The 870,338-nt window shown below is 36.5% G+C and overlaps 1 protein-coding gene and 1 pseudogene across 1 annotated transcript; both read right to left on the bottom strand.

Annotated features, from left to right (window-relative positions):
* Window positions 1–93,770: 93,770 nt before the first annotated feature.
* MALRD1 (MAM and LDL receptor class A domain containing 1) lies at window positions 93,771–718,937 on the bottom strand. Its single transcript, XM_060096153.1, has 41 exons — window positions 718,716–718,937; window positions 708,540–708,753; window positions 697,792–697,932; window positions 673,701–673,795; window positions 673,451–673,612; window positions 648,328–648,424; window positions 635,758–635,859; window positions 634,963–635,109; window positions 630,956–631,122; window positions 625,291–625,383; window positions 622,264–622,471; window positions 612,817–612,966; window positions 600,575–600,672; window positions 592,283–592,456; window positions 584,898–585,018; window positions 545,931–546,083; window positions 544,936–545,041; window positions 544,089–544,456; window positions 540,082–540,494; window positions 503,321–503,408; window positions 487,993–488,169; window positions 485,357–485,519; window positions 461,093–461,249; window positions 456,824–456,934; window positions 453,141–453,354; window positions 434,841–435,088; window positions 430,977–431,268; window positions 370,354–370,599; window positions 368,619–368,776; window positions 313,507–313,690; window positions 281,803–281,931; window positions 272,954–273,115; window positions 249,566–249,723; window positions 223,237–223,438; window positions 207,843–208,106; window positions 198,343–198,468; window positions 191,675–191,741; window positions 123,780–123,859; window positions 123,591–123,687; window positions 96,737–96,812; window positions 93,771–93,851 (listed from the first exon to the last, which is right to left on the bottom strand). Exons 1-41 carry the CDS (start codon window positions 718,935–718,937, stop codon window positions 93,771–93,773), a joined length of 6,711 nt encoding a protein of 2,236 aa, XP_059952136.1.
* A 19,988-nt stretch (window positions 718,938–738,925) lies between these two features.
* LOC132488888 (cytochrome c oxidase subunit 2-like) lies at window positions 738,926–739,606 on the bottom strand (annotated as a pseudogene).
* Window positions 739,607–870,338: the final 130,732 nt, after the last annotated feature.

Raw genomic sequence — 870,338 nt, 5'->3', positions numbered from 1 at the left:
GAGAGGGTGTCCTAAATCAAATGGAGAATCTGCTACAGTGTTCTAAGAGCAAAAGGTCCTGTTAGTCTATTCTTGTCCAGTCTTTTCCATGCTCTAAAAAATTTATGGATGCCATCAATACCACCTTAATTTTGTCTCAATACCCACTGGAAGTGGATCCAGATAATCAAACTACTCTTGCCAATTTGATGCCGAAAGAATGCCTTTCTCATGGTTCCTTAGCTGGTGAGCAGAAGAGAAACAGGAAGTGTAGCATGTTTTCCTCAATCCAATACTCAATTTGCTATTTATTTTGGAATATATAAACTCGTCATGGATACACACTTTTTAATGCTACTTCCTCTCTCCTGAGCTTTTTCCCAACCAGTTGATTTCTCCCTCCTCACCTTACTTAGAAAACCTGGTTCTTTTACTTATGCTCAACCAAGAGTTAAGTTCTATGTAACATTACATCCAAAGTTGAGTACCTGAGATACTTATCTATTTATAACAGTAAGTTGGAAAAATGAATCTTCCTATCAAAATCTTATTGTCATTTAATTAACGTCGATTTTTTTTGTCTGTATCCCTACTGACCTCACTTACTTCACGAATCCTTGCAGAAAACTTCCTAAAACGTTCAGTACAGCTCCATTTCCCATTTACATGCAAAATTATGGGGACCCAGGAGGAGCCATTTCAAGAAAGCATCTCTTCTTTAGTCTGGAATATTTCCCTCCCCTTTCACAGTAGAAAAACGGGTGTTTCCTGTTTCTCTGAGAAGAAACAAGTCCCTGCCTCTCCCTGGTATCATTTTCTTTCTTTTTTCCTTTATTATTATATGTGCAAATTAGCAGTATTGATTTTCTTGTTTCTTGTCAGCAATGCTTTGCCCTCCTGATTGAAGCTTTATACCTTAAGTGGAAATTTGATGCCAAAAACTGAAAGGGAGTCAAGTGGTAATTCAGAGTAAGTCTGAAGAGGCTTTTATGTATTTTGTCCATCTCACTGGTCCTGTTTCATTTTACTCATATCTTAATCTTATTCTGAAGAGCTGTCCACATAGAAAATACTTTAGTATGGGAGAAGATGCAGGTAAGCAAAAATCAATCATGCATGATGATTTAGTGCTCAGAACTAAGTAAGAAAGAACAACATCAAAATAAAGTTAGGCTTCGGAACATTGCCTTAAATGTCAACCAATAAGTATTTGTAAAAAAAATTATTTTTCCCTTACATTATAGCAAGTAACAACTAAAATATATATACGATGGTACGTTCAGAGTGAAATGGAAAGTTCATTACTCATATAAAATCCTGGCTAATTAAAAATAGTATACTTTGTGGCCTAAATGATCTAAGTTTGCCATATATGTTTCACCACAGAATAATCTATTTCACTTTCATGGAGAGAAATTAAGATGTCTCTGTGGAAAAAGTTTCATCTTCCTTCTGACTAAAGAGAAGAGTTATAATGAGTGAGCTTTGTTTCTATTCACTATAGTTGTAAGAACTGAATTGCTGGGGGAGTTTTGTTTGTTTTTTACTCACTGGCTTAATTTTAGCTAACCTCTCAAGGAACAAATGAATCAGGAATCACAAAGGAGCAGCACCTGAGTTCCTTGTCCATGACAAAGGTCTGGAATTCACTGAACACCCTCCTTTAAGATCTTAAGATTGTATATCAGAATCATTCTCACCGACAGAGAACTTTGGGCTGACGTTAGCATCTGAGCTAAAGTCTGCACAGATTTCAAACCTGTTCGCAACCCCTTATCTACACCAACCTTCAAAGCCATTTCTACACATTCCAAGTGCAATACTATCTGCATAAAGGTAATTACAATTACCCATCTCATCCCACCTCCAACTCTATCATCTCTCCCAAATTGAAACTTGGCTAACAGGATACTCAGGAAACCATCATGCTCATTTTGAAAAAACTGAGGCGTAATACAGGCTGTGGAGTACTTAGTATTTACTGTAATCTATTATTATTTTAGGAAATAGTTTTTGTCCATTTTAATAGAATTTGTTAAAACTTTCTATAATTGCTGTCAAGTAAAGGGAAATTGCTAGTAGTGGACTGCTTTTATTCAGTCCTAATCTAATATTATGACCTTTTCCTCTAGGTCTAAGGCATTTCCTCTTCCTCCTCATTTAATAGGGCTAATTTTTTTTTTACCTCTGGTACTCAATTACAAGACTCATTCCTTCATCTTGGCTGACTTCTGCTTTCAGAATCAACCAAGATTTCATTATACTATTGATGGATATTTCAGCTTTTTGCTTTTTTATAATCTTAAGTAAAAATTTTATGAATAGAGTGTTTTGAATGAAATAAGCTTTTTAAAAAATTACATAATAGCTAATATCACTCTGTTTACAGGGACATTTAGCATGCAAGAATACTTAATGCCTTTTATCCTCATATCAATAGTACATTTACTATTTAGATAAAATTAAAACATAATTATATTTGCCTCTTTCATAATGAAATAACATATTGCATTAAAATGGCATACATGTTTATACTGTCTTCTTTCTGAATCTTAATAAGCTAAAGTTTTTTTGACCAGTAAATAGCAAAGTACAAAAAATGTGCAGCTCAAAATAGTAAAAACAAATTCTTAAAATGGAATTGTACGCTCCTGTATGATCAGGCCGCTCAATATGGCTCTTCTCTTGCTCTTTGTACATCCCCTCTCAACCAGTCTCTGCTTCACCTACTCACGTGAACAGTGCTTGCCCCCTGCTGCAGCTAGTGATTGTTCTAATCCTTTGGCTCCACCTGCTAGTTTATTAAAGAGAAACATCTGCCCTCATGATGGTTGTTAACCTGAGGGGCTGTAAGGGGCGTGCCCCAGCTGGTTTCCCTGGTAACTGATGAGCCAACCTGACATCAATTCCCCCATAAATTGTAGCCTCCTTCTTCCCCAGGCAGTAAAGATGGCTGCTGTGGCTTATCTGCTGTGCGTGTGGGGGCGTTGCACCAGGACCCTCTATTTCAGACAGGTAAGATCCCCTATCCAATATTACTGATCTCTGTCACTGTCTCAAGGCTCTTTCTTCAGTGTCCAGGCTGTGTAACTACAATACAAGGCTTGCAGGCCTGCAGAGTCCAGCACAACAGTGGGTGAGCAAGTCAGGACACCAGGGAAACTCCCATGAGCACTGAGACGTTAGGAAATAAGAACAGGGAATGGGGCTTCCCTGGTGGTGCAGTGGTTGAGAGTCCGCCTGCCGATGCAGGGGACACGGGTTTGTGCCCCGGTCTGGGAGGATCCCACGTGCCACAGAGTGGCTGGGCCCGTGAGCCATGGCCTTTGAGCCTGCGCATCCGGAGGCTGTGCTCTGCAGCGGGAGAGGCCACGGCGGTGAGAGGCCTGCATACCGCAAAAAAAAAAAGAACAGGGAATGGACACTTGTGGAGTTAATCCTGGAGTGGCTGTCCACTAGCATGTGGGGCCCCAAAGTTGTGAGAGGTAATCCCGAGGTGGCCGTCCACTAGTGTGGGCGTGCCCCATGGCAGCTGTCTACCATGAGAGATATCTTTCTCTTCCATTTATGTTGATAATAGCCTGTTAACCTCAGAGTCTCTTTCAAGTTTAAGAGTAGCAGCCCCGTGCTCATGGTTCATCTTGACTACACAGGGATGGCTGGTGAATACAGACAGAACACAAGGACCTGGATTATCTACAAAATACAGGCATACCCCTGACCCACTGCCCCTACAGACACAGGCTTTAGGGATAATAACTCAGGAACAGACTTGTGAATTAGACATGGCCAGTTACCCAGGTTTGGCTGGGGCCTGTGACAATGGCAAAATGATAAGACTACCCTTTTTTGGGCATAGCTATGGCAACAGTCAGAGCAATGATACAGTGTGAGGGAACAACAGCTATATGCAGTCTACAATGCATTACAACAGGTGGAAGACATTATAAAAGGCCTACGTAAGTCATCGAGCAATGCAAAACCCCACTATTCAGGGTCTAGAAGAGCTGTGTGTGACATACAGGACTCCCATCGACATTGATAGTGACCAAGGAACCCACGTTACCCACCAAAACGTTCAGGAATGGGCCTCTAAAAATGACATATGCTGCCATTTCCACCTGCCCTACAACTCCACAGCTGCTGGGCTAACTGAAAGGATGAAAGGACTACTTAAACAACAATTGAGATGCGAAATCTATAACCGAACGTTCCAGGGGCAATCATCCCAGTGCCTACGCTATGTTAATCCAGAGACAACTCGTCAACACCATCCGAGTTCAACTGTTGACCACCAAACGACTGCTGCTGATGATAGGTCAGGACAATGACTCACTTTTGCCCTTGCCACAGAATCTATCCCCCCACACGAGAAACACATTATAAAATGGCCCTAGGACTGGCAAGTAAGTCCTCAATAGTTTAGGTTTGCCGCTCTGTGCGGGGAATAGAATTAGGGACTTATAGATCTCACCTGTCTTCTACCCGGCCCCGCCTAAGACTAAGGTAATTAATCCGGGCTCCATAATGGAGAAAAGCACCATTAATTTAACCTGTGGTCTGTTACTCCGCCTCTCCAGTATTAGACATCAACTGTGCCGACTGAGTGTGGACGGGTGGTGTGGTACTGCAGGCCACGATAAAAACCACAGGTAGGTATGGTATTATCTCAGAATGCTGTTACTGCTTGTATTTTGCTTAATGGTCATGATCCCTGTATTGTGCCTGTTAAATACCTTACATTTCATCTCTCATCTAAGTGGAGGGAATCTGTTCGTGGGCTAGGTAACAACGAGGGCCTCCCTGCCAAATGAATTTGATTTCAGGGTCTATGGCAACATGCCGTTGTCGTCCTCCTGTGGATGTCCATGAAAAATTGAGCCAATAAGTGACTGGCTTCAAAGTTTGCCCACGGCTTAGACTCTGTCTGTGTTGTCTCTGTGGCATTTGGTTGCAGTACACGTCTACACACCTGACCCAGGTATACTGTGGAAGGGGGTGGACCAAGATGGTAAAGGTGGTGTGGGGAATGTAGGGTGGAGTGTATGCTCAAGCCACTCAAGATGGCTGTTCTCTTGCTTTTTCTCCATCCCCTCGTCGACCAGTCCCTACTTCACCTACACTCTACTTATACGAACTTGCTTGCCCTCTCCCCCAGCTAGTGATTGTTCTAATCCTTAGGCCAGAACGGCTCCACCTGCTAGTTTATTAAACGGAAACATCTGCCCTTGTGATGTTCATTAACCTGAGGGGCTGTAAAGGACATGCCCAGGCTGCTGGTTTCCCTGGTAACTGACGAACAAACCTGATGTCAATTCCCCCTATAAATGGCAGCCTCCTCCTTCCCTGAGTAGTGAAGATGGCTGCCCTGTCCCGTCTGCTGTACACGGTGAGGTACTGCTCCAGGACCCTTTGTTTCAGATGTGCAAGATCCCCTATCCAGTATCGTTCTCTGTTGCCAGTTTCAGGCTTTTTCTTCAGTCTCGAGGCTGGGCAACTACAGGGTATACAGGCCTGCAGGATGCAGCCTAGCAACACCTAAAAAGGGTAAGGGCATTACCTGACATTTCTTTTCATGTAGCAACAATGTATACTACAAACATAGATCTTATTCCTCAATTATACTCAAAGATAAATTCAACTCCTGCATTTTGCTAAAAAGGAAAATAGGCAAGTACTCAGCAAGCACTTAGTGAATTAATAAATGAAATGTTTTAAGGAATATGCTGCACGATACCCAATACGGTACACTCAGAAAAGTCCTGAAAATGCTGCTTGTTTGGACACTGTCAACCGAGATTTTTCTAAACTGATTAAAAAATGTCTGAACCAGGGCTTCCCTTGGTGGTGCAGTGGTTGAGAGGCCACCTGCCGATGCAGGGGACATGGGTTCGTGCCCCGGTCCGGGAGGATCCCACATGCCGCGGAGCGGCTGGGCCCGTGAGCCATGGCCGCTGAGCCTGCGCGTCCGGAGCCTGTGCTCCGCAACGGGAGAGGCCACAACAGTGAGAGGCCCGCGTACCGCAAAAAAAAAAAAAAAAAGGTCTGAACCACAGGAAATACGTTTCCCGGAAGTTGTGCTTCTGCGGAGCCCCTAGTGGAGGCTGTTATTCCTATAGCACAGATCCTGGGCCTTGTGTTAACCGCTGACGTGCTCTGCGCCACATGCCACCACATGACTAGTATTCAACCCTGATGGCTTCTGCTGCATCTCCTTTCCTCACCTTGCATTCATCTTGTTTTCTTTTTCTCTAGATTTCCTCTTTTTCATCTTCACCATTTGAATTTTTTATTGATATATAATGGACATGGCTCTAGACTCACTCATTTAAAGTGTACAATTCAGTGCATTTTAGTATACTCATAGGACCATCTAATTCCAGAACCATTTTCATCACCCCAAAAAACCTCACACCCATGAGCAGTTACTCCCCATTCCCCTCCCCCACAGACTCTGGCAACCACTAATCTACTTTCTGTCTCTATGGATTTGCCTATTCTGGATCCCTCACATGAAAAGAATCACACGACATGTGACTTTGGGTCTGACTTCTTTCATTTACCATGTTTTCAAGGTTCACCCATGCTGTAGCATGTATCAGTACTGTATTCCTTTTTATTGCCAAATAATATTCCATTGAATGGATATACTACATTTTATATATTCAGCAGATGATGGACATTTGAGTTCCCACATTGGGGCTATTATGAATAATGATGCTATGAACATCATGTACAACTTGCACAATATATGTGGATACATGGATGATACAGTGACTATTCTACTCTGTGAGGAAATGACAAACTGTCTTCCATAATGGCTACACCTTTTTTGCATTCTCGGCAATGTATGAGGGGCCCAATTTCTTCTCATATTCACTGACATTTGTTATTTGCCATTTAAAAAAATATATAGCTATCCTGGTTGGTGTGAAGTGGTATCACATTGTGGTTTTGATTTATATTTCCCTACTGACTATTGATATTGAACATCTTTTCAGGTGCTTACTGGGCATTTGTGTATCTTCTCTGGAGAACTGCCTATCCAAACCCTTTGCTCCTTTTTAACTGGGTTGTTTTTTTCATTATTGAGATGTAAATGTTCATATATTCTGAACACTAGCTCTTGTCAGATAAATGAATTGCAAACATTTTCTGCCATTATATGCATTGTCTTTTTACTTTCTTTTCTTTCTTTTTTTTTTTTTTTTGCGGTATGCGGTCTTCTCACTGCTGTGGCCTCTCCCGTTGCGGAGCACAGGCTCCAGACGCACAGGCTCAGCGGCCACGGCTCACGGGCCCAGCCGCTCCGCAGCATGTGGGATCCTCCTGGACTGGGGCACAAACCTGTGTCCCCTGCATTGGCAGGTGGACTCTCAACCACTGCGCCACCAGGGAAGCCCACCTTTTTACTTTCTTGATAGTCTTTTCATGCACATCTTTTAAAAATTCTGATTAAATACAATTTAAATATATTTCTTTGTTTCTGCTTTAGGTACCATATATAAGAAACCCATGCCTAATTTAAGGTCACAAAGATTTACACCCCTGTTTTCTAAGAGTTTTATAGTTTTAGCTCTTAAATTTTTTTAGGTTTCCCATTCATCTTGTTTAAATATTTGTATTCAGTGTGAGGAAGCAGACCAAAATTATTCTTTTGTATGTGGATATACAGTTGTCTCAGCCATCGTGGACAAAATTATTTTCTCATTGAATGAACTTCACATCATTGTTGAAAATCAATTGGCCATAGACTGGTTTATATCTAGACTCTTACTTCTATCACATTGATCTATATGTGTATCCTAGTGCCAGTAGCAAGCTATTTTGTTTACTGGGCAAAAATAGTAGTTGGAATTTTGATAGGGATTAAATTTACTCTGTCGATTAACTTGGAGACTTCTGCCATCTTAACAATAAGAAATCTTGCAAATCTTGCAATCCATTTAAATGCAATGTCTTTCCATTTATCTAGGTCTTTAATTTCTTTCAAAATGGTAGTTTTCAGTGTACTATCCTTGTACTACTTTTGTTACATATATTCCTAAGTGTTTTTTATGCTATTATAAGTGGAATTTAAAATTTTCATTTCTGAATTGTTCATGGCTAGAATATTAATTTGCTATGGCTGCCAAAATAATATCACATGCTAAGTAGCTTAAACAACATAAATTTTCTCAGTTTTGGAAACTGATCAAAGTGTCAGCAGGTTTGGTTTCTTCTGAGGCTTCTCTCCTTGGTTTGCGGATAGCTACCTTCTCTAAGTGTCCTCACATAATCTTGGCTCTCTGCGAGTGCATCCCTGAAGTCTCTCTTTATGTCCAAATTTTCTCTTATTAAGGACACCAGTCAGATTGGATTAGTGCCTACACTAACAGCCTCACTTTAATATATCCTCTTTAAAGAACTCATCTCCAAATAATAGTAACATGCTGAGGTACTATGTATTAGGGCTTCAACATATGAATTTGGAGGGCATACAATTCAGCCAGTAACAACTGGTATAGAGAAACACAAATGATTTTTTGCTTATTAGTCATGTATTCTGCAACCTTGCTGAACTCATTAATTCTAAAAGTTTCTTAATATGTATGGGTTCTACAGTTTTCTATATGTAAGATCATGTTATTTGCAAATATAGTTCAACATCTTTCTTTTGAATATGACTAGCCTTTTTTTTTTTTTTTTTTTTTTTTGCCTTATTACCCTAACTAGAACCTCCAGTACAATGTGGAATAGAAGTGTTGAGAGTGGATGTCTTGTCTTGTTCTTAGAGGGAAAGCTTTAGTTCTTTCATCATTAAGTGTAATGTTAGTTGTCAGTTTATTGTTGATGCCCTTTATCAGGTTGAGCAAGGTACCTTCTGTTCCTGGCTTGAGTGTTTTTTTATCATGAAGGGATGTTGGGTCAAATTCCTTTTTCTACATTTACCAATGTGAGTGTGCATTTGTTCCCTTTATTCTATTGGTATAGTATATTGATGAACAAACCTTGCAGTCATGATATAAATTCCACTTGGTAATGGGATATACTCCTTTTACTAAGCTTCTAAATTCAATTTTCTAGTATTTTTGGAGAATTATAGCAACCATACTGCTAAGAGATACTGATCTGTATTTCTTGTGATATTGTCTTTTGTCTAATTTTGGTATCAGGATAAAACTAGCCTCATTAAGTTAGGAAGTATTCCCTCTTCTATTTTTTTTTAACAATTTGAAGAATTTATATTCTTTAAACATTTGGTAGAACTCGCCAATGAAGTCATTTGGATCTGGGTTATTCTTTGTGGAAAGCTATCTTGATCACTAATTAGTGTTTTTACTTTTTATTAGACTGTTCAGATTTCATTTTTTAGTCTGTTTTGGTATTTTGTATCTTGTTCACAATGTATCAATTCGATACCCAATTTGTTGGCATACAATTGGTCATAATATCCCCCAAACTTGTTTTTCATTTGTGTAAGTTTGGTAGTAATGCCTATTTTCATTCCTGATGGTAGTAACTAGAGTCTTCAGCTCTTGATGCTGTGCCATGGGTCTGTGTCTTTTTATGGTTTGATTACTATAGCTCTGTAATGTAGTTTGAAATCAGGACGTGTGATGCTTCCTGCTTAAGAAGAAATTGCTTTGGTTATCTGGGATCTTTTGTGGTTCCATATGAATCTTAGGATTGTAAACCATCTAAGTGACTGTCTTAAGATAATTTAGATAATCTTATTCTTTTTCTTTCATTCTATTAATGTGGTGTATTGCATTTATTGACTTTCATGTGGTAACCATCCTTGACTTCCAGGGATCAGTCTCACTTGATTATGGTGTATAATCCTTTAAATGTGTTGAATTTGGTTTGCTAATACTTTATTGAGTATTTTTTGCAAATATATTCATCTGAGATATTGGTCTGTATTTTTTTTTTTTTTTGGTACTACCCTTATCTGGCTTTTGTATCAGAGTAGTGCTACCCTCTTAAAATAGTTTGGGAGTGTTTTCTCCTACTGTATTCGTTTTTTCTTTTCTTTTCTTTTTTTTTTTAGAAGAATTGCTGTTTAATTCTTTAAATGTTCAGTAGAAATCACATGTGAAACCATCTGATTATAGACTTTTTTGGTCGTGAGGTTTTTGATGAATGATACAATCTCTTGTTGGTCTGTTCAGATTTTGTTCAAGATTCAAACTTGGTAGGAAGTATGTTTCTAGAAATTTATCCATTTCTTCTAGACTGTCTAATTTGTTGGTATACAATTACTCATAGTTGTCTCTTACAACTTGCTGTACTTCTGTGGTATCCAATGCAATGTCTCCCTTTTGACTTATAAAACTGAGTCCTCTTTTTCTTGGTAAGTCATCTAAAAGTTTGTTTTCAAAAAAACTCTTCTTAGTTTCATTGATTTCTTTTTTTCTATTTTTCTATTTACTTCATTTATTTATTTTTTTGTTTTTTTGGTTTGTTTTTTTAAAAATATTTATTTATTTATTTTTGGCTGTGTTGGGTCTTCGTTTCTGCGTGAGGGCTTTCTCCAGTTTCAGCAAGTGGGGGCCACTCTTCATTGCAGTGCGCGGGCCTCTCACTATCGTGGCCTCTCTTGTTGCAGAGCACAAACTCCAGACACACAGGCTCAGTAATTGTGGCTCACGGGCCCAGTTACTCCGCGGCATGTGGGATCCTCCCAGACCAGGGCCCGAACCCGTGTCCCCTGCATTGGCAGGCAGACTCTCAACCACTGCACCACCAGGGAAGCCCTACTTCATTTATTTTTGCTCTGATCTTTGTTACTTCCTTCCTTTATAGTAACCGGACTTTGTTCCTCTGGTTCCTTAAGGTGTAAAGCTGGGTAGTTTATTTTAGATCTCTCTTGTTAATAGAGCCTTTATCTTTATAAACTTCCTTCTTAGAACTGCTTCTCCTGCATCCCATAAATTTTGGTGTATTTTGTTTCCATTTTCATTTCAAGTTATATCTTGATTTCTCTTTTGATTACTTCTCTGATCCATTGGTTAGTCAGGAGTGTGTTAATTTCCACATTTTGTTAATTTTCCAGTTGTCCTCCTATTACTGATTCATACCACTGTGTTCAGAAAAAGATTTCAGTATTTTAAAATTTACTGAGAATTGTTTGGTGAACACCTCTAGTAAATTTTTTTCAAGTGGTTATTATAATTTTCAACTCCAGAATTTTTATTTGGTTCCTTTTTATAATTTCTATTTCCTAATCGATATTTTCTATTTGAGATACCATTTCATAATTCATAAAAACTCATTTGGGCATAGTTTCCTTTAGCTCTTTTGAACATTACTTGAAACAGCTGATTTAAAGTTTTGTCTTCATCTAATGAAACATCTGCACTTCCTCAGATTGTTTCTATTGATTGCTTTTTCCCCATGCGTGGGCTATGCTTTTCTGCTTCTTGCAAACTTCTTTTTTTGCAAACTGAACATTTCAAATAATGTGACAACTCTGTAAATCAGATGATATCCTCTACCCAGGGTTTGTTGTTGCTGTTTTCTATAGCCACTGCTGTTTGTTTAGTGATTTTCCTGTACTAATGTGAAATCTGTATTCTTTGTCACATGTGGCCACTTAAGTCTCTACTTGGTTGGCCTCACAGTTGCTGATCAGGTTTCCTTAAAGGACTGGAACCAAATTTTCTGTCTTTGCTGAGGGGCTTGTGTGTATGTTGTATGCTTTCAACATTCAGCCAGATTAATTTTCATCTCCACTGTAAGTTCCCACTTTCTGCTGACCATGGCCTTATGGTCAGCCAAAGAAAAGGCACTGTAGTCTTCTAAGGTCTTTCCTCAGCAGGCACATAGCTCTACACATGCATGTGGCCTTCTAGATTCCCTGCAATATACGTCCGAGTCTTTGAGAGCCACTATAGGCATCTCATTCTTCAGGTTTTCCTTAAGATTTTTGGTTAATCTATGTTCCCCAATAGTTATCTTCCCAGGCAGCTGCAAAGATAAAGCACTTGACTAATTGTTTCCACTGCAACATAAGGAAGAAGGCTTTTAGTGTAGGGTGTGTTCCAAGTCAGCCTTGAAAATGGGTCTTCCAGGGACCCTTCAGACAGGTAAAATAATGACCATACTTTGGAAATAAGGCTTTGAAAGAGATCCAGTTCTACTTGCTCACTACTGTAGATGCCGTGCTGCACCAGGAATGCAGAATGTTACCTATTACAGCTACCACTGAGCTGGAGAGCAGCATAGGGCTAGAACAAGATAAAAGCTCACTGTTCTTGAGAGTCAACCATTTTCTTGCATTAATACTCCTTTGGGTTGCTGCAAGCCTTTGTTTAATTTCCAGAATTCTGAGAATATTTATCTGATAATTTTGCCAATTGCTTTTATGGAAGAACAAATGTTCGGAGATCCTTCCTCTACTATTTTTGCTGACATCCACCCCTGCTTTTTTAAAAACAGTCTGAAAACTTTGGGGATTAGGAGAGTAATAAATCTGAAAGAATTAGAGAATCACAGGAAGAAAAATATGTAAAGTTTAAAATATCTAATTTAATTCTTTGAAAATGTAGAAGAGAACAGTAACATTTGTATATTTTAAGAAGTTTAAGAGACTTACAAAATATACTGGTTCTCTCACTTTTAACGCACTTCACTTTTAAAATTTTAACATGTCAGCACAAAATATTCATATCTCTAAACTCATTAACCTCATGAAGCTTGCTCCTACCTAAAACAGCTTTGTCACCTATTCCTCAGTGCCCCTTCGTATAATTTTTTTTTTTTTTGCGGTACGCGGGCCTCTCACTGTTGTGCCTCTCCCGTTGTGGAGCACAGGGTCCAGACGCGCAGGCTCAGCAGCCATGGCTCACGGGCCCAGCCGCTCCGCGGCATGCGGGATCCTCCCGGACCAGAGCACAAACCTGTGTCCCCTGCATCGGCAGGCGGACTCCTAACCACTGCACCACCAGGGAAGGCCCCCTTTGTATAATTTTTAACTAACGAGTTATTCACTTTTAATCTTTAAAATAGAAGTAATCAACGTACATGGAAGTTGACTTGAGTTGTTAGGAATCTCAGCATATAATTCGACTGAACTTATTTTCTCACTTGTCTTTTTCTGAAGTTCTTTGTAAACAAATCTGTTTCAAGTGATTCATGTCTGTTCAGTCTTAAGTAAACAGAAAGAATGCAGTATAATATTCTGAACATTTCTTAAAAGTAGAGTTTTCCTTAAATGTCTTTATATGCAAATGTTGACTAAAATGGGTCATTAAAATGATCAATTACATTAGATAACAACTATTTTACTGCTAATTGATATTGATCTTACTTAGCCCACTATTTTGTGCTTCTCAACATCCTTTCTAGCTCGATTTCACCGTGTCCCTGAAGTGACACTAAGATCCAAAATGGACTCCCAAATGGACTCCCAGATGTTTCAAGGTCTCTAACCTCCTTTTGTAAAAAAACTGTGGTATACTGGGCTTCCCTGGTGGCCCAGTGGTTGAGTCCGCCTGCCGATGTAGGGGTCACGGGTTCGTGCCCTGGTCAGGGAAGATCCCATATGCTGCAGAGCGGCTGGGCCCGTGAGCCATGGCTGCTGAGCCTGCATGTCCGGAGCCTGTGCTCCGCAACGGGAGAGGCCACACAGTGAGAGTCCCGTGTACTGCAAAAAACAAAAAAAACAAAAAAAACCAAAAAAAAAACTGTGGTATAATGTATATAAAATTTTTCTATCTTAACCATTTTTAGGTATACAAATCATTGGCATTAAGTATACTCACATTGTTGTGCAGCCAACATGACTATCCATATTCAGAACTTTTTCATCAAAAACTAGAACTCTGTATCTTTAAAATTCCCCATTTTTCCTTCTCCACCCTCTACCCCAGCCCCTGATGACTACTATTCTACTTTCTATCTTTCTGAATTTGACTATTGTAGGTACCTCATAAGTAGAATCATACAATATTTGTCCTTGTATCTGACTTATTTCACTTAGCATAATGTCTTGAAGGTTTATGCATATTATATGTATCAGAATTTGATTCCTTTTTAAGGCTGAATAATAACTATCAACATAGCTTATATCACACTGATTTATCCATTTGTCCACTGACAGACATTTGAAATTATTTCAACAAGGACAATAATAATCCATATGAACAAAGAACTGAGTAGGAAAAAAATTTAGCAAGTGAAAACTAAATATAAATCTCCTAGAATACATGCATGTAGTATGCCACATTTACATGACTAGTATGTAGATAAAATTGAGTTTTTCATCTGTTTACCTGGACACTGATAAAATACCAAATGCTGCATGAAATTTAACTTTTACCTGATTTTTTTTCATGTTAATATACTGTATAAAAATCTCTATTCACATTAAGATTTATAAAACATAACACATACCGAAAGTTGTAAGGACTACTTGATAATATGTCCTTTATGGCACTAATTTTTATGGCACTGGCTGTTTACAATAAGCATGTTTTGTATCCTGTTAGTCTACTTTTAGCCTTTATTCTAACCTAGGCTTCACTGTCACTTGTTTCAGAATTTCCCTGGAAATCTGGCTTCCCCCTTAAGGTCTCCTTTGCTTCCTTAAATATTACTTTTTTTTTTTCTAACTAGAAATTGTATTTTCATTTCTAGTTTCTTTTTTCGTCTCTAATAAGAAAATACCATACAGTGAATCAACTCTAAACACATTACTGCTAGGAGGAAAAATTAATAACACAATTACAGATAATGTACTATTTAAATTTGAGAAATGTTAATAGGTTATCACAAGTACAACAACCTTTACTAAGGAATGAAGTCCAACTCTCACATGGGATGTGGATGATTAAAATCAACAAATACAAGAGGCAGGATTACTCATGCAGTGTGAGGCAAAAGCTTGAGAAGTGAAAGGGTGTGGTTAAAACTCAGCTCTACAGTCAACTGAAACTTGATGGCTCCAGCAAGTTTCCACACGCCCACATAAACAGGCTAATGTCAACCACAGTCATCTCAGGGATTCTTAACTGTGCCCCTTTTTTGGTCAGAATAAACCCAAAATTCAGGAGATCATATTCACTTCACATGAACCCTCAGCAGATCTGGACTCAAATTTTTAAAGGCTATTTCTGTTGCTTGTTAAATACTGTAAAAATTCTATTATACTAGAGGGATTAGTAGACAAATACATAGGAAGCTAGTTCAGAGTAATCTGATGGGCAATCCTCATTTTAATGGAAAATAAGTTTAAAGTAGCTTTCAAAGAGTTGATGGAAATGGTATGGTCAAGTTGGATATGACTCCTTTCACAATGTTTTAAAACCAAGTGGCTCTAGCCAGCATCTTTAAAGAGAGGAAGATGCAAATATACTGTGTTACAAAGGACCGACTCTGCCATTTAAAATTTTAAACCTCAAACAAATATCCCTATAGAAAACATATTATGGTATTAACATTCCTTATAACATACCACAATAAGTGGCCAGGACAGTCTAACTTTAGTTCATAATACTGAAAGTGTATTTATTTCAGAAAAAGATTGTCCAAAGAAACATAATCATTATCATTACATATTAAATGCATACCTAAAAATATCCTATTAATTAAACAAAGTGCAAAGGACATAACATGGAAATACATGGAATAATATTGTGTTGCTAATAACAAGACATAAACTACAATAGCAACTAAAGTAATCTTCAAGCAATACTGTCCACTTTTAGATTTCCTGAATATGCCTGTTGAGTTTGCCAGATTAAGGAACTTTCAGTTATATATAATTTTGTTGTCATTGTACTTTTATGGTAGAACATCAGTATTTAATTGTGGTTGATTCATTGAAATACACAATATATATTGAAATTCTGCAGAAAAATGAACATTCAAATTTAGGTATTCTGTGACCCACTTAAAATGACAGAAGTCACAGGATAATTTGTATTAAAAAGTGAATGAAAGCTATAGAATCTTTTAGAACATCAAAAAAAACTTTAATAAATGCTAATGTGCTATTGTTAATGAATGCCTTTTGTACATAACTGGAAAAGTCTATTAGTTTCTTTTGATACTTAGAGGATTTCATTTATTATTAAATAATCCAATAATCCACCTTTTTCCTAGCTCTACAGAATTTGGTCTGACATAGTTTACTACCTGTGTGCATTCTCTCCTTCTGATTTAATTCTAGTTGTCCTGATTAAATCATCCATCATTTTAAGGAAGATTTTTCTCCTTATTGACTTTTTGGTACTGCCTCAGTAGTTTTAGCTATTTGCTCTTTTTCTTCCCAATATGTCACTCTGAAAATACTACTATGACTTTCTTATATTAAATTTTCTAATAGCATGTTAGTTTTCATTTTAGTTTCAGTTCATTTTTCTATTTCTTATCCTTCATGCTTTTCATGTCTCTGGATTTCTATATCTACTTCGGACCTTCAATTAAATGAGTATCTCCTCCAAAGAAGACATCTTACCCCTATATTGTCAATATATAGCTTGAAAATATTCTATAACCCCTAAATCCGGTAACACCTAGAAGTACAAGTTTTCTAATGTATTAGATTTACATGGTCATTAGCTACTTTATATTTAATGAGCTACAAAATGTTTTGTATTGATCCTGAAAAGACCAATTAAACTTTCCATTTTGTGCAGAAATAGACACCACCAAAGAATGATTCCAGAGAGAGGGCAGAGAGATAGAGAAAACATCATCAAATGACAGTCATGGAGTTACAACCACATGGTGATCTTTCTTCATTTCAAGTGATAACCCAGAGTACTAGCATCATGAACTAGCCTCATGACTTGTGGAGTCAATCTTGTAAAGCTGTTAAGTTGGGTCATAGATTAATAATGGCAACTTGAATCAGTATCTGAACTTTCATTTGAAACATGATGGTACTTAACAGAAATGTGATTCTCAACAGGATGAGCGTGTTCATATTTCTTGCAGGGCTGTGGGGATGTTTGGGGAAAAGGATGCTGTGTAGAAAAAATTGATGTTATAGTTTTGTATGTGGGAAACAAAAGTCTACCTGTTAAACTACAAAAAAATAACATCTTCTCAGCTAATGGGAATATAAAAAAGATCATGATCCTTAACTGGAGCTGAGGTGCAGAGGGCACACACTGGCAGGGGTCATAACAGAATCTTCATGAGAAGTGAGATTTTTATGTTATGGAGGACATGAAATGAAGCAGGAAATAGTGTTGTATAATGACTAATCCAGTGTTGTCACTCAAGTGTGTGTTCAAATCAACATTTGAGTAACTTTGGGCTACTATCAAAGCAAGAATTAGACTAATTTAGTGATATTTAAAAATCCATAATTATTGCCATCATTATGGGAAGTCCCACAAATTACCAATCATCAATTTAAAAAGAAGTCTCACAAAATATACAATAGATGCACATCTGACATTAAAGTGTACTTTAAAGAAGCTGGATAGAACACATCTTAGATGTGACAATAGCCCCTAAAGCAGGGCCACTTTAAGGCCACTCCTTGAACTAGCTCCATCAGTATCACCAACTATGCTTGTTTTGTATGCATTTCTGATCCACACCCCTGCCTGGTGATTCTGTCAATGAGTCTGAGTTGGGGTGGAACGTGGGAAACAAATTTTTAAACAAGCTCTTTAGGTGATTAAATGGCTCAAGTCATCCTAACACCACACTTTGAGAACACTGTCCTAGAATAAAGGAATGACAGAGACGTTTCATCATATATGTATGTATAAATGCATTCTATTTTTACTATCTCTCAATTTTTTATGGTGACAGTAAAATTAAAAGGAAGTAAACCTCTATAAAATAATACATGCTTCTTTAAAAAGTCTTCTCTAACATGTAAATTTCTGAAGTTTTACTAGATTAGAAAGTAAGGTACATTAATTAAAAATTATAAAGCACATTCCTCTATGATTAAATCAGTTTACATAATGATGTTGTAATTCAGAATTTAGAAAGTAGTAGTCAAGTTGAGGACAAGCCCATCTCATTAAATAGTTCCTCCATGGTTATGAGTTAATAATCAGAGCTTAAATCCTTTTGAATCTAAAACAAGTTTCACTTACAGGGCCTTTTAGAGAGATTTGTGAGAACTCCTCTCCTTGTTTCATTGATCAGAATAAGTTTAAAATATATGGGGCAGTTCGTTTTTCACATGTTTTTACTATTTTAAAGAGAAAATTTCTATCTGGGAAAATTAGCCCTTTAATTACCAATACAACCTCTCATTGTCTGTGTGTGTATTCTATAGATAGACATCGATTTATTGCTCATTTCTACACAAAAATTATCATTGAAATTAATAAACCATGTTTGTAGCTTTATCTGAGAAGATAGTACAAGTTTTCTTGTGAGATGTAAGAAATAAAACATTTTGTTTCTAGTATTGCACAAATACTACTGTTTAGCCTTACAGACTTTTGCTTATCTAAAATACATTAAAGGAATTCAAAATTACTGCCTTTTCAATGGCAATAATTTATATCTTGTGGTTCTTACATAAATTATATTACCTAAAAATTTGTGTGGAAATATTCAGATTGCCCAGGGTAAAACAATTGTGCTTCCAAAAGAATCAAAATGACCGTTTCAATGAAAACTGAGTGTCATATATGCAAATTAGAATGTAAAAGGTATTAAAAAGTTACAGGCCTTGACAAAATTTTATAGTTGAAAGTTTTTATTCAGTGAGTCTATTAAGTCAAACTTCTGGATTTTTGATATCCTACAAACAGGAATGAACCTTTATCCTCATAACTGAGTTATGTTCTGCTTAAGTAGAGGGTTTGCCCAAATTATGACCAAGCTTGACAAAGGGATCTATTCTCAAAACTAGATTGGAAAGTTGCCACTGTGACACTCCAGTAAAACAGCAGAATTACAGTAAAAGAAACAATACCCTTTTCTTTCCATTTCACGACATGGGTCAATCTGGATTATTTGGGAACGGTGACAAAACTAGAAATGGCTTGTAAGTGCATAATTTGGAGATTCCATATATTTAATAGTTTGTGAGATAAAATAAATGCATATGTAGAAAAGACTATAATCAGTTCATTAACTCCACCTTTATGATTCTTTTTAAATGTATTTTTAAATTGAGGTATAATTTACATTATATTAATTACAATTGGATGACATAATGATTCAATTATTTGCATATATTGTGAAAGGATCACCACAAAAACTCTAGTTAATATCCATCACCATACATAAAGATTTTTTTTTATAAGAATTTTTTTTAAACATCTTTATTGGAGTACAATTGCTTTACAATGGTGTGTTAGCAAATAGTGTGTTGGTGAATCAGCTATACATATACATATATCCCCATATCTCCTCCCTCTTGTGACTACCTCCCACCTTCCCTATCCCACTCTTCTAGGTGGTCACAAAGCACCGAGCTGATCTCCCTGTGCTATGTCGCTGCTTCCCACTAGCTATCTGTTTTACATTCGGTAGTGTATATATGTCCATGCCACGCTCTCACTTCGTCCCAGCTTACCCTTTCCCCTCCCCATGTCCTCAAGTCCATTCTCTACATCTGCATCTTTATTCCTGTCCTGCCCCTAGGTTTATCGGAACCATCTTTTTCTTTTTTTTTTTTTTAATTCCATATATACGTGTTAGCATATGGTATTTGGTTTTCTTTCTGATTTACTTCACTCCGTATGAAAGACTCTAGGTCCATTAACCTCACTACAAATAACTCCATTTCTTTTTATGGCTGAGTAATATTCCATTGTATATATGTGTGACATCTTCTTTATCCATTCATCTGTTGATAGACACTTAGGTTGCTTCCAAGTCCCGACCACTGTAAATAGAGCTGCAATGAACATTGTGGTACATGACTCTTTAAATTATGGTTTTCTCAGAGTACATGCCTAATAGTGGGATTGCTGGGTCGTATGGTAGTTCTATTTTTAGTTTTTTAATGAACCTCCATACTGTTCTCCATAGTGGCTGTATCAAATTACATTCCCACCAACCGTGCAGGAGGGTTCCCTTTTCTCCAAACCTTTTCCAGCATTTATTGTTTGTAGATTTTTTGATAATGGCCAGTCTGAATGGTATGAGGTGATACCTCATTGTAGTTTTGATTTGCATTTCTCTAATGATTAGTGAGGTTGAGCATTCTTTCATGTGTTTGTTGGCTGTCTATATCTTCTTTGGAGAAATGTCTATTTAGGTCTTCTGCCCATTTTTGGATTGGGTTGTTTTTTTGATATTGAGCTGTGTGAGCTGCTTGTAAATTTTGGAGATTAGTCCTTTGTCAGTTGCTTCATTTGCAAATATTTTCTCCAATTCTGAGGGTTGTCTTTTCTTCTTGTTTATGGTTTCCTTTGCTGTGCAAAAGCTTTGAAGTTTCATTAGGTCCCATTTGTTTATTTTTGATTTATTTCCATTTCTCTAGAAGGTGGATCAAAAAGGATCTTGCTGTGATTTATGACGTACAGTGTTTTGTCTATGTTTTCCTCTAAGAGTTTTATAGTGTGGCCTTACATTTAGGTCTTTAATACAGTTTGAGTTTATTTTTGTATATGCTGTTAGGGAGTGTTCTAATTTCATTCTTTTATATGTAGCTGTCCAGTTTTCCCAGCACCACTTATTGAAGAGGCTGTCTTTTCTCCATTGTATATTCTTGCCTCCTTTATCAAAGATAAGGTGACCATATGTGCATGGGTTTATCTCTGCTCTTTCTATCCTGTTCCATTGATGTATATTTCTGATTTTGTGCCAGTACCATACTGTCTTGATTACTGTAGCTTTATAGTATAGTCTGAAGTCAGGGAGCCTGATTCCTCCAGCTCTGTTTTTCTTTCTCAAGATTGCTTTGGCTATGTGGGATCTTTTGTGGTTGCATACAAATTGTGAAATTATTTTGTTCTAGTTCTGTGAAAAATGCCATTGGTAGTTTGATAGGGATTGCACTGAGTCTGTAGATTGCTTTGGGTAGTATAGTCATTTTCACAATGTTGATTCTTCCAATCCAAGAACATGGTATATCTCTCTGTCTTTGTATCATCTTTAATTTCTTTCATCAGTGTCTTATAGTTTTCTGCATACAGGTCTTTTGTCTCCTTAGGTAGGTTTATTCCTAAGTATTTTATTCTTTTCGTTGCAATGGTAAATGGGAGTGTTTCATTAATTTCCCTATCAGATTTTTCAACATTGGTGTATAGGAATGCAAGAGATTTCTGTGCATTAATTTTGTATCCTGCTACTTTACCAAATTCATTGATTAACTTTAGTGGTTTTCTGGTAGCATCTTTAGCATTCTCTATGTATAGTATCATGTCATCTGAAAACAGTGACAGCTTTACTTCTTCTTTTCCAATTTGGATTCTTTTATTTCTTTTTCTTCTCTGACTGCTGTGGCTAAAACTTCCAAAACTATGTTGAATAATAGTGTTGAGAGTGGGTAACCTTGTCTTCTTCCTGATCTTAGTGGAAATGGTTTCAGTGTTTCACCATTGAGGACAATGTTGGCTGTGGGTTTCTCATATATGGCCTTTATTATGTTGAGGAAAGTTCCCTCTATGCCTACTTTCTGGAGGATTTTTATCATAAATGGGTGTTGAATTTTGTCGAAAGCTTTTTCTGCATCTATGGAGATGATCATATGGTTTTCCTCCTTCAATTTGTTAATATGGTGTATTACATTGATTTGCATATATTGAAGAATCCTTGCATTCCTGGGATAAACCCCACTTGATCATGGTGTATGATCCTTTTAATGTGCTATTGGGTCCTGTTTGCTAGTATTTTGTTGAGGATATTTGCATCTATCTTCATCAGTGATATTGGCCTGTAGTTTTCTTTCGTGACATTTTTGTCTGGTTTTGGTATTAGGGTGATGGTAGCCTTGTAGACCGACTTTGGGGGTGTTCCTCTCTGCGGTATTTTGCAAGAGTTTAAGAATAGGTGCTAGCTCTTCTCTAAATGTTTGATAGAATTCGCCTGTGAAGCCATCTGGTCCTGGCTTTTCTTTGTTGGAAGATTTTTAATCGCAGTCCCAATTTCTGTGCTTGTGATTGGTCTGCTTATATTTTCTATTTCTTCATAGTTCAGTCTTGGAAGGTTGTGCTTTTCTAAGAATGTGTCCATTTCTTCCAGGTTGTCCATTTTATTGGCATATAGTTGCTTGTAGTAATCTCTCATGATCCTTTGTATTTCTGCAGGGTCAGTTGTTACTTATCCTTTTTCATTTCTAATTCTGTTGGTTTGAGTCTTCTCCCTTTTCTTCTTGATAAGTCTGGCTAATGGTTTATCAATTTTGTTTATCTTCTCAAAGAACCAGCTTTTAGTTTTATTGATCTTTGCTACTGTTTTCTTCATTTCTTTTCATTTATTTCTGATCTTTATGATTTCTTTCCTTCTGCTAACTTTGGGGTTTTCTTGTTCTTCTTTCTCTAATTACTTTAGGTGTGAGGTCAGCTTGTTTATTTGAGATGTTTCTTGTTTCTTGAGGTAGGATTGTATTGCTATAAACTTCCCTCTTAGAACTGCTTTTGCTGCATCCCATAGGTTTTGGGTTGTTGTGTTTTCATTGTCATTAGTTTCTAGGTATTTTTTCATTTCCTCTTTGATTTCTTCACTGACCTCTTGGATATTTAGTAGTGTATTGTTCAGCCTCCATGTATTTGTATTTTTTACAGATTTTTTCCTGTAATTGATATCTAGTCTCATAGCGTTGTGGTTGGAAAAGATACTTCATACAGTTTCCGTTTTCTTAAATTTAGCAAGCCTTGATTTGTGACCCAAGATATGATCTATCCTGGGGAATGTTCCATGAATACTTGAGAAGAAAGTGTAATATGCTGTTTTTGGATGGAATGTCCTATAAATGTCAATTAAGTCCATGTTGTTTAATGTATCATTTAAAGCTTGTGTTTCCTTATTTATTTTCATGTTGGATGATCTGTCCATTGGTGAAAGTGGGGTGTTAAAGTCCCCTACTATGAGTGTGTTACTGTCAATTTCCCCTTTTATGGCTGTTAGCATTTGCCTTATGTATTGAGGTGCTCCTATGTTGGGTGCATAAATATTTACAATTGTTATATCTTCTTTTTGGATTGATCCCTTGATCATTATGTAGTGTCCTTCTTTGTCTCTTGTAATAGTCTTTATTTTAAAGTCTATTTTGTCTGATATGAGAATTGCTACTCCAGCTTTCTTTTGATTTCCATTTTCATGGTATCTCTTTTTCCATCCCCTCACTTTCAGTCTGTATGTGTCCCTAGGTCTGAAGTGGGTCTTTTGTAGACAGCATATATATGGGTCATGTTTTTATATCCATTCAGTGAGCCTGTGTCTTTTGGTTGGAGCATTAATCCATTCACATTTAAGGTAATTATCGATAGGTATGTTCCTATTATCATTTTCTTAATTGTTTTGGGTTTGTTATTGTAAGTCTTTTCCTCCTCTTGTGTTTTCTGCCTAGAGAAGTTCCTTTAGCATTTGTTGTAAAGCTGGTTTGGTGGTGCTGAATTCTCTTAGCTTTTGCTTGTCTGTAAAGCTTTTGATTTCTCCATCAAATCTGAATTAGATCCTTGCTGGGTAGAGTAACCTTGATTGTAGATTTTTCCCTTTCATCACTTTAAATATGTCCTGCCACTCCCTTCTGGCTTGCAGAGTTTCTGCTGAAAGATCAACTGTTAACCTTATGGGGATTCCCTTGTGTATTATTTGCTGTTTTTCCCTTGCTGCTTTTAATATTTTTTCTTTGTATTTAATTTTTGATAGTTTGATTAATATGTGTCTTGGCATGTTTCTCCTTGGATTTATCCTGTATAGGACTCTCTGTGTTTCCTGAACTTGATTAGCTATTAGCTATTTCCTTTCCCATATTAGGGAAGTTTTCAACTATAATCTGTTCAAAGATTTTCTCAGTCCCTGTTTTTTTCTCTTCTTCTTCTGAGACCCCTATAATTCGAATGTTGGTGCGTTGAATGTTGTCCCAGAGGTCTCTGAAACTGTCCTCAATTCTTTTGATTCTTTTTTCTTTATGCTGCTCTGCAGTAGTTATTTCCACTATTTTATCTTCCAGGTCCCTTATGCATTCTTCTGCCTCAGTTATTCTATTGATTCCTTCTAGAGAATTTTAAGTTTCATTTATTGTGTTGTTCATCACTGTTTGTTTGCTCTTTAGTTCTTCTAGGTCCTTGTTAAACGTTTCTTATATTTTCTCCATTCTGTTTCCAACATTTTGGATCATCTTTACTATCATTACTCTGATTTCTTTTTCAGGTAGACTGCCTATTTCCTCTTCATTTGTTTGGTCTGGTGGGTTTTTATCTTGCTCCTTCATCTGCTGTGTGTTTCCCTCTGTTCTCATTTTGCTTAACTTACCTTGTTTGGGGTTTCCTTTTCACAGGCTGCAGGTTTGTAGTTCCCATTGTTTTTGGTGTCTGCCCCCAGTGGGAAAGTTTGGTTCAAGGGGTTGTGTAGGCTTCCTGGTGGAGGGGACTGGTGCCTGTGTTCTGGTGGATGAGGCTGGATCTTGTCTTTCTGATGGGTAGGACCACGTCCAGTTGTGTGTTTTGGGGTGTCCGTGACCTTATTATGATTTTAGGCAGCCTCTCTGCTAATGGGTGGGGTTGGGTTCGTGTCTTGACAGTTGTTTGGCATAGGGTGTCCAGCACTGTAGCTTGCTGGGTTTTGAGTGGAGCTGGGTCTTAACATTGAGATGGACATCTCTGGGAGAGCTTTCCCTGTTTAGTATTACGTGGAGCTAGGAGGTCTCTGGTGGACAAATGTCCTGAACTTGGCTCTCTCACCTCAGAGGTAGAGGCCTGACACCCAGCTGGAGCACCAAGACCCTGTCTGCCACACGGCTCAGAAGGGAGAAAAAATTAAATAAATAAATAAATAAATAAGTTATTAAAATAAAAAATAATTATCAAAAGTTTAAAAAAAAAAAGAAAGAAGAGAGCAGCCAAACAAACAAACAAAAAAATCCACCAAAAACAGACACAGAACTCTTGGGCAAATGGTAAAAGCAAAGCTATACAGAGAAAATCACACAAAGAAGCATATATATACACACTCACAAAAAGAGAAAAGGAAAAAATATATATATATCATTGCTCCCAAAGTCCACCACCTCAATTTTGGGATGATTCATTGTCTATTCAGGTATTCTACAGTTGCAGTATACATCAAGTTGATTGTGTAGATTTAATCCGCTGCCCCTGGGGCTGCTGGGAGAGATTTTCCTTTCTCTTCTTTGTTTGCACAGCTCCCGGGGTTCACCTTTGGATTTGGACCCGCCTCTGCATGTAGGTTGCCTGAGGGCGTCTGTTCTTCGCTCAGGACGGGGTTAAAGTAGCAGCTGATTGGGGGCTCTGGCTCACTCAGGCCGTGGGGGAGGGAGGGATACAGAATATGGGGCAAGCCTGCGGTGGCAGAGGCCAGTGTGACATTGCAACTGCCTGAGGCATGCCATGTGTTCTCCTGGGTAAGTTGTCCCTGGATCATGGGACCCTGGCAGTGGTGGGCTGCACAGGCTCCCGGGGGTGGGGGGAGGTGTGGATAGTGCCCTGTGCTTGCACACAGGTTTCTTGGTGGCTGCAGCAGCAGGCTTGGCATTTCATGCCCGTCTTTGGTGTCCGCGCTGATAACCATGACTCGCGCCCGTCTCTGGAGCTCGTTTAGGCAGTGCTCTCAACCCCCTCTCCTCACGCACCCCAAGACAATGGTTTCTTGTCTCTTAGGAAGTTCCAGACTTTTCCCCTGGCTCCCTCCCGGTTAGCTGTGGTGCACTAGCCCCCTTCAGGCTGTGTTCATGCAGCCAACCCCAGTCCTCTCCCTGGGTTCTGACCTCCGAAGCTCGAGCCTCAGCTCCCAGCCCCCACCTTCCCCCGCAGGTGAGCAGACAAGCCTCTCGGGCTGGTGAATGCTGGTCGGTACTGGTCCTCTGTGCGGGAATCTCTCCGCTTTGCCCTCTACATCCCTGTTGCTGCGCTCTCCTCCGTGGCTCCAAAGCTTCCCACCACCACCCCCATCTCTGCCAGTGAAGGGGCTTCCTAGTGTGTGGAAACCTTTCCTCCTTCACAGCTCCCTCCCAGTGGTACAGGTCCCAAACCTATTCTCTCGTCTCTGTTTTTTCTTTTTTCTTTTTCCCTACCTAGGTACGTAGGGAGTTTCTTGCCTTTTGGGAAGTCTGAGGTCTTCTGCCAGCGTTCAGTAGGTGTTCTGTAGGAGTTGTTCCACATGTAGATGTATTTCTGATGTATTTGTGGGGAGGAAGGTGATCTCCACGTCTCACTCCTCTGCCATCTTGAAGGTCCCAAGAATTTTTAAGGTTTACTCTACTACCGACTTTTGAATAATGCAAAATGATATTAATAAGTATAGCCACCATGCTGTACATTACATCACCATAACTTATTTACTTTTAACTGGAAGTTTGTATTTTTTGATTCCCTTCATCCATTTTACCCAGCTGTGACCCTCTGCCTATGGCAACCACAAACATGTTATCTGTATTTATGAACTTGGTTAGTTGATTTTTTAAAAAAATTCTACATATAAGTGAAATCCTATGGTATTTGGCTTTCTCTGTCTGATCTGACTTATCACACTTAGCATAATGCTCTCAATATCCATGCATGTTGTCGCAAACATCAAGATTTCATTCTTTTTTATGACTGAATAATATTCCCGTGTGTATTTTTCTTTATACTTTCATATATCAATGGACACATACGTTTCCTATATCTTGGCTACTGTAATTAATGCTGTAATGAACATGGGGGTGCATGTATCTTTTTGAGTTAATGCTTCATTTTCTTTGGATAAAGATTCAGACATGGAGTTTCTGGATCATATGCTAGTTCTGTTTTTAATTTTTTCAGGAACCTCAATACTGTTTTCCCTAGAGGCTGTACCAATTTACATTCCTACCAACAGTGCACAGGGGTTCCCTTTTCTCTATATCCTTGCCAACACTTGTTATTTCTTCTCTATTTGATAATAACCATTCTAACAAATGTGCAGTTATATCATTGCAGTGTTGATCTGCATTTCCCTGATTAGTGATGTTGAACATCTTTTCATGTATCTGTTGGACATCTGTATGTCTTCTTTGGAAAAATGTCTATTCAGATCCTCTGCCCATTTTTAACTGAATTGTTTGGGGTATTTTTTGCTCTTGAGTTGTGTAAGTCATTTATATAGTTTGGATATTAACCCTTTATTTGACATGATTTGAAAATATTTTCTCCCATTCCACAGGTTATCTTTTCACCTCTTGATGGTTTCTCTGCTATGTGGTAGCTTTTGTTTGATGTACTCCAACTTCTTTATTATATCCTTTAATGTCAAATCCAGAAAATGACTGCCAAGATTGATGTTAAGGAGCTTACTGCCTATATTTCCTTCTAAAGTTTGGTTTCAGGTCATACGTTCAATCCATTTAATTTTTGTGTGTGGTTTAAGATAGTGGTCCAATTTCATTCTTTTACATGTGACTGTACAGTTTTTCCAAAACCATTTATTAAAGAGACTGTCCTTTCCCCATTGTATATTCTCTGGTAATTTGTCATAAGTTAATTGACGATATACATGTGGGCTTATTTCATGAGCTTTCTATTCTGTTCCACTGATCAATATGTCTGTTTGTATGCCAAAAGCATACTGTTCTGATTACCATTGTTTTGTAATACAGTTTGAAATCAGGGAGCACAATGCCTCCAACTGTAATACAGTTTGAAATCAGGGAGCACATTGCCTCCAACTGTAATACAGTTTGAAATCAAGGATCACAATGCCTCTTCTTCTTTGTAAAGATTGCTTTGGCTCTTCTGGATCTTTTGTGGTTCCATACAAATTAGAGAATTGTTTTTTCTATTTCTATGAAAAATGCCATAGGAATTTTAATAGGGACTGTACTGAATCTGTTGATTGCTTTGGGTAGTATGGATATTTTAAACAATATTAATTCTTCCAATCCACAAGCACAAAATATCTACTTAATGTGTCTTCTTCAATTTCTTTTGTCAATGTCTTACAAGTTTTCACTGTATAGGTCTTTCACTGCCTTCATAAAATTTATTCGTAGGTATCTTATTTATATTATGAAATGGTAAATCAGACTGTTTTCTTAATTTCTCTTTCTGATAGCAGTCTCCTTCTGTTATTAGCATACAGAAATAAAATAGATTTCTGTATGTTGATTTTTCATCCTGTAGCTTTAGTGAAATCCTTTACCAGATTTTAGGTGGACTCCTTAGGATTTGGGTTATATAGTACTATATCATATGCATAGTTTTACTCCTTCCTTCCCAATTTGGATGCCTTTTATTTCTTATTCTTGTCTAATTGCTCTGGCTATGACTACCAATATTATGTTGAATATAAGTGGCAAAAGTGGGCATACTGGTCTTGTTCCTGATCTTAGAGGAATTGTGTTTAGCATTTCCCACTGAGTATGATGTTAGCTGTGGGCTTGTCATATAAGGTCTTTATTATGTTGAGGCACATTCCCTCTTTACTCACTTTGATATGAATTTTTATCATAAATAGATGTTTAATTTTATCAGATGCTTTTTCTGCATTCATCAAGATAATCATATGATTTTTATCTTTTGTTAATGTCATGTATCACATTGATTTTTGCAAATAGTAAACCATCCTTGCATTACTATAATAAATTCCACATGATCACAGTGTTTTATTGTTTTAATGTACTGCTGAATTTGGCTTGTTAATGTTTCATTGAGAATGTTTGCATCTGTGTTTATTAGGGATATTGGCCTGTAATTTTCTTGTGGTATCCTCTGGTTTTGGTACCAGGGTAATGCTGGTCTCATAAAATGAGTTTGAAAGTGTTTCCTCCTCTTCTATGTTTTGGACGAGTTTGAAATGGATTGGTATTAATTCTTCTTTTAATATTTGGTAGAATTTGCTAGTGAAGTTGCCTGGTTTTTCTAGGAAGTTTTAAAATTACTGATTCAATCTCTTCACTAATAATCAGTCTATTGCGATTTTCTATTTCTTCCTGACTTAGTCTTTGAAGTCTGTATGTCTTTAGGAATTAATCCATTTATTTTAGATTATCCAATTTGTTGTAATATAATTATTCATAGTCTCTTATGATCATTTGTATTTCTGTGGTATCAGTTGAAATATCTCCTGTTTCACTTCTGATTTTGAGTCCTCTCTTGATTTCTTGATAAGTCAAGCTAAAGGTCTGTCAATTTTATGTATCCTTTCAAAGAACAACCTTTTGGTTTGATTGATCTTTTCCATTGTCTTTTTACTATTTCATTTATTTCTGCTCCAATCTTTTATTTACATACTTCTACTAGAACTTTATTTATAATTATTTCTCTAGTTCCTTGAGGTGTAAAGTTAAATTAAGATTTTTCTTTTTTCTTGTGGTAAGCATTGATTCCATCTTAGAATTGTTTTTGCTGCATCCCACAAGCTTTTGTATGGTATATTTACATTTCCTTTTGTCTAATGGAATATTTTGATTTTGCTTTTGATTTCTTCATTGAACCACTGTTCAGTAACATGTTGCTTACACTTCACATATTTGTGAATTTTACACTTTTCTTTTTATAATTGATTTCTAGTTTCACACCATTGTGTTCAGAAAAGACACTTGATATGATTTTTTTCACTGAAGTACAGTTGGTGTACAATACTGTATAAGTAACAGATGTACAATATAGTGATTCACAATTTTCAAAGGTTATACTACATTTATAGTTCTTATAAAATATTGGCTATATTCACCGTGTTTTACAATATATCCTTGTAGCTCATTTTATACATAATACTTTATACTTCTTAATCCTCTACCTCTGTTATCCCACCCCCTTCCCTCTCCCCACTGATAACCACTAGTTTATTCTATATGTCTGGGAGTCTGCTTCTTTTTTGTTATATTCACTAGTTTGTATTTTTTAGATTCTACATTTAAGTGATATCATACAGTATTTGACATTCTCTGACTTATTTCACTTAGCAAGATGTCCTCCAAATCCATCCATGTTATTGCAAATGGCAAAATTTCATTCTTTGTATGGCTGAGCAGTATTCCATTGTATATATATACTGCAACTTCTTTATACATTCACCTGTTGATGGACACTTAAGTTGCTTACGTATCCTGGCAATTGTAAATAATGCTGCTATGAACCATGGGGTAGATGTATCTTTTCAAGTTACTATTTTTGGATATATACCCAGGAATGAAATTGCTGGGTCATAGGGTAGTTCTACTTTTAGTTTTTTGAGAAGACTCCAGACTGTTTTTAACAGTGGGTGCACAAATTTACATTCCCAGCAACAGCAGACCAGAGTTCCCTTTTCTCCACATCCTTGGCAGCATTTCTCTGTGGTCTTTTTTTTAAATATATAAATTTATTTATTTATTTATTTATTTTTGGCTGCCTTGGGTCTTCATTGCTGCCTGCGGGCTTTCTCCAGTTGCAGCGAGCAGGGGGGCTACTCTTCATTATAGTGCACATGCTTCTCATTGCGATGGCTTCTCTTGTTGTGGAGCATTGGCTCTAGGTGCGTGGACTTCAGTAGTTGTGGCACATCGGCTCTGTAGTTAGGGCTTACGGGCTCTAGAGCACAGGCTCAGTAGTTGTGGCACACAGGTTTAATTGCTCTGCAGCATGTGGGATCTTCCCAGACCAGGGCTTGAACCCATTTCCCCTGCATTGGCAAGCAGATTCTTAACCACTGAGCCACCAGGGAAGTCCTCTGTGTTCTTTTTAAGGATAGCCATTCTGATAGGTGAGAGTGGTATCTTGTTGTGCTTTTGATTTGCATTTCCCTGATGATTAGTAATATTGAGCATCTTTTCATGTGCCTGTTGGCCATCTACAAGTCCTCTTTGGAGAAATGCCTATGGAGATCTTCTGCCCATTTTTTAAGTGTTTTTTTTTTTTTTAATGTGGAGTTCTGAGTTGTTTATATATTTTAACTATTAACCCTTATATCATTTGCAAATGTTTTCTGCCATTCAGTAGGTTGTCTTTTCATCGTATCAGTGGTTTCCTTTGCTGTGCAAAATCTTTAAGTTTAAATAGGTCACATTTGTTTATTTTTGCTTTTTCTTCTTTTACCTCAAGAGAGAGATCCAAAAAAATATTGTCAGGATTTCTGTCAAACAGTGTTTTCCCTATGTTCTCTTCTAGGAATTTTATGGTTTCCAGTCTTACCTTTAGGTCTTTAATCCATTTTGAGTTTAATTTTGTATATGGTGTTTGAGATTGTTCTAATTTCATTCTTCTAAATGTAGCAGTCCAGTTTACCCAGTGTCACTTATTGAAGAGACTGTGTTTCCTTCATTGTATATTCTTGCCTTCTTTGCCATATATTAATTGATGCTAAGTGCATGGGTTTATTTCTAGGCTCCTAATTCTGTTCCATTGATCTATGTATCTGTTTTTGTGCCAGTACCATACTGTTTTTGATTACTATAACTTTGCAGTGAACTCTGAAGTCAGGGAATGTGACTCCTAAAGCTCTGTTCTTCTTTCTCAAGATTGTTTTGGCTATTCAGGGTCTTTTGTATTTCCATACAAATTTTAAAATTATTTATCCTAGTTCTGTGAAAAGTGCCATTGATATTTTGATAGGGATTGCACTGAATCTGTAGGTTGCCTCAGTATTATGGTCATCTTAACAATATTAATTCTTCTAATCCAAGAACATGGTATACCTTTCCTTCTTTTTGTGTCATCTTCAATTTCTTTAATCAGTTTCTTATAGTTTTCAGAGTACAGATCATTTACTTCCTTAGGTAGGTTTATTCCTAGGTATCTTATTCTTTTTGATGGGATGGTAAATGGGACTGTTTCCTTGATTCCTCTTTCTGACAGTTCATTGTTAGTGTATAGAAATGCAACAGGATCTGTATAGTAATTTTGTATCCTGAAACTTTACTGAATACATTGATGAGCTCTAGTAGTTTTTTGGTGGAGTCTTTATAAATTTTCTATGTATAGAATCATGTCATCTGCAAACAGTGACAATTTTACTTCTTCCTTTCCAATTTGGATTCTTTATTTTTCTTGTATGACTGCTGTGGCCAGGACTCACAATACTGTGTTGAATAAAAGTGGTGAGAGTGGGCATCCTTCTCTTGTTCCTGATGTTATAGGAAATGCTTTCAGCTTTTCACTGTTGAGTATGATGTTAGCTGTGGGTTTATCATATATGGCCTTAATTATGTTAAGTCATGTTCCCTCTATGGCCACTTTCTGGAGGGTTTTTATCATGAACTGATATTGTATTTTGTCAGAAATGGTTTCTGCATCTAATGAGATGATTATGTGGTTTTTATTCTTCATTTTGTTAATGTGGTGTATTACATTGACTAATTTGCAAATATTGAAAACTCTTTGCATCCCTGGGATAAATCCCACTTGATTGGGGTGTATGATCCTTTTAATGTATTGTTGGATCTGGTTTGCTAATATTTTGTTGAAGATTTTTGAACCTATGTTTATCACTGATATTGGTAATTTTCTTTCCTTTTTTTTTAAAATATCTTTGTCTAGTGTTGGCATTAGAGTGATGCTGGCCTCACAGAATGAGTACACAAGTGTTCCTTCCTCTGCAATTTTTAGGAATAGTTTCCGAAGGACAGGTGGTAACTCTTCTCTAAATGTTTGGTAGAATTCACCTGTGAAGCTATCTGGTCCTGGACTTTTGTTTGTTGGGCGTTTTTAAATTAATGATTCAATTTCATTACTGGTCATTGGTCTCATATATTCTATTTTATCCTGGTTCAGTCTGGAAGAGTATACATTTGTAAGAATTTGTCCATTTCTTCTAGGTTGTCCATTTTCATGGCATATAGTTGTTCATAGTAGTCTCAGGATCTTTTGCATTTCTGTGGTGTCAGCTGTAACTTTCCCTTTTCATTTCTGATTTTATTGTTTTGGGCACTCCTTTGTCTTCATGAGCCTAGGTATAGGTTTATCAATTTTATTTCTTTTCAAAGAAACAGCTTTTAGTTTCATTGATCTTTTCATTTGTTTTCGTTTCTAGTTTATTTCTGCTCTGATCATTATGATTTCTTTCCTTCTATCAATACTACCTTTGGGTTTTGTTTGTTGTTCTTTCTGTAGTTGCTTTAGGTGTAAGGTTAGGTTGTTTATGGTCTTCTTGTTTCCTGAGGTAAGCTTGTATTGCTATACACTTTTAGAAATGTTTTGCTGAAACCCATAGGTTTTTCATCGTTGTTTTCATTCTGTTTTCCTTTTCATTTGTCTCTAAGTATTTTTTTAATTTTCTCTTTGATTTCTTCAGTGATCCATTGATTGTTTAGTAGCATATTGTTTAGCCTCCACATGTCTGTGTTTTTTTCTTTTACAGTTTTTTTTTTTTTTTCTTGAGGTTGATTTCTTATCTCATAGTATTGTGGTCAGAAAAGATGCTTTATATGATTTCAATTTTCTTAAATTTAGCGAGGCTCATTTTGTGGCCCAGCATATGATCAATCCTGGAAAATGTTCCATGTGCACTTGAGAAGAATGTGTATTCTGCTGCCTTCAGATGGAATGCTCTATAAATATCAGTTAAGTCCATCTGGTCTAATGTGTTATTTAAGGCCTGTGTTTCCTTATTGATTTTCTGTCTGGATAATCTGTCCATTGATGTAAGTAGGATGTTAAAGTCCCCCACTATTACTGTGTTACTGTCAATTTCTCTTTTAATAGCTGTTAGCATTTGCCTTATATATTGAGGTGCTCCTATGTTGGGTGCATATACATTTATAATTGTTATATCTTCTTCTTGGATTGATCCCTTTATCATTATGTACTGTCCTTTTTTGTCTCTTGTAAGAGTCTTTAAAGTCTCTATTGCCTGATATGGGTATTGCTCCTCCAGCTTTCTTCTGATTGCCATTTGCATGGAATACCTTTTTCCATCCCCTCACTTTCAGTCTGTATGTCTCCCTAGGTTTGAAGTGGGTCTCTTGAAGACAACATATATATGGATCTTGTTTTTTTATCCATTCAGCCAGTCTTTCTTTTGGTTGAAGCATTTAATCCATTTACATTTAAGGTAATTATTGATATATTCTTGTTGCCATTTTGTTCACTCTTTTGGATTTGTTTTTGTAGGTCTTTTTCCTTCCCTTCCTCTTTTGTTCTCTTGTGATTTAATGACTTTTAGTGTTGTGTTTGGATTCCTTTTTCTTTTGTGTGTGTATCTAGTGTAGATTTTCAGTTTGCAGTTACCACGAGGTTTTGATATAATAGTCTATATATATATATACACACACACACACACACACACAAGGTTGTTTTAAGTTGCTGGCCTTTTAATTTCAAATGCATTTCCAACATCCTGCATTTGTACTCTCCTCAGGATTGCTGGTTTTGATATCACATTTGTGTGGGGATAATTTCCTATCTTTACTGTATGTTTTGCCTTTTCCACTTGTAATTATCTTGTTTCTATTTGTGGCCTTTTCTTTTCCACCTAGATAAGTTCCTTTAGCATTTGTGGCAAAGCTGGTCTGGTGGTACTGAATTCCAGGCCAGGGAGCCTGATGTCGGGCTCAAAACTTTCACTCCTGTGAAGGACTTCTGTGATATAATTATTTTCCAGTTTGTGTGTTGCCCATCCAGCAGATACGGCATTTGATTTTATCACGATTGTGCCCCTCCTACCGTCTCATTGTGGCTTCCTCTCTGTTTTTGGATGTAGGGTATCTTTTTTGGTAGGTTCCAGCTTTCTTTTGTCAATGGTTGTCCTTCTACTCTGCCATCTTTTCTCCACCTCTGATCCTGCCTCTAGAGTGGGGAAGATGCATGACCCCTGGCCACCTCTGAGAGGGTGTCCCTGCAAACCCCTCACCTTGTCACTGGACACGGCCAGGGCAAGGGTCCCCTGGCTAAGGAATAAAGACCCAGGAGAATGTGGCATGCTTACTAGGTCCCCTCAACTTAAGAGCTGCCTGAACGGATCCCTCAGGTACACCACAGCAGCCAGTGCATGAGTGTGTTCTCCTGCCACGTCGCTTAGCAACCTGTGAAGCCATCCAGTCTTCCTGACACATCAACTCCTCCTGCCCCTGCAGAGTGTAATTTTTTAAAAGATTTTGTTTCCGGGTCGAACCTGCTTTATGCAGCAGAAGGTCTCTTTAGCTCCCATGTTAACCCTTGGGGGAGGATCAAGTCTCTTTTTTTTTTTCTCTCTCTCACTTAGAGAGGTTTCTTTAACATTTGTTGTGAAGCTTGTTTGGTGGTTTGAAGTCTTTTAGCTTTTGCTTGCCTGTAAAGCTTTTCATCTGTCCTTCAGTCTGAATGAGAGCCTTGCTGGATAGGGTATTCTTGGTTGTAGGCTTTTCTATTTCATCGCTTTAAATATATCAGGCCACTCCCTTCTGGCCTGCACGGTTTCTGCTGAAAAGTCAGCTGATAACTTTATGGGAATCGCTTGTATGTTATTTGTTGCTTTTCCCTTGCTGCTTTTAATATTCTCCCTTTATCTTTAATTTTTTGTCATTTTAATTACAGTGTGTCTTGGTGTGTTCTTCTTTGGGTAATATTTATGAAACTCTCTGGGCTTCCTGGACTTGGATGACTGTTTCTTTTCCCAGTTTAGGGAAGTTTGCAGCTACTGTGTCTTCAATTATGTTCTCAGCACCCCCCCCAACCCTTCTCCTTTGGGGACCACTATAATGTATTAGTGCCCTTGGTGTCATCCCAAACAGCTCTTAAACTGTCCTCATTCCTTTTCTTTTTTTTCTTCTGTTCAGCATCACTGATTTCCACTACTCTGTCTTCTGGCTTCCTGTTTCACTTATTTACTGCTGATTCCTTCTAGTGTATCTTTCATTTTACTTATTGTATTCTAGCTTTCTGGTTGGTTGTTCTTTATATTTTCTAACTCTTTGTTAAAAACTTCTCTCTGCATCCATTCTTCTCCCAAGTTCTTTGATCATCTTTATGATCACTAACCTGAACTCCTTCTTTGGTAGACTGCCTGTCTCCACTTCACTTAGTTTTTCTTCTAGGGTTTTATCTTGTTCCTTCACCTGGAATATATTCCTCTGTAGCCTCATTTTGACTAAGTTGCTGTTATTTTTATGTATCTGGTAGGTTATGTTTCCTAACCTTGGAGAAGTGGCCTTTTGTAGGAAACATCGTGTATGTCCCTGCAGAGCACTCCCCTCTCATCACCCAAGCTATATGCTCTAGGGATTACCCCTATGAGGGCTCCATGGGTCCTTCTGTTGTGGTGGGCTGAGTATGTGGGTAATCTGGCAGGTCTGTTTGGCCCCCGATCTGGTTGGTTGCCAGGCCCTGCCTGTTGCAGAGGCTGCCATCTTCTGGTTGGCAGGACTAGGTCACATTGCAGCTAACTAGGGAACCCCAGGGGCCCTGGGACTTATGCTGCCTCACCGGAGGGCAGAGTCAGGATCCAGAGGACCCCGGGACTGTTCTCTGCTCACTAGTGGGTGAAGTTATGTTCTGGGCTTAGTGCTGGACTACTGGCAGGGAAACGTGGGTCCTGGAGTCTGATTGCAGAACCCAGGGACGTCAGAGGTGGTGTCAGGTCACTGCTGGGTGGGGTGGGGGGAGCGTTTCCTGACACAGTTGGGTACAGAGTCTGGGGTGTCCTGAAGCATCTGCTGGCCTTTTTGTGGGCAGGGCGGGCGAGGGCTCAGCTGGTCTCAGAACAGCATCTGGACAGAGTTCCCAGGATGCAGGATTATCGTTCCCTCGAATCTGGTGTCTACCCCCTAATGGGTGAGGCTGGTTCAGAGCCTAGAGCAGGCTTCCTGGAGTGGAGGGCAGGGGCCCAGGGGTTTCTGAGGCTGGTGCCTTCCCACTGGTGGGTAAAGTTGGGTCCTGGGACCTCTGTTGGGCAGGGCTGTGTCTAGAGGTGGCAATGGGCTCAGAAGATCCTTAGGCAGCCTATCTAGTAGTCGCTTGGCCTGAGGCTGTGCCCACCCAGTTAGTAGCTTGGCCTAAGGCACCCCAGCAGTGGTGCCTATAGACTATTGGGTGGGTCCAGGTCTTGGTACTAATGAGCTCAAGGGAGGATTCCACAATGGTACCTGCCAGCACCAGCATCCACACAGTAGAAGCTCTCAAGAATGGCTGCCTCCAGTGTCTATGTCCCCAGGGTGAGCTGCAACCAACCCCCGTCTCTCCAGGAGACTCTGCAAGATCAGCAGGCAGGTCTGGCCCATGTTACTATCAAATTACTGCTTTTGCTATTGGGTGTCAGCATGTGAGATTCTGTGTGTGCTCTTTAAGAGAGAAGACTCTATTTACCCAGTCTTGTGGGGCTCTGGAAAGAAGCCCACTGCTCTTCAGAGCCAAATGCTCTGGGTTCATGTCTTTCCAGTACAGGACCTCTGGGGTGGGGGAGCCTGACATGAGGCTCAAGACTCTCACTACTGTGGAAGAACTTCTGCAGTATAATTATTCACCAGTTTGTGGGTCACCCCTGCCCCAGGGGTATGAACTTGACTATATCATAAGTCTGCCTCTCCTCCATGGCTCATTGTGGTTCCTTCTTTATGTCTTTAGTGGCAGGTCTTCTATGGTAGGTTCCGGTCTTTTTCATTTATGGTTATTCTGAAGATAGTTGTGACTTTGGTGTTTGTGAGAGGAAGTGAGCTTAAGGTCTTTCTACTCTGCCATCTTGGTCAGATCTCCTGGCTGACGTGATTTCAACATTCTTAAATTTGTTAAGACTTGTTTTGTTGCCTAATATATGATCTACCCTGGAGAATGTTCCATGTGCACTTGAAGAATGTCTATTCTATTCCTTTTGAATAAAATGTTACGTATTCCTTCTCTTAATACTTCTATTTGACTTTTCCTTTCTATGAAGATTCATATTTTTTTAGTCTGTTTGTTGACATAAACAAAGAATAACTTACAACCTTGGTTATGTTTCAAATTTTTTTTAAGATTAAAAGTATACTCTGGTGCTTGCTTCATCAATATGTATACTAAAATTGGAACAGCACAGAGAAGATTAACACAGCGAAAGTGCAATGAAGGTTCACATGTTTGTGAGTCATTCCCTATTTGTCAGTCTTTGTCTTGGAAGAGATAGGGTTGGGGAAGCAGGATGGCAAAGGAGATTAAAAGGTACTTAACCTCTACCAATTGTATTTTATTTATTTTATTTATTTATTTTTTTTTTTTTGCGGTACGCGGGCTTCTCACTGTTGTGGCCTCTCCCATTGCGGAGCACAGGCTCCGGACGCGCAGGCTCAGTGGCCATGGCTCACGGGCCCAGCCGCTCCGCGGCATGTGGGATCTTCCCAGACCGGGGCACGAACCCGTGTCCCCTGCATCGGCAGGCAGACTCTCAACCACTGCGCCACCAGGGAAGCCCCATTTATTTTATTACATAAAACACTGGTGTTAATAAAGTAAATCTTGGTATGTGAATGCAGTCTCTGATTTTTATATTTTAAAGTACAGAGAAAGTAATCACTATAGCAGTCATTCCATTTCCAAACCTATGAAAATTATGAGAAGTGCATTCCAAGATTTATCCATAAGGATATTCTCTTCAGCATTATTTATAACAAGAAAAAACTAGCAACAATCTAAAATTTGAACAGTATAGGAATGGTTAAATAAATTATGGTAGTCATGTGATTGTTATATATTTATTTGGACATCTTATGTTCCCTATTAGTTTCTTATTGCTGCTGTAAGAAATGACCACAAACTTAGTGTCTGAAAACAAAACAGATTTATTATCTTACATTTGTGGAGGTCAGAAGTCTAAAATGGGTCTAAATATGGAAAATCAAGATGTTGGTAGGGCTGTATTTCTTCTGGGAGATTGTTTTTCCTTACATTTTTCAGCTTGTGGAGGTTTCTACATTCAGTGGTTCTTGGCTTTTTCCTCACGTCACTCCAACCTTTTGTTTCCATCTTCACATCTTTCTACCGCTGACTCTGACCCTCTGACACTCTCTTTTAAAGACCCCTGTGATTACACTATACCCTCCAGAATAATCCAGTGGAATTTACTCATCCCTACATGATTAAATTAATCACATCTGCAAAGTCTTTTACCATATAAAGTAACATATTCACAGGTCTGGGGGCTGGAATATGAACATCTTTGGGGGACCATTATCCAGCTACCACATTACTTAAGCAAATAAAGGCATGTGAATATTTAAAGTGTTCAGAAGTGGGGAGTTCCTTGGTAGCCTAGTGGTTAGGATTCTGGGCTTTTGTGGCCCAGGTTAAATCACTGGTCCAAGAACTGAGATCCCACAAGCTGCAGAGCATGGCCAAAAAAAAAAAAAAAAAATGCCTGACACAATACACCATCAATTACGATTTGCAAAATGAATGGGTAGATAGGCATACTTCTCACTGCTTTCACAGTCTGATCTAAACCACTATCATTTCTTACCTGCTTAATTTCCACAGTCTTGTCACAGGCTTCCCTGCTTCTATCCTTGCCCCCATTTACTCTCAGCACGGCAACCAGAGTGATGTGTTCAAAACATAAATCAGATTGTATGCTATGCTGGCCCCTTAATGTTCCTTCATAACACTAGTCATGTTACCACCTCAGGACCTTTTCACTTGCAGTTACCTCTGCCTGGAATAGTCTTCTCCCAGATATTCATGTGTCTCATATCCCCATTTCTTCAAGTCTTTGCTCATATATCACCTCATTGAGGCCTACCTTATGCACTCCATTTAAAACCTCAACTGTTCCATCATTTCTATGTTCCAAATTCTTCTTACTCAGCCTTGTTAATTTTACATAGCACATCACCTTTTAGTATTCTAAATGCTTTATTAATTATGCTTGTATTTTCTCACCCCCTACTGAAATATAGATTCCAAAGGACAAGGAATCTTACATGTTTTGCTTAATGATATATTTTCACTTCCTTGAAAAATGCATGGCAAATAGAAATCACTCAAACAGTTACTGAACAAGTGACTAATAAGATCCTACTATGTGCCAGGTTACATCCTAGGTACTAAGATCATATCAGTAAATTTGACAGAGTATTTCCTTTATTGGAACTTGCTTTCAAGTTCTCTAGTCTATCAAAATCTACTACACCCAAGTCCCCATGTTGATGAGATAGAAGAAAACACTAGATGAGAAGTAGTAAGACTGGAAATTATTAATTAGCCTTGCTTTCTTTACACACCATCCCCATCCTTACCACTCCTATACTTCTGTCCCAATTACTGTGTATTGTTTCACTGATGTTTGGGAAATTAATTCAAATGGATGTAGTTGCTAATTGTGGGTGCCGAAAAACAAACAAAAGAAAACATGGCAATTTGTTTTAAGGGTCACAGAATAAACCAGTGGGAAATTAGAATGTCTCTTTAAACATTCTATCATTTTACAAATATACATATAACATATGCACATATTCAGATAGAACTCACTCAAAACTAATTAGCCTTTTTCAAAAATTATTTTCTTGTTGACTGTCATTTTTAAGCTGCATTGAGTATAAACCTTTGTCTTAAATGCATCCTTCAGTATGTTACATGGAATCCTGACACAATTATCAGGAGAGTTTTTTTTGGGGGGGGGCTGTGTTGGGTCTTCGTTGCTGCGTGCGGGCTTTCTCTAGTTGCAGTGAGCGGGGGTTACTCTTCGTTGTGGTGTGCAGGCCTCTCATTGTGGTGGCCTCTCCTGTTGCAGAGCATGGGATCTAGGTGCATGAGCTTCAGTAGTTGTGGCATGCAGGGTCAGTTGTTGTGGCTCGTGGGCTCTAGAGCACAGGCTCTGTAGTTGTGGCGCACGGGCTTAGTTGCTCCGTGGCATGTGGGATCTTCCCGGCCCAGGGCTCGAATATGTGTCCCCTGCACTGGCAGGCGGATTCTTAACCACTGCACCACCAGGGAAGCCCTATCAGGAGAGTTCTGGCTGGGATTTTTCAATTTATTTTGCAGGACACCATGCTACTATCTTCAGAAATTAAGCAAAGCAGGGGAATCAGTTATTTGTAAGCAAAAATTTTCATCTTTGCTTTACACTTTGCCATTTTCTTTCTATGTATAAAATACTCTTTAAATTTTAGAATAAACATGCTGATGCTGCATCATCCCAAACTTTTTTTTTTTAATCAGAGAATGCAGGGTCAAAACACGCCAAATGGTTGATATGGAACTTTCTGATCTCAACTATCAGGCTTCTCAAAGATGAGATTAACTAGATAATTTAATGTACTATCCCACACCATTTTACTTTTTTCTATAACAATGAATATTTTATTGCAACTTACAAGTGTAAACATTTTTTTAAAAATATTTATTTATTTGGCTGCGCCGGGTCTTAGTTGCAGCACATGGGATCTTCGTTGCCATGTGTGGGATCTTTAGTTGCAGCATGCTGGAACTTTAGTTATGGCATGCAAACTCTTAGTTGCAGCATGTGGGATCTAGTTCCCCGACCAGGGATCAAACCTGGCCTCCCTGAATTGGGAGCGTGGAGCCTTAGCCACTGGACCACCAGGGAAGTCCCAACAACTGTAAACATTTTAAAACACTGTATTTTTAAAATTTCAACTATATGGGTACCATGACCAATCATGTCCTTTTGGTGTTTTAAAACATTCACCAAGACTTTCCTTCACATTTTGTGAGAAAAATATATGCAAGTCCAATTTCTCCTCAAATGCTAATCAACCATTTGAAAATGATGTAATATTTCAAAAGGCATCCATTATTTTATGATTTTTTGCTCTGTGACAATCTACTAATCATTTTTTCAATATTTGGAGGACTTCATAAAAATAAGATCTAGGAAGACATTTATTTATATTTTTGAAATGTTAGTAAAGTCTAGCTCGCTTCATCATCATCTACAATTTTAGTATTTTCAGATGTAGATAACTTCTGGTTATACTCCCAACTCAATAACATAAAATTATTACAGTACAATTAACTACTGATTGGGTAAATTTATACTTTTTTATGTAGCAGTATTTTATAGGTTTACATGAAAACTGTGTCTTGCTTGAAGACAGAAATGTTAAACTCCACATACTTTTAAAGAAGTATTTACTAATACCTCTAAGTAGCTGATAGTGAAGTGTATGTGTGTTCCTTTCTTCTGTTTCTTCTGTTTCTAGTTTCAACCAAAAGGCCTAATTGTAACTTATAAGTTCACAGCAAGCTGCCCAGTACCTCGGAGCATCACTTCATCTTTGATATGCAGATAGTAATTCCTGCCCAACCTCACAGAGAGGTTGTAAAAATGACATAATCTGGCAGCATGTTGTAAATTCTAAAGCAACTGGAGATAAAATATAAGATATTAAGTGCTTATATAAGTCTCCTCAGCTTAAGTGTAACTAAAATGTTCCCTTCCCCCCTTTTTCTTCCATATTACCTCTCCTTAGAAAATAGTAGGCCATGTGACACATGAAGACAAGTATTGCATGATTCTCTGAAACAGTCCAACTCATAAAACCAAAGACTAGGATGGTGGTTACCAGGGGCTAGGGGAATGGAGAAATGGGGAGATATTAACCAACAGGAGTAAAGTTTCAGTTAAGTAATAAGATGAATAAGCTATAGAAATCTGTAAAACATTGTTCCTATGGTCAACAATAATGTACTGTACACTTGAAATTTGTTAAGAAGATAGAGTCATGTTAAGCGTTCCTAACACTATTTTAAAAAAACTTATTTGGTTGTATGATTCCATTGATATGAAATGTCCAGAATAGGTAAATCTATAGAAATGGAGGTAGATTAGAGGTGACCAGGGGCTGCCGAGGGGGAAATGGGGAGTTAAGTGGTGAGTACAGAGTTTGGGGTGATGAAAATGTTATGGAAATACTGATGATTGCACAACACAGTGACCATAATTAATGCCACTGAATTGTACATTTAAGATAAAGTGGTAACTTTTATATTATGTATATTTTACAATTAAAAAAAGAAGGAAAATAGGGGGCCATGAAATTCTGTTTTCTCCCCCTACATCAACAAATAGACCTTAAAAAATCATGGATATGCATTTATTCAACAAATATTTATTGAGTGCCAATTCTGAGCTGGCCTTGTTTTAAGGATACCCCAAATGTCTATTGTTTTCCTATGTGGGAATACAGATGTTTTAAGTTAAAGGTATTCACAAATCCTTCTACCTCTAGTGTTAAGTCAAGAACTTCGTAGCTTGATGTTAACTCTTTGCTTAATTTTTTAAGTTGGATATCAATACCCCCACTTATTTCTTGCCTCACCCTCACTGTTACTGTGATTTTCACAGTGAAGAAAAAAACCACGCTGGCTCTAACTATGAAACTCTTGTTCACCACATAGGAAAATACGTTTAGATCATCTTTTTACCATAATTCTCCCAAGATCTACAGTCCTACCCGGTTATTCTGTTGATATCTCAACATCAGTACACCTCACACTGTTCTTATCTCCCTTTCCTCACCCCTAAACTGCTCCTTCTGACTTCACTATTTCTATTAACACCAATACCATTAGCTGAGGCCCTAGTTTGAGAAGTTTTTGTGTTTCTGACTCATATATTTTATTTCTTCTTGTTTCCATTCTATCTCTGTTTTGTTCCCCACTTGAAAAATTTCACATTTCAGGCACTTACAATCTTGGGCCTGGATTTTTTTATAATTACTAGTAAACCACACTTCTGTCTACGTTGCTTCTTATCCACTCAGTTGCCAGAATAATTTCTTGGAGATGTTATGTTCTTTCCCTCTCAGAAACCTTCACTAGGGTTCAGCCTCCTTGGAATATCATTCAAAGCTATCCTCAGTATTGTCCAACTTTTTACCTCTTCTTTCAGTAGCCTTGAAAGTCGACGACTTACTCTGCATGCTAAAACCTGTATTCTTTCTGTCTCTATTTGCTCATGTCATTAACTTTACCCAAAATGTACAGCCAACTCATTACATCTTCATTTCTTATCCTATCCATTATTGAAGACCTAAACCCATCACCTTTATGACAGAAACCCTAGCAGAGAATGTGAACTTTATTCTACACGCACATTGCTTTTCAAAAGACCAACAGGGGGCTTCCCTGTTGGGGTCCGGGAAAATCCCACATGCCACGGGGCAACTAAGCCCATGCGCCACAACTACTGAAGCCTGCACACCTACAGCCCATGTTCCACAACAAAAGAAGCCACCGCAATGAGAAGCCCGTGCACCACAACGAAGAGTAGTCCCCACTCACAACTAGAGAAAGCCTGCGCACAGCAACAAAGACCCAATGCAGCCAAAAACAAAAAGACTCAATAGTTTCCATGCCCATGATTTGCTTTTCAGAACTCATATTTTTTTCTGTTTAATAATGTTGGTACTAAGCTCAGCACATTCATAAGTTGTCCTTGTATCTTACAGTGTACAATCAACAGACTACAAATGAAAAGAATCATGAGGGAGGATAAAAAGAGTGGAAAGAAGAGTTTTGAGATTCTGACAAAAAGTTACTATATAGGATAGAGGAGGAAAAAAATGATTTGGGGAGGAAGAAAGGAAACGTATTAAAGCAATAAGTATATTAAAGAAACAAAATCATTCACGTTCTTCTCTTGGCTGTTGGTTTTTGATAGTTTTAATGGCTACTCTGTGTGCTCCCTGGAATTATTTAAAGGCCTTTACAGTGTTAGATAAGTGAAAAGAAACAGACATTCAGCACTGATTGTTGCTTCATTTTCAGGTATAAGTTCTCTGAATTTCTCTCATTCTTGAGAGTTTTCTTGTTTCACTAAAGATAATGAGGATGGTCATGACTTAGTACTATTTTGGTATCTCTGTGTTATAAGAAAATCTATAAATCTTGTTCATTACCTTTTTTTAAATAAAGATCTACTTTAACAATTAACTTACTTTTTCTTTTATATTTCCATTTTTAAAAGTTTTTAAATATTTTTTAAAAATTTTTATTGTAGTTGAGTCACAATGTTGTGTTTCTGCTTTACAGCAAAATGAATCAATTTTACATATACCCTTTTTTTTTTTAAAGATTCTTTTCCCATATAGGCCATTACAGAGTATTGAGTAGAGTTCCCTGGGCTATACAGTAGATCCTTACTAGTTATCTATTTTATATGTAGTAGTGTTTATGTGTCAGTCCCAGTCTCCCAATTTGTCCCTCCCCCACCTTATCCCTTGGTAACCATTACTTTGTTTTCTATATCCGTGACTCCTATTTTGTAAATAAGTACATTTGTACCATTTTGTTTTTTTAGATTCCACATATAAGCAATATCATGTATTTGTCTTTCTGTGTCTGACTTACTTCACTCAGTATGACAATCTCTTGGTCTATCCATGTTGCTGCAAATGGCATTATTTTATTCTTTTTATGGCTGAGTAATATTCCATTGTATATATGTACCACATCTTCTTTATCCATTCCCCTGTTGATGGACATTTAGGTTGCTTCCATGTCCTGGCTATTGTAAATAGTGCTGCAATGAACACTGGGGTGCATGTATCTTTTTGAATTATGCTTTTCTCTGGATATATACCCAGGAGTGGGATGGCTGGGTCATATGGTATTTCTATTTTTAGTTTTTTAAGGAACCTCCACACTGTTCTCTATAGTGGCTATATCAATTTTCATTCCCACCAACAGTGTAGGAGGGTTCCCTTTTCTCCACACCCTTTCCAACACTTATTGCTTGTAGATTTTTTGATTAACTTACTCACTGTCTTATTTTAGTACCTGTCACCAATACCCAAGATTCTCATTGTTGAAAATTTAGGGATTAACACTTTATTAAGGATCAGACAAAACTTTGGGAAGAAAGCCAATTTTGCTTTTAGCTTCAAAAAATATAAGGTTTTTTTAAAAATTAAAGTATACTTGATTTAGAATATTGTGTTAGTTTCAGGTGTATAGCAAAGTGACTCAGTTATATATAATTTTTTCAAATTGTTTTCCATTATAGGTTTATTATAAGATATTGAATATTGTTCCCTGTTATACAGTAAATCCTTGTTGTGTATCTATTTTACATATAGTAGTTTATATCTGTTAATCCCATACTCCTAATTTATCCCTCCCACCTCCCCTTTCCCCTTTGGTAACTCTAATTTTGTTTTCTATATCTGTGAGTCTGTTTCTGTTTTGTAAATAGATTAACTTATATTGTTCTTTTTAATTCACATATAAGTGATATCACATAATTACCTTTCTCTGACTGACTTCATTCAGCAGGATATTCTATAGGTCCATCCATATTGCTGCAAATGTCATTATTTTATTCCTTTTCATGGCTAAGTAGTATTCCATTGAGTATACATACCACATCTTCTTTATCCATGCATCTCTTGATGGACACTTATGTCACTTCCATGTCTTGGTTACTGTAAATAGTGCTATGAACAATGGGGTGCATGTATCTTTCTGAGTTGGAGTTTTCATCTTTTCTGGATATATGCCCAGGAGTGAGATTGCTGTATCATATGGTACCTCTATTTTTAGTTTTTAAGTAACCACCATACTGTTTTCCATAGTGGTTGCACCAATTTACATTCCTACCAACAGTGTAGGAGGGTTCCCTTTTCTCCACACCCTCTCCATTATTTATTATTTGTAGACTTTTTGATGATAGTCATTCTGACCAGTGTGAGGTAATACCTCATTATGGTTTTGATTTTCACTTATCTAATAATTACCAGTGTTGAGCATCTTTTCATGTGCCTGTTGGCCATCTGTATGTCTTCTTTACAGAAATGTCTATTTAGGGGTTATGCCCATTGTTTGATTGGGTTGTTTCTTTCTTTCATATGAAGTTGTATGAGCTGCTTGTATATTTTGGAAATTAACACCTGTTGTTTGTATCATTTGAAAATATTTTCAACTAATCCATAGGTTTTCTCTTTGTTTTGTTGATGGCTTCCTTTGCTGTGCAAAAGCTTTTTTTTTTTTTTTTTAAGATCCTTATTGGAGTATAATTGCTTTACAGTGTTGTTAGTTTCTGCTGTATAACAAAGTGAATCAGCTGTATGCATATGTATATCCCCATATCCCCTCCCTCTTGCATCTCCCTCCCACCCTCTTTATCCCACCCCTCTAGGTGGTTGCAAAGCACTGAGCTGATCTCCCTGTGCCACACAGTTGCTTCCCACTGGCTATTTTACATTTGGTAGTGTATATATGTCAATTGTGCAAAAGCTTTTAAGTTTGATTAGGTCCCATTTGTTTATTTTTTCTTTTATTTCTTTTGCCTTGGGAGCTTGATCTAAGAAAATATCGCTACAATTTATGTCAGTGAATGTTTTGCCTATGTTCTAGGAGTTTTACAGTGTCATGTCTTACTTTTAAGTCTATACACCACTTTAAATTTATTTTTCTTTTTTTTTTTTTTTTGCAGTACGTGGGCCTCTCACTGTTGTGGCCTCTCCCGTTGTGGAGCACAGGCTCCGGACGCGCAGGCTCAGCGGCCATGGCTCACGGGCCCAGCCGCTCCGCGGCATGTGGGATCTTCCCGGACCGGGGCACGAACCTGTATCCCCTGCATTGGCAGGCGGACTCTCAACCACTGCACCACCAGGGAAGCCCAAATTTATTTTTGTATATAGTGGGAGGGAGTGTTCTAGTTTCATTGATTTACATGAGGCTGTCCAGCTTTCCCAAAGCACTTGCTGAAGACACTGTCTTTTCTTCATATACTTTTGTCTCCTTTGTTTAAGATTAATGGACCATAGTTGTCTGGGTTTATTTTTGAGCTCTCTATTCTGTTCCATTGATCTATATGTCTGTTTTTGTGCCAATACAATGCTGTTATGATCACTGTAGCTTTGTAGTATTGTCTGAAGTCTGGGAGGGTAATGCCTCTAGGTTTGTTCTTTTTCCTCAGGATTGCTTTGGCAATTATGGGTCTTTTGTGATTCCATATAAATTTTAGAATTATTTTTTGTAGTTCTATGAAAAATGTCACACGTAATTTGACAGAGGTCACGTTAAATTTGAAGACTGCTTTTGGTAGTATGACCATTTTAACAATATTAATACTTCTAATCAAAGAGCATGAGATATCTTCCCATTTCTTTGAATCACCTTCTGTTACCTTTATCAATGTTTTATAGTTCTCATCATAGAGGTCTCTAACCTCCCTTGTTAGATTTATTCCTGGGTATTTTATTTTTTTGATGCAATTTTAAACGGTATATATATTTTTTACTTTCTAATATTTCATTGTTAGTATAAAGAAATGCATGATTTCTGAATATTAATCTTGTGCCCTGCTACCTTGCTGAATTCATTTATTAGTTCTAATAGTTTTGTGTGAAATCTTTAGGGTTTTTATACAGAGTACCATGTCATCTGCATATAATGACAATTTTCTCTCTTTCCTCTCAACTTGGATACCATTAATTTCTTGTGTGCTTGCTGTGGCTAAGAATGCCAATACTGTGTTGAATAGAAGTGGTGACAGTGGGCATCCTTGTCTTGTTCCAGAATTTAGTGGGAAGGCTTTCAGCTTTTCACCCTTGAGTATTATGTTGGCTGTGAGTTTTTCATAAATGGCTTTTATTATGTTGAGATATGTTCCCACTTCAATGGGAGTTTTTATCTTGAATGGATATTGAATGTTATCAAATGCTTTTTCGACAACTATTCAGATGATCATGTGGTTTTTGTCTCTTCTTGTTAATGTGGTGTACCACATCAATTGATTTATGTATGCTGAACCATCCTTGCAACCCTGGAATGAATCCAACTTCATCATGGTGTATAATTCGTTTTATGTGTTGTTGGAGTAAGTTTGCTAAAATTTTGTTGAGGATTTTTGCTTCTTCATCAAATATGTTGGACTGTAATTTTCTTTTTTGTAGTGTCTTTGTCTGGTTTTGGTATCAGGGTGATGGTGGCTTCATATGGTGACTTTAGGAGTGTTCCCTCTGCTTCAGTTTTTTGAAATAGTTTCAGAAAGATAGCTATAAGTTCTTCTTTGTATGTTTGATAGAATTCCCCAGTGAAGCCATACAGTTCTGGACTTTTGTTTGTGGGGAGTTTTTTGTTCTTTTTTAATTACAGATTCTATTTCACTATTAGTGACCAGTCTGTTCAAATTATTGTTTCTTGACTCAATTTTGGCAGGCTATATGTTTCTAGAAACTTCTCTGTTTCTTCTAGGTACTCCAGTTTGTTGGCATGTAATTGTTCATGGTATTATCTTATGATTTTTAGTATTTCTGTGATATTGGTTGTTATTTCTCCTCTTTAATTTCTTATTTTGTTTATTTGGGTCCTCTTTCTTTCCTTCTTGGTGAGCTTGGCTAGAGGTTTGTTGATTTTGTTTGTTTCATAAAAACCAGCTCTGGGGCTTCCCTGGTGGCACAGTGGTTGAGAGTCCCACCTGCTGATGCAGGGGACACAAGTTCGTGCCCTGGTCCAGGAAAATTCCACATGCCACGGAGCGGCTGGGCCCGTAAGCCATGGCCACTGAGCCTGCATGTCCGGAGCCTGAGCTCTGCAACGGGAGAGGCCACAACAGTGAGAGGCCTGTGTACCAAAAAAAAAAAAAAAAAAAAAAAAAAAAAAAAACCAGCTCTTCATTTTATTGATCTTTTCTATTTCTTTTTAATATCTATTTATTTCCTCTTTGATCTTTATTTCCTTCCTCCTGCTTACTTTGGGTTTTGTTTTTTTCTTTTCATAATTCCTTTAGGTGGTAGGTTAGGTAATTTGAGATTTTTGTCTCTTGAGACATATCTGTATTGCTATGAACTTCCTTCTTAGAACTGCTTTTGCTGCATTCCATTGATGTTGTAGGGTCGTGTATTCATTGTTCTTCTAGAGGTATTTTCTGATTTCTTCTTTGACTTCATCATTGACCCACTGGTTTTTTAGTAGCATGCGGTTTTGTCTCCATTTGATTGTTTTTTCTCATTTTTATTTCTGGGTCTGATTTCTAGTTTCATACCATTGTGATCAGAAAAGATATTTGAAATAATTTCTATCCTAAATATATTGAGGCTTGTTTTGTCCCCTAGTATGTGGTCTATACTAGAGAATGTTCTATGCGTGCTCGAAAAGAATGTATTTTTTTTGGATGTAGTGTCTTGTAGATAACAATTAAGTCCAACTGTTCTACTGTGTCATTTAGGATCTCTTTTGCCTTATTGGTTTTCTGACTAGAAGATCTGTCCATTGGTGTCAGTAGGGCATTAAAGGTTCCTACTATTATTGTATTCCTGTCAATCTCTCCCTTTGATCAGCACTCGTTTTATATATTTAGGTCCTCTTATATTGGGTGCATATATGTTAACAAGCATAATGTTCTCTTCTTGTATTGATTCCTTTATCATTATATAGTGGACTTCTTTGTTTATAGGTGTTGTTTTAATGTCTATTTTATCTGATATAAGTATCACTAAACCATCTTTCTCACCATCTCCATTTGCATGAAATACTTTTTTCATCTTCTCACTTTCAATCTATATGTGTCTTTGCCCTAAAGCGAGTTTCTTGTAGGCAGCATGCTGTACGTTCTTCTTTTATTATCCATTCTACCACTCTGTGTCTTTTAATCAGAGCATTTAGTATACCGACATTTAAAGTAATTATTGATAAGTACATAGTTGTTGCCATTTTAAACCTTTTCCAGTTGATTCTATAGTTCTTCTGTGTTTACTCCTTTTGTTTTTCCTTTTATGGTGTGATGGTATTCTTTTGTATTATGCTTGAGTTTCTTTTTTTGTAAATTTTTATTGTTTTAATTTTTCAAAATATTTTATATTGTAGTTGATTAACAACATTGTGTTAGCTGAATAGTGAAGTGATTCATTTATACATACACATGTATCTGTTCTTTTAAAATTTTGTTTCTTATTTAGGTTATTACAGAATATTAAGCACAGTTCCCTATGCTATACAGTAGGCCCTTGCTGGTTATCTGTTTTAAATATAGTAGTGTGTACATGTCAATCACAAACTCCCAATTTATTTGTCGTCCCCCCCCCTTTCCCCTTTGGTAAACATAAGTTTGTTTTCTAAGTCTGTGAGTCTGTTTCATAGATAGGTTCATTTGGGTCGTATTTTAGATTCCACATATAAGTGATATCATAGGATGTGTACCTTTCTCTGTCTGACATACTTCACTTAGTATGATAATCTCCACCCACATTGCTGCAAATGGCATTATTTCATTCTTTTTAATGGCTGAGTATTAACCCACTGTATATATGTACCACATCTTCTTTATCCATTCATCTGTAAGACATTTAGGTTGCTTCCATGTCTTGGCTATTGTACATAGTGCTGCAGTGAATACTGGGGTGCATGAATCATTTCAAACCATGGTTTTCTCTGAATATATGCCCAGGAGTGGGATTGCAGGATAATATCATAGCTATATTTTTTTTAAGGAATGTTGATACTCTTCTCCATAGGGGCTGTACCAATTTACATTCCCACCAACAGGGTAGGAGGGCTCCCTTTTCTCCACACCTTCTCCAGCATTTATTGTTTGTAGACTTTTAGATGATGGCCATTCTGACTGGTGTGAGGTGATATCTCATTGTACTCTGATTTGCATTTCTCTAATAATTAGTGATGCTGAGCATCTTTTTTGCCTTTTTTGGAGAAACATCTATTTAGATCTTCTGCCCATTTTTTGATTGGGTTGTCTGTTTTTTTGATGTTGAGCTACATGAGCTGTTTGTAGATTTTGGAGAATAATCCCTTGTCAGTTGCTTCACTTGCAAGTATGTTCTCCCATTCTGTAGGCTGTCTTTCTATGGTTTCCTTTGCAGTGCTAAAGCTTTTGAGTTTACTTAGGTCCCATTTGTTTATTTTTGTTTTTATTTCCACTACTCTAGGAGACAGATCAAAAAACATATTCCTGAGATTTATATCAAAGAGTGTTATGCCTCTGTTTTCCTATAAGATTTTTAGAGTGTCAGTTCTTACCATTAGGTCTTTAACCCACTTTGAGTTTATTTTTGTGTATGGTGTTAAAGAATGTTCTAATTTCATTCTTTTACATGTAGCTGTGCAGTTTTCCCAGCACCATTTATTGCAGAGACTGTCTTTTCTCCATTGTATAGTGTTGCCTCATTTGTCATAAATTGACTATAGGTGCTTGGGTTTATTTCTGGGCTTTCTATCCTGTTCCGTTGATCTCTTTCTGTTTTTGTGACAGTACCATACTGTTTTGATGAATGTAGCTTTGTAGTATAGTCTGAAGTCAGGGAGCCTGCTTCCTCTAGCTCCGTTTTTCTTTCTCAAGATCGCTTTGGCTATTCGAGGTCTTTTGTTTCTCCATACAAATTTTAATATTTTTTGTTCCAGTTCTGTGAAAAATTCCATTGGTAATTTGATAGGGATTGCATTGAAACTGTAGATTGCCTTGGAAAGTATAGTTATTTTGACAATATTGATTCTTTTAATCCAAAAACATGTTATATCTTTCCATCTGTTTCTGTCATCTTTGATTTCTTTCATTAGTATCTTATAGTTTTCGATGTATAGGTTTTTTACCTCCTTAGGTAGGTTTATTCCTAGGTATTTTATTCTTTTTGATGCAATGGTAAAGGAGATTGTTTCTTTAATTTCTTTTTCTGATCTTTCATTGTTAGTGTACAAAAATGCAACAGATTTCTATGTATTAAGTTTGTATCCTGCAAATTTAACAAATTCATTGATTAGCTCTAGTAGTTTTCTGGTAGCATCTTTAGAATTTTTTATGTATAATGTCATGTCATCTGCAAACACTGACAGTTTTACTTCTTTTCCAATTTTGATTCTTTGTAATTCTTTTTCTTCTCTGACTGCCATAGATAGGACTTCCAAAACTATGTTGAATAATGGTGAGAGTGGACATCCTTGTCTTGTTCCTGATGTTAGAGGAAATGCTTTCAGCTTTTCACTGTTGAGTATGATGTTAGCTGTAGGTTTATCATATATGGCCTTTATTATGTTGAGGTATGTTCCCTCTATGCCCACTTTCTGGGGAGTTTTTATCATAAATGGCCATGAAATTTTGTCAAATGCTTTTTTCTGCATCTATTGATACAATCATATGGTTTTTATTCTTCAGTTTGTTGATGTGGTGTATCACACTGATTGATTTGTGGATATTGAAAAATCCTTGTGTCCATGGGAAAAATCCTATGTGTTCATGGTGTATTATCCTTTCAATGCACTGTTAGATTAGGTTTGCTGGTATTTTGTTGAGGATTTTTTCGTCTATATTCATCAATAATCTCAGCCTGTAATTTTTTTTGTGTGGTATCTTTGTTTGGCTTTGGTACCAGAATGATGGTGGCCTCATAGAATGAATTTGGGAATGTTCCTCCCTCTGCAGATTTTTTGGGAATAGTTTCAGAAGTATAGGTGTTAACTCTTCTCTAAATGTTTGACAGAATTTGCCTGTGAAGCCATCTGGTCCTGGACTTTAGTTTGTTGGGAGTTTTTAAATCACAGTTTCAATTTCAATACTTGTGATTGGTCTGTTCATATTTTCTATTTCTTCATGGTTCAGTCTTGGGAGATTGTACCTTTCTAAGAGTTTATCCATTTCTTCCAGGTTGTCCATTTTATAGTGGACATTTAATGTGAATTTAATGTGAATGTTGTGTCTTTCATTAAATTGTATCCATGTTTTAAATATAAAAGTAATTTACTCCAATATACTAGAACAAATAATTACTGTAATTAGTCTTCATGACAATAACACCATTTATTGAATGTCTACTATATGCACATGCTTTATATATGTCTATACCTAATCTTCACAATAATAGCAAGTGATCAATATTTTAATACACATTTTATAAATGAAAAATCTGACTTTCTAAGTATGTAAGTAACTAGTTCAGGGTTATGGAGCTAATGAATGATACAGCCAAGCTTTTAATCCAGTGTTCGTACACATACACATTTTCCACTATGTCATGCTGTGCCAGTCAAGCATTTCTAAGGTTAACAAGTCTCCTCAAACTCTCAGAAACATTATTTTTTAAAAAAGAGGAAAAGCCCACAGGTGCCAAAAATTCCAAATATTTAAAATTCATAGAAGTTAACCCATTCTAGCTTCTCTAGCTCTATCATGAGGTCTGCAATGCTTGCGGGTCCCTTTAAGTGTCACTAACAGGCCTAACGCAGAAGCAGAGAAAATGCACATAGGAACAATAAAGGTGATAGAAGAAGAAAAGAGAAAGAAAAGGAGAAATGAAGGGGAAGGATGCTTTTGGTGAGGAGTGGGAATACCACCACCAACTAGCTACCAGACACCCCCATTTGTGGGTACAATTTAACACTTAATGCATTTCTGATAATGTGTGAAAGTCTCATGTATAGCAGTCAAATATTAGGCAAATACAGGAAGTTTCTCTTAGAGTCTGAAGAATAAAAAAGCTATCTCTTTTTGTTAGACCTAATCATCAATGATGAAATTCCAACATTCCATACACATTCTTAAATTTGTTTTTTTGTTTTGACAGTCAAATGCATAGTATACTTGCTTAAATCTAGTGAGAATATGGTTACAATATAATTTTTTCAAACATTTTCCAATGTTATTTAAAATAGAGTAGGCTTATGAGTCATACTTCTTGCCTTCTGAGTTGGAGTGTTTTCCAGTTTTCATATTTTTCATAAAAGGATAAAGAAAAATGTAGTAAGATATTAAAATAATTACAAAAACTAGTACACATAAATGGTGATGTTACTGAAATTGAACTACAGCCTGAAAGAGTTCCTTTCTTGTGACAGCTTGAAATGTCTGTCAGCTAATCATAAAGGACTAAATTCAGAGTAGTGAAGGGTTTTTAGGGACACTGGTGGATAGTCTGTGAAAATTAAACTGCTATGGAAGATGAACATGTAGAGAAATGCCTTTAATTACCAACGTTTTTGTCTCCTTGGTTCAAACTCTCTGAGGCCATCCAGTGTTTCCTTAATTACACTTCATCAAGGACAGAATTGCCTTTTCAAACCTGAAGGGGTCAAAAGTTCATTTCACTCTTTCTTTCTGTTCTACATTCATTAGCTTTTCCCTTAAAGCATCAACAGAGTAAATGCTCTCTTCTATACACCATGGAAGAAAATATGAATGAATCAGGCAGAGTCTTCCCTCAAGGAAGACAAACTCTGAACTCCATGAGAATGCAAAGACTCAGTTGTTCATTGACTGTTCTTATCTTAACTGCTGAATTCCAGTAAGTGGAACAACAGCTGGTATTTTATCAGTAGGCATTCAACAAATGCTTGTTGATGACTATACCTAAAACTGGGAAAGTTTGTTCATTGACCCAAAAAGGAAGGAAGGAAGGGAAAAAGAGGAAGATAAAGAAAGACAGAGAGAAAGGATGAGATAGAACAAGAAAGAGAGAAAGGGAAGGTAGGGGAGAAAGAAAGAAAACTATAGGATTTACAGCTAGGGGAAACCTTAGCAATTATGTAGTCTATGAAAAACCAGCCAAGGTATTCCATTTAGCAAGTGACAGAGTTAAGAGTAATATTTTATTTATAATTCCCAATACAGTGTTTTCTCAACATTATAGTAAAATAAACAAATATGTATTAAATACTTAAGATGAACCCAGCCATGTTTAGGCTTTAAAAGAATATAGGAAAAATAACATACTTAAATCTCTCAATCTTCGCAGAGTACACTGCACAATAAATGGTATCTATAATAGTAATAATAATAATTAAGTAGCTTATATTTAGAATTCTGAGGATGCCTCATATTAATAAAACTATAACTACAAATACCTCTCAAGAATTAGGAAAATAAAAGATAAAGGAATCATCAAACTGAACTTTAAACAGCACCATAACATTACTATATTTTACAATGCTTGATATATTAGTCTTAGTTCTTATAAACAGCTTACTGAACATCTCCCAATGTCATGAGGCATTTATTCTTTTAAGATAAACTAAGGTTATTAATATTTCCTTTTTTAATTCACTTACACCTTATCTCTAGAGCTCTTTGTGGAGGCGTTAAAATTTTTCTGCTTTGATTTTCTAATGGTGCCTTTCCCTGAGGCTGTTATCCAATAAAAAAGCAGATTAAGGGCTTCCCTGGTGGCGCAGTGGTTGAGAGTCCGCCTGCCGATGCAGGGGATGCGGGTTCGTGCCCCAGTCCGGGGGGATCCCTCATGCCGCAAAGCGGCTGGGCCCATGAGCCATGGCCGCTGAGCCTGTGTGTCCAGAGCCTGTGCTCCGCGGCGGGAGAGGCCACAGCAGTGAGAGGTCCGCGTACCACCAAAAAAAAAAAAAAAAAAAAAAGGCAGATTAATCAGCACACTCAGAGTACACTGCTCAGTTTTTCTGAAGTAAGCTAAGTAGCATCTCTAAGGTAGGCCAAGTCCTGAAAAAGAACTTTCCTAATACCTGCATAGCAATGTCAAGTACACTCAGAAACTTGCTTCAGGGAGTGGTACTTTTTATTATTTGTTTTGTTTCTTGTTCTTTTTGTTTTGCTTTTGGAATAAGTAATAAAAATGTGAATCAGTATGGAAGAAACTTTTTGCTGTAAGAACAAGCAACAACTTGAATTTGTCTATATAACAGCTGCATGAGAGGCCATGTTTATACAGTACAGTATACTACCTGCACCAGCTGGGGGTGGGGCAATATATAGTAATAACTCACATCTGATTTATGTATCTTTGTTAGTACCTATTGAAGTGTGGTTTAGAATATAAATTGCTTATTTCTTAGTTTCCATTTCTGAATTGTAACCTTCTTGAGGTTACGAGTGCCTGAGTTGTTCATTACCTGATGTTCCTAGCCCACATCTTACATATTATAAGTGCTGCTCTAAAATATTAGTAAATTTAACTAATAATTAGTTAACTTCAGACTTAATAATTATACATTACAAATTATACACTATAAATTATTTAATGTTGTCACTAAAATAAACCGTTTTAACATTCAAAAGGAATTCATGTTTGTTATGAAATATTCAGAATATCTAGAATATAGTATAAGCCATAATATGAAATAAAATGTTCATATAGCCTCACAAATAAGACACAGTTGTTCATTCAACAATACTGAACACCACCAGGACTTAGGTAGGTCTTGCTCCAGGTATGGGTAACATGGCTGAAAAGTTCTGACAAGCTCCTCCTGACTTTACAGAGCCTATGTTCCAGACACAGACAACAAACAAAATTCAAAACTGCTGGAAGGAGCATGTTGTGGCACAAAAGTTCTGAAATGGCAAGAACTTGATATGCATGAAGCTTTTGTTGCTGGAAAAGGTAAGCAAAGGGTGAGATGGTACATGCAGGTGCTCATGCAGGCCATTGTTAAGAAGCTGAGTCTTTACTCTATGTACATAGGAAGCCACTGAAAACTCTTATGTAGGAAGCCGATGTGGCTTTATTGAAGAAAAAGCAAAAAAACATAAAGGCAAAACCAAAGCAAACCACACTGGCACACTGGTTGCTGTAAAGAGAATGGGTGATGAAAACCAGAAGAAAAGAGACCTAATAGGGAGTTCAGTGCAATAATACATCTACCCAGGAGATGATGATGGCTTATATTAAAGGGATAGCAGAGGAAAGGGAGAGAAGGTGATAGGCTCAAGATGTACTTTGGAAACAAAACTAAGAAGACTGGCTGATAGATTAGATGTGGGGAGGAATCAAAAATGACCCTAAGATTTTTACCTGAATCACTAGGTAGACAATAGTTCTGTTTACTTAGATGGCAAGAACTGAAGAAGAAATAGTGTGGAAGATCCCTCTACCTGCCACACAGTTCCACTTCTCTCCTCCTTCTTTGGTAACAACATTCAGAGTTTATATAAAGATGGAAATGGGTCCAGTGAAAAATATTTTTGCCTTCTTTTCCTTGCAGCTAGGTGTGTGCCCATTGGCTGGGTTCTGGCCAACAAAATATAATTGGAAATAACATGTGAGATTTCTGGAAAGTTTATTTCAAGCTAAGTGATGTTCCCTTTTCACTCTTTTATCTTTCCCATCTTCCCCCTGAAACCTGAACATGATGGTGGTGTCCCAAGACCACTATGGATACTGAAATGATTTGAAAGACGGAGGCACCTGCCAAGGCAGTGTGACTCAGAAACATAAAAAGAAACCTGATGACCAAGGAGGCTTCATAACAGCTTTGAATGAAGACCTTCAGCCCTCTCATATAAAAGAGAGAAAAAAATTATATTTTAAGTCATTTTATTGATAGTTTCTTTTATTTGCAGCTGAATGCAATCTCCACTGATACCAACTGGCTTGAGGAAAGGGGTGAAAAATCGAGAACTATTTCTGAAACACTAAGTTGAGGTGTCTATTAGACATCCAAATGGACATGTCAAATAAACAACTGAATATAGAAATCTTGTCCTAAAATGAGAGACCAGCATGGGAGATACACATCTGGGAGCTACTGGTGAGTTAAAGCTATGGGACTGATAAAGATTATATAGATAGAAAAGGGCCCAGACCTGAACCCTAGGACACCCAGATTTGGGTATCTGCACAAGAGGAGGAGCCAGAGAATGAGGCTGAGAAAAGGAGTCCAGTGAGGTAGTAAGAAAATTCAAAGACTGTGGTTTCATAGATGCAAAGGAAGGAAAAAATACTAAGATATAGGGAGTTGTCAATCGTACTGAATGCATTCAGTAGAGAATTGAATTCAATGTAGAAGGAGTACATGGGAGGGCTTTAGTTTCCTGCAATGTGGAGAAATACATATCCTGGAAAGCCTCCCAACAGAAAACAGAAGTAGTGGACAAAGTACAACAAACACCTTCTTAAATAGGTAGCTAAGCTACAAGAAACTAAGGAAAATCCTAAAGGGTAGAGAATGAAGAGGTGCTAAAGAGGGACAAGCTGAAACTAAAACTGTTTGGTTGCCCTTGGGTAATTTGCCAATCAATCACCATTTAAATTTTTCTTAAAAACTGAATAGATAGAAAAATATTAAGTATTTGTAATATATGAAAATAATCATAACGAAATGAACACTTACCAATGCCTTTCAAGTCGCCTCTGAGCCCCTTATACTACCCTTTCCCCTCCTTGCTAAGAGTTAACCCCTTTCCCAAGTGTTATTACTACCTTCACTTAATAGCTTCATTAAAGCTGTGGCCCCCCAAAAGTTACTATTTATAACGTGTTCATAGCAAGTTTTACTATGTTTAAGTGAATTCAGTCTTTATGTTATTCTACAACTTCATTTTTTTGGCTTAATTGTATTTTTCTGATGTTTATCAATGCTGTTACATGAAGCTGTTACAATTTAGTAACTGATCATGAAAGTAACACTGCAGTGCTGTGGGAAAAAGATGGTTTTGTCAATAAATGTGCAGGCCAATTGGAAAATGCAAATGAAACTTAGCCCCTACCTAACCCAGCTCACAGAAAATAGAATGGTGGATTTGAGAGCTAAATGTAAAAGTTAAAACAATCAAGGATCTAGAAGGTAACATCGAAAATCTTCATGACATCAGAGTACAAATATATTTCTTAAATTAGATGCAAAACTTACTAGCCATAAAAAAGAAAGAGGACTGCATTAAAACTAGAGATTTTTGTTCATCAGAAGATTACTAAGAGCATAAGAGAGTGGAGAAGGTATATGCAACAGGTATATCCCACAATGAGTTTGTAATGAAGAATATTCAAATAATTTTTACAAATTGACAAGTTTGACAACCCAATAGAAAAATTAGCAAGAAATCTGATTAAGAATTTCACAAGAGAGTTTAACTAAATGACCAAAAATTATAAGAAAAGATCTTGACGTGATTAAACAGGAGGAAGATGCAAGTAAAAACCACATGAGGTACACAATAGAATGACTGCAATTTAAAAATGACAATTCCAAATGTTGGAAAAGATGTGGAACAATAGAATCTGTCACGCTAGTAGGATAATAAATTGATACAGAAACTTTGGAAAATTCATTGGCAGTTTGTATTAAAGGTAAGCATTCATATATCCTCATGCATGTTTCCATTCTTAGGTACATACCTAGCAAAAATGCATATATATACATTGTTTACCCAGAGGCATGTCCAAGAATGTTCATAGCAGCATTATTCATATAACTCCAAACTGTCCAAACCAGAAACAGACCAAAATGTCCATGAACAGTAGAATGGATAATTTTCAGAATATCCATAGAGCCAATACTTGACAATAATGAAAACTGTAGCAAAATGCAACAAAATGAATGAATTTCACAAAATCAATGTTGAACAAAAAGCAAGACACAAGAGAATACATACTTACTATTCATTTTTAAAAAGTACAATAACTCATATGGTGTGAGACATAAAAAGAGTAGTTAACCTTCGAGAAGAAGGGAGGAGTAATGATTGGGAGAATCATGAGAAACTATGAGGGAGGTTTCTGGAGGGCTGGTGACATTCTATATTTTGATCTGAGTGCTGTTTACATAGGTGGTCTTATTCATTTCTGCAATCTTAGCAACTGAGAATAGGGTTAAATATTATAGGTTTGCATTAAATGTTTGTTGATTAAGTTTTGTTGAATTTAAGATGAGAGGGAGAAGCCTTATAAATGAGATCATAGCTGTTATATTACTTCAGCACTCCATAATACATATCTCTACTGAAACCAAGAAACCAAAAGTGGTTCGCTTATGCTTCACAGATCCTTTTTAAAGCAAGGAAATGTTTGTCAACCATATACACTTTTATATTTTTTAAATGTTTAAATATTTAAAATTAGTAAATTAATAATTTCTGGATTTTTTTTTTTTTTGGCCACACCACATAGCTTGCAGAATCTTACTTCCCTGACCAGGGATGGAACCCATGCTCCTGCAGTGGAGGTGCAGAGTCCTAACCACTGGACCACCAGAGAATTCCCAGGAAATTTTCTTATTCACATTATCTTTTTCCCTGACGATTACAAATAAATAAGGTAATGGGAATGAAAACGTACATCTGGTCACTAAATTGGTTTCTAGTGGGGATAATGAAGTCCTAAATGACTTTCACTGAATTTCAGGAATGCAATGTTAAAGTTAGCTCTGGATGTTTTAGAAGGTGCCAGGAGAGAAAAATAAGAAAGCTTAAAAATGTCCCTAAAATTATAAGGCTTCCAGCTTCACGCTAACAGAAGGTTCTAATGAATAAATTGGAATGCTTAGGAACTGTTACAACATAACAAATGGAGAGTTAAAGTATTTCCTTCTTCTAAATGCTCTCAGAAAAATAAACAGAAAAACACTTCCTCAAGAACTACTGAGCCATAAAAATTCAGGACATTTCAAATTTATGAAATATTAAAGACAGGAAGTATTGCACATGAAAAAAAGAGTTCTCTAATCTTTTGTCTCCACAGTAAAGAAAGGAGATGGATTTCAAAGGGAAAAGGAAAAAAAACAAATTTGTGCTTTTATGTTCTCCTTTCCTGTAATAAATAACAATTAAATTTCAGGTTTTCTATTTGCAGGTAAAGAGTGGATACTCTTCATTATGACAAGGTTGAGAAAGAAGGAAATCATCTGAACCTTCAATTATACTTTGAAGCAGACTCAGATTGCAACAATACTCTGTAAACATTCAAACATCTAAAGAGGCTATTAATAAATAATCGCCTGAGATTTAACAGCAATAACAACAACAACAAAATCCCAAATGCTCCATAGCTACAGACCACTCTTCCAGCTCCAGGTAGCCACCCCCATGAGTATGCTCCTATTCAGAGGAACCAGGATTGTAAAGGATTTAGCTCAGTGCAACCATTACACTCACTGAAAAACAGCTCAAAGCACATGTCCTATCGATGGGTATCTATATTGCCATTTATCATTGTCAGTATTATAATGGAACACACACCTTGAGAGGCAGCTAAGCCTCATAGTTCAGAACACAAGTTCTAGACCCAGACTGAGTATGAATTCTGCTTCTACCATTTATAAGCTATGACTTTGGGCCAGTTGTTCAACCACTCTGGCCTGCAAAACCATTAACTGAAAAGGAAATAATGTATCTACCTCAGAGATCTATAGGAATTGTGATGGTTTGTGTCGACTTGCCACAGGGTGCCAAGATTAAACATTTCTGGTTATGCTGTGAGGATATCTCGAGATGAGATTAGCATTTGGACTGGTAGACTCAGTAAAGTAGATGGTCCTCCCCAATATGGGTGGGCATCATCCAACCCACTGAGGGCCTGAATAGAACAAAAGGAGGACGATGGGGGAATTCATCTTCTACTGCCTCGCTACTCTAGCTGGGACATCACATTTCTTCTTCTGCCCTTGAACTGGGGTTTATACCATCAGCGCCCCTATTTCTCAGGTCTTCACACTGGGTCTGGGTCTCTAGCTTGCAGACAGCAAATCATGGGGACTTCTTAGCATCCATAATTGCATGATCAAATTCCTCATAATATGAAACAAAGCCAATACGAGATATATACCTGGAGAACCCTAATACAGGGGTTAATGAATTAATACACATTATCTAGCACCTAGAAAGTCCTCAATAAGTGTTAATTACCATCACTGTTATTTTCATTACTATTACTATGTAACCCAAAGAGCAGGAACAGCTCAAAGATTTATGAACTTTGTTCTAAGAAACAAGAATAGTCAGTCATAATTAAATGGATTCAAGAAATCAAAACACATCCTGGAAACGAGGGCTGCTGTGGGGGCTGAGTGTGGAAGAAAGAATCAGTATCCAGAAAGGTCTTCCCCATGACTTCCTGGTCTTTAAAGGAGATAATTCTACTAGCAGTAAGGCCATCCCAACTCTTTCTTATGCACAGCGGGAATAGATAGGGGAAACCTCCGTGAGACGTCTCTAACCACTATCCACATAAAAGGAGAGAAAAACACTGAGGCTGAGAGGTAACACCTTGAGGCCAGGTGGTGTGAGAGATGTACGATGATGAGTGAACAATGGGACAGAGGACCCAGGTGAGGCCAGTGGAGGACAACCTGGCCACATATTCAGTCTTGCTTCCTGCTAACAACTTTAAGGAGTTTTAACAATATTTTGTCAAACTTACGCCAGTCCTCTGTGAGCAACTCCCCACCCCCTACCCCTAGGTGATGGCAGATGCCTCAAGCCTTTCATGGGTAGCTAAGGGGCGTAAGGCCAACCTCACTATCTGCTTGAGTTTCTGACTCTACTATGCAACTTCTGCCAAAGATTTCAGGGTAAGGACTTTCGGTAGGGAAAAATACCGCCTCAGGAGGGAAACTGCAAGGTGTGCAGACTTAGTGAAGTTTGACTTTCACTAAAGGTAGGGAAAACAGGGAATTTGGGTGATTTGTTCTCAAGCACTTAGGACACAATACTCTCCTTAGTTATATATTACCGAAAGGACCCATAACCAATGTAAGGTGAAGGGTGGAAGTCCCGGTTCTCACCCAGCATCTGATAAAGGTCTCCCTTTTGGGCTCATAATGACAGAACATCTCGTGAATATTTAAAAGGAAACACCTTTTTGGATACAGATTCAAATAAATGACCTTATTGTACAACAATGAACTCTTCTTTGCCAGGACCCCCTCCTCCTCCTCCCTGCTTCCCATATACTTCCAGGTTCTTTCGTAGGCACTGATCCATGTCACAGTTTTGAATAGATATATATATGTGTGTGTGTGTATATATATATATGTATATGTATGTATGTATGTATACACACACACACACACACACACACATATCCAGCTTTTTCCTGAGTGGGGTTGAGAGGGTAGGCATGGGGTAAAAATAATACACCTTTATCTTTCTTTACAAATTGTAAATTAACTCAATTTTTCTAAGCTTCCCCCCCCATCCCACCCCTTTTGTCTGTATCAACACAGAACTTGTTAAGCCAGAGGAGTCTGTTGTGGTGAGACTGTCAAATATGTGAATAGACTGTTGTCAAACAGCCTTGAAAAAAACAAGTATTTGTTCACCATATGAAAGCACATTCACACAAACATCTCTACCAAATCACTGAGCAAATATTCTTAAAATCTGTAGTGGGATGGATGTTGTACATCAAGTTTACAACAAAACAACAACAAAAAACTCAAAATGTATTATACATGAGGCACCATGCTTAGCATTGATGTGGACACAAAGGTATGCAAAACCTGTACTGTCTAGGTATGCAGTAAAGTTATGAACTTGGGCCATTTGCTTAATGCCTCCTGGTGGGCTTCAGTTTCTACTTTCTTACAACAAGACCGAATTGACACACCTCTGTGGTTGTATCTACCCTTAAAAACAACCTAACTAGAATGGTCAAACATATACACAGGAAATTTAGCCAGTAATGTAAAAATACAAAGAATGTTAAGTGTGTGACGAGTGTTATTGCTCCTATACGAGTTCAGAGGAAAGAGTTCACTGCAGGCTGAGTGTTGCAGGGAAGGCTTCCAGGAGGAGGGAGGACCTCACCTGGATACTGAAGACAGAGTAGGCACTGGACAGCCATGAAGACAGGATAGGGAGTTCTATCAGTAACTTGGCAGCGCATTTGTGGGTGGTAAAGACTGGATGCGATAACATGAAAAGAAAGTTTTATTGAGAGTTAGCACAAGGTAGGTTTGGGGAAATGTATTGCAGTTTGACTATGATTCATCCATCCTCCACTTTTCTTTTGTATGAAAAATCTCAAACTAAGAAACATGCAGTGCTCTGTGGGATAAAATCATTCTGGCAATGCTATTGTTTATTTTTGTAATTTTCTAATTGTAGTATGTATTTAATAGAATATAAAACTGAAAAATCAGCTTTCATAACATTTTCCAATTTGGATTTTTTCATACAGTAAAAAAATGCTAGCTTTATATATTAATAAACCATCTTAAAGTACTGGACAATACTCAATATCAAATGAAAAATAACTAATAATAATTTTGTAAAATATTATTAGTCTGCCAATCAACAAATGTTCATTTGGCACCTACTACATGCTAGGCTCCACAGTAGGAGCTGGGGCAGATACGAACAATAAATGTGTTCTGGCTGGAATAAGAAACACTGATTTGAAATGCTGAAGAGGGTGCGGAGAAAAGGGAACATTCCTGCACTGCTGGTAGGAATGTAGCTGGTGCAGCCAATATGGAAAACAGTATGGACATTCCTGAGAAAACTAAAAATAGAATTACCATATGATCCAGCAATCCCACTCCTGGGCATATATACAGACAAAACTACAGTTCAAAAAGATACATGCACCCCTATGTTCACAGCAGTACTGTTCACAATAGTCAAGACAGGGAAACAACCTAAATGTCCATCAACAGATGAATGGATAAAGAAGATGTGGTATATACACATATACAATGAAATACTACTCAGCCATAAAAAAGAATGAAATAATGCCATTTGCAGCAACATGGATGGATCTAGAGATTATCATACTATGTGGAGTAAGTCAGAAAGAGAAAGACAAATACCATATGATATCACTTATATGTGGAATCTAAAATATGACACAAATGAACCTATCTATGAAACAGAAACAGAATCAGGGATATAGAGAATAGACTAGTGGTTGCCAAGGGGGAGGGGGTGGGAGAGGGATGGATTGGAAATTTGGGCTTAGCAGATGCAAACTAGTATATATAAAATGGATTAAACAACAAGGTCCTACTTTATACCACAGGGAACTATATTCAATATCCTGTGATAAACCATAATGGAAAAGAATATGAAGAAAAATGTATGTATGTACAACTAAGTCACTTTGCTGCACAGCAGTAATTAACACAACACTGTAAATCAACTATACTTCAACAAAATAAAATAAGGTGTACATAACAAAACCTGGTGCTCTGAATCTGACCTCTTGCATTTCCTCTAGGGGAGGTCTCTAAAAGAGTGAAATGACCTTATACGTAATAGACCTTGTATATTTATGTTCCAACACATATATAATTTTCACTTGTGGGACATAATGGCTCTGTTAAGAATATGTTTATTTTTTGAATCTATTTCCTCTTTTATGATGCAAACTTTGAAGTGATATTTCATAAAGTTTCTGCCTTCTCAAATTTCAAGGCATATCTCCTCATTCACATGTGCCAAAATTTGATGAAAGTTAATTATTTCTGTGTATCCATCTGGTTCATGTCATTATACATCTCAATAAATAAATAACAATTAAAAAAAGAGACACTGGTTTGAAATGCTGGAGAGGGTGTGGAGAAAAGGGGATCCTCCTACACTGTTGGTGGGAATGTAACTTGGTGCAGCCACTATGGAAAACAGTATAGAGGTTCCTTAAGAAACTAAAATTAGAGCTACCATATGATCCTGCAATCCCACTCCTGGGCATATATCCGGGAAAGATAAAAAAAAACTAATTTGAAAAGATACATTCACCCCAATGTTCATAGCAGCACTATTTACAATAGCCAAGACATGGAAGCAACCTAAATGCCCATCAACAGATGAATGGATAAAGAAGATTTGGTATATATACACAATGGAATACTACTCGGCCATAAAAAAGAATGAAAGAATGCCATTTGCAGCAACATGGATGGATCTACAGATTATCATACTAAGTGAAGTAAGTCAGAAAGAGAAAGACAAATACCATATGATATCACTTACATATGGAATCTAAAATATGACACAAATGAACTTCTTCTCAAAAATGAACTTATTCTTGAAACAGAAACAGACTCAGAAAACAAATTTATGGTTACCAAAGGGGAAAGGGGATGAGGGAGGGATAAATTAGGAATATGAGATTAGCAAATACAAACTACTATATATAAAATAGATAAACAACAGGGTCCTACTATATACCACAAGGAACTATATTCAATATCCTGTAATAAACTATAATGGAAAAGAATACATATATATATTCAGATACATATCTATATATATCTGAATCGCTTCACTGTACACCAGAAACTAACACAACATTGTAAATCAACTATACTTCAACAACAAAAACAAAAAACCCACTGGTTTTGAAACGAAGACTAGCTCAGTCAATAAAAAAATTTAAATAGGTCTTTCTGATAACTGAAGAATGTTGTAATTTGTATGTACTTTATCCCAAAGAAACCTGAAAATATTTTTTACCTTGACTTATTAATATTGAATCTGTCTTGATACATAACAGTTAATTACACTACACAAATATATTTTTATACTTGTCAATGCAGAATATTTAAATTATGTTGATTATTCCTAGTTTATAGAGGTGACCAAATTTATCATACAACTGTTTCAAAATATCCATTGATTAGAAGGAAATAAAAGTCTCATAGATATCTATGAGCTCCTTTTCCCTCATCTACAAAAGAAAATTTTGCAATAACTTACAAAAGAAAATACTGCAATAACTTACCGCTTTGCACACTTAACTGGTGCCTGGACGCAGGTGGAGGAGCCGGTGCGGTGCTAGGGACGCGTCACAGCCAGAAGGGACCTGGAGGAGAAGAAGGACGTGCGTGGGCAACCGGCCACAGCTCAGGCTCCTAGGACCATGGGCGTCAGGCTTTGAAGACACGAGGCTCCCTGCGTCCATGAGGAAGAGCGACTGCTCCGGCAGACCTGCCTTTTCCATGGTACTGGAGGCCAAGAGCCTCAGGCCACCCCAGTACGCGCAGGTGACTTCAAGGGGTGGCCTGCTCCTCTCAACCAGCATCCAGGCCTTGGACGCGCCAGGAGACGGGCCCTTCTACGGCTCTGCCGGGACGGAGCGAGGGGGAGAGCTTGCGGTTCCCGCAGGCTGCACAGGCCCACTGGGCCCAGTGCACGAGAGCTGTCCAGAAAGGCGGCTCTCTCCGTCCACCATCAGCTACTGGAGCTCTGCCACACGGTGTTTGTGGCGGAGAAGTGGCCCAGCCCCTCACAGACGGTTTGAAGGCCCCAGGGCCTCGCACAAAGGAGCAGACGCTCTGCTGCGACCAGGCCCACTTCCAACTCTTCACGCCGCTGGCCGGCATCTTGGCTACCAGGGCTGATGCGGGGCGCGGGCTACTTCCAGCTCCACCTCCGCCTGGAGGCCAGCGGCTCACGCCTCAGCCTGGCCCCCTTTGCGCTTACGGCCTCTGACGCCGCTTATACCCTCTGACGCCGCTTACGGCCTCTGACGCCACTTACACCCTCTGACGCCGCTTACGGCCTCTGACGCTGCTTACGGCCTCTGACGCCAGTCTCCTTCCGCTGCCAATCCCAGCTGTGCTCCGAGTGGAGAAAGTGCGCTGAAGAGCCCGGGTATGCATGGCTTCGAGGTACCCAGCTCAGCTCGCTGGCGTCCGGACTCCTGAAGAAGGCGGCGGCGGAGACGCCGTGAGAAGGCTGGACTGGCAGGGGCAGAGGCAGCTGGTGATGCCCCGGCGTTTGGAAGGACGGAAACTGCGTGACCCTTCCTGCATGGCTAGAACTCTTCTTAGGCCAAAAGATGCCAAGCAGAGCCTATTTTGTGACCCTGTGTGAAGATATTTTCAGATATTTTTGCACACCGTTGTACATAAGGAGGGCAGATGGATGTGGTCGTGAACTTCCAACGGAGCAGGTACCCAGATCTCATTCTAAGGTCCACTTGGCCCCTTCCAGGCCAGCAGGTGTGGCCACAGGTGAGATGAGGGTGCCCATCAGGCGGGGAAGTTATACAAGCCTCTTGCGATTCTCTGCACTGCAGGCTTGCTTTCCTGACACCTTCGGCTGTAAATTGCACCGCATTTCAAAAACCCACCCCAGTGAATAAAAGAAGACCTTGCTGGGGAAAAAAAGAAGTGTTCAAAGTCAAGAGCATCCATACATCAGTCAGGCATGATTTTGCATATGATAATTCACAAAAATCAACATTTTTCAAGTGTTTTCTGTTTTAGAAAGGCTCTGTTTCAATGCTTTCTTAAAGAAGAGTCCTTTTCATCATCTTATTACATATTGTTTTTCTAGTGAAGAAAATATTTTAAGAACTTTTGCCATTTCTAAGGTTGAAGAAGAGTGCTAGATAAAAAGCACTGGGTTGGTTATTGTGGCTGCTATAATGCCTCACATCTCTAGAAAGTCTTCCATATGAAACTTCAAATACATCACATTTATAGTGCTATAGTACTATCTTTATTTCATGAATGGAGAAAAAAAGGCTCAGGAGGCTAAAGGGCTCATCCACGATCACAGGGTCAATAGGAAAATAAATTCTCAGAGTGAACCCTTACTGATGCACTTTGCTGGTGACATCTGACCACAGGGTAGAGAGAATGGCTTCTCCAAGTGTGGAAAGGAGTTCATGTATAAAGGGTTAATCAGTGATCTTACTGTTGGAGAGGCTTTCCGACTCAAATATACATCTTTCCAGAGCCTCTGTTCAAACTGAATCCTGTGGCTTGTATGCCTTCTCCTTAGGCATCATTTTCCATTAGGCGCCACAGGAACAGTGCTTGGAGACTATGGGTTTCCCAAGAGTCTAAGAAAATGTTAATGGGAAAAATATATTATACTAAATATAAGAAAAAATAATCACAAAATTGAATTAATAAACATTTCATTTGTTGTCTACAAAGTGTGGCCTTACAGCATCTTCAAATACAATCCAACTCATATGATTATGTATAAATTATAAAGTACACTTTAGTGTCTGATATGGTCACATTTTAAAAGTGTTTGATATGACATTAAGTACTTCAAAGAGTATCAGAAATTTACAGAGAACCTCTTGCCCAGGCCTACCTGGAGACAACTATTCAACTGTCAAATGCCAGCTTAAGTGCCACTTTCTGAGAGGCTGTTTATTATTCTGCATTTCTGCTTCCTCTAGGCTAAAGAGCTAAGCATTTGTTTCTCTGTGCCCTGATGATAAGTTTTTCATATTATTAGTAGTTTATTATAGTTTTTGATTGTTGGTTGGTTGGTTGGTTGGTTGGTGTGCTTTAACATACTGCCTGGATTCAGGGGCCAGGAATTACTCGTCTCTGTATTCCCAGTATCAGGAACAGCACAGGTAGGTCCCATAGTTGTTTACTGATTTAAATTCCTTTTCTGTGCAGATGTCAGAGCATCTGAAATTCTACCGTTACAATTATACTTTTTTGGGGGGGCCAAGTATGCTTATCATAAAATGCACATAATCTTCGGACTTATATTGGAGTGTTTTCCCCATATCTTTTTGAAAACCGAATAGTTTTTCCTAGGACTGGGTAGACACAGAATGTTAAAATCATATTTGACCATTTAACTTTTCCTCAAAGGATGACAGCTAGCCTGAAATTTCCCTCAAATGCTCTTTGCCTCCATTTTCTTTTTCTGTTTCTTCTATCCATCATAATTTTTTTTCCTCTTTACTCTTTCCATTTTGGACCTATCAATAAAGGTTTTAGCTAGAATCAATTTTCCTGAAGGTTATTTTTATGACAACTCTGAAGACTCAAGCTTTTATTTTATATAAAACTTTTCTTAATTTATTGATACTTCCAGGAGGTTTGTTTTCTCTTTTAGTGGAAGGGAAAAAAAAACAAGAGACAGAGCATGCTTATCCTCATACTTAATATTTTTACACTTACCCATTCTTGATTAATTACAATGATATGCTGCAGATGTCCAACATAAACTGGATCATTTAATGCATATTTACCTTTTAGATGAATCTCAGATCTATTGCTGTTATTTTCCATGGACTGGAGCTGTTATGTGCCTGAACAGAATTAAGTTCCCATCATCCTGTGCCACGGAAGATGAGAGTGAAAAAGAAACTAGCTTGAGGAGAAATTGTTCTTATAATAGCAAAATTAGCAGTTGAGGTTCCTGAAAGACAGGAAACTGCCAAATACCACTATTAATTCATGTAAAAAATAAACTCCATTTTACAGATGATGAAACTGACTGTTCACATGGTAACGAATAATGCCACTAAGAGAGTAGGTTTTCAAGAAATGTATCATATACTTGGTAACAAAATACTGTTCCTATGCTTAACTTTCTTAATATAACAGGAGTACCTATCTTTTAAACCTAAGAAAAAAATTTAGTGTTGAATGGATAAAAGGGTAAAAACAAAAGGTCTTACAGCTTTTTTTTTTTTTTTTTTTTGCTTCATTTTAAACTTTATCATATGGCATAGAGTTAACAAGATGTGTGTTTTTCTGTAAGGGTAACTATTATTCAAGACGGCACTGAATATGTATGGCTAAATTTTTAGAGATAACAGTAACCTTTTAAAATTTTGATTGATTTAATGCCGTAACAGCATCAGAATTTCAATACTGACTCTGAAAAAAATCAACATCACCTATATATCCAAAATATCTGATTGAATTGTGCACTTGACAGCTTAATTTGGTTGTAGTTTATGAACCTTTGTCTCCCTCTTGGAGATTTCTTTTTTTAACAGGGGTGATAAACTACTGATGTGCTTTCAAGATCAAAAGGCTTGTTTATCAGGGCTGCCTTCCAAATACAGTATTTCACAGAGCTATTTTATTGAGGTCCAGGGCAAGTTCCACAGTAAGAGGATGAATGTTGAGCCACTGAGTGGCAGATTTGATGCGGGAGAGATGTAGGCGAAGAGTCAGAAGCCAGGCTTGCAAGATCAGTTTCATAACTATTCTTTGTGGCTGATCTTAGACAGGTAAATCATAAGCCTTATAAAATTGAGATGATAATACCTGCTTCAAAGGATGACTTTTTTGAGTTTGATGCTACACAGGAAGGCACTTTGAAAAGTGCAAAATTACACAACTTTTAAGCTCTAGATTTTCTCTTGATCTGCTATCCAAAGTATCAAACTTAACCTGAAGTTGAAGTATTTTGCTAACCCACAAAAAATGTACCTTGAAACACTTCTTTGGACTTAACTTCAAATACATTATGTACTCCCTCTGGATGATTTAATTCATTTCTGTTAATCCAAATAACTTCAAAAATAAATAGCAACAGAGCTGTCATTTATTGAGGCACTGTGTATATCTCATTTAATTGCCTACTACAAACTTTATGAGGTAACTAGTATTATCTGCATTCTAAAAATGAAATTTAAATAACTTGTTTAAGAAAACCAGTATGTAAATTTTCTGTTTTCATCTTCACATTGTCCTGGAGCTGGAGACCTATATTACCTACTGTTTATTAGACTCTTCACTGGGATATCTAGGTTACTCAAATTTAACATGTTTAAATCTAAACTCATTATTTTCTTTCCCAGATCAGTTTCTTTCTCTTGCATTCCTAATTTAGTTAATTATATCAATATCTACTTAGCTTCCCAAGTCAGAAGCCAAGGGTCATTTTACATTCCTTCGTTTCCCTAACCTACTGTAGCCTAATAATCATGAACTTGCCAATTATACCATAAAAGTGAGTCTTAAAAAATTTCTATCTACAGAGCCATGTTTTTACTTCAAATCCAAATAATTGTTGGTACGTATGACAGCTTTTACATTGGTCTCACTGCCCTATCCAAAACCATCTACCACACTGAAACCAGAGTTATTTTCCTAAAATAATAATTTTCGAAAAAGTGTGGTTATGCCACTTCCTTGCTAAAATAACCACCACGGGTATTCTGGCTGATATAGGCTAGAATCCAGACTCCTTATCAAGACACAATGTCCTTTATTAATTTGCCTTGACTTATGTTTCTGGTCTTATTTCCTGCCACTGTATCATGTATTTCATGCCTCACACTCATTCCACTCTGCTAGAAATTATACAGTGTTTTTCTATTTCTGCACTTTTGTTCTGGCTTTTACCTTACTGTACTTTCCCAGTTCTTCTTGCTTTAAAAACTCTTGTTCATTCTTCATACTTAGCTCTTGCTATCACCTTTATTAAGTCTTTTTAAAATTTCTCTATCTTCTTCTGTCCAGCCCCATTCATGGAACAGAGACTCTACCTTGGTGCAGCATGCTTAAATGGGGCTCTGATCTCTCTTAACCTGACAAAGTGGTGGTTTCACACTAGAAGAGGAAGGCAAGAGGACCCCACCCACTGAACTCTGGGTTTCTAGAGCAGGATGTCATTCAGAAGATTGCAATTGTCCCCAGCCCTAACTCCAGAACATTGGCTCAGAGATTTTGCCTGGGGGGAGACACAGGCCAAAAAACCAAATCATTACTAATTTATTTCCAAGGAATTGCCTTCATTTGCAACAGAGTGAAGAAATTCTAGCCTAAAGGCATTCTCAAGAAGAGTGCAGGTTGTGGTGAAGGCAATTGGGAGAAGATTCCAGCTTCAGGCTAAACTGTAGGTCAGATAATTTGAAGGAGAGTAGTAGGAAATAATACAGCTGGGTTGAGTCCTCCTGGTTTCAGAACAAAAACCCAGCTGTTCATATCAGAAACTAGTCCTTCAAAGGGGCCACATTTTATTAGATTCGTTTAATAATGCCCCAAGGCATTATTTTAAAATGATAGAGCAATCAGCTGGTAATTAGTAATAGTTTAATAGTTAGGGGTAGTCAGGGAAAAGAGATGAAAAGAATCCTACCAGTGCCACTGTCATCCCAGTGTGTTGTGGGCATACCCAAAGTTATACCACCCTGAGGAACAACATCAGAGGCTGACACTGAAGGTGGGGGGAAATCAACTTCAGTGAAATGAACCAATCAGTTACTAGACAAATAAATAATAATAATGAGGTAGTACTGAAAGTTGCTACAATATATTATATAAAAGTCCAGTTTCCAACAAAAAAAATTGTGAGACATGTAAAGAAACAGGAAAATATAACCCATACACTGGAAAAATATTCAGGTAACAGAAATTGCATATGAGAGAGATCAAATATCAAATATATCAGAAAAAGCCTATAAAGTAGCCATTACAAACATGATCACAGAACTAAATGAAACCATGATTAAAGAAGTAAAACAAGGTATGCCACATAAAATATATAATAAAAATAGAGATAGAAATTATAAAAAAAGCAAATGGAAATTATGAAACTGCAAAGTACAGTAATTAGAACATTCACTGGAGGGGCTCAATATTAGATTTGCTCAACTGGCAGAAGAAAGAATAAGGAAACTAGAATATAGGTCAATAAAAGTTGTGCAAGCTGAAGAACAAGAAACAAATGAAGAAAAATGATGAAAGCATCAGAGAAATGTGGGAGGCTATTAAGTATACCAACAAACATGTAGTGGAAGTACCAGAATGAGAGGAGAGAGAGAAAGGAGCAGAAAAATATATGCAAAAAAATTAATAATGGATGAAAACTCCTCAACTTTATTGAAAAACAATATTATACACATTTAAGAAGGTCAATGAACACCAAGAAGGATAAACCCAAAGAGAGCCACAAACAGACATGTCATAGTAAAAATGACGAAAGTTGAAGATGAGGAGAAAATCTTGAAAGTAGCAAGAGAAAAACTACTCGCTACTTAAAAAGGAACCCCAATGAGATTAAAAACAGACTTTATGGTAGAAACAAGGGAGACCAAAGTGCAATGGCATAACATATTCAAAGTACTCAAAGAAAAAAAACTGTCAACCAAGAATCCTATATCCAGAAAAACTATCTTTCAAAAAGGAAGTCCAAATAAAGACTTTACCAAATAAACAAAAACTGAGAGGATCTGTTTCTGGTAAACCTACCTTCTAAGAAATATTAAAGGTACTTCTTCAAGCCAAAAGCCAGTGATTCTAGGTGGTAATTTGAATACATGAGAAAAAACAAAGAGTATCAGAGAACATAAGTATGTAGTTGTAAAAGACAATAGATATACATATTTATTCTCTTATCTTAAATGATTTCCAAAGCAATTGTATAAAATATGTGCATAATGTAATCTTGGGCTTATAACATAAAGAAATGTGCCAATAACAGCACAAAGGAGGTGAGTGGGAGAAACAGTGTTTTGGGCTGAGGAAATGACTAGATTGTAGAATAATAATTGTAGCAATGTATTGTTGGGTCTGTAATATTAACAGATATAATAAGTATAAAAATAGTGCCTCAAAAAAGGGAAAGAGAACAGAGCTATACAGGAGTAATATTTAGATATATATGGTAAGCCCTGAGCAACTACTAGAAAAACAATCAGCTAAAAAATGTAGTGAAAAAAAATCATTAGAGAACTTAAAATTGCTACATTTGAAAATATTCACTTAATGTTTAAAAAAGTCATAAAGGAGGAATAGAAGAAAAAAGAGGTGAGATATACAAAAAACAAACAAAAATGGCAGATGTAAATCAATCATACTAGTAATTACATTAAATGCAAATGAATTAAACTCTCCAATTAAAAGGTAGGAATTTTCAGATTTGATTTAAAAAACTGCCACAGTGAACATTCAAAAATGCAAACATATTGAAAGAAAAAAGATAAAAAAGATGTATTGAACAAAGAGCAACCACAAAAAAGCTGGAGTGGCTATACTGATATCAAGCATAATAGACTTTAAAATAAAAGATGATACTAGAGGGCTTCCCTGGTGGCACAGTGGTTGAGAGTCCGCCTGCCGATGCAGGGGACATGGGTTCGTGCCCCAGTCCAGGAAGATCCCACATGCCGGGGAGTGGCTGGGCCCGTGAGCCATGGCTGCTGAGCCTGCGCGTCCGGAGCCTGTGCTCCACAACGGGAGAGGCCACAACAGTGAGAGGCCCACGTATCGAAAAAAAAAAAAAGATGATACTAGAGATAAAGAGGGATGCTTTATACTGATGAAAGGGTCAATCCATCAGGAACATGTAATGATTATATATGCACTCAATGACACTTCACTAAAATACATGAAGCAATACTGACAGAAATTAAGGGAGCAATAGGCAGTTCAACAATAATCATCTGAAACTTGAATATCTGATTTTAAATAAGGGATGGAAAAACTAGACAGAAGGTCAGCAAATAAACAGAAGATTTGAACCACACTATAGACCAACTAGACCTAATAGACATTTATAGAACACTCCCAAATAACACAGAATATACATTCTTCTCAAGTGTACATGGACAGTTCTCCAGGATAGACCATATGCTAGGCTATAAAACAAACCTCAATAACTTTAAAAGAACAGAAATTATACAAAGTATGTTCTTTGGCCACAATGGAATGAAATTAGAAATCAGTAGCAGGAAATATTGGGGAACTCATAAATATTTGGAAATTAAACAACACACTCCTAAATAACCAATGGGTCAGAGAAGAAATCAAAAAGGAAATAACGTATTTTGATATACATAAAAATGAAGACAATGAACTGAAACTTATTGGATGAGACTAAAGCAGTGCTTAGAGGTAAATTTATAGTAGTAAATGCCTATAATAGGAAAAAAGATTGCAAATCAATAGCCTAAACTTTCACCTTTAGACACTGTAAAAGAAAAGCAAACTAACCCAAAAGCAAGCAGAAATAATAAAGAACAGAGCAGAAATGAATGAAATAGGGAATAGACAAACAATAGAGAATAATCAATGAAAACCAAAAGCTGGTTCTTTGAAAAGATCAATAAAATTGACAAATCTTTAGCTAGATTGACCAAGAAAAAAAGAGAGAAGACTCAAGTTACTAGAATCAGAAATGAAAGAGGAGACATTACTATTGCCTTATAGAAATAAAAAGGATTTAAAGAGAATACCATATACACTTGTATGCCAACAAATTTAGATGAAATGGACAAAATTTCTGAAATGTATGAACTACTGAAATTGACTCCAAAAATAAACGGCAATCTGACTGGACCCTATAACATAAAGAGACTGAGGAAATAGTTTCTTTAAAAATCCAACAAAAAAGCCCAGACTCAGATGGCTTTGCCACTAAATTCTACCATACATTTAAAGAAAAATGGAAAACAGTTATTCACAAATTCTTCTAAAAATTAGAAGATGAGAAAACACTTCCCAACTCTTTGTATGAGTCCAGTATTACCCTGATATCAAAATCAGACAAAAACATTATAAGAAAAGAAAAATACAGACCAGTATCTCTTATGAACATAGGTTCAAAAACCCTCAACAAAATACTAGTAAACCAAATCCAGCAACATAAAAAATGAATTATACACCATGACCAAATGGGATTTATCCCAGGAATGCAAGGCCGGTTCAACATTTGAAAATAATACATTACATCAATGTAGTAAAAAATAAAAGTCACATAGTCATCTCATTAGGTGCAAGAAATGCATTTGACAGGATCTAATACCTTTTGATAATAAAGACACTCAACAAATTAGGAATAGAAGGGATCATTCTCAACTTGACAAAGGGCATCTATTGAAAAATCACAGCTAATATCATAGTTACTGATAAAAAGCTGGATATCCCCTAAGATCAGAAAAACATAAAGATATCCTTCCTCACTGTTTCTATTCAACATTGTACTGGAGGTTTTAGTAAGGGCAACTAGGCAGGCAAAAGAAATAAAAGTCATCCAGATTGGAGAGGAAGAAGTAAAACTATCTCTATTTGTAGATGAGATATCCTTATGTATAGAAAATCCTAATGAATTCACTAAAAAGAATTAAAACTAATAACAAGACAAACAAGTGAACTGAAAGAAACAATTAGAATAAACAAGTTCAGTTTACAGGATACATTATCAATATACGAACATCAATTTTATTTATATTGACTTGCAATGAACAACCCAAAAATGAAATTTTAAAAATCTTTTTATGATAGTGTCAGAAAGAATTAAATACTTAGGAAGGAATTTAATAAAAGAAATATAAATCTTATACTCTGAAAATTACAAAGCAATAGTAAAATAAATTAAAGAAGATGTAATAATTGGAAACGTTCCTTGTTCATGGATCAGAATACTTAATATTTTATGATGGCAATACTTCCCAAACTTATCTACAGATGCAACACAGTCCTCATAAAAATTGCAGCTGACTTCTTTATAGGAATTAACAAGCTGACTCCAAAATTCATATGGAATTTCAAGTCACCCAGAATAGCCAAAATAATTTTGAAACAGAATACCAAAGTTAGAAGATGCATACTTCCCTATTTCAGAAGTTACTGCAAAGTTTGAGTAACCAACACAGTGTGGTATTGGACCAAGGATAGACATATAGAGCAGTAGAATAGAATTCAGAGTTCAGATATAAACCTATGATTTATAGGTTTATACACCTATATATGGTCAACTACTTTTCAACAAGGGTGCCAACACCATTCAATGGTAAAACAATCACCTTTTCAATAAAAATGGCTAAGACAACTGGATATCCATTTGCAAAAGAATGAATTTGGTCCCCTTCCTCACACCGTATACAATAATTTACACAAAATGGATTAGTCTAAATGTAATAGCTAAAGCTATAAAAATCTTAGAAGAAAACGTAGAGGTAATGTTAATGACCTTGGATTTGGCAGTGTATTCTCAGATATGACTGCTCCAAAAGCAAGGGCAACAAGACAAAAAATAAATAAATTGAACTTCATGAAAATTAAAACTTTTGTGCTTCTAAAGGCACCATCTAGAAAGTGAAAAGACAACTGCCAAGATGGCAGAAGATATTTGTAAATCATGCCGATATTGTTGACCATGAAGGTGGAGCAAGAATATGGAGAAAGAACTTCTGGCACCTTTGTTACCATTCTAAGCATGAGGTAATGATAACCAACTGCTATATGTGTTTGAAGTCTGTGGGAAAAGGTTAGGAGAGCAGCAACAAAACCCAAAACTAGCCAAGTCCTGATTAGAATAACAGCCCCACACAATAGAAGCATGACAAAAGAAGAGGTATGCTCCTTTTCAGGCATAAATACTACTTACTTTAGTCTCTGCTATTCTACATATGATATCCAGCATTCAATGCAAAATTATCAGACAAAAAAGCAAGAAAAGCCAATCCATAATCGAGGTAATCAGAAGATCCAGTTTCAAAATGACTGAGATGTTAAAATAATCTGATAAGAGAATTTAAAATAACTATAATTAGTATAAATCTTGCTGAAATAGTTGATAACATGCATGAACAGATGCAAGATTCAGCAGGCTGAAAGAAACTATTTTAACTCTCAAATGAGAATACTAAAAATAAAACATACAATGTCAGAGATGGAGAATTCCTTTAGTGGTATCATCAGCAGACCAAACACAGCTGAGAAAATCACTAAGTTTGCAGGTACATCAATAGAAATTATCCAAAGAGAAACTCAGAGATAAAAACTGGGGGAAAAAAATAACTCAGAACAGAACAGAGCGCCCAAGAACTTCAGGACAATATCAAATGGTCTAACATACATGAAATTTGAATCTCGAAAGAAGAGAGAAAGAATGAGATAGAATAAGAGAATGAAGAGATAATGGCCAGAAAATTTTTCAAAATTTATAAGAAAAAAAGCCACAGATCCATGAATCCCGAAGAACCTCTAAGAGGATAAATTCCCCAAAACACACCTACACACATTAGAGTCAAACAGCTAAAACTCAATGATAAAAAGTAAAATCTGGAAAGCAAACAGAAAAAACAAATAAAAAAATACGTTACATAGAGAGGAACAAAGATAATAATGTCTCCGCTCTTTTCATTAGAAACTACAGCCTAGAAGAATATGGAATGGCATCTTCTCCACTCTTCTTCAAAGTAATGATAGAAAAATCTCTCAACACAGACTTTGATACTCAGCAAAAATATCGTTAAAAAAGTGAATGCAAAATAGAGACTTTTTTCAGGGAATCAAAAGCTGAGAGAACTTATGGCCATCAGGCCTGTGTTAAAAGGAATGTTATAGAAAGTTATTTAGACAGAGAAATATGATATCGGATGGAAATTGAGAACTACCTAGAGAAACAGTGGAGTGGAAAGGGTAAAAATAATGGTAATTTACAGTAGGTTTTTTTTTCATAATTTTAGTTGCTTTAAAAGATAATACAGAAGAATTAATAGTGCATTGTGTAGTTTTGACATATAGATGTAAAAATTATGACAAAAACAGCATATAGGATTAAGAGGGAGGGAATGGAAGAATACTATTGTAGGGTTCTTACACTATACATGAAATTATATTTCAAGGTTGATGTACATTCTAAACTCTACAGCAATCACAAAAATAATATAATAATTTACCTATATAATGCAGGAAATCTCTAGAATAAAAAGTGCTATACTTTAAAAAAATCTTAACTAATGAAGACTGATGCTCTCTTTTTATAAAGCATTTGCTATAAATTGAAAGAACAAATATATTTTAAGTGTTTAATCCTAAAGTCAGTAAACTTTATCTTTTTTCTCTTTACAAATACAAATATAAAATAACTGGGATTAATATAGTAAAGACAAGGACAAGGTAGACAATATTTTGTTCTATATATACTTTTAGCACTATGGAACACAGTAGTGGAAGTTTAAAAGTATTTTATTCTAAGCAACAAGCAATAAGATGAAATGTTCCACTTTCTATTCCTTACCATGCTAGGAAAAATAATAAACTTGTATTATAAAATCACCTTCCAGGGTATCATGTTTCAAAATATACCAGACAGTGTGAAGAGCCCAAGGCAATAAGAGGAATTTTAAATGTAGAGCTTTTATTGGAAATAACATTGTTTTTTTTTTCCTAATACGTTTTACTTCATTTTCATTTATGCTGATATTTTGGATCCAAAAGCATAGGGAAAATAGAATATTTGTATTTTCAGTTGCCATAAAACACATTCCAGTCCAACAAAACAAAACAAAACAAAACAAAAAAACTTGAGCTTTTAATACTAATATAAGCCTTCCTATTTTTTCAACTTCCAAATTATAGTTATTGCTGTAATATGATTGACAGAAACACATCAAGCACTGGCCATTTTCTTGCATTAATTGAACTACATTCATTCTAATCTTTGGGTTGCTAATGGTTTATGCTCTGCATCAGAATGAGCAGCCACTGGGCTAGTTTTCTGAAATTCCCATCCCCCTTTCTTTCTTTTCAGTTCTGCTTCTAGATGCTGCAGTAGATCAAAGCTTTTCAAAAGCAGCAACATGCTCATTGTCTTTCAAGTCATGGTATGATAGAGAGTGACGAAGAGGAACAAGAGTGTTTGGAACAGCTACAATAGTATCCATTATACATCAATCATAGATGGACAAGCTGAATTGTGTGGAATTGATATGTGCCTATTGTCGAAGCTTTTTCTGTAACATCAGCTAGAAATAATCATTCTGAGGCAGGCTTTCCTGGGAAAGATATCCTCTCTCTTTTGGACGTGTATTTTCAATATGGTAGGTGGTGCTGCGGTTAATGTAAGGCACATCAAATGAGTAATCCAGTTTCAAAGAACTGGTTTTAATTGCGGTGGCAATGCTAAATGACCAAGCATTGGAATGTATAATACCAAGCATGGAACTGGCACTCCTTTGAATTAGAAATGGTCTATTTTCATATTTATATCTGGCAAGCACCTTAAGTATGGAGAAATGCAAATGCTTCAGGGAGCTGCAAATGGGTATCTGCCAAATAGGTATCCATTAAGAGCAAAATGTCTAGCACTCTTGAGAGTCTTGAAATTCGTTTCCAGAAATCTCTAGATCATGAAAATACTACCTGGTACAGGCATAATTTGTCTTGTCTTTATACGTAGGGCACTGGATACTTCGCACCATTTTCTCCTGCTAACATTTATAATTTTAATTGGTAATGTTCAATATTTTACTTAATTTTACAATATAATATCTCTGATTATGCTGTACTTCATCGAATGTGCTTCAAAAAGTGAAATTCCAAAGTCTTTTTCTAATAAAAATTTCCCAGGGGATTCGTTTTGTAGAAAGATGTAAAAATTTATTAAAAACTAGGGGGATTTTTATAGTTTTATAGACACTACAAAAAACCCATAAATTTTCTAATAGGCACATTATTAAAAATGTACGTCAACCGATTTTAAGTTTATAGCTTCTCTGTAAGTTCCCTAATGTTTTTTACACAAAGGGGAAGATCTGCCTCCAGTCTGTTGCAGTGGGTTTTCTTGAGGAACAGAGCCCCCTGAACCCAAGAACTGTGCAGACAGAGAGGAGGTCACCTAAGACCTTGACCACTAGAAACACTCCCCGTCTTGGCTCAGCTGGGCAGGTGTGGAGAGGTGACTTCTTTCCATGATGGCCATGGTAAAGTTGTCTTAGACTTGGATAAAGTAGAGAAGGTAGCAAAAGAAAGGATTAAGGCCTCAGTCTTATGATTTGACACAAACCAGAATGATATGACCTCTCTCTATATATATATATACACACACACACATCTATATACACCCATCTGTATTTGTATCTATAGATATCTACATCTATCTCTATCTCTATCTCTACATTGTTCTTAAGAGCCTAACTTGCATCAACAGTTTGCTCCATCATTTCAAATCTCCCTATTGAATTGCATGTTGTCTGGATGTGAGGACATTTCCTTTCTCTCCATACAATGTAACACCTATGAACAGACACAGGATAGAATTATTCATGGGCCTGAGTATGCTACTTACCTACCTGGACAGAATTAATCTCATTTAAATGAATACATTTCCTACTTAGTACACTGGGAAATCATTACTAAATTGTGGACACACTTACATAAATTATTATCATCCTTGATACTAATGTCATTATAATGTCGAGTTCTATCATAATTCTGCTTTAATTTAGCACTAAATACCCTCCACTTCTTGAAAACTGTTGCCATATGAAGATTAATAATGAATAATATTGAGACCTTTATTTTACTTATCTTGTTTCCAAGTTTAATACAATTCAGTACTTAAAATATTTACATCTGAAATAAAAGTAAGGCCGTGTAAATTGATTTCTGAGTAATAATATATTTCCTAATCTTCACCATGAAATGTTTATTAGGAAAGTTAGAGTTAAGTGGAATTGTGTTCATTGGGAACAAATACAATTTGGCAAAGTTAAGAGGACTTGTGTTCTACTAGATCAAATCTATGAAAAATTTGGCAAATAAATATTTTTTGTGATTCTTCATGACTTATTTTAAAGAATTTCAAAAATTTCACTCAGTGTTAATTAACCTTCTATGAGTTTTCATTTTTAAAAGTTTCTAAAACTGAAGTTTCTAAAAGTTAACCACCCTGCTCTTACAGTCTGTTCTCATATCACAGAATGCTTTCTGAAAATCTATAAAAATAATATTTTTACATTACTTTAATGATATTTTTATTAAAACAACTTTTCATTGATATGATTAATCCCTAATAATGGACAATATACAGAATGTATCTGTAAAAAGGAATGAAGGAATTACTAGAAAGCTGAAGGGATAGATTTTGTAATCCATTCTTGGTCTACAATCACAGGTCACCATCTAAATCAAGATCTGAACTTTACATTCTTATTCTATTATTTTCTCAGCCAATTCTTAATATGTTTCCCACACCTATGATCTATGAAAAATGTAACAAAAAACCATTGCGGGTCCCATGTAAGAGCACTGTTATGGACTGAAAGTTTGTATTCTCCAAAATTCATATGTCAAAGCACTAACCATAATGTGATGGTATTTGGAGATAAAGCTTTGCGAAAGTAATTAGGTTAAGATGAGGTCATGAGGGTGGGGCCTCATGATAGGATTAATGCCTGGAAAAGAAGAGGCACAAGGAGAGTTTATTTCTCCTTGTCTCTGCCCTAACACATGGAAGAGGTTGTGTGAGCACACAGATAGAAGGCAGCTGCCTATAATCCAAGAGAAGAGACCTCAGAATGAAACCTACATTGCTGGCACCTTGATCTTGAACTTCCCAGACTCTAGAACTGTAAGAAATAAATTTTTGTTGTTTAAGCCACCCAGTCTAAAATATTTTTTGTTACAGCAGTTCAAGCTGACTAAGGCAAGCCCCAATTTATGCTTCACTTGGTTTTCTTTGGTTGTTAGCAACAGAAACTTTCCCTGACTAACTTAAGCAAGACACAGGGATATTGCTTAATAGACTAATTCCCATCAGAAAAAAATCAATTAGCCTGCCTGAGAGTTGGTAAAATTTAATCCAGGACTTTGGTATCAATTTTTACAACTAACATCAGTCAAAATTATATTTTTCTTTGCTATTTGCTATTTGTGATCTCTTGAATCAATTTTTATAATTGGCATTTCCCTAGAAAATTATTAATTTTATCCAGATTTTCAAATTCATTAATATTCACTAATACAAATTACTTTTTTATAATAATTATATTTTTTACACTTTTATTAAAATATAATTGACATAAGACATTGTATTAAAGTGTATTACATAATGATTTGCTGTATGTGTGTACTGTGAAATGCTAACCACAATAAGTTTAGTTAGCATCTGTCACCACACATAGTTACAGTTTTTTTTCTTGTGATGAGAAATTCTAAGATCTACTCTCTTAGCACCTTTCAAATATGCAATACAGTGTTATTAACTATACTCACCATGCTGTACATTATATCCTCAGAACTTACTTATAACTGGAAGTTTGTGCCTTTTGACCACGTTTACCTATTTCCCCTACCTCCCACCCCAGCCTCTGGCAACCATCAAACTGTTCCTGTATCTATAAGTTCATTTTTGTTTTATTTTGTTTTTAGATTCCACATATAAGAGAGATCATACAGTATTTGTCTTTCTCTGTCTGACTTATTTCACCTAGGCCACAAACAACCAGAGGAGAAAAAAAAAAAAAAGAAGATACACAATGGCCGGTAAGCACATAAAAAGATGCCCAACACTATTAGTTATTAAGGAAATCCAAATCAAAACCATAAGATACCTCTTCATAAAAACTAGGGTAGCTATAAAAACTATATGGACAATAACAAATCTTTGTGAAAATGTGGACATACTGGGACCCTAAACATTGCTGGTAGAAGTGTAAAATGATGCAGCAATTATAGAAAACAGTTTGGCTGTACCTGAAAAAGTAAACATAGAGTTAATTTATGATCCACAATTTCACTCTTTGGTATATACAAAAGAGAGCTGAAATCATATATTCACATAAAAACTTGTCCATGAATGTTCATAGCAGTTCTACTCAGAAAAGCCAAAAAGTGGAAACAATCCTGATGTCCATCAATTGATGAATGGATAAAAAATGTGGTATATCCATTCAATGGAATATAATTCAAAAATGAAAAATAATGAAGTACTTATACATGCTACATGATGGAAAATCTTGAAAACATTATTCTACATGAAAGAAGTCAGACATAAAAAAGTCACATATTGTATGATTCCATTTCAATTAAGTATCCAGGTCAAATCTGCAGAGATTGAAAGTAGATAAGTGACTGCCAGGGAATTTGAGGAGCCGGGAATTGGGAATGACTGCTAAAAAGCATACAATTTCTTTTTGGGGGGGGTGATAGAAATATTCTGAAATTAGTGAGCAATGATGAATGCATAGTAGTTTAATATACTAAAGACCTTTGAATTTTATGATTAAAATAGTAAATTTTATAGTATATGAATTATATCTCAAAAACATTTAAAAATGTATAGTTCATGAATTATCACAAAGATCATACTTGTGTAACAGCACCTAAGTCAAAAAGAGTAGGGCATTGCCAATATTGCATATCTCCTTTCATGTTTTCTTTCATGGTTTTACCTTCTGGACTTTCACACCTAAATACTGTTCCTAATATGCATGATATTTTTTCATCTACCCTATTTTACTCAACATTATGCTTGTGTGATTCATCACTGTTGTTGCAAGTACCTGTAGTTTGTTCACTTTCATTGTTATATATTTTTCTAGCTTATTAATACGCTACACTTTATTTAATATACGCATATACAATGGACAGATATTTGGAATTCTCCCTATTACAAATAATGCAAGAATCATCATTTCTTAATGCACATATGTATGCAATTTTGTTGATTGCACATTTTATTGGATGCATATATTTGTTGGATTCACATATGTATGCAATTCCTGAAGAGGGTGAATTGCTGGGTTATGGGGTATGCATATGCTCAGCCTTAGTAGATAATTACAAACAAATTTACACCATCCCCAGCAAGTATGAAGGGTTCAGTTGCTTCATTTCCCTGTCATTGTATACTTTGTATAGGCAGCATCCTTGGTATTTGCTCACTGTCTTAGTTAACTCAGGCTGTCATAACGAAATACCATAGACTGGGTGGCTTAAACAATAAACATTTATTTCTCACATTTCTGAAAGCTGAGTAGTCCAAGATCAAGGTGCCAGTAAGGCAGGTTTCATTCTGAGGCCTCGTCTCTTAGCTTGTAGGCAGCCACCATTTTACTTCATGCTCACATGATCTCTTCTTTGTATGCTTAAGGGAGGAGAGAGAGCAGGCAAGCTCTCAGGTTTCTTGTCTTATAAAGTCACTAATCCCAACATGAGGGCCCCACACTCATGACCTCATACTAAATTGCGGGAGAGGGGCACAGATATTCAGTCCGCAACAGCAACATTTGGTATTGTCAGTCTTTTAAAATTTCAGCCATTCTATCTTGCATATAGTAATATATATTAGCCTAACATCTAGTGTTACGTACTGGCACATTTAGTTTGGATTTGCCTGATGATTTATAAGGTTAAGGATTTATTCATACGTTTATTGACTCATTTCCTTTTGTAGATTTCCTATTCAAGTGGCTTGTCAATTTTTCTTTTTTTTTTTTGATTTATAATGTTTTAAAACATATTAGACATATAAGTTCTTTTTTGGGTTTATGGGTTGCAAATAACTTCTCACATGTTGTTTCATTCTTCACTGTCTCAATTTTGTTGAGCAGAATTTTCTAAATATAATGTCATCCAATTTATTGATTGTTAATTATGGTTAATTCTTTGGTTGTTCCCATTTTGGAGATAATAATCACATTTTTCTACATATTATATTCTAGGTCAGTCTGGAAGATTAATTGTTGTGCCTTTTACCTTTACATATACAGTAAAATCCACCTAGAGATGATTTTCATGTGGGAAGTCAGATTGCCCTTATTTTTCTAAATTGAAACAGAAGTTCGAGCCTATATTGAAAATGTCCTCCTTTTTTGCACTGTTCCACAGTGCCACATGGGTAAGTTAGGTACCCATGTATATAGTATTTGTTTCTGGGATCTCTATTCTGTGTCATTGGTTGATTTGGTTATCTTTATGCCAACACCACAATGCACTAATTATTCTAACTTTGTATATTATATACAGCAAAGAACTCCTCAGACCATATTCTTTGAGAGTTTCCTGGCTAAATTTGGCCCACTGTGTTCCCATATAAACTTGAGTCAGCTTCTCAGGTCTTAATCATCTGACAGGAATTTGATGGGGATTTTATTGACTTTACAGATTAATTTGGAAAAATCAAATATTGTATCTATTTATAGGCCTATTTTAATATCTCTCAATATTTTAGGCCGTATATGTCTTTTGTAAGATTTATTATTCCAATGTATTTATTTTAAATTTATTATAATAGTTTCATTTAAAATAATTTGTTTTCTGTTTCTTCAAGATCTATATTCAATTGAGCATTATATATTATTCTTGTATCTAACAAACTTGTTATACTATCTATAATGACAATGTATTTTTTCTTCTCCAATACTTATATATATATATATTCTTTTTCATGTCTTATTTTCTCACTAGGGTCACCAGTAAACAGTTCAAATATTTTAAAAGAAGTGGTAATAGTGGCCATTCCTGGCTCATTCCTAATACCAAATTGAAATCAACATTCCACCATTAAGTATAGTTGTGAGTATTTTTGTAGTCACTTTTTATCACATTAGGAAAATTCCCTTTTTAGTCTTCTAAGGTATTTTTTATTATGAACAGATGTTGTAGTGACCAAATGCTTTTTATGCATATATTAAAATGATCATGTGCTTTTATCTCATTCTGTTAATGATTTGATTTTTAAAGTTAAACTTAGATTCGTGGAATAAATATGAAAACAGTAATATATTAATAATAAAAAATATACATTTAGTACTTCACATCTGTTTTTATGAGTAACATTGACCTAAAATTTTCCTTTATTGTGATGTCTTTGTCAGAGTTTGTATCAAAATTTTGCTGTCCTCATAAAATGTGTTAGGAAGCATTATCTCTTTTCCTGTTCTCTTGAAGTGTTTATATGTCTGGCATTATTTACTTTTTTTTTTTTTTTTTTTTTTTTTGCAGTACGCGGGCCTCTCACCGTCGTGGCCTCTCCCGTTGTACAGCACAGGCTCCGGACACGCAGGCCCAGAAGCCATGGCTCACGGGCCCAGCCGCTCCGTGGCATGTGGGACCTTCCTGGACCAGGGCACGAACCCGTGTCCCCTGCATCGGCAGGCGGACTCTCAACCACTGCGCCACCAGGGAAGCCCTATTTATTTTTTTTAAAGTATTATAATATTTGCTAGTGCATCTTATGAACCTAGAGTTTCTGAAGGAAGATTAAGTATGGATCAATTACTTTAACTGGTATAGGATTACTTAGGTCTTCTATTTCTTAAGTTTGTTTTAGAAATTTGTAATTTTCCAGGAATTTGTTTATTTCCTCTAGAGCTTGATATTTTTATATTTTTGGTTATAAAGTTCTTTTGTCTTTTTTTTTTTTTTTACAATAGTGTCATTACCCTCTTATTTCTAGGATCTACAATGATTTTATCATTTCTATTTCTGACATTGGCTATATGTATATTATCTTTTTTCTTTGATTTGTTTCCTAAGAGCTTTTTCATTTTATGCTTTATTTCCCCAAAGTTTCATCAGGGGGTTATTACTCTTTTTAAAGAAACAACACAGTTTTATTGATCCACTTCATTTTATATGTTTTCTATTTTATTAATTTCTTACCTTAGATATTTGAAGAAGCTTGGGTGCTAACAATGTAAAGAAGAGTTATGAGATCAGCATCGAGGGGAGGATAGAAGTCCCAGATGGGATGAATCCACATTATATAGAGTGTTTGTTACTTACCTCTCCTCTCACTGTCTCACTGCCTTGTCTCACTTCTTTCACTGTAAATATTTCTTTACAGATATTTGTTGAACAAATTAATGACAATATAGTTATCCCACAGTGACTAATTTTTTTCTTTAGCCATTAGTTTATGGTTAGTGATAGACTAATTTTCTGTTATTAAAAAAATAAAAAGCTTGATAGAGAAACAAGGTTTCTTATTCCTGATCTCTTATGCTGGCATTTCTTTTATTGGCCCCAAATTATATATTGACTGCAGATAATTATGCTAATTTCCTCAGCTGATTTCTTAGTAACACAACTCTGGGAAAATATTATAAAACTCTGAGGAAGTTGTCTTGAAAGGGGCAAGAACCAGGCCTAAATAAATAAACATTTTAAAATTAGAAGAATAAAAAGCTCTTTATTATTGCTTCCACATTCTAGAGAAGAGAATGTGTTCTTTACTCTCTCAGAATGTTTAATGACATGTATCAGTGTGAATTTTTAAGTGGATCTTTAAGTATCATAGTCATTCATTCATTCATTTATTTGCATGCATACTTTGATTCATAGTTAATGAGTTCTTTAATTCAAGATATGGCATGTAACCAGTTTCACTGAAATTTCACAAAGTGGGTGTTTGTAGAAAGTGGTGTCTTTTCACTTCTAATTATTTAAAGAGCAAGGTCCTGAATTTGATGATTACTTATTTTAGACATTAACCCTTGAACTGGTTTTCTAGATACAATAGCAAAGAAATCCCAAGCATTCTGCAAGTTGATACAAAGAAAAGCAGAGTAACTACTTCTAAGACTCACAAAGCTGTCATTGTTCAGACAGTGAAATATATACTTGAAATCTTATTTTTTTTAAAGGCTTTTTGGAAAAAAATTCAGAGTTCTTTTATGGATGTTCCCTGGTTTTTATTTTTAAGAATAAAGTTTAAGACCACTTATTGCAAAAGACATTGCCATGAATATAGTAGTTGGTTTACCTAAAGTACATGCCCTTAAATGCAAAATACAAGGCGGTTATTATTTAAAGGAGTCACGAATCTTCAGTTCTTGGTGTGATAAATGTGAAAAATGATTGGCAGTCATGAAGATGAAAAGGGAAAAGCAAATTTTTACACAATTCTTTCAAAATGCCATCTAAATGTAGAAAAAAGTAGGCAAAGATGATATGGGTATAACAGATTGATATGTTATATTTATATGCCAAGAAAGCACTATTAAAATATGCTTCTTTATCACATATGTTTGCTAGCTTGCTTACAGCTAAACATGCTTTGTCTTATTTATAACATTACTATGCTAAAATTTGGCTGATTCTAGTTAAAATATACATACTGGGAAATACTTTTAGTGCTTATTAGATTTATAGAGATTACTGCTGTGCTATTTACGGGAAAATATTTCAATATTGTTCTAAGCCAGTGCTCTTGGAGAGAACTTTATGTGATGATGGAAATGTTCTCTGTGTTGTGCAATACAGTGGTCACAAGCCACGTGTGGCTACTGAGCACTTGGAATGTGGCTAGTACAACTAAAGAAATGCATTTTAAATTTTTATTTAATTTTAGCTAATTTAAATTTAATATTAAATATCCACATGTGGCTAACATAATATACAGCCCATTATTTCCATGTATGTGAGTTAAAACACATAAACTACTTAGAACAGTATTTGGCAGATAATTAGTACTTATTAGCTTGTTATTAATGTTGTTATTGTTATTAATACACTTAAAGCATATCTTGGGAAAGAGCAGGTTGGTCACGTGAATCCAGTTAACAATAAGATATTGTCTTAAATACTTATGCACTCAAAGTCCTAAGAATCTGTCAGCACTACTCATTAGTGTCTGTTCTCCTGACATCCATCAGCTTAAAAAAAAAATTGTTTTCAATAGATTCTCTGTCCGTTGTGAAATTTGAGATGTTTTTATGATTTACAACTGAGTTATATAATTTGTGCACTCTGTATACTTCCTGTTGTCCCTTCCTCTATTTTTCTTCTTCCTTTGCCTATTTTAAAAATCACAATGGTGCAAATTTGGACTTATATCAGAAAGTTTTCAGAGGAAGAAATATGCAAATAAAAATAAATTTTTTTCTAAATCTTACATTAAATTATGAAAACAACGTAAGCATCTACCTCTTCTACTTACTGGATAAGAAAAATCAATTTTATTTCAGTTTCATAGAATTGCCATATGTATTTATAAGACCTCACAAATATTTGACTTAAATATTTTAGACCACATTTAACTTGCTCCTGAAGAAAATTTTGAATGCTTTTAAGAGTATCTTAATTTTTAGGCTCTGTAGATTTTCTGTCATTAGTCTCAATCAGGAGCTACATAGGTTATGAAAACCCTCAATATTCCTATGAAACAAGTCAATTTAAGTTAGATAATCATTTTTATTATCTCTTTTGCACTTTCTCTACATTTTTCATGCAGTAGCTTTGAGGTCTTTACTAAAACCATACCTGATTTTTAATTCACTGCTTCTTTAAGAAGTTAGGCAGGGCTTCCCTGGTGGTGCAGTCAGATTGTGGGAGTCAAGAAGATCCCACATGCCATGGAGTGGCGGGGTCCGTGAGCCATGGCCACTGAGCCTGTGCATCCAGAGCCTGTGCTCCGCAACAGGAGAGGCCACAACAGTGAGAGGCCCGCGTACCGCAAAAAAAAATAATAAAAGAGAGACATGTACCACAATGTTCATTGCAGCACTATTTACAATAGCCAGGACTGGAAGCAACCTAAGTGTCCATCGACAGATGAATGGATAAAGAAGATGTGGCACATACATACAATGGAATATTACTCAGCCATAAAAAGGACCGAAATTGAGTTATTTGTAGTGAGGTGCATGGACCTAGAGTCTGTCATACAGAGTGAAGTAAGGCAGAAAGAGAAAAACAAATACTGCATGCTAACACATATATATGGAATCTAAAAAAAAAAAAAGGTTCTGATGAACCTAAGGGCAGGACAGGAATAAAGACTCAGACGTAAAGAATGGACTTGAGGACACAGGGAGGGGGAAGGGTAAGCTGGGACGAAGTGAGAGAATAGCATTGACGTATATACACTACCAAAAGTAAAATAGCTAGTAGGAAGGGGTGGGATAGGGAGGGTGGGAGGGAGATGCAAGAAGGAAGGGATATGGGGATATATGTATACATATAGCTGATTCACTTTGTTATACAACAGAAACTAACACAACACTGTAAAGCAATTATACTCCAATAAATTTGTTAAAAACAAAACAAAAATAATCCGGATCTTTGCCTAACTTTTTTTTTTTTTTTTTTTTGCGGTACATGGGCCTCTCACTGTTGTGGCCTCTCCTTTTGCAGAGCACAGGCTCCGGACGCACAGGCTCAGTGGCCATGGCTCATGGGCCCAGCCGCTCTGCGGCATGTGGGATCTTCCCGGACCAGGGCATGAACCCGTGTCCCCTGCATCGGCAGGTGGACTCTCAACCACTGCGCCACCAGGGAAGCCCACATGTCTCTTTTTGAATTATGGTTTTCTCAGAGTATATGCCCAGCAGTGGGATTGCTGGGTCATATGGTAGTTCTATTTTTAGTTTTCTAAGGAACTTCCATACTGTTCTCCATAGTGGCTGTATCAATTTACATTCCCACCCACATGCAAGAGGGCTCCCTTTTCTCCACACCCTCTCCAGCATTTATTGTTTGTAGATTTTTTGATGATGGCCATTCTGACCTGCTTGAGTGATAACTCATTGTGGTTTTTCTTTGCATTTCTCTAATGATTAGTGATGTTGGGCATCCTTTCATGTGCCTGTTGGCCATCTGTATATCTTCTTTGGAAAAATGTCTATTCAGGTCTTCTGCCCATTTTTTAATCGGGTTGTTTTTTGATATTGAGTGGTATGAGCTGTTTATATATTTTGGATATGGATATTAACCCCTTATTGGTCATGTCATTTGCAAATATTTTTTCCCATTCAGTAAGTTGTCTTTTCATTGTGTGAATGGTTTCCTTTGCTGTGCAAAAGTTGTTAAGTTTAATTATGACCGATTTGTTTACTTTTGCTTTTTGTTCCTTTTGCCTTAGGAGACAGATCCAAAAAATATTGCTACAATTTACGTAGAGTGCTCTGCCTACATTTTCTTCTAGAAGTTTTATCGTTTCAGGTCTTACATTTAGTTCTTTAATCCATTTTGAGTTTATTTTTGTCGATGGTGTGAGAAAATGTTCTAACTCCATTCTTTTACATGTAGCTGTCCAGTTTTCCCAGAACCACTTACTGAAGAGAATGTCTTTTCTTCATTGTATATTTTTGCTTCCTTTGTTGTTGATTAATTGACCATAAGTGTGTGGGTTTATTTCTGGGCTCTCTATTACGTTCAGAACAACAAAGCTTCTTAACATATATTTTAGCAGTATTTTTTACATCTATGTAAAGATAGATGTTAAATGATTATTTGAATGAACTGAAGTTTAGGATGATAATTTATCACATTTTTTCCAAAATGCAGAAATAAATTGTACTCATGGTTATGTTGTTAGGATTACTATGATTTGTCCACCCATTCCTGCTAGTTAGTTTGTATATTAAGTCAGTTCAACTTTGTTTCTAAGGTCAATGGCATCTAAATAAGCATTTTAAAACTTCTTTATATTCTGGATCTGAAACAATTTGATTCATCCTTTAAAAAAATAACCATAATAAAATGAAAGGAAAACAAGAAACTTAAGTGGAACATTTTATTAAAATATTAATATATATAATGAAGATAAGGTTCTGATTCAGATTCCATGAAAACATTCAGTATATTCCATAAGAAAATGTATTTGTAAATGTAATAATTAGAGTAGTATTCTGAATCCCTCCTATTTTTACTATTGCATGAGTTTCTATCAGATTTCACGGACTGGAATACAAGATCATACTTGATCTTTTTTGTTTGTTTGTTGGCTGGTTGGTTTGTTTTTCTTTTTCTTGCCACACCATGCAGCACGTGGGATCTCGGTTCCCCATCCAGGGATCAAACCTGCACCCCCTGCAATGGAAGCTCAGAGTCTTAACCACTGGACCACCAGGGAAGTCCCAAGCATACTTGATTTTGATGGTACTATTTGAGATGATTAGATACAGTCTCCAGGCTTCCTGATGTTGTGTCATATAATGGATTTGAGAAGGAGTACATAGAACTCTAAAGAAAAACACATTGAAAAAAGTTATGATTTTAGGCGTTAAAATAAGAGACTTCTTTCCAGATCATGCAGATTGAGGTGATTTTTTTTTTTTTTTTTTTTGTGGTACGCGGGCCTCTCACTGTTGTGGCCTCTCCTGCTGTGGAGCACAGGCTCCGGACGCGCAGGCTCAGTGGCCATGGCCCACGGGCTCAGCCACTCCACGGCATGTGGGATCCTTCAGGACTGGGACACGATCCTATGTCCCCTGTATCGGCAGGTGGACTCTCAACCACTGCGCCACCAGGGAAGCCCTGAGGTGAATTTTTAATGGATTTTCATTTCAGTAATAACTAGAGCATCACCACCTCCTACTTCAGCACCTCCAGTCCACACTGCCTGAACCACTGACACAGGCCTAGTCTTGATGTATGCCCAGCGTCTTCTAGTGGCATAGGAGCCACTGCCTCATCCTCACCTCTGGTGGGATGGGGGAATGTAGTGGCCAGGATCTTGACTCCTTCCTTTTATGGTGCTGGTTTCTCTAAGTCTGCTGTTTTGAGTGTAGTTAAGTTAAACAAAACAAAACAAAAAATTTTAAAAAAACAACAACCAACAGCTTTCAGCTCAGAGAATTCTATTTTGCAGTATATATTAGAAAATCTAAAACATGGAAAGTTGTATAGGACAAACAACCTCATTTCTTCAACAAATAAACTGCAAGGTGGAAATAAGAGAGAGAAAATGAAACCTAGTGATTAAAGAGACTTAAGAGACATGTCTACCAATTTGGATGCATATACCTTATATGGATCATGATTTTAAAAATATAGCAACAATAACAAAGTATAAAACCCCCTACTTACTTATGAGACAATTGGGGTAGGTTGAACACTGATTGAATATTTGATTGTGTCAGGGAATTATTATTAAATGTTTAAGCATGTTACTGTGGTTATATATTTTTTATGTTCTTATCCTGGTACAACTGAAGTCTGTACAGGTAAAATTAAATGATATCTGGAATTTGCTTAAAAACACTCTGGTTGACACCAAGAGTGAACCATAATGTAAACTATGGACTCTGGGTGATAATGACATATCAGTGTAGGTTCATCAATTGTAAGAAATCTACCCCTCTAGTGGTGGATGTTGATAATAGGGGAGGCTATGCATGGGTGGGGGCAGGGAGTATATGGAAAGTTGTAGGTTCTGCCCTGAACCTAAAACTGCTCTAAAGAAAATTAAGTCTATGTAAAAAAATATCACCACCATTCTGGTGGATGAAGGGAGTAGGTGGCAGTAGAGGTGAAACAAGAATGACCACGGGTTGATAATTGTTGATGTTGGCTGATGGGTATGTGGTTTTCATTATACTATTCTCTCAATTTCTATATCAGAATATGAGAATTTTCTCTAAGAATGTTCAGAAGAGTATTTTCGGGGAAGTCTATTTCTCTGTTACAATGTCAGGGAAGGTGCACTTAGTTTAATTAATACAAAGTCATTTGTTTCTGAAACAATAGAAATCAAAATAGCAACAGAAGTCTAGAGCTATGACAGGATTTCTTCTGTAGCCATTCTTAATCAAAAGAAAAAAACATGAAAGAGGAATGATAAATATAAAAATGTCAAATTTAAAACATTTTAATTCCTTACATCATTTGTAATTTTCAGATACTAAAAATTAAACTAAGCTAAAGATTAAGTTTTCTTTCTTTAGTAAAAATGAAAATAGGTTTTATTACACCTTCCTACTTTGTCAAGAAGATGTATTACATTTTGTTTCTTAAATATTCATTTATTTATTTGTTTATTATCCATTAAGTAGGGCTACATTTTCATTTTTATTCTACGACTTGACTGACTTGGCAAATCATCCAAATTAATTCTGTGTTCTGGGAAATATCTTACTTCTTCCTTTCATTCCTAACAAAACAATACTAAAAGTGTATATGACATCATTATTGAAGATGCAATGCCCTTAATTTCTCCTTTCCTCTTTTTAAGTTATCAGGTAACAGAAATAAAAAAGTCAATGGTTGTGTTAGACTTCAACCACATCACTCAAAAATACTAGAAACCACCTGATCTGAAACCTTTGCTACTCGGTTCCAGCAACAGTAACAACTGTTTTATGGAGCATTTTCATTAAAAAAATAATAGGAGAAAATGAAAGTTGGCTTTCTACATGCTCACTTTCACAAAAGAATGAATTTGATACAATATTTCTAAAATCAGATGTAAGGAAGCTTTCATACAGAAGAAGTGATGTGTTATGGCTAATCCTGTTTTATACCCAGATGGATGCTCATGTTACCTATTTAAGAAAGGGGTGAGAGAGATTTTATTATACTTGCCATTTTCTCTCTAGCCTACTTCATATTGCACTGATAAGGAGTAGCCCTTAAAAAAGGCCAAGAAAGATGTAACACACTTTACTTTCTCCTTTCTCTTCCTAAGTTATCAGGTAACGACCCTCACAGCCCACACCTGAATTGAAAGAGAGCATAGAACGCTATTCCCCCTTTTGTGTTTGGGAATAAAATACGAAGAACAGTCAATGAAGAGTTACTGTGAGTAGATGACTAATACTTTGTGGGTTAAACTGATGTTTTCCAGATTTGCCAGCTCTATTTGGGTATGAACAGTGACCACAAAGCCATTTAACAGTGAAGTGATTCTACAAGCAGATTGAAACCATCCTGAAATGGAAAATTCTCATTGCATATTTAGAGACTGAAACTCCTTCCCATCCCATCTCTTTAGTGGAGAAATAATTCCACTAAAACACATCTTTTAACCATGATATGGGAACATGTCCAGACAACACTGTGTGTGTGTGTGTGTGTGCGTGTGCAGGCTTGTCCCCCATTCTGAAACAATACAGTTCATTACCACTTACCTCTGATTTCTCTGGGTTGCTCCAGTTCCCATAAATTGGATTAACAAATGCACAGTTAACATTTCTTTTAGTTTTCCTTAAAGCACCCAGGGCCACAAAAAGAAAAGTAAATATTAAAATGCACCACACGACATTTTCAGGCTATTATCTGATAGAAATTTTTGGGACACATATTATCTAGCCAGTGTACTTATTTTTATGAAGGTATTTCCATAAGTAAAGACTTTTTTGCAGGATACCAAGGCAAACACATTCTTGAAAGCAAATGTAATTTTACCTCTGAATATTTAAATCCAAAAAACCCCAAGCACATAAAAAAAGTTGTTCTTAAAATTGATTGCTTAAATATTATTCAAATAATACCAAGGTGTACAAGATTAGAAAGAACAATGTTATATAAAGTTGAATTGGTTATAAGGAAAGGCCACCTAGAAGTCTCATCGACTTCAAGAGTTGCCAAACCCACCACATCCTGAGGACTATTTTCCATGACAGTGTCTGTCATAAAGATTTGTATGTAGTGCATGTCATATTATTTAACATTTTAAACAGCAAATTTAAATATGAGCATTTTGAAGAGATCTTTATGTTACTATTTCCTTTCATGGATCATAAAGAGGCATGTCCTTGGTAATCTCACATACTGGTCTAGATCTGCATAATTTACTCTGATTAACTGAGCTCCTAAATGATCATTTCCTTTTTATACTTCAGTTACTTAAGAGTCAATAGACTTACCAGAAGACAAGTAGCCCTGGTATAGCTGGTCACAACTCTTAAATGGTGAGGCAACAAGTTAGTTCCTTAACCACTAATTGAAAACTTACGAGTTGGTCTAATTAAATTGAATGAGTGGTGCTTGATTCTTTGCTTTTTCTCTCTCCAAGACTAGTCAATGTTACGTTCTCAGAGTAGTAAACTCAATAATTGGCATAGTTAGAGCAAGAGCCTAGACAGTGCTGCTCTCAAAACAGACTGGGTGGGCATGAAGTGGTGTTTTGAAATATGTCAAAATGTGAAAGCAAAGGCTGGTACAGCAGAAACAACATGCAGGGAGGGAGGATTAGAACAAAATGGAAATTAGGAACTAGGTCAAGATGGGAGAGCCACAAACACCGACAGCTCAGAAAAATTATTCTTGGCTGAAATCAGGCATGAAATCAGGGAACAGGAGGAAACCAAAACCATAAGACTAGACAGGACAGATGGTCCAAAGACTGGGCAGGCAACCAGGAACTGGAGGGACAGGCTCGGCTGGCAGTGGGATAGAATTGAGGTACATGCAACACAAAAGAGTTTGATATGAGGTGATTATTTTTGGCTTTGAACTGCTGAGACCCCAGATGACCTAAAGCAATATTGGCAGGCAGAAGTCAAGTAAATTGATCAATTTCCAACCCTATTAATTCAGCTATTGAAGCTACTTTTCTTCTGAAGGAGTTTAAGTCTTAAATAATTTTCTATTAAAATAAAGTGGCCAGCCTTTAGGGATTGGGTGACTATAAAGAAAGAAGGGTGATACATAAGTGTCAGGATATGGAGTTGTAATAGAACAAGAAAGGGTCACAGTATGAGTAGTGGAAGGTGAGCAAATTTGTTTACTTCAAATTATGTTTATTAGTAATCTCAAACTTTTATTTTTTCCAGATCAAGTGTATGTCTCCCAACATTGGAAATCTCTGAATTGTTGGGCTTAATTCTTAATGTCTTTCCTGTTTAAAAGGTAAAATATTACTCACTGCCCATAGATACTTCCATTAAGAAAAATTTTAAATGTCAACTCCATATATTTACCTTTTCAAGTTCTATGATATAATTTTCCACCTTCATCAATTATATACGTTCAAGCATAATTTGTTTAAGTAAAACACACTTTTACCTAAAAGGATGGATCCTGATATGAGGAAAACAAAATGTTTGACTATGAAGTTTTCTGCCACTTCTAACACTGTATGGTGCAAGATAGTCTGCATTAGGAGAAAAAATGCTTGTTTAACTTACTGTATCTGTCATTAAGCAGACAGCTCTTTAAGAGCTGAGGTTTCAAAGAATGGAGTGACCTCTAGGAATCAGCAAGACATTGACTTAGAAGCTTAGAGTAGAGGAGAGGAAGCTGCATGGATCACATGAGTTTTCCTCCCCTAACTTGTGATGAATTCACTTAAATTATTATTAAGCTTCAGCTACATCCAATATCTGCAGGCACTGTATAAGGTGGCACTGTGAGGGGGCTAAACAGAGAAAATGTTTCTGATGCAAGTTTCCAATTTAAATTTAGTGAGCATATGAACACCTCTAAAGGAATTGACTTCATGGCTTATTAACTAACAAAATTGTTTTAGTGTTGATTAAAAACATGAAAGTATTTTAAATAGATATCTGAAATCACTGTAGATGGGCAATGAAGAAAAACAAAAAATAAAACAAAACTTCATCTATGTTGCATCCAGTAAACATGACTTTCACACTCCATACACTTCACCCATTTAAAGAATATAATTCAAAGTTTTTAATAAAATTAATTTTATTAATTTAAAAAAACTTGGTAAAATATATATAACAAAATTTGCCATTTTACCCATTTTTTAAAAGTGTACAATTCAGTGGCATTCACTGCATTCACAGTGTTGTGCCACCATTACCATTACCTATTTCTAAAATGTTTTCATCAGTAGAAATGGAAATTCTATAGCCATTAAACAATAAAAACTGTTCTCTTCTTCCTCCAGCCCCTGGTAACCTCTAACTTACTTTATGTCTCTATGAATTTACCTAGTCTAGGTGCTTCATATGAGTGGAATAATACAATATCCTTTTGTCTGACTTATTTCACTTAGCATAATGTTTTCAAGGTTAATCCATATTGTAGCCTGTATAAGAACTTCAATAATTTTTATGGCTGAATAGTATTCCACTGTATGCATATGCTACATTTTGTTTATTCATTCATCTGATGATGGACACTTGAGATCTTTCCACATTTTGACTATTGTGAATAATGCTGCTTTGAACATTGGCATATAAGTATCTGGGCCCCATTTCAACTCCTTTGGGTACATAACTAGGAATGGAATTGCTGGATCATATGGTAATTCTATTTTAGATTATGAGGTGGCACCGAACTGTCTTCCATAGCAGTTGTACCATTTTACATTTCCACAAATAATGTATGCAGGTTTCTATTTCTCCACATCCTCACCAACACTTGTTATTTTCTATTTTATTATTACTATTATTGCCATCCCAAAAGGTGTGAAGTGGTATCTAATTATAGATTTGATTCACATTTCCCTAATAACTAATGATGTTGAGCATCTTTTCATATGGTTATTGGCCATTTGTATATCTTCTTTGAAGAAATGTCTATTCAAGTATGCTTATTTTTTTTAATTGGGTTGTCTGTCGATTTGATGAGTTGTAGGAGTTTTTATATATTTTGTATATTAAACTCTTATCATATATATGATTTCAAATATTCCCATTCTATAGGCTGTCTTTTCACTTTCTTAATACCCTTTGACGCATGAAAGTTTTTGATGAAGTCCAATTTATTTATTTATTTTCTTTTGTTTCTTATACTTTTGGTGTCATATATAAGAATGCATTGCCAAATCCCAGGTTATGAAGATTTACTCCTATGATTTCTTCTAAATGTTTTATGGTTTTAGCTCTTATATTGAAGTCTTTGATCTGTTTTGAGTTAATTTTTGTGTGTGGTATGAGGTAGGGGTCCAATTTCATTCTTTTGCATGTAGAAATCCAGTTGTCCCAGCAATACCTGTTGAAGAGATTGTTCTTTCCTTATTGAATGGACTTGTCAAAAATCAACTGGTCATAGATGTATGGGTTTATATTTGGATTCTTAATTATAACCCATTCGTTTCTATGTATATTCATATGCCAATACCATACTGTTTTGTTTGCTGTGGCTTTGTGGTAAGTTTTGAAATCAGGAAGTGTGAGCCCTCCAACTTGATCCTTTAACAAGACTGCTTTTGCTTTTTGGTGCCCTTGCAATTCCATATGAATTTGAGGATCAATTTTCCATTTCTGCAAAGAAGGCTGTTGGAGTTTTAATAGGCACTATGTTGAATCTGTAGATTGCTTTGGGCAGTATTGACATCGTGACAATACTGTCTTCCCATCCATAAACTCGAAATGTCTTTCCACCTATTTAGGTTTTCTTTAATTTTTTTCAGTAATGCTTTGTAATTTTAAGTGTAGAAATATTTCACCTCCCTGGTTAAATTTATTCCCAGGTATTTTATCCTTTTAGATGCTATTCTCAAAAGTGATTGCATTCTTAATTTTTTTTTTCTGATTGTTTATTGCTGGTATTTAGGAGCACACCTGATTTTTATGTGTTGATTTTGTATATTGCAACTTTGCTGAATTCATTTATTAGCTCTAGTAGCTTTTTGGTGGATTCTTTGGGATTTTCTGTATATACATGATCATGACATTTGTAATAGATTTATTTATTCCTTTCTAATTTGGATGGCTTTTTTTTTCTTTTCCTTGTCTAATTGCTCTGGTTAAGGTTTCTTATTGGTAAACACATTTATCTCTAGCTTAATGGAACTATAAAATCTTCATTAATATAAAACTAAATTGTAATGCTAGCATATGAGGCAAATTATTATGGCAATGTTTGGACAGTTTTGGGTAGAGTCTGATTGTCACTTAATGTGAAACCTTTAGACTGGATAAGTGAATAAACCTTTATCTAGGTTGAAAGAAAAACAAGGTGACAGTGAGCATAGGTGTCACCCTGCATGTTGAAGAATGGCTATCAGGAGGGTTACAAGTAAAGAATGACAAGACAATGCCTGAATTGTTTTTACTGACAAGTCTATACTTCAAAATAAACATCAATTCACACATATTGTAAGTTTATTAATTAATAATTTTAATCAACTTTTATAATTTGTCTTACTGAGTGTGTCTTATTAATTATTAATTTTATTTACTAAATTAATTGTTGTTTTTGGTTATCAATCAGTGGTTTACTTTCTTTCTGTTAAGAACAGGCATGTTTTGCTCCAATTTACTGGGATGTCATTTCGTGTGTCTGAGAAACTACTCACACTTCTTAGTCAAGTCCACCAAACACCTAGTGGTAATCCCCACTACCATCTCATGGGAGTAAATCTGTCACAATATATTCATATTTAAAAATAGGCTTAGAAGGGCTTCCCTGGTGGCGCAGTGGTTGAGAGTCCACCTGCCGATGCAGGGGACACGGGTTTGTGACCCGGTCTGGGAAGATCCCACATGCCGCAGAGCGGCTAGGCCCATGAGCCATGGCTGCTGAGCCTGCGCATCTGGAGCCTGTGCTCCGCAATGGGAGAGGCCACAACAGTGAGAGGCCTGTATACCACACACACACAAAAATAGGCTTAGAAAATGTTCAGATGAGCTCAAAACTTTAGCACAAATTATAAAAGTAAGGTGGAATGCCATTTGAGATGGCCATGCATGATGATTCCTGTTACATCCAGGTGGATTGCATTATAAAACTCTACTGTAAAAACCTGTCTACTAAAAAGTATGGAGAACAACACTTTCTGAAGTTGGGCAATCCTAATGCAGCTATCAAGGTGATTTGCAGAGATAAACATGATAATTTATTTACCAAAAGATATTTGCTGTGCATGTGTGTGTGGAGGAATTTGCTCTCATGCTTCCACTAAAGAAATGATTTCTATATTTGTTTCTAAATGCTGAAGAACAGTCTAAGATCCAAGAAATAACTGTCCTGAGTTAAAGGCCTGAAGGAAAATGATGTCTATAATGTGGTGACTCACTCCTTAAGGTGGTGAAATGTTAGAATGCTGATTATGTTATTATCATCTTTCATGTTTATTTAAATTTATCCGACATTCCTAGGACACATATTATCTATCAAACATTGTGTTAGGTCCTATACTTACAAAGTTGATCATTATTTTCTCCTGCCTCTAGAATTTCTTTTGGAGGGTGGCAGCTTGCTAGATTTCTGTCTCTTAGATTAAATTACATTTATAAAATGCCTACCACAAGTAGATGCCCACTAACAGTCCAGTGCTATTCTTTTACCTTCTTTTCTTATTCTCTCCTTTTGTCATTTATAACTTCTTTTAAACTTCCTACTTGTTTCTCCTGACCCCCAAACTTGGGACCAATGAGAGGACATTGGGATAAAGGAAAAAAAATAAGGAAGTGGCAAAATTAGTAATAATACTCACTGTAGTACTTTTAATTTTTTAAAATAAATTTATTTATTTAGAGCTAGCAAGGACCTTTGCAATCATCTTGTTTATGCCTTTTTTACAGATCGAGCAAATGAGGTTTTCCCTCCACTAGATTATAAGTCCTCTGGAGGATAAGGACCTTGTCTGGTTTACTCTTCTCTCTATCTCAGCACCTAATACAGTACCTAGTGTGGCAGGAATCAACTGAATGTTTATAGAAAGAATAACTTAATGAATGCACATAGTCCAAAGGCTTAATGATGGAAAAAAAGCCACTAACCAGCTCTCTACTCTGTTCTTCCATGCCTACTCCCAGCAATGTACTTCATCAATACTCAGAGAGAAAAGACATTCATTTTTACTACTGTTACCATGGAGTCACATTTGTATTTATATTTCTGTTCCACTTAGACCAAGACTTTAAGTGGGCCAGGAGCCTACTTTTGACCTCCCTTTCCATTTTTTTTTTGTTTGTTTTTCAGCTGGTTAAGTGCCAGCCCAGAGGAGCAGCCTGGGGGCTTTCCTGAAGATGAGCAGAGTATAATAGAATAGGGATGGTCCTTCTATCTCTTTCATTACATGGAAACTGAAAAAGTCATATTATTGGAGAAAAATTAATTTGGTACAAATAACTCATTTTACAATATTTGAAAAATAAAGGTCTGTGTCCCTTACATCTCATATTCTCTGAAAAATAAGAGGTATGAAATATCCATGTATAAATATCAGGGGTTGATGTGAGTTTTCAGGCTATAAATATTTGAGTTGTTACTGCTGGGGAAAAATGTTTTCTAACCATAAAAGTACAGGTGACATATTTTTTTTAAAAAGGACCCATCTAAATTATGAAATACAATCATTTCACTGGTGGAAATGGAATTCATTTATTCTGGGAGTCATGCCTATTATATTAAATTTTGCTTAGCCTGATTAATGGTGAATCTGAAGTGTCTCAGAGAAGTAAATCTCAATTCTACTCTACTCACTTCCACCTATGTCATTTTAAACTCTTCAGTTAGGTTTTTCCAAATGTTTCCAGTCCTAAGACTTTCTATGAAGTCTTTCTGAGTGTGCTAATCTTTCAGATAAAGGGAAAATACATTATAAAATGCTAACAAAAATAAAATATTTCTGGTCTCCACTTTTACTCATATCTGTTTTTAATGTTCATTAAACATATGTCTGTCAAGAAGAGATCTTTTTAGAAATGTTTGTTTCTTAGGGTACTAATATTTTTTTTCTGTCTCATTATAAAAATTAATGAGTAATGCTCTTATTTTTGCTTCCTGATCTTAGAACCTATAAAAATGAGTTTTCCTTTTTTTTTTCTGTTTTTGGTTTGTTCATCTTTAACTTGTAGTAATAGGAGGAGATTGGTGCACTGCATGTCATGTGCAATCATCGGTGCCACACGGTTCACGTACATCATCTTTCTTTTCGCAAAACCTTAGACAAGTTTTATTTTACACCTGGTCTCTGACTGTTTCCAATCCAAATTTTAGCCTGTCTGAATAGACTGTTTTTAAGGAGAGGTATCACACATTTTTTAATTTAGACACCACTTTGTCCTTTTTGTAATGAGAGCAACTTTATGGCATTTTGCAAAGATAAGCATAATAGAAGAATATAAGCCAAATGAGAAGGGACTTCCCTGGTGGTGCAGTGGTTAAGAATCCGCCTGCCAATGCAGGGAACATGGGTTCGAGCCCTGGTCTGGGAAGATCCTACATGCTGCGGAGCAACTAAACCCGTGCACCACAACTACTGAGCCTGCATTCTAGAGCCCACGCTCTGCAACAAGAGAAGCCACTGCAATGAGAAGCCTGGGTACCGCAACCGAAGAGTAGCCCCCGCTTGCTGCAATTAGAGAAAGCCCACATGCAGCAATGAAGAACCAACACAGCCAAAAATAAATAAATTAAAAAAAAAAAGACATGAGAAACAGGAAGTGGAGAAAGGGATTCTTAGAACTGGAAAATAGAGTTGAGCCAGAGGGAAAGAGATGGGGACAGTATATGACATGGGTATGCTGAGAGTCTATTACTTAATGTAGGATACAAATCTGACTTTAAGATTCTCCAAATTTAAGCAGGACAAAAGAATCAATCACATAGGTCATACTTTCAAAAAACAAACAAAAGGAAAAAAACAGTTGCTTAGAAGCACATCTTCACCAACTCAGGAGAGAAGTCTTATGGTATGCATCCTGTCACTACACTCTAGGCTAACAAGGTAACAAGTGCACACAACATTATTTTAGGAAGACCAGCAATGGGTTTCACGAGGTTGTTTCAACAAATATCTTTCAAAATATCAGACTGAGACTATGCCAAAATGTGTCTCAGTAAAACTATCTAGGAGAGGGTGGTAGCAAGAAGGGGGAGGGATTAAATGGAACACTTGAAGCCAACAGTGTGTTAGAGAATTAGATTTGGGGAACATTTCTTTTTGGCTGCACTGTGCAGCATGTCCAGTCTTACTTCCCCGACCAGGGGTGGAACCCAGCCCTTGGCAGTAAGAGGAAGGAGTCTTAATGACTGGACGGCCAGGGAATTCCAATGAGGGGTATTTTAATATGGTTGTGTTTATCATAAAAAAGCCAGCACCAAGATTACAATTTGTAGTGTGTAATTACAGTGTGGCACATTAAATCTGTTATAAGAATCTACAGATAGTAAAACTGTCACTGTTTGCAGATGGCATGATACTTTACATAGAGAATCCTAAAGATGCTACCAGAAAACTACTAGAGCTAATCAATGAATTTGGTAAAGTAGCAGGATACAAAATTAATGCAAAGAAATCTCTTGCATTCCTAAACACTAATGACGAAAAATCTGAAAGAGAAATTAAGGAAACACTCCCATTTGCCATTGCAACAAAAAGAATAAAACACCTAGGAATAAACCTACCTAAGGAGACAAAAGACCTGTATGCAGAAAACTATAAGACGCTGATGAAAGAAATTAAAGATGACACAAACAGATGGAGGGATATACCATGTTCTTGGATTGGAAGAATCAATATTGTGAAAATGACTATACTACCCAAAGCAATCTACAAATTCAATGCAATCCCTATCAAACTACCAATGGCAATTTTCACAGAACTAGAACAAAAACTTTTACAATTTGTATAAAAACACAAAAGACCCCGAATAGCCAAAGCAATCTTGAGAAAGAAAAACAGAGCTGGAGGAATCAGGCTCCCTGACTTCAGACTATACTACAAAGCTATGTAATCAAGACAGTATGGTACTGGCACAAAAACAGAAGTATAGATCAATGGAACAGGATAGAAAGCCCAGAGTTAAACCCACAGACATATGGTCACCTTATCTTTGATAAAGGAGGCAAGAATATACAATGGAGAAAAGACAGCCTCTTCAATAAGTGGTGCTGGGAAAACTGGACAGCTACATGTAAAAGAATGAAATTAGAACACTACCTAACACCATACACAAAAACAAACTCAAAATGGATTAAAGACCTAAATGTGAGGCCAGACACTATAAAACTCATAGAGGAAAACATAGGCAGAACACTGTATGACATAAATCACAAGATCCTTTTTGACCCACCTCCTATAGAAATGGAAATAAAAACAAAAATAAACAAATGGGACCTAATGAAACTTCAAATCTTTTGCACAGCAAAGGAAACCATAAACAAGACGAAAAGACAACCCTCAGAATGGGAGAAAATATTTGCAACTGACAAAGGATTAATCTCCAAAATATACAAGCAGCTCATGCAGCTCAGTATCAAAAAAAACAAGCAACCCAATCCAAAAATGGGTGGAAGACCTAAATAGACATTTCTCCAAAGAAGATACAGATTGCCAACAAACACATGAAAGGATGCTCAACATCACTAATCATTAGAGAAATGCAAATCAAAACTACAATGAGGTATTACCTCACACTGGCCAGAATGGCCATCATGAAAAAGTCTACAAACAATAAATGCTGGAGAGGTTGTGGAGAAAAGGGAACCCTCTTGCACTGTTGGTGGGAATGAAAATTGATATAGCCACTATGGAGAACAGTATGGAGGTTCCTTAAAAAACTAAAAATCCAACTACCATATGACCCAGCAATCCCACTACTGAGCATATACCCTGAGAAACCCATAATTCAAAAAGAGACATGTATCACAATGTTCATTGAAGCACTATTTACAATAGCCAGGACATGGAAGCAACCTAAATGTCCATCAACAGATGAATGGATAAAGAAGATGTGGCACATTTATACAATGGAATATTACTCAGCCATAAAAAGAAACGAAACAGTTATTTGTAGTGAGGTGGATGGACCTAGAGTCTGTCATACAGAGTGAAGTAAGTCAGAAAGAGAAACACAAATACCATATGCTAACACATATATATGGAATCTAAAAAAAAAAAAAATGGTTCTGGTGATCCTAGAGGTAGGACAGGAATAAAGACGCAGACGTAGAGAATGGACTTAAGGACACGGGGAGGGGGAAGGGTGAGCTGGGATGAAGTGAGAGAGTAGCACTGATAAATAAACACTACCAAATATAAAATAGATAGCTATTGGGAAGCAGCTGCATAGCACAGAGAGATCAGCTCGGTGCTTTGTGACCACCTAGAGGGGTGGGATAGGGAGGGTGGGAGGGAGGCTTAAGAGGGAGGGGATATGGGGATATACATATGCATATAGCTGATTCACTTTGTTACACAGCAGAAACAAACATAACATTGTAAAGCAATTATACTCCAGTAAAGATGTTAAAAAAGAAAAAAAAAGACTATTGTACTCACTTTGAATGGTGACAGGTGGTAACTAGACTTATTGTGGAGATCATATTTTAATGTGTAAAAGTATGAAATCAGGTGTGTTTTACACCTGACACTAATATAATACTGTGTGTCACTTATAATTAAAAGTTAAAAATAAAAAGGACAGTTTAAAAAAAAAGAATCTATAGATAGAATAAAATTGCACATCATAAAGCATTATAAGATAGAATAAACTGAGTCTATAAATCATCCTTTTCTCCCTGAATGTATATTCCTGTAAAATACTGTATTACCTGACCACTGCTAAAGAAAAAAGGGAAGACATCATGAGGAGTAGTAAACAAAAATATTCACCTATATAATGGTCTCTATCTTTGGCAAGATGATAACATTAAAAAAAAAAAAGAATTAGAACAAACAATCTGTAATACAGGGCAGAAAGAAAGAAAAGAAGCAAGTCTATTTGAAACAGCAGGGATAATTTAAGGGGTATGTCCATGAGCTCAAGTTTTCATTTCCAGTCCTTAAGGAAGAAGCTGAACCAAATGATTTGGGTGAAAAAGTTCAGAAAGAATTGGGTTTGGAAATATAACCAGAAATGCCCCAAAAGGGAAAGGAAAGGATTAATCATCCGGGGTCACAAAACCAAACCACTGGAACACCAAAGTTTGCTAAACTCATTCACATGATACAGCAGCTGCCATATTTTTCTCCTACTCTTCTGAGGCAGGAAATAAATATCACTAACCACAAAACATGTCACTGTTTAATACGATCTTGCTGTGGCAGAGTGCTTACATGGGAACATGCCCAGGAACATGGAAGCAATTAGTATGAATAAAGCTAAGCCAGGTTCCTGTAGCTTAACCCTAAGCAGACCCCATGTTGCCAATGGGAGGGCAGTCTCCACCGACTTCTAGCACATTCACAACCACCTAACATGAACCGGACGCATAGTAGAACACAGACTTTCAAGACGAAAGGTGCATGTACATGTGTGCACATTGATAAAAGTTTGGAAGAAGACACATTAAAATGGTAACAGTCTCTATCTCTGGGTGGTGACATTCAATGTCATTTTTAATTCTTTTCTGGCACTTTGCTGTACTTCCCAAATTCTATTCATTAGGCTGCTGTATATCAGAATCTTGGGAGTGGGGTGGTGATTTTACAATTTGGAAAAGATCATGAGGTGTTTCCCCTGCACGAGCTCCTCGCCCCCACCCTGCCCTGGCTCCTTGTAAATCATTTGCCTGAAAGGTAAGATCCCTACCGCAATCTTTCCTGCCTCCTCTCTCTTTAGCATTTCTTCTCAACGTCTACCTGCCATCCCTGCTGCACTTCTTAGGGGTTTTAAGTAGGTCATAATTCCTGTTTTTGCTCTTAAGCACCCTCCTCATTGGCCAGAGCCTTTATCAGCTCTGGAGCCAGATAAACCGTTTCTCTTCTTTGTACTCCACGGTGCAGTGTGCATTTTACTATCAGGATATATGGAATTTTTGTTAATTGGAATGAACTATTTTCCCTGTAAATTGCTCCATATGAAAACTCACTCTAATTTCCTTATTGAATTCCCTTAGACATGTAATCTCTTTGCTTAAAAACCGATTGCAGTATTGAAGTTAATTATCAGTCTTTGCGATTTTCCCTAGCAATCACCTAGTGACTGGCTTCTTTCTAAATCTTTTGACAATTTAAAGTTGACAACGCTATTTAAGAATTCGTCTAGAAAAATGAACTTAGTTGCATTTATCTATTTACATTCATGTCTCTTCCACTTGAATGTTAACTTCCTATGGGCAGAGATAAAATCTTTATTTTCCAATTTATCTCAGAAATGTTACTTGAGTCCCAAATATGTGCCATGTACTCTACTGAAGAGCTACTCAGAGTGTGATTTATGTATGGTTATGGTCTTATTCTGTTTATCGTTCCGTGATGAGATAAATACAAAGATTGAGGATAGGTGTTTAGAAATGTTTGTAGCTATTTGATAGAGTAAATTTATGTCTGTTGAGGCTCAGAATAAGAAATTTAGACTAGTATTTTGTGTGTCTTTTAATTTCATTTTTCCAATACTTCTTACAAAAGCATTGGTATGTGATGGATTGAAAACAAAACAAAGCAAAACACAGCTGGTCCTTCATCACACATAGTTTTGCTGGCTCTCTTCTACTAACACTGGGTGTTCAAATATGAGTAAATACACATTTGCCTGGCTAACGTTTTGCTAGCTACCTCTTCTGAAAATATTTTCTCTTCCTTTCTCTTTGAATGAATGTGATACCTCAAAGTCCCACAGTTGGAAAGGGCCAAGTACTATATAACTTTCTTCGATCAGAATGAAATATTTTTTCATGTAAATTGCTCTATATGAAAACTCCCTCTAATTTTCTTATTGAATTCCCATAGACACATAATCTGTTTGATTGAAACTGATTGCAATGTTGAAGTTAATTATCAGTCTTCGTGATTTCCCTCAGCAATCACCTAGCAACTTGCTTCTTTCTAAATCATTTCAGACAATCTAAAGTTGACAACACAATATGACTATCTAGAAAAACTTACTTATTTCATTATGACTTACAAATACCTACAAATTCCTTTAAATATACCCTATTTTGGATTTATTAATACATTTACTTAAAACTCTCTTGGGTCTATGAATTAGTTCAGCTTATAATACTTAAAATTTGAAAAAAGCAATAAAATTGCATTTTCTTGGAGTTATTTTAGAACAACTTATTTTTAAAACATAAAGAGAAATTACAAGTACACAAGCACATGATTAGCATTCTATGTAGATTTCTTAAAAATAGTCTATCCCTGCTGTTTCTCAGTAAATTTCCTATCATTTTTCCTTACCTGACCTATGTTTTTATTCACACCAACCACACCATTCTCCATTATAGCTTGTGCCTTGACACAAGCTGTTCTGTCTGCTCTTCCTCATTTTAATCTTGGGGATTTCAATCCATGAATTCAGACTTGAGCGATGCAGCATATACTCACTAAATCCTTCTTCAATTTCCCCACCATATTATTTTCACCTTTGAAAGAGACTTGGCCTCTCTTTTACCTGTGTTTCTCCAGACCTTTGTAGGAAGCAACTGCATGTGTTTCATATATGCTTGTTGAAGAATTGACATTATTTGCTTTTCTATATGCTGTCTCCACCAGAGTGTAAATTATCATTTACTTCTATATTCCCAGCGACTAGCACAGTGCCCAGCACATAACAGATGCTTAATAAATGTTTGCCAACAAGTACATAAATGAATCGGTGAGAGTTTCTGATATATGTGTTTCTTTTTACAAAGACAAAAATAAGCTGGTCTTTCAAGTTCTCTTGTCATTCTGTCCTTTGATTCATTAGTGAACTAGAAATTCCAACACAGTAAACAGATTGTTGAACTTGTAAGAGTGTCCCTAAGGATGCTTTTAAGGAGAAATTGTGTGAAACATAATTTGAAAGCAGAAAAGAGTCTATCAGAAGGATGGCAAAGCAGTTAGTGAAGAAAAATTATGAAGCTGATCCCATCTTCCCCTCTCTGAAATTCCCTACCCTCTAGTAATATTAATAAAGAACAACATTTAGAATTCTCATTCTCCAGCAAAAGGAACTAAATGTATTTGCTACATGCCATAGCAGAGCTAAATGATTTGCTAATAGCACACACCTCACTTTTCTTCACTGCCTTCCTGTCCTTCCTCATTTAAACAGGTTACCTCTTTCAAGGAGCAACTCTGATTTCCTACAACACATTCTTCTACTCTGATTGCTTGGATATGAGGAAACACATGCAACACTGAAATATTTCAGGACTGAAATGCTGTCTTCCTGCTAATGTAAGATTTATAGTGAACAGACAGAAGACGCTGAAAAGGACCTTGAATCCTGCCCTGGGGATTATTTCTGCCAAAGAGTCACTTGTATTAAAATGGCAAAATAGCTATCTTCAGATCAAATATTTAGAATATGGGGCTATTACACAGTAAAGTGCTCTTTATATTTTTTACACAGAATTTATTTCTTAGACTATTTGGAGTCTGTATCCAATGACAATAGATTTGAAACAACTTGGGAGAGTTTGCAGTGACAACACACACATGTACACACCAATGAAGCTTTCATTATTCCAGACTTATATTCCTAACACATTGCATGTAAGCTGATTTTGCATAGTCAAATAATATCATAAATGACCAGGGAACTGGTTATTTAAAGAGCTACTACTTATTTAGTAAAAACAGCAAATGATTTTGAAATTCATGTGAAATTTCTAATTTTGTTCATTTGATAAATATGAATATTACTTTAAGAGTTAATCTATGTACTCATGAAAGAAAGTAGAATGAGAGTAATAATATCCTTATAAATAAAACTGGTAATTAGATTACCAGTTAGATTGATTAGATTAGATTGTCAGATGCCAGGCACTGTTTTCAGAAACTTCAGGGTGAAATCTGTCACACATATAGATATCCAAATTAAATGGTATAGTGTGAGGACAATACTGAGAGGAGTGAATATCATCACTTTTTAAAGTAAATTGAATTTCCTGCCTCCCTGAAATGCCCAGGTGTTTTGATGCCCAGTTTCTTCCATAGATTATGAATGTTCATACTTGTAGGTTTTTGCTATTCTCTAATATCCTTCATTAATATTCCAGGATGTAAGCTTCTGACTATGGGCTAAGTTTGTAGCCCATCATGTACCCCGATGATGATTTTGCTAAGGGTCATACATGTAGGGCTCATTTGGGATTCTTTTATTTGCTTTCAGCTTCTATAGAATGGCATGAAGGTCAATCAAGTTACATTGAAATTCTTCAAGAATACCGAACAATGATATCCTAACTTTAAGAGTCATCTGTGAGTATTATAGTAGGAATAAATCCTGGAGCATTGAGGCCAAGTAAAATATTTCTTGGAATATAAAATGTTCATTTGGGCTCAAACATCCTACTGGAAACAGGCTGAGACATTTGATTTGACAGATATTTACTACGATGAATTTCTAAGGAATCTCAATATAAATAGGACAAGGACCCTACCACCAAGAGGCTCACAATCTGTTATGGGAGACATCAAACCAAAAGTCAATGTGACAAGGGAAAAACGAGGCTGAGAACAAAGCACTTTGGAAGCTCAGAGGTAGGAGTGCTTACTTTTTGTCCAACATGACCTGGGAAAATTCACAGATGACACAACTTCTGTGGTTAGCCTTTGTGAAAGTTTTCTCTTTTTATGTTTTATTTTTATGGCAAAGGAAGAAGCCTAGCATTTCTGAAAATTTGTTCTATCTTCCTTTGACCAACAAGCTCTTCTTGGCCATTAGAGTCTGGAAAAGATGGCATCTGGCATCACTCATTCAATGTCTTGGGCATAATCAGCCCATAGAGCCTGAATTCCAAGACTTTGATGTATTACTGCAAATCTACAGATCCTAGCCCTCTTATTTTTCATCTGCCCTACATGTTACTTATGAAATGCACACTGTGTATTAGGCAAGGAGCAGAGTAAACAGACACTGATGTCTCTGCTTCCCAGAGATTTTATCAGTGGGTAGAATTATAACCGAGTCTCAGATATTGCTGTTTTTAACCATCAGTCAGCTGCGTGGTCAAGACCACCATACAGAAAGATTTGCCAAGTGCCTGGTTTAATATCGTAAGTTAGATACTTTAAAATTTTTTAAATAAGCATTAACTCTCTCAGGGAATTGTAATGAAAGATAATGGTAAGATACTACTCAGTCAGATAAAAGGCACCCTAATAGCTGAAAGGCTTAATGCAGTTACATTACAACCAGGGAATACTCAGGGCCCAAAGGACCAAACTCTAAAGTCTATTTAAAGATAAGTAAATAAATAAAAAGAATAGTAAACATAATATATAGTCATGCCCTAAATTGTGGAGGTGGCCTATATACATGACAGACATTTGGGAAAAATTTAGTTCAACTTCCTCATTTTATGTATAAGAAAATACAGAATATCAAAATAGTTTTCTTCCCTGTTGCTCAGCCTGTTTTTCTTCCTGGATTTTTGGATCTCTGTTAGTGGCATTAACAACTGTGCAGTTGCCTAGATATAACATCCTCGGATCAACTTTGACCCCTGCTTTTTCCTCACGCCCTATGTTAGGTCGGTCACCACTGCTCATTCAAGTTCTCACTGTCTCTCATCTAACCTCTCAAACAGGCTTATGTCCTCTAGACTGCAGATCGCTTTCTTAATCTTTTCCTAATCTGTTCTCATGCTCTGCATTCTTTTTTTAACCATAGATATGATCTTGTCATTCTTCTTACATTCTTAAAACACTTCCCTGGCTTGCATCAGTTAAGGCCCTAGCAGGAAATAGCTGACATACTCAAACTAGGAAATTTGAGGAGTGTTTGATCAAGTGACAGTTTGCAAAGGTTTGGCCAGAATATAAAGAAACCAGTAGCAATGGTGCAGTAGGCTGGGCCAGTGACATGCCTGTTACCACCCTAGGCTGGAAGGAGGCAGACTGAGAAGGGTACAGCTGTGGAATGCATAGGGGCTCCTCATGGACCTGTCACTGCTAGCAGTCAGCTGGAACCATGCTGCAGGCAGGAGCCAGGGTTATGAATACCAAGCCCCTCTCTCTTTCCTCCCTCAATGTGCTCCACTTTGGCCAAACAGATGAATTCAGATGAATATAAATTCAGCCCGTTAATGCAGTGCATAGAGGTCAGGTCTCCAGATCCACCTTCTACCCTCTCCATCCTGTTTGGTGGAGAAGCGTAGAGGGTGGACTTGGGGGAACAGAGAGAAGATAGCCAGCACTTAGCCCAATTTTTAAAAATAAGTTGAAATCTCCTTAAAATAGGCATTCAAAACTTTTAACCACCTCTCTACCATACACTTTTCTAAGTGTAATCTAATTTGTTCTCCCACCCCCACTCTATAGCTATGTCAGTCAATTTGAAAACCATAAGTTTCCACATTCTCTTTTATTTTCAGGAACCCTCTTTCTTCATCTCTGCCTGGCTTCTCCATCCTTCAAGTCTTTATACGATTGCTACCTTCCCTTTGCAGCCCTCTTCATCCATCTGAATTGCTGGCTCCCCAGAATATATCACCTCTATGTGATATGCCAAGGCTTGCCCAGTGCACTACTCACTCCACTCTAAATAAGAGGAGTTCTGACTTCATGAAATTCCCGGCCACAGGGTAGGGAATGGGACTCTTCTGAGAGGAGCAGAGATGTGATCAGTTTGGGACAAAGACTCTTTTTCCTCTGAGGTCTCTTTTATGGGCCTGTTCTACCATTTCAGGATAAAAAAACAAACAAAGGTGAGGATGAAGGGAAAAGTATAAAAGAATAGGCTGCATAAGATTCTTATTTTTAAAAAAAAGAGAGAAGGAAAAGAAGGAGGAGGAAGAGGAGAAATCATCATTATAACACATGGTCCAATCCCATTTTTTTTTTTTTTCTTTTTGTTGTATGCAGGCCTCTCACTGTTGTGGCCTCTCCCGTTGCGGAGCACAGGCTCCGGATGCGCAGGCCCAGCGGCCATGGCTCACGGGCCCAGCCGCTCCGTGGCATATGGGATCCTCCCAGACCGGGGCACGAACCCGTATCCCCTGCATCGGTAGGCGAACTCTCACACCACTGCGCCACCAGGGAGGCCGGTCCAATCCCATTTTTAAGGGGAAGATTTCAAAACCCTGCTCTCCATTTGGCTTTTCTAGCTCAAAGTAAACATTTAGCAGGGTTTGGCGGAGCATGGCCAATGTATGCACAAAGGACTGAGACTGAGGAGTTCAGTTCGTGGATTTTAACAGCTGTACTTCTTGAGGGCAAATGCACATGTGGAGAGAGCAAAGGCTCGCAAGTGTTATGAGACAAGCTTGGTCATTGCCGCTAGTGGAATTCCAGTTTGCTAAGACTAAGTATTCATTTCAGGGACCAAGGACAGGCTCACTGGTGACATCCTAACTGCAAGAGCAGCTGAATGCCTTGAGGCATAGAGTAAGTAAGGTTTTGATTTTGACTAGGAATAAATACCCATCGCTGGGCCCAGGTTAGGTCTATGCCAGGATCTCACACTGGAAGAGAAGCAAAACTTCTGCCTCCAAAGAGCCACATTATCATACAGGGTGTCAGCAGTGGGAAAGGGTCTGGAAGAAAGAATAATATTATAGAGATAGATATTTTATTTGGAAGTCAGGGCCACTTATTCATAAATCTCAAACAAGAACATCTGTAATCCTCATGGGCAGCTGGTATAGCTTTGGGGATCCTAATAACCTTCTTTCTTATCAGAAATATTAACAACAATCTTTTGATCCTTCTTTCCTTCCATTTTACCCCCAAAGTATTTTGTTTTACATTTCTACCGTTACACATGCCATAGTCAAATACATATTATAATGGAGTTATGAAAGCATATAAGATGATAATCTTATATACCTTTGAGCTTTCTCAAGACTAGCACATGTTTGTGGCATTGAATAATGAGGCATTCCCAAGATCACATTCAGGTCTTATAATTTCCTAATCAGCAATCTTTTTACTGTTGCACATACATACAATCCTATGAAATTATTCAGAAAATTTCTAGAAAAGACATAGATATATCTTATTTCTCAGCATAACTGAATGAAATAGGTTTGTTGATTTTTAACATTTGTTAGTGTATTTATTAAACTAACACAATTCTTTAGGAGTAAGTGCCACAATGCAGCATAATAAACAGCAATTTTTTTGCATATTTTCCCCCAGGCAAAGATGATATAGTCCAAAATAGGAAAGCTGTGGGTATTATGTGGCCTCAGCAAATGAAGAATAAATAGTCCACTATTTATTTGTATCCTTTAATCTAGATTTCTAGGTGTAGGCTGGATTGTCACATCTACTTTGTATGAACTGCAAACAGCTCTAGAAGGCTGCTACATTTGTTGCTCCCTCTAAAGTGTCATGAGTAAAAATCTGGTGGATTTTGGACCATGGACACAGGTGTAGTGGATACCTTTCAGAGATCTTTCATGATGACACTCCCCCCCCCTCCAGCAGCCATGTTTGTACTACTGATCCTGCCCCATAGCTCACCCACAGTTGATTTGACGAGAAATGGGGTCTTGACCCAAGTGGGCTAATCAGAGGGTTATCCTTTGGAATATGGAATGGAGACGTAAAAACAAAGATATTGTCTCTCCACAGATCTGGGGACATAATGAGTAACAAACATCCATTCTCTAGTCAACACCTTTTTGTTATATAGACAGAGAGTAAAGGAAGTGTGTTTTCAGAGTGTTTCTTTGTTTCACCAAGAGTGAAGCAAAAAGCAGCAGAGATGAGAGGCAGATGAAGAATACTGCTGGGTCCAGGCCTTCCTGAGGTCTGATCTCTTTATTCCTACCCTTGTGCTCTGGAAGACATGTGCATTGTTACACTAAATTCTTTATTTTGATTAAGGTGCTTGAGATGCTTTCTTCCCCTGCAATCAGAGTGTCCTAATACATTCAATGGCAAGTAGCTAACAGAAAGGTCAGAGAATGTATAAAAAATCCAGGAACTGCATCTCTGAAAACAACTTTAAGAGTCTCATTGCTGGGCCTCCCTGGTGGCGCAAGTGGTTGAGAGTCCGCCTGCCGATGCAGGGGATACGGGTTCGTGCCCCGGTCTGGGAGGATCCCATATGCCGCGGAGCGGCTGGGCCCGTGAGCCATGGCCGCTGAGCCTGCGCGTCCGGAGCCTGCGCGTCCGGAGCCTGTGCTCCGCAACGGGGGAGGCCACAACAGTGAGAGGCCCGCATACCGCAAAAAAAAAATAAAAAAAAATAAAAAATAAAGAGTCTCATTGCTGTGCTTAGCATTGTCTGAGCATGCAGTGCTCCATCCTATGTTTTTAAGAAATTAATACAAAAAATGTGTTTTTCAAGTCACTGAAGGGCCTCTTATGTTACAGATTCTTTTTATAAAATCTAATGAAAAATCTTAAGGTTAAGGTTTATTTAGAGAGGATGATGAATTTCCTGCTTACATTAATTCCTGCCTATCTCTAAGTTTTGGTATTATTTTCAAGGTGAGTCACTGTTATCATTTAGCCATCTCTTGGCCAAGCATTCTAACTTGCTTTAGGGCTTAAAAGATTTCATGCAAAAAGACATTTTTAAAAAGTTAATGTGCAACATTTTAATTTAAAAGTAATTAGTAGACATGAGCAATGTTTTTGGTGATGGTCAGAAGTATGGATAATGTTCAATGAAGTATAGATAGCCTTCAATGGGCGTGTATTGGGTATCACTTATGCATACAATGCTAGAAACTGGGGATGTAAAGATACGAACTGGTTAATATGGAAATAGTTTAGTAGTAACCCTACATAATGGAGCTATAACTGTCTTCTTTAGGATAACATTCTGACAACTCAGTGACTAACCCTGAAGGGATGCCAGGATATTTTTGCTTAGTATCAAAAATACATCAGTTTGTATAGCTCTGCCAGGCAGAGGGTGTGAAAAGCCATGCACTTTGGGGAAATGGTGAGACTTTTCCCAAGGGTAGGGTGTATGTGGAGGGTGCAGACGGTGGAAAATTAAACTTGGTGCAGTGGTCTTTGAACCCTGCCACTTGACTTTTCCCTAAAATAATTTAGAAAAATATGCATCTCCTTTTACATTTTCATGTGAATATCTAAAATTTTTATGATAAGTTTAGTGGCTGCAAAGAATATAATTTCTGAAATATTTTATATTGAGTTCTTTAAAATTATGGAATTTGTCTGCCATCTCATCTAAATGACAAAGCCAGCCCTGCTAACTATCCAATCAACCATATCAAACTTAATTTTCAGAAAAAGAGTGACTTCATTGTTAAACTCAGATGCATATGTTAAAATGTGTCCCAGGGACTCTAAAAGAAAATGGTACAAATGGATTTATTTAGAAAACAGAAAGAGACTCACAGACATAGAAAATAAACCAAAGGGGAAAGGGTGGGGGGAAGGGATAAATTAGGAGTTTGGGATTAACAGATACACACTACTGTATATAAAATACTCTACTGTACTACTGCACTACTGTATGGCACAGGGAACTATATTTGATACCTTGTAAAAACCTATAATGGAAAGTAATCTGAAAAAGAATATATGTAATATACACATATAACTGAATCACTTTGATGTACACCAGAAACTAACACAACGTTGTAAAACAATATACCTCAATTAAAAAAAAATCATGATTTCAAATTCTAAGTGGGAAAGGAGAGAAAGAGGAAGAGAGACAGAGAAAGATTGGGAAACTGAGAAGATAAATTTGGCAAAGATTTATCTCCTGTTCCCCTTTCAATATTGCTTATCTCAAATCTCTTTTGCTATAGGAATCTCTTTTTGGTAAGTATCAGGATAAGCATAAGCTAATGAGGACATCTGGGAAAGAAGAAACAGGAGAGGCAATGCCCTGGGGCCAAATGCACCCTTCTTAGTCAGAAGAGAATCTATGAAGTTTGAGCATCTGTAAATTGACTCCCTTGAAACTATTTGTGCCACAAATCCTTGAGAAGTCTCTGGCGCCTCAGGATAAGCCTCCAATCCAAAGGACTGGCAGAGGGATCATGGTAGCTCTGGGTTGGGTCTTCCCCACCTTTGGGCCAAGGCAGGTCCAAAGTAGGAACTTCCTCACTGTGTCCTCTGGGGCAGGGTGTGCAGTGAACAATTCAGGAGATCACTTACAAGAGAAATACAAATGTCACTGTCTTGAGTGATATTTGTTTGGGGGAGTTATAGGGAATAAAACCACTGTCTTGAGATTTTGGAAATCAGAAGAGAAGGTACTCGTGAGAGAGAAGAGGACAGGGCGGTAAATCAGCAGCGAGGAGAAAAGACGAAGTGAAGGTGTAAAATTACAGAAGAATGACAGAAATGGAGGAGAGAAAGGAGAGGTGGCTCTGTCAGGCTGGGCTGTGGTGCCACCAGTGTTTGCCTGAGAGGTCTCTCCTTAGCCCTGACAGTACAGGCTGTCCAATAGGAATCTGAAGAAGATGTGAAATTTAGGGTTGTTTCTGAGGAATCCCACTGGTTGTGTTAATATGACAACTTATTTATATACTGCAATGATTAATTTTATATGTTTACTTGGCTAGGCTATGGAGCTCAGTTGTTTGCTCAAACACTAGTCTAGATGTTGCTGAGAAGGAATTTGCAGATGTGATTAGCGTTTACAGTCAGCAAACTTTAAGCAGATTACCCTCCATAATGTGGGTGGGCCTCATTCACTTACTTGAAGGCTTTATGAGTAAAGACTCAGATTTCTTGAAGAAGAAAGAATTCTGCCTCAAGACTGCAGCAGAAAATCCTACCTGTGTTTCCAGTCTGATAGTCTGTCTGGCAGGCTTTGGGCTCAAGCCTGCACCATCAGCCCTTACTTGAATTTCCAGCTTGCAGGCCTGCCCTGCAAGTTTCATACTTGTCAGTTCCCACTATTACAGGAGCAAATTCCTTGAAAGAAATCCCTCTCTCTTAATATATTCCATTATTAATTTTCTTATTAATACAAGTAAAATATTGATTATTTCATTAATATTAATTTATGTAACTGGTATACATGAATATGTAATTCTTTATATAGAGATATATGTTAATTTGAGATATCTTTATATATTATATATTATATACTGATATATTTAAACATGATAAGACAATATAGTAATATAACAATAGTTATGTAATAATTACCAATGTATTAATGATAGTAATATAACAATAGTTATATAATAATTACTAATGTATTAATGATATATATTGTATAATATATTATGTTTATACATTAAATATATATTATGTATTTGATATTTAAATATATATATATATATATATATATATATATATATATATATATACACAGAGAGAAAGAGAGAAACAATAGGATATCTAACTAGCTAGCTATCTTTCTATCTACCTATCTATCTATCTATCTATCTTATCTTTCTGTTTCTCTGGAGAATGCTGACTAATACATGTATTTCCTAGCACAAAACCAGTATTTCACTTAGTAGCTTTGTTTCTGTTTTTTCCCCACTATGTTAAGTCCAGACTGATTTTCATTCATATTTGTATCCACATTGTCTGACATATTTTAGGCACTTAAGAAACAACTAAAGAATTAATAGGGGACTTCCCTGGTGGCACAGTGGTTAAGAATCCGACTGCTAATGCAGGGGACACAGGTTCAATCCCTGGTCCTGGAAGATCCCATGTGCTGTGGTGCAACTAAGCCCAGTTTGCCACAACTACTGAGCCTGCTCTCTAGAGCCCGTGGGCCACAACTACTGAGCCCACGCACAGCACCTACTGAAGCCCATGCATTCTAGGGCCTGTGCTCCACAACAAGAGAAGCCACCGCAATGAGAAGCCCATATACCACAACAAAGAGTAGCCACCGCTGACCACAACTAGAGAAAGCCCACGTGCAGCAACAAAGACCCAATGCAGCCAAAAATAAATTAAAAAAAAAAGAATTAATAGTTGAGTAAGATCTTCTTAATAGTAATGGATTAAAATGTCATATTTTTTTTCTAACAAACACTATAATTTTATAATAAATTTGCCTTAATTGATGATATCAAGATTGGTGTCTGCTAATTAACATGATTGCAGCTGGACATCTGAGGAGAATTCAAGTGGGAGGCACATACAAGTTGGCACCAATGAAAATGCAGTTATCCAGTGCTCTATGGCACAGAGATTTGCAGCAAATCTAAATCTCTGACCACAAACTCAGGTGTGCAAGAGATGATTCATTTAAAGGAGGCAAGAACATATAATGGAGAAAAAACAGCCTCTTCAATAAGTGGTGCTGGGAAAACTGGACAGCTACATGTAAAAGAATGAAGTTAGAACACTATCTAACACCATACACAAAAATAAGCTCCAAATGGATTAAAGACCTAAATGTAAGACCAGACACTATAAAACTCTTAGAGAAAAACATAGGAAAAACACTCTTTGACATAAACCACAGCAAGATCTTTTTTGATCCACCTCCTAGAGTAATGGAAATAAAAACAAAAATAAACAAATGGGACCTAATGAAACTTCAAAGCGTTTGCACAGCAAAGGAAACCATAAACAAGACGAAAAGACAACCCTCAGAATGGGAGAAAATATTTGCAAATGAAACAATGGCAAAGGATTAATCTCCAAAATATACAAAGAGCTCATGGAGCTCAATATCAAAAAAAACAATTCAATTAAAAAATGGGCAGAAGACCTAAATAGACATTTCACCAAAGAAGACATACAGATGGCCAACATGCACATGAAAAGATGCTCAACATCACTAATTATTAGAGAAATGCAAATCAAAGCTACAATGAGGTATCACCTCACACCAGTCAGAATGGCCATTATCAAAAAATCTAGAAACCATAAATACTGGAAAGGGTGTGGTGAAAAAGGAGCCCTCCTGCACTATTGGTGGGAATGTAAATTGATGCAACGACTATGGAGAACAGTATGAAGGTTCCTTAAACAACTAAAAATAGAACTACCATATGACCCAGCAATCCCACTACTGGGCATATACCCTGAGAAAACCATAATTCAAAAAGAGTCATGTACCAAAATGTTCATTGCAGCTCTATTTCCAATAGCCAGGACATGGAAGCAACCAAAGTGTCCATCAACAGATGAATGGATAAAGATGTGGCACATATATACAATGGAATATTACTCAGCCATAAAAAGAAACAAAATTGAGTTATTTGTAGTGAGGTGGATGCACCTAGAGTCTGCAATACAGAGTGAAGTAAGTCAGAAAGAGAAAAACAAATACTGCATGCTAACACATATATATGGAATCTAAAAAAAAAGAAAAAAAGAAAAAAAATGGTACTGATGAACCTAGGGGCAGGACAGGAATAAAGACACAGATGTAGAGAATGGACTTGAGGACACGGGGAGGGGGAAGGGTAAGCTGGGATGAAGTGAGAAAGTAGCATTGACATATATACACTACCAAATGTAAAATAGCTAGCTAGTGGGAAGCAGCAGCACAGCACAGGGAGATCAGCTTGGTGCTTTGCAATGACCTAGTGACGTGGGATAGGGAGGGTGGGAGGGAGGCTCAAGAGGGAGGGGATATGGGGATATATGTGTGCACATGGCTGATTCATTTTGTTGTACAACAGAAACTAACACAGTATTATGAGGCAGTTTTACTCCAATAAAGATCCATTAAATATTTTCATTAAATCTTATTCTGAGCCCTTACCTTGTTCAGTTTATGGGAAAGTCAGTTGCTTTCATTATTGGGGTGATGTGTTTCCCACACAGGTGATGGGAAGATGGGTATTGGGTAGGAAGCCCCAGGGTCCTGAAGGGCACTGTAGGTTGTGAGGTCTTAGTTATGCATGAGCCCAGCCCACAGAGGTCCTCCAGGTGCAGCAGCTCTTGGCCTCTGTTCTGTATGTTGCCTAGAACATGGGAGTCTTGGTCTGGAATACTGGTGCTTAGAGCCAGCCTCCCTAAGCAAGTCAAGAAAGGATCCCTTTGGCAGTTCTGCTGCCTTCCCCGGGCACTACCAGAAAGTGGGACATCCATCGCCTCATGCCTTTTTAATTTGAGGAGAATGTCAGATTCTGTTTTCTGGTGTCATCAAAAATGTTCCTAACATAATTGGAAAAGTAAACTTAATGCTTTTTAGTTAAAACAAGAGTGATTATCATTAAGTAGCTCTTGCTTTCTACTCAGAAAAATAAATCCATAAAGTATGGAAAACTAAAATTACCAGTATGTAATATGGGGTGAAAGGAAAATATAGCAAATGAAATGTTTCAGAAAATTGGTCTGCCACAGCAATCAAAGGCATCACTTACCTTACTGGTACTTTTCTCTTGGCAAGAAAACACAAGACTGCTACTGTTATGTGAGTCATCAGGAAAGCTAATCCAATACCCAGGAGGGTCCATATATCTGGAATTTCAAACCAATGAAAAATGTAAATATTCAGTGAAAAATATTAGAGAGTCCAAAACTCAAGTAACTGTGGTCAAAATGTAACCTACTGTTCTGAGTGTCCGTGAAATCAGCAATGGGAGGGTTAACCTTGATATGGCAACGATTTCCCTTCCATCCTTGTCCACATCTGGAAATGAGATAAAATGTAATAGTTGGCAAAAAAAGAAGTGGAAACATATGTTAGCAGTATTGTCATGGAATAAACTGATGAATATCAATAAACAATGAGATACCAGGAATGTGGGTAACTTTGATACGAAACCAAAAATGTTAAACCAAAGCAAAAAGATAATTAAATTGTATTCTTTTCACATTATTGTGTAAGATGATTTTTTAAAAATATTTATTCCCTTCTTAACTTTATCTGTAAGGTGGGGACTTGATTTCTTTATCTATAAGGTGAGAACAAGGCTAATTTCTTGCTTTCAAAAATTGACTTCACTTTTCACCAGTGTCCAATATTACTTTTTTTTCATTTGTCTCAAACTCAAAAGCTACACGTTTTTCAACAGTGAATGGATTTCAGTTCTTTCAGATACCAATAGAGAATATTCAAATTATAGATTAACATAAATATAAATCAGAGTATTTTTATTTCTTGTTACAAGGGGATGATCCTTCAAGTTCATGGATTTGGAATCAGGTTAAGGATCAAATTGGATATACCATCAGTCCTAGAGGATTTCACTACCTCTGCTATATTTAGGGACATATGTGATGAAACTTGTAACACTAGGGACATCTCTTCTGATATGGATGGCCTTCAGAAAGTTCAGAATTGGAGACTAGTTTGTGCCTCAAAGGGAGACGAGGTTTATCTCTAAGCAGTGAATGTGTCAGAATTTCTCTGGTGGAATGTGTTTACATATGAGTGTGAAATCTTATGTATACATTCTTGTTTACCAAAAATAACAGGATACAAGTTAAGAAGGGTTTGGTTGAATTTTCTGCCAAATTCATGGTACATGCTATAAAATAGGATTAAAAACTAGTTTTTAACAACTTTTTTTTTTTTTTGCATGATATGCGGGCCTCTCACTGTCGTGGCCTCTCCCGTTGAGGAGCACAGGCTCCGGACGCGCAGGCTCAGCGGCCATGGCTCACGGGCCCAGCTGCTCCGCAGCATGTGGGATCCTCCCAGACCGGGGCATGAACCCGTGTCCCCTGCATTGACAGGCAGACTCTCAACCACTGCGCCACCAGGGTAGCCCTAAAAACTAGCTTTTGAATGTGTGTGTTTAAAAGTGGTGTGTTAGAAGCAATGCTTCTTCAGCACACAGTTAATATCTTTTTTCTCAGTCTCTCTTTTGAATTTGAAAATCTGAATGACCAATAGCAATTTCTTCAAAAAAGCAATAACTTCTCTAAATATAAAAAGCTTAGTGGTTCAAGGAGGACCATAAGAATGCCTTCTTTCCTTAGTAAATACTCTTTAAAAAGTAGAAATTTAAGATAATTTGATTGTTTTTGATGCCTCTGACATTCAAATTAAAATAAATTAGAATGTTTAAGATTGGAGTATTTGTTTTTTATTCTCATAAACCTTGATATGTATTTCTTATCAGTTCTCAGGTTGGCAATGTGAATCTGCATGTAAGTCCTTCACATTTTGCCTGGACTCCCTTAAAATCTTCCTGAATGGGGTGGGTCCTCAATCCTTGTCTTGGAACACGGAGACCTGTAGTGATGGTATGCTAGAATTGGCATGCTGAAGTTCCTTTCACTTTGAGCAGTGGCAGTGAAAGGAATTTCTCTGGTCCCATCTCCCTGAGAACTGCAAGCTAGAAGTGAAAATTGAGCATCCTGTCTGCTCTACAGTTTGGTGGACTCATCTCCTCCAAGGTGACCACAGATCTCTATTAAAGATCATTGAGACGTTTTAAAAAGAAAAGGCTAGTCATCTTCTCTATTACTTTTCACAGGCAACCTGGGTAGGGAAGCGTAGATATTTCACTCAACTATTATTTCTCCTTAGCAAATCAGCAGTATTAGCATACCAAAGGAAAAATAAGAGACTGACTTTTCCTGAAGAGATAATGCAAAGATTGTTGTTTTTAGTAGTAGCATGTTGGGTACTATTATAGTTGTTGGGGGTGAAGGGCGAAGGCTCTTGTGGGGAGAAATCAGATAGGGTAAGTGGATGAGATATTGGGAAGAACTGGGTGTGCTTTGGCTAAGCGGATGCCAGCCAACCAGCGGAGACCAGTCCCAGTGGCCATTCCAGGCACAGCTGTGTGAAAGCTGGGTGGCTGTTAGAGTCCGGTGGGTGTGGGGAGTGCTGCATAATTGGTGCCAAGAGTGAGGTCCCTAAAAGAATGGGGCAATGAGATTCACCTTATTTGCTTGACAATTAAGGACTAGATAGCCCTTTTTAGGTAATGTTTTAGCTATTTTATGATTAAACAAGATCGAATGCAATGGTGATTCCACCTATTGTGCAATCCAAAAGGATCCATAAGGACGATAAACATTTTATAATATTTGTGCTAAAGACTAGGATACCTCAGTCTAAATTAGAATGCATGTTTGTTTTGTTTTAATGTCAAGAAAAAATAAATGTTAGCTGTGATGAAATTATGTTGGAGGTCTTCTTTTTCATAATGAGTCATAAGAATCGGTTTAATGAAAAAAAATTAACGGATAACTTGACAAAAGGGAAGAAAATGACCTGTTTTGATTCAGAAAGCACCCATAAGAAAAGCTTTTGAGGAAGATTTGATTTATTCTGAGCTAATCTGAGGCTGTGTGTTTTATCACTTATTTCATATACCTGATGAGTGTAAGTATAACACTGGAGAATTTCAGCCTTATTTTTAGAATGACGGAAGTTCACACTACCACTTAATTATCCCCCAGATTCATTTAACCACCCACGCTCCTTCCCTTCCCTCCACCAAATCATAAGCATGTCTATGGTTTGGTTGGGAGGGAACCACAACCTGACCTCTAGAGTTAATCTCATTTTCCTTGGTGTAGCCTTTTGCCTCAGGATCTTGTCCAATGCATTCCTAATCAACAGTGATTGCTTCATAGAGAGACATGGACATAAGTTTGTCCAGTAAGAATATTGTCACCTGTGGGTACATATTGATGGATATTTGTGGTAAGAAATATCCTCTGCCCAACTCTGATGTGAAAAAGGAAGAGTATAGCCCTGTGAAGCTACCATTTTGTTACAAAAGCAAGGCTGAGGAAAAAACAGGAAGACAGAGCCTAGGAAATCATGGAGAAATGGAGGAACCACCTTAATGGCATTGAAAACTTTTCAATCCATTCCTGTTTCAAGCCTGCTCTGGGTTTAGACTTTTTAGATACATGAGTCAATAAATTATTTAATTGTTTGAGCCAGTTTGAGTTTGGTCTTCTATTATGAGCACACACACAAAACCAGTTTCCCTGCTCTTTCATTTTGATCCCTGAAGTTCTCCTCATTAAATCAATAATCCCTTATTCATAAAATATTTATTGAATGTCTACTATGTACAAGGTAGTCTGCTAGATATAAAAAGGATGGGCAAGACATGCTTGAGAATTTGTAGGAGCATAAACTTGGGAGATAAAAAACACATTTAAAAATAAATAAGAGACAAAGCAGAAAATAAAATATATGAAGTATAAGAAAAGTAAAGAAAAGTGCTAAAGAAGAAGATGAAAAAAATAGCTTCAAGAATCTATTTTTCCAGAGCCAGAAAGTGAAAAAATGTGTAATCTCAACTAGACATGAATGGAACAGGTGATATATTAAGTTATATTTATTCCAAAGCATTACAAATTTATGTATGTATTATACAACAATGTTTCAGAGAAAAATGGTCATCTAAGTGTATAGAAATCATCTATGACTGATGGGATCTCGAGAGATATGTTTGAATTATGTTCAGATTATTAATGGGATGCTAAACTAACCTCTAGATTTTCCAATTATTTACTGCAGTATATTTTTTCAGCCATACTTACTCTAATTTTATAGTTTTTTATGTCTGTAGAAGGAAAATCCCTTCAGAAGGAGCATGCATTTTGAATATAGTCCAGATTAGATTTATCATTTAGCATTAGAGCAGTAGACTTGTTTTTCTTTTTATTAGGCATGTTTACAGCAACACTTTATGATTAGTAAAATCATGAATATCATTCTTGTTTATAGAAGCCAATATCATCCTACAATGACATTCATGCTTCAGAAAACTACAATATACTAAGTCCCATAGAGATTGAATTGAACACCTGCTGTGTGCTAAACAATATTCTAAATGCTTTAATGTATTACTTGTGGAGCACTAATGTTACAAGATACGAGTTATTTCCCCACTTCATAGTTGAGGAAATAAAGGCCCAGAGTGGTTGAGCAGTAAGTCACCAGAGGTACACTCTGAACTAGACTTTAAACTACATCTCTTTGGCTCTCACGTGATGCTCTGTTCACTACATGGTTTTGCTTCCCATGGTCTTCCTGAAGTTGGAATATAGTTGTTTATAATAGCAGTCAACTTCACAATTTTTGTCTGTTAGGATTTTTGTCTGTTAGGAGAGAAACAGTGGAGATATTCCTGCTCCTCATGGTCTGAAAACTCCCATTTGTCACATTAAGCTTTACCCTGGAAACATCTAGGTGTAGGGGAGGCAGATGTAGAGCTGGGAAAAGAGTAAGTAATGAGAGTCAGGGCACCTGGATTTCAGTCTAGACTCTGCCACTTTCTAGCTATGTGGCTTTAGGAGAGTCAAATCACTTCAGTTTCCTATTTATAAACAGTAAGAATTACAACTCACCTAACAAGGTGTGTAGGAGAATTAAATAAAACAATGCATGTGAAAGTACACTGTTAACTGTAAAGTGTTATCTACGTCAGGCTCTTTGATACCCAGCCTCTTGCTTTCTGGTGTAAATCATGGTCCTGACCATTCCCTGCCCTAACATACTGGCCCTCCAGGGAGCTGGCATCTGACAACTGCCCTGTCTCCATCCCTGCCTGAGCATCAGTAAGACTTAGGGAGCAGTGAAAAGACATTGCCACAGCTTCTATTTTCATGACTTATTAATCATGCCATTTAAAAAGCATTTTTACATCTAAATATGCCTGGAGGTTCTTGAGCCAGTTATACAGGGAGGGGAAGGAAGAGCAGGTGTTTAGGATGTTCGTTGCCTGTGATGAATATTTCTACCCCACCCCCATCCCGCCCCATCCTCTGTGGTTTTTACCCATCGGAAGTACTCCAAAGGGGAGAAAGTAGTGCCATCCCAACTTTGCATGAAAGCATCAGCTCAGACCGAGTGCTTTCTGATCCCTAGGCTGGGCCTGTGCCAGCAGAAGGGGAGTGGGACAATTGAGGTAGCCCCTAATGGGGCTAGAATTCAGGTTCTCGAAACTGCTTCGCCTATGTTCTTGGCATTGCACCATATGAATATTTGTAAAATTCTTACTATATTCCATTTCCTACCAAAAAAGAAGCATATATATGATCAGATTTTGTCCTTAGGGGATGATTACTTGAAAATACAAATCACATGCTCCTGTGTGGCTTTTACTGCAATTTCCACTTGGATTGGTAGTCAAGTTGCACAGAATTGCAAACGTAGGAAGGAGGCACATTCATGTTATTTCAAATTATTACAATAGAAACAACCTTAACTACTTCAGAGAAGAAATAAAGCAGATAAAAAGTGTCCTTCTTTTCCCCTTTTGCTCATACAGATAGCTGATGTGACACCAAAACACCCCCAGAAAACTCCTGAAATTGATGCTTTGAGCTTCCCACTTCTGCTTTTTTTCCCAACTGTTCTGAAGTATTATTTCCCTGGAGTTGGATGGAAGGGGGAAAGAATAGCAAAGAAACTAAATGATTTACAAACTGGGCAACTGAAAATGGCTGCAAGTCAATAGAAACCAGTCTTGTTCTAAGATAAAGAAGATAAAAGCATTAAATTTTTGCTGTGGAGTGTAAACTAGCAAGAAATAGTTTTCTGAACTTTTTCTCCTGTCATCCCGTGAAGTGTGAAAGAATTTTCCTTTAAAACATAGATTGTGACTTAATTCCAGCAAGGCTGGATTATTCTTGTTTTCTCTCCTTCACTGAATATATGTTCATTGAAATACATACGAAAACACACAAGATGGTAAGGCTGAAAATTAGAAAGAACAAATAATGAATTGTCAGCCTCTGGAAGGAATGTCCACTAACCAGAGTACTCACAAAGCCCAGGGTGAGAATCCACGGGTGTTTAGGACTCACTTTGACCTTTTGGTGAAGTAACAAAGCCCTCTACTTGCTCAGGACAAAACAAAGAATCTTCTAATGACTTTCCAGTCAACTGAGAAAAAAGTCTAAACCCTGCACTCTTTGTTCAGTGAGTAATTATTGAACACCTTCTGTATGCTAGGCCTTGTTCTAGGTGCATCGTAATCTATTAGACCACATGCTGTCTGGTAATGCTCTTCCCTAAACACACTAAGCTTGTTCTTGCCTCGGGGACTTCATGTTTTCTGCTTTTCCTGACAGTTAAGTAGTGTGCCCAAATCTTGGAATAGCTTGAACTTTCATGGAATTATGATCTTGACTCAAATTACACCTTCTCAGAGAGGCCTTAATCAGCAAGTTTATCTAAAATACAACACTGCCTTCATCCCTTCCCCGTCCCTTCCTAGCAACCTGCTTACCCTAATGATTTTTCTTCATTGCACTTGTTACTATTCAAATTTAATGCACACATGCACACACAAGCATATATATTATACATGTATGTATATTTAACATATATTTGTAAGTGTAAATGTTAATATGTAAATATATATAGATTATATATAATGTATATAAAATAAATTTATTTATGTATTATGTGTATATACATACATATTTATATACTAAGCTCTATAAACAGAAACTTGAAAGCCTCAATGACATGAATGATTTTGCAATGATACTATAAATTATATAATTAATGTAAGCAGTAGAAATCTAGAGTAGTTCAATAACACATATGATATTGAAAAAGCCTTAAAAACTGCTTCAAGACCAGGCTATTTGGCCGTTTTGTCCTCTCCAAGTTTCTAGAAAAGGTAATTCTCGTGCTTTATGTGCCGTTTCAGAGAATAAAAAGCTACCCAATTTACTTCAGAGATCAAATGCTTGTCTGGTAACAGAACCTCAAAAAATATTATGCACAGAAGAAAACCTGGGAGCAATGTTACTTATAGATGCCAAAATCCTAAATAACTTACCAGCAATCTGAATATAAGAGTACATTGTGCTGTAAGATTTTTTAACTCATGGGTAAAAGGCAAATCAATCTGTACGAGAAGCAGAGGACCCTGTGAGAGAGAAGTAAAAATAGTAGAAGAATCTATTGTTCTAAATTATATATCCTTTCAATAAAGTTTCTATCTCTAAATCACTATACTGATGAATTTTCTCAAGTTGTTAATAAATAATCCTCATGTTATATAAACTCTTCTAAACATAGAAAATGGATAATAACAATAGAACCATTTTGTTATTAATGAAAAATCTCCTAACATATTTCCTGGTTTAGATCAATTTACTGGTGAATTCTCTCAAATGTTTAATAAACAGATAATTCCCAGCTAATTATCTCTGCCAATTACTTACCCTCAAATTTCTTTATAAGATTTGTAATTAGAAAATTATAAAATTTCTAATTCCCTTCTAATTCCCTTCTAAACATATGAAAAAGAAAGCTTAACTAATTTGTTCCATAAAGTTACATATCTCTGCTACATAAATCAAGTATAGCACATCCATAAAATCATAGATCGATCTTACTCAAAGATGTGCAAAAATCCCCAAATACAGAAAAATATTATTACACAAACACATATATTTCTATTGTTTATATATCTTTGTTGTTAGAGTATGTGATGATCTCTTAAAACTTCACACCCTTAGACATAAGGAAGAACGATTGTCCTTCATGTGTAACACCTGGTGAGGATGGAGCTCTGGATGACCACCTCTGTGGGTGGAATCTCTGAATAAGAATAGGGTGGTGCAGCTGGCAAGGGAAGAAAAATGACTCTGTTAGAGGCTATTTCACCATGTGAAAATCTCATAAATTTTAAGGATAATAGGTCGTTAGCCACCTGGCTTGGGATACTCTAGGTACATAGCAGGAGAAAGAAATTGGAAAAAAGAAAAAAATCAGGGCAAGAACAAGCTGGTGATGCTGATGGATCTTTACCAAAGAGATGTTGCCTCATCTCTCCTTAGGTTTCAGCAGTTTCTGTTACAATAAATCCAGATATTAGATGATTTTGTGACACCCCATCTACAGAGCAATAAGCATTTCCCATTAAATTTTAAAAATATGTATAGTTTAAATGATTTCTGAGCACCTTACTACATTTGCAAGGAAATAAACATGCACTAAAAATGGAATTTTTAAGCAATTAGAACTGACATGTAGCATGTATTGGTTGGGATTACGTTATTAAATATTTAACTATTTTTGTAGGATGTTATATTTATATATATATAATATAAATACAGATTAGTGCAAAATAATTAAATATGTCTTTTCATTTGATTTGCATTGCATATTTGTATTAAATCAAATATTTTTTAAAAGTATTCAAGTAATTGTCACGCTGTATGTCCAATATTGTGTACCATATATTATGCACTAAAACATCTTTTTAAAAATCATTGTGTTGTTTTGAAACAAAGATTTGATACTTAATTCATTTGTTTGAAGATATTTTTTGAGGGCCAGGTGCTATGCCCAAAGTGTTGGGATAGCAGCATAAAAGCCAAAGTCCTGCCCTCACAAAGTGTACATTTTATTGAGGGAGGGGGTTGTAGAGAAAGATGATAAGCAAATACATCAGTAACTATGCTTATGGTGGAATTAGAGAGGTTGCAGTGCCAATGGAAGGACCAAGTTGGAGACAGTGAGCATGGACAACACTTTGAAGAGGATAAGATGGATTTATTGGGAGCTGGAATAGCAAGTGGGAACAAGTGAGGGTTGTGTTGTCTTTTTTTTAAGGGTATAGCTAGAGAGCATGTTTGTTGATAATTCAGTAGATATGGAGAGGTTGCTGTCTGATAAAGAGAGAGGGGGTGATGAAATTCTTGGGGTGAGAGAAGGAATGGGCTCCAGAGCCCGTGGGGAACAAGGTCTTTTCTGAGATAGGATATGGATAAGAATGGGTCATTTGCTGATGGAAAGACGTGGGAGTTCTCTGCTAACAAATCTTACAAAGAAATTTGAGGGTAATTAATTGGTAGAGATGGTACTTTGGGGTGGGGGGCTTGAGGAAGAGAGGAAAATGCATGAAACTGGAGTAATTTCTGACTCAAAAAGCACTCAATCTAGAAACATATAACAGCATGTTCAAGCAGTGCTGAGTGCTCATTTGAGGTCATAAATATGACCTCAAACAGTTAGGGTTACGCTTAGGGTTAGTGTGTATATATGTATGTGTGTGTGTGTGTGTGTGTGTGTGTGTGTGTGTGATCAGGGGGATTTTGTTATATTTATATTTTCATTACAGTATTGCATGCATATGGTTCAAAAACTCAAGTTGCACTAAACGTCTTAAGCTCCTAAGACAAATACTTTCAATCTCCTTAACTGTTTCTTCTAGTGTGAACCTCTATTTTTATTAATGATACACATATGTGGTGGTTTTGATTTATCTATTTTATTGTTATAGCTAAAAATTTCATTGTGTTATAAAACCAGCAGCTCCTTACTCACTGCCTCTTAGAGCCCTCCCTCCACCACTCCATATAATTAAATCCATATTCAGAGTTTATATTATTACTACATAAATATTGCTGTTAACTGCTGAGCCAATAGTGTATGAAAATTAACCATCCATTTACTTTTTTGTTTTTTTGCTTTTTTCCTGGAGCTAGTTATCCAATTTATTTTAATTTGCTAGGTTTTCTAGGCTTTATGGCTGATTCTTAAACTCTCCAACAACTTCTTAATACAATTTTCCACTAGATTAAAATATCAGACAGACTATTAAGACACTATTTCTTTTGGAGACTTCCGAAGTCCCCTTTGGGTTGATTCTTTGGGCCAACCTGGACTGTTTACTCTCTAGACCTGCTTTCCAGGGACTTTTCTGGGACTTCTCTTGAACATCACCCCGGTGTCCTGTATCCCATTTCCTCCTCTTCCTCGGTTTCCTCCTTCATTTTGCTAGGGCACAGACTATGTGGGATGTTCTTTTTTTTTTTTTTTTGCAGTACGCTGCACCACCAGGGAAGCCTGGGATGTTCATTTTTTGAGATCTTTTGTTTGAAATACTACACTCATATTCAATTTTTAGTTTGGAGCTCAGTTTTGAAAATCATGCTATCTAATAAATAAGCCAGAAGATGTATTGTCTTCTGGATCCCTCCATTCTCTTCTAGTTTCCAGTGTTTCTCGGATTATTCCTCATTCTTTGTATGTGAACTGTTACATTCATGGAGAGTGTTGTGATCCCCAGGTTTTCTGAACTTCCTCCATGGAGAGTCTCTGTAGGGTTCTTTTTTCATTCACTATACCTGACACTTCATCAATCTGGGGAAGTTTTTGCATTATTTCTTTTACAATTCTCTTCCTACTTTATTTTCTCTGTTCTTTCTTTCTGAGACTCTTATTTTTTAGATACTAACCTTCTGAATTGATCCTTAAATTTTCTTATTTTTATCACATATTTTCTTTGTCTTTATATTCTATTTTTTAGGAGAATTCTCTGCCTTTATCTGCCAACATTTTTATTAATGTTTTAAAATTCTGAGAGATATTTTAAATTTCTTTAAGCTCTTTTTTCTCTAATTATTATTATTATTTAATTTATTTATTTATTTTTGCTGTGTTGGGTCTTAGTTTCTGTGCGAGGGCTTTCTCTAGTTGTGGCAAGCGGGGGCCACTCTTCATCGCAGTGCGCGGGCCTCTCACTATCGCAGCCTCTCTTGTTGCGGAGCACAGGCTCCAGACGCGCAGGCTCATTGGTTGTGGCTCATGGGCCTAGTTGCTCCACGGCATGTGGGATCCACCCAACCCAGGACTCGAACCCATGTCCCCTGCATTAGCAGGCAGATTCTCAACCACTGCGCCACCAGGGAAGCCCCTAATTATTTATTTTTTATAGACACCAGGTATAATATATTTCCTAACTCTCTGAGCACATTAAATAGAATTAAACATTTTTCTTTAGATTCCCCACATTGTTTCTGTTTCATATGAATTCCATTTGTCTACTTGAATCTTTTGATTTATTAGTTTTATCTGTCTTTTATATTAGCATCTTTCCTCTACATTTGGCTATTCTTAGCTTTCTAGGTGTTAAGAGTAAAGCCCTAAAAAGATGATCACTGGGTCTCTGGCATGGGGTGAACTGGTTGACTAATGGGCTACATTTTAAGGCAACAAGCCTCCTTTTCTTGGTACTGCCCTATTATAGAATTTGTACATCTTTATTCTGGTGTCATTTAGCCTCTCAACTGAGAGAGACTTCAGTCTTTCACTGTGTGATGGTGGTGGAAGTTTGGCATGGGGAAGATATAAAATTAACTGCTGGAGATTTGGGGGCTGTGAACGAAAAGGAAAAGAAAAACAAGGTTTTCATCATTAAAAATGCAAACTGGCAATTCTTGAAGCAGCAGCTCATGGCTGTTCTCTGCTGAACTGACACTTGCATCCAGAGTGACACAAATTCTCCAGAGAATACATCTCCTGAATGGGTGGGTACAACTGGGGTTTGGATATCTAACAACTTACGGGCTTTCAACAAGTTATTTTCCAACGTAGTGCTCCACTCTGCCATTGAGGTACTCAGTCCTCCAACTGTTGGGCCCTGTTGGGTGTCTATGGGGTGAATGCGCTTATGCCTCATTGGAAACCCCTTCTGCAGGTGCTTAGGCTTCAGCTTGTTCCACTCAGATAAGTCATCCTTCACCTATGTTTCCCTTTTAAAATGTTATCAACCTCTCTTTATCTTTTGTTGTCTATTCATCACTGCCTCGTCCTTGTGGATTTATATGGCTTTTATTCTTTGTTGTTATTTTGGTGAGTCTGGAAAAGAGATGGGGGTAAACATATATGCATGACCTACTAGCTTTGATAATTTTCTTCCTCTACATTTAGCTGCCCTGGTGTATTCACAGAAAAGACAGGTAGTTAGGTACATTTAGAAGTGGAGTTTTCCCCAGTAAATAATTCAGAGAGAAATGGTGAAAAAGAGTTGACAATATTACCAAGAGAATACTTTTAATAATGGACCATAGAAGTTAACTTTGGTAAGAATGCAAGTAAAGACATGAGGAAGATGAGGAAGAATGTAAAAACTAGTCTGGAGTCAATGGTTTGGGAATCTAAATAAGAACAAAGAATACAGTAGTGAATATATTAGGTAGATTATATAGTCTGGAAGTATTAGTCAGGAGCAGTGTTATTTGAAATCTAAATAATGAAGCTGTCGGTGGTGACAGTGTCCCGGATGTGCCCATAAGAAGGAAGAGATCTGCAAGGAAAGCTAATTGGGGAGAAGTCAAAGAATTGAAAGGACTGAGAGTATTCTGAAGATAAACTCACTGACCCTTAGGCCACTAAGAATGATTAGAGGACTGGAAATCCACACAGCTGAAAGCCAAAGTCAAAGGTGGGAAGGCAGATGCTGGCAACATCGAGGAGTGGCAAACAGCACCGGCAGAGGGCAGAGTTCTCAAGGCACAGCCTGTTTTTCGTGGTGGCCCGGAGGTGAAGGAAGCCATTCTAGAAGTTGTTGAGGCTACGGGACGTTTTGCTGACTGTACATCTAGGGACCGGGGGACAGAAGGAAAGAGTCTGGGAAAATGGACAGAGGTGGGGGATTGAGTTAGGTTGGCAAATATATCTTACAAAATGAGATGGAAAATCCTTGGCCATAGTAAATGACCTAGGAAGAAAAATGTAGAAATACTAACGATTAAGCTAAGGCCCTACATGCCTACGTTTTAGTAGGGCTCAGGGTAGCTGCTCCATTCAGTAGTTTAAGAGGATGCGATGTCTTGCAGGAGGAAAAGAATTAACACAATCAACCCTAAATAGGTGCCTGTTTATCTACCAAGACTCTAGGTAATGGCCTTTGCATTAAGGCTAATGCTCAATGATATGTGAATAATTAATATTATTTTAAAATAACTTTTGAAATGAAATGCAAAAATAAGTTTATGATAAGATGTAAAGTACAAAAAGAAGAGTTCTGATAGTACACAGTGTAATCTTAATTTTTTTTTAATTGCTTATTTTTTTTGGAATAAACTTAGTTTATTTATTTATTTATTTTTGGCTGCCTTGGGTCTTTGTTGCTGTGCATGGGCTTTCTCTAGTTGCGGAGAGCAAGGGCTACCCTCTGTTGTGGTGTGTGGGCTTCTCATTGTGGTGGCTTCTCTTGTTGCAGAGCATGGGCTCTAGGCGTGCGGGCTTCAGTAGCTGTGGCATGAGGGCTCAGTAGTTGTGGCTTTCAGGCTCTAGAGTGCAGGCTCGGCAGTTGTGGCTCACGGGTTTAGTTGCTCCGCTGCATGTGGGATCTTCCCGGACCAGGGATTGAACCCATGTCCCCTGCATTGGCAGGTGGATTCTTAACCACTGCACAACCAGGGAAGTCCATAATCTTAATTTTTAAAGTAAAGGTACATCAAACTATTAATTTTGATTATTTCTGAGGTTTTCTGTTTGATGCACTTCTCAATTTTAAATTTTTTCTATAATAAATACGTTAAAATACTACTCTTTTATATGAAAGAAAAAAGAAAAATCTTCAAAACTATACAACACTGTGCATTGAATCTTTTCGTTTACTTAGATGTGTGCTTACTTAAAAAAAAGTTATTATACAAAACCTTTAGATTAATAAACCAGTTTGCTTTGAGATACACGAAGGCTAGGGCACTTCCATCCTGAAACTAAATTAACACTTAAAGCCAATGATTTCCAAATTAGACTAATCATCGGCATCCTCCTCTGAGATCCCATTAAAAGTCCTTCCATGGGCTTCCCTGGTGGTGCAGTGGTTGAGAGTCCGCTTGCCGATGCAGGGGACACGGGTTCGTGCCCCGGTCCGGGAAGATCCCACATGCCGCGGAGCGGCTGGGCTTGTGAGCCATGGCCGCTGAGCCTGCGTGTCCGGAGCCTGTGCTCTGCAACGGGAGAGGCCACAACAGTGAGAGGCCCGCGTACCACAAAAAAATAAAAAAAGAAGCCCACGCACCGCAACAAAGAGTAGCCCCCGCTCCAAGCAACTAGAGAAAGCCTGCGTACAGCAACGAAGACCCAACGCAGACATAAAAAAAAAAAAAAAAAAAAAAGTCCTTCCTGCTCTAGGGCCCACAGAGCCCAGCCATGATCATAGTCCTCTTCTGTGGGCTAACATGCCATGGAAGATGGAAAAAGCCCTCTTCTCCTGAGGGTTTTCACCTTGACTTTCCCTAGAGCAACCTAGCCATCTCCTCAGCCACTTATCTGCAAATTAAGGGCTATCACGGAGAGTTTTCAGAGTAATTTTGACTCACTTTCTTTACCCTCACTGCTTTTGTGAAGGAGGTGACTTCTGTGACAGGCAAAGCTTCACTTTGATGAACCATAATCATGAATCACATTTTACTAAGTTCTATACAGATCTGTACAAAACAGTGCTAAAATTTGAGCATTTGGAAATTTAAAAACCCGACTTTTCTCTTTCCTTGGATAACTGGATGACCTTGAGTAAATCATTTAAACTCTCAATACCTTTGTCTGCAAATACTCACAGTGTACTTTTTAAATCTCAGAAATGCTGTAAAGGGACTTCCCTGGCGGTCCAGTGGTGGAGTCTTCACTTTCCAATGCAGGGGGTGTGGGTTTGATCCCTGGTCAGGGAGCTAAGATCCCACATGTCTCGAGTTTTTGCTCCTGCAAAGTACTGCTACTCTGAAATGTACTTGGTGTTCTTTTTTAGTCTCCAGCAAAGAGCAGGTTAGGTAGAGACTCAATGAATACTTTCATCTTAAAGGTCCTTAAATTTCCATTCAAGCCTTTAAATAATGTTAATCTACATGTATTCAATTATAAATACAATATAGTGCTGGTATTGAATAGTACCTAGTCAATATCTAGCAAAAATATATGATAAAGCCATGCCCAATTATTTTTTTCTCCCTAGGACTTAGAACAGTATGTGCTAATTATACTCCTTCATATTAAAGTAGTCTGTAAACTACTAAAGCATCCTACGGATGCTACATTTTTAAGACACATTTTTTTATAAAGGAAATAATGAAGGAATGGGTGTTACATTGAATCCATCTGTAGGTTGGAAAGGTAATTCAAAACCTCAAATTTTCTATCTGAAGCACCTATTTTGTCCATTGTGGTGCCAGCCATGGTACCACAGTGGTATATGCACTGTTTCTCACAATAGAAAGTGAGGCTGTCTCCCTTGGTTTGCTCTCTGTGAGTACATTGTTGTTAATATCAATCTGTCATTTGTTTTCCTTTCTACCAAAGAAAAATTGTTAGTGTGTTAGCAATGACGGCATTGGAATAACTGATGTCATCCACCACCTCCTCCCACGTGGAAACAAAAGAACCTGAGGAAAGATAGTGTAACAAGAAAGTCCAATTGTAAAACAGTTCTTTAAAGAACTATGATCACTGTAGCTAATTAGTTTCCTTTTTTAGGAAAACGTAGGGAAGTAGAAAAACCTTCTAGAATTAAGGCCACTATTTTCATAGCATGCTATTTTGTTTGATTGGGAGCTTATGGGAGAAAATATTTGATGCTTTCAAGTGATTACAATTACTGTGAACTCTCAAAAGCAAAGCAAACCAAAGAAAACACAGAACAGTTTTTTTCAAAGGGAGAAAGGTGAAGGTAGCTTATAAAATAATTCGGGCATTTTGAAATGATACCTGACTTCGGTAAACACACCTGGTATCCTCTTCTTTCGTTTTCATACCCTCATCACGAATATGTAATAACTAGTTAAGAGCGTCTTTTCCCTCCCAGCCTCCAAGGCCCAGGATGGCAGTGGTAATGACTGTCTTGTTCACTGCTTTATCTGCATCCTGGGACAAGAGGCGCTTTGTGGTCACTCAGTACACACATTTTCAATTAAACTATGCTGGATGCTTATAGCTCCTTGTATGGATATCTCTGATGACCCCCTAAAAGAAGAAAACTCAGAAATCCCAAACTAAAGTTGATAGTCCACCTTTTGCCAGAGACTGGGAGAAATTTCTTCAAATAACAATTCAGGCAGATTACAACAAACATACCCAAGCTTCAACATCTTGTGTAGTCAGACTTTAATTGTAAGCTTAGTCTGTGCCTAACAGAGGACCAGGAGTCATTTTATTACTGCCAAGGTGTGCTTTCATCTCTCTATGTCTTTTCAGGGGAGGGAACCCCCAGAAAGTACCATGACCCAAAGATACTGATTTGGGGGCACATTATGTCCTGTGAGATAAAGCCCTCACAGCTCAAGTCACAGAAGGTGACTATGGAATTAGGTAGAAAATCCTCCAATAGCTCAGGCTATGCTGTGCATTGTATCTTAAACAATTCAGCATCAAGTCAGCAACACATTCATCAAGTCGGCAGATCCAAGGGCCAGTTGGCACCATGAAGGAGAGCTGAAAATGGGATGGCTTGTGCCCATCACCAAACTCCCCATTTGATTGGAGACGGGCATCATATCACCCATGCAGAAGGGGAGTGGGGACGTGGGCGCCTGATATACTCTGTTTACTGACCTCAGTCCACAAGGAAAAATAAATATGCCACCTTAAATATTATGTTAGGAAAAGGTGAAAGGAACATTATCCTAAAGATCCAGAGAATGATCTACTGTAAGAAGAAATGGCTTCTATGAAGCAGACAAGTGGTGGAGAGAGAAGAAAATGAAATAAATATGAACAGGAGTAAGATAAGGAAGAGTATGTGGAAGTTTAAAACAAAAGAGTTAAAAAATTAAAATTAAACTATATGTTGGAGGTAATGAGTATAGAAACAGGCATTTCAAAAAAGTTTATTGATAAAGAAAATAAATTTGAGAATCTCATCCAGTATGTAGAAGATAAAGATAATTACTTAATCTGTGCTTCAGTTTCCTCATCTGTAAAATATGTAAACATAATAACACCTATACCTTAGGGCTTAACTCACTTAATATATGTCAAAGTGCTTTAATTGTACTTGATACATATTAAGCATTCTATGAATGTTAGCTATTATCATAAACAAATATTTTATTGCGCTCCTAATATATACAATGTGCAGGGCTAATTATTAGAAATATAAAGGCTAAAGCAACTGACATATTGACGAAAAGTTAATCAAATGACTAGCAGATCAAATATCAAAAGACTGAAATAGATAGGAAAGAGCTCCCTATCCTAACATGACACTGAAGGCTAAAGAGTAAAATGTAGGAAAATACACAGATGAGTCGTTGTTATAGTCAGTTCAGCAAACAGGCGGTTTTCTGCTTTGCCGATTAAAACACTTACAAGATATCAAACCATTTGTCTTCCTGAGTAAACATTTAGCTCAATGATTTTTCATTTGTTCTTTAAAAAAATCATGATTGTTTTTAATGGCATTCCTCTAACAAAGCAATGCAGCAATATGATTACTTATACAGGTAAACTACCAAGAGACATGTAGAGGTTTTTCACGTGTGGTCAACATGACAGTGAAAAATAACTGGTATGAAATTAGAGGCTGTGCCGGGTACCATGGTGGGTAAATAGGAGAGGGCGGTAAAAATCTGCATTGAAAGGGCCCTTATTGCTCTTCTGGTCCAAGTTATTGTCCCTGTTCCCACTTATATATAAGGAAATTGGAGATCAGAGAAGTGAATTAACTGCGTAGAAATGACCCAGTTGGGACTGCAGCCATCACAGCCCACAACACTTGACCCTCAATATCAAGATCTCTATCTACATTATTTTGTCCAGTTCTCAAAATAGCCCTATGAAGCAGTCAAGACAAACATTGTCATCCCATTTTAAAGACGGAGAAATGGTGTTTATAGAAGTCTCACAAGCAATAATAGCAGAAGACAAGTGTCACCTAAACTCTTAGTGAGGGGGATCATGAAGGTTTTTAATGATTCGTGACGTGTACATTTTGAAAGTAGTGGTATATTTAACCGATTGTTGAATAAATGTGTATGTAATCTGTAATATTGATTCCTCTCTCTTAATTCCTTTATTTCTAAAGGAAACAAACAAAAACAACTCTCCATTTGTCCTTGCAGTCATTTCTTGGTGACTGAAATGACTAGGTATTTCAGTCACCAAGGTGGGGCTTGGTGGGGCTTCACCTTGACTAGGTATCTGGACCACCAGTACAGAGGTCCTGGATGTGGACACTGGAAAATGCTTTCATTGGGTTTTCTGGAGAAGCCACCCTGAACTCTGCATTCTCAAGAAAGAGAAAAGCAAAGTCTGAGGATTGTGTGGGAGAATGCACATTGTTAGGATGTGGAGGAAGGGAATGAATTCAATAAAAAATAAAAATCCAATTAGTGCAAAGGCCAAATCAATCAACAAAGCAAAAGTTGAAGACAGGTTAAAGAGAAAAAGGATTGGATTAGATGATCAAGGGTGGTTGAACAACTGTGCCAGCACACCAAGAGACACAGGGTAAAGGTATGAAAAGATTGGGAGGGAAGGAGGATAGCAGGTTGAATGTACAAATGGAGAAATTTGGTGACAGAAGGTAGGAGATATACAAAAACATCACTAACCATTTTGGCCAAACATTGTTTGATCCATATCTATAGTAGTATTATATATTGATTCAACAGCAACTATTCTCTTAGATCCTATAAATTAAAAAAAGTTTGAAGAGATAGTTCACAATAGAATAGAACTCCAAGTGTTTGTAAGCTGAGTGAGGAAAACCAACTGAGTGAAAAAGATTGAGGATGTCATACAGAGAAGAGTCCCAAAGGAAAATGGTTCATGAAGAAAAGGTCAAGAACATTATTGGACAATCTGATGGACAACCCTAATGAATACGTTGTTGTCTGCTGTAAAATCATCATGCTACACATAAAGCAGGTACATAGCTTAGAAACATTTCCTAGAATGCCAATTTTCTATCTATTTGGGAAGCTTTTATAAGATTACATGGAGGTTACAGATAAACAAATGCATGAGGCTGGAGGTTAGTTTTGAGTCAGACAGAAAAAAAAAGTTCGTGTGTGAAATATTGCCAGAGTTCCCTAGATCACAAGAGCTAAAGGAATACAGAGAATGAATGGTGGCAATTCAGCAAGAAGAATTTGGCCATTAATAGTATTTTAAATTCTATTTAATAAAGAAAAACATTTATTTATAGAATAGTAAATTGGAACTTTAGGTGAATCTGTTTCATTATTGTCTCAAAAAATATTAACTATAGAAGCTATATATTGGCCATTGTGGACAATACCAAATAAAGCATTCCAAAAGAGTTGATCTATTATAGATATTTTTTTCAAATATGAGATGATAAATGGTTAGCATAATTAAATGTCAAAATGACCTGGGATGCTTAGACACTCCAATATATATTAGGTTTAATATTTGGGTCAAGACGTCAGATACTCTGATTTTTGATAGGCTCTGTTAAAGGATAGAGTTTTTTCTTCGTGCCAATCTACAAAATAATTATAATAGCTGCAAGAATCCAGCACTACCTATGTACTTGGCATTGTTTCAGATGTTCTATCAGTATTAGCCCAGTTAACCTTTATAGCTACATGATGAGGTAGGTTCTGTAACAATCTGCAATTTACACATGAAAATAGTGAAGAGAGAGTAATTAACTTGTCCAAACTTCTGCAGCCAGCTAGTATCAGAGTCAGGATATCAATTCAGACACCCTGAACCTTAAATTCCATACACTTAATGACACCGTACTGTCTCAAATCAAGTTCACACACAATTAAGGTAAGTGGCCCTCTAGTGCAGCAGAGGTGTGTGGAAAACTGTAAGAAGGGAAATCAGAAAGGTGGTAATAGGTCTTCCTACTAGAGTCACTACCTACCTTAAAAAATTGCCTTATCCTACTGGTGTTATTTTCAGCAATGGGTATGACATACATCTATATATATCTCACAGAGCAATCATTTTATTGCAGTTAGGTATAATGGGAATAATTGTGGATAAAATTATTGTCTTATCTCCACAAACGCACATTCCTTCTTGCGATCTCTAGGTTCTGTGATATCAAGTGTATCTTCAAATCATCAATAGTTACACTGAAGAAAGTCAGGCTCAGAGTAGTAAATATATGGAGAAATCAAGGCCAGAAATGGTTTATAAAATCACTTCCCTCTTCCTGCATACAAAGGTCAAAATCCTAGAAACAGACCCTTCCAAGTCTTACTGCAGAAATTTAAAAATCCTTCAATTTGCATTTCATTTTTAGAATTAATTTGACCAGAAGACTGAGGGAGAACTATAACAACAAATCCCCAAACTGAGGCATATGTTTCTTTTTGAGCTCAGGTGCAGTTTCTGTAACTTTTACAGCATTATTCTGTCTACAAATTCCCACTATTTGTAATTTTTATCCCACACAACAGGGCAAAATATTGACCAACTACGTCATGTTCTTTGTTCTTTAAAATGAGTCTTTAGAGTCACATAAATTCTGTGATTATTGTAAAGTTATTACCAGCGGAGAAAGACTGATTCCTTTCTGTTAAGTAAACAGGATAAAAGTTGCAGTTCTTTACGTTATACCAAAGCCAAATACCTCAAATCTTCATAAGACTTTCGTGTAGCAGGTGGGGCAGGAAGCTGAAACAGTCCATAAATATTCAAGCCCTCAGGCCCAGCACACACTGTTGTGTCTATCTTTTACATTTCTTTCTTGCATCTAATTCTCTTGATAGTCACTTCCTGATTTCCTCTCTGTGTGAGGATATTTTCAGCTTCAATTTTCATCCTGTCTCATTTTCTCTTTTACTGTATTCAACGACAGAGGTAGTTTCTTTTGGGAACTTTGTTCCCTAACCTCTTTTTACTTTAAGAACATTGAATTTTAGATTCATCTGAAAGTTATTTGTTTGCAATTGGGAGTAAGTGAAAACATACAAATGTAGCCATTTATTACAACAAAGGTTTCCTTTCCAAAATATAGTGAGAACAAGAAACGGCACTATTTAATATGATTCTCCTTTTGGGTTCATCTATGTAGAAATATGGATAATGGTCATTTGTCCCAGCCAAAGACAGCCTTTATATCTGTTTTCCCTGGTGCTTACCATATAAATCAGCAAAGCATGAATAACATGAAACAGGCCTTCACTTAAAGGCTTGAATGGTGACTGTTTGGTGAAATGTGTTATGTTACACATCTTGGTAATAAGATGCATAAAAAAAAAAACCTCCCCATTTTTTGATGAAATTTTTTTCCCTTTTCTTAATCTTGGTTTAGTCTTTTATCCATCAAAATTGTTTCTTCCCACCGGAGGGAGCATGCAAGTGGAAACATTACTCCTGCCAGGTGGATGGCAGTGCATATGGGAGGTGATAAATCATTTTGTCATTTTGAGGAAATCACAAATTCATCTGCCCCACAGAAGGCAATATTATGTTGTAAAGCCTATGGTTGCCTATTCTTAATGCTGTACACGTCAGGAAGCCACTCAGTATATCCATGATAACCCTGCTCATTGTTAACAAAAATATTCATTAAACTGTTAACGTGTGATTATAGTTCCACTTGGATTTACCCATCTGGGTGACTGTTGGAGTCAAGGATCATTTCTCAGCAACAAAGCCAAGTTCAAATCTCTCTCCATCAAGGATTCAAAAAAAAATAGAGGAAGGAGAAAAGACCTATATGATATTTTAGGTTCCTTTCTATAATCTATACAAGTCTTTCTCTGTACTTCTATTATCCTGTTTCATTCATTATAAAGTTAGTTAGTTAATTAATTAGCTAATTAAACCCTGGACTGTGAGAGCTGTAATGGTAAAAAAAAAAAGCCACATTTATCTTCATGGTTAGCTGGTACATCAGTGAATTGAGAGGCACCTGGGTTTAAGGGAATGACGTTCGTAATTTGTAGAATATCCAAAGGGTGCCACAGCAAACAAAACCAGCTAAAGTCTTTAGATAACTGAAAACTTTATCCTGCATACATTTGCATATATATTCATAATGATAATTAGGAGCCACCAGCAATGCTGTGGAATTCAAAAGTTTTTTATTATTAATGGAAAAACTGTATTAAAATGGATCATAATGGACCAGCAAAGAATAACCTAGATATTATTCTGAAGTTTAGACAGACTGTTCAGAAGTTGCCTTTGAATTATCGGCATAGAGGTAAAGAAGAACAAAGTCTTCTTAAAGTACAAAGAAAAAGAAAAGAAATTAACAAAAGTAAACATGAATAGAGGAGGAGGGCAAATGAACTTTAAACTCTTTCCCAAGGATTCTTCTCTGCTATCTTTTCTTCCCCATTTTTAAACCTACAGAAAAATGCAACTTTGAGGAAAAATCATATTTAGTCATTGTTTAGGTTTATTCTTGCTAGGGATCAGAGGATTCTTTGCATTTTAAAACTGAAAGCAATTTTCATATTTAAGAAATATCATTAGCTTCTAATATTTACCCCCTATGTTTTATTTTTGAAACACTTGTCAGGTCTATATCTCATGTACCTTCCCAATTCACTGAGCCTGCTCTATGTAAGGTGGCTGGTAGCATTCTAGTTGTTCACAAGGGGACGAGTTCTAGGCTTTATCTTACTGGGCTCTTCACCATTGGACAGTTCAGATGACACTGGTTGAAATTCTCTAAGATTCTCTGGTTGAATCCTGCCTAGGACTTCATGACATCAACTCTCCCAGATATCGTCCTTACTCAGATTCTTCCTTATATTCTTTTCTGCATTCTGCCCATTCTTTGTGTTTATGTACTGATGACTCCAACATTAAAACCTCTAGTTCTAAGTGTTGAGAACTACCTGCACATCATGATTGATACACATTATCTTGTTCTTTATATATATGAACCCTAGAGGTAGAAATTATTCTCATTTTATTATTGAAAACCTGAGGTTCAGAGAGGGTAAGTAACTTGCCTAGGTCACACACCTAGACAATTAGTAGAGTGGTAACATTTTTTAATTACTAGAGTGGTAACTCAAACCAAAGACAGTTTGTCCAAAAGCTCCAGCCCCGGCCATCACACCACACCGCTTCTGATCAAGAATCTCATCTAAGTGCCAGACGCTCATACTGAATTCCTAGAGGATACCTCTGTGTAGATATTGCACAGGTGCTTCAGAATCAGTATATCCAAGGTGGAATTCAACAACATCCTGCAAAACCTTCTAATGCACTTGCCTTTCTTAGTTCCGAGACTCTTATTCCTTGCAACCTAGTTCTAGAAATCTGAGTGTTATCTTTTTTTTTGGCTACACCACAGGCATCTGGGATCTTAGTTCCCCAACCAGGGATCGAACCTGTGCCCCCTGCAGTGGAAGTGTGAATCTTAACCACTGGACTGCCAGGGAAGTCCCCTGAGTATTATCTTAAGCTATTCATTTTCACTCATCCCTATATCTGATCAGTTTTCAAGTCTCACTGATTTCTCTTTTACATATTTTTATTTTTGTAGCTTCCTGTTTGTTCTCACAGCCATAGCCATCATCCAGGCCCTCATCTTTCCTCACCTGAGTTTAATTTAGTGGCCTCCTAACTGATCCTTCTTGCTTCAGTGTACCACTGACACACACTCTATTCCCAGAGCAACCCCTATTGTGCATAGGGATTTGTATAACATTCAGATTCAAGAATGTCCCTTCCCATTTCTCCCAGGCTTACCCTCCTATGTGGCACACAGGAACCTTCGTGATCTAGATACTGTCTGCCTTTAGAAGTTTAGCTCCCACGCCTTTCTCGCATGGGCCACGTACTTGATCAGCACATTGAGGAAATATGTCTTTACACATTTGCTCCCTTCTTGGAATATGTAACTCCTTGCCTGTTTAGTAAACATCTATTTCATTTTCAAGATTCGTCTCAAAGGTACTTCATATAAGAAGTGAGAGGCACAGTGCACATCCACATCCCATTATAGAAATTGAACACTCCAGACTTTTGCTTTTCCAGTTTCCATGGCAGCTAAGATGTCAAATCCTGGCTTTGTTTGCTGCTAATGTTGTGACTTCTTTCAATGTTCTCATCCATAAAATGAGGATATCTATAGTATTACTCCACAGAGGAGTTTTGAGATTCAATTGAGATAATGCATAAAAAGTGCCCAGTGAAATGCCTGGCACTGAAAAACTCTAAAAAAAAAACCATACCATCTAAATCATATGGATAACCTCCAGGAAAACAAAAATGGGTCTGCTTTCTGAAAATAAAAACCTATATTATCAGAACTGTATTTTAAAAAAACTCATGTAGAAAGGATTCTTGTCACTCTTAATGCAGCATTAATAATAAGAGTGCTTACTCGAAATGGAAGGCTCACTATTTAGAAAGAGCTGTGACAAAACCCCTGTTGGCAATAAACCAACAGAATATGTTGCCAGAATATAACTAGGAATGCACAAAGATATTCACCATCTACTTATATTGTTCATTTTTTAAAAAATAGAAAAGTAAATTAAACCTTAACTTTAATTAGCCTGACTAGAGGATTTTGGGTTTTATGGATCTTTGCAAAGAGCAGTCTTTTCATTGATTTTCTCTATTGTTCTGTTTTCAAATTCATTCATTTCTGCTCTAATTCTTATTATTTCTTTTCTTCTACTTACTTTGTTTTAATTTGCTCTTCTTTTTAGTTTTCTAAGATAGAAACAGATTATTAATTTCAGATCTTCCTCTTTTCTAATATATTCATTCAATGCTATAATTCTCTAAGCACTGCTTTCACTGCACCCGCAAATTTTGATGTTATATTTTTGTTTTCATTTAGTTCAAAATACTTTCCAATTTCCCTTGAGTTTCCTTCTTTGACCCATGTGTTATTTAGAAGCACATTGTTTAATGTCCATGTATTTTGGGATTTTCCAGTTATCTTTCTGTTACTGACTTCTGTTCTTTCAAATTTAAGGTGTGTTTTATGGCCCAGAATGTGGTCTATCTTGTTGAATGTTCCATGTGAGCTTGAGAAGAATGTGTTCTGCTATTGTTGGATGAAGTAGTCTATAAATGTCAATTAGATCTAGTTGATTGATGGTGTTGTTGAGTTCAACTATGTCCTTCTGATTTTCCTCTTGCTATATCTGTCCATTTCTGATAGAGGGGTATTGAAGTCTCCAGCTATAATAATGGATTTACCTGTTTCTCCTTGCAGCTCAATCAGTTTTTGCTTCATGTATTTTAACACTCTATTGTTAGGTGCATAATCCATTAAGGATTGTTATGTCTTCTCAGAGAATTCACCCCTTTATTAATATGAAATTCCTTTCTTTATCCCTGATAATTCTCCTTGCTCTGAATGAAGTCTGTTGTGTCAGAAATTAACATAGCTACTCCTGCTTTCTTTTGATTAGGGTTAGCATGGTATGCTTTTCTCTATTCATTTACTTTTAATCTATATGTGTTTTTATATTTAAAGTGGGTTTCTTGTAGGAAACATAGAGTTGGGTCTTGTTTTTGATCCACTCTGACAATCTTCATCTTTTTTTTTTTTTTTTTTTTTTTTGCGGTACACGGGCCTCTCACTGCTGTGGCCTCTCCCGTTGCGGAGCACAGGCTCCGGACACGCAGGCCCAGCGGCCATGGCTCACGGGCCCAACTGCTCCACGGCATGTGGGATCCTCCCAGACCAGGGCACGAACCCGTGTCCCCTGCATTGGCAGGCAGACTCTCAACCACTGCGCCACCAGGGAAGCCCTGATCTTCATCTTTTAATTGGTGCATATAGACCACTCATGTTCAAAGTGATTATTGATAGTATTGGAATAACATCTACCATATTTGTTACTGTTTTCTATTTGTTGCCCTTATTCTTTGTTGCCCTATTTTTTCTTCTACGCTTCTGCCTTTTTAATTAAACATTTAAATAACTGAGTTTTCTCTCCTTTCTTAGCATATTGGTTATACTCTTTTTAAATCCTTTTTAGTGGTTGCCCTACAGTTGGCAGTATATATTTACATTTAATCCAAGTCGATTTTCGAATAACACTAAGTGGTAACTTTATGAGTAGTGTGAGTACATTTTAATAACAAAGTAATCCTAATTCTCTTTCCTGTCCCTTGTATCATTGCTGTTATCTATTTCACTTATATATAAACATATATAATCAAATATATTGTTGCTATTATTTTCAACTGTCATCTGTTAGATTAAGAATAAGAAAAATAGAAGATGGCGGAAGAGTGGGACGCAGGGATCACCTTCCTCCCCATGGATGCACCAGAAGTGCAGCTGCACGTGGAACAGCTCCTGCAGAGCACCTGCTGAACGCTGGCGGAGGACCCCGGACCTCCCAGGAGGCAGGAAACTCCCCACATACCTGGGTAGGGCAAAGCGGAGAGATCCCCACACAGAGGATCGGTGCCGAGCGGCACTCACCAGCCCGAGAGGCTTGTCTGCTCGCCCGCCGGGGCAGGCAGCGCTGGAAGCTGAGGCTCGGGCTTCGGTGGGAGCGCAGGGAGAGGACTGGGGCTGGTGGCGAGAACTCAGCCTGAAGGGGGCTAATGTGCCACAGCTAGCCGGGAGGGAGTCCGGGGAAACTCTGGAGCTGCCGAAGAGGCAAGAGACTTTTTCTTCCCTCTTGGTTTCCTGGTGCGTGAGGAGAGGGGATTAAGAGCGCTACTTGAAGGAGCTCCACAGACGGGCGCGAGTCGCGGCTAAAAGCGCGGAGCCCAGAGACGGGCGTGGGACACTGGGGCTGCTGCTGCCACTGCCAAGAGACCTGTGTGCGAGTGCAGGTCACTGTCCATGCCGCCCTTCCGGGAGCCTGTGCAGCCCGCCACTGCCGGGGTCCCGGGATCCAGGGGCGGCTTCCCTGGGGGAACGCACGGCGCGCCTCGGGCTGGTGCAACGTCACGCCGACCTCTGCCGCTGCAGGCTCGCCCCGCACTCCGTGCCTCTCCCTCCTGCCCGTCCTGAGTGAGCCAGAGTCCCCGAAGAGGCTGCTCCTTTAACCCTGTCCTGTCTGAGCGAAGAACAGATGCCCTCCGGCGGCCTACACGCGGAGGCGGGGCCAAATCCAAAGCTGAGACCCAGGAGCTGTGAGAACAAAGAAGAGAAAGGGAAACCTCTCCCAGCAGCCTCAGAAGCAGCGAATTAAAGCTCCACAATCAACTTGATGTACCCTGCATCTGTGGAATACATGAATAGACAACACATCATCCCAAATTGAGGAGCCCGGAGTCAGTGCTGTGCCTCTGAGGTGGGAGAGCCAACTTCACGACACTGGTCCACAAGAGACCTCCCAGCTCCACATAATATCAAACGGCAAAAATCTTCCAGAGATCTCCATCTCAACACCAGCACGCAGCTTCACTCAATGACCAGCAAGCTACAGTGCTGGACACCCTATGCCAAACAACTAGCAAGACAGGAACACAATGCCACCCATTAGCAGAGAGGTGGCCTAAAATCATAAAAAGTCCGCAGACACCCCAAAACACACCGCCAGACGTGGACCTGCCCACCAGAAAGACAAGATCCAGCCTCATCCACCAGAACACAGGCACTAGTCCCCTCCACCAGGAAGCCCACACAACCCACTAAACCAACCTTAGCCACTGGGGACAGACACCAAAAACAACGGGAACTACGAACCTGCAGCCTGCAAAAAGGAGACCCCAAACACAGTAACATAAGCAAAATGAGAAGACAGAAAAACACACAGCAGGAGAAGGAGCAAGATAAAAACCCACCAGACCTAACAAATGAAGAGGTAATAGGCAGTCTACCTGAAAAAGAATTCAGAATAATGATGGTAAAGATGATCCAAGATTCTATTTCCCAGATCCAAAATCTTGGAAATAGAATAGACAAAATGCAAGAAACAGTTAACAAGGACCTAGAAGAACTAAAGATGAATCAAGCATCGATTAAAAACACAATACATGAAATAAAAAATACTCTAGATGGGATCAATAGCAGAATAACTGAGGCAGAAGAACGGATAAGTGAGGTGGAAGATAAAATAGTGGAAATAACTGCTGCAGAGCAAAATAAAGAAAAAACAATGAAAAGAACAGAGGACAGTCTCAGAGACCTCTGGGGCAACATTAAATGCACCAACATTTGAATTATAGGGGTTCCAGAAGAAGAAGAGAAAAAGAAAGGGACTGAGAAAATATTTGAAGAGATTATAGTTGAAAACTTCCCTAATATGGGAAAGGAAATAGTTCATCAAGTCCAGGAGGCACAGAGAGTCCCATACAGAATAAATCCAAGGAGAAATATGCCAAGACACATATTAATCAAACTGTCAAAAATTAAACACAAAGAAATCATATTAAAAGCAGCAAGGCAAAAACAACAAATAACACACAAGGGAATCCCCATCAGGATAACAGCTGATCTCTCAGCAGAAACTCTACAAGCCAGAAGGGAGTGGCAGGACATAATTAAAGTGATGAAGGAGAAAAACCTGCAACCAAGATTACTCTACCCAGCAAGGATCTCATTCAGATTTGATGGAGAAATTAAAACCCTTACAGACAAGCAAAAGCTGAGAGAGTTCAGCACCACCAAACCAGCTTTACAACAAATGCTAAAGGAATTTCTCTAGGCAAGAAACACAACAGAAGGAAAAGACCTACAATAACGAACTCAAAACAATTAAGAAAATGGGAATAGGAACATACATATCGATAATTACCTTAAATGTAAATGGACTAAATGCTCCCACCAAAAGATACAGATTGGCTGAATGGATACAAAAACAAGACCCATATATATGCTGTCTACAAGAGACCCACTTCAGACCTAGAGACACATACAGACTGAAAGTAAGAGGATGGAAAAAGATATTCCATGCAAATGGAAACCAAAAGAAAGCTGGAGTAGCAATTCTCATATCAGACAAAATAGACTTTAAAATAAAGACTACTAGAAGAGACAAAGAAGGACACTACATAATGATCAAGGGATCGATCCAAGAAGAAGATATAACAATTGTAAATATTTATGCACCAAACATAGGAGCACCTCAATACATAAGGCAAATACTAACAGCCATAAAAGGAGAAATAGACAGTAACACACTCATAGTAGGGGACTTTAACACCCCACTTTCACCAATGGACAGATCATCCAAAATGAAAATAAATAAGGAAACACAAGCTTTAAATGATACATTAAACAAGATGGACTTAATTGATATTTATAGGACATTCCATCCAAAAACAACAGAATACACATTTTTCTCAAGTGCTCATGGAACATTCTCCAGGATAGATCATACCTTGGGTCACAAATCAAGCCTTGGTAAGTTTATGAAAATTGAAATTGTATCAAGTATCTTTTCCGACCACAATGCTATGAGACTAGATATCAATTACAGGAAAAGAGCTGTAAAAAATACAAACACATGGAGGCTAAATAATACACTACTTAATAACGAAGTGATCACTGAAGAAATCAAAGAGGAAATTAAAAAATACCTAGAAACAAATGACAATGGAGACACAACGACCTAAAACCTATGGGATGCAGCAAAAGCAGTTTTAAGAGGGAAGTTTATAGCAATACAATCCCACCTTAAGAAACAGGAAACATCTCGAATAAACAACCTAACCTTGCACCTAAAGCAATTAGAGAAAGAAGAACAAAAACATCCCAAAGTTAGCAGAAGGAAAGAAATCATAAAAATCAGATCAGAAATAAATGAAAAAGAAATGAAGGAAACGATAGCAAAGATCAATAAAACTAAAAGCTGGTTCTTTGAGAAGATAAACAAAATTGATAAACCATTAGCCAGACTCATCAAGAAAAAAAGGGAGAAGACTCAAATCAATAGAATTAGGAATGAAAAAGGAGAAGTAACAACTGACACTGCAGAAATACAAAAGATCATGAGAGATTACTATAAGCAACTCTATGCCAATAAAATGGACAACCTGGAAGAAATGGACAAATTCTTAGAAATGCACAACCTGCCAAGACTGAATCAGGAAGAAATAGAAAATATGAACAGACCAATCACAAGCACTGAAATTGAAACTGTGATAAAAAATCTTCCAACAAACAAAAGCCCAGGACCAGATGGCTTCACAGGCGAATTCTATCAAGCATTTAGAGAAGAGCTAACACCTCTCCTTCTGAAACTCTTCCAAAATATAGCAGAGGGAGGAACACTCCCAAACTCATTCTACGAGGCCACCATCACCTTGATACCAAAACCAGACAAGGATGTCACAAAGAAAGAAAACTACAGGCCAACATCACTGATGAACATAGATGCAAAAATCCTCAACAAAATACTAGCAAACAGAATCCAACAGCACATTAAAAGGATCATACACCATGATCAAGTGGGGTTTATTCCAGGAATGCAAGGATTCTTCAATATATGCAAATCAATGTAATACACCACATTAACAAATTGAAGGAGAAAAACCATATGATCATCTCAATAGATGCAGAGAAAGCTTTAGACAAAATTCAACACCCATTTATGATAAAAACCCTGCAGAAAGTAGGCATAGAGGGAACTTTCCTCAACATAATAAAGGCCATATATGACAAACCCACAGCCAGCATCGTCCTCAATGGTGAAAAACTGAAACCATTTCCACGAAGATCAGGAACAAGACAAGGTTGCCCACTCTCACCACTCTTATTCAACATAGTTTTGGAAGTTTTAGCCACAGCAATCAGAGAAGAAAAGGAAATAAAAGGAATCCAAATCAGAAAAGAAGAAGTAAAGCTGTCACTGTTTGCAGATGACATGATACTATACATAGAGAATCCTAAAGATGCTACCAGAAAACTACTAGAGCTAATCAATGAATTTGGTAAAGTAGCAGGATACAAAATTAATGCACAGAAATCTCTGGCATTCCTATATACTAATGATGAAAAATCTGAAAGTGAAATCAAGGAAACACTCCCATTTACCATTGCAACAAAAAGAATAAAATATCTAGGAATAAACCTACCTAAGGAGACAAAAGACCTGTATGCAGAAAATTATAAGACACTGATGAAAGAAATTAAAGATGATACAAATAGATGGAGAGATGTACCATGTTCTTGGATTGGAAGAATCAACATTGTGAAAATGACTCTACTACCCAAAGCAATCTACAGATTCAATGCAATCCCTATCAAACTACCACTGGCATTTTTCACAGAACTAGAACAAAAAATTTCACAATTTGTATGGAAACACAAAAGACCCCGAATAGCCAAAGCAATCTTGAGAACGAAAAATGGAGTTGGAGGAATCAGGCTCCCTGACTTCAGACTATACTACAAAGCTACAGTAATCAAGACAGTATGGTACTGGCACAAAAACAGAAAGATAGATCAATGGAACAGGATAGAAAGCCCAGAGTTAAACCCACAGACATATGGTCACCTTATCTTTGATAAAGGAGGCAGGAATGTACAGTGGAGAAAGGACAGTCTCTTCAATAAGTGGTGCTGGGAAAACTGGATAGGGACATGTAAAAGTATGAGATTAGATCACTCCCTAACACCATACACAAAAATAAGCTCAAAATGGATTAAAGACCTAAATGTAAGGCCAGACACTATCAAACTCTTAGAGGAAAACATAGGCAGAACACTCTATGACATAAATCACAGCAAGATCCTTTTTGACCCGCCTCCTAGAGAAATGGAAATAAAGACAAAAATAAACACATGGGACCTAATGAAACTTAAAAGCTTTTGCACAGCAAAGGAAACCATAAACAAGACCAAAAGACAACCCTCAGAATGGGAGAAAATATTTGCAAATGAAGCAACTGACAACGGATTAATCTCCAAAATTTATAAGCAGTTCATGCAGCTCAATAACAAAAAAACAAACAACCCAATCCAAAAATGGCCAGAAGACCTAAATAGACATTTCTCCACAGAAGATATACAGACTGCCAACAAACACATGAAAGGATGCTCAACATCTTTACTCATTAGAGAAATGCAAATCAAAACTACAATGAGATATCATCTCACACCAGTCAGAATGGCCATCATCAAAAAATCTAGAAACAATAAATGCTGGAGAGGGTATGGAAAAAAGGGAACACTCTTGCATTGCTGGTGGGAATGTGAATTGGTACAGCCACTATGGAGAACGGTATGGAGGTTCCTTAAAAAACTACAAATAGAACTACCATATGACCCAGCAATCCCACTACTGGGCATATACCCTGAGAAAACCATAATTCAAAAAGAGACATGTACCAAAATGTTCATAGCAGCCCTATTTACAATAGCCCGGAGATGGAAACAACCTAAGTGTCCATCATCGGATGAATGGGTAAAGAAGATGTGGCACATATATACAATGGAATATTACTCAGCCATAAAAAGAAATGAAATTGAGCTATTTGTAATGAGGTGGATAGACCTAGAGTCTGTCATACAGAGTGAAGTAAGTCAGAAAGAGAAAGACAAATACTGTATGCTAACACATATATATGGAATTTAAGAAAAAAATGTCATGAAGAACATAGGGGTAAGACAGGAATAAAGACACAGACCTACTAGAGAATGGACTTGAGGATATGGGGAGGGGGAAGGGTAAGCTGTGACAAAGTGAAAGAGCAGCATGGACATATATACACTACCAAACGTAAGGTAGATAGCTAGTGGGAAGCAGCCGCATAGCACAGGGAGATCAGCTCGGTGCTTTGTGACCGCCTGGAGGGGTGGGATAGGGAGGGTGGGAGGGAGACGCAAAAGGGAGGGGATATGGAAACATATGTATATGTATAACTGATTAAATTTGTTATAAAGCAAAAAATTAAAAAAAAAGAATAAGAAAAATAAAAGTTTTCATTTTAGTTTCACTTATTCCTCCTTTGATGCTGTTCCTTATTTTGTGTAAGACCCTAGTTTCTAACGTATATTATTTTCCTTCTCTCTAAAGGACTTTTAACATTTCTTATAAGGCATGTCTTCTGGAAACAAATTCCCTCAGTTTTTGTTTGTCTGAGAAAGTCCTTATTTCTCCTTCACTTTTGAAGAATAAATTCATGGGACCCAGAATTCTAGGTTGGTGATTTTTTTCTCTCAATACTCTATTTCAGGGCTTCCCTGGTGGCGCAGTGGTTGGGAGTCTGCCTGCTAATGCAGGGGACACGGGTTCAAGCCCTGGTCTGGGAAGATCCCACATGCCGCGGAGCGGCTAGGCCCGTGAGCCACAATTACTGAGCCTGCGCATTTGGAGCCTGTGCACCGCAACAAGAGAGGCTGCGATAGTGAGAGGCCCGTGCACCGCGATGAAGAGTGGCCCCCGCTTGCCACAACTAGAGAAAGCCCTTGCACAGAAACGAAGACCCAACACAGCCATAAATAAATAAAAATAAAAATAAAAGAGTTCCAATTTCAACGGTCAGATACTCTTAAAAAAAAAAAAACTTTCTAAAAAAAAATACTCTATTTCATTCCACTCTCTTCTTACTTGTGTGGTTTCTGAGAAGTCAGATGTAATTCTTATCTTTGTTCCTCTATAGGTAAGGTATTTTTTTTCTCCTGACTTCTTTCAGAAATCTTTATCTTTGATTTTCTGTAGTTTGAAAGTGATATGCCTAGGTGTAGTTTTGGGGGCATCTATTCTACTTGGGGCTCTCTGAGCTTCCTGGATCTATGGTTTGTTGTCTGGCATTAATTTTAGGAAATCCTCAGCCATTTGTTTTTTTCAAATGTTTCTTCTGTTCCTTTCTTTGAGTATTTGAGAATTCCCATTATGCATATGGTACACCTTTTGTAGTTGTCACACAGTCCATAGATATTCTGTTCTGTTTTTTTTTTGAGTCTGTCCTCTTTGCTTTTGGGTTTTTGAGGATTCTAATGATACATATTCTAGCTCAGAGATTCTTTCCTCAGCAGTTTCCAGTCTACTAATGAGCCCATCAAAGGCATTCTCCACTTCTGTTACAGTGTTGTTTTTATTTTTTCTAGCATTTCTTTTGGTCCTTTCTTAGAATTTCCATCTCTCTACTTACATTGCCCGTCTCTTCTTGCATATTGTTTGCTTTATACATTAGAGCCATTAGCACATCAATCATAGTTGTTTTAAATTCCTAGTGTGATAATTCCAACATCTCTTCCATTTCTGGCTCTGATGCTTGCTATGTCTCTTCACATTGTGTTTTTTACCTTTTGGTATGCCTCGTAATTTTTTTGTTGATAGCCAAGCATAATACATGGTAAAAGGAACTGCTATAAATTAGCCTTTAATAATGTGGTAGTAAGGTGTGGGGGGATGGGAAGCATTCTATAGGTCTATGATTAGGTCTCAGTCTTTTAGTGAATCTATACCTACCTCTGGACTGTAAACTTCACAAGTGTTTTTCAGGTTTTTTTTTTTTTTTTTTTTTCTCCCCCAGGTGAGACAGGATAGCTAGAACTGGCTGGAGTTTTTCCCCTGAGGGCAGGCCTTATTAAGAAGGACTGAGTGCTCTGGAGTATTCAAAATAGTTCCTTTTCCCCTCCCTCTGCTGGAAGCATGTGTGGATTTTTCTCTGATATTTATTGTGGGAAACTTGTTGAGCTCCTGGAGATAAATCTCACAATATTGTGGGGGCTCCCTGTGACTGAGTCCCTCTGGAGTTTTCAACTCTCAGACTTGTCCACACTGAGTCTCTGACAACCTATCAATTAAAGTTCAGGCTTTCCTACCCCAGCGCTTGTTCCTGCAGTGGTTTCTGCTTGTGATTTCTGCTTGGTAAACCCCGACTGCCTGTATTTGCCTGTCTCTGTAATCTTGGGAGCATCAGTTTGCCTTGTCCTCCCCTCTTTTAAGCTCCAAAAGAGTTGTTGACTTTTCAGTCTGTTGAGCATTTTACTTGTTGTTATTATCTAGTCCATCTCGAATTTTTAACTTAGTATAGGTTCCAAATGTCTGTTCTGCAGTTGTTGGGTATAGCATTCTATAAATATCATTTAGGTTAAGTCGGTTGATAGTGTAGTTCAGATAATCTTTATACTTATTAAATTTTTGTCAACTTGTTCTATCATTTACGGAGTGTGAATTTATCTATTTCTCACTTTAGCTTAGCCACTGTTGGCTTCATGAATTCTGAAGCTCTGTATTAGATGTACATGTATTTAGATAATTAAATCTCCTTAGTTAATCCCCCTCAGCATTATAAATGTGTTTCTTTATTATAGTATTTTTTGTCTTGAAGTGTATTTTATCTGATATTAATAGAACCAAGCTTTCTCATTCTGTCTGTATAGTACATCCTTTCCAATTCTGTTACTTTCAACCTATTTGTGTCTTTTAAATTACTGAGTGTCACCTGTAGACAGGATACAGTTGGGTCTTGATTTTCCATCCAGTCTGAGAATCTTCCTTCTAATTTGAATGCTTAGTCCATTTACATTTAATGTAATTTTTAAATTAATTAATTAATTTATTTTTGGCTGCATTGGGTCTTCGTTGCTGAGCACAGGCCCTCCTTAGTTGTGGTGAGTGGGGGCCGCTCACTGCAGTGGTCTCTCCTGTTGCAGAACACGGGCTCCAGGCGCACAGGTCTCAGCAGTTGCGGCACACAGGCTCCAGACTGCAGGCTCAGCAGCCGTGGCACATGGGCCCTACTGCTCTGTGGCATGTGGGATCCTTCCGGACCAGGGCTTGAACACATGTCCCCTGCATTGGCAGGCAGACTCTCAACCACTGCGCCATCAGGGAAGCCCCATTTAATGTAATTTAATGTGACTATTGATAATGTTATTTGTTTCCCATTTGTTCCTTCTTTTTGTTTTGTTTTTGGTTCTTTTAATTCTTCATCCCTACTTTTACCTTCTCTGAATTAATTGAATATTTTTTGGTAGTCCATTTTAGTTCTTCTATTGACTTTTTAGCTATACCTTTAAAAAAATTGTTTTAGTAGCTGCTTAGGGCTACAAATATGCATCCTTAACTTATCAATTTCTACTTATGGATACTTCAACTTCCACTTCTCAATTAAATTTCCTATTTCCATTTCACAAATGTAATAAACTCACAACTCCATTTACCTACCTCACCTGGTCCTTTTGCTACTGTTATTTACCTCACTGTATATCTCTTATTTCCTAATTTATAATCTTACTGTTTTGCTTTAAGCAGTCAGTTGTCTTTTAAAGAAAAATGAGGCGGGGGAGAAACTTTGTCTTCTATATATACTACTTAGTTGCCACTCCTAATGCTCTTATGTTTTCCCCAGAGATGCAAGTTTCCACCTCATATTATTTCTCTTCAGCCTGAATGATATTCTTTTGGATTTCTTATAGTACATAGCTGCTGATGACAGATTTTCTTAGTTTTTGTTTATCTGACAATATACTGTATTTCACCTTTTTTTTTTTTTTTTTTTTTTTGCGGTGCGCAGGCGTCTCACTGTTGCGGCCTCTCCCGTTGCAGAGCACAGGCTCCGGATGCACAGGCTCAGCGGCCATGGCTCACGGGCCCAGCCGCTCCGTGGCACGTGGGATCTTCCCGGACCGGGGCATGAACCCGTGTCCTCTGCATTGGCAGGCGGACTCTCAACCACTGCGCCACCAGGGAAGCCCTCACCTTTGTTTTGAATGATATTTTTACTGAACTGTTTCTTTTTCTTTTATTACTTTAGATTTTGGTCCATTGTCTTACTGCTTCTGTTGCTTCTGACAGGAAGTCAACCTTCATTTGTTTCTTTGTTTCTCTGTATATAATGCATACTTTTTTTCTCTAGCAGTTTTTAAGATTTTTCTCTTTAAGTATGATTTTCGGCAGTTTTACCATAATCTGTTTAAATGTGGGCTTCTTCATATTCATCTTTCTTGGGGTTTGCTGAGTTTCTTGAATCTATAAGTTGATAGTTTTCACTAAATTTGGCAATTTTTTGGTCTTATGTCCTTAAATATTCTTATGGACAATTCTCGTAGTCTTTTTCTGGGGCTCTTATTATAAATATGTTAGATAATTTCATATGTTATACTATTTAACACATCCCTAAGGTTCTGTTCACTTTATTTGTCAATCTTTTTTTCTCCGCATTTTTCAGATAGGATAATTTCTATACTCCCGGTGACTGAATCTTTCTTATGCCATCTCTAATCTCTTAATCTTATCCAGGGAATTTTTTATTCCAGATATTGGACTTTTACATTCTATAATTTCCATTCTGTTCTTTTTTATATTCTCTGCTGAGATGCCATGTCTGCTTACAAATTAAGACCATATTTTCCTTTAATTCCTTGAACCTATTTATAATAGCTGCATTAAAGTCTTTGTTAAATGCAAAAGTCTTTGTTAAATGGAGTATTTGGGTGTTGGTTTCTGTTGACTAACTTTTCCCTTGATTGTGTTACCTTTTTCTTCATCTCTGCATATCTGTATACTGGGTGTTGCTGATTATACATTGATGAGACTCTGATCATCTCCCTCTGAAGAGTATTATTTGCTTTCTTTTTTCCTAGTAGACATCTCAATTATTAACTGATTACCTTGAAACTCATTAAGTCTTGATTTTAAGCTGTGTTATGTGTTATGGTTGATCTGTGGGAAACCCAAGGAGTTCCCCAAGCTCCTCTAACTTGGCATGACTCAACCTTCAACTTTCTCTCCTTGGCACATTTGTCAAGGTTTGGTTTTAGGCCCTGTTGGGATGCTTTAGATTAGGCCTTATTCTGAGATGTGGTCCTTAATCCTAAAATGAGGCTTTATCTCATGTCTGATTTTACGTATCTCAGATGAATACCAGTGGTGTTAACAAGGTGTTAATGACGTCTTTAAACTGGGACTGAATTGGACTCCCAACACGGCACCCTTGACTTCTAGAATTTCTTTGCCATTTTTGACCTCATAACAGTTTTTCTCTGGTAATCCTTGAGTAGTTTCACACTGTGCATGTAGAGCCCAACCTTCACAGACTTCTAGACCTTTCATCTTCATAGCTTCCTTCTAACTGGTGCCTTGCTTTGCAAATTCCAGTAGCCTCAGTTGCCCTAATCATCATGCTCTGCTTAAACACCTGCTTTCTGTGCCACAGTTGGGAAATTATGTCCACGCAGAGAGTCTATGAAGTTGTGAGCCTTGCCCTCATGAGTGTCCCTTCTCTCAGGGTTTGCAGACTTGTGCTGCCTATTAGTCCCATGTTTGAAAATATTTGCATCATGTATTTTACCCAGTTTTGTCATTGTTTACAATGAGGTGGCTAGTCTGGTATCAGTTGCTCCATAATAGCTAGAAACAAAAGTCCTAATATTTTATATTGTTGATTAAAATATTCTATTTAGTAAATTTCTGCAGTATTTTTGATACATAAGATATCTATATCCCAGGCTAAATCCTCTTGCTTTACCAGTTGCCCAATTTACTTTGAATTTCCATATATAAATTAGATTACTCTATGTCCTGGTGTGATACGGTAAGAAATATATGTTTTGGTCTTTGTCCTTAGTTTCTGACACAGAGTTTCTAAAACCTTTGGAGTTGCCTTAGTAACCGGGTTGACAGGAGCATCTTTTGATATTCATAACAACTCCTTTTGACCACATTTGAGTTTATGCTAATGAGGTGACTCCTGGTGGGCCCCTAGATAGCGTCAGCATATGGTGTGGTTGCCAGAGGAACCAACCACTGGATTAGATGGTTGGAACTTTCAGCCCTACCCCTGGACATCAGGAAGGGGAGAGGAGCTGCAGATTTGAGTTCAAACCCCAATGGCTAATGATTTAATCAACCATGCCTATGTATTAGAACCTCGATAAAAACCCCTAAATGATGGCGTTTGGAGAGCTTCCAGGTTGGTGAACATATGGAGGTGCTGCAAGGGTGGCATGCCCAGAGAGAGATGGAAACTCCATGTCTTTCTCCCATACCTTGTCCAAGACATGCATTCCATTTGGCTGCTCCTGAGCTGTATCCTTTGTAATAAACTGGTTATAGTAAGTAAAGCGGTTTCCCGAGTTCTGTGAACTGCTGTAAGAAATGATTGAATTTGAGGAGGACATTGTGGGGAGCCCCAATTTATAGCTGGTTGGTCAGAAGTATGGGAGGCCCAGCATTTGTGACTGGTACCTGGAGTGGGGCTGTCTTGTGGGATTGAGCCCTTTAACTTGTAGGATCTGGTGCTAATTCCAGGTAGATGGTATTAGAATTGAATTGAATTGTTGGACACACAGTTGGTCTCCTGAGAGTTGGAGAAGTGGTTGGTGTCAGGAAAATACAACAGCTGGTGTCAGAAGTGTTGTGAGTGAAGACAGTTCAGACCTGATTTACCTGGAGCAGTCTTAGCTAATTTATCCTGCTTAAATTGTGTCCACTTTCACATTCCAACATGTTCCAGTTATGAGAATACATTATATGGTCATCTTACTTACCTATACATCCCTGCTCAGGTACAGCCAATCCATAATAGTGACTTTCCTATGGAAAGTTAAATTGCCATGTACTGCTATGGAGAATGGGCATGTGAAACTTCTTTAGGTTGGTTTTATTCAAACAGGTTTGTATAATAGTGGTGTGCTAGGGAGAACACAAAACATGATAGAAATGCTATACCTAATTTTATGGGCATCAATTATACTAAAACAATCTTGAAAAACATTATTGTATATATGGAAATAGAGATATACCATGTATGCATCTCAAATTTTGCTAACTTTTTAAAGATAAAGCAGGAGACTATCAGAAAATGTCACATTTGCAGTAAGCTTCTACAGGCTGTACTCCTAAACTTCTCCAGGGATATGCTTTTGTTTCTTTCTGCTAGTAGGGCTTTTTTGATGAAAAATTTGAGGAAAACTTACCTCTAGGTCACCTGAGGACATTTTTCAAACCTCATCCAGCTTTTAAAAATCTTCTCTGTGCCTTTCTCCTGTCTGCCCAGTATTTCTCATAGGTCTTTTATCACTCAGTGCTCAGCAAAGTTCTTATAAGTTTTCTGTTAAGAACTACATATATGCGACTTCCCTGGTGGTCCAGTGGCTGGGACTCCACACTCTCAATGCAGGGGGCCAGGGTTCGTTCCCTGGTCAGGGAACTAAATCCCACATGCTACAACTAAGAGTTTGCATGCTGCATGCCACAACTGAGGATCCCGCATACCGCAACTAAAGATCCCATATGCTGCAATGAAGATTCTGCGTGCCGCAACTAAGACCCACCTCAGCCAAAAAAAAAAAAAAAAAAAAAAAGAACTACATATATATCCAGCACATTTTATGTCTTAAACATAAAGCAGCACACACTTCTGTCCTTTTTTACTCCTGAACCAGGACAAGTGAAAGGCTGTACATAGGTAAACCCATTCAACAAACCAATGGCTTTATGAAAAAAATGTATTATCATTTGCTTTGTTATTTTTTTAAAGCATGCATGTGCCAACAGTTCCCTGAGTGCAAGGGACACAGACATAAACGGTACTCAGCTCCGTAACTGAGAAAATAACAGAGGGAAGCTTTAAAACCTACTTTAAACCTAAAATATTTTATATTCTGCAAATATTTTGGGTCATTGGTTAACCAAAAGTTGGAAACAATGTAGTAGCCGAGACATGGAATGAGTTTTCCTATTAATAATCCCAGCCAGCAGCCACATGCCAGCGGCCTCCTTAATGAACTGTTGAAAAAGGAAATGCTAACCTTTGGATGTGTCTCAGAGAAAATAAACAAAAGAAGAAACAGTGTCATTTTTTAAGAAGAAAAGAAAAGAAAATTGGTGAAAACTGGATCCATATATAACTTAGCAAAACTTTGCTTTTCCTTGTTTACATGAGCTACAAAATTTGCATTTTAGTCAACAAAGAAAATGCCAATAAAGGAAAACCAGAATTTGTTTTTGTAGGAAAAAAGATACACCATTGTTTAATGTACTATTTAGGAACTAAGAAAATAATTTGCTTCCTACCCATTTTTTAATATACTGAATTCAGAGATCATTGTTTAAGATTTTACAAGATATAATGACACCGTTAAACAAAAAAAAGGAGGAAAATTATCTGATAATGTCCTTCAATTAGAACTGATACATAGTTTATTCCAAGTTATAATCAGTACAAGATAATTATTTATATATTTTAATCAAAATACAATTTTTACTTATCCCCAAAGACAACGTATAGCTTTATAAATGGTTGTTTTTCTACATGTGCACCAGAAGGCTAATTATAAGGGTTAAGGGCTAGGAGAATATTATTTATAGTCAGAATGGGTTTACTTTCTGTTGCTTCTTAGCTGCATGACTTTGGGGAAGATACTAAATGTGTTCGATTCTCACGTTCATCATATGAAAACAACACCCTCATGGACTTTCTATTCTTAAAATTAAATGAGACAGTGGTACCTGACCCATAGTATTCAAAAGTGATGGCCATTTATATTATTTAATGATAATATGTATCCACTAACACAACTGTTTTGGTTTTGTCCTGAGCTCTTGTCATGAGATAAGATCTTGCTAAATGCTAATTTTTAAGGTGATCCTCACTTAAGAACTCTGTTTTATTACATAGAATCAGATGCTGTCTTGCCTATAAACATAAAGGTCATATATTTACATACAGCCCCCCCATCACTGCACATGATCCAGTTGAATGAACTGCTTCCCCTAGTCCATCTCTGATATCCACAAGCAGAGCAACTGGAAGGGTAAGTTCCCTTCAACAAAGCAGATTGATAGGCAGTTATGGTGAGCATCTCCTAAACCTTGTCTCTTTCAAATGAATAACAATGGGGTTTCTTTATTAGATCACTTACCTAAAATGAGCTCAGAAGATAGTACCCCACAAGATACCTGGTTCGTGTACTTCCAGGATCTATAAGCCTACAGAGCACTGTAGAAGATTGTAGGAGCACAGTAGGAGAAGACTACCTTTGGGTCTTCTCCCCCTTTAAAATCAAGATTTTGGGAAGGGAAGTGTTCGGTTAGGGTTTTGGCAGAAAACATGACATAGTCCTTTCAGTTCACTGAAGAGGGTTTAGTAAAGGGATATTTTACAAAAATGAAGGCAAGCCTAAGGCAAAGCCGCAGGGATTGAGCTGTATATCAGGACAATTAACAGTAGGAAGCTGAAGGGACAAGAGGAGAGGGCTCTTTCCTGAGCTCAGAAATAAAACTGTAGCAGAGGAGGGCTCCTGGTCAGAAGCTGTCTTAGAAGGTACAGCCAGCCTGCAACAACCCAGGAGGTAGGGGTCCAGGAAAATAATTTCATTCTCCTTCTGCTCTCTGATCTCTACCAGTGCATCCCCACAGCTGAATTCAATTAGAAGCCAAAGGGCAAGGGAGCCTGTTGACACAGTCCAGGAAGGTCGGCATCCCTGGAACAGAGCGTGGGAACAGAGAGTGGAGAATAGATATGGGGGCAAATGGAATACACGGTGCAGTGAGGGGACAGAATATGCAGTATTCCTGGCCTTGACACTGCATACTAATACATACGCCTCTTTTCAAAAAATCCTAATGTCAAACATTTAATTTGATCTGTTAGTGGAGTCAGGGACCAAAAGAAGAACAATAGGTGCTGATTTTCCCCCTCTATTAACAGAATTCATATGAGATTACATTAAAAAGTATGTTAGATTTACTGGACAATTTAATCAAGTACAATTTTGGTTAACTGAAGAAATAATATGCACAGTCTTATTCACATAAACTTACATCATTTTATCTTACCCAAATGACTAATAATTACCATATTAGTTGGTATGCAAATTTTTTCCTACGAAAGAGAGAATGTACAAAAGATATGCAAAGGCAAACTAGACTTGACCATTACCCACAAGGAGATGATAAGAAGCTATGTTCAAACTAACTACAAAATTCTTACAGCTACTAAGTCACAATATGAATCAAGTTCAGTGAGAGCCTGAAGAGACAGCTTTCTGGAGGCAATGGCAATGGCTTTGTTTGCATAAATCTGAGACCACTCCTTGAAAGCTCCCTCTAACCTCACAGCCATATCCCCTTGCTGAGTAATACATGGGTGCCAATTATCTTTAGTTCTTCCACTCTAGACTCTCAAACTTGAGGCATCTAACCTAGGACTTCAAATTTTAAAAGGCCCAGATCTTCTCATAGGAACGTTACCTAAATTGAACTCGAGGATTTCTGTGCAGATTATATATTTTTTGTTCTTAGCTCTTTCTAAATTACTCAGACTATTGCACCTAGCCTTAGAAATAGGTTTGTTCAGTTGGATTATATGTGTATTTACAGTACTGATTATTTTGATCTTTTTTTTCCCCTGCCATTCTATTCAATAAATTTCTAGCTTGTTTTTATATTGTTTATTTTACCTTTGTTTTTTTTTTTTTTTTTTTTTTTTTTACTTTTACTGAAAAATTGGAAGTAACAATGTAGGAGAGTCAACTATGTAGGTAGGTAGAGTTTTAAATAATTTAAAAAAACCCTTCAATATATTTGGTTGCTTAGGTTAGCTCTTTATAAGTAATTTCTATACCTCTAAATGGATTTCAAAAGAAGCGGCACCAAGCCCCAGTCAAAAATGTATCCATTTTGCTAACTCTGAAGATCACAGAGTTCAATATACCTTCACAGAAGAGTGATAAGATTAGCCACTAAGACAGTCCAACAGATTTTCTGAAATAGTCTGTTATCCTGTTTCTACAATGATTCAAGCCAATATAGGGAGATGCATAAATATACAAACAAAAACATTGTTTTGCTGGCCTAACCCTTAAAAACAATGTGGTAAAGTTTCAATAAATTTAGTTTGGGGTTGAGTTTGACATATATCATTCAAAAATATCTTAAAACTGTGCCACAAATGATGAAGATTAGTTTTAATTTTAGGGAAAATTATGCATTAAACTTTATTCACTCAAAGATAATCTCTAGTTCCTACCATTATGGGCTTACTTGTTATTATCAATAACAAAAGGACAGGGTTTAGATGTATGGACTGTAATACTACTTGGGTCATTTAATATATGTTGAATTTATAATTTAACTCAGAGGAAGTCATGTCTAGTGGTTGGGAAATATTTTGTATATATACTTGTAATAAAATTTTGTATCAGGCATTAAAAATCAACTGATGAGCTTGCATAAGAGACAGGCAAATCACATTAGACTGTAAGATAGCTACAATGCTCATTCTCTCCTAACAAAGTATTTTCACTCCAAGAATATAACAAATGGTGTCTATCATTCCTTAAAGGTCTTACTTTTTCCATAATTTGTCTGTTGGATCCTATATGTAATCTGTAATGGAGAATTAGAGCACCACAAACAAAAGTTCTAAACAAAGTCTAATACTGTACTGGGGAAAAAACATTTGGTCATAAAGTAAAATGAAACTATTAATGTCTTAAGATGATGTCTTTGCTTGTAAGAACCATATTCTTTTATAAAGTATTATCCACTGCCATTTCCTTTCTGTATTTCAGAATTCACTTTTCCTTGTGAATGTAAAGCCTTTGTCTGATGATCAAAAAGCAATGGGTGTACATATAATTATTGCTTGGTACTCCAATACATATAGTTTATTTATAATATCTTTAGTGGTATTCATTATTCACTTTAACCATTTTATCTAACAATAAGATTTTGAATGTTAATTCTAGAATGTCCTTATGTATTACTTGCTGTTTATAAGATGCATCATACTATATATGCTATCATATAAAAATATAACCCACCATCATAGGATTTATACTACATTAAACATATCTTTGGGATGTTTAAATCTGATCATTTTCTCTTTTTTTCTCTTATTTAAACCTATTTTTATCTTCCTTTGGGACCATTAGTAAAAATGAATGTCCAAGATAAAAAACACAGATGGCATTAAGATGATAATAATATGAGTAGAAAGCAATTCCTAAATGATTTCTAGTTGGATATGAAAATAAAATGAAAACCACATAGCACTAATTTTTTTTCAAAGACAAAACTCCATTATTCTGACAAATTCCTTCTTTATCTTTTTTCCTTTTCATATGAAAAACAAAAAATTATTATAGAATTTCCACATCTCAGCTCTTTTGCTGTGTAATATCATGAATACAGTTATTTCTGGATTGTGTAGAAAGGGGAAAGGGGGAAACTAGATAAGTTCAAGAAACAAAATGACAGGAACTTTTTAACCACAGAGTAACAGTGACCCAGAGAGATACAAATTAGAATTAGATGCTGTTGGATACCACATTTTCCAAAATAGTCTAGTGTTATGAGAATCTATAAAATATCAGAATATTTTAAGTATAGAATATGGTTAGGGTAGAAAGGAACATTAATAATATGTTGAGTGTTAAGTTTCAATTGTGGTTTTTGAAAGACCCCATAGACGTTTATCTATTTAAAAAATTAAAACAGACTGTCTTTTTCTCCTTCTTCTTTCTCAGGATTGGAGACACCCTTGGATACCGCAACAGGACTTCAGGAAATAGCAGCTGAAGAGTAGGACACAATGAAGCAGTACCCCCTGGTGGGCATCATACTCAATGGGGGAATTACTGCAATACTTTCAAGTTGAGGGGAGGGGAGGTGACTTGTGCTAGTTTCATTTAATTTGCCCAGCTCTGCTGTGAAAATCACCTCCATCTCTACTACCGTCACTCCTAAAAAACATCCTATATATTCTGATATATGTGATATATAGACACAAAACCACACATTGACTCTTTAGGGCAATAGCAACTCTGAGGTTTATTTAATGGTGACTCAAACTATATCCTACCCTGCTAAGCTAAAAACATACAAATTATCTGTATTCTGAAAGTAATACAGTGGTTAGTTGCTGGCCAGAGGTGTATACATTGTAAATATGATCAGAGAAAATATTAATGTTCGATTGTTGTATATTCATACTCTCTTATTTAATGCCTTCTGCCAATGAAATAATTTGTATCTGTCATTTCTCACACTGATTTTATGGTGGAAGACTAGAGATGTATGCTCAGGTTCCTGTGCACTCAAGGAATGGAACACTGAGATCTCAGTGACCCTTTCAGGTATACTGTGGAGGGTCAAACTCGATTTTGAAGTGTTATTTATTTACTTATTTTTGCATATTTCTCAAACGTATGGTGTAAGCTGGGGAAAAGTTGCTTTAAAGGGTATGGGAACCTCCATGTGTGGTGGGCAGAGAGTTATTTTACAGGATTCTTGTGGGGACCAAAGAGATGTGCCTGTTGAATTTGAACTACTTCATTTCAGCTATTTTTCTATTCAAGGCCACGTAAAGATGACTACATCCTGCCAGCATCCTAGAGACAAATAAGCACATGAGTTTCATCCGTCTATGTAGGATTGAACTCTATTTGGTGATGCGATGGATGCTTTTTCTAAAATAAAAGTGCAGTATCAAGATTAAATGTTTTTCTTTGCTATATAATTTTTTAAAGGAGAATAACACTGCACATTTTTGACACTATTTGTTTCTATGTTTGAACTTCTGGACCATTCCTCACTTCGACATCCTAACTTTTACTTTCTGTATAGTTGTATACCTTATGGAGCTCTGAGCTATTTCTTTCTTTTTTTTTTTTCCTCACAGATAAAGCAAAGTTTAAGAATTTAGTTTTCATGAGGCTTCAATTAAGAAGAAAAAAACCCTAGCCTTCCCGTTACTCTGGTCACCCACATGACAAAAAGGAAGTTAAACTGTTTGCTGACATGTCTCTTATGGTTTGAGTCTGGGCTTCCTTCTCTAGGACTCTTGCCAAACACTCAGCTTCCACAGACAATCTTTTGTGGGAGGTGACCTCATTGGAATCTAAGAGCAAAGGATAAAAAAAATGCCATAATAATTGCAAACAAACCCTAGTTCTGGTGAAGGATTGGTTGGTTCACATTCCTGAAGTAGCTGGAAATATACTTTCTGAATTTAATAGAATAGTAGGTCTCTTCTCTTGAAAACAATCTTCTAGACTCTCAGGTTCCTGTTTACAGTACCACCACTTTCCAAGTTGTTAAAAAGGGTTAGGGTAATCTTTCATTCTTCCTTCTTCTTTATCATCTATCCCTCATATTTAATTAATTAGTAAGTTCTAAAATCTCTTTTCCAAAATTAATTTTCTGCTACTCCCTTAATGCAGTATCACTTTACTTTTAGGTGAATGGTGTGTCTGTAACTTTTATGATTAATTTCAGTCTCTTTAAGCATTCTCTCCACTTTCATCCCCACCTAACTTTTTGTCCTGTGCCTTTAACATACTTCACATGTTTTCATAGTCCATGGAGAGAAATCAATAGGGGAAAAAAAGTGTCCACTGTCATATGACCTTATTCACTGTCTTTGTTTAAACATTTAGCTTTAAATATCCTTGGCATTCCTTTTGTTGATCTTTAGGACTAAAACTTTTGCTTTCTCTCCTGAATTCTTTGATCTGTTATGTGATGCTGCCTTTCTCATACTGAGTGGTTCCTCTCTGGGAAAGTGATCTCAAATTTGTTTTGGAGATTACATCTTGGCATACTAGTATTGTGACCTAACCCCACGTGCCCACCCCAGCATGTGGCTGGTATGTTTGCTGATTCATTTCTTATTTCTGTAAATAAAATGGGACATTAACCTTCCTAAAACAGAACTTTGACCATATGACTAATGTGGTTATAAACCATCAATGACTCCCCTTTGACTCTGGATCTGGAACCAGGTAGACCTGATATCCAGTTTTGTCATTCACTAGCACAGTGGCAAGCTCCTGAACCTCACTAGGAATAAGTTACTTTATCTAGTAACAATTGATAAATTCAGTTTGAATATTTCACTTTTGATTTTTGCCTTTGTCTTTAGAAGTAAACGTGCTCTACACTTCCTTTGATTTGTCCTTATCCATCATTGGTATCAATATTATCCTAAGTCTCATAAAGTAAATAGGATGGTTTTTCTATTTCCTTTTATTTTTCTGAAATCATCAGTATAAAATAGGGATAATTTTTCCATGAAGATAGGGTAAAACTCATTTTTAAAACCATCAGATATGGGAATTTGCTTTGTAATTGTTTTTTAAATTAACATATGTTTTCTTCAATTTTCTAAATATATGATATATTTCACATTAAAAGAGGAAAGAAAAAAACTTGTCTGGTTTCAATGGCCACTTGATGGGAATACTTTTTGTTTATTTGATTTATCTAAGGTGATTATTTTTGTTTCTTCATAAGTCATTTTTGAAAATTTAATTTTTTGAGATAAATCCCAATTTTATGTATTTTTAAAAAGGTATTAACAATGCAACATAGTAATCTCATACTCTAAGAAATTAATTCAATCATGGAAATGAAGTTTCCTTGTAACTTGATCAATTTTTGCTATATGTATTTTGATGCTGTCTTGTTATGTGCATTTAGGTTCACGAGGAATTATTCTTTTATTCACCTTTATTCCTATATAATACTTTTTTCCTTTTCATTCCTATTCTAATTTTTTGCCTCATTTTTATTTAGTTTACTTCTATAGCAGCTTTATTTTTATTATTTTTTTCCTGGGTATGTTTTACATCCCCCCTTTTTCTCTTCAAACTTTTTGTATATATCCCCATAAGTAGCATGTAATTGGATATTTTTTAAACCAATAATATAATTGATACCATTAAACAGTCAATTTTCATCTGTTTAAATGTACTGTGATTACTGTTGTTTCAATATTTTTATTATTTTATTTTGTGCTTCCTGTTTAGTATTGCTTTTATTTTCTTATGGTTTCTGTTGGTTTGTAGACTGCCATTTATTTTCTTCTCTCTTTTCCTTGGAAGTACATATTTTATTTTTATTCTTTGCTGGTTATCTTTATATTTTAAATATATTCATAGTTTGAAAGCAGGGACTCTAACAGATATTTGTATACCCATGTTAAGAGCAGTGTTATTCACAACAGCCAAAAGGTATAAGCAACCCAAGGGTCCATTGATGGATGAATGGATAAACAAAATGTGGTAGTTATATCCATATAATGGGATATTATTCAGCTTTAAAAATGAAGGGAATTGAAACACATGTTATGACATAGACAAACTTTGAGGGCATTATGCTAAGTGAAATAAGCCAGTGGACAAATACGATATGATTCCACTTATATGAGGCACCTAGAGTAGTCAAATATATAAGAGACAGAAAGTAGAATGGAGGTTGCCAAGGGATGGGGTTAGAATGGGAGTTATTGTTTAATGGGTACAGAATTTCAGTTTTATAAGATGAAAAGCATTCTGCTAATGGATGGTAGTGATGGTTGCACAACAATGTGAATGTACTTAATACTACTTAATTCTACACCTAAAAATTGGTTAAATTTTATGTTATGTATATTTACCACAATAAAACTATGAAAAAATATATTCATAACTAATATTTCTCAAGCAAATCCTAAAGTAATTTGGAATGTTTATCTTCTTCTGAAATGAAAAAAGAATTTAGCCCATATAACTACCTTCTGAACTCTCTCTTTCCTCTTTAATGTTATTCCTTTCCAGATTTTAGTTCTGGCTTTTAAAAACAGGTATTATTTTTAGAGTTAATAGTTAATAAATTTATAGAAGGGTTTACCAACTTCTTTAATCACCATTGTTTTGTGCATCTACACTTTCCCTTTGGGATAAAGTTTTCTCTTTGTTTAAGTACTTACCAAGGAATTGTTTCTTTTATTGGAAAGTCTACGGGTAATAAATATTCCTGATCTTCATATGACTGACAATGTCTTTTTTTCACTCATGCCTTATTTTAAAGAGTTTACTAGGGCATGAAATTCTAGTTTGACAATTATGTTCCCTCGATATTTTCCCTCTGTTGTCATTTGGCATCCTTAGTCTTGAGAGAAATCCATGGTCAATTTAATTGCTAAAGATTTATAAGTACTTTGTATCTTTTCTTCCAAATGCTTTTATCAATAAACTATTCTCTTTCCCCTGATATCCTGCAATTTTTCTATGACTCATTAAGGAGTGGATTTTGTTTTTTTGTTTTGTTTTTCATATTGTGTAGTACTTCATGTGCTAAATTTGAAGTCATAATTTTACTCAAATCAAAAATATTCTTAGCATTTTCATTCTTTCAATATTGCTTTTCTAATATTCTATTTTTCTATGTTTCTAGAAATCATAGTGGTGTATATTGAAGCTCATCAATCTATCCTTCATATATCACAACTATCCTTTCATATCTTTAATTTTTGTGTTTTTCTGTGTTGTATTGAGTTAATTTGTTAATAATATCTTCCAATTTACTTATTCTCTCTTCAACTGTGTTCAACTTAGAATTGGATTTTATTTTAAATTTCCATGACTAGTTTTCAGTTCATTTTTTGTTGAATCATCGTTGCCTTTTTACTTGAAAAAAATTATTTTGCTTTTTTGTGGGTCATACTTCTTCCTTTAGGTTTTTGAGGCTCTTTAACATACCTATTTAAAATTTATTTTAAATTGCTTTTTTCTTTTTATTTCACCAGGAGTATATTTCCAAATATTGATTTTCCTTACTCTCTCTCTTATCATTAGGTTTTCTTATTGCCTTAGAGTGTTATGAGCTCATCATGAATTGGAGTTCTCTCTCATGATTCTCCCCGTGTAGTGGTTTTAGGTTACTCTTCTTAGGTTGCCTTTCATTCTCCTATCAAGTCTTATTGTTTCAAGGCTCCTGCGCTATCATGACACCAGAGCTCTCAAATTTGTAGCTCTTGCTCCCATAGGTGGCTTTGCCCAAGTACTAGGTGCAAGGCAATCTGTGCTCTTTGCTGTGATTCAGCTTTATAAAAGGGGCAGATCAAAGCCACAATTGCAATTTTCTTTTATCCTAATTTCATGAGTGCAGAATCTTGCTTTCATATCTCATTTCAAGTATTGAAATGGAAGTATTTCTACCACCAAACTAGAAGTATTTCTGGTACTGATTCTTCTTCAGGAGTTAAATGTCCAGTCAATTTTGCCCCTTTTATGGTACTTTTTATTTGGCTCTCACCAAATAAGTCTCTGGAACCAAACTCTTCTTCCTAGATTTTTATAGTTTACTTGCCTTTTAATAGCATATTATTTCTCATAGCTGTGCAGTCATATTTGAGGACCCTGAGTCTAGTTCATCCTGTTCAATCTGCACATGAGTTCTATGGAAGAAACTTCTGGGCACCATATCTGTTCTCTCCTCATTCTAAAGCAAACAAACAAACAAAACCCTGAAAAATGCCCAACTGAAACTTGTAAACCTGTGCATGGCTCAAGCATGGCTTTTGGAATATAATAAAAATAAAAGCCATTTTGTCTTCCACAGATGAATAAAAATTCCAGTAGCCCTCATGACTTTCCTGCTCACTTTAGGTAAATCAATAATGTGATGGTCACTTTCAGTACCTTGTTTTGGTGTTTTGAATGCTTAATCTTATGTAATAATCAAAACCCCAAACTTAAACTTGTGCTTCTTCCCCTCCCTTAGCAGGGGTCAGCTTTAAGAGGGCCGCCCCATTGGAGAAAAGGTGAGCTGGCATTTTCTTTCTCCCTCAGCTCCTCCTCTCCCAGCTGCTTCCACCTGGCATGGGAGTCTGGGAAAGGCCAGGGGAAAACAGATAAAGTATATTCTTACTTGAGTTGTTCTTCCAGTTCTCTGGGCCTGGCAAGTGTTTAAAGAATCTGGATTTTTCAGAAGGCTGTTTTGGAGTCCTTTCTCTTTGGGGTTCCCTCAGTTTCTGGCAAAACCACCTTGAGGAAACCATTTTTAGAACCACTATGCTGACATTAGGACAACAGCCACTACGAACCACCTGCAGGATCTCATGTGCATGACAAACTCCAGTCTATGAGCTCTTAAATGATTTTAATAGCCAACAATTTTAATAGCCTGAGTGTTGCACAAGGTATCTAAAAGAATCACAATATCTTAACAACTTGATAATCTTACTGACCTTTACCCCTTAATCTAAACTGCCACTGAATATCTTGTAGCAGGTCATTTCTTTGGAAAATGAGACAGATGTGGAAATTGTTAGGTGGGGCTTCTGGTTAAGCCTCTTTTCCCCGTCTGTCCTATCTTTTTCTGAGTTGTCTGGAAAGGGGTCATGATGGAGGACCAGGCCCAGAATGTAAGGTCAGAAGAATCGTAGATTTGCTTTTGGAATCTTTGAAGAAGTGAAACAATGCCAGTAGTTATTTATCTCCAGAATTTTTATTATTAAAAAATATTTTTTTCCTTAGGTTTTTAAGTCACTGTAGTCAGATCTGTAGTAGTAGAAACTGGATGGGCTTTCTAATTGATACATATATTATTGTTACTGAGTCTAAGCTCATATTGCTTGCCACATGACAGGCCAATAATCAAGAGATGAGTTGTCGGGGCAAGGAATAACGACCTTATTTGGAAAGCCAGCAAACTGAAAAAACAGTGGGCTCATGCCCGAAAGAACCATCTTGCCTGAATTAGAATTCAGGCTCCTTTTATGCTAAAAGGGGAGTAAATCAAACACTTCCTGCTTCCCATCAGCCTCCAGAGGCCATGTGTTCATTTCTTTCTCCCTGCAGTCATTCACAGGCAGGCCTGGTCAGGATGTTTATTGTGAGCTAAACAAAGGTATTTTAGCTTAATGCTCATTACCTGGGAGTCAGGGTTCCCAGAGATGGGCCATTATGTATAATTTAAGCTTATAGGCAACATTCCTTTAGTAATTAACTTGTAATAGAATACTACAAAAGTTTCTCCCCTATTACATTATGATAGAGAGAGGTTAAAAGGTTTACTGAGGTCTTTCTACAGGTCACTCCCTTCTACGCCCTTATCTGTGGCCTGGGATAAGAACCACTATGGGTTACTTCCTTATCTATGGTCCCTGGTTGGCTTTCTGTTGGGTTTAGCCAAGGGGAGACAGAAGTTGGAGTTTGAAGGGCGGGAGAAGAGAGAATTTGCATATGTCTTATCTCTTTCCTCCAGCTTCTCTGCCAAGGCAGTTGCTTCCCCAACTCCCACTCCTGCTACAAGGCCCCCTCCCCACAGTTCCAGCTCTCACCAGGAACTGGGTATCTACGACCTACTCCTTGTTCCCTCAATGTAGCCTTTCTACTGTGGCTAGTCTCTTGGAGTCTCAGCATCACCTGTCATTTCTTAAACCTTGCCTATACCTTCATTAAAGTAAGTATTCTTGAAAGTTTTGTTATTTTAGCCATCTGGAGTGAGTTGTCTTTTCTGATAGACTCCTGACTAATACTGCTATATAATTATTAAATGTAGTCAATGCAGATCTTCTAATTATAAGTCCACTCTTTCTTCTCTTACACCTCACAATATTTCATATACTTGACATTGAATAAATGACTAAGTTATGTATTGTGATGTTTTACCATAAAAATAAATTTAAAAAATAGCAAACTACTTGTCAATATGGGTATATATTTGTTCCCTAGGGTGATTTATCCTAGTGAAAAATACACCATAAAAAGAATGTATTATATATCATATATCAACATATACCTTTCTTTTGTATAGAGCTTGTGTCCCTCCATAACCAATAGGAAAATACCATGCATTATAACTTACATTGCTACAGAGAAAGTTCTTGCAATATCATTTTAAATTCCAACAAAATAGAAAAGAATAATATATGTAAAGCCTTGTTTCCTTTACTGAAGTCTTTATTCAAACTAAATACATTCTCATTCTGACACTCTAACAAGAGAACAGTGTTTTTCAGCTTTATCTACAAAATGAAGAAAGCAATTATTAGAAAATATTCTTATTCCAAAATTAGAATTCCCCATGTATATTCAGAAAGCATGCCACTTTAGTCCTCTACATTGTCAGATAGTGGTGACACTAAAACAAAAGTTTTACTGTGAAGGGATCTTCTATGTTTTCATTCTGGATCCCCAAGCAATAAATTCAAAAAGGATACATTTCTCTTTAACACCAAAATGCCTGTTCTCTCTTTTCTTTTTCTCTTGCTACTCCTGTGGTATTTACTCCAGTGTATTTGTGTGGTCAGTCATTGCCCACAGAGAATGAAAAGGCGAGAACATCTACCAACACTATCATATTTTCCATAAAATTATTTGTTCTGTATTGTGTGTTACTTTTTCTAGTTTTCATATATCTGACTCTCACAAGTTTTTACGTGTCAATACATAGTAAACAGAAGGATAATATGGACCTATAGACTTACAGCTTATATAAAATCTAGCCACTGATAATGAGTAGTGATCATTTAATCCTAAACTTAGAGACATAAACAAGTTCCGTTACCTCCTTCTTCCTCCTGGCGAAAATAAGGAAAATAAATAGTCTTTCTCTGAAGAATACAAAGGGATGCCCTACATCTCAGAGTTACAGATGGACAGCAGATTAAGGCAATGGCAAACATAAGCTAGGGCTTTCAGAGGATGAGAAAAGTCCCACGGGAGTTTCAAAATTAAAATGCATTGAACTACTTAGATGTGTCAACATTTCACTAGAAAGAGGGAGAAGTTCAAAAAGTTCTACCTCATTTGCTAGATTTTGCTTCTGTAAGGCAGAGATCAGCCACCTAGCAACACCACAAAAGATTCTACTCTGACATAGTTTAACTCATGCTGGCTGAGCAGGAAGAAAAGCTATGTAGGATCAGGGCAGAACTGGATGGCCTGCAGTTCCAGTGCCACTAGGGAGTCTGGTTCGGGAAATTGTGAAATTCAGTCTGAGGAATGACTTTTTGTCAGCATTCTTCGAAGCTCAGGTCTCTGAGCACCTCTGCTGGGCTCTTTATCTACCATTCAATAGACTGCATTGGAAACACACACACACACACTCACACACACATACACACACACACACACACACTCATCACGCACAGTGAAGAAAGAAAAGATGTCATTTCCAATCAGTGACTACCCCATTAAAGTTCAATTGTGCATACGCTAGGAAAAGTGATAAAGTAAAAACTGTCTATTAAGAGGAAACATTTTCCTATGCAGCTATTTTAGGATTGGTGAAGTACTGAGCTTTTCCAAGTTCCTGATCTTCACAATATAGACAGCTATCTCTTGTTCTCTCTTCTAAAGCCAGGCCGTTGGCATTAGATCCTGCCCCAGAAATAACCCACCACTTTTCTTCCAGGAGAAGAGAAATATCTACTTAACAGTCAGGTCATACCAGAGACTTTGGAAAATATCTGGATCACAAATCCCTGTCAGCAACAACCAGTGTATGAAATCTGGGCCATGTCCTTCCTTGGAGGATGTCCTCCCTGGATGAGTCCACAGGTCATTCAAGAGGCACTTGCATCAGACTGTCAAAGCAATACCGTTTTCGGCTGTGAAAGCTTACGGCTGGCATGGAAAGTCTAAAAACAATTGGACAATTAAGTGTACCAACACATCACGAGGCTTCCTTTCTGGGAAAGGGTCAGAGAAGGAAAATTAGGTATTACTGTGATTTTGATTTTCATGACTCTCTGGGCATATGTGAGCAGAGAAGAATCCAGCTCTGGGAGTGAGGCAGGGAGGGAGGCTTGGGGAGAGAGGTTATTTGCTTCATCTTCAATCGCGTTCCTGGCCTGCTTGGCTTGTCTGACTCTGCGCGAGGCACAGAGTGTGTAATGCTTTCTGACAACAGCGGAGGAAAACCGAGGGACGGGCACATTTCATCTCAGAGCCGCTGCTGAAAGCAGCCAGCTGGCCCTGCCTTTTACTGTAAGAGGTGTTGTTATTTTTTAAATATTGGAACCTTTTTTAAGATCTTTTTGGAAAAATGCATTTCTAAGCTACTAAAGCAGTTCTTGTTAAAATACAAATGCAGAAATTAAAATAGGAAAGTGTCCTTTCCTCCAGAGCCAGCCTCCTCCTAGACAGATCACTGACAACTCTGAATACTTTGATGTGTGTGCTGTTACACTTGTTTTTCATTTTCACATACTTTCTGTACCCTGCATAGTATTTTAACACGCATATTATTTTGGAATTTGCACATTTCACCTAACAACACACATTCCTATGTCAGGATTTATATTTCCATTAAAAAAATTGTTACATAGTATCCAACATTTAAATTTATTTTCAAAATAGTACTGCATAATATCAAAATCAACACATTTATCTGCATATTTCTTGCTAATATGACAGTAGGCTAGATTCCTAGGATTGAGGTGGCTGAGTTTAAAAGTATGAATATTAAAAATCTTGAATGGATATTGCCACTTTGTCTTTCCTACAAGTTTCTTTTCCTAAATGTTGTATGTTTAGTTTCCTAAATATACGGGTTATATTCCCATAATCTGTGTAAAAGAGGGTCAGTGTTTCTACATTCTCACAAATAGTAGATATTACTAAACTTCTTTTTTTGTCACTTTGATAGGTTAAACCAAGGTTTCAAAGGTTTAACTTTGCACTTATTTGTTAAAGAGGGTTGATTTTTTTTTTTTTTTTTTTTTTTGCGGTACGCGGGCCTCTCACTGTTGTGGCCTCTCCCTTTGCAGAGCACAGGCTCCAGACACGCAGGCTCAGCGGCCATGGCTCACGGGCCCAGCCGCTCCGCGGCATGTGGGATCCTCCCGGACCGGGGCACGAACCTATGTCCCCTGCATCGGCAGGCGGACCCTCAACCACTGCGCCACCAGGGAAGCCCCATAAAGAGGGTTGAATTTTTTTAGATATGTGTTGACCATTTATATTGCTTCTTCTGTGAATAATCTTTGTCTATCATTTATTGTATAATTTTTATTGCTTTGAGGGAACACTACATATTATAGCTAATCCCCATTTATAGTATATATGGTATATCTTTATTGTGGCCTGTAACTGTGTTTTTAAAAAATTTTGTTTATGGTGTCTTTCACCATTACTGCAGTTTTATTTTTGTTTAGGAACCATCCATGTGGTCAAATTTCCAAAGCTGTTCATCTTTTCTTTTATGGCTGCTAGTAAGCTTATAAATGACTTCTATTCGTCAATATTTTAAGCTATTCCTTTATTGTATATTTTCTCTAAGAATTTTTGTAAGCTTTCCCTATTTATACCTTTAATAAATCTGGGATTAATTCCTTGGGTATAATGTCAATAACAATTTATATTTTAAATAAATGGCTAACCAACTGTCCTAACACCAATTATTACATAGTTCAACCCATCCACTCTCATCATCTTGAAATGCCACCTATTTTACATTCATTTCACATAGCTACATCAACCTATTAGTAGACTCTTTACCTGTTCCAATAGTCTATTTGTCTCTTTCTGTCCCAGCTCCACAATATTTATTACCATGACTTTATGACAAGCTTTACTATGAAGTACAGCAAATACCAATCCTTAATTTTGTCTTTAAATATTATATTTATTTTTCCAGTGAACATTAAGACCCACTGGTCTATTTCAAAAATAAATAAAAATATAAAACACTAAAAATGTCCTTTGTTAACTGTCATTTGTACACTACTGATTATGGTTAATTCTAGAAAGTAAGTTCATTTGCTTCTTTCTTATCAATTTGATCAGGTCTTTGAGTGTCCTTCAACTGTACCTTCAGTTTTCTTTATGTGGGTCTTAAACATTTACAGTTAAGTGTAGGCCTGTATATATTATAATAACACAGCTATTTCAGAATGGAGCTCTTTTCTACTTATCTTGCTCAATTATTTTTCCTACTGATGAAAAGGAAATTTACTTAGTCTTGCATATTTATCTTGTATCATCTACCTCGCTGAACCCTTTTTATCATTCTAATAGTGTCACAGTTAATTTGCTTGAATTTCCTAGACTGTGAATATCTGCAATAATATTTGTCTTTCTTCTTTTTCAATATGTATCACTCTTACTTCTTTTTCCTTATTCCTTTGGTTAAAACCTCTTGAGCAAATAGAATAATCTCAGTGGCAGCAGACCCTTTTTTTCCTATTCCTGGATTTAAGGTAAAATACTTTCAGTTTTTTAAAGTAGATATACAATTGGAAGAGAGGGACTACATCTTTGCCTTTTAAAATTTCTACTGTGTCATTTAAGCTACTCAACTTTAATACCTCTGCTTGGGCCAATTTTGGTGATTTATATTTTCCCATAAAATTATTTCTTCCATGTGTTGGATATGAAAAAACTACAACCACATGACCTCTTAAGCTTACTACACAAAAGATATCTAAATGCCCTCCTCTTTAAATTGACTTCTTTAAACTTTGAAATAATTTTCATTTACAGAACATTCAAGTGTTATTATAAATATATTTGTTAGTCCTTAGCACTTGAGTACTATGTTTGAAAAAAAATAACAACAGAGGCCATGACATTAAATTTTGATCATTTGTTCTGTATTCCACCAGTAAAGAACTATTGTTGGTTGCTATGGAGATTATTTCAACAATGTTAAATAAGAAACTGGCAAATGGATTACTAGTGCTTCCCACTTAGATACATTTAAAAAAGTGTTCTTAAGTAAATAAAATGATTATGAATTATACATTTCAGCAGTACAAAAGCTCTTTTTAATTCACAGCTCCATCATGGCGGAGAATGTTGGTTTCTTAGCAAATGTTCATATTCCCCTCTTCCTTATAAAAAGGTTAGGTAATTTATTCAAAGTCATGGAGTTTGTAAATGGTAGATGGAGTTCATACCCAAACCCAGGTTTACTTGGTTTTAGGGTCATATCCCTGTCCTCTTTTGTATACTGCATACAGGATACGACTCATATGCATGTTGGTTCAGGAAAATAGAGAGGAGGTTCTACACAAGTTGGGACATAAAAGATAAGTCTGGAGTTTTTCAGGTAGTCAAGGTGAGAAAGAGTAATATGGGCAAAAAGGAACAACATGAACACTCATAAGAATACTAGAAATGCACAGTATGTTAAAGAACAGAAAACAGCCAAATGCAAATAAAGCTTAGTTCTAGAATTTCTTCAGGCATTTGATTGAAATCTATACTCACTGAATCTTGCAATCATAGAATCACAAGCCACCTAGTCAAATCCCCAAAGAGGCAAAATACCACGATGGTTCATAACTTAGGAGTACAGACACTGGCCAGAAGACTGAGGTTTAAACCTGAACCCCACCACCTTTCTTGCTCTTTGTCTTTGGTAAAATTACTTAATTTCACGGTCTCATCTCCTTACCTGCCAAATTAGACACCGTACCAACTGCTCTGTAGGTTTATGTGAAGACCAAAGGCATGTCAAACACTTAAGAGGTGCCTGATGTATGCCAGTAGCGTACCTCAGATTTTTAACATTTGCATCAAATGAAAGAAAAGCCATAGGATGGTTCTAGCAACTATGACTACATATTTTCATTTTCCTTTAGCCTGCCCCAGGCAACACCTGCCCCACACCTGGTAGAAGGGACACTCCTTAACTGTTCCACATTCCAATTGTACTCTGTTGTGTGGATGTACCATAGTTTATTCAGCCACTCTCCTATATGTGGGCATTTAGGTTGTTTCCAATATTTTGAAATTATAAAAATGCTTACAGCAAGTAACCTTGTGGACATTTATTCTCATAGTGCTGGAATTGTACCAACAGTATAAATTCTAGAAGTGGAATTGTTAGGTTCAAAAAGTAAATGAATATGTAGTTTTTTTAGATGTTGTCAAAAAAAAATTATACCAATTTACCATAAAAATATATACCAATTTTTTTTTTTTTTTTTTTTTTGTGGTACGTGGGCCTCTCACTGCTGTGGCCTCTCCCGTTGCGGAGCACAGGCTCCGGAAGCGCAGGCTCAGCGGCCATGGCTCACGGACCCAGATGCTCCGTGGCATGTGGGATCCTCCCAGACCGGGTCACGAACCTGTGTCCCCTGCATCGGCAGGCGGACTCCAAACCACTGCGCCACCAGAGAAGCCCTATACCAATTTTTATACCATAAAAGTTATACCAATTTGCATTTCTACTAGCCAAGTGCTTGTTTCTTTATATCCTTACCAACAGAATATGTTGCTCATCAGAGAGGTGGGGAATAGCATCTTAGTATGGTTTTAATTTGTTTTTATCTCATGAATGAAGTTGAATTATTTTCATATGTTTAAGCATAATTTTACATATTTTTAAACTAATCATTGTCCATTTTCTTAATGTGATGTTTGGACTTCCCCGTATTTTAAAACAGCTCTTTAAGTATTAGGGATATTTTCATTTTTCTGAGATATATAATACAAGCATTTTCTCTCAGATTGCCAGCTGTCTTTCGATGTTGCATATTGTATATTTTGTGCCATGCAAAAGATTCTTTCTAACCAAACTTTTACATAGTCAAATTTATCAGTATTATATTTGATTGCATTTGGACTTGAGTCATTGAAAAAAGCTTTATTTTTACAGCCAGATTATACAGGAATTCACCATGTATGTAAATGGTTTTAAATTCACCCTAGCATGTACAGTTTCACTTTTTGAATTCTGATCTATCTGAAGTTTATTTTTATGTGTGTATGGTGTGAGGTATGGTTCTAATTTTTATCTTTTTCCAAATAGCTAACTAGTTGCCCCAACACTGCTTGAAAGTTTATCCTGTTCAGTGACTTAAGATGCCATCTTTACCATTTACTAAATTTTCATGTGCAATTGGATATATTTATAGAATTTTTACTCTATTCAGTTAGTCTGAAATGTTTATAATGCCTATTCAAGTTCCTGTACCACATTGCTTTAATAATAATAACTTAATTCTGCTTATACTAGTTGGGCTACTCAGCCTCTAGTAGCTTGTCTTTTTCAGTGTTTAACCAGTTAATTCCATGTGTATTTTTCCTTGGGAACTTTAGTACCAAATTGTTTACCCCAATTTGTGGGTATTTTTGTAGGGATTGTGTTAAATTTATAGATTAACCTAGGGAGAACCAAGGTACTTAAGATGTTGCATCAGCTACCCAGAAAAGGAAAATGTCTTTCTACTTGTTTAAGACTTTTGGGATTGCTTTTAATCATACAGGTTTGCTTTTATTTTTAAAATTTATTCCTAAATATTTTATCTTTTTATTTTTGTTGTGAGTAGGGTTTCCTTTTCCACTTTTTCCTCTAGTTTTGTGTATACAGACTATTGATTTCTGAATGCTAATTTTATATCCTCCAAACTTATTGAATTGGTTTTAACTTTTGAATTAATATTTATGATTATTTTCTAAGGTTTTCCAGGTATACTATCATGATAATTTAACTTCTTTCCTAATTTTTATGCTTCCTTTTTTGTTTTTTTTGTCTTGTTTTGTTTTTGGTCAAATTGTATTGACTACTATCTCTCATAAAAATGTTAAATATCAGTGAAGATAGTGGTCATATGTGCCTTGTTCCTAACATCTTCATGGAAATGCCTTTTGTGATTCTATATTAAGAGGCTGAATTTAGGAATAAAGAATTTATATTTTATAATATGAAGGAAGCATCAATTGGATATCAATTCATTTTTTCCTTAATGCTTTTTTTTGAAAAGACTTAAGACTTTTTCTTAAAACCCTAGAGAAAATCATAATAGGTTTCTTTGGCTCTCTGCTTTCACAAGTCTAATGCTTGACTAATCCATTTTCCTTATTATTTGTTCTTTTTCCCTAGAGGTCATGAGGATATTTTTCTTTGGTTTAGAGCTTAATATTATTACTAGGATATATCTTGGAGTTGCTAGGTTTGTGTCAAATTTCCCAGGTAACTGTTGGCCCTTTCATTATGTAAATTCAGGTTTTCTTTCATTGCTGAAAGTTTTCTTGGATTATAGCTTTAAATATTAATTCTGTTCCATTGTTTTGTTTTTCCTTTTTAGGGACTCAAACTGCAGTTGATCTTTGAACAACTTGGGGTTTAAGAACTCCAACTCCTGCACAGTTGAAAATCCATGCATAACTTTACAGTCAGCCCTCTGTATCTGAAGTTCCACATCCTCAGATCCAAGCATTCATGAAACGTGTTGCACTGTAGTGCATATTTTTTTGGAAAAAATCTGCATATAAGTGGACTTATAACCTGCATATAAGTTGTGTGCAGTTCAAATCCATGTTGTACAAGGGTCAACTGTACATCCATATTCTATGTCTTCCACTTCAAATACTTTCTCTTTGATTCTTTTTACTTTATCTCATTTTCATTCCCTTGGTTATTTCCCCACCTTTGTTCACAATTCTGTAATAAATTTAATTTGAATATGTCCTCCCTTGGGAGAACTGTAATTTAGTCTTTCTTTCTTTTTTATTTAATTTCTTTCCTGAGTTCCATTGATTCTTATTCGATTCTTATTATTTTATTGTCCATTTGTACTTAGACTTTGAATTTCTCAATTAAGAATTTTTTTCCAATATCCCTAAATGTTTTTTCTGACAATATTTAATTCACTTTGGAGTTGGGATCTTAGAGTATTTTCTTTTTTTGCTTCATCTTTCTTTCTTTATTTATTTCCTTCTTTCATCCTTTTTCTCTTTCTTTCTTTCTTTTTTTGGTGGGGGAAGGAGAGTGTTCATAAGCTAAAATTTATTTTAAACCGTGGTTTTGTAGAGATGGAAATTGCATTTATTCTTCATTTCAAGCCTAGGGCTATAGTGAGGTAGTTTACAAGATTCCTAGTTTAAGAGCACCCTCTTCTGTCATTGTAGAATTCCCAGTTTCTTTAATGGGTGACATTTTTCTTTTTTGGTATCCATGCTGTCCTACAAACTGGAGAGTAATTTCTTTTTAGTATAATGAGCACATCATAGGCTCACTCAATATATTGGGTTGGCCAAAAGGTTCGTTTGGGTTTCTCCATAAGATGTTATGGAAAAACCCAAATGAACCTTTTGGCCAATCCAATACTTCTTGCAGCACGCATAGAAAGTACCCAATAGTTCCTGTGTGGTTGATACTGTGGGTTATGGTGAGGCCATATGCTCATATCAATAATTTAAGAACATGTTTAAAAGTATTGATATTTTTCCTTGAAAATTCAGAACTTTCTATTTGTATTCATTTGTTCATCCTTCATTCAATATATCATTCAAATGGTTCTTACAATGTCAGGTATGAATTTGGTACTAGTCATGAAAAGGTATAGAAAACATACCTTTTGAAGACAATGGTCTTCAAAATGTTTGCCCACACACCCCAAAAGAATTTTTGAAAAAGCTTTGTAGTCCCTTTAATTTTAAGTCAAAGTTAAATTTTTTTCATCTTAACTTTAAGAAATTGCAAAGTATGCACTCTCCAGGCTACTATAAATAAAACTCTTAGACCACTCAAATGTAGACACTGAAATGTAAATACCATAGTGATTGGGTACACATCATCTTCCAACAAAAAATACATGAAGACATTTGCCTTTAATATTTAGAATTTTAATAGTTCCTTTTCCTCCTTAAACTAGTATTTTGATTTCCCTTTCCAACTGATTATTATCCTTCATATTATAGATTATTTTTTAAAATTTTCAGTGAGCATAACTGTCTAAGAGTTTATCCTTACATATAGAACTAGTAAAAATTGGGAAAAACAAATTTTGATAGTCATAAAAAATAAAATTTCATTGGAAACATATTTCTTAATAGGATAGGTAGGGCAGGTTTTAAATAGGTAATTTGGTAAAACAAACACTTGTAAAAAAACATAATGAGGGAAGCAATAGCAGAGCCCAGAAGGAGCAATGAGCCATTCTTCCTGGTTGGTATGTGAAAGCATTCCCAGAGAAAATGCCATTTATATTGGATCTTAAGCATTAAAAGGCATCCTTTGGGAAAATAAGGTAGAAAAAGAAAACTCTAGGCAGAGGGAACAGTGTGTGCAAAGCTTGGAGAAAGAGGAGAAGACGGCCTGTCAAGGCAAAAGATCTTTTTGGACATGTTAAATTTGTGATGCCTATTAGATATCCAGATGCGATCTGGTGTCTTTTTGGGGACTGAATTTAAGAATGTGGAATTTAGTGGAATAGGTTTGGGCTGCTGATAAATTGTATTCAAAGCCAATAAATTAACCCAAACTTAGATGAGATCATATAGTAAGTGAGGGTAGGAAGAAAAGAGAAGAATTTCAAGCACTGAGGATTGGAGCACTACAATATTTCAGGAAAGAGAAGGAACAAGTAACGAAAAGTGAGAGTGATGGCCAGTGATATCCCCAAAATCAGGTAAAGAAAAAGGGTAATTCACTCTCAAATACTCCCACGTAGAGAAGGTAAGAAATGAGAAATTACCATTTTTATTGCCTTTTAAATTCCAGGTTAAAGTGCCTTTCTAATATAAGGGTTTCCTAGAAATGGTATTTAAAATTTCCCAAAGGTATTTTTTTGTCACCCGTCTATTTTTTATTTCTTTTGGATATCTAGGAATTCTTGCTTTCTGTATTTTGTTACTATGTCATTTGATACATAGAGATTTTTATCTGTTGTAACTTTTTAGAGTGTATCTTTTTTTTTAGAGTGTATCATTTTAATTTAATGATATAGACTTTTAAAAATGTGCTCATATTATAATTCTGTGGGGTTTTTGATATTAATAAGGTCATTACTGTGTATTTTTATATTTTTATTAGCCAAATCATTTTTTCTTACCTTTTGTTTCAGTCTTTCTTCTAGATATATTTCTTGTTTAAAATGAAATTATGCATGAAATATAAATATAATATAAAATGTTTATGTAATAAGAATATATATGAAATAAATATATATAGTAAAATTCTATATATGTATGTAATTATATATGTATTTTAAATCTGATGTTGTTTCCTATGTCTCTCTTTTAGCCTGGCTAACTTCTTTTCTTTTCTTTCTTGTAACCTCTTTCCTGCCCTCCATATTAATTTGGAATTTATATTACATAGCTCACTCTATTTTTCTAATAAACATATTGGTATAATTGAAATAATGATCGAGCCTCCTTAAGTGAGGAATAATTTACCTCTTTCGGCTCACGGTTTGCGTCTTCAGCCCTCAAACATGCCAAGCTGTCAATGTTTCTCAAGTAATGGAAAACCATGGTTCACCTAGTAGTTTCTACTCTTGTGGATAATTACAAGCTCCCAGAAACACAAATGACCTTATAAATTCTCTCTCCTCTGGATTATAGATACAACCTTAGATTCCAAGAGGAAATCCAAGGTTTTTGTGAGAGGCTTCCTCAGGAAACCATGAAATTCTTGTATTCACAATGGCCTGGATGAGAGGTGGGCTTTGGCGTTCTGTCCTTACTTCTTTGGGTGACAAAGACAATGAATTCCCACTCTTGGGAATAAGAGAATAGGGCTTGACATAAAGCCAAAACCTTTCCACAGTGCCCTATAGTTACTCTGAAACTATATTCTAAAGCTGTCTTCACTTAACCCTAAATCCAAAAATGAGTACCTGAACTGGACACTAAATTTAACTGGAAATGAATCTGACACTAAGTGCAATTAGAAATAATTTCATCATTATTTGACATTTCATTAAGATACATTATGTTTAAAGTAAGGAATTGTGCAAGGATAAGTCAAAGGATGGGTATTGCAAGATACTGTGAAACAAAATATTCAAGAACCAAATGACCGGGACTTCCCTGGTGGCACAGTGGTTAAGAATCCGCCTGCCAATGCAGGGAACACGTGTTCTATCCCTGGTCTGTGAAGATCCCACATGCCAAAGAGCAACTAAGCCCATGAGCCACAACTACTGAGCCTGCACTCTAGAGCCTGCGAGTCACAACTACGGAGCCTGTGTGCTGCAACTACGAAGCCCACGAGCCTACAGCCTGTGCTCCACAACAAGAGAAGCCACCGCAGTGAGAAGCCTGCGCACCGCAACGAAGAGTAGCCCTTGCTTGCCACAACTAGAGAAAGCCCGCACACAGCAACGAGGACCCAACGCAGCCCCAAAAAATAAATAAAATAAATTTATTAAAAACAAAAAAGAAGCAAATAACCTGTAGTAGGATTAATGGGGTTAATTAAATGATGACAAGCCCATATATTAAATACTGTATACTACACAGCATAAAACAGTAATCAGTAATACTGATGGCTAGCATTCCTATAATGTCTTTTATGTGTCCGGCTCTGTGCAGAATGTCTTACATATACTAACCCCTTTAAATCTCATAACTGCTCTATGAGGTAAGTGCTGTTATTTTCTCTATCTTACCAAAGAAGAAGCAGAAACACAGTCAGATTGAGGGATTTACCCAATATAAGACAGCTGGTAAGTAGTGGATCTAGAGTCATGTTTACTGATGTGGAAGAACAGCATGATATTTCATGAAGAGATTTAAAAAAACACAGCACAAAGTATATTGCAAAGTGTAATTCACATTTCGGTAAGAAATAAATGTGCACTCGTGTGTGTATGTTTGTGAAAGGAAAGCCATATGGATATAAGCCATACTACTCGAGAATAGGATTTAGGTGTTGGGATTTCTACTTTTTGCCTCATACACTATTTTATGCTTTTAAAAAATTTTATTGCAATACGCATGTATCACTTTTGCAGTTCACAATTTAAAGAAATAAAAATTTGAAATGAAGAGACTACCATATTATACTATGGAAAAAAATGTTCAAAAGTCTTTTTTTTTCACCCCTACATAGCAGATAGCACTCAGTCCAGACAGTTATTTTGATGGTAATTACAGTTATTTAGCTATTTGCAAAGTATTATTTACTATCAAAAGTAACATATTAAAATACTTCATTAGCTTTCTGGTTAGTGAATTCCTTTATACATTTTGCTGCATTAATTTCCTTTCTTTGGTCCATCTCTCTGTCAATCCTCCTGTCACATCTTCTCCCCACATTAGAGTTTTCTCACTTGAGAGAAAGAAGTTTTGAACATCACCATCTGGATTTCAATTTTTAAAGTTTATTTAAGTACATGAGGATGTTGCCAAGAACGCAAAACTCTTTGCTTGCTCAGCTGAGACTAGCTACAGTGGGGAGCTTTCTTGTCTAACCAACAGGGTTAGAGAAGACAAAGGTTCAAATGTCCTTACTGTAAACAGCTGACACTAAATAACATGACCCACTCAGTTGATGTTTAATAAACATTTACGCCATCATTCTCAATTTCTTCCAGGAGATTTTTAGAAATTAATATTATGTATTCTGTATTTCCATCAAGTTATAGTTTGTGGTAAGTTAATTTCCATGGAAACCAATAAAGGGAAAAGTATAATTTTGCTAAGATGTTGTGAGATAAATTATGTAGTGCACTTGAGAGCCAAATACTTTGAGAAACCCGTTAATATTTCCATTTCAACAATGTTAAAACAGTGTTATATTTCATCATAAAATTTCTTGTTGTTGTTTTACTTGGTAGAGGTTTTTGCTATTTTTAGGGATAAACAACTTTTCCTAAAATATGAATGTTGACTCAGAAGGATATAAGAATCTAAACAACTATTAATCAGCTTTTTTCCAGATACTTCTGCATGCTTTGTTATGACTTGAGTATCAACCTGAAACCATTTCTCTAATAAGCAAGGTAATATATCCATTGGTCTGTTAGATTAACAAGTCATAAACACAAATATAATGGAATATGCATCATTTCCTTTAGAATTTATGAAACAGTTTGCACAATTTCCTAAAGGGTGAGAGAAAAATAAAATCAAGCCATCTTTGATATGCAGTATAACTAATTCCCAGAAGAAATCACAAGGACTGTTTTTTGTTTATTTTTGCTTTAAGTATGCAAGTATATTCCTTATCTGTACCTTAACTTTAGCTACTCATAAGCATCCACTGAAAAAACCGGAAAAAGCTTTTATGATACCCATATAAAACATTTTTATAACCTTATGTAAATATTAAAAAAAGGAATAATGAGTATTATTAAAGCCATATGTCCCATACAATATAAAATGTTGAGAGACATAAAATCATGTGAAATAACTGATATTTTTCTAAAATACACTCACATCTTCCTTTCTCTTATTCAGACAGATAAGTGTAAATGGTGTCATTATCCACTATTTTTACCTTAATAACCACATGTTCATTCATTAGATCAGCCTCAAGAAAAATAAGACGACAACAATACATGTTAAAAAAAATAAAAGGCAATGGTTCTTACCGACACATAGGACCATTTTCCTCCAGTACACAAGTCCCACCATTTCTGCAGTAACCTCTTGGACACTCTAAAACGAAGCATCCGAAAACCCACAGTTAATTATAAATATTATTAGGAAGAAGGAGAATGTATTACTGTTAGTCATTGCATTAAATCTAATCATGGAGAGTAAATTGCTTCTAATTGCTAAAAGCACAGAATTCTTTTAGGTTACTTTCCTGTACCCCCCAAATTTGTTCGATGCTGCCTGCTGTCCTGGACGTGTTCATTCTCCTTACATGCGCAGTGCTTGACCACAGAGACTTTTTTCTCTCGTGGATTAGGTACAATCTACTTATTAGAATGTCTTCATGACATATTTGCGATTACGCTGAAATGTTTTCTTTACTGAAACATTTCTTCAGCTCCACACTGCTGTCACTGTACCACGGCAGACAAATGCTTTGCATGGGTGACTGTCATTTTGATAAGATGTCACCCGTGTGCACGCTCTTGTCCTAGCTCCACGTCCGTGACAGATGTCAGCACAGCTCAAATGGATCCTCGATGCCCCGACCCTGCTTATTTTGCTGCTCGTATCATTCCTGAGTTCTAGGTTAGCATGAACATTTATTTTCAAAGGTGGTTTGTTTATAAGTTAAAAAGAAGCTAAATAGGGCCTCCCTGGTGGCGCAGTGGTTGAGAGTCCGCCTGCCGATGCAGGGGATACGGGTTCGTGCCCCGATCTGGGAGGATCCCATATGCCGCGGAGCGGCTGGGCCCGTGAGCCATGGCCGCTGGGCCTGCGCATCCGGAGCCTGTGCTCCGCAACGGGAGAGGCCACAACAGTGAGAGGCCCGCATACCGCAAAAAGGAAAAAAAAAAAAAAAGAAGCTAAATAGTTTCACGTAGTCAAGGTTGTAGAAATGATTAGTGATTTCAACTCTTTCCTTTACACTGTCTCCTTGTGTTGTCACTACAAAGTCCTGATCCATTAAGACCTGTCAATTTCCTTACTTAATCCCCTAGTTACTCTTCTTGGCTTTTTTAACACCTCCTCTCTTGTAGGAGACCATTCTTCCCTGGTTGGGCTACCATGACTCTAGTGCTTGATGGAAACCTACACTGCCTTTAATTTGTAATTCAACACATCTATTCTGAGTCCCTGTTCGATGTCTGGCACTCAGCTAGGCACTGGATATGGAATGATAAATAATACAGGAAGCTTACACAGCTGTTAAGGCTGCGGGCACTGGAGCCAAACCACCTGAGTTGAAATTTCAGCTCAATTTATTAGCTGTGTAATACCGAGTAAGGTAACTAATCTCTCTGTGCCTCAGGTTTCTCTCTGTTAAACAGGGTTAAAAACAGTACCTATCTCACAGGGTTGTTGAGAATGTTAGAACACTAGGCTCATAGTATGTGTTTAAGAAATGTTGATCTAAAAATGATATAGCAACAGTCTCTGCTCTCACTGACCTTCCACCTTCATGAAGGATGAAAAAAAAGTGACAAGGAGATTAAACTACAGTATTAAAAGTAGTCTAATTTGGGATGAATGTAACAAGGGTAATGGGAACACCAAGCAGAGCACATAAGTCAAATTTGGGGAATAAGGAAAAGCTTTCCAGAAAAACTTTTATTTGGGCAGGTGTGTGTGTGTGTGTGTGTGTGTGTGTGTGCATACCTGTGTGTAAAGGTAAGCATAGAGACACAGAGGCATAAGAAGAGAGTGTGGTGTACTTGAGAAACCGAGGGAAGTTCAGCCTGGTTGGACTGTTGGCAATATGAATTATAGTAAGTATGAGAGAAGGTCAGAGACACACAGGGACCAGATCATCTGGGTTCAGTGAAGAGTTTAAACTTTATCCTAGGAACCCAGGATTTTAAGAAGGGAAGTAGTATGCTTTGTGCTTTAGAAAGATAATTCTGGCTACAGAGTTTACAATCAACAGAAGGGCCAAGAGTAAAATCTGAGAACAGAGTTAAGTCTTTTGTAGCAATCCAGGAATGCCTGAATGAAAGGGATGGGGTGGGAACATTCACAGTTGTGGGAATTTATAAGATATTTAAATGTTGGGATTGAAACATCTTGGTAATTATTTGGGAAAGTCAAGGATGATGTTCAGATTTCTGACTGGGCTACTGGTTAATTGATGGCTTGATTCCTTGAGTTGGGGGATTTATGGGAAAGGAAGATTTTAAAGGGAAAGATGCTGTGTTGTAGGTGCCTAAGGGACATCCAAGTGGAAGTATTCAGTGGGCAGGATTTGTAGGTCTGAAGCCAAGATGAAATATTAACACACAGAGAGAAGCCATTTACTTGGGTGGAGGAAGAATGATGATCGTGAGGCATAGTAGGAAAGTAAAGAGGAGAAATAGAAACATTATGTAGGCAATATTCATTGAAGGAAAACGTGGGAGGATAGGGTGTCTCAAGAGAGTCAGATTGTCATGCCAGTCTCTGAATGTTCAGAAGGGGATACAAGAGGCATTAGGAAAGAGGAAAATAGGGAAGGAGGGAGGGTGCATTTTGGGAAAAAACTTGAAATATACCATGTATTTGGTATCTTGTTTGCTTCAAAAGTTTTCAGTGTTTTGCTTTCCCAGGGGTATATTTCCCATCTTGCATTCCTCAAATCTTCCCATTTAACTGTAAGAGGGAAGTGCAGTGCTGGAGATGAGTGTAAAGAGCTACACCCCTTAGGCTTCGGGGGCAGACTCAGCTGAACAGAGCAAATGTGAAACTTCCTTCACAAACAAGAAATTAGCTGGTCTGACTAAAAATAGCCCATCAATATGATAAAGCATAAATAGATACATACCTTGTTAGAGAAACCATTTTATGGTTACTTTGGGTCTTAGGTACAATTTTAATCTTCCTCAAATAAGAGTCGTGTTTTAGCAAAAAATCAGTAGAGTGTCTGATACTGCATAACATCAAAATATACACAGCTGCACATTTTTTTCTGGGGTCATTAAAATTTGCTTTGATGCTTGCTTTACATCAGAATGATTCTGTGGGAATCTAAATATGTATTTTCTTGCATGAGATAGTGGAGCACAGTGGAAAGAACACAGGCATTGGCTGCAATAAAGCGTGAATCCTGGTGTTTGGGTGGACAGAAGATTTGTAGATTATCTCTGCGAGAAGTTTTTCTAAGTTTCTGCCTGAGACCCAGGTTCTTTATCCAGAAGATGGAAAGACACAGTACAAGTATTTTCATCTTTAATCTACTCAAAACAATTTATAGCAGAGAGCAGATGAAATGGGGAAAGACATGGGTACACTAGCTAGTAATGAAGAGACTAAATATTTTTAGTAGGTAATAGTTGGGACCTAGAAATCCATAAGTGTAATATTAGAATTAGCACTATTATTGTCTCACTACCTTGTACCCTCTTGAATTTGTTATTATGAGCATGTGTCTGGAAGCCAATAGGACTCACAGTTAACTACGTGGAAATATCATTCTGTAAAGGATTCACATTCAATCCCACTCTGGTGTGTTACTTTGGACGAGCAGAAAAACACATATAAGCTGGACAAGTGATCAGTATAAAAACAAAAGTAACTTTTGAGCTTAAATCTAAATAATTTGCAGTTAGGCACACACACAAATATATATATTTTATTTCTTTTCCTTCTAAATTGCATAGAGACTAGGGAAGTGATGGTTATTCCATGCTGGACTGTTGGGAAGACTGATAATCATGTGAGTCCTGGTTTTTCCCTCTGTGATACTCGGTTTAGTTAATGAGTTTTGTGTTGTCGTTGGGCTAGGTATTTTAGGTATAAGGTTCATCATGTTTAAAGTGAGGATGACCTTTTTTATAGGACTGTTGGGAGGATAAAATTAAATTTATTTATAACAATTTTACACTAGTGAATGGTATGTATAAAGTATTAAATGATTGTTCTCATCCATCTCTCTATATTTGGAGGTTCTTTGAGTTTGCCATGAAACCTAATTTCTATTACCACTGCTCTCTCTCCAAATTCTTCTCTTTCTTTTATTTTCCCTCTTCTATCATCGTGATCATCATCACCACTACTGTTTACTGAAGACTTGCTCTATGTCAGAGACTGTCCCAAGAGTTTTACTGTTGTTACTTCATTTATCCCTCACAATATTATGTGGTATATCCCATACTTACCCTTTTTTTTTTTTTTTTTTTACAGAGGAAGGAACTGGTCAATAATATAATTTGCTCAAGTTAATAGCAAGGGAGCATCAGATATTCAACTAAACTCTGGTCCTCTAATTCTAAAGCCTGTTAGTATAAAAATGTCAAATAATTATTCAGTTCAGAATTTCTATCACCCCTTGTGTTTCTTGATATTATAGGATCAAGAACCCTTTTGAATTGTATGGTATTTATGCATTGTCACGGATTAAATACATATATATATACACAATAACTGCATGTAGTTTCAGGAGCTCTATGGATTATAAGAGTTCACCAGAAGCCTGTGCAGCAAACCAAATTCCTAGTGGGCACGGACTGTTTATCTTGAAATACCAGCACAAGAACTGCAGGAGGGATTAACCATATTTCAGAAACTTGAAGTAGCTTCACAGTACTTGTATGAGAAGTTTTGTGTTATGTTTTGGTTTGGTTTTCAAAAACTTCTGAAACTTTATTAAGCTATATTGTTATTATTCATATATTAAGTTAATAATATCTCATCCTATAATTGTATATTTTTAGTGACTTTCCCTAATTCTCCTTCAAATAGGTGATTATCATAATTATAGTATCACCTTAACATAACCTTTATTAACCTCTACTACTGCAAATGACTGGAAAAAGACTTTCAATTTACATTAACTCGGATGTATCCTGTTCAATCATCTTCTGTTGCCTAAGCAACCAAAAGTTGCAAATAATATGCCTTTTTAATGTAATTTGGGAATAGATAGGACTCATTGAAATATACTTAACCTGCAGCACTCATGCAATGCCTGAGCTTGATGTTTTTGTTAATGACTTAAACCTTGAGGTGAGGAGAGACCAGATGCTCACCATCTGTTGTGTGACCACTGGGAGAATTACTGGATGCTGTAAGGACTGGCCTCATAAATGTCTATGAAATGCTGACCTTAAAAGAATATGATGCTTGAAAAGAGAGAGGAAGATGGAATGTGCATGGGCACATCATGGATGAGACTTAAATGCTTTCTTAAAAACAGTAACTTTATATTTGATTGACAAACTAAAAAGCATAGAAAATATAAATAAGAGAATGCATAATGTAATATGGATCTTATTTCTGAGAACTGTTTCACTAGTTCTTTATTTCATTTTAACCCAATAGCTGTGGCAATATGACCTATACTTTGTAAATGAACTAAATGAATTGGTGAGTGACAGAAATGATGGACAACAAAAATGTGCTCTATATTATTACTTATAGGCTGTCTATCATGCAGGATGAGTGACAGGTCTTCTGTTTTCTGTTTCTTCATATTTTTAAATATAGAACATGTCAAAGCAGACAATGAACCATAACATGTTACAATATATTTTTTCTCAAATAGGTCTATCCCGAAGAAAATCTCATTTTTATGTAAATACGTTTGGGTACTGGACATAAGTGCTGTGTCTTAATAGTTTCAAAGAATGGAATTATCTCATTAATATCTTTCTTACTCTCTGAAGAGAATAACAGAATTTCCTTTTGGGTATCTAATCTGATGTATAAGCATGCATAGTAGAGAAGTAATGCCAAAAAGCATTCATCTTCACGTATTTTATGGAATCAGATTTGTGCACTTCTTGATTTCCCTTTGTACTCATAAAATTCAGTGCTGCACAAGTACTCATTTTTAGTAACATAAAAAAAGATTTTTTTGCACTATGATTTTATTTGAATTATCATGCTTTTGTCACTTTTAACATTCTTCTATCTTGAAAGATACAAAAAATATATTCTTTCCTAGTTTTGATATGAAATATCCCCAATTTATTTAGAAAATATGATTGAATACATCTTTATCACCAATTTATATTATTGATTAGTTGTGACGTTTACATTGCCCCTAACTATCTTTTATTTTATATATCTCCTGCATGAAATAAAAATTCAATTACTCAGGAGAGATGTTAACAATGGGCTATAATAAATTAGAGATTATTAAAGCCGTTTTGACAAAAGTATAATCACAAAAACACATTATCAGATCTTATAAATGTTCTAGGGTCAGAAGAAAGAAAAATGTTTAAAAGTTAGTCTGAAGTTAAATAAATTGACTTTTAAGCATGACTAGATCATGCAAATAGGGAACTCTTATGAGGAAGTGAGAAAAAATTACAATTTAAAAAAAGTAATAACATATTAGATTGTGTAGGGGTTTCCCTATTATAGAAACCAGCAATTTGCATAGAAGAGATTATTAAATGCTAATGATGTTAAGTTATATTATATTAAATTAAAATGGTTTGATTTTAATTTCATGAACATGGTTTATGTAGAGTATACATGAATTCATTATATTATATACTTGTACATTTTTTATAAATGTAGCAAATTAATGTTAACATTCTTCCTGCCCCAAAACCAATAATAGTAATTCAATTATTCTATGCTTGATATTATTTAGAATTTCAAGTTTTAATATTTTTATTGTGTGCAGGTTAAGTTATTGGCTTATATTACAAAGACTATTTTAATGGATATACATTACCTAAGCAGCTGGACTCATCAGTTTGGAAATCCATGCAGTCGGCAAAACCATCACAGCGCTTGTGTACTGGGATACAGCTGTTAGAAGAGGCACACATCAAAGCTCCATCAGAACAATTTTCATTGGCTGAAAAAAAGAACAATAATTATCACTGTTTTTAAAAAACAAATTTCTTCTAATAAAATAATAAGACAGTTTATTGTTTTACCCCTCATTTTTCTAGCCCTACATTTAAACTATATATTAGAGTTCTTGGTGAAGGAAACTTCAATTTATTAAATTGGAATTTATTAAATTAAAATTTTCTTCACAAAAAGTTTGTCAATAGAATCATCTCCCAGTTGTGCATTATGTAGTATTATTCGTGTATGTGTGTATAAAATGCATTGTATGTACTATATAGTCCAAACTGATTTTAGACTAGAGTCAACTTTAATATCAAGGCAGATCTCTTTGTACTTCTGTTGCTCCCCTAACATCTCTATATTATGTGCAACTGAACTAACAGAGACTGTAATTTGTTTGAATGTTCATCCGTTTCCAACTGGGTTATAAGTCATGGGTAGTCACTGGGTATCTGTTAGATCTGGGTAGTGATGTAGATCACTGGAGCCTGAGGTAATATGAGTATGTGCCTTTATAGCATTGCCAATACATGATGTAGGTATTTTACTAATTTCAGAGTCTCTTGTTGGCTTGATTTCAAGGGACAAGCATACGTCTTGTGCATAGGACTTTGGTTGTTTCAGAAAATTGTCCTTATCAATGAACCCATCAATGATACTGACAGTTCAATGGCAATCTAGTTCTGCAAAGTACTTGACCTCTCTTGGATGCTACCCTTAGTTCTGTAACTGTTTTCTTGTGTTCCTCCCTCTTGTTCTCTAGTCTTTCCAGGATTATAACTTCCTGTAAGGCAGTGGACTGTTCTACACTCCTTTTACAAGTTAGGGCTATACCAGAACCCTTCATTCCAGGCCACCATCATGCATCTCCAGTCTCCTGTTTGCTTCAGAACCTGCAAACCAGCAGGCTTGGTTCTATTCCAGTTTTGTTCCAGCCCTATATTAATCATGTCCCTGAGCCTTTTTAGGGTCATTTCTTCTATCTAGCATTGTTATGTGTTTGGAGTAGAGGGAAAGTGTCAAAGAATGAACCTACTGCACCATCTTGTCAGGATTTCTGGATCATTTCAAAAGCACTAAATAATAATGATATTGATCTAAGCTGCATTTCTATTCCTGTTTCTTTGAGCCCTGGGGTTCTGCAGAGATATATGGAAGGCAGCAGTGAAGAGCCAGGGCTTTCTGGCACTTACCCTAAGTTCAACAAGAATATCTCTGCTTCTCTCTGATGTACTTAATGGTTTCATATACAATATCTTATTTGAATATTTTAACCCAAACCTATTGCCAAAAATTTAAAAAGGATTGATCTGGAAAGTTACTTCTACTAGAATAAAGACAATTAAGTTCAAATTTCTCAAGCTAAATTGATAGTTTAGAAGACTCAGGAGTATATATCCCCATGCATGGGTCTTGCACAGATTTTGTCAGTTCGGTCACAAATTTTTCTTGCTCTTTTTTTTTTTTTTTTTTTTTTGTGGTACACGGGCCTCTTACTGCTGTGGCCTCTCCCACTGCGGAGCACAGGCTCCGGATGCACAGGCCCAGCGGCCATGGCTCACGGGCCCAGCCGCTCCGCGGCATGTGGGATCTTCCCGGTCCGGGGCATGAACCCACGTCCCCTGCATCGGCAGGCAGACTCTCAACCACTGCGCCACCAGGGAAGCCCCAAATTTTTCTTTTTTTAAAGTATATTTATGGGCTGGAAGGAGTTGTTTATTTGAGTTATCATAGGTTACTGACAAAGTTCAGTTTCAGAACTGCCTATCAAAATTTATTGTCAAGTGGAACATAAAAATGTTTTTTAAGGCACCCCAAAGTACATTGCAACACTATTTACAATACCCAGGACATGAAAGCAAACTAAATGTCCATCAACAGAGGAATGGATAAAGATGTGGTACATATATACAGTGGAATATTACTCATCCATAAAAAGAACAAAATAATGCCATTTGCAGCAACATGGATGGACCTAGAGATTGTCATACTGAGTGAAGTAAGTCGGACACAGAAAGCCAAATATCATATGATATCGCTTATATGTGGAATCTTTAAAAAGGATATAAATGAACTTATTTACAAAACAGAAGTAGAGTCACAGATATAGAAAACAAACTTATGGTTACCAGAGGATAAGGAGGGGTAGGGATAAACTGGGAGATTGGGATGACATATACACACTACTATATATAAAATAGATAACTAATAGGAACCTACTGTACAGCACAGGGAACTCTACTCAATACTCTATAGTGACCTATATGGGAAAAGAATCTAAAAAAAGAGTGGATATATGTATATGTATAACTGATTCACTTTGCTGTACACCTGAAACTAACACAACATTGTAAATCAGCTATACTCCAATAAAAATAAAAAAAAAAGAGTATGTATTTCCATTGACTAAAAATGCTGGATCTGAAAAATTAAAGTGATATTCCTCATTGAGCAATTCTTCCTGCTAGAACATTAATTCACACCTATAAATATTATTGAGGTGCCACTATAAGTAAGACATTATGCTTAGCACTTCCACTGGTGAGTGCAGGAGAGAAATTTTTAAAAACAGTAACCAAAACATATACAGCAACAAAAGCAAGATAACAACACAAGAATGATTAATGGTTCAAAATAATAATAAGAGAAATGTCATACAGCCAGACTTAGTTAGAAAAGCATTGGTATAGATAAGTATGAGAAAAATAAGAGATTCCTTTAGTATAGGGAATTCTGTAAAGGGTGAAAATAAGAATAGAGTCTTGAGATATGTTTTAAATTTTAATGTTTCTAGAGAATAGCCATTTAGCAGAGTGGGGATCAAGTCTACAGATTGGGAATCAATAAGTTTGATACTAGAACAGTGAGTAAAAACAGTTTGCCTTGGACTGGGGAGTTTGTGTGAAGAGTAGGACAGACAAATCTAAAAAATGAGGCTGAAACCGGACTGTAGAAATGGCTAAGGTGCCAGGAGAAGAGATGATCTTTAAGCTTTTCCAAAGGGTGACATAATTTTAGGATATGTAATACATCAACAAGATAAATAATATTCCAAACCAAGTAAACTAAGAAATAGAATAATTTTCCAACTCTTATAAGATGAAAAGATGTTTGTAAAAAATGAAACTGTGAATATATACATGCCTCAATATATCCATGTATGTGTATGTATACATATTTCCTTATCATTGTTTTTCATTGCAAGGAGCTGAGGGACCATACAAGATAATAGTTTTATGGTTTTAAACAATATAATGTGTCAAAATTTGTATACAAAGATGATAGATACTCATCTACTTGTAAAGCATTATTTTGGACCCTTCTCCCAGAAATAATCCAATCCATATTCCTTAACCTAATTTCCAGTGTGACTGAGAGCTTATTTTCAAGTTGACTGTACAATGAAGAGTTCTAACTTGTAAGCAGTATAAATGCTCACCTATGGCCCAAACAGCATTGAAACACATAAAAAGTATCTAAGAAAATAAATGGTTTCATTTGTAGAAAGTTTTACTTTTTCCTTTTTATTGAAAGTTTAGTTTAGATAGTTAAAAATTGGCCTTTCACTTTATGAAATTTGAAACTAAAATCTTAGTTTCTGTGGCATTTTAAATTGTATAACATTAAAGTTAGTATTTATTAATTTCCTTTCAAAAGTGGGTTGAAAATAAATTATGTATGCAATGAATACTTATTGACACCTATACAGCAAAGGACTGAATGCAGCAAAGCAAATGGAATCATTGTTTCTTTTTATCCTCCATTATTAACACATACACAACAAAAACATTTTCCAAAATTAGTCTAAATAAGTTATAAATAAAATTTATAGGAAGCTCAGGTTTCAAAATGTTGCCCTGGACAGTACCTACTTTTGCCACATTCTCTTTCAAACATTATGGTTTAATGTATATAAAAATACTTATTTCAATCTGTCATCATCCTAGAGGTTCATACTCTTTCTAATTGAAATAAGCTAAGTAACACAGAGAATTTTATGGCTTTTAGCTCATTCACTCAGGTAGATGATACATTAAAGATAAACAATTCATGAATGGCTCATTGGAGTTACTTCCATAAAGCAAAATCCCTTTTGAAGATTATAGTTGCTGTATAAGAAATACACAAAAAAGTAAGGCATGTATGACTATGGGTGTATATCCATTTACTACTAAAATGAAACTCATGTATGTAGCAGATTAAGGTTTCTTTTTTTTTTTTTGCGGTATGCGGGCCTCTCACTGTTGTGGCCTCCCCCGTTGCGGAGCACAGGCTCCGGACGCGCAGGCTCAGCGGCCATGGCTCACGGGCCCAGCCGCTCCGCGGCACATGGGATCCTCCCAGACCGGGGCACGAACCCGTATCCCCTGCAACGGCAGGCGGACTCTCAACCACTTGCGCCACCAGGGAGGCCCAGATTAAGGTTTCTAACAGCAAAGAAACTATGATCTTGGCCATGGGAATAAAGGCTACAAGCCCTTCAAGGCAGACACACATGTAGCATGGAGTAGGATGGGTATGTATTCTATCCCTGAACTAAAACCAATCACTACTCTTATTGAAATATCTTAGTAGCTTAAATAATTTTAATAAAACTATAAATATAATTTAAAGTGGAAAGGATAATAATGTATTACATTTGTATTATGCATTTTACCATATTAATTCATTTAATTCTCCAATACCTCTGTAAAAAAGACTTAATCTCTATGATTTTAATGTTGAGTAAACTGAGGAACACTCTTGTTAGAAGCTGTCAAATGCAGAGGATCATCTTTACAGTGTGATAGAGAAGCACCAAAGGATGCTGAGATCATAGCTAACAAATTGAAAGCCCAATAATAAAACTGTTGATGATAAAGGCTGATCCACAAGTCTTAGGAGCATGATCCATTCCCAATCTTCAGAAGTGACACTCAACTTGATAAGACGTATTGACTACTACTGGAACATAAAGTTAGATAATAGGAAAACTATCCACTTCTCCATCTGTTTTTCCCACTATCTCTATTATTGATGGATAATGTGCCTCTCCTGAGCCATTCTCCATCTTCTCTCCCTGCTCTGAGCCCTGGCAGGTTGGACTCTAAGGATACATCAATGTGATTCTTTGCCTTCTAGCTTTGGTTGGGTTTGGTTGATAGGTAGCACCAGCAAGGGGCTGATGCAGAGAGAAGAGACTATGAGGTTACCACTGGTTAGCAGCTCCATAACCAAATGCCACTCCTTTTATCAAGTAGCTCTCCTTGACTCTAGATTCAGGCAACTGTTCCCTCCTCTCACATCCTTTGTTCTATGGATGATAAAAGGCCCCAATGTTACTATTCCTTACGGTTTCCCTATGCATATTATATCCCTAATAAATAATTCCTTTATTAAAACAATCTCAAATTATACAATATCAATGTGCCATCTATTTCTTGCTAGGATATTGACCAATACATCTGATGAAATCAAAATCTTCTTGATGAATAAATTGCTATCAGAGGAATATCAATGAGAAGAATGTTCCTGGTTTTGTGTTATTTTCCTATATAATTAAACCATACTTATTTTTCCATTTATTTTAGGGAAAGGAAATATTTTTGGTAAAGTATCACTTCAGTTTATAAAAAAACCTGTTTCCAGTGGAAAGACATTAAATATGAATTATTTTTAAATTTGGACTTATCACATGCTTTGTTTAAGCATTCTGATTACTAAACATGTATTTTTGCAAGAATAAAAGGCTTTCAAATATCAATTGCTATCGATTTTCCTGCATAAAATTGCAAACTTCTCAGAATTCTATTCCTACAACATTTAAATATGTGCAAGCCTCACAAAACAAACAAACCAAAGAACCAAACCTCTTATTTTATCCTATACCCCACTCAAAATGCCAACTTCTTGAAGTTCTCTGTAGCCAGTTTCCCTCTGCCATTTCCCATCTTCTCCACAAAAGACTGACATCACAATTCTGCCCTACCACTCCAAGCATGTTCTTGCTCCAAGACCACCAGCAACCATTTTTGCTCTTTCCCAGTCTGTATATTTCAGCCCTAATCTTACATGATCTCTCAGAAACATTTGAACCTTTGAATACTCTCTGATATGTAGGCTTTCTACTTTTAATTTAAGATCATCACTCTCTTTTGGTTGCCCTCTTATGTCTATGACCACATCTCTGTGTCTTTCGATGTTTGGTTTTTCTTAACTGTCCTTTAGGTGTTCCTTAGGATTCTGTCTGCCACCTTAGCTTTTTCCTCTCTCCATTATCTCATCTATATCCGCAGCTTGAATCATCGTATGCTGATAGCTATGTATCTTTATATATCTTCCTTTAGCTCATTCCTGAGCTCCAGACATCCATTTATAAACGCATCCTGAACGTTTCATATGGATGTGCCACAGATACCATAAATACAACATGTTTAAAAATGAAGCCACATTCTTACCCTAAGAGGTCCTTCTCCTCCTATTTTTCCCAGCTCAAGGAATGGCTGATTAGCCATCTTGTTGCCCACATCAGAAACTTGGAAACTATTTTTGATTACTTTCTCCTCCTCTTCACTTGAATGTCTCTTAAATCTATTCATAATCTTACCTCATGCTATTAATCTACTCAATCCCTTTATATTTCCACTGTAACATCTCCTAACCAGTCCCGCATCCTCACTGCAATCCATTCCATGTACTACTTAAACACTTCTTCCTGGCATGATGGGGTGGACTCTTCAAGACCTAGTCCCTGCTTATCTCTCCCAACCTATTTCTGCAAAAGTCCCTGCACCACAAACTCTACTCTAGTTATATGAAATATGTTTCAATCAAACAACTTTTTCTCTATTCTTGGAACATTCTCCACTGGAATCAAGCATCTCTACTTGCCTAATGACTACCTGTCTTTCCAAATTTGTCTCTGCAATCATTTTTCTTGTTAAAATTTATAGACTCCCTAGCACCATAGTTAGGGAGTACCCTATGTTATTCAATAACACTGTTTTTATCTCTGTCACAGAACTTATCACATGGTATTCCAACTAGCACTAATCTCCTTCACTAATATGTAATGTATCTAACAACCTGAGCTTGTACTATGTCATGTCCATCTGGATCGTCAATGTCCATTACAACATATGGCATAAATTACATCCTTAATGAAGATTTGTGAATGAATGAATGAAGGAAGGAAGGAAGGAGAGTTTATAAAATACCATTCTAAATAAATAGGTGAGCCCAGAGGGAGGGAAAAAATACTGTTATGCTTTCAATTGTTTGGTAAATTGTCACCATCAGATGTTTTTATTCTGTAATTTTGCTCTAGCATTTTGTCCATGGTTTATTTTCATGCAATTTTCCCTACAGAGTCCCACCTCAATAAATATTTTGGACATGGAGAGAAGCAATTCTTTTACAATGCCATCTATTCCTAATGTGGACTTATTTCCCCTTAGAAGCAGAATTTCACATATTGCTATCTCATCAAACACCAATTTTCCAACATATGTCTAAAAGTATAAGGATACAGTACCTTCCTAAGCTTCTCTTTAAATAGCATTGTTATTTGAAGTCAAATACCATATGACTATATTGAACTTAATCTGATGTCTATCAGCCAAATTCCATTAGAGCTTTGATGGGAACAGGGATAAGTAACCTGGCTTCCTCATCCTCATTCACCTCCATTTATTTAACTTGCTCCTAAGAAAATATTATAAAACCTCACAAATTGGCTTTATTATAGAAAGAATATACATGTAGGAAATAACAGGGAGATAGAAAGCCAATCTCCAAACCTAAACCAGCAAAAGAAATTCACTGATTTAAGGCTAAAACCTTCAAAAATCCAAAAGTCATCTTCCTTTTCCTTTATTCATCTTCACATCTTTTCCAGTAGTTATCATAATTCTGGATGCCCACACAAAACAGGGCACTGAAATACCCTTCTATTTCTCCCAATATCCCCCTCTTACAGTTACCTTCCAAACTTTACTGCTCCCCCCCGCAAAAAAAAAGTGGCCACTAACATAGGGCTTATGGAGCTCTATCATTGCAGCCCAAATACAGTATGTTATAATGTGAAACCAAGCAAACAAGGAATTAAATAAAATGTTAGTGATGCTTTGACTCCACCATGATTATGTGCTCACCTTAAAAAATTGTGTAATTTTTATAATTACTTAATTAACACTCTTCCTTCCCTATCTGACATAGACTAATTATAATAAAGACAGAAGTTGACGGATGCAGGACTGGGAATTTTACACGCATTCTCTCAAATCTTCACAGCCCTGTAAGTTAGGTATTACATGGATGGTAAGACTGACTCAAATAATGTTGCCCAGATTGTACAGGTAGTAAGTGATAAGGTCAACCCTAATGTCCCACAGATTTACTTCTGCATTAACTCTTTCCGTTTTTTTTTTTTTTTTTTTAATCTTTGGCTGCGCTGAGTCTCCGCCACTGTGCTATGGCGCCCCCGACTGCAGCGAACACCCCTGCCATGGAGCACGGGCTCCAGGCGCATGGGCCCCAGCAGCTGTGGCATGCAGGCTCTGCAGCTGTGGCTGGCGGGCTCCAGAGCACAGGCTCAGCCGCCACGGCGCATGGGCCAAGCCGCTCGGCGGCATGCGGGATCCTCCCGGACCAGGGCCCGAACCCACGTCCCCCACACTGGCAGGCGGAACCCCATCTGCATTAACTCTAATGATATAACATCTACCCAGGTCCAGGTCCTTCCCCTCGCTACATCTATTCACTACAATGGATATTTGCCCATTTGCTCGAGCCATCTTCATGAACATTTATGGTGGGAAGAAATTATAATTACATGTCTTCAAACCATTCCCACAAACATTTGTTAAAAAGATAATGGGGCCTCCCTGGTGGCGCAAGTGGTTGAGAGTCCGCCTGCCGATGCAGGGGATACGGGTTCGTGCCCCGGTCTGGGAGGATCCCATGTGCCGCGGAGCGGCTGGGCCCGTGAGCCATGGCCGCTGAGCCTGCGCGTCCGGAGCCTGCGCGTCCGGAGCCTGTGCTCCGCGACGGGGGAGGCCACAACAGTGAGAGGCCCGCATACCGCAAAAAAAAAAAAAAAAAAAAAAAAAAAAAAAAGATAATGGATACATAAGAGCATCCCCTACGTGAATGACCCAGTTGTAAATAAAAAAGGAAATCACACACATTTAACGGAGATTAGTGTGACTACCAACAAAATGTTTCCAGAAATGCTAAGCAAAGACAATATGCTTTGTTTAGCAGTATAACACAAATGTTGCTTATGACACGATCATGGTAACACTCTAGAGAACTTTGTTTTATCTGTCATGTTCTCTCTATCACTTCCAAACAGCATTTCTCCCCTGGCACACTGAGTGAATGAAAATAACTCACAGCAGCCGGATTCGTCTTCATTAAAGTGACAGTCAGGTACTCCATCACATAGCAGAAAGGATGGGATACACTCGTTGGTAGAGCACTGGAACTTCATCTGACCACAGAGCTGAGGAGGGGGGCTGAGAGAACAATCCATTTCATCAGATCCATCTATGCAGTCTTCCTGTCCATTACACTTCCCTGAGAGGGGCACACACTGGAGTGTGTAGACACAAGAAAACTGATCAGCTTCACACAGTGACGGCTGTATTGTGACAGGACCTAAAAAGAGAGCGAGTCATTTTCACATTAGGGGAGTTATCTCTCTGTCTAGTGTTGAAACATTATAGGATACTCTCATTCTCGCATAAACATGAAACATTTAGCTAATTTAAGTAAATCAGTTTTCTATTAGGAGTAATATGAACTCTAACAAAACAGACCAACATGATTAGAGAATACACCTTATCTTAACCTCAGAAACATTTATATAAAGGGCATCATTACTGTGAAAAAATGACACTTTCAAATTAAAGAAGAAATTTTGATTCATGCTCTTAAATTTGACCATCAGATTTTCCTTGAGGAGTAAAGATACTTTTATACAGTAAGTTAGGCACTTTGAAAAGTTGCAATCACAATTTTAAAATTTAAGTAAATTGGCATTATGTCATTATATCAGTATACAGTTTAGTAACTGTTTCTTAGTGGCCTCAGCTAGGGGAATTTGGCTCCTGAGAACTTGGGGAGGACGGAGTCACAGAACTGAGGTCTGCTACGGTTTTGTCACACTGCTCTTTGTCCTTGAGTCATGATCACATTTCAAAGGTCTAAAAAGTGCAGATATGTGTAGCCATATCTAAAGTGCAGATGTAATCATAGTTTAAGCTAAGATATTACACTAGTGAGAACCTTCAAGATAATGTGATTCACACCCAACCAACCCATTTTATAGATGAGGATACTGAGGCTCATAAGTTTTTAGCATCCAAAGACATGATGTAAATTTAATGAGCTTTTATCATGTGAAACTATTCCATAGCAATGGTTTAAGTCATCACTTAAAGCATGAACAAAGAGTGTTGACTTGCTGCTGTTTCTAGAGGTCAGGGGATATCTGTGAACATACAGGATTGCACTAATTTGCTGGAACATTATTAGTGGAACAGTTCTTATACTTCGTATCATCTCTGGGACAGATGTTGATGGGCTCATCAGTATTTTAAGGGAAAAGAAAATCGAAAGTAGTGGGGACCAGTTCAGGAATACCTTATTTTGTGTTTTTTACATTTTAAAACTACTATTATTTATGGATAATATAAAAATGATTTGTTTTATACATAAGGATGGTGGTGTGAATTCATTTTAGAAATGAAATTTAAAAGTTACTCTCCCTTACCACTCACTCAGTAGTAGTGACATATCTAGAATATATTTAAATTCAAACTCCGTGATGAAAGTCATGTATATAAGACAATCTTTGTTCATGGAATTAAGCATATTTAAGTAGGAGAGGGATAAATGTATGACTTTGAGACGTTTGTGTCATGTTCTTATTTAACTACCTAAGTCATAGCAGTGCATACAATTGCAGTGTTCCAATGGAAACATTCTGAATTCAAACTTAGAAAGTAAATTGGATTTCAATTTTTATAAATTTATAAGTATAACATATATATATCTTTTGACATTTAACTATTTAACCATGGTCAAATAGTTTCTCTTCATTCTTTTTATTAATCTCACATTGAATATAGGGCAGACATCCTTACTTGCGTTTTTTTCTCAAATATTTTATGGACTAAACTTTCATCTTTATATACTCACCTCAAGGTTGAACCTCAACTGTAGGTTGAAAAGGCTGAATAAACGTTTTGCATGTGATGAAAATCTAGAACCAACCTTAGTGATACACCTATTACTTAGCTAAGCTAAGGTACCAACCTTTTGTGACAAAACACAAGGGAATAATTTTCTCTATTTCAAGACAAGCTTCTCGCCTTATTCAAAATGAGTTGCATGTTTGTGTTCCTTTATATTTTTGCTTACATCAGATATGCAAAGTAAAGTTCTCTCTTTTATTTGGAGGCAGCAATTCTGTTAAATTCTAGAATCATTTATATCAAAAGATATTCAAACTCACTTTTTCTAGGTCCTTCTTTACAAGAAACCTGGTGGGCTTTATTGTCTGTAGTAGATTCTGTCTTGCAATGTCTGGAGTTTTCTATCAAGGCCCTCATGCCCCCAGCTGCTGGGAGGTTACCAGATGACAGCTCACAGCTGAGTCTACCTCTAGGATTCTCCCTCTAAAGTCACACAGCCTCCCAGGATCGGCTCCCTTCATTGGCAAATTGGGGATAAGATGGTCCAGCCCCTATGCATCAGTTTGGGACCAGTGCAGCTCCCGAGCTCCCCATGGCATCAGCCTGAGACCCCCTATGGCACCTGTATCAGAGTTCAACCCTCCCTCTGCCCAGCCCTGCTTCCTTCACTTCACAGGGGTTGTTCCTGGGAGAATTTCCAATAAACCTTTTGCATAGGAATCAGGGCCTCAGAGTTCACTTCCCTGGGAAGCTAAGATACTATTCCACCACCAAAATGCATCTTGTTTTAAATTAAATGCCCTCCCCACACTGTCGAATCACTTCTCAAATTTTTCCGTGGAAATACTTTTGATGCAAGAGGAACTTGAACTTGCACCCCTAAAGGGAGTCTAGGTAGACCCTTAGCCAGAAGTAGTTCTCCATAAGCTCAACATTTCTTTTAAGTCTCTTGTTTTATCTGATGAAAATTCTACATTCTACGACATAGGACATTCAAGCTTTTTCACTATAAAAGACTTCCTCCAGGAATTCAAATAAAATGAATACTCTTGGAAGATGTACTATGTATATCTTCTGAATTGAATGCCTTCTACTGCATACCCTCTTTGAGAAGTTAAGGTTTCCCTAAAATTTTAATATTAACGTGTTTATTCTTGGGTATCACCCAGGGAGTTACCTAATTAAGACAGTTAATGTCTTTCTCATATAATTCTATAAAAAATGAACGATATTAATTATTCTCTTCTATAACCTGAAAAAGGTTAGCACCACCTTAAATGCATATTATTAAGTGAAAACAGTCAATCTTAAAAGCCTACATATTGTCTTACTCCAGCTATATGATATTCTGGAAAAGGCAAAACAGTGGATATTGTAAAATGGTCGCTGGTTACCTAGAGATGGTAGAAAGGAAGGGAGGAACAAGGCGGGGGGTGGGGTGGTTTAGAGCTGTAAAACTCTTCTTTATGGCTCTGTAATGGTGGATATATGCCATGGCACAGACTGAATGTTTACATCCCCCCCAAATTTCGTATGTTGAGACATAATTCCCAATGTGATGACATTTGGAGGTGGGGTTTTGGGAGCTGATTAGGTCATGAGAGTAAAGCCCTCATGAATGCAATTAGTGCTCTTATTAAAACTGGCCCTTGCCCTTTCCACTTTGTGAGGACCCAGCAAGAAGGTACTGTTTAGGAAATAGTTTTGCACCAGACACCAAATCTGCCAGCATATTCGTCTTGGACTTTCTAGCCTCCAAAACTATGAGAAAGAAATATTTATTGTTTGTAGGCATCCAAGTCTATGATATGCCATTACAGCATTCTGAACAAATTAAGACATGCCATTATACATTTGTCAAAACTCACAGAAATTATAATACCAAGAGAGAATGCTAATGTAGACTATGGGCTTTGGGTGACAGGGATGTGTCAATGTTGATTAGTGAGCTGTAACAAACATAACATTATGGTGCTGGAAGGTTGATTATGGGGGAGGCAGGTATACCCAAACTCTCTGTAATTTACACCTAATTTTGCTGTGAACTGAAAACTGTTTTAAAAAATAAAATGTGTGTGTGTGTGAATCTCAGCACCAATATCCCTCAGAATCTACATTCTAGCCCAAGCTCTTCACTAGTGATGGAAGGGGTGGAGGAGAGACACAGGGCAGTGGATGTTGGGTTACCTGCAACATGAAGCTGTGATGGAGCTCGTTCTCTCCCCCAAAACACAGAGGCTGCAGACTCGAAAGAAAATCAAGAGTATATTTTCTGTGCTAGGGAAAATCAAGAGCTGAAGAAGCAGAAATATTAAGAGGTCCCCAAAGAGTTATCATTGTTACTCAGCATCAATATTTGCCACAATGATAGTGAATTCCTTCCTAACTCTGAATAATGATACCACTGCAAATGTCTGAAATTGCATAAATGAAGAATTTTCTGCCTTCATATAACCTCAAATAATCTAAAACATACATGAATGTGGAAACATATACAAAAATATGAAATGTTAGAGCAGTTGCTGGTCATTTCTTTCTTGTCATGAGGCCTGGAACCCAGAGATACCCCAGAGGATAAGAGATACATTCCTCTTTTATCATCTCCAGATGGCCCTACACTATATTTCCTGGTCTGACATATCTGTGCTGGTATGGCCTCTTTTATACGCAATGTTGGGCCAGGTTATGTACTTGACCTAATTTAATGCTATTGTTCACTGATAGCTCTATTCCATATTAACTGAACTTTATTTAATAGTCAAAGAATTCCCCAAATGTTAAACTCTTAACTTCTACTTTAGGGCCAATATTATTAAATAATTCCCCTTTTAATTCCTGCTTCACATTGCTTCCAAAATACATTTCCTAAAGGAAGAATCCTGTTCAAAACTGGTTCTCCAATGCCTCACAGGGTGGTCTGCTGTCCTTACCAGATTAAGGTCCACTGTCCTGTGGTTATTCAGTGACCTAACTCCTGACTCAGCCTCACCTGTATTCTCCCAATAAAGCCTAAAATTGCAGAGGAAATCATGACTGTTTCCATTATGACTGTATTGTACTCTTTGCCGGCTGGGATGGGGCAGGAAGGAGAACGCTGTTGTCATTCCTGTGAGTGGGAAGGTTTTCACTTACAGATATCATGAGTGGGTGTTTTGGCGCCTAAGATTACATCTTTGTCTCAGTGTAGAAGGCTTGAGATAGAGAGTGGGAAGCTGTCTCTTCATCACACACCACAAATATACACAATTGAAGGAAATCTAAGAGTCTTAGGCAATCTGTCTGTGAGAGAATATTGCCGAATTTCAAGTACACTTTGGGGACACCTGTTTTACATGTCTCAGGCAAGTGAAAGGAGAGAGAGGCAGGTACTGAGATGAAGATATCGAGGTGGGCAGTAGAGAAGACCACTCAGGAGTTAGACGTGGTGGTCTCTTAGAGATCTCCCAGCTGTATTGTCTCGACTGCCTCGATGAAAGAGAAACTAGAGAAAGTGGCTGTGATACCCCATAACTTCCAGTTAACAGGGCATTGGCACTAAACACAAATACATACAACTATGTTTAACTTCATATTAACTTCTGAGGAATATGAATAAGTAGCTTTACCTAAAGTTTGGAGTGTTCTACATGATTGAATTAGTTTTACTTTTAAAACCACATAATTTTAAGACTAATTTTTGCCTTTCTAATAAAATAATTTAAAATGTACAGCTGTATAGCTGAAACTAACACAACACTGTAAATCAACTATACTCCAATAAAAATTGAAAAAAAGAAAAATACACTTGAAGTCAAAAAGAACTACTAGAAATAGTAGTTCATTCATTGCTTAATAATAAAAAAATTGATTTATTGAGAAGATAAAGAAAATGATTACTTTAATGTGTGTTGGGTAATATTGCCCCATATGAAACCCTACATGAGGCATACCCAGCTAACATTACCTTAATTACATTGTAATCAGAAAGAGCAGAAAGGGCAAAATGCAAGATCTGGATATTTTAGCACTTGAACTGACCTCTTAATTGATCAATCATCTGCTCTATCGGGCAGAGAAGACCAACCATGGGCCTGTCATTCCTTTAGACCCCTTTTTATCAAAAACTGGTTATTTCTCTAAACTCATGCTTTCTATTTTGACCAAGTTTATATTAGTGAAAATGATAACTCATACATATAAACCTATTTATTTACTCTTTGTTAAGCCAAGAAACTTGTTTTTTGTTTTCTATTTTCCCATTTCCAACTATTTCCACAAAGAGTAACTGGCCTTTTCTAGGTAAAATGTTCTCATATGCCAATAAGATGCTCTCAGAAAAACTGGTCATTCTGTTGAAGTCACTTGTTTTCAATGAAGAAAAAAACTTTTCTTAAAACAGATTTTTTTTAGTGAAGCAGTGTCACTTTCTTATTTTATTTCTTAGGCAACGAACAAACAAGCTTGTTTTCATAAAGTCTGAATGTTTTCCAGATAACAACATATGTGTTCCAGGGAATCAGGAAACCCATAATAGAAGCAGACTTTAATAGCCCAAGAGAACAAAACAGGCCCAGATTGACCTTAGCTATTGAAAAACTCCCAGAATCCCTCAGACACACTTGGTCTGGTAAAACACTGGCCTGCTGAATATTTCCAAGTAAAAAGAAAAGAGTCAGCAAAGGTTATGATAATTTTCAAAAATGACTATATGGTAGACAAATGACTAACTCACCATACCATATTTTGTTTTAAATATACATATATATTTATATACTATGGATACATAAATATATATGATTATGTGGTAAACATCATTGTTCATATAAAAGCATTCACCTTTAAGACAGTGTTGGGACAGTGAACTGTGGTTTATCTTCACATTCAATATGAGGAACTTGTCAAACCCAGGCTAATGGAGTATGGTTCCTACTGGGACTGATTTTTCCATGGTTGTCATTTAGATTTCTTCCCCCTAATTCAATAAAATTCCTTCCAGCCTGAAGATCAGCAGGAAATCCAATAAGAACCACCTCACAGTATAACAGACAAGCTCCACCAAATGTAGTTAAGAGGGAATCCAGATCTTACTCCCATAAGCCTGCTTGGTATTAGCTTTTAATGTCATTTTCCAGTTCTTGTGTTTTTTCCTTCTAATCTAATGTCCCTTCCAGGAATAAAAGGGAATTATCCCATCATCTGACAAACTGGGTGGACTTCACAGACTCGGACTCGCAATAATAGATTTAAAACCTAATAATATTCTATAAGCCAATAAGCGAATCAGGATTGACTGATAATCATTTTCATTCAGCTTTTTGTACATGCATCACTATTTGTTTAAAAATTAGGCCCATGAATCACTAACTGAATCAAAATTATAAAAATGACCCATGCGTTAAAACCATGTTCTAAATCATTTATCTACAGTGCTATATCTCTTCCGATATAAAATGGATATCTACTCTATATCATATACTTATTTCAAATTTATATTTTTATCAATCAACCTAAAGTTAAAGACACTCATACTCACTAAAATTTTCTTTAAAAGACAAGATAATGACAATGGAGATTTTTCAATGGAGAGGAACTGAAAATGACAGAAAACAAGCTACACATATCACAAAATACCATGTAAGATATATTACAGGAGAGCTGCAAACTTAAGGCCTTAACAATCTGGAACAGAGTTTGGTTTCCTGCTGGGAATATTAAGGATAAATTCATGAAGAAGGTGGCTTTTGCTCTGCCCCTGAAAGTGAAAAAGGATTTACACAAGAGGAGATAAAGGGCAGGGCATCTCCAGCCTGACAGCAATAAGATTAAAGTCAATGAGATGAGAGGACAGAATATGGGACATGACTAGAGAAAGGCAAGAGGTCCTATTTTAAGGGATCATTTCATAACCAGAATCAGAGAGATAAGACAGGAGCTGCGACAAAGGATAAGAAACATATTCAGTAGGCAATTGCGAGCCTCTAAGCATTTTTCTTCTTTATAACTTGTATGAATTTATGTATTTTGATTAGTCTCAGTTTTATTTCATCTCTCACCATTGGAGTATAGATAGAAGATTTATTGTTTCTGGTCAGCTTTGTAAATTAGTTGAAATGGTTGCAGAATATTCAAGCTCGATTATGATTTTTTTAAAAAAGAAGAGGAATGGTTGTCAGCCAGAGGTGGCTGATGTGGAAATTAGAAATGAAAGTGTAACTTACAAGACTCTGAAGTGTAGACATATGATTTGGGCTTGGTCAACAGTATGCTTCCAACCAGCTCCTTTAATTTTGAGGGAGTGACAAAGGGATGATTAGAGATTACTCATAATGGTGGCAGAAAAGTAGATAGTCCAGCTCTGAAGGAAGTATTCATAGGCAGTGGACTTAGGTAGTTTCAACCTCTGGTTTACTCAGTCTTACTCACTTCCCACTTATTTTTCTGTCTTAGATTCTTAGTTTTACATTTAATTTTTGGAGCAATCCAATATTCTTTCAATAAACTTTTTTTCTGCCTTTAAGTTAGCCCGAGTCAGGTTCTGTTCCTTGCAATAAAAAATTATTTTTGTTATCGTGGTGAATAAGAAAAATGCAAGGTCTACTTTTCTGGAACTTACACTCTAGTAGGGACTAGAAGATTAAGTTGGTAGTTACGTGTGTGTGTGTGTGTGTGTGTGTGTGTGTGTGTGTGTGTGTAAATTAGATAAATCTGTTATTCAGCCATAACAGGGATTCCGATGAGTAATAAGAAGGCCTTGAAGTAGAGTTTGAGCTGTAAAATGGAACTGAGGGGGAAAAAAGAAGGCAGAATCTCTGGTTTCAAAGTGGATATTGAGAAAAAGATAAAGGCACTAAAAAATTGATGACATCTCTTTATGGTTCATAACCAAGAGGTTTTTGAGGCTTTTTAAAAAATATAAACTCATATAAATGATACACATATCCTTATTATGAGATAAGTTTTCATTAGCAACCTCTTCATCCATTATGAGAAGTAAATGTGCTCATTCTTTGCCCTGGACCACAGCCATAGTTTTCACTCCTCTGTCCAGCTGGGAGGAAAGGAGCATCATTAACTCTGAGGTTCCTTCCTCTGATGTGTGTGTATGGCAGCCTGTTGTACTGCTTCACCAAAGCTGACTGTGTGCTTTTCTTCTCAAATACACCTTCAGTGAGGTCATACTGGCAACCTGAAATTAACCATGCTGGGGTATTTAACCAAGGAAATAGGGAAATGCTACACATCAGGGATTTTTTCCCCCTTGAGAGCTAGTCTACCAACACACCACTGAATATTTCTTATGAATATTCATTGATGGCTCAATAAGTTACTTCCATATACTTGATGCTGCCTTCAAGTCAAATGAAATCATCTTAGAACTATAGTTTTAGAGCTGAGAGAGTTTCAGATGCACTTTATAATATTTTAAGCTTCCACGTATGCATCATTATCCCAATATGTCCTTAGTTTGTAAATTCTTGGAGAGCTGGTGATAATATTATAGGCACATATGTCCTTCCAATCTAAATATAGGGCAGCACAGAGTAGATTCTCAACTTTGACTAAATGAAGGGCAGACTTACTCAAGTTCACAAATACAGCAAGTAGCAAGAAGTCTTCTGTGTCTTCCTGCAATGACATTTCTGCCATAACCCTAGATCCCTTTGACCTCCCTCCTCATTCTCTCTGGACTCTCTTCTTTTCTATGTCATTCTCTATGCCTTCCTTCTGACTTCCTAATCCTCTTTTACAAACCAACTCCCATATGATCATAAGACGGTAGACCTGAAAGGGACTTAAGAGATTGCCTATATCATTTCCCTGATGACAAAACATGGTCTAAGGAGTTTAAATTAGTTTCTTAAAATTATACAAGTATTTAGTGATACAGTCATGATTTAGACTCATGTCTCCAAAGTTTTAGTATAGTTGTCATCTTTCTATCACTCAATATAGCCACACAGAATCTATTGGATTCTCTCTGTGTCTCTCTTTGTCTCTGTCTCTGTCTCTCTTACCTCCCAAACAAGGGTTTGAAAATAAGACTGGAGGCAGAGTTCACTGGTGGTAGTGAAAGGAGGTACCATATGTTGATAAATTTAGTTGATGACTTTTACTTATTCATCTACTCATTTGACATATTTCTTTATTCATAGGACATGTTTATTGAGTATCTCCTATATAACAAGACTCTTCTAGGCATGTAGAATACATCACTGAAGATGATATAAATGATGAAGATGATGAAAACAGACAAATGTCTCCATCTTTAAATATTTGCATTCAAGAGAATATACCTGTCCTGGAAATGCTCCAGAGTAATACTTGCTGCTCAGATTCAGAGATGTGAAACAAGAATGAAAATCTCTATTCCAGAATTACGTGAGAGCCACTGTCGTTTAGCAGTGATAATATAAACAAGGAGAACTTGTGGCCACTTATTCCCCTTGAATGCCTTATGAATTTCATTATTCGTTTGGCACCTTGCTAGTTGCTGTCATTTTATATTTACCAAGTCAATTCAAAAAAGGATGCCCTAGGATAATATTTCTATTCTTTGGAATTGCATTCAATTCCTGAAGATCATTTTCTTTCAATTTAACAAAAAAATCTAGTTGGAAAGTTTGTTCATAAAGTTAATCCCTAAAACTGGAGTTTTCTTAGATTTAAAATCCATAGTAGCATCCCTTGTTATTTACTGTGTATTTAAATAATGGAGCATCAGACTCAGTACATTTCAATTAGGAATGTTAATTAGTAGAAGACAAGATGTTGCAGAATTATTCTTAGGATTTTTTTGCCTGAAATAGTTCATGCTTTACAAAACAGAAGTAAAGTCATGGATGTAGAAAACAAACTTATGGTTACCAGGGGATAAGTGGGGGGAGGGATAAATTAGGAGACTGGATTGACATATATACACTACTATATATAAAATAGATAACTAATAAGAACCTGCTGTATAGCACAGTGAACTCTACTCAATACTCTATAATGGTCTGTGTGGAAAGAGAATCTAAAAAATAAGGAGTGGATATATGTATATGTATAACTGATTCACTTTGCTGTACACCTGAAGCTAACACAACACTGTTAATCAACTACATTCAATAAAAATTTTTAAAAATTAGTTACTGCAACTCTTTTCAGGAAAGGCACATTTCCTAAATCTTGATGATAATCATTTCATGGATAAGAAAAGTGGGGTCAAATGGGTAGTACGTGTTTTAATGACAATTTGAACCCAGTTCTTTGTTATAAAGTAGACATCAGTGTTCCCAGTTGTATTAGTTTCCTAGGGCTGCCATAACAAAGTACCAAAAACTGGGTGGCTTAAAATGATAGACATTTATTCTCTCACAGTTGCATAGGCCAAAAGTCTGAAATTCAAGGTGCTGACAGAGACACACTATCTCTGAAGGCTCTAGGGGAGAACCCAGTCCATTCCTTTCTCTTAGCTTCTGGTTTTCCTGGCCATCCTTGTCATGCCTTTACTCAGAGATGCATCACTTCAATCTCTGCCTCCTTCATCACATGATGTTCTTCTTGTGTGTCTGTTGCTGTGTCCCTTCTCCTCTCCTTAGAATGACACCAATCATATTATATTAAGGGCCAATCCTATTCCAGTATGACCTCATCTTAACTCGCATCTTAATTACATCTGCAAAGACCTTACTTCCAAATAAGCTCACATTTTGAGGACCTGGGAAGGCCATGGATTTGAAGAAGGACACTATTCAACCCAGAACACCAAAATAATCTGCTTCCTACCTATCATTCCCCTTCCAGCTGTGTCTACTGGTATTTGCCCCCTTATGAGACTCCTGAAAAAAATTCTGTAGATATGCATCATATCTTCAAGTATGCTACACTTTCTCACTCACTGTTGCTTCAAATACTGTACAACGTCTTGTATAGTTTTAAAGGCAGCAATGTCCTACCATCCCTGTAAAATGTTTCTTCACCACGGAGAAAAATGTGTTCCTTCTTGTTTCAAATTATAGAACCAAAATAGAAAACACCTTCCACCCTGGAAACTCACATGGTTAAAAAAACCAGACTCTATGAAAATAAATGCATCTCTCTGCTGACTCAGAATTGCTGGAGATGCTTTATTGCATCAAGGATGTCTCCATTTAGAAAATGTTTCCCTGGGAAACCAGAAGTAATTAAAGGAAGGATAGAGAAGTAATAATGCAGAAACTAAAGATCTGTCGAGTAGGGGAGGGGTTGCCATTATAGGGCAATCTTCTAAATGGAAAGAAAACTACAGGTAACTTATGGTGACAAATGCTGTAGTTCTACATCCCTTCATATTATGGGAGAGTGTATCTTATTGGGGGTGTGTGGGGAGAATGGTCAAAACAACCAAAAAACCAAATATGAGGTTGAAATGAAGTTGAGAGTTTTTAAATTTAGGATGCTGCTTTTAATCTTAGGATGTTAATCTGGACATCAGAAAATGTAATATGCTAAATGTAAAAATCTGGATGTCTTATTATAGATTTGGAGAATATTATCTAAGTTAATTTAGCCTGCTTAGTTCACTTGAATCGAGATTGAGCTAATTAAGGAAAGATGGAAGCAGCAAGTATTCAATAGTTTTGATGGTAGAGAGTTTTTCACATTCTCTGAGAGCTGAATGAAGAAGGACACACATAGATGAATACTGGAAACATTTATCTAATCTTTCTCTTGCTTTGTTCAACAAATATTCATTGTAGAAGGCCCTGTACCATCTGAATTTTAACATTTTTTTACAACTATATTCCATTGGAAAATTGTGTCCCATCCTGGGCATTTTCATTCAATAAAAATAGAATATTTGGAGAGAACTTCATTGAAATTTGATCAGTTTTAAATTTTATGTGATAATAATGCTTCCTTTATAGAGCATTACTAGGAAATGAAGTTTTCCTTGTTAAGTGCTAACACTTAAAAGACCATTTTTACCAAACGTTTCAGAGGCATAAATATATAATTACTATTTTTTTCTTTTTAAAAAACCTTTAAAAATTCCGTGTGAGGAGAGTGACATCAGAAAGATGGTAGAATAGGAGGTCCCTAGCTCACATCCCTCCAACCCCAAACAACAAACTAGCAGCCATCCATGGACAAAAGTGCCTTCGTGGGAGCTTTAGGATCCTGGCAGGAGTTGTGAAACTCTGGTGAAGCCCAAGACCAGGAAAAGCTGCTTTGAGAAGGGAGGCCCATGCTCTGGTGGCAGGTTCACTGAAAGTGGTCCTGGATACAGACCAAAAGTAGCCCCATTTCTCAGTGGACTCAGCTACAGCCATGCTTGGCCACAGTTCTACAACCAGCCCAACCTGTCAAGAGGTGTGGGAGGAACCATGCCTGTCTGTGCCCCATTAAGAGGCCGGCTGACCTTGGACTTGACTGCAGATCCTGCAGCAGTCCTATGACCCAGTTCCAGACCTGCTCTACTGCATTCCAGGAGTTAGTCCTGCCTACACACATTTGTGCCCCTGGAAGCAGGCCCGCTGACGTCAGTCCTGGCTGTGGACCCTGGAGCTGTCCTGTGACTCAGTTCCAACCCTGCTCTGCCACGGTTCAGTTCCTGCTCCCTCAGCAACCAGGAGGAGCACTGTGTGTGCTCCCAGTTACAGGCCTGCTGGCTTCAATCTGACCATGGTCCCTGAGGCAGCCTAGTGACCTGGCTTGAGTCCTGCATCATGTGATTTCCAGAGAACAAGAGAGAAAGAGAAAAAGGCAGAAAGTTTACCTAGAGAAATAATGGCCAAAAACATACTGAATCTTGGAAAGGATATAGAAATCCAGACTCATGAAGCTCAAAAGTTCCCAAACAGGATCAACTCAAAGAAGTCTACCCAGATACACATTATAATTAAATCATTAAGAGTCAAAGAAAAGAAAGAATTTTGAAAGCAGCAAGAGCAAAGTGACTTGCCACATACAGAAGAACCTCCATAAGGCTATCAGCAGATTTCTCAGCAGGATTTTTCAAGGGTTTTTTCCCTGAGACGAATGGTGACAAAAATAATTTGGTTGCAGATACAGGCACATTTGGAGGAGGGAAAGAGAAAATTAAGGAAGTTCGTTATAAACGGGCTCTATTTTCTGTTCAAAGGATATAAGAACATTGGCAGAGTGAAGAAAGTTCAAGGAAGAGATGAGGATTTGAGGATTGTTGTAGAAAAGTAGTGCCAGGGAATTGTCCTAAACCTGCATCTAGGACTGTTGGGAGTCCAGCTAACGTGATAAGTTGAAATTTTTAGTGGTCTCAATGAGTATGACCAGTAGCAGTTTGGAAAATGCAAATGGCTACGGCTACTGTAAGTCAATTTCAAAGATTGATAAAGCCATTATACGGAACATGAGCTAGATACTTGTATCTATTCTACAGGGATGGTCTGATAAATAAATGTGTTAGTACTTGCAAAGTATTTAGCAGAGTTCCTGGCACATAATTAGGACCCAAATTTATGTTAAAATGAAAAAAATAGGACAGAATTCAAAGTGCTTGATTAAGAATGGAATTGAGGTGTTAGATCATTAAATCTGAGACCATTAGAGGAAAAGTATAAAGAGGTTGTTTTATGGAAAAAAACAGGAAACATTGCAAATCTAAAGTTGTATTTTTTCTTATTACTTACTTTGGAAAACAGGTTTAGGAGGAGTAGAAGACATAAATGTAGAAGACATAATGATTAGATAATATTTTTCAAAAAGTAGGAGACATAATGATTAGATTATATTTTTCAACCCTAAATTTTCAGAGGGGAAGATAAAATTCAGAATATAACTATGGGAGTTGGTTAATGAGGAAAAATATTTATGAAAGTGACTAGAATTTAAGAGGCTAATGTTTCACACAGTTTGATTCACTTGGAGGTTGAGGTTGCCCAGGATTTAGAATCCAGTAGAAAACCATGAGAAAAAGAAGAACCCAGATGTATGACTTTAAAAGAGAAGAAATTTTTGAATAAAGGCTGTAAGAACAGAATTTTGAAAGAGGCATGGAATAGTCTGAAAGGCAATGACCCTACTCTCTAATGTTGATAATGTGAAGAATTTATAAGAGAACAAATAGCCACTTAAGTGGAAGCATCTTAAACATTAGAAATTCAGATTTCAGTTAAGGGGATGATTTCTAAGAAAAGAAGTTACTGACAAGATTTTTTTTTTCTTTATGCAATAGAATAAGAGTTCTAGATTGTAGTGTAGAAACAGAAGGGAAATGGCCCAGGGAAAGGGAAAAGCTAATATGGATGGAAAAGACAGTCTGGAAGATGACAGGTGAACAGAGGAATCTTTACCTCGTGCAGTTGTTGTGAACCTTTGGAAATAAAGAAAGTAGACAATAAAGCTATACTGATGGAACTAAATTTTCTCTGGGTTTCTTAAAGAATTTTAGTCTAAGCTATTTTGTTGCCTAGAGGATATGAAAATTTCATGATAAAGTTTCATGGGGAGAAAAACTTTACCTCCGACAGTACATACTGTTCTTTCTACAATGTATGAGTAGGACTGGACGTGAAAAGAAATGCAATGCCTCAGAAATTCCCCATTCTTCTATATTCAGATATTTAAAACAATCCTTGCACATCCTGTTTTCTGAAGGGGTGGCTTACCTCCAAATATACATTCTGGGGTAAAGGAGATGTCATCAAGAGCAATAAAGATGTTATCTTTTCCACTCAGATCAGCTTCAAATGCCACCTTAAATGGACTGTTACTGGAGAGAGGTACATGTCCATACATCCAACCGGTTCTTTTATTGCCAATCACTGACCACACCAGGATATTTAGTCCAGATTCCTCAACAGTATACACCTAAAAATGGGGAAGAAAAAGAAACAAACAGAGAAAAATCAACTCTTCATTGTTTCGATGTTAGAGGCATATGGGCTTCCAGGTTGTGGATGAAAGAATGGAATCTAGCAATGCGACAGCTCAATAATAATACTTTTAATCATCCTTGATGTACAATCTGTTCTATAACATAGTGGGCAAGATCCAGCTTATACTCAGGCAAGCTGTGGTTATAAAGTGAGACTATGGATGTTATATTTCCTTTGGTGAGTTAGACCTTTGTTTAGCTTTGACATATCGATTTCTGTGTACCAAATTAGACATGGCCCCAAACTGTAACTATCTCAAGTATCTAAAAAGCTGGTGGAGGTGTACAACTAGAATTTTTCACCATTTAAAAAAACTTCATCCATCTCGACTAAGGTGTGTTACTGTAGAAAATCCTCATAGTAAATGAATATGAGAGTAAACAAGTCATTTCAGAAACCAATCTGTGGAAAACATTTAACATTTTGACAGACAGAAAATCTACCTGAATTAACTAATATCAATATTCAGGACTTTTTAAAGTATAAGGACTAACAGATTCAAAAGGAAGAGAAATAGAAATAGGGCTTGTTTTGAAATCAACCACCATGACAAGTTCTGATCTGTTTTTAAACAATAAAAACAATTCAGAACAAAACAAAAACAGACATTTCCTAGCACTCTTCAAAAAAATCTATTTAAACAACAAAAAATAAGGTTGAAGATACTTTCCTACATTTTTTTGCACCAAAATTTTATGATTACCATTTCCTAGTTGCTATACATATGTATAATATATACATATATATTATACATATATAATGTACTTTTAAGGTACTTCAGCAATCACTTATACAATCCTTTCTTTTACAAGGGAAAAATAAGACTCAGAGTAAAGAAAACTCATGGATAGTAATTTTCTTCTATTGCAATATTCTTTTTCTTCAATGACATTTCCCTTTACTTAAAAATCTTACTTCCTCACTTTTTTCTTAGTGTCAAAATTTATCTACAGATAATTTATCCTATAAAAATCTATCCAAAATTTATACTATTAGAAGGAGAGGACAATATCACTCATTCTGTTACACATGATACTATATTGACATTCTAGGAGTCTTACCAAAAACCACTAAATTCAGACCAGAAATTAAGCATATTGCCAATGTGCACCACTACAAAAAGTCTAAGGTCAAGTCAAAAATCCAACTCTTAATGGACATTAAACATAATACCAAAAATAAATCAAGATGACAGACTAAAAAAAAAAGAAAGAAAGAAAAACTTGCCTGAAGCTTGGAAACCTGAAAAGTGAGACTTTAACACCAACATTTTGGAAAAGCAGACAGTTCTTAAGTAAAAATTACCTTTCATATTTGATTTCTTGAAAAATAAAATAAGCTGAGATTCAATATGAAAGGAATTTGGGTCAGTTGACTGTTTCCCGTCTCACACATAAGCAAACACTCAGCCCAAAGAGTCTTCAGCTCCAAGGTTTAGTGAATACTTAGTTTTCAAATTCATACAAATTTCCCCCATTTTTTAAAAGTTAAAAATAAATATGTATGAAACTTCTGACTGACCTTGATAACAGGACAACTCTACAAAATCAAACAAAGTTGAGCCCTCCTTTTGCATAAATCCTGGATTACGTCACAGAGATTTAAAAAGAAATAGCTTTGTTTTATTTATTTTATAACTATTTTTCTGGGAAAATCATCTCAGAACACCAAATTTCATGAAAATATAACACAGTCTTTTCTGGTTTTATCTAAAACTCTAGCATACATGTATTTTATTTATTAATGTATCATTTTTATTGTTTTAACACTTTATTTTATTCTCTGCTTTCAGTCTTTTTAATCTTCAATCAATCCTACATGCTCTTGACAAATTCCCTTTCCTTCCATTCTCCTTTTACTCTACTTCTCAAAACCCCACCATGACATCCCCTGGCCATCCCTCTTGTACCCTCTCATCATGAGCATTAACTCTCCAGTATATGTCAACCTATTTTTATCCCATTATTTCATCCTACTACAGTCCAAATTAATTCTGGTTGAGTTTACTAACACACTACTTAATTTCAACAGAACTTTTTGACAAGTTCATTAGTTGTTTCAATAGTAATATGTATTTATGGAACAACCAGTGTATTAAATTGAACAACTGCATGTCATGTAATGTGATTTTTGTAGCTACAACGGCCAATGGAGAAGCTAGAAGAATCATTTATGGGTTCCTTTTAATGCTGGATTTTATTTATAGCCAATGGGACACCCACTAAAGACTAAAATTATGGTATGTATTTTTTGCCTTTCAACAGAAATAATACTCACTGTCTCCTGACACTTTTTTTGTGTGTATGTATATGATAATGCTCAGCAAAGTATTATTTTAAAAAACTTTTAAACAACTATCACTTTGAAAAATTAAAGTGGATAATGTCTTCAAAACTAATTAATTCTAAATTCATTTGTTTCTAATTTTGTATTTTATTACACAAATTTTACTGAAAAGCAATTCATGTTGCAATAATAACATTATTTGAAATAGCTTTCTAAAAATCAACTGCTAGATAAATAATCTGGTTACTTCTATTTTGATATTCTACATTTTGGTTGAACACTCACCATTAATATAATAATTGTTAGTTAACATATTCTGTAAAAGAACCATTGTTACCATGATTTTTATTATAAAAGCAAAATGTATTCAAAGAATATATAAAGATATAATGAAGTTTATATATTGATATTATAATTAAGTTTATATTATATTCAAAGGTGATATTATAATCCAAGCTTATAATGTAGGGTAGGAAAAACTTAAATCAAAAACATTTGCTAAATCAAAAACATAGATAGTCAGAATAAAATAATATTATACCATTTAAATACAAATATTATAACATTAACCAGTTAAATTTATGTCAAGGATTTGAGAAAGCAAGTCCTCAGCATTTATTTAGAATGAACATTCCTCTGGAGGAAAACACTCAGCAACAGGTAATAGAAAATATGGGTGATGATGATTAAATTCCAGAAGAGTATGGCTCTTAGAGACCAGCTTCCTCAACAGTATCCATGTATGTACGTTGTCCAGGTAAAGAATTAAAAGAACTCTATCAGTAGCTTTTCCTAAAGTTCCTCTCCTGCAACTAGTCAGTCTCGAGGTTCCTGAAACATTGAAGGCACGTCCCAGTGCTGATTTAGAGACTCTGAATGGACACTTTTAGATAACGGAAACATTTATCCATTTCATCACATACTTAGCTCATTAAAGTTAGGGTGTAAAATGCATCAGTGAGAGGAAACCTTGGCTCTACTTGGCCCTCAGTTACTCTCAGCTGTTCTGCTAGGTGTTTGCTCTTTAATCACTACAGATAGGGCAAAGCAGTGAACTGAACTGTGCTTAATCCTTAGCGGTGCACAATTTCTCATGGTTTCATTAGAAAACACTCAAATTTTATATGAGAGGAAAGAAAATAATCAAAAGTAATGAAAAGGGAAATTTCCCCCAAAAGGGAGGTTATAGGCTTTACATTCATTTAATAAAGGATAGATATAACAATAATATTGCCCATATTAATAAAATTTAGAACATTCACATATGTTATGTTATATGAACACTACCACACGTGTAGATGTAGGGTAAGACTATTAACTTCCCTTTACAGATCTGGGGTTAGAAATGTAGACAGAGGTTAAACAATTCATTACATGTGTACAGCACAGAACTCTAGTCTCCAGGACAGCAATGTAAGGAGCTTGGAAATTGTTAGTCTAGTCCTCACAACAAGAGAAAAGCTGAATAAACTGAAAATCAACAACTCTTCTTAAATTCTTCAGTGAATTGAGGTCACAGAGCCATCATAACTGCTGCCTCCAAAACTGGAGAGAGAGACAGGCAGATGCTGAGAATCACAACTTACTAAAGCAGAAACCAAGGGACAGAAACCCCTGTGGGGACCAGTAATGAGGTCAAAAAGCCTAAACTGTAGTTGATGAATTGCTGGAGACTCACTGTGGACAAGTTTGAAAGTTAAAAAATCTTGGGTGGCAGGGGGCAGTGGGGAGGATCTCCAAACTTTTGTGAGTTAGATCTCCAGGAGTCCTATCAGGTCCTCACAGGGAAAAATCACAGAAAAATTTCCCTCAATTTTTTGGCAGTAGGAGGGGAAAATATACCCAGAAATATACCTAGAGCATTCTGTTCTTCTCAGCAAGGCCTACCCGCAAGACAAATTATTTTAAAAGAGCTTAACTGACTAGGTTCATCAGAGCCTAACCGAATTGGGGAAAAGAAAATACCCAACTCCAGCCCCTGGTAGTTTTCCATGCAGGGGAAAATTACCAAATCAGCTCCCTCTAGTCTTCCTGTATTACCTAAGGAGTGAAAAAAGTAAAAATACGAGGGGAAATTATAAAGAATAAAACCCAGGGGTAGTAAAGGACTCACTAAAAGACTGAGAACTAATCGTAGCCCTACAGAGAGCTTTCTCTCACCCCACAACTTACCAACATATACGTAAGGCTTCTATGTAATAATACGGGGATTCAACTTAAAGAACAGTACATTGTAGACCTTATTTAGGAAGAAATCTCTCTGGAAACCCAAAGACAGCAGAGGAGACAAAAACAAGGACAAAAGGGAAAATTAGAGCACTGATCCTACAGTTAGAGCAAACAGCAAACACAGCTTAACCTCTAGCCAGATGAACATAAAACCTCATACTAAAGCCCTAATTTTTACCCAGTATATCATGTCAGGCTGCCAAGGCACAGACTAAGCATCAGAACCAGATTTAGGTATGGTGGAGATGTTGAAATTATCAGACAGGAAATTTAATACAAGTATGATTAATAAGCTAAGGGCTCTAATGGAAAAAGTGGACAACATGGAAGAACAGATGGACAATGTAAGCAGAGAACTGGAAACTCTAAGAAAGAATCAAAAGGAAATGCTAGAAATAAAAAAAAAAACACTCTAACAGAAATGAAGCATGCTTTTGATGGGTTCATCAACAGACTGAACACAGCAGAGGAGAGAATCAGTGAGCTTGAAAATACGTCAATAGACAATTCCAAATCTGAAATGCAGAAAACAAACAAAGAATGGAACAGACTATCCAAGAATTGTGGAATGGTTATAAAAGGTATAACGTGCATAATGTGAATACCAGTAGGGAAAGAAAGAAAGAACAGAAAAAATATTTAAAGTGATAATAAATGATATTTTCCCAAACTTAATGATAGACAACAAACCATGGATCCTGGAAGATCTGAGAACATCAACATGATAAATACCAGCACTAGAATTTGTCTACACTGAGGCACATGATATTCAAACTTCAGAGAATCAAAGGTTAGAGAGAATCTATCTAATGAAAGAAGCCAGAGGGAGAAAACAACTTATAGAGCAGAAAGGATAAGAATTACATCAGACTTCTCTTCAGAAAACTTGCCAACAAGAAGACAGTGAAACAAAATATTTAGAGTGATGAAAGAAAAATTCCAACCTGGAATTCCATATCCAGTGAAATTATCCTTCAAAATAAAGGAGAAAGAAAGATTTTCTCAGACAAATAAAAACTGAGGAAATTTTTTGCTAGTAGATCAGTCTTGCAAGTAAAGTTAAAAGAAATTCCTTAGAGAAAAGGAAAATTATATGGTCAGAAAATCAGATTACATAAAAAAAGAAGAGTGTTAGAGAGGAATAAATAAAGGTAAATAAAATATTTTACTTTTCTTATTATTAATTGATGTAGCAGATAATAGTTTAGTCAAAATAATAGTAACAAGAATGTATTCCGTGATTTTAGCTTTTGGGCAAGTGAAATGTATGGCAGCACATTATAAGAGAAGGGAGGGAGGAATTGAGAATACTGTGTACTTGCACTACTCATGAAGTGGTATAGTGTTATTTGAAAGTGGACTTGGATTATTAGTAAATGCATGCTGCAAACTCATGGGCAAACAATAAAAAGGGTTTAAAAAGAAGACATGCTAAGAGAAGAGAAAAAAGGACTCATAAAAAAATGCTCATTTAAAACAAAAGAGGCAAAAAAGAGTATAAGACACATTCATACAAAAAGAACAAAGTTAACAAATGTAAAACAGTAACAGATATGCTAGGTATTGACTCAACTATCAATAATCAATTTAAATGTCTGTTTTCTAAATATACCAATTAAAAGACAGAGGTTCTCAGAGTAGATTAAAAAACAAGACTCAACTATGTATTGTCTATAAGAAACTTTAGTTAAATATAAAGACACAGGTAGATTAGAAGTAACGGGACGGAGAAAGATATACCATGCTAATACTAATGAACAGAAAGCTGGAAAAGCTATATTAATTTTGGGCAAAACAGACTTCGGAGAAAGAAAACTATTATGGATGAAGAGGGCATTACACAATGAGAAAGTGGTCAATTCTCTAAGAAGACAACAATCCCGAATGTGTATGCACCCAACAACAGAACATCAAATACTTGAAACTGTACAACTTGAAAAGTGGTACAACTGCAAGGAGAAGTAGATGAATACACTTTTACAGTTGAAGACTTCAACATCCCTCTATAAGTAACTGACAGAGCGGGAGGCATTAAATCAGTAAGTGCATAGTTGAACTGAATAACATCAATCAACTGGATCTAATTCATTGGTAGACTACGTCATCCAGAAACAGCAGAATACACATTCTTCTCAGACTCATAGGGAACACTCACCAAGATTGAAGACATCTGGGTCATAAAACACACTATAGCAAATTTAAAAGAATAGAATAATACAATGTATCCTTTCAGATCACAGTGGAGTTTAACTAGAAATAAGTAACAGGAAAATAGCTGAAGAAAAAGGCCAAACACTTTTGAGACTATACAACACGCTTCTCAATGAAACATGGGTTAAAGAAGGAGTCACAAGAAACACTAAAAGTATTTCAAACCAAATGAAAATGGAAATATAATTAATCAAAGTTTGTGGGATAGTGAAGCCATGTTTACAGGGAAATTTCACAGAATTAAATTCATAAAGTAGAAAGTAAGAAAGATCTAAAATCAATAATTTAAACTGGTCCTTGGAAGGGAATAATAAAACTGATAAACTTCTAGCTAGATTACCTAAGGAAAAAAAGAGAGAAGATACAAATATAAATATCTGAAATGAAAGAGTAGCCATCATCATTGATCCCCTGAAAGAATAATAAAGGGTTATTATTAACAACTCCATGCCCACAAATTTGATAATCTAGATGAAATTGATCAATTCCTTGAAAAGCACATCTATGAAAACTCACACAAGAAAAACAGATAATGTGAATAGGCCTTTATCTATTAATGAAATTGAATCAATCATTAATAAACATTCCAAAAGAGAAAGCAATAAGCCCAGATGGGTTTGATGGTGAATTCTACCAAAATTTTAAGGAAGAAATGGTATCAGCTCTCTACAGTTGTATCCAGAAAATAGAAGCAGAGGAAACATTTCCAAATTCATTCTATGAGACCAGCTTTACCCTAATACCAAAATCAGACAAAGAGACTACTAGAAAGGGAAACTACAGGCCAATATCTTCCATGAACATAAATACAAAAATCCTCTACAAAATATTACCAAAATGAATCCAACAATGTATAAATGAATTATACACAACCATGAGGTAGAATTTATTTCAGGTATGTTAAGTTGGTAAACATGAGAAAATCGATTAATGTAATCTATCATATCAGCAAGCTAAAGAAGAAAAATCATATAATTTTATCAATAGATGCAGAGAAATCATATGACAAATTTTACATCCATTCATAACAACTCTTAAGAAGCTAGGAATAGAGGGGAACTTCCTCAACTTGTAAAGAACATCCTACAAAGAACCTATAGCTAATCTCATTCTTATTTTTATGTCACCAGTTTTTATTTTTATTTTTTAATGAAGAACATAGATGTTTTATGTTCTGAGTCCTGGTTTTCATTGTCATCACACATTCATTTCCCATTTCATTCATTCAGTTAATAAATATTTATTGAGTTTTGGTTGAGTACCAGGCATTGTTTCGCATACAGCAGAAAAATCTTAGCTCAGTCTTACAGTCTTACCATAGTAGTTAATTTGTGCTATCCAACTTAGATACTTATAAGCTTCTTTTTCAATATATTTAAAGTTAAATATATATTTTTTTCAATATGTGTCTGAAATTGGAGTTCTTTATATCACTTTTGCCTGGTATATGGTGAGAAACTGGAGACTTTCCTGTTCAGATTATGAACAAAGAAGGATGTCTGCTTTCACTGCTTCTATTAAACACTGTACTGGAAAGCCAACATAATGCAATAAGAGAAGAAAAGGAAATAAGAGGTATATTGATTATAAAGAAATAAAAATGTCTTTGTTTGCAAGTGACATGACTGTCTATGTAGAAAATTTCAAAGATGCAACAACAATGAAAAAACTCCTGAAACTAATAAGCAATTATAGCAAGGTTGTAGGATACAAAGTTAATGTAAAAAAGTCAATTATTTTCACATATTCCAGCAATGAGCAGTTGGATTTGAAATTAAAAACATAACACCATTTATATTAGAGCTGAAAAACGAAATATAAATGTAACAATAAAGTACATGGTCTATATGAAGAACACTACAAAACTGATGAAAAAACTAAGTAAATGGATGATATTCCATGAGGAAGACTCAATGTTGTCCAGATGTAAGTTCTTCCCTACTTGATATATAGATTGAATTCAATTCCAGCCAAAATCTCAGCAAGTTATTTCAGGGCTATTGACAAATTCATTCCAAAGTTTATAAGGAAAGTCAAAATACTTAGAATAGCCAACACAGTATTGAAGCAGAAGAACAAAGTCAGAGGACTGACACTACCTGACTGCAAGACTTTCTATAGAGGTACATTAATTAAGACAGTGTGGTATTAGTGAAAGAATAGACAAATTGATCAAAGGAACTGACTATAGAGCCCAAAACAGACCCACATAAATATGGTCAACTGATCTTTTGCAAAGGAACAAAGGCAATTCAATGAGGAAGGTTAGTGTTTTCAACAAATGGTATTAGAACAACTAGATCCACGTGCAGAAAAGTGAATCTAGATTCAGAGTGTCCATGTTTCACCAAAATTAACTCGAAATGGTTCACAGACCTAGATGTCAACTGCAAACTGTAAAACATCTAGAAGATAACATAAAAGAAACTACAGGTGATCTTGAGTTTTGCAATGACTTTTTAGATAGAAAACCAAAATCATGAACCATGAATAAAAAAATTGGTAATTGGACCTCAATGAAATTAAAAGCTTCTGCTTGGTGAAAGATACTCTTATGGGTATGAAAAGATGACCCAGAAATTGGAGAAAATATCTTAAAACACATAGCTGATAAAGGACTACTACAAAACACACAAAGTACTTTTAAAACTCAAAAATAAGAAAACAAACAACCCAATTTAAAAATACACAAAATGCCCAACAGATACCTCACTAAAGAAGCAATACAGGTGGGAAATAGGCATAGGATAAAATGTTCAACATCATACATCATCAGAGAAATACAAATTAAAACAATTATAACACATATTAGAATGGCTAAAATCCAAATCACTGAAAATACCAAATTTTCTCAAGGAGCAACTGGAATTCTTTTTCATTGATGGTGTAAATGCAAACTGGTACAGCCACTCTAGAACACAGTTTGGCAGTTTCTCACAAAACTACACACATCCTTACCACATGATCCAGCAATTGCACTCCTTGATATTTACCCAAAGGATTTGAAAACTTATATCCACACAAAAACCTCCATATTAATGTGTATCACAGCTTTATTTATAATTGTCAAAAGTTGGAAGCAACCAACAGGGCTTTCAACAGATGAATAGTTAAATTTTGGTACATCCATACACTGGAATCTTATTCAGTGATAAAAGAGAAGTGAGCTATCAAGCCACAAAAAAGACATGGATAAATGCATATCTTTAAGTGAAAGAAGCCAATCTAAAATGGCTACAGACTGTATGATTTTAACTATATGAATTTCTGGAAAAGATAAAACTGTGGACACAGTAAAAAATGATCAATGGTTACCAGAAGTGTGGGAGAGGTAGGGAAGGATGAATAGATTGAGCACAGGGGAGTTTTAGGGCAGTGAAACTATTCTGTATGAAACTGTGGGTACACATCATTATACATTTGTGAAAACCCATGGAATGAAGAATGAACCTTAATGGAAACTATGGACTTTAGTTAATAATAAAGAGCTAATATTGGCTCATTGACTGTAACAAATATACTAGAGTAATACAAGATGTTAATAATAGCGAAAACTTGGAGCTGGGGGTAATGAGAGTGGGTACTGTATACAGGAACCGTCTGGGCATTCTGCTCAATTTTTCTGTAAACCTAAAACTGCTAAAAGAAATAAAGTCTATGAATCTAAAGAATATTTTTAAAAACCCAAAATATACACAGTAGAGAATGACAGAGCTAGTGTGGAATTTCCCTGATTTGCTTTGATTCACTCAATTGCCTATTCTGTTGGAAAAACACAATTGCCTCATCCATTTCAATGCCAATTAAAGCAATTATTCAAATGGTCACTTGGTCTTCTAAACATATTTACTCACCCTCTCTTTCCTCCCTACCCTCTTTCCATCACACATTCTATTTCCAACTTTGGACATTTAAAAAAGTCAGGTGGCACATCACCTCTAAGCTTGCCAATGTCAGCTCCTTTTCCCAACACCCTCTTTAAGACCAAGCTCCTTTGCCTGATCAGAGGCAAGAATTATCAGAGTACCAGGTATATTAAGCTATCAAAGGAGGCACTTAAGAACTCAGTAATAGCAACTTTCTAGAACTGGGTTCCACAACAAAGGTAATAAAAATGTCCTTCCAATGGTATAAAAGTTTTTTCAAGACCTCTCCCCATTCCCCTTCCTCTGTGTCTTCTTACTCTCTCCTCCCTCCCTGTGCTCTAGCCACAAGACTCCTTTGTCCATCTCCCTAAACCCCACGAACACTCCTGACTTGGGTCTTTGTACTGTTTTTTTCTCTCTGTCTGTTCTCCCACTCCGGGCCCCATATCTGCATGGCTCACAGCCTCACCTCCTTCAAGCGTTTGCTCTAAGCTTACACCCTTAAAGCGGCTCACTCTGACCATACCCAGCCCGACTAATCCTCTTACACTGCTTTAGTTTGTCACAGAGTCTTGAAAAAGACTACTCAGCTTACTCACTGATCTCATTTCCTGCTGTTTAATGGCAGTTTCCCCATTATAACATAAATTTTAAGGGAGCAGGGAGTTGTCTGTTTTGTTTATTTATGTATGCCTTGAACACTGCCAGGTACATAATAGGGGCTCAGTAAACACTGGCTAAAGAATGAAAAAGCTAAAGATTTAAGAACTTTGGAGTTGGACAGGATCCTGGAGATCGTCTAGTCAAAAACTTTACAGGGACTAGAGACCAAGTAACTCGCTGACCAGTGGTGGAAGTAGAAGCAGCATTCTCATTGCTTCTCACTGCACAAGTTCTACCTTGGCAAATTCATCATTTTATCTGATAAAGAAAACGTATCTACTTATAAAAATCAGGATTATTCAGGTACTGCCGTGAGAGCTAGCAATACCCTAATCACTATTTTTTACAAATAGTTCCTTGCTCGCACTAAAACATCACCACAATTTTCTTTCTGAGTTAGGCGGTCAGTAAGTTATAAATAAGCTATGCTGTCTTAAAATTTAAAAATACACCATAGGTAAGTAGGAGAATGGATAATTTAAAAAAAAACACCTTAGAACAATCAGAATTTGAACTGCAGAACAATCTACATTTCAGCTTTGTCCCTAAAGGCTGAGGAAATAGATCACTCTTTTTTTCTTTGCCTTTCTCATTGGAGATGGGAAAAAGGGAATCCAGTTTGTTCTGTAACATCTCAGAGCAAATTAAATGAGTTCACTGACATGAAAACCCTGTTCAAACTATAAAGGACCAGCCAAATTGGCTGGTGAATATTTGCGGTAAAAGGAGGAATTTCTGGTCCCTCTATCATATTTAAAAAGCATAAAACTTTCCTTCAGGGTTTTACCTCCCTATAACTAAGAAGGCTGAACAGTGTTATGGTCTGGGGCTAGCACCCAGATTCTAATCCTGGCTCTGCCAATACTAACTGGATGTCTTAGGCTAAATTATGTAATCTTTTCAAGCTTTGATTTCTCTTTTGTTAAATGGAAGAAATATTGATATCTTCCTGATACATCTGTTATTAGGTTTAAATTAAAATAATGTATATAAAGTAAGTATCAAGACTAAATACATTTCCTTTTTATTATTATTCAAGAGCTTGCTATTACATATCACATATCATCCATTCAGAAAAAAAGAGTTAATATAGTGGGATGAGTCATATTAATAAGAAAGTTAACTAGGCAATTTCACCATAACGAGCTGACACATTCATGGGATTTAAAAAAATGATTTCAGGGCACAATTTCAGGTTTTTCAGATTTTTTACAAATGCATCACTAGGGTGCTTGTAAATAAGGGGAATGAGAACCAGGGAGCTTTAGAAACTCTCTAAGTTTCTAGTCATTAGCAACTTAGAAAGTTGGGTCTAGGACATAGGTTTCCAGTTGACTGCCTTTCCTGAACATCACTTGTTTGCAAAAAAAACATCACTGGCTGTATCAGAGGAAGAAGAGCTGAGAAAAATTACAGCTACTATGCATGTGGAAATTGAAGTGGCTGACTTGTATTTAGCTCTACAACATTAACTTCACATTCTTTGAAAGAGACAGACTATTTAGGAGTAATCAGAAATAAAGCACCAACCAAATGTTTCTCAACAGTAGAATGACCTGTGTAGCATTCAGTGTTAGCCTGATACCTCCATGATTTTTCTCCCAACTAATCACTGTACAGACTACCAAAATGCCTTCAAAACACCTTCTCTCAAAATGAAGGAAATTTTAGACTGTAAAATAGCAAAAAAAAAAAAAAAGGGGGGGGGGAGTTTACTTTTTTAAGTGTATTCTGCAAAATTGTAAATATTTGGAAAAATGGTTCCTGGTTCTGATGGTTAACTGAAAACATATGTTTACTTATACACCTCAAGAATGTTCTACTGCAAAGACAGGAAAAATACTGAAAGAAATCCACAGAAGCACAGGAAAATTAGGAGCACATCTACCAACATACAAAAATAGTAAGGACTTTCTGGAAGTTTTAAACCAAATGGAAACTGTTGGTTGAAATTACATAAACAAAACTGAGGAACTTGCAAACATCTACAGGTGAAAAAAAGACCAACAAAAAAGTGACTGTTCCCAGTGGAATTCTGGAATAACTCTAAGAGGTGGACAGCATAGAGAAGAAGCTATGCATGTGTCACTAGCTCATAATTAATCAAAGAACTCCATAAAAAGCCAGATCAGTCCATATGTTAGGAGTTACTGATGCAGGCATTCATACTTAGGACACACAGGGTGGATAAATACTGCTGGCGTGGGAGATCTGACACAGGAGTTTTCACGAAAGGGCACTGAGACCAAAGAAGTGAGGTGGTGGCCTTGTGACTGCCACAAAGTACTTGTACCTCCCTCAACAAATAAACAAGCCAGCAGTACATCAGAAATGTAAGTCCACTAGAAAATACATCTCCTTCTTTTCACCAGAGCAATAAAACTGGAGATCTTGAATTAGAATGCATATTCACTGCTAGGTCTGATGCAATAAAATACACATGGTAATATTATCCAATCTAGACTCATCCACATATATGAATAGAAAACCAATAGTAAGTAACCTGAGAGTTGAGGAAAATTCTGAAAGACAGGAATTAAATTGAGACCAGTACTGAACACCATGAGAACAACTGCTAATAGAATAAATGGGGAAATATATAAAGAAATGTAATTAATTCCCTTGAGAGATTCAAGTGTCCATCATATCTATAAAATAGAACAAACTAATATGAAAAAGAAGCATTCAGAGATCTTGGAAATTAACAAAATGGTTGCTAAAGCAAAGCCCCCAGAGATGAACTGCATAGCAGAATCGATACAGATTAAATTTCACAAAGTGAACTGGAAAACTAAACCAAGTGATCCTCCCAAGACCACAGTGTCTGAGGACCAAGAGATGAAAATTTTGAGAATATATGGTAGGGGATAGCAAGGATAGATCCAGAAGTTTCCACATCAGTCTAACAGATGTCTTTAGAAGGAAATAATTAAATAAATTACAGATGAAAACCTCCCAGAGGTGAAAAATGATGAGAGCCCATCAAATTCCCAGGAGATTTTATCAACACCAAGGATTAAAAGAATACTTTACCCACTTCCTGCGAGAAAAGTAGGACATGTGAAAATCCTGGAGGAGAAATAATCAGTCAGACAGCTGTCTTCTACATGGCAGATAGACACTGGACATTAGAATACAATGCAAGAGTGCCTTCAATTACTTAAGGAAAAATAATTTTGAACCTAGAAGTTCATACCCAAACTATCTTTCCAGTATGGATCCATGATATGCTTCTTTCAGCCAATCAGGAACTCAAAAAGCTTACCAGCCATGCACTGTTTCTGAAATACCTATGAATAAAACATGCTATGGGCTGCATGTGACCCTCCAAAGTTCATATGTTGAACCCTAAACCCCAGTACTTTAAAATGTGACTGTATTTAGAGATAGAGCTTTTAAAGAGGTAATTAAATTAAAAGGAGGCCTTTAAGGTGAACCCTAATCCAATCTTGCTGGTGTCCTCATAAGAAGAGGAAATTTGTACACTGGAGCAAATATTAAAAATGCACCCACGTAGAGGAAAGACCAGGACATGGTGAGATAGCAAACATCTGCAAGCAAAGGAAAGAGGACTCAGAAGAAATCAAAACTGCCAACTCCTTGATCTTGGACCACCAGCTTCCAGAACTGTGAGAAAATAAATGTCTCCTGTTTAAGCTACCCAGTTTGTGATATGCTGTTATGGCAGCCCTGAGCAAACTGATATACATATCAAACAAAAAGAATCCAATATAGTGGACTGCAGAGGAATTAATAAAGAGTAGTGAGCAAAGGTAACTGTAAAACATATAGTCTTACTTGATAATTATATACCGGTGAGGTCTAAGGCATTTTAAAGAATACGATTGCCAGGGGAGTAGATGAATTATTTACACCATGAATCTAATGTTCCAACAAATTTTAGTAAGTCGTAGAGCTGTTTGGGAGGATGAGCCAGGTCAGTAAAATTTTGCCAAAGGTCTTCTTTTATTTGAGGGGTGGATAGGTTAGAAGTATGCAATTAATTTTCAATAAAAATGGATAAATATTTTGAATAGATTTACTAAAAATTAAATGTCCACTTTAGAAAAAAGATACAGCAATTAAAACTTACAAACACTGGGAATAAGGAGGAATAAAGGAAATACAATCACAAATTAAAGGCAGAGGTAAAGGGGAAAATAATGAAACAAGAAAAAGACTAATAGAAAACACACATGAAAAACGTTTTGTACATATGTGAAAGGACTGAATTGATTTATTAAAAAAAACCAGAAGCTCAGATTACGGAAAAAAATAATCCAGCCATATGCTGTTTATAACTGACATAACTAAAGTCAAGAGTCATGGGATTGTTGAAAATAAAGGGATGAGTAAGATGTTAAGGCATTTATTTCTTTTTATTTTTTTAAACATCTTTATTGGAATATAATTGCTTTACAATGGTATGTTAATTTCTGCTTTATAACAAAGTGAATCAGTTATACATATACGTATATCCCCATATCTCTTCCCTCTTGCATCTCCCTCACTCGCACCCTCCCTATCCCACCCCTCTAGGTGGTCACAAAGCACCGAGCTGATCTCCCTGTGCTATGTGGCTGCTTCCCACTAGCTATCTATTTTATCTTTGGTAGTGTATATATGCCCAGGGTATTTATTTTTTAAATGGTAAGAATGTCCGTATTATTAACAGACAAAATAAGATTTCAGGAAAATATAAAGGAGGTACTTAATAAAAGTTATAATTCCTTGAGCACCTATAACTGTCTTGAATCTTCATTCATTCAACCATATGGCTTTGAAATATAAGGGCTGAGACCAATAAGAACAGAAAGACAAACTGAGACTTTATACTGGAGGAACTTAAAATACCTTTTTTTCCCTAAATTGACAAATTAAGTAGATAACAGTGAGTAAGGATGTACAGGATTATGATTGAATTTATCTCTGTGTTTCTATCATCTCTCTGTGCATCTATCTTTGCATCCAATGAAGAAACAACCATTCTTTCATACATCTGTAGAAAATTTACAAATGCGTATATGAACTTAACATATTATGAAAGCATGTCAAATCAACAGGTGGAGGACACAGTACTGAATCAGTGATGTTGGAAGAACGAGCTTCCTATTTGGAAAGAAAATCATGAATTTCTAACTTCTCATCATACACATGCAAAATCAATTATAAGTGGATGAATTAGTTAAATCTAAAAAATCAAAATTATGAGATAACTTAAAAAAATGAGAATATTTTATTTTATGACAGGAAAGGGCTTCCTAAGCAAAGTATTAAGGCCAAAATCTATAAAGAAAATAGAGACTGACAGATTTCACAAAATAAAAATGTAAAAGAAAAGTTGCTTTAACTATGAATCTGTTAAATTTTTTGTTTTGTTTTGTTCTGTTTTGGTTTTTTTTTTAAGAAGCAATATTCAGCATGGGACCCAGACTTCTAAGCGAAGCTGACTTTTGGTTCTTTCTCAAGGTGACTTTGCACTTAGCCTGCTTGTAGGCAGGGGTAAGAAATACCTTCTTTTGCAAATTCCCATCTCTCTGTCCTAAAATGGTGACTTGTTTTTAATTTTTAGCAGCATAACTCTTCAACTTGAGGTCACTTTTCTTTTCCTGCTTTTATTATACTCAAAAAGGGAAAGTCTAATTTGAAGGTCATATTCGATTAGCTCCTTCTGAGTGTCACCCTTTGCATTTCATGTAGTGCCATCCCAGCCTGATAATTTATACTTTAATAGAAACTTGAAGCAACGTTTTTTACCATCCTGAGGTTTATATTTCTATTATCTACAATAAAAGATACACAGCACATGTCAGCATTGTTCCCTATATCTGTCCTACCCAAGTATCTTTGCTGTCAAGGTCTGTGTGCCCACCTTTGCTAAGCTCATGATTCTCACTATGTGATGGATGATATGTTGTGTTTGACGCACTCTCCTCGGTGTCCCTCATCACATGGTCCTGAGGGTCACGCAAACTGCTTAACAAAATGCCTGACACATCAGATACAACCTTACCTTTCTTCTTTTCTAGTCAATAAGACCTGTCAGATTAAATACAGCACACTGATATAATATAGGGAGAATCTTGAATCTCTATACTCAAAAAGGGAGGAAATCACTAAAAAGTACTTGGGTTCATTTTAACTACTGTTCTTGCGTATTACCTGTGTCACATCTTACAAATGACTGCAACACAGCAGTGTGTGTGACATGTTGAGAATTACTGCTCTAGTACATTACTAGCCATGTTTATGCTAAATTAGTATGAAATGCTCAAATGTAGGGTATAATCTAGAGCTTCCACAAGTCTGTTTAGAGGGCAGAAATTTGCTAAGTATGCTCAGTGACTCCTACACACACCTCCAACATTTTATGCCTGGGGATATCTGCATATATTATTGTTTCTGCTTTTAAACACTATGTAATGTTGTTCTCAAAAGCTGCCTTTGATAAGCAGTGTACCACCACCTGTGGAAATAATGCCCATGAGGTTTAGCATGTGACAGGAATGAGAGAGAACTGGTTAGCCTGGGACAGTTAAAATGCATATAAAAAAAGGAATAAAATTATTGACTGAATACTGATAGAGCCTCTCAACAACTTTTGCAATAACATAACATCATAAAAAATGCAATGTTAAATTAAGCACTAATAATAAAGAAAAGGATTAAACAAAAAATCTGATGTGTAAATTGTCTTAAGCATATGCCATACAAACTAGTATCTATTTAATTTTATATATATATTTCTATATGAATACAAGTACATATTCAACTTTTTAAAATATATTTTTTCCTTTTTGAAACTTAACATTTTTCTCCTTTCTCTTTTTACTCAACATATCACTGGAAGAATTTCTAGAGCACTAGTGATAATTAAGAAATGGGCCAGGTCCTCATCTATGTGGTAACATCTCACGGTAATAACCAGAACCTTTGGGGCAAGTCCTTAACACAGGTTACCATTTTGTAAATTATTACTTCATTGCATTAAGTGGTAACCTAGTGCCCTGATTAAATGAATGTAAATCTAAAATGCATTTCCTTTTTTAACTAGGAACTGTTCATACACAATATTTCATTGATTCATTATTTAATTATTTCTGATTATATTATTATATATAGTGATAAGGGTAGTTGCTGATTGATGTATCAGAGGTCCTTTCCAGAATATCTTGTAGTACCTGACCCTTGCTGGCGCACTGTGCCTCTGCAGTGTCCCCCAGAGGGCCCAAGGTCATCCTGCATTTAAGAAACAAGGCTGAATTGAAGTGAGACTCTTTTCCTTCTCTGCTAAACTTCCCATTCTGAAGTTCATGTGCCTGGAAGCATCACAGGGAATAAACAGAAGTTCCTCCTGCATTTATCCTAGAAAATGGGCCCCTGAAAGGTCCAACTCTTCTAAAAGGACAGCTATAGTTCTAATGACAAACCCAAGAGGACTCCAAAACTGACCAGAGGAGGCCTGGATCAGTTTGACAAAGAGGATGTAGTCTGGTAGCTCTTATCTGTGGTGAACGGCTCATTCACAAGTTAATCATCAAAAGCAGCAGCACGAAAGGATTAAATGGTATGTCCCACAGGCAATTATAGGAAAAAGAAATACTGAAAGCATCTACCACACCACCTTACACACACTGCACATTTAGGGAACACATTTAGGAGGACGATTTAAATAACTGTTACACCATTTTTTTTGTTTTTTGTTACATTTGTAATTCAAATCAAATTTATACTGAAAACAACAATATGTAGAACCGGAAATATGCAAAGCACCTTTTAAAGAACCAGATTTCAGTAACTATTGGTAGGAAATAAAAGATGATTTTGAATAATAAAATATGGAAAATAAAATACGCCATAAAAAACCCATCTAGTTCTGAGAGGCAGTAAGCATAGTAATTAAAAGCACATGCTGGAGCCATTTCATAAATAGCTCTGTGACCTTGAACAAGTTCCTGAAGCTTTCTGTATCTCATTTTCCTCATCTGTTAAAATGTAGGTAATGTCATTACTTGCCTCATGGAAGGTGTGAGGATTAGGTGAATGAATACATGTAAACGACTTTACTGTATGGCATACAGTAACCCTCCGATATTATTCTCAGCTTTTTTCTTCTCTGATCTTACTATCTTCCTAAATATCACATTAAAACAAAACAAAGCAGAATTCACAAGCATGCGGCCACCTCAATAATGGCTTCCCTAATGGAATATTTACATGCTAAATTCCATAGGTTTTAGCAGAAATCATGTAGCCCTAAAACTCAACTTTAAAATAAAGACCACTTCAACCTGCTGGCTAACTGTTCTGATATATGAACAGTAGCCTTCTAGAAGCCCATTTAGATATATTAACCCATCTGTTAACACTGAAAGAAGTTTTAGGAAATAGTTCGTTTTTTCCCTCCTGAGCAATTAGAAATTTCTATAAATTACAAAAACTATTATGAAAAGTATTAATTATAAAAGTTCACTTCCTTTTTGTATCTTTAAAAAATGAGTCTGGAGTAATAAAAGGATATTAGTCATTTGCAGAGACATTCTCTTGTCCTGTGTCAAACTTTACCTCTTTCCATAGATATTAAAAAACTCACCTGAGCTAGCATTAAATATCAGAACAAGCCAGAAGCTAGAAAGATGAACTACTGAAACTAAATAATCTCATGGGAAATTAATTTGGTTTCACTTAGGGCTCTTTTGGCAATGTGAATCATAAAGAGACCAGAACCATTTTAAAGAGTGCTTTTAATTTAATATGTAGGTAGGTAATTGAAAGACAGAAAGAAACTGACCTAGAAAATAAAGTATGTATTAACATTGTTCCATAATTTGTGAGCCTGTGAATCAAGGGATACTGATGCCTGTATAGATATCTTATTATTCTGAATATTATTCTTTCACTATCCTGAATATTATTCACTTATTATACTACCAGGCTTTCCAGTTCCCATAAAACATTTCCTCCATCATGCAGCACTCTACTTTACAGGCTGGGATAAAACTGAATTGTTTGGCTTTTTACCCTAAAAAGTAATAGGGACATCATAATTGAATTTCACTTTGATCTCATCAACTGTATGTCTTCTTTGACTGCACTAGCTTTATATGATGTCCTTCACTAATATACTAATAAAATTAAAGTGTGCTTTATTTAGAAAATAATCTTAATATGCCAGTGAAGATCTAAGTCATGTTCATTATTTGTAGCAATTGTTTTCCAGTTTATCCTTATACTCCACTTTAAACAAAGCCATATCTTCTCTGCCAGAGACCCCTGGAAATCTTCTAACTTGTCTCCCTGTTTCACTGCCACTTTCTGGCCTCCTCCTACCTCCAGGTCCTGTCCTTTTTCCCCTCAGCAGCCAGACAGATCTTCTAAATTTTCAATTGAGGTGTTATTATCCCTCAATTTTAAACTCTCTGCTATGGACTTAATGAGTCTCCTCAAATTCATATGTTGAAGCCCTAATTCCCAATGTTTTGGTTTTGGGAGTTAGGGTCTTTGGGAGGTTATTAGCTCATGAGAGTGAGGTCCCTGTGAATGAGATTAGTGTCCTTACAAGAAGAGACACAGAGAGATGATCTCCTTCTGACAGGTGAGCACACAGTGAAAAGTCAGGAAGAGGGTTCACAACAGGGAAATTGGCCCATATCTTGATCTTGAACTCCTCAACCTCCAGAACTGTGAGACATAAACTTCTGTTGTTTGAGTGATCTAGTCCATGTTAATTTGTTATAGCAGGCTAAGCTAAGAGACTCTCCAATGACTTCCCGTGATTCTTACAATAAAATCTAATCTCTTTACCATCCTTACAAGGCCCTGAAGGAGCTGGTTCCTACCTATCTCTTAGCGTCTCTTGCTCTGTTGCTTATTTTGTGCCAGCTATACTGGCCTTCAGATACCTCCCATTTTTGAGCTTTTCCATTAGCTTGTTTCCTCTGCCTAGAACATTCTTACTTCAGTTATTCACAAGAATGGATCTTTCTGGTTTTTCAAATCTAAATTCAAACTGCATATTTTTCAGAGAGACTTTCTTACCATTCAATATAAAATAACTCTCTCACCAGGCCATGAGTAATTATTTGTAACAGAAAACAGTTTACTTTGCTCTAGAGTATTGTATCACAAATTGAAGTTTTCCTATTTGTGTTTCTTAAATTTGTTTTCTGTCCCCCTACTAAACAGTAAGCTTCTAATAAGTTAATGTAAGGAGGACAAGTTTAAACTGAATGAAGCTCACTCAAAATTTTTCATTGTTTTATCAGTTAATGTCTTCAAAAGATTTGCGTTTTCATTGGGGTGGGCACTTAGACAGGGCTGAGTTAGAAAATATAAACTAACATGTTTCAAATAGAGGACCTTTAATATAGGGAATGGGTACAAAGTTTATGGAAGAGATGAGAAACTACTAAGGAAATTATGAGGCAACCTCTAGATTAGTATGTACAGGAAGATGTGTCCAACTTGAAAACTAGAGGGTCAAAGGGAGGGAGTAGTGAAGCTAAGTTCCTGGAAGAAGATAGCATTTGGCAGGCATCCTTGGTGGGAGCCAGAGCCAGGGAAGCAGGGGCTCTCTAGGGGAACTGAGTCACAGATGAGATGCAGCAGAAACTCAGCCAGATAGACAGAGACAGAGACAGATATAGAGACAGAGAGAGAGAGAGAAGGAGAGGGAGAGAGACAGAGAGAGGAGGAAGGCTTGTCTCCTCTTCCTGCCCTCAGATCTTTGGCCAGTACCTTCCATTGGCCAAACTTATTCAGGAGTGAAGACAGCAAAGGACTAGGGAAAGTGTAGTTCTCTGGGGTACAGAACAGAGCACAGAAGGGCAAGGAATACATAGCACTTAATACAATTTTATAAAATTTGTGCTGACAAGAAAGCATTCTCACACAATCTGCAATTTGAAATCTCTTTTAGGAATACCTTGTTATTTTTATGGCCTCATAGATGCTCTATCATGAAACTTCACTGTAGGTATCTTCTTTGCCATATCCTTTCTAAAGGATTTATGTAATCAGTGTAAGAAATAGTTTCAGATTAGCACAGTTATAATCTACCATATGCTCCAGAATTGTATTTGCTATTTATTAACTCAAGAAGTCACCTATTTATGGCATATCCTAGAGCAGTGTCTTTCAACCTTTTCAAACATGAAGACCCTTTAGAAATATATATTTTTCTCATTAGAAAGGTAATACATGTTTAATGTAGAAAAATTATAAAATAAATAAAAGTAATGAAAAAAATCTTTTCATTTCACCATCTAGAGGTAATTACTTTTACCATTTTAGTGTCTATCTTTCCACATATTTTTCATATATATATATATATATATACACACAGATACAGATATTTATTAAATTAATATATAGATATAGATATTCATATGTTAACATATACAAAATTAGATATATTTTTATATGGCATTCTAAAATACATATTTGTTAATTTGGTTACTTTGGTTATTAATGAATCATAAATACTTCTCTTTATCATTAATTATTCATTCACAGAATTAATTTCTCCATAGTATTTCATTGTAAGAGTGAATGTACTATATTTCACCAATTCTTAATATTTGACATACAGGTGGTTTCAAATATTTCCTACTATAAACAACAGTGAGATGAAGAACCTTATAAATAAAACATCATGCATATCTATCTTTATTTCTTTATAAATATTTATAGATGTAGAACGTTTTGGTAGGTAGTATAAAAATTATAAAGCTTTTAATTTCCAAAATGCTCTTTATAATTGTATATTGATAGCAATGGCTATCTATTTCTCCACATCCATGCCCTCAGTGGATATTATCATTTATTTTATTCTTTAAAAATTTCTTTTTAATATGAAAAAGAGGAGGTTCTTCCTCACCACAAATCCAGATAATATTAGTTGGACTTCTGGTTAACTTAGAAAATATATACACAAAGTTGGGTTCTCAGACCTTTTGTAAGAAGCTATCTGTCCATCAGACTTGCCAATGCTGTAACTACAGATGGTTCTTTCAAATGCAACACATCAGTTGAAAAACCCCACCGTAGAAAATGTTGTAAAAATGTGACACTCTTATACCTAAATTAGAGATTAAAAGAAAGAATAAACTTGCATGTGAACGAACAGCATGTTGCTGGAAAGCCTTGATTTAAAGGGTAAAAAGAATGGGTTTCCACTTAACTGATTCACCCACATATAAAAATATGGCACACTCAGGAAGTTTTTCAGTCTGGGAATAATTCAAGATTAAAAGCAGTAGTTGAGAAAGAGACTTGCCACAGGAACTGTGATCAGTCAGAGACATAAGGATACATTATGAAAACAGTTTCTCCTTGGGTGCCTGTCATAGTTAGGAATTTTTCAATAGCAAGTAACAAAAAGAATTTTACTGGCTCAGGTAAAGTAGGCTCCAGGATTTAAACAAAACAGGAATAATTCTGTTTCCTCCTTTTTTTTTTTAGTCCTACGTCCCTCTGTGTGCTAGCTTCTTTCTCACACAATCTCTCTCCCCATATTGGGAAAGATGGTTTCCAGTAGCCCCAGATTTAGCCTACTTCCTTGTGACTTGCAACACAGAAGAAAGAGAAAGCCTCTTATAAACATTACATCAAATACTGTAAATGATTATGATTGGCCCCACTTGGGTCATCTATGGAGGCGGTAAAAAAAAAAAAGTCATGGTGACAGTCAAACCTACAAAGACAATCTGGAGTGGGGTAGGGCAGTTCCTCTACAAAACCTGGGTGTCAACCTGACTACCGTTGGCCTCCACTGTTCTTTCCAGTAGACCTCTCTGAAGGCAGCCCAGAGTATAAAAGCATTGCTACACTTAACTGCTGGCCTCCAGTTAGAAAAACCTGTACTCACCAAAAGCAAGCTATCAGAAATCAAGACTTGAGGCCAACGTTTCCATTTCAAAGGTTGTTTGTAGAAGCATGGATTAAAACAGTGGGCTGGGGCCTCCCTGGTGGCACAGTGGTTGAGAGTCCGCCTGCCGATGCAGGGGATACGGGTTCGTGCCCCGGTCTGGGAGGATCCCATATGCCGCGGAGCGGCTGGGCCCGTGAGCCATGGCCGCTGGGCCTGCGCATCCGGAGCCTGTGCTCCGCAACGGGAGAGGCCACAACAGTGAGAGGCCCGCATACCGCAAAAAAAAAAAAAAAAAAAAAAAAAAAAACAGTGGGCTGTTTAACTAGGTAACTGAACTAGTTGACTGTCTTAGTTAGACTTTAACATTTGAATTTTGGGAGACAAAAACATTCAGTCTATAGCACTGAATGACCAGCTGGTGAAGAGCTAAAGGATATACGGACACTGTTTTTGAATTGAGGAAGCAACATTTTGTTAGAAAGTGACTAGAATCTGCGTGCATTCCACTGAATGGTTCATTGGCCTTTCCATTTCTCATTTGCTTCCGTGTGTAACAAATAACCATTGACTAGTGTCCTCTTCAATTGCAGCATCAATGTTTTAAAATGTCGGTAAAAACAACATGTTAGAGAGTCTTTTTTAAGATCAGTAGTTATAAATTACCCTGGACAAAATTTAGCATAAGCACAAGGCTAATCTACTGAATATTCACATACTGTATGTAAAAACAATGAAAAAAATGCAAAATTTTCTCATGATCTACATAGACTCACATGTATTGAAACTGTTAAAAATGAATCTCTTTTTCTGTTGTTTTTACTGGCTTCTCTTTAGGAAAATGGACATTTAAATAGAATCCATATAACTCCTCCACTTTCTTTGCATGTTTTTAGTTGTACTTGATAAGAGGTCTCTTTCCTATCAATGGCTAGACTTGATAAGGCCGTTTATTCTTTCTTTCCCTCATGTTTCTCCTTAGACATCTCTGAATACTGCAGAAAATCTGAGAAACAATGCTGGATAAAGGATGTCAGACCTTTGAAATCAGATTTTTGGCTAGTTGTGTAATCAAAACTGAAAAATTACTGAGCCACTTTGAGTTTCAGTTTCTTTACTAAAAATTTGGGAAAAAGATACTACCTCATCAGGTGAATGTGAGAATTAAAACTGATAACACATATAAAGTTAAAATGAACAGCCAGAAAGATAGGAATCACTTAATAATAGCTGTTATTATTTATAAGGGACAATGTTTGAGATAAAGACAAAAATTCCAAATTGTATTTATCCCAATAACAAATGACTGTATAATTTCAAAGCAATAACACTACATGTTGTGTTCTGATATACAATCTTTTAATTAGAAATTAAGAGTTCAAAATTGGTTCCTAATGAATGAAAAACTCATTCATTGATCTCTCATGCAATAAGAAGTATAAATGCAGCAACTTGTTTCTTTAAAGACATTTGCATTTGGTGCATATTCTTATATTAAATTAGTTAAAAATGAAGCAGGTATGTTGTTTTTAGGGTGAGCTGATATATACGTATAATCTTAAGTGTGCTTTGCTTTTACTTTGTGGAAGAAAATTCTCTCCATTATTACCCCTCTCATCACATTTCTTCATTGTCCCTATCTAAGTTGTTATTAGAAGATATATGTAGACTCTGCCCATAATCTTTTATCTCTAGATAATCTTTTAAATAGCATGAGCTATAATTGAGTTCAGGTGGCAGCAGTGAATGAGATAAATCTTGAATGAGATTAAGATGAATGACAGCACTGCTTGCCAAAGTCCCATCGCCCCAGAAAGAAATGAGAAGTTAATAGAATCAGGATGGGTGTTGTCTGACTCCCCCCCGCAAAAAAAAATGTTTAAACACATGCTCTGAATATTTCAGTGAAAGACAAATCTCTATCTTCCTTTTGTACCTTTAATACGCCCATGCTCCTGGGATCGACCATGTAGAACCAGAACCGAAGAGTACACATTCCGAGGCTTGCTGGGAAGCATTGAGAAGTAGTGATTCTTGCAGTGTATCCTTCTTTGGGGCCAGATGAGTTGACATACAGGAAGTGCTGGCCACTACCTTGTAACAGATGAATATATTTTTTGTTTAGTGAAATATGTTTTATAGCATGAGGCAGAATATATTTAAATCAAGTACAGATTTCATTTTTTTCCCAAACACACACACACACACACACACACACACACACACAGAAAATTAAACACAACTCATTTTCTTTTTCTCAGTTATATTAATAATATTTAATTCTTTGAACCAATATTAAGAGTGTCACTATGTGATTCATAAAATTCACCTTGGTATGCGACTTGTGCATAAAGTGATCAGATAGTTGTGTTGACTCTGAAAGTGTATTCTTTTTCTCCTAGTTTGCTCAAACCTGTCTGTCAGTTTCAAGTACATAAAATATTTTGTATGCTGCATGTAGAGCAGGTTCAGAGGCTGCTGGGGCTGATTGTTATTGTATCTCATTTTTGGTTGTTCCGATTCCCACACTGACCAAAGTAACAGTGAATGGTAGGCAAGAACTGCAAAGTGAAATGTAATTCTTAAAGTCACCACGTTATTTTTCTGAGCAATAGATAACTTCTGTTCTTCTCAACTGCATTAGTATCTGAAAGAGCTCTCCATTTAAACACAATTGGATTTCATTTTTCTGCCGACATCATCAAAATTCATCATAGTTATTATTCCCTTCGTGGCGTTTATTGGGGGAGAATGAAAAAAATATACATATATACTTTCTTATGTTAAATGTTTATTTGTAGTTCTAAACTAAGGCGATTAACATATTTTCTTATTAAAAGTATTTTTTTCTGTGGTATTTTTTATTGTTACTGAGATATAGGTTCTTAAATCATAAACTGTGAGTTAACAGTGTGCCTTTTCCAGAATGTCATATAGTTGGAATCATACAGTACATAGCCTTTTTAGATTAGCTTCTTTCAGTTAGCAATATGTATCATTTAAGGTTCTTCCATGCCTTTCTGTGGCTTGATAGCTCATTTATTTTTATCACTGAATAACATTCCCTTGTATGGATGTACCACAGTTTGCTTATCCATTCACCTATGAAGAACATCTTGGTTTCTTCTAAGCTTTAGCAAATATGAATAAAGCTTGTGTAAGCATCAGTGTGTTAAGCTTTTGTGTACACGGAAGTTTTCAATTCATTTGTGAGTATACCAAGGTGCACAACAGCTGTATCTTATAGTAAGACTGTTTAGTTTTGTATGAAACTGACAACGTGTCTTCCAAAGTTGGCTGTCCCATTTTGCAGTTCCATCAACAATGAATGAGAGTTCCTGTTTCTTCTCATTCTCATCCACATTTGGTGTTATCAGTGATTTGGATTTAGCTATTGCAATAGCCAATACTTATTGGTGTTCTCTCTTGAGGGCAGGTCTTGTTATTAAGAACACACTGTTCTGGGTAAATTTCAAAATGGCTACTTTTCCCTTCCACCAGCTCAAAGCAGAGAGGAGGTCTCTCTATCTTCACTGAGAGAAATGGCAGGACTCCTGAAGTTAAAACTTACACAAGTGTGGAGACCCCTAACACTGAATCCCCTGGGATTTTTTAATCTCTCAAATGTGTGAACATTGAGCCTGCAACAATTCATCAGTTATAGTTTAGGATTTCCTACCCTAGTTCTGATTCCTGCAGAGGTTTCTCTTCGTGAGCTTCTGCTCCAGGAAGCTGTGATTCTGTTTCTCCTGTTTGTCTCCAATTTGGAGCCAGTGGTTTGCCTTTGACCTCAATTCTCTAACAGATCAGGAAGAGTTGTTGATTTTTAGTTTATTCAGCTTTTTGTCTTGTTATGGGGATGGGAATAATGACTTCCAAATGACTTACATGACAGATGAGAAACTGAAAGTTACTTGTATCTATTTTTTAAAAAATGTTCCTTACTGAAAATATTTCTCTTCACTAAGAACCCTTATAATGTCTGGCAAAATAAAGAAAAAAATCCTAATCAAGAAAAATAACCAAGGAACATGACATGTGAATTATTATAGCAAGATTTTCCTCAATATAAAAGAGTGGTAGTGGAAATAATTTGAAAAGTTGAAAAGTCTCCCTATTGCATCAGTGAACAGTCTTCTATCTTCATTGTCCTATGAAATATATTTTATGTGCTAGCAAATAGTGGATTAGGAAAATTGTATACATTATTTTAATTCAGCAATATAACAGTTTTCTAAGTTTTCTTTCACATTTCTTTGCAAGGATGTCACTTGTTTGTTTTCTTGTTTGGAAAATGAAGTCATATATGTGTCATGCACAACCAAGATACACCTACACTCCATCTGTCAAACCTACCAAGAACCGTGGCTTATTCATTAAGAACATACATTCTTTAAACCCATGCTATTTTTTAAAATTTAATTAATTTATTTTTTATACAGCAGGTTCTTATTAGTTACCTATTTTATACACATTAGTGTATATATGTCAATCCCAATTGCCCAATTCATCACACCACCACCACCCACCCCCGTCACCTTCCCCCCTTGTAAACCCATGCTATTTTGATTAAACAAGAACATCTAAGTTTTCCTTCACCTTATTACTTTTTACACTCCTGATGACTTCTAGTACATTTAGACTACACTTTACGAAACATACTTTAAAACATTACCCTGAATGAGGAAATATAATACAATTAGCTATAATAATTACTTTTTTATATAGTTAAGACTTTATTGAAAATATGGAATCTATTCAACCTATAAAGAAATAGCCTTGATCTAGTTCCAAATAAGGTAAATTAATGTTAACTATGTTTGTATGAAACTATTCCACATTTAGTAGCTCAGCTCTTAAATAGTATGGCATACATAATGAGACTGATGAACTTCTAACTCAAAAGCAGATTATGTTTAATTCAGACAGCAAATATATTTCATTCTATTTCTTTACTGCTAACCTGATGCTGAAGGTCAAATATTTAGGGCAGCGGGAAAAAAGTAATTGTGTTCACTGACACAAATTTAATCTGTTTTACAAAGTTAGGAATTCTCCCAATACCTTTTTCACAGCGGCCCAGGTGGGGAGCAATATTGCAGTTTTGTTTATTAAGTATTTAAGTCCAAAGAACTTAATGTTTATTGGTATTCCAACAATATTACAGGCATTTAAAAACTAAAACACACAAACTGAAAAATTATTTCATTCTTAATTAGCCACAGTTACCTTCTATTGGAATGTGTGCCTACTGGGCACACATTCTCAAACCTTGAAATCAGATCGAAAACCCTCACCTTCATTCCCTATTTCACATTTATCTTTCCCAGTACTTACTTTTTCTTACAGCAACTACTGAAAAGCAGTTTAGCAAAGATACATCACTGAAAAGAACGTGGGACAATCTGATGTTTGTATTTTAGGGCTATATCATGGAACTCAGTGTAAAAAAACAAAAACAGCAAAAAAACTATAGTTCACTGGGGATGATAATTATCCATCATTTCACTGCAGTATACTTATTTCAGTACAAGACAAACAATGTTATATACAGCATAACATCAAAGTTAGCAATTCCAATTATTAGTTAGGGGACTCGGGGTGAGTTTCCAAAGCACACCCCACCTGGTCTCTTCTGATTTGCATATTCAATTTTGGTCTTACAAAATCCCACAGTCAAACACAAAAATTAGAAAGTCAATTGCTCTGTGATGTATTAGCGCATGTAAATGTAAAGTTTTATCCATTAAAAAATTTAAGATTGCAAGACCAAGCATGGCAATTTAGAAGCCACCATTGCAAATTTGGTCTTTGGGGATTTTAAATTCTAGAACTCAAACATATGTAAGTCTGACTTTGTAAATGGAATAGACTTGTTGCAATGTCATATTTTTTCTGGAGAATCATCAACGTGAAAAGTTGCTTAGCCTCTTAAAATTATTAATAGAAATTTATGAATTATCCAGGAACTATGTACTGTATCACAAAATTATAAAACCTTACATTGAATTATATTTTCAGAAATAGACTCGTTCTTTATCTAGCAAGCTCAGACTAGACCCACTTTCGAACATTTATAAACTTTCAGTTGCTTCGTTGAGAATTACCTACTTATAGGTAAATTACCTATTTATATCTAGCAAAATCCTTGGGGAAGGTCAAGAGGAATCTAGCCTCCCACACAAAGTTCAGAACTTGTTAAAACAGATAATAAAACTGAAAAGTCTCAGCTGCCACAACATAGTTAGAATTTAATGATAAATCATTAAACCAGCTTTATTTAAATGTAACTATATGGAATGATCAACAACATTCATTCATGGGACAGATTTCTACAGAAGCGGAATTTTTTGCTTGTTGGTTTGATTTTGGACTGTTTCACAGCTTTCTACTGGGCATTTAAAATGTTACTTAACTCTCATATATTAGACAGTATGCATTCAATTAAGTTTGTAAAATCTATCATACTTTAATTAAACACTACTAGATGTAATACTCTAGAACATAGGCATTCACTAAATATTGTCTGAATTTTACCTCTCCTCATACTTTCTGCCTCCTGATATTTTCTGTAAATTTTCAGATTAATACTTCAATTTTGCTTGTACCTGTGTAATGATTACAAGTTCTTAAGATTCTTAGGGTATAGCTTTTATATTTCACATCTTAATTAGTTAAAATAAGAACTGGATAGAAATTTCTCATGAATGTTCAATTTTTTACCTTAAAAACTTTAAAGAATTGGACGTTTTCAAAAATTGACAATGTCAAATAAGGCAAATTCAGCATCAAAGTGTACTTTGTTCAAATCACTACTGTTTCTTGACATTAGAGGCCAAAATATATTAGCCACATTCAGAATCCATCACCATGCTTCACGGACATTCTTTTTTAACTTTGGTGTTTGTAGAGAGTAAAGCTTCTAATTTGTCTTTTAGATGTTATTAGCTACAATCTTGAGTTTTCAAAAATGTTTCATTGAGTTATTATGCCATAAGGTAATAAATTTGACATGTCTTTTAAAAATAGACAGTTAATACTTTTAAAAGAAAGCTGTATTTTTAAAGCTCCAGTGCCCTCAGCAGAATCATACTCGTTTGCACTAGGGTCAAATCATAAAAGACAATTTCCCACTTCAAGTGATCTGAATTCATTCCCTGTTTTAAATTGGAGGCAATTTTCATCTTTTTTTTTTCTTGCTCATAAAATAAAGCTGCCTAATGCTTTTTTTTTTTTAATGCGATGCAATATGTCTCTCTTTCAAGATAGCAAATTCTCCCTTCCTCAGAGTCAGACTTACTTAGCTGAGCTCTACATTCTCTATAATTTCTACCTGTCTCTCACTCTAAAATATAAGGGTGCATAATGACTATCAGTTGAAATGCCCTCAATCTCTTTTTTTACTTTCATTCCCCCTGCCCCCAGATTTTCAAGGTGCTGGCTATTTGCATCTGCAAGTTTTACAGCCTGTGAAATGTAAACATACTCAGAGAACAAAAGTTTCCTCAAAGTTGTCAAAATGGCAACCACAGATACAGCGCCTCTCAAGTCAAATGAAATTTTCTCATGGTATTTGATAAACATTGTCTGTCATTATATCACTTCTATTTGCTTTTTGTAGAGCTGTGTAATGAACAGATTTGGCATTTCTTTATTTTTACCCTTTCCAACAGTTTATTCTACAGACATTATTCTCTTGAGAGTCATTATTACCTATTTTTTAAAACATGTTTTTCAGCTGAATGTCTCATTTCAGTACTATTTACTATTACCAAATTTTGTGCTGCAAGTTTTCCCCCTCAGTATGCAATGTTCTGATATAAAAGTGAAGCTTCTAGTTGTGACATGCCAACACAGGGTAGATTCATCTTCTTTTGAAAGCTTCTAATTTGCTCAGAAGCAAGAATGTCTCAATCACACGAAGATGAAATATAAATGGAATTGGCTGGTTCTTCCTATAAGTCTAGGAATTTCAAAGGACTCTGTAGTTCTTAATCCTTATACTAAAAGAACACTGAACATCTTTATGTGTCTTTTCTTGTCAAGATGCCTTTGGAAACATTATTGGCTTAATAGCATTTCTGTAACGATTTCATTTGCCAAGTTGAGATTAAAAACTAAAATAAAAATATAAATCATAAACCCTTTTCTTTAGGTAAGTTAGATATGGTAAGAACTTTGATTTTGTTTGATCCATTATATGGAAAGCAAATAAGAAGAGAATATTTATTCTTATGGAAACAGAAAACAGGATTATCATATTCTTTTAATAAATAAATAGCAGAAACTGTGGGCTGGATTTTCCACTAGTTAAGCCTGCAGGTACTAGAGGCTTTGATTCGAATCCTGACTCTTCCACTTATTAGGTATGTGACCTTGGGCAGCCTATTTAAATTCTCCAGGACTCAGAAGCAATAAGATAATTATAGTAGGTACTTTAACCTCATGGGGTTGCAGTAAAGATTAAACGATACACTACATGTAAAGTGCTTAGAACACAGCTGCAAATTATTATTACTCTCATGAAAAATTTAAAGAATAGATATAAATATGATTTTAGCAGTGGAAATAATCATTTAATAATTGATTAAATAATCAATCACAAGTTACTGATTGGGTAACTATTATATAGAAGACACCATGTCTTGCATTTGGATGTTAGGGGGATGGACAAGTTATGACTGGGAAAATACCCAAAAGACTCTAAGAAAAAAAGCTAACAATATGTACTATTTAGAAGATAAGCTCTGGGTCAGACTAGCTGGGTTCTAATCCAAACTCTGATACTTGTGAGCTTTATGACTTTGGGAAAAACACGAAATTCCCGCTGTCTCTCATATTCATCATCTATCAAATGGGGATGGTAATAATAATAATAATAATAATAATAATAATAATAATAATAATGATATACAGCTCATTGGGTACTGTGAGCATAAAATACCAAGTATTGATGTAGATCATAATTGCTATGCAGTTCAACAGATAAAAGATGGCTTAAATTTGGTGGATATAGAAAGACTTCAAAAAAGATAGTAGATTATATTAGTATATTAAAGAATACAGTGGAGATGAAGTAGGCAAAGAAAGTTGTATAGGAATGGGAAAAGATTATTCTAAAAAAAAACAATGGGGGAAGGCTTCTGGTTTCCAGTCCAGCATGTAAGGAGCTTCGAAAGCTTCAGTTTCATCTTCACAACAACAAAAACTCAAAAAACTCTTCTTAGATCCTTCAGAGAATAGAGATCACAGGGGAAACTGCTGCCCCCAAACTGAAGAGACAACAGGCAGATACAGACAGTGACAACTTAGCAAAGCAGAAACTTGGGGAAAGGAACGGTGGCTGGAGCCTGTACTGGGTGAGGAAAAGGTAAACTGTAATTAACAAACTGCTGGAAGCTCAGTGTGGGAAAGCTGGAGGGATATGAACTCTAGGAGGACCAGTCTTAGTGGCAACCCAACAATGTTACCTCCAGGAGCCCTACCAAGTTCTCACTGTGAAGACTGGAGAGAAAAATCTCCTCTGCTTCTGACAGGGAGAGGGGAAAAAGTAGCCATTTGGAAGTGTGCCTAATTTTCTTGGCAAATTCTAGATTTTCTATCTCACCTAAGGGGTCTGGGATGGGGTCAGGTAGGGTGAGAGTAGTCACAGTGAAAGGACGCAGACTCACTAAAAGACTGAGCTCAAACCATAGGATTGTAGAATGCTTCCATTCCTCTGACCTTACACTCAGCACCTTTCCACCCCATCATCACATCCGTAGGGCTCCTACATACTAACAGGGAACTGTACTGAAAGAGCATCAACTCTCAGACCTTATATAAGAAGTCTGGGACACGAAGATACAAGGGAGACAAAAACAAGGACAACAGAGGAAACTACCTTCTGTCATGTACAGCTGCAGTAACTAGTAAACACAACCTTACTCCTAGCCAGATAAACAAAAAACCTTATACTACAGGCCTGCTTACCTTGATTCCTTCAAACCAATTCATCATGTTCATCATTGACACAAAATTACAGGTCATACTAAAAAAATGATATGGCCCAAAGTTGACATTTATAATACCCAAAGCATATTTGAGGGATAAGAACACAGTTTGTAGAAGAATAATAGATGAAATCAGAAATGCAATTTGGGAAAGAGCATAGGAAGACTTTAAAGCCAATTAAAAGGCAATGAAGAGCTTCTGATAATTTGGACAACAGGAGTCATTATTTAGGGATATTAACCCTGCATCAATGTGAAGAGTGGCCTGGCTTAGGAGAATATTTGTATGGAGATGAGTTGCCTTGACAGGTGCAATAGCCCAGGAGTTAACTAAGATGACAGAGGTGGAGATGCAAAGAAAGAAAAGGATATAAGTCGAGAACGAAGAGGTGACAATTTGCAATTCAGAGAGAATTAACTGTGCTGATGATAATGTTAATAACCAAAATAATAAAATCAGGAGTAGGAGACTCTTTTTTTTTTTTACATCTTTATTGGAGTATAATTGCTTTACAATGGTGTGTTAGTTTCTGCTTTATAACACAGTGAATCAGCTATACATATACATATATCCCCATATCTCCTCCCTCTTGCGTCTCCCTCCCACCCTCCCTATCCCACCCCTCTAGGTGGTCACAAAGCACAGAGCTGATCTCCCTGTGCTATGTGGCTGCTTCCCACTAGCTATCTATATTACATTTGGTAGTGTATATATGTCCATGCCACTCTCTCACTTCATCCCAGCTTACCCTTCCCCCTCCTTGTGTCCTCAAGTCCATTCTCTATGTCTGCGTCTTTATTCCTGTCCTGCCCCTAGGTTCTTCAGAACCATTTTTTTTTTTTTAGATTCCATATATATGTGTTTGCATACGGTATTTGTTTTTCTCTTTCTGACTTACTTCACTCTGTATGACAGACTCTAGGTCCATCTACCTCACTACAAATAACTCAATTTCATTTATTTTATGGGAGATTCTTTCTTACAGGAATGTAAGTATGAGTCTGAATATGTGACTTGGAGATACTGGCAATTGAAAATATGGGACGGGGTTGTGGAAATAAGGGCTACATAAATGCAGGAATGAGCAAATTTTGAGCACTGAGAGAATAAAACCTCTAAGTAATCAAAATATGTAGGAAAAGACATAGAAAGGTCCAAGTCAGAATATTGGGTGAGACTCACAATTAGGTCTTAGAAGGAGAAAGAAAAAGCACAAAATATGAATATAACATTAGGGGAAAAATCACAGTCCACTGTACTGAAAACACAGATGAACACTTCCAGAAGGTGTGGATTGATCAAATGCAGCATTAGAAGAATCAGGTCATTATGATTATGAAATCAATAAAGTCCTCAAAGACAGCTAAAATACAAGCTCCATGAGGGTCAGGAATGTATTTGATAAACAATTATCTCTACAGTTTTACATCAGTGACCAAAAGTCAGTGACTAATAATTATATGCTGAAGAAATAATATTTTTTGCAGAAGACAGATTGTAGGGAGTCAAAGAAGATGTGTGTAGTGAGGTAGGGGATACAAACAGTGTGTGGGAAATGGTAATTGGAGATTAAAAAACAATAATACTTAGATGGGAAACAAAGTTAAGGTTAGGTAGTTAGGTATTTCATTTTGTTTTTCTCTTTTTTTTTCATTTTGTTTTTAAGGTAAGAGAATTGTGATGCTTGAAGGCACAAAGTAGTGATAAAGAGGCAATTTAAGGACACACAAAAAAGGAAGTAAATACAAGGAGGCAAGGTTCTGAGAAGATAGAAAGGGATAAGCTTAATGGTTCATTGTTTTATTGAGAAATAAAGTCTGTAAATAAATATGCATTTATAGCACAGGGAGATCATATCGGTGCTTTGTGACTGCCTGGAGGGGTGGGATAGGGAGGGTGGGTGGGAGGGAGACGCAAGAGGGAAGGGATATGGGAACAGATGTATATGTATAACTGATTCACTTTGTTAAAAAGCAGAAACTAACACACCATTGTGAGGCAATTATACTCCAATAAAGTTGTAAAAAAAATAAATAAATATGCATTTAGTAAATTCCTTTTAGAGAAACTATGATTCCTGGATACTTTTAAAATGATAACTAACCAGAAAGATTTTCAGATTATTTATTCAGGGTTTAACCTTGCCCTACAGGATTCTAAAAGAATTGCTTCATTCACATGCTTTTCACTGAACACCATGTCTCACAGATGATACCTGCTGGCATTTCAAAAAAAAGAAAGCATCATCTGGGTCCTACCTGAAACAATTATTAAGTATTCCTGGAAGTATTTTAAGTGAACACAGGCAAAACAAAGAAAAGAAAAACAGAAATTAAGATTTTGTTTCTCCCCAGAGGCAGAAAAACATGATATAAGTTGCTTGGGGTATTGATTCAAATGGTACATGTGGGGACTTCCCTGGTGGCGGAGTGGTTAAGAATCTGCCTGCCAATGAAGGGGACACAGGTTCGAGCCCTGGTTTGGGAAGATCCCACATGCCACAGAGCAACTAAGCCCATGCGCCACAACTACTGAGCCCGGGCTCTAGAGCCCACGTGCCACAACTACTGAAGCCCGCGCACCTAGAGCCGTGCTTCGCAACAAGAGAAGCCACTGCAATGAGAAGCCCATGCACCACAACGAAGAGTAGCTCCGCTCACTGCAATTAGAGAAGGCCCACACGCAGCAACAGACCCAAGACAGCCATAAATAAATAAATTAAATAAATAAATAAAACACAAATGGTACATGTGGATGATTGGTAGTGGTTCAAGCTTTGACACCAGCATTGCTTTTTGGCAACAAAATGGAAATCACTGTCAGATCATGAGAGCTTAAGACACATAGAGGACTTATAGCTGATCTGGGCTTGTTCTTGCTGTCTAAACATCACCAAAGTCAAGTTTACCCTTTGTCTCAGAGTAAAATAAGGAAAAGAGGAATAACTCTGGCTTAACCACTCAATTCATGAAGAGAACTGCCCTTGTTTTCTCACTTCATGAAGATGAAGTGATAAAGATAATTGCCTTTATTCTAACTCTGATTGACAAACAAATGATGAGTGTCATTCATTGCCTTTTTGCAATGGTTTAGAGAAATCTAAACCTGCAAGACATATTCTGAGATTTATCAGCCAAAAAAGTCTCCTGTTTTTTTTTTCCTTGGCATTGTTGTATATTTGGAGTGGAATGTTTGTAGTTCTAAAAAGTAACACAAGACAAAGAGAGTAGAAATGATACTGAACTGTGGTAAGAAAATGGCAACTAGAGTAAATAAGAAATACAGAAAAAAATACTTGCTTGCTTTAGCTATTTTATACTGATAAAATGCCATCTTCCAACATTTTTGTGTTTTAGAAGAGAAACTACTGAGTATTCTTCACTTATCTGATCATCACATTTTACATTTCAGTAAGTTTTGAGAATGTCATATTAAGCCTTAGAGACTAAGGGTTACAAATGTAGGCTTTTACTTTAGAGAGACATGGGTCCCAGTGCTGGATTCCACTAGTGTCTTCTGTGTGGCTGGGGGCAAGTTATTTATTCTCTCTGTGCACCCATTTCCTCTGCTGTAAAACTTCAAGGTATTGTGAGGATAAAACAAGAAAGCCAGAAGAAAGCCAGGGAACTGGTGATCGGTACTCAGTGAATACCAGCTACATAGACACAACAATTTTTGACAACAAGACTTGTTCTATTTAGTTACATTTAACAATTATCAATTTTTAGTAGTAAAAAGAAATAAATGATAACAATAAAAAACCTCTCTTCATCTGCACTGTATGAAAGTAGACTCTTTAGTACTCTTTCATTCTAAAGTATATAATTACTGAATTAATACATTTTTAGAAAATATCAGAGCCAAACTTCTGTTGCAAGATGATATTAAAGGTTACCAAAAGTTATAATAAAGTCAGAAGAATATGTTATGCTATTTGTTATTATTCATTTTATCCTAATATTCTATGTCTCCTTTTACCTAATGCTTATATGTTTTGGGGGCAACCGAGGAGAAAAGTAAAGGGGAAAGAAAAAGGAGGTACAAATAGCAGGAAATGAGAAAAAAATACTAATATTCATAATTTACATACACTCTATAATGCATAACTTGAGCATAAAGAAAAAATATTGACAATGAAAGAAAGTTAGAATAACTACATAAATATTTTGTAGTTATGCTAAACATAAAGGGATCTGTCTAGGTCAAGCCAAAGAAACAGCTCTAAAATTAAATAGAACAGAGAAAGCTTTCAAAAGAATCTGAGATAAATTCAGAGATCCCACATGATACCAGATCCAATTATGGGGATAATGCTGTCTAATTCGTTGTTAAAGCAGAGCATCCAAAGGAAATAAATTTATATGACCAGTAAAGGCCCAGGTGGCCATGCTGGCCATGCTGATGATCATGCTGATGTCATAGTTGTGGTGATGGTTGTAGTGGTGGTGGTGTTTGAGATTCATGATGCAATGATTGCCACTATTTTCAACTCGATTCTGTAGTAAGACAAAGTTCTTCCTATTCAAGAAGCTTCAGAATATGGCTGTCTAGTTGTGAAACAACTAAATATTGTAAGGAAAGCATCATTCTACCAACAAAAATTATTGCATTATATAGTAGGTAAGAAAAAATTTTAAGGTGATTACTTGAAAATGTAGGTCCTATAAGAATTAATATGCAATGTATACATACAGGTCTGGGATCGTTTTGTATAGTGAGTTATGTAGACAAGACCTGTCATCATAGGGATGTTAACACACAGTCATAACTCTTGCCTAACTGGTATTTCCCAACTCTGTAATTTCATAAAAACAATAGACTATCAACTTTGAACCTTAACTACATATTAGAAAAAAAAAACATATAGAAGACAAATGAAAGAAAATATGGAAATAAAGAAAGACATTGTTTTTTCTCTTTGAAAGTTATGGAAGAAGGAACCACCATATTTGTGCAATAATTCACAAAGCAGTATTTTGAACATAGAGACTACTGATACCACAAGAAAAACTGCATGATAAGGTTTAATTATTAGGATGTAATATACACAATATAATATTATGAATATAATCACCCCACTTTACTTTTTATATGTTCTTTTTTCTTTCAAAGTACCTTTTGCTTAAAGTAGACTTGAAGTTAAATATAGATAATTTTTGCAGTTTCTAGTGGCAAGTGTGTGAATTCATAAGAGATTGCCCATCTTCGAAGATGTCCAGATATGGATACTTTTCAGTATTTCTTTAGTCAATTCAAGTGGTTTTTTTTCACTTGAGAGACAAGAAAGCCTTCTCTATGTATGCAATGTAATATAGAACAGAACTGTCCAACAGAAACAAACAGTGAGTCACATGTGGTTTTAGAATTTTTAGCAACACATTTTAAAAAGTAAAAGGAAATAGGTTAATCTTTAGTAATACATTTTATTTAACCCCATGTTCCCCAAATGCTATCATTTCAACATATAATCAATGCACAAATTATTAATGAGATATTTTAAAAATTCTATTTTCTTTTGAACTCCATCTTCGAAATGCAGTGTGTATTTTACACTTAAAGCACATCTCAATTTGGACCAGCCACATTTCAAGGATTCAACAGTTCCATGTCACTGGTGGCTATCATATCAGACAGTGTAGGCTATAAAAGAAAGCCTTTTAGTCAGAGAGTTCAATATTCCAATCCCCCTGCCCACTTACCCTTGTGGCTTGGTCAAGTTTTTTAACCTTTCTAAGAATTTAGTATCTTCTACATCACAGTGTATTAAAAGGATTAAATAAGATAACAGATGCAAACCTTTTACCCTTTCTGACTCTTAGGAAACATTTAACATATGTTAGTTCTCTTTTTCTAAATCCCTCTGAATTTTCTCCTTATTTTTTTGAAAAATAAAATCCTTTTGTTTGGATTTTCGTGAACAGATAAGAACAACAACTATTCAACATCCATCCACAGCCCTTTAGGAAACAGCAATTTAGGCACCCTCATTCTAGTGGCTACACAGAAAAATGCCTTTAACTTATAGCACCTTCCCACCCTTGTAACTCCTAGGCTACTCTCCACTGGTTCCTGGTTCCTGGTTGATCCTTCTTTGAAGGCTCCACTTTTCCTTATTTTCCTCATAGTAATTAACTTCCCAGAAACTATACAAGCTTTTTATTTATAATGCTTGATATTGATTTTCTATTCCTCTCTGCTACAATGTCAGCCACATGACAGCAGAGATCCTTTTTTGATTTATTCAATATATATTCCAAATAACTAGAACAGCAGCTAGCAAAAAATGGGCTCAATGGCTATTTGTTGAATGAATGAATGACTGCAAAAACATTTTTTCACCATGCCAACGTAATTCATTTTATTGGGCATCACGCACCTGTAGAAACTCTTCCATTTAGTCACATGCGTTTTTAAAGGGATGGCTGAAGCATCACACAAATCCGAGCTGTTTTCCTTTAACACCCTTCTCAGACTTTAATGTGATGATGATGATGATGATGATGACGAAGAGTAGTAGTATGTTAGTAATTAACTTCCCTTGAAGTATCCAAAAAATTTCCATTTTAAGCAGAAATTTGCTGTGAACCGGTACCATAATAAATTCCAGTGTATTGTTTAAGGATCAGATAAAATAAAAGAAGTAGATATTTACAAATCATATACTTTGATTCTCTGAGTATCATTTGAAAATCTAGTGAAGAGATTATTTTTATTATTGTTTTCGTGTCTTCATTTCTACCTTGTGTACAAATCCCTTAGTGTTTTCTGAATATCCAGTTCTTATTTCATGCTAGATGTCATATTGCCAGGGCTTTTTTCACTTAAGTTGCATTCATATTTTTGGGGAACTATTTTTTAAAACATCTTTATTTTGGGAAATTTCAAATTTATACCAAAGTATAAAAAATAGTATAATGAAATCCCATCTACCCAAAACCTAGCTTCAACAGTTTCAACCCATGATCAGTCTTGTTTCCTCTATATTACCACCCACATCCTCAATACCACTAGATTACTTGAAAGTAACCCTAAATATCAAATTACATCATCTTTATATACTTCAGTATATATTTCTACAAGATTAGAACTCTTTTTTCTTAACTATTATATCACATTTAAAGATGAACTATACTTCCTTACTATAATTAAATATTTAGTCAGTAGGAAACATATTTTATATGTTAATATAGATATAAGTATATTTATTGGAACATATATGTATACATGGGAATATATATATATTCCCAACTTTTTATATAATGTTGCACATAGAAATGATTATACTCCTATAGCATGCTGCAATAAATGGAAGAGGGTAGTTGCAGTTTGTTTTCAAATCAAAGTCTTCCACATGGGCATCTGATTGGCAGTTTTCATCCTAAGCACATGACAAGTTGGGTGATACAGGACTCTAAAGGCTCAACAGTAAACAGAGCAGTAGCTTTCTAAAGAGCGATGAGAACATATGACAAATGTCTACTACACTGAGTTATCTATTTCCTCCAGGGATAACTGTTCTCTTTTCACGTCCTTATCTTTCTCTTTCATGACATTGGTTTTCTTTAAATGTCTGGTAATTCTTTGTTATCCATTTCAACTTTTTTTTGGTTTTTTCTTAAATTTTTATTGGAGTATAGCTGATTTACAATGTTGAGGTAGTTTCAGGTATACAGCAAAGTGAATCTGTTAATACATATACATATATCCATTCTTTTTTAGATTCTTTTCCCATATAGGCCATTACAGAGTATTGAGTAGAGTTCCTTGTGCTATACAATAGGTCTTTATTAGTTATCTATTTAAAATATAGTAGTGTGTATGTGTCAACCCCCATCTTCTAATTTATCCCCACCCCTTACCTCTGGTAACCATAAGTTTATTTTCTACATCTGTAACTCTATTTCTGTTTTGTAGATAAATTCATTTTTAGCCTTTTTTTAGATTCCACATATAAGTAATATCATATGATATTTGTCTTTCTCTACCTGACTTACTTCACTCAGTATGACAATGTCTAGGTCCACCCATGTTGCTGCGAATGGCATTATTTCATTTCAACTTTTGAATGAAGGCCTTTGTTGCTTAGTATATAGGTAACAGGAAAGAATTTCCGCTGCTGTTATACAGAACTGTTTCCCCACCAAGCTCTCCTTTGACTGGAAGAATGAAGAGAAGGTGCTGGACAGGTGGGTTGGTCATGTAGCCACACAGACGTCCCTATGGTGCAGTAGTTCTCAACCTTGGATACACATTAGAAACTTATGGGGAGTTCTTAAAAATCTTGCTGCCCAGCCCACAGCATTGACCAATTAAGTCAGAATCTTGGTGGGTGGATCCAGATATTAGTACTTTGTTTAAACTCTCCAGCTGATTCTAATATTCAGCCAAGATTGAGAACGACTGTCCTTGGTTGTGAGACTAAGCGGTCGGCAGGCATGCAAACTGCAATGCTCCAATTTTTTATTCTTGGACAGAGTTATCTTTCTTTACTTCCTCCTGCAAACCTATAGTGTTGATCCTGTGCAGCCCCATGTATGACCCTGTCTCTTTTTCAGGATCTAATTATCTCATGATAATCCTTTCCCAGGCAGGCAGATGCCCAGTTTTCTTTAGATGACAGTACTCTGATTTTATCCTGGGAGAAAAAGCTACTTCTGTGAGCAGTTGTGTTTGAAACACTGGTCCTGGCAGGGAAACACAAAGGGTGCGTCCAGGTTCCCAGCTCAGCCAGGTGTTCTTAGTGCTGCTCCTCAGTCAGTTACTCTCAACAATTCTTCATAACATTTCTCGGTATTTGTATTAGCTCGGGCTGACATAACAAAATACCACAGACTGGGTGCTTAAACAATAGAAAGTTATTTTCTCACTGTTCTAGAGGCTCAAAGTCCAAAATCAAGGTGCTGGCAGGGTTGGTTTCTCCTGAGGCCTCTCTCCTTGCTTGCAGATGGCCACCTTCACTGTGGGTTCTCACAGGGCCTTTGCACTGTGTAGGTGCCTCCTGGTGTCTCTTCCTCTTTTTATAAGGGCACAAGTTCTACTGCATGAAGGCCCCAAATTTATGACCTCACTTGACCTTAAAACCTCTTTAAAGGCCCTTTCTCCAAATGCAGTCACATTGGGGGTTAGGGCCTCAACATCTGAATTTGGGGGGGGGACACAATTCTGTCCAGGACAGTGCTTTTGATTTTAATCTTAGAATATTTGTGTAGCTTCCTTGGGAAGATCTACAGTGAACCATGCTTCCCTAGGATGGGATCTCTGCTGTTTTTACTCCATTCATTCTCATCCCATCAGCTTTTTTTATGCCCTTCTGGAATACCTCAAACATTTCTGGTCCAAGGATTGGAATTTTTAAAAATGTGTTACAGTACAGTTATTATATCTTTCTGCATGTGTATGTATGTGTGCATGAGTGTGTGTGGACATGATCAAAGTGAGTGGTCTGATAAACATGGGATCGAGGGCTGGCTTTTGTGTATAACACACCATATCCCTGACCAAGCCTCCACCCTCCCTACTCTATCAGAGACCAGGGTGAGATGCTGATATAAATCGAGAAGGAATAGAGGTTAAGTGGCCCCAAATATGGATGTTAAGGAGATTCAGACAGAGCTGTATAAGGATGAAGGAAGATAGTAATGTTCTGGGAACGGGCTTGGATGAGGCTCCAAACATCAGGGGTTCATTTCTGGCTTGGCTACTCAGTATACAGGCTCAGAGAAGACCTTTAACTTCTCTTGTTCCTTATCTCTAATGTAGGAATAATAATATCTGTCCTGTCTGCCCAATAGGAAGTACAGTTATCACCCGTTAGCCTGCAGGGCTCTGTCAACCAAGTACCAAGTAAGTTCTGTTTGTTGAACACTTAATACTTTAAACTGCTGTCATACACATTAGAGCATTAGTGTCACTAAGATTGTTTGCGGGTACTTTTTGACCTTGGGCTGTGAACACAGAATTGCACAACAGCAAGCATGTGGATTATATCAGGCAGCATATCCCATTCCAGTTACCTTCCAAACATTTACTTAATTCAGTTCCCAACACATTGTGTGTGGTGTTTAGTAGGCACTCAGGAAATATACATTGCCTTAATTGATCCAAAATATTTGCAATAAATACAGAAGGAGATAGATCCAGGTCGCATGAGGCCTATGCAAGTATTCATCAAGTGCTACAAGTTTAAACGCTGGAGAGAATATAATAATAGCAAAAGATGTGACTTCTGCCCTACCAGAGTTTACAATCTAATTGTGGAGATGGTTAATTTATTATAACATTAAAAAGAAAATAAAGTTATGAGGGAAGGGAATAAAAAAGAGACAGCAGCCTTTTGAATTTTACCTCTGTTAATTCATGTCACGCAAATGTCTTTCTTGCCATTAAATCCCGTATATACTAAGCTCAAACGCTATTTATTCATGTGCAGACTGGAGAGAGTAGTTTCTCTCTACAGCTTTGAACAATGGCTCCAAAAAGACTCATAAATAGGCCTGTGATGGGCACTGAAAATGTCCTCCTTATGTATCTAATGCTTCATCTTGGTAACAATAAGTGAAAAGATACATAAATGCAGCTTTAATTAACAGCGATGTTGTGATGCTTAGAAACAGACTGTAGGCTCTCTGAATCTGCTGGCCTTCTCATAAAGAATTTTGTTTTTCCCAGAAGGTCAACATTAATTAATGTCCTTAGAATCTACTTAGCAGCCCATTGTCTCAGTGATGTCTAAACAAGTTTAGTGAGCCGTAGTGGTGTAGCCAGGATGATATAATCAGACTGCTTTGAAAAGGGCACTCTGCAAAAATATACTGTCTTGTGTAGTGATTAACAGGGAGGATAATAAAGTATTCTGTCAGAATGATTAGTTTTCCTTATCTGTGGATGACACTACTTGTATACCATAGTGCATAAATAACCAGATGGAAAACTTTTCATGTGGTCTTTAATGAACTCACACAAGCTATAAAAGTTCAAAAACAGAAAATAAACACAACTATTAATAGTCCTTAATTGTTGCATTAATAGGTATCAATAGATTACTTATGTTTGTCTTTTGGGACAATGTGTGGAAACTTTCTCATGTCCATCGATTATACTTCTACTTTTTCTTAAACTGAGCCTACAATACTTTTTGTCCCATTAGTAGTATTATACAAGCAGACATGCTCGGTAATTTTCAAACATTGTCTTAAGAGAAGGAAAGATTGCTTCAGATGTTATCAAAAGAACCCACCAGCATTTGTTATCTAGATGTTACTGTCTGGATCTTAGTAGGAAATAAATATTGGTTTATTTCTTACAGTTTCTCAAGGAACAGAAACTAATATTTATCCTCAGGAACTATCAGAAAAGTAAAAAAATTTCCATCTAAATGTATATTGATTACTGTGATGTTTAATATTAGGAAATAATTTAAGAATTGACCATTAGATAATTTTATAAATTATGGTATATCCAACAAATAGAATACTATGATATAATAAAAACTATGTTGCTAAACATATTTCATAACAAACTTGTTTGCACTATGTTTTTTAAATTACTAAATCAAGTAGAAACTTTCTTTTTATTGGCCAATATGTGCATTAAGAAAGAATGGCAGGGCCTCCCTGGTGGCGCAAGTGGTTGAGAGTCCGCCTACCGATGCAGGGGATACGGGTTCGTGCCCCGGTCTGGGAGGATCCCATATGCCGCGGAGCAGCTGGGCCCGTGAGCCATGGCCGCTGAGCCTGCGCGTCCGGAGCCTGTGCTCCGCAACGGGGGAGGCCACAACAGTGAGAGGCCCGCATACCGCAAAAAAAAAAAAAAAAAAAAAAAAAAAAAAAAGAAAGAATGGCAGGATACACAAATACGAAGCTTAAAGGTGGTTATATTACTCTACTGGAACAACTAGGGTTTTCTTTTTTCTGGTTATTTATATTTTTAAAATTTCAGAAAAAGATGTATTACTCAGTAATGTAAAATTGATGAAAAGAAATACTGAAGAAAAAAATAAATATTAAAAGAATGAAATACAATAGTTCAGGCTTTTTAAGGAGTAAAACTTAAAAATATCCACCACATTTTCCACATACATAAATGTGCTACCATCATGCACATTTGAGTTTCTTTTGAGGTGTGATTCCTGGTTTCAACTATTTTCTTTTTATTTTTGGATTTATTCCTCCTCTCCTCTACTCCAACCTTATCACCCATCCAAGTAATTCATGTTAATAAACGAGTATGTATCCTTTTTCATCCTCTTTTCCATGTTCACGTAGTTATTCTGGAAATATCTAGGCATGGAGTTATACATATGCACAGATGGGGGGGCACAGTCATTGTTTGTTTTAGAAATATTAGATCACACCATATAATCATTTTGCATGTTGCTTTACTCCTCTTAGAATATCTTTTGGAAATCCCTGCAAATCAGCTGTATGGCACTAAACTCTCTTTTTAGGGGCTGCGTGATATTGTGTGTTGTGAATGTAACCAGTTATGTTGGCTGTTCCTCTAGGTTCTCAATTTTGGCACCTTGGGGATAGCTGTCAATTTCTGAAGACATTTTGAGTTGTCAGCACCCGGGAGAGGAGTGATGCTGGTATCAAGTGGGTAGAGGCCAGGGATACTGCCAAGCATCACACAGTGCGCAGGGCAGCCGCACAACAATTAATTAGATCAACCAGAACATCACTAGTGTCCAGGCTGAATCATCCATCAGGCACACTCTGATCTCAGGGTGTTTGGCACTGGCTGTCCCTAGGTCTGGAACACTCTTTCCTTAGGTACCTACCTGTATCACTCTCTCACTTCCGTCAAGTCATTTTTCGAATGGCATTTTCTCAGTGCAGCCTATTCTGACCAGCTTATTTAAATTGTCATCCTCCCCCAACCCATCCCCTGGCCTTCCCGATCCTACTTCCTCTATTCTTTCTTTCCTCTACTTCTAACAGGCCACATAAGTTATTTACTTATTATGTTTATTTATTATTGTTTCCCTCCATCTAGAATGTGAACTCCACTGTGGCAGTGATTTTTGTCTGTTTTATTCACTAATGTATCCCCAGGACCTAGAACAGTGCCTGGCACTTAATAGATGAATAAATAAAAGAACAAAGGAATGAATAAATGATTGTATGAATGATGCACGTTCATTTTATTTCTCATTTTTTTCAACTGCAAACAATGCTGACGTAAATATCCTTACACACATGTACTTATGTCTTGGTCCTTGTGTTTTCTATGTGGCCAGAATGCTTTCCAAACCAGAAAATTTCCCATAACCATTAATGAGTACCCTTCTGTTCCCCCCACTCCATCTCTCCATCATCTGTAAGTGGCTTTTGAAAATCTCTTCCCATCTGATTATTTTAATTTGCATTTTTCTGATGAGTTGTGAACTTGAGCATCATTTAATATATTTGTTGATTATTTGAATTCGATCATCTGTGAAATGGCTAGGCAAATCTTTCCTGGTTGTTAAAATTGCCATTTCTAATAAGTTTGTGAGAGTTATCTGTATATATAGTCTACCTGTAATATGTAAGGAAAAAAACTTCAAATCTATTATATGCCTGTTGATTTTGTTTATGAAATATTTAGAGCATAGCTATAATTTTATATCTGGGCTTTTGAAAGTTTGATACTGCCTTTAAATTGTACATAGTTTACCCTATGTTTTCTTGGTAAGAGTTTTATTATTTTAATTTGTTACATCTACATCTTTAATCCATCTGGAATATATGTTGTATATGAAATATATAGAAGAAAAACTGGAATTTAATTTCGTTTCCTTCCAGGTGGACAACCAGCTATGCCAGCATCATATTAAATAATACAACTTCTTCCCACTGAATTGGCCTTTGTTATACACTAAATCCTCCTAATTACTTACCTAAGTGTCTTGATTCTCTGTCCTGTTCCATTAACCTATAACATGGTGTATACTAATCTCATTTTTTTTTAAGGAAAAAAAAACTTAATGAAAGGCAGAAAAAATACAACTTGACAGGTAGAAAGGAATAGAAATATTCAATCTGAAGCTGAATTAGGAAACAGCTTTAAAATAAGAATGAACATCCATGCTGTAATTGAACATCATGATATTTTCAATCTGTCTGGATTATATAAATGCTAAAATTACTGATCTCTTTTCACTGGACATAAAATGCCTGAGCCAATCTTGTATACCTTTTCTATGAAAACTTATTTTAACTCCATGTGTTCTTGTTCTTTTTCACTGTTCTATGCCTCAGTTTTTTTGAGGAGGTATTAGCTAGGGTTCTCCAGAGAAACAGAACCAATAGGGTGTTGTGTAAATATAGCAAGGCATTTATTATAGGAACTGGCTCATGTGATTATGGAGGCTGACAAGCCCCACATTTGCAGTGTGGGCCGGCAGGCTGGAGACCCAAGAAAGCCAACAGGGCAGATAAAGTCTGAAGGCAGGCTGTTGGTGAGTTACCTCTTGCTCAGGGAGGCTGGTCTTTTTCTTTCTATTCAGGTCTTCAACTGATTGGATGAGGCCCACCCACATTATGGAGGGTAATCTGCTCCAAGTTCACCAATTTAAATGTTAACCTCACCCAAAAACACCCTCCAAGTTGACACTTAAAATTCACCATCACAAATATTTAAGATTATTTTTTATCTCTAAGAAAATCTAGATTTTATCCCTAAGAAAAGTTTTGTCCCTAAGAAAAGTTATCACTGAAAAAAGTTATTTTTAATTCCTAAGAAAGTTAGATTCCTAAGAAAAGTGTTGAGTATCAGGCAAGATTTCAGGGTAAAAGTAAACAAGAATACAAGCTTCCTTCTACTCTGACTCTATTAATTGGAAAACCATTTAAGATTACATTGATCTCATGTCACAGGCAGGAAGCAAAAGTTGTTCAGAGTTTGCTGATGCTCATTCTTTTTATCACCACTTACCTTTTAAATCTCTGCCCCTGTACTTCAGAGGGTCTGGAATGAAATTGGTGGCAAGCTAGCGATCATCGTGGCAGCATGCCAACTGTACACCTTTGCCTACTGCATGCATTAATCTGAATGTTCCCTACTTGTCCCTGCCCCAATTGGGGACTTTAAGGCCACCCTTAGGGTAGGGTAAATAAAATCTGTGAGTCTCTTAAATAGAGTCATTGATTTCCTTGTTGCCGCAATATCAGTTCTAGGTCTATTAAATAATTCAGGCATTAAATGGAAGGAACTAACTCTCTTTTCATAAAGGATATTGAGCTCTACCCTTACAAAGACATAAGGAAGGTGCTCTGACATTCACTCAAATAGTTAAAGCAAATTTCCAGCCCAGTGAACTACATGGCCTGACAATCTCTACTGCATTTACCTGGTGTGTGATCAAGGCCTGGACTCAATGCTTCAGTAGGAATTCTGCTGCCAATGGCCCAATCCAAGTCATCTTGAGAGTCTTGAGTAAGACTGCAAGCTGTGGTCCAGCTTCCTGAAGTTATTTCAAAATTGCAGCTTCCTGTTGTGTTTGTATACTGGCCTAAGGAAACAAAAATATTAATGGAATGTTGTGGCAATCTATGTCACACTTGATATTATACTACATTTGTGATGATTTTAAATTAGTATTTGTATACTCTGTTAATTTAAAATTTTAAAGAACCAGGGTATTTGCACTCATTGGAAATATCAGTTGTACACTGAAACTTTTTTTATCACAGGGTCTAGAAGCAGTGCGTGAATACTGTCATTTAGCCATTAAGGATTTACATGGATCGACTAATAACATTTTAGATGATAGATAAAACTGTATCTACACATGAACAATGTACAAAACATTATGATAGTATAGATTATTCAGGTCAAATAAATCAATATCTTCAGTTGTCTGGATGTTTAACTCCATCCCTCTGTCTACTCTGGTGTTTGAACAGCATAGACCATTAGAGAGGAAAAGTCATTAACTAGAGAAAAGGTGCCTTTGGGAGAAGTAGTAAACCATATAGGATGCAAACCCTCTCAGCATTCCATACCCATCACCCACGTACAATATTTCAGAGCCAGTCACTAAATAATGAAAGAAGTTCTCTTCTAAAAGTGTTGATTCATAACTCATTAAAAAAATTAAGTTGTTCACAATGAGAAAAATTACTAGTAATAACTGACTGTCTACTACCTAGTCATCTGTGAAAAGTGCCTTCATAATACCCTGATACTGCTTTCATTTTTCTTTCTTTTTGCATAGCAGTTATTATTTTTGAGCATTCACTGTAAAAACTGTGTTATAGAGACAGAATGAATTATTGGATGGTTTAATCCATATGAATCAACTGAGATTGTCATTGACTTTTTTTTAGAAAGATTAAGTTTGTATTATTTTTAACGTTTCTTCTCCAGATGGTTTCTTGTTCATAACTTTTTCTTAACATAAAACTATTATTAGCATATATAGAAACTTTGTCAGCAAGGAAAAACTTGCTGTTAAAATGGATGCCAAACATTTGGCAAAACAAAGCTTTAATGTTTTTATAGAAAATTTTCTGGATCTCTAAGAGTATTTTCATAAAATCTCAGCATTTTACTTCTCTGGCATGATTGCACCTTATCCCTAAAAACTAGAATCGTTTTTAATTATATACATCTCTTTCATTCATTCTAGAGGACTTATGCTCCACTGGTTTTTATATACTTATTTATGGGCTCTGTATATCCTTTTTATGCCATGCTTATACATAGGTTTATACCATGCTTATATAATATGGATAAAAGTGAGGAATGTGGTTCTCCAGGTGTTTAGTTAACACAACCGCAAACATGTAGAATCTTCCAATGTTACAAACAAGACAGCCACTGTGTGTTTGTTAGAATGATGTCACACACAGGTTCTATAGTATTTCTGTGTAACTGACTCCCAGACACATAGGCTCTACAATAATTATTCTTTTTCTATTCTCTGTGACCACTCTTGTCCTTCCTCTTCCACCGTATTTAATATATGACTTTACTATTGACTCTAAAGATATCTACACAGTCAGGATTCATTCTCTTACATTTCAGCCTCTCTAACTCAAATTATATCACTTTTACTTTTCCCTTTTCTAGGGTTAACCTTGGTTTATGATCTCAATTGCTTACCAAACACTGTTATTAGCACTCCACAGCTGCATTTATTTCAAAGTTATACAACTTTTCCACATCTTTCAATCACACATTCTCTACTAATTCCTTTCTTATATTGCAGAGTTAGCTGGGGTGCCCCTCTTGTTAAAAAATTACATAATTAAAAAAAGTCTCACTCTATGTATCTTCACTCATTCTTTTGCATAGCCTTTCATACTTTTGTGCAGATGACCTACAAATCTACAGCTACAATGAAATGCAGGTGTTTATCTACAAATGTTTATTGAACATTCCACTTGGAAAATGCAATTATCATCTCAAAACCAACAAGCCTAAAATGAACTCATCATTTATCCTTCCAAATGGGTTCTTCTCTCTGAGATTATTGATTAATTTCATAGCATGAATCTTCTCTCTCTTTCTAAAGGTTCAAACTATGAAGTTATCTTTGACTCTGCATTCTTTATTTCCATATCTAATCTATCACCAACACCTATAGATTCTCCCTTCGAGAACTTGTTTAGTTCATTCCTTTCTTTGCAGCTCCATAGTTCCTGTTCCAGCTCCATTGGTTCAAGCCCCTGGTTTATGTTAAGAGCCTCTTTCTTTAGTGTAGCCTTCACCCTATCAACCTTATACACCCAAACCACATTATTAATCTTTAAGACTGCTCTCATGTTATTTCCCTTGCTCAAAATATTCAGGTGTTCACATTATTTGAAAATGCCCTCAAAACCTCTAGCCTTGAATACAACAACCTTTCTGTTGATGCAATGCTTCTTTAGGCTGAAATCTGTCTTGTCTCCAAAACTGCCTCTACTTCAATGAAATTTTTCAGAAAAAAATTCTTTTGAATACAACTGACTTTTTTCAACTTTTATGTTGAAGTACTTCTCTCTCTCTCTCTCTCTTTCTTTTGCATATGCTCTCTAGCAATTCGATGCTCATTTGTCAGTCCTTCCTTCCCTCTCTTGGTTAGGACAGAACTGCAGTTTTATCGAGGAATTCACCTTCTTTCACTCAGATATTTGTTTGAAGAGTGAAACGGACCCCTGTAACTCCAGAGGCGGCTCATGGTTTATCTAAGCAATCATGATGCGATGTTCAAACTTCCCTTGTCTTGACTGGTTTAAGATAGTCTTGGGATGCTTTTCTAAACAATGAGACTTACTAGGGAAGAGCCACCTAGGAAAAGGTTTCTTTATTCTTAAAAATAAATCAAAAGGAAGAAAACCTATTTGTCCTTTCTCAGGATATCATTGCAAAGATGCGATGCTTGGGACTAAAGAGATTCTATGGGGAGCTGACTTTATAAGAAAATCCATTATCTGAAGATGGCAGAACATAAAGAATAAAGGAGGGCATATAGTTCTATACGTTTGATGACAAAAGTTACTAAATTAACCAACTCTAGAGCTCCCTTGCTTTTGGACTTCTTGCTATTTGAGATAATACATTTTCCTTATTGTCTGTATCAGTTAGGGGTGCATTTAGTTTCAAGTAACTGAAAACCCAAATAATAGTAGCTTAAACAGCTACTATTCATTTATGTCAATTAACAATATGTCAGGAAGGTGTCAGTTTAAGGTTGGCATTGTGACTGTGGTTCAAGTGTGTAGTTGTGAAGCACATATTTTCCAGCTTTCCTTTCTGTCATCTTGCCATCCTCATGCTCATTCATGGTTGCAAGATGATGCTGCACCTTCCAGCATTGAAAAATTCAATTATTCAAGGCATTGAAAGGAATGGGAAGAGGAAAGAAGAAAAAGCGTTTTCCTATTCTGGTGCTTTTTCTTTTTGAAAGGGGTACCTTCCCCAAATTCCCACATATATCTCACGGGCGGGCAAGTGCTCACGGGCGGCTACAAAGAAGTTTGGAGAAGATGCTACCTGTGGCTGGTCATAATGTTGCCCTGGATAAAACTGCAGTTCTGTTTCTAAGGAACAAAAAGAAATGGATAGGCAACAAGCAGGGACTGCTATGATGTCTACACCTGTCAAGGTTGGAATTTCTGTTACAAGTGTATTAATTAATGTATCTTCTCCATTCCATCTAGCAAATAATACTCTTTCTTGAATGTCCAACTTATGTACTATCTTTCTCTTTCCAGATCATGTCAGTTCTCAGGGTCTGTGTGTTTTATAACAGTAATCATAGTTATTACTATTCGTTTGGCAACTTATTACTTCTTTATTTTGCGCTGCCACCTTAATTGTTGTTTACTATTGAACTACTGTAAACATTTCCATGTGATCAGGTATTATTATTGAACTGCATTATATAAGCCGTGATTCCATACTAATTACTGAATGATAGGTGATATGAAAACTTTGTAATATTAATATTTCTTGACGATTAATATGTATCAATATTTTCAAAATGGCTACTGCTTTAGAAAAAACATTTTCCAAATTGTGATCTTTATTATGATCCCTTGAATGGATTCAAAGTATTACTAACACTGTTTTAAACGACTGGCATTTTTCCACTGGTACAATATTCAGCCATATTGTTGTAGGTCAGTATAAATATTAATCAACTCAGTTATATTAAAGAGATGGCTCCGTAATTAATTATTTTTAATTCTCACATCCACATAGCAACCTTATTTTGCCATACCATGATATATAACATAGAACTATTAAACAGTTTCTCCTCATTGTGAAATGCATTTTTGGAAAGCTGCACTGGGAAGAATTTTGGAGAATCTGGGTACAGTGGGGAAGAGTGACATGACTGACTAATGATGTTTATCACTGTTAAAATGCAGGAGAGAAAGTATCCATCCCATTCTGTACATCCCTAGCCTAGATTACAAGGCACACTTACTACATGTTTTAGGTAATAATTTCCTCCATGAAAAAAAGAGCATATTTTCTAACTTAACTGTTTCTTTTAAAAAGAATTGATCTTATTTGTTATCAACCATGCATTTTTGCAACAAGAGGTAGCGATGCAAAAGAAGATTTTATCTTTGCTCATAACCTAAGGTAAGAATTTAGTCATGAGGAATAGCTGCATTTATTGTCTGATAAGTATAAAGGACATGTAAATAAGGCATTCACAATGACTGACAAATTTTAAGAGAATATAAAAATAATGGCATGGAAGAAGCTAACATTAATCCTGAAAGACTGAACAAATATATTCTTTACATTACTTCATTTAATTCTCAAAGCACTCTGTATGTTATTATATGTACTATATAGATAAGGAAATTGAGCCTCTGAAAATTTAAATAATTGCCCAACAAATGATGGTCAAAGTCAAAATGAAGACTTCAGTTTAATAACCCAAAGGTCAATTGTTTCCTTATATTTCTCCAAAGGTCACTTTGAAAATGTTGTAATTTATTCCATTATCCATGATAGATTCTCTGCCTGCAGGAATCCAGCCCTGTTGCCTCCAATATATCCAAAAGACCATCAATATAAAATACTGATGGAGTCAATTTGCAGCATCAATAAGTCACCTGTATATTTCTGTGTGCTGTGCAATGTTCCTTTTGGAGATGAACAAAATCTATCAAGAAGTTTTAAGGAAAGTGACTATTTCATTTGTCAACATATTGCTTTTATTTTAAAAAATTCAAATACTTCTTGCAGTTGTCCATCAAAGTCATGGGTGACACTAACAGACATGGATATGTAATTGACTTCAGTTTCTGATCATCAAAACTGCCTTTGTGTGTTTTCTATCAATACCTCAAATAGCTGTGGGAAAAAATACAAATCATATAAGGTATTCTGAGCAGAAAAATGAGTGAAGCAAAAAGAACATGGGCAGCATTCACATTTGAAAAACCAAAACACCTGTAACTCTTTCTGATGTTTTTAGGTCTATTTTCATACTTCATATACAGATGTACATACACACACACACATATTTTTCTTCATATGTACTCCCCACATAAGCTGTGATAACCTTACTCCTGATAGCACTTGTTACACTTAAAAAATAATCAGGAATCTTTTCACTTACTAGCTACTTTTTTCAAAAAGCTAAGAACATTATATTTAATGCATTTTTCCCTCTAGTTTTTTTTTCCACAGTAGAAAGTGAATTTCTGAAGCCTAACACAATGTCTTGTTCATTTTTATATACCCAATGTTTAGAAAGTTGTTCCTAGCCCTACTAGGAATAGGAATAAACAGAAGAGTATAATTTTTATATAAACATTTTCAATATATGTACCTTTTTACATGAGAGGAAGATATTTACTGTCTGTAATAAGTTTTCTATATGCATGTGATAGCTGTCCTTCTCACCCCACTGGTATGTATGTCAGTGCCATCATATTCAAGTTATTTTTTCTTTAGAACCTTCATAAATCTGGCCAAGTTTTTAATGTTTTACTGGTGATTATTAAATGCTCTATTTGTTATGTCTTGTGGGGGAAATGGTGATTTCAAAAGGCTTCAGATCATTGTTTTAGAACTCCATTGAAATCAATTCCTAACAGTCAATATAAAAAAAAATATTTTTTTGGTGCACTTAAAAGAAGCTAGAAATAACACTATAAAGTATTATTTAATGTATTATAAATTTCATTTGAGAATATATATATTATAAAGGAAATGAATATTTTATGAAATTAAGATTATAATACTGTAGTATTCAAAATACAGTTTAAAAAAGTGCCAATCACTTTCACTTTCTTCTTTGCTTGACTTAAAATTAAAAGATGGGATGAATGTTGAGGATAATATGCTAAGTAAAATAAGCCAGTCACAAAAAGACAAACACTGTGATTCCACTTAGAGGCACCTAGAGTTGTCAAATGCATAGAAATAGAAAGTAGAATGGTGGTTGTCAGGGGCTGGGGGTGGGGAGAATAGAGGGTTATTGTTTAATTGGTACAGAGTTTCAATTTTTCAAGATTAAAAAAGTTCTGGATATGGATTCTGGATGCCCTCTAAGGGAAAAACTTTTCTGATGACACTTACGCAAGCTGGCATAAGTGTGAAGCTGTGGTGTTGGCTGCACAACGATGCAAATATACTTAATGCCACTGAGCTGTACAGTTAAAAAGGTTAGAATAGTAAATTTTATGTTATGCATATTTTATATATACTTTACCACAATTAAAAAAATAGCGAATTCAAGAAAGAGAAATGAACACTTCAGAAGCAAACATCCGGAGGAATAAAAATAACACTGAGCTAAAAATAAACATTTAAACGTGCCTTGTGTAGTACGCCTTCCCTGTGCATGTGTGATATTTTCCCACTGAGAAATGGAGTCTATTCCCTTCCTCTCTTTGAATTTAGGGTAGACTTTGTTATTTGAATAACCATTAGGAAGAGCCAGGAGGGACATTCTGGAACTTCTGAGGCTAAGTCATACAAACTCTTTGCTATTTTTCCTCAGGTTCTTGGAATGTTTGCTCTTGGAACTTTCTGTGAATGAAGCATGTTGCCTGCCATGTCAGTAAACAAAGGACACTGTAGCCATCAGCCACTGCCCGCCACACCCCCGCATGGTGAGCCCTGAGGGAACTCAGGGTAGAAACAACAGGATGCCCGCCATCAAGCCCTCAGCCACTGCAGTGCCTGCAACAGTGCACCCTGAGGGGATTTAGGATGGGAAAAACCTGGATGCTGGCCCTAGATCGCTAAGGTGCATAGCAAAGGAATGACTTCACTGAGTGCAGGCTCTTGCATCTTCCCAAACACAGAAAGGCACTAAATTCCTTAACTTGAGCTATCTGGTCTTCTTTAATTAACAGTAATCTTTTGATGTTTGGGCTCCCCGGTCTTTGTTGCAAAACTCCTGTATATCCTGGCTCCCCCACTACCTCTTGGGAGCAGTCCCTCAGAGGGATCTGAGAGGCTGCCTCTTGGGCTTAAGTCCTCAGAAAGTCTGCCAATAAAACATACTTCTTAACTTTTAGGTTGTGCATTCTTTTTTTTTTTTTTTTTTTGCGGTACACGGGCCTCTCACTGTTGTGGCCTCTCCCGTTGCGGAGCACAGGCTCCGGACACACAGGCTCAGCGGCCATGGCTTACGGGCCCAGCCACTCCGCAGCATGTGGGATCTTCCCGGACCGGGGCACAAACCCATGTCCCCTGCATCGGCAGGCGGACCCTCAACCACTGCGCCACCAGGGAAGCCCAGGTTGTGCATTCTTTTACAGTCGACACATGGTAAAAGCCAATCCCATGTAAGATGTCTGACTAACCTGTGATAGCCCAAGCCACAGGGGTTGCCCTGGAGGTTGATTCCATGTTGATCCAGACAGAGAAACCAAAGAGTACACATGTGCCAAACATGTAGGGGATAAAGGCATCTTGGAAGTGATCCTCCAGGTCCAGCTGTACCAGTTTGAGCCATGTGGATCAGAGACAAGCTGCCTAGCTGATTCCTTCCTGAATGAATGATCCACAAAATTGCAAGCAAAATGAAACTTGTTTAGGCCAATAACTTTTAGGGTAGTTTGTTATGCTGCAAACATTAACAGCAACAGGCAGCCTGTATGGTATCAAGATTCCATATGAATGCTCATCAATAAACTTTATGAAAAAAAATTCTTTGGATTTAAATATGTGTTCATATTTAAAAATTACACACTTGGCTTTATAGATGAATTTAAAAATCATTTGAATTAAAGTTTGAATAAAAAAACCAAAGTGGTTCTGGTATTCCTCTTTTTCCAGGGCAATGTAATTATTAAAACTAATCATTAAACTAGTATTTATTCAAAGTGTTCTTTTTTCACCTCATCTATAAAATCAGTCATTTTTGGGGAAAAAGGAATGGAATCAGTAATGAGAACTGATGAAGAAATGCAGGCTCTGCTAGTTCAGTTTCTGACAATTTTAACCCTGACTCTGCATACAGTTCTATATAATGACATGATGGGAAATTTTTGTAACATGATTTGCTATAGATTTGTTGCAGTTTTTAGTCTGGGGGTAAAAAGGATGGAAGGGCTTCCATTTAAATATCTGCATAGAGAAGTTGGAAAAATGTTTTGTCTATTCTAAATCTACTCTGGTGCATGAAAAGAACATTTCTTCCCAGTCATCAATGCGAATAAGTTACTCTGCTAATAAAGTGAAAATCTGTGCTGAACTGGCAGCATTAGAACAGACAAATACACTTACCACAGTGAGCTTCATCAGACCTATCAGAGCAGTCTGGTTGATAGTCACAGACCAGGTGGGATGCAATACACTTCTTGTTGTGGCACAAGAAATCAGTGGCTTCTGGGCAAATCTCAGAAGTCTCTCCCACTGGGGGGAAAACAAAAAAAACACAAACATCATTTGGTAATACTTTCATCAAATTTGAATACTCCTTTTATTTCCCGCACTATTAGATAAGTTAAAGATTTTAATTGTTGTCCAAGGTAGACTTGTAGACAACTCCCCATCTCTCAGTCCCACCTGGAACTGTTCAGCAAGTAACATAGATTGTACTTCCAAAATATTTTTTAATCAGTCAAGGGCTGACCATCATCTATTACATAAACCCAAATTCCCAATCAAGGCATTAAAAATATTTTGGTTTTTGGCTCCAGCTTAGTTTTCTAGGCTCATTTTCTGCAACTCTTCTCTTAAGCACCTGCAGGTAAACTATATCCTAGGACTGAGGGCTTCAAAAATATGCCACTTGGTCTGCATTTTACCACGTGTTCACAAATGCTGCTTCCTTTACCTGTACTGACTATTCATTCCCTCTTGTGGTCTTGGTGGTCTGTTCAACCTTGGGACTCAAGGAAACAACTTCTCTCTCTACCCTTGTCTTGCCTTCCTCTTTGCCATCGAAGCCTCTCGTTGGACACTCCCTATTTCATGCTGCCTAAGGATACTTTTATTCCTATATTAAATGCCTACCACCTCGTATAAGAGCTGTTTACACTTCTGGCTGTCCTCCCAGACTCTAAGCTCCTTTGACACAGGAGTTTTTGCTGTGTTTTCTTGGGTCTAACACAGCACCTAATATACAATTTGTGCTTTATAAATGCTGGTTATAATAACTGAAGGCATAATGGTTTCATCTAAAGGGGGCTTAGAAAAGCCAATTGACATAGAATTTTCCAAGCAATTCACATGTTGCCATATCATTTCAACTGATATGAAGTCTAATGATAATATTTTATAGCTTCAAAGTGATATACATTAAAGGTCTGAAACTATCAAATTCAACAAATTAAATAAAACTCAGCAATTCCTTTGTTACATAGATTAGTATGGGTTCAGGATAGTGTGTCTGCAGTGGGGGTAGGTTACTCAAGGTTAGGGAGTATTTTCATGAAGGAATATAGTAAAACTCTACAGATTTCATTAAAGTGCATTTCCATAGTCTTTCCATAGTCATCCCCATAATACAATAGCTAAAACCTCAACATTTTCCAGAAATAATTTACCAGTAAAATGTAGTCTCCATACAAAGATTGAGAGAGGGCATCTAAAAGAACAGCCAATATTTATTAGATCATGGGTATCAGTAAGGTGAAGAATTAAAGGTTGTGTTCTTTGAGTGATTTAGAAACTTTGCCACAATGTTTTAATTAACACTAGTGAGAATTTACAGTTAACCCAGAGAACCATGTGGACATTGTTTAGTATGCAAGTATATGCATTGGAGATTATTTTTCTATGCCATAGGCTGTGGAGCCATAAAATTACTCCACAGAGGATATGAGTTTTGACTTATAATCTAAATAATTGGTTCTTTAGTTAAAAAAAAAAGATTGAAATAGACTCCATCTCTAAATGAGGCTTATTACCTTAACAATATAGAATAGAAAAAACATGAAGAGGAATCAAGTCAATGCTTTGAATTATAGTAAACTGAGCATAAACCAGAGTATCTATGGTATATGGGTTGCACAGATTAAAAATAAAAAGAGACTGTAATTCTAAGAAAAGTAGATCTTCTTTAAGACAAGAATATAGTCAGTCAGACTGCTGTTATCAAAAACAGCATGGTAAATAGAAGAGGAACATAATTTTAGTGAGAATGTCTTGCATGTGTTTAGCCATTTTCAATTTCTTCATTTAGCCAAAATGATAAAGGCAGTACTTATGAACCTGGTCAACAAATATATGAAATGAAACATAATCTCACATATACTATAGTTAATGATATGAGAATGGAAAGAGCATTGGTGCTCATAAGAGCGAGTTGAAGATGAGCTGGCTGGCAGAATACGGCACATGAAACAGACTAAATATTTATTTTAGCTTAAAAAATAAAGGTTGACAGAGCCCAAAAGACCTAAAACATGATAAATGGAAAAACCCTAGGAAGAAGAAAATGCTTCAAAATAATGTAGCCATAGGAATCGAATATTTAATCCACTAAAAGCACAAGGAACATATAGGACTAATCCACTGTGGATTTGAATACATTGTCCCCAAAGTTAAAGTGACGTCCATTGAAAACTCACATTATTCTTCTTTGAAACAGAATTTACAGTAGAGAAATCCTTGCCCATATAAATTTGAATTTGGATTAAAACAGCTTTGTGCACAGGATTCATTACATAGAATTAGATAGAATCATTCTACAGATTATATTTGTGGGTACACACTTGTTTTATCATCTCCTTCAAGTGATGATATTCAGTATGCTCTGGCATTTCAGACTAAATTTCACGTGGGCACACATTTTTGGCACCTTTATTTCTCATGCAGAATATTACCACATGAAGGACATAAAAGACGTGATGGCGATGGCCAGACTCCCCCTCACTGAAGACCATGTTATTCAGGCTCCTTAGGCTGAAAGAGACTGAATAACCGTGACCATGTCATGCTTCCTTAGACTTCTCTTCACTGTGACAGTTTCTCAGATTTTCCTTGTTTATGATAACTTTTACAATTTGGACAGTACTGGTCAAGTATTTTGTAGGATTTCTATTGGAATTTGATTTTTCCCCCTTATAATCTAGGTAGGATTGTGGATTTAGGGGAGGAAGACTACAGAAGTAAAGTGTTAGTTTCATCACGTCATGACCAGGGCACGTGCTATGACACAACTTGTCACCGTTCATGTTGACCTTGTCTACCTGGCTGATGTAGTTCTTGTCATATTTCTCCACTTTAAAGTTACTTTCTTTTTTCTTTTATCTATCCCTTTAAATACAATATTTCTTTGGAAGGAAGTCACTGTGTGCAGACCACATAGTGGAGTGGAGATCTATGCTTCCCTCCTTGAGGGTAGAGAATCTACATAAATTAGTGTTCTTACATATGGGAGATTGGTCTTTTCTCTCCCATTTATATATTTATTTAGTAATTTATATCAATATGGACTCAAGGATATTTATTTTACAATCTGAGTCATAATACAATGCTATTTTGTTTTTTTATTGCTCAAATTGACAAAGTGGAGCTCTTTCAGTTGGCTTCTATGTCCCTTTGACATACTACCATCAATGTAGCCTTTTTTTATTTCTGCACACTGCTTTCGGTTCTAACACCATAAGTTGCTTTAGCCTTACCTTGTATTTTTCCCAGCCCAGTCCTAGAATCAGCCATCAGCCATTTCTCCAAGCAGCCCTGGTTCCTTTTATTGGAGAATGCTGTCAGAAACCAAAATCTGGGTACTAGGTTGCCTCCTGCTACTGGGGTGTCATTGTTTCTATGCTATGATAACTTGAGGAGTCATGCCATGTTTCAATTACAGAAAATGATCAATTTTATTTCTTCAAGTATTATCTTGCCCTAAGTCTCTGTTTTCTATTTCTGGAACTTTCTTTTTTTTTTTTTAACATCTTTATTGGAGTATAATTGCTTTACAATGGTGTGTTACTTTCTGCTTTATAACAAAGTGTATCAGCTATACATATACATATATCCCCATATCTCCTCCCTCTTGCATCTCCCTCCCACCCTCCCAATCCCACCCCTCTAGGTGGTCACAAAGCACCGAGCTGATCTCCCTGTGCTATGCAGTTGCTATTAGAAGTGTTAGATTCACTTATTCTATCTTCAATGTCTCAATTTCTGTTCATATTTTTTTTTTCTCTTTACCTTGCTGTGTTGCATTTTGGTGAGTAAGCTCACGCTTATTTGAGGATTTATCCTTCAACTGTGCCTCTAATCTGTTTGTTTAACTTTTCCATTGATATTTATTTTCAGCTATAATTTCTGGAAGTGAAATTTAATTATTTTATTTAGTATCCTGCCTATTTTATTTTATGCTTTCCTTTTTCTGTATTATGATCCCAATAGCATGTGGTCCCAACAGCATAAATTTACACTGGCTTCATGCATTATCCTTGAATTTTCAGTGGTTCTAGAAATTTTAATATTAATGTGTTTTGTTTTTTGGGGTTTTTTTGCGGTACGTGGGCTTCTCACTGTTGTGGACTCTCCCGTTGCGGAGCACAGGCTCCGGACGTGCAGGCTCAGCAGCCATGGCTCACGGGCCCAGCTGCTCCGTGGCATGTGGGACCTTCCCAGACCAGGGCATGAATCCACGTCTCCTGCATCGGCAGGCGGACTCTCAACCACTGCGCCACCAGGGAAGCCCTAATGTGTTATTTTTGAGTTCTCATTCTCACAGCATGTACTATCCTATATGTGGTGTGGCACAAGTTTTAGGGTTTTGGTTTCATGCTGGTAGCTCCTGTTCTGTTCATTTAGTTTTCTTTAATTTTTTCCAAGTCCCTGGACAGACAACAAATTTCTCTGGGCTTTCTCTGGAAAGGACCAGGCTTTATGCAAGGGTACATGTCTAGCTCTCCTATTCTGATATAGGGTTAAAACTTCCAGTCTCCAGATACCATTTTCTATGTCCAGGTTCCTAAGTCCTTTAAGCCACTAGGAAGTTAGCTTCCATCTATGGTCTATGTTTGAGTCCCCTCTTTGGTTCTGGAACTGGTATATTTTCTTTTCTTTTTCAAATTTCAGTTTGGAGTATTAATAAGTGCTTTTTAAAGATATTTTTATATGTTTGTAGTGAGTGGGATGCACACCCTATGATGTGATTTTGTTAATTTTTCTGTAGTCTAATTTTCAATATAAATTTAATATTTAAAAACTGTTAAAACCTTATATCATGAATTCTAAAAATAATCTCAAGAAGTCCCATAAAACAATTTTCTCCAAGTCATGCTCCTTATTAAAAAAAGAAACCCTCTGAAATTGGCATATATCATTTTCTTTATCTTGTGTTCCTATAAAGGTAAACATATATGAATGTTTGAGTGCATTCATTGAAACAGAAACATAAAGATATATTTGTAGTGGCTAGAAGAGGGAACTTTTTCATAAACATAGTTTCTTTTTGTTTGTTAATATATACATCTTCCTTGTCATTTATCTGTTTTAACTTGTTAATAAATTATCTTTGGATAGTTTTTATTGTAGGTATGCTTCAAAAGTTTTATCATTCTAAGTAAAAGTTTCCCTCTAGTTAAAGCTGGTAATACTGGACAGTAAATATTGATTACTAGTGGAAAGTCAAAATATGTGTGGCCAATGTATTGATCTGAACCTCCATTCTCATGAAAGCTCTGTAACCTTAGGTAACTCATTTACTATCAATCTCTAAATGAAAACAATGGTAATCACTCTCTCATACAAAGTACTATACCTTTAAATCTAGTGACATCATCCATTTAGTATCTTTACTTATTCATCCTAGAAACATATATTGAACAGTTGTCAGACACCATGGTGGATAGTTCTTACCATCAAAGAATTTATATTCTGGTAGTGAAAACTTATGTGTAAAACAGGCTGTTTAGTGCTGCAATGGAAGATATTTAATGGCTTGCTGTCAGAGGACAACAAAATGTAGCCCTAGTTTGCACTGGTGTGTTAATAAATATTTAATACATTTATTCAGTGCTGACCTTTCAAAATGCATATCATCTCAGCTTGTCATGTAGCCAATTAGAAAAAGAGGCCAGACCACTCAACTGAGAAGCAGGTCCTTTATAAAACTCCATTCATTTCAGTTTCCTTATCAAGTACATTTGGCCACATGTTGCAAATATGGAAGATTCAATGTTATCTGAAGAATAACACTTGGGTAAAAAAAAAAAAAAAAAGAAGGAAATAGGCTCAAGAAAAAAATATTTTGGGAAAGTTCACACACCTGAAATCTTCCTTCACAGATGAACTGCTTATTTCACCTGACGTCTCTCTTGTTCTAGAAATAGGATCAGGGGCAAGTTTGCAAATAAAAGGAAATCTCAACACTGCTGATGACTACATATCTCATGACCAGGATTTTTAAATGTCCAGAAAACAACAATAAATACCTTTCATATTTTCTATTCAGGGTGAGCTTATGTTAGAAAAATTGCTAGGTTTCAAGAAGGTCACTGCACATATCAGACAACTGAGAGCAACACATCTGAATGTGTAACCTCTGTGAGCTCAGTGACAGCAAAGTTCAGTTTGTGCCAAAATTATCAGAAGTGTTATCAGAGTTACTGGACCATGTCTTAGAGGATAGCAAGAGCTTAGGAAAATATAAAAAATGCAAACCCACTTGTGCTACACAGAGGCAAGGTGTATACAAAGTGGAAAATATCTTAAATATCAATTTTTCAGCTTTTTAAGCAAAAAGGTGACTTTATAAACTGATTCTATATTTGTTTGAAAGAAAATTATATATGTCAACCTCTCTTTTCAGACATGCAACTCAGATTTTTATCTTTAGCTTTTTTTAGATATGGATATATTTTAAATATCTAGTTTTCTAAATCTTTAATTTAAAGGTTTAGACAAAAAACCTTTTTAGAAGGTTTATAATGAAGGAAAAGGAAATAATAAGAAAATAAAGCAAAATCAACAACAAAACTCAGAAGTAATGTATTTGACAATGACCAGTATGCTATTCCTCTTGAAGAAGCATTTTTAGTGGGTTAGTGATTCAAAAGTCCTCATCTATCCCTCATCTCTTTTCAGGTCCTAATGCTCCATTAAAAGAACCCTTGCTTCATTTTCTGGTAATTTCCTAACTACCATTTTCAAAGAAATGTTGACCCTTTCCATTCTGGATTTTACTTCTGCATCTGGTATATCAAAAATGTCTTCCTTTCCGTGACCCTCAATTCCTTTAGCTCCTGGCCACCATATTCCTACTACTCCATCACATCTTAACCTTCCTTCTCTCTCTTGGCTCTTGTTCCAGTCCAGGCCTTTAATGCCAATGCAGCAAACTGTGACCCTTTGTTCTTCTTTGGGCATCATATTTACTGTCATGATTTTACCTGACATCTGGGGGTTGATGACCTGATATCTACAACCCAATCTGTCCCTTTTCCTGAGTTTAGTTGCTTAGGATACATTTCCTGCTGGTTATCTATAACGTATCAGACACACTAAATGTGACCAAAAAATGCACTTTCTTCTCTCGTTTTGCCTCCTACTTTAACTTCCTCTACTTCTTGACTCACACTAAACCTCACAATGCTCATCTGTGGATGGTCCACAAAAGCAAAACATCTTTTCTCACCTACTTTGGTCCTTACTCTTGTTTTTACGCCTTCATCCTGTCTCATCCGTGGGGTGGAGATGGCTGGCTGTTTACAACATATACCTTCAAATTTCTACAGCAGACAGTTGTTGCTGGGTAGCAGCTGCTCAGCCAGGCACTTGACTTCTCAACACCATATGCAACCAGGTGGGGCCACAAGGGTGAGTTCTAGCCAGTGGAGTGTGAGTGGAGGTGATACCACTTCCAGGCAAAGCCACACAAACTTCCACCCACAGCTCATCACGTTCTTTTCCTCTGTCGGTTGGATAGAAACAATGTGATGTTCACTAGGGTGGACCTTGAAGGTCAGAGATTAAAGATCTGCTTGGGTCCCTGAATAAATGCATGAGAAGAGTGGTCCCCCTAATCTGTTCACCTGTTAACTACTGCAAGTTGAATAAGAAATGAACTTGAACTGTGATCTAGCTGTAGCCTCCCCTACTATAACTGGTATACAATGAGGATGATTCTTTTGATGAATATGGTGGCTCTGACTCTTAAGGAGACTAGATTGCATGTCTCATCCTGTTTAAGCACATTACATATATAAAATCATTTAATTCCAAAGATAGCTCCACGAAGCAGGTACTATAATTTTTTGTCTTATTAAAATTACTGAAGTCACACAACCACTTCATAGCAAAGCCAGAAGTCATGCTTTGACTACAACCTTTACTCTTAACCAAAAAACCCCATTCCGCCTCTCATCCTGCTCAAATACCCAATCCCATAAGCCATAAGTTAAGTGTTACTCTTTCCAAGTCCCATTTATCCATCCAGCTCTGTTGGTGCTCTGGATAATATCAATTATAGCACGTGGTATTGAAATACTGTACACTGATATATTTCCTGGTGGATTTATCCACTATACAACAGAAAACTAGACATGTTTCTTCTGGAAAAAAAAGGAAAGAGTCCTTAAAGGAAGGAACTATATTGTATTCATTACTATATCCCTAATACATAGCACAGATCCCAGGGACCTTTTGGTGATTAAGTAACATTTGCTGAACTGTGTTTAAATTTGTAAAATTGCCTGGAATTTACCACTACAATCAGAATAGGTGGTTAATTAAACATAAAATTAATTCTAAACATGCTATGAGTACTAAGGATTAAGAATTACGTTTACTGAATTTAAACTATATTGGGCAAAATCATTCCTATAGAACTTCACAGTTAAAAATGGTTATAAGAAAACTGTCAATGCTTGAAAACTGTTTAGAGGATAAATAGGCTGCAGGATAACTATTGTCACTGCCTAAGATAATTTCTGAGATGTAATATATACTGTGAGCTTGATAGTCTATATAAGCACAGGTAATGATGCAATTTATTGGTTTCTACACAGACAAGTAGGCCCATGGTGTGTGATGACACGAGATAAAGCAAAGATAATATAAAGAGAAGTGAGGCACAGGAACCTGGAGTATTGAGACAATAAATACTCTTTGAGGAAGACTACTTTGGTGTGAGACATAAAATTGTAAGGAAAGAAAAAAACTCACCCAAGGAAATTGTAATCATCATTCACAAGGGGCCTTTTATTAAGGATGTCTGTCTACATGCTGGATTCCAACTCTAGCTTGAAGAAGATCCATAATGGATGGAATATGTCATCTGTTTAGACCTAATTAAAATTTTCTAATTGCTGTATTAAGAGGAGAGTACACACTTTGCTCAAGTTTATCTCCATTTCACTGTAGATGAGGTGTAAGAGGAAATTTGCACATCAAAGCACCAATGTCATATATATCTGATAGAAAATGGCACAGAAGGCAAATACAATTGCTTATTTAGCTTTTGTCTCAGAATACTAGTGTTTTTCCTTTGCTCAGGTAACTTTTGCATAGAAATTATACGGAAGTACTTGCTGATTTGCTCGAAATATTAATACATAGTAGGGATACATGCTTATTTAAATATATTTTATAATAAATAGTTGATTCATTTGGACCAAATTGAAAACAACTATTTTTACACATCTTACTACCCAAGTCAGTAATTATCATGTGTGTTTGCTTCTTGTTCACCTACACCTACTATGGAGTGACAGAATAATCATTAACTTGAGAGGCAATAAGCTGTATTTCTGTTCCCACAGTGTCAAACCTCCAAGTAAGCTGGAATGAAATCATTCAAACACTCTGGATCCCTAAAGTCTTTCCACTCTAAAGTTCTAGGGGTTTTGAATACTATCTTAAAGACACTTTCTTAGTTAATTCACTAGAAATTCTCTGGTTGTTTTTTAAAAATATAAATGCAAGTACAAAAATACTGTAACAAGTAATCTTAAGGTTATTATTTTCAGCCACCCAAAAGCACATTTCTCTTATGAGCTAAAATGTAAGATGAAAATTCCATTAAAATTGTTGGGCATTAAAGAGGTAAAAGTTACTCATGTAGAATGTCTCAGCTATAGGCTGCCCCACTCCAATATCTATACTTCCACTAGAATGAAGAAATCAAGAGTTGCATAAAGCCCAAGAGTTTACCAGCATTGATCCTATATAAATAAAATGTGGGAATAACTGGAAAAATCCAAAACACTAACATTTTTACATACAAAATACATAAAAATAATTAGGCAAAAAACTTAGTTTAATGAGATGGAGAATGTGGAAGTGTGTGTTGAAATGTAAAGACATATTTCTGAAGTGTACATACCCCCCAAGAGCAGATTATGAATCATCTGTGTCTAATGTGTGAGAATATATCACATGGATATAAAACATGAAGAGTTAGGGTCTTATAAAATATGTTATAGACTGATGTTCAAAATAAACACAAGGTGAATGAGCTTCCTGGTTCAAAGTGATGACACAGGCTATGGCAATAAGTCCACCTTTAACATGTACAGGATTTGCAGTGGACACCCCAGTCTGTAGGTACAATCCCATCTTCATCTTCATAGTCATCTTGTAGCTAACCTTGCAGCTAAAGGTATGCATACCAGCAGTGCAGTCCCTCCATGAAAAGACAGAACTGGGGAAGAGGTGAGGAAAGACCCCTGAAGCCAGCTTGGAGCTGCATGATCAGAGTAATCTGAGATTTAGAACCGGGAACATAGGCTCTGAGTGGGCATGTCCTTTTAGCTCTCAACAGACTCCTTGCCAAATGGGGTGGGGTATGGCCTGAGGAAGAACAGAAAAGAGCCAGCTAATGTTCATCACCCAGAATCTCAGTGTGATACTACATAGCTGACTGATCAAAGGAGAGATAACTGATTAAAGATAAGCCAACAGGATTATTGCATTTGGGATTGACTGTTGTACCAAGACACACAGAAATAGCAGTTCTGGGGGGCACAGGTGTCTAATGGGCACTTCACTGGAGCAACTTCCCATGAGCCCCTGTTAGTTAGGTCCTTGGAACTTATTCTTTTCAAGGATGGCTTACACAATTGTTTCTTCAATTCTCTGATCCATCCCAGAATCTTTAGAAAAAATGACCTCTATTTATTTGATTGGTAAAATTGGTTTCTAGTACATGCACTAAAAAAGGATATAAACTGTTAACTGCATCTATTATTACCCTGCCTTGGTCCCACTTTAGGAGTGCTGCAACAATAATCAATGATATGTGTAATAAAGGAAAACAATACCACTTCAAGGAAATATACGGCCTCCTAAAAATATAAGATTCTAGAACCTCAGTGATATTGATACCATTAATGAGTTTTAATGAAGAATAAGAGATTTTGAAGTGCTGAGCAATCTGATTCAGACTTCTGAATTAGTTTGTCTTTTCTATTATCTGTATAGTAAGGTCACTTCAGGACACTGTTAAATAATTTTCAATTTACATGCAAATTCCAGCATCAACCTGTGATCAAGTTATGTTTTTCTACATAAAATGAATACAAATAAGTCTAATCACCTCATAATATTATCTTTGACCCTTTCCTTTGAACTCTGCCATGTATGTGAGATGTATAAAAATTTAATTTGCACTGTATTTTTGACATAATATTTCATACAAATCTTCAGAATTTAATAAGTTTACTGTGGACTAAAGAAAAATATTTTGATGCACTTTTTAATTGTTTACAAAGAGTTTAGCCACAACAAAGAAACTTTATGATATTTTTTAACAAAATCTTAAAATCTCCCTGAGTAATATCTCTACCGGTTGTGTCATTTGGCTAAATTAATTAATCTCTCTGAGGCTCAGATTCCTCATCTGACGAATGGAGATACTGAAGTTCCAACATGAATAACAGAGGTGTATGAACATTAAATGAGATCATGTATGCAAAGTTTTCAGTACATGTTTGACATTTAGTAATTAGTTATTTAATGTTACTTTTTCCAACATTTTTTCTTGATTCTTGAGAACCTGCCCTCTCAGAACCTTAGTTTCTTTATCTATAAAGTGGGTTCTTATAATGTTTAGTGAAAGGACTTCCCTGGTGGTGCAGTGGTTAAGAATCCACCTGCCAATGCAAGGGACAGAGATTCGAGCCCTGGTCCGGAAAGATCCCACATGCCGCGGAGCAACTAAGCCCGTGCACCACAACTACTGAGCCTGCATGCCACAACTACTGAAACCTGCGTGCCTAGAGCCTGTGCTCCACAGCAAGAGAAGCCACAGCAATGAGAAGCCTGTGCACTGCAACGAAGAGTAGCCTCTGCTCACTGCAACTAGAGAAAGCCCGCATGCAGCAATGAAGACCCAACACAGCCAAAAATAAAAATAAATAAGTAAATAAATGAATTTATTTGTAAAAAAACCAAGTTTAGTGAAGGTAAAGCATATAAAGCTGGTAAAACCGTCATTGGTTTAGAGATATTAAAAGTTCTAATTATTTTTGTAGTCATCCTAGGTCAGCATTCTCTCTACAACAAAACGCTTCTTTGAGAAATCATTAATAACATTTTACACTATCATTTACTTTCTAAATAGTGTTAGAAAATGCTATCAGTATTAAGAGATATTAATTTTTCACTTACAGTGGATTGGGTACTGGTTTAATCACTTTGCAAGGATTAAATCAATAGATTTCCACAATAATTCAATTGTATAGAAAAGGTATAGAGTGGTGAAGTAACTTGTCCCAGGTCACACACCTGAGAAACAGTGAAGTTAAAATTCAAACTGAGCTAATGATTCCAATGCCTATCATGTTATATAACCTCTAAGCTATTGCTTTTCCAATCAAAATGGTGATGAAAGAATATAATTTAAATTGCATATCCCATGCTTTTAAGGAAATCTGAAAATGTTTAAAAGTATTTAAAACTACAGGATTTCTTGGAATATGAGATAATTCTTAGACTAGAAACACCTGGAAGCTCACTTGATCCACTGTCAAATTCAACATAATATTTAAATTGCTTAATATGTTGCATAAGTTATTTTAAAGATAAACTCACCAAATAGTACATTATGTCCAAAAGAATAAAGCAGGACTTGACATCTTGAGAAAAGATGTACATTTTAAGTAGCTAAACATTAAAAATGATATAATTTTCCATAAAATACATTATAAAACACTGCAAAATACCTTTGTGTTAGTAATGTATTTTACATTTACATTTTAAAATATTTTAAATAATATTGATAGAAAACCTTTTTTTCACTTCCTTTTTTTGGCAGTATGAGATTTTAGTCACAGTATTAAGGCCAACTGAGAGAAAATATCTACAATCTGTAATAAAATACTGAAATACATTTTGAAATGCAAGACTCTTCAAAGTCAGAAATGAAATGAATTCAGCCAACTGGAATTTATATTGAAATCTGGAGATAACTTCACGGGCTAAGGACTACCCAGGGCAGGAGATTTATTGGAGGTTCCCACACAAAACTGGAATCAGTAGGGTTTATATTTGCAGCTTTAGAGTAAATGAGAAATAAACCTGCCTCTCAGAAGTGGTGGAGATATAGATATACATGAATCACCTGAATATCTATCTCTCTATCTGTCTATCTATCCATCTCTATAGATATATACTTATAGGAGATCTCCCTCTCTATATCTATCTATCTATCTATCTATATCTATATATCTATATATCTATATATAGATATAGATACATGTATATATCCTGAATATCCTCTCTCTCTCTCTCTCTCTGTATATATAGATATATGTATATATCCTGAATCTAGAATTTATACAGAATAACAAAAGGCTAACAGGAGCCGAGACACTCCTGAAAAAGAAAATCAAAATCAAGAGACTATATACTTCAGGTAACAAAACTTACTTAAACATTATAATAAATAAGAGGTGTGAAATAGCAGAGATAGACTCATAGACCAGAGAACATAATAGAAGACCTAGAATTGAACCCCATGTGTTTAGATATTTGATTTTTGGCAGACTTGGCATGCACATCAGAAGGGAAAGAATGGACCTATCATGTATTAGCAGTCTTCAGGTTAAGTTATGGGTGCATCAGAGAGTACATAAAAATTGTTGCAAGGGAGATAAAGGCATACAGTTTTAAGGAAATCAATTTCTAGATCTTCATTTCCAAGTATGAAGCTTCCTGAAATTGATGTGCCAAGAATGCACCTATGATCATCTTGGTTCTCCTTGACACACTCTTTCACAATCACACTCCATGCTTTATAGAACATAGAGCTTTGCATCTTTCCCTCTATTTGACATTCAAAAGTATACATGGGCAAGTTGTGATAGTAGAAACATGATAATGTTTAGCTCATTTAAAGTCTCACTTCTTTTATTCCCTATCTTCAAAGAATGTTTCAGCCTGATGGAGTTTCATGAGATTAAAGGGAAAAAATATTAGCATGAAACAATTTTATAATACAATGTTATTTACTAACAATGTATTCATAACTAAAAATAAAGCTATATTTTAAAATTAATAAATCTAAATATATACGTACAAATATAAATAACTTTGATATTTTTAAGCTCCCATCGAAGTATGAAAGTTTGATACAAATTAGCATTGCTCACAGTGGAAGCTAGGGAAACAGGCACATCCATAGACAAATGACTGATGTACTGTTAATAGCCAGAAGTTAAATGTTCATTTCAGCATATCAGAAAGTTGATTCCCTGTAATGACATCACTGTGCTTCATGAATGAATGTGATGGCAGAGCCATTGTTCAACAGAGTGCATCAAAAATCATGATAGATTAAAATAATGCTATGCCTTAGAGCAAAGAAAGTTATGTTACTACTGAGAGTACAACAAGCAAAAAGGAGCTTGTTGAAATTTAGACACTTTTGCACAAGTATATTTGGACTTACATTGGGAACAAGGTATTTTTATAAATGTTTATATATTTGCATTTACATTTGTTTATTTTTTCTGATATAGCTGCTCAATGACTAAGTAGAAGGGTGCCCTTATTGCTCATATTCATTCCTTTGCTCTTTTTAAAAGTATTTGCTTAAAATTTAACAGCAAAAACACCACACAAATAACATGGACACAGGACTTGAAAGATATTCCTCCAAAAAAGATACACAAATGGCCAAGAAGCACTTGAAAAGATGCTCACCATCACTAATGCAAAAGAAGGAAATGCAAATCAAAACCAAAATGAGGTGTGACTTTGCACCCATTAGGATGGCTGCTATACTTTTTAAAACCCCAAAGACAAAAAAACTCCAGAAAATAACAAGTTTTGGTGAGGATGTGGAGAAATTGGAATGCTTGTGTAGTGTTGGCAGGAATGTAAAATAGTGTAGTCACCAGAAATAATATTGAGTTGGCCCTCAAAAAATTAAAAATAGAATTACAATATGATCCAGCAATTCCACTTCTGAACATATACATAAAATAATTGAAAGCAGGAACAAGAACAGATATTTGTACACCCATGTTCATAGCGGCATTATTCACTATAGCCAAAAGGTGGAAGCAAACCAAGTGTCTATTTTTTTCTTTTAAAGATTCTTTTGGTGTGGACCACTTTTAAAGTCTTTATTAAATTTGTTACAATGTTGCTTCTGCTTTATGTTTTGTTTTTATGGCCGTGAGGCATGTGAGATCTTAGCTCTCCGACCAGGGATCAAACCTGCACCCCCTGCATTAGAAGGCAAAGTCTTAACCACTGGACCGCCAGGGAAATCCCCCAAGTGTCTACTGACAGATGAATGGATAAGCAAAAAGTGGTATATACATATAATGGAATATTATTCAGCCTTAAAAAGGAGAGAAATTCTGATATATGGTACAACATGGATGAACTTTGAGGATATTATGCTAAGCAAAGTAAGCCAGTCACAAAAGAACAAATACTCTTATGATTCCACTTGTATAAGGAAAATAGAGTAGTCAAATGCACAGAGAAAGAAGGTAGAATGGTGTTTGCCAGAGGCTGAGGGTAGGGGAAAATGGGGAGTTATTGTTTAATGGGTACAGAGTTTCAGTTTTGCAAGATGAAAAGATTTCTTGGATGGACGTTGGTGATGGCTGTACAACAATGTAAATATACTTAATGTTACTGAATTGTAAACTTAAAAATGATTAAGCTGGTCAATTTTATGTTCTGTGTATACTGCCACAATGTTTTTAAAAATTAAAAATATTTGCTGATTGTCTACTTATAGGCACTGGTCTAGGAGCAGGTATTATGGAAGAGTCTGACTTTATCTTCTGCTTAAATATGGGAACATTCTTACTGACAAACAAGCTTTGGATTGCCAAAAACATTTAACCTTGATTTACATAGAATATAGGATATTGCCATTAAAATGGAAAATACTATTGTCTAGATATTAAACTTTCATATTTTTAAAAGAGATATATAAGGAATAAGGGATAAATTAATATTCAGCAATTATTGCAACTAGAAGTGGGACAGCTGTCATGAGGATGTGTATTTACACACTTAGGTAAATTTTAAAAATATACTAAGGCTTATGATGATGAAAACCAGCTGGTTTGAAAATAAGAACTGTTTTGAATTTTGTCTAAAGTTTTTCTGCACCTATTGAGATGATCATATGATTATTTTTCCCTTTATTTGTTAATGTGGTGTATCACATTGCTTAATTTGTGATTCTGAACCATCCTGCCATCACTGGAACAAATCCCACTTGATCATGGTGTATAATCCTTTTACTGTGTTGCTGAATTCAGTTTGCTAATATTTTGTTGAGGATTTTTGTGTCTATATTCATCAGTGATATTGGCCTGTAATTTTCTTTTTGTGTGATGTCTTTGTCTGGTTTTGGTATCAGGGTGATACTGGTTTCTTAAAATGAGTTTGAAAGCATTCCTTCCTCTTCAATTTTTTTTGAATAGTTTGAGAAGAAAAGGTGTTATGTCTTCTTAAAAGTTTGGTAGAATTCACCTGTGAAGCCATCTTTTCATGTACTTTTGTTGTTGTTGTTTTTTATTACTGATTCAACTTTATTACTGGTAACTGAGCTATTCATATTTCCTTTTTCTTCCTGATTCAGTCTTGGGAGACTGTATGTTTTAAGGAATTTATCCATTTCTTCTAGGTTGTCCATTTCATTGGAGTTTAATTGTTCATAGTACTCTCTTATGATCATTTGTATTTCTATGGTGCTGGTTGTAACTTCTCTTTCATTTCTGATTTTATTTTATTTTATTATTTATTAAATAAATAAATAAATTTATTTATTTATTTATTTATGGCTGCATTGGGTCTTCATTGCTGCGTGTGGGCTTTCTCTAGTAGTGGCAAGCGGGGGCTACTCTGCAGTGTGCAGGCTTCTCATTGCGGTGGCTGCTCTTGTTGCGGAGTTTGGGCTCTAGGCACGCGGGCTTCAGTAGTTGTGCCATGCAGGCTCAGTAGCTGTGGCACACGGGCTTAGTTGCTCCACAGCATGTGGGATCTTCCCAGACCAGGGCTGGAACCAGTGTCCCCTGCATTGGCAGGTGGATTCTTAACCACTGCACCACCAGGGAAGTCCCCATTTCTGATTTTAATAATTTGGGTGCTCTTTCTTTTTTCTTGATGAGTCTGGCTAAAGATTAACAATTTTATTTATCTTTTCAAAGAACAAGCTGTTAGTTTCATTGATATGTTCTTTTTTTTTTTTAGTTCCTATTTCATCTATTTCTGATCTCTATTATTTCTTTCCTTCTACTAACTTTAGGTTTTGTTTATTCTTCTTTTTCTAGTTCTCTTAGATGTATGGTTAGATTGTTTACTTGAGAATTTTCTTGTTTCTTGAGGTAGGTCTGTATTGCTATAAATGTCCTTCCTGGAAATGCTTTTTCTGTGTCTCATAGATCCTGGATTGTTGTGTTTCCATTTTCATTTGTCTCCAGGTATTTTTTTTTTTAATTTCCTCTTTGATTTTTTTCAGTGACCCATTGGTTGTTTAGTAACATGTAAAGTATGTTTGAATCATGTGGTGAATAAACTTATTTTATCACAAATAATTGACAAAGGTATATTATTTGTTTCAAATTTCTCATACCTTTGAGTATATTATGTTAAAAAAGGAGCCACTAAATGGAAGAGTAAAAAGGATTACTAATAGTGTCTTTTTAAGTCTTGTTAGGTAAATCATTCTTGGATATTATTCCCAGAAATTGAGAGAATGAATAATTCTACTAACTATATTGTAAAAAATGCTTTTATAAGTCAAGTGGCTTCTAATTTGTTGCTTCCAAAAATTTGAACAGTGACTTAGTTTTCAGATGCTAGATCAAAAAATAATTTTTGATTATAAAATATTGTGATTTTTGACTTATATTTTTGGCAATCCAGTTCAAGCACTTGAAGGATGATGCTGTAACAAAATTCAGTCTTAACAAACATCACAATCTTATGTGAATAAGGTTTCTTAGCACTTATTTCAGTAAAAGCAAAAATTAGAAATAGAATTAAATTCTTTCTTATTTTAGGAATATTCATTCATAAATACATAAAATTGAGGTAATGAATGAGTCACATTTTCATGCATAGTGAAGAATCTCAAAAAAACTTTAGCTAAAAAAGAAGCAAGTCACCAAAAATACATACAATTTTACAGTATGACTCTATTTACGTAAAGTATGAAACTGGACAAAATAATATGATTTAGGAATATAGTTATGCCAAAACTAAAATTAAATTCAAGAAGATGATTATCATCAAAGGCAGAGTAATGATTTCCTCTAGCAGAAAAATATATGATTGGAGAAGTGCATATAAGGATTTCTGAAGTACAGGTAATATGCATAATTTCTGTAGAGTAACTTGGGGGAATCATTTAATTTTAATATTAAGCTAAAAATACACATTTAAAAAACACTTTTATATGTATAATAAGGGCTCATATAGCTGGCTGCGCATTAGAATTATCTGAAGCTTTAAAAATTATGGATTCCTGGAACTCACATCCAGAGATAATGATTTAATTTGTCTGGAATGGGGCCTGGGAAGAGATATTATTTTAAGCTCCCCAAGAGATTTTGGTGTGAAGCCAGAGTTAAGGGCCACAAACACTGATGCATTTCACAATAGGAATTAAACATGGTTAAAAAAAAAAAGAAAGAAAAAGAAAAAAGAAAGAGTGGGGGAAAACAGAGAGAGAGAGAGAGAGAGAGAGAGAGAGAGAGAGAGAGAAAGAGGTTGACCAATCTTGGAAAGTTGGAGATTCTGAATTTTTCAGATCATCAAAACACTGGGGCTATGTTTTATGCCTTTTTGAAGGCCTCCATATGCTTTACTGAGCATATGTTATGTTCTCATGATCTCTTTCAGACACTGCATAACGTATTGGGCAATCGCATCCAATGCTCAAAGAAAGCTGTGTTCCACTAAATTTCATTTCAATGTGTTTACAATATTTAATATATGCGATAACTTTCAATGATTCAACCCATAAAAATATATCTAGGCATAAAATAACACACTAAAATGACCTAGAAATATATTAACAAGAGTAAAAAATCAATTAATGAATAATAAAATTATTAATTTATTAATACGTTCATATTTTTGTTTTCTTTATTAGTTCAACCAACACATTTAGCTTTTTATAGATTAAAAGATCCTTTTAATACTTTGGGCTATGCTTATATTTAAAGCAATTAAGAAAATGAAAGCATCACCCTTCCAAATGAATTCCCATGAGTCTTTGATAATCAGGATAATCACCTAATTACACATTTTAATTTCCACTAGATTGGGACAATTAAGAGAATTCTAATTAACCACTAAGAACTAAACAACTGAAATGAATGTAGGGTGTTCCCTCAGTGCAAAGTACAACAGATTAAAAAAGAAAAGAGTAGATTACAATACTAAGGAAGTAAAATGTACCAGCATGTTGAAAAGGAAAAAACAAACAAACAAACAAACAAACAATCTTACAGTGATTTTTCTTTTTGGTAGAACACTTGGGAAGAAGGAATAACCAAAAATATAAAGCATAATTAAAGTTAATAGAAATATATGTGGTGATGAAGTAGTATGGTTCAAGAACATTTAAATATAAGCACCAAAATATAAAGATGGAAAACAGAAAGAAACATGAATTTAATCTGAGGGTGTTTCTTAAGCTAAACAACAAAGCAAACTTATAAAGTAAATCTTGATTAAATTAGATTAAATAAATTGGATGAGGATGTTTTCATCAAAAGTACCATAAACAATATCAAAAGACAACAAAAAGCAAGAAAAGCATACTTAAAATATATCTTATAAATGAATGTTTATATAATTAGTGAAGAAAAAGCATGTCCAAATCAATACAAGAAGCAAACAGCTTAACAGAAATTTTTGACAAGGAAATGAATGGGCAGTTCTCAAAAGATGAAATGTGAATGACCAACAACAGGCTTACTGGTTTAAAGAAAAAGATTTAACTGGATTATTAACCACATATGTAAATTAAAATGCTATATCATTTCACCTACTAAATTAGAAAAAAACTCCTTGCAGAAATCGAATGAAAACCAATGTTGAGCAGGATTTAAAGAAATAGATAAATTAATTTATCTAAACTAAAAAGGGAAAGCAATCTTGATGGAAGAGATGGCGGTTTAAGAAACGTTCAACATGTTGAATTATGGAGACAGGCGAACATGGCCAAAGGCTGAGGAGAACTCAGCAATAAGCAACCTTAACAGGTGGCATGTGAAGAAACAGCAAACAACAGTGGATGAAGGGTTACCAGTGGAAATTTACATTTTAATAATCATTCTTATTGACAATATATATTAAAGTCATAATTTTGTATATCCTTAGACTGGGATATTACCTAGTAGGAACTGGTGGTAGGCTAGTCATTCTCTAAACAAATGTCCATTTCCTTCCTCATCCTTAGTTTTGAATAAACACATTTTGTAGATTTCCTTCCAGTTTGACCATGCAACAAAATTTTGGCTAATTAGTTATAGGTGGAATTGATGTGTAACAGCTTCAAGGAAACTTTATAAAGGACAGTTGGAATGTGCCCTTTGCTGTTTTCTCCTAGCTTATTTTTTTCCTGCCAGCTGGGAGGTTGACATCATGACTGGAACTAAAGCATCCATCCTGAACTAGTGTCTCGCCCCACTAGTTCATTCAGCCATCTTCCCCTCTCTATTTCTATTGCAATACTCTAGCACAATTTATTACTTTTTACCTACTCCATTAGACCAGCCATCTATTGGAATAACCAACTCATCTGTGTACTTATTTGTAGAGGTATTGTATTAGTACTTGTTGAATGAATACTATTCTAAGAATACATGTTCAGTGAGTCTAGAGTGGACTTGTTTACCCCACTCCCTTCATCTGATGACTCCCCCTCATCCCCTCATCCATACGGTCACCAAGGTGGGAGCTCAGTAGGCATGTTTGTATGTATCCCTGACATCAGACTAGTTAACTAGTCTGAAGATGGCTGTTTGACCCAAGATAGGTCAATTGTAATCACCTATCACCTACCAGAGAATTTAGAAATATAACTAATGGGGTTTTGCAAGTGTTTTGAGGCTCTTGAATCCTGCAGTATAATCACATTTTTTGCCTATGTATGGTGAAGCATAGAAAGCTGGTTCCACAGAGAGGGGCCCGAAACAGATGTGCAGAGGGAAGCAGTTAAAAGAGACAAGAGGCACAGAAAGATCACAGCTCAAGTTCCCTCTTTTCAATCCCTGGTTTTAGAACCTTCCTGAAGCTGAACGGCACTCCTGAGCTCGGGTTTCCTGAGGTTCCTCATACCCTTAAATTAACTCTTTATATTTGATGCTATTGGCAATTAAACTAGACCTAATTAAAACAGAGGTTTCCCAGAAATGATCATAAGGATGTATAAAGACTGAAAGGCCAAAAAGTAAATGAGTGGAAAGAAATCCAAACTACATTTTTTTTTTTTTTTTGCTGAGCTCCTTCCTGACCTTTTAATCAACAGTTTAAAACTGTATTTCCCAGTTCCTCTGAGGCAACTTTCCAAACAATTTGTGTGACTCATTTTGCTCAAATCCCTCAAGAACACCTTCTGTATTAAACAACTTTATTCCCTTCTTAAAATAGATGTGCTGGGTCCAGTTTCATGATGTCACCCACAATGGTAGGTGTTCAATATATATTAGTTTCCTTCTATTGTCTTGAAGTTCATGTATGCTACGCAGGTCTCTGTAAAACAGTGAAGTTTGTATGTAACTAATCAGTGAAGGAATTAAGTCAATACAACACAGAATTTGTGTGGATGCCTGCATGATTCTTCCCTCTACAGTAATGTCTTGTGCCTCCAAGGCATAGCAGATGAGAGGGAAGGACACTAGCACAGCTGAGCTGGAGAGGCACAGAAGAATGAGGGGCTGTTGAGTACGCACCTTACCCCGTCTTTCTTTTCTCTGTTTCTCCACATGCTCTCTTTTGGAAATGTTTATTTGTTGTATGTTTTTAAAAATTTTTCTGGTCTTTTATCACTCTTCCCATGTCTCCATAATTCAACAGTCTTAAACTCTTTTTTACACCACCCTTTCATCAAGATTCCTTGCATGGTACCCTACCCACCTTTTTAGGTAAAGTAGTACATTTGCTGAAAAGTTCCTCTATTTATTAGGATTATAAAATGCTTTAAACGGTGCCTGTATTTTTATTATGGTCGCTTTTGTTTATACTAGTGCTATATAACTCGGTTATCTATGCTTATAGTGGTTTGACCTAATCCTGTTTTCTCATAAGCCCTTTTATGTGATCATTCAAAATAGGAGATTTTTTTAGGAACTCGTGCATGCCTCTGTGTATATGTATGTGTGTGTGTGTTTCATCAAATAGACAAAAAATTGGTTTCTGGCCCTGGCTTAATATTTGTGCATGTATAAGTACCTGTGGATTTAGTTGAAACCTATTTATGTTTGAACCACCTGGATATAAATTTATTGAGTTCCACATCTACTTATTTTGAGTACACCTGTAGCTTGTATATCCTATATATATATATACAATTGTTTCAGGACTGAAGAGTTTATCTTTCAATACTGTAATGAAAAAATATATATATATCAGTGTAAAATGGAAGTCTCACTGATAAACATTAATATTCATTTTGATTAGAAAATAATTAATAAAACATAATTCAGTAAAAATTGAAATGACATTCTGTCAAATTCTCTATGTAATGGTCTTACTGACCTAGATATTAAGTGGGGGAATGTTCATTGTAATTGAAACAAATTCTACTTAGAAATTGCATGAATAGAGGAAAATGTTAGGATTCAGATTTACAGTAGCCTTCATTTGAAACTAGGGACATTTCAAGGGCTATTTAAGGCTTACTAAAATGTATGCTCAAGTAATTATATTTTCTTAATATTATGAACGAGCCAAGTTATATCATTGTGCTTGATTATAATCAAGTATAATCACATTAATTATAATATTCAGTTTATCACTGATATGATTACAGTTACATCTTTAAATGTAGACCTTTTGACATTGAAATGCTAATTTTATTAAGATTATTGAAAGATAAAGTAATATCTGATATTTTCTAGGTATATAATAATGGTTGCCTTGACCACAACATTAAAGTAATTAGATCCATTCATGGTTTTGATTTTTTAATTTAAAATAGCTGATTAAAGATATAATAAACTCAATTACTTAGTCCTATTGTCTAAAATATGGTCGTGGAACCAGGAATAAGAATCTATTCCCTGGGCTTCCCTGGTGGCGCAGTGGTTGAGAGTCTGCCTGCCGATGCAGGGGACACGGGTTCTTGCCCCGGTCCGGGAAGATCCCACATGCCGCGGAGCAGCTGGGCTCATGAGCCATGGCCGCTGAGCCTGTGCGTCCGGAGCCTGTGCTCCGCAACGGGAGAGGCCACAACAGAGAGAGGCCCGCGTACCGCAAAAAAAAAAAAAAAAAAAAAAAAAAAAAAGATAAAAAGAACCTATTCCCTGATTTTACAAGAAGCAAATAACTTGGCTCTCAGGCTTAATGAAGAACAATGTTGTTGGTTGACCATGACAAGGAAGTCTCTCCCCTGAGGCCTGGCTCAAATCAATTCAAGCAGTAAAGCAAAGTGAGGGCTACAGCTGTCAGTGACTGGAAGGAGAGGGTTGATGCCACAAGGACTCTCTCTACTTATTGGTTTTGAATTTTGTTTAGTGTGGACTTCATTTTCTGACTATTTTCCTCATAAGACTGGAGCCAGGGATGCTGTTAGATGTTCTTTCTTAACATATTTGGAGTATCAGAATCTGAAGGGTACATATATTTTTTATATCATAGCCCTAACTGTAAATAATATTCTTCTATTTAAGGTAGGAAATTGCATGGTGTGTTAGTTAGATCTGACTAGATTATAAGACACTTAAAAAATAATCTCCATATCTCAAAAACACCATTTTTTGGGTCACTTGCTATATATGTGTAAAACAAGTTGGCAGAGGGACTTTCCTCTACAGACTCAAGGGGACCAGGCAGATGTGTAGACACATCACCTGGAAAATGAGGTGTCTTCTACCACAGCAGCAGAAGGGAGACCAGGTGGGTTGTACACCAGCTTGGAAATGCTTCATCCTGGAAGTGACACACCTCACTTCCTCACAGCACTCTGGCCAGAGCTTTTTTACACAGATCCACCTACCTGAAAGGATCTGGGACACATGGGGGAGAAAATGGATATTTCGAAAATAGTAAATATCTCTATAACGTACAATGGTAGGTTTAAAATTTTTGTAGTAATTTGTTTATAAATCAGTGAATTGAGATCACCATTCTTCCCTTTTGATAAAGAATTAAACTTTTGAACCAATAAAAATTAGTTACCTTTCTTTGACTGAAAAATCAAAATGCTTAATTTCTGCATAATATATGGTATATACTTAGTAAATATGCATTTATGTATGGATGGATATCTTATTGATACTGATATGTAAGTTGGGAGAGGAATATAATCAGGATATATATTTATTATAATGAAATATTTTTAAGCATGACTTTGATACTTTTTGTTAATCAAGAAAAGATATTTGCAGAAATGTAAAGTAGTTACTTCAAGTAAAGACTACTTTTTCACAGTCTTTTTCAGGACTATTTGAGAACCACTGGGCATTTCACCAGCCAACAGATAAAGTTTCACAGAAAGTATCAGGTTTAATTTAAAGATATGAATTGGCTCTGACATATAGAATGTATTTAACGAATTACATCAATTCTTGGCAGAAATTTTTAGCCTTATGTACAAAAGGTGTTTAAGAAAACCTAGAATAAAAATAGTTATATATAATCAGATAAAGAAAGAAACTGCCGTGAACTGGATCTCATTCAAGTCCTATAACATTAGTTCATAAAATCTGTTTTATTTTTCCTCCCTCCTCTTACTGAAAAACTTTCTGAATCCAAAATAAAACAAGTCTGTAACAATGAAGACTGGTTGAACATTAAATTTTTAAAAAACAGGATTTACCATGTTTAAAATATTTCAACTAGTGTTACTAAAACACATCATTGTTAGGAGTACAAGTGATATGTCTGATATTGCCTGTTTTCTTTCAAGAGCATTTGAAACTACTGGCAAACTAGATGTGGCAGGTGTTGTCTGATTGCTTTTACGCCATAGTATTCATCATGATTTTAGTAGTATCCTATGCTGTTACAGCTAAACATGGCTGTTTCTGTGCCATTAAGCATCAGTAAAGAAATCAAGCTGGCTGGTATTATTTAGTGTAAACTCTGGATCCCTCAATTTTCCAGAGCTGTAATGAAGATTAAATTAAACATGATGGTGAAGATTTCAATGATAATCATGTCTAACATTTACTGAGTAGTTACTACGAAGAGAGTTACTGTTCAAAGCTCTTGGCATATATTCACTTGTTAAATCCTCACAATTACCCTATAAAGTAGGTTCGATTTTTACTGCCATAAAGAAACTGAGGTAAAGAGTTGATAAACACTTATTCAAGGTCACACAGCGACTAAGTGGCAGAGACAGGATTTAAACCTAGGAAGGCTGACTCCAGAGGCTGCTTGCTTACCCTCTGTGCTGTGAGATGATCGTTAGTACAGAGCAGGTGTTTCTGATGACAGAGGTCTGCATGATGAGCCCCCCTGCTATCTCCCCACCCTTACTTTCTTCTGCTCCAGCAAAACGCCCCCTGCTAGTAAGTCTGCCTTGCTGGTCCCGAGACCTGGAGTGCTTTTTTCAGGGCATTTGCGTGGTTGCCTCTTAGTACATTTCAGCCTTTGCTCAACTGTAACTTTCAGAGACTGTTTCTGACTACTCTAATCAGGGTAATAATTCTCCCTCACTTTCTCCCTATATCATTCACAGCACCTAATACTACATGACACAGTATTACACATTACTTGGCTTATTGTCTGCCTCCGCCAGCAGAATGTAACTCAATGAAGGCTCTGTTCTGAATTTTCACACATAGAACAAGATTTGAATAAAGGTTTTCTATTAATCCATCTGTCTGCCCATCTGTTTGTCCATCTATCTATCCATCCATCCATCCACCCATTCATCCATCATTTATGTATCCTTACATTATACACCGCTACATATTATCTAGCCATTAGTTATTAAAAATAAAAGTCACTTTTAATTATTTCATTAGGGTGAGATATTTGTTTTTTCTACTGACGATCATCTTCCTTTCTTTTTTCTTTTCTGACACACATTTACTTTAAAAGAAAATCGTGGGAGACCTAAATGCAGCACTTGGAACACTCACGTGTTGAGAAGAAATACAGCTTTTCATCTAAACTAAGTGAAGAAGCTAAGTTTTGAAGTCACTCTACAGGGTTCTGGGTATAGATTTATGTATTTGTGAACTCTGTATAGAGCAATCACTGTTTTGTGACCTCCTAAGTTCAGTTTAATTCAGAGTGATGCTGCACTGAAATCATTATCATCAAGCCACTCTTTTGCACTCCAAATCAATTACTGCTGACAGTACACTTAGGAGTCATACATACAGTTTTTAAGGGGTTACAATAAAAAGGAAAGTCTTTTCAAGTTATGTGTGAAGACAATGTACTAAACATCTGAAATTATAATGATTCTGTCTTCTCTTACTTTATCCCCAAGGTATTTCCTTCCTTTCACATTTAGGATTATCTGGGGAACATGATGTGCTTTGCTCTGTACGAATTTAGAGACAGAGTAGCTACTGTGCTACTGTCTAGTTAGAAGATTTTATTGACTTCTGGAAGCATTTGCTAGTCCCTGAATTATTTCTTCCTTTTCCCCCAATGGAAAACTGGTCATCATTCAGTTGGATCTTCTAGATTTTTCAGTGGAAAAGGCAATGTTTTATAATGTTATCGGCTCCCACCCTGAGGTCCTGGGTTTACCAGTGTCTTGGAGACTGTTCACGCAGCAGAAGGCATGGTGGCAGGGGAGAGGCACACGGGGAAGAGGAGGAAATGCCGGGCGTCAAGAAAGGGGCAGTGAAAGTGAAAACGGAAAAATCAGGAAAGCCAAACGCTGTGTGACACAGGCATTTCAGCCCTGCTCCGAGGAGGTGCACACAGTTCATTGCACAGAGTTTTCTGCAGGCTAGCCAAGCAATAAAGGCTTGCTGGACATGTGAACGGAACAGAACAAGCTTTTAAACATTGATATGTTTAAAGGTGTTGTGCCTAGAACAATGTTAAGTTTTTTGCCAATGTTGTTCACCTATATTTTAGCCAAAAATATTCAGTGCTTTCTGTACCCCATGCATTCTTCAAAGTACTTCATATAAAGTAAATGATTTAATACTTGTGAGAGTTCTTTGAGGTGGAAGCAGTATTCTTACCATTTTCCAGCTGAGAAAAATAAGACAAAGGAAGGTTACATAACTTACCTAAAACCATGGAGCAAGTAGCAAGTGGGTAAACCAGGATTTGCACCTAATGATCTTGTTGCAAAACTGACATAAATGCTATTTAGTATTAATCGTAGACTCAATAAGTATCAGCTGGATGATTGTATGTAATAAATGATTGCACTTAATAACTAATGTTGATTGAAAATGAGTAATCATTTAAATTTAGAATTGGTACTTTTATAAATTACAGTGATGGAATATTCCTTTCCTCTCTATATGAATTCTCTTTCTACTTTTCTATTCCATAGAATGGTGGTTACATTTTATAAGATTTTTGTACAAACATCTTTAAATCAACTTGAATTTAAAAAGAGAAAATACTGAATTCATAATGTCACTTTTTAAAAATGAATAAGCTACTTGCTTCCAAAAAGGAGATATGCTTCTTAATGTGTCTTTGGACAGAACAAAGATATGCCTATTCTTTTACTTTATTTTTCTTTTTAGAAAAATACAATATATTTGATAGTAAATTGAAGATAGCACCATGATATGTTCAGAATGCAAAGAAATAAAAAAGCATATATCTAGCTCTATGTTGGCCATGTACTAAATATTATCTAATAAACTGAGTTATGTGTTTTTGAATGAAAAGTAAAAAATAAATATGAAGCTCAAGTAGCTTTCCTATTTGCAGGTAAGGTAGATAACCATCAAATATATATCACATCTATATCCTCTACCTTCTCCACTTTCACTCTTAATCAATTTAAAACTTTGTTCTGCATTACTCTGAAGTCTAACAAAATATGCAAAGATTACAGAGTTGTCAGAAGTCCAAGAAAAATTTCAGAGGTGGTCTGTTAGGACCCTAGAAAGGATTATAAGTCTATAGATTCTATATAAATCTATAAAAATATGATGATTTGCTTTTTGAAATTTTCTGGCTCTATTCCCCTCCAACTCTTTGATGTGGCTCTTCACTATCCTTCATCTGTATTTAGTCTATTCAATTTTGATTCTACTCCCAGGGATGTTTTCATTTGTTTGTTCATTTTTTGTTTTGTTTTTGAATGCAGGCTACTGTCCTAGAAAGGAATCCTGATGGATCCCTTTGAGTTTTCATGGGGTCTAGACTGCTCTAGCCCCACAGACCTAACCACAGACCCCTTGGACCCACTTATTCTAAAAGTGGATGAAACCCCTCCCAGTTTTACCTGTCATTCTCAAACCACGTGACTGCATTTTTCCAGTGAATATCTGTTGGCCCTTTCATGATTCTCCTGGCTTCTCTCTTATAGACATAAACAGCATACAGATCCTGTTTATACTGGGTTTTATAGGGATGTATTTTCACTTAATTTTGTTGCATATGTTTTCCATAGCTTATAGGCTTTGTTAACTAGGCTTTGACTTAAAGAAAATTATTTGAAATGCTTTTTAAAAATTGAAGTATAATTTACATACCATTAAGTTCACCCATATAAAGTTTACAATTTAATGGGTTTAGTATATTTATGAAATTGTATTACAATCACAATAGAAATGTAGAATATTTTCATCACCCCATAAAGAAACCCCATATTCATTAGCAGTCACTCCCTACCCCATGCTCTTTAGCCTTAAGTAACTACTAATCTACTTCTGTCTCTACATATCTGCTATCCTGGGCATTTCATATAAATGGTATCATACAGTATGTGCTCTATTGTGATTGGCAGGATGTGACAGAGAAATAAACACTGTCATTTTTTAAGTTCTTCATCTCAAATGGGGAACAGCAACAATTCCATGATAGGTTTTATGGTGACCTGTTTGCATATGATTTGAAGCTGGTTTCCTAATATGGGGCAATAAAGCACCACTTAAAAATATGGCATCATTAATAATAATGATGATGGAATATAACAATAAAATGGAATACATAAATTTTACTATGTGCCAAGACTATTCTAAGCACTTCTCATATATTAACATATTTAACATTCACAGAAATCTATGATGGAAGTGCTATTTTTATCAACCCCATTTTATTGATGAAGAAACTGAGGCAAAGTGAAATGAAGAAACTCACCCAAACTAGTCGGTGGCAGAGCCAGATTCCACGTCCAGGTAGTCTGACTGGACACCTTGCTCCTAACCACTATTCTACACTGCCTCTCTGATGTTCAGGTGTTTTGTCAGATACCATTCTCTTCCAAATTGGCAATACTAGAAAACAACATAGGGTAACTTATGCTCTAATTTGCTTTCCTGTTACTCATTTTCCACAGCACTGCTATTTTACTGGCATATAATTTAAAACTAGGGGGACAAAAAAATCATTGTTTTTTAGTTCCAAACATAGTCTTTTAAACTTTTGCAAAATACTTTTTTTTTTCTTATCTTAACTAAAACATAATCTGAAAATCCTCGTTATTTGTAGCAGGCTGGCTATTTAAAAAATGGTTACTTCTTCCTAAAATATATTCAACATACAGTTGACCATATTCACTACAATTAACCAAAATTTGCCTTTTTATTTATGACAAAGAAAGCCTTAAAGTAGTATATCACTAAATGTATAAGACATTAAAGTATTAGTCAGTACAGTGAATGTTTGATCAACTTGAATGAAATGAGTTATAATCATGTAAATTTTCACAGGACTTTAAGAGAAGAAAGGAAAGAAACAGTCCACATTTCTACATGAAACTTGGCAGAGCTGGGATAATAACTCTCAGTTTTCTTCTGTCCTGAATCAGCCCATCCAAGAATCATTCTGCTTCCCTTGAGAGGAAAAGAATCTCCTGTTTAATAAAAGCTTCTTTCTTTCTAAAAATCTTATAAAAAGCTCTGAAGAATTTTTCCTTTTGAACTTGCCAGAATCATTTATAAGTTGAGTAACAAACTATAATAGAAATTTAGCATATTACTAGGAAAGTTACTAGAAAAGAGTTTAAAAAGCATGCTCTAAGATACCTTTTCATGATTATATTTTCAAATCCCCTTTTCTGTGGTCCAGGAACCCTCTCCTAAACATCTCCAAGCCCAAACCCTGTCTTTTGCTTAACATAGAGACCTGGGGCTCTGTGACCCCTGTGCTCACCTAGGGTGCATGAATTCAGATTTTATGTAATATGTATGTACCTATGTATATGTGTGTGTATGTACATATGCATGTATGTGTGTGTGTGTGTGTGTATATATATATATATATATATATATATATATATATATATATATATATATATATATATATAGTAGCTGAGTACCAGCTGCCTTTGCTGGAAACATGGTGGGGTGAGTGGGAGAGACTCAAACTCCAAAAGACTGACTTCTAAGCAGAATCCTTTTCACCAGCCCTGGTCATAAAGAGAGCAAATGCTTTAACAGCACCAAAAACCAAAGTCACATTTTTGAACTGCCTTGGTGTAGTGATATTTTAATATGAAAGTAGCAACAGAATTAAACAGCATTCAGGTTAGCTCTTCAGTCCTAGGGGCTTGCCTCTAAGTGAATCAGTGTAAGAAACCACAGAAGGCATATCTTTCATGGGCAGGATATATCACACTGTACTATTTTGGAAATCAGATAGAATGACTCCTCAGAAAGAAACTTTGCCAGCTGTGAAACTGTACAAATGTATTTATAATTATTTTTGACATTTTCTGGGTAATTTTATAAAGAAAATCTAAGTGTAATTATACTTCACATTTAGAAGCGTGATAAGTGATAGCATATTTTTTCAAGTTACTATTCACTTGCTAGGGTAGCATTTTAAATCCCTTAAGCATAGCTCTCAATTTAAGTTCTGCTTGAATTATACCTGGTTGTATGTATTTCTTATATATCCACTAACTTCCAGCTTTCTAACCCTTTTTACTGATTCATTTAAAATTAATTAAATTACATAAATGTATGTGAATATTAGGCTTACATTTTAAATTTTGTTGAAAATTAATTCAAAGGACAACACTGCTGCATGTTAGAAAGGGGATGATGTGGAAGGAAGAGAGGAATTACTTGTGTAATTAAAGGATGGAGAAACTATCATCTCTGAACATGTAACTAAGTTCAACCATTATGAAATTATCTCTTTTGATTGATTTTTATGTATGTACAAAATATGTATCTCAGAACATTTTATAAACATGAAGCAAAGATAAAATGGCTAGATTATAAATGTGCTTCCAAATGGCAGTGCTTTCCAGAAACTTACCAGTCATGCAGTTTTGAAATTCAATGTCATCAATTGCAGCTCCTCCTCCCAGATCCCTTGTTCTGATACCTTGAAATATGACTTCAAAATTCCTTAACTTTCCTAGAAGGATGACAGCCTTTTGCCAATGATCACCAGAGGTCTGCTTACTTTCTTGCCATACTTTTGATAGTCCTTTCTCTGTCTGAAAGTAAAGAAGTTTGCATTAGGTAAATAATTAAACACAAAAGAAGGAAAAAAACACAACAATTATTTAGAACAGAAGCATTTGATCAGTGAAAACTGATTAAAAAAACTGATAATATTCATGATATACTTTACCTCATCAAAACAGAGGCTCATTAATCTACTAGGTATTTCCAAAAGCAATACTAGCAAGATGAGCAGTAAACTTGTTTCGCTATTTTCAGAGACATCCTTATTAGAAAGTGGCCTACTCAGTTAAATCCACTTCTCCTTGCTTGCACACAAAATTCTCAATGGATATTTGATGGAATCTGAACAGTTTACAGACGCCCTGGGTTTACAGCTCTAGGTACCCTTCCCACCAACTTTCTACTCACATTCTTGAATCATTGGTATTGCACCTTCCTTTACAGAGCTTAAATAACTTACATAAGGAAAGAGAAAAGAGAGACAAGAGGAGGGATATGTGAGAGAAATCACATATCCTTGATGGATATGATAAGAAACTGTGAAGTGAATTGAGCACAGAGGGAAAGTGATCATTTCTAGGACCAGATTTCAAAAAATTCTATTATATGATTATATGATTTTGGATATTTATAAAATTCTACTATAATTATGATAGGAGCACCAACAGTAATTATTTTATGCCAAATTATTCAATGGTAAAGGAAAAATTAATTTTCTAAGAAAAATTATTTAAATATCTCCTCTTGAGACAAAAGTTTCCTTCAGCAACAGAATACAAAGAAACTATAAGGGACACATGCATGCACAGTTGGGGCAAATTATGAACAATAAGATACAAAAAGTCTGAAACCCAACTGCCACTTCTGAAGTGCCAGGAGCAAAAGCAGGGGACTGTGCATGATTCCTGCACACAGCACCACCAAGGGGGTGGGCAGACCACCTAAGCCATTCCTCCAGCCCCACCCCATACCCTCACGCCATTTAAGGGACCCCCTCCCCCTCAGGGAGCAAGCAAGGGAACCTGGCACTTGTTTGCACTCGTTTGTGCTGTAGCATGAGTCCCAATAAAGCCTTGCCTGAATTTCTTGTCTGACCTCTTAGCAATTTCTATTGATTAAAGAGTTCAAGAACCTGGGTCAGTAACACTCTGAATGTCTAAGGTTGGTCTGCTAGCAGTACAATATCCTAATATATAAACAATCCTGGTATAACATGACATGACATATCAACAACAGTAAAATAGAATATAAGTCAGTCGAACACAAGGACAAGGCTTAGACTGTATATGTTGCTCTTTGCTATTCTGGGCATAGCCCTTATTGGGAATTAGAGGTTAACACATCATGATGATGGATATATAGCAAAGAAAGAGAAAAAATATATATATATAGAATTATGTTTATGGTTAGGCCCCCAAAATTAATATTTCAGGGTCCAGCATTGTGTTTTCATGATGAATTCACAAGTAAACTTTGTCACTGAAGCTTATAATCAAAACAGTGGAATAGAAGAGAATATTTAATGGAACAGCATCTAGAAAAGCAAGCTAGATGTTCCAATTGATTTATAGCACACAACTGTGATATACATAATTTACGGATTTTAAAAAAAATGTACACTAAAGAAAAAAAGAGAAATGCTTGAAGAGGGGATCCAAAAGAGTTATACATTCATAGATCCATGCTTTAGGGGAACTAATGTTAATAAATGTGGCTGACACCTTGTTCTGTTAAAGGAGATACAGATCAATCAAGTGGCTCTTCTGCAGAATAACAGAGAGAAAGTAGAACTCTGTATCAGTTACTCTAAAACTAACTTTGCAAAACAACTAACAGTGCATACATAGAGCTTTCAACATCCTCCCCAAAACAACAAACACATTTTTATACCCAGAGCAACATGTAGCTTCTTCACTGAAGGGGAATGGGGAAGTCACACTTTATTAATGTAATTTCGTATCTTTTTAATGACTAAGGAAGAGAAGCTTTTTCAACGTTAGTCTTCGACTGTCAGTGATGTCTTAGTGATTTGGAACCAAAGGAATTATTAGTTAAATTAAAGATTAAAGTACAGGGCATCTAACACTTAGCAATATAACAGGCATAGATAAAAGTCTGTTTTAATGAACAAACTTAATTCACTTTGCTAATTTTTCCTGTTAGTCGGTTTCAGCAACTCATACACTATGCCAATCCCCAAAAGGGTTTTCAACAAAGAAGGTTGTGTGATCACTTAAACCAATAAAATACAAACCATTTCTTTACTCTGACACCTGGCTTTCTAATAAATGAGATTTTAATAATATACTCATTGTCATTTTATGTGGTAGGAAAAAAAATGAGGGTTAAGTCTTTAGAAAACCAACCATGGAACAACCTAATGATGGGTTATTGTAATATATCATTCTAATATATTTCCTCTCATTCAACTCTGGATATAACATACCAAATCATATTCCCATAATTATCAAAAGTATTAATCTAAATGTGCAGTGGAGATTTATTTATTTATTGACTTATCCAGCCAGTCCTTTTCATCATTTATTCAGCAAATATTTGATGCTCACACAGTTGTCATATACTACATTAGACACCAGGAATAAGAAGGTGAAAAGAGAGGAAGCCTACCCTGTCATGGTAATCATTTAATAGAGGTGAGTCATAAAAGTAAATTACCATAAAATTACTATAGAAACATAAAACAGAGCAACTTTTAAAGAAGTGGTTATATATCCATTCCCCCAGTTGTTGTTCTGCACACATTGTTGCTTTATTTAGTTAAAATTCTGATATCAATTCTTTCTAAATACTTTAAGAGAAAAATCTCTCAATTCCAATCACAACTTTGCTACTGCCCAAGGATACATTTATTGCATTCATGTGGTTGTTACATTCAAAAACCCAAGGCAGTAAACATTTGAAAAGTGCGTAAACACACTAATAACTGTAAAAAATAGACATTAATACAATAATGGTTAAGTTATAGAAATTGAAAAAATACTTTCTTCTTACAATTCAACATTTTACACAACTTTGAATTTATTTCCTGAAAGTATTATGCATATCGATGATTTACCTTATGTATTGCATATTTGTTTTGGCAGTATGCTTGTCTTCCTGCTTTATGCCAGTCTCATTCCCTTTGGGTTATGTAAAGAAAGGCAATAAGAAATGCTAAAAAGATAGAGCCATTTCAAGTTATAGATATGTATTAATGGAGTATAGCCACTTGGAATTTGTTTCATATGTTTGAGGTAAAGATATAAATTTTCCCCAAATTATGAACCAATATTTCCAAAACCAATTGATCAAAACTCTTTCCTCCACTGACACCTTTAACATATTTTGAACCTGTTTCTACAGTTTCCAGATGAATTTCTGATTTCTATTCCTCCATCAATGTCATACTTATTAAGCCAGTAGATTTTCTTCTTCTGGGAAGATTTGAGTGGACTTCCTTTTCTATATTCCTCCTGCTATGAAAAACTAAAACCCCTGGAGATCATATATAATTATGTATAAACAGAAGAAGACTCTGAAGAGTGGAGAGAAGGCAGATTAGCTAGGGACCTTGGGACTCAAGGGAGCACAAGGTGGTGAGTTTCCTAGCTTTTCCTTTTGCATCATATATTTCAAAATTGACACGAAAATCTGACAACCTGGAAATGAAACATGAGCAGACTACTTTCTTTAGCCAAGGGATCAGGAAAGGGGAAGTCCAGTGAGAATGAAAAGATTTAGATAATAATAGCTCTACAACAGCCAAATACCATAGAAAAATTACCATCTGACCCCCACTCCCAATAGCAAAGGCTGACCAGAGAGCCTAGACTTTCACCTATATCATGCCCCAAGGGCCCCAAGACCTCTCCTCCCAAGATATTTTTTTAAATGAAGGAAAACTACAAGAATACATCACCTGTAAACCTACCCTAAATGAATGGCTAAAGGAACATTTTAAACAGAAAGAAAATGATAAAAAAAAGAAATCTTGGAACACCAGGAAGGAAGAAAAAATAGTAAAGATATTAGTAAATACAATAAAATGTCCTTATCCTCTTTAATTTCTAAGTTATGTATGATTGGTTAAGAAAAATTAAAACACTGTCTAGTATGATTCTAAATGTATATAAAGGAAATAATTAAGGCATAAATATTATAAATGGGTGAGAATAAAGACATGTAAAGGGAGTTAAGCTTTCTACACTTGAGTTGGTTTAACCTTAATGTTATAATTTAATACGTCACATTTTTATCCTCAAAATTTTTTTTTATTCTTTTCGTTTTCTCATACATTCACTCTCCCAAATGAATCTTAGAATAATTTAATGCATTACTGAAATATTTAAATATCAAATTACTTTACCCTGAGATATTTATGTTTCAATTTGTTTAGGTCTCTTTTTATGCTACTAACTAAAATTTTGTAGACTTTAATATAAATAACTTAACACTTATTATAAATTTATCTCTAGATATATTACAGTGTGTGTTATAATGGTGATACTTCTCCATTACTGTCTTCTGATTACTGATAATACAAAGAAATAATCATATTGTCAGAATGGTGAGCTAACAATGGCTGGTGGCTCCATCACCCACTATCAATCCTGAAAAACTACAGAATCTATTGGTAAGGATAGATTTGGGGAACAGTAAAAGGAAAAGAAAGGGGGAGGGGAAGGAAGAAAGGGAGGGAGGGAGGGAGGGAGGGAAGGAGGGAGGAAGGAAGAAAAGAAGGAAGAAAGGGGCTTCCCTGGTGGCACAGTGGTTGAGAGTCTGCCTGTTGATGCAGGGGACATGGGTTCGTGCCCCGGTCCAGGAAGATCCCACATGCCGCAGAGCGGCTGGGCCTGTGAGCCATGGCCGCTGAGCCTGCCACAATGGGAGAGGCCACAACAGTGAGAGGCCCGTGTACCGCAAAACAAACAAACAAACAAATAAATAAATAAAAATAGGGCGAAGACCTTAACAGATACTCCACCAAAGATGATATACAAATAGCAAATACACATATAAAAGGATGCCCCACATTATATGTCATTAGAGAAAAGCAAATTGAAACAGTAATGATATACTACTGCACATACGAGAAAGGCCAAAATCCAGATCATTGACAACACCAAATGCTGGTAAGGAAGTAGAGCAAAAGGAATTCTCAAATTGCTAGTGGAAATGCCAAATGCCAAATAGTAGAGCTACTTTGGAAGACATTTTGGCAGCTTCTTACAAAACTAATCATACTCTTATATGATCCAGCAATCTCACTCCTGGGTATCTATCCAAAGATTGCAAACTTATTTCCATACAAAAACTTGCACATGGATGTTTATAGCAACTTTATTCATAATCGTCAAAACTCAGAAGAAACCAAGATGTCCTTCAGTAGGTGAATGGATAAATAAACTGTGGTGCATTCATACAATGGGATGTTTTTTTCAGTGCTAAAACGAAATGAGCCATCAAGCCATGGTGGAAATGTAAATGCATATTACTAAGTGAAAAATGCCAATCTGGAAAAGCTACATACTATATGATTTCAACTATTCTAGGAAAGGCAAAATCATGGAGACAGTAAAAGGATCAGTGGTCACCAGGAGGAGGGGGAGAAGAGATGAAGAGACAAAGCATATAGGATTTTTAGGACATTGAAAATACTCTGCATGGTATTACATATACCACTATATACTTTTGTCCATACCCATAGAATGTACAACACCAAGAGTGAACCCTAAAGTAATGGACTTTGGGTGACGATGACGTATCCAAGTAGGTTTAATATACTTAGTAAAAAATAAATGTACCATTTTGGTGAGTGATGTTGATCATGTGGGAGGCAGGGAGTAGATGGGAAATCTCACTTTTTGTAAATCTAAAATTGTTCTTTAAAAAATAGTTTTTTTAAAAAAGAAACTACCAGAAATCTTAAGGAAGTTTAAGAAGTAGTTGGAATGGGTAATTTGAGAACATGAAGGATTGAGGGATATTAAAAAATAATTGATTTCAGAAAAAAACTGAACTAGGATTGAAACTTCTAGAAGCCAAATATGAGATATGAAAGATGAAATGGAATTTTTATCTCAAAATACAGTATGTGTCATACTGATGTGCCTCCAGGCTCTGAAGTCAGACAGTCAGGTTTAAACCTGAGCTCTGCCCCTACTAGCAGTTATTTCATCTATAAAATGGAGAATAAGTGCGTTTACCTCACAGCATTGTTGTGAGGATTAAAATAAGTAATGTTAACAGAGAACCTACACTAGTTGTTGGTATTATATTGTAATAATATTTATTATTAACAAATGCAAAAATGTTAAATGCAAAAATAAAAAGAATTAAACATTATGAGTGAAAAGATAAGAGACGTGAGTAGATTTAGAAAGTCCACATTTGAATGCAAGATTACCAGGAAAAAAGAGAGAATAGATTTTGGAGGAGCAATAATCAGAAAGAACAATAAAAAAATGTCTGAGATAGGAACAACTCAAGATTTTAAGATCAAGGCACTTCCTGGTGAAATCTCTAAACTCAGAGTTTAAAAGAAAATGTCTCAAACTTCCAGAAATAGGAAGTAGTTTACTTACAAAAAATGAGAATTATATTGGTAATCAGGGTCCTCTCAACTAAAATATTAAATATAGAAAACGGTGGAACAAAATTTTCAGGCTCTGAGGAAAACAAAGCAGAAGCAAAAGAAAACAAAGGATAAACAAAAATGGTGATCCTAGAACCTACACCTAAGCCAACAGATCTGTGTTAACTACAAAGGTAAAAGCATAAAAATTGTGTTCTTGTCCTTTTGAGGGGCTTCTCATTTATTCCTCCTGTGGAAACGTCTAGAACAAATCACACTCCCTTTGTCAATATTCATAGCACCTCTAATGTTAGAAGGATCATTATATTCACTCTAATATACTCCTCTAGAATACCACTGCCATGAAAATTGTCATGACATTCTGGAAATCCAGAACTATAGAGATGGTAAACATATCAGTGGCCACAAGGGATTCAGGGTGTGTGAAGGGAATTGAATAGTAAAGCATAAAGGATTTTTTAAGGCCATGAAACTTTTCTGTAGAGCATTATAATGGTAAATGTAAGACACTGAGCATTTGTCAAAACCCACAGAATTTTACAGTAAGAAAGTAACCTTAATGTATGCAATTAAAAAAACATCTTCAGGAGGTTGCAATATCCCAGGAAGGAAGGCAAAATGTGACCAAACTATATAAATGTGTTACAAATGTATGAAACAAGGTCACTGAGGCTAAGACTCATGACTATTGCAACATAAAAATGATATTAAGGAAAAATAGAAGATCTGAATAAAGTATGGACTTCAGTCACTAATAATGTATTATACTGGCTCATTAATTGTGACAAACGTGTCATCCTAATGTAAGATATTAATAATAGGGGGAACTTGGGTGTGGGGTATACAGGAACTCTCTGTGCAATCTTTGAAACAATTACATGAATCTAAAACTATTCTAAAATAAAACATTTAAATAACTGCCATTTAAAAATATATAAATGTATATATTTATATGAAAATATATAGTGTAATTCCCATGAGTAACTAAAAATTATCAAGTCAAATTTGAGAAAGTCAGAAAAAGTAAGAACTATAAGAACTATTTGATCTCTACTCATTTTTAAGATAATAGAGCACAGCTTCCAAATATTCCACTTAAATAAAACTTTCTTTTTGTGTTTGGCATGTTCATGAGTTATTTTTGCTTTTAATTTTTTTTGAAATTTCATCAACTCTTTAAAAATTTAAAATACTTTTAAATAAACATAATGCTCACAAAAGATTAAGCACATAAATGATACATAAAAAAGATGAAATGTCATACAGGAATCATTCTGAACCAAACAACAACAACAAAGTCATTTAATACATGTTTGGTCATAATCACTGGTATAGCAACCAAATTTTGTCTTCTGCCTCTAGAAAAGACTAAAATATTTATTAATGATGCCACATGGTATTAAAACCCTTCATTGCCATAATAAAATATTTTAAAATATCTTTTAAGAAATGGAAAGGAGTGTCTAGAATTTAGTATAATACCTGTATCTAGCAGATAAATATTTATAATTCTTTAAATCATCTAAGTATTAAGTATTTGAAAACGTAAATACTAGAAATTCATAGTCTTTAAACCTCCAAACATTTTCAAATGTTTAAAGTTTATATATAGTTTAATCCTATTTTGAATTTTCAAAATTAGAATGAAATCAAGTACAACCTATTTTAAATGTGCATCAAATCTCTTCCATAGGAATATCTCACAAACAGCTATTTTTCTGGGAGTAAAATCTGTGGTCAGTGGCTCTTGTGTTTACAGGAGGTTTTCTGCCCTGACAGAATGATTTTGAAGTTTTGACTAATATGCTCACTGAATAGACACGTGTGGTTTTAGACGTACATTCATTGAAAACATTTTAAACAGTATGTCCTCATGTTTTCCTAGAATAATGCTCCTTTAAATTTAAAACATTTATTTCTTGATAATTTTGTTAAAAATTTTAGGCAACCAATATGGGGGTCTTAGGCAATGTAGGCAGTTTAATGCAAAGCATAGAGATCAATAAAGCTGCAGTTGTATAATTTCTTACAATCATTGTTTTTTTTTTTTTTACCATTACAATCTTTCTGTTTTCCAGGGTTTCCAACTACAGAATCATAACATCATTTACACTGTACAAGATAGAAAGTTTAGTTTCTCTTTCATTCACACACATACACAAATTTGATATATATATATTTCCCAGTATGAGTGATTATCTTTTTCCCTTCAAATGTCACCTTGGAGAAGCCTTCCCAGGACCTTCAGGGTGGGTTCCATTCTCACTCATATGACATCACCCTGCTTTAATGTTTACTGCACTTTCACCTCTCATTTTCCAATATCATCTCGTGTTTTAATTATTTCAATAATTCTTCATTGTCTGTCTTCACCACTACAATTTAAGGTCCATGAGGACAAGAGCTTTCTCCATCTTATTAACCTCTGCATCTCCCATGCCTAAAATAAGTTTGGCACCGTGTAGGCACTATAAAAGCATTTGTTTAATCAATGAATACATATTTAATTCAAACTGGTGAATTAAGATGTTGCATGGAATTGTTAGTCCTGGCTGAAAATAGGCTTCTTTATAAAAATTCTACTGGATTTCCAATTCTTTCTCTGATATAGGTAAAAACTAGCTTTAATGGCTTTAAATTGCATAGCTTGTCATAACAAACATTTAAAAATTCACTAACAGATATGTTCCCTAAACAGTGAGTTACTATATTCATAGAGGTAATTTCCTCAGACATACTGTAATTGTTTTAAATCTTAGTTGACACAAAAAGGAGTAAGAATTATTTATAATAAGAAAGAGGCTGTGGAGCTGATTGTTCTGACAAAGTTACATTCAGAATGAGTCTTACAAGGTCTTTACTCACTTTAAAGAAAGGGCTCGCTAACCCAATTAAACTTCCCAATCTATGATATTCAAGGTGATTTCCTACTTAGTGGTTGATGGCTTGTTTTTACTGTCTTTCACACTACCTTTGGTTCCTGAAGAAGAAAAACATTCATATGGTTGAACATAGAAGAATAATGGGAAAAAATGAGGAGTATTTAGGAAGCATCTGACAGGAAGAATAATAAGAGGTGGCAGCAAGGCCTGGAGCAGAATGTCCGTCATGAATGACTGTATGGCATGCTGCCATTTATGAGGGTTGATAACCACTCGATGCAAACAGAACAGTATTTTATGACAAAATTGTTGGACATAACTCAGCTCACTGTCTTCCTCCAGGGGTGGGGAATAATGAGAGAGAGAATAAAACAAATATATGTGTGTGAAACAGCAAATGTGTACAAAGCCATGACAAACCTCAAGGTAAGATCCTTGTGCAAAGTTTTCTTCCAAAAGGGACACTGGTATACAGTGTTTATACAATATGAATAATGGTCTTTCGGTAGAGTATTTAAAAAATAAAATTCTCAATTTAAAATAGTAAATAGTAGGCACAAAATTATAGGTATAAATGTATTACTCCCCAGAAAAGTATATATTATGTGTGTATAAAGAATGAGAATGTTCTGACTTGCATAAATCATTGGATTCACCAAAACAGGAATGCTGTTTGGTATTTAACAAAGTCAAATATATCCACACTTTTACTCTGAAAATATATTAATGAAATAAAAAGTGAATTGAAAAAAGGATTACAAACCTAAAATCTGAGCATAAAGATGAAAAGATAATACTAGTATGAGAATTAAATCAATAACAAAAGAATAAGTCTAGTCATCAATTCACATGGGATAGGAATTAAGTAGGATAAACAAAGCTTTATTAATTACAGATTAGAACCCCAACATGATAAAATGAATTTATCATTTTTCTACTTACTTAACCCATATACTGAGTATCAAGTCTAGGTCAGACACCCTTCTACTTGCTGATAAAATGTTATAATGATAGAAACACAACCGAATATTCAGCTTGTTTTACATAACCTCAAAGCAGACATGTTTAACTTGCTCACTACATTTTAATATTCCCTATTGCAAGTAATGAAAGAAATGAATAGCTATGATTCACATGAATGTTGAATTTTAATTTAAGTCAATTATTAGTAGGTTCTTGTATAGGCCATTAATTGACACGGGTGTCAAGAAGAAAAATAAGAAGCTGTTATGATTTAAGGGACTAACAAATAAATGGAAACAAAACCACCATGCAACTATTTAACTTGAATATGAGCAAATCCTATTATATTACAGAAAAATAATATAGTACTTTGGTGGGGTTGCAGTAAAATGAAGGACCTGTGTGAAATTAGGAAGGTGTAATAAAGAGTATAGCATTCGAACTGGGCTTTGAAACTGAACAGAATATCACCAAGTACATAAAGTATATGAGGACATTCCAAGTAAAGAAAATCACATGACTGCAGACAGTGGCATATGGAAGTACTGGAATATTTAGGGAACTCTGAATAGTCTGATATGATTAGAATATCAAAAGTATGTTAAAGACTGAGGATGTAAGACTCAGACATAGAGACCAAGACCATACAATGGAAAGTGTCTTTAATTCCACTGTGAGGGTTTAAGAGCTCAATCCTATAGCCAATGGAAAGCCACTTAGAATTTTTTTTAAAAGTTCTCCTAACTAGGGATAAACCTGGGGCCCAGCAGTGAGAGGGCCAAATCCCAACAACTGGACCACCAGGGAATTCCCTACAATTTTTAAATAAGGGAGTACCTGACCAGATCTGCCTTAGAAAGATCTGCTCTTTAGTAGAAAGAGCTGAAGACCCTGGGCAGGGTGGATTCATGGTAATTAATCCTGGAGCTATGGAGGAAAGAAATGGATGCACTATATAAGTAGACTGGGATAGGGCAGGTGTCATCAAGAAGGTATGAAACGTGGGAAGCAAAGGCTGAGGGGTCTAAGAGTAGATATTACTAGGAATGAATGGGAGACATAAGGGGCTGCATTGAAGAGCTAGTTGAAATTGGAAATCAAATTCCTAATGGAACTGATCAATATAATACATAGCTTTCTCAGTAGTCCAAAAGCAAAAACTAGAAATCAGATAAAGATTGTGGAAAATGTGGATGTAAAATGTGTAAAGCAGAGCTGAGAAAACTTAGGGCTACAGCATTTGTCAGAAGAAGGCACATGCTTAGAAATCAGCCTCTACATACAGAGTGACTCTGAATCTTAGCTATGTCACTTACTAGTGTGTGATTTTGGGCAAGTCACTCAATTTATTCCAGCCTCTGTTTCCTCAGCTGTGAAATGGAGATGACAGCAAAACTCATTCACAACCCTTTATTTCAAACCTCTATGACAAAAAATGAGACTTTTTAACTCAGAATTTTTCAAAATTTAGGCAGATATTATGGTTCACATACTATATTTTAGGTGTATATCCAGCAAGTTTATACTATCAATTCCCTAATAAAATGTATGAATACTTTGGAAGTAAAATATATGACTATTTACGTTCAATGGGATAAATAAAGACGACCAATAGCCTCATGTCAGTTTGTAACAGGTTTTCATGTTGAGTTAAAACATTTTTAAAAAAATTTCAGAGCTTTTTATATTTTGAATTTATGGGTAGGGTAGTGTGTGAACCGGTAGCACCTAATTCATAGGGTTGTGATGACTAAAAGAGTATGTAAAGTATATGTAAAGGATTTTGAAGATCACCTACCACATGGGAAATGATAGCTCTTATGATGAGGATGATGGCTGTGACCATGACAAAGAGGCAGAGACTAAGAGAATAAGGAGGATTGGGGGTCACCATGAGATAGAAGGTAATGATTAGTAATTTGAGAGATAAAGTAACAAAAGGTAGTATTCGGAGATTAGTATTTCAGAGTTAAAGAATTCAGAATGAGAGCAATTTCAAGTAAAGAAATGTTTTCCGAGGTGGTGCAGGAAGCAGGTAAACATATTGTTTGCACTTTATAAAGAAGGAATACCTTTGATGAAATTAACAAAAAATGTAGCATGCAGTGAAAAGTAGGTAAAACTTTTAGAGACTGTCCATCCCCTCACTTCCTAATCACCAGCACTTTATCTCCCAAAGGCTCTCTCCCTACCTGAAGAAGACATGAAGGTAGTAATGGAAAGTGATATTAGGTCAAACTGTTCTTTATTCTGTCCACAAGGTGGGGACATTGACCTAGAACAGTTGACACTGGTCGGAGCTTCTCAACAGGTGGTGAGAAAGTCAAGTCTTTCTAGCTCCTGATGTTTCTAGTTCAGGAAGTTATTGTATGTGATTTGATATTTAGCCATCTTGCACATGTATGTGTATGGTTCTATGTAGTATACATATGTATCTTTGGGGGATGAACTCATTCATGGGAAATTCCATGTCTTATTTCTCTGTGTTCCTCTATCAAAGATGCCTAGTACAATTTGTCTTATATAGAAGATGCTCAATAAATAATAAAATAACTGATGCTCTTTGGCTTTCATGCGTATGTACTGCATATAAATTATAATACTATTAATATAAGAGCTACAATTATATTGGGGTCTTAGATACAGTCTCTATGATGCTCATAACAATCCTGAAAAGTACCTATTATAAATCCATTTTATAAATAAGAAAACTGAGGCTCAGAGTACTTAGGACTCTTTAGACTGAGAACACATACCAAGAAATATAAGGATAGAGCAGAAGTTGGACTCAGACTTGTCTGAATCTAATGCTCATGCCACCACCTGCTACCTGGAACAGGAGAGCCACGCTAACAAGAGGCCTAATGCCGCATGGTTTAAGCCTCTGCTAAGCCAAATGGAATATTTCTCTTTGAAAAGGTAATAACAGGGCTTCCCTGGTGGCGCAGTGGTTGAGAGTCCGCCTGCCCATGCAGCGGACACAGGTTCGTGCCCCGGTCCGGGAAGATCCCACATGCCGCAGAGCGGCTGGGCCGGTGAGCCATGGCCTCTGAGCCTGCGCGTCCGGAGCCTGTGCTCCGTGATGGGAGAGGCCACAACAGTGAAAGGCCTGCATACCGCAAAAAAAAAAAAAAAAAAAAAAAAAAATGGTAATAACAACACTCAGTCTATAATTTATTATCTGGACGTTTTAACTGCTGAAATGTCAGGGTAAGAACTAAAAAATGAAAGTTTGGTTTAGCCTTTCAATTTATTATGCATATAAAAAATATGAGAGACATGCTCATTAAGGTTTACTATAAAGAGCTGTTCATGTCCCTTGAAGCCTCAGGCAACGGTACCGAGACCCAAATGCCCATGAATGGCGGATTAATTACTCAGCAATAAATGGTAAGAAGTTTACTAAGGACAAGAATAAGAAATAATTATTGCATTTATTTATTCATGTCCTTGTTCCAAGGATGAAAGGTGGGGATACTAGAGTATAACAAGATGAAACTAAGTGATAAAAACGTGATTAAGGGAAAACTCATGCGGTAAAAATTGGGCAAATCCTAGTACACTGACCTAGACGTTGGCCACAGATATTCCTCATAGCCGCACCTGTTAGTAAAAAGAAGCTGCAAACACACACACATGCATGCACACACACACACGATCTAAAAGAGGAGGGTAATTAGAAAAGGGAGAACATATTTAAAAGGATGAAAAAAACATAAAGTTCTATCCATAGATTTGAGGGGCTAGAATTTCCTCTCATCTATTAAAGACTAGTATTCCAAAACTGCTTGTGGGCTTAGCAGTAAAGAATGTCACAACTTCCAAGAATGAGGTTTGGATGGGAGGACAGTGCTGCTTTCTGTAGGTATTTCCTATCCCTTAAACCACATGGTAAGTGATAAATGAATTAAACTCTCTCACTATTTTCAAACTTGACTTATCTATACTTACTTTATTCTGAGTACAATGGAGTATAATGGAAATAACCTAGACCTGTACTAATTAGGTATGTTTTTCAACCACTACGAGCCTCATTTTCCTCATCTGAAAAATGAAAACTATCATATTAACCTTGCAGTCTTTTGTAAGGATTGGAGATCAAGTGCTTGTAGCATCTAACACAATGTCTGACACAGAATACATTCACATTTTACCAATATATGTTCATACATGAATATTTTATTATTAAGATCTCTAGCAAATTAAAAATATATTTTAAAAATATAAATCATAATTGTTTAGACAGTAACATCTCTCACCCTATTTATTTCCAGTGAGATGTTTTGGGAGTGAGATGAAGAAAAATAAAAATAAGAAAAAAAATATATACATCTTCATACTCAAGAATTAGATTAGTGCCCTAGGATTTGGTGGGGAGGGGAGACTAATGAATGGGCTGGTAGCTTGTGGCTCAAAGGAGACTCTAAGGACAGTTTCTCTGCAATCATCCCACTCCACAATGCCCAGGACCACAGAGGTCTCCACGTAAAATCCATCTGTCCTCTCAAGAAGTAGAGCCAAACACCCACTGAAGGTATATTCCCTCTTATTTCCCTCTCCAGTTCTAAGCAATTCAGGACAATGTACGGAGCTCTTATACAATAGACAGAAAAGGCACAGAATCATTCATTTTTTGATTCACCCTTACAGTTCACAACAATCCACCAACAACAATCACACCCTTTTTCTGATTCCACACTTGTCAACCTCTAGTTAAACATAAATAAATAAATAAATATAACAAATGTAGATACGTATGTATACACATACATGTACATACACATAACACCATACTGAGTATATACACACACACATATGTATATCTACCATAACTTATTCAATGCTACTATTTCTTGAGAGTCACTAGAAGCCATTCTTTCTTTCCACAGGGGTGAGGCACTAACAATAAAGGGAAGAAGGAAGAAATCATGAATACCAAGTGAAGTAAAAACTGAGGTAAAAATCAAAATAAACAGCCAAACCTCCATTATTAGGCTAAGAATAAGGAAAAGACTGATTTTTTCTTGACCTCTACCTATACATATACATATATCCCCATATCCCCTCTCTCTTGAGTCTCCCTCCCACCCTCCCTACCTCACCCCTCTATGTGGTCACAAAGCACCGAGTTGATCTCCCTATGCTATGCGACTGCTTCCCACTAGCTATCTATTTTACATTTAGTAGTATATACATGTCAATGCCATTCTCTCACTTCATCCCAGCTTACCCTTCCCCCTCCCCGCGTTCTCAAGTCCACTTTCTATGTCTGCATCTTATTCCTGTCCTGCCCCTAGATTCTTCAGAACCATATTGTCCCCCCTAGATTCCATATATACGTGTTAGCATACGGTATTTGTTTTTTCTCTTTCTGACTTACTTCACTCTGTATGACACACTCTAGGTCCATCCACCTCACTACAAATAACTCAATTTCATTTCTTTTTAAGGCTGAGTAATATTCCATTGTATATATGTGCCACATCTTCTTTATCCATTCATCTGTTGATGGACACTTAGGTTGCTTCCATGTCCTGGTTATTGGAAATAGTGCTGCAACGAACACTGTGGTACATGACTCTTTTTGAATTATGGTTTTCTCAGGGTATATGCCCAGTAGTGGGATGGCTGGGTCATAAGGTAGTTCTATTTTTAGTTTTTTAAGGAACCCAAGTACTGTTCTCCATAGTTACTGTATCAATTTACATTCCCACCAATAGTGCAAGAGGGTTCCCTTTTCTCCACACCCCCTCCAGCATTTATTGTTTGTAGATATTTTGATGATGGCCATTCTGAGCAGTGTGAGGTGATACCTCATTGTAGTTTTGATTTGCATTTCTCTAATGATTAGTGATGTTGAGCATCCTTTCACGTGTTTGTTGGCAATCTGTATATCTTCTTTGGAGAAATGTCTGTTTAGGACTTCTGCCCATTTTTGGATTGGGTTGTTTGGTTCTTTGATATTGAGCTGCAGGCGCTGCTTCTATATTTTGGAGATTAATGCTTTGTCAGTTGCTTTGTTTGCAAATATTTTCTGCCATTCTGACGGGTGTCTTTTCATCTTGTTTATGGATTCCTTTGCTGTGCAAAAGCTTGTAAGGTTCATTAGGTCGCATTTGTTTATTTTTGTATTTATTTCCATTTCTCTGGGGGGGGTCAAAAAGGATCTTGCTGTGATTTATGTCATAGAGTGTTCTGCCTATGTTTTCCTCTAAGAGTTTTATAGTGTCTGGTCTTACATTTAGGTCTTTAATCCATTTTGAGTTTATTTTTGTGTATGGTATTAGGGAGGGTTCTAATTTCATTCTTTTACATGTAGCTGTCAGTTTTCCCAGCACCACTTATTGAAGAGGCTGTCTTTTCTCCATTGTATACTCTTGCCTCCCTTATCAAAGAAAAGGTAACCATACGTGCATGGGTTTATCTCTTGCCTTTCTATCCTGTTCCATTGATCTATATTTCTGTTTTTGTGCCGGTACCATACTGTCTTGATTACTATAGCTTTGTAGTATAGTCTGAAGTTCAGGAGCCTGATTCCTCCAGCTCGGTTTCTCTTCCTGAAGATTGCTTTGGCTGTTCGGGGTCTTTTGTGTTTCCATACAAATTGTGCAATATTTTGTTCTAGGTCTGTGAAAAATGCTATTGGTAGTTTGATAGGGATTGCACTGAATCTGTAGATTGCTTTGGGTAATATAGTCATTTTCACATTGTTGATTCTTCCAATCCAAAAACATGGTATATCTCTCCATCTGTTTGTATCATCTTTAATTTCTTTCATCACTATCTTATAGTTCTTTGCATACAGGTCTTTTGTCTCCTTAGGTAGGTTTATTCCTAGGTAATTTATTCTTTCTGTTGCAATGGTAAAAGGGAGTGCTTCCTTAATTTATTTCAGATTTTCATCATTAGCGTAAAGACATGCAAAAGATTTCTGTACATTAATTCTGTATTCTGCTACTTTACCAAATTCATTGATTAGCTCTAGTAGTTTTCTGGTAGCATCTTTAGGACTCTCTATTTATAGTATCATGTCATCTGCAAATAGTAACAGTTTTACTTCTTTTCCGATTTGGATTCCTTTTATTTCTTTTTCTCCTCTGATTGCTGTGGCTAGGACTTCCAAAACTATGTTGAATAATACTGGTGAGAGTGGGCAACATTGTCTTGTTCCTGATCTTAGTGGAAATGGTTTTAGTTTTTCACCATTGAGAACGATGTTGGCTGTGGTTTTGTCATATATTGCCTTTCTTATGTTGAGGTAAGCTCCCTCTATGCCTACTTTCTGGAGAGTTTTTATCACAAATTGGTATTGAATTTTGTCAGAACCTTTTTCTGCAACTGTTGAGATTATCATATTGTTTTTCTCCTTCAATTTGTTAATATGGTGTATCACATTGGTTGATTTGTGTATATTGAAGAATCCTTGCATTCCTGGGATAAACCCCACTTGATCATTGTGTATGATCCTTTTAATGTGATGCTGGATTCTGTACGCTAGCACTTTGTTCAGGATTTTTTAATCTATGTTCATCAGTGATACTGACCTGTAGTTTTCCTTTTCTGTGACATCTTAGTCTGGTTTTGGTATCAGGGTGATGGTGGCCTTGTAGAATGAGTTTGGGAGTGTTCCTCCCTCTGGTATATTTTGGAAGAGTTTGAGAAAGATAGATGTTAGTTCCTCTCTAAATGTTTAATAGAATTTGCATGTGAAGCCATCTGGTCCTGGGCTTTTGTTTGTTGGAAGATTTTTAATCACAGCCTCAAATCAGTGCTTGTGATTGGTCTGTTTATATTTTCTATTTCTTCCTCGTTCAGTCTAGGAAGGTTGTGCTTTTCTAAGAATTTGTCCGTTTCTTCCAGGTTGTCCATTTTATTGGCATAGAGTTGCTTGTAGTAATCTCTCATGATCTTTTGTATTTCTGCAGTGTCAGTTGTTACTTCTTTTTCATTTCTAATTCTATTGATTTGAGTCTTCTCAAATCTTTTTGTCTTGATGAGTCTGGCTAATGGTTTATCAATTTTGTTTATCTTCTCAAAGAACCAGCTTTTAGTTTTATTGATCATTGCTATCATTTCCTTCATTTCTTTTTCATTTATTTCTGATCTGATCTTTATGATTTCTTTCCTTCTGCTAACTTTGGGGTTTTTTTTGTTGTTGTTCTTTTTCTTCTTTCTCTAATTGCTTTAGGTGTAAGGTTAGGTTGTCTACTTGAGATTTTTCTTGTTTCTTGAGGTAGGATTGTATTGCTATAAAATTCCCTCTTAGAACTGCTTTTGCTGCATCCCACAGGTTTTGGGCCGTTGTGCTTTCATTGTCATTTGTTTCTAGGTATTTTTTGATTTTCTCTTTGATTTCTTCAGTGATCTCTTGGTTATTTAGTAGCGTATTGTTTAGCCTCCATTTGTTTGTATTTTTTATAGTGTTTATCCTGTAATTCACATCTAGGGTCATAGCGTTGTGGCCGGAAAAACTACGTGATATGATTTCAGTTTACTTAGGTTTACCAATGCTTGATTTGTGACTCAAGATATGATCTATCCTGGAGAATGTTCCATGAGCACTTAAGAAGAAAGTGTATTCTGCTGCTTTTGGATGGAATGTCCTATAGATATCAATTAAGACCATCTTGTTTAATGTATAATTTAAAGCTTGTATTTCCTCAGTTATTTTCATTATGGATGATCTGTCCATCGGTGAAAGTCAGTGTTAAAGTCCCATACAATTATTGTGTTATTGGCATTTTCCCCTTTTATGGCTGCTAGCATTTGCTGTATATATTGAGGTGCTCCTCTGTTGGGTGCATAAATATTTACAGTTGTTATATCTTCTTCTTGGATTGATCCCTTGATCATTATGCAGTGTTCTTCTTTGTCTCTTATAATAGTCTTTATTTTAAAGTCTATTTTGTCTGATATGAGAATTGCTATTCCAGCTTTCTTTTGATTTCCCTTTGCATGGATATCTTTTTCCATCCCTTCACTTTCAGTCTTTATGTGTCCCTAGGTCTGAAGTGGGTCTCTTATAGACAGCATATATATGGGTCTTGTTTTTGTATCCATTCATCCAGTCTATGTCTTTTGGTTGGAGCATTTAATCCATTTACATTTAAGGTAATTAATTATATGTATGTTCTTATTACCATTTTCTTAACTGTTTTGTGTTTGTTTTTGTAGGTCTTTTACTTCTCTTGTGTTTCCTGCCTAGAGAAGTTCCTTTAGCATTTGTTTTAAAGCTGGTTTGATGGTGTTGAATTCTATTAACTTTTGTTTGTCTATAAAGGTTTTGATTTCTCCATCGAATCTGAATGAGATCCTTGCTGGGTAGAGTAACCTTGATTGTAGGTTTTTCCCTTTCATCACTTTAAATATGTGCTGCCATTCCCTTCTGGCTTGCAGAGTTTCTGCTGAAAGATCAGCTGTTAACCTTATGGGGATTCCCTTGTATGTTATTTGTTTCTTTTCCCTTGTTGCTTTTAATATTTTTTCTTAGGATTTAACTTTTGATAGTTTGATTAATGTGTCTTGGCATGTTTCTCCTTGGATTTATCCCGTATGGGATTCTCTGTGCTTCCTGGACTTGATTGACTATTTCCTTTCCCATATTAGGGAAGTTATCAACTATAATTTTTTCAAATATTTTCTCAGTCCATTTCTTTTTCTGTTCTTCTTCTGAGACTGCTATATTTCAAATGTTGTTGCATTTAATGTTGTCTCAGAGGTCTCTGAGACTGTCTTGAATTCTTTTCATTCTTTTTTCTTTATTCTGTTATGTGCTAGTTATTTCCACTATTTTATCTTCCAGGTCACTTATCCGTTCTTGTGCCTCAGTTATTCTGCTATTGATTCCTTCTAGAGAATTTTTAATTTCATTTATTTTGTTGTTCATCATGTTTGTTTGCTCTTTAGTTCTTCTAGGTTTTTGTTAAATGTTTCTTGTATTTTCCCCATTCTATTTCCAAGATTTTGGATCATCTTTATTTTCATTACTCTGAATTCTTTTTCAGGTAGACTGCCTATTTCCTCTTCATTTGTTAGGTCTGGTGGGTTTTTACCTTGCTTCTTCATCTGCTGCATATTTCTCTGTCTTCTCATTTTGCTTAACTCACTGTTTGGGGTCCCCTTTTTGCAGGCCACAGGTTCGTAGTTCCCATTGTTTTTGGTGTATGCCACCAGTGGGTAAAGTTGGTTCAGTGGGTTGTGTAGGCATCCTGGTGGAGGGGACTGGTGCTTGTGTTCTGGTGGATGAAGTTGGATCTTGTCTTTCTGGTGGGCAGGATCGTGTCTGGTGGTGTGTTTTGGTGTGTTTATGAACTTAATATGATTTTAGGCAGCCTCTCTGCTAATGGGTGGGGTTGTGTTCCTGCCTTGCTAGTCATTTGGCATGGGGTGTCCAGCACTGGAGCTTGCTGATCATTGAGTGGAGCTGGGTCTTAGCATCGAGACAGAGATCTCTGGGAGTGCTCTAGTCAATTGATAGTATGTGGGGCTAGGAGGTCTCTGTGGTCCAGTGGTCCTGAACTTGGTTCTCCCACCTCAGAGGCTCAGGCCTGACACCTGGTTGGAGCACCAAGGCCCTGTCAGCCACACAGCTCAAATTCAGAAGAAAGGGGAGAACAAAAAGAAGAAAGAAAGAAAAATAAAATAAAATAAAGTTATTAAAATAAAAATTTTAAAATAATTATTAAAATTAAAAAAAATAAAGCAACCAAACCAATAAACAAATCCACCAGTGATAACAAGCACCAAAAACTAAACTAAGATAAACATATAAATCAGAAACTAGTCAGTCGCCTACAGCAAACCCTAAGTCTAGAGTTGCTCCCAAAGTCCACCTCCTCAGTTTTGGTATGATTTGTTGTCTATTCAGGTATTCCATAGATGCAGGCTACATCGAGTTGACTGTGGGGATTTAATCTGCTGCTTCTGAGGCTGCACGGAGAAAATTCCCGTTCTCTTTGTTCGCACAGCTCCTGGGGTTCAGCTTTGGATTTGGCCCTGCCTCTGCATGTAGGTCGCCCTCTGGCGTCTCTTCTTTGCCCAGACAGGAGAGGGTTAAAGGAGCAGCTGATTAGGATGCTCTGTTGCACCAGCCTGAGGCACACTGTGTGTTCTTCTGGGGAAGTTGTCCCTGGATCACGGGACCCTGGCAGTGGCAGGCAGCACAGGCTCCCAGGAGGGGAGGTGTGGAGAGTGACCTGTGCTTGCACACAGGCTTCTTGGTGGCAGCAGCAGCAGCCATAACATCTCATGCCCGTCTCTGGGGTCCACGCTGATAGCTGTGGCTCATGCTCATCTCTGGAGCTCCTTTAAGCAGCGCTCTTAATCCCCTCTCCTCACGCACCAGGAAACAATGTTCTCTTGCCTCTTAGGCAGTTCCAGACTTTTTCCTGGACTCCCTCCTGGCTAGCTGTGGCGCTCTAGCCCCCTTCAGGCTGTGTTCACGCAGCCAACCCCAGTCCTCTCCCTGCGATCCGACCTCCGAAGCCTGAGCCTCAGCTCCCAGCCCCGCCCGCCCCGGCGGGCGAGCAGACAAGCCTCTCGGGCTGGTGAGTGCCGGTCGGCACCGATCCTCTGTGCGGGAATCTCTCTGCTTTGCCCTCCGCACCCCTGTTGCTGCGCTCTCCTCCGTGGCTCTGAAGCTTCCCCCCCCCACGCCCCATCTCCGCCAGTGAAGGGGCTTCCTAGTGTGTGGAAACCTTTCCTCCTTCACAATTTCCTCCCCGTCCCTATTCTTTTGTCTCTGTTTTTTCTTTTTTCTTTTGCCCTACGCAGGTACGTGAGGAGTTTCTTGCCTTTTGGGAAGTCTGAGGTCTTCTGCCAGCATTCAGTAGGTGTTTTTTTAGGAGTTGTTCCACATGTAGATGTATTTTTGATGTATTTGTGGGGAGGAAGGTGATTTCCACGTCTTACTCCTCTGCCATCTCGAAGGTCCTCTAATTTCTTATTTATTTATTTATCAGCTGATAGGAACTCTGAAGATCAGATGCTCTCCTCAGAAAGTTCAAGATTCAGATTCCAACTAGGGCACGGATAGCAGCCAACAGCAAGATGGCACAGAGGCAAATTCCACACCTGTCAACTTTACTGCCTGTTGGGCGGGCCAAGACTGATTTTTAAAGACTAATTGAAAGGGCTGGGGTTTACTTCACATTGCCATTAGCTGTTTAAGAGCAGGTCACCACTGTCTTGAAAAGCCCCTCTGGCAGATGAAAAGATAGGGGGGAAATAGCCCTCAATCATTTTTTTAATGATGTGATTAAATATACAACTACAATATGTAAGAAGACAGAGCCCAAAATAATTCAGGTCAACCATTCCTACACTTTTTGGAAAAGTGGTCCCCCTGTTCCAATCCTATCTTCTTACTCTTTGTTGCATTATTTTTAAAATTTTATTTCTTTGAATCTCTTGACATTCAGTTTTAATGAGCCATCCTTTTGTCAGTTAGAGACCCAGACTTCTCTGGTACCTGATGTTGATCTGGTGGCTGGTATTGGCAGCCAAGCAAACTCAGCTCAGAATTTTATCACTTTTGGATAAAGGCCATTTCAAGACTCAGAGAGCAAGAACTAATGTGATTTTTAAAGCAAATGTTAATACTTAAAGCCAACACAATTGGGGCAGTTTCTGAGTACAAAAGCAGATTATGGTGAACTGTCCATTTCACAAAAGCAGCAAATACCTTTCTGTAATATTTTAATTGTGGTACTGAAAGTGACTTTTGCTCTGGTTTTTGAAGTGTCCCAAGTAAAGAGGCAAACCTCATGATAATGTATGTTTCTGTGTAGGACAGTCAGTGATTTCTCTTTTTTAGTTTAGTTTGAGTTGAAATCAGTTAGGATTACATTAAGGAACAACTGTCTTCATTCCAGAAATATGAGCTAGATTTCCCAACTCTTGGCTCAATTGATTTAACTGACTATATTCTAAACAAATTGCTTTTCTTGTTTTCTTTTGTTTGTTTTCTTTTGGCTGTACATGTCCCATCAATCTCTTCTGTGATTGGTTTCATCCATATTTTTATGTCATCCCTGTTAGATGAATGCCCAACATAAATGATTCACATGACATAATCATCTCATTTCACGCTTAGTTTTCATCCTGTTCCTATGTCAAACTGTGTTCATTGTTAGAATGGTAGTCCTTATGCTGATTGCAATCAGACTTCCTGGTGCATCCTGGCCCCCATGAATGACAGAAGGAAGTGCTTCAGGGTGACATGAAGCTGCAAGGCTTTTTCAGCCTTGTTAATAGTTAGGCTCTTCGCATTACGTGGGAAAGGAACACACAGGCTTCCACCCCAGGCCTCAACCCCTGATTTCTCTTCCATTCATTATTGACACCAAGGTTAGTAGTCTTATCTCTCTAAAAGCCTGATGACCTGCCACTAGAGTCCCTCAATACTCTGATATTCTTCCATGGACACTCAAAGTGCCACATGTACTATACTTCTTGCAGGCAGAATGACTTAATGCTTACTGCACTTAGTTTAAACCTTAGCATCACCATTTGCATAGAGAACTTCATTGTAGGGTCATTTTTTTGTGATTTTAGTATCATATTAACTTGAAACCCTATTACTCCTAAATCATGATCATTTGAGTTAAACTACCTTAAAGATAATAAAAATAATTATTATGATATTTGTGCCTAGAGTAGTAGTAAATTTTTATCTCCCGAAGAAACAGTTTTACTTAGTAAAACTAAGTAAATTTCATTTTACTATGAAATGCTGAGAATACACAATATCTAGATCTGTGCTTTTTTGGAAGAGTATAAACAATTACAACTTTATAAAATATTCTAAGCCAGATTTAGCTGAACCTCATACAGCAATTATTAGGCTTCACAACTTCTTCAATTGGAATGAGTACTTTTTTTGGTCAACTCTCAGTCTTTCCATTCTAAGGGGCATCTTCCAACCTGACAGCGTGGCCCAGGCAGCCATGAGTGCAGAGTGAGCACTGCATGGTCTCAAGTATCTCATTATGGGCTCCAGTCTCAGGAGTAGATTAGTTATAAACACTACCAGTAGCAGCATAGCCTGGCTAGTGATGGAATTGCCCAAAAGTGGGACAGAAAGTGAGTGCAGACCCAAACTACTTCTCCTGGGGGCCTTCTTGGAGCACACGAGTGAAGAATGAAAATGCTATCAATATTCTGCACTTTGCATTTTAGAAATGTCCAGCCCAATTAGTGAGGCTTCATAAACTTCCCACATGGAAAGGAAAATGGAAATCCACATGAATAAACTTCAGGAAAGCAATCTAGAGAGAAAGTGAAATCTGGCTTAGAAGATTATATAATGCAGTAACTATTTTACATTGTTCCAATAAACCATAGATCCAGAATATTCTACATCTCATCACTAGGTATAAAAAAATGCAATTCTCATTTGGTACATTTCACTCTGGACCTGTAGCTTTGGAGCCAGAAAGAAATTACTACACTATGCACAGATATTATGGGGTAATAATTATCTTTGTCATTCTTAAATTCTCTCTAGCAGGCTGGCTCATAAGCCTTCAAGCTTTCATTTCATGACCTCCAAAAATTGTAGCTATCCTGGTTTTAGTCTTTGTGATGATGTGTTTATTTTTTGCATATGGCATTTTTAACATCTAAAAGATATTTATCTTGCTAATACTTTTATTATTATTTTGTTTGAAATTTATTTCTCATACATTGATTACTATGTTCTGGAATAAGGGTATTTTATTGATCATAAAATTGCAAAGATATTGCAGAGTGACATTCCATCTCAGGGTTTCACCATCAATTTTAATGAATATTATTAGTGCCAACATGAGGTTAGGAGAGAATGTAAATGTGATGGAGCCCACAGAGAAGCCATAAGACTTTAAAAGTTAAAGAAATGGATTTTCCTTTTCAAAATTTCTTCATGGAAGAAATGTTATGTTTTCTGCACTAGTATCTTTATCGGTCTTCCAGAGGATTTTGTTCATGATTGGAATCATTCACTGTTCTTTGCTGTGTTTTCATTATTTTTCACATCATCAAAGGCAGTTTGCTACAGATGGGTCCAGTCATATGCTCCTTCCACCCTTCTTCTTGGCACGAGCACTCTAACCTTGGCTCTGGTCTTTGAAATCCCTGTCTCTAAGCCAAACGCTGGACATGTCTTTCAAGTTAAGGGTTTTAACCCTTTCCTGGTCCAAAAAAAATGCCATAACAATCTGTCATTGAAGACTAGAGATGGATAGGATGAATTACCAAAATATTCTTTCTTACTGACAAGCTGGCACTCTGATAGTAGAAAAAGCATAAATGGTAATTTTTAGCTATATTAATTTCAGTAGATTATACAGGATATTTTAACTAGAGCAGTAATTAATCATTGCTGCATTTGGTCAGATTTGCAGTCATAAAATGTGTTTCTTTATTATACTCATCAGTGTGCAAAGCTTTTAAACATTCTCTACTTCTGGAGTAATTACCCAGGGACACAGAAATTATAGGACTTTGGTGCCTGTAATATCTTGTACTCATTTCACTGTGGCCTCTAATCAAGAGTTAAAAGTGCTCTCTTTTACGATTGCCTGTCTTGTCCTACAATGACTTCAGGTGACTCTGGTATTACTTATTATTCTCTATTTAAGTTAGTGAGTTTCTTTACACATCTCCAAAGCCAGGATTATAATGTCAGTGCTTAGAACCAGAATGCATTAGAGAGCCAGGGTTCAAATGCTGGCTCTTATTAGCAGAATTTCTGGAATATAGTGTATAACAAATTCTAGGCTGAACACACATACACACACATGCACGCAGACAGAGCCATCAGAAACATCTATGGTGACAGGACAAGATAACAATGAATATTAAAACTTGTATTCTTCCACTTAATAAAGGGCAGTGAAAGTAACAGATACAATTCTGATTATTGAAATTCCTACAAAATGAGGACTTGCCTTATTCTTTTTTTTTTTTTTTTTTTTTTTTGCGGTATGCGGGCCTCTCACTGCTGCGGCCTCTCCCGTCGTGGAGCACAGGCTCCGGACACACAGGCCCAGTGGCCATGGCCCACGGGCCCAGCCGCTCTGCGGCATGTGGGATCCTCCCGGACTGGGGCACGAACCCATGTCCCCTGTATCGACAGGCGGACTCTCAACCACTGTGCCACCAGGGAAGCCCCAGGACTTGCCTTATTCTATACATTAAACACAAGCAAAAGTTTATTTCAGAGTCACATAGAGAAGATGTCTTCTCCTCTATGTAAGAAAAAAAATGTATATTTCTATTCCCAAAGTCATACCTAGAAGTAGTATATTAGGCTGAAAAATATAACCTTTAACTATTTTTAGTTTAGAATCTTCTAAACCATGGCATTTATGTTTGAAACCAATGCATACGTGTGTGTGGCAGTGAGGTGCGGCTAGTGGTGTGTACTTTATCCATCTACCTATCCATCTATCTATGTCATTTAGCTAACCAGTTTACTAGATGGCTAGCTGAATATATCTATCTCCTAAGCGCAAATATAACAATAGCTTATCAGCACATAGTTATTTTTGGAGATCTACATTTATACTAAGATTTTGCATTCTTTATGATGAACTCACAGGAGTTCATGAATACAGAGAAAGTTGTCAAGACCTTTCATAGGTTAGTATGTTTGCCTTAAGAGAAGTGAATCCATAGGGCAGGGTGGTCTATGCATGTGTTTGCTGTTGTAACACCAGTGCCACACACACTACAGGTACTCAGTAACTATTTGTTGAAAGATAAGGAAATGGTATTCCCACTACATCACATATTTACATGATGTGATACGTAACGCAATACATGTTACATTACATATATACATATACCTAACATATATATACATATATGATGTATGTACACTATATATTAGATATAAATTATATATATTACATATACATTTTATATCTGTATCTATATACAGCCACTCTGAATTGAGATCTCTACACTCTACACTGTGGTAAAGGAATGATTAAAAATAGCACTCAGCAACTATACAAATCATACACAAAAATGTGTGATGCCAGTCTAGAAAAAGCATATTGTATTCATCTAAGGATATTTCTTAAAGCATATTCTATCCATTTAAATGTGTTATGTATGCTTACCTAAGTTACAGTGTTAGATATTTGTGCTCATGTGAATTACTATAGTCAGGTTAATTAACAACTTCACTTAGAAGTAAATTTGGTTCACTGCCTAGAATTGAGATAGCCTTTATTTTATAGGGTGTACTTGTCCTGTCATATTGATATATTATTTGATGTCAATGGGTATTAAGCACCAAATAGTTCCCTCTCATTGTGTTATGTGTCATAACAAATATAAAAGTGTAAAATGCATTTTTGAAACTCTATTTACAACCACTCTGGGAAACATAAGTCATATACACATGAAGCTATTATAAAATCAGGGAACTTAAAAGCATGCACCAAAATCAAAGTTTAATTTGTATATGTTAAACTTATTGGAAATTCAATTCATTAAGTCATTTGATGTGAGACACGGAACAAAACAGTCAACATTTAAAGCTATATGAAGAACAAGATAACATAAGGAGACTTGAATAAAGAGAATAAGGAAGCAAAGATCCTGGAAGAAGAGTTAGGAAAAGATATGAAGAAGAAAAGATGGAGAAGTTAGAGTATAACCATGAAGGTATAGTATCCCATAAGCTAAGACAAGGAAAAGAAAGTGTTTCTAAACAAGGATGGCCACAGATGTCAAATACTGCTGAGCTGCCAAGCAATTTGGGCCTAGAAAAGTGCTAATTGGCTTTGGTGAGATGAAACTGGTAACCTTTCCAAGAGAAGATTCAGTGGAGTTTTGGGAAGGTGAATATGAGTTGGTTGAGGAGTGAATATAAGTTGAAGAAATGAGAGCAAGAATAACAACTTTTTAAGAAGTTTTACTGTGAAGGGAAGCCAAGTGAAGAGGTGGTAACTAAAGCAAGAAATGAGATAGATAAAGGAGCTTTAAAAGATTTAAAAAACTGATTGGATGATGCAGTGAGAGGGTGAGACTGAAAACAGGAGAAGGAGCATCATCATGGGAGCAAGTACAGAAGGAAGGAGGGATTACAATCCAGAACACACACAGATGCTAACTGGAGAGGAACTGTATGAGTAAGGATGTCAAAGTTGGTCAGTGCAAACAGCTGAGAGTAATATGCGAGCTTTACAGGTTTGATTTTTTTTTTTTCAGCTGGGAATGAGGAACTGCTGAATATATATGAGCAAATGAGAACACTTAGCATTTACATCAATGAAGTTTAAGCTGGGAGTGGATATCAGGATGTCCCTGTGGCAGCTAGCCTCCAAAATGACCCCATTCTCCATCCTCTTGTATTTACTGAGTTCTAGCCTGACAGACCTTTGTGTAGCCCCCTCTCACATTGAAGAGTGCTGGCCTACATCACCATGGGTAATTGTGGAAATGACAGTGTGTGACTTCTGAGGCTAGGTTGTAAAGATATTGTGACTCCTGTCTTGTTCTCTTAGGCAAATTAGTTGACTATAACCAGTGCTATCTCAGAAACATATAGTTTGTTTACAGCCAGAAACAAGCCACAAAACATCCCTTACTTAGATTACATTATTTTTCCTTAAAAACCCCATTTCATTTAGTAAGTGAATATTTGAGTACCTCTCTTTATCAAGCCCAATTCCTGATGCTTGGGATCCATCTGTGAACAAAATAGACAAAAGTCCCTGACTCCTTCAAAACAAAGTTTATTGTCCAGAGATCACAAAGACCATGAGCGCACCCTTTCCTACTGGCAGTATTACACAGCCAGGGTTTTTCGCTTCTTAAAATTCTTAAACTATCCCCATAAAACGTGAAAACTAAACTAGTTTTTTTGGTTTTTTTTTTTTTTTTTTTTTTGCGGTACGCGGGCCTCTCACTGTTGTGGCCTTTCCTGTTGCGGAGCACAGGCTTCGGATGCACAGCCTCAGCGGCCATGGCTCACAGGCCCAGCCGCTCCGCGGCATGTGGGATCTTCCCGGACCGGGGCACGAACCCGTGTCCCCTGCATCGGCAGACTGTCAACCACTGCGCCACCAGGGAAGCCCTAAACTAGGATATTTTTAATAAATACTTCTGTGAAAGCCTACAGAAATCATCCATTCTCTAGGATCTATTTTTAATTTAAAAAAAATTCCCCACCATTAACATGGTCTGGTAATTTGTGTATGTTCTATTTAAAAAAAATCCTGCTTCTTTGTCTGGTCTACATGTAGAAATGGCATTTTGATTGCCATTTATCATGTTTAAATATGCTAATTAACTTAATTAGCCTGAAGACAGTGTAATAATACATTATTTATGAAAATACAAATCATCTTTAACAGATTCTCAATTAGAGGGATTATATCTTTGAATTATTGATTTTACCTAATAACTCAGAAGGGGAATCCCAATATCATTAACTATTTTTTTTGAAAAGTTTATTTAACCAACCTTCATTTAAATGAATACAAATCTTATACAGATCTGAAGGTATGATCAATGCCCAAACGGAAGAATCCTCTTACGGCTGTGTCGTATTAGGATATGTGCTTAGCTGGCTGGCAGTATGTGGGTGGCTGTTGAGGTTCTTATCATGCCCACCCAAGTTCCCCATACCCTGCCCGTTTCCTGGTGGGCATCCATTAATTTTAGCTCTTTGACTCAAAAGACTCGTGAATCACCCTTCATGCCCACAATACCTGATTTAGAAGTCTCCTTCTCATTCCAATCTACTTCTTTGGTTTTGAAGATACGATGCTTTTTTGGTAAGAGTCCATAGTGTCCCATGACCAATTCCATAGAGCATGTCTCTAGAATCTCCATAACGTCTTAAGTCCTATGGTTTAATTTAAACCTCTGGGGTGGAGGAACCTCAACATGGGACTGGGAAGTGCCAGCAGTCTGAGTTTCTAATGGAGGGATACCTGCCTTAGGGAGGGAAACAGTGTGAAGACCTGGGACTCAGCTCAGAATCTTCCGGCTAAAAACTGAAGTCTGGCCAGAGACACAAAATAAAACCAACAAACAAAGAATACGTACATGAAAAAGGAGAATATTGACGTGTCAGGAAGGATCTACCACTGAGGGAGAAAAAAAAAAAACTTAAGGAAAATACAGAAAAGTAAGATAGAGAAAATCAATCCAAGGGAGAATGAAGAAGGAATTTTTAACTGTGAAGGATTAGGGGAGGTGGTTAGTTAGAAAAGTTTGGTGTTTTCAAATAAAAATGTTTCCTTCAATTAAAATCCAAATAAATAAAATGAACCTAATTGTTGGTGTGGGCAATATACCAATACCAAGCGGAAAAAAATGAAAAGTATTGAAATACAATTAAATAAACAGAAAAGTACAATAAACACTCAAGGACTTTGAGATTGCTCATGAATTCCCTTTAGTCTCCACATCTCTCCATCTACTTTATCACTCCCAAAATAAATTTAATTTTCCTCACATGTCAACATTCAAAAGTAAATCTAATAATTAGTGATGTTGAGCATCTTTTCATGTGCCTCTTGGCCATCTGTATGTCTTCTTTGGTGAAATGTCTATTTAGGTCTTCCAACCATTTTTTAATTGGGTTGTTTGTTTTTTGATACCGAGCCCCATGAGTTTGTACATTTTGGAGATTAATCCTTTGTCCGTTTTTTCATGTGCAAATGTTCTCTCCCATTCTGAGGGTTGTCTTTTCGTCTTGTTTATGGTTTCCTTTGCTGTGCAAAAGCTTTTAAGTTTAATTAGGTCCCATTTGTTTATTTTTGTTGTTATTTTCATTACTCTAGGAGGTGGGTCAAAAAAAATCTTGCTGTGGTTTATGTCAAAGAGTGTTTTTCCTATGTTTTCCTCTAAGAGTTTTATAGTGTCTGGCCTTACATTTAGGTCTTTAATCCATTTGGAGTTTACTTTTGTGTATGGTGTTAGGACACGGGACAGGGGAAGGGGAACGTGGGGTGAAGTAAGAGTAGTAATGACATATATACACTACCAAATGTAAAATAGATAGCTAGTGGGAAGCAACAGCATAGTACAGGGAGATCAGCTCGGTGCTTTGCAACGACTTAGAGGGGTGAGATAGAGAGAGCTGGAGAGAGGCTCAGGAGGGAGGGGATATGGGGATATATGTATGCATATGGCTGATTCACTTTGTTGTACAACAGAAACTTAGCACAGCATTGTTAAGCAATTATACTCCAATAAAGATATATGTATATATATATATAAAGTAAATCTAAAAACTCATCTTATTCAGGGCATGTTTTCCATTTGGTTTAGTTATCTCTAACTCAACACATTTAAAAATCATTGTATCCACCAAAGGTTATTCTGACTGTCCCATGCGCTTAATTATATTTTTGGCATTTAAAAGAAAAAAAGATGTTTTCTATACCTATTATTTTAATTTCAGATGTAGAGCCATATTATGGTTTCAATAGGGATTTATAGACTAGTTTCTGAAACAAACCATGATTTACAATATTGTTTCTACAGAAAAATGTGTTGCAAGTCCCAACCAGTGGATTTACTGATGATATTTTGGAAAATAAATCATTCACACATTTGAGGCTGCCTAAGAACAATATGAAGTCTGAAGTATTTGGCCTGTAGTAAAGTATTATAGTGCATCAAGATACTCCCTGCATTTTTCATATTTATGTAGAAAACTATGTCATGTATAACTTTTCCAAGAAATTTCGTAAGACCCCAATTGTTCAAGAAAATTGCTAGCCTATAGAATTCTTGGGGGGAAGAGGTGACTCAGAGGTTGCTGGTTACAATACTGATTATCAATAGCTGTCATTAAGTCCTTACACTTGCCCTATATACTGAAATGTAATCATTACATCTTTTCCCAGAACTTTAATATATTTCTGAGAGTAATTATCAAATTTTCACTTCCAACTCCAACACCTTTCTGGCCACATGTACATAATTCAAATTACAAGCTGTGTGTCATGTAAACACTAAAACACAACCTAACACTAATTCATCAGCTTCATTCCCCACACTAGGTTGATCTTCTTCCTGATTTCTCTATTCTTCCTACTTATAATTTTTTACCCTAATCACTCACACTAAAAGTTAGGATTGTTATACCTCCCTTTACCTGGCTTCCCAATTTCAAGTCACAAACCACTTAGTTGACAATGTGTTTTCAAAAATGTATCCTATGGTTTCCATCCTATTTGTGACAAAACGGTTTATCAATTATTTCTTTATGACAGTTTTAAATTACACCTGAATGGATTTTACTCTTTCCCCCCTTATAGTGCATCCCATGTGTTAACGATGCAATAACCTTCTGGAAAAGGAGTAATTTATCCAGAAGTCTAATTACACAGTATGCCATCATATAAAACTCTGCATGGTCTAGAACTAGGAGACCTTCACTGAAAAAACTACTAAACGATGTACCACATTTAAAAGGAAATTGAACTCAGAGGGAAGGAGTTAGGAGCAATGATGGGGAAAGAAACTGGTAAACACGCTATTTAAAAAAAAAAAACAAAAAACTTGCTGGCTATGTAGTGGGGGTAGAAAAACAAGGAGAAAATAGAGAAAAATAATCTGGTAGATGGGTGGAGAAGGGTGGGGATATACATTAATGTTTTCTAAAATTCTTATATTTTTCATGATTAAAAGAGAAATGGTCAAATTAAATTGTGTCCACTAAATAAACAGATATTTAACATATAATTTTCAAAGCACGGGTCAAAAATTGCAAAAAAGAGAATCTCTCAAAATCAATCTAATGGAAAGCAGGAAATTGGCAAAAGAAGCCCAGGGCAAGCATAGTAACTGAGAATTCTTATTGAAGTATTTTTTTGTGTGTGCTTTCTCTGAGAACATAAATCTATCAGTGTCTCAGACCTAAATTTGTAGTGTTGCAAAACAATAAAAAGTTAAAGTCATTTTACAAAATGTCAGTGTAAAATTATTAATAGGTCCCAAATTTCAAAACTGTCTAGTAGTAGTTCATTGTTATCATGGGCTATGAAGTCAGAGAGACTTAAAAATTTTGAGCTTAAGTTCCTCATTTGTAACATGGATAACTGTTTCATAATACTTTTAAGGGAATTATAGTACATCATGTATTGATGTATGGTGTGCCTGCACATAGAAGGTACTCCAAAATTGATGTTTATTATCACTTTTTTTCCCCAAAGGTTTCAATCCATGTATAGGAGTTCAATTTATAGGAATAAAATTATCTTCTAAAATACATCATACAAGAATGACATTTTTCCCTGTAAAATGAAATCTTTGATCTACATAGTAATAACTTTTAATTTACTCAACGCATTAAGTATCTATACTTAACATTACTATGAGAGAGAATAAGTAATACACAAATCATGGATTTCCCTCGACAATGAGTAGGATTTTCATGGGAAAAATGGCAAGAGATTACTATTTTTATTGGTAAAAAGAACATGATAATTCTTTTACTTTCTAGTGGCTGACTCATCCTCCTCATGGCTCATTTTCCTACATTGATTTGTGAGTTCATTTCATTAGGTTGTGTGTTTAAATTCTGAATGTGTCCTTATGGGGCTTTAAGTTCAACCCTATAGGTTCCAGTTGTCCTACATTTATTTTAATGCTAATTTCTTAGCTTAGCATGTCTCCATCATGCAGATAGTATACATTGGGATTTCTCATTGAAGCATTTTACAAATTGGGGTTTCCAAGTTATTTTGGAGACGTTTTAGCCCCACACAAGACTCCTGAAAAATGGCAAACTTCCCTGTTGCTTTTCTTTTCTGGTTGACGGAGTTTTTCTAGTACTGTTTTTATTAATTATTGATTCAATTTATGCAGGGTAATTTATGTGAACCCAAACCCACTTGCCCTTCTTTAAAAAAGTAGATTCCATTCTAAGCCTTTTCTAAGACAGTCAGGTATTATGCAATTTACTTACGCAATGATCAATAGGAAGTAAAGAGATCTGAGAACGTGTGTGTACCGTTCTCCCACAGAGCTCATACTTTCTTTAAAATTCTTTAATATAGTTTTATAATTAAATAGCAAAATTTTCTCATACCAAACTCCAAATCACTGTTATGCTTAGAGAAGTCTAGGAAAGTACTTAGTGTCTCTTGGTTGTCTGCCTGCTAGTTGTTGAGTGAAGGCTGTGTGTGGAATTCATAAATCTCTACATCCTACAAACTGAGAGACAGCTTTATGTGAAGGTTAAGAGCTTGTAAAGAATAAATGAGATAATGCATTTAGTTAAAAAGGTGCTTAGCTAATAGGAAGAGAATAAGAATAGCTACCATTCATTGCTCCATTAAGCACACATTTATGCCTATTACCTGTTAGGTGGTGTTTGGATAATACTGATATTAGAGAACCCTAGGTAAATGCTAGCAGCTGCTGCAGCTACCAGTTTTCAGAATTAGCTGTATCTATTCACAAACCTAAATATTTTAAATTATGATCTTCACATCTTAGCTGAAAAGGGTAAGATGATGGAGTCTAAACAATATCTCCCTATAACCCTGAATTTGATACATTCAGGGCTGGTCCCTACATCATGGTAGACAATTGCTACAGCGTACTTTAAAAACATTCTTCTTCCACTCACTGTTGCCTAAGAGGGTGACCCAATATTCAACTTCTTTCAACCCCAAAACTGTCCACCATCATACCATACTAAATCATGTGCTCATTGACAATACTTTCCTGAAAATCAAGTTGTAGCACATTTACCAAAAATGTCCAATTGAGAGACAGTTAATGAAACTAACCTTGAAAAAAACCTTTATGGTCAAATAACATCAAGAGAGACTATGTTGCTAGGAAACATTGACACCAAGAAGGTTCTTTCTTTAATGTTCATTAACCAAAGTTCAATTTTTGATAGAGTGGGTGTTCAAGTCTGTAACCTCTGAGCTATCACACAAGCTAAATGGAATTCTTAGAATAATAAATTAATGATCAATTTGCTGCTATCATGTAACATTTATTCCCAGCTATGGCTGTTTTAAAACAAGTCCTCACTAAACATTGGAAGGAAGGAAGGAAGGAAGGAAGAGAGGGAAAGGGAGGGAAGACAGTTCACTAACTTCTATTTCCACTCTCCCTGCTTTTACCACCAAGGTCATTTCCTGAAGTGTACAATGTTCACACTTAGCTGAGAGATTTAATTTAGATTTCCAGAGGTCAAGAGCCAGGCTTGTACTATGCAATTCTTTTGATTTGAAATGCCTGACTACAGCTTCATCCCAAATGCAAATTATTTCACCTCAGATTTTAAAGTAGTGAGAAGAGTGTCTGTTTCCTAGACTTGACATTCACAAGGACTGTTTCAAGGTTCATTTAGAGTGATTTGAAATGAGGTAAAAAAAATCTAAACTAAACTTGGGTACAAAGTATCAAAAACTATTTACCCAACATTACTAATTATTTAGAGAAATGAAAATCAAAACTACAATGAGGTATCATCTCATAACAGTCAGAATTGCCATCATCAAAAAGTCTACAAATAATAAATGCTGGAGAGGGTGTGGAGAAAAATGAACCCTCCTACACTGTTGGTGGGAATGTAAATTGGTGCAGCCACTGTGAAAAACAGTATGGAGGTTCCTTAAAAAACTAAAAATAGAACTATCATATGATCCTGCAATCCCACTCCTGGGCCTATATCCAGAGAAAACCATAATTTGAAAAGATAAATGCACCTTAATCTTCATTGCAGCACTATTTACAATAGCCAAGACATGGAAGCAACCTAAATGTCCATTGACGGATGAATGGATAAAGAAGATGTAATACATACACACGATGGAATATTACTCAGCCATAAAAAAGAAACAAATGAAATAATGCCATTTGCAGCAACATGGATGGACCTAGAGATTATCATACTAAGTGAAGTCAGAGAAAGACAAATATCATATGATATCACTTATATGTGGGATCTAAAAAAATGACACAAATGAACTTATTTACAAAACAGAAGCAGACTCACAGACAAAGAAAACAAATTTATAGTTACCAAAGGGAAAAGGTGGTGGGGAGGGATAAATTAGGAATATGGAAGTAACACATACACTCTACTATATATAAAATAGATAATCAACAAAGACCTACTATATAGCACAGGGGACTATACTCAATATTCTGTAATAACCTGTATGGGAAGAGAATATGAAAAAGAATATATATATGCATACATATATGTAGCTGAATCACTTTGCTGTACACCTGAAACTAACACAACATTGTTAATCAACTGTACTTCAATAAAAAAAACTAATTAATTAAAAAGAAACATTTACCATACTATCAGCTAAAATCCAAAACCCAACATGGGATAATATAGGCAATATGAAAAGCAAAGTGTGTGAAAATAATACATTTGAAAATAAGGATTGCTAAAATAAGAGTAAAATTGAACTGTAAGTAGCCACAAATATCATCTGTGTATTAATTTCAGAACATGGCTTATAACAGACACAGAGCAAGCTACCAATTAACCAAAATCTGGAACACCATAAACTAAGATTATTACAGTGTCCAATTGTGGTAATATAATGACCTACAGATTCCACAGAGCTAAATATAATGTCATGATTAAGAAGATGGAAATACTTTCACATTGTATAAATTGCAGAGAAAGTTTAGCTGTATATAAAATGAAACAAATCACCATTTGGATTTGAATCTAACATTTAAAGATCATTTTAAATTAAACTTCTTATTCTGAGATAATTGTAGATTCACATACAGTTTTAAGAAATAATACAGAGATACCCTTTGCTCAGTTCCCCCAGTGAAAACATCTTGTAAAACCATAGTACAGCATCATCACCAGGATGCTGACATTGGTACACAACATTCTGTCACCACAAGGATCACTCCTATCCCTCACTGTCCTCTTGTAGCTGCACCCACTTCTCTCCCACCTCCATCCCCTCCCTAACTCTTAGCAAGTAAGAATCTGTTCATTTTTTAATAAATTCATCATTTCAAAAATGTTATATAAATGGAATCATACGGTCTACAAACTTTGGGGATTATCTTCTTTCACTCAGTATAATTCTCTGGAGATAGATCCAGGTTCTTTCATATATCAATAATATGTTCTTTTATCACTGAGTCAGTATCCATGGATATACCATAGTTCATTTATCCACTCACCCACTGAAGGACATATGGGTTATTTCTAGTTTTGGGCTATGACAAATAATGCTGCTATAAACATTTGTGTACATGTTTTTGTGTGAACATAAGTCTTCCTTTCTCAGGAAGGAACACCTGGGAGTTTAATGACTAGATCATATGGTAGTTGCATGTTTATTTTTTTAGATTTGTTTAAGAAACTGCCAAACTGTTTTCCAGAGTGGCTGTACCATTTTGTAGGCTCCTCAGAAATATATGAGTGACCCAGTATCTCTACATCCTTCTTAGCCTTTGGTGTTGACATTTATTTATTTATTTATTTATTTTTATTTTAACCATTCTGATAGGTGTGTAGTGATATTTCATTGTGGATTTAACTTGTATTTCCCTAATAGCTAATAATGTTGAAAACCCTTTCATAATTTTTTTGTCATCTATTATAGTCTCTTTAGTGAAATGTCTCCTCATGTCTTTTGCCCATTATCTAATTAAATTGTTTATTTTGTTTGTTAATGTATTTCACTAATGTATGATTTTCATTGTTTGAACATACCACACGTTATTTAATGGAGTCTATATATGCATTAGGAGGATAGAATATGTGTGATTCCTTGAAAAGGCTCAAAGGAGGGTCAAAACTGAAGTGAAAGAGCAAAGATGGGAACTAGAACGTGCTGAAGGAAGAGCATGTGTGAAAATTTGATATTTGTTTTTCCTTTTGTGCTATGGGAATAGTCATATTCAGTCATTCTTCTATTGACTGACGTTTGGGTCAGTCCTAGCTTAGAGCTTTTATAAATGCTCTGCTTTGAATTTTTTTCATGACTCTTGGACACACAAGCAATTATTTCTCTAGAGAATATACAAACAAGAAACAGAGCTGGATAATGGGATATATGCCACCTCAATTTTACTTACTATTGCAGTTATTTTCCAAAATTGTTATACCAATTTACACTCCTACCGAGAATATACAAAACATTTCATTGCTTGTTCTACTTTCTTGGCAACTCTTGGTATTGCCTTTTAAATATTTGCTCAGTAGTTGCATACAAATAATAGCTGCTTGTGTTTTGATTTGCATTATCCTGAGTACTACAGTGGGGGAGCATCTCTACATATGTTAAGTGGCCGTTTGTACCTTCTCTTAGGTGGAATACCTATTTATGTCTTTTGCCCATTTGGCTATGCTTTAGCAATCCTCAGGAATTCTTTCTTTATTTATAGAGGAAATAGGGTAAGTTGGTTTAAAGTACAGATTCTGGATCTTAAATCTTGAGACTTAATCCAGGCTTATGTCCAGCCAGGTTTTAGAATGGATGGGGGTACAATCAAGACCAGAGGTGGAGGAGTTATCCTTCATCAGCTAACAGAGATCCCACCTCATTTAAAATAGGAAGAAAAGTTGTACATGTATTTGGAGAAAGAAGGTGGACACAAGGGTTATACATAGAAAACTAAAAAAAAATCTAAAATCATATTAATCATTAGATTATCCTCCTCATATTCAGTGCTTTATTGGAGAACCAGTACTCTGATGACAAAGTGTGGGCATTGGAGTTTTTCTCCGTACAGAGCTACTGAATGAGTTGTCTATGGCACTACGTCATGTTAACACACTTCTATCTGTGAGATATGGTGATTATTTGAACATTTGTCATGTGGGAGATGGGGAATAATGTTTTTTTAATGGACTATGTTGGCATATCTCAATGCCTTTCCTTTACTTTAAAAACAAATACATTGGGGCTTCCCTGGTGGTGCAGTGGTTGAGAATCTGCCTGCTAATGCAGGGGACACGGGTTCGAGCCCTGGTCTGGGAGGATCCCACATGCTGCGGAGCAACTAGGCCCATGAGCCACAACTACTGAGCCTGCGCATCTGGAGCCTGTGCTCCGCAACAAGAGAGGCCGTGATAGCGAGTGGCCCACGCGCTGCAATGAAGAGTGACCACTGCTTGCCACAACTAGAGAAAGCCCTCACACAGAAACGAAGACCCAACACAGCAAAAACAAATAAATAAATAAATAACCTATGCTTATCAATTCAAACTACAATGACATGAAATTAAAAAAGAAAACAAAAACAAAAACGAATATCTTAGTTTTACCTAGGTATGTATCTGTCACGAATAACCCACCTCATGACAACATTCTGCTTTTCTAAACATTATCTCCTAAATGACAGACATCCTTAGCCACGTTATGGGAAGCAAACAATAACAGCCTGTGCTCTAAGCTTAATACCTGATGGAATCTCATCATGGCTCAGCTATCAGTGAACACAGGCACAAAGTTCTATGTATCCAAACAGACAATGTGTGAAAATAAACACAGGTAATGAATTCTGGCATCCAAGAGAAGGACACTTAAATGGAAATAATATGAAAACTCCCGTTTAGACAAGTGACAGAGCACATTTTTGGATGATACATATATTCATACAGTTTATTTTTAACAAAAGAACAAAAATATATATTCTAAATTTTACTTTTTCTCCCTTTCCTAAGCTCACTTTTCATTAGGAATTAATAGAAAAAAATGACCTAAAACTTGTTAAATGCTTTATAGTTTCCAAAGCCCATTCTCACCTATTATTATTTGGGTTTGATGACCCTAAAACTGCTTTACCTCATATTATGACTATCATTTTATACATATACATACATATATATATATATATATATATATATATATATATATATATATATATAGGCTCATAGATGCAAAGTGATTTACCCAAGGTCATGAGTAATAAGTGGCACATCTGGGATTCAAATCTAAGTCTTTCTCTCTGGCTACATGTCCAGTAATCTTCTGACATATCCTGAAGCCCACTATGAAATTCTGTCAGTTAAATACCTCACTCCTTGGGAGATGAGCTGATATAAGCTGTGGTGTCTTTTGATCACTCTGGCAAAAAGGAGAAAAAATGCATCCAAAGTCAAGAACAACTGCTATGTTTAGGGGTGGTGTTATCTGAAACTGGCATCTCTCTATGCATTGGAAGGACAGGTCATGTGATTCCTTGAAAGGCTCAAAGGAAGGTCAAAACTGAAGCAAAGGAGTAAGACTGAGAACTAATTTTGTTTCCCTTCTTACTTTCCAAAATACTCATTAGATCCAACCCTTCTGTAAAATCTATGACATACACCTAAGTCTTGTGTTGGTAGTTTTGTTTTGAATGAATGGATAAGATCAAAGGGGAATGTGGTTTTCGATGTTTAGTGAAAACAGCAAGGTAATTGTAGCAGAGCATCAGGTCAGGGGTCTCAGAGTCCCAGACAGAAACTAGAACAGAATAATCAATGGCTGAAAACATTGTTGAGAGTTTCAGGTAAAAGTACACAATGCTGAGAAGCAGCTTCCTGGTAAGCAATTCACTGGGGGATATAAAAATAATCTCAAAAATATTAGATAATGGTCACCTTTCAGAGGGGAGAGAAAAGGGAAGATGGCCCTTCTTATGAACATAAATTTCCATAAAATTAATGATTTTGTTCATGCAGCTCCTTCTACATTCTACTTGTAGTTCTTACTTCCTTCTTCAGATATAGCAAGGAAGATTTCATTTTAAAGATTTTTTTTGATGTGGACCAGTTTTAAAGTCTTTATTGAATTTATTACAGTATTGCTTCTGTTTTTATATGTTTTGGTTTTTTGGCCACAAGGCATGTGGGATCTTAGCTCCCCAACCAGGGATCAAACCTGCACCTCTTGCTTTGGAAGGGGAAGTCTTAACAACTGGACCACCAAGGAAGTCCCAAGGAAGATGTTTTAAGTATTCTTACCAAATTCAGAAATATTAAGAAAATTAATGTCAATACATGCAAAAGACTACCAATGCCTCATTTCCAGTCTCAACTATTCTCAGAAATTAACCTTTTGCAAGATTGATTTTTTTGTTGTCATTATGAAATTCCTACTGAATAAAATGCTAATTATTTTCATGAATTCATACATAGACTTTTTATTCACATAGATATATTCATAGGCCATTACAAGGAAAAAATTAGTAAGTTTCTTTCTCTTCTCTGTGTATAGAATTTCATGTATTTTCAAAGCAATTATCATACATGAGAAGGTACAAATAGATGAATTGAGTACTGTGCCTTGTATGATTCTCAACCTAGTGATTCACTTTGAAGTTTCTAAATTTAACAGGACTTTTCAAAAGTGCTGACTTTAAAAAGTTAATACACATTATGTGTGTGCAAAAATATAATGTGGAGCTATCACTTCCCCCCAGAGACCTAGGAAAACAAAGTGAATCTATAGTCATCCATCAGTCATTCTAAACCATGCACTGCCATTTATTCGGCTCTGGGTCACTGTCCAGCAATGCTTGCATTTATAAAATTTTCTTAGAAATTTAATAGTATCTAAGCTACTCAGAAAAATACTATATGTTTGGGGCTAGAAAGTTTGGAGGAAAAAAATGGGAGATTTTCAAGAAAGCAGGATATCTCAGAAACTTCTAATGTGAACTAGAAAATACCACATCTTAGCTACAAATACATTATCTGGAAAAAAATTATCTGGAGCTCCAGATCAACAGTGTGCCTTTAATCATTTTATAAAGTATAAAAATATTTTTCAAGTACTGAGGTATCTGTTTGAAATATTGTATGAGTTTTTGCAAATGATGTTTATTGCTGTGTGGATAGAGTAGTAATAAAAAAGCATACATGCACTATAAAATAACTACTAACTGTATATCTGTAAAAATAAAACTGTTCACAGTCTTTCCTCATCTAAGTAAACAAAGTAAATTGCAAAAAAAAAACCCGATTCAACTCTATGTCCCCATCATATTTTGTACTCAAATGTAGAAAGAAAATGAAAAAGAAAAAAAAGTCCTCTAATTTTGACTATTTCTTTTTCTTAATTTATTTTCTGTTTAGACATCTTTAGGAAAAAAAACAAACTTCAAAAGGAAAAAAATTGCTTGGCAAAAACTTAGCTTGTTTAGTGCCATTTGAAGTATTATTTTCTGCTTTTCAATATATATGTGTTTCCGTATGTGTGTTTCTGTATGTTTTTTGACTACAAAGAAAAATTATCTCCAATTTTATTGAGGCTAAGAAAGTTATTATTTTCATCCTAACATAACTTTTCTCAAAAATAATTTAAATATCCCCCCCTGCAAAATTGAGTCCTCCTCCTCTAAACTAAATAATTTTCTCACCATTCTGTCATAATTCAGAAGCCATATGCATCTCTAATTTTGGTGAGATTTTATTTGCTGAATGACCCCAGTGAAGTCAGAAAGAGTCAAGTTAACTCATTAAAAATATGACCGCTAAAAGTCCTGAGGGCTCATGAATGCTGATGAAAAGAAATCCATAATTTCACAGAAAATATTATTTCACCCTTCTCTTTAACCTCAAGTCTCTATGTCACTTAAATTGCTAGCACTCAGAGTAATGATCCCTCAGCTCGTAAAACTGAAGAAGTATGCTCTCTTGCCACCAGGAGGTTAGCATAAAAGAGGACAAAGCAATGTACAATGATCATCTGTAGGATGTAGTAAATGGCACATCTTGAATTGAAAATAAAATTGATCTGTATTTGTAATCCGTAACAGTCTTCAATGACTCAGTCATGGAAACGTGCATGTTAAAGTCTCAATATATGACTATATGATATAGGAAATAAAATGTTAAATTCTTGATCCATAAAGTAAATCCATAAATAAATGGTCTAATTCATAAAAAGAACAGTAATTCAGTGAAGTCCATGCTTATCTTTCTATTTTTCCATTCTTGAGAGAATAACATCAACCACAAGATGATACAGGGTTTTAAATTAGGACCACAAAGGTAGTGGTTTTATAAAGAATAAAGACTCAGCCTAGACTGCATAGCTAATTCCATCTTTATGTCCCACCCCAAATATTCCCCCAGATGTTCCATTTTGTAAATTCCTTTTATTATATACTTACATATTGTTCTCCTTGTTTATATTTAAGTTCATTGAGATATTGGAAATCTGTCTTACTTATTCTAACAAGTATTTTATGTGCCTAAAACGAACTATTTATTATGGAGGGAACAAATTGTACTTGTATCCTACCTTCAAGATAGTGGTAGAGGGCTTCCATGGTGGCACAGTGGTTGAGAGTCCGCCCGCCAATGCAGGGGACACGGGTTCATGCCCCGGGCCGGGAGGATCCCACATGCCACAGAGCGGCTGAACCCGAGAGCCATGGCTGCTGGGCCTGTGTGTCTGGAGCCTGTGCTCCGCAACGGGAGAGGCCACAACAGTGAGAGGCCTGCGTACCACAAAAAAAAAAAAAAAAAAATAGTGGTAGAAAGTGACAAGGGCCAGAAGAATGTAGAAAAAGTCACAGATTTTTAAAAGTTATGGATAATGAAAAGGCATGGATAAGAGCATAGAAGATAAATGTGAATGGATAACATGTGGCACTATTTATTGGATGAGAAATATTTTAAGGGAAAAATTAAGTTTAGCAATGGTGTTAAAAGTTGGAAAGCTTGCCCTTACAAACGATGCAGAATGATGTCCTTCACAAGAGAAGGAGTGTTCCCAGAACACCACAAATGGGACTTGCAGAGAGGCATGTAGGAGAGTATAACATACATATTTTAATGGGATTAAAAATTAGTTCTTGGGGAGTAAAATCTTAGATATTATAATGGTGTGTGGTCTTCCAAAGTTCAATGTTACCCAGAGAAATCTTATTCTTCAATATTTAATTAATCTTGTTGGGGTTTTTTAATATCACATGAGCAGCATTGACACGGAAAATTACATAAAGTGTATACAAGATGAGTGCTACAAAATGCTGGTGAATAGATGGTTCTGACTGGAGGACCTTCTCTTGATTGATTGTTCAATCTTAGAGTCATATCATGAGAAGTAACCACTGTGGGTCTATTGGCTGCCATTGACTGTTTTGTCAACACTGTTTATGTTTAAGCCTAAGTGATTTTGTATATAACTTGGGCTATAAGAACTAAATGAAGAATTTATATACTTTTTATTTAAATCTACAAAAGCTATTCAAGCCATCATGTCAACTGCTGAAAAGAAAATAACGTCAAAAACGCTTGAATGAATATCTAGCAGCTAAACTGAAATGTGTTTTCTCATTCAAGCAGAAGTTAAAGTTAAGTTCATTAAAAATAATCTTTAAGAATTTGATATTTCAATTGATTTTATTCTGCTGTTCAAAAAGCAGTTTGGGATTATTTTAAATTTGATTAACACTATGACTAGTGTTTATACAAATTGCTAATCTGCATTTATAATTTGGAACATTATATAATTTGGAACAAATGTATTACAAGTTACTCAATAAACATGGTTATAAAGTTAAAGCTAAAGATAATAAAAAGTCAGAAATGACTGAAAATTACAAGAACAGCAAAAGTAAGCAATACTGTATTAAACAACAAAAATAAATTCATAGTACCAGATAAACAAATGTATGCTGTAAACTTTAAAGGGTCAAATAAATGCTTACTTTATTATTATCATTAATATTATATCTTTAATCACTACCTGATAATTGGTAAATTCAGGATCCACTGATTACATCTTAGACTTCTCTACCTTTATGCATTCTTTCATTTGAAATATTCTCCCTTCTTTCCTCTATTTATCCAAATTTTTCTTACCTTTCAAGATCCAGTTCAAATTTCTCTTATTTCCTCTAAACACTTTCATTCCACAAATATTTTAATAGCTTTTGAATTCCTAGAATATTGGATGGTTTGTTCTCTATAGTTGGCATTTAATTATATATGGAAATTCTGTACGTTCACTCATTCATTTCAAACACCTATTATATGTTATACACAAGGCCCTATGCTACACACTACAAATAAGACAGGAAACAAGGCAGATACAGTCTCTGTACCATGAAAGCTCCCTAGCCATCAGACAATAGAGCTCTACACGTAGACAGTCAAGATGCAGTGTGGTGGAGTCATGGGACATAGACTCAGTGGTATGGGAACACATGCCACTCAACTAGGATCCACCCTGTGGACCTCAGAGAGCTTCCTGTTCCAGGAATATGGCACAGCAAGTCATAAGTCATCTTCTCAGAAAGAGGACAACTTCAAAAGAGGGTAATTAAATATCAAAGAACATTCAGTTTTGGTGGGAGAGCTCCAACTGTTTCTAATAGACTGAGTACCACACTGCTGCTTTTTGCCAACAGTTAAGTCCACTCTAAACTCACAAGCTCCATGATCGCAAGGCATGTATATTCAGTAGAAGTTCACGGTAGATTGATTTGAATGCATGAATGGAAGCAAGGGGTGAAAAGAGTTGGGATTGAGCTTGCAAAGAAAAGTTGTAGTCCTAAACTAGGAATATTGTTAGTTAGCAGAAAACAGTCTAAGTTAGTACACAGTACATCCAAACTGCCCAGCTTTCCTTTATTTACATCTCTCGCATAATGGGATCCACAGAGGTAGGATCACAGCTGAGTTTGCTACACTGCTTTGCTGACACAATTTACAGATCATTAGAAAATATTCCTGACTTCTTTAAAAGTTGTGGAGAGATGCACCAATCTGGAAAAAGTAAATTAAATATTTCTTCATTGTTAAAAATAGGTTTTAAACATTTGTTGTAACTAAAATTCACCAGAGATTACAGATAGGAATGTGCTACCTATTCATCTCTTATAGAGATAAGATTGCCAACATTATTAGGATTTTCATGTTCATTTTGATAATACATACAAGGGTGAATCATAGGGTTTTTCTCTACTCCAATTCTGTGATCTATAATTGGTAAAACATATCACCAACCTTGTAGCAGCCTCTGAGTCAGGCATGTGATTCAGTTACAGCAGTCAGCCCAGAGATAAGCAATTCTAACCAATTTTAGTAGAAGCGTGTGTTGCAAACTCCAAAGAAAATTAACTGAGCAGGCATTAAAAATTAATTGATGAAAACTTATGAGTTCCAGCAAGAGTTACTATCATGTGCTGAAGACTATTTTAATTTTTCAGGCACTGCCCTCACTCCCCCAAATGAAATAAAATGAAAAGGAATGTTTTGCCATGGTAAATTGGTTTCAAACAGTTAAGATGCAAATATTATCGGGAAGTAAGCAAAAGTTGAAAGGAAATTAACCTGCCCTCGGGATTCCTACATAGGGCAGTCCATATACAACAATCGCACCTATGAAGTTTCTGTCGGCAGATAAGGAGTAAGCAAGTGGAGCTACTGGCCAATTACACCTTAAAATTAATTAAAAAATTAAAGTTAAATTTAAAAATGAGGTAAGTTACAATATTGTTTTTCTTCCCTTTCTTCTCCCAGATCTTATATTACACAGAAAGTCAATAGCATGACTACTTACGACATTTGAAAAGACACTCCTGAATCTGGGTGACAAATCTCGCAATATTTTAATCCATCAGCAGTCAGTTTAGAAGTTGCTGACTCTACCTGGCTGTGAGCCTGATAAGGAGCGGCTGAAACAGCTCTTTGCTATGGCAGCACCAAAGCCCATTTAAAACTACCCTGCTCTGAACTTGGTTCAGATTGAATGTTATCTTCATTTTATGTTTATGTTTCAATGCCTTTATGTTTCAATTATTGGGAACTGGAGTTGCTTTTCCATGCAGAAAGTTCCTAGTCAGATAAGGTATGTTGATTATAAATGTAAACACTGAACATATAAGGTAGATACCCTTACAAAATAAAAAATTCTCAAGACCCCTTATATACAGAATATTGGTTTTCAAGAGGATTGGAACATGGATGAGGGAAATACATCTTTATTTTTACTAACTTCAACTAAAATTTGGTATTTTCTTCAATTGTGAATACAGGCAACAAATCATAAGCATTAATAGTACCTGTGACTTTCTCACCAATAATAATAACAAATATTTTAATATCACTTTAAAGTGCCATGATTATCTCAAAAATATCACTTATGCTTATCACCCTTTGAAATAGTAGCAGTTATTTCATCCTCTGCTAGATTTTGTCATTTAACACAAGTTTACTAAGTCGCAATTTTGGATTTTAAAAAATATTTTAATAATTAGTATTAATTTAACTTGTTTCTTTGTAATTCTAGTATTTTATGCATTTATAACAGTATGCTGAGAAGTAATTCAGAAGTTCATCAGACTGCCAAAGAAGTCTGTAACACACACGAACACATACACAGACTATTGATTAAGAGCTCCTGATCTTGAAGATTTCTGCTTTTAATTTAGAGGTCTCAGTTTTCAAAGAGGGAAAAATAGTTATCAAGTTTGATCATACTAGAAAACAGAGAGAAAGAGAGAGAGGTGGGGGGGGAAGATTCTGAAAGAATAGATGTTTGCAACACTTTTAATGATTTCATGTTTGAATAAAAATTAAGAGCTTTCATCTAGCTAGTTTTGTTCTTATAAAAATCAAATTACATTGCTTCTAATTCATTCTTTGCTCACCAACATTAAAATGTAACTATTAAACATGATTTTGAAAACTTTGAATTATTTAGATATGAGGTAGAGTGATTTAGATAGATACGGTTATTATTACTAGATGTTGACAAGCTGTTAAAAAACAAACAAAACTACAGAAGCTGCTAAACACAAAGTAATCCCCTCCCCTCTCTAACATGTGTGGGGACAGGCCTATGGATTTATTAATATGCAGAGATGGATCTCTAATTTGTATGATCTCAGAGCCACTGGAAAACTTTGATGAACGGTAATATATTTGCCTCTTGAGTATGAGAATGTTTTAAAATCTAACAGCAGAAGTTGAGTGCAGTGGTTTAGAACATGGATTTTGGAGTTAGAATTGGCTTTAATCCTGATGATACCACTTAATATTTATGTGACCTGGGTCTCAATTTCATGGTCTGTTAAATTAGGACAAAATATCTACCTTACAGATTTACTCTGAAGATTAAGTGAATTACTATGTGTAAAAAAAGACTTAGCACATTGTATAGAAAAAAGAAATTGGCCACGATATGGAAGTAACCTAAGTGTCAATTGACAGATGAATGGATAAAGAAGATGTGGTGTATGTATATATATATATATATATGTATGTATATACACATATACATACATATATATATAAAGGAATATTACTCAGCCATTAATAAACAAATGAAATTTTGCCATTTGCAACAACGTGGACGGACCTAGAGAATATTATGCTACGTGAAATAAGTTAGAGAAAGACAAATACTGTATGTTTTCACTTATATGTGGAACATGAAAAATAAAACGAATGAATATAACAAAACAGAAACAGACTCATAGATACAGAGAACAAACTGGTGGTTACCAGTGGGGAGAGGGGTGGGGAGAGGGGCAAGATAGAAGAAGGGATTAAGAGGTAAAGAGTACCAGGCATAAAATAAATGAGATACATGGATGAAATGTACAGCATAGTGAAAATAACCAATATTTTATAATAGCTTTTAATGGAGTATAACCTATAAAAATATTGAATCACTCTGTTGTACACCTGAAACTTATATAACACTGTAAATCAACTATACTTCAATTAATAAAAAGAAATCAGTCAATAACTAGAGGCTTGTCACAAGAGCAGTAGCAGTAGTGGGAATAGAAAGGGAAGTGAAACAGCAGTAATAGTAGTGAGAACAATCTTTAGAGCTGACCATATGAGTCTCTTGAAAAGTAAAACTCTGGGATCAATTTAACTAAATTGTTAGCATCTTAATAGAAATCTTAATAGAAGGGACTCCACTGGCTGCCTGTGAGTCCTAGTGGGCAGCACCAGGAGGTAAAGGAAGAAGTGAGAAGTGAGAAGTTTAGAAAAATCTCACTTAGTCAAAAATAAACCTGGAATAAATATTGCCATGTTCTCTAAGGAACATTTATTTTACATAAATCATGGCATTGTGATCTTGTGGCAACTAATTAATAAAACTCTGGGTGTGTTGATCTCTTGCAAGGCTATAGCTTGAAATGCAAAGATCTTTTCTCCCTTGATTTGGTCAAGGTCACTAATATAGTAGCCCCCAATCTACGCAGATTGAATTGTTAATGTGCTGAAACAATTCCAGAAAAGCAAATAAAGTTCTGGTACTAAAGTTCAGTTTAATGGATTTACAGCCCCCAATGCACGTGACAGTCTTTGAAAAATCGATTTTCTCTATCCAGCTTCCATGTATCCTCTCTACCCATATTCTCTACATCCTTTACTCTGAAATAATGAATAAAATCCCAACAATGTGACTAAAATAGCATCAGATATTCAGTAGGCTGAAGAGATCAAAAGATGCCTAAATATAAAAATCTGTCTGACATACTCTTAGGCACGTTAGTATTAGCAATTAGTTGTAAACCTTCTCACGTTAGGACTGTGGTGAGTGTGTGTGACAGGGACAGGGTAGTGGTGGGTTAGGATGGATGAAGAATGCCCACTTTTTTCAGTTGACTCTTAAACCCAACTGATGCTCATTGTTTGCTAGGTTGAGGGTAAAACAGAAGCAGAACTTCCAGGCTTCTAAGTAGGCAAAGGAATCTGGCTTTTCCTTTGTTGATCTGACATTTTCCACTGCCTATTAAACAAAATCTGTATTTCCATATTGAATTTCCAGGAAGTATGTAAGAGCTCTGAATAAGAAGTTAGAAAAATTGGATTTATATCTTAACTTTTTTCTTAAAATACCGTATGAGCTGGGACAAGAAATACAACCTCATAATCTTAATTCCTTCATCTGCAAAATGAAGAGTTTAAACATATTTTGAAGGACCCCACCAGCTCTAAAATTCTCTGAATCACTAAGCAAGATAAAGCAATAAGCTAATTTAATTACGTTCTTGCATCATAGCTAGGTTGCTATAATCAGGAGGGCTCTCCTGAACTACATTCCTGAATGTATATATTATGTTTTCTATCATGATGGCATAATGGATAGTCCTGAATGCCTTCAGTCAAATAGATTCAAATTCCCTACAGCATGCAAGTCATCTTGATTAAAATATCAACAGTTTATCAAAGATGGAGTATTTCTAAAACACAGTAATGTCCTTCAGGTAGCAGGTGTTCCTGCATTTTATTCACATGGCTAGTTGAAAAGATGCAAAGGTCTTTTGTTTCGTGATGAGACTAGATAGACATTTTACCTATGAAAACAATTTATCAAACACAAGTAAATTTTAAAATTCCCCCAAAATTCTTTTTAGCATATTAAAATTGACATATTACTCATAATTAATTAACCCCATCAGAAAACAAGTGACCAGAAAAATCTGTAAAATTAAATATAATTGTAAAAACAAGTTAATTTTTATGTTGTGGAACTCTTACTCTACTCCTGAACATTTGTTTCATATTTTGTTTTAAATCTTAGATGGTTTGAAAAGTAATACATTTAAAGTTAATGCAAAATTTAATACTGAATGTAAATGAGTTAAATGGTAGGTAAAAGTGATGGATGTTATCAAGAACAAACATACTATTTTAAGAATGGATTATTACTACATTCAGAAAAAGATATGACCCATGTATTTTAATTTAGATTATCAACTTTCAATCTTCTCTCATAGACAGAAATCAGATTGTGTAACATTCTAATCTTAATTTTTATAATACCTGAGTTCAAGTCCTAGCTCATCCACTTACTTATAACCTTGGACTTCCTACTTAGCCCATCTGAGTTTTGACTGACTCACCCATTAAATGAACACAGTGGAATGGCAGGGATAACAAGCAATTCCCATGGACTAAATCCCACTTACAAAGTGGCTTGGCCCAAGCAGTGAGGGATAGCTAATAATCCTTCTACCTGGTAGACTCTTTTTTCTCATTAAAAAAAAAAAAAGCAAACTATTGTATTTTAAAAAGTAATTTCTCTTGAAAAACTGTAACTACTTCATTTTATTGTGTGTGCTTTACATTTATAACTAAAGCAAACTTCAAGGAAAGAAAAAAATTAAGGTTAATTTCTCAATAATATGCTCTTTCCACCTTGTCAGAATTCACCAATCACTTTAAGATGCAAAGATTACATTTGATTTAATTACATCTCTTTAGTGAAAAGTCTTCACGTGACTGAAAGCAAGAAATATAGAGGGAAAATATAATATAGACAATATGTAAAATAGTACTGCTCTTTACTGAGTGTTTCCTAAAGCAGTAGCTTTGCCTTGCTGGGGTTTCCCTGAATTCACTCCTTTATAACAGGATAGTTTAAGAATCACACATATCCATTATAAGAATTATTATTCATTTTTCCTCTTAAAAAATGATCCCGTGCAATGAATATAGATCTCAGTAAAACAGAGTCCCTATTTCATTATGAAGAGTAGAAAACTCAGTATAATCAGTGAGGAACACTGGGGATAAGGGTGAGCGGTGAACACATAAGTTTGGGATGTAAACATACCTGGATTCAAACTCCCATCTGTCACTGACTGGCTATGTGGCTATAGGATGGTTAGTTATTTCTATGGGACCCTCTTTAGTAAAATGGGGCTCACTTTATTTACCTCAGAGGGTTGTGCTAGGAATTACATGAAATAGTGTGTGTTGGTAAATGTAACTCTCAGTATGTATTATTCTGGTTGTGATCTGTAATCGATACTACCCTTTAAAACTAGATTGTCATTAAATTATTGGTCAGTGGTTACATGCCTTTTGCATCTGATTGCATGTATATATTTCAGACCTAGATTTCAGATTCTCCAGATTAGACTTTAATGTAGTGCATGTAATGCATAACAGCCATTCCTGCACAAGGATTATCTCAAACAAGGGGTGTCCTGAGCCCAGCACTGGGCTCTGGGAGGGAACTACTCCCCTCTTTCAATCCCTTCATCCAGCAGTCCCTTCTGTGAAGAGCTGAGAGACATAAGGACTAAAGCCTCAAGGCTTTGCCTTAAATATTTTATAATGTATCTATTGAAATAGAATAAATATAAATGAACAGCCAGTGAGCAGGAAGAATTTCTGGAGTTGTGAGGCACACTCAGAAAAAAAGGAATAATCATGGTGGGCAAAAGCGGTCAAGGAATGTTTTGTGAAAGACTGAATCTACCAGATTGTGTTAGACTTGGTATGGAGGGAAGAGGGGAACACAGAAGGAGGCATTCCTGAGGAAAGGCAGAGGAAACTGGGCCAGGGGCAACATATGTATAGATTGGGAACATTTTAAAAGATGAGGAATAAAGAAAGAAAGAAAAGGTAGCATCCCTGACCCTACTGTGTTTGCCATCTGGCTAGGACAATTTCCAACTAATGAGCAAGGTAAAAATCCAGCATGTCTCCACACAGAGAGAAGCCTAAGAAGTACTTTGCAATGATGATCAGAAATATGTATTGTTAATTACCAAAAATGAAACAATTGACCTAAAATTCATGAATATAAAATCAATGTATATTATGAAAAGTTTCTCTCCTTTGTAATAAATGTCACTGAATAATAATAGGCATATATATATATATATATATATATATATATATTTTTAATACAGTAGGAAAACGGGTCTCTAAAGATGCTGTTAAATGTCCATAGGAGGGCTTCCCTGGTGGCGCAGTGGTTGAGAGTCCGCCTGCCGATGCAGGGGACACGGGTTCGTGCCCCGATCCCGGAAGATCCCACATGCCGCGGAGCGGCTGGGCCCGTGAGCCATGGCCGCGGAGCCTGTGTGTCCGGAGCCTGTGCTCCGCAACGGGAGAGGCCACAGCAGTGAGAGGCCCGCGTACAGCAAAAAAAAAAAAAAAAAAAAAAAAAAAAAATGTCCATAGGAATCAATTGGAGGAAACATGGGAGCTCAACGTGACTTGATAGGAAGACTTATATCTCAAAATAGTTTAATTTTACATTTTATAGTAATATAAAATTTATTACTATAAGAGAGGAGAAATGTAAATATGAGTGAAACAAATAATAAAAGCAAAATCCAGTGTACCAAGTCCTTCACATGGTACTGTTGAAAAAAGAGAAAAGAGGCTCAAATGGAGTCACTTGTGCTAAGCCCCATGACAGGAAACTAACACTTAACACTTAACCTAACTGAAGTTTCAAGTTCCTTCAGGACTGTAATCATAACCAGTCAGCACTAGGAAAGTAATCTGCTCAACAGAACCTTTCCATCCTCCTCAGAAGGGCAACTTTCCCTGAAGCAATGCATTTTTTGCTAGTAATTTCCTTTTTCTGCCTCCTTTCTGCCTTTAAAAACCTCTCCTTTTCCACAGCTTGGCAGGGCTCCTTTCTATTTATTTGCTACATGGGATGATGTCCAATTCATGAATCGTTCAATAAAGCAATTTGATCTTTAAATTTACTCAGTTGAATTTTTGTTATTGAGCAGTATAGACCATATAATCCAGTATCACATTCAATAGAGTACTGGCAAAATACTCTTACAAGAACTTGAAGCCTTACATACATTTCGGTAAGTTTTCATATTTAAATATAATAATAAATCACTGTGGTATTGCTGCATGTATTTTATTAGGCAGGCTTTTCTGCATTATTATAGAAGAATCCTAAAATATAAAGTTAACTCAGGTTTTAGATAAAACATGAACTATGCAGCATTAGCTATTCAGATATATGAGGCCTTTGGTATTCTGGTCAGGCATTTTCTATCAGTGTCAGGGCACTTCACCGAAGCCCAAGTGTGATAAAACAATAATGGCCTCTAGAGCATGGTTTTAGAGTAAGCTTTCTTGGAATTCTAACGAGATTCTTGAAATGAACACACATGTGCACACACACACACATACACATTCACACACACACTTATCTCCTTTTTGCTGCTCTTGTAACTTGCCAAAGAGTAAAGGTATATGAACCACATCTCATTAATATTAATGTATACTTTGGTATTTTGGTCCCTGAACACTGTCACTCTGTTAAACGAAATTAAAGCCCTGACAGAAACATCTAATTAACCCACAGTAAGAAAATGCATTACTGTGTCATAGTTAATAAGCAGTTCAATGTAATCATACCTTCATCATTCTCCTGATCGGTTCTGTCCTTTGCACAGTGTGTGCTTAGAACCAGAATGTCTAATATTAACTCCCTTAATGATTGCTTATATATGAGTTAAAATGGATAGCTGCTGTGCTTTCAGATGTACAAATAATCTAGTTTCTTTTACTGAGAAGGACTGGGAAAGAAATACCTAAACTTGTGTGTCTTAGACTAATTGTTACCCTAAAAGGAGTCTCTGGGATTCAGTCACAACCACAGGGTACAACGCTGGGCTCAAAGCTGGTTCCCATGCCCAGTTTACTAAACTCCACAGAGTATCTGAACCACAAGTAGCAGCTCCCTCTGATGGGAGGAGGCTTCCCAGGGCCAGGTAAGCAGAGTTGTGATAATCTTCTTTTGGCCATGTGCTGTCTCTAGGAAACTTCACTAAGCTCAGAGGCATTGCAGGAGAAGATCCTACCTTAATGAGGACCTGAATGGATCCTGTGGCTTTTGTGGATATAAAATACCAGAAGCTCATGGTGCAGGCAGCGCTGGCTTCTTGCCACAGACCACTCCTGAGGTGTGCTTCTTCGCCCCGAAGGCCCACCGGAGTAGCCTCCAGATACAAGAAGTGCCCTGGGAACAAGATGGGATTCAGATAACGCAAAAATGACATTGAGGGGATTATGTTAGCTTTTCCATCTTTGGGTTTTGAATTACATTTCTATGATCTGAACTGCCAAAGGTATTTCTGCTTGAAAGAGAAAGGAAATCTAATAGCGTTGCCTCTGGTTCACTGACAGAACAATAACCAACTGTCTCTGTTTTAACAAAGTACTTCACGGTATGCAGATTAACTGATCTGCCAGGATATTTATGCCATGGACTCAACAAGGTAGTTACACAAATTATTTCATGGACTCCCCAACTCTCCAGTTATTGTAAAACAATGCAAAGACTGTCTATGAAATACAAATAGAGGGATATGACATACTTTCGAAAATTCAGTCATCCATTGAGTACATAAATGAAAGGCTAAGGATTTTAATATACAACACACAAGGAAAGATATTGAGTTTTCTGCTTGTGTATCTAAATATCCAAAACATTTTATGTATGTATAGCTGAGTGTTTGAATGAAACTTACACCTACCTTTCTTTGTCATGGTTGCTCTGGCTTGGAGAGCTTTGTTTTATCACAGGCCTGTGAAATGTCAATATTTCCTACTCTGTAGCATCCAGGAATTCAGGATCCCTTCTTTATTCTCCTAATGTCTTTTGCCCCTTGACCAATGAAACTGAGACCTGACCTCAGCTCACTGTAAAAATGAGCCATACCTAGCACCCTTCACATAGATGATCTTACAGCTACAACTGCACGCCTCTACAGCTTTCTAACTGCTTTCCCCTTCACACAGATCATCTCATTTGATCTTGACAATCCCTGTTCGGTACACAGGGCAAATTCTATTATCTCCATTGGACAGATGAGAAGTTTGAGAATCTGAAAAGTTAAATGACTCTCTAATGATCACATGAGTGGCAGAATACACAGTTACTGATTACAAGTATGTGTCATTTAGGAAAGGTACCTGAGAGCGGCATATATTATCATCTATCTACAATTATCAAAGTAATATTCAATTTTAATTACTCACTGTTATATGTTAAATGGTGTCCCCCCTAAGATGTGAAAGTCCTAATTCTAGTCCCTGTGACTGTGACTTTATTAGGAAATAGGGTCTGTGCTGATGATCAAGTTAAAATAAAGTCATGAGGGTGGGCCCTAGTCTAGTAAGACTGTTATAATAAAAAGGGGAAATTTAGTCACAGAGATAGACATGCATAGAGGGAAGACAATGCAAAGACAAAAGGAGTGTACCACCTACAAGCCAAGTGCCTGAAGCTACCAGAAGCTAGGTGAGAGGCATGGAACAGATGATTCTCCTTCAAGGACCTCAAAAGGAACTAGCCCTACTGACACCTTGATTTCAGATTTCTAGCCTCCAAAACTGTGAGACAATAAACGTCTGCTGTTTACACCACCCAGTCTGTGGCAGTCTGTTATGCAGTCCCAGGAGACAAATACACTTGTTAAACGTTCGACTCAGTTGCCCTGGCACCACGGTGGTCTCTCCAGATGCTCTCAGGGAAGATAACGTGATGCGCACTGTGAATGTGATTAGAGTGACTGGAACAACCTAATAACCTACCATTTTCATTTCCAAGTGTGTGGTCTCTGGGAGGTCTTAGGCTTTGAGGAGAGCCAACCCCCAAAACCCAATCAAAGTTTTCAGCCAAAGAGTTTTGCCAACCACACCAGCCTTTTTCAAAAGTACAGGAGCTACCGCAGTCATTTTCATCAGTATAATCTCCACAGTCGTCTACAAAATTACAGTTTTGCTCCGATTTATAACATTTGCCATTCTGACATTCCTGATAACCATATGGACAGTTACCTAAAAAACAGAAAACAAAGAAAGGATGAGGAAACACTCCTAACACATTAGTGAGGTTAAAAGGTAGTAAGAGTAGATTCCCTTTAATATGTAAAGAAACATGGTGTCCTTAGGAGTTTGGGGCATCTGACCCCTACCTCTCTCTCTCCTAATCCCCTCTAGGTTCTGGTCTATAGTTCACTCACAAGCATCATTCAAAATGAAAAAAAAAAATTAAGCATCAATTTATTGATCTAGGAAAGTACCCCAATTCTCCTCAAATACAGCACTTCCTGTAAGCTATACTCAAAAAATATAAAAGCCAAAGTGAGGCTTTCCATTTTTTATCCTGAAACAAAATCTTTAGGGTAATAAGAGTTTATATATTACAGGGTATTTGAAAGTACATTCCATCAGCATCCTTGCACTCCAACATTTATCAGAAGCCAAACATATATGATACTTCCTCAGAAGCAGGGACGTGAATATACAAGTAATATCCAACTTTCCAACAGATTTTTCTTCTCCAAAACATTTATTTGTCAGTTGTTTGGAATTTTAGGAGCAATTTCCCGACAAAGCAATGTCAACCATAAAGACCTTTCCACAGAGTTTAAGATAAAGAGCAATGCTTTTGAACAACTGAGTTTAAACTGATTCTGATACTTATCAGTTATGCGACTTGGATCATACACTTGATGAGCTTTAGTGTCCCTATCTAAAGAGAAAGAAAAATAGTAAAAACTAGAGAAGTTAAGCTAATTAGAGGGACTTGTTTATATCACCAGTGCCTAGAACAGTACCTGGCCCTTCACAGGCAATCAGTAAATATTAGTTAAATAAATGAATGAGCAAAAGTGTTTTGGAAATGACAAACCAGTTCAATATGCACAGTCAAGGTATTACTATTGTCCTGCTCCACTATTACAATAGAACATAACCACCATGGGTGACAATATTTCAGCAGGAAAAGCTGTTCTGAGATCCAGCTTGGGCATCAGCTTCACATTTGCTTTGTGACACTATAGAATCTGAAAGTTTTTTCCTTCCCATCTTCCTTGTCTGCCTGTTAGGGGAGCTGGTAATACCACTTTCTACTTCATTTTTAGTCGGTAGCTTCCATGGCCTGAGGCAGAGTGTCTGAAGATTGAGGATTGGTGTGCATTAGAGGTAGGAAGTGATTCAGGGATTTAATGGAAGGTGTTCTGGGAATCGGAAACTCCTGCTGATAAAATCTCATAGAAAAGCTTTTATGTTCTGGATCGGTCTCACATTTTAGATAACAGATGGCTAAGAGAGAAGAAGTGGCAGGAGAGGAATAGAAGGCCATGTAGAAACCACTGGGGAGGAGGCTGGTGTTCTGAAGCCTCCTAGCCATTTTGTGTGCTAAACTCTTCTTGGACTGCACGCTCAAGATTGCCTAATTAAATGGCCTTTACATTTGCAAAGCCTTTGAAAATAAGTTTCAACCATGCATTGTCTCTAACAAAACTTTCTTGTCTGGGTTAATTGCTACCATTTTCTTTTCTTGCAGTGTGGGATTAAACTATTTTTATTTAGGTGCCCAGTTCAGCTAGCAGATTGGAGGTTAAGACAAAATACCTTTGATGTTTCAATTACAGAGCTTGACTCAGAATTGTAACATTAAAGCATTTTTGAGCTTTAATGGAAATGGAGATCACTTACATTAACCCTCTCATTTATAGATGAGAAAACTGAGGATTATAGATGTTAAATGACTTGCTGATTTTTCAAGAGCAGAAATGCAATTTGGACCCTGGTCTGTTGTCTTCAGAATTATTTTTTAAAAATCCATTGACTTGAAGAGCAGTGATAGGTCAACTATTGCAAACACAAGACCACCGAGGGACAGAAATGGTGGTGTTGACTACTAGATGCAGTATCTCTCATGGATCTGTTGAGAACCTGAGAAATTACTAGATCATTTGATGTTATACAATTGATATTTGTATTGATTCTGTCAATTCCAATTTGTTTGGGGAGTAAAAACAAATTTACTGGTTTTAAAGATGTTTTCTCCAAAGCAAGTGAATCAAGCTAAAATCTAATTCTTTTAAAACACACAAGAAAATAATTTGGACATGTTTCTAAATGGAAACATAGAGCCCGATATACACCACAATCATTATAGCTAGTATTTTAAGATAGTCACAGTGATTAAGTTTTATCTATCTAAAACATAAATACCTGCATAATTTAAAAATACAGTAATTCGAATATGACCCAAGATTAATTTTGAACAGAAAGCCCTCTATGTTAATAAAGAAAATTTCACTGCTATAACGCATTCTATTCATAAAATAACAAAAAATACTTTTGGTAAACATCAAGGGAAGTTATCAACTAATGTTATTTACCTATTTCTAAATTATTTTCCATGCTTGTTGTTTTGTCCAAAGAAATCAGCTACTTGAAAGTAGGGTGTATACCTTTAAATGATTCTGATATTAAGGCTCTTATGAAACTGTGTTCATTTTTACAGAAAAAAATATTGTTTAAATTAGGCAGTGACCCTGTTGATAGGCAGTTTAATTTTGTAAGAAAGAACAAATTATAAAAGTTAAAAACCTCCCATGTAAACCTTAGAGACATCTGAAACTTAATATGCTTAAATTCAAACTGATTCTTCCCCTCCAAACTTTCTCACTGAACAGTCTTTCTCATCTGTATTAATGGCAACTCCAGTTATTCAGAGAAAAAATATCTTGTAAGGAGCTCTGTATGGTAGAGTCTGACTCCACTTTTTGATGTATGACTTGATTGCTGAGAGCCCTTCCCATTGTGTTCTACATCTGGGAAAGCTGGTAAGAAAGTCCAGGTGCTCCCCCTGTTGGTAGAAGATTCAAACTACGCAAGCCCCTACCTATGCACAGGAATCCTCAGCCAGGTCCCACCACTTAACCACCATAAAACTCTATCCCAGTTTTCTTTCCTCGTTCTCTAAAACTACTTTTGGACATGCCTAGGAGCTACCTTGATTTCCTAGAAAGCCTCATTATGTGAGTAACAGACATTTTCAAACCATCTTGGTGTGTATGTGGTGTCATCAGTCTTGATATCTGAACCAAATTTTGGATGACGGACCATCTTGTAATTGAGGATGGCCCCAAGTTCTAGGAGCTGTAATAATAATATATACAACATTTTATCTCATAACTCACATGTAATCTTTCAGTGAATTCTGTCAATTGTCAATCCTACCATTAGAATATATCTCATTACCTCTACTGTTACTATTTTGGCTCAAGCCACTATCATTTTTTTGTGATTGTATTGCAGTGCTTTCCTTCCTGATCTCTGCACCCTACCCTTGCCCTGTATGGTCCATTAAACAATAAAGAACCATGCTGAGGTTAACAGATAAAAGCTATTATACATACAATGGATAAAAAACAAAGTCCTATTGTATAGCACAGGGAACTATATTCAATATCCTATGATAAACCATAATGGAAAAGAATATAAAAAAGAATGTGTGTGTGTGTGTGTGTGTGTGTGTATACACACATAATTGAATCATTTTGCTGTACAGCAGAAATTAACACATTATGCATCAACTATACTTCAATAAAAATATTACAAATATTTACAAGAATATTTACATGGTGATATTTTAAATAAATTGAATGTTACTTCTCTGCCCCAAACTCTACGTTAATTAAATACTATTCCCCATTACAAGGAACTAGGTCTTCTTGGGAAAATGGTCTATTTGGGGTTAAGGAAAAGAAAGTCCAAGATGAGCCTGGGAATTTGTGTGTGTGTGTGCCAAAAATTAATGAAGTTCTCCAAAAATTACAACATTAGGATGAAATGTTGAACTACTGGTCAAATCAGAAATAATTTCAGCATCAAAATAAGTAATGAGAGGACTCTGGCTCTTAGCACATGTAGTAAGAAAGAGTAAGAAGGTATGAAATTATCCTCCAGCCATAAACAACTAGAAACCTGGGAAAAAATCTATGAAAGAAGTGTTCACAGACACTGCACAACAGAAAGCATGGGATTGTGATCTCTTAGAGAAAGGGAAAAAAAGGCAAATCCTATATAGGATCATGCCAGACTTCTTCTTGGAGGAACTTTCAAGACTGTAGCTCCAAAATGGTCAGCCCAGCAGAAAGTGAGGTTGCAGTGAGTTGAGGAGACAGAGACTTACACAGATAGAATTTGCAAGGCAGGGTGGTGGAGAAACAGGAGGTATGTAGCTAAGGGGATCCAGAGATATGCTTACGGCTTTGCTGAATTCTAATTTTCATGTTTGCAGGGTAAAATCCACAAAGAGAGACAGGGAACAACTTCTAAGAAAACAATAACTAGGAGATATAAGCTGAAAAATTACCAGAATTTACAGAAGACCAGATATCTTTGAGTTACTGCCAGCCAGAGTGGAGAGTCCTTGGCGAATAAACAGGGTATTCAGTAGGAAATCCAGAAAGGGTACAATTTAGTAACAAGCAAAGAGACCCTAGTAGGAAGTAGTCTCTAGACCATGGATTGGAACTATAGTCTCAGGACCAAATCTGGTCTACCACTTGTTTAAGTAAATAACATTTTATTGGGATTTAGCCATGCCCACTTGTTTATATATTGATATTACCTAGGGTTATTTTCACATTGAAATGGTTGTTGAGTAGTTTCAGTCAGGACCATATGACCTGCACAGCTGAACGTATTCACTCTCTGAACATACTGTTTTCTTAACCTCAAGTTGTTTTAATTTATTTATTGTTATTTTAGTTTTTTGATAAGAATACTTAAGTTCAACTCTCTTAGCAAATTAATTTTAATTATACAACACAGTGTTATCAGCTATAGTCACCATGTTATACATTTGGTTCTTAGACCTTATTCATCTTTTTTTTCTTTTAATATTTATTTATTTATTTGGTTGCACTGAGTCTTAGTTGCAGCAGGCAGGCTCCTTAGTTGTGGCTCCAGGACCCCTTAGTTGCGGCTCACCAGCTCCTTAGTTGCAACACATGAGCTCCTTAGTTTCATGCATGTGGGATCTAGTTCCCTGACTAGGGATCAAACCCGGGCCCCCTGCACTACGAGCACAGAGTCTTATCCACTGCACCACCAGGGAAGTCCCTCAACTTGTTTTTAAACTAGACTGCTTTAAAGAGAAGACTAAATAAAGTTTCCCTTAAGTTTAAAAAAAAAAATTGACTGTAAAAATTTGCTGACTTCTATCTTAAACCTGTCTTTACAAAAACAAGACTTAAATGGACCAAACAGTACTGTAAGCAACTTAAGTGTCTCTAGAACAAAGTTCAATGCTTTTTAAAGGAATTTACCAAACTACAGCACTTAGCAACATAGAATTCACAATGTCCAGTATCAAATTAAAAATTAAGAGCATATGAGGAAGTAGGAAAATGTGATCTAAAACTAGGAGAAAAATCAGTCAATAGAAGCAAATATAGATAAAACAGAGATGATGCAATTATCAAAGAAGTTAAAGCAGCTATCATAAATGTGCTCAATGTGTTCACCTACAATTCTATAAAATCTACAAAAAAGCTATTTGTACCAGCAAGTAAGTTTAGCAAGGTTACATGTCATCAATATACAAAAATCAATTACATTTCCATATGCTAGAAATAAATAACTAGAATCTGAAATTTAAAAAAAAATCCTTTAAAATGGCATCCCAAAACATGAAATTCTAGGGATAAATTTAGCAAAATACATGCTCGGCCTTTACACTGATAACTACAAAATATTGATAGGAAAAGAGACCCTAAATAGATGGAGATACATATTAGTTTTATGGATTATAAAATTCAATATTGTTAAGAACTCAGTTCTCTCCAAATTTAACTATAATTTCAATATAACCCCAATCAAAATTTCAGTAGGATTTTGTATAAATTAACAAAATGATTCTAAAATGTATATGGAAATGCAAAGCACCTACATTAGCTAAAAAGTTGGCAGACTTACAGTACCTGGTTTCTATATACACTATAAAGCTATAAAAATTAACACTGTATGGTACTGACTTATGTACAGATTGGTTAGTGGATCTGGATGTACAGTTCAGAAATAGACTCACAAATATATGACCACCTAATTTCCAAAAAAGCTGACAAGTCATTTTCACCCAAAAATGCATAAACTGAATCTAATTATGAGGAGAAATCAAAAAACACGCATTGAGGGATATTCTACAAAATAAAAGGCCTATACTTCTCAAAGATATCAATGTCAAAAAAGACAAAGAAAGGCTGAGTAATTGTTATAGATTAAAGAAATCTAGAGATACATAAAAACTAAACGTAATGCATGATCCTTGATTGGATCCTGAAAAAATTAGTCAATAGAAGCAAAAATAGATATGACAGAAATGATGGAATTTTCAAAGAAGTTAAAGCAGTTATCATAGATGTGCTCAATGTGTTCATCTATGATTCAGGTAAAAAGCAAAAATTACATAAAGGATATTTTTGGGGCAATTGGTAAAGTCTGAATGAGGCCTATAAATTGGATAATAATATTGTATACATATTAAATTTTCTGATTTAATCATTATACATTAAGTGACTGTCCTCTATTTTAGAAAACAGACTATGAATTGTTTAGAGGTAAAAGGACATGGTGATGTCTGCAATTTACTCTGAAATGACTCAGAAGAAAGTAAGTTTATATACAAAATGAATGGGCAAACTGATAATAATCTGTGAATCTGTATGTAGTATATGTTTGAGTTCTCTGTAGAGTTCTTGCAATGTCTCTCTCAATTGTTGAAAGTTAAAAAAGTAAAATCTTCCAGTGGCATCCCATCTCACTCAGAGTAAAAACCTCAATCCTTGAAGTGGCCCACACATACTGTACAGTCTTGCCCCATTCTCTCTCTGGTACCACTGCCCTCCAGCAAAGGACTACAAGGCACACATCTATAGTTGAAAGTAAGTTGGGTTTATTACTCATTGTAGCGATGGAGAACAAATACCCTTGGGAACCACAAGGCAGCTCAGTAAGAGAGTATTAGAAATGACTTATTATAGGATTAGGGCTTTGGTTAGGTTATTTTGGGGAGGCTCCAAGAAAGTGGAGTTTTGTTCCAGATTGGGTGCTGTCAGGAAGTAGGGATAACTGGGTGCTGTCAGGAAGCAGGTATCTTAATAATTCTTATATAACAAAGGGAAGACTAGAATAGGCTAAAATTACAATTGGTTTGGAACAGGTTTCATTCATATGAGTAAAGATAGCGGAATGTTTGGTCATTCTTTTTGCTGAAACAATGTCCATGTTTTGTCTGTGTTCAAGCACAGTCACAGAGTGATCTTGTTTTCATCTTGCTCCATCATGGTACCAGAATGGCTTTGTCTGATGCTGACACTCTGTGAAATTGTTTACATTAAACAGGAGAAACACCAGCTCATAGCAACCTGAAGGCCTAGCTGACAGTTCCAGGCCAGGTCCTGAATGTCAGGGGCTGTGTTTCTTTTTCTCACTTTGTAATTCTATTTATGTGGCAAGAGAGTTCAGTGGAGCAGCCATGCCTTCTAGGTGATATGAGGATAGAAAATAAAACCCTTCTGGTTATTGTCTTTGCAGTAGGTAAAACATGGCAGACCAGGTGCTTTGGGAGGTGCTGAAACATTTGAAAGCCCTTCCTATTTGTTATTTTTTAAGCATCTTGATATTTTCCCAGAGTAACTTGCAACAAAAACTTGAAAATACCAAGTTGCTGTGGGATCTCCTTTAATGTTAGCATGAAGGAGAGAATATGGGGAAAGAAATTCCATAAAATAGATCATGGTAGCCTTAAAGAATTGACAAAAAAAAAAAAAACAGGTAGAGGATTCATGATTTGCATTAAGAATAAGAGGAAAGCATGGAAGGAAGTCTAAACAGAAAAGAAGCCTCCAGGGTTTAAGGAGAAGGAACTAACGTGATTCCAAATGACTGTGGCTGCAGTACTGCTGAGGCTTTAGTTTAGAACAGCAGCATTCCATACTTACATGTTTCCTGGGCAATGCTTACTAGCCATAGGCTCAGCCCTCAACTGGGAACAAACTGCCTATTAGCCAAAATATTGTGCCTGCAGCCTCCATCTTCCTCATTCCAAATAGTAGCAATCCAAATACTCAAAGAGCACTTTCTAACTGTCTTGATCAGCATGACAAAATTTATACTAACAAAGTTACCACTCATGTTCATTCAAAAAGATATTTTCAGGAAGAACAGTTTATTTCTCAACTTCTTAATGACTCATTTTTAATACTTTACGTCGAAGAAATGTTAGGCTGACATTACATGCTAACATTCACCTAATTCTATTAGAAGAGCACACAAATAAGAAATACAAAGGAACCTATAAAGATAAATGTTTCTTAATAATTCTGACTTGGAGGAAATTTCTAATGTCTTGGTGGTGAACAATTTGCACATCTTGAGTTCTGAGTGTATCATATTTAGTAAGGTAATGAGTTTAATCATTAAGCACCATCATTTTCTCAAGTCTTAAATTCAACTATCAGAGAAGGGACATGAAGACAGTCCAGTGGATTATTTTTGCTGTCAGGAAATGTAAACTATAATAATCCTTTGTTTTCTTTCAGTGTACCTAATAGAGGCTTTGCATATTTACAGAGAATTATTTTTATGTAAGACATCGCAAATGGAGCTGCTGCCATAAGACAGAGCTAGAGCCACAAGTGTGACCTAGGGCTAAATCTCAAGATAAAAATCACTTAGGAAAATTATATTTTGTACTTTTATGCAGTCGAATTTTTCAATCCTTCCTTGAATGGTTTTTGACAATCCAACATTAAATAAAAATCTTCCATATGTTTTCTAGTGTTATATGATAACTATATGTTATATGATTCATTTTTAAAAGATTTTAAACCTTTGATGCACCTGAAATTTACTTTGGCTACAAATGAACCACAAGATTTTTAAAGTGAAAAAGAGGAATACATACACAGGCACAACATACACATGTGCCGGTGTATTTATTGAACGTCTCTGGAAAGACACATAAGCAATAAACAATTCCTCTGGAATTAGAAACATAAAGACTGAAGTCAGAAGAAAATGATTTTTTAATCTATGCCCCCTTTTGGTTATACCGTGTGTGTGTGTAATGAAATAAATATTTGTTTTACTTTAAAAAGAAATAGGCCAGAACAAAGGCCTGAACATGCCAGGACCTTATCCCAGGTTAAAGAAAGGGTTGACGTAGTAAAGTTATACTCTAATTGGGAAATCCAAAGGTTGAAGCTCCTTTGAGGAGTATTAACCTGAAATGAGGGCCAAGACTGTTGACAATTTTCTGGACACCACGGTTTATGGGAATTGGAAGACTGAACCCTCCACTCCAGATGGCTATGGAAGAAATGTTGAAATTAAGGGAGAACCAAATTTCAGTATTCAAAAGGAGATATAAGGAATGAAATGCCCTGTGAAAATATCTAAGATCTATACTAAATATAGGGTAGTTTATGAGTTGCAAAAGGTAGAGCAAAAAGGGAAAGTGAGTCGTGATAAGAGAGAACCTGGGAGAAATTCAGTAGTCCCCCTTGAACCCTGTTTCCCCCTCATTTCCCATGTTCAATCAGTCACTAACAGTTTCTCCTTTTACCTTCTGAATATCTCTTAAATCATCCACTTCTCTCAAGGGATACTCATCTCTCTCCTTGACTAATGAAGTAGCTTCCTAATTGATTGCTCTGCATCTATTCTGGTCCTCCTGAAATTCACATCCCACGTTGCAAGTCCAGTGATGTTTTCAAAATGCAAATTGGATCACCACCCTGCTTGAAAGCTTTTCATGGGTACCTATCACAGTTAGGGAAAAGACCAAATTTGCTAAGGTGATGGAGAATCAACTCAAAGTCTGTTTGCTACTCACCTTTCCAGCCTTCTCTCTGATCATGCTCACCCCCTCAACTGCCCACCACAAACCTACTGGCCTTTTTCCAGCCCCGCCAGCCACAGACATTTTATACATGGTGGACCACCTGCCTCCCGAACTCTCCCTTTGAAAACCTTGCAGATTTCAGCTCAATCTCTACTTCCTGCAGGAAATCTTGATTGTTCAAATCCCTCTACTATAACCTCTTTACATAACAGGCAGCTCTTCTTCAAAGGACTTTAATAACATCGTGTTGTACTTGTCTGCATGGTTATTTGCATTATGACTCTTTCCACTGCTAGTCAGTAGGGTCCACAGGGGATAGAAACTGGCACGTATTTCAAAGGACTCACTATACATTTGCTGGCTGAACAAAAAAATGAATGAGTGAGTATGAACGAACTGAATAAAGCAAGGAGGAGGGCATATAGTGAGTGAGTGAGAGCCTCCCAGGAGATGGTTGACTGGAAGATGAGTTGATACTCTGGTTGTTGGACAAGAATGACAGGGATAGGGCTGTGTTTGGATTGATGAACTTTGAGATACCAAGACTGAGGCCATTATACAGCGTCAATCACCTTGGACCTATTTGCTGTGATGAAAATAAACATTTCTGGGTTTTTTTTCTTTTGTTTTGGAGAGTGACAGTAGCTATTCAGTTTGTTCAAAATATACATTTTTTAATACTTTAAGCAAAGATTTACCTATTATGTCTATAGACAGAATTCATTATAGTCACAATCCCAATTTAATACTACCTTTATACAATTTGATCCTATAACAAAGCAATTTCCATTTGTAAACACTGTTGACCTGGTTAATAAAAATTCTATGTAATGAAACTGAGACAATTATCTAATTCAAAGGGGAAAATAAAACAGAACAACTAAGCTAAATTCTATTAATAGGAAGCAAAACAAATCCACAGTATTTGTGTGCCTAAATGCTACTCCCATTTGTGCAGTATATTATGTTTGAATTTGTTTTGGTTTATGTATTTTTGACTTAGTATACATCATTCATAGTGAGTAGAGTGCAAAATCCTTTTAAAACAGGATTAAAATATAGGCTCCCTTTCCTTAAAATATATATCATCTAACTCGAGTAAAACTAGTTTTCAGTATTTGTGTGTATGTACCTGTGTGCATGTGTATGTGTATATATGTTACATATGTGTTGCACAATCCACACATATTACATATATACATGTGTGTATATTTTGTGTATGTACATATGAAAGTATTATATACATGAATATGCATATATATATTAAAATATGGTTAAAATGACTGAAGATCAATTTAAAAGTGAATGGTAAAATTAATCATAATGATAACTACTATTTATTAATCACCTCCTACATGCTGTGCTTTGTGCTAAAGATTTTATGAATATTATCTCTAATATTCATAACAACATTGTAAGAAATGTTATCTCCATTTTCAAATGTGGCAATTGAGGATAAGAAGGCTAAAGTACAATTTCCAATGTTATCAAATCAACCTTGCAATATATATAACATATACATACATATAGTATGTGTCTGAAAAAATTTCCTAAATTTATTAAAATTTATCACACATGTACAAAACAAAATAATACCATATTAATAACAGGTTGTAAGGGCTAATGATCGAGTTATCAAATATTTAATTCTGTCTGGCTCTGTGGTAAGTGTTTGCTGTGCATAAATCATGTAATCATCAAAATCACCCCTCTGGTACACTGAACATCTATTATAGTGTTGGACTAGACAATGTATCTCATATTATCAAATACCTCATCTGATTAACCCACTCCAATCCAATATGCTCCAGGAAAAGGCTAAAAGCCCTAATCTCAGATGTCTACTTGAGCCGTGAAGTTTGGTTGCTGTGTCACCAGTGACTCTCAAGAGCATAACAGGAATAGCATGACTGTTCCATTCCTTTGTGTGGGGATGATAAGGGAGAGAATATCCAAAGCCCGTTGTTTAACACTGAATGGGCAGCAACAATTATCAACATGGGAGTGCACTGCTTCCAGATCTGTTGGAGAATCTTCCAACAAAATGTAAGAATAAACAAATCAAGGAGCTAAAATGGTTAGGATCACCAAATATTTCATCCGGCCAACCCCAGCCTCTTGTATTGAGGGCAAGTCATTTTGTCTATTACTTTAAAGCCTGATGAGCTGATACACATGACAAAGAATGAATAAACAGAATCTCAGAGGTTGCTATAGGTACATTCTATTAGTTTTTTTCTGCAGTACACGGGCCTCTCACTGCTGTGGCCTCTCCCTCTGTGGAGCACAGGCTCCGGACGTGCAGGCTCAGCGGCATTGGCTCACGGGCCCAGCTGCTCCACGGCATGTGGGATCCTCCCAGACCGGGGCACGAACCCGCATCCCCTGCATCGGCAGGCAGACTCCCAACCACTGTGCCACCAGGGAAGCCCCGTCTATTAGTATTTTAATATTTTATTTCTTTTCAGTAAGAATTGAAATGGCCAAATGGGTAAACTGATGGAATCGGAAGATAAAGAGAAATTAGTACAATGAATCTAGTTACAAGCTTACAACACAAAAATCATCCTGCAGAGTTATAGTAATTGGGCTACAAGAGCAGCACTCTGAGAGTATTACAAAAGGGAGGCATAAGAAATTATAAAAAATCAGTATCTGTAAGATTAAAGTCACAATATTTGCTTAGGAGTACCACAGCATTCCCTCACACAAGGTTGTAAAGAAATTTCTCTCATAGGTCTTCATTATTGTAAAGTATATACATATTAAGAAAATAAAAAAAAGAAGTAAGCTAAAGGTAAGGAGCTAAGGGAATTAATCTTTATAACAAGCTTTCACTAAGACCAAAAGTATCACAAGAGTCTTCATGCCATTGTTTCATTTATTCCTTTATACAATAAAGAATTAACAATCACCTCCTCTGTGCCAGGCACGTTGCTTTGGCACAGGGAGTATAGCAGTGGGGAAGACAGTGTTTGTCCTTATGGTGTTTCTCCTCCACTGGAGAAGAAAGACAATGACGGAACACACATATAGAGAGAATGATAGTAAATGGAGTGTGGGTGGAAGAGGGGGTGGTCGTTTGTTGTCATCTTTAAAGAATAGAGTGAAGGAGAAAGCCATGCAAGTTGGCTGAGGGAATCACAAGTTCAAGGTCCTATGGTGGGAAAGAGCTTAGAGTCATGGAGGGTCGTCAAGAAGGCCATATGGCTAGATCCTAATGAGCATGGTTCTGAGCTGTGGGAGGGGATTTAGAGGGGGCCATGAGGAGGGCTCTATGTTCACAGTAAGGACCTTGGCTTTACCCTGAGATGGGAAGCCATTGGCAGCTTTTGCCTATAATTAATACCACCCAGAAACAAATATTTTTTAAAAAAATCCTCAACTGGCACATGGAAAGAGTAGCATGAATACCTAAAGGGAGACCCATTAGGAGGCTATTATAGTTAGGGATGAAGTAGATTCAGACTAGCAGGAATAAGAGTATTAAATAAGCAGCGCGTGGAACATAATGTGTAATCACATGTGAGTTGTTATCATTGGCATTAGAAGGGTAGCAGGGTTGATGGGGGACACTGGCTGAAATCGGGAAGTATTTTAAAGACAGAGCCACATAAATTTCTGATAGATTAAAGGTGGATAACCAGCATGGGAGAGGTCAAGGACTGCTTTTAGGTTTCTGGTATGAAAATCTGGCTGAATGATTTAAGCATTTATTCACGTGGGGGTTTTGAGTAAAATCTGAGGCAGAATAAACTCCTATTCCATTATTATTTGCAAAAAAAAGAGAAATTAATATCATACTAGATAATAACATATATACCTTATTTTTATAGAACATTAACATGTATTATCTTATATTACCCTCATCTCAATTCCCATGGAGATTAGAGACCAGGATTCCTTTGTATAGATGAGAAAATTGAGCTTGAGGGAGGTGTAAATGGATTCAAAGACTATAAATCCACCAAGACATATTATCACGGCATAGCACGCATTGGCAAATATTGACTATCTGCTGTTTTCAAGTGTTCTCTCTGGAGAATGATAATGCTGAATCTTCCTTGAAATTTACTGACAAGTAACCATATATATGATGTATTTAAAAAGAGAAGGGGGAAGAGTCATACATTGTATGGGATAGGTTGAGAGATGGAATGAAGGCTGAAACAATTTAAGTAATGAAGCTAATCAAAGGTAAACAAATAATTTCCTCCTGAAGTTTTTGAAAAATACAAGAAAAAACTTAAGTAACAGGCAAAGAATCAATGGAAAAAAAATCTAGATTTTTTTCAGGTTGTCTGCTGCAAAATCGAGAGGTCAAAAAATTTTGATGAATATATGTAAATGCCAGATAGTTTTAGGACTATGAATTACAGTTTTGGTGAGAGAAGGCTAATTGCTAATAGATAACTAAGCATAGCAGCTAAAGTCATCAAATTAAGGTCAATTCATAGAGCTTAGTAATTCAAAGTCTGGTTTTAATCACTTCCTTTAACTTTCCTATACAAAATTTTCCATTACTAAAATTGTTAAAACTGACTTCATTTACAAGGCTGTTTTGACATATAACTAAATGATTGTAATATGTTTTGGAAAAAATGGATCACTACTTAAATAACTATATAAAACCAAATTTAGGTGAACACATGCTTTGGTTAAAAAAGTGTAAACACCGGGCTTCCCTGGTGGCGCAGTGGTTGAGAGTCCGCCTGCCGACGCAGGGGACATGGGTTCGTGCTCTGGTCCGGGAGGATCCCACGTGCCGTGGAGTGGCTGGGCCCGTGAGCCATGGCCGCTGAGCCTGCGCATCCGGAGCCTGTGCTCCACGACGGGAGAGGCCACAACAGTGAGGGGCCCGCGTACCGCAAAAAAAAAAAAAAAAAAAAAAAAGGAAAACACCGTTTAAGAGTCATCACTTTCATTATCATAACTAAAATTAACTGAATGCCAACCAAAGCTGGACATTTTATACGTATTATCGCTAATTCTCACAACATTGAAAAATAAATATTATCTTGATTTTACACCAATATTAATTAACTTGTGCAAATTCACATTATTGGTATATGGCAGAGCTGGGATTTAGACCCAGATGGATCTAACACTGAGGTGTGTGTTCTTTTTCATTACAGCTCATTACATAAAATCCTAGGCCAAATAGAAAAACTAACAAATAACAAGAAGCAAAAGATGACATCTCTGTCCTAATAGAGTTTATAAATAACAACAAGGTACACAGTTAAACTAAAGGTTCACTGAGAATACAAATCAATATATGATGGGAGAACTGAATGGCATAAGTGAATTCTATGAAAGATCAGTGACACCAGGAGATGTAGCACTGGGGTCACCAGCAATGGCTCCACAGAGGAGTGCGGTACTTAACAACCTTAAAAAGAAGAGTAGGATTCATGGAAGAAACATAGAGAACAGAAAATGCCTTTCCAGCAATCAGCAAGTGGTATGAATAATGAGAAGTATGATTCACAGCATGCTTGTGGATAAGAATTAAATCAACCTTGTTTGAGATCCAAACTAATATTTTTATACCATTTATAATTTACAAAGCACTTTCACATGTGTGTGTACCTGTAGAAGTGTATATGCATGTACATGCATGTACACATGTGTATGACGGTACTTATTCTGCATCAAACCTTAAGAGCAATCATGTAGAGAGTAAACTAGTCAATACTGGAGCCAGAACTAAAAATCTGTGTCCTCTCACTCCAAAATTCATGTATGGAATTAGTAGAGATATGATCATATAGGATTCTCAGCTGTCTGCTTGGTGGTCAAAATCCTCACTCCTCTTCTTTAATGGGATTTAGTCTAAACTCCTGAGCACATCATTCAAAGACATTCACATGACAGTCCCAGCCCATCTTCTAGCATCATTATTTCAAAACCTCACTATACCATCAGCTTTTCATTCAACAAGATATCTGTCTATTCCTCTAAACACACATGGACCTTTATGTCCCTGAGTCCTTGATCATGTTCTTCCTAGTTTTAAGTACATATTTCTCTCTTTATTAAAAGGCTACTATTCCATTAGATCAAACTAATCCCACTTTACCAGATCCCTCATTCTTTAGGAAAAAAATATAAAGAAAGAAACTGGGTGTGGTAGTCTGGACAATGACTCATCATAATGTTCCTGCCCAAATCTCTAGTACCTGTGAATATGTTACTTTGTGTGTGTGTGGGGGGGGTAGGGGTGGGGGGAAGATGTGATTTTGGCAAATGTGATTAAAGGTAAGGATCTTGGGATGGGAATATTATCCTGGATTATCCAAGTGGGCCTGATCAGATCACGTAAGTCCTTAAAAGCAAAAGAGGAAGGCAGAAGAGTGAAGTACAAAAACTGAAGAGGAGGCAGAAAAGAGTCAAAGTATGAGAGGGACTTGACCCACTATTACCAGCTTTGAAGATGCAGCAAGAGGGCCACTAGCCAAGGAATGCGAGTGGCCTCTAAAAGCTGGGTATGACCTGCAACTGATAGCCAGCTAGGAAATGGGGACCTCAGCCCACAACCACAGGGAACTGAATTCCACCAAAGTCCTGAATGAGCAAAGAGGCAGATTCTATCCTAGAGCCTCTGGCAGGAGTACATCCCTAAAGACACTGTGATTTTTCACTCAGTGGGACCCTTGCCAGACTTCTGACCAAAAGAGCTGTAAGATAATAAATTTGTTTTCTTTTAAAGCCACTAAACTTGTGGTATTTTGTTATGGCAACCCTATAAAACTAATACAGTGGGACATGGATGTTGTAATTAGGCAAATATGAGTCTGAATCTCACTTTTATTCATACGCTTTTGGGTAAGTCATGTTTTCATTGAGTTATATCATTTGTAAAAGGAAGATAATCTTACACACACACAAAAAAATGCATCTAAAGTGCCAAACAGTACCCTGGTACACCATACATGGCAGACTATCAACAAATGATGGCTGTTATCATTATTACTATTACTTTATTATTTATTTATTTTGAGGTGACCCTTATAACACTGATGTTTATCATAATACTATAGCACACAGTAGGATTTTTAAAAGTCATTATTCATTTACAAGGATGCCTCTTTTACTAAACCCTAAGCTCCTTAGAGAAGAGCAAGAGGCTTATGATATTTATCTTTGCATCACTAGAGCCTAGAACATTTTCATATATACACTGTCCACTCAATAAACATATGTTGAATAGAACTAAAGTGGAATACCCATCTAAGAAGTCTGAACTTTAACTTTTAGCATAGGAAAGCTATTCAGTAATTATCAGCAGAGAGTGATGTGGTCAGAGTATTGTTCTAGAAAGTTTAATCTTTTTAAACTGACCGATGAATTGAAATTGGCAGTGACTGGAGGCAGTGAGTCTAGTTAGGTTTCAGTTAGTTAGTCTCTTTCATTTGATACTTAACATATTAGGAAGCTGACACAGAGAGGTGAAGGGACTTACTTAAGGCTCTATTTTTAACTCTGAGCTGACAAAGGGCTAAAACTCATTTAAAAAATTCAAGTCCAATATTCTTCCCACTATATAGCATTGCTACTTGTGGTTCAGAGTCTGATGGTGAACTTTAATGCAGAATCCTAAAAAGCACCTGCCAGATAGTACCCACTTTTCAAAGTATAATGGGAAATTAACCAGGGAGAGCCTCCCCTGGTCCAGCTTAATTTCCAAGGAAGCACCAATTCAGAGGACTGAAACTGGACATAAAATCATGTAAAGCTATTCCTGTGAGTATATGCCTACAGTAGTTTCTGGTTACATTAAGTCTTACAAGACTAATAATATTAAGAATAATGAAGAACCAAGTATAATAATAATTACTGGAGGCAGAATTATAAATAGAGATCATTTAGCCTAGTAGGATTCTTTGAATCAAAGGGAACTGTTGTGGACCTTAGGATGGTTTTTAGAACAACCAAACCAGGATGCAAATAAACTAGATTATATGTTTCAAATACACTGAGGCAAAATATAAAATAAAAATATTCTTAAAAAATTTTTAAGATTAAGTTTAAATTCAGCTATAATAAATGATAAATTCTTTTAAAATATATATCTTGAATTGGGGTCCAATTCATGTTGGACCTGGCAGGAAATGGACAATTTAAGCTATGATCCCTACCTTCTATGAGCTTAAAGTCTTCCTAGTAGAATAAGACATTCGTACACGAAACATAAAATAAACAATAAAGACTTGTTTGCCTATATCTGGTCCAAGGTAAGAGTCTTTGTTATTGGGGCTGGATGGCTGCTGCCACCCAGTGGACAACATCAGCCTTCAGTTTGGTCAAGCCACTGATAAACCAAGTCCACGCATACGTGAGAAATTCCTGGAAGGACTACCAGGGTGCCAAGGTAGTCAAGGCTTCCTCTCTTATTGATCGAGGGGGAGCTAAAGGTTCTAAAGATGTGCCTGTGACATTTTTACCTAAGGAAGACACAACTGCAGAACCAGATGGGGTGTTTCTTGAGTATACCATCTCCATCTCATAAGAGAAGACGGTTGAACCTTTCCAACTCCATGGTTAGCACCCGAATGGCCCCCCAAACCGGCATGGGAATATTTGGACACAGTGTTACCTGGAAATCCTCTGAAAGGTACTTGGTCTCCAAAAGTTCCCATCAGCAGGCAGGTGTCTATTTCTTGAATGAATGTATTGGGTAGATCTACAGAGAGGCACTGAGTCCAGTACCTAAAGGGAACCTCCAGGCAGACGCTGCCTCCAATTGCCAGAGGCTGAAATCAATTTAGTTATCAGTAACAGACACCTGTAGTTCAGAGGGGGCCCTGGGGAATTTAGGCCCCAAGAGGAATGACGCTGGGACAGCCTGTTGCACTGTCTCTAGCACTGTGTGCTGCTCAAGACCCCAGCTAAAAAGTTGGCACATTTTCTGGTCAACTTGTACAAAATCCTTAGATGAGGCAAACATTGTTTCTAATACCCAAATAGTCGATTTGGTGCTGGACTTCCTTTTTACTGGTAGAGGGGGACACAGGGCAAGTACATTTATTCTTTCCCATCTTAGGGATCAGTCTCTGAGGCTCAGCTTATATTGCTTCTCAGAATTTGACCTGTATGTCAAGAATTGTGAAGGGTCTGAGATTTTACCTGAATTGCAAGCTAATAAGTTAGCCTGTCATTGTTTTAATGGATGCTACTTATTAGAAAACAGAAGACTCCTGGATCAGAGATGGACAGTTTATCATTCACAGTAATAGAAGTAGCCAGAGTATAATCATTTTTGCATGTGTTAGTTCTCTGAATCTCAATTTCCACAGGATGAGGTGAAGAAGAATATACAGCACCTGCACAAGTAAAGGGCTGTATTACTAGAGAAGAACTCTGAGCATAAAGAACCTGAATCTTGATAATGGGCAGTAAGCATGCCTGCCCTTTGCTTCAGAAAGAGAAACTTGACTTAGCAAACCTGAACTTTGCTTTGGGGGGAGACAATGCTTGTATTTTCCAAGGCTGTTTATTATACAAACATCCATATAAAGATGGTTCAAAACAAAGAACATAAATGTGCAGAAATGCAAGACATCCATGGAAAATTGTCTCCCAACATTGGGTGATTGGTCCCTAATATTTCACCAGTACTAATGAGTCATTTCTGGGGTCTCATGTGAGTTAGTATCCACTCTAAAGCCACTGTCATTTATTCTTTTTGAGGCCTATCATCATTATATCATCTATATAGTAGAGCCAATTAACCTGTAAGGGAGAGGGCTGTTTGTTCTATGTCTCAGTCCATCCACTGGTGAATTCAAACACTCTTGTTGCTTGCCTGTTTCATTTAAAATAAAGTAGGTGAATTCAAACTCTGTTAGCACATCAATTATGTTTTGGAGGCCTAACCACGTGATGTCAGATTGATCTTGATCTGGTACCAAAGGGATCAAGACAAAGGCATGAGCAATGGCCCTGGTGGCATAACAGATACTGTCAGTTGTACATTTGCTTCAGTTATAGTCACAGTGTCTGTAAAGCTAGGGCTACCTTAGCCACACTAAATTCAACTGGTAACAGTCAACAGTACACTTTTAACTGGGCACACAGGGTTGATATTTTGAGATACTGCATCTTTCAGCAAAGGAGCTCTGCTGTCTTGAAGTCATTAATGCAAGCTGTGGTCTCCTTTTCTCCCCATGGAATGCTGTATTGTTTTCAATATAACATGGGAAGCCTGTCTCGTGGTCTGTTAGGCACTGGTCCCACTACTGCCTCCCAAGAAGATGCTCTTTGCAGTCAGCTAAGTCCCACCTGGACTTGATGAGCACTCACAGGATAAACAGGTAAAACATCAGTGCCAATTATACTTCCAGAGGCATCCATGGTGGAAGACAACAAATGTCTGAATCATCTTCCCCAGATGGCTGCAGTTACTTCCCTTACTGATTCTATTTCATTTCCAAATCCAGCCAAATTAATGCCTGGCTCTCACCTTTCAAGAGAACATGATATTCAAATAACATAAATGTTTGTATCCATCACTTTTTGCCTGTACCCTGTTGTACCTTCATTGGGATGTAGGGTCTTCTGTTTCACCTGGAGATGGGAAACCTGAGGCCCATCCTTGATCTCCCTTTTCCTTAAAAGCTGTCACATCAGGCTATTGGGACCTATTGTCAGATAGTGGAGGAGCTAAAGGAGTAATCTGTTCTAAGGGCCACAACCTTGCCTTAGTTTCTCCAGTATAGGAAGATTCATCTCTGTGGAAGAGTTTGGTCCTATAGAGGCACCTTCTGGTTCAACCAGTTGCACAATTGCCTGATTGGCTTGGATTACAGATTTTGCTGGCTTAGGGGACAGTCTATCTTGATTCTGGGCATCTTTTTGCTCAAAATATAACCAAGCAGGATCCTATGGGGCCTTCTGTGACAGACCCCTTCCTCCATGTCCTCTGCCTGCCTATTGTTTGTAGAAAGCTGTAATCACAAAAGCCTGGTTCAAGAATTAATGATTGAAAGGATGTGAACATGTAGTGACAAAAGCAGCAGTTGGACCAGGAGAACTGGTAAGAATTTAAACAGTAAATCGCCCATATGGCAGTCACAGCATCTTTAGCTCCTTCCTGAAGTCCCCAGATAACAGTATCTGATGCACATTTCCTGTGTTGTTTTACAGATGCTAAAACGCCCAGCAAACAGAAGTTAACTACTTGATGACCATGAGCACATAGCCGTTAGACCTACTGAAGCCTGAGGGTTGATAATGTTGACTCCTGTGTCGCTGCCCTATTACCTCACCATCAACAAATCAGAAAATTGTGTACAAGCTGATCACATACCTTGCGACTCCATTCTCTCACTTTGCCATTGAAATTGCTTCTCTGAAACCCACCCAGGAGTTCGGGTCTTTTGAGCATGAGCTGCTCTGCTCTCCTTGCTTGGCCCTGCAATAAAACTTTCTCGGCTCCGAAATCTGACATTTTGGTGTGTCTGGCCTCACCGTATGTTGGGCACACGAATGTAAGGTCAGCAACAAAAATGATCACAGCCTCCTACATAGGGTCTACTGGTACCTACGACAAATTTAGTGGAGTCCTTCACATTGGGGAGTAGGGTGGTTGGAGCAGATCTTAAAATTTATCAGTTATTCTCTGTGTGAGGGACTCATGATCAGGGCTGTCATTCTATCAAATTATGTAGCCAGAATGAAGCAGCTTTGACTAACATCCTCCACGGGATTGTATAAAATTTTACTGGCCTTGGAGAAGTATCCCTGTGTTAGTTATAATATAGTCATAGAGAGAGAAATCCAAAGTAGCAAGCTTTGTTGTGGGGCGGATTCTGTCCCCAACTGTATCATGGTGGCTTGCAGCATGAGGTCATATGTGAGATGACCCAGGTGCTGCCATTCACCCTCTAAGAACATAACCTTTCTCATCTTCTCAGGCAAGCACAAAACTGGCAACAGCCACGTTGCAATGGATAGCAGAGCAATTTCACTTTACCTGGATCAGCCCCTCCCCACAACTGGCACAGCTCAGTATCAAGAGAGGTTGCATTAACCTTCAATTTCCTTCTTGGGGGAAAGAGAGAGTGGAGTGTGCATCCAATATCCTAGCCTTTCCCTGCACTTCCTGAGAGATGGGTTTCTATCTCACCTCACACATAGCATTGATAAAACTGGCATAGTTTTGATGTCTGGAGGCTGCTAAGAACAAATAAATGGTGCTGGCAGCTTACCGCTGCCAGCATGACTGTAAGATTGGGAGAAGGTGCACACCTTGTGGCTTATGGACATAGGGAAAGAATGGAGCTTATCTCCAATATCCTGCCCTTTCAGTGCACTGACCTAGGGACGAGTTTGCGTCTTGCCTCACCTGGAGTGCTGAGGGAATTGGCATAGTTTGGATGTGTTGGAGCAGCTAAAATAAAGTAAAGGGCTGGGAATCTTACTGTATCCACCATGGCTCTGCAAGACTGGGAAAAGGTGCACAACCTTACGCTTCTCCCCAGGCAGAAGGGAAAGGAGTGGAGTATGCTTCCAACACCCCATCCTTTCAGTGCACAGCCCAAGGGGCTGGTTTCTATCTCACCTCACCTGAAATGCTGATGGAACTAGCGTGGTTTGGTGGGGGCAAATAAAAACAAAGGAAAAGGGACTGGTAGCTTACCATGCCCAGCACAGCCTTGAAACATAGGGAGAAGGTGAGGAACTCAAGGTTCTCCACAAGTGAGGAGGGAGAGCCCACACTACAGCAGTAAGACATGAGAAGGTGCAAGAGATTATGGTATCTTGTGAAAAAAGAGACCAGTACATCTTTCTATTTAGGAATTTATACTCACAAGTCCAGAAAACACAATCCATAGAAAAAATTTGAGAAGGTCCTAGACTCTCTAGCTGGGCTCACTGTTGAAGGTCTTTTCCTGTTGAAACTAGACTATAAGACTGGGAGAGGTGAATATTTCTTCAAAGGAACCAAACAGAAATTCTGGAGCTGAAGAATATAATAATGTACTGAAAAATTCAATAGAGAACTTCAGTAGTAGACTTGATCAAGCAGAAAAATCAGCAAACTCAGAGAGAAGTCATTTAAAATTATCTAGGTGAAGGAACAAAAAGAAGGAAAACCAGAAAATTCACAGATATGTGGAATTTAACATATTCTTGAACAACCAATGGGTCAAAGAAGAAATAAAAAAAGAAACTAGGAAATATCTCAAGAAAAATGAAAACATAACATAACAAAATTTGAACTACAGCAAAAGTAGTACCAAGAGGGAATTTAGAATGATAAATGGCTACAATATAAAGACCAAATAATTCAAACAACCTAACTTTACACATCAAGGAACCAGAAAAAGAAGAACAAATGGAGTCCCAAAATAAGCAGAGGTATTAAGGCAGAAATAAATGAAATTTACCCTAGAAAGAAAATAGAACCAAAGAAACTAAGAGTTTTTTTAAAGATAAGCAAAGTTGACAAAGTCTTAGTCTAACAAAAAAAAAAAAAGAAAGAAGACAAAATCTGAAATGAAAAGAGAAGACATTATAACAAACGTCACAGAAATACAAAGGATCATAAGAAACTGCTATGAACAATTATACACCAACCAATTGGATAATCTAGAAGTTAATAAACTCCTAGAAACACACAACCTACCAAAACTAAATGATGAGGAAATAGAAAATCTGAACAGAACAATTACTGGTAAGGATTCAACTGAAAACCTCCCAAAAAACAAAAGCTAAGAACCAGATCGCTTCACTGGTGAATTCTACTAAATATTTAAAGAAAACGTATCATCAATCCCTCTCAGATTCTTCTCGAAAGTTGAATAGGGGGAACATTTCCAAACTCATTTTAAGGCCAGCATTACCCTGATACCAAAACCAGACAAAGACACTAAAAGAATAAAGCTATAGGCCAACATGCCTGATGAACACATATGCAAAAATCCTCAACAAAAATACTATTATATCAAATTCAGCAGCACATTAAAAGTATCACACACAATGAACAAGTGGAGTTTATCCCTGCAATGAAACTGATGGTTTAAATTATGCAAATAAATTAATATGATATCCTGCATTAATAAAATAGAATATAAAAATCACATAATCATCTCAGAGGAAAAAAATCATTTGACAAAATTAAAAATCCATTCATAATAAAAACTCTCAACAAGTTAGATATAGAAGAAAGATACTTCAACATAATACAGGGTGTATATGACAAGCCCCCAGCTAACATCATACTCAATGGTGAAAAACTGAAAGCTTTTCCTTTAAGATCCGGAACAAGGAGAGGAAGCCTGGTTTCTATCCAACATAGTACATCTGTTTTCAGATGGTATGATCTCATGTTTAGAAAACCTTAAAGACTCCCTTAAAAACTGTTAGAATTAAGAAACAAATTCAGTAAATTAGCAGGATACAAAGTAAAAAAAAATTTAATTGTGTTATTATACTCTAACAACAAACTACCTGAAAAGGAAATTAAGAAATAATCTCATTTACAATAACATCAAAAAGAATTAAATACTTAGAAATAAACTTAACCAAGGAAGTGATAGACTTGTACACTGAATTATAAAACATTCATGAAGGAAATTTTAAAAGATACAAATAAATGGAAAGATATCCCTTGTTCATGGATTGGAAGAATTAAGATTGTTAAAATTACCACAAAAAGCAACCTACAGATTCAGTGAAATACTTATCAAAATCCCAATGTCATTTGTCACAAAAAAATCAGTCCTAAAATTCAAATGGAACCACAAAAGACTCCGAATAGCTGAGTGAATGTTGATAAAGAGAAACAAAGTTGATGGCTACATATTTCCTGATTTCAAAATATATTGCAAAGTTACAGTAATAAAAACAGCATGGTACTGGCATAAAGACAACCATATAGACTGAAGGAACACAATGGAAAGCCCAGAAATAACTCAGGTATATGTGTTCAACTGATCTTCAACATGAGTGCCAAGAAAACACAATGGAAAAAGGATAGCCCCTTCATCAAATGGTTTAATTGATTAAACACTCCCCTAAATTTTGCTAAGAACTTAAATCAGAACTTTTACAAAATCATTGTTTCTCTCAAAAATTTTGTTATAAAACAATGTGTTAGTTTGTGTTCTTCCAGAAGGTGACTTGAGACAAGGATTTGCACTGGAGTAGTTTAATTGAGATAATTATTTGAGAGGTAAAGAAAACACCATTAAGTGAGTAGAGAAATAAAAAGGAAAGATAGGCAGGCAATTAAGATGGATAATCAAGCTATTTGCGACTGTGGATAAGAGGTTACTCCCACTCAAGAATATGGGGGCAAGTTTAGAGCATGTTTTAGATATTTGCCCTCCTACACCATATGTGGGCAAGAAAGCAGGGCATTTATACACCTGCTCACATCACTCATGGGCTCAGCTTGCTGGGCAGCCAGGCATTGATTTCCTGTCACTACTTGCCTGATCTACTGGGTCGGCCAATAAATTCGTTCGGTTTTAAGTAAATATAAAAGACACATTTTTTCATTTTCACAAAGAACTTTATTGAACGTATTCACTAACCGAATGAACTTTCTGGCCAATCCAATACTTGGCTTCTGTGGTCAGAGGATGCTCACAAGCAAAGCAATGCAAGTTCTGGCATTTGGAAGCCGGGTTTCATACTCTGAAGTCATAAGGACAAGGGGTTATGGATAGGGGGCTGTCAGGGTCCACTATTTTGATTCCTTAGTGCTTTGTAACTATTCTGAGTAGTGGACTCTTCTTCACACATCCTTACAGTGTGTACCCTTGGGAGATTTAATTCATCTCTCCAAGATTACTTAACACTACCTACCTCATGGAGTTTATACCAAGATCAAATGAGAGAATGTTTATCTCAGAGACAGGCACATAGTAGAAAGCTGATCATTTTTTGGCCATCTTCTAATTCTTATTGAGGGAAGTATAAGGATTTTCAGTATTGGGTGTTCTGATAGATTCTGTCGGAAATTTCATGGGTCCCTCCTTGATTTTTAATGAATGATCAAGCAATCTTAGGTGGTGACTAAGTGTCAGCAGGAGAGCAGGAAAAAGCACTATTTTTGAGGTTTTCTAGCTGAGAGCTTCATGTCTGTGCTAGAGGATTTTTGTTTTGTTTGTTGTTTGGGTCTCCTGCCACCCCCTATGTTTGACATGGTAACAGAAATTATTGGCGGCCCTATATTTTGACCTGGCACAACTGTCCAAATTAATTACAAGCAGAAGTGCACAGCCTCTTGTGTCTCCATCCCCAAGTGTCCTTTAAATACCCCCATTGCCTCCTCCATTCCGGCAACTGCTTATAGGAATTAGCAGCTGCCACCTGGCTTCTTCTGGAGTCTCTTCCACTGATGTCCTATAGAAGGTGTTTTTGCTCACATATGTAGAGCATGGGATGAGCTATCCTTTTCTACAGATGTTCCTCTCTGAAATACACTGAGAAGAAATTCCTCAGTAAGTCTGGTCTGGACATGCTGCCTGTACCCAGTTTCCAATACTCATGCAGATTCCTACTCCCGCCCGGTCACTATTCATATTATAGGGCCCATGGCAAGAGCATATGAAGAAGGCTTCCTTTATAATTTTTTAGACCTACTAATTTAAAACATAGTAATAGTGCTATACCATTTTTAACCTAATTTTTCTCTACTTATTTTCATATTAGGACTTGTCTTTCCAACGTTTCTGCAAGTCCCTTGAAGACCAGTGCATAAAGTTATTTTCTTTATATCAAAGTCAAGCACAAAAGTGTTTGTATAGGTACTTGTCAATGAATATTTCATTGATTATATATTCTTTTTGTTATTGAGTGTAAGAGTTCAGTTACATTCTGCTTGAGGTACAATATGCTCTCTTTGTTCCTCTAGAAAATATTATTTAAATGGGCCTTATTTACCGTTAATGCTATGGTCTCCAGATAGTAGCCATTTTGACTAAAAATGTTATAAATTTGTATGGATCTAACAATAGATGCCTATCTAAATTGGCTTGGTATTCTAGTATGCATAATAAATAATAGATTGAATACCACTATTGTTTGATTTCAACATCTTGAAGATGCCTTGTCAAATTATTATATAAACACATTGGAAATCATCTTAAAACAAACAAACAAAAAATAATTTTGCTCAAGATGCTCTACACCATTATTATTGAATCACATCCATACTATCAACTGTAGAAATCTTTAGTGTGCTGTTATCTTAATTGAAAATGTGAATATCATATTTCTTCTTCCTTTACATAACACTGAATTGAACTACCAATATGTCTCTCTTTAGGACATAAAATGTGTTAAGGAACATGTTGGATGTGTGTTAAACATGTTAAGCCTTAGATCAGTAGGATTTTTACAAATAATTAAAAGAGATGCCAATGGACACTAACATTTAGTTACCACTAAATACCACTAAAACAAAGGATTCTTCAAAAGTAAACACTTCCCTTGGTGAGGAAAAAAATGTATCATGCTTCTTGTCTCTCCATCCTATTTCAATACAACCATCATTAACATAAACTTGAATATTACTTTTCAATAAGAATTATGTGTAAAAATATCTGGTCCATACAATCCACATTGGCTTGTCTGCATATACTAATGCACCCAAGGCTTCTTAGCTCCTCTATCCACTTCCCAGTAAGATTAGCTTACAATAATTAGAAATAACTACTTCTACTAAGCACAATGATTCCTAACAAAAATTCAAAAATAATGGAACTAACCAGATATTACTTATGTGTCATGATTTTTTCTTTTGTGTCTCACTTTGTATGGTGTCTTTAAGATCTTAGCACATTAATCAGTTCTTGCTTTTGCACCTATAGCAGAATGCTTATCTTTACATCTTTATATCCAATGCCCTTAGCTTTTTTGTGTGCCCATTTTTCTTTACTTTCCATTTTCAGATACACTGTATTTTTATGCACATTTGTCTGACAAAAGAACTTTTAACTTTAAATTGTGACAATACTCCCACGTTCATTGAACTTAGTAAGAAGAGGAACCAGGTAAGAGTAACTTTATGCTATTGAACTCATTCTATCATCCCTGCAACAAACATTAACTTAGGTCTGTTTGTACAGAACAATGTTAAGCACAGTGGTTAAAAATACAGAATACTCTATTGTAAAACTGGATTTCTCTAGTATCTGGAGGATTATAAGAATTGCTTGTCTCTATAATGTCTTATTTACATTCAGCCGTAAATATTTCTGACAGTTTTTTTAATCTTCCATTCCCGTTAAGAGATTGAAGCCTATGACTACATTGGAATGGTCATGCTACATAGCACTTCATGGACACAAAATATTTGCTTGATGGCCTCACTGAAAGGTTAGTCATAAAAAATAAAAGAAAATAGCTATAAAATTTGGCTGCCTCATGTTTATGTTTTGTATTAAGCGTTGGCTGTTTTCAGCTTATTCTTGTGGCCTTTATTTCAGGCTTCCTGTCAATTTTTTCTGTCCTTTCAGCTTGGCATGCCTTCGTTAGGCAAATAACCCATACAAAAACACTGTTTTGAAGTGTGTGTATGCTTCTGTCAATTGTTAAAGGTCAACATTTACCAAATTGTTTAAAGTTTTAAAAAAATTTTTGCAACTTCCTATTGCATCTTGCATCTTACATACAAAGCATATCTGTCAGCAAGAAGCCAAACGTACATGACCATCACAAAGGTAGTGGAATTAGCAAAGGTTTTTTGTAGAATATGCCAGGAGGGGAATTGTGGTTTTGCCTCTGTCTTAGTTCTCTTAATCTGTTTAACACTCAGGAAAATGTCTTTGGTAAACTGTAACCTACAGGTGTATTTGTAAGGACTAGTAAAGGTAAATTTTCTAGCAATGTCGCTGTTATAGTTACTCATGTTTTTTCTCCTCCTTCTCTCCTCACATCATTCTGTTGGGGAGGGTATGTGTCTATTATGATGTAACCAAGACTACTCCCATCTAGTTATCAAAAATGCCTCCAGATTTCTGGGATAACCGTTATGGAAAACCTGGAGATTTCTCTGGATTATAAACATGGGTAATTAATGGGTTCCTTACTCACATAAATTCTACCTATTCTCCCTTTTAGTAAAAGTAAAATACAGACTACTATGTTTCTTATGCCAGAAACCCTAGCTTTGTCTTGATTATATCCCAGATTCTACCAATCTCTATGTCTAGTTGCTTCTACAACCTAAATATCTCTTTAATCCATTTCTCACCATAGTGGGCAACAATCAATTACTCTCTGGCCTATTGCATTAGGGAAAATTATCCAATACTTGAGAATAAAACACAAAAGAGGACTGTACGTCCTTTCAGTATCATACTGGGACACTAATAAGCCCACCCAAAGATTATTTGATTTTGTAGGAGAATGTATCATTTTTGGCTTTGCTATTTACTATTAATGGATAGACTCTAGGAAATTACATAGTAAATTGTAGGCTTGTGATCAGTAGAGATAAAAATAATTTCTGACCAAAAAAAACCTCACCAAAAAAAAAAGTTCCAAAAAAGTTCTCTAGTTTTTTGTCCTTTAGGAAATTAACCAAATTTGTCTCTAACCAAAAAAAAAATTTTTTTTTTGGTTCCTCAAATGCTGTTTGAATTCATTTTAAGATCTTGGTGAGTTCACTCATTAATTTACCGGTTAAATAATTTTGACATTTATTTCTTTTCTATTTCCATGAGAGTTATGTTTTAACTTTTGAAAATTATACTGTGATGACTGTAACAGTCTTTATTGCTCATCCTAATCTTGTTGCCACACTATTGCTGGAGTGATATATCTAATAAGCAAATCTCATCATACATGTATGTGCATATATACTTCAATATAAATATCATTTAAGTGCTTCCTCAAATCAATTATAAAATAAGATGCAACATTAGAATATGTAATTTCCTCTAAAAATGTACATAGAGCTTCAGAAAATATACTAACTAGATTTGTGATACCTTGAAGAAAACAGCCTATACCATTTGCGCTGCTGGGCTTTATACCAATTCTCAAATCTTTAATGTGAACATTTATCACGAAGAATAGTACACTGAAATTTTCTTTTAACTCCTCTGTCACCTCAACTGAGTACTTTTTATTTTTTTATTATTATTTTTTATTGGCATATAGTTGTTTTACAATGTTGTGTTAGTTTTTACTGTACAGTGGAGTTTCCTGTGCTATACAGCAGGTTCTTATTAGTTATCTATTTTATACATATTAGTGCATACATATGTCAATCCCAATCTCCCAATTCATGCCATCACTACCCTCCTGCTTCCCCCCCTTGGTATACACTGAAATTTTTATTTTATCTAAAATAGGCTATAGTATTAATATAAATTGAAATCTGAGCTGTATACACTGGCAAGATTATGCAATATAATTTCCAGTATATTAAAATGTTCTCTGTATAAGAAAATGGATTTCTGCATTACTACTTTACTGTACCATGCATGCAGTCTAAGTAACGAAAGCATTGAAAGAAATAGTACTGTGTGTTTATAAATGCAGTCTAAGTCATTGAAAACATTTAAAAAGTAGCTAACGCATGTACATATTTAAATGATCTTTCTTTGGAAAGGCAATAAAGATACCAAAATTAAAGTCCCTTCACAAATAGCTTCTCAAACAACTTCTTGTACAAACAATAATTTATGCTAAGTGAGCAGTAAAAAACTGCAATTCATTCAGTTCAATTGCTTTTGCATTATCCAATGTGAGGGAGAAACAACCTAGTAAGAAATTGTTTTGAATTCATAATTGTGTGTTCTTGTATATTCAGTGCAAATCTAACCAACAGAACGTTCCAATTTTTCAGTTTCCATGCTGACCTATATTTTCACTCTGAAGTCTGGGTCAGAGGCACAAAACAGTGTGAAAACTGCCAAAGCTTCTTGGCCAACTGACATTCATAATTTTTAGAAAAACATTGTAAATAATGTCCAGCCTATAGATCCAAGGGCAATTAATTCAAAGTGAGGAACAATACATATTAAAGTGTGAAGAAACTTAGAAGTCATTTCCTTAAAAAGTGTTGTAGAGATGTTTTCCCTTACAGTTTACCTTGTCTTTCATTTTTGGTGTGTGTTTAGAATATACTAAAATGCAAGAAGTAGATTTTCTGGAAAAAACTGAGATCAACTTCTGTCTTTCTTTTCTGTCTATTGAAACAACATAAATTTCAGCAATGGCTTATTTTTTCCACAAAAGTGTAAATTCACCTTTTTAAAGAATTTTAATCTTTAAAAGTCTACTTGAGAATAAGCATTTGGCCAGGGGACTTTAATTCACAAGCATATTCCTTTTATCAACATCAATGGTCTTACTACAGATTATCTATGAAGACTATAATCACAATGAAAAATACATGGTTTGATGGTAATTCCAGTCTTGAGAAACCTAATGATTTTTTTAATAACTAGAACAGTCTTATCTATTCATCATACATAACCTCTCTTATCCTGATAAAATTTCCTTTAAATTACTTGTAATTATTATTAAAATGATACATAAATGGAGTTTTAAAAGTTGAAGACTATTTCAAGTAGCCCATGTCTCGTTCCACACTCATTATATTGCCTTACTTTGCATACATTCATTTTTAACTCTTTTCTATTTTGTTTGGTATTTTCTGATGTGTCTAAATAAGATATTTATAATGTTAATTCCTGATTTTTCAATTTTAGGCATAATCTATTGCTTTTGTCCTATGGGGAATAAGGATATAAGTCATGCTACTCCCTTCCCCAACACATATATTCTTTTTCCACATATATTCATGAACTGTTATAATTTTTTTTTCAATTTTAGGCATAATCTATTGCTTTTGTCCTATGGGGAATAAGGATATAAGTCATGCTACTCCCTTCCCCAACACATATATTCTTTTTCCACATATATTCATGAATTGTTATAATTTTTTGTTAAATTCATACTTATTATATTGTGCATATATGAATATATGTTCATATTATAACTATACAAATATTGTTCTCGACTTAATCACATATGTATATTTACATTTATAATACAGTAAAGTTCTTAAACAATTATTATTTTTCCTGTACTTAACTATTTCCTATTTTTCTTTCACTTGAATATATAAATTAGATATAAAATTCCTCTAAGCAGAGTCAAATCTATGAAGTAATTGTCCACTTGTATGTCTTCTGGAAGATATTGCTATTGCAATTTATGCCTCCTGACCTAATCTTAGATGACTGCCTTGTGGACCTCTTGCACGCCCATATCTGTGGGAGTTCCCCTTGGCTTTCTTGTCAATCTATTTAGGAAATAATTACTGATCTCCTACTATGTGACAGGCAGTAAAAAAAAGAACAAAAAACAAAAACAAAACGGGGGCTATTTAAAATATGCTTTTAAAACAATTTAAAAAATGCAACTTAAATTTCTGTGTGAGAGGAAATACAAAGTAAATCTATAAATATATGTGATACATATGCTATGAAAGATGAAGTCACTATAAAAAAATTACCAAAAAAGGAAGTTACAAAGCAATGCTTTTCATTAATATAAATGCAAAGATACTCAAAAACATTATCAGCTAAAATTAGCAATATGTAGAGAGGATATTACATTCTAATCAAGTGGGTTTAATTCTAAGAATACAAGGCTTATTCAAGATTTGAAAATCAATTAAGGTAATATCTGCAGTTAGATAATAAAGGACAAATATTATGTGATTTTCTTCTTCACAGATTCAAAAAGAACATTTGACAAAATTTAATACCCAATCATGATTAAATGTCTTAGAAGATTAGGAATAGGAGGAAACATCTTTCAACTTTAGATAAAGCTGTATATTAAGAATGCACAGGTAACATCATACTTAATGGAAGAAAGAATGCTCCCTGCTAAAGTCAGAAACAAGGCAAAATGTATCTGACCACCACTTATTCTAGATATTGTACTGGATATTCTAGCCAGCAAGAAAAATAAATAAAAGCTTGAAGTTTGGAAAGAAAAAGTAACACTGTGTTTTATCACGTTCCATGATTTGAAGTCATAAAAAACTTATGAAAAGGCTACTATTAGAATATGTTAATTCTACAAAGATATAAATTTATCACACAAAAATCAATTATAGTTTCATAAATTAGCAATGAACCTCATAAAATAAGATAAAATAAAACATTACCAATAACAATAGCACTAAAACATTTAAAAGTTAGAGGTATTTTTTGGAGAATTTTTTGTAAGTGGACAAGATCGATACAATTAAACTACAAAGCATGGTTTAACATCCACGAATCAATCAACATGATACAACACATTAAGAAAACAAAGGATAGAAATCATATGATTATCTCAGTAGACACAGAAAAAACTTTTGACAAAATTCAACATTCATTTATAATAAAAACTCTGAGCAAAGTGGGTATAGAGGGAAAGTACATCAACACAATAAAGGCCATAGATGACGAACCCACAATTAACCTCACACTCAGTAGTGAAAAGCAGAAAGCATTCATCTAAAATCAGAAACAACACAAGGATGCCCACTCTTGACCACTTTTATTCAACATAGTATTGGAAGTTCTAGCCACAGCAATTAGGCAAGAAAAGAAAAAAAGGCATCCAAACTGGAAAGAAGTAAAACTGTCACTATCTGCAGATGACATGATACCATATGTAGTAAACTCCAAACACTCCAGCAAAAAACTATTAGAACTAATAAATGAATTCAGTAAAGTTGTAGAATACAAAATTAATTAATGTCCAGAAATTTGTTGCATTTCTATACATTAATAATGACATATCAAAAGAGAAATGGAAAAAAATCCCATTTATAATTGCATCAAAAAGAATAAAATACCTAGGAAGGACCTGTACTATGGAAACTATAAAACAGTCAGGAAAGAAATTGAAGATGACACAAATAAATGGAAACATATACAGTGCTCATGGATAGGAAGTATCAATATTGTTAAAATGTCCATACTATCCAAAGCAATCTACAGATTCAGTGCAACCCCTATCAAAATACCAATGAGATTTTTCAAAGAACTAGAAAAAATAAACCTAAAATTTGTATAGAACAACAAAAGACCCTGAATAATCAAAGCTATCTTGATAAAGTAAAACAAAGGTGGAGGTATCACACCACCAGACTTGAAACTATACTATAAAACTCTAGTAATCAAACTTGTGTGGTACTAGCACAAAAACAGACACATAGATCAATGAAATGGGAGAGAAAGCCCAGAAGTAAACCCATGCTCATATGGTCAATTAACCTATATCAAAGGAAGCAAGAACATACAATGGTGAAAGGAGAGTCTCTTCAAAAATGGTGATGGGAAAACTGGAGAGCTACATGCAAAAGAATAACACTGTACCACTTTCTTACACTACATATAAAAATAAACTCAAAATGGATTAAAAACTTGAATAGGACACCTTAAATTGTAAAACTCATAGAAGAAAACATTGGCAGTAATCTCTAAGACCTTGGTCTTAGCAATGTTCTTGTTGGATCTGATTCCTTAGGCAAAGGAAACAAAAGCAAAAATAAACAAATGGGACTACATCAAACTAAAAAGCTTTTGCACAGCAAAGGAAACCACCACCACCAACAACAAAAAATGCCACCTACTGAATAGGAGAGGATATTTGCAAATGATACGTTGGATAAAGGGTGGATAGCCAAAACATATAAAGAACTCATACAACTCAGTATAAAAAACAAAAACAAAGAAACCAATTAAAAAATGGGCAGAGAACCTGAATAGACATTTTCCCAAAGAAGCATGCAGATGGCCAACAGGCACATGAAAACATGCTCAACATCACTAATCATCAGGGAAATGCAGTTAGAAAACACAAGCTATCACTTCACACCTGTCAGAATGGCTATTATCAAAAAGGCAAGAAACAACAAGTGTTGGTAAGAATGTGAAGAAAACAGAAGCCTTTTGCACAGTTGGTGAGAATGTAAACTGGTGCAGCCACTGTGTAAAACAGTATGGAGATCCCTAAAAATTTAAAAATAGAACTATCAAAGAATCCAGAAATTCCATTTCTGTGCATTTATATGAAGAAAACAAAAACACTAATTCAAAAAGATATAGGTACCCCTTTATTTATTGCAATACTACATGTACATGCAATAGCCAAAATATGGAAGCAACCTAACTGTCTATCAATAGATGAATGGATAAAGAAATTGTGAATAAGGGAATTTCCCAGCAGTCCAGTGGTTAGGACTCCACACTCTCACTGCTGAGGACCTGGGTTCAATCCCTGGTTGGGGAACTAAGATCCCACAAGCTGCATGATGTGGCCAAAAAATAAAATGAAGTGAAATGAAATGAAATGAAATAAAGTAAAATAATAAAGCTTCTTTTTTAAAAAAAAAGAGATTATGAATATGACTCAGCCATTAAAAAAAAAACAAAATGAAATGTTGCCATTTGTAGCAACATGGATGAACCTGGAGGGTATTAAGTAAAATAAGTAAGACAGAGAAAAACAAATACTGGATGATTTTACTTCTATGTGGAATCTAAAAATCCAAATGAAATGAACAAACAAATCAAAACAGAAACAGAATCATAGAGAAGAAATTGGTGGTTGCCAGAGGGGAGTGGGTTGGGTCGAAGGGTGAAATAGGTGAAGGGGATTAAGACATACAAACTTCCGGCCATAAAATAAGTAAGTTATGGTGATGTAATGCACAGCATAGGGAATATAGTCAATAATAGTGTTAACAACTTTGCATAGTGACAGATGGTAACTAGAAAATGTGGTAATCATTTCATAATGTATAAAAATATTGAATTACATTAGTTTCATTGTATACCTGAAACTAATATAATATTGTATGTTAATCATAATACAATTAAATAAGTAGTTGGAATAGAGTTACTTGTGCTAGTACTTTACTATTTGATTCCTATATAGAGTACGTTTCAAAAATAATATTTTAAAATATTGTATGATTCCACCTACATCAGGTACCTAGAGCCATCGAGTTCATAGAGATAGGAAGCAAAATGGTGGTTACCAGGGGCTGGGAGCACTGGTAAATGGGGAGGTATTGTTTTATGGTTATAGCATTTCAGTTTGGGATGATAAACAGTCCTGGAGATGGATGCAGCGATGATTACACAACGTGAATGTACTTAATGCCACACAACCATACACTTAAAAATAGTTAAAATGGTAAATGTTATGTTACATATTTTTTACCACAATAAAAGTTAAAACTAAAAAAATATCTAACAGAAAACAATGGCCAACCTAAATCTGGATATCCAGTGCAACTACCTTTCAAACATTTATGTTGAAATTAAAACATTTAATCTAATTAGAATTTACTATCAAAAGATGGTCACCAAAGCATCTTCTTCTAGATATATTTCAAGGAGCAAGGAGATAATTTCAGAAGGAAGATCAGAGATCTAAATAGAAACAAATAAGGAAGAAAACTGGATCTAAAAATTTTACGCCTTTTTCCTTTATTAAAATCTTTTTAGGTAAGAAGATTTCAAAGAAAGAATATGTATATCTTGACACAAAATTTTATATCAGCAATTTGGGGCTTTTAAATTACATTTTGAATACATAATTTTATTTTGATTATCTATCCATATGTCTGTTAAAGCAGACAGTGTGCAATAATAAGATCAAGTATCAGTTAAAATAATAGCACCAGATATTCTAATACCCAATATTCTTTCCACAAAGTAATAGAAATAATTTATGTAGAAAAAAATCCTAAATTGAATAAAGGTCATGTTCTTGGAACAATGATACAGTTAAAAATTAAACTGCATATCCCTCCTCTACTACATTAGTAGAGTAGAGCCAATTGGCGTTTCAAATGAAGCTGAAATTTTCCAACATATTAAGTTCATTGGGGCATAAAATATATTTGATTTCACACGATTATATTTTTCTTCCAAGAGAAATATAATCTATGTTGTTTCACTTACATTCAACCATTAAAATAGCTTATCATACAACCTTTCTTGGTATTTATTTAACTAGAATGTACTTCGGGGGCTGAAACAGTAAAAACAATTTAATTTTAGCTTGATAACCAAGATAATGCCAACAACATTTTAATTTCTAAATTTGCTTATAATATAAATATTTCAGTAAGGATCAACTTTATGAGAAACACAAACACATATATTATTTAAGAGAATGCAAATGTAGTGTTTTGTTTTAGAGTTCCTAAGAACCAAATTGTAAATGTAAAGGAACATATCTAAGATACAAAAGCATATTATTGAGAATTATATAACAATATCACTATTACCAATCATTTAACAGGAAATGAGATAATCATTACAAGCTAGTATATCAGGTACTAAAATTTAAATCATTTCAGTAGTTATTCAACAAATACAGTGTAAGGCATGACCAGTTCAAAGTTCACAGAACACTGTCTTTAGATAATTCCATCCTTGACTTTCATTAAGATCCTAACACTTTCACCAAAAAGAAGTGATTTCCAGGTCCAGTCATTTCTTATTCTCTCATACAAACACTGGGTTTTCCTTCCTTCTCCCATGCTTTTTTTTCTTTTTTCATTTTGTTTCCCTTCCCAATCTTTTCCATCATGCCCTATGATTCAATTTGTAAAGAAACTCGCTATATTTTAAAGGCTGGTGATCCTCCAAACTACAGTCTACAGCCAAAGTTATCCTTTCTAAATGGAAGTCAGATCATGTCACTCCTTTTAAAATGTTGCGTGGCTCTTCATTTCATTCAGAGTAAAAGCCAAAGTCCTTATAATAACCCACAAAACCTACCTCCCCTTTGTGTCTCTGATCTCCTATTTCACCACTTCCACTCTGATTCCTCTCCAGCTACACTGGCCTCTTTTTATACACATCAGGCATGCCCTGCCTTGGGGACATTCGCCTTCCTATTCTTGGAATGCCCTTTGATAACTGATTGGCTAATACCCAAGCCTCCTTCAAGTCTTTGCTCAAATAACCTCATTACATTAAATTTTCATTGTCTGTTTTTATCTGTATTATTTACATGATCTGATTAGATTCAGAAGAAGCTGAGGTTCTGTTACCATTAGAAGAAAGTTATTACTAGCACTCCACTCTACTCAGTTATCATTTAAATATTACCTGTAGTTACCTAGAAAGCAGTGTTCATTAAAGGAGAAACTACAAATCCAAGAGGTAGTTTCCGTAGGACAATGTGCAACGCATAAGAAATTCAGGCATTATTGGAGTGAGCTGGCTACATTGGAGATTATAGCCAGAGAGTTTATAAAAAGAAATTACTGGCTCAGAACTTCCAGTTCTTGGTTTAAGGCTTGGTCAGAGATTCAGGATGTTGCTGCGATGGCCCTAAAGGAATTTCTTTTTGCCTGTAGGCAAGAGGTTGATGTAGGCAAAAATCAGACACAGAGTTTGACTTACCAGATTGCAGAATTATAACAGAGGGTTGAAATCAAAGCTGGCAAGCAAGGTTTTTTAAGTGACATTTGGCACACTGTCTGGGAAGAAGTTCTATCATTAGAATCAGAATGGCACGTTTAGAAAATTCATACAAACACAAGTGATCCAAACAATAAAATCAAACGTTTGGTACCAAATGCTGAGATCAGTCAGCATTTAAAAGCAGATAATACAAATCACTCTAAATATTTTAAACAGAAAGTGATTTCACAGAGAGACTTATACATCTAAAAAAACTGTTGAAATAGTTGGAGAAGTGATGTACAGTGAGTTCCCACAGGAATGGCTCCCATAACCGACTCCCCAAGAGACCAACTGCCGATACAGAGATCACAGAACATTGTTCTTGGTGACAGGTGGAAAATTAGAGATCTTCTAAGAGTAACTAGGGACAAGCCAACATCCAAATAAACATCATAATTACATATCATGTAAGAATTGAAAATAGTAAGTTCCTTTATTAAGAAATACATTTTGGCTGCTGTTCCAAACCACAAGATAACAGTGACAAAGTGAGAGTTTTTTTCCCCTCTCACTTGCTAGGGTTAGCTAAACAACCATGGGCTTATGTCCTAGCTCTTTGGTGTTTGGGAGACCAGACTCCTTCTATTTGTTGGGTGCTAAAGAGGCAATTACTCAACCTCATGAACTAAGATCACAACCATATTCCAGCCTGTGGGGAGAAGAGATGGAAAATGGAGGGAATGTCTCTTCTTTTTAATTGTACAACCTATAGGGTGCATGTAGTATCTGTTCAGATTTCACTGGCTAAAATTTAGTCACATGGTCTATACACACTGAAAGGGAAACTGAGAAATATAGGGTTTTTTTTTTCAAATTAACGATGGGTTGATAAGAGTATAAGGTCAACATATAAAAGGTGATTATATTTGCATATACCAGTAACAAAAACAAAGAGAAAATAAAATTTTAAGAGACTATTTTGGAAAATCATTTGCCTTTAGCATTTAAAATATTATATAATAATGCTCCTTCCATAAAAACTATAAAACATTACTGAGAAAAATTAAAGATTACCTAAATATATGTGTTTATCCTTACCATATACAAGGTTAATATTTAAAAAATCAATTGCTTTTCAATATTACAGCAACAAAAAGAAAAAACTTTAAAGATACCACTTACAAAATTATAATTTTCAAAAGCATAAAAAATATTAAATACCCTTACCATAAATTATAATACATTATTGAATATTTCAATCTATGGAAATAACATGCTTTTCCATTTATTGCAGCAGTGAAATTTTTAGCCATGTGCCTATCTAAATATAGGTATATCTTACATACAACAAGAAAAAAAAATGGCTATTTCAGAACAAATAGCAGACTAAGACAGCTTCAGGTTTGGGTGATTCAATAAAAAATGACACCTTGTTTAGACAGCAGAACTTACTTTTATATAGTTAACTTGTATAATAATCCTACTGTAGTAAAGCTATATGAAAGAATAAACTTTAATAAAAATTCATTAGTTGCTTACCAAATAAAGACAATTTAAAATTTGATATTATGCCAATATTAACTAATATGAATTATAATTAACAATATGCAAATGGATACACCAGAAATACAGCTACACGTGGAACAACTCCTACAGAACACCTACTGAACGCTGGCAGAAGACCCCAGACCTCCCAAAAGGCAAGAAACTCCCCACATACCTAGGTAGGGCAAAGCAGAGAGATTCCCGCACAGAGGATCGGTGCCAAGCGGAACTCACCAGGCCGAGAGTCTTGCCTGCTCGCCCGCCGGGGCGGGCGGCGCTGGAAGCTGAGGCTCGAGCTTCGGTCAGAGCGCAGGGAGAGGACTGGGGCTGGCGGCGAGAACTCAGCATGAAGGGGGCTAATGTGCCACAGCTAGCTGGGAGGGAGTCCGGGAAAACTATGGAGCTGCCGAAGAGGCAAGAGACTTTTTCTTCCCTCTTGGTTTCCTGGTGCGCGAGGAGAGGGGATTAAGAGCGCGGCTTGAAGGGGCTCCACAGACGGGCGCGAGTCACGAATGAAAACGCAGAGCCCAGTGACAGGCGTGGGATGCTGGGGCTGCTGCTGCCGCCGCCAGGGGGCCTGTGTGCGAGCGCAGGTCACTGTCCACACCGCCCTTCTGGGATCCTGTGCAGCCCGCCACTGCCGGGGTCCCGGGATCCAGGGGCGGCTTCCCTGGGAGAATGCACGGCGCACCTTGGGCTGGTGCAACGTCACACCGGCCTCTGCCGCTGCAGGCTCGCCCCGCACTCCGTGCCCCTCCCTCCCGCCCGGCCGGAGTGAGCCAGAGTCCCCGAAGAGGCTGCTCCTTTAACCCTGTCCTGTCTGAGCGAAGAACAGACGCCCTCCGGCGACCTACACGCAGAGGCGGGGCCAAATCCAAAGCTGAGACCCAGGAGCTGTGAGAACAAAGAAGAGAAAGGGAAACCTCTCCCAGCAGCCTCAGAAGCAGCGGATTAAAGCTCCACAATCAACTTGATGTACCCTGCATCTGTGGAATACATGAATAGACAACACATCATCCCAAATTGAGGAGCCAGGAGTCAGTGCTGTGCCTCTGAGGTGGGAGAGCCAACTTCAGGACACTGGTCCACAAGAGACCTCCCAGCTCCACATAATATCAAACGGCGAAAATCTTCCAGAGATCTCCATCTCAACACGAGGACCCAGCTTCACTCAACGACCAGCAAGCTACAGTGCTGGACACCCTATGCCAAACAACTAGCAAGACAGGAACACAACGCGACCCATTAGCAGAGAGGTGGCCTAAAAGCATAAAAAGTCCGCAGACACCCCAAAACACACCACCAGACGTGGACCTGCCCACCAGAAAGACAAGATCCAGCCTCATCCACCAGAACACAGGCACTAGTCCCCTCCACCAGGAAGCCTACACAACCCACTAAACCAAACTTAGCCACTGGGGACAGACACCAAAAACAACGGGAACTACGAACCTGCAGCCTGCAAAAAGGAGACCCCAAACACAGTAACATATGCAAAATGAGAAGACAGAAAAACACACAGCAGGAGAAGGAGCAAGATAAAAACCCACCAGACCTAACAAATGAAGAGGTAATAGGCAGTCTACCTGAAAAAGAATTCAGAATAATGATGGTAAAGATGATCCAAGATTCTATTTCCCAGATCCAAAATCTTGGAAATAGAATAGACAAAATGCAAGAAACAGTTAACAAGGACCTAGAAGAATTAAAGATGAATCAAGCATCGATTAAAAACACAATACATGAAATAAAAAATACTCTAGATGGGATCAATAGCAGAATAACTGAGGCAGAAGAACGGATAAGTGAGGTGGAAGATAAAATAGTGGAAATAACTGCTGCACAGCAAAATAAAGAAAAAAGAATGAAAAGAACAGAGGACAGTCTCAGAGACCTCTGGGACAACATTAAGCGCACCAACATTTGAATTATAGGGGTTCCAGAAGAAGAAGAGAAAAAGAAAGGGACTGAGAAAATATTTGAAGAGATTATAGTTGCAAACTTCCCTAATATGGGAAAGGAAATAGTTAATCAAGTCTAGGAGGCACAGAGAGTCCCATACAGAATAAATCCAAGGAGAAATACATCAAGACACATATTAATCAAACTGTCAAAAATTAAACACAAAGAAATCATATTAAAAGCAGCAAGGCAAAAACAACAAATAACACACAGGGAATCCCCATCAGGTTAACAGCTGATCTCTCATCAGAAACTCTACAAGCCAGAAGGGAGTGGCAGGACATAAGTAAAGTGATGAAGGAGAAAAACCTGCAACCAAGATTACTCTACCCAGCAAGGATCTCACTCAGATTTGTTGGAAAAATTAAAACGTTTACAGACAAGCAAAAGCTGAGAGAGTTCAGCACCACCAAACCAGCTTTACAACAAATGCTAAAGGAACTTCTCTAGGCAAGAAACACAACAGAAGGAAAAGAACTACAATAACTAACCCAAAACAATTAAGAAAATGGGAATAGGAACATACATATCGATAATTACCTTAAACGTAAATGGACTAAATGCACCCACCAAAAGACACAGATTGGCTGAATGGATACAAAAACAAGACCCATATATATGCTGTCTACAAGAGACCCACTTCAGACCTAGAGACACATACAGACTGAAAGTAAGGGGATGGAAAAAGATATTCCATGCAAATGGAAACCAAAAGAAAGCTGGAGTAGCAATTCTCATATCTGACAAAATAGACTTTAAAATAAAGACTACTAGAAGAGACAAAGAAGGACACTACATAATGATCAAGGGATCGATCCAAAAAGAAGATATAACAATTGTAAATATTTATGCACCCAACATAGGAGCACCTCAATACATAAGGCAAATACTAATAGCCATAAAAGGAGAAATAGACAGTAACACACTCATAGTAGGGGACTTTAACACCCCACTTTCACCAATGGACAGATCATCCAAAATGAAAATAAATAAGGAAACACAAGCTTTAAATGATACATTAAACAAGATGGACTTAATTGATATTTATAGGACATTCCATCCAAAAACAACAGAATACACATTTTTCTCAAGTGCTCATGGAACATTCTCCAGGATAGATCATACCTTGGGTCACAAATCAAGCCTTGGTAAATTTATGAAAATTGAAATTGTATCAAGTATCTTTTCCAACCGCAATGCTATGAGACTAGATATCAATTACAGGAAAAGAGCTGTAAAAAATACAAACACATGGAGGCTAAACAATTCACTACTTAATAACGAAGTGATCACTGAAGAAATCAAAGAGGAAATTAAAAAATACCTAGAAACAAATGACAATGGAGACACGACGACCCAAAACCTATGGGATGCGGCAAAAGCAGTTTTAAGAGGGAAGTTTATAACAATACAATCCCACCTTAAGAAACAGGAAACATCTCGAATAAACAACCTAACCTTGCACCTAAAGCAATTAGAGAAAGAAGAACAAAAACATCCCAAAGTTAGCAGAAGGAAAGAAATCATAAAAATCAGATCAGAAATAAATGAAAAAGAAATGAAGGAAACGATAGCAAAGATCAATAAAACTAAAAGCTGGTTCTTTGAGAAGATAAACAAAATTGATAAACCATTAGCTAGACTCATCAAGAAAAAAAGGGAGAAGACCCAAATCAATAGAATTAGAAATGAAAAAGGAGAACTAACAACTGACACTGCAGAAATACAAAAGATCATGAGAGATTACTATAAGCAACTCTATGCCAATAAAATGGACAACCTGGAAGAAATGGACAAATTCTTAGAAATGCACAACCTGCCAAGACTGAATCAGGAAGAAATAGAACATATGAACAGACCAATCACAAGCACTGAAATTGAAACTGTGATAAAAAATCTTCCAACAAACAAAAGCCCAGGACCAGATGGCTTCACAGGGGAATTCTATCAAGTATTTAGAAAAGAGCTAACACCTCTCCTTCTCAAACTCTTCCAAAATATAGCAGAGGGAGGAACACTCCCAAACACATTCTATGAGGCCACCATCACCTTGATACCAAAACCAGACAAGGATGTCACAAAGAAAGAAAACTACAGGCCAATATCACTGATGAACATAGATGCAAAAATCCTCAACAAAATACTAGCAAACAGAATCCAACAGCACATTAAAAGGATCATACACCAGGATCAAGTGGGGTTTATTCCAGGAATGCAAGGATTCTTCAATATATGCAAATCAATCAACGTGATACACCATATTAACAAATTGAAGGAGAAAAACCATATGATCATCTCAATAGATGCAGAGAAAGCTTTTGACAAAAATTCAACACCCATTTATGATAAAAACCCTGCAGAAAGTAGGCATAGAGGGAACTTTCCTCAACATAATAAAGGCCATATATGACAAACCCACAGCCAGCATCGTCCTCAATGGTGAAAAACTGAAACCATTTCCACTAAGATCAGGAACAAGACAAGGTTGCCCACTCTCACCACTCTTATTCAACATAGTTTTGGAAGTTTTAGCCACAGCAATCAGAGAAGAAAAGGAAATAAAAGGAATCCAAATGGGAAAAGAAGAAGTAAAGCTGTCACTGTTTGCAGATGACATGATACTGTACATAGAGAATCCTAAAGATGCTACCAGAAAACTACTAGAGCTAATCAATGAATTTGGTAAAGTAGCAGGATACAAAATTAATGCACAGAAATCTCTGGCATTCCTATATACTAATGATGAAAAATCTGAAAGTGAAATTAAGGAAACACTCCCATTTACCATTGCAACAAAAAGAATAAAATATCTAGGAATAAACCTACCTAATGAGACAAAAGACCTGTATGCAGAAAATTATAAGACACTGATGAAAGAAATTAAAGATGATACAAATAGATGGAGAGATGTACCATGTTCTTGGATTGGAAGAATCAACATTGTGAAAATGACTCTACTACCCAAAGCAATCTACAGATTCAATGCAATCCCTATCAAACTACCACTGGCATTTTTCACAGAACTAGAACAAAAAATTTCACAATTTGTATGGAAACACAAAAGACCCCGAATAGCCAAAGCAATCTGGAGAACGAAAAATGGAGCTGGAGGAATCAGGCTCCCTGACTTCAGACTATACTACAAAGCTACAGTAATCAAGACAGTATGGTACTGGCACAAAAACAGAAAGATAGATCAATGGAACAGGATAGAAAGCCCAGAGATAAACCCACGGACATATGGTCACCTTATCTTTGATAAAGGAGGCAGGAATGTACAGTGGAGAAAGGACAGTCTCTTCAATAAGTGGTGCTGGGAAAACTGGATAGGGACATGTAAAAGTATGAGATTAGAACACTCCCTAACACCATACACAAAAATAAGCTCAAAATGGATTAAAGACTTAAATGTAAGGCCAGACACTATCAAACTCTTAGAGGAAAACATAGGCAGAACACTCTATGACATAAATCACAGCAAGATCCTTTTTGACCCACCTCCTAGAGAAATGGAAATAAAGACAAAAATAAACACATGGGACCTAATGAAACTTCAAAGCTTTTGCACAGCAAAGGAAACCATAAACAAGATGAAAAGACAACCCTCAGAATGGGAGAAAATATTTGCAAATGAAGCAACTGACAAAGGATTAATCTCCAAAATTTATAAGCAGCTCATGCAGCTCAATAACAAAAAAACAAACAACCCAATCCAAAAATGGGCAGAAGACCTAAATAGACATTTCTCCACAGCAGATATACAGACTGCCAACAAACACATGAAAGGATGCTCAACATCTTTACTCATTAGAGAAATGCAAATCAAAACTACAATGAGATATCATCTCACACCAGTCAGAATGGCCATCATCAAAAAATCTAGAAACAATAAATGCTGGAGAGGGTGTGGAAAAAAGGGAATACTCTTGCACTGCTGGTGGGAATGTGAATTGGTACAGCCACTATGGAGAACGGTATGGAGGTTCCTTAAAAAACTACAAATAGAACTACCATATGACCCAGCAATCCCACTACTGGGCATATACCCTGAGAAAACCATAATTCAAAAAGAGACATGTTGGGCCTCCCTGGTGGCGCAAGTGGTTGAGAGTCCGCCTGCCGATGCAGGGGATACGGGTTCGTGCCCCGGTCTGGGAGGATCCCATATGCCGCGGAGCGGCTGGGCCCGTGAGCCATGGCCGCTGAGCCTGCGCGTCCGGAGCCTGCGCGTCCGGAGCCTGTGCTCCGCAACGGGGGAGGCCACAACAGTGAGAGGCCCGCATACCGCAAAAAAAAAAAAAAAAAGAGACATGTACCAAAATGTTCATAGCAGCCCTATTTACAATAGCCCGGAGATGGAAACAACCTAAGTGTCCATCATCGGATGAATGGGTAAAGAAGATGTGGCACATATATACAGTGGAATATTACTCAGCCATAAAAAGAAACGAAATTGAGCTATTTGTAGTGAGGTGGATGGACCTAAAGCCTGTCATACAGAGTGAAGTAAGTCAGAAAGAGAAAGACAAATACTGTATGCTGACACATATATATGGAATTTAAGAAAAAAAATGTTATGAAGAACATAGGGGTAAGACAGGAATAAAGACACAGACCTACTAGAGAATGGACTTGAGGATATGGGGAGGGGGAAGGGTAAGCTGTGACAAAGTGAAAGAGCGGTATGGACATATATACACTACCAAATGTAAGGTAGATAGCTAGTGGGAAGCAGCCGCATAGCACAGGGAGATCAGCTTGGTGCTTTGTGACCGCCTGGAGGGGTGGGATAGGGAGGGTGGGAGGGAGACGCAAAAGGGAGGGGATATGGGAACATATGTATATGTATAACTGATTAAATTTGTTATAAAGCAAAGAATAAAATAAAAAAACAATATGCAACATTATTAACACTTTATTATTACTACTTTATACTAAAACATTCTAAGATTTTTAAATAAGACATAATGATGTCATTTATTTAAATTTTATTCAGCAGCTTCTCCCTCATAAATAATGAGGGAGAAACTGCTGGACAAATATTTATAAAACAGCTTATCAAAATTAATTTTATTATTTTTTCTTTTCTTTACTGAGGTATATTTGATGTACAATATTACATAAATTTCAGGTGTACAACATAGCAATTCACAAGTTTTAAAGCTTATATTCTATTTATAGTAATTATAAGATATTGGCCACATTTTCTGTGTTGTACAATATATCCTTGTAGCTTATTTATTTTAAAAATAGTAGTTTGTACCTCTTAATCCCCATCCCTATCTTGCCCCTTCCCCCTAACCTCTCCCCACTGATAACCACTAGTTTGTCCTATATATCTGTGAGTCTTTTTCTTTTTTGTTAGATTCACTAGTTTGTTTTATTTTTTAAATACACACACACACACACACACACACACACAGAGACATAAAAAGATGAAATTTTGCCATTTACAATGGCAGGGATGGACTTGGAGGGCATTACGCTAAGTGAAATGAGTCAGATAGAGAAAGACAAATACTGTATGACATCACTTATATGTGGAATCTTAAAAATAAAAAATAAAACAATAAATAAAACCATAACTAATTTTAAATACTCTAAAAATGTTGCCTAGCATTTTCAGGAATGTTCTTTATACAAGCTGTAGAGAACTTTATACGATATCTGTTCTATTATATCTGAAATTAGAAGAAGGACAATTTACAAAATATAGTTATCACTAGCAATAGAGAGATTTGGGACATAAGAAAGAGGAGGGCTGGGCAGGCACCTTACTACCATAGTGAGGAAATTTTAGTTCTCCTTGGAACAAATATGTAAAAAAGCAGAAGGATTCCAGAAAAAAATATTGTACTAAAGGAGAAAGGAGAGGCTATAGAGTTACTTAGGTTATTATTATTACATCCATGAACATGAGATGAGTATTTTTTCAACAGACGTAGGTAGCACAAAAGAAATACAGCTTTCATACTTTAAAAGTCCCAGTCCATCTCTGCCAATTCAAATCTGAACCTTCACAAGTCCAAGTGCTGTCCAAACGTATCTACCATCATGTCCCCTTGAAAACTTCAAGTATAGCTCCTTCCCACATACCGTTAGTAACATGTTTCTAAAATTCAGATGTTCTGTTTTGAAATGCTATATCCATAGCCAATTTCCCATTATTTAAGGGTGAAAAATTATAATGCATGACACATCTACCCATCTAACCCCAACTAAGTTCTAAAAATGCAAATGAAACACAGAGGAACACCAATAAAGGTATTATGTTTATCCCTACATTTATAAGAGCCATAAATTTTTTCAAGCCAGTGATGTCTATCATTTTGATTAGCTGGTGTTTTGAGTCTTCCTTAGACTAACATTACATGTTTACATGAACAAACTTAGTAGTGAATCCTTCAGTGAGATATTATAAGAGCTCTTTAATTATTTTTTAAATCTATGTCTTCGAAGCCAGCTCTTTTGTGAGAGTAAATTCTTTGAAGGGAATAGGAGGGGCAGAGGAGGTCTGAACCTTTGCTTTAAGCAATGAATGGAACATGATGAAGGAAAATTAGCAAGTACACAACATGCTTTTAAGAAATTTCAACTTATGCACTCTTTAATTACATAATCTCTTCAGCAGGGAAGAGAACTGGCAAAAAAAAGGGAGATAACATTTACTAAACACTGACTGTATGCCAATGGTTGTTTAAAACATACTATACATGATCTCAATTATCTCTCAAATCACTCAGAAATAGATTCCAATAGCCCCATTTTTATAGATAAGAAATAGATAAAAGAGAGAGGTTAGTAGATCAGGTGACATTTCATAGGTAGTAAGCAGAACAAAAGTCCAAATTCATCTCTTTAAACCTCAAACACATGCACTTTGCACTAAACATTGTGTACAGGGTTCACTAAATTATAAAGCCGAGTACAATCAGCCAGATTTCCCTAACTCAGGACTCTGAGTTGCTATGTCAGCATTCTCATCAGTAGAATGAATAAATGAATAAATTACTGCCAAGTATTTCAGGGAAATACTTGACCTCAAAGAGAAGCTAATCCATTCAGCCCCCATTGCCTTACATACATTTTCTTAAACAAAAGTTGATTCCCATATTATATCCCAAAATATAATTGCTGTATAACTCATATTTGGAAATTACTATGGGGATTTAAAATACACATGCACATGCCCACACAAATTAAGACTTGATCCTTGTCCTTATTATACTTAAATTTTTTTATTAAATATCTGCCAATAACACAGAGAATATGATAGTGGCTGAGTCTGCATATGGACATTTAGAAGAGGAATCTTGGTTATCTTTTTCTTATTAAAATTCTTTAAACAATTATTTTTATCCATCATCATTTAGCAATTAACAAAATTGCCATCAAAATACACTCTTAAATATAACTTCTAGAGACTCAATAATAACTTAAAATTACTTTTGCTAATAAAACCCTGGGTCTTATTTGACTGATTAAAATCACTGATTCCAGATTCAGTTCAATTGCATCTTCCTAAATATATATGTTTTGCCTCCTCTTGTCTTTTCTATTTTAACCTGTCCTTGATGATGTTGTTAGCCTGCGTACATGAATATAGATGAAAAGTGTGCATGAATTAAAGTTACTTCCAAAAGTTTAATGGATGTAGCCACTGCTTGTGGAACATAATGCCATTTACCCTTCTTTAATCTGTGAAAGTCCCAAGTTAAGTGCTTTTGCAGTAATGAGAAATTGAGAAACATTAAACATTTCAAAGATACACACATACATACACATCAGTCATGACAAATCAAAAATACTGAATTAAAGATGTTTTCAATAAATGATAAGATTGAATGATTACAATGTAATATAAAATAATTATGTGTTTGTGATCTCTGCAAGAAAGAAAATTTTGCTAAAACAAATGGTAGAAATATATCCTTAATAAAATGCAAATAATGGAGGCTTACACTCAAATGTCTACTTCATCTAAGGAATACTGGTAGAGATGCCCAAAATATAGGATAATGTAAAATGATATGATTTTTATTGAATAAATGCCTACCATATACCAGACATGAGACTAGGTAAATTATGTAGGTGATTACCTCTTTTTATTTTTAAGAGTCTAAGAACCTAAGAAATAGGTCCTCTCTGCTTTATAGATGAGGAAATTGAGTCTCAGAGAAGTTGTACAACATATAGCTAGTAAGAAGAAAGTCTGAAATTAGTACCTAGTCCACTAGAACATGGTACCTGTGCTTTCCCATTTAGCCTGGGAGTATATTTTTTTCCTTCTATTCAAATAAGAATACAACTGCAATTCTTGAGAATTCACAAATTTTACCCTGACTAATGGAACCCCATTGTCAGGGACAGACATGAAAGTGCCCTACAGTATTCACTTCATCTCCTGTGCTGTCCACTGGGGTAGCCACTAGCCACGAGCAGCTATTGAACTATCAAAATGTGGCTAATCCAAATTGAGATGGGCTGCAGGTATAAAATACACACTGGATTTAAAGACAGTATGAAAACAAGAATATAAAATACCTCATTATTATCTTATATTGCTTTTGTGTTAAAATGATAATATTTGGGGTATATTGAGTTAATGCAAATATATTCTAAAAATTAACTTCACTTTTTTAAAACATAACTACTAGCAAATGTAAAATTACACATGTGGCTTACATTTGTGGCTTGTATTATACTTCTGCTACATGTCCATGATATTCCTGAATTCTCTTGCACCAACTTTCATTAAGATCAATAAAAATCAGTTTGGCTTTTCCTTTTTATTTGTTCCGGATACCCCCCCCACAAATATATTTAAATGCATATACACTTATATACACAAGTGTATACATATATACTTATATACATATATGTACACATACATACTGCCTTCCTTTAAAATGCCAGAGACTCCAAAAAGAGTCCTCTAAACTCACAATGCAGTCATAGTTTTTCAGAATCATTTTACAGCTTGAGTCTGAAAATGCTTAGCTTTTCACTTCTACCAAGAGAAAGGCATATACTTTTAATTTCTGGAGGTACATAAAGGTACATCGAGTAGTTTTTAGGAATGTTAACTCCATAGGCATTTTTTTTATTTGCTGCATTTGAATGTAAGCATCACAGCTGAGATAGCTATGAAAACATTAAATTATTTCACCTCAATTTTCAGAACACTCCTGATAATATAAATAATGGCAATTGGTTTTTTCAGTTCATTTTTTTTTTTTTTTGTCTTAGACTCTTTCTACTGCAGCCATCCCTACCAGTTATCATACCTCCTATGAATGAATACTGTATCTCTTTTTGGCTCACTTTGTATTCTTTCATTCTTTTTTGTGTGCTTGTTTTCTAAGGCCATTCAATATCCTTTCAGTCTACGTTCATTGTGAGGAAAAAAATTGATATTCAAGGTGGTCCCAGTGTAGTTCCCGTTTAAAACCCAGTTTAGCTTTATAAAGGAAATTATCTGAGATACTTCTACACAAGGTCCTGCTTCAGTCAAACTACCCACCCACATCCACCTCCAAGGTTTGCATGACACAATCTCTGCTCTGCCTTGCGCCTTAGGGCCTGCCCACAGCGCTCTCCCCACCTCATTCATTATATGGTCCGACTGTGCACACACTTGGTCTCCCTGTGCCGCAAAGGGTTTCCCTTCTATGAGCTCCAAGTGTGTTTCCAAACTCCTGCCCACCCTGTGCAGAAGTCTCAAGTTAGCTCCCTCCACTGGATGTTTTCTTCATCTTCTTTACATCCTCATAAAGTTTTATATATTGTTCCTGGCACTTTATTATATCCAACCTAATATTAGAGTTATTTAAGATGTTTTTCCTATTCTCCATTACCATGTTGAGATATTCTTAAGAGCAGAGATTCTCTTAATTTCTATTCATCAAAATTTTTAATAAACACCTAAAATAGCAAAAGGATATACAAATTACTCTAGCAATATATGCCCTTTATTTTATAATTAATATATAATTTATACCACTTTGTATATATTTTTAAATTTCCTTTCTGGAAGCCTTTTTTTGTTTGTTTAAGAAACTTTATTCCAGATTTCACAGATTTAAAAATTTTAAATTCCCAATGAGATTAGTTTGTTCCTCTGACATCCCACTGAGTAGTTGTTCGCTAAAGTTTAAAGTGGTTCAACGTAAAATTTCTGCTCCCTCACTACTTGGATGCTATGAGATTACTTTTTATTATGATCAAAAATTTCTTATTTAAAAGGCCAGACCTGTACAAGAGCTAGCATAGCTGCCAACAAACCTCCTACACAGAATGAAAGGTGAAGGTTTTCTCAAGAAAACAGATTAGGGGTGGAGTCAAGTTGGCATACTAGGAGGATGCGGAATTTGTATCTCCTCACAACTAGGGCAGCTACCAGGCACCAGTGGGGGACCACAGATACCTAAGGGGACAGGAGGAAGCTCCAGTGACCAGGTAGGATGTGGGGCATGAGGGAAGTGAAGGGGGAGGAGAAGTGGAGGCAGGTGCCCCTGAAGGGTGGCTGGGGGAGGGGAAGGGATCCCATGCCCAGAGGGAAGAGGGAGGGAAGGGAAGAGGGAGTAAAAGTAAAGGCTGGACCTCTGGGATCAGCACGCTTGAGGGGCAGCAGGGGAGGGTAGGAGTTCCTACACCCAGCAGAACCCACCCACAGTTAGGGGTAAGAAGGGCGACGGGAAGACACTGGTGGAGATGGTGGGGGAGGGGCGCAAAGGAACAGAAGGGAACGCGACCAGTGCTTTCCTTGTCCACTTAGTCATCGGGAAGCCTGTTGGGTTCCCGGGCCTAAACCTCTGCCCTCGAAGCCTCCCTCCTGCCACGTAGAGCCCAAGCCCAGACACTACACCCCCACCTAGGTCCCCACCTCTACACTTGGAGACCCCCTCCAATGCACTGGGCCTAAACCCCACCCACATACCCTCACCCAGTGCCTTATCTCCAAACTCCAGAACTCCACACTCCAGAGGAACGCTTTTCAACATGCCGCCTCTCCCGTTCTGTATATGCCTCTCCCGTTCTGTATACGTCCTAAGCAGAGGCCCCACCACATACTTGAACACTGCGCCCCGACCTGCCTAGGTCTCGCCCCGGCCCACCCTAAACCATGCCTCTGCCTAAGTTCCACCCGCACCTAAACTCCGCCCCCATAGCCAAGGTTTTTTTTTTTTTTTTTCCCCTCTTTTAGATTGGGGTTCTGTTTTACCTTGTAGATTCATTCTTATTGACTCTTATATTTTTATTTTTCCTAATAAATCTTTTATTATTCTATTTTATTTTATTCTTTATACTTTGTTATTGTCTATCCTTTAGGCTTGTTCCCCACCCCCTTTTAAAAAATTATTTTTAGGGCTTCCCTGGTGGCTCAGTGGTTGAGAGTCCGCCTGCCGATGCAGGGGACATGGGTTTGTGCCCCGGTCTGGGAGGATCCCACATGCCGCGGAGCGGCTGGGCCTGTGAGCCATGGCTGCTGAGCCTGCACGTCTGGAGCCTGTGCTCCGCAACGGGAGAGGCCACAACAGAGAGAGGCCTGCCTATAGCAAAAAAAAAAAAAAAAAAAAAAAAAAATTATTTTTAATTTTTTATATTTTCTGTTGTGAATTTATTTTACCTTGTTGCAGTTATTTCCATTACAGTGTTATTTTTCCTAATATATTTTTTATCTTTCTAATTTTATTTTGTTTTTAATTGTTTGATATTGTACTACTCCTTTTTTTCTTTCCTCCTTCTTCTTTTTTTTTTTTTTTTTTTTTTTTTACTGTGCCACAAAGCTTGCAGGATCTTGGTTCCCAGGCCAGAGGTTGGACAGGAACGACTATGGTGGGAGCTGTGAGTACAAAATGCTGGACTAAAAGAGAACCTCAGACCCAAGGGAATATTAATCAGAGTGAAGCCTCCTGGAGGTCCTCATCTCAGCACCAAGAACAGGCTCTATCCAACTGCCTTCAAATTCCAGTGTTGAACGTCTCAGGCCAAACAACCAGTAAGAGAAGAATACAGCATCACCCATCAAAGAAAAAAAAAAAGAAATGACAAAATAATATGTTAGAGAAGAAGGAGCAAGGTAAAAACCTACAAAACCAAATAAATGAAGAAGAAATAGGCAACCTACCTGAAAAAGAATCGAGAGTAATGATAGTAAAGATGATCCAAAATCTCAGAAATAGAATGGAGAAAATAAAAGAAACATTTAAAAAAGATCTAGAAGAACTAAAGAGCAAACAAACAGTGATGAACAACACAGCTGCTGAAATTAAAAATACTCTAGAAGGAATCAATAGCAGAATAAATGAGGAAGAAGAACGGATAAGTGACATGGAAGATAAAATAGTGGAAATAACTATCACAGAGCACAATAAAGAAAAAAAAAGAATGAAAAGAATTGAGGACAATCTCAGAGACATATGGGACAACATTAAATGAACCAATATCCAAATTATATGGGTCCAGAAGGAGAAGAGAAAAAGAAAGGGTATGAGAAAATATTTGAAGGGATTATAGTTGAAAACTTCCCTAACATGGGAAAAGAAATAGTCAATCAAGTCCAGGAAGCACAGAGAGTCCCATACAGGATAAATCCAAAGAGAAACATGCCAAGACATATATTAATCAAACTATCAAAAATTAAACACAAAGGGCTTCCTGGTTGGCTCAGTGGTTGAGAGTCTGCCTGCCGATGCAGGGGACACGGGTTCACGCCCCGGTCTGGGAGGATCCCACATGCCACGGAGCAGCTGGGCCCATGAGCCATGGCCACTGAGCCTGCGTGTCCGGAGCCTGTGCTCCACAACGGGAGAGGCCACAACAGTGAGAGGCCCACATACCGCAAAAAAAAAAAAAAAAAAAAAAAATTAAACACAAAGAAAAAATATTAAAGGCAGCAAGGGAAAAGCAAAAAATAACATACAAGGGAATCCCCATAAGATTAACAACTGATCTTTCAGCAGAAACTCTGCAAGATAGAAGGGAGTGGCAGGACATATTTAAAGTGAAGAAAGGGAAAAACCTACAACCAAGATTACTCTACCTGACAAAGATCTCAGTCAGATTCGATGGAGAAATTAAAACCTTTACAGATAAGCAAAAGTTAAGAGAATTCAGCATCACAAAACCACCTTTATAATAAATGCTAAAGGAACTTCTGTAGGCAGGAAGCACAAGGGAAGGAAAAGACCTACAAAAACAAACACAAAACAATTAAGAAAATGGTAATAGAACATATATATTGATAATTACCTTAAATGCAAATGGATTAAATGCTCCAACCAAAAGACACAGACTGAATGAATGGATACAAAAACAAACCCATATATGTGCTGTCTACAAGAGATGCACTTCAGACCTAGGGACACAAAAAGACTGAAAGTGAGGGGACAGAAAAGATATTCCATGCAAATGGAAATCAAAAGAAACCTGGAGTAGCAATTCTCATATCAGACAAAATAGACTTTACAAGAGACAAAGAAGGACACTACATAATGATCAAGGGATCAATCCAAGAAGATGATATAACAACTGTAAATATTTATGCACCCAACATAGGGGCACCTCAATACATAAGACAAATGCTAACAGCCATAAAAGAGGAAATCGACAGTAACTCAGATATAGTAGGGGACTTTAACATCCCACTTTCACCAATGGACAGGTAATCCAAAATGAAAATAAATAAGGAGACACAAGCTTTAAATGACACATTAAACGAGGTGGACTTAATTGATATTTATAGGACATTCCATCCAAAAAACAACAGAATACACATGCTTCTCAAGTGCTCATGGAACATTCTCCAAGATACATCATATCTTGGGTCACAAATCAAGCCTTGGTAAATTTAAGAAAATGGGAATCATATCAAGTATCTTTTCTGACCACAACACTATGAGACTAGATATCAATTACAGGATAAATTCTGTAAAAAATACAAGCACATGGAGGCTAAACAATACACTAAATAACCAAGAGATCACTGAAGAAATCAATGAGGAAATCAAAAAATACCTAGAAACAAAAGACAATGAAAACACGATGGCCTAAAACCTATGGGATGCAGCAAAACAAGTTCTAAGAGGGAAGTTTAATGCAATAAAATCCTACCTCAAGTAAAAAGAAAAATCTCAAATAACCAACCTAACCTTACACCTAAAGCAATTAGAGGAAGAAGAACCAAAAACACCCAAAGTTAGCAGAAGGAAAGAAACCATAAAGGTCAGATCAGAAATAAATGAAAAAGAAATGAAGAAAATGACAGCAAAGATCAATAAAACTAAAAGTTGGTTCTTTGAAATGATGAACAAAATTGATAAACCATTAGCCAGACTCATAGAGACAAAAAGGGAGAAGACTCAAATCAATAGAATTAGAAATGAAAAAGGAGAACTAACAACTGACACGGCAGAAATACAAAGGATCATGAGAGATTACTACAAGCAATGATATGCCAATAAAATGGACAACATGGAGGAAATGGACAAATTCTTAGAAATGCACAACTTTCCGAGACTGAACCAGGAAGAAATAGAAAATATGAACAGACCAATCACAAGCACTGAAATTGAAACTGTAATTAAAAATCTTCCAACAAACAAAAGCCCAGGACCATATGGCTTCACAGGCAAATTCTATCAAACATTTAGAAAAGAGCTAACACCTCTTATTCTCAAACTCTTCCAAAATATAGCAGAGGGTGGAACACACCCAAACTCATTCTATGAGGCCACCATCACCCTGATACCAAAACCAGACTAAGATGTCACAATAAAAGAAAACTACAGGCCAATATCTCTGATAAACATAGATGAAAAGATCCTCAATAAAATACTAGGAAGCAGAATCCAACAGCACATTAAAATGATCATACACCATGATCAAGTGAACTTATCCCAGGAATGCAAGGATTCTTCAATATACTCAAATCAATCAATGTGATATACTATATTAACAAATAGAAGGCTAAAAACCATATGATAATTTCAATAGATGCAGAAAAAGCTTTTGACAAAGATCAACACTGGTTTATGATAAAAAGTCTCTAGAAAGTAGGCATACAGGGAACTTAACTCAACATAATAAAGGCCATATATGACAAACCCACAGCCAACATCATTCGCAATGGTGAAAAACCAAACCCATTTCCTCTAAGATCAGAAACAAGACAAGATTGCCCACTCTCAACACTATTATTCAACATAGTTTGGGAAGTTCTAGCCACAGCAATTAGAGAAGAAAGAAAAATAAAAGGAATCCAAATTGGAAAAGAAGTTATACTGTCACTGTTTGCAGATGATATGATACTATACATAGAGAATCCTAAAGACGCTACCAGAAAACTACTAGAGCTAATTAATGAATTTGGTAGAGTAGCAGGATACAAAATTAATGCACAGAAATCTCTTGCATTCCTATACACTAATGATGAAAATCTGAAAGAGAAATTAAGTAAACGCTCCCATTTACCATTGCAACAAAAAGAGTAAAATACCTAGGAGTAAACCTACTTAAGGAGGAAAAAAGACCTGTATGCAGAAAACAATAAGACACTGATGAAAGAAATTAAAGATGATACAAACAGATGGAGAGATATACCATGTTCTTGGATTGGCAGAATCAACATTGTGAAAATGACTCTACTACCCAAAGCAATCTACAGATTCAATGCAATCCCTATCAAACTACCACTGGCATTTTTCACAGAACTAGAACAAAAAATTTCACAATTTGTATGGAAACACAAAAGACCCCGAATAGCCAAAGCAATCTGGAGAACGAAAAATGGAGCTGGAGGAATCAGGCTCCCTGACTTCAGACTATACTACAAAGCTACAGTAATCAAGACAGTATGGTACTGGCACAAAAACAGAAAGATAGATCAATGGAACAGGATAGAAAGCCCAGAGATAAACCCACGGACATATGGTCACCTTATCTTTGATAAAGGAGGCAGGAATGTACAGTGGAGAAAGGACAGTCTCTTCAATAAGTGGTGCTGGGAAAACTGGATAGGGACATGTAAAAGTATGAGATTAGAACACTCCCTAACACCATACACAAAAATAAGCTCAAAATGGATTAAAGACTTAAATGTAAGGCCAGACACTATCAAACTCTTAGAGGAAAACATAGGCAGAACACTCTATGACATAAATCACAGCAAGATCCTTTTCGAGCCACATCCTAGAGAAATGGAAATAAATATAAAAATAAACAAATGGGACCTAATGAAACTTCAAAGCTTTTGCACAGCAAAGGAAACCATAAACAAGACGAAAAGACAACCCTCAGAATGGGAGAAAATATTTGCAAATGAAGCAACTGACAAAGGATTAATCTCCAAAATTCATGAGCAGCTCATGCAGTTCAATATCATAAAAACAAACAACCCAATCTGAAAATGGGCAGAAGAATTAAATAGTCATTTCTCCAAAGATATACAGATTGCTAACAAACACATGAAAATATGCTCAACATCACTAATCATTAGAGAAATGCAAGTCAAAACTACAACAAGGTATCACCTCACACCAGTCAGAATGGCCATCATCAAAATATCTACAAACAGCAAAGGCTGGAGAGGGTGTGGAGAAAAGGGAACCCTCCTGCACTGTTGGTGGGAATGTAAATTGATACAGTCACTACGGAGAACAGTATGGAAGTTCCTTAAAAAACTAAAAATAGAGCTACCATATGACCCAGCCAATTCACTACTGGGCATATACCCTGAGAAAACCATAACTCAAAAAGTGTCATGTACCACAGTGTTCATTGCAGCTCTATTTACAATAGCTAGGACATGGAAGCAACCTAGGTGTCCATCAACAGATGAATGGATAAAGAAGATGTGGCACATATATACAATGGAATATTACTCAGCCATAAAAAGAAATGAAATTGAGTTATTTGTAGCGAGGTGGATGGACCTAGAGTCTGTCATACAGAGTGAAGTAACTCCGAAAGAGAAAAACAAATACTGTATGCTAACACATATATATGGAGTCTAAAAAAAAGTGGTTCTGATGAACCCAGGGGCAGTACCAGAATAAAGACACAGATATGGAGACTGGACTTGAGGACACGGGGTGGGGGAAGGTAAGCTGGGACAAAGTGAGAGAGCAACACTGACCTATATACATTACCAAGTGTAAAATAGATAACTAGTGGGAAGTAGCTGCATAGCACAGGGAGATCAGCTTGGTGCTTTGTGACCACCTAAAGGGGTGGGATAAGGAGGGTGGGAGGGAGACTCAAAAGGGAGGGGATATGAGGATATACGTTTGCATATAACTGATTCACTTTGTTATACAGCAGAAACACAACATTGTACAGCAATTATACTCCAATAAAGATGTTAAAAAAGAAAAAGAAAGTAGATTAGTCTGAGGTTTCTGAAATGCTTTTACATTAAATTCACATAAGTATACTTATCCCTCAACAGAGTCTTGAAATGTTTCTTTTCCTCTGTCCTATTCCATATAGTACTGGAAACATCAGGCAAGGAGCTTGGCTTAACTATGTGTCAATGGGAAAATATTTATCTAGAAACCTACTCTTAAGCAAATTAAAACACTCCCTTTAAAATGTATGAAGAAGTTATGGCAGAAATGGCAGTGTTCCCCATTCCACCCACCATGTTAAAAGTCAGTACAAACAAATTAGTTCATTCTTCTTAAAGCACTTTTGTTTTTGTTAATTACAAGATATAATTTATATACAAAATGAATGGCACTTTTATTTTCTACTCAAAACTCATGGTTTAAATATTAATATATGTCCTATTATCAACTGATAAAATTTGTTTTTGTTTTTGTTTTTTGCCACACCATGCAGCATGTGGGAGCTTAGTTCCCAGGACAGGGATCGAACCCAAGGCCCCTACATTCAGAGTGCAGAGTCTTAACCACTGGACCTCCAGGGAAGTCCCAAAATTTGTTCTTTTGTCATTGTAACACTATATACTGCATTTTCATCTCATCCTCTAATATTTTATATGAATTAATGCTACTTGCTATTTCCACTTCTTACAATATTGTCACTGTATGTATTATATTGGACATCTACCAATAATCTAACTATTTAGACAAATTACCCCTAAATTTTTAGGTGAATGGATGGACATATTTGATCATCTAAACTATTTAAATATATAAACTCAACATTCAAATGAATAAAGTATTGGTCTAAAAAGAATAAAGTAAATAACGTAACCACAGTAACATCTAATTAAAATTGAGTAAGTCTGTTCTTGATGTTCTTATATTGTATTAAGAGTGAATTGATATTTACTAAGGACTGAATTCTGAATCAGACTGAAAACAAAGGAGTCTTAGTTTATTGATGTAAGAAGAAATTGACTAAACTAGGAACTGGGGAACTGGTAAATATACCAAAGCTTGGAGAAATGTTGGAAGACAAGTTTATGAGTAAAGCCTTGAAAGATAACATTTTAGATTCAAAAAGATTTTTCTTTATGAAAACAATGATTTACTAGGTGTTTATGTCACTTCTTTTCCATTTCCTTCCTTCCCACCTACCTCTCTGTAAAAGCACCACACAAACAAATTAAAATGTACCTGCTGGAAGAAGCACTTTGAGTTCCTCTTTCATGGAGTGATGGAATGATAGACAGTTCTTTGTAAGCACAATGTCATCCAGTGCAATATCTCCATGGTGGCCTTTCCCAACTCTGCCTTCAAATTTGAGTTGGAAGTCCTCATCACCAGACAGGGATAATTCTTCCCGCTGCCAGAAATTGCCTTGCTCTACAGTGAGGTTAAGTAGGACCTTTGTTTGGTTTGAGACTGATACCTGCATCAAAGTGAGTGCTCCAATGCCATGTCCATACATGTGATAATGAAAAATTATCTGTAACCAAGAATCAGAATATTATATATAATTAGTACAATTAATTTCACCTTATTTTCAATTATATCATATTGTCCTCTCCCTTCTTAACAGATTCCTGAAGGAAAATTAGATCTGTATGTTCTACTGCTCTGTGAGTACTCTACCAATGAATGAAGTTAGGCCAGCCTTAACTCCTATGTTGCAAAACATGGAAAACAGTACAATAAGGATCAAATAGAAACTTAGTTGAAAAATGAGCAGAGTTCACTTCTTTTCTGTGACTTATAAAAGTAGAATTCCTCCACAAACTCTTAAGATCCACTGTCAAAGGAATAAAAATATCATTAAAAAGTGATGTATTATATAGAAAGACTTTTCATGATTAAGAAATATCAGGTACTAAAGAAAATCATTTCTAATCTTATGAAACTTAAATCATTTTCTTCAAAATAGTAGAGTACTTTATTGCTTATTCCACCACTTGAAACACATTTTTAGTTCTACAAGATCCTCAGGGCTGTACTATACATAGCAAAACCACCAGAATAGCAATTTCTAAATTTTACTTGAAATGCTTTAGAAGAGCAGACTTGAGAGTTGTACCCCCAAGTAAAAATTAATGTAAGTATTTCCAGGAATTAACGTTTCAATGTTTCAAAGATGTAGTTTACCAGATTTTTAGTGATTGTTACACAGATGGAGAAAGTTAGGGGAAATTCTAGGAGGAAGAAGAATATGAGTTAGGAACAATAGGGACTGCTGAGAGTGTTTTTAAGCTTTTGTCTTGTCTTTTTTATGAATGAAGGAAAAGAGTAATGGTGGGTGATCTTCACACAGGAAAATCACATTTTGGAAAGACTAGCACTCATGGATATTATATTCTAGAGAAAGAAAAATGAATGTGTTTAAAGGGTAAAGAATGTGATTAGACAATATATGCAATGCATACTTCAAAGAGCACCAAGAAGAGCTAAGCCATGTAAGTAACTCTATGCAAATTTCCTAGCTGATGAATAATACCTGAATTTCAGGTATTATTCTATGATCCAAGAATGTTTCTTCTACTGATTAATCCATTACTGTTGGAAAACATGAGCTCTATGACCACTTTGGCTTGTTTGGGGAGGACGGGTCAAACCTGAGTGTCACAAAATGAGAAACACAAAGAGTCTGAGGCCAGCCTGTTGAGCAGCGTCAATAGGCAAGAGAGGAAACTACCCAACAGGCATAGCACACATCTGTCTGGAGCCCTTGCAGTCATAGGTGTGGTCTTCCCAGTATTCTCCCTTGTTTTGCCTTCTTATTTGCACAGAAAACATAAAGCATATGTTTTATGTCACAGTAAATACTTCCTTATCTTCTTGAGGCCATTTTCTGAATGATGCCATTGGGTCAACATGCAAGCAAGCATCGAAATACTCCATTTCTACAGAGAACACTTGATGACAATGTAACCTAATCACAGGGCAACATGAGTGAATAAAAATCTCTTAAGTATTAAATTCTTCTAAGGAGGCATTTTCACTGGAAATTTCAGTTACTCAGAGGTTTGATCTCTACCCTCATCAATCTATGTCTGCATCCCTTCCTACCTCCCACCCATCCCTCAAAAGGAAGAAAAATCTCCAATTTGATTTTTTCTCCCTGAAGTTTTCCACAAGGTCAAGTGACAGAAAGGATTTTCATGAAAATATGGAAGGTCAATCTGCTTACCTGATAAACAAATTTTTATATATGAGAGACCCAATCATTCCCAGCATGACTTTTCCTTACTTCTTTGTATTCAATCTATATCATAAATATTCATAAAATGAACCATTCATCATTAATTTTTTGACATTTCTCCTAGGCATACTTCATTATTCTCACACAGGTGTTTTAAAACAGTGGGAACTATAGTGCTGGGACCAGGGAAAAATAGAGATGAATGAGATCCTTAGTAACTACAGTATGAAAAAAAAAAATCTTTTGAACATTCTTAGAGGAAGTCTAAAAAGAAAAGCTAAGGAGTCTTTTTTTGATGTCTTTCAAATTACTCAATACTTTCTTGAAAATAAACCCCAGCATTCCAGATTTTATATATGTTGAGTCTATATCTATAAATCTATATACCCATAGATATTCTGAAATTTGTAAATTAGTTCTAGTCTTAAAACCTGATTAAAAATTAAACATGAAATATATACAATTTCAGTTTGACTTTTTTACTTTTCTAAAATGCAACGTTTGCCAAACTAATTAAATAAAGTTTAATATAATTGTGTATGATTCATTACATCCATTCTGGACTGCTGACTGAGTTACATCTTTAAAACTCTGAGAGTGTCACTTTCTTGCAGAAAATCTTTGAAATTTGCTTGAAGAGAGAAGAGAGACGTGATTATTCCCTGAGAATTAAACTATGAAATCAATTTAAGATGACACAGAAAAGCTCCTAACACAAACTAAAGGCTTAACATGTATTAAGACTGGGAAAATGGTAGGATGTAATGGATGGTCAGTATAAAACAGAGGAACAAACATCTGTAATAAGTACAGGTACAGCTGGGGAGCCTTTGAGCAAAGATTTAATATGTCCCATTCTGGGGTCAGGGCTCTCTATTGTGGAGACAGATACACAAGAATAATACAATTTGAAGATAATAAAGGTTTAAATCATGTTATTGTCTCCCAGCCTGATTCTTTGATCGGCTAGCAACTTTCTGAATATAATTTGTTTTCCTTTCAGTGTTCAGACATTGGGGAATACACCAGTCAGAATACATGTGTTCAGAGCTTATGGAGATTGCATTTCTTGCCGTAAATATAAATAAATGGCAAATTTATTCACGCATTAATCTCTTATAAGCAAGATTCTGTGAAGTCATCTCTGAGTGCTTAATTTATATGTAAAGATAAATTTAGCCCCTAGCCTAGCTGACTCAAATCCTTTGGGGAATAAAAATAGACAATCATGCAAACAATAAATAAAGTGAAGGTCCTTGCAAATGCATAGACATCATATGAAGATCCATACAACTCTATTTATACTTTTAACACTCTTATAAATGTTTTCTTCAAATTTCCACAGCATAATGGCCAAACCATCTTTTCTTCCTGCCCCTAGAAATTCTACTTTTTAAAGGGTCAATTTCAGTCTTTCCTTTTCCATGAAGATGTCTTCAACCATTTTATCATGGTGCCAACTATGACTCATATTAGTTCTTGGAAATATTTAACTTTATGTTATTTCTCATTGTTTAATTCTCTTTCTTGTGGTGAAATTCCCATAATTCCAATAAGTACCAAGTTCCCTGAGTGGACACAACTGATATTTTACTTCTTTTGTTCTACCCATGGTTATGAATAATAACCATGACATTTTCAAATGGTTTCCAAAATTCCTTATCTATGGAACTTATCCACAGAATAAATTCTTCCAACAGCTCCAATGATCCTTCCCTTTCACCCTTACTTCACTTTCTACCTCCCTCACATATTCCAAGTTGAATACATTCAAACTCATTTGTTGGTCTGGTGCTGGCCATTTCATTTTCTGTACTTAACTCCATCAGAAGTTGTTCATAATATTTCTGTTTTTTTCCCCATACCTTGCAGTTTTTGCTTCTTCTGCTTATGAGTGGGCTTGAAATTCTGGCTGTTTTCATGGGCTGCTGAGGGAACAAGCTCTTTATAAAGATGTAATGACCAGATGAATTTCGCAAGGTGTGATCAGCAGCTGGCTGTGTGCCTGAGGCAGGGATACCGCTAGCCCTCAGATTCCAGTCAAAGTCATCATCCTGTTCCTGCTCCCAGGCACAAAGATCAAACTCAAAATCACAGCAGCCACTGGAAGTACCTGGAAAACATTTTCCAATTTATGGTGGAGAGAAAAAGGAAATTAGTAGATAAAGCATGCAATCACAAATTACAGTAATCTTGTTAAACACACTCATGTTTCAGGACCTTTGAACTTGCTACTCTCTCTGCCTGGATTCTTTCCCAAATGGCCTGTCCACTCACTTCTATCAGATCTGTATTTGAGCATCACCTTCTCAGTGGGTCCTTATTTTTTTTTTTTTTTTTTTGCGGTACGCGGGCCTCTCACTGTTGTGGCCCCTCCCATTGCGGAGCACAGGCTCCGGACGCGCAGGCTCAGCGGCCATGGCTCATGGGCCCAGCCGCTCCGCGGCATATGGGATCCTCCCAGACCGGGGCACGAACCCGTATCCCCTGCATCGGCAGGCGGACTCTCAACCACTGCGCCACCAGGGAGGCCCCATGGGTCCTTATTTATCAGTGTACGTAAAAGCTCCTATCCTTAACTCTGTCCTACTTCACTTGTTTATTTTTATTTTGGGCACTTTTCTAACACATTATATGTTTTACCTATTTATTTTTTGTCTTCCCCCACTCCTCACTCATCAGAATGCATGTGTTATAAAGGAGATAATTTGCTCAGTTTTGTTGTTATATTCCCAGTGCCTGGCAAATAATTGCTCAATTTGCTGAATAAATAAATGAACTTTTAAAAAAGACAAAAAATACAGTAATCTTATGTAGCTTTTATATATAGAATGGATAAACAAGGTCCTACTCTATAGCACAGAGAACTATATTCAATATCTTGTGATAAACTATAATGGAAAAGAATATAAAAAAGAATGTATATATATGTATAATGGAATCACTTTGCCATACAGCAGTAATTAACACAAAATTATAAATCAACAATACTTCAACTAAAAAATTGAAAAAATTGAAGTAATCCTGCCACATCATGTAATGTTAGAAACCTTACAATATTATCCTGACAGCAACATTAAAACAGAATAGTTTAGTTTGTTACACACATCTATTTCCATGGCTCATTTAAGTTTATTTCTTCAGTAGTCTGGTCCCTGTGTCAAAATCCATGAGAAAATATTCCAGCATTACACACGTTTCCTCCTGCAAACACCTATTTGGTCAATGTAATTTATTTCTTCTCTCTTCTCATCTTTGCTTCTCAGATCTTGGTAGGGAATTTAGGACGTTTATTATTCTGCAACACAGTTTAGCTGGGAAATATTTCCTAAAGCAAAAGTTATTAGTCATTGTAATTATTTTTTAAAACATAGACTTATTTTAGAGCTAAGAAAATTGTGAAACAGAAAAGGTTAAAACTGTAATGATTTATTATAATAAGTTGCAGAAATTAAATATGTTGAGTTACATTAAATATCAACTATCTCCCAGGTATTTAAAAAATATTTTAATATTAAAATTGCTTAAGTTTTTCTTCCATTTCCAGGATAGTAAGAATTCTAAGTCCAACTATGTCCTTATTGATTTTCTGCCTGCTGGATCTACCCATTTCTGATAGAGGGGTGTGAAAACTCCAACTATGATAGTGGATTCATCTCTTTTTTTTGCAGTTCTAGAAGTTTTTTATGTCACACAGGTTGACATTCTGTTGTTAGGTACATACACATTAGGGATTGTCATGTCTTCTTAGAAAAGTGACCTCCTTACTGTTGTGTAATGCCCTTATTTATCCCTGATAATGTTCCTTGCTTTGAAGTCTGTTCTGTCTGAAATTAAAATAGCTCTTCCTGTTTTCTTTCGATTCATGTAAGCATGGTATATATTTCTGCATACTTTACCTTTAACCTATAAATATCTTTATATTCAAAGTGGGTTTCTTGTAGACAACATGTAGTTGGGTCCTATTTTCTATTCAATTGTTAATTCAGTTTTTAAATTACTTTTGAAACTTATTTTGAAAATTTACTCTGTCCTAAAATAGACTGTAATTCCTACAGCCTCTTTTAGTTCAGAATACTAAAGTTCTCCTAAGTATCCTCTCAAAGGACTGGGAAGTAAATCTCACTAAAATAATAATGAACCCCAACTCACCAGCTTGTTTATAATCTGAACTCTTATCTTGGTTAAGAATATAAAATGAAGTAACTAATTGCCCTTATGTTGGAAGATTTAGCAGCCCATGAGGACCAGATTTCCATATAGACCAGCATCTAGAAAGGCCATTTGTATAAGGAAATGATGTGTGCTGCTGAAAAACAGATTTGTTTAAAAAAAAATCATACAAATACTGCTACATGAATCTCTATAGTGTAAATCATATTTTTGCTTTTGATATCTACTATAGTTTTGAAGATATATTTCCTTGGAAAGTTTAATTCTAAAATATCAGTGGAGGAAAGAAAACACAGCAAGCAGGCCTAAGTTGTTTGAATTACATATCACTATGGTAAGAGGGAGCAACTTATAATTTCATTTTCTACTATTTCCCACAGGTGCCATGCGAGACAAGTAGCAAATGGTCTTCTGTGCAGATGCCAATTCCTGGCATTTCATGTAGCAATTAATGCCAGGGCCAGACAGGTGTGCCATCAGGAAGAAAATGATCCCTTTGTCTACAGCTGTATCATCAATCAAACCAGTTTCTCCCTTTCCAAATGTTATAATTTTTCCATCGATCAATATCTTTATAAGTATAAAAATGTTTCATTTAAAACAGACATAATTTTGAAAGAACACAACCTAATGCCTTTTAAGATCCTACCATCAAATTTTTAAAAGATATCATTCTATTCATTTATTCATTTCATATAAATTTTTTATTTATTTTTTAAATTGATATATAGTTTCTGTAAAAGAGTGTATGTTATAGGTGTACAATATAGTGATTCACAATTTTTACGTTATACTCCATTTATAGTTATTATAAAATATTGGCTGTATTCCCTGTGTTATATAATATATCCTTGTAGCTTATTTTACACCTAATAGCTTGTACCTCTGACTCCCCTACCCCTACATTGCCTCCCCCCACTTCCCTCTCCCCACTGGTAACAACTAGTTGGTTCTCAGTATCTGTGAGTCTGCTTTTTTGTTTTATTCTCTAGCTTGTTTTATTTTTTAGATTCCACATGTAAGTGATATCATGCAGTATGTGTTTCTCTGTCTGACTTATTTAGCATAATGCCCTCCAAGTCCATCCATGTTACTGCAAATGGCAAAATTTCATTCTTTTTTATGGCTGAGTAGTATTACATTGTGTTTGTGTATGTGTGTGTGTGTGTGTGTGTGTGTGTGTGTACCACATCTTTATCCATTCATCTGTTGATGGACACTTAGGTTGCTTCCATATCTTGGCAACTGTAAACAAAGCTGCTATGAACATTGGGCTGCATGTATCCTTTTGAATTAGTATTTATTGAGCATATTCTATAAATAAAGCACATTTAAGAAAATGGGAAAGTGCTTGGAAACAGGGCTTCTGTGTATTGAGCATAACATATATCAGGGCCTGAGTAGTCTCTTCATATGTTTTATTTCACTTAATTCCCACATCTCTACATAATTGTTACTGTTCTTACTTTGGTTTAAGAGATAGCTGGAGTTCAGAGTTAAAGTACTTTGCTTAGTATTACCTTGTAAGTAGCAGAACTATGAGTTGAAGAATGATATGACACAGCTGCTGTGCCAGTACTCCCCTTTATAATGTGGTATGCAGCAGTTGGGGATGGCGGCTGCAATAAAATATATCTACAAATAATGAAGGATAAGAAAATGTATATTTCTGTAAAGAAATGCTCTAAAAGACCTCCTCCTCTAGGGTAGGTAGCTACATGAAGATGGCAGTCATCCAGTTTGGCTTGATTCTTCTTGAGGTGGCATGATGTCATTCATCACTTCTTTTAACTCTGTTCATATGAATATGAATGTTTTATGGATGTCAGTTTGTTGTGCAAAGGAAGAATGTTCTTCAAACTTGCTAAGAGAGTAGAATATGATAAATCCTATAAATTATATCTCTCTGAGAGATTTAAAAATACACTAGCATATTAAAGTCTCCATGAATTCCAACAGTATAGAAACTATTTCTTTATACAAGTATATTCCCAATTTATTTGACTAAGGAAACTTTTTACTTACTTGTTTATTAGAACTATGAACATCTTTAGATTACTACACTACTGATAATGCACAGAGCAAGTTCACAAATCCTAATTAAAAACAAACTAGCAAAAAGCATAATTAGAGAAGTTCGTTTCCATCAGCTCTGAGTGGGGCACTTTTCTAGCTATGTGACTTTGGGAATTGTATTCATTTCTTAGGGCTGCTGCAACAAAGTACAACAAACAGGGTGGCTTTAAACAACAGAAATTTATTCTCTCTCAGTTGTTCAGGCTAAAGATCTGAAATCAAGATGTCAGCAGTACCATGTTCACCCTACCGGCTCTAGGGGAGAATCCTTCCTTACCTCTTTCTAGCTACTGGTGGTTACTGGCAATCTGAGCGTTCCTTGGCTTGTCCACACCACTCCAGTCACGTGGCATTTGCCCTGTGTGTTATCACATTGTTTTCCTCTGGGTGTCTCTGTTCATATTTCTTCTTATAAGGACACCAATCATTGGGTCTGAGCCCACCTAATCCAATATGACCTCACCTTAATTCATTACATCTGCACAGACCCTGTTACCAAATAAGGTCACATTCACAGGTTCTAGTTGCAATTTACGGGGGTGCACTACACAACTCAGTACTGGAATGTTTACATTTTTTAAAGTAAATCTCTCGGGCTTTTAAGGTATATAATCATATCATTAGAAAATAATTATAAATTGCTAAGAGAGAAGATCTTAAAAGTTCTCATCACAAAAAAAAATATTTGTAACTATGTATGAGGATGGAGGTTAACTAGACTTACTGTGGTAATCATTGTGCAGTATATACTCATATTGAATCCTTATGTTGTACACCTGAAACTAATATAATGTTATATGTCAATTATAATTCAATAAAAAAGAAAATAAATATAATTTGGTATTCCTTTATTTCATTTTATGTCTTACATATCAACCACGACCACAAAAAGAATACAAATAGTAATATAGTGTCAAGTAGTTCTTGACATGATCTTGATTTTAATGGGAATACTTCCATTGTTTCCTTCTTTAATTTGATATATCATTTTAAATATGTTAAAGTAATACCATCCTATGTATATAATAATAAATGGATGTTAAATTTAAGTGTTGAATTTTGTCAAAAGCTTTTTCTGCATCTATTGAGATGATCATATGGTTTTTATTCTTCAATTTGTTAATATGTTGTATCACATTGATTGATTAGCATATATTGAAGAATCCTTGCATCCCTGGGATAAATCCCACTTGATCATGGTTCAGGTTCATGACCCTTTTAATGTGTTGTTGGATTCTGTTTGCTAGTATTTTATTGAGGATTTTTTCATCTATATTTATCAGTGATATTGGTCTGTAATTTTTTTGTTTGTAGTATCTTTGTCTCGTTTTGGTATCTGGGTGATGGTGGCCTCATAGAATGAGTCTGGGAGTGTTCCTCCCTCTGCAATTTTTTGGAAGAGTTTGAGAAGGATGGGTGTTAGGTTATCTCTAAATGTTTGATAGAATTCGCCTGTGAATCCATCTGGTCCTGGACTTTTGTTTGTTGGTAGCTTATTAATCACAGTTTCATTGTCATTACTTGTGATTGGTCAGACCCTTTGTTTTTCTCTTCTTCTTCTTGGACCCCTATAATTCGAATGTTGGTGCATTTAATGTTGTCCCAGAGGTCTCTGAGACTATTCTCAATTATTCTCATTCTTTTTTCTTTATTCTGCTTAGCAGTAGTTATTTACACTATTTTACTTTCCCGGTCACTTATCCATTCTTCTGCCTCAGTTATTCTGCTAATCATTCCTTCTAGAGAATTTTACTTTCATTTATTGTGTTTTTCATCATTGTTCATTTGCTCTTTAGTTCTTCTAGGTCCTTGTTAAACGTTTCTTGTATTTTCTCCATTCTATTTCCAAGATTTTCAATCATCTTTACTATCATTACTCTGAATTCTTTTTCAGGTAGACTGCCTATTTCTTCTTCATTTGTTAGGTCTGGTGGGTTTTTACCTTGCTCCTTCATCTGCTGCATATTTCTCTGTCTTCTCATTTTGCTTAACTGACTGTGTTTGGGTTCTCCTTTCACAGTTGCAGGTTTGTAGTTCCTGTTGTTTTTGGTGTCTGCCCCCGGTGGATAAAGTTGTTCAGTGAGTTCTGTAGGCTTCCTGGTGGAAGGGACTGGTGTCTGTGTCCTGGTGGTTGAGGCTGGATCTTGTATTTCTGGTGGGCAGGACTGCATCTGGTGGTGTGTTTTGGAGTGTTTGTGAACTTGGTATAATTTTAGGCTGCCTCTCTGCTAACGGGTGGGGTTGTGTTCCTGTCTTGCTAGTTGTTTGTCATGGAGTGTCCAGCACTGTAGCTTGCTGGTTGTTGAGTGGAGCTGGGTCTTAGTGTTGAGATGGTGATCTCTGGGAGAGCTCTTGCCGACTGATATTACATGGGGCCAGGAGGTCTCTGGTGGACCAGTTTCCTGAACTCGGCTCTCCCACCTCAGAGACCCAGGCCTGATACCCAGCCGGAATACTAAGACCCTCTTAGTGACATGGCCAGGTATGTGGGGATGTTTCTTGCCTTTTGGGAAGTCTAAGGTCTTCTGCCTGCATTCGGTAGGTGTTCTGTAGGAATTGTTCCACATGTAGATGTATTTTTGATGTATGTTCAGGGAGGAAGGTGATCTTCACATCTTACTCCACCATCTTGAAGGTCTCCCTGATATTCCCCAATTCTATGTCTCCTGTGGAAATGTCTCTCCCTGGCTTAGATGTCTATTGGCCACATCTCCATTTTTAAGATCTTAAGATATCTCAAATACAAATCAAGAGAAATCACATCTTTTAAAACCTCCTTATCCTTTTGCTTCATTAATTAAGAAAAGTGAATGAAACTGCCAGTTATTCACTTGTCCAACCCAGAAATCCTCCACAGTAAATTAATCATCAGATCTGTGGACTTTTCCCCCAAATATTTATTCACTTCTTTCCATCTTCATTGAATGCACCTTGTCTTCATTATCTCTTGAGTGAAATACTGGAATAGTCTCCTGACTGATCCTCCTGCCTCCAAAATTGCTATCATCTACACTGCTCTTCAGAGTGATTTTCCTAAAATCCAAATTTGATTATATTATTCCTCTGTATAAAATCCTAAAATGTCTCTCTGTTACTCTAGGTTAAAAGACATTTCTTAACACAGATGACCAGGTAACCCTGCTTGTCTCTCTGGATTCATTCCTAGCTACTCTCCACTCTCAAACGAAAGCTCAGACATGCTAAGCTTTCTCTCCACAAACTCATCAGGATCTGTCTTTCCTCTGGTTTTTTGCTACCACCCTTTGTAATTCCTATCATCTGGAACCTTCTTTACTATTCTTTATTTAACCAACTCCCTATTCATTCTTCATAGATATAATCAACACAAGGCTAACTAAAAAAATAAAAACTAAAGTATTAAAATTCTTAAGATTTGTGAGTGTTATCTTATGCAAAAAACTGACACAATATTGTGATAATTTACTCATAATTAGAGTACTGTGCTATTTGCTGAATATTTAATTCCCATGTTTATGGGAAACTTTGAGAATTTAAACCATCCAATGAGAGGGAGACTAGATAATAGAGGCCTTGAACTGTGCATATAAAATGCTACTAAAGGATTCTAAGAATATATATATTGACATCATAACTATGAACATGAGAAAGGGGAATGTGAAAAAACATGCAGAATCAATGGTACCTGTCTAAACTTAGAGTTGTATTATGAAGAACTACAAGTAGTAGGAAATATTATCATCAAAAACTCACACTGAGCAAGGATGGAAACGTAGATTTAATATTAGGAAAATCATTATATCAATGGGTGCCTGACAGTTGAAAAGGCTTTTTATCTGAGACAGAGTATTCTCTCCTATGAAAGTGTTCAAACAGTAATCAGGTTATTTTTCCTTTCCCACCTCCATTGTCTGTCAGATCAGAGAAGTTATAGAAATGATTCTTTGATTGGTTGGTGACTCATTTACCAATTCAATCAATAGCAATTCAGTAGATGTTGGAACTGATTCATCAATAAACATGTCTTAGTGGAGTTCTCTCATATATTAATAGACTATGATAAGTGCTAGGATATAGATAAAAAATTTATGATCAATTGTAACTGAGTAAAAGTGAATCCTTCACAGAAGTCTTAGTGTTAGATCCCTGTTTCAAAGAGCATGGAGTAACTTCTTTTATTTTCTCCAACTTTATGATTCTTTGATTTTATGATTCAATAACTTGAACTTTATATCATATTTTGACAAGTTGTTTATATTGTATTTATAAAAAGGTTAGTAGCTATATCTATTATTTCCAGATTTTTCTTCTTAATGAATTAGTATTTTCAGTCTCAAAGGAATGTCAAAGAAAAGAGAGAAGACACAAATTACTTATGACAGGAATGAAACAGGGGATATCATAGACCCTATGGATATTAAAAGGATGATATAAGAATATTATTAATAACTCTAATGCATTAAATTGACAACTTCTATGAAATGGACCTATTCCTTGCAAAGAACAAACACAAAATGATTTGAGCAGCTTTATAACTTTTAAGGTAACGGAACTCGTAATTTTAAAATTCCTGAAAAGAAATCTCCAGGCTCAGATAGTCTCAGTGGAGGTTTCTACCAAATCTTTAAGGCACACAGATCAGAAAGGAAGATATAAACCTGTCCCAATTTTCAGATGACATGACTGTCAACATAGAAAATCTAAGGAATGTATTATCAAACTTTGAGAACTAATACATGACTCAGCAAGGTTGCAGGACACATGATCTACATATAAAATTAATTGTGTTTTTATATACCATCATTGAATATGTAGAAACCAAAATTTAAAATATAATATCATTTATAATCCCTTAAAAAATGAAATACTTAGGTGTAAATCTTATAAAATATGTACAGGACTTGTAAGCCAAAAACTACAAAACACAGGTGAAAAGAAATCAAAGTCTAAATAATGGAGAGATAAACTGCTCATGGATTGGAAGACATCCTATTAAAGATGTTATTTCTCCCAAACTGATATATGTATTTAATAAAATTCTTGTCAAAGTTACATCACTGTTTTCGTAGATATAGAGATGATTTTTTTTTAAATGTGAAAGCAAAGTCAAAGGAACCTGAATAACTAAGGTTATATAGTTGAAAAAGAAAAATAAACTAAAAGGACTCTCTCTACCTAATTTTATGATTTGTTATAAAGCTTTAATTTTCAAGACTGAGTGGTACTGATGAAGGAACAGACACTTGGATCAATGGAACAAAACCCAAAACAGCTTCACACAAGCACAACCAACTAACATTTGACAAAGATGCAGATGCAGTTGAAGGGAGGACAGCTTTGTTAATGGTGAAGCAACTGGATAACTGGGAAAAAAAAAAGACCCAAACCTCACACCTTATACAAAAATTAACAAAATGGAGCATACACTTAAATGTAAAATATAATACTATGCAACTTTTAGAAGGAAAAATAGAAGAAAATCTGGGACCTAGAACTCAGTGAAGTGTTTTTGACCGTGATATCAAAAGCATGATCCCGGGCTTCCCTGGTGGTGCAGTGGTTGAGAGTCCGCCTGCCGATGCAGGGGACACGGGTTTCTGCCCCAGTCCGGGAAGATCCCACATGCCGTGGAGAGGCTGGGCCCGTGAGCCATGACCACTGAGCCTGCGCGTCTGGAGCCTGTGCTCCGCAATGGGAGAGGCCACAACAGTGAGAGGCCCGCATACCACAAAAAAAATAATAAAAATTAAAAAAAATTTTTTAAATCCCTAAAAGGAAAGATCAATAAATTGGACTTTAGCAAAATTACTCTTTCCCTGTAGAGAATGTAAACATAACCTAAAGCCTATGAGAGAACATTTGCCACTTACACATCTGCCAAAGGACTTATGTCTATAATATATGAAGAACTCTCAAAACTCAACAATTTGAAAGCTTCTGATTAAAAAATGGGCAGAAGGGCTTCCCTGGTGGCGCAGTGGTTGGGAGTCCGCCTGCCGATGCAGGGGACACGGGTTCGTGCCCCGATCCCGGAGGATCCCACGTGCCGTGGAGCGGCTGGGCCCGCGAGCCATGGCCGCGGAGCCTGTGTGTCCGGAGCCTGTGCTCCGCAACGGGAGAGGCCACAGCAGTGAGGGGCCCGCGTACAGCAAAAAAAAAAAAAAAAAAAAATGGGCAGAAGACATGAAGAAACATTTCACCAAAGAGGATATACAGATAACAAAGAAGCACATGATAAGATGTTCAACACCACTAGCTATCAGGGAAAATGCAAATTAAGACCCTGATGAGATATTAACCTATACCTATAAGAGGAGCAATAATAAAAATAAAATAGTTACAATACCAAATGCTCACAAGGATGTGGACAAACTGGGTCTCTCACACATTGTTGGTGGTAACATAAAATGGCATAACCACTCTGGAAAATAGTACTATGGTATGTTACATCCATGCCATGGAACATGAGTCAGCAATAAAAAGGAACAAATGATTTACACAACAACTTGGATGGCTCTCAAGGAGATTATGCTGAATGAAAAAAGACAGTCTCAAAAGGTCACAAACTGCATTTACATATTTATATAACTTTCTCAATATTAAGAACTATAGGGATGGAGAACAAAATAGCCGTTTCCCAAGGTTAGGGATGGTGAGAATAAATGTAATTATAAAGGAATAGCTCAGGGGAGATTTTGGTGGAGACAGAATATTTGATTGTAATGTGATGATTACATGAGTTTTCACATATAATAAAATGCCATAGAACTATACACACATATTGAACCATATTGTTTCCTGGTTGTGATATTATACTATACTATAAAATGTAACCACTGAGGGAAACTACATGAAGGGTACACAGAATTTCTCTGTACTATCTTTGTAACTTCCTATGAACCCACAATTATTTCAAAATTCATGTCATATGCCAATTATTATTCGGTGACATCATCAGGAAATTGTGATACAGTGATTTCCTTTGTAGTGCCTTATTCTATGAAGTAATAATAATAAATTCTGTAAACAATACTTTCCAAACTGTTTCACAGAACAATTGTTCTATAAGGAGTATACTTATTTCCATGTAAAAAAATGAGTTTGCGGGTAATTTGGAAAAATCCTATTTATAATACCAGGTTTTGAAAAATTGTCATAATTTTTTCTTTAGTGATGACTACCTGATTTCATAATTCTGAAAATATTACCCTAATGCATGTCACTTTACAACACTGAGTTCATGAGAAAGGGATCAGTGTTGATAATCTTGGAAAGACAGTGAAAGTTTTCTAAGCCTCAGTCACTAAGCTACAGCCTGCAAATAATGAACTCCTGAAGCTTAGGACAGCAGATCCTTCACAAGAAGCCTGGTTTATTAACATTTTGATACCTGACCTACTTTTGAACATAATCTCCCAAAGAAAACAAAAGCTATTCATAGTGCATGATTAATAAAGTCTCTGAAAATACACTAGCTGTTTTCAAGGCGATGTAAAAATCCACGTTGGGATTAGTATTTAAATACCTTAACTAAATTATTTCCCCCTCACCCATCCAAAAGTGCTTTGTACTTATTCTAACTCCCATTCACAAGGTGAATGTTTATGTACATATTTCTCTAGCTAGACAAAAAGCTCCACAATTCTTCAGGTAATACCTTATTTTTCTTTGTTTTTTGCTCCAGGGCCACTTATATTAGAGATGCCCAATGTTTAACCAAATAAATAAATGTCCAGTATGCAAGGCTAGGTCAGGATGGTGTACACTGGTGCCAGTAGAGTCCCACAGAGGTACTCTACACCTTTAAATTCATTTTTTTTGCCACAACTGAGCACAAATTCTGATATGCTAAAAAGTTTTAGATGGAGCACTGGATATGGTGTAGAAGTAACAGCTATAATATAACCTTACTGTGAGTAAAAAGTCACATATATATCATAGCATCAAACAATAGCCCCTTCTCCCCCCAAAATTCATCAGTTTACTGGAAACAGAGAGAATTCTGCTATAACAAATGAGAAAGGGTAGTCAGGATGTAAATGAGTCAACTCAATATGTCCTGAAGGATAACTGCTTAGGGGAATTACAGTTATACATTCATAGAGATCAAAGGAAATTGTTAGTGATGTGGTGATAATATAGAAAGGACCGTGTTTTAATTACAGCCAACTTTTTAAATGTTTTTGAATTTTTAAAAAATTCATTCAAATACATCAAATATCACTTGGTTCAAATACATTATTTTTCCATCTTTTTTGTTTGTTTGTTTTTTAACATCTTTATTGGAGTATAATTGCTTTACAATGTTGCATTAATTTCTGCTGTATAACAAAGTGAATCGGCTATATGTATGCATATATCCCCATATCCCCTTCCATCTCTACTTAAATGTCAATTTCTCAGTGAGAACTTTTCTGATGGCCCTATTTAAAACTATAACCATCACTCTAAGCATCTTCTTTCTCACTTTTCCCTATTTTACTTTTTGACAAAGCACTTATCATTATGAAATATGCTGTGTTATTTTACTTGCTCTGCTTTGTCTGTGTCCCCTTCCACTACCACCAAACGTAATGCAAGCTCCATGAGAGCAGGAAATTTGTCTGTACCGTTCACAGCATTATTCTTAGTAACTAGAACAAACCCTTGCACATAGTAGATGCTCAATAAATATTTGCTGAATAAATGCATGAACGTTCATTCTTTAAAACTTCTTAAAATCGCCAATAAATTATATCAGGCAATTAAATACATACGTAGGCATTAAATCTTGACTTAACTATAAATGGTTCAATTAAATTCATTAAGAAAATATACACAGAATCATTTTTAATATTTAAAAAGCTAATTATTGCCCCTATTAAAATCCTGATATATTTGTATATGTCAATAAGGAAACAAAGAATAAAATAATAGCTCTTCCTTCTCACCAGAGAACTTTTTCAAATGTTTGTATTGTTTAGATGAGTGCTTCTCAAATTTTAGTGCACATATACTTGTTAAAATGCAGTTTATGATTAAGTCTGGGGTGGGGCCTGACTTCTGACAAAAATACTGTTTGTCTCTAGACCAAGATTTGAGTAACTGAGTTTAGATAATTTTTCAGCAGTGTTAAATTGCACACTGATGTAACATTAAAAAATGATATTTTTAGAAACATTCATCCAATAGGAAAAAATGTGTTTAAAAATATTTGTAATGACTTTAGCAAGGTTACTATAAGTAACTGAGTATAAGAGTTTGATTTATTGTTAATCACGTGTTCTTTCACCAAGAGGGAACCCTAACATAAACTATGGACTGTGGTGATAATGACATCTCCCGTGTAACAAATCACCACTCTGGTGGGGGACATGATAGTCCGGGGGGGCTGTGCATGTGTGGGGATTAAGTTTTGCTGTGAACCTACAACTCCTTTAAAAAATAAATTCTATTGAAAAATTTAAGAGACGGCCTCCAGAATGAGAGAAGATATTTGCAAATCATACATACGATAAGGGCTTAATATCCAGAATATATAAATAACTCTTACAACTCTACAATAAAAAACACACAATCCTGTAAAGAAAAGCACAGAGAACTTTGACAGTTCTCCAAAGAATATACACAAATGGCCAATAAGCACAACAAAAGATGATTAACATTTTAGTCATTAGGGAAAGACAAATCAAAACCACAATGAGATTCTACTTCATACACACTAGGATGGCTATAATTTTTAAAAAAGAAAGAAAGAAAGAAAGAAAATAACAAGTATTGGCTAAGTCCCAGATCTCCTTCAAGAATTTGCCCAGGAGGGGGAATTAGATGAAGGGAGTCCAAAGGTACACACTTCCAGTTATAAGATAAATAAGCACTAGGGCTGTAATGTACAACATGATGACTATAGTTAGCACTGTTATATGATATATTTGAAAGAGATTAGATCCTAAGAGTCCTCATTTCAAGGGAAAAAACATTTTTTCCTCTTTTTATTTTTTTGTACCTATATGAGAAAATGGATGTTAATGGATTACTACTAAACTTATTGTGGTAATCATTTCACAATATAAATAAGTCACAATGATGTATACCTTAAACTTATACAGGGCTGTATGTTAATCATATCTCAGTAAAACTGGGAGGGGGAATAAATAAGTAAAATGAAAAAAAATTGTTTAAATATCTTTCATCAGGCCTATCCTCATCAAGCTCCCTAATATTGCTATTTGCTCTCCCTCCATTTTTCATCTCCTTTAATTTACTCTATGTTTTCTCATAGAAAATGTATCACTTATCAACTTCTGACAAACTCTGTAATATACATACACACAAACACACACACATGGATATTCTGTGTGTGTGTGTGTATGTGTGTGTGTGTAGAGGAAGAAAGAATATTTTCTGTTTAACAAAGGAGAATGGGTAATATGATTTTTGTCTGTTTCATTTATGGATGTACACTAGATGTCTCAAACACTGCTTGACATATACCTTTTCAGTAAATATATGTTAAATTAATTTGATATTTTTGTCTTCTCGATTTCCCTTGATCATTCTTGACAGGGTCTTGAAAATATTATCAGTCTTTCCAAATCCTCTCTCTCTGACATTTATGTTATATTCCACTAATTTGTATTATTAACCAATTAATTTCTTTGGTAAGGATTTAAGTATATAAATTTTTCACTAAGCATTTTCTTGGGAAGCCCTACCACAGGTTTTTTAATGCACTATTATTATTATTATTTATTTAAAACATTTTCTAATTTTACTGTAATTTTTTTGGTGGGGAGATGGGTTATTAAAAGTGTCTTGTAACTAACAGGGAATTGTCTAGCTTTTGTCTTACAACTGATTTCCAGCCTAATTCAAAAGATGTAATCCATTTCACTTTAATCCATTTAAAATTATTGATGTTTGCTTAGTGCTTAATAACATATATTCTGTGTGTACTTGAAATAGATGTCTGCAGTTGGGAAATACAGTATTACATGTGCCCATTAGGTTCAGATTACTTACTAATTATTCTGGTCAAATATCCTGCATCCTTACTAATCACAGTGCAGAATTAAATTATTTTGAGCATGTCTGAGATACTCTTGTGTATCACCAATAAATATGCTAATTGGAAAGTACAGAGAAACAAAAATATGATTGTTTGCCAAAGGAGCCTCTATACCAATGGCAAAATATGTTCAACTGAGATTTCAGATTTCTCAGATACACAAATCACTTTCTTTTTGACTATGTCCTATATTTTAGATATATTTATATTATAAAGCAAAAAAAAAAACAGTTAATCTGTCTTCCAAACCTTGCTTTCTGAGCCTATATTGGTCTACAGAAAATTAAAGCCACAGGTACTTTTGTTTTATAAAGGATTATTTTCTTTTCTTTTGTCAGAGATAGTCTATGCCTTTACAAAGAGCTCAGCAGTTTCATTCTTTCTTCTATTCCTAGGTGGTGTATTTACACCAAATGATATTTTAGATATTTTTTTAGAGTTGTGATACATGTTCAGCCTTTACTTAGACTTCTCACAAAAAAAAAAAACCCAAAACAAACAAAAAAAAAACCTCACACAAGTTCCAAAGATCATGAAACGTAAGTCTAAATTCTTGGTTGGTTGTCAGCCAAACTTCTGAGATCAATTGCTATGGTGATTTTTTTTAAAGTTTTTCTTCCTATTCTTCTGGGTCTAATTAAGCATCAAAGTTGATAGTATATGCAGTAAAAATAACAGCACTCATAATTCATATAGCAGGTTCTAGCCACTCTATAATTAAAACATTTAAAACATTAACATAGGAATACAATTGAATTTTTAAATACATAATAAAATAAGCAGTGTTACATAAAAAGAAATCATATTCATGTAATAAGAACCAATATCAAAATGTGGGTTACTTTTAAGGTTTGTTCTCACTTTTTGGTTGTTTATTTATTCTAAGGAGCTGAAAATATTTTCTTCTTCTCATATAATATCTGGAACTAATTCATCTCTCTTGCTCCAGTATTACTGATATCACAGCCCCTTTCAAACGTTACAGTGGTTTGGCAGTCAGTTCACCAGAAAGCACCTTCTGATAAAACTTTCCCTCCAAGGGTTTGTAATTACTTTTGTCTTTATTTTCCATACAGAAGAACTACCATAAGTTTCAGTACATTTCTCTGACCCTCTTAGTATATCAGTATACCATCCCAAACACAGATAGAGGATTCCTAGAAATATTCGCAAAGTTATTATCTAAATAAAAAGAGTTCAAGGAAAATTTAGCCAGAAATAAAATACTTAACACTGAAAAAATTGCATTAAATCATATCTTGGGAAAGAGATAAGTTGGCAACATGACAAATAAAATTCAAAAGCATAATATGTGTTCTGTTCGACTGATAACCTAATAGATTTGTGAGATACTCATATGAAAATAGCAATGAAGAAAATGTAAAAGCATGTGATGCAGAAAATAACTAAAAACGCAGCAAAAATATTCATAAGTTAAAGGTAAAAATTAATACAGAATACAAGATTAGTCAAACAGTTTTTCTTGGTTCATATAATAGTAATTGATATTATAAGATATAATCCACACTTGAAGAAACAAATAGTTATTGGATATACACAGGATTTCTACATCTACAACTTTTTTGGTTTTCCTAAGATTCAGTTGTACACAGAGGTGGTATGGTGGCTTGGGCAAAGCAGTGAATCATAAATCAAAGTACCTGGAAACTATGATCAACTCTGTCAGTACCAGTTTTACAAAATTTTACCAAATCTTAGCCACTCTTGTTCAGGAGCTTTATCCATGGAATGCACTAGTAATATCTGTCCCACTTACCCGTCGGGTTTCTGTGAAGATCAAGTGGAGATTAGTAGAGAGAAGGGCTTTGAAAGTTAAAAGTTTTATGTAAATGTGAGCTCTTAATATATTGATGTTGTTCTTGTGATTCCAGATTTGGTTTCAAGAGGCAAAAAAGAGATCAAACTGTAATACGCTAGCTCAGAAATTATTATTGGTAATAGTGGAATAATTTGTCAACCTTAATTCTGACAATTTGTTTTCACCTCATTTGCAATGAAATGAGGCAACAACGCACTGTGTTCCATGATTTTAGACTCCCCTGAATGAGCACATATGGCCCATTTAGCTAAGGATATTTTAACAGGTGCCGTTTATTATGAGTTGACCTCTTTTAACAATATTACACAGCTGATATGTGTTTCCCTTAGGAGATCACGTTGTCTATTTTATACATTATCTGGATATTGATTTTTTGGCTTTTTTATCCACTTATCCCAGCTCATAATTGACCCAAGGGAATGACAACTCCCTGAAATCCATCAAAGCACAAAGGCTTGGGCCTCCCTGGTGGCGCAGTGGTTGAGAGTCCGCCTGCCGATGCAGGGGACACGGGTTCGTGCCCCGATCCCGGAGGATCCCACATGCCGCGGAGCGGCTGGGCCCGCGAGCCATGGCCGCGGGGCCTGTGTGTCCGGAGTCTGTGCTCCGCAACGGGAGAGGCCACAGCAGTGAGAGGCCCGCGTACAGCAAAAAAAAAAAAAAAAAAAAAAAAAAAAAAAAAAAGCACAAAGGCTTGTCAACCTTATGTGAATTGCCATTGGTGGACGTTTTGCTTGCCTTCTTTCCAAAGATTTATTTCATATGGAAAATACTTGTTTGCATTCCGTTTGTCTTTGAAGACACCTGTTTTCCAGTTAATCTCCAATTGTTCACATACAAACAGAAAGCCATTGATTAGTTTTAAATGACTTTCGGTTCTAAATTAAGTATTGAGAGGGAGAAAGGAATGTATTTAAATGGTTAAATCACCTTATCTGCCTTGGCTGCTGAGTTATATATACTCTGTATTTTTCATCAATGAACCCATTGCACAGAGGAAGGTTGTGGGAGACAAAGGCAAAAGTAAGGAGACAGAACACTTCTACTCACCACAGATGAAAGGAGTCTCATCTGAATTATCAGCACAATCGTTCACAAAATCACACAGCTTGTCCCTGGCAATGCAGTGCTTGTTAGCGCATGTGAATTCTTGAGCCGTACACGTTCTGTCTGCGTTAAGTAGGGGGGAACAATCTTGAAAGGAAATATCATCCACTGCTACGTCTCCTACGTAACTGATACCACGTTTTGCCCTGAAGACAATCTTAAAAAAAATAATAAAGCCAATATCAGTTGACTCGTCCATCAAGAATTCAAAACTTGGGGCAAACAGTAAATACAGTACAGAACATAAGGGCTTGAATCTGATAAAAATGACCCCGTAATCCCTACGATGAAACTGACCCAGGAAGTTTGAGGGATATCAAAGATCTCTACCACACTCAACAGGTACGAATGTGGGAGTGGCAACACCATTGTCTCTTGTCGAGATTTTTAGCATACAGGGCCTAAGAAACTGGCAGGAGTCACCTACCACTGCAGCATCTGCAACTCGCAGACCCAAAACAAGACCTGCTCACTTCTGACAGCCTCATGATATGTGGAAGCAGGAGGTCAACCAGGTGATGGAATGCACCAAGAGACAGAAGATGCAAGCATATCTTTTACTTTATTTCATCCACTTCTTGCCATTCCTCTGATCTGTTCAACTCAACTATTTGAAATTGAAAATATGTCTAACCTCAAAACTATGAATTTTTTTAATTGGCCACATCTTTGGACTTGAAATGATTGTGATTTGCCTTTGATTAATGTATGTGATGAATGAAATTCTCTTGTGTGCCATTGCTGGACAGTGAGATCCCACTTCTACATTCTTTGATAGAACTGATGAAAAATAGTCACAGGACTCACTAAAGTTTTCAAAGTGAAACTAATTCAGACAGCTTCTACTGAGTTTGTCTGCAAGCTAAATATGTATTTGTGTGTTAACATAAGAAATAGTCATATATTTTAAAGTAAATTTAGGACAATTAGAGATGCATTAACAAGAAATACCTATTTACCTCCATGATTTTTATACAAAATAGTTGTCATCAAACTCCCATCTTTTTACCAAATCTAAACAATTATTTTTCTTGAAAGAAGTAATTAGTTTTTCCTTAAGATGTGTTATGCTTTTATACTATTGTATGAAAACCTAGTTGTCTTCCTTTTAAGATGAGAGAATAGAATAACTGAAAATCATGCCTTTCACATTATTTAAAAAAGCAAATAAATGTATAATTTTTATATAAATTCATGTATCAAATTTACATTAAAGGCATACATTTTTTTTCTTCAGAGCAGATGTGCTGGAAAAGAAAAATAAATTTGTAAGACAGATTAAGAGCTTGGATGTGATTAAGACGAGGTGAAACTAGAAAGAATAATGACTACAACTCTTTTATAAGAAAATTGAGCCCAAGAAAAACATGGATACACAAATTGAAAAAGGTACTGTATTATCTGGATATATCTGAACATTTAATTTAAATCTGTGAGACAATGCTCTGTGATTAAGAAATCAGATAATCCAATGCCACACGATGTTGGTTAAGATTCCATAGACTTTAATACTGAATGTGATTAAACTTTTTTTCAAGAGCAATTATGATATATTTTTTTCTGGTAAAATAAAAGCTGGGTCAATCATTTTGTAAAATTTAGGAAGCAATAGAGCATAGCATTTGTATTATGGACTTGTAGATGACCTGCCTGTGTTTAAAGAGTATCACTGCCATTGTAGTTGTATAAGTAGGGCAAGTTACCCAATTCTAGGTATTTCTGTGCCTAATCTATAAAATGTAGGTAATAAAGGTAGGTACCTCATACAGTTACAGGAGTAATTTTTTTGTTCATAGAACAGAACTTAGCACTTAGTAAGTGCCAGGTATGTGATTGCTCTAGTTATAAAAATTATTATAATTAAATGTTATGCTTAAATTGCGGGTTCCCAAATATAACTCTGAAAACTACCCAATGCTGTATACTTCTACTAAAGGGTTAAAGGCACTCATGTTTCTGAGGCTAAAGGGACTGATACTGTAAAAATGGAAGAACCATGGATAGTATGTGTGTCTCACTACTATTTCTCCAGTGCATAGTAATGTGCTTGCACATAGTAGGTTCTTGATATGCTTTTACTGAAGGAATGAATGAATCACATTAAACATCAAATATTCAGAAACCATTAATATTTCATTTTAAGATTCAAACAACATGGGCATATTTCTCTTCAAATTTCAATGTGAAAAATTGAATTTCAGAAAGGCTAAATTAATAATTGATTCCTCTGCTTAAATTCCTCTTAATGTTGTTTTGAACATGATTTTACCATGCAAATATTCTACTTGCACAGACTAGTTAAGAATTCACCGCCTAAAGTGGAAGCCAATGCCTGGCAGCAGCACAGCCTTCTGCATGTTCTTGCTGATGATTCTTCTTGCCTCAGTTAAAAGGTCTTGGAGGTTAAACAGGTGGAATCCCCTTAATGATAAATTTCATACTGTGCAAGGCCACTAAATTGCTGTCCAATCTTTTCTTCTTCAGGTTGGAATTCTTATCCATTTCCTAAATTATCTACAAATGACCCATAAGAAAACTGGGTCCCAGCAAGAGGTCAAAAATATATGGGATTTATTATAGCTAACATTCTAAGAAATAGGGGATAATGTTGTATCAATGCCTTTAAACAGCTGTATCTAGCCTGTGCTTCCAGTGGACTTGAAAGAGGCTGATCTATCAGATATGGCATGTGATTGTAGATACAGTTACTGAATATTCACAGCTGATTTGGTTACTCTCGCTACATATTGCATTTCCAGTCCTCTGTACAATTAGCAAAGATATTATAGCTTGCATCTATAGATAAGTGGCTCTAAATTCAAGGAATTAAGCCCTGTGCAGTTATGACTAAGAAAAAATGTTCTCTGACATAAATGGCTCTGGATTCCCACTCTCCCTTATCTAATCTTAAATCTTAATAGCTAAGCTTTACCTTCCAATAAACACCCCTTCTGTCAAAAGCAAAACAAAACAAAACAGACAAAAACTCCAAAAGCAAAAAACACACACATCCATGGAGCTCCTGTTTTCCTAATAATCTATAAAAAAATAAAATTCACAGTAAATATCTTGGCACATAATTACTTTCATTTTATTACTTTTATTCTATGTATTATTTGTTCTTTTCCTTTATTTTTAGGTCTTATCCTCCTAATATTGTAATCTACATGAAGACAAATACAGCATCACCCAATTTTGTGCCTCCGAGAATATTTTTCAGTCAAGTAAATCTATTTTCTCTAATAAGGTTCAACAATATAGTGTGCTTTCAAAGGTCTCTTTAATTGGGTTTGAAATAAACTAATGTAATTACTCTACAGTCTCTGAGAATATATTTGCAAAATAGTGGGAGGTGTTCTTAATATGTAGGAGGCTGATTGTGGAGGCAGGAGATGGTTGTCACTAAAATGAGATGTTCCTAGAAAAATGGTTGCCTCTTTGGGAAAAAAAAATTAGGGCATTTCAGAACCATAAATTCCTTATGGAAAATGCTGTAAGGAGTGGTAAGCGTTCATACAGCACATCAGAAAGGGAAAGAGAGACAAGAAGACAAGGGGTAGAGGAAATAAATTAAAATTAAAGAATCAACAAAATTCAATCATCATCTAAATACTTGGATTACAAACCTGTATATAGGAATGAACGCCTAAAAACACCTCTAATTTTTTCCACTGTGCACCTTGCTGTCCACTTTGAGCCCACAGTTTAGAAGTAACATTGTCTATCTTGCTGAGTACCTGCAGAGATAAATCAAGTAAGAAGTGTTGAAATATTTTACCTTGACAAATTCTAAACATGTAGAATTCTCCCAGTAATTTTTTTTTTCATTTTAATATCAACATGAAACCCTGAGAGAAAAGCTCAGACATTTTTCATTAGATGTCTTTGTTTTCTAGAACAGCACTGTGCCCCCAGGGTACCTCATGTGCTTTGTGTAATAAATTTGTGCATGAATATCTGTCAGTCAAGTCTGAAGTTATCTGGGCACCATATGATTAAGAACTCTTAACTACCTTAGTTTTTAAAAATCTGACAGCAAGAACAACTGGAAGTCTCAATATTAAATAATATTCATGTAGTCACATGAAAAGCACAGAATTATTTACTAAAAACAGTTTTGAGAATGACATTAGGTCCAGTGGGGATGGGGATGTTACAGTGGGAGTCCATTCAATTCCAACAGCACATATGGGTGATGTGAGTGGGCACCTACTCATCTAAGCCAGCAAGAGCTCTCCACCCAAAAAACTCTCACCAGTACTACTGGGCCCTCATTCTAAAGGGAAATTGAGACTCATCTCAGCAGAAAAATTATCATGCCTCTTCTTTTAGAATGACACAAAATGAGCCATCAAGAAAGTAATTAAATAGGGAAGAGCAGTAGAGTTCCACATTTTAAAATAACTGACTTAGATGATGTATTTAATTATTTCACAGCACTAATTTTTAACAATACAATGTGTATAACCAATTCATTACTCACATAAAGGGTTTGGGGAGATTTTGACTTTTGAAAGTGAAGGTAACTTTGAATGCTTTCATGATCAGTTTTTAAAAAATTAAATGCAGGGGACTTTCCTGGTGGCTCAGTGGTTAGGAATCCACCTGCCAATGCAGGGGACACGGGCTCGAGCCTTCGTCCGGGAAGATCCCACATGCCATGGAGCAACTAAGCCCGTGTGCCACAACTACTGAGTCTGTGCTCTAGAGCCCATGAACCACAACTACTGAGCCCTCACGCCACAACTACTGAAGCCCATGCACCTAGAGCCCATGCTCTGCAACAAGAGAAGCCACAGCAGTGAGAAGCCCATGCACCACAGCAAAGAGTAGCCCCCACGTGGCACAACTAGAGGAACCCCGTGCGCAGCAACAAAGACCCAACGCAGCCAAAAATAAATAAATAAATTTATATTAAAAAAATTAAATGCAAATGGTTATTTTTATAGAGCTAGAGTTTCTAGAGTCATATAAAAAGTCGCATGTGGCTAGCAAAGATATCACTAAATTCTTGAATTCAAGTTGAATCAACATATTATTAAAGTCAAGAAAACAGAATTTCTAAAATATACAAAAATCATTTTTGAAGGATACTAAAAAGAATGTATAGGAATTAGATCTTCTTTGTATGAATACTGCTCTATACACAAATCACTAAGGAAAACTGTGTTCATGCAACATAGTAATGCAACATTTAATGTTATTTTACTAAGCTGTGCACAAAATAAGGATCATATGTATTACCATTTTAATTATTTGATAATTAACTACTTATAAAATTTTAAGGTTGTTTTATAATTTTTCACAAAAAATCTTATTCTGAAAAAATGAAATCCTACCAGATAATTAATCTCAAACACAAAATATACCTGGTAATTCTCATTTTTCTGATGCAAACCCTGTAGTTAGCTGTATTGATTGTTTTGTCTAAAACCATTTTTAAAAACTCTATGCGACACAAATGGTAAATTGTCACATCAATCCACAAGACTACTTGGATGCTTTCAGATTATTAAACATGCACACATACATATACACAAACAAGTTTACTCTTAAACTGTTTTTGGTGAGAAGTCTCACCTATAATAAATAAAACTATTCTTCCAAAATTGCTTTATAAATTTAACATGTTTCCAATAAAAAAAGTAACAGCATTTTAAAAATAAGATATGTTTATCTAATTTGGGGAGGAAAATAATATTTAATATGGCCAGGAAAATCCTAGAATAAGATAGTTAAAAAATGAGAAAAAATACCTAATATTAAAATTACATCAAGCTACTAGGAAAGAAGTGGTTAAGCAGCTGATCTGCAGTCTATTTCTATTTATTGGGGAAAAATAAAGCAGGTAGCCCAAGTGTAATCTCTTTGCAAATATACTAAACATAGACTTCTTGGAAAACAAATTAATGTTATTTGACGGGGGGAGAGACCTTATCTATGGCTGTTTTTAGTGAGATATCCCTGGCCTAAAACTGCTCATGTAAACAATTCTGAAATCTGGGGATTTATTTTTCAGACATGGCTTCTTGGAAAATGTCATGTAAGCTATGAAACAGAGTATAAACGGAGATGCTTCAAAATTGAGTTGGCTTCTCTGTGTAAATGATGTGTCTATACGTATACTTACAAACCTTATCTATTATATAAGGCATGTCTAATAGGGGAAGACAGGATCTAGAGGATCTGCCTTAAAATTGCAGAACCTCTTTCTGTTTTGTCCGTATAACTTGGTCATCTAAAAAAAACCAGGACCCGCTGGAAAAATAGTTACCTCCAGGGATGGAACAGGATAACAAAAAGTTGAGTCTGGAACATCTTCTTGGCCAAAAAGGAAGGAAATGATCAAAGAATGATTGGACTTGTCAAAGAGACACAGAAGTCAGTTTAAAGGGTTTCCTATAACTGAATCTGGGACAATGTAAGAACCAATAAATAGTAATAGTATTGACAACAAACTGGATAAAATAGGAATCCATGAGTCCACACTGATATAAATCAATAAATGGAGAATTTTTCTAACAAGAGAAAACCAACCTACAAATGTAGACAGAATGATGGAGTTAGACAAAAATAGGCAATCATCATAGTAAAATTAATGTGGCAAAAAGTACTAAAGGAAGCAAAAATTAGTGGGTATAATTGAGTTGAGATCAGGATTTTACATACTCTCAAAATATCTCATCACAAAATATTTATTGATAACAAAGGGAACAAAAGTACTGAGACCAATAGACATCATGTACTAACCAATGGGATGCAATAAAAATAATACAATATTGGTGATATTACAGGGAAAAAATGTTTAACATTGAACAAATCCAATTTGAAGGACATTTCACAAAATGACTGGATTATAACCTTTAAAAATATCAAGATCATAAGGTTTAAGGGAAATGAAGGAATTACTTCTGTTTTAAAGACACTAGGGACTTCCCTGGTGGTGTGGTGGTTAAGAATCCACCTGCCAATGCAGGGGACACAGGTTCCATCCCTGGTCCAGGAAGATCTCACATGCCAGGAAGCAACTAAGCCCATGCACCACAACTACTGAGCCTGAGCTCTAGAGCCTGTGAGCCACAACTACTGAGCCCACGTGTCACAACGACTGAAGCCTGCATGCCTAGAGCCTGTGCCCCACAACGAGAAGCCACCGCAATGAGAAGCCCATGCACCATAATGAAGAGTAGCCCCCCTGCTCTCCACAACTAGAGAAAACCCGCACGCAGCAACAAAGACCCAATGCAGCCAAAAATAAGATAAAAATAAATTTATAAAAAATAAAAAATAAAAATATAAAGACACTAGAAAGAAATAACAATGGAGTGTGATAAGTAATTCTGTATTGAACTCAATTTTTCCTATAAAAGATGTTATTGGGACAATGAGCAAAAACCAGAATCTCTGAGTGAAAGGTAGAATGCAGTTGTCTGTGAGATTCTTGCAACCTTTTGTGAGTATGAAACAATTTCTTTTTTTTACAAAAAAACAATTTGAAAGAGAATATTGGAGAATGTAGCACCACTATATCAAAGACAGCAAGAAGGCACATCCGAATATCACCAAAATGTATATATTCATTTGATTGTGTTATTCTCAGAATATTGATACTGAAACCTATATGACATATTTCAAGGGTAAAACAGTATTACACAGAAGCTGCAACCTCAGAATAAAGACCATAATCATAAATAGAATAGTTTAAAGAAATCCTATTCGCCATTCAGGTCCAATTCTACTGAAGCTTTTTTTCAATCATACTGTTTTCAAACCAGTGAAGTGTTGATAACTGTCCATTTTCATTTATTAGCAGACTACATATTTTAATAACACTAAATTATACAATATGAATTTTTGTAGAAGAAATTCAGAAAATGCAATTGCCTAAGAAGTACCTGGAGAGAACCAACTGTGGCACCATTCATATGGGTCCAGAACACCAGGGTACATTTTGGTCCCGTGCGTGAAATAACAGGAGTGAGGATGTCAGCCATGTCACCAAACTTTCCATTTGAGCTATCAGCATACAGGTACCAGCCATCTGTGGTATTTCTGGGGAAAGAATGATGCATTTATCAGGTAAAAAAAGAAAATCATAAAATACAGTTTGTCATTAACCATATTTTATTGTTCTAAAATTTCTCCTAAAAGTATAACAATGCTTTTAGAGCAATGGTGCTATAAATAATTCTACTATTTTGATTTTGAATCCATGTGTCCATTGGTACAATGTACAAAAATTATGGTAAAGGTTGAAATCATTAGGCCTAATATGTAATAACTTGGTTGATTTTTTTATAATAATACTGCTGATACTCTGATCAGTTTTGTAGAGTTTTTTTATGTGGGTAAAATGAGACATTGAAGCATTGAATACATTTAGAAGAGGCATAAAAAGAACAAAAATATAAATAATTAAAGTATGAAAAAGAGAAAGGAAACTGTCTTGGAGTTCTACTCACTGGTCTAAAAGGCTTTCAGGTTCAAATTTATTTTGTCTATTAATTTAGGTCAGTTTTACTTAAACATATTTTAATAAGCAGGTAGATAACCTTTTAATGTTGTTTTAAGTAAAGAAGGGTATTTATTGGTTCACATAACTGAGAAGTACAGGGGATACACTAGCTTCAGGCACAGTTGGATCCAGGGGCACAAACACTGTTATCAGGACTCAAGTCTCTCCATCATTTGGCTTAAGTGGGTAGATAATTTTTAAAGTGTGTCTTTTTTTCCCCCTAGTTCCAAACCAGAGAGGGAAAATAATGATGGAAACACTTAAATATCAATGTAATCTTGCCATAAGGGATAGAGTTTATGCCCCCACTTTAATTACCAATTCAAAAAAGAGATAATAAAACATTAAAGACATGCTATGTAACACACAGCTTTTTGAAATATTAAATAAGAAGTGATTCCTCAAAATTCAGACATTCTGGCATTCTTTAATTTCTTTGATTAATTATATTTCACACCACTTTTTCACCACATGTGATACAAGTACCATGGAGTTTAAACTTGCTACTTATTAAAACCATTTTGAAAGTTTTATCTTTTTTTTTTGAGGAAAGACATGAATCATTAATAGAAAAGAGATGGAGAGAAAGGGAGAGGTATTCACTCAGTCACTACGTATTTATTGAGTCCGTCTTTCCAGTGTTACTTGTCCAAGGCAGTAGGAACGTGCTGTGGGCAAAAGACATGGCAGGGCTGGCCTCTGACCTCAGCACTTACTAGATGGGCAACATTAGGCAGGTTATTCAACCTCTCTGAACCTATCACTTTCTTCATTTATAAAACAGGATAGCTCCATATTATTACTAGGAGTTAGAAATAAAATAAGTGGACTTTCTATCACAGTACTGGCCCATCTTATATATTTAATAAATGGTAGTTGTGATTTGTGGTTATGTTTATGTCATTAGTTGCTGCTAATAAAGAATTTAGTGCCCTGTGAACTACACAGGGTATGAATTAAGACTGCTTTTAAGAGCTAGGATTATTATATTAATTTGTCTGAATTGTGTGTCAATGAATAAAAAGTTCCAGCTTTGTTCCTTGTGTGTGTTTAATATCCCAGGACCCCACAGATGCTGAGAACAAAGATGAATACATGAATTCTTCATTGGTTCACAGATTCACTGTGATCCAGCACAATTTTAGTAGATATATTTTCCCCCAAATTGACAAACTGATTCTAAGCTTAATATGGAAATACAAAGGACTAAGAATAGCCAATTTTATCACAAAGGAGAACAAAGTTAGAGAATTTACTCTATCAGATACTGATTCATTATAATGGTAAAATAATCAAGACAGGGTGGTATTGAAGTAAAGATGGAAAAATGGGCCAGAGAAATGGATAAAAGGGTCCTGAAAATTCTACATATATTTATACATCTGATTTATGAAAAGCTTATCTCTTCAGAGCAGTGAAGGAAAGGACAATCTTTTCAATGTGGATTGAATAAACTAGGTAGCCTTGTGGGGATAAAACAAACCTTGACCCCTATTTCACAGCATTCAAAAATAATAAATTGCAGGTAGAATGTACCTGAAATGTGAAAGGTAAAACAACAAAGCTTGCCTAAGATACGTAACAACACCTTCGTGATATGAGACTGAGAATTAATCTTTAATAATATATAAGGATTACTATCCATAAGGGGAAATACAAAAAATAGGGCTGTATTCAAATTAAGGATTCCTGTTTATCAAAGATACCAATATGATGATCAAGGCCAACCAGTAAATGGGAGAAAACATTTGTATCCCATTTAACGAATGTAACACTTACTATCTACTATATGTCATGCACTATGCCAGATGTTCAACAATGCCTGTGTGTGTGTAGTGTGTGTATGTTTTTATACATACATATTATATAACTACATACATACAAGGAAGAACAGAATGAAATGTCTCCAAATGCTAATATTTTTCTATCTTTGTTTGGGGGCCACGGCTATTTTGTTTCCTACACAGTGCCTGGTTCACAGTAGACTCTCCAAAAGTACTTGATAAACAAAATACACAAGGTAATTTAAAATCAGTACAGCACATGTGGAAATAAATAGACCTAGGGAGTGACAGAACTGTAGAGTCAGATGAAATTACACAGGAAAAGTTGATAATAGTATATTCCAGGCTGGGGGAGAAAAAAACATAAAAAGACAGAACAATGTTAGAGACCATGGAAGAATTAAGTGACTAAAAGTCACAATTCTAGTAATGATAAAAGCATCTATTCAATGGTTCTTCAACTGGAGGTCCCTGTACTAATTTCCCAGAAACTACACTATGAAAAATGTTAATGTTTAATTTCCCCAATACAGTATAACTTGAGAAAATTCAGTCACAATAATAAATTTAAAATAAATTATTGAAACAATTCTTTAAAATTATATATCCTTGAAATATATATATTTCAATTGCAAGGAAAATGAAAAAAGGGAGACATGCCAGGAGATCAGTTTGAAAAATGGAAATAACAAAACTGCATTTGTGTTTTTACATTGCCCCACAAACACAGTACTAGTGTAAAAGTATATCATTCAGTCACCAGTCTTTTATGCATTAATTGGGGGCACATGATGTATGTATGATTGCTAATGGAAAAATGAAGAATTATATGAACACTTGCCTATGTCTGAGATGAGATTATCTGAGCATGTACCTGCAAAGGAAATCAATTGCCCTCCTGGGATGAATACAGCAGTAATGATCACACCTAACAGTGCTGTCACTCATAAAATATCAGCATCTCTCTACCAGCCTTCAAATTGTCACTTCTCATACAGGGCTGGAAGTAGAATGTTTTATAGAAATATACCTTTCCTAACAAAACACATCATAAACCACACAGTAGTAAAGGTTTAAAGAAAGCAGTGCTTTACACTCAGGTGTTGCAAAAATAAAGATCCCAGGCGATGATGTATAAGTCATTAAGAAGTCATTTATTAAAAGAGGTCTGATTTATAGTCCAAGCTATTTTAAAGAAAGTTGCCTAAGCCTCATAGGATAATCAGTTTCTAAAGTCTTAATATTACACAAATTAAGCAATTTAAAAATTGACATTTTCCCCCCTTATTTGAGAATCTCCTGGGTATTCACCCTAATTAAATTAATAAGAAAAAATACCCTTGCATGGACAAATAAAAATATTCTTGAGTTAGGTCAACTGACCTTTAATACTTGTACAGTATAAGGGACATATTCTTCAGGCTTATCCTTTGGGTTGAGATATAGCCTGTGATTGATTATGATAATGTAGGCTGTTATAACATACCTGATGGCATATGAGCTACTGAAAGTTGTCATGAACTTGATTACTTTCATGAGTAACAGAAAATACAAACTGTTCAACAGTATAATCCTCCTAGGGGTTTCCATAGTATTACCCTCGTGTCTGTGGTGCACCAACCTTGCTATGTGCAACTGCTCCCCGCCCCTCCCACCAACTTCACGGTCTGACTCACCAACTGCTGGAGCTTCTTAAATAAGACGGAACACTCAGAGCTCTTATGTGGGATTTTTAGAATATAAATTAAGGAAAAAGGAACATTCCTTCTTGAATGTCAAGGCATGCTCCCCCTCCAACCTCCCACCCCATCAACCAAGGTTTGAAACCGGCTCTGTCGGACTCCAAAATTCCACACACACCCTCTAGATTCTTCTGGAGTATTGCAGAAGAGACAAACAAAAAAGTTTCTATTTGACCTTATTGGTCCTTTATAATACACACCTGATCCTACCATCCTGCTAGAAATCTTCAACACACCTTTACTGACTCAAACTGAGATCCTTGAACTAAACTGTATGTTCCTGGATTGCAAGTAAATAAGAAGCCTCAGTAAAATACACAACAATTCATTACACACACTGTCAGATCAGCTGACACTATTTTTCATAGTGAGACCTTCTTGATAATTGAAGCAGTGAATTAATTTGCATTCTGGTGCAAGCTCTTTTATATCGTTATGTATTTGTAACTAACAGTCCACAGGAGGTGGGAGATAGATGGGCCCCTGGGCCAGACAGCTGGTGCTTGTCAAGTGGAGTAAAATTGAAGCTTTGTTCTCACCCAGGAACTCCAAGGACAAAGCTAGTGGCAGAAACTGAGCTCCGCTGAAGTAAAGAGATAAGGTGCCCACTCCTGAGGTCAAGGAAGACTTCCCTCTGCACATGTGCAGGAAGGCTTCTTGGGGGTCAAAAGGGAGGGGGGCACCACCCCATAATATGTGTGCACATGCACCCACAGGCCTCTGTGGTGGGGTCAATCTTAGCAAAAAGTTGAGCACGTGTGTTGGGGAGGGTCCTGGAAACATTCAGGTGTGAAAAAAAAAATGAGAAAATTGGCCAAAGGTAAACAAAGACCTGGAAGGACTGTCCTGTGTAAGTGATTTAAATCAGGTCTTTACAGCACTCCTCATTCAGGATGCCCCCAGTCCCCTCCAGGTGTGTATCCCTGCTTTGCTTCTGACTTACTGCTCTCCTTCTTAGAGAGGACACCATACCCTGTCTCTCTGGATGTATATTTCTGCCTTGCTTCTGTCTTAAATAAACAAACTGTTTGTCTGTGTGCTCTCCCACATGTTATGCTGTGTCTCCAGTAATAAACTTTGTACCTGTTTTTACAGTTTTTGCCTCCTTAAGACATTCTTGCTTTCAAATGGGAGGAAGAGCTAGGGCCACTTTGCTTCTAGCCCCTAGGCCCTGGTGGTCTAGTGGCTAGGATTCCTGGTTTTCATCCAGGCTACCCATGTTCAATTCCTGGGCAGGAAACTAAGATCTCCCTTCAGGACCACTCACTGCTCAGAGATCACCCAGAGTGGTCTTTCATACTGAAGTGGTATATAACCGGGGTCAGAGAATATTTTTCTGTAAAGGCCACATGGTAAATATTTTAGGTTTTGTGGGCCATACGGTCTTTGTTACAACTATCAGCTCTGTCTTTGTGGCATAAAAGAGTCTATGGACTGCTTAAATGAATGATTATAGCCATGTTCCCAATACAACTATATTAACAAAAACAGGCATCAGACCAGAATTGGCCCACAGGCCATAATTTGTTCACCATCATTCTATGGATAAAATTCGCAACTCATCAGGATCTGAGAAATAACTTTCTATACTAATATCCAGCTTCATCTTTCATATATTACTTTACTCAGACACCAAGGTTTATACCCATCCTATGTGTTCATGCAGTTACTTGGATACATCATGTACTTTATTTTCTCTGTCTCCCTTACACTGGTCTTTCTCCTGGGCACACATATAACCTCTACTCTTGGTCTTTCCCCTTTACTACTTTGATTTACCTTCCACAACATATCTCAAATACACTCTCATTCCCAAGCCTTCTTAAATTCCTACACTAAAAATCCCCTGATTCAAAATCATCCCCTCACTTAAGAATTCCATATCATTTTATATGTAACTTTTTACATGCATTTTTCTTATTAGATTTTAATTCATTGAATATGAAGTTATATGCCCCACTAGATTATAAGTATACCAAGGCACATATTTTAACTTATTTATTAAAGTATCTAGGACACCTTATAAAATGGCTTAAATTCAACTGGTGCTTAATAAATATTTCTTGAATATGTTGCTAAATAAGCAGGAGATATTTCTTGCTTTTCTATAAAAAAATTCTCCTTTACACATACAATTTGCATCTCAATTTTGAAAAAGGATTTACAATTTTAGCAGGTTTTGGATTTCTCTTTCCCAGTCTTATGAAACCAAAAATGAAGAAAAGGCATTTGTTGAAATTTTATATAACCACCTGTTTTACCAATTCAAATTCAATAACAAAGGTATTATAGTCAACTACTTTAATTAGGAGCACCCATGGTTCTTGTTTCAATATTGTACGACATTCACTGGAGAATAGGTCTTTGTGAGGCAAGAAGAAACACATTTAAAAAACAACCAACTGAAAAATTTAAAACTCTAAGAAATTACACAATGTAGTTATACTTATTTATGATCTAATTCCAAAATAGGAATTTAAAAGGCTCACTAAAGTATGTATATTCTTTGTTAAATAGATTTCAGGCCAAAGAAACACTAGCTTCTACAATGTATAAAATATGGGACTTTTTAGAATCAGTCTTTAAATTAGTATGCCTTTAAATTAGGGAGTATTAAATAATAGTTTATTATTTGATACTCACAACAAACCTAAGAAGGTAGGATTCTACATTACTATTTCATACATGAGATATCTAAAATTAAACAATTTGCCAATGGTAATTCCCTTGGTAAATATTGAAGTCAGGACTGGAGTTAGATTCATCTCCCCATATTTTATACTCTAAACTAGTTGTCCTCTAAGGATGGTGTCTGAACCAGCATCATCAGCATCACCTGGAAACTTATTTAAAGTGCCAATTCTTGGGCTCTATCTCAGACCTACTGAATCAGGAACTCTGGGATAGGGCTCAGCAATCTGTTTAAAAATTGTTTCAGCTTATTCTGCTGCATGCTAAATTTTGAGACCCACTTCTCAAAACCACTGACACTAACAGTTAAGAGTATCTACAATTCCAAGTTGTTAAATCAAGACACTAATCCAAAAGGAATACATAGAAAAACAGCTATTCAAGCTTTATTATCCTTCCTAAAATAAACACTGTGGGGAAAATAACTATAAGATTAAAGAATTTTTTGATATTTGTTATTACAATACCTAATTTTCCATTACATAATGTGTAGAAAACAGCTCCTATGTTCTAATAGTAGAAGGAGAAGAAGAAGAGGAAGAGGAGGAAGAAGGAGAGGAGGAGGAAGGAAGGAGAAATAAGGAAGGAAGAGAGGAAGAGAGGAGAAGAAGAAGGGGAAAGAGAACAAGAAGGAGAAGAAGAATTAGAAGGAGAAGGAGGAGAAGGGGGAAGAAGAAGAAGGAGGAGGAGGAGGATGGGGAGGGGGAGGAGGAGGAGGAGGGGAAGAGGAAGAAGAAGAAGGAGGAGGAGGAGGAGGAGGAGGAGAAGGAGGAGGAAGAGAAGGAGAAGGAGGAGAAGGAGAAGAAGAAAATGGTTGGGAGAATTATGGGTTGAAATTCTTAGTCAAGTGTATTTGAGAAACACAGGGCACAACTCAAGGGTTCCATTTAAACATAAACACACACACACACACAGTTTGATGTAAACTGTCCTTCAGGAGTTCTGTAGACAAGAACTGTAGCCATTATATTCTTTTTTTTTTTAACTCATGCATCCCTAATGTATTTGAACAACACCAAAAAAAGTCTGGCACATGGTGAACACTCAGTAAGTATTTGTCAGCTGAGTAAATAAAAAATACTCATCACTTGTTTTTGAGAATCACTAAATACCTTTTAATAAAATTTTTTGACCTAGCTTTCAAAACAAATTAGAATAATTTAAATTTTTGAGAATTTTAAAATAATTTTAAAATTAAAAAACATATCAGTTATAAGAAATGACTCATATTTATGCAAGAATTTACTCACATGTAATTGTTAATGAAAACTCTATTTGCTCCAGACAAAACAGACTTCACAGTAAAGAAAGTTGTCAGGGATAAAGAAGGTATTACATAATGACAAAAAGTTCAATAGTTCAAGAAGACATAACAATCCTCAACATACCTGAGCCTAACAACAGAGTGTCAAAGTGAGGCAAAAACGAATAAAACTGCAAACAGAAATAAATGAATCCACTATCGTTGTTAGAGAATTCAACACCCCTTTATCAAAGATGAACACACACAGCAGGCAAAAGAACAGTAAGATACCCATTTGCAAAATAATGAAGTTGGACCTTTACCTTATATCATACACAAATATTAACTCAGACTAAATCACAACCCTAAACATAAGAGCTATAAAACTCTCAGAACAAAGCCTAGGGGAAAAGTCTTATGACATTGAATTTGGCAGCTATTTCTTGGATATGACACCAAAAGCAAAGGCAACAAAAAATAGATAAATTGAACTACATCGAAATTAAAGATTTTGTGCATCAATGAACACTATCAACAGAGTGAAAAGTCAACACAAAGAATCTGAGAAAATATTTGCAAATCATAGTCTGATAAGAGATTAATATCCAGAATATATAAAGAACTCCTACAACTCAACAAAAAACCCACAAAAAACCCAATTCAAAGTGAGCAAAAGAATTTAACAGATATGCAAATTACCAATAAGCACATAGAAAGATGGTCAATGTCACTAGCATTCGGGAGATGCAAATCAAAACCGCAATGTGATATGACTTCACACCCATTATCTTGGTTATTGTAAAACAAAACAAAACAAAAAATAAATGTTGTCAAGAACGTGGAGGAAGAAATCCTTGTTATATATGTAAAATTTTATGTTACATATATTTTATCATAATAAATTTTTTTTAAGATTTATATTAATAGGAAGCAAATTAAAGATCTTATCACCTTTCAGGAGAGAAAAAGCATTAGCTCTATTCAAATCCAATATTTAATATCTTCCAATACTTTGCTTTATTCCTCTTACCATAATTATATAAAGAAAACATAAAGACTTTTTATCTTAAGTATCATATATATAAATATACCCTCAAATCTTTAATTTACCCAGTGGATATTACCAGTATTATCATTTTCTATAGGTTCCATGTCATGAAAAAGATTGAGAAGTGCAGCTATATTCCAGCTTCCTTTCCTATCTATTGGCTAGTTAATTTAGTTGTAGGAATATAGGAATTGAAAGTCAAAGGAGAAATGAGAATAAGCAGAAGTATAGCACTCTGTCTCAAAAAAGTAATATCTGTAATGGAGAGATAACAACTGCTTGGAAAATCTTCCTTTGAAAAGCAGTTTGGCTTATTCCATAATCTAAAATCAGTATAAGTCTGCTAATGTCAAGGGGATAAAATCTATGTACAAGCAGTCTACGTTAACAGGTAATAGGTTTGTCAGATGTAAAAGACAATCACAAGTATGCAAATGAGAGGTTTTCCAGTCAGATTCTGACTCCTTCAACATTAGCAGGGTCTGAAAAAAAGTGAGCTGTCCTATGATCAAAATTTAAATGATTTCTGTATTTGAATACTTTTCAAGATGATTAAAGCTATGGTGCCTTGAGATTAAACACTTCTCCCTTTGCACAATTTTTTTCTAAAACGCCACACTGTACTACAGATTAAATTAGTAATAAAGCATGAGTAAGAAGCAGCTATGATGTCTAAAACTACCTGCTCTCCTGTGTTATACACAGAAAGCTGACCCTCAGATTTGTGCATTTGTAGAGAGAGCAGATGATTTGGTTCTGGTTCTTAACCTCCTCACAATCACAGTTATCAAAGGGGATTCATGTTGTGCCATTTCTTCTCTGTGAGCTGCCACCAGAGTTCAACATCAGTATTTTAACACCTGTATACTTTGTTAAGGATGATCATGAATTATCATTCTTTGACCTTTACATTATTCTACAGCATTGTTCATCAGCAATTGCAGTTATGAGTTATTTATAGTATCACTGGTCTGTGACAGAAAGGGCAATCTAAATTCTGAATATATAAAAGGTGGAGATCATGTTAGAAGCATTTGAAAATGTAAACAAACACTACCACAGTGTTTTGTGGCTGATTCTATTTTTCTAATAACGTGAATACAGAATGTCACAACTGGAATCTATACTAAGGCAATGCTAGTAATGAAACAGAAATGGTACAAGCTATGACAGTTAAGTGCTGTTAAGAGGGAAATCTTTTTTGAATGCAACATGAATAGTGAATGGGTCTAGTCCAGGATAATTCTGGAGCAGATTTTTCCACTCTGTAAAAAGCCTCTCACATCCTTTCATTTTACACCAGTCTTTTAAATACACCAATTATATTGATTAGAACTACTGGGTGTCGATATTTATGTTTCAGAAATTTTGCTGATAAAACCTGAATTACTGAATTTAATATTTAAATTAAAAAATAATTTAATAGTAAATAAAATAAAAATCATTTAATTTTTAAAATCTACGTTTTCTAATTAACTCACTAAAAGCTTTCCCAGAAAACTATTTTGAGTTCATGACATCCTAACCAACAGTATAACTGTGTTTGGTTAGAAAACTTTGTATTTAACTTAAAAGAGACTGAAAACTAATCCCTGGCAGGAAATTTAGATCCCACTTTAAAGAAAATATGAGAAAATTTTATTTTAAACTTAGTGATTTCCCCAAAGAAATTCTAGGCCAAGATATTTTTCTTTCTTCTCTTTTACAAGAAACTGCATACATCTCATGTAAAATATATCCAAAGTTAGTAAAAGTAATATATCCGTGCATATGAGTTAAAAACATAACAGATCAGGAAATAATCCATAAAAGCACTATAATTCTATCTATAGCAGCTTAGAAAAGAGAACTAATTTTAACCTCAAAATTTTATTAGTGCTACCAATCTCCTCTGGCTTTGTTTTCAGCTTCGCTTTATCTTTTAAGGACTCCTACATTGGTCCAAATATTAAATGTTTCAACTGTGTTGTCTTATCTTTTCATCACTCCTCTTTTCTCACAGCCACTTGGTATGAGACCAGCACTATGGTAGGTGTTATAAAACAGTCAAATTGTCAGCACCCTTTTCCTTGAGATACTTACAGTATCATGAAAGAGTTAGACAAGTAAATTAACACTGGTGGTATTCTGGGACACGTGCTGTACTACAGCTAATGCCCAAAGAAGAACTATTTGGATTTGACTGGAGTCCCAGAAGAACTGACTTTCAACTAAGTTTGAAAGGGTGGTTAGGAGATTGTCGAATGAAAGTACCATGGCATGACACAGAGTCACATTTAGAGAATAAATAGATTTGCTGGATGAATGGGAGAGTGGGCTGTTGATGATGGGACCAAAATAAGGAGCCTGCGTCAGACAAGAAAACATCTTAATGATGGATGTATTAACTAACCTTACTCTGGTAATCATTTTGCAATATGTACATATATAGAATCATTACATTGTACAACCTAAGCTTACACAATGTTATATGTCAGTTTTATCTCAATAAAGTTGGAAACAACAAAAAAAATTATAATACCAAGCTAAGGAGATGAAGAACATCGACTTGGCTATTTGCTAAAGAACTCAAAAACAAAATCAGGTATTTTTTCTGTTCCCACAGAAAGGTCATAATTGGACTTCTGCCAACCCAGGCTTCCAAGTTAAAAACTAACAGTGCTCTTTAGCAGCTCTTTGTTTTTGCCTTACATTTCCAATTAATCCAACTGTATTGCATTTATGTGATACATGTATTACATCAAACTATATAGCAATTCCTCTTTTTTGTCCTTCCTAATTTCACTCTTTACTCATCACTTAGAGTATTTCAACAATGGAATAGCTACCAAGCACAAAGTGACATGCTACTCCAGTCAGTCATTGTTACCAATAACTTTAGAAAAGCAAATCCAAGCACACCTTTCCCTTCATTAACTGTCTGTTTTATCACTCTACTATTGCAGAATAGCCTCAACTCTGAAGACTGCTATAGAATGAATCACCCAGGTTCCATTAGCTTCTAACTTCCAATTAGAATTGGCGGGTGTAAGAAACCGGCAGAAGACTGTAGCATGGAAGGAAAGAGCATTCAGGGTATTTATTCCCACAACCCCATCCCCTTCCCTCTCTGCCTCACCATGGTTGTGGCAGGGAGAGAGACACAAAGTGAAGAGGAGGTGGGCAGCCTACCTGAAAAAGAATTCAGAGTAATGATAGTAGAGATGATCCAAGATCTCGAAAAATGAATGGAGGCTCAGACTGAGAGGATACAAAAAATGTTTAATAAAGAGATAAAAGCTTTAAATAACAGAGATGAACAATACAATAACTGAAATGAAAAATACACTAGAAGGAATCAATAGCAGAATAAATGAGTCAGAAGAAAGAATAAGTGAGCTGGAAGAAAGATGGTGGAAATCACTGCTGCAGAAAAGAATAAAGAAAGAAAAATGTAAAGAAATGAGGACATGAGCTGCTTGTAAATTTTGGAAATTAATCCTTTGTCAGTTGCTTCATCTGCAAATATTTTCTCCTATTCTGAGGTTTGTCTTTTGGTCTTGTTTATGGTTTCCTTTACTGTGCAAAAGCTTTTAAGTTTCATTAGGTCCCACATGTTTATTTTTGTTTTTATTTCCATTTCTCTGGGAGGTGGGTCAAAAAGGATCTTGCTGTGATTTATGTCATAGAGTGTTCTGCCTATGTTTTCCTCTAAGAATTTGATAGTTTCTGGCCTTACATTTAGGTCATTAATCCATTTTGAGCTTATTTTTGTGTATGGTGTTAGGGAGTGTTCTAATCTCATACTTTTACATGTACCTGTCCAGTTTTCCCAGAACCACTTACTGAAGAGGCTGTCTTTCCTCTACTGTACATTCCTGCCTCCTTTATCAAAGATAAGGTGACCATATATGTATGGGTTTATCTCTGGGCTTTCAATCCTGTTCCAGGTCTATCCAGATCTATCTTTCTGTTTTTGTGCCAGTACCATACTGTCTTGATTACTGTAGCTCATGCAGCTCAAAAACAAAAAAACAAACAACCCAATCCAAAAGTGGGCAGAAGACCTAAACAGACATTTCTCCAAAGAAGATATACAGATTGCTAACAAACACATGAAAGAATGCTCAACATCATTAATCATTAGAGAAATGCAAATCAAAACTACAATGAGATATCATCTCACACTGGTCAGAATGGCCATCATCAAAAAATCTAGAAACAATAAATGCTGGAGAAGGTGTGGAGAAAAGGAAACACTTTTGCACTGCTGGTGGGAATGTGAATTGGTACAGCCACTATGGAGAACAGTATGGAGGTTCCTTAAAAACTACAAATAGAACTACCATGTGATCCAGCAATCCCACTACTGGGCATATACCCTGAGAAAACCGTAATTCAAAACGAGTCATGTACCAAAATGTTCATTGCAGCTCTACTTACAATAGCCAGGAGATGGAAGCAATCTAAGTGTCCATCATCAGAAGAATGGATAAAGAAAATATGGCACATATATACAATGGAATATTACTCTGCCATAAAAAGAAACGAAATTGAGTTTTTTGTAGTGAGGTGGATGGACCTAGAGTCTGTCATACAGAGTGAAGTAAGTCAGAAAGACAAATACCGTATGCTAACACATATATATGGAATCTAGGAAAAAAAAAAGTGTCATGACGAACTTAGAGGTAAGACAGGAATAAAGACACAGACCTACTAGAGAATGGACTTGAGGACATGAGGAGAGGGAAGGGTAAGCTGTGACAAAGCGAGAGAGTGGCATGGACATATATACACTACCAAACGTAAAATAGATGGCTAGTGTGAAGCAGCCACATAGCACAGGGAGATCAGCTCGGTGCTTTGTGACCACCTAGAGGGGTGGGATAGGAAGGGTGGGAGGGAGGGAGATGCAAGAGGGAAGAGATATGGGGATATATGTATATGTATAACTGATTCACTTTGTTATAAATTAGAAACTAATACACCATTGTAAAGCAATTATACTCCAATAAAGGTATAAAAAAAAGAAATGAGGACAGTCTAAGAAACCTCTGGAACAACATTAAACTCGCTTTAATTCACATTATAGAGGTCCCAGAAGGATGAGAGAGAAAAAGGGTCTGAGAAAATATTTGAAGAGATAATAAACTGAAAACTTCCCTAACATGGGAAAGGAAACACTCACTCAAATCCAGGAAGCACAGAGAGTCCCAGGCAGGATAAATCGAATGAGGAACACATCAAGACACATATTAATCAAATTGACAAAAATTAATGACAAAGAGAAAACTAACATTTATTACTGCTCCATGATGGGTATAACTGCTACTTTATCTTTGCTTGGTGAATTTCTGTGCAGCTCTTTAAAGCCAGCTCAAATATTACTTCTCGTAACACTTTTTTTTTCTTTGTGTACTATCAACCCTCCTTCCTCTGCACCCAAATAACATTGTACCTTCTTTATGATCCTTGTATTCTGTTTTAAATGATATTTAATTTTTTAAATTTCTCTTATCTCCTAGATTTGAAAATCCTTGCATCTCTTTCTATTACTTGCATAAAGTATTTCTCATAATTGGTATGCAAAAAATCTCTCTTAAATTGCATTATAATGTGTCTTCAGAAGTAACACCTCTTAGGGAATATAAATGATGTTATGAATATAGTTTACACATTTTTTTTTTTTTTTTTCTTTTTGCGGTATGCGGGCCTCTCACTGTTGTGGCCTCTCCCGCCGCGGAGCACAGGCTCCGGATGCGCAGGCCCAGCGGCCATGGCCCACGGGCCCAGCCGCTCCGCGGCACATGGGATCCTCCCAGACCGGGGCACGAACCCGCATCCCCTGCATCGGCAGGCGGACTCCCAACCACTTGCGCCACCAGGGAGGCCCTAGTTTACACATTTATGAAGCTGTGTATAATGTCACTACAGTCATAAAAATTTGACTAGAGACAAATATATATAGAGACAAACCTGAAAAAATACAATGATGATACAGTTTTTAAAATCTAGAATCTGACCCAAACATTATCCCAGAATGTATTATTTGTACTGTTAGGCCACAAATAAAATATCTATGTATTTTTAGTTGTCTAAAGAAAACATCATGTGTATATACTTGTTCTTTTAATCTTATGATTATAGAATTTTAAGAACTCTTTCTAATTATTTTATGATGAATAGTAATAATGAGGAAAATGGAATTACTTTATAAAAATGAAAATAGTTATGTCAATAATAAATTATTCCAATTAAAGCAAAGTTCACAGAACTAGTGCATTTTAGTGAGATCATTAGTATTACTTACACTTCCTTAACTTAATTTTTATTATTATTGTTAACTCTCACCTTGTCCTCAAAATGTACTGCTATTTACAAAAATATGTGATATGGTATAACATCATAAACTAAAAGATATACATACACAAATATATATTTTTTATTCTTACCTCATATATACATATGAGGTAAGAACAAAAGAAAACAAGGATTCAGACACTAAATGGAGCCACAGGTAAAACTGGATCACAAAATGCATTCTGTAAGTTTTATAGAATCACTAATATTAGATTAAAATTTTCATTCTTTCTGTGAGTCAATATGAACAGGGAAGTATAAACAGTAAAATATTTCAGAGCCTCAAGAAAATACGAAGTCAAAGTGACTGTATTAGCCTTTGGCATCAATGATTTCTTACAGTCACAGGGAACATACACACACTCTTGAAGGTCTACCTTTCTCAATATGACAGAAAGTTGATAAAGGTAAAAAAATAAGCAAAGTTAGAAAACACATTTTTGGAGCCATTCATGTATGAGTACCAGGGCAAAAAAAATAATCCCCGGAGGTTATGTTTTGGGTTATTGGTATCTTTTAACAGTGTCTCCAAGTAAGTCCAATGTGCTGCCAATCTTGAGAACCAGAGCTTGACTAAACAAATGGGTCTTCAAAGTGTGGCTGCCAGACCAGCAACACCAGCATCACCTGGGAACTTAAAAATGTAAATATTAGGGTCCAGACCTACTTAATCAGAAATTCTGGAGTGAGCCCAAGATTCCTGTGTTTTAATAAGCTCTCCAGGTGATTCTGATGCATGCTTGAGAACCTCTGGACTAAAACAATCCCCAGCAAAGCAGAATAAGATTGCCTTATACCAACAAAATTTGTGTTTTAGACATTAAGAATAAAAGAAGACAAGAATGGATTTGGGCACCGGACATTTCTTATTATTGTTTTCTCTCCAGGTTACCGTCACTAACACTTCACCTATCTTCCCTTCCTTTTTCTTCAGAATTATTTATAGAGTACCAGTTTTCTGTTTCCCCATCTCCTGTGGCAAAAAACTGCAATTAAATCAGGTCAGAACCACCTAGAGGGGTGGGATAGGGAGGGTGGGAGGGAGATGCAAGAGGGAGGGGATATGGGGATATATGTATACATATATTCACTTTGTTATACAGCAGAAACTAACACAACATTGTAAAGCAATTATATTCCAATAAAGATGTTTAAAAAAAAATCAAGTCAGAAATCTTAAAAATGTTTGGTTTTTAAGCAGGAGATATTCCCAAGATGTGGGATAGTGTTTAAGAGCACAGATTTGAGCATCTGTGATTTGGATTCAAAGGTTCCAGCTCCCAAGCTTACTAAATAGTTTGCATAAAGGCAAGCTGTTTAACATCTTTAAACCTTGGTTTGCTGACATGTAAAACAGGGATAATTATACAAGCCTGCAAAGTTCACTAGGAGGACTTAATGTGGATTATGTATGAAAAGCATCCACCTAATGCCTATCACATAATAAACACTCAATTAGCATTGCTTTCATTTCTAAGATGCTTCACTATATGAAAGCTACCACTGCTCATTTGTCAGACCTCCCCGTTAGTTTTGTGTAGTCAAAGAGGACATGCTGGGGAACACAGGCCTATTAAATATCAGAATTAATAAATTTATAAACTTGGCATTTTCCCCTTTTCATTAACAGCCTCCACTTAACTGTTTAGGTATTATTCTTCGAAATAGGCAAATCAAAGGTAGGTTTTAAGTATAAATTAGATATAATTTTTAATTCTATTTAAAGTTTATTAATCATAAATAAATCACCTGAAGTTTCCAGAGAAAAATGATTTAAAGAAGATATAATTGGGGCCTCCCTGGTGGCGCAAGTGGTTGAGAGTCCGCCTGCCGGTGCAGGGGATACGGGTTCGTGCCCCGGTCTGGGAGGATCCCATATGCCGCGGAGCGGCTGGGCCCGTGGGCCATGGCCGCTGAGCCTGCGCGTCCGGAGCCTGCGCGTCCGGAGCCTGTGCTCCGCAACGGGGGAGGCCACAGCAGTGAGAGGCCCGCATACCGCAAAAAAAAAAAAAAAAAAAAAAAGAAGATATAATTGAACTCATATAACATCCTTCCATTAGCCAATACATTATTGATGAATTGGTGAGCATATTAGCATTAGTACCTATTATGTATAAAACTATGCATGTTTTTTAATAAATATATTTAAAGTATTTTTTGTAGATACTTTTAAAATAAGCACTGTGGAGTCAATCTATGAAGAGATATATTCATTCATTTGGGCATGAAAAGATAATAGTTATTCTATATTCTTATGTCATACCTCAATCTTTCATCCTTTGGTTATTTGGTCATTAATAAAGAACAAAAATAAAACAAACATTTTTTGTAAACTATTTTTAATAAACTATTTTTAGTCAATCTGCTCCACCTGATAACTCAGGCAAGTGAAAGAGCGGCATGGACATATATACACTACCAAACGTAAGGTAGATAGCTAGTGGGAAGCAGCCCGCATAGCACAGGGAGATCAGTTCGGTGCTTTGTGACCGCCTGGAGGGGTGGGATAGGGAGGGTGGGAGGGAGACGCAAAAGGGAGGGGATATGGGAACATATGTATATGTATAACTGATTAAATTTGTTATAAAGCAAAAAAATATAAATAAATAAATAAATAAATAAATAAATATATAAATAAAAGAAAAAAAAAACTACTCTTCTTGGATAGTAATGTTTGAGCTTTACTCAAACGATGAGATTAAGGAACTATGTTTTGAATTTCATTATGTCTGCAATTTCTAAAAGATAGACTTTGCAACATCAATGTAAATAATTCTTTGGAGAAAGTCTGTGCCAGATAGGGTTACTAAATAAAAACTACCTTTGCTCATAGTTTATGGTTGAATTTAAGTATCATATAAACTCTCAGGAACAATTTATGTTCTTAATGTCAGAGATATTTGAGTGGCTATCTTAAAGTCATATCACCTTGCAAATAAATATCTTTTTCAATATGCACACACAGGCATCACATTTAAGCAAAAACCTTCACACCATAAAGAAAATGCACTGTCTTCCCTTACTTGTATCTCTGTGTCTATTGAATCCTTTGTGATTGAAAACATTAAACTAAGTTAATAATGTTTACAATGAAGTTCAAAATGTCAAATTGAAAGTAGAACTAAATCAAGCAGGTGCAGGTGAAGAAATGTTTCCATTAGAATAAAATTACCTAAGAAGTTTAAATACAGATTACAGTAAGAGATGAATTTAGCTAAATAGGAAGCCACTTTATAAATTCAAAAGAAGCATCTTCAAAGCACTTTTCTTATTGCTTGTATGTAGGAAAAGGGAAAATACTAAGATGACTGGATTCTAATGAGACTTACAACCTAGTGGGAAAAGGAAAATAAACCCAGATGGATATATGCAGAAAACTCAATTGATGGAATTAATGTTAAATATTTGGAAAGTAACAATAGCCATGAAGAATATTGCTGAAGTAAATTACAACTCTAAACAGAAAAACGTTCTCTCATTCCATCTCAACCACTTCTATCCTCCACTTGCAAATACAGTTTTCTTAACAAATATTCTGAAGTTTAAATGATACTATTTCCTTCCTGGCATCTTGATCAGAGCAAAATATGCTCTCCACTATCACCATCAACTTCTGGTCAAGGTTCTCATTTGACTTAATTCTATCAATACTCAGTGCCCTTAAACCTTAATATAATGATGTTGCTTTGGGGATTTATAATGTTATTTTCTAGACATATTCTGCACATAATACTTTTTCACACTGCTTTCCACTGCCATCAAAGATATGATGCTGACATCAGAAGCAAGTTACTGTTATTTTCTCTAGAGTGTTAACTTGTTTGCATTTTTTCCTTTATTTTTGTGAATTTTTCTATTCCCTTTTAGGGAACCATCCTCTTCCCTTTATGCTTGATAGTAATTCACAGTGTATTGGGGATGGAATGTGTTACAAAATAGCAGAAAATTCTTCTCTGGTACCCTAAAGAGGCAATCACTCATCATCAATGATAAGCAAAATGGCATTACCTCTGACCTCCTGAGCTTGTGGTCCAGGAAAGACATACAAGGTCTTTACTTTATAGAAATACTGTTTCTCTCTAGTTCATGTCAATAAAACCCTTTCACACGGTTGGGAGACATAACTATGTACATCCTAAGAATTTTAAGATGTCAAAAATATGATAAACAGTAATAAAAGGCCAATAAAAAATTGGGGAAAATCTCTACAACATTCATAACAGATAAAAAATCACCTCACTGCTTTAAAAGATCTTATAAATCAGTAAGAAAAAAACAAGCACTACAAACTGAAAACCAAGGAAAGAGCACAAACAGGAAACACACACACAGAAATACACTTGGACAAGGTACAAATAAAAAAAAGAGGTTACCCTCTCTTTGTATTAAAGAAATGAAAAATATACAATTAGCTGCTACTATAACCTATTAAATTGGAAAATACACACACAAAAAATTAAACATTCAAGTGTCTGGCAAGCATACAGAAAAACAGACACCATCATGCACTGCTTTCAAAAATGGTACATTTTGCAAAGTAACACAAAATTATAAATCAAATGTTTTAACATATAAATAACAACAAATATAAAAATTCTACTCTGTACTCTCAGGATATAATCTAAAATGTGTGTAAAGCTGCATAGTGGTCAGTGCAGATTGATTAAATCTGTGTATAATCAAAAGCAACTCAGAAATCAAATAGTGAGGAATTAAATTAGTGAATTATGGTGCATCCCATTAATGGAAAACTATTACCCCATTAAAAAAAGTATTGGTAAATAATTGCTTATAGATTGTAAATAAAATTAAAAGCATATTAAAAACTGTGATTGATAGAACCTATTTTTTGCTAAATATATATGTATATATGCACAGTGCTTTTATCATAGTGGCAAGATTATAGTTGTTAACATTACTTCCCTTTCTTATCTATATTTAAATATTTTCCTACAGTAAAAATACATTTCTTCTTTTGTGGAAAAAAAGTATTTCTGTAACAATAAAAAAGTCAGTTCTTAGAATAATCAGTAAATGGTCTTTACCTATAGTATTATTTTAGTTCATTTATATTAGCCACTAAAATTCAAATTTGGAGAGTCTTTTCAGGTATTATTAAATACAGAGACACAACCAAGATAGACCCACAGACCTGAGTGTCCACAGTGGGCCTCTCTTTCTGCTGGGCATTACACATCTATTCATGTGTATGCTGGTTTCATGTCTGATTAAGCTTACTATTCTCAAAGACCAGATGCTCAGGAAATACATCACTAATGTAAGAATGAATTGTGTGCCTAGTCAAGGCTACTTCTCCTCCAGACCATAAGGATCTTTGAGTATTTGGTGTATCTGCATATACAAATGTCATTAGATCATATTGATGTTGGTTCATATGCGATATATATATATATGTACATAAGTGGTTCATATGTGATATAGTATGTTCATATTTTCAAGTCTTTGTCTTAATATAAGAATTAAATCTAATTTATCTTTACTTAGTTGAGAAAACATATTTTTCCCCCACATTTTGTATAAATATAATAATTTTGTGCAGGAGTTAGAATGCAAATAAATTTACTTCATCTTAACGTGGTTAAAGGGAAGGCACATTCAAAAATTATATAATGAGGGCTTCCCTGGTGGCGCAAGTGGTTTAGAGTCCACCTGCCGATGCAGGGGACACGGGTTCGTGCCCCTGTCCGGGAGGATCCCACATGCCACGGAACGGCTGGGCCCGTGAGCCATGGCCGCTGAGCCTGCGTGTCCAGAGCCTGTGCTCTGCAATGGGAGAGGCAACAGCAGTGAGAGGCCAGCGTACAGCAAAAAAAAAACCAAAAAAACAAAAAAAAAACTGCCTTGGCTTATTGAACTGATTATAGAGGTCAGAGTACAGGATTCTGAGATCTTATGAAATTACAAACCGCAAGGAATCATTACACAACACTTCCAAATCTTCAATGTTCTAAACATATTTAAATTTGAATTAGCTACAAAGCTCGGATGCTAAGTAATCCAAATACCTTGATTCAATGATAAGCAAATAACAATTTTTTAAAACAATTCTCAGCTGAGTAAGACTAATGTTTTTGCCAAGTTTCCTAGTAGTTCCTGGAGCATGAATGGATATAGACTCATTTTTCTTCTGTGGTGTGTGTGCGTGTGTTGTTGTTGTTGTTGTTTAACTAGATTAGGGTGCTTTTCCCAAAATACCAAGAAAATATTTTTTCTATTAAATATTCCCTCTCACTGCATAAGTTAGAGGAAATAGAAATTTCGTCCAACTCCAATCTCAAAAGAACATGCAAATTGCAACTGATGATATTTACATTGAAGGGATTTTACTTTATTTTTTCTCTGGTTGTAGTTGAGAACAATATTTATTTATAAATAAATATTTAGATTCCAACCCTAGGAAAAAAAAAATCATGCCAGGTGCCCTTAGTTGGTCCCTGCTGAGCTGGATGAAGGGAGAATCCACTCACCAAGCCCCGTGCTAAGACCATGGCCACACAGAAGAAGCCCTAGAAGAAGAGATGACAATTTCTAATTCATATACAAATGCTGAATGCACCAGTTGTATGGAATGGTGTTACTCTCCCACAAACAAACAAGTAAAAAATAAAGATGCAACCCTTAATTCAGACCCAGAGTGCACTTTAGATCCTCAGGTACAAAGAATAGTCCATTAAAGTGTGAACACAAAACAGTAGACTGTGACTTGGACTATGACTTAACTTGTTTTTCATCATGGAAATGAAACGGTAAAATTTAAGACCTTACTGAAGAGTCATCTGCACAGTGAAAACTTCCCTACATATTCCTACCCCACCATGACTCTTCTAGATATTTTATTGCTTTATTAGGTATATGAAGTGAGAGAATATTTTGAAATATGGTAATGTGATATTTTTCTCCTTTTGCACTTGCTTATGAGTGTTCCTTATCAACCCAAGCCAGAAGCAATCTTTACCTTAGGGTGAAGTGGAATCATAGAAAGTAAAGAGAAAGAAAGAACTGGTGTAGAGCTTTTTGATTTCAAAACTGGTCTTGAAAACTGTTTCAGACACAGTAGTCTAAAAGCCTGGCTTTAAATCTCTAGAGCCAGATACCTGAGAAAGAAAAGCATTTTCTAAATGGAAAAGCTCCCCTTTAATTATATAAAACAAACAAACAAACATAATTTGGATAAACTGAGCTTGGAGTTCTACTATAAGCCAAAGAGTAGAATAAATGATGCATAAGAACTATTTCACAAAGTAAAAAATGTCAGACCTTCCTTGGCTGAAGAAAGAACCTAGAGAGAAGGGGAGAGGAAAACTGGAGAAGATAGAAGCTTAGGAACTTCCCCCTTCTCCAGGATTTTGTCATGTAGAGCACATTCATTAAACATTATCTGATTATTAAGTAGTCCTATTTAAAATATATTTAATTTTGTGCCTTGTAGCCTTTAATTATAAAGCATAAATATATTGATCCTAATCATCAACTAACCCACTCAACAAATAATTACTGGGACTTAATACATAATGAGACTTAGAAATAATGCAATAAATGGGAATCACAGTCCTTGAAATTACTCAAGGAATTTGCAGTCTATTGGAGGCAGTGGGTGAGGGTCAGAGACAAGTTAAAAGCCGATTATATTCCTTTGCTTATATGCTGTCATATTTCTGTTTATACTTTTACCACCTAGAAGAGAGATTCTAGTCTGCCTTTTTCTTAACAGAAATATAGTTTATTAATGAAGTATGGCTTATTTGTATGAGCCACAGAAACTTTCTGAAATTACCCTGTGCTTTTTTACGTCAGAAGCAGCTCAAGGAAATTTTGTATCCTGAAATTTCAAAAATTACTTGCCAACTGTCAAATGTGATCAAAACAAAGCAGTATGAATATCTACTACTCTATATACTTTGGGCATCCTGGCTGCAGACGTTTAAATAAAATGATGGTAAAACTGGAACCATTTTAATAGAACAAAAGGGAGCTCAGAAAACCAGGGTGAAAAAGTCAGCCCAGGGAAAGGAAAATCATTGTACACTTAAGATACTGTGGTCCCCTTGAGTGCAAGGTCAAGTTGGCCAGGGCAATGATGGACTGGACAGTGGATATACCTTTAGTTTTCTTTGAAGCAGCAGCCTAGGAACTGGGGGTCATGAAGTTTTAACTGAGGAGAAGTGTGAAGGCATAAAGATTTGGAAAAGATTCTTTGTAATATAAATGGGGATTCCTTTGTTGTCTTCAGTAACGTTTCCTTGAAATCAATAAAAGGAAAGAGGAAGAATGGGATCTTGTAGGAAGTGAGCACTCAATATATTTGTGGACTACAAAACAGGGGAAAGGTATGAATTATTAAACCTCGAAAGAAAAGACCAAAATAAATGATGATAAAGAGCAAAGACTGGAAGAAGAGGGAAAGGGGCAAGGTGTTGGAGGAGGAGCTGAAAAAGGAAGAAAAGGAGAAAAGAAATTTGGAGGGGAAGGAATTAATAGATAATTCTAAAACAACATATTAACAGTGCTTTTCGATGAGTGGTGATATTACAAATAATTTTTCTTTATTTACTCATGCTTTTCTCTGGTTTCTATGACTTTGATAAGAGCATTTACTATCTTTTAATTAAATTTTTTTTAATTTTGTAAGAAAGAGTACACTTAGCCCACTTATGCTCTCACTTAAACCTTCATCTTTATAAGAGCACTAACTTAGGGTAAGGTGGTGTGGCAGGAATTTGGGAACTGCTTAGTAAATAGTCCCTAACAGACATGTTCCAAATGCGTGGTCACTTACGTTGTATGATCCACCGACGGCCTGTGATTTTCCTCCCCATGATGAATACTGGTTCCATTACCAAGTCCCCACCTGAATGTGTTTGAATCTTGAATTAATTTTTCTGAGATTGGCTGGTACCATTTACACAGGCTTCCTTTTTCAAAGCTGCAAACTTCCATAGCTTGAATAGGATGGGACAGAAATAAGATGAGCTAATCACAATAAATGTATTAATAAATGGCAATTTCCATCTGCATCAGCACTTTCTTACTCTTGGGGTTTCTTTAAATTATAATCTAACTTTTAAGCATAACTGGAATAATTAGGCAAATTGTTTACATAATCACTAGAAGAGTTTTAAAGAAATCTAGGTGTATTATATTCCAATATCTATATTAACTGAAATGTGGAAATAAATGCACATACTGAAGATTCTGCTTTCATAAAGAAGTGAGATTTTAATTCGCTCTGAAAGCAGCAATTTAAGAATTGCCACTCTGTTCTGACAAAACACTTACGTTGCTTATATGACCTCCAAGTTCTGATAAGTCTGTTCTTTTTTCACAGTATTATCGCAAACCTAAATCCCAAATTCCAAATTACTTAAATTCAAAGCTATAAGATTTATAACAGCTTTTATATTGAACCTCTTTCCTTGAAAGTTTTCAATATTCTTGTAATGACTGTATTCTAATATCAAACAAAATTAAAAGTCCAGTGATTTTTTAAATATATAAGTTGTGTGTGAAGACAAATGCTTTCTTTTTCTCTCCTTGTCTCTCTCTCCTTCTCTCTCTGATGTGTTCATATGTCTGTCTGTCTTAAATTCTCTACTTTTTGAATAAAAGAAAAGACTCAATGAGGTCTTGTGTATACAACAGAAAGCCTGGTGTGTACTCCAGGTTTTAAATGGCATAAATGGTGATGGCATAGGCTACCACTACTATCATTTAGAAACTTGGGTTCACGATTTAACATAAAATTTGAGAAGGAAAACTTCATCAAAAAAAGTGATTTTAATCATGACATTCAGGTGTGTTATTTAATCTCTGATATTAATATTGAGCATATAATTATACTTATTTTGTGAAGAGATTTAGAATTCAAAAGAATCCTGTTCATATTATTAAAAAAGATTTTAAAAATTGTATATTTTTCAAAAATTAGAGGACACAGAGTTTCAGACAAGCTAAGATCTGCTGTACAACATTGTACCTACAGTCAACAATACTGTATTGTACACTTAAAAATTTATTAAGAGGATAGATCTTATATTGTATTACCACAATGAAAAAATTACAAAATATGACTGTAGATGACAAGCAGATTTATCATAATAGTTCATTTTACAAAGAGAGAAGGCAAGACACAATTTGTTCAGAACTAAATGGTAATAACTCATGTTTAATCAAAATAAATAAATATCCCCATGATTTTAATAATTAAATAGTAGACATTCATTCAGGACATTTACAGAACTTACCAAAACTTCCCATCCAATCATAAATGGCATTACTAAAATTTCAAAGTTGAACTAAGAAGAAAGTCAGTATTTACTAAAGATGCTCACTAGGTGTAATTAATTAGATTTTGTGTAAACTTTTACAAAGACGACTTATGTGTGATCAGAAGAGGATTTTAGTGTCTTCCCATGAGGGAGCCTGAATACCACAGCATCGTCCATTATATTATCTTACATCTGTGATGCACAGTACATCTTCCTGACCAACTTGAGTTAATTACTGTCCCATCTTATTCACAGAGTGAATTAGCTTTGATTTTATGAGGTTTTTTGGCCTGGATTAGTTTATTATGTATTTGTATTTTTTAAGTTTTAGAATTCCTTGACGAGGCTGACATAAGACAAATTAGAATTTCACTATACGCTGTATTATCTGTATGTTCTAAACCATCAGTATTATCAAGACACTTGAGCAATATTATGGTAAATTCACATACAACTTAATAAAGAGCAAGGAAGGGGAAAAAAATCACAAGTGTTTATTCCTTCTGATCCTGTGTTTTGCCCATTCAGACACAGATTAATTTTTCTCCTCTCAGTTTGTATCTCTGACTGAGAAGTTCACTTCTAAATTAAATAATTTGCCTTGATCCATTTAGGAGAAGCCATAGATTGGCAAGTGTCAATAAATGAAAACCATCTTTCAACAGTACCTAGCCGTTGAAGTGTCCACATGTATTAGGATTGGTTTTCTTATTAACTCTGCACATTTGACATAGTATTCATTTTATGTGTGCATTTTGACAATGGCAAAATTTGAACAGATTCATCTAATTTGAGGGTATTATGCTTCTTCCCTAAACATTTCTATTTAGTGATTGTGACAAACAGAGACAAAAAGAGAGATGAATAAAAATGATAAATGATAGCTCTGGAGTCAAGCTAAGTCCATGAAAACAAGTATTTTGAATTTAAATATTAATTTAAAGACACCTCTTGTTGGACATGATACAAGAATGTATGCTGGTTCTTCTATCATTTTCTATACAAATAGTCTTTATGTTAAGAAACTGCTTTAAGCCAGGTTGAAATTTTCTAACTAGGACATTATGCCGTGCTACTTGAGATAACACTAGTATTTTCTTATCAGTTTTATGGCTATATTTAATGCAAAATTTAGGAATTCACGTACCACAGGATGATTCATCTGATTTGTCAGGGCAGTCATATCTAAAATCACATTTCTGGATATTCTCAACACATTGACCATCAGACCTGCAAACAAATTCATTGTCGGTACAGTTGTGTGGAGGTAAGGTTACTGGAACTGAAGTTGCTTGTGGAGTTGGAAGGTTCACTGGCAAATTACCTTGAAATAATAGACAAGTATCATTTTGCAGATTTTTCCATTTCTCTAAAGATTTCACACAATAAACTTTATTAAGTATACTTCACACTCAATATTATAAAGAATATTTGATAGTATTTGCTAATCTGCTTAACTTCTTTATGTAAGCATATAAGTTGGGGTTCATGGCTTTAGTAATGGCAAAGAACTTTAGATATCTTTGATTATAAAATAAGTGAAGGCACAGATGGAAATTATTGAAAAGCTCTTCAGAGCTCACTGAACAAATGGAAGGTTCAAGAACAGGGCTTGGAAGATAAACAGGAACCAAGTGAATCCCAGGTGCTGGCGTTAGGAACCAGAGTCAAGGTCAGGTTAAACCTTCTAGCCCACTAGGTGAATAAACTTTGTTCTTCCACTGCTACAATGAACTTAACATCTCCTCTTTGTTTCAGATACCCCCACATAGTTGGGATTCAAGGTTGCAAGATAGACCCAAACCAAAAGTATTCACCCAGAAATATTTAAATAAGCTATAATTTCTGATATTACAGAGGTTAGAAGAAATTTATAGAAATGGATTAATTTAGACAGTAAGCTATCCAATAAGCACTTATTAATAACATCTCTGTGTCATATACATGGCAGATGTAGTGGATTTAAAGCCAAACATACTGTCACTGCCATAAAAGAGTTTACAGACTAGGGGATAAGGCAGTTAGGAAATTCTTTCATTACAGTCCCATGGGATAAGTTTAGGATAGAGATTTTAACATGATGGAGGCAAGAGTGACACCTATCCCTTAACTCCTGTATTCACAACCACAGACCATGGTATATGGTGGGTACACTATCATTGTGAAGTGAGTGAACAGATATACAGATGGATGGAAGGATGAAGGAGGGATGGAAGGATGGATGGATGACAGAGTAAATGAATGAATAGATGAACAAAGGTTAAAATTGTACAGTATATTAAGAGAACACAGGAAAAGTCTGTATCAGATGGGGAAGACTTCCTGGTATGGTGATGTTTAAACTAAGTTTTTAGTTTTGGGTTTTGTTTTGTTTTGTTTGCCGTACGCGGGCCTCTCACTGTTGTGGCCTCTCCCATCGCAGAGCACAGGCTCCGGACGCGCAGGCTCAGCGGCCGTGGCTCACGGGCCCAGCCGCTCCGCGGCATGTGGGATCTTCCCGGACCGGGGCACGAACCCGTGTCCCCTGCATCGGCAGGCGGACTCTCAACCACTGTGCCACCAGGGAAGCTCTTGGGTTTTTTTTAACTTTTTATTTTATATTGGAGTATAGTTGATTAACAATGTTGTATTAGTTTCAGGTGTAAAGCAAAGCGATGCAGTTATACATATACACGTTTTAGTTTTAAAGGATGATTTGTTGCTGGGTAGATAAAGAAGGGTACAAGGTCTTTTGAGGCAAGGAGAAAAGACTCATGTGAAGACAGAGGAATATATTTTCCTGTTGTTTTCTGGAATACTGTGAGAGTTTGACAAGAAGACTCTCTTGGGATATGGTAAGAATGCATCAGATGGAGTCATTAGATATGGGACTAAAGAGGAGAGGGCTATCAGGTCACAAAGAGTTAAGTGGGACCAACTAGGATTTTGAAGTAAATATAAAAAGCTGTGGAGAAACATCAAGATATAAAATTTCCACTTCAATAAATACTTATCAGGCACTAGCGAGGAGAATGATTTGCTGGTGGCTCTGACATGGGGAAGAGAGAACAGCTGAGCTTCTACTTTAATTCCAGGCAACTAATAAACCAAAGCAGAGATGTTTTGCAGGGGACAGCAAAGACCTGAGCAATATTACACGTCCAGTGTCTAGAGGACTGGGGATTTGGGTGCTTTGGGGAATTTGAGGAGAGTCCAATAAATAGTACTTTATTTCTTAGCTCAGGTTTTGAAGCAATTAAGAACTAAGACTGAAGTGTAGGGCAGCTGGTAGAGCAAAATATCAACCTTTTTATGGATGAAGTTGATACTGGAAAAGAATAGCCTATATCTGTAGGCAGGTAATCTTTCAGAGTGTGAAACTCAGACATAAACAGACTAAGTTATAACCTGTGCTGGAAATTTCTATACAGAAGCTGACCATTGTGAACTACAGCAAGGAGGAGCTGAGCAGATCTCAGGCTTCCTTCAGCTAACTCTCTCCACAAAAAGAGGAAACTAAGAGACCAGGTATGCATGTGCAGGCTCTCCTTGCTAACTCAACAATCCATTGTTGCTTTTCCCACAGTTGACATTAGCGTTCACTGTTGGTGTTTTACATTCTGTGAGTTTTAATAAATGTATAATGACAGGCTTCCACCATTAACGTGTCATACAGAATAGTTTCACTACACTAAAAAACCTCTATGCTCTGCTTATCTGTCCGTCCCTGCCCCCAATCCCTGGCAAATACTGATCCTTTTACTGTCCCCATAGTGTTTTCCAGAATGTTATATAATTAGAATCATACAGTATGCAGGCTTTTCATGTTGGTTTCTTCCACTTATTAATATGTATTTAAGTTTACTCCAAGTCTTCTCATGGCTTAATGGTATGTTTCTTTCCAGCACTGAATAGTATTCATTGTCTGGATATTAATCCAGCACTGAATAGTATATCCATTGTCTGGATATACCACAGTTTATTAATCTCCTACTGAAGGACATCTTGGTTGACTGGGCATCTTTTCATATACTCATTTGACATCTATATATCTGCTGTGGTGAGATGTCTGCTCAGATCTTTTGTCTTTTTTTTAATCTGTTGATTTTCTCACTGTTGAGCTTACAGTGTTCCTTGTATATGTTGGATAACTCCTTCATCAGATAGTTCTTCTCCCAGTCTGTGAACTGTCTTCTCCATCCATTAAAAATGTCGGGGCCTCCCTGGTGGCGCAGTGGTTGAGAGTCCGCCTGCCGATGCAGGGGGTGCGGGTTCGTGCCCCGGTCTGGGGGGATCCCATGTGCCGCGGAGCGGCTGGGCCCATGAGCCATGGCCGCTGGGCCTGCGCATCCGGAGCCTGTGCTCCGCAACGGGAGAGGCCACAACAGTGAGAGGCCCACATACCGCAAAAAAAAGAAAAAAAAAAAAAATGTCGTTCACAGAGAAGTTTTCAATTTTAATCAAGTATAATTTGTCAATTATTTCTTTAAATGATTGTCTTTGGTGTAGTATCTAAAAAGTCATCACTATAACCAAAGTCATCTAGATTTTCTCCTATGTTATCTTAGGAATTTTATAGTTTTGCATTTTAGATTTAGGTCTACAATCCACTCTGAGTTCACTTTTGTGAAGGGTATAAAGTCTGTGTCTAGATTCTTTCTTTTTTTCACACGGATGTCTAGTTCCAGCACCATTTTTGGAAAAGACCATCTTTTTCCCGTTGAATTGCCTTTACTCCTTTGTCAAAGATTAGTTGACTATATTTACATGGGTAGATTTTTGGCTCTCTATGCTCTTCCAATGATATATTTCTCTGCTTTTTCACCAATACCACACTGTCTTGATTACTGTAGCTTTATAATAAGTCTTGAAGTTGGGTAGTGTCAGTCCTCCAACTTTGTTGTCCTTCAATATTGTGTTGGATATACTGGGTCTTTTGCCTCTCAGTATACACTTCAGAATCAGTTTTCCTATATTCACAAAATAATTTGCTGGGATTTTGATTGAGATTACATTAACTCTATAGATCAAGTTAGGAAGAATTAACATCCTGAATATAGTGAGTCTTCATGCATGTTTTTGTATCATTATCTCAAACATACATGTTCCATTTAAAATATACACTATTTTGTGTCTTAGAAAATTTTACATAAATAGTATTCATATTTCTTTTGAATTTGCAATATTGACTCAAAACATATTTTTCAGATTTATCTCTATTGTTACATACAGAATCAATTCATTCATTTAACTGGTTAGGGTGTTCAATTAAGTGAATATCTTGAGTCAAATATTTATTGTATGAAGAGTCTGTAGCTGGCATATCTCTTCTCAAGCAGGACAGTAACAATATCTATAAAGTGTGCTACACTGGATGTCTTTGTACATTTCTGTTTGCAAACATATGCCAGAGTATTTCCAAGGCAAGTTACCTTGAAATGAAATTTCAAAGTTATAAGGTATGTAATCAGTCAACTTAAGTAGTTGTTTTCAAAGGTGGTTTACCCATTTCCACCCAGAAACGTGTGCATTTCTCATATTGCAGCCAACACTTGGCATCATCAGATTTTTTAAAATGTTTGCCAGGGTTACAGGTCTGAAATTATAATTCCTTGATATTCTAACTTGTATTTCCCTAATTATTGAGACATTTTTAGGGGCCACACAAGTATCTTACTTTCGTTTTTGACTAACTATTCACATATCCTGCTCTTTTTCTCTACTGAATCCAGTGTCTTTTTCTTATTAATTTATAGGTTTAAATTAATCCCATATTCTCCATACTAATCCTCAATCATTTGTCTAAGTGACACATATGCTCTCCTAATCTAGTCTTTCCATTTTCTATGGTGTCTTTCAGAATAAAAAAAACCCTCTAATTTTAATATATCAATCATTTCTTTTATGGTTTGTGCTTTAAAATTTCACTAAAAGTAATCTTCCCTATTCTAATGTCATAAATATGTTTTCTATAATTTCCATAAAATTTTGATAGTTTTATTTTTCATATTTAGATCTTTCCTCCATCTGGGCTCTACTGTTATCTATTATCTGTGATGAGAATCTAAATACAATTTTTTTCACATGAATGGCCACTTTTTGATCTATTAGTCTATTGGTGCAACTCAAGCTTCTCTCACTTATCATTTTATATTTTATTATGAAATATATTATACATATATAAGAATGAACATAAAATATATGCCTGGTTTAAAGAAGAAGAAGAATAGCCATATATTTACCTTCCAGTTTATGGAAATGAAATTCACAAAAAGTTTTGAACCCTCCAGTGTTTCCCTGCTGACTCCATCCCCTCATTGGCATCTCTCCTGGTTCACAGTACACTGAAATTTGTGTTTTTTATTTCTTTGCTTTCATTTGTGTTTATATTTTCTTCATTTGCATATATACCAAATAACGTCTTACAGTGCTTACTTATTAGCTTGTGTGACTAAATAACTTATTGTGAAATTCTTAGAATAGTGACCATATACATGGAGCGTCATGTAGGTCCTTTATAAATAAATAAAATGTTGTTTAGATTCAAACTTTAGATGAATGGACTCCATTCTCTATATAATCAGCAACTTGATGTTTTTCTGAACATTGTACATTCATTCATCCAAACTAATGTGTTTTCTTGCAGTTTAGCTGTGTTGACTGCTGTATAATGTTTCACTATATGAATATGTAACATATGTTATATAGCCATTCTACCATCAGTGGTTTTTGAGTTGACTCTGAGGTTTTGTTTCCTTGTACATTTCTCCTGAGGTACCTACGTGTGGAATCGCTTGGTCACAGAGGATGCACATCTAAATTTACTAGATAATGCCAAACTGCTTTCAAAAGTAATTGTATCAAATTCTATATTTCTCAGTAGTGTATAAATATTCTGGTCATACCACATGCTCATCATCCACTGGTATGTCTAGAATTACCCGCACGTTTGCCATTTTCTTTGCTGTCTCTTCCCTTTTGCATCTCAGCCCTTGTTGAGCTCATTCTGTCTCCTTTAAATGTTCATATTTACATAGTTCATTTGGTAGGAGTCTGGTGCAGTGAAATCATTTTTTGTTTATTTTTGGATGTCATGCTCTGAGTGCCTGTTTTCACCCTCATTCCTGAAAGAATTTTGCTTTGCTCTATACTGTTATTTTTTCTCAGAACTTTGAAAATAATTTCAACTGTCTTCCTACTTCCATTCTTGCTATTGTGAAGTCATCTATTAATCTGATTGAAGTTCTTTTGTAACTGTATTTTAATCTCTGGCTATTTTTACCATAATCTTCCCTTTCATTTATTTTTTTCTAATTCATTTCCATAAGCCTAGACCTGGATTTATTCTAATATTTTGCATGAGGTTGAATAGGCTTCTTAAATCTTATGTTAATTCTTAGCCATCGTATCTTTGAAAATTGCTTCTCCTCCATTTTCTTTATTCTCTCTCTGGAACTCCATTAGCTTTTATGATCTATCCTTCAGGTAAATCTATCCCTTCCATTTTCCTTTTCTATCTCTCTCTGCTGCTCCCTGAAATTTCCTCATAGTTATTCTCCAGAAGATTAATCACAGCATTGATTCAGCTACTTAATTCATCTGCTGGGATTTTTATTTCATTGATTTTATTTCTCATTTCACAATGGCCAATTTGATACTTCTTTCAAGATTTTGTTTTGTTTTTTTTTTTTTTTGGACAACATCATGCTATTTTCTTATGGCTTAGTGTCCTTTAATATTTTAAATTATTTATTAGTTTTCTATTTTTTGCATAACAAATTTCCACAAACCTTAGAATTTTAAACTAATAAACACTTATTATCTCACACAACTTATGTAAGTGTGAAACACAGAAGAGGCTTAGCTTGGTGGGTTCTAATTCAGGGTCTCATAAGATTATTGTCAAGATGTCAGCCAAGGCTGCAGTCATCTGAAGGCTTGACCAGGGATGGAAGACCTGCTTTCCAAGGGGGCTCATGCCTGGGAAGTTAGGCTACTGTTGGCAGGAGGTCTCAGTTCCTGGGCTTTCTCCATAGGGCTGCTTGTGTATCCTTCAGACATGGTGTCTGACTTCCCCCAGAGTGAGTGATCCAAAGGAAGACAGCAGAAGCCTAGCTTTGGAAACCACACACAGTCATTGCTACGTGGGTCATTAGTTACACAGGTCAGTCCTACTCAATATGGGAGGGGCCTGGTCCACAGATCATGAATACCAAGAGGTGGGGATTATTGGGGGCTATTTTGGAGGTTGGCAACCATAACTTTTTGTGCTTGATTTTTATGTGAGAATCCTTCATCATCTAGTTTGTAGAAGAGTCCTTCTAGATTAACTTTGAGTTGTTCTTTTTGGAACCCCACTGGTACCTCCACCCAGGGATAATATACTCCTTTTTGCCCTCCTCTCCCCTTTTCCTGCCTCTCATCCATCCTATATTCTCTTTACTCCCTAACTCTAGCAATCACATTATGCTTTCTGTTATATTTTTCCATTTTCTATTTCTCTCATGTGGGCATTTCTCTTTTTTAACCTCAGCTTAACATTTTTAAAAATGCATTTTATATTTGACATTTCTAGGTATATGTAGTGTTACAGTTTTCAGATCATCTGCTCTGCCACATTATTAAAATCAGTAGTCTTAACTGCATCTTTAGGCCTGGTTTCAATTTATACTAGGAAACAGTCCCTCACTTAAGAAGAAATCATAGACATGCATGACTATCTTAGAAAAAGGAGGTAGATGAGTCGTACTCAGGAAAAATAGAGACAAATCATTTTCCATCTCAGAAATGATCCAGGTAAAATGACCTGGATCACAGGTAGGTAAAAATATCACTACTCTAAAAAAGAAATTGGAAAATCTTAAAATTCTTTGTCCTTTCCTCATTACCCTTTGTTATTCTACCAGAATTAGTGAATCTTAAAAGATAAATGTAATATGTCTGTATTTGAGAGCACCAAAAGAATTATTGGAAGAAAGTGTTTCTTACTCCAAAGTCCAATTCTGGAAATGGTGGTGTAACTGGAAAGATGGAGTTGCCATTGATTACTTGGGATCTGCCATATAGAAGTAAAACAGAGCCCAGACACATGGTTAGACCAAGACATCATTTGGAGCTTGAGGCATGACGAGGACTGCAAGCTGCCTGACCCTCACAGATGGTTTATACTTTCATGTAAGGAACACAAAGTCAGCTTGTTTTACTTTGCTATGACTCAGAGCAGTATTTCTTATTAAAGAATCATGCTCTTAACTCAGGTGATACAAGAAATGACTTCATACAGTATATGGATAGACTTTACATTTTTAAAATATATAAATTGTGAACAACCTTAATAGTAAAACATACCTAGAACAATAAGCCCATCTTAGTCAGTCTGGGCTGCTATAATAGAATCCCATAGACTGGGGGGCTTAGACAACAATTTATTTCTCACAGTTCTAGAGGCTGAAAGTCCAATATCAGGGTACCAACGTGGCTGGGTTCTGAGGGCTCTCTTCCAGGTTATGTCCTTACATGGCCTTCCTTGGTACATGCATGCAGAGAGAGAGATATCTCACATCTTTTCCTCTTCTTATAAAAGCACTAATCTCATCATGAGGGCATCAACTTCAACAACCCAAATTACCTTCCAAAGGCCCCACCTCCAAATACCATCACATTGGGGGTTAAGGTTTCAACATATGAATATTGGAACATTCACTCCATAGCAAAACTTGTGATTTTTTTTAAACCTATGATTGTTTAGAAATGCTGAAGTTGGTAGCAATGGTAGAGTTAATGCTCTTAAAATAAAAAAAAAATTAAAAGCTTTGCAGATGAGACAAAACTGAAAGGTGAAATGCAAATAACTGAACACCAAGAAGCAGAGATTAGTCTGGTTTGATCTGATTTTCTTCCCCATCCCTAAGCCAAAGGGAAACCAGCTCACCTGCACAGCTGTCACCCTAGATGACTCAGGCTCCAGATGGACTCAATGTTCTAATTCTTTGCTCTGTGAATTCCTTGTAACAAATATGATATACTTCATGCTACCCTAGTATAATCTTTCTGGTAAAAATAAATTTTCCAACTTCTTTTATACTAGACTTCCCTCCATACAGCTATTCCCACACTGGTAATTAAACAAGTGAAACTTGATATTTTAACATCCTGAGCCCTTGATAAATTATTGCCAGCTTTAGACATATCACAACTGTGTGAATTACTTGACTAATATGCATGGTTGTTCTTTATCTCCAAGTAACAATGCATATGTTTTTCTTGTGACTTCTGATGTTAAGAAATACATTTAATTTAAAAATCTAAAAGTCTACTTGAGGTTTAAACATAATCAATCTTCAGAAAAATTTAAAAATTGAAATATCTACAGCACCAGGGGAAAAGCGTTTCCTATTTTTCCTATTGCACTTAACATAATAACCTGGAGTTATAACCACAAGCTGAAACGACTATATTTAGCATAATCATACTAAAGTGTCTGTGCTAGGTCTACTTCCTAGGATAGTAGGTTTTACTGAAACATAGCTACTCTTTGGATATGATTTATTAACAATTGTGACACAGCTGTTTGCCTCATATTATGCATTGCCTCTTTTTTTTTTTTCTTTCTCCAGTAGCATATCAGCTCTTTTTTGAAATATTTTCGCTTTACCACATGGATTCAATAAAAATTTCCAGGTAGCACAAGATATTTTCCATATTTAAAGACATTCTACTATCTTTGAAAGTGACTAAAAATAGACTTAACTAGCAGTTGGACAATTTTCAAGCTAAACTTTAAGTATTTCAACAGCCTTCTCCATTTTTGGTATTTAGCATTTCCTTCAATTAAAAGATGACAAAATTTTAAAGTTTTAAATTTAAAATAGGTTAAATCAGTTATTTGTTGAATTTTGTTTTCTAGAAACTTATTGGGTTAGCCAAAAAGTTCATTTGGGTTTTTCATAAGATCTTATAAATAAATACTAAGTTGCATGGACCATAGGCTTTGGGCAAAATTTTTCCCTAGGTATATGCTAAATCACTTTATGACACTACACCAAAGACCCTAAAACCAGAATGTTTTAGATTACAATCACCGAGTCTCAAATTTCTTTATTTTTGCCTTGAAGTGTTTTACTGAACTGCAAATATTTCCAACATTTCTAAAATTTTCTTCAGAGGCTGTATTTCCTTCTGAAAAATATGGATAAAAGAGGACCTCAAAGCAAAATGCTTTCATTTAATTTACTATCCTGAGAAAAGTGTAATGGATACACCAAACAGCTTAGTATTAGAAGGTAAAAAGCTGCAGGTGATATCTGAAAAATGAACACAAAAGAACTCACACATTTTGCCACTGAAACAAACATTACTCTTTGCAGAAGGAAGGGAGACTTGATCAAGCACAAATAAAGCTGGTGAGATATTGAGGTGAAGGAGGAGGGATGTCAAAAATTCAATCAACTCAGCCAGTTTAGCAATAACAACAACAAAAACCATTCGGTGGGTAGGGGAGGAACATCATAAAAATTGTTAAGCATTCTCTAAAGAGTTACCGTACTTTCTCAATTTTAAGGTATCATCAGTTGCAAGATATGCCACTGACTTAGTAACAACTTTCCTGGGAAAAGCAAAACATTAATACCTTGGATAGTGATACTCATTCTAATAATTAGTAGTTCTAGTAACTAATAAATCTAATACACATGCTGAATTCTGAAATTTTAACTTCGATGAAAAGTGCATAGGTATTTTTTTTTTCAGTTTGAAAACAGTGTGTTGTGATGTTATGTCGTCACAGATTTATTTTTCCAAATAACCCAGCTATCTCACCAATAATCTTGGACACAAGAAAGAAAACTCCTGTTGCATGTATTCTGTTAAAAGAAACACACTCCTTGCTTTTCTGATGGAAGATGGAAGGAATAATGCAAAACAGATACTTCCTTTGGGATAATATTTTAAAATCTGAATGTCTGGCACCAATTCTTCCTAAATCTACTCTGAAGGTCTAATTCAAGGTGAAGGGAAAGCTATTTAACTTTGCCATTATTCCACATCATTATCTAGTCTGGGATCAGACAACATCATCACACACTGATGCAAAGAATCATAGGAGGGCCTCCCTGGTGGCGCAGTGGTTGAGAGTCCGCCTGCCGATGCAGGGGATACGGGTTCGTGCCCCGGTCTGGGAGGATCCCATATGCCGCGGAGCGGCTGGGCCCGTGAGCCATGGCCGCTGGGCCTGCGCATCCGGAGCCTGTGCTCCGCAACGGGAGAGGCCACAACAGTGAGAGGCCCACATAACGCAAAAAGGGAAAAAAAAAAAAAAAAAAAAAAAAAAAAAAAGAATCATAGGATTCTATTGCATGGTTAAGATTGTCTACTTTCCCTAGAAATGTAATGAATCTTGCATAAACAGCTGTTTCTCTATTTTCCTCCTGAATTAGATTTAAAATGATAATCTCTATCATCAAAGTATTGAAACAAAGGAGATATGATCCATAATTGAGAATGGATTTGAAAATTGTTAGAAACAACTAGAAGTTAGAAAATGAGAGACACTTGACCTAGAGGAGCAAGTAATGATGGCCTAGGACAAAGTGAAAAGAAACTAAGTTTATGGCATAAAAACTATTGAGGAAAATTAATAAAAGTTTGCAGTTAAGAAGCTCAGTCATTCGCGTCAACAGCGTTTTGAACCAAGGTCATGGCAGAGGTAATGGAAAAAGTAGAACAGATGTGAGAAATATTTTGGAGTTTAAGGGGAAACTTAAAAGTTTAAGGGGAAAGCCAAAGACGACAATAGTATTTCAATCCTGGGTTGCTCGAGGATACTGAGGTCATCAAAAGGAACAAGGGAGACGTAGGGGAAAGAGAAGTTGATTTTGAGGAAATAGGTAAAAATGAAATAATCTACTCCTTTTTAGTCACTTTTAGTATAAAATAAAATTACAGGTTACAAATCTGCTCTTTGGACATGAGGTCAATAGTTTGTGTCTTTTTAGTTTTTTATTTGTTTTGTTAATCAAGGAGGAAACATGCTGTAGATAATGTTCATATTGAAAGCAAATCAATGTCTGTAAGTGAACCTATGCGGACTGATCCCACCTCAGCTAACATGATGTCATGACAAAACACTGACTGATAATCAAGAGCAATATTTCTATTAAAAACCTAGTTTTTATTTTCATTTTCATCTTATGGTAAGATCACATCAGCTTCCTTTATGAAACCTATGGCTTCAGCAGGCTTTGTGGTTTCTGCCCAGAGCTTCTTTTGCTATGAAGCCAACATGAAAACCACGCAGTTCAGTCTTTAAAATTCCATATTTTTCTTCCAAAACTTAAAGCAGAAAATTGGGACTAACGGTGTGTAACTGATATTTCACATCTCTGCCCTTGTTTCTGGCAGCTCTTTTCCCTCTACCTTGGAAACATCAGCCACAGAATGCATGTAGCAGGATAATTAAAGCAGCAACAGTAGCAACAATGACTTGTGTTCCCTTTCTGTATTCTTTTTTGTTCCCCTCTGCCACTGGGGTCACAGCCATTCTCCCTAAGCAAAGAGTGGGAGGCGATTTGGCCCTGAAATCAGACCCCAGTGAAAAATCTCATTCCTACCCTCAATTGTGCATTCTTACCCAGGTCACCGATACTCTTTAAGTTTAGTTTTTCACACCTATAAAATGGAAATTGCTTTCTCTTCCTTGGGCGGTTAATGTATTTGATGAACAATATAATAATAGTGATAAACATTATGATCCAAAGAAGCAGACACTGTACTCTGCCACTTTATGGCTAGATAGCCTTGGGCTGGTTATCTCCTTCTCAGTTTGCTCCATAAAATTGGGATAACAAAGGCATCCATCCTATTCAACATTCAAGATCTCTTCACCTGTGATGGATCAGGCACTATTTTATACTCTTAAAAGAAAATAGGATTATATGAGATGATACACAGAGTGATAGATGGTATTAATGTAACCATTTATCAGCTCCCTCCCTTGTAAGGACTTTCTGTATTCTCTGCCCCTGCCAAGCTCCCTGTCTGTGGCAAATACTTCCCTGCGCCATTGTTGGGCTTGATCACTTGACTTGCTCTGACCAATGGAAGTGAATACACATGATGCCCTAATAAAAGCTTTAAGTATGCTTTCTTTTTCCAACTCTGTGACTTAAAAGCAGAAAGTGTCAGACAGGGACTTGGTCCATCAGCCTGGGTCGCATATAGACAGGACCCACAGAACAGAGATACATAGATTGGAACTACATAGAATTATACAGAGCTATGAACAAGAATTACATGTGTTTGCTGTTATTATTCTACACCAAAACACACATGTAAGAGTAAGAAATAAATGCTTGTGGTTGTAAGCCACTGAGATTTGGCTGTCAACAGAAGCTGATATATAACATAGTGTCTTACATATAGAAGTAATTAACATTTTAACAAAAATAAACTAAAATATATAAACACTTAAAAAGATATAAACATCTCTCCACCTATCCACCCACCTATCCAATAGATGTTTATTGAGTATTACTATGTGTCAGATACTGTTTATGCTACTGAAGGTATGGCACTGATCAGATAAAAATCCCTGCTCTCATGCCACTAACATTATTATGGCGGAAATAAAATTTGACTATAAGGGGATACGTGTTGTGGAGAAAACACAGGGGAAGGAGACAGAAAATGTCAGGTAAGGAGATAAGAAGAGATGTGTGTGTGTGTGTGTGAGAGAGAGTGAGAGAGAGAGAGAGAGAGAGAGAGAGAGAGAGAGAGAGAGAGAGATTGATTGATTGAGAGGTTTCACTAGAGAAATTTTCTAGCAGAGATCAGAAAGAAGTAAGGGGGTGAAGGGGATATCTGGGGGAAGTACATTCCAGGAAGAGAGAATAGCAGGTCTAAAAGCCCTGAGGCATAAATGGGTTGGAGTGCTCAAGGACCAGCCAAGAGGTCTTGTAGTTGAGAGACATCAATTAGAGGCATATTGGTAGAAGGTAAAGTCAGAGCCAGTATAAGAGGGCCAGTCATTTATTCCTTGGAAGTTATTGGAAGAAGTTTGGCTTTTGTTCTGAATGAGATGGGATGTCATAGGAAGACTCATGATAGGGTAACATGAGCTTATGTAAGTTTGAAAAGGATCCTTCTGGCTGCTGTTTTGAGAAAATATTATGTGGTTCAAGGGTAGAAGCAGATAGATCATTTACAAAGCAACCACAATAATCTGTATAGAGATGACAGTGGCTTGGACCAAGGGGAGAGTATGGAAAGCAACGAGAAGCAGTAGACTCCGGATATATGTGAAGGTAGTGACTGATCAGATTTGTTGATGAAGAAGAAGCAACTGGAGATAAACTATCATTTACTGAGACAGGGAGGCGTGCAAGAATGGTCGGATTGAGGGAGCAATGGGTCATCAAGAATTTACTTTTAGACACTGAGGGATAAATGTAAACTTGTTGAATTCTGATTTCCTTCTGCTGGCTTTCCAGAGAGGGGTTTGGCTTTCTGCAGAGTTTCATAGAAACCACTGCACAGAGAATGGTAATTAATCCTGCCAGAATGATGAGGTGGAGAACCAGAGGTGTGACATTAGCTACAGCAGAAAGAACCGGAATCCAGCCCTCTGATTATGTCTGGGGAGAGGCTGGTACTCCTCTGACAAATAATGCTACACTGTGACGGACCAGGGCTGCAGGTTAAGTTTTCAGCACATGAAAGTGCTCTCCACATGGATTACTGTGATTGATTTTTAAATTATCCAGCCTCTGATCACTCTAGGAAGGAGACTGTGCTTTCCCTTGTCATGCGATTAAAGAGTCTACAACCTCAGTCCCAGGAGTTTGAATTTCAGCCCTTTTAGATCGCTATGCACTGCCTAGAATGAGTTTCCCCTGGGGTGTGTTTGTTTTAGGTTATTTTCCCTAGTTATCTTTGAGATGCCTAGTACATCTAAGTTTGGATGTTGAGTAGGTGGTTAGTATCTAAGTCAGGAGTTCAGGGGAAAGGTTGAGGATGGAGATATAAATCTGGAAGATATGTATTAGATTTTTAATGGAAAGAAGTCTACAACTTGGAAAGGAAATGGCTGGCAACAATCCTCAGGAATATTTAAAGTGCAGCCCGAGAATAAAACATCACTGAAGGTACCTGAGAGGTTATTAAAGTCTCCAAAACAATGTGATTATAAGGCAACCAATTCTGTTCTTATAACCCCCCAAATATGATGGAATTATAGTTTAACTTCAGACACAATTTCCTAATATTTTGCATATGATAAGACACAAACACAACTGATTCAAACTTCTTTACTATGTTTGCAAAGATTTTAGACTAATTACTAGAAAAGATTCACAACCTTTTCCAGGGTTAATATATTAGTAGAATAGAGTAGAACTGAGAGTATTTTTGAATATTTCTGGAAATAAAATATTGATTTCCTTGGCAGTTTTTTCAAGTAAACAGGTTTGAAAAAACTCATATACTAAAATATCCTTCCTTACCAGGGTAGAGGGTGCAGTCCATAAATGACAAATCATCAATTGCAATATCTCCAGTGAAGCCATCTCCCACTGAAGCTTCCACTGAAATCTAAGAACAATATAAGAAATTTGTTAATACTGTGAAGGAAATTAATTTCTGGAAACTCATGGTTGAAAAGGAATTCAGAATTTACCTAAAGAAAACTCTCTTCTGAACCATTAAAAACATACTTTGCAAAAGTCTCCATAAGTAGGTATCGTGTCTCTACCTGAATACTCCAGTAATAGGAAGCTCCACACCTTACTGGGCCCATTAAATCCATGAAGCCCATTCTGTTTCTGGTGAGTATTGATTTTTTGAAATTTCAGTATATCAGATTGTTATCTACTTCTTTTTAACTTTCAACCATTAATCCTAGACTGGTCCTGCTTTCTTCTGAGTCTTTAAGTATCTGAAGGCAAATTACTGAACCTTTTCCCACTGTTGCCCCAATAGTTCAGCTGTTTCCAAGGTTAAACCTCTTCATCCTTCAAGAAACCAAATTTGTTGCCAGAGGTACTCTCTAAAATGCACATTTTGAAGAGCTTTAAAATTTTTCTCCCATCGACCTTATTCTGTAACATTTTATGGAACTGGCTAATCATTATTAGATCTCCTTCAGAACCTCATTAATCACAGTGAACTCAGATGACATCGGTGCTTACAGGAGCTGCAGTTCCACTGAAACTCCAGTAAAATATGAAATACTGACAAACCACTATAGTATATGGCAGATTGTGATTAGGGCTGAGATTTACTATAATAGAATTAATCATGATGAATTATTTTAATACTCATGCAAATATGTTGCATACTTACTAGGAATCCTGCTATAATTTAATAATGAAGAACATTAAGCAAACTCAAACTTAAAAAACACATTCCTTTTTTCCACTATTATATGAATATATGTTTCTGTTTCATTTTTCCTCACAAATGCTATATGTGGAAGTTGAAATTTTATTTCATTTTTCAAATTCTATCCTCCATTAAAAGTTGTTTCATACATTATTTATTCCTAATTAAAGAAGATAATTAAAAGGTCAAATTACTGACCTTAAGCCTCTTGACATCTTCCACCAACTTTCTAGGTTTTCTTGAGAATTACTAGAATTTTTCTCCTTTATTTGTCACTGAGGAAATGACTCAATTTGGAAAAGGTTTATTCATTTAATTAATGGGCAAATACAGTTCACCTAATACTGCCTGGGGAACAGGCAGTCTCCTACTGCTTTAAAATGGGTCACTGCAAATATAAAATGCACCCTTCTTTTCACCACCAGCATGAATAAAAGAAATATTATAAGCAGGGAAAACAAAAACACAAAAAGAATACTCAGTACAAAATCATACAATTATTCTAATAAACAAAAAGCCAGCAGTCAGAATTTGGCAGAACATACTGTAATAAAATATCTTCTGTTTTTTAGGAAAAAAAAGACTGCAGTTGGGTGAACAATAGGGAAAAGGTGTAAGCAAGGACTGATTAATAACGAATACACTAATTAATTACAAATACATTCTTTGGATCAATATTTGTCTATCCCAATACAACACAGGACATGGTAATAAAAAGCTCAGAAGATGCAAGAAAAAGGAAAAACTAGTATAAATAAAAATAAACACTACCAACATGACTACACTGCTCATGATTATCTTAGTTTATTCATGAGAAAGGATAGAAATTTGATATAATAGAATCTCAAGGCTATGAAAAGCATACCTGTACATATAAATATCTGTAAGCTAACTTTAGGGATATATACACATACATAGCTCCATTTGAGTGTGTAGGTGGACTTAACTGTTCCAAATCATTCCTTCTGTTGTCTTTATATGGTCACAAGTTAAAGAATTGGCCATTTGTGAAAGTTACAAATTTTCTCATTTATGGTCTACACCAGGTGAGTAGCATTTCTGAGTGGATGTTATCTACACAAGGAGTATTTGTATTGGAGTTTACTTCATATTACATGATAAGCATTTTGATATTGCTTCTACTAGCATTCATTGCCAAAGGGAAGACACAGAAATAATCCAAGGCAGTGACAGTTGGGTCTTGCTCTAAGGCACAATTTAATCACAATTTTTTTACCAAAATATCTTCAATTTTCTAGTCTCTAAATGGTAGCATTCTTGAGAAAGAGTGAACAATAATTTCAAACTGAGATACTAAAAAATGTCAATTTGCATATATAACTGCAATCTCAGCCTCTTCTGAATACTTAATTAAGCTAGCCATTAAAAAGAAGCCTACCTGATAACAAATCACATCTTGAGAAAAAGTTATGAATGCTGAAGTTCAGTTTTACTTCTGTCCTGTATTTAATTTAATCTTGCAAAAAGTTTTGCAAATTACCCTAAGAAACTAGTCACAAAAAAGAGCAAACCCAAGTGTGTCTATTCTGGAAAATCCACTTTCACTTTTGGTGTTTTTCCAATAAATGGAAGGGTATTAAAACACTAATATTATTGTATGTGAGGCAGTATTGTCACTCTAGACATTAGGGAAGCCAAATTTTACTCTTAAGTTTCATTAGCACCTTACTGAATGACTTAAAGGGAAATTGAAAATTCCAGTTTGGTCTGAATGACCTGCATTATCTGCAGAGGCCAATTCTACTTACATTAGAACTATTACTGCCATGGAAATTTTCTAAAGTAATCCAGCTATTCTAAGTTGTTCTTCTCATGGGCGGTTGCATGCTCCAAATAAAGATGGAGTGGCCTTGTCAACTACCTTGGAAATATTAGTTCTAATATAACCAAAGACTCTAATATTAATAAGGCTCTAAAGACTTGTCTTATCAGATTTTTTTTCTATATTCAGGAAACTTCGAATTATTCATCAAAATATTTAAATGATATGAAAACTATTATCATACATGTGTAAGACAGAATTTAATCATTATTTTTACCAAAATATCTTCGATTTCCTAACATATATATAATTCACACACATATATATATACACTTATAAATAACTATTAACTCATAAGAAAGAAAAATGGAATTGACTCAGCCTGCCATCTAGTTTAACCAAACTGTGTTTGGAAAAAAATATGAAATTCCAGCATAATATACCAATTTTTAATATAACATATCTTCAGAAAGACTTGAAAGAAAGGAACTGTTGTTTAAAATGTATAAAAAGCATGTATCCTGGGCCTCCCTGGTGGCGCAGTGGTTGAGAGTCCGCCTGCCGATGCAGGGGATACGGGTTCGTGCCCCGGTCTGGGAGGATCCCATATGCCACAGAGCGGCTGGGCCCGTGAGCCATGGCCGCTGGGCCTGCGCATCCGGAGCCTGTGCTCCGCAACGGGAGAGGCCACAACAGTGAGAGGCCCGCATACCGCAAAAAGAAAAAAAAAAAAAAAAAAAAAAAAAGCATGTATCCTATGTGGAGCAACTGGAACTCCAATGCATTACTGATGGGAATCCAAAATGGTACAGCCACTTTGGAAAATGGTTTGGCAGAGATAAACCCGTGCACTTATGTTCAATTAATCTATGACAAAAGAGGTAAGAATATACAATGGAGAAATGACAGTTACTTCAATAAGTGGTTCTGGGAAAACTGGAGAGCTACATATAAAAGAATGAAATCACAACATTCTCTAACTCCCTATATAAACTCAAAATGGATTAAGGACCTAAGTCTAAGACCAGAAACCATAAAACTCCTAGAGGAAAATATAGGCAGAACACTCTTTGACAAAAAGTCGTAGCAATATTTTTTTTGGATCCGTCTCCTAAAACAAAGACAATAAAAAATAAACAAATGGGACCTAGTTAAACTTAAAAGCTTTTGACAGCAAAGGAAACCACTGACAAAATGAAGACAACCTACTGAATGGGAGAAAATATTTGCAAATGATGTGACCTATCACAGGTTAATATCCAATGTATATAAACAGCTCATACAACTCAACAACAGAAAAACAAATAACCCAATTTAAAAATGGGCAGAAGAACTGAATTTTTCAAAGAGGAAATGCAGATGGCCAACAGGCACATGAAAAGATGCTCAACATCACTAAGCATGAGGAAAATGCAAATCGAAACCACAATGAGATATCACCTCATACCTATCAGAATGGCTACCATCAAAAAGTACACAAAAAACATATGTTGGTGAGGACATAGTGAAAAGGGAACCCTTCTACACTGTTGGTGGGAAAGTAAATTGGTGCAGTCACTGTGGAAAACAGTATGGAGGTTTCTCAAAAAACTAAAAATAGAACTACCATATGACCCAGCAATTCCATTCCTGGGTATATATCTGAAAAAAAAAATACTGTATTTCTTCTTTACTAATGTCAGGCTTTACAATATATGGATTGCTAAGAATTTTTTTTTCTTTGAGTGTCTACTTTGGTATTTTGCCAACTGTTTCCTTGGTTACCAAGCAGGAAAAATGTCGAGTTTCTCACCATCAACGACAGAAGAGACTAAATGGTGATGACCCAATTCCCATAAGTTTAGTTTAACCCAAACAGTGCTTTCAAGTAGAATAGTTTACCAAGTACTTTAAAGGTAGGATATTTCACAAGAAGATACTGCCTGTAGTTGCCACAATCCCTATTACTCCTTATCACACCTAACTCTAAGGTGGAGTGTCAGTTGCCATTAATGATTTTACACCTGAACTACTTCTCTTAATTCACATCCCTTGCTTCCAGGGGCACTTGGGTTTGCAATTCCTTTTGCATACTAGTTAGGTCAGAAACCATGAAGGGTCTGAGACTTTACCCTACTCACAAGCTAACGTTAGCCTGCCACTGTTTCATATACATATACTGACAGAAGACACAAGATCCTTGATTTACAGAGATAGCAAAACTCATCAGCCAGGGAAATATCTTCCACTGGTTCCCCACTTCCCACAGGGAAACATGATAAGTGCCAGATGTTTCCCTGCATGAGTGGTGGGCTGCACCATAGAAGAAGAACCCCAACATTAGGAATTTCTAGCTGTTATAGGCTGCTGGCACATCTGAGGGAGAGGGAGGAGGAGAAGGAGGAGGTGAAGCAAGAGGGAAGGAAGGGGAGGGGCAGTAGGTAGGTAAATCACTCCAGAATGTAAGCAAATGTCTCAGGGTAGACTCCATGCAACACATCCTTTGCTCAGAAGCTGAATAATGCAGGACACAAGAAATGCATGGAGATCTGTCTCCCAATGGGGAAGCCGGACAGTGCTACATTGCCGATACATTTAATTTGTGGAAGTATGATGATCCGTTCATGTATGTGTAAATTGAAACGTTTATCTAAATTCAGCCTCCTTTCCTCTTATACCTCATTTTATACTATTCTGAACTGAATGAGTGTAACTTGTTAGAGTCTCTCAGAGATGGCCACCCAGCTGCTGTTAGCCCAGGTCCTTTTCCACCCACAAAATCTTTTCCCATCAGAGCTTCTGCTATATTAAGAGTAGAGACTTACTTTTTTTTTTTTTTTTTTTTTGCAGAGCATGGGCTCGAGGTGCACGGGCTCAGTAGTTGCAGCACGCAGGCTCTAGAGAGCAGGATTTAGGGCACAGGCTCAGTAGCTGTGGCGCATGGGCTTAGCTGCTCCACGGCATGTGGGACCTTCCCAGACCAGGGATGGAACCATTGTCCCCTACACTGGCAGGCAGATTCTTAACCACTGCACCACCAGGGAAGTCCGAGAGTAGAGATTTTAAAAAAGAAAAAAAAAATCAAGGAAGGAAGGATGTGGTTGAAGAAATAAGGTCACTGAAAATTTCATTCATGTTTCTTTATTTAGACAGAATTTTGTTATTCATCTTGAATGAAAGAAACCTAAAAAAATCATCTCTGAGTTATTCAGGTCATATTAGATTGATTTGCTTTCCACGGTTTTAAAGGATTGGCAAGTCACAAAGGTTATTTCTGCTACTTTTTTCTCTAAGCCATTTTAGATACACAGAAAAGGCCAAAATTTGGGTGAGTTTTTTTCCCCCTCTAATTCTTCACAGTGCCTTTGTAGAACTTGCCTAACTGGATTTTAAAAGGGAAAAATGATGATCAATTTGAAATTAATTTGCTACCTGAAACTCTACAAACTCACATGCTATTTTAAAGCATCTTCCAGGGACTCATATAGCACATAACCCATTTCACATCTCATCTATTATGTGATGAAGACAAATAAATAGTTCTCAATTCCCCTAGGTCTAAGAATTTATACGGAACCTATTTGATTGGAGGTTACAAAGACGCATTTAATTGAAAAAAGCCTGATCAATATTAGAGAGAGAAAAGGGATGCACGTTTAGAATTACTGACTTAAAAGTTTGGAAAACTGTGTTTTTATTATTTTAAAATGATGCAATAAGGTATAATAGGATTTTTTAAAAACTTCTTTATTAGAGTATAATTGCTTTACAATGGTTTGTTACTTACTGCTTTATAACAAAGTGAATCAGTTATACATATACATATGTCCCCATATCTCTTCCCTCTTGCGTCTCCCTCCCTCCCACCCTTCTTATCCCACCCCTCTAGGTGGTCACAAAGCACCGAGCTGATCACCCTGTGCTATGCGGCTGCTTCCCACTAGCTATCTATTTTACGTTTGTAGTGTATATATGTCCATGCCACTCTCTCACTTCATCCCAGCTTACCCTTCCCCCTCCCCGTATCCTCAAGTCCATTCTCTAGTAGGTCTGCATCTTTATTCCCGTCTTGCCCCTAGGTTCTTCTGACAATTTTTTTTCTTTCTTTTTTTTAGATTCCATATACATGTATTAGCATACGGTATTTGTTTTTCTCTTTCTGACTTACTTCACTTTGTATGACAGACTCTAGGTCCATCCACCTCATTACAAATAACACAGTTTTGTCCTTTTTATGGATGAGTAATATTCCATTGTATATATATGCCACATCTTTATCAATTTATCTGCTGATGGACACTTATGTTGCTTACATGTCCTGGCTATTGTAAATAGAGCTGCAATGAACATTTTGGTACATGACAGTTTTTGAATTATGGTTTTCTCAGGGTATATGCCCATGAGTGGGATTGCTGGGTGGTATGGTAGTTCTATTTTTAGCTTTTTTAAGGAACCTCCATACTGTTCTACATAGTGCCTGTATCAATTTAGATTCCCACCAACAGTACAAGAGGGTTCCCTTTTCTCCACACCACCTCCAGCATTTATTGTTTGTAAATTTTTTGATGATGGCCATTCTGACCGGTGTGAGAAGATATCTCATTGTAGTTTAGATTTGCATTTCTCTAATGATTAATTATGTTAAGCATTCTTTCATGTGTTTGTTGGCGGTCTGTATATCTTCTTTAGAGAAATGTCTATTTAGGTCTTCTGCCCATTTTTGGATTGGGTTGTTTGCTTTTTGATATTGAGCTGCATGTGTTGCTTGTACATTTTGGAGATTAATCCTTTGTCAGTTGCTTCATTTACAAATATTTCCTCCCATTCTGAAGGTTGACTTTTCCTCTTGTTTATGGTTTCCTTTGCTGTGCAAAAGATTTGAAGTTTCATTATGTCCCATTTGTTTATTTTTGTTTTTATTTCCATTTCTCTAGGAGGTGGGTCAAAAAGGATCTTGCTGTGATTTACGTCATAGAGTGTTCTGCCTATGTTTTCCTCTAAGAGTTTGATAGTTTCTGGCCTTACATTTAGGTCTTTAATCCATTTTGAGTTTATTTCTGTGTATGGAGTTAGGGAGTGTCCTTATTTCATCCTTCTACATGTAGCTATCCAGTTTTCCCAGCACCACTCATTGAAGAGGCTGTCTTTTATCCACTGTGTATTCATGCCCCCTTTATCAAAGATAAGGTGACCATGTATGCATGGGGTTATCTCTGGGCTTTCTATCCTGTTCCACTGATTTATATTTCTATTTTTGTGCCAGTACCATACTGTCTTGATTACTGTAGCTTTGTAGTATAGTCTGAAATCAGGGAGCCTGATTCCTCCAGCTCCATTTTTCTTTCTCAAGATTGTTTTGGCTATTTGGGATCCTTTGTGGTTCCATACAAATTGTGAAATTTTTTGTTCTAGTTCTGTGAAAAATGCCATTGGTAGTTTGATAGGGATTGCATTGAATCTGTAGATTGCTTTGGGTAGTAGAGTCATTTTCACATTGTTGATTCTTCCAATCCAAGAACATGATATATCTCTCCATCTGTTTGTATCATCTTTAATTTCTTTCATCAGTGTCTTATAATTTTCTGCATACAGGTCTTTTGTCTCCTTAGGTAGGTTTATTCCTAGATATTTTATTCTTTTTGTGGCAATGGTAAATGGGAGTGTTTTCTTCATTTCACTTTCAGATTTTTCAGCATTAGTGTATAGGAATGCAAGAGATTTCTGTGTATTAATTTTGTATCCTGCTACTTTACCAAATTCATTGATTAGCTCTAGTAGTTTTCTGGTAGCATCTTTAGAATTCTCTATGTATAGTGTCATGTCATCTGCAAACAGTGACAGCTTTACTTCTTCTTTTCTAATTTGGATTCCTTTTATTTCCTTTTCTTCTCAAATTGCTGTAGCTAAAACTTCCAAAACATGTTGAATAATAGTAGTGAGAGTGGGCAACCTTGCCTTGCTCCTGATCTGAATGGAAATAGTTTCAGTTTTTAAACATTGAGGACAATGTTGGCTGTGGGTTTATCATATATGGCCTTTATTATATTGAGGAAAGTTCCCTCTATGCCTGCTTTCTAGAGGGTTTTTATCATAAACGGGTGTTGAATTTTGTTGAAAGCTTTCTCTGCATCTATTGAGATGATCATATGGTTTTTCTCCTTTAATTTGTTAACATGGTGTATTACGTAGATTGATTTGCATATATTGAAGAATCCTTGCATTCCTGAGATAAACCCCACTTGATCATAGTGTATGATCCCTTTAATGTGCTGTTGGATTCTGTTTGCTAGTATTTTGTTGAGGATTTTTGCATCTATGTTCATCAGTGATATTGGCCTGTATTTTTCTTTCTTTGTGACATCTTTGTCTGGTTTTGTACCAGAGTGATGGTGGGCTCGTAGAATGAGTCTAGGAGTGTTCCTCCCTCTGCTATATTTTGGAGGAGTTTGAGAAGGATAGGTGTTAGCTCTTCTCTAAATGTTTGATAGAATTCACCTGTGAAGTCATCTGGTCCTGGGCTTTTGTTTGTTGGAAGATTTTTAATCAGAGTTTCAATTTCAGTGCTTGTCACTGGTCTGTTCATATTTTCTATTTCTTCCTGGTTCAGTCTCAGAAGCTTGTGCATTTCTAAGAATTTGTCCATTTCTTCCAGGTTGTCCATTTTATTGGCATATAGTTCCTTGTAGTAATATCCCATGATCCTTTGTATTTCTGCAGTGTCAGTTGTTACTTCTTTTTCATTTCTAATTCTATTGAGTTTTCTCCCTTTTTTTCTTGATAAGTCTGGCTAATGGTTTATCAATTTTGTTTATCTTCTCAAAGAACTACCTTTTAATTTTATTGATCTTTGCTATCGTTTCCTTCATTTCTTTATCATTTATTTCTGATCTGATCTTTATGATTTCTTTCCTTCTGCTAACTTTGGGGTATTTTTGTTCTTCTTTCTCTAATTGCTTTAGGTGTAAGGTTAGGTTGTTTATTTGAGATGTTTCTTGTTTCTTAAGGTAGGATTGTAATGCTATAAACCTCCCTCTTCGAACTGCTTTTCCTGCATCCCATAGGTTTTGGATCATTGTGCTTTCATTGTCATTTGTTTCTAGGTATTTTTTGATTTCCTCATTGATTTCTTCAGTGACCTCTTGGTTATTAAGTAGTGTGTTGTTTAGCCTCAATGTGTTTGTATTTCTTACAGATTTTTTCCTGTATATCTAGTCTCATAGCATTATGGTCAGAAAAGATACTTGATATGATATCAATTTTCTTAAATTTACCAAGGCTTGATTTGTGACCTGAGATATGATCTATCCTGCAGAATGTTCCATGAGCACTTAAGAATGTGTACTCCATTGTTTTTGGATGGAATGTCCTATAAATATCAATTAAGTCCATCTTGTTTAATGTATCATTATGTGTTTCCTTATTTATTTTCATTTTGGATGATCTGTCCATTGGTGAAAGTGGGGTGTTAAAGTCCCCTACTATGACTGTGTTACTGTCGATTTCCCCTTTTATGGCTGTTAGTATTTGCCTTATGTATTGAGGTGCTTCTATGTTGGGTGCATAAATATTTACAATTGTTATATCTTCTTCTTGGATTGATCCCTTGATCATTATGTAGAGTCTTTCTTTGTCTCTTGTAATAGTCTTTGTTTTAAAGTCTATTTTGTCTGATATGAGAATTACTACTTCAGCTTTCTTTTGATTTCCATTTGCATGGAATATCTTTTTCCATCCCCTCACTTTTAGTCTGTATGTGTCCCTAGGTCTGAAGTGGGTCTCTTATAGACAGCATATATATGGGTCTTGTTTTTGTATCCATTCAGCCAGTCTAAGTCTTTTGATTGGAGCATTTAATCCATTTACATTTAAGGTAATTATCAATATGTACATTCTTATTACCATTTTCTTAATTGTTTTGGGTTTATTATTGTAGGTCTTTTCCTTCTCTTGTGTTTCCTGCCTAGAGAAGTTCCTTTAGCATTTGCTGTAATGCTGGTTTGGTAGTGCTGAATTCTCTTAGCTTTTGCTTGTCTGTAAAGGTCTTAATTTCTCCATCAAATCTGAATGAGATCCTTGCTGTGTACAGTAATCTTGATTGTAGGTTTTTCTCCTTCATCACTTTAAATACGTCCTACCACTCCCTTCTGGCTTGCAGAGTTTCTGCTAAAAGATCAGCTGTTAACCATATGGGGATTCCCGTATGTGTTATTTGTTGTTTTTCCCTTGCTGATTTTAATGTTTGTTCTTTGTTCTTAATTTTTGATAGTTTGATTAATATGTGTCTTGGTGTGTTTCTCCTTTGATTTATCCTGTATGGGACTCTCTGTGCTTCCTGGACTTAACTATGTCCTTTCCCATATTAGGGAAGTTTTCAACTATAATCTCTTTGAATATTTTCTCAGTCCCTTTCTTTTTCTCTTCTTCTTCTGGGACCCCTATAATTCGAATGTTGGTGCGTTTAATGTTGTCCCAGAGGTCTCTGAGACTGTCCTCAATTCTTTTCATTCTTTTTTCTTTATTCTGCTCTGTAGTAGTTATTTCCACTATTTTATTTTCCAGGTCACTTATCCATTCTTCTGCCTCAGTTATTCTGCATTGATTCCTTCTAGATAGCTTTAAATTTCATTTATTGTGTTGTTCATCACTGTTTGTTTGCTCTTTAGTTCTTCCAGGTCCTTGTTAAACGTTCCTTGTATTTTCTCCATTCTATTTCCAAGATTTTGGATCATCTTTACTATCATTAATCTGAATACTTTTTCAGGTAGACTGTCTATGTCCTCTTCATTTGTTAGGTCTGGTGGGTTTTTACCTTGCTCCTTCATCTGCTGTGTGCTTCTCTATCTTCTCATTTTGCTTACCTTACTATGTTTGGGGTCTCCTTTTTGCAGACTGCACGTTCATAGTTCCCATTGTTTTTGGTATATGTCCCCAGTGGCTAAGGTTGGTTCAGTGGATTGTGTAAGCTTCCTGGTGGAGGGGACTAGTGCCTGTGTTCTGGTGGATGAGGCTGGATCTTGTCTTTCTGGTGGGCAGGTCCACGTCTGGTGGTGTGTTTTGGGGTGTCTGTGGCCTTATTATGATTTTTGGCAGCCTCTGTGCTAATGGATGGGGTTGTGTTCCTGTCTTGCTAGTTGTTTGGCATAGGGTGTCCAGCACTGTAGCTTGTTGGTCGTTGAGTGGAGCTGGTTCTTGGCATTGAGATGGAGATCTCTGGGAGATTTTTGCCGTTTGATATCACGTGGAGCTGGGAGGTCTCTTGTGGACCCGTGTCCTGAACTTGGCTCTCCCACCTCAGTGGCACAGCCCTGACTCCTGGCTGGAGCACCCAGAGCCTGTCCTCCACACGGCTCAGAATAAAAGGGAGTAAAAAAAGAAAGAAAGAAAGAAGATAAAATAAAATAAAATAAAATAATTAAAATAAAAGATAATTAAGAAAAGAATTTTTATAAAAAAAAAAACGGACAGACAGAAGCCTAGGACAAATGGTAAAAGCAAAGCTATACAGACAAAATCACACAGAAGCATACACATACACACTCACCAAAAGAGAAAAAGGGAAAAATATAAATATATCATTGCTCCCAAATTCCATCTCCTCAATTTGGGATGATTCATTGTCTATTCAGGTATTCCACAGATGCAGGGTCCATCAAGTTGATTGTGGAGCTTTAATCCGCTGCTCCTGAGGCTGCTGGGAGAGATTTCCCTCTCTTCTTTGTTCGCACAGGTCCTGGGGTTCAGCTTTGGATTTGGGCCTTCCTCTGCGTGTAGGTCGCCTGAGGGCGTCTGTTCCCGCTCAGAGAGGACGGGGTTAAAGGAGCAGCTGATTCGGGGGCTCTGGCTCACTCAGGCCGGGGGGAGGGAGGGGCACGGATGCGGAGCGGGCCTGGGGCTGCAGAGGCCAGTGTGACGTTGCACCAGCCTGCGGTGCACTGTGTGTTCTCCCAGGGAAGTTGTCCCTGGATCCCAGGACCCTGGCAGTGGCGGGCGGCACAGACTCCCGGGAGGGGCAGTGTGGATGGTGACCTGTGCTCACACACAGGCTTCTTGGTGGCACAGCAGCAGCCCCAGTGTCCCACGCCCATCTCTGGGGTCCGCGCTTTTAGCCACGGCTCGCGCCCGTCTCTAGAGCTCCTTTAAGCCGTGCTCTGAATCCCCTCTCCTCGCGCACCAGGAAACAAAGAGGCAAGAAAAAGTCTCTTGCCTCTTCGGCAGCTCCAGACCTTTTCCCAGACTCCCTCCCGGCTAGCCGTGGTGCACTAGCCCCCTGCAGGCTGTGTTCACACCGCCAACCCTAGTCGTCTCCCTGGAATCCGACCTCGGAAGCCCGAGCCTCAGCTCCCAGCCCCGCCCGCCCCGGCTGGGGAGCAAACAAGCCTCTCGGGCTGGTGAGTGCCGGTCGGCACCGATCCTCTGTGCGGGAATCTCTCCGCTTTGCCCTCCGCACCCCTGTGGCTGTGCTCTCCTCCGTGGCTCCGAAGCTCCCCGCCTCTGTCACCCGCAGTCTCCGCCCGCGAAGGGGCTTCTAGTGTGTGGAAACCTTTACTCCTTCACGGCTCCCTCCAACTGGTGCAGGTCCCGTCCCTATTCTTTTGTCTCTGTTTTTTCTTTTTTCTTTTGCCCTACCCAGGTACGTGGGGAGTTTCTTGCCTTTTGGGAGGTCTGAGGTCTTCTGCCAGCATTCAGTAGGTGTTCTGTAGGGGTTGTTCCACATGTAGATGTATTTCTGATGTATTTGTGGGGAGGAAGGTGATCTCCACGTCTTACTCTTATGCCATCTTGAAGCTCCTCCAATAGGATTTTAATCGAATAGAATGTAATACTGTCCAAGTGGTTGGTTCACATGTGCCAAAATTAAATTCTCATTTAAGAAACACTGTACTAAAATTCCTAAAGGTTCTCTTTCTTCAATTAACACTCATTTTTTCTACCCTCCACATCATTAAAAATAATATTTAGAGGAAAAGAGTGGAACTGCAATGTATTATTTTAATATACAGTAAGCGTTTTTATAAAAATAATCACGTGCCCCTCATTCTCCTCATGAAAGGAAGCTCCAAATTTACCCCCACCTCTATGCAAGTGCTTATTAAAACTGATCTCGACCCCAAGTGAGAAAATCAGATCACACATTTAAACCCAAATGATAACACACATTTGTCCTTTGTTCTAGTTCTGCATCTCATCATAGCTACCCAATGATGAGTGTGAATTAAAAATCCCATGTCAAGTCTCAGTTTAGATATTACTTCCTCAGAAAAGCCTTCCTTAATCACTCAAGCTGAAGGTATTTTCCTTTAAAAACTTCTCACAACTTTTAATTATATCGGTATGTGTGCATTTCAATGTCTGTCTCTTCTTGGAGATTTTAAGGACAAGCAACATGAAGCTCAATGAGGGACACACAAAGCTGTACACACGTCACCCAGCACCCTGATGACTGCGCGGTGAACACTTGACTGTGTTATGGAAAAACAAAATTTCTCATTTCAACTAAAACTATAGATGTTACTCTTGATGTCATACTTCATTGCCCACATTTCAAATGGCAAATGATTATTAAAGAGAAAAAAAGGTGCAGCATATACTGATTTGTCCCAGTATTTCATATGATACACCTAAACTGTTGACAAATCCTGCTTCTTTTTTCTTTTACAACTCCCTGTGTCTTTCTCTTCTTTACACAGCCCTCTTCCTGGATTCCAACTCAGTGTCTACTTGTATTTATATGGTTTTGCTAACTTCTTTCCTCTTTTTCCTAAATTTACTTCTACATTTCCAGACCCTTCTTCCCTTCACCTTCCAGCTATTCCTCAAGCATCACTTTCTATCTGGAATAATACAAAGTTTATTTGTTGGAGGATTTCTTCTAAGCTATCTCTATGCATTTGATAGCTATATCAATTATATGCACACTTATGCAACATTTTAAAAGATCTTTTAAATTATTTAAATTGAAGTGCAGAATGGGGCCTTACAGAGCATTTAGAATCCAAAACCTTTATTTTCTGTTTGAATAAATGAGACCCAGAAAGTTTAAATAATTCACCCATAGTCTACAGATATGCTCAGTTGCTAAAATAATGTCCAAAACATTAAAAAAATAAAAGTCTCATTCTTGACTGGTTTAAAAATCCCAAATGCTTTCATCAAATTTTCACTTTTCATTTTTTCTCCTACGTTTAATAGACTTCTAAACTTTTTTTTACTAATCTGATAGTAACGATAGGAGTTAAACAATGGGGGAAGCTATGCAAATAATACAAGACCAATTCAGGTAGTGCTTTGTATTTAGATAATAATGAATCCTGATTACAAATATGTAACATCTACTAAGTGTTTAGCACTGTAATAATATTAATAATAAAATATCTTCTATATGTGTGACACTTTTTTTGTGGCACCTTAATACTCATTATGTCATTTGAATTTCAGTCTTAGCATAGATGAGAATGTCCCATATAAATGTTCTTCCAAAGCAAACACTTTTTTCATTTTAGATTTTTAACGTATCACATTAGTTTAAAAAATTGCTTTTGAAACCAGTGTTTTTAATAACATTTTTTTCTTTAAAAAGTTATGTCATTTGAGATTTATCTTTTAAGTATTTGCTATTGTCAGATACATATGCATTTTCTAATTGTTCTTCAAATTTGACTTCTTGAAATAAAAATCTGATCTTATAGTTATCTTTCTTATTACTTACAGGGGGAAATGTAAGTATCCCCATGGGGGAGAGTAAAATGGTGTTTGAGTATATTTTGATTGTTAACTTTAACAAAATGAGCATTATAATGTAGTTTAGGGGGAAAATATCTAGCTCATCAAAATCCATAATTTTACATATATTTGTGCTTAGGATAAGGCTAAAGTATATAACAGACCTTATTACTGAGCCGCAGAATTACAAGAACAGCATACAGGAATATCCGTAAGTGTTTCAAACTCTTTAACGTAGTAACTAAATATCACTCCCTAACTGCTTGGAAAGTGGATTATTTTAATTATAGAAATCTAAAGCAAAATCTACATAGTGTTTTACATGCTGGGAAATCCTTGCAACCCAAGTTACGCTTGAATATTTAAGAAATATCTTTATTAAGTTGTATTATTTCTTACCAGAAAAATATTAAGAGAATATTTTAATGAAGCTTTTAAATTTTCTATCATGCTAAGGGTCATTAATTTCTTAAGTTTTACATTTTTTTCTCAGTTTGAGAAGATGTGGCAGCTAGCACAAAAACTACTCTTTCAATGTGAAAGCTCTTCAGCTTTTCTATGTAAAAAATCTTTATATATCGATCTATGTGTAGGAAGAACTTTCTGGATCTTGAGTCTGTGAGATTGGGTTCATTACCTAGTCTGGCCGGGCAAATTCAATTTTCTTGTGCATGCGTGCGTGTGTGTGTGTGTGTGTGTGTGTGTGTGTGAGTACTCAAAATTTTTCCATATATTGTTCATGAAAATGTTCACCAAACGGGGTAGCAGCCCTTCTCACTACACACATTTGTATAATAGGATTCCCAATGTTGGTCAAAAGCAAAACAAAAACAAACACATCATTGATACAAAGCCACATCTTCATATTAAACTAAGTGATAGAGAACATCCCTCACTTCTGATGATTTTGCTCACTAACTTTTCTTTCTAAACTCATAAAGCACTGCATTTTTTGTACAAACAAGAATAAAAATCAAATATCAATTTCTGACAAATTAGTGTATCACTTCCCCTTGAAAACAGGGAACTTATTCTCAAAAGCTCTCTCTTTTCACCCTCTGATGGCTCAACAGGACAGCTTTCATCCCAGTTCTACCTGAGGAAAATATCCACACTCAGTCACCTTGTCTACATCTGACAGGAGCTAAGCCTAAGTTTTCTTTTTCGTTCTTGACCTCTGGTGTCCAGTCTCTGTCCCCAGGTTTCTTTTTAAGAGGATGAGTTAGTCTCCAGAAGTACCTCAAATCAGAACTGACTCTAGGGCACTGGGTCAGAAATCCCAGATCAATTTCCTACCGGGGTTTTCTCCTTCCTACCGAGCCATTCTGCAGCATAAGAAAACATGCACTAGTGTCTCAAGCCAGCCTTCTCTCAGTGTCTGCTTCCTGACACAGTCACCTTGGGCCTGGTCTTCAGTGACCCAGGCAGTTTCTCCAAGATGCTAATTTATTAATGTAAAATAAAAAGATAATTAGAGGGCTTCCCTGGTGGTGCATGGTTGAGAGTCTGCCTGCCGATGCAGGGGACACGGGTTTGTGCCCCGGTCCGAGAAGATCCCACGTGCCGTGGAGTGGCTGGGCCCGTGGGCCATGGCCGCTGGGCCTGCGCGTCTGGGGCCTGTGCTCTGCAACGGGAGAGGCCACAGCAGTGAGAGGCCCGCGTACCGCAAAAAAAAAAAAAAAAAAAAAAAAAAGATAACTAGACATGTGTCTGACTACCTATGCCAGCTGGTCACCAAATTAAGGTCATCAGGAGAGGAAATCTTGAACAAAATCAAGATCAGAAGCATGTTTGGTGAATAGACAGTAGAGGGAAGGCAGCATGGAATATTCTGAAGAGACAGTATCAGCAAACTAACACAGTCAGTTGTCTATCAGATAGAAAGGGAGAGTGGCCATTGGCAGAATTAAAAACAGATAAAATCTTCACCAGTAAGCAAAGCTTGTGCTAGAAGTGTAAAACATCATAATTTATTATAATTCAGCTATCTTCTATTAACTACATTTAAGTTGGTGTTTTTAAATAGTTTAAGAGAGAAAATAGGCCTCTTGATGCCATTTAAGAGATAAGCTTGAATGAATAGTCACACTTACAGTACATCTCCAGGTATTTTTAAAATAAATTCAGATATTAAATAACTGTGATGCCTAATTTAGATATCATTTAATATTTCCTAAACTTGTCTTACCATCAGAATCACCAAGGGTTTTTATTAAAAATGCAGGTTCTTAGGACTCTCCTCTGGGGCTTCTGATATAGTACATGTAAAGATTGAGAATCTGTATTTTTTTTTTTTTTTTTGTGGTTCGCGGGCCTCTCACTGTTGTGGCCTCTCCCGTTGCGGAGCACAGGCTCCGGACCCGCAGGCTCAGCGGCCATGGCTCACGGGCCCAGCTGCTCCGCGGCATGTGGGATCTTCCCGGACCGGGGCGCGAACCCGCGTCCCCTGCATCGGCAGGCGGACTCTCAACCACTGCGCCACCAGGGAAGCCCTGTATTTTTTTTAATGCTCCAGGTGGTTCTGATAATTAGGAACATTTGAGAACTACTAATCTAATCCTAATGCTGTTTGAAAGGATAAAGTGGATTCCTAGAGAAATAAAATCCCTTGCTAGATAACTTAGACACTTTACACACACACACACACACGCCTTAGAGATAAAAAGTATTCTACCTAATAATTGAGATAAGACATAGTATATGAATGCCTCTTAAACCAGATTCTGTCTTCTCAGTGCTACCAGGAGAATGTACATTGTGCACAAATTTGTTTCTCAGAAGCCTCCTGTATAGCAACTAAAGCCTTGAGAGAAAATTATTTTCAATGTTGATAAGCGTCCTCTTTCTACTTCCTAAGCATCTATTCCTCTAGGCGTCTACCATCAACCTCTGCTATACCTAAGAATAATACCGCATCTCACAGTGAGCTCTCAGCACTCAGGCTTATGCAGAATATGAGCCTCCTTTAACGGTAATATTTCAATGTTGAAACAAAATTAAAACTAGCACAATATGCAAGCCACTTAGTACAGACTTCATTTAAACCTGCTTCTCATCTCCAGGATTTTAAAAGGTATGCTGGGCAATGCTGCAAGTTCACGGATAGAAATCAACAATTACCCTAATGCCATGAAAATCAGTTGAGATACCATCCTCACTGCCCCGTCCTCATTGTTCTGGTTCAATGGGGCCTCTGCAGGAGGCACAGACAGGCATGCACAGGACAGGGACAGCTGTCCTTGTTCTTAACTCACACCCAAGGACACAACGTTTTCAACAGGTGTTAAAGAGACCAAGACACAAAACCATTAGTCTACATTTTTTCTGGTAGGTAGATGAACTTTGCAATAATTAAGTCTCAAAGTAAATCTAAAATCTAAATATACGTATAAAACAGTTTGCTTTCTGAGTTGCACGTTGACATATCTGCTAGTTCCGTAGAAAATGCAAGTAAGCAACGGCCTTTAAAAACAAAAGTCATGAGCCCTGAAGCCTTCCTAATTTTGAATCCCATGGAAACCAAAGTCTCACCTCTCACTAATCGCTTAAAAATTAATTTTACATAAAATTATCTAAATAAGCAAGGGAAGGTAAGACACCTGAGGAAGCAGTGAATAGAGGAATAAATGTAGTAAATCATTCGTACAAACGTCGTGGTGTGATGTGGTAATACAAAAATCAATGTCACCTAACATCTTAAACCTTGGGTTAAAGAGACTATTCTTTAAAAACTAGACAGTTTAGGACAGAGCTTTAGATAGGAGAATGGAAAGTCATACCATACAGATTATTAAAAGTGTTTCCTTTGGCGTAATTTGAGGATAGGATATTCACTTCCATATAATTCATAAGAATCTGAGAGTTAAAAATAAGGTTACCCTGTCAAACCCTCACTTTCATGCTCTTTTGCGTCTCCTCCATCCTTGTGTTAGTGACCTCTTTTCAGCCTCTTCTATTAAGTCTTTGGAAAACATATATTTTGTTTTCACCTCATCAGAAAACCATTACTTCACATCCTAGCCTTCTGAGTCAGCAGAAGGCCATTTGTATTCCAAGCTTGTTTTTAGTATGTATTCCTAAACCTAGATGATTGGGAAGAATTGATACAATTCCCAGTATACCTTTCAGTTAATTATTAACCTTTCAGTTAATAATCAGTGTGATCTGTCTACAGGGTAAGAGAAAAATGGCCTGAAAGTGTTTTCTAATTATGCAGCCTTTTAAACAAACCTAAACAAATCATAATGCTTGGAAATATTCAAAAGTTATGTTCAAACTGGTAATTCGTAATGTGGCAACGTGAGAAAAACAAAACAAGGGATCATGTCTAAGGATGACATACAATATCTAAGATCAACAACAATAATAATCCTATTTCTATTATAATCTTGAAAGAATATAATGATCTTGTGGAATCCATAGTGGCATATTGTAAAGATCAGGATTCAACAAAGTCATAAAGTATTTTTTTCTTTAATTGGAAGCATCATAAAAAAAAAAAGTTTGTTTTCTCAATTGGAACACAGCCATACCAATTTTTTTTCTCTCAATTTGTTTTTAAGTCTCTAAGTTGCCTTCATTCTACCATGACTCTGTTGGGTAGTCACAGAGCAATCCTATGGCTCATGGTCCTAAAATATTTACTACCTCGCTCTTGACAAGAAAAGTTTGCAAACCCTGGTATAGATTAAAACTGTTTTGACTGTCAGAATCAATAACAATTGAAAGGTCCTTTCACAGCCTTTCATTTTTTAAGTAAATAATTTAAAAATATAAAAATATCTTAAATCACGTAATCCTGAATAATTTAGGCTAAACTGTTTTGAACTTGCTTTTTTTAGAAACCTTATTTCCTTTCTATCAAAGTTAAAAAGCTGTGTGTTCAATTTAGATCCAAAACCAGAAAAAAAATGTGTCAGGAATATTTGTAGATGCTCTCAATTTTAAAAGTCTTAGATAAACTTTTGAAATGCAAAATATATTTTATGTACTCTATTCTTAGGTATAACCTTGGGTCAGCCCTGCTTTTAGGTGAAGCTTACAAAAAGGAAAGGCATAACCGTGATAAGATTTTAAAGTATTTTTGAAAATTATAGCTTAATCTGTAAAGCCAGATTTTCTATATAGTAACCTTCCATTTTATGTGCTTTTGGTGGTTTTAGAGGCATGAGTCTAGGTTTGGGAGATATAAATAGAATATCAATGTATTTTACCTAATATAAGGTTAAATACTGAAAGGACATATGTTGAAAAGTTAACTCAGGAAGAAAGAATGAGGGGCAGAGTGAGACATGGAAGGAAGCAAGGCTGCTTATAAGGATGGCTTATCAACTTGGCTATCACTGTGATGCAACCTAATGGGCCTTTTGAGGAGCTCTATGGAATAGTCTAAGAACCATCAATCTGGGAGGAGGAAAGGGCTTCATCCTCTACTGGTCATGGGTGAGCCCCCAGGGCATGAACTTCCCCACACTTTGGGGCTGCACCTGCAGGAATATCCCACCTCTTAAGTGACAGAAGCCCGTGGGTAGTGGGCAGGTCCAGGCAAGTGTTGTCCTATCACACCTGCACCAAGTGGTCCAAGTCCGAGGTGGAAGCCTGCACAGAACTGTTACAGCAGAAGCTAAAATAAAAGGTGGGGCTAAGAGAGTGAGAAGTGGTGCCCAGGTGTCCTTAAGTGGGAACTGAGGAATTTTTTCCTTTGTATTATAAGAGATGTAGATGTGCACCTTTTAAGAATATCTCCATACATTAAGTATTATTTAAGTGCAATGATGAGTCACCTTATTCTGCTATCTGCTCTTTGGTTTTCCCACTTTAAACACCCTCCCTGGATGAATCAATCCTCTATTTTCAACCACTACTGATATGTTGATTATCCCAAACCTCCCTTCACTCCATACTTCCCTAAACTTCAGACTGTTTTCCTTTTTTCCCCCAACCACTGGCTGAGCCTTTCTACTTTGACGTCCCTCAAAGTTTTAAAATGTCTTTAAAAAACTCATCTTTCTCCCTAAAACTCCCTCTCTTTCAGCCTCTGTTCTATATTTCAACAGATGGCTCCTGCTGTTGTTCCCACCAGAATCATGAATTACTTTTGATTACTCCCCATCATTCACACCACACATGCAAGCCTCAATGGCATTACTTCCTAAATATTTCTTGAATCCTTTTCATTCCAAAATATTTCTTGAATCCTTTTCATTCCATCTGTACTAGCTCATGTTCCTAGCTTAGGCCCCGGTTGTCTCCTACCTAAACTATATATATATATATATATATTTAATTTTATTATCAGTTTTTTAATGGTAAGCCCTACTTCAAACATGCTCTTCAAACATCACTAACAGAGTGATGTATCTAGAAGTCACTTAGGATTGTTTCACTTAACTGATTAAAACCTCAGTGGTGCCCATCAGCTCTAGGTCAATGTACTCATTCGTGACCATGACAAATGAGTCATTCCCTGACCTGGCTTCTGTCTACCTTTCTCTGCCTCAAACTTTATGCACCATGAATTATAGATCAGCACAGCAGTTCTTCACAGCAGCATGCTGCTTCTCGTCTGTGTGTATCTGCATAGGTTCCTGTGATTCCTTACTCCTGACCCCCAGCCCCAACATGGGCTGTTGCCTATAGACACTGTAAGACCTAAGTCATACAACACCTTCCTGGATATCACCATACCCAGGTCAGATGTCACTCTTTTAAAAAAAATCATTTTTATTGTAATTATTTGCTTGAGTTTCTCTCACTTTGTCCTCTTTAGAATGTATGCTCCATGAGGACAATGACCATCTACTATTTGTGTCTGTATCGACACCAAGTGGCACAGTGCCTAGGGCAATGGAGGGCCTAATATCAGTGAACAAATGATAAATCAATAGACATGAACGAGCACTTTAAAAAAAAAAGTTAAATTTTACAGAAGGAGATTATGCTTGAAAGTTCATTCTGCTGTTTATTTTCCATTTCTATCAGGAAATTATTTCATTATTTACTTTCAGTATATCAACATTCTTTGCTGATATAAAAAAAGAGAGAGGAACGAATGGCCATCTCTAAAATACACAATAGTAGGCTGTTGCTATCAGTAGAATTTGAATTATCTGAAAGTAAAAACATAAACTATGATCCTAAATGTGCTTTAGGGGCTCAAAAATAATTGAAATTCATGGTAGCTTAATAAAAGTTTAGGAAAGCTTTTTTAATATATGATAAAACTAAATTTTAGTTTCTTAAGAAGGATTTTTGTGACTCTTACAACATGCAAGAAGAACTGTAGAGTTCAGTCAATTGTGAAAAAGTGGAATTTATAGAATTTTATAATTAGAAACAACTTATAGATTATTTCATTATTCTGATGAGAAATTAGGTAATTAGGAGATTGAGTAACATCCATAAAGTCACTAGGTCCCTTAATGGAAAATTTAATCGTTAGAATCCAGGTATTTTAGTTCCTGGTTTGATGTTATTTCCATTTTAACACATTGTTTCCCCAGTATTTTTAAAAATTAAAGTTGGTAAATTATATTTGTCTTACATGTACAGCAAAATATATCAAACTCAGCATAACAACATAACTAATATGTATATCTATTAAAAACAAAATGAGAAAATTCCATATAAAAACCATCTCAAAATAACTGAATATAACTAATTGGGTAATCTAACAGGAAAAGCTCTAACAAAGGTATTTTATCCCCGAAAAGGGAACAAATTGAAAAAAATAAGATAAATTCTTTGTAAACACGATGGAATATAAGCTAATTCATTTTAATCCAAAGCTTCAATTTGAAGCAAATTAACTTTAAAGTTATTCTCTTTTTTTGTTACAATCTTGTTTTTCATTACATTAGACTATGCTTCATATTAACTATAATCAATTTTTCATCCTAACACGTGATGAAAATACAAAGGGTCACCATGCTGGAAATAAGTAGGAAGAATATTTGTTTCTAGCTAAATTCTTTTAGTTTCTTGGAGAGTTTTTTTTAATAGAATGGTCTTATTTGAACACAACGATTCTTCTTCATCCCAAGAACTGGGGTCTGTGAGGAAAAATAAGCAGCAGCTTAAAGATGACAAAGTGTTAAAGATAAGGTGCTACTAACTAAAATTGCAGGGGGACAAGCAGACTGCCTGAACCATTTAACTCTATTTTTATAACACTGAAAAAGCAAGAGGGAAGAGAGTGGGAGTCACATATTCATTTATTTGGATATTGACAAGACTGTATTCACTGAAATTCATCTTCATGCTTGCATATGTGCTTTTAATTCTGGCTGATACAGCAAAAATTACAAGAAATCCATCCCTGTTTCGCAGGTAACTATAATCTAAGGGTTAATATTAGACTGATAATTTATATAAAACTTTTATCCATAACAGAATATTTTAGCTACCTGTTGTCTGGATAAACACCCATTTCACTCTGTGCAAAAAGGCACACAATCATGTCACTTTGCTCTGGTTTGAGTCCAAGAGGACTTGCTTTAAAGGCAATTTATGCTAGTATTTAAGAACTTGAACTCTGGAGCCACACTGCAATCTTAAAAACCTGGTTCTACTACTCAATGTCTTCAAATTCCTTTATTTTGACCTCATTTTAGACTTACAGAAAAGATGTAAAAATAACACAAAAAGTCCCCTTATGTCCTTCACCCTACTTCTCCTAATGTTTACATTTTACTGAACAATGCTATTCTCTCCAGGAAAGAACAGAACCCTCCTCTTAGTGTTCTGGGGAGATTATAAAAAGATAATATACAAAACACAGCACCTGGCACATAGAATGTTAAGTTAATATTAGCCATGGTTAATTATTTTGTTTTATATCTACATGGGTAAAGCTTTGGTAGAAATGGAGAAGCTCCATGATTTGGCTTTGGGCTTCTATGACTAATTAGGGTTATGGCCAGAATTCATGGAAATAGGTCTCAGGGCAGATTCCCTTTAAAACAGATATGAGAGAGAGATTTGGGTACAGAAATTTTCCTGGGGAACTCACGTGGAACCAACAGCTGGAGGGGAGTCAGAGAGGAAGGATCGAGTGGAGGGAGCAGTTGAGCTGTGACACAGTCACAAGAGAGGCATCAGCCAGCCCAACAGGGAGCCCAGGAACTGGGACAGTCCTTCAGAGTCAGACTGATCAAGATGCTCAGCATCCTACACCTTGGCAGCATCCACAGATGACACCACCTTTGGACTGAATATACGCAGACCTTCTGTCAGTGGGCAGTAGCAGTCCTGGGAGTATGTCAGGACATTTTGTGAATAGTGACTATAAAGGTTGGATCTGTTACAGAGTATTGAGTAGAGTTCCCTATGCTATACAGTAGGTCCTTATTAGTAATGGCCTATATAGGAAAAGAATTTTAAAAAGAGTGGATATATGTATATGTGTAATAGATTCACTTTGCTGTACACCTGAAATTAACACAACATTGTACATCAACTATACCCCAATAAAAATTTAAAAAATAAATAACAATGTTTAATATAAAGTTAAAATAGTATTAATATTATTAAATATGCATAGTATTATTAAGTAATAGTAGATATCAAGCTCAATTTCCTGATCCTAACCTTAATGTAAATGCTTAAACTTTTCTGTACAGTTATTAACAACTATTTAATGAAAATTAATTAATTTACGCATGAAAAATTTTATTCTACAGGACACCATCATCTTGAGAATATCATGCCAATATTTTTTTGAAAATTATCAGAATTATTTACATTTTATCCTTCTTATTTTGCATATACATATGGCTATAATAAGCAGTTTGTATTATACACCTTAAGTAATAAACTTAATCAAAAAACTAAAATAAAGGTTGGATCTAGATATTTACAACAAAGTGAATGACATGTGGGGACTACAGACAAAAGCTGGTTTTTTTTTTTTTTTTTTTTTGTTATGTGAGGGCAAAAAAATGTAGGCAATATTGAGAGGGAGAGAAAAAGACCTACTTTGATGCAGGTGGAAACTACTGATCCAGAGGATAAATCTGGATTAACCGCCATAATGCAAGTCAAGCTAGAGGCATGAAAGGCAAAGATAAGGCCATAATTATTAGAACAGACACCAGTTGGAACCATGAAAATGTCACACCTAGAGAGGCTGGGAAAGTCCTGAAAGGAGTCACTTTTTGCTAAAGCTAATTAATGAAATGGAACCCAAGGAAGCATTACTGAGATAAATCCCATTTGGTCACGATATATTATCATTTTGTTAATATTGGTGAAATTAATTTGCTAAAATTGTGTTAAGAATGTCAAATCCAAGTTCATAACAGATACTGATCTGTCATTGTCTTCTCTTGTGACATTTCTGATTTTGGTATGAGGATAATACTGGCCTCGGGAAATGTTTCCTCCTCTTTTTTTTAATTTTTATTTTTTGAAAGACTTTGATATAATTAACCAGTGAATATATCTGTGCCTGGAGTTTTCCTTGCGTGAAGCTTTAAATGTATATTAAATTTCTTTAACTGAGACAGGGCTCTTTGAGTTTCCTATTTCTTCCTGAGTCAGTTTTGGTAATTTGTGTTCATTTCATCTAAGTAGTCCAACTTACTGGCAGAAAGTGCTTCATAATACTCCTTTATTATCCTTTAAATTTCAGTAGACTCTGTCATTATGACCCCCATAACTATTATTCAATACTATTTTTACCTTGACTTTCTATCATTATATTAAAAGATAAGAGAAAGAACAGGTTAAACAAAAAGAGAGAGAAAGAGCAGGTAGTCTGCACTGGTTACCATGAGGGGAGAAATGCCTTTATTTATTTAGAAGAATTAGGCACAAAGATAGAGGAAAAGGCTTTTATCTCCTCAACCATTTAGAAAGGAGAAAAAGATCATATAATGTTACTCTAGTTCAGTGACACACTTCAATTTTTATTTTTAAACTTAATAACTCCTATTATATTTATTATTATTACATTAAAGCTGTTGTTATTGCTAACATGAGTAATTACTGTATGCCTAGCACTTTTCTAAGTGTCTTATATATGTATATATTAATATATGTAATCTTCAAAAAAAACTATACAAGGTAGTACTAGTATTATACCCGATTACAGGTGAAGAAACTATGGCACAGAGAGGTTACATAGTTTTCCTAAGGCTACACAGCTAATAAATGACAGAGCCAGGATTTGAACTTAAGCAATTTTACTCTAAAGTCCATATTGCATCTTCTTCAATAGCTTGAATTCACTTTATAACAGAGTAAAAGTTAAACTTATTGTACCAAAAATACCACTTAAATCTGAGCTACTGAAAATGCAAACTAAAATTAACTCATATTTTACACCAAATAGTAGTTCCAAGTCGATGTAAAGTTCTCCAACACTGCATAAATTGTGGCAGCAGTATAGCACTATAATTTGCAATGTAAGAATAACACTAGGAATTGTAGTTCCAAATGCATAAAGTTGACTTAGATAGAATGACACGTAATACACCTACCTCGATCATTAGCACTTATCTGAGCAAAGATAATGCCAAGAGTTATAGAGGAAGCTGTCACTACCTATGAGAGCAGAGAAGCCAAGAAAGTAGCAAAAATAAATCTTAAAATGTAATCAAATCAAAGATCTGAAAGTCAGGAACAACAACGTAGGAGGGGCAATAGAGTCCTGGAGATCAAAACAAGTAGTTACACAACGTATTTGATAAAGAAAAATACAGCCTTATCCTAAGATAGAGCCTGGGTGCTCCCTAGCTTTTTTGACACTTCCTAGTATATTTTAATTGATTTTGACTGTGTTATAATTAAGATGAAGTTACAGCCAGGAACACAGTGGGTGAAGGACTGCTCTGTACTGATTGAAGCAATAATCGGGGCCCTGCAGTTAAAAGGATGATCATAGTTATGATACATACAAATGAAAACCATAGTAATCCTGCTAATAATAGAAAATATATTTATATGCATTTGCCCATATACATATGTGTATGGAGACACAGAAGTGTGCAAATAGCCTATACCTGATAAGGATGTATTTATCTACAAGGACACACATTCCAGATTTTCCAGAATAGTCCTCATTTCAAGTTTCATAAAGTAGTCTCTACAAACCTCTCAAATGTCCTGAAAATTTCCAAGTTTCCAAATGCAAATAAAATTTCCATAGGTAGCAACTCACAGAGAAATTGGGAAGAAAAAAGTCCTTTGTCAGACATTCAGTGTAAAGGCTTTAGGTACTTCACAGAATTCCCCAATAGATCATAAGTTTGGGATTATGGGGACTAACTTCTATTTTTCACCATTTTTACAATTTTTCTCCATCTTCATTCTCCACCCTTAATCCTCCTGGAGACTGGTTCAGGGATCAGTAAACATCTTTAACCTTAAACATTTTTAAGAATTACATTTATTCATGTGTTTTTTTTTCTCCCCTTGCAGAAGGCTTTATATCATAAAATGTAAAGAACACCTTCTACACAAGGGTAAAATGGGCCTAATCATTTCTAAGTTCAATAAAAAGTTCAAGATGGTAACAGTGAAATACTGTGTTTCCAACACAAATAATGACATGACAAAGCAAACCAGAATGGGTGTTTGGGTAAAAAAAAAAGTTACTTGGAAGATGATTTCTTGAATTCTATTTCAAGAAATTAGCTTTCAAAAGTTTATAATCAGATTTCAGTTTGGCCATGGTTGACAATGCTGTTTTGAAAAATAATTTCCATACACGTCCTAGAGCAGTTCCAAATGGCAAGCCTGATAAAAGAGGGGGTAACTTTGCGAAGACCAAGAACACTTAGTTTCTTTTCAGACAGCGAAATTCTGGGAAGCACTAGAATAATAATCACCTACAATCTCCTTTTATCTTATAAAGGAACACTTTACTAAAAATTTTAATATAAAAATTTGGGTTGAACCAAAATCATCAACCTGACATGTTTAAGAAAGAAGAAGGCATTGCGTCCCTAATCTGTTGTGAGTTGATACATTCTATAAACAATTCTGGAAGGAGGCTGCACTCAGCATAAATTGGTATATATCACTTTGCTCTCACAGATAGCGACACAATATTTTCTGCTGAATGCGAAAAAGTTTAAAGGCATAAATCAAGATAAAGCAATCACATGACAAAGAATTACGAAGAGGTCCCATACCTTTTTCTTGGCCAACACTGACACATTGATTTTCTACTGAAGATAAAAGCCAAAATCATGTGTCATTAATATAAGCAAGCAAAACTATTTGGTTCAATGTTATATGGTTAAAAAAAAATAAAAAAAAAGAAACACTTGCAAAGAAAAGGCAAATTTGAAATGTTACACATGATTAAAATAAGTTTGTATCAGCAGAGAAAAACATGTTTGAAAGACATTTCATAGAGTTTATTCCTAGAGGGTGAACGATACATCAGAGGGGAATAAACTATTGCTTTTGTTTATCCAGATTAATACAGAGACACTGTCTGAATAAGAAGACACATATCCAGTATGCTACCTAGAGAATAGTTTTTAGCAAAATAATTCTGCCCTGATAATCTAATGCACTTTTCCTCATATTGCAGCTTCGCACAAGTGTAGTTTAAAACTTTTTCGAAAAGAGACCAGCATGGCAGCTGTTAGCATAGCCAGCACTTTTGCGCAAATTCCAAAATGGCAAATAAACCTCACAACTGAAATTTCAACCCTATTCAGAGCCCCTCAGCCGTACAGCCTCGCTATGGCAAAACTTGCAAAATCAGACACGGCGACCCCCCCCCCCACACACACACACACTGCGTCTATGTTTTCTCACTCCATTTTACTGCTCTAGCCAGAAGGGAGGGTAAAAGGATTTGGAATTGGAAGTATGCATGAGTAGAAAGGACCCAAGTGGCTCATATATGCAACACCATGGACAAAAAGAAACCAAACCAGAGACAAAAACAAACCAAAGCATAGTTACATGAAGTTTCAAATAGGCCATAGACTGAAAAGGGATAAGATACACTGGAATTAAAACATTCATAATTACTATTTTTCTAACTCTTTTTTTTTAACAACCAATCAGCAATTTTAAAAAGTTAAACCCAATAACCCAAGTCTGTCTTTCTCTTTCTCTGTTTCTTTTCAGCATGGATTATATAAATATTTTGGATACTACTATAGCATGTATTAATTTCTATCGCTTTCTAAATGACCCATAATATATAATATATATTAATAATATATATAAAGTGTATTTCCAATGTTTAATGACCCATATTAATATTCTACTGTAATTTTGGGGGGTCAAAAATATTAGATGCCATTTAGTATTACATAAGTCATAATGAGTAGGATTTAAATAATGGATTTATTAAGAAAGTAGACTTGCTTTCTGAACCTTGCATTCTTGTAATACTCTCTACCTAAACTTTTCTTCCCTTCTCTACTCACACATTCTTCACACCAGAAACCAAGCTCATCGCTTTGTATCAGGATGTGATGAAGAGCTGACACACAAAGCTGTGGTTATATTTGAATTCAGTGGAAGAACATAGCCCATGAGAAACTTAAGACTGTAAAATAAGATTTAGTATGCTGTTCAGTAAGCAACAGATCTATGAGTGTTGCTTACACAGGCTTCAAGCCAGCAAATTCTATTCAAAACCTTTCAATGCAAATTCTAGCAAACTCTACACACTTGGAAGAAAAATGTTACATGAGGCTGCATAAATAATTTATACTTTATGGGATCAACTTAACATTATTAAATATGGTCCTATTTTATTTGCAACATAACTTATGAAACATTTTCCCTAGAAGTACTGAAAAATGATGCATCACCTAGGATTTAAAGATATATCCCACATATGAAAAAGTAAATTATGATTATGAATAAGATTTTTTAAATCTTCTCACAAAATCCATCGGGGAAAAATCTTTTTCTTTATTACTGAAGGATGTTACCAGAACACTACACAATTCTTTCAGATTTACTCAGAAAGTTCTGTGGCATGAAGAGGTCTGGCCAAAGAATATTTTCTTTGAAAGCCCATGTCCTCTCTCCTTGGGCCCACCTCATACACAAAGATATACTTCAGAAAACGAGGTCATGTCAGGAAAAAGTAAGCAGAAACTTGTAAATACTGGTTCCTGTGGTGCCAAAGAATTAATAAGTTGCATTAAACAAGGTTTTTTGCAATACTTATCAGTGACTGCTGCTGATACTGAATCCATGCCAAGAAACTCAATCCTCCAAGAGAAAAGCAAAAGGGAGACAGATTTCAATTCTGAATAAGAAAATATTTTCTGTCAGCGTGTCCAAAGGTAGGATGGAAAAACCCCATGAAGTAATAAATTCTTAATATTGGAGGTTCAAGAGTACAACTCGGTCAAATACTCAGTGAGAAAGTGCTTGAGCTGATTTTATTGTTAAATAATTCAAAATGGAGTATTTTATGATTCTGCTATGGTGCACCACCAATAAAGGCTGCTGAAAACATCAGATAATAGGTATTTGTGTGAAACAGTTACTTCTCATATGTACCTAGACCCTCATTTAAGTGTAAGTAAAAATGTGATATGTAGGTGAGAGCTGAAATGATGAAGAATCTCATTGTGTTCCCTTTGTTAGAAATTGTCCTTTCAACAGGGCAGGAGAATGATCAGTATTATAAGAGTTGAAACCTCTTTAGAAGCTATCATCTGAGTTTGCTTCAAAATAGTTGTAATAAAGTGTCCCTTCTTTCTCATGTTCATTCAGCAACCTCTACAACTGAGCATGGCTCAAATATTTTTCCTTGCTGACATGCGAATATGACCGTGCAAATAGGGTGCTCTATTAACAAGTTCTGATGTATTGATTTTTCATGGAAATTTCCTGCTGATGGTATAAACTCAGAAAAAAGAGAGATGTCTCCTATCCAAAATGCATGCTGGGGAAATGAATTAACAGGGAGTTAGTTCTAAGAAATTCTAAATAATGTTTTAAAAAACTGAAGGAAGTCTTTTTTTTTTAATTGAAGTATAGCTGATTTGCAATGTTATGTTAGTTTCAGGTGTACAGCAAAGTAATTCAGTTATACATATAAATATGTATATATATATTCTTTTCCAGATTCTTTTCCCTTATAGGTTATTATAAAATATTGGGTATAGTTTCCTGTGTTATACAGTAGGTCCTTGTTAGTTATCTATTTTACATATAGTAGTGTGCATATGTTAATCCCAATTCCTAATTTACCCCCCCTTCCCCTTTGGTAACCATAAGTTTGTTTTCTATGTCTGTGGGTCTATTTCTGTTTTGTATATAAGTTCATTTGTATCTTCCTTTTTTAGATACCACATATAAGCAGTATCATATATTTGTATCCCTCTGGCTTACTTCACTTACTATGATAACTTCTAGGTCCATCTATGTTGCTGCAAATAGCATTATTTCATTCTTTTTTATGGCTAATATTCCATTATATATATATATATATATATATATATATATATATATATATATATATATATATATCTCCCATCTTCTTTATTCATTCATCTGTCAATGGACATTTAGGTAGCTTGCATGTCATTATTCTCCTACATAAGGCTATTACAGCATAATTTTTTTTTCTGTATTATGAAAATCTGGAATTGTCCTCTAAAATATATTTAGGAAACATGTAGGGAAAATAGGTACAATTTCACAACATTCATATATTTTGAAAATTAGCCTTTTAGAATCAATCTATCATTCTCCATGGCACATAAACACATTTTTCAGACCACCAGGGTAGCATTTGGAGAGTCAAAATTATTAGTTTACTAAATTGTGATCTTATTGGAAAAACAGTTTACTCAAGGAATCACTGGAATTATTAATCTTTGAGTTGTTACATATTGAATTTGAAAATCAAAACATTCAAGATAATATATTTTTCAGGTTTCCCAGTACCATTTACTAAAGAGAGACTATCCTTTCCCCATGTATTTCTGGAACCCTTAAAAAGGATTAGTTGACTATATGTTTGGGTCCACTTCTAGGTTCTCTATTCTGGGTTCTCTATGTGTATGTTTTTATGCCAGAAATGTTTTGAATATAAGTACTGTGTACTACAGTTTCAAATCAGGAACAGTGATGACTCCAGCTTTGTTCCTCTTTCTGAAGATTGCTTTGACTATTCACGGTCTTTTGGGATTCTCTACAAATTTTAGGATTGTTTTCCTAATTCTATAAAAAATGAATGTCAAGAGAGATTGCACTGAATCTATAGATTCCTTTGGGTAGTATGAATATTTTAACAATATTAATGCTTCCAAATCATGAAAATAGGACATCTATCAATTTACTAGTCTTACAAATTCTTTCAATAATGTCTTATAGTTCTCAGTGTACAGATCTTTCACCTCTTTGGTTAAATTTATTCCTAAATATCTTATTCTTTTTGGTGATATTGTAAATGGGATTGTTTTCTTCATTTTGTTTTCAGATCATTCACTGTTTGCATAGAAGTGAAACTAATTTTTGTATGTTGATTTACTATCATACAACTATATTAAATTCTTTGATTAGTTCTAAAAGTTCTTTGGTGGAGTGTTTAGAGGTTTCTATATACAAGATCATGTCATCTGCAAACACAGACAGTTTTACTACTTCCTTCCTGATTTGGATGCACTTTATTTATTTTTATTGCCTATTTGCTCTGGCTAGGACTTCCACTACTACCTTGGATAGAAATGGTGAGAGTGAGCCTCTCATTGTCTTGTTTCTGATTTTAGAAGAAAAGCTTTCAGCTTTTCATGACTGAGTTAATGTTATCTGTGGACCTACCATATTTATTATGTTGAAGTATATTCCTTCTGTACCTAATTTGTTGAGAAATTTTTAATAAGAAAAAAATTGCTGAATTTTGTCAAATGCTCTATCTGCAAGATTGAGATGACTGTATAACTTTTAGTCTTCATTTTGTTAATGTGTGACAACTTCGAGCAGCTTAATTTATGTGTAATTGATGTTTCTAAAGGAGAGGAGAGAGAGGAGGAGAAAGTTCTGGGGACTCTGAGTTAGTTAAAGCTTTCTTAGATACAACCCAAAAGCTTGATACATAGGATAACATATTGGTAAGTTGGACTTCACCAAAATTCAAAAGAATATGCTCTTCAAAAAAATCTTTTAAAAGAATGAAAGGACAAGCTACAAACTAGGAGAAAATACTTGTAATTCGTTTGTAACTGATAAAAGGCTTGCATCCTGAAAATATTTTAAAAGCTCACAAGTCAATAATAAGAAAACAAAAAAACCCAATCTAAAAAGAGGGCAGGGCTTCCCTGGTGGCACAGTGGTTGAGAGTCTGCCTGCCGATGCAGGGGACACAGGTTCGTGCCCCGGTCCGGGAAGATCCCACATGCCGTGGAGTGGCTGGGCCCGTGAGCCATGGCCGCTGGGCCTGCACGTCCGGACCCTGTGCTCCGCAATGGGAGAGGCCACAGCAGTGAGAGGCCCACGTAATGCCAAAAAAAAAAAAAAAAAAAGAGAGGGCAAAATATTTTAACAGACAATTGAAACTAGACATTTGTTTGGCAAATAAGCACATAAAAATACGTTCAACATAATTAATGCTGAGGTCAATGCAATCAATACCACAATGAGATAACCACTGTATACTTGGAATGGTTAAAATTAAGAAGACTGACAATAACAAGTATTAACTAGGATGTGGAGGAACTGGAACTCTCATATTTTGCTGGGAATCAAAAATGGTATACTTTGTTGTGACCACCTAGAGGGGTGGGATAGGGAGGGTGGGAGGGAGGGAGATGCAAGAGGGAAGAGATATGGGGACATATGTATATGTATAACAGATTCACTTTGTTATAAAGCAGAAACTAACACGCCATTGTAAAGCAATTATACTCTAATAAAGATGTTAAAAAAATGGTATACTTTGAAAAACAGTGGAAGAGTTTCTTAAAAAGTTAAACATACTCCTTCTTTATGATCCAGCCATTCCACTCCTGGGTATTTACCCAAGAGAAATGAAAGCAGATGTTCATATAAACACTTACACACAAATATTCACAGCAGATTTATGTATAATAGCCCAAACTACAAGCAACCCATATTCTGATCAATAGGTAAATGGAGAAGCTGTGCTGTATCCATATAATGCAATACTATTCAGAAATAGAAAATGAAGTATTGATATATTCTGTAATAAGAATGAATCTCAAAATAATTACACTGAATGAAATACATCAGAAAAAAGTACATGTACTAAAAAGTACTGTACTATTTCACTTATAGCATAACAGTTTGGGAAGTGTACGTTAATGTATACTGAGAGGAAGTTCAGTGGTTATCAGGGATGGAAGTGAGGGCCAGAAGGAGGTATTATGAAGGGATATCAGGAAAGTTTTAGAAATGCAGTACATTTATATTTGAATTATCTTGATTTTGGTGATGGTTTCAAAACTTTCAATATATATAGTTTATAATATATCAATTATATCTCAATAAAGCTCATAATAAAAATTAGAAGTTTGACCTGAAGTTTTATATGCAATGACTTGCTGACCATGCCACACATAAAAGCAGTGGCTGATTATTTCCACTGACATTAATAAGCCAAATAGTTCCTATACCTGCATGTACAATCTGGTCCTATCCTATGTATTTCATTTTAAATGAATGATCCTGAAAAATCTTTGATTTTTTCTTTTAAAGAAATATTTAATGAGTACCTGTTATCTGCTGGGCATGATACCAGGTAATTTCACCTGCAGTATCACAGTTAATGAAAATGTTGGTTGTTGCTGCTCTTGCTCACTGGAACAGAAGCTATGTATATCCATTACCCAATGAACAAACACATCCTGTTGCTTAAATTGGACCCAGTCCTTACTATCTTAAACAAATCATCTACACAGCATGCACAATCTCTGATTTCATCTTTTCATGCCTAAAATTCATTTTAAAAAAAGAACCCTTGGATAAAATCAAATAGAGCATTCTGTGTAAGCCAGGATGGGTTTCAAACCTCAATATTTATGTTTTAGATTCACAACCAAAGGATTCCTTGGTTAGTTCCATGGTCAACTGACTCTGAAGCTGTTCCCGTGTCAAGCTGATTTTCTTCTGGAAACCAATGCTTGACTAAATATCATAAGTAGAGTTTATCCATTAAATACTAGTTAAGCTCAAATTACAATTGACCTGATTAGACTAAGAATTAATTTGAAGTGGATAAGCCATTATTAAATAAAAGTCAAAGATCCCTCTTCAATTTCATTTCACACGATTACATGCATCTTACCATTGTGGCTGAACTGCAAGATATCACCCTGCACATGGCAGATTAGTTCTCATGATTTCAGCTTATGTCTATCTGGACAAATCACCAATCCCAATGTGTTCTCTACTGAGCACGTACAATGTACCTCTATGATGGCATTGATGTACCAGCTGGCCTGGAGCTAAGTTCTTGGCTACAAAACTGTTAACTCGAGACATTCAGATAAAGACAGTGCTTTCAATTAGGGTAACTGAGAAGTTTGGTATATGCAAAAAAAAAAAAAAAAAAAAAAAAAGTTTAGCCAGTAAAAGTAAGAAGTTTCTTCCAATATATCATATGTAGATCTATTTGGCCAAAAGGAGAAAACAATACTCAATGCTCCTACATGTTACAGGCTGTATGATATATTGGAAGCAGAAAGAACATGAATTAACTAGACACTTGTGGATTCTGGTCCAAGTCCTTGTTTTCCTGCTTACCATCTATTTGGCCAGGGATAAACAACAACCTGAGTTTTTCCTTTATATCTATAAAATTAGCAAAAAGGATCTCTGACTTACCCACTTCAAGGAATTGCTGAATCAAATAGATAATGCAAAAGTCCTTCACAAAGCTGTAAAAGCCACATAAGCATTTGAATTTTCTATTGCAAGTCTGACTTTCAGGAGAAGGTAGGTAAGATTTAGAGTAAAGAATATTCCACCAGGAGTACGAAACCTAGATTCTGACTCTGGTTCTGCCCCAGAATAGCTTTTCCAACAAAGCCTGCACTCTTCCTGGATGTTTTTTGCTTACCTACGAAAATGTGAAAAAGTCAGATGATAAATTCAAAATAACAAATTTTAGAGTCTGAACTTTTTGCAGAAGACAAAAGATTGCGTGAAACTCTTTCCCTCCAAGTTTTTTATTTCAGCACAACAATTACTTAAAACTGGAGGAACCTGCAGCTGTGTCCAATGCCATGTGTCCAGCTTTAGCGACTTTAATCACACATTACTGTGGGTAGTCAAGGAGGAAAGCAACCTAACGAGCTTTGGTACACCCTTAATTAAACGACAAATGTGTGTCAAAGTAACTGATCAAATTTCACTTACTTTTAATTCAAGAATATAGTGATCTTCCATATTCCTTAGACATCCTGAATCATTTCCAATACACCTTGTGAAGCCCATTATTCATACCTGAAAAGGCCTCCTGCTGAAAATGTTGAGGTGTTTCCTTATCCAAATGTTGCCTTGATTCCCAAATATCTGCCATAGCAGCTGTCCTCTTGTGTTGCTCCAGATTCGCTGGTAGATGGCCAGCTCGTAAATGTGCTTTCCGAACATGTGGTAATAAAAGCGGAAGGTGCAGCCCTCTACATCAGTGGCATTAATGATCGGGCTGAGTAAAGCAGCTCGGTGTTGGAAAACCTGTGGTTCAGAAGATTCTATGTAGAGATAGTGTCCTTTAGCTGTGCCCAAAGTATTATCCTTCATCGGCCCTGTATTAAGTGTTGACGTTGGACCCTGGTTCCAGGTCCAATCAAAATCATCTTCTGTATCTTGTTCCCAGTTACAAATTCCATTTTCAAAGTCACATTGAAGTTCAGGTACTGAAATTGGCATGAAATAAAATCAAAAAATAATCAAGGACAAAAATAACTATGAATGGGAATACTATCAATTGTTGATACTTTGCTCCTGCCAAGGTAAACCACTTTAATTTTTTTAATGCAACATTAAAGCAAAATGTTCAAAAGAGTAACTAAATCCTAGATAATACATCAAATAATAATATTTTATAGCCAGAAGGTGGAATTACTTTGGCCATTATTTCCCAGATGCCTTTTCTACCCATCCCTTGCCCACTGTTATTACCATAACCCTATGCAAATGATCACTACCCCATGGCTGGCTTGCTGCAACAAACTTCTGGCTCAGTGGATTTCAACTTTAGTTGAATGTTCCAATCACCAGTGAACATTAAAAAAAAAAAATTAAAGCTCAGAATTCACCTCCAGACATGTTGATTTAGTTAGTTCAAATGGTGTAGCCAAACATCAGGATACTTTACTAGCTCACTTGGTGATTCTAACATGCAGGGCTAACAAGAGTCATAACAGATCTCTATCTTTCAGCATCCCTTGGGGTGCATGGTAAAATTGCTTACTCCATGGTAAAGTCCTGCACAAATACTACTATGTTAGGTATGGAGTGAAGCCCAAGAATCCATATTTTTAACAAGCACCCAAGATGATTCTGTTGCAGGTATTTTCCAGACCTCACTTTGAAATCAAATTCTTTTCTCTGGTTCCATCTTGCCCCAGTTTCAAGCATCCTTCCACACTTGTAAAAGAATGACCATCTTTAAATGGTAGTTTATCCTTTTTTTCTCTATTGAGAATCCTTTAATATTGACTCATTTAATCTCAGTTTAAATCTAAACTTCTCTATCTTTCAAGCTTCACTCTTCCCAGATTAAAATAACTTCCTGTTCGTCCCCAACTGCCTTTCCCCTTGGCATGCACCAATTTACCAACGTGCCCTAAACCTCTCACCCCTCTCTCTATCTCTATTTATGCTTATGATTATGCCTATTTTGCCAGTTCTTAGCTGTGTCTCCTCAGTGGTAATCTTTTCTTCTCACTGGATTGTGGCTCCTTTGAGCTGGTGCTTTTAAACTTCTAACTCCCTTCGGTCAGTAGAAGAATTCAAAGCACTTTTAAAGAATTGACCAGTCCCTTATCAACTGAATACTCTATCTACATTTGTAGGATATATGAATGTATGCATTTTTCAAGATGTGATGATTTTGTCGACACCAAGTACTTGTTTAGAATAAATGGGATAGAATATACAAATACTGTATTTGTATACAAATGTATACAAATACATTTGACAGTATTTGGGCAGAAGGGACAGAATTTAAAATCAAGGAGGAGTTCCACATTTTAGCTTCATTTACGTAAGTTAATATTTTTGAAAGAAAAACGTCAGCTGGCCTTTAACCATTCATCTTATAACGGCACTTGGAGCCAAAGTGAACAAATATTCTGAAACAATAAATAAAAGGATATGTGAATAAATGCAGCCAGGCAAGAACAAATCATCTGTCTCTGAAAATCACAGAACAGGAGCTTAGACCTAATGAAGGGAATCAAGTGAGTAAATGGCAAATGGGAGATAAGCTTTCTTTTGATGTTTCCTCACTTGTGACTAATCAACGCAGCTGGGACGTGAACTAGACCCCACAGGTCCCCTGCAGGTGTCAGTCTTGGGTTGTGCAGAGGAAGGGGGATGTAAAGCTACTGAGGTTTTTGACATAAAACTGGCACTAAAGCCAACAGATTTTTACATTACCTGTCTTCATACTGACTGCATGCTTAATCTTTATTTCAAAAGGGAAGGCACGTGGCTCCACCCTTAAATGAAAGACCACGTTCTAAACATACTTTAGAAAATAGAGCATTAATTTCTGGATGTCCAACGCATTCTGTTACTATGTCTAGGGACTTCCCTGGTGGTCCAGTGGTTAAGACTATGCACTTCCACTTCAGGGGGTGTGGTTCGATCCCTGGTCGGGTAAATGAGATTTTGCATGCCGCATGGCGCAGCCAAAAAAAAAAAAAAAGTAAAAAGGAAGTCTCCATTTAAAAAAAATTACTATGTCTAGATGGAAGGCTGCGAGAGAAACTGACAGTCACTACTATTTCCTTTCATTGATACTTAGTCACAAGAAGTATTCTGATAATCCCATTCTACTCAGTTAATGCTGAGAAGTTTGAAGGATAATTTGCTTATTTTCAGTAACAGATCAACGTTTTTTAAGAAGTGGGATGTGAAGTGCGTGAAAAAGATGAAAAGGATTTCTAAATTTGCAAAAATAAATTACCTTTAGGACAAGCAACACTTCTTATAACAGCCATTGTCGAAATCATCAATTTTATTTATATGCACGAAAGGTATTAGCTGTGTAACGAGCTGCATGGTAATTCTGACTTTAATGTGCCTGACTGTATTAAACACCACGTGTGTGCAAAACTCTCTACAATGATTTATATGGAAATTTCTCAATGTAATGTTTCCTATGATGTACCAAGCATTTGATGGCTTTACTTTGGTTTATGGTAAGGCTCCCAATTTAATAGGCACATAACTTGAATTTAAAGAATTGTTGCTATTTCTTGGTAAAGAAAGATGCAAACTTTCTCTGACTGATGTTGGTAATTAAAAAAGAAAAACGTCTCTTAGCCTCTGACTCATTCTCAGGAGCAAATGCACTAGGCACTACCAGGAACCATGTTTATTAAATTGCAAGATATACATAATCATCAGGTAAGATAAACTTTTTGGTAATTTAAACCAGAAGCTCGGGGCTTATCTTTGACACCTCACTCTGCTCCCTATAGCCAGAAGATTTTTAAACGTCCCAACTAAATATCCCTCCTCTAACTTTAGTCCATCCATCTCCACCACTTGTCACTCTGATACAGGCTGCCAACCCCTCTCAGGGGAACTACTGCCAATGGCCTCCTAGTAAATCTCCTGAATCTACTCTCCTCTAATCCATTCATTACACTGTATCCACAGTGACATTTTAAAATCTGCCAATTTTATTATATTACCTTCCTTCTTAAAAACCTTCAGATGAGGGAAAACTTCCTTAAGACGGTCCACAAAGATCTGCTAATCTGGCCTCCATCTCCATCCTTATGTGGCATCCTGTTTCTCCTTATTGCCTTACTCCAGCCATACTGGGTATCATGCAGCTGTCATGCAGTCATCTATCAGGGCTTTGCATACCTGTATTTACTTACTATTTTTCAGATCTCAGCTAAGTCACCACCTTTAGAAAGTCCAATGCCATAATTATAGAAAGCCATAGCACCCCCATATGAAACTCCTGTCAAAACTGTCATTTTACATTTATTTTTTAAATATGTGAATATCTATCTCCTCAATTGGACTGTAAGCTCCCTGAGGTCAGGGACTCTGTATAACTGTGCTCATCACTATATCTCTAGTATCCAATTCATAAATATACATAATAAATACTGATGGCTTGACTAATTAACTAATCACACATAACATTCATTGATTTTGGAACAATGCTTAGGGCCTTTGTCTTGACTGACTAGAAAACAGTGAACCATCCAAGATCCCCACCATCAAAATGAGTAAGAGGGACCAGAAAGAAAAGTACTTACCACAGTTGACCTCATCAGTACTATCACCACAATCATCCACCAGATCACATAACTGAAGCTTTTTTATGCAAGACTTAGTGTGTAGACACCAGAAATGATCTGGGCCTTTGCAGCTCTTCGAAGGGGGTGGAAGAATACAATTTTCAAATCTGACATCATCAATAGCCGAGACCCCATCATAAACACCAAGGCTGACTTTATGTAGTGACAAATGGAAGGGCTGAGTAAGGCGTCCAAGCTGAACAGTTGCCTGTGACCACTGGTTGCCCTGGTTATATAATACTCTCCAGAGAACTGTGGAGTCACTGGGATTTTCCATGTGTAGCTGTAACTCAGCTGCTCCCACTGATAGGCCATAGTTATAAAACCTGAAAGAGAACAAACAAAAGAAATGGAAATGATTTATGGAATAGATATAAATATTTAACTTTTAGACTCTTCCACTCAGTTAACAGTCAATTAAAAATGAGTTATAATAATAGATGCCTTTATTTATTATTGCAGTAATTGTGGCCACCTGTTTGCAAGAGCTTATCTGCCGAGGTGCATATTCTGGCTCTCAGGACCCCATGAACCTTTCTCAAGGAGTTTAGTCCAAAACACAGGAAGCAGTGTTAATTAAATTATAATCCATTGTTGGAGGGAGAGTCCCTTTCATCTTAAGAAAGAACACAACAAATACTGATAATGTGCTTCTAAGTAAAATGCTAATTGTGTGGATCTAATGCAATAGCTATTTTTAAAGCAAAGCCAGATTACAGGACAAATTACAATATCTAGTAAATGCAGGAGTATGCCTGGAACTGCCAGGCTGCTAGAGTAGTTGACCATTGTTTTTACTATTTACCAGAAAGAAAGTGTGCATCCAGGTCCTGTCTGGCCGAAAGTTGGGCTCTGGAGTTTAGCAATTTGTGATAAGCTGTTGCTTTTCTTCAGAATGAACATAAAGTGCCCTATTGGGATACAAAAAGAAACCATAAGTTTAACCTACTAAATTCTAAAATGAGACATCTGTCTGTAAACCCTACACTGAAGACTATACAGCAATTAAAAATCAATCAAAGTGACTGTTAGTCAAACTTACTCTTATAAATATTAAACTATTATCTAGAGCTAGGTCAAAATTATGCCAAAAACAACTGGGAATTTCAGTTAATTCAGCCAAAAAATATATCTATATTCTATCTCCAAAACCCATAAAGGAGTGGTTCTATGTTGACAACATAAATATAATCGACAATATTCAACTATCCTACTATTTGTTGTAGTAACACAGAACTTTACTGCTTCTCTTTCTCTTCTCAGATCCGAGCAAAGGTAAACTGAACTACAGATCTTCCTTGACTTAAGATGAAGTTACATCTGATAAACCCATCGTAAATGGAAAATATCAAAGTCCAAAACGCATTTAATACACCTGACCTACTGAACATCACAGCTTAGCCGAGCCTACCTTAACCAAGCTCAGAAAACTTACATTAGCCCACAGTTGGGCAAAATCATCTCAGAGCCTATTTTATACTAAAGTGTTGAATATCTCATGTAATTTATTGAATGCTGTACTGAAAATGAAAAACAGAACGGTTGTCAGTGTATCAACTGTCCACCATGGTGACTGCGTGGCTGACCGGGAGCAGTGGCTCTGCCTCTGCCCAGCATCAGGAGAGAGTGTCACAAGTATATTGCTAGCCCGGGGAAAGGTCAAAATTCAAAAGGTGAAGCACAGTTTCTACTGAACACGTATCTCCTTTCACACCATCATAAAGTTGACAAATCATTAGGCCAAACCACCATAAGCTGGGGAAAGTCTGTAGGTACAGAGACACTGTGCATGCTTCTTACCTTGAGATGTGTTGTGAGTGTGATCCCAAGGTGGAGCCTGTCGCTCAAAATCAGCAGAGAGGTTACTTCTAGAGCTCCAGGTCCAGTCAAAATCATCCTCACTAGCTGCTTCAAACCAACCACAGCTATTTTCTTCAAAGTCACATTCAGAAACTGAAGAACAAAAATGTAGCTTTTAGGTTGGCTCTCCCAGGTGATCACACACTTTAAGAAGGGTAGACAACCCTTCTACCCTTGGAAATCACCTTGTTACTCCTCCCTAAGTACATTAAAGCCACAGTTGATGAAAAAAAGGATCCTATCTGATCCTCCCAAAAACTCAGAATTGTGATTTTCATAATGGAAATTGATAAGGCAAAATTATCAATTTAAGAATATTTTCCAAATATTCTTTCTAATAAACAGCATCATTCAGCCACATTGCTTATAGAATTGCCAAGGTCTGCCTAATTTATTCTGACACTCATGTTAGTTTCTCTGCTGCTATTACATCATCTGGAAGACTTCATTTTTCCTACAGAGTATTTTACACTAAACCATGAAAAGCTACTTCTAAAAAATTTAATGTTTGGAAAATTCAGATCCATTATATTTAATATGAATGTTCACCTCTAATTTTTGTAGAGCTTACTATTTCTCAAAGCACTGAATACATCACCTAACTGGCAGAAGGCAGAATAATTTGACCTATTTTTCAAGTAATATGAAGAGAAATAGTTAAGTTACACAAAGACATTCTGGAGGAGGAAAAGAAGAAAAGAGAGAGAAAGGGAAAGAATGGGAAGTTATAATAATAGCAGTGTCAAATTATAGCTAATATGTGGTGAACACCTAATGTAAGAGACCCTGTACTGAAGGCTTTATATAAATCTAACTTTTACAATAGCTCTTGGGAGAAGGTATTATTATTGCTGCCTTACAGAGGAAGAAATAAAGGTTTAGGGAAGTTTTTAACTTAACCAAGGTCATACAGTTAGAAAGTTGTAGAGACTGATTGAAATCCAAATATTCTAACTCCTAGTCTAATATTCTTTCTGCAACTGTTGACAATAACTTTTTTTTTTTTTTTTTTTTTGTGGTACGCGGGCCTCTCACTGTTGTGGCCTCTCCCGTTGCGGAGCACAGGCTCCAGACACGCAGGCTCAGAGGCCATGGCTCACGGGCCTAGCCGCTCCGCGGCATGTGGGATCTTCCCGGACCGGGGCACGAACCCGTATCCCCTGCATCGGCAGGCGGACTCTCAACCACTGTGCCACCAGGGAAGCCGACAATAACTTTTAATTGTCATTAGATTGGAAAAGGGATAAACCAAAAAGGCATAATCTGAATTTGCTTACTGTGGATATTCAGGTGTTACTACAGACTCCAGTGCAAAATAAGATTTGCCCCCATTGATGATTACTACACTGGGATCCTTGGCCATTGGATATTTTTATCCAAGGATATAGTAATAAACTATATAGATCTTCCCTTAAAAAAATAACTTAGGAAGTAAACAATAAAGTTAGAAGATAAAAGTATAAAGTAAATCACTCAGTGAGATTTAAAAATGTTAAACTGTAAAGGCATTTTTACCTAATGATAAAACATGCTTAATTTTGAAAATGCTTCCTTCCACGTGGGGAGGAATGTGAGTTGAGTAGTAACATCATAAACCCTACTGATTTTTTTTAAGTTTCTAGGAAATATGTGATCTCAAAAAATATTTGTTTTCTATTAGGTCTCCTGGTCCAAAATATGGCCAGCAGAATACTTTCAAATTTTACCAAAAGTCAATGAGAATGTATGAATACATTTTAAAATAAATACTTTAAGAATGTTGCATCAACTTTAATAAGAGATAACTATATTTCAATAGAGACAAACAGAAATCAGCAAAATGGACAGACTACTGCTATACCTAGAATAAAGATTTCTCAAGTTTAGAAATCTGTGGTGAAGCAAAATTAAATGCTACTCAAAAGTGAAAAACAATAATGATAAGTTAGGAATAAATACTAAGAATATTTAACTCTTTGTATTTTCACAGCCATCTCTATAAATATAAATAACCCATAAATATATATAGATTCCAGTATGTAGATGCTATTTCAATCCCAGGGAAAGCAAATACTTTTGATTCCTATTTCAGACAATCCAAAAAAATAGGATCCAGGAGTTTTTGTTATGCAAATAGAGAAAGAAGACAAGTTATTGTTACTATATATCTATCCCACATAGATCCCTGGAAAGGGAAACTTATCATCTGCTATCTCAGGAGATACTGCTGTGGAAATAAATGAATATTCAAATAGTAGTAAAATTTAAGAAACTATTGCAGCAATTCTGTAGTTCTCTTAGATAAGGCTCTTCAAAAATACTGATTTTTAAGAGATGATTATGCTGTTAAAATTCAAATGTGCCTTTCTAGTATACTTTGTTCCTATATATTTAGATTTCTGTACACATTTAAAACCTCACCTTGATTAATCAGAGATGTAATAATCAGATGAAATTAACCTTCTTGTTAGCCAGGAATCAAATATACACCTCATTAGAACAGTTTTTTGAAAAATATGTAATCTTTTACTTAGAAATACAATATCCTGGGTAAGTTTTAATAATTGAGGTTGAAGGATTTTTCGCTGTTTTCTAGAGCAACATTATGGACTTTCTCAATTATCATCATCATCATCAGAATCGACATTTTGCAATAACAACTGCAGTTACCATTTATTCGAGGTTTACTGTGTACCAAGCTTTGTGCTAGGGGCTGTTACATTCAAAACAGGTTGTCTACTGACACAGAATTTCCAAAAATTATGCTTGTCTATTCTATGGCTATGGATAGAAAGGCTAGTAACTCTAGCAGCTTTTAATTTTTTGAGTAGAATTACCCTGTGGCTTCTACTAGTTATGTCAGCATAATTATAGTCTCTGTCCCTGGGGAAAGGGTGCTAGGGGGTATTTGGTAGACTAACAAATAGGTCCATCACCCACACTATCCCTGTCATTTTTAGAGCTTTTCACTGAGGGAAAGAAGATGAATTTCTGTAAGAGCCAAGAAAACTTGTGGGGGGAAAACAACAGAATCAGATGCTGTCTCATTTCAGATTCACTGTTTTAGAACTTCTTTGATGGTTTGGGATGATTCCTACCGAGGTTCATGTGTAAGGAATAAACATGAAGTATACAAAGGTGAAATCTGGCTGACAATTTGGGCCTCACATAAAGACTTAAAAATGTATAGAAGAGTACTTATTGGTATTCACCCAAAGGAGTTGAAAACTTATGTCCATACAAAACTCTGCACACGGATGTTTAGAGCCGCCTTATTCACAATTGACAAAACTTGGAAGCAACGAAGGTGTCCTTCTGTTGGTGAATGGATGAATAAACTGTGGTACATCCAGACAGTGAAATATTATTCAGTGTTAAAAAAAGTGAGCTATCAAGCCATGAAAAGACATGGAGCAACCTTAAATGCATAGTACTAAGTGGCCAATCTAAAAAGGCTACATATTGTATGATTCCAACTATTTGAAATTATGGAAAACACAAAGCTATAAAGATAATAAAAAAGTCAGTGGTTGCCAGCAGCTGAGGGTGAGGGGAAGGAGGATGAGGTGGAGCACAAAGGATTTTTTATGTGAAAAGACTCTATATGAGGCCATAATGATAGTTGTCATTATACATTTGTCCAAACCTATAGAAAGTACAACACCAAGGGTGAACCCTAATGTAAACAATTGACTTTGAGTGATTATGATGTATCAGTGTAGGTTCATCAATTGTAAAAAGTGTCCCAGGCTGGTGGGAGATGATAATGGAGGATGCTATGGATGCCTGGGGGTGTGGGGTATATGAGAAAACTTAGTGCGTTTTTCTCAATTTTTCTGTGAACCTGAAACTACTCTTAAAAAGTCTTAATAGTTAACTGCTAATTAATATAAGTGCTCTAAAGAAAACACAACATTTATAGGAGGGAATATGTCCTGGCACATCATGTGGTTGAACTTCAAACTCCCTTTGGTCTTAGCCACACCGCCAAAAAATGCCCAAGTTTAGGGGGAAAAAATGGAGAAACATGCAGGTGGTAATTGTAAAAAGTTGGAAAACTGGAGCCTACCACTGTGGATTACAGAGAACCAGCAAAGGCACAGATGCAGTGTGGAAGACATGCATTCAATACGTATGTTATCTTACTTATTCCTCCTGAAATATACATACGAATATTGTCCCCATTTTAGAGCTGGGAAACATAAGGCTGAAAGAAGAGTAACATATAATTTCTCAGGGCTCATTATTGCTCACACAATTCCTTCCCAGAACTTTGATGTCAAAGCCTGTGCTCTTAAAAAAATTATACTGTTTCTAGTGGTTTAAAAAGTAATAATAATTATATCTAACAATTTTTGGACAATTCTTATATGCCAGGGATGTACTATGTGTTTTTAATGCAAGATCATATAAAATCTAAACATGCATAACCACGGGACATGCTCTGGAAGCAGATTCTAAGCTATATAAAAGTCCACTAGATTGGCTCTCCCTGTTTATTTTAAGCTTTTTTTTTTTCTCTAGCCTTTTGACCTTCCTAAAAGTTCCATGAAGGACAAAAGTTAATTGAGTATTCCACTATGTTGGCTTCAGTTCACTGAGGTTGTACTTTGTTTGATTAAGCAGAGGTTACTACAAACGTCAAATGCATTAATACTATATATCCTATTTTAAAACATGTTCTCTACTAATTATATGGCTTTGAGCTTCAGGCTTTTCCATTCATTCAAATGATCATATGTTTGGAATTACAATAAGGTTGAAGTAACTGAACTCTAGACTTCATCAATAGTTAATATTCATTAGTTATTTAAAACATATAATAGTAAGGGAATATTTGCAAAAGTACCATGAAATTTAAAAAGTCTATAAAAATAAATAGCAATAATGAAATATTTTAAAGAATACTAAAGCATAAATAACTAAATAACATTTGGCATTCAAAATTACTGCATTTGAAATAAGAATGATTAATTACATTATTCTACATATGATTTTCAGGGTCTCCTGTGATCTGACCAATAAAGACACTGTTGGAAGACAATTCCCCATAGGTCTCTCATATTTCTGCATGTGTTATAAGCTGAGTCATTAACTGTCTATTTGTTCCAAACATCTTTTCAAGGATGTTTAAACAGCAAATAATCATGAAGAATAGAGATAGTGATTCTGTCTACCAGAAGGCAAGTTCTTATCCAATATAATATAATAAAGATAATGTTTCCCTCTAAAGCAAAGGTCAGACAAATTTGTTTGAATCCCACTATAAAAGATTTGGATTCCATAAGCTCAGGCTTTCTTAACTGTAACGCCAACCCACTTTATATGTACATCCACCTGGGCCCCTCTGTGCTGCCCTGGGACTCAGAAAGCAAGAGGAAACAAGGCAAACATGATGCTTATTATGCTGTTTGTTATACTATTAGTAATAAAGTCCTTTGTCTCTGACCCAGGAGTCTCACCCCTCCTGACATCCATAAAACTATGGCAGATAACTTGTTAGCTTATAAGTAGGGTAAAGTTTCAGACCCTTCACAGCTGTCAACACAAACTACATTAAACTTTATACGTATAGTACCCACCATTAAGAAGCTTAAAATCTAGCATGGGAAATTTATAAGCAAATAGGCAATTGTAATAGCATAATAACTACCATGTAGTCATTCATTCATCTGACAAACATTTACTGAGTACAAGCTATATGTTTGGCACAGGTATAGAGCCTAAGAACACAGCAGTGAAAAAAAGCAGCGGGGGGGAGCGGAAGAAATCAGAAAAAAAAATCTGTCCTCATGGAGATAAAATCACAGAGGTTACTTTAATTTTTCGGCTTTAATTTTGAGTCAGATTGCAGAAAAATTGAAATGTTTTAAGGAGAGAAATGACAAAACCTGACTTAACCTGATCACGGTGGCTCCAGTATTCAGAAAAGACAGAGTGGGTGGGGTGGGCAAGAAAAGAAGCAGGAAGATAGTACAAAAATCCAGACCTGATAATGGTCCGGGCCAGAGTGGCTCAAATGAAAATAAGGATGAGTAAGGCGTTCTGGATGTATTTTGAAGGTAGACATGATAGGATTAACTGACATCAGATATGGAGTGTGAGAAAGAGAAATGAATCAATATGATCTCAAAGCCTTTGACCTGAAACAATGGAGGTACCATTTTATGAAGTGGAGAAGACTGTGAATAAGCAGGTTTGGGGTAAGGGGAGGAAGAGGAAATACTATAGTTTTGGAAATACTAGAGTTGAGATTCCTATTAGGTATTCAAGAGATCATGTCAAGTAGAGAGCTGGATATACAAGTCTGGAGTTCAGATCAGAAGTCCAGGCTGGAGATATAAATCAGAAAATAATCAGAGTGGCAAGAATAAAGCATAAAAGTAGGAGAAAAATCAGAAGAGTGGTTCCTAGTGTCATGGAATCCAAGGCAAGTAAATGTTTTAAGGAAGTGGGTAATATTATCTCTGTCAAGTGCTGTTGATGGGTCAGATGAACAATAAGAATAGACCACTGAATCTAGATCACTGCTAACTTTGATGAGAACAGTTTATTTTGAATAGTGACAGCAAGGCCCCGATTGATAAAAAGAAATCAGAAAAGTTGAAGACAGTAAAGTACAATTAATTCTTTTGAGGTTTATACTTTGTAAAGGGGAAAAAATGATGTGGTAGCTGAGGAGGAAGTGGGATCAAGAGAAGATTTTAAGACGTGAGAAATAAAAACATGTTTTTATGCTGATAGAAAAGATCTGGTAGACAGGGAAAATCGCTGGAGCAAGGTTGTTGAACAGGCAAACAGAGATGGATTCTACTTACAAGAGAAAGAGTTGACCCTTAGAAGGAGCATGTTATCCAGAGTAAAGGAGAAAAGAGTTTAAGGTGGGTAGAAGGGATACTGGATCTCATGAAAGTCCTTTTCTGGGTTTTCCTATTTTCTCAGTGAAGTAGGTTGTAAAAGCATCAGCTCAAGCTAGGGAAAGGGAAGTAAGACAGATGTTGGAGAAGACAGGAGAAAAGTGTTATTCATTGAGAAGAGGGGGAGGGGCAGAGGGAATGGAGTGGGGAAACATAATGTGATTCCTAGGGAGTTTGAGATTCCATCTAGGGTAGTGAACATCTATTTAAAGTAAGAACAGATAACACTGTTTTGTTTTCTTCTCCAGCCACATTCCGCTGTGCAGATTCTGGCTCTGAGAGGGTTGAAAGCCACATTTAAACAGTTTGTGCTTTAGTGACTATGATATACCAGAAGACGCCATGGCAGTTAAAGGTCAGTGTATGGCAGTCATTACAAGATTAGACCATGGAGTTTAAACTGTGTAAGAAAGGAAGTGAGTGCATGTGGGAATGAAGGATATAACTGCTTTACCTGGAGGGCTTTTTCTTTGGTTTCAGTTTTAACTGTTGTACTTTATTTTCTTTCCTGTGGCCTCATCTCTTTTGTGTCTAAGTGCTTGACAATGTATATAACAAAAAGTAAAATAATTTGGGGCCTAAGATGTTATCGTCCTTCAGTAAGATTTATGTTTGTTTCTGCAGGCACATAGAGTAAATAATATTTGAGGATTACATCAAACTAACTTCAGGGATTGAGAGTATTTGGGGCTGGGTTTGAGACCCTGTGAGGAACAATAACTTCCAGTTCACACAGATCTCTTGGATGCAGACTTTTAGGCATTACAGATAAAATTCTGTGGAGTATACCAATCCATATTTATACTAAGCTTGGACTCCAATTTCCAAGTGCTATAAGATTTCCAAAGTGCTATACTCAGAATCTCAACTACTTGTTCCATGTTGGCATATGAAAGTTGTGTTAAATACCAGGTTCAGATATCAAGGTCTTTATTCTTACTTGGTCACTTAATTTGTCCCTTCCTTTTTACATCTTCAATGAATTCAAGTAGATTTTTTAAAAATAATTTTGTATAGATTTTCTAGTTGTTCTCAGTTAGAGGGTGTCCCGAATTACTCAATCCACCATAACTGGAAACAGAAGTTCTAGATTTTTAATTTCCATTTTTTAAAATAGTACGTTAGAACAAATTTTATATAATAATAGTATATACAGTAGTCCCCCCTTATCCATGGGGGATACGTTCCAAGACCCCCAGTGGCTGCCTGAAACCAGCAGAGAGTACCAAACCCTACATATACTTACTATGTTTTGTGCTACACATACATACCGAAGATAAAGTTTATCAGTTAGGCACAGGAAGAAAAATAACTATATAGAAGAATTATAACAATATACTGTAATAAAGTTATGTGAATATGGTCTCTCTCTCAACATATCTTACTGTACAAATTTAATGCCTTTCCATCTTAGCTAAGCACTTATCATGCATTGTGGCCATGACTTTTGTAGTTTGAGATGCAACAGTAAGCTAGAACTAATTTTTTTCCTTCTTCACAGTTTCACAGATAGAAGATTCATTCTTACTATAGATCTTAGCATATCTGCATACACTTTTTTTCCTTCCTTATTAAGTCAAGAACTTTCACCTTTTCACTTAAAGGAAACAATTTACAGCTTCTCTTTGGCATCATTCAGATTGCCAGAAGTACTACTCTTGTGTTTTGGGGCCATCATTAAGTCAAATAAGAGTTAGTTGAACAAAAGCGCTGTAATACCATGACAGTTGACCAGATAATTGAGATGATACTAAGTGACTAAAGGGTGGAATACAGTGAACAAAGGGATGGTTCACGTCCATGGCAGGACAGTGGGAGATTTCATCATGCTGTTCAGAACAGTGTGCAATTCAAAACTTATGAATTGTTTATTTCTGGAATTATCCATTTAATACTTTCAGACTGCAGTTGACCACAGGTAACTGAAACCACAGAAAGTGAAACTGCTGATAAAGGGGGACTACTGTATTAAAATATTTGTAGAGTAATTATGGGTGCATAATGCTCTGGTAGAATTATATAATATTGTGGAATAGGGAAAAGTTATTTTTCCTGATGTCAAATTGTTTATTATGAAATAAAGAACAAAGAAAATATATATGTGTGTCTAGATGTGTATATAAGGTGCAAATTGATCTATATGTGATACACAAATACATAATACAAAATATTCATTTAGTAACTTTCCACTCTACTTTGTGTATATTAATAGTTAATAAATTTTTGTATTTATATAGATTCTAAAATATTTTATTAACAGGTGTTATAATGGGTTCTCTATATCCAAAACAGTAATTACTATTAAATACATTCATAAGATATTAGGTCCAAATGGATACATAGTCAAACTTAGTTATAAATGGTCTTTCATTTTTGTTTGGGAAAGGAAAAGAGTGAAAAAAGTTGGAAGAGCCAGAAAAAGTTAAATTTGAACAATTTAGGATTCTTTTAAAGTCAGTGAATTATTAATGTCAATATGTTTTTCAATTTGTGGTCTCTCCTGAAGCTAGAGCTCCAAGAGGTACTAATTCATTTATCCATGAGGATGAGAAATCCTTAAAAATGCACTCAGCCCCACAGTGAATTCTGAAAGGCCAATAGTATTCCACCACATAATAAAAATTATAATTTTAACAAGGAAATGGGATGTAGGAATAAAATAACTTACAAGATAAGCATACAAAATCAAGGAATAAAAAGGCATCATTAAGAAGTGATACAGATAGGAAAATATTAATAAAACTGGACTTGACTTGCATCTTAAAAATGGAAAAAAATAATAATATAAGTGACTCAGAAGTGACTGAAGAACAGGATATCTTGGGTAATGGAAGGTCCCTATGAATTTTAATGAAATAACCTGAGCTTATTAACTCCACAGATAGCTGGGCTCTTCCCAAAAAGTACAAAATATTTGAAATCATTAGGTTAGTCAGAGGAAAGAAATATATTAACTACACAAAGAAGATACGAATAAAAATCTAACAGTATAAAAAAAATAAACCATTAAAAAATTCATTAATTTCTGCCTATCTTAGGCAAAGAATACTAAGACCTTTTACAAACCATAATTTCTGTTCATTTATATTACTGCAGTATACATTTAAGGTGATAATTATCTCAAAAATTGTTCCTAGAAAGTTCAGGTTAGGGAGATGAACATAATGAGTTTATTACATGCCTGGGCCATGGTTTATTCTTGTTCTGTGGTAGCAGGCACAAAACAAGAGGTTACTGGACATTTTTCCACGTAAATGTGACGAAGCAGAATCTCTGATCTTATTCAGCAAAAGGTAGGGAGTTCTCTTTGTTTATATTTCTGAACTGGGAAGGCCTTGTGATATTCTTAAATTATTACTTAAGGCAGAGTTATTCTAACACATGGTTATCCTAATCTAAGATTCTGTTAACCTTGTTCAAGTTTTAAAGAGAGTTAAGAGTAAGAGAATGAGGTGGAGTTAAGATGGCACAATAGGAGGACACAGAATTCACATCTCCTCACAACGAGGGCACCTACCAGGCACTGGTGGGGGACCATGGGCACCTAAGGGGATGGGAGGAACCCCCAGTGACCAGCTGTGGGATCTTGGTTCCCAGGCTGGAGGTAAGGCCCAAGCTTCTGAGGTGGGAGCTCTGACTCCAAACTGCTAGACTAACAGAGAACCTCAGACCCCAGGGAATATCAATAGGAGTGAGGCCTCCCAGAGGTCTTCAACTCAGCACAAAGACCCAGCTCTATCCAACCATCTGCAAACTCCACTGCTGGACATCTCAGGCCAAACAACCAGTAAGAGAGGAATACAGACCACCCATCAAAAAAATAAAAAATGAAATGACAAAAAAATTTGTTACAGACAAAGAAGGTAAAAACCTAAAAGACCAAATAAATGAAGATGAAATATGCAACATACCTGAAAAGGAATTCACAGTAATGAGGATAAAGATGATCCAAAATCTCGGAAACAGAATGGAGAAAATATAAGAAATATATAACAAGAATCTAGAAGAACTGAAGAACAAACAAACAGTGATGAACAATACAATTACTGAAATTAAAAATACTCTAGAAGGAATCAATAAGAGAATAACTGAGGCAGAAGAACGGATAAGTGAGCTGCAAGATAAAAAGGTGGAAATAACTGCCAAAGAGCATAATAAAGAAAAAAGAATGAAAAGAATTGAGGACAGTCTCACTGATTTCTAGGACAACATTAAATGCACCAACATTCAAAATATGGGGGTCCCAGAAGAAGAGAAAAAGAAAGGGTCTGAGAAAATATTTGAAGAGATTATAGTCGAAAACTTGCCTAACATAGGAAAGGAAATAATCAATCAAATCCAGGAAGCACAGAGAGTACCACACAGGAAAAACCCAAAGAGATACATGTTGAGACACATATTAACCAAACTATTAAAAATTGAATACAAAGAAAAAAAATTAAAAGCAGAATGGGAAAAGCAACAAATAACATACAAGAGAATACCCATAAGGTTAACAGCTGATCTTTCAGCAGAAACTCTGCAAGCCAGAAAGGAGTGGCAGGACATATTTAAAGTGATGAAAGGGAAAAACCAACAATCAAGGTAATTCTACCCAGCAAGGATCTCATTTAGATGCAATGGAGAAATTAAAATCTTTACAGACAAGCAAAAGCTAAATTAATTCAGCACCACCAAACCAGCCTTACAACAAATGCTAAAGGAAATTTTCTAGGCAGGAAACACAAGAGAAAGAAAAGACCTACAAAAACAAACACAAAACAATTAAGAAAATGGTCACAGGAACATACATATCGATAATTACCTTACATGTAAATGGATAAAATGCTCCAACCAAAAGACACAGACTGGTTGAATGGATACAAAAACAAGACCCATATATATGCTGTCTACAAGAGACCCACTTCAGACCTAGGGACACATAGAGACTGAAAGTGAGGGGATGGAATAAGAAAGCAATTAGAGAAAGAAGAACCAAAAACACCCAAAGTTAGCAGAAGGAAAGAAATCATAAAGATCAGATCAGAAATAAATGAAAAAGAAATGAAGGGAATGACAACAAAGATCAATAAAACTAAAAGGTAATTATTTGAGAAGATAAACAAAATTGATAAACCATTAGCCAGACTCATAGAGACAAAAAGGGAGAAGACTCAAATCAACAGAATTAGAAATAAAAAAAGGAGAAGTAACAACTAACACTGCAGAAATAAAAAGGATCATGAGATTACTACAAGCAACTATATGCCATAAAATGGACAACCTGGAAGAAATGGACAAATTCTTAGAAAAGCATAACCTTCCAAGACTGAACCAGGAAGAAACAGAAAATATAAACAGACCAAACACAAGCAGTAAAATTGAAACTGTGATTAAAATCTTCCAACAAACAAAAGTCCAGGACAAGACGGCTGTACAGGCAAATTCTATCAAACATTTAGAGAAGTGCTAACACCTATGCTTCTCAAACTCTCTCTTCCAAAATATAGCAGTAGGAGGAACTCTCCCAAAACTCATTCTACAAGGCCACCATCACCCTGATACTAAAACAAGACAAAGATGTCACAAAAAAAGAAAACTACAGGCCAATATCTCTGATGAATATAGATGCAAAATCCTCAACAAAATACTAGCAAACAGAATCCAGCAGCACATTAAAAGGATCATAAACCATGATCAAGTGGGGTTTATCCCAGGAATGCAAGGATTCTTCAATATACTCAAATCAAACAATGTGATACACCATATTAACAAATTGAAGGATAAAAGCCATATGATAATCTCAATAGATGCAGAAGAAGCTTTTGACAAAATTCAACAGCCATTCATGATAAAAACTCTCCAGAAAGTAGTCATAGAGGGAACCTACCTCAACATAATAAAGGCTATATATGACAAACCCACAGCTAACATCATTCTCAATGGTGAAAAACTGAAACCATTTCCTCTAAGATCAGGAACAAGACAAGGTTGCCCGCTCTCACCACTATTATTCAACATAGTTTTGAAAGTTTTAGCCACAGCAATCAGAGAAGAAAAACAAATAAAAGGAATCCAAGTGGGAAAAGAAGGAAAACTGTCATTGTTTGCAGACGACATGATACTATACGTAGAGAATCCTAAGGAAGCTACCAGAAAACTATTAGAGCTAATCAATGAAACTACTAGAGTAGCAGGATACAAAATTAATGCACAGAAATCTCTTGCATTCGTATACACTAATGATGAAAAATCTGAAAGAGAAATTAAGTAAACGCTCCCATTTACCATTGCCACAAAAAGAATAAAATACCTAGGAATAAACCTACCTAAGGAGACAAAAGGCCTGTATGTAGAAAATTATAAGACACTGATGAAAGAAATTAAAGATGATACAAACAGATGAGAGATATTCCACGTTCTTGGATTGGAAGAATCAACATTGTGAAAATGACTATACTACCCAAAGTAATCTACAGATTCAGTGCAATCCCTATCAAACTACCACTGGCATTTTTCACAGAACTAGAACAAAAGATTGCACAATTTGTCTGGAAACACAAAAGATCCCAAATAGCCAAAACAATCTTGAGAAAGAGAAATGGAGCTGGAGGAATCAGTCTGCTGGACTTCAGACTATACTATAAAGCTACAGTAATCAAGACAGCATGGTACTGGAACAAAAACAGAAATATAGATCAATGGAACAAGACAGAAAGCCCAGAGAGAAACCCACTCACCTATGGTCACCTTATCTTTGAAAAAGGAGGCAAGAATATACAATGGAGAAAAGACAGCCTCTTCAATAAGTGGTGCTCACAGGGAGATCAGCTCAGTGCTTTGTGACCGCCTGGAGGGGTGGGATAGGGAGGGTGGGAGGGAGATGCAAAAGGGAGGGGATATGGGAACATATGTATATGTATAACTGATTAAATTTGTAAAAAAAAATAAAATAAAAATAAAGCTAGTAGGAACATTAAAAAAAAAAACCCATCTAAGGAATAAAAAAAAAAATAAGTGGTGCTGGGAGAACTGGACAGCTACATGTAAAACAATGAAATTAGAACACTTCCTAACACCATACACAACAATAAACTCAAAATGGATTAAAGACCTAAATTAAGGTCAGGCACTATAAACATCTTAGAGGAAAACATAGACAGAACACTCTATGACATAAATCACAGCAAGATCCTTTTTGAGCCACCTCCTAGAGAAATGGAAATAAAAACAAAAATAAATAACTGGGACCTAATTAAACTTAAAAGCTTTTGCACAGCAAAGGAAACCACAAACAAGATGAAAAGACATCCCTCAGAATGGGAGAAAATATTTGCAAACGAAGCAACTGACAAAGGATTAATCTTCAAAATATATAAGCAGCTCATGCAGTTCAATATCAAAAAAAAACCCCAAAACAACCCAGTCCAAAAATGGACAGATGACCTAAATAGACATTTCTCCAAAGAGGATATACAGATTGCCAACAAACACATGAAAAGATGCTAAACATCACTAATCATTAGAGATGCAAATCAAATCTGCAATAAGGTATCACCTCACACCAGTCAGAATGACCATCATCAAAAAATCTACCAAGAGGGCTTCCCTGATGGTGCAGTGGTTGAACGTCCGCCTGCCGATGCAGGGGACAGGGGTTCGTGCCCCGGTCCAGGAAGATCCCACATGCCGCGGAGCGGCTGGGCCCATGAGTCATGGCCGCTGAGCCTGCGCGTCCGGAGCCTGTGCTCCACAACAGGAGAGGCCCCAACAGTGAGAGGCCCGCATACCACACACACACAAAAAAATCTACAAAGAATAAATGCTGGAGAGGGTGTGGAGAAAAGGGAACCCTCTTGCACTGTTGGTGGAAATGTAAATTGATACAGCCACTATGGAGAACAGGATGAAGGCCCCTTAAAAATCTAAAAATTGAACTACTATATGACCCAGCAATCCCACTACTGGGCATATACCCTGAGAAAACCATAATTCAAAAAGAGTCGTGTACAACAATGTTCACTGCAGCACGAATTACAATAGCCAGGACATGGAAGCAACCTAAGTGTCCATCGACAGATGAATGGATAAAGAAGATGTGGCACGTATATACAATGGAATATTACTCAACCATAAAAACAAACAAAATTGAGTTATTTGTAGTGAGGTGGATGGACCTAGAGTCTATCATACAGAGTGAAGTAAGTCAGAAATTGAAAAACAAATACTGTATGCTAACACATATATATGGAATCTAAAAGAAACAGGCAGGACAGGTATAAAGACATAGACATAGAGAATGCACTTGAGGACACGGGGAGGGGGAAGGGTAAACTGGGACGAAGTAAGAGAGTAGCATTGACATATATACACTACCAAAAAATAGCTAGCTAGTGGGAAGCAGCTGCATGGCACAGGGATATCAGCTCAGTGCTTTGCAACCACTTCGAGGGGTGGGATAAGGAGGGTGGGAGGGAGACGCAAGAGGGAGGGGATATGGGGATATACATATGCATATAGCTGATTCACTTTGTTATACAGCAGAAGCTAACACAACACTGTAAAGCAATTATACTCCAATAAAGATATTAAAAAAAAAGATACATGCACCTCAATGTTCACAGCAGCATTATTTACAATTGCCAAGACATGGAAACAACCTAAGTGTCCATCAACAGATGTATGAAGTTGTGGTTTATATATAGTATGTTTGTGTGTATATATATATATACACACACACACACACAATTGAATATTACTCAGCCATAAAAAAGAATGAAATTTTGCCATTTGCAGCAACATGTATGGACTTGAGGCCTTTATGCTAAGTGAAATAAGTCACACAGAGGAAGACAAATACTGTAGGATATCACTTATCTGTGGAATCTAAAAAATACAGTAAACTAGTGAAGATAACAAAAAAGAAACTGACTCACAGATATAGAGAATGAACTAGTGGCTACCAGTGGGGAGAGGGAAGGGGGAGGGGCAATATAGGGATGGGGAAGTGGGAGGCACTAACTGTTGGGTGTAAGATAGTCTTAAGGATGTATTGTACAACATGGGGAATATAGCCAATATTTGTAATAAATATAAATAGAAAGTAACCTTTTGAAAGTGTATAAAAATAAAAAATTTAAAACCTTTAAAAATTATATAAACATAAAGAATTTATTTTAAATAAGTTAAATAGACAAAACTATGTGTAAAAAAAAGAATAAGAGAATGTTTTTCATAATTGACTAAAAATTTCAGTGGTAAACTAAACTTAAAAAGGAAACATGCACATTAAAAATACCCATAGGGCTTCCCTGGTGGCGCAGTGGTTGAGAGTCTGCCTGCCGATGCAGGGGACATGGGTTCATGCCCCGGTCTGGGAAGATCCCATATGCTGCAGAGCGGCTGGGCCCATGATCCATGGCCGCTGAGCCTGCACGTCTGGAGCCTGTGCTCCGCAACGGGAGAGGCCACAACAGTGAGAGGCCCGTGTACCGCAAAAAAAATAATAAATAAAAAATAAATAAAAATTAAAAAATAAATAAAAATTCCCATAGACCCAATAATCTAAAGATGGTAATAAAATTAAAATTTTTAAAATAATGTCATCTCAAAGCTTTCTTCTCTTACTAAAATGGTTTTCTTGAAGAACATTAATGGCTCAGATACCAGCAGTATGAATAGCAGCTTCTAAAATGTATGTATATGATTAATTGAAAACAGGTGATGAGAAAAATTTGAAGTTTGCTTTTTCTTTTAAACTGAAAAACTAAACTAAACACAGAGAATATTCTCTTTATAATGGAACTCAAAGAAGTCTTTTGAGCATGAAGGATGTTTTCATTTCTAAAATGGTGTTCCAGAAATCTGCTCTGTATATGTATTGTCATGGATAGATATAGCATGAGCTTTAGAAGCAGATAAGCCAAGGTGGAATTTTATCCTTCCTATTTACTAGATTTGTGGTTTTAGTTGTTAATCTCTCTGAACTTCAATTTCCTCATATGTAAAGTGACAACAGCACCAACCTCAGATAAAATACAATGATATATGACAGCATCCAGTGCACTCTCACAATATGTAAGTCCAAAAATGGTAGATATGATTATTAGTTTTCAAATATGGGCAATAAGAGAGGCCATCTCTTTACTACATCCTCAAATTAAAAAGACTGAGTATTTGGAGAAAATCACACTGGTGGGTGGGGTGTTGGTGCTGAGGAAGAAGGGATGATTTGTAAGAACTCTTAGAAGCCAAGCTCATGTAACTGCTTAGGGAAGTAGTGAATTGAGGCAGGAAAAAATGTAGACATAGATAGAATCACTCAGGGAGAGGCTGAATGAGTCTAGAAAAGAGTTCCTGATCCCTTGACCACTACTCAGTCATCTTGTCGAGTACTGAAGTCATAGCAACCCTTTTAAAATCACTGAGAATCTGGCCATTCTGTGGCTCTCCTAGGCCTTCTGTTTGCTACCATAATAATTTCCTGCTTCACATTTTCTTCTTTACTCAGTTCCCAACCATTACTCTTCTCAACTCCCAACTAGTAAGTCCTTCTCCGTGTTTCACAGGACAACATTCACACCAGATTCTTACACTATCACTTTGTACAGTAATTTTTATTTCACTTATCCTCTTATATATCTCCTTGATGAAGTAGACTCCCCATTACTTCATGCTAAATCCAATCTAGTCCAAGGCAGGGAATCTAGTAAGGATTAAAACAACGTCAAGTGAACAATAAAGCAAATAAAACAACCGTATGTTAATGGTCCACATCACAGTCACTTATAGTTTCTTATCTTCTTTCTAGCCACACCATCTTCCATGCTTGGTGGTTACCCAGAAATTTGAGAATATAAATCCAGACACTATCATAATAATTACTGACTGAATATCAACTACATTCTAGGCCTGAAAATAGTGCCTGGGAATAAAAGGAACTATAAGTCATGCCCCTCTCCCCTACTGGTTTGCAGTCTGGCAGGTCATAGCATTATTTCCATTTAACATTCTCCAACTTGATTCTTCATCTCTCTAACAAAATCTTGATTATCCCACTACTGTCTTACCTAGTCCATCTTGTAAGTCAGATAACAATCCATTACATGTTACCAAAGCACTAACACTCTTTTTATAAGTATAAGCACAATAATGATTATTATTATTATTAATTTCTTTGATTCATTAATGAAATTTCATAATTCAAACATAATGATGGGTGTCCCTTAGAGACTCTGATGAGCCTGACTTAACATATATTTATTTCTAAATATAACTCAAAGAAAATAAATTTAAGTTCTTGAGAATTCTTTAAAAATTTAATACAGGTAACTGTACAGTTTTCCCCTGTCTTTTTGAAATATTTACAATAGCCGATTGACTCCTCTTCCCTTAAGGACTCTAGAGATAGAAGATCCAAATTAGGACTTATGAATCCAGTGACAACAAAAATGTTTTCTTTTTCATTATCAGAGTTTTGCTACTACTCAGTGGTCTCTATTCATCATTATTCCTACAGTTTCTGAAATAAAATTTCCACAATTATCACCACCACATCTCCCCACCTTCTAGCATCTGGCTCCATAGATTCCAGCTTCCTTCTGTTACCCTAGATGAAGTGTCCAGGCTCTTGGCCAAGGCCATTCTCCACTTGTGCACTAGATTCCATCTTCTCTTGTTTATTCAATAGCATCTCTCCAGAAACACACCCCCGCCTTCTGCATCACACATTGTCCCTCTTCTACTGTATTTTCTCCATAAGCCTTTATAAACTTGTCATTAAGGTCTCTTGACCCCATTTCATATAACAGCTACCACCTCATTTCTCAATCTTCCTTTAAAAAGTCTTAGAATGAGGTTGTCAAAAGTTATTCTTTCCTCCAATTTTCTACTGAGCTCCCTCCAATCAGGGTTTTTACCCATCTTATCAAGGTCCACAATTACCTCATACTGTTATATCCAAAGTCAATTCTCAGTTCTCATTTTCTATCAGCAATATTTGACAGTTAACCATGTTTTCCACCTTCTTAAAACATTGTATACTTGGCTTCCAAGACAGTAAATACTCCAAGTTTTCCTCCTTCTTCTCTGGTTGCTCCTTCTCTATCTTCTTGGTTGGTTTTTCCTTTTACTCTGACTTCTAGATCTTTAGCTCTTTTATCTTCACTAGTTTAAGAAACTCTTCTAGCTCAGGCTTTAAATGCCATCTATATGTCGATGTCTTACCAGCTGTAATCTATCCTGAACCTCTCCTTTGAACTCCAGACTCATATACCTAACTCTCTATTAGACAGCTTCACCTGGATATCTAATTGGCATCTCAAACATCTTCTAGGGCTTCCCTGGTGGTGCAGTGGTTGAGAGTCCGCCTGCCGATGCAGGGGACACGGGTTCGTGTACCGGTCCGGGAAGATCCCACATGCCACGGAGCAGCTAGGCCCGTGAGTCATGGCTGCTGAGCCTGCACATCCAGAGCCTGTGCTCCGCAACGGGAGAGGTCACAACCGTGAGAGGCCCACGTACCGCAAAAAAAAAAAAAAAAAAAAAAAAAAAAAGAAAAGAAACATGTTCTAGATTTCCTGGGTCAGAAATGGCAACACCACTCTTCCAGTTTCTATAGGCAAAGACCTTGGAGTCCTCTTTAATTCCACTCTTTCTTCCTTCCCCCATATACAATTAACAAATCCTTTTACTTCTACCTACTTTCAAAATACATCCAGAATCTGCCTACTGCCTCCACTGCTTCACCCTGATTCAATTTACCATGATTTCTTCCCTCAGTTTTTAGAATATTCTAACTGGTCTCCCTGCTTCCAACCGTGCTCCTGATGGCCATCAGATGGCAGTTTGCCTGGCAATTTCAGCTAGACCTTGGTGTTGCTAGAATCTGGAAATGACAGCAGGGCTACATTGCTCTTCTGCTGAACAAAAAGATTTTCACATACCACGAACCAAAGACATTCTGTAGACTAAGAAAAAAGAAGATAAAAAGAGGACCACTCTGTAACATGTCTGAGTACAGGAAGAATACTGTGCAAATTCAAAAATTGCTCAAATATCCCACCCACCTGGCTGACATGAGTGACTCCTGCATCCTCACCAATTACCATGTTTGTTCTATTTCTCTCACCTCCCAAATAAAACTTATTTAGGTATGCAATCACAGAATTATCCTGTTTCTTGAAAACACCCAATCCAGAGGGAATTCCTGCTCCCTTGAACCCTCCCGCAAATTACACAACACAAGTCTAAACCCAATAACAAGTTCCTTCTAACACTCTTGCTGAGATGCCCCACAGGTCTCCGTGGTAAGCCATTTTCCTTGTTCAGCAAGTATCAATAAACACAACTTTGTTAGGCGTTTTACTGGTGTTCTTTGATTGATGGGCAATAATACCCTCCTGTCTGTTCTCAATATAGAAAGCATAGTGATTCTATTAAGTCAGATCCCATAAGTCCTCTCTTCAAAGTGCCACGATGGTTCCCTCTCACTCATTTAAAGCCAGTGTCCTTACACTGACCTGTAAGGTCTTAGCTGAATGGCACTCAAACTTGGTTGTATATTAAAAATCACATGGGGAGCTTTAAAATTATTAATGCCTGGGTTCCACCTACAGTGCTTGCAGTGTAATTGGCCATGGCAATTACAGCTTTAGAAGCTCTCCAGGTACTTCTCAAATGTCGCCAAGTTTGAGAACCACAGCTCTAGATGGTTTGCTTATCTCTTTGACCTCATGTCCTATTACTTTTTTCTTATAATCACTCTCCTCCAGCCACATAGATCATTTGCTATTGCTCAGACTCACCAGGTTCCCTCCTATCTCAATCCCTTAGTTCTTTCTTTCTGCCTGAAAACTTTTCCCTGAGATATTCTCCAGGCTTATTTCCCTTACCTTCTTAAGTCTGCTTTAAATCACCTTGTCCTTGAGAGCTACTATGAAAACCCTATTTAAAATTGCCAGGTCCCTCCCTCTATCATTACTTTATTGTCTTAACACTGCTTTATTTTTTTTTATAACATATATCCCCTTCCAAAATACTATGCACTTTACTCATTTATCATAGTGTCAGGGTCTACCTTACTAGGAAGCAAGCTCCAAGAGGAGAGGGATGTCTGTCAGTTTTATTTACCGTGGGATCCATATGTCTGGAATATAGTAGGCACTCAAAACGCACTTGTTAAAAGCATTAGTACCCTTCCTTTTTCCAAAACTAAATTTTTTCTCATTTCTTATTTTCCCCCCAATTCTTGATTTTATTACAGAGTTAGACTACTTAGTTGGTACCCCAATACAAGCCTACTTATCAGCCCTCCACTCCTAATTTTTTTCACTAGGTTTCTCTTTTAGCATAGTTCCCTAATTGTGTGTTTCTCTTTAAGTTCTACTTGACCTTTTATTTTTCTTATTTATATTTGTATTTAATTGCCTCTCGAAGGAGAAGCAATTAAATATCATACTTCATCTGGAATGGAAAACTTCAAGTGGTGTCACCATTTCCAGAGTTTTAGTTAAAAATATTGGCTCTTAGTCCACTCTCTCTCCCTGGTAAACTTCATCCAATATCAAAGCTTCAATAACTTTATTATGTTAATAAAAAGAATCCAATAATTATTTCTCCAACTCACTCCCCTCTTGTTAGTGCCAGAACTGTCCAAACTATGGACAATAATGATCTCCTCCCTCAACCCTACTTCCCCCTCTCACTCTATATTCTGTGACTCCAGAAAAAAAACTGGTAAGTATTACTTAAAATAGCCTTTTCCCTTTCTTCCAAAATTCAATCGTTCCTTTATTCTACCTCATAAATTTTTATTATGACATATCTCTACATGTCAGTTCAGTCTATGATAATCTCTCATATTTACTCTTAAATTCTTCCAACTGAAACCATTACCTCCATACTCTCCCCTTCAATTCATGCTACACACTACCACCAGAGTATAAAAATTTAAAGGCCTTAAAAATTCAAACTTGATCTTGCAACTGCTTAAAAATCCTTACATTGTTTCCCTATTATTTAGTATAATGCCCAGAATCTTTAACATTAAGCTAATTCCCAAGAATCTCTGTGCTTCTCCTGCCCTTATTCTCAAGCTACCTTTATTACTTCAGTTTCTTTAATAAATCAAAAATACTTTCCTCCTCACAGATTTTAATGCCTTGTCACAGTCTAGTTTTTCTGTTTGGAATCTACTATTTACTTTCACCTAGCTATTCAAATTCTTTCTATCACTTCCCTTTAAAAGTTAATGCAACCCACATAAATATAGTTGATTGAGCTTGACAAAGGAGAAGATAATACAGTGAAGAAAAACAGTCTTTTCAACAAATGATGCTGAAACAACTGGATATACATATGCAAAAATAATAAATCTAGACACAGACCTTACACCCTTCACAAAAATTAACTTAAAATGGATCACAGTCCTAAATATAAAATGTGAAACTATAAAACTCCTAGAAGATAACATAGGAGAAAACCTAAATGACCTTGGGTATGGTGATGACTTTTTAAGATACAACACCAAAGCATAATCCATGAAAGAAATAATAAGTAGGACTTCATTAAAATTAAAATTTTCTACTCTGCAAAAGACAATGTCAACATACAGTATTTGTCTTTCTGTGTCTGACTTGTAAGTCACAGGGATGTAATGTACAGTATAGGGAATATATAACTTTGGTGCATAATCTATACAAATATAGAATCACTATGTTGTACACTTGAAACTAATGTAATACTGTAAGTCAACTATACTTCAATTAAAAAAAAAAGACAATGTCAAGAAAAGAATGAGAAGACAAACCACAGACTGGGAGAAAATATTTATAAAAGACACATCTGGTAAAGGACTCTTACCCCAAATAAACAATAAAAATCTTAATACTCAACAATAAGAAAATAAACTACCTGATTAAAATCCAGTCCAAAGACTTGAAGACACCTCACCAAAGAAGATATACAGATGGCAAATAAGCATATGAAAATATGCTTCACATTTGTACATCATCAAGGAAATGCAAATTAAAACAACAATGATATACCACTGCAACCTATTAGAATGATCAAAATCTGGAACACTGACAACCAAATGCTGATGAGGATGTGGAGCAACAAGAACTCTCATGCATTGCTGCTGGGAATGCGAAATGGTACAGCCATTTTGGAAGACAGTGTGGCAGTTTCTTACAAAACTAAACATAATATTACATATAATCCAGCAATCATGTCCCTTGGTATTTACCCAGAAGGAATTGAAAACTTACATCACACAAAAACCTGCATATAGATGTTTACAGCAGCTTTTCTCAGATGGAGTACTGGACAATGGATTATTATTCAGCACTAAAAAGTAATGCACCTAAAAGCCATGAAAAGGCATGGAGAAACTAACACAACATGGTAAAGCAACTATACTCCAATAAAAATTAATTTAAAAAAAAGACATGGAGAAACCTTAAATGCATATTACTAAGTGAAAGAAGCCAATCTGAAATGTCTATACAGTGTATGATTCCAACTACATGACATTATAGAAAAGGCAATAAATACTATGGGGACAATAAGAAGATGAGTGGATGCCAGCAGTTGGGAGCAGGTAAGGGATGAAGAGGCACAGCACAAAGGATTTTTAGGGCAGTGAAAATACTCTGTATGATACCTCAGTGATGGATACATGTGCTTATACATTTGTCCAAACCCACAGAATACACAACACCAAGAGTGAACCATGAGGTACACTATGGACTTTGGGTGATTATGATGCATCAATGTAGGTTCACCAACTGTAAGAAATATCCCACTCTGGTGGGTGATGCTGTTAATAGTAGGAGCTATGCATGTGTCGGGGCAGGGGTTATATAGAGAATCTCTGTACCTTCCCCTCAATTTTGCTGTTAACTTAAAATTGCTCTAAAGATTATCTTTATTTTAAAAAAAGGTTAATGTACTAAAAAAAACACCCTGATATCTTCACACTAGGGCCAAAGAGTCAATCTATAATTTTCATAAGCCACTCTATAACTTTTACATACTTCTCATTAGAATTGGAATTACAGCTATATTAGTGTAATGTAGTTCTCCCCACTAGACTGTAATCTCTAGGAAGGTAGGAACTACATTATGTCTTGCTCACTCTGTAAACAGCTGTAGAGTCAGTATAGTGCTTGATAAATATTTATTGAATGAATGAACTAACCCCGAGGACAGCAAGTGTTATATAACACCTGCTTCCTATTATTATCTTATCTCTCCAGACACTCTCCCAAAGCACCCACTCCTCTACCCCAGGGATACAACACTAATGCCCCAGGTAAAAACTTTTCTAGCTAACTTTCCTCACTTTACTTTTAGCAACAATTTGATTCTGCCATTGCAAACTGTGCTTCTAGCCAACTTCCCCTGTGCCTTATGGAATGTCCAGCTGAAGGTGGGATTGACATATATATATACTAATATGTGTAATCTAGATAATAAGAACCTGCTGCTTAAAAAGTAATAAAATAAAATTCAAAAACAAGCAAAAAAAAAAGAAAAATGTTTATTCCCAAACTTTTCATTAAACCTTCCCCTCAAGCTCCTCTTCTCAGAATCTCATCCATGCCTAACCTAGTCCATCCTTAATGTCTATGGAGTAAAACCAGCTTTGTCTAGTAGTTACATTTTTATGCCTATTTTCATCTAATTTTAAACTACTCACAGCAGAGCAAATATACTAACATCTTTTCATCCTCTGCACACATTTCTTTCAACAGGTGTTAAGTAGTTGTTTATTATTATCATAATTATTATTAACTAGATTTGACTGGCAATAGATTATCATGGCTTCTTTTATGCACACATGTTTAGATTCTCTCACTAGATTGTTTTTCCCTAAAGTAAAACCTCCTTTCTGCGTCTACCATACAAAACTAACTAAGTGTTAGAAATGCTCAAACACTCTTAAAATACAAAGTCAATGGAAATACTAGCCTATTTTAAAGACTTTCTTGTAAATGCCCATGGGGGTGAAGAGGTTTACATTCTTTGAGAACTTTACAAATTGAATTGCCCTGGAAGACTCAGTAGGCAAAATGAAAATCAACCTGAGGTCCATTTTCCACTCCCACCTCTATCTCTATTGAACTAACTGTGTGACCGTGACCACAGGAAGAGCCATGACATTCATTCTCTGTGTGCCTTGCTTTTCTTATCTATAAATTAGCTGATACATATAAATGCATTTCCAACAATGCCAGGTACAAAATAAGTGCTTTATAAGTGTGTGACAGTATTTATATTGAATATCATTACCATACAATCTTTCAGTCTGTTTTTAAATCTAACCCCAAAGATAGAGGTTTATATAAACCCTGGAAGGAAACGTAAATCTCACTATCCAAAGTGGTAAAGTTCTACAAGGCAAGGAGACAGGATTGCTAAGAAAACCTGGTGTTGAACAGGAGAGGATCATTAAGTCTCATGCTTGTCATCACAAACATCACTAACCTGAAAACAGAAACAAAAGTGACAAGAGTAGCAGGTGTGAAAGAAAAGAGAAGGACTGAAGTAGTTTGGGTATACAAGCAAAAAGAAATGCCACTTATACTTCTAGTTTATAATTTTCAAAATGAAGAAGAACAACGATCTTGCTGAAAAATAAAATCCAAATGAGCTCAAAGTAATAACACACACAAAACCTTTCCACAGATACTGTTAATAATGTAATTTATTGAAATTTAATCTTAAATGATCATAGAAAAAGACTTTATTAAATACATAGATTTTTATTCTCAGTAGAGTTTTCAACTGAGAGAATTTATTATCTACTTTATTGACTATTTTATTATTTTCCCTCTACCATCCTGATTTCTCAAACAACATAATTATCTACAGCAAAGATTGATCAAAATATCATGGGTTATTTACCAGATTTTACTTGTCTACAAAAATCATTTCTATTTTTTTTTCCCCTCAGTGATCAGTGGCTCCACAAATGGGAATGAATGGACTTTTTCTCCACTTCTCAGGTTTATGTCACAGAAATGATGAGCCTTCACCAGAACAAACTTCCCATTCCAGTCTTACAATTACCCCTGTCTAGGGAGTTTTTTATTTTTTTATTTTTTTGGATTGGCAAACAGTATCTACATTGTTGAGGACAATATGAAGAAGAGAAAGAGAATCCAGTTCACTAAGAAAAAATAGCAAGATAGCCTTCTTTTTACAAGAATGGGCACACTGATGTGCATTTAATGAAAAAGCAAAATGCTAAATAATTAGCAAATTTAGGTTTATTTTGAGACACTTTTTTTCCCTGGAAGTTAGGCCTATGGAAAACATCATAAGATAGAAAATAGAAAATAGCAGCTTATTTTCCCATCTTTTATTAAAATAAAAAGCAATTTATGGTTATGCAGAGAGGTGCATTTCAGGAAGCCTTTAATTCTACAATTAAGTTTAAATATGCTCCATCTCACCAAAAAATACCTTCTCAAAAACATTTTTTTTTTAGAAAATAGGCAGTAAAAACACAGCCCTAATTAGATCTCTCTCACAAGCACACACAGACACAAACATACACACATTCTCAACAAATACAGAGCAGAAGAAACATAGCTATAAAAAATTCAAGCTTTCTCCTGATGCACTTATGTGATGAAAGAAATTTGTAAGACTCAATGCAGAATATAACAATTACTATTGGAAGGTAATGAATTAGTAAAAACTACATGGAGATGGCCTCCAAAGCATCAGCACATAAAATCACTTAGCCTCTACCTTACTGTCAGCTGTGGAAATGCCAGTGTTTAATACATACATTTGTATATTGAGCAGACACAGTAGTTTTGGAAAAAATACAAACAGTATTTAAGTTTGAAAAAGCAAATGAGAAAAATAATAAATCACTCCTTCTTCCTATACTGCTCAACCTGCCTTTGCTTAGACTTTATTGAATTCAAATACTAAGTATTTATGTATGTGGTTTTTCCTGTGAGCAGAGAGAAAAGTAGAAAATGAGAAATCGTGTAGATCTATTTTTAGGAAAAAAGTATATGCATTTCAGACTAGCCAATTTTTAGACCGAAATAAATTACAATGCTCAGAAAATGATGTTTGGGAATATTAAAATACCTTTACAACACACAGAGTTGTTTAAAAATTTTTTGGCTTTCTCATCTATATGATAAACTATTTCTTTTACAAAAATTGGTTAAAACTTACATTTGGTATTTTAGTCTGAAGATATTTCAGAGGCACAGAAAACCTAAATCATAGTAAGTTTAACAACTCTTTTGAGGCCATAATCAGTCTTATTGTAATGAAAGAGAACTCAAATTGGGTTAGAGATAGTTGTGAAAATGAGAAAATTAGAATAAATTGCATTAAAATACTAATATTTGAAACTCTAGAGTAGCAAGGTTCCTTTTAAGGAGGATTTATGTTTATGAGTAGAAATCCTGAGACCGGTATTGTCTTTTTCTCCTTACAGAAAACCCATGTTTCTTCCAAGCAATTAAGTTTTCTATGGGGAAATTGACAAGTGGGTTAGTTCGATGCTACACTCTCAGCCTAAAATCACTGTGCTTACTTCTCTCCTTTTTTGCTGTAAAGAAGACAAAAGACTCCTGCTTTTACTCCTCTAAATTCTTTACTGTGCCTTTACCTCATCTCAACTCACTGGTGGAATCTTTAATGTATGAATTCACAAAAATGGGATGAAGAATTAGCATTTCTATGAATAAACAGATTCCCAGCATAAGATTCTAGAGATCTGGAGTTCATTTTTTTTTTTAACTCAGTTCACCACGATCATGGGTCCATTGCCAAACAGTGATCTCCATCTTCTTTTTGTGTCTATAAAACAATATTTTAAGTCCCTGAAACACACTATATGAAATGAAGGCAATTTAATACATTTCAGATTTATGAAATGTAATGTGATAAACAAAATAATTACTAAAGGGAAAAGATTAAGGTTTTCTTTTTTTTTTTAAGGACATTAATCTTTTCAAACTTCTAGACAGAATTACTAAATTACCATTTGACATTCTAGGGGCCTAAGAGCATGATTTCTCCCCCATAAGTGAAATCTTTCACTGGCTTCAAATTCCCTATTGCTCAAACTGATCAAGGAAGCAACTTTTCATTTTGGGCAAGTATCATTTTCAATTTAATGATGACCTTGAAAGGACAGAAAGGTTGCATAATGTGTGGTTAAGAATGTGTTCTGGGGGCAGATTAACCAGATGTAAGATGGGGTTCCACCAATTATGAACTACACAACATTAGGCACATGTGCCAGCTCTAAATGTTCTGTGTCTCAGCTCCAAATCTACCCTCTCTGCCCTGCTTTGAGATCTGGAGCTGGACAGTGAAAACATTTCTCTTTTGAATAGCTCACACAACGTTTGGCTTCGTTAGTAAAGAGCACAGGATGCCACAAAGCACAGCAGAGGAAGGAGCTTCTCTTTTTGGTTCCAGCGTAGGTTTTGTTGTTATTCTTGGACCATGACTGCCAGCAATATAAAGCAACCCAGTTACAGTCACCCTTCAGTGAGTTTTGCAGGCATCCTGGTGGATAATTTCTTCCTTGGACACTAAATTGTTAACCAAGTCTAGCCCACATCATCCCAGCAAATTTCTCCACCTTCCAGAGGGTTCCAGTCACACCCTCTCCAGTAAAGTTTAATTCTCAGTGTTGGGATGTGGAGGTCACCCCTCCTCCAAATGTATCCTTTCCTTAATTCTCTGTCGCAATCCTAGAGGCTGCTCCCTACATTTGTTAATTCCTTTCTTCTCTACTGTTCTTTTAGTTCTTTTTGCAGTTAACCATGTCTCAAAAGGTAACAATTCTTCATATTACATTTTCTCTGTTCAAATTACTAGGGTGGTTTCTGTCTCCTGAATGAACACTAACTGATATGAAAGTCTGTAAAATGAGGATAATATTAGGGTTGAATTCTTCGATTTGTTTTGATGATTAAAAGAGTTTATATAGATAAAGTTCTTAAACCATGTACATTTGGTAATAGTCTTAATGTAAATCAGGGACAGGCTTACAACTGTAAATCCCAGGCAGATATTTCAATAGATAACTCTTCTGATATAGTAAGAAAAACAGAAAATAGTTTAAGAAATTCCTACTTGGGTTCTAATACAAGATGGTGACATAGGAAGATCCTGAACTTATGTCCTTCCACAGACACAGTGAATCTACAGCTACATATGGAGCAATTTTCTCTTGAAAAAACAAAGAAAACAAAACTAAAGCCTAGGTGAGAGACTCTTACACATGGTGCAAATGAGAAAAAACCCACTACAAAGCGGGTAGGAGAGGCTGACAGTCTTGCCCTAAACCTGACACCAATCACAGCGATTCACAATCAGAAGGAAACTCAAAACCCAGAGCTTCTCCCCAGGGAGTGAAAGACTGGAACCCTGATATAAGGTACCCCAACTTTTAAGACCTGCACCTGAGGAAAAGCCCCCCAAGCATCCAACTTTGAAAACCAATGGGGCTCACACCCAGGAGACACACAGATTATAGTGAACTGAGAAATGGCTCCTAAAGGGCTCACAGTCTCAGACTCACCCCACAGACCATTGCAGAAGCAGCTGATCGAGAGGTGCCTACCTTTATGTGAAAGAGGCTTATATGCTTATCTAAAAAGTGTCAGCCTAAAGGGCAGACGTTTACTTTAACACACATCCAGGGCCTGCTGGGGAACTCCCCAGGAATGGAGGCTGGCAGATGCCATCTTTGCAGAGCTCTCTGTCTCCACCCAACTTGCTGTACCTCTTGGAAATGGCTTGCACCCTCCCCAGTTCTTGTGCCTGATTCCCAGGGAACACCTCTAAGTCACCTGTCACTGGCTTATGTCACCAACAGGGCTTATGCTAGGGGGATCCACAAGACTGTAACCAACAGAGAAAAAGTTCTTAATTGTCTACCACCCCCAGGAGACAACAGACAGAGATACCCAGTCTTTCTATGGAAAAAACATATTAGCTTATCTTCATAGCTGTGGCCTGAAGGGCAGGCTTCTGATCACACAAACATGTAAGCATCCACTCTGATCTCTTCCAGAGACCTCAGAGGGTAGGCAATATCCTCATGTCCTCCCTCTGCTTGATTCTAGAATGGCAGTATCTCCCAGAGAGGAACTGCACAGTGTCTGGTGTCCTGGTTTTTGTGGCTGCCGCCCAGAGGACAGCCCTTGATTGCCCAGCTCTGGTGGTCAGTAGGGTTTATATTCCCAGGTCCTGTTAGACTGTAAGCAATGGAGAGACAGAGCTTGGCAGGCTACCACCCCCAGGGCCCTGTGCAGACAGCAAACCAAAAGACACCCCCAATATTTCTGTGAAAGAGGCCTATTTGCTTGTCCCAGACCTTTGGTCTGAGGGGCCGGCTTCTGGTTTGGCACACTTCTAGGGGCCTACCAATGTGCATTCCAGGGATGGAGGTCAGTGGACGCCATCTTTGCAATCTCCTTCTGCCTTGCTCCAGGTCACATGGTGTCTCCCTACAAGAAACTCATCTGGCATCCTGATTTTTTCAACTGCCTCAGAGAGGACACCTCTAGATGGTCTGGCTATGGGGGCCAGGAGGACTTAGGCTTGCAATCTCACAGAAATGTATATATTTGCATACTTTACAAGTTGCTGCCTGGAGTTCTGGCTGCCTGAGAGTCCAGCTTCCAATCAGCCTGAATCTAGGTGCTGACTGAGAACTTCTGCTTTGGGACATTGACAGGACTTAGCACACCCTCAACTACTGGGAGGCTACTTGGACAATCACAAATGTTTTAGAGATAACCCAAGAGCTAGGTTAGGGTTGAACCATAAAGTTCTACACGAGGCTACTTCTTCAAGACTGGGAGAGGTAGCTGTTTTATCCAATGCATAGAAGCCAACATAGAGAGAAAAGAAAAGTGAAGAAATGGATGAATATGTTCCGAGAGAAAGAACAAGATAAAACCTCAGAAAAAGTCCTTAATGAAATGGAGTTAAGCGACTCATCTCTTAAAGAATTCCATGTAATGGCCGTAAAGATATTCACCAAACTCAGGAGGAAAATGGATAAACACAGTGAGAACTTCCACAAAGAGGCAGAAAATATAAGAAAGTACCAAACAGAAGTCACATAGCTGAAGAATGCAATAATTAAACTGAAAATACACATGCAGCATTCAAGAGCAATAGAAAGGATCAGTGAAATCAAAGACAATGCAGTGGAACTCTCCCAATCAAAGCAGAAAAAAGAATTTTTAAAAAGTGAAGTTAGTTTAAAGGATTTATGGGACAACATCAAGCAGGCCAACATGTGCATTATAGAGATCCCAGAAGGAGAAGAGAGAGAAAAGGGGGCAGAAAATTCACCTGAAGAATAAGTTGAAAACTACCCTAATTTGGGAAGGAAACCTCCAGATTCAGGAATCCCAGAAAGTTCCAAAGAAGGTGAACCCAAAGAGACCCACACCAAGACTATTATAAATTTAAATGTCAAAAGTTAAAGACATGGAGAGAATTTTAAAGCAGCAAGAGAAAAATAACTTGTTAAATACAAGGGAACCCCCATAAGGAAATAAGCATATATTTCAGCAGAAATTTTGCAAGCCAGAAGGGAATGACACAATATATTCAAAGGGCTGAAAGAAACTTCCAATTAATACTATACTTGGCAAAATTATCCTTCAGAATTGAAAAAGAGATAAAGTTTTCTAGCAAGAGCTAAAGAAGTTCATCACCACTAAACTGTCATTACAAGAAATGTTAAAGGGACTTCTTTAAGCTGAAAAGAAAGGATGCTAATTAGTAACAGGAAAACAACTGAAAGTATAAATCTCACTGGTAAAGATAAACACACAGTAAAATTGGTATAGTCTACTCTTGTAAAGGTGGTGGTTTAATCACTATTAAAGATAGTATGAAAGTTGCAAGAAAAAAGTAGTAAAAAAACCTGTAACAACAATAATTAGTTAAGAGACACATAAGATAAAAACATATAAAATGTGACATCAAAAACAAGAAACATGGGGGTTAAGAAGAGTGAAAATATAGAGCTTTAGAATGCATTCAAATTTAAGTTGTTATCATCTTAAAATAGACTTAATAAATGTAAGTTGTTACATGTAAACCTCGTGGCAACCACAAAGCAGAAACCTATAGTAGATACACAAAAGATAAAGAAAAAGGAACTAAGCATACCACTATAGAAAATCATCAAATCAAAAGGGAAAAAAGCAAGAGAAAATAAAAGGAATGGAGGAGCAACAAAACGGCCAGAAAACGATTAACTTAACGGCAACAAGCACCTATCTACCAATAATTACTTTACATGTAAATAGACTGAATTCTCCAATCAAAAGGCACAGAGTAGCTGAATGGATAAAAAAGAAGATCCATCTATAATGCTACCCACAAGAGACTCACTTCAGATATACAAACTGAAAGAGTTAAGCTTTTGAGATAAGTGATATCAGACAGAATAGACCTTAAAACAAAGACTGTAATAAGAAACAAAGAAGGGCATAACATAATGATAAAAGGGTCAAACCAACAAGTGGCTATAATGTTTGTAAATATTTATGTATCCAATATAGTTTCTCCTACATATATAAAAATATATTAACAGACCTAAAAGGAGAAATAGACAGCAATACAATAATTGTAGAGGATTTTAGTACCCCCATTTTTATCAATGGATAGATAATCCAGACAGAAAATCAAAAAGGAAATATTTGGACATGTTGGACCAGATGTACTTAACAGATATATAGATATATATGAAACATTCCATCCAAAAGCAACAGAATGCACACTCTTCTCAAGTGCACATGGAACATTCTCCAGGACAGATTATATGTTAGGCCACAAGACAAGTCTTAATAAATGTAAGAAGGGTGAAATCATATCAAGCATCTTTTCTAACCACAATGGTATGAAACTAGAAATCAATTGCAAGAAAAAAATGGAAAAAACCACAACTATGTGGAGGTTAAAAACATGCTACTAAATAACCAATGGTCAAAGAATACATCAAAAGAGAAATCAAAAAATTCCTTAAGACAAATACATATGGAACTACAACATACCAAACTTCTGGGATAAGACAAAAGTTCTAAGAGGAAAATTCATAGGGATAAATGCCTATCTCAAGAAACAAGAAAAACCTCAAATGACCTAACTTTACAACTCAAGGAACTAGAAAAAGAACATAGCCCAAAGCTAGTGAAAGGAAGGAAATAACAAAGATCAGAGTTGAAATAAATGATATAGAGATTAAAAGGCAATAGAAAAGATCAATGAAACTAAGAGCTATTTCTTTGAAAAGATAAACAAAATTGACAAATTGTTAGCTAGACTAACAAAGAAAAAGGGAGGACTCAAATAAATAAAATCAGAAATAAAAGAGGGGGCATTACAACTGATAACACAGAAATACAAAGACTCATAAGAGACTACTAGAACAATTATACACCAATAAATTGGAAAAACTAGAATAGATAAACTCCTAGAAACACACAACCTGACAAGACTGAATTATGAAGAAATAGAAAATCTAAATAGACAACTATGAGTAAGGAGACTGAATCAATAATCAAAAACCTCCCAACAAACAAAAGTCCAGGACCAGAAGACCTCACTGATGAATTCTACCAAGAAAATTTTTTCTACCAAACATTTGAAGAAATAATACCAATCCTTAAACTCTTCAAAAAATGGAAGAACACTTCCAAACACATTTTCAAGGCCAACATTACCCTGATACCAAAACCAGAAGAGGATGCCACAAGATGAAAAATTACAGGCTAATATTCCTGATGAACAGAGATGTTCATCAAACACCTCAATAAAACATTAGCAAACCAAATTCAAGAGCATCTTAAAAGAATCATACACTATCATCAAGAGTGGTTCATTTCAGGGATGCAAGGATAATTCAACATCAGTCAATATGATACATCATATTAACAAAATGAAGGATAAAATTCATATGATCATATCAATAGATGCAGAAAAAGCACTTGACAAAATTCAACATCCATTTATGACAAAAACTCTCAACAAAGTGGGTATTACGGGAATGTATCTCAACATAATAAAGGCCATATATGACAAGCCCACAACCAACATCACAATCAATGATGAAAAGCTGAAAGTTTTTCCTCTAAGATCAAGCACAGGACAAGGATGCCCACTCTCATCATTTTTATTTAACATAGTATTGGAAGTCTTAGCCACAACATTTAGGCAAGAAAAATAAAATTAAAATAAAATAGAAGAGCATCAAAATCAGAAACAAAAGAGTAAAACTATCACTGTTTGCAGATGACATGATCTTATATATAGAAAACCCTAAAGATTCCCAATAAAACTGCTAGAACCAATCAATGAATTGGTAAAGTTGCAGGATACAAAAGCAATATACAAAAATCTATTGCCTTTCTATACATCAGTAATGAAGTATGAGAGATAAATTAAGAAATGAATACCACTTATAATTGCATCAAAAAAAACCCAAAACATCTAGAAATCAATTTAACCAAGGAGGTGAAAAACCTGGGCACTAAAAACTATAAGACACTGATGAAAGAAATGAAAAAAGACACAAATAAATGGAACAATATTCCATGCTCATGGATTGTAAGAATATTGTTATAATGCCCATACTACCCCAAGCAATCTACAGATTTAATGCAATCCCTGTCAAAATTCCAGGGGTATTTTTCACAAAAAAATAGAACTATCCTAAAATTTTTATGGAACCACAAAAGACCCCAAATAAAATAAATAAATAAATAAATAAATAATTATATAAATAAATAAAAAGCAATCTTGAGAAAGAAGAACAAACATGGAGGCATCTTGCACCCTGATTTTAAACTATATTACAAAGCTATAGTAATTAAAACAGTATGCTATTGGCCTAAAAACAAACAGATGAATGGAACAGAATGGAGAGCCCAGAAGTAAACCCACCCATATATGATCAATTAATTTTCAATAAAGAAGGCAAGAATATACAATGGAGAAAGGAGAGTCTCTTCAATAAATGGTGTTGGGAACACTGCACAGCCACATGCAAATAAAATGAAAGTGGACCACTATCTTACACCATACACAAAAATTAACTCGAAAGGGATTAACGACTTGAACATAAGACCTGAAACCATAAAAATTCTACAAGAAAACATAGGTAATAAGCTCCTTGACATCAGTCTTGGCAATGATTTTTGGATTTGATACCAAAAGCTGAGTCAACAAAAGCAAAAATAAGTGGGATTACATCAAACAGTTTCATCCATTTCTGGCTCAGACTTCCTAAAACCCTTGAAATTTCCGAGGTGTTACACGTGACAAAGTTGTCTTTTGTTATGCTAATGGGTTGACTTTGGACAGTATCTAAAGATGGAGGCTGGTTGCCAATGGAGCCAACTACATGATTAGAGGGTTGGAACTTTCAGTCCTACCCCTAACTTGTGGGGAGAGGAGATGGGCTGGAGGTTGAATCAATGGCCAATGATTTAATCAATCATACCTGTGAAATGAAGCCTCTATGAAAACCCAAAGGACAGAGCCTGGAGAGTTTCTGGGTTGGTGAACATGTGGAGGTGCTGGGAGAGTGGCACCTGGAGAGGACAAGGAAGCTCCTCGTCCTTTCCCCATACTTTGCCCTATGTTTCTCTTCCAGCTAACTGTTTTTGAGCTATATTCTTTTACAATAAATGGGTGATCTAGTAAGTAAAATGTTTCTCTGAGTTCTGTGAGCTGCCCTAGCAAATTAATCAAACCCAAGGAAGGAGTCTTGGGAACCTCTGACTTATATCCAGTCAATCAGAAGAACAGTAACAACATGGGTTTGAGACCATCATCCGAAGTAAGTGGAAGAAGAGGGGAGGCAGCCTCGTAGGACTGAACCTTTATCTGTAGAACTTGATGGCATCTCTAGGTAGATAGTGTCAGAACTGAGTTAAATTGTAGGACACCCAACCGATGTCCTGAGCACTATCTGGTGTGGGGAACACCCCTCCCTACACCAGAATTGAGTCCTTGGAACACAAAAGATGGGAATTTATCTGAAGAAAACAAAAACACTAACTCGAAAGGATATATGCACCCCCATGTTCACTGCAGTATTATTTACAATAACCAAGTGGTACATATACACAATGGAATAATATTCAGCCATAAAGCAGAATAGAATCTTGCAATTTGTGACAGCACAGATGGACCTTGAGGGTATTATGCTAAGTGAAATAAGTCTGACAGAGAAAGACAAATACCATATGATTTCACTTACATGTGGAATCTAAAAAACAAACAAACTAACAACAACAAAAAAACACCCAAGGTCCTAGTTCAGAGGACAGATTGGTGATTGCCAGAGGCAGGCAATTTGTGTAGGGGGCAAAAAGGGTGAAGGGGGTCAAAAGGTACAAAAGTATATCCTAGTTATAAAATAAGCAAGTAAGTCACGGGGATGTAATTTATAGCATGGCAACTATAATTAATAATATTGTATTGCATATTTGAAAGTTAAGAGAGCAAATTTTAAAAGTTCTTATCACAAGAAAACAATTTGTAACTATGTATGGTGATGGGTGTTAACTAGACTTATTTTCATGGTTATTTTGCATTATATACAAATATCAGATCATTATGTTGTACGTCTGAAACCAATATAATGTTATATACCAACTATACCTCAATAAAATATTTTTAAAATTTAATAACAAATAAAAAACATTCTTAATTAAACAACACTCACTTAAGTAGCATGCACTTTACATTCAGAGAGTAATTATGCACACAAATCTTAGTCCAGTCAGTCAGGACTTTCACTCACCACAACTGGCTTCATCTGCTCCATCTGGGCAGTCAGATGTAAAATCAGAGAGCTTGCTGGATGAAATACAGCCTGCATCGTCATGTGGCCCAAATCCAGCTTCAAAATTAAGAGATCGAGAGAATAAAACATCTTTTTTTCGCCAACATAAATGGGATGCAGAATTGCTTCATGAACACTAGTTTTTAAATATGCTAAAAATGGCAAGCACAGGAGGATCTCAATAAACCTCTGGCCATTAATATAACATAAGTCCCTATCAGTGGGACATGATAAGTCCCCTTCCACTCCAATCCCTAAACTCCTGTATGGTAATAATACTAAATTCAGTGAAGGAGATCCTATAATTGCCTATTGGATAAATTTACAAAAACGGTGAGAAAGTTTTTTTTTTCCTTTGTGTAAAATCATTGGTCTTTCAGGAATAATTCATGTAAGTTTGGTCTAATGAGAATTATGCTCTAACCAACTGAGCTGGTGTTGATTGAAGCACACATAAATGAGTTTTGAGTTAATTTATGAAAAGAATTCTCTGTACGTGAGATCGAGTATTCTCAGAGCCTTCTGCTAAGGTTAATTTTAGTGATAATTTAAAACATTTAACCACACTTCTGCTTCCAAATACATTCTCCTCAATGTCAACTCTAATGCCTTTCTACTATTCTAATTCCGGTGATGCAGTATATGATTAGAAGAATAAAAATGTTTAATTAATTAACAGAAATAAGTAATTCTGGCTAACCCTCCAAAACTCATTAATCGTTAAATCTGCTGCTTTACATTCTTTAATGTCTATCAAAACAACTCACACACACAGAGCTTAGAAAGGTTTATTATAAATTCAGGACACACATTCTGAGTAATGTAAATGCATGTTAACACAATACGGAGTTAGGACATAGAATATACAGCCTTACCAATGAAAGATGTCTTTAATAAAGGACTTTTAAAAATTCTTTAACTCAGATATCAATCCAGAATTAATTCTCCTATATCTTCCTTGATTAGTGAGTGCATTTAGCTCTTGTTAAGAATGCAGCTTTTCCTCTCACTAAATATGTTGTTTAAGGAAACATAACTTCAGAATGTATGACATGCCTGATGTCCACATGCAGTTATTTTTCATGTATGGAGAGTAAGAAAAATGAAGTGTTTCAGTTTTCAGGCAACATTTTTTTTTTTTTTTTTTTTTTTTTTTTCTTTTTGCGGTATGTGGGCCTCTCACTGTTGTGGCCTCTCCCGTTGCGGAGCACAGGCTCCGGATGCGCAGGCCCAGCGGCCATGGCTCACGGGCCCAGCCGCTCCGCGGCATATGGGATCCTCCCAGACCGGGGCACGAACCCGTGTCCCCTGCATCGGCAGGCGGACTCTCAACCACTGCGCCACCAGGGAGGCCCCAGGCAACATTTTTAATATTTATTTCTATTTGTTAATTGAGACCTGACTGTAGGGGTGGTCAGAAAGAAACATCAGTTAGTGTTAAAATAACAAAGTAACTGCAGGCACAATGTATACCATTTCAACGCACTCTCAGAACCTAAACTACAGTTAGATTTTCAAAAATGCCTATTCTACTATTTGGGATCCATTTTTATGACAATATACCTGTCTCTTAACTGAAATTCTCTACAAAATACTTAGTCAAAGAATGAGCTGAACTCCATCTGTTTCTTGAAAATATTATGTTTTGAATTTAAACACAGAATTTTAGGGTCAAGTTTGAAATTTTTTATTGGCCTTAAGTCACTTTTTCAACCATGATAATCTTTTTGAACTCCTGAGTGATTCTGAAACATGAATTTAATTACATATTCACTTGAAGTGTCAAACAAAATTAAAATACAATTGAATTTTTATAGCAGTGTTTTAAAACATGAAAATATTTTAAATTCATAACTTTTATAATTAAAATAAAATCTGTATGTGACAATTTTAGCCACAAATGTAGAATGTTATTAGAAGAGAGCCTAAGGCCTAGACTGTGATATAACATATTTTTTTAAAAAGGTAAAAATATATTTTGAAAAGGTAAAAAAATATGTTTTAGTTTTCAGGGACATGTGATATAATCCACATCTTGGTATTAGGCATTAGTGAACTATATTACTGAAGGATTCTAATATATTTTATATTTTGATATCAAGGAAAACTAATTATTTTAAGGTTCAAAACTGCAGCAACCACAAGAAAAAAACTTACCTTTGCTTTGAACGCTAGTACTTGGAAGTGTCTTATATGAAATTTCACATTCCTGGGATACACTGATATCATCTATAGCAACAGTAGCATGTGATGATAAAACAGTAGCTTCTAAAATTAACTATAATTACAGAAAGATAAATTATTAAAAATATACTATAAAAGTCTTGAAATAACTTTCTAGGCCCAAAATGGAGCCATTCCTGCCCTGGATGCCTTGACAGCAAACCAAAACTTACACAACTTTCATGCCCCTTTAATGCTCCCCTTGACCAGAAACAGAGTATATTCAGCAGTCAATCTCCCAACTTCAAGCCAACTCTGGGCTCTATATTTCCTTGTTCCTTCTCACCCTAAACAAGGTTGACTATATGGCCCCAGTCAACTCGATATTTTCTGTTTTACTCTTTCTCATTCTTTATTCTTTACCCTATAAAGCTTCCTACCTTCCAGCCATTTTACAGTTCTCCAAATAGAGACTGTCTGCTTCATGAAGTGCTGAATAAACTTTGTTTGTACCACCTAAATTGCCTTCTTTAACCATTTTTTAACAAAAGTAAATTTATTATAATCATGCTTTTTGGTGTAGAGAAGCTCATCTGCATCTGTCCCAAACTTCCAAACTAATTTTAGAAAATTGTTTGACCAGAACATTCAAATGAGGAATTTATAAAGTCATAACTCCTTTGACAGCACCACCTTAGGTAACCCTAATATCTTAGGTAACCCTAATATCTTAGGTAACCTTGTTTCAATTAGAAGTTGTAACATTCATCATGACTGAAGGCTGCCTTCCCATTGGAGCCATTAAGTCATAAGCATTTAAAATGGGCTCTTTGGGGTAATCAACTGTGTGGTTTACAACTCAGATTAATTGAAATATGAATTCATTTATAACGGGTTGGCTGAAGGCAACAATTCATTTCTATATCAGAATATTTAAATACTTAAATATATATTATATATACATATATGGAAACCTACTTAGTTAGGTAAATAACCACATACAATGGTTAATAACATTCATATGCTAAAGCACTTGGAGGCATCTATTTAGGTTTAATTTATTTTAACATTCTAAATAATGACTGGTATAATTTGTTTTCTTTCTTGTTAATCACTCACATTATTACGTTGTCACTCCACCATGAAAGAAAGGAAGAAAAAGAAAGAAAGAAAGAAAGAAAGGAAGAAGGGAAGGAAGGAAGGAAGGAAGGGAAGGAGGGAGGGAGGGAGGAAGGAAGGAAGGAAGAAAGAGAAGGGAGGGAGGGAGGGAGGGAGGAAGGGAAGAAGGAAGAACGAATTTATGTCCAGAGCCTTAAGGATGCATAGCAGGACCACTAGACCAAGACAGGGCTAGTAAGTGCATCTCCACGTAATCAGGGAGGATCTCTGGTCTCAAAATCTTACAATTTACTTGATATGATACATTAACAACTAAGCTATACCATAAGTACTATATAAGAGAGAAATACAAGATATTAAAAATCAAAGAAAAGCACTTCATTATTTCTGTCAAGAATATGAGATAGAATTTGAAAAATAAAAGACTTAGCAAAGAGGTAATATTAAACTTCAGTTTTAATTGTTGCCTAAGATTCTGTTACCATGAGGAACTGGTAACATAACAAGAAAAAAAAGAAATGTGAACATGTAGAGTATATTTAGAAAAATTTGGGCATTGTAGGATGATGGGGTTTAGGACATGCTGTCCCAAAATAGGGCACCTATGCAGCATATGGAGTATTTCTAGCCAAAGGAATTTGAGAAATGGTACGTGCAGGATGGACTTTTTGACCTTTCCTCTAAAGCAGATCAAACCCTCATGTGAGAGGAGCCCTCCCTATGCCAGAGACATCCTTATCTCTGAAGACAAAAGGACACAGAGAAGCTGAACAAACAGGCCTAGCTAAGTTCCCCAGTTTATTACACACACCTCATACTGTTTGCCCTATCGTACCTTTCTACAACTATCCACTCTTCATCAAACCTCTCACAAAAACACTCAGGTTTAACTATTTCTTCAGGTCTTCATTTCCTTATGAAGGCTCCCACATCAAGTAAAACTAAAATTAAATAATTTTATATGCTTTTCTCCTGTTAATCTGCTTTATCAGTTTAATTTTGAGACCCAGTCAGGTACCCTAATAGGGTCAAGAAAAACTATTTCCTCCCCTACGGTAGGAGTATAGGATTTTTTGCCTAAATGAATTATTGTCTAAATATTTGTTTAAGAGAAGAGGACTGATTGCATGAATTGGTGCAGCCCAACGGGACAGCAATTTGATGACATCTATTAAAAAGATAAATAGGGCTTCTTTGGTGGCGCAGTGGTTGAGAGTCCACCTACTGATGCAGGGGACATGGGTTCATGCCCCAGTCCGGGAAGATCCTACATGCCACGGAGCGGCTGGGCCCGTGAGCCATGGCCGCTGAGCCTGCGCGTCCAGAGCCTGTGCTCCGCAATGGGAGAGGCCACAACAGTGAGAGGCCCACGTACCGCAAAAAAAAAAAAAAAAAAGAAAAAAAAAGAAAGAAAAATAGAATAGACTACAAAAATTAAGCCCATCCTCAGGGTTTACCTTAGAGAGACACCCATAGGCACACATATGAAGACCTGGGCAGGAATGTTTGCTTTAATGTTGGTTTTGATAGCAAATTAATCAGAACAACTCAAATGTGAATCAATAAATAAATGGTGATATAGATCATGGACTACTGAGCCAGTTAAAAAAAAATCTATCTCTGTATGCTAATATGGAAAGACCTTCAACATAAGTTTCTGAGTAAAAATTAAATTACAGAAAAAATTTATAGTATGACACTACTTAGGCTAAAAATGCACATGGTTCAGATTTCTAGATATATGTGGTACATACATACATATTAATTAAATAGAAAACTGTCTAGAGGTAAAAATAAACTAGTGTTATAGTTACCTGAAGATACAGACTATGATGGAAGGTAAGGATGCTCAGGAGGGACTATTTCTTAATCTGAAATTTTTGATATTTTATAACAAGATGTATATAATTTTAATGATTTTTAAAATTCTGATTAGAGCTGGTTTCTGTAGAGTCTTAGCCAAGAAATTTGGCCTTCATACAAGAGGCAGAAAGAAGTAATAGATTTTAAAGAAGGATTTTGATGAAATGTATATAAGCATTGTGAGAAATAAATTATGCTTAACATCATTAAGTTATTGTAATGTATTTGGACAGCTTTAATTTCGAAGAATTTTTTTTATTCATTATTGTAGTATGTCCTACATTGAAGTCAATTAAAATACAGATGTTTAATTCTTCAAACTCATTAGACAGGTAGTTATGACCACCATATTTGAAGGACTACACTACTCAAAGGAAAGCTGGAAAAAGACAGAATGTTTGTTTGGGGCACTTCTGTGTCCCAGGAGAGGTACATGCTCCTATTCTTTGAATGGAGTGGGTGCATCCTGGGATGAGCTGAATAATGGGATAGGTCTTTAAAATATGGTTACATCATTTTGTCCAAAGAAAACCACTAGGCTCTTTTACATCTTCATAATAAAATGTAAGTATAAAACAACTCCCAGAGCAAAATAAAGATGATATTAGGTCAGGTACATGTCTGCTTGCTTACTTCTATATAATTAAATTCAGGACCATGTAATGAACGATTATAATTTGACTATTAATTAAAATTTTCCAACTTTAAACAGAGAATAATGTTATTTCCTTTAAAAAAATGTATCTTATATCTGTAAATAATACCACCTGATTATTCCAAAATCATCTTCACTGTTTCTATCTTGTATTACTTGCTTTAACCAAGCTGATCGTTTGATTTGTCACCAAAGGCAGTTCCCTTTGGGAACTACAGTATCATGTAATAATTGGTATGTGAGCCAGAGGTTGCTCAGAAGAAATGTTTCAATCATTGACAAAGGCAGAGTGAAAACCTTATTTTATAAGTTTCTCAAGGTAATTTGAGAGTTAAAATTTCAAATTATATGTAAATATCTTTCCTTCTAAAACCATTTTTTAGGATCTTGCTGATTTTTGTCTTATCCAATTATATTATATTACTCCCTGAGTGAACAGAATCACTTCTTGTTTTCCTTTCAGGAAGCACAGCAACGTGTAAATATTGTTTATAATCAAGTGATTACTTTTTAGATCTGCAAAACAGAAAGAAACTTTTCCAGAGAAATACTCAACTAGAATATTTAAATTTTGGTTCTTTGATATCTTCCTTTAAAAAAGAATAATGAGAGTGAATATGAATATCTAAGAGGAAATATGAATCTAAGAGGAAATGGAGACAATAGGAATATAGTAAGAAGCAGTAAAGAAAAATTCGACTATAGTAATTTTTGATGACTGATGGTGGTATTAAAAATAAGATCAACGGCAAACTTTTATTTAGAGCTTACTGCATGCCAGGCACGTCCACTTATTTTAACACTGTGAAGATGGTGTTATTTTCTTCCACATTTTAAAGCAAAGGAAACAGAAGCTTAGAGAGTTGAAGTTATTCGTTGAAGGTCACATATCTAGTATGAAAAATGTGTGACCTGAGCCATGGATGACTATGCTGTACTATATCACTATCATGAAATAAAGAGATAACTGGTCTTTAGCAGATACTGCAGAAAAGAGCTACCTGGCAAAACAAGATTGAATGAAGCCCTAGGTTAAGAAGGCTGAGGACAGAGCAACATTACAGAGACTAGACCAGCTTTTAATTTGCATTATAAATCTCACCCTTCACTGAATCTTCAAATAATATCAGGAAATTGTTTTTGATTTATACCATTGACTCTGATCAAGAGCGAACATGGTATCAATCATTGTGGAAAATTTCACAAAAGGGTCATTTTAAAATGAAATCTGAAATATGACACAATTATGTTTTAGTAGCAAACTCAAAGACAGTAGATCAACTGGAAATCAATGGACAGCATTCAGGAAAAGTACTACCTCTGGATATGAAATTAAGAAGAGCAGTTAGGAAAGAAATTGTAAATTAAATGAAAATATTTGTGTAAAAAACTGAACATATAAAATGAGTAGGCCCAGTTAAAACAGATTGAAAAAATTCTATTAACTACTTGACTTACATTCTTCCAATAAAAACTGCACAGGAAATGGAGAGAATATTGAAATGTTGTTAATTTGCTGTTCTGACAAAATAAACAGTAAGCCTAATCCTTTTCCACTAGGAAAAATGAAAGCCCTACCTAACCAGGGGGCAACACTTTATCATCAAACACATCACTAAATGAACTGCCTAACATTGGTTCAGGTCAGGAGAAATTTTGCCTCTAAATTTGTTTTTCAAAAGCTTATTGCTTTCCAAATTTTAATTTTCCAAATTGCTGATTAGAGACTGTGGACTTGTAATGGCTTTCTGAATAGTGACATCTGAGAGAACAGTTCTTATTTTTCTTTTCACTGAACTGTAGTTTTTAAAACAAGCCTGTCCTTCAGCCAAGTAACAAGATTACATAAGAAGGAACAGAGGTGCACGCCAAAATCCTTACCTTCTGGGGTTGAATTAAACATGGCTGAGACTTAGCAAGAACCCAGGACAATTCACTCCCCTCAAAAAGCCAGCACAATTAAGCAGAGGCTGGGAATTCCCTGGCAGTCCAGTGGTTAAGACTCTGCCCTTCCAATGCAGGGGGCACAGGTTCGATCCCTGGTCGGGGAACTAAGACCCCACATACCACATGGTGCGGCCACAAAAATACATTAAAAAAAAAAAAAAGAAGAAGAAGAAGAAGAGGCTGATTGGTACTGACTGGGAGCCCCCAGGTAGGAGAGAGAAAAGCCAACACGTGGTGCTGATCCAGCACGGAGGGGAGGGAAGACAGAAAACATCACCAATCTGTGGATACCAAATTACAAAATTCCAGCAAACCACTGGTCAATTTAAAAACGAGTTAGTATGCCCCCAGATAATAAAGAGCAGTCTCAGTTTGCACCTCAAAACAAAGCAAGACAAAAACCCCAAAAGAAGAAATATTAACAGGAAAAAGAAAAAATACCCAGTGCCGAAACGTTTCAATAATGATGATAGGGTAATGAGGCCAAGAAAGAATGGCACAAGTTTCAACTCATAATATTTCTCAAATAGCCAGTTCTAACAAAGGACATTCTGGGTTTTTGTCTTTTGTTTTTTTATTAAGACTTTTAGAGCAGTTTTAGGTTCGTTGCACAACTGAGAGGACGGTACAGAGGGTTCCCACACACCTCCATAGGCGTCCATAGCCTCCTCCATTATCAACATCCTCCACCAGAGGGGGACATGTATTCCAACCCATAAAACAACACTCACACATCATAATCACTCATGGTAAAAAGGTTTTCCCCAAAGGATGAGTCCTGTATTCTCTAGCAGTCTGTTGTTCTCTGGGTGGAGCTGTTTGTTCTGAGGTGAGGTATTATTTTAAATACATCTTCTCCAAAATATCTTGTGCTCTCTCTGTTGGATTTCTACATTTACCTCAGTTTGGAAATGAGTACCAGATGAGGTGTGTTATTTTTCAGAGGCTCCTAACATCCCAACAATGTTCTTACTTCCCCAACCCCATTTACAGAGGAAGAATCAGAAGCACGGAAGGATTAAGCAATTTCCCTCTGACTGGACACCTGGCTTTGAACCCCAGGCTCCAGAGCTCATGTTCATAGCTACCATTTTAGCTACATTCTCTTTAATTCAGATTCCTCTCAAGCACTGCTTTTATTATCACTGTGGTTTTCACAGATTGGAAAATTTGGAGCTCAAAGATGTAATGTACACAATCACTTAACAACCCATGGGGTGAGCAGAGATGGGAACTCAGACTATGGGACTCCTAAGGCAGTGAGTGTTCCAATATGTTCCACCATCTAATCTAGTTTCTAAACTACCTCTTTTCAAACATCATCTAGAAGGGAGTCATGTCCAGGAGGGTGGAAGCTGGTGCACCCATTTGATAAGCTCCAGTTTCCTTCTTTCATTATTAACCAAGTAAATGACATAAAAGTGTGATAAAATTCTCAGTATTAATGGGCAGCAGCAAATAAGGCAATAGGATTAAAATATGAGTGCAGCCAGATTTTTTTCACTACCTCATATAATCCACCATCCTCACTTAAGAAAACAAATATTTTCCCGTTAAATTACTCTTCTCTCTGCCATCCTATTCAATTCTTATTTACATTTTTGCTATGCTTCCACAAGTAAGTCTTGAGCAATTCATCAAGATAACCTCTCTTCTCATCCCTGATCGTGAATGTCTGCTTTATTAATATCAGATACATTTATGGGATATATATATTATATTATATTATTATCTGGAAAGATCAGCATTAAATAAGCATCTTCTGCTCAGATGTATTAATTTCTTACGTGCTTACCTGAAAAGGCAGAGTAGATTCTCCAGCCTTTGCAAAGAGGTCGATTTTTGCTTGTCTCCACTGAGATTTGGATATTCTGATTAGATCACCTTGCTTCTGCAAATCCCCATCCAGTGATGTTCTTGTAAAAACTGAGAGGTGTGAATGCTGAGACAAACGATACCAAAACTGCACCTGGTGAAAAATGTGTTTGAATGAGATAAATATTCCATTTACCTGTGTCCAGTAGCTCTTCTATAGTTAAAAATATCCCAAACTACTTCTTAATTCTCCTCCAAACATGCAGACCCAGAAAATGCTAAGTACATCTTCTGCCAGCCTTTGTATTCCCTCCTTAAAAAAAAGGCTCAAGGTAGCTACATTAACTGATATTTTTAACATACGTCATAGAGATATCTAAAGAAATAGGACACTAGCATCCTGCTCAGACAAGTCTGAGGACATATATTTGTCCACACCGTCATGGAAGTTTTACAGGACCTTCACTATTGCTTCTTATGAATCTGGGGAGATACACGTTCTATATCTGACTCAAAAATTACAAAACCATGTATTACTATTCATTCTCCTTGATGTCTCAATCCAAGAAAAAGTTATCTCAAAAACTTGACTTCTCAGGTAAGAGAAAACTGCTATGAATACTTCTCATTAATTCCTTCTCCATTGTGACATTATCAAAAAACTTGGGAGATTATATAATACTGTTCATCAATAATTTAATCCAACTAGAAAATGTTCTTTTTGAGGCTAGGGAGCCTTGACTTGATCAGTTTGGTTCCTACTCACCACCAGTGATGACATAATCTAAAGGACTGACAAGTTAACTAGGTAGTGGAGAAAACACAGAGGAGTATTTTAAGGTGCCGATAGCAGTAGCTATAATGTGGAATTCAGCACTATCGTTTATTCAGCAAATACTTATTGAGCATTTACTAAATACTGGGCCCTGTGCAAGGTGAAAATTAATTGCCTCAGTAGTTGGATGACATAATACAAAATATGTAAAAAAAAAAACCCCACAAAAGCAAGTTGAGACACACAGCAACTTTTTCTTCTCATTATGCCATAGAGAGTTCTAATGCTGCAGATTTCAAAGAAAAACATAGTATCATTCAGAGATGAGTTCCCTGAGAAATGAAATCCCTCTCTTTGGACTCAAAGTGACTCCTTTTCAGTTTCACTACATTTTAAATTTCTGTTTTTTTTTCCTTTGTCATTGGGCTTTTATTTTGTTATGTGAACAGATGTTATTACATATATTATTTATTTATTATCTCATTTATTTCACTGTAGGTACCAAGTTCAGTGGAGATGAAAGTTGAAAAAAAATCTTAATGCTCTTTTAAAAAATTGTTCAAAACATCAAGCATTCTCTGTTCCAATGTGGTACACATTTTTCTTTCCATGTCTACTGAATGGCCACCACCTGATCAAAGCATTCTTTCTTATTGTCCATTTCATATTAGATTTTACTACCAAGCTCACCTACACTCAGGCCTTTAAGCAAGAAATGTAAAGTCAAACAGAAGTGTTTGATTAAATTCTATGGAAAGGGAGGATGTATGTTCCTCAACTGCAATTAAACTTTAGATCACAGCTGTAGACAGCATGTTCCAAGCTTGTAAATATGCAAAATGGAGCTTTAAACCTAGTTGTACAAGAGCCGTGCAAGCCCCATCAGAATTTCAAGCTGTCATATTGTCACTCAGTACGTTACCAGTGTGAAGTTATTTTAATAGTGCATTAAGAGTAAATACCAATGGGATCTATATTCAATAAGAGCTTAGAACTTATATTTAATTTACTTTTTAAAAAACAGAAATGGCATTGTAGAGATTTAAGGAGAATTCTTTAGTTTGGTATAGACGAAGAAACTTTCCAGAGTCTTTTCAAATTTAATATTGGTAAGGGTAAGATCACTGAATAAAAGTTATAAATACAGCTGTGATTTTCGATAGGAACTTAGCCAACATCCGTGGCTCTCACTGTGATACACACTAGTAGTGGAACAAAGTCTTAAACTCAGAATCACAATGCACGTTGTGAATTCCTCTTAGAACGTATCAAAGCACTTTGTACTTAGTACGTATTCAGTTAATAGGTATTGAAGAAAAGGAGAACGTTTGAGTGGGACTATCAGCATTCTTTCTAAAGCCAATGTCTATAAACCTTCAAAGAGAGAAAGAGAGACCTGTTCTGTGTTATAAAATGTGCAAAGAATTAAGTGTCCTTAAGGACCTCAGAGTTTTATGGGAGAGAGTGAAAAGAAAAGGAACAATTAAGTATAATGCGTATAATGACAAAGGTATGAAAACAGTGTGGCTATTTACATGTAAATGAATTTTAAAAAATAAAAAAGTCACTTTCTTGGTTACACTCATCACATTTTAAGTGCTCAATAGCTATTTGTAGCTAGTGACTTCCATAGTGGACATAGCAGAGGAAAATTTCCATCACAGAAAATTCTATTAAAAAGAGCTGTATGTTAACATTATGCCAACCATTTAAAATTTATTTACTACTTTTCATTTTAAAGGAAATTATTGTCTTGATTCATGCCTGATTCATTAAAAAGCAGTTATATAAAATGTTAATATTAAAGGCTTGCTTTTATTTCTCCTCGCTTTTCACTAAGTTGTATATATATGCACAACTTGGGTTGTATGTATAGGGTGACTATACAAGACCATGAATCATTTTATTCCAGAAAATTTCCTTTGGTTAAATAACTTCCAACAAAACAGTTCCTTTAATTGCAAATTGGAAAGAAAACAAATAAAGCTCAAATTACTTTACTGTTTTTAATTGTATTCTCTGATTTTATATTATTTGTATATTTTTAGGAATATTGAATCTGGGACATCCCTGGAGGTCCAGCATTTACGACTCCACGCTTCCACTGTAGCAGGCACAAGTTCCATCCCTGGTTGGGGAACTAAGATCCCACATGCCACTCGGTGCGGCCAAAACACACACACACACACACACACACACACACACACACACACACACACACACACACACTCTGAATCATTCATTTTACTATTAAAAGAAAGAACAGGGCTTCCCTGGTGGCGCAGTGGTTGAGAGTCCGCCTGCCGATGCAGGGGACACGGGTTCGTGCCCTGGTCCGGGAGGATCCCACATGCCGCGGAGCGGCTGGGCCCGTGAGCCATGGCCGCTGAGCCTGCGCGTCTGGAGCCTGTACACCGCAACGGGAAAGGCCACAACAGTGAGAGGCCCGCGTACCGCAAAAAAAAAAAGAAAGGACACAATATCAGGTGACTTATACTACTAGTTACCGAGTGTAGGTGAATAACTAATCTTGCTCTTTGGTTTCTGCAGTGCCCTGTGATATTTCCAGAGGAATGGCCAGTTCTACAAAAGAATGTAATTAGGAACAATTAGTAATTACTAATTAGTAAATCTCTGAGACTAAATTCTGCAAAGGACATTAAGAGGACATTATTTATAAGTTCAAAATAATGTCTTCTTTATTTCTCTTTACTGTTTCATTTTATTTTGGTCTGTCTCCAGTTGGAACTCTTCAAATTTTCTGCTTTTTTCCTCAACCTTCCTATGGTCTTTGTTCTACTTGCTTCCCTATTAGGGAGCTTTTTGGTCAGATCTTCATGTCTTTTCTCAGTTATTCTCCAAATTCTCAGCTATCTCTGCCTTCTCTGCTTCGTGTCGACCCCTGTCTGGTATTTGATACACCTGTTATATCTTCAAGATCTAGAATAATAAAAAGAGTAAAACACAAAAAAGTTTAAAAAAAAAAGGAAAAGAAACAAGATATCTGTAACTCCTCAAAACTCAAGTGGAATAAGTCAGTGTAGGGGAGGGGGATCATTCGTCTCTCTCACACACACACACACCCCTCATCATTACCATAGTGATTCTTATGACTCCTATTCATAATCATGTTTTTGCCTCTTTTTATCTGAACAAGCTTAAGTAAAAGTTTGCAATCTTCAATAAAATATAATCTGTTTTTCTCAGCTAAATGATTAATCTTCATGTGTTTTGACAATGTACAACTGAGGAGAATATCTGCTCAACCTTTCCCCAATAAACCATTGCTTCCTCTAGAATCTATCTCATGCTCTAATACTATTCTTGGAGTAAACAAAACAATCAGAGAACAGAACATGAGTGCACCATTCCAAGCCCCATTGTATATTACTTTTTTTTCTAAATTTCTCTCTGCTATGAGCTCATAACTCTTTTGGGGAACATTACAAGACATGGCCTTTTCAAACTCATTGAGAGAGTTGTTATAAGTGGGTTATCACTTATATATATGGTTTATACGTATATATGTGTATGTTATATATTATATATAATATATATTTATTTATATGTTTAATTTATATATTATTACATTATATATTATATATACTTGCATAAAATATTATATATTATATGTATTTTATATTTTTATTACTCTCTGTAGCACTTCACACTGAACTGCTATCAGTATGTCTCACTAAATTCTATATTTTGTTATGGCAAATGTGTTTACATTGTCCCTAGTATATTCCCAGCATTGAGGGCTATGATGAGCATGGAGTAGAGAAGCAATAGGTGTGCACTGAATCAGAGAAAGAACATTTACACTGGTGTGTGTGCAATCAGGGGGAAAGTCTCAGAAGAACTATTTTTGTTTTGTTTTTTACTTCCTTGAATATGAACCAAATGAGTTCTCACATGTCTCTGCATTGGCTGCTGGAAAACTTAGATTCAAAAATGTAGCCTGGCCCTCATAAACTTTATTTTTGGAGCCAACCTATTTTTCGTTTCATCTGTCTTTTTCTTGGTATCTCTATTCACTTCTTTTTAATTGTATGAATTTTTTGATTAAAGAGGATTAGAATAGCAAAATGAGTTGGGGAATACAAAAAAAAAACAAAAGACAAACACACAAAATGGCATTGAAAGCGGAAGCTTCATGTTATCAGTCCTGCTGTATTTAATTATGAAGTCCTAAAAATGAGATATGTCTTTTATACAGTAACTCAAACAAGAGAGTGATAAAATATTAATATCCACATAAATCTCCTTAAGATTTTACATTTCCTAATTTATTAAAAACAGTAACAGGGCTTCTCTGGTGGCGCAGTGGTTAAGAATCTGCCTGCCAATGTAGGGGACATGGGTTCATGCCCTGGTCCAGGAGGATCCCACATGCCACCGAGCAGCTAAGCCCATGCGCCACAGCTGCTGAGCCTGCGCTCTAGAGCCCGCGAACCACAACTACTGAGCCCACGTGCCGCAACTACTGAAGCTTGTGCACCTACAGCCCATGCTCCACAACAAGAGACGCCACCGCAATGAGAAGCAGGAGCATTGCAACAAAGAGTAGCCTCCACTCACCGCAACTAGAGAAAGCCAGCTCAAAGCAACGAAGACCCAATGCAGCCAAAAATAAAAAATAACAAAAAAATTAATTTAAAAAAGAAAAAGTTAAAAAAACAAAAATAGTAACAGTATGTCGACAGCAATAAGAAACACTAGCTTCTGGCTCCCACATGTTCTGTTTGTCCTATCTCCTGTCTATTCCAAGGAAAAATGCCAAATTTCCACCAGTGACCAAAGGAGCTTTTGAAGCTTTTAAATAAAAGTCCACATCTTGAACAATGAGTAGTTACAGGAACAGTTCTGCATGTTGATGCCATGTGTTGGCTACACATAAAGTACAGGGTAATTCATGCAAAATGACCCTAAAAGGCTGCTGTTAGGAAAAAAAAGACCCCAAAGAAAGCTTCATATTCCTTTAAAGTCCTTTCAAACAAATATTCTTAACTCTGTTAGCCTGATATGATTATGTAGATAAAAAATGTAATTTCATAAAATGAAGGCTTTAATCATATCAAAGTGCCCAACTTTGGTTATTTCACTGCCCCACTTTACCATTTTATAATAAAGAACATTCACTATTCCATGAATACAACTATTATCATTCAATATGTTTCAATTAGGAAAATCAGCTGGATTTTCTGATTACTCAAGAAGATAAGAATTTGGTTTGTTAGCTTATTTTGTAACTTTCATGAAAGAAAGAATCCCACATTACCACAAACTTATAAAACAGTAATAGTATATTCTTAGAATACTCCTATGGGAGAGAACTTTGGCCATGTGTTATCTCAGACTATAAATGACCTCTAACAATCTAATAGTAATTCTAAGCTGGAAAGTACTATAACATAATCCAAATATCCCTCCCTCTAACTCAAAGATTACTAACATTCAAGCAGATACAGATAAAAGGGATAAAACAAATACCTCTTTGGCAGTCTATAATACTCTTACTTTTCCACAAACCAAGGCAAACCTCTAAATCAGTATCCAAGGCCTTGGAAGGTTGAGGACTTGGTTCTGAGAGATAAACCACCAAGTATCTAAATTGTCCATTGCTTTCACTGAGGCTCCACCCCAATAGCTCCCACAGGTAAGCTCCAAATTTAAGCCACAATAGAGAAAAATGTCCTCAAGTAGAAACAATCATAAATTGTGGGTCAATCCCTATGACCACAAATTAATGGCTACCCACATACAACAATGGGAAATATAGATCATCTTTAAAAAGAAGAAAACTGTATGATTTCTCCGTGAGCCTCAGAATTTTTAATAAGCTCTTAGTGTTAGTGTTCACATTTCTGTAAAAGAGGCAGAATTAACAAATTCTATTCATTTTTATCCAGTGTCGTTAATGAATTTAACAACAGCAATTGCATTGCTTTGGTATATGACCTTAAATTAAAGTTCATTAAGCCTGTAAAGTACTTTTTGTGTGTGTCTGTGTGTGGTACGCAGGCCTCTCACTGTTGTTGCCTCTGCCGTTGTGGAGCAACAGGCTCTGGACGCGCAGGCTCAGCAGCCATGGCTCACGGGCCCAGCTGCTCCGCGGCATGTGGGATCTTCCCAGACCGGGGCACGAACCCGTGTCCCCTGCATCGGCAGGCAGACTCTCAACCACTGCGCCACCAGGGAAGCCCTGTAAAGTACTTTTAAAGAGCAAGTAAATGCTTCAGGAGTTCTCAAAAAAAAAAAAAAAAGAAAGAAAGAAAGAAAAAGAAAAAGAAGAAAAACCTACATCTATCACATAAGATTTAATTAAAATAAACCAAAGGTGGGAGACTCTAGAGTCCATCTGGGTGAGGTGGAAGTGGAGTCCAGGCAGTTCTTTTAATCCAAATTCCCACAGAGAAATGGGTAGCAAAAACCAAAAGGGAAAAATAAAGAGGACAACCTATTAAGAGTTCTGGACACTCTCATTGAGAATTATATCAAACTGAAAGTATAATTAAATTTATACTTTAATTATAAAGGTCTGATGATCTGTAATTTATCATCAGGAATGCCTGTGTTAGTGCTGTAACCCTGCATTTCTAGGTGATGAATTTAGTGCGTAGCACTATTGATCCCTTCATTATTTTCTGATAACCAAAAAAAAAAAAAAATTGAAATCCTAAAGGCTTAGGGACATGTCAGAACTCTCAAAAGGACGGAAAGCAAGGCAAGCTGAACAGAAGCATCTAATAGGTATTCATGTTACGGAAAGTAAAGGGATTATGTTTATTGAACACCTAATACCTGCCAAATACTTTTCCAGGTGCTTTACTTAATCACGTTTGAATTCTCACAACCATGTGAAGAAGGGAGGCTAACACTATGCTTGCAGTGTGAACACTGAGTCTCAAAGGAAGCATATCATTTGTGGCAGAACTGAGATTGGAACCAGTTGGAACTAGGCCCATCTGACTCCAAAGTCCCTCTTCTTTCTTCTCTGTTGTGCTGTGGAAATGACCTGAGCATTTTATCCTTTGGTCTGTGTTTACCTGGCACCAGAAGGACTAACTGAAAGAATAAAATGTTGGAAATGTAATTATTTTTTCTGCACATATTTATCTTTCTTTATTCATCCTTTCATTTTTCTTACCGTAGAAATTGTTGAACTGCTTTTATTTTCCTCAGCTAACACTGTTGGCCAACAAGCAGTTTGAGCAACCTGTATCCACAGCTTTAAATTATTGAAAGAACTACATGGAAAGAATGCAAAATGACAGAAATATTTTTGAATAGTCCCCCCAAAAGAAGGGTGTAAGTTATATACTGCAAATGTCTTTTGGAACAAAGTGACATTTCATGTTGAAATAGCTCATATAAATCTCTCAGTTTATTGTGAAAATATCAGTAAAACACAGCCGGCATTTACTAGCTAGAGTAACCCAAGCTTAACAGTTTACAACTACAGAATGGCCAATGGAAATTCCAATAATTGGGTACCTGACACGGGGTAGAGGCATTGAGTGATTTTGTAAGAACAGGACTTCCAAGCTTGGCCACTGCAGGTGATCGATGTGCCCCCAAATAAATAAACGATCCTGCAAAACAAACGTAAAGCCATATGGATACAAATTCTACTACTGGACATTTAGTCGTTCTTTGCGCTAACGTGCACACATTCAACTGTCAATCAGATAAAGAAAATTACATTTTTACTTCTTTACCATTAAGCTCTGTAGATAACCAAAAAGTACTTTCATATGGATAACATTAAATCTAAAATAAAACCCAACTGATGAAAAACAAGCTCTTGATCTAAATCCTCTCAACAAATATGTTTATTGGCTTAACTCACGTCATAGTTAGAAATCAAATTAAATGAAGCTTCTAAGTTTACAATTAGATATTCAACATACTCTTACAAAATTCCCATAAGACATTTGCTTGTAAGTTTCTTCATGATGTACTGAAGGGTACAAGCCTATAGAATGAGTTTGGTTTCTCCTGGGGCTTACATGTTTGACACTGCTGTCTGTGCTAGTGGGGATGAAAGTTTAATTAAAGATCTAATCTAGTGTTAACAAAATAACTGCTTCTAGATTTTAACTTCAGTGGATGTGCTCATGGCAAATGTACAGGGGGGATAACATCTCTTAGCAGCTCGAAGGATCACACATTCTGAACGGCTGTCAGGGGTAGCTTCATTGAATACTGAAAATTTACAAGGAAGGTTATGCTAAACAATGTCAAGTCCTGATCCTGCCCTTTGATTATCATAGAGTGATGGGCAACTTGGAAAGCCAACTATTTTGATGAAAAAAACACATTCAGAAGGTGATTTTCTTAGACACAGATCAATGCTGACTGCACAGAGTGAAAAGGATTTCAGAATTAAAACATATTACTTTACAGATACCACCACATGTTTAACCAAACAACCAAGGTTGCAAGTCAGCAGTGTGGTCTCTGAGTGGGAAAAGTAGAACCCAGTTTATATGGGTGTTAAATCTCAAAGCCAATTGGGAAGGATAAAGATCACTGTTCCCAAAATCCAAACTAAGAGTAATAGAAACAATATATATGAGCTCATTAAATTCTCTATTTCACCTATAAAAGAGTAGAGTAAGAAAAGATGATTTTGAAAAATTAATCCAGCTTAAAAATCCTTTACTTGAGGTTCAAGTAAAACTCAACTGAATATTGTCAAAAGATTAATTAAAATTCTAAAAATTAACATACATTCAAAGATCTTACTCCCCTGGTCATTTAAAACAATATGGATGATTTCAAACAAGTAGTTAATGAAGGATGAAACATATAAACACTAAAACTCCAAAATCTAAAGAAGCAAATGATTTGAACAAATTGATTATGTCACAAAAGTAACTGGAAAAGTGATAGGAAAAAAATCTAACAGAACATATGGCCCTACAGCTGAATTTTATTTAATTTTATTTAATTTTTAAAGAATAAATACTTGCACATGATTTGCATATATCTCAGGTCTTAGAAAAATATGGAGAGCTCCCTGACTCATTTTATGATGCCAGATATCTCTAATGTTAAGAATGATGAAAACAGAATAAAAATAGAGCAATATCACTCATGATCATACATACAAAATTAAAATTAAAATGTTTCAATTGCATCTGAAATTCTTATTAAAAAATAATGTATCCTGACAAGTGAGCTTTCCAAGAATAGAGGTTTGATTTGATTTAACAGACCTATCAACAGTCAATTAGATCAACAAATTAAAGAGTAAAATCATAGATTCATATCAACAAATATTGAAAAGACTGTGAAAAAGTCAGCCATTCCAAATAACCTCAATAAAATATTTTTAAAAAACAATAAAGATTAATGACCAACCTCAAAATAAATAACATTTTCAATGGTAAACAACAAAACTATTTTAATTAAAATGAGAAACTACCTAGAGAATTGTGTCACCATTAGTAATTAGAGGAAATATGAGATAATATTAATTATCTTGGACTAGGATCATCTTATAAATCTAGTAAATGTGGAAGTCAAGAGAATAAAAATTTCTAGTAAACACAATAGAAAAGTAGAGATAGAGTTCCACATGTATTGCCAATAATATAATTGTAAAAATAGAAACCCCAACAGATTCTATCTTTTAATAAAGACAAGTATTAATAAGAGAATTTAGTAAGGTAAATAGAAACAGAGAAATACATTTAAGTCATTTTTATTTATTTTAGCAGTAAGACACGGGATATAGAATGGTAAGAAATATTCTACTCACAGTTAACAACAATAATACAAAATACGTAGGAATAAATTTAACAAGAATGGGACAGGACTTATGTGAAGAACATTATAAAACTCCATGGAAAACTATAAGTCTTCTGATTAAATGAAAAGAGATAACATGTTATTAGATGGAAAGATGATATTATGAAAATATTATATTAGTAAAAACTGATGTGGAAGCTAAATGCAATCCTGAGAGAATTTTAACCAAATATTTGAAAAACAGATAATATTGACTTAAAGTTTATATATGCAGGTCAGGCCTAAAGATACTGAACTCTGACCCCAGACCCATGTACTTCTAGGAATACATCTCTGGATTTATTTTCTTGCAAGACTGCTCCACAGAATACACTGACTTAAGAGACCTGTGGAATTAAAATATGCCAAAGAAACTGTTCCTGTTAATCTGAACTGTTCATTGTAAAACTCTTGTACACCCATATACCCCAGAGGGGCTAGCTAACCAGCACAGTATAAAAATAAAGAATGGAGGGGTGTTTTTGGCTGTGTTGGGTCTTCATTGCTACGCACGGGCTTTCTTTAGTTGTGGCGGGCAGGGGCTGCTCTTCGTTGCAGTGTGCAGCCTTCTTGTTGCAATGGCTCCTCTTGTAGCAGAGCATGGGCTCTGGGAGCACAGGCTTCAGTACTTGTCACATGGGCTCTAGAGCACAGGCTCAGTGGTCATGGCTTGGTTGCTCCATTGCATGTGGGATCTTCCTGGACCAGGGATTGAACCCATGTCCCCTGCATTGGCAGGTGGATTCTTGTTCACTGCACTACCAGGTGCATAGTATGCAGGAACCAAGATGGCACAGTAGAAGGACATGCTCTCACTCCTTCTTGTGAGAACACCTGAATCACAACTAGTTGCTAGACAATCATCGACAGGAAGACACTGGAACTCTCCAGAAAGATACCCCACATCCAAAGACAAAGGAGAAACCACAATGAGATGGTAAGAGGGGTGCAATCACAGTAAAATCAAATCCCATAACTGGTGGGTGGGTGACTCACAGACTGGAGAACACTTATACCACAGAAGTCCACCCACTGGAGTGAAGGTTCTGAGCCCCATGTCAGGCTTCCCAACCTGGGGGTCCGAGAACGGGAGGAGGAATTCTTAGAGAATCAGACTTTGAAGCGTAGTGGGATTTGATTGCAGGACTTCGACAGGACTGGGGAAAACAGATACTCCACTCTTGGAGGGCACACACAAAGCAGTGTGTCCATCGGGACCCAGGGGAAGGAGCAGTGACCCCAGGGGAGACTGAACCAGACATACCTGCTAGGGTTGGAGGGTTTTCTGCAGAGGCAGGGGGTGGCGGTGGCTCACCATGGGCACAAGGACACTGGCAGCAGAAGTTCTGGGAAGTACTCCTTGGCGTGAGCCCTCCCAGAGTCTCTCATTAGCCCCATCAAAGAGCCCAGGTAGGTTCCAGTGTTGGGTTGCCTCAGGCCAAACAACCAACAGGGAGGGAACCCAGGCCCACCCTTCAGCAGTCAAGTGGATTAAAGAGTTATGGAGCTCTGCCCATCAGAGCAACAGTCAGCTCTACCCACCACCAGTCCCTCCCATCAGGAAACTTACACAAGCCACTTAGATAGCTTCATCCACCAGAGGGCAGACAGCAGAAGCAAGAAGAACTACAATCCTGCAGCCTGTGGAACAAAAACCACATTCAAGAAAGATAGACAAGATAAAAATGCAGAGGGCTATATACCAGATGAAGGAACAAGATAAAACCCCAGAAATATAACTAAATGAAGTGGAGATAGGCAACCTTCCAGAAAAACAATTCAGAATAATGATAGTGAATATGATCCAGGACCTCGGAAAAACAATGGATGCAAACATCAAGAAGATGCAAGAAATGTTTAACAGAGACCTAGAAGAATTAAACAACAAACAGAGATGAACAATAACTGAAATGAAAACTAAACTAGAAGGAATGAATAGCAGAATAACTGAAGCAGAAGAACAGATAAGTGACCTGGAAGACAGAATGGTGGAATTCACTGCTGCAGAACAGACTAAAGAAAAAAGAATGAAAAGAAATGAAGACAGCCTAAGAGACCACTGGGACAACATTAAATGCAACAACATTCACATTATAGGGGTCCCAGAAGGAGAAGAGAGAGAGAAAGGACCAGAGAAAATATTTGAAGAAATTATAGTCGAAAACTTCCCTAACATGGAAAAGGAAATAGTCACCCAAGTCCAGGAAGCGCAGCGAGTCCCATACAGGATAAACCCAAGGAGAAACACACCGAAAAACACAGTAATCAAATTGGCAAAAATTAAAGACAAAGAAAAATTATTGAAAGCAGCAAGGGAAAAATGACACATAACATACAAGGGAACTCCCATAAGGTTAACAGCTGATTTCACAGCAGAAAATCTACAAGCCAGAAGGGAGTGGCATGATTTACTTAAAGTGATGAAAGGGAAGAACCTAAAACCAAGATTACTCTCCCTGGCAAGGATCTCATTCAGATTTGATGGAGAAATCAGAAGTTTTACAAACAAGCGAAAGCTAAGAGAATTCAGCACCACCAAACCAGCTCTACAACAAATGCTTAAGGAACTTCTCTAAGTGGGAAACACAAGGGAAGAAAAGGACCTACAAAAACAAACCCCCCAAAATGAAGAAAATGGTCATAGGAACATATATATCTATAATTACCTTAAACGTGAATGGATTAAATGCTCCAACCAAAAGACACAAGCTTGCTGAATGGATACACAAACAAGACTCATATATATGCTGTCTACAAGAGACACACTTCAGACCTAGGGACACATACTGACTGAAAGCGAGGGGATGGAAAAAGATATTCCATGCAAATAGAAATCAAAAGAAAGCTGGAGTAGCAATACATATATCAGATAAAATAGACTTTAAAATAGAGAATGTTACAAGAGACAAGGCAGGACACTGCATAATGATCAAGGGATCAATCCAAGAAGAAGATATAACAATTATAAATATATATGCACCCAACACAGGAGCACCCCAATACATAAGGCAACTGCTAAGAGCTATAAAAGAGGAAATCAACAGTAACACAATAATAGTGGGGGACTTTAAAACCTCACTTACACCAATGGACAGATCATCCAAAATGAAAATAAATAAGGAAACAAAAGCTTTAAATGACACAATACACCAGATAGATGTAATTGATAATTATAGGACATTCCATCCAAAAACAGCTTTCTTTTCAAGTGCACATAGAACATTCTCCAGGATAGATCACATCTTGGGTGACAAATCAAGCCTCAGTAAATTTAAGAAAACTGAAATCATATCAAGCATCTTTTCTGACCACAACACTATGAGATTAGAAATGAATTACAGGGAAAAAAAAACATAAAAAGCACAAACATATGGAGGCTACACAATACGTTACTAAATAACCAAGAGAACAGTGAAGGAATCAAAGAGGAAATCAAAAAATACCTAGAGACAAATGACAATGAAAACACAATGATCCAAAACCTATGGGATGCAACAAAAGCAGTTCTAAGAGGGAAGTTTATAGCTATACAAGCCTACCTCAAGAAACAAGAAAAATCTCAAATAAACAATCTAACCTTACACTTAAAGGAACTAGAGAAAGAAGAACAAACAAAACCCAAAGTTAGCAGAAGGAAAGAAATCATCAAGATCAGAGCAGAAATAAATGAAATAGAAACAAAGAAAATAATAGCAGAGATCAATAAAACTAAAAGCGGGTTCTTTGAGAAAATAAACAAAATTGATAAACCATTAGCCAAACTCATCAACAAAAAGAGGGAGAGGACTGAAATCAATAAAATTAGAAATGAAAAAGGAGAAATTACAACAGACACCGCAGAAATACAAAGCATCCTAAGAGACTACCACAAGCAACTCTATGCCAATAAAATGGACAACCTGGAAGAAATGGGCAAATTCTTAGAAAGGTATGACCTTCCAAGACTGAACCAGGAAGAAACAGAAAATATGAACAGACCAATAACAAGAAATGAAAATGAAACTGTGATTAGAAATCTTCCAACAAACAAAAGTCCAGGACCAGATGGCTTCACAGGTGAATTCTATTTAGAGAAGAGCTGACACCCATCCTTCTCAAACTCTTCCAAAAAGTTGCAGAGGAATGAATACTCCTAAACTCATTCTATGAGGCCACCATTACCCTGATACCAAAACCAGAAAAAGACACTACAAAAAAAGAAAATTACAGACCAATATCACTGATGAATATAGATACAAAAATCCTCAACAAAATACTAGCAAACAGAATCCAACAACACATTAAAAGGATCATACATCATGATGAAGTGGGTTTATCCCAGGGATGCAAGGATTCTTCAATATATGCAAGTCAATCAATGTGATACACCGTATTAACAAATTGAAGAACAAAAACCAAATGATCATCTCAATAGATGCAGAAAAAGCTTTTGACAAAATTCAACATCCACTTATGATAAAAACTCTCCAGAAAATGGGCATAGAGGGAACCTACCTCAACATAATAAAGGCCATATATGACAAACCCACAGCAAACATCATTCTCAATGGTGAAAAACTGAAAGCATTTCCTCTAAGATCAGGAACAAGACAAGGATGTCCACTCTCACCACTATTATTCAACATAGTTTTGGAAGTCCTAGCCAGTCCTAGCAGAGAAGAAAAAGAAATAAAAGGAATACAAATCGGAAAAGAAGAAGAAAAACTGCCACTGTTTGCAGATGACATGATACCATACATAAGAGAATCCTAAAAATGCCACCAGAAAACTACTAGAGCTAATCAATGAATTTGGTAAAGTTGCAGGATACAAAATTAATGCACAGAAATCTCTTGCATTCCTATACACTAATGATGAAAAATCTGAAAGAGAAATTATGGAAACACTCGCATTTACCACTGCAGCAAAAAGCATAAAATACCTAGGAATAAACCTACCTAGGGAGACAAAAGACGTGTTTGCAGTAAAGTATAAGACACTGATGAAAGAAATTAAAGATGATACCAACAGATGGAGAGATATACCATACTCTTGGATTGGAAGAGTCAATATTGTGAAAATGACTCTACTACCCAAAGCAATCTACAGATTCAATGCAATCCCTATCAAATTACCAATGGCATTTTTTATGGAACTAGAACAAAAAATCTTAAAATTTGTATGGAGACATAAAAGACCCCGAATAGCCAAAGCAATCTTGAGGGAAAAAAACGGAGCAGGAGGAATCAGACTCCCTGACTTCAGACTATACTATAAAGCTACAGTAATCAAGACAATATGGTACTTGCACAAAAAGAGAAACACAGATCAATGGAACAAGATAGAAAGCCCAGAGATAAACCCACACACCTATGGTCAACTAATCTATGACAAAGGAAGCAAAGATATACAATGGAGAAAAGACAGTCTCTTCAATAAGTGGTGCTGGCAAAACTAGACAGCTACATGTAAAAAAATGAAATTAGAACACTCCCTAACACCATACACAAAAATAAACTAAAAATGGATTCGAGACCTAAGTGTAAGACCAGACACTATAAAACTCTTAGAGGAAAATAGGAAGAACACTCTTTGACATAAATCACAGCAAGATCCCTTTTGACCCACCTCCTAGATTAATGGAAATAAAAACTAAAATAAACAAATGGGACCTAATGAAACTTCAAAGCTTTTGCACAGCAAAGAAAACCATTAACAAGATGAAAAGACAATCCTCAGAATGGGAGAAAATATTTGCAAACAAATCAACCGACAAAGGATTAATCTCCAAAATATATAAACAGCTCATGCAGCTCAATATTAAAGAAACAAACAACCCAATCCAAAAATGGGCAGAAGACCTAAATAGACCTTTCTCCAAAGAAGACATACAGATGGCCAAGAAGCACATGAAAAGCTGCTCAACATCACTAATTATTAGAGAAATGCAAATCAAAACTACAGTAAGGTATCACCTCACACCAGTTAGAATGGGCATCATCAGATAATCTACAAACAACAAATGTTGGAGAGGGTGTGGAGAAAAGGGAACCCTCCTGCACTGTTGGTGGGAATGTAAATTGATTCAGCCACTATGGAGAACAGTATGGAGGTTCCTTAAAAAACTAAAAACAGAATTACCATATGATCCAGCAATCCCACTACTGGTCATATACCCAGAGAAAACCATAATTCAAAAAGACACATTCACCTCAATGTTCATTTCAGCACTATTTACAGAAGTCAGGTCATGGAAGCCACCTAAATGCCCACTGACAGATGAATGGATAAAGAAGATGTGGTACATATATACAATGGAATATTACTCAGCCATAAAAAGGAATGAAATTGAGTCATTTGTTGAGACGTGGATGGATCTAGAGACTGTCATACAGAGTGAAGTAAGTCAGAAAGAGAAAAACAAATATTGTATATTAACGCATGTATGTGGAACCTAGAAAAATGGTTCAGATGAACCAGTTTGCAGGGCAGAATTTGAGACACAGATGTAGAGAACAAACGTTTTGACACCAAGGGAGGAAAGCCATGGGGGGTGGCAATGGTGGTGTGGTGAATTGGGCAATTGGGATTGACATGTATACATTGATGTGTATAAAATTAATGACTAATAAGAACCTGCTGTAAAAAAAATAAATTAAATAAAGTTGAAAAATTAAAAAAAAAAGAATGTAGGTGTCAGTCTCCCCATGTTAAGCTTTTCAGGCCAACCTCAACCTCACCTTTTGCAAAGGATGCACCCCCTTAATACAATTGCCCAGAAGGGACTCCTTACATGCTGTGAGAACATTTATAATGACTTTATTATGAATTTAGGTAAAAATATCACAAATATTACCATTAAGAAGGAAGAAAGAAATCATAAATAAAACCAATGAAAGGAGGTTTGGATCAGGAATGCAAGAATGGTTTAATATTTGAAAAATCATTCATTTTATTAGAAACAAAAAAGATAGTATCACGATCATATGATTATCACAACGTATGCTGAAAAAAGCATGTGAAAAGTTTTAACATGCATACATATATGTGTGTATATATATATGTATATATAAACTTAACACACTATGAATAGAAGGAAACATCTTTTTTTTTCTTTTAACATCTTTATTGGAGTATAATTGCTTTACCATGGTGTCTTAGTTTCTGCTGTTTAACAAAGTGAATCAGCTATACATATACATATATGCCCATATCTCCTCCCTCTTGCGTCTCCCTCCCAGCCTCCCTATCCCACCCCTCTAGGTGGACACAAAGCCACTGAGCTGATCTCCTTGTGCTATGCTTGGAAACATTTTTATCTGAAACAAAACAACTTTTAGGAACTATATCATTCAAGGCTAAATTACTGACAGCTTTTCCCCTAAATAGGAACAAGACAAGTACAGCAGCTATCACAAGCTCTGTTTAACATTTTTCCAGAAGTCCTATCTAGGGCGATAAAACCAAAAAGAAAACAGAAGGCTTAAGATTTAGAAAGAAGGAAGTAAAATTGTCATTATTTGAAGACAAAGTAATTATGAACCCAGAAAATTTGAAACATTTATAAATTCTTAACTATAATAAAAAAAATTAACAAGGTCATTGAATACAAGGTCAGTATTTAAAAATATAATTGCACTTATATATACAGCAACCAAAAAAAATAAGTTTTTAAAATGTGACACAGTAGCTGCAAAAATATTAAAAACCTAAGAAAATATTAGCAAAATATTTTTTAAATCTATGCACTGAAAGCTTCAAATATTTAGCGAAATTAAAGATCTAAATAAATTGAAAAGTTAGAAACATTTGAAAAATCATTTTTCAGTGAAAGACAAATCAAGGTTACACACAAAAAATCATTTTATACCCATAAGTTTTTTAAAAATTAAGAGAACATAATGTCTATTGATGGTAGGCAAATAGAAAAAAGCACTCCTTTTTGCTGTTGGAATTTTAAGTATTAAAATTTGAGGGGGAAGTACGTATCTTTTGGTAAAAATATAGGAGTCTCACTTTTAGTCCTTTACTGCATAGAATAAAAGCTCCCCATATAAGAAAATGCATACAAGTACGGATTTTGCAGCATTGTCATAATATTGTCACTCACTAAGACTATGGCTAGATATATTATGGCATATCCAGACCAAAGAAATAAAGCAAAAAAAACCCAAAAAGAATTAGGCTTTTTCTGTTTCCAGGCAAGGTTGAGTATCAGGGACCAGATTTAGTCTTCTGCCTAACAGTAGCAAAGAAATCAAAACAATATATACTAAATAATAGTTTTCAAATGTAGGGCGGTGGGAATGTAGAACCACAGGATAATGATCTCTGAGAGGGGAAACAAATGAACTAAGCCATACAATTGCCCCAGCTTACTGCCTAAACCGCGTTTCCAGCTGCCATTCAGGGAGGGGAAGCCAAGAGGAGTGTGGTGGTCTCCTCAAGTTCAAAAGATGGCACCTCAGGGAGACACAAGTGGCTATAGTTCATAAAGCAGAGTTCCAGGAGGGGAGAGCTGCAAAGAGAGAGAGCTCCAGAGATGTCCAGAGAGTTCTGCCCAAATTTCCACCTGAGTACTGACCAGGGCATGGATATAAGGAAACTACCTGAGGCTGGAGGAAAACCTTCTAAAAGGGGCAGCTGAAACATTGCCCCAAGGTCACAAAGGGCCAGAAATAGTAGGGTCTTTTCACTAACCAGAGTGGAAACGTTCATTATACATAGGAGTTGGAAAGAGTGCTCAAGTTAAATGAAAACTTATATCCAGACAAAACCTGTAGGCAAATTTTATAGAATATTCATAATCACCAAAATTTATAAACTACCCAAATATGCTTCCATCTGTGTACACCCAACTCTAGTAATATGATATATACTCAATAACTGGTTTGGGAAAGGAAAAAAATTATATGAGCTTGGAGGAAGTGTACTATTAATACATATAGTTCTAATAATTAATAGTCTCTTTCCTATCATAAACTTTAAATTTAATCCAATATGTCACAGAATCTTAAGGGAAAAGTAAGACTCATTGGCACAAAAGCAAAAATTAAGATCTCACTCCACTGCTAAATAATAAGCTGCATTTATAGTTTTAGATAACAGATGGATAGCCAAAGTCTCCCTCCGATCCCCTAACATCCTCCCCAACTAATCCCAATCTCCAGTGGCTAAAGACACAGTCAACACTGTTAGTTTTCACATACTTCTTTGGAAATCTCAAAGGAGAAACAAATATAATAATGTCCAGTGGGGTTATACAAGCTTAAAGAGGATCTACAGTACAGTTGCCTTATTATAAAGTTAATATGATACTAATGTACCTTTGTAATGTTATCCAAACAAAACAAAAACAGAACAAAACCCTTGCGTTTTCCTTGGAGCTTCACAAACCCTTATTGGAATGCCATATGTAGTTATGGTTGCTCTATTTTAAGGGGATATGTAAAAATTAAAAGTATAATTTTTAAAAAGTATATATGAGGAAGAAGTAAGACTGTTTATTACAAAGAAGCCATAAGAGTGATTACATTGCATTCAAGTATTTGTAGATTTATTTTAAAGAGAGTGCTAACTCTGTTCTCTTAGAAAAAGGATTAAACTATTTTTCTTTCTGTTTTATGAAATTTGGATTGCTCTAAAAAGAAGACAACCCTACTGTACATGATTCATGACAACTAGAGAAAATTACCAGAAGACTTTTCCCCTCTTCATGCCGTCAATCCAACCTTTTAAAACGTGTAACAAAAAGTTTTGTTATTAAAACAATGCTCCTTTCAGGAAGCTCAATTAAGCACAAATTATTAAGTTGATCAGGACAATTTAACACAAGACAAACCAGAGTTCCATTTATAAAGTCTATAGATAGAAGTGAAAATACATAATATCATCATTCACAACAGGAAAAAAATGACAACAATTTTGGGGGGGAAGAAAAAAAATAGAGGAAAATGTCCTACCATGATTTGTGTTTGTTGTGTTCTCAGCATCAGGAAGATGGTGGTCTACACTCGTCAACCTTTTCACGAGTTCCCAGTGTGAATCTTCTTCCGTGAGAAATGGCTCCCAGCCACAGAAACCAGACTCAAAGCCACACCTGAGATGATTTGCTGTTATGCACGAAAAGAAAACTCGTAAGGAGAAATGAAGGGGGGAGAAAGCAGGGAAACATTGACTCTATGTTAGCAAATCAACTTAGGCAGTCAGAACTGTCACTCCACTTTGTAAAGAATGTTTCCTGATCATCAGAGTAGTTTTACTTTTTCCAACCTCACAAAGTGTTCCATGTGCTGTGTGAGGCATTACCCCCCTATACTCTTCTGTCTCCAAGTCTGGCACATTCCACCCTGGTTGGCCATCTCCACTGCATTTAATGACACAGGGTGAAACTCTACAGCTTTTCAGAGAGTAACCAATTCACCTGCCAAGATGAAAAAGATTCACCTGCCGAGATGGTTAAAAAAAATTTGAAAGGATGGCATTTAAATTAACTCTAGACACCTGAAGAGCTTGAGGTCAGCACCTTAGAATTCATTCTATTACGCTAGTTTAACAGCTTCTCAAAAAAAAAAAAAATCCCTAGCCACTTTGCATTGCAGGTAAGTTAGATATTTTGAACTTTGCTTTGTTTCCCCTTCTTAATACACAAGTAAAAAGTTGAAAAATACTTAAGTTCCTACATTTATCACAAAGCACGATTTCTAGAGAAAGTCAGGATTTGGGGTAAGCTCCCTAAGCACGTTTCCTAGCTTTTTGCACCAAATTAGTGAGGAAAAAACAAAAGTTTCAGCGGACTGGGCCATACACCAGAAGTTCTAACAACTTGATTTGTGCTTTCAAGAAATTAGCTTTTATGTGTTTAAATTTTCTTTTCCTGAAATAAGAATCATAGTATCAGCCTATCTTAGTTTGCGGGATAAATTAATACAATTAATTTAAAACGTATTTCCAGGTATTCCTCTTTATGCAGACACATTTTCATAACAGATGGGAGGACAAAATAATTCTTGGTCAGAAAACACCTAAAGTTTTGACAAGCTCCCGAACATCACAATTCTATTACCTTTAATAAAATTAATAATAGATGTGTTCCCACTGAGCTCAAGTATGTGTCAAGTATTTTACATATATTACCATTTGTTTTCACAAATACCCTACACAGCAAGCATAATTATCCCCGAAAGATTTTCTTTTTGAAACTTTAGCACTAAGCAACTCACCTATGGTAAATTTTAGTAAATGGAATATCCAGGCTTTGAGTTGTTTGACATCAAAGCTTATACTTTGAAGCCCCCCTGCACCTGGGACTCTGTCTCAAAATTTAAAAGACAGCTTTACTGTATGCTTGCTCTTAACCATTATTTTCAGTTTTAAATAATGTGAGCAATTTTATCAGCATACTGAATAAGCCCACTATATCTTAATAATCAAAGGATTTTCAAATCTCTATAAAAATGGATGCCTGGTTTCATGACCAGATATTTCATCACTAACATGTCAATAATTAAAACACTGAAGTGCACTTTGAAAGTGACAGGGCCACTTAAATTTTCTCTACATGTAAATTAAACGTATAGATCTTAGAGCTATGCTTGTTTTGACAGTCATATAATGGATATATAATGAAAGATATTTTTCTTTACAAGCAAATATTATTTTCCCCTTAAATATATTTCCCAAAAAATAAAAACAAGCAAATTAACTATCATATAATAATGAAAAAATGTTGCACATCACCTAATGGTGAATCAACATGACAAGGAGATGCTGTTCACCCACATAGTACTTAGCTGGAAATCTATTGCTTCTGGATGTTTGTTTTTTTTTTTTCACAGCTCTGGCTACAGAGTTGATAAGATACTGTTATTGATAAAAAGTTAATGCTCCAAGGAGAGCCTCTTCTGTTCTGTGACAGTCTTAAGAACCTATGACCTAGCTGTGACTGTCCCCCTGGGCATCCAGAAAATCCTCTGATCTAGTTCTTTGGTCCTCTGTGAACTTTGCCACCTGCTAAGCCACCTCCCAGCTCTTCTAAGTCAGTTGGTAGAATGTAGAAATAGACAAGATTTGAAATATATACTTGACCTCTGAAATGTGCTTACAAGTTGCAAATTCTTGGTCGTGAACTTGGTCAAGGAATCCTTCCACCTCCCCCACCACGGGTACCCTCAATTCCTAAATGCACACATCCTTGGAATAGAAAATCTTCCATCTGGGTTGGCCCAGGATTGTCCCAGTTTACACCTGTTGTCCAAGGATAATAATAGCTCTCCTCTTTCCTCTCAAGTGACTCTGTTTGGGCAATAAATTCAATATTGCCCTTTTGGGGCAATAAATTATATATTAATTCACAAAGAAAGCAAGTCCATGCAGATAACAATCTTATTGTTATATGCAATGGTGTGAAATAGCTGTAAGACCACTGAGTGTGGAAATGTAAAGTCAAAGTCACCCAAGCATCACCAAACCCTTCCGCAGACTCTTCACATCTGTGCCTGTGTCACTCAACTGCAAAAATGTAAAGATTTCAAGACAAAATAACTTTGGATTGAATAAATGTTGAAATTTGGCTTTAGGAGAAAAGTTCAAACCATTTCTTTCATTACCTGGATGTTTTATCAGTTAAAATGTCAATCACTGCACTTTCCACAGAACACTAAACACCACTGTCCTTTGAAAAATGAAAATTAATTTTTAAAATCCATCACTATAAAGATATATGAAAGCAAAATGGTGCAATCATCTCTGTAAAAATCTTCGTGAACTTCTCAGGTGTTTTTACCAAAGACTGCACTATAAAATACAAGTCAAGCTTCAAACCAAAGTTGAAGTTCTTCCATTAATATTTCCCCTACATAATTCAAAACATTTAAGGTGAAGTTATAAATATCTGAAGAAAACCAGGAGGGCCAAACACATTCTGGCAGCTAATAAATGTCTTATGAAACCACATGTGTTAAATGTTAAATGTTTACAAAATCTAAAAAATCATGTATTCATATAAACAAAATGTATTCATTACAAACAGTGATTTTGATTATGTGGTTGCTTTTATTTAAATTTCTGTGACTACAAAACACATTTCACCATCTCTAATCAGAAGATGAGATATGCCACAGTTCATAATTTTAGTGAGATTTCACTGAGTTCATCAGTTAGAGTAATATTTTTAAATTATGACAACGCTTTGTCTTGCATATTTAACCACTGAAGCATATTAGCAGAAGAAAAAGAATTTCATTGTGGCGGCTGAGGAAAATTCTGGATCATGAAAATTAAAATATTTATGACCTCTCCAGTTTGGAAGTAAATCAGTTCTCTATTACGTAAGAAAAAAGTTTGCATGGGAATGTTCCATTCAATAAGCATATATTAGTCTTTAATATGATTATAATATATAAACATTTTGTTAATATTTATTGAGAACCCACAAGGATCTTTTCTCCACTAAATATACATGTATTTCCCTTATCCTCAGGAAGTATTGTTAGTACTCAATATTTATTTTTTCAAAATATGGAAGACATCCAGAGACAGTATCACAGTAAAGATTAAATGCATTGCACTGGATTCTTGGTTTAAGCTTCTTTCACTTGACTATTGGACCAACTTCTCCTTTGAAGTGTAACAATTTATATTAGCAGGTTAAATGCTCTAACAACTATTTATTCAATTAAAAGAGCTTTTTTCCCCATGGAATTGTCCAAACGGTTTTGATTTAAACACACATCTGTCAATCTTGCCATCCTTTTTGGAACATACACACAGTCTTTTTCTGTATGTTATGATTGAAAATTATATATATATATATATATATATTCAAAATTTTATTGTGGTAAAATATACTTAATATAAAAATTACCTTTTTAACCATTTTTAAGTGTACAGTTGAGTGGCACTAAGCACCTTCACACTGTTGTACACCCAACACCATCATGTATCTCCAGAACTTTTCCATCATCCCAAATCCAAACCCCATACCCATTAAACACTTACCCACCATTTTTCTCTTCCCCTCACCCCTGGCAACCACCATTCTGCTTCCCATTTCTATGAATTTGATTTCTCTAGGTAAGAAGAATTATACAATGTTTGTCCTATTGTGACTTGCTTATTTCACTTAGCATGTCTTCAAGGGTCAGCCACATTATAGCATGTGTCTACATGTAAGCATTAGGTATATTTTCTTTGTAAGTTGTTCAGCTAGTCAATGTATACCTTTAGATATGTCTGGCACATGTTATATTTTATTAGAAATGTTTTAAAAATATATTGCATATTTATTTTATTCTTAAATGTCTCTATTTTATACAGGATCATGTTAATAACGATCAAAAATCTATTGTTTGGAATCATGCAGTATTTGTCCTTCTGTGACTGGCTTATTTCACTTAGCGTAATGATTCCACTTACATGAGGTATCTATAATACTCAAACTCATGTTACTCAGTTGATATAAAGTTTCAGTTATACAAGGTAATGTCTATAGTCAACAATACTGTATTATGCACTTTTTTGTCAATTGTTTTGCAATACTTAATGCTTTTAAAATACTTTTGCAATACTTAATGCTTGTCAAAAATACAGCATTTTGTGAAGTATTTTGAGAAGGGAGAAGCAGAAAGGAGGAGCATGAAAAACAGCTCACTTGTCTGCCACTAACACCGGTTCTGCAGGGCCTTTTTTATGTTCATGTGAACGATGTATTTGAAGTTGAAGGTGCTGTGCAGAACAGGCGTTTCCTGTGCATCTTCTGCACCAGTCGTGAGGATGGAGACTTTTAGGGTGGAATTGGCAAAGTTTTACTGGACAAGAGCGTCTAGACTGTTTAGAACTTTGACAGGTGACATCCTCCACTCGGTAAGGGTTAGATGACTTCGGACAAGTTCTACAAAACTGCTTGAAGTAAACCCCGTGAGCGCGGTGTACACACCTCGCACCTGCACTTTCCCATCCTTGCAGTAATCACAGCCTTCTTCCTGCTCTAAGAACTGGAAATGCCCGCCGCGCTCCTCGCTGGCTCCGGGCTCTAGCGACCACCTGTTCCCGCAGCGGCCAGCTCGCCTCGGTCACGGTCGGTCACGGCCATCTGGGGCCTCCCTACCGGCGGCGGCTGCTTCAGGCTCCTGGGAGAACGCCTCCCCAGGCCTCCCGCGGCGCCCAGATCACCCACACCGTGGCCTGGGCCACGCCCTCCTCCATGGACCACGGCCATTGGGCCGCCTTCCTCAGCGACACCTCTCCTGCCTCGGGGTGTCAGAGATGGTGGCCCTCCCTCTCCCTCCGGCGCCCCCAGCTCCGCTCGCCCTCTCGGCCCCTTCAAGGAAGGTGATGTGGCGGGAGGCAATGACTCGGGGACAGCGCGGGAAGCGCACGCGGCCCCGGGGCACCGCCCTGGGGGGATGCCCTGCTTGGGGAGGCCCCCAACCTGGGTGCCCTGTGAGGGAGGCCGAGCCGCCTGCACCCGCACCCTCAGGTCCGGGATCACAGGGGCAGGGGGTCGAGGGTCTGCACAGCCCCATGCACCGTCCCAGCGAGGGCTGCACCGAGATGTCGTGGCGCGTGTTCACCTGCAAGGGCCCATCGAGGCTGCTGACCGCAGGGCGAGGCGGGGCCTCACCTGCGGCAGGTGGTCCGTGAACCTTGCCCGCTGGGAGATGTGGAAACACTCGGCGGCCCTCAGCTCACCGTAGCCCCGGAAAGACCACGAGGCTGTGCAGAGGAAGTGGAAGGGTAGCGCCGGCTCGGGTGCCGCCAGCGGCCCTGCCCAGCCGCGCCCTTGGCTTTGGCTGCCAGCGGATAGGGGTAAGGATCCTAGCGGGGGGCACAACCCGGTACATGCAACCGTCCAGCACCTCGGCGTCCAGGGCACCCATATGCATAGCCCCACCTAGTTAAGAAGATAAATCTTTTTTTTTTTTTTTTTAATTTATTTATTTATTTATTTTTGTTTTTCTTTTTCCTATTTTTTTATTAGTTTCTGCTTTATAACAAAGTGAATCAGTCATACATATACATCTGTTCCCACATCCCCTCCCTCATGCATCTCCCTCCCTCCCACCCTCCCCATCCCTCCCCTCCAGGCGGTCACAAAGCACCGAGCTGATCTCCCTGTGCTCTGCAGCTGCTTCCCACTATCTATCTACCCTACGTTTGGCTTCCCTGGTGGCGCAGTGGTTGAGAGTCCGCCTGCCGATGCACGGGACACGGGTTCGTGCCCCGGTCCGGGAAGATCCCACATGCCGCAGAGCAGCTGGGCCCGTGAGCCATGGCTGCTGAGGCTGCGCGTCCGGAGCCTGTGCTCCGCAACGGGAGAGGCCACAACAGTGAGAGGCCCGCATACCGGAAAAAAAAAAAAAAAGTGACAAGAAGATAAATCTTGCGTCAAGTGTTCTTACTACAAAAGGCGGGGGGGGGTGTCAGGGGAGGACAAGGAAAACTTTGGAGGTGAAGGATGTGGTGACAGTTTCACAGGGGTATGCATATGTCCAAACTTATCAAACTGTATACATTGACTTTGTGCCGATTTTCGTTCAATAATTATACCTTAATAAAACTATTTTAAAATGTATTGTTTGGAATTATAATGATGCCCTTAGGGATTAGTGAAGCACTGGGAGTTTTGTTTCTATCATGAAAGGCCTCCAATTTGCCTCTTAAGACTACTTTTTTTTTTATTGCCACCTGTTTTCTCTCTCAGCCATCTCTTCAATTCTGAAGTCTTTTAGGCACAGTGGTTCTCAAACTTTAATATGCAGGTGAATCACCTAGGACATTGTTAAAATGAAACTCTGGGTTCTGTAAGGCTGGGTTATATCCTGAAGTTCTACATTTCAAAGGAACTCTCAGATGCTGCCTCTGATACTGCTGGTCAAGGAAGTAATGCTCTAATAGCAAACTCTAGCAAAACACAGTTTCCCTTTACCATTAACTGCTTTTGAAAAGGCACTAGGCTACAGGCTCAATCAACTACGTTGGTCAAAATAGTATAAAAGTAAGAGAAACTGGGTAAAGAAAGAACACCTGAGTGAATGCGCCTTTTGCAAAAATCACACTGACTACAGATACCAACTGACAATATTCATGAGTTAATATTTACCGAGTCTCCAGAATATGGTAAGTACTCCTGGTGTACTCAAACTACATCCATGAGCTACACCGTTCTAGAGATTCATCCTATACTGGGATAAAAGGAAGATATAAAAGCACTTTCCTTGTGCTTCATGAACTTTAAAACTCTATTTTATTTTATTTTATTTTATTTTTTTTGCGGTACGTGGGCCTCTCACTGTCGTGGCCTCTCCCGTTGCGGAGCACAGGCTCCGGACGCGCAGGCTCAGCGGCCATGGCTCACGGGCCCAGCCGCTCCGCGGCATGTGAGATCTTCCTGGACCGGGGCACGAACCCGTGTCCGCTGCATCGGCAGGTGGACTCTGAACCACTGCGCCACCAGGGAAGCCCTAAAATTCTATTTTTAAGAAAAATTTGTATAACGAATTCAAATTTGTAAAATATAAATTTAAAAGTATGTGGAAAATGTTTCAAAGTGGTTTTAACTTTCAAAGGAAAGCCTCTTAATTTGTAATAACATATGTATGCATGTGTATATATGCACAATATGTTAAACACTTTAGTGCAGAAAATAGTGTAACATTATATCAATTCTAATGATTCAATTACTACATAAATAATTTCCTCAAAGCAAAAATGATTGTACAAATATTTACATGAAATACTCAAGCTGACATCAAAGTATATGGATATTTTGTAATATGTAACATGGCTGCCTTTTTTTGGGGGGTCATATCCCTTATATAAAGTTGATCTCAAGCAAGCATGACAGGTTTTCTTTGGCCAAATGAGCTTACATTATTTGGAATACTTATCAGACTAAGAAGTAACACTATCTGTTGATAAGCACAGCCATCTGTCCCTGAATTCACATAAAGGAAATAGCAGGATGGTATCAAGATATACTCTATGGGGAAAATGCCAGATAAGTAATCAATAAAAGTTCAATAAAGGAGGAGAAATGGGAAAATATGTCCAAAATAAAATGCTAAAGTATCTACCAATACTCTAGGTGGAATTCGATTAAGAAAACCAATTAAAAGGAGAACCTTCACCAGAGGAAAAACGGGAGAAAAGAAGCTAAGTTTCCATATGTAGAATTGAAAAGATAAGAAATATATTTACTTTCAGTTATTGGAACTGAGCATAATACAAACCATTAGAAAGGTGAATTTCTCCAAAAGAAATGAACCAAATTGTGTGTAAAAAAGCATTTAAATGAAGCATAAAGAGGAATGTGACACTCACATTAGAGAAAATGAATGGTCCTCATATTTTTTAATGAACAAAAATAGAACACCGAAAATATCCACAGAGATCATATTGGTAAGGAGATTATTTTTCTTAAATCTATGGTTAAGACCAGGTGTCTGAGGAATTAATTGAATTCCTGCTTACAAACAGGCAGAGGATTTCTCGCTTGCTTTCCCATCTTCTCTTTTCTACACCCCAGTCCACTGCTGTTAATAAAATGCTTACATCAGCAGAAGCATTTTCATTAAAAAGGTGACATTTATCTTACTGCCATACTTTTCTCTTGCTCAACAAAATATATCACTAAAATAAAACACTGCAGCAAAATAAATGTCAAATTTTTAATAATTAAAAAACCCTCTTGTTTGTGACATAAAAATTGGATGCATTTAGTTTTAATTCATTTCTAAAGAGACATAGGTATATTAGTTGCTAAGTTATCTCATATGAGAACCATCATGTAGGTTGTAAATTACATTATATTTCCTTTCTAATACAACTAGGTTTGAATAGTAATGGAATTTCTCATCATTACTCCTATCAAAGACTCTCCATACACTGTCTGAAATGAAGTTTTTGGGCTTTTTTGCCTAGTCATGAATACCAACCATGGCTGACATGATCTCTATGTCACCATGGTTGTCTGGAAGGCCATGGCAGCCCTTCTCCTCTTTACCCTTTCCCCACAGCTTCCTACATGATTGGTCAGAATGGAAAAAGCCCTACATTTAATAAAGGTTAGCAATCCATAATATAAGTCTCCAAAGAGAAGAGTACAAATAGGTTCCCTCTCCCATCCATTTTCCTCTTTAATCAACACACACACACACACACCCCTAATCACAACTATTCATTTGTTGAACAAATAGAGAGATTTCAAGTGTTAGCAAAAAGCACCAAAACATCAAGAGATGTTAGCATAGAGATGCCCACAAGGAATAGTACTGGTGGCTTCAGAATGAGAATGTACATTCATCTTACTTCATACAAATTAAATGTACCTTGCTCAAGACAAAGACTCTTAAATCCAAGCACAGTCATGAATGTGAGCATATGAGTGAGTAAACCATTAATTTACTTACAGCAAGTTGCTGGATCCTCATCACTCTCATCAGAACAGTCCTGCTGAGAGTCACAGACCAATTCTTGGGCAATGCACTGGCCGCTGGCACAAGTGAATTCATCTGCAGAGCAAAGCTGTCTGGAGGGGGCCTGTGCACAGGCGTAGACCCAGAGCTCGTCTAGCCCAATAAAACCTTTCTGGCTCAAAATAGTCCCTTCAAAAATAATCTTCAGGGAAAAACAAAGAACAATTTGTGAGCTTACAATCTCTTCAAAAAGACCCAAAAAAGAATAATAGAGATTAAAGAATTATTAAGAAAAATGCCTGTTTAAAGAGCAAGCAAATACAACTAAGAACAAAGTTCCCATTTGATCAGCTTGACCCACACACATAAGACTGATGGGCACATTAGATCCATTGAGGCCTCTGAGAAACGACCCATGATCTGATGAAAGCATCCCATTTAACCACCGACAATGTCCCTGACTGCAAACTTGTTGTTTGGTCATCTTCACAGCCCGCTTATTTTAATATTCAAGGAAAAGAATAAGTGTTAACACTCCTTATACTAGAGCTATAACTGCATTTGGTTTTTTAACTACTAAAATTAGTTATTGCAATGCATGAAGGGAAATGTCAGGCAGACAGTAAGATACACAATAGAAGAGAACATTTAAAAAAATAAATTTAAGAAACTATTAATTTTATAAAAGAATTGCCCTAATAATCAAAGAAGCACTAATTAAAGGAAATGAATCTCATTTTCTCCAATCGAATTGCTAGTTTTCTGGAGGTATACAATACTAGCAAGTGAAACAACCATACATTGCTAGTCTAGTGTAAGACAATGCCCAAATATTAAAAACCCCTGAGGTTCTAAAAAGAGCAATGGTTTATTAACACCAAGAGGGCAGGAGAGATAGAAATCTAAGACTGTATAGCAAATAACTAATTATTTGCTGTCCAAAACAGTAGTCACTAGCTCCATAGGGCTATTTAAATTTAAATTAACTAAAATTAAATTAAAATTCAGTTCTACACTTCAGTAGTTACATTTCAACTGTTCAATAGCCACGTGTGGCTACTGGCTACTATACTGGAGAGCACAGATAAAATTTCCATTAACACAGAAAGTTCTTTGGATCACCTCTGAACTAGATAATGGGTTTTGTTTTGTTTTCATGGGATAGAGCAAAAGTATTTCTTTTTTACTCAAGTATAGTTAATTTATAATATAGTGTTAGTTTCAGGTATACAGCATAGGAATTCAGGTTTTTTTTGCATAAATATTGTTAATGTGTAAATAAGATACTAGGAACAAAGACTGACTCCTTTTAGTCTTTTTCACCTTAAAGTTTCTGATAGAATTTCTTTTAAAAAACATAAGCGATATACATTTGTTTATTAAGAAATACTTAAGATGAAGTTTGCATAAATATTTAACAATTTATAAAATAATATTAAATTTAAATATTTCATAAGAACACTTTGTATCTTTCTCCATAATGAATGTCTTATATGTTAAAATTATTGGACCTACAGCTGTGTATTTTCATAGCAGCAGGATAACAGATATGCAGAAATGATATAAGTTTAGGTTTCAAAAATTTATGCATTTAAACTTTGATCTCAAAAGTCTGCCATTACTAGGGCTTCCCTGGTGGCGCAGTGGTTGAGAGTCCGCCTGCCGATGCAGGGGACTAGGGTTCGTGCCCCGATCCCGGAAGATCCCACATGCCGCGGAGCGGCTGGGCCCGCGAGCCATGGCCGCGGAGCCTGTGTGTCCGGAGCCTGTGCTCCGCAACGGGAGAGGCCACAGCAGTGAGAGGCCCGCGTACAGCAAAAAAAAAAAAAAAAAAAAAGTCTGCCATTACTGAAAAGCCAGTTACATTTAATATGTACTTGGAAACCTTGGATAACTCTAAAATTATTTTCATTATATTGTTTGTTTTATCTTTGAGTTAAGTACAAAAACAAACTTTAATATTCAGCTTATGTAAAAAAGAATAAAGGTCCAATCATTTAGTACTTCTTTCAGAAGTTATAAAGATAGATATCAGCTTAGAAAAATTAAAATAGTGTCAAAATTTTAACTCAACGTGCTATGATATAAACCTCAACTTTTCCGAGATTGCTACAAAAATGCTGATTCATAAATTCCAACTTCAGCAGTAAATTGGATTCTAAAAACCTCCATGGTCACAGTTCAGTATCATTTGGGTTCTCCCTTTTAATACTAGAAAAATGTACCTTAAGTGAATGAAATTGGTTCCATAAGCCACACATACAATCAGCCTCATTATTTTACACTCACACTCCAGCATAAATATATTTATGTACTCTATATACAAAACAAAATGAGTGGAAACTTAGAGTACTACACTTCAAAAATAAAAATCTAAATAGCAATTAATTATATCAGTATTTCAATGTTGATCTCTCTGACGCTACTACACTTTGCAATATTGCCACGATATTAGAAAAGAAAGAAATGACAGGCAAACACTTGATATGAAAGTTTAAAAATATTATCAGATACATTTTTTCTGCACAATCTCAGCTCTATATACAACACAAAACCCCAAGTTAATATTTTTAAGAGATAGCATTCCCACTGAGCATATGTTTCTTTCAGATGCATCTTTGTACAGGTAGAGTTATCCATGTGTTATAAAGATATGAATTACTGCATTCAAAACATCTGCATATACTCTACTGATTTTCCAATACCAGTTTACTATTTATGTGCTTCATAATGTAACTGGCTTCCCTGGTTGTACTGCACGGTGTTTGGGGGTCCTAGGGAGGGAACCCATGGAGGATGAGGATGCTTTCAACAAGAGTAGTTATGCTCTTGCTCCTCCACTCAAGAAGATTTGACCGGAGTAGGGCTAGATACAATGAAAAGTAATTGCTCTCCCCAGATATACAAGTCTACATCCCTAATTTCAATGCTAATTTAAATTAAGCAATGGGTGATAAATTCATAACTACAAAGCTAAAAATTAAACTCATGATAAAAAATACTTGTTTTTCCCTTTTATACCTGAAATGTCTTCAGTCCTTCTGGTATTAACACATCTGCTTTCACCCATTTTCTGTGAGTTGATATGTTGTATGTCCAAAATATTTCTTCTTCCTTTGATCCAAAGAAAAAGACATCACTCATTCCCCAAATTCTACTCTCATAGTTATATATGTGCTCTCTTAATTATATTTCAGTAGATTTTACCCTACCTGTAGGATATTAAGTACTAAGAAATCTAAAGTATTAGTTAAAAAGCTACATAACATTTTTTTTTTTTGCGGTATGCGGGCCTCTCACTGTTGTGGCCTCCCCCGTTGCGGAGCACAGGCTCCGGACGCGCAGGCTCCGGACGCGCAGGCTCAGCGGCCATGGCTCACGGGCCCAGCGGCTCCGCGGCATGTGGGATCCTCCCAGACCGGGGCACGAACCCGTATCCCCTGCATCGGCAGGCGGACTCTCAACCACTTGCGCCACCAGGGAGGCCCCTACATAACATTTTAAAAGAAAAATAAAGAAAAGGAGAGGGGAAGGGATGAAAAGATAGAGCACAGAGGATTTTTAGGGCAATGAAAATACTCTTTATGATAATATAATGATGGATACATGTCATTCATTATACATTTGTCCAAACCCATAGAATGTGCAACACCAAGAGTGAACCCTAATGTAAACTAGACACTTCAGGTGATAATGACGTGTCAATGTTGATTCATCAATTGTAACATGTGTACCACTCTGGTGGAGGATGCTGATAATGGGTGAGGCTAAGCATGTGCGGGGACAGGGGGTATAAGGGAAATCTCTATACCTTCCTCTTGATTTTGCTGTGAATCTAAAATCGTTCTATAAAAATTATTGTTTTTAAAAATAATGAAATAAAGCATGTCTACATAGTAAAGCTGCCTATTTTTTTTATGAGGGAGAGTAAGGACAGAACAAAAATTTGAATGGAATCTTGAGTAAAGTACTGCACTTCAAACAATAAACTTCTAAACAGCAACTAATAAACCGGCTATTTATATCTTAATCCCACTGACATTGCTTCATTTTGCAATATTGCCATGATAATAGGAAAGAAAAAATGGCAGGCAAATATTTAACATGAAAGTTAAAAAATTGTTATCAGACATATTTTCTGTACAATCTCCCTTACATATTTTTTCCTATGGAAGAATTCATTCCAAGTTCCAAATAATACACTTGTTTTCTGGAGATTATACTTCTATTTGACTCTCCAGTCACTCAGTCAAAGACCTTTTCATGTCTTCTAAGGCATGCTATGTCATGCATCTGTATGATGATCATTTCCTAGGTTGCAAAGTGTATCCAAAATTATGTTACTATATACTATGAGGTCAGATATTCGATAAAAGTCTATAATGTACTCCACAATTTTGCCTATGGTAGTGGACTTTATGATTTACGACTGTGCTTTTATGTTCTGAAATAATCCTATTGTTCCTTAGATTTAGTGAAATATATGTATAATGAACTATAGTGAAAATGCAGACAGTGGCATAAATATGTCTCAGGTTGAGCTCTGACACTATCTCTGTGCTCTCCTTCTGAGAGATAGGAAACAGCACTGAAAGGTGACATCTAGTTGTAATTCAAATGAGACATGACACTCATACTTTTTCAGACACTCGTTAGCCTTTATTTCCTCACTTGGATTCACTTATTTCATTCATACTTAAGATTTTCTAAAAATGAATCTATTTTTAACTTAGTCCTTTGCCCTTTGTTATCTACTCCAATTTCCAAGTCTTAAGTATTTCAGAAGATAGTCGAAACCAATTAAAATATACTTCATTCCATTACTTATTCATATCAATGGTTAAGACTTCCACAAGACAATGAAACATACATGGGGGACACATTTTCAGCTGATAGCTTCCAGGTCACATCACAATGAAGTGAAGTTATAAAAAGTTGATAAATACAGCAAATTTTTCTTTCAATAATTTCTAATGCAACTTCAATTATTTAGCATCGAGACATGACATTCTCCACAGATGCTTTTAGTGACACTACTTGGCAAGCTGCATTCACCATGTCCCCTCACTTTAATTTTATGAGGATAATTTACAGCTATTGTGCTCTTTCTTCACAGTGCCTAACTGATTCCCCCGTTCTACTTGAAGAAGAATGCTTTTACATTTTTTTCAGAAAGCTGAGCAGAGTTCTTTCTAAACTTAAATGGTTTTTCACACAAGAAGTTAATGGTATATTGTGTATGAAATCCCGATTTTTTTTTACCACATTTTCCTATCTGACAACACAAGCAATGAAAAGGAAAAAGGATTTACCCCAACTAAATGAAATCAGCTTTTATTTTATTTTTGTCCTTACTCTCAGACTCTTATCTAGTTACTTTCAACAGGTGTCAATGTAAAAAAGAAACCCTCAGTTCCGAAAAGCCTTTCAAGGGATGTTCTAATTTTCTATTATCTTAAAATCAATCAAAATTATTTAAATGTCTTTATTCCCCTAGACCAGGATCAATAATGCTATTTTACCTTTCAAGAAAAATATTTATCACTAGAGCTCTTAGAGATCAGCTTATCCTTCCCCCTTTCAATGAAAAAAATCAAGGTATCAAATTCAAGGTTATTTTTTTAACTACTTTTGATTGCACGTGGTGATAGGACCATGTACTGTGGCAAAAACCTTCCTTCAAGGAGAGCTTATTATAGCTTAAAAATCTGTATCATACAAGAAAAGATATTTTCTAAGGCATTTTCTTTCCTGTCCCAACTATGTGTTCCTCCTATTTATTTACCAGTGGGAATTTAAAAATATGTAAAAGGCACCACAAGCTGGACACCCCCACTATCCTTGGCTCACCGACATGGCAGCTGTCCTCAGGATAAAAGATAGGCCATTGCTATGATTATTTTCTTATAGATGATGGACAGAGACTTAATCCTGAGAATAGTTCGATGGTACAAACTAGAACTGCTACACACTGAAGCTGACTTTAAAAGTTTCAACTTTTTAGTTAACTTGTCTTTTACCTATTTTCGATTTCTCAAGTTCTAAAGTACTCTGAAAATAAAGAAAATTACCCTCAGCATTCTCACTAGATATTTCTTGGTTCATCAGCACATTTCATTTTAAGGGTTATTTTTGTTATTCTATTCATGGAATATGTAAATGATCATTTTCATCAAGAGCTAATTTTTTAAATGATAGGTTTGAAGTCCTTTTTAACTTTGTGATAAAACATCAACTTGTAATTTAAATGTACTTTGATGCAGTTTGCATTGGTGACCAACATTTTATGTGTATAGAGCACAGCAAATAGTGTCAGAAAAGACTGGACACTGCCTTGCAGAATACTGGGTAAACTAATGGATCAAACATCAGTCAACACTCTCTAAGATGTACCCCCAATTGGTTCTGATTAGCACACTAGGTCAGTTCTCCATAATTAACTTCTTGTTTTCTTATAATGTGGGAGATGGAATCTTGGTAAGTCTATTCTTATTATATGAGGTGGTATCTGAAGCCAATTTGTTTGCACTTTTTTCTTGTGTAATCCCAGAGCCAGCAGAGGAATGATATTGCTCACTTTCAATAATTCAAAACTCCATATCCACATACTGAAACTTAAAATCCATCACTGATGCTCAGGGTAGATTAAAATAATCCTTAGTACTAGAAGATAGATAACAAGTTTCTACTCAAACTTAGGACAGTGACTCATTCAAAAATCTAATGACTATTGATTACCCACCATGTGAAAAACACTATTGTAAGACTGTATATTTTTAAAGCATCTTTAAGTATAATATAAGCTCAACAAAATTATTTCAGACTTTTTTTTTATTATGCCTTTGTGAAGAAGAATTTGGAAATTACAGAAAATTTCAAATTGCATGAAAGCTCAGTGGGCTTGGTTTACATGGCACAGGTGATAATAACTAAAAGGTGCTTAAAGCTTGAATGGTATAACATGTACGGATAAAGTTTAACCTACTTTTTTTTGTAAAATTTCTCCCAATTATCTGGAAAGTTTGGAGTATTACACAAAGGGCAGGGAGAGGTTTCTGCCCCTCCACCCACCCCACACCATGTCAAATTGAATGAAATATATCAAAAAGGTTCTAGGGCAGTGGACTGCCAAATATTGCTACAAAAAAATGTTACAAAATATAGTTACAAAATGCTACAAATTGTCTCATCCGGGTAACAAAGGACAATGTATTAGGCCATCTAATGAGAGTAGTCATTCAACTTCATGCTTTAGAAGTCTGGAAAAGAGAAGTAGAAGAAAAAAGACTGGATATGATGAAAACAACACAAAAGGAAAAGGGAGAGGTGATATGATAGAACTCAGAAGAAAAGGGGAATGCTTCTTGAATGTTCAAGTATCTTGGTAATAAGAAGTCTGATACTTGAGGATTAATATGAAGTCACTGCAAACTTCAGAAAACAACAGAAGAAAATGCTGTTGACAGATGGTTAGTGGCACTTGTTAAGTACAGATGACAAACTTTTGTTGAATAATTAATCTGGCTGATGTCATGCAGAAGTTTCAACTGGATTTATCCAAAGCATCCTGAGCCAAAGGAAACTACTTGCTTGGATACTTTTACTGTCTTTCTTTTCCAATGTCAGAATTCCTGCAATTATTGTCAAATGTTTCCCATTTGTAGAATAACTGCTGTTTACCCCTATGATTTTTTTACTCCTACCTATAAATAAATTCTTCTTCACAATAGAAGTTCTTAAAGTTTCTCAAGTGTTTTCCCAATTGTAGAGAATTGTTTTCAGTTAGTTAGGTTAAAAAAAAAAAAGACATGAATTTGTTTATTCACTAGCATTACCACTACAACTTTCACTCTGCCCAGAACACCATTTTTTTTAAAATTTATATGACTCATTTGGCTGTATTTAATCAGGGATTACCGATCTTTTAAAACTGTATCTACTGTACCAGAACAAGTATTTGCTTCCATCATATTTACAGCTTTAAGTATACAGAGATCAAAAATCCAGATCAGGGACTCCCTGGTGGCGCAGTGGTTGAGAGTCCGCCTGCCGATGCAGGGGACGCGGGTTCGTGCCCCGATCCCGGAGGATCCCACATGCCGCGGAGCGGCTGGGCCCGCAAGCCATGGCCGCGGAGCCTGTGTGTCCGGAGCCTGTGCTCCGCAACGGGAGAGGCCACAGCAGTGAGAGGCCCGCGTACAGCAAAAAAAAAAAAAAAAAAAAAAAAAAAAAAAAATCCAGATCACATCAGAGCTTCAGTATAGAGTTAATAATATAGAATCCCAAATATATTATTACACCACAGTTTTTAATATATTTTCATGAATTTTAACAATTTTATGAAACAGTTTGCAAACTACCACAGTGTACATGACAATATCTCCTAAACCAGCTTCTTAATACTTCTTTTTAAAAGTATACCAATTAAACAACATTTGTGCTATTGTATAGCACAGGGAACTATATTCAATATCCTGCAATAAACCATAATGGAAAAGAAAAAAGCAAATTCCCCCTCAGAAGCAAAAAAAAAAAAAAAAAAAAAAAAAATTAAAGGTATCCCAAATAAAGTCAAGATAAGGAATACCTATAGCCTACATGCAACTGAGAAATAGAAACAAAAGTTGCCAAGAATAGAAATTTCATTTACTCAATGAATTTGAAATTAATGCAAGTTTCTTCTCACCTTTTTATTATACAGTCCTACTCTCAGAACACTGTTTTCTATAGAGTAATAGAATTGAAGATGACAGCTCTTGCCCAAGCAGTGACATACAGAGCTATTTAGATAAGCCCTGCTGTATAAATGGTTAAGAGTAGAAGCATGCTTAGCCCCTACCCATATATAGTAACCTGAAAAATAAAGGAGAAAAAAAGCAACTTAGAAAAAATTAGCTGCTTTCTGTTTGAACAAAATTATTGTATTACTTTTCCAAATCAAGACTGAAACACAAATATTTTATTTAAAAGAATACGATGTTTGGGGCTTCCCTGGTGGCACAGTGGTTGGGAATCTGCCTGCCAATGCAGGGGACGTGGGTTCGAGCCCTGGTCTGGAAAGATCCCACATGCCGTGGAGCAACTGGGCCCGTGAGCCACAATTACTGAGCCTGCGCGTCTGGAAGCTGTGCTCCGCAACAAGAGAGGCCACGGTAGTGAGAGGCCCACGCACCGCGATGAACAGTGGACCCCGCTTGCCACAACTAGAGAAAGCCCTCGCACAGAAACGAAGACCTCACACAGCCATAAATAAATAAATTTTAAAAAAAAGAATAAGATGTTTTTAAAAGATTGCATCAACTACAAATTACAGATTTTCGTTTCCATATTTTATTTCTAAAATGCATTGTAATCTCCTAATTCCTAAAATCAAAGTTTGACAATACCTTCAATATGAAAATTCAATATTCTTATAAAAAGAAATCTACTGATATAAAAATCTCTGTGCCACCAAATGATCATTCTTTTAAATAAAACAATACAATCTTTCTTTAATCAAAAATTCCTCATCTTTCTTCCCAGAATTATTTTCCCTTTTGATTATTTTTTCTATTCTTCACAGAAAAACTTTCATCGTTTAAGGGAATATAATTTAAACTGCCCTCTTTCTTACCAAACTACATGGAAGCATCATATACTTACAGTCCTACTAAACTACAGATATGGATTGTATAGTACATAAAAATAGTCAATTTTTCCCATCTGATTCTTAAAACCAGTTTGTATTGCTTTTGAACTCAATGATATATACAATACAGAGATACAAAGATATTTCTATGTTTTATAACTTCAGTTTTCAAAGATAAAGTCTTTCAAATGTTTTATTTCTTTGTAAGAGAGCAAATATTCCTGCAACATCTAAAAACTTTGAACTTAAATTCAGTGAAATTTAGTTACTAGACATGTTAGCCTTTAACCAAAGTAGTATATAATAAGTTAATACTTTTCCTCTGACCTATACGTAAGGAAATGATAAATAAAATGAAAACACATTTTTACAAAAGCAGAGACGGATTAAACAAGATAAAACATCTCAAAAGATAAGGAAAAAATAGATATGCCAAGTGATGAGCAGGGCTAAAACCACAGAACTCTTGGATGTTGGGACCAGAAGCAGGCTGTAGTAGCTAGAATTTTGACTAATTTAAATGTTGCAAAATCCTGGATAAACAGAGTCAAATTCTCTCTATGAGGTCAAAGATTAGGTCTGGAAATCCTTCTCGTAAACTGAGGTGGGAAAGATACTTACCCTCACTGCTGTGGGCTATGGCTAAGTGACAGTACGTGCAAAACTCCAAGCATTACCATCAAGTATGAAACCCTAAACCAGGATTGTTACTCAGATAAGGTTCTGGGTTGCTGAGTAATACCACGATAAAACTGCTGAACAAGGAGGTTGGAACAAAGTAAAAGAGCAGGAAAGAGTAAAGTGGGTTTAGAAAGAGAACAAATCTAATTGAAAAAAAAGCCTGCAAAATTTCCAGTTTCTGGACCACCATGTAATAAGCTTGGAAGTTGTTATTCCTGTCCACTTAGCAAGAAAATATATGAACAAACTGAAAATCAACAACTCTTCTTAGACCCCTAGGAAAATTGAGGTCATGGCACAAACCATTGTGCAAGAATTGGTGAGGTAAGCAGATACAAAGAATCACAAGTTTCAAGAGCAGAATCCCAAAATTGTATGGGAAAGTACAGGGGTGGAAAAAACTAGATTGTGATTGATGAACTGCTGGAGGCTCAGTGTGAACACATTTGTGAGTTAAAAACTCCAGGCAGTCCCATCTTCAGGAGGACCCTACTCTTCTGTGAGTTTTACCTTCAGGAGCCCTACCAGGTTCTCACAGTAAGAATCAGAGAAAAATCTTCTTGTGCCTACAGCTGGAGGAGAGGAAAAGTAGTCATTTTGAAATATACCTGGACTCTCCTGTTATTCTTAATAAGGCTTTCACTCAAAAGGAGCTTTACAACCAGCTAATCGACTGGAGATCCTAACTGGGAGAAGTGAGATATCAAATCCAGCAGGTTCTAACCTTCCACATGACAGGAGCAAAATACCCAGATCCAGCCCCCACTGGATCTAAGACTGAGATCCATTCATAGGACTACAGGATGCTTCCCTTCCCCTCACAATGTATCACCCCATCAAAAGTGGTCCTCTATGATAACAAGGAAATATTACCAAAAGAACTGTGGGTCTCAGATCTTATTTCAGAAGATATCTTTAGAGAAACCCGAAGACAACAGTGGGACCAAAACAAGAACGTTACATGAAATTTTAGTCTCAGACATTAACGGCTACAGCCAACAGTAAACAGAGCCTAAACTCTAGCTGGATAAACATAAAAGCTCACATTAAATACCTATCTACCTTAATTCCTTTTATGCAGTACATTATGCCTGGCTTTCACACACACAAAAATGACAAGGCGTACTAAAAGGCAAAAGATATATAGTTTGAAGAGAAAGAATAGACATCAGAACCAGACCCAGATCTGGCAGGGATGCTGGAATTATCAGACTGGGATAAATAAGTTAAGAGTTCCAGTGGAAAAAGTAGAAAACATGCAAAAAAGATAATGTAGGCAGACAGTTGGAAATTCTAGGGAAAAATTTAAAAAATGCTAGGGGTAAAAAACAGTATAACAAATGAAAAATGCCTTCAAAGGGCTCATTAGAAGACTTGACTCAGCTGAGGAATGAATCTCTGAGCTTAAGGATATGTCAATAGAAACTTCCAAAACTGAAAAGCAAACAGAAAAAAAAAAACCAAAAAACAGTGAAGAAAGGAATGATTCTATCTAAGAACTCTGGGAGAACTACAAAAGGTGCAACATATGCATAATGGAAACATGAGAAGAAGAAAGAGAGAAAGGAAGAGAATCAATATTTGAAGTAACAGTGACTGAGAATTTTCAGCCAAATTAATGTCAGACACCAAACCAGAGATCCTGGAAGCTCAGGAAACACCAAGCAGGATAAATATCCAAGAAACTACACCTAAGCACATTACTATATTCAAAACTGCAATCAAAGAGAAGCAAAAATCTTGAAATATTCCACGAAGAAAAAATCTAACCTATAGAGGAACACAGATAAGAATTGGATCAGACTTCTCTTCCGAACCATGCAAGCAAGAAGGAGTGGAGTAAAATATTTAAAGTATTAAAAGAAGAAAAAAACTCAACCTAGAATTCTATGTCCAGCAAAAATTATCCTTCAAAGATGAAATACAAATAAAGACTTTCTCAGACAAATAAAAATTGAGGGAATTTGTGGCCAGTAGACTTGCAAGTAATGCTAAAAGGCATTCTTCAGTGAGAAGGAAAATTATATAGGTCAGAAAGTCAGATCTACATAAAGAAAGGAATAGTATCAGAGAAGGAATAAATGAAAGTAAAATGAAACATTTTATTTTCAACTTGCTTACTTAATCAAAAAATAAGTTTATTCAAAACAGTAATAGTCCTAATGTATTTGATAATGAAATGAAATGAATGAGAGCAATAATACGAGGGAAAGGAGGGAAGACTTAGGAGTATTTATTATAATGGACTTGCACTACTCATGAGGAAGTATAGAGTTATTTGAAAGTAGACTTGGATTAGTTGTAAATGTATTTCACAAACTCTAGAGCAACCACTAAAAAAAGTTAAAAAGGAAGCATAATCAATATGATTTTCTATTTGCTACCTTCATCATCACTGCTTTGATTCTGCTGAGGTGGAGGTTCTAACACAGAAATTTCTCTTGCTTTTGTGCGCATCCAGGAAGTTTGCCCAGCAGATGTTTCTGATACCCAGTCACACATGTCAAAATCAAATCCACAGGCCTGACACACTAAAGAGAGGAGAAAAAGATGTCGGTGGACTATCACAGTCTACTAGAGTGGCTGCTTAACAATGGTTATAGTTGCAATCAAGGCATAAACACACACACACACACAAATTCATATCTGGAAATTTTGATTCAATAAGTCTTAGAGTGTCCTCTACTTTTTAAAAGTTCTTCATTTGATCCAGATGGGCATCCTCCAAATGAGAACCACTGCCGCAAAAAAAAAAAGAAGAGATTTCTTTTTCTTGTACCACTGCTTCCATTGTGGTTTTTTAAATGGCATAATATCTGACCTTGCCTATTATATGGAATTCAGTTAACTTAAATAATTTACTATTCACAATCACATTGAAATTTTAAAGAAGAAACATTGTATATAATTCCAAGATCTTTAATGTAATTGTTTTACAAAACAACATTATCTTAAATTGACATATTTACTGTCTTTTACTTTTTGAATAAACAACAGGCTTGCAATAACACTTCAGCTAAAACCCCAATGATACTCCTGCTAAAACTAAGACATAGATGGAAACAGAGTTTGTCAAGTGAGTATCCCTACTAGTGGTCTGATATTCCTATTAGGCTTCTGAGTCTCATGGATGGCCTACACACTGACAAGGCAGGCAGACACCTCATTTTAACACTTACACCTCAATCCTTCATCTGTAGAATCAAATCTGCAGAGACTTATATCTGGACGGCATTGTTCCATCTTGGTATTCAATGTTTCTTGACATGGTAAAATTTCATCTGTAAGATTGGCAAGAAGTGAGATGCAGGTGTCACTAGAAAGGATCATGTATTTCTTAAAATGTTAACATTTGTTCTACAAAGCACGCTCAACCCAACTCCTCTCTATGGCAGCATCATGCCTTAGGGAGACTCATTACACAGACAGAAAAAGAGAGATCGATTCACAGAGAGAAGAGAGAGAGAAAAAAAACAACCATGCCAGTGTTTCTGTATTTTAATCAGATCTCTGTAAAACTCTTAGAGGAAAACATAGGCGGAACACTCTGACATAAATCGCCGCAATATTTTTTTGGATCCATCTCTTAAAGGAAATAAAAGCAAAAATAAACAAATAGGATCTAATTAAACGTAAAAGTTTTTGCACAGCAAAGGAAACGATGGACAAAATGAAAAGAAAACCTACTGAATGGGAAAAAATATTTGCAAATGATGACTGATAAAGGGTTAATATCCAAAATATATAAAAAGCTCATACAACTCAACATCAAAAAAACGAACAACCTGTTAAAAAATGGGCAGAAGAACTGAATAGACATTTTTTTAAAGAGGAAATGCAGGTGGCCAACAGGCACATGAAAAAATGCTCAACATCACTAATTATCAGGGAAATGCAAATCAAAACTGCAATGAGGGGCCTCCCTGGTGGCGCAGTGGTTGAGAGTCCGCCTGCCGATGCAGGGGATACGGGTTCGTGCCCCGGTCTGGGAGGATCCCATATGCCGCGGAGCGGCTGGGCCCGTGAGCCATGGCCGCTGGGCCTGCGCATCCGGAGCCTGTGCTCCGCAACGGGGGAGGCCACAACAGTGAGAGGCCCGCATACCGCAAAAAAAGAAAAAAAAAAAAAAAACTGCGATGAGATATCATCTTATACAGTCAGAATGGCTATCATCAGAAAGAACACGAATACCTAATGTTGGCGAGGATGTGGAGAAAAGGGAACCCTCTTGCACTGTTGGTGGGAATGTAAATGGGTACAGCCACTATGGAGAAAGTATGGAGGTTTCTCACCTTCCTAAATATCTGAGCTTTGAATCTTTTGACATCTTGTTACAGTCATCTACAGACACTGGTGCCCTACCCCTCAATCCCTGATTACTTTACCCGTTGGCTCAATGTCACTCTTTGTCATTTCAATGTTCACATTCATCTTGCCCCTCAATTTCTTGATTTTTCTTACTGATGCTCATGAAGGAGAACTGCTGATGTAAAACCACTTCTGCCACCACTCGGCTGAATATGATCATAATTAATGGTGATAACACTTCCTCTATCTTAATTATGAGGGGCCCACTCCCCAACCATCACCCCTATCTTTCCACTCACTCCCTCTAGTATCTCTACTGTAAAAAATTTTTGACAGCAACAGGACCTACAAAGCTAATGGTCCTCCAGTTTTGCAATTCCTTTCATCCTCTCTCATGTCCTCATTTCTTTTTTACTGATGTTAGAAAATAGTCATCTGCTGGCTCTTCTCATGCTTCCACAAACTCAGGACAAAAACTCTGATAAGTACAATCCTTCATGTAGTGTAAGTGCCTGACAATTAGCTTTCTTGATTGTAATGTAAGTGTCTGACATCAACCTTTTGATTGCTGAGGCATCCATTTCAAAGACATCCATCTCTAATAAACACATTGCCCCCTACACACTGGATAAAGAGCCAGTCCGTCCCACCCATGAAGTTCCACTTTTCAACAGCCCTTGGTGACCTAGATAACTGAGCACTCGAGTGACCCAGCTTTTCCCTTACTGCACTTTAATTCCCACTTGTATGTTTTAAATTCAACAATAAAAAGTAAAACCGGGAAACCCTAGGCACCCCATCCTCGACTCCAACAAAGGCAGAACCCTAGGTTTACTCTCTCTCTCCCCACAACCTCGTTGTACGGCCCTTGGATGTGCTGGGTACCCTCCAGGACCTGTAAGAAGCAAACCTTGTTTTTCCAAAGTTCCCTGATGGTTGTTGCAGGGGTGTGTCTTATAATCATAAGAACCACAAGGGCTGGACTAGCCACAATATCACAGCACTGGCTCTGGTCTGGGAAATGTCTGTGGGGACTCACGACATGTAATCTGGGCCCAGGTGAGCGCCTGAGATTCCTGGCAGATAGCATCACTGTGAATAGGCTGAGACCCACACGACACCTGCATCCGTGCAGATGAACGGGAGTGATGGGTCAACACCAAGCTGACTGAAATGACTTCATATTCCTGACTACTCACTTCATTGCACTGGGGCCATCCCGCTACATCTTCCTAATTCTTTCCTTTTCTTCCATTTCTAGACAACTGTTCAAAGCCCTCTATCCACTCCTTAAATCTCCAACTCCTCCTCCCCCTCAGCTAATCATCTTGCTTTATGTTTCATTGGGAAAATGAGAGAAACCAGAAGAAAACCTCACAAGCCCCACCACCTGCACCGCCACCCACATGCCTTTCCTCCTCTTAACTGTGATCAACCAGTCCTGCTCCTCTCTAGGTCCACTCCTTTCATTTACCCAGGAAATGCATCTCCTCTCCCCTATTTTGCAATCATTCCAGCAATTTCCTCCCCTCTTTTACATCCCACATGCTTTCTTTCCCTTCAGTATACAAGAGGCCACAATCTCACCCATCTTAAGAAAATCTCTTAAACCTCCAACTCCCTCCAACTAACTTCTCCAAGTTCTGCCTATTCTCACTGATTCCAACACCACTTCTTCTCCCCCCATTCTCTCTTGCATCTGTTCCAATGAGGTTTTTTCAATTTTTTAAAAATGAAGTTAAAATTCACATAACCTAAAATTCACCACTTTAACCATTTAAAAGTACACAATTTGGTGGCTTTTATACATTCTCAGTGTCATGCAATTATCACCATTATCTAATTCCAAAACATTTCCATCACTCCAAAATAAAACCCTGTATCCATTAGCAATCACTCCCATTCTCTCCCCCTCCTCAGCTTCTGGCAACCACTGTTCTGCTTTCTGATGACTTTGCCTATTCCGCACATTTTATAAAATGGAATCACACATTATATAGCTTCTTGTGTTTGACTTTTTACTTCTCAGATGTTGTCAAGGTTTATTCATGTTGGTGTAACATATATCAGAACTCTATTCCTTTTTTTTTAACCCTTACCACTGCGCTGAAACTGCATATATCAAAGCTGACCTCTCCATTGTTAACCTACAATAATATTTAATTTTTCCTTCCCAACATACCTGACATATCAGTAATATTGATATAGTTGTTCACTCCCTTTTTCTTGAAATGTTTTCTTCACTGGATCCTGGTACATAATTCTCTCCTGGTTTTCATCTTAAATGACTAGCATTTATTCTCATCTCCTTGGCTGGTTTTCCCTCATCTCGTCGATGTTACACAAGATGACATTAGCCTTGGATCTCGTCTCTTCTCACAATATTGTTAACATCACCTAGTCTCATGCCTTTAAAACATTTCCAATGCCAATAACTCATAGAACTATAACTTAGGTCCAGACCTTTCACTGGACTCCGGCATATCCTGTTGCTGACTTGGCCACTTCACTTGGATAACCAACATGCATTTCAAAAGAAATATGCCTGAAACTAGGCATATTTTCTGATTTTCTCGGCCCAAACTTTCTCCTCCCACATTTTCTCATCTCAGTCCATGACAACTCCATCCTTCTGGTTCAGGTAAAAAGAGTAGAGACATGTATGATACATCTCTTACTTTCATCGGACATGCCATCCATCAGCAAATCTTTGCTTGGTCTATAAAACACATCTAGAATCTCACTACATCGAAGTACTCACTACTACTACCAATTCTCAGTTAAGGGAACATCATTCTTTCTGGATTATAGTTAAAACTTCTTATTTTGTCTCCTTGTCGCTGTCCTTGCTCCATTATTATCTTTCAATATCCTCAGACTAAAACAAAATTAAACTACAAATCTGGGAAATCCACATTTATTCGGTAATTAAATATCACACGTTTAAATAAAACAGACTTTGAAATAACCAAGTATTTTGATCTGAATGAAAATATAACTTACTAAAATTTGTGTCATATAGCTAAAATAGTACTTAGAAGGAAATTAGTAATTATAAAAGTTTTCATTAGGAATGAAAAATGATTGACCTCAAATCCTGTAATTTAACTATCCATTTACAGAAAGAAGGACAAGAAGAACATATTAAAGCTAAATCAAGCAACAAGTCAGATCATGTCTCCTCTGCTCAAAATCATTGCACGGACTTCTATCCTACAAGAAATGCATGCAAAAGTCCTTTCCATGATCCTCCTCTTACAAACCAGGCTTACTCTTGCTTCAGGACTTTCGCCTTGACACGTGGCTTCCTTCCAATACACACATGGCTTGACCTCTCAACTTTTTTTTTCTTTTTTGCTCAGAAAATATGTTCTTCGTGTGACCATGTCTGACCACTCTATTTAAAACTTATCTCCCCCTTGCCTGTGGTACCCTTACCTCAGTTTTCTGCTTTATTGTACCCATAGCACATAACACCACTTGACATAAAGTACCTTTTTCTATTTACTTGCTTAGCTTCTTTCTCTTTCTGACTAAAATATAAATTCCATAAACTCAGGGATTACCATTTGTTTTTTCACTGCCTCTCCCTCATGTCTAGAAAAATTCTTGACATAACATAGATGTTCAATATATACTTGTTTAATGAATGAATGAATAAATGACCTAAGACCAATTCAATGAAATCTTTTACAACAGCACAGACTCTATATAAATTGTTCACATTTGTATTGGAAATAAAATTGAAGCAATTGGTTGTGAATATGATTTACGAATAACATCCATAATCTGGTTTCTCATAATGGAAGCTAACAAATGATGAATATGCAAAGCTTCTTGAACATAAGATCCACTGAAAATAAAACTGCATATGCAATTAAGGGAGTGTGGGCAATAAATGAAACTAAGATTGCACAATAACAATTACCATGAAACAATTAAAACTGTAGTTTTTGTAGATTCGTATAATAGCTACAAATCTTCAGCCCCTGGAGCTGCATAATTAAATGTTTGCCATAGTTCAATTAACTGTTGGATATTATCTTTAATTTTTCACTATTTATACAATAACCACAAAAGTACTGTAAACAAAAATAGCAAAATAGTCAATTATAAATTGCATGGAATTTAAAATTCAGCCTGTATCAGTTGCTATTAAATATCTTTCACCAATATCAACCACTTCTACTACCTTTAGTCCCCCAAATTGGAATTTGAAAGCACAAAAACAATGATATGGTGGAGGTTAATAAGTTGTCAATCAACTAATCTCCTGGACAGCTTTTTATTTTAGTGCATTCTATTTCAGAGCTCAAAGTTATTTAAAGATGTCCTCTATATTTATATTCATATTCATTTTCTCTCCCTCCCCACACCCTCTTTCATTTTTATATTGCACCACAATCCAGCAGTAGAAAATTATGTTTGGCATTTTAAAATTCTCCATCAATGATGTATAATCGGCAGGATGAAGCTTTGCCAACAATTTCAAAGTCTCTATACCAATGAAGCCACATGTGTAGAGCCTGCCATCCTTCAAGTCTTATCTTGTACAAACAGGTTATGTGAAATTGGCCACATAACTCAGATGGAAGAGAATGAAGTCCAAGCCTCAAGGCTATTGCAGCAAAAGTTATAATTGACATCCATTTTTGACTCCAGGGGCTTTTGACAATTTCTTTATGAGTTTTCTTAAAACAGTAATGAATTTCAATGAATAGTCATTAGATCTTAAAAGGTAGCTAGAAGTTAATAAGATAAAAAAGGTAACTAGTTAAATAATGCTTATTTAACTGGATAATATATAAGCATTATTCAGGTTCTCATTAAGGAATAATTTGTGTATTTGGAATGTTCATAAATGAGACTAAGGCAAAGTCCTGGCAAACCAACATAAAAATATTCACAGAATATTCATGATATTTAATTATGAGCCCTAACATGCAATCTTTATAAAAATATACAGTAATTTCTTCAAGAAGCAATGTTATTTAAGAATCAGTGATTAGGGCTTCCCTGGTGGCACAGTGGTTGAGAGTCTGCCTGCCGATGCAGGGGACACGGGTTCGTGCCCCAGTGTGGGAGGATCCCACATGCCGCGGAGCGGCTGGGCCTGTGAGCCATGGCAGTTGGGTCTGCGCGTCCGGAGCCTGTGCTCCGCAGCGGGAGAGGCCACAACAGTGAGAGGCCCGCATACCGCAAAAAACAAACAAACAAACAAACAAACAAAAAGAATCAGTGATTAGGGCTTCCCTGGTGGCGCAGTGGTTGAGAGTCCGCCTGCCGATGCAGGGGACACGGGTTCATGCCCAGAGGCCACAACAGTGAGAGGCCCGCATACCGCAAAAAAAAAAAAAAAGAATCAGTGATTAAGCACATTCTTATTTAGTCACAGTCACAAACCTGGGTCTTTTTAGACTTTGATAAAGTCTAAACAGGTCTTCCTTTCAATACATGTACAGTGGATACTCATATCTTGCGAAGGGCAATAATTAGAAAGATACTGTTTGAAAGTGTGGGAATAATCTAAAAGATTTAATATTATAAAAAGAATTTAGTTTTATTTTTCATCTTGAAAATATTCCGAAACCACAAAAATACCTATATCTAGCACTTTTATAAAGAGAGCTGTATTTCTATAGTAAAGAGTAAGTAGAGAGAATCAGTTATGTTTTTTCCCTAAAGATAATACTACCCTTAATAATCTATATGGTGGATTACTCATCATCAGAATGTTTCCAATTGTAAAACGCTACTATTTCTTCTTTAAAAATGATATACAGTAAAATTATACTTTTGGGTATTTATTTCCATGAGATTTGACAAACATAGAGCCATGATCTGCATATCCATCAATATTTCATTTATCCAGTCAGGGCTGTCCCTAGTTGTTTAGTACCTTGCTCTTATGGGCTGAACTGGACCCGCCACTCCCAATTCATATGTTGAAGTCCAAACCCTCAGCACCTCAGAATGTGACCATATTTGGAGGTATACAGAGGTAATTAAGGTAAAATGAGGTCATATTGGTGGGTTCTAATCCAATAGGATTGGTGTCCTTATAAGAGGCATTTAGGATATCGACACACACACAGAGAAGACTGTGAAGATCCAGAGAGAAGAGAGTCATCCACAGGCAAGGAAAGAAAACAAACTTGGTGACACCTTGATCTTGGACTTCCAGCCTCCAGAATCATGAGAAAATAAATTTCTGTTGCTTAAGCCACCCAGTCTGTGGTATTTTTTTATGGCGGTCTTAGGAAACATGCACTGACCCTGAGGTGATTAGGGCAGGTACACAGTGACCCAGAGTGTGAAAGCCTAAAGTGGCTGGGGTGGGTGCTCTGGATTGGTCGGTTTGCATTTGAAAAATACACTGTATGGTGAGCTGTTTTACTGTCTCTAGGAATTGGCTCACCCTGGAAGAGACAGTCCCTCCAGGGTCAGCAAGACCCCAGACATCAAAGCATCAGAACACAGAAAATAAAAACACAGTAACAGAATTGCTCCCTAGTCTCAAAAAAAAAAAAAAAAATTAGAACAAATTTTTGAAAGCACACTGGTTTGAAGAAATAAGAAAATAAAGAAGTCTTGTCAGAAAACCTATATATCTTAGAACCATTTTTATAACCAAAATAACCACCAAAAGACATATTACAGCATTCACTTCCAAGCAGTATTCATTTCCAAGTACTATATTTCGGCTATAAAATGACAAAAACACTATGTTTCTACTAAAATATGGCAAATGCTTGGCTCAGATTAATTCATCCCAGATAAAAAATCACATTATATAGTTTGAAGACATATCTTTATTTTTGATACTAAAACAAAAACCTAAAAATAATATAGTATTTCTTAGCATAAGTGTAAGTACTGCTTTAAACATATTCCCATGATATTTTATTTAAACCTGCTTTTTATAGAATGGTGCTGTAGCTTAGAGGAAGGAAGAAGAATTCATACAAAATCCCAAATACTTGATGTTTAAATAATTGCACATATTCTTTATTCAATCAATTATTTATTAAGTACTTGCTCTGCACTCGGGATCCACAAATGAGTAAGACACTACTAACTTTGCCCTCAAGAAACTCAGCATTTAGTTGTAGAGATAAATTAATACACTGTGTGTGTGTGTGTGTTTGTACAGGGATTGGGAGTGTGGGGGGATTTTCTGTAAGAGAAGGCTTCTCAGAAAAGAGACATTGACTCAGTCTGGAAGGATATCTAGTAGCAGAACAGGCCAAAAATTTTTTTCATGAATAAGAAGAGGGAGCAAGGTTTGAAAAGATACCCAAGAATGAGATAACGCTGTGTTGCTGGATTCACAGGTAGTTCTTTTGGGCCAGAATATGGGAATTCTTGGGGAAATTAAGGAAGAAGTTGGGCTGGTGCCTAAGAGCAGGATCCTGGTGAGCTTATGTCATGACCAAATATTTCAATTCCATTCTGAAGGCAATGAGAGTTACTGATGGATTTAAACAAAATAGAGATTGGTCACATTTGGATGCTAGAAAGTACAATCTGGTGGATAGCAGGGAGTGGTGAACAGGGGGGTGAAATAGACTGAAACTGGAATTTTTAACAATCCAAGAGAAAAAAATGGGGCAAACAAACTCAGAGTTGGATAAATAATAATGAATAAATAAGTGAAGACAATTTGAGAAATATAAGGACATTCCCTCAATAACGTTTTTTTTTTTCTCAATAACGTTTTGAACCAAATTAATGTGGAGAAGAGAAAAGAAAAGAAGGATTTAAGGACGACTCCTTGGCTCCTGAGTGAGACCAAATAGACTCCAACAACTAAAACAGGGAACGCAGGAGAAGGAACAGAGTTTGAAAGAAAATTCGAATCTAATTCTAAACATACTGATGTTGAGTTTCTGTAGCAAATATATTTGTGCCCTCGACTTATAAACCTGTTCCCCTTGCCTGCCTTTATTACAGAGGCCAAATCTAAATCTTCAGTTTTCTTAGCCTCCCTAGCAACTAAGGTCGTCTGCCCAAAAATCACCTAGCCGATGAATGACATGTCCGAAACTACGTCCCTTCCCATTCCTTCCTTCTTCCTGCCCTGAATGCAAGAGGTTATTCTATGAGCATAAGATGACAAGCATGAGGGAAATACAAAGGAAATCCCTTAGTCCTTGAATTTAGCAGTATCAGAGTTGAAGAACCTATGCCATGACTGTCTATATCCTCTATTAAGTCATTTAAGCAAACTTTTCTGCTTTCTTGCTTCCAAATGCACACCTAACCCTATTGTCCATTGGAGTAGGATTTTCTGATGGACATGTCCAGAAGATGTCTGCCTGCTTCTCTTACCTTGACTGTCACCACCAAGACTGCAACCACAGACTCTAGTCATCCAGAACCCTGCTCCAGGGCAGTCACTGCCAAGTGCAATAATCAACACGAGACTAGGTCTTGTGGATCCCAAAAGGTTAGTTCTGTTCTTAAACCTAGGATTGCCTGACTTCACAAAAATTTCCTGAGAACATTACTTTAAATGTAGGCTCCATCCTCAGTGATTCCCATCTAGCAGGTCTGGAGTGAATCCCAGAATCTATCACTCTTCTATGTGATTCTGATGGTTAACTAGGTGTAGTCTATCATGATAGTGCCTGAACTTGACCGGAGAGTCTCATTTGAAAATTTAATGCTACTTAATTTTACCACCTCTCACATTCTCACCATTTACAAAACGGAACTCCATCCAAGTGCCAGTCCTATCCCATAATACTTTATCCTTTTTCTCCATTATTAATCCTCATGCTGCTGTGTTTTCCTCCCAGAAGTTTAAATATGCCCTCAATCCTCCTTCTATTTGAAAAACAAAAAACAAAACCCCTGCACTCTCACCTTCAAAGAGTCAAAGAACACTCTGTGACCTTACCTGAGTACTGGCTTTCCCCAAAAAGAGACCACTTCCTTTGTAGCTTTCCCAAGGGGAGACTCTCTTTTCCAATGCCCCATAAAACAAAAGGCCTAAAATTAAAATTGCCATCCTTCTAAATCCCCAATGTTGCTTCTATACAATGATTCATTCTTCCATGGTGTAAAAACATCTTGGCCCATGACATCCAAGTTAGCGCCCTGTGTCATCCATGCAGGAGATCTGATTTCCATATTCACTAAAGACTTCAGTCTTGGATTTCAAAGTCTTCTTCTCTAGGCCCTTACCTTGTAACCTTGTATAACTTTAATATCCATGTAAAAGGCCTGCCCAATAATTTAGCTTTAAAGTTCATGTCTCATCTTCAGTAAACTTTATTTCTACACCACCTCAAAATAATAACGGTGATAACACTATCTAGAACTATTCTTAGAAATTGTAGACTCCAATATTTTTCTATGTGACCACAACTTTTCCTTGAATGTCCAACTTTCTGATGCTCTCAATCCCACTACTATTGCTTTTTTTTCTATAGTGATTTTAAGGAGTTCTTTTAAGTGCTTACTAAAAATCTGGCATTCGTCTTCTGAATAATTATTATGGCCCATCTATACCAGCCTCTGTCCCAGTGTATGGATAATGGGTAATTAGGGAAATGGCTTTGGTTCCCAGAGCCAAAGATGAAGAGTAAGTTCATGTCTGAAATGATAGCAGAGTCCTATTACAAGCGATCTCAAGTCCCAAGCACAACCCAAGCATTCTCCTGTGTAAATCTGTAATGTAAACAAAGTTTCAATGGCAACAGCCAGTTCCTAACTTCCTGGTGGTTCAGAAAGTCCAGCCAATAGCTGATTTCACTGCTTTATTCTCCTTTGAGGGTGATCAGCCAGACTGGGCAATAAATAGAACTATTAGGGATCATTTTGTTTGGCAGACCTCAATTTCTGCAGAAACTATAAAACTGAGATATATAAAGACCCTGCTGAAGTGATCAGGGTCAGGGACTAGGTGTCTCATTAAAAATCAAGCATAAGTAGGCTGTGTTCTGGCCTTAGGACCAACCATGCAGGGTAACAGAAGAGGAATTATTAGGGGACATTTGAACGGCAGATCATGTTTTTTCTGGAGTTAACAATGTATTCTACACTGGTATATTGATCCTCTTCTGATAAATCTAATAAATATTATCTTCTTTTAGTGAAAAGGCACTGATGTTTATACTTAAATTATTTACTTCTAGGCATGGGTGGAGGTTATAGTCTGTTCCTTTAAAGTTCTCCATTTCAATTTACCTATGTTTCAATTTATCCTATCATGATTTCTTACTAACATATACTGAGAATTGACAGTACAAAGATGAAAGAGACCTTTATGTGTTCCAGTGTTTAGAAGGTGCTGTCATCAGCTCCTGTAAAACCTCATCTTGGTTTGAGTGGCAAAAGACACATACCTGTAAGCTCTTATCATAACAGCAGGAGTGCTTTTTAAACATCAAAGTGCAATACAAACACCCTTTATCAAGTTTCTTTGATTTCTCTTAGGTAGACCAATCCATCTCTTCTGTTACTGGAACATTTTTTACCACGACTACCATATCTTTGTACAAAATTAGAACTGGGAATCCTCTCTACAAAATAGCTATCTTTTTTTGTGTGTGTGGTATGCGGGCCTCTCACTGCCGCGGCCTCCCCCGTCGCGGAGCACAGGCTCTGGACGCGCAGGCCCAGCGGCCATGGCTCACGGGCCCAGCCGCTCCGCGGCATGTGGGATCCTCCCAGACCGGGGCACGAACCTGCGTCCCCTGCATCGGCAGGCGGACTCCCAACAACTGCACCACCAGGGAAGCCCAAAATAGCTATCTTTATTCTACTATATCATAATAAAATTTCAAAAGGAAAAATATCTATCAAATATCTATAATCACATATATCTGAATATGTATAGTTATTGCTTATTAGACTAAGTTAATTTTATCATTACCAATTTATATTTTAAACATTGAACGTTTCTATTGAGAACAATGTGACTGGTGAATTGAATATTATACAGTTAATATACTCAAGGGACCGATATGGATGACTTTTTAGATCTGTGTGGTTTATTGATCTAGTTGTTTCAATCTAAATAGAAAATAGATTATAATTAATATATTTCTCCATTTGTGTCTTTCAGTGGCATAGTCAAATTGATTCTCCAAGAAGATAATTTCAAGTCTAGGGAGGCCAGTTTTCTCCCGATCTCCTAGAAGGCATAGAGTTTGCTGGGTAAGATTTAACTAAACAGTGTAAACGTTGCTACAAGGTTCCAAATCTGAGACTAAATTACACCTTTCAGCTCTTTATAGCATCAGCAGTAAAAAAATACCATCTTCACCTCTAGCATAAATCTAGTCATTGTTACACAGTGTATTAGAACAATGGAAAATAGCTCACTCTAAAGCATTAAGTAAAAATAAAGAGCAGATCAAAGTCATTATACAATATTTAAATTGCACTGGATTTACTACACAATAGGGATCAAAATAAGAAAAAGTTCTTACCATTTGCAGGCAAGCAGCCTGAGCTGAAGGCTATATCATCAATAGCTATGACTTCATCCTGTTCATGAGTTGAAATCATCTGGCCTTCAAAAACAACCTGGATAAGAAAAATGAAATAAAACAAAAACAAAGAGCAAGGAACATTACTAACTCACAGTCTTACAGCACAGAGCCTAAAATAAGACACATGTCACTTCCTAGAAGCACTTGGGTGACCATGCCAATTCCAAGTAGAAAGAGATCTAAACATACATTTTGAAGAACAAGAAAATGTACAGTCATCTCTATCCCACATGTCTAGGTTAGGTAACATGTTTGTGAAATGAAGCAATAGTCACCTGGTTTCTGCCCCATATCATTTCCTGAGTTTGGTTCCTATGCATTCATACTATTTAGTATTTACCAGTTCTTGGACCCATGCTCCATCTTGAACTCTTGATTCTTGCCATTTTTCATCTGTGCTCCATTTCCACCTCTGGTTCTCTGAATTTTACTCACAGTCCTGCCTTGGATGTCCTTGTGGTATCCTCCTGCACATTTTCTGCCATTATCTAGAGATAGCTTGTGATTGACTGGAAATAGTTGTTCAGTGACTTATTGTTAAAATGACTGAATGTTATATTGTGATGTGAAGCCAACCCAGTCTCCACCAGGAAATACTCTGGTATAATGAATCTGAGAAACTTGGAAAGATCAAGTAATCCTAATTACTTAAATAAATAGAAAATTGGTGTGTTGGTGGAAAGTATTATCCCACTTTCACTAATGAATACCAATGATGTGTGAGGCTTAATTCATGGATGCATTAAACTTGTGTGCATTGCTCAGCCTTGTTCATAATATAAACATTCTATTATGCCAAAACATCACACTGCTTCTTAGCTTAACAGATGGTCTGCATTTTTCTGTGCTGCATTCTCTTTTGTTTCTGTACAAAAAGATGTACTAATACATTTCTTCTTGAACCAGATGCTGTCTACTAGTCTATTAAAAATATAAGAAACATCCATAATGTGTCCAGCAAACCATCAATATATAGCCCTCAGAAAGTCATCTCCTCTTCACATAAAACAGAATAACCATGTGACTATAAGTCAGGACCATGCTGGGAAAGGTCTATAAAATTTTGTTACATAGGCATAGTTCATATGAGGCCAATATAGCACAGTGATTAAAGTGTACATTTGGAACCAGACTCCTTGAATTCAGATCCCAGATACACCACTTCATAGCAAGAAGACCTTGGAGAAGGTACTTAATATCTCTGTGCCTCAGTTTTCTTTGTAAAAAGGTACTGATAAAAATAATAAGTTATTACCTATATGATAAGGTTTATGTAAGGATTAATGAGTTATTACATGTACAATTGCACTTGGCCTATAGTTGGCATTAGTGTTAGCTATTATAACATAGTTATTAAAATATTTAAGCTATTGGATGAATAGTGTTTACCAATAAAAAAATATATTCTCTACAGATTAACTTTATTCTTCTTGAAAGCTTTCTCACATAGATATATTCCCTAGTTCTTGCCAAACTAAGCATATACCTGTAGCAGCCACATTTAAAGAGAGAAGTGGAAATAAGTGTTAACTAATCACCAGCCTCTTCTTTTTTCCTCTACACCCTTCCTGCAAACCCATTCATCCTCAGGGCTTTAACTGTCACCCAGGATGATGACAAGTTTACATCAGGAATGTCAACTTCTCTCTTGAGTGCTCCTCCCACATCTCCATAGCCTGCTGGATATTTTCACTCCGATGACATGAAGTCACTTCTGATTCATAAAATTCTTTCTCCTCAACTTGGACCTCTCCCCTGACACTCAAAACTTCAGACGACTGCTCAAAACTTCAGTGCTCAAAACTCTAAAATGGCCTTTGGAATGACTTTTTCCTCCAGTCACATGTCCAATCAGTCAGGACCTATTAACACCCCCTCCTTTCCATCTTTGTTTCCACTTGTATATCTTCACACCTGATGTAATAAAGTAGATTTTAAATTACCTTCTTACCTTCAATCCTCTCCTCACCAGAGTTTGCAATATGTATTTATTCGATTCAACTGAAGAAATGTTAGTATGAAAATCGGCTGCCTTTTGAGCTCACTGGCACAGAAAGAGGAAATGTTTTCCTTAGGTAAAGAACAATTTCTCTAACTGCAGGGAAATTACTAATGGACCTGTGTGGCTATGAAACAGAAGACCCACTAGGCACAATGAGAAACACCAGTTAAACGTATTTAACAAAAAGATTTACCAGGGATTCTGGTTGGGATCCTGCAAAGAGGGATAGGTTGAATGAGCTAAAGAAAGTGGAACCCCATGATAATTTACTAAAAAGAGAGGCCCTATAGTCAGGAGCTGTGCTTGTAATATGGTAGTTATGTTTCTAAGAAAAGGGATTAACATTCTTTGTTTTCTCCAAAACGTTGGCAAATAAGGTTTTCCAAACATCCTCACCTCACTTTTTCTGTATTAGGTGAAATAAAGAAAAGAAAAGAGAATTTCCTGGTGGTCCAGTGGTTAGGACTCTATGTTTCCACTGCAGGGGGCAAGGGTTTGATCTCTGGTCAGGAAACAAAGAGCCCCCATGCCACAGGGCATGGCCAACAACAACAAAAAAAGAATAGCAAAGTAGCAAAATAAAAGCAGATCACACACAAATAATGGAGTTAGGAGTTTGGCAACATCACAAAAGTCAGGTATGGCCTGCACTGATGCAAAAATAACATGAGACACAGAGACCTCTGGGACAACATTAAATGCACCAACATCCTAATTATACAGGTCCAAGAAGAAGAAGAGAAAAAGAAGTGGACTGAAAAAAAACTGAAGAGATTATAGTTGAAAATTCCCTAATATGGGTAAGGAAATAGTCAATCAAGTCCAGGAAGTGCAGAGAGTCCCATACAGGAAAAATCCAAAGAGAAACAAACCAAGACACATATTAATCAAACTATCAAAAAATTAACACAAAGAAAAAAATATTAAAAGCAGCAAGGGAAAAGCAACAAATAACATACAAGGGAATCCCCATAAGGTTAACAGCTGATCTTTCAGCAGAATCTCTGCAAGCCAGAAGGGAGTGGCAGGACATATTTAAAGTGATGAAAGGGAAAAATCTAAAACAAAGATTACTCTACCCAGCAAGGATCTCATTCAGATTTAATGGAGAAATCAAAAGCTTAAAGACAAGCAAAAGCTAAGAGAATTCAGCACCACCAAACCAGCTTTACAACAAATGCTAAAGGAACTTCTCTAGGCTAGAAACACAACAGAAGGATAAGACCTACAATAACTAACCCAAAATAATTAAGAAAATGATAATAGGAACATACATATCGATAACTACCTTAAATGTAAATGGATTAAATGCTCCAACCAAAAGACACAGACTGGCTGAATGGATACAAAAACAAAACCTGTATATATGCGGTCTACAAGAGACCTACTTCAGACCTTGGACACATACAGACTGAAAGTGAGGGGTGGAGAAAGATATCCCATGCAAATGGAAATCAGAAGAAAGCTGGAGTAGCAATTCTCATATCAGACAAAATAGACTTTAAAATAAAGACTATTACAAGAGACAAAGAAGCACACAACATAATGATCAAGGGATCAATCCAAGAAGAAGGTATAACAATTGTAAATATTTATGCATCCAACATAGGAGCACCTCCATACATAAGGCAATGCTAACAGCCATAAAAAGGGATATCAACAGTAACACAATTGTAGTAGGGGACTTTAACACCCCACTTTCACCAATGGACAGATCATCCAAAATGAAAATAAATAAGGAAACACAAGCTTTAAATGATACATTAAATAAGATGGACTTAATTGATATTTATAGGACATTTCATCCAAAAACAACATAATACACTTTCTACTCAACTGCTCATGGAACATTCTCTGGGACAGATCATATCTTGGGTCACAAAACAAACCTTGGTATATTTAAGAAAACTGAAATCGTATCAAGTATCTTTTCCGACCACAACACTATGAGACTTGATATCAATTACAGGAAAAAATCTGTAAAAAATACAAACACATGGAGGCTAAACAATACACTACTAAATAACCAAGAGATCACTGAAAAAATCAAAGAGGAAATCAAAAAATACCTAGAAACAAATGACAATGAAAATACGATGATCCAAAACCTATGGGATGCAGCAAAAGCAATTCTAAGAACGAATTTTACAGCAATATAATCCTACCTCAAGAAACAAGAAACATCTCAAATAAACAACCTAAACTTACACCTAAAGCAATTAGATAAAGAAGAACAAAAAACCTTGAAGTTAGCAGAAGGAAAGAAATCATAAAGAACAGATCAGAAATAAATGAAAAAGAAATGAAGGAAACAATAGCAAAGATCAATAAAACTAAAGCTGGTTCTTTGAGAAGATAAACAAAATTGATAAACCATTAGCCAGACTCATCAAGAAAAAAAGGGAGAAGACTCAAATCAACAGAATTAGAAATGAAGAAAAAGTAACAATTGACACTGCAGAAATACAAAGGATCATGAGAGATTACTACAAGCAACGATATGCCAATAAATGGAAAACCTGGAAGAAATGGACCAATTCTTAGAAAAGCACAACCTCCCGAGACTGAACTAGGAAGAAACATAAAATATAAACAGACCAATCACAAACACTGAAATTGAAACTATGATTCAAAATCTTCCAACAAAGAAAAGCCCAGGACCAGATGGCTTCACAGGTGAATTCTATCAAACATTTAGAGAAGAACTAACACCTATTCTTCTCAAACTCTTCCAAAATATAGCAGAGAGAGGAACACACCCCAACTCATTCTATGAGGCCACCATCACCCTGATAACAAAACAAAGATGTCACAAAGATATCAAAAAGAAAGACAATGGGGCTTCCCTGGTGGCACAGTGGTTGAGAGTCCGCCTGTTGATGCAGGGGACATGGGTCCGTGCCCTGGTCCGGGAGGATCCCACATGCCACGGAGCAGCTGGGCCCGTGAGCCATGGCTGCTGAGCCTGCGTGTCCGGAGCCTGTGCTCTGCAGCGGGAGAGGCCACAACACTGAGAGGCCCGCGTACTGCAAAAAAAAAAAAAAAAAAAAAGAAAGACAATGATGTCACAAGGAAAGAAAACTAAAGGCCAATAGCACTGATGAACATAGATGCAAAAATCCTCAACAAAATACTACGAAACAGAATCCAACAACACATTAAAAGGATCATACACAATGATCTAGTGGGGTTTATTCCAGGAATGCAAGGATTCTTCAATATAGGCAAATCAATCAATGTGATACACCATATAAACAAATTGAAGGAGAAAAGCCATATGACCATCTCAACAGATGAAAAAAGCTTTCAACAAAATTCAACAGCTATTTATGATAAAAACCTTAGAGAAAGTGGGCATAGAGGGAACTTACCTCAACATAATAAAGGCCATATATGAAAAACCCACAGCCAACTTCATTCTCAATGGTGAAAAACTGAAAGCATTTCCTCTAAGATAAGGAGCAAGACAAGATGGTCCATGCTCACCACTATTATTCAACATAGTTTTGGAAGTTTTAGCCACAACAATCAGTGAATAAAAAGAAATCCAGATAGGAAAAGAAGAAGTAAATCTGCCACTGTTTGCAAATGACATGATAGTATACATAGAGAATCCTAAAGATGCTACCAGAAAAATACTAGAGCTAATCAATGAATTTGGTAAAGTAGCAGGATACAAAATTAATGCACAGAAATCTCTTGCATTCCTATACACTAATGATGAAAAATCTGAAAGTGAAATTAAGGAAACACTCACATTTACCATTGCAAAAAAAAGAACAAAATACCTAGGAATAAACCTACCTAAGGAGACAAAAGACCAGTATTCAGAAAACTATAAGACACTGATGAAAGAAATTAAAGATGATGCAAACAGATGGAGAGTTATACCATGATCTTGGACTGGAGGAATCAACATCGTGAAAATGACTATACTACCCAAAGCAATCTACCAATTCAATGCAATCCCTATCAAACTACCAATGGCATTTTTCATGAAACTAAGACAAAATATCTTAAAATTTGTATAGAAACACAAAAGACCCCGAATAGCCAAAGCAATCTTGAGAAAGAAAAACGGAGCTGGAGAAATCAGGCTCCCGGACTTCAGACTATGCTACACAGCTACAGTAATAAAGAAAGTATGGTACTGGCACAAAAACAGAAATATAGGTCAATGGAATAGGACAGAAGGCCCAGAGATAAACCCATGAACATATGGGCACCTTACTCTTGATAAAGGAGGCAAGAATATAAAATGGAGAAAAGACAGCCTCTTTAATAAGTGGTGCTGGGAAAACTGGACAGCTACATGTAAAAGAATGAAATTAGAACACGCCCTAACAACATACACAAAAATAAACTCAAAATGGATTAAAGACCCAAATGTAAGGCCAGACACTGTAAAACTCTTAGAGGAAAACATAGGCAGAACATTCTATGACATAAATCACTGCAAGATCCTTCTTGACCCACCTCCTAGAGAAAAGGAAATAAAAACAAAAATAAACAAATGGGACCTAATTATACTTAAAAGCTTTTGCACAACAAAGGAAACCATAAAGAAGATGAAAAGACAACCCTCAGAATGGGAGAAAATATTTGCAAATGAAGCAACTGACAAAGGATTAATCTCCAAAATATATAAGCAGCTCATGCAGCTCCATATCTAAAAAACAATCTAGTTCAAAAATTGGCAGAAGACCTAAATAGACATTTCTCCAGAGAAGATATACAGACTGCCAGAAGACACATGAAAGAATGCTCAACATCATTAATCATTAGATAAATGCAAATCAAAACTACAATGAGATATCATCTCACACCGTTCAGAAAGGCCATCATCAAAAAATCTACAAACAATAAATGCTGGAGACGGTGTGGAGAAAAAGGAAGCCCTTGCACTGCTGGTGGGAATGTAAATTGATACAGCCACTATGGAGAACAGTATAGAGAGTTCTTTAAAAACTACAAATAGAACTACCATATGACCAAGCAATCCCACTACTGGGCATATATCCTGAGAAAACCATAATTCAAAAAGTGTCATGTACCACAATGTTCATTGTAGCACTATTTCCAATAGCCAGAACATGGAAGCAACCTATGTGTCCATCAACCGATGAATGGATAAAGAAGATGTGGCACATATATACAATGGAATATTACTAAGCCATAAAAGAAACAAAATTGATTTATTTGTAGTGAGGTGGATGGACCTAGCGTCCATCATACAGAGTGAAGTAAGTCAGAAAGAGAAAAACAAATGTTGTATGCTAACACATATATATGGAATCTAAAAAAAAAAAAAAAGGTTCTGATGAACCTAGGGGCAGGACAGGAATAAAGACGCAGACGTAGAGAATGGACTTGAAGACACGGGGAGGGGGACGGGTAAGCTGGGACGAAGTGAGAGAGAGGCATGGACATGTATACACTACCAAATGTAAAATAGATAGCTAGTGGGAAGCAGCCACATAGCACAGGGAGATCAGCTTGGTGCTTTGTGACCACCTAGAGGGGTGGGATAGGGAGGATGGGAGGGAGGAGATATGGGGATATATGTATATGTACAGCTGATTCACTCTGTTATAAAGCAGAAACTAACACACCATTTTAAAGCAATTATACTCCAATAAAGATGTTTAAAAAAATAAGATAAACAAACAACAAACATGAGACAAATTCCTTTCACACCAAACATTTTAAGAGAAGATGGCTTTTGAAGCAAAGCTTAGGGCTCAGAACACTTGATTTAAATCATAGAGGAAACTTTGATGGTAGGAGAATAATGGACATAAACTCAGCTGGATTACACTAGTAACTATACGAACAGAAACCGTTGTAGTTATAGTTACCGTGTGAAAGTTTTCTTAATTAGTAGTACACATTCAATATTATTTCTCAAGTAAACATGTGAAACACAAAAAGATGACAGTAATCTTTTCTCCATCATGTGTTCACACCGTATTCTTGAATTAAAAGATAAAGTCTCTCATATTATGATTTTGAAAAGTTTGAGAGTAACATTAACAGTTTATTATTAGTAGTAACATCTTTTGTTCATATTAATAAAGCCTATTGTTTCTTTTCTTTTTTTTTTTCTTCCCCTGAGGCATGCGGGCCTCTCACTGCTGTGGCCTCTCCCGTTGCGGAGCACAGGCTCTGGACGTGCAGGCTCAGCGGCCACGGCTCACGGGCCCAGCCGCTCTGCAGCACGTGGGATCCTCCCGGACCGGGACACGAACCCGTATCCCTTCATCATCAGGAGGACTCCCAACCATTGTGCCAGAAGGGAAGCCCAGAGCCTATTGTTTCTGAATAGGAGAGTGGTGAGAACTCTCTGGCATTTCTAAATGGAATATCAAAGAAATAACAAGTAGATAGTAGCATATTAAAAATGCTTCAGTATCTTTTTAAAATTCAGGCACTGACTTCTCAAGAATCCAGTCATTCAACTTGAAAACCATAGTCGGTGATATAATTAGTAACATAGTATTCATTCCTTCCTATTCATAAAACCAATAGGTGAACTCCTTTCAAGAACCAGAAAAAAACATGGATGAGGGAATTTTTCACTTGAATTTTTGACTAAATTTTTGCTGTACATTTAGCCTATATTCTTTGCTTTATGAATATTTGAAGACAATAGTAAAATCAATTGCTTATATCTGCAATTTTGAGAAATGTGATTGCAGTTAATCAGCAGCATGCAATGCATAGTAATGTTTCATCTAACAAAGCAGACAAACGAATATTTAATGAGTCATATTAGATCTGACCAAATCTAGAGGTTAGAATTATTTTTTCTATATTTTATAAATGCTTATACTGCTTTAACATGATACAAAATTATCATGGCTCAGTGACTAAATGATTGAGATCTGAAATCAAACTATCCTAGGTTCTAATCTTGTATGGGATTTGGTAGATTATTTCATTCTCTAAAGCTCATAATACAAATGTGAACAGTGGGGTAAATTTTGGTTCAAAGGACTGCCGTGAAGGGTCCATAAGATAATATACATGAAGGACTAAATGCAGTGCTTTACACATAGTAAGTGATCAATCAATGCTAGATGCTATTCCTTTAACATCTTCAGAAACCTTCTGAAATGCTGCCATCTTTGTGGATGAAATATGTAAACACCATTCCTTGTTTATTCTCTCAGAAATTAACATATGATTCAGGTTTATTAAGAAATGGACCTAGTTTTTTACAGATGAAGGTGACAAAGCCCACACACAGGAGCCAGATCCAGAGGCTTTCTCAGAAACCCATGCTAAGCCAGGGTCCAGCTGGGATTAAAATCTACTATTTGGGTATTTCTAAAGGAAGTATAAACGGCTTTAAAACTATCAGAAGGCAGAATGGAGGAGAAATTGCAAAACACAGAATAATTCTTGGAGGCCTGTAAATCGATGAGGCAGCAGATATTGCCTGGAGACGCTGATTACAAAATGCCCTCAAATAAGCCTCTTGCTAAAGCTTTTTAGGAAAGAGCTACTACATGGTGGCAGGCAATATTCCAAGCACAGCACATCTCTGTGGTCCAGCTCAACAAAAGCAAATGAACATCTGTTCACTTGCTGACAGGATAGAACTAAAACATACCTGCAATCTTAGATTGGTGTAGCCAAAGGATCCCAAGAGAGTCATAGGGTTTCCTAACTTTTTACAAAGCCTTTAAGGTAGAAGCACTGTTTTCATGTCAGCACTAAAGTATTTTGAGAAACAAATTAATATGCTACACGTGCATCTGCTTTGGTTGAAGATACTGCTGCATTTTCAAGTGTGCAGGTGAATAACCTCGCTGTCTCTGCTGAAGCTGAAATGCCCTGGAGATAATATATTTGGGAATTTTAACATTTATGTTTATCTACTACATATATTTAATCATCAACATCCATAGTATGCTATTTGGGAATGGACAGCTGAGAAAAGCAAAGATGTTATTTTAAAAGGTTTAACCTACAAGCAGCAAGTTTCTCCTCTGCCCAGGATCAAATCTCTGTTGTGCTACTAACAAAGACCTTGACTGAAAGACAGAGACAGTTAAATATAAGAAGGTACAATGCCTGACAAAGACAGCTTAAGACTCTTTTACCATCCACTCTGTTTCAAAGTTGGAAAAGATGTATAAATACTGATAAAGTTTATACAGAGACAAGAGTCCCAACTCAGTCCTTAAAGTTTAGACAAGCTTGCAGAGGGACTTGAGCAAGCTCATCCTTCAGCATCTAGTCAATGTGACTCAGTCCCTTCAAAGGCACTCTTGGTTCTGTTTTGTTGCTCTTGTTGTTACTGAAAAAAGAGAGAGATGCAGGGATGTAAACAAAAATTATAAGAAATAAACTAGAAACTTCTCTGTAGTATTAATGACACCTGAACATCCACAACAAATTGGATGCATTATTGGTGGCTGGGGTTCTCATTCTGCACAGCACTTGCCACTAAAGGCAGGGACACAGGGTGACTCAGCCCCATGCCTGATCAATCCCTCACAGGAGGACTTAAATGCCTGATGCCTTAAAATACCACCTCCCACCCCCATATACACAATATTGGATTTTAAGAGAGTACAATGCCTCAAATGACAGAATTATGTTTCCAGCTACACAGTTCTGTTCTCTTTAAGTCCTATCATCTAGGAGTCACTTAACTGCCTACTAAGTGATTTTCTTTCATCTTCTTTGGAGCCCCATTTAGTTTTACAAAACCCAGAAAATTCCAAACTTCAGTGATTTTATGACAGATCAATTAAGAAAGTATGCCATTCTTATAGTTTATAATTCAATTTTTATAATAGAGGTCCTGCTCATTCTCCCATCTTCCCTCTTCGCCACTCAAAATTCAATCCAATTCAATCTCTATATTCAGACAAGTGCTAAATCCATCACATATCAAATGGTTTTCTATTCCGTATCAAAATTATAAAATTATTATACTATTCTCATAATAGATGCTAAAAGAAACCTACTTGGGTTAATTTGGCTCACAAACCAGGTTTAAAAAGCAAATTTGGAGAAATAGCTTCAAGATGGCAGAGGAGTAAGACGTGGAGATCACCTACCTCCCCACAAAGACATCAAAAAACATCTACACGAGGAAAAAGTTTCTACAGAACACCTACTAAACGCTGGCAAAAGACCTCAGACTCCCAAAAGGCAAGAAACTCCCTACATAGCTCAGTAGGGCAAAAGAAAAATGAAAAAAACAGAGACAAAAGAATAGGGATGGGACCTGCACCAGTGGGAGGGAGCTGTGAAGGAGGAAAGGTTTCCACACACTAGGAAGGCCCTTCACTGGTGGAGATGGGTGTTGGGCGGGGGGAAGCTTCGGAGCCATGGAGGAGAGCACAGCAACAGGTGTGCAGAGGGCAAAGTGAAGACATTCTCCCACAGAGGATCACTGCTGACCAGCACTCACCAGCCTGAGGGGCATCTCTGCTCACCCACCGGGGCAGGCGGGGCCTGGGATCTGAGGCTCGGGCTTCAGAGATCAGATCCCAGGGAGAGGACTGGGGTTGGCTGTGAGAACACAGCCTGAAGGGAGCTAGTGTGCCACAGCTACCCGGGAGGTAGTCCAAGAAAAGTCTAGACCTGCCTAAGAAGCAAGAGACCATTGTTCTGGGGTGTGCGAGGAGAGGGGATTCAGAGCACCGCCTAAATGAGTTCCAGAGATGGGCACAAGCCACAGCTATTAGCGTGGACACCAGAGACGGGCATGAAATGCTAAGGCTGCTGCTGCAGCCACCAAGAAGCCTGTGTGCAAGCACAGGTCACTATCCACACCTCCCCTCCCGGAAGGCTGTGCAACCTGCCACTGCCAGGGTCCCATGATCCAGGGACAACTTCCCCGGGAGAACACAGCATGCCTCAGACTGTTGCAACATCACGCAAGCCTCTGCCACCATAGGCTCGCCCTGCATTCCATACCACTCCCTCCCCCTGGCCTGAGTGAGCCAGAGCCCCCGAATCAGCTGCTACTTTAACCCCGTAATGTCTGGGTGGGAAGAGACGCCCTCAGGTGACCTACACAAAGAGGCGGATTTGTTTTTAGTTTGGTTGCTCTCTTCTTTCTTTCTATTACTTTTTTAAAATATATTTTATTTTAATAACTCTATTTTATTTTATTTTATTTTTCTTTCTTTCTTTTTCTCCCTTTTCTTCTGAGCTGTGTGGCTGACAGGGTCTTGGTGCTCCGGCTGGGTGTCAGGCCTGAGCCTCTGAGTTGGGAGAGCCGAGTTCAGGACACTGGTCTACCGGAGACCTCCCAGCCACACATAATATAAAACGGCAAAAGCTCTCTCAGAGATCTCTGTCTCAACGTGCTCCAGCTCCACTCAATGACCAGCAAGCTACAGTGCTGGACACTCTATGCCAAATAATGAGCAAGACAGGAACACAAACACACCCATTAGCAGAGAGGCTGCCTAAAATCATACTAAGTTCACAGACACACCACTAGATGCGGTCCTAACCACCAGAAAGACAAGATCCAGCCTCATCCATCAGAACACAGGCACCAGTCCCCTCCACCAGGAAGTCTACAAAACCCACTGAACCAACATTACCCACTGGGGGAAGGCACCAAAAACAACGGGAAAAACGAACCTGCAGCCTGCGAAAAGGAGACCCCAAACACAGTAAGTTAAGCAAAATGAGAAGACAGAGAAATACACAGCACATGAAGAAGGTAAAAACTCACCAGACAAAACAAATGAAGAGGAAATAGGCAGTCTAAATGAAAAACAATTCAGAGTAATGATAGTAAAGGTGATCTAAATCTTGGAAATAGATTGGAGAAAATACAAGAAACGTTTAACAAGGACCTAGAAGAACTAAAGAGCAAAGAAACAATGGTGAACAACAAAAGAATGAAACTAAAAATTCTCTAGAAGAAATCAATAGCAGAATAAACTGAGAAAGAAGAACGGATAAGTGACCTGGAAGACAAAATAGGGGAAATAACTACCACAGAGCAGAATAAAGAAAAAAGAATTAAAACAATTGAGGGCAGCCTCAGAGAGCTCTGGGACAACATTAAGTGCACCAACATTCGAATTATAGGGGTCCCAGAAGAAGAAGAAAAACAAAGGAACTGAGAAAATATTTGAAGAGATTATAGTTGAAAACATCCCTAGCATGGGTAAGGAAATAGTCAATGAAGTAAAGGAAGCACAGAGAGTCCAATTCAGGATAAATCCAAAGAGAAACACGCCAAGACACATATCAATTAAATTATCAAAAATTAAATACAAGGAAAAAATATTAAAAGCACTTAACTAAAAGCAACAAATAACATACAAGGGAATCCCATGAGGTTAACAGCTGATCTTTCAGCAGAAACTCTGCAAGCCAGAGGGGAGTGGCACAACATATTTAAAGTGATGAAAGAGAAAAATGTAAAACAAAGATTACTCTACCCAGCAAGAATCTCATTCAGATTTAATGGAGAAAGTAAAACCTTTACAGACAAGCAAAAGCTAAGAGAATTCAGCACCACCAAACCAGTTTTACAACAAATGCTAAAGGAACTTCTCTAGGCAGGAAACAAAAGAGAAAGAAAACACCTACAATAACAAACCCGAAACAATTAAGAAAATGGTAATAGGAACACACATATCGATAATTACCTTAAATGTAAATGGATTAAATGCTCCAACAAACAGACACAGACTGGCTGAATGGATACAGAAACAAGACCCGTACATATGCTGTCCACAAGAGAACCACTTCAGACCTAGGGACACATACAGACTGAAAGTGAGAGGATGGAAAAAGTTATTCCATGAAAATGGAAATCAAAACAAAGCTGGAGTAGCAATTCTCATATCAGACAAAATAGACTTTAAAACAAAGACTATTACAAGAGACAAAGAGGCACACAACATAATGATAAAGGGATCAATCCAAGAAGAAGATATAACAATTGTAAATATTTACGCACCCAACATAGGAGCACCTCAATACATAGGGATAATGCTAACAGCCATAAAAAGGGAAATCAACAGTAACACAATTATTGTAGGGGACTTTAACACCCCACTTTCACTAATGGACAGATCATCCAAAATGAAAATAAATAAGGAAACACAAGCTTTAAATGATACATTAAACAAGATGGACTTAATTGAAATTTATAGGACATTCCATCCAAAAACAACAGAATACACTTTCTTCTCAAGTGCTCATGGGACATTCTCCAGGATAGATCATACCTTGGGTCACAAATCAAGCCTTGGTAAAGTTAAGAAAATTGAAATCATATCAAGTATCTCCTCCAACCACAACACTATGAAACTACATATCAATTACAGGAAAAAAACTGTGACAAATACAAACACATGGAGGCTAAACAATACACTACTAAATAACCAAGATTTCACTGAAGAAATCAAACAGGAAATCAAAAAATACCTAGAGAAAAATGACAATGAAAACACGATGACCCAAAACCTATGGGACACAGCAAAAGCAGTTCTAAGACAGAAGTTTATAGCAATACAATCCTACTGCAAGAAACACCTCAAATAAACAATCTAACCTTACAACTTAAGCAATTAGAGAAAGAAGAACAAAAAAGCCTCAAAGTTACCAGAAGGAAGGAAATCATAAGATCAGACCAGAAATAAATGTAAAAGAAATGAAGGAAACAATATCAAAGTTCAGTAAAATTAAAAGCTGGTTCTTTGAGAATTAAACAAAATTGATAAACCACTAGCCAGCCTCATCAAGAAAAAAAAGGGAGAGTTGTTTGGCCCAAGGCAACCCAACACTGGGTCCTACCTAGGCTCTTTGGTGGGCCTAATGGCGGACTCTGGGAAGGCTCACGCCAAGGAGTACTTCCCGGAATTTCTGCTGTCAGTGTCCTTGTCCCCACGGTGAGTCACAGCCACCCCCCGCCTCTGCAGGAGACCCTCCAACACCAGCAGGTTGGGTTAGTCAAAAAATTGATGAGAGCAACAGTCAGCTCTACCCACGACCAGTCCCTCCCATCAAGCCTCTTACAGAGCCTCATCCACCATACGGCAGATAACAGAAGCAAGAAGAACTACAATCCTGCAGCCTGTGGAACAAAAACCACATTCAAGAAAGATAGACAAGATGAAAAGGCAGAGGGTTATATACCAGATGAAGGAACAAGCCAAAACCCCAGAAAAACAACTAAATGAAGTAGAGATAGGCAACCTTCCAGAAAACGAATTCAGAATAATGATAGTAAAGATGATCCAGGACCTCAGAAAGAGAATGGAGGCAGAGATTGAGAAGATGCAAGAAATATTTAACAAAGACCTAGAAGAATTAAAGAACAAACAAACAGAGATGAAGTATAGAGTAACTGAAATGAAAACTACATTAGAAGGAATCAATAGCAGAATAACTGAGGCAGAAGAACAGATAAGTGACCTGGAAGACAGAATGGTGGAATTCACTGCTGCAGAACAGACTAAAGAAAAAAGAATGAAAAGAAATGAAGACAGCCTAAGAGACCTCTGGGACAACATTAAATGCAACAACATTCACATTATATGGGTCCCAGAAGGAGAAGAGAGAGAGAAAGGACCAGAGAAAATATTTGAAGAGATTATAGTTGAAAACTTCCCTAACATGGGAAAGGAAATAGCCACCCAGTCAGGAAGTGCAGCAAGTCCCATACAGAAGAAACCCAAGGAGAAACACACTGAGACACATAGTAATCAACTTGGCAAAAATTAAAGACAAAGAAAAATTATTGAAAGCAGCAAGGGAAAAATGACACATAACATACAAGGGAACTCCCATAAGTTTAACAGCTGATTTCTCAGCAGAAACACTACAAGCCAGAAGGAAGTGGCATGATATACTTAAGTGATGAAAGGGAAGAACCTAAAACCAAGATTACTCTACCTGGCAAGGATCTCATTCAGATTTGATGGAGAAATCAAAAGTTTTACAGACAAGCAAAAGCTAACAGAATTCAGCACCACCAAACCAGCTCTACAACAAATGCTAAAGGAACTTCTCTAAGTGGGAAACACAAGAGAAGAAAAGGACCTACAAAAAAACCCCAAAACAATTAAGAAAATGTTAATAGGAACATACATATCGATAATTACCTTAAATGTGAAGGGATTAAATGCTCCAACCAAAAGACACAGGCTTGCTGAATGGATACAAAAACAAGACCCACATATACGCTGTCTACAACAGACCCACTTCAGACCAAGGGACACATACAGACTGAAAGTGAGGGAATGGAAAAAGATACTCTATGCAAATGGAAATCAAAAGAAAGCTGGAGGAGCAATACTCATATCAGATAAAATAGACTTTAAATTAAAGACTATTACAAGAGACAAGGAAGGATGCTACATAATGAACAAGGGACCAGTCGAAGAAGAAGATATAGCAATTGTAAATATATATGCACCCAACATAGGAGCACCTCAATACATAAGGCAACTGCTAAGAGCTATAAAAGAGGAAATTGACAGTAACACAATAATAGTAGGGGACTTTAACACCTCACTTACACCAATGGAGAGATCGCCCAAAATGAAAATAAATAAGGAAAGAGAAGCTTTAAATGACACAAAAGACCAGATACATTTAATTGGTATTTATAGGACATTCCAGCCAAAAAAAGCAGATTACACTTTTTCTCAAGTGTGCATGGAACATTCTCCAGTATAGATCACATCTTGGGTCACAAATCAAGCCTCAGTAAATTTAAGAAAACTGAAATCATATCAAGCATCTTTTCAGACCACAACACTATGATATGAGAAATAAGTTACAGGGAAAAAAACATAAAAAAACACAAACACATGGAGGCTACACAATACATTACTAAATAACCAAGAGATCACTGAAGAAATCAAAGAGGAAATCAAAAAATACCTAGAGACAAATGACAATGAAAACACAATGATCCAAAACCTATGGGATGCAGCAAAAGTAGTTCTAACAGGGAAGTTTATACCTATACAAGCCTACCTCAAAAACAAAAAAAATCTCAAATAAACAATCTAACCTTACACATAAAGGAACTAGAGAAAGAAGAACAAACAAAACCCAAAGTTAGCAGAAGGAAAGAAATCAAGATCAGAGCAGAAATAAATGAAATAGAAACAAAGAAAACAATAGCAAAGATCGATAAAACTAAAAGCTGGTTCTTTGAGAAGATAAACAAAATTGATAAACCATTAGCCATACTCATCAAGAAAAAGAGGGAGAGGACTCAAATCAATAAAATTAGGCATGAAAAAGGAGAAGTTACAACAGACACTGCAGAAATAAAAAGCATCCTAGGGCCTCCCTGGTGGCGCAGTGGTTGAGAGTCCGCCTGCCGATGCAGGGGATACGGGTTCGTGCCCCGGTCTGGGAGGATCCCATATGCCGCGGAGCGGCTGGGCCCGTGAGCCATGGCCGCTGGGCCTGCGCATCCGGAGCCTGTGCTCCGCAACGGGAGAGGCCACAACAGTGAGAGGCCCGCATACCGCAAAAAGAAAAAAAAAAAAAAAAAGCATCCTAAGAGACTACTACAAGCAACTCTATGCCAATAAGTTGGACAACATGGAAGAAATGGACAAATTCTTAGAAAGGTATAACCTTCCAAGACTGAACCAGGAAGAAACAGAAAATATGAACAGACCAATCACAAGTAATGAAATTGAAACTGCGATTAAAAACCTTCCAGCAAACAAAAGTCCAGGATCAGATGGCTTCACAGGTGAATTCTATCAAACATTTAGAGAAGAGTTAACACCCATCCTTCACAAACTCTTCCAAGAAATTGCAGTGGAAGGAACACTCCCAAACTCATTCTATGAGGCCACCATCACCCTGATACCAAAACAAGACAAAGATATACAAAAAAAGAAAATTACTGACAAATATCACTGATGAATATAGATGCAAAATTCCTCAACAAAATAATAGCAGACAGAATCCAACAACACATTAAAACAGAATCCAACAACACAATCAAATGGGATTTATCCCAGAGATGCAAGGATTCTTCAATATACACAAATCAATCAATGTGATACACCATATTAACAAACTGAAGAATAAAAACCATATGGTCATCTCAATAGATGCAGAAAAAGCTTTTGACAAAATTCAACACACATTTATGATAAAAACTCTCCAGAAAGTGGGCATAGAGGGAAACTACCTCAACATAATAAAGGCCATATATGACAAACCCACAGCAAACATCATTCTCAATGGTGAAAAACAGAAAGCATTTCCTCTAAGATCAGGAACAAGACAAGGATGTCCACTCTCACCCCTATTATTCAACATAGTTTTGGAAGTCCTAGCCATGGCATTCAGAGAAGAAAAAGAAATAAAATGAATACAAATTAGAAAAGAAGAAGTAAAACTGTCACTGTTTGCAGATGACATGATACTATACATAGAGAATCCTAAAAATGCCACCTGAAAACTACTAGAGCTAATCAATGAATTTGGTAAAGTTGCAGGATACAGAATTAATGCACAGAAATCTCTTGCATTCCTATACACTAATGATGAAAAATAAGAAAGAGAAATTATGGAAACACTCCCATTTACCACTGCAAAAAAAAGAATAAAATACCTAGTATGAAACCTACCTAGGGAGACAAAAGACCTGTATGCAGAAAAGTATAAGACACTGATGAAAGAAATTAAAGATGATACCAACAGATGGAGAGATATACCATGTTCTTGGATTGGGAGAATCAATATTGTGAAAATGATTATACTACCCAAAGCAATCTAACAATTTAGTGCAATCCCTATCAAATTACCAGTGGCATTTTTTACCGAAGTAGAACAAATCATCTTAAAATCTGTATGGAGACACAAAGACCCTGAATAGACAAAGCAGTGTTGAGGGAAAAAAATGGAGCTGCAGGAATCAGACTCCCTGACTTCAGATTATACTACAAAGCTACAGTAATCACGACAATACGGTACTGGCACAAAAACACAAACATAGATCAATGGAACAAGATGGAAAGCCCAGAGATAAACCCACGCACCTATGGTCAACTAATCTATGACAAAGGAAGCAAAGATATACAATGGAGAAAAGACAGTCTCTTCAATAAGTGGTGCTGGGAAAACTGGACAGCTACATGTAAAAGAATGAAATTAGAACACTCCCTAACACCATACACAAAAATAAACTCAAAATGGATTTGAGACCTAAATGTAAAACCAGACACTATAAAACTCTTAGAGGAAAGCTTAGGAAGAACGCTATTTGACATAATTCACAGCAAGATCTTTTTTGATCCACCTCCTAGAGTAATGGAAATAAAAATAAAAATTAAAAAACGGGACCTAATGAAACTTCAAAGCTTTTGCACAGCAAAGTAAACCATAAACAAGACGAAAAGACAACCCTCAGAATGGGAGAAAATATTTGCAAACGAATCAACAGATAAAGAATTAAGCTCCAAAATATATAAACAGCTCATGAAGCTCAATATTAAAGAAACAAACAAACCAATCCCAAAATGGAAAGAAGACCTAAATAGACATTTCTCCAAGGAAGACATACAGATGGCCAAGAAGCACATGAAAAGCTGGTCAACATCACTAATTACTAGAGAAATGCAAATCAAAACTACAATTAGGTATCACCTCACCAGTTAGAATGAGCATCATCTGAAAATCTACAAACAACAAATGCTGGAGAGGGTGTGGAGAAAAGGGAACCCTCTTGCACTGTTGATGGGAACATAAATTGATACAGCCACTATGGAGAACAGGATGGGGGTTCCTTTAAAAACTAAAAATAGAGTTACCATATGATCCACCAATCCCACTATTGGGCATATACCTAGAGAAAACCATAATTCAAAAAGATGTATGCACCCCAATGTTCATTGCAGCACTGCTTGCTATAGCCAGGTCATGGAAGCAACCTAAATGCCCATAGACAGACGAATGGATAAAGAAGATGTGGTACATATATACAATGGAATATTAGCCATAAAAAGGAACAAAATTGAGTCATTTGTTGAGATGTGGATAGATCTAGATACTGTCATACAGAGTGAAGTAAGTCAGAAAGAGAAAACTAAATCTCGTATATTAATGCATGTATGTGGAACCTAGAAAAATGGTACAGATGAACCGGTTTGCAAGGCAGAGGTTGAGATACAGATGTAGAGAACAAATGTATGGACACCAAGGGGTGAAACCACCATGGGGTGGGGATGGTGGTGTGCTGAATTGGGCGATTGGGATTGACATGTATACACTGATGTGTATTAAACTGATGACTAATAAGAACCTGCAGTATAAAAAAAAAAAAACCAACTAACACTAAACTTTCTTTGGGTTATTTGTATGGAAATATGTTAATATAAATGTTTCAGACATTACATGAAATTTCTAAAAATCTTATATGTTCCGGTATAATGTTTTAATTCATAATTCTAGTTATTACTTTAAAATGTATATCTCAAAAATAACTAAATTTCCTTGTCAATTGCATTATTATGAACTTTCATCAAATCTTCAACTGTGGTCATTTTTAAGTCTTTTGTCATTTATACACATTTCTGTGTATACTCTGATGCTTTTGCAAAAATGTTCCTATAAAAGTGTTTCATCTTCAAGGAATTCATGGAAAAGACTTTGACAAGTACAGGTCTCTGGTAACTAATGAGACTGCTGAACTGAATGAATAAGCATTTTTAGAACTCTAATGCAAAACTGATGAATTCATAAAAGTGTTAACAAAAGATCAAGATAAAAAAAATTAATTATATGGGACTGAGTGAACCGATAAGGATGATTATAATTTTTGTGACTTTCTGTTTGAATAATAAAAAAAAAAATCCCACAAGGACTCAGAGGCAAAAAATATACAAATCAATTTTCACTGCAAAGTAACGGAGCTGTTACAGTGGAGGACTACTGGACTGAATGTCAATATTATGATATAGTATGAGTGTGTTTCATGTTTGGTAATTGCAATCATTGCTGCTTTTGTTGCGGTCATCCATTTACAATGCTTGGTGTCAGTTTATTTATCTCTTGTAAAAATAAAATATAGTGTGTGTGTGTGAAAAAAAGGGAAAAGACTCAATTCAACAGAATTAGAAATGAAAAAAAAATAAAAATTGACACTGCAGAAATACAAAGGATCATGAGAGATAACTACAAGCAACAATATGCCAATAAAATGGACAACCTGGAAGAAATGGACAAATTCTTAGAAAAGCACAACCTCCCGAGACTGAACCAGGAAGAAACAGAAAATATAAACAGACCAATCACAAACACTGAAATTGAAATTATGATTCAAAATCTTCCAACAAAGAAAAGCCCAGGACCAGATGGCTTCACAGGTGAATTCTATCAAACATTTAGAGAAGAGCTAACACCTATTCTTCTCAAACTCTTCCAAAATATAGCAGAGAGAGGAACACACCCAAACTCATTCTATGAGGCCACAATCACCCTGATATCAAAACCAAAGATGTCACAAAAAAAGAAAACTACAGGCCAATATCACTGATGAACATAGATGCAAAAATCAACAACAAAATATTAGCAAACAGAATCCAACAGGACATTAAGAGGATCATACACAATGATCAAGTGGGGTTTATCCCAGGAATGCAAGCATTCTTCAATATATGCAAATCAATCAATGTGATAAACCATATAAATAAATTGAAGAATAAAAAGCATATGAACATCTCAATAGATGCAGAAAAAGCTTATGACAAAATTTAACACCCATTTCTGATTAAAAAAACTCTCCAGAAAATAGGCATAGAAGGAACTTACATCAGCATAATAGAGGCCATATATGACAAACCCACAGCAAACATCATTCTCAATGGTGAAAAACTGAAACCATTTCCACTAAGATCAGGAACAAGACAAGGTTGCCCACTCTCACCACTATTATTCAACATAGTTTTGGAAGTTTTAGCCACAGCAATCAGAGAAGAAAAAGAAATAAAAGGAATCCAAATCAGAAAAGAAGAAATAAAAGTGTCACTGCTTGCAGATGACATGATACTATACATAGAGAATCCTAAAGATGCTACCAGAAAACTACTAGAGCTAATCAATGAATTTGGTAAAGTAGCAGGATACAAAATTGATGCACAGAAATCTCTTGCATTCCTATACAATAATGTTGAAAAATCTGAAAGAGAAATTAAGGAAATACTCCCATTTACCACTGCAGCAAAAAGAATAAAATACCTAGGAATAAACCTACCTAATGAGACAAAAGGCCTGTATGCAGAAAACTATAAGACACTGATGAAAGAAATTAAAGATGATACAAACAGATGGAGAGATATACCATGATCTTGGATTGGAAGAATCAACATTGTGAAAATGACTCTACTACTCAAAGCAATCTACAGATTCAATGCAATCCCTATCAAACCACCACTGGCATTTTTCACAGAACTAGAACAAAAACTTTCACAATTTGTATGGAAACATAAAAGACCCCTAATAGCTAAAGCAATCTTGAGAAAGAAAAATGCAGCTGGAGGAATCAGGCTCCATGGCTTCAGACTATATTACAAGCTACAGTAATCAAGACAGTAGCTTTGGCACAAAAACAGAAATATAGATTAATGGAACAGGATAGAAAGCCCACAGGTAAACCCACATACATATGGTCACCTTATCTTTGATAAAGGAAGCAAGAATATACAGTGGAGAAAAGACAGCCTCTTCAATAAGTGGTGCTGGGAAAACTGGACAGCTACATGTAAAAGAATGAAATTAGAACACGCCCTAACACCATACACAAAAACAAACTCAAAATGGATTAAAGATCTAAATGTAAGGCAGGCATTGTAAAACTCTTAGAGGAAAACATGGGCAGAACACTATGACATAAATCACAGCACGATCCCTTTTGATGCATCTCCTAAAGAAATGGACATAAAAACAAAAATAAACAAATGGGACCTAATGAAACTTACAAAACCTTTTGCACAGCAAAGGGAACCATAAACAAGATGAAAAGAAAACCCTCAGAATGGGAGGAAATATTTGCAAATGAAGCAACCGACAAAGGATTAAACTCCAAAATATACAGGCAGCTCATGCAGCTCAGTATCAAAAAGACAAACAACCCAATCCAAAAATGGGCAGAAGACCTAAATAGACATTTCTCCAAGGAAGATATACAGATTGGCAACAAACACATGAAAGTATGCTCAACATCACTAATTATTAGAGAAATGCAAATCAAAACCACAATGAAGTATCACCTCACCCCAGTCAGAATGGCCATCATAAAAAAATCTACAAACAATAAATGCTGGAGAGAGTGTGGAGAAAAGGGACCCCTCTTGCACTGCTGGTTGGAATGTAAGTTGATACAGCCACTGTGGAGAACTGTACAGAGTTTCCTTTAAAAACTAAAAATAGAACTACCATATGACCCTTCAATCCCACTACTGGGCATATACCCTGAGAAAACCATAGTTCAAAAAGAGCCATGTAGGGCCTCCCTGGTGGCGCAGTGGTTGAGAGTCCGCCTGCCGATGCAGGGGATGCGGGTTCGTGCCCCGGTCTGGGAGGATCCCATATGCCGCGGAGCGGCTGGGCCCGTGAGCCATGGCCGCTGGGCCTGCGCATCCGGAGCCTGTGCTCCGCAACGGGAGAGGCCACAACAGTGAGAGGCCCGCATACCACAAAAAGCAAAAAAAAAAAAAAAAAGAGCCATGTACCAGAATGCTCTACTTATAATAGCCAGGACATGGAAGCAACCTAAGTGTCCATCAACAGATGAATGGATAAAGAAGATGTGGCATATATATACAATGGAATATTACTCAGCCATAAAGAGAAATGAAATTGAGTTATTTGTAGTGAGGTAGATGGACCCAGAGACTGTCATACAGAGTGAAGTAAGTCAGAAAGAGAAAAACAAATGTCGCATTCTAACACATATATATGGCATCTAAAAAAAAAAAATGGTTCTGATGAACCTAGGGGCAGGACAGGAATAAAGACGCAGATGTAGACAATGGACTTGAGGACACAGGGAAGGGGAAGCTGGGACGAAGTGAGAGAGTGGCATGGACATATATACACTAGCAAATGTAAAACCGATAGCTGGTGGGAAGCAGCCACATAGCACAGGGAGATCGGCTCGGTGCTCTGTGACCACCTAGAGGGGTGGGATAGGGAGGCTGGGAGGGAGACGCAAGAGGGAGGAGATATGGGCATATATGTATACGTATAGCTGATTCACTTTGTTATACAGCAGAAATTAATACACCATTGTAAAGCAATTACACGCCAATAAAGATTTAAAAATTTTTTTAAAAAAGCAAATTTATTCAGAATAAAATGCTTTAGGATCCCATTTTTACTGGAAAATTTTGCTTGGCTGTCCAAAATGTTAAAGTGGGCAATAGTTTTCCAAGAACTCCCATAATAATTATTGGATTATAATTTCCACCATCCATAAGTTTTATTAGGCTGCATAAATAGGTTTGTCTTTTATAGGCTTGCATTGGCTTTAATTCTCAAATTTATTTTGGAAAATAAAGGCTGTATTGAATAACTTGACTTTCACCATGAAATGAATATGACAATGATTCCCCTTCAACAGCATTTGGAATTAGTATTTAAATCAAACTGTCTATTTCCTCATTACCTAAGATAGTCCCGTTCTATCAAAAGCATGAGAAAACTTTGGAAGGGAAGTGATTCTTAAGAATAAGAAATGAAAAGAAAGAGAGGATTGGAATAGTGAGAGTTTTTAAGGAAAGTGGAGGGATTCAAGAAATTAAGAAGAGTATTAGAAGCTCATATTTTACTTATATATCAATATATGTTAATACATAACAACCTTAGTTTTGATACATAAATTTAAAACTTTTTAAAATTGTTTTTTAGGGTGACTGGCCATCCCAATTTTCTGACTGTTTGGTTTCAGCACTTGAAGTTCTGGCAAATTCCTCAGTTTTCAGACAACTGGGATGATTAATCATCCTGCTTTTAATTCATCTGGTGCAAAACATCTATACTTTATCATTTTTCCTTCAAACACAGAAAATACAATGTGCATACCTGAAATCTCTGGGGGCTCTGGATTTTGAGGACTTTCCTCTCCCACTGATTTTGGAGCCCAGCCGTGCTTTGCCATAAATGCCTTGTAGGACCACCACAGGTAGTTTGAAAGCCAACTGTTAAGTTGCCATTCATCTGGCTGGAGAAGTAATAAAATGTAATCTGTGAAAAATAATGAATGTCCAAATAATTATAATAAAGAATTTCCCAAATGTGGAAAGTAATTCGAATGCTGTGTGCTTTCAAATACCTGACAACCATGTTGGTTATTTGTGGAAAGAAAAACTCTGCTTCGTAAGTTTGAGGAAGGAGAATCCACGTTAGAGACCAATGAGAGGAAGTGAGCTGTTAAAAACAAGGGTCAGTGTGTTAGATGCAGAGCCATCACTGGTAAACTTATTTAATACACCAGGCAATAATTCAGGCCTATATCCACATTGGGTCAATATATTTTTGTTTAAAGAACGAAATATTTAACGGTACCATTTATTTTTGCAAATGGTCTGGCTGATATTGTTACTTCAGTATATTCCCCAGTAAAATAACTAATTGTGAGTGTACTCCCTAAAACACTGTTATGGGCTGTAGTCCATGACCAAATTCATCTAACTTAGAAAGTTATAACCCAGCAAAGATGACATCCAGGGAAAACATTATACTGGGACTGCCCACCAAAATAAGTAATTCAATGAAGAATTCAAAAGAGATCCTATTTTGTTGTGTTTTTCTCAAGAAAGAATTGGATCAAATAGTCCCAGCTTTTGCCAGGATTATGGAAAATGATACTGAGTCCCGATGCTCTTCTGTAGGCTGCAGTACAGACCATGCCGGTCAACTTACTATTTAGAAGCCTATAAAATAAATGTGGAACATTCCCTGGGCTTTCATAGATTTTTTGCAATGCTTGACAAGGTTACAGTGTATAATATGGGAACCATTGTTTCCTGCTCATCAATTTGGTATGCCACTGTTTGTCAAAAAGAATGAAAAAATGATGTTGATGATGATTATGATGGCATACCTACCCAAATTATTCAGTGGTATTTGAAAGCTGTCTTGGAAATCAAATTTAATTGTCACATCATTGAGAGAATCAATAGTAAAATTATGAAACCTAAGAAACCTCTTTTTCCCTACAGCTATTCCAAAATTGTACCCTAATGAAGCAGAAAAGAAGAACATTAATGATTGCATATAACATAGTCATAAGCATAACTGAAGTCCCTGCAATAACAGAAAATTGTTCTCAGAATGTACTACCTGGAATCATTTTATAAACATAATTTCGATGAAGAGCTGGTATCATGGTGATAAGTGGACAACCATTATTTTGCTCTTGCTTCATATTCAGCAGGGAAAGCAAATGCTAAGCAAGTGAATAATCAAACGAGCATAATAAGCCATATGGATTTATTGTTTGCAGTTTAAATACAATTATTTGCAATACAAATGGTAATAGTATTCAACAGGCCTTCAATTACTGTTTATAAATATTCAGCTACTAAAAAGCACTTGTGATACATACAGTAAAAATTATTTTCATTTGTCAGGGAAGTCACTTAAATTAACCATATTTATTTTTGGAAAGTTGGTCTTAAAAATCAGATTGATACATTCAGCTATTAAATTAAGCTATTAAATGAACAGCATTTTCAATAAAATAATAAATTATATGAATATTTAAGCTAGGTGTTTTATAAATACAAACTACGTCATCCGGTACATTTTATGACACTGTAAATTATTCTGTATTTTGTCAAAAATTAAACGAGGTTAACCTTCAGGTTATCATAAAAAGTAAAGTTTTAAATTCAGAAACAACTTGAGATCCTTTAGCATTTGTTCTAGTAATAAGATTTCTTTTCATGGGGTAAAAAAGTATTCAAAATGCACCCAATAGCAATACTTGTTATTTTGTTTATTTATTTATTTATTTATTTTTAATTCCAATTTAGTGACAATAGCGTTCTTTCAAATGCACACTCAATTTTACCTTGCACCCTACGAGTACAGAAGTTCTTTAATTCACAGTTGGAGATGTTCCTTAGAGAACATCATCTTATAGAAAGTTATCTTGCTTTCCCTAGGACTTCAGTTATCAGGTCTATCAGTATAAAAGAAAGAAGCAGATCCTTGGCAGCATAAGTTTTTACCACATGCCCATTCCCTCATCTGATATCCTCTCCTACTGCTGGCTCTAAGCATCAAGAAGAGACTTACAAAGCTGATTTTTTTAAAAAAAGGTATTCAATATTCTCTCCACACACCCCTCTTAGGGAGCCTAGTAACATCATACCACACATATACACAACACCATTCTCATCACATGTCTCCTATTAATCTCTACCATATTCATTTCAGTTTGTTCATATGATTCATAAATTCCCATTTTATTCCTGCATCAATTAAAGCAACTGCATAGCCTATCTTCAAAACAGATTTAAAACCACCTTGTGATGAAGTCATTAATTATTAAAGCTACAAAGTAAGAATTATTAAAATTACAAAATAAGACAGGATGATTCCATTTATAATCTTAAATGTTTATGTTAGAGGGCTTTTTCTTCTTAGTAGCTGGGTACACGTAGGAGTAAAACCCCAGAAGTATATAAAATATGAAAGCAACAAAAACCATGAATCAAGTTTGAGGGCTAATTCAATAACTTTGGGCAGTGAATTCCACCAACCTTGATCCTTAGAAAAGATAAGGTAGAATTTTCAGTCTCACTTTCTTCAACTACTGATAGGCAGTCTTGCCCTTCTTCCATTTCCCAAGTTCTAAGTGATTAATGGGAATGAATGCAAGCAGGAGAAACAGAAATCCTATTGCATGCTGTAGAGTAACCAATGGGCTCAAAGGAACTTGAAAAACTGAGTATTTTAACAGTAAGATAATATCAAAAAAATCAGGCTGCAGGAATGGATCATTGTGACAAGATCCAAGGCCTGAAGCAAAGGTTAAAATGTCAAAACTTTTGGAACAGGAAAAGTGTGTTCGTTTGTGACAGAAATATGGCTCAGTTCAGATAACAGAGGTTAAATAACAGTCTTAGATACAAACTCCTTCAAGTTGGTAATTTCTATTTATTAAATTCCATTTCTACTGAATCCTAAGTTTTGCCTCATTCCTCTTCATTAAACTAACAATCTCGACATAAGCACATAATATTTGTTAAAACTGTATCAAAGGATACCCTCAAATAGTAATCCCCTATAATTGATAGCAATGTGTAAATAAATGCTGTCATATACATTTAAGTCTGCTTCAGTGATAAAGGGCTAGGTGAATCACTTTAGGGAATCATAAAATATGCAATAAAAATGAGAGTGAAATTAATAAAAATGTCAATGTAAAGACCTCTGAAATTTTTCTCAATAAAAGCAATGAAAATATTGGCAAAAATGGCCACAGTAAAGCTTACAGCAAACTGGAGACCTTTTATTCAATAAATAACTGAATCTTGGTAAAAACAGTAAATTTTAGGGGGGGGTTCTTTTCTTTTTCTTTTTAACTTGGCCCTATTCCTACCACTCTCCAGCTCCAAAGCAACTATAAAAAATGGCAGCCCACATTCCTGGTGCAGCATGGCAACCACAGAAATGAGCAGAATAGAGTTAAAACTCTTTCAAGCCTCATTACCAAATAATTATCAAATAATTATCATTATTTGATATGTCTGGTGTTTCCTGAAAGACACCACTTATAAGGCTGTCTGAAATTGCCCAGTACAAATAGACTCTTTACAGTAGGCATGTGTTGAAAACAATTACTGGTAAGTGTTTTAACTTTACTGTTGCTTGGTGCAGTACATAACATATGGGGTCAACAATAGACTAACCAAAAGCTTAAAGTAAAACTGGAAACTGAAATGTCCCATAGGAGATTTGAAATGCTCCAACATCTTCCCACAAACCTATAGAGACACGTGCATGCATAGAGCTGTACACATGCTCTGGAAAGACCTGAAAAGGCCCTAAGCTCTCATCTCTGGCTGACTTTGAGGCTCTCTTAAGGCAGGAAGCGAGGAATAAGACAGAGATATCAACTGCCTCGGTAAGTATTGAAGATACACCACAATAGAGTCCCTCAACAAACACTGGGAAATTTATTGGTTCCAGGCATTTAAGAAACTCTCTTTCCAGCTGACCACTTAACTGACCAAGCAGAGAATTCAATGGACACACATGACAGGAATAAAGACTTTACAGAATTATTCCAGGAAAGTCACTAAAGTAAAAACAACAAATACAACAAACCACAACAAACTGTAAAAGTGAGGGAAAAAGATTTCCACACTTGCCACATTGTATTGTTGTAGATGTCCATGTTTCAAAAGAAATTGTGAGAAATGTAAAGAAACAAAAAAAAATGTGACTCACACAAAGGAAAAACACAATCAAACAAAAGTGTCTCTAAGAAAGCCCAGACATCAGACCTACTGAAAAGAAGACTTTAAATCAGCTATTTAAAATATTTCAGAGCTAAAGGAAACCATGTCTAAAGAACTAAGAAACCATGAGAATGATATCTTACAAAGCAGAGACTATCAGTAAAGAGATATAAATTATAAAATCAATAACTAATCACTATAATTGATTGTTATACTTGATAAAAATCAAACTCAAAATTCAGTGTTGATGGGCACACAATATATTAAGATGCAACTTGTGGCAATAACAGCATAAAGGTGGGGAGAATAGAGCTCAGTAGGACAAATTTCTTAAATACTATTGCAATTAAATTGTACTAATCCAGCATAGATTGTTGTAATCCCTAAAGCATCCAGTAAACTAATTCAAAATATTATATATATACATACAATATATAATACATACAGAAAATATATGTGTAACAGAGAAGAAAACACTAATGGAGGAAGAGAGTAACAAGAAAGACATAGACAGAAAACAAATAGCAGATAGCAGGTGTAAATCCTATCTTAGCAATCAAAAGTCTGAGATTGATATATTGTATAAAAACATAAGCCAACAATTCAACTACAAAAAAAAGGGCTGAAAATAAAGAAATATAAAAAATATAAAAACAACTAAAAGAGAGCTGGAAATTCATAAAACATATTTTAATGCACAATAAAAATGTTATTAGAGGGCCTCCCTGGTGGCGCAGTGGTTGAGAGTCCGCCTGCCGATGCAGGGGATACGGGTTCGTGCACCGGTCCGGGAGGATCCCATATGCCGCGGAGCGGCTGGGCCCGTGAGCCATGGCCGCTGAGCCTGCACGTCCGGAGCCTGTGCTCCGCAACGGGAGAGGCCACAACAGTGAGAGGCCCGCATATCGCAAAAAAAAAAAAAAAAATGTTATTAGAGACATAAAAGAACAATTTATAATGAAAAAAGAATCAACCCATCAAACAAATAACAATTATAAATATATATGCACCTAAAAACAGAGCTCCAAAATATAAGAAACAAAAACTAATAGAATCAAAGTGAAAACAGAGAATTCAACAATAATAGTTGGAAACTTCAACACCCCATTTTTCAGAATGAATAGAACAATTAGACAGAAGATCAGTAAGGGTATAGAAGACTTGAGCTACACTATAAACCAGTTAGCCCTAACAGACACATATGGAATCCTCTATCCAACAGCAGCAAAATGCATATGCTTCTATTGTGTACACAAAATGTTCTCCAGGAAAGACCTTATTTTTGGCCACAAAACAAGTCTCAATACATTTAAGAGGATGTTAATCATACAAGTATGTTCTACAGCTACAATGGAGTGATTTGAGTCAAGAGCAGAAAGAAATGAAGGAAATTTGCAAATATGTAGAAATTAAATAACACACTCCTAATGGGTCGAAGGTGAAAATCAGAAGAGAAATTAGAAAATACTTGAGATGAAAAACTAATTTAACTGCATCTCATGCATTTTGAAGCATTGTGAAAATACAATATATCAAAATGCATGAGATGCAGTTAAATTTGTGCTTAGAAATAAATTTATAGCTATAAATTACTAAATTTAAAAAAAAGTTTTAAAATCAACAATCTAAACTTTCACCTTACAAAGCTGGAAGAAGAACAAACTAAACCCAAAGCAAGTAGTAGAAGAAAATAGTAAATATTAGAGCATAAATAAATCAAATAGAGAATAGAAAACCAATAGAATAAAATTAAGTAAACCAAAAGTTGGTTTTTGGAAAGATTAACAAAATTAACAAATCTTTCACTAGACTGAGACTGACCAATAAAAAAAAAGAAGACAACTCAATTTACTGAATGAATAGCGAAACAAGGGTCAGAACTACCAACTTTATAGAAATAAAAAGAATTATAAGGAAATATTATCAACAAATGCAGGCTAACAAATTAGATAACCTTGATAATATGAAAAAAATCCTAGCAAGACACAGAAACTGATTCAGGACCAAAACTGACTCTGGTAGAGATAGAAAATCTGAATAGATAACAAAAGAATGAATCAGTAACCAAAAAGCTCCCCACAAAGAAATTCTCAGTCACAGAAGGTTGAACTAGTGAATTCTATGAAACATTTAGAGAATTAACACTAACTTCACCAACTCTTGCACAAATTATAAGAGGAAAGACTTCCCAACGCATTCTGTGAGGCCATTATTTCCTTGATACCAAAACCTGGCAAACATATCACAAACATATCAAAAAAAAGAAAATCACAGATCAATATCCCTGATTAACATACATGTAAAAATACTAAACAGGGCCTCCCTGGTGGCGCAAGTGGTTGAGAGTCCGCCTGCCGATGCAGGGGATACGGGTTCGTGCCCCGGTCTGGGAGGATCCCATGTGCCGCGGAGCGGCTGGGCCCGTGAGTCATGGCCGCTGAGCCTGCGCGTCCGGAGCCTGCGCGTCCGGAGCCTGTGCTCCGCAACGGGGGAGGCCGCAACAGTGAGAGGCCCGCATACCGCAAAAAAAAAAAAAAAAAAAATACTAAACAAAATATTGGAAAGCCTCATCAAGCAAGACATAAAGATATAAAAAGGATTATTCACCATGACCAAGCAGAATTTATCCCAGGAATGCAAATTTGGTTCAACATATGAAAACCAATCACTATATGAAAACTAATCACTATAAAACACCATATAAATAAAAGCCCAAAATGACATGATCATCTCAACAGATGCAGAAAACACATTTGACAAAGTCTAACACTTTCTCGGGATAAAAAACACTTCATAGGGCTTCCCTGGTGGCGCAGTGGTTGAGAGTCCGCCTGCCGACGCAGGGGACATGGGTTCGTGCCCTGGTCCGGGAAGATCCCACATGCCGCGGAGTGGCTGGGCCCGTGAGCCATGGCCGCTGAGCCTGTGCTTCCGGAGCCTGTGCTCCGCAAAAAAACACTTCATATATTAGTCAGAGACGTGAACATGCTTACCTGATAAATGACATCTACAAAAAACCCTCAGCTAACATCAAACCTGATGGTAAAAGTTTAAAAAGTTTTCCACTAATGGAAATAAGGATATCTGCTATCAGCAATTCTATTCAACATTGCACCCAAATTTCTAGGTGGGCAATTAGACAAGGAAATGAAATAAAAGGCAGCCAGAAAGGAAACAGAAATTAAAACTCTATTTGCAAATGACATGGTCTTGTACATAGAAGGTCCTAAGGAACCATGCAATTACATCAGCCCATTTGAACAGTCGATGATAATCTTCCCATATTAAGATCAGCTAATTGGTAACTTTAATTACAACAGCAAAGTCCTTTGATAGAAGTACCTAGATTAGTGTTTGAATAACCAGGGGATGAGAATCTTGGGAGGACATCTTTAGAATTCTGCCTGCTACAAACAGTAGTCACTAATTTGGTTCCCTTGTTCCATTTGCTATGTTATAAGGTACTGACCAAAATCTATGAGGCCTAAAGTAGTTAGGTTGCTACGAGTTCTCCCTTTACTGATTCGGTTGTAGGACACTGAATCAGCATAACTAATCATCAGAGTTGCAAGACTTCATTTGCAGAGAACTAAAATCTTCTGGGTCCTTTCCAACCACTTTAATTGGTAAAACTCCCTGCCCACTTTCATTTGGCAGAATCTCAGTCTACTGACCATTTGGCTATGATTCAAAAGGTACATTCTTTGAAATTTGTATATTTATTTCAATATACATTTATTTTACATATTTCTGTTCAGTATGTATTCAATATGAGGCTGAATTAATTTGAATTAATACTCATATAAATTTAACAAATAAGTCACCTGCCTGTAAAGATAAAATTTCTGCCAAAAGGAAAGCAAATGATATAAAGGAAAAAATTCTATATCTACAGAGAAATTGTAGCACATATTATCTTTTGGCTCTAATCAGTGAAATAATATCATTTACTTTAAGATAGGTTTACTACTAATTTATGTGGAGTAATTTCATTGATGTCATATCAGTTAATTCAAATAATCATCTGGGTTGTCAATTATGATTCCCTGACTGATATATTACCTGAATTTGAAATAAAAGGAATGAGGAAATAAACAAATATATTATCCAATAAAAAATAAGCATCACATTTATAGAAGAATTATATAAACCTCATGTAGCTTATTTTAAATGCACACACATGCAGGCACACATCAAGAACGCTGATATCATGAACTTGGCAATCAAAGAATTTGTGGGAAAGAAAAACAAAAACGGAAGCTCTCTGCAAAACATTACTTGAGGCAGAATGAATTATGAAGTACCAAATGTGTATGCCTTTGATATTAATTATGTGGTGTGGCTGAGGAGTTGCATTATCCATCAACGCTCTCGTTTCCACTGCCTGATTGCACAGTATTGGTAATTGTTGGTAATAGGACTGTCAGCTGTGAAGGAGTTTGGGTAGAGATGGGAAAAGACGGAAGGAAATAGTATTGATGAGCAAAATCAATAACCTTTGGGTGACATAATTCCTGACATTCCCAAATACACTTTTGGCCTAACCTTCATTTCCAGAGACAGTATCCTCTAGCCATAGTAGACTGCTATATCATTGCCTGGGCACACCAAGTAACTCTATATGGTCCTTATGTGGTTCTTTCAGTTTGAAATATTTCTTTCACTTCCCTGTCCATTGAAATATCACTCATCTTTCAAGTCCTTTCTCAAATGCCCTTCTCCTTTCCAGTGTCAGAACTTGCCTATAGCCACAGAGCAATCTTCTCAGACTAATATTATAGTACCTTTCAAATTTCTCCCTGTATTAAAATTAACTGGGTTATTCTTGAGAATGCTTTTCAAAGAGATCATAAACACTCCAAGATGCAACATGTATCTTAAAAGTCTTTATAACATTCACAGCCTTTATCATGATGCCTTACACACACTGGGCTTAATAAGAGCTTTTGAACTGAAATTAACAATTGATACCAACATATAAAATTATATGTTCATGAACAATCAATTTTTCATCTTTAATTTTTACTTTTAAACTAGTATAACTACAATATTAAAGATGCAACAAGTGGAAAAATACACTGTACACCCACTTAATGAACACAATTCTTATTTTTATTTTTATTATAAGAAACAGGCTTAACTACTGTAACAAAACCTCCTCCATAATGGAAAATTCAGATGAATTTTTAAATAACAGCGTAATGAAGCTGATTTCTTTGCAAAATCAGAGTATAGATCAAAGTAAGCTTCACCTATGTTTGCTACAAAAATGAACTGAATACTGACCACTAAAATTAAGATTATAACTTATCTGTTAGTGGAGGAATTTTATCCTTTACTTATGTAGCCCCATTGCATGTTGTCAGATGCAAAAATGCTCAATTAACATTTATTGAACAGACTAAGGGACAGCAAACTATGACCTGCAGACAAATCTCACCTTCCACCTGATTTTGCATGGCCTGAGAGTTAAGGGTTTTTACATTTTTAAATGGTTAAAAAAGTTCAAAAGAATAATGTTTTATGACAGGTGAAAGTTATATGAATTATAAATTTCAGTGTCCATCAGTAAAGTTTTATTATAATATAGTCATGCTTTATCTTTAAGTATTGTTTATGGCAACTTTCGCAGTATAGTGGCAGAGTTGAGTAGTTGGGACACAGACTGTATACCCTAAAAAGCCACAATTATTTACTATCTGGGCCTTTAAAAAAATATGCAGATCCCTGGAATAGAACATTAATGTTCAGGTTAATGTCTCCATTACTAAATTGCAGCTTCACTGGGGACAAGATCTGTGTTCTTGTTCACTATTATAGCTACACACACACAATGTGTGGAATAATATATATGCCTAATAAAAAGTTTTTAAATTAATATATAAAATAATAAACATTACTTTTTCACTAACATCAAAATAAATGGATATTAAGACTATAAAGGCTATAAAAACTTGATCTAGAGAGTTAGAATATGAGACTCTTCTATTTTTTGTCTTTTGCTGTTGCTTATTAATAAAAGAATCTAAGTCACTGTCTAAATAACACAGCCTGCCAAGTATTGAGAAATAGATTATGGTTCCTAGTGCCCTTCAGAAAGAGCAGCATAGATCAGTTTAGGACATCCTGGTGTTAGAAAACCCAGTGATGAATATAATGCTTATATTAAAAAAACAAGAAAAACCTAAAAGCTTTGGCCTGAGGTTAAGCTACCACTGCAGCTAAAACACTGATAGAAAGGTTGCTATTTCCTTAGCCTGAAGAATCAGGTAAAGAAGCCAAGGACATGCAGGTCCACCACAAATAAAGGGCAGAATTCTAGAAAGAAAAGAGCCAGAAAAAGGGGTGACCCAGGTTCTATGGATAAACTCTACCCAAATCTCCACCTAAAACTGAAACATGCATGTGCAGGGAACACTTCTAGTAACTAAAGCTAAAAGAGCTGAATTGATATTTGAACTACTGAATTGATATCTAAACTACAAAACAGAATTCTCAATTTGAGTCTAAGCAAGCTAATCATCTACTCTAATGAAATCAATCATAAATACTCTCAATAAATATAACAGAATCCAGAGACTCTACAGTAGTAAATTTACAATGTCATAGATATGATCCAAAATTATTTGACAGGAAAAGGACGAGGAAAATACGACCATGCCATGGGAAAAGACAGTCAACAGAGGTCAATTGTGAGATGAAGGAGACAAGGATTTTTTTTTTTTTTTTTTTTTGCGGTATGCGGGCCTCTCACTGTTGCGGCCTCCCCCGTTGCGGAGCACAGGCTCCGGACGCGCAGGCTCCGGACGCGCAGGCTCAGCGGCCATGGCTCACGGGCCCAGCCGCTCCGCGGCATATGGGATCCTCCCAGACCGGGGCACGAACCCGTATCCCCTGCATCGGCAGGCGGACTCTCAACCACTTGCGCCACCAGGGAGGCCCCGGAGACAAGGATTTTTAATTTACAATTATACTGATGCTCAGTGAAGGACAATACACTCATAATGCATGAAAAGATAAGAGATCTTAGTAGAGAAATTAACATAATTTAAAAGCAATCAAATGAAAAATTTTATACAATATCTGATATTTTTTAAAAGATCATTGGATAGGCTTATAACCATATTAAAGATGACACAGAAAAAAAATCACAGAACTTGAAAATAAATCAATTGAAAGTGTTCAAGGTGAAAAAAGGGAAAACAATCAAAATATATAAGACCCTCAATAATAATATGTTAGACATGTTGTCTAACATCATGATGATTGGAGTCCAAGAAGGAGAGGAGAGAAAGAAAGAGATGGAAAAATATATCTGAATAAATAAGGGGAGAACACTTTCCAAAATTGGTGGAAAAAACAATTTAAAATTCATGAAGCTTATTTAACCTGATTAGGACTTTTAAAATCTCATGCCTAGGCACATTATAGACAATTGATTAAAACCAACATAAAACATCTTGATAGCACTAAGAAAAACAAAGCTATATTAAATATAGCAAAACAATCATTTTAATAACTGTGAATGTCACATCAGGGAATAGGGAGGCCAGAAGACAAGGAAATAATATCTTTAAAGCACTAAAAGAAAAATATGTCCATGAACAATTCTATATCTAATGAGAATATATTTCAAGAATAAAGGGAGAATAAAGACATTTTCATTAAGGAAAACTAACAATTTATCATCAGCAGAACTGGACTACAAGAAATACTAAAGGAAATTCTTTATACTGAAGAGAAATGATACTAGAGACAAACTCAGATAGTCAGAAGAAATGGAGATTATTGCAAGTAATGAATATGATAAAAGAATATTTTTCTCTTAATTTATTTTTAATAATATTTAAAGAAAAATAGCATTGACTTGTAAGATTTATAACTTACATATTATAGATTACAGATGTAATACATGGGATCACTATAAAGTAAAGGACAATGAGAAAGGGATAAATGACCTATGCTTTTCTAAATTGTCTACATTTTAAGTATATTTTACAATATCAATTTTAAGTATACTATAAAGAGTTAAGAGTATATGCCATAATGCCTAGAGTTACCACAAAATTAAATGTTAAGACATACATCTAAAAAGCCAATTAAAACAGGATTTTTAAAAATATTCAAATAATCTCAAAGAAGGCAGAGAAGGAGACCAGAAGGATCAAAAACAGAATGTTCAAACAGAAGACAAACAATAAAATGTTGATATAAATCTAACAATACCAATTATTACATTAAATTAAATGGATTAAACATTCCAATGAAATGAATTATCATAATGGATACAAAAGCAAGATTCAACTACATGCTGTCTCCCAGAGACACACTTTAAGTATAAAGACACAGACAGGTTGAAAACAAACAATAGGAAAAAATATATTGTAAAAACAACGTAAGAAAAGACAGATGACTTGCACACTATTTTTATCACCTTAACCTAATTGATAGTTATAGACCCCTATACCCAATAATTGCAGAATACACATTCTTTTCTAATTCACCTGGTATTTTCACCAAGATAGATTATATGCTGTATCATAAACTAAGTCTCAAAATATTTTAAAAGATTGAAATGAGAGAATGTATTAACCAAAAGGTAATTAAAATTAGAAGTCAATAATAATATGTCAAAACCCCACAAACATAATATTTGGAAATTCAACAACACACTTCTAAATAATCCATGGACCAAAGAATAAGTTACAAAGGAAATTAGAAAATGTTTTAACTGAATAATATATATCAAAACTAGTGAACCAAAATTTCCACTTCAGGAAATAAGAAAAAAAAGAAAAATAAATAAAAGGAAAATCCTAGGTAGAAGAGAAGAGGAGAGGAGATAAAACACAAATAATCAACAGCAGGAATAAGGGGGGTTGTTGCTATACATTCTACAGACACTGAAAGGATAACGGACTCTTAACAACAAATTTGACACAGTAAAAATAGAAAAAGTGGATTTCATAAAATTAAAGACTTCTCATTAAAAATATCAATAAGAAGATTAATATACATTCCACAGACTTGGAGAAAATATTTGTAAGCATAAATCTTAGAAAGAATGGGAAGCCAAGATATATAAAAACTGGTACAAGGAACACTCATTCATTGCTGATGGGAATGCAAAATGGTACAGCCACTTTAGAAGACTGTTTGGCAGTTTCTTATAAAACTAAGCATACCCTCACCATAGAATCAAGCAGTCATGTTCCTTGGTATTTATACAAAGGAGTTGAAAACTTACGTGCACACAAAAACCAGCGGCTGGATGTTTATGGTAGCTTTATTCATAATTGCCAAAATGTGGAAACAACCAAGATGCCCTTCAGCAGGTGAATGGGTAAACTATGGTACATCCAGACAGTGGAATATTATTCACCACTAAAAAGAAATGATCTATCAAGCCATGAAAAGACATGGATGAAACTTAAATGCATATCAATACATGTCATTATACATTTGTCCAAATCCATAGAGTGTACAACGCCAAGAGTGAACCCTAATATAAACTACGGACGTTGCGTGAAAATTATGCATCCATGTAGGTTCATTGATTGTAACAAATGTACCACTCTGGTGAGGAAGTTTTGTAGTGGGGGGAGGCTGTGTGTATGTGGGAGCATGGGGTGTACAGGAAATCTGTGATGTCTATTCAATTTTGCCGTGAATGTACTCCAAAATTAGAGCCTATTTTAAAAATTACAACTAATTCATAAAAAAACAAGTAGCCCAATAAAAATTAAGCAAAATATGTGAGCAGAAAGTTTACAAAAGATATATTAATAGCCAATGAGCTTCTGCAAAAGAGACCAATATCAACAGTCATCAGGAAAATTCAAATTCAAACTATGGTGAGATACCACCACATACTTAGCAGAACGATCAAAATGAAACCACTAAATAGAAAATATTAACAAAGGTGTAGAACAACAGGAAGTCTCACAGATTGTTGGTAGGAGTGTGAAATTGTACAGCTACCTTAGAAAAAACTCTGGCAGTTCTCATAAAACTAAACATCCATTGATGCAGCATTTCAGTTCTAGGTATTGACCAAAGAGTGTTAAAAACATATATTCACAATGACTTGTACAAAAACGTTCATAGCAGTTGTATTCATAGTAGCCCAAAACAGGAAAAAAACACGGGTGTCCATCAGTAGGAGAATGGACGAATAAACTTATTCAATTGCAAACTGCTCAGCAATAAAAAGGAAAGAACTCATGTTACATGCTACAACCTGGATGAATCTGAGAGCAAAGTGAGAAAAGCCTTACATAAAAGGGCATATAATGCACGAGTTCATTTATATGAAGTTCTAGAATAGGCAAAACTAATCTATGGAGGAGGAAAAGGGATTAAAGCAGTGATTATTTTGGGAGCAGAGGATGGGAGCAAGGATTGACTAGGAAGGGACCTGAGGGAACTCTCTGGTGTGACAGTAATGTTCACATTTTGTTAGGGGTTTGAGTTGCACAGGTGAATGCATTTGTCAGAACTTATCCAATAGTATTGATACATTTAAATTGGTATTTTCATATAACATAAGTTTTACTTCAAAGGGAAAAAAAAACTGTAATGAATACCTAACTCCAGCAGAAGGACAAACTTTTTCTTATGGGACCAAATAGTTTAGGCTTTGTCGACATATGGTCACTGTCACAACCACTCAACTCCAAGACTGTAGTACAAAAGCAGCCACAGACAATTTGTGAATGAATAGGCATGGCTGTGTTCCAATAGAACTGTATTTACAAAAATAGGAAAATGACCTACAGGACATGGTTTGTTCATCTCTACGTCTAGTTAATGATACCGTGTTGCCGTATTTGTGGTAAAGTTATTCCTGCAACTTTCTCTGAATGCATAGAAAATATGACAGATTGATAGATGGAGAAAGGGATGGGTGGATGGATAGATATTGATAAAACAAACATAGAAGAGTAAATTTAATTATATAACCTAAGTGGTAGGTATATGGTTAGTCACAATAAGTTTTTTTCAAACTTTTTCACATTCTTGAAAATTTTTATAATAAACTCTTGTCAGGGGAACATACAAATAAAAAAATAAGTGGGTTCATAGATCCTGTTCATAGCTTACTAGGAAAAATAGAGCTAATATGGCCATAAATTAAGAAACACAGTGTAGATGAAACTTTCAAAGCTATTATGTGCTGCCCAACAATCCCACATGACCAAAGAAATGCCGCAGAAATGGGTCCTGCAGGTGTGTCTGAGGAGAATAGCAAAGAACCTCCAGTCCTAGACTATGATCATCATACCTCCCTAGAACAAAATAAAAAGACTGGATGCTGTTTAATAGTGCGTGTGCTTCATAATATAATATATGGGGTTTAGACCCAATTTAGCAATTGGTTAAAATAACAAAAGTTCTCATAATCCCATTTAAACCTAATTTTAAATACCCAAATAAGAAAAATAATCTGTGGTATAAAAGGAAATATTAACTTTTCAAATAATTTTTTTTTTATCTTTGATAACCTATACAGTTTAGGTTTACAGAGAACTACACATTTTAAAAACCTCACGTATCACCTTTACCATGAGCTGAATTCTAGAATTATTTAAAACTCTTTATTTTTATAAGAATTAAGAAAAACTCATATTTTATAAGTTATAAGAAAAACTTTTATATTCTTATAAGAAAAACTATTATATCCCATTCTTTGAAAAAAGTTTTACTATCATTGCAAAGATATATTTGAATATGTGTAATGATACTATTTTATCTAATTACAATGTTATACACTTTTAAAAATCAATACTACATCTTAAACACTTTGCCTCAAGCTTTAGTAGACTTCAAATATTGACACAGTGATGTTTTTAATGTTCTAATAGATTTTCAAACTTAGCTCTGAAAACTTCTCAAGGCATTGATTACATGATGAAAAATATTAATCTGGAGCACTGACAAATTATTTCAAGTGTAAGTTAATCAAAAATTTTATTAATACTCATGAAATAAGGATTGCTGAATGGAGACAAGATTCCAGCATGACTTTTTCCATAAACATTTTCAAGCACCTTATATCTGAAGGCAAAACATTTGCTTATTTAAAGCAGTCTCTAGGGAAATACTCATATTTTAACATTTAACTGTAGTTATAAGAGACGCATCACTATTATTAAAACCACTAGCCTTCAATTATTATGCTAGGCAACATTTTGCCCCTCTTTCCCTATGAGGCTTATAGTATTATTATTATTTCCATTTTACAGATGAGGAAACTGAGACCACACAGCTAGCAGGTTAGCAGGGCCAGTATTCAAACACAACCAGTCTGACTCCAGAGATCTTAAACCAAGCGATATAGCTAAGACAGTGTCTGCCTATATAACATCTCAATTTTGATGTGAATTGATCCCATTTTATCTCTTTACTAGGCTATCAAATGGCAAAATAAGAAAAGAGAAGGAAGAAAGAAAGAGGGAGGAAATGGAGGAGAAAAGAGGTGGAGACCCTAATGTTGTCTAACTTCAAGACGAGGTGGCAAGAAGAAGAGAATCAGAGCCACATATAACATAAAAAGAAAGTATCAAGTATTCTGCCCATGATGGAGACTAAGGTAAGTAACTGTATACTGTGGAAAATCTTCTTCCTAAGTAAAAGGAAAAAACAGTGAGGAGGTTCTAAAGGGGAAATGGTATTACAATGGCTAAAATTTGGGAACCAGATTTAATATCACCATCTAACACTACTGTATGTATCCATAATAAATGTTTCATGTAATTGCAGTGAGTCGGTCCTGTTTGTGAAGTCTGGCTCCCCCCGTTTTTTTTTTTTTTTTTTTTTTTTTTTACAAATTTAATCAGTTATACATATACATATGTTCCCATATCCCCTCCCTTTTGCGTCTCCCTCCCACCCTCCCTATCCAACCCCTCCAGGCGGTCACAAAGAACCGAGCTGATCTCCCTGTGCTATGCGGCTGCTTCCCACTAGCTCTCTACCTTACATTTGGTAGTGTATATATGTCCATGCCGCTCTTTAACTTTGTCACAGCTTACCCTTCCCCCTCCCCATATCCTCAAGTCCATGCTCTAGTAGGTCTGTGTCTTTATTCCTGTCTTACCCCTATGTTCTTGATGACATTTTTTTCTTAAATTCCATATATATGTGTCAGTATACAGTATTTGTCTTTCTCTTTCTGACTTACTTCACTCTGTATGACAGACTCTAGGTCCATCCACCTCATTACAAATAGCTCAATTTCATTTCTTTTTATGGCTGAGTAATATTCCATTGTATATATGTGCCACATCTTCTTTATCCATTCATCCGATGATGGACACTTAGGTTGTTTCCATCTCCGGGCTATTGTAAATAGGGCTGCTATGAACATTTTGGTACATGACTCTTTTGGAATTATGGTTTTCTCAGGGTATATGCCCAGTAGTGGGATTGCTGGGTCATATGGTAGTTCTATTTGTAGTTTTTTAAGGAACCTCCATACCGTTCTCCATAGTGGCTGTACCAATTCACATTCCCACCAGCAGTGCAAGAGTGTTCCCTTTTTTCCACACCCTCTCCAGCATTTATTGTTTCTAGATTTTTTGATGATGGCCATTCTGACTGGTGTGAGATGATATCTCATTGTAGTTTTGATTTGCATTTCTCTAATGAGTAAAGATGTTGAGCATCCTTTCATGTGTTTGTTGGCTGTCTGTATATCTTCTGTGGAGAAATGTCTATTTAGGTCTTCTGCCCATTTTTGGATTGGGTTGTTTGTTTTTTTGCTATTGAGCTGCATGAGCTGCTTATAAATTTTGGAGATTAATCCTTTGTCAGTTGCTTCATTTGCAAATATTTTCTCCCATTCTGAGGGTTGTCTTTTGGTCTTGTTTATGGTTTCCTTTGCTGTGCAAAAGCTTTTAAGTTTCATTAGGTCCCATGTGTTTATTTTTGTCTTTATTTCCATTTCTCTAGGAGATGGGTCAAAAAGGATCTTGCTGTGATTTACGTCATAGAGTGTTCTGCCTATGTTTTCCTCTAGGAGTTTGATAGTGTCTGGCCTTACATTTAGGTCTTTAATCCATTTTGAGCTAATTTTTGTGTATGGTGTTAGGGAGTGATCTAATCTCATACTTTTACATGTCCCTGTCCAGTTTTCCCAGCACCACTTATTGAAGAGACTGTCCTTTCCCCACTGTACATTCCTGCCTCCTTTATCAAAGATAAGGTGACCATATGTCCGTGGGTTTATCTCTGGGCTTTCTATCCTGTTCCATTGATCTATCTTTCTGTTTTTGTGCCAGTACCATACTGTCTTGATTACTGTAGCTTTGTAGTATAGTCTGAAGTCAGGGAGCCTGATTCCTCCAGCTCCATTTTTCGTTCTCAAGATTGCTTTGGCTATTCGGGGTCTTTTGTGTTTCCATACAAATTGTGAAATTTTTTGTTCTAGTTCTGTGAAAAATGCCATTGGTAGTTTGATAGGTATTGCATTGAATCTGTAGATTGCTTTGGGTAGTAGAGTCATTTTCACAATGTTGATTCTTCCAATCCAAGAACATGGTACATCTCTCCATCTATTTGTATCATCTTTAATTTCTTTCATCAGTGTCTTATAATTTTCTGCATACAGGTCTTTTGTCTCCTTAGGTAGGTTTATTCCTAGATATTTTATTCTTTTTGTTGCAATGGTAAATGGGAGTGTTTCCTTGATTTCACTTTCAGATTTTTCATCATTAGTATATAGGAATGCCAGAGATTTCTGTGCATTAATTTTGTATCCTGCAACTTTACCAAATTCATTGATTAGCTCTAGTAGTTTTCTGGTAGCATCTTTAGGATTCTCTATGTATAGTATCATGTCATCTGCAAACAGTGACAGCTTTACTTCTTCTTTTCCCATTTGGATTCCTTTTATTTCCTTTTCTTCTCTGATTGCTGTGGCTAAAACTTCCAAAACTATGTTGAATAAGAGTGGTGAGAGTGGGCAACCTTGTCTTGTTCCTGATCTTAGTGGAAATGGTTTCAGTTTTTCACCATTGAGGACGATGCTGGCTGTGGGTTTGTCATATATGGCCTTTATTATGTTGAGGAAAGTTCCCTCTATGCCTACTTTCTGCAGGGTTTTTATCATAAATGGGTGTTGAATTTTGTCAAAAGCTTTCTCTGCATCTATTGAGATGATCATATGGTTTTTCTCCTTCAACTTGTTAATATGGTGTATCACATTGATTGATTTGCGTATATTGAAGAATCCTTGCATTCCTGGAATAAACCCCACTTGATCATGGTGTATGATCCTCTTAATGTGCTGTTGGATTCTGTTTGCTAGTAGTTTGTTGAGGATTTTTGCATCTATGTTCATCAGTGATATTGGCCTGTAGTTTTCTTTCTTTGTGACATCCTTGTCTGGTTTTGGTATCAAGGTGATGGTGGCCTCGTAGAATGAGTTTGGGAGTGTTCCTCCCTCTGCTATATTTTGGAAGAGTTTGAGAAGGATAGGTGTTAGCTCTTCTCTAAATGCTTGATAGAATTCGCCTGTGAAGCCATCTGGTCCTGGGCTTTTGTTTGTTGGAAGATTTTTAATCACAGTTTCAATTTCAGTGCTTGTGATTGGTCTATTCATATTTTCTATTTCTTCCTGAGTCAGTCTTGGCAGGTTGTGCATTTCTAAGAATTTGTCCATTTCTTCCAGGTTGTCCATTTTATTGGCATAGAGTTGCTTATAGTAATCTCTCATGATCTTTTGTATTTCTGCAGTGTCAGTTGTTACTTCTCCTTTTTCATTTCTAATTCTATTGATTTGAGTCTTCTCCCTTTTTTTCTTGATGAGTCTGGCTAATGGTTTATCAATTTTGTTTATCTTCTCAAAGAACCAGCTTTTAGTTTTATTGATCTTTGCTATCGTTTCCTTCATTTCTTTTTCATTTATTTCTGATCTGATTTTTATGATTTCTTTCCTTCTGCTAACTTTGGGATGTTTTTGTTCTTCTTTCTCTAATTGCTTTAGGTGCAAGGTTAGGTTGTTTATTCGAGATATTTCCTGTTTCTTAAGGTGTGATTGTATTGCCATAAACTTCCCTCTTAGAACTGCTTTTGCTGCATCCCATAGGTTTTGGGTCGTCGTGCCTCCATTGTCATTTGTTTCTAGGTATTTTTTAATTTCCTCTTTGATTTCTTCAGTGATCACTTCGTTATTAAGTAGTGTATTGTTTAGCCTCCATGTGTTTGTATGTTTTACAGCTTTTTTCCTGTAATTGATATCTAGTCTCATAGCATTGTGGTCGGAAAAGATACTTGATACAATTTCAATTTTCTTAAATTTACCAAGGCTTGATTTGTGACGCAAGATATGATCTATCCTGGAGAATGTTCCATGAGCACTTGAGAAAAATGTGTATTCTGTTGTTTTTGGATGGAATGTCCTATAAATATCAATTAAGTCCATCTTGTTTAATGTATCATTTAAAGCTTCTGTTTCCTTATTTATTTTCATTTTGGATGACCTGTCCATTGGTGAAAGTGGGGTGTTAAAGTCCCCTACTATGATTGTGTTACTGTCGATTTCTCCTTTTATGGCTGTTAATATTTCCCTTATGTATTGAGGTGCTCCTATGTTTGGTGCATAAATATTTACAATTGTTATATCTTCTTCTTGGATTGATCCCTTGATCATTATGTAGTGTCCTTCTTTGTCTCTTCTAGTAGTCTTTATTTTAAAGTCTATTTTGTCTGATATGAGAATTGCTACTCCAGCTTTCTTTTGGTTTCCATTTGCATGGAGTATCTTTTTCCATCCCCTTACTTTCAGTCTGTATGTATCTCTAGGTCTGAAGTGGGTCTCTTGTAGACAGCATATATATGGGTCTTGTTTTTGTATCCATTCAGCCAGTCTGTGTCTTTTGGTGGGAGCATTTAGTCCATTTACATTTAAGGTAATTATTGATATGTATGTTCCTATTCCCATTTTCTTAATTGTTTTGGGTTCGTTATTGTAGTTCTTTTCCTTCTGTTGTGTTTCTTGCCTAGAGAAGTTCCTTTAGCATTTGTTGTAAAGCTGGTTTGGTGGTGCTGAACTCTCTCAGCTTTTGCTTGTCTGTAAAGGTTTTAATTTCTCCATCAAATCTGAATGAGATCCTTGCTGGGTAGAGTAATCTTGGTTGCAGGTTTTTCTCCTTCATCACTTTAAGTATGTCCTGCCACTCCCTTCTGGCTTGTAGAGTTTCTGCTGAGAGATCAGCTGTTATCCTGATGGGGATTCCCTTGTGTGTTATTTGTTGTTTTTGCCTTGCTGCTTTTAATATGATTTCTTTGTGTTTAATTTTTGACAGTTTGATTAATATGTGTCTTGGTGTATTTCTCCTTGGATTTATTCTGTATGGGACTCTCTGTGCCTCCTGGACTTGATTAACTATTTCCTTTCCCATATTAGGGAAGTTTTCAACTATAATCTCTTCAAATATTTTCTCAGTCCCTTTCTTTTTCTCTTCTTCTTCTGGAACCCCTATAATTCGAATGTTGGTGCGTTTAATGTTGTCCCAGAGGTCTCTGAGACTGTCCTCTGTTCTTTTCATTCTTTTTTCTTTATTTTGCTGTGCAGCAGTTATTTCCACTATTTTATCTTCCACCTCACTTATCCGTTCTTCTGCCTCAGTTATTCTGCTATTGATCCCATCTAGAGTATTTTTTATTTCATTTATTGTGTTTTTAATCGATGCTTGATTCGTCTTTAGTTCTTCTAGGTCCTTGTTAACTGTTTCTTGCATTTTGTCTATTCTATTTCCAAGATTTTGGATCATCTTTACCATCATTATTCTGAATTCTTTTTCAGATAGACTGCCTATTACCTCTTCATTTGTTAGGTCTGGTGGGTTTTTATCTTGCTCCTTCTCCTGCTGTGTGTTTTTCTGTCTTCTCATTTTGCTTATGTTACTGTGTTTGGGGTCTCTTCTTTGCAGGCTGCAGGTTCGTAGTTCCCGTTGTTTTTGGTGTCTGTCCCCAGTGGCTAAGGTTGGTTTAGTGGGTTGTGTAGGCTTCTTGGTGAAGGGGACTACTGCCTGTGTTCTGGTGGATGAGGCTGGATCTTGTCTTTCTGGTGGGCAGGTCCACGTCTGGTGGTGTGTTTTGGGGTGTTTGCGGACTTTTTATGATTTGAGGCAGCCTCTCTGCTAATGGGTGGTGTTGTGTTCCTGTCTTGCTAGTTGTTTGGCATAGGGTGTCCAGCACTGTAGCTTGCTGGTCGTTGAGTGAAGCTGGGTGCTGGTGTTGAGATGGAGATCTCTGGAAGATTTTCGCCGTTTGATATTATGTGGAGCTGGGAGGTCTCTTGTGGACCAGTGTCCTGAAGTTCGCTCTCCCACCTCAGAGGCACAGCACTGACTCCTGGCTCCTCAATTTGGGATGATTTGTTGTCTATTCATGTATTCCACAGATGCAGGGTACATGAAGTTGATTGTGGAGCTTTAATCCGCTGCTTCTGAGGCTGCTGGGAGAGGTTTCCCTTTCTCTTCTTTGTTCTCACAGCTCCTGGGTCTCAGCTTTGGATTTGGCCCCGCCTCTGCGTGTAGGTCGCCGGAGGGCGTCTGTTCTTCGCTCAGACAGGACAGGGTTAAAGGAGCAGCCTCTTCGGGGACTCTGGCTCACTCAGGCCGGGCGGGAGGGAGGGGCACGGAGTGCGGGGCGTGCCTGCAGCGGCAGAGGTCGGCGTGATGTTGCACCAGCCCGGGGCGCGCCGTTCGTTCTCCCAGGGAAGCCGCCCCTGGATCCCGGGACCCCGGCAGTGGCAGGCTGCACAGGCTCCCGGAAGGGCGGCGTGGACAGTGTCCTGCGCTCGCACACAGGCTTCCTGGCGGCGGCAGCAGCAGCCCCAGCGTCCCACGCCCGTCCTGGCTCCCCCCGTTTTTATTTTTGGTGATAAATTTAGCTTATTCCTAACAATTGTTAAAAATTCTTTTTTAAAAATTATTTTTGTCATCAAAGCCAAGGACAATAAACTCCATTTTACTTACATAAGAGTTAAAATAAGGAACACCAAAATTATTCAGAAATGTACTAAACATCAACTTTTATCAGGTATTTTATGACAAGTTCTACTTACAATATCTTACTTAGCTCTCAAATCCCATCTTATGATAGATTTTAGAGTTGAGAAAACCAAGGTTTAACAAAGTAAATTGCTCAAGATTATATAGCTAGTAAGTGACAGCACCAGCATTCTAACCACATGTATAGTATTTATGTAAACATTTCCAAACTACTAACATCTAATCGCTTTAAATTGTCTCTAGGGAATACTCATATTTAAGATTTAATTGTATTTATTTGCAAGAAGTATAAATTTTATTTAAAAATCACCAGGCTTCAATTAGTTATGCCAGGTAAAAGATTACCTCTTTTCATACCATGTGTAAGGCCATCAGATGAAGGCAGGCACAGAGTCAGTTTTTGCTTACTAAAATATCTTAATCACCTGGTGTAAAATGGCAAGTGAATGGACTTCATTAGTTAACAAATAAAGAAATGAATAAATGTCTGGCTCCAGAACTCCCATCAGAGCTTTCTAGTCAGCCGAAGAATACAAGTATTACCAGAGAAAGCTAAAATCAGTCTAAACAAAAGCAAAGATATTTGACAAATTAATCTATGTAGTACTATGTTTAAATTTCACAGTTTCCTTACAGAGTCAAAATAGCTAGAAATCCCAATTATTATCTAGATAGACCTTTGAGGTCCCAGGAACCCAATTATAAGAATCTAATATGACATTTTAGAATCATAAATATCTTGAATATAGTTAAATACAATTTTTTTGTATTTATATACAAAAATATAAATACTTTTTATAATAAAATACTATTTTATACAATATAGTTGTATAAAATTAGACATTATCATCATTAATATCTAACCATCAGCCATGATTCTACTGTCCTTACCAACCACTTGACAAAAAAAAAAGTTCAAAGCACTTACCAGACATATCACCGTTGTGGTCATGAAATGGAGGTGATGGGCCAGTCATCCCATTCCTCTTTGCCCAGCCAAGTCGCAGACTCTGATCTTGCATCATACTACAGAGTCCATCCTCAAAATCACATCTTTCATAGTTTGAGCCTAATGAGAGAAGAAAGAAATCCACTTTCACAACACCACATGTGGCTTTTTAAGAAATAAAACAATAGGTGAAAAAGAAAGCTTAGGAACAAATTACAAAGAGATTATTTAACATCAGGATAATTTCTCACAATTTAAGTCTACTTTATCAATGCAAAGCTTTTTTGCATATGACATTCGAATAAATCACCACATATTAAAAACCAGTGCAGTCATACAGAAAGAATGCCACTCATGAGGTCAGAAGACTGAGGACCTAATCTTGATTTTGTCTCTTATTAACTGAGGGCCTTGCTAAACCACTTAACCACACCAAGCCCTTTTCTTCACCTATGAAACTGAAATAATGGCATCCTGCCCTTTCTCCCTCAAATGACTGCTGTGAAGTTCTTATGACATAATATATATATAAATACAACTCTTAGGCACCACAAAATATGAGGCATTATTATTAAGGTTACATCTTCAAATCCACCTTAATGTTCCAGCCATAGCAGAATTTCAGGTTTGGGCAGATCAATTCAGAGGATCCTCTGATACAAATTCAGCCATTGTGGCTGCGACATAGCACCTCCCTGGAACTGAGCATAGCACCTGGAATTAAGCATAGCACCTCCCTGTTGAATCTCAATGTTCTTGAAATCCCTGGTGTTTTTAATCACAACAAGGCATTTTCTGGCTTTTTTTTTTTTCCTTTTCTTTTTCTCTTGGTATAAGTGATCCAAGAGGCTTGGGAGAGGGAGAAAGATTTGGACACTTGGTTGCTCACAATAACCCCCCAGGGAGGGCTTTATTCCATTATCCACATCTGTAAATGTCACTCTCTAAAAAACAGATTAATTCAATAGCAACTATACCATCCCTGGGTTGTAGCTCTTAGTAACTGGAGATGTTCCTTTGACAAGCTTGTTCTTGTGCTAACTGGTTGCATTAGCCACAGTGGTTATTCTGATTAATAGATAGACAGTGCCTGACAACCCAGTCACAAAAACATAATTTTTATTTAGTCACATTTCGGGAAAATATTATTTAGTAATAATACATCTGGTGCATATCCTTGAGAACATCCATGTGAGTACTAAAAGCTGAATTAGAAACTACACTTCTAAACATTATCTAAACCTGCTCTATTACCAATGGTCTATTTTATTATTTTTAGTCCTAGATTCCTTATTTTGAAAGATTTTACAAAGCAGCTGTATTCTGTAATGTTAACAGGTATCTTAATAGCCACAATTTACTGAGGGAGATCAGTGCTAGGCATTCTAATTGCGGTAGTTTATTTACTTCTTACAAAAACCTTATGAAGCAGGCAGCCAGTGAACGTTGGGGCCAAGATTGGAACCAGGTCTTTTTTGACTCCAGAACCTGAATTCTTAAAGCTCTGTTCCAAGGTCTCATTGTTAAGCCACTAACCCATTTTTACCAAAGACCTAGAATTAGAGGCCTGTCAGAGTTTCCAATACTGAGGAAACCAGTATTCGCAGGCGGAATTCATGTCATTCTATCTAAAAGCTAAGAAACTTGATTAGTCTGTGAATCATACCGTGCTTAAATTTGCAACTGCCTTAAGGCCTTTGAAATATTTAGAATATCCAGAATATCCCAGTCATTATCTCATGGACCCCTAGTGGTCCAGGGAAGCTGGTTAAACGGAAAATGAACTAAATTATATAGTTATTTGTATATGAATGTGCATGTCATTCAATTAGTTATGCATGTATCTTCATAAGTATGTATCTTTTCAAGTCTCTTTTAGTCCCAGCATTTTTCCAATAATATACTTGTGATTACAAAATATTCTAAACTATTTTTATCACCATATTTCAGCAATTATGTGTATGAAATGTACACACACACTCACATAGGTGTCAAACAGTTCTTAAATACCAAGAAATTACCTTGCATTACAATTACTTAGTTGATGTCTGTTTCCAATGTTCTTTGTTCTCTTTAATAAACAAGGATAATGATGATGTATTCTAGAAGTGTTAGAACTAGAAAAATAGCTAAATAAAACATTTTTATTTCTGAATAGTCTCAACAAGGGTTCCTTTTGGTACAAAATGAATCTAATGAGCATATATTTTTCAACTGTTATTTAAAAAAGCAATCATGAACTTCTAATAACTGCCAGATTATTCAAAAATGCATCAGAGAATTTTCTAAGTATTCATTTTCCTCCCAGTAGAGAATTGTGTATTTTAAACCATTTGAACAATTTTTCCTGAATTGTGGTTGATTTGCCTTTTATAATCTCATATCCCATACATCTACATTCAAATCTGATAGTACTTACTATACTAAAGTCTGTCTGCGTGGAGATTTTCCTGCTACCGCAGCAATGCTGCAGTTGGACAACATATGGAACAGGGGGAATGGGATGCAAGAACTTAGGAGAATCCATGTTCCTGGGCTTTTTGAACTTGAGCAACTCATCATTTTGTTTTAAATTTTGTGATCCCACAGGTCCAGCATACTGCAGTGAAAAAGAGAGGGTATCTCCATGTTGTGCTTTGAGGTTGCTTGGAAGACACAATTATCTTCTGAATTGCCTTCCAACATGCCAGATTCTCTCATTAAAAATTTACTGCAGATCCATTCATGGATTCAATCATTAACACCATAAGTGGAGAAAAATATTAAACTATATCCTCAAGCGATAGTTAACATAGGGCATGCTTCTGAGAAAATGGTAAGGAATGGAAAAAAATTTTAATAGTGGTAGTGGTGAAGAAATTGATGCAGAACTCGGGATTAACTTAGTATAGTACGAGTAGATCATCACAATATAAAGTTCTTAGAAGACAGGGAAACTGTAAGAGTTAGGAGAACTCTAAAAAGGAGAGGTAGAAGGTATTAAAAGCAAGCCATTTATTTCACAATTTTGCCTGGGCCTATATTAATAATTCACATTTCTTTTCCTCCTGAAAGTTCTATGAGGCACAGTTGTAGACTTGCCTTAATGTTAAATCCTGCTTTTCTTGGAAAACTGTGCCAAAATACGAAATGCATTTTAACCATTTCACATATATGGTTCTGTGATAAAAACAATAATTCACATTGATATGCAACCATCACTACCATCCAAGTCCACAACTGTTTCATTTTCCCCAACTGAAACTTTTCATTTCTCCCTCCCCTCAGCCCCTTGGAACCACCATTCTTCTTTCTGTCTAAAACTTTGAGTACTCCAGGTACCTCATATAAGTGGAATCATGCAATATTTGTCCTTTTGTGATTGGTTTATTTCACTTAGTATAATTGTCCTCAAGGTTCAGCCATGTTGTAGCATGTGTCAGAATTTCCTTCCTTTTTAAAGCTGAATAATATTCCACTGTATGTATCTACCATATTTTATTTATTCATTCACCTGCTGGAGGATACTTGGGTTGCTTCCACCTTTTGGCTATTGAGAATAGTTTGTTATCAACATGGGTGTACAAGTATCTGTTGGAGTCCCTTCTTTCACTTCTTTTTGATATGTCTCCAGATTTGAATGGCTGTATTATACAGTAATTCTATTTCTAATATTGAATGGAATTGCCATACCATTTCCACAGAAGCAAAAGGGCTTTACATTCCCACCACCAATGCACAAGTGTTCCAATTTCTCAACATTTTTGCCAATACTTGTTATTTTCTTGGGTTTTGTTTGTTTATATTAGCCACCCCAATAGATGTGAGGTGGTATCTCATTGTGGTTTTGATTTGCATTTTCCAAATGATCAATGATATTGAACATCTTTTCATGTGCTTATTGGACATCTGGATATCTTCTCTAGAGAAATGTCCATTCAGGTCCTTTGTTCATTGCTTGTTTTTGTTGTTGAATTGTATGAGTTCTTTATTTATTCTGCATGTCAATGTCTTAGATATATAGTTTGAAAATATTTTCTTCCATTCCACGGACTAACTTCTCATTCTGATAGTGTCCTTTGATACACAAAAGTTTTTCATTTTGATGAGCTGTAATTTATCTAGTTTTTCTTTGTGGTCTGTGATTGCCAAAAAATCATTGCCAGATCCAATGTTATGAAGCTTTTCCCCTGTGTTTTCTTCTAAGAGTTTTATAGTTTTAGCTCTTACATTTAGGTCTTTAACCCATTTTGAGTAAATTTTGGATATGCTGTAAGGTAGGGGTCCAAGTTTAATCTTTTTTTCTGCAAATTCCACACTCTTAATTACTGTAGCTTTGTAGTAAGTTTTAAAATCATTAAGTGTGAGGGCTATAAGGTGGTTCTTTTTCAAGATAGTTTTGGATATTTAGGGTCCCTTGAGATTCCATATGCATTCTAGGATGAATTTTACTATTTCTGCAAAAAATATTCTTGGGATTTTGAGAGGGATTACTTTGAATCTATAGATCACTTTGGGTACTATTGACATCTAAAAAATATTAATTCTTCCAATCCATGAACATGAGGTGTCTTTCCACTTATTTGCATCTTCTTTAATTTCTTCCAGAAACAATTTTTTTGTTTTCATAACCTTGGTTGTGTTTATTCCTAAGTATTTTATATTGTTTGACGCTATTATGAATGGAATTTGTTTTATTTCCTTTTTAGATTGTTCATTGTTAGTGCACAGAAATGCAACTGATTTTTGTGTGTTGATTTTGAATCCTGCAACTTTGCTTAATTTATTTCTTTGTTCTGACATTCTTTTCATAGACTTTTTAGAGTTTTCTACATTTAGGATCACATTTTCTGTGAACAGAGATAATTTGACTTGTTCATTTCCAATCTGAATTGCTTTTATTTCTTTTTCTTATCTAATTGCTCTGGCCTGGACTTCCAGTACTATGTTGACAGAAGTGATGAAAGAGGGCATCTTGTTTTGTTCCAGATCTTAAAGTAAAATCTTTCAGCCTGTCACCGTTGAGTATGACATTAGCTGTGGGTTTTTCATATACAGCCATTTGTGTGTTAAGGTAATTTCCTTCTATTCCAAGACTGTTAAGTGCTTTTATCTCCTTCACTTCTTGAGGAAAGCTATTTATTACATAGTCACAAAATTTTACATACATTTTACTGTTTAGAAAATGATTTCCTTCATGTAGATAGCATATAAAAACATTTGTACAAGAATTATCTCCCTTACTCTCATTTAATTAAAAATTAATGGCCAGTTCCTGCAAAGGATGAAATAAATTCAAAATAGTCCAATTAAATGAAAGTAAAATTTATTCTCAAAAGTAGATTTCCATGAAAGAGTGCTATTATTTGGCCTGGCAATGTGAACCTATTAATTAATTTTTATCAGGGAAATGTTTATCTTTCACACTGAATTAATTTTATTAGTTTCATTGAGACAAAAACAGGAAAAATTGTAAATCAGAAAGGTATGTGATAGCAAGTGGAATCAGAACTTCCATAGCTCACACCAGAATTATCTAATATTACTTAAGTTGGAATCTTGTCATATAGTTGCCTTTAATCTCAAGCCATTGAGCACATCTTTGGCAAGAATTTGACATAGATACCATTAGTATCACATGAGAAAAAGATTTCCAAACCATATTTTAACTTTAACACTGTTTCAAGATTACTAAATTTCAAAGGAGTCCTCCAAGTGTTTGTAATTGTCTGGTGATTTCTGCAGAAATACTGACAATGTGTGGCATTCACTCCAGCCTGCAGCAGTACTCACGTGAATATTATAAAAGTTGCATAGCTGTTTGCATGCAATTCTCTATTCCAGAGTAGCAGCTTGGCTGAAAGATCTTATGACTTTTCACTAGTTTCTATAATGGTGAATACAGGGCCTTAGGAAAGTTCTCTCTCTTGCATAGAGAAAACTTCCATCAAGTAAACTAATTCAGGAACAAATGAACCGTCATTTTTTTCCCCTAAATAGGTTTTCAATTTCTCTCAAAATAAGTATTCTTCCAAATCCAATCAAGCATTTTAAGACTTATTCACTGAAAAGTCACAATTATTTCTGTGTAGTAGAGAACATTATATTCTAGTCTTTCTTCTTTAATGGAAACTTATTTAAAAGCTGTGATTCAAGGTCCTTGCCTTCATTAAATTGATAACTTTGACAACAGAAGGCAAGCCTTCTCTCAGGATTCCTAGTTAAATCTTTAGTGGCAACATTTACACAGAGAAATGATAATCATTGACACACAATAAAAGGTATATGGGATGACACACATGGCAGGAATTCTATCTATATAGATTGACTTCAGCAGACACTTTGCTTGTGGAAGAAACAGTTCACCATCTGATGTCACTAGGTGACTTTGAGATTTTCAAAGACAGCTCACAAACTGAACGTTCTTCTTGCATTATGTCAATTTGCACACTTGAGCCACAAAACAAGAACAGACTGCACTGCAAGACTGAGTAGTTCTAGCCAATTCCAGGATGAAAGAAATAGTGCAGATGAGAAATTCAGCTAGTCAGTAAACCAGTAATCAGTCACTCTAATATTTATTGACACTATGTGTGACTCAGTCTTCTAGGAAATGGGGAAAACTAGGTAAATGTCCTGCCCTAACAGAGCTAACATTTTGATTTTTCATGACCTCCCTCAAAATATTAAAGAAACTGTTGGCAGCTCTGGAAGGATGGCATCATTTCATAAAAGCATGACTCCACCAAGATTGCCTGAATTGTTATATGGCTTCTTTTGTTGAAACCATGATAGAAACCCTGTAGGATGGGTCAAGACAAAATTCAAGTTTTAGCTTCTCCTTTGTGAGAAAGAGTCACCATCCAGCCAATTTTCAGAATGCTCTGAGAGTGCCTGACACACTATTATAAACCCACTAATGAAAGTTATTCATTTTCTTATATTTTTCTTATCCCCTTTTCCAGCTATTCTCATTTTTGTAGCTGAACTTGCAAGTCATTTTATTAGAGTTAAAACTTATCCTAGTTATATTTTGCATTAGAATTTAATTAACATGTAGACTGATTCCACTAAATTGTATATATTTACACCATTGAAGCATCCCATAAATAAACAGTCTTGTCATGAATCTTTCTTCCAGGTATCTGTAATTATTTTTCCAATTTTCTTCAACTAGTCTCACCATATTTATTATTAGATTTCTTACACTTATAATTCTGTTGTGCTCTGGATTGAATGTTTATATCCCTCCAAAATTCATATGGTTAAGCCTCAATCCCCAATGTGATGGTATTGGGAGGTGATTGGGTCATGAGGTTAGAGCCCATGGAATAGTATCAGTGTCCTTATAAAAGAGGAGGAGAGACCAGAGCTCTCTCTCCCTCTCCCCATGATGTGAGGACACAGTGAGAAAATAGCTGTCTGCAAACCAGGAGGAAGGTCCTCATCAGACATCAAATATGCCAGCTCCAGGATCTTGGATTTCCCAGCCTCCAGAACCATGAGAATTAAATGTTTGCTGTTTAAGCCACCCAGTTTACAGAATTTGTTATAATAGCCCAAATTGAGACATTTTGCTATGATGAATAGGAGTTTTAGTTGATTAATAAAAAATATGCTTAAAACATTTTGCATCCAATGTAGTGGTAAGATAAATATTGCACATGAAATCTCACATTTCACTCTATTAATGCTTATCTTCAAGTATTTCAATGAACTTCTACAACTACTTTTAAAAGTAGTTGACATTTATGTCATCCTACTGAAGAAACAATGTACTTACTATCATCTGATTAAACACTATCACCTCTCAGATTTTCAGAGTTCACCTCTAATGTAATTTTCACACACTTCACATAAAAATTTAGATTTATACGAAGTAAAGACCTTTTGAAAAAATTATTATTCCTAAATCCAAAAAAGTTTGCAAAAGAAGTTAGGTAATACTTCAAATCTTTATGATATGTTTCATCAAATCAAAGTATTAAAAATAGACCAAATGGAAATTTTCTCAAGCAAGACATGTAGGTAGTGGAGAAATTATTTAACTGAATATATTTTTCCATTTTGAGTCACAGTAATTTTAGCTCTAAAAGTAAATGTATGGAACAGTTAATGTTAATACTAACTTCAGGTATGCTAAAGTAATTATCTAATTAATGGAGTAATTTCTGAGAAAATACTGGAGTATTTTCTGGTAATATTCCAGTGGTAGAAACCCACTGCAGGGGATATATCTCAACATTGTAACACTGTATCAATAGTACAGTTTATAGTCTTATGGTTGACTTGGATCTGAATAACAACAAAGTAATATTACTGTTTTATTGTTGAGTAAAACTAAAACAGAGTAAAGCCTTTATACATCAAATAATTCTGAGCAATTAATAGAAGAGACACTAGATTATTGCTGTGCTTAATAGAATGAGGAAGACCAGGCAACGGGGTTCTGTGTAGAAGCAGACATTGCAACACTAGAAACATAATTTTTTTTAAATACTCAGATCAGTACCACAACATGTACTCCCCGGCTCAGGATATTAATAAATTCTAATAAAGAGAGATTCTTGTCAACATTAGAACCAAATAGTTGTAACACCTAAAAATTATTTTTCTTGCTCACGATTTATTGTGTTCAATATTGTGTATAAATAGAATTTATTTCATTGTGAAGATTTAGTCTTTTTAAATCTAATATCTTTTAAAAAATACTGAGTTAAAATAATAGGTTCAAGTATTCTGAAAAACAGGTCCATCATGTAAAATTTAAAAATTTTGAAAAACACTATTAATAGAATCATTTTCATCCAAAATTCAACTTCAACTATGCCAATTTCATTTAGAAAAGTCAACATATTAATCTATTTCTTTAAAGCTCACACCATTTGGACTTTAAAGAGGATCACAGATTAATTTTTTTCCAAAATGTGACTACTGAAACATCATTATAAAGTCAGCTTCAGTTAAAAAAAAAATCTTGTCTATAAGTTTAGCATCACAAATTTTCAAGAGAAAAACTGCTTGGCCATCATTATTCCTCCACAGTATTTTCCCCCTAGTGTGGTGTACAAAAGAAACTCATGCTTTCAAGTGATTCTCAATTTTATCCACAGGTTATCCCATTTTAAATAAAATACTAAAGTGGAAACTTCTCAGAAATGAAAATGAAAAGCGAAAAAGCCAGAAGGTGACCTCCCAGTGTAACATTTAAAATGAAATTTGTTTATTCGACAAATCTGTTCCTTCACTCTCCTCTAAGGCAGGGGTTATTAGTATCTTTCATGCAGCTGAGACCTTTCCCACTCAGCGGCTTTCCCCTTCTTTCACATTAACCTTTTCCCTGAAGCAGGACTACGCATGTTATCACAGCAACCATGCTGAAAGGAAGCTTCAGAGGGATTAATAATGGAAGGGACTTTGCATTTCTTGTCAAACCAACCAAGTGGTTCATCTTAGCTGCTCACCAAAGAACAGCAAGGGCTTTCCCCAGACAGGCCAGAGAAAGGGCAGCACATCCCCATGCAGCATCTCTGGGGAAATGGGACAAATATAAAATGAATCCCTGTCTTAGGAATTGTTAAACAGAAAGTGCAATCAAACAGCACGATCACAACGCCCAAACTATGGGAGAAAAATCCTCCACCTGTTTCCTTCTAAAGAGAAGAAATTATTCAGTAATCACTCCTCTTGTTTTAAAGTAATAACAACTGAATATTTGAAGAGAATTCCAACAATGGTAAAATCAAACATGTAGAACCTTATGTAGGAGAAGAAAATGAAGAATTCTGTAAACACTAATTAATATAGTATCTGAATAAAAAGTAGAAAATATGTTTGAACATATTGCTCTAAAATACTAGATTTAGTGCCTCTAAATAATTGAGTCAATAGTTACTAAAAATCAACATGAATGAACCTATTTAATTGTATGATAATGTTTTTTATGAAAGGTGACTGTAGGAAGGGCGCTAGTTCCATTGATGAAATGCAGTCTTCTTTCAGGATGTGATACTGCAAATAGAAACTACAGAAACATGCATGTCTCTACCCATATCTTCCCTTGGTGAACTTTTATTAATGTTATACCTGGAGTATTTTCCTGCCAGTGAGATCAGTTTATCTCACTTTATGACCTCTTATAATAAACTGGAGGTTCAAGATCACACAATTAGTAGATGGTTTACCCAGGATCCAAGTCTAGGCCCTGCACTCTCTAATGCTTGCGCTCTTTCCTCTGCCTTAGAATCAAAGGATGTAAGTCAGAGTTATGCTCTGTGTATGAGAGGTACCAACTCACTTGGTGGTAGTGTCCTATAAGCAAAAATAAAATCTTCTCACCCAACCTAAAATTCATTTCAAATATTCCCATACTGAACTCAAACTTAAGCTCATAATTTCCATTGCAGCATTTTAAAACTGCAGTCACAAGCTTCTTTCAAATATTGTTTCACTGATATACCATTAAAAGCTACCTTTCTACATTTCACTCCTTCTTTATAATTGGTAAAAACTGATTCAAAATACATCCCATTTAGTTAGAATCTCAGCAATTTGATATCATTTAATTAGAGTTATTTTTATATGTGGATCTGTCTTTTTCTTAAAAAGAGTATTTTAGTTTCTGACTGACTCTAAAGGCATATAAATGGGATCCGTGCAGGGCCAGGTGTCTTAGCCTCCCCAGGCGGCTCAGCAGCCTCTGGACTAAAGGTGGACAGGACTTGGAGGAAGGAGAGGAGGGAACTTACATTGCTGTTCATCACTCATGTCGCCACACTGATCTGTGAAGTCACACACATTGTCAGGAGGCAAGGACATCCCATTGTCACACTGAAAGGCTTCCATTCCTTGCTGAACCAGTACAGAGGTGAAAATGCAGGAAATCCAAAGGATACCAAAAGCTTCATTCTTCAGGAAAGCTAACATTCTGGTCAGGCAGGGGAGCCTTGCTTGATACATCTTCTTAGAGATCAGGCCGTTGTAACGTGTGGGTTCATAATTAAAAACATTCTTTCTCTTTTCTCTATTTTTTGATTTCCAGATTTGCCTCCTATGACTGAAACTGCTGGTAACTATCCACAACTCTTAACAAATGAGTCCAAGACAGTTCATTTACTCTTTCAGGGGAGTGTCTTTAGAAAATATTTAACTTGAACAATTGCACCATTTCTCTATCTAGCTAAGCACAGATGTTTACTGCCCTATGTATACCACGTTTAAACAATTTAAGCCCTTATGATAAATTTTTCTTTCAGGAGATAGCATTAACAACTAAAAGGCAGGCACATAAATGGGAGGAAAATTACAATAAAGTTATAAGTAACATAAAAAGGTTCTATGTTAATTCCTATGCTTAATCATGTTCATGTAATTTAGAACATTATTGTCACTAAAACTCATTCAAATACTTCAGGCCCAATTATTAGAATTGTTTCATGAGAATGAAATGCTTGTCCTCTATCACTGAATGGAAACTTTGCATTGCTTGCTTAGATAAACTGAAAACCACAGGATTTTAAAAACTGAAGGGACATCAGGGATCATTATTTTCCAAATCACATTACTTGGATCCAAGAAAGTTAAGGGATACTTATGAGGGAATACAGTATTTTGGAATTAGAAACTGGAATTCAAATATCCTGCTACCGAGTGCAGTGTTTCTTCCACTGCAGTACACGGATTTTCAGGTCAATTCATCTTCATATGCTTTTACAAGTGAAACATACAATTTCAGGATCCATATTCAGAATGAACAGTACACTAAAGTTCAGAACACTTGAACTTTATATTATAAATAAAATTTTATAAAGGTGAATAATTATAGAAATTATATGAAGTTAAATATTCAAAATATTCCTTTATACTTGATTTCTTAAAGGCATCTTGAAGTTCTATTCAACTATCTTCTTTTAATTTCTGCAATATAACTGCAAGAGACGGAGACACCAAGACTATAAGAAGCGACTGGAGAATGCAGGGTGGAAAGAACCATAGATCAGGGACAGAAAACGCTTCTGTGCTTTTAAAGAAGATACAAAGAAAGCAGATTTTCCAAATATTCTAAGAAAAAAGACTCAGTAAAAACAATGTTCTAAGATATGAGCATTCAGGATTCTAGGAGGAAAATCCATAATTTGCCCTATTATAATTGACCACTCCACACAATTTAGCATTTCACTGCTCAGTGTTCCATTCCAATTTCAGAAATATTTATTCTCCTTACCTCTCTGCTTTGTAAATGAATTCTAAGAAACACATTGCCTACTTCTCTCTTTGTGTATCTCTTAAATGTTGACTATCCTTATAGTTCCACATTAGTCCTCCTCTCTGCTCAGATTATACTTTTTTCTAGGCTTTCTCTTCATGCTCATAATTTCAAGTAGTATCTATACATTGTTATCTCCCAAATCTATATCTGAAGTCCTGATATGACATGTTACTCAAACCAATATCTTAAGTATTCTTCCAGAACACACACACACACACACACACAAAACACATAGCCTAATTGACTTGCCTTCTTGAATCAAAAACTAATTTCATCTTCCTTCCCCCCACCCAACCAACCAGTCTGTCTTTACTCCCCTATTCTATATTTCAGTGAATGGCACCTTCTTCTGTCCATCTTGCCAAGCCAGGAACGTATATGTTGGTCCTGGACCACCCTTACCCGTTCTACCCATCAATCATCAAGTCTCACACATTCTATATATGTCAAGACTCCATCAATTCTCAACTCAGCAATACCCTGCACCAGATGTTTCCACTACCCAAAACTCATTTCCCATTCTTCAGGCAAAGTGATCATTCTGAAGCATAAGGCCACTCCTACATATTTCCCGAAGTGCCATATTTCCTAGCACTGCTTGCAAACACAGCTTACCTTCTGCAGTTCACTGCTGATTACATCTTCCTCTGTGTTCTCAATCAAGATCTTACTCAGTTATTACACTAGCAGTTTTCTGAACATGCCACCTCTAGACTCCAGATCTGAGATCCCTTTCCCACCCCAAGCACCAGGTGAATACTAATTATTCTTTAGTTTCCAGATTCAAGGACTACCTCTAAAGTATCCTGGCTTATTTTCCCAGGCTGATTTAAATTTCATTCCTGGGTTCTCTCACAGCCTTCTGTTCTCACTGATCTTAGCATTTCTGGGGCTGGTGTGCTCATTGCATGCTTACTTCAGTGATTCCTCTGTTAGTCTGTAAGACTGGAGCTGGATTGTGACTTTCTCACTGTTGTATCCCCAGTTACTAGCAAAGTTCCTGGCAGATAGATGTTGCTCAGTAAGTAATTCCTTATTGAATGTAATTTATGAGGGCTTACCATCATTTCAATTTTTGCTAGGCACGTGTAAATAAACGTAAGATGTGAATTTTTTTTTTTTTTTTTGCGGTACACGACCCTCTCACTGTTGTGGCCTCTCCCGTTGTGGAGCACAGGCTCCGGACACACAGGCTCAGTGACCATGGCTCACAGGCCCAGCCGCTCCGTGGCATGTGGGATCTTCCCGGGCTGGGGCACGAACCCGTGTCCCCTGCATCGGCAGGCAGACTCTCAACCACTGTGCCACCAGGGAAGCCCAAGATGTGAAATTTTTAAATGCCATTACATAAAAGATATATAATTCTTATAGGTAAGGACAAGAGAAAGGGCCCATATTTGCTGTCTCACTGAAATAAGAGATATTTATCCAAAAAGAAAAAATGAGATATACATTTCTTGTGTTCAATGTGGCTTTTCTATTTCTAAATCTCATGCTATTTTTAAAGGCCCTTTAGATTTTGAAATTGCAATTTGTGTTTCATTGGCAATGCACTACACCATCCCCCTACACTAAATAAGTAAGGAATGCATCATGTCAAAGCTCATTCCAGGTTTTCCTTTTTAAGGAAGAAAGGAAGGAAGAGAAGGGAGAGAGTAAAAATGTGAAAAAGTTATAAAGAAGAAGGAAGAGAAAGATGAAGCAGAAGAGTGTAAAAAGGCATGCAAACACAGAAACATTTCAGTTTTACATCCGGATTCTGAATTCAGGTCCCGTAACATTTTATACATTCACTATTTTCCATTTAGAAAAAAAAATCACATATTTCATTGCTGTCATAGCTGTTTATTGCCTAGTTTCAGCTGGGAAACTCCTTTATTAACTGTTACCACCTACTAAAAATAACATTACTCTATACTGTTTCAAGTGCCGTTCATCATTTAGACAAGAAATGAACTGGAATGGTAGCACCCAAGGTAAATCAGTATAATCAGTAGTATAATAGTTTATAAAGCAAATTTATATTTTGTTGCCAAAAGATAAAATTATATTCAACTGATAATTTCTTTATCACTTTTTCTCTACATATACCAAAAGGGGCAAAAAAATAAACTGACACTGGTAGCAACCAGGGTTGTTTTTATCTAGTTTATTGAGGAAAACTAACAAGTCTTAGAGATCCAGTGTTGTAACACTGGGCTGAGGGCATCATACATATTGTCTCATTATGTCCAAAACATCTTGCATTGTTTCCTACTTCTACTTAAAAAAAAATATTACTCAATTTTCCAAGATCACAAATGATGGAGCTTGACTATATAATTTTAATTGAATTATACTGCTTCTGGATGAGACTTCCAAGAGGCAAAGTGACAGAGCAAATTCATTTTAAAAAGAAATGACATACTGTTTTATCTTTTTTTAAAGACTGAGCACCTACTTTACACTAGATATTGGGTGTAGGGAGATAGGAGAGATACAATGTAAGATAAGACAATATACCTAACTTACAAGAATTTACAACCTGGGAAGTGCATATAAGACCTTTATAAAAAATGTACATGCACTGCTTCTAATTTGGGCTTAAAAAGAGTGGATTATATTTTCTATAAAAAAAATAAGCCAACTCTCAAGCTACAAAATGGTAGATGCTGGATGGAGTGAGATATAGAATGCTGTAAAATATATAAATGAGCCCTGAGCCTACAAAATGCAGAGAAAATTCCCAAGAGTTGAAAGGGAGATAGAAGGAGACATAGCCAACGCAACAGACTTTATTACTGAATGACTGTCTTAAAGAATATTTTAAGGAAAATTCCAGAATTAATGTGAAATAATCATTGAAAGAAGGTATGAGATGCAAGAAGGGGTGAGTAAATACTGAAGCTCTATTGCAGATTAAACTGACCCAGAGCCCTAATCTTGAAAGATGAACTGAGAAAGGTCATTAAAAGATTTCTATGTACATAAGATAGGGAAATAGAAGTGCTATCACTACAGAAAGCCAGAGGAAGAGTATGCTAGGAAAAAAATTCCTGGCACCTTCAATAAGGATTCCCATAGATTATGACCATCCAAATAAGAGCTCACAGTGAAAAATTAACCAGCAAATGACAAACAAGACTCTATGACTCAGGGCCAGCACAAAAAAAATAAGCAAAGGTACAATTAGATACCTGATAATGTCATATATTGGCAGTATGTCATCGTGAATACAAAATAATTATGTATCAAGTGTTAAACAGATTACATTTTTAAAATAAGCACTAGGAAGAAGGGACTAGCCATGCTTTTGTTAAAGTGACCAGGAAAAATATAATCACTGAGAATGAAAGAAAAGTAGATGGTATTAGTGGGAAGAAAATAAACAAATGAATAAACTATTTAGTGAATTGGAAGACAGGTATTTTTTTTTTTTTTTTTTTTTTTTTTTTTTTTTTTTTTTGCTGTACGCAGGCCTCTCACTGCTGTGGCCTCTCCCGTTGCGGAGCACAGGCTCCGGACACACAGGCTCCGCGACCATGGCTCGCGGGCCCAGCCGCTCCGCGGCATGTGGGATCTTCCGGGATCGGGGCACGAACCCGTGTCCCCTGCATCGGCAGGCGGACTCTCAACCACTGCGCCACCAGGGAAGCCCAAGACAGGTATTTTTTAAATGTACAAAATGCACCATAGAGATGTATGCACACATTTTACAATATAGTTTAAGACTGTGGAACAGAGAATGGTAGGGTCCAAAATATGACTAAATGAAACTTACAGAGGAGATTTTAAGAAAAGAATGGAGAGGCAGTATTTGAAATAAAACTTTTCCAGAAATGAAGAAAGTCATGCACTCTGAGGATTCAGATGACTGCAATAACTGCAAGTACTTTGAATCCCTTACCCCTCCCCTCCACCTTCCCTTGATAAAAGAAGTAGTCCTTTCAATTATTCCAATTCTCTACAATCTCTTCTAGAAAACAGAAGCAGAGGGAATGCTTCCTAACTTATTCTGTGAGGATAGCACTACCCTATTACCAAAATCAGACAAAGACATTAAAAGAAAGAAAAGTTACAAAGCAATCTCTCATGAACATAGATATAAAACCCCTCAACGAACTACTAGAGAATTAAATCCAAAAACGTATAAAAATAATTATATGCAACTGTATATATTACCAAGTGGAATTTATTCCAGGTATGTAAAATCAGTACAATATTCAAAAATCAATTAATATAAGCCATCACATCAAGAGTCTAAAGAAGTTATATGATCATATCAACTGATGCAGTAAAAGCATTGGACAAAATCCAACATTAATTATAATAAAAACTCTCAGAAAACTAGGAATATAAAGAAATTATCAACTTGATAAAGAACATCTACCAAAAACCTATAGCTAACATCATACTTAATGGTGAGAAACTAGGTGTTTTCTCTCTAAGATCAGAAACAAGGCAAGGATGTCCTCTCTTCCTGTTTAATATCACACTGGAAGACCTAGCTAATGCAGTAAGACAAGAAAAGAAAATTGGGAAGGAAGAAATAAAACTGCCCTTGTTCACAGGTGACATAATTTTACATGTAGAAAATCTTTTAAAAATCACACATAAAAAACCCCTGAAACTAATAAGTGATTGAAGCAAGGTTGCAGGATCCAAGGTTAATATACAAAGTTAATTGATTTCCTATATACCAGCAATAAACAATTAGCATTTGAAATTAAAAACACAGAACTATTTTTATTAACACCCAAAAAATGAAATGTATAGATATAAATCTAAAAACGTATGTACATGAGTAGTATAAAGAAACCTATAAAATTTTGATTAAAAAAATCATAGAAAATCTAAGTAAATAGAGAGATATCCCATGTTTATGGATAGGAAGACTTAATGTTAACAGCTCTTCCCAACTTGATGTATGGATTCAACACAATTCTAATCAAAATTCCACCAAGCTATTTTATGAATATCCACAAAGTAATTCTAAAGTTCATATGGAAAGGCAAAGACCCACAATAACCAATACAATACTGAAGAACAACAACATTGGAAGACTTCACAACAGTGTGAATACACCACCTGATTTCACAAGTTAGTATAAAGCTACAGTAATCAAAACAATGTGGTACTGGTAAAAGAATAGGCAAATTAATCAATGGAACAGAATGGAGAATCTGGAAATAAACCCACACAAATACAGTAAGTTGGTTTCTGACAAAGGAGCAGAGGTAATTCAATGGAGAAAGAATAACCTTTACAACAAATGTGTTGGAAAAACTGGACATCCACACGCAAAAAAATATTAATATAAACACAGACTTTAGAACTTTCATGAAAATTAACTCAAAATAGATTATAAACCTAAACATAAGAAGTTTAACTATAAATTCTAGAAAATAACATTGGGGAAAATCTAGGTGACCTTGGGTTTAGCAATGACTTTTTAGATATAATACCCAAAGCACTGTACATAAAAGAAAATAAAATGGGTGTTTGATTTTATTAAAATTAAAAATGTGTCTCTGAAAGACTGTTAAGTGAATGAAAAGACAAGCCACAGACTGAGAGAAAATCTTTGCAAAACACTTATCTGATAAAAGACTTGTAATCCAATATAACAAAGAACTCTGAAAACAACCAAAAAAATCTAATTCAAAAATGGACAAAAGAAAAATGGATTATAGCCTTTAATCCAAGACCGGAAACCATAAAACTCATAGAAGAAAGCACAGGGAGTAAGCTTCTGGATGTTGGTCTTGGCAATTTTTTGTTTGTTTGTTTTTGGAATTGACACCAAAAACAAAGGCTGCAAAAGCAAAACTAAACAAGTGGGACTATATCAAACTAAAAACCTTCTGCAAAGCAAAGGAAACCAACAACAAAATGAAAAGGCAACCTATGGAGTAGGAGAAAATATTTGCAAATCACATATCAGATAAAAGGCTAATATCTAAAATACATTTTTTTTAAACTCACACAGCTCAATAACAAAAACTCTCACAAATAATCCAATTTAAAAAACGGGCAGGGGCTTCCCTGGTGGCGCAGTGGTTGAGAGTCCGCATGCCGATGCAGGGGACACAGGTTCGCGCCCCGGACCGGGAAGATCCCACATGCCGCGGAGCGGCTGGGCCCGTGAGCCATGGCCACTGAGCCTGTGCATCCGGAGACTGTGCTCCGCAACGGGAGAGGCCACAACAGTGAGAGGCCTGCGTACCACAAAAAAAAAAAAAAAAAAAAAAAGGGCAGAAGAACCAAATAAACATTTTTCCAGAGAAGACATACAAATGGTCAAAAGGTACATGAAAAGGTGTTCAACATTACCTGGGAAATGCAAATCCAAATCATAATGAGATATCACCTCACACCTGTTAGAATGGTTGTCATCAAAAGACAAGAGATAATTGTGGGTGAAGATGTAGAAAAAAGGGAACTCTTGTGCACTGTCCGAAATGTAAATTGTTACAGCCACTCTAAGGAAAGCAGTATGTAGTTTCCTCAAAAAATTAAAAGTAAAACTACCATATGATCTAGTAATCCCACTTCTGGGTATATATCCAAAGGAAATGAAAACCGGACATCAAAGACATATCTGCACACCCATAATGATTGGAGCATTATTCACAGCAGTCAAGATATGGAAGCAACCTAAGTGTCTGTCAACAGATAAATGGATAAAGAAGATGTGGTATACGTATACAATGGAGTATTATTCAGCTGTGAGAAAGAAGAAAATGGTGCCATTTGGGACAACATAGATGGACCTTGAGGGCATTACACGCAGTGAGCCAGACAGAGAAAGACAAATAGTGTATATCACTTGTATATGGAATCCAAAACAGCTGAACTCATAGAAATGGAGAATAGAATGGTGATTACCAGGGACTGGATAAGGGGGAAATGAGGAGATGTTGGTCAAAGCATACAAAGTTTGACTTAAAAGATGAATAAATTCTGGGGATATGATGTACAGAATGGCAATTATACTTAATAATACTGTATTAATACTTGAAAATTGCTAAGAGGATAGATCTTAAATGTTCTCATCACAAAAAAAGAAATGGTAATTATATGACATAACAGAGGTGCTAGCTAATTCCATAGTGGCAATCATTTTTCAATATATAAATGCATCAAATCAACATGTTTTATACCTTAAACTTATACAGTGTTATACATCAATTGTATCTCCATAAATCTGGGGAAAAAATATTAATGAGGGAAAGGTATGAATAGTTACTTCACCTAAGAAGATATACAGATGGCAAATAAGCATATGAAAAGATGCTCAACATAACACGTGTGCAGGTCACTGTGAGTTAAAACAATGATATAATACTACACATCTATTAAAATGGCTAAAATCCAAAAAAGGAGGAACTCTCATCCCCTGCTGATGGGAATGCAAAATGGTACAGTCACTTTGGAAGACAGTTTGGCAGTTTCTTATAAAACTAAACACACTCTACCTTATGATCCTGCAATCACACTCCTTGGTATTTAACCAAATTATTTGAAAACTGTGTCCACACAAGTTATTTATAACACTTTAGTTATAATCACCAAAAACTGGAAAATATGAAGAAGTCATTCAACAGCTGAGTTGATAAACAAATTGTAGTACATCTATACAATGGAACAGTATTTAGTGATAAGAAGAAATGAGCTATGAAAAGACATGGAGGAAATTAAATACTCTAAGAAGATTTGATTCCAACTGTATGACATTTCAGAAAAGACAAAACTATAGAGGAGTGGGATAGAGAGGGTGGGAGGGAGACACAAGAGGGAGGAGATATGGGGATATATGTATAGCTGATTCACTTTGTTATAAAGCAGAAACTAACACACCACTGTAGAGCAGTTATACTCTAATAAAGATGTTAAAAACAATAAAAAAAATAAAGATTTCAAAGTAATTAAAAAAAACTATAGAGGAAGTGAAAAGGTAAGTAGTTGCTAGGGTTCCAAGGAAGGAGGAAATTGATGGGGCACAGAAGTTTTAGGGTGTTGAAAGTATCCTATATGATGCTGTAAAAGTGGAAACATGACGTAATGCATTTGTTAAAACCCATAGTCCTGCACAACACAGAGTGAACCCTAATGTAAACCATGGACCTTAGTGAATAATAATGGCAGTACTGGTTCATCAGTTGTAACAAACATACCACACACTAATGCAAGATGCTAATAATAGGAGAATCCGTGGGGGTGAAGCAGGGGAGAGGGTTTATGCCAAACTCTCTGTACTTCCTGTGCAAAGAGCAATTCTCAGTAACCCTAAAACTGCTCTAAAAAGTAAAGTCTATTAATATTAAAAAATTAGGCTGAGTCCAGGAACTGAGCAAGAGATCATGATTTTTATTGGGCTGACAACCATCAACCTTCTGCACCTCCATTTCTCCCTTTTCTGCTGGCAGATGTGAAGCAACGCCTTCATTGGCTGCCCATCTGTGTTTCCCCTTCCGATGCCAAGCTCTAATAAACATATCCACAACTTCCTGCAGGTCAAGGCCATTCAGCTGCCCCTCTGACCTTGAGGATCATTATGGAACCTCAGTTACAGACTCTTGGCTTCTGGCAGTTAGATCCTGCTCCCTGGTCTCTATTATTTCAGGGCCCCACCATTCCCTTGGATAAGAATGAGCCACATTCTGTGACCACTTACCTTATCAAAAGGTCTGGACTGCAAAGGAGAGTCACCACTGAACGTGGTGTTGCTGGTGACCCTTTCATCAGCACATTCCTCATGGTCTTGGTCAGTGATGTGCCCTCTGGGCTCCCCCCAGCCCTCTAGCGTGTCTCCCTCAGCAATACTCTCTGCCCCAGAAACTCGGGCACATCTACTTTGTTTGCCTTTGTCCGTCACTTTCTCCAGGCTTGTAAGCATCACCCGAGAAATGAGTTCACCCCACCCCCTGGACTCTTTGCTACGGTTTAAAATCCTGTGTTGTGAAAAAGTTCTCCCAAGTCCTTGAATTACTGCTTATTCAGGCCAACATTCCAGAACCTTCAAAATCCAGTCCTGGGGCTCTCTTTAGGCTCTGGATGGTATGGCATGTATGACTGATTCTTACAACTTCTATAGTGTAAAATTTCTTTCCTTTGTTATCAAGCCCAGCCCATCCTCGGCCAGGTTATGCTGGGATTTGACTCTAGTTATGGGCCTGGCAGCCAAGGAGAGGAGACAGGGACAGCTCCTAAGGAGGGCATCTGTTGCCTTGAGGAGAGATCTCTGCAGCATCTTGTAGTATGGGGGAAGCGCTGGCCCTTGGAGGGCCCTCTCCTACTTTCCCCCAGCCCCCCAAAGGAAAGATTTCAGGGAGGGCGGGGGAAGAGAATGGGGTAGCATGTGGGGAAAGGAGCACCAACTACAAGAGAAAGTGCCAAGGTGCCGCCCTGGTGAGAGACTGAGTAGAAAAGTAGACAGTGGCCAGATCACTTGGGATGATAGAACTTGACCCACCACTTCTGTGGCAACCAGGCCAGGAAACGAAAGCACAACCACTGCAGCAACTGGCACAGCATGGTTAGGACTTGCTCAATAACTGCCAGCTTCTCTCTTTTTATGCCCCTGCTTCCAACTCAAGATCAACCAGAGAAAGTCAAACACGGTCCCCAAATCAATCAGATAACATGCCTCACATTTTATTCATTAGTCCACCTCCGGCTTCCCCATGACAACAACATCCAATGAGGCCACGCCTGAAGCCCTTTTTTTCATTATAAAACTTCCCTACTTCCCTGCCTGCCTTTGAGTCTGTGCAAATGATGGCTACTAACTCTCTTGCTAGACCAAGCTCGGAATAAAGCCTCTGTGTGTTCTTGTTTGGGTGGTCTTTGTTTATTTCCACATCAGTAAGAAGGTTAACACCCGTTCCCCATGCCTTCATTCTAGCTGTTCTGCCCATTCTGGGAGAAAGGATGCATCAACTCAGGATTTCAGAGATAAAAGTGCATTCGATGTGTTTAAAGTACAGATACTCAGTGTGTGCAGAAATTTATGTTAATTCTAGCAGCTAGCCACTCTTTTCGTGAATGTCGTAGCACTGCCAGCTTGGGGTAGGGACAGGCAGTACACCTGTCGAGAGGGGCTCCCGGCCAGCCTGTTACACCCACAGCGAGGATCCCACCCCACTCCCCATGACTCCAGGGTGGGGAGAGAGATCAACAGAAGGTCAACCTTCCCTCACCCCTTGACGATACCACACTACCCATAGGTTCTGAGGGTTCGGGGCATTCACGTGGACATTTTAATCTCACATTTCAGGGTCTAAGGTTTTCCCAGCCAGGGCCTGACCTTAGAATAGCAGGCCTGCCGGCTCTCACTCTGAGCCTTGAACTGCTTGCTAAGGACCTGCAGTTTCTCATCATCCCTCTGCAGGGCACCAATACCCCTTAGCAGTAACCAGCCAACTCTGCTGTCTTTGAAAGCTTTGGTTTCAAATAACCTAATTGTTGCATCCTCGAGGGCATTTATTTCCCGGGTCACTACTGGTAAGATCATTAGCAGTTGGGCTGTCACCTTGTGTCAGGAATTATTTTGCCCCACATACCATTCTGAGTGGTGTCCGTTTTACCCACAAGGTCATGAGTGCACCAGTCCCCAAACCCCGTCTAACCACCTTTTCTCCTAGACCATTCTTGTTACGCAGGTCTAAGAGCAGATGCTAAAATGGAAGACAAGATACTAATGAGGCAGTAGGAGGGGTGGTCCTCATGAGGAATAAAGGGCTGGGAGAGGCAGGAAGAGTCTTCTAATACCTTGTAGAGAAGTGAGAAGGGAGCTTGGACAGCAAGAATCTGGGTCTAGAGCACAGAAAATTTTCCAGAAACCATCCCTTCACTGTTTAGACATTATAACAAAGCTAATGACATCACCTTAGAGAAAGTTTTGTGCTATAATAGCCTTTTTCCCCAAAAACTAAACATATAATTTTTGCCTTTAAGACTTGAGAATGTTTTGCTGACAATTTTGTTCCCACAGGACTTGGGAATATAGTGTGATGATCACATTCTTAGTTGAAGAAGAGCCATCCAGAGACCCTGGAGTAATCAAAACTGTATGATCTCTCAAACTGTGGGGTTCTACTGCTTTCCTCCACAGTGGGGTGGGTGTTTGTTATTACTGGTTTCTGCCATAAAATAAATACAACTCTATAGAGAGCTAACTGTGCAGAAGTGAAGAGGGTGTAAAGAGGTCAGATTTTCCACAAATATTAGAGTATCTCTTTCAAGGTATCTATGAGCACAAGGTTAAACTTTTTCTCAACCAAAGTCTTGACAGTAGGTGGAGGCAGGTGATGATCTCAATCGACCACCAACCCCAAGTTCAAAGTCCATCCCACTGAAAAGTGACCTTGCGAGATTCAGGAGCATGTTGGTTCAGGTCCCCAGCTTGCAGTCGAGTTTATTGAAATACGATGCCATAGTAGCCAGGCTGTCTAACATAGCTTTCTGGCCCCACTGGACTCTTCTTTCATTGTATTTAATATTGATTTTGATTTTAAGAAGATAAAACATTGATTTAAAATTTAAGGGAAAGGGCATATTTTGAAATGAATCTCTTCTGATTACTCTTTATTCAACTAGCTTTAAGAAAACTTTATTATTAAAGACATATTTTCTAAAAATTATAACCAAACCAGAAACTTACCTCGTGGATTTTAACATAAGGGTACTTAAAACTGGTTTGTGTAAGATAACTTTTCATTATGCTATAATGAGAATATCAATAGTGGTCTCACAGTCTTGCTGGAAATTCATAGGAATTCTAGTTGCACAGTTGCAAAAAAAATGTTTCTACTGGAAATTAAAAGTGATTCTCTGATAGAGTAGGATGGTAGAGAATATCTAAGAAATATCAAGTAGTAAATGGAAGATGAAGGAAATAGGGCCCCTTTTTCTACCAAGGGTACATTCCATGAGCAGGATGGTGAGCACACAGCTTAAGCTAAGCAACCAGCAAGCACTCACTGGCGCACAGATCCCAGAGGAGGAGAAACTAGACTGCTTGAGATCCAAGTGTAAACTTCAGGATGTCATGCTGAACCAACAAGCAAGCTTGAGGGGAAGCCTCGCCATATTTCCCACAATGGGGACAGCGTATTTGCATAAGGGTAAGATTTGGTAAGGTGGAATAACTGGAGAAGGCAGCCAACCACAATATTATTTGATCTGAGTTTACCTCATTTATTTAATTCTGTATCAGATTGTGAATGGTACACAGGGAAGAACGCTGTTTTAGTGTGATAGATATTCCCAGGTAAAAATCTATACCAAAGAAAGCTGATGGGTATATGAAATCCCTAAACTTGGCAACACTGAAACCCTGTTTAGGAAAAGGAATTCTATTTAAAATAAAATTCATATAGGTTTACAAATCTTCACAAAGATATTCTATATGATTTAGAAGAAGCTCACTCCAGTCTTCTCACAATTTAATTTTTGTACTTAAACCATATATGGAGGCCTCTAGTACAACTCCATCCTTCCACTGAACAGTTATTGAATATTTGTCTTATCAAAAGCTTGTGTTGTAATGTATGGGAAGCCAACCCTTGACAAAGACAGCTAGAGAAGAGTGACAACAAATAATAATCATTACAGAGAGAAGAATTGGAAACCAACATATTGGAAGATTAAAGTAGTAAGGCATTAACAGCTTGGCAACATCACAACAGTGATGGACATTCAGATGTTAAGGTGACCAGTTCAGTTCAGGAAACAGATGATTATAAATAAAGAAAACAAATTAATTGGGTGTTCATATGTGTCTGTGTTTAGAAAAAAAAGTAGAACTCAGACCATATTATGTTATCTAACAAGTGACCAAAACTCTTATCACTCCACATGACATACAGAAGACCTGGCATTGTAGGCTTAAAGACAGAAGCTACACAAATCAGACATGGAATATGCCAAATGTGATTAGGTCTTAGTGATGCATGGTTCCTTGACATTTGCTTTTTTTTTAATTTTATTTATTTTTTATTTTTAACGTCTATGACCTTTGCTTTTGTACTTCCCCTTTACCCTTTGTTCTTTGGCAAGAGTGCAGAGGTAAGGGTGGGAGGGAGGGAGCCATGGGACAGGCTGCTTGTAATTATTTAAAAACTTCATAGAAGGGTCCTTCAAAAACTTGCAGGGCTTCCCTGGTGGCGCAGTGGTTAAGAATCCTCCTGCCAATGCAGGGGACACGGGTTCGAGCCCTGGTCCAGGAAGATCCCACATGCCACAGAGCAACTAAGCCTGTGTGCCACAACTACGGAGCCCGTGTGCCCTAGGGCCCGTTTGCCACTGAGCCTGTGTGCCTAGAGCCTGTGCTCTGTAACAAGAGAAGCCACCGCCATGAGAAGCTTGCGCACCACAACGAAGAGTAGCCCCCGCTCCCTGCAACTAGAGAAAGCCCACGTGCAGCAATGAAGACCCAACGCAGCAAAAAATAAAATAAAAAATAAATAAATTTATTTTTAAAATCTTGCAAGAACAGGAAGATGTCCAAGTGAATAATAGAGAATGATTTTTCTTTTTTTTTTTTTTTGCTTTTCAGTGGTAAACAAGGACACGTCTGGAATTTCTCATTCTATTCACCATTCTATTCTCTCTTGAACTACTTTTGCTTCAACCTTTTAAAGGCCTGTTTGTGTTCAGAGTTCTTAGAATTACAGCTGAATAAAATCCAGTCAGAGAATATAAGATGTGTATGGTATGGGTTTGAACTGAGAAAGCATGAGTCAGAGACACTTGCTGCAAGACACTGAAAGGTACATTTAAGGCAGATGATTAACAAAAGCAAGCCGGACTAAGAGAGAAATTAGAAAGATTCACTAACTAAGCTAAATATAAGATCAAACCATCAATAAGAAGTTGGAATAGTACCTATACAGAAGGCAAGACAACTATCTTTGCTTCACTAGTAAGTAGAAAGCAAAATTAGGAAAGGAAAAATGATCATTTATGATGTGTGGGTATGTTGTAGAAACACAGGGAAATTACTTATGAAACAATCCAAAGGTATAGTTATATAGTAAGTGTAATTTAATGCAGTAAATTAGCGTTGAATAGAGAGCATCCAGCCTGAAATAAGATTGTAGAATATGATTGTTGTAGACAATTCTGTAATCTAATGAAAAGATATATTTTTGTCAAGGCTATATTTGGAGTACTTAGAGGAAAATGTAAATGATATTCATTGCTCACTGCCTTTCTTTGGAGAGTTGTGAAGTAGTGATGAAAACTAAAGCAGCAGGGGATGGAACAGCAAAACTGACGAAGATAGGAGAGCCAAAAAGTGTGAAAGAGGAGAGAATTTACCCACTGGATCTCATGTCCCAGTGGTGTAAACCCCAGGCTGCACAAGTAGGGGTGGGTTGCACAGGCGCAGAGGTCTCCAGGTGGCATGAACCAAAAAGCCTCTTGCAGTGTCTTAGTCCGTTTGGACTTCTGTAACAAAATACCATAGATTGGGTGGCTTATAAACAATAGAACTTTATTCCTCATAGTTCTGGAGACCGGGAAGTCCAAGATGAAAGCACCAGCACATTGAGTGTCTGGTAAGGACTCGTTTCCTGGTTCATAGACAGCCTTCTCCTCCATGTCCTCACATGCAGGAAGTGGGGAGGAAGCAATCTGAGGTCTCTATAAAAGTGAGGTCTCTGATTGCATTCACTTTGACCAAATCATGTCCCAAATCTTGGGGATTTAGTTTCAACATATGAATTTTCAGAGAACACCAACAATCTACGGCATGCAGGGGGCAAGAAACAAAAGTTGCAGGGGTGCAGCTCAAAGGCAATGAAGAGCTGAAACAAAAGAGAGTCTCTGAGGATCTGAAATGGTACCCAAGAAAAGCTGATGCAAACAATATTGAAAACCATGATGTAGATGAGAGCACCAAGGTAGTGAAAAGAAAAACTCTGAATGCTATTCCACTCCAGCAATTCGAGGTCAGAAAGATAAGGAACAAAAGTGGCAGAGAGGCAACAGTTGGGAATGTAGAATGAAAGCCATGACAGTCTGGCATTCCGGAAACTAAAGATGGAATTCAAGAGGAGAGAGTGATCATCTATGTCAAATGCAGCTGAGAGATCAACTAAGAAAAGATGAACAGACGGGTACTGCAAGCATGTGAAGTTTATTAGTGACTGTCAGGAGCAGCAGACAAGAGCCTACTCAGAGTTCAAGACAACGGGAGGAGAGGAATTTGGAGAACTGATTATAGGTAACTCTTTCCAAGAGTTTTATCACAGTGGGGATAAGAGCGGGAGAGTAACTGACAAAAAGATGTGAGATAAAAGGAGTTTCTCTTTTTAAGAAGAGAAATGAAAACTGGTTTGTATGCTTATGAGACTAACCCAGAAGAAAGGGACAAATTAACAATACAAAAGGGCTTCCCTGGTGGCGCAGCGGTTGAGAGTCTGCCTGCCGATGCGGGGGACACGGGTTCGTGCCCCGGTCCGGGAAGATCCCACGTGCCACGGAGCGGCTGGGCCCGTGAGCCATGGCCGCTGAGCCTGCGCATCCGGAGCCTGTGCTCCGTAACGGGAGAGGCCACAGCAGTGAGAGGCCCCCGTACCGCAAAAAAAAAAAAAAATACAAAAGAGGAAAAAGTTGCTACAGGAATATCGCTGAGTAAAGGGGATATGTTCTACTATCTAGGGGAGGAACTGCTGGGACAGTTGATCCTCTGGATGTGAGGCAGAGTATATATATGGATGCAGATTCAGGAGGATGGGGAATTAACTGTGGTGGAGAGACAAAGTCATGAGCTGAGAATGCATGTAGGAGAGGAGATACTGGAGGTTTGTGGAGAAAGAAGGTGTAGAAAATAGTCCTACAGGAGAGGAGGGGAGAAGAAATGCACCAGGGACAAGTATGTGATGGGGGGGTAATTCAGAGCCCACCGGGGGATGACGTGGGGCTTCTGGGCCAGATTCTGGAGTCAGAGAGCTTGAATGAGAACCCAGCCTCCAGCACCTTTCACCTATGTGATCTGGGCAAGTTAGCTAAGCTCTCTCTCTAACCCTCCCTTTCCTGCTCCATAAATCAGGAATAATAATAATACTTTCTCATAGAATAGAAGATTCGCTGATTGAATGATGGATAGATGGATAGACAGACGGAGATAAATAGCATAAAAATGTGCCTGAAACAAAGTTTTATATGATAGCTATTATCTATCCTGATGTTAATGACCATGAATTTAAATTCAAGATAAACACCGAAGATCAACATTTATCAAAGTCACTTAACTCCTTCCTCTTTCACCACCGAATGCAATAAGTTACCAAGTCCTGTTAATTCTAGTTGGAAAAAAAACCAACTTTAAAATATCATGTTGCATCATATAAAATTACTGATATTCAACTGCTGATTTTCTACAGATCTGTATACAGTTCATCCTATTGTGTTGCATAACTTGTGTCAGACTGACTTTAGATGAGGGACCCAAACCCTAATAGACGGTGGAATTTTTGTCCTGCTTTATTGGAAGTCCCTTCAAATGCCAAAATACATCTACCTTCACAGCCTTCCCATATCTTTATTCTATGTCTATTCCTATTCTATTCTAGGATCTCAGGACACACACATACATACATACATACACACACACACACCCCCTTTCTAAAAACTTTCTTTTAAAAAAATCACTGGCAAAGGTATTTTTCTAAATTGAAGAAAGAGGCATCTAAGCCAGTCAGGAGAAAAATGAGTGATGAGCTCTCATGAGCTGAAAGAAAAGTGTTGGATCCACTGAGCAGAAAGATCAACTGAGGCCTGGAGGGAGCAAAGGGAGCTTCAGTAGGGACCATCCCTGCGCCATGTCTGAAACAGATTTCCCAGAAAAATACCATGAAGATGAAAGATGAGGCAAAGCCCTGAGAGCCAAAAACCCTGAAAATAACAACCAAACAAACCCTCTAAAAAGTCAGCTCTCATAAAAAAAATATATATATATATATACCACACACAGAAACCTCAAGCTTGAGACCAAATGACTTGCGTTGTTTTCTTTCAATACATAATGCAATAGGTTCCACTGAATCACTCATCCCATCCCGAAAACTTTATATGATACTGCAGTTACTCCAGTTTTGACCCAAAGAGTCAATTTTTTAAAGGAACCTCAACTCTTCTGAACAGGCTTATACACCTGCTGGATAATAATTTACCTTTTTAAAAAATGTGATCACAATTTCTGAAGAGTTGAAAATATCATTTACATTCAATCTGCTGCTTGGGTGGTAAGTGAGACTGTTTGCAGTACCTCCAAGCTGCCTTCCTTTAAACCAGTGAGAATGCCGGGCAGACGAACAGGCTGCACAGTCTCCCTGGACTCCATGCTGGAGGAGAACATCTCACAAGCATAATGAACTTTAAAATACGCAAACTACCACCCATGTTTACACAGGGACAATTTTATTTTCTAACATAAAATAGCAAAAATAAGTTTTATCTCCAAGAGGAATTCACTACCCAACTACTTCATTTTTGAAGCTGAGGTGCCAAGATGCATAATGCATATATAATTTATGTGATTTCTACACATTTTAATTGCCAAATTCAAGTTGAATTAACTGTATTCATGAAAACCCAAGAAGTTTCAGTAACCCTTGGCTTAATCCATATTTAACAAGTATTGACAGGCTTTTTTTTTATTAGGAAGGCAATAATCACACACCATCTGCTGCCAGTTAAATGGAAATAATTCAATTGTTAAATTACAAATGTAAAGGACTGAGTTATAAATATGTTTGATTAAAACAGACACTGGGCAGATTTCTTTTGGCAGTGTCTGGTGCAGTCAACTCTCGATCATTGAAGGGTGGATAATCCATCCCCTTTCCTTTTTACCCTCTCATGCTTTGCAATTTAAGTGTATGAGCACTTTTGTCAGAGAATAAGCAGAACAAGAAGTGATGGATATACATATATCCCTGCCAGGTATATGACTCCACGTTTAAAACAAGAATAACATTCCTTGTTTTAAATGACAAAAAAAGTGACCAAAACGCTAGTCACCTATATGGTAACTATGAAACAGTATTTTTCATTGTACTACAGTGTTCAGATTCATGAATTTCTAGACATAAACATTTAGTAGATGAAATTGTTATTAATCACTGCTTAGTTCATTCAATTGAGTCCATTTATGAAATTTATATTCTCCATGAGTCAACTTATAAAAATATCTAAGAATTTTCATCACACATGGCAGATGGTCTCTCTGATCCCTAAGCTAACTGATATAAGGACAAAAGACAAAAAGACATAAATACAAAGATATTAGGAAAGGAGATGATAGCAGAAACGAGATCAACAAATTTTGAAAGATGGAAAGTAGATAGAGAAATTGTAAAGGAGTTGGCAGAGAAGAGGAGGATTAAAAAGCTGTATGTCTCACAGAAATCCTGAGAATTTCAGTCATTGGAGGCACTGATGATTTGGAAAGCAGAGCTGAATTGCGGTAATGAATATTAGGACTTTATTAAAAGCTGGTATGGGCTTCCCTGGTGGCGCAATGGTTGAGAGTCCGCCTGCCGATGCAGGGACACGGGTCCGTGCCCCAATCCAGGAAGATCCCACATGCTGCAAAGCGGCTGGGCCCGTGAGCCATGGCCACTGAGCCTGCATATCCGGAGCCTGTGCTCCGCAATTGGGGAGGCCACAACAGTGAGAGGCCCGTGTACCACAAAAAAAAAAAAAAAAAAAAAAAAAATGCTGGTATACAAATCTTAGACTCTCGGGTCTCTCCCTAACCCAGCACATCAGGTCCTGTCCTCAATTCTAGTCCTTTCTCCCTCCATTCATCATAGAGCAGACCAAAGATCAGCCTCTAAGAAATCCCAGAGTCTCAAATTATATAGCATCATTCACAAATGAGTGCATAGCAAAGGGTCACTAATATTTTAAGGAGGCTCAGTGCTAGATATTCTCCCTTTGTCTCTCAGAGCCACCCCTTCCATCTCTACCCTGCAGTGTGGCCCAGGAGGCCAAGCCCTAGAGACTATACCCAGGCTCCTGAATTCTGCCTCCTATGTGGATTAGGTGAATGGGAAGCACCAGCCAGAGATGGCAGGGTAAGAGTCAAATCTCCCTCTCTGCGGGGCTAAAGGTTATCAGTAGCAACATTCCCTTATTAGACAATATAATATTATTTAGTAAGCAATATAATAATGATTTTTTTAGTACTCATTCAGGCAACCCTCTCCCCGAGCTGCAGCTATAACTAGTGCTCTCTTCAGGTCCCAACAATTTCTCCCTCCATAGCCCTTCAGGTCCAGGGACACTAACAGCTCTTTGCTGCTGTAAACCTCTACTTTTCACCATCTCTTATTTACCCTAAACACTGCAAACAGATCCTCCTAAGTGTGATAATAATATCTTCCAAATATTATTATCTAATAGGATCCTAACTGATAGTCTCTGACTTGAAAGAGAGAGATCAACTCAAACTAGCTTTTTAGAAATAGCTAGTAACATAGGGACAGAAGATACAAAAAATATCAGAGAAATAAGATTAAGATAGTACATCTAGTAACAAGAACAGAATGCTAGAGAATAGAAACAATCAGAAGGAAAAACTCTTGGAATTTAAAATTTTAACTAACTGAAATAAAATAATAGAGGTGATACAAAGTAAAAAAGAAAATCTATCAGAAAGAAAATGTAAAACACCGGAACACGAAAATGGGAGAGAAAATAAGGTTTGGGCATTGACCTAGGGTATCCAATATCCCACTAATAAATAATCCAAAAAGAGAGCAAGGAAAACAAAGAGTGAATGATTAAGAATTAAAGAAATCAGGGAATCTGGGTGAGCGATATACAAGAATTATGTGCGTTATTTTTGTGACTTTTCTGTGATTTAAAAGTTATTTCAAAATGAAAAATTTATATATATATGATATATGTACATACATATATACATAAAATTTTATTTGGCTACATATTCAAGTAAGAAAAAATGTTACTTACAAAGGATCAACATGGCACTGGACTTCTCAACAGCAACAATGGGGATGTGAAAGCAATGAATTTATAATGTCAAAATTTTGAGGGAAAATTACTTTCACCCTAGAATTTTGAGCCCAGTCAAACTGTCCATCAAGTTATAAGTTTAAAATAAAGAGATTTCAAAAATCACAAGGACTGAAGAAAATTTATCATGGATGCTCTTTTCCTTAGGAAGCTACAGTAGAATGTGTTATAGCAAAATGAGGTAGAAAACCAAGAGAGGAAGACACGGGATTCAAGAAATAGCATGTCTAACTCTGGGGCTAGATAGTGGAAAGCCCCAGGATGAGAGCTGGCAGCACACCTAGAGCCGTCGGTTGAGGTGGGAGCAGGGGTGAACGGCTAGAGCAGGACATTTGTTTTCCAGGGGAAACAAAAAGGAAGTTGTGGGTTAATTGATGTGTTTGAATATTTTGGAAATTATTGGTCTATTGAGTATTTGGTGGGAAAAGATATGTAAAAAGAGAACTAAGCAAATGAATGAAAAAGGAAGAGAGAGATGAGAGACAAAGAGACACAGAGACAGAGACTGCCATTAATGCCAGGAAAAAAAGACAAAGGCTGTGCCAGAAAGAAGACCATCAACAGTGTTCAAATCATAATAACAATGGTATGCACTGTGAATCATAATAATATGCACTGACTATCGGCATAAATAAAAACTATAATACAACTCATCAAGATGATGGTGTTGGTAGTAAATGAGTAAGATGGTCTAAGAGAGGCATACTGTCAATCACCATAACAGGAAGCAAATAAAGTCTAAACATTAATAATTAAGAAATCACAGGGGACTTCCCTGGTGGCACAGTAGTTGAGAATCTGCCTGCCAATGCAGGGGACACGGGTTCGAGCCCTGGTCTGGGAAGATCCCACATGCCATGGAGCAACTAGACCCGTGAGCCACAACTACTGAACTTGTGCGTCTGGAGCCTGTGCTCCACAACAAGAGAGGCCACGACAGTGAGAGGCCCGCGCACCACAATGAAGAGTGGCTCACACTCGCCGCAACTAGAGAAAGCCCTCGCACAGAAATGAAGACCCAACACAGCCAAAACTAATAAATAAATAAAAATTTTTTAAAAAAAAGAAGAAATCACAGGACTTCCCTGGTGGTCTAGTGGGTAAGACTCAGTGCTCCCACTGCAGGGGTCCCAGGTTCGATCCCTGGTCAGGGAACTAGAACCTGCATGCATGTCGCAACTAAGAAGTCCACATGCTGCAACTAAAGATCCTGCATGCCACAACTAAGGCCAGCCGCAGCCTAAATAATAATAATAATAATTTAAAAAAAAGAAATCACAACATTTGCATGCTGTTTTAAAACATGGGTGTAAATGCCAGAAGAAACAGCAAGAGAGTTAAACGTTATTGCCTTTGCAGAAAGAGACTAAGGGTTGAATGGGGTTAGGGAGGCAGACCCCTGTTATTTAGGGTAAGCTTGGCATTTTAACATTAAGTGCATACCTTACTTTGATAAAAATAAAATTAATAACAAATTAAAATACAATGACCATGTATTCCTTATATGTCCTATCCTTCATGTAAAATATATTTATATCTATACTACTTATATCTATAATTATAGATAAATGTCATTAACTTCAATGAGCTTTTGGGAAATAAATAACCCATGGAATGGAAGTAATGATGTACCTTAAAATCAGCAAGACTCATGCTCATCTGTTCATACCTCATTAGATTTTCCAGAATAGTTACAATTTCAACTATTTAATCCTACTATTTTGATAAATATGCTTATGCTTTTCAGATAGTGCTTTTCAGATAGTGCTATGCCATAAATATCAAAGTCCTTTGACTCAGAAGTCTCATGTCTTCTGCCAGAACCCATGAAATTGTGAATTGCTAACTTTTTAGCAAGCAATTAGGATAAATTCTCAGATTATTCATAATACTTGACAATAGGGAATAGCAATCATGGTATAAACAACCATATATCATACACCTTGAAAAATATAATAAAATTGTATTAGAAGTGAGAGGAAGAAAAAAGTGTCCTCAGTAGCATTTGTATGAGATCTCATAAACAAATGTTTAAATGAATAAAGAAAAGAAATTTCAAAGAGGAAGAAATGCCATGTGTAAAAGTACAGAACTGAGAAATAGGATAGAAGTTTAGGAAGTGACAATTCTTCTGGCTGGATGAGAGAAGTGATGAAAACAAAGCTAAATATAAAGGCATTTGTTTCTGGCATGCAGTATTTATTCGGGGGCGTAGATTGGAGAATCAATGATCTATTGCCCTCAGAGGGCAATAGCCTAGACTGAATAGTCTAAATCTTGTCCCTTCTGCTTCGGGGAACATCTAGGCTCTTTTCAAGATTAGAAACTAGCTGCATAACTTACTCTCAGACCACATCAGCCCTCACCTGAATGACTGTAACAGCTCCCTAGCTGGTCCCCCAACTTCTACATTTGGCCTACCTACCACACCACTTTCCTGTCTCCATAAGTTGGCCAGAAAAACCTTTTAAAATAGTAAATCAGATCCAATCACCCTTGACTTAAACCTTCCAAGGGTGTCCAGTCATACTTGGAATAAACTCTAAATTCCTATCAATCTAGTTCTGGCCTACCCCCGCCTCCCTCCCTCATTCTGAAATTTCTAACGGCTCAGTATGGACAAGTCTAAGAGTTAAAAACTCCAAGGGGAGACAGTTAACGGGAGCCAGGGGCTCATACTATTTTGAGTTTTACCTCCTGGAGCTCTACTAAGTTCTCACAGTGAAGATGAGAGAAAAATCCCCTTGGGCCTCAGGTAGTGGGAAGGATAAAGTGACCATTTTGAAATATGTCAGAGCATTCCATCCTTAACAAGGTCTGACCTCAAGAGAAACTATTTTATTAGAAACTATTTTAACATATTGGGCTTTAATCAGAGCCAAACCAACCTGAGGGGAAGGGAAAATACCCAACTCCAGTCCCCTTTAGCCATCCTATACCACCTGATGGGGGGGAAAGAAAAGCTAAGAAGCACTTGTAAAGTTCATTCCACAGGCACAGGGTCACTAAAAGACTAAGCCCTAATCATAGGACTCTATGAAACTCCCCCTACTCCCATACCTTACCACCACATTACTAACAGCTTATTTACTGCAGTTCATCTTAGCCAGTACATCATATCTGGCTATCAGGAAATAATTACAAGACATACTACAAGGCAGAAAACACAGCTTGAAGAGACTGAGCAAGTATCAAAACCAGAGTCAGATACAGCATGAATGTTAGAATAATCAGATTGTACATTTAAGACAACTATGATTAATATGCTAAGAGCTCTAATGGAAAAAGTAAACAAACTGCAAGAGAAGATGGAAAATGTAAGCAAAGTGATAGAGATTCTAAGAAAGAATCACAATGAATGGGTAGAAATCAAAAACACCATAATAAAACTTTGTAAATGCCTTTAATAGGCTCATTAGTAAACTGGACATGACTGAGGAAAGAATCTCTGAGCTTGAGAATATGTGAATAGAAACTTCCAAAACAAAAACTAATGGCTAACGATACCATAAATTTGATAAAAAATGTCAACTTCTAAAACCAAGAAAGTCACCAAGTCCCAAGCAGGATAAATACATAGAAAGCACAATTAGACACATCATAATCAAATGCTAAAAATCAAAAGAAATATTCCTGAAGTAGCATGAGAAAAATTATTTTAAAAATTACTACTAACTTCTCATTAACAACAGAAGAGGCTAAACGATAATGGAACAACATTGTTTAAGCACTGAGGGAAAAAGAACACGGTCAACCCAGAATTCTACCTCCAGTAAGACTATTCAAAAATTAGGGTGAAACACAGCCATTTCAGATTATTAATAAAATGTAAAAATTCAGCACTAACAGATAGGCTTCCCAAGAAATACTAACAGAAATTCCTCAGGCTGAAAGCAAATGACACCAGGTGATAATTGGTGGAAGAAATGATAAGAATATGACTATATTTTCTATGACAGCCTAACAAAGCATCCCAGAAGTTAGTAGCTTAATATAAAAATGTATTATTCTCTACCATGGTCCTGTATATTAACTGAGATCAGTTGGGCAATACTTGTGATCTCTCATGTGGTTTCAGCCAGATGATGGCTGAGGCTAGAGTCATCTAAAGACACAACTTTAGATGACTCACACCGTGGCTGCTGGCTAGAAGCTTACCTGAGACTTCTCCATATAGCTTGAGCTAGTCACAGCATGGTAGGTCAGTTATAAGGGGAAATGTTCTAAGAAACACAAACTGAAGCTGCAAGGCTTTTTATGAGCTATCATTGAGAGAATAACATAACTTCCACTGTATTTTATTGATGTAGCATTAAAGTCAGCCCAAAGTCAAGAGGATTGGAAATTAGACTCCACACTTCAACAGAAGTAGTAGCAAAAGTAAATATTTGTGGACATGTTTAATCCACCACAAAATATAAAATATAATCAATCACAAAATGCTCATTTCTTTGTTATCTAATAGTTTAAAACAAAAATTATAACACTGTATTATGAAGTTTATAAATGTATGTAATTGTAAGTATATGGTGCAATGGCATAAGGGACAGAGAGGCAAGTAGTATTACACTGATGGAAGATTCCTATACTTTGTATGGACTAATACAATATTAACTCTAAGTAGATTTTTATTAAAGATGCAAATTGCAAATTCTAGAGTACCACTAAAATGTTTTCAGAGGGGAAGACCTAAAATGTCAACATAATTATCAAAATAGAATATTTTTCTTTTTTTTTTTTTTTTTTTGTGGTACGCAGGCCTCTCACTGCTGTGGCCTCTCCCGTTGCGGAGCACAGGCTCCAGACGCGCAGGCTCAGCGGCCATGGCCCACAGGCCCAGCCGCTCCGCGCCATATGGGATCCTCCCAGTCCGGGACACGAACCCGCGTCCCCTGCATTGGCAGGCGGACTCCCAACCACTGCGCCACCAGGGAAGCCCCAAAATAGAATATTTTTCAAATATTTGGTTTGCCCTAAAGAAAGTAGGACAAAGGAAGCAAAGGAAGAAAAAAGAAAGAGTTAATAAAGTGGTAGATTCAAATCCAACCATAACAATTATGTTAATTTTAAATGAGCTGAACTTTTCACCAAAAAGGCAAAGATTGTCAGGCTAGAAAAAAAAAATCAGGGCCCCATAATATGTCTTTAAAAGATGCACTTTAGTAGAAATGAAAGGGAGGAAAAAAAGATTTATCATGGGTTATATTAACACTGGATGAAACAGACATCAAGACAAGCAGTATCAAAAATAAAAGACTTTTCATTGTGAAAAAGAGTTAATACATCATGAAGATATAACACTTGTAATGTGTATGCACCTAACTACAAAGCTTCAAACTACAAGAAGCAAAAACTAACAAAATTAAAAGGCAAACTAGATAAATCTAAAAATATCAGAGTTGGATAGTTTTGTATCCCTTCTCAGCAACTGATAGAATTACTAGGCTATCAACCAGCTTGATCTTTTTGACATTTATAGACACTATACCCTAAAACTGTAGGATACATTTCTTTTCAAAAGCATGTGAACATTCAGCTAAAGAGACCACATGCTGAGCCATAAAACTCCAGTCATAATCCCAGCAAAGTATTTTTATAGGAATTGATCATCTATTTCTAAAATTCATATGGAAATACAAAGGACCTAGAATATACAAAACAGTCCTGCAAAAGAAAAAACAAAGTTGTAAAACATATGTTGTCTGACTAAAAGATTTACCATAAAGCAACAGTAATCAGTTTGAGCTTGGAATACAGGTAGAAAATAGAGTCCAGAAACAGACTCACAGTTACATGGTTAATCAATATTTGACAAAGGTGTCAAAGCAATTGAGTGGGAAAGAAAAATCTTTTCAACCAACAGTACTGAGACAACTGGACGTCTAAATGGAAAAATGAGTAAATAACCTCCACCCCTATTTCACACCATATACAAAAATTATTCTGAAATGTAGCAGAGTCCTAAATGTAAAAGATAAAACTATAACACTTTTAAAAGAAAACATAGAAAAAATCTGTGCAGATTTAAGCAAAGATTTCTTGGAAAGCAGAAAGAAATAATCACAAGAGAAAAGAAAAGAAAAATTAGGCTTTCTCAAAATTAAAAATTGCTCATCAAGAGACATCATTGAGAAAACTAACAGCAAATCACAGACTGGGAGAAAATATTCACAAAACATGTAGCTGAGCACAGTCTTGTATTCAGAATATATAAGAAATTCTTCTTGACAAATCAACAGTAAGCACATCAAAAAATGCTCAATATCATTTACCATCAGGGAAATGCAAATTAAACCCATAAAGCATCACTAATGGAAATATAAAGTGGTACAACTACTTTGTAGATATGCTTAGCATTTGTTATACAAAAAAAACATACACCAACACTTTAGCCTAACAGCTCCATTCTTAAGCATTTACCCAAGAGAAGTGAAAACATATGTCCAAAAAAAAAAAAAAAGACTTAAAGAATGTATATAGCAGCTTTTGAACCATAGCCAAAACCAAACTCATTTCAATTGCACATGAAACATTCAGCTAGATAGACCACATAAAACAATGGCAAATATCCGTTACTGGGAGAATGAAATGACAAATTGCCATAAATTCATACAATGGAACACTACAACATGAGGAGGAACTAATTAGTATTAATACATGTAAAAACACAGATGAATCTTACATTGTTCTGAGTGAAAGCAGGAAAAAATGAAGAATCCCTAACATACGGTTCAATTTAGAGATGAAGTTCTAGAACAGACGAAACCAAATTAAGGTGAAAAAAAATTAGAACAATCACTGCCTGGGTTAGGAGAAAGGGGGATGGTGGCAAAAGTAGATTGCCTTGGAAGGCACACGAGTGAACTTTCTGGGCAGATGAAATGTTTCATATCACGATAAAGACATGGTATACTAAGGTATATATATACTTGTCAAAAATCATAAAGATTTACACATTTCAATATCTATATTTTTACCCACTCTCCCTCCAAAAAAGAATTGTGTCCCCACTGAATTATCAAGCATGGGATAAATAGGCTAAATGATATAAGAATGGTAGAATGATGGTAACTATTGAAGTTGGATGATTGGTACAAGGGGTTCATTATACTATTGTCTTTACTTTGCATATGTTTGATTTTTACTATGATATTAATTTTAAATTATTGTATAACCATCATTCATTCAACAAACATTGCTTTGTGTTTATGTGCTAGGTGTTCTCAGTTTTGATGATAGAGCAATTAATACAACAAACATTGCTACTGTCATGGAGGTCACATTCTAGTGGAGGAAGTTTTAAAAAATAAAACAGTAAATAAAGAAACAATAAATAAGTTAAAGATGAAGTATAACTGGTGGTCATAAGTGCTTTAAAGGAAAAGTGGACAGAGAGGGGAGATCACGAGTGACAAGGGCCAGTGATGTAATTTCATAATAAATAGAGTGATGAAGGACTCACTGAGATGGTGATATGTGAGGAAAAAATCGATCACGAGAGGGAACAAAACAGGCAAGTATCCCAAAGTGGGAGTATACCTGGCATGTTCAAGGGGCAGCAAAGTGGGGAGGGGAACAGGTCATTAAGGAACCTTGTAGGCCAGTGTAAAAACCGACTTTTTTTTTTTTTTTTTGGCTGCGTTGGGTCTTCGTTGCTGCGCACGAGCTTTCTCTAGTTGCTGCAAGCAGGGGTTACTCTTCGATGTGGTGCTCGGGCTTCTCATTGTGGTGGCTTCTCTGGTTGTGTGCGTGGGCTCTAGGGGTGTGGGCTTAGTAGTTTTGGTTTGCAGGCTCTAGAGCATAGGCTCAGTAGATGTGGTGCATGGCCTTTGTTGCTCCACAGCATGTGGGATCTTCCCGGACCAGGGCTTGAACCTGTGTCCCCCGCGTTGGCAGGTGGATTCTTAACCACTGCACCACCAGGGAAGTCCCAAAACTTTGGCTCTTAATTGTAATGAGTTGAGAAGCCATTGAAGGGTTTTAAACAGAGTAGTGATGTGATTTTATTTACATTTTAATAGAAACGTTCTGGCTCCTGTGTTGGGAATAAATTTAAGAAGGCCAAGGTGGGAGCAGGGAGAACATCCAGATGAGAGAGAAACTAGATCTGAGGATGTTGGTTTGTACCACGGTGTCTGAGTTATGCAAGTTGCATCAGATCCCGGGCACATTCTTCAGTTAAAGCTGCCAAGCTGTGCAGCTTTATTTCTGAAATCAAGAACGACTCCCAAATATGGCCCTGACAAATATAAAGATGGAACTTCCTTTTATGGAAATGGGGAAGACTGTAGAAAGAGTAGATCTGGGGATGCACTCCATCCTAGGAGGTCAAGGTGGAATCCTGGGGGGTTTAAACATCTGTCATGGTTCCCCCTAAAGGCTCAACATCAGATCTCACAGGTTATAGGGCTTTTTTCAGCTCTTAAGAGAGGAACTCTTCAAGGCAATCCAAATTTTTCTTATGTCTTGTCCAAAAGCTTCCTTCCAAAGAGGGTGAAGGTGGCAAATTTAGAATGGCATGAGGGAGAAAGGAAATCCAACTCTATTCTATGGAATGTGAAGCCATGTGACTCTCAAATTTCAGACTGTAGTCATTTATTGTCCAAAATATAATTTTAGATTCCTAGTGCATAGGAAGAAGGAAGCTAAATGGAAACAGCATTAAGAGATGGTGGAAACAAGAGTGTATTGGAATAATGTGAAGAGGGTTAGGAATATGGATAGGATAGTAAGGAATCATGTTGATGTTATCTAGTTGTGGCATGTCATTAAGGGGAGCTTCGGCTCTCAATCTTTAACTTAAAAGGTTAATGCTAGGTTAGCTTCTTAATGAGATTATAGTATGGATACAGACCATTTTTCAAAGTTCTCTAGGGGTACTAGTTCAAGGACAATTGGTATAAAACTATGATTTGAGCCACGGATTTCTGAACACTGCCTGTAAAATAAGCCTGGTCATGTTGATAAGGTTGTTTGGTTTAGGTGTCCAGGGATTGCATCTGTTTTTAGGCCTAGGGAAGGTACAGTCCACGAGTGCAACACATCTTCGGAGGAGACTAGTATTCGGATTGTTATCTCTATGGGTAAGACTACTCGGTTGTCCACCTCTGGTAGCCATAGTTCTCCTGGTTTTAGGTCTGATGTTGGGATTATGTAAGAGTCAAAATGTAGGTCTTCGTAGTCGGTGTATTCATAGCTTCAGTATCATTGGTGACCCACTGTTTTTACAGTGAGAGAAGGGTTATTAATTTCATCTATCATGTAGAGGATTCGTAGGGAGGGTAAGGCAATTATAATTAAAATGATGGCTGGAAGGATGGTTCAAATGGTCTCTACCTCTTGGGTGTCTATTGTACTGGTATGTGTTAGTTTAGTTGTAAGTATTAGGGTAATGATGTAGAGAACTAGAGAGCTAATTAGGAAAACAATCATTAATGTATGAACATGGAAGTGTAGGAGTTCTTCTATAATGGGTGATGTTGCATCTTGGAAGCCTAGCTGAAAGGGATATGCCATGGAGATATACAGGATTTTCACTTGTAACTTAACTTTGACAAAGTTATATAAGGTTTTACTAATATCTCATTTATAAAGAAATACATAGGGCCTCCCTGGTGGCGCAGTGGTTGAGAGTCTGCCTGCCGATGCAGGGGATACGGGTTCGTGCCCCGGTCTGGGAGGATCCCATATGCCGCGGAGCAGCTGGGCCCATGAGCCATGACCGCTGGGCCTGCGCGTCCGGAGCCTGTGCTCCGCAACGGGAGAGGCCACAACAGTGAGAGGCCCACATACCGCAAAAAGGAAAAAAAATAAAAATAAAAAGAAATACATAGTGGTTATGACGTTGGCTTGAAACCGATTGGAGAGGGTTCAATTCCTTCCTTTCTTGATCATTTTGGGCTGACGTATGCTGGCTCTTCAAATGTGTGATATGGTGGAGGACATCCATTTAGCCACTCAAGGTTTGTGGAAGTGAGGTCTACTGATATTACTTCTCGTTTAGATGTAAATGCTTCTAAGATAATGAAGACTATTAGTATAACTGCTATCAGTGAGATAAATGAGCCTATTGATGAGATAGTATTTCATGTTGTGTAGGCGTCTGGGTAGTCAGAGTATTGTCGAGGTATGCTGGATAAGCCTAAGAAATGTTGTGGGAAGAATGTTAGGTTTACACCTACGAATATGATTATAAAGTGGATTTTTGCTCATGTTGAGTTAAGTGTATATCCCGAGAATAGTGGAAATCAGTGGACAAACCCTCCTATGATGGCGAAGACAGCTGCTATTGAAAGTACATAGTGAAAGTGAGCAACTACGTAGTAGGTATCATGAAGAACAATGTCTAGTGATGAATTGGCTAGAACGATGACAGTTAGACCACCTACTGTGAAAAGCAAGATGAAGCCTAAAGCTCATATTAGGGCAGGGGATCACTTAATCTTGCCCCTGTGAAGTGTCGTTAGTCAACTAAAGACTTTTACCCCTGTGGGGACAGCAATGATTATAGTGGCTGCTGTAAAGTATGCCCGTGTGTCAACGTCTATACCCACTGTGAACATATGATGAGCTCATACGATAAAGCCCAAGAACCCGACAGAATTCAGAGAAATAGAAAACCAAAAAGAAAGAAAGGCAGGTAGGCAGGGACGGAGAGAGTCACCGGGATGATATAAACAATCAGTGTTTTTGTGTCATTTCAAATATCTTGTGGAAAACAAAGGCTAGAGGACCTTTTCCTAACATCTTGCAAGTTTACCTCTGATGGTTGTTAGTTAATTATCAGCTGTCATTTCAATCCTCCCTTTCCTCCTTTTTGGATGAGGGTTCCCACTGGAGATACTAAAAATATCTATCCCTCCATTGTCTTGCTTCTAAATGCACTGGACTTGTTCCTAATGCTTAGAGCTGCCGAAGCTGTCCAGGGATAGGTGGAAATCATGCCCAGTGATATGAGGAAGACATAACCAACACAGTGAGGAGGTCACAGAGGATGGAAAGGGTGTGGGCTCTTGACCTTCATGCCACTGAACAAACTCAGGGACTCTCTATTTCTGGATTTCTGATTATGCAAGATAATGCTTTCTATTGTTAAACCATCTCCAGTCAGGTGTTCTATTATTTGTTACATAAAGTAATCCCACCTGAAGCACTTCCTCTGTACCAGGGGTTCTCAAAATGTGATCCCTATCCTAGCACTCTTAGTCTCACCTGGAAATTTATGAAAATAAAATTCCCAAGCCCTAGCCTAATCTCTGGAGATGAGGTCCAGCATTCCATTTTAACAAGGTGATGCTGATACACCTCCATTTTGAGAATCCCTGCTCAGTACTTTAATGAACAGAAGCAGATGGATTAGAAAAACAAAATATATATATATATTTTTTCATTCCATTCCCCTAGATTCTGACTCCTAAATGCAGGTCCTATCAGGGCAGGACTGAGAATCTACCTCAGTTGAAAGAGCCACGCTTACATCTTGGAAACCACAAACAAGAAATCTATGGGAATAATCGTGTAAAGTCTGAAGCAATCTCTGCCACAAGTTTATTCTCTAAAGCATAATTAGTCAAGAGAGATATTGAAAATTTAGCTACTGGAAGGAGAGGGAGGTAGTAGTTCCTACGACAGGCCCTACCCCTCAACAGGCCACATCATGGTCAAAGCTAATTTCACAGCCGTTGCTAATACCCTTTCTATATGCATATTTTAACCACCTCACTTATAATCCCCAAACTTGGTTCCCACTGTTAAATTTATGTATCAGTTGCTGGCAGCAGCTAAGTTTTTTAAGCATGGCCAATCATATTTCATACACCCTGAATTTAAAGCATTTGAAGCTAATTTAGTGGTTATGTCTAGCATTAGATATTTTAAGTGCAGCAATAAACTCTTATTGCTCTCCTGACTGATGGAACATGTAATACAGTTGCCACTGTGTGTTTTGACTAAGATGATTCATTAGGTCCCATATAAACTTTTTTAAGAAGAGAGAGCAGGTTACATCAAATAACTTGAATAAAAGTTTAAAACCAAGGTCATCAAAGTGCTTGAGACTCCTTTTAGAATTAATTGAAATTCAGGTACATTCTCTGGAATGATTTGAAGTCTCTTCCCAAATATACAAGCTGTCTGAAAGCAACAACTTGCTGCCGCGCTGAGCTGTTAAGCAATTATCAGTGACAGCTGTAACTCAGGGCTACACCAAGCGGGACCTACACACAGCCAGCTTTTTAATTCTTTCAGCTGACAGTTACTGGATTAATATTTGACACAGTTCAACCAGCTCCACTTTATTGGTGATCCTGGGACCCCAAGATACCGAGAGCCTCCTACATGCCAAACTCTCTGCTGCACAAATTCACACCTATAATCTCACACTCGTTTTTTTTTACTACAATTTCAAGCAGAGAAAACCAGAACCCAGAGAAGATAAAGAGTTTTACCATGACTCTAGGACTAGTCACATATGAATTCAGATGTTTCTGACTCCAAAGTGCTTTCTCCTTGTACAGCACGTTAGGGTTTGTGTGTCATCATTTGCCTAATTCTTAAAAACATCTTGTGATGAGAGAAGCCTAATGTGTAAGAAATTAGACATCTTCCATGTTTCACTGTGCATTTTAGAAAGAGCTGTTCCACTGTAAGCCAGTCCTCAACTACACCATAAGTGGTTACACTCTTTTTCACGGGCCTCTCACTGTTGTGGCCTCTCCCGTTGCGGAGCACAGGCTCTGGACGCACAGGCTCAGCGGCCATGGCTCATGGGCCCAGCCGCTCTGCGGCATGTGGGATCTTCCCGGACCAGGGCATGAACCCGCGTGCCCTGCATCAGCAGGCAGACTCTCAACCACTGTGCCACCAGGGAAGCCCCTACACTCTTAAATGGGAAAAGAATTTTAAAAAGAATGGATACATGTATATGTATGGCTGAGTCACTTTGCTGTACACCTGAAACTATCATAACATTGTTAATCAACTATGCTCCAATATAAAATAAAAAAATTTTTTAAATAGTGGTTACGCTAATTTATAGGACCTCTCACTTCCTTCTGTGGGGGAAAGAGAGGAGAGAAAGAATGAATAAAGAAGGAAGATAAGCCAGGACCCAGGCACTTGCTCAACCCTTAACCATGTGGTAGCCATCATGCCTGATTATTTACGTACATATTAACTCATTTAACATTATTCTCCCCACTAGCCAGTGAATTAAATATTTGTTCCAGTGGTGAAGCTTCGTCTTCAATTGGTGAGATAATTTGCCCAGAGATTACAGGACTACTCAGAGGTGCAACAGAGATTAAAATTGAGTTCTGCCTGATCGAAAGTAATTGCTTTTCCCATTACATCTTTAAGATATATGCACTCTCCCTTTTCTCTCTTCCTGGGATAAAACTCTAATAAAAGAATTTCAGACAACAGGGCAAGTCCCCTATTCCCCACTGTAGACAAATACCTCTTTTTAGCCACCCTGGCTTTGGTCCCAATTAATATCAAAAAAATATATGACTGCGTCACTCAAAAACTTCATTTGTAGCCAAGCACTTGAACCACTATTCTTCCTCTCTTTGCTATTGAGCTCGGTAGTAGGGTTTCACCATCTCTGATTTCCCCTAGGCATCTTCCTGATGGATTCACTGTCCACTAAGTAAGAGGCGAAAAGAGGAAAAAAGTCAACTGAAGAAGTTTATAAGTGTTGTGATTAGAAAATTAAATGGAACTTCCTTACAAAAAAAAAGTATATTTTATTTAAAATGCAAATATTCATTACAGGTTGATTTACTTTAAGTATTGCATAGGCATTTTCACTAGGAAACTAATGGTTTATAATTCTTTTGTTGTTACCAAACAGGAAGTTTTCAAAATCTAGGGTGCATTAAAGGGCCTACTTTATATAACAGAGTAGGAAATTTTTCATTGTAATGTTTTCCCTCATTTTAACAAGAATCTCAGCAATTCTCAGTATTGTATTTACCAGTGCACATTTATCAAAATAAAAGTTTAGACTTTTACATACAGTTAATCTGCAATGATTGTCAAATGTATTCTAATTGATTTAATGCCCATTAAAATTCTATTTTGAAATCTAAAACACCCAAACATGAAATAAATGATCAGTCATCTAGCACAACCAGAAAAAAACACATTAATTATAAATTATTCAAGTGAAATGGTATCTCAGCAAAATCTTTAGACCATCTCTGAGAATTAGATAAATAAGGAAGAAAAAAATCAAGGTTTTAAATGGATTTTCATGGTTAAATTGGTATTATGCTTCAAACACGCATTAGGAGTTACTAGAAAATAATACTAAAATAAGCCCAGTGTTTATATTACTGTTGCTATATTTAATGGAAGAAGGTAAAATCAAGAATGTTCCACTAAAATTATGAAGATTATTCATTTTGCGGTTATATGTTAAAAAACTACTTTTTCAGGTCTGTAATATACTATGAAGTGAATCTTAAATAGGCCTGAAGATATTTTCAAAAAACAAGATGAATTAGTGCTTATGAAAAAAAAAGGAAGAAGTCACACAAAGCTTAACAGACTATAAACAAACATACACACATATAGATATAAATAAATTATATAGCTATATCTACATATCAAAGACAGGCAGGGAGAGAGAGAGGGAGAGAGAGTATAATAGCATAAAATCTGGAAAGACATCAAAGATTTGGCACATGTGACTATGTTAAGTGTGTTAAGGAACTGGTCAGATGACAATTTGCAAAACTGGACTGGATGAATCTAGTGGCCCTGTGAAACAGGCTGTGTGCTTGCCAGATCATAACTTTTCAATTACTACTTCTCTTGGGTTATACTAAATGCACATGAATATTCAGCAAAAAATCAGAAACACAACTCATCTGGCACAATGTATCACATATTTACATACAGGAATTGATGAAAAAGCTGTGTTAATGCATAGTGTTCATTGTAATTTTGTCCTGCATATATAACTTTCTTTGGGCAAACTCCCTTCCTGTTGTTTGTAGGAATGGTCTAACCATACCTCCATACCTGGTTCAAGATGTTCAATCTATAGCTGAGGTTAGGGTTAACAGGTTATAGTTATTAGTTCAGAAATGGATGAGTGACTCACTTCCTGTCTCTAACATGTAAGAAGTTCACTGTGGATTCTAAGAAAGATGTTTAGCCACTCTGTGAGAGACCTTCTAGATGGGTCTTTCTCTTTTTCTAGCATTGACAAGAAAGCATGCATCCCTGGCAATGATTGGCAGCATCATTACCTAAATGAGGAAAAATGAGAATAAAGCTGACACTGTCAGAGGCAGACTAGAGAGGTATACATGAACTTGACCCTAGATGAACTGAATGAGCCACTGTGTCAAACCAGTGTCAAAGACCCTTTCACTTTTGTACTTTCCTGATATGTGAACCATGAACTCTCCCCACACCCACAGTCTAAGCCAGTTTGAGAGTTTTCTTTTATTTAGAACCAAATTCATTAAAAATGAGTTTTCTTTTGTTTAGAACCAAATTCATTAAAAATGATATACTCGGGGCTTCCCTGGTGGCGCAGTGGTTGAGAGTCCACCTGCCGATGCAGGGGACACGGGTTCGTGCCCCGGTTCGGGAAGATCCCACATGCCGCGGAGCGGCTGGGCCCGTGAGCCATGGCCGCTGAGCCTGCACGTCCGGAGCCTGTGCTCCGCAACGGGAGAGGCCACAACAGTGAGAGGCCCGCGTACCGCAAAAAAAAAAAAAAAAAAAAATGATATACTCACTTTACAAAGTGTTTATTCAATCAAAAATATTTAGCTTCTACTTTTAAAAAGGAACTAAAATTTATGAAAATAAAAAAGGTCATACTTCCAAACTACATCTAGACAGTAAAACAGAACTCTGCATCACTCAGCTTTTATTAAGTTACACAATGGCAACAAACTACCCCAAGACCTCCGTGGATTACAACAATACAGGATCATTTCTCACTTCTGTTGCATGTCCAATGTGGATCTTCCCCATGTTGTTTTCATTCTGAGCACATAGTGGCAATGGTAGCACCCACACGCAGAACCCAGCCTACAATCTCACCAAGCAGTGGAGCCCAGCATACAGCCCTGCCTGATTGCTAAACATCCAGACTCACTCAACTGTGGGGTTCATTTGAAGGCTCTCCCCAACCAGAGAGCCAGACCAGTGACCTCAACCAAAGGCAGAACACAACCAATAGCCTACCTGATTGTAAAGCCCAGCCTGGAGCCCTGCCCAACTTTGGGGCCTGGCCTGATGTCCCATCAAACCATGAAGCCTGGCATATAACCCTGACTGCAGGGACCTCCCTGGCAGTCTAGTGGTTAAGAATCCACACTTCCAACGCAGGGGATGCAGGTTCAACCCTGGTTAGGGAACTAAGATCCCACATGCTGTGTGGCCAAAAAACAAACAAACAAAAAAAACAAACAAAAAACCCTGCCTGCATATGCAGTCCAGTCAGAGTAAACATGCAGGCAGGGAGCACAGCCTAAGGCCCCACCCACCCAAGAGCAAATGTGGAGCATGGCCCACAGCCCTGCCCAATTGTGGAATCCAACCACTGGTACCACCTTGCCAGAGAACACAGCCTGCAGCCCTGTCTGACCAGAGGTGATTGCAGAGCCCACCTGACTGTGGAACATAGCCAGCAGCCCTGCCCAACCAGGAAGCCCACCCAGTAGACCTACTTGAAAACACAGCCCAGCCAGCAGGCCCACCCAACTACAGAGCCCTGCTAGCAGCACTCCCTCCCCCACCCCCTGAAATCAAATCACAGGCTGTGGCCTTGCCCAACTAAGTACCCAAATAGCAAGACTCACCTGCCCACAGATGCTACCAGATGAAACAACAGTACCCCAAGCTGAGGTAATGGTGAGAGTATGTCCCTACTGAAATGAACCCATAAAGTCTGGGGAAAAAAGACCACTTACTAAATTGCAAACACCAGTGCAAAGATATAAGGATTATGAAAATCAGGCAAACATTACACCACTGAAGGTAACTAATAAAGCCCTAATAACAGACCCTAGAGAAATAAAGATCTATAAACTGAAAAAGAATTCAGAATAATTCTCTTAAAGAAGTTCAGGGAACTACAAGAACACACAGACAACTAAAGAAAATTAGGAAAACAATGCGTGAACAAAACAGTTTAGACAAAGAAATAGAAACCATCAAAAAAAAAAAAAACCCTAGAGATGAATGACACAGTGGCTGAACTGAAGAATTTCAACAACAGACTCAACAAAGAAGAAAGAGCCAGTTAAATCTGAAGACAGATCATTTGAAATTATCCACAGGAGCAAAAGAAAAAAAAATGTTTTAAAGAAAGAACGAAAGATAAGAAGAGTGAAGAAAACCTATGGGATTGATGGGAAACAAGTAACAATACACTCATTATGGGAATCCTGGAAAAAAGAACAGGAAGAGAAAGGGACAGAGAATCTATTTAAATAAATAATGGATGAAAATTTCCCAAACTTGTAGAGAAGAATGAACACTCAGATCCATAAGGCTCAAAAGACCACAAATAGTTTGAACCACAAGAGATCTACACTGACACACATTATAATTAGATAATTCAAAAGTCAAAACCAAACAAAATTCTGAAGGCAGCAAGAGAAAACTGACTTGTAACATAAAAAGTGGCCCCCCCAAGATGATCAGTGATTTCTCAGCAGTAACTTCATAGGCCAGGAGAGGGTGGGAGGATGTATTTAAAATATAAGAAAAAAACTCAATGAAGAATTATATTTTTCTGAAAAAGCTGTCCTTCATGTAAATTGTCACAGCCACTATAGAAAACAGTATGGATATTCCTCAGAAAAGTAAAAATATAACTACATCATGATTTAGCAATCCCACCTCTGGGTATTTGTCAAAAGGAAATGAAAATACTATCTCTAAGAGACATCTGTATTTCCCATGTAGCATTATTTATAATAGCCAAGGCATGGAAACAACCTAAGTGTCCATAGATGGGTAACTGATAAAGATAGACACACACACACAATGGAATATTATTCAACCATTAGAATAAAGGAAATCCTGCTATTTGCATCAGCATGGATGAAACTGAAGGGCATTATGCTAAGTGAAATAATTCAGACAGAATTATTACAGAATAATTCAGACAATTTGTGATCTCACTTAAACATGGAATCTAAAAAACTGAACACATAAAAACAGGCACTAGATTATTGCTTGCCAAGAGTTGGGGTATGGGAGAAAGTGGTCAAAAGGTACAAACTCTCAGTTATAAGATGAATAATTTCTGGGTATCTATTGTACAGCATGGTGACAATAGTTAACAACCTTGTATTTTATACTTGAAAGTTGTTAAGAGAATAAATCTTAAAAATTCTCATTACACAAAACATACACACACATACGGTAATTCCAGAGGTAATTTATTTATTTATTTATTTTTTTCGGTATGCGGGCCTCTCACTGTTGTGGCCTCCCCCGTTGCGGAGCACAGGCTCCGGACGCGCAGGCTCCGGACGCGCAGGCTCAGCGGCCATGGCTCACGGGCCCAGCCGCTCTGCGGCATATGGGATCCTCCCAGACCGGGGCACGAACCCGTATCCCCTGCATCGGCAGGCGGACTCTCAACCACTTGCGCCACCAGGGAGGCCCTCCAGAGGTAATTTTTAACTAAAAAAGAAAAATTAATTTTCAGAATACCATAGCTATTAAAAGGTTCCACAAGTCTTCAGAAGAAAAAAAAAAGTATATATATACACAAAGGATTGAGAGCCGGAATGTCATGAGACTTTTCAACCAGAACCCTAGAAGGTAAAACAATTGTATCAGTGCTCTGGAATTATGAAGTACAAATTTTTAACCTAGAATTCTACGTTAACACTAAACACTCAATTAAAAGTATGGGGAGAATAAAGATTTGCTACCGAAGAAACCTTTCTCAAAAAGGTTGATTATATTGAGAGGAGTTTTACAGTTTGGTCCAAAACTAAGCCAAAAGCCAAAAAAAAAAGTATCTTCCAAGGAAAAAACTGTACATCATAGCAAACATTATTTTTGATGCAATGTAGTTCACTTGTCAACAATATTTACATACTATCAATATTATTATATTAACAATAATATCAGAGGGTTGGGACAGGGAACTGCTTTTTAATATTATAATCCTTATGGTACTACTTGACTTTTAAATTACGACCAGCTATTTCTTTGATTAAATTTTTTAATTTAAATATAAGAAAATAGGGCCTCCCTGGTGGCGCAGTGGTTAAGAGTCCGCCTGCCGATGCAGGGGATACGGGTTCGTGCCCCGGTCTGGGAGGATCCCATATGCCGCGGAGCGGCTGGGCCCGTGAGCCATGGCCGCTGAGCCTGCGCATCCGGAGCCTGTGCTCCGCAACGGGAGAGGCCACAACAGTGAGAGGCCCGCATACCGCAAAAAGAAAAAAAATAAAAATAAAAAATAAATATAAGAAAATAAGGAAAACAATTTAAATGCTTAAAGTTCTTTCCAAGGTTTTCATTTCGTTTTAAATAGCTTAATTTCCTGTCTCTAAAATGAGAAGCTGGACCAAACTATTTCTATGGGGCTTCCCTGGTGGTGCAGTGGTTGAGAGTCCGCCTGCCGATGCAGGGGACACGGGTTCGTGCCCCAGTCCGGGAGGATCCCACATGCCACAGAGCGGCTGGGCCCGTGAGCCATGGCTGCTGAGCCTGTGCATCCGAAGCCTGTGCTCCGCAACGGGAGAGGCCACAACAGTGAGAGGCCCACATACAGCAAAAAATAAATAAATAAATAAATAAATAAATAAAATTATTTCTATGTTCTCTCCCAATTCTGGTGTTTATTCTATGAGTCTATGTGTCCATAGACAATTTATTCCATTCCACTGGTGGAGAAGAATTATGAATGTGTAAAGAAATAGAGCACTGAATTAATTTTTTGAGCTCTTTTCTAGAGTTCACATTTGCTGAGTTAATACATTGTTTTTGAGACTCATCCAGGCATCACCCTTAGATTATTATTGATGTAATGTAGCTAATCTTCATCTCTCCACTCCCACCTTTAAGAAGCAGCATATCCTTAAAAGCTGATGAATGTCTGTGAATTCCACAGTAGAATGATCTTTTAAGAAAGGGATGGCTTATTGGGATACCAAGTAGTTCCCATTTTCTGCACTTGCCCATATTTTCCAAATGACTTTAAAGACATTTTTGGTTTTTTGAATTTATAGTTATATATATATATATATATTTTATAGTTATATTTTTGTTTTTTGTGGGGTTTTTTGTTGTTTTTTTTGCAGTATGCGGGCCTCTCACTGTCGTGGCCTCTCCCGTTGCGGAGCACAGGCTCCGGACGCGCAGGCTCAGCGGCCATGGCTTACGGGCCTAGCCGCTCCACGGCATGTGGGATCTTCCCAGACCGGGACACGAACCCGTGTCCCCTGCATCGGCAGGCGGACTCTCAACCACTGCGCCACCAGGGAAGCCCTATAGTTATATTTTTGAAAACGAATTTTGCGCTAAGACTAATGTGATAGAAAGAACCCTGACTGGTTTATGACAAGGTAAATTCCAAAACCAAAGAAGCAGAATTTGCTTTTTCACATTAAAGGTCAAATTTACAAAATGTCTCTCAAAGGCACAGGTCTGCTTGTCAACTTTATCAGATAAGACCTAGATGTATTGATTCAATTGATTGGTAACCCAAATATACAGTATAGGCCCTACTAGGAAGGTTACTGAATGCTATATCACACTCTGCTAACAGACAATAAAGGTAAAAAAGCAGAACCAATTTGATATAGTTATGCATGAAATTTTTTACAGTACACAAGCTTCAACTTTCTTATACAAAGCATCTTAGAACTCAAGAGTAGTTGTATCTGAACCTTCCCACTGAGACAACTAACGCAATATTACAGACATGATCATTTGATTTTTGCCCATATTGTTTACTGCTAATTCAATCTAATTTAACTTAATGAATGGAGAAGTCAGCGTTTTTTCTTTCAAAACAGAAAAGCATTTTTAAAACACAATGGAACTGCCTCTGATGTATATTTGTTGTCAACATATTCTAAGCCAAGGTGAAAAGTGTTGTATCTTATTTAAAATATTTTCAGTCTTAAACAGAAATTCAAACAACGGGAAAAATGTATAAGCTAATATTGAAGTAGTATTTGAGCATCTCCTTGGTACTATTCTATGTTTAGTGGGCCTTTATAGGGCCAACCACAAACTCTCCACAGGTTAGGAAGGATTCCTAGTACATTCCTCCTTCAAAACTAAATCACTGCCCACTTCCGTCTATATTATGCTAAGCAAGGCAACGTATGAGATTTGATGCTGAAGCGTTCATCACCTCTGAAATTTGGGACTGGCAATAGTTGGGTATCTGTAGCTATTAGTACTCAGTTGTAAAATTTAAAAATCTGAATAAAATTAGTAGTTTTCATTTAAAAAAAGGAAGCTATTGCTAAGACGGCTGAAAAGTCCAATCCAGAATGTGAAGCACTGTCACAGGACTCAGTTTCCTTCTCTCCGATCTGTCTTTCCCTGGATTGGCTTCATTCTCAGATTTTATCCTTGGCTAAGACAGCCATTCTTCTTGATTACAGGGAGCCAAATAGAACAATGAAAGCACATGCATCTCTCCTCCAACAGTCTCAGCAGACATGTTCTTGGCTCTGATGTGGTTTCAAGTCCATAATTAAATCAATCCCTTTGGCCAGTGAAATGTGGTGCTTAGAGGGGCCAAGACTGAGTTAAAGGTCTACTACTTGAGCACCTAGTCTCTGCCCCAGGTTCCTATTAATATTTGGTCTTTGATTCCATTTCCTAATTTCCTAACATAGAGCTCCTAAAACCCGTGAAATTTCCTGAGTGACTGCAGCTTTCTCCTTTCTATTTCACTTAGTGACAGTCTTTTATTTCTCTATCTTAGAGTATGTGACACAGGGCTCCTAAATCCCTTGATACTTCCTTGGTGTTAGAAGCATCTTTTGTTCCAATGAGGTGACTCTCGGTAGATTCTTGGAAAGGGGCTGGTCATCAGAGATCAAGCCATGATTTGAAGCTTGGAACTTTCAGGCCTACCCCCATTTCTAGAGTGGGGAGAGGAGCAAGAAATTGAGTTAAAAATTGATCATGCCTATATAATGAAGCCTCCATAAAAATCCTAAAAGTATGGAGTTCAGAGAGCTGTCAGGTTAAGAAACAAAACCACTTGCCAGGAGGTGGCACACCCCAACTTCATGGGGACAGAAGTTTCCAAAGTTCCCATGTTCAGGACCTTTTCAGACCTTAGCTTAGGTATCTCTTCATATGGCTCTTCATCTGTATCCTTTATTATAATAAACTGGTAAACTATAAGTATTTCCTTGAGTTCTCTGAGCTGCTCTAGTAAATTAACAAACCCAAGGTTCCCAAGACCTCCAGTTTATAGCAATTTGGTCAGAAGTACAGGTGACAACCTGAGACTTCAAAGCCCTTGCCTTGAGGGATTTGACACTAACTCCAGTAGGTAGTATCAGAAATGAATTGAATTGTAGGACACCCAGCTGGTATTAAAAATTGGCTGATGCAAGACAAAATCCACACATTTGGTGACCAGACGTAAAGGTACTGAGGGTAATGGAAAGCAGAGTTAGATTTTTTTTTCTAGGTAGAGAGGAATATATGGTTCTCCAGAAGATAACAGGTGCATTCTCCCCAGAGAAAAATAAATACCCAATGGCAAAACCAAAAGTCATCTATTAAAGTCCCCATCGGGTCTTCATTCTTTTTCTCCCTAAATATAACTTCCAACTTGCTCCATAAGTCAAGGAAAAATTCTTTATGTATACATACTGTTGTTACATATATTGTTGATTCATTAACACTGAACTCACAGGTAACAGTTGATTCGTTAACACCAGAACTCATGCCTGAAAGAAACTTATCTAACACACGTATTTTGTCCCTAAGACACACCACTGCCTTCTTGCACTTGTGTATAGTTGGCAGTACTTCAGCACTATCCTTGGGGCCAATTTTAAACAACGAAGTCATCAATAAAAAGCACAAAAATGTAACTAACTCTATCCAAGATGGATTTCCACACAGACCTCTAGGAGAGGGTCCGGATTATGAAGGGTGCCTTCAAGATGGCAGAGGAGTAATAGGTGGAGATCACCTTCCTCCCCACAAATACATCAAAACTACAGCTACTTGTGGAACAACTCCTACAAAACACCTACTGAATGCTGACAGAAGACCTAGGACTTCCAAAAAGCTTTGCTTTTTCCATTTGTCCTAGGCTTCTGACTGTTCGTTTTGGGGGATTTATTGTTTTTATTTTTTTTAGTATAGTTTTTAGTGCTTGTTATCATTGGAGGATTGGTTTTTTGGTCTGCTTGCTCTCTTCTTTCTTTCTCTCTTTCTTTTTTTATTATTTTTTTATCTTTTACTTTTTAATAATTCTTTTCTATTTTAATAACATTATTTTATTTTAATTATTTATTTTCCTTCATTCTTTCTTTCCTTTTTCTCCCTCTTCTTCTGAGCTGTGTGGCTGACAAGGTCTTGGTGCTCTGGCCGGGTATCAGGCCTGTGCCTCTGAGGCGGGAGACCCAAGGTGAGGACATTGGTCCACCAGAGACATCCTGGCCCCATGTAATATCAAACAGCAAAAGCTCTCCCAGAGATCTCTTTCTGAAGCTAAGACCCAACTCCACCCAACGGCCAGCAAGCACCAGTGCTGGATGCCCCATGCAAAACAACTAGGAAGACAGGAAAACAAACCTACCAATTAGCAGAGAGGTTGCCTAAAATGATAACAAGTTCACAGACACCCCAAAACACACCACCAGATATGGCCCTGTCCACCAGAAAGACAAGATCCAGGCTCATCCATCAGAGCACAGTCCCCTCCACCAGGAAGCCTACACAACCCACTGAACAAACCTTACCTACTGGGAGCAGACACCACAAACAATGGGAATTATGAACCTGCAGCCTACAAAACGGAGACCCCAAACAAAGTAAGTTAAGCAAAATGAGAAGACAGTGAAATACATAGCAGATGAAGGAGCAAGGTAAAAACCCACCACCCAAACAAATGAAGAGGAAGTAGGTAGTCTACCTGAAAAATAATACACAGTAATGATAGTAAAGATGATCCAAAATCTTGGAAATAGAATGGAGAAAATACAAGAAACATTTAACAAGAACTGAGAAGAACTAAAGAGCAAACAAACAATGACGAACAATACAATAAATGAAATTAAAAGTTCTCTAGAAGGAATCAATGCAGAATAACTGATGCAGAAAAACGGATAAGTGACCTGGAAGATAAAATAGTGGAAATAACTACCACAGAGCACAATAAAGAAAAAAGAATGAAAAGAATTGAGGACAAGCTTTGAGACCTCTGGGAGAACATTAATCACACCAACATTCAAATTCTGGGGGTCCCGGAAGAAGAAGAGAAAAAAAAGGGACTGAGAAAATATTTGGAGAGATTATAGCTGAAAACATCCCTAATATGGGTAAGGAAGTAGTCAATCAAGTACAGAAAGCACACAGAGTCCCATACAGGATGAATCCAAGGATAAATACACCAAGACAAACATTAATCAAACTATCAAAAAATAAACACAACGAAAAAATATTAAAAGCAGCAAGGGAAAAGCAACAATTAACATACAAGGGAATCCCCATAAGGTTAACAGCTGATCTTTCAGCAGAAACTGAAAGAGGGAAGTTTATAGCAATACACTCCTACCTCAAGAAACAAGAAACACCTCAAATAAACAACTTAACCTTACATCTAAAGCAATTAGAGAAAGAAGAACCAAAAAACCCCAAAGTTAGCAGAAGGAAAGAAATCATCAAGATCAGAGCAGAGGGCCTCCCTGGTGGCGCAGTGGTTGAGAGTCCGCCTGCCGATGCAGGGGAAACGGGTTCGTGCCCCAGTCTGGGAAGATCCCACATGCCGCGGAGTGGCTGGGCCCGTGAGCCATGGCCGCTGGGCCTGTGCGTCTGGAGCCGGTGCTCCACAATGGGAGAGGCCACAACAGTGAGAGGCCCACATACCACAAAAAAGAAAGAGAAAAGATCAGAGCAGAAATAAATGAAAAAGAAATGAAGGAAACAATAGCAAAGATCAATTAACCTAAAAGCTGTTTCTCTGAGAAGATAAACAAAATTGATAATTCATTAGCCAGACTCATCAAGAAAAAAACGGGAAGACTAAAATCAGTAGAATTAGAAATGAAAAAGAAGAGTAACAACTGACACCGAAGAAATACAAAGCATCCTAAGGGACTACTACAAGCACCTCTATGCCAATAAAATGGACAACCTGGAAGAAATGGACAAATTCTTAGAAAGGTATAAACTTCCAACACTGAATCACGAAGAAACAGAAAATATGAACAGACCAATCACAAGTAATGAAATTGAAACTGTGATTAAAAATCTTCCAACAAACAAAAGCCCAGGACTAGATGGCTTCACAGGTGAATTCTATCAAACATTTAGAGAAGAGCTAACACCCATCCTTCTCAAACTCTTCCAAAAAATTGCAGAGGAAGGAACACTCCCAAACTCATTCTATGAGGCCACCATCACCCTGATACCAAAACCAGACAAAGATATTACAAAAAAAGAAAATTACAGACCAATATCACTGATGAATATAGATGCAAAAATCCTCAACAAAATACTAGCAAACAGAAGCCAAACAGCACATTAAAAGGATCATACACCATGATCAAGTGGGGTTTATCCCAGGAATGCAAGCATTATTCAATATATGCAAATCAGTCAATGGGATAAACCATATTAACAAGCTGAACGAGAAAAACCATACTAACAAACTGAAGGAGAAAAATCATATGATCATATCAATAGATTCAGAAAAAGCTTTTGACAAAATTCAACACCTATTTATGATAAAAACCTTCTAGAAACTAGGTATAAAGGGAACTTACATCAACATAAATAAGGCCATATATGATAAATACACAGCCAACATCGTTCTTAATGGTGAAAAATTGAAACCATTCCCTCTAAGATCAGGAACAAGACAAGGTTGCCCACTCTCACCACTATGTTCAACACAGTATTGGAAGTTTTTGCCACAGCAATGAGAAGAAAAAGAAATAAAAGGAATCCAAATCAGAAAAGAGGAACTAAAATTGTCACTGTTTGCAGATGACATGATACTATACATAGAGAATCTTAAGATGCTACCAGAAAACTACTAGAGCTAATCACTGAATTTGGTAAAGTAGCGGGATACAAAGTTAATGCACAGAAATATCTTGCATTCCTATACACTAATGATGAAAAATCTGAAATTGAAATGAAGAAAACACTCCCATTTACCACTGCAACAAAAAGAATAAAATACCTAGGAATATACCTACCTAAGGAGACAAAAGACCACTATGCAAAAACTGTAAGACACTGATGAAAGAAATTAAAGATGATACAAACAGATGGAGAGATATACCATAATCTTGGACTGGAAGAATCAACGTTGTGAAAATGAGTATACTACCCAAAGCAATCTACAGATTCAATGCAATCCCTATCAAACTACCACTGGCATTTTTCACAGAACTAGAACAAAAAATTTCACAATTTGTATGGAAACACAAAAGACCCCGAATAGCAAAAGCAATCTTGAGAAAGAAAAACGGAGCTGGAGAAATCAGGTTCCCTGACTTCAAACTATATTACAAAGCTACAGTAATCAAGCCAATATGGTACTGGCACAAATACAGAAATATAGATCAATGGAACAGGATAGAAAGCCCAGAGATAAACCCACGAACATATGGTCACCTTATCATTGATAAAGGAGGCAAGAATACACAATGGAGAAAAGACAGTCTCTTCAGTAAGTGGTGCTGGGAAAGCTGGACAGCTACATATAAGAGAATGAAATTAGAACACTCCCTAACACCATACACAAAAATAAACTCAAAATGGATTAAAGACCTAAATGTAAGGCCAGACACTATAAAAATCTTACAGGAAAACATAGGCAGAACAATCCATGACATAAATCACAGCAAGATCCTTTTTGACCCACCTCCTAGAGAAATGGAAATAAAAACAAAAATAAACAAATGGGACCTAATGAAATGAAAAGCTTTTGCACAGCAAAGGAAACCATAAACAAGACCAAAAGACAACCCTCAGAATGGGAGAAAATATTTTCAAATGAAGCAACTGAGAAAGGATTAATCTCCAAAATATATAAGCAGCTCATGCAGCCCAATAAAAACAAACAACCCAATCCAAAAATGGGCAGAAGACCTAAATACACATTTCTCCAAAGAAAATATACAGATTGCCAACAAATACATGAAAGGATGCTCAACATCATTAATCATTAGAGAAATGCAAATCAAAACTACCATGAGGGCTTCCCTGGTGGCGCAGTGGTTGAGAGTCCGCCTGCCAATGCAGGGGACACAGGTTCATGCCCCGGTTCAGGAAGATCCCACATGCTGCAGAACGGCTGGGCCCGTGAGCCATGGCTGCTGAGCCTGCGAGTCCAGATCCTGTGCTCCGCAACGGGAGAGGCCACAACATCACTGAGAGGCCTGCGTACCGTAAAAAAAAAAAAAAAAAAAAAAAAAAACTACAATGAGGTATCACCTCACAGCAGTCACAATGGCCATCATCAAATAATCTACAAACAATAAATGCTGGAGAGGGTGAGGAGAAAAGGGAACCCTCTTGCACTGTTGCTGGGAATGTAAATTGATACAGCTACTATGGAGAACAGTATGGAGGTTCCTTGAAAAACTAAAAATAGAACTACCATACGACCCAGCAATCCCACTACTGGGCGTATACCCCAAGAAAACCATAATTCAAAAAGAGTCATGTACCACGATGTTCATTGCAGCTCTATTTATACTAACCAGGCCATGGAAGCAACCTAAGTGCCCATAGGCAGATGAATGAATAATGAAGATGGGGCACATATATTCAATGGAGTGTTACCCAGCCATAAAAAGAAATGAAATTGAGTTATTTGTAGTGAGGTGGATGGACCTAGAGTCTGTCACACAGAGTGAAGTAAGTCATAAAGAGAAAAATAAATATCCTATGCTAACACATATATAAGGAATCTAAAAAAAAATCATTCTGAAGAACCTACGGGCAGGACAGGAATAAAGACACAGAGGTACAGAATGGACTTGAGGACACAGGGAGGGGGAAGTGTAAGCTGGGACGAAGTGGAGAGTGGCATGGACTTATATATACTACCAAATGTAAAATAGATAGCTCTTGGGAAGCAGCCACGTAGCACAGGGAGATCAGCTCGTGCTTTGTGTCCACTTAGAGGGGGGGATAGGGAGGGTGGGAGGGAGACATAAGAGGAAGTAGATATGGGGATGTATGTATATGTATACCTGATTCACTTCGTTATACTGAAGAAAGTAACACACCATTGTAAAGCAATTATACTCCAATAAAGATGTTTAAAGAAAAAAAGCACAAAAATGTGATAACTCCATACCATTTTGCATAGCAGTGGTACCATTTTGCAATTCCACCTAGTCATCGTAACAGGTGTGGTTTTCATTTGCACTTCCCTGACGACTAGTGACATTGAGTAAGAAGTGGTACTAATTAGACCATGAAAAGTGTTTTTATTGTTTTGTTTTGTTTATAGTTTGACAGCTGAACCAAGAAGGAAGAACATCACCTGTTCAACTTCAGTTGAGAACACAAGTTTCAACCAACTCAAATATTGCACCACTCTGCATTTCCACAAATGACGACAAATGCATAGTAAGTATTAATTTGGGGGTTACAAATAATCTTTGGCAAGCAGGAAAATTTGCAAATATGATATCTGTGAATAATGAGGATTTATTTTATTTCCTATCCATGACTTTTTGAGTCCTTTAACATCTTACAAAGTCCTTGTTTTATTCTCAGCTATATAGGTCAGTATTTTTTCTCTCTCTTTTTTTTTTTTTTAGTTATTTTCATTTTTAGGCCAGTATTTTATTTGTTGTAAATTTATTTCTCTCAAAGGTTTCATTAGTCATTTTAATTATTCCACTCTATTTTTTAAGGCTGAACAAAACATGTTTTATTTCTCATTTCATATTCCATTTCCATTTTGAGGAACTAGAAAACTGCATATTACCCTATTTGTTAATGCATGACACATTATCTTACTCCAGCTTTTCACATGCCATTTGCTGTTTCTGTATTAATAGCTCATTTCATGCTGCAAATTGGACATTGGTTGAAATTTTTAGTATTCTATAAGTGGCAGCTTCTGGGTGTTTGAGGTTAAAATGAGAATGGCATGATATGGCATTTACAGATTAAAAACTAAGCTGGAGGGCTTCCCTGGTGGTGCAGTGGTTGAGAGTCCGCCTGCTGATGCAGGGGACACGGGTTTGTGCCCCAGTCCGGGAAGATCCCACATGCCGCAGGGCAGCTGGGCCCGTGAGCCATGGCCGCTGAGCCTGTGCGTCCGGAGCCTGTGCTCCACAATGGGAGAGGCCACGACAGTGAGAGGCCCGCGTACTGCAAAAAAAAAAAAAAAAAAAAAAAACTAAGCTGGAATTGAAAGCTTATTTGGGAGGAGCTTCTGCAATACTACTTCTTTCTTCTAAATCTAGATTGAAAACAGAATCAATAGATATCTGAAACTAGAAATATAAGGCCAAGTAAAAACTCTGAGGTATTTCAATCCTCTCCATAATAAATATATATTTCCTTAACTTTATATTTGAGGACCAGGAAGTGTCATAAAACTATTAGAACCTTTACACTGAGTCCCAAAAATCACTTTAACACCTGCTATAACTCTTTTCCAATTGCCTGTGCTAATTAGGGATACAGGGGGAAAAGGAAGAAAATACCTTAATTTTCAGTAAAAAGTAACCTATAATTTCAAACTCCCATTCCTTTTTACCAAACCATTTATTTGTAAGAGATTAAAATATTTACTTTGTGTACAATCTGGATTATACTTTGAAATATTAGCCTTAATAGATGCAAAGGAAGAATTCTTTGGCTGAAATGGTGTTAACAATTTCTTGAATTTTCTGGATAGCTCTTGACCATTAATAGCTTTCTTTTATCATTTCTCCTTCCCACTGACACATGCTATTTTTTTGCCTGGTGTCATTTCACTTGCCACTTAGTAAAACTAAGATTTTATCACCAAGAAGAAGCAGCAGATCAAAGTTCAAATATATGTTGCTTTATCTTTGTTCCTTGTGTCTGAACCTTGGCCTAATAAATCCACAGCACTAATTATAACCACAGGGAAGATCAAGATGAGGATAAGGGTTGAGTTAGTGTTATAAAAGAATCAAAAACAACATTGATAGTGACTTTCATTTTAAAGTAATCAGTCTGTTGGTGGTTTTTATCTAAGTTGCAGTTTACCAGTTATTAAACTTGGATGTTCTGTTTTCACGTTTTACTATTTGGGGAAACAAATTGCTCTTTTTGCTGTTGAAAATTCAATCTTGGGAATTATTATGGAAATTATTATTTTAGATGTCAATGGTTGCATTAAGTCAGTCAAATAAATTTGAAATAAGAATGTATGCTGGTCTATATTATCTCTACATAAAAGTTCTCCAAGTTGAAGGTAAAATATCACAAAGACAAAAGCATCCGTCTCTCAGAGTAACTGGCTTCGGCACGGAGTAAAATCATGGCTCAGTAGATGCATTTCTTAGGTGTTAACCCTTCTGATTTTTCCTTTCAGTGTATACAATGTGAAAATCACAAATTGCCCCATAACCTATTGAGTAATTATTTAGTCATCTGTGATCAAAAAATTATTAGACAAACACTGTTCCAGGGTGTCTGAACTGGAGACCCAGCTTCCTTTATGCTGTTGACTGTCATAGCTGGTCTCAATCTCACAGTCCAAGATGGCAACATACAAAGAGTAGGATGGAGGAAGGACCAAAGAAGAGAAGGAGAAAGACATGAATCTGCTGTTTCCAGAAAAGGATCCCAGATGATTATAAGCTATTACCCAGAATGTGGCCATACCAAACTGTAGAGGCGCCCGAAAAATAATTTTTTATCAACAATCTGTATCTATAGATTACATGATTTTCTCCCTTCTTATATTAATGTAGAAAACCATACTGATAGATTATCTAATGTTAAAGTTAAATCATTCTTAATTTTCTGAGATATTTCTATTTGATCATCATGTATTTTTCTAATATATTGCTGAATTATGTTCACTAATATTTGATTTAGGATTTGAGGATGATAATGAGTTAATCTACATAAAGCATTTAGAAAATTATCTGGCACATAAAAACAGTAACTGTTAGCTTATTAAATTTGTAAGTTAACTTGTCATAATTTTTTCAAGATAATAATAGCCCTTTAAATGTATAAGTTTTTTTAACTTGAAGTTTACATAAGTTTGTATCAGCATGTTCTTTATGAGTAAATTTCTAAATATCAATTTAAATTTTATTTTGAAAAGATGTTGGGGGCTTCCCTGGTGGTGCGGTGGTTAAAAATCTGCCTGCCAATGCAGGGGACACGGGTTTGAGCCCTGGTCTGGGAATATGCCACATGCCGCGGAGCAACTAAGCCCATGCGCCACAACTACTGAGCCTGCACTCCAGAGTTCGTGAGTCACAACTACTGAGCCCGCATGCCACAACTACTGAGCCCACGTGCCACAACTACTGAGCCCACGTGCCACAACTACTGAAGCCCATGCACCTAGAGCCCGTGCTCTGCAACGAGAAGCCACCGCAATGAGGCGCCCGCGCACAATGAAGAGTAGCGCCCACCCGCCGCAACTAGAGAAAGCCCGCTCACAGCAACGAAGACCCAACACAGCCAAGAATAAAAATAATAAAATTTTTAAAAATGTTGGTTTATTCATGGTTTTCTTTTTCTTCATGACAAGTTTTTGTTATGCATGTTTTTCTAGAAAGTTGTTTATTTCATCTGTCTTCAAATTTGTGAGAAAAAAAGCTATCCATGATATTTTCTCATTGTTTCTGAAATCTCCAGAGTGTTTGTGAGTCATTTTCATTCCTAAAACTCTTTACCTGTAATTTCTCATTTTCTTTATAATTTTGATGGCATTTTCTGTTTTACTAGCGTAAATGATTTTATTGCTTGCAACCATACAGTATTGAATGTTAATTTCCCACTGTTTTTTCCCTTCAGAACATCCTGACCTGATTGCATACCATTGAAGTTAGTATACATATTTTTATTTATCTCAGTGATTTATTTTTAAAATATTTAATCTCAAAATTAGTTATCACTATATTTATTGCTATTTTGGGGGTAATTCTTACTGCCTTTTGTTGTAGTCAACAGTTATATAGAATTACTCATATACTGATAAATTACTCATATACTGGTAAATAACAGCTCTCCTTACACTTGATTGCTTCTTGAACCCCATTTCTTACTTCTGGGTTCAAGGTCCTGCTTATTGAAGTGAAGTCTTTATCAGCACTTCTGGTAATTATCTGTAATTAAAAGGTTTTGAGTTTTAGGTTCCAACTTCCAAAGATATTGTTCCTGTTGGGAGACTCTAGAGTTAAAAGTCTGTTTTTGATATATTTGTCATTTTTTAAATAATTGTCTTTTCTCTGATTGCTTTTAAGTTTTTTCATGTGCCTAGTGTTCTATTGCAATGTATCTAGGTAGGATCTGTTTTATTTATTCTATTTAAGAATCAGTGTCTTCAGTTTAGATTCTTGTTCATTCAAGAAAATTTCTACCAATTATCTCTTACTAAATCTGTCTCTCTTAGTCTCTATTTTCTCCTTGTAGACTTCTAATTGATTGTATTTGGTGATCTATGTACAACATTTATACTTTTAAATCTTTCATATTTTTTCATTTCTTTGTCTTTCTGGAGTCTATTCTGAATCCCTTAGCTATATCTTCTAATTTACCAATTCTCTCAAACCATCAGATTGTTAATTTCAGATTTTGTCAGGTTGTAAATTATAATGAACATATTTTTCATTTCTAGATGTTCTGGTTGATACTTATAACAACACTGTCTATTCTTTCTTCATCGTGTTTTGCTCTTCACTATAGTTCCAATTTATTTTTTACTGTTTGAAGAATTTCAGACATGTATTCTCAGAATTTTATTTATAATCTTGAGAGCATCAATTCTCACATTATTTCATCTGTTGACTTCACCTTCTGATGGTTCCCTTCCTTGTAAGGTTTATAATTTTTTAATTGTGAGATAACCTTTAACGCAAGGTTTTTATTGTGAGAGTCCAGTGTGCTCTAATTCATGCATATGTCCATATATAGACTGTTTTCCCCTTATTTTTCTGGAGATTTTGATATTTTTCCACCTCCAGACCAATGTTTATGTTTACAGTTTAGCTTGGATTTTGCACAGCAAGTATATTGTGTAAAGTCAGACCTCACTTCCATATCTTGATGTTTGACTTCTGATGGAAATTCTGTAACTTCTTTTTTTTTTTTTTTTTTTTTACTGAGTATCTGACATATCACTACTTAGCCATGGTCCTTAGTTTTTCTACTCTAGCTCACTGACTGGAAAACACTTCCAAGAATTCAACTTCATACAAATAAAACTGGTTGCAGCTCTCCACTCAGTGCAGAACCAGGGCCCTAAGCCCTGTCCCCATATTCTGGTTAAAATTAGAACCTCCTTCCGCAAAGGTCAACATCCAGGTCTAATGCCTCATGGATTGTTTTAACATCAACTATAATTTGCAACTATTCCTTTCCTTTTTGTCTTTTGCATCTGGAAATGCCTCCCCTACCTTGTTTCTTGAACTTGATAATATTTAAAAAGTGTATTGTACTGTACTGTATTGTATCCAGTATTTCTATGTATTTGTACCAGGAGAATACTTATATATTAACTCAAACCATTCTGTTTCCTTAACACAGACTTCCTCTTTTATAAAAGATTTTCAGATTCCCCATTCCTTAAAACACACATGTAAATCAGAGAAGCAAGATTCAAGTGACAGACACCATGATGTATTTAGTATCACCCCACACATGACAACTGCTCTAATTTGTGGCGGGTCAAGATTTTCTGCCTAACTTGCTCTGCCTTTTGGAACAGTTCTTAAGGAAGCATCTCAGTCCCTCAGGCAAGTAGGATTTTAACACACATTCCCTATTAGTTTTCAGACATGTCTGAGTATCACTTATAGGCTAGCATTAGTCCAATCTAGGACCCTCTTCCATACGTAGAGATCATCTCACAAATGAAATATGTATGAACTAAGTTAGTGATATGGGTCCTGAATAAAATAGTGTACATCATAGTAAAGAAAAAAAAGAAATAAGACAATGTGTACCATGAAGAAGAAGAAAGAAAAGGAACGCTGCAAAAATTATCTTAGTCACTCTGATTAAACGATACCACAACAATTTCCTTAGTGATAAGGAACTAGACACATTAAAATTCAATACAGGTCTTTTATTTTTCAACCTGGTCTTCTTTCCAGCTTCCCTGTGAATGACTTTATCATCTTTTCAGCTGTGCAACCAAAATCCAACACTGGATTTAATTAATCCTTGGCTATTGATCATTATCAACCTATGCATAGCCTTACATTTAGTCAAGTTAAAAAATATATTGACCAATTTTAATTTACAACTCAAACTAAGAACTAGTAAATTAACAATAACTTAAATCTACCTACAAGCTCCTCTTCTATCCCATCTCTCTTTCTCCGCCTTTAAACCCCTCCTGGAGATAACAACTAATCTAAATTAATGCTAATCCCTCTATAGATGCCAAACAATATGTTGCTTAGTGTTTCCTGTTTTTGAACTTTATATCCAGCACATAGTCTTCTGGGACTTGATTTTTTCTTTCAAAACTATACAACAAATATTATCTATGCTGTTATTCATAGTTGAAGTATTCTATAGTGGAAACATTGCATAATTTATCACTCTTTGATAAAAAATTAGATTATTTCCCCCAATTTTTTGCTCTTAAGAATAGGAACATTATTTTTTATTTTTCTTGGAGCATGTGAGTAAAATTTTCTCTTGAATATATAGCTAGGATTGGAATTGCTGCATTATAGGGTGAGGGATTGAAATAGAATGGCCAATGTTTTTAAGTAGTTTTACTAACAGCATAAAAGCTACCAGCAATGTACAAAGGTTTCAGCTAATCCATATCTCTAATACTGGCAATTGTCAGCCTTCTCAATTACTGCCAGTACGAGTTTCTCCTTCTGTCAAATATTTATTCATATATTTTACCCATTTTTAGTATATGTGCTGCTGAAGAAAGAACAATTTTACCCATTTTTATGCTGTGCTGTTTTGTGTTCTTAATGATTAGTAGCAGTTAATTAAATAATCTGGTTACTAGTACTTTGTCAGGTATTTGTAATATAAATATTTCTTCCTAGGTGGTGGCCTCCCTTTTCATTCTCTTCAAGGTGTTTTTAGTAAAAAGAAGTTCTTAATTTTAATGTAAAAAATATACCTATAAATTCTCTGCTGGTTGACTTGTCTTAAGAAAGCCTTTCTAATGCTAAAGACAACAGGGCATTTCCTTGTATTTTCTCCTAAAAGTTTTAAATCTTTACTTTTCATATTTATGTCTTCAATCCATCAGGGGCTGAATTTTTAGTATGGTGCAATGGAAGGATCCATTTTATGTTTTCATAGTTAGCCCATTTTTCCAATCTCATTTATGAAATAGTATCTCCACTATAAATCTGTCTTGTCACCTCTGCCAAATATAAAGTGCCAAGTATGCATGGTCTATTTCTAGTCATTCTATCCTTTTTCATTATTCAATGTGTCTACCTATGCACTAACACCACAAGGTCCTAATTACTATAGCTCCAAAGAATCTTGATATAAGGTAACGCAAGTAATTTTTTTTTGGAGTGTTTTGACTTTTCTTGACCCTTTGTTCTTCTTTATAAATAAGAAAATTAGTTTGTCCAGCTCCATGAATAACTCTGTTGTGATATTTATTGGCCCTGCATGGACTCTATAAACAGATTGGGAAAAACTGAATTATTAATGATATTAAGTCTTCTCATTTCTGAATTTGGCAGACCTCCCCATTTTCTGAGGCTTATTTAATGCCTTTTTTTTTTTTTTTGCGGTACGCAGGCCTCTCACTGTTGTGGCCTCTCCCGTTGCAGAGCACAGGCTCTGGATGCGCAGGCTCAGCGGCCATGGCTCACGGGCCCAGCCCGTGCATTGACTTGATTTTATACAATTGTATTCTATTCCTTCAAATAAATAATTTGTATATTTTCACCAGTATTTATAGTGAATATAGTATTTATATACTAGAATTTACAGTATAATATAGTAAATACTATATAATATTATTTTTGTCTGCCTATCATCCCTCCTTCCTTCTTCTCAAATATAAACACTTTTTTTCATGAAGAACAAAATTTAAATGTTTTGTGTGGGGATAAACTATCACCTGCTCCAAACACAGGCATGAATAACCCGTCCTTCCAAGCCATAGTAATTGCCAGTCCAATAAGAAGCCATCTGAGCTGAGACAACAGAGAAAGGAACACTTATCTGCTTCTGAGATCATTGGTGCTAAGGACCATGTAAACCTGCAGTACAGAGTCATCTCAGCTAAGACATAGAGAAAGGCTGTCTGATAAACTATCCAAGGTGAGCAAAGCTGGGAAATGGAGTGCAGCAGTCCAGTGGTCCTAGAAGGTCTGAAAAATAACCTCCACTTTTCAGTTATATGCCAGAAATTCCTACCCACATCTACCACTTTTATCTCCACCATGTTGATTTTCCATTTGTTCTGCTTACAATCAAAAGAATCCTATATATCACACAGATGGTATTTATTTTCTTTATATCTTAGTCCATAAACTAGGAAAACAGAAGCCATATCTATTTCTACCCACAGTACCCATCACAATGGCTGGCACATAGAGATAGTTCATTTTTGAGTGCATCAATGACTAGACTCATGAGTATATAAAAATTGTATTTCATTTTCTATATAGAATATAAACTGATATATTTTGTCACATCAACCGAAATTTATTTTGACTACTTAATATTTTATGTACAACCCAATAATGATAAACAAATTTTTATGAATCTTCTTCCATCATTTTAAAATTGTCACTCCTGTAGTTTTTCTCCTTTTATTAAAAGGATATAAACTCTTATTACTGATCTTATTCTCCTCTCCTTTAAGCATTCATTCAACAAGCAGGTAACCAATGCCCATATGACACCATGTTAGATATTCCAGGAGGTTCAAATTGAATAAGGTATGGTCACCACCTCCAAAAATCTTCCCCATGAATTCAAAATGTCTTCAGTGTACTTCACAGAAACAAAGTACAAGCGGGGAAGATTACTGTGGTCATTCAATGGTTTTCTAATAATCAAAAAAACAAAAAGCTCTAAGTATATGATCCTGCCTAAGACAAGTGCAAAAGTAAAGAGGAAAAACAATAGCAAGAAAAAAAGTAGCATGATGAAGAGATAAAGAGAAATGAAGACAGCCAGAAGCATGTAATTAGAACTGAAACAGATGCTGAATTACCAGCAGCATCTTTAAAATCACATTTACAAACCACCAATCATTTCTAAAATCTTTATCTTTGAGCATCATTTTTCAGACAAATTGCCTACATATGACCATAACTTCAGGAGTTTGCATTTATGCCAGGAGACTCAAGAAAGCAAAGCTCTTACACAGCGTTCAAGCTGTTGTTCTTGCCATTATTAATCTGGCCATTTATACTGGTGAACCGGAATACAGCCTGCAAAAAATTGAACTTCAATTTCCTCATCTGTAAATGTAAAATGTAGAATTTCCAACATCCTAATTCACACTGATGTTGGGGAAATTAAAGATGATGCATTTGAAAGTACAACATACACACAGTGGACTGGATACAATTAAACAGTGAAAACTGAGGCCACTACAGCAAGAGAAATATTTTCTATTAACACAAAAGAAGTGTCATAAGTTCTTTGTGCCAGACAAGACTTTTTCCAGGTTACTGTCAAGTCCAGAAGTTGCTCTTTTCTTGTCCAAATCCTATAAACTCCTCCCACTGGCACAGCACAGATCAGCAAGTTCACAAAGATCAGACTAAACTCCATAGTGGATAGAAATCCATTCCTAGGATAACAGGCTACAGGTATTTCTCAGGAAATTTAATGAAGAATCTTCTTATGAACCATCTTTGCTAAGATAGTCACAAGTCAACAGAATGGAGGAGACACCGTTAGCTGATTCTTAGCAACCTGCAGAGACCGTGAGCTCAGATTAGTACTGTTTCCTAGTGGGGCCACCCCACTATCCTGCTAGGTGCCCAGACTCGATAAGCTAAAGCTAAGCTTTCCTGTACACGTATTAAGAGTTGACCAAAAAAAGGGACAATATGGTATAAAGAGGAAGATCAGAGGAAGATGGCCCAGGATCAGACTACAGAAATGGGAATAACACTGCATACTCACTAGTTATGAATGTGTTAAATATTTGTTATATATGTGATTACATGTATATGCATATGTATATAATATACATACATAAAATATATATACATAGTTGTGTATACATTCATACATATGTATATATATTCACGTTTTAGCCAGTTGGTAATAAGCTAATTGATAAGTAAAAATAAATAGTGCTTATTTCATTGAGTGGACTCAATTTTAAGGATTTTTTAAAATTCTTACATTAAGAACACCCATATTTTTTTTTCTTAATTTGTCCTAACTGTAGTGCTGAAATTTAAAATGATGTGTAGGCATCAACACTTCTGTTGTCAGATCCGTATGGTGAGAATATTCAGGAGAGTCTCGACAGCTTGGAGGGAGAAGGCAGGGGAAGAAAGCTACTTAGGAGGAACAGGGAATTATTTGAATATTTCAACAACTACTTGACTGGGTCAGTATGTACTCTAAAAGCACCTCCAATGAACAAGTGCAGTTAAGATTATGGCACCCAGAGTAAACCAACCAAATAAGCAGCATCCCTTACAGCACGATGACTGAATAAGTCCTGCCCCTGCTTGAGTGAAATCTATATAGGAGAGGCTGTTATATGACCCAGCAGAAAAATAAAATATTCACTGTAAATACAGGCACATTCAATACAACCATGCATGTGTTGCCTAGGTGTTCTGGGCAAGAAGAAAAAGGAATAAAGATACTGTTAACCCACCAAGGATCAGAGCTTAATCCTGTGTTTAAATCTTTTTCCAACAATGATGCTGCTCATGTGTTTGTTTCCAGACTCCTGCAATTTCCCCATGGTAACCAGCCACAGCCTTTTATCAAGTGGCCAAGAGAAGGTTTCAGCATGTCTTGTGTTCCAACAGAAGTAGACCTTGAGCAAGTATTCAAGTACCAGTAGTTTGAAAAGTGCAGGAAATTCCTATCAAGGATGAGGATGTAACAGCAAAGGGAAGGCAGCCAAAAAAAGCTCCATCACCAAGCCAGCTACCAATGTGGGTAATAAATGATGCAGAACACACCCTCAGAGTTATTATCCAGAGGCCAGGAGTCAGACACCATCAGCCAGTGGTTGAGAGCTTTGAGGGTTGAGGGAGCATTGGTTAATTTCTTGGCACTTCTCAGACTGCAGACTGAACTGCCTTTGGCTGCTTCAGAGAAATTTCTCAGATAAGGTGCAGAAAATGGTTATTGAACCTGACCTTTAGGCAGGAAGTGGTGCTTTAACTTAGGCTGCCACAACAAAATATATAGATTGGGTGGCTGAAACAATAGAAATTTATCATCTCACAGTTCTGGAGGCCAGAAGTCCAAGATGAAGGTGCAAGCATGGTTGGTTTCTCATTCCTGGTGTGTAGATGGCCAACTTCCCATGTGTCCTTACATGTCTGGGAGACAGCAAGCTCTCCGGTATCGCTTCTTATAAGGGCCTTAATCCCATCATCAAGACCCACCCTCATGACCTCATCTAAACCAAATTATCTCCCAAAGCCTTATCTCCAAATACATTGGGGGCTATGGGTTCAACATATGGATTTGGGGGGCACACAATTCAACCTATAATATTGGTAAGGTCCTTAGGACAGGACACAGGCTACCAGCATATTTCCAGACCTAACTTGGCCATATGGAAACAGGCTACAATCTTGATCCATTAACCTCTTTTCTAACCATATGCAGTCATAAGATACCAACCTTTGTATCAAGGGCAGACTTGAAAATTAGCCTTCTCTAAAGTGATTAAAATCATACTTCCTCAAAAACATTTTACTTACAATTATTCAGAAATAGGATGAACTGAATTACAATGTCCCCAATTCCCTATGCAAATGTAAACTTCACAAAAATTAAGTGGAATAGTTTTTAAATTTAATTAGCAATGAACATTGTCTTATCTGAAAGAATATTCCTTTTTATGATAAAACAAAAAGTAAAAATATCAGTGAATATGCTTTAAATTGGAAAATCATTCACTGTGTAAGAGAAGCATCAAATGGATTTGTAGATGGAAAATAAATGAGCTGGAAATGAAGGAGTCATGCATTAGGGATGTTATTCTTTATGGAATACAGTTCTGCATCTGATGGAATCTGAATTGACCACCTCTCCAATACCTCATGAGATGGAAATGCCAGCAAGGAAGAAAAATGTTAGAACTAAAATTCTTATTGTCCAGGGTATTCACTGAACTCTTATCATATGAAACCTTAGAGTTTCAGTTATCTTTCTATGCACACATGTATTATCTTCCTGCTACTAAATTATAAACTGAGGTCCTGGAGGATTAAGGTCATATCTCAACAAACCATATCTTTCCTTTTTTAAAACCGTTTAACTATTTCAACCTTAAACCAATTAAGAATACACAATGATGACCCTTAGTACAACCAAACTAACACTTGTACATTTTTTGTCTTCCTTTGAATATTCTCATCCATATTCACACAGTTTTATAGTTATCATGATGGCTTACATAGAATTTCATGTTGCCTTCAAATAATCCATCAAGTTGATTTAACAATTTCTATAACTGTTTCCCTTTATCCCTAGTTTAATCTTTTCAAAATTGTTGTATTACAAATAATTTGCAACAAACCACTCCACACAAATAGATTTTAAAATATATCCATAGGGTACATTTCTGGAGTGCGATACATCTTCTAAACCAACAACAGTGTCTGAAACTGCTTCGTACACAATACAAATAAATATAAAAGACAAAATTGGAAATACTCAAGGAAAAACATTGAGAGTAATTAAGATCTATGGATCAGGAAAGTTAACCATTGAAAGACTGGAGTGGGACAGTAAGGATCTTAAAAGTCTACCAATTGAACCCACTGGATGAAACTAAATAGCTTGCATTACCAGGAGGAAGAATATAGGATAATAAAATGAGGAAAATGAAATTTAGTATTAAAATCTAAAGATCGAATCCGTACAATGATTTTTTGATGGTAATATAGTATCGTGTGGCTTGGGGCATACTGCTCAGAAGGTGGCTGTCCTCTGACCCAAGTCCTGGCCCTCCACACAGTCATCCTTGGGCCTGAACCCTGGGGCCTCCACCTCCTCAGCTGGCTCCCCAGAGTTTCACTATTAGTGGCTGAGAATCTGCAGTCAAATACAATTAAATCTCATCCCTTCTGGGAAAGTTCTCTCTCTTTTCTCCCCCCCACCATTTAAGAAAAATTAGCCAACAAAATAAACTTAATGTCTTACACCTCTGCTATTCTGGACTCTGCTAATTGGAATTACAGATCACACAGGGTAGAATACTTTGTTATGTCCGTAGGAAAACTATGTTTTGATGGGTAAGCAGGACCTCTTTCATGGTACCTTTCTAAATATGACTTATATGTGACTGCCTGGCCCACCTAATTATGTATAAAAAGACTTACTTTTATGTAAAGTCTATTTAGTATCTCATAAATAATTCTAAATTAACAGCATAAAAGAAAAATAGAAGCTCCTTCACTCTTCTTCAGAGTTATTGTATTTACAGGCATATTAAGGCGGGAGAATAAGAAGCTACCTAGACTAGGACTTCAAGCAAGCCCAGGGGTCACTGCACAGCCAGAAAAAATGGAACAAGTAACCTTATAGATTGCTGAGTGGTATAAATTTATATAGCCGTTTTGAAAAACAATTTCATACTACCAACAGACATTTATTAAATGTTTTCTTATCCTTTGATCCACTGAATTCACCTCTAAGAAAAATCCTAAGTAACTAATCTCATACATAAAACATTTCATGCCCAAAATCTTCTTCTTGGAAATATTTATAGTGAGAAAATTATAAACAGCTTAAATGTCCATTTATAGAGACCCGAGTATGAATCTTCGTTCTGCCGCTTTCTGGCTGTGTAACTGTAGACTGTAGGCAAATTACTTAACTTCTCCTGTGCCTGTTTCCCTGTCTGTAAAATGGGGATAACAATATTACCTACCTCATAGCCTCATGAGATTGTTGTGGGAATTATATGAGCTCATTAGTGTAAAATGCAAAGAGAATGTAAAGATGGCAGATAAGCACATGAAATGATGTTTTAACCTCATTAGTCATTAAGTATATGCAAACCATGATGAGCTACTACTCCACACTTATTAGAATAACTAAAATTACATTTAATACTAAATTCTGGCAATAATGCAGGGCAACTAGAACTCTGATGCTTTGCTGGTGGGAATGCAAAACGATACAGCCACTCTGGGAAAGTGTGGCAGTTTCTTACAATATATAAACTGCTGGGTCATATGATAATGGAAATCTCAATCCTGGAGAAAGGAAAAATTATTTTGCAAAAACAAGAGATGTGAATGTTTATAAAAACATTTTTATAATCCCTCTCCAAACTGGAAACATAAATGTCCTTCAACCGATGAATGGAAAAAATAACTGTGGTACAGCCATACAATGGAATACTACCCAACAACAAAAAGATGTATGCTATCAATACACACAACAAATTGCATGATTATCAAAGGCATTAGGATGAGTGAAAGAAACCAGTCTCAAAAGGTTATGTACCATATAATTTTATACATATGTTGCTCTACAAAAGACAAAACTAAGTTCAGTGGTTGCCAGGAGTAAAGAGCAGAAGGAAAATTTGACCACTAAGGGGTAGCAAAAGGTTGTTTTGGCGGGTGGGGAATAATGAAACTGCTGCATATCCTGATTGTGGTGATAGTTATATGAATCTATACATGTGTCAAAACTCCTAGAACTGTATACCAAAAAAGTCACTTTTACTATGTAATTTTTTAAAGATTTTTTTGTTGTGGACCATTTTTAAACTTTATTGAATTTGTTACAGTATTGCTTCTGTTTTGTGTTTTGGTTTTTTGGCTGCGAGGCAAGTGGGACCTTAGCTCCCCAACCAACGATTGAACCCCTACCCCCTGCATTGGAAGGCGAAGTCTTAACCACTGGACCAGCAGGGAAGTCCCCACTATGTAATTATTTAAGTCAAAAATAAAAATAGTAAATATAAAGTACTTAGAAATGTACCTGGCACGTAGGTGCTTTATATATGTTATATACTTTAGACCATATATCAAATGGGATATTAAGCATTAATTTGAAATGATGTTTAAATGACTAGATGATATATGCAAAAGCTTATGAAATCATGTTGCTTAGAAATATTCATCTATGTAGTATAATAGTAACTGTAGTATAAAATATTTAAATTTTTTGTTTCTTTCTAAGACTTGTTCAGACTAGTTGAACTTCACAGCAAGATTCAAGGGAAGGTACAGAGATTTCCCACACTCTCCCTGCCCCCACACATCCACAGCCTCCCTCCAACTAACACCATTTCCCACCAGATGGTGCATTTGTTACAATCGATGAGCCTACGTTTACACATCATAATCCCCTAGAATCCATAGTTTACATTACAGTTCACACTTGGTATTGTACATTCTATGAGTTTGGACATTTGTATGATGACATGTATCCATCTTGATAACATCATATGGAGTGTTTTCTCAGCCCCCCAAAATCTCATGCTCTGCTTATTCATGCCCTTCACCCCCAACCCCTAGCAATCACTGATCTTTTCACTGTCTCCACAGTTTTGCCTTTTCCAAAACTTCTTACAGTTGAAATCATACATTGTGAATATACTTAATGCCACTAAACTGTATGCTGAAAAATGTTGGATAGTCATTTTTATGTTAGTTGTATCTTACCATAGTGAAAAAAATCTCAAAAATAAATAATATCCCAAGGGTCCTGAATAACAAAATTACTGTTTTGTTCTTAGGGAACACAGATAATAATTTGGTTAAAATACTAGATTAAAAATGAGATTATTCTAGAAGATGTATTGTTTAAGTGAAGAGGAGGGATTTCTTCACGATAGTTTTTTTTTTTTAAACAGATCTTTATTGGAGTATAATTGCTTCACAATACTGTGTTAGTTTCTGTTGCACAATGAAGCGAATCAGCCAGATGCATACAGATGTCCCCATATCCCCTCCCTCTTGCACCTTCCTCCCATCCTCCCCATCCCACCCCTCCAGGTCATTGCAAAGCACAGAGCTGATCTCCCTGTGCTATGCTGCTGCTTCCCACCAGCCAACTATTTTGCATTCAGTAGTGTACATATGTCGATGCTACTCTCACTTCAACCCAGCTTCGCCCTCCCACCCATGTCCTCAAGTCCGTTGTCTAGGTCTACCTCTTTATTCCTGCCCTGCAACCGGGTCCATCAGTATCATTTTTTCTTTTTTTTTAGAGTCCATATATATGCATTAGCATATGGTATTTGTTTCTCTTTCTGAATTACTTCACTCTGTATGACAGAGTCTAGGTCCATCCACCTCAGTACAAATAACTCAATTTCATTTTTTTATGTCTGAGTAATATTCCATTGTATATATGTGCCACATCTTCTTTATCCATTCATCTGTCGATGGACACTTAGATTGTTTCCATGTCCTGGCTATTGTAAATAGTGCTGCAATGAACATTGTGGTACATGTCTCTTCTTGAATTTCTCAGGGTATATGTCCAGTAATGGGATTGCTGGGTCATATGGTAGTTCTATTTTTAGTTTTTTAAGGAATCTCCATACTGTTTTCCATGGTGGTTGAATCAATTTACATTCCCACCAACAGTGCAGGAGGATTCCCTTTTCACCAAACCCTTTCCAGCATTTACTATTTCTAATTTTTGATAATGGCCATTCTGACAGGCATGAGGTGATATCTCATTGTAGTTTTGATTTGCATTTCTCTAATAATTAGCGATGTTGAGCATCTTTTCATGTGCCTCTTGGCCATCTGTATGTCTTCCTTGGTGAAATGTCTATTTAGGTCTTCTGTCCATTTTTTAACTGGATTGTTTTTTTGATATTGAGCTCCATGAGCTGTTTGTATACTTCGGAGATTAATCCTTTGTCTGTTGTTTCATTTGCAAGTATTTTCTCCCATTCTGAGTGTTGTCTTTTTGTCCTGTTTATGGTTTCCTTTGCTGTGCAAAAGCTTTTAAGTTTAATTACATCCCATTTGTTTATTTTTGTTTTTATTTCTGTTACTCTAGGAGGTGGGTCAAAAAAGATCTTGCTGTGGTTTATGCCAAAGAGTGTTTTTCCTGTTTTCCTCTATGATTTTTATAGTGTCTGGTCTTACATTAAAGTCTTTAATCCATCTGGAGTTTTTGTGTATGATGCTAGATAGTGTTCTAATTTCATTCTTTTACATGTAGCTATCCAGTTTTCCCAGCACCACTTATTGGAGAGGCTGTCTTTTCTCCATTCTGTGTTCTTCCCTCCTTTGTCATAAATTAGGTGCCCATATGTGCATGGGTTTTTCTCTGGGCATTCTATTCTGTACTTTTTGTGCCAGTATGATACTGTCTTGATTACTGTAGCTTTGTGGTATAGTTTGAAGTCAGAGAGCCTGATCCCTCCAACTCCGTTTTTCTTTCTCAAGATTGCTTTGGCTATTCAGGGTCGTTTGTGTTTCCACAGAAATTGTAAAAATTTCTGGTCTAATTCTGTGAAGAATGCCATTGGTAGTTTGATAGGGATTGCACTGAACCTGTAGATTGCTTTGGATAGTAGTCATTTTCACAATACTGATTCTTCTAATACAAGAACATGGTATATTTCTCCACCTGTTTATTTCATCTTTGATTTCTTATATCAGTGTTTTATAGTTTGCTGAGTACAAGTCTTTCACCTCCTTAGGCAGGTTTATTCCTAGGCATTTTATTCTTTTTGTTGTAATGATAAATGGGAGTGTTTCCTTAATTTCTCTTTCTGATTTTTCATTGTTGGTGTATAGAAATGCCAGAGATTCCTGGGCATTTATTTTGTATCCTGCAACCTTACCAAATTCATTGATCAGTTCCAGTAGTTTTCTGGTGCCATCTTTAGGATTTTCTGTGTATAGTATCATGTCATCGGCAAACAGTGACAGTTTTACTTCTCCTTTTCCAATTTGTATTCTTTTTATTTCTTTTGCTTCTCTGATTGCCGTGGCTAGGACTTCCAACACTAGGTTGAATAAGAGTGGTGAGAGTGGACATCCTTGTCTTCTTCCTGATCTTAGTGGAAATGCTTTCAGTTTTTCACCATTGAGTACGATGTTTGCTGTGGGTTTTTCCTATGTAGCCTTTATTATATTGAGGTAGGTTCTCTCTATTCCCATTTTCTGGAGAGTTTTTATCATAAATGGGTGTTGAATTTTGTCAAAAGCTTTTTCTGCATCTATTGAGATGATCATATGGTTTTTATTCCTTAATTTGTTAATGTGGTGTATCACATTGCTTGATTTGCACATATTGAAGAATCCTTGCATCCCTGGGGTAAATACCACTTGATCATGGTGTATGATCCTTTAAATGTGCTGTTGGATTCTGTCTGTTAGTATTTTGTTCAGGATTTTTGCATCTATGTTCATCAGTGATATTGGTCTGTAATTTTCTTTTTTTGTGATATCTTTTTCTGGTTTTGGTATCAGGGTGATGGTGGCTTCATAGAATGAACTTGGGATTGTTCCTTTGCAATTTTTTGGAAGAGTTTGAGAAGGATCGGTGTTAGCTCTTCTCTAAATGTTTGATAGAATTCTCCTGTGAAGCCACCTGGTCCTGGACTTTTGTTTGTTGGAAGATTTTAAATTACGGTTTCAATTTCATTATGTGTGATAGGTCTGTGTATCTTTTCTAATTCTTCCTGGTTCAGTCTTGGAAAATTGTACCTTTCCAAGAATTTGTCCACTTTTTTGTGGTTGTCCATTTTATTGGCATATAGTTATTTGTAGTAGTCTCTTATAATCCTCTGTATTTCTGTGGAGTCAGTTGTGATTTCTCCTTTTTCTTTTCTAATTCTATTGTTTTTGTGTCCCCTCTGTTTTTCTTGCTGAGTCTGGCTCATCAATACAAACTGGGAACACTTTTATAAAAGCCTTCGAAAAATATCTGACTACTGACTTTATATATACATGAAATCATCAATTGAGGTTACACAACAGAAGGTGACCCCCAGAATTGGAGATAAAGGCAAACACAGATGATCACAGTATACTAGGAGCAGGAACCATCCAAGAAGCCAGTAACTGGTAGGAAAACTTAAAGGGTAATTAATGAATTGTTGCAAAATGAGCAGGGACAAAATTGAGAGATAAAACTTCCTGAGAACCCAGCCTTAGGGAGATTCCCCACCTCCACCACTTTCATGAGTTGACCTCTAGGAGCCCTATCACGTTCTTAGGGTAAAGACTGGTGAAAAAGCCTCACATATTTCCAGCAGGGATAGGGAAAAAGTAAGCACTTTGAAATACTCTCAGAGGGTTCTCTTCTCCTCAACAAAGACTTGCCTTCAAGGAAAACCATTTTACCAGATCCTAATTAATGTAGGTTTCACCACAACCTAACCAACTCCAGCCCCCTCTAGCCTTCCTATCTCTCCTAGGAGGGTGTGAGGGGTGTGGATGGCTGAGAAGCATTTGGACAAGTTTACAGTCCAGAAACACAATCAGACACTGGTATGATAGCAGGTAATTACAGCTCCAAGAACTAGAAATCTCAGACCCTATTTGAGAATTTTCTAGAGAAACCCAAAGATGACAGAGGAGACAATAACAAGGCCACCAGAGGACATTTTAGCCTCTGAGACCTCCAGGTACAGCAAAGAGTAAACACAGTCTAACTTCTAGCCAGGTAAACATAAAACATCAAACTAAAGGCTTTTTTTACCTGATCTTTTACCCAGTTCATCATGTCCACCTTTTCACAAAATATTATGAAAATGCTAAAAATAAACACATGCTGTAGACATAAAGCAAGCATGAGAAGCAGACTTAGATATGGCAGAGATTTTGGAATTATCAGATGGGGAATTTAAAGAACAATGATTAATGTGCTAAGATCGCAAATGGAAATTCAAGACTGAAGCAGAGAACAAAGTCAGAGGACAGACTCTGCCTGACACCAAGACTTACTATAGATCTACAATAATCAAGACAGTGTGGCAGAGCCAGAAAAACAGACAATTAGACCAATAGATCAGAATAGGGAGCCCAGAAACAGATATACGCAAATGTTGTCAACTGATCTTTGACAAAGGAGCAAAGACAATGCGATGGATAAAGGAGTCTTTCTAACAAATAGTGTTGGAACAACTGGACATCCACATGCCAAAAACATCTACAAAGAATTAAGAGGTATAAGCTACTATAAAATATACAAAGATGTTATGTACAAAATATTTGACAATAACATTGAATGAAGTATAATCTATAAAAATATTAAATTATGTTGTACACCTGAAATGAATGTAACATTGTAAATCAAGTATACTTAAAGTTTTTTAAAGTATCTAGAAAGAGATTTTACACCTTTCATGAAAATTAAGTCAAAAATGGGTCATAGACCCAAATGTAAAATACAAAATGATAAAACTTCTAGAAGATAACATAGTATGAAAATCTACATGACCTTGAGTTTGGTGATGATTTTTTAGATAGGATAAGAAAAGCATGATTCATGAAAGAAAAAAACTGATAAATTACATTTCCTTAATAAAAATAATCAATTGCCCTCCTAGGTATTTACTCAAATGAATTAAAAACTTATGTCCACACAAAAACCTGAACACAAATGTTTTTTAAAATGCTCTAAAAAATAAAGTATATTATAAAAAACTAAAGGAGTAAAAACAAAATAATTGTGGGAACTGCGTAAGCTATAAAGGGTAACATTAAAATCACCTTTAATAATATCCCCCAGAGCCAACTGCTCTGATTTTTTTCTACTTCCAATTAATATATTCTGTTCTACTTATAAATAGGTGACGTCATATATTCATTCCTCTATTCTGCTTTTTCCATTTAACATCACACCGTGTTTTACTATGTGTGTAAGATGTGTTTCACCAGGTAAAAATTGTGCAAAAATGTCAGTTTTTATAAATTTTATTTTATGAATGTAATAGGTTATTCTTTTTCTATTGCTGAATATTTAATTGTACCTTCACATATAAGTAGTATTATAAGCAGATAGGGTAGGGGGTCCCCAGAGAAAGAACCAGGCACGCTTTCCTGACATAAGAGAAGCCATTTTTTTCCTAAGCCTGGCTGCAATGATTGTCCTTGAACAGGTCTCAGGAATTAGTGATCTTAAGGGAACAATTAGGGATCTTAACAGAAACAAACTGTTATCAGGAAAGAGAAGTAACAATAGCAAAGATAATGTATCAGTTGTAAAGACCCCCAGTTCTGTTTCAGTGGTGAAGATTAGCCTGAGGCTCAACTACCAGATCAACTGGCACCTAAGGGATGATGATGTTGACCTTTTCTGACCCTCCTGACTTCAATCAACTAAAGCTTGGAATCTGTCCACCATCCAGGCCCCTTCATGAATATGCATGAACCCTTAGCTTAAAACTTCCAATTGTGCAGACTGGGGAGACATTGTTTTGGGAAAGATCCCTGGTGTTCTCTTGCTGCAAGTAATAAATCCTTCATTCTCCTGCTCTTTGCCTTGGTTGTGACTTCTGGTTCAATGACCACCAAGAGGTGAACGCAGTTTTCAGGTAACAGTTTCTACCTATTTATTCGTATCTTGAAATAGTGATGTGTCAAAAATCTTTGACCACAATTTTGCCCGGTTTTTTCATCTTTAAAAAAAAATTAATTTATTGAAGTAGAATTAGTGTGGCTAACATTCAAGGAATTACTTAAGAGGCTATGCTGCACACTTAGAAAAAGTTTTATGAACATTTTAACGAAATGTGTAAAGCCTTTCATACATAAGACATTACTAGTATCTGGCAAGAGTGTGCCATGTCATGGTCATGCTCTGATTTTTCCCATTCTTTCTCAATTAATGAAAATGTGAAGCTATTTCATTGCTCAAAATACAATTGTAATGTCATATGCTAAATACTAATGTAAATGAAAACTTGATAAATAGCCACATGTTTAAGTAAACTTAAAAAATTTTTAGATCAGATTTTTGACATTGACGGTATATAAAGAAATAAATTAGATCAGGACAACTAACAGAGATTAAGCATTCAAAAGAATTAAAACTACAAAGTATCTGGATGTTTTCATTCAGAAAGCTATCAAAGTGTCTGTCACTGAACATTTTCATCCCACTTTAAATTCAGGATCTCCAATTATAAAGTGTGCAAAACCATTTCTATTAAAATTTCCTATTTTCACTAGCATATAACTCCTCTGAACAATCTCTGCTGGTTTTACACTTTACCTTTCCTGGTTACAGTTTAATGGTAAATTTAAGAGATGTGGTGAATATCCTTTCAGCTATAATTAATTTTACTTGTTAGATTTACTATCAAATTTTAAAACTGAGACTTTTCTCAGTTTTTTTCAAATTTCTTGGAATCAGTAACATAACGAGGCATTGATAGTTTGAGGAAGGAAATAAACAAGGAAGATAATGAAAACATATCAGGTAGAAACAGAGGTACTGTTAATGCTTACAGATAGCACTATGTACCATATGACTTTCCAACTGGAGTCAATTACACCAGAAAAATCCATGCCATTCATTCCTTGTATGAATGAGTACTTAACTATTTGCAGAGTACTATGCTGGGTGCCAGGAATTTATGTACAAAGGCTGATAAAATCCCAGTATGACTTTTCAGTAGGACATGTTATGTCCCTATGTAATGATTGAAAGGTTAAGTCACTTTAAAAGTCATGTTGTCCCACCTTCTCAAATGACAAGGCCCTCAGAGATCAAGCAACTTGCCCAACACATATTCCCCAGTTACCAGATGTCCCCAAATGTTCACATCAAAAACAAAAAGTTTCCCATTGATTTCAAATAATTTACCCCCACCCACCCAAATCCCACCTCGAGATCACTGAGTTTTAGCTTCCTATTTTTTTTTCTTTGTATCAGGCATAGTCAAAAGAAAGTAAGATAATTAGTTGGGGTTTCAAAAGAAAGGGGTCAAAAATATGCAAGATAGAGAATGAACAAAATCCACTGCATTACAGTCATTTTAAAATAAAGACTTATCACAGGAAATCAAAGAGTTGGATTCTATTATGTAGAAGCACTTCTGCTCTTACATTAAAGGAAATCTAAGCCCAAGGCAGAAGACTTAGGAGAAGGAAATAATGGAGAAATGCCCCAGCACTGCAAACAAAAAGCAGGTCTTTATCAAATTTCTAGCAGAGGAGAAAAGCTGCAGGTTTTCCTCATTTCTTGTCAAACAACAACAAAACAGGAAATATCTTTGAAAGTGTTTAACTTTCTTTTAATTGTTTGTCTCAGAGTTTACTACACCATATAGATTGATTAGTTAATCAAAAGGGGGCCTTTACAAATCTTGAATGTTTTCTCACTGCATAAATACGTCCTCATGAACATCACCAGTCTCCTGTGCAGTTTCAGCATCTTTCCCTTGCCTTATCAGGACCAAGGTTCTGATAATTTTTCACTATAAGTTTTCTGGACAACAGCTTGTCTTCCTTATCCGTAGGTAAATCAAACCCTGCCCCATTAGTCAACCTTTATCTCTAGGGCTGAACTTTTCAAATAAATCAGGTCTAAAGTAATGCTAAGGGCTTGAGTGTCATCAGGCCTTTTTACCCAGGTCCTACCTACACACCTAACACTCATTTGCACACCTATGTATTTTCTTCACCTGTGTGTCTGAAACTCTACCCACTGCCTAACCTAATAGGGCTTATCCTTCAAGTTAAAAACCAGGGTTCCTAATCATATCTACCCTATACTCCCTATCATTATTTTTTAGTTTAATTTCTCATCCTCACAATTAAATTATTCATCTTATTTTGCATTTCTGAGTGCCTAGTATGGCAGTAAACAGTTAAATACGATTTGGTTGATTTGATCAAGGTAATTCTTCAACAGCAGCCATTCTGTTTCCTGCATGCATTTCCAGGTAAATGATGGCCTTATTTTATTAAACGTGGAGAATCAAATTATGTCCTTCTAAGAAGTATAAATTTTAAATCTTCATCTTAATGTGGTATTAAGTAAATTGCCATTCTACTCCTCTTAAGAATCATTTGAAACCCACCTGCTATTTTTATTCCCAAAAAGGGCACACCTGTTAAAGCTGACCCTTTTATTTTTTCCCCTGCACTGCACCACTATTATTACTTTATTTTTCCTTTGGGTAAAATAAGTGTGGACTACCTGACAAGATGTGATATACATGTGTGTGTGTGTGCGTGTATGTTATTTGGAAAGGGGATAAGTAAAATATAATTCTACATTAGCCTTAAGAGACATAGCAAATTATTATTTAGAAGGATACTGAAGCTGGAAGCACATGTATTAAATTTGGGCAGTCTTGGTGAAAATGAGAATAGGTTTCCTCATTATACAATCTGACATCCTTCACCTAAAACCAAATGAGGTAATAAAGAGAAACGAGATGTATTTTCTGCATAAAGAACCATATAATCATTTACCTCATTTAAATAATAGATCCATAATTTTACTCCAAGTAAACTATTCTGTGAAACAAGAACATGCTTGATAATGCCACATGCCCAAAACATACATGATATTCCTGTATTCTTATTATGTGCACAAGTTCTCACATATTTTGATTTTGGTCTAGACATTTTTATGGAGTTTTTCATGTGCCATATACTATAAACTAGAGAAACAGAAGGAGGTAATTTTCCAAAATAGGATGATAAACAGTTTTTAATATAAAACTGACAGTCAAAGAGATTGAACTGACAATATTTAATGCACCTATTAAAATGTTAAAATAACTAAAGTGTACCATTTCTGGAATATCTCATTTAGAAATAGGATTTTTAGTTCTTGGAGATAGAAATAACTTTCAAGAATCAACTCAAATTTTTAAAGATTTCATTAAAATGTAATTGTTACTTACTGTGCTTTATGTTTAAAATCTTTTCCAAATTATGAAGCTAAATAAGTGATAGGCAAATAATATTCATCCTATTAGTCTCTACACTTTTCTGTACCCTTGAAATCCTTCACTATATAGAATTTATTCAATACTTTAAAATTTTTCATTCCACAACAAAATCACTGAAACTTAGAATTTTATGACTATACCTTCATATTCAAATATTTAATACAAATATATAAACATAAATTTCATGTAACAGTCTATTATGCCTAGTACAATATTACACTTTTAAGTATGACCTAGCAGACACATCCCAATCCTATCAACTCTCTCAGTTTCTCCCTGAAATTCTTAGAAGCAAATAGGAAGCATAAAAATTAATCAGTTTTCCAAGACTGAGTAAAAAGGGTAATAAAATTTAGTTACCTAGCTATTCCCTCTTTCACATACCCTTTATGAAGACACAAAACACAAATTCCTTCACTCAATTCAACAAACACTGAATAAAGATAGGGACCTTGCACATAGGAATTCAAAAGCTAATGGGGCCATTGCAGTATTACACCAGCTGATACTAATAGAAGTGTTTTCATTAACTTGGTTTTATACTCAATAACTCATTAAATACAGTTCATTTTTATTGAGCTACATACTCAAAGTTTTAAAACAAACAAAAAAATCTATCTCCAAATTCAAAATGAGGAGGAAAGTGGTTCCCCAGCAGCTGTGAGGTTCTCAACAGCCACAGGTGTCAAGGGGGAATCTTGGGCTCCAGCAAAGGGACAGTAACACATCATCCTCTTTCTTCTTCCAGCCCAATCAGCATCATTGTAATGACGTCTACATTACATCCCTCTCTACTCAAAATACCCAGAGTGGTTTCTTTCCTCTGACTAGACACTACTGACTGATAATATGAAACAGATCCTTCTATTTAGTTTTCAATTTATCTGGGTAGTTGGTATATGTGAAAGAAACTAGAAAAATATCAACAATATTACAGCTATGGATTATTCTTACTGTCATTTCATAGAAGTTGCATAAAAAAGAATGGAAAAACACAAGGTCAAAAAAAGAGTAAAGTTGGGAATAAAGGGCAATTGAACAATATGCTATATTACAGACAATTTATCTTCACATTCATGATCAACAGTCCCAGTACGTATTAGGTGAAGAGAAAACAATGAGCTTTGGGGTGGTCTTTTCCTAAAATAAGTCTTGGGTTGGTATCCACTCACGGACACACAGCCCTTCTAACAAAATCCTTGTCAGTCAGAATAACTGCAAAACACACAACTCTTCATCATACTGTGTAATAGCTGCCAGAAACAGTAAACAAACAGCAAATCGAAACAAGTTAACATATGTAATAAAATTCTACAAAAAAGGGGGAAGGATAAATATATTTAGGTAGGAAAGTTATTATATTTGAAAATTCTTATGGAGTGTGCAGACATGAAATGGATTGCTCTTATTCTATGAATTTTTTCTCATTGACAGTTTATTAGCTAATATTAAGACAACATTAATAACATTTTAATAACCTTAGCATTCACTCTCCATCAATTTAATGCAACATTTATTGATTTCCCACTATGAGCTAGGAATTTCAAATAGAAAAACCAGAATAGAAGAACCATCACCTTAAGATTCTCATAGCCTCCTCGTTTTCCCCTTTAAACAATGGTCTCCTTAGCTATGTTTGAATTTTAAAATTTGAAACTGTTTCATTTTCAAAGCAGGAGATCTTAGTTTTTAAATTTAATATTTTACTTCAAGAATAAAGTTTTTCTTATCCAATAAATTATGATAGTTTAAAGAGGAAATTTATCTAGAATTGAAGTATTCATACAAAGACTTTATGGCATGAAAATAATGTGTAAGTGATAGAAATGATAAAAATCCAATGATCTAAATTATTCTTCATTGCTTGAAAAATATATTTATAGTAAAAAAACACTTGGGAAAACACATTATTTGATTTTTACTGTGAGTCAGGTACTGTGTTAGACACCAGAGTACAAAGGAGTATGATACAGTTCCATCTCCAAAGTACTCATTCTAATCTATCTTTACATTCAAAACTAGTCACTTTAAGACACCTCAAAAAGAAGAATGCAATACTCTTAATAATTGTCTATTATTTCCCATACAAATTCATTACCAGATATGCCTAAAACATTGAAATTTGCTCTTTTTGCTTCTCTGCAACAACCTACAAAAGCATATATTCATAGTAAGGAAAAGTATATAATGACTCTGGTTAGTTTGTTTTTAACAAATACATATTATAAAACTCATTTCATAAAAATTACAGCTTTCTTGGCAAAAAAAGTCAAAGAAAAAGAATATGTGATTTAGAAGAGAGCAAAACGTCACCTTGAACCCATTTCGTTCATCCAATGTTACCAAACTTTAATTGGTTTCAGTGACATGAGAAAGGAAATACCTCATCATTTTAAACAGGTGTTTTGAGTAACTTTTACCTATACTCATTTCCAGTTTCCATATAAACAGTTTCAAAAACACAAAACATTTTTCCATACACTAATCCTAAGGCTCCAAAGTCCATGTTGCCATTGACTTTTTTTTTTACATGTTTTTATTGACCCATGAACTTTCAAGTCCACATATAAATCTATCCATTGATAAACAAGTACTCATCACAAGGTTCAGCTTTGCTACAAATTAGCTGATCAGCCTTTGTTTTTTTCTAAACACAGTACTTACTATGTGTTCAGGAGAAACTACATTAGGTAACAAGCTAGAATATCTATAATTGATTTATTTCACAGTGTGAACTGGATGAGTTGCAAATAGAAAACATTTATTGTTTGATTGATTGTTCATTTAAAAAATAATAATCTGTGGCTTCAAAAATGCTTTTTGGCTTTTCTTTCCCAAGATACCTTAAGACAGATTCCTTAATTTATGATTACTTTAGCATACTAAAAATCAATACAGATTCTTCTTCCAGTAATGGCAGAGTGGATAACTCTCCCATAGATAACAATTATAAACTCTAGACAAAATGTGAATTAAAAAAATCATTCTAAGTTAAGGGACTAGAAAGTGAGCAAACTTTAAGAATTGAAGGAGAAAAGACTTTTGAAAGAGTAACTGCAGTGTGTGAAATTTATGCTCACACAGCTTTTTCTGTGAGGACACTTTCCAGCCTGAGCAGCTCAGTACAATGTGAACTCAGATCTGAGACAAAACTGCCTATGAAGAGAGCTATAAAGGAGGGGGACTAAATCTGTTTACAGACTCTAACCCCAATCCTTCTCTGATCCCTGAACTACATGGACTTCAGGTCACCAGATGAAAGAAATAGGTGGACACTTAAAGAACTGAGAGGGAATTTCAGCAACTTGCTCACCAGAAAGGTTACAGAGCTGGGAGCTGCAATTCAATTACGTTAAAATGCCTGCTAGGACAAAAGCCAAGATTCTACAGTGCAAGACAAAATCCACAACCCCAACAATGTATCAACAGTAATGCCCATTGAACAACAACAAAAAAATACTTGACATTTAAAAAAAGGCAAAAACATAAGAAACAAATTAAACAGTCCCATTTACCACTGCATCAAAAATAATAAGATACCTAGGAATAAACCTATCTAAGGAGGCAAAAGACCTGTACTCCAAAAACTATAAGACACTGATGAATGAAATTGAAGATGATACAAACAGATGGAAAGATATACCATATTCTCTGATGGGAAGAATCAATACTGTTAAAATGACCATAGTACCTAAGGCAATCTACAGATTCAATGCAATCCCTATCAAAATACCAAGGGTATTTTTCACAGAACTAGAGCAAATAATTTTAAAATATGTATGGAAACACAAAAGACCCCAAATAGCCAAAACAACCTTACCAGACCTAGAGGAATCATGCTCCCTGGTTTCAGACTATACTACAAAGCTATAATAATCAAAACAGTATGATACCAGCACAAAAACAGACACATAGGTCAGTAGAACAGGATAGAGTGACCAGAAATAATGCCATGCACTTATGGTCAATTAATCTATGACAAAGGAGGCAAGAATATACAGTAGGGAAAAGACAGTCTCTTCAACAAATGGTGATGGGAAAACTGGACAGCTACATGTAAAATAATGAAATTAGAATGTTCTCTAACACATATAAAAAAAAGAAACTCAAAATGGATTAAAGACCTAAATCTAAGACCAGAAACCATAAAACTCCTGGAGGAAAACATAGGCAGAATACACTTTGACATAAATCATAGCATTATTTTAAATCTGTTGCCTAAAACAAAAGAAATAGAAGTGAAAACAAACAAACAGGGCCTAATTAAACTTAAAAAGCTTTTGCACAGTAAGGGAAACCATTGACCAAACAAAAAGACAACCTACTGAATGGGAGAATATATTTGCAAATGATATGACCAATGAGGGGTTAATATCCAAAATATATAAACAGCTCTACAACTCAGTATCAAAAAAACAAAAACAACCCTATTAAAAATGGGCAGAAGACCTGAATAGACATTTTTCCATAGAAGACATACAGATGGCCAACAAGCACATGAAAAGATGCTCAACATCACTAATCATCAGGGAAATGCAAATCATAACTACAACAAGGTATCACCTCACACTTGTCAAAATGGCTATCTTCAAAAAGAACACAAATAACAAATGTTGATGAGGATGTGAAAAAAGGGAACACTTATATACTGTAGATGGGAATGTAACTTGGTGCAGCTTCTGTGGAGAACTGGGTGGCAGTTTCTCAAAAAACTAAAAATAGAACTACCATCTGACCCAGCAATTGTACCCTGAGTATATAGCTGAAAAAAACCCAAGAACACTAGTTCAAGAAGATACATCCACCCCAATGTTCACAGAAGCACTATCTACAATTGTCAAGATATGGAAGCAACCTAAGTGTTCATGAACAAATGAATGGATAAAAAACATGTGGTATGTAATATATACAATGGAATACTACTCAACCATGAAAAAGAATGATGGATGGACTTGGAGGGTATTATGCTAAGTGAAATAAGTTAAACAGAGAAAGACATACTGTATAGTATCACTTATACATGTAATTTAAAAATACAACAAGCTAGTGACTATAACAAAAAAGGAACAGACTCACAGAGAACTAGTGGTTACCAGTGGGGAGAAGTTGGGGAGAGGGGCAACATAGGGGTAGAGGATTAGGAAATACAAACTACTATTTATAAAATAAGTAAGTTACAAGGATATATTATACAACACAGTGAATCTAGCCAATATTTTATAACTATAAATGGAATATAACCTTTAAAAACTGAATCACCACATTGTATACCTGTAACTTAAATACTGCACATCAACTATACTTCAATTTTTTAAAACTCTTAAAAATTAAAAAAAAGTAAAACTAATATTTACATAAACCAAAATATACTTTTGAGAACCTGGAATTCATAAGATACTTAGGAGGAAAAAAAATTCAAAAAAAAAATTGTCCCACAGTCAAGAGGAAAACCAGTCAAGAGAAACCAACTCTAATATTACCCTGATGTTGGAATTAGCACCTAATTCAGAGTAGCTATGATAAACATGTTCAAAAATGTAAAGAAAATTTTTTTCAAATGAACAGATGAAAATGTTATAAATTTGGAAACTATAATAGTAAACCAAATAGCAATTATAGAATTGAAATTCACAATATTTAAAATTGAAATTTTGCTGGATAGTCTTAATAGCATATTTGAGATTCCAAATGACTAGAACAAACTTGAAGAGAGATAAATTTAAATATTCCAATCTAAGGAATAAAGAGAAAAATGTATTTTAAAAATCATAGAAATCATCTCTATTGAAATTTCAATGGCATTTTTCACAGAAATAGAACAAACAATTCTTTGTATAAAACCATGAAAAACCCTTGAATAAGCAACACAATCTTCAGAAAGAAGAACAAAGATGGAGGCATCACACTTCCTGATCTCAACCTATATTACAAATATATAGTAATAAAAATAGTATGGTCCTGGCATAAAAACAGGCACACCAATCACTGCAGATTAGAGAGCCCAGAAATAAAACCCACACATATATGGTCAATTAATTTATGACAAAGGAGCTAAGAATATACAATGGGTAAAGGGTAGTCCCTTCAATAAATGATGCTGAGAAAACTGAAAAGCCCCATGCAAAAGAATGAAACTGGACCACTATCTTGCACTGTATACAAAATACAACTCAAAATGGATGAAAGACTTAAGAACTTAAGACCTAAAACCATAAATCTCTTGGAAGAAAACAAGCAGTCAACTCTTGACATTAGTCTTGGCAATGATTTTTTGAATTTGACACCAAAAGCAAAGACAACAAAAGCAAAATTGAACAAATGGAACTAAATCAAATGAAAAAAAAAAAGCCTCTGCACAGCAAAGGAAACAATCAACAAAGGGAAAGGGCAATCTTCTGAATGGAAGAAAATATTTGCAAATCATATATCTGATAAAGGGTTAATGTCCAAAATACTAAATATTAAATACATAAAGAACTCATACAACTCAATAGCAAAAAAAACCTGATTAATAACTGGGCAGAGGATTTGAATAGACATTTTTCCAAAGAAAACATAAAGGTTAACAGATACATTAAAAAGTACTCAGCATCACTAATCATCAGGAAAATGCAAATCAAAATCACAATGACATATCACCTCATACCTGTTAGAATGGCTATTATCAAAAAGGTAGGAAGTAACACATTCTGGCAAGGATATGGAGAAAAGGGAACCCTTGTGCAAGCTGTGTCTAGCTTATTTCACTTAGCACAATGGCCTCTAGGTTCATCCAGGCTGTCACAAATGGCAGAATTTCCTTCTTTTTAAGCCTGAATAATTTTCCATTGTATATACATACCACATTTTCTTTAGCCATTTATTCATTACAGGAGACTTAGGCTGTTTCTGTGTCTTGGCTATTGTAAATACTGCTGCAATAAACATGAGGGTGGAGGTATCTTTCTGAGCTACTGCTTTTAGTTCTTTTGGCTAAATACCCAGAAGTGGATTGCTGGATGATATGGTAGTTCTATTTTTAATTTTTTGAGCAAACTCCATAGTGTTTTCCACAATGGATATACCAATTTACAGTTCTACCAACAGTGTAAAGTTTTTTTTTCTCCAAAATCCTCAACAAAATACAAGCTAATAGCACAATTCAACAGCACATTAAAAGGATTACACACCATGATCGAGTGGGATTCATCCCCGAGTTGCAGGGATGATTCAATATACTCAAATCAATGTGATACACCACATTAACAGAATGAAGGATAGAGATCATTCAATCATCTCAACAGATGGAGAAAAAGCATTTGACAAAACTCAACATCCTTTTATGATAAAAACTATCAATAAATTAAGTAGAGAAGGAACATACCTCAATATAGTAAATGCCATGTATGACCCACAGCTAACATCATCATACTCAATGGTGAGAAGCTGAAAGCTTTTCCTCTAGCATCAGGAATAAGACAAGGATGCTCACTCTTGCCGCTTCTACTCAGCATAGTACTGGAAATCCTACCCAGAGCAAGTAGGCAAGAAAAACATCTTAAAAAGACATCCAAACCACAAAGAGTCTAATTTTTTAAGCATTTAAATAATATAGAGTATGTTATCTGACCACAGTGGAATTATTATAAATTAGCAATCAGTAACAAAGAAAAATGAGAAACCCCCAACTATTTGAAAATTAAACAACACCTTTAAATAATATATGAGCCAAAGAATTCACAGTGGAAATTAGCAAATTTCTTGAACTGAGTGAAAGAAATCATAATCTATCAACCTTCAAATAATGCAGCTAAAGTACCCAGATTTGACCACACTAATCTGTAGAACTGTGGCTCAGAGAACCTGGATGGGGGGCGGAAAATTATGGAACTATGGCTACTGCTATTGTGAGTAATAAACTGTCCTTTGCCTCTGGCTCATGTGACTTTTCTTCCTGAATCTCTAAAACTGGCAGACTCTCTTGTTAACTTAGAAGTAAGGTAAAATCTCAGAGCCTTCATAGTTGTTGGAAGAGAATTGTAAAACCCAATTCAGAAACAGATCTAGTGTGTTTGAGAAGTTACTGTTTGACAAAGGAGGAATTTTATTTCAGTGAAAAACTGACATTTAACAAATTCTCTCTGAACAACTAGCTTTCTATCTGGAAGAAAATTAAAGCAGATTCATTCTTTCCTCATAAACAAGTTTTAGAATAACAAAAAAACTTAAATATAAGACATAAAACAATAGAATCCCTGCACAATATAGAATCTAAGGAAATATTCTTTACCATGGATAGAACGCCAATAGCTATAAAAGATAAACTTATTTGAGCATTAAAAGTTTTACAATTTTGTAAGACAGAAGATATCACAGCCTAACAGATGAATAAGATTTTGAAAATATCACAATCCAAAAAAGGATTAATGTATAATATAGTGTAATTTCTTAGCAATAGCCAAGGAAAAGATAAACTACCTGTAGAAAATGTACTAAGGATACAGGAAGGCCATTCACAAAAGATTTCATCCAAATGACATAAGAGAGATGAGAAAAAGATGTCCAACTATAGTAGCAGTAAGGGAAGTGCAAATTAAAGTTACTGTAAGATATCATCTTATCCCCATAAGACTGGCAAAAACTAAAAAAAAATTTTTATCATCTCTTACAGGTATAATGAAAAGGAAAGGGTACTCTGACACACTTTCTATAGAAATAGGGCCTCTTACTACCTTATTGTAAGCCTTTTGGAAAGCAATCTATCAACAACAATTAAACTTAAGAATTCTGTACCCCCTCAACACAGCAACCATACAAAGACATATGTATTATAATAATGTTAAATCAGCACTGCTGATAGTGGCTAAAATTGCAAACAAACTGAAATGCCCATTGTGGAGGGAATACTGTACAACTTATAGTATGCCCAACCATGATCTAACCTACAGTTAGTAAAAAGAATGAATGAGAAATTAAGCTTAAATTAGGAGAGATTCCCAGACTGCATTATTGAGAAAAGTAAAATGCAGACAACTGTGTATATTATGTAATTATTATTCATCTTCATGTATATGTATATCTTAAATGGTTATTTAAGCATGAAGAAAATAGGAAGATGTCTTTAGCATTGGATACCTGTGTTAGAGGTGGAGGATCAGAGTGATTTGATGGGAGAGGGAAAAAACGGCAGAGGGGAAGCTCAGAAAAAAATAGAGGAGGATGCATAATATAACAGGAACTTAGGGAATGCCCATGTGTGTATGCACGTGTGAAGAATTTAACCAAAGAAATGTTTTAATAAATTATCAGAAAATAATAGACTCTTTAAATCACTACAGTAAAGGAAGAAAGGTATTCATTTCAGTTAAGTAACCTGGCTTCAGATTTTGCCTTTGCCACTATGGCCAAGTTAAATAACCTCCCAGACCCTCAGTTTCTTCATTTGTAAAGTTTAATTAGAAATATGACCCATAGAGGTACTTCCCACGAGGTTGTTACAAAGGTTTAACTCTATAATGTACATATAATTTTAATAAATTGCAAAATTTGCACTGCATGACTGTTATGGTTGGAATTACATAAATTATGAAAATGTCAGGATGAAATCTATAAGTCACTAAAGCCATCACTAAACAGGAATTACCCGGTCTTACTTCCAAAGTAATAATTTCACCAAACTGGAAAATGAAAATAATCATAAACATGGCACCAGACCATATTGTACTGTAAGCTTTTCCTGCAAGTATCATCACCATTGCCATCACCACTTACTCTCACACATTTTAGGTTAAAAACAGGGCAGCCTGAATTCCTTCCTTCAGAAATGTTAGTCATGCACAATTTGTATTTGAATTTGCTCATAAGAAAATGGAATACTTAACATATACTATTTTTCTAACTCTACATTACTACACCTCAAGGACGATCAATGTCACAGGCATCCAGCATCAGGGAGACAAGGCTGCAGCAGCAGCCGGAGAAGAGGGTGAGTGCTGTGCTGCTCTGGAAACACTTACAGGGACTTGCTAAAGTAATGGGGGTGGAGCTCTTGAGGATGTGCATGGGTAGGTGATGTTAACAGTCGGCAAATAAAGGATTATTGTTTTTGAAGTGATCCCATTTGGACCCTCCTGCTACCTCATGTACCCTCATGAGACTTGGAGAAACACAGGTTACTTTACACAATATTTCTATGTTTTTCCTTCTAAGACAGAATCTAAATGTGGTTAAGCCATTATTTCTTAAAGACTTCTAAATTTATAGGACAAAAGACCTTCTATGTATTCAGCATATCTGTCCACTTGGAAGCACAAATACAGTAGGTTGACTTACATAGTGCTAGTGGTAATATTACAGTTAATGAAAGAATCCGCTTTCACCTCTTAAAGCTATTTTTCCAGGATGACAAAAAATGATTGCTAATGTTATCTTGCTTTTAGACTACATTTTTTTCTTGTCAGTGGCAATGAAAGCATACTTCTTAATGGAGCAGATTTTAAAAAGATGTTTTCTGTATTCTTAATTGAATTTGGTGATTATATAATCATTTCTCCTCTAAGGGAAACCAACAGCACTGTATTTTTTTTTCCTACTCTTAACTAAACCCCTGCAATCAAATAGGGAGGAGGCAGGGCAAAAGGGTATATTCATTTATAAGTAAAATAAATTAAGCCTTGACTTTTAGAAAGTGCAATTTGAGAACAAAAAAATTACTTTCTTCATATAATGTCTTGGCGTTTCTCATCCTTACATAAATCAGTTCCTTTTAAACTCTTAGCTTTTAGGCCTTGGCTGCTCTCATTATATTCAGGAAAATTGTCTTCAATTACATGACCCCAAACAAGTCCCTGGACTCTTTACAAATCCATTTCTAATGTGTTGATCTGTATGCCGTACCTTAAGGACTCATATCTCAGACTGAATGGAACTGCATCATGGCGGAGAATTATTATTCCCAGCATCTTAGACACTGAACGAATAGTGAAGCAAAAGAGAATCCTCATGCTATGTAAAACTGTCCCTGAGAAGCTAAAATACAAGATTTTCCAGATGCCAAATATCAGCTCAGCCTCTCCCATCATATAATCTCCCTTACAGAGGGCTTACAGCATGGGTTGTAAACAAGTTTTTGACAATTACTCAAAAAAAATGTATTAAACACCTACGACATTCTAGGCATTGACCCATCTAGGGGGTTAGAACATGAACAAGATATATGGAATTGTTAGTGATTATATTTGTCTCAATGGAACTTAATTGATTCTACCTGTAGATCCAAGAGGAAAATAACCACGTATGACAAATTAAAAAAAAAAATTTAATGAGACAAGGTACCAGTTGTTCTGGCATCAACAACACGTGAAAAAGTATAGAATAAAGTACAGTGTTCACCTGACACTAAGTGTTACTCAGTTCCTTAGCTCCTGCTTCTTATTGGACCCCATTTTAAACCATGAATAGAGACAAAAGAATTGAAAGAAGCATGGCCTTCACTCTTTACTGATTCAACAGTAAGTCAAAAGCTCAAGCTGAGGACACAAAATGTTGCTTCTCAAAGCAGAAAACAGTAAACTGGGGAAGCAGCCTTTTTCCTGAACTTAGATTAAAAGTCTCTTACCATAAACACTTTCTTTTCCTTTCATTGAAAAATAAAATTCTAGATTTTCTTGGAATGTATTCCTCTTCAAAATTTAAATGTGGCCATAATGTATTTATATGTAGTAACATGTTCTTCACAACGTTTGTAACAGTGAAAATGAGAAGCATTCAATGTCCATCATGGGGGTCAGATTAATAAATGTTGGTATGACCACGGTGTATTAAAATCATGTGGAGATTCAAGATTCTGGAGGAGGAGGAGGACATGGAGTTCATCTCTCTCCATAGATGCATCAGGAATACACCTATAGATGCAACAATTCTCACAGAACACTAGCTGAAAACCAGCAGAAGACCGTGGACGCTGGAAAGGACTAAAGATCCCTGCATAACTGGGTAGGATGGGAAAAAGAAGGGAGAAGGAGGAGGAGAGGAAGCAGGACGGGACCTGTACCCTGAGGCAGGGGAGCTGAAGCAGAGGAGAGATTCCGGAATTCGGGGAAACCCCCTCTCTGATAGGGAAATCGACTGGGACAAAAGGAAAGCATTTGAGGTTGTCGAAAAAGGGGGCAATCGGGCAGCAGACAGGACAGAGTGAGAAATACAGATGGTTTGTCCCACAGCCATATGTGCCCCAGACTGGGATGTATGTTCATAGGTGTGAAAGGGGGCTGGAAGCTGGAGTGTGGGGATTGGAAAACAGGCCCAGAGCAAGAACTGCCATCGGCTGTAGGGAGACGGACTGAGGGGATGCGAGGGAGGAAATCCACAGCAGGGAATGCCTACAGAGAAAGACCCGTCTGTCATGGAAGCAGGGCACTACTGCTGAGTGACACACAGGGGGTGGAACCACTATCGTAGCTTCTCTCTCCCCACATGCCGGCGCCTGCCAATGAATGATAAAAGAAGCCCTCTCAGGGCTGGCTCTCAGCACATCGGCTGCCAGGCACCAGAAAAAGCCTGGCCAGGGCTGGCTCTCACATGCCTTATTCTGAGTGCCAGAAAAGACCCTCACTAGGGCCATATCTCTTGTGCCTGTGGCCACCAGCTTCCCTGTGCATTTGGTGCTGCCAACGTTCCCACAATCCAAGCAGTCATACCACCCTGCACACTGTCCTCACTGGGGCAGACCTACGAGCTCCAAGGCAGCCTCAGGACCAGACTCCTGTGGGTTCTGAGGTGGGGATAAAACCAAAGCTGAACCCCAGGGATGAGGTGACTAAGGAAGAAGATAGAAAATCTTTCCATCAGCTGCATATTAAATCCCCATGATCAGCTAGGTAGACCCTGCATCTATGGAATATCTGAGTAGACAGTGAGTATTCCCACAAAGGAAAATGGTCTAGCTCTGGCAGCTGTGGACTTTGGGGGCAACACACACAGGAATTGGGTCAGATCAGAGTGGTTCCCACAGGACCCACAGCAGGTCCAGAGACCAGCCCAGAGGTAGAGGAGAGCCTCTTGGGGAGGCAGGGGTTGGCTGTCGCTCACAGCATATGCAAGGACACCTTCAGCTGAGACCCCAGGGAAATAATTATTACCATTAATTTCATCATGTTTTGATTCATTCTGTTGTTGGTTCTGGGGTTTTGTTTTCTTTTTCTGTTTGTTTGTTGTTGTTTTAGTATTTTTTTAATTTAGTCTTTTGGGATCTTTGTGTTCTATAACATTTTTAATTTTTAATTTTTATTTATTTTATATATTTCTATTTTTACTTTGCTTTTCTGTTGTGCTGTATTCTTTCCCTTATTTTATATATATATATTTTATATATATTATAATATAAATATAAAATATAAATATATAAATATAAAATAAATATAAAATATTTTTATATTTAAAATACCTAGGAATAAACCTACCTAAGGAGGCAAAAGGCCTGTATGCAGAAAACTATAAGACACTGATGAAAGAAATCAAAGACAATACAAACAGATGGAGAGATATACCATGTTCTTGGATTGCAAGAATCAACATGGTGAAAATGACTATACTACCCAAAGCTATCTACAAATTCAATTCAATCCCTATCAAATTACCAAGGGAATTTTTCACAGAACTAGAACAAAAAATCTTACAATTTGTATGGAAACACAAAAGACCCTGAATAGCCAAAGCAATCTGAGAAAAACAGACCTAGTGGAATCAGACTCCCTAACTTCAGGCTATACTACAAAGCTGCAGTAATCAAGACAGTATGGTACTGGCACAAAAACAGAAATATAGATCAATGGAACAGGATAGAAAGCCCAGAGGTAAACCCACGCACATATGGTCAACTTATCTTTGACAAAGAAAGCAAGAATATACAATGGAGAAAAGACAGCATCTGCAGTAAGTGGTGCTGGGAAAAGTAGACAGCTACATGTAAAAGAATGAAATTAGAACACTATACCCAAAAATAAACTCAAAATAGATTAAAGATCTAAATAAATGTAAGGTCAGACACTATAAAACTCTTGAAGGAAAACATAGGAAGAACACTCTGACATACATCACAGCAAGATCCTTTTTTGACCCACCTCCTAGAGTAATGAATATAAAAACAAAAATAAACAAATGGGACCTAATGAAATTTAAAAGCTTTTGCACAGCAAAGGAAACCAAAAACAAGATGAAAAGACAACCCTCAGAATGGGAGGAAATATCTGCAAATGAAGCAACTGACTGACAAAGGATTAATCTCCAAAATATACAAGCAGCTCATTCAGCTCAATATCAAAAAAACAAACAAACCAATCCAAAAATGGGTGGAACAACTAAACAGGCATTTCTCCAAAGAAGACATACAGATTGCCAACAAACACATGAAAAGATGCTCAACATCACTGATCATTAGAGAAATGCAAGTCAAAACTACAATGAGGTATCACCTCACACCAGTCAGAATGGTCATCATCAAGAAATCTAGGAATAAGTGCTGGAGAGGGTGTGGAGAAAAGGGAACCCTGTTACACAGTTGGTGGGAATGTAAACTGATACAACCACTATGGAGAACAGTATGGAGGCTCCTTAAAAAACTAACAATAGAACTACCATATGACCCAGCTATCCCATTACTGGGCATATACCCTGAGAAAACCATAATTCAAAAAGATACATGTACCACAATGTTTTGCAGCACTATTTACAATAGCCAGGACATGGAAGCAACCTAAATGTCTATCGACAGATGAATGGATAAAGAAGATGTGGCACATATATACAATGGAATATTACTCAGCCATAAAAGGAATGAAATTGAGTCACTTGTAATGAGGTGGATGGACCTAGAGTCTGCCATACAGAGTGAAGTAAGCCACGAAGAGCAAAAAAAATACCACATGCTAACGCATATATATGGAATCTAAAAAAACGGTACTGATGAACATAGTGGCAGGGCAGGAATAAAGACACAGATGTAAAGAACAGACTTGAGGACTCGGGGGAAGGGGAAGCTGGGACCAAGTGAGAGAGTAGCAGTGACATATATATACTACCAAATGTAAAGTGGATGGCTACTTGGAAGCTGCTGCATAGCACAAGGAGATCAGCTCACTGCTTTGTGATGACCTAGAGGGGTGGGAGGGAGGCTCAAGAGGGAGGGGATATGGCGATATATGTATACATATAGCTGATTCACTTTGATGTACTGCAGAAACTAACACAACATTGTAAAACAATTATACTCCAATAAAGATGAAGAAAATAAAATAAAATCATGCTGCATTTGTGCATCATGTGTATTGTGGTAGACTGTATTAATTACGTCCATTTTTCACATCTCCCAGTACTTACATCTTTATTTGTATGTTTCCACACTAATTCTGCACTTAGCCTTGTGATACGCTTTGGGACAAGAGCAAATGTGATGCAAACAGAAGCTTGACAAACCCTTGTATGCTTCTTCAACTCTGATTCCTGCCTCCACAATTAAAACATGCATGAGCTAGCCTCTTGAGATGTGCGAGACATATGGAGAAAAGCCATGTCTTTCTGACTTATTTCACTGAGCATAATACCCTCAAGTGCTTAGCAATGGATGAATAGATAAAGAAGATGGTATAGTACATATATAGTGGGCAGGCTTTCTTTATGGAAATTTAAAATATAAGAGCAGGAATTTAACATGCAGGAAGACAAAAAATAGCCCAACTCGTCGGCTATTAAAATCAAGCAAGATCTCTAAAACAAAGGAACCTCAGTTGGGAGAGGCCACCTGGCTCTCTGCCTAGTCATGAACTGGATGCCTCAGCAATCACAGCTTAAGCCAGGCACCTGCTTTATAAAAGCAAACAAATACAAAAAAACAAAACACCCCCCAAAAACTGTCAGGGCTTACACTACAATACAATCTTTATTTAAATTTTCTTCTCAGTGAGTATATTTTCACATATTACTGACAGAATTTTAAGAGCATCTTTAAAATAAAACATAGCTATAGCAAACTTGCACAAGGAGGTATTTTCTCTTCTTGGCCCATTTGTTAAAAGAACATTAGGCTATAGCTGATAAAGATTTTAGCGAGTTTCATCTGACTTGCAGAACACTTCGAAAATCTAGGAACTTGAAAGAGCCTCTTCAAGGAAGGCATAGATAAATGGGTGGACAACAGACCTAAGGGTAGATCCCTGGTTGATAGAGTTGTTGATACTATTTAATGGTGGCCTTAGTTGTGGTAGATGAGAAACAAGACAGAGCAACACTCAGAATCCTATTGAACTACCTGGGAAATCCTACCTCGTCACCATAGTGGATATAAACACCATTTCCTTGAGCCCAGAATTGTCTCCAATATTTGGAGATGTGTCATTCTAGGGCAACTAATTCTTAAACATCTCTATTAAAGAAGTTTCCATTAAGAAAGTTGTTACAGTCTGAAAGTTTGTGTCCCTCCAAAATTTATATGTTGAAATCTTAATGCCCAATGTGATGATATTAGGAGGTGGGGCCACTGGGAGGTGCTTAGGGCATAAGGGTGGAGCCCTCATGAAGGAATTCATGCTCATATAAAACACACCCCAAAGAGCTAGTTCATGGGGTCCACCACATGCAGATACAAGAAGTCTGCATGCAACCTGCATGGGCCCTCACCCAACAATGCTGGAACCCTGATCTCAGACTTCCAGCCACCAGAAGTATGAAAAATACATATCTGATGTCTAGAAGCTATCCAGTCTGTGGTATTTTGTTAGACCAGTGTGAAAGGACAAAGACAAATGTCACAGCTTTTCAGTTAGGGAATCCAGTTTTTTCATCCCAATTTGCTCATTTTCTCAGTCTTTTTTTGAACTTCTATTTTTATCAGTGCAAAAGTGTGAAATGTTATGCTCTCACAAGATAACTGTGGAGATTAAATACAATACGTAGGGGAGGAAAAAGTGTTCCTCAACCCTCTTAGAGTCCCTGGCTGGGTCTGAAAATTAAATTGGCAAAGAGAGATTAACAGGAGAAAAGCATACAAATTCATTTAATGTAAGACCTACATGACATGGGAGCCTTCCTAAGAAAATTAAGACCCAAAGAAACAGAGCTGTATATTTTTATGCCATGTTTGATGAAGAGTGGACAGTTATGGAGAAATACAATAGGTAGGAGAGTGTGAGGTAAAATGGGTAAACGGAGAGAAACTTATCAAGGACAGTTTGTTCTGATTATTCTCGGTGCCCCTTTGTTTTCAGAGATAAGGATGCTCCTTTTCCTCTGGGAGTAAAGAGGGTACCCTTTCACATGAGTTTTATGACCTGTTTCAGGGTCATAAAGGGAAGGGTCAGAGAAGGTCTGATTCTGCCATTTTCTCAAATTCCTTCAGCTTAAAATATTCAATATGCCAAGGTGCCATATTTTGCAGTAACATGTCCGACCCCCATTCGGGTACCTTTCCCCACTGTATAAATAAATGGAATTGTATCATTTAAACACCACTGGAATCCAACAATGAGGCACACAAGCAGACCATCACCAATGTGATAAGGTTTCAAGAAAACCAGAGATTATGTTTCTGTTCCTCAATACCATCCCTTTTCAGTTATTCTGGATTATTGAAATTTTGCATTACAGAATCATTTAATTGGATTAAAGAATGTTCCTTTAAAAATCTAAAATCCCCAAGGGGTGGGGAAGTGAAACCATAATGTGAGAATAGTGAATCAGTACTAGCTATATAATGATGACTACAGTAAACAACTTACTTTGCCAATTTGTAGAAATCAAATTAGGATGCTCAATATGTAATGCCTATCACAAAGCCTGGCTGACAGAGAGCAATAAACATCCTGTTGGCCATTCTGACAAGTGTAGTCATATTAGAGTAGATTCCTAAAGCCTTTATAATGAGTCTGAAAAAAGTAGCTTAACAGAGGTATAATATGTATATTTAAAACATGACCACCAGATAGAGCTGTTAGATAAATTTGTATTGAGGTGCTGCCATCTCCCAAGTACTATAATAGGCCCTACAAATCCAAAGTCAAATAAAATAAAAGTAACTTTCTCCCCAAAATTCACTCTCTGGGTCCAAAAAAAGTTTAAAAAGAACTAATGTCATTAAACAATATATTAAATGCAAGAGCATAGCCAGGGGGCTATGAAATTAGCCAACACAACAAAGCCAGATCTCTACACCAGTGCTATCTACTATGGTAGCCACACAGGTGGCTTGGTGAGACTAAAGGGCTGATTTTTAATTTTATTTTTATTAATTTTAAATAGCCACGAGGCTGGAAGCTACCATAAGGAAGAGTACAAATTTCAACATGTCCACCTCTACAGAAATTTCTATTGAACAGTAGTGCTGTAGACTAGGGATCAGAAAATTTTATCTGTGAAAAGGCCAGATAATAAATATTTTAGGCTTTGTGAGTCACATGGTCTCTGTCACAACTATTCAACTCTGCCACTAGAGTTCAAAAGCCATAGACGATACATAAACAAATAAGTGTGGTTACACTATTTGTACAATACAACTTTGTTTATGGACAATGAAAATTGATTTACATATAACTTACATGCCACAGTATTATTCTCCGTTGGATTTTTTTTCCCCAACCATTCCAAAATGTAAAAAACATTCCTAGCATCAGACCATACAAAAAACAAAGAGTATGCCTCACTCGTCCTGCAGACCATCCAATTCCTACTCTAGATGTTCAAGAATGCATCCAAGAGGGGTTTTATTTTGTTGAAACCTAAAGAAGTAGAACTCATCAGTATAATAATATTCTGGAGGAAAAGGCAGCAAGGACAGAGGGAAAGGAAAAGGGAAAAAAAGAGGAAGAGAAGGAGGAAGAAGAAACACATAACAAGATATGAGGATGAAGTATAACACATTCAGAGAACTACAAACAGAACTGCTGTATAAGATATGAATTTGAGTGGATGGAGATAAATGCGGAAAGCAGGAACAGGAACTGGTAAGTCATTGCCATGTCCCATCTTGTTAATCTTTGAGTTCAGCTAAACTATCAAGCCCACAGGACTGTGATCATCTATGCTTGGCATAAGATTAACTTAGAAGGACACGGACATGCCAGCAGGGCAGTATCAGGCATACTTCCTCAGAAGAAGCCCTCATGGCCTTACAGAGTTTAGTGTTCTTTGGCCCCATCCCAACCAATACCCTGGTGCCAGAGTGAGGTCTTATTGGTGAGTGTAGGAGTCACAACACTTTAGCAGCCCCATGACCCACACAGAAGCCAGTTATCTCTTGTAACAGTTCTATAGACAAAGCTTCCAGGAAGCCAGAGACATGTCCAGTTACAAGCACCACCACACTTGAGGAGTCCAAAGCTATGGTTTTCCACTCAAAACTCTCCTGGATGAGGGCTTCCCTGGTGGCACAGTGGTTGAGAGTCCGCCTGCCGATGCAGGGGACACAGGTTCGAGCCCCGGTCCGGGAAGATCCCACATGCCGCGGAGCGGCTGGGCCCATGAGCCATGGCCGCTGAGCCTGTGCGTCTGGAGCCTGTGCTCCGCAACGGGAGAGGCCACAACAGTGAGAGGCCCACGTACAGCAAAAAAAAAAAAAAAAAAAAAAAAAAAAAGAATCAAATAGAATATAAACAACTCCAAATCTACCTACCAATTAAAATAAATTTAAATCGACTAAACTTATCAAGGATAAGACTAATATTGTCAAATTGGCATTAAAGTCAACAAAAATTGTATGTTGCTTACAAGAGATTGACTTTAAATGTAAGGATCCATAAAGGCCAAAAAATAAAAAGATGGAAAAATGTATACCATGCAAACACCAGTCAAAAGAAATCTTAACTATTTTAAGAAATTATACATGTATATATATATATGAAATAAATTAACTATAGCTTGTCACAAAAATTTGGACGAATCACATCAGCATATTAGTCAACAACAATCAGAGTCACATAATAAGCATACAATTCCAATTATATAAATATACTAAGCTGATAAAGGTGAAACTAAACCATAGTGTTAAAGGTCAAGATTGTGGTTATTTTTAGAAAGAAAATAGGGAGATTGAGAGAGGGCATTAAAGGGTCTTATGTGATGTTGGCAAGAATCGGTTTTTTACTTAGATGGTGGTTATACACTTAGTGGTAATTCCTTAAAGTGAGCATGTATAATTTGTTGGGTGTTTTGGGGATGGGTATGTCAATAGAGAAATGTCAAGTCATAAAAATAGATTTGTTTTTAAAAGGTAATATTTTATGGGAAAGAACTAATTAGTGTGAGGGTGCTAATTAGAAGCAAGAAAACATGAAAAAAATAAATCTCATGGGAAAGATAAATATAGAGTAAAGGCAGTAGATTAATCATTTATACAGCTATTATAAAAGACAAAAGTAGTATAAAAAAGCTACAGTTACAATAATTATTTAAGGGATACACAAGATTAAAAGATGTAAAATATGGCAACAGAAACATATAAAGGTGGAAGAAAGTAAAAACGCTGAACTTTAGAATGGGGCCAAACCTAAGTTGCTATCCACTTAAAATAGACTGTTATAGATATAAGTTGTTATATGTAAGCCTCATGGATTAAAAGAATGTTGTTAAAATGTCCATACTACCCAAAGCAATCCACAGATTCAATGCAATCCCTATCAAATTTCCAATAGCATTTTTCAAAGAAACAGAATAATCCTAAAATTTGTATGGAAACACACACACACACAAAAAAAATAGCTAAGGCAATCTTGAAAAAGAACCAAGCAGGAGGCATCATGCTCCTGATTTAAAACTACTTTACAAAGCTATAATAGTTAAAACAGTAGGGTATTTGTATACAAACAAACATATAGATTAATGAAACAAAACAGAGATCATAGAAATAAACCTATGCATATATGATCAATTAATTTACTACAACAAAAGGAGTCAAGCATATACAATGGGGAAAGGACAGACTCTTCAATAAATGGTATTGGAAAAACTGGACAGCCACATGCAAAAAGTGAAATTGACCACTCTTACACCATACACAAACTAAAATTGATTAAAGACTATAAACTATAAAAGACCTAGAAGAAATTTTCACTACATCAAATCACAATATAAAAACATGAAAATAAATTGAGGTTTAAGAAACACTTAAGAAAAACATTTTACCAAATTGTTTTTCTCATCCACAGAAACTCATTTGACTAAGCCTGGTGACATAAACAGTCACTATCGAGTATACAATCACAAAATTTAGGGCTGAAAATTATCTGAAATCATATTTAGAAAGCTATGGTTTTGAGAATGCCAATATATAATTTTTTATTGGATTATTTGAATAATTGTGTTGGAATTAGGCTTATTGAATGCTAAAGAGAGAGAGGAGAGAGAGAAACTTCATCGTTATTCAGTTGGACCTTTCTTTAGTGGAAGTGCTGATTACATAAATCAGGACTCCAGGAGTCCAGGTCTCTAGACCTCCAATTCAAATATCACGCACCAAAATAACAGTAATAGCATTTAATATTCCTGACACTATGCTACAGTAGGGATACAAAAATGAAATATATTATAACATAACGTTATAAAGTGTACTATGTTAAAATAGGGCTATGATCATCTAATTATACTCAGGCAAAAACAATCTGTGATACTGTAGGAAATACATGAGCAACCTCTGTTCCAGTTCATAAATTTAGTGATGGTTTCTTGGCTTACTATGCTTCACAACTTACAGATATATTACATATTTTTGTATATATCATTATATATTTTTTAATGTAGTGTTTCTAAAGAAATGCATTTTTAGGTTAGATTACTGAATTGACATGTCTTTAGATTAATGTGGCTTAGGGGAAGTGTCATTGTACCAGCCCTTCTAAGGTCATGGCTTGCTTTTCTTTAGACCAACTATGATAATTACCTGGTCCCAATCATGGGGAAAATCAGCAGCCTCGGCCTAACATAAATTAAGAAGAAAGTAAGAATGACAATAACAGATACTGAAAACAGTAGGTATATTAGATTCCTAGGGCTGCTGTAACAAAGTACCACAAACTTGGTGACTTTAAACAACATAAATTTATTCTCTTACACTTCAGGAAGCCACAAGCTTAAAATAAACTGTATTGGCAACATTGGTTCCTTCTAGAGTTCCTGAGGGACAATCTGTTCCATGCTCCTCTCCTAGCTTCTGGTGCTTGCTATCACCAATCCTTGGTGTTGCTTGGCCTGTAAATACATCACTCTGATCTTTGTCTCTGTAGTAACATGGTCTTTTTATAAGGACACCAGCCATTGGATTGGGGACCTCTCTCTATTTCAGTATGATCTCATATTAACTAGTAACACCCACAAAGATGCTCTGATGTTATTAGAGTCCAGGAATGCCAATCACCAAGTAGTAGCTAAAGCAACAGTGAGCCTGCCAGGCACAAAGGGGACGCGTGAGGGGAGAGAGCAGCTGGCAGAGATAGATCAGGGGTGGGCACAGGGGAGACAGCACTATGGGGATACCCTGCCTTTTTCTTCCCACTGCCATCTAATCCCTGCCCACTGCCCCTCCAGCCTCCCATTTGCCAGGCCCAGCTGGAAGCCAACATCGCCTGGGGGGGAAAAAAAATCAGCCCTACGATGTTGACCCCTACACTGCCAAGCAAGAGAAAGGCTGGGAAGGAATCAGAGAGCAAACAGGCCATGGCCAGCCCAGCAAACATGGAGAGAGGTTTAAAAAAATTAAAAAGTCAATCCCTCAGATGCCATTAATTCGAATTTAAGATTAAAATTAATATTTTAGGAGGTAGTCATGGCTTTAAATGCTTCCACTCTCTTCAGTCTTCTCACTGACAGGAAATGTTGCTGTATTATTAATTCTTGGAAAACTTACCATTTAATAAAACAGTGAATGGACTTAGGAAAATCCTTAAAAGAGCTTAGTACATTTTTAATGTGTGCAGCCTCATATGATAAATGTTATTGACCTAAAATTCTAAATATCTGTTTTCTAACTTTACCTTTTCTCTAGGCTTGTTATGAGCTTATATAAAAACATTTTCTGTAGGAGAAGCCACATTAATTAAGCAAGTAACTAACAGTCTCCTTTTCCTTTCTCCTTCCTCCCCAGTAGAAGAAAATTAAGGAACATAAGAGTATACTCTTCCTTGAAAAAAATCCACTTACACATTCTGATTCCAACTTTCCAAGCAATTGTAAACTATTACAAAGCATTCTGATTCTCCTATAAAAGGGCAGAAAAAGTGGTTTCACCATGCACTGATTTATTAAAAAGTATGAAAATGCTATCAACATTTATATTTTGTGAATTATCTATGACCCGAGTATAACTCAGTATCTCCAGTAACAAAAAGCTTAAGAAAAAGGAAGAAAAAGAGTTTTGAAAAAAAATCCTGCCCTCTTTAAATGCTTACTGATACTTTAATAGCTTTGATGCAAACCCAACCCCACAATGACAGCACAGCAGATAATTAGGATTGTGGCCATCCTGTTGGACTTTAGTGTTAACAACATAACACACAGAAAGACTGTACAAAATGAGACTTAGTTGGAGGATTTGTAACCTAAAGCTTAGCAAACAACATCCTTGGCAGATGGCACAAAACTGTCAAATCATCTTTGGAAAGTAGCAACAGATTATTTAAAGCTGCCCTTTAGATACTAAGGACTCGCTTGACAGCAAGGGCCCACAGGTGTGAGGGGTTTTGTTTTGTTTTTACTAGCTAAGGTTTTGCTGGTCATTTGGCTCAATCTCAGTAAAAGCATGAACAAATGGCTAAAAAAGTGGCTCATGTACTATTTAATAAAGACATTTATGGAAAGTATCAATGAAATGATCTCTTAACAAAAAATGTCCAAAAGTCATTTAGACAAATTTATTGTCAAGTAATCTTGACAATTTTCTTAAAATTTAAATAAGTAACAAATTCGTGCTTTCAAGCTATAAAAGAGATGTGTTCTGTGCCCTGTGGTCTCCAAAGGTATGAATATAATTGAAGTGCAAATTAATGGACTTTTAGGCCCAGTAAAGTGTTTTCTTTCCCTTTCAGTTGTGAAAAGATATTATAGTCACAATTGTTTTTACACAGATGAAAGTATCCTGAGATTAAGAAGAGCCAACAGAAAACCCATTTGAAATATAATTTGCTGACCAAACAGGAAATTTCATTATACATTTAAGCATCTGGTCACATAACAAACAATTAAGCATAACTGAATTATGCCTTCGGTTTGAAATTGTAGTTGTTTTAAGGGGTGTCTTGACTGGACAAATACAGGCTCTGCAGAAGTTAGGAATCCAGGCTTTGGAGTCAAGTACATGTGGCTTAGAAACTGAGCTCTGACACTCACTATGTGTGTGACTCCAGGAGTTCTTTAAACTAATCTTCAGTTTCATTGTTTTCAAAACAAGATCCTCAGTGTATCGCATGCGTTTCTTCTAAGAGCTAGTGTACAGAGACTGCTCAGAGCCTGGTACTGAGTAATTGCTCAGTAAGTGATTTTACTGCTGTTTTAATATTATTACTGAGGCATAAGACCACCGACCACATGGTTTTAGCCAAACTAGGGCTAAAACAAGTCAGTCGTGTCAGTTGAGTTGAAAAGTATGTGTCCTTAAAATATCTAAAGAAAATCTTTTATTCCTTCAGAAAGGAGAAAACCCAACCCCTATTCTGAGAACTGTTCGTTGTTCAAATTCTCAGAAGGTTTGGGGAAATAGGTTGGGTTAACCATGGGGCAGGGCACCAGAAGTAAGACGACAGCTCAGCAGCTGTTAGTGGACAATTTGGGTTTTAGCAAGAGGGTGGGGAGAAACATCTAGGGGCCAAGGTTGTGTAAAGGTCGTACCAAAAATGTTTAGTTGTTCAGGGTCTTTTCAACATATTTTATGATGACAACAAAATAATTAATTCACAACTACTGCACTTACACTAGAGAATGAGCTATAAACTAAGTGAACGTACACTTGTGGTTATAGTTTTAGGGTTAACACAGAACAAGGTGGAAGCAAACAGAACAGTTAGGAAACAAAATGTGACAGAATATTTAAGGCTGGGAGGAAGATAGCAGGAGTGTTTAAGGTGAGAATAATGCCTTCATGAGGTTAAGGATGAAGCCCTTAGCCACGAATGGTTAGGGTGTACCTAACCACTCAAGTTATTGTCTAGTTTTGTTTGTCGGCAGATTAAGACCACAGACTCTGGAGTCAAGTGTAGAGGTTTGAAGACCTTGGGCTAACCCTCAGTTTCCATGCTTACAAAGTGAGAATAAAAATACCTGCCTCATAGGACAGGCTTTGAGGATTAAAGAAGATAATATATAAAAACCCTTGTACGAATTAGTAGTCACTCCAGTGATCACTATTATTTCATTCTGTGTCAGCCATTGACGGGCTTCTATAATTCATGTCTGAACTTCTTACATTTGCATTTGAAAGGAATAATAAAAGACTCTCCACCTCTTGAATTTCCTACATTCTCAAGAATAATGCAAGAGCTGTTAGGAACAAAACTAACTAGAAATGACCCATTAATTTCTCTTCTAGTAATATTTCCTAAGGGAATAATCTGAAATATTAGCAAAGGTTTACATACAGACAGGAATATGCTTAAAAATTATGCTTACCAGAGTTTTAGCCAGAGGAAAGTTCTAATATTGCCTGTGAAAAATGACTTGGAATTTTATCTGCAGTCCAAATTCAGCTATTTTAAAATGCACAGAGAAAAAGACCGCCTGGAAACAAATGTGCTTTGAAACTGACCTCTAACTTCTACATGATCCCTCCCCACCACAGATTTTCTTCTGCACAAGGTGATGTGTTTTTTAGACCTTCCTAGCTTTAGGCATAGGCATTGTATCCTCCAGGCCAAATGTTGCCTGAAAGAGTGTCTTACATTATTCAGAATCTTACTGCTTTATGATTGTTCCCTATTATTTGCAATTACACATGGCCCAGCTCAAATGGCTGATGTTAAGAGCTGTGTTTTTGCTACAACAGTGCATTGTAACATATGAAGTGGTACTTATCCCATGCGGTAGAATTATTTCTTCAACCTTGGGAATTTTTCAAACAACAAAAAACATTGCTTCCCTTGATTCCCTCTGTTTCCTCTATTTCAGGAATGTCTCCTACCCAGGTTATTGAGAACTTCAGCACCAGTGTTCCTTCTAACAACCGCCTCCTCCCTCACCCATCATACAACCACGAAGAAATAAAGTGTCCTAAACCAAAGTTTTAGTTACATTATTGTCATAACAGATGCTTATTTCCTAATTAACAAAACCTGTATTCTGTGCAATTTTGCCTTAGACTACAGTCTCAATTTTTCAGCCACCCCCTTACCCAGAACACAAGCTCTCCCGTCAGTCTGAATTCCTCTCCATTCCCCTGTCAAATATTTTACTGCCTTCAATTTTGCTCAGACCACTCCTTCACGTTGAAACACCCTTTCTGCTCAGTCTTAAATATCCTGCTCAAACTTGTTCTCACCATTAGCTTTCTGTTTCCCTGCTTCCGTATTCGACTGCATACCTACGATTCTTCACATGGTGGCCATACTGACCTTTAGCAGTTAGGTCATCTCACTACCAATGCCTTTTGATGACCTTAGAGTAAGATCTAGAGGACACCAATCCCCCAGCCCCAGCTCTCTCTGAACAATCCTCACTGTCTTCAACACTCTCCAGGTTCTTCCTACCACTGAGACTTTACACCTGCTTTGTCCTCCACCAGAAACATTCTTCTCCACTTACCTGCCAAAGTCTCATGGCTCTCTCATTCACATCATTCAAATTTCTACTCAAATGTTACTTTCAGAGAAGCCTTCTCCAACTACCCTGTCTGAAATAACATCCTTCTCACCTTTTGACCACATGTTATTCCTTTCCCTGGTTTTTTATTTTTGTAGCATTTATTTATATGATTCAGAGCATTTGTTTTCTTGGTGGAGACTAAGTAAAAAAAATAGTGCCTAGGTCATACGTAAAAATAGAACTCTGACCCACACTCTGTAGCAACCAGCCCAGGAAGCCAACCTATTTTCTACAAGTCAGACTTGTCGGAAGTCAGACTACAATCTCTAACAGCCATTCCAGGAAGCCAAACAATAACCTCTGTAACAAACTGGCCCCTAAATGACCAGTGTTAATAACTGCTTCCCTACTTTTTGACCCACTTCCAACTTAGAGTCAACTGGACAAAGCCAAACATGTACCCCTAGCTAACCCCATAAGGTGTCCACTTTTATTAGCCTGCCTACAGCTTCCCCTGCCAACAGCCTTCAATCAGGGCACATATGAAGCCTTCACTTTTTCTCCATTATAGTTTTCCCACTCCTCTGCCTGTTTTTGGGTCTCTGTCAAATTCAAGTGATGGCAGTAGCTGACTCCCTTGCTATAGCAAGCTCTGAATAAATAGCCTTTGCTTATTCTGAATTTTCATTGTTAACAATGCAGAAATAAATGAAGACCTATCTATCTCAATAAGTTTATAAACTGTATAAGGACAAAGCATGTCTATCTTGCTCATCACTGATTCTCCAGCATGTAGAGTGGGGCTTAGAGCATATGCTAAATAAAAATGAACGATCAGATGAATAAATGAATGAGTTTTCCTGAATACAACAGCCACAATGCACCCCTTAATTCCTCTGTAATCCCATATAAACTAGCCTCTATCACGTGTGTGGACCCTATCAGTCTGCTCTGTAATGTAGTACCTTGTGCCCCTGCATTACCTTCTCCCTACTGTAAATTACTTGAATACAGAGAATGGTGTATATTTTTCCCCCACAGTAAAAGCTCATGCTATCCTCCAAACATGCCTCCGATTGTTTTATGCATGTCCGTCTCATCTCTAACAGGACTGTCCTCACTTCTGTTCTCTCTTAATTTATGGCGTGGCCTCAGGTGAATCAGAGCTGCTCTGAACTGCAGCTTGCTTCTGCATAAAAGGAGTTGGTTGGATCACATGGTCCAAAGCCCCTTCTAACTCTAACAAGTTCCGATTACCTTCGGGTCTGAAGGTAAAAGACAAAGAGGGCAGAAAGTTCAGGTTTCTAAATGATTTTCAGTTTAGTGTATTCCATTAATATATAAGTTATAAAGTCAGCTGTTACATATTGCAGGTAAAGCTTATTTATATTCAGAGAATTGGGGAAGCTTCCATGTAGAACACAAGAAATGTCCAGCATGCTGATGAAGTTTGTCCTTTGAGGACAATCCAACTTGAATTGCTAGGGGTAAAATGTGTCAATCTTTTATGTCTTAGGGCAAAAACACTACTAAGGAGTTTCCCACCAGATATAAATAAAATCTTTAATACAGATATAGTTTTACAGTCTCCACAAATTATGTAACCTGAACACTGAAGGAAAATGCATTAGTATTAGATGTAGAATTTCTGACTTTGTGTTTAAGTTTTTCTTTCAACAGCTATCTGATATTAATTATGTTTTACAAAATATATTTACTGACTATCTACAGCCCAGCTCTGGGCTCTGCATTACTAGCTAAGCAAGTCTGAGCAAGTTATTTCACTTAACTTGTGCCTTAGTCTCCTCATTAGTTGCATGGGGATAGTGATAGAGCCCAGTAGAAAGTTGTTGTGTGAATTAAATTAGTTAATACATACAAAACCCTAGAACAGAGACTAACATACAGTTAACACTATTGAAGTGATTTACATTGTTACTGGTGTTACTGCTGTTGTTCTGTTATTGTTACTTTTCCATGCAAGGCACTCAGCTAAAGGTGTTAGAGAATTTAAAAAGAGATGATGGGGGAGAGAGGGCTGAATAAGCAGAACACAGAGGATTTTCAGGGCAGTGAAAATATGCTGTTTGATACTCTAATGGTAGATACATGTAATTATATATTTGCCCAAACTCAAAGAAAGTACAACATCAAGAAAGAACCCGAACATAAACTATGGACTTGGTGTAATTCTGATGTATCGATGTAGGTTCATCAGTGGTAACAAATGTACCACTGTGGTGAGGGAAGCTGGGGGTGCGGGGTGGCGGGGAAGGGGTAAATGGGGTATCTCTGTCCCTCCCCCTCAATTTTTCTGTAATCCTAAAACAGCCCAAATAATTGTCTTAAAAAGCACACAACATAATATCTATACTTAGAGCCTCAAAAAGTTTGAAGTCATAGAGGTCAGAGGAGAAAACTACTAAAAGGTGAAATAATGTCATGAGAGATAAAGATAAAATGCTGTGAACATTAAGAGAAAGGATCACTTGTGTAAATTTCCACTTTAGCCCTTACCGTACCATGTGATTCTTTTTTTTTTTAACATGCTTTCTGTCCCTCCTACCCACCCCCATTGGGCTGAAAGTCACCTGGAAGGTAAGTACCATGGCTAATCCATCTTTGACTCACTTTGCCTTGCACAGAATAAAATATAAAGGAAGACTTCAATAAATCTTGATTTAATGGGGGTAAGTGTAACTAAGCTCAGTTCAGATAGGTATCATTTGACTGCAAACTGAGCATCCATATAGAAATTTCTGGCAAGAAGTTAGAAACAGAAATTAAAGTTCCTTGAGTAAAGGAAGGGTCATGTACTGAGATCTGTACTTTAAGAAAATACTATGATAGCTGTCTGCAGGATGAATTGAAAATGCAGGAGGTCATTTAAATTTTCCAGTGTTATTCCAGTGTCAAGAAATTTAACTCAACATATTTCCAGTTTTCCCTGAGTTTTATATCTTTAAAAAGATTTTAAAAAACACTTTAATTTCATTATTGGAGTGGTATCACTTGGTTCATTATTAAAATTAAGTCAGGACACTCAAAATGTGAGGCTATTCAGCAGATACTGAATTTTATCAGTTCTAGGATAACATTCATGTCGTAGATAGTGTCAGAAAGAAGGATCTTAGAACAGAGACTTGGCTAAGAAAATTTTATTACAGATTCTATAACTGAGATTTTCTATATATCTAGTCCTCTCCATGAAGATTTGACTATAATCTATAGCCCTTAGAAAGTAATTTAGGGCAACAGTTCATAGTTAACACAGAGAACAGAATTAATGAATTAACCTCTTCTATCCTGCAGGCATTTCAGAAGCTGTGGTTACAGTAAAATGTCTTCTCTTAATGATATTTAGCCACACCACCTGCCAAAATGTTGAGATATTTACAAAGTACCTTCCCACGTTGCCAGGCAATTATTTCCTTTATTTCCTTCTTCTCCAGAAGCTCAGAGTAACTGAAATGTTGTTTCATATATATTCCTGGAAAGATACTAAGACATTTGTTTCTGGCCATTTGGGAATTAATAACCTGAACTTGCTAGGCCAACCTACTGCATTAAAAAATTGATATTTGATAAATTACAAAATCATATTTTTAAAATGCATTGCTCTTCTAAAAAGAAAGTCTGGGAAAATCCTCATGAAGCAAGAAATAATGATGATAAGCTAAAAATAGAGTGATAAAGAGAATATGAAGCTAGAAATGTTCTGGTGACAAATGCCAACAACAGGAGTCTAAAGCTCCACCATGCTGATATCTGAGGACAGGACCTTTGCAGATGGAAACTGGACTGAACTCCCCCCCACCCCAACCCCAACAAAGAAACAACCAGAGGGAAAGAATGACCTGACAACTCAGCCCTGCAGCAAAGGGAGCTAAACATGTCTGTCCTAGTCTTGGTTCTAGGGAAGAAATAAAGAAGACAAATGGTCTCTCATAAAAATGGTTTAGCCATGGACCTGCCACCACATGCATCTTGGGCTTGACTTCATATCACACTTATGATCTGTGAAGTAAAAGCCAAAATATTTATTCAAGCAGACCCAGGATGATCACACAAATCCTCTCTGGAGGAAAGTATCCTCCACTTAGCTCCCATAGGATTTTCCCCACAGTCAAATATTAGTCCAAAATAATTAACAAATACATATGAAAACCAGTCATCTTGGGTGAGAGCCAGTAGAAACAAAGACAGCAGATTTAGATCCCCAAGGAATCTAATACCAGAATACATAGATGACAAAATCAAGCAATAAAATGTTTAAAGAACAAAGAATCAAACCATAGCCAAGGATCAAGACACTAGTAAAAATGACCAAGCCAATTTGACAAAGAACCAAGAAAAAGGTCTAAAACAGATAATCATTGAAGTTCAAGACTCAAGGGAAGAGTTAAACAGCACATGAAACAAAACCAAAGAGAGAATTAATAAACCAGAATAAATCTGAAGAAATTACCCAGATGCAGTGCATTTAAATAGGAGAATTTAAGAGGTACAGAAAATAGAATGAGAAACTTTGAAATATATTGAGTCACTCCTCCAGACAGAAAGAATACAGAGATTGGACTAAAAACCACCTCAAGAATGTCATCTAATGTGCACATAGAGAATGGACTTGAGGACACAGGGAGTGGGAAGGGTAAGCTGGGACAAAGTGAGAGAGTGGCAATGGACATATATACACTACTAAATGTAAAATAGATAGCTAGTGGGAAGCAGCCACATAGCACAGGGAGACCAGCTTGGTGCTTTGTGACCACCTAGAGGGGTAGGATAGGGAGGTTGGGAGGGAGGGAGATGCAAGAGGGAGGAGATATGGGGATACATGTATATGTATAGCTGATTCACTTTGTTATAAAGCAGAAACTAACACACCATTGTAAAGCAATTATACTCCAATAAAGATGTTAAAAAAAATGTCATCTAAGCATTTTCTAGACATGATAAAACATAAAACACACAAACAGGATTTAAAAATATAGAAAATCACACTCCAGACACATCCTATTAAAAATGCAGAAAACCAAAGATGCAGAAAAGATTCTTTAAAAAGTCATTTGGAAAAAAAACAAAAGAATAAACCAAAGAAAGATAAAGGAGAGAATCAATAGCAGAATGAAACAAACTAAAAATAGAAATGCAAAATTTTTCAACTTATCCCTGTCACACCAATGAACACGTGGCTCCCCAGTGGGGCCCTCAGGAATAAAAAGCCCTAAAATTGACCCTTATATACAAGGAAACATGATATATGACAGGGAAGGCAATGCTGATCAGTAGAGATGAACTAGGAGCTTAAATGATGATGGAAAATGGATTAATAAAACAGCGATGTTGGAATACTGATTAAACATATAGAAAAACAGAAATGGGAATTCACACCATACAGAAAAATCATTTTTAGAGATCAGAGACTTAAATATGAAAACTTTAAGAAGTAAATATAGATGAAAAAAGAAAAAAATGAAAAAGAATAAAAATAAGAAAAAAATATACAGATGAATATCTTCAGGACCTTGTGAGCATGACTTTCTTAAACAAGACACAAAAGCATAAATCATGATTGAAAAATAAACTTGACTCATTAAAACTAGGATCTTTCACCAGAAAGTATTTTATAAGAAAATGTAAAATCAAGTTCCAAACCTAGAAGGTATTTTTGCAATTCATAGAGCATAAATCAAAATATATAATCAAGTCTTGTAAACCAAAAAGAAAAAGATAAACAACCAATTGAAAGGTGAGCAAGAGAATATGAATGCCTTATAAATAAATAAAAATATGCCCAATCTCATTTTTAATCAGGGATATGAAAATTAAAACAGAATATTTTACATACATCAGATTGGTAAAAACTTAAAAACCTGACTTTTACATGTAATGATAAATAAAATGAACAAACAATATACCATAAATGTGAGGTAAACTCAGTCAACAGTCTTGGTGAACTTATTTTGCCAAATTATAACACTACTTGCCTGCAATTTACATCACACTCTGCTTTAATGTTTACCTAATAATAAAATTGTTTTCTCTTCTGCCTTCATGGACAGGTTTCCTGGGTTGGCAGGAGATTTTGTCTTTAGCTACATTTCCTCAACAATTGCAAAAGCAGATCACAGAAAAATATGGAGCAGGATGCAATTTATAGATGGTTCAAGATCCAGAATTAATAAATATATTGTTAAAAATATATACTCTTTTAAAAATGCAACAGACAATGGAATTATAATACAAAAATCAGAATAGATTTCATTGGGAAGGGGAAGAAGAGGGTTTGAATGGAGAAAAGATACCTAGGAAGCCAAAGTGTTACTGGTTTTATTCTCCTCCTTAATCTGGGTGGTGAGTACCTGTATATTCCAACCTCATATTCTTTGTACCCGTTATATACTGTTGCTGGAGTTCAGTACATGGGACACCCTTGCCTTGCTGTCTAGACAGAGCAACCCTCTGAGGTGACAACTCCTAGTCCTTCCTGTGTCTCGGCATAAGTCACCCCTGCCTCTCCACACCCCTCCCTGTGCACCTCAACTTCCACCCTGGGCATCCCGTTTTTGCACACGATCAATGATGCAGGACAGAAAATGCAAGGAAGCTGGCACTCTGACAAGATAAACTTTGACAAATGAGAGGAAGAACCCAATCCATAAATTCTTTTTTCTTGCCCCCAGTAGACTATTTGTTGGACAATAGCTTCATGGAGCCCCTCTGAGGACATCAGGGCACAAATGAGCATTAGGCTCCCTGAGAAAGCTGTGAGCATCAGTGACCCGCAGCTTCATGTTTGCTCACCCTTCTTCCCTGTCTCACACGCCTCTGTTCAGTCCCCATAAAGCTTAGCACAGAAAGCTTTTGCCTCAGGCTCTATTCTGCCTGCAAACAAGAACTAAGACAATTATTTTACATGTTTATTATTACTATTAAAATTTATATTATCTTATATAAGTTTTTATGTAAATCTATATAGTTTTAGGAAACAGTAACAAAATTATTTTAAAACAAAAATAATGCTAACAATATAAAAGATGAATATGGATAAATTGTCCCAGGGAAAATGGGATCTAGAGAATAAGTGGAAAGATTATTTCAGGAATAACTACTCAGCTCTAGGACTGGATGGAAGGTCGGGATGAGAAAAGAATATGAAGAAATAAATAAGAACTTGGGCAGGGGAGTTCATGTTTCATCTTTCTCAAACAGAAATCTTGGCCATTAACTGAGATTGAAGGTGACAAGGAGAAAATTGAGAATTGAAGGAAAGAAAAGGAAAGTTGCTATTGTAGGTACAGCGTGCATCCCTAGGAAGGGTCGGTTCAGGGCAGGAAGAGCTGGTCAATGGGAATCTGAAATGGACAGGCTCTGGCAGCTCTCCAGCTTCCACCAGCAGTGATCAGTTCATAGATCACGGCAAATTAAGTGACCTGCCAACAAGGCAAGGTAGCATGGAGCTGCTGATACCTCTTCCCAAAACTCAACCCTGGAGAATATACAGAATTAGGAAGCAAACTGATTCCAGAACAAAAAACCAAATCAAGTAAACAAATGTGACCAACTCCCAGTAAGAATGCAAGCTGTCTTGAATTGGGGTACACTGGTGGGGGGAGTGACAGCTGTAGGAGGAAGGCCCTTCCTCTCCCTTGTGCTGCCCTGGACACCTGTTATGTCTACACTCACAGGAATTTGCAGCAACAGCCCAGGCCTCTGGTGACAGTTAGGGAGGGGGCTCTCTAAATAGCACAAACACCACCTGCTACAGCACAAACAACACCTGTTAGGGGTTGATGCAAACAGGTAGGACCTCCTGCATTCCTCCTCCACTTCTTCCTGTTCAAGTCTCCCAGGCCTGGAGGATTAAAACGTGGGGAGTATCTATGGCCCAATGCTGTTTCTCTGTCAAGGAATAAAGGTGGTTCTGGGTGTGGTTATGCCACGTAGAGCTCCATAATAACCAGTGTTCTCTCATCTCCCCTCTCCTAACAGTATCCCAGAATAAAAGGGATAATATCCTGAGTTTTTGGCTATCCTCAAATTCACATTGCCAGAGGGTACCCCAGATAACCACACACAGACAAAAATAAGACAACTGAAGCTTAAGATGACCTCAAATGAAATCGGATGAATTAGCAACATATAAAATCTACAGCAGAATTACTGTCAGGAGGATCAGGAAGTTGAGTTGAAAAACCTGAGTGATATTTTAAAAATTGACAATTTGAAGGTAGAAAAAGTAGTCACAAGAAAGGCTAAGTGTAATAGTAACTATGAAAAATACTATATTTGAAATAATGAAGCAATACATAATTTAAGCAGTAAGATGAATGTTTTTATTTTTAAAAAACAGAACCAAGATGGCAGAGTAAAAGGATGTGCTCTCACTCTTTCTTGAGAGAACACCAGAATCACAACTAGCTGCTGCACAGTCAGACAGGAAGACACTGGAACTCACCAGAAAAGATACCCCACATCCAAAGACAAAGGAGAAGCCACAATGAGACGGTAGGAGGGGCGCAATCACAGTAAAATCAAATCCCATAACTGCTGGGTGGGTGACTCACAGACTGGAGAACACTTATACCACAGAAGTCCACCCACTGGAGTGAAGGTTCTGAGCCCCACGTCAGGTTTCCCAACCTGGGGGTCCAGCAATGGGAGGAGGAATTCCTAGAGAATCAGACTTTGAATCCTAGTGGGAATTGATTGCAGGACTTCGACAGGACTGGGGGAAACAGAGACTCCACTCTTGAAGGGTACACACAAAGTAGTGTGTGCACAGGGACCCAGGGGAAGGAGCAGTGACCCCAGGGGAGAATGAACCAGACCTACCTCCTAGTGTTGGAGGGTCTCCTGCAGAGGCGGGGGGGAGGGGCTGTGGCTCACCGTGGGGACAAGGACACTGACAGCAGAAGTTCTGGGAAGTATTCCTTGGCCTGAGCCCTCCCAGAGTCTGTCATTAGCCCCACCAAAGAGCACAGGTAGGTTCCAGTGTTGGGTTGCCTCAGGCCAAACAACCAACAAGGAGGGAACCCAGCTCCACCCATCAACAGTCAAATGGATTAAAGTTTTACTGAGCTCTGCCCACCAGAGCAACCGTCAGCTCTACCCACCACCAGTCCCTCCCATAAAGCCTCTCAGATAGCCTCATCCACCAGAGGGCAGAGACCAGAAGAAAGAATAACTACAAACCTGCAGCCTGTGGAACAAAAACCACATTAACAGAAAGATAGACAAGATGAAAACGCAGAGAGCTATGTACCACACGAAGGAACAAGATAAAACCCCAGAAAAACAACTAAATGAAGTGGAGATAGGCAACCTTCCAGAAAAAGAATTCAGAAAAATGATAGTGAAGATGATCCAGGACCTCGGAAAAAGAATGGAGGCAAAGATCGAGAAAATGCAAGAAATTTTTAACAAAGACCTAGAAGAATTAAACAAACAAATTAAACAAACAAACAGAGATGAAGAATACAATAACTGAAATGAAAACTACACTAGAAGGAATCAATAGCAGAATAACTGAGGCATAAGAACCGAAAAGTGACCTGGAATACAGAAAGGGTGGAATTCACTGCTGCAGAACAGACTAAAGAAAAAAGAATGAAAAGAAATGAAGACAGCCTAAGAGACCTCTGGGACAACATTAAACGCAACAACATTCACATTATAAGGGCCCAAGAAGGAAGAGAGAGAGAAAGGACCAGAGAAAATATTTGAAGAGATTATAGTCGAAAACTTCTGTATCATGGGAAAGGAAATAGCCACCGAAGTCCAGGAAGTGCTGGAAGTCTCGTACAGGATAAACCCAAGGAGAAACATGCCAAGACACATAGTAATCAAATTGGCAAAAATTAAAGACAAAGAAAAATTATTGAAAGCAGCAAGGGAAAAATGAAAAATTACATACAAGGGAACTCCCATAAGGCTAACAGCTGATTTCTCAGCAGAAATTTCTCAGCAGAAAGCCAGAAGGGAGTGGCATGATACACTTAAAGTGATGAAAGAGAAGAACCTATAACCAAGATTACCATACTGGGCAAGGATCTAATTCAGATTTGATGGAGAAATCAAAAGCTTTACAGACAAGCAAAAGTTAAGAGAATTCAGCACCACCAAACCAGCTCTACAACAAATGCTAAAGGAACATCTCTAAGTGGGAAACACAAGAGAAGAAAAGGATCTACAAAAACAAACCCAAAAGAATTAAGAAAATGGTCACAGAAACATACATATAGATAATTACCTTAAACGTGAATGGATTAAATGCTCCAACCAAAAGACAAAGGCTTGCTGAATGGATACAAAAACAAGACCCATATATATGCTGTCTACAAGAGAGCCACTTCAGACTTAGGGACACATACAGACAGAAAGTGAGGGGATGGAAAAAAATATTCCATGCAAATGGAAATAAGAAGAAAGCTGGAGTAGCTATACTCATATCTCACCACTATTATTCAACATAGTTTTGGAAGTCCTAGCCACGGAAATCAGAGAAGAAAAAGAAATAAAAGGAATACAAATTGGAAAAGAAGAAGTAAAACTGTCACTGTTTGCAGATGACATGATACTATACATAGAGAATCCTAAAAATGCCACCAGAAAACTAATAGCGCTAATCAATGAATTTGGTAAAGTTGCAAGATTCAAAATTAATGCACAGAAATCTCTTGCATTCCTATACACTAATGATGAAAAATCTGAAAGAGAAATTATGGAAACACTCCCATTTACCATTGCAACAAAAAGAATAAAATACCTAGGAATAAACCTACCTAAGGAGACAAAAGACCTGTATGCAGAAAACTATAAGACACTGATGAAAGAAATTAAAGATGATACCAACAGATGGAGAGATATAACATGTTCTTGGATTGAAAGAATCAATATTGTGAAAATGACTATACTACCCAAAGCAATCTACAGATTCAATGCAATCCCTGTCAAATTACCAAAGGCAATTTTTTTTTTTTTTTTTTTTTTTTTACAGAACTAGAATAAATCATCTTAATTTGTATGGAAACACAAAAGGCCCCGAATAGCCAAAGCAGTCTTGAGGGAAAAAGACAGAGCTGGAGGAATCAGACTCCCTGACTTCAGACTATACTACAAGGCTACAGTAATCAAGACAATATGGTACTGGTACAAAAACAGAAACATAGATCAATGGAACAAGATAGAAAGCCCAGAGGTAAACCCACACACCTATGGTCAACTAATCTATGACAAAGGAGACAAAGATATACTATGGAGAAAAGACAGTCTGTTCAATAAGTGGTGCTGGGAAAACTGGACAGCTACATGTAAAAGAAGGAAATTAGAACACTGCTTAATGCCATACACAAAAATAAACTCAAAATGGATTAGAGACCTAAGTGTAAGACCAGACACTATAAAACTCTTAGAGGAAAACATAGGAAGAACACTCTTTGACATAAATCACAGCAAGATCTTTTTTGATCCACCTCCTAGAGTAATGGAAATGAAAACAAAAATAAACAAATGGGACCTAATGAAACTTCAAAGCTTTTGCACAGCAAAGGAAACCATAAACAAGACGAAAAGACAACCCTCAGAATGGGAGAAAATATTCACAAAGGAATCAACGGACAAAGGATTAATCTCCAAAATATATAAACAGCTCATGCAGCTCAATATTAAAGAAACAAACAACCCAACCCAAAAATGGGCAGAAGACCTAAACATTTCTCCAAAGAAGACATACAGATGGCCAAGAAGCACATGAAAAGCTGCTCAACATCACTAATTATTAGAGAAATGCAAATCAAAATTACAATGAGGTATCACCTCACACCAGTTAGAATGGGCATCATCAAAAAATCTACAAACAACAAATGCTGGAGAGGGTGTGGAGAAAAAGGAACCCTCTTGCACTGTTGGTGGGAATGTAAATTGATACAGACACTATGGAGAACAGTATGGAGGTTCCTTAAAAAACTAAAAATAGAATTACCATATGATTCAGCAATCCCACTATTGGGCATATACCTAGAGAAAACCATAATTCAAAAAGACATATGCACCCCAATGTTCAATGCAGCACTATTTACAATAGCCAGGTCATGGAAGCCACCTAAATGCCCATTGACAGACGAATGGATAAAGAAGTTGTGCTACATATATACAATGGAATATTACTCAGCCATAAAAAGGAACGAAATTGAGTTATTTGTTGAGACCTGGGTGGATCTAGAGACTGTCATACAGAGTGAAGTCAGAAAGAGAAAAACAAATATTGTATATTAACGCATGCATGTGGAACCTAGAAAAATGGTACAGATGAACTGGTTTGCAGGGCAGAAGTTGAGACACAGATGTCGAGAACAAACATATGGACACCAAGGGGGGAAAACCGTGGTGGGGTGGGGATGGTGGTGTGCTGATTGGGCGATTGGGATTGACATGTATACACTGATGTGTATAAAACTGATGACTAATAAGAACCTGCAGTATAAAAAAATCAAACAAAAAAACAACTAAACTTTCTTTGGGTTATTTGTATGGAAATATTTAATATAAATGTTTCAGACATTACATGAAATTTCTAAAAATCTTATATGTTCTGGTATAATGTTATAAGTCATAATTCTAGTTATTGCTTTAAAATGTGTATCTCAGAAATAACTAAATTTCCTTGTCAACTGCATTATTATGAACTTTCATCAAATCTTTAACCGTGGTCATTTTTAAGTCTTTTGTCATTTACAGACAGTTCTGGGTGTACTCTGATGCTTTCACAAAAATGTTCCTATAAAAGGGTTTCATCTTCAAGGAATTCATGGAAAAGACTGACAAGTACAGGTTTCTGGTAACTGACTATACAGCTGAACTGAATGAATAAGCATTTTCAGAACTCTAATGGAAAACTGATGAATTCATAAAAGTGCTAACAAAAGATCAAGATAAAAAAAATTAATTACACAGGACTGAGTGAACTGATGAGAATGATTATAATTTGTGACTTTGTTTGAATAAAAAAAAATCCCACAAGGTCTCAGAGGCAAAAAATATACGAATCAATTTTCACTACAAAGTAAAGGAGCTGTTACAGTGGAGGATTACTGGACTGAATGTCAATATTATGACATAGTATGAGTGTGTTTCATGTTTGGTAATTGCAGTCATTGTTGGTTTTGTTGTGGTCATCCATTAAAAAAAATTAGAGAGGTGGAAACAAATTGAGAAACTGAGAAAATAGCTGGAAAGGATAAAGAGTGGAAAAATTTTTTCAAAGTTAAGGAATTTGGAAATACATAAGGTAAGATACAGATATAAGAGTTGTGAGAGAAGAAAAGTAAAATATTGAAGGGGCAAGTATAGGAAATAGAGATAAATGTTTCAGAATTGAAGAGGGGTGAAAGAACTCAGTTCAAAAAGGGCTCAGAGTGCCAACTATGAGAGAGAAAAAAAACCCAAATAAAACAAACAACAGTACATTTTAAGAACATCAAATAGAAAGTTCTAAAAGCCTTTCAGAGAGAAAGAGCTGATCACCTACAAAAAAATAAAAATCATTGAGTGAGGCCCAAGAATATGCATTTCTAACAAGTTCCCAGGTGATATTAATGCTGTTGGTCCAGGGACCACACTTTGAGAACCGCTGTAATATTTCACTCAGAAACTATCAAACAGAAAAAAAAATTCAGAAACATGGAATACCTAAATAAACTAATATGTTATTACATATATACAGAATCTATATCTAAGAGTGAACACATTCTTTTCCAGTACATGAAGGATATTTACCACAATAAACTATTAGGCTCCAATATAAGGGAGCCTCAATAAATTCCAAAAATATTGTGCACACTCTTTTCCAAACATAATGCCAAAAAAATTTTTTGTAATAATAATTAACTCCTTTAGAATGGAACTGGTGGTGCTGAACTGTAGTCAGATTATCATAATTTTTTAAGATAGAGAGACAGAGACAGAGGGAAATGCAGATGTGTGTATACATGGGTTACTACATATACGTGTATTTCCTAGTTTTATTTACTGAGGGGTATTAGAAGCAATGAAACCAGTAAAAAAATGAACACATCTGAGTACTCAAATCCTGGTTTCCAAATATTGATACCATCCTCCAACACAAGGAGCAAGTCCTTAGAAGACTGGTTGATTTCAAGGGTAGGGATTATAAGATTGAGCCTAGAGCATTTTCTGGTGTCAGAAACTAAAGAAGAAAAAGAATTACAGCATATCAAAGAGCATAGGAATAAATCTGGATGTTACAAACAGGGTATTAGACTCAAAGCATCTCCCCCAAAATACTCAGTAATTTCAAAGGCAAAATAGTTACTTGTCTATTAGAAAATCCTGACAAAACACCTTAACTGAGTGATCAAGGTTAATATCACTATTAATATAGACATTAAAGACCCCTGATACTATGTTCGGATACCTCAGTGGTATCCTTCTCAATTATGCATAACCACATTCTAGTCATGCAGAATCATATTCTCAACCCAGACTGAGGGACATTCTACATGACCCACACTTTTGAAGAGCACTGGTCCTAGTTACACAAAAGACTGAGGAACCGGCACAGATTGGAAGAACTTAAAATACACAGAATTAAATGTGATGCAGAATCCAGGACTGGATCCTGGCAATAGAAATAGGGCTTTACTAGAAAACTGGTGAAATCCAAGTATGTTCTATATGGTAGTTAATAGTATTATACTTGGTCAATTTCTTAGTCTTGATCATTGCTCTGTGGTTACAGTAAATTCTGACGTAGGGGAGCAAAACTTGCCACCCCGAAGTATCTTTTTGGCATGAATTTTATTTCCAGCTGAAAACAATCAAGGCCTAAAAGACTCAGGAAGAACCTTTGACCTTGCCCCTGACTGCCTTAAGAGTGTGGGTAGAGGACCTGTTCCAGGAAGGGCGCTCTCACCGTAGACAACTATAACATGAACTAGGTGTGGTAGACAGGGAAGGACCTAGCAAAGTCTGCTAAAATTCCTCTCTGCCCATTGTCTCAGCATGGCCCAGCAAACACCTGTTTACCGAATATTTGCTTTCCATCTCTATGTAATTGCCTTCCTCCCTGTTGAGGTCCCAAACCATTACCCCCAACATCCTCTTTTGTCTTGAACTGAAGATGGCATTCAAGGTGAGAATTTCAGCCATTTTGGCAAGTTACTCAGTTCTCCTGGGTCTCTCCTGTGTACACATGTTATTGAACTTTTGATTTTCTCCTCTGAATCAGTCTCATGTCAAATTAATTCTTAGACCATCTAGAAGAACCCAGAAGGGTAGAAGAAAGCTTCTTCTTCCCCAACACTGACATAAGAAAAGGCTGAGAAAAGGGCATCCAAATACTGTTCTATTTTTCTGCAACTCTTCTGTAAGTCTAAATTATCTCAAAATTAAAAGTTCATTAAAAGTTAAGTCATACCTAAAACCTCAACAAAATGGAAAATTTTAAATTTATAGCTGTGCCCATAATGGAATTTAACACTCAAATGCATTTTTTCATTTTTAAATTATTAGTAATTTAATATATACATCAGATTTTTGTTCTCATGGCTTTTCAACTCATTTCACAGCAATTCAAAACCAACAGAAAATCTAAAAGTATGGAAATGTTTTGTGTTGCCAAAATATTGAAAGTAAAATTCGAGAAAATGTTAAAGAATATTCAATAGGCAGCGTTTGTAATTCTTGTCCCCCCGCCTCTTGCCTGAGAACTTTCCTTTAGCATATCCTTGCCATGGCTGATGAAGGCTGGGGTAGACACCTGAGCCTCAAAGAGTATCCTCTGACTGGCCTGATTCACTCAGATTCTCTCATGTGAATGAAAAATGTTGCCTGCCAAATCAGTAAACAAAAGATGTTGCAGCCATCAAGCCACTACAGCCATCTCCAGTAGCGAGCCCTGCGGGGACTCAAGATGGGAAAGAATAGGAGACTGGCCATACATAATTAAAATACATATCAAAGGAATGATTTCAGTAAGCCCAGACTCTTGCATCTTCCCATACATAGAAAAGCGTTAAATTCATTAACTTGAGATATCTGGTTTTCTTTAACAGTAATGTTTTGATGTTCCCACTACCTGGTTTTTGTTGTAAAAATCCCTAAATATCCTGGCTCTTCCTTTACCTCTTCAGAGCAGTCCCTCAGAGCTATCCCAGAGGCTGCCTCCTGGGCTTGAAGTCCTCAGAAAGTATAGGGAATTAAACATAATTCTCAACTTTTAGGTTGTGGGGGGGCACACCACACAGCATGCGTTATCTTCCCTGACCAGGGATTGAACCCGTGCTCCCTGCAGTGGAAGCTTGGAGTCCTAACCACTGGACCGCCATGGAATTCCCACGTTGTGCTTTTTTAGTTGACACTCTATCCAGTAATTTAGAGTCCAGACACCAGACACTAGCATCACATTTCATTGACGCTAAGATGCACATTTTTGCACATTTTATAATTTATAAAATCAGAAGGCATCTTACAGAAGCTTGTGCATATTTGATAGACAATATATTTTCTTAGTAATACATAAAGTAATGGTGCCTCTTAAAGTATTTGGGATATAGTATGTGTCTCCTGTACACTTTGGTGGAAGACCACATAGGTCTGGAGCTGTTATGAAGATAAAGAATGAAGCAAACATATAGAGGAAAGACAGATGAGAGACCTTGTGGCCCCAGAGAGACAAGAGAATATTTATGTGGGATAGTAAGAATCACTGCTTTGGCTCCTGACAATATTCCATTTTGCTTATCTAAGCTTTTGAATGGCCCAGTGGCACTTTCATTATAAGGTTCTGCAAGTTACTTTCATACACTTAAGTTATTCTTCACTAAAAAATATACACTCAGACACCTAGGTTATTCAAGGACACCAAAAAGATTAGTAAATCAGCCAAATCTTCCAAAATTTCAGGAAGAAATTTGTCATATGCATGTGTTTAATGTGAAATGGGCTACTGTTTGGTATACATTCATCTTATCAATGTGGTTATTACCAGGCCAGAGCTGGACAAAGATCACATAGCAATGTTTAAAGATGAAGCCAAATCTTATTAGGAAAAGACAAAGGCAAAAATAAGAAATTAGGAAGAAAATGCAAGAACATAATTGTGTTAAACATAAATTCAATTAAGCTGCTAAAACGAAGATTCCAACCATTATGTGTTCTCTCTTTTAAAAACATTGCAGGGGTAGTGAATTCTTTGCTTCCCATATTTTCTTCCTTTCATAACAGTGGTGCTTCTATTTTGTGGTTTTAATTTTTCAATTCTATAAGAATGGAGGGCCTCCCTGGTGGCGCAGTGGTTGAGAGTCCGCCTGCCGATGCAGGGGATACGGGTTCGTGCCCCGGTCTGGGAGGATCCCATATGCCGCGGAGCGGCTGGGCCCGTGAGCCATGGCCGCTGAGCCTGCGCATCCGGAGCCTGTGCTCCGCAACGGGAGAGGCCACAACAGTGAGAGGCCCGCGTACGGAAAAAAAAAAAAAAAAAAAAAAAGAATGGAGAGTGAATTCCACATGAATTTTACATATTCAGTAGCACCGTTTTTATGGTTTGACTTGTGTACTTGAATTTAGAATTGAGCAAATGAAAAACATTCGTAGGGCACAAGTCATTGACGAGTTTTTTTTTATATACACTCATGCTTACTTGTAAATATCTCCATGATGTCATTGCCATGGAGACTGGATAGAGTGTTGTGCAGCACACATTTTGCATAACAAAATATGAAGAGCAGCATCTCAAAGGCAGTGGTGGAGAGCCCAGTGAACAACTAAGGTTCTCTTGCGTTTAGGGATACTTGAGAACATGATCCTTCCTGCCTTTGCCCTTTTTTCTGCTATCTTGGCTCAGTTTCTCCCAAAAGACAGAATCTGAGACAAGAATTTACATGCAGCTACTTTAGTCTGGAAGGTAATCAAAAGAAACAGAAATGGGGGGCTTCCCTGGTGGCGCAGTGGTTGAGAGTCCGCCTGCTGATGCAGGGGACATGGGTTCGTGCCCCGGTCCGGGAAGATCCCACATGCCGCGGAGCGGCTGGACCTGTGAGCCATGGCCACTGAGCCTGTGCGTCCAGAGGCTGTGCTCCGCAACGGGAGAGGCCACAACGGTGGGAGGCCCGCGTACCGCAAAAAAAAAAAAAAAAAAAAAAAAAGAAACAGAAATGGGAGACTGGGAAAAATAAAAACAGAAGGTACGATCATAAGAAATAAATATTTGGTCTTTGTTCCCAGTTCCTGACAGCACTTCTAAAACACTTGGAAGTTCCTGAGTGATAGGGGTGATAGGAGCATCTTTTGTTATTCATAACAAGCCCCTTTCAATCATACCTGAGCTTATGCTAATGAGGTGACTCCTGGTGGGCCCCTAGATAGTGTCAGGATGGGGGCTGGTTGCCAGAGGAACCAACCATGTCTTAGAACCTCCAGGGAGTGGAGAGAGAATGGAAATAGACCTCAATCACAAATGGCCAATGATTTAATCAACCATGCCTATATAAAGAAACTTCCATAAAAACCTCTAAACAATAAGCTTCAGAGGGCTCCCCAGTTGGTGAACACACTGCAGTGCTGGGAGGGTGGTGCACGCAGAGGGGGCATGAAGTTCTGTGCACTCCTCTCCCCTTGCCCTATGCACCTTTTCCATTTGGCTGACCCTGAGTTATATCCTTTATAATGTCAACTACAAATTGGCAATTGCCATCTACCTCTACAAGGATTAAATCATGTGTTGCTGCAGCTGCTGACTTTCAACACTCCCTGAAAGGAGTTCAGGGTAGAGAGCAGAAATGAGGCACTAGGAAAAACTGGCAGAACAGGTCTTCAGGTAGATATTTTCAGGAGCCGACTTTATGAGCCCAACTCTTGTATCTCCTCATATGTAGAAAAGCAGTAAAATCCTTCATGGTGACGTCTGCTCCTCGTGACTAGCAGAAACCTGCTGCTTGAGTACATGTACTCCCCCTTCACCAAAATCACATATATACTGACCTTCCCCCCTACTCTCTGGAGCAGTTTCTTAGAGCTGAGTTGCTGTCTCCCAGGCTACGGTCCTCATTTTGCCCCCAATAAAACTTAACCCACAACTCTCATTGTGCATTTTTTTTTAAGTTGACAATAATACACCAGTAAACATAAGTATTTCCCTGAGCCATTCTAGCAAATCATCAAACCTGAGGAGCAGGATTGTGGGAACCCCCTACCTTTATAACAAAATGGTCAGATTGTGGGAACCCTCTAACTTTACAACAAAATGGTCAGATGGTGGGAACCCCCTAACTTTATAACAAAATAGACAGGTGGCCCAGTCTTACAACTGGCATCTAAAGTGGGTGCACTTTTGTAGAATGGAGCCCCTCATCTCCGGGGTCTGTGCAAACTTGAGGTAGTTAAGTGTCAGAACTGAACTGAATTGTAGGACACTCAATTGGTGTGGGAGAATCGGTTGATGTGGGGAAATAAACCTCACATTTGGTGTGAGAGTGATGGAATAAAAACACATAGGAGGAGGAAAAGCCCATCTAAATGTGCATTACTGAGCTGACCACAACTGTGGGTGGTCCTGCTATCCTTGCTGAATTCACTTCAGAATTGTTTACATGAAGAACAGAAGAGAGAAGTATTCATCTATAGGTTTCTGCTCATTCATGAAGGGCTACCCCCATGAAGTGCTCATTCTCTCACCCTTGCAGATGTATGCATAGGTCCAAGGGGCTGAGTATACTCCCATGGAATCCAACACAACCATAGCAGAATAGTCCTGAGGTAGAAACATTAGATCAGCTGAGACAAAGTTGTATCAGGTTGTACGTCCATACAACCATTGCCACAGCAACAACTGGAGTAAAAAGGTAGGTCATGAGGACATAAACAAGAGGGGAGTGGAGGCAGACACAAGAGGTGAGCAACACTGCTGATTTCTTATCCCTTTTAAACATCATTTTAATTACATTTTCAAATATATGCTGTATTTAATAAAGCTTCAGATGAACTATTTAAAAAAATAATTTCTCTCACTATGCACTAAAAAAAAGCAAATGTAAGTATATCTTGAAAACATTATGATAATCTGACTAGAGTCCAGCACCACCAGTTTCATTTGGTCTTTCATTTTAGTAGTGTAAGTATAAACGCATTTACTCTTAACATAATTGTGCATGATATTATGGCAAAAGCAATTAGTTTAAAGTATAATCGCAAATCCTTATTGGATGTGGCTGTGTGTGTGTGATTCACAAGACTCTTTCAACAGATGATTATTTCTCTACAATTTTTCTGTTGGTACAAAAGGCAGGCTTAAATTTACCATGGACAGCAAGGAGGTAGTTTATGCCAATAATGAAAAGTAGAACTATACAAAATGGAATGGACTGCTTTACGGAATAGAAAGATCCATAGCCATTCAATGAATTATGGTATTATGGCATATCAAGTGAAGGAAATGCACACATAACCAAATAAACCATAACTGACACGAAAATGCCATCACAGGTGAGTGCTAATTGCCAGGAGCACAGAGAGAAGTGTCAAGGAATTAGGTATGCTTGAGGAATTAGAAAACCCTTCATGGATGGTGACCAGAATACAAGCTACTCTCACATGGCCATCTCCTTCCTCCTCAGAACTACTGGAAGGTGATGGGCCAGAAGAGATGCCCTTGCTCTTATAGGAATCTTCAGGATTTAGCTTTGGCTAGTATTTTCAGTGCCCCATATTAATTTCAAGTCCCCCTTACTTGACTCATAGTTTCTCCCCCCAAAAAAACTCTTCCCATTTTAGATTATTTCATATCAGGTTTATGTATCTTCCAACCTCAACTCTTCTAAAGCTATATTTGTGCTAAAGCTTTTGAAATTGTGCTTCGGTGAACATTTTTAAAGACTTGAGGCCATTCTTTTCACTCAGTTACTCCAACTCTCTCTCGATATCCAGAGCTGCTTAAAAATCCTGCTACTCTACGCCGAGCTAACTTCCACAAAGGCTACTCTACCCAATGTGTGGAGCGTTTTCTCTACCTTGATTGTGACTCCTGCCCTTTCTTGCTGAGGATGCTTATCAGTGACATTGATTAGGAAGGTGAGAATGTCATATAAACATGTGTATGAGGACTATTTATCAAAAACTGGCCACTAGTTCTGCTTTGGGCTTTCCTTGTGCTGATGCATTGATATCACAGTGAATGAGAATTTCTCAGTAACGTGTTTTATTTTTCTTAATTCAAGTCATATTGCCTATTTTTATGAGAGCCTTGAATACTTTTAGAGATAGGTGGCAACAAATAGGTGGCATTTTTCTCCTGTTTTATAGTCTTTTTTTCCATTTGCTCCATTAGAATTTCTTACATGAATGTATGAAATAAATGACTCTGAAACCAAGCAAAAACCTACAGGGATTCCCAAGTACAAATGCCCCTCCACATCCCCTGCCTCTTTGTAGAAAAGTTGAAATCTCCCAGGCCCCCCTGAGTCACGAAGAGCAGGTTCAAGCAGTTAAAGATTAGGACAAAAGGGTCACAGACTCAGTGTCTGATGCACATTCCTGAGTCTTCTTACAGATACCATAATTGCCACCAAAGGGAAAAAGCTAACTGATGACCAGAATGTAGCCATGACATAAGTTGCTCCATCTTGAGCACTACTGAGTCTATGGCTAACACATTTCCAAGAACTGGCCTCAAGAGAATGGGATTAACACTATTGCTCATAATAATCTGTATCTTTGTGTGCATCAAAATAATTGTAGCTTGCTCTCCCCATATATGTAAGCGGGCAACTGAAATTGTCAGCAAAGAGATGGTACAGACTCAGGTCGCCATCTTCTACTCTAAGAATATGATGCCCACGTGAGCAGGAAGAAGTTACAGAAGACTGCTCTTCACCCCTAATCTCATGGAAATGGAATGATGTCTGACAAGTGGGGATTTGTAAGCAGCTCTTTTTTTCCTGTTTGTCTATTTCTGTTCCACTTAAACCTTAATTATAAAAATGAGATCACTAGGTAACATTTAACCTAACCCCTGAGTCTGCTCTACTGAATGTACACAATGCCTTGCCTAACCTGTTGATTCCTTTCCTGGATTAAAAGGGGTAAGAATAAAGAATTAAGTAGTTAAAGAATGACTGACTCTCTACCCCCAGCTTTCCCCTTAGAAAATCTGCAGGCAGACCACACAGGCAAGATAGCATCCAAAGGAAAATCACAAGTCAGCAGGTCTGCACACAGTGGAAAAATGAAGAATCTGATCTTCTGCCTCAATGACTAGCAGATTCTTTCCCCCCTTTTCCCCTTAAAAGCTGTCACGGTTGAGCATCTTTGGAGTTGGCTTTTGGGGACATGAGTCAAACCTGAGTTCAGTAACAACTCTAATGGTGAAGGCAGATGTAGGATATCAAGTGATAATTCACGTTTTTATAGGGAAAAAGAGTTAAACACTGGGAAGGCTATGTACAATGGTCCATGATATATTGTCAGTAATTCAGGAACCACCTATAGGATGTGATGGTTGTTTTGTTTTGTTTTACACTCCTCTCATTGAAAGGTAGCATCTGTGTTCCCTCCCCTTGAACTGGAGATCTGTGAAAACTTGAAAAATATAGCAAAAGCAGCACCTCATCTGTTTCTGAGCCCAGGTTTTATGAAACTGGCAGCTTTCACTTCCTGTCTCTTGGCATACTTGCTCTTGGAACCCAGACACTATGCTGTGACGAACTATAAACAGCCCATGGAAAGGTCCAGGTAAACAGGAACCAGAACCCCAGTCCACAGGACTGACTGAGTTCCCAGACAGTGGCCTGTACCAACGTGCTAGCCACGAGACAATAGCTAGCAAAATGGATAAAAATGGATCAGCTAACCTCCATATAAGCAGCCCCAGCTGATATCCAGTAAAGATGAGCTGCCCCCTTGCAAGTTCTGCCCAAATTGCAGACCCATTAAGAAAAAAGGGGGTGGCAACATTGTTGTTTCAAGCCACCAAATTTGGGGGTGATTGGGTAACCCCTCAATAAACTCTTAAATGCTGCACAAAATTTTAAAGAATTAAAATTAATACATATACATTTTATGGCCATATGTCATATATATTTACATATATCAGTTTAAGAGATGTTCATGTGTTCTCGTTATAAACAAGACGGTCACCAAAAGGTTAAGAGATTTGCCCCAAATTAAGAAGGTAATGAGGAAAGTCATCAAGATTAAAATACAATCCTCCAGCCTTATACTTTGATGTTTTGCCGATAAGTTGTGCCCCTTTGCAAATGTTTGAAAGGTATTTATTTTCTAGGGCAGGTCTGCACTTAATTGGCATTCTTCAAAAGATAATTCCAGCACTAGTCAGGGTAAAGGAAACTAACATCATGCAGAAGTCAAATGCATGTCCCAAACATAAACATTTTAATATCAAAGTTCCTTTTCTAAGCCTTACGAGTAGTATTTATGAATAATTGGCAACAGTACTCTACCCAAACATCTGGGCAGTACAGTCAATTATACCATTAAGCAAGGAGAACAGAACAGCATCAACTCCAGCAATAACAACAACAAAATAGCCAGCCAAGTTAAATGTTAAAGGTTAGCAAAAAAGTCAGATGATAGGCTCTGACTGTATGCAACTCGAGAATCCACTGATCCATCTGTAAAAATAAATTTTAAAACGTATACCCACCTACCATTCCAGAAAATATCATGTGATGTTTCCACTTTTAATTTACTGAGAAGGGACCCTATGTAACTGGTATTTCCTACAGTGCTTGCATACCATTAACACTCAGTAAATATATAACAACAAAAGCAAAGAATAAAATACCACGTGGAAGAGCTTACACAAACCTGGGAAAGCCAAGCACACAAAGGAGAAAATGTAAGCAGACTATCAATCTTGTTTATATACTCAACGAAAATACTGGAAGCACTGCTCAGGACTCCCTTCCACACCAAGCCAATGAAACAGAAAACCTTTTGTCCTTCTGCCTAGCAAAATAAAATAAATATTTCCTTCTCCTGTCCCAATGTTTTGGCCCAGATGAATCAGATGAATATATAAATCTAAATCATTGTTTGTGTTTCTGGCTTTCCTAGCCAAACAATCTCAGCAGCCAATAGACAATGTCCAGGCCTGGATGGAAGACAATTTCTTTTTTATATCAAATTTCCCTTGAAAATCAACTATAACTGCAATGACATATGTTTTTTCTGGGGATGTTCTGAGCTTTTATTTCTCTGGCCTTAGCACAACTGTGTCTTCTAAGAGTAGTTCAGAATACTCTTCAAGGATATGTTGATGAAGCTTCTCCCATAAATGTTAACTACTAGATGTAATACACCCATTACGGATTATACCAGATACTCCATGGATTTGTAATAATACAGTGGTTAACAATTCAGGATTGGGAGTTGGAGAGACCTTGGTTTGAATCCCAACTCTATCTTCTATTAGCACTATGACACTGGGCAAGATACTAAACCTCTCCAATCTGACCTTTTACAAGGAGTAAATTGGACTAAGTATGAAAAAATTTGAGGATTTTAAAAATTTGCCCATGGATGAAGAAACAGCCCAATTAGCAAAAAAATTTACTCTTGTCTGTCTCCAAAGCCCCACTCTATCTACTGCACAACACCATTTCTAAAAACATGTATGAAATACACACTGCAGTACATGGCACAGAGCTATTATTCTAGGCACGAATTTTTTTAAACCAGCATTTAAATATATTGTCATTGCAAAACTCCACACACATGATCACATTTTCTCGAAAATACAGCAACATTGTTGTGAGTGCTTCTCATGAGAAAACATCCCCTCATAACAATTGTTGGAAGACAATTCTCCACAAGGCCTTTACATCTCTGAATGCCTTGCAAGCAAGGTACTAACTGTCCTTTGTTCTGGACTTCCAAGGATATTTGATTAAAAAATAGCCTTGGAAAACAGATAATTTCCCCCTCAGGAGCAAAAGAGTAGGTTTGCTCCCTTGGCAGACAGAAATAGTCTTTCTCCAGAGCAACTGTCCAAAACAGAAGATTCAGATTCCCTACAGGGTTCCTCTCCTGCAGTGAAGTTCATTGTTTGCAGGGATCTTCCGACTTTCTTCACAGCAACTGGTAGGAAAGGAGGCTGGGAAAGTGGTGTAAAAATGCTAATACTCTGTTACTACTATGAATAATAGCATTATCTCTGACCCAGGATGCTGGTTTGTTCTACCAGCATCCATGAAACTCTATTAGGCTGACTTGTCTGTCTGCAAGTACGGTAAAATCTCAGACTATTCACAGCTCTTGACAACAACTTACAATACACGTTTAATATAATGCTCAAATTTTGATATTGAACTTCTAGGTAATGATAGCAGAGTTAAGCTGGACCACAGATTTCCTCCTCATACAACTAATGAAATTAATAAAAAGTAGCAGCAATAGGTATACCCCAAACTCAAAAGATCTCAAAGAGTGGTATGTAAAATGGAGAATAGAAAATTCTGGGTCTGTGTGACTGCTAATCTCACTAGCAACCTTTAGAGAGGGTATTGGTGAAAGAAGAGAATACTAAAAACTCTATTATTCTCAATCTTAAAAGAAACCTGTCATGGGAGAAAGATGGAAACCCCCCAAAATGTCAAGAAAAAACTACTACAATCGCTATAGGATATTCATGTTTGCAGTGAACACTAGCAGGATTCATCATTTCTATGACTGTTATGGGTTGGATTGTCTCCCCCAAAAAGATGTGTTAAAGGATTAGCCCCCTGTACTTCAGGATGTGACTTTATTTGGAAATTAGGTAGCTTCAGAGGTAATTAGTTAAAATGATGTCATACTGGAGCAGAGTGGGCTCCTAATCCAATATGTTTATCCTTATGAGAAGATAAACATACAGGAAGACAGCCATGTGACAATGGCCTCAGGGATTGGAGAGATGAATCTACAAGCCTAGGAACACAAGGATTATTAGCCACCACCAGAAGCTAGGAAGAGTCCAGGAAGGATTCTACCTAAAGTCTCAGAGGAAGCATGACCCTGCTGACCCTTCATTTTAGACTTTTGTTCTCCAGAACTTAGTTTTTTTTTTTTTTTTTTTTACATGTTCAGATTGTGGTACTTTGCTATGGCAATCTAGGGAACTGACGTGATGACCACAGTGGAGGAACAACCTATATCTTGGGGACAACAACCTATATCTTGGGGACTACACCCATGAGCACAGCATATACAAAGCCGCATAAAGGCCAAACTGAACTTCAACAGTCCCCCACCTACCATGCCCATCCACTCCATCCTACCACCACCCCAACAAGACAGAAAGGGAATAGGATGAAGTGTGCTGTTCTGCAAATCAGAAAAATAGGTCTTAGGTTAATCTCTCTCACTCCTCACATCCAATCCATCATCAAATCCTCCTGCCATCCAAATACATTCAGAACCCTCCACCCCTCACCAACGCCACCACAATCACCTCTCCCACTTCCACTACTATCTCCCAACTGCATTCTTGCAGCAGCTTTTTAACTGATCTCTCGTGTCCTTATACTCTATCTCTACGTAGCAAAAAGAGCAATCCTATTAAATACAAATCGGATCATGTCACTCTGCTCAAAATCCTTCAATGGCCTCCCATCTTTCTTAGCATAAAAACCTAAGTCCTTACAAGAACCACAGGGTCCCACATAATCAGCCATCTGTTACACTTCGAAGTTCCCTCCTACTGTTCTTCCCCTACACTGGCTTCTTCGATGACCTTCAAACATGCCAAGCCTCCTGGTGTGTTCCTTTGCCCAGAACACACTTCCTCCAAACAGGTAACTTTGTGGTTTATTCCCTCACATTCTATGGATCTCTGGTCACAAGATCCTTTATCAAAGTTGCCTCCCTTAATCACTCAAAAATGGTAAATCTCTCTTCCCAACATTTCCTTAACCTGCTTTATTTTTCTCAATATGTCTTTATATGTCTATATCTAGAGATATATTGACTTACTGGTTTATTGTTATATTTTTATTGGTTTATTATCTGGTTTCTCCTACTAGATTGTAAGCCCCTTGAGGTCAGGGACTTAGCCTGTTTTGTTCATTATTATATCCTCAATGCCTAGAACAGTCCTGGAACATAATACCTGTTGAACAAATATTTGTTGTTAAGCAGGTGAAGATCAGTTCCCTGTACTATCTAGTGTTTATTTTTGTAAGAGTAACTAGGAGGTCTGGACAGATGTCCCACATGGACCGAGTAAGGTGAAATGTGCCGTGCTTAAAAAATAAAAATAAAGGAAGGAATACAGCCTATAGTCCTCAGAAGAGGGATGGCAAAAGAGAGAATGTATGTCCTATTTACTCTGACTCACAATTTTTAATATACATTTAAGAAACTTTGTTTTATGAATATCACACATTTTAGCAATAGTTAGGTCAAAATGGTAATTTATGTTTCCCTTCTTATAGTCTATATCACTCTTTTTCTCACTCAAAACAACCAATATTTGTAATAATTCACTCATTCATAATCCCATTCAGTGATAAATATGGAAAAATTCATTTTCAAAAAAATGGATCCTATAGACAGTGTCACAAAAAACAATTTCAATATCTAAAATGAATGCAAATTTAGCAAGTAGCTTTCTTTCAAATTTGATGTTTTACTCAAACATATGTATATATTCACAGTAATTATTAATATGCCTAGTGTGTTCATTAACCCTCACCAATACATTTTTCTCAGAGTCAAATTTACCTTTTTTAACTTTCATGCTCTTAATAACTATGCATAAACTAAAACAACTGTGCTAATAGTTTACAGTTCCTTCTAATTTTCATTACCCCCACAAGAATGTACAATACCCCTCAAAAATAATTTTAACAGGCATATAAGTTGGGAGTAGAATTTACAATGACGTTCTTCAAACTAAATTCTAAAAGTTTTTGAAAAGAGTAAAATATTCTTCAAAGCAATGATTCCACACCTTGAAATTACGCAAACATAGAATTCCAATGTGTGGCTAAACTAACACATGGCCAATGGGTATGCTCTCCACTGTGTGAAATCCTATTGCCCAAAGTTAATGTATAAACTTGTCAAATATAGTAACAAGCCAGACACAACAGTGTACATCACAAGCCTAGCAAGGCATTTACAAGCATATAAACCGTTGGGATAAATTATTTCCTTGACTTCTTGGATTACAATGTTATTGGAACTTGGCATTTGGGGGAATTGGAACTTAATGAACTTTAGATGAACTGGGATATGGGCGGTTGCCTCTAATGAATCATTGTGACAGAGGCTTCTTTCCTCCCCACCCACCCCCCCCCCTTTTTTTTTTTTTAAACAGGAATGTGAGCTGGGTGAGAGTCACAGTTTATTTCCATCAAAAGCTCAATGAGGATTTGCAAGCCTTTGTTTTGATGAAGAGCTAAAAGGGTTCACTGGCTGAACACTAGATATCCAGCCATTTGCCAAGCATCTAGAAAATAGAACCTTCCACTGTGTTTTACAAAATACACTTGGAAGCAATTTAGAGTACAATGATTCTCCAAAACGGTTCATCAGTCACAAGCAACCTAACTTCCCACTGGCACACTCTCAACATCAACCCAGGGAACTTCCCTTCAGTTCTCAGGCATGAGAAGGTTTTGCTTGAATTTCTAAGAAAGGAGTTCCAAGGCAAAATAAAAATGCAATTACACAATTCTGGACCTCAAACCTAAAGATACGAATTCTGACATCAACTGACCCCCTGAGAAGAATTTCACTTGTAAGTGATGATTTCCTTGTACCCAATGTCTGACTCAGAGTATCACACTTCTTAACAAAGGAGACAAATTTTATTCTACCACATACTCAGTTTTCCCTCCTTTTCTCCTTTCCCTCTTCCTACCAGCACCCCAGCTGTATGCATGTTTGCATACCTATCCATTTGGCTTTGAATTATGGGGTAACAAAGTTACCATTTAAGTCCCTAGAGCAGGCACGAAAACCACTACTAACCATATAAGCAATTAATCTGAGTGTAAGTCACGTAATATCCTGAATATACATAGGGAACTAAAAAAAAAGATCAAGAGGAACATTTTCTTCCTTGTGCAATTTTTTTTACTCTGCTCTACTCCAGATCAAAAACGATGCTTATTAATGACTGAGATATTATGTAGTTTAAAGTAACATGATGATCTGGTGGACATGCTCCAGGCAGAGCCCGGCACATTTGAATTCAGCATGGCCAAAACAAGGTCTACCTGGCAGTTACAAAGCATCTAGTTTCATTTCCCCCGAAAGGCTTTTCAGAGGCTGACCCTGCCAATTTATACTACCATTCTCAATCGTACACATCATTAGGTTAGCAGCCTCTTAAACACAAGCAGGCTAAAGTCTGCCACTAATTTCTGAACTTTCTCTGCTTTCTTTCCGACTTAGCAGCTCAGACTACAGGTGAGACAGATCCAGATAGGTCACTGCTCTAAATGATGTTGGTGCCGTCACACAAGTATTTGCTCTCCTTGTGGAGATGGAGATCAAAAGATAGAGAGGGATGGGCTGGCCGGTGAGACTAGCAGGCTGTAATTTCTATATCCTTTTGTCATATCACCAGTCATTCTAGTTACTTACGAGTTGCTCTCTCCCTAACAGACTGTACCAGTTCTGGAGCCAGACCATCTGGGTTGGAAACCAGCTTCACCACTCTCAGGGCAAGTCACTTGTCCTCTCTGTAACTCAGTTTCCACATCTGTGACATGGGCATAATACTTACTAACCTCATGGGATTGTTGTTCTATAAGAACTGATTCAGTTATTCATTACAGATCTATCAAATACTTGGTGGTGGTGATGTTGAAAAGGACCAAATCTTTGTGTCTATACTCCCAAAGACTCACCCAGCGCACTTAACCCATAAGAGAGACTTGAAAAGCATGCTAATTGTGTAGCCTTGGGCAAGACATTTAAATTCTGAGCTGTAGGAAAGGAAAACATGGTAGAGATGCAGGAGAGAAAGCACAAATGAAACAAGATTGGCTAGTATCAGTAATTCTTAAATCTGGATTTCGTGGGGTTCCTTTACACTGTTTTCTTTATTCTTGTGTATCTTTGAATATTACTGTAGTAAAATCTAAACAAAAAATTTTATCTGAGCCTCATTTCTTTCACCTGGAAAATGATACATTGTCCTTGTTGGTTATCTATTTTATAACCAACCAATTTTAGTAGTGTATATATGTTAAACCCAAATTCCTAACTTATCCCTCCCTCCACCCCCCTTTCCCCTTTGGTAACCATAAGTTTGTTTTCTATGTCTGTGAGTCTCTTTCTGTTTGGGAAATAAGTTCATTTGGTTTTGTTTTGGTTTTTAAGATTCCACATATAAGCAGTATCATATGATACTTGTCTTTCTCTGACTTACTTCACTTGGTATGATAATATCTAGGTCTTTCCATGTTGCTGCAAATGGCATTATTTCATTCTTTTTATGGCTGAGTAGTATTCCATTGTGTATATATAACACATCTTTATCCATTCAGCTGTTGATGGACACTTAGGGTGCTTCCATGCCTTGGCTATTGTAAATAGTGCTGCTATGAACATTGGGCTGCATGTGTCTTTTCGATCTTACACTCATTCTAAGTTGACTGCCACAACTCATAAATGCTACTCTCCACCTCAGGTCACTCATGTCCTCACTGCCTATTCAATGTTAGTAATACAACATTTTAGTCTTAGAGTTTTACTATCCTATTTCATATCTCCACATCATTCTACACTGATGTCCCCTCTTTCCTTTCTAAAGCCATCTTTTCCCTGACATCACACTATTCTGGTTACTTCTTCATGTTCTGGCCTCAACTTTGCAGGCTCATCCACCACTCATTGCCTTTAGAGGTTATAGTATGGCCAGGCTCAGTTCTACCCCTTTCTTTCACCATTATATGCTCTCTTCCTAGATTCACCAGTATTCCCTAAGTTGACATTTCTCACCCAGAACTCTTCTCTGAATTTCAGAACTACATAAGCACCTATTTGACATCTCTAAGATGTCACAGTTATTGTGTAATATATAAAAAACTGTATTCATCATCCTGCCCTCAACCCAACTTGCCTCCTGTGTTCCCTACAAGACCTAGTTCTACATGCCAAAAAAGAAAGTTTCCCTGACATCTCCTTTTCATTCATTTCTTCATTTCACATACATGTGTGTGTACTTGTACACGTGTATGTGCGTGCATGAGAGAAAAAGCCTCCTAGGAGCACTGATGGATAGTTGAGTTCCTATTTGAAGTTTTTGGTAATTAAAGTGAAATCAGTCAATCGAGTATGTGATTTGCTCTAGAAACAATAAACTGCTCAGAGCAGGTACAGAGGTCAAACAGTTGAGTTTAACGGGAGGTTAGGCTTTGCAAGATGAGTATCATGCAAAAAGAAAAGGGCAAGCGATCGGAGAATTTCAAGAGAGTAACTATAATGTTGGATCATAAAATCTATGCTGAGTAGTAGAGAATATAAAAGGGAATAAGGATTGATAGAAATAATGGTGAAATCAATGGATTAGAGGTCTCCATGGAGTCAAAGAAAATGAATGGAACAGGTTGGAGATCATCAATGAAACGCTTAAAACTGAGGGCTTGAGAGGCCAAGTTTTGAGGAAGAAGAAATATGTTAAAGTCACTGTTAACCATGATAGGAGAGAAAGGCATCACCAAATCAAATTCATTCATTTGTTTTTACCACAGCACCCCAAATATGTTACCGTGTATGGAAATGTCCAATAATATTAATACCAGATTATTATAATATACATAATTTTTATATTTACTTCTAAGGGCAGGACCAAAGTTATTTCTAAATTACCTACAGCAATATTTTTCTTAGAATAAAAAATAAGTATACCTACTGAGGATAATATCAATGTTCACTGGAGTCATATAAAAATAAATAAAATTAAAATGAACATTACAAGAAAACAGCTATAATATACACATTAGTAAAATTCTGCACATGTAAAAAAAGTCTGGGAGAAATATCTAAAAATATAAATTTAAAAAATTATATTCTGTAGTAATAGCTTAAAAGGTAAATGTGGATAAGCATCATAATCCCCAATATGTTTTATTCTGCAGAAACACCTATGGGGACTTCCCTGGTGGCACAGTGGCTAAGAATCCACCTGTGAATTCAGGGGACACAGGTTCGAGCCCTGGCCAGGGAAGATTCCACATGCCGTTTAGCAACAAAGCCCATGTGCCACAACTACTGAGCCTGCACTCTAGAGCCCGAGAGCCACAACTACTGAGCCCATGCGCCTAGAGCCCGTGCTCTGCAACAAGAGAAGCCACCACAATGAGAAGTCCGAGCACTGCAACTAGAGAAAGCCCGCGTGCAGCAACAAAGATCCAATGCAGCCAAAAATAAATAAATACATAACATACATACATTTATATGAGGAAAAAAACTTTTAAAAAATACCTTATGGGCTTCCCTGATGGTGCAGTGGTTGGGGGTCTGCCTGCCGATGCAGGGGACACGGGTTCGTGCCCCGGTCCGGGAGGATCCCACATGCCGCGGAGGGGCTGGGCCCGTGAGCCATGGCCGCTGAGCCTGCACTCCACAACGGGAGAGGCCACAACAGTGAGAGGCTCACGTACTGAAAAAAAAAAAAAAAAAACCTTATACATGCCATTGTAAAATAATAACACCTTATCTAAGGTTAAAAAAATGCAAGAATTTGCATTGGTAGTAAATAGCTATGGCATGGGAGATGCAACTTAGTGCCTCTCATAAGGCAACAGAAACAATTATGTTTACACTATGTTTTTTCTTTAACCAAAAATATCTGAGTTGGCAAATGAGCGAATCATGTAGTAGAAACTCTAAGACAAAGTTGGCTAAGACATTCTGGCAGATTGTAAAGCTATTCCAATGACTCATAATTGTATGATTTCTGGTCAAGTACTGCAATTAACAATTTTAAAAAAGAATATTTTAGAAATAAATGTTTTGTTGTATATAGTGAACAGTAATATTTCAAAACAATTTTTAAAAACCACAATTGTCCTGATCACCTCTAAAGTACATTTAGCTCTTATGAATAGTTCTATAATTCATTTATGTTAAGATCTCATACACCTTACAAAATTCCCTAAATTAGTGTTATTAGAGTGAGATTCAGCACTACTGTCTAAATTACTCAGCATAGCACTTACCAAAACCAGCAGTATAAATATGATTTCTTAGTAATGATATAAAACATTTAAGCCTATAAACTGCAGACAAAATGATCAGTTTTAAATGTCTACAGAAATGCTTCTAAAGAAAAGGAACTGTTCAGTTACCTTATAAGCATATCCTTTTAAGTAGAATTATCCTTTTAAATTGCCAGACCTGGATAATAAAATATGCCAGGCCAAGTTCCACCTGTACAGATAAACTCTTCAAAATACAGGTTTTGCAGTGCTTTAAAAATTTTTTATTTCAATGTAACTGACAGACCAAGAACAGATTCGAAATCCAAAGATATGAGAACCATATCTTATCACCACTTCCCTTGAAGTTTAATCACAGAAACAGCACTGAGAGCACACAGATTGGTCTTTCTTATTTTTGAGACTACATGGGAAAAAGGCATTTTTCTAAGGTTACTGAAGTCCAATCACAACATTTTTTCATTTAAACTCAACATCTCATATTGCAACCTGGAGGAGAATCACAAAACTGATATAATGCCTGTAAGCCTCATACTTCAAGGAGATGGGCCAGAATGTCCAAGTTAAAGAAAGAGTAATATTTCCCAGATATCAGGAGGCCCTTGCCTGAACAGAAAGGAAAGCCTTAAAATGCAAACGATACTTTGTGAGATTGTTTTAAGCACCAAAAAGTGTATTGGGGGAGGAAACTGCAGAGATTATAGAAATGAAAAAATAAAGCGGTTTCTCTTCAGATGTCAGGTGTTAAAAGTGCTACTGAAGATACAGTATCAATCGTTCAAAAACTTTTTTTAATATTTCCTAAATTTTTGAACATAAAACTTAGATAAAAATAGCATTTCAAAAGTGGAAGTCATACTTTCCCACCCTTTCCATTATTTGTCTACTCGTTATCGGAGAACAGGTTGGAAACAAGTTAGATCTCAAACCAGGTAAGTTTTGCTACTTACTCCTAGTTTCCAAGAAGGTTTTAGGGGTGGTGGGCAGGTGTGTCATAGAAAGGATGGCTTATGGTAGAAAAGTGACTAGATGAACGTAGAGAGGTACTTGTGATTCTGGTCTACCCCTTCCTGTCCAAATACCAATAGAAATATTGTCTTGAATTCTAGTCATCTGATATTTAAGGAATAAAAAGGTAGACACCCTAACTAGACAACACACATGTACTATGGGGCTAGCAGGTCCTAACCACAAGGCAGTACCATTGTGTAATTATCACCAAGTATTGTAATAAAAGGCTTTGACTAAGTAATAATTTTAATTACAGTTAAATGTCTTTAATTCTGTTATTTTGAGATGTCCAAGCTAACTCCCCTAAAACAACATATGGAAGTAGAGAAGGGACTAGATGTGAATAAAGTTGCAAACACACTTGATTCACATTTGAGTCACACTGAACACTAATTCTTTGTGAAGAGATTCTCTTGATTTGTAATTTTTTTTTTAACGTGTGGTCTGCATTTGTTTCTAATTGTATAGATGACTGCAATGTGACATTAAAATAGATGTTTCAGCTGACACTCAAAAACAGCGTTTCTCAGTGGAGATACTATTGATATTTGAGGTGCAATAATGCTTCAGACTTGGTCTACGAAATCCAGCCTCAACATCTCTGAACTGGAGCAGAGATCACAGGGAGGGGATACCAAAGAACTGGGCTTTCAAAGGAAAAGCAATGGACCAGCACATCACTTCCTGTTCCCTCTCATTCCTCCAAATCTCCCACTGTGCCCTCAGGCCACTGGTGATCTACCTTCTGTCACTATAGATTGGTTTGCATTTTTTGAGAATTTTATATAAATTAAATCATATAGTGCATAATATTTTTTTATCTGGCTTCATCCACTCAACATAATTATTTTGAGACCAATCAGTGTTGTCATGTGTAGTAAGAGTTCATTCTATTTTCCTACTTAGTAGTAGTCCATCGTATGAATATACCATGATTTGTTTATCCATTCATAAGCTATACACATTTGGGTTGTTTCCAGTTTTTAGTTATTACAGAAAAAACTGCTATGCTATGAACATACACTTACAAGTCTTTGTATGGATGTATGCTTTCTTTTTTCTTGGGTAAATAGCCAGAAGCCAAAAGTACAGGTTATATGGCAGGTATATTTTAATTCTGTAAGAATCTGCCAGTTTTCCAAAGTAGTTGTAATATTTTACATTCCTGTCAGCAGTTTATGAGTTCCAGTTCCTTCACACTCCGCGAACATTTGCTAGATTCAGTCTTTCTAATTTTATCCATTCTATTAGATACCCAGCTGTATCCCATTGAGACAATTTGCATTGCCCTAAGCACTAATTATGATAAGTATCTTTTCATGTATCTGTATACTATCTGTATAGTTAGTTTTATCCAATCTTACAACCCCTGCCTTTTATTGGGATAATTATTCCACACTACTGAGGCAAGACCCTGAGTACTCTACTCAGGGCTCCATAATTGTAAAGTTTTCCAGTCTAGCGGATGGGACAGGCACTATTTTGACCTTGATTGCCACATGACTGCCCCAGCCAATCCCTTCAAATGGTTTCTTCCCTCAACTCAGGTTTGTTGGTTTCTCACATGATGAGCTAGTCAATACTCTGCTAAAAACCTGCAATAATCTTCTTGCAGATCAAGGATTCTTTCTTTGTACAAGGCTTTTGCAACTCTTTTCCAGGACTCAGGCCCATGGACTCAAGCTGATTTGGTCACCTTGAATTCTCAGTTATATTTCTTCAATTCAGGGAGTCAACTGGATTCTACCCGAGTTCCCCCACCCTGCACTACAGCCTAGGAATTTTCTCAAGGCTACTGCAACAATCATAGGGCTCAACTAATTTGTTGTCTGTCCGTCATCACTGTCTCTCCATGCCTGATGCTCAATACCTTCAAAACTGTTTCATATATTTTATCTAGTTTTGTTTCAAGAGTTAAAGCAAATCCAACAGACACAAGACATATTTAATTTTAGAAATTTATGACTTAAATGATGGTAGGACTTTCTATTTCTTAAGAGTCATCAGATAAGGGCCCCCAGGGTTTTCAATCAGGGCAGAGGACAAGTCAGACCCACCAAATAAATGTGGAGGGACTATTAGAGAAAAAAAAAAGAGAGAGAATTACCTTTTCATTACATCCCACGAATTGTTTCTGTTCATTGTACTACTTATTCAACTACTAGAAAAACTTGATGACTCCATGTATGGAATTCACTCATTCATGCAATCCTTTACTGCTATTAAGGATAACTGCAACCTCCCTCTATTCAATGATAATTGTGAAACTTACTCATAGAATGAGGCATTTACTTTGTCCTTGTAAAGTTTACCAGTCAACATTTCCTGCCATCAGCTGCCATTGGAACTTAAAGGAAACCTGCCACACCCTGGTCATACTTACTGCTCACACAAAAGGACTTGACAATGGAATCAGGCTTCACCCTGCAAGTTGTTTTTGCAGGGTCATAGATAGAGGAATCTTTACAATATCGCCAAACTGGATTCTACTGCCCCACACACTATGTTTGATATTCCTCTGACATAAACCTACCCTGGTCTATGTCTTTGACTCCATGGAAACCCTAAGTAAAAGCTTTCAGTCAAGAACTTTTTTGTACTGCAGCAATAAAAATGCTTCCAAAGGCAAACAAAACATTGACTGGTGGGCTCATTATTGTATAAAAAGGAACCCTTGAGCCCTTTCCTTGTTTCAAGATTTTTAGAATTTTTATTGCACTTGAAGCAGCCTAGAAATGTTTAAACACTTGATGCTTCAATTAAGATGTCTATTAACTATCTATTTAGTAGTGGGCACTATACAGTGCACTGAGAATATAGAAGTGAAATAAATCCATTCTGCCTTTAAGATGCTTGTGGTCTGGAATGAGTCTCAGGATTATATAGGCAAATAAGTGCAAAATTATAAAAATTTGTTTTGTTTCCATAAAAGCTCATATCCAAGATGAGCTATTGCAGAATTTTTAAAGTATAAAATAATCAAGTTTTTAAAGTCACAAAGATAGAGCTTACTTGTTATCACTCCTCTTAAACTCTACCAAGCAAATTTTCAAGTCTTACACAGGAAAGTGTTATCAGCCCACAGGGTTGGCAAACTATGACCCAGGAGTCAAATCCCACCTGCCTCCTGTTTTTTTAATTAAAGATTTATTGGATACAACCATGCTCATCATTTACATATTGTTTAAGGCTGTGTCATCCTACCACATCAAAGCTGAGTAGTTGCAGCGGAGGTCACATGGTCCCCTAAACATATTTACTACTGACGCTTTACAGTAAAAGTTTGCTAACTCCTACGTCGGATGATTAACTCATCAGACCTGTATCTAAACAAAGAGCTCTACCTAAACAAAGATTAATACTTGGCTGCTTTGAAATCTGTATTAAAGGAAATGAAACAACCCATGAGCCAAGTTTATGTTCAACAGTGGCTTTCCTTCCACTTAGCCCATCCTATCTGTTTTGTTTGCTTGTGTAATGCCTGCACCCACAGTGGAGGTGGCAAACACTTGACCATTAAACTCTTCATTATAGTCCTCTACGTGTTTCTTTATATGCCACCCCTTCCCTCAAAAGCCAAAATATTGCAAAGTTCTTAGAATCATCATAATGCAAAAGACTCAGTGAAAACCTTGACTCCAATCCCACCTGCCACGTGCCTCTCCAAATAAATGAATCTCAGTAAATGGTTTTCTTTGCATTACCCTGATTTGGTAAATGTAATTAAAAATTATCAGCTGGGATTCCCTGGTGGTGCAGTGGTGAAGAATCCGCCTGCCAATGCAGGGGACACAGGTTCGAGTCCTGGTCCAGGAAGACCCCACATGCTGCAGAGCAACTAAGCCCGTGTGCCACAGCTACCGAGCCTGTGCTCCAGAGCCCACGAGCCACAACTACTAAGCCCGCGTGCTACAGCTACTGCAGCCCGTGTGCCTAGAGCCTGTGCTCTGCAGCAAAGCGAAGCCACCACAATGAGAAGCCCACACACTGCAACAAAGGGTAGCCCCCACTCACCGCAACTAGAGAAAGCCCATACACAGCAACGAAGACCCAACACAGCCAAAAAATAAATTATATAAATTTATAATAAAAGTATCAGCTATTTCTAATACTATTTTCTTGAGAGGTTTTCTTAGAGTCTTTTTATAAGGGAATTAGTCCCTCAATATCAATTTCTCACATTCTGCTTTTCTAATTTCACCTTTTGCCAATAACACAGGTGTTCTCATTTGTTTACAAATACTTCTTTGAGATACCAAACTACTTACCATGACACAGCAGATTTCTTAAGGCCATTTAATTTGGAATTGCTTGCATAAGGTAGAGCTGCCTTAAAATATTATCAATTATTCCCAAATCATTAGGCAACTCAAGCTACAATAACCTAGAGTATCAAAAAAAAAAAAAACTAAAGAAGTTCAAAAGAATAGTTTAGAACTGTAAACTTCCTTAAAAAACAAGAAGTCAGGGGCTTCCCTGGTGGCGCAGTGGTTGGGAGTCCGCCTGCCGGTACAGGGGGGCGGGTTCGTGCCCCGGTCCGGGAAAAGCCCACGTGCCGCGGAGCGGCTGGGCCCGTGAGCCATGGCCGCTGAGCCTGCGCGTCCGGAGAGCCTGTGCTCTGTAATGGGAGAGGCCGCAACAGTGAGAGGCCCACGTACCGCAAAAAAAAAAAACAAACAACAACAACAAAAAAAAAAAAAACACAAGAAGTCAGTGTTAACAGGTGTTTCTCTTAAAAGTGTAATAGAGAAAATGTTTTTATATATTTCTGTACGGACAGGTTGAAATTGGTAGTTGTCTTAGTCAGTATGGGCTGATATAACAGAATACCACACACGGGAGGGCTTAAACAACAAACATTCATGTCTCACAGTCCCGGAGGCTGGAAGTCTGAGGCCACGGCGCCAGTGAGGTCAGCGTCTCCAGCAGTGCCGTCTCCCTCGTAGGTCCGCACGCTGCCCCACATCCCGGTTGCATGCTGGGAGAAGGAGCGAGCCCGCCTCTCTTCCTCCATTTATAAGGGCGTTAGTCCACGTGAGGGCCCAGCCTCATGACCTAATTACCGCCCAAGGCCCCACCTCCAAATACAATTCCACTGGGGATTAGGTTTCAATCCATGAATTTAGAGGGAACACAAATATTCAGTCCACAGCAGTAGTAATTAGCCGTTATGAAAAAATACCCTTAGATAGGAAATCATCTTTACAGACCCCATATTTTTAGGTGAACTTTATTTCTGCTTCACTCAACCTACTCCCTCCTCAAATCACTTCTGGAGTCTCAGAGGATACTTGCAAAATGAAATTGCCTCAAGGGTCCTCAGCTGAAGCAACTACACAGAAAGGGTTCAGGTTTTTCTATTTATCCAAATGGGTCGATCAGTGAGTAAGCTGACTTCTTCAGTGGCTGTTCCCCAGGCCCAGCCACTGTATTCTTTAAATGTATTTAGAGACATTAAACACCTTTGTGAGTTTTCAGGGGGGGTTATGCTGTTGCTCTTGTAATATTGTACTTTAAATATTTTAAACGAGGTTATGTCTAGTCACTGAATTATTTATGTTACTTCTTAGAAAAGTCAAAAATTCGCCCTGAAGCTTCAAAAATAAAAAGGCAGAGCTAGTTTTCTAGCTTGTGGTATTTCCTTATTTCAAGGCAATAGGATGTAGTTCAATGAGACGTTTTTGGTTACTTTTATATTTTTACACAGCAACACTTACATACATTATATGGAATAATATGCAATAATAAGACAAACGTCACCACTCCAGCTGCTGTCTTCATTTAATAAATTAATTGCTCCATGGTTTTACCTAAAAAATTCATTGTTTATTGGGCAATTAGTTTACTTTCCATTCCTGTTTCTCTTTTGAACTCTCATTTTAAGTAAATATTTATCTTTTTCAGTTTAAGTACCATCAGAACTACCTATAAAAATTCATTGCCTTCTCATATATCTAGATTTGTTATTTAAAAAATCAGTGGATAGGGCTTCCCGGGTGGCGCAGTGGTTGAGAGACCACCTGCCGATGCAGGGGACACGGGTTCGTGCCCCGGTCCGGGAGGATCCCACATGCCGCGGAGCGGCTGGGCCCGTGAGCCATGGCCGCTGAGCCTGCGCGTCCGGAGCCTGTGCTCCGCAGCGGGAGAGGCCACAGCAGTGAGAGGCCCGCGTACCGCAAAACAAACAAACAAATAAATAAATAAATCGCTGGATAGAAATCATTAGTCTTCCTTTTATATTTTTTATTTTCTTGACGAGGCCCTCTAATGAGAACAACTTTAGAATAATAGAGAGAAAATAAGCAGCATAGGCTGCTTTCTCTCCAACAATTTTACATGTAAGGATGTGGTATCCATGACAAAGAAAGCATCATGTAAACCACTGAAATATCAATGTAGCTTGCCGGTCCCTCACTCTAAATACTGACCACAACAGAAACATCAAGGCCTCCACATAAACCCCTTTTGACATTGACTACTGCCCTCAAACTGATTTTTTTAAATGTCGAGCCACTCCCTAATACAAATTCATACAAATCTTCCAAAAGATTTGTTTAAAGAGTTTTACTGGAAATATTAGCAAAACACTTCCATACAGGAAAATATAAGGACTTTTTTTTTTCTAGTAGTATTTACTTGTGCAACTCTGGCATCATAGCTTCTGCCTTAGAAATTATGGTTACATCTAGAAAGGATGGAATTTAATAATAGCTATCATTTAATAAGCACTAAAATGTGCCAAACTTGTACTAAGTGCAGTAAATATAATCTATTTAATCCCCACAGCAATCCTATTAATATTTCCTTTTTGCAGTTAAAGAAATTGAGAACCAATGAGATCAAATGCAATGACCAAGGGCAGGTAGCTAATAAGCCTCTGAGCTAGAACATGCATCAGTACCTGAATCCCGACCTCTATACAACGTGGTCTCTCGTTAAAAATGGCTTCACTTGGTTTTAGACTTTTAGAGGTTTCTATATTAGTGGCAAAAGAATAGGCTAAACATTTCAGAGTAACCCCTCATAATCTCTCTAAATTAATATAGTACTGACTAGAAAATTCAAATGGCAAATTTATCTTCAGAGTAACCTGAGTCTATTATGAACATCCCTCACTTACTTTACATACTGAATGTAAAAATTTAGATTGTGAGGCTAGATGTCTTTTATTTGGGGTTTTAGAAATTTCTGAAAACCATCTGACACTTAGCATCCTCTCCTGAGAGATCTACTGCCCTATGCTATTTTGCTTACCTTCCCTCTCACTCCTCTGTGAAGGTATTTTCTAGATCATTTCTGTTGAATTCTAGAAGGCAGTATTATAATAAGTCGGTGGATCCACATAGCACTAAGCATTGAATTTTGGTGGAAAAAATAATGTATTTAACACATGTACTTATTGCATTTCAAATAGGTTTTAGTGAGTAATACATTACAAATTATTTGAATGTATTTTAAAATTCGCAGCATTTTTGTCATGTCAACCACCATAAAAATTATAAGTAATATAACATGAATGTTTCTATTAATTTCTTACTTTAAAAAGAGCTCCTCAATAAAAATAAGAAAAAATAAATAATTAAAAAAAAGAACTCTGCATAGTGAAAAAGTCAAAAATCAATACACGTCCTTGAACAGTAAAATTTTCTTTCTGCTAGGTCTATCATGATTTGAACATTAAAAGTAGTCTGATATCTTTTGAATAATTGTGCAAGACTACAGCATTAGACAAAAGAAAAAACCCACAAGCAAAAGAAGGAAAAGTCCCCCAAATAGAATAGCTCATTGACTTCACCCAAGAGATTAATGCAAGAATGTAAAAGAACAAAAAGCACTAATACTGACTCTTAGGATACACCTCTGTCTTCTCTCCCAGCATAAATAATAGCCACTGCTGCAGCCCCTTAATATGAAGAACTGGGATGCAGAGTCTGAAAAGAAATGCAGACTGTGTTTCTCCTCAGTTATTCTTATGTGTTTTTTAAAGGACTTAGCAGCATAAAAGTGAGGCATGGATATTTTAGGCAAAATATTCAAGAGCCACTCTTTAATTAACTTCACCAAAGATATGGAGCATTATCCACCAGTAATTAGAATGTAGAGCTATTTGCTCTGTAATATTAAAGAATGTCAAGACTTCCATTATTTATAAAAGCTCTATTTTTTTCAGCTTTTCATTTCACTTGCTCAAACGGTTCTGAAAATATATTTAAAAGTATCTAGCTTCACCATTAAGGAAAATCATCTCAGAATTCCAGTGTGTTTTCATGGCTAATAATGGTCACCCCTAAATAGATACTTACTCCACAAGTAAGTATTGACCTTGATATGATTGACCATGATGAACACTGACGTAATGTCCCTCCAACAGTTATGTGAGAAACAGAATGCTGCCTGTCAGCTAGTCTTTGATCCACATCATTTCTATTAGTCTTTTATCCAGAACCAGTAGAAAGAATTTAACTTCAGAGTTAAATCTATCTGCCAATCCCAGCTCTGTTACCTACCACTGTTTTATTTAAGGCAAATTGTTCAACTTCTTTGAACACCCCCTCCCAACAAAATTTACTTCACTATCTAATGAGAATTACATGAAGTAATGTTTCTTTATACACAACTGACAGAAGCATGATTTAAACCAGCATTGTTTTATTCCCTCAAGTAGCCCACCCCCACTCTCCTAAAATGTTTTTTTATTCATATCTCTTCCTCGGCTCTGAACACTCCTTTCAGTCCACACTGCCCAGTGGATTTTACCTTGCCCATGAAATATGGGGACTAGCTAGAATCAGGTAGAAGCTAAGCAACTTTTCTAAGAAAAATCTACCTCCAAAGTATTTCTTTTAATTACTGCAGTCTTCTGCCTCCCTCCAAATTAAAAATTTGATCCATGTTGGGAGTATATGATCACGCCTTGAATCCCTATTACAAGTTTTTGCCTGCTTATAATTATCATTGGCCTATCCTCAGGTTGTAAAGGGAAGGTCAGGAGAAAAGAACTGAGTCTTCTGGCAAATGTTCATATCCAGGCTAAGTATAACAACTATATAAAAAATCACCTCTCTCTTTAGAGTGTTTGGTACACCAGAAATAGGCTAAATTGGCTAAAACAAGAATAAAGTAACTGCACTGGAGGAATCACACTGGAGAATCTTGACTGCAAGCCAATTAGTTTAGTCTCTATTATCCAGCAATCACAATAATAAAGAACCTTTAAAGAACCTGACAAAGAAGTTAAGAATATGTGCATGTGGTCAGGTATCAGTTTGAGCAACAAAAATATAACAAACCTGTAGTAGTCATTGGTAGGCAAGAGGGATTCCAGGAAACCACAACTATTTGGAAAGGTCCACCTCATCTGTCACAAGTGTCAGGACATCATTACTCCCATTCTAGCCTTCTACAATGCAAAAACCCTAATAAGCAATAACAGTTGGGTTCACTTTGAAGGGAAAAGACAGTTCTGCAATTTTTTTTTTTTTTTTTTTTTTTTTTTGCGGTACGCGGGCCTCTCACTGTTGTGGCCCCTCCCGTTGCGGAGCACAGGCTCCAGACGCGCAGGGTCAACGGCCATGGCTCACAGGCCCAGGCGCTCCGCGGCATGTGGGATCCTCCTTGACTGGGGCACGAACCCGCGTCCCCTGCATCGGCAGGCAGACCCCCAACCACTGCGCCACCAGGGAAGCTCGAGTTCTGCATTTTAATATGAACATTCATAAACACAGAACCACTGGTTTCTCTGAGTCCTTGAATTCATTCTCAAGACAAAACAGAAAAATGCTATTGTCTTTCAATAAGAGCCTCCTGGTAATACACAGGCAAACATTTTTCCCTCAAGGATGTGTTCCAGGCAGATCCTCAAATGTGTTCAACAGCTGCTTTTCCACATCTGCATTTGACAGCCAAAGACACCTGGACATTACTCACTTTGGTGCTAATGGGTTTAGGGCTTGGTAGCTTGAGTTATGTGTCTCTAGTGGTAAAATTTCTGTAGGTGATCGCAATTCTCACATATCCTCACATTTTTCTACCAAAGAACATATCCTAGAAGTGCTTCTCAGAGCTGACTACACTTCAGAATCCCTGTGGTTTTCTTCCACATATGCCCAGGCTCCAATTCCAGAAATATTGATTAATGGGTTTGGGGTAGAACCCTAGAAAGTACTTTTTTTTCCAGACTCCATGGGTGACTGGTGCATAGCAAGATGGAGAACTATATCACTGCAGAAAAAAGGTTGAGAGTAGTTAACAATTGTTGCATGCTTGCCATGTGCCAGGTGCTTGGCTGAGGGATTTACATGTCTCAGCACACTTGATCTCCATAATAACCTTCCGATATTGGGACTATTATTATCTCTATTTTTCAGTTAAGAAATCTGAGGCAGAGATAAGTGGAATAACTTTCTCAAGGTCACAGAGGAAATGCATGGTGGAGCTGGGATTTAAACCCAGGCAGTCTTCAATAGAGAGATAGATAGATAGATAGAGAGATAGACAGAGAGATATATGTGTTCCTTATATCAAATAAGAAAGAGCAATTTTTTTTCTATAGCCCTTGTCATGGCTTAAGATCTTAAATCTTATCATCTTAAAGCTTAAAGACCTTAAAATTTAAATGAGATTGGCTTGAATGTCCATTGTATTATCTGTGAAAGTCTTATTACCTTCCCCAAATTTCTACACAGAGTCTTAAAGTGGTGAGTTCTAACTCCAAGCCCTGACCTTCACTGAATTAGTCCATCCTGCCCTTGGTCTTGCCCTTCCTTATGTTTTATTCTTTTTTGGCCCATGAGACAACCATACATGGTAATCAGCCAATTCCCACTATTTTAAAAAAGAAAAAACTAAGCTAAATAAGTCATAATATGTTTAATAAGGGAGTATGTAGCAAACTAATGATTTATTGAGTGAGACAGAGTTTTTTTTTTTAATTGCAGGAAGAGAAACAACTTAAAATTGAATAATTATGTTCTTTCTTTGAAATTTCCCCAGCCACCTACTATGTTCAGCCATACTCTGCTTTCTTCTGTTTTTTTCTCACCTCTCCACTCTCAGGTTCTATCTCATCAACCTTTTCTTTGTCCTCACCCCTGGATTTCTCTTCATCTCTAAAGCAAGGATATTTAACAAGCTTATTGGTTGCCTCAGGTGTATCCTTCTACTAATAACAACTTCAGGTTCTCACATTCCATCATGAATGATTTATCAATTATTTTCTTATGCAAAGGTAGTGCTTTCTCTGAGTGGTATCTTATCCTGCCTTTTTTTTTTTTTTTTTTTTTTCACCTTTATGTACCTTCTCTTTGCCAGGGACTAGGCTGGGTTCATGGTTATACAAAATAAGTTTGAGATACAATCCCTAATCAAAGAGTTGACAATTTAGTGGTGAGGCAAGACCCGTGTAAGATAATTTGATAAGGAATTAACATATAAATAAGTGTTCTAATACTATAAGGGTATAGTAAACTTGGAAATTCAGATTAAGACAAAAAAACAGACCAGAGATATGGACGAAAATTTTACAGAGAAGAAAACACTTAGTTAAGTAGGATTCAGATCAGGGATATAAAGTAGGAAGACGCCTGTGTCCCACCCCAGATCAATTCAATCAGAATTTCTGTGGATGGCACCTGGAGTATAGTTTAATTTTTCAAACTCTCCGGGTGATTCTAATACAGCCATGGTTCATCATCACTGTACTATTTAGTGCCTCATGGCTTGACTTGTTAAGAAAATATCAAGCAAAGTAAGTGAAATTCAAATTTTGATGAGATAATTTCCCCAAAGTTTTAATTGGCCTTTACACTATACACACAATAAGCTTGAAATATTGCATTTTATAATGCTTTACTAAACATCCAGTATATTCTATATTATAATCAGAATATGAGTCAAAGAAGTCTCCTGAATTCTCATCCCCTAATTTTATTGTTTATCTCTCTTCTAGTTATTACAACAGTAATTACAGCAGCATTAGGAATGGGGTACCTGTCAACCAACTGTGAGATGGACAGAGCTTTCCACTTAAGAGAAATATTGTAGAAAGTAATGTATTATTTCAGCTTTAGTGGATCATGAATTGTTTTTCGTAGAGCAGGGGCAACAACAAAATCAATGTGATTCCACAAAAATGCTGGAGTTTGTTTTGAGGAAAAAAATCATTGAGCTTCCAGACAAAGCTTCCATGAAAGACTTCTACTTACAGCTATGGGGGACTAGCTGCTGTCAGACCATTCTCTACTGAAAACAACTAGAAAAGCTGGGTAGAGTTTTTAAAAGAAACAAAACACCTGAAGGCAATGTGCTACCAAGGCAGCAAGGACTTGAGGAGGAGGAGCCAATATCCCTGAGAAAAGGAAAGTACAAAGAGGTAAGGCCCAAATTCATCATTATATTTTCCTTCAGTCATTGGCTTTTTACAGGTGGTGGCCAAGAGGCTGAAAAGTCAAAGAGGCAGCAACTCAGAGTCCAAAAAGCTGAGTAGAGTTCAACAGAGTTCAGTGGTCTCAGTGGACTAAGAAAATAAAGATGAGATCCCACCAAGGGGAGGATCCTAGTAAACACTCCTAGCTTTCACTTAGGACTCATCAGGGTCTGTGCTATAGGAATAAGAGCAACTTGAAATAGAATAGTTTTCAAAAAAATTTAAATACAGCTGCAAATCAACTCATTCCCAAATGAGTCTGAAGTACTCCTCCTCTAACTTCCTGCATGCCAGAAGCAAAGGTAAATTGTCTCAGCAGGAAGGTAGCATGCAGAGCCTCAAAATCACTCTACAATTTTTCGCACACAACTACAAGAAATAGTCATTTCTATAAAATGGGCTAACAAAATTTACCCTATGCTGTAGTTATGAGGCATGTAGAAGAGTTCTGTAAATGTTCTGGCACACAAATGGTCACCAAATGAGAGCTCTAATAGTGGGCACTGAGAAAATATAAAGTGTGTCATGCTTTTTTTTAAAAAAAATATGCTTTTATTCCTTCTGCCAGAGACACTGGAGGGTTGACTGATAACTTTGTTCTATAAGAGAAAATGATGTGTGCTGGATTTAAGATTAGATTAACATTAGTATTAGAAACTAGAGATGGACACTTTTCCCTTGTCAGTTCCTCAGCAAGTAACCAGAAGTCAGCAAAAATGACAGTTCCACATTAATGAAACAAGCACAGCTTGGAAAGCACTTAAACCTGGCTTTTCTAGCCATTGTCACCATGTCATTCCAGGCTGTTCTGTTTATAATTAAACAAAATTTCTGCATACAGCATCACAACCTAATGTTTCATAATCAAGGGAAAATAATTACCTTTTACGATGGGTGTTCTTTAATGGCTGAAAATGGAAATGCATTATCCATGCTTTCAATGTCTCTAATTTGTACCACACTTAGAACATCAAAATGTACTGCTGATATTAGGAAATAAAGGCACTTCAAATTTATAAAGTGTTTTACAAACATATGTGTTCTTATTTTTATACCCTTAAGTAAGGATTGGGTTTTTATATGTATACACATATAAATATGAGGCCTAGGAAATCTAAATGCCAATAATAGCCCCAGTGATACTAAATTGGGGTAAAATTATGGCTAAATTGAGCAGAAAGAGTGGTTTTAATTTTCCTTGTGCCATTTAGTCATGGTTTTTTTTTTTCTTTTGCCAAATGGCAAATCAAACATTTGTTTTTTTTAACATCTTTATTGGAGTATAATTGCTTTTGCTGCATCTCATCTGGTCCTGGGTTTTTGTTTGTTGGAAGATTTTTAATCACAGTTTCAATTTCAGTGCTTGTGATTGGTCTGTTCATATTTTCTGTTTCTTCCTGGTTCAGTCTTGGAAGGTTGTGCATTTCTAAGAATTGGTCCATTTCTTCCAGGTTGTCCATTTTATTGGCATAGAGTTGTTTGTAGTAATCTCTCATGATCCTTTGTATTTCTGCAGTGTCAGTTGTTACTTCTCCCTTTTCATTTCTATTTCTATTGATTTGAGTTTTCTCCCTTTTTTTCTTGATGAGTCTGGCTAATGGTTTATCAATTTTATTTATCTTCTCAAAGAACCAGCTTTTAGTTTTATTGATCTTTGCTATTGTTTCCTTCATTTCTTTTTATTTCTGATCTGATCTTTTTGATTTCTTTCCTTCTGCTAACTTTGAGGGGTTTTTGTTCTTCTTTCTCTAGTCACTTAGGTATAAGATTAGGTTGTTTATTTGAGATGTTTCTTGTTTCTTGAGGTAGGATTGTATTGCTATAAACTTCCCTCTTAGAACTGCTTTTGCTGCATCCCATAGGTTTTGGGTCATCGTGTTTTAATTGTCATTTGTTTCTAGGTATTTTTTTATTTCCTCTTTGATTTCTTCAGTGATCTCTTGGTTATTTAGTAGTGTATGGTTTACCCTGCATGTGTTTGTATTTTTCACACCTTTTTTCCCTGTAATTGTTATATAGTCTCATAGCATTGTGGTCAGAAAAGATACTTGATATGATTTCAATTTTCTTAAATTTACCAAGGCTTGATTTGTGACCCAAGATATGATCTATCCTGGAGAATGTTCCATGAGCACTTGAGCAGAAATTGTATTCTGTTGTTTTTGGATGGAATGTCCTATAAATATCAATTAAGTCCACCTTGTTTAATGTGTTTTTAAAGCTTGTGTTTCCTTTTTTATTTTCATTTTGGATGATCTGTCCATTGGTGAAAGTGGGGTGTTAAAGTCCCCTACTATGATTGTGTTACTGTCAATTTCCCCTTTTATGGCTATTAGCATTTGCCTTATATATTGAGGTGCTCCTATGTGCATAAATATTTACAATTGTTATGTTTTCTTCTTGGATTGATCCCTTGATCATTATGTAGTATCCTTCCTTGACTCTTGTAATAGTTTTTATTTTAAAATCTATTTTGTCCGATATGAGAATTGCTACTCCAGCTTTGTTTTGATTTCCATTTGCATGGAATATCTTTTTCCATCCCCTCACTTTCAGTCTGTATGTGTCCTTAGGTCTGAAGTGGGTCTCTTGTAGACAACATATATATGGGTCTTTGTTTTGTATCCATTCAGCCAGTCTATGTGTTTTGGTTGGAGCATTTAATCCATTTATATTTAAGGTAATTATCAATATGTATGCTCCTATTACCATTTTCTTAATTGTTTTGTGTTTGTTTTTGTAGGCCTTTTCCTTCTCTTGTGTTTCTTGCCTAGAGGAGTTCCTTTAGCATTTGTTATAAAGCTTGTTTGGTGCTGCTGAAATCTCTTAACTTTTGCTTGTATGTAAAGGTTTTAATTTCTCCATCAAATCTGAATGAGATCCTTGCTGGGTAGAGTCATCTTGGTTGTAGGTTTTTCTCCTTCATCACTTTAAATATATCCTGCCACTCCCTTCTGGCTTTCAGAGTTTCTGCTGAAACATCAGCTGTTAACCTTATGGGGATTCCCTGTGTGTTATTTGTTGTTTTTCCCTTGCTGCTTTTAGTAATTTTTCTTTGCATTTAATTTTTGATAGTTTGATTAATATGTGTCTTGGCGTGTTTCTCCTTGGATTTATCCTGTATGGGACTCTCTGTGCTTCCTGGACTTGATTAACTATTTCCATTCCCATATTAGGGAAGTTTTCAACTATAATCTCTTCAAATATTTTCTCAGTCCCTTTCTTCTACTCTTCTTCTTCTGGGACCCCTATAATTCGAATGTGGGTGTGTTTAATGTTGTCCCAGAGGTCTCTGAGACTGTCCTCAATTCTTTTAATTCTTTTTTCTTTATTCTGCTCTGCAGTAGTTATTTCTACTATTTTATCTTCCAGGTCACTTATCTATTCTTCTGCCTCAGTTATTCTGCTATTGATCCCTTCTAGAGAATTTTTTATTTCATTTATTGTATTGTTCATCACTGTTTGTTTGCTCTTTAGTTCTTCTTTAGGTCTTTGTTAAACGTTTCTTGTATTTTCTCCATTCTATTTCCAAGATTTTGGATCATCTTTACTATCATTACTCTGACTTCTTTTTCAGGTAGACTGCCTCTTTCCTCTTCATTTGTTTGGTCTTACTGGGTTTGGGGTCTCCTTTTTGCAGGCTGCAGGTTTGTAGTTCCCATTGTTTTTCATGTCTGCCCCCAATGGGTAAGGTTGCTTCTGTATCTTGTGTAGGTTTCCTGGTGGAGGGGACTGGTGTCTGTGTTCTGGTGGGTGGGACTGGATTTTGTCTCTCTGGTGGTCAGGGTTGCATCTGGTGGTGTGTTTCTGTGTGTTTGTGAACTTAGTATGATTTGAGGCAGGTCTCTGCTAATGGGTGGGGTTGTGTTCCTGTCTTGCTAGTTGTTTGGCATGGGGCATCCAGCACTGGAGCTTGCTGGCGTTGCGTGAAGCTGGGTCTTAGCTTGAGATCAAGATCTCTGGGAGAGCTCTCACCAATTGATATTACGTGGGGATGGGAGGTCTCTGGTGGTCCAATGTCCTGAACTCGGCTCTCCCACCTCAGAGGCTCAGGCCTGACACCAGGCCAGAGCACCAAGATCCTGTCAGCCACACAGGTCAGAAGAAAAGGGAGAAAAAAGGAAAGAAAAAATAACAAATTTTTAAAAAGATAAAATTATTATAGTAAAAAAATTATTAAAATACAAAAATTTTAAAAGGTAATAATCAAAAAAAAAAAAGAAGAGAGCAACCAAACCAACAAATAAATCCACCAATGATAACAAGAGGTAAAAACTATATGAAGATAAACATAAAAATCAGTCTAGAGACTGTCATACAGAGTGAAGTAAGTCAGAAAGAGAAAAACAAATGTTGTATATTAACGCATATATGCGGAACCTAGAAAAATGGTAGATGAACTGGTTTGCAGGGCAGAAATAGAGACACAGATGTAGAGAACAAACGTATGGACACCAAGCGGGGAAAGCGGCGGGGGGGAAGAGGGTGGTAGTGTGATGAATTGGGCGATTGGGATTGACATGTATACACTGATGTGTATAAAATTGATGACTAAAAAGGACCTGCTGTATAAAAAAAAAAATTTTTTTTAAAAAGAAACAAGTCAGTCACAGACAGCAAATCCCAAGTCTACAGTTGCTCCTCAATTTTGGGTTGATTCGTTGTCTATTCAGGTATTCCACTGATGCAGGGTACGTCAAGTTGATTGTGGAGATTTAATCTGCTGCTCCTGAGGCTGCTGGGAGAAATTTCCCTCTTCTTTGTTCGCACAGTTTCTGGGGTTCAGCTTTGGATCTGGCCCCGCCTCCGCATGTAGGTCGCCTGAGGGCGTCTGTTCCTGCCCAGACAGGACGGGGTTAAAGCAGCAGCTGATTCGGGGGCTCTGGCTCACTCATGTTGGGGGGAGGGAGGGGTACGGAGTGTGGGGCGAGCCTGCGGCAGCAGAGGCCAGCATGACATTGCAACACCCTGAGGCGCACCGTGTGTTTTCCCAGGGAAGTTGTCCCTGGATCACAGGACCTTGACAGCGGTGGGCTGCACAGGCTCCCAGAGAGGGTGTGGGGGTGTGTGGACAGTGCCCTGTGCTTGCACACAGGATTCGTGGTGGCTGCAGCAGCAGTGTTAGTGTCTCATGCCCATCTCTGGTGTCTGAGCTGATAGCGACAGCTCACGCCCATCTCTGGAGCTCGTTTATGTGATGCTCTGCCTTCTGTGAGCAGACAGGGAAGAAATCCCCTTTCCTTGCACACCCCAAAACAATGGTCTCTTGCCTCTTACACAGGTCCAGAGTTTTTTCCGGACTCCCTCCCAGCTAGCTGTGGTGCACTAGCCCCCTTCAGGCTGTGTTTGTGCAGCCAACCCCAGTCCTCTCCCTGGGATCTGACCTCCGAAGCCCGAGCCTCAGCTCCCAGTCCCCGCCTGCCCCGGCGGGTGAGCAGACAAGCCTCTCGGGCTGGTGAGTGCTGGTCGGCACCGATCCTCTGTGCGGGAATCTCTCCACTTTGCCCTCTGCACCCCTGTTGCTGCGCTCTCCTCCGTGGCTCCGAAGCTTCCCCCCACCCCGCCCACACCCCCTTTCCACAAGTGAAGGGGCTTCTAATGTGTGGAAACTTTTCCTCTTTCACAGCTCCCTCCCAGAGGTGCAGGTCCTGTCCCTATTCTTTTTCTCTGTTTTTTCTTTTTTCTTTTGCCCTACCTGGGTACATGGGGAGTTTCCTGCCTTTTGGGAAGTCTGAGGTCTTCTGCCAGCATTCGGTAGGTGTTCTGTAGCTGTTCCACATGTAGATGTATTTCTGATGTATTTGTGGGGAGGAAGTTGATCTCCACCTCTTACTCCTCCACCATCTTGAAGGTCCCCCTAGTCATCAGGTTTTTAAGGTGACTTTAAACTAGATTTCAAATATCCAAGCATTATTTTGAATAACTGTGCCCAAGATTTTAGATATGCCACAGCGTGGGAAGTGTATTGATCTGAAAAAAAATTTAAAAGAAAAAAATGAAGATTAAAAAAATTTTTCTACTTCCCCTGACCCCACTTCTTCCACATTGCTGCCCCAACAGGACAGCAGGGCAAGGAACACAGCAGGACAAGGGACACTGCAGGACAAGTCAACCAGGACGGCCTGTGGCCCTGTTCTACCATGGCGCCAGCATCCTGCACCTCCACTTCCAGCTCACTAGCCCAGACAGCTCTAACAACATCTTTAGCCGGTGGTACCTGGAGGTGAATCACTTCTGTAAGGAGGTGAATCACTTCTGTAAGGAGGTGCCCATCATCGTGGGCTGAAAGACTGACCTGTGCAAGGACACATCGCTGGTGAACAAGCTGAGGTAGAATGGGTTTGGAGCTGGTGACCTACCAGAGGGGCTAGGAGATGGCGAGGACCGTGGGCACAGGGCCTCTGTCCAGTGCTCAGCTTGCCTGCACAGAACATCTATGCCATCTTCCAGGAAGTGGTCAAGGTGGCCTTCACCTGCAGTTGCAACCTCTGGCGCAGGATTATGCGGAGTTTTTGCGCGGTAACCCAATGACCTTGGGCCCTCCCTGCTGCAAAGGACCTGGCAGCGTGGGAAGAAGATGGTCACCGACCTTCTGCCCAGTTGGCAGGGCTGGACGCCATCCCCGCTGTGACAGCCGAACTGCACCTCAAACAGATGGGCACCAAAGAGGCCTGGCCCCGGCCCCAAAGCTGGGCTCCCTGGACTGGAGAGAAACCCCACTGAGGCTAAGGCCTGAAGGGGGGGTTCCCGGGCCCACCAGCTCTGTAGAGGCCCAGCCCTGGAGTCTCCTGGAATTGCTGACAGATTCCAGCTCCCAGCCCCAGATCGCGCATCCTGGACCATGCATCCTGGAGCAATCTGTGCAGCCTGGCGCCACCTCACGGCTGTTTCTGGGTCTGCACCTTCAGGACCTGTATGCCTAGGACATAAACCCACAACCTGCCCCATTCCCCTTTGCCCTGCCCATCCCAGTGGTAATAACTAAAATGATATCATTTGTCCAAAAATATTTGTTACATGAAATAAACAATCATTTATTTCACAAAATAAACAACTGTCAGCAAACATGATACCCCAAATCCTACACTGGTAGTGACACATTTGAAATAGGACACTATATTGGAAGAATTGTGATTACCTGAGTCAAAGCTTTCTTGGTGTTCTTATTCTTTAGCTACAATAACATATTCCAAGAAGAAGGTGTCCTTAAGTACAATAAAACTTTTGTACTCCATATGATGAGTTTCTCTTTCCCCAAGGATGGCAAAAATAAATTCAGAAACATGGAGAGAAGCAAAGAAGGTCCAAGACCTCTGATGAGCACCAATAAACAGACAAGATCTGAAATTAAGAACAAGGGGATATAATAAAAAGGAAATGACAGTTACAAACATTGGCAGTTTTAAGTGGTTTGTTTTTTTTGTTTGTTTTTTTTTTTTGGCGGTACGCGGGGCTCTCACTCACTGTTGTGGCCTCTCCCATTGCGGAGCACAGGCTCCGGACGCACAGGCTCAGCGGCCATGGCTCACGGGCCCAGCCGCTCTGCGGAATGTGGGATCTTCCTGGATCGGGGCACGAACCCGTGTTCCCTGCATCGGCAGGCGGACTCTCAACCACTGCGCCACCAGGGAAGCCCAAGTGGTGTTTGTTTTATCAAGCAAAACTTTTTCATGATAGGAAATAAAATATTGGATTCTTGATTTTTAAAGTTTCAAAAAGCCACTTACATATTAAAATGTATTCTGAAACTTGCAGACCACGATATGATATCATATGATATATAAGTTGGATAGTTCAAGTAAATAACAATTTTTGACTGAAGCACTATTTTTCACTTTAAGAAAAGTCCAGTTTATAATAGCAACAAAAACTGTAAAATACCTATGAATTAACAGGAGAATTGATGTACAAGAGATATATCAAGAAAGCTATTAAATTTAAACTTTATTCATGGACACATACAAGACCTGAAAACATAGAGAATCATATCATGTTCAGGAGTGAAGGTAAAAATATTGTAAGCCTATTAACTTCCCTTAAATAAATACATAAAATCAAAGCAATCTTAATCAAATTTTAAAACAGAAATTTTATGGAACTTTACAAAGTGATTCTAGAATTTAACTGAAAAACTAAATGTGCAAAATAAGTTATAAAAATCTTAAAGAAATAAAAAAGAATAGTGAAAGAGTGATTCATCTTCCAACTCCAATACCAAAACAATAACAAAAAGTTTCAGTACCTAAGAGAGTCTGATTGTCTTAGAAATGGTAAAGTAGATAAATAGAACCAAATACTGCAAAGCAGACCTATCCACACAAGAATAATTAATATATGATAGTGTTGACATTTCAGATAATTGAGAAAAAATGTGACTACCCATTTGAAAAACTAAAGATTGATCACTATATCACAAATTCACAAAAATAAATTTCTGTCATACTAAAGGCCTAAATGTAATTGTCAAAAACTACAAATTTTAGAAGAAAATATAGGAAATTTTACTCTGTTTTTATAGAAAAAGCCTTCTTAAACAAAACTAAAACCCAGAAGCCATAAAAAATTTGTATAATTTAAGAAAAAAAATTTTAATAAGAAAAATCCCTTAAAGTAAAAATGAATGAGAGAATAAGGATTATAGTGTACAAAGGATTTCTATGCATTTATTTTTTTTAAAGAAATAGAAATGTCTTTAGGACATATGAATAAGCAAATCACAGAAGAATAAATACAAATCTCAAATCATCATTTATGATCAATTTAGTAAGAACCTTAGGAATTCAAGTTTACCATCAACTTGGTATAAAGTGAAAAAAAACTAATAAAATCCAATGTTTGCATGCTCTTATACTATTGGTAAGACTACACAATGTTACAACCATTTTGAAGGACATTTGACAAAATCAGTCAAAATGTAAAATGGGCACAGATATAGATCCAGGTACTTCAATTCTTCAAATTTATCCCCCAGAAATACTTGAATAAGTGTACAAGGGAATATGTACAAAAGCATTACTTAAAGCATTGATTATAACAAAAAATTAAAACAACTTAAATGTCTATCTATTAAAGAATTTTTATATATCATGGTAAGCCATTTTACAAAATTACATGTTAAGAAAAGGGAGACCTATGTGTTCTAACATAGAAAATGCTCCCAAAATGTCAGTCAAATAATTGAGGTGATACACAATGTGTACATTAAAATACAGTTTATGTTTAAAAAATACAGATATATATATGCAAATTAGTAGAAAGCTATATGGAATATAACAGCAAATATGAACAGTGATTCATCTTAGCGAGAGGTAAATGACTAATATAACCTATTTTAAGTGGTAAGAACTTATAGCCAACCTACTTTATAACGTTGTAATATGTACCTAACAAATATTATACTGTCAATACATAATACACGTGTAACTGATTCTGTATATTGACTTTTTATTAACACAAAAGAAAAGCAATACTAACGTACATCCACAAAAATACAATCAATAAAACTACTTTCTTTGAGTTTGCATTTAGATTCCCAGTCTTTTAGAAATACATGTGACAGTTGTTTTTACATGAATAAATAGCTAGATATGGAATCGAAATAAAACCAAGCTTAAAATTATCATCATCCTTATCAATTCTATAATATCAGGTCTAAAATTAATCTTGCCAAAGGTTTGCAAGAGCCAGGCTATATGTATCCTAAAAATCGTTATTTTGCTCTTATGTCTGTAGAGACCCACAAGATAAAGTTAAATAATAACTGTAGTTTTACGGAGTTATTTATTTTAACCAATATTTCAAGGCATTTCAAAAATTTGCATTGCAAGTGTCTGCCATACAATACAAAAAGAAGTCTATGAGAAGGTAAAAACAAACAATTTAATTAACTTATCCGACTGAAGCCTATCAGAATTATTCAGGGAAACTGAGGAACAAGTCAAAAAATTATACATTTTTTTGCTTCATGAGACCAAACTACCCATTCAGATGTGATCAGAGATGAACCATCATTTCTCTTAAACACCACTCTCAAACATTTTTGTGACAGAATTCCCAGTGATCTCAAGTTGTTACATCCATATGCCCTGTTCCAAAGTCCCCCATTAGGAAAAATAATATGGAAGAAGTGCAAATTGCATTAAGGATGACTGCACAAATGTTAAGTTGCCTCCTGGGGCAACCAAATCAAGGCATTTTCACAGTATCATTGGAAAGGAAGAAATATCTGAGTTTCACAAGTGAGAGCCCCATTGCCAGTTAGTTGGCAAAGAGCTATCTGTGTAGCCTTGAATACTCTTCCTGGAGTTTATTTTCTTTTCTGTAAAATGAAGTGATTGGACTAAATGATCTCTAACATGATCCAACTCTTTATTCATTGAGCTTATGGGCCAAACCTCCAAGCTTAAAAGCTCCAGAGAAAGGGCATCACTAACAAACATAAAAGTAAAACAGGGATTGAGGTGATGGAGACAAAATTAGTTATCAGTTAATTTCAGTTAGTATCAGTTTATACCGCATAACAAACCACCCAAAACTAGAAGGTTTGAAACAACAAATATTTATTATTCCTTATGATTTTGTGGTTTGGCTGGATGGTTCTTCTGGTCTTGGCCAGCTTGCCTGGGATTGGATGGTTTAGGGCAAGAGTCAAAAAACCTTTTCTGTAAAAGACTTGGTAGGCCATGTGATCTCTGTTGTAGTTACTCAACTCTGCTTTTGTAGCACAAAAGCAGCCATAGACAATATATAAGTGAATGAGCATGGCTGTGTTTCAATACTACCTTATTGAAAGGTAGTATATCTGCTATACAAAAGCAGATGGTGAGTTGGATTCGACCCACAGATCATAGTTTGCCCATCCCTGGTCTATGTGGTCTAACACACATCTGGCTGGTTAGCTTAATATCAGCTGGGATGCTTCGGTTCTTTTCTACATTAACCTCTCATTCTCCATGAGGCTAGCCTATGTTCATTCACATGCTGTACTTGGAGTTCCAGATGCAACAAGATAGCAAGTCAGATTGCAAAACATTTTTCAAGCTTCTGCTTATGATATTTTTCCCCCATTGGCCAAAGCAAGGCATGTGGCCAAGCTCTGAGTCAAGAAATGGTGAAATAGACTCCACCTCTTGATGGGACCAGTGGGCAAAGTCAAAAATATAAAGTGGTGTACATAAAGATGGAAGAGATCTGTTCCCATTTGTATAGTATGCCACAGGCAACTATGTAAAATATACCCACAATGAATCCAAATTTCTAGTCATTTAGATTTAACGAACCCCAAGTCAATTAGAAAGATAACATTTTGAGATAACATAAAAAATACTTTATTTCTCCTAAAAATAAGTTTAATCTTGTGATTATTTCAAGCTTCTCCACATGGAAAGAAATTATCACCTGAGGAACTCCAGAGTTCCTCTGACAATATAAATTGTAATTTATATGGTGGTGGAGATTAGACCGTGAAAGAGTAGATTAATAAAATCTTTTTAAGTTGGATTTTTTCCCTATCTTTATATGAAAAGAGATGTCTACAGCCTACATCAGTAAGTGAAGAGTACATTTATCACTTGAGAATAAACATACACACTTCACTCCACCATTTTCACTTCAGTTTGATATCTATCCTCTAGGCAACAGAGGCTTGCAATGATAGAGGCAGTGATCACTTCCGAAATTGACTGGTGTTATTTTATAGCAGGAAAGTATCTGAGACAGTGGTCTAAGAAAATGAAGAAGCACATATAGAAAGCCAAAAGTGGAATTTCCCCTGAACATTTTGTCAAAAATATAGAAATAAAAGTGAGAATGTTTAGTTATTTAATATGGCTTTTTAAATAATAGATGGACTATTACAGCAGCCATGGTTGAAACTGGTCCTAAGACACATTTATTTTTTAAAATATTTTATTTATTTAGATCATCAATTTGTCAGCAACAGAGAAGCAGAAAGATATACAAAATAGAGAGGCATTTGAAATAAAAGTGAAAGTTTCCTGTGCATGAGTGATGCCTTCTGTGTTTGGCATGATTTTATTTTACATTCTCAATGATTAGCTTAGTGAGAAAACTGGCCCTTGCCTACCTTCTAACTCTCAAGAAAGTAAAAGTACATTTTCAGGTAACCCTTTCAGAGAAGATGCAATCAACATTCTTAACCATGAAAAGAACAGCACGAATTATTTTATAGATTACCTATTGGGGGGATGTCAGAGAATGGAATGAATTCACTTAAGAACAGGGGTCTTGGGAGCTTCCCTGGTGGCGCAGTAGTTGAGAGTCTGCCTGCCGATGCAGGGGACACGGGTTCATGCCCCAGTCCGGGAAGATCCCACATGCCGTGGAGCGGCTGGGCCCGTGAGCCATGGCAGCTGAGCCTGTGTGTCTGGAACCTGTGCTCCGCAACGGGAGAGGCCACAACAGTGAGAGGCCCGCATACTGCAAAAAAAAAAAAAAAAAAAAAAAAAAAAGAACAGGGATCTTAAAGTGTGGTCCCTTACTAACAGCATCAGCATCAACTGGGAATGTGTTAGATATAGAAGTTATCTGGCCCCACACCCTACTCAGTGAATCAGAACCTCTAGGAGGGAATTCGCTGGCAGTCCAGTGTTTAGGACTCCTTCCTTCCACTGCAGGAGTCACAGGTTCAATCCCTGGTCAGGGAACTAAGATCCCACATGCCAAGTACTGCAACCAAAAAAAAAAAAAAACATGAACCTCTAGGACTGGGACCCAGCAATCTGTTTTAACAAGCCCTCCAGTTGATTCCGATGCACATTAAATCTGGATTATTCGAAGATAACCCAATTTGATTATTACATTAAGAGGGACCACTAGAAGCCAATCATGTCTGATGATTTTAAGCTATCTGCTTTCAGCAATCTTCATGGGCCATTCACTTTTTTTTAAATTAGATATTCAATCAGGAATTTCTAGTTACAGGAAGACAAGTTAACTATGGACAGCAGGCTTGATTGGTAAATCACCATGCTATGAATGCCTACACTCATTTCTTATTCAAGTCAGGTAGGATCCGTGGAGCTAAGGAAGCATTAGTTAAATGAACAAAGTTAGGACATGAAAATTAAGTAAACTTCCATTTCTTTTTTCACTGTAGTTTTCAGGAGGTGTGTACTTCCTATGACTCCAGGGGGTCAATTTAGATGATAAGAAGAGTAACAGAAAGGTGTCATTCTGGGTCATTCAATGCTATTCTATTTAAAGCATTGAAATCACACAATATAAGTCCAACATATATAGATTAAAAAAAAAAAGATTTTCTCACTTACCCAGGAAAGTACAAGTGGTATGTTTCTTGTTTTAAGGAAAAAGTTCAAAATAAACAGACACTTGAAATTATTAGAAAGACATGGAAAGGAAGATAACAGACCAAATGAAAAAGCAACTTAGCAAAACTGAGGACAAATGATGGCTGCAGGGTAAACTGGGCATAATATGGAGTAG

Source organism: Mesoplodon densirostris, chromosome 4 (genome assembly GCF_025265405.1).
Source record: "Mesoplodon densirostris isolate mMesDen1 chromosome 4, mMesDen1 primary haplotype, whole genome shotgun sequence".
In the NCBI taxonomy this organism is placed as follows: Eukaryota; Metazoa; Chordata; class Mammalia; order Artiodactyla; family Ziphiidae; genus Mesoplodon; species Mesoplodon densirostris.
The sequence above is the reverse complement of the archived record's forward strand: the minus strand, read 5'-3'. Positions and strand labels throughout refer to the sequence as shown.

Bases quoted from the DNA above. Each gene is read 5' to 3' on its own strand.
- MALRD1 (XM_060096153.1), bottom strand. From the start codon at position 718,937: ATGCTTACAAGCCTGGAGAAAGTGACGGACAAAGGCAAACAAAGTAGA. The intron at 673,613-673,700 runs GTATTTGAAAGC...TATTTTTCACAG, and splicing joins ATAACCAACATGGTTGTCAG to ATTACATTTTATTACTTCTC. The intron at 488,170-503,320 runs GTAAGGAAGGAT...TATTATTTCAAG, and splicing joins GGACTGCACCCTCTACCCTG to GTAATTTGCCAGTGAACCTT.